Source organism: Acanthaster planci, linkage group LG10 (genome assembly GCF_054643075.1).
Source record: "Acanthaster planci isolate LZ-2023a linkage group LG10, COTS_SCS, whole genome shotgun sequence".
Lineage (NCBI taxonomy): Eukaryota > Metazoa > Echinodermata > Asteroidea > Valvatida > Acanthasteridae > Acanthaster > Acanthaster planci.
The window spans coordinates 15,062,856-15,983,885 of NC_141786.1; the positions used below are offsets into that span (position 1 = coordinate 15,062,856).

The following is a 921,030-nucleotide window of genomic DNA, read 5'->3' on the forward strand; positions in this document are numbered from 1 at the left end:
CTTGGCTCAAGAAGTGGCTGACTTGTGATGGACTTACAGGGACTTGTGGTGGAGCCAACCACCTCATTATACAGAGGCTATGCATTGTCATGTACACCTTTTGGGGGGGACATAATGTAGAACTAGCTTCGTGCCAGCACTACATTGGTGGGTGTTTTGGGGAAACGGTCTCCCTTATGGCTGAGTGATATTTTTTGTGAATAAGGCCAATTTAATATTGAAACGTAACTTTTCAGTCGTGTGGTACAGCACAAGGGCAAGGCAGAATGGCTATCCTCATAAGGATAAAGACCTCAACCGAGAGGCTGAACCAAAAAAATTGACATTTTATTAAGGCAACTATTTGGTAGCACACTGCTACAGTGAAACGCTTCCGAAGTCTCAAAATGTGAGCTCGTTGCGGGCTTTAATTCTTTGACTTAACATCCATGGGTCTGAGGTCAAGATTTGTTTGTGTACTCATGGTCTGTGTGGAGGATAGACCGAATGACATCACGCTTTGTTTACATAATGCGCATTCCTATGGGAGTGCAATGGATCGCAGCCCATCTCACTACCATAAGAAAGTGCATATGTAAACAGAACGTGATGTCATATGTGACCCGCTCTGCAAAAAGATGTATTAAGTCGCGCAATGAAGCAGTGCTTAATGGCCCATTCTATGTCCCGGGGGTGAAGATATTTTGGAAATATTTTGAGGCAGTTGCTTGACCAGGAAGCCTCTGTTGCAAAGGAAAACCAAGAGAGTGTCTAATTTAAGTTTCCAACGATATGTTATGTCCCATTGTCCTAAAAGAATGATTAGTCGGCCACCAACGACTGCGTATGAATAAATGACATATCATTGGAAAGAGGAGATAAGTGACTTTAAAGTGCTACTACTCACTTTGGTGTAAAGCTAACACAATTTTCACAAACTTGAACAGAAATCTTGTTGCGTGGTTTTTTTATACACACTGAATAACTCAAATTAAACGTGACATAATGCACCTTTCTGCAGATCCGGTCACATATTACAAGTCTATTTTAGTTTGGGGAGTATTCATTTTGTTGGTGGTAATGCATATGTAGCGCATCACCTTGTAGTCGTTCAAGAACCAGGGAACTGGAGTTCCCACCCAAGCAGCCTCTGTTGCTAAGAAGATTGCGCCCTCTCTTGGTTCCGATTGGGGCCCATTGTGTCTGCCATGTTGAAGTTACACTACCACCAAAAAAAGAAAAAAACACTGGCCCCAAATCAATACACATTGAAAACAAGTTTTTCCTGAACATCAAATGGCAGTCGGAACAACTTCTCTTTAATTTAATTCAGTACCATGTACAAACTTTATACATCTCTAAAACAGAAAAACAGAGCCCCTGTGTACAATGGAATCATCCATTAAAATTAACACATCTGCTCCCTTTTGCCAGCAATGGTAGACAGAGGCAGGAATAAGACCCCAAGTTAAATCTTTGGGCCATTCTATTATTGTAATGGGTAGGGCAGGTAATCAGCAACATGTGCAAGTACTTATACTGTTTAGAAAATAGCTTTCAAAACTCCATTAGAAATACCTCCAGCAGTTTTGGAAGATTCCATCTATATATACCGGTATATTGGCTTGGCATCTTGTGCATAATCTATATGCATTATCGTATGCCTCTTTCATACATGTACATGTATACTTAATATTTCACAAAATTCTGTTCATTAATGCGTCACTCATTGAAACACGGCCACTATCAAAAAGTGGCCGCTAAAATCTCTCCAAATTTATGCAACAAATTCAACCACATAAAAAGTATCTGTCGACAGTCATTACTTTTTCCTTTTTGGTGAATCCTTTTTTCAAACTATAGTATGTACTTAAAGGTGTACACTAAAATACAATTCTTTCTATCTCTTTCAATAACATAAACACAAATTTGGTATTTTTTCTTCAGTCAGTTTAAGTTGCATTCAAATCCACTCTGGTCAAGTCTCGTAATAACATTCACGTTTGAAATAATTTCACATCACCATGGCAACCTGCCAGATTGACAGAAATTGGTTATCTAGCAGTGTCTCTCCTTGCCCCATACAGCTGCTGCGTCCCCTGCTGCACCCTTCATATTCATCCCTGCACATTAGTCACGTCGCCGTGGCAACGAATGACATCAATGGGTGGCCATATCTTTTCTCTTTTTTTTTCACATGCGGTTGCTAAGTAACACCCACTCCAGGAATGTGGGTGCTTACTGGAAGTGGTGTGATTTTCGCCATTAATCTGAATGTCAGAGCAGTAACATGTATATTGCTACACCAGAAATATGACGAGTGCTGACAACATACTGGCAAGTTGAATCGTCAGACATCTGATCACCCTAGGCATTGATTCAGTCATTTGTAAACTTCTCTAGCTTTGCTTTGTGTGATGCCTAGCAACTGGGGTATGCTTTAATATTGCACATTTAATGACAAGAAATGAATTTTTTAATACAAGTATAAATTCAATGTAAGTTCCCATCAAAATGGCATCAGTGAAATTCAACGTAATACGAAACAAATGGCTGTGATATTCCTTCATTTACAGGCTGGCTTTTTCTATAGAAAATTATGATTTGTGACTGCCACTTGACCTCGGGGTAAAAAATGCAGCAACATCTAAATAGGCTTGGGGCTTATTTTTATTCTTTGTGGAAAAGCCTGTTTTAATGAAGTCCCACATAGTGTGTAGGCAGTGTGACATGTTTGGCATGTGGCCAGCCTGACAGGACTAATATCATTGGGCTTTTCTTGCAAAAAGACATTTAACGACACTGAAAATCTTTCCCGGCAGAGCATGATGCTATCCTGTTCTGCCATCATCATCCAACCGGCAAAGTAAATAGAAAGAATATTTCTTTGGGTTGATTTACAAATAGTTTCTCATCTCTGAATTAACAAACAACATATGCAGAAATCCTGGTCGTAATCTTGAACAACTCATGGCTAAATATGAAAAACAACAGCGACTTGTGAACTGTGTAAACGACATTTTAGAAACAGTTGTCCTGATTTTTGAGAAGTTGATAGGAAACCCATGACAGCTGATGATCCCAGCATGTGTGGAGTGATAATAGAAAACAACTTTATCAATCAGGTGGTTTAAATTTATCCCTCTTACAAACCTCAGTCATTGATGACTGGACACATTTTGCGCGAGCACGCACGTAAGGGGGTTAGTAACTTCTTTTGTTTTTCCCTTTTTTCCATTTTGCAATAATTTGAACAGAGATTTGTGGCAGCTTTCACACTTTCCTAGTTAAAGGGAACAGAACAGCACCGCTCCAGGAAAACTATAAATGCATTTAGGAAGCTTTATATGTAAGAACATCATCCAACATACTGAAGCTGAATCCCACAAAATGAGTCTTAAATACTTCTTCACTTTATTCTTTAGATGCTTGAAGAACGCGAGTCCTTTTTCATGCATCTCTCAGGTGGGTATTCGATAAATGCAGTCCTAGTATGGAAGTACATGTACACTGACAGCCACACAGGGATTGCACAGCATGGTTTTCAGTGGTTCCATGCTATGTGAAAGGAATGGTCACCGAGTACCAAGTGCAAGGGGTCTATTGATTTCTGGTGTGCAAATATCTGGCCATTCAGGCCATATTTTGTTGGATCGAGCCAAATGTTGCTTCCCATGCTGAACTTGCTGGAGATCTTCACTGTACTCTGCAGAACTGTGCAGAAGATTAACAGAATTGTACAGCCCTTGATTCCCCCTTAAATTCCTACACCCACCCACTCACACATTAGCAGGCTATCCACTCTAAAACCTAAAACAAAGTTCACCAAATATCTATTTCATAATGCTATGACAGAATGACATCATATCACCATGGAAACTAAACAATGCCACAGAATTCTTCCAAAGTGATGGGCCAGCCCATTTTCATACATATATTATAATAGTTTTTACACACTTCCAAAATTCACCCACTTAGTCCAGGAAAACATCCTTACCAAATCAAAAATCATTTTCACACAACAGTAGCATGTTGCTCAATAGTTAGAATTACACTACTCAAAAAAAGTCAAGGACCACTCTATTCTTATCTCGTAAGTTTTTTCCAAGCAATGAGTGGGGTCTAGTTCTCTCATTTTTTTGTTTGTCCAAATGGTGTCTCACTGGAATGAAAAAATTCAAAAAAATGTTTCAAAACATCAAATGCACGCTTTCAGCAGTAAAATATCTCATATTAAAAAGTGTATACACAAAATAAAAAGTGGTCCTCAACTTTTTTTGGAGAAGTGTATTACAACACACCATTTCACTACGCAGTCTGAGCCTGTCAAATGTAGTCAGCCCAAAACTATGCTACAGGATGTGGTAAAAGGTGATCACAAGAATTATCATGTGCGGTGTGCACAGCGTGACTCAATTCCCAAAAACAAACACACTTATTTGCAATGATCTCGGTGCTTTGCTATTCAACACCGGACTGTAATGCCACAAACGTTATTTTTTGTCAACGCATACCTAAGAATTCGTGCTGCAGAGCCAAGAGTGGTGGTGCGTACATGTATGTTGAAGCACAGAACAGTTCCATATCAACCAAAATGCCGCAGTTTCCTGCTATGCATGTATTTTCCTTATAGTATCTCCCATTTCAAAGCTCTGCGCACAGGGAAGCTTCACGGTGCATTGGCCTTCAATTTGCCTGAAAACTGGCATCAATGCATGTATTTGGACACATCAGCTGCCCACACTGTTTTGCATACATGCATGATGTTACGTTGGGCAATGTGATCATAGCTACTAATCTTACCAGCACGCTGGTACCATTTGGTCAACTACATGTACACAGGTAGTCTGCTCACTAATTACACCCTTGAATGCTTATGTGCCATTTCCCTGCAAAATCTATGCTGTCTTCTACTCTTTTACAGGGTTAACCTCACAATGCTGAAGCAGGAGGCTGAATGGTTGAGGTGTCTGCACGACCAAACAAGATGTCATGGGTTCGATTCCCTTCCAAACAACAAAAGCACCAAGTACAAATACAATCCTACACATGGGCAATATCAGGCCAACTGCAATGCATTCACAAATGCTTGAAATAAATCCGATGTACTACTCACACCAGAACACACGACTGGTCAGACTTCTTTTCTGTAGGGAAACTTCCTTGAATTTTCAAGAAAAGCCAACGAGCAAACCCGGCAGATTTCCCCTTATATTTTCCCACATAAGATTGTCCGTACTGTATGGTTTCCTGACTTAGCTTTCCAATCCCAAATGTACACACTTTGCCATTCCCAAGAACACAGATCAAGGAACCTGATTGGCTGAAAGTTGTCAACTTCAATTCGTCCACTATCCCATGGCATCAACCTCTTTCCCTGTTTTCCCATTAAAACTGCACTAACACCAACCTCATCCCCGGCTTGCAATCAAATTAATTTTGTCACATTTCAACACTGAAACCTAAGTTTTCCCCCTTACCCCACAAACACCTAGAGGAAATTAGTGTCAAGCTTCCAACTTTTGAATATTTCCACTCCTGTGCTCGATGTACAAAAACCAGAACTAGAAATTACTAGTTTTGAAGGAAGTGTACACACATAGTGCCTGCCAGTTTGCAGCAACAAAAATTAATTTCATGTACACGTATGATCCGTAATTCATAAAGTGTCATTCTTGCTTCACTCTCAGGTATGTGGCGTCTCCTGCACTAAGACGTGCAACCACTTGGTAGACTCAGGGGAGCCTGCTCATAATTCATGAGAAAGAGGTTGATGTTAACTGTCTTCAGGAAAGCCTGCCTTAAAAATAATTTCATTCCCAATTTTTCCTCTTCTGAAGTCCTACTCAATCATTAAAAGCTCAACCATGTCATCATCATATAAAAACAACCAGTAATCTGCATAATTCAATTAATTAAACTTGGGTTTTAATTAGTTTGCAAAAATATACAAGTTTTTGTCATTACATTAACAGTACAACATTATATAATACACGTTCCCGTATTTTCTCCAAAACTATTGGAAGAATTGTCTCTATGGCAATTTGCTCATAAGCAACACCAGAAGTAATAAATATTGTTACTCTCTCAGCAACTCAAGTGCAAGTTAAAATTTACATGCGTACATCAACTGCGTTCCTAAGTAACTGAGTTGCTTTTCAGTTAAATTCCTTCAAAATTAAAGTCATGTTATTTTCAAATAAGGTGCACAATCTGCAACCAACAGTACAAATATCTGATATTTCAAAAATATATCTGTTTTTTGCGAGGATGATTCGTGGCTATCGTGTTAATTGGCAGGTGAGTCTACAATGTACATTTGTGGGTCACACCAAAAGGTCATACTGAGGTCAACCCCAGGTCACTTGGCTTGCTGCCAAACTGCTTTTCAGTGCTTGCATTGTTGTGTAGGTTTGACCGATGCAATGAAAAGAACAGAAGACATATAAGTTTAACGACGCAGAAAATCCTGATGATGTTGAATAGACAAAAATGAACTCCCATGATGAAGTCTTTATCTGTAGAGAATCGTTATGTCTGGTATACCCTTAAAAGGAAAAAGGTAAATGTACCTCTCTCCCATTTAGGGGTAGGGTTGGGGTTGCACTTTGGGGTGGTGCAATTCCCAAAATCTCGGCCATCTTACAGCAGATATGTATTAAATTTGGAGCCAGCAGGTCAAATGAGTTGTCATCATTGTAAATGTAACACACACATGTAAGCTCAGAAACTAGCAAAAAACAACAGAGCAGGATGTAACAATCTCTGCAACAATCTTGCCAATGTATCAAACTTATTAACCCTAACTCCCTAGGGTGTGTGCAAAATCATATTAAATTGGAGGATTCAGGACTGTTAGGGTTAAGGATGGCACATATAGCAAACAATATACATGTACCATCAAAACTGGCAAGGTAGTGATACCCGCTCCTGTATGGAAAATGAGGAGATTCTACAAGCCCTCCCCCCCGCTCTTGTTGGGTAAGTTGGACTTCTTAATCAATATTTGACTTCTTATTCAGAGCGTGGCAATAGTTGGTCTTCAGAATGAGAGAATAAAATTGCATAATTCATGTGCTCATCTGAAGGCTAGCATCCAAGCTGAGTTCCTACCAGGATGTGACTTTATTATCCACCAGATTCGGAGCCCAAAAGTCGGGTGGTTATAGGAGTTGGCAACATTTTAGATAATGCCTTCGTGTACCCATATAATAATGAGGGCATTGTCCAAACTGTTGCCAAAACTCAGTATAACAAACCAAACATACAATGCACAATTGTGTTTTTTTTCTTCATTTCAATTCAGAGAACAGAACTTTCAGATTCACCGCCAAATCAATTCAGTGTCATGCATGCCACTATCTGGCAACAATAAAATCATCAACTTTGTCAACGTGGCCATTAACATGGTGGCCAATCTTGATGTCTTGATCACTACATCTGCTTTTCTGATGGGACGCCAACTCATCTTGGATGAATTTGAATGTATCATCACATGATACATGTATCGTCACATGATACATGTATCGTCACATGATATATGTATACCAGACATTCGTTTTCTTCAGTATGTCTCTGTTCATACGAGCCCAAACACAAGTGTTATTGCCAATGGATACAGTGTCCCTACTCAAATTAACATCAACTACGGTTGCTGCGCTGTACGCTACAAAATTGGTACCTGTGGTGTCACACACTCGGTGCTGTATGAAAAGCCTAACAATACAAAATTCTTCAAATACATCGACTTGCTAATAAAACGTCTCAATTCAACAGGTGGTACGCCAAAATATACATCACTTTAGAGGATGTTTGTATCACAACACACAATAAGCCATTTTGAGGATCAGGACGGTGGTCAAATGTGTGCTTGGAAAAATAAGGTCTGAGGTCAAGTGTGCAGGTCTCCACTCCAGCCTCTGACCTCTTCAAATATCTGACCTTTGACCTCTGACAGAGTGGGCAAGGTCAACTAAGCTTACACACAGAGCATCCCTGAGCTAGGGATGGCTGTTCATGTATGCTCAGTGACAAACAAGCACGACAGTGGGGATGAGGTTAAACCCGAGTCAACTCATGGAAGTTAATCAAACGCACCCAGTGAGATGCTAGCTGGGAATTGTGGCAATGCATGACAGGAAAGTCTGCCTTGGGGTGAAATCTGTTAACTACGGCAACAATCGTTCCTCAAAAGTGACTGGAGTAGACAACAAACCTGTCCTCAACCTCCAACTTGTAAAGGACCAATGCTTCACTTACATGTAGATAGGGTGCAAACTATACTGGTACGTCCGTGTGCATGCTACTTCCTTGGCCCAGACAAAAATTGCTTCACTTCATGGAAATGCCAAAGTCTGTCCTGAATCTTAAATATAAAATGTTTCAGGCTTGTTGGCAATCTTGTTGGTACTTGATGTCACATGTATAACAAATTTTGGTATATTATCACTTGTTAAACAGAACTGTGTCAATACTATGGGCAAGGATAAACTCAGTGTTTGATGCAATGTGGTACTCATGTGTACATGCCTCTGACAGTTTTGTTTCTCTGTTGAACAAAAGGCATGTGGGTATTATTTTAAGTTTCAAATCTACCGGTACCAAAAACACAAGACATATTTCATAGTCATTGGTGCTGAAATGGTGCTGCTGTATGATCACCAGGACTTTTACCGTCCCTTTTGTTTTCAAATCTAAATCAAACAAATCCAATCTGGCAAATTCTTCCAAACCTCTGTGACAAACGCGGTCACTGTGCTATAGACTAATCCCAGGAAACGCCACGGCTACATGTACAGTGTGACTGCACCTGACGTTCATGCGCGTATTTAGCAAATCGAGGTCGACATGGCACATGGCGTGCGCATACTTCGTACCACCCGTCCAGAAGCGTAATGCCATGCCCGTATTGGCTTCTATGTCTGTACATAATAGAATACTCTCTGTGACAGCGATGGTCCAACCAACACTGTCTGTGGTGCCCTCAAGTTGCCACAATTACAAAATAGACTGTTCCCTCTATATAATTATGTCTTACAGTTACACATCCACCAACGCCAATCACATTTCTCGTCATGCATGTCCAACGTGGGACTGTGCCAGTACTTGCTCCGTAGCTGTGAGGACATCAATGTACTCGTTATTACACTGATTTTCTGGGGGCCAAAATCATTACCTGCACAGAGAAACGTCCCCAAAATTCAGTCCTACGTGGTAATTTGCCTAACAATAAAAACTTTGCCTTAACAAGGTGAGGGCCTACCCATAGATGTACATGTTCTGTGCACATGCCTATCAATACTCGATGACTTACACCTACATGTATCTCCCGTTTAATGTTGAGTACACTATACATGTATATTAACTGTTCTGGTGAATGACCTTAAACATAAACAGACTGACAGTCACCCAAGGAACTAACAGTAACATTGATGATGACTGTGATATAGGCATTCTTAAGACATGAATGTGCTTAACAAAGCCCCATTCTACACACACTTCGTTGTTTACGCATTACACAGTGCTGTCCTAGAGTTACGGTAACTTTAGCACTGCAGGGCACAAACGGGTGTAAGTAGGAGTACTCTTCTCTCTAAAAACTCAACTACATGTAGGTGGCCGATGGTGGATGTAACTCACAAAAACTCACCGAGGGGGAGAAAGCGGTGGTTGCCACTTTTCAATAGAGTACCGAAGTGAATACATCACGTGCACAATTAGTGTGTAAAAGGCATGAGCGCGTGAACCAACACGCGCGCATACTCCATTCATTTGCACTGCACATTCTGGTTCACAGTGACGTCACACTTTGGTACTCTAAAACTTTAATTTGACCAAAACAAAAGCACACACAATGAAATGCTGAATACAATGCTGCTAACTTGCACAGTATGGACACTCCTGGCACAAGGTCTGAATGAGTCACTGAGTGAGTTGTGGTCACTCCTGCTCATTAATCAGGAAATAACTCAGGTGCACTATCTTCTGGTCTAGGACTGTTTCTTTCTTGAGTCAGCAAACTGCAACTGAACAGTGATAAGCCTTTGACGAATACACATCTGCATCAAAACTTGTCAAAGCCTTTCTGCATTTTTTACTGTTTTTTTCCCCCATTCCTTAGTACAAAAGATTTCAACAATCCATCAGTGACAATCTCATAAAACTGATGCTCAGTCTGCTTACAATATGTCATTTGTTGAGAGATTCAGGCAGGTTATTTTCATTGAAAGTTTTGGCAAGCGTCAATTGTTGCGAGAAGCTAGCATGGTGTGTACGAGAAACCTGACTGGCTTGTGGGGCCCTCAGAAGTGTCCATACACTCAAATTGAGAGTTGTCAAAGCTGTGATGGGTCACGGGCAGGCCAAAGTGGAGTTTGGAGGCATCCCTGTTGCTATGGTGACTGGATTCCTGGGAGAAAGTTCCCGGCGGTGTGACGCTGCGGATTGGCTCCTCCTTCATGGAGAACTGCGGAAGCACAGGGTGCTGCTGCGCCTGCTTGTAGGAGTCGGCGCGGTTCGGGGGAGGCGGCCGACCGTCAAAGCTCGGCTGGCGCTCCAGGTGCAGCTGCTGAAACTGCTGGCTGAGCTGGGACTGCTTGTGCAGCTGCTGCCGCTTCTGCATCAGCCGCTGCTGCATGAGGTGGTGCTGCAGGCTGCGGGCTGGCGTCACTCCCCGGGACAGCTCATCAAAACTGCAGCCGGTGCCCTGCGCCGGCTCCGTGTGCATGGTGTGTTTCATGGCCTGGAAGTGGTTCTGCCGCTGGTTCTGCTGCACCTGGGCGGGGAACCGGCGCCACGTGACTGGCTGCTGCCCGACCTGGCACTGCGAGTATGAGCCGCTGTCAGTGGACTGCACCGAGTCCATGTGCTGCAAGAGGCGGCCGTGGTGCTGCTGCATTTGCTGCTGTTTGGCATGCTCGGCGATAATCTTGCAGTCTGTGAATTCGCCTCCTTGTTGCTGATCCAACCGGGCATGGAGCTCACTAATGCCCTGAGTGCGAGGCAAATTCTTGTGCTGGGGGTTGAAGGAGTCCTGCAGGAGAAGACCGTCCGAGGCGCGACGGCCTTCCCTGAAGCTCGTTGGGGACTGACTGCCAGTTCGCAATAACGTCTCCGTTATTCCTTGCCCCACTGGCGGGCCCCCAATCATGTGCTGCTCTTGCACTGTCGGGGACAAGTCGGGTGAATTGCGCTGGCTCCCTGAGCCCAGCTGGAACATCCCTTGCCCCAAGCCCTGAACAAAACCCTGTGAGATCTGGGCAATCTCCATCTCTTCCTGAGAATCAAATGAAGCCGACAGGTCCTGCGGCTCGATGCCAAAGTCTGACAGTGTGGGCTCCATGCTGGGCGTCACCTCAAACGTCTCTCCTAAGGTGTGGCGACGCTGGGCCATCAGCTGCTCCGTGGGTGTTTTGTCCATTTCACCCTCGCTCTCGGGCATGTCCACCTCCACTCCCTCATCGATGGACGTCACCACCATGTGGTTGGGCGACATGGAGCGGACCTTGCGGAAGTTCATCCGGGGCAGCGGCTCTAAGAGAGTGCCGCTGACCACTTGCGGGACGCTGACCACGTCTCCCTCGCTGAAGATGCAGGTGGGCTGCTGCAGGATGGGCTCTTTGCGTTTCCGCTGCAGCGCGGCATGGGCGGCTTCGGGTTTGACTCCGGCAGGCTGCGACGCCGGTTGGACAGGCCGGAAGCCCATAATTGGTTGCTGTTGCTGTGTCGGGTGGCTTCCGAGTGAGTGCTGCTTGATTGGGCTCCGGCTCTGCTGCGAACCGGGGACGACATGGGGTATGTGGGTCCCCGTGCCAATGACCTGAGTCCGGAGAATGGCATGGTCAGAAATAGAACTGGGTCTACGTGACCGACTGTCCACTCGTCCCTCGACGGGAAAGCTGCAGCGATGAAGTTTAAGTCTTTCAACTAGGAGGTAGTAAATAGCTGTGTAGTGATCATAGGCATCTCTCCGCAATGACTACAATAAAACATGTCCAGGGCAGAAAATAAACATAGATAGTTTTGTGCCAAACAGAATAAGACATTTAATGGATAATGGGGGTTAGATAAAACCTAATTGATGACCAAAACACAAGGCTGACTTATTTCTCACACACACAACTGCTGCAAGGTCTCTTACTACTTCTATTTTTGACTTGGGCCTTGGAAAGTGTCACTTTTTCACCAGATCTTGGGCTTATAGCTGTGTATTTCACTGCCTGCTGCAGCCAAAATAAAGGCCACTTCATGGTTGGCTCAAAATTGAGAACAAAAGTGATGTTTATGATGTCAGCTCTACAATTAAACCTTTCATAGCGGGAGCCGTCCACAGCCGCGGCTTTGAGTGAGGATTAGTGTATACCACACATACAGTCTATTCACCATGCAGCTGCTGGTTCAATGGGGCCTGCTGCTGGACAGAGCTTTGTATGCTGGGCCTCCCGGCGTGAAGGAGTTAATGGTGCATTTTCAAAAACAGAAAAACAAAACCCCACATATACTTCAACTCAGGAAATTTTCACTGCACAGCGTTTCATGACTTTCAAATTTGCTTTGCTGAGCATTCGCCCAAGGTACGGATGGCCTTTATGCAGATACACGGCACCCTCTATTGCTCATGCACACCTCTAATGTCTGTGTGCACATGCAGGTCCATTGCACTCACCTCTATCGTCCGCTGCTGGTCAATGCCCAGGCTTTGCATAAGACGCAGGGCCTGCTCGTTGAACTCCCCGACGGGCTTGGGGATGTCGGAGACCGGGCTGGTGACTGGGGAGGGCTCCCCTCCTTCCATTTGCATCCACTTGTGGTTCTTGATCTGCTCGATGGTGTAGCGTTTAGCCGGGTCGATGACCAGCATCTTACGGATCAGCTGCTCGCACTCTGGAATTTAATCATTATGACGCAAGCCAATCTGATTCATTAGGCCTGCTGCTTTTCTGTCCGGTGTCCTGGTACCAGTGCACTGTATTTCTAACCAATATTTCCCCAGCACAGTTTTCAAAGGCAATAACTCTGGACAGAGATGTGGGTAACTTGGGTTACCGGGGGACACAACACACGGATCCCAACCCTGACCCTTCATGACACATTCATGGCTGTAATGCTCCTGATCATTGCACGTTTCTTGATAACCAATTTATATACAATACTGCATGTGCGGTGTACCGGTCATGCCTATATTGTAGATGTGTCCATTTATACACATACTCCTGAGAGATGGAGTGAGGATTTTGTACACATGTGTACGGTTGAAATGGCTAGTAATTAGCCTGCTGAGCAACATGAAAAGGCCATGTGAGACAAGCCAGATACTCATTACTCATGTTGGTTATTGAGAGTAAAAGGGAGAAAATTATCCCTTTCCGCTCTTAGAAGTTTGCAAACTTGGAGCCAAGTAAAATATTAAACTTTATCCCCAAAAGCCGAATAATGCAGGTCACAATTTTAGAACCGGAATTGCACATGCGGGATGTACGTGCACTTGTAGTCTGCTGAGGACAAATAAATACAAGTCTTTTGCAATTGAAAGTTCTGTTAATGGGAATGCGAGATTATGCCAAAAGAATTTGTGTTCACATTCATATTAGAATTTCACCAGGTTTGAAAAATATTTTCCAACTAGTGTAAAAAGGAGTGACAATAGTTTCCTGCTAGTGTGAAAAGGTGTAAAATGCTTTCCAAATTTGTGAAACGAGATTAAAATGTTTTCCCATTTGTGTGATAGGGCGTGAAAATATTTTTCCATTCGAAAGACAGGGTGTGAAAATGTTTTTCCACTTATGTGAAAAAGTTTGTCCAGTATGGGAAATTATTTTCACATATTGTGAGACAAAAATGAATTCCCTTAGGGAAGTAACAAGTGTGGAAAGAATTTCCATTCTCGGCCTATCTCTCAATTGCAATGTGCATATAAACGTACTCTGTACACAACAACTTTAGGCTTATTTTCTGACCTGTTGACATGAAGAATGGTATCCTGAATCTTCCGGCCAGGACTCTCTCCTTCAACTGGGGCAGTGTGTTGGCATCAAAGGGTAGGGCTCCGCACACGAGCACATACAGCACAACACCCAGACTCTGCAGCAGTGTGGAAGATAGGAGATGGAAACCAGGGACACGTTCAAAACTTTGTTGCTGACTTCAAGCCTTAGACCCAATTCTGTCTCTCCTAGAGCTCTCATTGTGAAAAGAAGATCAAAGCACAATTGTGACCCAAGTTGACCAAATGAGTCTCAGGCCCCTAGAGCAACTTCTGAAGGCCTTGAAAAGAATCCTGGGCTATAATATTCACTAGGAATTACCCTTAGTATTTGTCATCCACATGATGCCATTTGCATCATGATGCAAAACTGAGTGGTACAGATGTACGTGAAAACAACACTCAGTTTGAGCTCTTTCCATTGCAAACTGAACCTATACGCCTCATTTTGTGGGATTCGGTCGCAATTGAGCAAACGTTTCACATCCAGCTCATTGTACATGTAATTTTACAGTGTCTGATTTTGCCCAAACATAATCATGTACAATTACATTGTGTAATCTTACACTGCATTCCCGGTACCAGCACCATGTACATTTACATTGTATGTAGTCATACAATGAAACCGTATACAGTCTGCATAATGTGTACGGTACAGTCGGAGTACCACTTCATTGAACACAACAAAATCTTGGCCACTATGTGTACACATGAACCAGTAGTAGGACTTACAATGTACTGGTCAAGGGTAAATTTGAAATCAACTACCATATACAGGTAAGCACATGCTACTGTCCCTTTGTATAACGAAAATTGAAACGTCACCTGGTCACTGTGACGCATATGTGTACCGGCACATGTACATGTACGTGTGCATCATATTCCCTGCCTCAATTTCTATACATGTACAACAAATACATGCAGGTCAATAGTACCAATTCTTATTTGTTCTAGTACAGCTGTTAAGAGTTGTCACAACATCTACAGTTTCTATACCCCTGAGATTTACTCATTTGTCTACCCCCCCACCACCAAGCAAGGACGGTTCGAATTCCCCTCCCCTTCCAAAGTGGTGGTGGCTAATTGTTGCATCACGGTGTACAGCCAAGATACAGTGCAATGTACAGTGTACGGATAAATGAAACAGCCTGGGAGATGCATAATGCATCTCCCTGGTGCTCTAACTGAGAAACTATAATGTTCCTATGGATCCATCACGTTGTTGTGTTTCTGTGTATTAAAGATCTCGCTTGGCCGAGGGATTGCGGGAAAGGGTTAAATGTCGCCTGGCTGGTATTTAGGTTAACTATACTGCAGTCACAGCGTAGTGCACGAGGCGCTGGCCGCAGCGGATTGCCGGTCAACGACAATAAATAAGCGGCAACGGATGAGATGTCAGAGAGGACAGCATGGGTCGTTTGTAACGAGACTAAAGCGGCAGACATTCTGCTGCATGGAAGGCATGGAATCCCTTTCTGATTACTGGGCCGCTAAGTAGCATCAACAACTGATGATAATAAAAACGACGCTGCTCATTACAAGAAGTCTGATGATATCTTGACAGCTGCCTCACTGTTTGCTCGCTGCAGCTAGCTTTTAGAAGAACTGCCAGCAACATTTTCCTTTATCAAAATTTCTTTACTTCCTCCGTAAAATTACATTTAAGCAGCGATCTTTTACAGTATCCTTGTCTCCATAGGGTCTCATGCAGTCACATTCATCCTTTAATTATTCCAGCGGGGAAAAAAATCAGTTAACTTCAAGTGCTACATAACAACGTGCACTGGCTGCACTCACTCTGTAACTAAATGAGTCGCAAGTCACCAGAGCCACTTTTGAGTTTTACTTAGTATTTATAGATAGAGGAATTTTGGAGCTCTTTTTTTTGATGTGCCACTCAGTTTGGTATGATGGACGTTGTGTAGAAGTAGATTTTAAAATGTTGAGGGTTCCTATATATTGCTAAAAGGCCTTTATTGGCTGAGGTGACATGTGACTCTTGCAGAGCGGATTGTACTTCATCCCTGGCTAACCAAAATGCAATGTATTAATTGTACATGTACATGTATGTACCAGGGTAATAGATGATGATGTCACTCTTTGTTGCGTGCTGTGCTACGAGAGCTTGATGGATTGCATTCCATGGGAAAGTGCACATACCGGTATGTGTATAAAGCGTGACGTCAAAGGTCTACATGACATTCATGTACATGTACAACGTAGCCCATACTGCCAAGACTGCAGTGTACCTGGTCTACAGTCCATAAGTCAACTGAAATAAAGCAGAGATGTGTGGCCATATTTCTCTGCAGATGTTCTTTTTTACCTGACTCATGAAAAATACGCGGAAAACTAAGTAAATCTGGCAATAGTGCTTATGGTAATTGGAATAATCCATTTGTTGAATATTTAGTGTGCCGCAAGTGCTGGTTTTCACCACTGTGAAATGGTGTGTAAAGTCACTTCCAAAAAACTAGTTTTTTGAAGTGTTTTTGCACGGGTGGGAAATGATGTCAGCAATATTTCTCACATTGTTTCAAATCCTGGGAAATGAAAATGAATTTCCCCAGAAAAAGCAAAGGGGGAAAAGAATTCATCTTAACACCACTTCATGTACAGTCTCTGAGTATAGCGATGTTCATGTACTGTACATGTGTAGTGTATTAAATACAAAAACTACTCAGTTGAGACTGAGTAGTTTTCGAGTACCGGTGTTTTCCCTTCAAAACTTAATTTTCACCAAACTGGAAATGTACGGTACATGTACGTCTGAAATCTTCAATCTATTTTCTAATGTTACCTCTGTGCTTTTACCATCCAAAGCCCATGTTGTCCAACTTTGTTCGCTCCTATAAACCATTAGATTTCAACGCACGTACATGTACGCCAATTAAAAAAAAATTGCAAAGCTGACAGATACATGTACTAGTGTCTGTAGCTTTGGAAAGAGTTACAATAAACCACTACATGTTGTGCTGTGACTTACGCAAACTTATTATTGCTCTTATTTTGTGGAATGGAATTTACCGGTGCATGTTCCTTGCAATGCAGGTATGTACCTCTGTCCGTGTACTTGTACATGTGTGCATTGAGCATGCTGGTTTAAATCATCAGCTGCATCACAAACTGACGTATTGTGGATAGTTGCCACACCACGAACTGACAAATCATGGATACGAGTAGTTGCCACACCACGAACTGACAAATTATGGATACGAGTAGTTGCCACACTACAAACTGACGTATCGTGTATGGTTGCCACACTACAAACTGACGGATCGTGTATGGCTGCCACACTACGAACTGACGGATCGTGTATGGTTGCCACACTACGAACTGACGGATCGTGTATGGTTGCCACACTACGAACTGACGGATCGTGTATGGTTGCCACACTATGAACTGACGCATCATGTGTACAAACTCTATACGTATAGATGGTACAGTACATCACCTAATGGCGCACTAAAACTATCGCTACACACGTCACTTTCTGGTGCGAGTTACATATTGCCATGGCAAACAAATGTACGAGTTAACTTCAGTTAAAAATCCCAAAGCAAGAAAAACTTGGTGATTACATCCGTATTGTCACTGAAAACGTGGAAATGGGACCGTCTTCTAAGAAAATTGTCAACATCGATCGTCAGAAACGTAGGCCTAATATAAAAATATAAAAAACATGTAAGGCAGTCCTTACATGTGGTAAAGTAATGTACTGGTTCATGTACCATGGGAAGAAGAAACCCAGACCTCAATGAGACAATATGGAAGGGAAAATGTGCGGGTTGTTCTGGGCAGAACAGCCATTAACTTCCTGTGGTGGCTGGCAGGATGGTTATGGCTCAAAGAAATATGGCCAAGCTTAATTGATTTTTCTTGTCATTCGCTGTGCCGTTAGATGTTCAGTCAGTGCATGTACAATGTATGTGCACATGTTAAGGGGCACTTTCTTACGTACATGTAATGTGCAACCTCCAAACATGAAATGCACTTGTATACATATTTAATAGTTCCAAAACACTGCTTTACAGTGTAGCCAATCAAGATGTCTAGCTGGAAGCAGAGGTTGATTTCTTCAGATTTTGTACATGTATTTCAACATCAACTTAAAATGCATGTTGTGCCATGTACATGTATGTGGAGACCCAGAGGAATGGGTTGAATAGGTCTCCACAACGAATTTCTAAAGGTGAATAGGTCTCCACAACGAATTTCTAAAGGTGAATAGGTCTCCACAAGGATTTCATGAAACTAATATTTGGAAATTGCTCAAAAAGGAGAAATTTTTAATATGTAAGAATCTGTTGTAAATTGAAGTGCTAAAGGGACATGCGTTCAAAATTTCAGTCCAAGAGAGTGATTCATGTTGAAATGGGAGCATTTTGAAAACATCGCTTCACACCCGACCGAATAAGTACTGGAGAACAAAGCCATGTCTCCACAAGGATACAAATTTCGGAATGTGTGTACATGTGTACATGTGTACATGTGTATCAAAAGTTCTCTTAGTTTTGTTTCAATTAGGCAATCGTGGATATCTGGATTAGAAATTTGGTCCTGTTGTTCATTTTTGGAACCTCCAACCGAAAGAGGTCAACCAAAGCAAGGAACTTTTCAGAGGGTTTTCATATCAAAATATAGTTTCCATTCCAGTCATTTTCAAAGCATTCAAAAGGACTTTTCCAAGGTCGTTACTGGTACATAGATCTACACTATACATGCACATATCAAAATATAGTTTCCATATCAAAATATAGTTTCCATTCCAGTCATTTTCAAAGCATTCAAAAGGACTTTTCCAAGGTCGTTACTGGTACATAGATCTACACTATACATGCACAGTACAGGGTACATATTCACATACATGTACATGTACAGTGAATGCATTCCCCCTGTTTCTGATGATGAATCGCAAGAATTTTAGAGGATTTCACTTTTATGGGTATGGTGAAATATTTTTGCACTTAAAACGAGAGACATACTGGGTCATAATGCTTGAGACATTAGTCAGTTGATCAGTGCCATAGTCTGGTAAGCCTGAATCCCAATTACTGCTCTATTCTAAGCACTGTGAGCTGGACTGTGTTGCAGAAACATTAACCAGCCTCTGTGGCTGCCTGAGTCACACTCTCCCTGCATTCCGGCGAAACAAAATATCGGTGAACTTTAAATGTTACGCTGGGGCTATAATTCATCCCTGGCTAACGAAAATACTGCACTTTTTATCTCTCTCTGGGTCGCGGCTGCGTGGGAGGCTTTCAATTATCTGCAACTGGCTATTATGCCCATATAGCTCGTTTGTCGATCTGCCTTTAGTCCACTGTTCCCTAATAACGGTCATCAGAGAAATTGACACCCGATTCACTTCAATGGTGTTGACAAATGTTAACTGCATGGAAAAAGGACCCAGCGAATTGTCCACCTGGGATATTTATAACTTGTGTTTATTTACATTGAGTATTTTTCGTTTGTTGTGGTTGTGTGTGTTCAGGCCTGGATTTCTTGAGACATGGTTTTTATGGGGGGGGTCGTAAAGTAAATAAAATGACTAGTTTTCTTAAAGCCAATGTCTTCTCGCATTGCGCATTCCTAAGGCAAATACTGTACTGTGAAAATGAGTGTGTGGCAAGAAAACAACTGATACAGTACATTCAATGCCCAGCACCTGTCTGTCGATCTCACAAGATATCTTACCTTAGCATCATCCAAACTTCAGGGCACAATTAAAGTGAAAATCTGACCCATTCTACAGTAACACAAGAAGACAAGTCGCCGGAGCCACTTCTGAGTTTAAGTCCTTAAAAAGAATTTCACATGGTGGAAAGCAATTGAGACCCTCAATATTTCGCCCTAATGTCCATTTTCATTTGAAGCTGAGCAACAGTAAAGGTACATGTACAGAAAATAAAGCTAAAAGTTTGCGTTGATGGAGGCTAAACCAAACAATGGAAACTACACGTAGTCCACCAAATTGCAGAAAAAGGAACTCCAGACTTATTTTGTGAGGCAAAGTTGCACAAATAATTGGATTTATTTACAAGCGCACGCCAGTGTGCCTATTCCGTCCTCCATAGTCAGAGTTAAATTTTAGCTTTCAAATAATTACCTCATGTGTGCAAGAAGAAAAAAAATCCTTTTCCAAACATGAAAGCACAATGGAATTTTCTGGATATGCTGTGTATACATACTGTACAATTACACATGTACAGTGTACATGGTGTATAGACCACTCTCATTTTGCCTACCACTCGTAGGCAAAATTACTTGGCAGAAATAGCCTTTTGGTTGGTTTTCAATGGTACCCAGTACCTAGAATTCCTTCAAAATGGACATTTGTCCAATTAATTTAAATGGGGGTTGTACAGGTATTTTCATGCAGAATGTGTTTATCTAGAGTGTTTTGAAACATGTGGCTGTGCTGGATTTTGAACACTTTGGAAATTATTCTTTTACTTTCATACCGACGGCCAACCATAGTTTTAGCAGCCACTTGTAGGAACACCATGACACTGACGTCAAGAGAGCAGGCATATCATGTACATGTACATATACATTAGTAAAGATACACTACATGAATTCATTTCTGGTCCCAGTGCATGTGCATTGTACATGTACAAGTGAAGATCATTACCCTGATATCTTTATCCCTCGAATTCTATTTGAATAACCACTTTGCGGTGAAATTAATCCTTGAAGGTTGTTTCATGTCTGTTTACCCAGGGCTTACTGGACTAATCTTCGGAGGGATTTTTCAGGGATTTTTAATGACACCAATGTATAACTTTCAATCATAACAGGATTATGTTTATAAGCCCTTCACAGATTTCTCAATGCCCAGTGGCAGACAACAGTCGGTGAAGTAACCAGATTTTTCACAGATGGCCAAACATCAGATGTTAACTGGACAATTGATGCTTCTCGGTGTGTTGAAAACACCTTGAAAATGTTGGTTCATTCCTCCGTGGTTCATGGTGAATCCAGGGAAAAGTGGTACAACGATTTCTTTTGAGAGGTAAAGATAAGCAGTGTACATAAAATATAATTCCATTGTGTCCTTGAAAAATGTTAACTCTCTGTTTAATAAAGAACACTATTACTAAATACTGTTAGAATTTAAAGATTCCAAATTTCTTGAATTTTTTCTTTGTTTTGAAAAATAATTGTTATGGTCCTTGCCAACTTTATTACAGCAGGATCAACTGTACACAATGTAGGGTAACCATATGCCTTGGCCGGTACCCATGTACATGGACATACCGGTACATGTGTTTAAGTGGGTTGCATCTTTTGAAAATGTATGTATACCCTGATGGTCTACATGTACCAGTGCATGCACACCTGCATACCGGTGTACATGTACATACACGTATGCATCAATGACATGCCAGGGGCTATAAACACTCCATTTGAAGTTGCACGTAACAGCGCAGACTTAATTGTGTCGACGCAGCGGGTAATCTTGCAATTATACCAGCCAGCGTAAGATATGCGTTGCCCCAGCAACAATGATGTCATCACCCTCAGCCGATCCACGTTTTAAAACTCGAGCGATTCGGTGCAAAACATGTGCCCTGCAAACGATTACCTTGAGTGAGTGTCTTCCTGTTTATTGTGAGCCTCTGAAACCAAATACACGCGGCTAGTCCGTCCCACGAAGCAATGCACTCACAATGACGTCTTATTTGTCAGACAAAATGTAATTTTGTTGTCTGTTTTCCTTTTTCTTTCTTCAGTCCGTTCTGTTTGTCAAACATTTGTTTTCCACTTAAATTGTCAGGGAAATTACTTTACTACTGACGTCTGTAAACTTAGGCAATTCGTTTGCCTCAGGGAGGAATAGTAAAAGAGGACAAATGGTTTCTTATCTCCCGACAAATTGCCACAAGCCTTTTTTCTTTCTTTTGAAAAAAAAAATTATCGATAAAAATATTCAAGGAAAGTTTGTGCAAGTACAGGCCAAGAATTAGTACTGGTACCCCAGCGAGAACATGTGTGCATGTACCGTGTATGTGCAATAGGTGTAAAATTGTAAAAACAGACTTACACGTATAACAAATAACTTTAAATGTTAATAGCCACCCCATCCTTTAATTTCTTTTATTCCAAGTCGATGTTCTGGAGAATGGCATCTACCCATATGCCTGAGGTAGGCCTAGTGGTAGCAGATTCTGTCAGCTGCACTCCGGCAGAATACTGCTTCCTACCTCGAGCAGAAGCACCCCCTCAGTGGTTGAAAAGAGCCATGCAGGTTGGTCGGGGGTGTTCCTTTTGCTGGTAGCAACATGCCCGTAATGTGTGCATTTCAATGTTATTTTGTGAACCAGCTCTGACCAAAGGATCCTCGGTAGCTAGGACAAATTGTGCCCTCTCTTGGTCCAGCTCAGGGCTCATCACAGGCAAGGGGGATGGACCTACATGTGCATTGTAGCTTTCACGATGGAACACATAGGTAACACACAAGAAGGTGCACACTGAATTTGACTGAAAGGCCATTTTTTGGCAATGTGCTATGGTCAACAAATTCTATTTTCCAGGAACTTACCGGTAAATTATTCCCGATGTTTAGTTGTCGGAGAAGAAGAATTATATCTGAGTATATTTGAGCAGTAGTTTTAATAGTGAACAGTGAATACGTCACGTGCACAATTAGAAAAGGCATTAGCGTGAGAACCAACACGCGCGCGTATTCCATTCATTTGCACTGCACTTTCTGGTTCAAAGTGACATCACACTTCGGTACTCTACATGTATGTGATCAAGACTGGAAATACATGAAACTGTACATTTATTATCCCAATGTGATGTACATGTAAGCATTACTCATCCCAGTAAGATTAAGCCTGATTATGAGCCCTTAACCCCTTCACACCGGGAAGCGGGGGAAGCGGTAAGAGCCGCTGTAAAAATTGAGATCCCTCAGCCCGCTTTTCAGCTATTATTCTCGGTCCACGCTTGAGTGAACACGGTGAAAGAAGGCAGACCCTGGCTCTTGTGTATATGGTAATTGGTCTTTGTGTGTAGCCAAGAAATGAAAAGGCCGAATTCGCATCATAATCACTAGCTTCACAATAGTCCCCACTTTGAAAAGAGGCAATGGGAATGTGGAAGCGTGAGTAGAGCCGCATGCCACCAAACAATGAGCCTTTTCACTGTGTAAATCAAAGCGTGCAGAGCACGCAGGGCCACAAACCAAGAATTTGCAGTTTGGCAGGTGGCCTTCGTGGCGAAGTGAGGCTGGAATTTTCTGCGTCGGCTTTCACAAAAAAGTCCCGGCGTCAAGGGGTTAAAGTACCAGGACTTTATAGGAAAATCTTCCAATTACCGGTACTTATGGTGTTAAACCTATTTACCTGTACATGCATGGGGGATAGTGGATGGTGATCATAATGAACTGTGTCGTTATAATGAGCCTACATGTACATTTACCTGAAAAAGTGACGCAGAGAAAAACTCTCAAAACTGAAAAACAATGTTTGTGATCAACTGTGCACATGCAGGTACTTATGAACAGCAACTTCACACTCCCAAAAATAACATTTCCATTAAATGACGCACACAAACACTGTACATGTACGGACATTGGCACCGGTACATGTACAGCCTACGTGTATCGGTACAAGCACACTGAATAAATAAACTTTTCCTAACAACAGAACACGCTATAAATATACAGTTATGCGATACCGTAGTTCTTAGAATGTTCTGCATAGTGTACATTGTACATGTACCGGTACATACATGTACAATGTCAACAAACTCTAAGTTCTACTAAAGAACCCTACATACTCAACCCCCCCCCAAAAAACCAACCCCGAAAAACTGAGCTCCCCATTGTTTGCTCTTCAGATTTTGCCGTCTGCTGCAGCATTTCCAAGAGGCTCCCATCTGGTCGCCGTGGTAACCTTAACTATGTATAGTAAAGGATAGCAAGGAAAAAGAAGAGTTCTAGAGAAGAAAAAAAAAGAATACTAGAAGGGAAAACTATGGGAGTTCAAGAGAAATTCAGTGTGCCTGGATGGCACACATACATGTACCGGGTACATTTACAGTACGGTAAATTGGGATCCGGTTGCTAGGCAGAATCGGCCATGTTTTTTTAGCCAACCAATAACAATGGGTGATGACGTCAATGGGTGGTGGAGGCCCTGTGGGCAATTCCATTATAAGCTGGGTAAGAGTGGGCCACTGGGCTTGGAAATGCATGCATAGCAAAATAATGTATGAGGCCTTACATATACATGTACACGAACCAGTAAAATACACAGTAAGGTCACGCACATTTTATGAAATGAAATTTATTTTAGGCTGAAAAAATTTGAAAAGCACAAATGACATGCTCCAATACACAGGTTGCAGCATGTACAAAGACTATGTACATGTACAGTATGTGTGTACCGGATACATGTACATAAATACTTATCATGCTCATATGTACGGCATGCCGTAATGGCTTATAAATTTATACATGTTCACAGTGATTGTTCTCATTAGGAAACATAAAATTACATACTGTACATACTTATCACAGGAAAAAAAAAGCAAAAGTTTTTTTTACATTTTTATATGTACCGGTATACATGTACTCATTATGCAAATTTGTAAAACAAACTCAGAATGCAATTGTTCTGCATGGACAGTGCGCCGTTTCATGCATGAAGGACGGTCCTTCATCCAAATGCACATGTCACTGAGTCCCTTCAAATGCTTCAGGTCAAATCCAAAGAAAGTACCGGGACAATCACACCTTCTCAACAGAAGAGCCTTTTAAATTTATCTCTGGTCATTTCAAGGTAAATGTACAGTACTTGTTAGCATTGCAGATTTGCAGTTTGCACACAGTACATGTGTAACAGGTACTGCAGTGGGTACAGTGCAATGTACATGTACTGTACATGTACATTCGTAACAGCAGTGGAAACATTTCATACCCCCGGTATCTTAGAATGAATAACTTATAAAAATTGTGCATCTGAGCTGTATACAATATGGGTGATTCACAAAAGTGCACCGCCAAGAGTTTGCAATGCGTTGGCCAATCTGTCATTGACGAAATTTGTCGACCCTTTCCAAACGCGCATTAGGTCGACAGATTTCACGCATTGTGATTGGCCAACACGTTGCAAACTCTTGGCGGCGCACTATTGCGAAACGGCTGTATTGTGCATCTGAACACCGAAGGCCAGTAATCCACTACAGTTGCCATTTTCTTTGCTGACTCTTTTTTGTACTCATTTTCCTTTCAAATACTCTAAAAAAATGAAGGCTTGTTTTTTTAAAGGACAAACAAAACAAATGGGTGGGGCCTACCGCTGTGCTACATCTCATGCACTTGTTTTGAATCGGCAAACGCAAACCCACTCCTTCATCCGCCCCCACATCTTTCTATTTCCCCCCCCCAACCTTGCTGTACCCCGAACCACCTTCCATCAGTGTGAGATGGCGAGCCGGCTCCCACAAACACCCTGAAGCCCTCAACGCTCCTCACGCCATATCCCAATGCAGCGCTCGATCAACACACAGTAAAATGTCAACAGTTCATCTGGGTGTGTATCCATGTATTACCTACACCCACTCGTGCAGTTTCTTGGGGATCCATACCCCACACGTACATTGTATAAGTGCCGTGTAAACAAGCCGACTTTCAGCGACATTATCAATTTTGTTTGTCTCTCGAACAAAAGAAATTCACGATTTTACGTCAGCTCGCCACTACACAGAGACTAAAAATAATCTCTTTAAATTTTCAAGTGGTTTTAGAGTAAAGTGAACTCATGGCTGGTTATCAGTTACAGTCTCGCCATTTGAAAGAACTTCTAAACACATCATACATGTATGTACAAACATTTTTAAAATTTGTCCAGGTTTACAGATAACCAGCAAGTATAGTGTGCTTTTTCTTGAGCAAACAAATGAGAATTGGACATTCACCAGTGCTTCTCTTGTCATACATTTTCACCGAACAGGTTCATTTGTACAGTATCTTGATTGTAGTCAACGTTGGTTATAAAGTTGCCTGTTCCAGACCAGATCACATGTACATTTACCGGTACATGTTTGAAAACAAAATGGGAGGAGAATGTGGGGTGGGAGGGCAGCTGAGGAGGATGGGAGGAGCTAGGTCGGTATTTGAAGGCGAGGTCATTCAAGAACAATGAAACCGCACACACGTGCAAGTTAGTGCAAAGCCTGTGTCTGTTGGGCAGACCTGGCACAAGGGTACAGTAATTACTGTTCCAGAATGACCTGGGATGCGCTTCCGTTCTTGGTGTGTACCGTCGGAATGTACCGGTACATGTACCGTACCTGTAGTAAGCTGGCTCATTAGGGTAAGATACCTGTGAAGCATGGACAAGGCTTCAGTCATAAATGATCAGTGTGGCATACCATATAGCCAAGAAAGTCACGAACTGGCTACTTCCTCTCTTTGTAGTTACAATGTAATTTATGTAGGCCCTGTTTTCAATTTCTTTTATTCTGTGCGTCTACACCTGAACATGTGCACCAGTACCGTACTATACCGGTGCAGGCATTTTAAGAAATATCTAAGCAATATGGACCATTAAGCATGCACATTGTACAGTGTGATCGATATTTCAATGTATTCCCTAATGACAAATTATACAGCCTGCCACTGTGCACGTGTGCTTGTTCAGTTTAATACCACACACGTGTACCCCATTACTGTGTTTCGATATCATTGATAATGCTGACAGCTCACCCACCATGGGCCTGACGAGGCTGCGTAAATTGGGCACGCTCAGTGGGATCAATAGTCTCCATTTTGCATGCAGGGCTGACATTTCAGGCCCCATCTGGGTACACACAAGGCTGGTGAAACAGGTACATGTACGGTGCCCTGCACAGTACAAGTGAGCATTACTCATTGCCGGCACACTGTATAGGGCTACCTGTAAGAGCTTTCCAAGTCGATTCTCAGAGAATGAAAGTGCAGACGAATTGAAACAAAGACTTTCTTCTGTACTGTGCTTTTCTATTCAAGGACACGTATAATGTACAGTACCGGTGTGCACACATCAATTAATGCAACTTAAGATTTTAATTTGATAATTAACAATTGTAGAAACAGAACTCCTACATGTAGGCTACATGCACTGTAGTAAAAAAGTGTGAGACTCCTGCCAATGTTTTGTTCCTCCTGTGTTAATAAAGCTTCACATTAATTCTGTGGATTACCCATAAAAAAATATGTAAAACAGTGGATATTTAGCCATTGCTGGCTAAATTTTAATGAATGGTATTTAGCTGGCTATGAGTAGACAGCGCCCTCTTTGATGCATATGTACACACAAGTATAAAGCCTACATGTATAAAGGTTATGACCAGTACATTAAATTCCAACAAAGGTTCAGTGGTGTATTGGATAGTGCACGCATCCTGAGATCACATGATGCACGAGCGCGCAGCTGGGTTCAATCCCCAACTGCAAGTCATCATTTTGTCATCTTAAACCTATTAATATTGTAAATTGACTCAAACATTTACGTAAAATTTTACAAAGTATTAATTTTATTTTTCATTTTTCTTCTCGATTGCAAGTACATGTACCTGTACTCTATTGGACAATGTTACCTAACAAGATTTTTTCATATTTTCCATCCAAAGTCATCGACTCTGCGCAGAAAATCACGCAAAATCGTACTTAGTATATATATAGGACTCACCCAGATGTCGAGCTGTGGCCCACTATATCGCTGCCCTTCGAAGACCTCTGGTGCCGCGTATGGCGGACTGCCGCACCATGTCGCCAGCTGGTCCCCCGGCGTGAAGAAGTTGCTGAACCCAAAGTCGGCGATCTTGATGTTCATGTTGGCATCCAGGAGCAGGTTCTCGGCCTGGTGGGAAGTTACAAGCATTTAGCAGCACTTGGTGATGGTGAGTGTATAACAAAGTCACGGTACATGCACTAACAGAAACTGTCAAAACGAAATTCTGCTCCGAGTGGGGACAAGAGAGGGCATGAACTTCCCATCTAACCTTTGTTATTTGACTCGGAAATATCACTGGAATTGATGTCAAACTATAACTACATGTACATGTATTGTAATTTGCATTAATCCATCACTCCTGGTAATCAGAAAATGTATTCTGCAGTAACAAAGTCACATGTGACAGGGGCACGAAAAAAAATGGACCCCCGAATTACCCATAACTTTAAAGTATGGATTCGGTTGTTCTGATCCCTGTTTTGCCAAGAAGCCAAGGAAATGACAGGAACACATGCTGGTATACAGAACTCCCCCCACCCCCCACATTTGCACATCCAAGAATTTCCAGGGCAACAGGAGTGTTGGGGTCAGCCGGTGCTGGCTTAATATTACAGCGCTGACGTCAAACGGTTCCGGGGATTTTTTCCCCTCATATTTGTTTTGCACCCTGTAGAACATTCTGTAGTTAGTTCAAATTGAGAAAAACAACTTTTGCCACACATTTAACATGTTTATCCTGAGCTATGTTTGACTAGCCCTGGGGGCCTTGATTCTGAAAGATTTGTGGCGCCTGATGAACTGTGCTTTCATTCCACGTTTATTGGACATTGGAAGGGACGTCAAAGGTAAATGGGGCTCACTTGATAAGCACATGTACATTGTACATATGTACTTGTATACATGTATAAAAAATTACCCATACATACATACATGAACATGTACAGTGTATACATGTGAGTCAGGTTATAATGCAAAAATTTGTCCTGGAACCTGTATTTGGGCCAAGAAAGTCCCTTTTTGAGGTTTCTTTAGTCATGGAGTTTTGACAGATTCACATTGGATCTGCAGGGGGCCCATCCGACAGTATTCAGTCGTGGATGTCAAAAAGTATGAGGTCAAATGAAGTTTCCAAAACTACAGAGTATGTGAGTTTGTTTCTGCATTCAATTGGGGACCCTGACCGATAGATGACAATAAGGTCCCCAACTGACAGAAAGTCCCCGATTGACAGCTGTGTACAAAACATATGGGTGGTCTTCTAAAAAAAGTTTAAGTACAAACAAAAGAGGAACAATAGGGGGTCCCCAGATGCAGGCAGTGTCCACAACAGGAAAACCTGGTATACACAAACCCTATCCGTATAGGAAGGTTTTAAGTACAGTATGAGCAAAACGAGGCTGTGAGAGGCACGGTTCCATAAGTGTGCATTAGTAAAACTACTCTCTCCTTTAGATTCACAGCTCATAACTTTATTCGCCTTAACTCGCTAGGGTTTATGTGAATCGTTCTGAAATCGGCATATTTGCCCAAGCAAGTAAATATGTACATGTATACACAAATATGTCTGTTGGTGTACATGTTCATACAGTCAGGTTGAACATGTACAGTGCAATGTGCATGCACAATTGCATGGTCCTCAAGTTAATCCCCCCTCCCTCCATCAGTGCTAACCACGCCCCCTCCACCCACCTTCAGGTCTCGGTGGACCACTCTCCTCTCGTGGCAGTACTGGACAGCATTGACAATCTGCCAGAACTTCTTCCGGGCTTCCTTCTCCGTCATGCGGCCATGGTTGGCAAGGTAATCTGTTGCCGTGAGAACAGGGAAGCGTTAGTGACCAAAAACACGGCAGGGCCGCCATCGCTGCTGTGGCAAGAATATAAGGCTGAAGGAATTGGCCGAGACCTGTCCAACGGAGCCATGGCAACGGTAACTCTGCCTGTCTGAATTCAAGTGGAAAAGGCCGATGCACATCTGAGGAATGTTCTCACAGACAGCTTTTCCCATTCTTATAATGAATAATCGGTAGATCTACCATGCACGTACCGGTAACAGAACATGTAGACGTACATCTATACATGTATCATCATGGAAAATTAAATACTGGTAGATGTATGTATGTATACAGTGCACATGATCTACTGGAAATACACTGTACATCCATGTACATGTAGAGGATGTGCCGTCGCAATCAGGAGGGAGATTGGAGGAAAATTAAATATCCACATCCACAAAATAATCACCAGAGGTTTTGAGGGGCTCCACATCAGCATCTATACCCATTCTATACACTTGTTTCTGATACATGGAATAGAAATCACACACAGTGTTTGAAAAATTCCACAGTACATTTGTGTCTGCCCACTGTATGAAGGCAACCATTGAAGCACCTCCATGGCGGTCTCAGCATTTTCCCAATTGTTGGAAAAATTCCTGAACAAACAGGCGAATCCTGATGAAGAAACTCTGACAAATCTCACAAGTGAGACTTTTAGACTTTTTTTTTGAGTGTGCCAGATCATTTTGCTGATCTGCATCTTTGTTTGTCCCGGTTCCCCGCCCAAGCGTTCATCATGAAATACACAGTAAGGGACCGGTTACAATTTCTTGTAAGTTGGAAATACATGTACCATGACTTCCATGGAAATTTTAAAAAGTAAACCTTGTAGTGTCTTGCAGGGAAATATATTTGTAGATAATTGCAAAATTTCATGGAAATAAAATTAATGCTTCGTTGTCAGAGAAGATTTCATAAAAAAGAAATATGCATGAACGCGAGAGCATTTGGAACCAAATTTTCTGGGGAGCCAAACTTAAACTTGTTTTGGGGGACATCAAGGTTTTGGAATTTGTTGATGTTATCTTTTATGGCCTTTCTGGGGAGTGAGGCTATCCCCCCCGGTAACCCCCGGGTTGCCGGTACATTTGGGGGCTTTTCACATTTTTTATGAAGGAATGGAAAGAGAACAGACAAAAATTTCCCTTTCTCTAATTGCCTGTTTTTGTTTTTTTTTAAATTATTTTTGCATTTTTTTTAGGGGGGAGGCATGGCTGCCATCGTCCCGCCATTCGCCATTGCACACACGTACATGGGTAGAACGTAACATGCAACATTTCTTATCCATAAAATGAAATTCCAAATGGACAGGAAGTACTTTACGCGAGAGAGCTACGGAGAAAAAAAAGAGGATATCCCAGCTGCAGCCTCTTTTGATGCGTTAAGCAGGCCAAGTCTGAAAAACCCATTTCTCAGATTCCTACCAAATTACGCGGTAGATTCCAGGCGCGCCGCCGTGCCCCTTGTGCATTGTGCATGTACGCCATCGCTGAGGGAACCATCTCCCCCTCCCCATCAACATGAACAAGATATGATCCCTCGCCATATCCGGTCTGCAGTAAATGGCCAACCCCTGAAAAAAAAAGATGTTTAGCATTCCTGTCTGAATTGACGGAAATTCACGGAACGGAAGGGTCGGTGTGGCTTTGCAGCGGCAATATACCAGCCGATGACGCAAAACTTGCCAGGGTTTCATCCGGGAAAGAAATTTGAAGTATTCTGCAGGGCTGCCTTGCATACATGTACATTGTATATGTACATGTACATGTGCCAAAGTGCGGTCCACAGACTGACCATGAAAGATATAAATGTACACCTTGTGTGATGACTTTTGGGACACCAGACTATTTTACTATTTATAAAGTACTGCATGCTTGCATGCGAATGTGTGCATGTACATTTACAATGTACATGTATGTATTTTATGTACACATCCATACCATGTCAGTGGTATGCACTGAGTGACGCACAGCAGTGGTAAAATATTTAAATAATTTTTCATTAATTGCCAATTATTATTATCATTTTATTTGTCATCATCACACAGGACAATACAAAAATACACAAGATGACAGGAGGTGAGAAAGTGAACCTAATCATTATTGCCAGCAGGCACACAGCCCCAAACGACAACCAAAAAGACAAAGGCAATACAATAAAAAGCAGACAGATCGATGTGCATCTATACAACATGTTAAAGCCAAACCCAATAGGGAGAAGCAGTTAGAAATTTAAAGGGTCATTAAAAAGTTTAAAAGGGGGTGAACAACACAGTGTGAAATTGAATCATTCTGACAAAATGCACTCTACAGGTTAAGATATTAGCCGTGTTCGAAGGAACTTAAAACTTTGTTTGGAAAATATGTCCAACTCAGAAATACTGCGCCAATATTGACCATGTTAACCACAGAAAAATGTCAAGTGAATTGTTCAACTGTGAAACTGTCGTCAGGCTTCAGGAGATTTCAACGCAAAACAACACTTCTCTGTTTTGTCCTTTTAATTGGAGGGAAGACTGGCTGGTAAGTACAGGTGGATGATTTATGTTTACGACTGCATTAACAACGTCATGCATGCATTCATGTATAGTGCACAGTTACACGTGTACATATATTGGGTATTGTCAGTGGAAAATTGAATGGAAAGCCATCGTACATGTACCATCATCAGTAAATAAACATTCGGCTGAATTTCTTGTTTTTCAAAGTGATCCTTCTTTGTCACTAAAAAAAACCCCCAGGTTTACACGTATGGGTATCATGTACATGTACATCAGACATGTACAGTAATCAGGTATATGTAATATGGCTCATAATTCTTCAGTATGGTTTTGGTATTATGGGTCACATAATGAACCATTCAGAGCATGCCAGTAAAGTAGATAAAGCACTTCTTATGCTGTAAACAACTTGATAAAAACTACAGTACTGTTAAACCTTAAAAAGGTCTCTCTGACTTTACAGATTACCGGTGCCTTGTAATGACAGGAACGTTGCATTACCAGGAAAGAAAACAACGAAGAACAAAGACTACTAGGGACCTAGAAATTCCCTTGTTATGAAAAGAATGTTGTACTAACAATGATACGAGGTTCGGCTGTACTGGTATTTCCCCTCGATAGTCAAACATATCAGTGTGTTACAACATACTGTGCACTTTCTCAAATTTGAGATGTCTTTCAGACAAACTTCCCCTCACCGCACAATAAAATTACTCACCGAACATTTCGCCGTTGCTAGCGTACTCTGAGACGAGGTATAACATGCTTTTGGTCTCCATGACCTGTTGTAAACAAGAGAACAAAAACAACATGAAACAAGTTCTGTGTTTAGAGTCTCACCTTGAAATCAATTTCACTTGGCTGAAGTACATGTACAGTGTCTATAAAGACCACAAACTACATGTACCATTGATGCGAATGTCAATTGACAGTACAGTACTCACAACGGCAGTACAGTTTCACTGTCTCAGCACTCTACTGACAGTCAACTTTATTTTGGGGAAATAACACTGACGTACCGCTATAACACACTTTTTTGTGGGAGGATGCAATGTTTGGTGATGTTTGATTCCCACTACAGGTCACAATAGCATGAGCCATCGAACTATTGGGAGCCCTGAGTCGGACCAACTAAGAGAGGGCACAAGCTTCCTGTCAACGAAGGCTCCTTTGGTGGGAACTGCAATTCCCTGGTTTATGAACGACTGTGAAATGCACGCGTTACGGTCGCTCCCGACCCATATGGCTCTTTTCAACAGATGGGGGGGTGCATCTACTCAAGGTGGATGAAGTCAGCAATAAGTCATGAACGTACTGTATATGTACTTGCATTGTACGTCATGTACGTGAGGACTAAAAGTTTGAAAGTCCCAACTACACCGGTACTGGTATGCTACCGGTATAGGCACGGCCAATGCAAGATGTTATACAACTAATCACCTCCAAGGCTCTCACCTGGTAAAGTTTGATGATGTGTGGGTTGTTCAACATTTTCATAATTGCCACCTCCCGGTACACCTTCTGCAGGTTGGCCTCGTCTAACCTGGACTTGTCGATTATTTTTATTGCGACCTGTACCGGACAAAAGTAAACACGAATTGCAAGGTGTCTTGTGACGAAGGTCTGACAACAAATTGACTTGAACGGAAGTGAAGAACTTGAAGAATGATGCTAGCAGCACCAGCTGTGCAGCCCATGCAGGTTTGAATCCCTGGTCGTCAGGTTGACATGGATTAATTGGGTACTACGGTACCTGATTCCGTGGGTTTGCCTGCGGAATATCTGTCTAGGGTACCACTAATTTCCACTAATGGGTCATTAGGGAGACATTCCCATAAGAACATGCACAAAATTTTTCCCACTTTGCTGTCCCATAATTCAATATTCCCTAATCTGATCTGAACCAAACTTTGTATGTTTTCATTTAAGGCCCTAAACTATCATCTCTCAAAATATGGACAGTAAAATTCGGCCTCCTTCTGGTAGTTTGAAAATAGGGAGACACTGAAATGTCTCCCTAAAAGCCAATGTCTCCCTAATGCTAAAAAATTTACCACAAAATGTCTCCCAAATGACCTATTTGTAAATATAATTGAACATTTATAATGCGCCGTTTCCATAAAAATGATCAACGGCGCAGTACAAGTTAACGTAAAAAAAAACTCATTTAAGAAATGAAAGGATAAGGATAAATGAATAAGGATAAATGAATGATTGTCACCGCGCTAGTACCCAAACCACAGTATGGGGATACGTCTGCCCTGCCAACAGGGAGAACCTAACCCTGCTGGCATCGGTGATGTCTCGATCTTTTCCGGGGACAGACGCCTCTAACCCTACCTACGATAAAAGAAAAGTAATTATACCAGACACGGTGACACTAAAATAACGAATCACAGCTAAACCTACGTTAAACTCAAAAATAATAATAACCCTACTAGATAAATTAACTAAAATCACGATTCTTGCAGTGCAATATATCTCTGTACAAATGAATACAGGGATTTGTTTATAACTGATAGGGATTTTAAATTGCCCCCGTTCAATAAATAAATAACATTGGGTTTGTGAATTATTTATTCTCAGATTACCGGCACATCCTACAGGTAAATGTGTAACTGTATATCTCTACACATGTACCACACTCATTCCACTATAGAGCACAATTATTTCTGTCATATCCACTCCATGTGGGAACAAGCAATCCCACATGGTAGCAACAGTGGTCCTTTGTTGGGAACTCATGGCGTGCCAGCATAGATTAATGAACCTTTGGCATCGGACATTCTGAGTTCTTGTGACCAAGTGCTGTCATGTTGGAATACGGTTTATTGAACAAACATGATGTCCGTGAGTGCGCTGAAGCACCCGAAGGAAACGATTCCCAAAAACCGTCTCTTTTTTGCCAATAAAGGGGCTTCAATTCAGGGCAAATTAATCCCAATTTTACAAAGTTCTCAGAAATGAGGGAGGTATGATACATATTCATGTAACTGGCACATCATGGGACCCTAATAAGCCACCCACACTAGAGTATTAGGCTGCATCTGAATCTCTTGTCTAGAGCTAGGTCTTGGTATTCGCTCCATTGGAAATGCACAGAGACGCGCAGACAATAGACCGTAGCCGTAGCTCTGGAAGCCCGTTTCGGACACGGCCTTTCTCTACTACCAGTAATGTATAATGCACACATGGCATTTCAACACTACAATTCCCTGCAGAGCTCTGTGGAATACCATGGTTTGACTACCACAGCTGTGGTGGGCGGGACGGACGCATGCTTATATGTGCATAAGAACCTGACTGAATAAGGAATGACAGCTACCGGTGTTACGGAGTTCATGAATATTCAACCAAATCTGTGACAGCGTCACCGCTTGTACTGCACACGGTCTTCGCCAAAAAGTCAAGAAGGGATGACACCAACTCAAAGGTCACACGTGCACAACAGGAACACACATGTGCGCTGTGTATGATGTCGTAAGTCTGATCTGGTTATTACATGTACGTCCTCCAGAGTTCTGACCGTAAAAAGCGGACATGACGACAATGCCCACGGATGCATAACCTGTACATATAAATCAACCAGAAAGGTCCTTCAAGCAGCCAGGTGCGCCAAGGGGAAGAATTCTGGGAATCTCAGCAGTTGTCGCTGTACACGTAGGATATTGATTGCTGTGAATTGTTTTTCACCCTGCAGTACACGCAGATGAGACAGTCTCCATATACATGTATGAGGGAAGGGAGAAACATGTACTGGTACATGTCTGCTGTAGATGTCCCGTTGCAGGTGGAGAAGGTAGCAACTCCATGGCCTTTGATAAGCAATCGCTTTTTACATGTACTGTACATACAAGCATGTACATGTATTCATGTACCGTATGGTACATGTACATGTATGTGCCTTTACATGTGAACGATATCAATGTTGTCTGTACTGTGACTGTTTTATTTAAAAGTTTTCACGGTGGTCAAACTACATGTACATGTATGTCATACCGTACCTCAAGGGAGAACCCGCTATTATTCATACATAAGTACATGTACATGTAAAGCACCTGATCACAAGGCAATTGGGTACCATCAGCTCCCAAGAGTGTAAAAAAACTCATTGACCACTATCATGTCAAACATGTATACACATGACTTGCATCAACAGAAAATTTTCTAAATGACAAAAGTATGATCACAGCGGCCATTTTTCATTTGTCGTGGGCTGTTTTAATTGTTTGTGCTTTTAAATTTTAAAATTTGCTGTTCTGGTGGTAGCAAAAAAAGTTAAGTCCTCCTTTTGAGCCTAATCCTTTAATAATTTTACGGGCTCTAAAGTACCGCGTATTGGTACTAGTATGTACAGTACATGTACTAAACAGGTACATGTACATGTGTACATGACTGCATTGCCTCTTAGACTGTGCCAAATGCTTATGGGACACTGTAGAAATACATGTACATGTACATATACTCCACAGGATCGATGAAAGTGCCATGCAGGCAACACTTTTGGTTTATGCATGGAGAAATGTGTTTTATTTCTCCATGGTTTATGTCTGAATTGCTCCCCAAACTTCTGAATCAGGCACAGAAATACTCGGTACGGGCACATCTACAAGTACATAGGACTGTATCCATGTACAATGTATGTTGGTATAAACATGTAATTGCAGGAGGGTTGGAATGTGGAATATATGCCATATGTACCCAGTAACCGCTTGGTATGCAATCAAATGGCATGGGCAATCCATCATTAGTGTGTTTCAAGGGCGTTCAATGGATTCTGGAAAATGTGGGAGGGGAAAGTTAACCTTGATCAGAACAAAACAAGAAGCCCTAGATGGGCATCGGGTCCAGGGCTCACTTTACCCCACAAAAATCTGGGATACCGGCACATGCACAATATGTACCAGGTACTCTGCATGTGGTGCTACATGTACATTGTATCTGAGACAATTTCTGACATGTTAAATGGTTTTTATACGGGTGCAACACTTGTGCAAGAGTTACATGCATTTCATTTTCAAATACCGGTAAGCCTCTTACAAAATTGTGTGTGTGAGTTTGTTACTGCATTCAATTGGGGACCTTGAACAATAGAGGACAATAAGGTCCCCGATTGACAGAGGGTCCCCGATTGACAACTGTGTACAAAACATATGGGTGGTCTTAGAAAAAAGTTAAAGTACAAACAAAAGAGGAACAATAGGGGGTCCCCAGTTGCAGGCAAATACACACTTGTGTGTGTGGGAGGGGACCCAAACCACATAATCCCTTCTATAAAAAAGGAGGGGGGAGAGGGGATGTTCCCCCGCCCCCCCCGCCCTTCACATCCTCCATCAATTGACACTCACGGTGTGTTGTGATCTGACAGCAGAAATCTAGTTTTTCCTTTACTGCATTGATATTTATCCTGCTTGTCTACATTGTGCTTATGAGAATGACTTGCACACACTAGACTCTTGGAAATCTTTCAAACTTCAATCCAAGTGCAAGGGTCAATCTTGAGCATAATTATTGTGTGATAAAATTTACCGGTCGGTAACTCTCAAAGAATGGCGAGTGAAGTGTACACATCTGAGTAATGTTTTGACCAAATGAGGAACTTTACAGTTCATCATGTATATACAGTGTATGGTTCATAGGAGACAAACACAGAAACTATTTATAAGTACATTATGAACTTGTATCATGCAGACTGTGCACATGGGTGATCTACAATACATGTACATGGTGTCGCTTTTCTGGTGCTTGAAATATGCTCATACATGTAAATACATACATTTTGACATGCTGTTTTATGACATGAATTGTACGTGTACATGTATACATACAATGTATGTAAGCTACATGTACACAGGTACAGTACAGTAGTGTACATGTACAGCTACATGTACATGTACAGACATGTACAGGTGCGTGTGTGTACACATTGTTAGCAATTATTACATGTACACTGTTTATCTTTCCAGTTCAACTGTTTACAGACTTGTTTCCAGACATATCAACAGGCTTTCTATCTTTGCACAAAATTACTGTGCGTAAACATGAACCAAGATTAGCAAACATCAGTGACGTCAACTTCAAATAATAAATCGAAAATTAAATACAAAAGCACATTAAAAAAAAGGAATACTCATACATGTACCAGTATGTCTGAAATTTTGCGTTAAATGAAACAAGTTCTACATGTAGCTTGGAAGGCAAATTTGGATTTATTCCACCGCATTATTTGTGCACCGTTATGAGTGACGAGATGAGACCCCATCTACACGTACAGCACGAAAGTACCGGTACACTGTGTAAGGAAGCAAGTGACTTAAACTCACAGTAGAGGAAACTCATGAACCAAAGTAAAACTCTTGATGATCAGTATTGAGAATCAAATAGGGACAGCAACTTGAGACTTCAACTAAAACTCAAAGAACCTACATTTTGCATAGTACATGTATGTACATGTACAGTATTCATCTCGTACCACGCCGGTAAGGCTCACAATCACGGACAGGGACATGTACCGTACACCATGTGTAGTATCTGAGACCTTGATGTCCGAGACCAAGACCGAGACCAGCACGTTCAAGACCGAGACCAACCCTCCCGAGACCAAGACCGAGACCACAAAAAAGGTCTCGAGACGGTCTGGAGACCGAGGCCAAGTCTCGAGACCTACAATGTACAGGCTACAACACCGATGTACAGCCAGTAGTGATTCAACCGCATTGGACATGTAGCTCGATAGTGTGAGTGACTGTCGGAGATTCAGTTTTGAACTATGCTGCAGAATGTTCCTATAGTCTGACGTCCTTCCAATGGCTCTATCAGAGTAGATTTTAACTTGTGAGGACTTCTCTACAAAAATGGGACAAGTACATGTACCAGAACCTGCCAATATTGTTGCACATACTGTACATGTACAAGGCAAACACGTTATGTTCCACTTCAAAATTCAACAGAAACATGCATGGTTTGTGTGTTTAACACAATGCAGCTTAATTACTTCCACTCTCAAATTACAGTATTCCTGTAAAGTGTACACATTGTACAAACAGCTTAATCTGTCAACAGAATTGCTTTTTCATTTCCTGTTTGGTCAATTATTGCCTTCCTTATCTGCCATGTACATGTAATTACACACATTTAGTACATTGCAGAGATCTATGCTGGCGAGCTGTGTTTACTGCTGCGGTGTGGGATATGGCAATTTTATACACCCAAGGGAACATGCCTAGCAAAGTTGAGGGTGCCATGCATGTGGCACAAAACACAGTTGGCTGAGGTTTTTACCTTTTTTAGCCATGCCAGGAGCATTCCATGTGTGCACACGTATGTCCATACATATATGTACATGTACATGTATACTACACTGTACATACATGTACATGTGTATATGTACATGTACATGTACGTGTACATGTAGCAGTCATCTTTTTAACAGTGTAGAGGCCATAACTACAGTATATACATGTAGGCTATAGTCTGCGACCAAAAAAAGGATTTCTGTTTTCAATTAAAATCAGTACTGTCCATTATCCACCCCATAACCCCCTACGGTACGTGTACATGTGTATGTGAAGTCATATTGCGGTCAGGGGATCGAAACTGACAGGCAAATTATGTTCTGTTGATTTTCTGACTGCAAAATACAGTAATTGACTTTGTGAGAAAAATACATCCATGGATACGGATAATGTGCACTAGTGTTTCATTCAAATGAGGCCCTAGAGCTCCTGCCTACATGGACTGTATACAGGACTAAATTGGCTTTAGATATTGAAACACAAGCTTAGAGAAATTATTGACACTGCTGTTTTGGGTTGTAAAAATATCACCCCCCCTCCCATGTTGTGTCTCGTAACTCAAAAACATCAGTCAAGGCAAGTTCGTACCAGGAACTCAAGAAACTCAAACAAAAACATGCATTGTAGAGGCATGAGATACATGTAAGAACTTGCCTGTAAGATGGCTACCAGGCAAAGCCTCTATTAAACCTCAACAGCCCTGAAAAAGGGATTTTGAGTTAACTGCTCTCAACATGCCATACATCCAAGCAAGTGCCCAATGTACAAGTACATGCATGTACATGTATGCATACAATGTACCGGTACATGTACATGTACATACGTGTACGAGTAAGTGGCCAAATTGCCAAATTATACAATGTTGTACAGTTGTGTCTAGTGACAAAGAGGGCTGGAGTTGTCCCAAGTATAAAAACTCTGGGCAACAGCATAACCGGGGAAAATCTTGAGAAGAACGACAGATTCAACCTTGAACTTAAAGGCTTCAAAAATTCCAGCAGTATCTCATCAACACTAAAGGTACACTATGGTACCGGTACCAGAATACTGTACATATATTGTACTGGTATATCCGTGCATGTTACCGGTCCATGTGCAGTACAACTGCGCACGTGTGAAGCCCAACAACCTTAACATACTTCTCTTCCCGAGGTCCAAAAGTAAACACCCTTACACGCACGTCCACGTCGGCTATCACGTCACCCGCTGCCATATGTTTTGGGCCCGTGATTCACAGCGGACTCTGTGTGCCGATGACGATAAGGGCTGCTGAAAATTAATCAGCTTGCGTACACACTGGTGCACTCCAGCGGAGATGATGTCATATACCAGCACATGTGAGTGTTGAATGGCAGCGGGGCGGGGAGGAGGACAGTCCTCATATTCAGAGCAGATGTACAAGAACGCGTGAGCTGACGATGGAATGGACAGTGTGACTGGATCACGGGGGGGGGGGGGTTATCTCACTGTTTGTCATACTTTGCACAGGTACCGGTCGTTCAGTTATTTCTTTGTGTGTACCGTACCTGTATATATACATGTGTGCACCGGTATGCTGGTACCGGGCTACATGCACATGAACCAGTATTTCCATGCACACATTATGCACATACATGTTGTAATGTACCGTACATGTACATGTGTACGGTACATGTAAACATACATGTACATATACTATATGTACATGTATGGTCTGTCTTACATTTTGACAAAAGATGTCTGACATTGAAGTTTACCATACAGTGTGCAAGTTCACACTGAGCTTGACTTGCCTGGTTCTGAGAAGAACCAGTTGTTTTGACTTCAACTGACAGTTCCAACAAGGTGCTCTGTGTTCATCATCCAGAGATCTGCCAGCAGTGTACCGGTACTTGTTTTGTGGTACAGTTTACCTTCCCACAATGCCATGTTGTTTTTACACATACCAGGGGAAAAGTTGACCATGTCACATAAACCGATGGGTGATGGGCTAACCTGGCAAAACGAAAGTGATCAATACTTCTGTAGAGACAACCTCATGGAGGCGTGTATGTACATACACATGTACATGTATGTTACTGCTCTAGCAGCAAGGTCGGTTTGAGATCTCTTTCATTCTGTACTTCTGTGCACATCATACATGTGCATACAAGTACTGTAGGATACCCTTCCTCAACTTTCCACAACATCATTTCCCCTTCTGAAAAGCATGCAGCCTAAGGCCTTTGCTGCCACTCCAAAAATCTTGGCAACACTGGGCTGCAACACTGAACTGATGCCAACTACATGTACACACGTACATGTGCAGTACAGCATGACGCATGCATGCCTTTGGGTGAGCCATCAGTCCGGCCGGTGTGATGTCACTGAACCGCTTGTTTCCACAGACGTTAATCAGATGGTGGCGGTTTCCTGACAGCACGTCAGAAGAATTAGGATGTGAGGCAAACAGAGGAAACCAGTCGGATTTTTGGAATTCCTGGCCGGGCGCCCCCATGTGGCAACTCATGCAAAGCATAGGGAGACAATCTCGGTAGGCGCAAGAGCGAAGGGCAAGAGAAGTGACTTCCTCATGTGTCATGTAACATACACATGTGTTGTGACAATTAAGAGTCAAGTCCATGGCATATTATTGATTGCAGATGTTGACAAAGATCATCACGTGTCGTGTTTATTGAATTCTTTTTCCGTTTTTCAAACAAGAGACGTGTCAGCAATTTTGTTGGCATTCAAACCAAACTCCTTTGACATTTCTTTCCACCAATTAACCTTCGTCCGTGTCCTCCAAACTCATAAATGGGCAGGAAAACCAACGGCACAGTGGGTGTGCACGGTGGAATGTATACCACTGTATGAAAGTGTACCGATATCTGATCCCCTGGTGGATTGTGAGGTACATGCATGTATGTAGGTTTACCTGTATGACCAGTATACATGTAGAGGATGACCAGTCTGAGTATTAATACTTGATGGAAACTGACATCAACTTATGTACATCATACATGTCACAAGGGAGTGTTATTGAACACCGGTATATGTACAATGTACGGTATGTACATGTATGTACACACACGTTTACATGTCCACGTACATACATGTTCATGTGTATGTACCCGGTACCTACATGTACGTACATATGCTCAGTAAACATGTACTAGGGTGATCATGAACAATGTACAATAAATGAAAATTGCACTGTCATGATTACCGAGTCACTCAATTTTCTGCTCTGGGAAGTATGTGAGCTAGGAAAGAACAAATTCTGTTTCACAGAGTTTGTTCAATCCCATTTCCAACTTTACGCTGGGCGTTGACGACAGAGTGGCAGAAAAACAAAATTAACGAATGCCAAACTGGGACGACTATTTCTGGTACGTACATGTAACCTGTACATTGTACTTCTTGACGTAAAAAGGTCAGAGAATTAAGGACCAAATGTCAGGTCACAGATCAATAGGAACAGAGGTCCGAGAGTCCTTAATTACCGTGATTATCCATCAACGAGCCTCAGGCCCTAATTGGCTATTTTTTTCTTTCTACGACACAGCTGACCTTTTGGCTCTAAGGCTGGACATTTTCTGATTGCGTGAAGAGCCATTTCGGGGGCTGAGACAGGATTATGGATGGGCGGTGCACACGTTTTCAATAAATTCACAGCAAAAAATATGTGTAGTGCACCTTAACATGCTATGATACTGTACATGTATGAAAATTGTACATGTGTACATGTATGTGCTATCTAGAGGAGGGAGCCAGGGGAACAAATACTGTAACTCAGGAATGGCCATGTACCTGTTTTTTTAACCATCTTAAAAGAAGGTTTGATTTAGTTTTATAGTTTATTTTGCTATGAAACTTATTTTGGTTGTTTCTAGCCACAAGCTCTCAGCTCGGTTTTGGGCATGCGTACAAAAAAGTTCATTTGGGTAAACAAGGCATTATGGGGGAAGCCGTGAAATTCCAGTTTACATGTACAATGAGCTGTGAAGAAGTTGAACAAAATGCACTATTTAATTCACTTCCGGTTTGGGTGACTGATGGGGGCTGGCAGAGAATTCTTTGGGGAGAAACAGGGGCATGCTGGGAAATTCCTGGTTTAAAACTGAGAAATCCGGCTAACTTGTGACAAGCTGCGGACCTGTATTACTTGTGCAAATTTAGTGTACCGGTAGCCTACCAGTACCAGTATCTAAAGTTTGTGATGTTGTAGAACGTAACTGTGAGGGATCTTGGTGAGGTGGCGTGTGGATACTTGATGGTTTAAGCACTGCTTCTTTGCCTGCTGTCCCAGGCATTTTGCCTTAAAGCAAATAACAGTGCGCTAACACCAAGTGTAAAAGTACATGCAAAGTCCGGAATCAGATATTTTCCAACCACTTCCCCCCCCCATGTCTGTCCCACTAAAAGCACATGTGGTTATGGGTAAGAATGTCTGAAGGAAATGATCCAAAAGGAGGACTCTGAAAGCCCCAGTGTGGAATCTTACTTGTGGTTTTTCCTGTGATTAAGAGCGGATAATGGCACAACCAAAGTGATCACTCTTCAGCAGTAAGGCCAAACAAAACATTACTTGTGTTTCCTATTACACTGAAAAATAAATTAGGGTGGTTGGTTGGGTAAAATATTATTTTTGTTTACTTTAAATTGTATTTTTTGGGGGGCGGGGGTGCGTATATTTGCAACAGGTGCTAAGTCAGTGTCAGATTCATACTGTACATGTGCACGTCAATATTACATATCAGCACTGTAATTGAGTAGTAAAGCAGCTGGTTGTTGAAATACAAAGTCAGAAAAGCCGTCCATCTCAAGCAAAAAATAAAAATCAAAACCATACAATGTACAGCACAATGTACACAAAATTAGGCTTGGGGCAAGGCACCATACCGGTAGGTTTTAATATTTAACTGATTTGTCAAATAAAAAGATATAGGTTCTGCATGATTTTCTAGGTTGGGTCAGGTAACCGGAAACACAGCTATTTTTTTTTGTTTGGCCTAATCTTTGGCCCAACCAATTTTTTGTCAAATTTGTGCATTGTCCAGAGTTTTGTACCAGTACAGTACCACGAGCAACAAAGTGTGCCTGGGACAGTAACCTATCGGTAGACCTCACCCCCCACTGGAACAACTTCTCCCCACCAGCACGCTTGAACCGCATGACCCAGTTAATTTTTGAAAGGTGGGACGACAGCATAACCTCCACCGCCCCCCAAAAAAATACTAAACAGAGGGGGGGATAGACGCAGGCTCCTCAGATTGATGAGTCACATGACACTGTTGACTTGGAGCCAAGCTGGCTGGTTGGTTTGATCACGGCTTGATGTGCACACAACCGAAGCAGGAAATGGCCAGAGTACTGGGCAATTTATGGCCCTGCCACAAAGTTCAGAAGATCACAGTTCTCATTTGGAGTAGGCCTGGGTACATGTGTGCTCACATATATGCCAAGTTGCCATTACCAAGGTTGTGCACAGGGAACAACATCATTTGCGCATAGCACACGTCATACCCATAACCTATGCCGCAAATTCTCCCCTAGCTGTGACCAACCACATACAAATGTTGTACTGGACAAGTAACTTTTACAAATTACAGTTGTTGCCAGCACCACCACATTCCAACTGCAGCGAATTTTTTTTCAGAAGTCTATGTTTAATTCAGCAAATACATGTAAGGTTGGAATGTACATGTAGACTTTGGCTTTCAAATTTTATGCTTCTGTTGATGTACATATGTATACGAAGATGTGTGACACGTGTATTGGGTCAAAAGTTAATTCTACTGGTTAAAAACAAGAGAGTAAATTCTGTTCTATCCTTGCTTTTCAAAACTGTAAAATAGACGCTGGAGGAACAAACTACCACATACATTTAATTTCATGCCAGTTATAGCCTGTTGCCCTGCTCACCGATGCAAACAGGGCCTAATGAGTTGTTTTGAGATGTCCATGATGGCAATATTTAGTACTTACAGTAAACAAACAATGCTCTTTCCTTGCGTTTTGCGCCAAATGTGACAAATTACAAATTTCTATCTCCAAAAATGCATTTTGTCATCAGCAACCCAAGTTTAAGTACAGAGGATCCAGTCTTGACCTCTGAACTGTCATTGTGTACATTGGCCAGATTAAGGAGTGCCCAGATTGGTCAGACTGATTCCTGGGGTGTACAGTACCTGAAATATGCCAGTTGGGGGGGTGGGCATTTGGTATCGATGGATTCAACAGTGCTCCGATTGCAGAACTGTGGATGTTGCCTAAATGGTGGGGGAGGGGTGGGTAGGGGGGTAGGGGAGGGGTGGGTGGAGGAATCAAGGGCTTGTTCCTGTACTAATCCTGACTTTCTTTAAAAGGCAGGCTGTCGTATCGTACAAATAGGCAGCTCAGTAAGAACGAAACAGCACATTTCCCAAGTTGTGGAGTGACTGTAGGAATTCATCCCTTTCCTCCATAAATTCTTCTTAGGACTTTGAAGATCTGGGAGGTCTGTACACGTACAGGTGAGTATAGATCTGTAACAGGTGTCTTCAAGCAAATTATATCCTTCATCAAATGTACAGTATAACCTCCTGATAGGCAAATCTCTCATTATTAGACTGTGCAATTTAACTGTACACATGTATAAGGTACATGTATATTGGGACCCAGTTTCACGGTTCTGTTTACCCTGAATCCCACGCTTACAATCTCCATTCTGTGCTGACATGGCTTACAGTGCTTGCAGAAAAATTCTGCACTAATCTTTAATAAGCACTGAATCCTTAGTTACGGGATATGCATGCGTACAAGCCAAAGTTCCTTGCTAATCCATGAAATATATTTTCCGTAAGCAAAGAATTTTCTACGGTAAGCATAGATTTTTCTCTTGCGGTAAACAAGGCCATGAAATTGGGTCCAGCTCCATTACAGCGGCGACTTTTGCACTATTCCAAGGGAATAAAACTATGCAGGTGATTTACAAGCACATCCACTGTGTTCCTTAATACACAAAATTACTCAGAGAGCTGCATAATAGAGAAATGTGGTACATGGGTCCGTCAGGCTTGCTTTAAAAAGAGATATTCCGTATTCCACTTGCAGAACACGGGAAAGAATTCCATATGGATGCCACTTGAAACCCTCTGCACAAACCCTATGAGACTGATCTGAACAATTGCGAATACCTCCATAAAATTTCTCTGCTAAATTTGACTTTTCAGAACATTTTTATTGCTTTCACAGATGGCTAATACTAGGTCACTGCAGGAAAAAATAAGTGGCGTCCACAGATGGAATTCTTTAGGGACATGAAACATGATGGTGTAATGAAGTGTCCCACACATACACTAGTGTACGGTACATTATCCTGTGTTCTATCCACGCTCATGGGATTAACGGATACATGGACTCCATAAACATGAGAGCTTCAAAATATTGCTTAACGGTCACAAGAGGGTTTAAATTAATTAAGGATGTTTGCAATTCAGTGTGGTGGAAAAAGTCAATAGAGTACAATTCTGCCAACTAAAAGTAGTGATTATACTGCAATATTACAAATTTCAATACAACGTTTAACTCTTAATATACGTGTACATGTACCACAAAGAGCAGTACCAAATAAACTTTGCGCAACGCCGTTACTGATGTTTAACGCACTATAAGCCATTGGGGTCATTCTATAACTTTGGGGTTCAACGTGTGACATTTTTCTGTCCCTGCCATGTACCTGTAATTCATGTATACTTCAACAAGGGCTTTATTACTGAAATTGATTTCAACCTACATGTACATGTATGTTTATTTGTTTTAAAAGCAGGTAATGTGCAGTACCCGTTCATCTTGGGAAGTTCAGAAGGAGTTCTAAACATTAAAAAATCATACACCAGATGTAAAAGGAACAGGCAAAAATCGGACGCTAAATTTATAGAATGACCCATTGTTGAAAAGACCTAGTTGGGGATAAAGGCAGTGGGCATACTGTCCATGTACTGCAAATCACGAATTACTTTGGGCTGAGAAGGGATTCTTCGTCTTTTATAATTATGAGGTCGTGCTCTCACCTGAGATTTTGTGATGCGGTGTTTGGCCAACTTGACCACGGCAAAGTTCCCTTTCCCGATGGTCTTGTCGATGTCGTAGAAACCGACTCTGATGTGGCCCCGACGAGGCTTGCCCTGTGTCTCCGTTGCCATGACGACCATTTTCCGTGTCTTTTCTGTACCTCAGAGTGTTAATCCTTCCGCTCCAACACAACTGTGGTCTGAAAATCAAGGATGATTTTAATGAACCAATCTTTTCCAGAACTTGTCTTCCAATCCTGTGATGACCTGCAACCACGAAGCACAGTAGGGGGTATGATTTCAGATTTAGAAAAATAAATGACATCTGAAGATAACGACCCGATGGTCATAATATTTGTTCTGGTGTTTTTATCAAGGCCGTCGTCAGCCAAGCGCTTTGTACGATGTTCCTATCGTTCTTGCGTCCCTTAGTCTTTCCAACGAAGAACCACACAGGAACAATCATTTTCACGGCAACCCAACACAGTCGTGACTGACAGATTAAAATGTGACTTTTTTCAGATTATAAACGCCAAAGTATGAACGTTTCCACGTCATTAATTCTGTATCACCTCCTTCTGATGAAATGTTTTTGGGAAGAAAAGCTGGGTTTGTCACTTACGCACGGACGCACCATCAATCAAGGCCCAGCTACTTGCGGTGGACCGGTACAACACAAACCCCCAACCGCCGACTCCTGAGTCATTTCCACGGTCGGCCCGCTGACGGATGCACGCTGACAACAACAACAACAACCAGCGCCGGCGTTAGTGTTTCTCCCTGCGCGTGGAACCCGTCCCAAAGCAGATCCCGTCTCAAAAAGCAACAAAATAAACGTGTCCTTTAACTCAGTGACTGTGTGGTTTTTTTTCTGTCCAAAAAGAGGGTGGTGGATGGGGTAAATCGGGACCGGCCGAGTAGACACCACCACTAGTGCCACATCACCTCACCCCACGGTAACTCCACAACACCCCCCATTCGATTTACGCACGTACGTAGGGCTAGGGACGATCGTGCTCTTCCACGTACTGTGTACTGTACACACGGCGTGCCAAAAACACACGCACAACGTCGCGGGAGTTTTCTCTCGCGGACGTCAATTTGTGACGTCATTCCAGGCTTCGAGGGGGGCGCGGCCGTGCCTCGAGACTCCCTATTAGTTGCTATGGTAACGTCCCAGGCCGTGACGCAAATCGCCGCTCCGAGGTACGCAAATTTTTACGAGAGCACAGCTCTCTATCGTGTCGCCAAATCATCGATATGAACGCGGTGCTGGGTATGTATTAGGCCTTACTATAATGCCCAGGCATCCAAGACAAAGCATGCATGTAATAATCATGCTGCCGGCTGAGGTTTGCATAACCATGGTATAACAGGCTGTGTTGGAACTGCAAAAAATCACAGCAAATTTATAATCCGGTATTGTGATAGAATTTTAAAATGTATTTCTTTCAAGACGGAAATCAGCAATCCATCTTTCGGTTGGAACAAAGCCTTGAATTAAGTTGTGTGCATATAAGCATTTGTGTTCTTTGAATACATTGACTCGAGATAAAATCTAAAATATTTCAATTCTATGTGCAAATGAACCCATGACCTATAGACGATGCTAAATATACATGTCGTTCCGGCCCTTCCTTTTGAAGTGGAGATTTATTCATCACTGACATTTTTGTCATTTTATGCAGGCGGAAGAAGTTTAGTGTGCAATTAAAGTGCAAGGCAACAGTCACCTTTTAGCTGCTTCTGCATTGCCTAGTGCTTTCAATTAATGATTAATGACATATACATTTGAACTCGTGCAAACTTCATAATCATTCTAGAACAAAATAGACGTCATGGTACTTTCAACAAACAGACTGTCGATTTTTTTTTTCATTGTAGAAAAGGTCAATTAATTTCTTTCAACGGCAATTTTCCTGAAACACCACCATTAAGCCTGTTAATAGACATGTTATTTCTGTTGACCTTACAGCTCGGGGGATCACCACCGATCGCCACTGTCTGCAAGGTCGATTTGATTGAAATTTAGTACGCCTGTAGACCACCCAAATATAGAAGCTAGGGGCCTATAATGCCCTAACATTTTGGGGTTCCTATTCTTTCCATCATGGTCTCATAATGACCCCACTTTTTTTATTTTCCGGTCTGTACAAAAATTCAGTATGTACTTTTACGGGAACTTGCCTGGCAGCTATGGGTCACATTGCCAGGAAAATGTTCGGCCACTGTTGCCGCAAATTAAAAGGGGCAAGCAGCGAAATTGGAGCCGAAATCGTTAACTTGCTTTCGTATCTCAGGTACTTGTCTGTGTAATTTATAGGAAATATTTGGCACCCTTGGCTGCCATTATTCCTGTAAATTCACTGGGTTTGCCTGTACTTAAAATGTCTACCCAATCACGAAGAATATTTGGACATTACCTCACATTTAAACAACAGTCCATTTTCGATAGAATACAGGGGCGGCTAACTCAGCCCCGAGTCTTTCAAGTCAGATTTAGCGTAAATTTAGCTAATGTGATCAAAGCGTAACTCCTACATTAATGTAATGTATGCAGGCAGGCATTAACCAGTAATTATGCTGTTAGATTTACCCGACTTACTAATTGGATAGAGGGCCAATACGGGTTATGAGTATACAATGCCGCGATATCTGATATAGGTATTTGAATGAGACCCGTAATAAAAGCACAGCTTGTATCATTTTTGAGCAAATATTGGTCTGTAAGTATATTGCACAGGCTCGGAGATGGTTCTTATAGAGGTAAGCAGCTTTGGCATGGGCGAGAGGTGTTGGCCTTTTATCAACCGACACCGGTGTGTAACTCCCTTTTCCTGGGTCCTACTGCAGTCCAATCTTAATCTATTTGAAGAGCTAAATTTAAGCCTAAATTATGGTAAGGATGCCGTTAAAGAAACCCCTTGGCTGACCGATATGCGGTGGGTGCATGTGTGCAGTGTACTGATTGTGGTTCCCCGTGACCTTAACTCAGTCTTAAGTTTCGCATCCTTGGCGTAAATCGTATGTCTCCAAAAAAAGGAGGATCGACGTTATAGCCTTTGGAGATGACCCATAACATTTTTGCCGGGGTGAAAGTATGTGACCATAAAGGTATGAGGCCCCAAAATGAACAAACCAATTATTGTTACTCTTTGTTAAAACAGAAAATGTAGACTTTCTGGTGTTGACCAACCATTTAATATCTGCTTTAAACTTTTCACTAAGCAGAAAGCTGGATTCCACTTTGACGACAAAATTAAACCACCCAAAGTCAGCAGAAAACTGTTCTAAATATGTATGCTTTGGAAGACAATTAACACTGCTCAAGCGCTAACAGTTCCTGTTTGGGTGTTCAAATTGAAAACTTCACATGTGACGGAAATGAGAACTAAAATGCGCAATTTGCATTGACGTCAATCTTTACGCTCCGCCCTCCCCTTGCCAGGTCAAGTATCACACAAGCTTTGCTGTCTAAGGGCTAGGACTGTTCACTGTGTTAAAATTATGAGTGCAAAACAACTGCAGCCGTAGCAGAGGCTGCGGACGGACGGCAACGTGTTTTGCAGATTTCCCGGAATATAAGCCACATCCGCATTCACTTGTAACTGGAAATAACACACAAACCTATGGAAGCTGCAGCTCCATGCATTTCCCATAATGCTCGTGTGTATGTAATACGCATGTGTATGTGTGAGTGTTCTGCGAAAACCTTTCACACGGTGAGCTTTGTCATTTGGGAACATTATAAACTTCAATTTAATATGGACACACTCTTGTTTTTAGATATATATTTTAATCAATTACGATTCTAGGTTGTCTGCAACGTGACTCTAGGTTGTCTAGAATCACGAATTCAACAGTTTTAAAAACAGGAAAGTCTCCAGATCAATAATAATCATTTGATACTGATTTGCTTAAAAATGACAAAGTTCACCATGACTTTTTTGAAGGCTTTCGCAGATCACATCACATTATAGTTCAAGCCTTACGAGTCAGTAAGTCGGACGTGGCCCATACTTGCACAGGGCGAGACTCCGTCAGGCGAGACAGTCTTGCAATGGATATGATGGAAAAGTTGCTAAGGACACTCATCACACAAGTTCTTGCATCTGTTGCCCTTAGCAAAACCACTAGGTCTTTCAGCTCATCCAAAAACGTACTCTTTTAAGAGCTTTGGGCTTTCAAATAATATTTCATCCACAAATATACTGTTTTGGAGGTGCACAATTTCTGTTTTCTATTAAGACAGGAAAATTAATGTAATAATTGTTTTAATCTGTTGCAACTGTATTAATCGGAAGTTATTAGCCATATCAAGCCAGTCCAACCTTACAAATTCGGATGTATTTAGTCAAAAGTTTAATAAATTTGAGTCGGAGAATTTATTCATTCGGAGACATCTGTACTGGTCAGCAAGACCCTCCGTAGTGACGAAGTCAGAAGGACCCGCCGTAGTGGCGATGTGCTGGAGGCAGTCTTGATTTTTCAGGGAGCGTAAAGAATTCTTTAAAATGTTACTTTCCGACCTTGGGTGTGTATGGGTGGGGGGGGACTTTTTACACGCTTCGAGGAGGAAGAAAAACGAGGTAAAAAAAATCTCCTGTAAATACCTGGGGGTGGATACCTCCCTTTCTCCGTCCGCTAATGAGATCACGTGCCCAGGCTCATCCTTGCGAATCATAGAAAAGACAAATCATTCTCATCATAATGGCATGACATTACAAAAAAGGCGAGGTCATTCGATGTAAGGCATTTGACGTCTGCACCTGTTAGAACATGGCCAAGTAATTGGCGCACGGTCGTGCTGATTGGTCGGGCAGACCTAGCACTCGTGCGTATTCCTGACTTTTTCATGACATTGAAAATATCGAAAACGGGCTCATCACATCTTTGGGCAACCACCACAAGACACAGCAATAATCTCTGCATTCCTACTCGCCAATTTTGATAACTCCCAGCCCACCTTCATATCTGAACTCTGCATAGAAATGCAGGGCATATTATGTCCCTTCCCAAAATCAGTCAGTACGCTCTTGCGACTGAAATCCACCCATTCCCGCGTTGTCACAGTGTCGAAATGCCACTCACGCACTCACTATTGCAAGGCAACCAACCTAGTAATAAACATAGAGAGGGCGCCCTATTGAATCCAAGGGTATTGTGCCGCCGTTTCCAAATTCACTGGTTCTGGTCATTACAAGGCGGACATTGACATGATGTACCAGTTGCAGGCAAGCGATTTTTACACTCCGCCCTGTATTGTATGTTGGAGGCAATGGCCTATTGGGTTCCGGTCCCTCCATTCAAATTCGCATGTAGCGTCTGGCAGGCGGTAATTATTACTTCTAACAAGAACTAATTGTACAATAGACAGTACAGGAAGTAAAGAAATATGCGTTTCCACCGTACCAATACATACTTGTTTGACGAAAGGGAGTTTGAAAGAATTCTTTCAAAGGAAGGGGAGGTCTTTCGACAAGTATGAAAACCTTTATGGCACAAGGTGACTTCATTAAATAAAATTCTATCCATTGCACGAATGTAATAAATTAACATTCATTACGCCTATTTGTTCACATCTTAATGCTGAAAAAAGTCCCGGTGCAATCCTTGCATTCGAATTTTTAGTTCTTTTGTTACCGTGTACAGAAATTCCATTTTTGCTGAGTAGCCTGGCGAGCTGTGCATTGGGACATATCGACGAGTGATTATAACGACTCACCGGCACCAATGACTCAGTTCGGTATTCCAACAGCGCATGCCCAAAATGAAGCGCGTCTCAGGGGTCATTCGGACGTGCGTATGAGGTCCGTCCAATCAGAGCGGCCCTACGCGGACTTGTGCGTGTGCTTTGTTCCCGAATGACCCTGTTTTGGAACCACATGTACCAAACTGAGATGACAGGGATTTATTCAGATTTTTTAAAGGCTTTCACTGACTTGAAGTGGGCAAAATATTGGCATTGGCGCCTATGCGTCAGGATTGTGGTGTTGGCTCAAAGTAGTCGATATCGCTGTTAGATCTGTCGTTAATTTCATTAACAGAATAATTGCGTTAGCATTGCGTGCTATTCTCAACTACGAGTTTACAAGCTGAAGTTCATGATCGTCATCTGAGCTTGTTATTTTTGCACGGGGCCATTAAACTTCTGTAAGTGACGATGCAAGTGGCGAAAATCCTTGGAGGGTAAGAAAATCTGTGTGGCAAGGAGGAGATGCGTGGGTACACTTTACGTCATTCCTGATACACTTCTGTAAGGCTCCCCCTTCGTTATTTATAATTACTTCTTGACGGAACAAAAGGAGGATTGCTTCGGAATGCCTTGCTTGAAATAAATTTTGCTGGAGTGCGTTTTGATGGCTTCTCTGCAGGATGGTTAATTGGGGAAGAATAAATGACACGGATAACACCACCTTTTCCTGTTTTCACACAGAGCACAGTTTTATGTACCGGTACATGTTACGATGACTTCCCACCCCTGGGAAGGAATTTCAGCGTTTGGGAGCTTACGCGTTCCATATTCATGGTCAAAATTGTGATGCCAAGATAAAACAGGAATGTCTCCATATAGCTCTGTGTATTATCTGTAACATTTCTGTGCATTTTCTCGGGAGTGTGTTCCATTTGGTGGAACGGTGACGGTAGTGGCCATTGTTCCTTCAAAACCAAGCTGAGGGGTGATTTGAAGATTAATTTTTGCTCTGTTCTTTTATTTAAGTAGGCCTATGGTACCTTGTATGACCAGACCTGTGTAATAGAGAAAGTTGCGACATGAGTGTCTCACTTGTTGGGACCAAAATGGTGGATTATAGGCAATGAGTGCGCATGCTGCATGCTGTATTGTACACATAATGAACAACCAGTTCGGTTCCAAATTTGACGCTATTCTCTTTTATAAACAACTCTGGGCATGACCTCAAAATAACGTCATTTTGCATAAAATATTAATGAAAGCATTTTTTACGAATGGAAAAACTACCACCTTCTTTTCACGTCCAATGAAAAGTATTTCGATATTATTTGTACTGCGTGTATTGTAACACAAAGCAAACTGCATGAGAACGAATAGCTTCCAAGCCCCCTTTAAATGAAAGTTAATTTGAAATCAATGACCAGTCGAGCTTATATGTGCTGGCATTTAATATTTGACGGCGATTTTGACAAAGTGGCAAAACTGACATTTTAACAAGCAGTTTGAGATTTGTGGATATTTGTGGAGTTAATAATTTATTGTTGTTTTGTAAAAGGTCAACGACCCTCGGTCGTATTTCGTCCCCCTTTTGTTGTGACGAGAGTTTGGATCGAGGTCCAGCTATTTCGGTTCACTCATAGCCACAGCATGGAGCGGATCTGTTGCGTCGCATGACTGTTGGGCGTCCTCACACTACTGCGCGCGTGACCGTGGCCTGCCCACTGCCCGTGGTACTGTCCTTGGCTCTTCGCAAAGCAGCTGGTGGATGGATCGTAGACGGTGGGTCAGTATTTTGGCTGTCTTCCATTGGTCAGCTAGCCTGGACTTTCTGGTCATGAGCTGGTCACCCACATCCAGCACCTAGTCGCCGATCAAGATTGCTCCAATTTACGAGAACTTTTGTGTCCTCACTGAAAATTGCCAAGGTTACCCAGGGAAAACTGCAACAATCCCATCTTATGCTCGGTTATGGAAATCCGATTTTGGTGGTTGAAATTGAATTTCTGGTTTGTTTCAACCACCCCCCACAATCGTTAATTTTAACCCCTTTTGTGGGGGTTTGCATCTCGAAAATTGGGTTAACATAACCGCTTTGGGGGTAGTCGAAGTTTTCACCGTGGGTTGAAATTTAGCCCAGGCAACATTCCAGTGTTCCCAACAGTCCCCCAGACAAGTGGAAAGACCTCCCCTTAAAATGAATACCGCACCTTTTGATTTATTTTAGTAAGCGTTTTGATTTATGATATGTAATTTGTTAGATACGAAAGTGGCTTACATGAATTAATTTGTGAAATGTAAGTTGTTAAAATGCACTTTATAACCAATGTTATCACAATTGTTAAAGTAATTCTTAAACTTTATAATGACTTTATTTTGCTAAAACTCTTGGACTTAGACTAGCTTCCACTTTCGCGTTCTTTTCCCCTCCAACACTGTACATTTTCTCCGTTATGTCGTGGGTTGAAGTCGTAGCATCGTCGGTTGATCCATTCTTATGTTCACATTGCTTTTGCTGGTCATTTGTATGACTGCCACAGTCATTGTAGCTGATATGTAATGTCTGTGTTTCGAACCTCGCAAAAATTATTCGTACGGCAAAATGATAAGTTACATGGAAGCATTAAGCCCTACGCCCGAGGCTGTTTACGAAAATCTTCTTGTTTTGACCAGTTCTAATGCCATCATAACATCGTGGCTGTTTTCTCCCCTGTCGATCATCATGGCCTGTGACGCAAAAAGGAGAGAACATTTTAGGCCCATCCACACAGCGTTCTCAGGACGCGTATACGGTCATGTTGGGGACGGCCTCGCGGCCCGAGAAGGAGAAACAAACAACGCAACTTTGATTTGCGCGGGGCCAATTCAACGACAACAACACAAACCACGAGAGAAATAATAGCGGCCCAACAACACCGCAAATAATTATGACATCCGAGGGATGGTGGTGACGTCATACGATGTTCCTCTACGTCATGCGCTCGATATAAATAGACCGATGCATGGGGCATCAGCCACGCGCTAATTCAAATCATTGAGCTTGCGCGTGTAGGAGTCGGTATAACACCGCTAAAAACAGTCGATTTTCCGCGGTCGATTGGGGAAGGTGACCTGGCCACTCCAACAAAACAAGAATTTCTAAAATGGCTCGAAAAGGACGGGCCGCCAACCCATCAAATTAATTGAATTCCCGTGCAACCGGCCATGTGGCAATGGTTCTCCTTTCATGCCTATATGATTTCACTCTCTCGTCTGGAGTCCCTCGCTGTTGAGGAGGTTACCTCACGATTACACCGCGCAGTGGCGACAACTCCGTAAGTTGATGCAGCATGAAATGATTTTATTGATTAACACTTAGACTTCAAGTTGTGTTGTATAGCTTAATGGATCTTTTCTGCCCGTAGCACAAGGATGGAGCTCGCGTTTATGGTAATCCTGGGTCCATTGCCGTATAACCAGCAAGAAATGAGACAGAGGGGTAACCTCCCGCCCAATCCCGATACACACTCTAGACTATTGTCGCTTAACCCCCCCCCATGTCTGAAAAGAATTCCTGAGATTCCAGTAAAACAATGACCGACACAAATGGGGCGTGGGTGGATTCTATTCGCCTCATATCTTGCTTCATATGTAAAATATGTTTTAGTCTGCCTGAATGGGCGTGAAAAGCCAATTTCCACTACGGTGGCCTGTACTCTCAGGTATTTCTTTTCAAGGCCGTTTCGTGGGACCTAAATTTCACATATTCCTCCAGTTCTTTGCTGGTATGAGGGTTATATCTCAGAGTCCATAGAAATACCACATTAACGGCAGTAGTATAAATTTTACAAAAAGGCAAAACACACCCCCCCCGAAAAAAAACACACACGCACCCATCCTTACACAGCTATACTTGTGGGGTATTTCCTTCGTTCTCGTGTACAAAACTCCCACACAACACGCTAAAAATTTCAAATCACTCCAATTTAAACCAAAATCACTTTCCTGGGTTGAAATTTTGACCGTATGTCCCTTATATAAAACACTTTAATTTGCGACGGATTTTTACCCATCAAAATTTCCCCTTTTTGAGTTATTTCCAAATATCAGTTTCGTGAAATTCTTGTGGTAGGTACCCAACAAGGTAAAAACTGGCCTTGTGGGGTACTTCCCATTGTTCCGGTACCCCACAAGGCCCCATGTATAAGCGCACAGACACACACACACACAACAGACCTACTTGAGAGTGACAAAACAGTGGCATTACTCAAGCTGTGAAATCTTTGTGCCCGGAATGCTGTCATTTATATTGAATGTTTCCTATTGCGATAATCATCACTGGGACTTTACAAGCATTAACGGGCACCATAGTTATTTGATTTCCACCTTGCGCGGGGCACTGCATAGCTATCTAGATTTCCAATCGACTGAAATAAAACCGAACAAAAATTGGCAAACTGGCAGATTTAAGGAATCTTAGGATGGAAATTTTTCAAAGCATCCAATGACATATACATTGGCTTAACACACGTCTAACAAATCATGCGCGTTTGCCTTCTCTGAGCTTTGGCACTGCAAACAACACAGTTGCGATTTTGCTTAGTTTTGCCTGGATGATGCTGTACATCATTTGAAATTCATGTACATGTACAAGGGATGCTCTTGTGAACATGTCCGGCACATCCACTCTTCCCTAATGACTGTTGGCCTTGGACCAGATAGAGTCGAAAGTCAAGATTTGACAGTCTACGACCGGTGTTAAGACTATCATACTCTAGTCTTGCATTTAGAACAAATACATGTATGTCTAGAAGAGCAGAAAATACTCGTTTCCACCACTTCACCGATCTGTGAGCATGTGCATAGGACACACACTGTCTTGATGTAGGATCGGTTCCTCCCACATGCTTGTTGTAATCAGTGACAGTACACTGTATTTGGTTTGCTGATGTCGCGATAACCTGTAGGAGATTTTTTTACACCGAATCTGCTTATTAGTTACACTACAGTTGCCATAGTTTATCAAGAGCGTCACACGCTTTTTATCCTGCCATACAACACACAGTTGTCCTGACTTTTCATTAAAGCAGGGTTTATCTCCTTTAGCCTTAGCAAACTTTCGGGGGTTGCAAAACGTGGAATTCCTTGAGTCTTGTATCGCACAGTTCCATAAAAGCCCAAACCTAGCTGGGTTAACCTGTGAACAATAGCAGGGCTGGTGTATCAATTATCAGCAAAGATGCCGTGTCCCTGATTTTCAAATCCATAAACTTGACCAGGTCGAGGTACCGCAGTGGGATGATCAGCTACACTGTCTAGCTGTCTCCGAGTTGGCACTTCGTGTTTGTGCTTGTGACCCTGTGTACAGTACACAGTCCAGGCGCATGTGTACCCGTTTCAGATTGTTCCAGGAGAAACACTTGATGCCCCATTTGGGTGGCTTTCTTGGCATATACTGTATGAATGATAATCTTCCCTTGAATTTGATCATGGTCTCGTCAGATCAGGAGCGAGGTTTTGGCTGGGTCTGTAATGACGAAGAAACGAGGGTATTTGTCTGAGTGAATTGGTGGACTTTTGTCAGCTTGTCAGGCCTAGCGTCCACATTTGGAGCTGCTTGATTGTTGGTGAGATGGAAGAATTTAAGAATTGTCATAAATCTTTTGTGTGGTTGTCGGATAGATGGCACTGTGTACAATGTCCCAGTTGCTCCAGTACATGTTGTAGTGAGGCCGCTTGTTGATACCCATACACACCACAGTAGCGCTGCAATTTCCTACAAAGGGAACGGTTTTTGGAGACGAACGACTAGGGTGGCCCGGTGACCTCTCCGTCATACTCTGCTCAGCATAACGATTGGTTTTAGCAGTGACCAGTGGCTCCTACACCACTGGCTAAAAAAGTAACTGGAAGATCTGGCATTGGCGTGAAGTCTATCCGTTCTTCAGAATGCGTTGCTCCAGTGCAGTGCATACTGTCCAAGAGGATGGCATGAATTGGAGTATGGAACAAAATGGAAATAGATTACGTTTTGCAGGTACACTTCTCGCATAGCCTCATGGGGCTGGGTCTTTCTTGACATCCAAACCCATAATGCTTTGCAAACGTGAAAAACGTTTATTGCACCAGTGGCCTATTCCGTGGTGCGAAGGCCTACTTCATATTTTTTTTTGGGGGGGGGGTATATTCCCCCGCTCGGGATTGACATCCATGAACTGCACCAGATGCTAACCATGCACTGCTTCGAACATTGAGGAGGGAAATTGTGGAAATGAACGACATCTTCATCAGACTGCTCACCTGTAAATTCCGGTCATGTCTTCCCGTGTCTCCGCCATGAAGGTCTTTGCTGCTGCCGAGAAATCATCTTCACCGTCATCCATTCCGCTGGCATCGCTAGCATCGAAGGACGACATGTCGGAGTCGCTGTCGGCCAACAATCCTTGCAAACTGTCCTCTTCGTTTTCCATGTTTTGGTCGTGATTGCTCATTAGCTGTGTGCGTTACGTGTCAGATGCGTGAAAAAAATTAGCAGTGCATCGCATACTCACGCTAAACTTATACCGCAGCAAAGGATGCCCGCCTGCCGTCGAGCAACCAATCAGAAGTGGGTGTTCAAATGAGGGCGTCCTTTAATACTTTTTAGACAACCTGCCGCTTAGATTGTTCCCGAATGGCACGTCGCTGGCGAATGCCTTGCAATTTTTCGTGCTCATCTGGCACTGTGGAATGCACAGCGGCGTAGCCACAGGGGGCCTGGGGGCACGCCCCCCCCCCACACACGCACAAATTCCCGGTACCCCCGGCCCCCCTCCCACAATCTCACCATTTTGGGGGCGAAACAATCTCCCTTTTCAAAAGATACTGTGGGGCACTTTTAATGCTAATGAGCTGGCCAGAAAATTAATTTTCACTTGAATTAGTAGACTGCACCCTTGGGGAGTTTGTGCTGGGCTCGAGATGGTATACTGACGTCTTGTGACGTCTCAATTTCAGAGGCTGCACTTTCTGTAGGCTCCAACCATAAATCAAGTCGTGTTTAAAAATAGTCTATTATTGCCGAGTGTTTTGGTGGGGTGAAGCTGACAGTTTCTGTTTCTGGTCTTCTTTCTTTTCTTCAGTTTTGGGTCTTTTTGTCACGATCAAAATCTGTATATCGACCCGGGGGGATCGGAGTGCACGTACTTTCTTAATACGGAAACCCCATGGGGTGCCATCCCATCATGTTAAACATATTCCTTTTTAGGATGGGTGGAATTTTGAAACGTACCAGACAGGTCTCTACGGGGCTATTTGTATCACACGGATCTGGATCTCGATCGACCAGTGATCCAAACGCTGGTTCGCACCATCCATTAAGCGAGTTTTAGAGTCTGTAAACCAACGACGGATCACTGATTGTGATCCAGATCCGAGTGAAACAAGCACAGCCTACATCACCCACGATCTGAGAAAGTGACACCAGGCGAGCTCGGCTGAAAGAGGGCGCTATCAGCAAATCCTTCACAGGTTCTCTCACCGACTCAGGTCGGGTCCGAAACAGGCTAGATCTACGACTAGGTCTGCTGTCTGCGCTTCTCTGCGTATTTCCAATGGAGTGCGGACATTGACTTAGCTCTGGATAACGAGACGCAGCCGTAATATCCTACTGACTGACCATAACGGGCACAAAGGAACGATTTCAAGGACGTCGCCAATTTTAAAAGCCATGGGTAAATATTGAAAAAAATGTTGATGAGGGCGGATTCCACCCCGGCTCTTTCAGATGAAAGCCACGGCCAAAACCTGTTTGTCACAGAGACGTGAACATTAATGGTATATGTATACGAGACTGCCCGGTAAGGTTTGAAAGACGACCCGCCACAGATGACGGTAGTTTGCGGCATTGTTACGTATTTCTTTCTGTAAATATACTCATGCATGGTGATGCAAGCAGTTCTCTTCGGACTAAGCAAAGAACAGAGGAATTTCACTCCACTAAAATTCAAAAGGGCCTCACCAGACGAGAAAAGTGGGTGCGCTTCGCATGACGTCATTTCACGTCAACTTTCGCATTTACGTGAAGAATGCACCGGCCTTATGGTCCCGCGTGCTTGACAAATCAGGTTACCAGCCAAAACTTCTTGTGATGTGTATTGTTTTGGAATGGTATTTTACCAGTCTTTTGGTTAGAATGACAATCACATAAAGTTTGAGCTGGTAACTTTGTTTATTAAGCAAGGCTTTTTCACGCTTAAGCAAATTCTGTGCTTAAGCAGCTCTATGAATTTGGCCCTAGGAATGTTAATGAGTGGCACACAAAAACAAGGAACCAGAAACGGTTACCTCATCTGACAGAGGCAAGCGCAAGGAAGCAGACGACAATGTTAATTAATCAACATCATTTTCACTAAATATTCGGCATGTTTCTAAACAGTGCTGCATCTCTTTTTATGTGCGTTCTAGAAGAAAGTATCGCTTTGAATTCTGTGCATGTAAAAACAGATTTTTCATTATATTAATCACTCATTTGAGGGGCGACAAAAACTGTTTATTTGTTTATTTGAATCTGCCCTGAACCAAGTCCGACAACGCTGAAATGAGTTCATGGTTCAGGGCGCCGAAATACGCCCCTGGTGAATGGGAGCATGTGAACTTAAAAGAAAAAAAAAGAAGGCGTTTCTCAAATTTCGAAGACGTGAGTGAAAGCAAAGATTGCACAACCAGATTGAATATGGTCAAGAAAAGTAAACGGGACTCAACAATCTAATTATTCATTTTTCTTGACTGTAAAACAAGTATTTTGAAAACAAGCTAAAAAGAAAGTTAATGACGCTTGTCTATTCCTTTAACAAAAGTAGAACTTTTGTTCTGCATGTACCTTTTAAGTATCGACACCCATTGAACATCTTCTCGAAATAAATTGTTACATTTCTCGGAGGCATTTTTCCCAACCCGAAGAACGACCGCACTGTGTCCGTCAATGCGTTCACTTGCGCCTGTCAAACACATTTCCGTGTTGGCCTCCTTGATTTCCCGAAACGACCGCAAGTCTTGCTGGAAGGTAGGGCCGTAATCTCTGACTTTGTCCCAGAACGTCCTATTGAAATGTTGGTACAACTTCACGTCCACGTGGTTCAGTCTCCGGATCTTCTCTCTGGCGTCCGAAGTAATGTTTCTGGAAGCGCAGCCTTTGCCGACTCCTTTTGCTATGTACAGGATGTCCTCGAAATCACAGCACAGGAGTTTCTTCAGCAGAATCAGAGACTCGTCAAAGTACTCGGTGATCATCACCAGATCGAGTTCCCGACTCAGCGACTCGATGGTCTTGTTCACCGCGACGGGATCAGAGAAGGACGCGGGATCCATACCGAGATCGTAGGCGTGCCCGTTTCTCGCAAACACGTTGAGGTACTTCTCCGGATCGGCCAAGGCGATGTCCAAGGTATCCGCCATTGATTTGGCCTTCCCCTGGGAACCGAGTTTGTAGTAGCACATGGCCGATAAGAACTGGGAGGCGGGCTCCCTTATAATTGTGACGTAGACAGCATTGGGTATGGTCGCCTCCAGTTCCTTGCGATTATATCTGAGGTGGTTGACAACGAGGTGAAACCCTCCGAGTGCCGGCCAAATGGAACTACCGTTTCCATCCTTCAGATAGTTTAGGTAGACTTGTGAAGGGTCAAACTTCTTCGTTGCGGAGAAGGACAGCGCTTTAGGCAAGGCAAAGTTGAGACCTCGCAGGTAGCCGTACCGCTCGAGGATGTTGGTGACGGTTGAACTGCCAGTCTTGTGGGTCTTGATGTACACGATGCGGTGCTGGGGCCGACAAGGGGAAACCCTGCTTCTGTAAAAAATAAAAGCAACAAAAACTTCATAACTGTCTGTCCGCAGTCGGTTTTTTAATTACATGAACAAATAAAGAATAAGAGTATTTCAGACAGTCCCAGCGCTCTGAAAGATTCGGAGTAGTGTTATGATAAAAACGTATTGAAAATGAACGCGGTTTTTGCAACCAGGACAACGAAAGTCTGCTTCTACATGTTCGGTCTAAATGTTAATAAAAACTTCATTTTCATAAAAACGTCAAGTGTGCAATTGTTATTTATTTGTATTTGGCACATGACAACAATCGCAAAATGATTTAGGACCAGTTTGAACTGAGGGAGGTGATTGTGCCAGTCCGGTCCTTCGGTGGATTTTTAATGTTTATTTTCAACTCTGCTCATGCCAGACAGTGCGATAATGTAATTTACATGAGGCCTCAAGGCCCTTCCTTCACAGCAGGTGGTAATTCAACCTCCTGGCATGGGAAGCGGACTTTATTGATGGAGACCTTGCTATGGGAAGATCGACTCAGAACTTATCAAAATGGTTAATCTGTTCAGCCAAATCTGCGCTAAGTAAAATATTTCACATTTACTAAAGCAATTGTATTGCTGTAGTTCAGTGCAATAACCATATTTTCATCACGCAGGTCAAATCACGGAGGTCAGACTCCTGTGGTATCAAACTAACCTATCAGCATTGATGCTGATATGTGGTGTTTTTTTTCCACTGCGCGATTTTCAAGACTGGTTGAAATCTCAGTACGAAGTAGAGAGACTGTAGAGACTATTCGTCTTTCCAAAGGGATGTAGGCCTATGCAGTAACATATATGTTTTTTTTATCTGCACAAAAACTGTACAACCCAAGTAGACGGGCTTAAGTTATTTTGGCGATCGGCCCTTAATCAGCAAAGACTGATTTTGGAGAAAATGGTGTGCATTTTTTAATCAGAGAACAGAGATTATAGACTGCAGGAATAGATGTGTGCAAATTAATGTTTATTGCGTCCAAAAATTATTTCACAGAAGGGTTAATTTTTGATTGTTGTAATATACCAATAGAACTTAGAAACCAAATGTCTATGTTTTGACATGGATTAACAAATACACGAATGAATAAATGTAATTTCAAACATAAATTTACCCCCCCCCCGCCGTGTAAAAACGTCAATGCTTTGCAAATTATATAAACTGACAAAATATCGGCAGAATCAAGGTATCGGAATTTCCAAAATGTCCACGTTACTGTTTTATTAAAAGCAAAGAAATTTATACATATGCCTAAGACATATTCTTTAAATTAACTTCGTTGCTTAGTGCATGCTCCTTGTGCCGACTCTTGTGCACGGAAGGTGGCTCCAAATTACTTCTGTAGCGTGAGGCATGTACCGTCGCCATGGCCACCGTGGCTACGTTACGTAACCGTTTCCCGTTGGATGTTTAAGACGAACGTTGAGATAATTGTCCCACACGATCTTGTGTTGATACAGCATAACCATGGAGGAATTAAACACATGGCACGACCCACTGGCACGTAGTAAGCCCAAAATCAAATGGGTCCCAGATGGGTCAAGATGTGGGCCCCACATTGGGCAACCCATATGGGGCCTCTAACATCTTACATCCACGACCCCATATGGGACCCCAAAGAGACAGCTCAGATGTAAGCTTGGGAGTATAATTACGTATTTGCTGTTTGAATCGTTACCATGTTTAGATCAAAGTTGTCTGTTGTAGTAGGCCTACCACTAAAAAATAGAAAGGGGGATACTTTCATTACTGTCGGCCATGCTTGAATCGATCTATTTTAAATTGTTGACCGTATGTGCCACATTCTCTGCGAGCATAGTACATCCAGTGGTTTCTTCTTTGGAAAAACAGTACCGTACTGTTAATTGCGGTGCAGTGGTTGTGCCACCTGCCGAGCAGGTTATCGCGTTGTCTCAACAGTTGCCAAACTCTATCTGTACCCCTTTGTGAGTGGTTTTCGCTGCCCGGCTTGTTTAGGGGTGCACCCTTGTATTTAGACCAGAAACATGTCCGCCGAGCTCATTAATAAAAGTTATACACTCAAAATATTCTATATTAGAGGGTCCTGAGAGCCATGGAACTGAGGAATTCAAGAAATATGAGACTGGACCTCCGGGCCGGACTCGGGGCTTCCAATTCTGAGCAATTTGGATGCAATCGGGTCCGAAAGTGGCACTATTTGAGCCATTTTGCAGAGGGATGGTTTTTCAAAATGGCTATTTTTGTGCACAGGGAAATTTTCTTCATTTTAGGGGTGGTCTGCTTCTGGTGAAAATTTCTCAAAAATTCATTGGTCAACCCCCCGAAAATTGAAAGGAAAATGAAAGGGGACATGTGGAACATCTTTTTTTCTGTGCAGCCTGAACACCTCTGAGAGTTGTGAGTATTTTTACAATATTTGTGAAGTAGGCCTATGGGGATTTATCCCTGCTGTCTATGGGAATTTATTTGTAGTGGTGCACCCTTAGGCCTATGTACCATGCGGAAGAAACCAGCCAATCGAGCGACTAGACAAGCTTATCTACATCTAACGGAATCGGCTATCGGAACTCGCGGCAGAGTGTCATTATTTCAAGCCGTAGCCAAGGATAAATTCTACTCTGCTATCCCACAATTCATTAAATATAGTCTGGCTCCCTAACTTCCTGTATGACCCCTGACGTATTCTGAATATCGAATGTATATGAGAAAACATCGAACAAATAGATTTCAATATCGCACACATAAAATGCTAAATATTGCATAAATATATTGAACATTGCACATATATATGTTAGTCATCGAACATATTTATGCAGAACGTCGCACATATATCTTGTACATCGCACCTATATGTTAGACATTGCATTCAAAGTTTGTACATTACACATATAATGGAAATCGTTAAACACATATTGCGAACATCACACCTATATATGAAAACGTTGAATATTAAAACGTTTGGCGTGCCATACACGGTGACGTATTTTGAGTAGGGCGGCTATCTTTTCAATAGAACTCATTATTATTTCTTGATCTTATTTCGTTTAATGTTTTCATGCAAAGATTGAGGCGGCGTCAGAGGAGGGTATCATATGAAACTGCGGCATATACGCAACGATACTGCACACTATTTCAAGGACTTGTAAACACTGGCCCTGTCACCTGAGTCATCGCTGGACGTGGGTGGCAGGGGCTTTGTTGCGTGCAAGCTAGCTTGCCGCTGCTTGTGAGCGCATGGTGAGAGTTATACATGTATTGGTTATTGTTTGCTACTATTAAAGCAGTTCGTGCTAAATTACGATCAGCATCGTCAGACCACCAACTTCCTAATCCACCATACATGTATTCCCATTGGTTCTTTTGTCGCCAAGTTGTCCTTGCGTGACTGAATCAGGTTACGCCCAACAACACGGCGGTCATGGCCGTTTGAGTATTGCATTCATGGAGGTAGCTCCATGCAGCATGTAGACCGGAGCCAGCTAAGCGTAGCGACAGCCCGTTTGAGGTTACTGATTTAGGCCGCACGTGATGAGTTTACACTCGCTCGAATGTAGCCAACTGGGTTGTGGAGTGGCGCAGTACAATGTACAATGGGCTGGGAAAGGAAGAGCATATCTACTCACACTGCTGAATTAGAGTCTTGCCTCTAATTGCCTCAGGACGTTCACGAAAGCAAAACGCTGCCTGGTAGATGACGAGTGTGCTAATTACAGTGTTACAGAAATAATTTCCCCGAATCGATTACAAATGTCCTAAATGTTTTCCCGGCATGTGTAATTTAATCTGAACAAGACGAAAAGCTCTTATGCAACCCAGAAGCAAAACCCTGGGTTTGCATCGGTCGTACACTCGCCTTTGGAATTTTAAGCGGGCTCTGGATGCCAAAACGGGTCGCATTTGCCGAAAAAGAATAAAACAGTTATAAAGATCAAAAGATCCGTTTGATTAAAAATTTCATTGCATATGACCCTTTAAGTGCCATATGCCTGCGGCTTCAGCACTGAGCTCCACAAGTGGCCTAATCACAAGTCGGCCATATTGTTGAAGTAAAAGCGCGGCCAACGTTTTTACATCCAAAGTCGTGAATGACTCGGCGATAGTAAGTCTTTAAAGGACTCAGCATTTTTTTGTCACGATGGTAGCAATTACATGTATGCTTCCGTACTGTCTGGAGGCAACCATTGCAGCACACAGAAGCAACACTATAATTATGCCACTATTGCTTAGAGTGCACAAGTAGTTTTGGAGTATGGATCATGCATGATCACTGTAAAAGCACTGGGCACTTTTTTTGGGGGGGGGGGCGGAAACGCTGAGTACCAGGTGAAGTTTTTAGTGCGAAGTGTGACCGCAAAATCCACCATGTGTGGCATGGGGGTACTGGTGAGGGTGGTGTTAAGATGATACGTATATTAAATACATTTCTTTACAATTGTATTAAAATATACTTACATTTTTTCGGAAAGGACTTTACAATGCTTTGAAGGGAAATTCAATATAAAAACCAAACAGGGGCGAGCAGTCTTATGTAAATTATTTGGTTTTGCATCAATATTCAACGTTGGAATGACTGAGCACCAGGAATCTTCGACCAGCGAAAGGCTTGCCTGAAATGACCGTTCTAGTGTAAAATGGGGGGGGGCAAAATATGGGGCGTGCCTTTTCATCCTTCTCCAACGGAACGAAGAGGACCACGAGCGTCACGATTGTGCCCTTGCCCGCTGTAAAGGGGAGTATGCCCGAGACCGGGAACCCATCGTCTAAGGAAGGAGGTCTGATGTCGTCCGCGAAGTAGACGGGGTTGTGGAGTTGTTTTGGCACCGAAACAGTGCTGTCCGGTCCAGTTTGGCGACTTCGTCGGACTTTTGGGGCTTGGATCCTCGTCTCCAGACCCTGAAGCCGTTTCTGGAGAAGGTCCGACGTGCGTGTGCTCATCGAACACAGCATGGGCCGTGTTGATCCATGGTTGATCTAACGCGAGGGCGCGTTAGACGAGCCCCACCCTTTTTCTTCATTTTCCTGATGTGTGTCATCAAGATTCGTCCCTGCAGAGTCCTATAAAACACCGACAGCACCACTCAAGACAAGCAAGAACAGAACTCTGACCGTTTTATTTCATTAATTTATGGATGCTGCTCGCCAAAATGAACTCTGACCGTTTTATTTCATTAATTTATGGATGCTGCTCGCCAAAATGGGTCTAACCGGTAACCTTTTTTGTTTATTGTGGTTTAATTTTGCTCAATATAAGTCATCAAGTATTCGATCGCAACAAGAGTGAAAACTGGTTTGTTTTTATTCATGTCCACTTTTGTTTTGGTTCCCTTCTATGAAGTGAGCAATTCATCAGAGGGTTCGATTTAATCTTCTGGGTGGGGATCCTGACAATATGCTCGCCATTAAAGGGCGCAGTCACTAAGAAAGTCCCTCCCGAGAAGATTTTGGCGGTCAAGGTTGTTGACTTCACGGCTTTGAGTATAGTTCTCTGTGACCTTACCATTTTCTGCAAAGCACTGCAATGTACTTGTACATGTAAATACATTTTGAAGCGTTGGGGTGACGCCATCTTGAAACTGTCACTTTTGGGAAGAAGTGAAGTTTTCATACAAAAACAGATAGCTTGAGTGTTTGGGTTGACGTTTTCAACCAGCATGCCTTGGTCGCCCTCAACTGTTTGAAAAGTGTCCTGACAGGTTGAGTGTCCTGGAAAGTTTAGTATCCGCGTCTTTTGTACATATTCTCTTGTCCCCCCCCGAAAAAAAAATACTTGAAAAAAACTGGAAGATGGGGATCTGTGGTGGATGAAAAAAATCACTACGTGTATAGGCGCCTTTTCAGCACCGATTTCAGAAGATTCGTTACTGTAAAGCGAGTCAAGAAAAACAAGAACGACGAAAACTTACGGCAGCAGCATGCACCAGTTACAACCACCATGCAAAAACAGTTCCTATAGGCACTGACGGTGGTCGAAGTTTTTTGGTCAATTGGTCCAAGCTGTAGTTTTAAGACTTTGCTTCCGGTAAACCATTCCTCCAATGTACATATATATAGCCATCAATCAGAACATCTACTCCACTTGAAAACCTTTTTAAAGCTCATGTAAACAAAACTGTGCTGGATCGTGATTATCAGTTACAGAAAAAAAAAGAATATTTGCTAGGAACTGGCAGTGCCTAAAAATGGTTAACATTTTCAAAGGGTGTGGAAAGTATAGACGAGATAATCTTGGAACTCGGTACAAACTATATACCATGCTCTGAAAAACTTCCGTACGACGTCCTCATTGTTAGGCCTATATGCAGGTGAAGCAACCTGTTCTACTTACGGCACGGTCACATTCCACGGACGAGTGACTTCGGATGCACGGGCCCGGTGGTACAATAACGTTGTGGTGGAGGTCTGACTGAACAGGAATCCGACTAAAAATGTCCAGCAAACACAACTAATTGTCAAGACCAGAGCCACTACAGGCCGAGACATCCTGCGAATCCGGATAGAACTCATTCCCACTGAGAGGACCAGAGGGAATGATTTCCTTACTCTATGCATGGAAGAACGGTGTCAGCGATTAATTTATGACATTACCGTACAAGCAACTACATGTACATGTACAATGTACGAGTCGTCTTGTCCCGTTAAATTCAGAGCGCCCTCTCCGTCCGATCAATTAAAGTTAATGGTACATTGTATTATATTATTATTGTATTATAGGTTACACTAGTTCTTTTACTATAGGTTACACTAGATCTTTTACTATAGGTTACACTAGTTCTTGTACTATAGGTTACATTAGTTCTTGTACCATAGGTTACACTAGTTCTTGTACCATAGGTTACACTAGTTCTTGTACTATGGGCTACGCTAGTTTTGTACTATGGGCTACACTAGTTCTTGTACTATGGGCTACACTAGTTCATGTACTATAGTTACACTAGATCTTGTACTATAGGTCACACTAGTTCTTGTATTATCGGTTACACTACATCAGTGTACGGCGAAACATCACTGCCCATAAACCGGGCTGCGTAGATGATAAAATTCATGTGTATTGTAATTTTGACTGGTGTGGAATATCGAATTTATGCCCCTGGCGGGATGAGCTTGTGAACAATCAATATCGCAGGTATCGTGCATCTGAATGTGTGATATCAATACAGTTTTGATTTCATTCTGGGTTGAGCTCCAATACCAGCCAGACGTAGAAACATAAAATGAACGGAAAGAAAGATTAAAAGGTTCGCCCAAAATGGATGCCAGGAATTTAGGTCGATCGACACTGTAATGAAAAATTTCTGAATCAGCTATAACATTTCCCTTTTTTGTTCATGGACAATTTACTTTTGTTAACCGTTTGCATTGACACCCTAGCTTGCTTAGTCAATTCAGCGCGGAGAAAAATGCTTTAAAGGGTTTGACATAAGTTTAATCCATCCATATTGCTGCATTACTCCAAAATTTAATTAGTTATGAAAAAATGCATTATGCATCTTATGCATCTTAAAATTTGTGCATCTTAAGAAGTTCAGTTTTCACCAAACACAAAAATGACACTAATTGACAAAAAGGTAGCTTTAGGGGTAGGCCTGCATTGTTCATGAGATTTGAATGCCAGCTCACTTCGAATGGAAAATAACTTAGGCTAATTAGCTCGTTAAAATGCAAAATGCACGCCCTTAGAATACGCAGACTGTTGTCTGTCATCTGAAACGGGATCATATAAGAGGACCCGCAACTCCAACTGAACATGCACAATTATTTTTGAAGGCTTCAACAGCGTGGGGACGACTTAAGCGAGCACACACTGTATAGCTTATGTCGTGATATTGCTCCACCATGTTTGAAATCGCAGTCGTGTGCTTGCTACTCGTCGGCTTGGGAAAAGGTGACGTAGAAGTGGGTATCGAAGGAATCGAAGACGCCGATATGGTAAACGAGACTTTTCTTTCTCAATAAAATAAGGCAGCAGGCAGTTCAGCCAAGGAGTATAGTGACAGGTTGCAACGGCCTGAGTTTTATAGGAATCTTGGGATTCCCAATATTTGGGAGGGCAGGTGGATTATAAAAGCCATGAATTAGGAAGATTGAAAGAGATAATAAATGCGACGGCCTGAATGGGGAAACTATCGTGTCGGAAGAATGAACCTCTGGCTACGCGCCTGCAAGGATGATACACTGCACTTTGGCCTATGTGTTCACCTGGCGTATTGAGTTTCAGCGCATGCGCGTGTTTTGGGCAGCTCGTTATGAAACGCCTGGGCTTTCCATCGAATGTGCAACATGTTACCTTCTCGAATCTTGAGATATAAAAACGCCCCCTTTTTCCTTTTTGAATAAATACTGGCTGGCCCGATGCATATCAGTTGAGGCCTGTTGGATTTAGATTCGTTGTCAAAACGGGCGATTAATTCGTCATTATTATTTGTAGCTGCATGCCAGGAGCTCAGTGACACGCATTCCTTGACATTTAGCGCAACAATGTCTGCTACAGGTTTTCCAGAAGTCATGTAACGTGAGAAAGCTAAAGTGTGGACTCATGCGAATAACACACTTTGTAAAAGCCCAGATGTTTCGGCCGATTTTCGACACGGATTGAAGGAATATCATATGCAGCAAGGTATGAGACGGAGAGAACCCCCTGCTTTGTGTTGGACATTGTCTCGCAGGAATCTGGGGGAATTCCTTTCAGACATCTTGGGGGGATGTGTTAAGAAACAATAGTCTGAAATGTGCATAGGGATTGGACATGTTGGGGGGGTACCCCTCGGTCTCATTTCTTGCTGGGTATAAGGAATATTGCGGGACCAATTGTCGCGCTAACGTTTTCGTCCGACATGTCCGAGCAGTCGAAATTCCAGATTAACAGAATAAAAAGCGGGTGAAATCATGTATCTGAACACTAATTCCAATCAGGCACGACATAGCAACACTTGAAAGAGGTATCTCTGCTGTAGAGCTTTACAGAATAGAGAATAAACCTTGTAAAGTGGGAGCGTCGAACATTTCTTTTTTGCATGTCGATTTCCTAGAGAGACGGCAAATTCCCAAAAATAGGGACCAGAGTGCTTCAAATGAATTTCCTTAATATAAAGCCTCGATTCTAACTTGCAGGTATCCATACTCAAACATCTACCATGGAGAAAGCGTTCAGCCATCAAACAGTAAAAGGGTTTGGAGTGGTGAAATTCGATACATATAACACATAGAATTCTATTCGACTTTTGTGTAGTTCTTCATGTAACTCAAGCACAAAATGCAGATAGGAAGAGTACTTAATGTTTAGGAGGAATCTAGGAGAGATGTTGGTTTCCATATGCAATGTAATGTGATAATTTTCTAACGAAGACAAGTATTTACAACGAATTCTGTTAAGAAATATCGCCATTTACCGGTTTTGTTTTTGTGAAATTTATTCGCCAATTTGCCACTCGTTGCAGCTCCCTCATTGTTCGTAGTCGCCACCATTGTTTTCATGAAAATGGCTCCAATTGTAATTCACTATGAATGTTGATAACTGGCAATGCAACCGTGCCCTAGCCTTGTTCCCCGTGGCCGACCACAGCTCCTCTTGGTGACGGACGTGAAACAACAGTGGTTTTAGCCATAGCCAAGTCCCTGACCAGACTTAGGTTTGATGCATTTACAAAACCGGATAACCCAAATCGCCTCTCCCAAGGCAACACTTGAAAAATACATATTTAGTTGATGTAAATTAGGCCATTTAAATGTAAAAACTGTTTTTTTTCATCAGGGATCTTTTGTCATTGACCTGACTTGCAATGACGCCGAAACAGCATGTATGCACTGCTTCACAGTTCACAAATATGGACGAAAGTATTTGTGTAGGTATTTTCTTTTCTCATTTGAGGTTTCACGTTCTTGTCTGTTTTTATTGCAATCATTCGCCAATACCCTAGCTCGGTGTGACGTGAGTGAGCTCTCGTTGCAGTTCAGTAGTTTTACCAGAGACGTAGTCATTTTTTAAAAAAAGAAACACGGCCAAGTGACTACTTTATATTAATCAAAGGACGAACTGGCGCATCTTCAAGGCTGGAACTAGCAGAAGTATAAGGGAATGAGTGAAGATATTCTGGCTTTGTCGACTCTCCACCCGAAATTTTTTCAAGGGGGAAGTTAACTTTTGTTTCTTGACGAAAAAATTCGGGGGGAGGGGAAGCTCTCATCAACTGGAAGCTCATTAAGAGTGAGATGGGGTCAATTTCGATTTTTCTAAAAATGAAATTGGTGATTTTTCATTCGCTTACGTCTCCTTTCCCCTATCTTTTGCTTTGTTCCTTAATTTCCTTTTTAAATATTCTGTTATTTTTAGGCCGGATATGACCCTTCGCCCACTACGCCCATGCCCTTTTTTACTTCTTTTTTGGGCAGTGAAAAGACCTCGCACTGCAAAAACTGTGGTGTTAAAATCAACACTTTTTGGTGTTATCAGATGACCGAGCATATGGTGTTACTTTAACACCGCTGTTGTTACTTTACACACCTACAATGTTACAATGCACTGAAGGATGTCACAAGCAACACTAAATAACACGAACATTTTTAATACTAGTAAAAGTGTTGGTGTAGTCCTCTGCTAACACCAGAGGTATTAAAATTTAACACTCCAGTTTTTGCAGTGTACTTTGAACTCTGCTTTGAGCTGATTCAAAATAAAGAAGTGAAATAAAGAAGATCAAAAGGGGTGGATAGAGGGCCAAATTTTCGTTTTGGAGGATTTGTCTTTGTTGCTCAAGAATAATTGAGTTTTTTTTTAATGTAATCTTCTTTAGCCTTTTGGGGAATCGAGACTAAATTTGGCGACTTTTATATTCTTTCGAGATGTAGGGAAATGTAACAAACAAAAGCAAATAAAAAATTGTTTTTTTCTCTATTTTGTCCCTCCGAAAAAAAGAGTTAATTTAGCCTTTTTATTGAGGCATGACCACCGTTGGTCCCCTTTGATCCACCAGTGGAAGTACACGTATACCAGGGAAACGGTAACAAATACCAGTAGCAGGTCCTTGGACAGTAAAAAAAAATTCTTCCAGCATTCATAGCGGAAGATGTGTCAGTACCACAAATTCATATGTGTGTGGGCTACACTCTAAAGCCTCCTGGGTCAGATTGACCCCAAATTGGGTCCCATTCGGCATGGCCCTTTTCCGGGTCAAATTATGACCAAGAAAGGGTCAAATATGACCTAGAAAGGGTAAAATATCACCCGAAAAGGGGATCATATTTTGACCCAGAAAAGGGTCACGCCGAATGGGACCCAATTCTGGGTCAATCTGACCCCGGATTTGTGAGAGTGTGCGGTGAGAACAGTCTTTGTGTGTTGCCCTGAACACTTAGTAGAATGCTCTGCGACGGCTTGTTTTCTTTGTCAGTGATTGAAAACGTCTACAGAAAGAGAATAAGACACAAAAAACGCCAAGGTCAATGGGTGTTTTTCAGTTTTTCAAGAAGATGAATTGCCCCCTTGGTATTTTTCACGACAGACGCGTTCGAACTTTCTACAGACTCCAATCCTAGTCTCCACATTTCAGTCAGCAGCGGAGAGCAGAACTGGGACATGACTTTTAGTCAGGGTAAGTGAACGTGTGAACGCGTTTCTACGGGCGCGCGACTGAACCGTGGCCGCTGTGCACTCAGCCCCTGAAAAAGTGCGGTTTGAACGGCTCAGAGCTGACCGTGGCTCAGAGTAAATGTACCTATGTCGACTGCAGAGACACATTCTGTAAGTGGTCACTATCATCGGTTGAGATTTTATATTTAAAAGAGAAAATATTTTCTCTCACCAGTTTTTTGGGAGAACACGCCTCGTTTAACTTTACATCCTGGATAATGCCTGTACCTAAAACGGATTTACAGTTATCCTTGTCAAGACAGATGTCTTCGTTAAGAGATACATCGCCGGGTTCTACGCAAGGAAGTACACTGTAGTCAAAACGCACCCACAAGTCCATCGATCCAGTTTTAGTATTAATGTCAGAGCTGAAGGAAAACGAACCTCTTCACCACAAGGCGCGTATCAGACGCACTGCGCAGAAAAGGAACATCTGACTTCTCTCCAAGCTCAAAGGAGAGAAACTTTCATAAACGTTCAAACTTCTCACGACACTAGACAGACAAACATTAATACCATTGTTGGAGTACTTAACATTTGCTTTTAGTATTTTTCTCAACCTTGTGGCTGTATCGTCAACAACCCCCCCGCACAAAAAAGGAAACTTCGTTTAATTATTAAAATCACGAACGCGTTTTCATTGTCCTATGACAGAAGAGCTAGACGAGCCGTTTCGTCAATGCACACATCTTAACGCTACCCGTGAAGTGGAGCTACACAACCAGCTGACAGTCGAGGCGTGCTTTGACAATCATTTTTCGGCTGTGCCTGTGCCGGCCGAGTGCGAGCAACCTGTCGCCGTGTACACGCTCAAAACCCGCAGGAGTGACCAGAAAATCCGCGGACAACAGATCCTTTACTGCTTGCCCCAAAGTTCCTGAGAATGACTCATTTCAACAAGGTTAGGGGAGCATTTCTTTGAAATTACTTCGTTTTGAAACATTTCTCCCGCACAACATGTTGTAGTTCATGAAAAGTGAAAGATATTTTGGCAAAAAAAGACTAAAATATTGACACATTATTGTATTTAAAGAGATATAGTTCTTCAAAATGACATTTTTGCATATTTTGCCCCGCCTTAAATCAGTAACTGCACATCACGACAAAGTATATCAAAGAATTGATGAGGTAGTGTTTTTCAGTTCACACATTAAAGGTGCATCGCCATTTTTGCCATGCTGGCTAAAAGGGCAGCTAAGACAAAAGGATGTCTCAGCTTCACTGATGGCCTTCATCGCGCTTTGGATGTCTATTTATAAGCGGTTTTTTAGCTGGTAGAATGGCTGAATGGCAGTTGACAGTACGCTAAAACCCTTCTGGTTCATTTGGCTGGCCATTTTATACACTTTAATGAAAGTCAGTTAAAGCCATAGATTTGCGGTAGCAACGCGCGAAATATCTTTGTGGATATGTGTGGTTACCACATATGATACAAAAGTGTGTGTGGTTACCTCACAATTCGCATGATGCTGCTGCAAATCTATTACTTAATTTGACGCCTTCACCATGAAGAACTTCGAGTCTCATTCACAAAAGTTATTCAATAATTATTCAATAATATCCAAATAAACGAAAGATACAGGCATTACAGATTTTTTTCGACATGGTTTCCAGTAATATCGTTTACTTAAAATGGTACATTGTTTGGGGGGTAAAATGGATTTTGTATTTCGTGGGAAGCTGATGGCCCCTTTTAAAATCTGCTATCAAAACTTGTGAAGAATCTCAGTTTTGACGTGAACATTTAGTTCAGTCGAATTCAGGGCAATCGTTTGATAATTTAGGTACGGGTGTAAACATGTAGCTTGCAGGTTTTGGTCTGGTACGTGTGTGCGTGCGCGTTTTGCCAACCGTGTAAATTTGACACGGGAATAACCTTAACAATGAAGTTTCCTGTCCAGATTTTGCTGATTTCAAGTTCAATTGACGTTATAGCAGTGTCTAGTTTTGCTAAAGTATAAACACGCAACTCTTTGCCAGCGCAAGGGGCCAATAATAAATTTAAAAGTTCAGAAATTAGGGCTGTGTAGATGTTGTGTCGGATTTTGGCCCCTCTGAAAACATTTTGGAGAATGTATTCTCGATTAAACTCTTTTACTGTATGTTTAAACTCCTCTACTTGTGTAATACAGAACGTAAACGCCAAAAACAAATCTCTAGCCTATTGAAAAATAAAACATCTCTGTTGATGGATATGCCATTTAGGGCCTTAGATTAGAAGAGGAAAAATATATCCAAAAACTTGGTTCCCTAAAACGGAATCTAAATGTCACGGGCCATCACAGTGGCAAAATCGCACAGATGGGACTAAATTAAATTTTATTGGCGGCTCTGTGCGGGAACGCACAGTTCAATCAGGCACAGATGGTTTGGAAGAGGAACTATAAATTAAGCATGAATATACACGGAGTCAAATCACTGTCGGTATTTTTTGGCATCTACGGGCAGAATTTCAACTGCTAAATTTGTTTCTGTCTTTTTCGATACTCTTGACCACAATCGATTCATGGAATAAAAAAAAACGATAACCGCCAACAAGGACTGGGCTTAGCTCAGTCGTGTGTTTTTCAAACATCATTCAACTTTCAAACGTCACCTTTTTACTTCTGTCGACGTTGTGTTTTGAATTTGTTATACTTCGGCATTCAATTTTGCTAAACGTCGGGTTCTATTTTCAGTTCAGTTATTGTTCGGCACTAGTTCAACCGTCGTGGTCTAATTTTATATCGTGATTAAAATTTTTATAAACACCACAATTTTAACCTTTCAAACGTCATGGTTAAATACATTTTTAAGAGAACGACGCAACCTGTACCGACACGAGTGAGGACTGAATTGATCTACAAATTGGTACCATGCCCTGGATTGCTTGGTGGTTTGTTACCCAATCCTGGCCAAATCTTGTCGGGCCCCCAACCCCGGGTCCCCTCTCAGTGTTGGGTCTCACTGCGCGGTCTGCCCTTCAGCTCGAGATCACAATATTGACCTGTGGAGTGGGGAACCTGGAAAGGGTATGGCTATCAACGCGTGTGCCAAAAATTTGTCCAGGACTACAGTTGCATCATTACAAAGTTGAACCACAAAGTAAAAATAATGAAGCATGACGTTACACGGCTGGTGTAGCACTGCTACCGAAAATGATGCATAGCTTTATACTGATGGACCATAAAACATTTTTGTACACCGATATAATTATCATGATGATGGGATGCATTTTTAAATGATAAATTCTTGCCAGCACAAAAGTGTGGATTTGCATAACAGCTTCATAATATATTGTAAACAGATCCAGCAGAATTTATTTCGTTCATACGGCACTGTCGAAGCTTCGCTCATGCATACTCCAAGATGGGCCTATGTCCCCGGTCACAAAACTGAAGCGAAGAGGAACAATTCAATCTTATACATGTAATTGAATCCCCCCTTTTCAGACGTAAGTATTGCATTTCATTGTGATGTTTGAATTTGGGGTGCTTACTACTCTATTTTATTCTACTTTTCATTTTGCATTTTTCAGACGTGTTCATGAGTATTCATTTCTAATTTGTTTTAGTGAAATGTGTTGCGTTGCCATGGCACTATATGAAGGAAACCATTTCTGATGATTAAAGAGTATTTGATTAAGAATATATCGGACTAAGAAATTCAAGGGGAAATTGGAAAACATATCTGGCATAAAACCTCTTGATGAAAAAAGTTGGAAAATAATCGTTTGATTTAAATTTCTCTCGAGACCTCAATGTGAATGAATGCTTTAGAGCTAGGTATATAAAAGCGCATATGTCACAAAGGAAAATAATTTTCCTAATCTTATGGCACACGCTACACGAATTGAATAAATCTGCTCATATATTTTGTTCCGCCACCTTGTTTTGGTGTCCCTCTGCGTATTTTATTGACAATCACGTGGCTGCAATGGAGCAATTAGCACAATATCAGAACCAAGGGAATCAGCGGATTCAAGCGCACATTCTGTAGTGCCTCTATTGAACGATAATCAACGGGTGATAACATGGGAAGAGACCTCTCACTTACATCTCCCTTTGCAGTACCCACCTTTCAAATATTGGTACACGTGTAGTTTCATTTGAGCAACGACAGCTTTATATAACACCGATTAATGAATACAGGCTGCGTATAGGTGATTGTAAAGTGAAAAGGCCATCCCGTTTGATGGCAACATTCGGAGACCCTTTATCTGAATCGCTCATAAGTTATAGCAATATAAGCGCGCTGTGCATGCGCCATGGAGCAATATATAATTACTCGGGCGCTAACTTGCTTTACAAAGTGATGCCTGCCGGGCGCATCCATATTTGTACTCCAACCTATAGAAAACTGAGATTTTGTTACGGCTTTTGCACAGCTTTTCCATAAGTACGTTTGAATTCTAAAACGATTCGTCATACAGCAAAACCGTTACGCCAAAAGTCTGAACGCGTTATCGGAGAAAGAATGCTTAGCTTTGATAAGTGTAAAAAAAGCAAACACGTGGGATCATGTTGCAGATACGTTAAAACTGAACAACAGAGAGCATGGTATTTGTTATTTTCGAATGTTGCTCTTGTGTGTTGCATTTATAGTACACACTTAAGACTTCGTTCCATCTCGTTATATTATGTTCTACAAAAACGCGGGTGAATTCAAAATGTCTGCGCCCACGAGGTGTCAAAGCTTCTCCTCGAGGAGAAGGCAAATTAACGGCCTATAGCTAGCTATTTGGCCATTATGTCTGTCGAAAAGTCTCAACGGATCACTGTGCAGAAAGTCTGCAGGGAGCAACTGCTAGATTGAATCGACATTCAATTACTTTTGAATGCAATACGTGGAGACACACTCCAAAAACTGGGGTGTTCAATTTAACACCCTTAACGTTATCAGAGGACTACACCAACACTGTTGTAAAATTTTTGGTGTTATTTGGTGCTACTTTTAACACCCTCTGGTGCATTACAACACTTAGGTGTGCTTAGTAACACCGGCGGTGTTAAAGTAACACCCTATGGTGTGGTCATTTGATAACATAAAAAAGTGTTGATTTTAACACCACAGTTTTAGCAGTGAATTTTTTTGCACGTACAAAGAGGCGCAAAGTATACTCAAAGCATGCCCTCAGAAATATTTTTGTCACAACGAAGTCTTGAGGTGTCTTTTCATAGACCCCCTTTCATGGCGCCTCGCAAGTATGTTTGAGGATGTTACAGAGAGTTTTCACGGAAATTGCATAGAGATGTAAAAGTACCAAACAGATGCGGAACGGGCCAAAACAAGTTTGAATGTAATTCGGTGGAGTGATTGTCCCAGTGTTAAAGTCGTAAAATCTAGATATTATATTAAGAGTACATGGACTTGAACGATATTGTATTAGAACCCGTTCGGTATTGGCTTCAGCGTATAATACTGGTAGACGGCAAAAACTGTGGTGTTAAATTTAAGACCCCGGTGTTATTTGAGGACTACTCCAACACTTTTCACTGGTGTTAAACATTTTGGTGTTACTTTTAACACCCTCCATTGCATTGTAACACTTATAAGAGTGAAAAGTATCACCAGCGGTGTTAAAGTAAGTTAAAATTAAAGTACAGTGGTCATCTGATAATACCAACAAGTTTTGATTTTATAACCAGAGTGTTTGCAGTGTACGGAGCTCTGGAAGTGCCATCCAATGTATTGGGATCCTGATATACAGGCCTAGTTTGTTTCAAACGGATCCAAATCTCGACCAGTGATCCTAACGCTGGTTCGCACCAACCATTAAGTGAGTTTTTGTGACCGAAAACCACCAGTGACGGATCACCGATCGTTATCCAGATTCGTGCAAAACAAACAAGGCCCACATGTATTTTATTTCAGGATGACAACATTATAACAGAAGAGATGTTGACATCCCAAGTTGATTTATAACCGCATTATGACATCCTGGGTTAATTTATCACAGGATGGAGACATCCCGAAAGAAGAAGTCGACGTTTTGAGATGATTTATTACAGGATGGAGACATCCTGAAATACGATGACACCCTGAGATAATGTACCCCAGGTTGACGACATCGCGACATGATGATCACGGGATAATGACACCTTGCAAGTGGGATGTCGCCATCCTGTGATAATTTATCATCAGGAAATTGCCATCCCAATGTCAACTTCCTTTAATAAGGACGTCCTTATCTTGGGGTAAATTATATGAAAAAGGCTTAATTTCGTTATGAATTAACACAGGATGTCGATTTCATGCTTGCAGTATGTCTTCTCCCTGAGATAAAATATATCTGGATGTCAGCAAGTCGGATGGCACTTCAAGAGCTCCGTATTTCAACTTAGTTTTCCTTTAGTGGGAAGCTTTGAGGTAGAGAATATTATCATAATGAACCAACTGCGTTATGGGAAAATTACACGTAAGCTATTTAAATGTTAGTTATTTGAATCAAATGACAATCCCTATAACGATAGAAATAGAAATCGTTGGTCCATTTACTAAAGAGTTAATGGTCTTTAAGGGTCTTATCATCACACATGTATCCAACATGCAGTTTTAATACGGGCGATTCACAATAGTGCGCCCCCCAAGAGTTTGCAACGCGTTGGCCAATCACAACTTTCCAAATTTCGCGCATTGTGATTGTGATTTCAGTTCTTGTAGAAGGCCAAGTTGTAAATGTTTCGCAGGTCAGTGAGCCTGGAGAAGGTGACTTTACCGGTGTCCAGGCAGACGGAAGCAATGACGTCACTCCTTGAGTTGGCGATACGCAGGACGTAGTACAAGACGCCGGAATCTTGGTCTATGTTGAAGACGGTCCCGCCATAGTATTGCTGAAATACTCCTGTAAAGCAATTGAACTATCAATCACAAAATGCACTCGTGACTTTTCCAACTGCAGATCTGCAACTTCAGAGACAGATAGACACAACCCCCTGATGGTGTCCACTGATTACCCTTTGCATATCCGAAAACTGGGATATTATGACCCACACAGCAGCTGGACATGAATAAATCTCCGTCATCTGATAAAAGGAAAAGAGTGAAATCCTCAATCTAAAAAAAAGGGTCCGTATAAAACCACTCCAAAAGAGTGAAGACTACACTTAATTAAAGAGTAACTTTAATTAATTAACTTAATTACAAACTTGAAAAAAACCCCGAAAGAGTGTAATTATTTTCTACTCTGCTGAGGAACAATAATAAAGCACAACTTGCAAAATAGCTATCCTTCTTAGGGGTTCTCTTTTGGAGTGATTTCCACTCTTTTGGAGTGCTTTTCACTCTTTTGGAGTGCTTTTCACTCTTTTGGAGTGCTTTTCACTCTTTTGGAGTGCGTTTCACTCTTTTGGAGTGCTTTTCACTCTTTTGGAGTGCGTTTCACTCTTTTGGAGTGCTTTTCACTCTTTTGGAGTGCGTTTCACTCTTTTGGAGTGATTTCCACTCTTTTGGAGTGATTTCCACTCTTTTGGAGTGATTTCCACTCTTTTGGAGTGCTTTTCACTCTTTTGGAGTGCTTTTCACTCTTTTGGAGTGCTTTTCACTCTTTTGGAGTGCTTTTCACTCTTTTGGAGTGATTTCCACTCTTTTGGAGTGCTTTTCACTCTTTTGGAGTGATTTCCACTCTTTTGGAGTGCTTTTCACTCTTTTGGAGTGCTTTTCACTCTTTTGGAGTGCTTTTCACTCTTTTGGAGTGCTTTTCACTCTTTTGGAGTGCTTTTCACTCTTTTGGAGTGCGTTTCACTCTTTTGGAGTGATTTCCACTCTTTTGGAGTGATTTCCACTCTTTTGGAGTGATTTCCACTCTTTTGGAGTGATTTCCACTCTTTTGGAGTGATTTCCACTCTTTTGGAGTGATTTCCACTCTTTTGGAGTGATTTCCACTCTTTTGGAGTGATTTCCACTCTTTTGGAGTAATTTCCACTCTTTTGGAGTGATTTCCACTCTTTTGGAGTAATTTCCACTCTTTTGGAGTGATTTCCACTCTTTTGGAGTAATTTCCACTCTTTTGGAGTGATTTCCACTCTTTTGGAGTGGATTGATATGTGATTCACGCTTTTTAAAAGTGACCGTTTTCACTTGTTTGCCTTTTGATGCATTTTCAATTGCGTTTCGTGAATTTTTCATCTCAGCACCCAGCTGCACCGCCAAATGTGTCTAATCCTCAGGTCTCGGTAAATAGAAAGTTCAAATCACCGGAACCATGGCAGCAGAATAGTGCATCTTTTCACACGTAATGACAGACGATATTGATCAACGCAATGTGAGGATCCTTTCTCTGACAGATGGAAAAGTTCCCGGCTCGTTTTTTTATGACCAAGGCGCTGTATCATATTCAAGGTGACGAATGGAGTGCCTCATAAAGGTATCCTGACGATTATGTTCATATGCTTTCAGCACTTGTATACGCTGGCAAAACTGTTGAGGGAATATTTATAGAATGTTACGTAGAACGGAATAATGTTTCGAGTTTTTCTTCCTGTACTAGTGAAGTTGCAAAATCACGGCAGTTTAATAAGTGCCACGTGCCAAAAAAAAAAAAACAAAAACAAAAAAACAAAAACAAAAAATCACACTTAAGGATACATTTTATAACGACGGAAGGCTAGATAGGACTTATAAGACTGTTGAGATATTCGCAGCATGTCAATTTGACGCTGCGGCAAGGAAATATGTAAGTAGCTGCGGCGAGGTAGACCTTCAACGAAGAAACTCGCTGCAGCGAGACAGTTACTAAAAAAGTGTTTTGCATGTGGCCACTGTAGGCCTCTGTACAAAATAAATCAAATGTGATTATGTTAGATTTCTTTTAAATTACAGGTAGGAATATAAGACACTCTGCAAGATACAAATTTATCGCTCGTTACTTAAACAAGTCAGAATAAACTTTTCTACTAGGAGTAACGAGAGTGCAGCTTTGCGCTACGGAGACGATTGGCGTCATTTGGGAGACAGCCTTGGTAATTAAGGACGAAACCAGACGTCTAGAGCGACCAGTGTTGGCCTGCACTTTGACGTAAGGGATAATTTAAAATACACACAGTAGCCAGTGAATGGGCATTATGCATGCATTCCATTTACGTGTCCAGAACAAAGAACTATTCACAGAAAACAGCTCCACCAACTGTATCGTGTGTCAACAAAATGGTTTGTTTTGCTATTGACTCGTAACTCCATACAAATCTTTATGCCATTTTCCGAAGTCGGGTGATTGAAAAAGTAAAGGGTATTTGTCTATGCGGCCACGTGATATGCAAGAGCCCTTCACCTCAGTTCACTGACGATAGAAGGAGCTGGCAACCTGATTCGGACACAAGATATCAGAACGATGGATGGCAATGTTTAATGGAAGAGGTTATCAGGTATACTTTAGGCCAGGTTTTCGGTCAAAAGCCCGGGTTCCTATCGACGTAAATAGACACAGGGAGCATCGCGGCCGATCAGTTTCCATTTATCATGACTAACACATGCCGACATCGACATAGACAATCAGAAAATGAGTTTAATTGACGGAACCCAAGCGCACTTTCAACATCTTACCAGCAGGAGCGACCGGGTACTTCTTCTTGATCGCGCCGGTGCTGGGATCCACCGTAACGAGGGTCCAGGCTGGGTAGGGCTTCCCAAACAGACCCGGTGACATGGCGAACAGTTCACCTAAAAGTCAGCGATAAATACAACCCATTATTTTTGAAGCAGCCATGCCTTCATCGTCCGGCCCAACAAAAAACCAACAAACAACAACAAAAAATCTTTTGGGAAAAAATCGAAACCATCCTTTCTCTTGAGGGACGAGCTAGCAATTCTGAAACAATCTCGCATTTCTCCAGAGCGCCGACTAAATTTGATCTATACAACGAGAATGAGAAGTCTGACCTGTTTTCTCGTAGACTTGAATGGCACTGATCGTATACTCGCTCACATCAAGCTGTCTAACTGTCAGATCTCTGTCAATAGTTAATCAGAAAGGAAATGTGTAAAAACACTGTCACAGAAGAACTGAACTGTAATATTCAACCAAAGCCCTGGCGACTTTTCATGTGTATTGGGAAAATCTGGGAATGCTCTTTAATTATTTTGGGTGTTGTGCGCATTCACTGACTCTGCTCAGCTTTCTGTAATCGAAATACACATGCATGCTTCTGGGTTTCCTGCTTGGATGAACAGGAAAGGACCCGTTTGAACACAGAAACAGTCCTTTAATGGGGCGTACCTTCGAACGTTGGTTCCCGCACTAAAATACCCAGTAAGGTATGGGGCGGAGGGGTACACCCCCCCCATTCCAATTCTTATACACAACCTGAAGTATTGTTACCTAACACATCCCCCTAGATGTCTGCAAAGAATTCCTGAGATTCTGATCAAATAATGACCAACCCAAAAGTGTGTGGGGGTGGGTATGTGAGTTTGTTTCTGCATGCAATTGGGGACCCTGAACAATAGAGGACAATAAGGTCCCCGATTGACAGAGGGTCCCCGATTGACAACTGTGTACAAAACATATGGGTGGTCTTCCAAAAAAGTTGAAGTACAAACAATACAGGAACAATAGGGGGTCCCCAGTTGCAGGCAAATACACACTTGGGTGGGTGCGTTTGTATACACATTCAAATCGTGGACCTATAACAATAGGGGACAATAGGGTCCACGGTTGCCGAAGAGTCCACGGTTGGAAAACGTGTATAAAACATATGGGAGGTCTTCCGAAAAAAGTTGACGTATGAACAAAAGAGGAACAATAGGGAGTCCATGATTGAAGGCGTTTACACACTTGGATGTGTGTGTGTGTGTGGGGGGGGGAGTGCTCTGCGTCCAATATCTTGCTTCAAGTGTGCACTCATGGCGCAAAGCTTGCTCAAACTTTCCATTGGAATATGAATGACCGTCGCGTGGGCCCTGTGGCCTATCGTCCGTTTTGTTTGAGCAGCGGACTCGTACACAGTTTAGAATGCCCATCCATAAATCGGTAACTCAAATTAAAACGACGTGCTGGACTCTCTCGGGCCCGAAGTTCGCACGTCCGCGCAATCGTGACAATGCGTAATCCTATAAAGATTGGAGACAGTGGCACACCTGGGATTTGTCGCCAGGGGCGGGGACTTGGACCGGAAGGTATCCCTTAATATAGTTCATGCCCAAGCCACCACGCCTGGTTGCGCCAAAGGGGACCGTGATGAATGGCTATATAAGTGCCAGAACATGTAGTTGAAGATGCAAGTATATTTTGTACCTTTGTTTTTGAAAAAAAAAGAAAAAATAAATAAACAAAACATAACCAAAACAACAACAAACAACCCAACCAACGAACGAAACAGAAAAAAACCTGAAAACCTCGGAAGATGGACTGATGCCACTCTTTGGAGATTTAATGGGGGTGCAGCGCCACCACTGATGTTGGGGAGGTAGAACTCAGCTTTGCTTTTTGTTTTGGTTCGATTGGGTTGGTTGGTTCTGATTAGTTTCGGTTGGTTTGGTTTGGTTTGGTTTAATTGGTTTGAGTTGGAGTGGTTTAGTTTAGGTTGGGTGGTGTTAGGTTGGGTTGGTTTGGGTTTGGTTTCTTCGGGTGGGATTGGGTTGGGTTTGGTTTGGGTGACTTGGTTGATTTATTTGAGTCAGTTTGATTTGGGTCGGTTTAGGTTTGGTTGGATTTGGTTTGATTGGATTAAGATGGATTTTTTGGTTTTTTTTTTAGTCAGCTCACTTCGATGCCACGTTCAGCGTGTAGATCTTCGCCTTGAGTGCGTCCGGTGAGTTCTCGTTGCCGATCAACATGTAGTGTACCTTGGTCTTGTAGTTGAGCGTTGCCCACAGGTAGTTCACGTAGTCGTGCTCGGGCGTTTGGCTGGTGTTGAGGATCTGTTCAAAGTGCCCCATGTAACTCAAAGTGCCATACAAGAAGGTGAAGTTCTCTGGGTATAGAATAAAACACAACAACCACGGCTATAGCTCTTAGGGTTGAATACAAGTACATTTCTAAATCTTAACTTGAGCCTCTGTATCCCTAAAATAGCAGTCTTTCTTCCTAATATCACTGCTATGCTTTCTTCTGTGCCGAGCCCAAACTTTGAAGTTGATGTCTTGTAAAATTGGTAAGATGATATCTTGAGGCAATTATGACCACCATTTTAAAAATGAAAACCTCTGGGTCAGGAGCACCAAGAATGTTTGCTGCCCGGCCAAATAATTTTGACTTTTTGTTGATCGTCTAAAAATGGACCGAAGACAGATTTTCAGAACAGCTCTCGCTTTTCCATGCATTTTAAGTTACAGATTCCACTTTAGGTCGTGTGTTCCCCAAAGCAATCACGCAATCACGATTTCAACCTAGATGGCGCTTTCCTTGAGACGGCATATGAAATAAGTTCAACTTCAGCGTGAAATCGTGGGCTTAGGGATGCAGGCTAGTAAATAGGCCCAAAATTGCCTGCACGAACCTAATCACAACGTGTAGGTTGTTAAGTTCTCTGCTTTTTTCAAAATGTATTTTTTTCTCTGCTGTTGGAGAACTTCGTGGCACGTGGACTGGGTGGTTTGTAAAGAGGAGGTTGGAAACTATCAGCAGGACTGCCAGCTTGTACCCCGGTATTCCTGAAAGTATAGGCCAAACGGGGCCCTGTCTAAATCCCTAAATCTCTAATCCTGCAATGGAGTGCAGGCATCAATTTTGAGAATGGCGATGGACCTTCCTGACTTTTTTGAGAGGTGAATATCTCTGGAGAGAAGTATCTTCAAAATTAAAAATTAACAAAAAGGAGAAATAGGAGGGAGTGAGCTTTAATTTCAGTTTTGAACACCCAAGAAGCTGTATTTTTCTAAATTTTTTTGAAGTGGGAGTATAATCTATGTCTGCAACCTTATGAGCGCCGTGAAAATGGGCCTGATTACAATTATACACGAACCTGACTGTGGGTACATCTCCTTTATCTGAACTGCCAGGTACAACTGCCTGAGGTAGGGTACTAGACTGATTATAGGCAAATGGTTAGGCGTATCCAGCTCGTATTCCCCAGCGATCTCCCTCGTCACCATGTCAATCCAAAGCAGCTTGTTGGGGACAGCGTCAAGACCTCCGTTGCGGTGTTCCAGCAGGTTGAGATACGGCATCTCCCGGTCGAAACAAGCAATCTGGTCCATGACGTATTTGTTCGATTGTGCCCTGTAAGCGGAAATGTAAGTGTGCATTGCATCTACTATACCCAGTAAGAAATGAGACCGAGGGGTACCCCCCCACATGTCCAATCCCTATACACATTCCAGACTATACTTAACACATCCCCCAAGATGTCTGAAAGGAATTCCCCAGATTCCTGCGAGACAATGACCAACACAAAGCAGGGGGGGTTCTCTCCGTCTCATACCTTGCTGCATATGGCATCTACTGCCGCACTAAGGTCTAGTTTCTGTACTTGTAATCAACTATGGGTAACGGATGGAAAAGTGCATGCCACAGGTCTCAATTTCTAGTTCCGTATCCACTGAGGGGAGGAGCACCCCCTCAGCAATTGAAAAAAACCAGGTTTGCGGGGACCATTCCTTTTGTTGGTGGCGACGACAACCGCAAAGGCCAGTTCATACTTCGCACAAAACCAAAAACAAGCGCAAATTGTGACGGCGGATCAAATATCCGTGTTGCAAATTCGCAGAAGTTTAACACATTTCAACTTGAGCGAAATTTTGCCGCAAAGTTGTCGTGACGTCAAAGTCGCTTGGCTTCCGCATTGGCCTCAAGTTTGAACCGGCCTTAACGCGTGCATTTTTCGTCAAACCACTGAAGTGCACTTCCAACCGAACGAGCCTCAGTTGCTAGGAAAGTTGTACCCGCTCTTGGTCCAGTTCGAGGGTCATTGCAAATTCTGAGGGCATGCTTCTAGCTCAACATTGCTGTTCGATACACCGATCCTTCGCACTAAGACTTAAGGACATCGTTCCTTCATGCTTGCATCACCATCGCTTTGGAACTCTCTTCCTCACCATATTCAAATTATCAATAGCGAAAATGAATTCAAAACAGTTCTCAAATCTTACTTGTTCCATTAATTGTTCTTAATTGTTGTTTCTTGTAAAGCGCATCGACACCTTTGTGTGATGCGCTATATAAAAACTGTGTTAGTTATTATCTGGTGTTAAACCAATGCCTCTCCTCGCGTTGTTCGTGATCCAAATACATGTTTCGTCTTTTTGGAGGTTTGGTGTTACCGCTGATGTGTCAGCCTGGGCTTGCAACAATTATTTGTTTTTACTCGGTGAATGCGCAGTAGGATTTTGTTTTTATTTCGTTTGGTTTTTGGATCCTTTGGCTTCCCTCCATTCGGTGAATAATTCGAGCAGAACTTTAAAAGGCTCTCTGAAGTTGGAAGTGTGTGCCTATTGAAGTGATATTAAAACAATGGCGCCCTCAATCTTCAAATAATACCCCGGGTATTTTAGTTGGCAAAAACGCGCATTTTGTATAAATATGTAAGCAACATTGAAGAGTTCCCATCAAAGCTAACATTATGGGAAAAGACTCACATTGGCGATGGGGTTCCATACTGGATGCCCGAGCCCAGACCAAAGTACATGGGTGAAATCTTCTGTTTTTCACCGGTGACGGTGTTTACCGTCACGAAAACACTCCCGGACTTCTCCGGGTCCCAGGCAAAACCGTACAGCAGGGGCGCGTACGGTCCCGCTCGCAGAAATCGAGGAATTTTGGCAGCGGGGACCGACGGTGGACGGATGGGCTCTGTATGGCCCTGCGGTCGGTAGACCTGGTTCCGTTGGAGTTCAGTGGCCTTCACCGCCCGCGAGGATTTGATGATTATGTCTGAGCACTGGTAGAAAGTCCTCTCACCAGGCTTGTGAGCCACATACCGGCCCCGCAACACACAGTTGGAGCAGTCAATATCAGGAAGATCCTAAGAGCAAGAAATCAAATTCAAGATTACACGATTCATTTTTAGTAACTACATGTTGGGTAATATCTCTTTGCTAATCTTTACTTGTACATGTATGCATTAAATGTTATACTTCAATTTTCATTAAAAAAGTGTGACGCTGATATCGGTGTTTGGAAAAATAAAACGGATAAATAAGAATTTAATTTAGTAGAAGTCAGTTGATTATTAATAACGGAATAGATATGCGCAGCCGTAGGTGAGAGCATTATCAGCCTTCAGTCTCCTGAGTGGCCAAGCAGATAATTTATTCCCATTCATAAATAACTTGTTCAGTCGGAGAGTCAAAAGAGTCAATATGTGATGGATTTCCAACGATTTTGTTTTAGAACTTTACTTTTATTTCCTCGAACAACCCCGTCCATTTTATAGTATATTCCTTGTGTGAGTTGGCCAAAAAATCTCATTATATGGACTTAGCACGCGCGCGTCTAGCCACGTGCACACAGACTCTTGACCAATCAGAATTGATTAAAGTGTCTCGTATACAGGTGCCAGCGCGTGATTTACGCAACCTCTCAGCGGGCAGTATCAATTGTCTGAGGGTATTTACAAATAACGAATAAATTAAGTGATCTTTGAACAGTTGTAAAACCAGCCTTGATAAAAAGGCTGAACACATTTTTGAAACGAGTTAATATTTGAAAGTCGTCAGTTTTGCATTTTGATTCTTACCCTGTCATAATTGTGATAGAGAATAAATGATGAGTCTGGAAAGCTAGGTCAAAGCTGAAAAACCGTCAGGACAGCCAAATTTAAACGCCAGAAACGATCTTATATTCTTTCAATATGTATTAACAAACGTAATGACAAGCTGAGCCAACGGAGGTTTTCAGTAATAAGGCGTATGTTGTGACACATTTTTTCAAGATCGGTATACCTCTCGTAAAATTATGTATTCATATCGCTGATATCGGTAAAACATTCCTAGGTTTTCATGCAAATTTAGGAAAACAGGCCTTCATTTTCATAAGTACTTTTTCAAATTTGTACAGATCATGCACGTGCAGGTCGATGTGCGGCCATGCAAAAGGGTAGACCTCGCTCGGCGTCCTGCATTGACATTATTCACATGTCGGCCATTTTGAATCGAAAGCTAGGTAATACCTGTAAAATATTCTTCAAAACACAAGATGTTTTGGAACAAATGTGCTTCAACAGAGGCACTTTCCAAATTACTGTCTATGTTCTCGGGTTCCAATTTATGGACGAAAAAAATGTCATCCTTATTGTCAACATGAAAAGAAACCGCATTCTTCACAGTCGGCGAAATGTGATATAGAGTATTCAATGAATGGCTTCGGGGAACACGATCTATATTGACTGCCTTGTGAATGTCCCTTGTCTGTTCAATCTTAATCACTCACAACGGGTAATGAGTAGTTCTGCTGATGGTCCTGTGCATGCTCATTGACGTCGCCAAAGACACCGACAATTTCAAAGTGCGCATCGGGTGAACTGCTGGTGGCAAGTGCTATGTCCATATAACCTGGAAGACCAAAGATTCACATACTGTCTTAGGCTGCACCCTGGAGTCCTCTGTATGCTCTAAAATGGGAGACTTTCAGACGCTTAGTGTCGCCAGGGAAACGGGTCCTTTTCCACAATTGTGCGCGTGCTCAGAGCTACGCGCGCAAGCCAAAAACTGGTAAAATATCTGGCTTTCCTGCTACCGCCAAGCGTTTCAAAGTCACCAACAAAATGTGCGTTTGTAAGTTCTAGCTTTGTATAGCATATTGAGTAACTGATTGTGTATTTGTAGTTACAACATCAACTACCGAGGCAAACGTGTACGCAAAGTTTGTAAGTTGGGGCAATATTTTCTAACAATGATATTTTACGCACTAATTTCTGTTTAAAGTGTAGCTGCAATGAATCTTTCTTCGACACACTTCAATTATGTTTGTACTCTTCTTCAATGTAAGAAAGTATGGAAACTCCTTTTCACTCCTGTTTGGTTACACTCATTGAAAAGTAAACTTTTTAAACACTTGAAATTACCCATGTTTTCCTAAACAACTGGGGGCGCTGCTGATGCCATTCAGGGAAGGCATAGTTCAGTGCATAGGTTTTTGTGTTAAAACTGTTAACCCAGAGTTTACGTCCTGAAAACATTTCTGAGAAAGGGATTGATATTTGCTTATTGATTTGCACTTAATCAACAATAAATTAGTGAAAAAGGGAAAATTTAGTCCAGCAAAATCTACGAAAATGCCAGATTTTTGTGTACAATTTAATGCAACATTGAGGCTTTCTTTCTCAGATGACATCACTATTTTCTCGTGAATATGTAAATTAATTAGCATGGAACCAAAAAGACAGTAAAATCCCATGGGAAAAAAATTGAAAATGAGGTTAACTGAGATATAAAGGTGCATTTTGAAGGTTTGCTTCAAAATAACTTGATTGCAGCTACCCTTTAAAACGATCTGGGAATCATTCCGGAGGGGGAGTGTTGGGCCCGTCAGATTTAACATCAATAATGTTGCTAAGAAACTGGGCGCCAAATGTGTAGTAATTAAATGTATTTACAAATAGTGGCAAGATCGTTTTCGATTGCTAAACACAATTTTTAGACTTGTTTCTTCCTTATTTACGTAAACACTCATTATCAAGACAGAACGTAGAAGGCAAATTCTGACCAGCCATTCTCCTGTATTCCCTTACCGGGGTATCCCACATCGTAGTGGTTGTAGTTTTGCTGGAAGGTAACGAAGATAGTGGAGCCTCCGATGTACGTGGTGAGTGGTTGTTGTGGCGAGATGCCACCACAGGGGGCGCCATGGCGGAAGCACGTGTGACTTCCAGACTAAAAAAAAATCACGTAATATTAAAAAGTTTGGACACGCAGTGATTTTGTATCGACTGAAGCCACCAGAGGCCATCTTATCATGCTGAAAACAAAGGTGGTCGTTGACTCGCGTGTCATTGTAACTGTTGTTGCCATGAGGGTTGCACAATACCTGATACGGGCCCATGGAAAGAAATCTAAAATCGCAAAGAGACGGCGCCACCTCGTGACCCTCACGAAATTCAAGATTTCTGTACGTCCACAAAATCAGTTTACTTTCAAATTTCATAAGGATTAGCTGCAGAAAAATCTTCATTCGTCCAAAAAACCTCTCTCGTACGAATAGTTCTCAGACCATGTGCTCAGTTTTGGATGTAGCCGCCCTCCTCTATGGCCGTTCGTGATTCATTGCAATACGTCTATGATTGGTGGCGCCGATTATGGCACCTCTTATTGTATATAACCCCGTGGGATCACAAAATACTAATAGGATTAGGAATGGTTAGGGAGACCTCGCACGCGCGTCCAAATGACCTCAGACGGGCTTCATTTAGGACATGCGCATTTGGAATAGTGGAATTTCTCATTGCAGTGGGGCATTAAGCAAAACTCCACTGTGTTAAACTAAAATTGCTTAGAGAGGGTATTCGCATGCAGCGTGTCATTTTCTCGATTGAACTCAATTAAAAGATGCTGGCTACAAAGTTACTCTAAAATCATATTTCGGGTGAATTTTATTTTAGGTTGTTCGAACGAGTGGCTGTCAAGCTTTCTCACGTTTCACAGGCGTAGAGTAATATTTCTGCACCATCTCTCTCAACATAGTAACGCTAAGCCTATTTGGGGGCAATATGACTGACTTGCTAATGTTATTCGACACCTCTGTGTAAGGTCTTCACTTACGTGCGAGACATCAAGTGGACCGCGCTGGTGAGGGGATATTATGCAGAGATGCCCCACGGTGGGGTGAGGCATCAGACCAAAGATTACGCCCACTAGGAGCAGTATCGTTCTGCTTGCGGCCGACGCCATCTCCATTTCCAAGTCTGCGACTCTGTGTTGTGATGGGTCCCGAAAGGGGCGGATTGTTGACTTCAGTCACGAGCCATGCGCGATAAGGGTTTCGTAATTGGTGCCTTGTTTACATTTCAACCGACTCAGGTGATTCCCAGCCGATGGACTTTGGTTCTTAAAAGTAAACTTTGCCATCAACAGGAATTATGCCACCACATGCACAACTCGCCTTACATCGTGCAGAGGACTTCATTCACTTCCAAATCTTAACATTACTTCAGTTGTTTTAAAAACAAGGGTACAGTATTCAATATTGTATTTGAAATACACGCACGAGCATAGCTTTATCGCTTGCTTCGTAATGAAGAGATTTCAGGCTGAACCAATAAGTTAATAAGGATCAATTCTTCAATTTGCCAGTGCACGACAAGCGGCTTTCTCGAAGATCTCTCTTTCAGCAGTGGCATAACTGTAGGGGGGTTGCATGGGGTACTCATGTCCCCCACAGCGGCGCGGATGCCCGTGCCCCCGGATGCCCCCTTCCCCATTGGAAATCTGTGAATAATCTCCGTTGACTTTATGTACATATGCAGCTGCAGCATATTTCTTGTGGTGCCTCCTTGAAAAAAAAAATAACATGTGCCCCCGGGTGCCCTCCCCCCGGATGCCCCTGGACATTTCGCCCCAGTTGGGGCATTGCTTTTCAGCTGAGCAGCATCTTGTATACGTCAATCCCGGCGTTTACCAACCCGCAGCTTGCTTACATGTGGAGACCTCGGAAATACTGATCAGGACCAAACATTTATAAAGCTGCAAAAAAGAAAAGCACCCAGCTCAATTTTTAACCTTCATTTTTTTAAAACTCCGTATCGTCGCGCAGCTAAGACTCACTGCGCTACTGGATTCAGTATTACTACTGTAATTACACAAAGTAAGATAGCCAAATTTGCCTGCGAGTTTTATATCCACTGAACACCAGAACGATCATGTAGGAATATGAAAAAAAGCGATTCGCCCCTTTACTAAAGACGAGCTGTAGGGATGACAGAATGATTAAAACAGAAAGCATCATTCTCACTGAGAACTGAAAAGAAAAGTAGCATAATTGTCATTTCAAATCATACGACATACTGGAAAAGTGATGGGTGTAAATCTCAACTATGAAAATGCAAACTGTAGACACTTTGTTTCCAAAAATAAACAGCAAGACATTTTACTCAGAGAAATCTCTCTTATTTTCTCACCATTTTAAGGATAATGTGATAGAAATCTTTTTCTTTGAAATGCATGCGCTCTCATTGTCTCTTTCAAACCATCCATGCAATGAATTTGCCCATCTTTACGTTCTTCTTCAATGAAAACAAACTTTTAAAAAACCTTTTTGAGTTAAGTGTACTGAAAAGATTACTGTTTGACATTAAAAATTGAGGGCGCTGTTCAGTGTGCGTGTTTTCATGTTCAAGTTTTGAACTCCAAATTTGCTCTTTGAAAGCTATTCTGCGAAACTTAGAAGTGCAAGCAGACCTTTACGTTTACGTTTGCAATAGTTTTGCCGAAGAAACGGAAATTTCCTGTGGCAAAATATTAAAAAACTTCAGCACTGAGTTTTTGTACACAAGTCGATGCAGCGCTGAGTGCCTTGAATGACATCACATCTTTGCTCATGAAAATGCAAATGTGTATTAGCATAAAAATAACAACAAAATCCAAAGTGCAGATTTGAAAAGGAAAATAAATTCAACCTTTTAAGGTTTGATACAAAAGTACGATTTCAAGGAGCGTAGTCAAATTATTTTGTTACATGGTCCCATCGGCTTATAGTATAGACCAATCTCATTTTTCCTTCAGCTTGTACGAGTTGCCAAAGTTTGCAGAAATATCACCTTTTGGTTGGTTTTTCGATTTTATTTCCAATTCGTTAAAGATGGACAACCGTCCCATTGATTTATTTGTATTTTTATTTAATATTTAGTATTACATGTATTAAAATCTTGAGTTCTGATGGCTGCGTGGGATTTTAAAACTTTCTGAATTATTCTGTTACTTTCATACTGACGGCATACTTTAGTTTTAGCATGCACTTTTAGGAAAATCAAGACTGTGGTGTCAAAAGAGCAGACTCCATTGCGGATATCGATCAGATGATTTCCATTAATGGTGCCGTTTTGTACTGTCATTCATCGGCCATGAACCTTTTCGAACCGCTATCGTTTACCCAAGTACATGAAAGCAACTCGTGTCAACCAGCCATGCCTTATATGAACGTATGGGTGTAATTTTGATGTCACCAAAGTGGCTTAGTAGGCATACTGCTGTTCCGTTTTCTGCATAATGGAGATCTGGCTATACTGACAGACTGTGTACGTTTTTTCAAGGCTGCCTTAATTGCTGAATCTATCAGACAGTACACCAGGCGCTGCAATCAATTTCACAGGGAAGGTTGCAATTAGTTGTCTGTCAGGATTGGTTGAGCGTACACATCACGATTGGTTTCCTTGAAGTTTCAACGTGTCGACCTGAAGCAAAAAAAAAAAGAAAAAAAAAAGAGAAAACCGTTCGCTCTTTAAATTACCTCAGTGACCTCGACGATGATAAAAATATTATTGCTGGCGCGCTATGATACCCCACACAGACGTCACTTCATCTTCCTTTTCTTGCACCAAGTGCCCGTTTAAGCAAGAACTTGAGTTGGACGCTTTTTAATAGGCACAGCCAGGGGTCAAATCAAAATATAGTTGGTAATATGTGACACTTGATGTCAAAACAAACCAGGATCAGGCAGAACATTGAAAAGGCCAAAAATGAGATGTTTGGCTTCGTTTCTGACACTTTTTAGAAACGTGTAAAGATACTGATGATCGAAAATGTCCTGTAAAGCTTCCAAACTGAAGTTTCACAAACAAGGCATTTTTCATTAAACTCAAGTTTGAAGTTCCTATTTTATCCTTCGCCGTTTGGGGCATTCCGATTTCAATATTTAATAATTTCACATAGACACAATTTAAAAAGAAATCTGTGTTTGAAACAGGAGGTCTTTGTTGTATTGGCACTGTAATATTTAAAAGTGCAGATTGGTTGGAATAGGCAAAATGACTTACGCGTGTAAATGTCAGTTTGTATGATAACAGTGTATATAGAGAGCAAAGGAAAAAGTGAACTTTATTAAGTATAGTTTTTCCTGAAACACCAATCAAATTCGATACGCCCAGTGACACTACGAACATCTAACGAAAGAAACACAGTGCATTAACAATGAACATCCATCTTTATTTCACCATGCTTTTTTGGTTAGATGTTCATAGTGTTAGGCATTACGTAAAGAACCAACAAGCATCATTTACCATGCAAAGTAAATGTATGTAAATGTACAGAAAAATTTCTAACAGTGTACATGACTTGAAAGGTTAAAAGTCTACGAAGAATTCAAGTGTTCATTAACTTTTTTTCAAAGACCACCCATGAAACTATCAACCCATATACATATGTGATCATAAACCCTAAAAAGAAAAGCACTAAGAACACAAATGGCGTTTTTCTGCATGTGTATTCTAAAGGCAATTTTATAGTAATCACATCTTCACACTTGACCCATTACACACTGTAAAAGAATGATAAAGGAACATGAATGGTTGAGAACAACCAAATTAATTAGTTTTTGAGCTGTCAACGGCATTCGTAGTAGGAAACCAACAGCAAAATTTGGACTGAATGGTAACCAGTGGATAGAAAAGCAACACATTTGTTAAAAACAACCAGTATATTGGGTCAACCTATCGGATCAGTAGCTCTTTTAACTAACTGATCTGGTTTTAGATTTAACTTTAAATTTTAAATAAAAACACAAAAAGCTCGTAATTCCACCTGCTTGCAATTCAATGCGGTTACAAGTGTCATATTTAATTCAAATATACAGCAATAAGACAGGAAATTATTTCGGGGGGAGTTAGATTTTCATTCCTTTACAAACGAAGAAACATGGCGCAGAACAACCTCTGTCATCCCATCTCCACTGGTAGTACTTGGCAAGTACAGCACAATTAGCGTCATTGCTACCTCGGTTATCGGGCTGTCCACTGCTCCAGTTTGCATACACGGGGTTTGAGCCGTCACTCCACTCGAACACACCCTCCTTGACTCTGTCGTTGTAGCCCAGCCAGAACGCTATAGCCGGCGTCACCTGCTGCGAAGCTTGAATCAGCGAAACGACGAAGCGATTCTCTTCTGCGCTGTGGATGGAGGCGAGATGGGACTCCCCCAGGCGCGAACCGGCGAGCTGCTGGCAGTAGCTCTCTGCCTCGCTCCAGTTCAAATTCCAGGTGACTAACCGGTAGCAGTACCCGCCTGAAGCAAGCCAGTTGAACGGGCATGGATTCGAGCAAGTGGTATGGGCGATACCAAGAAAGCATTGGGCAAATATGGCAAAGCAAACAAACTGTCGACAAAGATTCATTGTGAAATACGGATGAGACTGTAGGATTTCTTTTCAAGCATTTAAAATGGTTGACTGCGTCCGATTTATAAATGGTGAACTATCTAGTTCAGTTGATTGGCTTAACCTCTCGAAAGCATCATAGTAGGAAATGTTGCAAAAACTAAATGAGGCGTTTACATAATATTCGCGGAAATATATTGCTCCACAGCAGACCACCAATTAATGGCATTTGGAACTGCAATAATTCCGTTCAAAAGGCGTCTCTCGTTCGCTGGCTGTTCGAACGAGGACTACAAGTGTGCACGGCCGACGTGATGATCTCGTGTGTGATGTGCAGGTTCACTCTTCACGTGTAACACCTGCGAGGTATTGTTGAGCGCCTTTCCAAGGCTTCCTCTCTGGACGAAACTGATGCTTGGCAAATTCAATGGCAGTGCCTTCGAGCACACACGCAGAGGCTTTGGTGTCGACAGATTTCTTTCTAGGGGGGCAAACTACTTTTTCGTGGGAGGGGGGGGTTGAGGGGCAAAGCAAGCACCCATCAGCTAGCAAAATAAACAATGAACGGCTTGCGGTGAGATCCAATGGCACGAAGCTATGCAAATGAGAGGATCAATCCATTGGTTAAAAGGGGATTTCTACTCCCCACTTCGAGGCACCTATGCAGATTTTGCGATGTTTATTTATGTATACCAACGATGCATTCAGCGCCAATTACAGTATAAAGTGAAAAGAAGACAACGACGAAAGGTTCAGTTTTAGAAGTGGGAGAAAAACCCCAGAGAAATTATCCAAGAAAACCCATGGAATCAGGATGGGACTGAAAACTCACTCCATTTGCTGACCGTGGTATTCAGGCCCGGGTCGAAGAGGTGGAAGGCGAGCGAAGAGCCACTACATCCTGGCTCCGTCTTGGTCAATTGTGAATAGAAATAAAACGTCGCATTGTTGTAAAATATTTGATTTGACATTACTATATATCAGTGTTACGACTGCAACAATTGCGTTTCATAGTCGCTCATGAACCAGCGATGGGCAGTTACCATCAAGGGAGCATCCATCGCTTGGAAAATTGCGCCCTCTCTTGGTCCGGTTCGCGGCCAATAGGAAAATTCGTGGTGTTTCTCCAGAATGATGCGCAGTTTGTAAGTGGGGGTAGATTGTGGTGCAATAAGCCCCAGGATTGATCTTTTTTATTCATAAGCATGGTCAAAATAAGAAAAGCAAGACATTAGTAAAAAAAAAAAAAAAGAATTTAGTGATACACTCCCTCAGAAGGTCATTTTTTACATTCATTTTGATTACAAGTATTTGCGTTTCTTGGCACTAAGGTTGGATGGTTGACAATGAATTGTTAAGAACCTGGGTCCAGTGGACCGTTGAATAATCATAAACACGAATTGGCACGTTCGATTTTCGTGAAAAAGTTGTCATGGAAACCAAGCATAGGTATTGAGACCATGCTGTGAATTCCCATTAATCACAAAACTCGAGTTCAGCCCCCTGTAATCGGTTTCAGCAAGGTGATACCTGGAGTTTGAACAACTGTCTTGTCAGCAACTGCATTAACACCCGGTGTTTTTTACTATTAAGTAGGCTACCAAATCACAGCAATGACCAATTACTGTAACTAGACTGAACACTGAGTGGGGTATGCCTGCAGTTTTCTCAACATACGTCAAAAATCACAAATGCGGAATCTGATCTAGTGAAGTTTTGAACAAAATTTTCCAGTTTTAATCGCTGAAACTGTTGCACAAACTCCAAATTTGTTGGAAAACTGATTGTGTGGAGTTGCCTTTTAAACCTGGCGGTAGACCACAGTGAGTGACCAACACTGTTTACATTTGATAAATCTGGCTGATAACAACATGAAGGGTGGACTGCCATGGCCACCTCCCGTGCTCATTGAGCTGAAAAATGCCACCTTCCCTACTGCTGCGATGAATAATGAAATCCTAATTTGTGTATTTGATACGCTCCCGGGAATCACCTCAAAATCACTTCTAACGTGGCCAGCTGGTATGACAAAGTTAAATTAATTAGAGGAACTCAACATGGACATGACAAGACTAGCAGACAAAGGAAGTTTACTGTCTTCAACTGGACCTGATGACTCGATCAGTCCACCATCCGATGGCCCTACAACCAATTCGTCAACTACATGTATCTTTGATGGTGAGTTCATTGATGGCCTGAAGTGCGAAATCCGCTACCTGGCTACTGATCTAAATGCAGAGATCGATAAAGCCCTCATCAACCAGGAATCTCTACTCGGCAGAGTGACAGAGATCGAGAAAAGCAAGCGGCCATGGATGAGTCACTCAATTTCTCGGCGTCTATAATCGAAGACCTAGGATCCCAATTTAAGACACAACTCACAAAAATGGCAAGTACAACAGGCCAGCGGGAGGCCACCCGAAAAAGAAACCACCCAATTCTGAATCAGATAAACCATGGCACATCTTGGTGAAATTCTTGTACCAATCAGAAAGACAAACTGTGCTAGATCGCGCCAAGGCCATGAATGTATCCCTGCCAAAGTCTGGAATCTCCGTGCTAAGGGATATGCCCACTACTGATGGCCAAAAATATCCTTGGGTGACATCATGCAGAAGGCATACTGAGATGGAACCAAAAAATCCAGTCTTCCTGAATCACATTAATAACCTGTTAATGGCATGATTCCAAGGAGAATCGTAAGTTGACCGTCCAATTCTGTAACTACATCGTTTATGTCGATTTGTTATGTTCGTTCAATTATTAGTTACCTGTGTGTCCTTAAATGCTTGTTAATTTGTTTCCTTTCGTATTTGTCATATAAGCCCTATAAGTAACTCACTTTGCAATTTTTCTGTACGTTGTACATACGCCAGTTAGATTTGCAAGTTAAGTTTGCAGTAACCCCGTGAAAAAATGATCGATACGGTATTTTTTTGTGATTGCTGTGAATACTGGACCCACTTAGAATGCACTGCCATTGATCTCATTGACTAATCTTGTTGGCGATAATGGAACTTGGTATTTAAATTAACATCTCCCCAACGCAAGTACATCTCTTTCCTGCATTATTAATTAATTCCTGTACAACTAATTAATTTTTCTGCACTGCTAATTCATTTCGGTGCGTTATTAAACATTGTTCGTGCATATTTTGAGAAATTAGTTAAATAAGACACTTTTTCATGACTAATTGAATCTAGTCGAAATTACCATACATGACAGTCTATTCAGTGGTCAAATAAGACAGTAGACATGACTATTTTTAGCTAATTGACTACATAAAATTTTCAGTGATGTACATGTAGCAAGAACGCCTAGCTTACATTAAAAACAAGAGAAAAGCGCGTGTGTCGGGGCATCTGCCTGCAATCAATTATGCACTGCATTGAGCACTGAGGGCGCCGTTTCAAGTTAGCTAGTCTGAGACGATAAGGGAAAACAATAAGCTTACACCTAAGCTTTATCCCTGCCCACCAAGAAGTCTCAGTCCGTCATGTCAAATTCAACCCTCGTCTCTGTCTGCTGGAACAAGAACGATCAGCCTCTGGACAGCTCGCCAAATGAAATTGTAACTGGCTCCTCTACACTGGCTCGACTTATCAGATATCATCTTCACCTGTACATTCCTCACGTTTCTGGCTTTGTCAGGTAGACTTCATCTACGATCCCCATTCCCCAGTAGCCACAAACGGCGTTACTACCTCGAGCCAACACTACATCTCCCGTCAGCACGTTCTGCTTCTGGTGGCGCCACTTCTGTCAGACGTACTCTCGCTCGACGCTCGGGGTCTTGCTCTGCATTTGGCGCGGTCTTAGTTAAATGCAAGGGAATGTACAGAGCAGACTGGAAGGGTTGTTTGAAAATCTACATGTCACAGGCGTCTAGGGGTGTCAAAAATATAATGTGCATTTACTCCGTCAGAATGACCACAACGAAGAGCAGGCGCTTTCGACGCTCTACACTGATGCCACTGACATTTATTGGATATTGAGCCAGATTGTCTCGAGTCACTCTGCCCCCTGCCCTACCTGGATCCTGGTCTGGGACTTGATGCTCCTCTCTGCCGATTCCGTTGTTCCAGAAGGATGAGACTTACTTCGCAGATATTGTTTGTTCTGTAACGTTTCTCCTTCCGTCCCTCAAACGTGGCACCAGACGCCGTGCCATGACTAACGAAATGTCCGCGAAAACCTTTTTTTTAGTCAGAGAGTCAAAAGAAGTAAACATATGACTAAGGCCCGGTCGTGTTTGGTGACCAAGAGGTCCCCTCATGTTTTCGCTGCTTTTGACTCTCTGGTTGAGTAAATGGTCCCATGGATGAATTACACGCGCATAATGACTGTGAAGGCCAAGAATCCTTAGACTTTTATCATTATTTTTTCCTTTATTGGTATACAAAGACAGGCATGATGACGTAGCAGAAGCTGGAAGGCTAACTTAACAAAACAAATTAACATGCAGGCATAAATTAATCCATAAAACAAGATAAAGTCGAAAGCAAAGAACAATTACAGATGAGTGGAATTGCTGAAAGCAAACATGAAAATGGCAAATAGGCCTACGTAAGGGAAATCCAGTAAGAATTGAATAACCGCAAACCTCCACATGTAACCTCATATTATTGTTTCTGCTGTTCCATTATTTTGCACGAATAAGTGTACTCTAGAGATAACAATAATCAGAATAGTTTTTCGTTAAGAATGACAAAGACGTTAAACAAGTAAACAAATACCCTACACGAGTAAAATGTACAGTACTATGGAAAGACACAATCACAAGAAACTCAAGAAGAGTGTGTAGGGCTGCCAACGAAGACAAAACAAGGGCAACAAAGCACTCTCCATTGAAGTTCAAAAGTGGACATCTCATTTTCTACTGTCAAGAGGTCACTCCAGGTGGGAAATCATACCTGTTTCACCATAGATAGGCAAAAAAGCACCCAAACACTTAACTGGATCAATTGTTCATCGAAGTAAAACATATCGCTTTGAAATATTCGATGTTACATAAGTACGTCATATAATTAATTTTATTGTTCTTTACAACACGGAGTTCATTTTAACAGCCCTGCAGTAAAGATACGTGTAGTCATAAACATTTCAAGTACAGTGAAGGCCTATTCGTTACATTAAGGCCGGCACGCATGTTGACGAATTCGAGTATCATGCATCCTCGAATGAGTACTTCATTAAGCTTGTAGCTGTTCAGGTGCTATGACGCTTATCTTCCACTTAAGTCATTGGAATGCGGGTTCTATCAACAACAGTATCTTCTCTGACTCCATTAAATTTCGAATTCGTTACGTTTTATGGTACATATAGATCAACGACACACAATATAAATGTGCCTCGGGAAGCGGCCCTGAGCACTGCTACATATGCTCATAAAATTTGTAGCCCTTTGGAATCTGACCAAATTACCCCCAAATTCGTGAGCAATTAAAGTATGTTTTGTAGGATATTGAAACGAAACCTGGAATTGGATTCCAGACTACTGCAGTTCTGCGTATTCGGATGGTTCGTGAAGTTCCACTACCAATCTGTTGGTCATCTCTTCGAGCCAATTTGAGTCTCTTAAGAGTTATTTTTTCTTTTTTTCAGAGTGTTTTTACTCTTCTGAAGTGGATAATGCGGGGCACACTTCTTTTGAAGGTGTGTTGCTTGCTTTTACAAACTTTGAATGAAAAACGTAGACCAAGAGTGTGCTCAGTAATTCTTCTTTAACGTTTCGACTAATATTTCGAGTGAAGACATTTTTTAACTGAACTATTACTGTTGTTAGTACTTGTTCAAAGCATTTCCGGGAAATCAGAGGCAGCGAAGAAATTAAAGTCCTTTTTATTTCGCATTCACATTTTCATGTTGACGCTGGGAAGCTTGATATATAAAAAGCTGAGGGAAAAAACATTCTATACTAACGCTCAAACTGCTTTGCTGCTATTTTGACACTACAAAAAAAGATGTCCATTTTTTAACTTCCATGGAGAGTGCTTCGTTGCCCTTATTTTGTCCTGATTATTATCATCTCTCGAGTACACGTTTTGAAAGTATTCGTGCGAAATAAATGGAGCTGCGGAAACATATGAGGTTAGATGTGGAGGAGGTTAACGGTTGTCTAATTCTCATTGAATTTCTTTTATGTGGGCCTAGTTTTGCCATTTTCAGATTTGCATCCAGCAATTCTACTCATCTGTAATTACTCATTGCTTTCGACTTTAACTGTTTTTATGGAGTAATTTATGCCCGCATGTTAATTTGTTTTGTTAAGTTAGCCTTTCAGCTCCTGCTGTCTGTCTATGTATACCAATAAATAAAGAAAAACATAAAAATTCTAAGAATTCTTTCATAGTCATCATGCGCGCGTAAATCAGCCGTGGACCTAACACTCAACCAGCTCAGATGGCGCCTGCCTTGGACTTTATAGTTCGCAAAAATGCCCAACATTGGCGACCAGGCTTTTGATATTGTTGAACACGTCCGAAGACGCATTCTCTTTTGAATCCCGCAAACACCAAAAGCAGGATACGCTGCTGTTGCCCAAGGTCTTTAGATAGGCCTAAGTGGAGAAAAGTTTAATTGAAAAGAAATGAAACCAGCAGGTCTTAAAGATTTTGATATCGAAATTTGCAGACGCGCAACAGTTTCATTATGTCGTGGTCAAGGTGCAGTTCTTGGTTATATTGCTTTTGTTTATTTGGCAATAAAACGCAAGATGGGGGGGGGGGAGATCGAGTCATAAACCGAGCAGAAGTGGTGGGTAGGGGCTACGTTACCGACCATATGCTGCTGGATACGAATTTCCACAACCGATCAGACCTCTGTGTCTTTAATACAGGTACCGACGTGGCAGAAATCCGCCTTCCACACTGCCATACCTATGTACATGTACATGAAACTCCGTATGCACATAAGAGTATTATTATATTTTTAGGGGAATCACTACTTTGATCTTTGACTGACGACCTCACGGCCTTTGCTTAAAAGTAGCGCTGACTATGGAGACCCCATATTATGACAGTATCGTCGTAGGCTGTGGAGGTATTGGCAGCGGGGCGTTGTACTGGCTAGCCAGACAGGCTGGAAAGGGTAAGTACCGGTCCATGTATGTATTTATGTAAAACAACACCATGTCTTCTCTGCCTTATATGGCTAATAAACTTGGGCCTAGGGAACAGCCCACCAATTCAAGCTGCATTGAAAAAACTGTACAGCCAATTAACATTGTGCAAGGACTGTAACCTGCATCCAAACACCCGTGGAGTTTCTTTAATCATTAATTAAGCCGTTTTTGGCATGAATATTTCTGTTCCTTTCAAACGTTTGTAGGTAACCGACTTCATTTTTAATTTATCGATTAAAAACACACCCCTCTCATAGTTTGGAATTCTGCGTGCAGCTTTCTTTCAATTGGCACCCCTCTACCTCCTATAGGGAGCTGAGAAAGTTTTTGGCAACCCAATTCTGGATCCATTCATTTTGCCCTCAGATGCAAGCCCAAAGATCCACGGAGTAATTGATTCTGGCAAATAATTAGTCTCACCGTATAGGGTGCCAAAAAATCTCATTTTAAAAACAAATGGAGTGGGCGTTTTTATGCAAATGAGCTGGGCAGAAATTGTGACATGAATTAGAGGACTACATTCTACCCTGCACTCTTTGAAAGCTGGTGGTAGAGCATGTAATGTTACATTGGCATTGTTTTTCCTGTATCTATGGTAAAAATCCGCATGTATCATTTAGTAAGGGCATAGTAGATGACGACATTGTATATGAACACCTAGTGAAAGTACAGTAGTCGGTCAACTGATTCATTACTGGAATTATTAAAACCCGTTAATCGAGATGGCTAATTAATCTGGCGATGCCCTGCACTTTTTCTCTTCCCTGTTAAGGCCCTTTCCTGCATCGTCCTATCGTGGTTGGTATCAAGGGCCCCTTAGTTTTATGCAACAGCCTAGGAAACTATGCTTATATGCTAAGGCAAAATTCCAGCAGAGGGTTTTTTGTACATTGATCATTTATTTTCCTTCACAAACGTATGTTTTTCAGTAGCACAAATGTATTTCCCCGTTCCAATATGTGAATCCGGAGGTTTTTTCATATGGACGTATCGAAATTTCAACAGGAAAGCTCCTATTAAGCTTGCGGACTAGTCTCCTCCATGACTGGCAAGAAAACCATTTTCAAATAGGAAAGTACGATGCGTATTGTGAAAAGAAAAACACGCGACCATGCTCTTTCTTCGCGTGCATGTTCAAGTGTAATAGTCTATGGGGCGGGAAAATGGGGTATTGGTCCCCAGACCTGATTGGTGTTTTCGTACCGTCAGCATGATCAAAAGAGAGAAAGACAATCGTGTGGAAAAGAATTTTTGGGCCTGCACTCTCCAGGAGACCACTAAAATTGCTTTCCAATCCATTTTTTACATTTCTTAGCACGGGGGGTTGGAAGGGGATCAATTTAAATTGGTAATAACCTGGGCCCAGTCAAACGTTGACTGACCTTAACCACAACTTGACACATGTAATGTTATTGAAAATACTTTCGGAAAATGTGCGCGTTGTTATGGAAGCTGAGCACAGGTAGGGAGTCGGACAGTTTCCTGGTCTTTCAAAACTTTAATGGACAATTTGGTCATTGGGCAGGGTAAAAAATCTAATCGTGTTTTATTCATTCCTAACAGTGCTCGCGTTTTGGAAAACGTAAAGAAAATGTTATCTAATTTTGTCCGGAATAAGTTGTCGATAGGTTGCAGACATTGTAGCTGGTTAAGTTGTGGTATTTATAACAAACTTATCGGCAATCTTACCGCAATGAAGCCATCAGTTTCTTTACACATGTCCCCCCCCCCCACTGCGGTGTATGGTTGGGCCATGCTGGGCACTCAAGGACACATTGTGTACTGTACTGGTATTCGAAGTAATGCTAATATAATGACCTAATGGTAGAATGATTAGAATGCTCTCCATGGACTTTTTCTCTAATATACACCAGTTGAGTACATTTTCCCTTGTTTTTTCAAGGCATAGTTCCTAAATGTCATTTGCCAATCCGTGCTTCGAAGTTATTTTCTTATGCCTTAATTTTCCTCATGCTTTGCTTCGGTTTATAGTTATAATTTCGAAATGAAGTGAAAGAAAAGAATATTAAAGCACCATACTTTGTACATACTCATGTTACAAAATAAAACCTACGATTTTGTGGGTGAGCAAGTCATACAGTATATTTCATGTTTACCCCTCTGAACATAGATAAAGAAACTAAGGTTTAACCATCGCAGTGGACTCACTGTCAGTAGCTTGTGTTGAGTAACACAAGGTCACTCCTCTTGAAATCACAACCAACTCTTCTGGGGCCACCCGCTGTGTGGAAAGGCCTAACGTGGAGAGTCGATCACGGTTGACATGTTGCTGATGAAAATGTTTCTGGAACTCTAATGGGATAAATGAAGGGCTTCTTACTGGTCAAGTAAATGTTGCACCAGTACCTTGCCCGCAATTGGTCCCGGACGAGTTCTGGGATGGTTCCTACATTGAAAAATTAAGTGAAACTATGCTGTGAATGTTGGCCCCTCGATGCCCCTTATGATCTTTTTCTAACCGTAAATTCCCAAACAAAATCATTATTTTCATTTCTACGGACCGTAGAGAAATTTCCTCAATACTGTTGCTCTCTGCCGAGGTCCTATGGCCCTCTACTTCAGACGATCTCGGCAGCTTTATCTTGGATGTGGACGCTGCGGCCAAATCTGTCAAAGTGTCTCTACGTATGCAATGCTTACGGCACCTGAGAGAATAGTAATTATTGGTATTGTTTAGTCTGACAAGCATGCAAAATAGACGGGTAGCATAAAAATACATAGTTTTGTTATTTTTAATCCACTGATAACTTAAGAGGTTTGTGTTTCCCACTCGTTGAGCTTCATGGGTTTTGTTCCCGTTTTGGAAACACATGACTTCTTTAAATGTCGTTTAGTTTTACGTTAGTTGCTTATGGATTGTAAAAGCATTTGCCGTGATGTTATCTTTCGTACAAACACGAGTTAAAATGCTAACAAATTTATAGTATAAGCAAATAATAGTTTTTATTCATACTATCTTTTGTCTTCACCAAATAGAATTTTTGGATCAAAATTTCTGCCAACATGAATATCCATCATGTTGAAGTTTCTTTGTAGGCAATAGATGAGCTTCAGTCAATGCTGGCTAATGCCGCCCGTACAAACAATGGAAGCCCTATTGTCAAAAATGGAAGCCCTATTGTAAAAAATCATTCGGCTGTGTAGTCAGGCACATAAGCACGACGTATTTACTTCTATTTGTACTAGCACATGCCTGCAGTAAAAGAAACAATTTATAGTTAAGCATTTCATTATTACTTCATTTCTGCTGCGTTTTATTCCTCACCTGACCTTGAGACAATAGCATTTCTATCTGATTATTTGTGAAACGGCTTGGCTCGCGTGGCAGAAATCGGAAAGAAAAAATCGAGCGTACACGGACAGCAAAATGGCGAATAAACATCAACGAGGACGTGTTTTGTTCAGTAATTGATACAGCTCTTGTTTGTGGCGGGCTTCAGGAGTGATTCTGATTCAGGAAATCTATTTTGAAAAAAAGGAGTGAAGTTTTTTTGTCAATACAGTACTGTAAACACCATTCTTTGGCAGCACTTGTGAACGACACGTCATCCTCTTTTACTGACGAAGTCACGACCTCAAATCGGTGAAATTGCTTGTATTGTAATTCTGCCAGGACAATTCACTAGGACATGCCACTTTTCCTAGTTCCAAACTACATTAATAAATACTGTACATTTTATTTGCTTCCTCTTCTAAGGATACTTTGACCAGTCTTTGACAACAATCATTTGCAATTGTAAACACTTACTAGTTTTATCCATAAAAACAAGGAAATAATAATGGTCTAGCAAAGGTTACAAAAGTACAAAGGACGAACTTTTTTCGGTTTCGGAGATTGCTTAAAACTGGTGGTGAAAGCATTAACGATAGTTTTATGCACAATGTCTAGTTTCACTCTTCTCTTTCTATTCATTCCAACGGGAAGACTAACGGGCAAAAATTGAAAAACGGGAGTGACATGGTACCTTTGAAGGTGCAGAACCATGAACGAATCAAGGTTTCTGAAGATTTACAAACCCCGAGGTCATTACTGTTTTCCCGTTGCATTATACACACTTTTGTCACTTCGTGAAAAAAATACGCGCTTGAAGAAAACTGTTACATTCCTGCACACACCAATGTGTTTATGTGCAACATAGTTCCCACGCATTCTGTACACCCACACACTTGTGCAGGCATTGAGTATTGTCTCTATTTTTACCCTGCAAACGTTGTGACTTTTTGTCACTTCGTGCAAACAGAGAAACACAGAGATTAAGCTTTCTGTTGGTTGTTTGTTTACATTTACTAGGAAAGTAAACAACGTTTTGCTTTGAAACTCTGCTAATTTGTTCTTTGGATCAAAGGAAGTAAAATGGTAGAATAAACTCCAGATCAAAAATTTTTCGATTTTCCGGGTTTTGTCACTTTCTAAAAACACCGACAAAATAGGCTATAGCTGCCAAATTGGGACGACGATGATAAATATGACGACAACTTGTTACTATTGTAAATATTCATAACCTCTTGTTCTTTAATCTCACAGGAGTTCTCGGTTTGGAACAATTTAAACTCGGCCATGAAAACGGCGGCTCGCAAGACCACTCAAGAGTCATGTAAGACAATTACTTTAAAATCCTGAAACAGGTTGATGTGTATAAGCCCAATTATATCAGAAGTACACGTCGCATTACACTCACCTAGCCAGTCGATCCCTAAAGTAGCAAGGAAGGCGTCGTACAGCAGGGAGAGAGTCAGTCGCACAAATGGGCTGGGGTCAGCTCACACTGAGCACATACGACCATTACCATTGGATGCATTTGAGAAGCAACCTCGCCCCCAAACTCACACGTTTGACACATGACACAAATAGCCATCTCCATGATTACCCACTCAAATACACCCGAAGTTTTAGCGTGTGTAGGCTGGACATGGACGCAGGTCACCCTTAAAGTCAACCCATTCAGCCGATCTTTTCTTTGCCTTTAATGAGGTAGTTGTACACAAATGAGACTGCACTCTAAATCTCCCGGATCAGATGGACGTACCCATCATCCCGGTCACGTGGGTTTTTTTGTTTTACCGTAGAATTATGATCCTTGCCCGGGTCAGCTGATGAGTCTTTCCAGGTCTGACCGACCCGACCAAGGATCGAAATGGTCTAGGAGAGGGTCACATTTACAAGTGCACAAAGCGTGCGCTTGGCAGACATTAGGAGCTTGCTTTAATTCCGGCGGTAACCAATCTCTCTCTCCATGGGCATCTTCACATCGCCGACATAGAAGAGGTTTATGGGGGACCGTCCCACAGGCCATTAATGCTCACGGAGAGACTCAGAATTTCCAGAAAGTGGGTGCATCCAATCGCAAAGCTCTTACTGAGGGCACTTGTAATAATGGCAACTATTTTGAGATCCACATGTGGGTGAACATGCACGCAGTGAACATAGCGTACATGCAAGTAGTTTGAAAGCTCCTATTCCTCATAGCCCCTCCATTGAAGAGGCAAAGTTGTAATCTTCAGTCTATGTTGTTCCCAAGTTTACGTTGTATAGTGTCAGTGTGTTAACTTTTTACAGTCGTATGGACTACGTTGACGGTGAATACATTGACCTGTGCCGCGGAGCTTACTCATGTTGGGAAGAGGTCGAGAGGGAATCGGGTCACCGACTGATTCACAAAACAGGTGGAGTCTCGTTTACTGAAGGGAGCCCTACTGCCGAGGGGTATATTGCCAAATTTGAGGAGGCAATGAATAAACATGGCGTCAGGTATTAAACTTTCTGAAATGCATTCAGAAAATGTGTGATATTGAAATAACCGCACGACGAGAGTCACTTTACATACGTCGGGGAGAAAGTAATGCATTGGATCCAGCTTTGGGGTCCAGTAAATTATTGTGCATTGTACAAGTTTGATCGTGAGTTTGTGATGGCTTTATCCGTGTTTGGGTTTTTTTTCTTGAATAATCTAATATGCAATGGACCTAGAGGGAGTTATATTAAGAAGGATCGTTTACCGTGTTTAGCCTTTAGGAACTTTTCATTTCACGTTTTTGGTGATGTTGAGATGCCAATCTTCGAATTTAAGGTGGCCACTGAAAAAAACCCGGGTGACACGAGGTCACTCCTTGAAGTGTGAACTATGGGTGGTCGTGAAAACAAGATCCACGTTCAACCAAACTGAAACTTCACAGATGAACTGATAATTTCATACATGGGGAATAGGTGTGCCAGTACTTGTGAGTCAAGATGAGGTCATTCTTGTTTTTTTCCCAGGTACGAGAGACTAGACGGAGATCTGCTAAAGAAACGGTATCCACAGTTCACAACAACGTCCGACTGTCAGGCAATTTTTATTCCCGATAATGGTGTCCTCGATGCGGCGCTAGCGAATGCAACTAATATACAGCTAGCGAGGAAACATGGCGCCACTATTCTGGAGGAGGTAAAGGTGACTGGTATTACCAAGTACAAAGGACTCCCACTGGTAAGACGGCACGTCTGAAATGAGTGTTTCTGCATAGACTTCTTCAGACTTTGGAACTCATATGGCTGTTTGTGTACACATTACAGGAATACAGCTACATGTATTGTGTGTTAATTGTCTATGTGTACTAACATATAATCCGCCATTTTGGTTCGAACAATTAAGACACTTATGTCGCCCCTCTATAGACAGCTCCCGGAATCGCTCCTTTTACACAAAGAAATGTTTTTCTCTCAAATTGGACCCAGTGATTGGCTTGCCTGTAATGGGATGGTTAGAACTAACCTGGGCTTGCTTGTCAAAGGACGCACAGTGACTAATTATTATCATAACACTTTCAGGATATCTTGAGACCCTGATAAAATTTGGCTGTAATAGCAGGATATCATCACTCAGCCAATAGAATGTCGGTATCGTTTGATCCTATGTGATCAGGATGTCGGGATTTTGCCTGCGATCATTTCATGTAATCTCACTGGGAATAAATTTAGGACGTCGACAAAGAGGTTGGCACGTTTAGCGCTCTGTAGATTTACATCGACTGACCTCTCTTTTGTTTTTCTTCGAGAAGGTTCAAACTAACCGTGGGAATTTCCGAAGTCGTCGGGTGGTTGTAACGGCTGGGGCCTGGGCCAACGACGTGCTGCAATCCGTCGGCGTGAACGTCCCTCTCCGCGTGACCCAAGAACAGGTCACCTACTTCGCTACGCCACACTTACAGGACTTCACAAAAGACCGGTAAAACCCAACTGTGTTTCAAAGATGTCGTGAAAAGTGTGCTATCATTTCAATGCACTTCTGGGGAACAGACATTACACTAAAGTGTGCCAAAAAATCACGTTAAGAGACTTACGCTCATAAATGTACGATAAAAAAATGATACTTTAATAGGAGTTCCTTTCTTGACTAAAAAACACGATTTCGTTCCTAGGAATAACTTTAATTGTGAAGTTAGGTGAAATGGGAACTCATGGTTGAGCCACTTTCTTCCCCTGCCTTATTTTGATTCTGCAACAGAACGTAACTAATTGCCATCTTGTCTGGGAGTTATTCAATCTACATTCTAACTACGTATTCTAACACACCATGTGAATATTCCCGTAATAACGACCTCATAAACATTTGGTTCACATCTATATTTAATGTTATATTGCAGAAAGGCTGAATAAGGATTTTTACTTCAACTTTAGTTCCCTAAAAACGTCCAGCATATGAAACCAGATACCACATACAAAAATGAGCGCTAGAATTAACACACAGGAAGGCACACGCAGCTATCCGTAATTGGCACTTTACACTCAACTCGTAAATCGTCGGACATCTGGCCTGGGCACACAAAAGACCCTGTAGCCGTGGTGGCACACTGATCGGCTCTCTGAGAATGAGGTTGATGCTGTCGATTTGGCGTCCGCTCGTAGCCCAGCGCATGAACAGGGCCCTGGGAAGAACTGATGGCCATGCACAGATTTTAGTGAAGGAAATACGTCACACGGGGTCACAGCTAACGACGCGCAGAGTATTGTGGGCAAATTTTGCCAGGCGCGCGAGCTCGCTTAATACGTTACACAAGCGACGGTTATCAATTAATGTTTTTCTCCTTTTCTTCCCCTTTGCTGAAAATGTTCTCACTACACTTTACTTGTTCATGCCAAATTGATCAAGATTGCCAATGATTTGAAATGTATCAGCAAAAGACCCCTGATCAGTGATACTTAAAAGATAAATTACACACTTTGGTTGTTCCAAGGTCATTTTCACCATTATAGCCGACACCTGTCCGTGTCAAAGCATCGCCATTGTTGAATTAAAGAATTTAAATGAAGCTTTGCTAACAGGGAGCGATAATCTCTTGCACAATGTGGCCAATCACAGTACAAAGCCATCAGCCCTTCCTGGCGCCCTGTTCTGGCGCTGGGCGACGAGCGAAGACTTTCCGTTGGACCGTTGCCCCGATTGATTGGCGAACGCGCGTAAGGCCAAGAACCCATATACGGTCTTTGCGTTTGCTTTGGTATGCCTGTCTGTATTCAGGGGAACCTACTTGCAGTCCATCACATCTTCCCGTTTCCCTAACTCCGTGACTGGTGTGATTCTTGACAGATTTCCCTGTTGGACCTTTTTTTCACCGGAAGGAGAAGTGTATTATGGTTTGCCCATTCACGGTGCTGCAGGCCCGAAGATTGGCATTGACGCTGCGGGGGATGTTGTCACAGCGCACACCCGCTCATTCGTCCCAAATCAAAAGAACATTGAGAAGTGCATCAAGATGTGTCAGACGTATTTACCGGGGGTACGCATCAACACAAGATAAGACAGTCTGTTTAAATTTGTAGACTAGGCCTTTAACACGGACGTAGGCTATCGACTAATTCTCAAATGGGATAGCTATACTTTTCCTAACAACTACTGGAAGGCCTCTATACGACTCGCATGAAGAACTACCATTTCGTACTTTATAACCCAAGCACGATTGGGGGAAAGCAGAGAACCAGTGTAATGCTTAGGTGGTATGGATTTAATTTAAAAAAAAAAAAAACAACACTTGAGTGTACCAAGCCAGCTACTGGTAATGTGTCATGTACATACATGGTGGCTACCTACGAGAGTCCACCAGCATGTGCGTGTGCACTGGTCAACAGAGGGCGCTGTGTATAATTACTGGTTACTGTCCAATGAGCCCTGTGCATGCACAATCATTACACACAGCGTTGCCATTTTGTTGCCTGTAAGGACTATTTGTAACAAACCTGATACACAGATGTCAGTGTATCAAAAAGAACACACATTCTAGTGCTTACTGCATGTAGCTGCATATGAAGAAAATAGCACTAACCGCAGCTGCTGCTGCAATGAAAGCGGGAGTTGTGATGATTCCAGTTAATAATTCGACTCCAGACTTTTGCAGGAAACTGGCGTCTGACTTTAAGCTCATAACTATTTATTTATGTTTAATCCTAAACACTGTGGTAAGATACGTGTGTTACCGACTCGAAGTAATGATCATACGATGTAAAGACTCAATTCGACTCGCATCAATTTCTAAAATGCCTGCACTCGTGTCACTAAATTCGAAACTGGCTATAACTACAACTTTCATTCGTACTGGCTGTTCTACGACTCCACTTTTGATTTTATTCGTTGATAGTTTTATCCGGGTATTTAGAGAATACAGGGCATTATGGTGTAAACACAACCAAAAACTTTCATTAAAATGAACATATACAAATAACTGAACAATTCCAACAGCAGCTCGAAAACCAACAGTTTCAGGGTAACAACACCAACGTGCAAGTAGTCGATTTTTGTTTGGTTTTGACTCTCAAGGTTATTGCAAAGACTAAATGCTTTTGCCTAGATGGAACGGAAATAATCGTACCAAACTGACTAAAAAGGGCCCATAAATGAAAAAGTGTTTTTATACGTCATTTTCTTTGCAACACTTTGTGCTCACAATGTCACGATTCTTTTGAAAACGTCTCTTGCAGTACCTAGGCCCGATTTTGAAGACGAAGACCTGCTTATATGCAATGACTCTGGACCGCCATTTCGTGATTGACACGTGCCACCGCACTGGGTTCCCAGAAGTCATTGTGTGTTACGGTGCAGGACACGCATTCAAGTGAGTTATCATTCGGTTGCCTCCGGACTGTTCACAAGAAAAGTCCTGTCGAGATAGTTTCGCTAAACAGAAAAAAATGGCTCGTGGGAAAAATCGTCCATAAGAAGGATGAAACCATGGAAGAGGTCCAATTGTACAATTTGAAAAAAAGTACAATAGGCATTCTGCATAGTCTAAACGATTAAACGCTGAACAGACGCTGAGGCCTAAAGACCACGTATTAAATGGACACGGGGCATGCCAAAACATCCTCCCTGTTGATTTCAATTCTTTATATTTGGAGAAAAAATGATGCAGGGATTTCCTGGGATTTGTAAATATAAACTCGTGTCTGCCCAGAACTGACTTACAATTCATGTCCAGTTGCTGTACGATATACAGCATTTACAAGGTCCGAAAGAAATTACAGTATAAAAAGTGAAATGTTAACCAGTTGTATGCTGAAGAAACCCCTACCTACTGGGACACTATATTGTTTAATCAGCCTTGCCCATGTACGACGAACAGAAAATGGAAAGATACATTTGAATGGATCCAAGTGGCCTACAGCATGATTAGTTCTTTAATTTTTTTTTCAGATTTGCAAGTGTCCTGGGGAAAATTCTTGCCGAACTGGTAATTGATGGCTGGACCGGCTTCGATATTAAATCGTTCTCCCTCGACCGTCCGGCTGTGACGGATCCGGACTTCCAGCCGGCAATCGAAATAGGCAAATGGCGGGAACTCGCTCAACTGGGGATTTCAAAACTGTAGTTGGTACCGAGGAGGGCGCTCTGGCATTGTTTTCAACAATGATGCAGATGCAACAATCTCAGCTACTACTGAGGATTCACACTGTAAAAACAAGTCGTAACGTTTAATGCCTTACAAACGCTTTCCTGGTAACACTTTAGGAAATTGTTTGGCGTTACTAATATGAAGCTAAACCACGTTGTGGGTTTATTTTTTCCACAAATACTTGTTGATGTGTTTATAAATTTTAGCCACAATGAAAAATTTAGGTGTTAATAACAAGACACCAAAACACTTTTATCGTGTGGTAACACTCTTGAACACCAAAACACATTTATTTCCCCCCAAAAATGTGTTTTATTGTGAAGGGTTAGATGTCTACAATTAACACAAAGACTTGTTTATAATAGCCTTCGGTTATTACAGTGCTTGTCCTGGAACATTTTGCCGACATCTGATGTCATTTCCTCACAGGTTAGTTCACGCTTATTCCTTTCACTCCACCGTATATCTAAACGCATATGCAAACGAACAGTAGTTTCACATCACTATATACACCACAGAGCAAAGTTTTGAAGCTTTTAAAAGATCAAGCGCTTTGCACTAATAATAGTAAACATTTATAATGCGCCAATTTCATGCATATGATCAAAGGCGCATAACGGAATCAACTTAAAATACGGAGACTTTAGCAAATAAAAATATTAGATGAAATAAATCATTATGAAAAAAACATCACCGTATCAAGTCCAAAACCGCAGTGTGGGGATTGATACGTCTGTCCCGCCAACAGGGGCAGAAATGCTGCCTTAGCCTAACCTTCTAGCATCTGCGACGTCTCAAGTTTTCCCAAGGCCAGACGCCTCGATCATACCTACGTAATAAAACACTCAACTTCCCAACAGGGTGATACCAGAAATAAGAAGGCCCACATTAACATTATTAAAAATTATACTATTTTGCAAATGCCATATGAAAAAAAAAGATCAATTTCACCATGGAAAATTTAAACTCTTGAAAGTCGCTTGTGGAAGACTGCGGATACGATCACACAATGACGTAAGTGGTGTCATGCCAATTGTCTGACATGTGGGTCATTCTAAAAAATAGGGTACAATTCTTTTGTGTTCCTGTCACATTCTTAAATTTCCAATGGTTATTAATTAAGCGATGCAGATGACCTGCCAAACAAATGAAAATATTTCAAAGTCAAGTTTAAAACTTCCGTGTAAAAATTACACAAGCCACATGAAATGGGAACAAATTAAGTTACACCTTCGGATACCTTATTTAAAAATGACCCTCGTGTAACTGTTTTCCTCGTTTTATTTTAGTTTTATTGTAGGTTCTTAAGATTGAATACAATCATTTGAAATTAATTCTGCTGAGGTAAAAGCAACGTAATGAAAACTATTGTTATCATTCCGGTCTGAACTCTGAGTGTGACTTTCGCTTTCAAAAACAAGCTTTTAAAGGATTTTTCTTTTCATTTATTTCATATTGTACACTTGAAAACTGTGTTTTATCTTGCTACCGTTTCGTAAACATTTTTAGATTCTGAGTACGGGATACATACATCGATGTTCAACGGCTACTATCCATCAAACTTTTGTAAATATTTTAGCTTATAAAATTATACGTGTTTACTAAGTGATAGCAAGAGAGTGTTTAGAAAGGAATCTAATTCCCAAACAAGTTTATATAAATTGTTAAACCATATTTCATAAAAAACTACGATAACATATACTTGCTGGTTTGATATTGTTTGATTATTTGGACACATACGGCTTATTAACTGATTTTTTATTTATGATATGGTAAAACGCACACAATACTCAGTATTTTTTTCAAATACAACGAGGCTCTGAATTTGCAATTTGTTTGTCCCTTTTCCCATATGAACAGAATTGTGATTTTCCGTTGGCCTACACCAATGTCACTCTGCACAGCTTTGTTTCTCAAATCTCCCGGAAAGGGGGTGTAAATTTGATCAGATTTGAGAAGCTATAACGTACATTTCACTTGTTGAGAGACTGCTTGAGGGGCAGTTGGAAATTGATTGAAAAATCACCTTCTTGGTCCATAGACCGTCTGGTTTGAAAAAAAAGTAATAATAGTCAGATGTAGGTCTTTTCAACACAAGACATCCTTAGAAAGACACTGTATTCGAAGCTTTTTTTAAAGCTTGTCAATCCCTCTTATGATACCCCTTTATTAGAAAAACATATTCATCTCAAAAGAAAATAAAGACAAAGAAATTTGAATAATGAAGACTGTTACCACCTCACACACAAGAAGACATTGCTTTTGCCTGTTCAGCACACTAATGGCGTAATGCATAGCACACCGTTCGGAACAGTTGAAGGTGCTTTTAAAGCTGCCACTTTTCCGTTTCATGTTTGGTGTTAATCATAAATCGTTATTGATATTAATATTATATGATACCAATAATATAAAATACTCCTTTTGTTTTATTCGTACTGTGTGATTCAGTTTATTTTCTCCGTTTACTGGTACTAAACTTTTTATTTCATCCTTAACGAACGTTATTCGTTCTTGAAAGGGCAACGCAATTTCCGCTTTGAAAATGACACTAATTGTATCAGAAAATCAACTGGTCTTTGGGAACACGTTTCAATAGGCATCAAGGGCAACGACCAGTGGCATAAGGCATTTGCCTCTGATATGCCTCCTTGAAGTTCCTTGTTCCTTGAAGTTGGAGCAAAAATTTTGATTCCATGATGCTTTGTGATTTGAGAATTTAAAGTTAAGTCCTTGCCAATATAATAATGCACTTACACTTAACTTGATCTCAAAAAGTCTTTGGATTGAGGTCCTATCCTGCTCATGTACACACGTGTGGTCATAAATCGCGAGGATGGGGGTATAAAGCTCCCTTTTTGGACTTTGTGGCAGTGATTGAACTGATGAGCAGGATGCTCAAGAAGATAACTGTCCGCGTTATGACGCTCAGATAACAAACAAACAAACAAACAACCCAACAAAACAGGGACTGACGACTTACAATTGACCTGAATAAGTTTGGAACGGCAATATTGGAGAAACTGTGATTTAATATTTAAGAATGGAGCTGAGACCATTCAAGTAGTAGGTGTGAAACCAAGAAAGTCTTAAGTCAGTGTTCAGTGTCTGGTGACCATCAGAGAGGCAGTTGTCCTCGTTCTGACAGGGTCTAGTTTACATCTTGTCGTGGACTCGGACTTTGGCTGCTCTCATCACACGCCAGTTGGTTCCAGGATGTGTCTCACATACTTTCCCCACCGACCACTGATCCCTAATCAGTTGGGAGTCGAGAACCATAACGACGTCTCCACAGCTAGCTCTTTTTTTCAGTCACTTTTGCCGACTCTGAAGGCGAGGACGGTAGGACTTGACAAAGTGAGTCCCAAACTGCTCAGGAAGCAACTGACTATGGTGCCATCGTCGTCGCCCATGGATTTATTGGGGGTGAAAATGACGCCCCATCAACAGCGTGTTCGGGGTCTTCAAATCAACGTCAGTGGCATCTGAAGAGACCTAACCTAAGGGTTCTGGGTTGAGAATCAAATGGACTTCAGCTACGACGGTTCAAAGTACTGGTTCTGTAACCAACTGGTCTCTCCAAGAAGGTCTAAGTCCAGCCTTGGCTGACTTCACCGCTGTCTCACAGGAGCCATAGGGGAGCATTTGCACAACCCTCTGGCTGGAAAGCTGTTGGCTTAGATCTGGAGCCAGAGAAGCAAAGGCACTCTGCAGTTCTGATTCTGCACTCTTGAAGTTGGTTCACAACGTTTACCCCTTTAATTAAAGGCCATCCGGAACGCATCTGTGTCTAAGCTCTTCAGCAAATCCAAGTGTACAGTATGTATGGTCATGCACTTGAATATGACTTCCTATATCGCTTCTCTATGCAACAAGCAATCTTTAGCGTCATTAGTCCAAAGCAATCAACGCCAGTTGAGAAAAAGGCTGTTTGGAAAGATGGCGACTGGCAGGGGGCAGGTCTGCCATATTGGGAACTGTTGGTTTACTTCGCCACTTTTTGCATCGTTGAACTGACGCTGGTGCTGACGAATAGCCTCTCAGCCTTGCAGGATCCAGAATTTCAGTGGCATTTCAGCATAGAACACGTTCCAGCCCAGGGTGAAGAAGCCACTGATCATAGTCTTGGATGAGAAGCTTGCTGACATGATGCTTCAGATCAAGAATGATTGGGTGCTTAACTTCGGGCAGAAGGTCTTCTGCTTGCCCCCCTCCCCACTGTGAGCAGTGGGGAAGTTTCATCATTTTCAGGACTGAGCTGCGCTGTGCTTCCAGAGGGTAACTGCCTATTGTGCATCTGAGCATGGACTTCGTGTGGGAAGCAGTATAGTCCAACCTGAAGCAAGAGTTTTGTCTCGATGGCTTCTTCCCTCCCAACCAACCTTGAAGGAGGTGTGGCATCAGTAGCTGTTCTGTCATGATGCTGTTTGGTAGTGCGGTGAGATAATTCCAGCTGCAGTATTGTTTAGGGTTTGGCAACTGGGGATCAACTTGCACAGTGATCGCTCCACAGACGGTTGCTCCATCAGTTCTCTGGTATCTTCTGGGTCATCAACCAGAGGATTTGCTGCCCGGCCATCAGTAAGGAGGTAAGGATGGAAAGGATGGGCCGTTTGTCCATTTTGGTTCATTAGAGACATCTGGCCTTGGTCTCACCCGGGTGATGTCATCAGCGGGGTCGTTGGCTGTGTCGACGCAACACCAGTTATCTGTATTGTCGAGGGGCTGTATCTCCGCTACTCATATCGTGACAAACACCTTGTATCTGCAGGAGTTGGACTTCAGCCAGCGAGATGTTGTAGTGGAATCACTTCACAGGATACTCTTTTGGATTGGAAGGGTCAACTCCTTTCTCATTTAATCTTTCCGTTTTGTCTTATGCGTATACTCAAAATATCAACCATACATGGTTTCAACCAAGAACTTCCTCCATGCAAGAAACGAATAGAGATGGCCAAAATTTCTCCAAATCTCGGTTAGTAGGTAATTTTGAAGGCAATTTTTTTTACATTTTTTGGCTCTTTGAAAAAATGAATGGATTTTCTAAGTATGGAAAGTTACTACTGTCACTTCCAATGAAGAGGACTATTCAAATCTTGTTTGCATTTTAGTAAGATATTGCAATTTGGACGTGTAGGAGACCGTGCTTTAGCAAGGGCGACCTCACGCGCAGAACTGGTTGTACTTGGTAGACTTCCACCAGGAAAATAAGTCCAAAGATTATTTTAGACAACTGACTGAATGCATCAAAATTATTGTTATGTACAATAATAACAACCCCTTGTATTATGTGATATTTATATGTAGATTGAAGCTCACGTTACTTGTACTATAATTTACTTGGTAAGTAGCTCTTTGCGTATGAATACAAACAAAACAGTATAAGAGACGGTCACAGACTTTGACTGGGTTGGCCCGTGGAGTAGGAGTTTTAGAGGGACGCGGAGAGCATTGGTATATTTTGATGTCAGTAGCATCCATTTCCACGTCTATGTAGCCATAATCCATGGCGATTGTGTAGTACAGTTTATACGGAAACCCCCAGTGAGTACATGTACTTCTTGAGTTTGTTGGTGATATTGATGTGTTATTTTTAAGGACATTGCCGTTCACTTTTAAAATTAAGTATCCTATGTCAGCAACGATACATGTGTTTGCTACAGTCTGTGAATGTACTGTACGTGTAAAGTGTGTGTATGTAGATACAGGTTGGTCACTGGAAGCTCTCATTATTTTGTTATTTCAGCAATGGGGGTTTTTGTCACTCCACGATCTGTATTGTAAGGATGCCTGTGACAGTTGCTGGTCACCAATAAATCAAGGCTACAAACATCCAGCTGAGTCTGTCTTGGTCTTTTTGCATGTACCGTGCCGGTGCTCGTTCCGTTTCACAATGGGACCGGGCCTCCTTGTGGCGTCCCACTACAAAAGAAAACACGTTGGGCTGAATATAATTCATTGCGCGCATGTTCCTCTAAAGTACCAGTATCTTTGACCCGGCACATGTAATGCACTGCACTTGACGTGTGGAAATTGCAAGGGCCACATACTAGAGTTCACAGGTATGTATTCACTGACACACACAGACGGCTCTACACGATTGTTCTGCAGGGAATAAACGTGGGAGCTGGCAAAAAGACAAGAATGCCCCCCCCCGCCATGACTGGTGTATGTGTACTTTGGGGCCCCGTTCCCAAAGAAGGGAGACGTACCTATAGGCTACATGTTATTGAGATGACTTGTGACACCAGTTGATGCTGTAAAAAGAGGGCCAGGGTTTGAGTTTTGAAGGAATAAGAGGAACTGAATGTTTTGACACAACACATGACACATGGTGGATTCGAATTTGCATGGCTGGTATTTATCAGTAAAAAGTCACATTTTTTCCCAATTTATAATTCGAAATTCCAAAAAATAGGGTCAGCGCAATAAAAAAGAGCGTTACCTCTTTAGTCGGGGGGGGGGGCTAATGACCAGTTTTGCAAGATTAAAAATGACAAAAACTGGGGCACTCAAATATACATTCCGTTTTCCACTCTGCATTGATTTAGCTGAAATGAGCATATTACGCGGCCAGCAGCAGAACAGAGTACCGAAGTGAACGTCACGCGCACAATTAGTGTGTAAAAGGCATCAGCGCGTGAACCAACACGCGCGTACTCCATTCGTTTGCACTGCACATTCCGGTTCACAGTGACGTCACGCTTCGGTATTCTATTTCCAACGCTCTGTGCAGTGCTCCCTGTATGTACATGTACATGTACGACAGCATATTAATTTGTCAGTTGCAGGTACACGGTCAGGATTGTAGCTGAATTTCTTGGCGCTTGTGTGACCGGCTGGTAAGCAATATTAGGTTTTCGATTGCGTTACTGAGACCATAAAGAAAGGACACCTACTAGCAGGGGTACCTCATGAAAATTTCAGATCGCTTGCACTGTACTTCATTTTATTCTGTGTCCATCAGTGAGGGATGTGTGCTGTGATAGAGGAAGGTTCCTCCATGCTCTGATTGACGGAGCGTGTTGGGGCTGGCACGTCGCAAACGTGAAGACCCCGTTCGTGTTACCGGGCAGGCCTGGTGCACCCAACATGCCCAAGGCCAAGGATGGATCCGGTGCTAGAGGCAATTTTACAGGAAAAGGGGGCAAACTTTTTTTTTTTTTTTACTATTTTTGGAAAGGGTTCCATATGCGGACATCAAAGGTTTTCTGTGTACAAACCCTGTAAGACTAGTCCGCAAAATTCTAAGCGTTTTCTATAATGGTCCAACATTTTCAGTGCCATATTTGAATTTTTAGGAAATGTAAGCATCTTCTCAGATGGCTAATATAGTAATAAACTACTACAAGGGGACAAAAATTAGTGATGTCTGTATACAGAACTCAAGTTGCAAATTTGTTATCTTTTAATTATTAGACGGTGGACATATTTAACCATTGCCAGTTACATTTAAGTGAACGATATTTAGTTAAGCATTCAATATACACGAGTATAATACGCCTATATTGTTATTTACTGTCAGATTTCAAGAAAAATCGACTTTTTTCATCCCCCAAATTAAGAATATTCTTCTTTTGTTATTTTTGAATTGACTCCAACAATTGAAATTTATTAGCCATAATCTTCCAGGGTTCTTACTGTCATACATTTTTCCTATTCCTATTTTTTATTTCAGACGTGGGTAATTGTTAACTGACATACAGGGTTCCTCAACCCCCCCAAGTGTCTAATGCTCCGTTTAGTTTCTTTACACACAAAGTCGACGTTAAGTCTGTTGAGGCAGGTATGCACAGCCTGTGGTAGTGTGGAGACTTGGATAAAAAAAGAACTCTTAGTAAGAAATATCATTCAAGTACAGTTCGAGTAAGTTACGTGAGTCAGTATTTGTGGTATTTGACGCTACATTTATTCTTAAATCAGACGTTGGCCTCTGTGTTATGAATGCCTTTTTTACAAGGGAAAGTTTTCAACCCCCTCCCCAGCCACATGAAAGTGATTGATACCAGACAAGTGGGAAAACATTTTTACTCCTTTTTTCCCAAAAGTGAAAAAAAACCAACATTTTGAAGCCTTTTTACCTGAGTGCGATAATATTTGCGCGCCTTATGAAATGTGCATAATAATAATAATAATAATTCTGTAAAGTTACAAAGAAAATTCATGCACCAACAGTTGTCATGGAAACCCTTGCCTGTCTTCACAACCGCTCCAAATCTACGGAAGCCTACCACTGACAATCAGCTTATGCCATACGCCCATTACATCTACCTCAAATGCTTGGTCATTCTGGTCATCCGGCTAAACGTGTCTCATCCTAGAGGAAGGACGCAGACGGAGTTTGAACTGCCCGGGCTACAATATCTGGCCATTTACCGCTTTTTGGCATGCCCAGTATGTCCACAGCAATGGCGCAGCGAGCGCATGCTACGCACCATCTGTTTTACAACCACAAAACCTCTATATATGTACCCAATGATCGCTGCCACAATTTTTCGCTAGTAATCTGCATCTGTAAACTTTGTGTACTGAGGTATAGGAAACTGAATATGCATGCATTTGTTGGTGCTTGGTATGATCTCATAACATCAATTTAGTACTTGCGCAGTTGCTTTTATTACACTGAGTGCCCTAAATGCACATGCGCAGTCGTTGCCCTTAATGAACGTTTTCTTCTGGAATTATTTTAGGAATCAATAGCCCCGTTGTTTCCAGTATTTTCGAGCTTTGTTTGAATAATTTTATTATGGTGTTTGCACAAAAGCGTATTTTACCAGATTTCATGATCACTCCCTGTGGTGAAAGAGCGTGTTTTGTTCCTTATGAACTCAGCTTTCCATTTGGAAATGTTTATTCACGATAGTAAAAGTAGGTCTAATATCAGGGATTCTTCTCTGTATTACCTTGTCAAAAAAATAATTTGTATTTAAAATTGCAAGCTTTATACTACAAGTATTGCTAGGAAATTACTGGTGCCGCTTGTCTGTCTAATCTGCAAAGTTTTCTATTACCTGTTTGACTCGGTGGCGACGATCATTGAACACTTCAATTTTGAAGTGCCAGAGTTAGAAGTCCTTCTGTGTCCTTCCTCTAAGTCTGATCTACAATATAGATGACAGCAAGTTGTATCGCTTCAATAAATCTATTGCACGTTCCTGTTTTCAATTAATTGGGGTGTTTTCACGTCCCAGTGAGTAGCTAAAAATGAGCTTCTTTCAGCGGTACATGTGTGCTGTATATAGCGTGCAATATCTTTTTTTTAACTGTGACATTTAACATTCTCTTCAAATGGTCTCATGATGCAAATTTTCTACGTTAGTGAGATAGTTCTCGAGGCGGAGCTGTTTAACCCAAATCTTTTAAAATATTTTCTCTCATTCATTAATAAAAATAGCAACTTTTCAAAACCATTTTCAATGATACCTAATAAAAACGTAGTCTGCCTAAGAATTACAAAAAGGTAAGATCAAAATTGAATGTGTTGTCTGGGATATCGATTTAATTCATTATAATTTTGCCAAATTTCAACGTACTGTCACGTTCACAGGCCTACGTACGTGGGGTACGCCTAAGTTTACACAATTGTGGACAAAAATAAATGGAGTTTGACAATGATAAAATAATTGATGTGAATTGATTGACCAGTATGGAGAAAGAATCTTATGCTCTGATAATTGCAAGAGTAAAAAGTGAAGTCATGAGATATGGCAAAGCCAGTTGGCAAAGAGATAAAAAGGCAAAAGTCAACTGGACAAAAGAACACAATTCATAAGGACACTGTGCAACCTGCTCTCTCTACAGAGTTAAGCTGTGAAAAGACCACACAACGGAAACAATTCAAGGACATTTAATAGTCGTTGAATGCAACATGAAACAGTTGTTATGCTTCGTGCATGTGTACGAGTCACATGGCCAAACTTTCCACAAAACTTTCACGACAACGCTACAAAATCGGTCCAAATGACACATTTTTGACCTGACTTGGCGCCTACACTTGGCCCGCACATACAAGACAAATCTATCAATGTGAACAGGCCAGAACCATGCATAACTATAAACGAATGATAAAAGTTGCAAAAGTTTATGACAAGAGTGAAGTACAACAATTTAAATTCAATGTAGGGATTATTTTGGATGAGTAAGAACACTCGGGGTTTGTGAAAAGGTGCACCACATTACTAAAACATTGATCTAATTTGCTAGAGTATTAAGCAAACATTACAACAAGCAGACATTCTCATGCTGGCATCCTCACTAGCATCTTGGTGCTCTCAAGCTCCCCAATACGACGCAGTACTTGCGAAAACGAACCCAATCCCCGACCAAACGCATTGGTCCAACCTGGGGGATGAACGGGTTTAAGACGGGCCTCTAATGCCCCCAACGTAGTGCCAGCAGTCAATCTCGTCACCAAGTGCTGAGCCGACGCCCTTCCCAAGGTTTTTATACGAAAACGCAATGCATTGTCACAAATTCTTTCAAACCGTACCAACTAAACTGGAATGGTCGCGGCCAATGAACAGTCTTTTCTTAGAGTCCAGTCCATACTTTTCAACCATTCACCAAGTAATAATATAAAGTCACAGGCACTGGCCTCGGCATTTCGTCCGCCAGTGAATACCTTTAACCATTCAGTTCAATTGAACCACAACGTTCTAAAATTTAGCACAATTTTAAGTTAACAAAACACGGCACATTTCTATAATAAAACAAAAATCTCTTAAATGAAATCAAACTGTGACAACAATAAAACAGTGAGACAGAAAGAAAATATTGAAATTCGCATTTGGCGTACAGTATCCGAAATACACGTTGGAAAAACATAAATCACCAACTGCATGCATGACATTAAGCTAAGTTATTGCTTTTACTTACGTGACTACAAAGATGGTCAGTTGAAGGAATATTTAACAGTAAAAGGACCCGAGTGAATTACCTGAATAGTTACTGCATTAAAACACCATTCCATCTAAGTATTAATACACGTGTAAACGAGACAGCTCGGGGGATTCACACGAGCCAATCGCTGTATAAATACGGGCCACACATAATTACCATATAGCTGCTATACATATAAAGATGCTATCTAAATCATGGAGCAAACTGTTGAATTTAAACTAAATCACAAGCAAGCCTGTATTTTGCATCGCGGCCCAACGGCGACGGTTTGAGACTAAAACCTAAAGGGTTAGGGGGCTCAAACCAGCTGCTGGTCATTTCGTTTATGAGCCATCCATTTTGGAGGCCGCTCCCAGTCTCCAATCCACCCTCTTTATTAATTAAACATTCCAATAGAGGAGGACCCTGACCGTTACGGAATGATTACAGGTGCATTACACTTTGATGTTCCCTGTCACTGGAGCCTTACTTTTTGAGCACTTGGCAGTGAACGAGTAGTGTTTTGCAGGTTAAATCGTCCATGTCTTATGTTTTTGTTTGAAAAGTTTCATTTTTTGTCTTTTTAGTTACAAACAAAACTGAAGTTGCATACTTCAAAAACGTAGTTTCATTATATGCATTACTTGCATAATATTGGTATTTTTAAAAAAACCTTATTTTGGCATATATTATTTCGGGAGCTAAAAACCTTTAAATGGATTTACACTGTAGCTAGTTTTGAATTCCCATGGTGACACCTTTTTGGTGTACAAGAGAGCTTCTAGTTTACAAAACATTACGTGGAAAGGTTTAGCTATACTTCAAACACTTAGTTGCGATCGGATTTTTTACCTGGTTGTTTTGAATTGAATAACTTGGTTCAGCCACAGGGACGCGACAACTGATAATGACTTATGATTAGGGAAAATTTAAAGTGAGGTATAAAATGATGGGTAATTGGGACATGGTTACGTTAGGTACTCAACAGTCCAAAAGTGCAAGGTAAAGCTGTGTAATTTAAAAATGTCATTCTTTTCAGCACGTGTATCCAAAATGGACCTTCAGACTGAATGGTGTGGCACACACTTGTTCATCCGCCCGGCGTCTAATGTTACCTACCAGAGGGACCTACCCGATTTGAACCCAGCCTTCTTTGGATCGGGATGAGGGATAGCGAATTATGTTGTTTTTGAATGTTGTCGGTTGGAAACACCGATGTTGCTCCTTGCATCCTTGATGGAGTATCAGATGGACCCCCACAGTCAGTACTTTCCTCTTCTACGAGCGGCAAAGTAAACGAGCGTTGTAGTTGGCGCAAACGATTGGTACTGACGCCCGAGTCCTCCAGAACACGCGTTACCGTCGAGCCGCTCCGTACGTGGATGGCCCGCAATATGCGGTTCATATCGGCTGTTGGGTCTCTTGGAATGACCGACAAGTTGGGCTTCAAGAACCCCTTACATATGTGGTTACACTCGTGGTTTTGAAAAAACTTGATTATACCGAAGAGCCCCAGGTCGGTAGGACCATAGAAACCGATCTTTTCCTCACTACTGTGGATGGCAGGGTCGGTGAAGGTGTAACTCCGCTCTCGCCGCACCCCTTGGAGATCACACACCAGGATCTGCCCGCGGGACTCGTGGAAGGTGAAGTGGCTGAAAGCGGCTGGCTGGTAAGTTTCCAAACTACGATTCACATATGCTGAGTTGCTCAGGAACTTGACATAGTCGCCCCAGAGATAGTTCTCAATAGCAACAGTGGCCCCTTTGTGGACCATTTCAGTGGCAGGAACCTCAGTTCCTGGCAATCGACCTTTGACCTTCTTTGGGATCGAAATCACTCCGAGGACTTTGAAAGCAGCAGAGCGGTCGATTTTGGAGATCTTTGGAATGATGAACTCAATCGGTTTGTTGGTTGGATGCTTTCGGTTGAATATTTGCGCCATCTCGTGGGCTTTATAAGAGGCCCGTACGTCAGCCTTGTACGCTGCCTCTCCAAGGAGCTCGGACCACTGTTCTTTGTACAGTTTCACCACGCACTTCTTGCCTTCCCGAACCAAGTCTCCGTGGTAGGTGCCCCGGTAGACTAGACGTAAAACGCCCTGGGCAAACCAGTCGTTCTCAAACTTCACCCACATGGACGTCCCTTCGATAGGAAGGGTTCTGTTGCTTTGACTACTGCCCATTTTACTTCAACAATTTTAACCTGAAATCAAATTAAAATGATGCATTATTGCGTCTGATTTTACAATCAGATTCTCCAAACCAAACAGATGGGCCCAAAAATATTCAAGGGAGGATATAAGAACTGGATGACAACTGTGTAATTTAAATTTCAATTTATTACCAAAACAACAAGCTTTAAAATCAATACTTACAATTTCCTTTACGAGCAAAACTCCTCGCTGGTAAGTAAAGAAACTTGCATGTAAGTGGTGGTCTCCTGCGAGCTGGGAATGTCTATGGCACTTCAGCTCAACATACAAAACCTTCTACTCTTGGTAAAATTTTCATTCATAATTTCATTGATGATCTTGGTTGTGTCTGGACTTGGTTGCGCGATGTGAAATTACACTATGGGTAATGCCTACATAAAGTATCTACTATTACAGACACGTGAACAATGCAAGTAGTTCTTGAACGGTCTTGTTGCCATAGGCGCTGCTTTCAGTGGTGGAAACAATAATGCTCTCGTGTCACCATGCACGTTGTCTTCCACCCCTCTTTCACAGTGAGAGATTGACCAGTAGGCCCGCCGTGAGTCGCCAAGGACGTCTGGCTGAAATCAATACAAGGGTGCACTGCCCAATTCAAGGGAAATTCTTCGGCAGGCCGAGGCGCTCAAAAAGTACCCCTACAGTTTATTTGGAAAAGAGGAGATTGTGTGGCTCAAGAATTTGTGGGATTGTAAAAGAATGGCCCAGAATGAACTCCCTAGATTCAAGGGCTCCCATCCCAGGGCGAAACATAGAAAAATGCCACTGAAAAATTGTCCCACGAGCCTGAAAAGGTGGAGGGATGTCATTTGAAAAATGGCCGCTGACAGACTTGGGAACGTTCACTTTTTGGAAGGTGAGTTTGTTTTGGGTGGATAATTAAAAATTTCATTGGTTAACCTACTAAAAATTGAAAATCAATTGAGAGCTGAATGACCCCAGAACACTTTGTTTTTTGTTTGAGAGGCCTGAGGGACTTCGGTTGTCCGCACCGGGGCTGCAAACGTGGTCGATTTTACATTGTCTTCAATGGGGCTTCAATTAGTTCAGTGCACCCTATATTTCAAAATGGCGGCTTCCATGGGGGCTTGGCGGTGGAGATTTAAAAATGGTTTCTGCTGTTTACATTCATCTTAACTAGGGTTTGGAGACAAGAAGAGGTTCTGGTAGACAGTTTTTTGATCTGTTACAAACTCAGCGGTGTTTTTTTTTTATTGACAACAGTACTTCACAGGTATAAAGAGTTTACAATATGCAGTGTCTATGTACAGTTTGTACCAGTGCCGTGTAACACATACTGAAAGCAGACTTTAAACTTTTCAAACTTTTCCTTCAAACTGTTTAACCAGTCAAACTCTCCGGCATGGGCTTTCATTTCTTTGATCCGTTCAAAATGGATGAAGACGATATTGAAATGTGGTGTGAGAAGATAAAGAATAAAATCTCTAAAAAGAGCATATTTGAGCCAGCAACAGGCTGCAGGGAGTGGATTGGGAGCACTAAAGGGAAAAAGGGGAAAGGTGGAAATTATGGAAGGATGAATGTCCACCTTCCACTGACAGGATCAAATGCACGCATGAGGATGAGTGTGCACAGACTGGCTTACATCGTACATACCACGAATTTAACATTATCTCGAAATCAATACAAGGGTGCACTGCCCAATTCAAGGGAAATTCTTCGGCAGGCCGAGGCGCTCAAAAAGTACCCCTACAGTTTATTTGGAAAAGAGGAGATTGTGTGGCTCAAGAATTTGTGGGATTGTAAAAGAATGGCCCAGAATGAACACCCTAGATTCAAGGGCTCCCATCCCAGGGCGAAACATAGAAAAATGCCACTGAAAAATTGTCCCACGAGCCTGAAAAGGTGGAGGGATGTCATTTGAAAAATGGCCGCTGACAGACTTGGGAACGTTCACTTTTTGGAAGGTGAGTTTGTTTTGGTTGGGTAATTAAAAATTTCATTGGTTAACCTACTAAAAATTGAAAATCAATTGAGAGCTGAATGACCCCAGAACACTTTGTTTTTTTGTTTGAGAGGCATGAGGGACTTCGGTTGCCCGCACCGGGGCTGCAAAAACGTGGTCGATTTTACATTGTCTTCAATGGGGCTTCAATTAGTTCAGTGCACCCACAACAACTCGCCTTCCACAGGGAAAGCAGAGTCCATCATAAAAAGTGCTCCCCACGTCGTATTGTCTGTTCTCCTAAAGCGAGTAGGCTGATGTAAAACGTAATTGAGCCTTGTATCATTCACACTTTAAGAGAAAATAGTAAAATGAATTATACACAGCACTGGTGCCCTGCATCTGCTGATACGTAAACAGTTTGCCTTTTGAAGCAGCGCTGCACAAAACACTTATAATACCAGGGATCCATTCAACAGTAATTACAGTCGGATCCAGATATAACCAGCGAGCCATCTGGGAAGTTTTCAGGGTCGTTGCTTGGGTGAATCACCTATATTTACCTTCAGGTGCTGCAGTGTGGTCATGAACGGTTGCTGGCGATAACAGTGCGGGCAACACGGCCTGTCATAAGGGACTAATTTTCTGCAGGCATGAAAGGGGCTAAGCCTAGATAGAGAGTCAGTCTTTCCGAAGATCATTATCCTGGCTTGGAAAATCCCGCATTTTAAAATGGCTCAGGTTGAATGGGGTTATACAATGTACTTGAAATGTCACCAGCTTCTATCCTACGCGCTTTAAACCTCCGATAAGTGCCGGGTCCTTAGTCCAGGCACAAAAGATAAACAGTAGACTTAACGCTGACAAACGACTTGTCCCCAAAATAGATTTTCTTTTCTGAGAATGCGGGGCAGGTGGCGGATGGATACAAATTTCATCACCATATGCAGCAAGGTATGAGACGGAGAGACCCCCCCTGCTTTGCGTTGGTCATGGTCTCCAGGAATCTGGGGAATTCCTTTCAGACATCTTGGGGGGATGTGTTAAGTAACAATAGTCTGGAATATGTATAGGGATTGGACATGTTGGGGGGGGTACCCCTCGGTCTCATTTCTTGCTGGGTATATTCATCACAACACGCCTTTTTAATAGCCAGGAGCCTATAAGCTACGTTTTGGCACCCCGTAGTAGCACCTTACTCTCCACATCAAGAGCGAGCGTCATGTTTTCCGCCAGCTAAAGACAGGAATTTTGTTGAGCGGGAAACTGTAAGTTTTTGTAAAGATTTGTATTTATTTGAAAATACAAGTAGCCATTACTTTGAAGCGATTTTTAAAATCCATATAATTTCTTCTGCTTAAAATAATTGAATGATCTAGACATATCTCGACTGTATCTGATACCTAATCCGTGCATAAAGCATACTGAAATATGATGTATTTAACCACTGAAATGAACACAAAAAGCTGTATTTCTTTACTCACTGGGAAGTTCTAAATTTTCCAAAAGTGTGACAAATTTTGACTGTGATGAGTAAGTTGATCAGAAAAAAATTTCTCTTAGTCCAGTACAGTAAATCATTTATAATCATTTAATAGTAACGAAAACAATAATAAGTTACAACGTTATAATGCCCTGCTAACGCTTAACTAATCACGGGTATATTGCAGAATGCTCTTAAAACGAGGAAATTAAAAAGACTGAACACAAGGAGTTAAAAAGAAAGGTCAAACCAGAGTAGGTTAAGGGGACAGTCTGCCCCCCCCAACAGAAAGCTCTTAGCTATTAAGTATGGAATTCCATATCTGCCGTCGTGCGTCGTCCGTCGTGCGTCACCCGTCGTGCGTCGCCCGTCGTGCGTCGCCCGTCGTGCGTCGTCCGTCGCCCGTCGTCCGTCGCCCGTCGTGCGTCGTGCGTCGCCCGTGGTTTTTTTTGTCACGATTGCGCAGTGGTATTTTAACTTTGACCCTTGATCGTTTCACACGTACATGTCCTTGTTCGATCGATCCACCATGCCTGACTCTCATTTTAGCAATAGAATAATATCCTGACATCGGACATAAATCAACAAAATAGATTTTTGTTACGGTAGATTGTTTTTCTCGATAACTTAGTTTAACTCTAGACGTAACTTTACTCGTTAACAGCCAGACTTTAGGTCTATAGCCTATGTGATATTTCTGTCTGTCCCTGCACGATATCCCACAGAACGGAATGTAAATAATAGATTATTTACAATGTTTGATTCCCAATAGTTTTCATAAGAGACGAACTGATTCAACATTATTTTGAGGGCGGGTATACCTATGATGAAATCTGCTGTATACTCCAAATTGGACATGACTTTATTTGCAGGTTGGCTCACAGAAGTCTTTTAAACAGTAACGTTACTTGTTAGCCCCATAAATAATGCTGATGTGCTGGACAACCTGTTCTCATTGGTCTATCCACCATGGCATACACATCCACAACAACCAACACGTCATATTCTCTGAACTTAAACCAAGTGGTAATTGCCCTTTAACAATACATTTAATAAACAGTTTGTTATCCACAGCACGTCTAGTATTTCTGGATTTCAAGGTGAAATTGAGAGGACAAGATGGAATATCTGTATCGGTTGGCAGATTTCTTTCTGGAATTCGATGACAACAAGTCGGCACATTTTTACAGTATGCAAATTAGAATTACACTGTGGATAAGTTGGCCGGAACATTTTTGCTGAAAATGTTTTTCCCCCCAAAACACTTGGTTGAATTCTCAGAGAGGCGATATTTTCTTGTCAAGGGGCAGTGGTAGTCTAGCATTATTGGAATTAATTATGTGACTAGTATATGCTTTGCAGGTGGGATTTGTACTTGCCTTATTCGGAAAAGATCTTTAGAAGTGAATGGAATCATCACATTGTCATTTGTTAAACAACGGCTTTTGCATGTCCTATGCAACCCATTTGATGGGCGACGCACGACGGGCGACGGACGACGGGCGATGCACGACGGGCGACGGAAAATGGCATGTTTGGAACTGGTAAATGGCAGAATTGGGACACAACAAAAAGCAAAATGCGACGGACGACGGGCGACGGTAGATATGGAACTCCATAATTAAGCGTACCCCTCAGTGCTGGTATCGGGGTGATGCCTTGATCTTTCCTAGAACGTCTAAACCCCTACCTACGTAATCAAACACAAAATTACCCAACACAGTTACGCATGAAATACGAAATCGGGCCTAGTATGCAAAACCATTTATAATTACATCATTTTACAAACGCCACATCAATAAGAAACTGGGTCTTAAATTTACATTAAAAATCCGGTCACTACGTTATTTGCCACGGGGTAGCTTAGGGTCACAGAGGTTAGAAGTATTCCGTCACTAACTGTCACAGTGGTTACATCTTACAGCTGAGAAACCCCTTAAAAGGGCCGTTGGCCCTTGACAGCTGGACAATTACAAAACCCCGTGGTTGTGGAGATAGCGAAACCTTTATTTATAAACCTCAGTATTTGCTCATAACCGTCTTCATAAAAACATTTACATCACGTAAAAATACGCACCCTGTAGCATAAATTAAGTGGTCTCGTCTGCTCAGGTTCAGTGGGTGTTTTGACAGCATCCTTAACGTCGTCAGCATAATTACACGTGAATAAATAAATGCACCCCACTATTCACTAACTTGTTTCTCAAGGAGTTAAATTGGAACTAGTCAATTGGCCGGTTATAGATGCCAGAAGCGGAGCGATCACGGCCCGTATGTTTTCAAGTCTATAATTTGAAGCCACAACACCCAACGTAGGAAAATAGAAATAAAGTTATTGAGTCTATAGCTTGAAGCCCCAAGACCACAAATAAAAAAGTTACTGAGTCTGTTGATTTTTTTCTTTCAGCGAGCCCTTCATCTCTACGTAGTTTAATTTCATGTTCACATTACCATATTCAGACGTGAATTGGAACGGCGAAATGGGTACCAACCAAAGTAACACTTCTATGCCTGTCAGCGGTACCTCCATTTGGGCTGAATTTGAGAACGACTGGTTTGCTCAAGGCGTTTCGCGGCTGGCATACAAAGGCACCTACCATGGTGATTGGCGTTATGAAGGCAAGAAGTGCGTGGTGAAGCTGTACAAAGAACAGTGGTGCGAGCTCCTTGGAGAGGCAGCGTACAAGGCTGACGTACGGGCCTCTTATAAAGCCCACGAGATGGCGCAAATATTCAACCGAAAGCATCCAACCAACAAACCGATCGAGTTCATCATTCCAAAGATCTCTAAGATCGACACGTCGGCAGCCTTCAAGTTCCTCGGACTGTTTCGGATCCCGAAGAAAGTAAAGGGAAAACTGGCAGGCACCCAGGCTTCCTCGACGGAGATGATCCCCAAGGGATCCAGCGTGGCGATCGAAGACTTCCTGGAGGGCGACTACGTCAAGTTCCTGAGCAACTCGTCGTACGTGAACCACGGGATTCCCACCTTCCTGCCGGCCGCGTTCAGCCACTTCACCTTCCACGAGTCCCGCGGGCAGGTCCTGGTGTGTGATCTCCAAGGGGTGCGGCGAGAGCGGAGTTACACCTTCACCGACCCTGCCATCCACAGCTGGGTCGACCATGACCTCGGCTTCTACGGCCCGACCGACCTGGGAGTCTTCGGGATGATCAAGTTCTTCCAAAACCACCATTGCAACCACATCTGCAGAGGGTTCCTGACGCCTGACTTGTCAAAGGTTCCGAGAGACGTTGCAGCGGACATCAACCGCATACTGCAGGCCATTCAGATCAGGAGCGGGTCGACGTTCACCTATGAACTGCAGCGCACCGGAGTCAGAGTGCCCCGCATGTGTGAAATTCAGGATGAGCTCGTTTTACAGGCAAAGTAGAAATTTTAAGTAAATCCCACGCATTCCGAAATGAGAATCAGTCTCAGTAAGTTTTTCCGAAAGATAAATTTTAATTTTTCTGAACAATAATTTTGTACATACACTATTTAAAATAAACGATTCAAATAGAAATTACATCTCAACGTTTTCTGTTTACCCTTTTGATTTTATTATTGCCATCTTTCAATACTTTTCAGTGCATTTTCCAAATCTTTTGATGTGTGGTAGTTACAGGACACTTTAGCTTTAGGCCTATACCTGTTTGAGTTGGTTAAAAAAATCTGTTTCTTTTTTGGTGTACTGGTAGTTAGTTGGCATTTTAACTTTCAGTTCATTTTGCATGTCGATGGCTATTTTTTTTACTGTACTCTGACTGGAAGATCGTAAAGATTACCTGTCTACCAGGGTTAGCATCTTAGGAAAGTCTTTTTATAGCTTATGTGAGTAGGGGTAAAGTGAAAGTCTGAGAATGAGCCAGTTGTTTCTCTTCAGATGCTGAATAGTATGCTTTAAAAGAAAAGAAAGGAAAATACACAAGTCAGATATTGGGCCGTCCGTTAATTAAGTGCGAAGGGGAGACGGGGTTCAAGCCAGTGCGTACCGTGCGCAAACCGAAAATTTGCCTGTAATGAATCTGCATCATATCAATACACTTTATCATACTAATAACTACCAGAATAAGGTGTTGGGCCCCTTCGCGTCGAAATTCGAACACAGAACTCTCCACTGTCCACCCCACCATTTATCCTCCCGTGCCAACGCCCATTATTAGTAAACCGCAACAGTATTCATGACATTACTGGCAGCGTCTTCCAGAGTTGTGTAATGTGTATGCGTACAGGGGGAGGGCTTGGAGCCACTGCGTACGCCATGCGTGGGGGGGGGGTCTGAAAAGTCGGCATTTCGTGAGTATGTACTTTATGGACAGCCCCTATCCGTTGGTCGAAGCGCTATTGGAATTGTCGGCATGTGAATGTGTAGTTAAGTGGGGATTTCTTTTTCATGCAAGCCGTCCCTTTAATGCGACACTCATAACCTGTATACAAAGGATACTGTTTACTTGAATATTTTAATTTTGTATCATGCGTTCAGAAGGAAAAACAAACTCTTCCGGAATCGGTCCCCAGAATTCGCTCTGATTTCACTGGTAGGCTTTTAGTTTCTACCTTAAATTTTCGATTAAATTCTTCCAATCAGTCTGGCACCAGTCCCATAACAATCGAGCTTATCATCATCCCTTTTTTGTAAGACAGGTCAGGCAAAATATTAATTTTTCCAAAGAAGAGCTCAGTGTACACCGGCACAAATGAGGTTATTAACTCGAAAGACGATACCAAACCCTATCGTAAGTCTTGGAAAGTCTAGCTATACTGGATAAAATGTGAAGGATTAAACGAAAGTTTCATCAATGTACTCATAATGAAAGTCTCATATCCTAGTTAAGTTTCAAACAGACTGCACCTTTCCCAGTTGTAAAACTGTCAAACAAGCCCATTTTGGGAGAGGGAGGGGTAGAGTCGATTTTAATTGCTGGGTTTTGAGCAATACAGGCTACTGAACCGCTTCTACGTTGTCACTTTCTTCTGATTTTATACATTAGCACTGTTCAATATTTTTTTCAGCGTGATGCGGTGTAGTTATACGTCGATCGGTAATCCAACCGCGCTTGTGCACAAGACTGCGCAGGACAAGCGCACGATCAACTAAACACAAGTCTTCATCAGGCGATATTTAACTTCATATCCTTCCTCTTTCTAATCCAATCAGAAAGAAGAATGGCAGTTTGTTCACAAAACAATGGACAGAGACAACACCTGAAAACTCAGTGCTCTGTAAAGGTTTTTGATATTTATGTTGCATTGACATCAAAACAAAAACTTTTCTTGGTTTTATGGGGTATTCCTGTATTTTGGTTTGGCATCCACTCTTTTACCCAGATGAAAAATCGTCCAACATCGTCAAACTAACGAGCTGGCTCATTGCCTAGATGCTCCAATGACAACAAAGTTATTGGTAACCCGCATTGAATGCGGGACAATGAAGTTCCAAAAAAAACGATAACATCAGCGTCCAAATAGACACCGTATGTTTAAGGCCGAAGACCTGCCTGGGTGAATGGAACAGCTTGCTATATAGTCGAGCCAGGAAAATCTAGGTAATTCCCCTGCCAAGATACAACGCAGGCAGAATAAACAGTGCGGGGAAGTAATTGTTCGTGACACAAAAAGAAACTTTGGTCAGGTAGACGCTGATTCTGAACGTTTATCGTATGTTCTCAATATGTCTGGACTTCCCAGAGATAAAAATCAAGCCATTGTCTGAACAAAAACAAAGACAACTTACTTGTCGTCGCCAAAAAAATCATATGAATTTTAAATTGCTTTAAACTGTTGCTGACAGCAAGGACAGCAAAGCAGGGGGTTATTTCTCAAAGGCTTGAATGGGCTTTGAAATATGAAGTATCCATGCCTGCCTCTTTGAGAACAGATTAGAGCCAGAAAACATAACTTCCGTCAGAAGACCTAGACAAATGATTTACGTCAATTGCTGTGAGTAACGAACAGCGACTAGCCGTAACGTAAGTGCAATTAACATGACCAATTCGTGAGTTGACTGTCTGATCGATAACTGACGATTGTTAAGTAAAAACTTGAAATGATTGAACACAGTTGCCACATTCCATGTGAAATTATAGCGTGGATGTGGAGGACGCAAATTTAAGACACTCGAGGAGAAACGTTCAACTAGATGATGTTGCCCAATTGAGGCTCCGTCTAGAAAAACGTGCTGAGGAAATTGCCGATCTTTATACACAGAGAGTTCTATATTGCAACCCCGAATCTAACAAATGTTGAAGAAAGGATAAACAAACCGATACATGGGCTCTACCAGGATCAGCTTGCCTCTGAAGACAGAAGCGGGTCCATTGATTCCAAGCTGAATCATGTTGCTTTTTGGGCTACTCCTTCCAAGGTGACATGACTGTGAAAAACACTGCGAAATGTCCTCTGAAGAGAGATTTTCCCTGATAGCTTCCATGCGGCTAAGAACATTTGATCCACTGGACTGGGGCGATGAGTAAAATTGTGGCCTTCTCCTCGCTGATTTTGTTCAAACCCTTGGGCAGAAGAGCAAAGGAAGGAAAGCGCAACCCTTTATCACTTTCCAGCTCATCAATACAGCATCTATTCTCCACGCTATGGGGTTAGGCTCCTCTGACAGGAAGACTTTTGTCTGGTAGCTGTAGTGTTCCCTTGTCTATCTGAAGATGTCAGTAGAACAACGGGGCCGGAAACACTTTTTCCAGTATTATCTGCACCTCCAGATCGGAAATGGTTGAAGACAGCCTGCCGGCAAAAGACGTGCAGGAGATGATGGAGAACTGATTGAAAATCATATTTAAATGTTGTCTGAAGAATAGCTCTGTCTATCAGCTCTTCCTCGACTTGTGAACGACTTGTAGGAAATCTGGCCAGTAAAGGGGCTTCATAGAAGTTGAGAATCGTCGGTATCTAGACGCTCTATATTCAGCTTGGTAGAGGGAGAAGCGCTTGTCTTTGGCAGAGCTTGAGAGACCTTTACTACTGGTAACTCTTGCTGCTAATTTATTGGCCCTTTCTGTCTCCTCAATGTCCTTCATTAGCGATGAACCGAATAGCTCGCCCATGGAAGGTTGATTCCGCTTAAGGGTAACAAATTTTGTATCGACGGTGTCATCAAAGACACGCTGAAGAGCGGTTGCAAGGCCTTGGCTGGCAGAGCCTAAAAGAATTAGGCCAGAAGAAACTAAGTCCAGTACCATATCCTTGTTAATCTCATTGGGACTTTCAGGGTCGGCAACTGCCTCAAACAAGCGTAGAAGTGGTAGGGCTGCTTTCAGAGCGTAACATTGAGCAGTTTTAAGTCTGTCATCCTGGAAAATGACGGAGGGATTTACCAGCTTGAAAACTTGACTCCAGCTAGCAACTCTGGAGCAGAAAAATATTTCTCCTGCTCGACAGGAACCACAAAAGAGGACAATTCCTCCTTGTGATCTTCTCGTGAAAGTATATGAGTTCTTAGGCCCTCCCACCACTGAATCACCTCCTCAGAAATGGGGTTACCCTTGCCTTTTTCTGAGGATTGCGCATTATCTCTCTCGTAGCTGGAAGGGAAATTGCTACACTCCAAGTACCAGAAGTTTCTGAGTTATCCTCCTTGCTGTCGCTGACAAGTGAAACAGCGGAGTCGGTGCGAGCCGTGCCAGTGCTGGTGGATGACGACTGCTCCGGAAGACCAGTTGTGGTGGGTAAAGTTGTCTGAGGAGTACCCCAGGAGCTCAAGTTCCAAGGCATGGACAGGTTAAAAAATGTTTTTGGCTGTGACCAGGCCGATGCATAACCAACCGGGTTTGCTGTGGGTCTGAACGGGCCCTGTGAGTTGCCGGTGCCGCTAGGCGGTGCAGATGGTGTAGGTTCCGATCCAACTTGAGGAGCAACAGCGGTGCAGTGTTGTAGAGGTGGTACTGGTTGGGATATGTCGCTGGACGAAGTTGACTTCGGACCTGGAATGGAGCCTGTTAAGTTTCGGACATGACTACCCTCCACCTGAACTGCCATCAGCCCATAAAGAAGCTTCGGGCATGGCGGTCAGTCATGGGCTTCGGGCATGACGACCCTTCATCCTGACCGCTAGGTCCTTCCCCATTCGTTGATCTCTCTTGTAACCAAAGCTAGAATATCCATATAGACGATGGAGTTTCATCGGGGGCCTAGAGACCGTAGCTGGAGCCGTGGAAAAGTGTAGACTATGGGAGGCCATATTTCCTTTGGATCGAGGACACAGTAAATCCATGGAGGAAGGTCACAGAAGGAGTTTGAACTGCCCGGGCTATAACATCTGGCCAATTACCGCTTTCAGGCATGCCCGATATGTCCACAGCAAAGGCGCAACGCACGCCTGCTACCCATCACCTGTTTTGCAACCATAAGCCCCCTTTGTACCCCATGATCATCGCCGCAATCTTTCGTTAGTATTTGTAATCTGCATTCCTAAAACGTTGTGTACTGCAGTATAGGAAGTTGAATATTCATGCCATCGTCTTGGTGCTTGATATGATCTGACAACAACATCAAATTTAGTGCTTGCGCGGTTGTTTTTATTAGGCTGTGCACCCGAAGTGTTCATGTGCAGTTGTTGCCCTTATTGAATGCTTTCTTCTGGAATTCCTTTGGGAATAAATAGCCAAGCTGTTTGTAAGATTTTGAGTTTTATTTGAATCATTTTTATTACTGAAGTTACACAAAAAGGTATTTTATGAGATCTCATGATCACTCCCTGCGATGAGAGAGCACATTTTGTTTTTCGTGAACTTAACTGTCCTGTGGTGTTCAACATGTTGTTGGCCAGTCTTAGCCAACTCGTACAAAGACTTTGAAAACTGATCTTTTGGAGTGACAAATTGGCGAAATATAATCACAGAAGTGGAGGGTAATAAAACATGATATATAATGACACTCAAAACACAGGTACGTTACACCGAGGACACAAAATAAATCAAATAGGATTCCCACAACGTGTATCGTCTCCATATTGAGATATAGTGAAGTTACATGTACATGTTCATACATTCGGGCCTCACCACCACCCGCAACGCGGCACCCCAACCCGCGTATGTTTCCTTCCTCAGTTTAGTTTCGCTTAGTGCTCAGGGTCGTACGTGTACACTGGGACGCCATACAGTGATCCTTTGTGATGGAAACGACACGTTGGATGGATTATTTTATGAGTCAATGATCTTTATTTATTTATTAACCGTTTCCAACAGCAAGAAAATTGCCACTTACAGAAAAGGTACAGAAACTAGAAATTGAAATACAAGACAATAAATACATATATGTACATTACAAAATTCAGGGAATATAGCTTAAAAAGAGAAGATTCAAATGAAACACCAATAAAAGGTATATTTTAAATTACACGTATCAACACTATATGCGGCATATAAATATTAAATGCAGTGAATTTCAGTTCCGGTATTTATGAGTTACTTAGTCTGAGAGCTTGTATCTTGTGTAATTAAATATGCAGTAGCCTTTTTCGAGCAGTGAAAATTCGTTTATTTCCTCTCTTCATGCAAAAAAAATCATGATATTCTTGCAGTCGGGGTTTTCACAAGAATATGAAACACATGATATGAAACCAGCGTTGAACTAAAGGCCATCCCGATGGTCACTAGATTGCAAAAGTTTTTAAAGCTAGATTCACGAACTTAAAAATCAGGTTCGCCGTGATTTTATTCTGTCCCAGCAATCAGTTTGATATGTCGAGGAACGATACTCACTCTAATGACGATGTTGCATGAAACGGCTCAATATCTCTTTTAAAAAACCTTTTGCACGTTTGGTTGATCGTATGTGTCATTACAAACGTCCACTGCAAATACATATGTGGGGTAGGCCTATATCTTCAGGAAAACCCCTATTTTCAACGGTTTATATTGCACTCTATGTTGGCAACACGCGATGTGAGACTACGGCATGCACAAGTATCGAACACTGGCTATGGCTCTCCAGCGCTACCTCTTTTGATCAAAATTCGAAGCCGTATCGCAGGACACAGGATCGGATTATGGCTACCCCTGTCATTCGCCGTCCCATACTATCCAATGTATTAAATAAATTGATACACCGGCAGTGCTGCGTGAACATACGTGAACAATACATTGCACCCCCCCATTCTATAACATAACGTTCATGCAAGTCTTTAGAGGATTTGCATTCCTTTCATTGTGATGGCACAATACATTCAAAGCTTTCATCGATGTTCAAATAAGTCAATGTGTACGGCCGCGGTATATCAGCCAAGGCAGGATCTTCAGATATAGATCTTCAGACTCCGTCTGACTTGCTTATTCAACTCGGCCAGGGCCATGGGAATCGAAGTTAAACCAAAGAAAGCTTAGAAGCGAAGCTTCCAACTAATTCCCAGGAGACAAAGTACTTATGATCTTCCTCCTTTGCGAATATGCAAGAGATGTTAGCTACCTTACTAGAGAAGAAGGAACAGCCCGATACCGCTTTGACAGTGGCCAAGATCCCGCCCATGAATACTTTGAAGATAATTTTTTTTTTGGTCGGCAGGATGCCTGCTATGACCCAAAGCAAAGCTTTGAGCTTGCTAGTAATGTGGCGGCCAGCTCTCCCCATGCCGCTGGTCAGGGCGACTTTAACAATCTTCCTTGTGGAGATATGTACGAAACCGCCGAGGCCTCGGGCCCAGAAGTGTTTGCTAGTTTGGCCGACAGAGCTTTTAAAGCAGTTACATTACCAATATAAAAGGAGCTCTACTGGACCATTGCTGAAAAATACGCCTCACCGGCTAATACACCCGCCGTGTCGGCCCCCTGTCAATCTCAAGGCTTGATTTGTGGGCAACGATACTGGCGCCCTCAAGGTCTAAAGATGCGGCCTTTCAGCAATTACAAATACATGTCATTAATGGCATGTTGCCATACTTTTGTATCCTTACGGATTTGCGTGAATCAGCCAAGTCCGGTTCCCCGCTTCGGATTGAAAGAACCAAAGGACTAGCCCTCAATGGCATCACTTTGGCAGGCAGTGCCTCGTATCAGGTCAGCGTGAAACACAGAGACGAGCTGAAACCAGCGCCCTCCTTCCTCCATGACCCAATGTACCCAGATTTGTGCTCCCGCTCCATACCAGTTTCTGAACGGTTGTTTCGGGAGGACCTCAATGCTACTATGAAGCAAGTATCTGAGGCTTATAAAGCTGGCCAGAAGTTGGCTTCATCTGATGCCAGCAGACGAAGAGGGACAGGCCGTCGTTTTGAACCATGCTCTCACAAGTTCCGAGGTTTACCCCAAGGTCGATCAAATTATGGTCGGGACCGCTATAATTACGGGCACTCATCGTCTACTTACAACCCAGGCGGTTACCGCAGAGGACGTAACTGGGGCAAGCATACCCAATCCAAGCTGGCAGAATCAAGCCGTGTGTTTCCAAATGTGTTTCGGTACCTTCTTCTTGCTTTAGTATCTGATTGTCCAGTGATTGCCGGACACTTGACATATTTCCAAAATAACTGGTCCCAGATTACTTCGGACAGATGGATATTGCAGACAATTTCTGGTTGTCAGAGTATTTCGTTGAAGAACCTGTTCAGCTTTGCAGGCCTCCCAAAATATCTTTTTCCAATGAGGAAAAGTGTATTATCCACAAGGAAATTGAAGCTCTCCTAACTAAAGGGGCCATCCACCATTCTGAATGCAAGTTTGTGTCAAACGTTTTTGTTATTCCGAAGAAATCCAGAGGCCTGAGACCTGTTATAAATTTGAGAGATCTCAATAAATATGTTCGGTACGAATGCTTCAAAAATCTTATGCAGAGCAATGATTTACTCACTTCAATTGAACTGAAAGATGCTTATTTTTCAATACCGATCTGTTCAGAAAATCATGGTTATCTGACACTTTATTGGGAAAATGAATGCTTTGCGATTACTTGCTTACCCCTTGGGCTAAGTTCCGCCCCTTCGCATTTTTTACCAAAATAATGAAACTAGCCCTAGCCCTGGCTAGAAGTGAAGGAATTCCTCTGGTTATCTTCCTGGACGACATCCTAATCATGGCATCCTCAGTTGACCAAAGTTTGAGACATACCATATTTTGGTGCATTTACTAGAATCGTTGGGTTTCATCATCAATGCGAAGAAATCTTGCCTAAATTATCAAACCAGCATATCTCATCTTGGCTTTGAATTCGATTCAACTGCCATGACCCTCAAGGTTCCAGAATCGAAGATTGCAAAGTTACAATCAGAAGTTTATCGATTACTCTCGAAAAATGTTGTCCCCATACACGATCTCGTCAGAGTCACAGGCGTGATCATTTAAATTTTTGACGCCTTTCCTACAGGAAAGTTACATTTTCGCCAACTGGAATATGCTACGATTCATGCTCTTCAAAAAGAGCAAGGCAGTTTTAATGGAGGTATTGCTATAAGCTTCGCCATGGGTGGTTAAATCTCTCTCATAAGGGTGAAAAGTCAGCTATCAAAATTCCTCTCACTGACTTGATTATTTCTGCAGATGCCAGCAAGACAGGCTGAGGAGCTATCTGCAAAATAGACGGTTCATTTGCACAGGGTAAGTGGACAGCTTCCGAGCAAGATTTCCAAATCAACAGGCTGGAATTAACTGCAATATACAAAGCACTGTGCTCTGCATGCAGTAGTCTCAATGCAGTTCACATCCTGATCAAGTCAACAGTTTAATACCTTTCTAACATGGGAGGATCTGTCAGCCCCTTGAATGGCATCACATTATCTATATTTGAGTGGGGTGCCGAAAGAAAAGCGGGCGTAGGTAACTTTCTGGCAGGTTCTCTTTCTTGTAAAGGACTCAATAAAGAAATGAGCATGCAGTCGGACATATTTGCTGCTATTGTTCAGAAAACAATCAGACCCCATATTGATCTTTAAATTTGCTTCACACACCAATCATAAACTAGAACACTAGAGTTTCCTGGAAAGCAAATCCCCATGCATGGAGAGCTGATGCTTTTTAATTGTCAGAGGCGAATATGATACCATATTTCCTCCTTTCCTCCTAGAATTTTAGACAAGATAGCCGCAGACATGGCACGGTTATGCCTTGTCATTGCTCCAATCTGGGGAGCCCAACCCTTGTTCCCCCAGTTGCTTCAGATGTTGATCGCTCGCCCACTCATCCTACCACCGGAATGTCAGCTACCCCCGCACCAGTTCCAACCCCAAGTACTGAACCTACGTTTGGCCGCGTGGCTCATCTCAAGCAACGCTGGCAAACAAGAGGCATTTCATCGGCAGACGGTTCCACTCTCCTTGCCAGATCATGGAGGATGCGTACTGAAAAACAGTACGTGTCAGCATGGAACTGTGGGGCTAATTGGTGTTGTTCACAACAAACTGATCTATTCTCTCCCGATTTAGCGGAAGTCATTTTTCTAGCTCATGAGCACTCACAAGGGAAATCGTACGCCTCCATAAACACAGATCGGCGCTTTCGTCTATATTACCGACAATATTAACGGAGGGTCATGTTGCTGGTCAACACCCGGTGGTGATAAGACTGCTTAAACGTGTACATGTATTTAATTTAACGCCACCCATGCCTTAGTATTCCAAGATGTGGAAAGTCTCCACAGTTGTAGATTATTTCAGTTCCTTGCCAGATAACACAGAACTAACACTTTTCAGTTTGAGCCAAAAGCCTTTAACTTTAATGGCTCTTGTCTCTGCCCAAACGCTCGCAAACTCTGCCGTATCTTGATTTGAGGTATTTTAATTTCCTTGAAAGCTCGTGTCATAACTATTATGGACATCTTGAAAAGTACCTACCCAAAGAAGGGTAGAGGTCATAGCAAAACAGTTATTCCTAGATTTGAAGAGAACATGACGTTGTGAGTTACTAAAAGACTATTTACACCACACAGATGACCTTAGAGTTCAAAGCAGTGAGACAAGATTGTTTCTGTCAACAAGAAAACCGCATAAGACAGTGACGTCCTCAACCTTAGCTAGGTGGATGAAGTGTGTGTTACGGTAAGCAGGCATATAGATGCTACGATTTATTCCGCACACAGCTTTTCGCAGTGCATCAACTTCTAAAGCATTCGCCCAAGGGGTAACTCTGCAGGAAATCTTAAAAACGGCAGACTGGACGAATGTCAATGCCGTTGCTCATTTCCATCTAAGAGCGATGGAAGAACCATCCTTTGGAAAAACAGTTCTGGGTTGTAATGCGCAAGGCTGATGAACCGCACTGATATAATTAGCTAGTGCCACCACGGCAATATGATGTTTGGACTTCATTTTGTCGTTTATTACGCTCTCCTTCACCTTTGAACATGCAAACCCTCTAGTGACTTGTACGAATGTTATGTAATGGCATTCCTTAATTCTGTGAATGTATTAATTAAATATAATTGAAATTCTATGAATAATAATCAAGTACAAGTCGAAGAGGGTTCCCACTTCTTTTCAGCTAGGCTAGGTTTTCCCACCTAGGGTCTACTGACTACTGGCTTCTTTCTTTGCCACTTAAAAAGATGCCTCATACCTTCCTGCCTTGGCTATATACCGGGGCCGTACACATTGACTTATTTGAACATCAATAAAAGCTTTGAATATATTATATGGTCCGCATGTCCATCACGTGGAAAGGAATGCATACCCTCTTCGACTTGTACTTCATTATTATTCATAGATTTCAATTATATTTCATACTTTCATATAATTTAGAAACGAGGGTGCACGCGCATAAAAGTACATACACGTGGCCTCAAACACTGTGCATACAGAAAACAAGGCGTGACTGAAACGTGGTCGTCATTGTGCAATATCATGTACATGTGTGACTCACTGCGTGTGACCATTGATCGTAAGTTTTCCTAACTTTAAAAAAGAATCCTATCTCCCCTCAAATCATATTAGTCTATCTACCCTATCTAACTGGTCTACAGATAATGCTGCCTCAGTTCAGGATGTGGAAATCATGAAACAGTAACGAGAAGCAGTCGCAAACATGGCAAATTTGGGTGTGTTTTGGGAGAGAAAGTCTCACCCATGGTGATAGCCCCACTAGTGTGGCACGGACTCCGCACTCCTGCTCCATCCTAAGGATGAAAACTGTTTTTATTTTAGAAGCTTTACAAAGTCATCAGTCAGAAAGAAGGATCAGTCCTACCTGTTGATCGTCGTCAGTCAACCATATTGAGTGAAGAGCCGTATAACAGTACCTAAGGGCTGGTTCATACTTCGTGCAAATGCAAAAGCGACGCGAATTTGACGTCAAGCTAGAGACCAACTTCAAATGCGATTTTCTCGTGAGAAATTCGCCTCTTTGTGAAAACGGTGACGATGTCTCTAAATCCACTATTCAACAACCCAAGAACATAAACATGCATGATGGTTAACGAGTTGACTTCCTAAAATGCTGTGGTACATTTACATAAATAAATGCAAATGTATTACGCGGGGTTTCATATGAACCGTGTAATAGAGTTAGATACACCGTTTGATACCATGGATCGACCAACCAGAATTGAGAATTCAGGTTTGTCTCAAAATTGTTGACAGCTTTGGTGTGGGATATAACATTTTGAACACTAAAGGTACGCATAGCGCCCTTTGTCTTGAGGAATTTATCCAAAGAAACAAGCTCTGAATTTCCGAAGACAACAGGCCTACTGTCAAACAGTATAATTAACCTAAAAAACTTAGACAATATCGTCTGCAAATGCACTGTTCCCCAGAGTAGGCAAAAAGTCATGTTTTGCAAGTCCAACTCAAGTCACAAGTCAATTTTTGCAAGTCTAAGCCAAGTCACAACTCAATTTGGTCTTCCTTCATCCATCATCCAAGCACAAGCAAGTTGAAAGATGTGTGCTTTCAACCCACAGCCTGTAATCTTAGTTCCAAGATCTTCCATAGTCATTCCGCGATCTGCGAAACGAGCCGCACACTCAGGAAGGTTTTGGAAAATTTGTTTGACCATGGGCGGAAAGAGTGATCGGCCGAAGTAATGCAAAGAACTTTTTTGTAGGACCAGTTTAACACTGTAACGGGGTTCGATCGAATAGTTTTCTAACTTGCGTTTTTAACAAGTCATAATGTGCAATTCCAAGTCAAGCCACAAGTCATTTTTTCCATGTCCAAGTCAAGTCACAAGTCAAAAACCGATAGTTACAAGTCAAGTCGCAAGTCACAAAAATAGCAACTCAAATCTGACTCAAATCCAAGTCAAACTACTCGAGTCTACAACTCTGCTGTTCCCTCACTTTCTTTAATTGCGTAAACTTTATTGTGAAACTGGTGCTGATACCAGTGAGTACATGTAGTCTGGTGGCGGTGCCTGCAATACTTTATAAGCTGTGGGGACGAGAACGAGACTGATCATTAATCGAATTCCCCGGTAGCCTATGCACAAAACGTATCATGGATACCAGGCAAAAGTGACTAATGGAGCGGAAATGTTCGCTTTCGAACTTCCCGAAGTTCTTCTGTCTCACGTTCGTACGCGTGCACGCACACGCACTATCAGCAGAACGAGATATCTCATGGTAAGTGTGCCATGTGGATATCGCCCTGTCAAGGGATCGTTCGTGGCCAATAAACAGACATTAACCAAGACATAGGTATATGGCAAAAGTATATGGCACAAATCCCCACTCGGTACGCTACTGGACTTTCCATAATGGCAATGTGTGCCTTTTCATCAAGTCTGCATAAAGACAACTGTAGTCAGCTGTTTTGTGGGAATCTTTCATCAGCTTAACCCTTATCACTGACGTTTCTACATGTGTTGACGCTGATTTTTAAGGTTTGGGAGCTATACAACAGAAGGTAAGTATGGAAAGAGGCCATGACCCGAGTGGATCGTGGAGCTGAAAGCTAAAATGTTGCAGCTGCAAAGGATTAAAAGTGTCTTGGCTCAAGGTTGAGTAGTATCTCAAGTACCGGTCTCACCACCACGGTCAGGTAAGGTACGGGCTCCGGTTCCCCCTCCACCAGGCTCAGACAGAACCGCCGCAGGATCCTGGCGGTCAGCACCCGTAGCTGGTTGAGGGCAAACTGCTGTCCAATGCAGTTACGAGGCCCGGCCGAGAACGGCAGGTAGGCGAAGGGGTCCAGGCTGGCCATGTTCTCCGGCAGGAACCGGGACGGGTTGAACTCCATGTGGTCTTTGCCCCACACAGTGGGGTTGTGGTGAAGCTGGTAGAGGTTGATAGCTACCGTGGTCCCCGCTGGGAGCGTTACACCGTCCACATCGTATGGAGCAGTCAGGGTACGCGACGGCATGACAACTGTACTATACACTCGCAGAACCTCCTTGATTACCAACGTCGTGTACTCAAGACTTCCCAGATCCTTACTGAGAGGATACCAAAAATGATAGAATTAAAAAAAATAAATGAGCATCAAAATAGGCTTGGTCACTGACAGCAAGAACCTGGCTTCTATACGTATTGGGTAGATTTTAATATTTCGTAACTGATTTTATGCAACATACTGAAACCTGGAGGAAAGAAACCAAAAAAATGGACTTCGTCAACAAATTCCTTGTCTATATTCACTATTAAAACCAGATGTTTTCCCGTCGTCTTACGTCCCCTCAAAACCAAAAAATGCTGCAGCGCTGTTATTACATTGTTCAGATGCCCATTACAATACCTTACAGGTATACTTCCCATAGCGGCAGTTTGTTTTTTAAGAGCCTCTTTATTACACAACAGCGGATAGTCTGACCAGTTGTCAATAGATTCGCTGTGTTCACTGTGTTACATTTACATCATATGAGGAGACCATGGGCACATGCACTGTAAACCTCCGTGTTTTGTTTTTATATAATTACTGACTTCGAGTTCCGAGGATAAGTCCGAAATTTAAGCTCATGCGTCTATCGGTAACGCAAGAAGCCTTTGGCGGACGACTACTACGCGTATGCCTGTAATTGCCGCATGTAGCCACGTATTTCGGACACGGCTTCATCTAAACCGACAACAGAGCTAGTGGACAATCGAGGTAAGAATTATCCCAGTGTCATTGAGTTTTCCCCTTTTGAATTCTGTAATAATTTAGGGCAACTGGAGTGTGTCATAAAGCAAGCTACGCATCATTCCCTTACCATAGAGAAAACACACTACGCAGCAACTGTTTTGACCGAGTAAAGGCTGTAACACATTGCGCTAATTCATGCTCCAAATTTTATAAAGTAAATTTTATTTCAACTCAAGCTACAAATTTTATGTGACGCTGAAGTCGATTCGCTCATACATATGTATCTTGTGACCCTTTTGCCTGTTTCGGTCTCAACTTCGATAGCCGTGGTCTCGGTCTTTGTCTCTGTGCTCTTTGGTCTCGATATTATGGCTGGTCTTGAGTCGAGACACGCAAAAAAGTCTTGTAGTATCCTACTGGAGCGATACTTAGAGGCACCCACCTGGATAACTGATCGCAATCCCTGTCTTCCAGCAATTTGTCAATTTCCTCCCTGACCCGAGCCTGGTGCTCAGGGTGCTTGGCCATCATATATAGCACCCACGTCAAGGTGCTGGAGGTGGTGTCGTGCCCGCCGAATAGGAAAGTGTTGACTTCGTCGGCGATCTCGCGCTCCGTGAGGCCGCTGCCATCTTTGTCGCGGGCAAGGAGAAGGGTGTCCAAGAAATCACGGGGACTGGTCAAAGGGTCACCGCTCTGTTCCTGTCAATGTTGGAGCAGACGACAGAAACGAGAGATTTAGACTGATTTTGTGCCCATTTGTCGTTGGCTAAAAAAACATGATATGGATTCATGTACCATGATTACATCCATTATCACAGCCCTTGTTATCAATGTGGAATCAACATGAAGAAAATATGATAAATCCTACACGTTATGCGAATATTAGCATTTTGGTATTCTTTAAAAGCTTTTTATCAGAGATGGAGGTCAGATCGGATACACCGTCTAAATTTGCCTTCAACTATACGTGACCTGGACATACTTTGACTCATGACGGCGGTGTTGGTTTAATCGTTGTGAAGCACAAAGTCATGATACCCTTTTGCTGTACTTACAATACAACGACCAATATTTAACCAAGGTAAGAAAACGTTTTATCACGCGATCACACTCTAGCTGTGCTGAATTTTTCACTTTTTGTTGAACACCAGATTTTCGATAATTCATTTTTGGGATCGTGTACTCGAAGTTGAAATGCACTGAAAACCTAAATGAATTGCATTCTAAAACATTGTGGTTTTACAAGAAAGTTGAAAGGCAGACAAACGGACCCAAAATGTCGCCATTCATTGGCTTTCTTTCTGCGTACTGATTGACCCTATCTTTTTACCGCCGCACTCTACGGCGTGTAGATCGTTGCTCAACACTTTGAATGTCTAACACAAAAAATTTACATTTTCCGCTATTTATGTTTGCTTCATGGTCTCAAAATACAGGATTTATTCTGCCATTTTTCTCGATTTGTTCTGCGAATTCCCTTTCAAGCTGTCCTTCAGACTTTTCAACGATACCATAAAATTATTTCCTCAGTAAACTGCAATTCATAATAACATAGTAGGTCAAATATTCGAGAATTAGAATAGTTCACCAATACACGATATTATTTTAATTTTGCTATGGGCCTCAAGCTGGACAAAGAGAGGGCGCAATTTTCTCAGTAACGGAGGCCCTTTTGATCCGAATCGGACTTCGCTGGTTCACGAAAGACTAGGAAATGCACGGGTCACGGTCGTATCGCTACCAACAAAATGAATACCCCCGACCAACGCGCCTCAGTTCAACCGATGAGGGGGTGCTGCTCCTGGGGTGGATATATAGTTACCTTCAGCAGTTTATGCACACAAAAGGCTCTAATGATTACCCTTTTCTCCAGGTCGTCTTTCCTCTCGGCAATGAGCCCGTCCCCGAACATTTTGGCATAGCGTGCAGCCTTCTGCCACTTCGGGTAATTGGGGCTGAAGAGGCGAAATACCAAAGGATTCAGGAACAGGGGGTTGCCGGTCATTCTGGACTGGACGATGTCGGTCATGGTGATAGTGGCTGACAGGAGGTCCATATCTCCATCCCTTGCCTGACCTTTCAGCTAAACAAACATAGCCACCCAAATATGTTCAAGAAAAAATGAGGCCTCATCTCAAACATCTGGGTACACCAAATAAAAGGTTGGCTCTCGAAATGACGTGATAGCACCAAGGTGTGACGTCATTTTGTACAAGGAAGTGTAGTGCAAACCAACTGAGCACACGTGCGTTGGTTCACGCACTGGCTCTTACGCTGATGCCTTTCTTGTACGCGTGACGTAATCATTTGAAGTGATTACGTCACGCGCACAAGTTGAATAAGCGCGTTAGAACAGGAAGTCTGGGGTTTTACAATAAGACGGGAGGGATCATAGAAATGTTTCTCCGGTTCGGGGTATTTCTTTCACAAAAAGCCCAAATTGCAGGCCTATTTTGGATTGAGGCGGGCGGCTACATTCAGAGCTGAGCGCATAGTTTTACTACTATTTTGAGGGCGTTTTTTGGGAAGAGGTGAATAAAAAATTTTTTCCGTGGCTAACCCCCGTAAAATTGAAGCGAAAAGTGATCTTCTTGCCATAATCTAGAATTTCAGCGAAAAAAATGGAGGCCAACCTCTTCACGATAGTCGACAGGCGGCGCTATTTCGCTCTGAGCGTACGTATTTGGTGTAGTGCAACCAGAACTTCCAGCACGTGAACTAACACGTGTCGTGCCGCTATCTTGCTGGACCGCTATGTGTTGTGATGCCAATGAGTGCATCTTGTTGTGATGGCAATCTTCTTATTCAAGATAAACTAGTCAAGCACGCAGCGTTCGCACGTGCGCTTCTACATGGTTGAAGCTGCCCGTAGGAATTACGCAATCAACGTGGCCAATGCAGTCCACACCGTGGTGGTATTGTTTACATTTAGCGCAGTCCAGTCACGTGGGTAAAAAAAGGTCTATATGGTGTGCTTCTGACAAAAGATAAAAAGGAATATAACGACAAAAAGCCTTAATTCACGCCGCAATAGCTGAAAAAGATCCCTTATTTCTGGGCTGCGTTTGAGTCTATTTCTTCTCTTGGAGTTGCAGAGAAATCTGCCATACTTGAATGATAATGTCGAGTTGTTCACTTGCTTATAATGGGTCGTACTCATGGCTGTTCGGGCATCAGGAGTGCTTTTCATCCAAGCACCATGTCCAAACGCAACAATTAATAGAGCACATGCGCGATATGTAACGGGTTGATTGACTCTTTGACTTGGAGCCAAATTTCCGCCATTTTCAATCCCAAAAATTGATTTCTTTCAAAGGGGGTCATTCTTGTTCGAACTTTTCACTGGTGTAGGCCAACAAGCTACAGGAAGGGGCTAAGTGGATTGTGTACACTTTGGGAAAATAGTGAAAGTAGTTTTTTGGTAATTCAATTGTAAGTTCGTTTGTACCTCAAGACAAGGTTTCCAGAAAACAGGAGTAATTTTCCACTATTACGTTTCCACGTGGTACAGCCTAAAATTCAATGATCAGCGTACTAGGCCTAAACAATCACTACATTATTCATAGTGAAGGATATGATCCTACCTGACAGTTCGACTCGCGGGAGCAGGCGGTACGGAGAATGATATCGAAGGTGCACAGTCCGAGCTCGTGCTCAACTTTCATGGGCTTCCCCTCAGCCGCCAGCCGGTCCATTTTGCTGAGCAGCACGTCGACGCACTCGTTGTAGACCGGGACGTAGGTGCGGAGGACGTCGAAGTAGAAGGACCCGTTCAGAAGGCGACGGTGGCGCTTCCACTTGGCGCCGTCAGAGATAGCCAGCCCGTCCCCCAGCCAGTCGCCGAAAAACTGGTACAGCGGCGACTTGACGGAGCCGGTGCGACTCGTCAGCAGGGGCTTGATGGTGTCTGGGTGGACCAGCGTAGGCATGGGGATGGGACCGTTCCACAAGGTGTAGACACGGGGGAAGGCAGCCACCGTGTCTCGCAGCCATTGGAATCCAGGATCGTACGGGCCCTGGGGTTGGTGGCCTGCCAGAGAATGTGCTCCAGATGGGCACGGCAGCTTACTGACGGCACGACGGAGCTGCAGGGTGCCGGTAAAAAGTAAGGCAATTTTAAGCAGGCCAAAAGCCGTGGCGGCGTAGATAATACTAGCCACTACCCACAACATGCCAGACTAGAGGGGTATAAAATTGCGTAAAGGGGAGAGAAAAATTTTCTGATTGGACACCAAGCTTGCAATGCACAATGAAGTCGACGGAAGAAGGCAGGAGACGGTAGACAATGATGTCAAGACAGCTCCAGTACAACTTGGCCTCCACGCACAGTCACTCCGACTTGATTGATTTAACAGGTTTTAGGTCACTTGCCAATAGATAAAAGGGCACAGCCTGCACTGGCGCATGCAGGCTGATTACACGCGTTTCTCTTATCGTGATGTTCGAGTGCAGTACAAACAAATCACAACCTTGTCCCGTTGAGGCGCATACGTAATGCACGCTCCGCCTGCCTGTTGATACCTATCCAGCCTGTGGTGCACCTATAGGGGTAGGCATGAGGGCAAGGGTACGCTCCCCGCCGAGGCCTTTGCCGTACGCCATAGTTCCAGGGTCAAAGCCACCGACCCGCTCATACTTAAACATTGCCCTGGTGAGAGCAAATTAGCTGACCTCACACCGTTAAATCCTATTTAAAAACACACTTAACATTGTTGATGTGCATAGAATGATGAGTCGCGTACGAGCTTGTACGTTGAGGTTGGTAAAAGTGTTCCAACATACTGAAGTGATGATAATCACCATAAGGTAAGCAGCATGAGCCTCGAGTTGCAGCCCAGCAGCGAGAGCAATGCCAAGGTCCCGAAAACACACGAGAATAGCACGCGCATGTCCAATCTCGATTGTCTACATTTCAAGCACGCCTCACTAGAAATAATCCAAATGACAATTTGCACCATATGTGACACTGGTTTTGGCGAGTTTGTTCCAAAACACAAGGTAGGCCTAATCCCTCCTCATTCTTCCTAATTCAAATTTGCACCGGGAGTATTTTTGGAGGCTAGGTTTTGCTTCAAGTTTCTCATTTAGAGGGATTCAGTTCCGGAAATTACAATAAATGGTCATTGAGCGGGCAGACTCGATCTCTCAATATAAATACTAAGGCACTGTTATAGGTGAGAAACTGAAATTTTTCAAAAGCACCAAATTTAGATCGGTGAACTCCAGCAAAGATTATTCTTCCTGCGTAAGCTGCTAAACAATACTGGCGTCCATACAATGCAGTGGCGTAGCCGGGGGCGTGCCCCAAGGCCCCCCCCCCCCAATTTCCCGGTGCCCAGGTGCCTTCCCCTACTGAAAAACACGGAGAAATGAATATTGAACAAGGCTAACAAAAACTTGCCCCCCTCCAAAAAAAAAACCAAACAAACAAACACTGAAAGCTGGTGCCCCTTTTTCCCCCACCAGTAAAGTCCTACCTACGCCACTGATCCAATGGGAAGCCAGTCTAAAGGGAATTGATTGAAACGGTCATTGAACGCGTCACGGAAATGCCCAACTAAAAACAAGGACCTGCCGCATTACTCACTGCCACATTTTTAACACCATCAGTCAGGGAGGAACATGGGGATATGACCATGTTAAATATTTCCTGTCTATTTGCAGTGTCTAAAAATTCTCCTTGATTACCCAGTTGGGACACTCTCTGCTCCACTGTCCCATTTCCACCCCGAGTATACCATAGATATTCAATAGTCTTTATCAGACCAACCTTGGCGTGACATTCCGATATAGCAACACAGAATACATGTAATTTAATTTACATGCAAGTTTTAACGCCCGATCCCGTCCACGGCAGCGTAACAGCGCCCTCTCCAGTTCAGTGGCGCACACAAAAAAGCACACTCCAAAGGCAAAACTAGATTTTACTTCCACTGATACAACACAACAGGTGTGTATGTATTTATTTAGCACTGGACAGAATTAAGATCCGGACTCTTTATAAATCTGCTTAGGCTAGGCTTCAGAAAAGAAATTCTGCCTTCATTTTATTTGAGAACTTAATCATATTGTCACCATTTTCAAAGGCTGCAGCTTATGCTAAAGTTTTGAAAACTATTTGCAAAATTAGTGACGATATCATGTAGCCTCCCTCAAAGAATAACTTTCTGTCTACAAGTGAAATGTTAAAGACATTTCTCCATATTTTGTCACAGAACCCTTCAGAGGCCTGCTGCTGGGACAATACGACACCGTAGTAACAGTTTCCCTGGTCCAGCGTCTGAGGTGGAGGTTGATGCCCCCAGCTTACTTCAGCTTCTTCTTGGGGCGGAGGTTGTTGGAGTGGCCGCACTTCTTCTTGCGGCAGTTGGTGGCGCGGGGGTGCAGCCGGGCGTAGCACCTGATCAGGGGTTGAAGGGAAGAAACAAATTTTGAAACAGCACGTCTCTTACCTGGCCTAATGGCTCACAGGATGTGTTATGGTTGGGACTCTCAAGGACCATCACCAGACTTCACAAGTCCATCCAAGGACTTGACACATGTCCCTATCTGGATTAATGTCACAAGGTATTCAGACGAACTGCAAGAAATGCTCTTTCCTGTCGTTCGCCGTTACGTGTGACTTGTCTTGCACCTGGACTTGTGATGGTCTAAAACTACAGCACTGCTCACTGAAGCTTAGGCTCATGCTAAAAGATCCGTGTAGGAGGAGTTCTTTTTTCAGACTTAAGATGACAAATAAAAGCAGAAGCCATTGCGCTGATAAGCTCGCACATAGGAGAAACACTGCAAAAAAGCCTCTTCCGTATTTAAGGTGTTGTACCTTGCCAAAAATCAAGCACGCTTCCAGATTAGGGTATGAGCAACATGTACGTGTGATGCCACCAGCGGTCGGTAGCTCTTTTTCCAAATGACACCTGAACTGTTTCAGTTCCATCCCAAAGAGATGGAAATACTATTGGATTTGCTCGTCAACTGAGAGGCCGACTCACTTGCGGCAGATCATCTTGTCGCAGTTGTACTTGCTGGCCAGAATCTTCAAGCTGGGCTCGATGATGCCACCCCGCAGACGCAGCACAAGATGGAGGGTCGATTCTGAAACAGGTGAGCAGAAATCAATAGGACTGGGAAATTTGTTAAGTCCAACACGAATGACAAATGATCCAAGTTGACTGTGTAATGAAGATAAACCACTGGCAGTGGATCAGTCATCATTTGTTTTTCATGCCTGGTGGACATGCCTGGTGGACATGATTGGTGGACAAGATTGGTGGACAAGATTGGTTGACATGCCTGGTGGACATGCCTGATAGACATGCCTGGTGGACATGATTGCTGGACATGCCTGGTGGACATGATTGCTGGACATGCCTGGTGGACTTTACTTAGAGAGCAAAATAAATTGTACAGATACAGGTGCCTGGTACCTTTTTGGATGTTGTAATCTGACAGTGTGCGGCCGTCCTCAAGCTGCTTGCCGGCAAAGATCAAACGCTGCTGGTCAGGGGGAATACCTGCAATCAGAGAGCACGCTCAATGTCAGTGGACAGTTAACTACTTCATGGCAGACGACGCGCAAGCAGACAGAGATTTCCTGCTACGAAATATGGAGGATGCATAAATACCCCCCCCCGGTGGATCGGGCATGCAGTGCCGAGTGGCATGTTTACTCGTCCCCATGCTTGAGCGATTCCCACCGAGTTCTGAATACACACAGAGGCTCCAACTACGTAGTCTGTAGAGGTGGAGCATGCATAAGTCCTTCAAGCATAGTTTTGAACAAGTGCCGAAGTGTCGCATAAATCTAGCCTGAAAAGATCGATGTTGGTCAGTGTCTGTACAGTCCTGTTTCCAAACCACTGTCATTACGGTTTTTTGGTATTTTGAAACCATGGTACATTTGTCTGGCCAAATATAATGCCACACCTGGGACAAGCAAGCAGAATAAGTGTGAAAGTGAAATTCATTCTGACTTTGTTTCATAGAAATGTTCATTTTCTGATTTTTCGGCGAGCACTTCCTTTTAAGTGTGCAATCAACGTACTACCAAATCAACATTGTCCACAAGTAGCGTATGGACACTTCATTCCACTGATCGAGTCCACTTATTCGACAGAGCATGGGCAGGCACTTGGGCATAATGTGTGCATCATGAACATGTACGGTGCATTCAGCATCTGAGCAAAATAACCCATACAGCTGCACCAAGTTTACTGCAGTGCATCAATTTCATTTTTTTTGCAAATATAATAAGTTCCCGGCCATTTGAAAAGTTCTCGGGCCAGAGAAGATTTAAACCAAGTGCTTCTGTGGGACCACTGAAGAATTGTTACGGATGCACCCTTAGTGGCAAGAGCAAATCAACTGGCTGCGGCTGAATCAACTGGCTGTGGTCATATCAACTAGCTGTGACCACATGGCTATGGCCAAATCAAGTGGATGTGGCAAACAACTAACCGTGGCAAAATCAACTAGCTGTGACCAAATGGCTGTGAACAATTAGCTGTGACCAAACATATATCCCCATAAACCCCAAGATTTTTTTGAAGTACATGTGTGTGATTTTCAACAAACTATAAAGGCACGAATTCCATGCTAGAAATACCTAGGGCTTGAGGCAAGGGGATTGAGCACACGATTATCTGTACTCTGCCCTGTGACTGCAAGAGGCTGCCAATGCACAAAAACTCAGACAGTCTGTTACTCACCCTCCTTGTCTTGTATCTTGGCCTTGACATTCTCAATGGTATCGGAAGGTTCTACCTCCAACGTAATGGTCTTGCCCGTCAGGGTCTTCACAAAGATCTGCATGGTGACTCGTTATTCTGAAGAAAAAACACAGGGTCAAAGGAGAACAACTTTGCAGGTGTCATCTACCTCTCTGCTGCAGAAAACTATCACAACCGCACCACAAAAAAAACAAGAGTATATATACAAAATTTTCTTTCCGGTCTTTTTAAAAATAGGAGATGCAATGTGGTGTCAAACATATTTTTTTTCAGTTTTCATTCTCTGGTTCGAAAATAAAAATATAATAAAAAATATAAAATATGATAATATTTATATAAAAATATAAAATATAATAATATGAATAAATATATAATATTATAAATATATAATATAATATAGTAAAATAATATAAAAATAATAAAATGGAACTCCATTCAATACTTGTATTGAGGAATGAAAAACAGTTTCTATTTTATTTATTCACAGAAATAAGGACTGTAGCCTGCTAAATAGACCATGGCCAACACCAACAAGTATAACCACTAACTGCCAGGTGGATTTCTCTTGAACGAACCCACACGAACAACTCTCTGGTGGCTAATCTAATCTGTCAGGCAAACCTTTATTGACGCCCGAGTACATGTATTCAACCCAGGCCTGCAGCCCTGTAAAAGAGAGCCCAGAACTGTGTGGTTTTCGTTCCAGTGAATGCCAGTAGTGTCATACGCAGCTGGGTTAGGGAGCAGCAGCGTTGTGTCCCTCATCAATGGGGCCCTGGAGCACTTTTGTCTGCGGTGCTAATCTGCGGGCACGCTATGCCCAAAACAGTGATATACTGTTTCAAAACAATTCCAAGCAGCAGGTCCTTTGTTCCCAGTACAGTCTTTTGTTACACAGACCAGCTCTTTTGTCCGAAACCGGGCACTCTTACTCTGCGTATAAACACACGGTGCCTGAAACCAGGCACCCCGGCAGGAAGTGGTTAAGGAATTCTTCATTCGCAGAGTAAAAGGCCTTTTTACAAACAGCAGAGTAAAATGGCACACAAGCACAATGATTCAATTGTACACATTGAAGTTGAAGTCTCCTTTCTTGAGAACAAAGCAACACGAAATGAATGGAAATTGTTGAAAAACTCTTTTTTGAGTCCAAATCAACTATCGGATTGGCGGCTACGCGGAAATGGTGCTGAAAATAGGCAACGAATGAACATAGTCAGTGGGAAAGGGCAAAAACCTCTAAGTCCAAAGAAGTCCAGGGTTGGCGGTTAGGCCGATACGATGGCAGAGTTGAAGCTCCCTCTTGTGGTCATCTTGACACAATGCATACTGCATACGTAACCTTGGGAAAGAGTTCCATACACCGTCATCACTTGACACCCCGTGCGCAAACCCCATGAGACTGGTCTATTTTCTCAGTAAACGACGTGATATTTTCTCTCCTAAATTGAACTTTTCTGAACATATTTTGCTTTCTGGTGGTTACTAAATCACTGTAGGGAAGAATTACTGGCGTTCGTAGATATGTAACTCTTCGTGGCCTTTAACCTTGTAGCCGGCTCCGAAGTGGAAAGGGCGAGTGGCGGGGTATTCTGCAATTTCAGCTCACAAAATCCAGCGAATGTCTGATTATGCCCCGACATCCCAGGTTAACCTTTTCGATCAATCGGGACGGGGCCCAGTATATGACCAAGGAGTATACGTCGGGCCCTGTCTACATGTATCTGCAATTGTACCTTTTTCTGTCATTCGTTTTCCGATGGGAAAAACAAGAATACTGTTTCAACATCAAAAGGTCTTACCTAGGCCTACAGTATTAAATACAAAACTGCAGTTATTACACATGCACCTACTGCCAACTGGAACTGAAGGAATGCATATGCGAAGAACAGGTACTGAAGGCCTAGCCTAGCCTACTTTGAAAACTCTAAGTCACTACTGTCACTCCGTTGCAATCCGTGATACTCTGTGTGACTTAGAGGAGACAAGGTTTACATGGCGTTGCAATGCAATGGAGTTTTGGAATCAAATTTTTGTGTTGAAATGGTTCACAGCCGTAACAAAGCTATTGAATCAAATGTCCCCTGTCAGCATACCTGCTTAATCTATACCTCCTAAAAAGGGGATAACAAAAGTTTCAGAGCATGAGACGGAGTATTTATGAAAAAAAAGGAGATTTTTGTCCACCAATTTCTCGCTTCCACCCGCTGTCGCTCCATTCATGCCATTGGTGTTTATCAGACTGCGCATGCGTTGAGCCCACCAATGACTGCCCTTGCTCCGCATCTTGGCTCAACCATTTTTGGTGGCGGGGAATAACATCGCACATGGCAAAGCACATGTTGCAGGTCTTGCCCGATGTGTGTTTCCAGGTCACAGCAGTAGCTATGACAGTCCCAGTATGAAAAACAACACAAGATATCATCCCCTGCCCCCGAAAAAGGTCAAACCAAGCGCAGTCATTGGTGGGCTCAACACATGCACAGTCTGATAATAAGTACGAATAGCATGAACAGAGTGACAGTCAACGGGTGGAAGCGAGAAATTGGTGAGCAAAAACCCCATTTTTTAAAACAATACGTAGTCTCATGCTTTTGTTAGATCCCTTTTTAAGGAGGTAGGCCTACGCAGGGGAAAATTTGATTTTCTTACAGCTGTTAACCATTTTACCATGTTCACTACAAAAATTTGATTCCAAATCTCCATTGCGTTACGATGGTATGTAAACCTTATCTCCTCTGCATGTAAGTCACACAAAGTATAACGGAGTTAGTTACTTAGAATGGGTTCTCGAAGCAAGCCCAGCCTACAACTAGTAGTACTACTACTAGTACAATCATGATGTACACGTACATGTACATGATACAGCCTACATCACGTAACCAGTCAGGTTTTTAACCACATTAACCACAGCTATATTACGACCTTATCGTATCTATTGTTTACGTACGTTACAATGATTCAAGTACTTTATAATACAAAAATTCAAACTACATGTATAAATGCCTTGAAAGTCTATAGAGTAATAGGAAATTTTCGATTTTCTTCTTCACACTGCCACCAATTTCTCGTTACCTCTACAAGTCTCACGTCGAAAAGACATGCCACTGTGTTGCAACTGGTGACCCGAATTTTTTTTCAGTTCAAATCGGATAGCGTCACGTAGGGTTACCAGCTAATATTTCGTGCCACACCGTGTAATCAAGAGGACGCCCTCGCTGGGTACCGGGCTACAGAGAAAGGATACAGAAGAAATAAGAAAATGACATGTTTTCGTATTCTCAAGCAGTTTAATTCATTCAAAGACCCAGATATTATCGATGACTTGACCTGTATCAGTCAAAAGAAAGTGTAAATCTTTAATTAATAAACATGATAGAGACGGGGAAAAAAGAATTACATGTCAAATAATAATTTTGCCCTTCTTCACAAAAGTAAGTGACTTCGGAACGGACATGACCGAATGAAAGTATTCTGCTTCTCACGACAGACCTACATGCTTGCCTACCGTACATTCAGTTGTACATGTATGATGTACATGTACATGTATATCCAATTTTTTCGGTACTTTGGTTAACTGTCAGAATGGGGAATTGCCAGCTGTTGGTGATGTTCTTACATTCCATCATTAAAGAAAACTTTCAAAATCATATCTCGTCAATAAGTAATTAAAACAAAAGTTACAGTCGCCAAGGCGGTCTTTTTAGTAGGTTTTCAAATCGATCCCCCAGTGTGTGCTGTACAGAGTTCAAACTGAATGTAAATTCAGAAATTTTTTTTTACTCTGTTGCATGTAATTACGTGCATTCTTCGGGGACGCCGCAGCAATTGGTGTCATGCAGCAAGCACTTCAACTTCAAAGTCAGGGTAAGTTTGGGGGAGTGACATGAAACGGAGACGTTGGCAATTAAGTATTAAAAAATACTAGCATGAAATTGAAGGCCATACAATTTGAAAAGGGCGATCACAAATTACTTATTTCTCTGTCATTAATTTACTTTCAAAATTTATACTCATAATTTGTCGATTTTTTCAAAGAATGTTTGAACAGTCATTGAGCATGGCAATGGCCAACAGAGGGCGCACTAAGATTAATTATGCAAAGTGGTAGTGTTGTACATACGTACGTACGTACCATGACATAGCTAACGTAGCGACGACGAAAAATCCAAGGGCTTTTGTGAACAAGGCACCTAGACTTGGCTGACTGGCAGAGCGGTGGATCCTCGTTTCCTTCCAACTCCCAACGCAAAACGAGGGAAATGATGGACTCTTTGGAGAAAGAAACAACTCATTTATAAGTTGGAGTACAGGTTTTGGAGTCTTCATGCGTAATTGTGGGAGGTAAGGTTTTTTTGTCGCTTGGTTTCATCTGAGGGACGAAAATTATTTTAGCCATCGCCAAAAATAGCCATGATAGCAGCTGATCCAAAAAAAGGCAAAATGGCGTCAGGAACATCCTAAGTTTAATGGTTGAGGCAGGGAATTCCCATCTGCCCTCCGTGTAACCTCAGCACCGGTCACACGAAACACTGCACTTGCTTTGATAAATTTTTAAGATCCGGGATATTTGCAGAGCAAAATCGTTGTCTTTTGGAGCAGTTAGTTCCCAGACATACATGTCTTTCAAGTTTCATGTCATTGCTGTCAGCAGAGACCAGGTAAATAACCATTGGAAGTTAAATTTGAATAAAATCTGGTGCACTGGGTTCCTTAAATTCACATCATGAGCATAACAATTTGAATTATCCACACTAAAGATGCTGTTGCAATACCTCGTCCTTCGGGCTAAGCTTTTGCTTAGCTACATAAGAGACGCCTTACAATGATACACTGTTCTCAATGGATAAGAAGGGCATTGAGGAGCTAGTCCATTCCAGAGATGGTGGTTGCTATGCAAAAGCTTGCCCTGAATCAGCCTAAATCAGGAGGTACAGCAACAACTGTTAGGGAAGTCAAATTGTTACTTGTATGTAAATGAGCAGTCAGGTACTGTACATGTAACTCAGTGTACTGTGGGCCTACCAGATTTCATTCAAAGTTAACTCGCAAAAGGCTTATTGGTTAGGAGGGATTGAAATTCTAGAACAAAAGGCACTGGATGGCTTATTGGTCAACATCCAAACATGATCAAATTTAATTTGAGGCTAGGCTCACCGTGACTTACATGTTTGCTGCTTTACAGTAACCGATAAAAAGGTGGCTTTAGTCCTAAAACTAAGTAAAAGTCGGAAAAAGTAAATGAATCAAAAATGAATAAAGCTCAATAGCCTGCTGGAAAAAAATCCATACTCATTGGTTACTTTCCCAGAACATGGAGGAGTATATTGTAGGCCTAACGTGCATGACAGTATAGTCACCAGGTCCCTAATTTCACCGCCTTCTGTCAAGTCTGATTGGTTTTCTCAGTAAGCGGCAAAATAAGGGACCTGGCGACTATACGATCACGCACATTAGGCCAATTTGTTTTTAAACACTTAGACTATTAGCATACATGTATCATTAGCCTTTTGCATAATAGTAAAGAGGCATTGTGGGAAGGAACAGGGACCCGTAATGTTTGCCCCTCGTTCCTTCCCACGATGCCTCTCATAGTTACTTACATTGTGCAAAATCACCCATGCTTAGCGATTTAAGGCTTATTTGAAATTGCCAGGAAGTTGAACACACTGTCTTTGACTTAGGAGATAAAGTTAGGATGATTTTGCGGACTATTCTACACAATCAAATACCAGTACAAGTCAGAAGCCACCATGATGACCGCATAAAGGGTGTAACAGAAAAGTAAATGAACACTTATAACATTAACCCCCCCCCAAGAAAATGTTCTGTGTCAATTATCTGTACAAGTACATGTACATAAAGATTGTACATGTACGAGATTTCAAGGCCAGAATAAGGCCCCAATGTATGGTTTTGCAGTGAGAGTTCCATATACAGACATCACTGATTTTCCTTTGCAGTACAGCTACATTTAGTTTATTAGAAATGAGTGCCATGCATACACCACCTGACACCCCATGCACAAACCCATTGAGATTGGTCTAAAAAATTCTAAGTGTTCTCTATTAAAGTAAACGACGTGGTATTTTCCCTCTTAAATTGAACTTTTCAGGACATGTTTTTGCTTTCTGACAGCTAATGGGTCGCTGTAGGGAATAATACTGGTATCCGTATGGAACTCTTACCGTTTATTGGCCATCACAGAGTACTGGCATTTCTTAAAAAGTCAATTTAGCACTGAAAATGTTGGACCATTGAAGACCAATCTCATAGGGTTTGTACGTACATGTACGGTGTCACATGATGTCTGGATACAGAACTCTTCCCTTTTTTGCCCAAAACATGTTTGCATTTTAACCCTAACCCTACATAATACTACAAATTGCTACTTGTAGTAAAATGTAGTACTGAGCGCTGTCGCTTGTACATGTAAGAGGACATGACCGCATTGTTCTGTGAAGCCATAAGATACAATAGATAAGACAATGTACCATACAGTGCTGTGGCACTATGAACGCATGGCTTTATTGTTCTCTGTACGAGTAACAATGGAAGTAACCTAGCCAGAAGTAGTAATCTGTAGCGCTAGGTCCTTCAGGCTCAGACTATTAGTATTTTGTAGTACTGTGTAGTGTAAGCCAAACAATATCCATTTGTCATCCGGGCATTCTGTTCCTTTGAGGCAACAAATTGCTCAGAACCTAAGGAAGGGTGCCTGGAAACAATGTGGTCAAAACCTTAGCTCGGTGAAGGCTGAAAAAAATATTCTAGGATTTTGGTTTCTGATCAAAGTTGCCGAGTCATGTGCTGAATTGTGCCTGAATTCAGCCTCCGGGACATGCTCTCACGTTCAGCAGTAGAATGCAGCTATGCGATGTCACGAACTGAACCGTCAACTTGCAGTAACCGTGTGCTTGTGTGTTATGTCAATTCTTGCGCTTGCTTCTAATGGCAATTGTCCAAACACATTGTTGAAAGCTTTCTTACTAGGGCTGTGCTGAATATCCGAATATTTGATCGATTATCGAATATTTATTTTCCAAAATTTGAATAGTGGAATGCCTACAAAATTTATGAAAATGAAGGGAGAATTTTTTGTGGTTTCAAATGAGACAAATCACACTATGGAGGCTTGTTTCGAGAAGACTCACATGAAAAGTGACAGAATAATGTATCTTACAGCAATTCAAAAGTAAATGACTCATTAAAAATTTAAAGGAATAGAAATTTTCTTCTGTTCTTCTGTTAAATCTTGCTAAGTCGTGGCTGGAGATACTGGGTGCCCCTAGACGTGAGAAGCTATAGACTTTATTCTCAGGGCTAGCCATGTTGAATTTGAAAGCGAGGCTAACTCTTCATTTTGAATGATGAGAGCACAAATAAAGCAATAAAATGAAATTTCATGACAAAATTGCACCTGTCTATTCTGATAATTAGTTTCAAATTTACGATTGAACACACAGAGTTGTACATTGCCAGATTCTGAAAATTATTGAAAGGGAGGCTTGCAATGCACAGAAGTATAAAACAGTCTGGTGCCATCTTAATCGACGGTTTGCAATATGTAAAACAGATTTGGTGAATAAGATCAAAAATGGCCTCCACGTGAATAGGGTCTTTACAGTGATTGTAATGGAAATTGGTGTGTGTTATTGCAGTTGATGTATGTGGTTTGTTCCTGAACACTCGGTCGGTCGGTTCAATTGAATTGAAGGTCAAATATTGGACTAGTGAATCATTCTAATTGACTCGGCCCTATTTCTTACATTGTTCTCTTCAAAATGACAGCTTGCCAGAAAGAGGAACTTCACCGAGAGTTTAAGTCCCATAACCATCTTTCAAACTTTAAATCTTTTAAAAGTGTGTTTCTCGTTGTAATATTTTTTGGGGGGTGGGTTTAACTGCAAATGATGTACTGTTCATTGTGCCTTTAACTGATGAGATTACCGTACGTGTTTTACACATGAAACGTCACTACATGCTCTACCGGTGCACGGGTTATCAGTCGTCGTCTGATCTTTTCTTTGGCAAAGAACAAATTAACATGTAATTTCCAGCCTGTCTTCCTGTGATACATGCTTACATTCAGATTAGAGAGGTCTAAAAAAGTCATGGATGGCGCGCTCTCTACGGCGGCGTGCCTGGTGCTGCTGTTGATATGCGCCTGCGGTCGGCTGGCTTTGGCCGCGGGCTGCTCTGGCCTCCGGAGGGTGCTGCTGACTGACCTGGAAGGGACGGTTACCGACGGGCCGGGCTTCTACGACGAGAACGTCCACTGCGAATGGCTCATCGAAGGTACCTGTACAGTATGAGTATGCTGGGTCAATCGTGGACCATTGCCACCAGGATTTCTTCCCTTTATTTACATTTTGAAAAATGCAGGTACCGGTCACGCTGTGAACATGTTGATGCAAATTTATACTCTATGCACATTGTGCATAATGTACCGGTGTGCTCCTATTTATCATGTTAATTGCCTTCTTAGTCTGCCACTACATGTCTGCATGGACAGGTGTATGTACATGAAGGAAATCCTGTGTGCAAGGTTGACACTGACTTATGTCCAATCAATTGTGTGCATAACAGTGTTGTAGTCAAGTACTTTCCGGGTACCAACGTTCTCCACAAAATACTGAACTGGGTAAGAGTGAATAAAGCCGCAGTGCACAGGCATTTGATGGTAAATGTGCAAAGGTAAGATAACTTCAGACACTCCCAGTTGTGTAAAATTTAAGTTTTAAGGAGAAAAGCACTCAGAAAGTACTCGGCCGAGTACTTTCTGAGTGCTTTTGTCCTAAAAAGTTAATTTTAATCAAATAGTAATGTTCTGAAGTCATTATGTTGCTTTGTAATCTTACCTTTATTCATGTACCATCAAATGCCGATGTACTTCAGCTTTGTTCCCTCCTAACTAGTTAAATATTTGTTAGGCAACTTGGTTCTCAAAAAGTACTCAACTACATCACTGGTGCATAATAGCATTACATGTACCAGAAGTTATCACATGAGTGTGAGCGAAGCACAGAGTAATGGAGTGCATGGACCTGTGCCTTGTATACCACAAGGATCCTCATGGAATACTTGACACAGATGTGCTACGTGAACTCGTGTTCCATAAAGCGGGAGCGTGATAACAGGTTTTAACTTCAAGCAGACTTGATGTGCAGTTGAGATGGAATATCCGCTCTATGCATGTACGGAAAAGAATTACATGAAAAAGATAAAATCGACTAAGCACGTTCAAATTTAGAGCGAAATTTTGCAGCTTTGCGTTTTTTGCTTTTTAGCGTTTGTTGTTGTTTTCTCATGTCACATACCGTATTTGATCGCTTCTATTGAAGCATTTAGGATTATACCAGTGTTATGTATTGTAGCTACGCCGGTCAGGGATCTCCATCACAGCGTTCTACTGTTCAGCACTGAGCTTGATGAAACAGCCCACCGACTGGCACAAAAATCCTTCAAAATCCCAGAAAAAACAAGCAGTCACGATGAAAATTTCATATTTTCACCTGCCATAATTTTAAAAATTTGACCTCTTGATCAATTTGAAAAGAAAAACTCACTGAAAAAGCAATCTAGAGTCCCCTTAAGGGGACCCTGGGCTGTGACCTGCAAGACTCCGGTCGTTTCGCTCCCTCCGCTAGGCATTACTGAATAGTCCTGCACTAAAATATGGCTGGCTATAACACAGGTTATATGCATGTGTAATTCTTAACCATGCCTCGCTCGGTCCTCAAGTCTGATTTTACAGAAAGTAAATCAAAGTCTGAAGGAAGCTGACTTGCCCATTACCCCCAAGTAGACTTGATTTACCGCAACCTTTGGGTACATTTTCTATTTTTTTGACATTCAGCTCCGGATCCCAACATGACCATCACCTTGACGTTCAAGGAGTTTGAGACGGAGTGCACCTACGACTTCGTGACCATCTATGATGGCGACACCTTCACCAGTACCGTCCTGGGCACCTACAGTGGCAACTTGTTACCGGGGCCAGTGCAAGCCAAAAGCGGCAAAGTGAGTCCATGTGAAAAGAAGTGGTCTACTAGTTCCTAAAGTCAATGAAGGGTAGCAATACTATTATCACTGACCCAACTTGGGAAGATCCCAACTACAGAACTGTTCCTGACTGCTGGTACATTTGGAGGGTCCAAACTACAGTTGAAGGGTCCCAACTGTGCTTAAAAAATATCCCAAGTACAGTTGGAATTCAAACTACAGTTGTGGAGTCTTAACTACAGTTGGCAATCTAAACTGGAGTTGGACAATCCATCTACAGTTGGGCAATCTCAACTGCAGTAGGATGATGCGAAAGTTGGACAATGTCAACTACAGTCTAGTTTGGCAATGTAGCTACAATTGGGCAATCTCATCTGCAGTTGGGCAATTCAACTACAATTTGGCAGTCTCATCTGCTGTTGGTTGGTCCCACCTCCAGGTCTGGATGATCCAAACTACAGTTTGGTGATCCTAATTCCTTACTACAGTTGGAGGAGACCAGCCAAGGTTGTGTGTTTCCAAATGCAGTGAAGATGATCAGAATGGTACCAGAACGAGCTATTATAAACCATTACGTGTAGCAAATGGGTTCAGATCTCTTGTGTAATGTGCCAGTTTGCACTACTTACAGCACTTTTCATTCATTCATTCATTTCGTTTTTATTGTTAACCCCTTTGCGACGGTAAATGGTATTATTCTCGGTCCACGCTCGAGCGAACATGGTGAAAGAAGGCATACCCTGCTCTTGTATATATGGTGATTGGCCTTTGTGTGTTGCCAAGAAATGAAAAGGCTGAATTTGCATCATAATCACCAGCTTCACAATAGTCCCCACTTTGAAAAGAGGCAACAGGAATGTGGAAGGGTGAGTAGAGCTGCATGCCTTTTCACCGTGTAATTCAAAGCATGCAGAGCACGCAGGGCCGCAAACCGAGAATTTGCGGTTTGGCAGGTGGCCTTCATGGCCAAGCGAGGCTGGAATTCTCGGAGTTGGCTTTCAGAAAAAAGTTCCCGTCGTCAAGGGGTTAAAATGAAGATGGTGACCAAAGAAAAAGTCCAAGGACTAAAGATATTTGGTTCACAGAGATAATTAATATTTACAATGATTGTCAGACATTACATACATGTACATATAAACAGTTTAAAAAAACAAATAACAGCGACTTACAATTGTAGATAAAATTTGAGTGATTAAAATGGAAATAAGATCAGAGGAACAAGAACATATGAACACCTAAAACCACTGAGAATTTATTAATCTGATCATAGAGGGGACAGGAGATTGTTCACATCTTTGAGTATTGATTCGGGGCATGGTAAGTTGGTTGGAGTTCCTGAGATTTCATTTTGTGAGAGAGCCTCTTGGGTTGGGAAGCATGTGACAATGTTTTTCAGAGGCGAGCACGTTTTTGGCAAATTGAGTGGTGAGGTCAACACGTCTGTCTATCGTGCATCTCACACACTTACAAGTGAGATTTGTGTTGCAAGTTGTCCATGGGACGTGGCTAACTCGCAGATATCATTAATTAAATTGAACATTACCCTGTAGTTACAATTTTGTGATGTGCGCGGTTGCAAAGACATTCATGATGTTGGTTGATTTTTGTCTTTTTTTTGCCCACTCTAGATGTTAATACACTTGTACAGCGACACCAATTACCCACTGAACGGTACGACAGCGACGTACACGATACAGAACTGTTCCAACGCCTGTTCAGGGCACGGGGTGTGTCAAAATTACAAATGTGTGTGTGAGTCTGGATATAAGGGAGACTCGTGCGAGTGGAGGAGTTGCCCGTACGAGTGCGGCCAATCGGCCGGCCGGGGGAACTGCGACTTCACAACGTTGGTAAGTTCAAAACCAGGCTTTGATCTTTGCCGCGTCCACTACTGCGATGCCCCTGTGAATTGCCATGATGACCTTAAAAAATAGCGTGTACACGTACCTTGCGACCACTTGGCCAACGTGCCCTTCTTCATTGATCAGTAGGCCTATTTGAAAGTTGTATTCAAGTAACAAGTTACCATTTAGCACGTTTAGCGCTAGCGTTTCTGTCAACGGCTGGCACACTGAGCACTTTTTTTTTCATGGACTAGTTATGCATGGCACTGTAGACAACGTGGTATAGCAACCATATCAGTGTTGTCAAGTTGTGTGATGTTAAAAATGTGGCGCCAGACTACTGTTATACATAGACTGGTTACAGGTCACAGCACAGAATTACACATTCTGCACTGATTGGATTCTGTACATTGCACATATTGAGACCGAGTCACTAATATTTTGGGATTGCGCATGGGAGTGCGACCCAGTCTATTTTTTTCTGGCTTTTTCACTGGTATGCATAAGGACGCGACGGCTGGCCTCTATTGGATAAATGTTTGTGACCCAATGACCGACTTGCTTGAATTGCATTGTGAGTGTGTAATTACAATGTACGTTGATTTTTGAAATACAGACAGTGTTGGCTTTGTTAAACTCTGTTGAAAATGAACATCCCTTTGACAGATGCCGCAGTGCACGTGCAATGCAGGCTTTGTGGGCGAGGGGTGCAGCCTATCCACCAATGACAACACAGGCTGGGGAGACACCGTGCTGGTGTCGTCAGGGATCCAGTCCGTCTTCAGGGCACGAACGGGCCACACGGCCCAGTACCATGAGGGCACAGACAGCCTGTGGGTCTTTGGAGGTAAGTGCATACAAATAACCCTCCAATGTGAACGTCCATGCGAGACGAAGTTGTCCACTCAGTCAAACTCAGCCAAGTCAGAGTTTTCAACAGCCCGGAGTTCCTTGCTTACATGGAACAGAACCGGCTGGCCATAATTGTGGATTTAACTTGACGAAGTTACGGTGTGGTTGGTTTGTGACGTGCCTAGCGCATGTGCAGTGAAGTTGAAGTTCAGATGATTCTAATGAACTGTTGTCAGGTCATTCTCGCTGTTTGACTCCTGAGGACTACAGTGCAGTCCTTCAAAGCATAAAATGCAATTAACCCAAACCCTGCCAGACGCAGCACAGTGCATCAGGTGAAAAAGTCTGGTGCGCTTTGATGCACTTGGCAATTAACAATAGCAGCCAAGCAAGCTGGCCATATTGAGACAATAGGCGGTAGTCCCATTGAACAATGCCACTGTTGGATCTTGTGGTGACTGCCGACTGCATACTCCCAGGCTGTTTGGCCTTGGGGAGAGTTGACCGATTGGATCTTGTTACACTGGGCAAGCAAGCCACTTTGACCAACGATGCAGACTGATGTGTCTGGCAGGGTTTCTAGCCAAAAACCCTGGAGGGTTGTTAGGGGCATTTTTACCCCTTTACGGTTTGTGAAAAGGCCACAGTGACGTCATGCCAACGGCAAGGACGGGTGAACAAATAACAATGGAAAATGATTGTTTGCTCACGACAAACTTTAATTCCACCATTTTTTTCGTATAACTGGTCCCCTCTGCACTGTGCTATTCAAAGCTTCTGTGGCAACCAACAGCGCGACTGACTTTGGTTGGCTGGTGGCGAATAGTCAGCTAGTCTAGCGCAACCATCGTCGACTAGCGTGCGTTCTATCGCAGTCAGTCAGACTGTGGTTCACTGCGGTCCTTGATCGGAGTTGCCCTGAGCTGTGACGAACCTTGTCACCCCACAAACCAGTCGCGCTTCACAACGTGAAATGCGCATTCATGGATACTCCTGATCACGTTTTTCTGACGCCGTCAGAACGTAATGGTTCTGGGTTGTGGGGCGTGCTAGGTGCATCTTATTAAGCCATTTGGCCCACTGGACATTACGTCAGTGGGTTGTAATGATATTTATAGGTATTGGTAACTCCAAAAATTAGGGGTCCATTTTTTTTTCATGTCCCTGTCACTTCTGACATATGATTTTGTAAGTTTAGAACACATTTTCTAATTTCCAAGAGTGATGAATTAATGCAAATTACCTGCCAAACAAATAGTGATAGTTTGAAATGAATTCCAGTGATATTTCCATGTCAAATAACAAAGGTCAGATGTAACAAGGACACAAAAATGTCACACTTTTGGACCCCGAATTTCTGGAGTTACCCGGATACATGTCCATGTATTCGTGTATGTATTTATTATTTGTGTTTGGTTTAATGAAGGTTACGACCTCAATAGTGTGCTGGATGATATCGTCCGATACAACTTCACGTCCAACCAGTGGGAGGAGGTGGTCCCCACCTCTGGGCCCAGGCCGGTGAGTCATTTCGATGCGTTACTTAAAACCTCATGTTAGTCATTCTATATTTGGGGGTCCGATGTTTTTTTAGTTCCCCGGTCACATCTGACATCTGATTTTGTAGTTCAGAACACATTCTCCAATTTCCAAGAGTGATACACCGATGCAAATTACTCGTCAAACAGATAGGAATAGTCGGTAATCAGTTTCAGTGATATTTCCGTGTCAAAGCACACAGTTCAGGTGTAAACAGGACACAGAAGTGTCACACTTTTGGCCGTTGAATTTGTAGAATGACCCATGTGCTCCCCTTGCGATACAAGGTTTCGTTTGTTTCTCCTGTGTGAGCCACATGCGCACTGACCGTCAATAAAAAGGCAGCGATCTGAAAATGAGGTTAAGTTTTACGTCTCCCGTTTTCCCGCAAGGAGCTTTTGCAGCAGAACCCTAGGCATTTTATGTACTTCGGACATCACTGATCACATGTTTGGTCGGGTCATGCAAGCTGCACTGTAATGCTACATGTATTGTACTGCTACATTGATATCAATTGATAACATTGAAAAATTTGATATTGGTACTGATTTATTACATATCGATACAGGTGAGCTGGCCAAAATGTATGTACCGGAGAGCCACAATAAGCCTTTTGTGAGTTAAATTTGAATAAAATCTGGTACACCGAGTTCTTTAAATTAACATGAACATAACAATTTGAACTCTCCGTACTAAAATCACTGTTGCTATACCTCGTGATTCGGGGCAAGCTTTTGCTTTATAGTTACATAAGAGACGCCTTGCAATAATACACTGTTTGAAATGAATAAGAAGGGCACAAAGGAACCAGTCCATTCCAGAGATAGTGGTCGCTATGCAAAAGCTTGCCCCGAATCACGAGGTATAGCAACAGTGTCTTTAGTCTGGGGGATTCAAATTGTTGCGTTTATGTGCAACCTGACAACGCCCATAGTGCACCAGATTTTATTCAAATTTAACTTGCAAAAGGCTTATTAACATAAATTTAAGAATCAAAACAGAAGTACAGAAAATCACAGCGACATAAAACACTAAATACCTCAACATGAAAAAATTATTCTTTTATGAAATGCTTGTACCAGTACAAAAAGGCTTAAGAAAGCTACCTAGGCCCAATTTCATGGCACTGCTTACTCAAGCAAAAAATTGGCGCTTACTGTAGCAGAAAATTCTGTGTTTACGGCAAACGTATTTCATGGGTTAGTGAGGAATTTTTGCTCATGTGCTTGCATACATCCTGTAGAAAAGGATTCTCTGTTTAAAAGGTTAGCGCAGAATGTTTTGTGCTTGCGCAGTAAGCACATAATGGAGATCGTAAGCGCGTAATTCTGCAGTAGGCAGCCCCATGAAATTGGTTTATGTATTGTTATTTGGGCATGTCAGTTTAAATGAGGAAGAGAGCATTTCATGAATAGACCGCTGTAGTGATGACGATATTTGGTTTAATACTAAAGCGCTTTCCTGTGGTGCTCAGTTGGCCGTGGGCCACCACTGACTCCATAGGAAAATGTAGTGTTTGCCGGAACGAAAGAATTGCCCTGCAAAATGGCTGCCACTGAAAGCCTGTACAGTCGACTCTTGTTAACACCAGGGCCTGGGGACTTCCTAAATTAGCTCGTATTATCCGGACCTTGTCTTACGCGAAAGCTGCTGTTCCGCTTGTCGCATGTGCGACCGATCAACCGCATCGTTAAGCGAACATCATGTAAGCGAACATCTGTACGTACATGTAGGCCTACATGTACTTTGTAGGCACGTACGTGTGGTTTGGAATTTAATCTCAAAACAGTTTATGTTTATGAAAGTGAGAAGTAACTGTACTTGAAATAAAGAACAATAACATAATATAAAACCAGTAGGTGATCCACTGATAATATTCAGATAACTCAATATTATGCAGACTCCATAAAGACTAATGAAAGCCATGTTTGATTCAATATTTCGTTCTTTATTCAGAACATCTTCAGGAATGAGATAAACCATGCAGTTGTAACCTTATAACATGAGTCAGAGGGGGAGTAATTGGCCAATCAGAGAGTCTAAACAGTAAACAAAGAATTGAATGGCTCACAGACAGCATCATCGTATAAACTAGTGGTAACAAGGGGTTAGGAGGCCAGCAGTAAGGTACATGTAACAAAGGAGAAGTGAGGTGTTGAATCATCCCATAAACAGAGTTAGCCAAACAAAGCAAGCTCTTTGGAGGCCCTTAATCCAGTGTTTAGAGATGGTTTGTAGGCCTGATGGCTAAAGCTTCCTTAAATAACAATTCCAGCCAATGTGTAGAATAATCAATAACGCTAGTGTTGCTAAGTATCAATGACTGGTAGGTGGAAAATTGAAAATTGTCTTGTTTGCCTGTATCCAGAAGAATAGGAAGATTAAGTAGCCCCAGGATGTGGTGAAAGCCTTCACATGATGATATATGGTCAAAAATTACACTGTTGGGCCCAGTTGAGTGTTCCTTGATTCTGTTGGTTAGACATCTGTCAGTTTTACCAATGTAATCGTTGTTGCAACCTGGACATTTAAAGTGATATACAACAGAACTACGGTACTCTTTGGGAGTCAGGTCCTTAGTTGGCAGCATATTCATCACTTTCTTAGATTTCCAAATAATTATGATTTTGACAGTCTTAGTGAGGTGTCGATTAATCTTGTTGATGTATCTATGGACTATGTTTTGGCCTACCTTTCCAGTGAAAGGTAACCATAACCAGACTTTGGCTATGTCCGCATCCTCATTTATTTGGGGTGAAACGGCTTTAGACAGGTTTTGGTGTAGTTTCTTAAAGATGCGGTTGACTGTATGCAGTGGAAACCCATTCCAGGACATGTATCGTTTAAGTGTGTTCAGTTCATGTTGAAGACGAGGTCCAGGAGTGCAGATCTTATGGGCTCTAGAAAATAAACTACGTATCCAGGAGATTTTTTGCTTCCAGGGGGTGAAGCTATCAAAGTGAACATACTGCCCAGTGTGTGTTTTCTTACGATAAATGCCCATTTCACAGGAGTTAAATTCAAGATCAAGAAAATGAACAGTGCTAGTTCCTTCAAATGATTCAAATGTAAATTGTAAATTCCGATGAAATGAATTCAGTGCTTTCAGGATTCTGTCAAAGTTTACAGGCTTAGCAAGGATAAGTGTGTCATCAACAAAGCGTGTGTAAAACTTGATAATACCTTCATCTTCAAGCTTAGGGATAATTGTTTCCTCTAGTTCGGTCATAAATATATTGGCTAAGACTGGTCCTAGTGGTGATCCCATGGAAACACCATCAGTCTGTTGGTACAATTCATTATTACATGAGAATACGGTTTTGGTGCAAGTGTCCCTCAGTAGCTTGCGGAGGGTGTTCTTCTTTAAATCAGTGGATATCAGTGAAAACATAATATAAGAACGGAGAAACCGTTCAAACTGAGTTGGAGGATGCATGGTTGGAGCGATGCCGTTTACATCCCCAGCACGCTGCGATGAGATCGTCATACAACACATGCATGTACATTAACATTTTAGGAGGTAACCAACATCAGTGCTGCGTTTGTTGCACAAAAAGGGCGGGAACCATTTATTGGTGGTGTGGATCGACCAGTAGAGGGCAAATAAATTATTGAGTATTGTACGTTTTAATTTGAAACAGCGTGTGGGTTTGGGTGAAAAATTAAGGGAGGGATGTACATTTTTCCTTCGAAAAAATTGTGGATGTTATTTCCGCTTGTGTTTAGGTGGCACGAGAGCCACCACAAAGAATTTGTATGTTAGTACAAACGCCCATTGTTTGTCTTTCTTGCGGCACCAGACACAGACGGCTTCACTTGGTGAATGAAAACCGCAGCGCTTTACTGCTGTACACAATCAAGTTGCCCTCAAAATTGCTTGTGCTAATTAGACGGATAACAATGCATTTGCACGCAGCTGGGGCCCCCAAAATGCTCGTCTCAAACGCAATCTCGAAACACGTGAGCTCGTATTATGGATTTTTTTCCTCATAGGAATGTGCATAATTCAGTCGGGACCAGCAAATATACTCGTCTTAACCGGAGTCTCGTCTTACCTGAGCTCATATTACCGAGAGTCGACTGTATTTTAGTCCAGACAATTGCAGGGCATTTTTTACTGGCTTTCAGTGTAAATTGTTCATAGCACATATTGCGTTCATCAAAGCAGGCCAGATTTGTATATCGATATGTACATGTACACCTGCCTCCTTTATCCAGGCTGGCCGCTACGCCCACTCCATGGTGCTCTACTCGGACGAGCTGATCGTCTTTGGTGGCGTCCTGTCCAACGGCTCGCTGACCAACGAGCTGTGGTCGTTCGACGTCAAGACACAGGCGTGGACGCTGCTGCCCGCCGGTGACGATGCGGCCGCGGTGCCCCCGGGGCTGGCCGACCACACAGGGACCATCGTCAACTTCTCCCACCTCTACGTCTTTGGTGGTGAGTTTGTCACGGATTTGATGCAGTCTGTCCTGTCTGAGTCATATAATCATACCAGTGTGACCACTGTACACCTGTAACCTTGCCTAGACAGGTTTCCACTCTACAAAAATATGTACAGTGACTGGTACCCACTGGTGAGGGCTGTGCGGATTATATTATTATTAACCCTAACCCCCTAGGCTCCTGCACTAGAAAGCATACTGGACCTCACAAAATCCAACAGGTTCATGTACTTGTCTATGTACTTGTACATGCAGGTTACTGTACCAAACCTGATAAACTCCAACAGAATGAGCCCGTTGGAGTTTGAGTGATATGGTATGGATGGGTCTATGCAGTATAGGATGACTTACACTGAAAAGTACCAAACCTGACAAAATCAAGCATAGTCCAACCATGGGTACAGCAAGCCAGACACTGCACACAATGACCTGTGTGTGTCCCAACTCACACAGAATCCAACACCATCTCCCTGGGCCTTTCATCCCAAGTCTCACAAAATTCAACAAGTTCCTCAGGTACGGTACCAAACCTGCCAAAACCTCACAAAACCTGCGGTTGGAGTATGGCAGGTTTTGGGCTGTTAGGGTTAAATACTCATTTATTTGATTTACGATAGATTTTTCAAATGTTAAATTTGATATCAGATATACAGAGGAGCATAAACAAAATATTAAAAAAGAGAAAAAGTACATCGAGTGACTTGGTAACATTCCAAAAGTATATTTCAAGGCGTAACCAGTGTTGATGTCCATTCGCGGTATCTTGTTTCAAAAAGTCAGTATTTTCGGCTGAAAGTCAAACCTCGCCGGGGACAAGTTCATTGTGGAATGGTACAGGAGGAGAGTAACAGGTGCAAGGGAGAACTCTCAACCAATTTTGCAGGAGGAAGGCATTTTCAGTAACAGGTGCAAGGGAGAACTCTCAACCAATTTTGCAGGAGGAAGGCATTTTCAGTAACAGGTGCAAGGGAGAACTCTCAACCAATTTTGCAGGAGGGAGGCATTTTCAGTAACAGGTGCAAGGGAGAACTCTCAACCAATTTTGCAGGAGGGAGGCATTTTCAGTAACAGGTGCAAGGGAGAACTCTCAACCAATTTTGCAGGAGGGAGGCATTTTCAGTAACAGGTGCAAGGGAGAACTCTCAACCAATTTTGCAGGAGGGAGGCATTTTCAGTAACAGGTGCAAGGGAGAACTCTCAACCAATTTTGCAGGAGGGAGGCATTTTCAGTAACAGGTGCAAGGGAGAACTCTCAACCAATTTTGCAGGAGGGAGGCATTTTTGAGTGAAGTTCTTACACAAAATTGTGTAATCTTTCACGGCCTTCGGGTACCTTTTGGGGGGGAGGGCATGGCACCTATCACCCCCTCCACCCCCGGATCCACCCTTAAACAGAGATAGCTGCCGGCAGTTTATTTGACACCTGAGGTTCTTTTGTGCCGTTACAGGGAGAAGCCCAGACACCAATTTCCACGACGGCATCTTCAAGTATGACCTCCTCATGCGCTCGCGCTGGGACATCATCCGACCCTTGGGAGGTCGCGAGGCGGACGTCAGGGTCAGGGGTCACAGCGCAGTGTACCACCTGGACTCCCAGTCACTCATCGTCTTTGGGGGATTTCGACCGTCGTCGACGAGGTACAGTATGTGGGCAGGATGGCGTCCCCCTCTTCCTCCGTACGCACGTAGAGCATCAATGTGTCAAACCTGGCTGGCTTTTGTTCTTGTAAACTTGACATGTTTTCATTTTTCGTTTTCCAGATTCAGTGAACGGTCCAATGAGATCTACGCATTCCACGTCGGGGAACGCTATTGGATGAAGTGGGAGGTGGACATATCGAATGTCCCCATGGGACGGGCCTTCCACAGTGCAAGCATCATTGGCAACTACATGGTTATTTATGGTAAGTGAAAGGTTCCATTTTCAGTGTAATTGCTCATACACCCGGTGAGGTTACAAAGGCTGAGTTATTCAGTATAGGCTAGTGTGCTTAAATGGAATACTCTTGCATGGTTGTCTAAGTTTGGGGCGTGGTTGTCCAGTTCTGAACAGAATAAACACAAAACAGCCTCTTGTCTACTTTTGTCATCCATTTTGGACTGATAATTTTTTAATAGATAATATCATTCTTAACAAGAGTCATGATTTTCAAGATTTTTTTTTTTTTCTGCGTTGGGGAGATGTTAATTATGTATAACGGGTTTGCCCTTACCCAACATATATTAATAAGCACTGTATGCTCAGTGCTTGACCGAGAGCTTGCGAAAAAAATCTCACAAGCTTACTCGGGTGGGACTCGAACCCACAACCTCCTGCTTACTAGTGCAGATGTCTTAGCCACTCGACCACCGAGCTACATCTTGAAAATAGTTCGCGGTACCCGCTGCTTCATTTGACTCAGACCGGCCAGCCGACCCCGGCAAGCTCAGTGGTCGAGAGGTTAAGACATCTGCACTAGTAAGCAGGAGGTTGTGGGTTCGACTCCCACCCGAGTAAGCTTGTGAGTTTTTTTCGCAAGCTCTCGGTCAAGCACTGAGCATACAATGCTTATTAATATACATTGGGTAAGGGCAAACCTGTTATATATAATTAAGAGTCATGATATACTATTTTAATCAGATTGGTTATAGTTGCCACCTTTCAATTCTGTCGTATTTCCAGGTTGTCTAGTTTCTTGGCGTGGTTGTCCAGTTTGAACAGAATGAGCACAAAACAGCGTCTTGCCTGTTTTTGTCATCCATTTTGGACTGATATATTTTCAATAGATAATATCATTGTTAACAAGAGTCATGATATTCTATTTTACTCGAATTGGTTATATTTGCCGTCTTTCATTTCTTGCTATTTCATTAATTTTCGACATGTTCTACCGGTATTGCCATGCTTAGAGAATTTTCTCGAAAAGTTTTTTTTAAGGTCAAATATCATGCTAGTAAGAAATAAACACGTTTTGAGAGTAAATTCATTTGTTTTATTAAAATTGTCCAAAAAAATAAACTCTTGGTACAGATTTTCTACATCCTGATCTCATTTTGCAATAGCCTAGTGTTGTAATTTCGTGTGTGTGCATCCCTTGTCATGGACATTTTTCCATTTGTTGGCGTTACCTCAAACCTTCCAAGGTTAATGCTCACCTACATGCAGATAGGCAAAGCTCTGTACTGGGCAAAGTGAAAAATTTCATATTTTCATAGTGCGGTTTCATGCCGGAGAATTTGTGCATGTGCACACCCATAATTATGCAATCTAGCAATCTGTATACCTAGGGACCCCAATGGAAATCCTGTGTAATTGGCTTTCTTGGGTTATCCCAGAATGAATCAACCGTATCTTGTTTTCTTTGTGTACGATTGTTGCTTAGTTTGTTGATTTCTGAATAAAATAATCCTAATAATAATAACAGGGGTGCCCGATGGGCTTCCATGGCGATGCCGAGGAGCTTTTGGAAACTATAAGCCTATAGAGAGAAATACCGTGCCATGTCAACAACTCTCAGAAGTCGTTATTTGTGGCATTTGGTTGAACCCTAACCATTCCAAACCAGCCAGGGTTTGTTGGAATCTGTTGGGATGAGTACTGCACTGGTTTATGTGGGATTAGTTATACCACATATTAACAGAGTCCAACTGTTAATGTGGTGTTGAGATTTGCAGAGATGTGTAAGATTGCTAGTAAATCACCCTGGGGAGTTTAGGTTTACAGGATTAACCACTTCGGCCCGGGGCATTTTTCAACGTTGAGGATGCTGGGCCAGCATGACTATCATTTTTTCCGTTTTCAAAATCCTTCAACAATTCATCATTCCATTTAACAGTCGTTTATAGCCGCACGGAGTAATCTTCAGGCACTACTCTAAGTTGACAGGTGACCTTCATTGACGCCCGAATATTTCAGCCAGGCCTGCAGCCTTGTAAACAGAGCCCAGATTGTGCGGTGTTATACAACTGTCTTTTGTTCACGAACCTGGCTCAGTGCACTGCTGACCTCTTTTCAATAGGGGCCAGATTAGCATGCAGCGGTGCTGTGTGGCTCATCGCTGCGGTGGTGGAGAGCTTTTGTCCCCGGTGGTAATCCGCTTGCTCTAAATACTCCAAACCCTGGTATACGGTTTCAAAATAACGCTGGATTATCACCACTTTTGAGAGTGAAAAATGCCGGTCATGCCCAGCAGCCTGGTCTTTTGTTCGGAGTACGGTCTTTTGTTACTGGGCCCTGTTTCCTTTGTCCGAGTTCGGAGAGACCCCGGCCACACATATAAACCATACGGCTCCGATTTCGGAGTCCCCGGCTGGTAGTGGTTAAAATTTAGGAAGATAACTGGCCCATAGGCTCAGGCATTGCCCAGCTTTTCAGTGGCAAAGCCACTGTGCCTCTGGTTTACTAATCCTCATGTCTTGGGTGTTCCAGGTGGGAACGTCCACAGGCACTACTCGGATCCGGCCCAGCACCGCCCGCTGACCCATGAGAGATGCTACGACGATCGCGTTGAGCTCTTTCACCTGGGCTGCCACAAATGGACGGACTTTGATACCCTGGCCGAGGGATTCCAGTGTGAGTGTAGAGAAGAGAAACACATTTTAGTGAGGAGCAGCGTTTCAACAGTCAAGACGGTCACAGGACCAGGCATAAGATGAGACAAATGACCAGACGCAAGACCAGATACTGGACCAGATGAAAGGCCAGACACTAGACCAAGCACAAGACAATTCACACGACCATACCAGACACAAGACCAGACACTAGACCAGGGAAATGAAAATTCACAAAACGAGATGAATGACCGGGCACAAGACCAGTCACAAAACCAGTCACAAGACCAGTCATAAAACCAGGCACAAGCACCAGACCAGTCACAAGGCCAGGCATAAGACTGGACTGGTTCTATGCTGTCGTTGTCCTGGTAATTTCCTATTCACGAGATAGAATTCAGTCCTACATGTACATGTAGTGCAACTTTGGACTTTTAATGCCCACCAGAAAATCCTTCAGAGCCAAAGATCAGAAAGAGTGACAATAATACTAGACTTGATTTTGGATGTCAAAACTTATCTGTGATAAAAGAATCTACATGTACCTTCAGAAAAAAAAAATGAAAATAGGGTGAAAGGAAATGGTCGGTGCTCTTTGTCACAGAAATAACGTCTCGTGGACTGTTACACACGTTAAAGTTTCGATAGTCACTGTCAAAAGTCCATTACACCCCGATCCAACTCCCCAACACACAGTTTCATCAGAAGTCCTAAATTTTGTTAACCATTTTCCAGCCCCCGCTGAAACGGAGCACTTGCACGTCGTCACCAGAGGGCGCTTTGGCCACGCCGCAGCCGTCCGCGACAGCAGCACACTCTTGGTTGTGGGCGGGTACAGCGGGCTGGTGCACCGCGATCTGATCGCCGTGAAGATGCCGGGGACGGTCGCCCTCAATTCCAAGTCGGGCGGGTCCATTCTGGAGCAGTGCTCGGCGCATTCTACGTAAGTAGTTTTCACCCTCAAAGACTCCATCGTGTGCATTGCACCCACGGTCAAATATTTGATGCAGCTGTCTGCCCTGGAGCTCGTCCACATCTACGCCTGTAAGTTTGTTGATGTAATCTCTTTTCCGTTTTTGTCACAGCAAATCTGTTTGTCTCAGCGATCCCAACTGTGGATGGTGTAACGCCAACAGCAATTGCATCGGGCACTCGCAGCATAGCGTGAGTACATATTTGTGGTTGAGTTCAACAGATGCCTCCCATGTTGCTTGGTGTTGTATTTAGCAGTGAACACATGCCGAAGAGCACACTGTGTATTATGTTATTTCAGAGTTGTAGTCTAGACCAGTCACAAGACCAGTCACAAGACCAGTCACAAGACCAGTCGCAAGACCAGTCACAAGACCAGTCACAAGACCAGACACAAGACCAGACACAAGACCAGTCACAAGACCAGTCACAAGACCAGACACAAGACCAGACACAAGACCAGTCACAAGACCAGTCACAAGACCAGTCACAAGACCAGTCACAAGACCAGTTACAAGACCAGTCACAAGACCAGACACAAGACCAGACACAAGACCAGGTACAAGACCAATCACAAGACCAGACACAAGACCAGTCACAAGACCAGTCACAAGACCAGTCACAAGACCAGACACAAGACCAGACACAAGACCAGGTACAAGACCAGTCACAAGACCAGTCACAAGACCAGGTACAAGACCAGTCACAAGACCAGTCACAAGACCAGGTACAAGACCAGTCACAAGACCAGACACAAGACCAGTCACAAGGTCAGTCGCAAGACCAATCACAAGTAACAGGGTGATCAGTAATAAAGGAATGCTTTTGTTGCAGTTCATTTGAATAGCTTGTGACTTGAATTCAGACTGGAGATTTTGTGTTGGTCTTGTGAAGGTCTTAAGTGGTCTTGACTACGACACTGGTAATGTTACATTCGTCACATTTTTCTTTTTGGCATTGTTGCATTTATTCGTAGACAGACCCTACTTGAGGTCCAGCTTATTGCAGGCTTATGTTACATTTGTCAGCCAAGACGTTTCATATCGGGGTAATTCCAGAAATTGTGCCCCTGTCACATCCGACATATGATTTTGTAAGTTCAGAACACATTTTCTAATTTCCAAAAGTGATGAATTAATGCAAATCACCTGCCAAACAAATACTAATAGTTTGAAATCAATTCCGGTGAGATTTCCATGTCAAATGACAAAGGTCAGATGTAACAGGGACACAAAACTGTCACACTCTTGGACCTGATTTCTGGAACTACCCATAATGCTTCTAAATTTTTTTTGGGGGGGGAGTAGATTTTGAATAAAATACTGTTTATCTTATTACCTGTACTTCCAAATGTCTTTCAATTGCAGAACTGCACAGAGCCGCTGACCTTTGCCCCAGACACCTGTCCCAGTGTCTGTGACAGTCTGGTCACCTGCGAGGCCTGCATCGTCTGGGGGACAGGGGCCGTGACCTCTGACCCCACTGGTGCCAGGGTCAATGAGCAGTGCGGCTGGTGCGTCCAGGAGCAAGAGTGTTACCCACTGGGAGGTACTACTTACAATATTGAGAAGCATACATTTAGCCAAATTTCCCAAATGTTTTGCATAAATTTGCATATATTTTGCTCAATTTTGCATATTGCATATTTTGCGTGTTGATATTTGACAAATATGAACATAACACTGTAGACCAGGCATTCGAATAAATTTGTATAACTTTAACCTGTGCAGTCACAGAAATATTTTAATGAGTAAAGGTCTGTAGTCTTGATCTGACAAAGTTTGCATGGTTGAACTTCATGGCATCTTCCAAACTTGAAGTTCCCAAAAAGAATAGTTTACCTTGCTTTCAATTTAACATGCCCTGGTCATGAATAAAGATCTAGCTACTCAGAGCTGACAAAGTCTGAGAGATTGCTGTGCATTTGGGTCCATCGCAAGTCAACCAGTCCTAAGCCAGGTCACAAGCCTGTGACGGGAGCATTCCTTTGTCATTGCTCAACCCTAACCCATGCTTGGTCTGGTGACCAGACTCCGTGATGGACTTATTTTTATGTGGGATTTTGAAAATGTTTCCCTCGAGTCTGTCACGTGCCAGTTTTATAGCCTAACTGTGAAACCAGTGAACCCTACCAAAGGATTCCTTTGGTCATCGTCCCCTTTGTAACTTGTGGCGGATCTTTCAAAAGCACTTGTGACTGGCATTGTACAGAGACTTGTGATAGACTTTTATCACGATGCTGCCGTGTTTGTCTAGTTCCCCTTGGACCTATTAGCAATAGCAATACAACTTCATGTCTTGACGACAGGGAACAGACTTTTTCCTTCCAGCTTCAGCTTGATTGCTTTGCATGGAATGGTAGAAAAGTAAGATTGCTGACCCAACCTCAGCAGCATGTTCCAATGTTTCCCTTTTGTACACTGCTTCTGCCTTGCAGAGCCGGGCGGAGCCTGTGGGGACCAGTCATCGCACTCTGACCCCTCGGGTTGGTGGGGTATAAACGGCACCTTCTTGGCGGAGTTCTCCCAGTGCCGGCTGCAGGACACACCCCCGGGGATCACCTGGATTAAGTACCGTCACCCGCAGAACACCAGCCAGCCAGACGAGGTACGAGCCGGAAATCTATGAGAATTAAACATTCGCTGAATACAATCAGCCTCCGTCTTTATGATTTGGAAAAAACAGTTTGTGGGAAAAAATTCTTTGACACAGCTCCAGTGCCGGTGTTTGATGACACAAGCACTTTTAATACAGGCCCAGCGTTCAGGCTAGTGGCGCCACCGTGTAAACTTTCGTTTACAGTATCGGTAGATGCCGTCGTTGACACCATGATCAGACCCTCTTTGCCCCTCGATTAGACTTCTTTTGCACAGAATTTACAGAAAAATGAAATACTTTAATAGTTTTTCTCCTTAATCAGATACTGACGACATGCGTTTGTGGAAACCGAGTTGATTGTGCAGTGGGCAGGTATTTGCAGCGCGCGTGCACCCTGACATCAGTTCCAGAGACCAAAATCGTTTTCATGAAGTGTATGGACACGGCGCTCGCATTTCAGTTCGGTGAAAACGGGGATGATGTGGTTTCCTGATAACCACCGCTTGTTTCCGACTTCCAGGTGACGATCGTCGAGACGACCGACCAGAACTTCAATTTCTACTACGTCAGCATCCAGCAGGAGAAGCTGAACGGTGGGTCGTACATCGCGGAGTACAAGGGCTTTCTGCGACCCAATGGCGCGGTGCCTACAGGGGGCGCCCTCCTGCAGGTCTGGATGGGCAGCTCCAACGCCATCTCCACGCTCCACCTCAGCCGTGACAAGCGACCAGAAAATGCTGTGAGTTAAAGCATCTTTGTTATCACAAGGGAGTCTGTCATAAGACAGAGCTTTCCTCTAGCAACAGAATAATCACTTTTAAGCTGTGAAAATCCTTAGATATAACATCAATAATGTTAATGCTACATTTATATCCAACATAATACTACAGCGTACTTGATACGTGATCCATGGCTGGGTGTCTTAAAAGAGTTTGTTGTTGGGGAGAAAATTGGCTCTTAATTGTCGTAGTCTACTGCCTGCAACCGGCAGTGCGCCCTCACCCGCTCGACTCCTGCTGGTGAGGGCGCACTGCTGGTGATCACGAATTTAGTGAATGGAAGTAATGAGCCGCTTTCCAATACTCAACTTCGTCTCCGTCTTAAGCTTCGTCCCCAAAACCAATCCCCAATTGTGGGCCTGAAGCGTTTAAATCAAATTGGATTACTGTACGTTTTTGCTCTCTTGCATCTTATTTGATGTTTTGTGGCACTATTAGACTAATTAGTGCGCTTACAACTTCAAAGTCAGGTGGTAAAAAACAGTTGAAGCCTGAGACGGAGCCTAAGTTAAATATTGGAAAACGGCCATGGACTAAGAAATAATGCGTAGGTATTGGTAATCTGCCTAGGTGTGCAGGAGTAGACTCATCCCACTCTAGGTGGGCGGAGCATTTGCAGCTTTGGGCTGGAGTTCGACTCGTACAATCCTGGCTTCCAAAAATCGTCTTGCTTTTGTTGTGGCCAGAAGGACTGTCGCCTGTGAGCGCACAGTCAAGTCTGATTGGTTTTGGCAGTAAGTGGCCAAGTAAGGGACCTACAGTCCTGGACAAAATAATTCGAACACCTTGTGGGAAGCGCGGTGAAAAGATCCGCCTCTCCCCCATTCAATGTTGCGGTTATTTGTTGGACCAAAAGATTCGGCCCAACTTACCCAATGAGAAACAACATTGACAGGAGGGCGAGGGGGAGGCATGTTCCAATGAGATATTTCCAGGATTGTAGCGATTACACCGTCCCGGACATTAAGTCAAATTCACTGAACGGTGGAAGTGAGATTCCTGCAAGGGATACTTTTGATTGAACGCATACGATGTGATAATGAGATTACAATAATTTGACAGGCTGTGTCCTTGGCAATCTATCCGCCCTGAGCAGAAGTGCGCCCCCAATAGTCGAAAGACAGATGGTATTAAGTTTTCCGACCAGATTCTTGGCACGCGTTGTGCATGTACGCAGAGACCATATGTAAGCCAGCCCCGAGGGGTTGGTGGAAAGGTAATCTGAAAATGAGCAAAGTTATGCAAACATCAGTAATTGTTGCAAAACTGGACAGCGTCTTTAATCACTGGCTGCTCATCAAGGAATCTTTCATCATGTAATCAACACCTTCTTTCGCACTAACAAGTTATCGCTCAAACTTATAACCATTCAGAAGGTCTAAATAGTACATTCAATCCCAAAGAAATGAAACTCTAACTAATGGACGAAAGAAACATAATACACAAAATTTTCATACATGCATAGAAGTATGGCAAGAGCACAATTGTCAAATACTCATTTAGATCCTTAAACTATACTGTGTCTTTTCACCGGGCTGAGTTGCGCAAGTAAGTGAACCAAAATAAGAGTGAAGTCAATCCTATTAAATATGCACAAGAAAAATGTGTGTTCTTGGCCCTACTAGTTTTCACATGGTTTGGCACTTGCAGCTGCTGCCATATAAGCACATGGTCGAAGATAACCGACCTCTTATCTCAATCAGTGCCTGTGGTCACTACCCAGTGAACCACATGGGCACATCCTGTCTCCCCTACCCTCGCCCGAATACTAATGAGTTAGGGCTTGGTTCCAGGAATGCGTGACTCATCTCTGCTTGGACCATTTCCTGTCCAATGTAGGATAGCCACAGACACTGTACATATACTTGCAATATAAAATGCATGGTCCAACTCTACTGAGTTTCTCCAGAAAGTGACGAGAGCGGACACTCAATTCAACACTTTCAAAAGTTATGAACAAGTGGAAAAGTACTAAATTACACATTCGTCCACATCCTCTATGCACGTAAAGAAATACCTCTAAGTATGAGAAATCGCTCTTATCAACGTAATAATCTGGCAAGTGGCACTCAAAAGCCTGTCACTTTTCTAAGGTTATATAAACTCAATCAACATCTGGCATCTCCTACTGGAAACTTAAATAAACTTCCTCAAACTTTCCAAAACTGGAACCCAAATCCTTGTTTTTCCTGTTTCCCGTGAAACTATCATTTGGGAAGTTTCAGAAAACACAAATCAAAGTTAAACATTTCTCTAGTTGCTTTGCTTTCTTTTAAGCCAAATTTTAACTGAAATCACTGGGTTCAAGAAAGACAAAACAGTATCAATCCTACAATTACGTAAATACAACTAAGTCTAAAATATGAGATACATGTATAGTGAAAGGAAATGAACATACCTGAAAATGAGCAAAGTTATGCAAACATCAGTAATTGTTGCAAAACTGGACAGCGTCTTTAATCACTGGCTGCTCATCAAGGAATGCTTGAGACCGCCAAGGTGAACAAAGAGGGTGAAGTTCCATTTCCTGCTGGGTGCCTTAGCCAATCAGAAGGAAGTGACCATGGCAACTGGGTCACTGCCCAGCTGACCAACTGCACAGGCTAAAAGTGAGCATGTGCTAGCCACAAGAGCACAGGGAAAGTGCATGAGGCAAACATACGGGGAAAGACTATTTTTTTTTGTGGGGGGGGGAATTTCCTAAAACTTTCTCTCAGCTTTCGGAGGGGCCCTACATACTCCCCCGAAAAATTAAATGTTGTCCTCAACATTACAAAACAATCCGTAACAGAAACGTATGTCCAAAAAAAAACAAATGAGTGCTCATCACCTTATAGGACTTATGTGGAGTCGGAAGTGCGAACTATGGAGAATCTCTCCAACTATGAGCCAAAACATCTCTCCATAAGTTTACGGGCATAGTGCGATAACTGGAGTCATTCAAGGTGATCAGCCAATTTAAATTCCAAAAATCTGATCGAGAAGATCAAGTTAAAAAAAGAAAGTCGCACTTCCCTGCAAGACTTTGCATTTTTGTCCTGAGGAGACAAGCATCATTCAAATAGGTCACAATTACTACTGTTCTACTATTGTTCAGTTCAGCACACTCCAGGTGGGTTGAAGTACGGTAGAGACGTCACTGGATGCGATCCCTGTACATACTGCTGGAGAGGATACTGCGGTAGTGCAGGGTAGTATCCCATGGGTGGCACTGCATACATGGAAGGATATGGCTGTGGAAATGAACCATTCCCATAGGGCATTCTGTAGGGGTAAGGGGCTTGAGCAGAACCCATCTGCTGGTTGGGAACCTCAGGCGGAATGGGGGCGGGGACATGGTGTGGGGGCAGGGCATATTCACCGAAAACCTGTTCTGGGGTTTTCGCAGGGGGTTCCGACGCGAGCACTGGCAGTACTGCAGAAACGTGTTGACGAGGGACACCAAGTTGATCATAGGTGAGTGCATCCGGTGGCTGTCTGTTCCGGCTTGGGTACCTGGCTTCAGTCTCTGCTGTGGATACATCGCTTCCTTCAGGTGGGGCTTCATCTACAGGGGGTTCTGGGAGAGCTGCCACACCCGGCTGTTGTTCAGGCACCACGTTGAGTTCCAGGTCTGGAAGGGCCTGCATCTCCAGCTCCTGTTGGGGCTCTGCTGATGAAGGTTGGATGGATGTTGTAGGGTTTTCATGCCCCAATGTCTGGTGCCGATCAGTAATGATGTCCTCTTCTGGGGTGAACTGCTCCTGCAGTTGATGTGGCATCTGAAGATAGACCTCTTCATCGGAACTGCTGCCGTCTTGAGTTGGGCTGGGCGATTGGTGAGTTAGTCGTTTTGAGCGTCGTTGCTTCTTTGATTGAGCTGTAGGTTGTTCCCCGTGTGTTTCTGATGCAGGGAGGTGGTCACAGGAGAGGAGAAGGTTTCGATGAAGAACCCGTGTCCGCCCCAGTCCATTCTCAGGTTTGACCTCATACACAGGCATGTCGTCCTGCATCTGCCTGATGACAATGTGTATTTTCTCCTCCCAGTAGGCTCTCAGCTTTCCTGGACCACCGGTCTTATTCAGGTTTCTTACCAGCACTCGGTCTCCAGGCTGTAGGCTGACGCCATGTAGCTTTTTGTTGTACAGTTTCCGGTTGCGGAGCGCTGTCTTGGAGCTATGTCTGGAGGCTAGGGCGTATGCTTGCTCCATCTGGGCCTTCCATTTTGCAACATAGTCAGCATGGTTGGTAGCTGAGCCTTCTGTACTTGCTGGAAGGTTGAAGGAGATATCTATCGGAAGGCGGGGTGGTCTACCATACAAAAGATAGAAGGGTGAATACCCCGTAGCCTCGTTGCGGGTGCAATTGTATGCATGTACGACTTTATCAAGTGACGCCTTCCAGTTTGATTTCTGTTCTTCAGGTAGAGTTCGCAACTTGGACAGTAGGGTTCTGTTGAATCTCTCAACCTGTCCATTTCCCTGCGGATGATAGGGAGTTGTACGTGATTGTTCAATACCACACAGCTGCTGAAGTCGGTGGAACAGCTGGTTCTCGAACTCCCGGCCCTGGTCATGGTGCAACCTTCGAGGGAACCCGAACTTCAGGGCGAAGTCGTTGAAAATCTTCTCCGCAGCTGTTCTGCCAGACTTGTTGGTTGTGGCATAGGCCTGGGAAAATCGGGTGAAATGATCCACTACGACCAAAATATACTCGTATCCACCCCTACTGCGCTCCAAGTGCAAGAAGTCGATGGACACTAACTCAAATGGCTCTGTGGTAGTGATGCTCTGCATAGGGGCACGCGTTGGCTTGTTGGGTCGTCGCTGTTTCAGGCAGGGGCACTCTTGAGTGACGTAGTGTTCGATGTCTTTCTGCATATGGGGCCAGTAGAACCGATCTCGGGCAAGGCTGAGCACTCTGTCTGCTCCCAGGTGGCCCATTTCGTTATGTAGTTCCCGGTACACCCGCTGTCTGTGTTTCTGGGGGAGAACAAGTTGTCGCTGGGACCCTCGCTGCCGGTAGAGTCTTCCCTGTTTGAGATGTAATTTCTCCCACTCATGGAGAAGAGCTTTCGTCTCTGGATTTCTGCTTCTCTCATGCTTCTTGGGTCGTCGGTTGCGGCTGACATACTCCAGTACCGGTCCTATCCCAGGGTCTGCTCGCTGGTCAGCAGCCATCTCCTGATCTGTTACATCTTGGATTCCCTCACTGCTGGGGGGGATTGAGGAGGTGATTGCTGCTATCCATGAGAGTCCTGACTGCTGCGCTTTAACAGCCTTGATAGTGGCATCAATTGCCATTGGGGTTGTCTCCAGGGTGCAATCGGCCATGTACTTCTCGAAGTCGAGGGGTAATCGTGAGAGGGTGTCAGCATCGATATTGGATTTTCCTGGCTTATACTTTATGTCGAAGTTGAAGTCTGACAACTCCGCCACCCAACGATATCCCGTGGCGTTCAACCGGGCAGAGGTGAGGACATAGGTGAGCGGGTTGTTATCAGTGTAGACCGTGAACGACTTTGCGTAGTATAGGTAGTCACGGAATTTCTCGCATATCGCCCACTTCATGGCCAGGAATTCTAACTTGCCCGAGTGTAAGTTGTAGTTCTTCTCTGCCGGAGTGAGAGTTCGCGACCCATAACCGATGGTTCTGAGCTTTCCCTGTTGCCGCTGGTAGAGGATAGCTCCCAACCCCTCATTGGACGCATCTGTATGAAGGACAAAGGGGAGGGAGAAGTCAGGGTATGCCATCACAGGTGGATTGGTCAGCCGGTCAAGAATGGAGTTCAGAATTTGCTGGTGTTCGCTTGTCCAGGTGATTGGTTGCTTAGAGGGGACCTGTCCTGCACCTTGTTTGGCGGGCTTCACCTTGCCTCGTTGAGTGGTATGGCGTTGGGGTTTCTCTCGGTTGCCTGGGCTGATAGTGAGAAGGTCATACAGGGGTTTGGCTACCCGGGAGAAATCCTGTATATACCGTCTGTAATAACCAAGGAAACCAAGTAATTTCCTCAGCTCTCCTACAGTTCCTGGTACCTTGCCCTTCAAGGCTTGGACGGCGCTGATGTCAGCAGGGTCCATCTTGTGTCCTTCTGCAGAGACAACACGGCCAAGGTATCGGACCTCCCGCTGAAACAGGCGGCACTTACTGGGCTTCAGTTTGATTCCATGTTGTTGTAAGCGATGGAGTACCTTGCGGATGTTTTCCAAGTGGTCTTCAAAGGACGTACCATACACCAGTATGTCATCCAGGTAAATGACGGCTATTTCCCCTGTCAGACCCTCGAGGCACGTCTCCATACACCGTTGAAACACCGCTGGGGCGTTCGTGAGGCCAAAGGGTATTCTCAGCCACTCGTACAATCCCCATGGGGTCACAAAGGCTGTCATGGGTCTGCTGTTTTCTGCCATGAATCCCTGATGGTAGGCTTTACCCTGGTCAAGGGTGGAGAACCAAGAGTTCCCGCCTAAACCATCAAGGACGTCTTGGATCCTCGGAATGGGTTGCCGGTCCGGAATTGTCTTGTTGTTCAGCTCCCGGTAGTCAATACAGAGACGAAGACTGCCGTCCTTTTTTCTAACACAGACTATGGGAGAAGAATACGGAGAGGTAGACTTGGCGATCCACCCCCTGTTTATGAGATCTTGGAGGTACTCTTTCACCTCTTTGTAGAGGGGGCGGGGTACCGAAAGATAGGTCTTCTGGACGGGTTTGTCATCTTTGAGTTGGATGTTCATCTTGAGGTTAGTGATACACCCCATGTCACTGTCATCTTTGGCAAAGGCCCCAGCCTCTTCCTTCAGCATTTCTTCTGCTGCTTGTCTCTGCTCTTCAGACAGATGACTGAGGTCTACAGGCGGAGTCCACTCTGATGGCTTTTGGTGCTGTGGAACAGTCACTTTATTAACCCGCACCTGTGAGTTTTGGGAGGCTTCATGAGTCGGGGTACGTTCGTCAAAGCAGGGAAGAAGTGACCTGACCTGTTGCAGATCGCCAAGGATAGTTCGGCCTCTGATGAAGACGTCGTGTCCAGAGTGATTAGTCACTGGCACACGAATGTGTGAACAAGAACCAGCCTGTATTGTTACACAGCACTCTCCTACATCTGCTTCCTCTGGCCATGGCGTACTGATGTTGGGCTCGAATAGCACTGGGATGTCTTCGCTGACGGGTCCTGTCATAACCCGGCAAGCCACTGCTCTCGTTGTTCCCTTTGGAATCATTACACCTTTCTTTCCCACTCTGACTTGGCACAGGCTATCAGGACTATCATCATGAAGGAGACTAACCAGGGCCTTGATGGCTGCAGACTTCATCCTGGGAAACCCCGAGCGTAGGATGCCCCTGGTGTCGCCTTCATGCTCTTTCGTGAACTGTTCAATGACGTTGTACCCGATGATGGGTTCACACACATCTGGGGTTACAAGCATGGGTACTTGCAGCTTTGGGGTTGTCTGATTTCCCTCCTCCCTCAGCGAGAACCCAGCTTCGATCCAACCGTCAAATGGGATGGGGGTTGAATTTGCAGCTCTCACATCCAATGGGGTCTCGCCCAGCAACTGATGAAGGGGTCGTAAGGGGACGTGTGCGAAATGTTGTCGAAACCACGAACGGGGAAGAAGAGAGATCTGGGACCCTGTGTCCCAAAGTGCCTCTGTCCGCTGCCCATCAATGTAGCAGTGCACCATGCATCTGTTCCCGACTAGACGACTCACTTTCTTGTGTTGTCTCGGGGTGAGGTGTGCACATACTTGGGCTGTTACTCCTGTCCTCTGCTCCTCCATTGTGGTTTCTCTATGCTGGGACTTTGTCACTGGGGTGGTTACTGCTCGCCCCTCGGCGGTAACCCTTGGCCGTTTCCCGACTGGTTGCTGCAGTTCCGCATGTAGTGGTCAGGTGATCCACACTTGAAGCAGTGTCGACACTGGTCACCAACACCTTGTGTCTGGCATCCCTGGCAGCCCCACTTCCTGGGAGGGCCCCGGGGGCGGGTCGCTCTGCTGCTCGCTGCATTGGCGGACTGGTTGCCGCCTGCTTGCAGAGCTGTGACCAAGGCAGCAACCTGCTGCTTCAGCTCCTTCACGTCTTCAACTAGAGGGTTGGGCTTGGGGGTCTTGGTGGGTGCTGGTTCAGGTGTGTTCTGAGAGACGCTGCTGACTGTGACGGGTCGTGACCCGTTCATCTTCTGCTGAAGCTCTGCCTCATGACTGGCTGCTATGTTCAGCTTCTCTAGTAGCTCCTCGTCAGTGATGTTCTGGTCCTGGAGATACGGACGCATGTCGGTCCGTACCCCCTCACTGCGGAATCCTGTCTGGAGTGAGTGAAGGAACATCGCCCTCACCTGTTCCGCCTCATACTTTGGGCCTGCAGTCAATTCCTTAGAGACGAACCGGACCTTCTGTTGCAAATCCATGGCTCGGATCAGGAACTCCTGGGGACTTTCCTTGACATCTTGCCGGGCTCTCGACAGCTGGTAGTAAAGCTCGGTAGCATCCCTCTCCCCGTAGTGTGACCTTAGGATGCGACGCAAGTCAGCGAGGTTGAGCGAAGGTTTTCCCTCAAGGTAACTTCTCAGGCGTGACGCTGGGTTAATGGCCCTGATGACGGCCTCTACCACCTCTCTCTCTTTGTATTTTCTCGCCAACCCCGCCTCGATCTGATGCATTAGGGACAAAAAGGTTATTTTGTCCTTCTGCCCCGCGTCACCAATTTGCCCAAAGATTTTAAACTCCCTCCGGAACACCGGGCCAGCTGCTACCTCTGTCGATGAAGGGGCACACGTCTGGCTTGATACAGCTGCCTCCTCCTCCTGCGGTGTGCCTGATGGGGCCCCCTTCAGCACTGACAGTACTTTTTCAAGTACTGCAAGGCCCTCATCCTCCTGGCCCTCTACGTCGTCACTGCTGAGGTGCTTCCTCACTCGTCGGAGAAGGGCTGAGTTGGTCTTCCCATCTCCCTCCTCCAGGCCGAGTTCTGCATATACAGCCAGCAGGACATCCCTGGTCGCTGACTGCAGCCGCACATGAACATCGGCGTCCACCTCGTCCAGGGATGCCATCTCTCTCTTACAGGGGGGGGCACTGGTTGCTGGGAGATCGGGTCCGCTATGTCATTCGTGGTGCTGCCCTCTCCGCTGCATCACAGGTTCTGGTCACAGGACAGGCGCATGTCGTCTAGCTTGTCAGAGTTGCATAACAAACAGACGCACCTGTCCTGGCAAGGTCGCCAAATGTAAGCCAGCCCCGAGGGGTTGGTGGAAAGGTAATCTGAAAATGAGCAAAGTTATGCAAACATCAGTAATTGTTGCAAAACTGGACAGCGTCTTTAATCACTGGCTGCTCATCAAGGAATCTTTCATCATGTAATCAACACCTTCTTTCGCACTAACAAGTTATCGCTCAAACTTATAACCATTCAGAAGGTCTAAATAGTACATTCAATCCCAAAGAAATGAAACTCTAACTAATGGACGAAAGAAACATAATACACAAAATTTTCATACATGCATAGAAGTATGGCAAGAGCACAATTGTCAAATACTCATTTAGATCCTTAAACTATACTGTGTCTTTTCACCGGGCTGAGTTGCGCAAGTAAGTGAACCAAAATAAGAGTGAAGTCAATCCTATTAAATATGCACAAGAAAAATGTGTGTTCTTGGCCCTACTAGTTTTCACATGGTTTGGCACTTGCAGCTGCTGCCATATAAGCACATGGTCGAAGATAACCGACCTCTTATCTCAATCAGTGCCTGTGGTCACTACCCAGTGAACCACATGGGCACATCCTGTCTCCCCTACCCTCGCCCGAATACTAATGAGTTAGGGCTTGGTTCCAGGAATGCGTGACTCATCTCTGCTTGGACCATTTCCTGTCCAATGTAGGATAGCCACAGACACTGTACATATACTTGCAATATAAAATGCATGGTCCAACTCTACTGAGTTTCTCCAGAAAGTGACGAGAGCGGACACTCAATTCAACACTTTCAAAAGTTATGAACAAGTGGAAAAGTACTAAATTACACATTCGTCCACATCCTCTATGCACGTAAAGAAATACCTCTAAGTATGAGAAATCGCTCTTATCAACGTAATAATCTGGCAAGTGGCACTCAAAAGCCTGTCACTTTTCTAAGGTTATATAAACTCAATCAACATCTGGCATCTCCTACTGGAAACTTAAATAAACTTCCTCAAACTTTCCGAAACTGGAACCCAAATCCTTGTTTTTCCTGTTTCCCGTGAAACTATCATTTGGGAAGTTTCAGAAAACACAAATCAAAGTTAAACATTTCTCTAGTTGCTTTGCTTTCTTTTAAGCCAAATTTTAACTGAAATCACTGGGTTCAAGAAAGACAAAACAGTATCAATCCTACAATTACGTAAATACAACTAAGTCTAAAATATGAGATACATGTATAGTGAAAGGAAATGAACATACCTGAAAATGAGCAAAGTTATGCAAACATCAGTAATTGTTGCAAAACTGGACAGCGTCTTTAATCACTGGCTGCTCATCAAGGAATGCTTGAGACCGCCAAGGTGAACAAAGAGGGTGAAGTTCCATTTCCTGCTGGGTGCCTTAGCCAATCAGAAGGAAGTGACCATGGCAACTGGGTCACTGCCCAGCTGACCAACTGCACAGGCTAAAAGTGAGCATGTGCTAGCCACAAGAGCACAGGGAAAGTGCATGAGGCAAACATACGGGGAAAGACTATTTTTTTTTGTGGGGGGGGGAATTTCCTAAAACTTTCTCTCAGCTTTCGGAGGGGCCCTACACATAGATTCCGGAATAAATTCATTGCGCATACTCGGCATGCTCCATGTCAAACGCGCATTATACTCATGTGCCTATTCAAAAAAAAATCATAGCTTCACTTTTTGGATGTTTACACCCACACAAATACATGTAACTGTCTGGTTACTACTCTAATTAGACAGACAGCATGTACTGACGCCTGAGTATTTCAGCCAGGCCTGCCGCCTTGTTAAAAAGAGCCCAGATTGTGCAGTGTTATGTAACTTTCTTTTGTTTCCGAAATTGGCACAGTGCACTACTGGCATTTTTTCAAAAGGGGCCAGATTAGCGTGCAGCGATATTGTATCACTCATTGCTGGAGCGCTGGAGAGCTTCTGTCCCCGGTGGTAATCAGCTCGCCCTGAATCCCACAAACAGTGGTATAATCTCTCAAAATAAGGACGGATTTCCTCCGCTGTTGACAACTGAAAAAAGTGTTGGCAATTCCAGCAGCCTGGTCTTTTGTTTTGTTCTGAGTCTGGCTCGTTACAAGGCCGAGCTCTTTTGTCCGGTTTCGTCCGGAAATGTTATGCAGTTCAGATGTTAAGATTTCTGTTGGAAATCTGCTGGTACTGTCGGCAAGTGGCTCAGCCCTGTTTGAAATTGCAGTCCCCCTTTTTTCACTGGTTTCCAATAAGCCTTTTGCAAGTTCAGTTTGAATAAAATCTGGTTCACTGCGTCATCTGATTGCACATAAACATGACAATTTGAATTCCCCCAGACTACACTGTTGCTAGATACCGCGTGATTTGAGGCAAGCTTTTGCATAGCGACCACCATCTCTGGAATGGACTGGTTCCTTTATGCTGTTCTTATCCATTGAGAATAGTGTATTGTTGCAAGGCGTCTCTTATGTAACTAAGCAAAAGTTTGCCCCGAATCAACAGGTATACCAACATTGTCTTTATGAAGAATTTGAATTATGGTCACGTGAATAAAGCAACAAGGTTTAATTCAAATTTAACTCGCAACAGGTTCATTTTCAGGTTGGCTCACATTTGATGGCCTCTGTGAAATTGAGTCTCAAGTCGCCAGAACCACTTTGGAGTGAAATGGCCTTGAAAAGAACCTTGCACACTGGCGTTCAGTAGGAACGTTGGTTGCCAATGTTCATTGGAGCCAGATCGGGAATTTCCCAGTGTTCTTTTTTCCCATAGGGTTTTTTGCGGGATTTTTGCCCATCCCGTGATCTGTGTTTAATTAATGCCTCGATTATTTAAATGTTCACATGTGTATCATATATTAGTGGTTTGCATTTTTAAAATTGATGGTTGTCTCATTTGTCAATCTTACTTTTCGCTGTGAGTTTCTAACTATTTTATTAATTTGTAATGATCACACGGCCTCAATGGAAACCAGCTTTGTTAAACTGTTTCGGCATACCCGGGGTAATGAAATGGAATAAATAAATGGGAATAAAAATGTTTTTACACATATTATGGGAATGCAATTCTTGAGCTCCGATGGGGTAATTAAAGAATATGGATTTAAATCCAAATGAAAAGACAAAATTCCAGACTCCCACTTTGAAACATAGCAAAAGGGTCCATCCCATTTCAGAACGTTCAACACACGAGGGCGCTGTGACAGCTGCTGCCATGGAAAAAATGTTATCAAAGCCTTCTCATTCTGTTGCAAACTGAAATAAAATTAACAAGGAAAAAAAGCGCCTGATGACACAGTTTCACTGAGGAGGTCATATATCTGGGCTTTTTTTGTGGTCAGTAATGGACATTCTTTGGGTGAGTGGCTGATGACCGTTCGATCATTGCAGTCTAGTTTGTTATGCCTTCCCCAACAGGAGAAGGTGGCTTACTATGCGCTAGAGGAAGAAGAGTTCGTGAAGGCGATTCGGGAGGACGGATCGGCTATCTTCCCCAACACCTCGGCGGCGGCGGCGTACTACGTGCGCCAGGAAGAGCGGCAGGTGGTCACCCTGGACCATCCCCTGATCTCCGTCATGGACCTGAAGTGGAATGGGAACATGCCAACCAGCCAGATGTCGCAGGTACAAAAGCAGAGGTCAGGTTCCGAGCCACGACTCTTTTGTCGAACACGGATCATGATTTTGCCCGGTTAATACCCAGAACAATTTTTGGGCACAGGTTACCGGGGAAAAATTGGCCAGTGGTCGGCAGATAGTCGTCGCTCGAACTTGCCCAACGTTGCAATAAAGTTCCAAGATTGCTGCCAGTTGCTACTCCTGTGTATATCTTGAATACTGTATTTTCACTGGGGCAGAATGATCACAGACTGGGTGATAAAAATGCATATCACCCTGTTGGATACCACGTCATTGATATTACATTGTGATATCATAGACTGATAGACTAGTTTCCGCCTCAATGTCCATGACCACGATACAGAGACCGCTATCCAGACTATTTTTAGTTGTTAATAGCACACTCTGTTTAGTAGTAGGCAATATGATCGGCTGTTGGAGGGCTGCAATGAACAGGTGAAGTTCTTTTCAAGTTTGTTTCTGTGTATCCTCAAGTTCTTTAACAATTTCTGCTGAGCTTGAACAAACATGGAGATTCTCCTCTAAAAATTGTTTTTAAGACACAAAGATACTGCTTTTGACTGAGACATTCTCAACTTTAACTAATATGGCAATGCACTGAGACCACGTGCATCATATAACTTTGACAACAGTGGAAACTGGAGAGATGCTCATTGTTTACAATAAACATTTGAACACAAAATTGAAGACAGAGGGGACGGACAGCTTTGAGTCCCTTGGATATTAGAACATCATGGCCCATGCCACAGCAGACAATTCTTGACTACTGTGGTGTCGGATAAGCTGTAGGGAAAATTGGAGAGATGTAAGGCGAAGATGTTCAAAACGTCATACTGTGGAACGCCGCTATAACGAACACAACGGGGTCCACGGTAAATGTTCGGTACAGCAGTCATTTGGTATGGCAAAATTAACTGCCGAACATTTCGTTGCCATGTTGAATAGTGCCCTCTCTTGTCTATTAAACTGAAGTTCACCCACTTGTGATACTATGATTCGCTGTTTTTGTGATGTTTTGCCGTTGCATTCACGTTTGAGGGTTCTAGAAATGTATCTGTTATTTTTGTTTTTTATTAAATCTTGAGTTACAAAATTGATATTTAGTTTAACCTAAAAGTCGTGAAGCTACCGTTCAGGATCAATCTCTTATGCATGCTGTGGCATATCTCTGTTGACTTGGCAACTGCATAATGTTCGGTAGGTTTCGTGCACAAAATATTTGGAGCCAAGGACGATGTTCCGTACAGCCGAATGGTCGGTCTAGCAGTGTTTGGTATAGCGACATTCCACTGTACTCTACATCACAGCAGTCAGCAATTGTGTTTGACACATCTCTGTCTGGCTGATGTTTTTCACTCGATTCTCTAAGGGAAATTAAAAGGCAACAAAACGATCTTTGAGCATTGGTAGAATAGCAGCCCTTGCTTTATCCTGTGCACGGCGGGGGAGCGTGTAAGCCTGCTTTTGTACGCATGCTTGATATAGAGTGCTGGCTGACATGATGTCAAACAGTGAGTGTGACATGCAGTTATATCACCTTTCACATGATGATGCTGGGCCAGTGGAATAAGTATTCAAAACATAGTTATGACAGTAATAGACCGATTGCGCCCGCTAAGTCACGTGACCCATAGTGGGTATTAAATATCAGCAAACACGCGTTCACCAAAAGCAAAGTGTTTCGTAAGTATCATTTACCAAAAATAACACGGACGGTAGGTACCATACCCAGACTACAGATGTACTGAGTACTAAACCGTAACCTGGCTGTATAGTTTGTAAATAACACTTAAAACACACATTGCTATGGGGTTGATACCCATTATAGGTCATGTGATTTAGCAGGTGCAATCGGTCTATTGTTATACTGAACAGTGCCCTAGAATATGGACACTGGATGGTGCAATGCATGATGGAAGAGCTACATTGAGTTTGTAGTTTACTACTTGAGTTTGCCCCGAGTTTGCACTTGACCATTTCCTGGCTTTTATTTTTTATCACCTCAAGCCTTTTGAAAAGGAGTACCTGCAGCCGTTCTACTCTGGCAGCTGCGAGAGCTACGTCACCTGCTCGGGCTGCCTGACGGACGCGTCCTGCGGCTGGTGTCCGACCAGTAGGACGTGCGAGCTGCGCAGCCAGACGGCAGCGGCCGAGGACCACTGTGGGACGGTGACGGGTGCCATCACCCATCACCTGGTCACCAGCTGGGACCAGTGCATCGACTGCGGGCTGTACGTAGACTGCCTGTCCTGCACCGAGGTATGCCGATATTACCCAGCTTGGAGTACCTACAGTCTGGGCAAAGTGATGACCTCATTTCTGTATATATACATTTGCATCTGGGAACCAGACAAACGAAGTGGTCTCAGGTCCTGTGTACATGTGCAAGCTGAAAATGCTTTTCAACAGTGAAAGTGCAGGGGCCAGTCTATTTTAGTGTTGATAGCAGCCGGCGTTACGTGCGCATGATGGACATCGTGCATCATCATACATCATTTCCAGGAAAAAAAGTGAGGGTAAAAAACAATAACCGCATCGACGCACCACTTTTGGAGCCAGCTGCTGGCCAGAAACTGGAGACTTTTTTTGGGGGGGCGTAATGCGTCGACAAAGTCAACCTGCGAAAAATTGGAAGGCGCAGTCAGTAAATGAGTGGTTTGTTTTTCCTTGGTGAAAACAATGCAAATGTGCTTGCTTACATTTAATGACAGAGAACTCCTGGTCTGTGTCATTTCTGTGTTTTTACTTTCACAATGTATTTAGAGTTCATTTTTTCAGAATTTGTGCACCTTATTATGTTATGTGACAGAAATATGTGCATGCATTAAAAATGTTGGCGCCCAGGAGACATTAAAACTTCTCCCTGCATGGAACACGAGTTAGCTCTCTGCTAATTTCAATTTGCTGGAATAACTGGTTTATAAAACAAATATACCATAGTTTTTTTACCAGCCGGTCACGTTTGAGAACCACTTCAATCCCTGCTTGCTGAAAAATCAGAGGAGATGTCTTTTTGTCCTTACAGACTGAACTAGCATTAATTTCCGCTGACATTCCCGTTTATCGTTTTCTTTCCCTAGAATCCTTTATGCGAGTGGTTGATATCCGGGGACGACACCCGATGCCTCAGGCGAGGGCGCTTCTCGGACAGCATCACCGACCCGGGCCAGTGCACGCTCCCCTGCCACGAGTGAGTCAGGCCGAGTCTGAATTGGTTTGGCTGCGGATTTAAACTTGCCTGGAATGCTATTGCTCTGGCTGCCACCATGTCCCATAGAGCTGCATGCTTTTCTTAGCCGCAGCCAAGTAAATCGGAGACAGCCGTAACGACAGTTCAATCTTAACACTCAAAGGGACAATATAATGTAAATGTTTTACTCAAAACCTGGAAATTGAATACCTCATAAAAGAAAGGCACAACTCCACCATTTTGGCCCAGGAGAGTTAACTGATTTCTTTTGCAACTGCTTCAAAAAAAATAGTGTTTTTCTTTGGAACTCAAAAAATATTCTGTTTGGGAGTCGGGCCCCTTCTTTCATATAGGTATTCAGTATGGGTTATTCGCAATAATGTGCCTCCACGAGTTTGCAGCGCGTTGGCCAATCACAATGCTGGTCGACCCTTTCCAAATGTGCATTTGGCCGACAGATTTCACGCATTGTGATTGGCCAGTGCATTGCAAACTTTTGGAGGCGCTCTATTGTGAAATGCCCGTATTTTTCCTGTTTTACAGATATCCTAATTTTCACCAGTGGCCGTGATGGAGGATTTTGGAGGAAACAAATGAAGACCCTTTTCTCTTTTTTTATCAAGAAGTTGCCCAACCTCACAGATAGATTTCTCAGTCAAAACAGCTCTATCGTTCCCTCAGTGCCCCTCTTTGAGCACAGAGATGCAAAACACCCCTCTCCTGAATGATGGTTTGTCCCAATTGCCCTTCAGGTACACCAACTGTTCGGACTGTTCCAAGAGCACAAAGGAGTGCGCGTGGTGCGAGGAGACCAAGACCTGCTTCACCTTTGGGACCTATGTCACGTCCTACACCTACGGGCAGTGCCCCAACTGGTTTGATCAGTAAGTCAGAAGACCACCCCCACCCTCACCACCACCCCCACCCTCACCCCACCACTGTGCTGTCTTCTTTGGGGATTTTTACAGCCCAATGTAATGGTGTGCATGGCAGAATTTTGCTGTGGAATAATACAGTGTGCAGTTGGGTTTAAGCATTGAAGAACAAAATTTCTGTTTCATTAGCTCATTAAATTTCCTTTTCCGTTCTCAGGAAAAAGGCTTGTCCATCCTGTTCGGCACACACTGATTGCAAGAGTTGCCTGGCAAACTTCCAGTGTGGCTGGTGCGGTAACCGAGACAACCCCACCTTGGGAAAGTGAGTATTGACTTCTTGGAACCAAACCAAGATGGTGGCAGTAGACTGGTTCCTGCTCTGCCAAACTGTATAGGGAACTAGTATCAAGTTGTTCCCAGCAATGCTGATTGGCCTTTGGTTGTGCACATAGTAAACACATTTCCGTTGTCAGATTTTATTTGAATATTATATCAGCATGCATGTCACCCTTGATTTAGCAAAAGTTGTTAAAAAGAGCCAGAGGACTCGATGTTCTTAAATTCTTGCTGGCTTATTCTGTAAAGCGAATGTGGGAAAGGAAACAGTTTGAAGGTGTTCCCTCGGCTCCAGCTACCAATGGAATGATGCTAACGGCCCATATTCAAAATACCTATTGTGTTAGACGATTGTGATTGGACCATGAAAATGAATATTGATGAGAAATGAATATTAATTAAAAAGGGGGATATATTTTTAAGGCGGTGACTTCTCACAAGCCATGTTGTAATTAAATTATTTTATTAATTATTCTCTTCTTTTTTTATTTCAGTTGTCAGGAGGGTAGCTTCGGTGGTCCGGACTCAGGGCAGTCCTGCACTGTCCTCGTGGCCTCGCAGCACAACGTCTCGGAGAGCGAGCCGGCCGATTGGTCCTACGGGGTCTGCCCGGACGTGGAGGAATGCCAGCTGGGCTTGGACGACTGCCACGACAACGCCACCTGCGCCAACACCTTCGACGCCTATGAGTGCACCTGCGACCGGGGCTTTGAGGGGAATGGGCGGGACGAATGCCTGAAAACGTGAGTTGGCCTTGCGCCGGCCCCCAGCGGGCACTTTCAGGAGACCCCGTAGACACATTTGAGGTGAAAAAATGTTTGTCTCAGTGGACCATTAACAAGGAAACCATTTTTGATCATGTTCCCAGAGTCTCATTCAGTGTAATCAGTCAAATGGGTCGGGTGCCAGACTGTATTGGGCTCTATACCTCACTTTCATGTTTTCAAAATGTTGTTGAAATGTTGAGATGTAACAAATCACACATTTTAAAGTATTCATTATCATAAGTAACATTAATAGGTAAGAAACTTTCATTTTATTGCTTTCTCTGTATTCTCCAGTTCCCAAGATATACTTAACCTTGCTCTCTAGTCAATATGTCCAACTTGTGAATGAAGTCAATTTTTGAGACCATGCCAACTCTTGGCACCCAGTCCTTTCTGTAGGTGATCGACCGATAGTCTGGTTCCAGGAACTTACCATTGCCCTGATGTGTATGAATTGTAGGTCAGGTAGCCACCATCGACAATAAGAGAACAGATTGGTTTTTTTTTTGAATAAAGCACTGTTTCTTTGGGAAAATTTTTTGGGTGCGTTGTGAGAGAATGACTTGTTCCCGACCTCACTGTGTGTGCATTGCATGTAGTTGCTACCACGAGTGCGTCTACGGCCACTGCAGCGGGGCGCCAGACTACACGTGCATCTGTGACGTGGGCTGGACAGGGGAAAACTGCAGCACGGACTGCGAGTGCAATTTCCACAGCACGTGCACCACAGGCATCGGCGTCTGTGACGAATGCCAACGTAAGATTGCCAGCTTTGACGATAGCATTAATCGTGCCGGTCTGAAATAGCGAAAATATGTCAGGAACAAAGATGCAAGCCTGCCAGAATGTCACTTTTTCACCTGATACTTTTTCCCTTTAGATACCACTGGAAAGCTCTTTTTCTGCCGAATTCAAAAATACCAATATTTTAATTTTTGAAAATTCCGACTTTCAGCTCATTTTGTGGTGACAGGTCACATGTGTATTCAGCAGTACATAGGCCCCTTGACAAAAAAGTGCGCTTGTTAAAAGTGCATGTACGTGGTTTTAAATATGCCTGCCCACTTATCTAAAATTTTGCTGTCTGGATACTTGTTATTAACGTTACGTGTTTCTGTTTGCACATTCCAGACTGGACCATGGGCCAGTACTGCGAGCTATGCCGGCCGGGTAGCTACGGCAACGCCACCGACCAATCGCTGGGCTGCCTTGAGTGCCAGTGCAATGGTCACGGCGACCCAACGCACGGCCGCTGCCACAATGTGACAGGGATCTGCTACTGCATTGAGAACAGCCGGGGCGAGCACTGTGAGGAGTGCGTGGTGGGGTTCTACCATGACCCGAGGTGAGAACCAAGGGGCGGGGTGAGGGGGAAGATTTCACGACCCTGGCTAGGGGAGGGGGAGAATTTCATGACCCTGGGGGGGGATTTCATGAGCCTGGCAGGGGAGGGGGAGAATTTCATGACCCTGGGGGGGGAATTTCATGAGCCTGGGGGGGGATTTCATGACCCTGGGGGGGGAATTTCATGACCCTGGGGGGGGGAATTTCATGACCCTGGGGGAGGGGATTTCATGAGCCTGGCAAGGTGAGGGTAAGATTTCATAACCCCAGCCAGAATGGTATTTCTGCTTTGGTCATTTGTTTGGCATTGTGGAGACTTAGGTTACGCCTCTTAACTCCGTAAATGTTCTGACCCAAGTAGCAAAAATAAAAATTTTAAACCTTTATAGATCGTACACAATTATTAGAAGGAATGAAACAAACTTTATATTATAGGAAAGCTAAATTCTCTTGGAGAACAGTTCCCATTTGTGTCGTCTCCGAAGCGAGTAAATTATGCATCCCCCAATTTGTTGAGACAAAAACTGGACTACCTAGGTCAGGTCTCAGCCTGCTACCGGTAGATACACTGACTCGGGTCATTTAAGTAGCACAATTGTTATAAACATTAATTTTTTTCTTTTGCAGGTCAATAACAAATTATACTTGGAGTTTCCATTTCCATTTTTAAGTTGGAAGAAGAAATGAATGAGATGTACACTGAATGTCATGCAATGATATCATCCTGAGTGTTCAACCGTGTAGACAATGGAAAAAACTTTCTAGCTTGTTCTCCGATCTCTGTGCCAGGTTTCCCCAGCACTGCTCCCATGAATGCCGCGGCCGCATGCTACTGACCAACGCCGAGTCAGCCGCCCTGGGCTCAGGCCAGGGGGATGGCATGTCTCCCCCCCAGGCCTACTGCCTGTGGGTGCTGACGGCGGGCGACAATTTGACCCACACCGCCGCCATGGCCAACCCCCCCACCATCAGCCTGACCATGGAAGGGATCGAAGCCCTCTGTGGGGTGAGCAGAGTTGTAACGAGTCATTCATTTCATGGATCCAGTCGAGTCACTGCAGCTGGTGACTCCAGTCAAGTCATTGTAATGTAGTGACTCGAGTCGAGTCATAACAAAATGAGTCTTAAGGCCATATTCCTTGTAATTCCATTTTAGCACAAGGAGGAGCAAGTCCTGTTCCTTGATTTGACATACAGTTTCACCTGTTTTGATGTACTGATGAAAACGGACGATTTGTAGGTGAAAATGGCAAGGGTTTTTATTGATTTACATGATGCAAAATTCTCTTCAAGGTCTTTCGCTCAAGAGTTCCTATAGACCTTAATCATGGGGCGGCCATCTTGCCAGTGTAACCAAACTGAGCCCAGAAGGAAAAAATAGTCTGTTCCCTTTTATCAGTATGTGAGGTTGCGTTACTATTGGCAGTGGGTCAAGCGGGAACAAGACAAACATGACTGCATCATGATAAAGGTGTGTTGTTACGTATAACTCACTTTGCTAGGTTGGGTCTCAATTTTGTGTCATGTTGATTCTCTGCAGAGGGACTACGTGTACGTGTATGACGGAATACCAGCCCACTTGTCCTTGTCACACCCTGAGAATGCCGGCACAAACATGGGCGCCTTCTGCGGCCAGGACCTCCTAGAGCGTGTTTCCACTGTGGCCCACTCGGGTAAGTTCCTAGGATCAAACCTCAACCCTACTTTTCACCCTGGCCCCGTTTTGAGTTTTGCTCTGACCAATTTCTCTGTGAACCTCTTGCTAAAATTTCATTTCCTTTTACCTTTGAGAAAGATTCTGCTACATCAGGCCCTCCGTATTTTGGGATTTGTATTGTTCACTGTAGTCAGCAAGCAGTTTGCAGCAGTTTTGTGTTTAATTTCAGATAGAGCACAAAAAATTGTCTCTAAATTTTCAGTATGTAACAAAAAAAGATTAATGAAGTTTTTGTGTCGCAGGCATGAACACGTTATGATACATGTAGGTGTGTTTGTATTTCAGTACACATGATATTGTGAAGGTTGTTTTACTCTGTTTGTGTTTGGTTTAAATTCAGGCACCATGACCGTCGTCTACCAGGCTAACCACACAGGCAGCACGGACTCCCCCGGCTTTGTGGCCAGCTACAGCGTCAACCGCTGCCCCGACGATTGCCGCGGCAACCGGGAGTGCATCCTGGGAGCCTGCCGCTGCGCCAGTGGTTACTGGGGGCCGGACTGCGAGTTAGAGTTGTGTCCGGCCAACTGTAGTGAGGCAGACAGTCAAGGGATCTGTGATAAGGTAGGAAAGGAGATCAAATGAAGGGTTTAGTTGTTTGATTCATGGGCTTAGGGGAGGATGCGAATTTGAACAGAGGTTTTAGACCTGGACCACTTGAGACTTAAACCAGATGTAACCTTGATCCCCGAGGGTGTATGTAAAATCACTTTGAAATTGGAATAATGAGGACTGTTAGGGTCATCAGGTTGTCCATCTCTGGCAAGGTTTTACAAGGTTCAACTGGGTTTTGTGGAGTACCTTGAGGTTTTACTAGGTTAAGCCGGGTATTGTGGGCTGCCTCAAGTTTTAGTGGAGTACTATGGAGTACTTCAAGGTTGTACAAGGTTTAGAGGGTTACTATGGGGAACCCCAAGGTTTTGCGAGGGTTAAGCAGGATACTGTGGGTTACGTCAAGGTTGTGCGAGGTTTAAAGGAGTATTGTTGGGTACCTTGAGGCTTCATGAGGTTCAGTGTGGTATTGTGGGGTACCCAGAGGCTGTTGGAAGGTTTAGTGGTCTATTGTGGGGTGCATGCACCTTGAGGTTTTCTGAGATTCGCTGGATATCATAGGTTAGCTTGAGGTTTTTGCAAAGTTGAGGTGGATTTTCCTCACTTTGTCTGATTTCCCAGTTGCACGCACGAGTTTAATGAGACAAACTATAAATTTGACGCTAGATGCATCTACAAATGAAGGTGTCTAGGAAAGTCATGCATTCATTTTGTACGTTCTATGGTTATGGAGAGCATTAAATGTATGCAATAGATTTCACGCCGGTTCTGCTCCACATTTGAAATGGTCTGTTGTATCCAATTTTCCATTTGTAGGAGATGGGCGTGTGCAACTGTAGTGAGGGCTTCGGCGGGGAGGCCTGCCAGTACCCCACCTCACCCCTAGCCGGGCTGAGGCGAGGTGTCTGGACACTCCTGGCTGATGAGGCCCGGGTGGACCCGGACGCCAGCTCCACGGTCGGGGCAGTGCCCTGCAGCCGGATGGGGCACACCGTGGTAGCCAGCGAGGCCAACATGTTGTGGCTGTTCGGTGGCTACTCGCACGCCCACGGGGACCTGAACGACGTCTGGAGGTAGGTTGACACTTCGCTGCTCGTCCTGTGTTATTTAACGTGGTATTCATTCGTAGGTTAATCAATCCAGAAAACTGTCGAGTGCTTTGGCAGTGTCAGGTTGGCACGATGGTACTTTCCTCGCCTTCCACTGTTGCTACCTAGCTTGGAATCCTGCCTAGGCTGACATGTGGATTGGGTTCTCAGGCCCGAGCAGAGTCCGTTGGTTTGCTCTGGAATATTCATCTGGTTCTTCTCCTCCTCCTTATACTGACCACTGTCCTCATCCCACTAGCGATTGTAATTATTGTTGAACATCCTTGTTATTTCCCAAGTTGCCAGTAATGGCCCACTGAAAATCGTCCTGCATTTTCCCATCTATTTGACAGCTATGACCTCTCTACCAAAACATGGAAGCAGCACTTCTCGGGTAGCGCAGCCCACCCAGCACCCAGGCGTTACCATGCAGCGACATTCGCCTCGTCATACATGATGATCTCCGGCGGAATGAACGACACCACGGTCATGCAAGATGTGTGGTACTTCCACACTGTCAGTGAGAACTGGTCCCAGGTATTAAAGTACTAGTGCATTTTTTTCATGCTTGTAAACTCTCCTTCAATCACTGGTGGGATACGTTGACAGAATGGGAAATATGGTTAAGGTGTTTTTGGAACACTTTGAAATTTGCTTCCAGAATGTAATTTTGGAAACACCAACTGCATTTTCCTGGTTTTGTTTTCAACAAGTAGAATACCCATCCACAGAGTGCAAAAATCTCAAAATACAAATTGGAAATTTAATTTTTTTTATTTTGGGCATTTCAGATTCCCGCCATCTTTCCAGTAGGTCTGGCCGGCCACTCCTTCGTCGTGGTCAGGGATGACACCATGGTGACTGTCGGCGGCTACTCACCGATCGACGGCCTACAAGACAAGGTGCTGGAGTTCAGCCTAGCCGACAATGCTTGGCTGGCCGTTCCCACCACTGGCACCCCTCCCACTGGTACGTTCTCAGCAGGGCCAGTACTTGGGCAGTTTTACGCAAAAGTGGATGTAGACCTTGTTTGCAAGTCGGCCATATTGAATTCACAAGAAGATTAACTTTTTTGTTTTGTTTCAGTAACCTAAAGAAAAAAAATGAAAATGCAAGTTCATCACAAATTAATGTCATTTCCGATGAATAATGATATCAAATGTGTAATTAATTATACCAAAATGCTTTCAACCACATTCAACAGTAATGAAAGTGAGATGTGTAGTAACAAATATGTTTTCTAATTGCTTCCATTTGTTCCTTGATCGTTTTCCTTGGCTGAGTTTTCGACCAAACAGCCCCCCATATAAGACACTTCAATTTGCGACATAGAAGTACGGTTTCAAAATGTTCCTGTGAATTCTTATGGGGTACCGTTTTAGTACCCCACAGGTACAACAAATGCTCCTCGTGGGGTTCTTCCCATTGTTTTGGTACCCCACAAGGCACCATAGAAACATGCAAATTGTCCCAGAAGTAGGAAGGCTTTGTCCATATCCTTTCTTGCCTTCTGGAGCGTGAATGTCAGGCCCAGTTCTTTTCAGGAACTTTTGCAGTCCTGCTCACGCTGTCATCTTTCATTTCCAAGGCACTGTATGCAGTGTTTTTACAATGCAAATTGTAAAATGTCATTCATCACATGACATACAATCAGGTGGCTTATTACATCAGGGCCCGATTTTATGGCGCTACCTACTGGAGAATTCTGCGCTTACGATCTCCATTCTGCGCTAAGCGCGTAAGCAGAAATATTCTGCGCTAGCCCTTTAAGTACAGAATCCTTACTTGTGGGATGTACGCATGCACACTAGCCAAAATTTCTCACTAACCCGTGAAATATGTTTGGCGTAAGTGCAGAATTTTCTGCTACGATAAGTGTCGATTTTTCGCGTGCGGTAAACAGCACAGTGAAATTGGACCCAGATGCATAACATTTATTATTTTTTTTTCTTGCTAGGTCTATTTGGGCACAGCACGGTCTGGCACCCCGCCACCAAGGCACTGTACGTCTATGGTGGCTACCTCTTCCACCTGGACAGCGTCTTCGTCTCGGATAGGCTCTACTCCCTTGATTACCGAGACTCGCTCAAGAAGTGGAACCTGCTGCCGGCTGAACCCGGCAACCAGGTGAGGTGGGGGGTCGGAACAGACTCAATTATGGGTAGGGCGTGAAGGGATCTGTGGTGGACTGGTCCCCACCCCCTGCGGTTTAATGTGTGCGATTAGCCATGCAATTTTGATGCAATTTGAATATTTAAATTTTTGTTAGGCCAACAGCGATGCTTTAACATGAAACATGTTTCAGCGGGGAGACGAAAACACAATTACTTATCCTTGCTAAGCCTCTGTTGATCACAGGGTGGAAATTTATTTTTCTGTGATTATCATCGATAAATCATTTTATAGCAATTTATTTCAAATCTGTGGTTATTGTTAGATAAATGAACCATTTATTGTGGAGTTATTTTTGGTAACGAAGAAAATAGAGCAAAATATGCTGTCAGCTCCTGCTTGATTGTTGTCTCGGTAGTCAATATTGATGCAGTGATCTATTCTATGACACGGCCCCCACAGATTCTGCTTGCTTCAGGCAATATCTCGGTAGTCAATATGATGCAGTGATCTATTCTATGACACGGCCCCCACAGATTCTGCTTGCTTCAGGCAATATCTTGGTAGTCAATATGATGCAGTGATCTATTCTATGACACGGCCCCCACAGATTCTGCTTGCTTCAGGCAATATCTCGGTAGTCAATATGATGCAGTGATCTATTCTATGACACGGCCCCCACAGATTCTGCTTGCTTCAGGCAATATCTTGGTAGTCAATATGATGCAGTGATCTATTCTATGACACGGCCCCCACAGATTCTGCTTGCTTCAAGCAATATCTTGGTAGTCAATATGATGCAGTGATCTATTCTATGACACGGCCCCCACAGATTCTGCTTGCTTCAGGCAATATCTTGGTAGTCAATATGATGCAGTGATCTGAATATATAGTTCATTTGCTGGGTTCACCGGGGACAGTTCATTTGCACAAGCTGCCCCCACACTCTGGAACCAATTGCCACTTGAAATCCAGGTTGTTTAATCTCTCTCTTTGTTTAAAACCAAACTGAATACCCATCTTTTTAGGCAAGCATTGTTATTACAATTGTATTCAATTTATATACTTTTATGTCGGTTTAAGTGTATTCTTAATTTATTGTATTTTTGATTAATTTAGTGTATTTTTAAATATTTGTAATGCGCAGTAGAATATTTATACGGTTTCTGCACAATTATGCATTATTTTTATCATTATTTGTAATACATCGCGGCATTGTGCTTGTTTTATGTCATCCCTTCGGGTCGGTTTATGAAACTTGTTTTCTCCCATTAGCCACTACCCCACATCTTCCATGCCGCGGTCACAACGACCAATTACATGGTGGTACTGGGAGGTGGGACCCCAACCCAGAACATCTCCAACACGCTGATGGCGTATCACTACCTCTGCAACCACTGGATCGATCTCAGCGGTAAGTTCCTTTCTCCACCATCAGTCGTTCATCTCCGAGGAAGAGATTTGTATGTGAGTAATTCCAGAAAGTAGGAGTCCAAAAGTGGGACATTTTTGTATCCCTGTTACATCTAACCTTTGTTATTTGACATGGAATTATCACCAGAATTGATTTCAAACTATCACTATTTGTTTGGCAGGTAATTCGTATAAATTCATCGCTCTTGGAAATTAGAAATTGTGTTATGAACTGGAAAAGTCAGATGTGACAGGGACATGAAAGAAAATGGACCCCTAATTTCTGGAATTACCCATATTAATGGGTGAAAATGCACCCCCTTGTGATACTGTGATTCGCTGTTTTCGTGATGTTTTGCCGTTGCATTCACGTTTGAGGTTTCTAGAAATGTATCTGTTAATTATTTTTTATTTTTATTAAATCTTGAGTTACAAAATTGATATTTAGTTTATCCTAAAAGTCGTGAAGCTACCGCCCAGGATCAATCTCTGATGCGTGCTGTGGCGAATTTCGGTTGATTTGCAACTACACAATGTTCGATAGGTTTTGTGCACAAAATATTGGGAGCCAAGGACGATGTTCGATACAGCCGAATGGTCGGTATAACGGTGTGCGGTATAGCGAGATTCCACTGCACTTAGTATTGTATGTATGTATGTTTATGTATGTACATGTATGCATGTTTTATTGTCGTTTCCTTCCAGAGAATGAAATTTGCCTTCCTGGTGTTAGAAAAATCATGTACGCAAAAATACTATACAAAGTCAACAAGATACAATCTTAAAACACAAGTTTCACAACATCAAAAATATACATGACACATTGAAATATAAATTTAAATTTCATTAATTTTATTTATGTGACACCTCCATTAAAGATAAAAATCATGCACGGTGCTTTTTCCCATCAGCTTCCCATGCTTATTCAAGCCGTGAAGCATTCCCTTAATAGAATTGTTCATCTCTCAGAAGAAAACAGCTCAATGCCGCAATCACTTTATGCTGCATCAGTTACACTATAAATTTGCTCTGTGGATTTCCCGACAGATTTCGTGGTGGGAAGTCCCCCGTCCCCGTCCACCTCGCTGGCGGCCGCCGTCACCGCCGATGACACCATCTACACGTTTGGCGGGAACGACGGGACGTCGCTGGGTGCCCTGCATCGGCTGTCCCTGCCCGCTGACCTTTGCACCCTGCAGACCACGGCCGATGGTTGTCGGGGCACACCGGGGTGCGGGGCCTGCGTGGAGACCAACAACACCCAGAACCTGCTGTTCTGCAAATCCAACCTCGACCTGTTCCCCGAGAGGTAGGGCACCAGACTTTGGCAGAAAAGCATTATGAATGATGGTCACCTGCTGAAGTGAGGATTACGTTGAAGTCCAGTTTTTAAAAAGCCAGTGGGCTTGTGTTCAAAACAGGCTCCACTAGATCTTGTCAGAAGTGTTTCACTGAGTATGTTTTTTATTGAAAATGACAATGACGATCAACATACAGTGGACTCCATGAGAGGTGTGATGTGTTTGGGGCGGCGAGTCTTGCTTGCTTTCGTAGCGAAATCTACCAAGCTCTCAGACTAAGTAACTCATAAATACCGGAACTGAAATTCACTGCATTTAATATTTAACTCCCCCGTCGCATATGCCGCATATAGTGTTGATACATGTAATTCAAATAATATATCTTTTATTGGTGTTTCATTTGAATCTTCTCCTTTTAGGCTCTTTTCCCTAAATTTTTAAATGTACATATATATTGATTTATTGTCTTGTATTTCAATTTCTAGTTTTTGTACCTTTCCTGTAAGTGGCAATTTTCTTGCTGTTGGAAACGGTTACTAAATAAATTCTTTCATTTTAGAATACAGTGGTAAGCTATATTTAAGGGAATTTTTATTTGCTTATATCACAAATTGTTTTATTTTCATGTTATTGTAGTTTACAGCATTTTTGTACTTCTTAAGTAGTAATAAAGCAACCAAGGTTTAAGCTTGGCTGGGAAGGGTCAGGCAGATATTTCAGTCCTAGACGAAACCCTGGAATAACTCCTTGCGTGATTTGGCACTGACGCTGCTGTTTGTCTGCTGCCCCCTCCCCCCACAGCTGCAGCGGCGAGTACACGCTGGAGCAAGGCACCGTCTGCGACAACGCCCGGGTGGAGTTCCGCAACTGTCGGGCGGCCAGATCCTGCAGTGAGTGCGTCATGACCCAACCGGCCCACCATTTGGCCGAACAGGTAAGGCCAGGCCCACTGTGCCAATATCCAGACACGGGCCTTGCGCTTAAGGCCAAATAAAAAAATAGCTTTGTTTCCTTTTATCCGACCCAACCTAGAAAATCACGCGGAACCTATATCTTTTTATTCGACAAATCAATAAAATGTAAAAACTTATGGTGCCTGGCCCCGAGCCTAATTTTGTGTACATCATCCTGTTCACTCGCAAAAGGCATAGGCTGTGTCCGAAACGGGCTTCCAGAGCTACGGCTAAGTCTATTGTCTACGCGTCTCCACCCATTTCCAATGGAGTGAAGACCTAGACCTAGCTCTAGAGAAGAGATTCGGATGCAGCCTTACTCAGCGTTTGACAGAGAACTTGGTGCTTGAAAAGAGCTAGACTACAGTCTGCTTTGAGTGGTTCCCACCAAAGGAGCCTCTTTTCTATAGGAAAGAAGCACCCTCTCTTGGTCCCGCTCGAGGTCCATTGGACAGAAAATGATGCTTTCAATACGCCGGTCTGTAGCCCTGTTTTTTGGGGGGGTTTTTTATTAACCCTCCTTTTCCTGTCCATCAGACCTGCATGTGGTGCTCGAACTGTCCAGACGGCGCCTGCATCTCCCGCCAGCTGGATTGCATGGAGGAACACAACTGCCAGGTGGACAAACAGAAGGAGATCAGCGACTCGGACCAGTGCCCCGAGCTGGAGTGCGAGGCCAGCGACTGCGCCAAGTGCGTGCTCGGCAACTGCATCTGGACGCGCCAGTTCAAGCGGGCCAGTACGTATGCCCTCTCTCCTTGCTCCAGGCCCAATCCCCCCCGGAGACCTCCACTTCCACCACCCGAACTGCCACTTTTGTTTCCCCAGTGCGTGACGCTGTCATCACGACGTCGCTTTGCCATTGTGAATCAGCAGCACTGTTCTTCATACGTGCCAAGTTTCGAGACAATCGCACGTGGCAATCCAAGCAGGCCAATACGTTCGCTAACCTTTTCCTCTGATGCCTAAAATGTCCCCCTTCAAGCATATGATGACATCACTTGGCCTTTTGTATTCCCTGACCTGTTCCTGACACCTACCAAGTGTCACAAACTGGGAATAAGCAAACGTATAATTGGTCTTAATCCCTTTGTTAATATACGCAAATTCCTTTCCATCTTTTCTTCTTTTCCAACAGGCGAGGTGCGGCGACTGCTCAACGCCAACCCCACCTACGACTGGAACTGCTTCCGCGACTCACTGCTGCAGATAGCGCCCGCCGACATCCACATCAGCTCCTCCCCGACGGAGCCCTGCCCCGCCCCGTGCCACACCCACCGCACCTGCCTGGACTGCCTGGATACCAAGGGCGCCGATGGGGCATGGCAGGAGTGCGTCTGGAGCTCGCGACTCGGCGAGGTGAGAGGCCACTTGAGCAAGGAGCCAAAATGCCATCCAAGGCTCCAGTTAGAATCGCAGTGGAAAGATAGCAATAACAGAAAGTGCCCAAATTGGCACAAAATCCACTGTCTCGTTGGGCTTTCAATTTTGTATGTGCGTACATGCAGTGGCGTGATAGTAAGCTCATGATTACCATTAAAGGAGATGTGCAATGAATCTTTCAAAGAAACACCTTTTGTGAAGCTTGTCTCTTCTCCAACGTGTCAAACTAGTCGACACCCTAGCGAATTCAAAGTGTATTATAAAGTCTACCTATTGAAAGAAACCTATTGAAACTGTGCATGCTTTTCCTGGGTAACTGAGGGCGCAGTTGCTGTGATGTCATTCAAGGGGTAAACAGTGTTCAGTTTGTAGGTCTTCCTGTTCAAAGGATGAAGCCCGAATTCGCTCAGTACGCAGCAGTGAATCACCAGGAGGTTTTTTGCTGCACAGATCAATGCAAAATTGATGTTTTCTCCCTAGGATGACATCACACAAAAAAGGGCACCGACATTCCATTTTACATAAAAAAAATAAATAGTGAAAGTAAGTTTGATTTCAAGCACATTGCGCATTTCCAATGGTTGTAAAAACTGTTCGCTGCTTTGATCTGTACAGTTTGGCTTTTTGGTAGTCCTGGGAAGACTGATGGTATTTATTTCAGGTTTGGGAAAACAGACTTCTCCACAAATTTGCAGATGTTGCATCCCGGAAATTTGATCCTCAAAGATTTGATGGATTTCAGTGTTTCTCATTCTGCTGTTGATTTTTACATTACGAGTTCTTAAAACGATTGGGTAATTGAAGAAAACGTGGCGTTTGACACAATACAAAAACAGGACTGTGGGTCTGATTTTCTTGTTTTTCTCGGATTTTGTTTCCATTCTTGGCAGTGCTTTTCCCCCACCTACCTGCCCCTGATCTGCTCCACGGGCGCCTGTGGCCCGCTGGCCCGCAGCGGCACCCAGAACTGCCCCCAGCCCTGCTACCTGCACACCCAGTGCGCCCACTGCCTGGGGCAGCCGGGCTGTGGCTGGTGCGCGGTGGGGCCCCCGGGCAACGGCACCGGGGTGTGCATGGAGGGGGGTCTGTACCAGCCCACGGGGGGCACCTGCTCGGCTGAGGGCGTCACCTTGAAGGACTATGACGTAAACGGTGAGATTGATGTTCATTTTATCTAACATTCATTGCATGTTGTTTCCCCTATTAAATGTAACATTCCCCTATTTACTGCTTGCCAAAAATACCAGGCTCGATGCCACTCTGCTATGCAATCCTAAGTCCTAAGTTCGGTGTTTTTCCTAGTTCTGTATATATTCTGAACTTTTTTGGTTCCTATTTTTTTTCATATTTCTTTTGTACATTTATCGGTTTCCTAAGTTCTCTAGGTTTCCTAAGTTCTCTAGGTTTCCTAAGTTCTATAGATATCCCAAGTTCTGCTGGTTTCTAGGTTCTGTGGGTATTAAGACAGTTTTTCTTAGTTTTGTAGGTTTTCTAAGATCGGTAGGTTTCCTTTAACCCCTTCATGGCGGGATTCTTTTGACCGTGACTGCTGGGCTGTGGTATGCCCTGAATGGAGGGCTTTGTCCAGCAGCAGGCCCCATTGAACCAGCAGCTGCATGGTGAATAGACTGTATGTGTGGTATGCACTAATTCTCACACAAAGCTGCGGCTGTAGCAGTCATCCACTGTGAAGGGATTAATAGTTCTGTAATGTAAAGTTCTGTAGGTTTCATCAAATCTGTAGCTTTCCCACGTCCTGTAGGTTTCCTGTGTTGTGTCTGTTTGAGTCCTGTGGTTTTTAAAAGTTCTGTGTGTTTCCTTAGCTCTGTGATTTCCTTCAGTTCTGTGAGTTTCCTAAGTTCTGTGGGTTTCCTATATGAATTAGTTCTTATGTCTTTTTTGTTTCCTATTTTCTACAGGTGTCCTTTTTTCCCCCAAGTACTGTACTTTTCCTGAGGTGTTTAAGTTTCAGGGGTCCTTTACGTTTTCTAAGTTCTGTTAGGTTTCTCTATTTCTGTAGGTTTCCTGAGTGCTATAATTTTCTTGAGCGTGCATCTTAAGCCTCTGTTGACACCAACAACATTGCGTCAATTGTGGCTGTCGGTAGTTTAACAGCAAAAACAAAACTTGACATTCGAAAAATGTGTCCGATTTTATGATAAGAGGTCTTTCTGGGGAAGTGTTTCTAGTAATGCCATGATGTAAGATTGTCTGCTTGCCACATTCATGTACATGATGCTGGCATTACAAATTGGAAACCTCGAGCCATGAATGATCCTCTACTTGTCTGCACACTAAACCACAAATCCCATCGCTGGTCCAGTCACACAGTGTGGGCAAGGGGATGATAAATGACGCAGGGCCATCTTTGTCATTATGTCAGCCGCTCCACAAGGCGACAAATCACGTACTTGTCACGTGATATGTACGACATGATGGGCACCGATTTATCATGTGCGCAAAGTCTGTGCTGAGTACCGGTACATTCCACTGTTGTGTCAGCGGGTGAACTGTTTGAATGGATTGTGTTTCGATCTGTGGCTCAACTGTGCGATTGACTTCCGTGGATGGGATTACGGGATTGTCTCATGAGCCGGAAACGTTGTCCAGGATATGAAACGTTATCTATAACAAAATATAGCACCGACCTTACATTATGAACATTTAATATGAAAACTTAACCAAGATTAGGGCTGAGTCAATTCCAATGATTCACTATTCGAATCTTTGACCTTCAATTCGATTGAATAGCTGGATATTTGGTCTTACCAAGCGGCAGATTGTTGATGATTAAACCGTATACAAAATCAGTTGCAATAATGCACACAATTGTACATTATAAGCAGTATTGTTGCCTCTCATGTCTAGGAGTATCTCCAGCCACAATTTAGCAAGATTTTAGAGACAAACCATACTTCTTGCCCTGTTAAAAATTTATATTCCTTTAAAATTTTTCAAGGAATAATTCACTTTTTGATGTGTAATATTTTTGTCGTTTTTCATGTCAATCTGCTTGAAACAAGCTTACACAGTGCAATTTTTCTCATTTAAAACAAAAGAAAATTCTCCCGTCCTTTCTGTGAATTTTTCATTCAAATGTTCAAATTCAGACAGTACTATTTGAACATTCGGCACGGCCCTAACCAAGATATCCCAGGAAGAGCCCCTTTTCCTGTTTACCTACAGTACCATTTGTATAGAGCCTACTGAAGTGTGCGATCATATTGAACCAGGAAGTGTAGTGAAAATGAATGGAAGACATGCACATGTGCAGGTCCACACACAGTTTCTTCAGCATTTTACCCACACGTTTACCTTACATACCTACTGTGGACATTCCTTTGTTTTCGTGCAGTTAAGAGAACTAGGTGAAAATACTCATCTTTTCTTCAACCAGGAACAAGATTTTTGGCTGTTTTTTTTGTACAAGGTTTCCATGACTATTCCTCTTCCTTTTACCACGGATGACCCCACCCCAAAATGCCTCTAAACCCCTTTTCCAGAGAGGGGGAAACCTTGTGTGGACGTGTGCAAGTCCACACAATGCCACCATACTCTGCATTATGTGGGCTTCTTTTGTGCAGAGGTCCACACCATGTATGACACGCCTGTACACATTTGTGGGCACAATGTATTCATTTCAGTGCTCTAGTTTCCAGGAAGGTTTCCCTCCATTGGAAACCGGTCTTATCATGGAATGTGCACTTTCTCTATTACACTCTGTGTAGAGTCATGTTTTCAAGTTCCAATTATTTGTAGTGGTATATAGTCATTTGATGTTTGATAGCTATGTGGGATTTTCAATCACCGAGAATTAATATTTTGCTTTTGTGCATGTAGTGACAAGTAGCTATAGTTTGCCAACCTCTGCTAGGTAAAACCTTCAACTGAGACACAGCATGAGAAGGTGACTTTTTTCTTTCTTTCACACACAGAATTTGTCACCTTCACGCCCGTCAACTTCCAAGAACCTCCTCTGTGGACCTTCATGGCTTGCCCGCCAGAGAACGAGTGCCTGAACGGCCACCACGACTGCCGAGAGAACGAGGAGTGCAACGACACGCTCACCTCCTACGAGTGCAACTGCAAGGCCGGCTATGAGCAAGAAAGGTGAGCCTGGACCGCACTTTGCCGCACTTTTTAAAATGAGCATCAAAGTTGAGAGGACAGAGATTTTTCTGCGACAGTGAGCAGACGACTCGCAAACACATCACAGAAATTAGTGAATGAAGGACCCAGAGGTCCCAAGGCTCGGCAGAGGTTGAGTGTGCGTGGAACCCTGGAGTGTGTTAGGGCCAGGCATGTTGGAAAAAAGTGTCGCTTGGCGACTGTCTCGTGTTAAAACCGGCAACGGGGCTAGTAGGAAATGATGCACAAATCATCACCGTTCTGACAAAGTGAGGCTATTGTCCCAAAAAATGAATTTTTGTCTATTTCCATCTTTTTCAATATTCTCCTTTACAATATTGTGCTTGGCCATTTTGACATGCTCCTTAAAAGAAAACTTTTTCTGTTTCGATGTCCCTGAATTTCATTTTTTTTTACACCTGATCTGTACAGAAGCCTGGGAACGTATTACATTTCAGCTTTTTGTTTGCTGTTTTCAGCTTTAATTTTAAGGGGCCACTCACACCCCTGTTGTTACAAAAGCATGGGGAAGCACAAGGCAAGTAGTGGAACAGCTATCTATCTGACCGCTCTGTTGGCCTAATTCCTGTCCAATCTCAATCCTGTGTTTTATGGTTATTTCCTCTTTCCACTCCCTCTTTTTTCGCCCCCTTTTTCCACCCCTTCTTTTGCCACCCCGTCTCTGTCCACCCCCTCTTTTATCCACCCCTCCCCCAAAACACCCCCCACTTCCAGCGAGGGTTCAGCGTGCCTGCCGGTCTGCAATCCCCCCTGCCAGAACGGCATCTGCATCCGGCCCGACGTCTGCCTGTGCAACTTTGGCCACGTGGGGGCCGACTGCGCGGTGGAGTGCGAGTGCAACGGCCACAGCACCTGCGCCGGACCGGAGCCCCACAATCGCACCAATTGCCTGCAGTGCATGAACAACACCCAGGTATTAAAGTCGGAGGGCCAAGAGGTCAAAAGGTCAGGGAGATGTTGAAATCTCCACCACTGCCACAGTTGTCCAGATTCTTACCGTTCACTTTTTTCTTCCCTCATACATATTCATGATACAGTACGCTGGCAACACAATTAAAGAGACCAGAAAAAATGTCCAGAATAGTAGACCTTATTTGCAGGGAAGCCATTTTTGATCATGTTCCCTGAATCTATCTTATACAAAGCAATGTGTCAAATGGGATGGCGGCAGACTATTTTGGATCCATTCCTTACTTTCATTTGTTGTTTTAATAGAACAGTAAATACAATAAATCACAAATTTTCAGTTATTCGTCATCAATGATATGAAACTATAATAAACCTTTCTCATTGCTTTCAATTTTATTTTCGGGGCCCCAAATATAAGAAAATTTAACCTCGCGTTGAGTTCTGTGTGGCCGACTTGTGAAAAAGGCCTGACCGTTGCTGTGATGAACACCGGAAGTCAAACTTCATTAAGCACAACATGGATGTTCATGACATTGCATCTACGTACATCTGTACACATGTAGCATGCGTACGTGACAATGCTTTTGGAGTCCTTTTGTATGCGTGCGTGCGATACACACACACAGCGTTGTGCGTTGTGCGAATCAATCATCGCAGACCGAGCAGTGTGTTGGCAGAATAAGGTCTCCTAGAGATTATCGGGTGTAAGTTGAACGGATCGGACTGTTCTGTGTGACTGCCGTCCGTCAACGGATATCTAGTCCACGATAGAAATACTGTAGTGCAGGGGAAAGTGGAAAAAATGGTGCCCATAACGTTTTTGGTTTTGACTTTGTTGTTTGTAGGGTCAGAGCTGCGACAAGTGCCTGCCGTTCTTTGTGGGTGACCCCACCAACGGTGGGCAGTGCATGCCCTGCTTTGCCTATTGCCACGGCAACAGCGACATCTGCCTCTCGGAGGAGAACTTCAACCGCACCCGGGATGAGGGTCTGCAGCTAGACCTGATCAGCGTGAGTGCCAGACTACTCTTCCGTCCGTCCCACACGTTCATTCCTGTGAACCGGGAAATACCTTGCGCTGTGCACAGGGGTCACTTTTTTAATTCAAATATCAGTCAGTTGTTAACCGTAATCCTCCTCGTTTTCCCAAGGAACCCCACTGAACCCAACAGAGTCCAACATCTATACCAAGAGGCCTTTCATTCATCAAGAAAATCCAACCAAGAGCCCATTGTTGGACACCGTTAGGTTAAGTATGGTTAGAGTTTGATGTAATTTTTCACTTGTGACCTTTTATTTCTCTCTCTTTTTTTTTCAGGTCCCAGTAGAGTTTCCCGTCGGTCCCGTCACCAACGCCGTCTGTGTCAACTGTCGCAACTACAGCGCTGGTCAGATGTGCGAGACCTGCATCGACGGATACTTTAAAGACGGGAACCACTGCCAAGTGTGAGTCAGAAGCCCTTTTCTTTTACACAGAAGTGTGTGTTTGCCCGTTGTTGATAAGCTGTCCTATTAATGTTTTTTTCTCCACGGAAGAAAACAAGAGCGGCAAATTTGCATTGATGTGAGACCCTTTTAGTTTCAGAAATAGAAAATTTTTAATTAAATTCTAAACATTGCAAATAAAACAAGTAGAGTAAAGCCCTGACTGGTCTTGACACCGACTGGCCCAAATGAGTAAGCTCAATTCTATTGTTTTGAGAAGTGTTTGGCGCCCTCAACCATGCATGCACAAATCGGATACTTGTACCTGTTGCTCCTCGGCTCCTCTACAGGTGCCAATGCAACGGGCACTGGGACCGCTGCGACAAGACCAGCGGGGAGGACTGCCAGTGCAAGAACAACACGGACACGCCCTCCTGCCCCACCGAGAGATACCCCGCACCTTGCTGGGCACACCAGGTAGACAGTCTAAATATGCTCATCTGTCTGAAATGTCAATGCTGAAAGAGCGACTTCCTGTCTCAAGCCATTGCTGTTGTCGAAACCTTCTCCAAGATCTTGTACAAATGCTCATGTAATGAAACGTCAGATTTTAGGTCAAGTCCAGCATGCGCAAGGAAAGTTTTGGTTGTTTGAAATCAACGTTTCCAATGGGGAAGTGATCTTGATCTGGACTCCGCAAGGTCCAGGAGAGATTTTCCTCCTTTGAAAAGCATTTTGTGACCTGAACTTCAATGTTTGCTCAAAAATGAGTTCAGTGCAATGTGCCAATGTCGTAGTCGAGACCACTGAAGACATTCACAAGACCTCTAGTCTGAATTCAAGTCACAAGCTATTCAAATGAACTGCAACAAAAGTATTCCTGTGTCATTCACCCTGTTACTTGGGACTGGTCTCGTGATGGTCTTGACTACAACACTGCTGTGTGCAACAGAACTGTTTTTGATACTCATTTTGTCTCTTAAATTAGATATTGATGTAAAGACTAGTATTGAGGCATTGGAAAGATTTTAAATACTGCTTTAAATGGCCAACAGGGCAGATTATTTTAGCTGCGGTTGAAAGCTGTGAGTAGGAAGTGACAAGGAACTCTACGTTGCGGCCTGACAAAGCTACTGCAGGTCAAGTTCATTGCATGATGCAACACAGTCCACTGTTGCGACTTGTGGCAAGGCCATCTTTTCAGCTGTGTTTGACTTTTGTTGGGGATGGATGCCCAAAGTTGTTTGATAAAGCTGTTGCAGGTTGAGTTCACTGCACAATGCAACACAATCTTCTGTTGCAACTCCTTGCAGGGCTATTTGCAGTTGTGTTGAACTCCAATGCATTTAGACTGATGCCCAGAGTTGTTTGTTTGGCAGCATTGTTGCAGTTTGAGTTCACTGCACATTTCAACACAATCCTCTGTTGCGACTCGTTGAAGGGCTGTCATTTCAATTGTGTTGAATTCCAATGCATTTAGACTGATGCCCAGAGTTGTTTGTTTGACAGCATTGTTGCAGTTTGAGTTCACTGCACATTTCAACACAATCCTCTGTTGCAAGCTGTTGCAGGTCAAGCTCACTGAGTAGCGCAACACAGTCAACCGTTGCAAGGTTTTTCAGTTGCGTTTTGTTGCATATTCACAGGGATGCCCAGAGTTTTAGGGCTGTCAAACCTTGAATTTCCATTGCCTTGTAGCTTTTTTAAAATCCAATTTCGATTTTTTTCTCTGACAGTGTTCAATCTGCGAGGAGTTGTTCATTGGTGAACCCACTGACGGCCGCCAGTGCTATCGCCAGATGCACGTTGACCAAGACACTTGCTTTGACCCAGAGACCCAAACAAGTAAGTCAGCAATCCAGTGGAATGTTGACGGTGGACAGGGCATCTTGCTGTAGTTCTGTCATTCTCAGGATTCCCGTTGACTGGAAAGACCTCGGAAAGGTCTGGAATTTCTATGGGTGACCTGTTCTGGAAGAACGGTGTATTATGTTGCAAAGATGAAAAAAATGGTGCTGGTATTAACGAAGTGTAAGCTTTCATGTGGTATATTAAAAGCAGCCCTCAATCCACTCCGAGCGGGAACAACAGAGGGCGTGTTTTGAAATCAAATGGACGGTCCTGTGATATTAGCGCTTTTGACGCAGAGCATGCTGAGTATGCACTATGAATGTAGTCTGGAATGTATGGTCTCTGCTTGCACGCCGGATGCGTGCAAGAGACCGGTTGGCAAACTTTCTGTTCTGTACCAGTCTCTCTTTCACCGGTGAGAGTGCATTTCAACTCAGGGCGGATAGACCATCCCCTTCTGGAGATGCTTTTTTTCATAGTAATGGACGTCAGCAGAATACAGCGCAGAAAAGAAGCTTTGCTAATGTTGTCTAACTCTGACTCTAATAGGTTTGGAAGACACACCTTAAATCTCCCCAGCAACCAATGTATGACCTTTCATACAATTTTTGTTTACAAAATTGAAACGGTCAGAGATCCAAGCTGGTATCGCTGACAAAAAAAACCCAAGCTTGACATTTCAGGAGGAATTTCACCCCTGCAACTTGGAGCGGGCCATTGCACGGTAAGGATAGCTAGCACAACTTGTTTCACCTTTACCACGAGCTGGTTACACTTTCAAACATTAGTTGTGGAATCGTTTTGTCAAAAAAATTTAGTGCATTTCACGTTGTCAAGAGCCTCCCCCGAATAGGAAATAAACCCCACCCTTCCCTAAATCCATTTTGTCAAAGAGTGTGAAGAATTGAACCTATCTCTCCTGGTTTCTTTCCTCTGTTCAGATTGCCCGTTGGACTCCGTCCCCCTGCCGTTCGGTCGGGCGTCATTCTTTGTCGTCCAGCCCAAATTCACCAACCTGGACATACGGCTGACGGTGGACGTCACGGCGGGCGCGCTGGACGTCTACATCACGCACAGTTTCGACTACCTCCGCGTGGCCACCAACCGGACCACCGGGGAGCACAGCGTCTCTCTGGAGGGCGCCAATCTGTACGAGGAGGCCTACCGCGCCAAGCGACACACCAAGGGCCTGCCGCGGGAGCGACGGAACGTGCCACAAGAACTTGAGGTCGGAGAACAGGTATATCTTGCCGTGAAAGAAGTGGTCCTCTGTACATTTTGGGGATTTGTTGCCTCCTGGTTTTTGGTTTCTAACTGCCAGGTATACACTCAGACAAAAATTCCTACCCTAGTGTCATAGAGGTTTTTCATGTGACATAACATGACGGGCAAAGAAAGGCATTTCATGTGTGTGGAGGCATGTACACTTTCAAATCTCTGTATCCCAATTGGCAGATCCACATACACCAGAATACTTGGAAGGCGCATGTATTTCCGAGCACATCTCTGTAAATTGAACACTGACCGTCAAAAATCACATTTACTAAAAATCTCCATTCTCAGTTGAGCCTTAAACGATTTTGGTGCAGGTTTGCACAACCTGAGTCATGGTTTTTGCGCTTTTGGGGATGTTCTCTGTTTTTGCAAAGGCATGCTGTCTTCAGGCTTCTGGGACACTTTGCACGTTTTGTTTTCTAAGCCATGGGTTGCGTTCTTAAGACTGTGTTCATTTTTGGGACAGGCCCTGACGTCCTCAGTGGCACCGCCAGTCTACAACACTCTGACGGAGTACGCGGCCACGGACAACATTAACACCTTCGTCAATATCGATGATCCAAACTTTGTGGCCATCGTCCGGGGCCTGCGCAATCGCCTGGTGGTCACCCTGCCCGAGGACGTCCACAGCCTCAAGACCAAGAAGTTCTTCATTACGCTGCTGAGTCGAGAGATCGCCGATGGTATGGGAACACCGTCCTTGGAGGAGGGAGTAGGGGCAGCCGCTGCCACCAGCGGCATCATGTACTTCCGGCAGGATCAGCCCCACATCGACCTCTTCGTCTTCTTCTCCGTGTTTCTCTCCTGCTTCTTCCTCTTCCTGGCCATCCTGGTGGTGGCCTGGAAGGTCAAGGTGGCGCTGGAGGTGCGCAACGATCGGCAGCGCCGGGCCCTGGAGTTGGAGCACCGGGCCAGCCGGCCCATCGGGGACGTCCTATTGCATGTCGAGGGCCTGCCCTCGGGGACATGGGTCACCCCGGCCACTGCTGCGACAGTGCCACCACGGAAGCACAGTAGGATGAAGAGAGGTGCGTCGGAATGCCATCCGGGATCCCGACCGACATCTCCCACCAAAGTAAGGGTCAGAAAAAAAGTAGTGGGTATAGTTACTGAAACCGTAATGTGCCTTCCAATTAGACATTAATCACGGGGAAGCCGGCTTTGATCTTGTTCCCTGACACGATCATATTCAAATGCAGTCTGTTATGGGGGGTGCCATACAGTTTTGGGGTTCCAAGCCTCACTTTCTGTATTTTTTATGTCCATTTAGAAATTAACTTCTCACAAATTTCTTGTTATTCTAAATGCAAACTGGCATTGATTTGTAATGGACCTTTATTGTGTTGTTATTTTTACTAGCAGGTTCCCAAAATGAAAAGTTATCCCCGATTTCAGTTCAAAATGGCCGGCTCCTAAATACCGTCTAATAAATAGTTACGGCATTGGTCAACATGCATTGCCAATCTATAGAAGATGTTCAGCCCTACATTGTTGGCTGCCCCTATTTGTCAATACCATTGTTTGGGAGGCGTGCTAGTCCGATGTCGACAACTTCTCAGATTTACAACGTTGCTACTGTTGCTTGTCCAGATTTTTGCGACCTTTGGCTTGCAATAACTAAGATACTGACAGATTGAAGGAACCACCGAGACAGAATGCCAAAATGTGACCCAGCACATCGAAATTGGGAACAAGTCTCAAATTGACTTTCTGAGATATGCACATGGTGAGAAAGTGAATTTCATAAACTTTCGAATGGTACACATTACAAGTGTGTTTCTGCTTTGGTTCTCTAGTTATGATCTGATGAACATGACAGATCATTTGAAAGCTTATGTAGTTCTCTTTCTGACCATGTACATATCTCAAAAAGTCAATTTGAGACTTATTCCTGATTTCGATGTGCTGGGTCACAAATGTGACGTCATTTTGAACCAGGAAGTGTAGTGCAAAGGAATGGGTTCACACGCTGGTTTGCAAGCTAATGCCTTTTATTCCAAGTATTCACTTTGGTACTTTATAGGGCTGGGTAGCTCAGTTTAATGGAGTGCTGGTATGGTTTTCTAGAGGGTGCAGGTTCGAATCCCTGGGATCACTTTCTTTCATTCGTCTTTATTATTGATATGGAAGCACCTCGTTAGTTTCCTGTATGGTTCATTTTGCATCAAGTTGTCAGGTTTGCGTTTACTGTCTGCATTTTTGTCTTTCAGTTGTTAACCTGCGGGCTGATCGCGTGCGAGCCCACGGAGGACGACATGGCGGCGGTGGCCACAACCATCATCTCCCTGCCGGGGGGCGCGCCCGCCCCCGTCCAGGCCTGCCTGGGCTCGGCCCTCATCCTCATGAAGCCCTCGGCCCGGCCTAATGACCCGCCCCCATCCCAGCTCCGCCCAGTCCGCTTCCCCAGCGGCGGCAAGTCTGGGATGTGCCGCGAGATGCGCACGTGAGCACCTGCCCGCGCGCATCCAGCAACAGATCACAGTTTGTGTGCTGTCTTGACTTTTCTTCAGAACTCTGGCGTCAGTAAATGCGGATTATACATATATAAATATATTCTAAACAGAGCTATTTTTTATAAATTAAAGGCAGATTTTTTGCCCACGGATGTACATTAATCTTTCTCTTTCTGTTTGGCTCTGACTTTCGTGGAGCATTTTCTGGTTTTTTTAAGAACCAAGATAGTTTGTATCCATTGAGGTTGCGTTTCTGTGTCGGTGATCGTCAGCAGCGGTAATACATGCTGCAGTCTTTAGAGACAATTCAGGATTGTATTCTTGTGTTAAAGAGCATTTTGCGTACGATTCTTTCGTGTCGGTAGCACTTGAGTGGAGTGATTGAGGAGTGATGAATCAGTGTTAATTGTGGGAGATTTTAATTAAAGCAAATTGTGCCATTTTCTTGTTTGAAAATTTGTGGAGCGTCACACTTGCTGCAAGCTTTTCACTTCCCAGTTGAATACTTGATCTTGGAACACTCAACCCCGGTTTGGCGACTTTTTCTTCCTTATTTTTTATGATGAAGAGTAAAAGAAAAAAACAGTCGGTGGCTGGCCTGCACGTGCCGGCCTGTATCATTGAAGTGACGTAGGAGGCCAGACTTACCGGTTCGCTTTTAAGGCCATGCAGGAATTCACCTAGCAAGAACTTAAAACTTACACTGGGCTGTTGGACTTTCATAGGCTACTCTAATTCCAAGCCTCAGTCCAGTATGCATGCATCAGCAATGAAGGATGTTCTATGGAGTTGCTAAGGCTGAGTTTTCCTGACTTGGCAGCGGCTTGAACATACGCAGGAGTATTATGGCTGTGGCTGCATCCGAGTTGTGTGTTGTGTCGAGCTTGAGTCAAGTAATTCGGATACCATCTAAGCGACCAGCGTATTGAGTAACTACAAATCTGGTTACCGGCCAAACAGTCACAGGATTTATACTTGTGACCTGTGGTTGGTCCTCCACCACTGCTACCTTTAAGCACACACAAAAAATACTCTACACCGTAATGCTGGGCTCCGAAATACCTTTTTCTTCAACATGTATTGGGTTATTTTTTCGTACATGTATTGTTTTGTTAGTTTTGAATTGTGGACCTGGAAGTCCTTTTGGATTTTAACATATAAAGCCATTCCTTAAAAAAGTGTTTGAAAACAAGAAAAACAACTAACAAAAGCTGCCATTTTTTTTAGAGTAACAAGCCTTTTTGGGAGTTAAATTAGAATAAAATCTGGTACACCGAGTTCTTTAAATTCACGTGAACATAACTTGAATTCTCAATCTTAAGACCACTGTTGCTGTACCTCTCGATTCGGGACAATCATCTGCTTAGTTACATGAGAGATGCCTTGTAACAATACACTGTACTCAATGGATAAGAAGGGCACAAAGGAACCAGTCCATTCCAGAGATGGCGGTCGCTATGCAAAAGCTTGCCCTGAATCATGAGGTATAGCAACAGCGTCTTTGGTCTGGGGAATTCAAATTGTTACGTTTATGTGTAATCCGATTACTCAGTTTACCAGATTTTATTCAAATTTAACTCGCAAGTGGCTTATTAAAACTTTCTTTTTGCCAATAACTCATTATGTGCATACTATCTCTAAATTGTTGATCAAAATCAGCCGTTTAATTTTTTTTGGCAACGAATTCATTATGTGAAATGTAACTTGCGTCTTATGGCTAAAATGTACATTTATCTGTGTGCAAAATGCCCAAGAGGGCATTAAAAGTCTATATACACCCTGAAGAGGGCGCCAAACAGCCTACCCCGGTAGCAGCAGGCCAGGCTGTGTCACTCTGGCCACCAAACAAGGCGTTCACATCCATGTGATCAATTAGGTGTGAAATATTTTTTTTTATACCACAAAAAACACCATGATGTTGACTTTTTTTCTGTCCGAAATTTCCCACCGTCTTCCGGACCATTTTTTTTTGGTATGTGACTGTTAAGTATACAGTTTCAAGTGGCAAATATTACTCAATGTAAGTATTTTGAATTTGTAAAGATGTAAAGAAAGCATTTTGGGTTTTTTTTTTTTTTAGCTTTTTTTTGTTGTAATCAGGGCATCAATTTCGTTTTTAAATAATCTGTTAATCTGTTTATATTGTAGGATATGTGAAGTGAATTTTGTGGTTTTCAACTTTTGGCCAAAAATATTGAGCCAGATGTTCCTGTTGTCAATGCAATTTTGTTAAAAATCTTGTTTTTCAAAATTACCTTTTTTTATATATCGGTGGGTTCATTTTAATGAGGGGGAAATGTTAGGTAATCTTTTTTACCTGAAGGTGTACATTTATACTACTTTGAGGTGTTTAGGATATTCTGAAACAAATGTTTACAGCATGTTTAAATTTTTCACGTTCACTAAGAATTGAGCTTGAAAAGAAAGGTTCTTGTCTCGTGCCTAGCAGCCAAACTGAGAAGAGCCGCCCTGTTGGGATTAGGCTCTGGCTACATTTTTCTGGACTTGACTTGATTTCGAGTCCATCCAGGAGCCCCGACCCCTTTCGGTATCCACGCCAAATTTTCCTAGACATGAAAAAGTAAGTCACAATCCGCCTCGAGCGGAAGCACCCCGTCATCGGTGGAAAGAGCCACGTCGGTCAGGAGTATTCAATGTGTTGGCAGTGATGCGATGGCAATGCTAGTCGCTTGTGAACCAGCGTTTCACATTTAGCAACAAAGGAGCCCTGTTGCTAAGGAAATATTGCCGCTTGAGGCCTGTACAGTGCACCCTCTCAACAATTATCCCCAAAGGGTCATTCTCTGTCGACGCGATGCTCACAAGTGAGCTCTTTCTGCAATTGGCAGACCTCTGCTGCCGGTTTGAGAACAAGTGTGGCACCCTATGCATGTTCAAAAAGGGGTACGTGTTGTTCCAGAATTTGGTTGTGAAAGCTTGGAATAGTCTGTTCCCTCTTTTCCCAAATGGGTGCTGACATGCATTGATTTTTAGCAAGACAGGCATAGCAATATATGAAATGGTAGTGTGAAGCGGTACTATTACAGTAGACTGCACATGTACAATACTACTTTGATACTACTCACAGTGGAATCAGTACCTTCTCCAGTAGCCACTTATAACTGTAGCCTAAAAATTCCAATCCCATCTTCATAGACAGGTGTATAAATTGAAAGGCACAGTTTGCAATGGACTCTCTCTTGGAACTAGACCCCCTACTGCATTGCGTCAATTGCTCCTGAACAGTGGAGTCACGACTCTCATAGCAAGTTCGGGAATCGGTTCTAAACGATTCTACAGTAGACTCGCCCAAGCCTAGTGCGCAGTTGGTTAGGCAGCATAATGTGCCATCCTCCACAACTCAGTACATGTATTAGACTGGGTCTTGACTTCCAGTCGCGTGTAGCGTATAACAACCTTTATAGATTTTCTTTTTTTTGCAGGGGGAGATATTTTTTATTGAAAGAAGGCCGATGTAAAGTACATGTACCCGCATTGCCTGCGTTCATTTTATTTGTGAAAATTGCTCCCTTGAGTGGCCACAGTTGTGTGTACATTTCGTTTTTTTTCTTGACTAACTCATCTCATTTTGTCACTTTCTTTGACAGTCGCATAGCCAAGAACAGGTTTGGAAGGGTGTTTAAGATCACAGGTTGTGCAAGTCGCAAGACATCTTGTATATGTATATGTATGTATTCAGAAGTAATATGGCTTTGATTGTCGTAGCAAATTATTTTCTTTTAAGTAAATGTTTTACAAAGAGAAAAGATGGGTCATTGTCAGATGCAGGGATGTTAAATAATGTGTGTCACCCGTTGACAAAAATTAAGGCTAAAGAGGGCAAAATGGAGCTCTGAGGGGAATCGTTCTGTGCAGAATATTCCCACTGGTCTCTGTAGAAAAATAGTGGGGCGCGGTCATTGCAACCGTGAGCAGAAAACGTGTCTTCTTTGGCCATTGGTCAGGTTTATTCGTAGCCTCGGTTACAGGTATTCATGTGTGACGTTATTGATCCGACGAAGGAAAAGTAGGAAGTTTGAGTGTGTTTATTGCTAGTATAAAGTAGCAGAAAATAAGTTGATGAGTTTTTGTCATTACCAAAACAAGGGCAGTGATAGGTTCATGTATTGCCAAATTTGTTGTCAAGTATAGGGAACTGAAACAGGTATTTTTTTATTCTTATTTGATTTTATTTATTTATTTATTTTTTTGGTGGTTGTTGTTTTGGAGATTGTGACGAGAGCAGAGGTGTAAGACACATTCTGAATATGGAATGAAAAATGACCTTTGTCAAAAATACCGTTACCATGCACTCTGTTTCGCTCAGGCGGCAATCATTTCTCGTTTTTGCGGCTTCACATACCACCAATATCGCTTTGTTGCAAAGACATTTCTTGCTAGGGGTCACAAACACATGCCCCTGGACTGCTCATTTGCCGGACATTAGAAATCCAGTCATGCATATTACCATTCTACAGACATTAGATTTGTACATATTTTTGTTCAGTGATGGTGGATAAAAACTGGTTCCCTCCACGCATTCCAGTGGAGGGATTGGAAACCAGTGCATACAGTTTCACTCTTTCGTCGCGCTCAGACTGGGCTGGGAGGATTTCTTATGCAGAGATCAGTGAACTGGATTCTGACAGTATTCAGCACTAAGTAGGTTTGATTACAACTTGGCAAGGACTGGTGGTTGTTATATCGCAGGCCTCCATGTCAAAATAGAAATGAGAGCGTCTCGAGTTAAAGTACGGTCAAGTGATCACTGCAACTCCATGGATCAAAGTCGCTGTTGTGTGTTGCCATAACCCCAGCTACGCATAACAGCTAAATGTGACATTTTCAACTTGAATGCTGTTATTTTGCGTCAAAAATTACATTTCTGTTAAAAAGGCATGATGTATTATCCTGCTTGCTTTTAAACTTCAGCCAGTGACCCCAAATAAAATCAACTCCAGAGGGTCATTGGCACAATTTTATTCAATATTTTTACAGTATTTTAGACCTTGCCTTGGTACTGTTCGGGTTTTTTTTTCTTTTTTTTATTTCTTGTGTGTGTTTTTTTGCTATAAGCTGTGTACATGGGCCGGGTTCACTTGAAGTTGAACACAGCAGAATTTGGATGCGTGCACAAAACAAAATGAGGGATCGGGCCTGTGTCTCTCAGCTGAAAGACGTAGGGAATGCTCCACTATTTTTCAATCGCCCCTGTGAATGTAGATTAACTAGATCATTTCTACATACATGTTCACTACCTATTGTCTTTTTAAGGGATTGATAAAACTGATCCGTCGACCAGTGTGTCCAATCTCAGTTTCGGTTGGGTTGTGAGTAGGTTACCATTTGACTTGTCCACTTGTGGTCAATTCAGAAAACTGGTCCGCATTCAATCAATAGTGCAATAGTGTTGGATAGTATTGGCATACCCTGTATAACTTTTATAGTTGATAGTGTGCAGATAGTTTGCATGTAAGTGATATTGCATTGTTGAACGTGCCCCAGTTAACCACAGTTCTTGGTCTGACCTGCTCAGTGTCAATGTTAGATTGAGCTGATATGCGAACAAAAAAGTTTGTGTTGCTACCATAACAGATATGAAGCTACCGTACTTCTTGGGATTCATGTTTGTTTGTTTGTTTGGTTGGATTTTTTTGGAGGGGGATTCAATAGAAAATCGTCTTTGAACCATAAAAATAAATGCTAACTTTCAGAAAATGCCAACTTTCAGAAGGCACAAGGCGTGCATGTTTCAAGAAATTGTAAATTTTCCCTGTAAAAAAGGTGGCATTCACAGTACACGTGAGTACCAGCCACCCCTGTAATTATGACATCTCGACAAAGTAGTCAAGGATTTTTGGACCGGTAGTTCATTAAATGCAGAACAAAATGTCACTTGCTCTTGCTCACTTAAAATGGAAACTAAATTGAAAACTGAGAACAGTGATTGTACATGGAAATTTTTCAGCCATATAAAAGTGGCAGTGTTAAGGCTAGGGAACAATTATGTGTTGAAAGAGGATCTAATTGCATTTTGTACAGAATTTTTGACTTTGAGTGTTCAATGAGATTAGATCAGTACCTCACTTATGTACCAGTATGTTAATTTCACCTCAAGCACTCGTGAGTTCCGACCATACTGAGAAAGAGTTCCGCAGGTGTTGTTTATCCCTCTGTATTTATGGGAATCCCTAGGGTTGAGTTTTGCCCCCCCCTAAAAAGGAAAAACAAAAAAATAACAGAAAAGAAAAGATAAAACTTTAATTCCTCCGTTGAGAGTAACAAATTTTGCCCCCCCTTCCACTGCTCGACCCCACCTACTTTGTAGCATTGCTTTCTTACAGGTTCACCATGGCGTACAGCGTGTACGTGTATCGTGCCGGAATACATCTACCTGCTGCGGCCAGATTTTCTGAAAGCTCATATTTTGTACAGCTCCAATTTGATGTTCCGTGTCCCCAGTAAATTCAGATGTGAAAGAAGTTTGTGATGTACGTTCGCACAGAGAAACTAGAGTTTTTCATTTGGTAATACTCGGATAAACCGCAGACCTGTTAGTTTGTGCTGAGAAGGCAACACGATCTTCTGTAAAATTGAAAAAGTTTTTTTGTCTTGTCTCGTTTGTACATTGTTTAACTTTTAGGTGACTACATTATGTACACTTCCCTGTGCATGTCAAATAAAGATTTGCAATAAAAAGGAACATTAACTTCACTGGAGAAGTCTATGAACTTAGTTTCATTTCCGATGTGTCCATGTCGAGGGACTTTCCCTTCAAATTGTTAACAGGTATTATGTTTTTGTTCTTCCGAGTGAAAGCGAAACACGCTGCAATTCTGAATAAAAAGTATGCTCATTTTTTAAGTGCAGCTGTAATACTCCTCATCAGTGTATGAGAACAATTTGACATTCCTTTCCGATTCCGGAACAAAACTGCTGCAAACTGCTTGCTATACATGTATGTAGTTACAGTGACGTGTTAAATACAAATCACAACATAAGGAGGGCCTGACGCTTCGATCCTAGCAGAATCTTTCTCAGGCTTAAAAAGAATGAGTAAAAATCCTTTTCGATTGCATTGAAAAGTGCACTACATGTATTTTAAATCGATGGGAATCACCTTACTTGACCATAATCATCAGGATACCGAAATGGGGGATACAATCGAAACTCTTTACAAAAAGCACTGTTTATACAATATATAGAAAGGAAATTTCGGTTTACATTCCTGATAATACAAGGTTCTTGTTACAACGAGGTGATCTGCGAAGCCCGAAAGACCTCATAAATAACGAGGTTCATCTGTATATCAAAAAGCACGGAACTCTGCTAAAACGGAATTACAGACAAATGTAGCCTCGAGGCTCACTTCATGGGATCCGGTCAAAAATTTGATACTGATGCACTGAAAATTTCTCAATGTCAAGGAAGCATATATGCGAACATGTGCAGAAAGACGAGGCAGGAAACTGTCAACTCCTTCGACATGTCCATTGTCTTCGAGTCGGTGTCATAATAAGTCCGACAATGCCTCCCTTTCACAGGAAAAGTTTGTTTTTCTATTCACGTCAAGAATAACCGCCCTCTCATGTCAGAACTACATCACAGTACAAACTCAAATGTGCCCTTTGTGTTGGAGGGAGGGTGTGCATAGTTTTATTTCCCCCAGTTAGGATATATACACGTCTTTCGTTACAGAGATCAAGTTTGGTTCCATAATTTGTACAATATACATGTTTCATTCCAGCCCCAACTTTATGCGTACATGTGATGGGGTCCATGGAAACCCTTCACATAACATGTCACGTTTTTGACAAAATATTGAGATAATACAGACTCATAGTATTTGAGGTTTTTTTGAGAAAAATTAACAATTTGCCACCATTTTTTTTCTATATCTTGACTGTCATTCTTGAAATATTGAACATAAATCTCATTTTCAATGTATTTGCCATCTTCAATTCAGTTTTTCCACAAACTCACCAAAATGTTTGAGCTTAAAAGATTGACCAGGACAGCTGAACTCCAGTTTTTGACATTCTGGAAACAGGAATATAAGTTTTGACAACATGTTTGGGTCTTTTTAATGATGTACTTTGAGTCTGGGATGTAACTTTTGCCATTTTAACTTTTGTATACTCAGTACTTGTCTGACAGCTTATGAAAAATTCACAAGCTTACTCGGGTGGGACTCGAACCCACAACCATCTACTTACTAGTGAAGAAGTCTTAATCTTTGCATTCCTTTTATGTATATGACATAATGACACGTTCACCATGTGAAGGGTTTTCCCAAATCACATCACATATTTTGGAGATATTATTTATGGAGGTAAGTATCACTGATTTCACTGATCAAATTTTAGTTTTTATTCATAAATACCTCAGGTGGTTCACTCATTCCTATCGGTGGAAAGCCTCTCACATGGTCGGCCATAAAATTAATGCACCTGCTCGCAGAGGAACATACCATTCCATGGCCAGAGGGGTGTTAAATAATTAAAAAAAAGGTTAAATCAGAGAAAAAATTGATTAAATATTTTTATTTCTTTCGATTCTCTGATTCATAAGGTGTTTGTTAATGAAAATAAATACATGTGTGACCAGTCTTAAATGTTTAAGACTTCCACGGGAGATTGGATGCTGATTAAATGTCCCTGACCACTGGCCCATCACATTCTGCATGTAGTGCCTGCCATGGGTGCACCTACATGTATAGATCTCCATATAAGGTGATTCTTTATGACTATTTGCAACAAGAACATACCATAAAATGGCTTGAGTACTTGAAAAGAATAAAGAAACTTGCTCAATAGAATCATTGTAAATTGATTTATGACTCATTTTGACTGTCTGACACAAAGGTATTTATGAATGGGAACAAATATGAGCTTGGCCGGTTTAAACTGTTACACTTGGCCAGTCTCAACACAGAGGACCGGCCAAGCCGCATTTATTGTCTAGTTAAATGCACCAACTTCACATCACATGTATGCATTACATTTCACAACAGTGTTGGAGTCCCCATACATTTATACAAATTGTGTTTACGTAACAACTTACAAAGAATTAAATTCACGGTACTTCTATAAAAATATTTTAAATATTCGTCCTGATTGGACTTGTTTATTTCATTTTAATGGCACAAAATGGCTATGGAAAGGACACTCTGTGTTTTAGAATGACCCACTGAAATTCACAATGCATTGCTATGGAAGTTTATTGAATTCCATCCATTATATGTTTCTCGACTGCAGCAACCGTCGTAAAATGTAATGTGTTATCCCCACTATTCTTCATAGGTTAATGGATTCATAAACTGAAAGTGCAGATTCATTTCTAGCAACTATAGTTTCCCGAGTGGTGTACCTGTCGGTAACAGTGACAAGGACCAGCCCGAATCTGTTCGCAGTGGTCACATCGTGAGTTGACCATCAGGCACCAGACTCTGGGCAGCCAGCCTGGAGTTGTAAATGCAGTCGTTGACGCTCACGCCCTTGTACGAGGACCCAATGAGGGTCAGCGGAAGGTCGTTCGAAGCTATGTGCGCATCGATCTTTTCTGTGCGTGCAAAGGGAAAAACGAAATTTATTCAGCTTGAGTAAACTCTAAAAACTCGCCATTTCAGTCCATCACAAGGCCGGTCACTATTCCTTTCATAAGACCAGTCACAAGTAACAGGGTGAACAATGACAAAGGAATGCTTTTGTCACAGTCCATCTGAATAGTTTGTGACTTGGTTTCAGATTGGACGACTTGTGACAGACTTAGGATGGACCTGCAGGGACTTGACTATACGGCACCTAAATGTCACCATTGTGGGTGAAATAAAATATAGTTCACAGTAGTTTCTGCAAAATAGTCAGGCACCTTCCAATTTCAGAGGGCTCAAGCAATCTAATGGACTCAGGGAGCAGTATCTAAAATGGCCACCTCACGAATACAGCCCATAGCAATCTCTTTCTAAAACGTACTATTAACTATTTAATACGGACCACAGAAAAACCTCCTTTGTGCCTGCCCTGTGGAACAAAAGCACTGGCCCACGAGATGGTAGCCATGCAAACCCTCTATTAAATTACGTGTACCTAAGAGTTTATGGTGGTTCACTCTGTAGTTCGGGATGCAATCTTTGGACAGATTCACCCGGCAAAACGTCGGCTTGGCGCTCAGCCCAATTTGACCCTTCAGCGCCTCCAGGGCGATGGAGGCCAGCCAATCATGGTCCACCTTGTCTGGGTCGCCAAAGAGGTCGTGGAACCAGGCCCCACCCAGCATGCACTGGAGCAAAGATGACAATCGTGAGGAATTATACACGTACATCAAATGATATCCCAACAGGACAAGGTTTGAGGTATGGATGGTCGATAGCTCCCCCGGCTATTACAAGACGGCAAACTGGTTCTCAAGGTCACATCATAGACTTCATATAACAAAGTTAGCTATAACAATATTAGATTACACTGAGAAAGGTTGACTAAGGAAGTACCAATGCATAATATGGAAAGTGATGGGCCACGGATGTCTGTCTAAGGGTATTTCCAGAAATATGAGGTCTGAAAGTGTGACATTTTTGTATCCCTGTTACATCTGACCTTTGTTATTTGACATGGAAATATCACTGGAATTGATTTCAAACTATTACTATATTTTGGCAGATAATTTGCAGTAATTCATCACTCTTGGAAATTAGAAAATGCATTCTACACTTACAAAATTATGTATCAGATATGACATAAACCACGACTCACAATGCTTTACAATGAATGAAACCACCGGCAGCCACTTTACCTTGCCAGGTACAGAGGAGAAGGTTTGCTTGTTTGCCATGGTAACTATTTAAAGCATGAACCAATGTGGTTAACAGTTGCGAGCAAGCCTTTGAATATTAAAGCTTTGTATTCCGCATGGAAAGATGGCCGCTGGCGGCTTCCGAGTGACCACTGTGAGCTGTTTATTAGGAAGACTGCAAATCAAGACTTTGTTATAATTATGCAGTCTATGGTGTGACCCTTGGGAGCTACTTTGTCATCTTCCAATACCTCGGGGAGCTGCTGCTTCTCAATTTCTGAGTTTATTAACGAGATGACGGACTTACTGTCATTCGCGTTGTCTTCACCCCAGGCCTGTCATGCTGCGGGAAGGCGCACGAGTCGAATATCACTCCAAGCACGTTGGACGGTTCGTGCGAAGGTACCAAATAACCAAAACCCTGAAAACATTCGAATACGGAAACGGGAGAAAATAATGATATATTCTCAGCCAAGTCAAATGTAAGTCCACATTTTGAATGTTTCCAAATTGTGACCATCTTATAGGCCTAAATACAGGCCAAATGCCTCACAGGATAGGGGTTTAATATGGCAATACAGGGCATTACTGATGACCATTTTTTCCTCTGGTGTCTTAGTATATACGATAATGTAATGTTTCTTAATGCATATTACATGATCCCAATGCTTTTTTATAATAGAACTTACGTGTATTGTTTATGGTTCTGACGTTTTCATTATTTTATGATCTATTGCAATATTTCTTATACACATTTGTTACGATTTTTAATGTATTTTGATGTATCACTTTGCTATTCAACCTTAGGGTTGCCAGTAAGTGGCAATAAACAAGTTTAATAATAATAATGGCCGATTCACTGTGATCCTTACAATCAGACCTCCGACATGGGGGTTAATTTATTTTAATAAAACATCCGTGCTACACATCTTCAAATACAATATTTGATACGGACTTTTAATCACATACAACATACTCTGATCAAATAAGCAAGGACAGACTTACAATTTTTTTAATCTCAAGGCCAAGAAATGTTTAATAGGCCTTACATTAGCCTGAAGCACTGGGTCTCAGGAACAAGTGAACCTGTGGTTTAATGAGGAGAAAAATGCTGCACGTAACGAATGAAAAGGCCCTGTAAGTTGATCGGTTGTTTGAGTTTTGAGAACTGCAGTTTGCCTGCCGTTGCAATTTTAAGGCCCTAGTGCACACTGGCTACGTTCTGCCAAAGATTGTTTGTCTTTACATCTGGTCTGGGTTTGGGTTGGGCCATGTTTGTGTCGGGAGAGGGGGTTTCGGCCATACTTCTGTGGGGAGGTGAGAGCCTTCAAACTCTAGATTGACCACGGCGGCTGTGACGCTCTCTATCTGCCGCAGGTGCATGGATAAGGGCGATAGGTCACCAGGAAGTAGATCCGCCAGATCTGAAGAAACAACAGCAAGTCATTCAACTACATCGGGAGAAACGAGCATAAAAATATTTAGCACACAAGACTACGGTGTTGAGAAACAAGCTCAGAATTTACCAAAAGGAAATCGGTTCCTCGGCGTGTACAACAAATATTTCAACAGGTGGTGAAATAAATTTTGGGGGCCTTTTGGGTATCGTTTCACGTTGGATGTGGGTTGTTAATCAAGCCCCCTTGATTGGCTTTCCAACGTGAGAAAACTCCTGCAGTGCAGGTCATCAAGCAGTCAAAAAGAAATAGCACAGAAGCTATCTATACCAGGAAGTTAACTCTACCTTAATGAGTGAAAGTGAAAAAAAACCCCAAAATATAAAAACTAGAGGTACAATGTACATGTACGTGTTACAGGACGGAACGTGTGGGGTCTTTAGCAACCAGTTTTCAGTGAAAGAACTACATGCGTGCATTATGCGTACGTTCAGGAAAAACATGACTAAGGACTGAACCAGAACAAAATTTTTTTGGGCGGGGGCAAAGTCGTTTTTCAGGGGGGCCATTTGTTTTCATATCACCTTTAGTAGCCTTTCTGTGGAGAGATGCTACATCTTCAGGAATTTTTTACATGCTTGTGGGAAGAGAAATGAAACAGACGAACAAAATCTCCTCTCTCTCATTGGTTGTTTAAGAATTTTGTGGGTTCTTTCTTTGACCTTTGACACCCCCCGTTGGTCCCCTGCCCTTGAACATGATTGTGCAGTATTGTAGGTCTTTGGTACTTGCATGACTATATTTTAATTAATCAAAATGACTGGAGCTATCAATGATGGACAAACATACTTGCAGCTGGTATTGAGCAGATCAGTCGGTCGGTTTCCCACACTGACTCGGTCGTGTGCACTCGGGCAATCTGTCCAAAGAAATACCATGCTGTATTCCCAATTTCTGAAACCTTACTATGTGACTTTCTCCCATAGGCCTATGCACACACCCACATCTGAGGAGTGGCTTTGAGCAAAAATACGACTACAGAGGACAAGTCTTTGGTTTCCTTTACGTGTGTGTGTGTCCGCTGTTGTCAAGCCGTACAAGCCCATACTTACTGGCAACATGTGAGTACAGTACTAGAATGTGTTCCCTAAGTGTTACTGTGTTGAGGTTAATTCCAGAAATTGGGGGTCCAAAAGTGTGACATTTTTGTGTCCTTGTTACATCTGACCTTTGTTATTTGACATATAAATATCACCGGAATTGATTTCAACAATTATTATTTGTTTGGCAGGTAATTTACATTATTTTACCACTCTTGGAAGTTAGAGAATGCGTTCTGAACTTACAAAATCATATGTCAGATGTGACAGAGACATGAAAAAAAATGGACCACTAATTTCTGTAATTACCCTGGAGGGGACAATTTGTTTTGTTAGGAAATTTTGAAATGCATGAGGGCACTAATGCGTCCCCACAACGTTGTTTGGTGCCCACAACCCCTGTTTCCACATGCCTTTGTTCTTGGGTCCACACAGATGGCAAGGTTGGCACACAAGGCATTTATCCATGGTTCTCAGGACAGGAAGACGTCCGATTATGAAAAAAGATTGACAAATCAAACCTTCTTGGTCCCACTTTCTGGCTTCTGGACAAACTCAATCTTGGTGCACGGCCTTTGGATCTGCACTTCGGCTCCATTTTTGCGGACAACTTTGTCGAGTTTCTCCGCCAGATGCTGCAAGCCACCTGTGAAGTCATTAAAGCAAAATGCGAGACTTCCACACTAACAAAGACTGGGAAATAGATGTCTGTGCATGTTGCACTGTGGGACCCATGGAACAAGTGGTCATAAATACTTGGGACACTTTTTCTAATCCTATTGGTCAAAACGTGTCATGTGACCGTGTATTAACGATTGATAATGCCCACCAAGAGGTGATAATGCCCACTGCATAAATCACACGCTGGACCATGGATACCAGACGGTTTAATCGAATCTGATTGGTCAGGAGTGCCCTCACTTTATTAAAAAAGATTCAATTGGACAACTTTCAATAGGAATTTACCATAAAATGGACGGGGATGTTCGGGAAAATAAAAGCAAGTTTTACTTTGACAAAATCGTTGGAAATCCATCATATGTTGATGGCATTTATGAAGAGATACAAATATGTGCTTGGCCAGTCTTAAACCTTAGTTTAAGACCAGCTCAGGAGACTGAATGCTGGTAATGCATCTATTCTCCTGAGCTGGTCTTAAATGCAAGTGTATGACCAGTCAAGCACCTATTTATTCCCTTATTTAAAAGGCCCTTGGGCCTTAAGCCTCGAAACAACTTCATTTGGAACTGCAAGGTTGGTCCACTACTTGGAGACTTGTGTCTAAATGAAGTTATACATTCCTGTACCTTTCAGTGACCAGATGGACCATCCTTCTCTCTTGGCCCGCTGGACAAGACCGCTCTCCCCTACAGTTGGGTCAGTGGCTTCACATAATCACCCAAAAAAAACCACAAAAAGTGGGGATGACGAGTTAAAACAACAAAGGAAAAAAAGTCACTCGCTCCCACAAAGTGAACTTGCGGATGATGTTATTCCAAACTGAACTTACACACTACATCCACGGCCCTTCGCAAAAGTTGCCATTGACACATGCCGGACCTCTGTGATCGTCTGTTCACGATTTGCGCGCCATTTCTCACCGCGTCATCGCTTTCGTGAAGCACAGCGGTTGAGTGCCCACATAAACATGGGTAACCTCCATGGACTACAGGTAGGTTCAAGCCTCTGTTAGCGTACTTTTTCTCAATGGGAATCACTCAAGTATGTGGAGAAATATACAGACATCAGCTAGTACTGCACACAGAATTCGCCTTGTTGTGTTTGTACAGTAGGTACGGTATAAACGCATCCCTCCAGTTGAATGTGGCGAAGGCCATCTGTTAAGTGTTTGTTTTTGTTTGCACTTAATAGTAACGATAACAAATTGCATTTATAAAGCGCTTTATAAACAGGTGTTTTAAGGGCTATTCAAAGTTTGAATAAGTGTGTCTTTAGTTGAGTCATGAACATGTCTACCTTTGGCGGAGTCTTGAATAAGCAGTGGGAACCAATTCAATCGAGAGAGCAGGTGCATGGGCCTTTAGCCAAGATATAAATGTGATGTGGAATGAGACCGGAGGGGTGATGGATGAGGTCGAGACCTTTGGCCTGATGAGATGGTCGAGGTATGCTGGTGCTAGTCTTTCTGATTATATATGTGGGGAGAAGATTCAACTGATGTACTGTGTGTTTCGAATTCCTTTAGCATTGCGACAGTGACTCACCGCCTGGCCCCAGCAGACCGCCCAGGATGACGGAGCCCCGCCTCTTCTCGAAATTAAACAGCGGCGGGAAACAGGAGCGCACGCTGAGCTCCGTGGTCTTCCCGGCAAATATACCTCGACAGAAAGGGTCCAACAAGTTCTCTGTAATCTTGGAGGGGGGGGAAACGGGAAACGGTGAGTTCTTACGCACACAGGGACAAATTTGGGGAAGACTGAAGACATGCCCGTACTGCAGTCCCTTTCTACCTCGGATATATCCGAAAGATGTACATGTACATTTATGTCCAAACCGACAGATGATGCGCATACCTTGGAAATTTCTGCTTTTTGAGTAAACTGCAAATAATTATCTGTTTCATGAAATCCTTGTGGAGTATTGCAATAACATGTTGATTGCGACTACGAGTGGACTCGTAGGAAATGAAAGGCTATTGTAATGTAAAACTGAATACAGTGGCATCGCCGCAGAACATAACAACTACGCTGCTGGCAGTGAAGACACAACGCTGTAAAGTGCTCATGAATGTTTGAACAGACACGAGAAAGGTTCCCACTAAAATATGTGTGCATGCGTACAACGCTTGGCAAATGGGAACGCTCCTTTGAAATCATGCACGGCAATCAATGTGTTAAACGGCTCACATGGACCTTTTGGGGTCTCGGCTATTTTTCTGATATCCCACAAGGCACTACAAACACAAGCTATGTGATACTGTGTTCAACCTCCTCCTCAACAGCAAACCCACCTCTTTCCCAAACCGGCGCCGGCCAAAGTCATACAAGCTCTCATCCTCGACCTCCGACCTCCTGACCAGCACCTCCCGGGCCAGGTCCCAAGCCAGCGGCCTGGAGAACGGTTCCTGCCTCCGCAGAAGGGTGGCCAGGCTGGAGGGGAACTGGTGGAGCTTGCCCCGGGTGTAAATGAAGCGCCTCCGGGCGGCGGGATGCGAGCGCAGAACTGGAATGACTTCCTCAGAGAGACCGAGAGCCGATGCCTAGTTTTTTGGTTGGATAACAAAAAATTATAGCGCTGAATTACTTACAGTTCGCACCCCTTCACTGACAAGTGTCATATGCCCAATCAACATTTCCCTTGTTGCTTATGAAAATATAGATTCCATCAGTGCTGTTGTTCAGTCAATCACACACGTAAGTCCTTCTGTAAGCTCCTTCACAAGTCCAGTCATACTAACAAATTATCTTTAAAACAGAAGTAGAAAATTTATAGACCAAAAACACACCAACCTACACCACAAAAAAGACAAGAACTAATTCTTTTACCATGCAAGACAACACTCGAGCTATTAAAGAAAAGTTGCACAGGGAAGAACCCTGAATTGATATGACAAATACTTCCTCGCAGTCAAAGCCACCAGAAAGCAGGGGAAAGATCAGGTTTAGCAGGGAATATATTTATGCATGTACATAGAACACACTTGAAATTTGTTCAGATCCATCGAACAGGGTTTGCACACCGGGTGTCAAGTGACGTCTGGACACAGAACGGAGTCAGGTTGGTATAGTGGTTGTTTCCTCGTCTTTCACCTCTGCAGTCCAGGTTCGATACGGGCGTTTCACAATTGCGAGTGTCTGCAACGCGCTGATCGATCACAATATTTGGAAAGGGTCGACAGGTTTTGAGTATTGTGATTGGCCAACGCGTTGCGAACTCTTGGAGGCGCGCACTCTTGTGATTCGCCCCTATTCTCCACTCGGTCTATATGTGGTTTGGGTTTTCAGACCCGACCTGATTCTGTTGGTTCACCTAGAATATTCCTCTGGGGTTTGTCTTCCACCTCTGAAAGTGTAAAGTTACTTCTCAATGTCTCCTCTCTACAGGTTTCTTCAGGCTTGCAAGCTGCAGTGCCTAGGGCACTTCTGAGGAATCCCTGGTGCCTAAGGTGCTTTTGAGAAATCCCTGGGGTCATTACCAGAAAACAAATAATCATAATACTCGTAATAACTCTTCCTGAGGTGCTTACCAGGTTGAGTGAGTTTCTCCCCACTACACCGGCAGGCCTCATGCTTCGTGGACCGGTCTCGTGAGTACTGCCCTCTGCAGTGTGCAATGAGTGAATCCAGCCTCCGACGCGTGGACCAGCTTCAAGCAAAGCGATCTAAGCAGATGATTAATCATTAATGCTCTGGTGTGCTATTGAATTCAGGGGATTAAAACAAATTAAAATATAAAATCTCAGGATTAACCTTCCGATGCCGAAGTCACTCTTTGGGACATTTGGGATTCTTGCAAAATGGCACGACCATGGCAACGCTACGCACGCACCAGCCGGTCCGAGGATCGGGCTACACAATCTTTTCTTTGGTCAGTCCGTACGCGCGTGCTCGTTGCTTTGTTTTCATCAGCGCAGTGTGGTTGCTACCCACAATTTTGTGAAACTCCCAGATGTCCGTGCTGCCGCATACACATGAAGTTGTGCAAATACGTATTGGTGTTCCATATTAAAGAAAACACATGCAGAGCAACTGTTTCTATTCACGTATATCTGTGCTGTCAAACATGTTGAACCATCCATGATCATGATGATAAGTGATTGATGGCCCGAGGTCAGCTAGGTGAAAGGTCAAGCATTAGAGTTGGCTCAACTACATGTATAAACAGCTCTAGCTCCAGATTGCCTTGGCGCATTTTCTCCAAACAAAAACCATGTTACAGGTATGCCTGGGTTTGTTCTATGGCTTGGGCCTCAATTCAAGGGCATTGCCTGAGTGGAAAAAATGCACCGCCATCCCTATAAATAGGAATGATAATTGATGGGACATGTACAGGTAGGAGGATTAATGCAGCATTTGAATTAAAACACTGCTGGGTTTGTGCACAGGGTGTCAAGCATGGCAAGTGGCGTCCGCATACGGCATAGGGGCCTTTGGGAACTCTTTCTGAAATGAACCCTAATTCCTTGGGATCTTTTCTAGGCACTGGACCAAATCCGTATCAATTCAACACTCGACTCCGTATTATCAATACACGTTTTGCTCACTTTAATACGTTCGTCATATCCATGCACGTGCAAGTCATGATTTTGTTTACGTTGATCCCCGAGCAATCGTTGAAGGTAAAAAACAGCTGACAAGCCGCTGGCACCACCACCGAGGACTAGGAAGTCTGCTTTTCTCACTGCCATCCTGGATTCCAGCGCATCCAAAGCATTGTTTCACCATTCCAGCCTAAACATAATGCGAAAAGTGTAACTTACGCGTTAAACAAAACTAACACACGTACATGTACAATAAATTACATCACACATGTCATACATGACATACCGTAGACCCAGTTGTTTCATGTGTTTACAATTTTCACGTTACACAATGATCAGGTCCCCATAAGGTAAGTGTATGTGTGCACTCACCGGAAGAATTAGAAGTCCAGATACAAACGGACAAATAATTTTTTCGCGGATGAAACAATGGGGGCGCTGTTTACCGTCTTTGAATGGGCGGGGCATCCTTGCAAATGGAGGGGGTTCTCTATGAATTTGTAACGTGTACATTTCGAGATCTTATGAAAGGATCACTGGAACTTTCTGGCTGTTTTATTGGACTTTCTCATTGTTCTTCCAGTGAGAGCTAACATATAATGTGTATGTACAGATTCAGGTTTAATTCATACTGTAGTATTTTTATTTCTTGACATTGGTTGTGTTGTTTTTATTTTGGGTAGTTGCGTAATATATTTTTGTTTATTTTACTGTAAATTCTTGTAGATTTTTGTCTTTCCTAACTGAATACATATACGTAATATTCATTGTAATGCGCTCGTGGACATTGCATGGAATGACCGTGATATAAATTTAATTTAATTGTGATAATAATAATAACTGTCTCGATGCATCATGGGAGCTCTTGGAAGTAAGAAAAATACGAAATAAAATCTCAATTCTTTTCTTTTCTTTCATGGGGCCCTGCCCACCCCCCGAAGGGACCTGCCACTGTACATGTTCGTGATCAGTTGGGCCTTTTCTGTCCTCCATCCTTCTTTCTCGTTGTTTTTCTGTAGCAGTTTGGTTGGTAACTTCAAACGAATACCAGCTATTCATGAGGAAAATTTCAAATTTGCGAGCGTGATCAAACCTTCATTGAGCAAATCGTTTGTATTTCAAAGCTCGCAAACAACATCGATCTTTGTGAAAACAGTAACGTTTTGGCATTTTGTGGTATACTGAATTCAAAGTTCAGTTATACACAGGTTTCTAGACGTTTCCTCTCGATTTTATTTCCTTGTAGTGCTCTGGGTTGGGATGTGCCAATGCGCTTTACAAAATTCTGTGACGGAAGTAAATGCATCGCAAGCGCTTGTGGGTAATTTCACAATGCTACTCCTCCATCCTCGGGGTCAGCAGACCATTAGTTCAAGTGAGAATTTCTGACCAGCTCATTAGCATTAAAAGTGCCCCCAGTATCTTTTGAAAAAGAGGATTGTTTGGCCCCCAGAATGATGATTTGTGTAACTCGTTGCCGGGATCAACTCCCTGGGTCTTTGAGCTTTCACATGAGAGCAGAATGGCTAAAAACTACTATTTAGTACGGTTGAAAAATGGTCCTTAGCGCGCAAGAAAGTTGAGGGTTGCCACTTGAAAAATGGCTGCAATCAGACTTCGGAAAAATCATTTTTGGTGGTGTGATTTTGTTTTGTGGGAATAATTAAAAGTGTAATTGGTTAACCCACAAAAAAATTGAAAGACATGTGACCAGACAAGAATTTCATTTGTGTTTCAGAAATCTCAGGGACGTTGGCTTGCGTGTTTTGGGCCCTGAACAGTGCTGATTTTACACTATTTCAACGGGGCTTGAATTACTTGACTGTATCCCTCGGGTGCACTAAATGGTTGTATTTCTGCGCGCGAGCTCATTAATATTTTGTGATCCCACGGGATTTTACAATAAGACAGGCCATAATCAGGAGGCATCATAGAAATATTTCTATCAATCCCGAATTTAGGACTGATAGTCTCCAGTTCGGAGTTTCTTTCACTAAAAGCCCAAATTGCGGATCTTTTTTGGATAGAGGCGGGCGGCTACATTCAGAAATGAGCGCTTAGTTTTACTGCAATTTTGGGGGTATCTTCGTTCAAAGGCGAATGAAAATATATTTTCATGGCTAACCCCCATGAAATTGAAACGAAAAGTAATCTTCTGGCCATAATCCTCAACTTCCAGTGAAAAAAATGGAGGCCAACTCTTCACGAGAGTCAACAGGCGGCGCTCTTTCGGTCCGATTTTGCACTGTTCTATGGGTGCTTACTTGGTGTCGTGCAACCCTCGCGCACGGATGAGTATTTGAAAGAAATACGTCATCCACGGCCGCCAGAAGGAATTAGCCCAATCCAGCACGCGTGGGGACGAGCTCAAACGAAAGCACATGCGTGTAACACAAGTGAGTATTAATGAGATCATTAAACTTTGTCCCCAGGGCTTTTAAGTAAGTCAGTCACAGAAAGTGTTCAGGGACGGGGTTGCTAGTACTAACCGCAGAATTAGCTGGTACCCTGTGCCACTGGCTACCATTCTGAATGTTAAATTTACATCATAATCTGCAGACAGTTACGTGCGGAGGATAAGGATGTACGGCGCGCCAATCAAACAAATCGGAGATGAATTTGCGTTTAACAGTACTGCGCATAAGAAAGAATTGGTGTTCCAAATTCCCACTTGTATGCTCACATTGTAAACCCTCGAAAGGGGAACCCCAAACTTTTTGTGGTATTAAATGCATTTTTTTATTTTATTTTATGTTATTTTTTTAATGGGGGGGTGGGGTGATAGAGCAATTCAGTCAGAGAACATCCTACCATTTCTTGGATGAGTGAGTTACACGTAAGTTGAAGGTTGGTTTTGGAAATACATCCAGTGGACGGAAATCCGGGGGGGGGGAGGGACTGGGGGACATGTCACCCCCCCCCATGAATTTGGTATGGGGGACACTGTATCGAATGTCCCCTCCATGTTTTAAGCAAAACAAAATACTAAGGAATTGATGAATCGAGGATTTCCCCTTTTGAGTTTTATAAATGGAATAAGATAATAAACATGGTGTGCACAATAAAAGTGTAAGTTGATGCCCCCCCACACGATCGAGAAGATGCCCATGCATCCAAGAGACGGCTAGCAAAAATGTCTCAATTTTTCAATGTTTTCACAGTGATCATTTTCATGAAAACTTCAGGTTAAGGTCCAATAATATAAAAACAATGGCAATGTCGTCAACCTGCAACTTACTAAGAGCAAGAGGTATTTAATTTTTCGTCCTTTTTCACAAGCCTCAAAAATGTTCTTTAAGAGGGGATGGTTAAAAGTCCATTTAGATTTCTGCAGCTTTCATAAACCAAAATGTCGATCAGCCATAATCCCTTTCAGCATGCGCTTTGGGGGCAAACAGTAAAGAGTACGTTTTGAACCCTCACGAATGGGTAAAATAAAAAGGATGATCCCTAATATTGGACAATTTTAAAGTTTTTGCCTTAAAACAAATTCTTAGAGGACTGAATTCAGGCCGATCACGCTGGCCGCCCACACCGCAAAAGCTGCTATGCTATTTAGACGTAGAGGCTCTCCATAGTCTTCGGAATGCATTATGGGTGGGGCTCCATTTTGTCCGGTAAACGTGCACATGCGCTGAATTGCACACGGATATTGGGAAATCTAACTGTGGCAGCATTCACGGGCAAGTAGGGTGGAGATTCAGCCAAATTTAATCGGAACATTTAGCCCAATTTTCGTCCCTTTCGACAGGTGGACATTGACTGGTAAGCCTGGGAAGATGTCGTGGGATTCGTACCTCGATAACCTGATCGCCCAGAGCAAAGATTCAGGCGGCAACGCTCATGTCGACAAGTGTGCGATCATCGGCATCGATGGCGGCGCCAAGTGGACGACCGACGGCCACGCGAATGCGCTCAAGCTGACCCCGGACGAGGCGGCCAACATCGCCCGAGCCTTCAAGGCCAAAGATTTCACGACGTTCATGGCTGGCGGCGTTAGGGCTGAGGGTGTCAAGTTTCAGTTCCTGCGGGAGGAGGATAAAAAATGTGTGTACGCTAAGAAAAAGGGTGACGGGGCTCTCTCCATCCAATCTTCAAAGACGGCCTTGGTCCTGGCGCATTGCCCGGAAGGGGGCCAGCAAGGAAACACCAACAAAGCTGTAGGCGTCATCGCAGAATACTTGGAGAGTTTGGGCATGTAACCCCGCTTCTCCCCACTCCTCTCTTTTTGGCATTTTGTAACGAGTAACTTTCGTCCCAGCCGGGTTTTAAAAACAAGTTTCAGAAACTTGCTTCTGAATCAGATGGAATGCCCCGCCCCATCCCCCCCTTCAACTGGAACTTTGCCATTTACTGCAGTCAAATCACTACGTACGCCCCTTCCTCAGTGCTCCAGAAAAACAAAATGCTTTAAAAAAATGACACGTGGTTGGAGATGCTGTTGCTTGTAACTTCATGCATTATTCATTTTGTGCAGTCAGCCCCCGAACGAACATGCTCTAATTTTGGATAACAGAGACTTCACCTCATGAAAAAGACAAACGACGGTTTCGGACTTGCTTTATGCGTCTATGGTTTTGGGGGTTGGATCATGGCAAAGCATACAGACCAGTCCAACTGGGTCATTCTGGTCTTCCGATGAATCCATGGTGTTAATTTGAACTCCTTGCGAAAGTTCCATTGCTGTCTGTCGTGAACCAATTCAGTGCTCCCCCCGAAAAGTGCTAGACATGCTTGACTGCAGCTATACCAAATTCCGAAATTCACACATGCTAGCCCAGAACCGCCACTGCATGCTTTGCCAGGGAATGGACCGAAACGAGCGCAAGTCGTCCCGCCTGTGATGACGCATCTTCCACTTGCTGCCTAAGTGTGGACTGGACAGGTTTTCTTACAAATTTGGCATGCAGGGCCAGTTGTCAAGCCCCTCAGTTGCACCCCCCTTAGAAACATCTACAGTGCACCCCTCGCTCAAGCCACAGCCCTCCATTTCGCCGGGGCTGTGGCAAGCCAGAAGCCATTTATTCCGCTGCCTAAGCGGTCCGTGGCTCAAAGGAGGAAACTGCCTGGAGGAACTATCGTGGGCAGCCATCCGCTGCTGCTGCTGCTGGGACTTGTTGCGGTCGGTGAAAAGGAAAGAAAAGACTGCCTGACCCGGTTTTCTGAGAACCAGGAACTTTGGGCCTCGTGTGTATTGCAACATGGCCTGACCAAAAGTGCTGGAAAGAATGCATGCCAGTCGTTTACAAAAGACAACAAATTCAGAACTGCCTGCTGCTTGTTTTTGGTTCCTAAAGCTGTTCTGCTGGGGACACCCACTTCAAAAATCAAGTTCCTTGTCAGGTCCATTTCGGGACTGCAGAAGATATTGTACTTACTCGCTCAAGCTTTGTGCTAACCCTATCAGGCATGGATATGTACACCCCACCCCTCAACAATGGACTCTGGACCCCACCGTCTATCCGAACAGCAAACACAGCCAAACTCCTCCCTGGGCAACAGGAGCCATCCCTTCTGTTTCTGTGTCACCAAACTTTGGATCACCCCCAACGATGTTGACTGTGTACACTCTACACACACACACGTCACAACCAGCAACCACGCAGATGTTCCCATTTCTGCCTACCAGAGGGCACACAAAGCACCAGCAAAAGATGAGAGAACATCCCAAGAGACGGCTACGAATGGGCACGGACTACACCAGTGACCGGGTTGGACACCTTTGGAATGGGAACTGGACACCAGCAGTCGACGAAAAGGTCACTTGATGCATGCCAGGGGGGCATTCTGACTATTTGGAATTCCCGGTATCATCCAGTTGGACTGATGATTGTAATTGGTCACAACAAAGGGCCATTTGCATAATTAGGCCTGAGATCCTCTGTAAGTCGCATGCACGCTGCGTGAGTCACATGCACACTCCACACAACTTTCAAGAATGCCGATTGCCATTACTGTAGCGCCACCGTGCATTACTTTAAAACTTGAGCCCTCATTGCAATTCAGTGATCGATACCCTTAACTAACGGTGAATTGTACGCACTGGAAATCAAAAAATAAGTTGCCATTGCGCAGTTTTGAATACATTCGGCTGTGCCTAAATTACAATGCGCTGGGACGGATCACCACTTCATGACAAATCTCTTGGTGGCGCACTGCATTGTGAATCGCTTGTGTTCAAAATTCAGCCCTTTTGGGTTTCTTTTGCAGTTCAAAGTCCCAGCTTCAAACCAAATTCCATCTAGCCCCAAAAGGTAACAACACTTCAGAACGATGTGGCCGCTGGCCAACTTATCCATTCCACAGAAATTAAGACGACTCAAAATTAAATTTGTGAGTGTGCATGCGGCCATAGCCCTGTCTGTGGCATGCAGAGGCACAGTGTAACAGCACTGTCATTGTGAAGTCTGCCATCACAGTACACTCTGAATTTAGGAGCCGGTTCAGCTAGAAGGAAATAAAGAATATTTTCAACTGTTTACTGTAGGTCGGGCCACTCCCGCATAAGCTGCACCAGGAAATGGAGGGCCACACATGTAATCTCATGCAAATGGTACATCCGGGTTCCAGTATCAAGCAACCGGTGAGCAGGAAAAGGAAAAAACAGAACAAAAAAGTCGAATGGAATGTACTTCCATGACCTTGCCAAGTTTTGTCATGACCTAACCCTCAGTAGGATTTCAGTTGAGGGACAATTCAAAAGTGGTAGGCAATTATTTCTGTTGTCAGCATTTCGTTGCTTCACATCGGCCATCTACAAATTTGGTACTTTTGTTTTTACCAGTTACTACATCAAGGTGAAACTCACTGCTGGCCAACCGGAAAAATACTGTTCACTGTTTCATTTTTCAAATCCCAAAGCATTTTTTCAATCTATGTAGGTAGGAGTAACCTTCAGTTTGTTAGCTATGAAAGAAAAGCAAGACCCATTGAGAAAGGGGTCACTAACCAAAAAAACTAAAGCCATCTCTCAACAGCCAGCACCTATTAAATGAATTTCCTGATTGGAAAACAAACAAGTCAGTGCAGGAAAAATGTCGCCGCAGCAAATTGCAACCTGTATTGCCACAATCGGCCATTGCTTTTTGCTTAGTTACAGGCTAAAGCCAATGGACTTTGAAACCCATGGGAACACCACTGTGACTCAAAATCATCGCTTTTGCCTATTCGCCGTTACCGTGAAGTAAATGAAGACCAAACTTTTTCCATGTACTTAGGGAGGGACTGCATCACACATGCAGGGGCACCCATATTATTGTAACAACCAGTCAAGTGTTAGAATTTGCAGCATTTATTTTATCCGAATCATGACTTAAAATGTAAACTAAAAAAAATTAATCAACTTAGGGCCAAGAATAGGGGGAAATTTGTGTATCATGTCTAGGTTGTCTGAAAAATAGACCTGTGCTTGAATGCACACATGTACTTGTCCAGGAATTTTAGAATTTAACAATTGTCATCAGGCATGCATGACTGGAGGCGGATATTAATTGTTTTGTTCTTTAAAAGTGAAAATAAAAAAACCAGGAAGATTCAGTTCTAATCGAAATGACACCACCCCAGAGAGAGAGAGAGAAATAGAAAACTAATGAATGAGCTCAGTGTGACATGATAAAATAAACACGTAGTATTTACTCAGGCCTACGTGCCCACAGGATGTGGCCTGATTTTACGCAGTCTGCATAGTCTGCATAGATCTTGTTGGAACTAGTACTGAATAAACGAGACATTTATGGAAATGAACTACATCAAATTGTGCAAGAAACAAATTGTGGAGAAATGTGTTGATCTTTTTGAAAAACGAAAAAATTATTTATCAGTCATGTCTGGGAAAGAGAACAGAATAGTCTGCAGACGAGAAAAAGACTTGGAGAAAAGAAAAACTAAATGGCTTGTGAAACCATAATTCCACTTTCCTTAGGCAGACCACAGCATGGTGCTTCCATAATAGGGCCAGGTTATTTGCCTAGGTGTGTGCGGTCATGCGTGGGTGTTTTGGAGTTGGTCCCTTAACAACACACACAATCTTGCACTCCATGTACATGTACGTGGCCACAGTATACATATGTACATGCACTGTGTACGTGCACCATACTCTGGTCTCACATTACATTTGTCTTTGAACAAGGTCCTTTGGAACACTGTGGAATTGACAAATTACCCTGTTGTATCAGAAACCCTGTGTTATCAGTCATGCATAACAAAGCGAAACAAAGATGTGAGATCTTACATTTTCCTCTGTCTATGGAGTTATGTTGTCTGAACAAACTTTGCATATGCATGCACTGAATGCCAAAGTACAGTGCATGTGTATGTACATGGTTCATGGCTAGGCTGTGTGTTCACCATACTCCTGGTCAGAGGTATGTCTACTATTTCTGGACATTCCACTGTGTGTTATTTTTTTTCTTTTCACTTGGTTCCAGTGCTGTAATGGGACGATCTTAGCCACAAGGCAGTGCTGGACCGCATTGGTTTAACTCAGGACTTCTCCAAAACTAATTATCACTTGCTGTTTAAAAAAAAAGCCAGTTACATGTTTCTCATTTTAAGCATGTCCAAGTGAATTATCCATTCCACTGAAAGTTACTCTGTCACCGACCTTTTATCCATGTGAGAATCAAGTTTTGCTCCAAGTGCAAAAGAAGAGCAGATTTTAATTGATGCCATAACTACGCGTGCACAATTTGACAATATTTACTAGTAATTTAAATCATACCTGACTGATCATGTTAAATGCAAAGGCTGATATGGTAATGCTTGAATTTCATTAATGGCAGCACTTGATAATGAAAGCAACCTTGCTTAAAGTTCTGGGCTACACGTGTATAGGCTTCATGCTATCGAGGGAAATATTGTTTCATCGTTGACAGTAGCAGTTACAAGTACAATTGTACATTCAAATTGTGTCCCAAAGGCTTGTTGGCTGTGCTAAATGCACACTGCAGATGTGTAAAGAGAAACAATTTCTGCAGGAACATCTTGCAGAATTTTTGCTAATCAATAAATAATTTTCTGCCCTGTGAATTTAGTAGTAACAGGCCTGCCATCAATTACTCAAGAAACAATTATGAAGAGAATGGAGTGGACTTTGAAAAGAGGTGTTTCATGTAGTTTTTACGTTAATAGTTTTGTAATATTTGACAGCTTTATTTTTTTTCTCTCTCATCCAATGTATTAAATGATTTACCGAGCTAATTTTAATTCAGATTACTAGCTAATCCTTAATCTAAATCATGTTGTAACTGAGAAAGATGAAAAGTAACGAATTTAATGTTTATGTAGTCTTATGCAAGTGTCAAGTTGGATCTTGGGGTGGACTGGGACAAGTTTACTTCCGAGGCATTATAAATTACAGTATACCTACACCATGTACACAGCACTAGTCCAAGGATGGTGCCATTTGTGTAAACCAAATTGGGCCAGGTAAGGTTAGTAGTGGAAGTCTTCAGTGGGCACTTAGGAATTGCATAAAAACTGGCTAGAAAGAATTGTAAGGGAATTTCACCTGCAGCTTCTGTTGGAATTTTTTTTATGTAATAGAATCCGTGTAGATTTGCATTTTAGTTTTAGGTACTTGCAGCTCGTGTGCTTCCAGATTTGTACATCCACATGTACGTACATTTGGGTCATTCCGTGACGTTGGGGCACAATTTTTGACGATGTCCTTTGTTAAGTGGGTCTCGTTAAAATGAATAGCTGTTTCCCTGCAGGTGGATTCCAAATTATACATCTTGCAAGGCTGAAAACAGAGGTGTGTGTTAATTCAAAAAGAGTGAATGACCTACTCTACAGGTCATGACAGGTGATAAAAGTTACCCATGTAACAAGGACACCGTCACAAATTGTGTCCCAGCCTCATGGAATGACCCACGTGTACATTTAATAATATCCACATGGAGCCTACATGTACATGTGGACGAGCACACGTACATGTCTCCGCGTGATAACTTTCCAATGCATGTACATGTGCCTAGTATGGACCTGCTAATTTGTAGCGTGCCGATGTTGGCTCTGACCGCACGCACATTGAATTCATGTGGCAGCCGGACCCGCTGCCATCTCTGTGGGCCACAATTCCAAGGAGCTGTGCCGGGAACGCTGCATGCATCGTAGGGTCCATCACAGTCTACCCATATTATGCACAGAATATTGAAATTAATGCAAGTCTCTTAATGTAGGTCTTTCTTGCGGGAAACCCAGTTTTCACAACCCTTTAGTTCTTGCATGATCATACTCGATGACACTGTAGTGTTTCCCCGCGTTTGCTTTTCTACTAGAGGGATGTCAGGCTTTTTTAGACACCTTATAAAATACACCGTCGGTGGTTATCCTATGAGCAGACAGAGTTAAGTTTTCTTCGATCACATGTTACGAAGTACTTGTAGCGATAAGGTTTATTGGTATTAAAAGAAAGGGCACACTGATTATGTTGCCTGTGGCTTGCATAGTGGAACACAAGGTGCGTGACCTTTGGTGTTTTTTTTGTGACGATGTAGGGATGTTACAAAGGGCGACGCTGATATGGCTGGGCGATGCTGTAAATTTGGGTCATCCGTCAAGTGTGCCTGCGCAAAGTGGCGACGTTTTTGACAACTCCACTCCCGACACACAGCATGTACACACATGTATACATTTGCTCACATGTACAATTGAATCTCGTTAGTAAGAGGTTCCTTGGATGGACAGGTTATCTTGTTATCGCAGGAGCCTTGTATTTACTGTCAGGAATGAAAACAAAGAATTTGGACTAGAAAATTTCCTTGCTGTAAGCAGAATGTTATTTTAACTGCTCTTATTAATGAGGTTCGATTGACTGTACATGCAATGTATCCCGTATTGTACAATTATTAACTGCTTGGAATGGTGTAGCACCCGAGCCTCTCAGGCTGATCTGTGGAGCATTCAACTTTCTCGAGACAAAACCAAGAGTAACATGGATCATCCACGGCAGTGGCATAGCTAGGATTTTACTAGTGGGGGGGCACCAGCTTTCCGTGGTGTGGTGTTTCGAGGGCAAGCTTTTATTAGTCTTGTTCAATACACGTATCCAGTCGTCCGTGTTTTAGTGGAGAGTGCATGGGGGGGCACATTCCCCACCCCCCATAGCTTCACCCCGACCAAGGGAGGCTAGTTTGACTACACCATGAGACACATCTGTCCGTATTTGGTTTATATCACCTGCCCCACAGATTCTGCTTAATTTAGGTGTTAAATAATTTATACGATCGTAATGCATAAGAATGGAATGGCTAGTTGGATGAGAAGCTACAATGTAGTTCAAAATTTACCAGCACTTTCCCAAACTACCGTTTCACGAAATGTCTGAACCCAGCTCTGTAGCACTTACACTTTAGAATGCGCATACTCACAATGCGCACGTGTTTTAGCGCAATGTTGAAAGTTATGTGTATACAGTTGGACCTCATTAAGAAGAGGTCCTTCAGACTTTGCAGATTACCTTGTTACAACAGGAAACTGGCATTATCAGGAATGAAAACAATGAAAAACAAAAAAATTGGGATCTACAGATTTCCTTGCAGGCAGAACAATCTATTCACAGTGCCCTTACTGACAAGGTTCAACTGTAGTCTTTGGTCTCTGCAGGCACTGCTGCAGAAGGGGGGGTTGATTTTCAACTGACTGGGAGGCCGACCCCCCCCCCAGACTTTTTGCAGGTCCTATGGGGGTGGGGCTCAGCGGGTCGAGCTATTAATGGCTGATGCCTGATGGTTTAACAACACCCCCCCCACTTCGAAAATTGTTCCGCTGTTGGTGTCTGTGGATATAATACTTTGGTTGCTATGGGTATAGTTCCTTTGCCCATGAAGAGCCTGACAGCTGATGCCAATAACTGGCTCTTGGCCAATCAAAATACAGAATCGGTGAGTGAGGTTACAAATGTATACATTTACAGTGGTTTGTGTCTTTCCCCCAAGGTGGGCATACGCACGCAGTTCACACTTCTCCAACTTGGCACACTGATGGCGGTGATCTGGTGAGTAGATGGGGAAATGCCCTCTTGTAATGGATTGGATGCGTAGAAGGTGGGGTGCACTCATGGTGGAGTAGCAGATCCAGAGAGAGAGGCATGCCCCCTCCCTTTATTGGTAGGGGTTTCCCCTTCCCCCCAATATGTTTTTAACAAGTCAAAATGTTTAATCAGCTCTGGAAAAAGTCATCATGAAAGATATGCCTATGTTTGTTGTATGTTTGGCCTCACCTCTGGTCACGGGCATATCCCCCCACTTCTGGTGGGGGATGGGCTATTGAATCATCCCCCCCTCCACACTTTTTTGTGGTGTGCAAAAAAATTATAGTGAATTGTGAAGAATTTTTCAGACTTCCAACTTGACAAATTTAAAAAACCAAAAATCTTCCATTTGGAATACATATGAACATCAACCTCTATATAGAATCATATTGTGTCGACCCCCCGCCCCCCCACCTTTCTCCATTGCCCATCCCCCACTTTCCGGCACAAATCTACACCGCTGCCTTCGTTGCCCCTTCCCCTTTCATTAATGCTGGGTACTGCCCCATTCCATTGTATGCTTGATCGGTGACTGGCTGTAGATTTATTTGTTGAGGTAAATGTACAGTTATGTCACGAACAATTTTTTAAAAGCAAAATTAGCACAATGTCAATACACATTGAACATGATTGGCAGGTATATGCATTTGTCCATTCGGTCCATCCAAGGCTTGTGCACAATTTGTCGGTAATCTTCTCCTATCAACTTAGGTTGTGAGAGATCACGCCCAACATGTACATGTGTGTATGTAAAAAAATTTGCCAAGACTCCACCTTCCCCCACCTAATTATGGTGTGCCATATCACCTCCGCCCCCCAAATTCCTTCAAGGCATACAAAATTAATTAACGGCTGCTAGCCTCTTGCTGCTGCCTCGCTGCTCCATAACACTAGCTATTACTGCTGTTGGTGCAGCACTTCCTGAAATTTACTGTTGTGCATGCATATGTTTACATTACTAAAGCAGTGTAGACGTATGTTACTGACATGTGTTAACACTACTGTACATGTACTGTTTTATAGGGTTGTGGTTTGTTGCTGTTAACTTCATTGCTGTTACTGCACCTTGATAATGCTGTAAATCAGTTGCATACAATGGCATGGAGGAACGAGGCCACAGCAGTTTTGTTACTATATGTACAGTGTACATGATGCCATACAATTGTTTTTTCTGCCTGAACTGACAAATATGGTGGCCCTGAACGGACATTACAGATATCTTTACATATAGTTGCAACATCACCAATTATATCACAAATATTTTTGCAAAGAAATTGTGCTACTAAATAATTTGTTACAGCGAATGTCTTAGCTGACATTTGCGATGTGGCAAGTTTTGTCACCTGCTTCATCAAAAGTTCGTTGCAGAGTCTGCATATTTCTACCAGCTTATTTTTCAAGAAGCTGGAGGGTCTTGGGTTAATTCCACCCTTCCATTTGTATGAGAGTGGTTGGATGCAGGTTGTGGTTGCTATGTGTGTGTGCCAACGAAGTGCACAGACTACATAAGTCAGTACCTGACTACTTTTCTGCATGCACATGTTCAAGAAATGAAAGCTTTGGTGGAAGCTAAGCTTGTTTGGTTTTTTTTTGTGTGTTTGTTTGGGGTACTTTTGCTGTTCTATTTTTTTTACTGCACAGCAGTCTGGGGATACACCATGTATTTACCTTTGGGAAAATGGCTTCATTGCCAATTCTTAGAGGGGACGTCTCTCCAATCAGCTTGGAAGCTTCCCCGTGTAGTTTTCTTTAAAAATCCGACAAAGGCCACAGTTATAGCCTTTTTAAGTCGTGTTTCCTTAATGCGATTTAAGAAAAATTTCATTGCCACAATCTCAAAACATCTTTGAACCCTCTATTTAGTTTCTTGAAAATAGCCCGGTAGAATAAACTATGAAGCACAGTATGCAACAAAAACTCGCAAAGGCATTTGCAATACTATTTGCAAGATATTTGCGATATGTGATGGCATCTCAGGGCCACCATAGGTAGTTGTCTGGGTAGGTGTCCCGTCGCAGCAACAGTGAACTTGTACGGTGTGCCACTGTGGAACAAATGCTATTGTTGTCCTGTGATGTGGATGAGTAAGATGTTTTGTACTTTTGTTACATAGCAAAACTGCCTTCGACGATGACACAATGCAAGTGCAATATCCTACCAGGTCCTTCACTTTTCAGCTTCTCATGCATTCATCGCATCGGGAATGAACACCATCCAGCACGAGGTGGCGCTGTTTCAAAGTAGAGGTGCGTAAGGTAAAAGTTTGTTTTCTTTACTTGAAGTGGGAGTGGGGGCCTTTTCTGTTTGAAAACCAATTTGAAACTTTTTTAATTGGCGTAGTAATGAGTAGGCCTAAGTAGGTACAGGCCATATACACCTCGTGTCCCCTCCCAGCGTTTGGTCTGTCGCCATAATTCATTTTATCAAGTCAATGATCAAATGCTTTATACTCGGCGCAGGCCGAAACTTGATTGAGGGAAATAATGCGCAGTGCAGTGCATTGCAAGAGCCCCCATCAGTTGTACATGTATGTCGAATTAATTGTTCAATTAACAGCTGTAACTTTGATCTTGGTGCCCTTTGGTTTCGTTGGGGCCAAGTTACGGCACCCTTCGGTTTCTTTGGGGCCAACTTGCTGATGTGAAGGCCTGTGTTACATGTAGGCCTAGTCTTTGTGGAGGTCGGGTACAGTTAGCTCACCTGTATCGGGGTCAAGACCTACACGTGGTTGTTGGTTGGTATAAGGACATGTGACAGTGTGGTGTCCTTGGTGTGGCCACAATGATAATGTTGAATGGTCGCGGTAGTCTATTATTTAGTGGGAACTGTTACCTCAGTCGGTTGCCCTGTGCTCGGTATCCGGCTCCTTGCCAAAATTTTAGGTCTCGGAAATATTCACAGGGTTTCTTATCATTTACTGTTCAAACAAAAATAAACTTCAGCTATAAGCTGTGGCAGAAAAGTCAAATATGCGTCCCGTCACTTTCCTTGTCTGAGTAAAACTATGTAATAAAATGCCAATGAGTAGTGTCTCAGATCTTCAATTTTTTCATAGACTTTTTCACAATCATGACACCAGTAGGCCTACGATTTAGGTTAAGTGCACAAGGCTACCACTACATGCTTCTTTATAAATTGGAGTCAAAATACCATGCAAATTCCCCCCCCCCCACACACACACAAATAAAACGGGGGACAGCAGACCCTTTTATTTCTTGTTCGCTATACCACAAGGATCTTCAGGTTGTAATTCTATATGGCCCATTTCCGGGTTTATAACTCCGGGGGGAATACATCCCCGTCACCGTGGAGAAAGGATCGAGGTGTTCCTTCTTCAATGCCGTGATCACCGCTTCCTAGACTGGATCACTGTTCTAACCCTCCCGTGACATGGACGTCTGTTATGTTGTCAGAACAGGTGTGCAAGTAGTGCCGGGAGCGGGGTAGGGGAGGGAATGTGACAATAGTGACTTGCCCAGCCCTGGAAATTGGAAGGGGAAGATGCACCGTATAACACTAGGAGGCGATGTTCACGATACAGGTGTATGCATCTGTAGGCCTAATGTTGTATTAAAACAGCGAGTTTCTGTCTTTAAAAATAATTGTGCTCCCTTTTTAAGTGCTACTGAATGCATTTTGGTTGTTGAGAAGTGCGAAAATGTTTTCACAATCCGCCTAATTGTTTTACACCACAAAAAACTTGGGATGATGCAATAGCCCACCCCCTCATCAGAAAGTGAGTGGATAGATACCCCCTTTACACCCATGCCCTCATGTTAATTTTTAGATCAAATGCGCATTTTGTGTTTATACTGTTTCGTTATTTATGTATTTTTTCCTCACAGTATTGTGACAATGTTGACAAAAGTAGCAAACTTACTGAAGTAGACATGGGAGATCTCTATTGTCACATGGAGGGATTTAAAGGACCGCCACTACAAATTAACGCGATTGTCCGAGAATTTACAGTGGGCTCAAAAATATCTCATATATTTGGAAATGCCCAGAGGACTATCTGAGTTGGTCCTGTGATGTTGGCGGCAGCGTATAAAAATTCTCCAAACAGAAACAGCCAAATCGTGTACGGAAAAGCAGTTAATGTGTGATGAGAAGTTTCGTCCTGTGGTTCTACGTTATTGTCGTTTGATTTGGAAGGTTTCCTTCTGAAATTTTTTTTAAGTGGGGAAAGATAGACTTAAATGCCGTCGGACTTTTCTTCAACGTGTAGTGCCTACGGTAAAACTTATGCATGGGATATTCCGGTATGTACAGTTCTGCAGAAGTAAATTCAACTTACATAAACTCTGTAAATTAAACGAGAATCCAGATAAGTGGGAAAGGAAACGAACGAAAAAATACAGTAATGCTATTTGCGAACCAAACTTTTCATCAGCTTAGAAAACATTCCCGCCCCAAATGCTTGGGCTACCCCAGGAAATAAAGACGGGATAAGTTTTTATAGGTCTCGGAGTAGCCGATGCTGGGGCCCAATTTATTATGCGTGATTGTGTGGCTAGCAAACGGTTTTTACGAGTTTTATCCGATACGCATCGGTGAGCTAATATTGTACTATATGACAATGCAGCCAGACAATCCGAAAAAGAAGGTCTCCTGGTAACCAACAATTCTTCCGCATCGTTATCTTTTTTTATTCAGGAAGTTACGTAACTGGGCGGAAGAAATTTCCGAGGGGGTCCCTAAGGGTGAACGCATTTTTCCAGGGAGGCGACTGAACTGTGGTTTATAGGTATGGGGGCGCTGTGACGGAGCAAGACGACGTTTAATTCGCGGGAGAATTTTAGCTCTTTAATCGTTTATTCATCGCGTTTCTATTGGCCATCTTGGTCTTTTAACCCATTTTTATCCCTTTAGATTTTTTTGTGATACCGCGTATTAGTGAATTGCTCGTCAATTTTGCGAATTTGTGATGATTTTTTAGACATTTTCTGTCTACTGTGAAATTGAACCTGTTACACGTCAGCCATCTTTAATTTTCACGACTTGCTCACATTGGTGATGGGGTTTAGAAGACTGTACAAGTACAACTGTAGACGGAGGCCGTGTCCGAAACGGGCTTCCAGAGCTACAACCAGGTCTATTGTCTACGCGTCTCCACACATTTCCAATGGAGCGAAGACCCAGACCTAGCTCTAGACAACATATTCGGATGAAGCCTTAAGGTTTGCTGAATGCGATGATGATGTCATCCTTGGTACAGTGGGCAACTCCAGATATTTTGCCTCTACGTTTCTGCCTCGTAAGTAATTCATCAAAACTCTTAAAAACTCAAAGAGACTGTCATGTATTCATACCCAGGTCCTCCCATGAACTCCTCATGTGGTGATACTCCAGCATCGTGTGGAGTTTGTGGTGATGAAATAGGTAACTCCCCTGTTAAAGGTATCCAATGCGAAGAGTGTGAGAAATGGAATGATGCAGCTGGTATCAACATGAGTAGCAAAACATGTCATCTTCTTGCTAATATCAACACCTCTTGGATTTGTGATGGATGTGGACATCCTAATTTCTTTGACTCGTTACACAGTATTGTAATAGAATTTGAAACTGTAAATCCTTTCAGCCCATTAGAATCTGATCAGCCTTTAAGTGCTGATCAACCGGCTGCTGCTTCTCCAAAACCCGGCAGAACCAAGGAATCAGGTTTTGTTCACGGTAGAGACAGGAGAAAGCAAGCTAAGAATCCTGTCACAGCTAAGAAACTCGCCGTTATCAACATAAACTTTTAAAGGCTGAAAAATAAGACTACAGAGCTCCATGCCATCCTCCGTCACCCTAAACCTGATATCGTTATTTGTACGGACATTTGGTTGAATGGTAACATCCTTGATGCTAAGCTTTTCCCGCCTGAGTTTCCAGTCTTCAGGAACGATAGTACTGAAGGTTATGGGGACTGATAGGTGTTAAAAATCTCTCATGCCATCTCATTGACGACCTTAACACTGATTCTGGGTGCATCTCGGTTCACGTTGAATGTGGACCAAGAAGAAAGGTGTACATGTATGTTGGTGCTTTTATAACCAATTGGCATGTTAAGCTCAACTCTGTCAAAACTCCATCGATCTACCAAAGGCAATTGTGAAGTCTGGTTGGGAGATTTCAACCTAAAGGACATCAGCTCAGTGTAAGAAGTTAATTGATATTTGCAATCTCTTCAACTTTGACCAACTAGTTGCTGAGCCCACACGCAAGGACAGTAGCCTTAATGTTTTTTACCACCAATCCCACTGTTGTTGAGTCTGTCAGTGTTTTACCGGGTGTCAGTGACCATGGTATGGTGAACATCCTCGTCAATACAGGTTGTACACCACTAAACCAGTTCAAGAAAGGGAAGTTTGACGATCTTCGTAAAGATTTGAAAAGATTTGGTGAAGGATTTCTTAAAGAAATGAAGTTTAGATCAGTGAATGATAAATGCATTTACTTGAGAGACTTTCTGAATGCGCTTACTGACAAGTACATCCCGTCCAAGTTCCCTTTAACAAGATACGACTTACCGTGGTTTTCTCCTGCGCTCCGTCGCCAAAGCAGAAAGCCTCAAATCAGTTTTCACTAAAGAAATTACTTCTAATCAGGAAAGGAAACTTACAGGAAATTGTTCCTGGCATTGAACCACTCAAGATTGTTGCCGAGGGGATAGAGAAACTTTTGCCAGCTTCTACCCATCTTCCATACCACATTGGAATAGTCTACTGGAATCCATTGTTAACCTACCCAACTTCAACCAGTTCAGGAATGCCATGTCTGATTTTATCTTAAGGGAGGGGAATTAAAACATTATCCTCTAGCTCCGGCACGCACGCGTCCCAAACTCTGACGGGAAGCAGAATCTTTTGTTTTGCTGGAGCAACCTGATACAGATACAAGTTTTTTTATAATCGAAATGTGAAATAGGGGCACCTGAAACAGAGCCCCCGGTATATTCCCAACACAGCATGCCCAAAGAGAAGCGCTTGCGAGGTCTGCCCGGGCTAGGCTACGGGGACTCGCAGGCCTGCTTTGTTTCCATTGACCTTGCTAGTGCCAAACCGGCTCTTAACGCCACTGCTGAATGACTGTTTGCAGTAGTTTATGCTTCCTTTATGTACTTTCCTATTTACATTGCACTGTTGCGTTACACGCGAGAAATAACACTTGCATTATATCCATGTTTTTCCAGAGAGTGTGTTGCGAATTCTTCCGTACAAGAAAACTATTTACATTGATAATCCACTTTGGTAAAGACAAATAATTCTCTTGTTGAAAGGCTTACCCTTATTTGATTAAATAATGTAATTATTAACTGCAACTACATGTTGGCGAACAGAACACTACATCGTGAATGATTCAGGTAAATACTATTTCGAGTTAGTATATTCGATTCTGCAGGTATTCAGTTTGGTGTGTATTTAACTCGGGATACCGAGACAAAATATCAAGATTACAGGGTATCAAGACCTGAAAAGACTGGGTCTGGAAACTGACAGCGCAATACAACTACTCAATACACGTGTTTTATCAGGATGTTTAAAACAGTCTGCCGATCTAAATCCGCCTGTGGAGCTGCAAAGTAAAGAGCTATTGTTATGACTAATCCACCAGACCGCAGAAGTCTATGACGCCGTAATGCTATGAGCTGTCCATTGTTTACTGGAAGCTGCAGAGCGCAAGGTGTACTCGACCGCAACAGTTTGGCCAGCCTCGCTGAAGCGTTCGTCTGTTCCCTGTTGACCGTCCGTGAGGCTTACCGTTTACAAAGCGTTCGACGCTTTCAAAAGCGTTTGTATTTTGACCTCACGCCTAATTGATTAGTAATTTATTCATTTATAAAGCGCAAATTTCATATAGATATGTTCAAATGCGCTGCACATGAAGACATAAAGCGTATAACAATAAATACATTTAAACATCGTTGAGCTGATGGCATACAAGGGCGCCTCGGACAGCCGCCAAACGACCCACATTCACCAACATCAGTAAAGGGGAAACAGTACACAAAAAAGTGGAATTATTGCGATTTTTTCTTGGAAATTGCATCACAGTTTCGCTCATAAATATGGAAATCTCATTAGCACTAAATCAACAAGGAAATAAATACACATCAAAATAAGGATCTTTAATAAGGATCCTTAAAAAGGGCATTCTTTTATCGTGCGGTTACAATTCACCGTTTCTGCCTCTTGGTGGCAGAACACACCCCGTTTCATCATTCTAAAATCTTGTAGGCATATAAGCTTGTATTACACAGCCGCACTACACCTTTGTTGCGTGAGGCTGGCGCTGGCCTGTTCAGGCAAATTCAGGCCTAATCCAGTTTTTGATGTTCGAGTCGTCGCTCTGAGACGGTGAAGTAAACACCCATTCCATGTTAGCTTCAAACTAGGCATGTTTTTGCTAGTAGGCGACATTCCGTCCGAGGAACAATTTTTAACGTTAGTATACGACCTGTCGGGCTGAATGCTAACAATCCACCTCGAACAGCAGCACTCCCTCGTCTGTTGAAAAGAGCCCTGTTGCCAGGGAGTACAAATTTTGTTGGTAGCGACGCAACCGTAACGCGTACATTTCGTTGACGTGAACCAGCGATGCGCAGTTACTACCGAATGAGCCTCCGTTGCTAGGAAAACTGCGCCCTTTCTTGGTCCGTCTCATCAGGGCCCATTTGATCCCTGTTTTTAACATATGACAACATTTGTCTCAATGAGTAGCGTACTGCGTTATTTCGCAATGTTAATACGCAATATTTGTGCAACACCAGTGCTTTGTTCCTGGAATTCTTTTAAGTTGCCTTTATTAGGCTGTGTACCTGAAGTGTTCTGATGCAGTTATTGCCCTTATCGAACGCTGGTCCTCTGGACGTATTTTGGAAATACATAGATAAGTTGTTTTTAAGGTTTTGTGTTTTATTTGAATCATTTTAATCCAGCTTCTGTATTTCACTGTTTTACGAAGTAAGAAAAGGCACATCGTTAGTTAGCAGTGCAAAAAAAGAGACCAAAAACACAATCTCTACCGACTTTGTGTGTGCGTGCAGGTGTGGAATACATAGTGTGGACCTCTTCACAAAAGAAGTACACATAATGAAGAGTATGATAGCATTGTGCGGACTCGCACACGTCCACACAACGTTTTTCCCTCTCCGAAAAACAGTTTTAGAGGCATTTGGGGGTCAAGGGTATCCGTGGCAAAATGAAGAGGAACAGCCCAGGAAATCATCATCAAAAGTCCAGTTCGAAGGAGTTATCCTAGTTGGAAAAAAGGAGCATTTTCCTCAAGTTTCCTCAACCACAGGAGAACAAAGGAATGTCCACACTTTGTATGATAAACATGTATATGTGGGTGTTCACTTGAGTGCGAACGATGCTGTACATGACCACCTCCGCGTGTGTTGAAATGTAACAAAATGGAACAATTTTTTTAAGCGCGTATTTTTGTATAATGCAGTAGGGAAAGAAATAAGACCTCCTGGCTTTCCTGTTTTCACGAAGTGAAAAATAGTTTTATTAATGAATTACAGTTTATTTAATAACAATATATCTGCAACTAAGTATGGATGAGCATTTTCCAAATCTTAAATTTCATGACTTTGAAAAATAAATCTCAATCGGTTACATAGAATTGATCAAAAATGTTTATTGAAGTATTTTTAAACGCGTTTATCTCAGCAAGTCCGTTCCACAAGATTTTGAATATTTTCACTTCCTGAAAACACTAACGATATTATAGTTACTCTAGACAAGAATATAAACAGCCATAGATGCAGTTGTGCGAAAAACATTTTTTGCAGATTTCCTGGGAGGCATAAAATTATAAAAAGACTAGTCTGTAACCACTGAATATATTAGTTGACACAAGCAGATCTAAGAGGTGTAACGTAACTTCTACATTCGCTACTCAGAGAATTTACCCCCAGGGATGCAGGGCTGTCTCACGGATTTTTATGCTGCAGCTTTTCAGTGACAAGCGCACTACCCTTTTCCACTTGTACCACACAATGCCTGGAAAAAGAATCTCCTCCGAGATTGAGTAGTACCTACCATTTAGGTGAGAAAAGCCACATTTACCAAACCACCATGCCCCATGGAGGACTACTGCACAGTGGCTCGAGTTGTATTCGTCATTGTCGCGGTCTTTAGTTGAAAAGGGTAATCCTCGGTTATAGCTGAGAGCATCGCCTGCAGTGCTGCCGTTGTCGTACCTTCCAATTTCTAGGCGGTACAGATCAGGGGATACTTTGAAATCTGGGTATTTTGCCCATGCCCTGTGCCCATCCCAGTCCTCCAAATCCACTCGCAGTGTCCACGACCTGTTCGCCGTCAGCTTCGCCAATATGTCATTTCCCAGCCAGAAGTTGCTTGACAGGTTGCCGAAGCCGATCCGGTACTCGTTCCAGCTGCGATAGAAGTCTTCGCTGCTGTCATGCCGCCGCTGCAATACGATCCACCCCCCGCCCTCAGTTTCCATGTCGCAGTAGACGCACAGACCGGAGGAGGTGAGGAGTCCCTCCGCATAGATGGCGAAAATGCCACTGGAGTGGTACCCGGCTTCATAGAGCTCCCCGCAACTCCTGTAGAAACTGGCTGAGCTGCCGATCGACGAAGTTAGATTGGTGTCTTCATCTTCACCGAATTTGCTGAAGTACGCAGTCCCGAGCGCTGCAGCGAAGTATTCTGGATACTCCTCTCTCGTGCCACGATTCAGTTCGCATATTTTGTGACATTTACTGAAGTTAAAAGACTTGCAACGCCGATCCAAGGCGCATTCTCGACCGCAGACGGCAGGAAAGCGCACGATAATTGTGTTGTACGCACTGCCCCGCAGCACGCTATTATGAACGGCTTGCATTACCTGTTGGCGCTGGTTTGTACAACGATCTATGGTCCCAGTGGCTAACACTGCCGTGCTCAAGAATATCAGCCTTGGGAAGACGCCCAGTATGCAGATCAGACACGCCATTGTTGAATGTTCTGGTGAAGCCAGGCAAAGTAAATCGAACTTACTGGCATTGATGTTACTTAATTTTTGAAGCGTTGGCCACAAGCTATCTAAACAGAACTCAACTCACTTCACATACAAGGCCTCCGACCATATCTGCCACTTCCAGAGCGCCCGTCTAAATATAAATCTTGTCTGCACGCGGTTAGCTTAGCTTTGAGCACGCAAGGATTGATCGAAGTTCTAGTGGATACAGTTGTTAAACTGTCGTCGGTCGGATTTGTCGAACAGACAACTGGGGGTGGTCTACCACTGAAATATCATGTTGACAGGTGAAGGTATTGTGTAAAAACATCCGATAGCCCCGCCCATGATGGCGTCATCTATGACTGGTAGTAATGGACGTAATGTTCTGGAGCTCATGACTGTTGTTTTAGAGGTTGTAAACGACGACAAGCATCATTTGTAACTATAGAGCCCTATAAAGATATCGCAAGTGATCTGTATGATTGCTTTTAAGGAGAAAAAGGAGAGGAGTGTATAATAAGCATTGTCATGGCAATGGTATTATCCACGTTCCATTTATCAGAAATACCCCATTGGTAATTCCTTCATTTCTCTTTTGGCGTTAAATTACTGGTATCTTTCTATGAAGCAATGCAGTGAATATGGCTGGACAATTTGCCATTTTACAACATCCGTACACTTTATCAGCTTTTTCGCAATTTTGCTTATAAGACATTCTTTTTGTTCTGTTTCTTGGCTTTTTCCCAAGTTAAGGCATTACTTCTGTGCTTCTTCTTCTTCTTGTTTAAGAAATAAGTTTTACAGAACATTCACCATGCATTGGAGGAGATGGGCTTCATCCCCGATTATGAGGAAGAGGAAGAACAGGAAGTAGTGAACGGCCTGCAAGGAGACCCTGACTGGAGTTCCATCCAAGACGTCTCCAACCAGGATGACGAATTGGCAACCACATCATCACTGATAGCCATCGCTTCTCCCATTTCTGATCATGGCCAGAGCTCAAACCACATCACCTCACCGATTGCCATCACTTCACCCATTTCTGATCATGGCCAAAGCCCAAACCTCGGCGACAACCCACCACTTCCTACTACTTCCCCCCAAAGATAGATCTCAACAGTTTCACAAGATGTGATACGCTATCACGTGTGCGCAGGCAGATGGTGGTTTCTGTACCTCTCAGCATGCTGTTAGACCCGCAGAAGATGGGAGATTGCCATGCACGTGAGGGATCATGGCCCCTTTCAGCTGGAGGAACACCTTGGTCAGCTTAGTAACCTATGAGCTTATCTACTTCGCCACAGCACAACTCAACCTAAATTCTCCAGAATGCCGTCCAGGATCGGTATGTACGAACAACCTAGGCGACTGTACTTCGTCATTTTGTGATGAGGAAGCTCGTGTCTGGGATTTCTATGACAAATTCCAGGGCCTCGCCCCCCCCCAGGACAGAAACCTACAATTTCCCACACGGATTTCGTCAATCTTCCACTGGAGAACCCTTCGGCGCTTGTTATCATTGTTCCCCACTTCCAGAAACGCAGAGTCTTACCTTCCGTTGTCCACAGAGGTTTCCAAGGTTCGCAACATTTCAAGTTCTCCCAAGGTTTCCGGGCTTCCTGCACCCAAGATGGGTCCTCCCCACTTATGCCAGATACCCCACATCCCCCGTTGAGTGTAGAAATCTTTCAAGACTCGGAGATTCCTGAGGCCCCTAAAGTTCCAGCACCCCCGAGGTCGGATACGTCTCACTGACACCAGATTCACCGTTAGACTACATAGATGCCCACTGCCATGTCGATCGCCTCCCTCACGCAGCCCAGTACACGGGTAACCTCGCCGAATTCCTAGAAAATGAGGAGATCAGCACAGTAAACTTCCGGGGCTGCATTGCAAACTTCTGCGATGTGGATACATAACGGATCAGGAGGATTTGGTTGGGGACAAGTTCATTTTCCCTACTGTCGGTTTCCATCCAAGCATGCTCGTGACTTCACCCCAGACACTGATCGAGTGATCCAACGTTTATTGGGCCACCCGGAAACATGTGCCCTGGGAGAAGTGGGTCTAGACTACTGCAGAGGGGATGACAGGTATAAAACCGTCCAACAGTCTATCCTTTGACGTCGTCTAAAAATGGCAGTGGAATTTCAAAAGCCAGTGGTCCTCCACTATGTGACTGAAGATGACAGCCAAAATGTCGAAGATGACTGCATCCAAATAGTGTCGGAAATTCTCCCATAATCCACTTACACTGCTGTACTAACAGCTGGAAGAACGGACGCCTTCTTCTGGAGACCGATGCCCCGTACTTCAAGCCACGATGGTCTCCCGGCTCAGTCAAGTTCAGCAACCCTACGAATGCGAAGCTGGTCTCCCATAAAATTGCTCGCATCAGGAGGATCTGGGAGGAAGATGTCCTGAGGGTGTGCCTGAAAACACAACGAGAATATACTCCGGCAGCACATAATTACATAGGGTTGATCAACAAGCACGAGAATTACAAATCAAACTGCAGCTAAACAGTAGTTAAACGCAGTTAAACTCGCGAATTTTCTCATCGTCAGCCTGAAAAACGTCATTTACCGGTCTTACCGCACTACCAAATTTCCTGATCCCCTCCTAATCTGGTCTAACCCCAACCCTTTTTTTGTACACGTTTCTTCCACCACCGACTTTAATCCCTATGCAACTTCAGATCTTCAAACTTAAGGTCCCATGTGTATAGATGTGTCTAGAACAATGACGTCATGATGACGTCAACAAGTGATTTATTATGAAATTTCGAATATTGAAATATCATGTCTATTTTGCTAAATTCCATATCAAATCAACTATGGCCTCCCGCAGCACTCTGTTCATGGCAAGTGCCAAGAGTAAAATTGGGTCTTCTTTTCATCTCGTGTGGGTCAAATCACATGACCCTTCTTTCCGGTCAAAACTGGAAATGGGCTTATTATTAAAAAGTGGTAATAGGTATCAAGTTGTTTTCAACGGTGTTATTCTGTTGGGGTATAGTATTCTTCAAATCATCTACTGATGACGTCACGTAATTGGCGAGCGCCCTCTAGCGACAGGTTGAAAATTGTGAAAAAAAGAATTTTGAATAGATATCTGTGGCGAAGGTTATAGGTATCGGCTTAAAATTGATGTAGAGGATGATCTTTACCAAGTTAATATATGTGTGAAATTTGGGAACGATGACTGCATCATACCGGAAGTTATAATGAAAAAGCCTTTTATTCTTCAAGATTCGGTACAGAATCAACCGTAACAGATAAAGGTATGAATTGTCCATTAGATGATAACTAAAACTTTGGAGTCAGTTCCATCAAGTGCCTGACAGGTGTACTTGTTCACACAGATGAAGTGCCGACGACAAAACCCCCCTTACAATATTTGCGGGACTAGAAAATTCCATTCGCGTACTGTGCATTGGCTATTGTGTGCGTGAACGGCAATATCTGACTTTAACATTAGGCAGCGCACAGTGCGTAAAGCATGTTCTCAGGACTTGGCAACTTTCCAAGCACGTGGCGCTGAGAGCAGATTGCATTGTATGGAACGCCAAAAGGAAAAAAAATGTTTGCAATCTCTAATCTGCGCTCTTTCCGCGATAACAATAATTTTTGTATTGTATTTGTATTGTATATATCTGATTGGGTTGAAATCTTGCAGATAGTTAGGAAGGGATGATTTATAAACGAAGATTGACCTCGTGATAACGAAATCGTCAGCCGCCGGTCACGTGACATTAATTTGGCCCCGAATGGACATGATGAAATAATTACGTTCTCAGGTGTGTGCAGTTTATTCGCGGTTCAAATTAAGGAATGCGAAAAGGCCCTCTGTTCTGTTGGCACACAGACAGATGACCTCTAGTTGTATGTCCTTCGCTTTGATATGGCTCACAATGCACTCAGAGAGTGCTCCATCACAGCCTTTTTTTCGTTTAAGTGACTGGTATCGTTTAGAAAATAGGGTTCGGAACGTTAACAGCGGTTTAAATGTGTAATGAGGCGTTGCTCGCGCAATGCCAGACGCATTTTACTGTTGAGCAACTGAAAGGCAATTATCTTCAGCAGCCTTTTAAATATTTCCGGATGTCTTATTCAGTAAAAAGTAGTCAGGAGTCTTTTACGTCTCCACAGTTTCTTCGTGGGAGGAGACTTACACTACCTGGCACTTACACAGGCAACCATGCGTACATCTTTCTAGACAGCTAGTTATAGCCGTCGTACTGAAGCATTTTTTGAATGATGGGAGTTCTGTTAAAAACGGAGCTGGTTTGGTAGGGGTATACCCGATCACTGCGTTATGTCCTTTGGCTGAATTCTTGCCAGTGTCTGTCTCTTTGTCAGTGCTCAGAGAAAGGATGTAGTAACACAGGCAGTCCATTCCACTTATGCTGTTTCTTCTTAGACTTTATTGCACAATTTCAACTTAAAACCACTTCATTTCAAACTTATTTTTATTCCTTTGATACGTTTGACGGAGGAAGCTTTAGTTCAAACTACTGTATGCTACAACCCAGAAATTCGAATTAAAAATATTTGGGGTAGATAAGTAAACTAGTGATATTATTCACCGCAGACTTCATTAGCTCTATACAAGAACACACATGATTATCTGGTGTTTTGTATCACAGCGAAAAGACATTCACTTATGCATCCAATAAGTTGCACAAGGTGTTGATTTTTTGGAATCACCCACAATTATTAGAATAATTAGAATAACATCCTTATGTGCATTGCCAAGAACGCACTTTTTTGTCTTTCGATAACTCTTCAGGTTTATCAGTCAAAATACTGAAGATATATTCTATTACGTCTAGCTCTTTTACGTTAACAATGGTTTGGGATCTTTTATTATCAAAATTTAATCACTAATTTAGCTAGATTCAAATTCTTCATTTACTCTTTGCTGCGTTCTTTTATTCCTGATATGCTTCATTTGTAATAATCTGGAAACTATTTCTGGTATGCCAATATAATACCAACAGCATGCTTTCTGATGGAATGTCCCAGTGGGACAGAAATTCAGACAATAACTTCCAAACTCTCATGTATCAACACCGCAAGGATCTGAATTCTACAGCTTTGTAAGGTCCAAAAGCTGAACCTGTCACTGAGCTTTTCTCTTTCGATTGTACAGACGGGTACACCGCATCAACGGAAGAAAATCCCTGGCAACCAGCACTATACATATTTTAAATTGTTTCTACTTAGTGGTGTGGCAAATTACTTATGAACGTACATATCGGTACAAGCATTATAGTTGGAGGTCTCGTCTGTTCAAATGCAACCAGAAACAAAAAGAATGGCATAAAGTGCAACTGGTTGTCCTTCAAAAAAAAAGAAAAAAAAAAAAGGAGACACACAGAGCGTTTTCGAAACGGACAGATTCGGTATAGACTTCGATTTTGTTGGTTGAAACAGTAAGGGTTTCTTCACAGTTCGTAACAAAACTCCATGTTGGAATGAATTGAAACCTTAATAACACGCATACGAAGCTTTAAATAATTATCAGGCATGGGACAACCGAGTTCTTAAAATCTTTTTAATAGGGTTAAAGTTGCATCTCCGTGGAGGAGCGCTTCACCGTGTAATCAGGAAAGAATAAAAAAAAACACACCACATGGAGGTTTGATTTGACTTCGACACAGCCAGAACATGTTGATTTACTTGCTGGACAGTACAAACCTGGGCTTAACTACGCCTTGAACAGACGTAGACCTCACAAATCATTAATTTCTCAAAGTAAAACAGGAAACTGTCTTAATAAATGGCTTTCTAAACGGACAACTGTAATAATTAATGGCGTTTTGGAGCAAACGATTACCTTTTTAACTGGGTTAAAGTTACACCCTCTGCCAAATTTGGAATTTGAAGTAATACTTATATGGAGTATTCGGTGGTCCAGTAATCCGACGGCTCTTCTGTTCAAAGGAGAATACAAGCAAAGTCAGTGACACCATAAAATTTTAATTTCATGTGATATTTATCAAATTTGAGTGTGAACTAATAATAAACTTTATTTTTTGACGACTGTAAGCATTGAATATGATTTTTGGGAGAGGGGGGTGTATCTGAAACGGCCATTATTGTCTACGGCTGTGGATGTTGATCTAACATCCTTATATCAAGGCGTATAGCCACAAAATACATGGGAAAAAAGGCCTTAGTCGCCCCAAGCAAACTTTTTTTTAGCTTTGCAAGGAAGCAAAATGATAATCGATGGTGTGTAATAATAGTAGTCTTACCTGTCACGTAATGGTCCTCTTGTGTTGGAAGGTGAGGCATGAACAAAAATATTAAGGTCTCGTGAGTAACATTCAAAACGCCCAAATGTATCAAAGTATTCTATGGATTGATCATGCTGAAATGCAGAAATATATACTTCAAACCTACACCAACCCGGAATTTATAGCAAAATAATTAATAACCTTGCACAATATTCCAGTTAAAACTAACAGGGAACGTTCATTAAGGTACGCTTAATGGAGAAGAGGAAGAACGTGAATGGCCATCTCATGGGTCGTGTTCGAGTAATCCAAACGTTTTGTTGAACCGAAAAGCTTAAACCCAATTCACATTTTAAAAAAATGCTGGCTAAATCAAACCAATAACCGGATGATAGGGGATTTATTATGCAGTACGGTAGCTTCTGCAGTTCGAGGTATGTTGTTTTATTCAAATGACAGAATCCATGTACATGTATACAAGCTCAGGGGTGTAGGTGTGCTCTGCCATTGAAAACACATACACTGATGTGTTCTATTCTCAAACATGATACCTAAAACGTTGGAAGGTATCAACTGCAACCGAGCGTTTCTGCGTTATTTTACAAACTGTGTACACCTTGAATGAACCCAGAGCTTTCTTAATTAAAAACTGTAACATCTGTGAAAATTTCCGCCCTACCTGACGAACAAATTGAAATGTGCAAAGTTTATATGTCACAATGAGACATTTTCAAACTTCCAAATGCTTTCAAACTGCGCAAATTCCAATTATTTTGCTTCCATTTCAACAACCCTGGCCCCGAATGGTCATGATGAAATAATTATGTCCTCACGTGTGTGCAGTAGATTCGGTGTTCAAATTAAGGAATGCGAAAAGGCCCTCTGTTGTGTTGGCGCACAGACAGATGGCCTCTAGTTGTATGTCCTTCGCTTTGATATGGCTCGCAATGCGCTCAGAGAGTGCTACACCACAGCCGGTTTCTTTTTCAGGTGTTTTTTTTTTCGTTTAAGTGACTATCATCGTTAACGTTAACAGCAGTTTGAAATGTGTAATGAGGCGTTGCAATGCCAGACGCATTTTACTGTTGAGCAACAAAAAGGCAATTATTTTCAACTGCCTTTTAAATATTTCAGGATGTTTTATTCAGTAAACAGTAGTCAGGAGTCTTTTACATCTCCACAGTTTCTTCGTGGGAGGAGACTTACACTACCCGGCACTTACACAGGCAACCATGCGTACATCTTTCTAGACAGCTAGTTACAGCCGCCGTACTGAAGCATTTTTTCGAATGATGGCAGTTCTGTTAAAAATCGAGCTGGTTTGGTAGGGGTAAACGCGCTCACTGCGTTATGCCCTTTAGCTGAATTCTTGCCAGTGTCCGTCTCTTTGTCAGTGCTCAGAGAAAGGACATAGTAACACAGGCAGTCCATTCCACTTGTGCTGTTTGTTCATGGACTTTATTGCACAATTTCAACTTAAAACCACTTCATTTCAAACTTATTTTTATTCCTTTGATACGTTTGACGGAGGAGGCTTTAGTTCAATCTACTGTATGCTACATGTATGCAAGCTCAGGGGTGTAGGCATGCATTGCCATTGAGAACACATACGCTGATGTGTTCTATTCTCAAACAAGATACCTAAAACGTTGGAAGGTATCAAATGCAACCTAGCATTTCTGCGTTATTTTACAAACTGTGTACACGAGGAATGAACCCAGAACTTTCTTAATTAATTAGAAAACTGTAACATCTGTGAAAATTGTCACCCTACCTGACGAACAACTTGAAATGTGCACAGTTTTGATATCACAATGAGACATTTTCAAACTTCCAAATGCTTCAAACTGCGACAATTCCAATTATTTGGTTTCCATTTCAATAACCAGTTTGTGTAGCTGGGGAGGCACTGTTCCATGAATTTAAGAATAATCATATACAATCAAGTAACCGTTACAACAGAGAAGGGACATTTCGTTTGTTGAACAAAGAACGTTTTCTAAAATGTGAGAAGTGATATTCCGCGAATGAAGTGGGTTTTGATTTCACGACTGCTGTTGGATACGGTATCATATATTCTCGCAAACATAAATATTGCAAAATAAGTGGAAAGTTGATACAATATCAGATTTACATTTTTAAATGGATTTTGCACAATTTGTATGGTAGTTTGCATTTGCATGGTTTTATTGTTGGACATAATATATGCATGGCAATAACAAAAGCGCTTTGACAAGCAAGTGTGTATTTGCCTGCAATTGGGGACCCCCTATTGTTCCTCTTTTGTTAGTACTTCAACTTTTTTAGAAGACCACCTATATGTTTTGTACACAGTTGTCAATCGGGGACCCTCTGTCAATCGGCGACCTTATTGTCCTCTATTGTTCAAGGTCCCCAATTGAATGCAGAAACAAACTCGTAATGACAGTTACAGTTGAAAGCGTACAAAAATGTTCTAATCCGTGGTTGAAGATATAAGATGGGAGCTATACTCACCACAGTGCGCCTCGTCGGAACCGTCCACGCAATTGGGGTAGCAGTCACATACCAAATACGAGGCAATGCACTCCCCATTGTTGCAGCGAAATTGATCATCCCTGCATTCGTTCTCGTCTGCGGAATATCACACACCAATGAATTTCACGTTTTCAAATAAAACAACACAAACCCACGGAGAAGTAGCAGGGTGCTCGAACCAGCTTTATCATTTTCAGAGAGGGGATTAGAAAAACAACTGTTCGCCATGGTTTCACTGCTCCATAATAAGATACTTAGTGTGATTTTCTTTTAATTATTTAGTTGGCTATCGTCCTGATCACAAGAACGGATGGCACTGGGGTTTGTTCCAGCATTTGTCATGAAATAAAAATCGCTCAAGCTACTTACACACGTACGAATCGGTACAAGCATGATAGTCGGAGCTGTCGTCTGTTCAAATGAGACCAGAAACAAAAAGAATAGCATGAAGTGAAACTGGTTGTCCCTTCAAAGGGGAGAGATACAAAGAGCGTTTTCGAAACGAGTAGATTCGATATAGACTTCGAATCCGCTGGTCCCAGTCAGAACTTAAAACATGTAGTTTCGAACGCTGCTTCAAAATGGCCGGAACTAGCGAAACCAATGTCCGAATCCACTCGTTTTGAAAACGCTTAAAGAATTCAATTTAGTGGCAAATTTGTGTTTCAACGGCGGAGTAAAATTGTTTCGAAAGTAAAAATACGAAAACGAAAGGAAACCAAAATCAAGGAATCCTTTCATTTTCTTCTTTTTTTGGTATTTTTTCACCGATTGTATATCTTAGATTCCTTGATATTGCAGTTGTCCGCAAGATCTATTTGGAAAATTTTGTGTTTTTCATTAATATGCCTTTGTTCTCACAGTAGCCTAAGCTGGACAGAAGTGAAGAAAGCCTTTTTAGCAAACGGACGATTGATTTGTGTTTTTTATTGCCTGCCATTCCACAAATTTTTTTCTGCGTTCTACAGCGTAGCGCATGGACGCCACATTTGATTGTGGTCAGACTTTGTCTCAAACGGCCATTTCCGTCTACAGATGAGACCTGTGAACGTGCACGGCGTGCTAATGGCAAAACCGGAAGCTGTAGCCACGAAATCTTCTATTCGGACATTGCCTAAGTCGCCCAGCACAAATCTCTTAAAGCCTGGCAACAGTATACAACAGCCAACATAGGATAAATACGATGCGTACATAAGAAAGCCCTTACCCGTCACGTAATCGGTTGTGTACATGTCGGCTGTGGGAAGGTTAAACACACACACATGAGAAATACAAAAATGGTCATTGAGAGTAGTCAATTTCGAAATGCCCGTCACTTCAATGTTACATAGAGCACGGATGGGGTAGATGAGTTCCCAGAGGGCTGAGTCAATCTCTCCATGCCCTGCTTTTGGACAGGCTGAAAACCGGTTCTTTTATGGTTAATTAATGGTCCCTTTGAATATGATATGCTGTTTCACGGTATGCAAGTTATAATCATCTGAAACAAGAATTTTCAATCGGTATTCATATAATATACTTACAGCTGAAGTACTCAGTGGTCCAGTAATCGGATGGCTCGTCTTTTATCAAAAACATGAAACAAACAACGATAGCAATTTCAAGGAGAACTTAAATTTTCAAATGATTGCGATAGAATTAGCAACCATAGCAAATGATTTCTAGTTGTTTTGGGTATCTTTGTTTGTAGAAAACTTTGCAACTATTCACGAGATTAATTTTTTACATTACAATGTTTTGTTCTTACAGTTCTGCGGCCTCAAATGCTGTAAATTACGAGACTAACTTGAAATGTGTTGTCTGTCCTTCGCCAATTTTTGACACGCAATATCTTAACATGGAAAAAGGAGGGATTTCTATGGGATGCGAGGGTACAAAAGGTAACAACCTTCTAGGCGAATAGCAAAATAGTTCATCTGATCCTACTACCAATCGCTTTTAAAAAATAAGGATTTTTAAGCAAAATGCCACGTTCAAATCTTTCCGGTAATACATTATAATAGAAACAAGAATTAGGCAACAGCTTCACCGTAATTATGCGGGGTCCTGGGCCAAAAAATCAGAAAACGGGAGTTCAACCAAGCTGCCTTGAGTAATATAGTAGATAAGGAAAAAGATAACTTCAGTGGATGTCTGTGGTTTGAATCTTAGAGCGTACTTTTTTCATCTTCAGTCTGTTTCCTATTCGGGAAGATCTATTTTGAAAGGTAAATTTACCACGCAAATTTGTGGTATTTATTTCTGCTCTTATTGAAGAGGAAATGGCACTCATTTCAACGTGTGATCGACTTCAGCCTCAACTATCGGCTTAGCACCCATTTCACTTTATGTGTTAATACCGAGGAAACTGATGAAATTTGAGCCTCACAAGTTAGCTTAGAACCCATACCACTTTATGCGTTAACGTATTACCGGCATGCTTCTAACGTGGCATTTTGCAGAGAAACGGGCATCTTTGTCAGTGGCTAAGACTGCTGCACCTAAGTATTTACGGCAAGCCCTGAATCGTAGCCATAAAATATCGGATTTCACACTCGGTATACGTCGCTCACGAAGAGCCCTCTTTGCTTTCCAATAAAATGGTGAATATAGAATACAGAAAAAGTTTTTGTTTACCTGTCACGTAGTCGGTGGTGTACTCAGCTGTGGAAAGGTGAAACGTACACACCCAAAAATATCAATGGTCATGAATATTCGATCTCCCTATGCTCAAATATGACACTAGTGTCACGACAAATATTACAACATAGAGCTGTATTTTTTCAAAGCAAGACAAACCTTGCAGTAATTACATAGAAGTCTGAAACTCCTCGAGTTCAGAGAATGCATATAAAAACGACGTTTGTTGTGGCCAAAATCTTTACAGGGATACATGTGTCCCACCCTCCTCCCCTCGGATGCGGGAGAAATTTATTTAGAAGAAACCGCCCCTCAACACAATCTCTGACTGGGCTTTAGTGCAGTGTTTTGGGGTTTGTGTTTGGATGTGTGTGTGGGTGAGTTTGTTTCTGCATGATGTTTGGGACCCTGAACAATAGAGGACAATAAGGTCCCTGATTGACAGAGGGTCCCCGATTGACAACAGTGTACAAAACATATGGTTGGTCTTTTAAAAAGTCAGAGTACAAACAAAAGAGGAACAACAGGGGGTCCCCAGTTGCAGGCAAATACACACTTGTGTGTTTGGGGGAGGGGGATTGATATTATCCTATGTAGCATGTTGTCTGACACTTGTTACTGCAATTTTATAACACTCTCCGTATCATTCTAAGAACTGCGTACCCTTTAATCCCTACGGTTATAGATGTAGGCCTTTTGCTTGACCGTAAGTGAAGAACCAAATGGGCCTGATAACCTAAAATCTTTTGAAAATCAAGAGAGAATCAAAGCTACACCCGAGGGAGGTTTGAATTTACAACCAGACCGGGCTGCTTTGCTGATACAGCACCGCACAAACTAGGGTGTGACTATTGCCCTTGAAGAGGTATTTTGTTGAAAATATACTGGTGAAAGGGTACACTTGATGAAGTTGTAATCTTCCGAGACGAGGATTTCAATTGGCACTCCAGTAATACTTACAGCTGGCGTATTCGGTGGTCCAGTAATCAGATGGCTCGTCTGTTAAAAGGACAATGCGGGCAAAGGTTAATGTCATCACTAAAAGAATTTGAACTCAATGTGATCAATGACTGTAAACATCGCTTCCCAGAAGAATTTTTGTAGCAGGGACGGGAAATCTGAATTAGATTCTTGTCTTGCTGCTTCAAAAGCAGACATTGTTTTCTGTGGCTAGGGCTGTTGATTGACTGCGGCTTGCTATTGGCAATCCGTATCCACAGCATACCTGATTTTAAACTTTACAGCTGTATATCCTCCACGCTGCCAGCAGCGTATTTGTTGTGTGTTCTTCGGTGATGCCAGTGGATGAAACAACATTACGAGTATACTAGTAGTCGACAGTCCATGTGTTATCCGTATATTTTTTTCTTTTCTTTCATTTTCACGATTCACTCGAGTACAGTTTCAGTGTAAACTCCCTCCCAAGCTTGCACAAACTGACAGAGGGCGCTCCAAAAACGTATTTAAGGAAAGGCACCTTAGGATATGTTCAGTGCACGCATCTTTGGTTGGTAAGAGATTGTAATTGGCGACAAAGAACAAAATGGTTTCATACCAGTCACGTAATCGTCTTCTCCAGATCCGGGAAAGATAGATGGGTTTAAATATAAACAAAAGGTAGATAAAGAGTACGATTATGTATTTCACCTCCAATATCCAAATGATAAACGTGCCAAGCAATCAATTTCCCAATTGGCATATCACACAAAGGTGTTTTGCATTCACACTGAGAACAAAGTAAAAATGACACAAATACTTATACCCCCTTTAGGAATTTTTAAGCGACTCAAAATCTCTAAAATGGAGAGATGATATTTTGTGTCGATGCCAAATAATCGTTGACATTTCACATACATAAATTCACGTCAAGAAAACAAACATGGGACACACTAGGACACTAATGTGTTGTATGTTTCTGCATTATCGTTGTCACCACATTCCTAAATTGAACATTAAAACAAATTGTTTGGCATTATATTCCTTTTCCTCAATCAAAATATTTAGGCCATGCGCCACCAATCAGTCGTTTTAAAAAATTGCCAATAATACATGGACTTACCCGAATAAGAAAAGGTACACCAATATTCATCTGTTAGAGCGAGATAAAAATAATGACGCCGAGTGTAACTCAAGAGCAAGAGAACAAATGATCTTGGTGTGACAACACATTTATTTTCAATTGGGAAGTCCTTCCTACATGTAAGATGATAAATACTTTTTGAAGAGCCTTATGGCGGACAACTCTTTTCGAGTGGTCTTCACTCTTCTAGAATGAAATTTACATTTTTTCAGTGAAGGTGGAAACCATTCTATCGGAGTAACGTAACCAATACTCTTATCAATGAGCCCAACTAGAGACAGCTCAAAATCTAACGAGTTGGCCTAGTGTTTTTTCAATATTTTACAGCAGTAGAAAATGCGTGTGCGTGGACAGGGAAGTGGAGCCACTACGTACAGACGGCAATCTAAAAGTCAACATTTCCTGCGTGCATCTATAATTTACGAACGTCCGTAATCTTTCTAATCATAATATATATCTTGCTTTAACTCAGCAAAGTTAATCATGAAATACTAACCACAGTTCTCCTCGTCTGAACCGTCATCGCAATTGGGGTAGTAGTCACATACCAAATACGAGGGAATGCACTGCCCGTTGTTGCACTGAAACTGATCGTATCCGCATTCGTGCTTGTCTTCATAAAATTACAATTAGAAAATTACAATAGTCTGAAACATTATTTACATGCCGGTAATACATTGTAATCGACAAGTTGATTAGGCAACAGCTTCACCATTATGATGCAGGGTCCTGGGCAAAAAAACAATCGGGCAAAGGGAGTTCAGTTGAGTTTGCTTGAGTAATGTAGTAGATAAGGCCAAAGATAAGTACTGAGGATGTCTGTGCTTCGAATCTTAGAGCGTATGTTTTTCATCTTCAGTCTGTTTCCTATTGGGAAAGATCAATTTTGAAAGGTTAATTTAATACCCAAAATAGCCTTTATGTCTGGTCTTACTGGAGTCAGAGAAAATGGCGTCCATTTCAAGGCGTGATCGACGTGAGCCTCACGTATTAGCTGAGCGCCCATATCACTTTATGCGGTAATACATTACCGGCGTGATTCTGATGTGGCATTTGCCAAGAAACAGGCATCTTTGTCAATGGTTAAGACTGCTGCACCAACTATTTACGGCAAGCCCTCAATCGTAGCCACAAAAAGGTATATCCATGACATACGTCACCCACAAAATGCCCTCATTGCTTTGCAATAAAATGATGATCAGAATACAGAAAATGTTTTATTTTACCTGTCACATAGTTGGTGGTGTACTCAGCTGTGGAAAGGTGACACATACACACAAAATATCAGTGGTCATGAATATTCGATCTTTCTATGCTCAAATATGACACAAGTGTCACACCAAACACTTCAGCATAGAAATAAATTTTTTAAAGCACAACCAACTTTGCAACATTAAAAAGTAGTCTGAAACCCCTTTCTTTCAAAGAATACATACAAAAACGACGTTTGTTACTGCCAAAATCTTTACAGGGATACATGTGTCCTCCTCCCCTCTTTTCCCCACGGACGCGGGAGAAGTTTCCTTAGAAAATAAACTGCCCCTCAACGCGATCTCTGACTGGGCTTTAGTGCAGTTTTTGGCGTTTCTGTTTTGGTGTGTGTGTGTGTGGGGTTGATATTATCTTGTGTGGCATGTTGTCTGGCACCAATTACTGCAGTTTTATAACACCTTCTTCTGTACTTTTCTATGAATTGCGTACGCGGTAATCCCTACGGTTATAGATATGGCCTTTCGCTTGACTGTAAGTGAAGTACGAAATTTCTTTTGAAAATCAAGAGAGAACAAAATCTACACCTCGGGGAGGTGTGGTTGTTGTACACTCAGACCGGGTCGCTTTGCTGATACCGGACCGAACAAACTTGGGTGTAACTACTGCCCTTGAAAAGATTTTTTTCTGGACAATACTGCTGAAAGGGTACACTTGATGAAGTTTTAATCTTCCGAGACGAGGATTTCAATTGGCACTCCAGTAATACTTACAGCTGGCGTATTCGGTGGTCCAGTAATCAGATGGCTCGTCTGTTAAAAGGACAATGCGGAAAAAGGTTTAACCTTTTTTCCGCATTGTCCTTTGACGAAGTGCCCTCTTTGCTTTCCAATAAAATGGTGACCAGAATACAGAAAAAGTTTTTTTTTAAAGTTTTTTTTTTACCTGTCACGTAGTCGGTGGTGTACTCAGCTGTGGAAAGGTGAAACGTACACACCCAAAAATATCAATGTTCATGAATATTCGATCTTCCTATGCTCAAATGTGACACAAGTGTCACGCCAAACATTACAACATAGAGCTGTATTTTTTCAAAGCAAGACAAACCTTGCAGTAATTACATAGAAGTCTGAAACTCCTCTAGTTCGGAGAATGCATACAAAAACGACGTTTGTTATGGCCAAAATCTTTACAGGGATACAAGTGTCCCGCCGCCTCCCCTCGGATGCTGGAGAAATTTATTTAGAAGAAACCGCCCCTCAACGCAATCTCTGAATGGACTTTAGTGCAGTTTTTTGGCGTTTGTGTTTGGATGTGTGTGTGGGGGGAGGGGGGTTGATATTATCCTATGTAGCATGTTGTCTGACACTTGTTACTGCAATTTTATAACACTCTTCGTATCATTCTAAGAACTGCGTACCCTTTAATCCCTACGGTTATAGATGTAGGCCTTTTGCTTGACCGTAACTGAAGAACCAAATGGGCTTAATAACCAAAAATCTTTTGAAAATCAAGAGAGAATGAAAGCTACACCCGAGGGAGGTTTGAATTTACAACCAGACCGGGCTGCTTTGCTGATACAGCACCGCACAAACTAGGATGTGACTATTGCCCTTGGAGAGGTATTTTGTTGAAAATATACTGGTGAAAGGATGCACTTGGTGAAGTTGTAATCAGTTGGTAATCGAGCGATACTTACAGCTGACGTATTCGGTGGTCCAGTAATCAGATGGCTCGTCTGTTAAAAGGACAATGCGGAAAAAGGTTAATGCCAGCACTGAAAGAATTCGAACTCAATCTGATTAATTATCATGTGTTAAATATTGCTTCCCAGTAGGTTTTCTGTAGCAGGGACGGGAAATCTGAATTCGATCCTTGTTCGGCTGCTTCCAAAACTAACATTGTTGTCTGTGGTGAGGGTTGTTGGCCGCGATGCAGGGCCTATCATTAGCAATCTGTAGCCACAGCATACCCGATTCGAAAATGGCTCAAGGCCGCCTTTCCAACCACATGTACGGTTTTTGGTCCATTCCTTTTCATGTTGACTGCCACGAATGATTTCAAAGGGGCATTAAATTCCCACTTGCCAAGCGTTGTACGCATGCGTGAATATTTAAAAGTACCTGTCAGGTGTCTATTTGAGCATGAGCATTTTACACTGCCAGCAGCGTATTTGTTGTGTTTTGCAGTGATGCCAGTGTATTCAATTTACATTACAATAGATTTTATTTCCTACGATTAGGCCTGTACTCGTAATGGCAGAATCCTGTACACCTTGACTACGAGTGTAGAGGGTTTGCATGGCTGCCATCTTGCAGGTCAGTGCTTTTGTTCCACAGGGTATGCATAAAGGGGTTTCCCATTGGAACAAAAGAACTGCCCTGCAAGATGGCTACCGCCCAACGCCTCTATACATACTCATCAGCAGGCTACGTGTTGTCCGCATATTCGTTTCGCATTTTTACGTTTCATCCCTGTACGATTTAAGTGAAAACTCTCTCCCTAGCTTGCCCAAACGGTGTAAGAAAAGGCACCTTAGGACATGTCGAGCGCACGCATCTTTGGTTGGTAACAGATTATAATTGTCGACCAAGAACGAAAGGTTAATGTCATCACTAAAAGAATTTGAACTCAATGTGATCAATGACTGTAAACATCGCTTCCCAGAAGAATTTTTGTAGCAGGGACGGGAAATCTGAATTAGATTCTTGTCTTGCTGCTTCAAAAGCAGACATTGTTTTCTGTGGCTAGGGCTGTTGATTGACTGCGGCTTGCTATTGGCAATCCGTATCCACAGCATACCTGATTTTAAACTTTACAGCTGTATATCCTCTACGCTGCCAGCAGCGTATTTGTTGTGTGTTCTTCGGTGATGCCAGTGGATGAAACAACATTACGAGTATACTCGTAGTCGACAGTCCATGTGCTATCCGTATATTTTTTTCGTTTCTTTCATTTTCACGATTCACTCGAGTACAGTTTCAGTGTAAACTCCCTCCCAAGCTTGCACAAACTGACAGAGGGCGCTCCACAAACGTATTTAAGGAAAGGCACCTTAGGATATGTTCAGTGCACGCATCTTTGGTTGGTAAGAGATTGTAATTGGCGACAAAGAACAAAATGGTTTCATACCAGTCACGTAATCGTCTTCTCCAGATCCGGGAAGGATAGATGGGTTTAAATATAAACAAAAGGTAGATAAAGAGTACGATTATGTATTTCACCTCCAATATCCAAATGATAAACGTGCCAAGCAATCAATTTCCCAATTGGTATATCACACAAAGGTGTTTTGCATTCACACTGAGAACAAAGTAAAAATGACACAAATATTTATACCCCCTTTAGGAATTTTTAAGCGACTCAAAATATCTCTAAAATGGAGAGATGATATTTTGTGTCGATGCCAAATAAATCGTTGACATTTCACATACATAAATTCAAGTCAAGCAAACAAACATGGGACACACTAGGACACTAATGTGTTGTATGTTTCTGCATTATCGTTGTCACCACATTCCTAAATTGATTATTAAAACAAATTCTTTGGCATTATATTCCTTTTCCTCAATCAAAATATTTAAGCCATGCGCCACCAATCGTTCGTTTTAAAAAATCGCCAATAATACATGGACTTACCCGAATAAGAAAAGGTGCACCGATATTCTTCTGTTGGAATGAGATAACACATAATAACATACAGTGTAACTGGTCCTCCCACAAGAGCCAGGGACCAAATGATGCAGTTTTGTATGACAACACATTTATTTTCAATTGGGAAGTCCTTCCTAAATGTAAGAGTGAAAAACAATATTAAAAGTGCTTTATAGGGGACAACACTTTTCGAGCAGTCTTTCACACATTTTGAATGAAATTTACATCTTTTTTAGTGAAAGTGGAAACCCTCTATAGGAATAAACATAAATAGTCTTATCAAAGAGCCGAACTAGAGACAGCCTGTGTGTTGGCAGGTAGGTGGAGCCTCTACGTACGGACGGCAGTCTAGAATTTAACATTTTGTGCGAGCGTCTATGCTTCACGAACGTTGGTAATCTTTCTTACCAAAATCTACCTTTTGCTTCAACTCAGTACAGGTAATCATGAAACACTCACCACAGTTCTCCTCGTCTGATCCGTCATTGCAATCGGGGAAAAAGTCACATACCCAATACGAGGGAATGCACTGCCCATTGTTGCACTGAAACTGATCGTATCCGCATTCGTGCTTGTCTTCATAAAATTACAAAACGGTAGGTTTCATATATTCAAATCATTATTACTGCATACTCAGGGCGCAGGCGTGGGGCTCTGATGTCAACTTTTTCATCATTACTTTCCTAATTAATACATTAAAACCAGTTGTCTACTGTTGTTTAGTTTCAGTCGATCAGAAGGACCGGAAGCAATAAACTTCGCGCCACAAATCTGTCTTTATTTTCAAAGAATCGCCCGAAACTAGGCCCACAGGTCAGAGTCGATATACCCACTGAGGGATCGTCAGTTAGAATGAGAACAGAGAGAGAAACACGACCTTAAATATGACTTGTTGTAAGTGGTGTAGCTGCAAATTACTCTTGTGTCGATAAGCCCTACAATAGACCGTGTTCGCTGGGTTTCCAATTTTAGTCGGATTCCCCAACGTAATTATCCAAGGGAATATTGGGGGCACACACAGTTTTTTCAAGGAGCACCAAAAGACAATGAGCTGCTGCAGAGGTTGTTCATGGATTTCGGGGGGGGGGCACCCAGGTGGCACAGGCATTCACTGGGGGCCTTTCCCCGTGCCCCCCCCCGTAGTTTCGTAACTGGTTTCAAATGTATACATTACGTTCAGGAATACGACTGAAATTGGGTACTCTGCGAATGCGGTCTATTATAATTAGACACATCACCATTATGAGAGTGTACCTTTAAAAATGGGGATATAAGACTGACTTAAATGGCCATCTCGTGAATGAGGGCCGTAGAAAGTCAAAACGGTCAGAAAATCGTGCTACTTTGGGAAATGACGGATACAGCTTCTTGTCTAACAGAGTGGCTTGAATCTGAGGCACAGTACTCCAATATGAGACTAAAATGAAACAAACAAACAAACAACTGGTATTTTTTCCTGGTGCCCAGAAAGGGTCAAATAAGACCCCAAAGGGACTCATATTTTAACCCGGAAAAGGGTCGGGCCCCATGGGGCTTAGATTCTGAGAAGACAGAGCAGTGACAGAGCATGAGATCTTGAAAAAGCCTGCACTTTTGCTCGCGAGCAGACTGAACTGAGCAAAGGTATGATGATGTCGTAGATAGATCAGAAAATGTTATGCATTGTGTAATGCAAGGGTATCACCGGAACAATTGTTTTGTTTCCATACAACCAAATGGAGTTATTTCACTTACCAGTTGGTGCAAGCGCTGGTGTCATAAATCCTTGAATATAAAAAGATAATTATTTAATATCACAAAAGAGAGAGCATACTCCATGAAGTCAACAAAACTCATGAAAAAATATAGGAATTTACACATTTATATCTCTCAAAATTATAAACAGCTTTTTCCGCCCAAACCACCTTAACCCTGGATGAAGTGTCGATATTTTTGAACGATTTGTTCTTCACTGAGACTATTTTATATTTAGTATGTACCTCGGCATATGTAAATTCTTTTCAGAATAAAATGCTTTATAATACGTAAATAAATTTTATAGAGTCATGTTTTGCAAAACATTTGTCGGTTTAATATATGAATTTATGCAGTTTACTGTTTGCCAAGTAAATAAAGGGAATGGCTCTCTTAACTTAGAAAAACTTTTTCAATTTTGTTTGGATCTCAAAAGGCTGTAAAAATAAAGTTTTTACTTCTTGAAATCTGTCTTACCTAAGTTAACATTACGGAATACCGTATTATATCACATTATATAAAACATAATGAGAAGGTATAGTCGATAAAGATGAAAAACTCCGTTTCAGAGGAAATAACGAACTGATGGGAAACTGGACACGTACGTCAAAATAGTTCCATTGAGTCGGTCCTTGGTTAAATATCAGTATCTACTTTTATTTGAGGTTGAAAACATTTCCACCCTTTCTTAACCAAACAGAAATCCTTTCCATTAAACAAGAAACTTACTCTCTTTTGGAGCTGCGTGTACGGCTGCAGAATAAAGCAAAATATAAAATGACCAAATTTTAGGTCTTCTTTTGATAGGTTTTGTCTTGTCATTTGAAAAAGATATATATCATGCTGTAATAACAGGTAGGTTTCGATTTATTTGTGGGATTTTTCGGATCCATTCGGAGTTTCCGTAATTATTTCCATTTTTTTTTTTACTTCAAATCAATATTTTGCATACATGTGAACTGTTATATGGACAGCAAACCATTATACAACAACATTGGTGTCCAGATTAGGATATGCATGTTAAAACTCAAGCATATTTATTGATCCGAAAAGGCAGGAGTGTTTTTCGTGGCGTGCAGTTGCACAGTAAAAACAATATCGATGCGTGTACTTTGTGGGCCAGTTATGTTAAGAAATATGAAAGGAACACTAAGACCCAACCTTAAAACAGACCCAATTTCATCACTGCACCATTGTGCCAACATCAGGTCAGCAATGGGTGTACATGTATGTGTGAATATTGCACTTTCGTTACTAAAACAACAGTATCAAAACATCGTGGGCATGCTTAACGTCGAACAATGAATTCCCCATTTAACAAAGCAGCAATAAATTTTGTAGTTTGCTGATGATATAGTTGCGTATACACTTTGGCTAGACTGTAACGCGATTAGCTACTTACCTCCGATAATGGCCACGAGTAGCGCGAATCGAGTTGCCTCCATAGCTGTGCGTTGGTGTTTCTCAGAAGACTAATTGAAACTTGTCCCCAAATCTAGCCTATTTATAAAGTTTTTCGTGACTAAACTAATAGTTGAACAGGTGTATCTTTTAACAGAGTATGCAGGGCATGTCGGTTCGATTATGTTTGTTATGTTTGTTTTGAAATAAATTGAAATAATGAATCGAAAGCAAACAGGTGCAAAACGTGATGACTGCAATTTTTTTCGCTCTAAAAATCCAGTAGTTTTCATGCTATAGTTAACATGCAAGCGTTAATAATTGACTTAGTTTCGTTTTCCCAAAGTTTGCCAAGTTCGTATTTCAGCAAGTTGTGCGGCAATGTCTTTTTGCAACCACTCGAAACTTAAAAAAATCTGTGCAAAAGTTAAACCAATGTTGACTGTAACCCCTATCGCTTGAGGGCGCTCTACCCCGCTTAAAATTCGTCCCTGAGCGCGTAATGCTAATTGTGCTCTCGTTATCTGTATTTGCGAACAGTATTGTAGATTGCTTGAAGTATAGAAGCATTTATTTTATTTCCTTTGTTTTAAATAAAAATAACAAGCATTTCAAACCGCACAACTGCTGCAAAGAAGATGATGATTCTAATTATCCGTTCTTTCTGAACAATCGCATGTTCTTGAAAACCATCTCTGCTCCCTTTCAGGAGTAGGCCTATCTACTTCGATGTTGCCACAATTAAATGGGTTCCTATTTGTTGATATAAAGCACTTGACGCATGATTCACATAGATTGTTAAGAATCATTATTTCATTTGTCGCGACTTACGTGCTTCCGGCTCGAGGGACACTTTCGTCGTACATATTAGCAGATGTTTGACTATGTACTCCAAAAATGGATGAGAAGACAGACAATGGTGGGCGGAATGAAAATGAACAGCGGGAGAATTGTCAGCGACTTTAGTGTAGCAATTAAGGATCAGTCCTTGAGGCAACTGAAAATAATGTCAAGAACAAAGCAAGAAGAAAATGGAAATGGAAAAAGCAATGTATTTTTGTGTGTCATGATCATATTATAAAAGGGCAAATTAAGAGAAAGCAGAACATGTGATTATGCATTATACACTCAGATGCAAAGGCTTTATTCAGCACGTCGGTGTTTTCGCACAAACTTGCTGATTGACCTTTTTCTTGATGCTTCCTGTTTGCTAGGGCAGTCAAAGTTTTAAAAAAGAATTCACTACTCCTTGCTCCTCAAAATCAGTCATTTTTGATAGGCCTGTACGTATTTTCATTATTAAATACCTAATTTTTTTCTGCTAGCGACTAGCCATAGTTTCAAACCAATGGTACCAGCATGCCAATGCTACGACTGTAATTTAACATAGTCCCATCACCCCAAAGTCATTGTCTTCAGTGCATGTTGCAGTGTACCGCACGTTGTGTACACTATTCTTGGGTGAGTTGGTCTTTTTTTGGCAATTCCGAGTAACCAGCACGGATCTCCTTTTTTTATAACATGGCTTAAGCAGTGTTCTGAATGCTTAGATTACTAGTCCTGCAGCCATCTAACTTTCCTTTTGCATAGTTGATTACTTACTGTATGGTTGCCGAAGCATAACTTCATCCGTTGGAAAGTTTTATCGTGTCTGGCTGTGTGTGTCAAAATTTTCGCAGCGGTTATACACTTGTTAGTTGTTTAGTATTGATCTAAAGATAAATAATCATGCGAAGCACGCTTCGAAGGAGACATTTACTTATCGATTTGTTTGAGGAGCCATTATACTCAAAAAGTAAACACATACCTGGGTGTTGTCATGAAAATATTGTTTTAAACATGTTTGCACAGGTGAAGCCATCACGCTGCATTTGAGAACTCAGGCCTTAAATTCGTTTGCCGTCTGACAAAAGATACGTTTGTACAAACAGCTGATAACATGTAAAAACGAGAAAAGTCAACCGATATTGAGTTACATTTTTCACGTTTTATGACGGTATGCCTATAGCATGCAGTTTATATTTTCGGTTTCCACGTAGGAAAACGATAACGGACCATTGTGATGCAAAGCCTGTTAAATATTACTTAATTTATTAGCATGATTTAACGTTGATATCACGTTTAATACTTAAATGTACGCTTGCCGTGGTCTAAATGGTTCCGGTAAAACTTTACGTGTAGAGGGTAGAGCATTCCTGACGGATTCCACCCCCTCCCCAAGAACTCGATCGGCTATGTCACAGTCTATTTTTAAAACCTTGCCAGGCACATAAACCCACTCTTTATCATCACAAATAGGCCTAGAAAATTTGAACTCAATAAGACATGTTGCTGTTACGGTCATTTGAAGTGCAAGGCGTCACGAGTGCAAGCCCGCGTGCACTGAGCAACACAGTGGAAAAGTATATATTTTTGACTAGTGATCCGTCTCAGAAAAAATTGAGCGCTGCGCAAGACCAGTTGGTTCCGTTTTCACAAATTAGTGTCAAAAATGACCTCGGCTATGTAGGGCCCTCATCAATATGGATAAGTAGTCTCTGGGCGTTCCGCCCACATCATTGATTTTCCTGACTCTAGGGAGACATGCTCGTGGCTTCAGGACACGCTTTCCCAGGGTTCCGATAGCCAGTTTAGCCCATTGGTAAATATATGCTAGTTGTAGGGGAGCACTGGGTATTTTGGTGATCCTTTCATGAACGCTGTATATTTATTTTATGTGATAATTGGGAACATTTTACGTCTTACCCGTGACTTCAGTCATGTAACTTTTCTGAAGTGTTACCTGTGTGTTTCAATGTGTATGCGTATAGGCTGCATGGGTGAAGTGGCACGTGTAGTTTACGCGCCGTGGATGAACTGTTGTACATGTACATGTACATTGTACTTTTCCATTGTGACCCCTGACCCAGGGCTTGCGGTTTGTACGTGCTTTTGTAATCATTCCAACCTGTCAAGTAATGAGCGACGCAAAGTAATTGGATTATTGTTTGGATTTACTTTGCAGATGGTCAGTTCTTCTGGTGCTGTCATTGTGCTAGAATTTAATTTAACAGTCTCAAGAACATGCAGCATATAGTAATTATTCCAAAGACTGTTGCGAGGTGCAGGGTGGGTTTGATGTGTGTCCACATTATTGGGATTATCTCTACTAAGTATAATTTGAATCATGTATGACTATATAAATTAAAGATAATGTCTCTGTGATAAATGTCAGTGTTATTCAAGATTTTGTTATAGCTAGGACCATGGATTTTGTTCCACCTTGGATTTTTGTGCTGGCTGCAAATCAGTAAACCTAAAGGAGAGTATAATCAAGTGTGTGATTAATTAGTCTTCCGTACCAGAGAACAGAACCTCAACCAACGTGGGCCCAGGACCCACGAACCCCAAACCGATGCACACGCGTCGCTAATTCTCTTCAGGTATGTCTGCCAAAATGTTGTTGGTGTTTTATTCCTTCCATCTTCTGCGCAGGCAAACAGGACTACAGGGGCATATACTTGCGGTGACGATATACATGTATGTCGGAAACTGACGTAGAGCTGCGTGTGAAAGGCTGTCGCGATCCAACACTAATGAGAGAAAGAACCTTTCAGTAGCGCACGGATTGATGGAAACGACGTTGATTGACAGTTGGGGTTGATCATCGCTCCCTACATAACCATGCTGCAGTGTGGCCCAACTTCCTGCGTGACCCATCCGGAATATTCGTCTCTTTAGAGAGTCTCTTCACAAATAAAGGAGGCCATCGCTACTCTGGTTTTGGAGGCCTCAAAAATGACTGTTCTTCTGGTCACATCTTATGGCAACTACATTATTGCACCAAATAATTCTTTTTCCCATTCACTGTAACAAGAGCAGTGTAAACTTGCGTTGGCTTATAAAGAGCAAAATGCAAAATTTTTGATTAGCACAGTCACTTATTGATTGTCCATTGCGCTGTGTAAACTAATCATTCCCAATTTTTTTTTATGTCCCAGTTTTCCCAATTTTCACACCACTAGTCCAGAGGAATACATGAACCGCTACTGCTCTCTCTTACATTAGCGGCTTATCCAGCTTTTGGTTAGGGTAGCAAATTCAAAAGTGAATGAGGCTTCGTGCCAATATCAAAACCCTTACTCACGGTCTCAACATCTTAATTGCTTTTACTTGCATATGTTGTGTTCTTAGGGTTTTGGTTCTAATATTCGATAAATGAATATACCGATTACCGGCAAGTTGCCAACTGCCCCCACCCCTGCTGGATACGCCACTGCTATACATTCAAAGCCCAAAGGACGATATAGGGACTAAAAACTGCTGTACTCGAGCCCTTGGAATCGGTGCAGTATCCAGTCGGTACATAGATATCGTTAGTCTGGGGGAAAGGCTCCATTGCTCTTTCTTCAGCCTGTATGGAAAGTTTCCTTTTGTCACATGCTGCCACGCCGACCACTGTAGTTTATCTGGACATAGACAGGCCAATCTTTTTTCTTGAAATGATGCCGTTTTGACTTAGGTTTTGCACTGCGAGTTTTGCGAGGCCTGTTCGATCTCCAAGATGATTTCCACGCGAATTGTTGTCATCTCTTTCGTTGCACAGGACTTGACAGCTTTCAAAAAAGTTTCAGCAAATTGGAAGCATTACGTTATGCTTGCTCTTCCAGGACTTTATTTGACAACTTCATTATTCAGAATAGGTTCATCCGTGTTAAATGACGAAAATAAACATTGACGATAAGTAGCCTATTTGTAGTCAGATGGACATTTGGCTCTCTACTCTAACGTTAGGAAGAAGTAGATCAGTAAACTTAGTATTCTCCTAATTTACTGATTCCAGTCGGCTCCAGAATGTTTGCCTTGGGTGATCTACGGCCACCATACAAAAAATATGGTTCCAAAGGAGTTGCATTTGCTGTTGAAATAATCACATATTGTAAGCCTTGATTTATACGCTACAGGAATAGAAGTTCTGTGCATTCTTTTGTCGTTTTGTTTAACTTTCAGGCTTTGCTTCAAGCACAACTTATTTCCTTTTCTGATGACGCAGTCATCAGATTTGGTGTTTAAAAGCGAGCACAATGAGGTTATATAAGAGAAGCGTTCATGGTTCCCCTTGTACAGAGTGTACATTAGCCTGTTCATTTGTAACTTAATTTTTTTATAGGATCAGGTTTCCATTCATTTTATGAGGACGCTTGTTTATGATCTTCCAGAAGAAGATATTCCTCATGTGTGAACTCATGAATGTGCTAAAATCATATCCCACAAGAGTTTAATATAGACGGATACAAAGTTTCGTATAGTGAAATGCATTCTCTAATGGCGATTTCTCATCTACCAGGCAATAGCTCCATAACGACAAAACTTCAAGAATGGGTTTAATTTTTGATATTTATGCCACAGATACCTTTTCATCCTCTATAACATAGCTACGAAGCATGGTCCAATATTGGACGCTCATTACATACAGAATTTTAGATTTCCAGAATAGTTTCTGAAATGAGGCTCCCCAATTGTCATATGTTACATATAGAATTTTGTTTCTCAAAATTACAGCATTCACTCTCTTCCTTGGTATAATTACAGTGCCGTCCTGGCTATCTAACTACGCTGGTTAGGCCGCAGGGTTGTGTCTTCATCAGGCGTTTTTCAGTGCCAGAAGTGGGGTCCATAACGTGATGTCACGGCTTATTTGCGCTGCATGTGCCAAAAAGAAAGAGGAAAAGGGTAAGGAGTCGTCACGGTTTTAATGATTTGAACAGCGCTTACCTAATCTTTATTATTGTAGTAATGTTCGCTGCAATACGGGCGATTCACAATAGTGCACCTCGAAGAGTTTGCATCGCGTTGGCCAATCACAATGCGCGTTGTGATTGCATGACAATGCGCTTTCTGAACGCGCATTGGGTCGATAGATTTCGCGCATTGTAATTGGCCCACGCGTTGCAAACTCTCGGAGGCGCACTTTAGTTAGTCGCCCGTTTGAAATCAAAGTAACGGCAATGTAGTCAAAAGTAATGATCACTTCGGGAAAGACTGTTCCATTTTTTCCATTTGAACTGTAAACCAATCACTTGCTAGTTGAACTTGTTTCCGAGAAAGTAAGGCTTGTTTGCTTGTTACCAAAGAAAAGAAATTTTAATGGAGCAAAACGTCACAAATTCCAGCAGTGTTCTCGCCCAAATCGGTGCAACATTGAAGTTTTCTCCTTTGGATGGAAACGCATTTTGCTCCATAAGTATTGAAATTCATGAAGGTCATAAAGGCATCATTTACGTTTGACATAAACAAAGATTAAAAATCAGTTTGATTGAAACACGTGATTTATTTTATAAGGGCTTTGGTTTTGACCATGGGTTGCATAGACTCTTCAGACTCGGTGTATTAAGCCCAGTTTACCCACCAGTCTAACTTACTTTGTTAATGACATGGTAGATAGAACCGTAGAAGGGTTTAGTTGTGTCCGCTGTTGAAACAAGAAGAGTACAATATTTTTCATAGAACACGTCAGGTAACAGATTGAGAGAGTGCCCACGGAATGGGCTTCCAGGGAAAAAATCATCAAAAACCCATTTATTCCAACCCATACCGCAAGATATACATTTAAAATACAAGGTTCTTTCACCGGGACACGCCAAAAACGGAAACTTTGCACCATCATGATTTTTGTTTTAACCCTAACAGCCCTGAATCCTCCAATTTGGATATGATTTTGCACACACCCTTGGGAGTTAGGGTTAAAGAAACTCTAAAGTGAGAGATTTTGAGACACGTGGTGGTAGCAAACACAGAAGTCCTGTTTACCAGTTCTCAGCACTGTGGGCGTTGATCTGAGTAAGCGGGCATAGTTCTGAGCACGCGTAATAGTGGAAAAAAGAACTGGTTTGCAATTGTCTGCGGCCACCACCGTCTCAAAGTCTCCCATTTGAGGTGCGATCATGGAGGGGTGCAGAAGATTAAGAATAGCAATTATTACCGTTCTCGCAGAAAAAGCCAGAGTAGCTCGGTGGACAGATACACTCGAAGTCGATGTCAAAGCCCGTTGCAACGCAGGTCCCGCCGTTTTGGCACAAATCATAATAATCGCAGACATTGTCTGAAAATCAGATTGCAAGCAACACGAATCAATGGAGGTAGAAACAATCAGCTGACCCTCCTTTGTGAAAAGTCACTATACTTCACTTGTAGTACATGTAGCACCTTGTTTGCTTTCTGATCACGGAAAGTGGGTGGTGATTCAGTAGCCCATCCCCCGTTCGAAATGTAGGGGGGAAAATATATCCAACCCCCACAGATGTTATCTCTAACTATGTAATTACATTGTTAATTCAATTAATTATTAATATTTTCATGAAATAACATCAATATCTTTACTACAGATGGGACCAAAACTAAAAAGTATACTTACATTGAAACGAGGACCCGACTGTGGAAAACACAAACAGGTAAAAACTATTAAGACTTTGTAACCATTATTGTTTTACTTTCTTTAAAACTGTTCATATCGCTTACCTAGTGATGTAAGTGAAAATGAATATGGGTCATTCCATAAGGTTAGGGAACAATTTGTGACGGTGTCCTTTGCTACGTGGGTTCCGTAAAAATGAACAGCTATTTCCCTGAATGTGGATTCAAACTTATACATTTTGCAAGGCTGAATACAGAGGTGTGTGTTATTTTTACAGAGCAAACGACCTACTCTACAGGTCATGACAGGTGGTAAAAGTTACCTATGTACCAAGGACACCGTCACATATTCTGCACCAACCTCGTGGAATGACCCATATACGCACAGATCATGTTATAGCGGGTACTTACTTATGGGCTCGCTGTAGTCACCACCTGAAAAGGTAGTTTAAAAGAGGTAATTTTGGTTAAGGAATTTCTTCCACCAAACTTTGCAGCCTGAAAATCTACATTTAACGTACCTTTATCGGTATTTATTTTGTGTCTTGACTCCTTATTTTCAATCGTATAATCGTAATACAACTAAGAATCGTGAGCAGCAGGCACAGACTCGCTTTGTGGCTGACAGTGCATTGTGTTTAACTCATTGCACCGTTGTCGATGTGTGTGTGGGTGTGTGTGAAACAGCCTCGTTTTCAAACGCGGAAGTGCGCAGATCGATGCTAAACGCGTCGTATTTGGATCCCTCCATTACAGTACAAATGACGGAACCCACCCGTATTGTCCTGCGTCCTTAAACTTTCTAAAAATGATTACTAAAATAGTAATAAAACATTAGGATTTGTCAACATCTCGCAAAAAGAGACAGGTCTGCAAAGTACCAATTAAAATGATAAAAAGAAATTCTTCATACATACTTGGATATTCAGAGGGTTCGGGCTTGCCTGAAAAAGTGACAAGAAAAGTGACAACAAATAATCAGTCTGCGATAGGGCCTATGTGACATGATCTATAAATCTTTTTCCAGAGGTCGTGACTCAGTTGATGTTCGTGTTTCTTTCTTAGTTTGTTTTATTTCGTCAAAATCGTCGCCACGCATCGTATTTCATGCAAAGAGCGATTGAGTTGTTAACGCTGATTATCGGTAATTTGAAGCTTCCCATTGTTTTGCTCAATTTGAAGCCCAGCTCCAATTCAAAGTTAAGATCCCAGCATGCACAGTGTCAATTTTCCTTAATCAGAGTCCTGGGTTCGCTTTGAAAATTTCATTCCGCCAAAATCGGTCACCAGAGGGATCTCTCTCCTGGCTATGTAGTAGGCCTACTGTGCGCGAACACTGAAATGATCAGGTAATTATAAGAACAAGTGGGTTTAGAATCTTGGTCTTCAGTTACGGCTGTTAAATGTAACGAGCTAAATGACAAGCCGTAGCCACAAGGTTCCCTACACGGACACGGCCTGATTCGCCATCATAAAGCTCCTCAATAACAATAGATGATCATAAAAAAAGTTACCTGTCACATAATCGTGAGAGTACTCCTCAGCTGTTAGAAATAAACCATGAATAAACATTGATTAGTTAAAAAAAAGCACATCAAACATTTGGACGTAGAGGCGTGCCTAAATGCAAATACATCTTAAAAGTGAGGTAAGCATAGCCCTAATTACATCAAAACAATGTAGCTCTGTGTGGAAACAGGAAAACAAATGGTATAGAAACTGAAGATTAAAAGTATATACGATAAAATTAAGTTGTGCCTCTCAATGTACTGTTTCTAATTTATCAGATTAAAAAAATGATACGTATATACTTACAGGAGTACGAAGGCTCGACTGTGGAAACAAAGACATCGAGATACGAAAAATGTTAAGCTCTCTAGTGAATTGTTTTGGATTTTTTTATTTACTAAAATATGTTTGATGTATATCGTACTTTGTTTGGTGTTTGGTTAGAGAATAAGTTTGGACATGAATAATTGTATATAATGTAAAAGAAGATACTTACTTATGGGATGGCTGTATTCACCGCCTGAAAACAAAGCAAAATGAAGCAATCGTGCTTAAAGATTGTCGGAGAACTCAACGTTATATTAATACAAGTCAGGTGCTCCCACGTTACAAAAAATGGTCAAAAACTCAACGTTCAATTGCTGATCAGCTACTGGGGAATAATGGTATCACAAATCAAAAAGGTCAGGAATGTTGATTAAACACCTTCAGTCCAAGTGTATCTAAACCTTCGACCTGCACGTTATTTACTGAAGAAAAGTATGTTTACCACTCTAATGTGTTGCGTATTTCTTAGACTAATTTCTGGCTGTATTTTTACAGTCTACTTAGAAGGAAGGTCTGTGCGTATCCGTCGTCGCTCTCCTACCTGGTATCGACCTTTACTTGTTCATAAGTTGTGTACACGTAATTTTATAAGGAATTATAGTCTGTTGCCTAACTCAGCGTTAAAAGAAATAAAAAAAAACATTATGTGGTTCTGCAAAGAAAAATTGACATCTTACATACCGTATTCGCAGTACTTGCCGAAGTAATCTGGTGGACATATACACCGGAAGTCGTAATGGCCATTAGGAACGCATGTTCCACCATTCTCGCACCAAGCAGACCACAACTCGCAGCTGTTGTCTGTACATAGAGTACAAATCAATGCAGGAATCTCATTGATGAAGTTAATAGTCTGAATAAATATCGAACCGCGATTATCTTTCTTTAGTTTTTCAAAATGGACAAGGCGATTTGGTGACAGGTCAAAAAAAAAAGTAGGAAAAGTGAAAGTAGGCAATTATATCTTTCCCTCTATGATTATATTGCTTGATGCTGTGGTCCTACTCATTTGAAGTAATGTGAATGCTATGCAGAGAGCATTGCTAAAGTGACTGCTGTTTGCAAGGAGTTTGATAACTGACCAGGATTTTTTTCTTGGACTTTCAAAATATAATTTTCAGCACGTTCAACACATTTTGACTGTCACAGTTGCGCTGATCAGCGAACCGAGTTTGCTTGGAAAATCCACATTTCACTAAAATCTGTTACTACGCACTTTGGGAACTACTGTGTTCAGAGTCCCAGAATACAAAAATCAAAATAGCCCTGTGCGCTGAAAATGACAAAAAATTAACATAAAATCAAACGATTAAAAGTATTGTGCCTTTCGAATGGAAAGGCTAATCCGGTAACAACGGTATACTATTGTTACATTACCGATTCAAACGACTTATCTTCCAAACAGACTTGACAGTCCTTTGAAACATGTTCCTAATTTATTAATAAATCGCAAAAATATCAATAAATATATTGAGGAAAGTGAAAATTATTCTAGTATATATACTTACAAGGATACGAAGGCTTGACTGTTGAAAAGAAATCGAAACAGGAAATTTTGAAGCATTCAGAAGAATCGTGGATGATTTGTCTAGCTTCATTAAGTTTACTTAATCCATATTGTTCATCTGTGTATTTTGGGTGCTTTCATGATGTTTTGTAATTGAATTATGTTTTGATATACATAATTAAAGATCTTGTAAAACCAGATACTTACTTATTGGACGACTGTATTCATCGGCTGAAAACGAAGGGGAAAAACACTTGTGCTTCAAGATTTACGAAGGACCAGACTTATAAATGAGCTCCCACTCGACAGAAAATTGCCAAACACTGGAAATTTCATATGACCATTTCTGTATACTATGAAAACAAACCAGTTATACCCAGAAGACGAAAACAGTGCCGAATCAGAGCTAAAAAAAAACCCCGTAAATAAGGACTATATTTGTTATCAAACCGGCAGCTTTCAGCCAAATCAAGGAAAACCTCAACTACATAAACACTGATGACAATTTGGGACCGTTTATGCTCTGAGCCCAAAACCTCAGGTTAACATTGCAGTAAGTGAAATTAGTCCTGCATCTGTCACATTCTACATCATAACAAAATTCGACTTTGCCTCAGAATTGAATTTTGCTTTTAATTTTACTAAAGAAACAAAATGTAAGAGGTGTTACATACATGAGTAGTCAGATGGCCAAGGTTTTCCTGTATTAAAGGAAGCCACACAAAATAATAAGTTTTGATAAGTCACACGATCGAAGTAAGGTATCATTCATCAGTCTGTTTTACTCATCTACTGTATGGGTAACAGTAACAATTCTCTGAGTCTATGCTTTTAAAATAATGAAGTTTGGCTTCGTCCGGCACGTTTAATGACCACTGCGCGATGGTGAAAGGTCGGGGGTATAATAAAACAAAGCCGGTTCATACTTCTAGTGAAAGCAAAAACGAACACGAATTTATGACGTCAGACATGGGCGTGAATGCTGGTAAGAGGGGATTATGTATCCCTCCAATATTTTGAGGTGGGGGATGGGCTTTTGACTCATCCCCCCCACGTTTTGGTCAGGAGCAACAAATGAAATTGGATTTGAAAGATTTTTCTGACTACCAACGACCAAAATAATAATTGATGCAGAGTTAAATTATTCTCACCTGACCCATGATCATGAGAGTATTCCCCAGCTGTTGGGAGTAGGTAAAAAAATTGATTAGTTAAGAACATGTCATCCTCCGAACATTCAGACGTAAGAAAGGTACTTAACAAATCAAACGTACCCGAATGCACATACATGTTCAAAGTGAAAATCTGCACAGCCTTAATTATATCAAAACAGTGTGGCTACTTGTGAGGTGAAGGAAATATGGTTGGACAAATTTAAAGTACAATGAAATTAATTTGTTCCTTTTCTAAGTACTATTTCTATTGTACCACCTCAAATGATTAATTTGTCAAAAGGCATTTTCAAAAGTTTTCTTTACACAATCTAAGAAAAGCATTTAGGTTTTCAGTAACACCAAAGGAAGTAAAAGAAAAATGATATATGTAATTACAAGAATACGAAGGCTCGACTGTTGAAAAGAAACCGAAACAGGACATTTTGAAGCATTCAGAAGAATTGTGGATATTTTGTCTAGCTTCATTAAGTTTGCTTAGTCCATATTTTTCATCTTCTTCGTATTCCTGCGTATTCTTATGATGTTTTGTTATTTCATTATGTTATGTTGTTATGTTAAAGATCTTGTTAAACCAGATACTACCTTGAAAATGAAAACAGTGCCGAATCAGAGCTAAAAAATCCCGGTAAATAGGGACTATATTTGTTATCAAACTGGCAGCTTTCAGCCAAATCAAGGAAAACCTCAACTATATTAACACTGATGACAATTTGGGACCCTTTATGCTCTGAGCCCCAAACCTCAGATCAACATTGCAGTAAGTGAAATTAGTCCTGTTTCTGTCACATTCTACATCATAACAAAATTCGACTTTGCCTCAGAATTGAATTTTGCTTTTAATTTTACTAAAGAAACAAAATGTAAGAGGTGTTACATACATGAGTAGTCAGATGGCCAAGGTTTTCCTGTATTAAAGGAAGCCACACAAAATAATAAGTTTTGATAAGTCACACGATCGAAGTAAGGTATCATTCATCAGTCTGTTTTACTCATCTACTGTATGGGTAACAGTAACAATTCTCTGAGTCTATGCTTTTAAAATAATGAAGTTTGGCTTCGTCCGGCACGTTTAATGACCACTGCGCGATGGTGAAAGGTCGGGGGTATAATAAAACAAAGCCGGTTCATACTTCTAGTGAAAGCAAAAACGAACACGAATTTATGACGTCAGACATGGGCGTGAATGCTGGTAAGAGGGGATTATGTATCCCTCCAATATTTTGAGGTGGGGGATGGGCTTTTGACTCATCCCCCCCACGTTTTGGTCAGGAGCAACAAATGAAATTGGATTTGAAAGATTTTTCTGACTACCAACGACCAAAATAATAATTGATGCAGAGTTAAATTATTCTCACCTGACCCATGATCATGAGAGTATTCCCCAGCTGTTGGGAGTAGGTAAAAAAATTGATTAGTTAAGAACATTTCATCCTCCGAACATTCAGACGTAAGAAAGGTACTTAACAAATCAAACGTACCCGAATGCACATACATGTTCAAAGTGAAAATCTGCACAGCCTTAATTATATCAAAACAGTGTGGCTACTTGTGAGGTGAAGGAAATATGGTTGGACAAATTTAAAGTACAATGAAATTAATTTGTTCCTTTTCTAAGTACTATTTCTATTGTACCACCTCAAATGATTAATTTGTCAAAAGGCATTTTCAAAAGTTTTCTTTACACAATCTAAGAAAAGCATTTAGGTTTTCAGTAACACCAAAGGAAGTAAAAGAAAAATGATATATGTAATTACAAGAATACGAAGGCTCGACTGTTGAAAAGAAACCGAAACAGGACATTTTGAAGCATTCAGAAGAATTGTGGATATTTTGTCTAGCTTCATTAAGTTTGCTTAGTCCATATTTTTCATCTTCTTCGTATTCCTGCGTATTCTTATGATGTTTTGTTATTTCATTATGTTATGTTGTTATGTTAAAGATCTTGTTAAACCAGATACTACCTTGAAAATGAAAACAGTGCCGAATCAGAGCTAAAAAATCCCGGTAAATAGGGACTATATTTGTTATCAAACTGGCAGCTTTCAGCCAAATCAAGGAAAACCTCAACTATATTAACACTGATGACAATTTGGGACCCTTTATGCTCTGAGCCCCAAACCTCAGATCAACATTGCAGTAAGTGAAATTAGTCCTGTTTCTGTCACATTCTACATCATAACAAAATTCGACTTTGCCTCAGAATTGAATTTTGCTTTTAATTTTACTAAAGAAACAAAATGTAAGAGGTGTTACATACATGAGTAGTCAGATGGCCAAGGTTTTCCTGTATTAAAGGAAGCCACACAAAATAATAAGTTTTGATAAGTCACACGATCGAAGTAAGGTATCATTCATCAGTCTGTTTTACTCATCTACTGTATGGGTAACAGTAACAATTCTCTGAGTCTATGCTTTTAAAATAATGAAGTTTGGCTTCGTCCGGCACGTTTAATGACCACTGCGCGATGGTGAAAGGTCGGGGGTATAATAAAACAAAGCCGGTTCATACTTCTAGTGAAAGCAAAAACGAACACGAATTAATGACGTCAGACATGGGCGTGAATGCTGGTAAGAGGGGATTATGTATCCCTCCAATATTTTGAGGTGGGGGATGGGCTTTTGACTCATCCCCCCCACGTTTTGGTCAGGAGCAACAAATGAAATTGGATTTGAAAGATTTTTCTGACTACCAACGACCAAAATAATAATTGATGCAGAGTTAAATTATTCTCACCTGACCCATGATCATGAGAGTATTCCCCAGCTGTTGGGAGTAGGTAAAAAAATTGATTAGTTAAGAACATTTCATCCTCCGAACATTCAGACGTAAGAAAGGTACTTAACAAATCAAACGTACCCGAATGCACATACATGTTCAAAGTGAAAATCTGCACAGCCTTAATTATATCAAAACAGTGTGGCTACTTGTGAGGTGAAGGAAATATGGTTGGACAAATTTAAAGTACAATGAAATTAATTTGTTCCTTTTCTAAGTACTATTTCTATTGTACCACCTCAAATGATTAATTTGTCAAAAGGCATTTTCAAAAGTTTTCTTTACACAATCTAAGAAAAGCATTTAGGTTTTCAATAACACCAAAGGAAGTAAAAGAAAAATGATATATGTAATTACAAGAATACGAAGGCTCGACTGTTGAAAAGAAACCGAAACAGGACATTTTGAAGCATTCAGAAGAATTGTGGATATTTTGTCTAGCTTCATTAAGTTTGCTTAATCCATATTTTTCATCTTCTTCGTATTCCTGCGTATTTTTATGATGTTTTGTTATTTCATTATGTTATGTTGTTATGTTAAAGATCTTGTTAAACCAGATACTATCTTGAAAATGAAAACAGTGCCGAATCAGAGCTAAAAAATCCCGGTAAATAGGGACTATATTTGTTTATCAAACTGGCAGCTTTCAGCCAAATCAAGGAAAACCTCAACTATATTAACACTGATGACAATTTGGGACCCTTTATGCTCTGAGCCTCAAACCTCAGATCAACATTGCAGTAAGTGAAATTAGTCCTGTTTCTGTCACATTCTACATCATAACAAAATTCGACTTTGCCTCAGAATTGAATTTTGCTTTTAATTTTACTAAAGAAACAAAATGTAAGAGGGTGTTACATACATGAGTAGTCAGATGGCCAAGGTTTTCCTGTATTAAAGGAAGCCACACAAAATAATAAGTTTTGATAAGTCACACGATCGAAGTAAGGTATCATTCATCAGTCTGTTTTACTCATCTACTGTATGGGTAACAGTAACAATTCTCTGAGTCTATGCTTTTAAAATAATGAAGTTTGGCTTCGTCCGGCACGTTTAATGACCACTGCGCGATGGTGAAAGGTCGGGGGTATAATAAAACAAAGCCGGTTCATACTTCTAGTGAAAGCAAAAACGAACACGAATTTATGACGTCAGACATGGGCGTGAATGCTGGTAAGAGGGGATTATGTATCCCTCCAATATTTTGAGGTGGGGGATGGGCTTTTGACTCATCCCCCCCACGTTTTTGGTCAGGAGCAACAAATGAAATTGGATTTGAAAGATTTTTCTGACTACCAACGACCAAAATAATAATTGATGCAGAGTTAAATTATTCTCACCTGACCCATGATCATGAGAGTATTCCCCAGCTGTTGGGAGTAGGTAAAAAAATTGATTAGTTAAGAACATTTCATCCTCCGAACATTCAGACGTAAGAAAGGTACTTAACAAATCAAACGTACCCGAATGCACATACATGTTCAAAGTGAAAATATGCACAGCCTTAATTATATCAAAACAGTGTGGCTACTTGTGAGGTGAAGGAAATATGGTTGGACAAATTTAAAGTACAATGAAATTAATTTGTTCCTTTTCTAAGTACTATTTCTATTGTACCACCTCAAATGATTAATTTGTCAAAAGGCATTTTCAAAAGTTTTCTTTACACAATCTAAGAAAAGCATTTAGGTTTTCAATAACACCAAAGGAAGTAAAAGAAAAATGATATATGTAATTACAAGAATACGAAGGCTCGACTGTTGAAAAGAAACCGAAACAGGACATTTTGAAGCATTCAGAAGAATTGTGGATATTTTGTCTAGCTTCATTAAGTTTGCTTAATCCATATTTTTCATCTTCTTCGTATTCCTGCGTATTTTTATGATGTTTTGTTATTTCATTATGTTATGTTGTTATGTTAAAGATCTTGTTAAACCAGATACTATCTTGAAAATGAAAACAGTGCCGAATCAGAGCTAAAAAATCCCGGTAAATAGGGACTATATTTGTTATCAAACTGGCAGCTTTCAGCCAAATCAAGGAAAACCTCAACTATATTAACACTGATGACAATTTGGGACCCTTTATGCTCTGAGCCCCAAACCTCAGATCAACATTGCAGTAAGTGAAATTAGTCCTGTTTCTGTCACATTCTACATCATAACAAAATTCGACTTTGCCTCAGAATTGAATTTTGCTTTTAATTTTACTAAAGAAACAAAATGTAAGAGGTGTTACATACATGAGTAGTCAGATGGCCAAGGTTTTCCTGTATTAAAGGAAGCCACACAAAATAATAAGTTTTGATAAGTCACACGATCGAAGTAAGGTATCATTCATCAGTCTGTTTTACTCATCTACTGTATGGGTAACAGTAACAATTCTCTGAGTCTATGCTTTTAAAATAATGAAGTTTGGCTTCGTCCGGCACGTTTAATGACCACTGCGCGATGGTGAAAGGTCGGGGGTATAATAAAACAAAGCCGGTTCATACTTCTAGTGAAAGCAAAAACGAACACGAATTTATGACGTCAGACATGGGCGTGAATGCTGGTAAGAGGGGATTATGTATCCCTCCAATATTTTGAGGTGGGGGATGGGCTTTTGACTCATCCCCCCCACGTTTTGGTCAGGAGCAACAAATGAAATTGGATTTGAAAGATTTTTCTGACTACCAACGACCAAAATAATAATTGATGCAGAGTTAAATTATTCTCACCTGACCCATGATCATGAGAGTATTCCCCAGCTGTTGGGAGTAGGTAAAAAAAATTGATTAGTTAAGAACATGTCATCCTCCGAACATTCAGACGTAAGAAAGGTACTTAACAAATCAAACGTACCCGAATGCACATACATGTTCAAAGTGAAAATCTGCACAGCCTTAATTATATCAAAACAGTGTGGCTACTTGTGAGGTGAAGGAAATATGGTTGGAACAAATTTAAAGTACAATGAAATTAATTTGTTTCCTTTTCTAAGTACTATTTCTATTGTACCACCTCAAATGATTAATTTGTCAAAAGGCATTTTCAAAAGTTTTCTTTACACAATCTAAGAAAAGCATTTAGGTTTTCAGTAACACCAAAGGAAGTAAAAGAAAAATGATATATGTAATTACAAGAATACGAAGGCTCGACTGTTGAAAAGAAACCGAAACAGGACATTTTGAAGCATTCAGAAGAATTGTGGATATTTTGTCTAGCTTCATTAAGTTTGCTTAGTCCATATTTTTCATCTTCTTCGTATTCCTGCGTATTTTTATGATGTTTTGTTATTTCATTATGTTATGTTGTTATGTTAAAGATCTTGTTAAACCAGATACTATCTTGAAAATGAAAACAGTGCCGAATCAGAGCTAAAAAATCCCGGTAAATAGGGACTATATTTGTTATCAAACTGGCAGCTTTCAGCCAAATCAAGGAAAACCTCAACTATATTAACACTGATGACAATTTGGGACCCTTTATGCTCTGAGCCCCAAACCTCAGATCACATTGCAGTAAGTGAAATTAGTCCTGTTTCTGTCACATTCTACATCATAACAAAATTCGACTTTGCCTCAGAATTGAATTTTGCTTTTAATTTTACTAAAGAAACAAAATGTAAGAGGTGTTACATACATGAGTAGTCAGATGGCCAAGGTTTTCCTGTATTAAAGGAAGCCACACAAAATAATAAGTTTTGATAAGTCACACGATCGAAGTAAGGTATCATTCATCAGTCTGTTTTACTCATCTACTGTATGGGTAACAGTAACAATTCTCTGAGTCTATGCTTTTAAAATAATGAAGTTTGGCTTCGTCCGGCACGTTTAATGACCACTGCGCGATGGTGAAAGGTCGGGGGTATAATAAAACAAAGCCGGTTCATACTTCTAGTGAAAGCAAAAACGAACACGAATTTATGACGTCAGACATGGGCGTGAATGCTGTAAGAGGGGATTATGTATCCCTCCAATATTTTGAGGTGGGGGATGGGCTTTTGACTCATCCCCCCCACGTTTTGGTCAGGAGCAACAAATGAAATTGGATTTGAAAGATTTTTCTGACTACCAACGACCAAAATAATAATTGATGCAGAGTTAAATTATTCTCACACTGACCCATGATCATGAGAGTATTCCCCAGCTGTTGGGAGTAGGTAAAAAATTGATTAGTTAAGAACATGTCATCCTCCGAACATTCAGACGTAAGAAAGGTACTTAACAAATCAAACGTACCCGAATGCACATACATGTTCAAAGTGAAAATCTGCACAGCCTTAATTATATCAAAACAGTGTGGCTACTTGTGAGGTGAAGGAAATATGGTTGGACAAATTTAAAGTACAATGAAATTAATTTGTTCCTTTTCTAAGTACTATTTCTATTGTACCACCTCAAATGATTAATTTGTCAAAAGGCATTTTCAAAAGTTTTCTTTACACAATCTAAGAAAAGCATTTAGGTTTTCAGTAACACCAAAGGAAGTAACAAGAAAAATGATATATGTAATTACAAGAATACGAAGGCTCGACTGTTGAAAAGAAACCGAAACAGGACATTTTGAAGCATTCAGAAGAATTGTGGATATTTTGTCTAGCTTCATTAAGTTTGCTTAGTCCATATTTTTCATCTTCTTCGTATTCCTGCGTATTCTTATGATGTTTTGTTATTTCATTATGTTATGTTGTTATGTTAAAGATCTTGTTAAACCAGATACTACCTTGAGAATGAAAACAGTGCCGAATCAGAGCTAAAAAATCCCGGTAAATAGGGACTATATTTGTTATCAAACTGGCAGCTTTCAGCCAAATCAAGGAAAACCTCAACTATATTAACACTGATGACAATTTGGGACCCTTTATGCTCTGAGCCCCAAACCTCAGATCAACATTGCAGTAAGTGAAATTAGTCCTGTTTCTGTCACATTCTACATCATAACAAAATTCGACTTTGCCTCAGAATTGAATTTTGCTTTTAATTTTACTAAAGAAACAAAATGTAAGAGGTGTTACATACATGAGTAGTCAGATGGCCAAGGTTTTCCTGTATTAAAGGAAGCCACACAAAATAATAAGTTTTGATAAGTCACACGATCGAAGTAAGGTATCATTCATCAGTCTGTTTTACTCATCTACTGTATGGGTAACAGTAACAATTCTCTGAGTCTATGCTTTTAAAATAATGAAGTTTGGCTTCGTCCGGCACGTTTAATGACCACTGCGCGATGGTGAAAGGTCGGGGGTATAATAAAACAAAGCCGGTTCATACTTCTAGTGAAAGCAAAAACGAACACGAATTTATGACGTCAGACATGGGCGTGAATGCTGGTAAGAGGGGATTATGTATCCCTCCAATATTTTGAGGTGGGGGATGGGCTTTTGACTCATCCCCCCCACGTTTTGGTCAGGAGCAACAAATGAAATTGGATTTGAAAGATTTTTCTGACTACCAACGACCAAAATAATAATTGATGCAGAGTTAAATTATTCTCACCTGACCCATGATCATGAGAGTATTCCCCAGCTGTTGGGAGTAGGTAAAAAAATTGATTAGTTAAGAACATTTCATCCTCCGAACATTCAGACGTAAGAAAGGTACTTAACAAATCAAACGTACCCGAATGCACATACATGTTCAAAGTGAAAATATGCACAGCCTTAATTATATCAAAACAGTGTGGCTACTTGTGAGGTGAAGGAAATATGGTTGGACAAATTTAAAGTACAATGAAATTAATTTGTTCCTTTTCTAAGTACTATTTCTATTGTACCACCTCAAATGATTAATTTGTCAAAAGGCATTTTCAAAAGTTTTCTTTACACAATCTAAGAAAAGCATTTAGGTTTTCAATAACACCAAAGGAAGTAAAAGAAAAATGATATATGTAATTACAAGAATACGAAGGCTCGACTGTTGAAAAGAAACCGAAACAGGACATTTTGAAGCATTCAGAAGAATTGTGGATATTTTGTCTAGCTTCATTAAGTTTGCTTAATCCATATTTTTCATCTTCTTCGTATTCCTGCGTATTTTTATGATGTTTTGTTATTTCATTATGTTATGTTGTTATGTTAAAGATCTTGTTAAACCAGATACTATCTTGAAAATGAAAACAGTGCCGAATCAGAGCTAAAAAATCCCGGTAAATAGGGACTATATTTGTTATCAAACTGGCAGCTTTCAGCCAAATCAAGGAAAACCTCAACTATATTAACACTGATGACAATTTGGGACCCTTTATGCTCTGAGCCCTAAACCTCAGATCAACATTGCAGTAAGTGAAATTAGTCCTGTTTCTGTCACATTCTACATCATAACAAAATTCGACTTTGCCTCAGAATTGAATTTTGCTTTTAATTTTACTAAAGAAACAAAATGTAAGAGGTGTTACATACATGAGTAGTCAGATGGCCAAGGTTTTCCTGTATTAAAGGAAGCCACACAAAATAATAAGTTTTGATAAGTCACACGATCGAAGTAAGGTATCATTCATCAGTCTGTTTTACTCATCTACTGTATGGGTAACAGTAACAATTCTCTGAGTCTATGCTTTTAAAATAATGAAGTTTGGCTTCGTCCGGCACGTTTAATGACCACTGCGCGATGGTGAAAGGTCGGGGGTATAATAAAACAAAGCCGGTTCATACTTCTAGTGAAAGCAAAAACGAACACGAATTTATGACGTCAGACATGGGCGTGAATGCTGGTAAGAGGGGATTATGTATCCCTCCAATATTTTGAGGTGGGGATGGGCTTTTGACTCATCCCCCCCACGTTTTGGTCAGGAGCAACAAATGAAATTGGATTTGAAAGATTTTTCTGACTACCAACGACCAAAATAATAATTGATGCAGAGTTAAATTATTCTCACCTGACCCATGATCATGAGAGTATTCCCCAGCTGTTGGGAGTAGGTAAAAAAATTGATTAGTTAAGAACATTTCATCCTCCGAACATTCAGACGTAAGAAAGGTACTTAACAAATCAAACGTACCCGAATGCACATACATGTTCAAAGTGAAAATATGCACAGCCTTAATTATATCAAAACAGTGTGGCTACTTGTGAGGTGAAGGAAATATGGTTGGACAAATTTAAAGTACAATGAAATTAATTTGTTCCTTTTCTAAGTACTATTTCTATTGTACCACCTCAAATGATTAATTTGTCAAAAGGCATTTTCAAAAGTTTTCTTTACACAATCTAAGAAAAGCATTTAGGTTTTCAATAACACCAAAGGAAGTAAAAGAAAAATGATATATGTAATTACAAGAATACGAAGGCTCGACTGTTGAAAAGAAACCGAAACAGGACATTTTGAAGCATTCAGAAGAATTGTGGATATTTTGTCTAGCTTCATTAAGTTTGCTTAATCCATATTTTTCATCTTCTTCGTATTCCTGCGTATTTTTATGATGTTTTGTTATTTCATTATGTTATGTTGTTATGTTAAAGATCTTGTTAAACCAGATACTATCTTGAAAATGAAAACAGTGCCGAATCAGAGCTAAAAAATCCCGGTAAATAGGGACTATATTTGTTATCAAACTGGCAGCTTTCAGCCAAATCAAGGAAAACCTCAACTATATTAACACTGATGACAATTTGGGACCCTTTATGCTCTGAGCCCCAAACCTCAGATCAACATTGCAGTAAGTGAAATTAGTCCTGTTTCTGTCACATTCTACATCATAACAAAATTCGACTTTGCCTCAGAATTGAATTTTGCTTTTAATTTTACTAAAGAAACAAAATGTAAGAGGTGTTACATACATGAGTAGTCAGATGGCCAAGGTTTTCCTGTATTAAAGGAAGCCACACAAAATAATAAGTTTTGATAAGTCACACGATCGAAGTAAGGTATCATTCATCAGTCTGTTTTACTCATCTACTGTATGGGTAACAGTAACAATTCTCTGAGTCTATGCTTTTAAAATAATGAAGTTTGGCTTCGTCCGGCACGTTTAATGACCACTGCGCGATGGTGAAAGGTCGGGGGTATAATAAAACAAAGCCGGTTCATACTTCTAGTGAAAGCAAAAACGAACACGAATTTATGACGTCAGACATGGGCGTGAATGCTGGTAAGAGGGGATTATGTATCCCTCCAATATTTTGAGGTGGGGATGGGCTTTTGACTCATCCCCCCCACGTTTTGGTCAGGAGCAACAAATGAAATTGGATTTGAAAGATTTTTCTGACTACCAACGACCAAAATAATAATTGATGCAGAGTTAAATTATTCTCACCTGACCCATGATCATGAGAGTATTCCTCAGCTGTTGGGAGTAGGTAAAAAAAATTGATTAGTTAAGAACATTTCATCCTCCGAACATTCAGACGTAAGAAAGGTACTTAACGAATCAAACTTACCCGAATGCACATACATGTTCAAAGTGAAAATCTGCACAGCCTTAATTATATCAAAACAGTGTGGCTACTTGTGAGGTGAAGGAAATATGGTTGGACAAATTTAAAGTACAATGAAATTAATTTGTTCCTTTTCTAAGTACTATTTCTATTGTACCACCTCAAATGATTAATTTGTCAAAAGGCATTTTCAAAAGTTTTCTTTACACAATCTAAGAAAAGCATTTAGGTTTTCAATAACACCAAAGAAAGTAAAAGAAAAACGATATATGTAATTACAAGAGTACGAAGGCTCGACTGTTGAAAAGAAACCGAAACAGGACATTTTGAAGCATTCAGAAGAATTGTGGATGTTTTGTCTAGCTTCATTAAGTTTGCTTAATCCATATTTTTCATCTTCTTTGTATTCTTGCGTATTTTTATGATGTTTTGTTATTTCATTATGTTATGTTGTTATGCTAAAGATCTTGTTAAACCAGATACTACCTTGAAAATGAAAACAGTGCCGAATCAGAGCTGAAAAATCCCGGTAAATAGGGACTATATTTGTTATCAAACCGGCAGCTTTCAGCAAAATCAAGGAACACCTCAACTATATTAACACTGATGACAATTTGGGACCCTTTATGCTCTGAGCCCCAAACCTCAGATCATCATTGCAGTAAGTTAAATTAGTCCTGTTTCTGTCACATTCTACATCATAACAAAATTCGACTTTACCTCAGAATTGAATTTTGCTTGTAATTTTACTAAAGAAACAAAATGTAAGAGGTGTTACATACATGAGTAGTCAGATGGCCAAGGTTTTCCTGTATAAAAGGAAGCCACACAAAATAATAAGTTTTGATAAGTCACATGATCGAAGTAAGGTATTATTCATCAGTCTGTTTTACTCATCTACTGTATGGGTAACAGTAACAATTCTCTGAGTCTATGCTTTTAAAATAATGAAGTTTGGCTTCGTCCGGCACGTTTACTAATGACTACTGCGCGATGGTGAAAGGTCGGGGGTATAATAAAACAAAGCCGGTTCATACTTCTAGTGAAAGCAAACACGAACACGAATTTATGACGTCAGACATGGGTGTAAATAATGGGAAAAGGGGGGTATATATCCCTCCAATATTTTGAGGTGGGGGATGGGCTTTTGAGTCATCCCTCCTACGTTTTGGTCAGGAGCAAACACTTAAAGTGGATTTAAAAGAATTTTCCGGACTACCAACGACTAAAATAGTAATTAAAGGGAAGTTAAATTATTTTTACCTGACCCATGATCATGAGAGTATTCCTCAGCTGTTGGGAGTAGGTAAAAAAAAACAGCCATTGATTTGTTAAAAACATTACATCTTGCGAGTACTCAGACGTAAGAAGTGTGCTTCACGAATCAGACGTGCCAAAATGCACGTACATGTTCAAAGTGAAAATCTGCAGAGTCTTAATTATATCAAAACAGTGTGGCTCCTTGTGAAGTGAAGAAAATAATTATGATAGAAGAAGTTTAAAGATTAAAAGTACAGTGAAATTAATTTGTTCATTTTGTAAATACTCTTTCTATTGTACCACATCAAGTAAATAGTCTGTCAAAAAGGTACTTTCAAAAGTTTTCTTTACATAATCCAAGAAAAGCATAAAGGTTCAATGACACCGAAAGAACTAACAAAAACCAGAGATATGTACTTACAAGGATACGAAGGCTCGACTATTGAAAAGAAATCGAAACAGGAAATGTTGAAGCATTCAGAAGAATTGTGGATGTTTTGTCTAGCTTTGTTAAGTTTGCTTAATCCATATTGTTCATCTTCTTTGTATTCTTGGGTATTTTTATGATGTTTATTTATTGCATTATGTTATGTTGTTATGTTAAAGATCTTGTAAAACCATATACTTACTGATTGGACGGCTGTATTCATCGGCTGAAAACGAAGGGGAAAAACAGTTGTGCTTCAAGATTTACATAGGAATAGACGTATCAATGTAAACCAATTCGAACGCAAATTGTCGAACACTGGAAATTTCATATGGTTTTACACAGTGCTGTTTGCAAGATATGACTATTTCTGTGTTTCACAACGATGACAACAAATCAGCACTACACGGAAAATGAAAACAGTGCCAAATCAGAGCTGAAAAACCACGGTAAATAGGGACTATATTTGTTATAAAACCGGCAGCTTTCTGCCAAATCGAGGAAAACCTCAACTATATTAACACTGATGGCAATTTCGGCCCGGATATGCTCTGAGCCCAAAACCTCAGGTCAACATTGCAGTAAGTAAAATTAGTCCTGTTTCTGTTACATTCTACATCATAACGAAATTCGACTTTGCCTCAGAATTAGAATTTTGCTCTTAATTTTACCAAAGAAACAAAATGTCAGAAGTGTTACATACATGAGTAGTCAGATGGCCAAGGCTTTCCTGTATAAAAGGAAGCCACACAAAATAATAAGTTTTGATTAGTCACACGATCGAAGTAATGTATCATTCATCAGTCTGTTTTATTCATCTGATGTATGGGTAACAGTAACAATTCTCAGAATCTGTGATTTTAGAATAATGGAATTTGGCTTCGTCCAGCACGTTTAATGACCACTGCGCAAATGGTGAAAAGTCGGGGGAATAAAATAACAAGGCCGGTTCATACTTCTAAGTGAAAGCAAAACGAACACGAATTTATGACGTCAGACATGGGCGTAAATGCTATGTAAAGCGGGGGGTATGTATCCCCCCAATATTTTGAGGTGGGGGATGGGCTTTTACTCAACCCCCCCCACGTTTTGGTCAGGAGCAAAGAATTAGAGTAGATTTTAAAGAATATTTCTAACTACCAACGACTAAAATGATAATTGATGGGGAGTTACATTATTCTTACCTGACCCGTGATCATGAGAGTATTCCTCAGCTTTTGGGAGTAGGTAAAAAAAAATGATTAGTTGAGAACATTACATCCTCCGAACATTCAGACGTAAGAAGGGTACTTAACGAATCAGACTTGCCAAAATGCACATACATGTTCAAAGTGAAAATCTGTACAGCCTTAATTATATCAAAATAGTGTGGCTACTTGTGAGGTGAAGGAAATATGGTAGGAGAAATGTAAAGTTAAAAGTACAACGAAATTAATTTGTTCCCTTTCTAAGTACTATTTCTATTTTACCACCTCAAATGATTATTTTGTCAAAAGGTACTTTCAAAAGTTTTCTTTACATAATCTAAGAAAAGCATTTAGGTTTTCAGTGGCACCGAAGGAAGTAAAAGAAAAATGATATATGTACTTGCAAGAGTACGAAGGCTCGACTGTTGAAAAGAAACCGAAACAGGAAATTTTGAAGCATTCAGAAGAATTGTGGATGTTTTGTCTAGCCTCATTAAGTTTGCTTAATCCATATTGTTCATCTTCTTTGTGTTCTTGCGTATTTTTATGATGTTTTGTTATTGCATTATGTTATGTTGTCATGTTAAAGATCTTGTTAAACCAGATACTACCCGGAAGACAAAAACAGTGGCGAATCAGAGCTGAAAAACCCCGGTAAATAGGGACTATATTTGTTATAAAACCGGCAGCTTTCTGCCAAATCGAGGAAAACCTCAACTATATTAACACTGATGGCAATTTCGGCCCGGATATGCTCTGAGCCCAAAACCTCAGGTCAACATTCGGTAAGTGAAATTAGTCCTTTTTCTGTCACATTATACGTCATAACAAAATTTGACTTTGCCTCAGAATTAGAATTTTGCTCTTAATTTTACCAAAGAAACAAAATGTCAGAAGTGTTACATACATGAGTAGTCAGATGGCCAAGGCTTTCCTGTATAAAAGGAAGCCACACAAAATAATAAGTTTTGATTAGTCACACGATCGAAGTAATGTATCATTCATCAGTCTGTTTTATTCATCTGATGTATGGGTAACAGTAACAATTCTCAGAATCTGTGATTTTAGAATAATGGAATTTGGCTTCGTCCAGCACGTTTAATGACCACTGCGCAAATGGTGAAAAGTCGGGGGAATAAAATAACAAGGCCGGTTCATACTTCTAAGTGAAAGCAAAACGAACACGAATTTATGACGTCAGACATGGGCGTAAATGCTATGTAAAGCGGGGGGTATGTATCCCCCCAATATTTTGAGGTGGGGGATGGGCTTTTACTCAACCCCCCCCACGTTTTGGTCAGGAGCAAAGAATTAGAGTGGATTTTAAAGAATTTTTCTAACTACCAACGACTAAAATAATAATTGATGGGGAGTTACATTATTCTTACCTGACCCATGATCATGAGAGTATTCCTCAGCTTTTGGGAGGAGGTAAAAAAAATGATTAGTTGAGAACATTACATCCTCCGAACATTCAGACGTAAGAAGGGTACTTAACGAATCAGACTTGCCAAAATGCACATACATGTTCAAAGTGAAAATCTGTACAGCCTTCATTATATCAAAATAGTGTGGCTACTTGTGAGGTGAAGGAAATATGGTAGGAGAAATTTAAAGTTAAAAGTACAACGAAATTAATTTGTTCCTTTTCTAAGTACTATTTCTATTTTACCACCTCAAATGATTATTTTGTCAAAAGGTACTTTCAAAAGTTTTCTTTACATAATCTAAGTAAAGCATTTAGGTTTTCAATGGCACCGAAGGAAGTAAAAGAAAAATGATATATGTACTTGCAAGAGTACGAAGGCTCGACTGTTGAAAAGAAACCGAAACAGGAAATTTTGAAGCATTCAGAAGAATTGTGGATGTTTTGTCTAGCCTCATTAAGTTTGCTTAATCCATATTGTTCATCTTCTTAGTGTTCTTGCGTATTTTTATGATGTTTTGTTATTGCATTATGTTATGTTGTCATGTTAAAGATCTTGTTAAACCAGATACTACCCGGAAGACAAAAACAGTGGCGAATCAGAGCTGAAAAACCCCGGTAAATAGGGACTATATTTGTTATAAAACCGGCAGCTTTCTGCCAAATCGAGGAAAACCTCAACTATATTAACACTGATGGCAATTTCGGCCCGGATATGCTCTGAGCCCAAAACCTCAGGTCAACATTCGGTAAGTGAAATTAGTCCTTTTTCTGTCACATTATACGTCATAACAAAATTTGACTTTGCCTCAGAATTAGAATTTTGCTCTTAATTTTACCAAAGAAACAAAATGTCAGAAGTGTTACATACATGAGTAGTCAGATGGCCAAGGCTTTCCTGTATAAAAGGAAGCCACACAAAATAATAAGTTTTGATTAGTCACACGATCGAAGTAATGTATCATTCATCAGTCTGTTTTATTCATCTGATGTATGGGTAACAGTAACAATTCTCAGAATCTGTGATTTTAGAATAATGGAATTTGGCTTCGTCCAGCACGTTTAATGACCACTGCGCAAATGGTGAAAAGTCGGGGGAATAAAATAACAAGGCCGGTTCATACTTCTAAGTGAAAGCAAAACGAACACGAATTTATGACGTCAGACATGGGCGTAAATGCTATGTAAAGCGGGGGGTATGTATCCCCCCAATATTTTGAGGTGGGGGATGGGCTTTTACTCAACCCCCCCCACGTTTTGGTCAGGAGCAAAGAATTAGAGTGGATTTTAAAGAATTTTTCTAACTACCAACGACTAAAATAATAATTGATGGGGAGTTACATTATTCTTACCTGACCCATGATCATGAGAGTATTCCTCAGCTTTTGGGAGGAGGTAAAAAAAATGATTAGTTGAGAACATTACATCCTCCGAACATTCAGACGTAAGAAGGGTACTTAACGAATCAGACTTGCCAAAATGCACATACATGTTCAAAGTGAAAATCTGTACAGCCTTCATTATATCAAAATAGTGTGGCTACTTGTGAGGTGAAGGAAATATGGTAGGAGAAATTTAAAGTTAAAAGTACAACGAAATTAATTTGTTCCTTTTCTAAGTACTATTTCTATTTTACCACCTCAAATGATTATTTTGTCAAAAGGTACTTTCAAAAGTTTTCTTTACATAATCTAAGTAAAGCATTTAGGTTTTCAATGGCACCGAAGGAAGTAAAAGAAAAATGATATATGTACTTGCAAGAGTACGAAGGCTCGACTGTTGAAAAGAAACCGAAACAGGAAATTTTGAAGCATTCAGAAGAATTGTGGATGTTTTGTCTAGCCTCATTAAGTTTGCTTAATCCATATTGTTCATCTTCTTAGTGTTCTTGCGTATTTTTATGATGTTTTGTTATTTCATTATGTTATGTTGTCATGTTAAAGATCTTGTTAAACCAGATACTACCCGGAAGACAAAAACAGTGGCGAATCAGAGCTGAAAAACCCCGGTAAATAGGGACTATATTTGTTATAAAACCGGCAGCTTTCTGCCAAATCGAGGAAAACCTCGACTATATTAACACTGATGGCAATTTCGGCCCGGATATGCTCTGAGCCCAAAACCTCAGGTCAACATTCGGTAAGTGAAATTAGTCCTGTTTCTGTCACATTGTACGTCATAACAAAATTTGACTTTGCCTCAGAATTAGAATTTTGCTCTTAATTTTACCAAAGAAACAAAATGTCAGAAGTGTTACTTACATGAGTAGTCAGATGGCCAAGGCTTTCCTGTATAAAAGGAAGCCACACAAAATAATAAGTTTTGATTAGTCACACGATCGAAGTAATGTATCATTCATCAGTCTGTTTTATTCATCTGACGTATGGGTAACAGTAACAATTCTCAGAATCTGTGATTTTAGAATAATGGAATTTGGCCTCGTCCAGCACGTTTAATGACCACTGCGCAAATGGTGAAAAGTCGGGGGAATAAAATAACAAGGCCGGTTCATACTTCTAAGTGAAAGCAAAACGAACACGAATTTATGACGCCGGACATGGGCGTGAATGCTGGGTATTGAGGGAGGAGGGTATATATCCCTCCAATCGTTTGAGGTGGGGAGGAGCTTTTGAGTTAACCCCCCCCCCCCACGCACGCACACATTTTGGCCCGGAGCAAAAAAATTAAAGTGGATTTAAAGAGTTTTTCTTACCACCAATGACTGGAATACATTTAATATCACTCAAACGAGGCAAAAGCAAGTTTTAAAGCCATTAATATGCCATCCTGAATACGTAATTACAGATGTATATTAATATCATAAACAGCGACCTGTGTATAGAGTAGTATGGTGTCCCCCCCCCCTTCAAATTTTCATGGCTGGAAAGGTCCCACCTACGCCCACCCCCCCTTTTTTTCAGGAGAAATTTGCGCCAATGACGTCGGATCAAATAATACGCATTTATAATGAATTCGCAAAACTTGAACCGATTGCAAGTCAAGCGGAAATTACTGCAAATGTTCCTGATGAGAATTCGCTTCGCTTTTGCATTTGCCTGAAGCAGAAGTGTCTTTCTTTAAATATGAAATATCATTCAGCTTCTTGAAGCAATCGTTCAAAATAAAACTTTACCAGTTACAAACAGGGCATTCTGTTGATACGGGGAACACACTTCGTAGACAACTACAGCAAAAGTAAACTTTGCAGCAGCCAACAACTATCACCATGCCAAGGAAATGCATTTATAGTCGAATGTGGAATACAGGGTCTTACCTGAGTAAAACGATTGCGGTTACACCATGGATCAATCTCTTTCTTGAGTATGTGTGGTTTTGAGAAGAACTGGGAACCACAGCACCACACATACTCAAGAAAGAGACTGATCCATGGTGTAACCGCAGTCGTTTTACTCATATAGATCTTTCACCATGAAAACCTTCAAGTCTTAAGGGTCTTACCTGCCACATAGTCGTACGAATACTTGCCTCCACCTATTCAAAGAAATAAAAAGATAATCCAGAAAACAAATCAGCAATAATTTCTTCGACTGCATGCCACGAACCATTATTTGGGTTGTATTTGGCTGTGAGGTACTGTTGTAACTTGGTTTAACAGTGTACAGTGCTGGAGAACGCTGGGTAAACCTAGATGGCGCCAGCAAGCGATCGGCGGTCAAAACTGTTTAATTAGCCTTTGAATGCAAGTTTGCATGTTCACAAATTTGCATACGTGTGCTAATGAGGAATAGTCTGGCGCCAGCATACATGCTTATCTTCAGAAAATGGAACTTTTCATACCATACTCGCAGTATTTGCCGTAGTAATCCGATGGACACATACACCTGTAGTCGAAATATCCCTCAGCAACGCAGGTTCCACCGTTCATGCACCAAGCATACTTGCAGATGTCAACTGAACAAAGAGTGTACATGACAAGAATGGTAATTACATATGCATGTCATTCTATGTATTAAGCTAAAATGGAACTGCGACTTACCTTACCTGAATTTGAATTGAAAAAAAAACAAAGGCGGGATGATGACATAACGAGAAATGAGAATTCATAGATTCATCGCTGTTTGCATCGAACGAGATGAGTGGCCATCATTTTGTCTAGAACATTCCGTGATAAAATTTTCCTCGATCTCAGCCCCTTTAACAATCCAAATTTTGCTCCGTCATTGTCCCGATTTTACTTTGAAAATCCACATTCCGCTAAAATTTATCACTGCGCACTCTCCTGGCTACGCTACTGTTCAAGGAATCCTAAAACACGAAATTAAAATAGACTTACAGTTGTGAGACTCAGAATGCGGATAATCAGAAGGCTCGCCTGGTAGGAAAGAGCACCGACATTAGACATTAAAACAACTGCTTCTCCGGTTCAGAATAAAAATCTTGGTCTTCGGCTATGGCTGTTGAACATGACATGCTTAATGACAAGCCGTAGCCCTAAGGTTCCCGAAACAAAGCCGGCCTTTTATGCCCATCATAAAGCTCACCTAAACAATAGCTGATGACAGGACAAAAATTGTTCTTACCTGTCATGTAATCGTGAGAGTACCGGTACTCCTCAGCTTTTGGAAGAAGGTGACAAAATTGATATGTTAACAATATTTCATCAGACGAACAATCAGATGTAATTAAAGTAGTTTATTAATTGGATTGCCAAAATCCAAATGCATATTTAAAGCGAGACAAGCACAGCATTAATTTTATCAAACAGTGTAGGTCTGGTGTGGTAACTGTGCCTTTTGTAAACTTCGTTTTTAATGCAGCAAATCAAATGAATAATCTGGTAAAATATTCTTTAAATACGTGTTCTTAAACGCAATCCAGGAATAACACGAATGTAAGGAGTTTCATCAATTAGAATCCCTTCCCAGACCGCCTAAGTTGATTCCGCCCTGTATCTTGAAAGGGATTGTGACTTTGGATTGAACCGAGCGGGCCTGCAGGATTAACTCATCTGGGACTCTGTGTCACACTCTGGTGGATGACAATGAAAGCCATTTGGGATGTTCTCAATTCGCTTCTTTCCATTCCACAGTTATTTAAGCCCACTGTTCCAAAATAATTCTCCACTAATGGCCGGTCTTCATTTGCCAACTGTTCAAACCAGTTCAAACGAATAAGGCTGTCATGCGTCAGCGATCAAGATGCATCTACCTTCACACCGATCGGGGAAGGGATTAGCATGCAGGCCCCGGTGCCCAAACCGAAGGGTACGTGGTATAGAAGGGAGTAGAAAAATGAATGTGTACTTACAAGGGTACGGAGGCTCGACTACGAAAAAAGACACCGAAATAGGTCAGTATTAAGGCAAATCAAATAAAGGAAAACGTCAATTAGTTATCGTCAAGTAATTTGACATCGGTGAATGTTTGCACTCAAGAATCCTAAGGTCAAGTTTGGGGTAGGTGAAATCTTTGCTATATTATGATTAATGGTGAAATTTTTACTAAAATTTACGCAAAGGTTTTACATACATGAGAAGTCATGCTTTAGAATAATCTAGTTTGACCTCGTTCTGCACTTGCACTGATCACTGCCCATAATGTGGATTACAAGGGAAAACGTAAACTAATGCAGGAAGAATGTTGTTCATTCCATATGAAAGGGCTCAACGTCTTGAGGCAATCTTACAACCAGGGTTTTCTCCCAATAATGATACATATGAAATAATTTCAAACGACAGAAGTAAACTTGTAAAAAATGTTGTGGTGTGTTTTAAACAAATACATCATATTGTGTAATGATATTACGCACGACAACAGACTTGGGTGATAATAACGAGACAGAAAAGCACATTGTGAACACCGAAACACGATTATTACCAAAAAGAGCAATTAATTTCAAACAATTACACATTTACAGTTAAAGCAAAGGCGCTTTAAAATGGGCGTTGGTTTTTACAGTGCACTCTGACACTAAGGATTTGTTCGAGCGAGCTAAGAATCCTGATTTCAACAATCGTATGCTGAAGACATGTCTTACCTGTCGCATAATCGTACGAGGACCTGCCTCCTTCTGTTCAAAGAAATCAGAATAAAATACCAGAAAAATGAATTGTCAGTGCCTATAATTTGGGTCTTCCTTCACGACATTGGGAACGCACTTGGTAATAAAATTCAGTATAAACGAGTTTAAAAGCCGGTACATGTGGTTCATACGTCGTGCTAAAGCAAAAACAAACGGGGATTGTAAGGCCAGATCCAATATTTGAGTTGCGATTTCGTAAAAGTTGAACACATTTGAGTTCGAGCCAATTTCGTAGCAGATTGTCATGACGTCAAAGTCGCTTTGCTTTCTCATTCGTCTGAAGTATGAACCGGAATTAACGCTGTACACGGCGCAAGAAAAGCAGCGTATTAAGTCCGGGCTAGCAAGCGTTCACAGGTCAGTACTGTATAATCAGCATTTCAATGGATGACTCTGCAATCCTGAATCATAAGTAATCTTGTTTCAGCTAGCGACAAAACTTAACTCAACAGTGGCAAACACCAATCGATTAAGCAAAAAGAACGGTAATTCTGGCAGACACTTCCGCCTTCATTTCTCTCATCCGCCAAGTGTAGCTCTCCTAAATAATTACAGATGACTAGAAAGGACTGTTCTAATAAGCCTTTTGCAAGCCGCGGCGCATCAATCTTATGGTGGGGGGGTTAAAAAACGAAAGCGGCTTCGAGCTCATTCAACATGATGTTGTAGAGAACAAAAAAAATCAACAGCCTTATGGTCCAGATATCCTTTCTTTTATTTGCTGGTATTATATTGTAAGTTGCCCCCCCCCCGCTGGATACGCCACTGTTTGCAAGTTAAATTTGAATAAAATGAGGTACACTGAGTGATCTGATTGCGCATAAAACATAACAATTTGAATTCCCCGGCATAAAAGACATTGTTGTTGTACTCATGGTTCGGGGCAAGCCTTTGCATGACGACCACCTTCTCTTGAATGGAATGGCTCCTTTATGCCCTTCGTATCAATTGAAAGCAGTGTACTAAGCAAAAGCTTGATCCGAAACACGAGGTATAGCAACAGTGGCTTTAGTATGGAGAATTCAAGTTTTATGTTCACATGAATTTAAAGAGCTCAGTGTGCCAGATTTTATTCAAATTTAACTCAGAAAAGGCTGGTTGAATTTTGGTTGTCGGCTACGAGCCAAATAATAAGCCGTAATCCCATGAACAGGTTGCATCATGATTATGGCTTAAAGCCTGAATAAGAGATATGATCATGGGGGGGGGCAAGAATGCAAAACACTACCCACCGTTCTGGCAGATGTTACCCGAATAATTTGGTGGACAGATGCACTCGAAATCGGGGCCCTCTGAGACACAGGTCCCGCCGTTTAGGCATACATCGTAAATATCGCAGAATGTGTCTGAAAATGAGGTTGCAATCAAGACAAACAACAGCAGTAGAGTTTATTAACTGACTTTCCATTTCAAAAAGTCACCATTAAGCAGGTGTACCACCCATATTTATAGACTAAAATAAATGAGGGGTATACGATTTGGCAGCGCTGAAGACAATCCGCACTGCACCTTTTTAAGGGTTTTACCGAGCCGATGGCCAAAATGAAAAATGTTCTGCACTGGACTTTAAATTAAAAAAGTACCCATTGTCCCAGTAAAGTTTGTTTACAGAGGCGTAAATTTCTGCCAGGAAATGGAAGATTATGGAGGGGATGGCTTGACCAGCTGTGGAAATTTGAAAAGCGTGTGTGGGGGGGGGGGGGTTCTGACACACGGATAAATCGGTGAAGTTAATCACACACAGGAATATCTGTAATATGAATTACATTCCTTAAGAACATGAAAACGACGTCTTTATGGCGTTTTGAAATTGTCCAACCTTTAAATAGAGTGCTAATAAATACGGGTGGGTTTCCACTTGCCGATTTTGACTGAGTTAAGATTATAAATTACAAAAGTCGTTTGAGATATGCAAGTATGCCATCCTATGTATGAAGAAAAAATGCATTTTCAACATAATTTTCAAGGCGGTAAACTCATTTTCACTGTCTGAAGTTTTCTCAATCAGCGTCCCCATTCTGCTTAAATCTACAAGCTTCCCGATACAGATACGACCTGATACGCTCTTAAAATTAAAACCCAATGACAAGAAAAGGACTGTTCTAATTGAATGTTGTTCACCGGCTACGGCTGTTAAACATCACAAGCTGAATGGCAAGCTGAGCCGTAAGGTGCTCGATACAGACATGGCCTATTTCGCATACCATAAAGCTTTCCTAAATAATTGATGACAAGGGAAAAAATCTGTTCTTACCTATCACGTAATCGTGAGAGTGCTCCTCAGCTGTCGGAAGTAGGAGAAAAATATCGACTGGTTACGAACATTGCATCATACAAACACTCGGACGTAAGAAAGTAAATTGTTAGACTAAAATGCCTTAATGCAAATACATTGTACATATGAAAAGTGAGATAAATTCAGCCCTTAGTATATCAAAACAGTGTAGCCCCGTGTGTAAAGAACAAGAGGGACAAGAAATATGAAGATTTTAAATAATGTACCATAAAAGATTAATTGGTCCCTTTTGAAAAGTATTGTTTGTATTTTACCAAATCGGCGACTAGTCTTTTAAAAATTACTTTTTAAAGTGTTCTTAATTATCCAGGATTGGCATCAATATTATGAATTACATAGAAGGAAGTAAAAACGAATGATACGTGTACTTACAAGGATACGAAGGCTCAACTGTGACAAAAAGACACCAAAAGAGAAAAATGTTTGAGATTTTTTGGATAATTTTTACCATTTGGTGTTTAATTTGTTTAATGTATGTAGTTCTAAGTTCACCTCTGGTGTTTCGGAAGGTTGTGTTTGGTAGATGAATTATAACTGTACATATGTTATGGATCTTGTAATAGCAAATACTTACTAATGGGACGGCTGTATTCGTCGGCTGAAAACGAATCAAATAAAGCAATCGTGCTTAAAAGATATGAGGACCAAACGTCATATAACACTAAACAAGTGTTCCTGTCCACCGAAAATGGTTCACATTCAAATTTCATATGGCTTTGAAACAGGGAAGTATGGCAGAGATGACCTGTTCTGTGTTGAAAACCATGAAAATGAACCTGGACATTCCCGAAAAACGATAAATGCCGATTAGGAACTAAAACCCATACACATGTATTGAATAGGATCGTGTGTGTTATCAAATTGTCAGCTGCGCCGCAAATCACATAAAAGAAAACCTTGAGTGATTAATGTCAGCTATACTGGCCGAGTTTGGGCGGCTTTTTTCCGTATGTTCACGAACAGCTCGATTTGTTGTTCGTGGGTCGGCCGCTCGAACGGCGGGAACAAACAGCTGGTTATCGCTGGTAGTTAGTGACAAGCAACATGCAACATGGCGGCGTCCATGTAGGCTACGTTATTCGAGAGTTAGTGTTTGGATGGGTTGAATTCTTTTCTATATAAACAGGAACATTCATTTCTGTGTTATGGAAAATAATTAATGGTAATTTTGCAAAATATTCCCATTGTCTATGGCTTTGGAAGCCATCTCTCTACTTTTTGCAGCTGTTCAAAAATCAAAATCTCACGAGTTTTTCCGTGTGTTCCTGTAAAACGCTGAGGAGGAGGTGGTGTGTGATCCTGTTCCGAGAACAGTGTTCTGGAGTCGTGTTCCCACCGTTCGAGCGCGAGAACAAGAAACCTATGTCAAGAACAGGCCGCCCGAACTCGACCACTGATATCAATGGTACTTTAACACTTTTTATGCCCTCAACCAAAAAACCTCAGGTCACATCGAGGTACGTAAAATTAGTGCTCATTCTGTAAATTGTACCACTATAATGAAAGTAAAGTTTGCTTCAAATTTTATCATGGAACAAATGAAATTTCAAAGGTTTTACATACATGAGTAGTCAGATGGCCGCGGCTTTCCTATATAAAAGGAGGCGACACAAAATAAAAAGATTTCGACAAGTAACTTAATTAGCTGAATCATTTATATATTGGTTTGTTTTATTCATCGAGGGTACAGTTAAAATTCTCAGAATCAATGGTTTTAGACTAATGGAGTTGGACACCATTTGCCCACCATAAGCTCTCCTTGATAATTGATGAGAACAATTGTTCTTACCCGTCACGTAATCGTGGGAGTACTCCTCGGCTGTTGGGCGTAGGATGGAAAAAATGGTTTAGTTTAAGAATATTACATTATGGAAGTACTCGGAGAGACAGATTTGCCTAAATGCTAATTTGAACATTTAACGCACGATAAAATCAATTTGTGCATTTGAAAAGTACTGTTTCTAATTCACCAAATCAAACGTCTAGCCTTAAAAAAAAGTACATTTTAAAGTGTTCTTAACGTAATCATGAAGAAACATCAATGTTATAAATTACATCAAAGGAATAAAAAAATAACGTAATATATATTTACAATAATACGAAGGCTCGACTGTGGGAAAAGACACCAAAATAGGAAAATTTATAAACATTCAGAAGAACCGTTTTGGATATCTCCACCTTACATATATTTGCTTAACGTTTATCACTAACCCTTTCTGCACTCTGACGTGCACTTATGGTGTTTGGTATAAGTGAATTATGTTTGGGCATATTATGGGTCATGGATAAAAAAATACTCACTTATGGGATGGCTGTATTCACCGGCTGAAAACAAGAAGAAAATTAAGCAATCAATCTTAAAGATTTGAAGAGGACCCAAAGTTGTATTGATATAAAACAAGGGTTCCCAATTTACAAAACATGGCCGAACACTCAACGCTAATATAGCTTGGACACAGATATCATGACCTGCTATGCATTTCAAAACTGTGAAAATAAACCTGAAAATACCCCAAAACGAAAAATGCTGGAAAGGAACTACAGACCCAACAGGGAGCGCAAGTGGTTGCAAATCGTCGGCTACGAATTATTATAAGCAAATCAAATAAAAGCAAACTTCAAGTAATTACTGTCAAGTATTTTGAAATCGATGGAAGTTTGGGACTATCTGCTCGCAATCAAGGAGCTTCAGGTCAACTTTACTTTCAATTTTGTACCCTTTCATTTAAATTCTATCGTTATTATGAAAATAGGCTTTCCTTCAGAATGTAAATTTTGCCTTCAGTGTTATTCAGCAAACAAAATGTCAAAAGTTTTACTTACATGAGTAGTTTGATGTCCAAGGCCTTCCTGTATAAACGGAAGTGATACGAGATAGTATATCACAAGACTAACTGTATATTTTATTCATAGATTGTTATATTCATCTGTTGTGTGGGTAGAGTAAAAATCCTGAGAATCAATAGTTTCAGAACAGTAGAGTATGGATTCGTCCCACATTTTTACTGAACATTGCCTAAAATGTAAAAAATCTGTGAAAACAGAAGCTAACGTTGATTAAGAGATGTGTCTTTCTTCAGCGTTCAACTTCTTGGGGCAATCGTTCAAGGTGAAAATTCGTCGATCAGAAACAGGGTATTCTGACGATACGATACGGGGACATACATGTACTTGGTAGACAACTACAGCTTAAGTAAGATTAGCACCAGCCAACTACTCGTGCCATGACAAGGGAATTGGTCTATAGTCGTATGCAAAAGACTGCGCCTTGCGTGTCACGTCATAAACCCTTATTAATGTTGGTACTGAATTTGAATCAAAGATTTTGTGCAGTTTCTTTGAATTGAAACCGCCACAAAACCTTTGCCCGATTAAATTTCTGGTGGGTCTGTTTATATCATCAGACAAACCTTGTGATAATTAAACTGCACAATGGCTTTAAATACTGAAAACGGGTGAAGATGCTTCGTTTGAGAGGCAGAAAAAAATAGACGTTTTATACAAACACTTACTTTTATTTGGAGCAGCATCTACGGCTGTAATACAAAAGAAGAGATAAAAAGCCTTATGATAGGTTTCCTCTAACTCATTTTTTTCTCTTTTTCAGTCAGTATAATTCTGTACCAGTGATGAAGATAGTTGGTTGTTGAGTATTTTGTTAACTATTATGTTTCAATTTTGGATTCGGAAAATTTCATAAGACTGTTTACCTGTTGTTATATCTTATTTCGCACATGAACAGTAAATCACTGAAGAAATTGTACGTCAGTGTAGCATTGGAAGGGTTTTAAACATTTAATAAGAGATTACTATATATAGGCCTAGGGATTTTTTCAGTATGAGAAGGCACAATACTTCAAGATATACTTTTAAAACGACTTTTAACATTTCCATTATGCAGAAAAGACAGTCTCAGACAACAAATTCTCCTGTGCAGCCACATCTTGGATTAAGTATTGATTCACGTAAAGAAGTAGGCCATCAAGGATCAGAAAGATAAACAGACCACATCCTGCGACCCTCACTAAAAGATAAGCACAAACTAATATCTAAAGGATTGTGCGGAGTATCTGTTCTGCATTTGGTATCAGTCAGTGTAGCATTGACAATGCAGTACAACGCATCACGTGCATGCCTTGTCGTTATTCACATAACATATTGACCCTTACATTGCGTTATAATAGTATAGGGCCTACAGGCTTACCTACCGAAACTGTGCCACACAAGTCATTTGGAGTAGGAGTTGCGTAAACTAGTTGTGTAAAGTGATCGTTTACTTACCTACGCCAATTACCGCGAAGAAGAAGAGGGTGAATCGAAACGCCTCCATTGTTGTGGTTGGAAGGTCCTCCAGAGACTAATTGAAGCAGAACTGTAAAATCCGAGGAATTTATACTTTTCCAGCCTGTAGGCCTTCTGTTTAATAAGAGCGCTGTTTTAACAGGTGGGGTTAATTTACAGGCTATGCGTGGAAGTTTAGTACTGCTGTATCAATTTTAGTATTTTAAAATTTGTATTTGCAAAATTAAATCGAAAGCGAACCGCTGCGAAAAAAAGATGACTGGGCCCACGTTTATTGACTGCGTGTTATTAGAGCGTTAATGAATAATTAAGTTTCTTTTGCAATATTCGTCCGGTTGACACATGGGTGTTTGCTTTTCAAACATGATAACCACTCCTTAACTTTGTTGCAGTACGAATCTCCGGACCGTCTTTTGTCCAAAGTTGAGGCTGCATTGCATATAGACCTCATACCGCTTGAGGGCGCTTTACCCCACAATACGCACGGTTTGATAGGGTTTGTAAAAATTGTTCAGTGTTTGAAAAATAATAAACGGCAAACTACACTCTCGTTGTCTTTTATCCGTTCCTAAAGTTTGGACGGTCACTTGAAGAGGGGTTTGCTGTACATATTGTGTAAGATTTATCAGTGGACTAAGCTCGCGTTCAGTACTTCAAGACGTTTATTTCATTGGGGCAGAAAGGTAAGGCCGCGAAAGGAAAGATTAGCAGAGCTACGATGCCCATTGTAGCAGACAAGTTTGGCCCATAATCAAGAAGCCAAATAAGCAGTACATTCTTGCTTATTTCTTTGCAATAGTATGATAGTGGTTTAGACGAAGATTCATACAAGAGCTCACACCCTTTTGGGCCTCCCACATTTATCCAACATACGGATTTGCGCACGTGTTGCACGCTGAGAGGTATTAAATGCGTTTAGTTTTTATATAAGGCATTGTATTAACACATTGATATGCATAAAATGCCAATGGGCTTTGCAGATTAAAACACCAGCTAGCGTTTGATTTTAATTGAGTAGAATGGCAAATCCTTCAGAGTAAGGAAAGAGTGATATGTTTGATTGGGATGTTGGCTGATACTGAGCTTGTTTTCAGTTTAAAAGTGTGATAGACGAAATGATGTAGGACAGTTCAGCGTGATTAACAATAGCCCCTCCCTGGGATACTATTCGTCCAAGAAATGTTGCTAGGTCAGTATAGTCCTTGTCGCTAAATCATTGTCCCCACAAACAAACAGGCCTTTGGAATTCAGTGGTTTTTGTTGCCGGATGACTTCAACTCGAGATTTTGTCGATAATTGTGCGTGGTCGCAGTACATTCTGTCTTTGGTCAAACACATTTTCACAAAGTAGTTATCACCTGTGAGTCAGATCGCTGCCTTTGAGTACAGGTGATATGTCCGTGTTGTGTTAAACTTAGGGAGGCAAAGCTTCATATTCTGGGGCGATGGGGAAACGTGGGTCTCACGAAAGGGATAGTATCGTGAAGCGCTGTGACCTATGTCAAAAGCCCTATTTAAAAATCAGTTCCCCAATACTGAAATAAATGAACTCCGTGAGAGAATCCCTGGAATCGATTTTGAGAGATTGTTCGTGGTACCGCAATCATACTTTTTTTCACAAGTTGGAGGTTTGTCACTTGCTTTCTTCGTATTTTCTTCTTTGGATCAAAACATTTCATTGTAATTTTCATTCTGAAAGGCTGGGCTGTTTGTACTTTACACGAACATCAACGTAGCGCAACATCCGCGACATCATATTGACTTTAATTCCAAGAGCAAACAGGTAGTTTGTGCCATCAAAAGGAAAGTTCATACAGTTGCTCCGTGACTAATATTCAATTAATGTCATCTGGCTCTGAAGAGACGCTTTCGACTTAAACGGTAGCTCCAATCAATTTGTTTCAACACAAATATTCGACTAGATCTTTGTGTTTGAGTTAACCTAATTTTCAACGTTTGTTTCACAATTTCAAAAGGTATTTTGCAGCATTTTTGGTTTTTATGCTGACGAGTATTTCCATATTCATGTAAACCTAAAACTATTATGTCATCCCAGGAAAATAGCCGTACGTTACATTGGTTTGTACGAAAGAAATCATGCATTTCTGTAATTTTTACTGGACTAAATTTTTCTTCTTCGCTGATTCATTGTTATGTGCATAAACTGAGCAACGAATGCTTTTCTCAGAAATGTTTTGAGTAAGTAAATTCTGGTTCCACAATTTCAATAGAAACCTATGCAATGAACTATGTATTCTCTGGATGACATCACAGCAAGACCGACTTCAGTTGTCCAGAAAAAAATTTGAAGTGTTAAAAAAGTGCACTTTTCAGTGCATTAATGGAAGTGTTAAAAAGTGTTCAAACATTTAAGAAGAGTACAAAGTTGGCAGAAAAATTGTATCTGAGACAAATTCATTGCGGCTAAACTTTAAATTTCAAAGTATGGCACACTAGCGCTGGTAAACGTAGAAATCTATTGAAATTGAAGTTGACATCTACATTTTGTATTACCAGGCTTTTAAAGCTGCACCACCGCAGACTAAAAGTGAATTAGTAGATGGAATGGGGTAAACCTCAATTGCCATGTAGTAAATGTCTGGACGATAAGCGAATGTTTCAATACTCCATCTGACGAGTGAATTATTGGTGATTTGGGTATACTGCTCTCTCATCCCTGCATGTCACTGGACCCCCCCTCCAGTTCATCTCCCGATGTCTGGCAAGAGCCAAATAGGTTTGAATTCTGAAAGTTATACCAGCGAAACCTACCGATACCCCCAATAGTATTGCGACGCTCTTACGTAATTTTAAAATTGTGTAGTGTTATCCAGTTATGTTTTGCTCGTTCACTTTATTACAAAGTCTACGCCTATTTACTACTGTTGGCTTCAGTACTTTGGTACCGTCGAGATGTACCGCCTTTTTATACTTGTTATTAAACTACTTGAGAAGCTGAATTTCATATGTTTTATTCTGAGTGGTCCAACATCTTGTCCAGTGAGACATCTTGCTTCGTGAGAATAAAGTCGGGTGACCGGCGCTACGCGTGCTCAGATTTTCCCAACGGGTGCAACCATCTGACATTCTCCCCGCAGTTTTTTGGCATGTGATTCCTTAGATCTTTCTAAAATCATCATTCCGTTTGCCGGTTTTATCATCTATTGTTCTATTTGTGCTTGTCATCTTTGTGGAATTGATTTAGAGATTAATTATTGTACCAGCGTGCCTTCGATGAGGCATTATTCATCGATTAGGCCGTTTTTCAGGAGGCAGTGTACACAATAAGTTAAGATTCACCGACATCTCTGCTTGAAAAGTACAGCTTTTCAAATAGTTACACACGTAAAATCACCCCTTCAGGCCTCAATTACGCTTACCATCTTGTTATCAATGATAGGTCTATGTTCCCAGCTGGTCCGTTGTAACAGAGAGAAAAAAATACATTATTGAGTTTCATTTTGTCTTGGATGAGAGGCGTTGTGTGCAGATAATTACAAAATACTATGATACGAATGTTCTGTGGAGCATTGTGTATTGATAAATGGAAGATAAATGGTAGCCGGTGCTATGATGTACGGTACTCATAAACCAATTGAAGGGATTCTAATATGTTTTGCCTCTTCTAAAAAGTTATCCCTCCAATGGAAAAGGTGGTTCTAGATTCGCCCACATTTACCCTTAACAGTTTAACTTCTGATTTATTAGACATTATTTTAGTGATCTTTATCTGGTCGTGGGTTTATCACTTCTATGTTCTGTAAGTTTGAAGAAAAACACACATATAACCTTTTTTATTAGGGTTACGGCCGGGGTTGTGTTTCCCACTGGAGAATAAAAATTGCGCTCATGTGAGGTTAAAGTTAAGGCTTCAAAGTGAGACTATAAAGACAATAGCACAGTGAAATAGCCGACTTAAGAACATTTACAACACCCCTATTTTGCGCAAATCCACGTAACGTTCATCTTTGACGTAATGTAGCATAGGCCTATATTGCATATTTCAAACATTTTATCCACAATTCGCAAAAAGGTGGAGTTTAATTGCATGGATGCGTTAAAATGAATGAAGTTTTCCTATTTATCGTATCGTTTCCACCACAAGGCATGTTTGGTTTCCATGTTGTTCGTTTTCATCAACTAGGTTCCATTTAAACCGAAGAACATTATTCAACTTCAGTATAGAAACTAACAGTGGGTATAGAGGAGTTGTCAAACATCAACATAACCTACTTCGACGTGTTTTTTTTTTCTGCGATGATGGGGAACATTTGTGAATTGCTGGAGTTTTTTGGGGTATTCCTTTAATCATTATAAATGAAAGATTTCCAAAATTTAATTGGGGTGGGAATTTGAAACATGTCTTTTCGCCTAACCCCGCAGGTTACCCTGTTGATCAAAGTATACTCAGTAGACCGGACAAAGCTGAGACCCTGAGAGAGTATGAAACATGTTTCTCTGAACCACCTTTGAGGAAAGAGCTAAAGTTAAAGAAAAGGGGGGGATTCAAAAGCGAATGCGGGGAAATCAAAAACTTTACGGTCCCGAAATCCTTGCTTTTGTGGTGTTTTTGGGGGGAGGGGTTGGGCGTTAATATTTGACAAATAAAATTTAATATTTATATGGAAATGTGATAACTTGATGTTAAAATGAAATTGAAAGAATAAAATCTCATGGCTACACTCATTCCCCAAAGACGAGTGAGACGATGCCGACCGCAGCCAAGAGCTGCGCAGTGTAGCAGTCTGTAAGTATACTGCCCTCATCCGTTACCCTTGGTTACAGGTGTAGTCTCTGCACTCAGATATCCGACGAAACAGTGGGAAATTTGTAGCCATGCAGTAACTATTTGTGCATAGCCCTGCCGTGAATTAATTCTCAGTTTGTTTCTTGTGTTTTCATTTCTTTGGTTTTCTGAGTTCTCAGTCAAGGAACTTATACATTTAAGGGCACATCCAGAACCTTCTGGGGTGGGGTGGGATGGGGGAAGACAAGGTCCTAAGTACGATGCAAATACCAGAAGGTGGAGGCTCTAAAAGGAGTGACAACCCCTCTTACGTTTGGTTTTCACCCTGTATCCATTTTGCAACCGTTTTCACGAAGAGCCGCACATGTCGAAAGTACTTTTTTTTTCTTTTTTCGATTACATTCATGTTATTAGGGGCCAAATCTCGGGAAGTGTATTTTGCGTTTTCACGTAGCGTCACAAATCTGTCTGCCCCTGGTACATGTACAAACGTATTGACTGGAAAGGCCGAAAGGTAGGTCAAGTAAAATTGTCGTTTTCACGAAGAACCACTTAGGCCTGTTTGTTGCCCTCCAGTGTAGGGGTCCAAAGTGTTTGTATCCCCGAGGGTGTACAAAACCCATGGACCCCGTAACGACAGGCAACAGTTGTTAATAGATTATTCTGGAACTCTTATATCTGTCATATATGCATACCGGTATTTTACTGCAAGATGAATTAAAACACTTTGACAAATTGAAACAATTCAACAGCAAGTTGGATATTTAAATTACCAGGAAACTTACTGATTGTAATTTACTTTGTTGACCTCTGTTTGTTTGTTTGTTTTTGCGGGGGGGGGGAGAAATCTAGGATAACTGGCCTACGAGAGACACTTGGAATTTACAGAGCACTGGGGTTTTTGTCGACTGATTTAATTTTAGGACCATTTACTCCAAATTCCGTTGAAAAGTATTGACATGATTGAAGAGCAGACGAGAAGAGACAATGGCATGAGAGTTTTATAATATTCATGAGCGTTATATAAACGGCAATGGCGATCCCCGCATAAACAGTAATTAGAGCATACTCGTGTTCCACGAGCATAGCCAGGTGCACGAAGAAGTTTAGTAACCCACAGGTCTCCGTTATGGTCAGAGTGAAGAGGGTAGCATCTGAATGGACACAGTGCTTCAATGTCCCCCTCGCCGTGCTCATGGCACGCATAGTGCCAACGCGCCTGTCCACCCTCGTACCCAAGATTATACACAGCAGACATGACACATCAACCGTGCGCGCGACGCGTGAATGATACATGTGCACTTCTAGCATATCGCGTGATCAACCTGCGACCAATACAAACTCAATATCTATGACCGTGGTACAAGAAACATCTTTGTTACATTTAAAGTGGACATGGGTCATTCGCAGTAGTGCGCTCAGTATTTTGCAGCGCGTTGGCCAATCACAATGTGCGAAATCTGTCAACCCAATGCGCGTTTGAAAAGGTTGACAGATTTCGTGCGTTGCAATTGACCAACTCGTTGCAAGCTCTTGGTGGAGCACTATTGTGAATCGCCCGTATTGTTGTGGTTTATAACCAATGAACATACCCGAGAAACTGAAATTCTCTGTTTCCTGTCATTTCTTTCATTGATAGAAAACAAAGACTAGACAGGATGTCCTAAAAGTGACTAGTGAGGGCGCTAAACTGCGGCTCACGCGGTCAATGTTCTGCAGCTGGAGCACAGAGACCTCGCAGTGAAAGACATCATTCAAAGGGGCTCGGAGTGGTTGGAGTGGGATAGAGAAATTCGGCCAAGATTGTTGCCCTAACTGCTGAAAATTAAGCGTAATATCAAAACATGCTGGACTTGAAAATGGGATCGAGTGTGATCGGAAAGCAGTGTAAACTAATTTTCTTTTAGACTGGTGACGCATATTCAATGTGCCAAGGGATAATTCTCAAATTTTGTTCAAGGGTAAGTGAGCTGCCATTGATGAAAATAACCCCATTACTGACAAATAATACCAGTCAAAACTAGCCGACGTATTCGACAGTTGACACACACATGAAACTCAAGCTTGTTTCCCTATGTCATTCTGGTCGGTAAAACGTTGGGGGACACTTCCATCTAAAGTCTATCACCACTAAACATTCCTGCATGGACCTAGTCACGTTTTGTGAAATCAAATGAAGACTACACACCGAGATTGCAAAATTGTGCCATCTTGAAGGACTCATTTTGAGCAAAATAATTCACATGGAATAAAAGAAGCTTGCAATTCTTCAGGACTTCCACCATTCCTTTTTTCCCCTCCATTTTCACAAAACCTGCAGGCTGCATACCTCACACAAGTCACTAATGCCCGACTAGCGGAGGGCCTGCAGATCATGATTTGGTTAACCATGTTCTGACACCTCCATGTGACCACTGGCACGGTACTTTTGCCCGGACTCGGCATAGTATGGTGTTCCTTCACTTGGACTAAATAGTAAACTTTTGGCCATATGAAACTTTCCCGAAACGTGACCCCTTTCTCAAATCCAAGGTTGTGTTTTTGGTTAATTATTCCCCCCCCCCGCATTTTTATCAGATGTAGCCGTATGTACAATGCAGGGACTAATGAGTGGTCTCCAAGGGTTTAAGCCCATGGGGCCCCGCCCCCTGCAGTGGAAGGGCTGAGGGTTTGTTTATAACAGGCCAGGTTTACTACTTCATTTCAACTGAATACGCCTGTAGAAAAAAAAGAATGTCAACTGTAGCTGAGCTCCGTCCTTGTAAGACCAGTGAGCTGTAAGCTCCACGGTAAGACCCTCTGTTACAATGAACGGGATAGGAATCCGGAAAACCGCAAGATTATTAGCCCGGGGAAGTTCGTTGGGGTTCGGGGCACAATTCAAGAACAGGTGGATTGGTTGGCGCATTAGCGGTGATGAATGCTCTGCGTGTGTGCCAGTGAGGAGTGTGCCTAGTTACACACGCACCCGATACCGGTCACTGTTCATTCTTTCATAAGCTTTCGGGATAGGTGGCTCGCGCTCTGATCTACAGAGCTTTGGAGCCGATTCATCCTTTCTTCTGTAGGATTTCTGGACAGTATTTTCACTGTTTGGATCATTACCTGCGAGTTCTCGATCCGGGAGGATCTGATCTGTACCTTTTCGGAAGTTAGCTTAGTCTTCGAGCGAATGGAAATGCGCTGAGATCTTCTTTTCCGTGGATGGTTTTCTTTCAAAGAGAGGTGAAGTCTCAGCTGTCAGCAGCTAGCCAGAGCTGCCTGTGTGTGGTGTTGGGATTTCTTTCGCACCGTGAACCTGCCACGATGGTCGGCGTTTCGGCCGATCGACCCCGTCGGACTTGGCGGGGTTTAACCTGGGATTTGAAAGCCCTCGGGCCTTCCAGTGGGTTGGCTGGGATGGTGTTGTGTGCCTTTGTGCTCGCTGGAGCAGTGTCGGGGGAAGGAACCGACGTCGGGGCGGATGGAGGGCGGATGAAACGGATGGTGCAGACGAACGTTCGGTAAGTTTTGGTGGCCGCGATACTGCCGGACCAAGTCGTCTGCTAGAGAAAGTTTTTTACCAGTATGAAAAGAAACCTAGTAAAAGTTCCTGTATGGACATTGCTTACCTTTGCAGTAGTTTATAAGACATGAAAAAGTGATAACGTATCCTCAACAGTAAAATTTAACAGTGAAAGTATTGAAGCGTTTACTCAGAACACAGTTTTTAGACCAGTCTTGTAGGGTTTTTGTACCCTTAGATCTCATCAAAGGTCCGCCGCACTCCCTCCAGGCGGCGGACGACGCGTGGCCACACGTTTGTGCACAGGGTGTCAGGTGCTGCCCTTGTAACTGCAAAAACTGTGGTGTTAAAAACAGCATTTTTGGTGTTATCAGATTACCACACCATAAGGTGTTACTTTAACACCGCTAGTGTTACTTTACACACCTACAAATGTTGCAGTGCTCTGGAAGGTTTTAATATTGACACCGAGAGTGTTGAAGTAACACCAACAGTTTCAACACCACTGAAAAGTGTTGTGTAGTCCTCTGATAATACCAGGGGTGTTAAATTTAACACCCTGGTTTTTGTAATGAAGGAGCTCTGTCCCATTTTTGGTTGTAGTTGCTAGGAAAACCATGAAAAGAATGCTGCATCCTTTATTCACATCTGTGGTTGTGTTTTAAGTCTACGTGGAGTAAAAAACATCGATTATCCTGACAAAATTACACAACTTTTTTTCTCTGTCCCTAATTCATGTTATTTCTGCCATGAGATGATACCTTTATTGAGATGAAACGTGTAGTGGGGGCAGGATTCAACATTTTTTCCAAAGTGTTTTAAAGAAAATTTGTGTTTCAAACCTACAAAAAGAGAGGGTGAAAGAAAGTTTTGGACATTTTTGAGACGTCTTGCTAAAATGACAGGTTTGTAAGCATTATGGGAGGGAAATGAAGTTTGTAAATGATAATTATTTAGTCCAGCCCAGCCAAGGAAACGGCACATGTACCTAAATGTCACAACCGATATTTCAAAAGTCATAATGATGTTTGTCGTCTTGTCCTTCCAAGGTTTACCAACCTGCCAATCAACTACATACGTGTACATTGTTCACAATTGTGATAGGCGGCTGCTTCTGTTTTACGACCCGTCCCACATCATAGCGTACCCGCCCATTTTCAACGCGGCAGTTACTTGTCGCACTGCGCAATATCCCGCTCGGCGAATCAACGCGACCGCTCGGCGTCAACGACCAGCTAAACGAACACGGACACCCAATCATATGGCTGCCCGTCACGAGCTCTTTATTTTTATTGGTTCATTTGGCTGTGAACTTGTGAATTATTCCTCATTGATGACTCGTCGGAATGCCAAGTGGCCTGTAATCCATCTGAACAGAAAACAAAACAGACGCTCTCCATTCTTAACTGTCAGATACCGATACAAAACTTTTGTCACTGGACTGTCAATCATGAACGGGAAAGCTCCTCCACCGTGAAAATATTTTTGAGATACGCCGGCAATAGATTTTTGAGCTGGATTTTTCAAAACGTAATATTTGTAAAATAATCTAGAGCCATTCCATGTTCCATTCTTGTGTTAAAAGTCCTACAGATTACAGAAACGTTTATAAAATACAACAGACTAAACATAAAAACATTTTAAAAAGACGATCTCAATAGACAGTGGTGTAATATTTATAAGAATATTGTCCACTTAGATTTAGTCTCACTTTTTATCAATTTTTAACAGTTCAAGATACATTCTGCATGAAATTAAACTTATAAAACTCAAAACCAATTTCAATGGCTGAGGTTCTGTTAGCCCTGAATAAATGTTCTATATTTTCTGACTGCTATTTCTAAAAACACAGGCGTACTAAGGACAAGATATCACAGCGACTTAATTGATGTGTAACAAAGTTAAACTAGATACATGTAGGCTTAATGCAGACATGGAGATTGGCCTGGTATCTTCAAGTGGATGAAACGTTGTGGCAATTTTGCTCTTGCTGCAAATGGCCTCCATCATAGGGAAGCCATTTTTGATGTTATCCACAGTAATTTATTAAAATTGTTATGATACAAAACTATTTTGGGTTCCAAGCCTTATTTTTATTGTTAAAAAATGTGGCTTAGATAAAAAAAAAGTTGGATATAATTAATCACAAATTTTAAATTATTCATCATTCCTGATCGGTGTAAATAACGTTTATTTGCGGTGAATTTTTATTTACTGCTTTCCTTTAATTTCAGGTTCCCAAAATAAAAAAAAAATTGAATATGGCCGACTTGTAATTAAAGCCGCGTTTGACTGATTTTCCTTTAAATTCTGCCCCTCTGACATGCCAAACTGTGTTTATCCACAAAGAACCTTAAAGGTCAGCCTTACCTGCCCCAAATCCCTCTTTTATTTACACAATCATGACAAATCTTCCTTTTGCCTCCAAAAATAACTGGCAGCAATTCCTGTGCGAATTAGTTGGCCTTTTGGAATTGGTCTGAAAAGCTTGAAGTCCTAGTGTCCCTGACTGTTAATCTGATACCACTTTTGCAGGTACAAGATGTAACTTTGATCCAGTGGAAATTGAGCATGGAAATCCTATGTTACCGCTATTTGATAAGGGATGAGTTCTGGCAAATGGACGCCATGTTTATGAAGTTTTGAAATTATATTTGGGGAGAACTGGGTACGCCAAGTCAGTAACTTTTTTCTGTGAGAGTTTGGAATGGTACTTGAATATTTCTTTTTTCCAAAATGCCATCGGCAAAAAGAAAGACAGGTGGTTACAAATGGGTTCTTGCACGCATTCTGCTTTTATGCAAAGACCATACATGCGGGAGTGAATTACTTACGCGTACTGCATGTAATACTTGCGCACCTCATGGCGCGCCTATGTGGTGAGTACCAAATAACAAAATGCCCTTCTTTGTTCCACTCAGAGTGGATTACTGAGAGGAATCTACATGTTGTGGGTATTTTGTTAAACATTCATTCAATAAGTCAACACTTTTTCAACATCAATTCTGCTGTGCATGGTAAACTGAACTGTGTCTTCCTGTGATGACATCATATCTCATAAGAAAACTCTTCAGTTATCAAGAAAAGCATTAAAAATTGTGAATTTTTAAACAGTGCACCTTTCTTGCGTGTGCAACTCACAAATGAAGCAGAAAATTGAGAAAAAGGGGTACCCATGTAAAATTCCCTCTGTGGACCCTTAAAATGTGTAAATAGTCACATTCAAAGACAGACAGTTATAAACCGACTCAAGTTTCTCATATCCTGTCAAGGACCTTGACAACTCTTTGATGTCCAGTGTTGTGTGAAGTCCAGGTATTATGGTATCCTCTTTGTGCTGATGATCCAGTCTGCCACCCAGACAGATACAGGTTGACCTGGGCCCTGGCCCTTGCTGCCTGCTCATGGGCCACTGTCTGGGTTTATTCCGAAGGAAGTCTGGAAGTCCTGGGGATTGTGCTTGAGCATTATCAAGATGACATGGTCACCTCGGCCGCGTTTCATGGCTTTGCCAACCACAGAACTCTGTTTTTACGATCACTGTTATGTGCTTACTGCCTCACAGGGCTTACTCGAATTCCAGGCCAACCTTGTAAGCATGCAGTCCTCAGTTATTGGATGTTCACTTTTGCTCCTCGTTAACCTTGAAAATACGTTAAGCGTTAAAACAGCATGTCCTGTGTAAGTTTAAAACGCTTTGCCTGCGGTAAGCCAAAACCTTGAAACTGGGCCCTTGGCCTATTTCAATGGTCTTATTCAACGAGAACTGTGCTAAGCGTGAAAAAACATTTCTTAGCGAGACAAACCGTCCACGATATTGCTTGTAATTGAGTCTGGGCTGAGTTTTGATCAGCACATGAAAATTGTTTTGCAACATTTTCTTCTTAATAGCAGATCCTTGACATTGGGTCATCATGCAGCTGGTGACAGAGGGCATCCAAGTAATGAGTTTTCAACATAGCTCAAGGTTACAGGTAGTCTGGCATACCGCAAACTGTTCAATACATGTACGTAGCTTTGTCTGTGGCAATCATGCAGTCGTTTACTTTTGGGGACTTATTTTTTTATGTGATAAGTTCTGTAAAGAGAGAGAGCCATAAAAAAGTGGGAGGAATTGTTTCCTTTGTTACTCACACAAAAATAATATTGGCTTACTTACCATTGTTGAGGAGGAATGCCTGTCAGACATGTAATTTGTTTTTTGAAAAACAATTCACAGACTTGTTTGGGTGGTAAAGCCACAATGTCCTGCTTACCAGTGCAGATGTTTTGACCTCCTGACCACCAAGTTTGCTTAGATTGCCTTGGATGTCTAATGTACCGGTGGGTTTGGGAATGAATGATAAATAGGGACATTTGTATCAAAGTTACATTTCCCTGAGCCAGAATTCTGAAAAGTACAATCTAAGTTTAATAATTTTAGTTTGGGAAAATGTATATTTGACAGATAAAACAGTAGAGAGACACAGTGCTGTCAGAAACTATTATGTCAGCACACTCTACACAGAATTACATAAAAAGTATAATTCAGGCTTAACTTTACATGGTCTTAGGTGGGGGAGGGGCACCAGGTGATTCAAATGAGCCCCCACATGTGTGTGCGTAGGGTCTAATTTGCACAAAACTGTACTCTGTTTGGTGCCTGCACTCACTGACTACGTAAATGTGTAGGGTGCTGTAACAAGTCCAGAATTTCTTGAACTATGTATCTACAAATGTATCTGGAAGCTTGGTCAAAGTGTTAAGTGTGCTTCATTTATGGTGCAGAACTGCAGTTGCTAGTCAGAGAATCCCCCCTTAGATGTAAGACAGGACTCCCCCCACGTATATGAAGAAAAGCTTAGGGAAATCTGTTTGAATATTCCAATCAAGAATAGCTTTCTCCACTGAAGCATGTAGTAAGGCCTTTGTGAAGCTACAGTACAGGAATGAAACCCCATTAATGGTGCGTGCACATAATATTGTAATTGGTGTCGTTAGGTCATAACATAGGAAGTTATCAGTGGCACTTCCTGTCTGTGGAACTGGTGATGCTCACATTTTGTGAAAGTGATAGTGTACATGTGTGTCGCTTGCATGCTAGGAAATTGGACAGGGCACATTGGACAAGGTGACTGTGGAACTGATTACATAGGGGGGTTCAAATGGAGGCCAAGGCATTTTTCAAGGACCAGGGAAACATTTCAGTCATGTAGCCAAATGACAAAAAGTTTATAGCTGTTGTGTGATATTTGCTGTTGTACATGTACAGTGTAGATGTAGCCTCACTCTCCTTGGGTCCTTCAAGGCTACAGGTGAATTTTAGGTTAGTGGCAATGTTTGATGGCAGAAACCACACCTGACATCCCTGATTAGACACTTTCAGGAATGTTTTTGAGTGGATGATCCTTTTAAATAAAGAACTTTTAGGGAAAATTAACGAAATGAGGCTGAACTAGACAGTTCTCTTCAGAATTCAGTGGGAAAGGAGTCATGCACTCACATTAATGTTTTCGGTACATACATACATGTAGCCGGAGTGCAACTTTACATCCGCTGTGGGTAGGCATTCACCGCGTTCAGGGGACAAGTTCTTTTGTTTGGGAAATTTGAACTGAGTTGTGGGGAAATTTGAACTGAGTTGTGGGGACATGCCCGAGTCCCCCAATGTTTTCAGTCTCCACAAAATAGGTGAAATGTTGAGTGTATGTCCCTGCCACTACAGTGCACAGGTGGAGTGTACAACCTTTATACCAACCGCCTATGAATTATTCTGTACTCAGTGCCTGTGCACAGTTACACCTGACTATTTGACCCGGAAATACATCAAATCGACCCTAAATAGTTTTATTTGTTTGGCAATTAATCTCCATTACTTAATCAATCTTGGATTTGAAAGAATGTGTTCTAAACTTACAAGTCCTACATCAGATGAGACAAGGACACAAACAAAGTGTACCTCATTTTTGTAGAATGACCCATATTATTTTCTTGGATTCTCACTCTTGTGAAAAGGGTTGTTGGGTTTGACTTGAGTCTGTAGGCCTGTGTATTTTATAAGAGGGCATCTGAATAGTTGCTGGGGCTGCATTCCTCACATGTGATTTCAATCACTGATTGATTCCACATATGATGCAAGATATGGGGCGGAGAGAACCCCCCCTTTGTGTTGGTCACTGTTTGATCGGAATCTCAGGAATTCTTAAAAGACTTCTAGGGGGGATGTGTTAGCTAACAATAGTCTAGAGTGTGTATAGGGATTGGACATGTGGGGGGTACCATCGGCCCCATGTCATGCATGGTATCTGATTCCAATATACATGTAGTAAGTGCAGTTGAGAAGGACCAATTTTACCCATTTTGTGATTATTACATTCTAGATCGGGTTTCTGGTTATCCAGTTATGTAACCCTGCAGTACATACTGCTGGCTTCAGACAGTTGTTTGTTCCAAATTCTGTCCATTAATTAATTCAGTGCATCTGTTGCACGTTAGTACTAGGCACATGTATAATGACCTCTGGTATTTCGGTGAGTATTTGATAAATAATACTTAGTTTTGTGTATAACTTTGTTAACCTTTGAAATGACTATTTTCTAGGTTTTTGTACTGTAAATATGGTATACATTACTGTTTTTCTTTGCCAACAGACTAAAAATTCTATTTTATGGACTAAAAAAGAATCAATCTTTCAATGGGCTTCCTGACCTTGAACGAGATACATGCAGGCTGTGCATGGGATGGTGAAGAAGTACATGTATACCTATGTGCATGTATGTACTGTACTGTGAAGGAAAAAGTCTGCTTCGGAATATGTAGGGCCCACTTTACAACTATTGTATTTTTCTTGAAAAGCAGGATGTACGTGAGGTACTGCAGTCTATTCATGTTGCTTATGCAAGGACAGTGCAGCACTCTTTACCAAGAAAAATTTAGGTTTCTTGTGGTGAAGACAGAAATCAAGATGGCCTTGTCATGTAGAAGAGAAAATTGGTCATTTAATACCTGCATAATATACAGCTTGGAAAATCTGCAGTTTACTGTGTCAGTAGTTAAATGTGTGAATTGAAATGACATTTGTGACAAGTCTCTTTTATCTTTGGGTATGTTTGTAAAGCAGCAGCCAATTTGCAGGTGTATAAGTTTCAACTTTGAATTAGACCTTTCAGGGTCAGATCTTAGTCTTTAAAACCAGCCTTCAGTTTGACATGTTGTCCTCTATAAAATGGATTGACATGACTTCCCCAGTGAATTCCCACATCCATGAGTGGCCCATTTGGCACCTCCTTGGGGAGTTTATGTAAGTAAACGGTATTTTAGTAAAGGTTTTCTCGTGGGAAGAAGTGGTACAGTGGCGCATGGCAGTCAGTGAACTTCTTGAGGCATGAGTGCTTGCTCTTGGGTGGCACTTCAGTGGGAACAGGCATGGTGACCTCTCTGAACCGCAGTGCATTAACTGCAGTACATAATTTTTTTTCTTACCTGAGGCTTCGTACTTCTTGAGTGAGTGTCACAAGGTGCCACTGTTAAAACCAGACAGAAATATTTTTATACACACGGCATGTCCTGCCCAGTGGCATAGCTAGGATTTTACTGGGGGGAGGGGGACAAGGGAGACACCAGCATCTTATGGGGAGGGCACTAGCTTTCAGTGGTTTTGGTTTTGGGGGCAAGCTTTTGTTAGCCTTGCTTGATATCCATTCATCTGGTTTTTTTTGGGGTGGGTGCTGGGACTTGGGGGGGGCACATGCCCCCAGCCCCCCTCCCACTGGTCCTGCCTGTTGCCCTTAGTGATATTTTCTTTCTATGTTATGGTTGTCTTGACTGTGCTGAGACTGTTAAAACTATAGCTGGCTGTCAGTCCAAAAATCAAAGGATAATTTACTATTAAAAGTTTTTAAAATCTTGCTGCAGCTATTAGTCGTGCAGTTTGAATGCTTTGCATAAGCCAGGGCAAAACGCCACAAATTCTTGTCAACTTTAACTCTGCATATCTTAAGTCTGGCAATGGGGAATTTCTTATTGCATTGCCAGAACTGTCAGGTTTAGGTTTTTGAATATAGAAATGATGTCTGTACCATCCATTCTGTCGCACAGCTGATCCATTACTTGCAAATAGAACATTTCTTTGGGTGTTTTTTGCTGCCCTGGAAACACCCTTTTTTGCCTGCTCATGGAGGATTTTGATTGGTCAAAAATATGGGTTGGAGGTTTACACATATAAATGAAATAAGTTGCAAATTCGTTTACAGATTTTCCCAAGGATTTAAATGGAACCATTCCTTATAGAGGTTTGACGTTCCGATTAACGCAATTTGGGGCTCATTTTTATTCCAAATGATGCCTTTCAAATGTAATCTTGTTTTCGAATCACTTTTCCCTTTTGCCGTCCATGTACTTTTTGAGAAAAAAGTGGATTCTAAAACAATAAACATTGCTTGTTTTAAATGCCCAATATATCTACATGTACATTTTTACAGACACATAGGTTTGAATATGGGCATTGTTGAACTATATCATTATGCATATACGAAAACACCAAGGTTGGCTTTGGCGGCCTCTGTAATGTGTTGACTAAACAGTTAAACGTTTTCTGAACGTTTTTCAAATTAAACGTAAATTCCAACCCTTTAATAGTCAGAAAGTGGTCAGTGTGCCACACAATAGCTCGTCCAATTGTAATACTCTTGACTGATTTTAAGTTGTACACATTTTGTAAAACATCTGATAATTCATAAGGCCTACATGTACATACCAGTAGGACTTAAAACAGTTCCGCAAGACACAGATCATGCACATGGCTTATAATTGATTGCCTTCTGTACTTGCAGGGGTCTACATGTGTGTCGTTCTCAGGGTGGATACATCTGTTGTCCGGGATGGAAGCCAAATCCAGGGAGTGGACTGTGCCTCACTCGTAAGTTTCCACGGTGAAGACAAACTAATAAGGGAATAAATGTATGCTTGGCTGGTCTTAAATGTTTGTTTCAGACCAACTTAGGACAGTGGACATGCGGCTCGGGCATTATCAGCGTTCATTCTCCTGAGCCGGTCTTAAACTAACATTTAAGACCGGCCAAGCACATATTCATTCCCATTGATAAATACCTTTTTTAGTTAGAGTCAAGTCCATTTTATTTTATATTTGTTCAAAAGAATCTCCTTGTATGGACTTGGTGCAGGTGCGGTGCTGCCTCGTGCACACAGACACTTGACCAATCAGAATTGATAAAACTGTCATGTATCCAGTTCGTGATTTATGCTGCGGGCATTAGCTCTTCTCAGCAGGAGTTATCAAATGTTAATACACAGTCATGTTGCACGTTGTTGAATAGGGAGACTTACTGAGGTATTTATGAATACTTCTTACTAATTTTTCAGGAGAATTATCTGTGAATATTCCAAATATTTTGGTCATGTCATCTTAGAGGACGTGTCATTCCAAAAGTATTCTATGTCTGTTAGATCTACTTGCCAATATGAAATATTAATGACAAACAGTATACAAGGATAATCATTTGTCATTGTCAATTTTTCAGAGCTTTACAGATGACAAAAGTATCAGGAAAATGATTATTTTCAGGGAAATTATATCAGGAAAACTCAGCAGTACCCAGCATAAACTGGGTTGGAATGATGACTTTGTGTGTGTGCGTGTGGGGGGGGGGTAATTTTACCAATTTTACCTACCACTGTAGTGAGAGCATCTAATTATAGACCTCTCATGGAGAAGCCATTTTGCTTCTCTACCATTCAAAGCAATGTCACCAAACTGAGGCTGGAAGGAAAAACTGTCCCCTGTTATCAATGTGTGAAATATGTACAACTATTGCCAATGGGTCTGCAGGGAACAAGACAAATATTGCAGCATCATGATAAAGTCTATAGGTTCCAGTCTGTCAGGCCTTTTCTGTGTACATACATGAACCAACTGGTTTATTTGGATAACAAGCCAAATAACTTTTAATTGATGCATGGTCACTATGTACCTCAGCTGAAATAAAAGTCATAATTCCTTGGTTCTCTGCTACTTGTCAGATCAGTTATCAGTGATTAGGTCCACATGCATTGACAATTCGTCACAAGCTGTCAAAAGTGAAAATATGGTTATTAAATCCAGGCACACTTTGTACATTTAAAGAATGCGCCCTGTTTATGAGTTGAGCTCCATGCTGGAACCCATATGGTTGGCATTAGGCAGTAATGCTGTATCCAGAGGCAGAAGTTGCCTTGACCCACCCTGCAAGTCAACAACCTTGGCTGCTTTTAAGTTAAAATAATGTTTACTTCCTATTTGAGGTGTACTGTGCTCACTGTAACCTTGCAGGCAGTTACAGTTGATATGTTGCAACAGGGTTGACCTGAGCCAAAATGGTGACAGGGAGATACAAAGTATAAAAAATCATACAGACAAGTTGCCAAATACATTCGCAGTGCGCTTTTCATCCAATGGTTCAGGGTTAACCCTAACCAACCTCAATCCTTCAAAATACTCCGGGTGGTTTTGGAGGATTTTGGAGAATTAAGGATTCAGGTATCTTTCATTTTGTGCATAAGCAAAAAAGATGGAGGATGTTGGAGGATTGAGGATGAATGCAGTTTATGAAGTTGGGCAATTGGAGGATTTTGAAGGATTGAGTTGTGCCCTAGTAAAAGGCCCTAGTAGATTAGGGTTAAGGTAATTTAAGGAAACGTGTACTGGACGTTCAGCTCAATGTGTTTTTGTACATATTGCTATGTGTTACAGCAATAAAAAGATCTCTTCATGAAAAGTGACAAGAGGGCAGAAGTATCTCCATTCTTGGAAAATCCTTCAGTAGGTTTTAGAGTTTAATGTTTTTCTTTTGTCACGCAAGGCCAGTGGCTAGTACATCCTGCACTGTTATAGGCTTATACGTGTACAGCAACATTTGCATTCAACATGAACAGGCTGGGGAGAGAAAAGAGGTTTTCAATATTGTGTCGCTGTTTTAAAGAATGCTCAGGTTAGATGCAAAAGGGGAGAAGGGCTTCGGGGCTTGAGCCCTCCCCCAGGACGTCATTATTTAATTTATTAATTTTAGTTATATTTCTGAAAAATGGAGATGTACTGTACACTGTCATCGCACTAGCTCTGATACAGCCATACGTTCCCTTGTGGTGCAAGGGGGCGGGGGTTTAATGTCCAATTGAGACCCCCAGGACATGTCGTCCCTGCACCACTGTGCTCGGGGGAAGACTAGTTCAGTACAGCTGGCCACCTCTATTGGGATGTGTAGGGGAGTCTAGATTTACTGAAGGAAATCCTGTCTGCAGGCTCAGGGAAATCCTGCTGTAGGCGATATAATAACAACTTGCTGGAATGCAATGGCTACAGGCCAAAATTAGTTTATTGGTCTTTTAAAACGTCAAAAAAATCAGATTCATTATTACCAGTTGTACTACACGAAGCTCTAATGATGTGTTGTCCAGTACCACTGCTATACCATACAGCAATATTTTTGATTTATATACTTTTATTGTTAACTCATACACATATATGGTGTTGCATATTCCACAAGATTGTTTTGAATCTGCACAGAAATTATTCCAAAAAGCATCCCTTTTTTTGTAGCTTGCCCTCCACTTGGCCGTTGCAAAACTGCCAAAAATTCACAAGAATGTAATATATTATAATAAACTTGCAGAGCTTGGCAATTACGTATTTCAGAGCACTGGTTATAATATTATATTCTTGTCAATATTCTGATCACGGTGCTACGCAACTCTTTCATATTTCTCTGAGCCAACAGTTCAGTCTGTTTTGCACATTTCCAAAGAATTTTTTGTATTTGATTATGTGTTGGTGCAGTTGAATGGAATAAAAAGCATTTCTCCAAATGACATTGTGGTAAAGCTTTATTGTATGATAAATCACTTTTAGTTCTTGCAAATGTTACAAAAGTTAGAAATTATTGTAATGACAATAAATACATGTAATTGTGTGCCCACCAAACTGGTCATTTAAAGGCTTGGTTGGCTGTAAATTTGCTGTTTGACCAGACGTTTGAAAGTTTGCTTGAATTTTGGGGCAAGTTTATGAATATTCAATTTTGTATTTGCTCTAACTCAAGCATTGACTGTGTCTTTGTGTACCATGTACCTTTATTTTGAGGCATCTCATTCAGTCCAATATTGCCTCATGCCAATCATATCTTATTTGCAGCTGTTTGCCGGGGCTCCTGTGGAGAGGGCGTGTGCAGTGCTCCCAACACCTGCACCCGATGTCAACAGACACCTTATGGGACAACAACATGCCAGCGCACTGCACCTGCTTACAGCAGATCGTCCTACCCAGGTAGGTACCGTTTCAAAGAGAAAAAGTACTTTCTAGTTGCTGTACCCGTCAAATGAAATTCAGTGTGAACTCCAGTCCTACAGTAGTCCAATAACTTCTGACATTTCTGCCCCTACAAGTTCAAGTTTTTTGATTGTTGGCATGGGACACTGTCATTGCCCCCACTGGGTGCCTGCCAGTGAAATCTTTTTACTCGTAATCTCATCACGTTTATGTAAAGTTCATTGACTGTCTTTAAACAGCACAAGGTGCTCAGACCCTCCAAACATCATTGAATAATGTGCATAGTGTATTAAAAGTAGGCAAATAGATGAAGGCGGCACAGCTCAGCACAATTTAAAGAACATTAGCATGGCATCTGGTAGACCCATCTGCCCTTCCCCTCCCCCTTCCTCCTTCCAGGCAAGAATCATGAGTGATTACACATTCCCTTGATGTCAGTAAAACTAGAAAGTATTTTAAAATTTCTGTGAAGATCTGAACGTCTGCAGTGAGGGAGTATAAAAGAAAATGGGTGATTTTGAGGAAATGGTGGAAGATTTCGGACGTTCATGTACATTGCAAAAATTATCTTTTGATGGAAACTTTGCTTTTCTCAAGAGTTGTTTGCTTGAAGTGACAATTTATTAGTTTCCTTTTGGGGGGAAGTGGTCTTGTGGGATTGGATTGTGGAAGTTGTCAGATGGATTTCTTTGGAAGGTGCTCGTACCCCTCCTAGTTCTACTGGTCCCTTTAAGAACTGCAATGTACATTTACGCCCCCCCCCACAGTTAGCTCAGTGGAAGAGAACAGAAGTTGAACTGTGTTGACAGGGCAAGCATATTGATTGCTGTTTGAGTGGTTTAAGGGAGATACATGTAAATCCATCCTACACTGAAGGCACCAAGGAGGCCTTGTGTACTATTACTTTTTAGTAGTTCACAGTAGGTTGTGAAGTCTCTGTGATCAGACTAATTGAGATAAGCACCCACACAAGAGGCTAGTATGAATGCCTGAGTGTGTGAAGATATTCCAGGCAGTGGTTTATTGCCCTCCATAGCCTGATCTGCTGTGGATTATTAAAGGGGTGTTATTGATTTTTGGGGGGACAAGTATTCTGAGAAGCAGTGTGAGAGTAATTGGCAGAAGCTCTTAATGTCAAATCAGAATGTTCTTAGAAACTCTTTAACTATTAGGTAATCAAGGAAACCATATTACAACCTTTGTCCGATACTTCAGCTCGCTTTGCTTGAAAATAAGAGAAGTTTGCTGTGTCCTGAGGTTGGAAAGTAGCATTTCCTTGTCTTTAAGTTTGGCACTGATGTCAAACTATACTACATGTACATAGAAATGGTGTGTATGTGCTCATACAAGGTACATTTGCATGGGCATAGAGATCTGCATTGTTACATCATAGATTTAAGCAACTATGCCAACCAGTGGTAGTGATGTGCATGCACCTGCTTTTTTGCATATTTATGGAAAGGTCCATTGCTATTTTGTTTGCTTGAAACTATTCAGTAAGGTTTTCTTCTTGATAATTTAGGATCCATGTAAATGGGGAGAAGAGTGATGTTATTATTTACCATGCACTTTGTTCAGAAAGTAGAAACGGAGAGACATATCCCACGTTAATCCAGTCTTGTTGTATTATGAGTGTTGTTGGCAGGCACAAAGGTCAATGCCCTTATTTGGGCATGCCATAATAAAGTGTCTAGACTATGTCTAATTCTCTTCTTTTGTCTCTGAAAGCAACTTTGTTTTCTTCTAAAAGGGCTTATTAACTTGTGATAATAAGTTCCTGCCAGATGTTTTGCATTTCAAAAATTAAAACCTTGGAAGTGTGAATATTTGCTGGCACTGTACACTTTGGTGAAACAGACAAAAGAAAAAGAGAAAGAAACAAAACAAAAACAAAACAAAATTTGAGTTAAACACGGCTCTCAAATCTCTGTCTCTCCCCCCCCCCACAAAAGCAACACTTGTTGGCATGGTAGTTTTGTTGGGCCAAGCTACAAAACTTTAATTTACGAAAGCGTAGGCAGTAGGCCTATGCAACATTACAGATACATGTAGTCCAGTACATTTACCTATAACAGTTTAACAGATAGACTATAACCTGTAGTCCATAGTTTAACAGATAGTCTGTTGTCTATAGTCCACAGTTAAACAGGGAGTCCAGTCCATTCATTTATAGTCTAACAGTTCCACAGATAGCTTATAATCTGTAGTCGATAGTTTAACAGATAGTCTGTTGTCTATAGTCCACAGTTAAACAGGGAGTCCAGTCCATTTATCTAACAGTTTAACAGATAGACTATAATCTGTAGTCCATAGTTTAACAGATACTCCTATACATTCATCTATACATCTATCAAGTTTATAGCTTTATTTCTTGCAAAAGAAGCTAAAACTTGGTTGTCACTTTCAGTTCCACCTCCCTCTTCCCACCATTGCTGGTAACAGCTGCTAAGAACCGGTCTGGCCAAGTCCTGTAATTTGCGGATCGCGTAGGTGTCCTCACGTTGCGGTTGTAAAATGTGGCGGAAGCTTTCAATTCCTAGACATTCTTGTGACCCGGATGACCCGAACCTGCCACGAATCAATCATTTTTCTTGTTTATCAAGCTGTTGTAAGGATTGGCAGGAATGAGACAGGACAAAAAAGGTTGCTTTGGCAAAGGTTGCGTGGCACTTTAAAACTCAGGCGAACATGTACAGATTAGTGTCCAGCTCTGACACAGAGCTAGAAGTATGCATGTTTATGGAATTTCACTGTAATTATTTTAACCACCTGTACATCACATATCATTGCCTGCCTGGCTGAATGATATCAGCCTTCATTTTCATGTAGAAAGACCCTTTATAACTCTCATTGAAAGGTTTTGCTCTCTTTTTTCCCCCCGGGAGCTTAAAATTTGGTAGTGATTCATCTGATTAAATCATTCGCACCCTTATCCTCCCGGCCCCAGATAAAATGCTAAACGAGGGGTTGGGCAAATGGGCCAATGGCGTCCTGCCATTCCCCCCCCCTTTAAAATGCTTGGGAAATTTTGATTTTGAAACATTTGTTGTGCCTTGCAAAATGTTTGGTTGTCCAATTTTGTAGTGTAACCTACACCCAAATAACAAACGTAAGTTCTGGATGTTAAGAATAATCTATGGTTATTCATGCCCATTTTGTCTATTGCTGTTCGAAAACCTCATGTGCTAATGCTATAGATCTTGTATCTGTTTTTTCATACACAGGTACATGATACACATGTGCTTTGTTTTGATGTTGGTTCTTTGCATGCTTTCTGTTTAACACATCAGATTCATAAAGTACAGTAGCACATCAGAAGGTAGCACCACGTTCCAAATCCCCAGAGTGACGTGTGCACAATGGATGCAATGAATAAACATAACTGACCCTGCAACATATGAATGTGAATTGACTGACCGCAGACACAACATTCTCATTTTGTTAGAACATAACAGGCTAATGAAAGCCTCCAGTAAACTCAGAATAATCTTTTTAAGTGTCAGAATGAACTTTGATCAGTCATGAAGCACATTGCATTCATTTGTTTATTTCACGGAAATTGTTTTAATTGATCCTTGCTATTTTGTTAACCAATGCATGCTATTTGTTTTGTTTTTCACAGTTAGTACCAAAGTTAAGTTTTCCATTTTCAGGACTTGAGAAGGACATAAAGAAAGGCATGCATTGTACAACTGTGGAAGGCCAATATGGCCGTTTCACAATAGTGCGCCACCAAGAGTTCGCAACGCGTTGGCCAATCACAGTGCGCGAAATTTGTCGACCCAATGCGCGTTTGGAAAGGGTCGACAAATTTTGCGCGTTATGATTGGCCAACATGTTGCAAACTCTTGGTGGCACGCTATTGTGAATCGCCCGTATTGGCCTACCCCAATTTCACTTCCACCAGCTCTCCATAGTGTTGTACACGTACATCTATATGTACATATTATACCTGTACATGTACAGCACAGGTAGGACACTCATATACACATACGTAACCATTTATTGCTTGCTTCATTGTTTTGCAATGTCAGTTGAGTAACGCAACCTGATGAAGGGTCATTGCCCTTTCCTGTCATTGTCTGGTGTGCTGATAATAGTGTTTGGGTTATCGGTCACTGCTGGTCTGTCCTAAAGAGAAGGAAGGAAATTATCAAGGACGTAGAGTGCAGGTTGGCATTTTGACAAGACAAGGCAAGAATACCATGAATTTTTGCCACATCTATATCAGCCGTATTTATTATGGTACAAATTTGGCTATGGAACGGAAAATATAATGCTCAAAACAGTGAGGTCCTAAACCTCAACTATGAGAAGGGATTAATTACATTGCCAGAAAATTTATCTTATACTGCCATTGAGTGCTAGAGAATGGCATTGTCCAATGCTTGACCTGACGTAATCAAATTAAGGATTGTTTGTTCACCTAATATGTAACGCTCCACTCAAAACTCAAAAATGAGGAAAACGGTATTGGTAATTAATTTTCCTAATTAACTTTCAATCATATTTTTATATGAAATGATGATTCCAGAGTTGAATACATGTATGTCCCCATGTGAAAATGAAGGGAAAAACTCTAGTGGGGTCAAATTTGCCCTACAAGAGGAATGAATCTAAGTGGAACATAAATTCCGTATTAACTTTGAATCATATTGTTACATGTATATGAATGATGATTCCAGAGTTGAATACATGTATGTCCCCATGTGAAAATGAAGGAAAATAAAACTCTAGTGGGGTGAAATTTGCCCTACAAGTTGAATGAATCTCAGTGGAATGCAGATTTGCCCCATTGTGAGAATGGAAAATGCACTGTAGATGAATTTTGCCAAATGGAAATCATCTTGATTTGGCTAATATCAAAGATTTGGTCAAATTACTTTATCAAATGACCGGCATCAGATTATCTCATTGCGTGTACCCCATTATTTGATATTAGGGCTGAGTCAGTTCGAATAATTCACTCTTTGAATATTCGACCTTCATTTTGATTAAATATCTGAATATTTGGTCTTACCGACCGGCAGATTGTTGGTGATTAAACAAATGCAAAATCAGTTCCAATAACACCCACAATTATACGTTAACTATAATAGCTTCTCACGTCTACAAGTAACTCCAGTCTTGATATAGCAAGATTTAAGAGACAAAAAATGCTTCTTGTCCTCTTGAAAATGTATATTCCTTTCAAATTTTTTCTTCAACAAGTTAAAACAACTTAAACTAAATATCTCACCTTCAACATCTGTGTAGAACAATACAGTGTTCAAACATCACCACAAAATAATGATGTCTTGTATGGCGCATTTGTCTTGAGGAGCTCGTTGCAAATGGCTTTATGCGTTTTTTATTAAGCCTTATTTGCCAATAAGCATTTAGTTAAATTTTCGTCCTTTATTTAATTGTAATAAAAAAGGAAATGGTTTGTCATTGAAATGAGACTATCCCACACCTGTTGCCCCATGTCAAATATAATCGTCATATGATTTGTTCTATGTACAGATTTCCACAATTTGTCAGCCATTAACCCTACCCCCTTAAGGCGTATGTAAAATTGCATTGAAATCGGAGGATTCGGGACCTGTTACAGATGAAAGCTTGCTAGATAGACCTGCCTGTGTTGTAATACGTAATTCCATTTTGTGAGAAATTCAGTGTTCTTCCGCTGAGATGTCCTTGTTGTGAAATGGCATTAATGTTTATGTTAAAGTTCAGCTCTAAATGTAAAAAGGTTAAAAACACCTCTGTCACATTTTGAGTGGTCCTGAATGTGACTCTTTGAAAAGAGTGGCAGTTACTTTACTCTTTCATAGTAGTCTTCGCTCTGCTCTAGAGTGAAAAATCACTCAAAAAAGGCTTGAACCTCATTTAAAAGGAGTGGCAGAGCACTCTGAAGAGATTTGTCCTTCATGTGGCTGCTCAAAAGTGTGGTTTTCACTCTCTAACATTTACAGAGTACATAATTTGGCTTTAAGCTTGGTGAGAAACGAATTATGATTAGAACTGGAGCAAGCAGCATGTGCGCACGTACGTGTAAGTAGCTGGAAAAGTGTGTATCTCTCTGAAACCTTGACTGCTGTTTAAAATTTGCCCGCTGGAAACTTGAGAAATTGAATCGTAAAGTTAATGCACCATACCAGGTTCTTGGCTGTTTTGACCTGTCACGACTGATGTCTCAGGTTTGGGGTCGTGCTTGACTTTGCCCAGTCCCAAAACTAATTTCCGGGTGCAAAGTTCTGCAGATTGTAATGGGAAAACACCATTTCCAAAGACACTGTTTGTCTTCCTGGCTTCAGACCACAATCTGACGCATACTTCCTCCAATTTTGTTACAGAATATCTGTGCCCGATACAGGTGAAAAAATGGAATGAATTATCTAGAAGAGACTAGTGTTGGACCAATCCAGCATTTTTGGAATCGATTCCAATTCCACCTCGGAATCGTGATTCAACTCGCAGTTGACGCCAGTTTTTACTGTCGAAATGTAGCATCGCGAAATGTGCATCTTTTATAGGGGTCGAGTGTGAAGCTTATGGGCACCATGGCTGATTCTGGCTTTCTGGAAAGGGACAGTGGAAAGGTTTAAAGGGGGGGGCAAGCCTTGGCCATCAGACAGAAAAGAATACAACTATGAAGTTGCAGTGTACCTCCAATGGCTGGTAGGCCTGTAAAGTGGGAGGGGATGTGAAATAACTACTGTACCTTTTCAAAGGAGGGGGGTGGGGACAATGGCCCAGCCAGTTCCACTGCTGGGTGGGGTGTGTTAATACTAGTGGGGGTGTGCGTTTATGGGTATTTTTGGAACCAGGAACCCATTTGATGTCAATATTGGGTACCCAGGTATGCTCAAAATATGAAGAATACTTAATAAATGGCATTCCGCACCAAGCTGGCGGAAATGTGGAGTTATGACCGCAGGACTGGACTTTTCCGCGGCACGATGATTTTTCAGCAATTCTGCTCTTCAATGTTAAAAGTTCACGTACATTTTATGTATAAAATTTTTTACGGGTACTCGCCCCGAAAAAATGGAACTAGGTTTTGATATGGATGGGTGGGTAATCAGGTAGTGGCACAGGCCTAGTTCAATAGATTGGAGTGTGCCAAAGGGATGCCTTGTCATGGGTGTCTGTGGGCATGCATCTCTAGAGAGTTTTGAAATCTACATATTTGGACTGTTTTGGTGGTGCACATATGTGGAGAAGAAATATAAGAACATTGAATTGTTGGTGTCAGGGGGAGGGGAGTAAGTGGGAAGAGTGAAAAACAGTAGGAAAAAACAGACAAAATTGGAACAAATGAAAGAAGACCTTAAAGCAAAAGCCAGTTTGTTTGGAAAGCGAAAAAAACCTTCACAATTTTCAGCCCTCTCTCACAATTAATGATTTATTATTTTGTTACTGATTATTGATTTGCCCCTCAATATTACTCCCCCCCCCAAAAAAACCCTGTGAATATTGAAGCATTGCGGAATAATTTTGGTTTTCACAAACTGACATGCAAACACCCAGTGGTAATGCCTTTCAGAGAAAAATGTTTTAAATGGTTTTACTGAAATGGACTCAATCCATTTTACTTCAGAAATTGCACCTGGAAACCTTTAACTTGGGAAATTCAGACATGTTTCACTTTGTGGAAACTAAAAATGCATGGAATGTGTGCAGTTGGTTGGAAATTTGATGTTTTTTGGTAGCAAATGAAATGAGGCTATGGCCTTTTTAGCCAGAACTTCGGGCATCTAGGTAATTACTGATATCCGCCACTACCTCAAACATTTACTTTACACAGGATGTGTCTTTACATGCATGTACGTACTTTTGCAGGCCGGAAGCCTCATAAATTTATAGTTTGATGATGTTAAAGATAAGTTCTCGACGTTTTGCCCCATCCATTGTCTGCGGATGTTTTGACAGAAGTGTCCTAGTATCCATGGCAACACACCGTGGATAACATCAACTTGACATTGAGGCCTTGGATGGTTTTCCTGTTAACAAGTCGGCTTTGCCCGGGCCCTGTCTAGCCAGGCCGGAAGCCAACCTTTTGCCCCAAAATACCTCTGAAACCCAGGGTTCATTGTTACAAAGTTGACATCAATCATCCCTTGGTTTAAGGAAAATCTGACAGGAATGGGGAGTTGGGACTGGTCCACCCAAATCCAGTTGATAAGTTGATAGGTTGAACCTTATACATGTAGCTGGACTTTGGCAAAATTGTTAGCATATCTGGTTGTTTAAATTGATGAGTGGTTGCCTGAGTGGTGACTGATTAATGGATTGGCTAATTAGTAAATATGATCTGCAAAACCCTTCACCTGGTGAGCTTTGTCATTTTGGTACATATCAACTTCAAATTGATTGGGACACTGCTGTTGTGTTCAGAAATATTACATTTATGATTCTAAGTTGTCTATTCATGTTGTAGACAACTTAGAATCATAAATGTAATATTTCTGAACACAACAGCGTTTCCATGTTAATTGGAAGTTTATATGCATCCAAATGACAAAGCTCACCATGTGAAGGGTTTTCGCAGATTACATCACATATTGTTGAGTTATAATGCTTGATTGATTGATGATTTGAATATTTAACACTCACTACTGTGCCCAGTATTCCTTTTTGGGAGGGAAATAATGTGACAAATCAGTTGAATGCATCTTCAGTCTACAGCATCACCTTCTTCCAGTGAATTCATCTTTAAAGTGCCAGTCATCTGTGGCTCATTTCTTTGGGGGTTCCACCTGCTCTTAATATATGTATTAGTAAATTTGCCTCTGTCTGAACGTCATCCGTGTTGTGAATGGAAAAGGGTAATCATATCAGACTTACTAATTGATTGAAGACTATTAAGGGGCATACGTGTACATGTATATACTCTCTTGTTAGATGGTGTTTTGTGGCAGTTGACACAAGGTGCATCCGCATGACCTCCTCTGAACCTTTGTGTTATTGCAGAACATCCAAGACGGAACGCTCTGGGACTACTCTACCCGCTTGCAGTCCCCAAGAGTTTTTTGTGTCTGTATTGCTATCAAGTTATAAGTGGATGTTTTGTCAGACTTTGATATGCTTTGCAGATTGGGAAAAGGTTGGATGATTGATGACCTAAACCAGGTTTTTGAATCACATGTGCCAGAAACATTCTTCCAGATCGGGAGGAAATGAGATTGAGTGTCTGACTTCTGAATGTGCTGCACTGGACAATTTCAGAAATACCTGTGCCTCACTGAAATAGTAATAAAAGGTAATAAGTCTTAAACAACAAGCGCCTACTTTTCCCCCTCAGTGACACCTATGATCAATATGGTGCCCCCCTCCCCCATGATCCCCCCACAAAGCCCCATGATCGACAAGTAGAACAGAGGATTTTGGATAAATCTGTTAACAGTCAAGCATGCTGTGCATTCAGGCATCCTGGATTCTGTGGCTGGGATAACCCAATCCATGCTGGTGAATGCTGGAACCTTGTCAACTGTTTGCACAAAAGAACTTGTGATGGGACTTGGACTGATAATGAATTTGAAAGGAACTTTGTGAGTTTCCTTTTTAAACAGAATTGCAGCCTAGTTTGCTGTTGCATTTATCTATGTCTGGAACCTTTAATGTCTGGGAATTTAATACAGTGTGAGAGACCAGGGGCGGATCCAGGATTTTCCCAGGGGGGGGCATGATCCCAGATGAATACTGGTGTTTGTTTGTGTGCAGCATCACCTCTGAAGCTGTGTTTCCATCGGGGGGGGCGTTCTCTTCTGTGCACTCCTGGAAACTTACATTACCTTAACTCTCTTTTAATGTTTTCATGTGTGACAAAATCCATGCATTTCCAGTGGCAGAACGTTTATACAGTAGTAAAATGGTAATTCTGCATGCAAGGTTTGCCAAATTTGGCACAGGTGTTGATTTTCAAATTGTGTCTTTGCGTGCTAACGATACGTACATGTATGCATTAAGCTACCAAGCTGCTCTGGTGGTCCTGTTAATACACAACCTACCTCTACATTTTACAGGGCACTCGTGGAAATTACAGTTTCCATTAGAGTAATTGGGCGTGATAAAACTATTGCAGCAGTGCAGAAAGTTTCCCCCCACAGCTTGTTATTAAGTTTAAAGTGAATGCAATGTAAAACTACAATTAAAGAGGGACATAAATACTCCATACATTCTGATTCTTGATTTTTGTAAATATTCTGTAGATTTACTACAACAGGAGAACACAGCTTGATACCCATTATCCAAGGTCCAAGTTTGACCACTGGCAAAAAAAACTGTCCCCCTTCAGTCTGAAGGTCAGGAAGTTCTGTGATGCATTGACCTTACTGGTCAACCTTCAGCCTTGGGGCAACATGGACAGGAGCGTAGCCAATTAGGCCTATAATTTGACAATTGGCATTGATTGGCCTGCTGGAGATTTTGTCTGAGGCATGGCCTCCTGGGCTGTAATAAGGCATTTGCGAGTTAAAATTAAATTTGTGTCTGAGTGTACTGCATTTTCAACTTTTGGTTTACTTTTTCAAACAGTATTTTGCCGCCTTTAGTGTTTTTGCGCCAGGGATATTTCCATATTCATGAGCAAAACTGTGATGTCATTCCAGCAAGAAAGATTGATGTGTAACACATACATTAATTCATGCACAAAAAAGTGTTGCATCTCTGCAGATGTTACTGGACTAAATTTTCTCTTCTTTGCTGATTCCTGTTGGTTATGTGCATAGCAATAATCAACATCAATCCCTTTCTATGAAAAGCTTCAGTAAGTAAATTCTGGGTTCAAATTATGAACAGAAAACCTATGCACTGAACTTTGTCTTCCCTAGGTGACATCTCACCAACAGCACCCTCGGTTGTCTAGGAAAGCATGGATAATGTTTAAAGTTGTAAAAAGTGCATTGTTCAAAGTATTTATCAAATAGGCCTAGGCATGTAAAAGAGTTTTCACACGTTGTAGAAGAGTACAAAGTTGCAGAAAAATTGTGTCAAAGAAATATTCATTGCAGAGAGAGAAATACATGTGTAGGCACTAAAGAATACACAAATTGTACGTCCAGGTTCACCTCTGCTTTAATGGGGCTGCCTCGCTAGTAAATGCCAGAGTGCCCACTGTTTTTGACAATGGTGATCTGCCACTTGTAAGTCATACATGAGGGCCCAAACTGTGCACATGTACACATACATACATTAGCTCAAACTGAGGTCTTCTCTAGTGAAAAGTGGAATTAACAGGAGGAGCAAAATATACTCCATTTTGTTTAGTATAAGTCAGCAATCTACATGTACATGTACAAGCGCTCATTTGTTGAGATACATGTAAACTCAATTGATATGGGCCTGTACTTGTTCAACTCCAAGAATTGGAGTACACGCAGTATAGTTTGCCAGATGTGTTGTCGTCTGGGGAAATTCTGTGGGTGGAGATTTGATTGTAACAGGGACTGTTTGAGGGAAATTGCGGTTTCCAACTTCCAGGTGGAGTGGCCATTACAAGGAAACCAATTTTACCATTTGTGAAGAAAGCTTCTTTTGTATTACACGTAGGCATTCTTCATTGTTTCCTATGCCCACATGTTATGAGTGCAGTGAATTTGATTTGCAGAATTTCACGTCCATCAAATGTGCTCATATATTGGAATTCATATTTGATTGGCTATAAAGTGTAAGAGCTACATGATTAAAAATATACATGTACGTGATTGTAACCATGAGTTGCATGTGGAATATTGTATGGATATTTAGCCCTGCGTGGTATTTATCTCTGCTGCATGTGTATGTTTCAGTTGACCCAAACTATTCTCTACATCTGAAAGAGTGAAACTAAGGACTAGAAGCTTTAGAGTGAAAATTACTATTCATTTAATTTGTTCAAATAGGTTGAAAAAGAACCCTTTTCAGTGGAAATTGGAGTAATAGCTCAATCTCCATGTATTTGAGTGAAAAAAATTCACTTGAATTCATCCCTATTTGGAGGGAGTGAATTTTCAATTGAATAGAGTGGATTTCCAATATTTGGAATTGAGAGAGTAACACATACATGTAAATGTGTTGACATATGTGTAAAGCCATTGACTTTATTTCCCCGCTTTTTTTCCTTTGGGTCAAAAAAGGTTATAAAACTCATGAGTTACTGGTATATATGGAACTGGAAGATGACAGTGATATGAAAAGAGACTGAGTAATAGTTTTGTAATAATTAACTCACATGATGTGCAAGAACATGGATTTTTTATTAATGGGGAATTGGGGGTTGACTTAAAATCGTTGTCAGAAACAGACTTTTATGAAAAAATGTACGTTGCCCTTCATGGGCTCTAGTGAGGAAATGCCTTTCTTTCAGCATTTTGATTCACTTCAGTCCTGCAAAGAAATAAACAAAAAACCCTGGGATGGAACTGGTGCCAGTTTGGGGTCCGTTGGGGTTGTCATCATAGCTGGATAGTGCTGCACAGTCCCAATAACCTCTGCCCCAGGTCAGAATTAATGGAGTTCTGTACTTTTGACAGTTTCCAAGATGGAAATGTAATGACGCTGTGTGTAGCGGGGTTATGTACTGTACTTGAGAAAGTGGTCCCCATTGGGTCTAGTGACAGATGGCAAAGTATTGGATATTTTGTGTCCCTTTGCTGCATCCTATACACAAGCTAAAAAGACAAAATTAAGCTATCCTGATAGATCCTGTTTGTCACTTCTTATTTTCATGTGATTAGTGGCTTAATTTTCTATATACTTATTACGTGTACCTGTTTATCATACTGAATACTAACCTCAACAGTACGTGTAGCTACCTCCTACTTTATATGCCCTTTCAGGAAGCAGGTGAATTGATGGAATCCACAACATTCGTGTATTAAATTGAGGTTCAGATTAGATAATGGAGTTCACAGTTCCTTCTGGTTAAATTATTTCTGTGTGAAATCTGTTTTTAATGCCCTTGATCTATTTAAAAAATTGCACCATATTCTCCATCAACACTTGGTGGCCATAGTTTTAAAACTTCAGACTTTTCAAATCTAACACAAGGCACAAAATCCGTCAACCCTTTCCAAACACGCATTGGGTCAACAGATCTTGTGCACTGTGATTGGTCAATTCGTTTTAAGCTCTTGGAGGCACACTATTGTGAAATGCCCGTATTGAACAGTTACAATGAGCTTCATTGAAACCAGCATTTTACATTTTGACAGGCCCAAATTACGTACATTTGCCTGTCTCCTGAAAATCACTGTAAAGATGAACAAAGAAATTAACTGGAGTCGGATTCGAACCTGCGGCCTCCGTAATACTGTATCCTCTCTAAGTGATCCCTGTTCACAACTTCTCAGGTTTTATTGTGTTATTTGGTTGTGATCCTTGGCTACGTGGTGTTACAGGTTTAATGGCTTCTGGCTAGCACCCCCTGAACAAAGATATTGACAAATGGGAAGAGCCACCAACATAGGGCTGGGTAGTTCAGTTGGTAGAGCAGGTTCGAATCCCACTCCAGTTGATTTCCTTGTTCATCTTCATAATCATTTATAAGCACCTAGTCAGTGTCCCTATATAATTTTTTCCGTAAAGTCACATCAGAAAATATGTGTAGATCACTAAATCAGTCTTTGATGCTGAAGATATTTAAGTAAAATTCTTCCTTGCTGTTCCAAAATGTATTTACTTGGTGTTAGTTTAAACGTATAGGCATCTGGCGTTTGATACTTTTGAGAAATATGTTGCCCATAGTGTGTCATGTTCAAGGCTAGATCCAGAACCAACATTTTGGGAGGGCCTAAAAAATTTTTGTGGGGGGGGACAAATTTTTTTTATGTAACTCTTTATGGTGTTTGAGGGATAAGGCTACATTTTGGGATTAAAAAAAATTTGAAAGGAAGGAAAATTAAAAAGATATAGGAATAAAATGCCTGTTTTATTTTTGTACTGGTTGCTGCTTTATTGGGAAGGGTCATTGCCCCTACTATGGTCCACTCATGGTCTTATCAGAAGTTTGTGAGATCCTTTTGTGAAGAAGCAATCTTTGTAAATACAGTATCTTTCAATCTTGAACTGTTGGCAACGCTCAATCTCTGTGTTTTTTGCCTCTTCAGTGCATCCCTACAGCCAAACCCAGTATGCCGCCCTGAACCGACAGACATCCCAGCTGGTCTCTGCCCCCCACTATGTCCAGGGCTACCAGACCAGTAATAGTCCGAGATATCAGACCCATGCCATGCAAGGGTACCAGACCCGGCCCTCCTACTCCACCAGTGGTGGCCGTTCCTGCAGCACGCTGGGCTGCCGGTACGGGTGCGGGTCCACAGCGACTGGCAGCACCAGCTGCACCTGCCCTCCTGGGTACATGCTGGCGTCAGATAGGAGGAGTTGTAGAGGTAAATGAATTTAAGTTTCTTTGGGAGGAGAGGCTTGTTTTATCCTTAACTCTACGAAAGCTGGGTAATTTTGGTCATCTTACTGCTGGGTATTCTGCCCCCTGCAAGAACTTGGCAATCCTATGCCCAGTTTAAAAACACTTATCATGTCTGTAAAAGTACTCCTTATCATTACAAATTGGGAGTTTAAATTCAATCTGATAAATGGTCTTATTGTTATGGTCAGTTGAAGTTGAATGTTTTCTCAAAAATGGCATCAAAATGACCGCAAAGAGGTTTATGTAAAACTCTTTCAAAGCTTGGTTTATGAAGAAAATGCTTTGTGGCAATATCACCCCCCTCCCTGGCTCTTTTGGAGTTAAAAAGCTACGGTGTAGGCTTTTTTGGGACCATTTCACAATGGTGGGGAGGTGGCATCTGTCTCAATCCCTATCATTTAGACACTTGGCATGCACGTGAAGACACTCATTGTGAGGACACCTGTTAAGTTTCAGTTTGATCCAACATAGATTTGTGTTGCGACAGTCATTTGTAGTGTTAAGTGCTCAAAGGGTAAAGTAAACAGTTTTGTCTGACCGTCTTGGAAGAATAAACATTTCGTTAAAATGGTGCATGCCCTCCTAATTATCACAAACTTCTTGACAAAATTGTTGCAAGATTTGACAGGAAACTCCTTAAGGCTCATTGTGGGAAAACTTATACCACATTAATATTGGACAAAATTTCCAAAGGAGTGGGTTCTACCCACTCCCTTTCATGTTGGCTGCTCTCGAGACACAGTATCATGAAATAATATGGTGCGGTGGACTGTGGCATGTTTAAGATGCACTAAAATGATATCTGTTGAGGGGCAGGTCCTTCCCATCTTGCCCCCTTTTTTGAGTTAAAGTGGTGTCATGAACTCTGTCACAAGTCCATGAGAGGATATCCAGTCCTTAATCAATTGACAACTAACTCTCATGCATTGAGTGTGCAACTCAAGCACTGTAGAATATTTTCACTCACTTAACACCCAGAAGGATAACTGTCATTTGAAAAAAAAAATTACTGCTAAACAATAATGAAAGACACGCAACTTTTTCAACCTTTCTGTGTTATGTCTTTACTGAGCATTGGAAATCTCCCTTAGTCCATTGGGTGAATTCTGGTCAACGAACTAGATTTGCAGTTACACATATCACAGTGGTGTTGCACCTGTGGCTTCTTTGTTGATGCATCATATTTAAGAGCCAAATGGCAGCAGAATAATTTTGAAATTATTTTGACCACCAAGCATCAGTAATTAATAACCCTGCCCTCCCGATGTTTTCTGGATAAGAGTGGGAGGCATGCCCCTAACAGTTGAAAAACGTTGAATCCTCTGGCCACAGGGCACCAACATCTCCAGTTTCAAAGCAATTTGCCTTTAATTTGGTCCCCCTCACCACTGATCATTTTCAATCTGCATTTCTTGGCAACACCCATGCATTTGTTTCCAAAACCTGCTGCATTTATCTGAGTTCACACTTTAAAAGTTTAATTGATTGTATAACTGGGGTTTTGAGGCTGTACAGCATTAGGGTGTGAAGACCAACTTTGGATGAAACACAAATAATGTGAATATTGCATACTTCACATTGATTTCTTGAGTTTGCTAAACTGATGAAGCTTCTGACCGTAGAAATCTGCCGGCTTATAATTATTTGGAAGCACTTACTAATTAGTTGCCTGCTGTCTTTCGTTATTTCAGATGTGGATGAATGTTCAAGATATTCCGGGCTGTGCCAGCAGAACTGCAGAAACACTCTAGGCGGATACCAGTGTTCTTGCACCACAGGGCATCTGATGAACAACAGGAGAACGTGCTCAGACAGCAGAGGTAAGGCCCTGCCTGAAAGGTTTGGCTGCGGCTCATAGTACCACGTAAATCTATGGGAGGTGGCTGTAGCCGCTAACCCACGGCTTGCACAGGCACTAGTGCCATTCCTAGCCATAGCTAGTTCACTAAAATGAGGGTCAAGGATTGTAGTATGATGGCTTTCAAGTGACACACATTATCAAGAATTTGAATCTCAAGAATAAAATGTTAAAAGAGCTTAAAGACTTTATAGCTGTAAGCTCCATCCTGGCAATGAAAATTCTATCGGTGGGAGTGTTGATTCATGATCAGATGATGAGGGGTTCGAAAACAACTTGTGGCCATACATTGTGGTTTGGGGTGGGTCACTTCATCCCTTCATTGCCTGACTACACCTAGGGGTATGGGCACTGGTATTTAGCTGGGGAGTAACCCATGATGGACTGGCATTGCATCCAGGAGAATGAAAGTATTCTTAGTCACTTTATGCCTTGTTTTTGAATTAGTGATAAACACTGGCCTGACAGGCCGCATGGATTTGGGGCCAAACTTTGCTCTGGGGGCCGTCCTCGGATAGCGAATTGCTTTGGTGCATGTGAGTTTGTTTCTGCATTCAATTGGGGACCCTGAACAATAGGGGACAATAAGGTCCCCAATTGACAGAGGGTCCCCGATTGACAACTGTGTACAAAACATATGGGTGGTCTTCTAAAAAAGTTTAAGTACAAACAAAAGAGGAACAATAGGGGGTCCCCAGTTGCAGGCAAATACACACTGTGTGTGTGTGTGTGACATACACATGTATTTGAGGATGCTGATCCTCATAAAATTAGCAAAACAATCTTAAAGGGTTGTGCACTCTTTGTGTACTGATTTAGACTGTGCATACTAATTGGGGTCTTCTTGTTGCAGGTTGCACCACCTGTAGGGGTGGCATGCCTGCCCCGGGGCCTGTCACCCTCCCTGGCAGCGGTTCCTGCCCTGCTGGCTTCCAGCCACAGAGAACGTCACAAGGCATACGCTGTGTGGGTAAGTGTAATACCATCTCTACCCTTTTGTGATCTACTTTATACCTTTCTCTATCCTTCCATGATCCACTTCTTTAGGCTGGAGGCACAGGTACTCCACCCATTGTTGACCATATTTTGCTCCACGTGTAACAATCATCAATTTAATAGAGTTTGGTCACGAATTTGGCCTCACAATTCATTTTGAGGCTTATCTGTGCAAAGAATGTAATAGCTAGTTTATAAAGCTTTGCCAAAATCAAAAACTGGAAAAAGACTCCAAAATTTTTCTTCTTATGTTTGCATACATTTAGGTGAGTGTGCTTATGGCACACCATGGAATTTTTAAGGATGCCCCAACACTTTCTGTTGACCCCCATTTATTGTCTGTTGGATGATTAGGCCCTGCATACACTGCAAATTCCAAACTTTTCTTTGAAAAAAAACCAAAAGCACAGAGCCCAACACAGTGTCAGTGAGGCTTTGCAATGGAAGGGAATGGATGGAGGGAGATAGTACCAACAAGGTACTGTGATTTGTGTCACCAAATGTCAAACAGCATGCCCCCGATATCCCGGTTTCTCATGATATCGGCTGAAAAATTTCCAGACTTTTTTCAGAACAATTTTCAGGCAGTGCCTTTATGTAAGCAGCTCACTGATGTTCAACACAGACATTGGTTTGATTGATTTGTGTCACCAAATGTCAAACAGCATGCCCTCGATATCCCGGTTTCTCGTGATATTGGCTGAAAAATTTCCAGACTTTTTTCAGTATAATTTTCAGGCAGTGCCTTTATGTAAGCACCTCACTGATATTAGACACAGACATTGGACCTTATCTAATCGAATGTAACAGGAACAGAATGTGATGGATGAATCAAGTGGGTTGGTGGGAAGAGAGCAAAGTGGGACGTGCTGTAAACAATCTGAGTTGGTCCTCGCCCCATTCCAACAGAACAGTCTAATAAATCATCCAGAATCTGTTTCATCACAGCCACAAGGAGCGAAGGGGGGAAAGAGGGTATCCACCCAGTCCCTGGAGCAGTGAACGTGACCCCCAACTTTCTGGTCCCTCCCTCGGCCAAAATCAAATAACAAAAGGAGGGAAAAATGTTGATGATCATGACTGAGACCACGTACAGCATGTCCGTGGACCATGTGCCAAGAATGAAGCTGGTGCTCTTACTGAATGTGATTTCCTGAGAGGAGGAAGCCATTCATTGTGGCTGATTAGCACCAATGCCATTGTTGCATTTCATATTAAGCCCGGATCACTGTGGTGTTACATGCATGCCATAGCCAGTTCAGTGTCTGACCCTCTTGCTGATGGCAGGGAAAAGTCATACAAGTTCAACTTTGTCCGGAACTGCAATTTGCATGCCGTTTCCCTAACAGGGAAATATTGAAATTATTGTCACATGTATTCACAGTACATGTATAGCACATTGAAGGTTACCTCTGTGTATTGCAAGTGCATTGTGGGTAAGAGCTATGTTTTGTACATACATGTAATGGGTTAACCAGTTTTTTTTAACTGCGGATGTATGGATTGCATTGCCAGTGTACATGGGTCGTTTGCCAATACTCAACTTTGTCTCCGCCTCAAGCTTCGTCTTTGAAGCCAATCCCCGATTGTGGGCCTGAACCATTTAAATTAGATTGGAGTACTGTAATGTTTGGCTCTTTTGCATCTTACTTGATGTTTTGTGGCACTATCAGACTTACTATCGTGCTTACAACTTCAAAGTCAGGTAGTAAAAAAATGGTTTCAGCCTGAAACGGAGCCCAAGTCGAGTAAATACGGCTGTGAACATGTACGTGTACTTCTGTTCAAGGGAGCTTGTCCGAAATGTCATACTACACTTTCAACTCTGTTTGCACATTCTGGACAAACCTTTAAGCTACAGGTACACGCATGTGCTTTGGTCTGGAATATACTGTATATCCTATTGGTCACCAATAATATTCTGTGACTGTACATTTTGTGATCAGCCAGTCCTGATGGGTCAGCCTGATAAAATTTTAATTGGTTACATTTCCCAGACCCTGTCCCCATTGCTCGCTTTATCCACGTGAACCCCTCCCCCCAGCATGGGCGGGGAAGGAAGTTGTGTCAGCCCCCTTCCAAGCCCAAGATTATCTTGTCCCCATGTGTCACCCTATGAATCACAGCACCACTGGGGGAAAAACCCCTTCACCAGCAAACAAGTCTGCTTTCCCAAAGGTTGGGCTCATTCATAAAGCATTGGGCTGCTTGATTCTAGCCCTGGGGTCACGTCTGCCCCACTCATTCATAAACACAGGTCCTGATATTAGATGGTGTTGGATTTTGACCCCGGGCAAGTTGTGTCTGTCAAACCTTATTCATGAAATAATAAGAAAGGATTTTATTTTAGACACACAAGCGATTTTAGCTGCAGGTTGACTTCTTTCCTGTAAAAATTCACCCTCCGGGAAAGCTATCTGCTGCAGTGTTTTGAAATTACCAGAGGCAATTGTCTACAGTCATTCCAAATGCAGACTGAGGTATTTGGACATGAAATTCTCTGAATGTTTACATGTTTAATTTGTCTGAGTTTGATTTGCCTGAACCTTTTGAGCCAGTTTCAGAGTAAAAAGGCTTCATCATTCATGTAAAAAATTATTTCAAATGAATACACATTATTTTGGACACCGATCAGGGTTTGCCCTTAACTTTTTTCTCACTTGCCAGCCAGACCAGCAGTGATGGCTTTTTACTAGTCCACCAGCATTTTCACAAGTCCGCATCTTCCTCCAAATTTCAACATTCTTTTTTGTCAGTGGCGTTTTCTGCTCCAGCATCATGCATAACACTGTGCACTTGGTGCGGAGTGTCGTTTAATTGTTGATGAGTAATCATAAAATAAATGGCCATGGGATGAATTTCCAGTATATTCATGATTATAACTCTACTCAAGCAAATTAAACACACAGACAAAAGGGTTACCTGCTGAAAATTGTTTGTTTTATTCACAATCCAAGGCCATTTTCCTGTACTCAATTTCGGCTCCGTCTCAGGCTTCAACTGTTTTTTTACTAGCTGACTTGGAAGCTGTAAGCGCAGTAATCAGTCTAATAGTGCCACAGAACATCAAATAAGATGCAAGAAAGCCAAAGTTGCAGTAATCCTATGTAATTCAAACACTTCAGGCCCACAATCGAGGATTGGTTTTGGGAACGAAATCTGAGACGGAGACGAAGTTGAGTATTGAAAAATGGCCCAAGAGACAGAAAAAAATTCCATATCATTATGAACAATTTATGTACATGTACAGTACATGTACGTTCTATGCAGTATATACATGTGCGCCCGGCGAAATGTACATACAATATACATACATGTATTGCACATGTTTGTTCTCGACCATGTCCAGTACCTGTAGCGCGTGAACCAAACACGAAATTACAACTGCGACATCATTGGTGTAACAACTACCAATGACCAATCAGAAAAACCAGTATTGCATATTCATAGCACACGTAATGCATACACACACCATACACACACGGTATGTCATAGGTGTGGGATGCATATTCATGAACTTACATGTACCTCTGCGATGCAATGCATGAAAGCCTGTGCTTGTATGCAGAACCAACGTCAAGTCACAGCGTTGTTGAGGCCAGCCATATGGCGGTAGTACCGTAAAGGACCGACAGTTTGTGATCATGCCGCATGGGCGTTGCGGAAAAGAAGTTTCAGACGATTTACTGCTGCTGCATTCATAGGCTTCAGCATTACTTCTGCTGGACTGGTGTCAGGGACCAAATTAGTCTGGGTTTCAAAAGGTTTTATTTATTTGGTTCAAAAACCAGCAGCAGCTGGAGGGCATGCATCGCAATCAACTATTTTGCCACTTATTTCAGGATATTGTTTTACTAGACCGCCGGACTACCCAGACGAGGGCTTTCGCTAGACCACCACGGTTTTTTACTTGAATTTGGCTAGTGGACCAGTGTTAAGGTCAAACCTTGCCGGTTCTTTTGATTGTAGGCCTACATATGTGGTGAGGATTTTAATGGAGTAAATTTTTATTTAATGTGGGCATTTCACAATAGTACACCTCCAAGAATTTGCATCCCGTTGACCAATCACAGTGTGCGAAATCTGTCGACCCAATGTGCAACAGATTTTGCATCTTTTGATTGGTTAAAGTGTTGCAAACTTATTGGAGGCACACTATTGGGAATCACTGGTATTGGAGATCATTTTTTTTATATGAATAGGGCTCAGTTACTACATGTAGGCCTACATGTACATGTGCATGTACTCTTCATAAAATTGAGTTAACTGATTATCCTTGGTTGATTTGTTGGGATTAAACCAAACAAGAAACAGGGCTCCTGGTCATGAAATGGGAAAATGAATGCGACATGCTTTGTAAATCTTAGAGTTAAAATCTCTCTTTACTATTTACTTGAAATCAAGAGGTCGCACTATTTATAAAAATCTACATGGCAAGTTCATGGGAGGTTTACTTTCCTGATAATGGACAGAACACCTTTTCATAGTGTTGACTTTATGTTTAGCCTGTTTCTCCTACGTTTTTCCTTATAACAAGTAAACATACATGTAGCACACTTTTTGATAACAAAAGTTCACGTACATGTACTCCAAGTTTTAACTTACTAAGATTGTGTGAATCAACAGCTCACCTGTTTGTTACAAGGAACTGATTTGTTGTAGAAACTAAAAAAAAAATGGAGGGAGGATTTTCTGGAGGGTTGGAGGTTTTCTTTTTTGCTATCCGTGCCTCCCCCAAATAATATGACTTGATAATTTCTGAGAGGAGTCTGGTTCCCTGTGCTAAAAATCTCCAATGTCTGTTTTTGGTGCTGCAAGTTAAGCATGGAGTAAGGAATAACCACAGTGGAATATTTATGTCACAGTCCTAGGATGCACTGGCTTTTGTCAGATGTTTTTAAAAAGTAAACATCAATTGTTGGCAAGAAGCTATCAAATACATGACGAAAAGTATGCTATAGGTAAAGTGCGAAAAAAGGCATTTTATGTGCCGCAGACATTGGTGAAGTAAGTGCCAGTGACCAATAATCATGGAAAATTTGGGGCAAGTTCAGAAATTTTAAAAAATGAAAGGAATTCCTCCTGTATTGGTCCCATGACTGTGGCAGCTACCAGACCTAACGTAAAGATTCTCTCCTGCTCTGAGAATCAGACTTTCTTAAGAGGAGTATCATCAAATAACCATGTTTTCAAAATTTTGGTAGCCTGAAAAAAAAATCAGGAAACAAGCTAACCCCAGCAATTAATAAGTAGCCATATACACTTGTCCCTGCATATTTTCTATATACTTGTTTTCCATTGCGTCTACTGCGCTGGGCTTTTTTGTCACCCCAAATTCCAGGATTTTATTCTGTTGACTGATTTCTCTGTACCTGCACCAGTTCCATTGGAGTCCCCTCAAATTTTGTTTAACTACAACTTAACTAAGATGGAAGTCAACATTTATTGACCACCTGTTGCCCATATGCCAGTCAGTACACAGGCCCTTCAGGGAGGTACACTGCCTGCAGAAAGCCCCAGGCCCAACCACCCAACAGTGCCGCAGATATTAGGAAAACAAGCCAGTGCAAGTCAAGCAGAGGTCATTGTCAGGATCTGGGTAGCCTGGGCCAATGGCAGGATTACAGCTGATTCTAAAATAGTAGTCGCTGGGCGATCACCAACTACCCACTCTGTTAGAGCCAATTACATGAATAAATATTGCGGTCGTGTCCGGCTACCTTAAAGTTAACTTTATTGCTACTGTTCGCCCAACTGCCTCTCTCCCACATCATATTAGGGGACATAGAAAACAAAAGTGTAACTTTTGAATTAAATACTGCTTTCACAGATATTTAAAAAAGCTGGTCTCCAATTGGGACATTTTCTACACAATGTGGGCAACTTGTGTGGTTGAAGGTTTAGAATTTCAGAGGCTAGAAAAAATATGAACCCATAAATTTATTGAAAAGTTTGGGAGCGGTCTCTGAAAAATTGGAATTTGAAAAGAAAAAGACAAAATACTTCAATAAAGTAAACACAATTTTGGGATTTTGAAAATAAAGATAAACAAATTAACTGGAGTGTGATTTTGATAGTGTGACCTCAGAAGCGCAATGAAGTTGCTCCAGCTAGGTACATGCCGTTGTCTGGGCCCACATGAATGTTCGTAGTTCCATCCATTTTACAATACCTTTTGGGGTCTACTTAGTAGCTGTACTTGTCAGAAGCAGTAGACACATAGGCCTACATGTTTGCCATCATGCCTGAAGTTACCATACTGTAACATGTATGTACAAGCAGCATGTGTGATTTTGCACTTGTGAATGAGGATATCAGACAGGATATGGCTTTTGGAATGCAAATTGTTTTAAAATGGTTGAGTGACAAAAGGAGCCTTGCCAAGTTGGCCTACAAGGCACTGCTTTCTGCCAGCTCCCACCATTCATCACTTGTGGAGGTTGTGCATGGCCACACAGAGCTTTTGTTCCACAGGGATACACGTGGGTAGACCTTGTGCTATCCCTCCATAACAAGTAGTTGACAAATAAAGATGGCTACCTAATTAGATGTTATCTAATTGAAATGAATGGAAATTAACACTGAAATTTGAATAGAATCAAATCAAATTGAATTGAATTGAATGGAATCAAGTGGAATGGAAACAAATCGAATCAAATCTTTTAAGAGCTCATGTACAAAAGAATTTTGTGTAATGTTAATTTGCATCAAATTGAATGGATGGATATTTGACAGGAGGGACATGCAAGGCCTAACCCTCATCCCAGCCATCCTGACCTTGTTGAAAATACATGTACATGTATACCCAATGACCCTTCTATGTTACCTCTACTTGTAATTGAGCAAGTTAAAAAAGCTGAACGTGATGTTTTTCTCTTTTCTAGGCTGCTACAAACCAGCACTGTCAAACAAAGGTCAGGCTCTGCCAGACCCCCTCTGCCATCAAAGGTTATAGAGTACTGAAAACACCCAAAGTTGGTCTCAAGGACTCTCTAACCTGGCTTACCTCACAGGATTTCAGGCTTTTTTATGGGAAATTTTATCTTTAACAAAGTAAAAACAAATCATGAAACAAGCTATGGAGGGAAACTGACTAGGGGCTTTCAAATGATTATAAAGATGAACAAAGATACCAATCTGTTTTCCACTTTTGGAGTTGGCTGCACCAACTACATGTATTAGCCAGCTGTCCATCATATAGTCCAGTGTTATTGCACAAGCTGGGGTGGTGCCACCCCAGTAATGACTTCCAGTGCTGCCTACCTCAGCCCCTGTGATGTGCTTGTCCATTTGCTGTGGCATTACTTTAAAGGGTGGCTGCAATTAATTTCTGTCAGTACACACCTCCAAAATGCACCTTTGTGTCTCAGGCTACCTTATTTTCAATTTTTGTTTCATTATTTCAAAGGTATTTTACTTCCTTTTGGTTTTATGTTGATGGGGATTGGTGCATTCATGTCCAAATCTGTGATGTCATTCCAGGAAGAAAGCCCCAATGCTACATTGGTTTGTGCACAAGAAAGTCCTGCATTTTGTAGATTTGATTGACTAAATTTTCTCTTCCTTGCTGATTCATTGTTGTTTATGTAAAGTGCAATAAGCAAGTATCAATCCACTTCTCAGAAAAGTTTTCACTTTTAACAGAAAACCTATGCACTGAACAATGTCTTCCCTAGATGACATCACAGCAACAGCGCCCTCAGATATCCAAGGAAAGCATAGATAATTTGGAGTGTTTAAACACTGCACTTTTCAGTGCACTTAATCTATATGTAAGTATGAATGTTAACGGGTATCTGTACATTTGAGAAGAGTACATATAGTTGCCAAAAAATTGTGTCTAGAAAAATGTATTGCAGCTACACTTTAAAAACCTTCTGAGTTTTTGTGCCACTTTTTTGTCCTATTTAAGTTTCTGTCTTTCTCTCCTTCATCACATAGCCTTCACCTCAAGAGGCATTTTCAAGGTCTTTGTGATGATTGTTCCCCAATAAAACAATCATTGCTCTGTATTGGGACAGAGTGTGGAGCCTGATTGATTTATTGGATGGTTAAGATTGATTTATTGGCGAAACAGGTGTAGAGTATAGAATGGAGTCTTGCAACAAAAGCATGGGATTGGTCTAGAAATAGGTGATCTTCTTTAGTGCACTACATGTAGGCCCTACATGTAAGTCAACTCATGTACCAGTACATAGCCTAAGGCAGCTGTCCAAATAATGTGCATGCATGAGGTTATTGCATTTGCCTTATGATCCACATTTGCTTCAAACTACATGTGATCCTTCGGTTTTCCTTCTTCATAAACAAAAATAGGGAATGGTTTCGCAGATCTGTATTCTCCTTGAACTTTCCCTTCAGTACCATCCTGGAAGATATAACTGCTATTCCTTGCTTTACATGCCTCTGCATAAAGCTTTATCTGTTCCCATTTATACTTTCTGGTGGAACATTTGCATGAGGTGGATGTACATTGTTAGCCAAGTGGGGCATCGTGACAATGTCTGATGTACATCTTTGTTCACTGATATTCCTACCATGCGAATCGGATGGTTAAATGTTGCTTTACGCAACTTAACTTTCCTCAATTTCTTTGCTGTCATCAGGGGTTGTTTTGCTGGCTGGAAGCCAAATTGGCAGTTTTTTTAAAAGACTCGCCCCCAAGTGTTGACCCCCCAATGTGCCTCCCACTTAAAATGTTTGGTTCAGGATTGCTTTTGAACTTTTGTTTTATATTAACAGGAGGTTTTTGCATTTGGCCGAAATTTTTTTTTTTTTAATTACGTAATTACAAAAGAGGGGATCATCATAGTAGCCATTCTGATCTTTAAATGCATAGGTTCCCAAAGAATTTGTCACTCCATGGTCAGGTTTCCCTGCTTCCTGTAAACATTAAAAAGCATGCAAACAAGGGAACAAACAAGGTATGGCCTCAAGTTTAGCTGTTCACCGTTGAACTTGTGTTGGAACAACTTTAGTGATCTGGCATTGGCATTGAGCTTTCTTTTCATGACTCCCCGGACTGGCCAGCAATTAGCAGCTCTTTGGATGGAGTCTTTCTTCATTCGGGCACAGCAGGTGAAGGGAACGGCCTGTCAATTACTGCCTGTGCATCCCACTGGGTCAGATTTGCCACTGTTGCATATTTCCTGCCTGACAGTTGATGGTTGCAGATTTCTCTCCCCCCACCTTCGCTGTCAATTTAAGTCTTCTGCACTGTCAGTGCGAGATTTGGTGTGCCAGTTGTTGGGCCATGAACTTGGAAGCAATAGCTCAACTCATGGCAGCTAGGCAAGGGCTCTGGAAATGTTAGATATATGAAACTCATACTCAAATTAAATGAAGCTATCAGAACGATGCAAAAAGTTAAAGTGTGATGTCCCTTTGGGAACATCGTAGTGGCAGAAGGGGGGCAGGGGTGACCCTTTGAATGGGAGACTTAGTCCCCTCCCATTTTGAGCAGGTCCTGTAATAGGGTGGGGTGTGATGAATCAGGCTACGTTCAGACGTTTTAAATTTGCTTAAAACGGTAGTTATACCCGATTCAGTGTAACTTTTACACTAAAACTATGTCAAGACACTTTTGAAGTTACACCGAATCAGTTTTTATCTTGGAGTTAAATTGTAATTTAAACCACCTCGGAAGGAGGGTTTAGCACTAAAGTGAAACGGTTTTAAAAGTTAGTACGGTGCCTACACGGTTTTAGCTAAAATGCATCAGGCTTTAGCCAGCGAGCTTTTGTTGTAAACAAAGAGGTATACAATGTAACCGCATGCTGACGCATCCAAGCTTCGTTATTCCCCATTTTCTTGTAATGTCCTGCTCTCTCCACATTCCCCCTCATCATGCACGTTCTCTCCGGTTGCACTCATAAGAGAAGTATTTCTTTCTCAACTGAATCTTGTATCCTCTCTCGCAACGACATGTCGACGCCCTCAACGATGTTTTCTTGCAACGATCATTTTGTTACGTTGCAATGATAATATGAACAAGTGTCTCCTGAGAGAGTGATTATCATTGCAACGCAACAAATGATCGTTGCAAGAAAACGCTCATCGTCGAGGGCATTGACATGACTCTGGGAAAGAGGTGCCATGCTGTAAACACAACACAAATGCTGGTGCCCAGGCGACAATTATTGTGTTTTATATGTGGCACAGTACCGACAACCAGTCCAAACCTGCTTGAAGCGCAGACCAGCCATGTGTACATGTAAACAAACTTGCACAGGTAAACTAGTAGCCTTATCACCACTGGGGGTACAGAGAACTGAAATCTAACTGTGACCACCAGAAAGCTGGAAGCAAATTTGTCATAATTTGTCAGGCAGGATGATGACGTTGAACAACTGTCCAAGTGGCAAGGTATAGCTCGCCACCAACTCCAGGTTCATACCTCACCATTTAACACTGGCATTGAGGTTGTGTTACATCCCAGTAGGGGGCTCAGCAAGGCCTATCTAGGACTCTGTCTGGACATGGCCTGACCAGGCTTTCTGTTCAAAGGATATTAGACCTCCAGCTTCAGAATAAGATCCACGTATCATGTGCCATGATGTTCATGTATTGCCTCTTTCTGAACATCCTGTGGCTCAAGGAAATTTGTGTGACATTTTGCAGTCTTTGGCAATCTTCATTGGCAATCTTCATTGAAAGGAATAAATTCTTGTGGTTCATAACCAAATACTGTATAAAAAAAAGTAGCATGCAGTAATGAATGAACGATAATTAGAATTTCATGAGGTGACAGACTTTTTTAGAATTTGTTTTCTAATTTACCGATTACCCATTTTAGGGTCGCGCCAAAAAAAATAGTGTTGGGAAACTGGAAGCACAACTATTTTTTGGCCTTGACTATCATGACTTTTACAATAAATGTCAACTCATAGAGTTTGAATGTATTTCTGTTGAAATGTGTAGTAGGTGATTCGATATCATGCTATAGGATTACACTTTTTAATTTTAAAAGTTGGCATCTCGGCAAAGCATTTTAAAGCCTGTTTAAATTGACACATGAACATACACATACATAAAAAAATTATCTCATCCGTTTCAGTTTTAGTGCTATAGGGAACTCAAATTTTCACAAAATATGAGCCAAATATAGGTCTTCAAGTACACACTTTATGGCATTGATAAATAACTTCAGATTACCAGTGCTATGCAGCTAAAGCCATTTCCGAGCATTCAGCTTTGCATTGCATGCAGGCAATGTGACCCCAGTGCCAGGATTTGTGCAGTGTTTTGATAAATTTACTGTCCTAGCATGTGGTGCGTAATGTTCCCAGGTCTTTGAGTGACAGGTGTGGGGATTGGGATACTGTGCTTAGCCCTGGACATAGCGGCAAGCCAAAGATGCTTCCCTGAATTATAGTTGTCGTAACAGTTGCAAGTCCGAGCGTCCTTGCACTCATTGACTGTTGGCATACTTACATTGCTTTTAATGCCATAGCTATTACAAATATGTACATGTACAAACGCATGTGTACTCAAGAAACCATTGAAGATACATTGTGGGTGAATTTGTACACAGATTTGAGAGCGTCATCAGTATGATATGATTTGATTGATACATGTATAATTATATATATAATTGATACATGTATAAATGACAAACGATGTCATTTCAAAATTTGTAGAATCACTAAACAACTGGTAACAATTCCAATTACATATTACTCTCCGCATCTCAACATACAAAAATGGAAGAAAGATGCAGGTGTTGGGTACAGGGAGGTGATTTTGAGCACATTATTGACATTACACAATGACACTAATGACCCTCTCTACCCAGAATGCAAAATGACATCATGTTGCCACCAATGAGCTCTGTTCATGAACAATTAATAATGGGAATGGGAGGATTCAATTTTGAAGTCTCCTCAAGCAGATTGATGATTTTCATTTCTTCTGAAATCTTTTCAAAAATTTCATTTGCCTTCCTCCCTTTTTTCCCTTTTAAAATTTTTGAAATATTTTTTTTTATTTGTCTCCCGTGGAGAAAGCATGTTTTAAATACCAGTGATAACCTCAGGATACATGTAGGTACTTAGACTGTGCAACTGTAGGTTGGTGCGTGTACGTAAGACACAGACCTCATATGGTTTACATGTAGGCCTACTTGTACATGGCCGTTTTCCAATACTCAACTTCAGCTCAGTCTCAGGCTTCAACTGTTTTTTACCACCTGACTTTGAAGCTGTAAGCGCACTAATTAGTCTAATAGTACCACAAAACATCAAATAAGATGCAAGAGATCAAAAACTTACAGTAATCCAATTTGATTTAAATGCTTCAGGCCCACAATCGGGGATTGGTTTCGGGGACGAAGCCTGAGATGGAGACGAAGTTGAGTATTGGAAAACGGCCCATGTATACCAACATGTACGTGTACTGCATGTAGTACCTAAGTGTTACTGAGTTGTATGGCCTTGGTATGGTTGCACAGATTCTAGTTGAAATAGTCTACCAACAGATTCCATCTTGTTTGCTGTTGTTGACGAAAGGTGTACATCAAGGAAATATTGTTACAGAGGTGTTGTGACCAGGGGAATGGAAAGGGTTAAGTATTTCTCCAAAAGCGAGAAAAAAATGAAAAATATTAAAGGAAAAAAGGGAAGGGAATGAAATGACAAGAAAAAGGAGGAAATTGTGAAGATCAACAATTTGCTCGACAGTACCTTGGAATTGACCCCCTTTGCCTTGCTGACGGTTCATCAGTTTGCTGCTAATGAGTGCTTTGGACCCCCACTCCCATCCCCCTCCCTCGGGAAAGAAATTGCAATGATGCTAATCCTTACACCTGTATTTCCATTCCTATTGTGGCCTTGGGATAGCCTCACTTATGTGATGTGATCTGCAAAAGCCCTTCACGTGGTTAATCTGTCCATACACATTGATGTGTTTAGGTCTTCTCTGAGGACCTGTCAGTGTTTCTCACAGCTCTGGATCTCTATCAGTAGTCTCAAGCTGTGTTATATTCGAGTCCATCACAAGTCCTTTCACAAGTCCCTTCACAAGTCCAGTCACAAGTCCTTTCACAAGGCCAGTCTTAGGCATGAGGGTAGAATACTTTTGTCACAGCTCATTTGAATAGCTTGTAATTTGCCTAAGAGTGAATGACTTTTGATGGATTTGTGATGACTTACAGGAACTTGTGATGGACTCGAATACAACACTAGTCCCAAGGCTGGTTTGTTCCATCAGTTAGGTGGGTTCTGGTGTCAGTGAAACAATGATGGATCACTGATCGGGATCAGAATCTGCGCAAAACAATTACACCCCAAATTCCATGCCAAAGGAAAGCCAAGAATGAGCCCTTTTACTTCACCATAGCTCTTTGTCAAACAGTGCCCTCCATTCATCTTCCGAGAGAAATGATTAATGTGACATTTTTACACTTGTACGCTCCATTTATCTTCAGTCAACTGCAGAAGGTGAAGAGATCACACTATACAATTCTTCAGTGATTCAACTGGTTGTTCTCCAAGCCAAACAACTCACCAAAGTAATACACATGTGCATGAATGCTTCTGTAAAGTTTTGCAATCCTAATCCAAACCTTCAAGTCTCACCTTAAGATCTCTTGAACATGGGATGTGTTGTGAAGAGTTACTTCACTCTTCTGTCCACTGATCATAGTCATAATGTTGTTCAACTGCAACTTTTGAGTTCACAGATAACTTCTCCTTTAACGCTTTCTGTACTTTTGTGATATGATCATAAATCATTTTCACCCAATCTTACACTAATATTGATTTCCCAAGACATATTTGGTCTCATGTGGTACATGTACATGAATGTTCCAAGAGGCAAACATGTGACACCGACCTGCCACCCAGTCGCCCCTGAGGTGACCCAACTTGTTCGGCTTAATGCCACCTCTGTTTCCTAGGGTGTTTCGATTGCCTTCTTATGGTTGGTGAACTTCAGCAACCTTTTTTCCCTTGCCAGTGCACAGGAAAACTGCACAGGCCCAAAATGTGCAGTGTGTGAGATAAGGCACAAAAAGTCTTTAGACATAACACAAGTGCTAGCATGACCAATTTATTTTGCCATTATCAGCGTTTGATTGGAAATGTAGTAATGCCAAGATTTGATGACCTGGGTTGAACCCCTTTTGCAGGGAATCACAGTGGCTGCATCTTTGCTCAAGCCCTCTGTCGTACCTTCTGGGATATTAGAGGTGGCGTTTGCCCTCGACACCACTGATCTTAAAACCTGTTTTTCTTCCTGTTTGGACCAATTGGAATTTAAAAAGAAAGAAGGAAAAACACCACTTTAGATCTTGGCACGTGCATTAGATCAGATTTGCAGATTAGGGGATGTCTCACTCATCGCCGGCCCATGCAGAGAAGGAACATGCTGATGCTCTTTGCACAGAAGCATGCACTCAGAGCATCCGCTGCATACTTGAAAATGGTAAAATTTAGACACACTATAATGTCAAAATCCTGTCCCCTGAGAGGGGTTACTTCAAGACAACTTTTTTATTCTGAACTTGCTGTGACAGTGACTCCCCAAAAATTAAAATCAGATCTGCAGTATCCGTTTTGTTTAAAAGTCATGTTAGCCAATCAGTACTGATCCCCTGATGAGATTATGAAGAGGAACAGGATTGGTCTATTATGTGAGCTGCTACAGTTTGAAACCAAGTCATCAGAGCTACTTTTATTCAAATTATCAAAAAAAAATAAAAAAATTCGTTCGTGGTGCCCGCTACTTCGCCTGACTCGGGCTGTCCGGCCGGGCTCGGTGGTCAGGTGGTTAAGACATCAGCGCTAGTAAGCAGGAAGTCGTAGGTTTGAGTCCCACCTGAGTAAGCTTGTGAATTTTTTTCGCAAGATCTCGGACAAGCACTGAGTATACAGTGCTTATTAACCCTAACCCTCCTCAATCCTACACCTGTTGGAGGACTGAGGAGGGTTAGGGTTAATATACGTTGGGTAAGGGCAAAAAACCATTATATATACTTTTATTAAGTTAATTAAAGGCCTTCAAAAGAAGAGGAAAGCAAGAAGAACTTGCCCATGTTTCACCCACACAGTGACTACTTTCATCAGGATGCCAAACTGATAGATACATTTACATCAGTGCAAAAAGCTTGAGTTGCTCTTTCTAATGCAAACTGAAACGGAATTATTGAAATGCTGTGAGATTCATTTTCACAGAACCGGGCCCAATTTCACGGCGCTACTTACCGCAAGTGAAAAAATGGTGCTTATCTTAGCAGAGAATTCTGTGGTTACGGTAAACATATTCCACAGGTTAGCTGGGAATTTTGGCTTGTGCTTGTGCGCATGCTATAACTTAAGGATTCTGTGCTTAAAAGGTTAGCTCAGAATTTTTCTGCTTGTGTGGTTAGCGCAGGATGGAGATTGTGAAATGTTTCCACCAATTTGAAATATTAAGAAATACAAATAGTGCGAGGGTTCCTGTGAAATTAAGTTTTCATTTCAATGGTTCATTTGTGTTTAATTATAAAAACCCTATTGAAACTGACCTCAGACAACCTAGGGCCAACTTAATAAAACTCTGTGCCAATTGGCACAACTTGATGGATGTCAGATTTTATTATACTTGTACGAGTTATTACCAATTTCATGAAAATTATGTGCTGTACAAGCCTACAACTTACGGATCAAATAATGGGATAAATTACACAGTCATACATGTAGGTGGCATAGGTTGCATCAAACAAATTGTAGGTTACCAGTTTTACTGATTAATTTGAGTTAAGACCTAATATTGCACAATTCAACAAGGTTTATACTAGCAATGTACAACTCGGTTTTATGGAGATGATGAAAAACTTGTTTGGTGTTGAGAGGACTTTGAGATTGTCTGCCAAGTTCTGTTGAAAGAAAGATGTAACTCAATATTATGCAGACTCCATAAAGACTAATGAAAGCCATGTTTGATTCAATATTTCGTTCTTTATTCAGAACATCTTCAGGAAATCTTTCTTTGCACAATTTAACAAGGTTAAATTTAAACTTTATTCAGAACATCTTTCCTGAAGATGTTCTGAATAAAGAACGAAATATTGAATCAAACATGGCTTTCATTAGTCTTTATGGAGTCTGCATAATATTGAGTTATCTGAATATTATCAGTGGATCACCTACTGGTTTTTGGAAAGATGAAAATCGTGTCAATTTAGTAGTTGCAATAATTTAATTAAACTTAAAGACTGCTGTGATTTCTTGTATATCATTATGTAATGAAAATGTTACACTGGTTCAGGCATGTTCAGTTCAGGCAGGAGGCTTATGCACAGCTTGAAGTTGTGCCAAATTTCGTGTTGCTGGATTTGAACTGTGCTCACTCTCTGATAAGGAAATGTACTGATACTAACCTACATTGTACCTGTGTAGGCATTAGTACATTGTATGTTTATGTACCATTAACCATGGTCAGCTGGGGTAACTCTGCTGCCACATCCTTTTCACATTAAGGAAAACCGTCTGTGCAACTTGACTCTGCATTGCATGGTAATACTGCCTGGCAAAGAAATTTCAACATAGACGTGAAAGTACATGTACCCTGTGGCTCTCTTTGAATAGCTCAATCCATTACGAAAAGCACAGATCCCCAGATATATGTGTCCCATCTTGACAGAGTGGAACCCAGCATGTTTGCCAGAGATACATGTAACAGGGGATGTTGTGCTCATTAAGATCGCATGCAAAAGGAAACTGCGCCAGGTGGCTTCTGCTAAAAGTCACATTTAGGTCTGACTTACTCATCACCTCTTATGTCAGGAATGATGCACGTTATCTAACAATAACAGACTTTAATTTATCCAAAAAAGGGTGAAGGATTTAGGACTGCCAGGTTTAAATAAAACTACTGTTCCTTTAATGGGCAAATGTAACCCAGTTCTTGATGATCAAATACAGGAATCTACAATTGTGTTTGTTTGCTGGGGGGGGGTAAAATAACGTACAGGTGTGATGGAATAAGATGAATATAATGTCAGAGATGCTAACTTGTACAGTTTAGGTGTAATGTTTATGATTTGTTTAGTCCCTTTACAACTGTACGATCCAGGCTAAGATTTTTATGATTTCTAACTCGAAAAAACAAAACCATACAGTTGTGTATAAACTCTACGTAAGCTAGCACAGAGCCAGCCTCGTAATGCGCACATCAGAAATGTGTCCCTGGCATCCAGCAGTTTGTGCATACAAGCTGCGTGAGTAGCAGTGGAAACCAGCGTGATTGAATCATCTGTTCGTCCCAATTAATGCTGTGATGAACAAGGGGCAAATAGGCTTGATTGCACTTCAAATGCAACGTGATTGTGTACGGCTTGTGCATGTATTGATATCGTTCACACGTGTTGAACATCGTGATCGTGATAAAGTTGACCTGAGTGGAGGACTGTCCAAGATTTGATTCTTGGATATTTGGTGAGCAGCTAGACTTGTTTTGCACAATGGCAACAAGGGAGCAGAAGTTCAGGGATAAATACCCCACAAAAATGGATGGGGCTTTACTGCAAAGTCTTATCATCACAGTCGTGGAGAAGCTTGTGTGTTTTTGCAAGGCATGTAATTGACATGATGAATATTGCCCACCCAATATAGACCTTGCAACACCGAGAAGCAAATTAGTTTGGCCAAGAAGAAATAGATCTGCTTCCGATTAAATACGGTCATTAGGTAAGGATTTTTTAACAATTTTTTGCTGATTGAATGGGACAAAAGTTTCCAAAAAATTGCCACATAAGTGAGTAAAATAAAAACTTATCAGAATTAATGTGGGAATATAATCAACAAAAGGACAATTTACACTTGCACAATGCTAGTCAGGTAAATACAAGTGTTTTGACTTGCACAGAAGTTGAGAGGTGTTTGTGTTGAAAGAAAAAACAACAGGTTTTTTTGAAAACTTTGTTTTTTTAATATTTTTATTCTAATTTGCCGATGGAACTTTTTAGGGTCGCACCAAAAAAATTATAGTTGGAAACCGGAACTGGAAGTGCAATAGGATTACACTTTTTGGTATTGAAAAGTTGGCATTTCTGTAGGACATAACTCCGAATTAAGAAATTTTGGCAGAAGTGTTTTGAACTCACCAGTAAGTCTGTTTCTGTGCTGTAGGTCAAACCATTCCTCGAGAAAGGTACTGGACAAAACAATTTGGCCTGTTGCAATGCTCTCTGGTTTTGTGCCCTTAATTTCACCTCATAAATAATGAATGCACAAATGTTGTTCGTGTCCCCATGGAACAATATGGCTGTAATGATCTGTTTGCCATGAAGGTTAAATTACACATAGCTTCTCCTAGATGAAGAAACAGGAGTGATTCTCAATATGGCGTAATCCCAATATTCATCTGCAAAAAGGTATGAGTTTGGCTCACAGGCCATGTGAGTCTGAAGAAATTTTAAAGCTCATGTGACTCCACGTAGTGTCAAAGAAGGTCGAATTTTTTCGTGAAAGATTATTGTTTTATAAGCAAGCACAGGTTACTGATGATTTAGTAACTGTGATTGCTATGCAGTAGAGTTGTGTGATGCTGGCATTTTCGCACAGTTTAGTAGACTCCTTCCATTGATTTGAGCTTCCTTAGGACAGTTCAGTAGAATTGTAAATAATCCCAATTTCTTAAGATTTTTATTCTTGTAGTGCACATAATTATTTAACCAGATTCAACTCCAACCAAGCTTTTCCTTTTCCAAGACCAACCACAGCCTGACAGCTGTAGATGAGACCCCTTGGCCCATTGACCTTCAGTCTTTAAGGCAGAGCCTGTGGTTGGGGAAATACCCCTCTCCTGGCTGGTTTTGAATAAACACATCCTGTTGTTGACTTCACACAAACCACCAATTCCCCATAAATGTGCAGATGGTATTTTAGGAGACACTTCACAACAGTTCAAGGGTTTCCCCAGAGGTGATCATAGATCTGTTGGTTATTGGTACACACAGTACATGTAAATGTGCACACAATGCAAAGTTGTTCCATAGTTGTAGAGACGTTTTGTTCTACCTGGGAGCCAGCCACCAAGAAAAGTTAGTGGGTGGAAAACCTGGGATAAACATTCAGGGGAAGCCCAAGGAATTGGGTAGGGACTGAAAACCCAATCTGCATGCCAGCCTTGATGGAATTTGAACCTGGGTCACAGAGATGGATGGCATTGACAATATCACTTCCCAAAGCTGACTCCCAATGACACACATACGTACATTATACATGTACATGTAGGACTTTTCTGAAGGAAAGATTGACTACTGAAGAATAACCAAGGATAGGAATAGATCCTTTGTTGTTCCTTTTGTTTTGTCTGTCCTGGATGGTAATGTAATTGATGTAAACACGCATTCATTTACAGCTGGCAGAAAATGTGTCAAACGCAGTGTTTGGTAGTGTTTGACCTGTTTGTTACTCAAAACCATCCTGCAAAAATAGGAAATGATCCAGTGACAAGATAGTGAAGTTCAAGGTCAGACTCTGCCAGCAAGTTCCTTAGTGAAATATAACGCATATAATAAACAGAAGTGCTCTGCATTCACGGACAACAGACACATAGTAGATTCCTAATTTCCCATTCCTGGGATAATGTCAAAAGGGAAGTGGCCAAGAGATTATTGTCGTAGCAACCACACAACAAACAAACACAGCGCAAGCAGGATATTTGTGAATTTACATCAATTTGTATTCAAGAGGCTCCAACAAAATCTTATGTTGTGTACAATTACTGAAAAATCATCAGTGGAAAGTTTTTTGCTTTTTTTAACAATCAAGACCTCTTAATGGCACTGATGGGAGATTAACAGTGACTGTCGTTCTAACACTGGCCTATTACAAAAACATTGTTCTTTACAATTATGTGTTTGACATTTAATGTAAGATTGAAATGTATTCAGGATTGAAAATCATTTTTAACTCACTTTTGTTTTGGCATGCAGGATCTAACAAAGTGTGTTGTTCACATGCATCACTTTCAAAGATGTTTAGTGGGATGTCGGTAATGGGGACAAATGACCTTTTCAGTATCTCCAAAGACCAAACCCACATTCATAAGAGAACTTTGTTCGTGGATGAACATAATCCAGTTCTTCGAGCATACAATTCTCACACGTTCACTCTTGGGGCATATAATTCTCATCCCCATAGGTTATCAAGAGATTTTGTCGTTGTAAATGCTGACTGGAATTCATTTTGTTAATTCTTTGGTCAGATATTGATGAATGTCGGAGCTCCCAGTGTGACCAGGAGTGCATCAACACCGAGGGCGGTATGCGATGTGAATGTGGGCCTGGGTTCACTCTCTCACCTGATGGCCAGGGATGTACAGGTTAGTGAGGACGAATATGACTTCCCCTTGCTCCGTTTTTCTTCTTTGTATTTTTACTCTATACCCTGTAGACATGTTTCTGAATTATATTCGAGGACAGTAGGTCCTCGGTTGGTAACCAGCCTTTCAGTTGTATATGGGTTAATGTGGACTAATCAATGAAATCCCTTCTTTTCTGTTTCACTGAATGTTCGCTGTATGTTCTGAGGACAAATGCTAGAATTATGTTTGAGGACAGTAAAGGTCCTTGTTTGGCAACCTGCCTTTCATTTGGAATATGAGTATGAATGCAATAAGTTCCAACACTGAATATGCCACAGGTTAGTCAGGAGATCCAAGTTGCTCACGTTTCAATTTAAAGACCCAATATTAAATACAGTATATGAGAATGTGCCTCTGAAGTCCTCACAGCATGAAATTTGAGGCCAGCTGAAGGGCGTTATTTTCCAGATGCTCGGTGATGCAACTGAAAGCCCCATCAGGGACACACTCTTGAAGAGAAATGTTCATGTGTTAACCTGTGTTAATGGTGATAGTATGGAGGACTGTGTGCAAGGTGTACCCTGCCCTCCAAATCCACCCCTGACAGTGATCAGACCTTGACGTGCTTCAAACTTGTACACAGCTTATAAGCTTGGCTTGTGAATTAAAAGTATGATTTTCTAGAGAGATTTTATTGGTGAATGGTGCTCACAGTTTTGTTAATGGGCATCTTGTACATTTCATTTTAAGTGGGAGAACTAGGGTCCACAGCTTAGGGAACAGGACCAGTAAAAGTTACAAAAAAAACCAGGGAGCAGTCTGAAGGACAAGATCTTTTGGAAACAAACTGCAAGTAACACCAAAGTGGATAAAAGTGCAATCATCGCAGAAAGATGTCCAACCCGACCGGCAAACTCAAAGTTCTGAGTCCAATCATAGCTTTCTAGGTTTGAAAGAAAGGGGCGGGAACAGTTAGCTTTGACTCAAGAGCTCAATCCTTGCTAGTTTGCCTGTACTGTCATCGGTGACAATTACTATCCTTTCCAAGGATGTTTGTACATGCAAAGTGTAATGTGTGTGTTTAGAGGGAGTGGTTATGTCACAGTCACATGGGACCATGTCTCAGACTGTGCACTGAGAACAGATGGGAAAGGATGGCATATGTAAATTGTAAACTTGTTGGCAGGAGTCATGAGATTATTTGGTTTGAAAACAATTTCATCTTCGCTTGGGCTTACTGAGGAATTGGTGTCTTCTGTGGGCTAGGGTTAATGGAGGATCAGTGGGTCTCATCTTAGGGTTGTCGGGACTCAAGCAGTTTACTGGAGAAGAGACATATTTAAAGGCTGTTCAAGGGGATTGAAGGTTTCCTTAGGACTGTTTTCATGTAACTGCTGCTGGAGGGATTCATTGGACTAACTAGGCATGAGTCTTATCTAAGGGCTGCTGGGGATCACAGGACGAAATAAGATAAGGTAATGTTTTTCTAGCAAGGGCTGTAGGGAGAATTGAGGGCTATAGCCTGGAAATGGGTACCACAAATGTTTTAGGCTAATGGGTGTAATGGAGGAATGTGTGCCATCTATGAACTTCTGGGGTTAAAGGATTTTAACTTAGAATGGGGTATCTTCAGAAGACGAATGAGCATCGGGATCAAAGGGTTTAATGGGGTTGGGAGTTGTAAAACTGCATCATGACTTTTTGCTTGTTTGTACTAAGCCCTCATTTGAGAGCATTTTCGTTCCTTGAATTGGAGCCGTGGCATAACTAGAGTATGTTTGTTGGGAGCAGTGGCAGAACTAGGGATATTGTCGGGGGGGGCACGAGGGGTGCACACTTTTTTTCAAGGGGGCACCAAAAGACAATCAGCAGAGGTTATTCATGGATTCAAATAGGGGGCGCCTGGGGGGCACAGGCATTTGTGCCCCCCAGTTGCCCCCCCCCACCCATAGTTACGGCACTGGTTGGAAGGGGGTGATGTCCAGGGTTTCATACATTTTTTAGTGGGCTTCCAGAAAGCAAATGACATGCGACTAGAACATAGGTTGTGTGCATTCAAAGTTTTAAATGGGGGAAGGGAGCTTTGGGCCCGGGGCATTCCCTCCTTCCCTGTGGCCCCCCAGCCATGCAATTACCTTAATAACTGATTAAAATCTCATATCCACCATGTTATCATTTTTATCTTGTACCAGATATTGATGAGTGTGCACGCAGTGACTGGCAGCCCTGCCATCATACCTGCATCAACTCAAGAGGGAGCTTCAGGTGCTCCTGCCAACCTGGATATTACCTCCACCAAAATGGACGGTCCTGCTTAGGTATGTTAAAGGTTGGGTCAGGGAGAGGACAGCCTCCAGCATGATTTCTTGAAGGACTTGAAATGTCACAACTTTTTTCAGAACTTCTTCTCAGAAGTTCTTCTGTCCACTGTTATAACACGGAGCTATTATACTCAAGGAGTAAGCACGTACAGAGATCAACAGGGTCAATGATGGCCACCGCCAGCACTGCACATGCTGCAAGGACAAAACAAATCACGCGCCGCTTGCGGACTATAAGGAATGCTCGGGGTTGCATTTGCAAAGGATTGTGGGTACTGCGCATGCATGTCCGTAACACTTCTGCATGTTCAACATGGCCGCCACGAGATGGAAACCACCGTCATTGGAGACCTAAATTTCAATTATTTCAGTGATTGTTCTGATATACCAATGATAATGAAAGTCTGGTTACGTCTTCACATCCCCAAAACGTCTCTCTTAACAATAAATAGAATGGCTACCTAACACAAATTCTCAAAAATACGCAACAAGAAAACTGAAAGAATGGAGCTGATCCAGAGGAAAATAAAAAGCACACAAAAACATGGGAAGATTCGTTGTCCTTTCTGTCATTGACCACAACTGTCTCGGCATGAAACCTCATCATTTTGTCAAATGCCTTCCTGCAGCATGTTTCCAACTTCTTTTAACCATAGGAACCACTAGGGATTCCGACTTATGATAGAAATATTGCATTTCATATTTTGGATATTCGTTATCTACCACTGGAACTGAAAAATGTCATAACTGACTTTAAAAATGTCAGACTTTTGCCAAATGACCACCGCCGATTCGGAATTTTGAGCGCATCTGTGGGGATCACTCACTGACTCCTGAGGACTACTGAAGAGATCTGTGCATATTCTTGGTGCATCTTTTCCACCATTTATTACTCCAGTATGCTGCAGCGAAACACAGCGAGTATTTGGGTTACCAGCTACCCGGTTGTGGCGATCACTGTATACAAAGAATGTCTTGGGTCTTCAACACTGGGGCAGGTAACGACACTTTGCCTATGGAGCCGACGGAGCAGTTAATTGGATTACGGTCTGTGGGGACTTCGTTCTTATTCCTTGTGTTTAATAGCTCCATGGTTATAATAACTGCATACCCAAAGTAACTCTCCTAGAAAATTGAAAAAAACAGAGGGTCCCCCCTGCACAAGGAAGGTCAAAGGTCGTGCATTCTTGAAAATCATCAGGTTCAGAGCCTCCAAATCTCAAGATCAAAAAAACATTGTACATTTCTTTTGTTTAAATGAGCCGGGGGAAGGGTTACTCTTTTAAAGTAGAAAGGTGCTGCCCTAATGTGTAAGCAGATTCCATTTCAAGTGGAATGAAGGTTGGGTTTTGCCATCTCTATGAAGGCCATATGAGGTTTCTGTCTGACTCTCATCTTTTCCACATGGCACAGTTCTGTCGGCACCTTCTCCCATTTGAAACTGGGTGCACATGCCTTTTTGGCTCATGTGGGTATCATACTAGGTTTCAGGACATCCCTTACTGATCTTGTCAGTCACCGCTGGTATAAACCTGGCTCCCTGGAACTTCTCCTTAGGAAACATGACTTTAGGCTTCGTGAATCACTTCCATGCTGAAACACTGTACGTATCTTCAAGTAACAACTCTGTTGCTATATAGTTGAGTTTATCATTTGCCGTACAGCTCTGTCGCTGAGCAGTTTAGTTTATCATTTGCCGTAAAAAGGAAGGGGGCAACCTTTAAATGGTAGAGGAGGATGACTGTTCCAGTCTGTCTGCCGCCCTTGGTTGAAGTGACCTAAATGTACATAGCACAGTTGGCAGCAAGTCATTTTTGGAAAGCCTAAGTCAGGTCACAAGTCATTTGGCTCAGTCACAAAGTCAAGCCGCAAGCCATTTGGTCAGAAGACAAGTTAAGTCACAAGTTGTTTGGTACAAACACAAGATAAGCTACTAGTTCCTTTGTGCAAGTACAAGTGAAGTCACGTCACACATTATTTTGTCCAGCTGTAATGAGCAAACAGGGCCAGGAGGCATCGACTGCTGGAGTTGTGTCTGGGCCATCTGTGACATTTCTGAAACCATCTGGGAGCATACAACCCGTGATTGCCATTTCAGGTACAAAGGGCGGGAAAACAATAATAACCTCCACCCTCACAGGTACTTTTGTTGGCAGGATGGAGAGACACATATGAAGGGTAAATTGACTTGCCTTAGAATGCAACATACCTGGTTAGCTGCTGGATTACAAACACTGACCCCATGATTGGAAGCTTACTAACCTTTACCACTAGGCCAGATGTTACTCATAAAAAGCTTATGTTCACAGTCCTCTCTGAATTGCTCTGTTTTGTAACTAAGCAACCATATTAAGGGCCTATTTAAACAATTGGAGTAGCTCCAACCTATATTCTACAGAGGATTTTGAGAAAAGGGGGGAGGGGTTAGCAAACTCAGAGGGTCAAATGCAAGCCTGCAGATACACTGGAGACAATTTATAATTCACTGCCATGCAGATGGTGGTGGGGAGGGGGCACTCTATCTCATTTCCCCCTTTCTAAATCAGCGACTCGATCCCAGCTTGTAAATATTGAACTGACTACGGAGACCTATCTTGAATGCACGATCTGCTGATGAGGTCATGTAGGTCCTTGATCTCCTGCTGTCGACATTCCAGGAAATTTCTCATTTCATACCATAACAGCCAAAGTGCGTACACTTTCACTGTAGCCTGCAAAAACCTCGAGGCACCAAAGCAGCCTCTGACAAATTTTTGGGCCTAACTTTTAGGTCAGGGAGAATGGTCCTGTCAAGGGGAAATGCATGCACACTATGCAGCTGAGATCCTCACCAGATTTCACATAACAGTGGTGGAACTACTTTCAAAATGGGGAGGGGTGGGAGCATTTGTGAGACCATCATGTATCAGCCGTATAGTGGACCTGCCCAAAGTGGCCCCCTCCCCTTCTGCTGCCAGTGTCTCAGATATAATTTCGTGGCTGACAGGTTTGACAGGAAATCAGCAGGAAGGGTTCTTTTGCAGCAAAGCCAGGCAAGCTGTTACAGGGTAATTGGTCAGTCAGTGGGAGTGAATCTGACCTTGGCTGGTTCCAAGTGGCAATGATTCATCAATTAAAAGGAAAAGGAGCACATGTCCATAATTCTTAGAGATGCAGGTACCAGTTGACCTTTTATTTGTAAAATGGGACACCATACAGTGTTGTGCGTAGTTGTGAAGCCATTTCTTCAATTTCGGATATCATTATATGAAAGGTTATACAGTGGAAATAAAAGTGCCACTGAGTGAATGTGTGATGCGATCTGCCAAAACCCTTCACATGGTGAGCTTTGTCAGTTAGGTGCATATAAACTTACAAGTCTACTATCTGCAACCTACGCAGATTACCAATACATATGCACTATTTCCTAGTCCATTACTTCCATTCGCTAAATTCTCGATCATAAGCAGTGCGCCCTCACTCGCTCGACTCCTGTGAATGTGGCCGCCATGTTCTTCCTCTTTTTCTTAGGGCCATTTCTATGGACACGCTCTTGGTTTTAATCATATTACATTCAAGATTCTAGGTTGTCTACAACAAGAATCTAGATTGTCTAGAATCCTAAATTAAACAGTTTTGAAAATAAGACAGTGCCCCGATCAGTTTGAAGTTGATATGAACCAAAATGACAAAGCTCACCATGTGAAGGGTTTTTGCAGATCACATCAAATATTTTTGAATCAATCAAATTGTGTGTATTTGGACACACTGCATGACAAAGGTAGCCCTCTTCAAAACTGGGGCAAAGTTTGTCCCTCTGCCCCACCCACCACCATACTCAATCCTTTTACCAGTCCTGTTGAACAGTACCCTATGTCCCTTCCTTTGCATTGTCCAATGTCATCCCTGATCCCATTGAATCCCCTCCCCCGAATTTTCATCCCAAACTGCACTCCTATCACTATTAGCCCCATGCTTTATCTCAAATGTTCAACCAACTACCCTCCAGCAATATGTTTTCATAAATCCAAATCTGCTGTCCCGTTTCAGCCCTTGGCAGTCCTGGAACCTTATCCCCATAGCCCCCCATAGCAACCATGTTGCTATCCACAGGTCTCATCGGTATTTCTAGCCCTGCTCAATTCCTCTGTAAATGCATCCCAACCTGAACCCTGGCCGTTCTTCCAATCCAACCCCCTTATCCGTGACTACCCTGCCCCATCCCAACCTTCCTGTTGTCCCCCTATTTCCAATTGTAACCTTTTCATTCTCATCTGCTTTGCCCCCCTCCTCGTCCCCTTCATTCACCAGTAACTGTCACATTCCAGGAAGACCATAACATTCTCTTATCAACCATGGTGGTCCCCTGCAGCTAAATTGCCTACTTCTGGGTCCTCATACATAACAGGAAATAGCAATCTGTCAAGACCGAGGAGAAAGTGGGTCACCAAAATAGAAAGTATTCGCGAGTTCTGTAGATAAGTTTAATTTTGCCAGGATAACCTTTGAAACGGGAATAGTTCACAGTTGCAAGGGTCTGCTTTATAGTGGATGAGATTCAGAGGGTTTCACATACACTGTGATGTAACTTTTTAAAAAGTGTACTTAAAAGAATATGTCGTGTGATTCTTGAAAAGTCACGGGGATGCTCGTATTGTACTTTTCCCTTTGTGGTTGATGTACACTTTGATTTTCTTTCTGCTGTGGGCACATGTCCCTTCCTCTACACCACTGATGGTATCAAGGGTGGGAAACCCTTGTTTTGACAGTGATAGCCCACGGGAACAACATGTTTCTCTACCACAAGACTATTTCCTTGGAGAACTACAGAGCTGATAACCTCAGGGGAACCTCCAGGCAATGAAATCTCCCATGCTGTGAAGATGTTGGGAAACAATCCTTTACATTTACTGCCAGGGGAATTGAATAAATGATCTCTACATTGTTGCCTCATCGATAGAAGCTGTGTTGAACTTTGTATTGTTTAATTGAGCTCTTTGCTAGCCATTTTAAAGGAAATAGGCATTAACACCACACGAAATGCCAAAGGATTTGTTGGGGTAGTGCTTAATCAATACCATGGATGTTGTGGCTATCCGGTCAGTGGAAAAGCATATGGCTCACTGCCAAGAAATAAATGTTATTCTATAATAGAAAGGTAGAGAATTACTGCTATTCATAATCAAACTTGGTTTACCCGATCAGTCTCCCAGCATCTCATAAACTGCGATTTGGTTTTATCTTTTCCAGATGTGAATGAGTGCACCCAGGGAGGGGGACAGGTTTGTCACCATATCTGTCAGAACACCCATGGGAGCTACCGCTGCTCTTGCCGTCCAGGATTTGAACTCCAATCAGACGGAACAACTTGCCGGGGTAAAGGCTCCAAGACTAACCCCAGCATTGTTAAATCTCTCATGATGAGCTCACCCAGTTCTCACAAGATAAAAAATTACCTGGTTGAAAGCTGGAATGAACCCAGGGTGTACATGATTGATATTGCATGTATTGCAGCTGCTTGAAAGCAGAGCTCCTCTCACCCGGACACTCGGGCAACATTGAAACTCAAGTTTTACATTGAATCAGGGTTCAAACTGATGGAAGATTATGACTTTGGTCATCAATTAACGGCAAGTCCTGTTGTTTCATCTCTGTGAGGAATTTCATATGTTTTGCTGTAGATATTGATGAGTGCAGCCAGGGATCGAATGGCTGTTCTGGGAGCTGCATCAACACGATTGGCTCATACCAATGTAGCTGCACGCAGGGCTACACCAACAGAGGTGGAACATGTGTGGGTAAGGTGGCATTGTTGTCGTCTCCATTCCAGGCTGTTCCATGCTGATGGACCTTAAATGTGCATTGACACATATTATTTTTTGGTTTGGTGTATTGAGTGGGTAAGCTTGTTACCACTGCAAAATCTTGCACATTGTGGCATTAAGGTTTTTTTCCAAGTTTTTCCAAGGTCATTTTGGCATGTGTTGGTTTGTACCTGAAGAAAGAGAATGCTCACTGATAAAAAGCTCTTACAGTCATGGACCTCATTTTGCACATCCTGGAGACTTCTTTGGGTCCATTGGACTTTAGTTAAAGTTCTCACGCTTATAGTGCCTCTTCTGATACAACACTCCAAGTAAAGTCCCAGGTAAAATAAAAACATGGGAAGTGGCTTCCGTGTCAGCATCCAGATGTTTGGGCCCAGTATTTTTATAAAGTGCAGGAGTACACCAGCATGAATGAAGAGTACACATATATCTGCTAATGTTGTGCAAAATTCAACCTTCACTGCACTGTGAAAACACAAAATGGTTGCATTGGTGTAGAGCACTGAACGGATACAATAAGAGCTCTCTATGGCGAATCTCTTGTAACATCACAGTTGTCCACAACTGTGGAACATGATGTCAGAGTCAAAAGGGAAAAGTCTCAACTTGGGGTAATTTTGTTTTTCTTTCGTGTAGACATTGACGAGTGTCAGATGAGCAATGGTGGATGTGAGCAACTCTGCGTCAACACCCAAGGGAGCTTCCTGTGCTCCTGTCGCCAAGGTTACACACTCAACAGTGATGCCAGGACCTGCACGGGTCAGTGCTAAGTATTTGATTTGTTCAGTGTTTGGGAAAGATCCAAATAAAGCAATCTGGCTTAAAGATTTTTCACCGACTGAGCTTACTTTCACATGGAGGCTGCTACTTGACAGAAAATGACCCAAACACTTAACATTGATATGAAATCTTTTCATTTTATCAAAAATCAAGTCTTTTCATGTTTCAACATCAACTACTATTGATCCAAAGTTTATTTAAAGGCTGGGATTTACATAGATATGAAGTCGAAAAAAAAAGCAAAATCAGTCCTTTGATGAATTTTTATTCGAAGAAACATCTAAGAATAAAATGAAATCTTTCCATTTTATCAAACATCAAATCTTTTCATGTTTTGGCGTCAACTAGTATTGATCCAAAAGTTGTTTCAAGGTTGGAATTTCCATAAAAATAAAGTCGACACTGTATACCTTTCGAAGGAATGAAATGCAACAAGTTGACTCAAGTCGACAAAAGACTCATTTTGCTTGATCGCATAACATGTTTATAAGCCTGGCCTGAAAACTTCTACTTTGGGTATTAACGAGCACAAGAAGTCTTAATTTTGAGCTTCACATGGTCATTTTTGAGGGTAGAATTTCAGAGCCCATATACTTTCAGTTCCTGGTCTCATTTTGGAATATCTGTCCTTGGAAAATGATTTCAGATGTGGATGAGTGCGGGCAGTTTTCCGGGCGGGTCTGCGAGCATGGCTGTGAGAATGTTGATGGCACGTACCAGTGCAGGTGTCCTTCGGGGTTCAGGCTGCATGCCAACAAGCAGAACTGCATTGGTGGGTATCCCGGGGGCTCGGATGGAATAAGAGTAATGCATTATCTCTGGTATCTGAACTGTAAAAGTGATCCTAATGACTTTCCTTGGAGGGAATTAGTTAATTATGTACAAAGATGTGTCCCATCCTCAGTGCGAAAGTAATGAATTTTGTATCTTTCTGATTGGAGCGGGAGGAGTCTGAATTATTGTCCAACATTTTGAGATAAAAAAGCAGGGGCGATGAACTCCTTGCAAGGGGGGAGTTGATAAGTGTCCCTTAACCACTTCGTGCCGGGGCATTTTTCAACGTTGAGGATGCTGGGCGGGCATGACTATCATTTTTTTCCGTTTTCAAAATCCTTCAACAATTCATCATTCCATTTGACAGTCGTTTATAGTCACACGGAGTAATCTTCAGGCACCACTCTAAGTTGACAGGTGACCTTCATTGACACCCAAATATTTCAGCCAGGCCTGCAGCCTTGTAAAAAGAGCCCAAACTGCGCGGTATTATACAACTGTCTTTTGTTCACGAACCTGGCTCAGTGCACTGCTGACCTCTTTTCAATAGGGGCCAGATTAGCATGCAGCGGTGCTGTGTGGCTCATCGCTGCGGTGATGGAGAGCTTTTGTCCCCGGTGGTAATCCGCTTGCTCTAAATACCCCAAAACCCGGTATACGGTTTCAAAATAACACTGGATTATCACCACTTTTGAGAGTGAAAAATGCCGGTCATGCCCAGCAGCCTGGTCTTTTGTTCGGAGTACGGTCTTTTGTTACAGGGCCCTGTTTCCTTTGTCCGAGTTCGGAGACCCCGGCCACACATATAAACCATACGGCTCCGATTTCGGAGTCCCCGGCTGGTAGTGGTTAAGACTGCACCCAGTTAGAAACATGCACAGCTCAGGAGACTGGTGGGGATGGATGTTGGTATTACTGTGGTGGTCTTTGGTTGCTTTAAGAAAGAATTTAAAATGGAAAAAAGATGAAACTCCGTGTGATGGTGGGACTTGAACCTCACATTCCGTTGTGACAGCAGGTTTAGAATTATCCCCTATTAGCAGTGAGCAGTTTCCAGCACAAGCCAATGGGCGTCATAAGAGTGGGCACCCCGCATTTGTCAGTTTTGTTGGCTGACTCTTGGTGTTGTCAGCAAGAATACAGAAGTCAGGGAATCTGACTACAATCTTACTCCTGAAATTTGCCGATGGTCTGTTGGCCAATGTCATGATCCCCCTCCCCCGTTTATAATGATCTAGCCATTCCCGGTCTCAAATTTGCGAGATGGGCTCAACTACCATCATTATATCAATTTGGTTTTTCAACCCTGCTGGAGGGCTCGCTGCTAGAACTCACTGTGTAGTGAAAGGTATAGTGAAAGGTCATCGAAGGCTCTTCCATTTTTATGTGAGCCACGCAAAAAAAGTGATCGTATTTTGTCGGCAGGTGTTTTCCAATTTTTTTTTCCTGCTGAAAGAACCATCTTATGGTGAGCTTAAGATTCATTTGTAATTAAAAATGTCTCAGAATGGATTCAACTTGAAAATCTTTTGATGTGGTCTGTAGATATCAACGAGTGCGTAGAGCAGCAAGGCGTGTGCCACTACCGATGCGTTAACACCAGGGGATCCTACCACTGCATCTGTCCTCCGTCATTCCAGCTGGCTGCCGACGGTAGAATGTGTGACGGTAAACAAAATAGTATACAGATATTGACTGCTACGAGTGCTGCAGTAAAACTAACCTCCCACTGTGATCCATAACATTCTATTTTTTTCAGATAAAGTACTGACTGTTTGGTTTATCACACTTCTCCCGCAGATTCTGATTAATTTATGTGATAATTGGTTTTAATTCGATCCAAAAAGTAATTTCTGTTCAAGTAGCTAAGCTGGCGAAAAGTTACCATCACTTTTCCAATGTACCCCTTCATCAAATGTTTAAACCCCTCTAGAGCTGTTCTAGTAACAGGACTGCAGGCAGGACGCTCACTCGTATGCATTTGCACACAATGCAGTTGGTATAGTATTGTTGTTTATAATTCTGTGGTTGTTGCAGATATGGTACTGTGGCTGCTTTAATTTGTTTGGCCATGCAGAGCAAGACAGTCAAAAAAGTCAATGTCATGTGACTAGTTCTCGTCCAACCAAGAATCTCTGGTTGAGGTGTTACATCGCTGTGTCATTTGTAAAAATGAAAAATAGCAAAGAAAACATTGTAGACAAAATTAGGAACGTTTTGTCACTTCTTACAGCATGATGGCATTTTTTTTTTCAGATGTGGATGAGTGTACAGTAAGCAATCATGGTTGCCAGGGTGGATGCGAGAACACCATGGGCAGCTACCACTGCACATGTGCAGAAGGACAGCTGGGCACCGGTGATCTCTACTGTGGTAAACGTATGTTTAAGCAACAAAATCTTGCTTGCAGTTTGATGAGAAGCGTGACCTTTTATTGTTGTGCTTGAATTCTGTTGAAAGTCTTTGTGAGTGTAGCTTTCAAGTATTTTGAAACTTGATACACTAAGACATGAGCCAGATAACAAGAAAGTCCAGTTTTATTAGTTTCGTGTTTAAATTCTGATTCGTAACTACATGTATAGGGATTTTAGAAAAAAAACATTTAAAAAGTAGGGGTATTTGCAAAAATACACAAAATCAAGTGGTGTTCCAACTACGACTTGTACATTTATTTCTTTAGCTTCTTACCTGTGTCATGCGTTGTGCACTTTATTCCTTATTCAAATGCCAAGTCTGCTAACACATCTATTCTACCGAGGCTTGAGTTTCTGCAATGTCGACTTACGTTGTGGGATATGTGGACTCTCAGAAAATATGCCAAGTAAACAGTGGCTGTATTAAAAGAATGCTGATCAACTAGTCAAATCTGTGATAAATGATTCAAATTGTTATACTTTCCACAAACTGCTTGACACAATTAGGAGGTTAAAGAACTACAACAAAATGTTGCCTGGTCCATTATTTTGTAGGCATGCAACTGATGTGTCATGTCCCTGCATTCTAAGTGCAAATTTGCACTCACTGAGCATAGGTCAACAAACTGACAAAGTCATTGAAAAATGCCCTGTTTAATTTAAAATAGTGCAGTTTGTCAGATCAACATTCCAAGAAATTTTTTGTTTGCAGTGCAATCTTTCTTAACATATTAGTACCAAAAAAATTGAAAGTAAGAACAAACAAAATTAACAGGATATTATTCAGAAATGAATTTGGCCGCATATGGTAATACTTTACCTTTACTATTACTGTTTTTACTGCTGTTCTGTTTAAGGTCTATCTTCCCAGGTTGGAGCCTCAGCTAAATAAGTGTGTGAATTACACATCTCCATTCCACACAGTTCAGTGTCAGATTTGCATCGATCCCCAGACATTTTAATTCACTTTTTATGCTTTCAGTTCACCTTCTCTTTGATGGGTGGGTGTCAGCGATCTGATTAGTTAAGGATAACGACCGTGCAGTTGTTGTTGCTTCTATGCTGGGAATGACCTCACCTTTAAATTTGCCCTTCTTGCCTTGGTAGAGCCAAGTGGATGTACAAGTGACATGTGCTCCCACAAGTGTGTGGACACTGGAGTTGGCCACCAGTGTATGTGCCCCAGGGGATACCAGTTACACAGTGGAGGTCGCCATTGTGAAGGTATGTGGCATCAGTACAGAAGTCTATTAAACTTGCACTTAAATACTTACAGTCCAAATGTATGGTAATTTGTGACCACATCTCTGCATGAACTGCACCTCAAGTGAGCCTACATTTGATTGTGTTTTTGCATGCCATTTCCGGAAGATTGGATTTTCTTGTAAAAGCAAAATACCACCTGATTTTTAAACTTCTGTCTGTCACCAGATAAAAATGAGTGCCTGGAGGTTGGAAAGGGTGGTTGCCAGCATCAGTGCACCAACACCATGGGCAGCTATTACTGCTCCTGTTACCCCGGCTACCGGCTCCACTATGACAGGAAACACTGCGTGCCCAGCCCGGGCTGCAACACGTGTAACGTCTGCCCCGCGGGATTCCGCATGAATACGCAGACTCGACGGTGCGAAGGTAAATAGGGCATTGCCTTCCAAACCAATTAACCCATCCCCTGATCCAAACTCCACCCCTCTCTGTACACCAGTCCACTTCAAACAGTTGGGATGAGGGGAGGTAGATTCTGAGTAGATTAGCAAATCTGTCCCAAACCACTGTGTGCCATCAGGTTAACCACTTCCTGCCAGGGACTCTAGGATCAGAGACGTATGGTTTATATGGGTGGCCGGGGTCTCCGAACTCAGACAAAGGAAACAGGGCCCTGTAACAAAAGACCGTACTCCGAACAAAAGACCAGGCTGCTGGGCATTACCAACATTTTTCACTCTCAAATGTGGTGATAATCCAGCCTTGTTTTGAAATGGTATACCAGGGTTTGGGGCATTGAGAGTGAGCGGATTACCACCAGGGACAAAAATGCTCCACCACCGCAGCGATGAGCCACACAGCACCGCTGCACGCTAATCTGGCCCCTATTGAAAAGAGGTCAGCAGTGCACTTAGCCAGGTTCGTGAACAAAAGACAGTTATACAACACTGCACAATCTGGGCTCTGTTTACAAGGCTGCTGGCCTGGCTGAAATACTCGGGCGTCAATGAAGGTCACCTGTCAACTTAGAGTAGTGCCTAAAGATTACTTGGTGCGGCTATAAATGATCGTTAAATGAAATAATGATTTTTTGAAGGATTTTGAAAACCGAAAAAAGGATAGTCATGCCGGCCCAGCATCATCAACATTGAAAAATACCCCGGCATGAAGTGGTTAAACAACTCCTGGATGGGGTCCCAGTCCATCGCAGGTTGCTGCCTGGTTAATGCTCCTAGACTTTTACACTTCCTGGGCTGAGAGAGGCAAACATTGGTGAAGTGACTTGCCCAAGGCCAGAACTTGTGGCCAGCAGCTGGATTTGAATCCCTGACCCTCTGATCATGAGTTGACTATCCCATTCAGGAAAAAGTACCATACTTGGGCATCACTAATTTTCCCCTGGAGTGATTAATCAACCGCCACAAAGCAATAGCATGTCCTAAAGAGTGAAAGTTAGCAGTGGAATGTTTGAAGCACTAACTTCAAGAAAAAAAATTTCAGACCGGTCTCATGTGCTTTGTGCACAGTGTGTCAAGAGATATCCATGTGTGGAACTCTTTCCCCCAATCGCTGGGCCACATTTCCCTGCTGGAAACATCTTAAGAAGTAATTTTTTAGTTCAGCGAGAATTGTTTTTGGTCCTTTTGTTTCGACACCAGTTTCTGTACTTTTATATTGAACTTGTACAATGAAAGAGTTGTTCTTAAAGTACTTTTTGATATTTTTTCACCCAATATCATACGATTTGTATAGTTCTTTGCATCTGGTCTGAGGTTTTAACAGTTATCCAGGTACTTAAGATATCTGACCAATATGATACAGGTGCCAGCTTCTGAGGTGATATAGAGAAGCACACTCCCACTGTCTTTCTCTAGGGCTTCAAGTTGTCAGACCGTGAAGAATTGCTGAACCATCATACAATTTGTGTAAAAAAATTGCTCCAGAAAGAAATAAAGCTCTCACGGTCCGGCCGGTGTGACGTTAAGGCTAGATCGGTTCTGCCTGGATGACACCTGTTCCTAATCACGCATCCTTAGCCGCAGGCTCCAGGAAACATGGCTTGGCTTATCAGAGGAAGTTACCCATGTAGCCCATTCGCTCTCCCGTCTGGAAGTCAGACGGTGTGAAATTGAGCGGAAGACGAATGTTCCTTCCTGGAAGCGTCCCTTCCTGTGCCTAGCCAGGGACAGTTTGTGCCATCCGCAGGTGATTGGACCAAGGGTCCCATCTCGATGCTACAGTATCTTGCTGGTTTGTCGTAAAGGCTGTCTGACAAGTGATGCGACGCATGTGGTGTTTAGTCATTGTTCGAAGCAGCACACTGAACTACAGAGTAATAATTAATATTTTATTCATTTATAAAGCGCCAATTTCATACAGATATGTTTAAATGCACTGTACAATGAAGACCTTAAAGGTGGTGGAGCCAATGGCATACAAGGTCACCTGAAGCAGCCGCTAAACCACTCACATCCACCTTTACCTACAGAGAGGAGACAAGTATAGTAGTTACAGTTTTAGAGGTGGGATGAAAACCCAGAGAAGATATTTCTGGATAAAACCCAAGGAATCAGGTAGGGATTGAAAATCCAGTCCACATGTGGACCGCGTGGGGAATCAAACTGGGCCGCAGAGGTGAAAGGCGAGGAAAGAACTACTCGCCAACCCGACTCGCCGCAAATACAGTAGATTCCTGTTAGAGTGCATCCCAATGCAGTGGTCGTCTAGATGTAAACCTCTTTTGATATCCCCAACTCTGTTGGAATGAATTCATCAGTTGCATTCCCAACTGAATATTATGGAAAGTGCATGCACCATGAACCATCCTAACTTTGTTTACAATTGTTTGTATGGATGGTTCTTCACTTTGTAGTGCACCAAAACTGTCATATTTGTCACTTTTTAGGTACAACTGACGAATCATAAATGGTTGACTTTGTTTACAGTGTTCCTATGGAGACAACACTCAAAATATAAATACGAGTGGAACATGGGAAACAGGTTCTGGTACCACACTCCAAGAAGTTTTGGTTTCAGCGTGCCGTGCCCGCATGGACCAGCCAATGCTGCATAAGCCTGGGGATAGTCCAGTGGAAAATTCTGTTTCGTTGGTCTGCACTGAGACATGCCAGGAAATACATGGATATAAATGAATATACATGCAAATAAAGGAAACAATGTAGATGTTATTATAGTTCGGATGTTTCATGGTATTTGGGTTATCAAACTTCAGCATGTGCGTCATGTAGCAGACGTCATTGGTTCCTGGAGCTTTCATGCCATGGATGTGTGGTGCACAGTGTAAAAATGATGCACATAATGCAGATGCATTCAATGGTCGTAGGGCTGTACGGATGTAATGCTTAAATAAGGTCCATCGCTCTGTAAAGAATGCTATAATGGGACGGTACTGTACTACACAGTATGAAGTCTTGTCCAAAACCCAGAAATTTTCTGTTGTTCACAGTAACTGCCTTCTTGGAGTTGTCCCACCCTTTGTGGTTTTACCCCTCGTGAAAGACAGTGCGGCCCGTAAACACAGCTAAATTCCTTACTGACTTCAAACAAAAATTCTTTGTTTTGCAGATGTTGACGAGTGTTCATCACCGCCCAACCACTGCGGCACCACACGCTGCTCTCCGAACAGAGCAGTGTGCTCGCACAATTGCATCAACACCGTCGGCAGTTACTCCTGCACCTGCAGGCCCGGCTATCTGATACAGCCCGATGGGTACACCTGTGCACAAGGTAAGAACAGACCGACAAGCAAACTGACAGAGAGAGATGCACAGACAAACCACCATGTCTAAATATAGCGTTTTGATACATTTTACAAGTGTTACGTTCAGTGCCAACTGTTGCTTTGGTTAGGAGGGAGGAAAGCTGAAAAACATGAGCATTGCATGGATGATGAATGCGCAGAGGTGATATTACAAAATAAAATAATGATTTCAGGCCATCACCACTATAAAGATTAAATTCTTATGACATCTCATTAAAATCCCATTTTTACAAACTAGGAGAGTCTGGAGGACTGAAAGATATTTTCGAAGCTTACCTTTGTGACTTCAGACCATCGCCAGTCAATGTCAGTGTTCTTCAGTTTTGTTCACACCTGACATTTTTTAATATTTGACAGTAAAATATGGTATTTAAAAAGTACTCAACTCCAACACCGGCACGTACGTGGACACTGTGTTGGAGCAACTTCAAATGTTATGGTTCACCACATTCAAACTATAAAGTCTGATTACATGTACACAAAGCCACAGTGGATATATTTGTCTAGTTCAGCTCATCGGAACTAGCTTACTGGGGATGATGGATGAACTTTGAAAAGAAATGCATCTTGGCATGGTTTGTTTGAAATGTTTGACTTGATTTGAAAATTGATTGACATTTGAAGGACATATCCTTGCCTTGTGGTTGACTTTCAATGAATTCATCGTAACTGCCTTCAAACCTACATTTTTATATATTTATTCATTTCTGATCATCCAACAGCACATTTTGCATCAATTACAGGATGATAATGAGTGAAGAAGACAATGAAGAAATGTTCAGTTTTAGAGGTGGGAGAAAAACCCCGGATAAATGTTTTGGGGAAAACCCACGGACTCAGGTAGGGACTGAAAACCCAATGCACATGTAGACCAAGACGTATTCGAATCCAGGCCCCAGAGATGCAAGGTGAGGAAAGAAACACTACGCCAACCTGACTTCCCATCATTGCTATTTATGCTGTCTCTCAGTTTGGTTGAAGAAGGGTACCTTGACCTGCTAAGTTGCCCGAGGCCTGATTGGGTTTTTTTTTTGAAAATGGTCGCATTTTCCATTTTTGTCATAATTTGCGATGTAACTTTGTTGTTTTGATTTCAGATGGACCTGTGTGTTCCCCTCCCTGTCGCAATGGAGGCACATGTCGCTACTCCAGGCAGTGTGGAGGAAACACGTACAACTGTCGGTTCACTGAGTGCATATGTCGGGCTGGATTCACAGGACCTCACTGCGAAAATGGTGAGAATCAGCTTGTCTGGTTGTAGTCCTAATATATATTTCTTTCAGTATGTAGAGTCTCAAAATGGCTCCGGTGTTGTTATCCTGAAAACATTTTTATGACTTGAATGTCCTTACACTTTATGAATCCATACTAGTACCTTCCTTGTGGGGGCGCATTTATGGAGGATAAATGTTTTAGGCAGTGTTTTCAAAACAACAGCAAAAACAACCTACCCCACCCAACTAGACTGAAAGAGTGGTCTTGCCTGTCTGGTTGGGCATGCCAGATTTTGAAAACAGCAGGTTTGTGTATTTAAGCTGTAAAAGCAATTTTTACACTGTTTGGAATCACTGATTATTAAGTATTACAGTGGTCTAAAAGCTTCTTGCCAATCTCAATTTTCTTGAGAGGTTTGAGAGCTGCTGAATTGACCCTTGTTTCATTAGGAAGTCCAGTCAGGACACACTTTAGGCTATAGGGGTTTAGGGTGTGGGGATGGCTTGGGCTTACGAGCCAAGATGGAGCAGATGCAGACTTTTAAAAATTGTTTATTGGGCCCCACCTTTCTGATTTGAATGGCTCTCTGGCGTACCTCACCACAGCATGGTTCTCATTACCATAGTGGTAGACCAAAACATTATCTGCACACCTGTCTGGTTCTGTTTGTATTTAAAGATAAGCCTCCCTGTAGGCAGTGACATACTAACCAGTCATAAGGTGGCCATCTGTTCTGTGGAACTTGTACACATACCTTGAATCATGTGACACCTTGAATCTGATTAGTGGAACTTAAAAATGACACCTAGTTGGATTACAGTATAGCCTGCACATCTTTCCTGTGACATCAAATGTGAAAAAATTTCAAACACGTTTGATTTTTATCTTGTCATTGATGTATGGTTATATAGGTCCTGAGTATGACCACACATCTCTCCTGTCTGTAATTTTGATTGCCCTTTGGTCAGGTGATTCAGCCAAAGTTTGTGTTCAGGGTGCTTTTATTTTTAATTGAATAAATACAGGTAATGCACAATATAGTGCACTACCCAGCAGCTGTCACAGAGAGGCCATTTTTCCCAGTTAATGGTCTGAAACATAAGAGTTATGTATTATATGTATGTGTATGAGATCTTTTGAGTTTTGAAGTTTTGGAACAGTGTTTGGCTGCCTCATGAAAACACTGTCTTGATTAATTAACATTGATACTCGAAATAGGCTTTCAAAGCTACCCAAAGAGACAAAAAATAGAAACAAATCAGGTTCTCCACTTGCATTGTGGAAATGTTAACACTTTCATCATTTCCCTTAATACACTGTGAAAAATGGCTTATCCTAGTCAACCTCTTAGTGGAGTAACCCGTATTAATTCAAATCCCTGCTGTGTTTGTGTTTTAGTCTTACCTACCTCCTGCCAGCCACCCTGCATGAACGGCGGTCAGTGTGTGGACGGCATCTGCCAGTGCACGGCAGGCTTCACTGGACCCTCCTGCTCCTCAGGTTAGTCCTAGGTCACTCTGGTCCCCGGGATCCAACGTGTTGCAAAAATTTAGACTGTGTGAAATACCAACACAGGCTGTATTGCATGTGCTTCACAGCTGCCATGGCTCCCCATGTATTTATTATGCTATCATATGCCATCACATAGCTTAGAGCCATGATAGGGGGATATGCTGTAGATAAAGATATGCCCTGGTTCTCATTCTCTCCACAGTCTTCCACCCAGTCCGTGATGTCTGTGTGACTTCTGATTAGCCAGACCATGTAGTCTTAGCAAAATAGCTTTGAAAATTGCTTAGACTTCTAAACACAGTGATTTATCATGGAATCACACAGTCTCCCCACACTCAGTGTAAACAGCCCCATTGTGTCCTGTATTTGTTACCATTTTGGAAATCCGTTACTGCATGTGTGTGTAATAAGCAATAAGGCTCCATTGTGATTTCGGCATGTTCATAATGTTACAATTTTTTTAACATCCAGACAAGAATGAGTGTTTGAACCACCGGTGTGAGCATCACTGCCAGAACACGTTTGGTAGCTTCCAGTGTCTCTGCCGAGGAGGCTACACAATCAACGCAGACGGAGAGACATGCAGCGGTGAGTGGTAGAACCTCTGTGTAGAATTACCCCGGTTTGGTGGGGACCTTTTCAAGTGGGCGCAGGCCATACATTCCACAGAACAGCAAGTACATTTTTTAAGCAAAAAAACAAACAAACAAAATACCAAAATCATATGAGTTGTTTACTGCCTTGTATCTTGATTTCCTGAAATTGCATATAGAGTTTAATTGATTGAGATCAAAGGATAATGATAATAGTAGAAAATATGGAAGTGCCTACTTGCTTAAGGCAGCGATGCAGAAAAAACAGACTGATAGAGTTGTTAAATATGTTTGATCAATTTTTAGAAAAACTTTTTACATTTTAAACGTATGCAATGTTGCACTGACAAATGTTCATTCAAAGATCAGATCACTAATCTATTAAAAAAGATGAACTTTGCTTGATCAATTTTAACAGAGATTGGCTGTTTCCCACCTTGCATGAATGGAGCCACATGTGTCAACAAGGCGTGCGTTTGCCCAGAGGGCTTCAGTGGTCCCAACTGCCAGACAGGTGAGTAGTTCAGGGGAGAAGGCGTTATTCACCCCAAAACAGTAAACTCTATAGCAAAGCAGTACATGAAAGGAAACTTTCTGTCACACTTATGATTGATGGGTGCAGTTTATGAGCTTTAGTCGTCAAATGTCTTCACATTCTTACCTCTTCAGGAAGTCTTCTCCACATGTTTACATCTCTTCGAGAGAAGTACTTTCTTACATTCAATCCCCTGTTGAGCATCTTCCTGAAAAGCTTGAATTTGTGGCCGCTGGTTCCAGTGTTGTGAGACATGGAACACAGGGCTTCCGGCTTGTTGTCATTCAAACCATTCAGTATTTTTAACACGTCAATCAAGTCTCCTCTCATTCTCCTGACCTCCTGGGGGTATAGAGTACGGAAGTGTGACGTCATTGTGAGCCAGGAAGTCTAGTACAAGTGAATGGAGTAGGTGCGCATGTGGGTTCACACGCTCATTCTGGTGCCAATGCCTTTTACACACATAATTGTGTGAGATATAATGAGATACTCGCTTTGGTAGCTCGTCCAGTCTTTCATCATAAGATTTGTGTTTATGGCTTGGAACCAACTTGAAATTGGAAGAACACCTCGAGGAACTGGCTTTAGGAAGTGTGACTCCATACAGATGTGAATGGATCCAGGAGGGAGTGATATATTTTGTCATAGCATCAAATTATGCATATATTTTTCTGTAGACATCAATGAGTGTGCAACCAACAATGGCGGCTGTGAGTACATATGCAGGAACACGTATGGCAGCTATGTGTGTTTCTGCCCACGAGGTGCAACACTAAGTCCGGACAAGCACTCTTGTTCAGGTAAGATGTACTTATTTAAAAAGAAGAATGCAAAATGAATGTAGGCCTAACATTTAGAATGGTGGAATGATCTCTAGAATCCATGCGGGAGGAGCACATTGAGCTGTGTAGAATTGTAGCTGTTTTAGTGGGGGATGCTGCTTTGAAATCCTCTGGGTTTTGCACATTTGTTGCGGAATAATTTTCATTTGAATGTGCACAAAACTGTGTTGTTTTTCACTCTATTAGAGGTACATGTACTTTCCTTAGTAGGGTAATACTTTTTGCAGTTTTGTGTGTGTGCCTTCTAAACCAGTCAAGTTCATGTTTTTGCAGCTTGATTTTGAAAATGTATTGATTAAGTTGTTCATTTCAAGGTGAATGTTACCTTATCTGTCGGCTGCTTTGTCTTATTTTTCTTCGTGTGAAGAAATAACGTTCAGTTTGTGTTTTACTTATCACTCAGTAGTTTTATTGTTCAATCAGTGTAACCTCTTTAGTGATTAGTCTGTTAATTGATGTTAGGACCGATCACTTGATCATGTAAGTTGCTCATACGATATTTGACTCATCATTGTCTTGATAATTAATAGCTCATCGATTGATGGACTAGTTAATGATTAATTGATTATTTACTGATTGATTGGTTCCCTCAGGAGTAACTTGCAGCCCGCCATGTAACAACAATGGCACGTGCGTGAACAGGATGTGCCGGTGCCCACCCGGTTTCACCGGCCCCACTTGTCTACAAGGTAGATGATATTTATTGGGACAAATGGATTACTTCATGGATCACCCATGGAGACCAGTTTAACCAAATGCTGCCGAGTGCTTTTAAAAATGCAGGGCACACATACGGGCAATTTTCAAGATTTTCAGTTTTCAAAATTCTTCAAAAATTCATCATTTCATTTAATGGACGTTTACACCTACACAAATGACTGTTTGGTGGCTACTCTAAGCTGACAGGCAACCTTCATTGACTCCTGAGTATTTCAGCCAGGCCTGCTGCCCTGTAAAGAGAGTCCAGAATTGTGAGGTGTTGTGTAATTTCCTTTGTCCCCAGTAAATGCGAGTGGCATCTTTTCAAACGTGGCTGGATTAGCATGCAGCAGTGCTGTGTCGATCATCAATGGAGCCCTGGAGCACTTCTGTCTGCAGTGCTAATCCGCGGGTGCGCTATGCCCAAAATAGTGGTATACTGTTTAAAAACAGTGACGGATTACCTTTAAAAATGCAAGCCGAAAATTGATGGCAATTCCGAGCAGCAGGTCTTTTGTTCCGAGTACGGTCGTTTGTTACACGGACCAGCTCTTTTGTCCCATTTCGGGCACCCCGGCTATGCATATGAACCCATGGTGCTCGAAACGGGGTTCCCCGGCAGCAAGTGGTTTACACCACTTTAAGTCAATATGATAATGTATGCTATATTGTGGCATTAGTAATTCTTCAGCAACACTTTGTTTGTTTTTCATGACTTTTTAATCCCAGCAGAAACTTTCTTTGAGACCAAGTGCAGAGGTAATCCTTAAAGGAAAACTGCCCATGAGATGAAAAAAATAGTAACTTGCACTCCAACTCTTTTCATTCTGTGATGAATTTTCATGAAATATTCTTTTTTCATTCCAGACATCAATGAGTGTAATACTGACAACCCCTGTGCCTACCAGTGCCTGAACACGTATGGCAGTTACGAGTGCGTCTGCCCAGACGGGACACAGCTTGGTGATGACCAGAGATCATGTGAAGGTAAGAAAGAAACTGGTGAAAAAATGATCTTTCCAAAGTAAGTCAATTCCTATTTGATGATTATAGAACTTATTGTTTGGACTGATATGAAATGCTGATATATCGTCTTGTTTATTGGAGAACTTTTGGAAAGATAATAGTAAGTGGATTGAACAGGAAATGATCTTAAGTCTTTTAAGGAAATCAATCATTTAGCAAAGAAAGTTTAATGGGAATCCCATACCTTCATTATTTAGTCATTCTGGTGATGAAACCAAGGCTTCTTTAACAGTGCCCATGTCACCGTAGCTTGCAAACCTGAAGAAACCTGTAGAGAGGAGACAGTGAGAGGAGTTACAGTTTTAGACGTGGGAGCAAGACCCCAGAGGAATATTCTGGGTAAAACCCACAAAATCGGGTAGGAACTGAAAACCCAATCCACATGTGGACCAAGCTGGGAGTTGAACCCGGGCTGCAGACGTGAAAGGCAAGGAAAGAACCACTACGCCAACCTGGCAACCTCAAATGATTTAAATGTGATTAAGTACCAAAACGAGTCTTAGAAAAAAGTGATTAGGACACTGTCAAACAGTAACATGTAGTTGGTATCTAGTGCTAAGATATGTGAAGATTTCAGTGATGGTAATTCTAATTTTATGTTACAAAACAGTGGCTTGTGAAGGGTGTGAGCGTCCCCGCTGCTCAAAGGCTGATTGCCAGTCCCTTCCCGGCCAATTGTTGGAGAAGACAAAGAGAGCCTTATTTTTTTTATTCATTGAACCCATTAAATGTAGTCCCTATCCCATTTCCAGGAAATGACAACCGCTAAGTGTCCATTTTCAAATTGGACCCCACTAATGCGAAAACCCTGTGTTTTCTTTGTCTCTGCAGACTTGTTTGACTGCATTCCTCCGTGTCAGAATGGAGGCACATGTCGGTCTGGTACCTGCATCTGCCCGGAGGGCTTCACCGGACCAACATGCACCACTGGTGAGTGAAACCCCCCCTTCTTTCCCCATTAATTTACTCTGAAAAATATAGGTTGAAGTTCCTTCTGTCCAAAATCAGAGCCAAGTTAACGTGCATTGAAATGGTTGAGCTGGCCTTGCGTCTGGTGTTTTTAATCTGATTGGCACTGCGTTATCAAAATTTAACACTAAACTGGCTTGTGCAAAGGACTTTATTTGCTGCACATATAGACAGCACTCTGTGGGCCACTCATGGAAGCAAGGGTTTGGGTGCTGGTTTATTTGTGCCAGTGGCTGTCAGTTCACAAAACTATTAAACTTTCAGTTGAATCTGTACAAAGGAGCAGCATCCTTATGTAGCTTGAGCATAACATGAAGATGTAACACATTTAGGCAGTTACAATTGAAAACAGATAAAACTTATAGACGGCTCTGATGTAGTGCTATAAGAAAAGTAAGTCTATGCCTAGGCCAGTAATGCTTTGAGAGGACAATTTCTTTTGTAACAACAGCAGAGACTGAGTTTTTAGTCCCCCAAATAAGTAAGTTTCAACATGAGTAAAGGCCCCACAACAAAAAACAAAGGACAGGAGTTTATGAGCTTATGTTAAGGTAAATATTTGAGTTTTAACCCCTTTGTGCTGGGAAGCGGCTAGAGCCGCCATAAAAATTGAGATCCTCAGCCTGCTTCTCAGCTATTATTCTCGACCCACGCTCGTGAAAGAAGGCAGACCCTGGCTCTTGTGTCTATGGTGATTGGCCTTTGTGTGTAGCCCAGAAATTGAAGACTGAATTTGCATCATAATCACCAGCTTAACAATAGTCCCCACTTCGAAAAGAGGCAATGGGAATGTGGAAGCGTGAGTAGAGTCGCATGCCACCGAACAATCAGCCTTTTTACTGTGTAATTCAAAGCGTGCAGAGCACGCAGGGCCACAAAACCGAGAATTTGCGGTTTGGCAGGTGGCCTTCATGGCCAAGCGAGGCTGGAATTCTTGGAGTTGGCTTTTGGAAAGAAATTCCGGTCATCAAGGGGTTAAGATGCAGATTGAAGATTTTATAGAGTAAGGTATCTAAGAGTGGAAACATGGGGCGGATGTTCTCATTTAGAGTGCATTACCGTGGACAATGCAAGGTCATGGGCAGTGTTCACAGCACATCACAGGAAATGGATAAAAGTGTTGTGACCTTTAACCCCTGGTAACCATTTGAACTTGGACCTTTTGGTATTTGCATGATGCAGATATCGATGAATGCCAGGACCCAACCCGCTGCACGTTCCAGTGCAACAACTACTACGGCGGCTATCAGTGTCTCTGCCCGCTGGGTTTCATGCTTGGGGAAGACGGGAGAAAGTGTGTAGGTAAGGGAATAACACCTGAAAGTTGGCATTGATAGCACTCTTTGGAACCCTCAGGAAGGAAAAAATGAGAAGTTTCATAACAATGATGACTATTAACACAACTTGCTTTTACCCTGCCCAAATGATACTTTGTATGTTTTGAGCCATGATAAGTAAATGCCGATTTTATAACCTGTTTACGACATTGAAATTTTGCCTCTATCCAGGGCCTGAACAAATAGGAAGGTGCTGAAATCCATCCTTATTTGCGTGTCTTCAAAGAAGAAATAATTATGGCACATGTCCCTGTTTGCACATTAAGTAAAGTAATGGTAATGCATAATTATAGCACTTTCCGTCAAGTAAATGGCAAATATTACATTGGAACATTTCTACCTAGCTTTTGTTTGAATTGGCTGCAACCATCTGTATACTCTCCTGGGAGTTATGATGGTTTTGGAATATTTACCGGCCTAGTGGGCAGGGATGCCACTAGTGGCAATGTATTGTGACTTTTGTGTGAAATCAAGCCCGTGGTTAAGTGCCGGAGGGGTAGGGTTCCCCTGCTGGCAAACAGTTGCCCCAACGCCATTAGCAAAAACCGCACCAAACAAAATTAGCTATTGTTCTTGTGATATGCCCCCAGCTGGTGCTTTGGCCCCCTTTGTAGGAAAAGTGCATTAATACATTGATTTTAATAAATAAATTTTAATGACGTGCAACTACAAGAGCTTGAGGGCCTTTCATGTTTGTGTGATGTTCAAAGCAATTGCCTACCTCACATGTTTTGAGTTATTCCTTCCCCACTCTTTGAGTTGCACCTGACAGGTCATGAATATTTTTTGTCTCCAGTCAAGAATGAGTGTCCCCAAAGCAACTGACTCATTTCTGAATATTTTTTGTCTCCAGACAAGAACAAGTGTCTCCAAGCCAACTGACTCATTTCTGAATATTTTCTGTCTCCAGACAAGAACGAGTGTCCCCAAGGCAACTGACTCATTTCTGAATATTTTCTGTCTCCAGACAAGAACGAGTGTCCCCAAGGCAACTGACTCATTTTTGAATATTTTCTGTCTCCAGACAAGAACGAGTGTCCCCAAGCCAACTGCGAGTACCAGTGCGAGAACATGCCAGGCAGCTACAGATGCATCTGTCCCGAGGGTCAGCGTCTGGCTCCTGACGGCAGGAGCTGTCTAGGTAACGCATCAACACATGCAAAGTGCCCATGAGGAATAGCACATATAGGGGCCACTGGCAGTGGAGGAGGGGGCAGTGGCTCCCCTCCAACTTTTTCATAAGGGGGGATTGGGGTATGGCCGCCCCACTTTATGCGCTTCAAAAATTGTTCCACTGCTGGTGACAGGGGTATGTTTTTACAAACCCGACTAGGTGTATGTTTCTAAATATCGACAAGAATATAATATCAAATCAGTGCTCTGAAATATGTGATTGCTAAGCTTTCGGTAACTGAGTACCTTCTTCAGGGCAGGCAGATTCCCTGAAGAAGGTACTCAGTTACCGAAAGCTCGGCAATCACATATTTCAGAACACTGATTTGATATTATATTCTTGTCGATATTCTGATCACGATGCTACGCAGCCCTTCCATATTTTTAGGTATGTGTTTCTGCTATGGTCATCAGTGAGGTGTTTTCGTGACTGTGGATATGCCAATAAAGTCATTGTTCAGAACAAAATGAGAACCAAAGCTTGGAATTGTTCAGTACTGCTTCAAAATAGCAGCATAATAGCATAATGGCAGCATAATAAAAGAACAAATAATTGTTGTTTCTCAAATAAGCCAATTACATATCTTTGAGAATTTTTTAGAAAACAATGTTACTTGCAGCAAATCAGGAGTATTTCCTTCAAAAATATAAAAAGTCAGGTAGTAAGGAACATGCGAATATTGGGAGAGAAAAGGATGTTTGTTGACAAGGTTGTCTGCATCCTCTGTCAAAAGACATAACCATATCTTGTTATCCTTTGACGTCACAAACATGTTGCCGGTTAATGGTCATAAAAACACACCCGGTGGTTTTTGTCATTGTCAAAAGCTGGTGAAATACAAGAATTATGTGTAACCACTTTATGAAAGCCTGGCGCTAAACAATTTTGGTTTCAGGTGTTGACACCTGAGTGTGTGTGCACACTGCACACAAATGACGGTTTAGAGTGAATATCACTCTTAATTTAGGTTGAAATGGTTTGAAAAAGAACCGCTTCTTGGGGGAACTTTTGTGAAGTCTCATTCTGTTGGAGTGATAAAAGCTCAGCGGAATTCATCATGTTGTCAGTTTCAGTTGTGAATTTTCCACCGAATGAGTGAATTGTCACTGTTTGGTATTTGGAAGTAATATCTTGGATGGGGGTAAGGTTGATCTATTTGTATGTGGCTGTGTCCCTCGTCCTCCAGACATCCCATGCATCCCTGCATGTCAGTTCGGCATCTGCCAGGCGGGCCAATGCCAGTGCTCCATTGGCTACACTGGGGTGGACTGCAGCATCCCATTACGGTGTGAGCAGTCTTGCGCCAACGGGGGCACCTGCACGCGGGGTGTGTGCCAGTGTGCAGAGGGGTACGTCGGAGAGTTCTGTGAGACCAAAAGTAAGTGCCATTATCATGTGAATCTTTAGCAGTAGTTGATGCAATAGTGTGTGAATGCTGGGGCCAAGAGAGGGGACACTTTCCCCACCAGCGTTGGCTCCTTTGGGGGGGCCTGCACTTTGCTGATTCACAAGCGATTATGAAATGTACATGTTATGGTCCCATCACTACCAACAAAATCAACACTCTCCATCAACATGGCTCTTTTCAACCAGTGAGGGGGTGCTTCTGCTCAAGTTGGATGAGCCTTTTTGACAAGTCGATCATATGGAATTGATTGAAAGCTGGGTTCAGTCTCTTTTTTGCAGCATGAGAACAAAATTGTAAGCAATGACATAAAAGCTCTTGACAAAATTAATGCCAAATAGACACTGATGAATAGAATTGGAAATTTGTTATTACTTATATTGTTTTGTGCCAAGGAGGATGTCAGCAATTAAAATTAAAATTTTGCATTTTTTAGGGATAAAAACCTTGATTTTTATCAGTAATTTACATTTATGCTAATAGCCTCTTGCCAGGAACTCCTTGTACCTTAAAAAGTGTTCCAAATCCGCATGTTCCAGTGTTGTATTCGAGTCTATCATGAGTCCTTGCAAGTCCCTGTAACTCCATCACAAATCCATCACAAGTCATTCAGTCTGAAACCAATTCTCAAGCTATTCAAATAAACTGTAAAAAGCATTCTTTTGTCACTGTTCACCCTCATGCCTAAGACTGGTCTTGTTAAAGGACTTGTGACTGGAGTTGTGGAGGCACTTGTGATTTACTTGAATACAAAAGTAGCATGTTCTATCCTAAAGACCATCTGCCAGGAATAAGCTGCTCTTTCTGTGTTCATTTATTTGCCATGGTAAGAAATAAGTCTAAAGTGATTTTTACAATGAAGTTTGCCAATTCGACATCTTGCCATGTTCCTCCTTGTCTATAACGCGTAGTTTGTCGGCCGGATTGCTTGAATCTTGGCATGTGTGTGGAGGGCCGGTGTGTCTGTCCAGACACCCACACCGGAGACTACTGCCAGTACAGAGGTAAGTCACCATTGTTACTCTCACCATGAGTCAGGGTGTGCGAGTATAACTTGGCAGGGCCCATTGGTGGCCCCACGAAGGGGCAAGGTGCTTGGGAAGGTGGGTAATGCACCCATCAACAGCAAAATGACAAACAATCCACATTGGAAGGGATCAATGCTGAGGTGTCAGGGTTTTTTTATGTGTAAATTTCTTTAAATTTTCCTCCTTCTTTGTATTTTTACCCTGTTTCCCGGAGGGAGTGTCTTATCTGTATCTATTCCCTCACAATGTCCATGGCTAAAGCTACAAACTTGGGCATTTTCTACACTTATCAGGGTTTTTTTTGGGGGGGGAGGGTGGCAAAGCCCCTTTGAGGGGGGAGATTAGGGTAAAATACTCATTAGCAAAGACCTGATTAACCATGTAAAACAATGTAAAATTACCACCTTGTGAATAATACAAACAAGAGTTGAGATGGAAACAAACTGCTTTAAATCCCCTTTTCACCTTTTGAGAAAAATTGTCTTTAAAAGGTCAGATGGGCCACTGGTCATACACAACTGTGGATTCTCCATGAATCCATCATATCTTAACCCTTACCCCTGAGGGTGTATGTAAAATATATTGAAATCAAAGGATTCAGGAATGTAAGGGCTATTGACTGTTTACAGTTTGAATTCAACTAGCATTTAGAATGTTCAGAAAGAAAGTTAATGTTTGAAGGAGAGTGAGCTTCTTCATTTCGAAAAATTGTTGGCTTTTGCATCTAAATTCTTCATAACTAGCTGTTTCTTGTGCCGTGGTCCAGCAGTGCGGGATAATATTTTGTCTTAACTACTGCATCTGCATTTACAACACTGCAAGTGAAACAGCCCAATTGCACGTCTTCTTTTAAAGCTTGCAGGAGAGAATGTCTCAATGGTGGAACATGCAACATTTTTGGTGTGTGCGTCTGTGAGGATGGTTTTGATGGGGAATTCTGCGAAACCAGATGTGAGTAGTTCAACTTTTTTGGCCGCCGTCAGATATTGAATGAATAGACCATGAATTATCCCCAACAGAATGAAATAATTCTTTCACCTGATGTTTATAATGTCATTCTTGCTGTCTTAAATTTGAACTTAAAATTGTCTGAAACCAGGGGGATTTTTTGTGCTTAATTTGCGTGGCTTTTCACTTTGACCAATTTCAGAATCATACATTTGTGCCTCACAGCATTCTGTTATTGAAACGATGTGAGCCAGCACAGAATGCAAGGTGTAACTGCGTGAAAACCCTGTAGCAGGTTTTGCCTTCTTACTAAAAAGAGTTTCTGTCCTTTTCAGACTGAGAATGCAAATCCATTCAGCGAAAAAAGACAGACAAAAAAATACTCAGCATTTTCTGTTGTATTATGTTCATAGTCTGTACGCTGGTTTCTCAGTGGTAACAATTTAAAACCATGAAAACAGTGAAGGCAATAGGTTATATTCCCAAGGAAACCATTGTTTATCTTCTTCTTTAACCTATCATATCCAAGGTAATCTGTTAAAAGGGTGGTGCTGGATTATTTTGGATTCCAAATCTCACGTTCCTTTTTTGAAAGTTGCTTAATGATACTTAGATATAAATTTATCATAAGTTGTAAATTATTCTAAATAAAACTAGCGTGACTTGTATTGAACTTTTATTTCATCACCAGCATTTTAGGTATTGAGTCTAGCAGTGTCTTTTTACAGTCTTGGTTTTGTGTATGCATTTCTGGCTATTCCAGAATTTGATGCCGTGTTGTAATGGTCCATCTTTCTTAAAGTGGTTCGATTGTAGACTTGATAGAAATTACACTGATAAAACTCATTAAATATGAAAGAACATCGGCAGAAATAAAAGTATTTGATTATTTCCGAGTAAGCATCAGGCTATTCATAATTCCAAGCATTTATTTATAGACTTAAAGACTAGATACCTTGTTTTTTCAATAGATTTAGTTTAAAGGAGTCATGTAATTAAGGGTGACTTGCTCGTTTTAACATATTTTCCATGCATCAAGATATTAAATAATGTATGTAATTGGAGGTTTCTAATTGAAGGTGTGTGAGCTATTGTGTGCATTGATGCAAAAAAAATGGACCAGTCATTTTCATTTGTGATATTCCCTTGTTCTTATTTTGACAGTGTGTCGACCTCCGTGTGTCCACGGTGCTTGCATTGGGGGGGTGTGTCGGTGTAACCGGGGTTACAGAGGGGACGATTGCAACGAGAAAGGTTTGCTTTAGAGTGATTTCAAACGATGGTGTAGCGAATGGGGGTCAGGGGTTAAAATCCAGATTTCGAACTGAAGCAAGCGACACAACCGTAAAGACCACAGCTCAACTGACACAAACGAAACACCCAGATACATGGGTCATTCCATGAGATTGGGGCACAATTTGTGACGGTGTCCTTTTTACATGGGTAACTTTTACCACCTGTCATGGCCTGTAGAGCAGGTCATTTACTCTGTATAAATAACATAAACCTCTATGTTCAGCCTTGCAAGATAACAATGTCAGTTTGGAATCCACATGCAGGGAAATAGCTGTTCATTTGTATGGAACCCATGTAACAATGGACACCATCACAATTTGTGCCCCAACCTCGTGGAATGACCCATATGCAACAAAACCAAAAAAGGAGATTGAAAGAAAGAAAAAATAATGGCAGTAGCATCTTTGTCCTTGCACAGAGTGATCTCTTTGCTGTAAACTTTGCATGATAAAAGAGAATCCATTTTCAAAATTAGGACAAGGCAAGGCAGATTTATTTTCTGATTCTGATTTTCCATTTCATCATTGCAGAGTGTCCTATTGCCTGCCAAAATCAGGGCACCTGTGTCAACGGCACCTGTGAATGCCCCCCAGGTTTTACAGGGCTCTTCTGTGAAAGGCGAGGTATGGTTTCCCTGTCAAATGTCAGTGTCAGGACATGCTCATCCTGCAGTTACTTGTTTTTATTTATTTTAACCACATGCCGCCGCGTGCTTTTAAAAATGCAGTGAACACATACGGGAGATTTTCAAGATTTCCGGTTTTCTAAATTCTTCAAAAATTCATCATTTCATTTAATGGACGTTTACACCCACACGAATGACTGTTTGGTGGCTACTCTAAGCTGACAGATAACCTCCATTTGCTCCTGAATATTTCAGCCAGGCCTGGCGCCCTGTAAAGAGAGCCCAGAATTGTGAGGTGTTGTGTAATTTCCTGAATGCGAGTGTTGTCTTTTCAAACTCGGCTGGATAAGCATGCAGCGGTGCTGTGTCGCTCATCAATGGGGCCCTGGAGCACTTTTGTCCGTGTCGCTAACCCGCGGGTGTGCTTTGCCCAAAACAGTGGTATACTGTTAAAAACCAGTGACGGATTACTTTGAAAAATGCAAGCCCAAAAATGATGGCAATTCCCAGCAGCAGGTCTTTTGTTCCTAGTATGGTCTTTTGTTACATGGACCAGCTCTTTTGTCCCTTTTCGGGCACCCCGGCTCTGCGTATAAACCCCATGGTGCTCAAAACGGGGTTCCCCAGCAGCAAGTGGTTAAGGCTCCATGGAGTGACATTTAGAAATTGCTAACTTTTTCTCTCAGTTACACATTGTTTTCACTTGTTGTTTTGCTGTTTTTCCATTTGCATATACCGCTGTCATTGCCAGTATTACTTTAAAAAAAGGAAAAAAACCCCGAAATCATCATGTAAATCTGATTGGAAAGTAAAGAGCAAAATGTGTTTGTCCTCTCTTCTGTCTACCCAGATTGCGAGCAGCCGTGTTTAAATGGTGGTGTCTGCAACTTTGGAAGGTGCAACTGCCCTCCACAATACCAAGGGGCGTACTGTCAAATAGAAGGTAGGCACAGAAGTGGTACTTTCAACCCTTCTCAATCTTTGCGGTAATGTTCCTCGTGGCATCGCATCGTTCCATGTATCTGTCTCTTGCCTTCAGATAATACTTCACCCACAGATTCTGTATCTCCATTGGCCGAGAGCTGGTCACAAGGCATGAGCTAGTATTGCTTTCATGTTCTTCATGGCTTCACCTGGGATAATTGAAAACTCCCTAGGTAACCTCACTTCACCACTTGAAGTAGTCAGTACTTGTGTACTATTCGGGTGCTACCATAATGATGTGTGCCATAACAACGGTAAATGTATATTGCATGATGTAAAAAAGTCCACAATTCAAGCATAATACAAATGGATTACGAGCACACAAGGTGTTTGATAAGGGGAAAAGCATCTCTAAGAGATGGTATCAAACTATTACATTTTTCAAGCCAGTATTAACCTCACTGTACCAATGCAGTATTTTGCACTTCCCTTTCAAGAAATCCAGCAAGAGGTAGCTGCATGTTATCACCCACTTTGCACTTATTTTATTGGTTACTGTTCACAGTGTGCCGGCCGCCTTGTCTGCATGGTGGTGTGTGCCAAAATGGCCTCTGTATCTGTCCCAGAGGGTTTGAAGGGAACCAATGCCAGACTAGAGGTATGTTGCTAACTGGACTCAATTTGTGTCCTGTACATACGTTCTGAGTATTAAGAACACGGGATTGGCATTATTCAATACTTGACACGTAATTAATTGAAAGCAAGGCTAACTTGAGAACCTGAGAATAAATTGAAAGCAGTGAAATAAAGGTCATTACAAATCGATGTCAATAATTTAATATTTGAGAGTACTTACAGCTAAATGTAAAAGAAAGGAGGCATGAAACCTGAAATAGTCTGGAACCACCCATTTTACAAAATACATTGAATAAGATAGATTCCGGGAACAGGATAGAAACTTTCTTCCCTGCGAATAAGGTCTTTATTTTCCGTGTAACTTTCAAGAATTCTCAGAGCTTAATCAGAATTGGCTTGAATTTTATGTCATCACATGCATGTTGATGCAGAGAGAAGTATACATCTATTTTGAATACAAACCAAACAGGACTAGACTGGACTGTCTTTGTAAGCTATTTAAAAAGGGGTTTTGATTATTTCTGATTTGGAGACAATTTTTCCTTTTCAGTGATGGCTGGTGCATTTAAAGTAACATTACCCTTGAAAAAACCTTTTCAAGTTTTACGGTGTAGTATTTATTTCGATATGTAATATTATTTTTATGTAATATTTATTTTCACATATTTTATGCATCATGCCAGGGCGAAAATTGAGTCAAACCTTGTTATTGTAGTGTGAAATACATCTGTCACATACTTTGTAATTGACAAGCTTGAAACTGTGTTTGTGAGATGGGCTCTCCTTGTACAACTGTCAAACTGTAGAACGCCAATTGTACATCCCGCACAAAGTATTATTTAAACTAATTTGGTATTTTCACCATTTATATTTATTCCACGTCTCTTAATTTTATATGAGCATTCCTATTTTTTGTTTTCACCATTTAGCACGGGGGGTGCATGTAGTGTAACTGCATCTTTAAATAGGGTGCAATGCACTCTTGAGTGGGCAGGCCCTGGAAAGAGTGCCAAAAAAATTGGATAAATTATTAGTGCTAATTTAATACTTTTTCAGTGTTTTGTAGGGGGGATCTTGTTTTCTCACTGTGATAAAAACTATGTCTGTTCATGTGTTTGATGCTCTAGTGTGCATCCGGTCTTGTCAGAATGGTGGTGTCTGCGTGAACGGTATCTGCCAGTGTCTGTACGGCTTCATTGGAGCCTACTGTGAGATCAACTGTAAGTGTTCAATTGACAGAATTCACAAATCAGCCATGTTGAATCCAAAGTTAGGTTATCTTTTTTTCATTTTAAGACCTTAAGAAGCAAAATGAGAACAGTGAAAAAAATTCATTGCAGGTTAAGTTCATTTAAGATAATGAATAATTGAAAAATTGTGATATATAATATCTAAATGTTTTATGCCCCCCAAAAAGAAATGAGGCATGGAACCAAAAATAGTCTGGCACCCTGTGTGATATATTACACTGAATAGTTAAGTTCAGGGAACATTTTTAAAATGGCTTCCTTTTGAATAAGATCTATTCAGCTACTGCTGTTTTAACATAGAGTATAATGATGACACATATCTGATGTGTTGTTGGCACTAAGAGTTTCATGCGTGAGACTTTTTTACAATTTTGTAACAGTTACAATTTTTGCTACCTTTGGTTCAGATCCCTTTGTAGTTGTTTCAGTACCTGTGGTAGACACAGAAAGACTGAGCCTGCAAAGCTGAAATGGGGATTGTATTTTTGAATCACCTCAAATTCCATGGAGTGTTTGCTGCACCTGCCATATTCTTTTGAGAAAACAAGCGTCATGCGAATTTCAGTCGCAGTGAAATACGGATGCATTGGCTGTCTTTAATAAGCTGTGGGGAACAGACATTCAACGACCCAAAGCAGTAACATACAAGGGATGGTGCCAGTTCGCTGAGTTTAAAATGTGATATGATGCAGGAGAAGTGGCTCACCTGGTTTCACATTTACTATGCAGTTGGAGGGTGTGAGGATGTTCAGTGCCTCAATGGGGGCCATTGCCTGGAGGGTCAATGTCAGTGCACGCCAGGCTTCACGGGGCCCACATGCAATCAGACAACCCAGAGTAAGTACTTTTTGAAATGGATTGAATAATTTCTCCAAACATCAGTTTAACAAATTCATCAAGTTTCATAAGAATGCTAAATCCCACCAGTCATATTTTGTCTCCAACGCAATTGGGCAGACTTTACAGTCTGATCTACTTAAACCTAATTTTCAACCAGTCATGTTACTTCAACTTTCCTTTTTTCCAAGAATTACACATCTTTTCATTATTTGATTACTCTTTGATTAATAGACGAGAACAGACCAAGATATAAAATTTGATATAGGCCTCTAATTATTTTAGTTTATATCCATTAAATTTGCTGTTTACAAAGTTTACAATGCAGAGTTTCCGTATACATAGGTTGGCATATTTGGAGGTATATGCTTGGAACTGTTAAAAGGAAGTGGTCTTGTTTTATAAAATATGTTCCACTATTTTCTCTTTTTAATAGAAGATTTACATGAAAGTGAAATTAAAGTGAAACTTAAATCATTTCCTGTAACTCTTCACAGTAGTCACCACTCATGCCTATTGTGTGTCTATTAGTATTGTTCATTGATGAATGTATTTCTTAGGAAAACCTATCTTTAATGTCAATGTTGTATAGATTGTATCATGATTGAAATCATTGACTTCCATACACTTTTCATTTCCATTTTGTAGTTTCAATTGCACTGGATTTCCCCATTTTAATATAATAAAAAGAACTGTTCTGCATTTCTCAAAGCTCTCTTGAAATATTGTTTCAGAATTCCAGAAACACTTTTTGCCTATGTATGTCCACTCTCAGAATTTTAAAATAAATGCTGTTCGGGCATCGTCATTTGTACAGTCTTTACTAGCCTTGGTCAAGGTGTTCGTCATTCATCGCAGCATTGCTGGATGGTATTGATCTGCTGTGTTGGTGTATGCCATTGATAGTTTGTTCTTCAAAAAGTACTTGCGCGTTCATGCATTGTGATTTATGCTGTGCAGTCTTGGTGCTGACCTGTTCTGTGCAGACTTGCTTGTCACTCTGCTACACCAGTGGCTGGTTTGCTTTGATGGGAGTTGTAATTACTGCATTTGATTTTGCGGCTCAACTGCGGTAAGGGTTGGTTGTTAAGGAAGACCTTATGTCCTGGCATTGGGTCCTGGTGAATGTCACTGCTGGCTAGTTCATGGCAGAGCACTAGCAGCTCCACAATCACCTGTGATGGTTCTTTGCAAGCTGTCGTGGTTGATTGCTTCTCGATGGAGATCTTGCTGTTGCTCCATTGATATCTGTGAGCTGTCACTAGTAGTACTTTATTCTTGAGAAGAAACTTTGATACCAACCTGCCTTACTGGATCCTGCTGACTTCCATTGCTAGGTAGTTCAGGCATTCTAATCCGCTGTTTTGGTTCCTGCGACCCACCAGTGTTGGTTAACTCTTCCTGAGGAACTCGCAGTTGCTGCTTCGGTTCCCCTGGCTGCCGCCTATTCGATGGCCTCTTTGGGAGAGCGCGGAGCTCAATTTGCCAAATCTTCCCCCGTGTTGCATCCCTACCTATGTAGCATTTGCTCAGAAGGTTGAAACATGGGAAAGCCTTTACGAAAGCTGCCCTGTAACTTTTGTTAGTCCAGCTATAAACCAGGGGGTTAATGGAGCTGTTGATCAGTTGCAGTATGGATGCTGCAAGATGCACATCCGTCCACGATTCCAATGCCTTTATGATCTGCATCTTTGGCATGTTAGAGAAATTGATGACCACTATATAGATACCCTCCGCTATGGAGGTTGCATTGAAAGAGAAGAACACTGCAGTGTTAAACAAGAGCATTAGAGCAACTCGACCTGCTCTTTGCCTGGCTGTGCTTGAAATAAGACGTTGTTGTCGACGGAGTTTCTTTATGATGGAGGTGTACAATGTGGCATTTATGGACAGTAAAGTCAAATACAACACAACCAGGAGAAGGTTGTTGACGTTAGCACTGGTTTGCGTCGCATTTGCAAATTTCGGGCTGAAATACCAGGCTGTTCCTCCAGCTGCAGCTATCATCCACAACGCCACAGACACCTTCACGGTGCGAGCCTTGCTGGAAGTTGCACGGAAATACAGGGGTTTGCAGACAGCAAAGTACCTCTCAAATGCCAAAGTAGTGATGAAACAGTAGGATGCAATGAGGCAGATGAAATTGATTGCTTTCATAACAGACAGATTGAGATCTTCACGTACCAGCAGTGCAAGACCCAACGTAAGGACCAAACTGTCGGCTGCAGCCAAATTTCCCAGGTAGATGTTGACAGTGGTGTGCATTGACTTCACGCGGATGGCCACAAACAGGAAGATTCCATTCATTAGGAGGCCAAGTGGTGCCACATACATCTTGACGTCAGCCCAGATGGCTGCGTCAAGCTTCTCATAGTGATAAAGGTCTCGTTGGGCCTGGATCTCTTCCTGACTCCACCCTTCATAGTCTAAGGTAGAATTTCCCATTTTGTACACTGCCTAGCAACACTCTCAACTAGATCACTGACTTTATCACTTGTGAATTACCACATGACCTCCAAAGACAAATAAGTCACTTGTTATGAATATTACCTCAAGCCAGGAAATTGGTGTGATGGAATCTTCCTTCCAAAGATCACAATTTCTCATGGTTTCACTTCTGTGGTGGTGTCCAGTAGCATACTGCAGTGTTTAAAAAGTGAAATGTCTTTCACTTTTATTTGTCCTGGGAAGTTTAGGATATACCCACATGCTTTAGAATGGAATATGAGAAATTTTCAAGCTGAATCACTGTGGCAGCTGGCTTTAGTGTCAAATTAATCAGTGGAACTGATTCAACCTGCAGGAACCTATGTGTAAATGCATTACTTTACTTATCCAATGTGTCAAGAAACATGAGAGAAGAAGAAATGAAAGTTTTTATCAGTTGAGAAAAGGCTTTTATATTAAATTGAAATAGACACATTTCATTGATGTTGGGCTCAGATAGAAAAGGGACTTTGCATGGCAATTAATTGCACTTCAGCGATGAAACTGATGCTGTGTTCTGCAGATATCTTGGAGTTATTCAAGTTGCTATGTTGGTACACATTAGAAACTGCAGCAGTGTATTCCACTCCACCATGTGTGTGGTCTCGGAAACTTCGCTTTGAAAGTGTTGAATCCGGCATCTTAATGTTTAATTCGACATTTAACATGTATCATTTATTTCATTTCTTCAGTGCCATTTCTATTAAAAATATTTAATAGCGCCTTACATATCAGAATTGCAAAAATAATGTGATTACACAATAACAGTTATATAAATACTACAATTAAAATTATACTTAAAAATTACAAACCTACATGTGAATTACAGGTTTAGCCACATGATTAATAAAACATAATAAGACCTTGTTAATTGTCATATTTAGTAAAATGTTAAATCTGGTATTTAAACTGTGAATTCAGTGCTAAGTCAAGTTGAAAGGAATCAGGTCGAGTTAAAAGTAACACCTGAACTGTTGAATTAAGTCTTTTACTTAAAAAATGAAGACTTTAAAATTAAACATGTAAAATTATTAATGTTCTTATTATTAATTATGAAATTAAAACTTCAGTGTTTAGTGTATTATACAGCATAAGTATTTTTTGTTTATCTGTCCGATGTTTTATATAGCAGATGGCTGCATTCCACAGTGTTTGAATGGCGGAGTCTGCCAAAACTCAGTGTGTAACTGTACTATAGGCTACTTTGGAGACTTTTGTCAGCACAGCTGTAAGTATTCACTTGTACAGAGTACCTGCCATTTTTTAAAACTTTTCCCCTTTAAATATTGGTGTACATGTTTTAAAGTAGCTTTTAAACCAGAAGTTTGATTTTGTCTTGGGTATCCCTAATTGGGGCCTGATTTTAGTTCTTACTTTTGTCGTCTGTGCAAATGATAATGTATTTTACTATAAAGTAAATAATGTTTATATGGGTATGTTGACGAGAATTCTTTTCTCATTGGATGGAATGTAAGACAAGAACCGAATTACTTGTCTGAACACAGGCAAAATTTAACTTGAAAGGGTCTGTTAGGGTTGTTCTCTGAATGACTTGCAGTGCAGGGCTCTGCTATTTAATCCTAAATGGAGCTGTGCTATGTGTGTTGTGGGACCATCGCATAAAGTGTTTTTGGGGCGGAGCTGGGATTCAGGGCCCCTTCTAAAAATCTGTTGCTTCAAACTCAATCTAATTGAAACTTGACAGGCTTATACAGACATTCCACATGAGTACATCTGTGATATGTCAGTCCGGTCAAAACTATGTTTTCGTTGCAGTCATTTGAATTTCACTGCCTTACGCATGCTGGCTCACTTGACACAAGGGGGAACCAGCATCTTATGGGGAGCACCAGCTTTCACTGGTGTGGTTTTTTTTAGGGCAAGATTTTGCTAGCCTTGTTCAGGATCCATTCATCCGTGTTTTTTTTTCAGTGGGGGGGGACCTGGAGGGGACACCAGTAATTTGTGGGGGCACATGCCCCCAAGTCCCCCCGTGGGAATGTATAATTTTGGCTGACCAGCCCCAGAAATATAGGCAGTTGGTTGTGAGAACTGTGTGAAACTAGTGTCATAATGACCATATGACATTACTGAAGACTCAGCCAGAGGAAAAAAATGTATTGCGACATGTATTGGAGAAAAAGTTGTGATGGGGGATTTCTCACCACTATCTCTTTGAGGGCTAAATATCCAATGATACGTATTTGTAGGCCATTTGTCTGACTTGTCAGCTTGTAGGCATAACTTTGGACCAAGGCCCATTAGGTACCAGGGTGTCATTCACTTGCCAAATGTGTTTATCGGTGTAAGAGCCGCACCCACACTGTGTGCCTTTTGCACTGTTGAGCTTGGCCCATGGGAAGCATTGTGCACAGCAATGGAGACAGGTTTTGAAGCTTCAAAACACTCCCTTTTCCCATGCTCAAGAGTATTGTAAGGTTAGGACATCAGCTTAGCCAATCAAACATTAGTGTAGAAAAATAAAAGCTCGGCACAGGTGCAAATTATGCTGTATAGATATGGCAGTCTGATATGCTCCTCGTGGGTAAAAGGAAGAAGCTAGTACACATTAATTAAAACCAAAAGGTTTCTTTGATTCCTTTCAGCAGTTATAAATATTAGGAATTAGTTTTGCATACATGAGATTGGCTAGCTGAGGGTACATGCACATTCGTTAGAAACAGTGATACAGAATCCTGAATGTTCTTTAACTGGCCTACTAGTCTTCTTTTCTATAGTTTTTGATCTGACATTGGTTGCCTTCATATGATCATTGCTTGTGTTGCTGATCTCATTATTCGCATGGCAGGGCATATGCAGCAAGGTATGAGACGGAGAGAACCCCCCCACTTTGTGTTGGTCATTGTCTCGCTGGAATCGGGGGAATTCCTTTCAGACATCTTGGGGGGGATGTGTTAAGTAACAATAGTCTGGAATGTGTATAGGGATTGGACATGTTGGGGGGGTACCCCTCAGTCTCATTTCTTGCTGGGTATATGTCAGGGGGTTTTAATGTTGATTCCTTTTGCTACTAGCTGTCGTGCCATTGATCCGGCCGATGCGCATCTACCAAACTGGCGGCAATAACAAGGAGGGAACCACTGTCTACTATGTTTGTGAGACCAACTCCACCCTGGTGGAGGGCACCCCGCTGTGGTACTACTCCAGGAGCGTCGGGGGCCAGGTCGAGTTTGTTGAGAATGGTGAGGATGAACAAAGTGTCGCGGCCTACATCCGTTGCGAGTCCTTATGCAAGTCCAGTCACCCGCCCCTTTGCATAGACCAGTCACAGTAACTAGGTGTATAGTGGCCAAGGAATGCTCTTGTCACAGTTCAGTTGAATATATTTTTATATCATTTGCAACTACTTTGGCTTACAGTGGACTGTGGTGGACTTGAAGGGACTTTCACCATTCAACTCTTTTCCCCTTAAAAATCCCTCAACATGCCAATTTACCTTTACTAAGTTGTTTAAGTTTCAGACTTTGTCCACATATTACATCATCCTCAGAAACCAGTTTGAAATTTTTCTTGAGCGTTAATTTGGTTCGCATTGTCAAGTCAGAAATCTTAAACTCTATTGTAGTTACTTGATGTATTCACAAAGGGATGAAGTAAAGCTATATTATGCAAAGTAATAAAGAAACATGTAGGCATTTAATACTCTTAGAACCTCCATTTTGTGATCTTTTCATGGTGCTACCAGATAGGCTTTCTCAGTTAACTATTGATCCAAACACCATATGCAAAGAGATTTATCATTCACAGTGCAATACGTCAGATAGTTTACTAACTGTTGGTATTCTGACTTAAATTCAGATTTTAGTGATGTTTTTATCCTTTCTTGGCAGCTCAAGGCCGCTTTTCACAGCAGATAATTAGACCCAATACCACACTGTTCATTGGCCGTGATCTGAGGGTGTTTGACTCAGATCAATTCCGCTGTTCTGTGCCCAGTGGGCTTACCCTGACACTATCTCTCTTGGTTCAAGGTGGGTGCAAACGTCAGTGCCTAAAGATTTACAGTTTTGTTCAACTTTATACCCCTGTTCAATGAATGAAAACAACTTGACTTCCTTTAGGGGTTAACTGTATTGAAAAGTTAACTTCATTTAATCAATTCAATCTGTTAATGCCTTTCTCAACATAATAAGTGGTGCTGTTAATTATGAGTTCCACTGTAATCACTGGGCCTCATTGTGACATGTCTTGTCATCTAGTGTTGTAGTTGAGGCCTCTTGGAAACCATAACGAGACCAGTAAAAGACCCCCAGTTGTTGCTAAATTCTAACGTAAAGCTATTCAGATGAACTGGCACTAAAAAGTCCTTTGTCTTCACCCAGTGTGGCGATTGTAATTGGATCCCTGTTTTTTCATGTCTGTGTCACATGTAACATACAATTTAGTTTATAACACGGCTTAAATTTCCAAAGGTGATCAAGTTTCGGAAATTACCTGAAATGTCAGTTTTGATAATATTTTCTTGTCAAATTACATAGGTCAGGGTTAGCAGGGACACAAAAGTGTCACACTTTAGAAACCTAGTGCAGAAACCTTGTGTGTTACTCATGACTGGTCTTGTGAATAGCCTTGTGCACGATGTAGACTACAGCACTTCCTTAATTCAGTTACAAGACCATATAAGGTCATTGCAAGACCGACACCTGACTTCAAAGTCTGACTTCAGGCACGGCTGAAGTTATTCAAAGGAACTGCAGTAAAAGGCTGGTTGGTCTTACAAATGGTCGAATGTGGTCGCGTGATGGTCCCGACTGCAACACCACATACATGTGATTTCTGTGGGTAAATCTGGTATCTCTGATATTTACAGCCTCTCAGTGCGTGCCGGGCTGCCTCAACGGTGGTACCTGTCATGGCGACATGTGCATGTGCCCTGCCGAATACACGGGAGACTTCTGTGAGACCAGATGTAAGCAGGCTTGTCATTTCTCCCAATTTCTCTAGACAAAAAATTTTGACATGATGTGTTTTAGAGGTACAATCACATTAACTTGCTACTCCTACTGATATTTCCACTTTTCAGGACTTAGAGCTCACAACGCTTGGATTTTCACAGGTTTCCCTTGTTAGGTTTTTACAACTTCTTTCACTTTGCACTAAAACACATAGTCATAGCCGTTCAAGACAGAACTTCTTACTTGTTTTTAATTAAAGTTCCTTCAAAATCCCTGTGTCCTATCAGTGCCTTCTGAATGTTGCATGAACTTTTCTTCATCCCAGTCATGCAATGGGGGGGGGGAACATTGGTTCAGAAGGCCCTCTGCTGGAGGCCGGTGCCCCTCTCAGAAATTAGATTTAAAAAAAATCTGAGGATACTCTGCCTCAGTCAGTGTGGTACCTTTCACTCTATGAGAGCAAGGAAGTTCAGGTCCCAATGTGCCCCTTCAAGTTAACGAGGTGTGCCTAAGTCTACCTCCCCCTACAACCTGTACCCTAGATATTACACTGCTTCGTTTTCAATCTCACCCGTGGTAAGTCGCGCGCCATCGTCACAGTTCTGTAGACCCCCCCTAGTGCAACAGGCTTCATGCCACATTCCCCGGCATGGGAAATATTTCTGAACCAAAGAACAGTCTATTAGCCCAAGTATCATGTAAAGAGTATGGTATGAGACTAGTTTCTTACATGAGGTTGTTTTCCAGTAGTGTAGCTAGGATTTTACCATTTTAGTGAGTTGCATGAGGGGTGGGAAATCACTGTCTTTAGGGGGGCATCAGCTCCTTGAAAGTAAATGAATTTTAAAATGGGGAGGGGGGGCAAACGTCTTGTGTACCACTCTTACCTAAATCAAGTTGAGAGCTAAAAACATAAAACAGCATAAAAGGTGTCCCTAAAAAAATTGGAGGCGGATCTGCGGAGTGCCACCCACTTCTGATACAACCAGTTGAGGAAAAAAGGAACAAAACAAAAACAAGGCAAAGGAATAAATGTCAAATAATTTTTTAAAGGGTGTTGTTTTGTGCCAAGTATACCCCACTGAATCTGCTGCTGGTATGTTTGAAACATGATAAGTCGTAATAGCCCATAACTTTCCATATTTTTGTCTCTCATACTTGAACCACTTCCTCCAGTGAGCTATTGCCCCATCAGATGTCTGAATGGAGGTTACTGTGACAACGGCAACTGCGTGTGCCAAGAGGGGTACGCCGGTAACTTCTGCCAGATAGCAGGTAACTATGGCAACCAGTTTTTCTCTCTGACATAGCACTGAGATGTGAAAAAGTATCCCAGAGAAAGCCTAAAATACTGCTATACTTTTAACTGTGCGTTCAGTGCTATTTGAATTGAAGGGTTTATTTCCAAAATGAGATATATTCATTTGAAAAACGTGCAATGTTTCCAAAATTATGAAATACTAAAGAGCTGAAGCAGTGTACTATGTGTCCCTAAACTTCTGTTCCACTATTTTGACTCATTTAAGTTGTGTTCAGCTGTCATAAAGATGTGGAAACTGATTGCAGGCAACTGATAGAGAGTGGGATTCTGAAAGATACCAAAAAAGGCATTTGTCACATTTTGGAAATAAACTCTTCATTTACAAGTCTCAATACTATATGTAAACTGGGAGCACATCAATAAGACCATGGGAGCACAAGAATGTTGAAATATCCTCTAGTTGATCATATCTGAAAGAGTACTTGCAGCTCAGCCATCGTGATTTCAGTATGTGCCAATACCTGTCCACTTCACACCCAAAAATGTAGGAGGTATTGTTTCTCCTTTTCTGGCCTGTCGTAGCTATTGGCAGCTTGCTTGGGAACCGTCACCAATTTTAAACATGTTAAGAGCATGGAGAGCATATAGAAATAAGGGAATAAATATGTGCTTGGCCAGTCTTAAGCTCGCTCAGGAGAATGAATGTAACTAATGCCCCAGCTGCAGGCGAGAGCATTATCAGCCTTCAGCCTCCTGAGCCGGTCTTAAATGTTAGATTAAGACCGGCTAAGACCACATAGGCCTTTATGTATTTATTCCCATTCATAAATACCTTCTTAGTCAAAGAGTCAAAAGAAGTCAATGTATGATGGACTTCCAGTGATTTTGTTCTAGAATTTTACTTTCATTTTCCCGAACACCGCATCCATTTTATGGAATATTCCTTGTGCAAATTGTCCATTTGGTGCATGTGTCGCAAGCTGCATGCACACAGACTCTTGACCAATCGGAATCAATTAAACTCTCTTGTATCTAGGTGCCAGGGCATTATAACTTCTCAATAGGCATTATAAAATGTTAATATACGGTTGCGTGTTGTTGAATAGGGAGACTGTCTGAGAGTATCTGTGAATGCTTGTTAAAATACTTAATAATGTAGTTTAAAATTATCATTATATTTGCAGTTAGCGATGAATTCATCATACGTCTCAGTTTCCCCTCCACCCAGCGACCTACTCTTGGTACCACCCTCTCTATCATCTGTGAGGTCTTTGAGTCCCCCACAGCTGCTGAAGCGGTGAGGGGGACACCCCTTTTGGCGCAGTGGGAGGTTCCGGACCCAGTCAGTCCACAGCTTTTGCCCGGCATTCCAGTAGACGGTGAGCTGCTGCCAGCAAAAATTCTCGCACCTTGTTGTTCTGACTTGTGTATCTGCTTAATAGAGCCTGGAGATCTATATGCACATGTATTTGCTGAAAACACTTCTCTCTTCTGAAACTTTGACCAGACGCAAGTCATGAGTCAGAAACATTTTCACAATAACCTTCTCTGATGCATTACTTTGGATGCCTCAGTATCAGCATTGTAGTCGAGACCATCACAAGATTATGTACATGTAACCGGGTGAATAATTAAAAAGCTATGCTTTGCATTTCATTTTGATAAGTAATGATTCAAATTGAGACTGATGAATTTGATGCTCTTGTGATAGTCTTGCAAGGTGTCATGTGCCCCACTGACCACTTTAGGTTGCCAGCAGGAAGAAAGCAGACATGAGGTGGATGGAGAAGTGTACAGTAGCTGTCAATTCATAAAATCCTGCATAAATTTTGAAGTAGCACCAGAAAGTCATTCAGTTGTGTTTTTTTGTAAACAGTTTTTTAAGCAAAGTTTTTGTTTTAAAAATACTTTCTTAGTGACTGTTTAACAGAAAATTCTTAACTCAGCCCTGTAGCTCTGCCACTACTGACAAGTGGTCTTTCTCTATTCAGGGGTCATCAGTCCAGCTGTTGGGGATATTCAAGTCAGGCAACTCTCCCCGTCGGCGTCCCTCCTCACCATCACCAACTTTCAGCCGGTGTACACTGGCAGCTACAACTGCTCCACTGGCACTCGCACAGTCACGTACTATCTGAGTGAGTCTGTGCTGTGCTTTTTGGGGGGTCATATTGGAAATGGATACCTGACCATTACCGAGGCATGATATATTTATTGTCAAATTCTGGTTACCATGGTATCACCTTGGTACAGAATGATGTGACAACATAAACAAATCTTTGTGAAGTAGTTCACCAGCTTTGATTGTTATTGACAATGCGCCAGTCGATATGTCTCGCATTGCAGGGTTTGATACCATTGTGGTTCCCATTCTGTTGAATTGCATCCCGCATGCCTTGTTTTTTTTCAACAACTCGATATAAGCTTGATTTCACTTCTCACTTTGACTAGAAGCAACCTAAAAGGAGAAATCTGCCAGAAGATTATGCGTTCACAGGAAATGAACAGATTGCTGGTTTTTACTTTCTTTTTTCTTGATGTGAAAGGTGGAATAGTTGACCACAAAACCCTCACTGAGACACATTCATGAGGCAGGCCACCACTTGTTTGAATACCGAACATTTTTGGGGGGACCCTTTCTTCTCTTACAGCGATTGTTTCATTGAGACACGATGGCTGAGTCCAGTTTGATCTCTGCACGTTGCTTTCCATCTAGGTGTTGAATGTGCACCTCCTTGTCTGAACGAAGGCGCCTGCGTGAACGGTAGGTGTCAGTGCTATCCAGGCTACACCGGCGATCGCTGCGAAACACCCCCTTCAGAAATGCTGAGTAAGTAGGCTATCTTTTGTAATCTTCGAGGATGCCTTATGTTCCAAGATTGGTAGGGCCTGGGTGAGCTGGTGAGCTTAAGTCTGATCAAATGTTATTTGAAGGTTTTGCATGGATTTAGCATTGAGATAAACGCTTGCTGTGAAACGTGAATCTGTTTTGTCAGTGAGCAAGATTCTGAAAAGAAGCAATGGGCCCAAGTTGTCAGACATTAGATGTGCTGTCTTCTGGAAACATCGAAGAGAGTTGAAGTTTGAATATTTCATGGAGAGCCCTGACTTCACATCTCTGTTCTGTTACTGCAATGTCCATGATGCTTGTGTCCTTCAGAAAGGCAATTTGTCAGAGGTGTTTTCCCACCTTCAAAGAAAATATTTGGGATGCTTATTCAAACTCGGTTATTGATGCAGTTGTAAATGTGCCTGGTTTTATGATCAGGTTTTAAAATGTAAAAAAACCATCAAAATTTACAGGTGGGATAATGTTCCGAAAAACACAGTAGGGTAAGGGTGTCGTTATACTCTTAATTTGAAACTTTGGTGTGTATGTTTGTCCACTTCTGTTCTTAGTTTCTCCTTGGAGATTGTCCATTGGAAATGTCTTTTGGGTATAGTAGACAAGTGATTGCAGTAATCGTGTCATCTTTTACCTTATTTACGTACATGTTGTGTTTGTGTATACAGACAAAGACTGCCGCTATGCCTGTGCCAACAATGGCACCTGTGATGAGGGGGTGTGCCTCTGCCTGAATGGCTTCAGAGGAGACTGGTGCGAAATCGGTAGGGGTAGCATTGTTTGGGTCACAGAACACTTGCTTTATTCTGACCTGCTCTAAGCCAAAGGTATATTATGTTGCCAAAAAAGGTTATCTGCATTGAAAGCCCACAGTGTAAGCTTTCATGTAATATGTGGCAGAGCTCAACCCATTGCATAGTTGCAACCGAATCGAACACATGTACATTTCCATATATGTATGCACAGATCATCATTTCATAATAGTCAGCAAAATGATGACTTACAGTGGAAGTTGGCTTCTGCATAAGTCATCACTAATTTTGGGGTTCCGAGGTGCCGACTTTCTGAGGGTGCCAGAGTGTACATTATTTATTGGTTCTATGGCACTCAACTTAACTGAGAAAACAGGCTTTGTAAAAGTTGAATCTAATTACAGACTTAGGCTCGGAAGACTCACCTTAAACTTCCCTAGCAACCAACATGTCCCTTATGAACATTGATCAAGGAAGCTACTACTGACCATAAAGCACAATGAGTTTTTTCTTTGAACGTTATTTTTTCACTGTGATGTTATGCAGATTTCCGAGCGCTCACTAATGACCCGTGTGGCTGTCTGAACGGAGGAACCTGCGAGCAGGGAGAGTGCGGCTGCCCGCCTGGCTTTTCAGGGGCACAGTGTGAAAGAGAAGGTATGTGGAATCCACCCTGATGATAAAGATCAGGGGCTTGAGCATGAGAGACAGAACTTCTTGAAACAGGAACCTCACACCCCCTCAGTCTCTCTAGGTGACATTCGACTTGCATCCCATTTGCTACCTAACACAGGGTTCCCAAGATCATGGAAATTCATGAAAAATCCTTAAAAAAAATAATTGTCCTGGAAAGTAAAGGGAAAGTCGTGGAAAACAAGGAAAAATGGAGTCTCCTGGAATCCTATTTTTATTAGAGGAAACAAGTCATGGCAAAGTCATGGAAATCAAGATCATGCCGTTGCTTTTGATGGGCTTTGTTTGACATGAAAGCATAATAAAAAGATTTATAGGATATATCCATTATCCTTGTCAGTCTGCGGTAATGGCTGTGGCAGTCTTCCTGTTCATAATACCAAACAACTTTTCTCTGCAAAGTGACATTTAATGTTATTTGGATTGTCATCATCAGTGTTATCTTGGAAGATCGTGGAAAAATCATGAATTTGGTTTTCAGGTTTTGGTGGAACCCTGCTGACATTGTGAAGGGGGCTCTGTACGTGTCTGTTCACCAAAAATTTGTATGCTTTGTGAAATTTTGCATGGCAGGAGTTTAGGGTAGCGGGGGGGATGAGGCTTCCATCCAAGGGACTTGAATTTATATCAGAGGGTTAAAGGCATGTATGCTTTGGACCGCTGATTTACATCCTACGAATGCAAGTCTTGTGGCGAGGACATCAACTCCATCATGCTAGGAGTGTATATCAAACTCATACCCTAGGGATTTGAGGTTTAAGATAATTGTAACAGGCCGAATGTCCTATCGTAAGGATGTGAGGTTTAGTCCCAGTGATATGAGGCTGACGGCAAGGTTGTTAGGTTCACATCCAGAGGCATGTAAAGCTTAAGCTGATTTGGTTGTAGGTTTTGCACATCGAGAGGTAGATGCTGGGTTGGAAGGTTGAGAGCTTCAGGGCAAAAAGATGTAAAAATTTGAGAGCAGGAACTGTCAGGTTTTGCTGAAGGACATAAAAAAGGAACAGAACCAAACACTTAAAGTGACGTGGGTTGTTTGCAGCATGTTGACTCTGTCTTGTTTGCCCTGTGTAGATGGAATCTGCAATCCACCTTGCCAGAATGGTGGAAGCTGCTTAGATGGCGTCTGCCACTGTGACCTCGGATACGTAGGCTTCTACTGCGAGTTTAGAGGTCTGTATCCGGTGAAGGGAATTGCCTGCAAATTGTACTCAGATCTGCTTGAAGTACTGAGATCGCGAAGATTTTTTACTTGTATCCTACAACCTCTCATTATCATGATTGTACTTCACTCTCAGAAAGTTGAAGCTGAGATGTCGCATTCAAATAAATAGTGGTTTGTGTTAAATGTGTCACATTTCCTGAACATTTGCTTAGACAATTGTCTGTCTTTGCTATTGAGTTTCATTTAAAGGCAAAATATAAAACATGGATATGTACTCTATCTGCACCACCTGTAGTGTAAATATTGCCTAGGCACTCACTCTCAAAAATACAAAAACCACTGTTCACTACTTAATTTGTGGACAATCATAAAGGAAAATATTGTTCTGGCCACATAACAAAACATAACATTGGAACAAGAGATTCTTGTTCAGTGAGCTGTTTTTTTCCTTGCACTGTTTTGTGATTACCTGACAAGGTAGATGTTTTTCAGACAAACGTCAGGCAGGCCTCTCCCTTTGTTATTAGCAAGGTGCACTTGTGGACAGAACCCATTGTACTATTGCGACTTCAATCTTTTCACAGCTTGTATCGTACCATGCATCAATGGTGACTGCATTGAAGGAGTGTGCCTCTGTGATCCCGGCTTCACTGGGGAACAGTGCAACTTACATGGTAAAAATATTGCCCTCAAATGCTAATTTTGTAATACAAAAATTCAACAGAGTGTTGTTTAAAAAGAGAAGTATTTTACCATGCGCATAAATTCTTGGGGGGGGGTTGAAGGGTGGTTTATAACCCTTCACTTTCTGACAAGGGGGGAAGCTGTTGGATCAATTGACTTGGGGTCATCTTATGACTGTCAAGATTGTAGATGAAATGTGCGAATTCAAGCTTCAAGTGTGGTTGGACAAAACATGCTTGCATGATCCCTTTAGTTCTGCCATTATCAGATTGTGATCAAGCATGTAAGTCACATGACATCACACCTCATAGTTTAACATCAGTAAAGATTACACTTTGGGAACCTGGGTATTCCCTTTGGTCGTTTTGTCTAAGGGACCGTCATCTCAAAACATGTCAGGGACAAGTTGCAGACGGCAACATTGACTTCACCCACAAGAAGCCCTGGATTTGTCCAGGATGAGTTAGTGGCTGTCTATTTTTGGCCTCCGCGCACACATCAGGTGGCCCCATAACTCGTGCTGCTGCAGTGTTTACCGCCAGTTTTAGACACACGGTGTGTTCTTGTGTGCCCAGCCTTGCTCAAAACCCCAGAAGAGGGACATAATGTAAATAAATTATTTGCTTCATTGCGGGATGCTTGTGGACAAGATGATTAAGAATCCTGCAACTCGACCCACAACAGTGTCCGCACCTTGTCGGCACAAATTTTGAGATGACTCCTAACCACATCTGCTTCTGATCAGACAAGTACCCTGAGCTGTCAGATTATGTCTGATGTCCGAGTGTAATTGCACGCTCTGTAGCCATTCCTCAAAGTTTGAAGCATTTTGCGACATCATATCAGAAGATACGACTGGCGGATAACCGTCGATATGCTCCTGCCAGTAAATACTTTTATGTTATTTGTGGTTGCCGTTTGTCAGAGTGCACAGTAGAATGCTTGAACGGCGGTGTGTGCTACAATGGGACGTGCTCGTGTTTGCAAGGGTTCACAGGAGAGCAGTGCCAAGAAGTTGGTAAGCTCTAAGTGGGGAAAAGGGAGGAAGGTATGGCATGAATTCTGACCCCCCCCCCCGAAAGAAAAGATAGAAACAAGAGCATTAGGGGAATTTGTCATCAACCTATTTAATAGCTGCATTGAAGCTTAGGGGAAAGAATGATGGTATTATTTGAAATGGATAAATTTAGACTAAATCACAAAAGATATCATCTAAATAGTGCCCTCCTACCCTGTCTGCAATACCTCAAATAGGAATGTTTGTCCCTGTACTACCAAAGACTGCCTGTACCACTGCAGACCACTACAGCATGCTGTGCTTCCAAATATTCCTTGGGAAGTAAAATAAAAGCCATTTGATAAAAGTGTTGATGAGTTATCCATACAAACTGCCAGAAGGGGTTGAAGATGGCTTGTCAACATAACATGCGACCTGCTCTGGGAAAATTTGTCGCATGCCACTTCTCCAGTAATTCATTTTCATTTTTTTTACAGAAGGATAAAGCTCAGCTCTTTGTTTTGATGTCTTTCTCTTTTTTTTATCCTGATGAAAATGGACATTGCATTGGCGAAAGTGCAGTTCACATAGGGTTATCAATACAGCCCAGTCAGCTTCGAAAACGTGCTTTGAGAAATCTCAGTGAAAGTTGTTTGATTTTTCAAATTGCATTTTCACATGCCAGTCTCCTAAATTGTACTTATTAAACTAGACCATGTTCATTCTTGTGGTTGGCATGACGTCACTACAAACATTCAACACATGGTAAAGGGAAATTTACCCTTCGTGCTATTCAGTGCTGTACAGAATTTCCCTGATGTCCCTGATAAAGGGCTAAAATGTACCTGTGAAAAAAAAGGCAATTTTGTTTTAATAATGCTGTGTATGCATTTTAACCTTTGCATGTTTATTGGTTTTTCTGTCTTCACTTATCTAGACTGTCTGTTCCCTTGCTTGAATGGAGCGACCTGCGTGGAAGGCTTGTGTCAGTGTGCCCTTGGATTCGCTGGCGATCAGTGTGACGAACTGGGTGCGTACCATAAGAACCGTGTTCTCATTTTTTGCGGAAGTAGCCATTTTGGAAGAAATCTACATATGAATACATTTGTAAAAGATCAAATGAGGAGACACGTTGGGGACTATTCCTTGAAATAAGAGGCAGCTATATTGTGAGCAAAACAGTTGTTATGGATGTAGTAAAGCCCAGTTCTAATAATATGATAACGTATGGCAAAGCCACTCAAGATGCCAAGATGCAGAGAGTCGCCAAAGAGATGCTGCGTGGTGTCATCCCACCAAAGATATTTAATAAATTAATGTCTAAAACCGCAATTTGTGCATAAAATGCGGGGGGGGGTATATCCTCGCTTGAAGCCAAACTGATACTTCAGCTTGGTGTCTCTTGGGGTTGATGGTTTGGGGTGTCATAACATGGCAGCTTAATCCAAACAGTCAGCAAAGTTGAACCACGTTCAAACGAATGAAGTGCATGTGCGTGTTGCTCCACGGGATAGCTCTCGCTCTAATGCTGTTTACACACATAACTATGCGCGTGATGCATTTACGTCAGTTGGCTTTTAACCCCTTCGCGCGGGGATTCTTTTGACCGTGACTGCTGGGCTGTGGTATGCCCTGAATGGAGGGCTTTGTCCATCAGCAGGCCCCATTGAACCAGCAGCTGCATGGTGAATAGACTGTACATGTGGTATGCACTAATCCTCACACAAAGCCGCGGCTTTTGCCGTCTCCCAGAGCAAAGGGGTTAAAGAGTGTTGCGTTGTTATTACATGTCTTTGGAATCTGATATTTCCCTCCCTCTGATACAGCTTGTATTCTGCCTTGCATCAATGGCGATTGCATCGAAGGGGAGTGCATATGTTACCTTGGCTATGAGGGCGAGCAGTGTGATGTGCTCAGTGAGTATCTTAGGGACAATGTCTGAGTTGCATGGGCAGTGAACCATGTGCAATGAGGGAGAGATCCGCCCAGCTGCATTTTGACAATTCTGAGCATGCATGCTCTTTGTGATATGACATCCTAGAGGGCAACCAAGAGAGGGTGCAGTTTTCCTGGCAACGGAGGCTCTCTGGGTGGTTACTGCACTTCACTTGTTTGCGAACAGTTATGAAATATGTGAATTGCAGTGGCTTTGCTAGCAGCAATAATGAACACTCCCTTCCGACATGGTTCTTTTTTCACTCCCTGCTCAAGGCAGTTAGACAATAGACACCATATCAGTTGTTTCCTTTACATGGTATGATTTCTCTGCATTAATCCACATTCCCGGATTTTGACTCAGTCTTAATTTTGACTAAAAATCTTGATTTTGAGAAGTTCATTCTCTCAGATTTCAGTCCATTTTTTGCACGAGTCAAGCAGTCATAGTGTATGGGCATGGAACTCATGTCTTAGATATAAAAGCCCTGACAAGTCAGAGTATGTTATTGCCATTGTTGCAGTGTTGTAGTCGAGACCATCACAAGACCAGACACATGACCACGCACAAGATTATGCGCAAGAGCGTTCAAAAGTAACCGGGTGAACAATGACAGAGGAATGCTTTTGATGTTTGTGACTTGCATTCAGACTGAAAGTCTTGTGTTGGTCTTGTGTGGTCTTTTGAGGGCCATAAGTGGTCTCGACTACAATACTGCATTGTTGCAACCCGCTCACCTGTTTTTCTGTTGTTTTTCCCCATCCCACCCATGCATTTAGCATTCTTTACTTGAGGAATGTCTGGATAGGGTATTTCATGTATCAGCCCATGTTGCTTTTGGCTTTTTTCCCCTTTGCTTTGGAAAATTCATATTTTTTGGGAATGCCAGAATGATGCTTTTGTTGGCCACTTAACAGGTTGCCAACCGGAATGCGTGAATGGTGGGCTGTGCGTGGATGGTGTTTGTGTTTGTCTGCAAGGCTACGATGGGCTTAACTGTGAAACTGAAGGTACACGTTAGAAATTCAAAATCCTTCAGTAGGTTTCAAAGATATTGGAGGGTTTGGGAGAGTAGCGTCCACTCTCTACTGTTGTTGGACTCAGTGGTCTTTGACAGTTTAGTACAGATAATGTGCTTGAATATGATTGGCAAGTGTGAGTTACACAGCCTCACCGATTAGGCCTTGCTCACATGCATGTATTGCTGTTACTGAATGGCCTCTGACAAACCTCATTTTGGGGCATGTGTAGTTGGAGTACCCATCTGGTTCACTGATGTTAAACTTTTCAAGAGTCCACCAATGCACAGTGTTGTTGAGGTGTTAAGGTGTTAAGTTGACGTGTCTCTATACATTGACTGGATAGATCAACGAGATCAAGGGTTGGGCGATCAAGCAGTGTGCTATCTCAGAAGACTTGTACTTAATAGCTGATGTTTCCGGAATATATGAAATTAATCAATAGTGAATCATGCTTAAAATGTCCATACATTTGGTGTGTGTCATGTTAACTGCACTTGATCGCACTTCTTGTGCAAAGGTCTGATGGCATTGAAATTTTCTACCATTTCTCTCATTTTCATTCCCTGGTAAAAGTGCCATACATCGAGATCATACCTGAGCAGTCGGTTGTACGCTATGGCATGCAGTTGTCATGGCGATGCATCTACCATTTTGGCACACAGTCTCCTTTCTGGCGGAACCCCAACCAGCGATTTGTTCAGCTCGCCCAGTCGTGTAAGTCACTTTTCCTATTTCCTAGATCTGCCATTCGTGGATATGGAATTCCAGCTATTTCATATATTTGAGGGAAAAACCTACTACGGCAATATCTTTAACACAGGCACTTTAGTATTGCATATAAAACTTCCAAAAGATACAGCACTTTCCTGTCTCCATATGCATGAAACAACAATTTGGTTTGAAATACACATGCAGAATCCCAGTCTATAGGGAGCTTACTTCATTAATTCCCACACAATTCATGTTCACTTTATATGGCCAAAGTAGGAAACCTTTAATGCGCATGCATCAAATAGTTTCGTGAAGAGGAAGATAGAACCCTCAGTCTACTGCTCACTGAACTTGCACGGTCAGCTAGCTTGTTACAATCTCAAATGTAGCTACGGGAACTGCTGCTGGACTTTTGCACATTTGAGAAAAAAATTCAAGTATTCAGCTTGATTTTCCTTTGAATGAAGTTTAGTATAAAAGAGCTCTGTCTGTTTCCGTGTAAATGAAGTTGAGGAACCTTTTCAAAAAAAACCTTTTCTACGAGCTTTGCCCTCATATAATCAGGAAAGAAAGAGATCTTGGCCATGTCAACATACTTTCGTTGTGATGGAATACAGGAATTAAGCATGTTTTATTTAAGCATGTCTTTTGATTAGACAAATAAAAAGAATGATTTGTGCTGATCAGATATACTAATAGATCTTTAACATAATGAAGTCAAGCTCTGTTTACATGTGCACTTTTCCACGGCCGTGAAGTGCAACATGATCCATCAAGCCGCTATAGGAAAGCGCTCATGTAAACAAGGTGCGATTTCATTATGTTTGAGCTCCTGTATTGTCAGACTTCTACTCGGTTATTACATGTACCTGTTATAACACTGTTGGGAAGCATAGCTCATGCATAACTTTCTTAGCCCATGTTTTTCTGCAGTGATTCGTGGTGATCTTGGTCTGAGCAATGTCTTTGCAGAGCGCATCTCCGTCAATGAGACCAGGCTCGTCATTGTCGATTTTCGGCCAGGCGATTCTGGGGTCTACTCTTGTGGGACCTTTGAGGAGCGAGAGACAATACTGATTGAAGCAACTGCCACGACGACCTGTTAGTACCTTGACTTCTTTGGGAAATGCACTTTTTGCTACGGAGGTAGCAAGTAAGGTCCTGATCATAAATCTAGTGCCTTGACTTCTTTGGCCTCTTTTGGAATGGTCAGCACAGAGATCAGCATAGGCTACTTCCTGTCATAATTTAAGAGTTGAAAGCCGCTCAGAGGAGTTCATGATGCTGTTCCCTTAAAAGCATGGAAATTGATTCTTGGGCTTTTAGAGTGTTTTGTTCCACTGACTTTGGTGAAAATCACAAAAAATTATACTTCAGTCTTTTAAATACAACTGAAAAAAGCTTCAAAAAGATCGGTCTAATATGTTTGTTTGTAAATGATTGCAGTCAAGATGATTACAAGACTTGTAGCAGTAACAGGGTGAAAAACAATGCGAAGGGAATGTTCTTGCTGCAGTTCAGCTGCAGCAGCTGCAGCTTGTGACATGATTTCAGACTTGAGGTCTTGTTGGGTCTAATTTTGTAACCGTTTCACTGAAACACTGTCCCAAATAGAATTTTTTTCCCTCCTTCACATCATGACAGTGTGGATTTTAAGTCACCCACAAATTAACATGTAGGCCTAGACCTCTTTATATGTAATGCCAATGTAGTAGGAAATTAGGAAACCATCTCTCTGAGATCTTGACATTTACAGGCAGCTGAGATGTGGGGAGCTTAAGCAAGGTACCAACTACCAAATAGTCGCACACATTATAACGCACCTCTTGTAGGTTCTATGTCCTGGTTATGTAGGGATCACAAATATTGGGTAGTGAATGAAATTGTCATCAGTGAGAATGAGACGCACTCCAAGACATTGTACGTGGGTGAATTCCAGGGTGTAGTTCCCGCTTGGGCACTGCACTCAAAACCTTGGACTGGTTACAGTACCTTTGCATGGTGAGAATTGTTCACTGTTCATTAAATCCCAAACTGAATCTGAGGAAACTAAAACTCTTCTGTTAATTGTTAAAATTGCTTGTTGAATTGTATATGAGTATAAGAGTACTCACAGGTGTACCAAATTATGCCTCTACAACTATACTCGTAGGAAATAAAAGGCTATTGTAACGTAATTTGATCCACTGGCATCACTGAAGAATACAACAAATACCCTGCTGGCATTATGAAACAGATGCTTGAAAGGTACCTATTAAATATGCGCACATGCATACAGCACATGGTAAACTGGAACGCCCTTTTGAAATTATGCATGGTAGTGGACATGTTAAGTTCTAGAAAATCCCAAATTTATCATCAGGGTTTTTTACAGATAAATTGATGTACATGTAGAACACAAAGAGTTGGGCTTTGTAAAGGATGCCAGCAAACAAATCATTGGTTGCTGTATGAACTGACATATCATGGATATTTGCTGCACCGCGAACAGTGGTATCAGCATACAAAGTCTATGGATGATGCATGCCTTTGTGGTACAACCACCAAAATGTACCACTTGTCATTATTTCATGGACATTTTATTGTCCTCCAATCTCACCCCTGAAATTGGCATTTTTCATCTTGCAGCTGCCCCTACTTCCCCAAGCATCACCGTGACCATCCCACCCTCCCAGACCAGCAACTGCGTGCCCTTCAACAGCTCCATCTGTCGGGGTCTGCCCTACCAGCAAGCTCTCTTCCCTACCTCCTTTGCCCAGGATGCAGCGGGTGCCGAGCTGGTTGCCTCGGCCATGTCTGCGGAGCTGGCTGACTGCGGCGAATCACCCAAGGTGAGCCATTCAACTCGTTAGTCGCTGTACCACCATGAAACCATGACTTTGGAAAGGGAAGGATGCTTGTCCCCAACCCGTATTTAAAATGGCAGGGGAGTAAAATGTGTGAGAATAAAAAAAGGAGGAAAAGAGACGAAAATTGCTAATTTGATTGAAATAAATTTGCTTGCAAATTGACCCAAGGAATTGACCCCATTTTCACAGGTAACATGTTTTCATGTGCTGAGTGTTTTGTGTTCTCCTGAGGAAAAGAAATCTCTGTCCCCCTCAGACATACCAGTGATGCCCATGCCTTAACTTAGCGGCATTCTGCTTACTGTATTACCTTGAACCACCGATATCTACACAGTCTTCTTTGTTAAAAAAACAATTTAATAAAATGCAACCAATGTACTGAAAGGTGAAGAAACCTGATGTGCACTCAGCCAATGTGCAGTGTAACTTTATCGCAACCTCCCCTGGTTTTCATGGGTCAACTTTAGACTCCCAAATTCACAATGCCCCTAAAAGCACTACTTTTAAAGTATCTTCATTGAAACCTCCTTATGGGTGGGTCCATGAATCAACTGTTAGACTCCCAAGTTTACAAAGCCCCTAATAGCAATGATTGTAAATTATTTTCATCGGCACCCCACAAAGAAGTCTATAAATCAACCTTGGAATCCAAGTTTACAGTAGCCCTAAAAGCACTGGCTTTATGTACAGTATCTTCATTTTGATCTGCCCAGATTGACATGGATCAACTTTAAACTCCAATTTTACAGCATCCCCTTAAAATACTCTTTACATATACTACTCAAAAAGTTAAGGGCCACTTTTTTCTTAACTTGGGATTTTTTTCCAAGCAATGATTAGGGTCTAGTTCTTTCATTTTGTTTATCTAGATGGTTAAAATGATTGAAGTGTGTTTGAGGTCATTCAGGACAGTTGTATTGGGGTATTTTCAGCGACAAAATATCTCATATAAAAAGTATACACAAAATGTAAAATGGTTCTAAGTTTTTTTGAGTAGTGTATATCTTCATGGCAACCTTCCTAGGTGGGTCCGGGGATCAATATTTGACACTAATTTGAGAATGCCCTGAAGAGCACTATATTCACTGCGACTGCCCCCTCCCCCTGCAGGTCGTCCTCTGCTACCTCTTCTTCCAGCCCTGTGAGGGCGGGCCCGAGCCCCCCGACCGCCTCTGCCGAGAGATCTGCCAGGCTGTCCAGCACGAGTGCAAGGCCTACATGCGGGAGGTGCTGACTTACCTGGCCGACCAGGCCGAGCAGTTCCTGGGGGTGTGCGGGACACTGCCCTTGGAGGAGACCCAGCCTAGCTGCATCAAGAGCCTGAAGAAACAGCCGCCCACACTGTCAAGTGAGTTACAGTGAAAACATACAAGGAGACATGAAATACAATTTGTATGACCTGACTACATGTATAGAAGCTGTCTTGCAGCGTTACTCTCACTTTCCAACTCCTTAGAGGCAGTAAAAGGGAGATGCATGAACCTGTTGCTTTGTTTGCAAATGACTTTCCATATTCATGAGCTTAAGTGATGTCATCTGAAGTAGAACAGTAGCGGCTCCATTGCTATGTGTACAACTGTATGTCACACTTTTCCACATTTCTTGGAGTAAGTTCACGTTGTACTCGTTTATAATGTTAAGTAGCTTGTTTGGACAATAATAGAGGCCAAATACAGCGCCCTCTTAACCCTGATGAAAAGGTTTTCTGAGGATGGATAAACGCCCACCCTTGTGTCACTTTCAATTTCGTGGAGAGAAGTATTTAGATTTTGCTTGTATTGTAACACATGGTAATGTGTATGAAAACAAGTTGAGCTTGGCATGGACATGCATTCACATTGTGACGGAGCCTCTTCAGTATCAGCAGTTGCACTTTTCCTTCTAATTACAGAGTTGCTCTGCCCTCACTACAGTCTCATTTTTTTATTAAAATGCTACCACATTTGTGACCTTGTACATCGTAATCAGGAATAAGTCGTGGAGGCCATATTATGTAAAGTGGGGATGTGGGTAAATGTTGAAAACATTGATGTCGCAGTTTCTGTATATTTTGGAAGTTTATGTATGAAAGGTTACCATCAACACACCTGTAATATGTACCATCTGAAAGCTTATCAAATTCTCTTTTTGACCATGTTCATTCTTTGAAGTCGTACTTAATCATGACAATGTTGATTCATTTTAGAAATTCCTCAAAGTGTCGTGGAAGAGCCGGTGCTTTTTTATCAGTTTTTTTCCTCATCACTGTCCGTTCGTATTTAGTAGCTTGATTCCCTTTTGATTGGTCTTATAGTGAATTGTTTTCATTTGCTGCAGAGTGTGATGGTATGTGCGAGAATGGAGGAACCTGCCTCAATGACAAGTGCGTCTGTGAGCCAGACTTCACAGGAGAAATGTGCGAATACCCAGGTGGGAACAATGTCACATTTTGTCAATAAACATGATTCACAGTGCATTTCATCACCAGGGCCCCACTCTGTGGCACTGCTTACTGCTAAGCACATTTTTGTGCTAACCAAAATTGTGCTTAGCGGTAAGCATATTTCATGGTGAACGATTCATGATTACTATGCTTAACACAGAAATAGCATGCATTAGCATGGAAATGTCCATGAAATACTCAGAGCTTCTGTTGACGTAAAATTGTGTGAAAAGCAGTGCCTTGCAATCGGGCGCAGTCATTAGCCTTAAAGAGGCCACCTTTCCAGATTCACAATTAATGTCTTTAATAGCGCAATTTATTGTTCATCCAATCTTCTGTTTTTAGGTATCTGTTGATTGCTATGTGCAGTTTCCAATCAGGTGCTGGACTTGCATGCCGTCCAGGGTGAATGAGGAATTTTTTGGTGTTAGCCGGGAGAAATTAACACCACACTAATCATAAGACACATTGGCACAGAACAGACTTTTATGAGGATCAACACGACTGAATCAGTTATGTTAGATGTCCTTGAACACATTGTCCTTTTTTGTGTGCAGTGGGCACCCCGCCGGAGTACGATGTGGTCATCACGCCTATACCCCCTGGATACCCAGAGGTCACCAGCAACTTGACCGTCATGTGTGAGGTCATCAACAGCAATATCCTGGCCTTCCCAATTTGGTTTGGGCCTGACAACCAGAACATCCCTCAAAAACAGCCAGGTCAATTTGAAAATTTAATCCATAATTTTTTTTCCTTTTTTTTGTCTTTACATTGTCTTTGTGTGAAATTTATCAGACTCCAAGTCTTTTGCACTGGTCTTGTTGTTGGCTTTTTTACTGATTCAAAGCAAAGTTTCCTGCTGTTGAGTGCTTCATTTTTGGCCAGTAGTACGAAAATCACTCCAAAAAGAGTGCATTAACTATCATGATTGACCTTCGCTTCAATATAACTTTGAACCCTTAAAGTAGGAAAAAGTGAGATGTGACTTCACTCTCATTTTGTTGTAACAGGTCACATTTATTTATTAAGTCCATTTTAACTATAAGGTATAACTTTGTTCAAGTGGAGGATTATTTACTAATTTAAAATTTCCTAATTTCCTCAAATCTTTTTCAACCAGGTGACAGCAACCAACGAATCTACATTGACCCGCATTCGCCCACAGCGTCCAAACTCATAATCCTGGGAGTGCATCCCTCGGATCAGGGCACCTACAGGTGCATTGTGGGCCAGCAGTCAGTACCCCACACTGTGATTCTGAAATGTAAGTTTTTGGTGTCCTTGAGCTATTTATATGTGTGATCCCATGCAAAATGAGCCACAATTTGCCAGACCACTTTGGAGTCACAAGCCTTGAAATTAATGTTGAACAATTAAAAATTAATTTGAAATTTTTTTTCACACTGTTATGTCCTTTTTCATCAGGATGCCAAAATGAATAAGCATCAAAATGAAAAGACTGCTCTTCTAAGGAAAAGATTACTCTTCTTATAAAAAGTCAATAAGTAAGCACACTCTCTGTAGACCTATTGTCTAGGGAGCAGCACTTGCTTTAAGTTTGCTCATGTTACACGTGAAAGATGGTCATATGTGTACTCAGCAAAACAAATATCACTTATTTTCAGTTTAGGATAGTATAAAGATTTAAGACATCTTAACCCTCCTATGCTGAAGTCACTCTTTGGGTCACTTGGTAAACACCTCAAAGAAGCACAGCTGTGTCGTGTTGTGCACTGCACCAACATGCAAGAGAGTCACCTTGGGCACTTGCGCACATTTGTGCTGTAAAACCAAAGGAGGGTTAATAGTTGATTTCAGCTCCCTGAGGTATTGAAAGTTGACGGAGCTTCTGAAGCAAATCTTAATTTGACTAGCCGCCCGAAATGTACTTTGCTGTATTTGGTTTAAGAAAACCTCAGACATTTAATTGCCATTGAAATTTCAGGAGCAAGGAAAACATAGCATGTAGTGTAGCCTAGGTAATGTTTATCTCAATTCCTCTCGTGTCTCAAGTGCACTAGTGTTTCAATTCCACTCATGCCTCTGTTCTACTGTGTCTCAATACCACTTGTGACTCAATTCCACTCATGCCACTGTTCCACTGTGTCTCAATTCACTTGTGTCTCAATGCCACTTGTGACTCAATTCCACTCATGTCTCTTTTCCACCTGTGTCTCAATTCAGTTGTGTCTCAATGCCACTTGTGACTCAATTCCACTCGTGACTCAATGCCACTCATGCCTCTGTTCCACTGTGTCTCAATTTATTCATGTCTCAATGCCACTTGTGTCTCAATTTCACTCATATCTCAATTTCACTCACGTCTCATTTCCACTTGTGTCTCAATTCCGTTCTTGTCTCAGAGCTATTCATGTCTCGATTCCATGTGGGTCACAGTGCCACTTCTGTCTCAGTTCCATTCCTATCTCAATTCCACTCATGTTGAGACATGAGTGGAATTGAGATACTGAACTGTTCATGGGGAAGTGGTTCCTGGGACTGTTGTTTTGGAACTTGCATGTGATGATGAATGGACCAGTGTGATCTTGGCTCTCAATCATGAATACGTGTAAGGTATGGGAGTAGATGTCAGCTCCTCTTCACATCGGAAGTTGACAACCTACACTCTACCATCAAACTGTGCTATATCTGTAAAATATTCTCTCCTGTAGTCCCGGACTGCTACAGCCAACCCTGCTTGAATGGCGGAGTGTGCATCCAAGGCAAATGCCAGTGTCCCTACGGTTTTACTGGGTTGAGCTGTGAAAACAGTAAGTAAAACATAACCTTGTAAAGCACTCAGGACTGATAAGTGGACAGCCATGCCATCTGAAGAAAATCAGTGCATGCATTGATGAAGTTTCAGCTCTGTTTTATAAACATTTGAATTTGGTATGATATATGGATTGGGGCAGTTGATAATGAGCATTTGTTCCATGTGACCAGATTCTACATTTAATAATGCAAGACAGCCCTGTGCTGATGCCCAGGTTTAACCAATCAGCCTTTTTGTACTATCTTACCTTTGGTTGGAAAACATGAGTCATTTGTGTAGTCAGGTTGCAGTTTAAGTCAAGGAGATTTGTTGGTTGTTTTCTTGCATTGTACTCGTAAGACTTTCTTTATTATCAAAGATCATTTTCTGGCTTGTAAATTCTGAAGTTATTTTGAAGGATGTAGAAGAGCAAGAGTTAAGTGATGAAATCAACTTTTGGAAATTGATTTCTTTGTTGTTTTCTTTTTTTTTTGCAAAAGGTAATGTGAGATACATCATCAGCATTACACCAGAGACAATCGACTTCCCAGTGACGGGCTCTAATTTGACCTTCCTCTGTGAGGTCACCGGCCTGTATCCTAGCAACCCCATCTGGCTGAATGCCAATGGCAGAAACATCGGCGGCAAAACTGGAGGTATAAAACCTAATACAAGTCTTGTGAATTCCTGGTCACATTTCACAGGAAATTCAAAAAAGGACTGGGAAATGAACCCGAACTCTAAAGAGAACTCACTTTGGTTAACCTTGAAAGAAAGCTGGGAGGAAGCCCCCTCAACAGCTTTTTCCAATATCATCACAGTGCATTTTTTCACGTGCCCAGCCTTTAAAAGATTTGAAAATGTGGTCATTTTGACACCACTTTCGTGAATGTGAAACATGCCGTTCTTGTGCAGCACCCCCTTTTCCGATACAGGTCAGCCAGAAATGTATGCTGTCTACTGCAGTGTTAAATACAATTCATTGTCCTGATAAAGAGTGTCTTTACATGCCTACCAAGTCAAAAACAAAATTGGCATGGGAGAGTGGAGTTCTGTTCCCCCATTGATCACTATGCACAATGCAATGCATGGAATGTGATACGGATCATGCCACATGATTTTTTTTAGTATGCACTGTTGCTGTAGATCTACCAATGAGAATCATGAATTCGGGTTCTAATGATGGAAAAGATTGATGTTTGTCTCACTTTCAAGTGGCCTTCTTGTTTGAGTGATATCATCCACTGAGAGATCAGCCCATAAATGTTATTTTTTACTGCTTCCAGGGGGTAGCAATCGTGTCTTCGTTCAGGAGACATCCCCCACTGAGACGGTGCTGAATATCTTCAACCTCCAGCCACAGGACTCTGGCGTGTATGTGTGTGTTGTTGAAAAGCAATACACTTACGTCAACATCACTGTCCGATGTGAGTAACTGTTGAGAAGTAATGTCAGAATGATTAAGCTAGTTCCTTAGAATAGGATGCTAACCTATATGAGAGCTGGAATAATGCGTTGGTATGCTAACAGTTAGGCAGTCTTAACTCTTTTACGAACATTTGCCCAGGAAAAGCAGCACAGCTATAGCAATAAAACTGCACAATGTGAGTAACTATTTTGAGACACAATTGGTATTACCGTTGTGGGTCTGAGTCAGAGTTACACTTCCACCTGTGAGAACAAAGGAGAAAATCAGCATCTTTCATTTCAGTTTAGACTGATTAGCCTGGTTGGGCATCAGTGTCTGTAGGGGCATGGCTTGATGGGTATGTCAAGGCTCGATAGATAAAAAGTTATACTTTCTATTTGTCATGATCAAAAGAAATTGGCTACAAGTGAGTTTCGAACCTCCAACTGGTCTGATCACGTTCAAGCTTCAACAGCTTAGTTTTAAGCTCAGTGGAATTTAGCCTTTATTGACAGTGCACATCTGTCCTTGTGGCAAGTATAGCAACTACATGAGCATTATAGGATGAAGAAATTTGACAGCTTACAAATTCACTTGTTTCATTTTTAACTGAATTCTCAATTTTGACTGTATAACCATGAAACTTTGCTCTTGTGATACATCTTTGAATCAATCTGCATAATTTCTTAGCCACCATTTTTCTTCACGGTCCTGTATTTAATGTCTAGTTCCTGAACTTGCGTGCCCTCTTCCGTGTCTCAATGGAGGTTACTGTGTCTTTGGGGAATGTCAGTGCCCGCCAGACTATGAAGGCCAACAATGTCAATCCCTTGGTAAGCAGAACTTGGGTAACTTCCACTATTCTCACCATTTTGCAGCAGTGTGTATCTTTGTGATTTCTGATTCTTAATCATGTTACCGGCACAATGCATTTCCCTTCAGGCCCAAAATAAAGTAGTTGTGTGCCTGGTTACATAACCAAACTAGTAAAATCACAAGGGACCTCCAACGAAGGGAAAAAACAGAAACTTTTTGGTTCTGACCAAGAACCTAATTTTAAAGTCGACGTACATTATTCTTATTTGTACCCACAAACCTATACTGCTTTTTCAAACCATAATTACCATCATAACATCAGACTAAAGGCAAATGTGAAAAAAAAACTATCCGCCTAACCTCTTAATTTTCTGAATGCAACAAGAGACAGATCATTTTGTAAGATCTCCAAAGCCCTGATCAGATACCTTGTAGACCATTCACAGTTTGCTACAGTAATCTTCGCCCAGTGTGCTTTCTGTTCTGTAGCGAACAGTTTTGCTAAACACTGTCATTTTCTTTGTAGTACTCTTATGCTATACTGACTTCTATTGCTGACTTTGTCGTTTGCCATTCCTTTTGGACCAGTTCCACCGTCATTCAGCCTAATCATTACCCCAGCTCCCAATCAGACGCCGGTCGTAGGGGGCAATCTGGTTTTCCTCTGTGAGATGACTCGCAGAAGTAACACCAGCTCACCCTTCTGGGTGGCACCGGATGGCCGGGTGGTCACATCTCGAAACTCTGGTGAGCACGCCTGAATCCAAGCCTAAATGCAAGCCAAAATCTTCAACATAAGCCTGTCTATCAAAATTCAACACCCCCAAACACCCAGAAATACAACACTTGAAACCCAACACCCTACACACAACACCTCAAGCAGCCAGCATGCAAAACTTAACACCCCAAACACCCAATACCCATGAGCCCAACTCCAACAATCAAGACACCCAATAAGTCAGAAACTAGACACGCAAAACACCAAGGACGCAAAAGAACAAAAACTCCAAAACCCCAAACACCCAACACCTATACCTAAACACCCTCGACCCCAACAATCAACATGCTGAACACCCAAACACTCAAAACTAAAATCTCAAACTTTAACGATTCACATTATAACACATTGCTCCAATATGCCCTTCTACGAAGCTGCAGACGATTTGGAAACTCATGTTATTATTTGTGACGGTATCAAACTACCTCGCCCCTTGCCATTTTGCAGAGAGAGGAGATGGGATCCACGTTGTATTTCTGGGCAGGACTGCAGTCCGATTGGTCATCACGAACTTGAGGGAGAGGGACGAGGGGATCTACAGCTGCATTGCTGGCCCCATTGAAGCCACCGTCAACATCACCGTCTTTGGTATGTGCATGTTCGAACCAGTGTTGTAGGTCTCGAGACCATCTCAAGACCTTTTTTTGTGGTCTCAGTCTCGCCCTGTCAAAGTCTTGGTCTTGGGACTGCTGGTCTCGGTCTCGAAAGCACCAGTCTCAGATGCCATAGTCTCAGGTGTTCCCCTCGAGACCATAACAGAATGCGCATCTAGCTACCACACATGCACACGGTTGCAAAAGGCAAAATTACCTCCGCTCGAGTCAAATCTTCAACCACTAATATGAATACAACACAGTAATGTTCAGACTTTTTGCAATAAACAATGAAATCAATGCTGGAATGAAGACTAGTCAATGCAGCATGATGCAACCTTGTCCCAAGTTGTTACACTATTTCCAATCCAGAGTAGCCATGCTGCTTGACACCATGGAGATGAGGTTGTGGGTAATGGAATTCGCACACTAGACTGGTTCCTATTCCCTACGTAGTCTCCTGCTGAACGTAAGGCCAGGACAGGAACCAGTCTGTGTGTGTGCGCATGTGAAAGTGCTTTCATTCCGTCTTGTATGTGGTACGTGTTATTTTAGTAGTTTTGTTGCGGTACATCTTTTTTGGATATTTGTTTTTCAGTACTTTGCTTACAAAAACAGTCTAAGGATATTTGTTTTAATGTTCACATCATATCATTTGGGACACTCGGGTTGAAAATGACCAGACCATGGTAAAAGTAGAGCAGTATCATTGATAAAAGAACCGAGACATTCTTTAACAAATATTTGACCTATTTGTGCATGTGAGGTTATGCTAATGTTTTCATTTTATTTCTTTTGTACTTAATTGTACTGCCATATGTTTATCCCTATTTACCTTTTGGGAAAGACTAAATATTGGTTTATGGTTGATCTCGGTCTCGGATGTCGTGGTCACTGTCTCGACCTGCAAAAATCTTGGTCTCAAAGTCTTGGTCTTGAAGGAGTAGGTCTCGGTCTCGGTCTTGGTCTCGGTCTCGTACGCCTCGGTCTCGGTCTTGGTCTTGGACGCCAAGGTCTCCGATACAACACTGGTTCGAACACACAATAGACCTTCATCATTGATAGATCCATTGACAATCGTAATACAACTTCACATATTGTTAAAAGGGAACAGATTTTTTTACCCTTCCAGCCTCAAGGTGTTTATAAAATGGATAACTTTGGCTTAGTCTTTGGTTTCACTGGTTCTAGTTGGCATGGTCACAGTCTCCTCAAATGATGGAGCCAGCAAAGACTAAGCCAGAGCCACTCATTTTGTAAACGCCTTCAGTTTGGTTACATTGGTTTGAACAGTAGAAAAGCAAGATAGCTATATTCTGCTAGAGGTCTATAGCATGATCTGTACCCAGGTATTGAGCTCTTGTGAGTGCTGTGGTAAGAATCATTTCATGAGGTGACACGGTGAGTTCACATGGGCTGTTTGAGGCAAAAATTGGTAGCACATTGTAGCAAACTCACCAGTTACTTACTGTGCCCCTGTATTGTATCTGTAGAGCCACAGTGTGAGCGTCCTTGTTTGTACGGCAGTGCTTGCATCCGGGGCTCATGTCTGTGCCCTTACGGATTGGAGGGAGAGGCCTGTGAGATCCAAGGTAGCGTATAAACTGTTAACTTTTGATCTCGATTCTAAATGAAGATTTTATAGATTCCAAAATGTGTTTAAGGCCCTTTTGGTGTTTTGTCGAATCCCACCCTCTGTCTACTGTCTGCCAAAAGTTGGTTTCAATGCATTCCCTGCAAAAATTCAATTTTCCTAAAGCAAGAAAAAAATTACTTGAATATTCCAACAATTTTTTACACAGGATTTTTAACATTAAGAAAAAAAGTAATGTAATTCCCCCCACCCCATGATTTTAGGGACCATGTTAAAAGTTTGTAATGTATGCCAAATCTGTTAATCTTTGACTTTGGCTGAGTTTGTATTAAAAGTTTATCCAGTAGTTCTTTTATTCCCTCACCATGGACAACTGGGTCATATGTAAATGCCCTGCAAAATATTGTTATTTTTTTTTTAAGCAAATTAACAACTCATCCGTGCCCTTTTATTCCACAGTTCCCGGAACAGAGTGTGACCTGCCCTGTGCCAATGATGGGCTCTGCGTTAACAACCAGTGCTTCTGCAAGGAGGGCTACCTGGGTGAACTCTGCCAGATATTTGGTTAGTCAGACGAAGTAGATTTAGGTTCAGGTTTCGTAGTGCATGTTGTGTACAAGTTTTGAGAGTGAGATTAGCTCATCATGGTCATGCCGAATATCATCATTAAAGGTTGTGATGTCAGGAAGTTTTCTTCGCCCTCACTTTTTTTCTACAAGTGAGAACTTCTTAAAAGACAGCGAGCCAGTCTGGTATTTTGAAAAGGCAAGGTCATTCGAGCACAAACTCACATACGGGTTGGTGTAGGGCTGTGTTGATAGGACAGACCTGGTATACAGGTATTGCTCTTTCCGAATGACCTCCGATGTGCTTCATTCGAGGCTTGGGCAGTTGGACTACCGAAATGGCTCATTCCTTCAAAATGCTTATGTCGGAGTGTTCTGAATTGAGTGAGAGGCAAGGGAAAGTGTATACAGGTGTGGGAAAATGGGAAAATGTTCTATTATGATTTGCTTGATTGTTTACAAATTGGACCAATAGAGGGCACCCGTCAACTTACTGTTAATGTTAATTACCAAAAGGTAGCCAGCGGCATATGCAAATGGATCTAAAAATACAACTTGTATCCATGCAGCCGAGGGATATATCTACAAAGACTTAAATTTTTGGCTTGTGAAGACAACTTGGAAAAAAAGTAGTTTTAGCAAGGGGAGGAAGAAGAAGTGGTTTGTAACATCGTCGTCAACTCTTAGCCAAGCCGCCTGGTGCAGCACTGGTTGCCTCCTCCCCGCAGCTACAGGGATCATTGTTGATGTGATTCTAAGTAAATCCGAAGAACTCAAGAAATCTGAAGCTACTGGACCCCTACTTCTCTGGTGTTTTCCTCTGATGTTTTATTTGTCACAAGTGAAACCCTTTTGTCATGTCTGAGCTGAGCACGCAGCAGCGCAACCCCAAGCATACTACACAGGATTGACCAAACCAAACTGAAGGCTTGCCCATATAAATGATTTAATGAAAAGAAATCACAGGATAAAGAAGTAAAAGCTTTTTTTTGTTCACAGTGGGTGGCACTTTCAACATCACCGTGGTAACCATCGATGACCTGGTGCCAGTTTCCAGTGGTGATGTGCAGATTGTGTGTGCTGTGGAGGGAGATGGGGTATTTCCCCCGCCCATGTGGATCAACCCAAGAGGCTTCACCATCGCACCTATCGGAGAGGGTAAGCATATCATAACCAACACTGATTGATTAGGATTTATCGACTTAAAAAGAAATTCCCACCTGTTCATGTGGACACCACCCAGTTTGAATTTCGAATTAAATTTCATGACACTGAAATGGTATACAGAGGTTCAACAGCATAGTGCCAATACTTAGTACTGAATGAATTTGGATCTTTTTTGCCTGTGTGGTGATCTCATATGTTGTGAATTTAACTTGCAGGCAGTTCCCAACACATGAATGTGGAGATGCCACAGCCTGGAACGACATTGCTGAACATCAATGACATTACCACGGAGGATGAGGGAACATACACCTGCATTGTTGGGGAGTATATCAATACATACATCTTCAGAATTGGTGGTACGGAATGAATTATATCTCCTTAACTCTAACCTCACTGAAAGCTACAAAATACTACCTAGGAGTAAATTGTAGCATACAGTGCTGTGGCGTACATGTATATGAGTACATGACCATATTATTCTTTGAAATTATAAAATACAATACAGTGCTGTGACACCATGAATACATGACCTTATTGTTCTCTGTACTTGTAACAATGGAAGTTCCCTTGCAAGAAGTAATTTGTAGCGCTAGCTCCTTCAGACTCAGACTACAACATTGTATATTGTAGTACTGAGTCTTGTACCCCAGATGATGTGCCAGGGCATTAGGGTTAAAATGTCAGTTGATTTATGTGCAAGGTCAACACCACAGCATGTTGAAATGTTACTGTGTAATTTTCTGTGAAGTAAGACCTTCTAACAGCTTGAAGCAGAAGATAAAATCAAAGAATTTCGTTTGTAACCCAGACGGAAAGGAAGTAAATTTAAGTCCTGAAGTTTTAATGTGTTCCTTGTTGATTTAAAATGTTTTTCATCGGAGTTCAAAGCGTGCATCTAATGAACCATTTGTACTCCTTATGCAGTGTTCAAACATTATGACCGCTGAAGGACTCGGAGATAATGTGGTCAATACATTAAACCTTTCAGGTGTAAACGTATTGATACTCGAATCAACAAACTCAAGAACGTTAAAGGCAGAATCTGCTCTATACAGTGACACAACGTGAATCTTGCGCACAATTGTATCTTGAAAGCGATGCCATGAATACAAACACTAAGTATGAGTGACAGCATACCCCCCCCGCAACCTGACAAGTCAGGTCAAAAAATGTTCACAGCAAAAGCAAATCAAGCTACTTTGGCATTTTCGAACCTGCAATGTCTGATGTATTGTTATTTCCCATGTATACTTTGCGGAAGTAATGCCCAAACTAATTCTGATGCCCTGAAGTTTAAACACAGCCTATCAGTATCAAATTTTTAAGTCAGGTTTAGAAGCAGGCATGTAAATTTTCCTTGGATCAGCTCAGCTGATTTCCTTGTTCTTCACATCACAGTCTGGAAATTGAAAAACACTCTACAAAGTTATAAAGATTGGTATTTCGTTGTTTTTTGTCAAAGTCCTAGTTGCATGCCTTAAGACCTCCTGTGGATTTCGTTTCTTCATTTCGACCCCACAGTCTCTGACCAGTGCGATTACCCATGCGCCAATGGAGGCACTTGTGTGGAAGGCCTCTGTCTGTGTCCTCTGGGTTACCTGGGAAGGTTCTGTGAGGTCTACATACCAGGTATGGTTAATGCATGGATAGATTAAAGGAACTGTGTAACGGAAAATGTTGAGAAAATCCTCTTGGAGTTGTATCACACTACCAGCACCCTTACTATGTCTGAAAAGCATTGCTACTTTTGATTCTGATGAAACACTTAAAAGATACAATATTTGTCGGTTGTGACACTGCCTTGCCTAACTACGGGGCGCACAGTGCTCGCTGAGTATCGCTGAGCAGTTTTTGCACAGAACGCTGTTGATTTCAAAAACATTTGTCATTGATGGATTCTTTCTCAGTGGCTGAGTGCAAGCTGCCTTGCCAGAATGGTGGTGTGTGTCGCAACGGGATATGCTACTGCCCAATAGGCTACACCGAACCGTCATGCAATGTCAAAGGTAGGGTAAACCTGTCTTGGCAACAAATCTCATCAGTCTCGTGTGGTCATGTTTTCAGATGATATGGAAACAATAAGAATATCAAAGGAATTATGAGGCGCACAGTATCTTGCAGTATTTGTAATTGAGTGGGCTGATATATTACCATTATCCCTGCACATTGGGCTCACAACATCTGAACATTCCTGAAACCATCTCAGCTCCCTGGGGAGTATACTAGCTGGGTACTGCCATATCAGGTTCAAATGACGAAACATATATTCTGCCCTCACAGGTACCCGTAAAATTAAAGTGACTTCCCCAAGATCACAATATGCTGCCACCAGCTGGATTTTGAGCCCTGACCCTATTTTAGAGAACAATACAGCATGTGCATTATTAAACCCAATAAAGAGATAAGGCTTCAAAGTTTGAGCAAAAAGTAAACACCATTTGTAGTTGAATATTTGCACAAGTTTGTAAAGGGTTTCCGTTATTTTCTATGTCTTATAGTTGCTTTGTGGAAAACTATTGGTTTTACTTCTTTTTTTTTCTTCTTCTCATATTTTCTTTTCCATCTACTGAATCCATCGTGTCCATACACTTATTTCTTGTGCCTATTTTTTTTAATATTAACCGTCCTATGCTGAAGTCACTCTTTGGGTCATTTGGTGAACACCTCAAAGAAGCACAGCTGTGTTGTGTTGTGTGCTGCATCAACAGTCCCTCACAGGAATATCAGATTGCACTTTTTGTGCAGCCCAACAACTGTGCTTCACTGTTTCATGTGCATCATTGTGCAGTAAACCAAATGCAGGGAAGAGGACTGCACAAAAGACCCTTGGTCACACTGAACCTGTGAATGTTTGATTTCCATATAGAAAATACATGCTCACCAGTGACTGTGGGCATTTGTGCACATTTGCTGTAAAACCAAAGGAGGGTTAAAACACATATGTTTATACTCACTAAATTTGGCATGTACAGATGCCAAATGCAGAAGGTATCTATTGTTGAATGACCTCACAGTGACAGCATCATGACTGCCTAAGTAAGCATGACTGCCTAAGGAAGCATGAAAATCCCTCTGTTCAGTTGAGCAATAGACAGAAAGAGCTGCATATCAGTATTTTTCATGTTGTTCTGAGATTGTATGACTCATGGCATTCACACTTCATAATCTCAGAGCTGTCTGGTCGTTTGATTGTTGGCAGTTGGCGTCGGCTACTTCCTGTACATTGTGTCCAACCTCCAACGGCCACCACTGACAGGTGAAGAGCTGAGAGTGACCTGCAAGTTCGTCGGCGGCCAGAGAATGGACCGGCCCGAGTGGACTGACCCTAATAATTTACCCATCCCAACTAACGAAGGTACGGTCTAGAAATCGGAAATGGATTTTGCAAGCACAGTGCGGCTTCCAATGCTGGTTGTGGTACAAGTGTCTATGTGAGCTGTGCTTAATTTTACGCCATGCTAAGCACATGATTTTACATTCACAGAGGCTTTGCATATTTCATGGAGACCGTAAGCAGAAAGCACTGCCAAAGGTACACTAACCTAAGAGGAAAAAATTGGCTTAAACTTGGTAACCTAATAATTGAAATCTCTAAGCACCCTCAACCATTTACATAACCATACCAATTACCGCTTTAAATCGTGCTTAAAGTTATCAACTTTCAGATTTTTCTGCAAATTGTTGAGTTGCTATATGAGATTGATCCCAGCCGTAAAGTTTTGTACCAAAACTGTTGCAAAATATTTCATTTTCAGTGTTTTATTTAATACCTTTGTCATGAGTCCCTGTAAGTCCATCACAAGTCATTTAGTCTTAAACCAAGTCACAGGCTATTCAACTGTTACAAAAGCTATCCTTTGTCACTGTTCATCCTGTTACTTGTGAAGGGACTTACGGTGGACACAGCTTCAGCACTGCTCATTTCTGACTATAATGAGTCTTTCTTTTGAGTCGGCCATACTGAAATTGAAAGCGACATTTACTCTCCATTTTTGGATCTTGAAGGCATCCGTTAAAGGAACAAAATGAAATTTCCTGACAAATTATGACCCCCTACTCTGATGAATGAATTGAAATTTGTAATAAATGTACCTGAGTGTCTTATGCAAGACTAAAAAAAAAGGGAGGCTTGGAACCCCCACAACCCTAAAATAGTCTGGTCCCACTGCATTCAACAGTTAATAGTTCAGAGCACAGATATGAGGAACAATGTACAAAATGGCATACACAGGAATAAGGCCTATTCGTTTCACTGCTTTCTTGTGATTTGTAGGCGGACTGCAGCGTGTGTACGTGCAGTACCTGAACGCCACGGCCACTCAGCTGATCTTCCAAAACGTCCAACCCAGAGACCTGGGCACCTACACCTGCAACGTTGGCGACACCACCAACACATTCACAAACACATTCAGTGTCACAGTCTCTGGTAAGACAGATGTTCCCTGCCTACAAGGCATAACCTCCTGTAGAGTACTGTGGTACCGAAGTGAATATGCCACGTGCACAATTATGTGTGTATAAGGGCTGGTTCATACTCGCTGTGTTTGCACTTACGCAGCGTGTAATGTGAACGTTGCATTTCATGTTCATACTTTCATGTTTTCTCAAGTCACGGCTGCGTGTGCGTATCCGACAAAAGTTAAAAAAATTTTAATTTGTCCGAATACGCATACATTTGGTGCGTACACACTCTCCATAATTTTCATGAACTGTGTGCAAGGGCGTACGTTTTCATTACACACTGTGCTTTCGTTCACGCACTGCAGACACCTCAAAATACACTTTCGCGCTGCATACACAGTGAACACGCTGAGAGTATGAACTGACCTTAAGGAATTAGTGCTAGACCCAGTGAACAAACCAACACGTGTGCAAAGTCCATTCGTTTGCACTACTTATTCTGGTCTAAATAACATCATGATAAAGTACTCTATACGTGTTTAGTCTTGGATGCTGTTGGTTAGAACTAGTAGTAAACTATACTTGTAAAGTGAATTTCACAAAGAATCCTGTTGTGCTGTACAGTAGACAGGAGGCAAACAAAATAAATTGGTTGTACAAAGATGGCCCATAGGTTCTAATTCCCCTGTCCCCATTAGAACCACGCCTGACTGGCAGACATGTTATGCCAGATTTTGAAATCTTAAATTTTGTACTCCCTCAGAGCCAGAGTGCAGTCCGTTGTGTCAAAATGGGGGAACCTGCGGAGCTGATGGCTGCCAGTGCACCGAAGACTTCACCGGCGTCTTCTGCCAAACACCAGGTAGGAAAAGAAGCCAGTTCTCATCAAAGGAAACAACAATGGAGGCTCTTTTATCCTCATACAAGTACATACCTCAGATTTGAAGTTTCCCTTTGTGGAAGGTTAGCACAGTAAAAGTTTCATCTCTTCCAAGTGGGCAAGTAGGGGCTAACACTCAGTGTTTAAATCAGTGGACATTGATTCTTGTCACTGCTGAAGACTTCTCAAGATGATCAGTGCATATTCATCGAAGTACAGCCAAACCTTGTTCATATCTTGATGATAATACATGAGCATTACGTGAAACTTATAAACCAGCACTATAAGTCATTGCAACTATTTTTTTGCAAAGAAGCCTGCTTTTATATTTAGGATCTGAGTTGTATTAACTTTCCCTCGAGTCAGGTTTTATGATTAGGGACTCTAGCTGTGTTATTTGCTTGTAGTGACTGAATGACTCAAGTCATTTACCTGTCGGAACTTGAGTTGACTTGAGTTGCCAAAATTGTAACTCTAGTTGGACTTGTTGAGTAGTCGACTTGAGTCAATACAACTCTAGTTAACTTGGCAGTGCACTGGAGTTATTAAACCCAGACTATGCAGGCCATTTCTACAACTTATTTTTCAGGGCTGCAATGCTGTTGGTCAATGCATAAGTTAAACCAACCAGTGTTTGTTTCCCTTACTGTCTGTAGTGTTGCACAAGTGTGACGGGCTGTGCTTGAACGGTGGTGTCTGCGTTGCTGGAAACTGTCGCTGTGTGGATGGTTTCACTGGGGCCAACTGTGAAAGACCAGGTATACCTAAGTCTGTTGCCATGCTGATGCAGCCCAGATACTTCTCTGTTGTTAACGAACGCACGAGCAAATCAATCAGATGAGCAACTATAAGAAAATTACAAGAGAGGTTTCTCTTATGTTTAAACCATGAAAAGGCCCAATGCAGTACTGGCCTATACATCATTTATGTCATTTAGGCATTAGAAAAATTGCAACATATCAAATGTATTTGGACATCCAACCCAAACTGATCGGTGATAAACGTGTTAGTAAGCTGTGACAAAGTGCAATTCAAAAATGGTGTAACTAGGTTAAAATATCTCAGGGGCAACCGAGAGGTGCATACATTTCTTTACAAGTGGACAGCATAACAGAATAAACATTTCAAAATATCAAAGAGGGGATGGCGGGGGGGGGGGGGTTGGGTTGAGGCGTGACTTCAACGGCGGAGGGAGAAGGCTCCCCTTTGTAGGTATACCACTGACTGAAAAAAAGTGAAATTACAAGTTGTTTTATTACTGTGTTTGATGATGTGTCAAGGCACCTTTCCATAAACTTTTTGCAACCTTTTGTCCCATTTCACTCCTGTTAAAATTTCATTTGAATACTGTTCACAGTCTATGCACGTAGAGTCCAGGCATGCTGAAAATGCAGATATGCAAAGACACGTTCGTGGTTGCTTTGAAATCTCAGTCACAAGTGCAAGATTTCTCACCTGCTGTTTTCGCCTCAATGTACGTTTGCAAGATGTTGACAAGTTGTTGGTTTGTCCCCTTTTTTCCTCCCTTTAGTGGTAGTTGGTTGCAGACAACCTTGTGCTAATGGTGGCCTGTGCATCAACAGTGCATGTCTCTGCCAGCCAGGATTCAGCGGGGAATTCTGCCAAGAAACAGGTACTCCAAGGAACACACAAAACGAACAATAGTTTCACTTTAAACAGAAAGGTGAACAGTTCCAAAGACTACAAGTTTTGCAGCAGCACCATGGAGTGTACCCCATTTAAATTGTGTGCAGTTCTCCAAAAAAACTAGTCAACTCTAAAACAAAACAAAAGAAACAACAACAAAACACCCAATGCAAAATCAACAAACAAAAGCCCAAACAAAATTCCGCTGACAAGCTAAACCCCGCGGTACAAAATAAAGCAGAACAAAATAAGCTTTTGATTTTGTCAAAATGTAATGAAAGCTTGACTCCCTGTAGTTATCAGTTGGCAAGTACAAGTTGTATCCTGACTCTAAATATTATCTGTGTATAAAGATTCAGCAAAAAAATGAGTTATTAACCCTAACCCTCCTCAATCCTTCACCTGTTGGAGGACTGAGGAGTGTTAGGATTAAAACACTGTTAGCATGGTCAGGATGATGGACCCAACACACGAAAGTGATAAGTTCTCCACGCTACATCAAATTACCACGTATAGACCTCTGAAATGTCGGTCTCATTAGCATTAAAAAATAGTATATTATATCTGGTAGTGTTACACACAGAAATAACTGGAACGAACTCACTACATGTAACTGTCAAACTCATGCATAGCAGATTACATAGCAGATAATGAAACCCTTTTGTATTATGTGTAGCCCATGTCGTACATATAACAAACAAGATATTTTGCCCTGTATTTCAGATTCAGATTGCATACCCATCTGTGAGAATGGAGGGAGCTGCTCTGATGGGGTCTGCGTGTGTGCTGACAAGTACACTGGGGACACCTGCAACATCAGGGGTAAGACTAATGAGGATGTCCATGAAGAAAATAAAGTCCTTTCAGTTTAATCATAGTTTTCCAAGTGTGTGCATTCCACAAGTGCATTTGTAATATACATGTATTTTGTGCACATTGAGTGGGGAAATCCTTTGCTGTGTTACTACAGAAAATTGTAACAAAATCTCAAATTGTCCAAAAAAGGAGGGGGAAAGAGGAAAATCTTGTCATTATCCCCCGGACAAATTTGACATCCAGTGGGTTTTCCCAGATCATATTACACCTGTTGACAGCGTGAGGGATGCAGTGGACAGGGCCAAGTAGAGGAGAGCCATGGCAAGAAAGCAGGCCAACCAAGAACAGACTGGATGACGCTGTTAAACCGAAGATGATGACGATAATGATGACATTACGCATTCCAAAACTATTTTTCATTTGTTGATTTATTTTATTAGTTGATGAGGATCTCATCCTGACTGTCGTCCCGAGCACCCTGACACCGCCCTCTGTCGGCGATGACATCAGAGTTAGCTGTGAGTTCTTAGGGAGCTCGAACAACCCTCAGCCATACTGGACTGCACCTGATGGTCACCAGATCGAGTATGTCCTACCAGGTGAGATTTTTTTGAGCCTCGAGCGCAATAATAACAACAAACTGGATTTGGTTAATGCCCTTCATTAAACAGGCAGGCATCTTTCCTTGTATCAGCTGATTTCCTCGTTTTTCACCTCACACTCATGCCATTGAAAATTGAAAAAGCACTGCAAAGTCTTGTGAAGATTGGAATTTCCTCATTTTTCTAAAAGTCCAAGTTGTATGCCTAGTTGAATTAGCCTCAGGGCGATTTATATCGATTTCTTTGGCAAAACAGTGATACATGAAAATTTAAAATGAGTAATACATTAAATTAAACGTGAGTCGTTACCTGCACAATAGCGCAAAGAGCTATTTCTCTGGGACAGTCTATCCATGGGCAGGAGGCCAGACGTTGGGGATCCCCCAGACACACATTACCCTGTCTGCATGTTGCCAATTGTTTAATTTAAAGTTGAGGGGAAGTATGGTTGGCATAATGGTTCCAACCTGGTCTTTTACCATTTGTGTCTCCTGGTTTGCTTTTTCATTGTGTTTTCAGCTCTCATGCAGTTTTATAGGTTTTACCTGCAATGGTCCGGGGCTTCCTCCCACTTCTTAAAACTGTAACTGCTACTCGACAGATTTTTGTTCAGGCTTGAAAATCATACTACTCGGGATGGTTTTGAGCAATGTTTGTTCCGTAACCAGAAATTATCAATAATAACATTATTGACAGCAACATTAGATGTGAGTTGGACATCGATTAATATAGTTTTTGTCCACATATTCCTCCTTCAGAGCTCATTGGCACCAGACGGGTAGGCAGCATCGCCAATTCCAGCAGCACCACCAGCCTGTTCATCAACGATGTCCGTGTCACAGACACAGGGACATACACCTGCTTCGTGGGACCAGTCACCAACACTTACACAATCTTATTTTACGGTAGGATTTGTGCGGCAAAATTGCTCCCCTCAATTTTCAGTTGCTTTAAGTACTGGAATGTACTATGTGAAACGTTTCCTTGATTTGCACATTTGTAACCATTTTCATGCCAAGAAACACTCAACTTTTGAGAAAATCCACTTTAGCCACTTTTTGAAATGCAAGTTCACAGACATTAACTTTAGGATTTGATTAAGTATGTTTTGCAAGAGCTTGTATCTTCAATTTTCATTACATGATAGATAAATAACCGTACAATCCTTACTTTTAATGCAGTTAAGGGTTATGTTCATAATTTACGTAAAATTTGTGCTGTAGAGCACAAATCTGTTCCTTTGTGAAAAATGTTTAGTTTATTTTTTGCCCAACAGAGATCATTACAATTCAGCTGACCTAAATAGATTTGGCCAACATGATTTCTCCTCATTGTTGTTATCAGAAAGTCAGGTTGAGCCAGTTGTCTCCCCTTTAGTAAAAAAGTGACAATCTTTTATCTCCATATCTACTGGAAGTATGTCTTTGATATCCATTGATATCCATTGTGGTTGACGTATCTTTGATCTAAATGTACATGCAGATCATAGACATGTGCATGTCATGATTTTGCTGTGATATTTAACATTAGAGGTTTAGTCTCAGCCGGTTTGCACCAGACATGCCAGAGGGGGTGTAAACATAATCTGTCTATCTTTATGCACAGACCAAGCTGATAGTTTAAACCTTGTCCCACCTTGAGCTGATTTCTATCAAAGACAATCCCCCAGTGTTTTGCGCACAAATAAAAAAAGAGGAATCATTGGTGGCACACCATTTGCTCATCTTGGCCATTCCAAAAATTGGCATTCCTGACTATTGGAAAAGACCAACAAAAATGAGGTTGCTACCTGAAACATTACAAATGTCATTCAAATAATTTGTGACGTTGGACTGTATATAAAAATTTGGCTGCTCTGTCTTGCCTTTGGGATGGGGGAGGGGTAAAATTTGTTGCCAAAAACACCATCCTCAAGTGGTTAATATGGTTATGGTTATTGCTCCTATTGCTATCCTCACTTGTCATGTGAGATATCATCCTTATTTTCAGATTTCAACTGTGATCCGGTGTGTCGCAATGGAGGATTTTGTTCCCTGGGAACGTGCCAGTGCCCAAAGGGGTACAGAGGCACCGCCTGTGAACTTCAAGGTGGGAAATATTCATTTTGCTAAATCATTCATTCTAATGAGGACCTAATGCAATATTTAGAACACGGCAGTCCACAGTTTGCGTGTGACAGTTTCCTGTGGTGCTGTTGTTTGAAATGAATATAGTTTATTTTGCAGCTTTTCTGTTTTACAGCATGTCAGCTGCATAATTATTTCCAAGCTGTACCCCCAAATTGTACCTAATTCCTCGCCACAAGGTATCCAACTTATCTGTGATATTAATCACATTGTGCATTTTAGTTGTTGGAGATGAGTGCCGTCCACGCTGTGAGAACCAAGGGGTGTGTAAGAATGGGATGTGCGAGTGCGGACCGCAGCATGATGGCCAGCACTGTGAAACAACAGGTAATAGCAAGCCCACGGGAACTGGGGGTGCTGTGAGAACTGAGGCACCCTTAACTTTTTGGGGACAGTGGTTCTGGTGTACAAAATAGCGCCCCAAACTTTGACCACATTAAGCCACAAACATAGTCAAATTCACTAATGTCAGAGATTCATCGAAAAACCCTAGATATTTATGATTTTACAACCTCGGCACCCCATAAAAAAAATGTGTCCCCCGGGCATGGGTAATAGTCTTTACAGCCATATTAACTTTTGCAACAATGTTTTCCAGGTACAGAAATGTGGAACCACTGACTAAAAACGGTACTGGTTATATTGGACGAAAAGTAATGCAGTGCCTAAAATTAGCTATGTATCCTCTTTTGGTCTGGAATTCAGTATTATTTCTTCCATTATGTAGTCTTGACATGATCCTTATTAAATTTCACCCTCAGATTTTAGAATGTGTTGCAGTGTATTATCAGATTAAAGAAGGAGATTGGTATCTGAAGAAATGCTGTCACATTAAACCAAGTGTACAAGAAAACACTAAACAGTCCTTCATTTGCAATTGATTCTTTCAAGAGGGGGATGATTACGTCGCTCTCTAATCACAGTTTTCACTCTGGGTCAGGGTGACGAATCTCTCATTGGATGCAAATGTCTATCTTTGCTTTAAAAAAAAATAGTTTTTCACTCTTGTGCATTTTGAGAGCAATTTTTTTGAACCAGATTCCGTGTGCTCTAATGCCTTTTGGATATAATCAAGCTTTGCCTTCAGGTACTGCTCAGTATTAGTGTTTTGCATGGTTCCAGGTTAGGTTTTCGATCACTGATCAACCTTGTTTCCTCCTGTAGTTGGCGACGGGTATTTCCTAACCATCAGTAACCAACCCTATGAGCCACTGAGGAGAGGGCAAGACCTCACCGTGACCTGTGAGTTTGTCGGAGAAGGAGAGCAGGCTGCCCAACCGGCCTGGCGTGACCCGAACGGAATACTCATTCGGCCGTCTGTGAGAGGTAAGCACTGGCCCATTAACCACTTCGGACCGGGGCATTTTTCAACGTTGAGGATGCTGGGCCGGCATGACTATCATTTTTTCCGTTTTCAAAATCCTTCAACAATTCATCATTCCATTTAACAGTCGTTTATAGCCGCACGGAGTAATCTTCAGGCACTACTCTAAGTTGACAGGTGACCTTCATTGATGCCCGAATATTTCAGCCAGGCCTGCAGCCTTGTAAACAGAGCCCAGATTGTGCGGTGTTATACAGCTGTCTTTTGTTCACGAACCTGGCTCAGTGCACTGCTGACCTCTTTTCAATAGGGGCCAGATTAGCATGCAGCGGTGCTGTGTGGCTCATCGCTGCGTTGGTGGAGAGCTTTTGTCCCCGGTGGTAATCCGCTTGCTCTAAATACCCCAAACCCTGGTATACAGTTTCTAAATAACGCTGAATTATCACCACTTTTGAGAGCGAAAAATGCCGGTCATGCCCAGCAGCCTGGTCTTTTGTTCGGAGTACGGTCTTTTGTTACAGGGCCCTGTTTCCTTTGTCCGAGTTTGGAGACCCCGGCCACACATATAAACCATACGGCTCCGATCCCGGAGTCCCCGGCTGGTAGTGGTTAAGGGGGGGGGTTAATATAGGGTGAGTAGCTGCCTCCCCCATCCACAACTGTTTTGTTTGTGATGTGTACCCGTAGCTAGCACTGTGGCCCCTTGCATGCCTGAGACTGGTGACAGGGCTGAGGCATGACTCTGAACTGCTTGAAAGGGGTTCAACATTCTGTGACCATCACCCTCTAGCATTCAACATGGCATTACCCGCTTTAAATTAGTCTTTACAAAGCAAACCTAGATTTTTCCCAGGAACTATGCACACTTTTTGTTAAAGAGCCCAGGAACACCTACCAAGGTTTTGCCATTGATTTGTATATCCAGTGGGGGGTGAGGGGCAACTTCCCCGACAGATTTGTTTTGTTTTTTTTTACTAAGAATGCTTCATAGGGGAGTAGGAAAGAAAGTAATCGGTATATTTATTTATCAAATTATTACACCAAAACACTAAAAAAACAACACCAGCAAATAAAAGCAAGATTGTTAGGACCTTAAGGCTTTTGATTTGTTTTCCCCCAACATCATGTTGAATGAACCCGAAGTCTCATTTGCTTTTGAATTCCCCCCCTCCCCAAAAGCTGGTGATACCGCTGTTTGATTGATCTCGCCCTTTATGATATTGCAGATGACAGTGGCAGCCTCATCCGCACCAGAGCAATCTCACCACTGAAGACCGAGCTGACCATCAGCAACATTCAGCCGACTGACTCGGGCATTTACACGTGCCACGTGGGATCCAGCGTCAACACGCTGACAATTGATTTTGGAGATGGCGGTAAGGTCTGCAGAGAGCTAATGGTTGGGATGTCTCGGTCCTCTCCTGATTCTTCTGAGGATTTAAGAAGTTTTTACCTCCAAATTGTCAATGCAAGTTTCATTGCTCTTTATGTATCACTGGCCAAAAAAGTAGTAATGTGCTTTTCAAAATATTGTCTGAAAGGATGGTTTTGTCACCAGAACTTCAGGATTTGCCCATAGTAACTTCCTACTTCAATATTTTGGTTGATCTTGGTGTCCCTCAGTTGCCTGCAAATTTCAGACTTGGTGGATCAAAGTGCAAAGTCATGATTAAAACAAAGGAGATTATTTTCCAACCGAGATGATCATGAGTTTAGGCATGAGTTTTATGGGGCAGCTAACCATAATGTCATTACACATTGAGCTTGATCCTGAACAGAACTATGATTGGAAACTCCAAGAAATGTGTCTCTGAAAACTAGACCTCTATGCTCGCTTCTGTTTTTTCCTCTTGGAAGGTAGCACATCTTCTGCAGTAGCAGCTACCATGAAAGATTCAAAGTGTGTTTGCAGTGGCATAAGCTGGGATACATTTTGCAGTCCTGCCCCCGGGGGGCATTTTGGAATGCCTCGTTTTCTGGGGGGGGCACTCAGTTGGTTTGGTCACTGTTCAAAAACACTGGCCAAGGCAGACTTTCACCTGATGTTTTCCTTCTCTGAATTCTGAAGGGGTGGGGTGGGGGGGGGGGAAAGGCCTTAAGGCAGGGGGCCTGTGCCTCCATCCCTTAGTAATGCCACTGGGTGTGTTTGCTTTGGACCAGGATGTGCCCAGCCTTGCATGAACGGAGGAACCTGCATTGGCGGAGTTTGTGAGTGTCCTGACGGCTTCAGTGGGGAGAGGTGTGACACACCAGGTATGCAGATGTAGTAAGACTAAAGCAAGCCCACCTTTACTAAGGAGATTGTACAAATATTGAGTGCTTCAAGCAATAAGCTAGCCTCCAGAGGTCATCTATGAAGTATTTATTTTTGCCTGGCACAAAGCCAAAGGAAAATACAATACTCCGTTGATTTCACTTCCATTGGTCACTACGGTTACAGTACTTTAGTTCTTAGGGATACAATCATTTTGGCTGTTCACAGCCAGATTGCAAACATAGTAGATGTCATGTGACAGGCTCTTGGCCAATCAACAGACAGCATTTGTGGGTGAGGTTTCGTACTGAATATGTTCATCATTAACATGAATAGTTTAAGGCACATAAATTGAAGCAGATTTTATTTGTGTTGTTAAAATGTTTTTAGCATCCAATCCAGAACTGTTTGGTCCAGTTTCATAAAAAGATAAAACTGCACATTTTTTGTCCAACTCTGGAGTTCCATGCATGTCCCTTTAATAGTTTGTTCGGCTGTTAGACAATTTTTATTACTCTGTTCATTCATGCTTGTACTTCTCATCTAGCTATGAAAATAAACGTGAGTTGAATTGTATTGAACAAAGATAGTCCATTCACCTACCGAGAGTACTTACAGTGGGTGTCATTTAAGCCTTTGAATAGTTTCATGCACATTTTAATTGTTATTTCATGTAAGCATTGCTTAAATATAAAACAGCTTTTCCTTGACAATGTTGTGGGTTAGGTAAGATTTCAACTAACGTCTTTCATATAAGACATTTGTCAAACTTGTCAGTGGTGGCACATTTGGCTAGCATGTAGAGCACTCTTGTCTTTCCACTGTGGTATGGGTTCAATTCCTGAGAGTTCATAGAATTTGTTTGCTGATTCTCTCCCATACCACAAGGGTTTTTCTCTGTTCTCTCTGGTTTTCCGCTGTCTGCAAAAACTGACACTTATAATCTCTAGCTGTGCTCAGTGGGTAGGTTTATTTCTTTGGCTTGACCATATCGCAGTATAATGTATTATTACACATTAAAAATATTTGTATGGAAATAGCACTTTATTAATGAATGAATTCTTATTGTTACTGTTATAAGGCTTGCTTAAAATATGCTGAGAGACAAAAATTCATCACACAATGTTGAAAGTGAAAGATGCCACATACACCTCCAGAAGGGCCTTTTTGACTACTTTTGTAGGAAATTGGTATTTGTGCAACTTTTTTTTCCCTTTATGCTTTGAAGTGGTTGAGTGTGTCATCCCATGTGAGAATAATGGTCAGTGCTTGAATGGCATCTGCGTCTGCTCAGAAGGATACTTCGGCAACCTTTGTGAAGTAGCAGGTGAGTTGCCGGTGAACCACTTCCTGATAGAGTAGATGGAATGAACTTGTATCACAAGGCAACAACAAGATATCAAGAGAACTAATTTGACCTTACCATCACTGACCCTTGGTGGTCATTTTTTCATGATTTGTAAGATATCTCTCACCATACTGTCAACTTTTTGAAACATGTGGACACTGTCAAGGATCTATTATTTGCTACAGTGCTTGGCCGTTGTTGCTTCGTAGGGCTCCACACACACTCAACATCCATGGACTAGTTCAAGCCTGTATGAATAAACTTACTGGGAATACTGTTGTAGGTTGAGTATTGTAGACCAGCCTGGGGACCATGGTCATTTTCTGTACCCCATGCCGATGGCGGCGGGCACCGTGATGACCATTTTATGGATTCACTACTCTGCAACAGCTGCTCCTCAAAAAAAAAACCAGTGCTGTCCACTATTAAAAAGGGCCATGAAAAATGTCCAGTGAAACAATGGGTAGATTTGTCCGTGTACATCACCCGGTACCACTGGCAGCGGAAAAATTTCCAAAGTGGGGGCCACCCGCCCCCCTGGTCCCCCCCACCCGCCACTAGTGCCCAGTACTGCACACAGATTTTAGCAGAACCTGTCAAACATTTTCCATGTTTTTACATGTGCCTGGAGAGTGAGTGTTAAGTTCATGTATAAAGACCTTTTTCTGTTCTGGGCAACCATGGCTCTTCTATAGCTGATAAAGCCAATCATGCACTGCATTTCTTTGGTTTATTTACAAATTAATTCAATAAAAATAGCACTGGCTGATGAGTTCCAGGAAAAGACTGGTTATCGAGAATTGGCAGCGTCTAAATTGTAATTAAATGATTTTAGTCGGAGAGTGTGTAAGGTTTCAACCACAACTGTGTCTGGCGTGAATTCCTGTTTGACGACACTTGCCTGATTGGGTATGATATCCCTGATGCAGGACAATAAAATTTGGTTTCAGTTCCATTAGCCCAACTTAGAATGGGCCTGATAAATTGAGATTTGTGTCAATGGACAGTAGACTGAAAGTGGGCCAGGACATTTTTAAAACTGCTTATCAGTTTTGAAGGTGCGTACTTTCATGTCATTGGATTCTTATCCTTTTCCTAACAGATGACTGGGTGTTAAGTGTTGGAAAGAGAATGTGCGTCAGAGTAGATATAAAAGTGTGCTTAGACATATGAGTTTTTATTTGTTATTGTTTGAAATGTTGTACTAAAACAAGATACTTTGTGGAGGGTTTCCACTCCTGATCTTTGCATTGATATAATGCAAAAATCTCACCCTTGGTTGGTGTTAGAATTTGCCCCAAAATGTGCAATTGTCCCATTCCGTTAGTAGTTAGCAGTATTTAATATTTGGTGTTTTGGTTGCCGTGTGAGATTTTTTGACACTCGGTGAACTATTTTGCTTTTGTACAGATCACCAGTCATAGTTTCACTAGCCACTTGAAGGCAAAAAATAGGACCGTAATGTATAAAGCGTCAATTTTACTGTGTTGCCTTTAAAACACCAGTTTCTTGCTGACTGCCACTGACCTGTTTCAAATCTTCAACAAATTTCTTCATTTTATGTGAAGTTGGAGATGGGTTGACAATCCACATCATCAAGGATTCCCTGGGACCCCATCAGACTGGACAGGATGTCATTGTGACCTGTGAATACACCAGCGACGTCGGCCAAGAGTTCCAGCCACAGTGGATCGACAGGAGTGGACGCAGCATCAGCCCAAACACACTGGGTAGGGCAACTTGCCATCACGGATGTCCCTTGGGGTGGGGGAGGGGGACACTCATCCCTTCCCCCCCCTCAAACAAAAAAGAAATACAGAAACAGAAATAACAAAAAAAGAAAAATGAGAGGGAAAAAAGCAAGAAAATTCTTACTAAGAAAAAAACTTGAAACTTGACCCCACCCACCATTAACCTTCCATTTGCTGCACATTCACAGAGGATCCAAAATTCCTTCCTCTTGATTTGCCACAGGACAGGCACATAGGGGTCATTTGACTGATTTGGACTGATACAACAACTTTTTCAAGAACACATCTTTGTACAAGAGGTTTAATGGTTTATATTTTTGCCGCTGATGGGTGTTTGCTTACCCCTGTGTAAAACATTCTGCCCCACAAATAAATCCTGGGGACCCCTATGCTTGCTGTCTTGAGATTTAGAGCTGAAAGCTGCTAAAAAAGAGTTAAAATTTTTCGTTTGTTTTATATTCCAGAAGCATTGAAATAAAAACAAGAATTAGACATTTTAGAGTTAAAAACATTCATACTGTAATTTTTGAGAGCCATGAGAAGTTACATTTTAATTAATGTCGTCAAAGATTTTTGAGGAATATATGTTCATATTCTGATTTCATGGATGACCTACGTATTGGACAAAAATGACTTGGATTTGCATACCGGTGCCACACTCTTGGTTATCACACAAGTTTGTATGGAACACACAATTATGTTTTGCATCAGTGTCCCAAATACCATGAGGCCGACACATAATGATAAATTTATATTCAAGCAAACTTGATATGCACTCAAGGTGGAATATGCACACTGTGCATGAAAACATAGCAGCAATGATAACACTGTACCAAATGGGCACGTGACAAACAAAAGCAACAGAAGCTGTGATGTTATTTTATGATGAGCACTGGAATTATTGATATTTTTCAAGATGTGATGATCGGGACGGAACACAAATGTGCCACCTTTGAATTTATAAATTCTGCTGCCATGAATTTTGAAACAGGGCCATACGCAGGGTGGCATACTGTGTACATGTATCACCTTTTTCCCACAGTTCAGCCAATAAGAATTCATTAACCTTGTTTTGGCAGCAGAATGTGTTGGTAAAGAGCACTGGTATGGTGTTTCAAAGGCTATGAAGTCGAATTTTAAGCAAACTGACCTCATAGGCAGCACCCATTCTATAAAGATAAAGTCCACTTCTTGCTTCTGAATTGAAATAAAAGATCCCTCTAAGATGGCTGCATACTGTGCCCTGCTTGTTTCTTGAGTGGAAGTTTGACTTTGGTAACCAAGTACTAAATTCTGTTTGGGAGGCTTTCAGTTGTTCATTATTCCCTTTGTCTTCCACAGAGGATCTTATAAAGCTGCGATACACACTGCTAAAATTTTACCAATGTTTAAGGTTTCTTGTTTGCAAATGTAGGTAGAGATTGCTGAGATCTTTGCGCATTCTTTGTTTTTCAGGGCGGTTAAGGACGCTCATTGTTTCCCCGACATCTACTCAGCTGACTATATCCGGCATCCAGGAGTCAGACTCGGGGGTATACGCATGTGTTGTGGGAACAGAAGTCAACACCTACACGCTCACCATACATGGTAAGCAGGATGGATTATCCGTTAGGCACGGTATGCACCTTGCCTAGGGCCGCCCAAGAATGTTGTAGGGCTGCAAACGTCTGGAGGGCCTACGAAAATGAAAATAAAACACAGTGCACTAACAAGATGAAAGACTTTTTGTTCAAGTTCTAGCATCTCTCTAGTAATCTTCGATTTTTAGGAAAGCTGAGTTTCTTGTACGTAGCTTAGTACTGCTTGGTATTAACAATTAGTTTCAGTGTGCTTGCTGAAGCTGTAACATTTGTACTGGTGCGTATGTTGGTGTAAGGCCTTTGGAACACTGGTGCCCAGGGCCTTCTGCACTGTAACGTGAACTTATTTGTGAATCAAAACAGTTCAGTTATAAAACCTTCCTGTGTTTTGCAAAGGTGTGTTATAAAAACACATATGGACTGGCATAATTTAATCACTTGTGCGAGCCCCTGCCTGACTTTGGCCTCTGGTAATAAGGCACACGTCTGATCACTCATAGTGTCTGTGGGTGCATTGGCATGCACTAACAACCTTACTGCCCATCCATATTGTATGTGAAAGAAAGAATAAGCAGTGCGTCGTAACCAATTTCATTACTTGCCGTCACATGGATTTATTGTGATAGAGACAGGCCTCCAGTCTGGAATTAGGCCAACCTCTCTCTTACAGTGGCTTTTTGTACATCAAGGTACTTCTCACTGATATTAGCGAATTCGTACAAGAAAAGAAAAATTCACATTTTCTATTGTTTTTTGCTTCCCAGACGTTGAAGTGCAGTGTGCCTTGGATTGCCTGAATGGTGGCGTATGCGTGCGGGGAACCTGTGAATGCCCAGAGCAATATGGTGGCGCTTACTGCGAATTTGAACGTAAGTCATAAGCATATAGTTAAAAGGAGGGATGAATGTAAGCTATGGTATGCTTTTACATAAATGTGACACAGGCCTACCGCTTGAAAAGGGCATATTAATGTTGTTGTGTTGCTGATTTGCATTCAGCAAAATGCTGTGTCAACTGTGGCAGAAAATGATTATAAACAGGTACATTTTGCAGTGTAGACATCTTTTTTTTGCATTATCATGGATGGTGTTCTGTTCTGGCACTCTCTAAAGGTACTCAGAAGTTTTGATTATTCTGTTTTGGTGTGCTGTAAAGCCTCTTATTTCTAACAAAGATTTGTCTTGGCAACACTCATAATGAAATTCCACCCAGCTCACATTTTTTGCATTTGGTGCCAGTAACTTCGCATTTGTGTCCAGTGTGACATCGTGAATAAGTTACATCATGTAGAATTTGTGCAAACCCCAGTATGGCTTGTAATCCATTCATCCTGTGGTATGATGTGCTTGAAAATCTTCCTCTTTTTCTTCAGTGACACCTTGTGACTTTCCATGTGCTAATGGCGGTATCTGCATTGAAGGCGTGTGCTCCTGCGTTGATGGTTTCCAAGGCGAATTCTGCCAGACATATGGTTTGTTTTCTGGATTTTTTTAAGAAAAGAAAAAAAAAATCCAAGTGATATACACTTTAAGAGTCAAGACTTGATTCTTTTGATTTCACACGATTTAAGGAGCCTGGAGTTGGCAACATTTCTGATTGTATTTGCAGTGATACCAGAAACCGATATCATCATCACCATCACTCTGCAAGAGAATGCCCTGCCCGCCATTGGCCAGAGCTTCTACTTGGTATGCGAGATTGCCAATAGCACCGCCTACCCTCAGCCAGTCTGGATCACACCCTCTGGAAACCCTGTTCCCAGTGAAGAAGAAGGTAGGAACACAAGATGAGTGCAAACGAACCTTGTACCCAGAGGTTATTTTATTTCCAACATGGCCTCTAATAGTTACTTTTGGAAAGGAATTTTCCTACCTGTATCATGATAATTCAGTGCAGCTTCAGCCAGGAAACAATTTATTTCACGTATTTGGTGTTAATATTCTAACATGTAGTACATGTTTTTGTTGGCTGTGAATTATAACAGCCACGTCACTTTCCTTTGAAATAATTCTCTGCTCTCCTTTTTGATTACACAGGTAGGTATAAAAATGTGATACTCAACATTGGTTTGATGAGATTTTGATGTTTTCATCTTTGAAAAATTTGTGCTTCCTGTATACATCCATGATGCAACATACATGTACTACAAAGTGTTGAGTCTGTGACCAGGCACGGCATGCTAAAAGAGTTGCTGACTGAAATCACCGTTGCTGATTGAAATCACAGTCATGCACCAGCCTATTCCTCATTAGTAACATCTCCAAAAATGATCCAATTCCAGGATGAGAGCAGGTAGCTGTGGGGGCGCACTGCTCAACTCTTTGGGGACGAGGTTGCATGTGAAGTATTTCAAGCTAAAAATTTGCCGTACTCTAGCAGACTTTTTAAATAAGAAGCAAAAAATTGAGATAGCAGGGAAGACTTTGCTTCTAATATATCCAGTGAACACAGATGTCCACACAGAGTAGGTAATGTAGATGTTATGTAGACTTGTGCCAATGAGACTGGTAGGTTTGCATGGCAGATATAAATGACTTGTGTGAAAAATTTGCAAGGAACACCATGGACCGTACTCACTGTTTTTCTAGTTTTGTGGTTTAGAGAAGAACCGTTTGTTGTAATTCAACAATATCGACCATTGTGCTACATTCTCAATTCCAGCCTTCACTACTTGGTACTTGGGAGAAATTCTTCCTGAATTTTCCACAATTTTTTCTGTTCAAAAAAAGAGAAAAGTCACAGATTTTGACAAAAGACCAGCTGAAAAGAACATAAACAGTGCCCAAAACCCCAACAAAAATCAGGAGAATCAAGAAAAATCTGTACCCTTAATGGCACAAAAACACATTAATGTATGAAGTAGGAATACCATGCTATCATGGGTTTGTGCATGTGTGGTTCTATGAGGGGGGCTTTGGGGAGCTTTAATGCTCCCCCTAACTTTTTTCCACCCCAAAAAAATGAACAAAAAACAAAAAAAGGCTGGAAAATATTGGAACCAAATTAGAAAAGGTTAAAAGTTGACATCACGTTTAAAGGGTCTAGCCCTGCCCCCCAAAAAGACTGGAATTGCGCCTGGATTTCCATATGCCAGTACAGCTTGTTCTTACAGCATAGCATATTGGAATCTAAGCAATATTGAGGATGCTAGTGAAACTTAGCATCCACGTAAAAATAATAATTTGTGAATATATTTCTGAAGTTTCAAAGGGCAGTGGCAGAGTTTTAAACTAGTACATGTATGTTCAATATTAGATAGGGCTTGTATAAGGCAAGGGCATTATCATTGCCACATCAAACAAATCACAAAGTCGTATTGTTTTTTCCATATACGGTTGTTTTCTCATCTATGTAGGGGGACCACAGTCATCCCATCATATGATGACTGAGGACATCTCCCCGACAGCCACGAAGCTGATCCTGAACAGACTCATGAGAGAGGACTCGGGAACTTACACCTGCCTTATTGGTCCTCACAGGGACTCCATCCCACTCATCATCTACAGTGAGTACCTCCAAAGTTCTGTAAAGCGGCCAGGCCTTGCCACTGGATGGCGTACATGTACATTGGAACTGTTCTGATTTTCAAGTTTTCAAACTGCAAAAATCAGAATGTTGCAATTTCAAAAAAAAAAGGAAAAAAAAACGTCCTGGCAAAAGAGGACACTGTGTGCACAAAAAGGGGGTGCAGTTATGTGTGTACATGCATGACGTACCTGTAATAACTTCTCTCGTGTGACTGCTTGTTTTGCTATGGGTGGGTAAAATGGGTGTTCTGATTTCTGCCTTTTCAGTGTTGGGAGGTATGGGGCAGCTAGGCTATGTATGTGTGGGACAGCTGGGCTATGCATGGGACAGCCAGGCTATGCATGGGAAGCCAGGCTATGTATGGGACAGCCAGGCTATGCATGGGAAGCCAGGCTATGTATGGGACAGCCAGGCCATGCGTGGGACAGCCAGGCCATGCATGGGACAGCAAGATCACCAGGCTATGTATGGGGCAGCCAGGCTATGCATGGGACAGCCAGGCTATGCATGGGAAGCCAGGCTATGTATGGGACAGCCAGGCTATGCATGGGAAGCCAGGCTATGTATGGGACAGCCAGGCTATGTATGGGACAGCTGGGCTATGCATGGGACAGCTGGGCTATGCATGGGACAGCCAGGCTATGCATGGGACAGCTGGGCTATGCATGGGACAGCCAGGCCATGCGTGGGACAGCCAGGCTATGCATGGGACAGCTGGGCTATGCATGGGACAGCCAGGCTATGCATGGGAAGCCAGGCTATGTATGGGACAGCCAGGCTATGTATGGGACAGCTAGGCTATGCATGGGACAGCTGGGCTATGCATGGGACAGCCAGGCTATGCATGGGACAGCCAGGCCATGCGTGGGACAGCCAGGCCATGCGTGGGACAGCCAGATCAGCATGCTATGTATGGGGCAGCCAGGCTATGTATAGGGCAGATGGGCTATGCATGGGACAGCCAGGCTATGCATAGGGCAGTTAGGCTAAAATAGGGCAGTTAGGCTATGTATAGTTAGGCTATGAATTCACAGAAGTTTAGTATATTTGAACTCGAGCAATATTTTGTGACAAATCTGTCACGACGTCAAATTTGCTCGAGTTCATATTCAAGCATAAAATGGTCTAGACAGTAGATCTCTGCCACCAGCTTCTGCTGGGCCATTATTTGATTGACAGCTTCAGTCAGCTTTGTTTGTCACTAGTCTGTCCATAGTCCTCACACTTCAGGCCTGTACCCTGTATCCCAGTGCGCATACTCTATGTGTCGATCACGGTTGACCTTAAAAGCCCAACCAATAGTCAAGCCAAGTCCCATCACTCTGGTAATCAGACCCCAGAGTACGGACTCTTACTCCATCGAGCCCCTCTTATCAGGTCTGATACCACCAATTCCCCCTCAAGTGTCACATTTGAATTATTTCCCCCCAAAATTTAGAGATTCCATGTTCACCAGCCTGCCAGAATGGGGGAACCTGCGATGACGGAGTGTGCCTGTGTCCAACTGGCTTCACCGGTGACCACTGTCAAGAAAGGGGTGAGCATTGAAGTCAGCTGGTATTGCGTCATATGTTACCATCAGGCCTGTCGCCAAGAGGGGCCATTAGCATCCTCCCATGCTACCCTCCCATGCCCAAAGCTGGCCCTGTTGACATGAATTCAATCATTCAAACACATGTTAATTCGAAGTCATATCACAAGTCACGGAAAAAGCTATTTGCAGCTTATAATCTAAGCAGTTCATAGCTTCATTTAAAAATGAAAACTACCATCCATAACGATTTACTCTTTATTGATGGTGGTACTAATTTATGAATGAAACTTTGAGTTGAGTTGCTTATATTTTGACCATTGGTGCATCATAAAATTCTCATTTTGTACGTACAGTGATTGGAAAAGCTAGGAAAAAACTAGTTATTACGGTGCAAAATTTATTAATAGAAATGTGTCTTACTCGTTTTTGCTTTTACAGAGCAACAACAACTGACTATTCGCATTACACCCAGCATGCAAGAGCTCCCTCATGTAGGCGACCGCCTGCGTGTCACCTGTGAGATCATTGGCACCAATGAGTTCAGCCCTCCTGAGTGGCAGACACCGGATGGTGCTGTCATCCCGGAATTCGTAATTGGTGAGGCCAAACTTGTGCTCTTAAAAGTCAACAGCAGATCCTTTTTTGTTTCTTTGTTTCCCTGTCCTCTGTCAAATCAAAATTCATGCTGCGTCTTATCACCATTTTTGTGAAAGGAAGATTTAAGCTATGCAAGACCACACTAAACCTTTGGAAAGATTTCATTTGGAAAGTTGGTCCCTTTTTGAAGCAGAATTTGTAAAGTTTATGGCAAAAGAATTTTATGCATCTTAAACTGTGCTACACAATGTACCCTCCAACAGTTGATTGAAAATTTCTACACTTTCCATTTTCCCCTGAGAAAGGAGTAAAAGACTTGCGGATGCTGTTGCATGGAACAAGTACGGAATTCCTACTTAAGCATATAATTTAGGAGTTTAAATGACAAATGTGATTTGAAATTAATTTTGTCTGACAGGGATCATTGTGGTTCAATTGATATCAATAAAGTTGTTGAAAATGACTCCTCCAATTTATCAGCATTTGCATAACCTGGTCGATATTGTCGAAAACCAACATTTGAGATAAAAAACAAAACACTATTGGGATTTTTATCCCTTTTTGAAAACGATGATGATGTCAAATGACTGCTTTCAAATGACCACTGTTCGTGTTGTTTCACTGTTTTCCACCACATTTGTTACCCCAATTTTAGTGAACACAAATGTTTAAAACTAAAGAGTTGGCTTGCGATAACACAATGTGCTCCGATCGTCCTCAGGAGCACACTCTTTGAAACGTCAAGTACACACTAACTGCAAGCTCTCTCTATAGTTTATCTTCACCATGCAAAGATCCACGTCTTATCAGTGTTTACAACTGTAACACAAACTGCACCCTCACTTCAACTTCCAGCTTCCGGCCAGCGCGTCGGTGTGCAGTACATAACCTCAACCGCCACCAACTTGGTCATCAACAGCGTCCGCCCGGCCGACGCCGGCCGGTACACCTGCAACATTGGTCCGCTGCAGGGTTTCTTTGAGGTGAGGGTGGAGCGGCCGCCGAATTGCGAGGTGGTGTGCGAGAACATGGGGGTATGCCTGGGTCGAGAGTGCCAGTGCCCAGAGGAGTTTGCTGGGCCCCGCTGCGAGATACGAAGTAGGTTTACTCTAGCTTCATACAGCAGTTATCAAAAACTTCAGTAGATTTCAACTGTTTTTTCTTAATTACCATCTTTGTTTAATTCTGATGTTCAGCTGTACCTTCAGTTATTCTACTTTTTCACTCTCTCTGTCTTTCCTCTATCTTGTAATTATAGCTGTGTATAGATTATTGTGACAAATAAGGAACCAGGCCATGAACGAGCATTTGCTTTCTGTTTGGTATCCACCATTCATTATCCCTTATTTCATTTTGTAATAACATCGTGGCTTTATATTGTAATTGTGATGTATGTGTGGAAAATAAACCAAAAACAACTAAAGGCAATGTATGTCCGTGGCCTAACCACTGCATCCCCTTATCTTAATCTGTTTGTTTTTGCCTGAATGAGCTAGCAAAACCCTAAGCATGTTGTAGTTCAATTGATACAACCACTACTTGTTTGAGATCAGCCCTTTTATCATATTTGATATGGTGTCATGTCACCAAGGGGTGAATTCCAGTACCAAATTATTCGGAGGGATACTGTTTCTTAAAGGACAAAGAATGTGTGAAATTTCTCGATATAACCTTTTGTAGGGGTGAGGATATATTTGGGGGCTTTTTACCAGCTGCTCGGAGGTAGGAAATAAATGGTCCCACATATCACCTTTTTCCCCCACAAAATCAGTTTGGCTTTTGGGGGAAGGGGCATGGCTCCTGTTCCCTTCCTCCGACTTCAGATCTGCTAAAGGATGTCAGGCTCTGCATCTTCCAATGCTCCAGTCATTTTGAAATAAACATACTTATTAAGTAAACCACATTCTTTTCTGCAGGCCCTGTTGCCTGTACCAAGGGGGAGGGCTGGTTTACCCCCCCAACCCCAGCAAGCACCAACCCCATTGGCAAAAAACAAAATCAGCAACATCAAAATTATCTATTGTTCTTGTGAAATGCCCCCAGCAGGTACTGTGCACCCCCGCCCCACCCACAGCCACTGACAGGGCCGTGTGTCTACACTGGCAAAAAGCAGCCTGTCACTCTCTCCAGATCTTGTCCATTTTTAATGATTTGTTTGGGAATAGAAGTAATGTTAGGAAAGTGCTTATCTGGTTAATCACATTCTTCACATTTGCAAATTATTAGGGGGAGCCGACTACACCATTGTCATCACGCCACCCCCCAACCCAGTCCTTGTGCCAGGCGTGCATGAAATCAGCTACTTATGCGAGATAGAGAGCCTCCGCAACCTACCCCGGCCAGAATGGGCCGCTCCGTCCGGATCGCTGATTGCACCCATTGAGCAGAGTGAGTGTATTCCTGAGGAGTATGGGGACTTAAGCAGGGATGAATCCAGATATCGGATGTGGGGGGAGGGGACTTTTGTGTTGTTTGATTTAATAATGATTAAATCCTGGAGGGTTATAGCCTGCACTTCAGTCTCATGCATTTTGGTGACAAAATTGTGTATTTTGAGGCAACTTTTAGCTCTCAAAGGAATAAATTAGCATCAAAAAAGGAAAGTGCAAAAAATTGAAGTGCAATTTCAATAACAAGTGACATGACTCTTGGTCTCTGCTGGTGATCCGACCATTTTGATCCAAAGACAAACTTTGAAACTTTTCATGGTGAGGTGGCAAGTTTCATGGTAGCACCATGGAAGGATGTCCTATACTCAACATTTCAGGTATGCTTGTGTTTAGAGCTTCATGACTATACCAATTGCACCTGCTAAGTCCTGACCATGAGTCATAAGTGGGTAACATAATGTTCTTGCATAGCAAAGTGTGTAATCAGTGTTATTTACCCAAAAATAAAGCCAGTTTGTGCGGCGCTCAAGAAGTCAGTAGTCTCAGACTGTGCCGACCATTGGATGTATTTCTGGTAAATAACTCCTAAATTTTGCTTTGCTATTGAAGAACACCATGCTTGTTGTTTGATACCCACTCTAGGCCACTTGACTTAACAGGCACAATCGGTCTGTTAGTTACCCTACCATGTTTCATTTGATTTCCTGGGCAGTCGGCAGCATTGGACGGCTGGGAGTGGAGTACATCGATAGCCGCTCTACACGGTTGATCATCCGAGACCTGATGGTGGAAGATAGCGGCATGTACACCTGCTACATCGGGACCCTCACCAACACTGTCATGATCACTGTGCAAGGTGAGAGTCTTCAAAGGCAGGAGGCTTTGAGACAGAGCTAGTCAAACAAACTAATTAAATAAACTGACAGTTTGTCCGGATGAGCTAAAGGCATGCAGGCCTCAAATTTTAACAATACACACACGAACATAGTGCAACCTCAGTAAATGATATTATTAGTCTGTAGAGAGTTGTGGCATGATGAGTTTGTGTATGATGCCATTTTGTTCCCAAAGTAGTTTTGCAAGCTATACTTGCAGAAAATGGCAAAAGACATATCGAAGTTGGGCAATTGATTGTTTCCTGCATTATAAACACGTCCAGTGTGTTCACAGAGCCTCACTTGAACAGCAAACTTTGGAGCCAGATTGGTTTCTAAAACATAGATGTTGCAGTTTTCTCTCTTATTTCTTTGCATGAAGAAGGTCAAGGGTGCGTTCGAGCAAACTACTCGTGTTAACATGAGCATACTCCTGAGCACTCAAACAACAGGAGTACGACCCATGAGTCAGCAAGAGTACACTCTTGCTAGAAGGGAGTATACTCCTGCATCCTGATCGTAATGCGCACGCCTCTTACTCGTGTTAACAGGATTAACGGCGTGAATGCACCCTATGTGTGGGTTGGTGTCCATCCTGCAGTCTTAGCTGGCTCTTCAACTAGCATTGGCATGAAATGTTCAAATCGCACAAAATGAGTGTCAAAGTCAAGTTTTGGTAATAGTTACATAGTTTGCACAGGTAAGAGTATATTGAGTTCTTTGGTCTGGTGTAACACCCATTTTGGCATCCAGATGAAATGAACAATATACATGTACGTTGAGAGTTCCCTTTGATTTCTACAGTGCACAGTTCTCTTGGAGACCTTTCACTCAAAAGTTGCTCTGGCAATTTTTATCTCATTTTGTTAGGTTTTGTCACGTTTTTACTTTCCACTACTGAAAAAAGATTGTTTGGCCGTAACCTCTGAAAGTAAATGCTTGTGAGCATTAAACATGATACTGTCAGGCTGATATTCTTTGGTGAATGCCAAAAGCCCAGGGTCACTGTTTTATTACTTTTTATTTTTTTTATTTTTTTCTGATACTGAAACCAAGGATCCCTCAAAAGTGCCTATTGCACGGTCTTTTACATTCACGAATTAGAAAGAAAAGGCAATTGGTTGAGTACAAAGTTAGCATCAAATCATGCATTGAGATCGCCCGACCAAACAAAGATTGAGTGATTCAGATATCGAACAATCAAGCCGGATATATCCCCGAAAATTTTTCTTTATTTTCCTCTTTCTGGCAGTGCCTTCCTGCTTGCCTCCATGCCTCAATGGCGGCCAGTGTAGCAACGGTGCATGTGAATGCCCACCAGAATTCACTGGACCCCAGTGCCAGACGCCGGCCCTCCCTTGCCCCCAGCCGTGCATTAATGGTGGGGAGTGTGTGAACAGGGCCTGCGTTTGCCCAGCAGGATTCCTGGGCTCCCGATGCGAGATTCCTGGTAAGAGACTTGATCATGTCTTGGGATCTTCTCTGGCTGATGGACACTTGCCTTCGAGAGGAGTGAGATTGGTTGAACAGGCACATGTCATCATTTTTTATATTTTGGTTGCCCAAAAAAGAGATATTTATTCAAATCTCCCCCATACACAAGTGTTTGGGTTGGCCATTTAAGGACCATTTTTAATTTTCTTTCAAAGGACAACAATCCTTAGCATTCTGTGTCTGTGGACAATCTGAATGAAGTGCAAGAGCTTGTGCTTGCTTGTGGTGTGTTCCTTTAGAGGGCAGTTTTAAATTTATGTTTTATGAGTTTTGGTGAAATTAAAAAAGAAAGATTTTGTCGATCGCACTGACCTATTATGGATAGCCTACAAACTTTTCTTCAACTTTTGTGCACAAAATTAATTTTGTTTGTCACTTCATGTTGCAGTTGACAAATTAGACCCCAACCAGCTTTGTTCGTGGTCATTTTAATTCCATTTTCCATGAGTCAAGTTTTTACACTTTTGTCTGTGCTTGAAGTGGATATTTGTTCAGTGTGGATGCTTATATTTTGGAAAAATGTGTTGAATATTTATCAGGTTTTAATGTGAAACTCCACCCTGTCGGAGAAGTGGTTCCAGTGATTGGGCGGACCATCAGCTTCCTGTGTCAAATCACCGGTCAAGTCCTGCCGGACATTCGACCAAGATGGCGGAAGGAGAATGCGGAGATACGGCCCCAGTCGGAAGGTATGTTCATGCTCTTCAAATTTGCTCAACAGAACGTCATTTGGCATAAGATTATTACAAAGAGGGTTGGAATTCATCTGTGTACATGTGTGTTTGAAGGATTAATTCAACATTCAACAATAAGCCATTTCATTAGTTTCAAAGAGGGTAGGGCCATTTGAGAAGAGAGCATGCGAGCGTGAACATGTCGAGCATATGTAATCAGCTTACGGCCGCGCAAGTTAGGCTAACCTCACACATGGGAATTGTTGCTTGTTGTGTGGGCATTCACTTTTAAAATACCAAAATGGCTCATTGTTGACCTCTGTGATGGATGAGGTGACTGTTGGTCTCATTTCACATGAAAAAGCCAAATGGATTGCAGGAATGGGTCAAAGCAAAATGTACAAAATGTCCATTTTTCTATCCAGCCAGTGCAGGTCGCGTGTTCACGTCCTATGTCAGCCCCTCCGCCACCCAGCTCACCATTCAAGGCATGCAGTCCTCCGATGCCGGATCCTACATCTGTGATGTGGGCCCTGTCATTGCCACCTTCAGGATAGAAGTCCAGGGTGAGGCAAAGTCCATTCTGTTTGTTCCTCACACAAAATATGCTCCTTGCTTGTTGCTTTTCACTGTCGTACTATTGCACATCACTCCCTTTGCATTCCAGTCATATCACACGGCCAATTCCAAGATGTCCTGTAGCTACCACATACTGCTTTGTTCCAGAATTCATTGTCATTGTGCTCATTCAACTGAAATGTGTTGACAAGCTTTTCTTACCATTTACTAGCAATTCAGTGCATTCACATGGTATGCTCATACTTAGCTTTAGGTTAACCTTATAGTGCCATTTACAGTTTCTTCACAGAATTTGTTCAGTTATTTGCAGTGTAGTATTGAACGTATTCCTGAGGAAACCATTTTTTGATTTTGTTCTCTGAATCTATTTTACACATTGTAAACTGTGGGTATGAATGTCACCAGACCCTGTTGTGCATTCCAAGCCCCATTTCAGTTGTATTTTTTCAAAATGTGGCCTAAAATACTTCTCCAATACTCAATCTAAATACAAATTATTCATCAGAGTTGATAGGTCCTAATTTGTCATGGAATTTATTTGTTGCTTTTGTTTCTGCACTCAACTTCCCAAAAACGAAGAGTTAACCTCTTAAGTTAAAAGTTCAGTTTCAACATATTGCTGACCCATGAATAACCTCTGTTCCAGTCCTTCCCAAATAGAAATTGAGTCAAACTCAGTGCCTTGTTGACACTGGTCAGTCCAGAAGTTTCATGTCTACATTTCTGTTATCCTGTCCAGAGTTGCCGTGTCCTCAGGAATGCCAGAATGGGGGAACCTGTGTGAATGGTGTTTGCCAGTGTCCAGAGGGCTTCTCAGGGACTGCGTGCCAAGCCGAAGGTATAACCATATTTGATTTTTCGCTAATCCGTCTTGATTTGAGTGATGGCTTGTTCTAGAACAACAAAAATGTCCAGTTGTGCATGCTAACCTTTTTTGAAGTGTGAGCACCATTTAAAACTTCTCAAGAGAGTGGCCAGTGTGTGTTAATGTTCTCCTTCACCAATGTACTCCGATACAAGTGTATCGATAGATACAATATATACACTATATATACATATACAATATTCTCATTAAATACTGCCCCCCACCACTTTTTCGACTTGTGTTACTACCCCCCACTTGTAGCTAGTCCCTTAATAGCTGATGCCTGATGGCCCCTCACCTTCAAAATCATTCCATTGCTGTTGCAAAAGTATTTCTGATAATGTCAAAATGACTACCTTTGAAACTGTTCAGTTGAATAGCTCGTGACTTGACTGCCTATAGGATGACTAGATACTTGCTTCATAAGAAGCACTTTTGGGGCTGTTTCTGAACTAGATTCTTTTCAAAAAGAGAAACAATGCTAGTTGCACTGTTTGCGCGTCCTCTCGTGTTGGTGACCTTTGACCCTCTCCACTCCTCTGTTCCTACCCAATGTGCATTTTTCCGTTTGTTATAATACCGAATGAGTTGGTTCCCAGTTGCAAGGTTCCCAGGTGTTAATGTAAATTTGAATTGCTTCTGGTGTACCGTATATATTTGGATCTCTTTTTCTATTAAGGTGATCATTGTGTCTTTTCACCTGTCTTCAGGTCCGCAGAACATTCGGATCCAGATTGTACCCATCCGCCCGGGAGTCCCAAGAATCGGAGAAGACATTGCTTTCACCTGCATCATCCTTGGCCCAACTCCGTTCCTCAATCCAACCTGGAAGACACCTGGCGGACAACCCGTGGCTCGCAGGAACGCCCTGGGTAAGACCACTGTCACATGCCGTGCTGTTGTCGAGTCCATCACACATCCCTGCAAGTCCATCATAAGCCATTCAGTCTTGAGTCAAGTCTCAGTGTATTCATAAGAAATGTGACAAGAACATTCCTTTGCCACTGCTTACCCAATTACTTATGACCGGTCTTGTGAAAGGACTGCAGTAGATAACATTAAAGCTTTCAAAAGCGTGCTGCTACGTCATCTGCAGTTGGAATGATCAACACCCGGCCAATCCCCTCCAAGCTCTATTCTAAGTGATGCCCAAGTTGAGCTTTTCATCAGAGTATTTGTCCAGGCCCAGATCCAGACTTGTTGAGGGACTTATGCAGGACTTGACAAAAGTACTGGCCGTCTTTTCACTTTTTTGGTTCATCCGTGTCCTGTTGGCCAGGCTTTTGAATTTGTGAGGATTTTGCTTGTCTTCTTGAGGTTGGTTCATACTTTTGCGGAAGTGAACAGGAACACAGAACTGTGACATCAGATCAAATATCCGTGCTGTGAATTTACAGAAATTGAACACATTGCAACCCCAGTGAAATTTGCTGCAAAGACTTTGAAGACATGAAACCTTTGCATTGAAATTCACTTTGGTTGATACAGATTCAACTTTGAAAATGTACAGTGCAAATTGGATCTTACATCACTATTGGTGGTTGCTTTTGTGCTGACTATGAACCATCCTTAACACACGTTCACCGCAGAAATCGCTATATTTGACAAAGGCAAACTCTTGTAGTATTAATGGAAAGTGTACAAGAAACCAGTTGGCCAGATGTAGTTACTTTGACAATTGGGGGAAAGTCATTGAAGACGTTTAAGCTAAAGCCTCTCACTGATTGCCAGGATGTGTCTTTCCCTGACAGTGAGGATTTGCATTTCCACTGACGAGTTGGTACTTGTGGACTGCATTCATTTGATAACAGTTTGCAGTCAGCTGAAATGTTGTTACCAGTTGAACGTCGGGGTTGTTTAAAATGCAGAAATACATGGAACATACTTGTTGTATTTCTGTATTTTAACAAGTGTAGGTCTGCCAGAGAAAATGTAGTTGTTCTAATTTTGTGAACTTACACTTTTTATTTCTTTAATGGTGGTATAGTTTCGAGTCACTTGAAAATCAAAAGCTCTGTGCAAAATGTCTGTTTCAAACAGTGCATAGTTTCTAGAGGGATCTGTCAACTGCTTATTTGACATACAGTGTCTTTTCCTTCCTTACACAGGTGGTTCAAATGCTCGTTTATCAGAAGAGGCATTGACCTCCACAGCCACCACGCTGTTCATCAACAGCGTGTCCTACGATGACGCTGGTATCTACGTGTGCATGGTGGGGCCGGTCATGGCCAACTTCTCCTTAGAAGTTGCTGGTGAGTCATCGATTACTTGTTCACAGTTTACGCGGTAGCCTTTGGTGCCATTCCATTGTAGCTGGTGGATTTTGGGGAGGGGGCATTGCTTTTCGAAATAATGAGGAAATTCAATACTTTGTATTATTTCAGTTCTTTTCACTCCAACTTGAGTTAGAAAAGACCCAAATTATACTTCAACCCTCAGAAAGGCCATAAAAGGTTACAGGCCCCATCAGCATGGCCCTCTGACTCGCGCATGTCCATTGTTTGCGAAAGACCTTGCTTATTTTGAAATACCGAACTTGCTCAGTGCTCTTGACAAACCTTGTACTTAGCAGTCTAGATGGTTTTCCCTCTGCATTCTGCTAGGCCTCGAGTGTCGGCCCAGCTGTCAAAATGGCGGAACCTGCCTGGATGGTATCTGCACCTGCCCACCAGAATTCACTGGCCACTACTGCCAAACACCAGGTAAAAAACAACTCACAAAACACCACACTTACACTAAAATCAATAGTTTCCTTTCATATATACACAAAGTGATAGTGGTAAATCAACACCTAAAGTGCTTTTTGTTGAGTTATTGCTCTTTGATTTGTTCCATGTCACTCGGTGGAAACTGTTGAATACAGTACAGGTCAGAATTTTAGCCGACAAAGTAATGCGATCATTGAACCTGACACGCTGTTCATTACATACTTTGCAGTTTTTACTGTTTATTGCTGGTTTAATGTACAATAAGCCTGACCCCGGGCCTCATTATCTCGGGGGGGGAGCTAAAATTATGCTAAAATTCTGAACTGTACTGTAGCTGTTTGTGAACATACTAAGTGGTCGTTTGTGATGGTTTCCAGCAATGAAGTTACGGCTAGAGCTGATGTCTTGGTTTGTTTTGCACTGGCCATTCGAATCCAGTGTCAGTTTTCCATCAGCGTACTGTTTGGGTGTGACAATTCAATTCAAGTTTGAAAGCACTCAGAGCGACCAGTGACTTAACACAAGATTTCTGACTGAAGACTGATTTTTTGAGATTTGACAATCATTTCATGTGTCGTGGAAATAGGTTCTCTTGTCTTGTTTAGATACATGAAGTTTTTTGTGAAAGTTACATTCTTGCGAAAGGCAAGATGAAGTGAGACAGCTGCACAGTAATTTTTGCACGCAAATCTGGCACTGGACCATTCTATATGGACATTTGTAGTGAACATTTGGATAAGAAACTTAAACATCTCTGTGTTCTGTTGTTGCCTTAGTTCCTCCCATTGTAAAAGGAACCATTGACCATAAAGCATTGAACATAGCTGCCAAGTGGTACGGATTTTCCATGATTGGTGTGGAAATTGATCGTGATTACAGGAGTACAGCTGCCGCCCAAACGGAAAACCCTCTGGCGGTCATGCATAATATCGCGGTGCACAAACCACACAAAATGGTTCGGTTGATACTCAACTCGGCCCGCGCTCAGACCGCGTGTGGTGGTGTAATGTGTCCCGTGCTCATGTGCGGCGGTGGAACGTGTGAAGACCGACTCCCCAGCAAACAGGACATTTTGTATGTATGGTAACATGTACATTGTGTGATACTGTAACCAGTGAAACATACGTAGAACTACCTGTGGTGTGCTGGTGCCCAATGACACACACACACACAAAATGCTGTTTTTACATGGGACAATTCGACATGGGAAACATCAACCAATAACACAACTCGAATGCACGGGCAGCTCGGCATCGCAAGACGTAGTGTAGTATTGTGTGTGCACATTGGTGTGGGTCCGAGCTATTTTTGGTCCGAATTGGTGTGATACCCACTTCCGCAACAATCACGGCGTGCGTGTGACGCGTCGTGCATGACAACACCACGCCACCGTACACGCTCTGATATTTCTACGATCGCACGGACTTTGTCGTTCTTTCTTGGAAAAGAAATGGCTTCTAAGGCTAAACGTGTGAAAAAGCTGCAGATGTTTAGAGAACACAATTAGAAATGGCTATGTATCACGACATCTTCAAAAGGTGAAAATTTTGCGCGATGTACGCTGTTCTCCAGCGATTTCTCGATCGGACACAGGGGATCAAATGACATCAAAGTACATGTCAAGTCAGTGAAACATTGGGCAGATGAGGATGATAGGGAAGGGAATCATGACAGAGCAACATTTTTCCGCCCTGAAGACAATGGTATTCATTGCGAACATTGGTTTCTATGCTTATGCTGCAGGTGCCCTGTGGAAGTACACACAACATCAAAGGCTGTACATTTGATTTATAATTTGGCATGCAAAGCAAATATAATTCGAAACTGTTTTTCATTAAAATATTACTTTCCACATACTCCTGTACTACATTTACAATGTAAACATGCTGTGTTGTACATTGCTCATCAAATAAAATAGTATTTTTGTAGCCAATCGGTTCTGTGAAAGAAATTACTGATTTCCTCTGAAAATTAATGATTTTTAGAGTTGAGATTACTGAAATGCTCTGAAAGAACTTGGTAGCTCTGGTTGAAATACTAATGCTTGCAGAACACTGTATAATGAAGAAAAATATGTGACAGAAACTGTTAATTTTTTCCAGGAAAAAACTTTTCTCTCACATTTTGGAGGGAATTAATATATATCTATGTGATTGCTGCATGTCAAGATTGTAGCCTCCTGTCCTTTGGACATATCAGCTCATCCATTTCTGTCCAGATGTCTGCTCATCTGTAGCTCATTGGCCATATTGTCAGTGAAAAAAAAAATAGTTTCACACATTTGCATGTTTGATCCTGGAAAAGTGTAGTTGCATGTGAGAAATAGTTGCTGTTAATGGAGTTGATGTACATTTTAACAGTCAGGCAGAATTTGCACTATTTGAAATTGAAGTTGAAACGTGCATTGGTTTGAAGCGTGGCACCATAAAGTCATTTTTTTCTGGACAGGGGTTAAAAATTGCTTCTGAAACATTGTAGAATATGGTGATGATGTGATAAGTTTGATACAATGTTTGACACATCTGTTTTCTCCTGGAAACTCCAATGGTGCAAACACTGTGTGCTGTCCAATAATATTGATTAACATTTGTGTGTACATGTTATAAAAATGCACATATTAGACCATGTCCTGTTTCTCTGTATGACATTGTCGTGTTTATGTGTGAACTCCAGCTCTGTGTCAAAGGTCATGTATGCATGGAGCCCTGTGCATTAACGGAGAGTGCAAGTGCCCTCCGGGGTACCAGGGAAAGTTCTGCCAAATAGCAGGTTGGCCTAGCAGACTGTGAGTAGGTTAAGTGCTGCATGCTGTGGGCATGATTGGTAACCAGTGACCACACAGGCTCCCACAAAATGAGCCTTAAGTCATGTTTCAGTCATTTTTTTTTTTTTAGTTTGAAACAGAAAGAGCAAACTAATAGCTCTTTCATCTGATGTGGCTCTTAGTTGGAGATAATGATGAAAGTACACACTTTATGAGTGAAAAGAGTTTGTTAATTGGAACTGGCTTTGATTGTTCAAGATTCTTTAAAAGACTGTGACTCAAAGTTGTTCTGGGGACTTGTGACTCACTTTGTTAGAGTAGGTCACATATTTTTGGTATTTTTTCCCAGCAGGCATTCTGTTGCCAGTCATGTCCATAGGAAGAAGTGCACGGCCTATGTTTTCACGTTGTCTTATGCATGAAAGAAACATATGTCATGGTGTACTGATCCTCTATTTTTTCATTGTTTTGAAGCAACATTAATCAATCAGTTAATCACAAACAATTGTTTAAGCATGTCTAGTCGTTCTCATCCTTTTTTGGCAGAGTATTAGTGATAACTAACTTTGTTCAAGCAAAAGTCTGCGTTCAGACAAACGACTTACTGCCTCTCTATAACAAAAATTTATTGTGCTAGATATGTTTTAAGTTTGAAAAGCACTGAAGGTGGACAGTTGAAAGACCTTCGAGTGAGCGTAATTCCTGGATATTTTTATGTTGAAGGTTCTGTTGTGAAAAGATGCCTTTACCAGCAGCAGTGCCTCCAGCATATTTTTAATTCCTGCTTCACTGTGTTTTGTCCTCAATGAACCTGCAGTCCAATTTTTGATATTTCGATATATATCCACTACATATAATTTCGACTGGAAAACATTTTGATTTCTAGCTTTAAAACATGAATGACAGGTGCAACTACTTTTCTTTTGCATTAGCTAATTCTTGTTACCTGTGTCCATTTATCATTGTTGTAGTCGAGACATAAGACCTTCACAAGACCACACAAGACCAACACAAGCTCTCCAGTCTGAATTCAAGTCACAAGCTATTCAAATAGCCTGCAACAAAAGCATTCCTTTGTCATTGTTCACACTCTAACTTGTGACTGGTCTTGTCTTTGCTCTTTTGTCTGGTCTTGTGATGCCTCAATTACAACACTGCCATTCATGTGCACAAAGTTGCTGTTATTCCCTGTTTACTCCAAACATTGATTTCCATCCTTGGTTCAGAATGCCATATGTGGCTCGAAATAAGACATTACATCTACTTTATCCTTTTGGAAGCTTTCTTTCCTTGATTTACATTTATGTGTAACTATCTTGCTTTGTGTAAGTTTCCTATTTCAGAGCTTACTTGACTGTCACACATTCAGCTCATTACCATCTCATTTTTTATTTCATTATGAGGAAGGATGATTGGATTGATTTTTTTTCCTTCTAGAATGTATGAATGTCGTCCTCATGTAACAGCATTTCATTACAGTCACAGAACATATTATTTCGTTTCAGTCCATTGCACAATGAATCATTGATTTGTTAACCACTCTTGCAGGACATATTAATTTGGACAAAAAGAATGACTTTCAAAAAGGCAGGATACAGCAGTAAATGCCAGTCATTTGTAGAATATTTTTGTGATGTTTCAAAGCACAATGCAATATTTTGCTATACTCTGGAGCTCCGCTGTTGAGTGATATTTTCTACAGCAAGAGGTAGCATATGGCAGTCAAGTTCAGTATGCAGTCTATCATAAAATCTCCTTAAGTCAAACTCGGCTAACTCAAAGTCACTTCAACTCGAAGCAGTTTCTCATTTCTTTCAAAGGAGTAGAATTTGGTGCACCTGTATAACAGTTCTTTCGGCAATCACACAGAGGACTGTTTCCTAATCTGCCCATTAGCTCCAGTACCAGAAAGTTTGAAGGGTAGAAGGTTATCGAAATACAGTGAAATCCCTGAAGTGAAGCTCAACTCAAAAGTTCTCATTTTGTACAAACGTTCTTTAAGCAAGAGCTAAGACTTGTTTTGGAGGTTGATATGCACTGTTATCAAACATGTTGGTTTGTGGTATTACATATACTTGACCAAAAATGCAAGTAAATATGGTACTGTGGAATTTAATGTTTCACTTCATAACACCATGTACATTCATACTTCTTCCTGACAGTTCCTGAGAAGGTGACAGTCAACATACGCCAAATTGGCAACGAAATACCAAGCCCTGGCTCCTCACTGCAGTTTGAATGTGTCAGCATGGGAAATAGTGATCCAAGGAGTGCACCAATTTGGAGAAACCCTGCTGGACAGAGGGTCCTCCCACTAGGACAAGGTAAGGGTTCCCACCCCTTGCCCAGACTAAGACTGGGTTGTTCCACTAGCATTTGATAGTGGTGTGGATTCCCCTCCTATTTGGATAAACCCAGCTGGGCTGAGGGTGCTCCCACTAGCACAAGGTTTCCAACCCCCCGCAATTTGGCTGAACTCAGCTGGATAGAGGGTTGTTCGACAAGCATTAGATAGTGGTGTGTTTCCTCCTCTCGGGGGGTTCTCTTCTAGCTTATGGTGAGAGCACTGTGCCCACTCCTTAGGAGGAACCCAGGATGACAGAAGGTCATCTGGCGAGCACAAGATAAGGGCATTATGTCCGCCCTCTTTTAAAGAACGCAATTGGGCAGAGGGTCCCTTTAATATAGGGAGGAAGTGGCTGGACAGAAGGGTACCCACTCCTTCCCAATTTGGATGAGTCTTCCTTTAGCACAAGGAGAGGGTGTCGTGCTGGACAGAGGGCTGAAGCTATTTGACCTTGGTATCTTCTGCAGGTGGGTCTCAACACCTGTATGTTCGCCAGTCCTCTCCTTCGGCCGTAGTCCTGGTCATCAATAACATAAATGCGACCGATGCCGGCAAGTACGAGTGCGCTGTGGGCAACGTGGTAGCATCCCTCATAATCAGAATCAGCAGCATTGGTAAGTTGCAAGCAACATTCATGCCACTCCAGGTTTTTTATTGATTTTATTTGAAGAAAACTGGCCAAACATCAAACTAGCCAAAGATTCAGTTGAAACTCATTCAACTTCTGTAAATTTACAGCACAACCATGTAATCTGCTGCCACAACATAGCATTGATGATCACTTTTGTTTCGTGTCTATTATGAACTGACGTATTTTACCAATGACGTTATGAGCAACATGCAAAGATGCTCCAATTTTAGACAGATGTAGATTTTTGTAATGCACATGTGCATGTACATTTGAATGTCGTGGGTTGCATCATGAACTGATGTTTTCTGGATAGTTGCTGCACCACAAACTGTTGTATTGTATGTATAAAGTCTACAGATGATACTTCACTTTATGTTAAACTGTAGATTTTCTACAGATAAGTGCTCCATTCCCTCTGAAGTTTAACTTGGTGTCAAGTGTAGCGGTGATCAGAGCCTCGCATTTGTTAAAGCCGTCATTTTGATTTTAACTATATTTTTGTGTTAGGCTCAGCTCAGTGTTTTCCGTCCTGCCAGAATGGAGGGAGCTGTGTTGAAGGAGTGTGCCTCTGCCTCGAGGGTTACATCGGGGGGTACTGCCAGATAGCAGGTACGTGCTTCAGCCCAACTCGTCATGGGTTCAATCCCCCTCCCCGGGGACTGAGCTTGCAGAGTTCACCACAGGGTCAAAACTGCATTTTGCCTTGACCTTACCTGTGGACCAAGCCAGGTCCACACAGGGATGTCCCCTCTCTGTGGAAAAGGCGTAGATATATTTTGGGGTGAGAAATATCTGTAGCAAAAGGATGAGAAAAAGTTCAGAAAACCATAAAAAAAATTCAATTTTAAAACGTTTTTGCAGTTAATTTCTCTGAGTTTTTCCAAATGTGACAAAAAAGGAATGCCCACACAAGGTTTTTATCATTATTCTGGTAAGGACACCAAAGATTCCTCAAAAGTGCCCAAGGCACTGTAGCCCGCAAGTCTAAAGAAACCTGAAGAGAGGAGATAGTCAGAAGCTGATACTGTTTTAAAGGTGGAAGGAAAACCCCAGGCGAATATCCTGGGTAAAAACTCATGGAGTCTGGTACGGATTTTAAGATCCAATTCACCTGTGGACCAAGCCAGGAATTAAACCAGGACTGCGAAGGTTAACCACTCCGTGCCCGTGGCAGTTATCAATGTTGATGATGCTGGGGCAGGATAATTATCATTTTTTTCTGTTTTCAAAATTCTTTAAAAAGTCCTATCATTAACTGGACACTTACGCCAACACGAAGGACTGTCTGGTTTCTACTTTAGTCTGACAGACAAAATCTATTGATGCCCGAGTAATTCAGCCAGGCCTGCAGCCTTGTGAAAAGAGCCCAGATTGTGTAGTGTTATGTAACTTTCTTTTGTCCATGAACCTGGCATAGCGCGCTGCTGACCTCTTTTCAATAGGGGCCAGATTAGCGCGCAGTGGCGCTGTATGGCTCATCGCTGCGGTGGTGGAGTGCTTTTGTCCCCGCTTGCACTAAATGCCCCAAACCGTGGTATACTGTTTCAACACAAGGCCAGATTATCTCAACTACTGAGAGTGAAAAAATGTCGGTAATGCCCAGCAGCTTGGTCTTTTGATTCGAGCACAGTCTTCTGTTACAAGGCCCAGTTCCCTTTGTACGATTTCGGAGACCCCAGCCACGCATATAAAGCATATGTGTCCGGTACCAGAAACGTGGCGGCAAGTGGTTAAGGGTGAGGAATGAACCACCACACCAACCTGACTCGCCATCTGTAAGATAAACATGTGCATGTGGCTCTGTGTGTGTCTTCACATCTGTCTTCATTTCCAGGGTAATGGAAGCAACTCTCTCACTATTACCTGGCAGTTTGATAATCATTTCAAACATGGGATGTGGACTGATTTAACAGAGTGCTCATACCTGATTTCTTCATTTCATTTTGTTCCTATGCAGTGCAAACACCCCACTTTGACATCCAGATCCTTTTGGACCCAGACCAGCCCCAGCAGCTGGTCATTGGAGATGACCTCCAGCTGACCTGTCAGATCCCAGAAGACAGCCCCCTCACCAATCCACAGTGGTACACCCCAGACGGTCAGCGAGTCTTTTCGATTGGACAAGGTAATTCCCCCCCCCATACCTATTTGACCTCCCCAAACCCAAAAGTGAAGCTGCCGAATTTGCCATCCACAATCAAGGATCCAACATTCAAATCGACAGTCCACAATCCACAATCAACTATCCCTGATCCACCGTCAAAAATCTGCAATCTGCAAAACACAATAACAATCTGTAATCCACAACCCGTTATCCACAGGCTGCAATCAACAATCCACAATCAATTGTCTCTCCTGAGGACGACCAGCACATCCTGGTCAAAACATCGAATCCACACTCATTGATTCTTATCAGAGCTACCATGCCTGCAAGAGATTGAATCTTCTTGTTGTACATACCAACCATCTCTCTGAATTCACAAGTCCTAAAAACATACCAAAACGGGAAACAATGCCCTCCCTTGATAAGTGAAATACAGTGCCGCCTTACTCCTACACCAGAGAAACTGCTGTGCCTCAAAATTCAAAGACATTTAATATTCATAACCATGAGAGTGAGCTGAACTGTTTCTTTGGCACTTGCAGATTTTTGTTTACACTTTAGTGTTATCTTGCTGGTTGAATTAGTCTTAGTGCCAGTTGTGTAAACTTATGTGCGGGGCTGATTTGTTACTTTTTACTGTTTTTTGACACGAAATCTATGGTGCTGTGTCTCAAAGAAACAAAAGAAGAGTTTGAAAAATTTGGCAGCTTTTCAGTTTGTAACTGTTGTCAACATTTCATAAGGGTTATTTTACATCAACTCTTCGGATTCCAATGTTATCTTATACCATTGACATTGGGTGTAATAACCCTGGGCCACTTAGGGCTCCATTGTCTGACCATGCAAACCAAGTAAAATGGCATGCTATTGATATTTTCGATTCTGTCACCATTGGCAACCTCCAGGCGGCTCAGACAAGTTGCATGTTGAGCTGCAATCCGTGCACCAGACTGTACTAACCATCATGAATGTCCAAGCAAGTGATAGTGGCACCTACACCTGCTCGGTTGGTCCGCACAGGGCAACGTTCATCGTTGACGTAAGCAGTAAGTATATGCATTCACGATACCCTATCTGTGTGTGCACCTATTCAGATATACCACATGAGGTATTTGTTGGATGTAACAATCATTATGCCAGTACTAAAAGTCAGGGTTGGCATTAAAACATCCTTATTGAAAGATCTTGCTTCAAACAATTGAGCCCAAGAGTATTTGTGAGAAATCAAGACTGCCATAAGGATTTTTTAGTACTATGAAATCGATAGAACTGCAAAGAAACCTTTTACTATTCACCATTAAAACATTTATAGTATGTGGTGTTTTATCTGTATGTAAGGATATTTCTGTCATAGGATATTGAAGAATATAACAGCATCAAATGTAATCTTTGCAGTGTTGGCCAATGAGTGATTAAAACGCCAGGAGGTATTTTTGGATGTATCATTGCAGATATATATTGAAAATATACTCATTTTTAATTAGCCTTTGAATAGACACTGTGAAGTAATAAAGGTTTAAGCTTTTTCCAAGGTTTGCAGACTATAAATATGAGCTGTAAAAGCGGTGTCCTGGTGACACTCTTGAAAGTGTTCTGCTGTACGCTGCTCTGCTGAAATTAGTGTATCGGTAAATGTACTCACAGGCGATATTTCTCGACAAAACAGGTTGACTGCTATTAGCAGAAATTCTCTTTTCAAGCATGCTGGCCTCTTTCTTTCAAATGAAAGCCTATGCTAGACAGCCAGTCCAGTGCCTTGCTTATTGCTGAAATTCTTTGTCATGATTTGTTGATTTGCTGTGGTAAATCGCTCCATGTTAATGCACACGAATGCTTGTAGTTGCTGTCAGAGAAAAATGCACTGCTAGGCTGTTGCGAAACGTTGGCCGTAAAGTGAAGAAAACACTGTTTCAGTATATTTTGTTCTGCTTGTTTCATTTTACACATACATTGCATATTTATTTTATGATTGTCTTTCACAAGCTACTTTCCAAATAACAATAAGCAGGATGCTTCTTAAATGTGCTTACAGAAGAAAATTAGAAAACGTATTACAGGACATATTTGAACATGGATGTGGATTTTGGGTGGTATTGTGGCCTCAGAACAGTTGAGAAATCGATTGTCAGGAGGACTGATACTTAATGTCCACTCTGCCCAATCTTCCCTCTCTGCCTTACTCCCTTACCCCGCCTCCCTACCCATCAACCGCAGTCTTCTCATGTCGTCAGCCTTGTATGCATGGAGGATCATGCGTTATGGGGCGGTGTGAGTGCGCGGAGGGTTACCGCGGCGACATGTGCCAAGTGGCAAGTAAGCTTTAGAAAAAAGGATTCCTATGGCTGCTGAGACTTTGCCCGACATGCATGGCTTGGACACAGATCCCTGCTTTTGTTTGGTAGAAGATTCACCTAGATTTGTAGTATGTGCTCCTTCTTCAACAGCAGCAGTATCTCACTCACAGGTTTTTCATCGTAATTAGCCGAGAAGTAGTCACAAGATACATGTATTTGCTCATTTTGGCTATCTTGCTTTCACAGCCAAGAGAACGATGTCCTTACAACAACCAAAGCACTATACCTGTAGCTACTAAACAGCTCTATGCAGCACCATTAGCACTGTGTGTAAATGCATAATCCGAACTAGAGCTTAGTTCAACTTTCTGTGAGATGTACACATTGTTCAGAAAGTTTGCAGGTACATTTTCAACAAAATTCTTGACGGAGAATCTGTTTGTGTGTTGGGGGTGTTAGTTAAGAAATATTTGCTTCATCTTGCAGTGCAGTAAAGCAAAGCCTCCCTTGGTGATTCACCTCAGGAGAGTACAATGCTTCATGGATCACCTTGAGAGGCTGGTGTTGCAATACTACATGAAGCAGTGAATATTTGTGTACTAGAGACTATGGGGCAAATTCCTCCTCTGAACAAAACTCTGTCAGCTTAGAAAGTGAATCCTAAAGTCAGGATACGGGCAAATTTTTCTTCAGTTCATACAAGCTGTGGCTGGTCTTGTCACATGATATTTAAGTTTGGTGTGGAAAAGCAGTGATTTTTTAATATGGGACCATGATTTTGTGGAATGGACAGTTTTTTGGGGGGTTGCATAATGGACATGTAGTCCTCCAAGTTGCTAAGTTCGCCGGAAAATGCTTTGCATGGAAATCAGCGTGCACCCTGTTTTAAAAGTTGCATGAGGTGTGATCGCATGGCTTGTCATAATACGCCCATTTTATTTGCCCGCCTTCCAGAGCCTTTTGTAGCAGCTTTTACAGGATTGTTTTCAAGGTTTGCATTTTGTTTCAACATGTCTCGATATTGGTAAAGGCTTCATGGTTTTTCCCTCATCCCGAACATAATATGGTGCTCCATCTAGATTTGTATTAACCACTTCGGGCCGGGGCATTTTTCAATGTTGAGGATGCTGGGCGGGCATGACTATCATTTTTTCTGTTTTCAAAATCCTTCAACAATTCATCATTCCAATTAACAGTCGTTTATAGCCGCACGGAGTAATCTTCAGGCACTACTCTAAGTTGACAGGTGACCTTCATTGACGCCCGAATATTTCAGCCAGGCCTGCAGCCTTGTAAACAGAGCCCAGACTGTGCGGTGTTATACAACTGTCTTTTGTTCACGAACCTGGCTCAGTGCACTGCTGACCTCTTTTCAATAGGGGCCAGATTAGCATTCAGCGGTGCTGTGTGGCTCATCGCTGCGGTGGTGGAGAGCTTTTGTCCCCGGTGGTAATCCGCTTGCTCTAAATACCCCAAACCCTGGTATACGGTTTCAAAATAACGCTGGATTATCACCACTTTTGAGAGTGAAAAATGCCGGTCATGCCCAGCAGCCTGGTCTTTTGTTCGGAGTACGGTCTTTTGTTACAGGGCCCTGTTTCCTTTGTCCGAGTTCGGAGACCCCGGCCACACATATAAACCATACGGCTCCGATTTCGGAGGCCCCGGCTGGTAGTGGTTAAATTTACTGTGATAGCCCAGTTGGTCCTGTTGGTGGATAGGGTAGTGTCGCTTTGGTATCATACTTGGCTTCTATACATGCAAGCTATATCATTTGCTGTCACATATGGAGTACGGCAACATTTTTTACCCCAATATCATCACAGTGCGTTTTGTTAACATGTGCCGAGCCACATAGGGTTTAAGTACATTTATTATATTGCAGTTATTTTTACTCCAACTTTGTGCAAATCTGACATACAGCTGTTGCACAGTGCCCATTTTTCCGAGACGAGTCGTCCAAATACTTTTCTCCATTGACTTGCTAGATGCCGGCTTTGAACTTAACTGACTGGCAGAACAAACTAAAGTTCATATTGAGTTGTAGCATAGCATTTGTTCCTGAAATGAATGTCTTTACATGCATGAGCAGTTAACAAAAGGACATGGAACAGCCGAGTTCTGATGGGAATCCTGCCCCTGCAACCCCCCCCCCCACTTTTTTGAAATGGTCTATCAAATAGCTATCTGTGGTGAAGACATGCACATACATGTCTGTGCCTTTGGGACACCATTTTCAGTGGACACTCCATTGGGCCGAATGGTTACACTTGATCAGGGAATGTTTCAAAATTTGAGTACTGCTCACTTTTTGGTGGAAAATAAAGCAGGATTAGATTTTAGCTCTAATTTTTGTCTTTCTACAGCTTTACCTCCTCCTCCTCTTCAGTCACTTGTTTCAAATCTGCTGCTTCTTGCCTTTGCTTTTAGCATTGGAGCATGTGCTATATCATCTTTAGCCGTAGTGCCTTTGCAGAGTAGTGCATACTATACTGCTTTACGCTTTCTTGCATCTGCACCATGTGGCTTTAAGAAGGGGTACACAGGCAGAATTTAAAACCAAATCTACAGAGGTTTAGGAAAAGACAGATTACTGTTTGTTTAAAACGGAAAAAAATCTAAACAGTCAAAAATTTTCACCTGTTTGCTGACAGTCACAACCTCAGCGTTGTGTACTTTTGTTAAGATTGGCCTATCACAATTTTTTGCTGTTAGGCACTGCTGCCCCTTCTCGATTGAGATTTCTTTACAGCTGTTTGACAATTTGTTGTATCTTCAATTATATTTATCATACTCATAAAGGTTCACAAAGGGAAGACAAAGATTTGGAAACATGGAAACCTATCAGCATGTTTGAAGTATATATAGCAGACAAGATAGGAGGGCGCTATGTGAAGGGGGTAAATTTTGAGCAAGCACAGATTTTACCCAAATCAAGTAATGCCCAGTGTTGTGCCCACCGTAATTCAAATAAAATGATTTACTTTGCTATTTTCATGAATCACTCACATCAGTGACTAATCAAGATTTGATAGGACTTAGTTTACATGGAATAGAAAGCTTTTATACTAAAAAATAGGCAGCCACCAGACAGACGCCAGAAATCAACAAACTAGTGGTTAAGTACATTTTATGTACACGTAGTATATTATATTATCAACAAGTCCTCAGAATTAAGTCCATTGCTATTATACAATGTTTATTGAATTCTGATTATTAATTTTTATATTGCTTGTGACCTGACCTGTGGATTTACTTGGACAGACAATGAGTACTTTTACATTACTTTGCTTAGCTGTGTTCAGTTTTGCATAGAAATGGATCAGAATATCTTTATAACACAAAGGTTCGTACGTTTCTGTCTAAGCGTTTGACATCCGCATCCAGCCCCCACCAACAGAAGTTCCTCGGATTGGCTACAACATCACATTCATCTGCGAGGTGTCTGAGAGAGCTGGCTACAGGAACCCATCATGGCTGGGCCCTAGCGGGCAACAGATATACCCAGCCGGACAAGGTAGGCCTACATTAGGACTGTAGCAGTAGACAGACATCTTGGGCTAGAAATTCTATTAGGTATAGTTAAATAAACTGAACTGGGTTGATGGGACTTCAGGATGGATTGTAAGACATCCATGTGGATACCCATAACCAGACATAGGTTTTAACCTCATTTAAAGAAAACATTTTAAAACATGATAAGCATCATTTTCATACCATTTGGGATTCGACCCTTTTCTTTCGATAGTAACAATTTAACACAACTTAATAAATAAATGCAGTGAAAAATGAAGTTTGTTTTAATTCCCCCTTGCAAACTGTTTGTATACTTTACCATGTCACAGTCATGGGGAAAGGTCATATTTTCAATTGGGTATACGTGTATTACATTTGGAAGTAAACTTTTTGTAGAAAATGTCATTTATACCAAGGCACACTGAAAAATATTGTACAGAGTATGTTGGATCGGAATTTCTTTGTTTCTTCCGAATCTCAAGTAGCATGTGCCTGATCGTAAAGATGCCTATCGGGATTGACTGCATTTCCCCCAGAGAAGGGGTATAAGGGGATTGGAATAAGGGGGTAAAGGAGGGAAGGGTAGAGGTAGACATTCCCCTCCCCGACAACATGTATAGGACTGTGTACATTACATATTATGGAGTTCTCTATCTTGTGAACTTCAGATTTCTTCCAGACTTTCAAGAAATATTGCTCTGTGTGCAACCTCGTTGATGAGCTCCAAACTCAATTAACTTTATCTTACTTTTTCATTGGCTTGACCTTGATCCCAGACTTTGGCAGCAGCAGTCGTGTTTTTGTCCGGGAGTTGTCGTATCTCGCATCGGAGCTCATTATCCTTGACTTGCAGCTCAGCGATGAAGGCATCTACACGTGCGCTGTTGGTCCCCTCAGCACGACCCAAGAGGTCTTTATTGAAGGTGAACATCATAGATCTTTTATTTTTACCAGCACATAGATGGACAGATAGAAATTCGGAACACATTAAATTGTGCATGGACGGTGGTCTCCAAGAAGCAAGAGCTTGTCCAGTGGAGACGCCACTTTATGAAGTTAACAAAGAACTATACTGACAAAACCTACAGAAGTTCAAGAACAACATACAGGTTGTACAGAGCTAGTAACATAAGCATCTGTTGAATGTGGAAAGCATTCACTGGAGGCATTATGATACCAGACACCATTAGAGAGTACTTGAGAGCAGGAGACCGAGACAGCCAGGGAACATGTTCACATGGCATTGGTATTTTTTGCAGTTGTTTTACTATTGGCATGCTGTCGACAAGTTTCATCTTGGGTCAAAGTGCTTCATTGCAGAACTGGGCACGATAAAACAAAACCTAAAAATGATTGCAGGACCAGTCATTTCAAGTTCTTCATTTCTATTGCACTGACAATTTGCCCAGCACTCAGCATCGTTGCCAAGGGGATAACTTGGAGGAGGCTTCTAGTGCCCTGCATGAAAAATTGTAGTCGCACCCTCCCCAATGAAAATTCAGAAAATAATGGGAATTGTATCACCCACCTCTCTTCCTCACCCCTACACTGAGAACCCTGGTTTGGCTGCTGCTAGTGTTCGGGTACCAGTTAACTGATGTGTACTATGCAAAGTACTGAACTGGCACATTCTGTGTAGGGCCTTGTCACACAAGATGAATCCCAGGGTTGTGATGCAGGGTTGATGCAGAGTTGGAAACTGGCACCGATTCACGCTTGTAAATGTTCAACTCCGTGCCAACCCTGCATCAATCCCAAGATTGACTTCAACCCAGGGATGAACTCAACCCTGCTCCAGACCCGGGTGGAGATTTCTTTATCTCAAGTCAAACATTGTCCGTGTTCATCTCCAGGTTAAACTCACCCTGATATGCTCAGTTGTCACAAAATAAAGCCAGAAAAATGTGGGATTAAAATACGGGGTTGAAAAGTCAAATTTTCAAACCAGGGCAGTCATTTTCCAAGGGTTGAGTTCTACCCGGGTTGAGAAGCTGTAGTGTAGAAAAGACCTTGTAGGGCTTACATGGTTTGAAGTCAATCTTGAGGTTGACGCCTAGAAGGCCGTTTTCAGACTACAGCCTCTCAAGCCAAGTGGATCTCAATCTTGGGGCTGAGTCCAATGGACAGCCTCAGTGAATATCAATCAACGGTTTGGACATGGTAACATGAGAAATAGGCTTGAGGAACTCAAGGAGTGTTTTGTCCTCTGATTGGTGGGTGTTGGAGATTGAGCAAGATTGGAGTGTAGTGAGAAATCTCGCACAAATACTGTAACTACCCTAACGAAGCAGTATTTTAGACATTAGGCATTTATGAAAAATTAGTCTTTAAATCTTGCCCTTTTCAAAAATCAAAGTTTTTGGCCAACGTAATACCGTCTGCATGTGCTTAACAGCATTAGATGGTAGATGTATCATTAATGCCCTCATTTCTAGTGCATATACTGCATTACACTTGCACCATTGGTTTTTTCTGCAGTGGGTTGCAGCCGGCCTTGCTTCAATGGTGGACGGTGTGTCAGCAGCACCTGTGAATGTCCAAACAACTATCGGGGAGAACAGTGTGAAATACCATGTAAGCACAAACTCAAGCCAAAGTGTGAAATGCAGGTTTCCACATATGTAGATGTTAAATCTCTTCTCAGCAGTGCATTCAGCGGCACAATAAGTATGTCAGCCAGTGGTAGATTTAGTCTGGGTTTTTATGCCGACTGTAGTGGCTGTCGCCATTTTTGTTCATGTTTCATCAGACCTTTGGTATGCTGTTGTTTAATGATCAATATCGGACCTGTAAAACCAATGCTGTCTGCATTGTATACAAGGAATGCATGAGTTGTCTTGTTGTTTGTGAATTGGTAGTCAACGTGACACTTTTTTCTCTAATTTAAAGTCGGTTTTGACATCCGGATTGTCATCCCCGAAAACCTCATGCCAATGGTTGGCGATGATGTGAGCTTCACGTGTGAAGTGGGGTATGAAAGCAGGTTCCGTAATCCAGTGTGGAGGAACAGTAGTGGACAGCGAGTCTTCACAAAAGAGCAAGGTGATTTTTATTTTTATTTTAAAATTGAAACCCAGCAGTTACTGAGTTTTCAGTACAGGAAGTGAGCAGTTTAAGCCCTGAGTATCTTAACTTTGCAACCTTTCCAAGCTTTTCAAGATTGAAGTAACCATTTTATGTGGTACCGACAATAAATGTACCAATTTATTGTATTGTCACAGTAGTAACTTTAATTGGCTTCTCTAGCACTCATTGAACTTCTTGTTAGTCCCAGGAAGTAGTGACCACATTACCGTCATTTCACCAATGAGTATACTAAGTATTAAAGCCATTAGTACCTTAAGTTTGGCACCTGAACCTAGCACCTGTGGAATTTCTTATGTGTCTCAGGAGGAAGTGAGCATCTTAGTGTGGTCATCATCAATGAGTACAGCACCCGACTGGTCATCTCGGGACTTAGCACCTCGGACTCCGGCACCTATGTCTGCACAGCTGGTCCTCTCTACAGGGACCTAACCCTCCAAATCCAAGGTACTTTAAAAAGTTGCTTGTCACACCAACAAAACAACCTTTGTCTTGGTCGAAATGAATGGTTGGCATGATGCAGTGGACTTGGAACATGTACCTTTGTCTTATTCTTTTCACATGAATTGATGAGACTTCAAGAAAAAGGTCTTTTCTTTGTTTTCAGGTCGTCCTTGTGATCCCCCTTGCTCTAACAGTGGCACGTGTGTGGATGGTTTGTGTCAGTGCCCAGACAACTATGTTGGCACCCAGTGTGAAACCTTTGGTATGTTGACCCTTATTTTAGACATTACCTCAAAGAGAAGTGGTATTTCCTAGCTGAGTGCATGTTAGCTTCCCCTTGAACAAGTTGAACTATTTGGGCTGTCTTTGCACAAATAACGTGAAGGAAATATGAAACAGATGCGCGGTGGAAAACTTCAGTGGTATATTTTATCTGAGAAGTACCATTTTTTGTAATCCAAATATACAGAGATGTACAGACAATGGTCATATATTCAGATGTATAAATTCTGTGAAAAAGTGTCATGAGAGCACTTATGCTATAATGTCTCTGGCCTCTCATAAAATACAACTGATATAAGATGTAGTGTGTCCATGTAAATTCCCAGTACTGGATCTGGTGCAATGACACACCAAACTTGAATTGGCATGGGAGCCCCGAGCGCGCCAAAGAGAAGGTGCAATTTTCTTAGCAACAGCGTTTCCTTTGGTGGGAACCGTACTTCGCAGAGTTACAAACGACTGTGAAATGCGTGCATTGCAGGTGTGTAGCTACCAACAAAAGTTAACACTCCACTCAGACGTGGATCTTTTCAACCAATGACGGGGTGCTTCTGCTCAAGGCAGATTGCTGATTACATGTACATCTCTGGTAGTCTATAAAGATGCTGAATCAACACATTTTCTCATTTATATGAAGGATTCAACTTTCTTCACACATCATTGCTGTTGGATGTTGTTAGGTTCAGCAAGGCACCAGCACAATTAGGGCAGAAGGTTACTATTAACACTTGAGGGAAAATAAAACTCCTTTCTATTGATTGTAACTGAAAACAATAACTGAACCTGTTTTTATTTTTTTATTTATTTGTGTAAAAATTTTTCAAAATAGATGGTGCAATAACTGACCTTTCAGTTCACAGGTTTATTGTAAAGACCATGAAGTTTAACATAACACTGTGTGGAATTGTATTAGATGTTTATCTGCAGAGGTTTAGAAAATGACAAATTAAACAAGATATAGAAATATTGCAAAATCTAACTCCTTAAGATCATGGTACTGACCTAGCTTTATGTCTTTAAGCATTGTTACGGAGATATGTGGCCATTTTTGGTTGATTAATATATTCTAGGGGAAAACAACCACATTCTTCCTGAGCCTACCATAAGTCCAATCCTTTCACAAGTCCAGTCACAAATCTTTTCACATAACCATTTATATTTAATGGGATGAACAGTGACAAAGAATGCTTTTAATGCAGTTTATTTGAATAGCTTGTGACTTGCTTTAAGACTGAATGACTTGTCATCGACTTGTAGAAACTTGTGGTTGACTCGAGTACAGCACTGGCTTTTTGGGGGGCCATGCAAGGACAAATTATTAATTTTTTTGTTTTAAAACTGTTTGTCCTTAGTTCCGCCATTCAACATTCGAATCCTGCCCCTCGAGAACCCGTCTCCGTCCTTCGGCGACAACCTGACCATAGACTGTGTGGTGCATCCGTCAGGGTTTTACAGGAATCCAATATGGCGTGGTCCAGATGGGAGACAGATCAACACTATGGCCCGGGGTGAGCAATGGGCATGAGACCAAACCAAATAAAGGAAACAAAAATCCATTGCCACATATACTTGTAACTGTCGCATTAAAGGAGAAAGAGAATTCAAAGTTGACAGAAGAAATTCATACCATTGATAAGCTTGGGTTAGTGAAGCAATAGGAGTGTCAAATCTAGGAGTCAGTGCAGCTCTTGGGAAACAAGGGGGTAGTGCAGTGTTTCAATTTTCCACTTTGTACATTTAGGTCTGTGACTGATAACCCAGTCAGTGAGGCCTAGTTGTCCAATGTTGACTCCAAAGTACCTAAACTCGTGTCCAGCCATTGGCAGATGATTGTGTGTAATTTGCATCTGTCCTTGCCAGGTTACTAGTGGACCAGTGGTGGCTACATAATGGCAAATCCTGGTAGTAAACTTTAGGGGTAATTAAATATCCCTCATGGGAGTCTAGTAAGCCCTGGGTAAATGTTCTTGAAACAGCCCTTGGGGATCGGTTTCATGGCCAAGTTGTACTTAACTGAGACTTTAAGGTTAGAATGTTCACAGAGAGTAGCCTTTGCCTGCCGGGGAGCATTCTGAGCATTGTGTGTGTTATTTTCTCACAGGGGGGACCATGCGGCTGCACACCGAGCAGACCAGTCCATTCAGCACCAGACTTGTGATTGAGATGGTGAGCGAAGAGGACCGGGGCAACTACCAATGCCAAGCCGGACCCTTCTCAGCCCAACTGGTGATCAACATACCAGGTGATGCATGGTGTGATATGCAGGATGCGAGTTTTCCAGCTATAGTCAGAATTACAGCTTCTTCATGCTTTGAAAATTGAGCAGCCTGTCCAGAGGATATTGTCAGGTTCTTTAAAATGCAGACGTATAATAATACAGGGCCTTAGCCTCCTCTATCCCTTTGTATTCTTGTATTTCAGTGAAAAGTACTGTAATTTTGATAAAGAGAGACAAGGCCACAGTTTTGTTTTCAGTCAGTGTTATTTGATTGTCACACTGGAGACAATTCAGTTACACCCAACTGTCAGGATGCATGGCTTATTCTTGAATCACTCAACCATGTCAATGGAAACTTGGTTGTGCATTCAATAATCTCCTGGCTGAAGAAGCTCAGTATTGAGAGATCAGTGTGTAGTGACATCTGTTCAATTTTTTTGTCTTTAATTTTTGTTTACGGTTCATTTCAGTTCAAGAGTGCATTCCACCGTGCATCAATGGCGGCCGATGTGTGAATGGCAAGTGTAGATGCCCCCCCAGTTGGACAGGCAACAGATGCCAGACGCCAGGTAAAGTCCATCAGGGTAATTGCATTTGACAAAACAAGATATTAATTGATGATCACGGCAGGTAGGATAACTCTGCCTAATAGATTCCAGCATATCACCCTAAAAGTTTTTAAGGGGCAGTTTTTATACCAGCAGCAATTTTGTTATATGCATAATATCATCTTGTTCACCATTAGCACTCTTTAGTGCAACTTTATTCCTTGTTCCTTATGAGATATGGGTTATACATGTATGGAGAGGGTTAAGATTTGATAGCTTGACAATCTGACATAAAAATACATTTAAAAACCTGAAATTTTCAGTGGAGTGTGAAATTTTGGTGTTGACGTTTACAGTGTATGTGTGATTAGCATAAGTCTGTTAAACTTTTTAGAACAAAGGAAACTGTTGAGGAATTAACTTTTCATTATTAGGATGGCAAAAAATTGTGAAGGTTGCAATGCTTTGGATTAAAAGACTTAGTATTATAAGTTTATGCCTTTTTAAACTGACTTCATACATATGTGAACTGATTAATTTTTCAATGTTAAGTCTTGCGTGCCTGATTAATTTTTCAATGTTAAGTCTTGCGTGCCAGTCTAATGTACAGTAGGCTCCAGGTCCATCGCTTGGGTACCGGGAGGGGCAGCCTTTACCCTCTCTCTAGATGAGCAGCTGCCCCCATCACGCACAAACCATAAGCATCAATATTATATATTGTTCTTGTGATACGCCCCCCTTTCAGCTGGTACTGTTTCCCCTCCCCCACTGCCGAAGGGTAGCAATGGAGCGGGTGTGCTCTGGCAGGTTTCATATTGGAACCCATTTCCCATATAGCCAGTTTCTGTCCTGGAACATCTTACACAATTGCTTTTACAATCCTGAAGCCTAGATGTAAAGCTGGTTGCCACTGCATGACTCCTCTGTGAAGCTTTCCGCACAGTGCTGCCTTACTGTGCCTCATAAAATTAACGAAACTGAAGTTTCAAAGTATTCTTCAGAAGTAGAAACATTGATTTGTTCCATTTTTATCAGCCGTTCTTGCCGAAAAGGTTGACTTCATTTATCAGCGTGTTTTTTAATTCTTGAAAGATGTTTTTAATAATGAAATAGAATAGGTATTGAGATGATGTAAGAAAACTTCTGGGTTTAATAAAGGTTTCTCCCATTGTTGGTTGGGTATTGCGTATCCAGGGATCTAACTTTTAACAGCAGTAGTGTATTGTCTTCCATTTTATGCGCTTGTTATTTTGCCTTTTGCATCTACACATTGGGTTGGCCCCCATTTTGGCTGTTTGGATTGAGACTATTGTTTGTTTTTCATTATTCAGATGTGGTTTTCCCAATCCGCATCATCCGACCCGACGAGACACCTCGCCTTGGAGGCAATTTCAGTGTACTGTGCGAGGTTCCACTTAACAGCCAGTACACCATGCCCATATGGCTGGATGCCAGCAGGCAGATGGTGCCCAAGAGTACACAAGGTAGGAAGCATATCTTGGCAGTGTCTACCACTTTTTAATTTTGGAAATGCCTCACTCATGAGGAATACTGCTTTGTTGTGTGAGGTTCAGAGCACAGTTCTACATTCGTAGCTGTGCATGAAGTGAGAAACAAACTCGTGTTGAAAGGCATGTTCTGTTTAAAGGTAACTGTGAGACTAATGCAGCAAATTTCATGCATATGTTATGTGATTTTCATGAGTGTGTAGTTGCTACAATTGCTTGGTTTAGTGCAAAACATTGTGTAGCTCCAATCGGCTGAATGAAAGCTTAGGGGCAAGTTCCCAGTATACCAGTTTTCTCTTAATACATATATGCGTCATTCACTGAGCTCACTAGCTGTTTAAGGTCAGTTTTAAAGCATCACTTTTTAGAATTTGAGCATTTTTGTTACCTCCAATTAAGATTAATGCACAGATGATAAATGATGGACTGTACCTTTAAGCAGCACCATTTAATAAATGTTGCATGTCACTATATGCCGGACACCTCACTTTGGATGAGGCTTGGTTGCAGTACAAGAGGTTTCTGTCATTGCTAGTATGCTCACCAGGCCCACATGGTTTGTTGATAACAGATAGTTTCTACCAAAGGATGCATAATTTAAAAATATTGACTGCTACAAATTGTGTAGTATAAAAACTAGCCTCCCCAGGTGATCCATGGTGAGTTGATTACCGAGCTGTCAATATTTATTTTACACCTCTTCCTCAGACTTGGCTTGATTTATAAAGTGATGACCGCTGAATTTGATCTATGTATAAAGGTGCATCTATGTGAATAAGAAATTTGTTGAAAATTTAGTAGCACTAGTGCTTCGGAGCGGGCTTGATGCATGATTGTACACAATGGTCACGTCTATAATTTTTGGCTGCTACGAGTATAGTTCTGTAGTTGCTATGGGTATAGTTCTTTTGGCCATGTACAGCAAGATAGCTAACAAGGCGAATATCATACCGGCTCTTGGCCAATGAAGATGCAGAATCGCCAGGTAAGGTGTAAAAAAACACAATAGGAAATACTCAAAGCAATTATACAATGGGCTACAAGAAATTTGAAACAAGAACTAAATGATCATAGTTGCGGGAGAAGGTTTTAGAGGTTGAGGGATCTCTGAATAATTTAGTATGAGGTTTGGATGGATGACATTCCAGTGCTTAGTAGATTGAGATGTCCATTTGTGAGGTTCCCATTCTCACGTAGCAAGAGATTTGATGTGTAAACTCAGTCAAACACAGTTTGTTTAGATGGATGTTTCGATTTGTTGCTTTGTGCAGGTCACCTGTACGCAGTTGCTGAGTCGGATCACCTAACTAGGCTCTACTTCACTAGGGTCCGGCGTTCTGACAGGGGAACGTACACCTGTGTCACTGGTCCTCTGTCGGTAGACTTCACCATTAACATTCCAGGTCTGTGCATGCTGTTGACTGAGGGAACCGTTTGTATTTGCTGGGTATTCCGTATGTACTACGTCACAAAAATAAGCCAATCATTACTTGGCCCATTATTGTTTGGTTCAATGAAACAATGACATTGTGATTTTAATTCATTTAAAAGGGTTTATCAGAAGGGGATGTTACATATTGTGTACATTTGCCTGCAGTGGGGATTGTTGAAAAATTGCTCACCTAACTGTGGACCAGACTGAATTTGTTGCCCAAACTTTTAATATGTGGACTAAAAACAAGACAAGTTCACATAACCTGGGGCTTGAAGAATTTTTTGTAGACTTCCACAGATACTTGAGCTGGTTTCCCCATTCATGAAATATAGTAGTTATAGAGCATTTTGGGGTTAGGATTATCAGTTGTATATTGAAGAGGAGCAGTCAAGGAAATTATCATTAAAAGTCTGGCTAGAAGGAACAGTTAGTTTTTCATTGAGGATTTTTTTTTTGTAAACTTACACATGAAACAAACGTGTTTAACTTGATTATGCCTGAAAAATTTCCATTTTCAAGGACCGCAATTTCATATAAAATTTCCTTCTTGTGGGTAACAGCTTTTCGTTGTTGAATAACAATTAGAAAATAAGGGAGTATGTTACTGTTATTCTTATACCAGGTGGCGACATTGACTGCATTTCACCTTGCCTCAATGGCGGAAGTTGCATCAATCAGCAGTGTGTGTGTCCACAGGACTACACCGGAGACCAGTGCCAGACCAAAGGTAAATGCAAAACTTGTATCAGTGTTTATATCATATATTTTTAGTGTGCTTATGTATGTTAATTTCGTCTGGACATAGAACTTTTTAACAAGATTCTGGGAACCCCCCTGCCAGAAGAGCCTGGCTCAACACTGTTTTGAAATGAACTGTGATTACAGTATTTCTTTTTCTTCGTGCATCAGTTGTTTCTTGATTTGTGATGGACTTGACTGACACATGCGTTAGTGACTTAAGTTGCTTCAGTTTCCTTTTTTTATCTGTTCTGTCTGTCTTCAGAGGATGTACTCGTCATCATTCCTGACACCCTTACTCCTCGTATTGGCCAAGACATCAGCTTCCTCTGTGAGATCCCGGCCGAGCGACCCTTCCGGAATCCCACCTGGCTGAGCCCGGACAACATCATCATCGATTCCTACATGCCGGGTGAGTTTTTCTCTCTTTCCCCACACATTTCCATGATCATGACCCCATAATGACCCTTTGGTGCATTTAAAGGGAGAAATGGGGAGGGTCGGGGGGGGGGGTCAAGGGTGGATCTTGAATCCTTTCATGGGGGGAGCAACTCCCTGTTGATTCATCTTTGAGCCACCAATCTGTCTCAAGTGGAACCATGAGAAGCCACAGTTGTTAAGAGACCTCCTCCACAGATCCTTCACACTTTATATTGACACTTTTTTCATTTCAACTGACAGTCCAACAACCAGTGTTGTTGTTGAGACCTAAGACTGCCTTAAGATCAACAACACAGGACCTTCTATCTGAATTCAAGTCACTAGCTGTGCACTCCAACTGCAACAAAAAATTCCTTCGTCATTGCTCACCCTGCGAAGGCGCCTTTCCATACACGCGTCACCACTTATGCCAAGCGCTGCGCATCCCTCAAAATCGCTCCCGGGGCAAACTTGATGGCCGAATGTAATGCACACATGGAGTTGATTTTGCCGCCATTATTGAAGTAAAGCACATGAGTGCATCTTTCACACAATGCATCGGAAAACGTACATGTGGAAAGGTACCTTATGTTGTGAAAGGTCTCTTGAATTTTCTTGACAACGTCACTACCGACAGCAGTTCCATCTCTGCCGCATGAAGTATTAAATCATTTTGCTTTAGGTCGCAATGAGCATATGTTTGTTGCTGTGGAGTCACCCCGATCAACCAGACTGTACATCCGAGGACTGACACCCAGTGACTCAGGGCAATACACATGCAGTGCCGGCCCACACTCCTCAAAATTCAACATTGTTGTTACTGGTAAGTATTGAATCCAGAAACAGTTGGGACTCCAAACACTGTTTACATGAATCCAAGTGCTTATGTCAATGATGTTGAGTTCCAGGAAATAGACTGGCATCTGTCTGGTCTATCAGGTACCTTGTCTCTATTGCCACTCATTGTCTCCATGTTTATGCTGCAAGTATGTTGAACGACCAAATGTTCTTACTCCCTCAAACCCTCTGTTTGCTAAACCAGGAACTGTTGCCTAAAGATTAAATGTATGTTATTGAAAGCTAGGAATTTATTTGATGGTGCTTGGTGTGGGTGGCAAGTGTGTGAGGCACTCTCCTCTCACCTTTGTGGCCCAGGTTCGATTCCCTGGCTATGGCTTTGTGTGAGAATAGTTGCTCGATAATTCCCTGCTGTGCTTTCAGTGGTTTTCTTCTGGGGCCTCAGAATTCTTTCCCTTCTTCAAAATCAACACTCTCAATCACTAATGGTATTATGCAAATGGGGGTCATGTAGTAATTGCCAAGGACAGTTTTCATCCTCTTCTGTGCTTTTGAAATGCCAAAGAGTGACAATTCATTCTATTCAGGTGAAAATTCACTCTCTTGAAAACTGGAACAAAAAATAAATCCAAGTGATTAGATTTCACTTGAGCTTACACAATGGAAGTGGTTCTTTTTCAGTCTAAATTCAAAGCAATTTTCACGCTAAATAGTCAAGCCCACAGTTTCAAATGTTTTGAATTGAAGGAGTAATTGTTTCCGACCCCCCTAAAATAAAACTCCAGAAGGGATTTGATTTCAATAAAGCTTACACGATGGAAGTGGTTCTTTTTAAATCTATATTCAGAGGAATTTTTGCTCAAAATAGTGAAGTCCATAGTTTTAAATATTTTGAAGTAAAAAGAGTAATTGTTCCCGATCCTCCAAAATTATAAACTCTGGAAGCAATTAGATTTCACTTGAGCTTACACGTTGGAAACGGTTCATTTTCAATCTGAATTCAGAGCGATTTTCACTCTTAATTGTCAAGTCAGCAGTTTTAAATGTTTTGAAGTAAAAGAGTAATTCTTCCCGATCCCCAAGAAAACTCTGGAAGCAAGGCATGAAATAGGACCCAGACTGCAAGGTGAAATAACTTGTCATGTATATTGCTTTTTACTACTTCTCAATGTTGGTAACGTAAAAATGCTTAACACATTTTTTTTTAAATTTGTAATGAATTTAGTTCCGCAATGTGAGAACGAATGCTTGAACGGAGGCCAATGTGTCCTTGGTCAGTGCCAGTGTTTAGATGGTTTCACTGGTGAACAGTGCGAGACAAATGGTAAGTTAGACATTGTGCCCTACTTGGTTTCCTTTCATTATAGTCCGCCAAACACCACCTAACCACTTCACAAGGAGGTATACACAGGCAGATACACGTACCTCAACACACCCACCTCCATGATCAGATGTTATTTAGCAAGACAATTCCACAAGTTTTGGAATTTTCAGCATTCATTTCAGCATTGTTTGGCTGATTGGCATCCAAAATAATTAAGAACAACCAAAACTTTATCAAAAGACCTATTTATATATGTTTCACCCTGAAATAGGGGAGATTTAATTGAATTTGGAAATGGACCAGGTGGATATAGACTGTGTTACTCATAATAAAAAGCAAATGCGCCAGCTTTGCATATGTAACTCCACACATGCTGTGCATACAAGCTTCAAAGAGCGCAGGATGTGGAATTTAGTGCAATATGTGGCATACCATGCAGACCATGCAGTAAAGGGTGATACCACACTGTCTTTGCTATGGATTGACCGATCGGGATTCACAGTGTGAGTTTGCTTGAAGATGATTCTCAGCATGCAGTGCAGTCAGTGTATGGGCAGTTGTTACATAGCTTTTCCTTTTCATCAGTTCCAGATAACAGGATGCGTATTGTGGGTCCAGATGTCCTCTTTCCTGTCGTGGGCCAGAATCTAGAGTTCCTCTGTGAGGTCCCCCCGACCAGTGAGTTCCAGATGCCCGTATGGCTGGACAAGAATGGCGAGATTATTCCCAAGGCAACGGAAGGTGGGAAATACTGTCCAAGGATGAAATTTGTCAGGATTTTTCCTGATGTTAGGATTTGTTATTATCAGGATTTTCCTGATCTCATGTTATTTCAAGCAATTTCTTTTATAATCTGGAAAAGCCTGAGTTTACCATAAAGGTGTTTTGGGTATAAAAGTTGATAAAAAATATAAGGCATGGATATTTTAAAGGTTGCCTTAAAGCAGACACAAATGTATACCATAGACCCTATGCTGCTGGGGGCCCGCAAAACCATTAGTGATTATTTCATGGATATTTCATTGTTGTCCAATTTTACCCCTGGCTGTCATCTGTAAACTCACTTGTTCAGTGACCCTATGTATTGGTCTTTGAGTTAAACAGTCATTTCACAAGTGGGGGGAGCCAGTTGTGAGACCGTCAAGACCTCCCAGATGCGTGTGTTTTGGGAGTAGGAGACAAGCCCCTCAATCGCAAAAGTGTGGGGTCACTGCTCCCCACTTCTGCTGCCAGTGTTTTCCAGTTATGGGGATGTTCAAGTAACTAATATCCTGTCCTCTTGATGGGAATAACTTATGACTTTGAGGTATACAGAGTTTCTGGTAGTCCAATTTTGAGCTGATGAGAGTTTGCTCTATTTGTGGAAATGTAAACTTTCTGGATTTTTTTTCTTTTTTAAGGCCACCTGTATGCAGTGGCTGAAAATGACCACTCCACCCGCCTTGTCTTCAGTGGTCTACTTCTAGAAGATTCTGGTTCCTATCGATGTGTCACTGGTACTCTATCATCGAGGATAAATCTGCAAGTCACTGGTAAGTACAGACTCCGGCCTCAACAGTTTCTGTGTCCTTCACGCTACGTACAAACTTTTTATATTTTGTTTTATTGAAATTTTTTGAAGGCATGATAATTCACTATTTTGAAAACAACTTTCAGAAAAGTTTCTCCATTCACTTATTGCCATGAACTTACTCAGCATTGAATTGCCTAAGAAAATGAAACGTAGGACAGCAACATATCAAAAAAATTAGGGAAAATTTTGAGGTTTTCTACCTGGAAATATATCATAGTTTTGCTCATGGCAAGTGGCATTATTATCAACATAAAAAAGGCATTTGTCACTTTTTTTAAAATAGAAAAACATAAATTCAAGGTAATGTTAATTGAATTGTAAAGGGTAACTTCAGCTTTTAAAGGTTTTGTAAAAAATGTGCATTACATAAAGCCTGTGTTATTTGTAAAGTTATTTCCAAAATGCGATCAGTGGCATTTTGGTACATTCAGAATCCTGCTGTCTCAGTTTCCTACAGTCAGTTTGAAAGCTTAATGAGTCAGTCCAGATAAAGTTGAAGTTTAGGGGCACCTACACTCATTGATCTTTACTGTTTTGTGAAAATATTGCACTTTTTTCAAATGTGTATATCGCATTTTGGAAATAAACCCTTCATGTGTGCTTTACGTTCAGGTCTGGACCGTTGGATTGTCGTCTCCCCAAATAAAGTCCCCACTGTGCCAAGCATCGGTGATAACCTGAGGATCATATGCGAGGTGGCGGAAGACAGTCCGTACACCAACCCCAAGTGGCTTGGACCAGACAATGAAGAAGTGCGTCCCCTGGGATCTAGTGAGTGGTATACCTCTGAGCATTATACACCTAGTGTAGACATTCCATTGTTTTCATTTACTTACAGAACTTTGATGAAAATACTACTTTAAACTGTGAATGTTATTTTATGCTTGATTTTTGTTGATACCTTCCTTGAGCAATCTGCTGCCTTTGGCACAGTTAGCACAAACCCCAAAATATCTCCAAATTTCTTCAAATTCAGCGAGTTGAAAACATTGTGTGGATCTGGGCAAATCCATGCAATTACTAAGATGTTGTGTTTCGACACCTTGTTCTTGGCCCTTGCCACAAGACATGGGCCTTAACCGGCAATAATTCAGTGCCTGTGGAAGTCATTTTGTAATTGCACAATGACGTCATTTTTTAAATCCCATGTAATCCTGTCAAGGCCTATATAAAGCATGGGTCAACCTCACTGCCCTGTTTTGACTCAAAAGAAAGAGAAAACAGTTAAAGAACAATTACAGTAAATAAATTTCAAAGATGACACTATACTGTGAGTATGTTTAGAAAAGTAATTGTATCAGTAACAATGCAATACATAATCTAGGTGTCGTCAGGTGTGTCTGCAACAAGGGAACTTGAGAATTTGACGTTCCTGTCACTCACCCCACCCCTCAAGAAATTCCTGCTTCGCCCCCAGAAAGAGGGATCTGGAGTCAAGACCCAAAAGCCCCATAAACAGGGCATCACTTGAGTCTTTTCCAAGCTAGACTAGTCCCCAGTTCTTTTCCATAATCCAATCACAACTACCACATTGAAAATTGGGAAGAACCACTGTTGCCACAGTTCATTTGAGCCTCTTGTAGCTTGGATGAAGACTGGCTGACTTTTGATGGACTCTTGAAGACTTTCTTGGACAATGTGATGTACTCAATTATATCCCTTATCAGCCGCATGTACAAGCTCAATATCCCAACAGTGGTGTAACAATTTTCAACGGGGGGGGGGGACAGTTGTGAGACTGTCAGGCATCAGCCATTAACAGATTGATTTATTAAGCCCGCCCTGTTACAGGACCTGCCAGGAATGAGGAGGCCAGATTCCCCCCTCTTTTGCTGCCAGTGCACACCTTCTTGGATATTTCTATGTTTTGTTCACATTACCCCAAGATGTCCACACATATGTACAATACATTGACCCCACAGCACGTACACCATTCCGAGGTAACTAAGTGCTTTTTTTTTTTTTAGTTGGTGTTGGCCGAATCGGAGTTCAGAATGTTACTGCTACATCAGCCACTCTGGTCATCGACGGCTTGCAAGCAGAGGATGCTGGGACGTATACCTGCGTGACTGGTCCCCTGCAGTACATCTACAGGGTGTCTCCAACATGTGAGTAGCGCGTAATGTGGCGGTATAGGAGGATGGAAGTCATGGGAAATTTGCATTGTAATCAGAGTGATCTTGTTTTTATTGAGAAGAAAAGCTTAATTAGTATACATTTAGCTCATGGACACCTGTACGGCATTATGATTATTGCCTTATGAATCCATAAGACCGTGCAGTAATGGAGTGGTGCATGGTAGTGTAAGGTGTAACAGTCTGGGTGGTTTGGAGTACTACTGAACTAATGAGTTTATTTGCCTTGACTTCTTATGAGTATTTTTGGAACCACAGGATATGTTTAGCAGGGCAAAAAATCTAAAAACTTAATTAACATTTCCCCGGCGAAAATCCGTTCTTGGAAATAGGATACCAAGACAAGATATAGAGGGTTTGCATGGCTTCCATATTGCAGGCCAGTGCTTTTGTTCCACAGGGTACATGTATACACAAAGGAGGTTTCCCTGTGGATCAAAACAACTGCTCTGCAAGATGGCTGCCTCACAAAACCTCTATAAAGTTTTACCATACAGATGCTGACCCTTGGCGGTCATTTGTTCAGGATTTGCGTAACATCTATTAGTTCTTGTTGCTTTTCAAAACTGTCACGGAGTGACATTTTTTATGTCTGGCCGCGGCCCACAGCTGCTTGAGGGCTCCAGTCATGTTCAACTTCCATACACCAGATTAAGCCTCTTTGCATGTACTCAAACTCATTGGGAAGCACCAAAGCATGAGAATGAGTATCCAGTTTGTAAGTTTGACATCACTTCACTTTAAACCGTGCCCAATGCACACCAAAGTACATGCCACAGAACCGGAAGTTAACACGCAACTTGTGTGTTCATCCAATGGAAACTTGCAAACAGTGGTGGGTGTGTATATATGATGAAGTCACTTCAAACCGGATAGACATTTTAGGGCCCTACAGGCAGAATTTTGCTGGAACTCATTTAGCCTGTGAATCGCATGTTTTGAATCTAAATCACTGAATCTTTAATCTGTTGCAGTGGATTGCAGTGCCAATCCCTGCCGCAATGACGCAGACTGCCAAGACGGCAAGTGTGTCTGTCAGTTTGGTTTCACCGGCTTCCTCTGTGAATCTTTGGGTAAGATACAGAATGTTTAACTTTTCAAACTGAAAAGAGTGGAGATGAGGTTGGAATCCTTGGCTGTGTACATTGTCACCAAAGGAACCTGAAACCTGACCCCAGGTGGTGCCTTCCAGAACCCTTGTACAGGAAAACTTGTGCAAAATTAGGAAAACATGCAGTTTCTTTTTGTTTATGTGCATTGTTAAAAAATCACCATCAAGAAAGTCTCTGTAACTTATGTCCTTGCATATATTGACCACTCTCTTCCGAGCATTTAAAACACCTGACGGCTTGTGCAGAGTTGACAAAATGCAAAATTATTTTATTGTTACCTTTTGGTAAAAACCAAAATTGAATCAAAGACCAGTACAAGTTATATGCTTGTCAGTATTTTCAAAAATGCATGATTGATAAGAATTTTGCAAACAACTTCTGGAGTCTAACCTCGCCTTTGTTGACAAGGACTGGACTAGGCCGGGTAGGTCGGGATTAGAATACCTCATGCCCAAGATGGTTCAAAATAACCAAGCCTGTTTGGTGTTGAAAAAAGTTCCTCGTGTCCCGAATGGCTAGATTTCCAGAATGCATTCTTGTGTGTAATATTGTGTGTGTTCTAACAAGTTTCCTACTTTTCGCATGTGTTCTCGTACCAATCAAACTGACCAAAATTAAAAAAATACATGTATATAGAAATAAATAAAATAAACTGACTACAGCTACGACATTTTGGTGAATTTCTTAATACTGGGCATAATCAAAGTCATACAAAAGTAGAGATATGCAAAACAATTGTGAAGAAAAATTTGTTTACATGTATATTGCAATGCATGTTTGGAAATGTATTTTTCTATTCCTCATTATTCAGGAAAATTGATGACACAACCATACACATCAACTGAATTATCCTTTAGAAATGGTTTAATCAATTCTGGAAAAATTGGAAACAGCCTTGCAGGAGTTTTTCCCCTTTGTCATCACATGACCATGGTGGCTATCTCTCAAATTAGTTTAGATGTTTTGATCTGTGAACCAGACTGTGGCAGTGTTTTGCTAAGGTATCAATTCCACTTATTATTTCTGTGACGATGATATTGTTTGAATTTTTTTTGACAGTGGAGTGCCCTCAGGAGTGTCAGAATGGAGGCAGCTGCATGGGAGGAGAATGTCTGTGTCCCAACGGATACGACGGAGATTACTGCGAAACAGAAAGTGAGTCTTAATGGAAAGTCTGGTCATTCTAGACAAATTTATAATGGCTATGAATCACAGTATTGTTGCCTGTAGAGGCCTCAGACTACCCTTCTTTGGTAACATTAGTAATATAGGTTTTCATTGCAAGAATTTTTATCAGGAATTCCTACTTAAAATATCTTGTGTTTACTATTGAAGTATTTTTACGTACAAATGTTGATGTTGAGCGTAAGAAATGGGCATTGTTAGGGAGTTGACATATGTGACCCACTCTGCAACAAAGGGTAATAAGTCGGGCAGGGCCAATACACGTGGCCTGTTCTATTTGGAGAGGGCAAAATTTCTTCAAAAACATGATTTTGTGTTTTCTCCTTTAATAACTTCAATGATCTTTATTTTTTCAGAATTTGTGACTATAAACATGGATACTAATGAATAAAGATAAAATATTGATAATTCAGTAGGAAATCCTATGTAGCATTGTGTCTCCAAGTGCTACACTTCGTGAGCTTTCTCTCGAAAAGTGCTTTTATTGAATCCGAAAGAGTGGATATACAAATGTCTAAATATCTCCAGAACGCAGCGCACTACAGAGGTCATTCATATATCAAATTGTAGCTTTTGGTGTACAGAATCCAACCACATCAAAACTTCATAACCTGAATCTGGCGACTTATTACCCATTTCATTTTTCTAGAGCCAGTCACATATACATGTACATGTATGAAGGCAAACACAAATTTGCTGCTGTGTATGGGGCCTTCAAAATCTCTCGTGGTTATTGTTGTAGATATTTTGTTTTCCTTTAACCTCACCCCTGTTGATATTTCAACAGTAAGGTTTGCTCTTTCCATGTCACATTCATAGTTTTTGCGACCAGTAGCTCGTAAAATATGGCTTAGCATCACCACAAAAGCAACAGAAGAATTAACAGTTGCTCCCCAAAACCTTCATTCTCCATTTCTGAAACGTTGCCAAGTAATTTAAGTTTGTAAGAGGTACCCAGTCCTTCAATTTGGAGCATCAGCAATTAAGTACTTGTGTACCACTTCTGATGCCCAGCTCCAAGACTCAAGTAAAGAAAAACAAACTCAGAAAATACCAAAGAATTATACACCCCCTTTTTCACAACTTTTATAATCTTTCTTTCCTCATTTGAAAAGGTTTCTTGTAGTTTGTAACATTCCTTGTTGTGTGTAGCTAGTCTCATAATTTGGACTATTTCCATTTAAATTAAATAAATGTAGCTCAATGAGCTCTCTGTAATTGCCTGTTCTCATGAGGGTAATGCCTAGTACAAGCTTAGGCTTTATGTCAGCGACCACCATTCATCTTCTTTTTCTTGCATAAACCTTTTTCACCCACGTGAGTAAATGTGAACAATACCACCACGCGTGGACCGCCTTTAGCCACGGTGATTGCATATATTCCTCTGGGCCGCTTCAACCACGTGCAAGCGCATGTGCGAACGCTGCGTGCTTGACTAGTTTATCTTGAAAAGGCAGATTACCATCACAACACTACATACTCATTACCATCGCAAAACATTATGGCCGAGTTCGGGCGGCTTGTTCCCGTATGTTCACGAACAGCTCGCTTTGTTGTTCGTGGGTCGGCTGCTCGAACACCGGGAACAAACAACCGGTTATCGCTGGTAGTTAGTGACAAGCAACATGCAACATGGCGGCGTCCGTGTAGGCTGCGTTATTCGAGAGTTAATGTTTAGATGGGCTGAATTCTTTTCTATATAAACAGGAACATTCATTTCTGTGTTATGGAAAATAATAAATTTGAAAAACTTCCCATTGTCTTTGGCTTTGAAGCCATCTCTCTACTTTTGCAGCTGTTCAAAAATCAAAATCTCACGAGTTTTTCCATGTGTTCCTGTAAAACCCTGACGAGGAGGATGGTGTGTGATCTTGTTCTGAGAACAGTGTTCTTGAGTCATGTTCCCGCCGTTCGAGCGTGAGAACAAGAAACCTGTGTCAAAAACAGGCCGCCCGAACTCGACCTATAGGTCCAGCAGAGCACAATCATGAAATCACAGGAAAAAGGTCTATTAACCTTGGTGACTTGAAATGGTTCATTATCTATGAGAATGATGTGTGGATACCAATCAATCATTTATCCAATGGATAGTTGTTTTCGTATTTCCGAATTACAGTTCCAAAATAGTCTGGGTAGCCAAATGGGACATAAAAATTACAGTGCAGAAGGTGAGCTGTCATTTTTAGTTGAATTTCCACCATTCGAATGGTCGTCACTGCCGTAGCCTTTCTGTAGTGGAATTGTTCTTTTGTTTGTGCTTCCCTACCAAGATCCCCAAGCGTTCATCATCCGCGTGACCAAGACCAACCCCGAGGTGCCCATTGTAGGTGGCAACTTAGTCCTCCTGTGTGAGGTGGGTCCCAACAGTCGCTTCCAGAGACCCGTGTGGCAGGACCCCCAGGGTAGAGATGTTGGCTCTCGGACCGACGGTACGTACAATATCTGTGCTTGATTGTTCTTGTGGAATGGCGCAGCAAGTATATGTGACCCTTGGCGTAATGAGAGTCATTTAAAAAGTGGCTAAAGGGCTCAACATCTCAAGTCTGCAATTATTATGTTAGACGGATATGAGGGAAGGAAATGGTTTTTTTTTTTTATGCAAGCTTTTCCTCAGCTCTGGTAAGCATTGGAATGACTCTGACACCTTTCATATTTGAAATGTCTGTTGTGTTCAGGGACAAATGTACACATGGAAATGAATATGAATGAGAAATGACTATTAATCAATTTAAAAAAGACTGGGGTATATTTTGACATTGGTGATGTGTAATATGATTGTAACATTACTGAAACATGGTTGAACAACAGATAATGGAAGTCTCTGGGCATTATAAAAGTGTACGTGTCTCACTAAGGTTCTGTTATGAATGTTCCCTATTTGGCATAAGGAGGAGACTGCCACGATATTTACACCTACAATTTTCCTGGAGAGTGCTACCATCTTCAGTAACACAGAGCACATCAGTTTCCACCTCCTGTTTGGTGCAGTCTGCACCTGACAGTTTTCCACAACCAGTTAACCATCTGTGTTTTTACTTCCCAAATGCTGGGGTTCTCTTTTCTGTGCCACACTAGCCCCAAGTTGCTGTTTTTGGTGTCTAACACTTGACCGTCTTACACTTTCAGGTGCAACCCGCATGTACACTGTCAACCCTGATCCAACGTCCAGCCACCTCTACATCTCAGGCCTGTCACTGGAGGACGCTGGGACGTACACCTGCTCAGCTGGGCCACTGAAGTACAACTACAATGTTGTCGTCCTGGGTAGGAGTCCATTGTTATTATCGCCAGCTCTTCTGGATGGTAACTGTGGCTGATCCAAATTCAGCTAGAGAGGGGTTGTACCTGTCGAGGGTTATTAACAGTTTTCTGTTTGTGTGTTTCCTGTATGGTAAATGTTAATGAACCACATTAGTACAGTATAGGAAATCTTGGCCAAAAATTTTAATTTTTCAATAAAGGCAAGATAAAGCTGCCTGCTTTTAATTCTAACTTGTTGGAGTCATTCAAATAATACAGTTGACTCTCATAGAAAATCGTTATTACAAAGACCAATTCTTTGATCTTCCTCTCCATTTAAAACAAAATCCCAGTTATAGCACAGTAATTTGTGTTGTTCCTCTAACTTTGTTATAACAAGAGTGGAGTGTACTTGTCCAATTTTTTTTACCCAACCTCATGTTTTTTAACACTTGGATACCACCGCCGAATGATGATACATGTATCTATTACATTTAGCTTTTGTACATCAGTCATGTTCCAGTTCAACACAGGCTCTGCCTTCACAGGTGAGCCACATTGTCTAGCTGAGGTGCAACTGAAGGGGTGATTTCAGTCAGGGATTTTAAGTCATTGTTAATCTTTTGCATTTTGCTCTTTGACGCTGCAGCTGTCGAGTGCAACCCACCGTGCATCAACGGAGGCTCCTGCACAGTCAGTGGCTGCCGCTGTCCACCAGGATACATTGGTCAACAGTGCCAGGAGATTGGTAATTAGGTTCCCTGGTCTCCCTCCTGACTAACGCTTTTTTCTTTTGCGAGATCATTTTGAATATTAGTAAAGCCAGTTAAGCATAACTTTGATTAAAATGAACCGAGAAGAGGTTCCTCACAGATGATGTTCTCATAGTGGTATCACATTGTGTCAAGAAAGTGGAGTGCAGATGTTCAGCAGATGTTAATACCATATATTTCTGTGTATCTGTGAATTGAATACTGCGTAAATCTGTGGCAACGCCATGGACAGATACTTACAGGTTGGATTTGAGAAGGTCTTATGAGTGAATGCTCAATGGTTTAAACAGCACACTGTGAGATGGTCTTCTTGCTGCAAGCTTAAATCAATGATTTTTATGTCTCAAAGTTAACTCATCTGTTTTCATTATATTCATGTCTTTGTCATGTCATTGCCTTCATTATGTCTGAGGATAAAAATATGAACATAATTGATAGAACTGAAAACATTAGGAATACAATTCAGACCTGTTTTGCAAAACCGTCAATGGTCACATTGTAAATAATGATGTTAGATTTTAAAAAGTGGTAGCACCCTCCTGATTATGACATCAAATAGGCTTGAAAAAATGACTTGGGACTTGACTGTGGAAATATTTAATGCAGACTTGACTGAAGAAAGGTACTTGCAACTGGACTTGGGGATAATTGATCTGTGACTTGTCCTGTGGAAAAATTATTTGCGACTTGCTGTGACTTGTCTTGAAAGGTTGACAGCGACTGCAAGTGCTGAAAGCATCTGCATAATTTCCTTACATGTTTGGCCATCCCTGCCAGATCCCAACTACCTACAGGTGGATGTGCCAACCATCGACCCTGTCTCTGGAGGCGACTTTTCCCTGCTGTGTGTCCTGCCTGAGGGCAGCCCCTTGAGCAGCCTTCGACCATACTGGGTGGACCCACTCAACCGTCCCATCCCTCCCATCGAACAAGGTTATAACCAATTTATTTTGTTTACCACTCCCCCCCCCCCCGTTATCTGAGCCCCCTTTGACATTTTGAAATGAGCATGAACAGTTGATGCATAAACCACAGTTAGTTTGCCCACACTACCTTTTAAATGATCCTTTCTTGGATGCCCCTTCTTCAGAAATCTCTCCCCTGTAATGCCACTGTACCTAGAAATTTCAAAGTCTTCACTGCTTGGCTACCCTGTTTGACAAACCCTTTATTGCCATTTAGCAGCCATGAATGTGAACTGTTTTGCAATTTTCATATTCCCAAGTTATGGCAATATGTCAGGAATTTATGTTGAGTTTTGAATTCCATGTGTCCAGTGAGACGCTATGGTGCCTTGATGAGGTGCAACCAGCTTTTCAATTCCTCTCCTTTTTTTCCCACCCCAAAAAATGGTTGCTTATCGCCATTGCTTTTTGATGTATTTAGTACCCCACTTCAAAAAATATTGCAGATCAGTGAATATTGCAGTATTTTTATCATAAATATTGCAGTATTGAAAAATGTCCTATCATCCAAACCTAGTAAGTTGCCACTCCTTTAGATCCTGGAGTTGGGATCTCCCAGCTGTGTTCATGTGAATTTTAAAGTTTTCCAAAGGACTCACAGGGATACTTGGAAACTGGCTCAATTTTAAACACCACTTTTTCTCAGTTTTTCATGCGCATTGAAATTCATTCCCTTTGTACTTGACCAATCAGGAGGCACCGTGGAACTCAGCACCGAACAGGTGACGCCGCAGAGCTCACGTCTCATCTTCAGGAACCTGCAAGTGACTACATCAGGCACCTACACCTGTGTAGCAGGACCGATTAGATACCGATACGACCTGCTAGTTGAGTGTAAGTGGGAAAAAGAAGGAAGAGGCTTTTGGGCAAAAAGAATTTTCTCTTCTTTCTGATCCACACTCCTCTTAAAAAGGTCTTGTCGTTTGTGTAATTGTACATGTTCACATTGGTCTGTGTTCAGTTGACGTCAACTAGACTTCTGAAGCCCAGAAAAAACTTCCAAGATACTATTTACCAGAATGTTTTGTTATTTGTGATACACTTCCTTTTTTTCACTGCATCATAAGCCTCTTGTCTCTTTAATAGTTCCCAGAGATCTGATGAATAGCACCCTTATGGTCTTCACTTTGTAGTATCCAGACTATTGAGTTCAATTCAGAATGGCATTAAAACCTGTTTGTATCTGTACTTTCCCAATGTGACTCGCCTGATACTCCTATGCTGCTATAATAGTGGCAGCACTGTAGGGAGAAGGTCTATTCTGCATAAAGTATGCTTCACAGACTTTCTTTATGCGGCCGGCCATATTGAATTTGAAAGCGAGGTTAACTCTTCTTTTTTGAATGTTGAGAGTACAAATGAAAGCAACAAAATGAAATTTCATGACAAATTTGCACCTGTCTACTCTGATGAATAATTTCAAATTCATGATCGAACACACAACACCCTTGCCAGATTCTAAAAATTATTGAAAGGGAGGCTTGGAATGCCTGGAATTATAAAACAGTCTGGTGCTATCCTAATTGAGAGTTTGCAATGTAGAAAACAGATTGGGGTAATAAGATAAAAAAATAGCCTCCATGTGAATAGGGTCTATAGAGTCCATGATCATATTTGCCTAGTGGCCATGCCTCAGAACAATACGGCCGTTTCACAATAGTGCGCCACTAAGAGTTTTCAACGCGTTGGCCAATCACGAAATTTGTCGACCCAATGCGCGTTTGGAAAGGGTCGACAGGTGGACCAACAGGAAGTTCTGGTCCACACTGTTTCCTCTTTTTCTTGGGAATTGAAGAGTGGACCATAGCACTGTTGACTGCATCACCCTATCATTCGTTCCGTTATGCTATCTTTCTTGGCAGTGCCATCCTGCTTCCCGGAATGCAAGAACGGAGGTGCTTGCGTTGGTGATGTCTGTATTTGCCCAATTGGCCTCACAGGGGAAGCGTGCGAAGATATCGGTGAGTGAACAATGACAGAAGGGAACTCTGTCTGGGAACTGAGCATGATAATGTGATGCCTCCTGGCATGTGAATTTAGGGCCAGATTGTTTCTCGCAGATCTGGATCATGATCAGTGATCTGTCATTGGTTCACTGATACCAAAACCTGCCTAATGGATGGAGGGAACCAGCGATGGGATCACTGATCAAGATCCAGATTCATGTGAAGCAAACTGGCTCTCGGTGAAGTTTCAACAGACATAGAAGATGGCCCCCTTTAATGGTTGGCGGTGTTGTGATGGGTTTTGTGCAGAGTTATCATCAGTGAACAGTGGCTGTTTTGATATTGCCATGTTTTCTGCCATTGCTGGGGGCCACTGCAAATGGCCAGTGATATTGTTATCATGGTCACAGGCTTCGTCTATACAGGACAAAGAAGGGCTAGACACCACACTACTACAAAGGATATTGTTCATGATATATAATTATATTGTTTGCATATGTATCATATGAAAACAGCGTTGTTAAAATTTTTGTGAAGTTTGTTCATCATTTCCATTGCTATTTTGTATTTTTTGACTGTTAGCAATAAAAAAACAGGTCAATGAAACGTAAATGCAGTGCACCTGTATCTTCATCAGAGGAATATCTGTGATGCAGGCACTCAACAAAATTACTCAAGTCACTGATGTTACTTATGAAGTCACTTATTTTAATGAAGGTTGTAACAGAAGAGATATGCTCTTCCACTTTAATTGTTTTTACAAATTGAGATGTTGTGGTGCATTTTGCAGTTGAGGGGTTTGTCGTGGTGCAGAATCCAGACATCGACCCACCGGTCGTTGGCGACACCATCAAGTTCGTCTGTGAGGTTCCCGCATCCAGCACGTACGGCCAGCCTATGTGGCTCAGCCCCGATGGAGACCAGATCACCCTGTTGCAAGGTACATTGTATGACAGCTGCTCTGCTAACCTGAAATACTCTGAAAATTCATGTTGGGACAATGGAGAATTATATAGCCACTTAGCCTTCAACCTTACAATTCTCTACCTTGATGGAGCTGGGGTGGGTTGGACTCCACCTCCCTTTGACATTTCCACCACTGTCATCTCAAAGACGTTTTTCTTCCCAGTCTATCAAGAGATTTATTGTCTTACTCTCATATGGACAATGTGTGAAAAACTCCAAAAGAGTAACAGGATATTTTGGGGCATATTTCTGCTCCCTCTCTCTTTCCGGCTTGAAGGTGGTCTGAAAAAAAGCTCTTTTGTGATTGAATATTTATATATTGATTCATGGAACTCTATTTTTGACAGGTGCAAATTTTAATCTCAGAATTTCTCTTCAGTGAAATTTGAGTAGCAGCAATGAAATTTGAGTAGCATTTTATGCTCAGTGCTGTCAAGAGCTGGTGAGAGGAAATTCACAGGATGTTGTCGGAGTCCTTTCTGTTAGTGAAGTTATGGGTATTACTTTGATGTGGTTGCTGGCTCTGCTAGTGTTAGTGGAACATTCAAAAAAGCAAAGAAATATCTCAAGGGCTTCTCCCAAATGTTAGATTTTTCTATTGGTTTTTTTTTTCCTTCAAGGTGAGAATGATAATATGGGGACCGAGATCATGTCTCCGTACTCCACTAGCCTCCTCTTCAGGGACATCCGGCTGGAGGACGCTGGCACCTACATTTGCAAAGTGGGACCAATTCGACAGGGCTTCAACGTCACTGTCACAGGTAATGAGCTCATTAGTGCTAAGCTTTTCTGTTATTGAAACCAAGCATTCCTCAAAAGTGCCCCAGTCGCTGTAGCTCCCAAGCTTGAGGAAACCTGTAGGCTGGTAGAGAAGAGAATCCAAAAAGACTGTTCTGGTTAAACCTGTGGAATCATGTACGGACTGATGAAATCCCAATTCAAACAGCGTGGACTGATCCAGGAATCAAACCTGTGCCGCAGAGTCGAAATCCTAGCAAAGCTGTACTATGCCAACACGACTTACCATAGCTGCAGCTGTAGTATCTCTCATGTGATACATTCTCACATGGGCATGCACTGTGGAGGGGGGGTTATACCCTTACATTTTGCCCCGGGGGATGAGCCGTTAGAGCTGTATCACACTTTCCCCAGTGCAAAACTTCAAGGCTTATTTGGAAATGTTTTGGTGAAGTTCAGATTGTCCTGCCTTGTCTTGCAGATATACCGTGCGAGCCAGTCTGTCAGAATGGAGGAATGTGCATCACCGGTATCTGCCAGTGTCCAGCCAACTACATCGGGCCGAGGTGCAACATACCAGGTACTGAGCACAATACGATGTAGGGGCATTTTTTTGTCACCAGTCTTTGTGATAGAAGCAGCAGGAGGGAAACGAAATGGTCGGGCATGGTTAATAACACAATACTATGCCTTAGTAGGGGAGTGCACCAGCAACGACAAAAGTTTACAAGGCATCCGCCTTGAGCAGAGGCATGCTGCTGTTGTTCGAAAATGCCATGTTAGGGGGAAGTTTTCATATTCTTGTGGCAGTGATGTGACCCTTACATGCGCATTTCATATTCATTTATGAACCTGTTCATTTCATAGTTGTGTATGAACCAGTGAAGTGCAGTTCCAACCGAAGGAGCCTCTGTTGCTACGAAACTTGCCTCCCTCTTGGTCCATCTCGTGGCTCATACCAATACCAGCATTTTTGTCGCACAACTGAACATTACTTCTGCTGAACTGGGTCTTATTTCACAGAGCTGCTGAACAGTTAGACAACCACGGTAAAAGGGTTACATGGTGCATGTATGTTTGTAGCCTTTGTTAAACATTTATCATAGCAGATCACATCTTAACTTGCAGTTGGTGTCTTCCTGACCATCCGACGCCCACCCAAACCAATCTTTGATGTTGGTGAAGATGTCATCCTGACCTGTGAAGTGTCAGAGAACAGCCCCTTTGAAAACCCTGTGTGGCTAGACCAATTTGACGCTGAGATCGATGAAGGTAATATTGGCCATTTTTTTTCTGTTTGTTCGTTTGTGTATTTGTTCTCTTATGGTTTTTGTGATATCTGTGAGGTCCAGTGTTGTGGCTGAGACATCACAAGATCCAGAGCCAAGACCAAAAATTGAAGACTTCATTTGAACAACTCAACTGTGCCTAACACTGTTTTCACTAGTGGCAAGGAAAGGAATAAAGTGCGAGGTGAGGTTGTATGTGTGGGAATGGCGAAGTGTAAACTAAACTAAACCAACTGCACTCCAAGCCATAGGGCATCTGCTCTCAGCAGAAAGGCTGAATTATTACAGTAGGAGTTGAAGCTTTGCATGCAGGTTCCCATGTAGAATAAATCTCTTCTTACAAGAAGTCTGGTTCTGCAGAGAACCGGCAGTGAGTGTATTCTTGGCGTTTCAAACGGTGCGACCTGTTTGTCTTCATTCTCCAGTGTGTTCTGTTTGTCACTCCTTCTTTTTCCAAAACCACACTTCCTCCAGGAAGTGGTATATACTGCATTGTTATACCTGCCAATGCATCCATCTCTATGCGATATTTATAACGAATTATTAAAAATGCCTCAAGCACCCTTCGAGGAGGCATGACAAACTATTCAAGAAATCGGGTTTTCTTCTTCAATTTCTTAAATTGCTGTCACGAAAACACAATCCCTCTTCCTGTGCTGTGTCCCAGGCATTCTGAACGAAGTGATTGGGACACGCAACGTCAACCCATTTACCACCCAGCTGATTATCCATAACATTCAGCTCAATGACCGAGGAGACTACACCTGCATGGTTGGGCCCATACGGCAGACGGTGACGCTGCTGGTGCAAGGGGAAGGTACGACGGGAGGAGCTCAGCTGTATTGAGGGCGAGGTTCATTTTTAAAAGGCCTTTCACGTTAGCAGTGTTTTCCTGGTGGTTGTAAATTTCTGCAAGTATTTCAACACCTAAAACATTTTAGGTGTTGAAATTCCTTCGGCCACCGTCAAAATCCCACTTTTGAAATTGCAGAGTAAGAACATTGGCGCACAGAATGCTTTGGTAGGAATTTGCATTGCTCATGATTATATTGGGATCATTTTCTAGATAAATGCTTTTGATTTCACAGCCTAGTACTGGGATGAAGAGTCAAAAATAGAATGCCAGGGTATCATCATGTCTCTTTAATTTCTGTGAAACACAACCAAGATAAACATCAAGTTGTGTAAGGAACCCAAGTTTTTTTTTTTTGAACTTGAAAAGGAAGATACAACCAAACAAAAGAATAAACCATGTTTTTAATGCTGTGGATTTTATAATTGATTTCAATAAAAGTTCAACCTCTTGATTTTAGAGACAGTTTAATTAAAGAGCCAAGTTCCAGAAACTAAACAAAAATCTTGTTGTTGCCACAGACCTGTTTATTCATGTTATTGAATGTTTCAATTTATTTTAGAGATCCGCTGTCCCATTGCTTGCATGAATGGAGGCACCTGTGTAAATCAAGTGTGTCTGTGCCCTGAGGATTGGTATGGTACGGAGTGCCAAACACCAGGTACGTGCTGTGGAGACAAACATTATTGTTATTATTACTACGAATCATTTCTGATGATGAGTCCAAGGATTCCTCTAAAGCATCCTAGGCACCGTAGCTCGCAAGCCTGAAGAAACCTGTAGAGAGGAGACAATAAGAAGCAGTTACAGTTTTAGAGCTGGGTTGAATACCTCAAAAGAATATTCGGGGTAAAACCCACAGAATCAGGTAAGGACTGAAAACCCAATCCACATGTGGACTGGGCAGGAATTTGAAACCAGACCAAAGAGATGGAAGGCGAAGAAAGAAACACTACACCAACCTGGCTCCCCCCCCCCAACCTGACTCTCTGTGCCTTTTTGTGAATGTCCCACTAAAATTCTTGGAATTTGTTCTTCTTGTCGAGAGTAAAATGTTGGACGGTGATGGGCGTTGGCCTTATTTGTCAACTCGGCTGGTAATGTATATTTATCCCATTAAACCCTGCTGTTAGAGCTAATCCTATGTAAATTGGAAGTGACTTGTTCCAGCTGGGTTCAACCCCTCAAAGTGAGTCAAAATGGGCCAAGTGTCCAACAAACCTGAAGAAACCCATTGCCAATCGTGTTTCTCCCATGCTGTTATCTTTTCTAGTGGGTGGGTTTATTCAAATCGTCCAGCCCCCCGGACAGGTGATTGGCATGGGCCTGGACGTTGCCTTCCTCTGCCAGGTTGTTGAGGGCGACCATTTTGTCATCAATCCTGAGTGGCAGTACCGCAGCACCAGGATCGCTGAGGCTACCGAAGGTAAAGGAAGAACGAAAAATACAAAATGATGTGTCAACTTTAGTATGCCACAAATCCTAGCATTAAAGCAATTATACTCGGCATCAAGTTTGGTTTCCTGAGCTAATGCTAGGGTTTCAAGCATCTCTTGATATCTCCATATGTACTCACCTTTATTACATGTATGTAACCGGATGAATGCCAAACAGGATTGGTAAACTATGAATATCACTCGACTGAACAAGTAACGGATATTCCTACATGTGAAGGGTTTATTTCCAAAATGAGACATATCCATTCAAAAACCATACAGTGTTTCCACAGTTATGAAAGATTGAAGAGCTTCAGCAGTGTACCGTGTGTCCCTAAACTTCTTTTTTACTGTTTTGACTTGTGTTCCACTGCCAAAAAATAGTAGAAACTGACTGCAGGCAACTGAGAGACAGAAGGATTCTTAAAGATACTGAAATGTATCGTATTTTGGAAATAAACAATAAACTTTTCATTTGTAAACAGGTTTCGGGACATTCATAGACACTGTATTGTTGTTTTGTTGAATGGGATCAGGTTCCCTGCGTAAAGCGTGGATTCTAGTGCATACAGGTGTAAGCATAAACTGTATGAGGACATGCTCTCCAAGGAAAACCAGTTGACATCTTTCATTTCACAAACAAAACTCAAAAACTTGAGAAGCGTTTTCCACACCCCTCTATTTTTTGACCTGTTGTTAGGCTAAATGGAAATTTTGAATAGGCTTAACTTGTCGTCTCTGTTCACCAAAATAGCTGTCAACAACTTACATTAAGAGTTGACTTTAAATCTTGAAATGTTTTTGTTCTGTTTCACGCTATAACAGAAGTCCTCAAAATGGAATTTTGGCTCCAAAGGTGCAGTTGTTGAATTTGGAGAAAGGAGTGCCAAACTCCATTATGGTTCCATTTTGTGAAGTGGTACTTTAAAGCTGCATAAGTTTTCCTATTTCTCTTCTCTTTCTGATTTTCCCCATTTTTTAGGTGAAGTTAATCGTGTCTTTGTTGAGAAGGTATCTCCACTGGTCACTCAGCTGGTCATCCGGGATCTGACCATTGACGATTTGGGCGACTATTACTGCTTTGCGAGACCACTGTCATTATCATTTGAGTTGACTGTCTCAGGTAACCAGATCTGTTCTTGTTATAAAGGTTTGCGGTGATACTGTGTGAAATCTCTCTTTGTATGAGTTTGTTAGGCCCTGAAGAGAACTGTTTGACCATTTTGGATAGAATGCTGTGTTTATGGTTAGAAATGTCGGCTGACCCAACCATCCAAAAGCAAAATGTCACCGTGAGAAGTGTGCCAGTATTAGGTACCCAAATTATGTTCGCATAGTGCCATTGGAAAGGGAAAAAAGTATTGCAACAGGCTTTGGGCAAAGTTCTTTGTCATGCATTATTGCACAGCTCTCACATGCTCAATGTCAGGCCCGTAGGCAGGGGGGGGGTTGAGGGGCTCAAATGAACCCCCCACTCGCTTCTGAGTTCCGCTTGTTGGTGGGTTTTTTTGGGTTTGTTTTTTCGTACTGAATATTTGAAATATATCGTAATATTTAGCATACCAGCCACTGCTTATATGTTGATTCTCAAGCTCGAGGTGACCACGATTCTGCATATTAATGAATCAATCTCTAGTCATTTATACCGTCAGGAAGTTCCGGCAAATATCCACATTTCAGGTGTTTCAAAGGGTTTGAAATCAATACATTTTTGTTGAGTTTATTCAATATTGAAAACTACAGTGTACAAGTGTTTCATGCAACCTTTGGTTCGCGACAGACATGCAACTTTTCAATGTTGTTTTCCAAAGCACATTGTGATAGGCCTTTGTATGAAAATATGTGTTCACAGTGCCAAAAGTTCCACTTTTTTGGTTTGACAACCCCCCCATCTCTGGTCAGGCAACGGGCCTGAATGTGCTCTGGTTTATCCCTAACAGTCCCAAATCCTCCAATTTCAATACAATTTTACATACAGCCTAGTGGGTTAATGATAAACAAGATTTCAATCAGTTTTTGGACATAAACTCATCAAAATGTCAGTGCAACTCAAATGCGAATTGTCCAAAGGGGCTCTGACTTGGATAACACCAATTTGACAAGACCGATTGTCAAGTTACAAAACCACAGTAATGGACATGGATGGAATAGACCATAAACCGGCAGGCGACAAGCTGCACCCAGCATGCCCAGAAAGTCTTAAAGCCTGGATATGCAATATGTGCTCTTTGTGACAAATTTTGAAAATGTAGTCAAATCAGGTGGGTTAACAGCCAACTTACAATTTTGGTACACCTATTACAAGTTCCTTTTAACCTTCAGGACGTTTCAGGCGAATATGAAGAAAACAGTTAAATAAAAATATGCTTAAATTGTAGAAAGAAAAATAACCAGTGGTTGCACCCACTGACGTATATAAAAAAATCTGGCCTCACAATGCCCGTAATAAGTTTATAGAGATCATTGAATCCATTTTACCGAGCCGAATACAAAGCTTGCCCAGCAATGCCCGCCTTTGTTCTCCCTGGCATCGACAGGTACAACAGCAAGCGATCCAACTTGCACATTTGTATTCAGCTTGGTAAAATGGCCGCTGGTTGGCTTCTATTTCATACAAAGGTGTTACAAGTTCAGATTTTTTTTTTTATGCATCCGTGGTTGCTCTGGGAGGCTGTAATGCACCACAGAGCATCTACATTTCAACATTTTATGGGCCCGGACCCAACACCGTATATGCTTTGTGATTCGTACTCGGCTATTTTTTTCAGGTTCCACTCACACCCGTGATCATTAAAACAATCCCAGGTCAGGGAGGTTAATTGGTGACTGCTATCACAACACTGGGTCGGAAATGTTCAGTCCACTTCAGAACCTCACTCGCTCACAAAAAAGATGCCCCATGGTGCTAACCCAAACCTCTGTCGCATTGCTACGTCTGTCATGGACATTGTCAAAACAGATGCAATCTTATTGAATTTATTTTTAAATCTAATAATGCAAACAATGTGCATTATGGTGCAACAACTCTGTGTTTCCCTTGCAGATTGTGAGCCACCGTGTATGAATGGAGGCAGCTGCGTGGGTGGCCGTTGTGTGTGTCTGGAAGGATTGACTGGTGTCCTATGCGAAACACCAGGTCAGTCCAAAACCAGAAGAAAAAATGAGAAAAATTGGGAGAAGACTTGAATTCCACTTTTTCTCTTACACCATTACTGTATAGACATTTTAAGTGGATTTATTTTCACAAATCACTTTTTCTGGCCGGGTAAGTCCCCTTTGTGATATCCGTGCATTGCTGGTTCCTTTTCTTTGATATGTTTTGAATGGGTTGGGCAAATATACAACTCGAAAAGGTTCAGGACCACTTTTTTCTTAACTTGTATTTTTTTCCAAGCAATGAGTGGGGTCTAGGTCTTTCATTTTTTTTGTCTAGGCAGTGTTCTCAGTGGAAAAAACAAATGAAAAATGTGCAGTGATGTAGGACACATTCAGATGTAAAATATCTCATGTAAAAAAATATACACAAAAATAAAACTAGTGTATATTATTAGAGTAAAATCAAATCAGAAAGTGGTTATTTTACAGTGGACGGCTTTGTGGTGATTGATGTCCCGGAGGACCAAGTACCAGTGATTGGTGGACAGGTGGTGTATGTCTGTGAGGTGCCTGAATCCAACCCCTTTGGGCCACCAATGTGGGTCACAGCGCAAGGCCGAGCTGTGCAGCCAGCTACTGCAGGTATGTTTCATAGCTTTTGTGAGTTTCCATCCGTTGGTCTGGTTTAATGACACAGTGCTTCATTTGCAGTTGTCCTGAAGTGAATGACAAAATTGTTGTTGAAGAACACGCTTGGCTTTGAATATGGTGAATGGAACTGAATTCCATGGGAATTATTATCTTTTTGCAGGCTGTCATTTTGAAGAAAACCATGAAAGAAGGCAATTCCCAATGATTCATTTAAAGACACATTGAAAGTGCACAAACATTGATATAATACAGGCGCATTGATTACTGTAATTCATCTGTTTTACGTGTTGGATAGTTTTGGTAGACCATAAAGTGACGTACCATCTATAGACTTTGTACACATCATACGTCAGTTTGTGGTGCAACCGACGAATTTGTCCGTCCAGTGCTTGACTTCACTAATACCAGCATTCAACTGAATTATGTAAAGTACGTCCTGAAAATGAAGTAAATGAAGTAAAATGAAATAGCTTCCAACCCAGATGGGGCTTCCCTGGTGATCCCTGACATATTGCGTCATGAATTATATTTAACGGTGGGCGCCATGCATGTATATGTGGTTACATGGGATATTACTATTGAGTTCAAGTTTCGTTCCTATGTGCACCTAACCACTAATTTGCTGGCCCAATCAAACTGAGTGACAATACAGTGCAATGAATTCAGTGCAGTGCAGTATGACCCTTGATAAAGCACCCTTGCTCAGAGCAGTTTTCAAGATGCAGAAACAATTAGAGGCAATCCGCCAACATGCAAGTAATCATTCATCAGAGATGTAGGCCTTCATTCTGGACGAGTCTTCCAATCAACCACCAGTTTAAAAGTTCTTCGGTCAGACTTCCTGCATCCTTGTCTTTGACAGGCTCCATCGTGCGTGTCAGCTCCAGCCAAGTCACAGGGTTCAGTACAGCGCTTTTCATCAACAACTTGCAGGTAGAGGACCTGGCTGGCTATACCTGCATCGTTGGGCCCATCCGACACCCACTGATCATCGACCTGCCCGGTAAGTACTTGAGTCCCATAGCTCCTTCCAGTCTATCTTGTCCATGCAGTCATGAAACAAACTATATAGGGAAACTGAGTAGGTGCTTACATATGATTATTAAGAAGAACAAAGAAATTGACTGGAGCGGGAGTTGAACCCGTGACCTCTGGAATACCGTACTGGTGCTGTAACAAATGAGCTATCCAGTCCTACATTGTTGGCTCTTCCCATTTGTCAGTTATCTTTATTTGGGGTGCTAGTCAGAAGCCATGCAGTGGTATCTGGTTCTTATGAACCAGCAAAATTTCCGAAGGAGGGGTGTGGACTAACATCTTTCGGGTTGCGGCCGTAAAATTAGGGAGATTGGGTAACCAACTGTTGTTTTGCAGAACTGTTGTTTTTTTATGCCTTTGTCACATTTAAGGGGCTGGGTCCCTCCCCCTTTTTTCCTTCCCCTGCCCTCTTTATTTTGTCTTTAAATTTATTTTTTGGTGAAAAAGGGGTTGGGGTGTGTGCCTCCCCCCCCCGGATCTGCCCCTGACAATGACCCTCTGTTAAGAATCTGTTGCATGAGCCCACAGCATACATGCATAGTGCAGGAGGTTCCTTAGCGGGGAAGTGTTGCTAGCACCAAAATATGTTAAGGATGAGGTTGTTGAGCTCAGTGTGCCTTGCACAAATCACATTTTGAATGACTTCCTGACTACAAAAAGCATATCCCTTGTAAAGATAAACTTACATTTATAGACGTATATCTACAGGATGTGGCAGTCGCTACATCCAGGGATAACAGATGGGATAGAGTGACTGCTGGTGGACATGTGTGCATGCTAGTCCCTGGTTTTGTTTTGTGCACACACGCACAAGCACACCCAGTCTGAGAAATCCGTGGGGGTTGACTGTGCACCGAATTGAACTTGGTCACTTTACGCAGCCTTCTGTGGAATAGCAAATATTGCTCCATGCTGGGATCAGGGATTGTTGCAATATTTGAGGTTTTGGTCAGAAATACCATATATTGTTCAAGTCAGCTATTTTTGTATTTGATGATGATGTTATTTTTGTATCTATTTTTGTTAATATTGAAAATTTTGGGCCAGAATACAACTGCCCATAAGTGTTCAAAGAAGCTTCTCTGCAGTGAAATCGTGTTACCAACCATATGCTGCTCGTAACCATTAAAGTTCACTTGGTTTTGATTTTTATTTTTAATACATTGTTTTTTCTTCTAGCGGATATATGCACGCCCCCCTGCCTAAATGGTGGAACCTGTGTCGAAGGTCAATGCGTATGTCCTGCAGGACTGAATGGAACCCAGTGTGAAATGATGGGTAAGTTTCATCAGACTCGGCAGGTATTACCTTTTGTCATGTGCACCACAAAATGGCGTGTACAATAGTTTTGGTACAGATCAAAGTGATAGACAATCCATTAACTTTGTACACACAATACAACAGTATGTGATGCAGCAACTATTTACATTATGTCAGTTTGTGATGCACCCAACACTTTGATCGTTATTCATGAGAAACCAAGGTAAAATGCAGTGTTTAATGCACTAAATGAGGCTAAATGCTTGACATGTATTTCCATTAAGTTATCTAATCAATTTCCAATGGAATGGGCACAAAATATGTGTCAGATTCACACAAGGAAAAATGACTCATAATGGGAAAGCTGTGCCTCTTGTATTGCTGAAGGGATAGTTAGTGGAATTCATGTACATTGTATTAAAAAATAAACTGCATTGTAGAGCAATGGATATGTTTCTCAGACGTACCTGGGTTTCTGTTTGTTCAGTTTATTACAGTGCTACCATTTTGCAAACGTCAAATAATCATGGTATTCAGTTCCAAGGATTAAGGATTAGAAGACTAGATATAAGTTTTAATTTTTCATTGTAACATTTTTACCCTGTTGTTTTCAGAAACTGGCTTTATTGTTGTGAGCCCACCAAAAGGCCAGGTCCCTTTTGTGGGTCTCAACATCACTTTCATATGCCTGGTACCTGAGGGCAACATCTATAGCAACCCAGTGTGGCTGCTGCCCACCGGCGAGGAGGTTCCATTTGGTGGTGGAGGTGAGGCCAGAGGTCACTTCTTCTGTTTGAGGGACAGAAATCTTGTTCTGTTATGACGGTTCAAAGTCAAAAATTGATCAGGCTTTGAACTGTGGGGGCACTTTAATTATTGTTTAATAATTGTTTATTAATCTGTTTTAATTCCAAATTTGCAGCAGAGTCAGATGTTTGAATTATTCATCATTGTAAATCAAATCTAATAAAAGTTCCTTCCTATTCCTTCTTTAATCTTCCTATTCTTCTGGATACGGGCAAACAAGACAATTCATTGATACTTAGCAACACTAGCGTTATTGATTATTCTACACATTGGCTGGAATTGTTATTTAAGGAAGCTTTAGCCATCAGTCGCTACAAGCCATCTCTAAACACTGGATTAAGGACCTCCAAAGAGCTTGCTTTGTTTGGCTAACTCTGTTTATTTTATGGTATGATTCACCTCACTTCTCCTTTGTTACATGTACCTTACTGCTGGCCTCCTAACACCTTGCCATTCAATTCTTTGTTTACTGTTTAGACTCTCTGATTGGCCAATTACTCCCCCTCTGACTCATGTTATAAGGTTACAAATGCATGGTTTATCTCATTCCTGAAGATGTTCTGAATAAAGAACGAAATATTGAATCAAACATGGCTTTCATTAGTCTTTATGGAGTCTGCATAATATTGAGTTAAAAGTTTCATTTGATTGCTTTCATGCTTCATCTTAGGTCCCCAAATAAATAAAAGTCAACATTGCTTTCAGTTCAATATGGCTGACATTTTATCTTTTCCCATATATACTCTTTCTTTGAGATGCCTAACTGCTTTCAACAGGAAAAGCAGAACTCCATTTAACTTTGCCATTTATCCTGCACTTTCAGCTGCATCCAGTCGGGTTTACTCAGACATTGTGTCTCCGGAGGCCACCAGCCTGAATTTCGTCCGCCTGCAGCTGCAAGACTCAGGCACCTACACGTGCAAAGTGGGACCGGTGCAGTTCTCATACAGTGTCGTTGCCGTCGGTACGATAGCTTCATAACACATCCGTATTATTTTTTTTTGGACATTGAGAAAACTGCTCTCGTGTTTCCAAAAATTGTAAAAGACTGGAAGATTTAGGGTGCAATTCATTCTGAAATGGCAGCATCCAGCTATATACTCCCCAGGGCGCTGAGGTGGTTTAATTTTATTTGTTTCCGTTTCATTTTACTACATCTTCCATTGGCCGATATAAATAAGAACATAAAATACAAAGTGTCCAAAAGTAATAACAACCTACAAAATAAAACACCTAAAAAGAATCTTAATCCTCAGGATGTGGGAATTCAGCGTTTTGGCTGATTTAAACCTTTTATTCAGATTTTATGTTCTGAATTTCAGCTTTGTTGTACACCTACTCTGTTTAATAGTATGGATTTATTAATGTCGGCTTTTTGCAAGTTATTTTCACCCTTTTTTGTGTATGTAGCCACACATACCCCTGCAATCCATAATAAGGAATATCTGTATGCACTGTGAGCAGGGATAATTATGATGCAGCACCTTGAACATCAGTAATGGTGTATTTGTACCAATATTTAGCTCTGTAAACCATTAAAAAGTATTTTGCAATTCTGGTTTTGGACATTCAGTGCCCGAGTGTGACCCACCGTGCCGTTACGGAGGAACCTGCTCCAATGGAGTCTGTCAGTGTCCGTTTGGCTTTAAGGGCCGATACTGCGAATTCATTGGTAAAGCTTTGTTCTTGTAATATTTACCAACATAAAGTTATTTGTCTCCTGTTAACAGTTCAAATAATTTGACAAATAAGCAGGATTTTTTATTACCAAAATGTGTAGTGAAAGCATGCTATTAATTTTTTTAGCATTGGCATTGTGGAATACAGCCGTGTTGCAAGTTTGACAACTTGGCACCTTGTCCTATCAACTGTGAGCTGTGCATATTAGCAATTTACTTATAAGAGTTTTGAGCACTTAAGAGAGTCATTACCAGTGATTAGTCAGCCATCATTGCTTCCCCATTTTGGGAAGAAGACAGGGGAGGTGTATTTATTTTGTATTTGCTGCATTTGTGTGGTTTTTTCTCTCTTTTTATTTAACTGTGATTTGAAAGAATATGGAACAGTTATCAATTGCAGAGCCCATCACCCTCAGCGGAATGATTTTTGAAGAGTGGAAGGGGGGCAGTTGTTAGACTGTCAGGCATCAGTCATTTATAGGACCTGTAAAAAGAGAGGACGCTAGGCCCTGTCAAAAAGTGGGGGGGGGGGCACTGCCCCGCTTCTGCTGCCAGTGGTGCCCACATAGCAAGGGGACTTTGTGCTTTTTTGCAATGATTCAATGCATTGATGTATAACAATAGATGTATAACATTTCATATTCGTTCCATAATATCAAGGAAACAAATACAAAATATAAGTAATTTTACAGGAAGAAAAACAGTAAGAAGGGGTCAGATGGTAAACCAAATCTTGTTTTAGGTGTACCCCAATTTCAAGGAATGGTATAGTTACATGTTCAGTTCACAGCTAGAATAAGCTATAACATTTATTAATGACACAGATGATTACTGTGATTATTATCATTAGCAATTTGACAATTTACCTTCCTTTTATTAATAGCTGTAACCAGTATCTGTTGTAAGTGTGATACATATTCTTATTGCTTTTAAAAATGAAAAATAGTAAGAAATCTTTTCGGGTTTGTTTTCTGTTTGTTGTTCTTTCCAGATTTCTCAATTGAGATTGAACAGCCACCAGAGCAGAATCCCGAGATTGGCAGTGACGCTGAGTTCACCTGCGTCATCGACAGCCGGAGTCCCTACACCAACCCCGTCTGGTTCAACCGAGATGGACTGCCGATTACCACTGCTGGGGAAGGTACATAAATTCTTGATACCAGTGGACACACTTCTTCACATGTTCCAAAGGATTCACATAGCTGTGTTTACACCTTCGTGGTCTCTCATCACCACCATTCCCATTTATACCGGTTTTGTTTGCATTGCAGGCTCCCCCGGTGGTTCCCCTCGTGTCTACACCGAGCCGCTGGATGAGTTCTCGACCCGCATGGTTCTCAGGGACCTTGAGATCAGCGATAGCGGCACCTACATGTGCAGCGTGGGGCCAATCCGGTCAACCTTCACCTTCTTTGTCAGACGTAAGTGAAAGAAATTGGTCTTTCGTCAGCCAATCGTTGACGGCACATTGAAGCCTGTCTGGACAAAAATTTGTCATTTGTTTACACTTGTCTAGATTCAACTTGTCTAGTGTCAAACTAGTCTGTGTGGACTCTGTGATGAGAAGGCAAGTTGGTGTAGTGCCGTTTTACTCTCCTTTTGCTTTCATTGTTTTAGTTTTAACAACTTGACCAGTTCAAGTAACGTTCAGTATCTGTGGAGCTGTGATTACTTTCAAAAATTGACACCTAATATGAAAGCTTTTGTGTTCAGTGTATCCTTCCCTTCAAACTACATTGCACCACACCGGTATGCTGTACCCTGTGATATCAAATGAATTCGGCTGCTTTACTATTAAATGCAAAAAAGTGCTCTCGGTTTTGGTTAAATTTTTTGGTTTTATACTTCATGTTTCAAGTCAGTGGGGTATTTGGATGAAAATTCTCAAAGCCAGTAACGTAACTTGGGTACTTTTTGGGAGGGTCCACTTTGGGCCGTAACGTTCTCTGGGGCATGTGTCAAGATTTGAACTGCCTAGGTAAAAGTAAATACTGACAGAGGCAGACTAACCTCAGATGTCAGAGCACAGGGCACAGGCATTGAGTTGGGGGGGGGGACGTACCCCTCACACCCCCCCTCCTCTTTGTCAGGCCACTGCTCACAGCACTGCAGGGATGCACACATTTATTTCCAAGTGGATCTGAAAACAAATGATCTGTGACTTGTACTTTCAAAATATCTATTTGGAGCACCCAAACCACCAACCCCTCAGTTACTATGTATGTCCCTCCTTTTTACCGCTGACTGATCATTGATTGAAGAAATTATTATTGTTTTATTAAGGGCCATGTTTTTAATGCGCAAGAATTTCTGTGGTTAAGGAGTTTTGTTCATGTCCTGTAGTTAGTCTTTGAAGCTCTGTTGTTTTGGGTCATACTTGATCGCAGAGCCCAACTGTGGCTTAGGTTGCTTCAATGGAGGCAGCTGCGTAGCGGGTGCCTGCCAGTGCCCCGAAGGCTTCACTGGAAACTACTGCGAAGTTCTGGGTAAGTTTGCTCCCCCCTTTTTTCCCAGGTTACAATCATTGCATTGAATGCTTTAAGTCCAGTGGCAGACAAAACTAGGATTTTTTTTTAGAATTGTGATGAATATTTGGAAATCTGCCAAAAGAAGCACTTCATACACATCAATTATTTGTTAACATTTCAACTGTGCTAAGGAAATTAACATGTGTTCACAGTATCTCAGTCAGGTTTGGAGTTTTTCTGACAGGATTCCTCCCACATTGTTGATGTTATCGTGGCAGCTAAGGCAGAATTTGTTGGTCCAGGAGTGTTCTTTTTAATTCCTCATAAATCAACAGGACTGTGTTTGTTCTTGTCTCAGTGCAACAGCCTTTTATTATCAAGATCGATGGCTCTGACGATCAACCCAACGCAGGCGACAGTATCAGCTTCGTCTGCAGTGTCCCCGGCGGCAGTAACTACGGCAACCCCATCTGGCTGGATACCAACGGTGATGTCATTGTCAATCAGAATGAAGGTGAGAAGTGTGCGCCAAAGTCCAGGCTCCGTTATTCACACTTAGATTTTGTTCCAGTCTGGGCTTTGACTAAACATTGGTTAGCCTGTACATGTAGGCACATGTCTAGACTTTCTGAGAGATGGGGGAAATCAAACATTGGCATGGTATAAACCTGCAGTACATCTCTGCTGGAAGCAAATTATTTTGTACAACTTGGTTTAAAACAGGCTTTTGTGTATGTGAGGAGCTCTCCATAGCAAGTATGTATTTTCTCAGGGAAAGGTCATGTTACATTTTCAACTAAATCTTTGCAACATGGCAACTAATTGTCACTCTATCCTCTGTCACCTGTGCTGAAGTAATCAGACATTAACCAGAACACAACCCTCATTGGTGGTGGCAAAGTCATTTTCCCCAGAAAACTGTAATTATGCCGTCTGCAGTTCTTACAAAGTTGGAAAAGTAAAGGTAAAGGTAAATTAAGCATAAGAGGCATACCAAATAGTTTATTAAATGGCAGTATAATGGATTATATTAATACTGATTCAGATGAAATGCAAAGTATTTTAGTAATAACTATTGGAATTGACTCAGTCTCATTTGACTCTGTTGCTTAGATGGAGGGTCCCTAAGACAGTTTGCTGAGCCGCTGTCGGCAAGCGCTACCCGGCTCGTCTTCAACCAGATACAGGAAGCAGATGCTGGCAACTACAGCTGTATTGTGGGACTGAATCGGGCCATCCTGTACATCAGTGTCCGAGGTAAAACCTGCGGACGATTAAAAAGGAATTGCAAAATATCCATTCAAGTCCAAAGTTCCCTAAAATTACAATCCCCAATGTGGAATTTAAGATTGAGTAAGCAAACAGGCTGGTCACACGAGGTAGACAACCTTCTCTGAGATCAGCTGACTTCCATTTTTGCAACTTTCCTTTACCATTGAATATTGAAAAATGCTGTACAATGTCTTGAGAAGTTGGAATTTCCTCACTTTGTTCTGAATTTCCAGATTCATGCCCGAAGTGTGCATTTTGCTGGAAATTCTAAATTGGCAGTTCAACTTATGACGTTTTTGGGGAAAGGATTTATAAGGCTGTTTATGCATTGATGTATACTTTTTATCATGCCTTGAACTCGGGGTTCTCCCCGTTTCTTTGATGTTGAGAATTTTACCAAGACCATTATGAGACCTTGATATATATTACCTTAGCTTGAGATTTGCACCTAGTTGTATGATTCCAAGTCAAATTACTCCGATTTCTCCGATTCAACTCAGTTGTTTCACTCTGTGAATTTTTGGGATGTCAGAAATAGTCCTGACAACAACCGCGTGACTGAGTTTGCAGGATATTTTTCATTGCACTGCCTTGTGACTAGAAATGAAACAGTTTGAATGCGGTCTTAAATGGACTTCTTGTTTTTTTCTGTGAAGCGTCTGAGTGTCGCACCCCCTGTGCCAATGGAGGGACCTGCATTCAGGGATCCTGCGTCTGCCCAAGTGATTACGTTGGCGGGTTCTGCCAAAATATCAGTAAGTCTGCTGTATTGATTCTGGTAATTTGAGCAAGAGAACCCATGCATCGACTCCACATAAGTTGGCTAGTTGGGTAAGCACTTACGTAGACTGACCAAATATCGTGGCGCTGCTGAAAGATCCGTGTTGAAACTTTGCAGCAATCTTTGCAACAACAGGTCTTTATTAAAAATTATTGCTGTTCAAATGGATAAACTTTAATTATGTTGGTCCCCAAGTATTCTGTTTCTGTGAAATTTTTCTTTCATGCTCAGAGTAAGACCCTGAACTTACATTATTTACTGTAATGAACTTATAGCACTGAGCCAATGCAAAACAGTTTACTTTTTTACATTCATCAGATGCTAATTTGCATTAATGTATTTGTAAACGTAGAGATGTTTCACTTGCAAACAGTTATGGAAATGCATAAATACATACACTTTCCTATCTGTTGCTGTTTTTGTCATACAAACAGCAGTAGGAATCCGAAGCAGCAGTTTCCAGTGAACACCTCATATGAGATTTATAAATTCTAGCTAACTAATGCACACCTATGACAGATACGTGTTTAGAGATGGATCCTTTTTTGGACTCAAGTCACGCATGATGTAATAAATTTTCGAGAATAAGAAGTAAAGCTGGAAATTTACTCTGCAGTTTACAGTGACATGTTGCACCTTCAGTAAAAAGGTTTGGTTGGAACACCTCTCCCATTACATTTTCACAGCAGCCGATACAGATTTTGTTTTGAGTGAAAAGAGTTAATTTCCTGTTTATTCTAGTCATTCCCAGTGTTAATCGTCCAAGCTGGCACCTGGGATTTGTTAGGAAAAGTTTTTAGTTTTATTCTGATTTGAACACCATAAAGTTGGACATTTGCTCTGCATATTTAAGTCTGCATAAGCTAGTGATCTATGTGATGCTCTAGTCATTCCCAGGAAGAATCATCCAAACTTTATCACTGGGTCTGTTAGGAACTCTTTTGGGTTTGTTCTCATTTCGACATTGCAGTCAGCCAGGAATACCAGTTCCGCATCCGCATTCAGAAGGGTCAGAACCCAGTTGTCGGCGACAACATGCGCATCCTGTGCGAGATACGGGGTTCCAGTCCCTACAGGGACCCACAGTGGATCGACCCCAGGGGGAACGTCATTTACTCCAAGGAGCTGGGTAGGTGTGGCGAGCTGAAAGTCAGTGCTAGTATTTCAGAAACCGTTTGTCAGTGACATTTCTGTCACCAAGTTCTCAACCTCCACCCTGCATTAAGAATGAACCAGTCTGGCATTCTATCTGGGCATGCACATTATCAACATTGGATGATTGTCACTCTGGTTCAGAGAAGGGCGGGGACCCCAGAATTTGGACATTTTGTTGTGAAATTTTAATGGCGTTTTTGAGGATTCGGTCTAAATTTGGGGCTTTGTACATGCTTATGAAAGGAATAGAGGTGAATTGCTTAAAAAAATGTGTTTTAGTGATTTTTTTTCGAACCCTTCTCAAAAATTTCCCCAAGTGGGGAAATGTGGCATGGGCCTTGTTGCCCCTGCCCCCTTGTAAAACAAAGTTCTCTAGCTTCGAATCTGATAATATATGTACTTGGATGCCTAACTGTCGCTGTGCTGGTTGTAGATATTAATAAATTCCCACTTGTTCCCATTTCTTCATTTTCGTCATGTGGTAGGATGGCTCTGTAGAGGTGCTGGTCACCTGTTCCACCTTGCCATTCACTGGCTTTTTAGCATCCTGTTTTTTATACCCGTCATCTGTCATGTCAAATGTTTTATGTAGGCCCTATATGTTTTTAATGTATTAATTTTTTTGGTCTTGTTTTACAATAGCCAGTGGGAAAGTGTAATAAAATAAAATAAAATCTATCAGTGGGTTAAGAAAAAAAGGACAAAAGCACATTCATATAAATGTTTTTCCGCTGCTTTCTGATGTGATACTTCTTGTTTTTCTATGGTACCAACTTAAAAGTGTTTAGGAAATTAAGACATAGATTTCTAATCAACAATGAAAGAGGCACATGGCTTAGATTCAGCCTTATATAGCTATCAATCAATTATGCAAATTATTTTAACAGGTGGATCTGACACCCTGTACACTCGACAGTCGGCTACCAACAGCAAATTGTACATTCAAGGAGTGACCCTAGCTGATGCTGGTACATACACTTGCCAAGTGGGCCCACTCACCACAGAGATAACCATCATGCCAAGAAGTAAGTTGAGCAGCCCTATGAGATCTCTCCACTTGACAAAACATTTGGCAAATGGTCAATTCAGTTTAGTGAATATTTGTTTCCAAAAGTAATATACAAAGAGTGTGACTCAAAGCGGAAATGTATGATGGAGGAATGATAGACAGAGGCCCAAGCTTATAGGGCATACCTCATAGATAAATACAAATTGATAATTTAAATCAAGCAAAATTACAGACATGCGTACATAAAACACAGCCAAAAAATTAGTTTGAGCAACGCAAGCACGATTAGAACAGATTGAATTTATGTATAACACAGTGTTGTAGTCATGTCTGTCACAGGCTCTTTCCCTAGTCCCTTCACATGTCCATTTGCAATATCTTCACAAGACCAGTCAAAAGTAACAGGGTGAACAGTGACGAAGGAATGTTTTTGTTACAGATCATTTGACTCAAATAACTTGTGACTTGGCTGAAGACCGGATGACTTGTGATGGACTTGTATTGAACTTGTTGTGGGACTTGTGATGATTGTATTTGTGCTGACAACTCGGGGGATGGGCTATTGTGAAGGGATGACTTTCCCGGCTTTGGAAAATATAAGGGGGAGTGCTGACACTAGAGGGCGGTGTTCATTATACAGATGAACATCTGTGATATGTACTAAACTCCGGTAGAACTGTACATTATTTTTGGTGTATGCAAAAAGTCTCCTCCCTTTTGTGTGCTGATGAAAACATTTTGAGTCCATCCCAGTTTTCAAAAAGCTGGGGGTATACATTCCCCTACCCCCCCTCCATGTACACCCATGGATGATGCTCTTGACTGCTGCATCCCCAATAGTTAGGTCAACAGTTGGGAAAAACTGTGAAGAGGACAAATGACATGTTTTACTTTTGAAACACTTTTGCATCCACCAACTTCTCTGCCCTCTTCTATGGCAGGAGAGACTTGTGTCGGTCCATGCTTGAATGGCGGAGTTTGCCAGGACGGGGTTTGCCGATGCGCCATGGGATATGCCGGGGAATCCTGTGAAATTCCAGGTAATCACGTATTACTGTGGAGCTGAAAGCAGGCAAAGCCACAGTAAACCGGTTACTCACGTGTCCCATATGGCTATTATACACCAATGACACAAATAAAGAGTGTAATACACAAAGAAGTAGACGTGGCCACATTAAGCAGTTGTGGTCGCTAGTTGGAATAGCAGATAATGTACTTGTGGCCAGTAAACAAATGATTAGCAAATTTCAGTTCAGGTGAATGCAGCATAATTACTTTTAAATTAGTTGATACAACAAACTGGTGAATGATTTAAAAGGGACGTGAAATTGCCTCTGCAAATCTGATTTTGATCTCTGTGATGTGGGAGATTCTGGAAAACAAATTACCAATCAAGTGCTGAATATCATGTGACCTAACAGTTGTCATCAGATTTATGAAGTGCAGTCTTTATCTCCAGTGGATCTGTCCGGCGATGGCTTGACTATTACCATCATGCCCAGCATCGACAGGGAACCAAGACGAGGAGAGAATGTAACATACAGATGCGAAATTCAGGAAAACGAGATCTACATGAAACCAGTATGGAGGGATGAGGCCGGCAATATCATCAATGTGGCTCTACCAGGTAGGTTTAATAGATTAGAAGACTATGAAATAGACCCAGGTTTTTGTTGTAGGATGAAGCAGGCAATATAATCACTATTTCCCTACCAGATACACTTACCTGGTATCTATGCAATAGATGCATGTCTATTTGTTAGGATATAGGGCAATGTCTTCAAGTAAAATAAAGGCTCTCAGATTGAGCAGGAATGAAGCAGGGTTATGCAATATAATGTTTTCAATCAATCATTACCATTGATCTAAGCACTACCACACGATATACTTTTCTCATCCCCCATTACCAATCTCCAGTATCTAATCAGTTGCTGACCCTGTGCTATCCTTGTCTGTTGATCTCAATCTTAGCCTTTCCAGATCACTCAGGTATCTGTCCTATTTCTAATCTTAAAAATTACAGACCCTTGTGTCATTCTTATCTGTCTGATCTGACCCTTCCCTGATTTCCGCTGTCTTCCGGATGTCATTGTCTTTTCTACCTGATCCAAGCTGATGTTTTGGGGGGTCTATATCTATCCATCCCTATTACAGGCCAGGAACGGTACACGGAACCAGTGAACACCTTTGTGAATGAACTGACGATCCTCGACATATCCCCGGAGCACCAGGGAGTCTATAGTTGCTCCGTGGGCCCTATAACAAGTTTCTACCCCGTCACAGTAGCAGGTAACCAGTGACAGGACATGGCTTTAATTTCCATACATATGATGCCATTAAAAAATCTGCATCCACCAAGCATATGGTGGTCTCTTCCTCAAGGTCATTCAAACTATTCAGCAAGTGAAACAGTGGGAAGTTGATGAGGCTGACTGTGTGGTGAAGTCTGCTCTTACAGGTGTTACAAACTTCTTGCACCAATTTCAATTTCAGTCCTGAGTTGATTAAGCTGCATCCAAAAAGCTTGTTTAAAGGGTGCAGGGGTCTACTATGAATTATGCATGCTGCATTTTCATCCTCTGTTCATTTGTTTGTTTGTTTACTTGTTTGTTTTCCCAGCTGCTGGTTGTATACCTGATTGCATCAATGATGGCGCCTGCATCAATGAGGCCTGTCTCTGCCCTGATGGCTACTCCGGGGACTTCTGCCAAATAGAGAGTAAGTAGGAAGAGATTGCTTGGATGACCGACTGACCAAACGACAAACGACTAGCTCATGCGACTTGTCAGCTGACAGGCCTCATTGCTGATTGAAAAGCCAGTTTGCCGGCTGATTGGCAAGCAGGCTTTCTCATCGCTGAGCTGGTGTCAGCAGCGGTGGAACGATTTTCAAAGTGGGGGGCCAGTTGTTGGACCATCAGGCATCAGCCATTATATGCCAATCCATGAATCCCTGCCCCATTGTAGGCCCTGCAAAAAGTGGGAGGGGGGCCATGCCCCCGGTCAAAAAGTGTGGGGCCACTGGCCACCCTGCCCCCCCCTACTTCTGCCACCAGTGGCTGGTGCGGTTGCTACGTACCACAAAAAGGTGTATCACACTCTGTCCCTACCTGTGGTTAATGGCGAGCTAATCATAGACATTTTTTGTTCGTTTTCTTTGACATTAATTTGAGGAATCAGGAGATCAAAATGTGGAATCTGTAATTCTGTTAACAGCTTTCCGTCCGTTTGACCTGAACGTCACCGTTGGCACAAACTACAATCCAGTCGTAGGGGGTGAAGTCTCATACCTCTGCGAGGCAGTCGGGACCCATGCCCTAGAGAACCCCACCTGGTACAACCAGTATGGAGTGCCCATTGGAGAACAGGATGAAGGTAAAGTGTCAGACAACAATTGAGGCAAAGCGTGTGAAATCTGAATCTTGTTTTAAATTAACTGGATGTTGAAAATGTGATTACAGATTCTTTCATTGTGTATATATGTGTCGGGTTATTGTGAGTCATTGAAATTCTGGGAAAAATTAGTCCTGGGATGTCATGAAAAATTGTGAAGAATCAGGTTATTTTGGAATCCTGTTGTCAGAGCAAAAAAACATGGAAAATTTATGGAAAAATCAAGATCATGAAAGGGTTACTTTGACAGGTGGCTTTGATGTGAGATTGGAATAATGAAGAATTAGCAGGCTCTGTTCTTGTCAGTCTGTAGTAGCAACTATGGTAATCTTCCAGTTCTTAATTCCAAACAAATTATCTCTGCAAAATGACATTAACTGTTATGAAAATTCTGACTTAGATTTAAGTCCTGGAAAGTCTTGGATGGGCTATGGAGTTTGGTTCACAGATTTCCTTGGGAACCCTTTTGTAGCAGCTCATCCACACCAACTGAACTGGGTAGCATGGTCACTAGAGGCCTACAGTAGTACATTATCTTGGAGGTCACATGTTCAAAGACTGTGTCGATTGATTTGTTTTGTCAGAAAATGGTCACACTGTATTTTTTTATATTGCAGTGTTCAGTCGTATTTACACCACTAATGTGTCAAGCTTTGCTCAGAGACTCGTCATCAAAGACATCAACGAGATAGATGCTGGAATCTACACATGTGAAGCTGGTCCCAGGAGAACAAGCATTGTCCTCTCCGTGTACGGTAAGTGGAGGATACCAATGATATACATGTACATTAGAAGTTTGTATAAATGATTAATTAGGAGTTAAGAATTTGATTTTGATTATCCAAATGTTATTTGTGTAGGCATAGCATTAAAATATCATGAAATATTTTGAAGTATTTGTAAAATACTTATGAGCTGTCGAAGAGGTTCAGTGTGTGCAGCTTTAGGGTTTCCTGAAATACACTGAAGTATTTGCAAATTACAATTGAGTTATCAAAGATTTTAAATTCTGATGTTCCACACTTTGTTTATTCAGGATGCTACGAGGAATATCCTGTTAGAACGCCCAGGAAATAAATATTTATTATCATGCAGTTTGCATGTTATGGAAATGTAAAAGAATTAAAGAACGATATCCCATTCTCACAAGGCTGGGGGTCTAGACCGTGATTTTGAATATTCATTTGTCTGGCTCAGGGGCCGCCGTTATACTGTGTATAAAATTTGACTTCAAGAGTGAGTTTCCCCATCCAGGTATTTTGGTTTCTTTAATAGTATTGTACTGTTTGGAAACAAATTACATATTTTGTTTTCCAGTCCCGGAGTGTCTCCAGGAATGCCAGAATGGAGGGTCATGCGTAGAAGGAATGTGCGTATGTCCAGAGCGTATTGTTGGACAGTTCTGCGAATACTCTTGTAAGTTCCAACACCACTGAATACATTTGATTTGAGAAAATAATTGGTCACAAATGGAGGTGACTTTGGTCCGACAGTGTATAGTTGCCAGGTCCCTGATTTTGCCGCCTGTTGTCAAGTCTTACTGTTTTTACCAAAAGTGGTGAAATATTTAAGGGACCTGGGGACTTTACGGTCACAGATGTTAGTCTCACTTAAATTTAGTTGTGGTTGAGTGAAGAAAATTCAATGGTTAAAAGACGATTCATCCCGCATTCTTGGCATACTGTTCTTTTTGTGAAGTGATAATATCACCACCATGAAGCAGGATAGCAAAGTAGAATGGACACATTAACAGTTTTCCAGAAATTAGAATATCACAGCTTGTCATTTTGCCACTGAAAATAATGTACATTGATTAATACCTACGGACTGGGAACCTCTGCCAAAATAGGAAGTATCCGGTGTTGATTTTCTGTGATTTTGGAAAATGTAAATCAATATTTGTGATGTAAGTCCACTGTCAATGGAATGTTTCAGTTATTTTGAACTGTCACAACTAGTTTCATAGAGGGGTTTCCCTCGTTACTGCACTACATGTGACTCAGCTGATGGAAGACTTCTGCCAGTTTTAATAAATTTACAAACATATATTTTTACATCAATTACACTCTTACTGTACTTAACATTTGCGACACTATTTGTTTTCGTAAACTCGCTATTTATTTTAATTTCTTCAGTGGACCGGGATTTCCGTATCTACCTGAGGCCAAGCACTCCAGATGGCCCTGGGGTGGGCGGCAGCTACAGCATAGAGTGTGACATTGTTGGACCGGTGAGGATTGGAACCCCAGAGTGGACTGGACCAGGAGGACAGCGGGTCAGGGGACTAGGACTGGGTGAGTTGGATCTGCAGCATATTTCTGGTACATCTAGAAGAACATTGTGCATACACATAGCTGTGCATTGAAACGAATGTTTGCTTTTGTATGAATTGTCTGATGTACAAAACAGGCTTGCTTTATGCAGTTTGACTGATCTGAAACAAAAATGTTTGTAAAGAAAGAATGTTAAGGTCTTTTGCAGCTAATTTGCAGTTGTGGCGCGAATAACACAAAGTACTTTGTATAAATCAGATATTTGCTGTTGCTGCAACAAATCAGGGCACAGGTAGAACAGTTTGCAGCCAGGGCTTACTATGTGGAACATAATGGAAAGCCCAAGTACTACCGGGGATGAGGTTCATAGCAAGTTGTCCACCAGATAAGAACTAGTTTGGGTCTTTCCAAGGTACCTGGGCCCACTGAGTTAGGTCCTTAGGTTAGGTTATGAGCCGTAGATTACTGACAGATAGAAAAAGAAAGCAGTGTTGGTGGACATTTCAGAACAGAACAGAACAGAGAAAAGAATAAGTGAGTTTGGTCCGTAATGCATTCTGATTGGAGGTGAAGAATAAGTACAAGCATTAAGGGCCTGTTAGCTTCACACAGATCTGAATCTGGATCAGTTGGTTTGTCATTGGTACACTGTTACCAGAGCCCCCATTATGGCATAATGGATAGAGTGACCCAGCGTTTGGATCACCGATTGATATTCAGATCCATGTGAAGCCAATAGGTTCAAGAACCATAAAACACCGTGAAACCTTTATAAAAACAGATGCATTCTGATATTGGGCATTGAAATAAGTATAGCTTAATATTGGGACATAGAAAAAGTACAGCTAATGGGATATACATGTAGTTCAAGACAATTTTAAGACTGTTAAGGTTACTGTACATTCCAGCTCAGCTGAAAGTATTTACGTTGCTGTCATACACCAAACACTAGCTAAACCCATGAGGTATCCAATTATATTGTCACTCACAAATATGGTTGCTAGGTCAATCGTTTTAAACCCATGAGGTATCTAATTATATTGTCACTCACAAATATGGTTGCTAGGTCAATCGCTTTAAACCCATGAGGTATCGAATTATATTGTCACTCACAAATATGGTTGCTAGGTCAATCGCTTTATTCATACTTGACCAGTACTCAATTCTTATATACTGTCCACTGTGGCTGAGATCCAATCAAGTGGCCTCTCTGAATTAAAACCCATTTCTTGTTTTACAGGAAGTTTTATTAAACTTGGATACTGGATCTCGAATCCAATTTTCAATTTTTTTGAAAGGCCTCAGGTCTTTTTTTTTTGTAATTTGACTGGTACGCCTAAAAGTTTCACAATTTCCCAATTTTTGTTTTTCCCTACTGGAAAGACCTTTCTTGTATGCTTGAATGAAAGTGGCTCCAATCCTATCAATTTCCAGAAGTTCTTCTTAGACTTGTATTCTTTTTGTTTCCCTAGGAGGTACAGGACACAAATATGCTGATTACCTGAACCCCAGAACAACAGCCCTCATTGTCAATGGCGTCATTGAGAGCGACGAAGGACCTTACCGGTGCACTGTTGGACCCCTCAGTGCCGAGTTCAACATCACTCTAGGTACACAAGGATAGTCATTACTTGATCCCACAAAATGAGTCTTAAGGCCACTGGTTGAAGTAATTTTGTTTCATTTCCCCTAGAACTAATATACTGAGCCTTCCAGTTTGTCGTGTCCTTTGTGGCGTCTTGATAAAAAGGGATGGTGTGGGGGTGAAAAAGAGGAAGGATCCAATCGCTTGATTTTGGGCAAGATTGATTTTAAGGCTTGAAACACAAACATAGTTCTGTTAATATCTGGCTCATTCTGTTCAGTCATGTTGTACATAATTGAACCCTTTCCCCTGAAAAAATGTATTAGTGCGGATCTCTACGTCTGTTGGGCAAGGGACCAGAAGGCTGACTGTATTCTACGTATCAATATTTTCATCACGTACCCTGTCTTAGAATCCACACTTTAATCTGCTGGTTGAACTGTCAAAGCCTTGTATATTTTAAGTCGGACATGAATTGGGGTTTTGTTCATTTGTGTTTTGCAGCCCCCACTTGTGACAGAGGCTGCATGCATGGCGGTGTCTGCCGGAATGGCGTGTGCGACTGCCCTGAACCATTCACTGGAGATTACTGCGACAGCATAGGTATCATTGATTCTTTGAAAGTATTCATGAGCTTGGATGTGCAGTGTTAAAGCTTGAATCAAGATCAAAGTCATGGTGGTATAAGTGTGGGCCCATATTGGAGATCCAGTTTGTGTCAGGGTGTACATGATGGTCTTCAGGTCTAGGTCTTGATGTGCATGTGTCGGTCCTGGCCTGATGTTTGGCTTCAGATTTCTGTCCATGTCCAAGTTTAGACCAAGGCCCAAGAGAAAGTCTTTGTCGGGGTCTATGTCTTGGTGTGCAAGTAGGGATCCAAGTCTCAAGTTAGCCCAGATCTATGTCCATATTGGGGCTCAGTTCAAGGCCCAGTTCAAGGTCTTTTTTGGGTGCAAGGGGGCAAGGTGTGAGGTACACGACTGGATCTTTGTCTTGGGTAAGCTCCAGATCTGTGTCCATGTGAGGGTTAAGTCAAGGTCTCTGTCAGGTTGGAGTTTTAGGTGTACACATGTGGATCCTGGTCTTGGGCAGGCTCCTGATCTGTGTCCATGTGAGGGTAGAGCCAAGGTCTTTGTCAGGTTCTAGGTCAAGGTGTCGATGTCTGGATCCTTGACTGGTATTTGCTCATGAGCTGCAGCTGGGTCAAGGTTCAGGTCTGGTTTTTGTTCCCGGTCTGAGCAGGGGCTATGTCAAGCTCTGCATCCACACCTGCACCAACACCTGTCCCATAAAAAAGTGTACCTAATGGAAAGCAGGTTGGAAAAAGCGAGCATTCCCAACAATTTGTCTGTTTCACCTCCAAGGTGTTACTGAGTCATTGTAATTGTGTGATACGTATACATTTTCCCTGTGAGGTAATCACATTTCTCTCGATTGCATTGCATCAGAGGAAGGATGCAACTCGCTGCGCCTGTGCTACAACGGAGGCACCTGCAACAACAAGAAGTGCATCTGTACTGCTGACTACCAAGGAGACTTCTGCCAGTACTCCAGTACGAAACCATTCCATCTTTTCGTTACCAGTTTAAACTTCTTTTCTTGTAACCCCTTCGCACCGGTAATTCTTTTGACCGTGAATGCTAGGCTGTGGTATACCCTGAATGGAGGGCTTTGTCCATCAGCAGGCCCCATTGAACATTGAACCAGCAGCTGCATGGTGAATAGACTGTGTGTGTGGTATGCACTATTCCTCACACAAAGCCGCGGCTTTCGACGGTTCCCGGTGCGAAGGGGTTAATATCTAACCAGTTCTCCAGCTTTTCAAAACATAAGGCATTCTTGTTTGTATTACTTTATGGGTGAACTGTTGGAGATTTAGTTTTACCATCATCGTACTGTTGTGTTCTTTTCATGCATGCTTACATAGATACCACCAGTAACATAAATGCAATGTATATTCTCTGCGTGTTGTGTTCCTGCACTTCGTGTGGATGAGACAGAGAACCATATTGCTGAAATACCAGATTTGAAGCTAATTTCTAAGTCACCTTTCAAGACTTTGCTTAATGCGGAAACCCATAGTCATTTAGTGAGATGTTCCTCCACTGTATCGTCACAAGTCCTATTACAAGCCCAGTTTCCAGTACAAGGGTGATCAGTGATAAAGAAGTACTTTAGTAAACATTTAAAACAATCACTTGTGACTTCTCCTTAAGGCTGGGTGACTTGTGGTGGACTTGCAGATATTAATGACAGGCTTGACTGGAGCCTTAGGAAATGCATGCTTTATGGAAAAACTTCATTTAAACTGGGGATTGTCTTTAAAATTTGAATGGTCGCTTTCTGTGAACTCGTATGTTTTGATGTTTTCCTAAAGTATATGTAACCTGTCTCCATTGTTTTTGTCTGTCCCTTTTTTTCAGTTGATGATGAAACGACATTGCGGATAGAACTGGGTCGCGGCGACATTCCGGAAGTCGGCGAGAATGTGACCTTCATGTGCATCACCAGTGGCCCGGATGCTCCCATCAACCCTGAGTGGTTAATGAGAACTGGTGAAGTCATTTTGTCACTTGAGGAAGGTAAGACACATTTTCACTGTTGTAATAATTATATCCACTATTAGATTACATATTTTCGACTAGTCATTACTGTTACTTTCGCAGTTTTGAAGTAATGTTGTCTCTGTGATGTTAGCCTTGCCATTGACAGTATTTTATTGCTGCTAGTACTGTGACCGCCATTGTGACTGTCCTTAACTTTTAGTCAGTTTTGCCATTGTGACCTACCCTCACAACTGGCATATAAACATGTAACATACCAGTTTAAACATCAGTTACCCTGCAGTACTTCGGCAAAGAAAAACCTTGCCTCTCACAAGGAAAAAAATATGTCCCAGTTGATACTGATCAATCATTTTTGTTTCCCTGATCATTAGGCGGTGACCTACATCGACATGTGCGTCGCCTGTCACCGAACCAAGTCCAACTTGTTCTGATTGACCTGATCTTTGAAGACATTGACACGTATTCCTGCCGCGCTGGGCCTCTGCGGAAGTCAGTCTCTCTGGTTGTCAGAAGTAAGGCCAAAGGTCCCTCATCATACAGAACAGCTAATGGTTAATTATAAAATGTCAAAAAATACTTGTAGCTTTTGGAGACTCAAACACAGGACCCTGTTTTTTTCTAAATTGTGTAAATTTTCTTCCAATGCTCGTAGGATTTGCAGATTTGGCCAGCTGATGAGGGCATTAAAACATGTTTGTATACCTAGAAGTTAGTTGATAATCGAATGAGGGACCAGGTTCCCTTTGCAAAAGGCCAAAGGAAAAAAGGGGCCTACATAAGCATGTTCTAGTGCCTTCATGGCTACTCAGCATAATGTGAATAAAATAGAGGTTCTGCATGGCTGCTATCTCTCTGGTAACTGATTTTGTTACAGAGTGGTAGCACAAAACGTCTACTCATGTGCATCCCTGTGGAGCAAAAGCCCTTACCAGAAAAATGGCTGCCTTGCACAATCTCTACATGTTGTGTAAGACAATTAGCAGGAAGTACGAAAATAAAGATAGACTACAAACCTTGCTGATGATTCAAAAGTTTAAGCAGTATTTAGACTTATAATGGAAGCAATTATCTGTTCCTCTTAATTCATGCCTCCTGCCAACATGGAGATTTCAGGGGGGCCAACAAAGTTACTTTTACCTTGGATGGACTGCCATTTGTCTGAGATGTTGGCATTTCTGTGTAATGGTCTCTAAAGATAGATACGATCATAGAAGCAAATCACCAATACCGGCACAGACTCTAAGTTTGTTTTCTCTTTCTCTGAAAGCTCCACCATGTGAACCAGAGTGTGTCAACGGGTTCTGCCTGAACACCAAATGCATATGCCTGGACGGTTTCACTGGCGAGGCATGCCATATTAGAAGTAAGTAGCTATAGAGACGAATGACCGAGACATGCCTTTTACGAATACAAGATTCTTGCACAATCCTTCGGTATCATTGGCTGCATTTTCTGGTACGATTTCTTACCTCTTGCTCTCCTTCCCTTAATCAGACAATAATAACACCATTATGTATAATGGACAGTTCTTTTGCTTCACATGTGACACAGACATCAGGAGTGGATCCCGAATTTGGGGGGGTTTCATTTTTTTTTCGTGCTAGAGTGGGGGAGACTGCTTTGTCTTCATTGTTGAAGCCATTTAATCTCTTTAACCTAACACACAATAAGACCTCTGCAGGGAGTCTTTCAGCCTTTAGATGTAGGCTGCTAAAAACAAAGCAAAAAGGAGCAGGGGGCAATGGGGGACAGGGGGGTGAAGGTGGCCCTCTGGATCCTCACCTGGACATCTGCTTTCACTATGGACAGGCAGCCTTTCCTTGATTGTAACTGTTTTTACTACCCTTTTCTATTAAATGAAAAATCAAGTCCGTACTCATTCATATTCCTAGAGTGGGACATATGTCACATTGTCCAACCTGGTTGCCAAGTACGAAAAGTGCTGTGATGCTCACGGAAATGACGTGGGCCTGTATTTGGTATGACCAATGATTGTGTGACACTTTGTGTCAGCACTGAGTTTATCAACTTGACCCTTGATGATATCAGTGATGTAAAATTTTGGTGTCCAAGAAGCAAGGTACCAGTGAACTTTTCTGTTTGTTTTCTTAAGTTTCAGAGTGCGATCCTCCCTGTTTAAATGGCGGCATGTGTGAGAACAGACTTTGTCTCTGCCCACGAGGATTTTATGGAGAGCTCTGTGAGAACATCCGTAAGTTAGAAGCAGAGATGTATATCCTAGTTTCTGTGTGGTTGTGAAGATTGCAAACAGCTCCTAATATTCCAAGACACGGACAGTTGCATAAGGGACCAACAAATCAAAACAACGAGACACTGAGACTCTGGCAACTTTTGTACAGAGTACCTTTTTTGATGCCATATCATTTTAAAAGTAAACTCATACTTGGTCCTTCAATGTAGTGTTTTCTACATATGATCAGCTGTTTTGATGACAAGCTGGGGTTCATTTCTTTGGTATTAGATGTTGTTTCCGAGTAAGAAAGACATTGTATGCCTGTTATGTCAGTGCGTGTGAGAACTAAATCAGTGCAAAGCCAAACACACAAATTTATCTTAATAAAATAATTTATTACCTATTTACAGTCCCGAGGTTCACCCTCTCATAGTTTTGTACAGTTCCTCAAATGAGGATATTCATAAAAAATGATGTCACAGAATTGTACGGTTTAATTAAAAGAACTACATTAGACGCCAATAACACCAAACATTATGCTTTGGAGTACAATCACAAGACAATAGAACTACAGTAGTAAATCAAGTCAATTAGCTTCAACAAAAATATTCCATGGTTACAACACATGTAATTACCAGTAAGTGCACCAAAATCACTTCAAAAGCCACCAAGGCTACTTCCAAGTTCAGGACAAAATATTCACCCGACACTAAGGGTAAACAATGCCACTCAGGCTAAATGGTACCACACAGGCTATAGTGCCACACAGGCTAAATAGTGCCACACAGGCTAAATAGTGCCACACAGGCTAAATGGTGCCACACAGGCTATAGTGCCACACAGGCTATATAGTGTCATAAACAGTGCCACACAGGCTAAATAATGCCACACAGGCTAAATAGTACCATAAATAGTGCCACACAGGCTAAATTCTACGACCAAGCCTTTAATACAATATGACACAGCAGTTTATCTTGGTCTGCATGGGCCTCGGACGTCTACGACAGTCGTAGTGCTCTGTCAAACAGCTAGCGATGCCCTCACAAGACACAGCACAGAACAGTGGAGAGCATCTTGGCCGGACCCAAGGTAGTGAAACTGCCATAAGGTAGGGCTCTCTGGAAAAGTTGATAAATCCAACTCCAAATAGTTGTACAATACTGTTCCTCATGGCTGACAATTATCAAAGTTGTGACTTTTCCAGGAACATCAAAATGTATGACTCTTCTATCAAAATATTACGATAATATTTTATACAAGTACCCTAAATTACTCAACACAGAAACAATTATTCTTACAGTTTGTGGCTTCACAGTTGTCTGCAGTCAGTCACCAGTTCCAGGGTCATTGGACGGTCCGCTCAAAATGGGGAAAAGATGTATAAGCTGACAAAGTATGGCAACCCCAAAAGAGCACAAGGCCCTTAGCTTAAATTAGTCTTGTTGGATTGGATAGCCTGACCACTGGTGTCAATATACTTTACAGCAAGACAACTGACTGACTATGGGTAGCACATCTTCACTCTATATACACCACACTCCCTCACACTCCAGTGCACCCAATGAAAAGACCACACCCAACTGAAACATCCCAACTGCTTGTACTTACCATTCAAATGCAAAGTCCACAATCTAGAGCCCCAAGCACCTTGTGCTAAATGCAAATCAATGACATCACATACTGAAATGAATATTTAAATCAAGCAACTTCTCTTGTTGCAGCTAAAATTGGGAAACTCAATAAAACTCTACATGACAGAAAAATAATAGTTGTCATTTTTTAAAAAAAATAAAATGGGCTGAGATGTGACAGTGCGGACATTGGCCTACACTTACAACTACAGTCAGCAAAGTTGAACCTGATCCAACTACCTGTACATACTGCCTGTTTGTTTCAAACAGATCCAGATTGCGATTAGTGTTTTGAGGTTGGTTCAATGATACCTGGAACCGTGTGATGGATAGTGTTAACCAGCTTTAGGCTCACTGATCACGATCCAGATCCGTTTGAAACAAACAAGCCAACAGTGTTGGAATGAGTTGTGATAAAGTGTCTGCAACTCATTACGTCAATATGGAAACCAGGCTTTGTGTTTCTAACTGTCTCTTTCACACGGATCTAGATCTCGATCATTGATCCTTATGCTAATTCCTACTACCCATTAGGTGAGTTTTGGTGTCTGTAAACCAGTGACGGATCACTGAATGTGATCCAGATCCGTATGAAATAAACATGGCAGTAGATCGGACCACAGAACATTCATTACAAGGGGAAAAGGGGGCTAGTAAGTAAGCTTTATTCGCAGCCACAAGGCTGAATTATGACGGATGCATCTCCAAACTGGTCAAGTTAAAGGCACAAAAAGGGACCCCTTGACAAACAAATGACCATATCAAACCACAAAAACAGTGCTGATGAAGTCAAAAAGGGGAGGGTTTTATATTCAAGATTTGTTGGGGAGTTGTACCTTCCCTGGCATTTGCTTTGGGCCTGTTTGATTGGCGTGGATCTGGATCGCAATCAGTCATCCAAGACTGGTTCACTGAGTCTAGACCAGAACCCACGTAATTGATGGAGGGAACCAGCATTAGGATCGCTGGATCTGTGTCAAACAAACAGGTCCCCTTTGTAATCCTGACAACTGCCTGTTGTAGACTAGAACTAGATGGAATATTAGATCTGTATTTTACTTCCAACCACTGTGGTGTAATTTGTTCGTTTTGTACAGAAGAGCTTCCTGTTGCCATTACGATCAGACCGGAGCAGGATCAGATAACCTACGTTGGGGAGAACTCAGCATTCCTGTGCTACACAGAAGGTGACGGTGCCCCGTCAGCTCTCATCTGGAGGGACCCAAGTGGACAGATCATACAGCCAGGAGTACCAGGTATGCCCCACTAAAGTTGCTGCACTGTCTATGTAGGCCCCAAATTTGCTAACCAGTGTCATGAATTGTCAGAGGAATCCTCAATGTCTCAGTCACAGTTGGTTTAATTGTGGCATTATCATTAGTTGCCTGTGGATCCAGGCTTTGGTTTTTACATAAAAATTTGTAACAAGGTTTATGTATGTGAGCATTGTCCTTATCTTTAACCACAGAAAATAGTTGTTGCTCGCCAGCACAGAAAATCTCAGAGATATTGATCTGCTGCATTGAACGGAGAGATGGCAATCTTTGGAGGCCCCCAAAATGTAGTTTTATGATGGTTTCTGTTAGTACACAGCAATGGGTTCCTGCATTACCCAGTCAACATAGAGATATGAGTGGACTAGATTTTAACATCCAAAAATACTGACTCTTACTGCTCACTGAATAGAATACAGTGTAAACTAAAATGCCTTAATTTCTGGACACACAATGAAGGCAGCTTTGTCTTTGCAGCACTTGGTACATTGCTATGTAGAGCCATTTTGTGTCCATTGCATCTTACCCTATTCACACCAACATTCCTCTGTATTGTACAATACATCATCAAACTCTTTATTGAGACTATTGCTGCATGTATCTTGTAGGTGGTATTTCACGGGTCTTTGTGGAGTTGATCAATGAGACCGCCAGCCGACTCGTCATCAATTTCTTGTCTGAAGAGGATGCGGGACTCTACAACTGTGCCGCAGGGCCTCTGAACAGCTCAGTCATCATAACCCTGTATGGTGAGTGCCTCAGAATCAGGTGTACCTTGGTGATGAGTAGGAGCATGCTCAATAGTGCAGGGGCTCGCCGTCATGGACCATATCTATATAATTTCAGTGTTTAACGATCAAAATGAGCGATACAGATGACATACGGAAAAAGTACCTAAACAGCCAAAGGCAGATAATTTTTAAACAAGTACTTATAAACTCGTTTCATTATGTGCCTTTGGCTATCTTGAACAAAAATATGGGGGATGCTACAGACGAAGTACATGTACTTATGAACTCTGCCTGTGGCATCCCCCATATTTTTGTTCACGTACAGGACCTTCAATATAGTGCTCCCTTCACTGCATTATTGATCACTACTCTGGCTGGTATGGGTATGTTAGCTAGGTAGAAGCACTCTTTTACCAGTAATGAGAAAGGTTGCTGTACAAACCAGGCACCAAATATCAACAGAAATTGGCTAAGCTTGCCCAGCATACCATAAACTTGTGCACAGGCGCAATGCATCCCCAACCAAGGGCATTTTCGTCAATTAAAATGCAACATCTACTATAGGACTCTTTCTACTGCTTTCTGGTTGGTGTTTGCCGTTTGTTATACATCACCTTATTCCACAGAATTAATCTTAGTATTTTTCAGATTTAGTTATTTCATTTCATTAATTCCATGGGTCATTTAAAATGCAGATCAATGTTGACTTGTGTGGCCATCTTTCTATTGGTAGCAAGGGTTATGTTCATGTGTGCTTACTTTCCATTAGTAGCTAGAGTTATGTTCATGTGTGCTTACTTCCCATTAGTAGCTAGGGTTATGTTCATGTGTGCTTACTTTTCATTAGTAGCTAGGGTTATGTTCATGTGTACTTACTTTTCATTAGTAGCTAGGGCTATGTTCATGTGTGCTTACTTTCCATTAGTAGCTAGGGTTATGTTCATGTGTGCTTACTTCAAACGGGCAGCAGTCCTTCAATCAAGCGATTGATTATTGGGAACAATTTACAGATCGTGTGTGTTTGACTTGTGCATGGATGACTTCATGTACTTGGTAAACAGCAAAAATAGCCACTGGCTTGTGATGGTGAATGGACCATTGAGAAGATGGCACCCAAAGATGAATATGTATGAAGTAAGACAGTGTGAGTTTTTACTATGAGTAGAAGACCTGCAGATGACCTTTTAAAAGAGTTGAGCCTCCAGCATGTCTTCACTCCCCAACAGAGCACCCATGTCCTCTGATGTGTGCCAACGAGGGAACTTGCATTCAGGGACGGTGTCGGTGCCCGGGGGAATTCATTGGAAAGTACTGTGAGATCAGAGGTAAGTAGTTTGCACTTGACATTCCCTGAAAAGAGCTTGCCGTGTATGGACTGATGTTGAGTTAATGAAACAAGTGACCACAGCAAGATCTTTAACCAGCATTCTCCTGAGCTCTGTATCAAGTCAGCTTGTACCATATTTTATCACATGTCATATTTTATTATTTTGGAAACATTTCATAGCTTTCAATTAGGGTTGTATTATTTTGGAAAGTGAAGAGGTTACTTCCAAAATACTATATTCCCATTGATAACCATGGCATGTTTCCATGATTATAAAACATGATAGATTAAAATAAGTATATCAGGTTTGCCTAAACAGCTAAATGTAATTTCACACTGTATTGATTTATTAAGTTGTATTTGACTGCATAACGGAAACATGTAATTTCACACTGTATTGATTTATTAAGTTGTATTTGACTGCATACCGGAAACTTCATTTGGCAGACAGGCGAAGGTGGGATTGTGAAAAGTGCAAAAATTGTGCTTTAAGTGTTTAATATACTCTACTATTTGTGCCCTTCAGTTTCTCTTCAATTGCTTATTCATCTTTTTTTGGTCAGAATGCCACTTTGGAATTGTTCCTTTATGAAATGCTCATTTGCCTTCACCAATGCCATTTAACTTCTCATTAGTGCATCTTTTGAGTGTTTGCCACTGACAAATGTTGGTTTGTTATTGATATCAATATATTAACTGTCTTCTATACTGTTTTCCTCTGTTATCCTTTGCTTCCCTGTACAAGACTTTCCTTTGCTTTCTGTATTAAAGTGTTAATCAGTTTGTGTTTTCACTTTAATCGATGGTTTGTTAGAAATGTATCGCTAGTTGAAGTGAACATTCAATTTTGCATGGACTGATTTCAAGTGAGTCACTCTGGTTAAGATGCATAAATCCAGCAAGTTCCCGTGGTAGTGCATTTGATTTTGCATTTCTAGTCTGTTCTCTAAAATGTGTGCCAATCTCTAAAACTGGAGTACAACTGAATGCCAGTTTGTGGTGTCGGTGACAATTTGATTCTGTTTGGATTGATTTCAAGTGAGTCAGACCGGGTCCATTGCCATCGTTCCCAACATCAAGCACAATCCCATGGTCGGGGAGGACCTGGAATTCCTGTGTCGCACGGCGGGGAGAATCCCATCCAGGAACCCGGTCTGGAGGTTCCCCAATGGCAAGGTCGTCAGATCAGTTGATAAAGGTAAGCTTTACTAGGGTTTCTCCCCCAAGAAATTGTGACTGGATAACTCAAAACAACTCTTGTGAACAGGGCCCAAAATCTGCTAAGCAGACAATTTTACGTTTATACAGAGGTTTCACGTATTTCACGGAGACCATAAGCTGGAAGCACAGCAGAAGGTACGCTTAACTTGGTGAAAAAATTTGCTAGTGACAAAACTGTGGAAATCTCTTTGTACATGCAACCATAAGCACAGTCAGGTCAAGCATCACCAAGAAACAGTGCTCACAGTTAGCAAAATTTTCTTCTATAGCAAGCACAACTTTTCTGCTGTTAAGCAACACAGTAAAATTTTTCTTCAATATAATTTTGCTTTAGTGCACATTGGAAATGGGAAACTGAGGTCTTTGTTTTTAATGCATCACTCAGAACTGGCATCTTGATAAAAATAAACATTGGGTGAAAAATAATGAGGGTTCCTGTAGCATGTGCCAGATTCTTTTGAGGGCATTTAACTTAAATCTGGCTTTGGTGACTTTTGACTCATTTTGCTAGTTTGGGTCACAATTAACCCAGGAGGTGTTTGACAAGTGTGCAGGGAATTTGACATGGTGGTAGATGTGTTTGGAAGATATACCAGTGATGAAGTCCATTCAGTGCTGCACAGCACATCAGCAATTCAGGCTCTTTGTCCGTACAGAGACAGTCACCTTGGTTTAAGAAAAATGTGGGGTTTTTTTAAAGACATTTTACTGGGGGTAATAACTGCATTTTGACCAATCACTAGCCTCTTTGGACTGACATCACAAACTGACTTGAAGTCTTTGTCATGCCTTTGATTGTTCCAAAGAGGTATTGTTAGTTTATAATTTATCAGTTCAATACAAGCCGTGTGTACAGTGTAGCTGCATTCAGCTGGATGAGAACATGTCGTGGATGCAGAAATTGGGCGCAATTCAAAGATGACATTTTGGGCAAGTTTTTATTTAAAATTGAAATCTTACACACCCTCCTGTAGATCTTCAGTGTGCTTACTGTCTCAAAGGAACATAATGCATCGATGACAAATAATGGGCTGTACCTTTAAGTTAGAGCCTCTATTGTGTGGTTTAACAGGACACATACACCTGTAGTTTGTGGCTTGTGTGCATAACTGACCTTTTCCCTGACCCTAACACAGGCTCAACCAATGACCGTGTGTATGCTGAGCGCAACCCGCCATACCAGAACACCCTGGTCATTCACAATTTTACCGAAGCTGATGTAGGGACTTACCAGTGCCGGGCAGGCCCCCTCACAACATCGTTCACCCTTGTGCTAGCTGGTATGTTACATCAGGGTTTTTACATCAGCATTTCTGACAGTGTTTGTAATTCAAAGGTGGTGGTATGTTATCATACTTCCTGGAAATTGGGCTCACAAATCTGAATGTTCCTGAAACCATTTCAGCTCTCTGGGAAGTATACCAGCCCAATAATGCTATGGGTGGTAGAGTGCTTTTGTCCTCAGTGGTAATCCGCTCGCGCTAAATCCCCAAAACCATGGTATACTGTTTCAAACCAAGGCTGGATTATCTCCACTATTGAGAGTGAAAAAATGTTGGTAATGCCCAGCAGCATGGTCTTTTGTTATGAGTACCATCTTTTGTTACTAGGCCCAGTTCCATTGATCCAATTTCGGACACCCCGGCCACATATAATGAATACGTGTCTGGTACCGGAAACCCAGTTGCAAGTGGTTAAAAATGCAAACAACTAGTCCAGAGACTAAAAGCATTTGATTCACACTCAGAAAGAAATATGTCAAATGTCAAATTACAATAATGATTATAACAATTAAAAACCAGATAACATCAAATGACATCACATCAAAAGTCCACAAAATGCATCAATAAAAAGATAAATACATCTTAGCTATGCAGTATCTAAGCTACACACTAAACCTGCATATTTTCTGTAATGTGTAAAGTTTCATAAAGGTAATCTCATGGAATCTCTGAAAGTTTTGATAATTGTGGTGATGGGGGGATGTAATCTTTCAGAGCGAATCTGTGATCCGCCTTGCTTCAACGGAGGCACCTGTGAGAAGTCCCAGTGCGTCTGCCCCGAGGGATTCACTGGAAACTATTGCCAGATCAAAGGTAAGCTGATGCAGTCTGGTACCCACAACTGCCTGGAACCAGTCCTGCATTGAGAGTTGTTGTTTTGCCACTGTTACCAGAAGCATGTTTCTGCTGTGATCATTGGTTTGGCATCGTCACAACTTCTGTTATGTGTCATTGACATAATTTTCTTGACTTAGCATGCTAAACAAGAACAGCAGACTTGAGGTGGTTTTTGTCCCCATTCAAAAATGGCAGAAAATTAGCGTTCTTTTGTTGAGGATTTAAAAAATAATCCTGCGCTGGCACCCAAAATCAAGTCCAACAAATAGTACCAGCTATTGGTTATGTAGTCTTATGTGTCCACCTGTTTCAAACCTGTACCAGGCACTTCTGGCCTGGACTATATATGCTTCAATCAGTAAGTCTCACAAGTCAGCAAAGATAAAGTCACTTGATGGTTTAGCTCCATCCCTCTGTCACACAAGTGAATTAGTTACTCCCAGTTTGCATGCAGAAAATGAAAATTGGTACTTTCTCTTAGAATGTGAAAAGAGAGAGGCAGCACTGATCTGAGATGAAACTTTCCAAATAGTGAGTGAAAAGGATGTTTATCTCTCTCGAATGATGCGACTGTTTCGGATGCTGCATTTTTGACAGCCACCTTGAAAATATTCCTTCTTTTTGTTTTGACATCACAAGTATGTACATGTATATGGACAGCGGTGAAGAAAACATGCCAAAATTTTGCACTTTCTATTTCAGGCTTTTGCTTGCATTTTCCTTGTTCTCACGCTAAGCATCCAACTTCCCAAGAACAGCTGTTTTCTACAGTATTTTGGGGGGTGGGATTCCCCACGTATGTCATTGCAAATTGAAATACGTGGCACAGTCTTCTGCACTTTGCAAAAGATAGGAAATACAGGAATTCTGCATACTCTTTGCTGATTACATTGGCCTGACATACACAAAAAAATCATTAAAAGGACCCCAGCTGATCCAAGCAGTTTTTTCTAATATTGTACAGCTATGCTGCAAATTTGTTGTCAAAGCTGATGCAAGATGGCAAGTTTTTATCTAGCTTTCATGAAATCATCTGTAGAGCCAATGATTTTCCGTTTCACCAAATCCCAAATTGCATTTTGGAAATTCAAATTTCGTTTCATACCTTTGTAAACATGAAATAGGAGACATGGGAGAGCAAGTTTAAACTATGCATGGAAACCATTCGCCTAACCACGCACCATAGCACTTGCAAGTATTGGTACCACACCTTCGCGGACAACCCAATCATGTGATGGAGTGGTGTAATTTAGCATGTTTCCAGCATAATACGTTCGTTAGAAGCAAGCATTTTAAAAGAGTTTGTTAGGCATTTATTCGTAGTACTTTGCACAAAGTTTTTTATTTATTTTTTTTTTTTTAGTGGGAAATTTTGCGAGTTCCATTTCTAGCAGTGGATTCTGTTTCAAAGTGTTGATTCCAAGAATTCTGTCCGGTTTCCGTGATCGTGGAAAATCATTGGCTCTACATCTGCATGGAATCTCTCATTTCAATCTCCTTAAGTGGATTATGATACAGATTTGTGGTCTTGAACAATTGTTGCCATGAAGAAAGCAATCGTATTCTGCCACTCTCCATGTTTGAATAAACTGTTTCAGCCCGTATCCTCGTTTTCCTTTGCTGTACATGTACTTTCCAAGACTGTGGAATCCACGCATAATTACTGCATTTACTGCAGGATCTACCAGTGTTTAACAAAGAATTAGTTTAAAAGTGTACAGTTTTCTGCATTACTGCAGTGTTGGATTTTGGAGAGTTAATGATGGTTTGTAATTAACATACTCTTCCACAACACTTCGCCAGCTTCAAGCATTAAGGGGGGCCACAGCATCAACGTATCCATTGCTTGGTTATGCTGTTCTTGAACAATTTTCGGGCTGTAGAATCCAGACACTATTACCATTACATGGAGTTTGATGATAACCACTTCTAGTGCACAGATGGCGTGGCACTTTATTGGAGAGTGTTAGAATTTTAAGGATTATGGAAGTTTCCTTGCTGTGGTTGCCAAATTGGAGGATATGCGGGGGGGGTTTATGCAGATGGGATGTTGGTCATTATTTTGCTGCAGGGCATCAGACCTTGTGATAGATCTTGACAGAGTGGTGGTCAGCCACTGCTAGCTCCTGTCCATCCGCTGTGAAGGTGATCCCGTAGGGGCCGTAAAGTCCCTGGGCAATGCAGCTAATAAAATCACCTTCGTTGTCATAGTGGTGAACATGGCCTCCATTGTGAAAGCCTGTACTCACTCCGAGGTAGATGCCTGAATCATTGCTACACACCCCCCTGCAGCTCTTCACTCTTTCACCACTAATGGTAGGTCTGATAGTAAAGAGTGTAACAGCTTTATCATCAGCAACCTCCACTACTTCGGCGAGTCCCTTTACATGGTCACTGATGACAATCCAGTTGTTGCTCATCACAGCCAAAAAAGAAGGTGAAATCTGGACTGGAATGGTACGCACGAGGTCACCACTGGTTGGGCTGTGCTCAGTCAGTGTTCCCCTGCCGCGGTAACCCACTATGATGTTGCCGTCTGTCCTGATTGCCAAACTCAGGGGAGCCTCATACACCTTGCCAACCTCATCCCCTTGTTGCCTCGTTTGGAACTCATCAGCCAGCTGTTTGTTGCCTCGGTTGTACACCTTCACAAAACTCGTGCTGAGAATCACCCATTGATCCTTTGTACTGACAATATCATCTGAGGGAAAAAGGTAAACCGTATATTCATAAATATTTTTACTCTTCACACTCTCGGTGCCACACCATTTCTTTAAAAGTGCAAAGCTAAGCCAGTCATCTGCATATATGAATTAAACAAATCTCGACTTGAGCCATTGACATTGATCCTCACAGCTTCTTTTAAGTGGAGTATGTTCAAGTGCAGCAAAAACAATGGCCCCATTCAACCAGTTTCAGTGGACTCTTGCACAGTTTGTTGGAAAGGCAGATTACAAATTGTCGATATTTTAGTTTTTGTTTATGGTTTAGCTCTGCAATGATACAGACAGTAGTGATTGCAGATGTGGCACGTAGCACAGTTTCAGCCTGTAGTTGCATGCACAGTAAAGTATGTCATCTCTGGCATAACCAGAGGCAAGGTAAAGGCACACACATCAAGTTCTCTTCCCTCCCCCCCTAAATAAATGTATTGCTCCCAGTTTCCGTGCCCTATGATAAATTTTGACACAGCAAGAAGGTAAAAGAATTATTCAGAAGCTAAAAATTTTGTTTCCCTAACTCTGACATCCTGCTTTTCTTTTGTCCACTATGGTAAGTATCCTGGAACATCAGTCATTTAGCCACTTCATGCCGGGGCATTTTTCAATGTTGATGATGCTGGGCCGGCATAACTGTCTGTTTTCCGTTTTCAAAATCCTTCAAAAATTCATCATTCCATTTAACGGTCGTTTATAGCCGCACCAAGTAATCTTCAGGCACTACTCTAAGTTGACAAGTGACCTTCATTGACGCCCGAGTATTTCAGCCAGGCCAGCAGCCTTGTAAACAGAGTCCAGATTGTGCAGTGTTGTATAACTGTCTTTTGTTCACGAACCTGGCTTAGTGCGCTGCTGACCTCTTTTCAATAGGGGCCAGATTAGCGTGCAGCGGTGCTGTGTGGCTCATTGCTGTGGTGGTGGAGCGCTTTTGTCTGCAGTGGTAATCCGCTCGCTCTCAATGCCCCAAACCCTGGTATACGGTTTCAAAACAAGGCTGGATTATCACCACTCTTGAGAGTGAAAAATGTTGGTAATGCCCAGCAGCCTGGTCTTTTCTTCGGAGTACAGTCTTTTGTTACAGAGCTCTGTTTCCTTTGTCCGAGTTCAAAGTGGTTAAAAGGTTTGTACACTTTTACTGTGCTGACTGATCAACCCACTTGCAAGAATCAGAATGGAGTCCTTTATGTGCCCTTTATTGTTGAAGATTAGTACTTGAGCATTCCGCCAGTCTGCCACAGCAATCTCGTTGGGCTCGGCAGCCGCAATACCCCTCACAGATTCAAACTCTCCTGGTCCACTTCCCCTTTTGCCAAACGCACAGCACAGCTCCCAAGTATCTTCCATCACCACCTTACCAAGGGGAGCTTCGACCTTCCAGCTATGTGCAAATGCAGGATATGAGCGCACGCCTTCAGCTCTTGGAGGGCTGCAGCCACTGAGCATTTCCATGCCCATGATAATTACATCATAGAGAGCAAGGAAATCATAATCATAGGCAGTGGCATCGTCTCTACCTGTCTCCAGGACTTGACGGCTGAGTTTCCGCCTCTCCCCCACTCTTGCAAGCCTAGACAGTTTGCTCTTTTGACATTCTTCCAGTGTGCAGATCTCACCAATTATCTTCTCCTCTTCAGCCCTGACCTCTGGTGTGCACATGACCTCAGCAGTTCTTGTTGTCACGTCCTTGATAGCTGCGTCCACTCGGTCGCGCAGTTCCCTCTTAGCTTCAACTATCCTGTCATGATCATTCGTGATACTGGCCAGTGTCTTTTCATAGTCAGGGAAGTGGTGCACCAACGCTTGCTTGTAGCCCGTGCGATCGGCCTTGGTATCTAGGATCTGATGATTTTCTCTCGGGTGATCCAGAACTATACAGTCCCGGCAGATCAACATCCGGCATGTGTCACAGTAGAATCGCATTACTTTTGCCTTGTGTTTCGGGCACGTAGGCTTGTTCATGCTGTCCTTATTCTGCTCTCCTATCCATTCCATATCCTCTGCCAAATGCATAAGTGTTATGCTATCTGGGAGGCCGCGGACACCCACAGAGGGGAGTTGTGTTAACTGTTGACACACAGGACAGTGAAGCTTGCGAGTCTTTCTGGCATCACGATATCGCATGAGGCAGTCCATACAGAAGCTGTGCAGGCAACACAGTGTTTTGGGATCTTGGTACGGGCAGTGGCATATGTCACATTCTAGATGATTAGTGAACAACCGTTGTGTGACAGAACTAGGCTGTTTTCTGGTCGCCATTGTCACCATCACCTGTTGGCAAAACAATGGAAAAAATGGCATCAGGCTTGGATAGAAAAATGGCAGTGTTATGGTCAGTTTGCTATGCATTGTCTGTAGCTTATGTATCTTGGAAATCAACCCTTGTTTTTTGGGCAACCATCTGTTCAAAACTATAAAGAAATTGGACTTTTTATGTAGTTTATTTCATAACTTTCAGACACTGGTATAGGCAGAGATTTGGAATATGAAAATGTAGAGGACATGTCTGTAAAAAGGAATGCTGCATTCTTGCACTGTCAAGGTAGTTTAATGAATAACAGTAATTGTAATTCCGTCACTTACAGCAGAAAAAAGAAAAATACAGCAGGAGGAAATGAAGAAAAATCTGCTTTGTAATTGTGAGATAGAATGTGTTGTAATGTACTTGTAATGCTGTAATTATGTGGACATGTATCACTTGACTGGTAATGCACCATGCTTCAGTATTTTGAACGTAGAATAAGGATGTTAACATGTTCTGCTTTACCTCAGAGACATGTTTCACATTTGCTTAACCTCAGACGACAGATACACAAAGGGAAAGCAATGGATTCATTAATGTCCTTTGGGGTTTGTCTCATGTCCTCTAAAGCTAATAGACCCAAAACACAGTGGCATCAGGCTTTGTTTACATGAGTGCTTTCTTAAGAGGACTTAGTAGATCGTGTCGCACCTCATGCCATAGGAAAGTGCGCATGTAAACAAAGTGTGGGTCGTGGATGAGGACTATAGTACATTAACAAAGGAAAAATAAAGCCTGTCATCTGAAGTATATTAAAGTAAAGAATGTGTGCTTCTTCTTGGGTTCTCTGTATTTCTTTTCTAGACTGTCAGTCACCTTGCCTGAATGGTGGCGAGTGTGTTGGCGAGGTGTGCAAATGTCCACCGGGCTGGGCCGGAAGGGACTGCGGGCAGGAAGAAGACGTGGCCCTGCAGATCACTCAAACTACTGAGTTTGTCCCGACCATTGGGAGCACAGTCATCTACGTCTGCTACACCAATGAGAGCCAGGTTACCAACTCGCCAGTGTGGGTGTACCCTGACGGCCGGGAGATACCGGTGGGAGACCCTGGTGAGCTTAGCTATATGTGGTCCATGTCCCAAACTGTGTGACGTAAACCACATTGTCGTATTTGCTCACAGCACCCCTTGTGCACTCACAGAATTTCATGGTTCACAATCTTGTTGTTTGTAATTCAGTTCTCTGCTGTTTATTGCTTTGTGACATTTTATTCACATATTTGGTATGTCCAAAGTATGGTGACTTTTTCCGATTTGTAGATTTGTGAAATTTGGTTCATGTTTGAAATACCCAGAATCTTTTTTGTCATGTCACGGTAATTTAAAAAAATCTCAAGAATTGCTGGTTTCAACCAGTCTTCTGACCATTACTGCATAAATCGTAAGTAAAATGTAGTTGAACAATTGCCTGTAGCACCCAAACTGGTTTTGACAATTTTCTTTTAAAGGATGACTTCAGGTAGTATGAATATGCCCTCATTTTACACTTCATATTAATAATAATGAATAATGCAGAAGACATATACATTGTGCCGGTATCTGCCAAGAGCAGGTACTCATAGAACATTATCCATAAACTAACAATAACATACACGAAGATTAAATACAACAGAAAACAGTATCAGATGGAATTTCAGGCTATTCATGGTGAAAGACAGCAATAGGTGGAAAGGCTTGCAATAGCACCATGCGAAGGAATACATCTCTTATGAGTATGTGTGATTCTGAAAAGAACCGGGAGTATACTCAACGTTTCGCACTGCATGCTCATTCCATCTTCAGGAGACTATATCTCAGAATTCCTTCACATGGTGCTACCGCATGCCTTTCAACCTTTAAAATATTATCCCAAAACGATAATGAGCTGTGATGCATTGAATGCACAGAATTCATTCATTGTTGGCTGTCGTTCATTTGCACAGGTGACGGGACTCGTATCTTTGTGGAGACCATCTCCGTGGCTGCTAGTCAGTTGATCATCACCAGCCTGCAGGAAGAGGACATTGGAACCTATTCTTGCTCAGCCGGACCCCTCATCGCTTCAGTTGTCATCACCATGAACCGTAAGATTGGACAGTATTCATAAAACGTGTTCCTGATAGTTCTGGGGAAGGGAGTGTTTCTTATGCCCATGCACTTGCACTATGCTCTTGGCCAGTGCTGGACGCAGCTCTGTGCTCAGGCTGTGTCTGAAACGGGGTTCCAGAGCTGTGGCTTGGTCTGTTGTCTATGCGTTTCCACACATTTCCAATGGAGCGAAGGCATAGACCTAGCTCTATACAACAGATTCGGATGCAGCCTCAAGGTGTAAATGCCACCGGGCCCAAAACTGTAAAGAGCTGCTTCAGCAGTGGACATGTACTAAAGGTGGTTGAAAGAAAGTCATGTTGCATTGTTTCCTCTCCGAGGAATTGATTATGGAAAGATACGGAAACATTGGCAAATCAGCTGGTGACTCTAGCCAGTTTTCTATCCCCAATTGGAGATTTTCTGCACATTTTCCACACACCAAGGAGCACATCAATGGTTTATGTTTACTGCTATCACCCATCCAGACTCATTGATGACCTCAAATCGCAATATCAGCTGTTACATTAGATTTTGACCTAGCAGGTTGACCAGTGCATGCCAAGCGGCAAAGTGATATGAAGTAGCCTAGTTCAGAGGTTCATGCAGATTTATGCAGCGGCATAATTTCACCTGTTATGAATTTTATTATGGAGTACATCAGGAACTTTGCTAATGTATCACGTTCAAGGCTCATTGTTGCTCGTCTCAGTAAGGTGTTGTTTTATTGCTTCCATTCCTATTATCATGCTCAAAAATAAAGAGTTAATCTCTGTCTCATTTCAATGTGGTCAACTCTTGAATGGAGTCTCTTCATTCATGTTATGTTATCTCTTGTCCAGCCTCTGATAACTCTTGCCATGGTGAATGCCTGAATGGCGGGGTGTGCAACAATGAGGTCTGTTTCTGCCCACCTGCCTACACTGGAGAGTTCTGCCAGCTCGTTGGTTCGTACTGTCCAATGTCCTTTTGATCCAGTGCCATATTAGTTATAAGATGAACACTACATGTATATCCTGTACATTATTAGCTGTTGCATTAAAAAGGCCTCCTTTCCTTCCAAAAGGTTAACAGAAATATCACTGTAGCTTTGTGTTATAGATAATCACAAAACATTTTTCAAAGGTTCTAAATTATTATACACAGTACTTAGTAACAGTGTTTATAATCTGTTGTTTTGGTAGCTGATTGAAATTTTAACACCTAGTGAAAATGCTTTGACAACCAGCCACAGTTTTACAATCCCCTTCATGCGAAAATGTGTTTGGTGTAAAAAGAGCAGACTCTATGAGGTTTGAATTTTAAGAGCTTTTTTGCGATAACTGTCCTGTTTTTTTGCAGATCTGGAGTGTCGTTACCCATGTGAAAATGGAGGATCCTGCATCAGCGGCATCTGTGTGTGCATGGCTGAGTTTGAAGGAGTGTCGTGCGAAATAAAGAGTACGCTGAAATAAAGAATACCTTTAATGCGTACAAGTTGTATTTGTTATGCTATTGTATTTGGTCCGTTATACTCGTAATGGTATTATGAAATTTATGTTCTGTAAATCGTCAGTTGCACCAAGAAGTGATGTGTCATGGCAGTTGCCCCACCACAAACTGTCATATCATGTGTACAAAGTCTATCAACGTTAAGTCACTTCATGGCGCACTAAAACTATCCTATTAGTATAAGTCACTTCTTGGTGAAGTCGACCAAACAAATGATAAGTTTAAACTTTTTCGTTGTACCATGCATATTGAGTACTATTTAGAGTAAGATGTTTGTCGAAGATTACCAGGGAATTGAAGGGGCCATAGCTTCAATGCTGTTGCCAGAAATGTTCTCTTGACAAAATTTTGATCTCAGATCGCTTCATTAGTATTTATTGGATTTAGCCTATCAATGCACATTGAGGCTGAGTTCTGAGCAAGCAACACTTCCTTGGATTACCTGACTTCAGTGGTTTTAATACCCTTTATGTACGTCATTACAAACTGAAAAATACTGTTCAAAGTCTCGTGCAGTTTGGAATCGCCTCATATTTTTTCTGAATTGCTTATTTTGTGCATGCGAGTCTCTATGAAGCAGTGGATAGTAGATCAAAGAAGCAGTGATCTTCCTGACAAAGTTTGAACACTTATACCGTATTGCAGATTTCCAGTATTTGAGTTCATTTCCAAGACATTTGGCCAGCAGATTTACAAATACACTTGTTTTTCAATTTTTTTTTCAATTTCTTTCAGAGCGAGGTTGTGCACAAGAATGTCAGAATGGAGGCATTTGTCTGAGTGGACAGTGTCGCTGCCAGCCAGGGTTTGCGGGAGACTTCTGTGAAAAAAGACGTGAGTTCAGTTCCTCTGGTCCACCCCTCTGATCTACAGTCCCTCTTGCAACAGACCGGTAATGTAATGATGTCTGGCTTTGTTTAAAATTGCACTTTCCTATGACAGTGAGGTGCGATGCAGTCCATTGAGTCTCCATAGGAAAACACCCTTGTAAAATAAAGCATAACATCACTATGTTACATGCATATAAACGGAACGCGGTGTGGGGCTGCATTTCAGCCGGACGTATACATGCATCATTACAGTGATGTCAAACTGCGGGCAGTATGTCTAGTGCTTGTGAAATGAAGCATAGGTCTCAGGTGTGCTTCCACAACTGAATGGTATTGCACATTTGGTCAACTTCTCTAAAGTTGTTCTCAATTAAGGCAAAGAAACAACAACAAAAGGCCTTTTCACACTGCAGAGCCAATTCCCGGGAAAATCCCAGGGATTTTTTACCCCACCAAAGCCCCAGCACCCGTTGGCACTAGACTCACTTGGTAACTCCCAGGGACAGCATTTCAGGGGAACGCCAGATGAATAAAATTACAAACTTTGCATGGATAGGGATCAGAATTTTAAAATTTTATTTACGATGGCAAAAGTATGTCTAATATCAGGGATTTTTTTCTCTCTATTTTCTGGTCCCAGTGATAATTTGCATTTAATTGCAAGCAAAAAGCTACAAGTATTGCGAGGATATTACTGGCCCCGCTTGTCCAGCAATGATGCGGGCAGTAATCAAGGCATTTTTGGAATGTTTTCTATAATTCGTCTGACTCTGCGGCGACCGTCATTGTACACTTTGAAGTGCCTGAGTTACAACTCCTTCTGTGTCCTTCCTCTATGGTAAACCAGACTAAGCAGGGTCATTCACAAAACCAGCCTCTCACAACAGGGTGAACACAGTGACAAAGGAATGGTTTTGTTGCAGTTTGCTTCAATAGCTTGTGATTTGATACGGTCTATTTTATTATCAAGTTCTTTTGAAATGCAAAAGCAAGAGAGATAATCCTGGCTTTATATCCATCAAATATGAATCAAATGCAACAGGCCCATCAAATTTCACAAAAGGTTTATTACAATTATTGATCCACCCTTGTCAGAAATGTATCTAATTGTCAGTTTACAGCTTGCTTCCACTAACATTTTCAAAGCCTCATTTGTTTAAAAAAGCTTACCTTGATTAAGTAGAATTGAAATGTTAGGATGCAGGAGACTATTTTTAAAACACATTCAACAACTGTGCTTGGAAAGAGCTGACTCCTTTCAGTGTATGTGCGTGTTGTATTTTTTGGGCAAGTATACTTCCTCCTGGCAAAGTTCAGGCATCTTCACAGCTGACTGAACAATAAGACAACGAACAAAAGCAGCCCACAGAATAGTCTGAGTTACTACACCCTGGAATTCCAATATCCATATGTTCTGTACTGTTAGGAAAATAGAGCTCTGTTTGAGTAAATAAGAAAGAAAAACAGGTCACATGTGCTGGAAGGTGCAGCACAGAACTGTGAATGCCACACTTTCAACAGGTGCACCAACCGTTTTGCTGCCAAAGGAAAGCAAACACGTTGTATAATACCCAACATTTTCCCTCAATTCATGGAGGTTCATAGGCCATAAGCATGAATATACAAATATGTACATGTATGACTCTGCAGTTTTCAAGCTGTTGCTGAAAATGTAGCTCTCGTCATTACCTAATAAAAATGCCAACCCTTTTTTTCTTCAGCAGAGGTTTCAGAAACTAGTTAAAATGTTCTCTTTTGCTTTTGTTTGTGATACATGCTCTCTCATATCTAAAGATTAAGACTAAGAACTTGACAATGGAGAGTGAAAAACTCCCTGAATTTAGATGGGAAAGTATAAAAAAAAAGAACCATGTTCTGGTAAGAACTTGACCAAGTAAAATCTTGATCAATTTGATTGTGAATTTTTCCCTTAATTCTTCTGGTCTCTTGAGTTTTAATTTGAGGGCGTGAGTTTTCACCTGTTTTATGACATTCTGATTCATTGTTGGAACAAAATGAGCTTTGACGGTGTGCATGGTTTAAGATTTCATACAGGAGCCTGTCAAAGTTAGAATCAAAAGACTTCTTTCTATTACAGAATTAATCATTTACACATAGAATTCATGGAAACACTCCATGAAAATGTTATTTAATAAATGGTGAAAACAGGTCAAATTGCATGTGATCTTGTGTGTACTTTTGCAAATTTACTTCATGAGGGTCTTCAGTTTGATCTTCCTTGATTTTCATTCTGCTGTGTCATTTGCCAAGTTTCTGATTTTAAAGTTTCATAATGTAGACATGCCCTATGGCAACGGTGTCGGTAACCTGTGTTTTAGAAGTTTGCTGTGCTCTGATCTTCAACTTGCACATCCCATGTGACAGTGTCTACCCTTTTGTCACCCTGTGTGTCACACCGTTTTTCCACCCCCCAACAGCCATCCAATGTGAGCCCCCGTGCATGAATGGTGGCATCTGTGTGCGTGGCCAGTGTTACTGTGCTGAAGGCTTTAAAGGCGACTCATGTGAATTGATAGGTATGCTCTAGACCCATTCCGTTCCTCCGTAATGAATTTATTACATTTGTTGCCCCCTCGGTGAAGTGACTTGCATTCCTGTGTGAAAAAAGAAATGAAAGTTAGGACACTAAGAATGATGTCTTAGATTCCTTTTGCAGTGATTTGTAAACAACCTTTCCAATTTGGTCACAATCCTCAGCCCGGATTTACTTATCCTTAATGTACGTGCATTTCATGCTGCAGAGCTTTGTCTTTGACTTCCAGTTAAACAGGGAAGAGAAATGTATTACTTGGACAATCGAATGCATGTGGATAAATCTAAATATATTCAAGGATTAGTGGAATCAAATTGAGTTTAGGGTGTGCCTTTCACAGAGTAATGGTGGAATATACAAGTGCTCTGCAACATGGGGCAAATGATTGATGTATTTTTTCCTGTTACTGTCAACACTTGCAGGTGTAAAAAAAATTGTTACGATGAATAGTTAGCTTTCAGCTATCCAGACAAACTCCTGACGTTTGATTAAGGCTCTAATAATCAGTATAAAGACTTGAATTCAATACGCCATAGGGTTTTGATGTTGTTTAAAGTTCAAGAATCCTATTGCGTCAGCTTGAGTGTATTGAGTATGCAGTAAGGATACTTGGCTGACCTGTCTCCAAATAAGGTTTATCACACGAGAACAGAATACCTAAATTTTCTCAATATTGGTGTCAGGACTGTAACATGTTATTGAAAAAATTTCCTGAAGGCCAGGTGCATGACATAAATGCATTGCTACAATATTTGAGGAAATGTTGAGGGGATATGGATCCCACTGCTGTTATGTTATGGTTAATATTCTTAGTGTTTTCTTTCTTTCAGTGGATTTATCACCGCAGATCATCATCAACCCATTCTCTGGCCAGGTCCTGGCCCTGGGTGAGGATGTCAACTTCCTGTGCCGGCTGCACAGCATGGATCAGGAGCCGGGGACCTTACCGGTCTGGGTGGGCCCAGAGGGGAACGCCATCGGCAAAATTGGATTTGGTGAATTTATATACATGTATCTGGAATGTATTTACAAAGTGGTGAGAACTTGGGAAAGCACTGATTTCTAGCCACTGTATTGAAGGTTACTCAAAGGATGAGTTGGCAGAGTTTCAAAGAAAAAGGTATTCATCCTTTACTTTGTAACCAAACATAGGTATGTGAAAAAAACCATGGTCTTGCAATTTGTTTCTGAGCTCTGCACGAACAAGGGTCCCACCCCATTATAGGATGTGTCAAAGTGCATGGGCATCACCCCCATATCACCCTCACCTCCCTGTTAAAAAAATGGTCTCTTCTTCTGCCAGTATTTATGATTTACTGATTAATTAAGAGGGACCCAACAGCAAAGTGTGCATTGGCAAGTCTGTGAAAAACAGTCAAAATATATTTTAACAAGAGAATATTTTCAGAAGAAACAGACAAATATATATTTTAACAAGAGAATATTTTCAAAAGCAAATACTCCAGATTGTCCATTTTGTAAGATATAGCATTTTGTAATCATTTAATAGACAATAATAGATAATAATGTCAGGTTAGGCAATATTGTACATTTTCTTTGGCAGTGGGCTAATGTCTAGGGATCCTTCCATTTTTCCTTTTTTTTTGCACTTTTCTTTTTGATATTTGAATCTGAGAAACCACCTGTATGTGAAATTAGTCCACAGTTTCATAGGATATTGCACTGGCTTAATGAAAGCTGAAACAGCTTTGTGTTTAAAAAGACCATGGGAATTGACATTTAAATCTCAATTTCGAGATTTATGTGAACATTTCAGTATCGAAGTGTATACCTCCCAGTGCATTCTGGGATAGAACATCTATGCTTACAGTACCATGCACTGCTAAGTAACCATACATGTACAACATCTCAACTTCGAACATGCATTTCCCGTAACTATCATTTTAAATCTTTCTTCGAACTGCTACTGGCAGTGGTGGGATTGTACATGTCACTTTTTTGTGATTGAATTTCTCTTGTATGTCTGTCATTTTCACTGGCATATGACAGCTTTATACCACTCTGATGAGCCCCACTTTATCCCAGCATGCACTGCAGTAAACATAGGGACTCATGATTGTAGGGCTATATGGAAAGTGGTAGGACCCACTGATTCTTTTTCTAAACTTTGTTTGTTTCTGTGTTTATGTTTTTTCAGGAGGAGATTTGCACAAGTATGTTGAAGTACTGCCAGAGTCTGTCGTCAACCTTATTATCAACGACTTCACCTTGGACGATGCAGGGAACTATACTTGCATCTCTGGGCCCTTATCAGGAATGGTGTACCTGACAACACTACGTAAGAACTTGGCTGCGCCTATTCACGTATTGGGTTGTCAGCTGAAACATCTATAGCAAAATCACAGGGAAATGTTCAAGTGACTTTAGAGTCGTACTTACCTTGGCAACTGACAAAGGTTGATATGTTCATCTGGGCCGTAATTTTACATGTATAGGTAGTGAATGATGTTTTTGTATTACAAACTAGTTAGGTTTACAGTTACACCATGTAGACTAATCCGATTAGACGTCATGACTGCTGCGGCACTGCACTCACACACACACATTTTTTTAGCTTGACCCGCGCATGCATTTGGGAAATCGCGACACCTTATTGGTCGATGAGGCATGTAACACGTGCGTACCACCTGCACACGAGCCTTGTGCCACCACAGTAATGGCTTCTAATTCTGGTTGTCGAATTGCACTATACATTCTACGTCTGGGCAGTGGGAGTAGAATCACCAGTTTTTCTGAGAACCAACATTTAAAAGAGATGTAACAGCATACCTAACTACATGTAGTTGATCAATGCGTCACCATGCAAACCTCCCAAAGGTATCTGTATTTTGTATTACAGTTTTCTCTACATGTACATGTACTTTACCCTTATCGCTAACTGTTGTTACTGGTTTGTTGTTCACTACTAGCGGAAGATTGCGAGGGCTTGTGTCTCAATGGTGGCATTTGTGTCAATGGCATCTGTGAGTGTGCCGAGGGATTTCAAGGGGAACAGTGCGAGTTCTCACGTGAGTGTGCCATATTAGGCCTTTCCCCTACCCCATCATCTGGGCACCAAAGTGTACAGTTGTATTATTGAAAGTTAGGTTTATATGACTTCATCTATTTTTTGCAGCTATTCCTTTTCAATGGCTGATCAATCTGAAGATCTCCTGTATTTTAAAACTTTATTCTCAGGTTCATTTACAATAATTGACTGTGCTGACTGAAAAAGAATCATTACCAAAAATCAGGATAATCCGGCCCTACACTTTCACTTTCACTTAATCCAAATGTATGTCAACTTTTGACCATAACCACACATCATTATCAAGTTATGACGAGGAATCAAAGTGAAAAGCAATGTATCATGTTAACTCTTGTTACTTGTGGCGTTAATATGCGATTGACTTCTGCTTTGGCTTGTCAGTCATTTGATTCCAACGCAGACCCTGTAGACTCCATGTTTATTGCAGTGTGCAATCTTATGAGAGCAGTTAATGAACACCGGTTCAGCTGTGTGTATCACTGAACCACTTACTGCCAGGGCTTTTATCAATGTTGATGATACTGGGTCGGGATATTTATGAATTTTTTCTTTTTTTCAAAATTCTTTAAGAATTCCTATCTTCATTTACTGGACACTTACGAAAATGTGAAGGCATGTCTAGTGTCCTGTCTAGCCAGACAGACAAAATCCATTGACGCCTGAGTATTTCAGCCAGGCCTGCAGCCTGTGGTGGTGGAGCGCTTTTGTCCTTGGTGGTAATCCGCTCACTTTAAATGCCCCAAACCGTGGTATACTGTTTCAAAACAAGGCAGGATTATCTAGAATTTTGAGAGTGAAAAAATGTCGGTAATGCCCAGCAGCCTGGTCTTTTGTTCCGAGTACGGTCTTTTGTTACAAGGCCCTGTTCCCTTTGTCCGTGTTCGGAGACCCCGGCCACACATATAAAGCATACGTGTCCGGATCCGGTGTCCCTGGCAGGAAGTGATTTATACATGGGTGAAGCTGAAGAACATTCAAGGGTTTTCAAATAGAGTTCCCCTCCCTAATCGAGGTCACTTTTGCAGATTTTTTGACACAACGTACTGCACAACTGCGTGAGGAGTATATCCAGCCTGTTTTACCTCTTGCTTCTATTGAGAATAGTTCTAAGTTTGTAAATTGAAATATAATGTAACATGAAGGGCCATACCTCCTATCACGTTGTATTTTGATTAGCTCTCAGATCCACCTCTAGATGAGATGCCAAATGCATGGTGCAGCCATAGGCTAGTGAAAGTGTCCTCTCCCACTGGCTCAAGTTCTACTGTTGAATCCTCCTCCCACCTCTGCACCTGAGCCTGACTCCCCTAACCCCACCCTATTACATAACTGAATATGACACCATAAGTTGTTTTTAGTCCTTTTACACAGGTACTGACCACCAACAGGCATATGGCTACTACATTTTAGAAAGTGCCAGTCACCTTTTGGACAGTTGTTATTACATCCACTTTTTTGTTACCTTTGACTTTCTTGTAAAATTAGTGGGCGGTGGACTTTGCAGCCCGGCTTGTGAGAACGGAGCAACGTGTGAGCAAGGCGTGTGCCTCTGTGCCATTGGGTTCACCGGTGAAACCTGTGGCATTGGTAAGCCACACTTAAGTTATGAAATTACCACCAGTTCTTGCTGGTACTAATTCGTGGCCAGCTTGTCTGAGGTGGGGCACCATTTTTGGTCTTAAATTCTGACTTTTTAAAATGACCAGATAAAGAGACCAGGTAGTCAGTCACAAAGTTGGATATAAATGCCGACTCATCAGAGGAGTTTGTTCCAGATCTATGTGATATATTTCTTTCCACTCTGAGACAAACTAGTGGATCAACATTTGTTGTACCCTGCTGTGGCATCTGAACACCTGAGGTCTCCACACATGCTCAACCTGTGTAGACTCGACCTGTGTATATGCATGATTTTTAGAACAAACCTCACACTGTACTGCACGGAGAAATTGCTTTGAAATGTTCACGAGCCCTCTTTACAATGCTACCGAAAATCTTGGCGGGTTAAATCCTCTTGTGTTACTGTGTGCACACGTAGTAGCAGCTACAAATTACAGTTTGCAGAAAATCCTTGATTGACATTATTGTGTCCTCCTTTAAGAAGCAGTTGTTGTAGTAATGGTGGATTCCTTTAAGAACATTTTAGCCCTTATACTTTTACTTGAAAGTTTGTTCTTTCTCAGTGATTCTCAATCTTGAGGCTTTTGTTGTAAGTATTAACTTTTGACTTTATGGCCTTCTTGTTAGGCATTTTTATTGTTCATTCTTGATATGTATTATTTGGTATGAATTCTTCACAACTCTAGAAATGACATGTAACCCAGCCTGTGAGAACAATGCCATCTGCCAACGTGGGATCTGCATGTGCCCTGTGGGCTTCACTGGACCCTCCTGCACCGAAGGTGAGCAGAAACTAAAAGTTATTAGCAGAGTTGTACCTTGGTATTTGCCACACAAATGTAACATAGACCTTGTTAGTGTGAGACCAAATTGATAAACATCAGTTTCCTGCTTTACACTTTGATAAGAAACAGGTCACATTTCCCTGTTTATCTACAATCTCAAAAGCCGTGGTACAAAAATATTAGGCTGTGTTCCAACCTGAAGTCTAAAAGAAGTTCCTGGAAAGTCTGAAAAAATACAGCAAAGTGTTAAATTTCTGACATCCTTACAAATAAATGTTCAACATGTTTTTGAACCTTTATTGAACTTGTAGAATGTTCTTCTTGGTTTGTCTATTTATACCATGGTTGGAATGTATGCATCATGAAATACAATCTAAAAGAACTTTAATATAATTTATACTACATGATAAATGTATTTACACTGAAAATATTTGTGGAAAATGAGAGAATTTGGATCAGTTCAGTGCATGTCGGTCCTTCTTGTGGTAAACGAAAGTGCATCCACTGTTAGCATAGACATTCCTGGTATTCAAGCATTTCATATGAAAAGGATTGCCTGAAGGATGTACACCAGTGCCTTTGATAGCCTATAATCCATCCTTACTATAATCTTTCTGACTTCTCCATCTCTCAATTGCAGATATCAATGAGTGTGCCATCAACCCACTGATCTGCCCGACCTACGGCTGCATCAACACCATTGGCAGCTACAAGTGTGCCTGCCCACCAGGCTATGAGTTTGGCCCCGATGACGTGTGCCAAGGTAAAACACTTCCCGACAATTACCCACTTATCGTGCATTGTACCTCTATTTTGGAAGACTATTTGGGATTATACAGTAAAATAACATTGTGAAATTTAGTGGGATTTAGACAGATTTGCTAGGATTCATACCTGCATTGAGTATTTTGCTTCTATGACTTTAGATTTTCAACATCATTGCTCACTTATGGGCATTACCAGAGAAGAGGGAAAAATAAAAATCTCTTTTCTTAGGGATGCTCATCAGCACAGAGCTGACAAATCATGAACAGTTGAATCGACTCATTTCTGAGGTATTTTCTGGTAAACTGCAGAATTTTGTCCCTCTTCCTCTGTTTCTTTCCCATTTTCCTTTTTTGTGGTTTCCGTTTTTTGGAGGATGTTCACACCATGCTCAATGTGAGTTCACACCTAATTAGAAGGATGCCATAGAACTTAGATCTAATAAGATCTGGTTTACCCGTGTTTTCTAATGTTTATTTTCAGATATCGACGAGTGTAAGATAGAGCATGCTTGTGCACATCGGTGCATCAACACCATTGGCTCCTATCTGTGTGCGTGCCATGAAGGATTCATTGTGGATTCCGACGGGAAGACTTGCGTCGGACCTGCAGGCATGTACAGAACCCTGCCTCCACTTTTCAAGCAAACTCAGCCAAGCCTGAGTAACTGAGCCCAACCATTCTTCAGGCTGGTCTAAAATACCTCATTCCACCCCAATGCACCCCACCGTAAACCACCTATGAACCTCAGCTTACCTATTGCATCCCATCGCATTCCACCAGAAACTAATCCAACCCAATCCATACACATCCAACCTCATCCCAACCTCAGCAATACTTCCTAAATCCGACTCACCACATTGCCAACTCCTCATCAGTCACCAGTCACTCTTACTCCTCAGATTCTCTGGAACAAACATTTCCAAAATCAGCCACGAGTGTTGTTATATTCGGTTGGGCAATTACCTCACACACCCAGAGGTGTCTGACCCTAACTTAGGCTGAACCTACCACAAGTCAGACAATCCAAAAATCTGTCATTACTTATCCCACTTTCAGAATTTTTTGATGAGGATTTTACTGATTCCAGAAATGTCCAGATGATCTCTTTCAAGTCTAGAAATCATGCATTATCAATTTAAGGTATTTTTATACGTAAAGGTTGAAAATGGGTCATTTAAGGTTTGCCTGCTGGCAAACACAACTGTAGGTAACGTACAGGCCATAGGCTGCTATGGGGCCTTCTAAGTCTCTGGTTAGTATTTTGTGGATATTTCATTTTCTTCCTGTCTCAAGCTGGCCTTTCAAAGGTGAAAGCCTCCTCTGATATGCTCATGTGTGTTTGGAACTCTTCCCAATACCAGGCTGCTTGTACCAGAATGTCCTCTACCCAGCTGGGACGAGTTGGACTATCGATGGTTGCTCCCAGTGCACCTGTGACATGGGCGTCACTCAGTGTACAGAGTGTCCCCCACAAGGTGAATATTTCTGTTTTAACTTGTTGCTCCATGGGACTAGCCATTTGGGCCTCAAATTGAAGAATTTTTAAAAGAATGTAGGAGTTCAGCTGAACATTTACTCATCTCCAGACAGAAATATGTGCCAACTTTGCATACCTTATGTGGACCCGTGAACAAAGGGTCCACATAATGTGGGTTGTGAGGACCTTTTTGGGATTAAGCTGAGTCCACTCAAGGTTACCCCCTTTCTGGAAATCAGTTTTAGTGTCATTCTTGGCAAAGGTTTAGTGTAGCAAAAATGTGAGATAACCAGCAACATAAATCCACCTCGCAAGAGTGTTGTGAGTTGAAGAAAAATAAGTAATTTTAATGAGGTTTCTCACATGAACAGAAAATTTATGTAAGCTTGGTGGGTGATGTGTGTTTACTTATGGATAATTATCTGGGGTTTTTTGGCAGATAACGAGGACTGCATGTACAAGGGCATCCTGTACCGTCACCTCACCAACTGGACGTCACTCTTCAATGCCTGTGAACACTGCTTTTGCAACAACAGCAACGTCCAGTGCATGGAGGAGATATGCGATGAGCTGTGCACCCACCCTGTGCCCAGGGCCGGCGTGTGCTGCCACGAATGCACAGGTAATGCTGGTCTTCTGGCAAAAACCAGAGCTGCCTGTAGAGAGAGTTGTGACATGAGTGTCTCAATTTTTGGAACTGCGTATACATTTACACCACACATAATGAACAGCCATTTTGGTTCCAAATTGCTGCTCTCTGTATATTCAGCTCTAAGCAAAATGCTGAAGAAATAAATGAAGTCACACTCGAACAATTAACCAGTTCGGTATCTCAAAAAGCCAACGTCTTTTGGGAACAAAGGGTGTGCGTGAGTCCGCGTATGGCTGCACTGATAAGCATGCACGTAGCTGTTTCTGAATAGCCTCACACATGGCATGCGCCATTAGAATATCAAACCAGAATGCCCTTGATGCTTGAAATTATTGCTTGGCTCTTGTTGAGATTTTGTTCTGTGTCAGTTTCAACAATTGTAAATGCTCAGGAAAGACCTACGTGTAGATTGACAATTCATGATTAAAAATCTGCTATTTAGATCTTATACATCGAATGTGCAACATAGACTTAACTGTCTTGGATTCAGTTGCAGATCAGCTATATTAATTGTCATATTTGAATTCAGCACAATCATAATCCATAAGAAAGAGCACATTTTGTCTCAGTTGCAAATCACTTTTTTGGTATGAATTGTTAACCAGTGCAATTAAGAATGTGCTTCTGCAGGTGAGGACATCTTTAATTATTTGAACCACATCCCAAAGAATGATTCTTTAGGACAATTTTTGATAACTATGTTTCAGTTTGCATTCGAAAGAGCAAACTTAACACTTTATTATATTTGGCCATCCAAAGTCAGAAGGGTGTATATGGAAAACATGTGTTTGAGAAATCTATTTTAAAGATTTCCCCTCCTTGTGAGAGCTTTGGTGTATCACTCATGTTGTCATCCATACAGAAATGCATGCTCCTGAAACATATTGAGATTCATAATGAGGTCTTTGACTTATTGTCCTGAACTTGATATACCAGGCTAAAACTGGCTCACTCTTAACTACTTCTTGTATCATTTCATGCCTGGTAATAGACAAAGTCTGAATCTTTACTCAGTCGTCTTCCCCTACTTTGCCTACTCATTCTTTGATGGTTTAACCTTCCATTCCATGTTTATAGCTTATATCATGGAGTATGTCTTAGGCTGAGTTGGACCTCATATCCACTCTAAAATAAACTATGTAAACTGAAGCTTCATCAGCAGTTTGGATGAAATGATCTTGGTGTAGATTCGTTCACCTCCTGCTTAACTGAATTCTGTTGTTTAACCTAGACTCACTGTTCACCTAGCCAGTTCCAGATGAAGGCTTAACTCTTTATAAAACTTCATCCTCTGCATAAAGTGACTGGCACCCTTCCAGCCTTGAATGCATCAAAGTACTCCAAACCTAGGTGTTCACTTTGAAGGATTTGGGATTACAGGATTGTCTGGTTTGAACCAACTGATTTCACTCCACGATCCACAGTGTTGACAACTGTAACTCTGCTTTGAGCAGAAATGATAAAACGGTCAACGAAAAGATCAGAAAAAAATTAAAGGTCATAAATATGATAGTTGGATCCTAACTGGAGCAGTGCCACTCAGCCACTTTAAAATTGGGCTAGTGTGACAAGAAACTGGACACTTTCCATCACAAACTCTGAATTATATTTCTGTTCTAATCTGAAGATTGTCTGAGCGAGGGCACTTTGATTCGAAATAACCAGTACTTCACACCATCCAGCAGTAATTGTACAGTCTGCAGATGTGAGGTGAGACTTTCCATAAGCAATCATATAGAATTCATTCAGGAACAGAGCATAGCACTGTTCATTCTGAGTTTACAGGCAGAACACTGCATTTTCAAAATTGACATATTTGGTCATATTTTGTTTTTGTGAAAAGTTTATGAAATGTTTTTTGTACAAGATGTATTTATTAAATTTTTTCTTACAGCATCCAAATGTACGAATGTATTTATGTTGGGGTAAAATTTATGAAATATATTCTTCATTTAAAAAAATAATCTTTCAAGTCCATATTTTCGAGATATTTTTACCTTTTTGTTTCTATGGGATACATAGAAGCAGTCATACATACATACAGTCATGTGCCTGTACAGCCATTCTCTAAGACAGTTCCACTCCTTTTAACTTGAATAATTTTGTCCGATGTATGCAAAATTGTAGCTTCATTTTTGCCAAATTGCAATTTGCACCAGTAAATATCAAATGCACCCAAGGATTTGAGGGCTCAGACTCCATGCCCACTGTCATAAAAACAACTTTGAAAAAATGTTTCTGGTCCTCCTTGCTTGGGAACCACATGTTTTGCTCATTTTTGCATCATGACTAAGCAATGAAATTCCAACTGTCAACTGACTATCAATTGATGCATTGATTTGGACTACCATCTTCCTCTCTGTGTCCATCAACCAGTATTGCCATCTCATCTGCCATTGTGATAAATCACAGCTAGACATTATTTTTTTTGTTTGGCTCCACAGAATGGCAATGTGAAGTGCTCCAATCTGACTTGTCCAGAAATCACCTGCAGCAAGCCAACAGAGGGACCATGCTGCCTCACATGCGAAGGTGAGACTTATAGGCGAATCACAGACTCCTTTATGTTTTGCCTTAATCTCTTTCTGTGATAGGCGAGTCCTTTGATTCAGTAGCATTATGTAATAGGGATCTATTGCAGTAGTAGTTTAAGTAGTGGATGTGCACCAGACGAATGCAAGGTGAAGTTGACTTTTAGTAACAGAGGGAATATCTGTCAGATGAGACTTAAAGGTGTGCATGATAGACAGAGCGGTTAATGAGCATGAGCTGCAAAGGCAACAGGCCCAAGGTCTTGAGTCATCTTTTTCTCCTCAGCACCTCTAAAAAGAGATGTTTCACTCCTCCACAGTGTAACTGTGATGAGTTCATCCTCAGAATCTTGTAAAATGCAAAGAGAGCACATCCTGATCCATTAAAAAACCTTTTGGGTACCACCCTTTCCTGGGTTCACCTGGAACCAACATTTTCATCATGTTTTTGACACATTAAGAAAGATTAGGTGTCAGCAAAATGGCCCTCAGAAGCGTCCTTTGTTTAGCAACCGGTGAAAATATGTTACTATACTTATAGCTGCCATGAAGGGTACTGATAGAAGTTGAGATATCTGTGAAAAGATATGTCACCTTTACATTCAGGTGAAGATCCCATGTAACAGGCACACAACTTTTCCTTGGATCAGTTAATTTCCTCATGTTTTACTTCACACTCATGCCTTTGAAAATTGAAATACACTGTTCTATTGTCTTCACTGAATTCTGAAGTTTGGAATTTCCTCTTTTTTTTCAAAGTCCAAGTTGCATGCTTGTTGTAAGAGTAGTCAAATAAGCTTTAGGTAAACATCCTTCAAAAAACCCTGAGGAAGTCATTTCATGGCAGAGTTGTGCTGTAATGAGAATTTAAGGGATAAGATCTTCACAGTGACAATGGCAAAATGGAAACCAGCAACTGAGAGGTGACACACCAGCATAAATTCTTCTGACCTATGTCCACAATGAAGACAGTCGCTGAAACTTCAGTCACACTCTGACGTTTCACTGTGTTTGATTTAAAGCCTGGATCTCTGTCTGAACTTGCTAATTTCATCTATTCTTTTTTTGGCTCAGATACGTGTGTGTATGAAGGGAATGAGTACGGTCATGGTGAGACCTTTATCCCAGAGTCTCCCAAGTGCAGCATCTGTACTTGCCTGGTAAGTCGCTCTTTTGAGGCTTTGCGTTGCAGCCATTTTGGAAGCCAGTGCTCTGTTTTCCACAGCGATTTACATGAATTGGCCTTTTGTGCATGTCTGAGTGAAACAAAAGCACTGACCTGCCTTTGGCAAGGATGCATTTTCATGGTAATATGCCTTGTGTTAAGACTCACCACCGTTACACACACGCTTACGGTTGATCATTTAACATGCACATGGATTCAAAGTGTTACATGGCTGTTTAAGCTGCCTACCACAATCTTTGAACCTTAATCACCTTTACTGCAAACAGTAAGTCTTTCCATGGTGGAACTCAGTTGGCTCATGAAAATTATGGTGTTGCAGTGAGAGACAGATAGCCATACTTCCCTGTTTTTCTCTGTATTCCTGTGTTTAAGTGGACCTGAAATCCACCTCAGATCCTGTCAAACCACCCATACCCAGGATATGCTGGGTTGCAAAGGTCAGTGATGTGAAGTGCATGGGCACATTTTGGCCTCTTTTTCCCCAGAGAGGTGCTGTGGAGTGTCAGTACAAGAGCTGTCCGGAACTAGACTGCCCAGCTGCCTCCCAGGTGCGCATCAAGGGCCAGTGCTGCAGCACCTGCGTGGAGATGCTGCCGGGCTGCGTGGATAACCAACGGGAGTTCCACAGGACCGGTGACCAGTGGCAAGACCCCATGGATCTCTGCAGGACCTGCAGCTGCTCGGTAAGTGCCAGTGAAGTGCTCAATCGCTGTCCTGTCTATGCAGCAGTATGTGGAGGTGGCTGGATGATCCACTGGAGGATGGCATTTCTGTTGAACCTGTTACATCTGAAGGTCTCCATGGCAATGCAGTAGTTTGAAGTGCCTATGCTGTACAGTGTTGTTTCCCAAAACTTCATATCAGGCCAGTGACGATATACGCCCGGCTCAAATTTGTAAAGTGATTTTCCTTGTTTAAAACCATGCAGAAAATTTAAGACATGAAAAGTCAGGTATGAATCAGCCAGGGTCAGTACGGTGGGAGGGGGGAATGCGTAACCTCCCAATGTCGTTTTTCAAAGATCTTTGCCTCTAAACTAGAAGGTTACTTTGACTCCACACCTTGCTGGATATTTTTTTTGGCCCATTCCACTGGGGGCATCCTGTCAGAATTCTTGTCCTGACTATTGGGCAAAAACAACTGACACCGGCATTAGCAACTGATGAAGACCTGATTGGTTTCCACCATGGCTACTGGGAAAGTTATCCTGAAAATGTAGAGAAATCCAGTCTCATCTGCAGTCTGGAGCAGACCCTTTAAATACAGAAGTTTAGATGGCCTCGTGCAATTAACTTCACAACAAGTGTGTACTAGTAAAGCTGTGCTTCCAAGGTTCGACCAGTTTATGTTTTTCCCCCTCAGGAGAGAGGTAGAATACAGTGCTTCCGCACCGAGTGCAATACACAGTGCCGTAACCCTGTCTCCATTGCTGGACAGTGCTGCCCTGACTGCCATGGTAGGTTTGACTTCCATCAGTCCCATCATCTCATAAGCATACTTAAATGGAGTAGATCATGGCTTCAATACCAAACAAAAGAGGCTGGACGCAGCTAACTTTCAATTGAATGTGCATAGAAACCTGAAACAGTTTTGCATAGGAAGAGCCTCACTTGGTAAAGAAATATGTTATATCCAGAATCCATACATTCATTGTTCCTGAATGTGATCTTGAAACATAGTGGTCCTTCAATTGGGGATGGGAGGTACACATTAAACAATAATGTATGACTGGTTTCCATTTTGCATCAAAATGTAAGTGATCTAGATTGCACCATCTCCAACAGACGCAGCCCTAAATTGTACACATAGTAGCTGTCTGTAGAAAGTGCCTGCGCTTGTTCTGTACAAGGGCAGGTGTGCCAAAAAAATGGGGAGGGGGAAATATTGTTTCCCCAAGGTAAGCGTGCCTCTTTGGCTGTGCTTACTAGTTATTATCGCTGTGAAATATGCAGTGCCTCGGGTAGCGCATATATGTACCTGAAAAAAATGTGTGCCTAGTATAAGCTGTACCAATCGAATGCATTTGCTTGTGACTCGACTGAATCATGTCTGATGAACTTGTCAGGATGTGAATAAACAGGGCAGCCCAGATCCATAGGCCTGTTGGTTGGGGAGGGCAACTTTGTTGGGAGCCCCAAACATTGGAAATTCCTTTTATGTAAGCTTTCATTGCTATATTAGAGGTTTTCTTTTCATCATTAGGAAGGAAGGGAAGACAGAAAGTGCCCGTTTCTCTCTTTGTTTTAAACCCCAAGTATTTTGCTCCTTCTGGAGAATTGTGGCTTCTAGTCTTTCCCTCCTCTCAATTGTCCAGTGCTGAAGATTACCATTACTTGCCAATGCTTACTTTTTTCATCCCAGGCTGTGTTTTCAATGGTGTCGGGCGTAGGAATGGAGAGTCATTCACCACCTTGAACTGTGATCAGTGCGTGTGCATATACGGTGACGTGGTGTGCGAGCCAGCGAGCTGTAACACGGAATGCTATTATCCGTACCAACCTCCAGGAGAGTGCTGTCCAATATGTCAAGGTAAAGTCCCAGATTAAGGGAACATCTTAGAAAGTTTCAAAAGTTGCATTTATTTTTGAAATATATTTTCATGTATAGGAAAATACTTCTCTTTGTGAAGTATTTTGCTGCGGTGAAATACTTGGGCGCTTTACCGTAAGGATGCAGAATGTCAGAAGTAAAACACCTCTGATTTCACACTGTGGACCAACTTCCGAGAATCAAAACAAGAGCCAGTAACAACATCTTCTGAGACAAGAATGGGACCGTTTCTACTCATGACAATGCATGTTCCTAAAATACGAACCGCGGTCAGTGTTTCTACATATGAACAGCTAATTTCCATTCGCAGGGATATGTGGCACAACAAATTCTTAAAGGAAATTTTTAGTGGTCTTTTCACAGAGTATTGAGAACAGGAATGATCCAACTGTGTAAGGCATTCCCTGATCAATAGTCATGACGTGCATACCACAGGCATATCATGACATGGAGGAACAATGGCTTACAGATTTGGCCACCAGTCAAGGCATACCATCTGTAGTATGCAATGCCTCAGGCCATGTTTGTCAGTGATCTGTGGCTGGTTTTCGGACACCAAAACTCATCTAATGGATGGTGTGAACCGGCATTAAGATCACTGATCAAGATCCAGATCCCAGTGAAACAAATAGGCCTTCAGAGACACATGGACCCCTCCCATCTTTCTGTGTTTTTCTTCCACCGCGTATTTGCATACAGATTGCTTCTTTTTGAGCCAAAGAATCAAGGATGGCGAGACCACTCACCCTGCGCTGGACCCTTGCAGGACATGCATGTGCAGGGTAAGGACTTTTCCCATAGATCAGTTTGCTGGACTTTGGTCCTGAAAGTTGTGATGATGATTTTCATTGTTTTTATCCTAAAAGAGCTGGGGAGGGGCAGAATCCAGTCCCTTAGATATTTTCTTTTCTATCATAGCAGTGTATTTTTTCATGCAGAGCCTTCAGGAGTTTTGATATGAATGTTTTACCATCATTTGGACTCCATATTTTGTGAAAATTGGACCTGAAATCAGTTGACCCCAAGTATTAACTTTTCCTGCATTTATGTGCTCAGTGGGTCAAGCTGACAGACGTGAAATAAGTGGTATATTACAAATGACTTACAATTGAAAAGGTGTTATATTGGAACCTTTCAGATGTACTCAGAGGCTGAGTTTGGGTGGCTTGTTCTCGTATGTTCATGAACAGCTCAATAACTGGTGTGTGGGTCGGCTGCTCAAACGTCAACCAACATGCAACGTGGCGGCGTCCGTGACAGGTTTAGAAGCAGTGGAGTGTTCATATTCGAGATTTTTGAAACATTGTAATCCATTTCTTTGCAGAAAGGAAATGTTCGGTGCACTCATGCAGAACAGTGTCCGACATTAGACTGCTCAGTAACAACAACAGTAGCTGGAGAATGCTGCCCTAGATGTGCAGGTAAGTGCATGGTGTTGAAGGTTGTTACCATATCAATGTCATTTTCAGTTTTGAGTGTTAGTAAAGATACTGTATGCTGAATGAAGCATGTATGATTTCAACCAACGCACACCAGAACAATTTGCATTCAGTAATAAAATTAAAAGTATTAATGATACAGAATATCCATTTTTATGAACAAGTGTAAAAATCGATTCTTCATCAAAAGCAGCACTGCTTCTCATCGTACAGAGGATTGTAGCTACCTGAGATGTACTAATGCTCAGTGAAAGTAGATGTTTCAAACATGGTTTCGTACCCCAACAGGCTCCTATAAGGTTGGCAGTAATGCTGACACATGTCCCATTGTTAACATAACCCAGTTTCACTGCCGGTGCTTACAGGCATTGTGCCAAGCGACTTGAAGAAGTTCTATTTCTTTGACGCACCAAATTTTCTTGATATTTGTTTCTGTTAGACTAAGGTTTTCTTTGTTAGATCTGTTCCTTCTATCCTACCACAGTCTTTTTAATATTGTCCTGTCCTCTTGATCCCATACCAGATGGCTTTTGCCGACTTCCCGGGGGTCAGACATACGAGAGTGGAGAGAGTTGGTTCGACAGAGACGATCCCTGCACAGAGTGCACATGCTTTGTGAGTCAGTCTGTCGTCATTTTATTCACCTCATAATGGCATGTTCCACACGTTTCAAAAGAGACACAATAGAATATTGACATACACAGCGTATCAATTTAGAAATCAAGAATTTGTACCAGTCATCAACTGCTACTATTTTTTTCGGTGGAGGGGGGAACGTAAGTCCAAAATATTCAACCTCCCAGAGAGAAAAACAAAAATCAAGAGGACAGTAAGCAACATTATTGGAACTTTTAGTAATGTCATTATGCCCAGGCCAGTATGAATATGTATGATTAGTGTTTGCATATATTTTTCAAGTGAGCCATGCTGAGTATAATGCTCTACCATTTAGCTATTTTGATTTTCTCAAAGTCTAACTGCTCAAATCTCTTGCAGAGAGTGTTGGTAGAACACAATGAATTATTCGTGATGGAATGAATTCTGAATGGTGTACCCTTAATGAAAGTTCTAACTATCACAGATGGCATATCTTTGCTATCAGTAGTATGATGCAGTATAAACGTCTCAGGAAAATTTGTCCACAGCACACTCGCAGATATATTTGCACTCTTTACACTGAGTAGAGCAATATGCTTATCTCCTGATTGTGCATTTAGGCTGAAGAATATTTAGAATGTAGACACAGAACTTCAAACTTTTACAAAACTTCAAAATTTCCATGTTATATGCAAATAGCTGTACATAATTTTGACTTTTCCATATGTTTCTGCCTTGTGCACACACATACTGGCACCCCGCAGGCTTTACTTTGCATAACAAGTAAGCGCTCTTAATTTAGCATAGATCTGCAGGTTCTTCTCTCATGTTGAAGCTGCTCAGGAGGGGAAAAACCAAGTGAGACTCAGACCTATACTGACAAACTGACACAGATGTATTATCTCATTGACAGGATCAAGTGGTGCGCTGCCTGCCGCTTCCTTGCCCGGACTCCAGCAACTGCACGCATGGCTTGATCCTTGACGGCGAATGCTGTGCTGACTGCAGCGTCTGCATGTACCGTGATATCATGTACAACAATGAGGAAGTGTTCACACCGGAGAACAGTCCGTGTGATACCTGCACCTGTATGGTGAGTCCACCCAGCCCGACTGGCCACTCGTAGTCCCCCTGACTCTTGACAATTCAAGCAAACTAACCTCAAAATGTATACCTATCTCAACCAAACTCATATACAACCCTTTCTCAACAACCCATGAAGGATTCCCTACACGTGTCACCAAGTTGTATTACCACCTCACTATTAACATTGCTTTTTGTGAGGCACTTTGTCTCCATTTGAAAAGCAAACATTCTGCTACAATGTGGTACATTACATTTATACATTGCCATCTGCCATTTGTAGAACACAAAGTACTGTGGCATTTGCCCACCCACTTTCAGGATATGGAAATGAACATTTTCAAACTGTTGGCAAGTAGGCCTACGTTGAAAAGTCGGGGCACTAAATGACAATGGCAGTGATAATAGAGGTTGCATTAAACAAAGCTCACTGGGCATTTCGACACGTGCCAACCAGTGAAATTTTCCTTACAAGCCCTCAAAGTGAGTGTGTCTTTATGTTTGTCATTTCCTTTAGGACGGCAGCGTGAACTGTGTTAGTCGCGAGTGTCCACCGTTAGCATGTCGACGTTCTGTGGATATCTCTGGCCTTTGCTGCCCAGTGTGTGCGGTCTGCATAGACCCCCTAGACAGCACAGAATACACCCACGGCCAGACCTGGGTCGATGAAAACAATCCCTGTAGAACTTGTATCTGTGCAGTAAGTGTGTATAGTATACAGACTTTGTTATTTTCACAGAAAATGGATAGCCAGATTGGAATACTGACAACACTTCTTACATAACTTTTATCTGGGTGATGACTTTAAAGTCAGTAGATTCTGTTCATGTCATTTTATACCCATCGAGCTGGGTGGATGACGTCAATCCTTGCAAGCCCTTTATCCACACTTAGTACGTCTGCAGGTTCTGTTAAAATACACTCCTACAAAGCTAGAGCTTGGTTGATAACAGTAGTTCTTGGAGAACTTGTGTCTGTGTGATGGTAATTGTAGTCTGCAGGCTGTCTAATGGTAGCAGAATAATTTTCGAATTGGGGCAGTCGTGAGACCATCAGGCTTTGACCATTAATAGACCAAAGCATTAAGTCCCACTCTATTGTGTTCTGATTGAGAGGAGAGGGTCATGCCCACTCCTCTTCAAGACAGTGGAGGGAACTCTGTTTCCCCTACCCCCCTAGTTCTACCACCAGTGAGACGTCATTTTCACAGAATACCTATTCACAGAATCTTTAATTGCCCTACCAAAACAGTGGTAAGATTAGTCAATAAATCCTCAGCCACACAGAATAACCATTGACAGGGTATGGCTGATGGCAGGGATTAATCCTCACAGTTCTTGGACTAGTTTGTTAAGTGTAGTTCTAGACTCTACCAATTTCTATGAATGCCTATAGCCAGGATTTAGGGGACGGCAGGATTCCATAGAGAACTTGCAGAGCAATGCATTTGTGTATTCTGCAGACAGTGAATTTCACAAAATAACAGTAGCCAGAGCTGTAGGTATTTTTGAACATCTTTATAAGAACTCATGTCTATGTGGTGAGTGAAGTGTAAAGTTTCCTCACTCAGTGAATTCCACCGAATAGACCTAAACCTTAAGTTGAGTCATTGAAGGTGTAGTCCTTGCAGACTATCTATCTGCATAGTGAGTGTTCCTGTAGACGGTGCTGAACAACAAATCTATGATTGTGGACTTTTGACACCTGCTATTTGTCTTTGTGTCTTAGGATGGAGAGATACGATGCAGTGAAGTGACCTGCCTGGCAGACTGTAAGAATGCAACTCAAGTGGACGGACAGTGCTGTCCAACATGCCAAGGTAAAAAACAAGCATGTGCACCTGTTGTGTCCTCTTTGCATTTTCACCTTTTATACTCTCTGGTATCAACTGAGATCGGTGTTCTGTTTAAGTCAGTCACAAGTTGCTGCGAGTCTATCCCAAATGCCTCATGCCTCTTTCAGTCTATTCAAAGTCTGTCCACTGTCTATTCCAGTGAACTGAGACACAAGCATTCTCTTTATCACTGTTCACCCTGTGACTGGTCTTGTGACAGTACGCACTTGCTCGAAACTGGACTTGTGAAAGGAGTTGTCATAATTCAACCATAACACCACCTGAAATTACAATTGTGATGGGTGCCCTGATGGGAGATTACAGCCAGCAGAGGCTAGTCCATGAATCAGTAACATCACCCATAGCATTGTGATTATCTGCGACAGGGTGCGATGTGAATGGCCAGACATTGCCTGTTGGGACGCCAGTCAAACCCGACGACAGCCAGTGCATGGAGTGCGTGTGCGGCAGTGACGGCCAGCTGCAGTGCTTCGCGATCCTTTGCCCCAAGCTCAACTGCAGACCAGAGCAAGTGGCGGTCACCGAGGGCTCCTGCTGCCCATCATGCGAAGGTAAGGACATTCACAGCACATGAAAACAAGAATCTGCCTTTCTTGATTGAATGGCAATTGCCTTTAGGTTGTCGGTGCTCCCTAAAACGTCTCCTACTAGGCCACCTTGAGATCGCCAGGCATCAGTCATTAAATGAATAGACCAATTCCTTAACTTAAATGTTGAATTACTTTCTCAAAATAGTGCAACCTGTTGACATTTGGTTTTAGCTATGGTCCGAACCCAGCGTGTTTGTGAGAATGATGGCATCCAGTACAGCAATGGAACAACCTTTGACATTGACCAGTGCACCACCTGCACCTGCATTGTAAGTACATCAGTGTTCCACCCGTAATCCTTTGATGTTTGTGAGAATAATGGTGTTTGGTACAAGGGGTGGAGCCAGGGTTCTCTCTGTTGGGGATGAGTAGGGTAACTGGATGTCATAGTGGGAGGGCACACTTCCCTGTATTTTCTCAGTAATCTTATTATTTTCTTTATTTTGCAGTCTTCTGGGAGTGGGCAACTTGGGGGCCATAAATGAAGGAATGGGACTAGTCATTAGTTTTCCTGTTTTCAGGACTTTTCTTGTGATCTCCTTATGTCAGTATCTTTCACACAAGCTCTTTTTAAATGAAAATCCTGTGTTTACACCACTGTGGTGTTTGTGTGTATACAAGGGGCTATGCCTCTGCTTGTACAGCAGAACGACCTTTGACAGGGACTGCTTGACATATGACCAGCGGGCACCTACAATGCACATTAGTTCACGATGGTGGGCCTATGTTGAATGTCTTAGAGCTATCAGCTGGCATTTCCGATACTGATAGGACCTGACAGTGTGAACATTATTAATATATCTCAACGTCCCTGCAACAGTATAAAGTTTATATTTGATTTGTCATGTTTATAAAAAGACCAGACATCATAAGGTATTTGGAAAAAAATCAAGACAAAAAAGAACACGATTAGGTATCCTGTTCAAGTGATATTTTTGACCAGGAAGAATACACCAACAGAATCAACGAAAAGAGAAAAAATGTGTCCATTTTTAAAGTCCATCAAGACAGGGAAAATAGTGAGTCAAAACACTGTAGATGTGTTGAACAGAGTTGATTGTTGGAAATAATCAGGAATCTTGCTATAACCCAAAATCTGGATACTCCAAATTTTTTATCCATTCCTTAAAGATTTGGCTTAACTTACTCTATTTCACAAGATATTTGAGCTGGCTTTGTTGCCAAGCAGAATTTTTCACTGAAGGTCTGTGTGAAATCAAAATTTCCTCATCCTGTTTTCTCTATTAATCTGATTGTTCCAAATACATTTTTGGGGGGATTCCTTTAGGATGGTTACCTGGACTGCCAGGTGGAGGAGTGCCCTGAGCGGCCCTGCAGTCAACACCAGCTGGTTAGGGTACCAGATGAATGCTGTCCTCTGTGCCTGGACCAGGACTGCCTGTTTGACAACAGGTTCTTGATTAACGGGGAGTGGTTCCAGCCGGCTGGCGACAAGTGTACCAACTGCTCCTGTAACGTAAGGCGTTTACCAAATCACTTGGCTACGGCTTGAAATTACACATGACTCTGTTGGTTGTGGCTAAGACACCTATCATAGAATGAAGAGTAATTTCAAGCCACAGCTAACTGATCTGAACAGTGAAAATGACTAGATGGGATTTAATCTTTGTAACCTGTCCATATTTGGGTCCCTAGAAAACTGGGCTTTTTTAACCACTTCGTGCCGGGGCATTTTTCAACTTTGATGATGCTGGGCCGGCATGACTATCATTTTTTCCATTTTCAAAATCCTTCAACAATTTATCATTCCATTTAATAGTCGTTTATAGCCGCACAGAGTAACCTTTAGGCACTACTCTAAGTTGACAGGTGACCTTCATTGACGCCCAAATATTTCAGCCAGGCCTGCAGCCTTGTAAACAGAGCCCAGATTGTGCGGTGCTATACAACTGTCTTTTGTTCATGAACCTGGCTCAGTGCACTGCTGACCTCTTTTCAATAGGGGCCAGATTAGCATGCAGCAGTGCTGTGTGGCTCATCGCTGCGGTGGTGGAGAGCTTTTGTCCCCGGTGGTAATCCGCTTGCTCTAAATGCCCCAAACCCTGGTATACGGTTTCAAAATAACGCTGGATTATCATCATTTTTGAGAGTGAAAAATGCCGGTAATGCCCAGCAGCGTGGTCTTTTGTTCGGAGTACGGTCTTTTGTTACAGGGTCCTGTTTCCTTTGTCCGAGGTCGGAGACCCCGGCCACACATATAAACCATACGGCTCCGATTTCGGAGTCCCCGGCTGGTAGTGGTTAAGTTGCTAACAAGACTGTGATGCATTTTGGCAAAATGAGATGGAACTGGGCACATTTCAATGTGAACAACCAATGCAAGAAACTAAACAAAAGTTGTATTTGTCAATTGTTTAGTTTAGTGATATTTTGTACCTTTGATTTAGCTGCTATGCCAAATAGTAGAAATGGTAGAAAACTCATTAAACAAATTTTAAACAACAAAATTAACATCTGTTTAATACTTTCATAAAAACAAGACCCATAATGACAAAGGCCTTATTCTCATTATGTAACTTCTTTCACAAGTTCATTTGAAGGGACTGCAAATAATAACTTGTTAAGTGGGATGCCTTTTAAGCACATCGAAACAGTAGAGTTAGGAAAATTCTGTTTTCATTTGTGACACCTTTCAGTCCTCCTTTGGCTTTTGCCCTCTTCTGTGTCATTTTGCCAGAACGCCTCACATTGTCAGAATCTTTGCAAATTCCGATCTCTTCACTAAATATTCAAACGTTCTTCAGCCGCATTCATTAAAATTCCAACATTGAAATTCTGAGATTAATTCCTACATTGGTCGCTATAATTCTTCTGAGATTGGAAGGTTGGCATAGTGGTGGAAGCAGCCCGGTTTAGTTTCTGTGCTGTTTAAAAATGATCACTTTCAGGAATTGGAAAGGGTTTGAAAAGAACCGGCAGATTCAGTACTTCAGGCAGTACATGATACGCACTCTGCCTGTCAAAGTCTTTTGAAACGTTGAGTCCATGTGATACTTTCAAAACCTCAACTCACTCAAGAGATGATTGCTACATGGTGCTACAGTATTAAATGTTTCTGATAGCTCTGGACGGCCACATGATATGCGGCAGCAGAGTTGGCAAGTTTAGTTTCTGGTACTAGAGAGAAGGAATTGCACCCTAGAGACAGCATAAGCTTACAAGCCTGAAGAGACCTGTTGAGAGGAGACAATGAGAGGCAGTTACTGTAGTGGCGGTAAGAGGGAAACCCCGAAGGAAAATCAGGAAGTGACTGAAAAACCAATCCACTTGGAACCCGGGCCGCAATGGTGGAAGTCTGAGAAAGAACCACTGTGCTAGCCTGGCTCCCCTGTAATCATTCTAATCATATTTTCTAATCGTGTCAGGTTTCATTTTTATTTGTGACTGTCAATCTACAGAATGGTCAGGTTGAGTGCGCTCTGCTGCCATGCCCAGCTCTGGACTGCCACCCAGATGAGCAACACAAGGCAGAGGGTGACTGCTGCCCTCAGTGCACAGGTACATTGTAGGAAGCAGTGAGCAGCCTGCAGTACTGTCTAGACCAGTATTGTAGTGGAGACCTGAATTCAGGTCACAAGCTATTCAGATAAATTTGCAACAAAAGCCTTCCTTTATTATAGATGTTCTCTCTGCTATTTGTCACTGGTCCTGTGCATGTTTTTTCTCCAAAAAATGTAAGTCTCTACATTTGTTTCAAACGGTCAGGCCCCAGAGAGACCATGGGATTCACATATACTGCTTGAGTTGAGTTGAAATGTTACATGCTCTGTTTTCAGCCGGCATGTGCCTATACAATGGTGAGCGGTATTCCAGCAGCACAGCTTGGAGGAGTGGGTGTGACATCTGTGTTTGCATCAACGGAAATGCAGTCTGTAGCCAGGAGGAATGTGAACCAGTTACATGCAAGGAGGTAAAAGGCAGACCAACGTCATCAGTGACAGTACCTTCTCTAGCTGCGATGGACAGTAGTAGTTCCTGGCCCAGTGGTTTGTGGGACCTGACACATTATTCCGGGTTCTACAAGTGCCAGCATGATGAACTTAATGTGCACTTTTTTCAAGTCCTGAAGTTGGGTGTAGCTTACTAGATTGGCCTATTTGAGGCTTATGCCCAGTTGTCTCACTACTGACTCTCAACTTTGAAAATAGTTCCCCTGCCATTGCCACCATCAGGCACAGATCCAGGATTTTCCCAAAGGGGAGGGGGTGTGATCTTGGATTTTCCGGTGGGGGGGAGAAGAACGATAGAGCAATGGTAAAATGCCCACGGGTTTGTAGTGTGTGGCCCTTCCGAAGTGATGTCAAGGGCCATTTTGAATTCCAGGCTGTCTGTGGTGCGATTTCAGGATGACCCCTATTATATTTTCCTCCCTCTTTTTCTTCTTTTGTTATTTATTTATTTTTTCGTGGAAAAAGAGGGTTTGCACCCCCCCCCCCGCTTCGGCTCCCGACCATATCATGCTCATAATCTAAGGCACTTGTCCCGAGGCGGGGGAACCAGGAAGGCTGGGGGCCTGTGGGCCCCCCCACCTTTGAAAAGTAAGTTAGTTTGCCCCCCCCCCCCCAACTTTATAGGTCTACCAGCTGTGGGAGGTACACTGCAACTTCATAATTGTCTTCTTTTCACTGAAATGGCTGGAGCATGCTCCCTCACTTTTAAAACCATTCCGCCGCCGTAACTCAACCACACTGCCTTTTATGGTGAAAAAAGTTTGTACGTAGCACAACAAATTGTGTCACTGTATATTTGAGGAGGCTGTAAAACATGCATGAGATGCAACAGCCACAAAACAGAAAACCTAAAAGCTGTGTCACGGCAAAATACACACTTTGTTTGAAAAAAGTTGCTGACCTTCGAATATAATCAATGTGAATTTTTTCCACCTGAAATCCATGTATCTATTGGATTTTTTTTTTATATTTTTAGGGTGATGAAATCGGAATCCCACCTGGAGCATGTTGTGAACAGTGCTTGCCAAGTAAGTTATTGATTACTCTTGAGCCACTTCAAGAATGGTTCATGGGCTTAACAGCAGTGGCAGATCCAGTATTTCCAAGAAAATGGGGGTCTGAGGTTTTACAAAATGGGCACCCCAAATGGAGGTAAACCCTGAAATATCAGAAAAGCACATTTGCAGTGGTGATTGCTGTCTTTAAGGTTATACTAAATAGGCAGTGAAGAACTTACAAGAAAGCATGATTAATGGGGAAGAAATCTTTCTGAAATTTAAAAATATGAAAAATACGGGTTGTGTTCTGGGTGTGTGCCCTCATGGATCCTATGCATTCACAGCCAGATCTAGAGAACCTAACTCTCCAATAGATTTAACAATAGGGTGGCTGGTGTAGAATATTTGGCATGCAGCTATAGGGCTTGCTTAGTTTTATGCAAGAGGGCATCGAAAGCAAGTTTACTGTGAATTGTATGTAGATTGTATATATTTCAAGTGGTGGAGGGGAACGACGAGGAGGGGCAGACTTTCATTTTGGGGAATTTGCCCCCCCCCCGGAGTTACGTCACTGTATCTTAACCACAGGAGTCACATCAATCAGGCCCTATCCACACTTGTCATGCCTAGCTTAAGAATCATGTCACGATTCAGTAACAAGAGGGAAAATGGAAAGAAAAGTAGAGCTCTGATGCCAATCATTTCGTTTTGAGTTTGTTTGTTTGTTGGGTGAACCTGCTGAGAAATTCGCAAAGCAAAGATTCAGAGGTGTACAGCACGGATTCATTGCAGTGCCCCTGGACACGTTTTGCTCCTTGTTTTATTCAGAGATGGCCTCGTGCATTGTCTTTGGTGATCCCCATTACCGGACATTCGACGGCCGGTTCCACGACTTCCAGGGCACCTGCACCTACACGTTTGTCAAGGACTGCGTCGGGGAGAACTTCGAGGTCATTGTCCAGAACAACGGCAAGGAGACCTACTCAGTGTCCTGGACCCAACTGGTGTCCTTCCGGCTCTTCAACTGGACCATTGACCTGCTGCAGGATATGAAGGTCAAAGTTGATGGTGCCTTCGTGGAGTTGCCATACCTCCATGAGCCGGAATTCAGCATCCAGAAACTTGGTGAGCTGTACCAACTGTCACACCTGTTGTGACTTAATAGTCAGGCCAAGGGGTCATCCATTGGTCCATCATTTTCACAAGCATGCAAAACATACCCTAGTCTTCTGGTCCCTTCAAATCAAATTTGAAGCATTTGCAAGAAACTTATGATTGCCATTCATCATTTCATTTCTTTCTTTCAAATTGTATGTTTTGCATATAAAAGTGTGACTTTTTAAAAAATCACTGAATGAGCAGTCAAGGCACAGAGTCTAACTTTAACTGTGGTTCACAGATTGGCTCTGCACATTTCAAAACTTCAAATTAGTGCACCCAGGGGGGTCATAACATCTGCTGGGGGACATATCCCCCACTGTGCTCCTTGTAGTTATGCCATCTTTTGTATATATGTGTATTTGCTCAGGAAAATGACAATTAAGATTAATCCACCCTGAAGCCGTACTGAGGTGGAACCATATGCACGCTGGTAGCGTCTTGCATGCACTCTTTAAACAATGATGTTCAAGCACACCCTTTGGAAAGTTGTAAAAACTCCATTTGTCAAAGACGTAGTATGAGTGTGTGTGCAATCCATACAGAAGCACCGTAACACTTTAATACTTTGGCATATACTTGTGGTTGTATTATAAGTCTATGCACACTGCTTGCTCAGTGCTTTTCCTATCTGACTTGGCTGTATCAGCCACAATGCCACAAGAACTCCAAACGAATTAGGATTGTGTTTCTAGTCTTATAAAATCTCCCTGATTTCACAACTTTCTTTCAGGATTGCTGGTGGTCGTCCATACAAACTTGGGAATCACTGTGTCCTTTGATGGCGAGCACTTTGCTGAAGTTGTAGCTGATCATCTCTGGAAGGGGCAGCTGTGCGGCCTCTGCGGTGACTATAACGACAACCCAGATGATGACTTCAGGTGAGCAGATGTGGCAGATTTTACAAATGCCCAATTTGGAGTGGGCTTGGAATCAAATCTTATGAGCTGTCAAGTTAAACAATTTCCAAGGTGCAGGTCTGTTTGTCAGAAATATGCAGATTATTTGTGATGAGATACCTCACTGGATCACTCATTTTCCACAAATGAGTGGTCAGTAATCAGAGTTTCCTACAGTGCCTCACTGATGACTGCTAGCCCGATTTTTTCTGTGTTGCGATAAAAACACAGTCATATTTGTAACTGGCAACATGCTGTTCCTTTCAATATAGAAGTAGAAATGGCACATACATGACGACAGCCTCGGACTTTGGGAACACGTTCATCTGCGGCGATTACCCAGACTGCTCCTGTAGAGAGAGCCAAGAGCTGGAGCCATGCGCCAAGGATGAGAGCTATCTGGTGGAGGCTGTGGAGAGATGTGAAATCCTAAAGGTGAGTGGGAACATCTTGGAGGCTGTTAGAGATCTGACCTCTCGACTTTCAAATCTGTGTACGGTGTCCAGAAATTAATTATCCCCCTTTATCCTTGAACACATCTGAAGAGCTGTTAGATGTAATCATGAACAGTATGTGACTGTGGACCAGGTTCCTTGAACTTCTGTTGCCCTTATGTCATGTTTATAGTTATAAATGCTGTAACAGTACTAATAAACACCACTCCTCCCCGTGAAATTGACTGATTCCTAGCCTTATCAGGAGCAAAGACGACTGTGTAACTGCTCACAACTGCTGACAGGTTACTGCTATTTTGCAAATGATGCACTGTTGTTGTATTATGAGCAAGTTAGCCAGCTTACATTGGAATGATGCAATTGTGAGTGTGGATCTTAAATCCAGACAGAAGCCTCCAACATGCCTTCATAGGAACCTGTTCTTTGGGGAGTGTTTCCCGGAAACATTCAGTACACCACATTATGTGCAATAAAGAGAAAAAAATGTTTGACAATCAAAGCTTAACTGGAATAAAGATCTGTGTATAGTGTTAATGACATAATGAATTGACATTAAGTGGGATATGTTTGCACACCGCGTAAGTTCTCTTTTCATGAGCTGATATACAGGCATCCACATGTGTCTTCCCGGATCGTTTATATTAATGCAAAATAAATGTTGCTTTTTTCAAAGAAAAAGACTTTAATTGAATGCTATGATCCACATGTACAACGATTGAGTAAATTCGCGCCAAAAGTTTTAAAGCATTTTTCTCTGAATTACAAGCTCACAAGATGCTTTTGTGTGCCAGCTTGTGAAAACCAAAATTCTTATTTACAAATCTGTGTGCAGAGTTTGAGAAACTAAACTTATTGATTAGTTTAGTTTATTTATAATTTCCACAAAGTGTACCCAAACGGCACTCATAATTTGTTCATCCATAAAGACAGTGATGAAACATATCACTATGTCTAAATATGTTCAAATTTTGTGACTCTGCCCGAAACTACCAAATCAATATACTTCATTATATGTGCCTCATCCTTTGTCATCCCCTCTAGTAATTTCTAATGTAACCTTCACCTTTCAGACCCAGCTGTAGTGGTGTTTGTGACCATGGCCGTAAAGAGGGGAGATATAATACCCTACTACTTGATTTATCAGTTCATAGCTGCTTTGTGCTTCCCTCTTCAAAACGTTCTCCCTTTAGAAAAATGTAGTTTTCCCGGGACAAAATCACGGCAACACCGGTACTTAACAGTGTGTCTTGTTTTGATTTCAGGGTGATGTCTTCTCACCGGCACATCACCTGATTGATCCGCAACCTTTCTACGATGCCTGCCTATACGACTGGTGTGCCTGCCCTGCCCAGGACAAATGCCTGTGCGATGTACTCTCGGCATACTCTCACGAAGCTAGGAAGAAAGGCGTCACATTAGACTGGCAGAGAGAAAATTACTGTGGTAAGTGGGAGTGCTTAGCCTCGATGAAGTGGAATTCTTAAAGGCACTTTATGAAATGCCAAGATAGCAACAGCAATACTGTAAGCAAATAAGTGTTTCTGCTATCATTTGATTCAGTGACCAAGCATTTACAGGGCTATGGTGCTCTAAATGTGCCATTTGGGATCTTAAAATGGCATTCTCTAAAATGAGATGGTTAAATAGATCATATAAAAGTTAAATATTTTTGGCCATACAAACCCTCAAAATGTGTTTGTTTTCTGCGATCATTGAGGAAACATTCAGGACATCAGCAATTTAATACCAGAAAATTGACCATTGATGTGTTAGTCAAAACTCCAGTCTTAATGTTTGCTGCAAATACCTCTATATTCCTCCACCTGGACCTTGCTACTTGTGGCCAAGAGTCAGCTTACTCACTGACCTACTCACTACTCACTTATTTACTCACGGTTGGTGAGCATTTTCTTCAGCACTGATGCTAGTGCGCACATTTCCTCGAGACGGGAGTGGCACCAAAAGCTGATGCACTGCGGCTTTCACGGAGGGAGGTTTTGTACAGTTCAACCCTTTCGAATGGGGCCACATGGGGGGGGGGAAAGGCTCCCTGTTACACCGCTGTGGTGACTTCCACATGTTTCATGTTCAGTGTGGTGTTCTTGTTCTGTGCTACAGCCATTTCATGTCCAGCCAGGGCCTATTATGACGAGTGCACTCCACCGTGTGAGATCACATGCGAGTCCCTCAACTCCCCCAACCCACCAGAATGCACCCAAAATGACTGTGTCCCTGGCTGCAAGTGTCCTGCCGGCATGGTACTCCATAACTTCCAGTGTATAGATATAAGCAATTGTCCCTAAGCCATGCAGGGGCTAACTATATATAGAATAGCTTTTCAAGAAATTAAACAGCTTTTGAAGTAAGCCTTTACCTCTGTGGATGACTCTGTCGAGTAGAGCATGTACCACATGTTACAGGTGTTCCAATAAATGGAAATAATTGTTTTTGGTTTGGCTCTTCAATATTTGGAATAGGCTATAAATGCTTGAAGAATTACCTCCTGTTGAGCCTGAAACTTAGATATAATAAACCCAGTGTAATTTTGTGCCTAAAACCAATAGGGTTTGTTGAGGTATAGTAAGTGGTTCTTTTAAGGTTGTATGGGGGTGGGCCTGGAGTGGGGCATCTTGTGTAAAAGTTCAAGTGGCAGTTACGAACGTGCCATACAGAATACTAGCATAATAGTCAGATATACGTGTATGTGAAAGTATGTGGCTGCGAGGACGGTGCTCTTTAACTTCCACTGAATAGAAATAAGTATTGAGAGGTATGAATTAATAAAACATGTTAGATATCATTTTCGATTCACGGACATGAGGAGATTGTTTTTAAAAATTTGGGATGGTCCTCCAAAATATCCCTTGAAAAATAGCATTTGAATTACAAAATTTATGACACAAGCTGGGAAACTACTGAAAGATAGCGGTGCAGTAATCAAGACATGAGCATTACCACACAACTGTCAACATCGTCAGTGATTAATAAAACCAATATCTTCCATTCGCATTGTGTACTTTGTGAAAGTATTCTAGTTGTAGCCACAGTGGGCTCGTATTTGGGTACAGTTTCCATTGAGTGCTTGTAATTTTAGAATAGAGAATATTTCAGCCTCTAGTAGAGCCTAGTATTAAATTTGCTCTGAAGTGTCGATATTTTTCAGTGTTTTTTTATCTATTTTATAAAATGTTGATGCAAATACAGGCAGTGGGTTGGATATCTTATTGCCTGTTCATTTGAATTATTCCTGAGAACCGTACAAGTGTAAACAAATTAAAGATACATATGGGGTTGTCAACCAGAAGATATTTCCTGTCACCACGTTTTGTGTACTGCTAATTTTTTTTATTCATAGAATAAACTGTATGTTCGATATGTTCATCTGTTTTATACCTTTTTATCTTGACTATATATGGATTGACGCTTTGCCCTTCTAAAACCTGTGCGCAATACCATGGGGTCCAAAGCGTAATACCATTGGATCCAATGCGTTGTCATTATGGCAGCCGTGGTGTGCCATTAAAGAAATATCAATTTATCCTCAAATAATCTCGCATAAAATTTTATCCTGTATAATCTGTGGGAATTTTTGAAAGGGCTCAAAGTTCCTGCTCACCAAGCATACCTCGTGCTATTTCTGAGATAATTGTACCAAGACAAGAACCCACTTCGGACAAGAGGCGCAAGTTTTAATACCTATTCAGTATTTTAAGAACGTAGACGTAGCACATCCCGATTGTCGAATGTGTGCTATTAAGTGTATGTGTTAATAATTTTCATTTGTTTCCCCTGTAACTGCCTTCCAACTTATGGTGCTGCATATGAAAATAATGCGAAGACTAGACTTATTTAACTGTATCATTGTGTATCCGTGTGCTTTATCTCAAAGGCTTTATTTTGTTAAGCTGACAAAATTTAATAACTTTTACAGTAATGGTAAATATTTTTATTAGACCTTTTGTATTTTGACTTGTGGCGCTTGTTCAGTGGTGCTTCCAGTAAGTTTTTAACCGTTTGAAAGATTCTGCACGTGACATCGTTCAGTGCCTTTTTATTCTAAGGCAAAGTATTTTCATTAATTTAAGTTTGTCACGGTTATCTTTTTAATCAACCAACATTTAACAGAATAAAAGAGGGCAGCGGAAGTTGACTATAGTTTATCTCATACTTTTATTATATGGAAGTATTGGTTTTACCAGCACACTTGCAGTGGAGGAGTATACTTGTGTTGTATTCGAGTCCATTGCAAGTCCAGTCACAAGTCCCTTCACAAGTCAAGTAACAGGGTAAACAAAGACCAAAGAATGCTTTTGCCACAGCTAATTTGAAAAGCTTGCGAATTGGCTTAAGACTGATTGACTTGTGCTAGACTTACAGGGACTTGTGAGGGACTCGAATACAAAAGCGTGTTATATGCAATGAATTTTGATCTTCAAATTCCTGTAAGGTTTGAAATACAAAACAGGGCCACTGAAATTGCCCTTAAAGGAAAACAACTTATTTGAAAAACTGCAAGCATCCTTGTCTAGGTTTGAATGTATATCCCAAGTAAAAATCTTACCAAGTTATTTGTAAATAAATAATAACTTTCGCGTGAATTTGTATGGACTGTTCGATTTCGTTCTTCAAGGTTATTTTGGTTCACAGCATTCATCAGATTCCTTGATACCCTCGTGTTACGCAGAGAAGCAGCGACTGGAGGGAGAGACAGCTTTCGACAAAACTTGGATACCTGTTTCAGCTGCATGGACTCAGTAGGTACTACTAAGATCAGAAGATGCTGGCAGAAGGGAATATGAAGGTGGAATCACCGCTAAGAAGCCCTAGACACTTCGAGACCTGTCACCTAACTCCTAAAGTCTGAATTTGATTTTGCGTACATGCACAAGTGCTCACTACTAGACATTTCTCTCAAATCTTCAATTCTTTTCAGTCTGAGAAATTTTGAGTGGGAAAATTTTTGTTTGTATACGTCTTACCTGAACGAAATCTAGAATTCGCTCGTCATCATATCCCATGATGCAGTGCCTCTAAGATTTGTTGGAAATTCACATGCTTGTTTTATTTATATGAAGAACTTACTCGGTAAAGCCGTTTTTCCTGATAGTCCTCTTTCTGAGACAAAAGCAGCCGATTTTTTTTCGAGAATCACGTTAATTAGGAGGCTATTAAGCGTGTTACAAGCAAAAACTTGTATTGCTATTGGGGGCGCCATACTAAAAAGTACATAACGAATCAATGAAGTATAAATGAGGGCGCTGTGGCCTTTGAGTCGAAATTCTGTCAATTCAAGAGAGGGCGGTATTCTTTAAGGTTATTCTTACTTTGGAGGGCACTATTCCTCAAGAGGGCGCTAAATATTAGGTCTGCGGAGGGTGCTTTCACTTTTGAAAAAGAGGGCGATCTTGGCAAAGTCATCCTTTCCATAAGCACGCTTTTCACAGGGTTTTACAGGAACACACAGAAAAACTTGTGAGATTTTGACTTTTGAACAGCAGCAAAAAATAGACTATTGGCCCGAGTTCGGGCGGCTTGTTCCCGTATGTTCACGAACAGTTCGATTTGTTGTTCGCGGGTCGGCCGCTCGAACGCCGGGAACAAACAACCGGTTATCGCTGGTAGTTAGTGACAAGCAACATTCAACGTAGCGGCGTCCATGTAGGCTACGTTATTCGAGAGTTAATGTTTGGATGGGCTGAATTCTTTTCTATATAAACAGGAACATTCATTTCTGTGTTACGGAAAATAATTAATGTTAATTTTGCAAAACTTTCCATTTTCTATGGCTTTGGAAGCCATCTCCCTACTTTTGCAGCTGTTCAAAAATGAAACTCTCACGAGTTTTTCCGTGTGTTCCTGTAAAACCCTGACAAGGAGGTGGTGTGTGAGCCTGTTCGAGCGCGAGAACAAGAAACTCGTGTCAAGAACAGGCCGCCCGAACTCGACCTTGTAAAGGCGCTAAATATTACGTTTTGAAATAAAGGGCGCTATTGGTAAAGTCATCCTTTTCAGGGTGCACCCTCGTATTTAGGCAAGAAATATGTCCGCCGAGCTCATTAATAAAAGTTACAGACTCATAATATTCTATTTTAGAGGGTCCTGCTGCATGAGAGCCCTGGAACTGAGGAATTGAAGAAATATGAGACTGGACCTCTGGGCCGGACTCAGGCCTTCCTATTCTGAGCAATTTGGATGCATTCGGGTTTGAAAGTGGCACTATTTGAGCCATTTTGCCGAGGAAGGGTTTTTGAAAATGGCTACTTTTCTGGACAGGGACATTTTCTGCATTTTATGGGTGGTCTGCTTCTGGTGAAAATTTCTCAAAAATTCATTGGTCAACCCCCCGAAAATTGAAAGGAAAATCAAAGAGGATATGCGGAACATCATTTTTCTGTGCAGCCTGAACACCTGTGAGAGTTGTGAGTATTTTTAAAATATTTGTGAGGTATGGGGATTTATCACTGCTGTCTATGGGAATTTATTTTTAGTGGTGCACCGTTCAGGAGGGCGCTATTACCAAGAGGGCGCCAAATATTACATCAACGGGGGCGCTTTAATACGCGATTCCTATGACGTAATGTATGACGTCGGCAACACATGTTATGAATGAGCCATGAATGGCGCACCGCGCGGGACACGAACGGATAAAATGGACGCGAGGAGACAAACATCCTTGGTAAGAAGCATGGCATATGACTCTTATTTAAGGAGTTATGCGGGATAACTGAATGCAAATGGAATGTGGAACATGGAATGTGAAAGTTGGTATGATAACATTGGCGGTTGAGTTGAATGTTCGTGTTGAACATGAATCACATGCACATGAATCGTGGCCGGGACGTGAGGACTCAAACACATGTTAATTTTTTTAATTGTTATATTATCATTAGGATGCAGTCCACCAAACACTTGTACTGTGCATGTACAGCGGGCGAGCTCATTAATATTTTGTGATCCCACAGGGTTTTTACAATAAGACATGCCATAATCAGGAGGCATCATTTCTATAAATCCCGAATCTGGGACTGATAGTTTCCAGTGCGGGGGTACTACATGTATGAGGCAGGTGGCTACATTCAGAAATGAGCTCTTAGTTTTACCATGGTTTTACTGCTGTTTTGGGGGTATCTTGAAGTTCCTTGAAAGGTGAATAAAAAAAGATTTTTGCGGCGAACCCCCATGAAATTGGAACGAAAAGTGATCTTCTGGCCATAATCTTGAATTTCCAGTAAAAAGAAATGGAGGCCAACCTCTTCACAAGAGTCAACAGGCGGTGCTATTTTGGTCTGATTTTCCATTGTTTTCTGTGGGGTGTGGGCGCATATATTTGGTGTAGTGCAACCTACAGTGTATATTACGAACATTTACATCTTACCATGGAGGATTAAGCTACTTTTAATCTAGTCTAACTCTTAGGCCTACATCCTTGCAGTCATGGCAGCAGATGAGGGGATTAAGAGTTTCATATGGACATCGATAGTTTTGTCTTACAGTAGTTTATTAGCCATTAGAATGTGATAACATGACATAAAAAGTTTAGCGATGAATTGGCCTGGCTACAGTACGTACAAGTTTACGTACATGTGTGTGACTTGCATGTACATGTATAGTACTACTAGGAGGATAGGACTTGTACATGACTTCTGGCCAGCGCGGTGAAAACAACCCGGGGTGAATACACTTCTGCTATGCAAAGCAACGTAAAATGCATTGTTTTTACCTGACCTGCACTGACCCAAGGTCACGCAAAGTCACGTCCACAAATTCACTTAGAACACAGGTTTGTAGAATTTTCTCATGTTAGCGCCAGTACTACCAGGTTTTGGCACAGGGTATCATACTATCATTTGATATGTAACTCTTTTCAGCTAGGGTCAGTACATTTGATCCCAGCATGGAGGTAGGAAAAGTTGTGGCGTGTCCAGCTTTTGGTGGGGGGGGCAAATTCAAAAGTGAATGCAGCTTTACTTGGGCTTTATAGTCAACATGGTCAACATAATGTCGAGGGAAAACAAATAAAAAGCCTTACTCACGGTCCTGACATCCTTCCTTTTATTTGCTGGGTTTTCTAAGGTTTGTGGCGGTAATATTTGTGAAAAATGTACTGATTACTTTCCTGTACTCACCTATTCAAAGTACTCTTTTAACAAAGTAAACTAAAGTCCATTGAGGGCGCCATAATTTTTATTGCGACCATAGAAAACAGTGTATCATTTCACTATGCAGTGAGTTGTGAAAAGGCGAGGTAACAAAGGACAAGCATGCTGGTAATCATCGGATTAGAATGTTTAGAACCCATGTTATTTATTGATGTCATCGTCTTTGACCAATACATGTACAGGGCTCACAGGGCTGCACATTTCCATCTGCTCAACAATTTTAACATACACAAACTAGCCCAGACTTTCATATGCTACATATGACACGTGACCATGTGGAAGTTTGATTAGTCCTTCATAAAGTTGTAGGAGTGAGGCTATAGCAGCTCGAAAGCTTGATCAATTCAAAATGTTTGGCAAATACAATAGTGTTCCGGACCAAACGTGAACATTTTTGCGGAAATCCTCAAATGCATAGAGTTAAAAGTTGTAGGAGTAGGGCTATAGCAGCTCGAAAGCTTGATCGATTCAAAATGTTTTGGCAAATACAATAGTGTTCCGGACCAAACATGAACATTTTTGCGGAAATCCTCAAAATGCATGGAGTTAAAAGAACAAGAAGTCTTCTGTTGATTAAGGGACAAATAAATTAACCCATGAGCCAGTTTTTGTTGTCACAGCAACAGAGTTACAGTTTTTGTTGCCATCGGGATTTTTTCTAGGATCTTCAAGTAACGCCAGTTGAAGGATGTCCATACATGTCCTGCAACATCAAAAGCTGAAGGATGCATTGTTATTTTTTTTTAATTGTAGAGGAGGTCAGAGTATTGAGATACCTGTAAGATGATAGAGCAAGGAATCAGCGATGTGAGGGCAGCATCACCGGAGAAAGAGCACAACCTGAGTAAGTTCACTGAGAATGACACCACCTTGAATGACGGTCTGCACTTTATTCCAGATAGCTTACTCATTTGCTCTCAAACTGTTAGCTTTCATTTTCAATGCCAAAGACTGAAGTTTCACTTCCTAATATTTGCAAGCCATTTCCTGTCTCAGTCACGAATGACCAATTGCACCCACTGAGTCAGATGGCCCACAGTGGGTATCAAACATCAACAAACATGGCATCTTCCCATAGCATGGCCCATGGCCACAGTGGGCATCAATCATCAACAAACATGACATCTTCCTAAAGCATGGCCCACAGTGGGCATCAAACATGGCATCTTCCCATAGCTAAGTGTGTTCTACATGTAAGTGTTCCCTACAGTTGCATCCAAACTCTTGACAAACGGCCAATAGTTCAACGGATCTCCATCAAACTTGTTAAGTTCACATTTCGGGAGTTACGTGGTATCAATCAATTTACGCTGTAGGTCTGGCAATATTAAATATTAAGCCAATTTTTGAATAAGTACTCGGCACGTAAGTAGTCCGAGTACTTCACTGACTGTCAGCTTTATATTTTGATAGATTATACTCATGACACTCTTTGCTATGGGGAACACCATCAATGTTTCGTTTTGTCCTGTTTTGTTCAAGGCATATCTATACAAGACCTAGCCTTTCTGATAATGCCTCCATCATTGCCATGCAGCTTCTTCTTTTTGTCTGCTTCATTTTTTCGCATCTTTACTCCTTGAATGTATTTTATTGTCATAATTTTCTACATGTATTTGCATCATATTCCATATATGGCATTATGGAAATAAATGTTGTTGAAGTGAAAATTGAAAAAAAATGTTTGGTATCCGCTATACTGGTAGGTCATGTGACTTAGCAGGTGCAGTAGGTTTTTTATTCTGAAGTACGTCTAGGAACTATGTTTTGGAACAGATCTCCTTTTTTTTTGTTTATTGTATTTATTCAAATAGTTGTGACTCAAACTGGCTCCAGCTACATGTAGATTCCTGACTGGTATTGACTTTTGTACCTACACGTACACGTATAATGCCTAGATCAAGGCAGGCCTCGAAATAGTACTAGCCCAATGTACAAATAGTAGCTAAAAATGCTCCGGGCTACCTAAACTTGGTTCCTTGGTTGCCCGGTAGGCTAGTAAAAAGCTCAGAATAAGCCTACCTGTTAAAACTTAGATGTAGATCAAAATAAATACATGTATTCAATATAAATCAATATATCAATATAGATATCAGAAAGTAAGCAAAAAAGTGGCAATTTTTGCCTAACGTAAGCAACCCAAATGAGGGAAAGATGGAGCAAAGAAGTGCTTTTGTTCCTGACTCCGTTACCAGTGACTCAAGTGATGTTTAACTAACATACATGCCTCTTTGTTTATACCATCAGCCTTTTATTTTTCGAAATGTCAAATTTTTTATTGGTGAACTGATAAATTTTTATTTACAGGCTAGTAAAACTCTAAATGGGCTCGTAAAATATCCAGTTAACCAGCCCAGTAAGCCAGCCAGGAAAAAAAGTTAGCGCAAGGCCTGCTTGACACAAGTAGTAATGTTCAACTGAGCGGAGTCAACTTGTGTCACAACATCATTAGACTGGAATTGAGTCATGAAGTTTTTATGACTCATTACAGCTGTGGGTTAAGTTCTATGTAACTCGCAGACTCATTAAATTAAAGACGTTTTTGTACCTATTTTGTATTTTAACAGAAGAGGAAGCAGGGGCAAGAGAAAAACAAGTTCCAGTGAGGACCCTGGTGACAGTGACCTGACAATGATGAGGAACAAGAACAGCAGGTGGAAAAAACAGTCACTTTCATCATCTCTTTGGAAACCAACTTTTGCTGGTATGGCACATTTGGCCATTTGCAAACTCCTAAAGCACTATTTATAAAAAAGCCCACTTCAAGAAATCCTCCCTCATTTAGTCACAAGTTTTGCGATTTGTTAGAACAGAAGCATAAAAAAGCAGTCCTTTTTGGTACCTTATTTTGTTTGTACATGGGTCAACTGGTTTAGAATGGATGTGGTCCAAATCAACCATCTCAGGCTGAGAGGAGAACATAAGTACTGTTTGTGCGAAATGGCTGAAGCCACTTTTTGTGGCTGCTGTATTCCTATTGTCTTATTACATGTACTTCTAGCCTCAGCCATACCTTTTGGACGCTGCTGTAAAATCTGTGACAAATATTTTTAGGCTATTACTATTTACCACTGTAAACTAGCACACCTGCTATCTTGATCTTGTATTTTTTAATCTGTTAATTTTTACCAGGTGTTAAAGGCGTTGGCAGTGTGGTTGGTCCCTGAAAGTGGGTGAATCATCTTCTGGTAATCCTGCCCTGATATGGGAAGGTGAAAGCAGTGTGGTTGGTCCCCTTCCTGTGGGCTCATCTTCTGGCATCACTGTGTGGTTGGTCACCTTCCTGTGAGCTCATCTTCTGGCTTCACTGTGTGGTTGGTCCCCTTCCTGTGGGCTCATCTTCTGGCATCACTGTGTGGTTGGTCCCCTACATTGTACCTGTGGGCTCATCTTCTGGCATCACTGTGTGATTGGACCCCTGCCTAGTGGACTCATCTTCTGGCAGCACTGTGTGGTTGGTCCTCTCCCTGTGGGCTCACCTTCTGGCATCACTGTGTGGTTGGTCCCCTACATTGTACCTGTGGGCTCATCTTCTGGCATCACTGAGTGATTGGACCCCTGCCTAGTGGACTCATCTTCTGGCAGCACTGTGTGGTTGGTCCCCTCCCTGTGGACTCACCTTCTGGCAGCACTGTGTGGTTGGTCCCCTCCCTGTGGACTCACCTTCTGGCATCACTGTGTGGTTGGTCCCCTTCCTGTGGGCTCATCTTCTGGCATCACTGTGTGGTTGGTCACCTTCCTGTGGGCTCATCTTCTGGCATCACTGTGTGGTTGGTCCCCTACATTGTACCTGTGGACTCATCTTCTGGCAGCACTGTGTGGTTGGCCACCTTCCTGTGGGCTCATCTTCTGGCATCACTGTGTGGTTGGTCCCCTACATTGTACCTGTGGGCTCATCTTCTGGCATCACTGTGTGATTGGACCCCTGCCTAGTGGACTCATCTTCTGGCATCACTGTGTGGTTGGTCCTCTCCCTGTGGGCTCAGATTCTGGCATCACTGTGTGGTTGGTCCCCTACATTGTACCTGTGGACTCATCTTCTGGCAGCACTGTGTGGTTGGTCCCCTTCCTGTGGGCTCACCTTCTGGCATCACTGTGTGGTTGGTCCCCTACATTGTACCTGTGGGCTCATCTTCTGGCATCACTGAGTGATTGGACCCCTGCCTAGTGGACTCATCTCCTGGCATCACTGTGTGGTTGGACCCCTGCCTAGTGGACTCACCTTCTGGCATCACTGTGTGATTGGTCCCCTACATTGTACCTGTGGGCTCATCTTCTGGCATCACTGTGTGATTGGACCCCTGCCTAGTGGACTCATCTTCTGGCAGCACTGTGTGGTTGGTCCCCTTCCTGTGGACTCACCTTCTGGCATCACTGTATGGTTGGTCCCCTACATTGTACCTGTGGGCTCATCTTCTGGCATCACTGTGTGATTGGACCCCTGCCTAGTGGACTCATCTTCTGGCAGCACTGTGTGGTTGGTCCCCTTCCTGTGGGCTTACCTTCTGGCATCACTGTGTGGTTGGTCCCCTTCCTGTGGGCTCATCTTCTGGCATCACTGTGTGGTTGGTCCCCTTCCTGTGGGCTCATCTTCTGGCATCACTGTGTGGTTGGTCCCCTTCCTGTGGGCTCATCTTCTGGCATCACTGTGTGGTTGGTCCCCTTCCTGTGGGCTTACCTTCTGGCATCACTGTGTGGTTGGTCCCCTTCCTGTGGGCTCATCTTCTGGCATCACTGTGTGGTTGGTCACCTTCCTGTGGGCTCATCTTCTGGCATCACTGTGTGGTTGGTCCCCTTCCTGTGGGCTCATCTTCTGGCATCACTGTGTGGTTGGTCCCCTTCCTGTGGGCTCATCTTCTGGCATCACTGTGTGGTTGGTCCCCTTCCTGTGGGCTCATCTTCTGGCATCACTGTGTGGTTGGTCCCCTTCCTGTGGGCTCATCCTCTGGCATCACTGTGTGGTTGGTCCCCTACATTGTACCTGTGGGCTCATCTTCTGGCATCACTGTGTGATTGGACCCCTGCCTAGTGGACTCATCTTCTGGCAGCACTGTGTGGTTGGTCCCCTTCCTGTGGGCTCACCTTCTGGCATCACTGTATGGTTGGTCCCCTACATTGTACCTGTGGGCTCATCTTCTGGCATCACTGTGTGATTGGACCCCTGCCTAGTGGACTCATCTTCTGGCATCACTGTGTGGTTGGTCCCCTTCCTGTGGGCTCATCCTCTGGCATCAGTACCCTTGTACAGTAAGTAAAATCCCCTCTTTTTTTCTTGCCTCACAAGACAACAAGAAAAGTCATTATGATTTTGGTTCTCTCAACATTTTGCCTTACTCACCAGTCTCTGTACCAATCAGAACCCACTCAGCCTGTTATTCCCTGCCCTGCTGATTGCAGTAGTTTCCGAAATTTTGAAGTGAAAGAATTTTCTGAGATAATGCAGTACGGTTGCAAGGACGGATCCAAGGGGTTGGCAGTTGCCATGGAGGTTTCATTTGCCCTCCAGAAAGAGGGCACAACAAGATTAAGATTGAAGAAATTGAAGGGAATTCTGGGGCTCAGTTTCAGTTCTCGCCCTTCCAGATGTGTAGAAAGTCCCAAAAATGTAGCAAAATGATTGCAACTGTACTTGAACTTAAAAGTTTCAAAAAGTTCCCCCCCCAAAAAAAAAAAAGTTTCAAAAAGTCCCCCTCCTTCCCCCAAAAATGTGGTTCAGGATCTGCCCTTTGGTTGAAACCTTTCAGAAGCATTCGATATTTAAAAAATCTTACTTCTCCTTTTTGGTGATTTTTTCTGTTGTTAGATTCAGAACACACTGGAAACGTTAGCTTGCCAATCCCGGGTCATAGTGTGAATGCATGGACTGATCAGCGCTGAAATCTCCTTTGTTGAAGATACTCAGCCTTACGTCATGAATGATAATAGGTAAGAGTGTCATGTGATTTATGCGGTCTTTTGGTTCGTATTAAAATATAAGCATCACCAAATAGTTTCAATGTTTCTAAGAGACCCAACATATAAAGAACCCACCCATCCTGTTACTCCCTACTCTGTCGAGTGCTGAATGGCTTCATAGATTTAGCAGTGACTAAATACAATCTGAAACCAACGGGTGCATAGGGCGGATCCAGGGGTTGTTGGGGAAGCAGTGGAGGCTTAGTTCTTCCTCCAAAAGGAGAGCCAAATTTAAGATTCAAGACATTGAGGGGAATTTTTGGGGGTTTAATTTCAGTTCTCTTTCTTCCAAAAGTGTTTTGAAAGCTCCAGATTGTAGCAAAATATGTACATGAACTTAAAAGTTTCAAACAGTCCTCCCCCCCTAAAAAAAGTTGGGTTCTGGATCCGCCTTTCTGTTGAAACTTTTACTCAAAAGCATTTTATTAAAAAAGGTTGCCTTTACTTGACATGTTAATTTTTTTCCTTTTGTCAGGTGAGCGTACCGTACCGCTAAGTCTGGCTAACACATCCCGCATTCTGGAGCGACTGGTCTGACCAGCGTTGAAATCTCCGATGTTAACGACACAGGGCTTACATCATGAATTGTAGCAGGTAAGAGTGACGCCATTTATGTCGCTTTTGGCATCACAGAAAAGTGTCACCTTTAGGAGGAGACCCTACATTTAAAGGTACAGTCCATCATTGGTCCGATCCTTTGTGGGTTACATGTATGTTCCTTGAGGCAACAAAATTACACAAAGTTTAAAAATGATATTTACGAACAAACCTGATGAAGTTTCAGCCCAGTGAATACAGTACATTTTTGAGACAAAGAATTCTAGGATTTTGATTTCAGATCAAAAGTCACCGAGTCATGATTTGAATTGCACCTGAAGTCAGCATCTGGGACACGTTCTCACACACAATCCACCTGCATAATGTCATGCACTAAACCAAAATACAATGCGTTTCAGTGACTGCGCACAAGTGTCTCGTCACAACCCCTGCGCATGCTTCTTATGTCAGGTTTCCAAAATTGCTTATTAGACGCACCGTTGGAAACGGACTTCTGTTGTTGTTTTTCATAATGACAGCTTGGTTGGAAAACTGTCATCACAGGGAGTGAAGTTCAATAACCATTTTTAAATGAAGTATATTTTTCACAAAAATTTGGTCAGTTACTTAGTTGGATAACTGCAAATGATGGACTGTACCTTTAGCACTTTGAATCCAACAGAAATCAAGTATAGTGTTTCCTCCCTGATATTTTGACACCTCACTTGTTACAGTAGCCCTGCTACTGATAAAGATGTGGTCATTTGAATACAACTGGACAGAGATTCTGTTGTTGAACTTTGACCTATCCATCTTGAGCAGAAGCACCCCCTCAATGGCTAAAAAGAGCCATGTTGGTGGGAAGTGCCCATTTTTCTTAGTAATGTGATTGTAACGTATGTGTGCATTTCATAGTTGTTTGTGAACCAGCAAAGTGCAGTTCCCACCAAAGGAGCCTGCTTTGCTACATGTAAGAATATTGCGCCCTCTATTGGTCCTGCTGGGGCCTCATACCAGCAAAAGAGGATTATTTTTTCAAAAATACCTGTTTCTGCTGCAGCTGAGCTCATTCTTCTGTGATTGATTTCTTCCTTAGATATCGTCGCATGAAAGCTGTGCATATGCCCAAGAAGAACCAGATCTATGGTGCGGATGGGAACAGCGCCCTCACCTCCTTCAATCTGGAGAGAAGCACGTTGGAGGACAAGATCCCACAGAACGTCCCGGGGACGATTTACGCAAAGGAGAGGGAGTAACTAAGATTGATGCCAGTCCTCGCCTGTGTCACTGAGGAAGAGTTTCCACATCAGGATCTGAAGCAGTGGTTCATGCAGGCAAGGAAAAGACTGCAGTTCCTTGTTACCACCTTACAGTGACGTAAATCTGTGCTGGGGACGAGGGGATGATTTGTTTGGGGATCGGTTACTGGACTCTGCTGGACACTGGGAGTGCCATTCGTGGTGCGATATGCACCATATTTATACAAGTAAACCTGTGTGGGAAACCTGCCGATGACTTGAACATTAAAATTAAAAAAACAACGATCTGTGAAAATTTGGAGGGGGGGGCATCTCTGGACACTGAGGGCGCTGTTCAAAATGCTTAAACCACTTCATCTTACATCAAAACAAAATGGGCTGCACTCCCATTTCTTGCACCACTGAATACATTTGGGCTGTAGGGAAGCTTGGGAAATACCTCGAAACTTGCCTTTTTTGTCACAGCTCAAAATTGTCGGAGGGGTGTAATCCAATGAGAGCATCCCCCATCAAAAAGGGAAGGGCGGTTACACAGTCGAACCCCTTTAATGAGACCACTGTATTAAAATCTGCTGGTACCACAATATTTTAGGTTCCAGTCATTTTGTTCTTGTTTTCATTCGTGTTAATACAAGATTCCTGTTATAATAAGATAATCTGCTAACTCTGAAGGACCTCTTACTGAGAAGGTTCAACAACCCCCCCCCACAGATTTACGCCCCTGCCACCCTCATGATGGAGAAGGTCTCTGTGCATTTGTAGTGGAAAAGAGTTCCATACAAACCATGTGCACAAACTCTACTAGGTGAAGCCAGGAAATTCCAAGTTTTAAATGCTTTCATATTTTCCCTGCAAAATTTGAATTGTTAGGACTGTATTGCTTCCCGATGGCTAATTGACCTGTTCCAAATTAGCAGTGTTGGTGTATGGAACTCTTTCCATTATTAATACTTTCTCCCAAATTCATGACTGAAAAAGTTATTTTCCTATTCAAAATATTAAAGTACTTGGTCAGATTGCAAGTATCAACAACCACTCCAAGTAATGTTATCATGACACATTTTCTCTCATGTTTGTGCATATTTCTTGCTTCAAAAACATTTTTGGGGAGTCGGGTTAGTGTGATAGCTCTTTCCTCATCTTCCACCGCAGCGGCCGGGGTTCGAATCCTACCAAAGCCCACAACCTCTAAAAACTGAGGATTTATTTTCCTCTTCTTGCCCTTCATATTCATCCTGTAATAAGCGCTGAACGTTCATTGGATGAATAGATACAGCAAAAATAACAGTAGAGCCATTTATGAATAGCAGCCATGTTCAAGTAATCTCCTTGGAATAATTTTCAATAGACCATCATCAACTGCAGCCAGTACAAGGAGATATTATCACAGTTGCACAGCCATTTTTTTCATGGGCGATGGGGATATTAAATTTTTACAATTGGGATGAAAAACCGAAATAAATATTTAAGGGGGAAAGTGGAGGAATCAAGTAGGGACCAAAAACCCAATCCACGTGTCAGCTCAGACAAGATTTGAGCCTGGGTCACTGAGGTGGTAGGCGAGGGAAGTATCAAAATGCCAACCTGACTCCCCAAAATGAACTCATTAGGTTATCACGATGCTGTACTTCAGAAACTCTAATTCGTTGGGTCTGTGATAAAAGGTCCTCTCTGAAGAATTGCATTAAACGGTCCTTATTGAACAAGACTATTCTATTAAACAAATAATAATATTAAATAAATAATAATAAATAAATAAAAGAAAAAAACGCATCCTGTGTGTTACAATACAACCCAGATAAATATTCAAGGGGGAAAGTTGAGGAATCAAGTAGGGACCAAAACCCAATCTTCGTGCTCAGAGTATGGCCCTTGGATTTTTTTTTTTAAATTGCTGTAACGACCTTTTAGCACTGACCCGACGAATTTGTACCATAAAAACAGTCCCCATCAGGAAGACTACAATCAAGGGCACTAGGAAATTTCACTGCATGCTTTTAAAAGGTGAACAGTGTTTTGCACATTTAAAATCTCCCTTTTCCCCATTCAGACAAAATACCAGTTCTGTCGCCCATTAACCATGATGAGCCCACCCAGTGGCCATTCCAAACCTCACTGTTACAAGTTTGTCATCACCCCCTGGAAATGGTTCTATGTGGCCTTGTATTTTCCTAGTGCAAGTCTTTTAATTATTAGCCTTTCCAATTTTAATTATCTCAAATTTTAAATCAGAAATTTGCTTGGTTTGCACATTTTTAGCTTGCTGTGGAAATATGCCTTTCCAGGGGTATTTATCAAACTTTTACTATGTATCCGAACCTTTTCAATCATTCTGTTTTTTTTATGAAATAAATGTTTAAACTAACAGAACTGTTTTGTTTAATTCTATTTGTGAAAGTGTAGTACTGTACTTTGCCACTTGGCACATTCCCCCAATCTCAACCATTTTACACTGCCAGAGTTACATCTGTTTCCTATCTTTAGATTTTACACAGCAGCCCCATCCTAAGCCCTGCCAGTCTGAAACATCTTCCAAGCTCCTTATATAAAGTTTCCTCTTAGAGCCTTTTAGTCTTCATCCTATAAGGGCTCCAATAAACCCACTAAGCAATATGGAACATTAAGAAGCTATGTCCTCCTTCAACCCCATGGGATCCTTAGACCTCTAATACTGATAGTCCCAAGCCCTCAGCCATCCACTCTATTCTTCCTATCAGCTCTCAGACTTCCAGCCCCTAGGCCTTCCACCCTTGCCTATCTCCAGTACAGAGTTTGGCTGAAAAATATTCTAAGTCCAAACAATGGAAGGTTTAACATTTAGAAACGAACACATTTCTTCAAGAAAGTGCCGTGGCATAGCGGTTAAGGACACTAACTGCAATGCACAAGGACCTGGGTTCAATTCCAGGTGGGCATGCACAATTTTGTTAAAAAACTTAGTATATAAAAAAAAAAAAAAAAAAAACCTCCTTTTCCCGGGGACCCCGGGATTTGAACCGGGATCCCCTGGCCTGGCAGCCAGCTAGCTAACCACCAGGCCACAGGCCTCTTCGAAAGAAATAATTCGGAACTTATATTTAAAGGTTAGGATTGCGCAATTTCAAAAAAGGTCAGAGGACACACCTAATCTGCATATATTTAAATAAAATTTAAATATGCAAACACACGGCAGAAACAGCATACCAATGAGGGTAGAAACAGACCGATAAATACCGAATTTGATGTATTCAGTTTAATATAAATTAATGCGTCAATCAAGTGTAAGCACTTCTATACTAACTGCTTCAAAATATTCATTTTAATATTATGTACATGTATCTGTCAGAAAAAAATCAAATGGTGTAAAGTAACATCACTTCGAGAAAGATCCGGTGGACATGGAAATTTCTTTCAATCAGAGGCATCTCTGAGAAAATTTGGCAGTAACAAGCCTCTTGTTCCAGCTATTGGTAACTTGGAATATCAGGAATTTACAATACCTGCTTTTGCATTTTGAAAAAACTCGACAATCAAGAAAAAAAATTGAAAATTTCGAGAAATACTGGCCCAGCTTTCAAAGAGTTCTAACCTATCCACATTTATACACAGCCGCCATTTTGACAGATTTTAAGTCTATCTAATGCACAGAATGCAAAATACTGATTATTTGGTAAACTAAATGATAACTTTTAGAAACCAACTTGAAGGGTAGCTGCAATCAACTTGTTTGAATACAAACCTTCAAAATGCATCCTCTTTTTCTCAGTTGACCTGATTTCTGACTTTCCTTTCAGTATTCCAAAGGGTAATTTACTGTCTTTTAGGTTTTTATGCTGATGAACATTTCCATATTCATAGTAAAAGTGTAACATCATCCCAGGAAGAAAGCCTCAATGTTGCATGGTTTGTACTCAAAAGAAGTCCTTTATTTTTGTAGATTTTGCAGGACACAAATTTCTCCTCTTTGCTGATTCATTGTTTTTGTTCATAGCAATAAGCAAACATTAATCCCTTTATCAGACTGGACTTCACGGCAATAGCGCCCTCAGTTGTCCAGGAAAGCTTGGATAATTTCAAGTGTTAAAAAGTTGCACTTTCCAATGTAACCAAACAGCAATGTAAAAACACATCAAACAAGCTTACAAAGTTCCCAAGAAATTGTTTTCAAACATATTGCATTGCAGCTATGCTTTAAAATAAGATTACTTCTTTTTCTAGAGACAAATATACACCCTTGATACAAAAGCCTTTTGCAAAATTTGCTTTTTCCTTTGGCTAAAAATATCTACATTGCAAGCCTGAAATCCTGTTTACTATGTTAGGACAACGCTGGATACTTTTTCTGCAAATCTAATATTTGAGCTTTGCAGCACCCCCTTTGTACTGGCCAAGTCTGTGAGGTGAAGCCCCTCCAAGGACCACGGTAGACAGGAACCACTTCACCCTGCTTGGCTCAATGATGTTCCTTTGCCTGCATAGATGAGAAAAAAATGTCGTTAGTCTCTTTAGAGCATTATGTTACATTAAATCATTTGAAAAAAAAGAGCAAGATTCTTGGCAATATGGCTAACAATTGAATTTGCAGGGTTGTTAAAAATCATCCTTTTTAAGCAAAAGTCAGATTTTTTTATGTGAAGCGGATTTTTTGCATTTCTTGTAACTCATATGTTGGAAGTGTCCCAAGCATTTTGTTCTCAAATTAACCACATATAGAATTATCCAAAACACTCCTTATCACAGACCACTGTACGAAAATGACTGCTATGGGAGCTGCATGTAAAGTTTCTCATCTGGCATTCTGCAAAGTGCATTTTAATCTTACGACTTGATTTCTTGGTTTTCATAGTCTTAGTTAACAGCCACTCCTTTTCTCTCAAAATAGAGCCATATCCAACCTTGCTTTGGGCCATTCATCTTTGGAAGTTTCAATGCAAAGCTTCAGGTTTCTTTTAAGTTCATATGTGCTGACTTTTCAACTGTCTTTTTTGAAGGCTGAACAACCTATCAACTATGAGAACCCTGGGAGATACTGTTGCTTCAATCAATGTCCATTCTTATGCAAATCATATATGTTACATCATGCATGCACAATGAAGATTTCATTTCAATTGGCCTCAGTAAATTGATTAATGAAGTGGATTCAGGGAACACAATCCAAAACAGGCATTTTGTGAATAAAGCCCAGTGGGCACATAATAGACAAAAATTATATATGCGCATGATTACACCCATGAGCTGAATTCAGATTACGTTGTTTTAAAAGAATCAAAATGATAAAATTCAGCCAATTCTTCATTTAAAGGAACAAGGAAGTGAATTTTTCTTAGAATCACTTTTTGTGTACCATATCTCTGTACTCTTCTTCCATGAATGAAGACTGTTTGACTTTTTTTTCAGTTACGTGAACTGAATGGTGCACTTTTTCAAACATTAAAAATTGCCAAAGTGTCATGGCCAAGTGAGGGCGCTTTTGCTTTGATGTAAATCAGGAAGACATGGTTCAGGTTACATGTTTTCATGTTCAAATAGTGAACCCCAAATTTGGGAACGTTTTTGTGAAATGGATTTTTACTGGATTATTGCCATATACTTACACAGCAATAAATTGCCAAAAAAAATAAAATTTGCCATAGCAGTGGTTAAAAAAATCTAGAGATTTTCTGTGCACAAATCAGTGTAATGTTGAGATTCAGTGCCTTGGATGACATCATAGTTCTGTTCATGAATATGCAAATATGCATTAGCATAAAAAACTTCGAAATATGGATTGAAATTGGAAGCAAAAATTCTTAATGAGGTTAATTGAAACCCAAAGATATAATTTTGAGGGTTTTTAGTAAAATTTATTAAAATACTTCTATTTCCTGGTTCTTTAAATATCAAACAAAAAGATTTCTGAAGTCTTCATGAAACATATAGCATAATTTTCTTGATTTTTAATGCTGTTTTTTGGTCATTTGAATCACGATTAAAAATCAATGCTTTAAATCAAAACATCCTGCCAATTTGTGGAAACCATGTTTTCAAATTTAGTTAATTTTTTAGGAATCTTCTTGTCAAACCTCTGGCTGCCTACAAATGGAGTGTTACACATTTTTTTCAGGTGTAGTCCATCATTTGCAGTTATCAAAAAAAATAACTGATGAACTAATTTTTGAAAAAATTACTTGTTGAAAGGTGGCTATGGAACTAAACCCCCCGTGAAATTCTTCTTTCTAGCAAGCTGTCATTTTGAAGGAAACAATGAAAGAAGGCAGTTTCCATCAAAATTGCCATTGGACATCCACAACCATTGACCCGACACAAGCAATCATCAGTTACATGTACCTTATTTTGTTCGGTGTGTGATATTGCATACCTGCATTCGAGTGACTGTGAGAACGTGTCTCAGATGCTCAAATTCGAGTATAATTCAATCATGAGCCACAAACTTTTGATTTGAAATCCAAATCCAAGAATTTTTTTTCTGGGCAAGATATGTACAGTATCCACTGAGCTGAAACTTCATTGGGTTTGTTCTTTGGCACCCTTCTCTAGATAAGGTTCAATTTTCTTGCCTCAAAGGACCACAATGCACAAGGTATCGAATCAATGATAAAGCTATTTACACTATTCACAACATCAAACATACATGAAGAATGTACATAAAATTTCTGATGGTTTTTTAAAAGAATCCCTCATGGCTCACCTTTAGCCAGTCAATGGCATCTCCATGAAGGTCGACCAAAGTAAACCCAACACTGAAACAAATTACAAGAATATTTGTTAAATCCGTGACAAATTTCAAGCCATGGCCGTTGACGTTTGGAAATGGCTCCAGAAACACAAAACATTTTAGCTCATATAGCTCCAACTTTACAGGAGATGTTCTTGAAGTCAAAACTCGGAAAAAAAAACAACTTCCTGCTGTGAAAATTATCTCTCTGTGAAAAGCTAAGAACTAGGATTGGTCATTCAAAACTACAGTCTTAAATTCACCTGCTGGTTCAGGCCGCTAAGACTATAGAGCTAGAATTGGTCACTAGCTCAGACTGTTGATGTTCTCCTGCTGGTTCATGTTGCTGAGACTAAAGCTACCAGTAGGATAGGTCATTAAAAGACAGATGGTAAGAAACTCAAGTTGACTGGCTGACTCATGTTGTTGAGACTACAGAGCTGAGATAGATCACTCATGCCTGGATGGTTTTAGTGACTCAAGCCGACCTGTTGGTTCATGTTGCTGAGACTAGAGCTAGTCACTCAAGCACGTATGGCTTAGAGGCTGAAGTCCCACTGCTGGTTAACGTCGCTGAGACTATTAAACTAGGATTAGTTGATCAAGCCAGTACGATTGGAGGGCTCAGGATCACCCAACTGGTTCATTTTGCTTAGAGTAGAGCTAAGATTGGTCACTCGTGCCTAAATAGTTTTAGCGGCTTAAGCTCACCTGCTGGTTCATGTTGCCGAGACCACAGCTAGGATTGGTTGCTCAGACCTTGATGGTCAGAGGCTTAAGCTCACTAGAGCATGGGACTCTTATAACCCCTTGACGACGGGAATTTTTTCCCGAAAGCCGACTTACAAAAATTCCAGCCTCGCTTGGCCACAAAGGCCACCTGCCAAACCGCAAATTCTTGGTTTGTGGCCCTGCGTGCTCTGCACGCTTTGAATTACACAGTGAAAAGGCTGATTGTTTGGTGGTATGCGGCTCTACTCACCATTCCACATTCCCGTTGCCTCTTTTCAAAGTGGGGACTATTGTGAAGCTGGTGATTATGATGCAAAATCGGTCTTTTCATTTCTGGACTACGCACAAAGACCAATTACCATATATACAAGAGCCAGGGTCTGCCTTCTTTCACTGTGTTCGCTCGAGCGTGGGCCGAGAATAATAGCTGAAAAGTGGGCTGAGGATCTCAATTTTTACGGCGCGAAGGGGCGAATCCCAGGGTCGTGGGTTGGAGCCACACATTATAAGCCAACCAGTGAGAATTAATTCGTTTCCGGCTAAGATAGCGAACATGGTGAAAAGTACGCTGTACGACAAATACAAATATCCTCACTTTAGAGAATACATATTTAATAATAAGAAAAACTCAGGGATTCCATTTAACAATGAAATTAACAATGAAAACAAATAAAGGGTCTAGCTTGTAGATAATCTGCGCTTTGAATTGGGGATGACTGGACTTGGCTTGTCTTGACTTGGCAAGTACATGTAGCTGTAGAGCTTGCAGTAGAAGGACTTGCAGTAAAAAGGGCTTGAAGGGATGACAAAGACGTGTTGGGCTATTAATGCAGATGATGTTCAGGGTCCAAATGCACAGTCTCTCCGTCCCCTTGACTAGGTGTGGGAATGGTGTTCATGTGGCTCTGGTCCAAGCCACACACTGTCCAGCAGAACATGTATATGCATGTGCAGCTCAATAGGCTTACTCTGGTAATGTCTTTGCCTAGAGCAGGACAGGGATGAATTTGTAAGTATGGCAGGTTCGATGGAAGGAGAAATCACAGAACCATCTCTGTTCAGTCCAGTAGCCAAGTGAAGTGGAAGGTCACTGGCCACTGAAGTTATCCGCTCCTCCCCTTGCTGTTGGTTGTAGGTTCTGCTACCAACCTGCTTGCCCTGTGCTTTGCCAAGCAACCCACACATTTCTAAGAAATTGTATGGCCTAATTCTGGGGGAGTTAGGACTAAAAAAAAAAATGGGGGGCACAAATTTGTCTTATTACATTCTTGCCTCCTTTCTGAATGTCGTCCCAACTTCCGACACAGGAAAATAGAAATCACTGTTTTATCTCTCAAAATAACCTACAGGTTTTGTGACCCACTTCCAACACATCCATTCACTAATATCACCTTTGTCTGATCTTTGTTAACACACAAGACATCAATTTACCCTCCGCAGATAATGCCAATTATTGCTGTCAAACACATTTCTTTGGTTCGTTTGTTTGCATGACTTATCATCCAAAATGGAACAAAGAACGTCTACTTTGGCTTTCCAATCTGGCATGTTTCCTGACTGTGATACAATTTTGCACATTAGAAAATTCTCATCGATGAGCGGTCTTTGTTTCAGTGTTCCGAAGCGGAGCATTCTCTGCAGTGTAACTCTCCAATATGTATCTTGCTCGTACCACTCCATTGTCTGAGTCTACAGAGGAAGATCGATGTGGGTCAGACTTCTCACCTGATGGGGGGGGGCTGTTTGAATGACTTACGGGAATTTACAGAGGCAAAGAATTCAAAGGCAAGAGCAAATTTTGACGTTGTACTTGAGTCAAACCCTCACCTTGCGCCACCACTTACACTGAGGTTTCAGGATTAACCCGTTTTACTACCCTGTATGCATTCTCTTCCCATCTATCAGATATTTTGTAGATGCCTGTTGGTGCAACCACTTTCTCCACGACTCGGTCACCTGGATGCAGCACTGCAGCTGTCAGATTCAGATCGTATTGAACCTTGTTTTTCATTGCATACTTGCCTGCATGAGCAGATGCCACCTTGTAAGCAGCTGACAGGTGTTCCCAAAGTTGGTCTGCATACACACTGTGAGATACTTTGGATGGTTGTCTAGGTTCCAGGCCAAGGGCAATGCCAACAGGAAGTCTGGGTGCCTCCCATACATGAGGAAATTAAGGGGGAAATCCATGTGGTGTCATTCCTTGCTGAATTGTCGGCATGAACCAGAGGTGCCACATCAGTGTTCTCCACAGCCGAAAATTTTGGCAGGGCAGTAGACAAAATAGCAAGCACGAAGCCAAAGCCCTTAAGGCGTGGGGTCCGGGGACAACTTTTGGATTCTAGATGTTCTGTGGTACATTCTGAGGCAATTTCCAGTCCACTTTTGTCTGTAATTTGGCCCCAAATCTGATTGCATATACAACGTGAAATATTGGCTAGGATATTGTTCAGGAGGAATTTCTTCATCGAGAGATTTTATGATGAAACTACTTAAATTTCTGGAGCATTTTGAGCAGAACCTCATGTTAGTGACTTGAGACATGCTTGAGATGAGCAGAGCATGCGGTTTTCTCAATGATCAGTTGATTGTGAAAAGGTAGAGTTAAAACAAGCCTCAAAATGTGCCCTTGAATAAAAAAGGACAAAAGAAATATGTTCAGGCAAAGATAAGTTTACAATTTCCAGCTCACGTCATAAAAATGAAGCAACGCTTCCATCGGAGCAGAGCGTGGGGGCCGCTCATCAGGCATGGCACGGTCCTTCCACTGGCGCCCGCACACACTCCGCAAAGCAATGTTGCACCACGGGTACCAGTCACATTCACTGCTTGTACATGTACACGCTTGCGCAATACAATGTACATGTACAAAACATATGCAATGATTTTTCGGGACACGAGGTTGACTATGCATAACCATTGTCAGTGCACCATAAGCGTCGTCAGTCAACTCGAACTCGATCCACAAACTACGGTGAACCTCTTGTTTATTAAAATCCTGAGAAAGCAGACATTCGGGGAAAAATATGCTACTCAAAAAAATAGCAGGACGGCACAAATTTTAGCAGGGCGGCAAAATTTTAGCGGGGCGGCCCAAAATTTGGCAGGGCGATCCGCCCTGCTAAAACAGCCTATGGAGAACACTGCACATACTTCTGCCAGGCAGCTTTCTTGTCCTCAGGCAGTGTACATGTACCAAGCATTTCGAAGAGTGTCCTATTAAACCGTTCTGCTTGGCCATTACCTTGGGGGTGATATGGCATGGTTCTACTCTTAGTTATGCCGGTTACTTGCCATAGCTGCTTCATCACCTCTGATTCAATATCTTCCCTGGTCGGAATGTAGACGACCTGGAAAACCATGGTGTCCAATGAAGGTGTTGGAGAGGACTCGGGTTGTAGTCTTTGCTGTCTGGTTTGGAACAGGAATGGCTTGTGCATATCTGTACCAAATATCAGTGATGACAAGGATGCTTGACTGGTTCTCACCAGATGACTTCTGAGAAAGATGATCTATGCACACAAGCTCCATCAGTTCTCTGGCTTTAATGTTTACCAGAGGTGCAGTATGTATGGCAGCTGGTGGCAGCTTCCCCCAAATACAGCTAGAGCATGTTCGTATTCTCTTGTCAATGTCATCAGCCACGTGGGGCCAAAAAACCTTGAACGAACAAGATCCAAGGTGCGTTCACGACCAAACTGACCAGCCTCGCCGTGGAGTGCCTTCAAAACCACATATCATGGTGAGGTTTGGGGAGGAGTTAAACTGAAAAAGTTTTTCACCATCTCGCTCCTGATGCGGACGGAAGAGGACATCACGATCTTCAGACCGCTTTTGTTCTCTGTCAGGGGGGGTGACCACTTTCTTTGTATCTGACAACTCTTGCCAAAAGAGGATCACTCCACTGATAGTTCCTCCATGGTTACCCTGGGTGAACAGCTCTGCCCATGCCACAAGGGAGGATTGTCAATAGCAGAGGGCACGGCACTGCTTTGCAAAGCAAGTACCTTGAACCAACGGAGTATGCAGGGTAGGGGACTCCCCAGTCAAGTTCACACCCTGGGAACTAATAACAGCCTGAAACATTCATGTCTCCATGGTGTCCTTTTCTGCCGGAGCAGAGTGGAGACGGTGAGGTAGGACATCTGCATCAAATGCTTAATTCCCTTGCTGTAATCCAATGTGAAATTACTTGTATTATGCAGAAAGTGCAGCAGCATGTAGCCAGCGATGACCAGTGGCATCCAGCTTTGCAGTTGTCAGCACATATGTCAAGGGGTTATTGAACTGGTTTCCATGTAGGTAAAAGTGAAACTTCTCTGTGACTGCCCACTTGAGAGCAAGAAATTTTAGCTTGTGAGCGGGGTAATTCTCACTCTTGGACAAGCCCCGACTAGCGTATGCCATAGCCCGCTCCTTGCCAGCCTGGACATGCTGGAGCTGCTGGAGCTGATAAAGTGCAGCTCCGAGTCCAGTGAGACTAGCATCTGTATGTAGGATAAAGGGTTGGCTGAAGTCTGCATATGCTGGTGCTGTAGTCAAGTGGGCAATTATTGCTTTCTGACAATCAGGGGTCGAGGTGAACGGTGACGGTTTTGACGACGTGAGGAGCTGCAGGTTTATGTCGCTGAGAATAGAGCCTGAATAGTTTTAGAGGCATAAGCTCACCTGCTGGTTCATGTTGCTGAGACTGCATACAGCACTACGATTGATTGCCTATCAGGCCTTGCTGATCAGAGGCTTAAGCTTAATTCAATTCAAGGAGACATTCATCCCATACTCTTTTTAAAAACAAAAAATTATGTTGATAATTAAGGAAACAAGGTACACAGAAATTCTCGAAATGGATAAGCTAAAGAAAATACATAGAATTAAAGAAACTTGGTACATTGAGATTAGCAAAATGGATGAAAATAACTTTTTTCCTGATTTATGTACTTAATGAAAAAAAAGAACATTAGAATTTACACTATGAAACTTAGATCGGCTAAAATAGGGTTAAATGTCGTTTCTCGGTTAAAAAATATTCCAGCCGATTTTAACCCGGTTTAACTGCACATATCAAGCCAAAATATTCACCTCATTTTAACCGTGTTTCAACTGAACCCACCACCCTTTGTTATTCAAGCCTTAATCCTCTCCTGATCCATAAGCAGTCCAAACGAACAGTCGCCCATTTTAACCGTGTTTTAACAGTAGAGAGATGGTGTGCTACAAACCACAGAGTCCCGTTGGGTAAATCCACTTTTTACCTGATAAAGGAGCGGTTAGGGGGGAAATGTCAATCATCTTTCTTTGACGCTCCACAAGTTGGAAATTGGCTTCAATGTATTGGCACGTGGAGGCATTTCCGCACCTGGTAAATGATAAATTCACTGATTTTTGACAAATAAAGCAATGAATTGATCAAATAAAAACGATACCTTTTCTGCACGTGCACGGGCCGGGGCAGACAAAAAGGTGCACAGGGTAGGACGCGGATATGAACCAATATTGCGGAGGGTGGCGATCAGCGCCGATCACCTCAACCGGCTTGTGTTGGCCGGTCGTCAGTAGATTTTTAGTCGAGGAATTACTCATTCTCACCTTCAAATGAAACCTTACATTGTACTTTTTGATCTACAGTCTACGCCAAACTCCTAGTTAGAAATCTCTCAATCCTCCCGTCCCCAAGCTTAGAACATCCTTTTCTTTGTTGTCTCAGCCAATAGCAAGACTGAGAGAGACATCACATGCAAATTGGGTCGTACCTCTACGCGAATGGCCCTAAAACTATATTTTCTCCTGGAGTTGCCGTTGATATCGAGCGCCAGACCGACTGCGATCAGCATCCAATCCAAATTCATTTTGAAAGTCTATTTCTAACTTCATTGGCCAAGTATGAAACGTAAGGGCGTGCATCTTGGAAATTTGCATGCATAATATTTTTCTGAATATACGTAAGCACAAATGTAGTGAGAATTTAGTATTGTAATGCGGCCGAAATGCCATACCTACATGTTCATTGTAACTTTACACGATAAATTCACTGAATTTTCACATATAAAGCAATGAATTGAATGGATAAAAACGGTACCTGTGTCCAAAGTAGTTGATTTTGAATTCTCTGGCATCAGGTGATGCGGGGCCACTTAAATTTACTGTACATGTACATGTTTGTGCACGTGTGCATTGTACTGCCCCAAGCCAGTGCGGGTATATATAACTTGTTATCCTGTTTCCATTGTCTGTTTTTTCTCAACGTTTCTTGCAATTGCATGCATTTCGTTTGCTGTCAATGCCATGTCATATCAAAGCTGAACATCCAAACCTAACAGTGTGGGTCGGTTCAGTTCGAAAGTGCCATGTTTAAATGAACTGTGCGGTTCGGTGGTTGGCCTGACGTGAGAGCTTGTAGCAAAAATATTCACAATACGCGGAAGATCGGGCGCATTTATACATAAGCTTGCATGTTGCATTCCATCCGCCAGTTCGTGAAGGGCCCGATCGTTCGGCAGGGATTTGCGAAGAGTTAAATAAAATGTCTGTATCCTGAAAAACCAATACATTCAATATAGGAGAGGCCCATGAAGTGCTGAGTGTGGGTGCAAAGAACTCGCTTGTATCAATCAGTGGTGATTAAAAGTTATTTAGTATACCGTTAGGGATTAGGGCGGGGCAGCCTATTAATGCAGTACGATCGCCACGCACAAAGGAACTCATCTGGCCTTGGGGATTATGCTCCACAAAACTGACTGCAGAGTGTGATTCCCAAGAAGACCTCTGTTTTAACCAAATAGCCGGCCCTGCTATCTGAGCTGATAAACCACAACACTGACCGCAGAGTTACTGAGCAGAGCTCCTTACCAGTTTCCAAAAACAACCCCATTTTAACCCTGCATTTTTGCTACCCAAGTTTAAGTGAAAATGAACACAGTTAAATTGAATGATTAGACGGCATACACCAGTTTTAACCGAGAAACTGCATTTGAACCGAGCAGGAATTCACAGTGTTATAAGATTAAGAAAAGTAGACCATGTACAAATGAAGAGAAAAGAGCAGAGCATGAGGCTGTTGGATAAGCAGAGGCTTGTCAGAACAGCCTTTAAGACAATACATAACAACAAGAAGAACAACACAAACAACTACGAGACAAAAACACAGATTGGGTAAGACATCAAAGACATGACAAGAGCTGACAGCAAAAAGTTAGACAAATTCTAATAATTGATGATGACGAGAAGATAATAAAATAAAGGAGGAAATATTAACCATACGCGTAAGTACAGAAGAAGTTCACCTACTGGTTGATGTTTGTGAGCCTAGAGCTAGGATTGAGCGCTCAAGCCTGGATGGTTAAAGGTACACACTCACCTGCTGGTTCATGTTGCTGAGATAAGAGCTAGGATTGGTCACTTATCATCCACTGTGGCTGATCCATGCTCATTTCAGCCAGTTGCTTGCATCTCCACGAAAGCAAACCACTTTAAACACAGCGCTGAAAGGAAAACAAGAATAATCAAATTTGTACCCAGTCAAACAAAATTACACAGGTAAAGACCTGTTGGAGTTTGTGTACTGTTGTAGCAGGAGGTACTGTTCAAGTCTGTGGGATTGGGTACTGTGAGGTAAGAGTGTTTTTTCCAAGGTATTGAAGTTCGCGTGATTGGGGAAGGTTAGGTCCAGCAACCCTTGGGCGGTTAGGGTTAAGCTTCTAATCAAAAAGGCCTGATGAGTGATAAATCCTGTTCACATTTGCAAATGACTCCAGAAACAGAAGCCAATTTAGCTCATAGCTTCAAATTTACTGGATTTGTTTATGAAGCCCAAAACTGGAAGAACAACTCCCTGCTGTGTAAGAGATATCTCTATGAAAGTCCACAGACCTAGGATTGGTCACTCCAGCTTGGGTGGTTAGAGGCTCAAGTAAACCCACTGGATCATGTTGCTGAGACTAGAGCTAAGATTGGTCACTCAAGCCTGGATGGTATAGTAGCCTGGATGGTTTCCAAGGCAAGAGTCTACCTACTGGTTAATGTCACTGAGACACTGGATTGGTCACTCAAGCCCAGATGGTAATAAGAGACTAAAATTTTCAAGCTGGTTCATGTCGCTGACACAAAAGCTAGGATTGGTCACTCAAGCCTGGATGCTTAGAAGCTCAAATGCTGGTTCATGTTGCCAGCCCCGTTGCCATCTTCAGGCATAAAGGGGGGCCAAAGTATCAGCTTGGGGGGGGGGCATATCACAAGAACAAAATGTAGTTTTTATGCTTATGCTTCTTACTGATCCCCTCCCCCCAGAGACAGGTCTGCACATTGCTGAGACTACAGCTAGGGACTCAAGATTGTATGGTTTGATGCTCAAGTTCAACCTCTCGTTAGTATTGCTGGGACTACAGAGCTTGGAGTGGTAATTCATGCACGGATGGTTTTTAGTGGATGAAGTCCCCCTATTGGTTAATATTGCTGAATTGCTGGTCACTCACTCCAGGATGGTCTCCAGCTGGTTCATGTCACCGAGACCAAAGCTAGGATTTATCAGTCAAGCCTGGATGGTTTGAGGCTCATGTTCATCTGCTGGTTCATGTTGCCGACACTAGAGACAGGATTGGTCACTCGTGCCTAGATGGTTAGAAGCTCACATTCACCGGCTGAATCATACTGCTGGACTAGACATAAGATTGGTCAATAAAGCCTGGGTGATTAGAGGGTCAAGCTCCCCAGCCTGCTGGTTATGTTGCTGAGACTAGAGCTAGAATTGGTCGCTCAAGCAAGGATGGTTAGAATCCCAAGTTAGGTCCCCTGGTAGGGTTCAGGAGCAATGCCCCAGTGGGGTTCTGGCTGGGCAGTAACCCCTTAAGCTCCTGGGTTTGAGCTATTTTTAGACACCTGGAAACGTCATTTGAAACAACACTTCATGAACGCACATGAAACATGAACTCGACTTTATCATTTTCCCCTGCACCTTCCACAACCACCCTGCAGCAAAAAAAGCTCTTCTATGAGTGAATTCAATTTTTTTTTTCATATTTTCTATTAGTGCATTTAACTTCAATTCAATGACAAAATGGATAAGCTTAAGAAAATACATAGACATTAAAAAAGTTGGTACATTGAAATTAGCAAAATCGATGTACTTAATGAAAAAAGAACATCAGAATTTATAAGATTAAGAAAAGTAGTCCATGTACAAATGCAGAGAAAAGAGCAGAGCATGAGGCTGTTGGATAAGCAGAGGCTTGTAAAAAAGCCCTTAAGACAATACATAACAAGAACAACAACACTAACAACTACGAGACAAAAACACAGATTGGGTAAGACATCAAAGACATGACAAGAGCTGACGGCAAAAAGTTAGACAAATTGTGATAATTGATGATGACTACAAGAAAATAAAATAAAGGAGGAGATATTAACCATACACGTAAGTACAGAAGAAGCTCACCTACTGGTTGATGTTTGTGAGCCTAGAGCTACTGATTGATCACTCAAGCCTGGATGGTTAGAAGCTCAAGTCCACCTGCTGGTTGATGTTGCTGAGACAAGAGCTAGGATTGGTCACTAATCAACCACTGTGGCTCACCCATGCTCACTTCAGCCAGGTGCTTGCATCTCCATGAAAGCAAACCACTTTAAACACAGCACTGATGAAAGGAAAATAATAATCAAATTTGTTAAATCTCGAGTGATAAATCCTGTCCACATTTACAAATAACTCCCGAAACAAAAGTCAATTTAGCTCATAGCTTCAAATTTACTGAATTGTTTTTGAAGCCAAAAACTGGAAGACCAACTCCCTGCTGTGTAAGAGATATCTCTATAAAAGTCCATAGAGCAAAGATTGGTCACTCAAGCCTGGATGGTATAGTAGCCTGGATGGTTTCCAAGGCAAGAGTCTACCTATTGGTCAATGTCACTGAGACACTGGATTGGTTCACTCAAGCCCAGATGGTAATAAGAGACTAAAATTTTCACGCTGGTTCATGTCGCTGAAACAAAAGTTAGGATTGGTCACTCAGGCCTGGATGCTTAGAAGCTCAAATGATGGTTCATGTTGCCAGCCTCGTTGCCGGCCCCGTTGCCAGCTTCAGGCATAAGGGGGGGGTCACAGGAGTTGTCATTCATGTATGGATAGTTTTTAGTGGCTAAAGTCCACCTGTTGGTTAATATTGCTGAATCGCTGGTCACTCACTCCAAGATGGTAAGCGGCTCAATCATGTTCTCCAGCTAGTACATGTCACTGATGAGACCAAAGCTAGGATTTATCAGTCAAGCCTGGATGCGGTTTGAGGCTCAAGTTCATCTGCTGGTTCATGTTGCCGACACTAGAGACAGGATTGGTCACTCGTGCCTAGATGGTTAGAAGCTCACGTTCACTGGCTGAATCACATTGCTGGACTAGAGATAAGATTGGTCAATAAAGCTTGGCTGATTAGAGGGTCAAGCTCACCAGCCTGCTGGTTATATTGCTGAGACTAGAGCTACATGTAGGATTGGTCGCTCAAGCAAGGATGGTTAGAATCCCTAGTTGGGGCCCCTGGTAGGGTCAAGGGGCAATGCCCCAGTGGGTGTCTGGGGGAAGTACCCCTTAAGTTCCTAGGATTAACAATGTACGGTAGCTATTTTTAGACCCCTGGATACGTCATTTGGACAACAATTCATAAAGTGAAACATGAAACAGACTTTTCCCTGCACCTTCCACAACCACCCTGCAACAAAAAATGCTCTTCTGTAAGTAAATTCTTTTTTTTCTTTCATATTTTCTATTTGTGCGTTTAACTTTCATTTACTGGTAGTTATGTTTCTGGCTGCATTAAATTTCTTTCAGCACATTTAATGACATTACAAATGTGAAATGTAACAAGACTAAGGAAACAGCATGCAGTTGTTTCATGAGGATCACATTTGGGGGGGGAAGCTAGCATGGATGTTTGCATTTATCACTGGAGACTTGAAGTACCGTTACCTGCTTTCCTCCGACTTCACCATGTCCATGTTTTTTGTGTGCTTTGAAAAGTTTGGTCGGTGTTTCAAGGTGACCAGTAGGCCCCTACGGTGTCAGGATGCAGGAACGCAGGGGTATTTCGTTTTATTAGCTTGTTTCTGGTTGCACTTCTCTCTGATTAATTAGCCTGTCAGCATAGACACAGCAAACATTATCCCAGCGCAAACTCAAAGTAGGCCAAGGCCTACTCACCTGCTCATGCTCAAATCCATGACATTGCGTCGCGGTCGTCACATGCACGCGCTGTGGGCGTAGTCCACTAATTTAAACCCAATTGAAAAGTGTAAAATTGGCATTGGTCGGGGCCCAATAACATGCGTACCAATATCCCTGAGGTTTCTGAAACATGTTAAATTATTGTATGGTCCATACAATGTTCCGTGAGTTAATTGATTACATTTTTAATTATTCCCATAAACAAAAATTTCCCCCCAAAAAGTGATTCTTCCTAAGGCTGCTTGCAGCCATTTCTCAAGTGGCAACCTTTAACATTCTCGGGCACTTAACGACATTTTTCAACTGTTCTTTTTAGCCATTTTGCTCTCAGATGAAAGCTCAAAGACCCAGAGAGTTGATCCTGGCGAAGATTTGCACAATCTCACCATTTTGGGGTCATACAATCTCAAATTTCAAAAGATACTGTGGGGGCACTTTTAATGCTAATGAGCAGGCCAGAAATTCTCACTTCCATTCAGGGTTTCAGGTAAATTTTACCTTCATGTCTTGAGAAGAAACCCGCCACTTTTTGTCACAGTGTAACGTGTGAGTAACGAAAACTTCGATTGAAATTTCTGGACGATGAAGGAATGGCGGGAACTTGGCATGTCTGTGTCATGTGATGATCACATGACAGCGCACGCAGGCTTACAATATGATCCCAACTCGGGCGAAAGGTTGGATGTTGCACAAACTTTTTTGTTTACAACGTAACAATTTTGCGAGTAACCAAAATATTTTTGACGAGAATTGACAGGGATATCTTCAGAAATGTTTGGGATCTCAGACACAAGTTAGAAGGAAGTATTTTAGGGAGTACTTAGAGTTGATATTTTAGGTTTTCGAAATGATTTGCAACCGCTTTTTCTTTGTTTTAAACAGCCAAAAATGATTCTATCAACTGGAGGAAAAAAATGTTATATTCTTATATCAAAATTATGACAGCACCCGTATTCTCAATTAAAAGGAATTTCATTTGGAGATTTATATGATATCATAATTTCTGTTGATAGGTTCGTTAGAAAATACACATGTAAATGATTTATTTGTTTTGTCAGTGGTATGAAGTGTCATATGAAACAGGTCATCAAAAATGTCACACTAAATACCGAAAAAATAGTGAGAAACGATGAAGTTTTTCCCTTGCAATTATTGTGTTAATCAACTTTTTTTTAATGTAAATGAATTTAATGTAATCAACACATATTAACTGACAAATACATATGAAAATTAAATGGGAAAGTGAAGTGGTCTTGTTTTAAATGGTCATGATAATTGTGATGTCCCTGAAATCACGGAGCTATCAAACACAAGGAGTTAGAAGTCCCCACAGACCGTAATCCAATTAACTGCTCCTGTCGGCTCCACAGACAAAGTGCGGTTACCAGCTCCAATGTTGAAGACACTAGACATTCTTTGTACACAGTGATCGCGATTTTGGAGAATTTGTATTAGTTAGTAATTCTGTTTGTTGTTAAGAGTGACGTTTTGGGGATGTAAAGACGTAACCAGACTTTCATTATCATTGGAATATCAGAACAATCACTAACATTATCAAAATTTAAGTCTCTGATGATGATGGTTTCCGTCTCAAGGCGGCCATGTTGAACATGCGGAAGTGTTACGGACACGCATGCGCGGTACCCGCGATCCTTTGCAAATGCAACTCTGAGCATTCCTTGTAGCCTACAAGCGGCGCAGAATTTGTTTTGTCCTTGCAGCACGTGCAGTGCTGGCAGTGGCCATCATTGACCCTTTTGATCTCTGTACACGCCAACTCCTTGTGTTTAATACCGGTAGCTCCATACTGAATTACAAATCGGCCCCCATATTCAAATAAAGACCCATGTGAACAGAACAGACTACAGCAGACTGCCTATGTACATGTACAATTGCTACTCGTCCAAACTCATTCTGCAGTCAGCATCTAAAAATCACCCTTTTGCACATTAGCAGTTTGAACTATAGCTGTTCCTACTGATAAGCAACGGTTTCCCCCTTGGGCCAGACACTGCGAACAGCAGTGCACGAGAGACACCCAACTTTGGCCGTGCTTTTAATTGACATGACAGCTCAACCGTAGAAACGACTCTAGTTGATCCTCTAGCCCTAGAGTTGAAAACCTCAGCCCAACATACGGCACTTCCAACATGAGTGGAACAAATCACTGTGAAGAGTGTATGGAGAACTTTCACTCACCTGTGCATTTCCACGGCTTGGTGTGCACAGGCTGTCCGTGACCGTCCAAGATTGACACCCCCCGCAATTAGGATTGGCCTCAGTTAGGGTTAGCATTTGTTAGGGTTGGCCTCCATTAGGGTTAAGCTCTCTTAGGGTTAAAGCCAGTTGGAATCCATCTTTCCTAGGCTTCATTCAGTCCATCCTGTAAACAAAATTGCCTGAAACTGATCACAAACAATGACAAAGTTACATGTTTTTCATACTGTACAGTGTACATGACACAGAATTCTCGTGTGATTATCTGGATATTTTTGGTGCCAATAATCCAAAATTTCTGATGTCTCATAATTCATAAAAACTCGAATTCATGGCTTGTTGTGGTTTCTCTGCCACTGCTACAACTTACGTGAACAAGAGGAGCGATTTTTTTTAATCCAGCCGTCATTATTTCTTGGAAGATGCCATTTTGAAATATAAGGTGTAGTCCACTAATTCAAGCCTCATTAAAAAGATTGTAAAATCTGCGTTGTTCACGGCCCAATAACATGCTTACCAACTTCCTCGGGTCTTCGAAACACATCTTACATGTTACAATTATTGTAAGGTCCATAATGTTTTAATTTCTGTAATCAATATTCTGTGGGTTAACTGATTACCTACAAATCAAAATGACCCGGCCCCCAGTTAAAATATCGGTAGTATTTTCAAGTTATTGCAAATTGAATACTGTGCACAAGAATCATTTTTCCATAGTAGTGCGTGTATACACGTACAGTACCTGTGTGGGAGTAATGTACATGCACAGGTGCACACATAATCATGGCCGACCATCAATCGCCTCGACAAAAAGCCCAAGTTGAAATTGATAAAACTAGCAAAGGACATTTTGCAATAGCTTAAACATACATGTAATTGCATGGTAACCTATTTCAAACACTCTTTTAATTACATGTATCAAGATATGAAGCATATGAGGAAAAACTGGAGAACAATTCCAAATTTTGATTTTTAAATGGGGTAAAGGTGGGAGTACTGGACCACATAAGCAAGATACTTGACCAGCTGTGTAGTTTTGGAATGCAGTTGGTCGAATTCCCCTCCTTACTACACATATACCCTACCCTTTCTTACGTTTGGAAATGTAACATACCCCCGGAACACTGACGTCTTTCACCCCATTTTCTACCAAATATCACTTACAATAAACAAAAACACATCACAAAATGAAATCTGAAGCCTGATTATATTTCTCTGGTAATGTGGTATAAATTCATCTAACTGTTTACACAGTGCAGTTCTTATCCGATGGATTTTGGTACATGTATAATCATTCGCTGGCCGGGGTCGCCATTTTAACAAGCAACAGAAAGTGACCACTACTGTCAGATTTTAGCACATGCACACAAACAACATGTAAAGTGGAGGGGGTGAACATACACATGCATGCTGAGAACAGAACTTTAATTGGTCGTTCAATGCTGCAATGCTTTGAAGGCTCAGGTCCACCTGTAACAGGTAACACTGTTACATGTACTTACTATTCGGTTCTGCTCTACAAGCTACAGAGAAAGAAGGTACAGGACGACACCAACTACGATCAAAGTTTAATCCTTCACACATGTACATGTACATATCCATCATCAGAACTATCTGCCATCACAACATATCCCAGCATGCATCAAGACAGGGAGTACAGTAAAAGTATGGAGGGCCTAAGCTGCCAAATTATACTGTTGCACTCCCCCCTCAAAGACTATGTCTGGGGGTAAAACTAAAAATAAAAAGGTTGGCTTAACATGTTTATATAAAACAACATTCCAATCTTGGGTTTGTGGCCAAAGAAAAAATCTTACTTCTTGCTCTTATTCACTTAATGAAACAAGTGCGAGCATGCCAGGTGACAAAACAATTACTGGAGTTGCAGATCACAAACACATGTAACCTAGGTTAAAGCAAGAAGAATGTCTGTCCTTCACAAAAGACATACATGTACGTATATATTCAAGCCACATCTGTTGGGGTACTGCATCATTATCAGGGCGACAAAGTCAAAATTTTCTTTTCTTTTATATAAAGGCCACTGAGAAAAAGAAAACAGAAAATGCCTTCTTGTCCAAGAATTGAAATAAACGTGACAGTCATGGAACATACATGTAGCTGGCCCTGGAGGGAAAAACGGGTTTTAATGGATTGACAACACTCGAACCAGCACAGCTCGAAAAGTGAAGCCCTTTCAGTCCATCGAACCTAACAGCTCAAGAGTCCATTATGGGACAGGTTTGACCTGGTCAATGTGTACGTACAACAAGTTCTTTGTTAGGTTCGTTGATGTTGGAGAGTTTGAGGTTAACTGCTGTGAGGAGTTCCCTCACAACGAATGGTCCCTGATCTACAGCGGGGCGCCAGTTTTGCACTGAAGTTCTTGCCGGCATTCAACTAAGGGTGAGTGCGGACTATTACCTTGTAACCCGTGGACAGATGGAAGCTGCTGTGCGATTTGTTGTAGTAGCATTTGCGTTTATCACAAGCCTGATTTTGGTGCTTGTTGAATGTTGGCTTGTTCGGACACTTGCTGTATATCTGGTTGTTGATTTGGCAAAGAATCTGTTACAAGTTTATTGGCAGTGGTGTGCGAATACTGCGACCGAACATCAGAACGGCTGGTTCTACTGCCGTGGTCTCGTGCGCTGCTGTGTTCAGGGCAAATATAAATTGGGCAATGTAAGTGTCCCAAATGAGGTGGTCAGATCCTATGTAGGCCTGAAGCATCATGCTTGATGACACGGCCAACACACTTGACCCAGTTTGACTGGGGGCAGTAGGGTGAAAAAGACATTGTTCAACTCCCCAGTCACTGCAGACTGCAGAAAAGGCCCGATCTGGTGAACCGAGGGGCCATTGTCAGACAGGAGTGAGCATGGGGCTCTGAAACAGCAGAACAACTGGCGAACAACCGCGCAGGTGACTTTTGCCAGAAGCATTCCTCAGTGGAAAAGTTTCAGTCCACTTTGAGAAATGGTCAGTAGCGGCGAGGAGGTACATGTACTCATGGCCACCATACGACTTGGGTAGGGGACCTACATGTACATGTATGAGGTCTATGTCAACAATCTGCCACGGTGCATCTGACTGCGTTGAGAGCATAATTCCTGCTGGTTTAAGGTACAGCGGCTTTGTCTGCTGGCACTTAGGGTAGGCACGAATGAAACTGAGGACTAACCTGGCTATCCCCTGCCACCAAAGGCGTTCACTAAGAATGCGGTTCAAAGTTTTATTCATCCGAGGTGGCCAGCAGTTGGTTTAGCACAGTACTCCAGCATTACATCTCTCTGCAGGGCTTTAGGGACAACAAAAGCCAATGACGACTTGACAAAGTGCAAAAGTAGGGCATCATGAATGCGATATTTGTCGGCTTGGCCCTGAATGCATTTAGTGAGGTGTGGGTCATCTGGCAATTGATTGTTTTCAAGGAAGTCGTAGAAAGGCACAAAATCTGAGTCAGCAGCCTCTGCCTCTAGGAGACGTTCCCGTGTGAGGACAGCAGTACAGTCGGCACATTATACATGTAGCTGCAGTCAGTCAAGACAGTGATATCCCATTATTCAAGGTCCTTTCGGTGTTCCCATCGACATTGACGGGAGACTGGGCATGAGAATCTGGCCATATTGGCAGCACATTTTGGGCGGATGTGGACACATTTGGTGAGAAACCACTCATTGCAGCTGTCAAACTGTACCCAGTCTATCAGAGCATCTGTGGGATCAAGGCACATGGCCGCAGCACAGGGAACTACCGAGTTGTCCCTGTCATGCGTCCTAGCAGAGGGCACAACATCAGTGGAGCTGTCTGCAGGTGCCAGTTGGGTCGGTGTTGGAGGTGCACGGGTCCGGGTTTGTTAGCACCACTCCAATAACGTGCAGTTAATTCGGAGCCCTGGATAGGGCACCGGGTGCCACATTTTGTGAGCCTGGGCAAAACACAGCATCGAACGCAAAGTCCTGTAAGCGTACATGTATGACCCAATGAGCGAGGCGTCCCTTCTAGTTGGATCTGCATAACAGCCAGCACAAGGCCTGGTGGTCAGTCACTACCCAGCAATTATGGCAAACCTAGATATGGGCGTTATTTCTCTATGGCCTAAACAATAGCCATGCAAACACTTTCTCTGTTGCGCTACAATTCCTGTCAACATTAGAAAGAGCTCGGCTGGTGAAGGTGATAGTGTGTGACCCATTCTCTTGTTGCTGGAGACTGTCAAACAAGTCCAACATCGCTCACCTCAGTATGAATGGGAAAAGGCGAATTAGGATCAGGGAAACCCAGGATGGGCTTTGTTGTAAGCATGTGTCGTAAGCAGTCAAAGGCTTGTTGGCATGCCAGAGACCACACCCAAGCAACATCCTTTCAGCAAAGTTGGTACAAAGGTTCAGCTACATGTACAGGTATGTTGGACAGGTGGGGAATTAACCTCTGATACCATCCCACCATTCCCAAGAAATGTCCCAGCTGAGCTGCTGCTGTGTCTGGGGAACTGGGAAGTCCTGAATTGTGGCCACCTTGTCTGGGTTCAGACGCAGACCACCCTTACTCATGATGTGTCCGAGGAAAGACATTTTGGAGCAAGCAAAGTTGCATTTCTCAAAGTTTATGGTAAGACCAGCGGCATGTAGCTTGGTCAGCACTTCATGCAGATCAGCAAAATGTTGCTCAACAGTTTGCGAGTAGCAAACGATATCATCAAGGTACACGTAGAATGTACGGCCGATGAGGTCTCCAAGCACCTCTTACATACATGTACATGTAAGGCACTGAAAGCTGGCTAGGCCATTGACTAACTCCAGATGGAAGTACTCTGAAGTGGAACAGCCCCTCTTCACAGATAAAGGCTGTTTTCTCAGCATCCTCGGGAGCCATGTTCATCTGCCAATAGCCACTGCGGAGATCCAGGGAGCAGAAAAATTCAACCCTATGGTGAGAGTCAAGTATGGTGTCAATAGTTCGCAGTGGAAATGCGTCAACTTTCATCACACGATTTAATTTCCTATAGTCCACACAGAATCTAAATTTGCCATCTCTCTTGGGGACCATCAGTACTGGCAATGTCCATGGTGACTTCGAGGGACAATCTTCCCTGACTGCAGTGGCGTTTGTATTTCATCGTGCAAGGCTTGATGGCGATCTGGTGGAAGACGGTGTGGGGGGGGGGAGCATTGGGCGAGGCATCTTCAAACACATCGACATGGTGCAGTGCAACGTCTGCCTGCCTTGGTTCATCAGACGTGATGTCAGAAAGTCATTCAGCAGGAAGTCTATGAAGTGGGGTTCATTGCCTGTTAGGATTGGTTGGTCCAGGCATGAAGAAGTTGATGGAGACATCTTCATCAGCTGTCGTGACCGTTTTAGTGTGACATAGGGAAGGGGCTGGAGTACCGAGCATAGGGTACTTGATTAGGTGGTCATCCTTGGAACGGACTGTCCAGTAGTGCTGTAGTTATTTGCGAAGTCAAGTGTGAGATGGGTTTCATGTACACAGTCTATCCCAAGCAGCATAGGGGTCGGCAGGCAGCGGGCATCGTGTAGGCCGAGGGCTGCATCCATGCCACCCCCAGAGACTTAGGTCTTGACAGTTCTGGGTGCGCTCTCTTTACACGGTGTGCCTGGAGACAGACCAAGTTCATTACAGAATTCTTTTGTAACCAAGGACAGGCTGGAACCGGTGTCTACAAGAGCAACAGCAGTGCGGTTGTTATCTACAACAACCAGTGCAGTGATCGATTTCCGCAAGTCCTGTCGGACTGCAGAGAGTCTACTTTTTGGCTGCTGCGGCCTGGTGCTGGCTGTGGACGGTTGTGGAGCTACTGGCTGAGCACGCAGCTGAGTGCTGGGGTTTGGGGGCAGTAATGGGCATTTTCGCACTCTATGGCCAATTTGTTTGCATCGGTAGCACACTCTTGTGTACTGACCGGGTTGACTCAGTTGGGGAGGGGGCACTGGTTTGTTTGGTGTTGCCTGTGGTTTGTTTCCTAACACGGATGGCTTGCCTGGTGAGGAGAAAGTTTTGTCAGGGGCCAGTGGTATCGCTGGGTTGTTCCTGGGCCTGCTGTGGGAGGCTGAATTGTTCGATTGATAGTGTAGCACATACTCATCTGCCGTCCGAGCGTGTTTGGACACCGTTTCGAACTTGTGCTTTCGTAGCTTCAAGCGAAGTCTGTCAATGTGTACTGTGGGCAGGAACTGGTCCATCATGATGAAGTTAAAACAATATTTGACCTCCGGAACCTTAGCCATTGCCTTCTCTGTTTGGAGCCATTTGAAGAAGCTGTGTTCAAGTCTATTTGCAAAGTCCTCAAAAGTTTCCTCATCCTTCTTGGTGTCTGACTTAAACTGCATTCAATAAGCTTCAGGAGTTGTAATGTAGTTTCATCTTCTTTACGACGAAACCGTTGTACTTCTGACAAACTCACACGATCACGCTTCTCTGCTAATCTACATGTATACTTATTTATTTCTACAGTAGTGCTAGCAGATGTGATACATAGCAAGTCAAAATCTCCAAGACCCTCTTCCCCTCTCTCTCTCCTCCTCTTTATTACCCATCATATTCCCATCTAATTTCTAAGAAAATATCTGTGCACTTCCAGAAGGTTAGTGTGGTCAGTCAAGGATATAGTGTGGTCAGTCCCGACCACTTCCAGTCCCTTAGATTTCATTTTTACGACTTTCTCATGAGCCCAGTTTCTGCCTTAATTGACCACGACCTTCCCCTACATACTTGTGGTTCCTTACTCAGAATTGCTTCATGATAGGAGTGCATAAGTACCATGTTCAATTGCAGCTGGGATTTTGTCAAAATCCTGTTTATCCTCATCATTCAGTCCACAGAACACCTTCTGGGCTCTGCCAATAAGGTAGGGTTCAAGCGGCCGTGACCATTCTGACTTTGGCTTCTTGGCAGCTGTTGCCAGGCCTTTGAACGTGGTTTGGTTTGGTCTGGTTTGGTTTATTATTAAAAACTCAAAAGCAGCCAGAGGCTGAATTACTGAGAGTTTTACAAATTTTAAGATTACAAGAGTTATAACATCAACACAAAATTAACCAAAACAAGACAAAGTAATATTCTAAAAATGATGAACCTAAAAAACTATATAAAAAAAGTACCCAAGTAGCATGTGATATCATCATCATTGCTCTGTTAAGGGAAGTCTGGGAGCTCCTGGCCCAGCTGTACTGTACCACAGAGGGTTTATTGGTTGACTCTGTGCCAGCATCCACTAACAATTTGCACAGTTTCCCTGTCTGCGATTGGCAATGGAACTCCATCTCTTGGTTGAATTTCATGAGTTCAGAAGCTCCAAATAGAGGGATCAGGCTCCAAATCTACATGTAGAGGGTTGAGGTGTCTCCTTGATCATGTGAGGGAGGTCACACAGGCTTGCGACTCTCTAGTTTTGTCTTTCCCTCATTGGTGTCCACATGTATGTGGTTAAGTTCACAAAGTTTGGCGATGTGGTCCGCCGTAAAGCGTCGCACATTGTACATGTAGGTAGATTGACTTATCAGCGATGATTGACAATATTTATGTACAACACAGTTCAGCTCATGATACAGATGAGTAGGTATCACAAAGCCAGGGTTTCATGACAAATATACATGTACTGTATCAATGGGTCTTACTAACACACAATAGTAACGTCAACACACCGTCAACTCCTCAAAAATACAAGTTCAATCAATAAAAGAGGCACAAAAGCGTAATTCTTGGACTAAAAGAGACTTTTCAGTAGTTGGAGGTCACAAATCAATTTTGGAGGTTTTTCACACGAAAAAAGAGATATCTGGCAGCGTAGCTGTTCGCGCCACCTTGCCTCCTCATAGAGCTTGGACTGTTCCATTTACGTGTCGGTATGCAGGTAATGCCATAAACAACAGAGAATACCAACCAGCAGCTGCAGATGGTTGCATTGCTTGGATCATGATGCAAGTAGTATTTTGTAAATTTGTATCTTTTGTTAAATTTTGACTTCCATCACTGTACATTTTGTGGATGATCCGACTGCCCTCTGATTCTTTACCACAAAATACTACCACCCCTCTAGTGTAATGGTATGGTCCCAGCTGCCAAAGAGGCAACATGGCTGCTGATTTCTGAGCTGGTTCAAGGGAGGTGATTTCGGCAAAATTAAAATGGCAGCTTTCAAGAGTCTAACCCGTTGATGTTTAGCCAAAATATCCTTTGGGCAAACATTTTACCATTTTTAACGTGTTTGGGAGGTGTTGACGCTGTGTTGGTGTGTTGACGGTGTGTTGGCGGTCCGTTGCGTGTTGACGGTAATTAGTATGACCGGTATCAACTACCGTGAACATTGGACGATAGCCAGAAGGGCACCCATATGTGCAGGAATAACAGCTCCAAAAGTTCACAAAATACAGTAAAATGCAAAAAGAGTTGGGTAGTAACTCACATAATGTTCCCTGACAAGGTAAAGTCAACAATGCACGGTTCGAAGTGCGACAAGGATGTGGTTCTTGTCAGTTTATGTCAATACAGTTTCAGTGATTGTAACCACACGATCACATGGTCAGCCAGGAAAACCATCATGCCCGAAAAGTTGGTGATAGTCCATAAAATTAATTAATATCTCAGTCCCTGAAGGCAATCCTGTCTATGACACCAGTGTAACAGGTGACACTGTTACTTATTCAGTTCTGCTCTACAGGAGGAGGTAATGTACGACACACCAACTACGATTCAAAGTTTAATCCTTCATGAATGTACAACAATCAACACTATCTGCCATCTTTCTGCATACCCAACACAACATATCCCAGCATGCATCAATCCCAACAGGATGTAGAATAAAAGGGAGGGCCTAAGCTGCTAAATTAGACCGTTATACACCTGCTGGCTGGTGTTGACAAGACTAGAGCTAGGATTGGTCGCACAGGCGTGGATGGTTAAAGGCTCAAGCTCACCTGCCGCTTGAAGTTGCTGAGACAAGCTAAGATTGATCATTCATCATGACTCACAGACATGTACATGTACATTCCTTCAGGGCAGTAAAATGCATCTTCATGAGAGCAGACTGTAGTCACAGCACTTAAAAGGATTACAAGAATATTCAACTTTGTTACATATTTGGCAATTCCGCACCATTTTGTTCACATTTACAAGCGACTCAATAAACATAAGACACTTTTCCAAAATGAAATGAATTGTTTTAAAGTCAAACTCTTGTAGAGTGGGCGGTCGGGGGGAAGCAGTGGGGTCCAGTCGGTAGATCAACACACTAGGGGGAGGGGGGTGAGGCACGCAGGTTCTGGGCAGACTAGATGGGATGGCACCATGACACTTCTGGTCTTCCTGTCAACCAGTTTAATTCTGTCAGGGCCCAGAGGGTCGCCTGTAAAAAACTAGTATCCAGTGTACAATAATTGAAGTTACATTCTAGCAAGACAAAGCTTATAATATCATGCAAAGTTTAGGGATTAGAAGTATTGACTCGAGAAGTTTGGTACATCGAGTTGCGTGTGATTCAGTAATAAATTGTTCCCATCTCCATAATAAACAAGGCATGGGGCGACATAGCACATCAGGGGCAGAACACACACACCCATGCACTCACACTTACAGTCAACCCCGGCCGCTGGCTGACGCAGACACACACATATATACAAATCCACCCCCTGCAGCACCATGAAGTCCTCAGCCTAGGATACTGTAATGTAATGCATTATCATTTTACCAAACATAACCCTAACCAAAATAGTTATTAAGAGACAATAAACCACTGAACTATATAGTACCAGAGCAGCTTCAGGCCAAGTCATCTTGTTACAATGTATAAAATTCACCCGCACTGCAGTGCTGCTTTTGTGCATACACACATTTTCACTACACTGTCGTCCCGGTCCCATTTCAACGATGACCAGACGACACTAACCAAAATTATACCTTAAAAATCACCACTTTGGGTTCTCAGCTTTCACCAAATATACTACCAAACTGGCTATGATAATGTGCTGTAAAAGTGAGGTACTTTACAATTAACAAATATGTCTATAAGTTACAAAATAAAGAAGTGAAAAATTGGTAAGAATTTATGACACAGTTACCTGTAAGAGTTGTGCATGTGCTGCCTTGTCAAGGCGCGCATGCTTTAAGATACGTAAAATGTGACGCGTAGATCGCGTCACACAAATTACTGTGGACAACATAAAAATGGGTGATTTCATTAACTACACGTGTAGAGTCAAAACTCGCCAGAGTTAAAGTTTGTTGGGAAATACGTTTTAGTTTGGGGGAACGAGTCGGTCTCATTTCTTGCTGGATACACGTGCCAGAAAAAATCGCCCTTCGCAAGATTGGTAGATTTGATTTTCACAAAAGTGGTGTGGAAATTACCGGGAAGAGTCACTCTAAACTTCCTGAAGGCTCAACTCATGAAGTAAATGCACTACAGTGATATAAAATGTGACGCTCCCAGCCCTTTTAGAGTCAGTTACATATCGAAGTGCCATGAATTTCTGTGGGAATATGTTCCTTTGAGCTCCTCTTTTATTGCCTTATAATGTTAATTAAATGATCACTGTTAAAGCATCGACCTTTTCAAAACTGAGGTGAGAGGTTAACAGCAAAGAAGGCAACTAAATAAGAAGATTAATGAAAGAGAAGAAAGATCGTAAGCACATTGTAATTATATATTAAGTTCTGAAACCTGCAAGAATATTAAGGTAACGTGGTCGGCAGAGGACAGAAATTAACAAATTTGCTTGACGTCAGAGAATATTATTTAAAGTGAAATTAAACAGCAATTACTGAGCTGGGCAACTTGTGTTATGTGAACCCAATTTCTTTAAGGCAAATGATTCTATAAGCAAAGTGGGGTCATATTAAACTGGGAGATACTACTAACTCAATACCCTCAGTAAATCAAGAATAAACGTGAAACAAAATGTAGACAGGTGAAAGCTCATAGTTTAATCTGAAATCCTTTAAACAAGGAAAAAGGACAAATCTTTACCACTTTATATATACATGTACATGTAGCATGTCTGGATTTACATGTTATTCCCTTCTAGGCAAAATCACATCAATAACGATTCATACATTCCGGTTGCTGACTTTACTGGACAACGAGGGTGGCAATGACTGAACACAACCCAACCAAGAGAATCACGACACCTGCTTACATGATTATTTTTTTACTACTTTACTCCCTTTTATTTATTATTTGTGCTGGCCGGACTTAAACGTGGGCTTCAAGTTGAGACCGGCACAGAGATTCGTGATTAATAACACATGACATAAATATTCTCATGGATATTTATCATGCTGCACTCTCCAATGTGATTGGTTGATATCACCCACGTGACTCCGTAAGAGCGAAACTCCACTTATTTGGCTAACAGTACTACAGTCGGGCGCCCTCCCTCTCCAGCTGTGTCCCATCCGGCTCTCTCGCTCCTCCCCCACCATCGAGGGCAGGCGTAGGCCGCACAGCAGACATTCGGACTGGAGTCATTCTCCTCTATCTTAGACATTTTGAAGTCATCTTCCAACATGACAAGGGTACATCAGGTTGTAGTTCTTGCATTCATCGTATTCGGGGTTTTCACCACTGCGACGGTGAGCGACAGTCCCACCTGTAAGAAGGGTGCTCAACCCGTCTACCAGCAACAAATCATCATCAACTCGCCGGATGAGCTCTCGTACCCCAGGGCCACCTTCGACTTCACCAAGGTCGGAGAAATTGTTGCCGATGAACTGCAGAACACGACTCGCTGGCTGGCTCAGATGGAAACAAACATCGCTGGCAAAGTGCACGCCTTGTCGGCAGAGTTGTATGCTGTCAAAATGCAGCTGGACCAGATTACGGAATCAGTCAAAGAGCTTGTTGAACTCCTGAAAAACACAACGGGTAGGGCTCAAGAATTAGCTGCATCACCCCAACCGACAACCCATCCCTGTTAATAAACTAGGCTGTCCCAGTTGTGCCGGTCACGCGTCTTCAGCGGCTATGTTGGATCTTTGGCAGTAGAAAAAGAAAGGACTTGGTCTGGTCAAGCTGGCACGTCATCAACATTTTCTAAATCAGTTGAAATAAAATGGCTACTTAATTGTTTTGCCAAGAATTATTCTCCGCCAGAGTGGAGAAATTTAATTCAATTGAACTTCAATTTAGTACAGGGGAAATTGGCTAGTCAACACGGGAACTTCATGGCTGTTGGGGCTTTGTAAGGGATCCATCTTGATGTCTCCCTTGCAAAGCCCATGTCCATGCAGCTTGGACGGTACTATTTTATTCTACACAATAACCTCCTTTGTTCGAGTCCTATGGAACAAATGCACGGCATGAAATCCCTCAATTGAAGGTACAATCGGTTTATTGAACGTGCATGAGCGAAACAAGTTCAGACAGGTGAAGTTCTAGGCATATCATGACGCTATTAACGTTATTCAGTTCGTCGATGATGTTGATTGGTTGATGTTAAACTTGTTTGCTTTTGTGAACTGCAGTTACCCCTCCTACATCACCGGTTACCCCTCCCACACCCTTCAAGGACTGCTCTGAAGCCTTTGCAAGTGGTGTGACTACCAGCGGTGTGTATACGGTTAAACCTGTGGATAATGAAGGTCCATTCAGAGTGTACTGCGATATGGAGACAGACGGTGGTGGATGGACGGTAAAAAAGTTCTTAACAGTTTTTATGGGGCTTTTGACTAACCCTTCAAATTGCTATGAATGAGTTCGAATAAACCCTAAGCTCGCACCCTCTGACCACAGACGCCCCGCTTACGGACCAAACCACGTAAACTGTGCGTCACATCCACGTGACCAAAATAGCTATTTCTGGCAGGAGAGGTCGGAAGGGCCCGGAATGTTTACAGCCCCAGATTGGTACTAGGGCCGGCACATGTCTGCACACGTACACTAGGAGATCTAATTACTGCACCAAGCTATTGGGCACCTTGGGAATGCTGGTCCTTCGCAGGCCGTATTCCACAGTGGTTAGGGCTAGGTTTAAGGGGCTCTGCAGTCTTGAAGCATATTGGTAACCGATAGGCTAATGTTTGTTTAAAGGAGGGCGAGGTTGACGTTGATTACAAGTCCAGACTTCTTCAATGAAACAAGCTACAAAATTGTTAAAGAGTGCCAGATTCAAGGGCAGATCCGGTGGGGGGGGGCAACAGGGGCCATGTCCGCCTCAAAAACAGATGAGATTTTTTTCTCAATCAAAGTGACGACATTAAGTGTCTCACATGGAGTTTGTATTGTGTGGACAGAGCCATTTTGTTCCAAAAAATTGCTCAATTGGATTCCGAGCTTTCAAGCAAAATCGGGACGCAAAGCGAGGCAACATCAAGATGATTGAAATTTACAAACCTGGAACGAAAATTTGCAATTTGACGAGGGCAAAAAATGCTACACGTCAGTAGGATTCCCTATCACTGCCCAGATATTCTTGGGTAGTAACATAAAAAAAATGGTTTCAAACGTTTACCATTCCGTCCCATGTACCCTTCAGAAATCACTCAACTGACAAAGTGCACCGACAGATTTTTGGATTTGTTAATAGGTGTTCCAGCGGCGTCAAGATGGCTCCGTTGATTTCTACCGTGACTGGGAGAGTTACCGCCAGGGTTTCGGTAGTCTAGACGGTGAGTTCTGGCTCGGCAATGACAACCTGCATCGACTCACTGCTCAGGGCGCGTACCGACTGCGCGTCGATCTCGAGGATTTCGAAGGCAACACTGCCTATGCCAAGTATGACACGTTTCGTGTTGCTGATGGGAGTGATGACTACCGGTTGACGGTAGGAGGTTACTCAGGAACGGCTAGTAAGTCTCTGCTTTGGTATCTTTCAAACTAACCTTTTAATAGATGAATTAAAGTTTCAGTAGCATAATTTACTTTGAGAATGATTTTTTATGTAAATATGAACATCTCAGTTTACTCGTCAAATGTGAAAAGAATGAACTTGTTTTGTTAAAATCGATGGGTTAAGGAAAATTTATTCAGACGTGATCGAATTCGTAAACTTAGATAAGATAACCTGAGCATTATCAACAAACTGCACATCATAGTTTATCCGCTTCGAGCAGAAGCGGATAGCATCCGTTGTAATTCGGGGCCATTTTGCTCATGTATCATTTTTGGCATCAGTGCAACTGTAACGCTAGACGTGGAATCAATTCGGGTGTAGTCCGCCCGCCTTCTAAGTTCGCTATGCGTACACGGTGCGTCCACTTTAATAACCCCAACATGCGTGTTCGGCGGCATTCAGGGCACGATATGTGGCAAAGGGGACCCCTCCCCCATTGTGTTTTCTTTTTAACGGAATCTTTGGAATTCCTTTCAGATCTACGGGGAGGGGGTGCAGTAGGCGCAATAGCCTTAGGGTATACATGTACAGCTTGTGCATCACATTTAGGGGCCCCCTTTGCCACATATCGGGCTGGATATATCGGCGGAGCCCAATTACCAACTTGAACAATCTGCAAGCCCTTCTGGGCACAACACGTGTGGCGTGCTACCAAAACTGGACGGAGCACTCTGATTGGCTAAGAATCCCAATGATTTGAATATTTATTTTAGGCGCAGTTTGATTGGTCTTGAACGTTTATTAGCAACAACCACAGTCTCGTTCATTGAAGGGGGTGTTTGCATTATTCTGAAAAGATGATTTACCATAAAAGCATCGGTTCTTTTTGCCAAAAAAGATAGTTAATAGATTTGTTCGTGAATAGTTATGTTGTATACTTTGTCGTAAGCATCGAATAGAAATGAAGAAACTGACATTAATCTAATACAGACATTATTATATATTATATGGGTGAACTGCTATGTAGCGTGGGTGCTATTGGCGCTCTCCATGGTAACGTATGAATATGCAGGTTTGCAACCCGAATATTCACCCGAGTCTGGTTGATCAAGTCGGTAGGCGGGTACTGAAACCCGGCACTGAAAAGCTAGCGTCGTATCCGGGTCGAATCAGCGCAGCACGCTAGATGGCGGGCAACGGTGAATTACGGATTCAACAACAAAGCGTATTGACTCGTATTTTTCTGGATGGCAAACACAACCGACTAACGAATTGACTTCAAGTCTACCATAACGCGTGCATTTTATTGTCGCTTTTGAACTGACGAAGTTCAGTTCCGACCAAAGGAGCCTCTGTTGCTAAGAAAAGTGCGTCCTCTCTTGGTCCAGCTTGCTCATGGTCTTTAGTAAATTTCAGTATCATGTGGTGTTTGTTTAACAGTGCAAATTATTTTCATCTCGATTTATCGCAGGTGATTCATTTTCTGTTCACTCGAACTATCCCTTTACCACTAAAGACCGCAACAACGAATCCAATTCTCACAACTGTGCCGTACGGTACACCGGAGCCTGGTGGTACTGCTCGTGTCACGACACAAATCTGAACGGCCTGTACCTTCGTGGGCAGACAGATCAGTACGCCAAAGGTGTCGTCTGGCAACATTGGAAAGGGGATTACTACTCACTGAAACGTACCGAGATGAAAATTAAATTAGCAACTCGTTAGCTCGATGAAGTTAGTTCTTACTGATGTCAGAGGTAGAAGATAGTAAGTGATATAGGCCTAGTTTGTCGATAACACCTTGTAAAATATCTCTTTTGTGAGTTTGTGTGGTTCTGAAAAGGGCCGGAGGCTAATACTTTCCGGACAGAATCCACAGTCTGGGGACTCACGACTTTTTCTTCTTTCTGTCACCTCTTCTTCGACTTTTTCTGTTTTGATGAATACATTTTGAAGGGAGGAATGATAACTTACAATATGTCTCGCTCGTATATTCGTGTTCATCTGCATTAAAGGCTGCCCCGTCCACGCGCCCCCGGTTTTGTAAAAGTATGATCCTCCACTGTCAGTGAAGAGGTTTATTTTCCTAATCGTCTTCATCCCCTGGTCGAAAGTTCAACGTTGTGGTGCTTCCACAGAAAATATTTTCGCGTTAAAAAAAACATTTCCTGTTTATGGGCCTGCCCATTTCTGGACTGTAATGTGGTCAACAGTTAAGTACACACGTTTCTTGGCATGCTCTGTGGCACATAACTGGTGGGACAAGTGCGTCTATCTTGGAACCTTGCAAATTAGAAAAGACGTTTGTTCTGCTGCAAAAAGGGCAAAACATCTCATTTATTCCGAAATAATCAAATCAAATCTCTTGTCAATTTTGGTCAGTTTTAACTCATTTTTGCCGCGTTGAAGGAGATGAGATCGGTTTCTGGTTGGAAGGTTTCGTTATTTCAGGTTGGTTACCCGTATGAATGATCCGATAAACTGTTATTCTGAATTTCATGAATTCGTAAGTTTCATTTAGAAATATTTGCACCCGGGGGGGGGAACTAAGGTGCGTTTGTTGTATTATATTGGCAATAATCTTACAGCGCCACATTCTAGCTTTAGTCCTGACTTTTTCTCATTAAAACATACTGGATAAAAATGAAATCAAGAAACTTGGGCGCCATTTTTGAATTCGGTGGACCCACAGCAGTCAATCACTGACAGCGGTATGATCGTGTGTTATGGCCCCCACAATCCCTTCTAATGGCAATTAAATTGATCAGTGGGTGTCCCCCGGTCCCTGCAAATAAAAATAAACGCAGAAAAAAGGTTAGAGTAGGGTCAGGATACCCTTTTTCTTGTCAAGAAGGGGGGCCTCAACGGCCAAGCCACAGTCAACGAGAAGGTTGGATAAATGTTTTTAATTCCCTGAAACTTGGCACAATGTAGTACATATATTGTTACGTAGACAACACAGTCAAAATGAGTCATTTCGTTTAATGAGTGGTACATGCGGTGCCTATGCGTAGAGAAACAGGTGTTCTTTCCCTTTGAAAAGAACAGTTTCCAGGGCAAAGAAAAATCAGTAAATTTGCCGTGAAGTACCAGTGTAGCACAGTGGATTCACAAAACAAACAAAAACAGTCACCGAGTGGTGAAGTCATTGCGGTTTCTCTTTTTTTTTCTGTGTTTGTTGAATTTCGCCGACCCGCTATTTTTAGCTGCGTTTAGTATTACCCATTTATTCAGAATCCTATAACTGCACGCAGACAACGGCACCCGTCAAAGGGTTTGGAATTTGCAACGATGGTAAACAAAAGAACAGAGCAAAACAGCAGCATTCTGCGTGGAAATACTGAAAAATTTACCTTGGTTGTTATTTACTTGTTTTCCGTAAGAGTTATTCGGCAGTTCTGTTATTGGGATTTAACAAATGGTGTCACCTATAAGAAGTAGATGTATAACCTCATTATATAAGATTAAAAGATTGTTAAATTTATGCAAGTGATTTATTTGAGGGAGATGGAGCAGCAACACGTGCAAAGTACATCACATCATGCAGAGTTTGTGTGAGAGATGATTGCAAACCGAATGGAGTGTTCAGTCGAGTCCTTGCACAGAGCTGTAATGGATTTCATATTGCTTTCACATTTACTATTAATTACTCTTGTAAACTATTGCCATCTTGTGAAGCATTAAGTTATGCCGGTTAAGTCTTGTATGATTTTACCCAGGCTAAAATAGCCAGGCGATTCTTCGACCCATCTCACAGCCAGGGGACGGAATCCACCCCCCCTCATACGAGATACTATCTCGCCGCGGCGAGTTACAATCTCGCTGCGGTGAGTTAGCTAAAACTAGCTCAACTTGCTGTATATTAAGACTCAGTCTGGATACCAGACCCAATGATTCCGAGTACCCTTCTAACCAAGGATCATGTATCATCCAATGTCCACGTAACCAATATTCCTCCAGGTTTCCCGGAATAGTTGCTCTATTCTGAACCTATCCTGTCCATATTAAATTCAGTTTAATGTCAACACTTTTGTAATGTTCCTTTAAACTGTAAAAATTATTACAAAGATTAAAATGAATGAAATTGGTAGCCAAATACGTAAAGGGAGAAGATGAAGACCTTTCGGGGGACATCAGTAATGTTTGGGCATCTGTGATTCCTCTCTTCCTTATAAATGACGGTAAATGCAAAACAGAAAACTTCAAGTTGCATTCTGTCTAGGGTAACCTACAATATGATATTCAATTTGGGAAGTACATTCCCCAAATCCCCTTCTAAAAAGGAGAAATGTCACAGCGGAACGATAGGCCTACAGCGCTTCATTCAGGGTATGTAAACTTTCGACCTCAATTGTGTAAGCGGGAGTTCAACTACATTACCTCTGTGCTGCCGTCTGCTTTGTTTGCTTTTAGTCATGCTATACATAAAACGCTGTAAATTCCAGGTACACGCAATTTGTCATGTACCATGCGCCATGTATAATGAGCCTGTACCATTCGGTTATGGATTTCAATAGTCATACATTAAATTAAATTCGTGACATATTAAATTCCTTTAAAAATGGCAACATGCCTTCTGGGGGATATCAAATTACCCCTCCCCTCCCACTGGATGCAGCATAGTAGCCAAATCTTTAAAATTAACACAGGCGGTTCTGTAAAGGGGTACACAGAAATGCAGGTCCTTCTACAGAAAGTGGTACAGCCCCATTCATTGCATTTGTGTTTATGTTGGTACGCTAGACTGAGTTTTCTAATAATAGTATGCTATAAAAGCAAACCCAGCCACAGTTCACCGTCAAGGGATCGAAGGGCTGAATCAGCGGAATCAGGCGAGACTGCCAGGCTTGTATCCAACTTTGCTCTGTACCACTTCAGATCAAGGGAAACAGCGCATATTGTGGTCTTTCCGTCAGATGTTGAAGCAGAGCATTCTAGGAAAAAGAGTACGAGTGAGTAAACCTTGATATTCTCTTACAGTGAATGCGGCCAAAGTCCTTAATCTGAAAGGTAACTGATAATTCATTCTCAAATTGCTGTGTGCTTTATCAATAATGGTAAAGGAACGGCTGATTTAAGTCTCTAAAGTGTTCTTGTGCTAAAGTGGAAAAATAAAAAATACTTCTCAGAAACACTTATTTCTTAATGTGAAGCCACTTTGCCTAAAACGATGGTCTCATCAGATGCAACAGTTGCTGCCTCAACGATTTGAACAGATTTAGTCAGCAAAATCTGTGTATTTATATACTCTCTACCAGTCTACCACAGTCCGTTAATTGAGCCTGGTCACCATCTACAATGCCATCGCCTGCTCTAACTTAATTAAGGACTTTATCCTTTGACCGATCAAAAATGCAACTACATGAAAACAATGACCGATATCATTTTCTGTTAAAGTTTCATCCCCTCATTTCAACGAAACACAAATGTTTGAAACAAGTCAACCGGCAGTTTAACAGTACCCTCAGCCGCACAATTTTGTGGAACTCGGAAAGAATGTTTAATCAGTATTTCAACTGGCCTTCATTACCTCTTGGTATACTTGATCCACTGACCACTACATGTTATAGAAACATAAATATTATCCTGTAACATAGCCCGTTAGAAAAACAAAACATCAATTTTCCGTTGTAGTGTTCTTCAACACTGTCCGTACTCTATAGAACGAACCACAGAATCTCAAAATGCAAAGCAATGCACAATCAAAATTCCCCATGAGTTACAAAGTTATCGTTTTGATTTCAGTATTAACCATGTCCCGACAATTTTCTGCCAGCGTCGTTTTTTTTTCCAATTAAATTCATTCCTTTTTCATTGCATCTTCACTGCTAGCAGCATATTAGACCAGTGCATGGAAAAAATACTTAACTTGAAACCACTTCATGCACACATTTGTCTTCTCGTTGGGAGTCCCTTTATAAATGACAGTATGGAAACTATTAGAAACAACCGTTTCTTAAGGAAATTTAGTGAACATAATAAAAAAATTACTTGACGCAGACCAAGACAGCTTAGAACAGAGACTGTTGACCTCCCGATGCATTTGCGTCTTGTCAACCAGAGTACAACTTCCTGGCGATTTCAGAACTTTTTCACATTTCAATGCAGGTATAAACTAGAACGCAGACAATGGGAAATCACCAATCCAACACTTGCCTTCCGCTTGATGAAACCTCCGTGTATGCTAAGTTCGAAGACGACTGGTTTGCTCAGGGCGTTTCACGGCGGGCCTATAAGGGCACCTTTCACGATGAACTTGTTGATGATTGTGATTCAATTGAAGTGTATATTAGTGTGCGTACAGACCACTACATTCCACAGAAACTGCCTTCATGAGATTTCAATTGGATTTACTAAGTGAATTAGACAAAGGGTTCATTGTCATATCCCTGATGAAGAAGAAGAAGTCTGAAGAATAAGTGAATATAGATATATATGTAAATAAGAAAAATACCACTTTTAATAGTCTCTGCAATGAAGTCATTTTAATAAAAACCTACAAAACGCACCCCTCTGTCAAAGGTAGCTTCGTTATAAGTGTTTGTTTTACCCCGTAAAGGGCATATTGATGCCTTTTCGGTTTTTTGGCCGTGCAACACATGTTTCGTGACCAAGGGAATTCCCAGGATTGAGAAATCCTTGCCCATTTGCATGTTACCAGGCGGGTTGGTTTTGTATTACATATCTGTCTAGGAATGCACTATTTTCCATGGGGAATTGTGAGCGACGGTAGTCAGAGGAGACTAGTCTTTTTATTTCCCTAAAAAAAGCCAAATCCGCCAGAGCTACAATTTTACCTCTTTTCAAATAGAGTTCCCCGAGCGTGACGCGTAAAAGAGAAATAAAAAATACACGATACCTACTGGTTCTGTATTACGTAATAATTCGTATGAACACCATAACTTTGATTTTCTGCAGCATGCTTTTGCTTGGGTGTGACAGTTGTTCAGTCAAACTGTAATTAGTATTACAAAGCTGTTCTCTTTGATAAGATGGTAACGGTGTTGCTACGGAACGCGTCATTTCTTGCGCTCTGATATTTCTTGTTTTCTGAAAGTTTTGTTGATCTACATATATTATTGTCATGGTTTATTATTAAAATCCCATCATTTACAGCCCAAAGCTGCTTAACAGAGATTTTCCATTTCATGAAATAAAAAAGTAACAGTAATTCAATATAAATTAAGAAATATACATTAAATAAGAGCTAAAACACGAGGGAACAATTAGGAATTGATCAAATCAAGTGAGGGAGGTTATTGTATATCGTTAATCGCATCCAGTTGTCTTTGGTTGGGGGTATACACGAACAGATGCAGAAAACTGTCGCAAAATGCAGACAAACTGTCGAACACAGAATCGGAGTTGTCTCCCAACCTCCTGCTTTCATTGTTGGACAGACCTCGTCCCTGTTATTCTTGTGGGTAGACCACAACACTAGTGCAAGTATTTATGTCAGTTTTTCATCGTGTGGCCATCTTTGATTGGAAGGAGTTCATTAGGCCTAATTAGTAGGAAACAAAAGTGAAAAAATGACTGTTTAAAAAGTGCAACATTGCCCGCTTTTAACTTCGTTTCCTTTGTTTTAGCGAAAAAGATGTGAGTAAAAGCACGAAAATGTAAAAGAAACCTGTGAATGAAACCAATTTCAGACTCTACTATTCTCTCCTAAAACTGATCAACTTTATTATTTTAATTCCAAAGTAAAAACAAAAGCTCGAACTAAACATATGCAACAACTTGCGAGGCAGAGGTTAAAGTAAATTCACGAAATATCAGGACTCCTGTGTTGTAGGGTGTCAACCATCACTTGAAACAGACTTCCCATGGTAGGTTTACTCTTCAAAACAAATTGCCACAACTAAATCAGCATCGTAAAACGGGATTATAGGCAACTAATTATGCCCTTGCTGTGGCATAATTACAGGTTACCAAACAAGTCATTAGCGGCAGAGAGGGTTGCGTCTATTGTGTATATGTTTCACTAAAGGCCTAAAGAACAATTCACTGAGACCAGAAATATTTCCAAGTCAGACAGGTGGAAGGCGAGCTTGGTGGGACAAATGCAGCAGTATGGTTTATAAACGCTCCAAAGCCTTCTAATCAATACACATATTGGATTGATGACAGTCAGAGTGAAAATCGGCCCAAATGAAAACATCACAATGAGAAAGCCTGAAAGAGAAAAATCGTGCTGTTCTCATAGATTATTGAACATATTGATTTGAACACTGGACGAATTGCCTTCAAATATACATTTGTGTTAAAGCAGATTTCTGCCCAATTTAGATGGATATTAGAAATGAGTCTTGCAGTTGCTTTTTATATACATTCCCAATTCTGTAGCACAATTACTGCTTACCACATTCGATCAAAGCACAGGTAATCTGAAATACCTTTCTGGTGTCACGTGAAAGTTTAAAATAACATTCACTTATGTTTGCGCAGAACTGTCAATAAGTTCATACTCGGGAGTTCCATGCCCAGATTCACAGTGAACTATCTGATTCACAGTGAACTATCTGAGCTGTTATGGCCAATTACACAACACCCCATTTCGCAGTACTCGCCATGCCCACCAAAAAGCGCGTAAGTTCATTTTCCTTAATCAGCGCCCGCAATCGGTTTCTGCTATTGCGCTGGTAATTGAAAATGTTGCCCTTTCTTGGTCCAGCTCGAGGAGCAAAATTCACTGTAAAAATAACGAACAGCAATTTTGCTTCCAATCTGAAGCGTGCCGCTCCAAGGACACACCATACCTGCGGTGGCGTCACACTTACAAGCACATTCTTCAGTTTGACGTGCGCGCGCATTTGGCAAATTTTGGTCGTGTCCGAAACGGGCTTCCAGAGCTACGGCTAAGTCTATTGTCTATGCGTCTCCACGCATTTCCAATGGAGCGAAGACCTAGACCTAGCTCTGGACAAGAGATCCGGATCCAGCCTCAGACATCCCATCTGTCGAACAGGCAAGTGAAGCGCTCATACCACCTGTACCACCGTTGTGCGACCACAGTAATTTCTTCTAATTAGCCTTTTAGTGGTATTGCAGACACAACAGGAGGGCGCTATTTGGTTTGGGTAAAATCTCTAGTGTTTGCTCCAAATTTACCACTTCAAACAGCGCCCTCCTATTGTGTCCGCCATATTTCTAAAAGGCTAATTCTGGTCGTCGAATTACACCATATACAACTCTGCCCGTGGCTAGAGCTGTATAGACGTAGCACCAAGTTTAGAGTTTGGAACAGAAATGCTTGATTATTATGTTTGTAGCAAAGATTCTGTTATTGTGTGCTAACTGTCCATGTGCACTTACGCATGGGCCACTATTCTGGCTCCAATAATTGAAACGCCCATGACACGAATTTCCATAAACAGCTCTGCCTATGGCGTTGATGAGGTGCCCTCACAAAGCCAAATTAACCGAGCGAGATAGGGCAGTTTTCTCATTGTCGGCTTAATTATCGTGCCCGACTTTGCCTCCAAAACTGATTGCCGATTGTAGCCATGAGGCTTTCAGATGAAATCGGAGTACTGCTTTTTGTGTGGATATGTGTGTGTGTGCCTACAACACTATCGGACTTATCAATATTATTGAGGTACTTTCACAGTAAGGTGCTTAAAAGGGGAGAAAAAAATGAAGCCTACGTCGGAGACGAAGTCGAGTATTGGGAAAACGGCGACAGACCACAGCTGGTTTCGATGCCTTGCCTTAGGGTCGGGTACCCATAATACGTAATAATTTTGGTATACAGCTTCCGTGTACAGGTGATCATTCCGTTTAATCGACGTTTTGGCAACAGCAGGGGAACAGTGTACCAAGCCTATTCTCTACGGTGAATGCATAAACAAACTCAAGTAGCTCTTCAGTCCGAACTTTGGCTTTGTTTGCAGTTATTTGTGCCTCGGTCTTTGGCACCAGCAGGAAATAACAACTTACTAAGAAGATCATAGCGCGGTGACATATCACTACGTTCATATCTGATACCAACCCAATTCCAACATTACCCCCAATATTTATACAGTCGAACCTTGCTAATAAGAGGTCCTTTGGAATTGGCAGATTACCTTGTTATAACAGGAACCTTGTATTATCAGGAATGAAAACGGTCAAAAACAAAAGATTGGGACCTAAAAATGTCCTTGTTGAAAGCAGAATCTTGTATTAACAGTGATCTTATGAACGAGGTTCTACTGTATTTGTATCGTGATTCAGATGTGTAATAAGATAAAAAAGGATCACTTAAACCCTCTATTTGTAAAATGTCATCCCTTTTGAGTTTATTCGGTATGGAATTTCCTGTGTCAGCTCATATCAGCCTCTTGAACCTCAAATTACACCAAGGTGGACTACTGAACTGGAGCCATTACAAATTAAAACAGGTAATCACCCACTTCTGATATTTTGATACTAAACAAGTCCGTTACCGTGAGTGGACCTCTGGGTTTCTGCTCATATCGTTTGTATATCATCGTTGTGCTGAAACTGCTTCATAAACGAGTAACCATAGATTCAATTTATGAAATGTCCGGAAGATTGAAATTTGTTATAACTACTTCGAGCCGTTAATATTAGAACCCATTTCAAGATCGAAATCAAAGGAAGAAAAATAATAGACGAGGAAAATATTCTCAGCATATTTTAGAGAACGTTGCTTATTCAGCTCATTTTAGAGAACATTTTCTTGTCAATTACCTTTATGAACACAACTCGATGTTGAATAGGAATTCCAACATGAGACCTGAAGTTCTGCGCAGACTCAGAAATCACAATCTGCCTCCCCTAAAGACAGATGTGGCAACCAGAAGTTGGCAGGCATATCTTGTTACTTAATATATAAAAAGAGAGAATTCTTTGGCATGCGAACAAAATAATTCAGTAGCAATTGATTTTCCTGGAAGAGACCTTCAGTCTATAATTATCGTGGCACCCACTCTGTCTCAAGAGTCCCACTCAGTTCTGAACACGAGCTGACGTTCCAATGTAGCCTTTGCGGTGCGCACTCGTCGTGATTAATAGCACATGATATAAATATCCATGATGTCATGCTGCACTCTTAATTGTGATTGGTTGATATCACCCACGTCACCCTGTTAGTGCGAAACACCACTGTTTTGGCTTGTTTACAGACAGGCTTAGAGCCATAGACTAAAAATTAGTGGCATACGCTTGAAGTGGCAATTCTTCACTTCTGAGGTATTTTGAAGTCACCTTCCAACATGTCAAAGGTACAGAAGGTTGTCGTTCTTGCATTAATCGTGGTTGGGATTTTGACCACCGCAACGGTGAGCGACAGTCCCACCTATAAGAAGGGAGCTCAACCAGTCTACCAGCAGCAAATTATTATCAACTCGCCGGATGAGCTCTCATACCCAGGGGCCGTGTGTAACTACTCCACAATCCGAGAAGTTGTTGTCGATGAACTGCAGAACACGAGTCGCCGGCTAGCTCAGCTAGAAGTAAACATCGCTAGTGAAGTACACGCCTTGTCGTCAGAGTTGAGTGATGTCAAACTGCAGCTGGACCAGATTACGGAAGCAGTCAGAGAGCTTGCTGAACTCCTGAGGAGTACGCCAGGTAGGACTCAGGGGTCATTAACAAAACCGACAATCCATTCCCTGTTCATCAACAGAGGCTTTAAAAGCAACATGCAACATTCCCAAACTTACCGGTAAGACAGTTTAATAGGCTTCTGAATCAATCCACTTTTCAGTAGCGTTGTATTGGATCTCGGTAGTAAAGGAAAGAAAGAACTCGGTTGGGTCAAGCTGGCTCCGCCCAGCAAACTTGGTAAGGAAGGCGAATGACAGCAGCACAAACCCTTTATCGAATTATTGAATTGAATCAGTATATGGAACCTCCATGGCTCTGATAATGGGCAAAACTTCAGACAGGTGAGGTTCTAGGCCTATTATATAGTACATGCATGACGCCTCTTGAAACGTTTCTGTTCGTCGATGGATGTGGCTATTTTAATGTTTGCTTTAATGAACTATAGACACCACTGCTGCACCTCCCACACCCTTCAAAGACTGCTCTGAAGCCTTTGCAAACGGGGTGACTACCAGCGGTGTGTATACGATTCAACCTGATGATGATGGGAGTCCATTCAGAGTGTACTGCGACATGGAGACAGACGGTGGTGGATGGACGGTAAATAACTGTACAGTTTTGGTAGGCTTTTGACCGACCCTTCCACTTGATGGGAATAATTTCAGTTAAATTTGGATAAAAAGACCAGAGGCAAACTCAATTGAATAAAATACACGGCTGGTGGAGCAGATATTTAAGCATTAAGGGCGAGATTGACGTCGATACTGTCGGGGTTGTGGAGTATTACTGTTGCCGCGGTTTTATTATTGCAAGCCTGGACTCCTTCCATGGCTGTCCAGTTAAATGCTGTAGAGGTGTAACAGAGATGCTGATAGTAATTGGACTGAGAGCTTACAAGCAGAATTGGAACGCAGAGTGGAGCAAAATCGTAGTGATTAAAATGTATTTTCCGAAACGAACATTCTAGTTTGACAAAGAGAAATAAAATCCCAGCTACACGCCAATACAGTTGTCTCCATCCACCGTTGAGATATTCTTAAGGAGTAGGAAACTTAACAAATAGTTTCAAACGTTTACTATTCCTCCCTACGTATCCTTGAGAAATATACACCGTAGTTCGACTGACAAACTGCACCTAAAATGCACCTTTTTGGGTTGTTTCATAGGTGTTCCAGCGGCGTCAAGACGGCTCTGTTGATTTCTACCTTGACTGGGAGAGTTACCGCCAGGGTTTCGGTAGTCTAAACGGTGAGTTCTGGCTCGGCAATGACTACCTGCATCGACTCACTGCTCAGGGCGCGTACCAACTGCGCGTCGATCTCGAGGATTTCGAAAACAACACTGCATATGCTGTGTATGACACATTTCGTGTTGCTGATGGGCTGGACAACTACCGGTTGACATTGGGGGCCTACTCAGGAACGGCTGGTGAGTTATTGTTGTCATATCTTTTAAATTACAGTAATAATAGAAGAATTCAGAATACCTAAGATAGTCTCCCTATTCAACAACGTGCAACTTGACCGTGTGTTAACATTTGATAATGCCCGTGGAGGAGAATTGTCAAAAAACTGTATCTAATATTTTATTCTCCTCGAGCACAAGCACGCCTTCGTTTACAGGGGCCCTGTTTGTTCGTTTTGTTGGTAGCAGCGCTTCCACAGTCAACTTGAAAACTTCCCTTTCCCCTGAGCCAAATTTCCTTATTTTCCTCCTAATTTCCTTGTTTTTTTAGTTAACCACCAAAAAGCCTAGGCCTAATATACTACCAAAACCACTATGCTTGTTTGCTAGATGATAAGCAGAGGTCAGTACAATGATCAAACTCCCGGTCTTGAAAAAAAAATCAGGCTTTATGCGTCATGTGGGGTGATTTTGATCTGTTGACAATAGACAAAGTTTAATTGTACTAGTCTTGTTTCAAGTCATCCTGAATCTGGCAGAATATTATTGTAGAGTTTGAAATGTAGATTTTGCTTCTAATTTTGAGAATATTTGTAGAATGTGCCCAGAAATTAATAATTTCCTTAGATTCGAGGGATTTCCTCAGAATTTCCTTAGATTTTTTCATGTCCATAAAATTTCCTTCAAAAGCAAAAATTTCCCTATAATAAGGAAATTTCCTTGAAAGTGGAAGCGCTGGTTGGTAGCGATGGGACCGTAACGCGTGCATTTAATTTCAAAACAGTTCGCGACCAAAGGAGCCCCGTTTCAAAGAAAATTACGCCCTCTCTTGGTCCAGCTCGAGACTCATAGAGTTGGGTTTTACCATAGATATAACGTCATGCCCTATCGTCTTCGTTTAAAGACGCAGATTACTTTTCACTGGATTTATTGCAGGTAACTCATTTTCTCGCCACTCGAACTACCCCTTTTCCACCAAAGACCGTAACAACGAATCCAATTCTTACAACTGTGCCGCACGGTACACCGGAGCCTGGTGGTACTGCACGTGTCACGACACAAATCTGAACGGCCTGTACCTTCGTGGGCAGACAGATCAGTATGCCAAAGGTGTCGTCTGGCAACATTGGAAAGGGGATTACTACTCGCTGAAACGTACCGAGATGAAAATTAAGCTAACAACTCGTTAGCTCCATGGAGTTCTCATTAGTTCATGTCAGAACTAGAAGATGGTAGGTTTGCAGAAGCACAATGTGAAAAATCTCTTTTGTGAGAATGTGTGGTTCTAAAAAGAACCGGAGGTGCTCAACATTTTGGACACTGTGCTCAGTCCATCGTCAACAGATTCTCTATTTCGTTCTACCAGCATTTTTTTGCTTATTTGATGAACACATTTTGAAAAGAATGATCCCTTACAATGTACCTTATTCGTGTGATCGGGTTCATCAGCGTGGAGGCCATCCCTCCACTTCTGCGCACCCTTTGCCGTCTTGTAAAAGCATTATCCATCTTTTGTCACAGTTGATGCCGATAAAATGTATATTTCTTTTTATTTCTCACCATTTCTTATTTTCTGGTATTTCATCTCGTTATTTCTAATTTAGGCCGTGTCCGAAACGTGCTTCAAAAGCTGTGGTGTGGCTAGGTCTAAAATTGTCAACGCATCTCCGCACATTTTCCAATTGAGGGAAGACCTAGACCTAGCTCTAGACAACAGATTCGGATGCAGCCCTATCTTTCATTTTCAAATGTGGTCACGGATCAAATACGTATATTTACATATGTGACTTATATAACAGCGAGATATCCAAGCGACCCAAAATCCTGTCTGACTGTAATTATGGTCGATTGTATTGATGTGAGCATGAGTATTGGACTTTTTATGACGGTTCTTCCGTATTCATGCAACTCTACTTTAATGTGCATTGTGGGAAATCGAATATAAACAAAAGAACATTGGCATGAAGTACCTAATTCCTTGAGATTCGAACGTAGTGACAGGACAACACTTAAGCTCTTGTTTTAATCTGTTGTACCTGTATTGTGCCTTTGATTGCTTTTATGATTGTTTTTACTGTTAACGTGGCCGCGGTAACTTAATGGGTTTTCTTATATTGTACTTTTGTTTAAACATTGTCAGGATTTTTTAAATTCATTTTGACACAGTTTGTGATTTTGATGGATTTTAAGAGGATTTCTTGATCGATAGACGGGTTGAAAGACCGAAAATGTGATATGATATTCACGTGTTACCGCTACAGATAGGTTTTTGCTTGCTGGGTGTAAAGAAATTCGTAAAAAAAAAACCCGAAAAAACCCCAAAGAACCTTTCAATCAAATTCTGGTTTCAGCATGTCTCTGTTGCCAATTCTTCTCGTGGATGAAACGTATCTCAGTTGTGGTAATAAAAGAAAAAATAGTTACTGAATAAAAAGAGCTCAGGGTTTTTCATTCAAATTAAATGTTACAGATGAAAAATCACGGTTAGAGCCGCTGCCACTCCCAATCGATATTCAAACCGTTCTCCTAATTCAAGTGAGAAGTTTATCTTTGTGATTTGCTTTAGGAATGCAAATTTTGACTGGCTAAGGTTTTTTCCGTGTGTTGGTCATTGGCGTAGAGATCTTTATCGGAATTCCAAAGGGAATATTTTCTGGAATCCTGCTTCAGAAGAAACGTTGATCAAGTACAATTAATTCACAACTATAACTTAATTAAACATGGAAATTTAATTGTGTTTGAACGAATGGGGGTATACTTGTTTTCTATTCACCAGTCTACTTGATAGCAAAACCTCGTCAAATTTTGATCAAAGTTGACGCCTTGTGAGGGTTCTTCTCATTTTTTTTCAAACATTTCGATCTGTCAGCAGAAAATCAAAAATTATATTGCTTTCGTACATGGCTAAACTTCCACGCCGCACGATGGGCCGACAGTATCCCTGCCCCTGCTTGTTTTGTTTGCAGATAATTGATTTATACTAACCCCAAGAGTCTTCACTTCACAATCGTCTGGCTTTGTTGAATGCGATAATGTTGTAGAATGGTAGTTTGGAATAAATATTGTTTAGAGGTTTTTTTCGTTCATACAGTTACTGGGGTTTGTTAAGTTACCTGTAAGTGCCAATTGAGGGCGCGCTTTGATTATACACGTGGTGAGGAAAAGGCATTTTTATACATGTAATACCTAAATACTGACAAAAGCGGGCGCGAGGCCGTGAATTTCGTGAGAACTGGCGGAAAAACGTCAAAGCTGGGGTCTCAAAAGCTGAAGTTGACGCAAGACTCCAGGCCACATCGAAAAGAGCAGCTCGGAAGCAGCGTGCAGCATCCACGCGTGATCCAACCAGATACGTCTGCACGACGTTTAAAAAAGACTGCCACTCCAGAATCGGGCTCTATAGCCATGCAAGATTCTGCCCCCCCCCGTGCGCTAACCTTCGCCTTTCGAGGCGAGGATGCCGAGATGCGTGTACGTGTACATGCGATACAACTAGGACCTGTGTGCCATCATAGTCACCCCCCCTCAGTCCCGAGGCAACACCTCCCTGGGCCTGCATCCACCCGCTCCGCCATAGGCTTCCCTCACAAGTAGAAAAACCTGGATTGTTAAACCAGGTATTGTACTTGTTGCTGTGGTGGTTCAGTTGCTGAGTGGGCTTGGTGATTGAGTTGACAATTTGATAGGTTGCTGATGGCCATTATGACACTGCAAATTCCTGGTAGTAACGCCAGGTTTATTAAACCATGCCTCTAAGAGGGCTGCCTGACTCGATTATGATTGATCGTCGTGCCAAACAATAAACGTTTGTGGCTACCAAAATACTTGTCTCCGTTGTGGCTCTTCTCACAAAAAAGTACAGCCTGCTCCACGACAGGTTATCAGTGGCTGGAATTTCCAGTGATCTATTAATAGGATGTAGATAACTGAAATCTCAACCCAAACACACAATGAAATTTGTAGCTGGAATACTTTGCGTTGTTGGTCAGAAGTTTAATGAAATAATTTTCTCTTTTGTGGCTTTTATCCTCGCATAAATATGTTTCTTTGGGTCGGCACATATTCGTCTCTAGAGCCTTAACTTTCACCCAGTTGGACAAACTAACTTGGCAATAAATCACTTTAAAGCAAGGGATCATTCACTTCGAACAAAATCAGTTTCTTTGATGGAAGTGAATTATGAATAAAATTCTTTGCTGAACTTCTAGATCTGTAAGTTTTGGGTATTGCCTGCTTCTAATATTCCAGTATGTACTTCAAGCCTTGTTTAATAACAGTTTGGGGGTTGAAGGTATTTGTCAGTTTGCTCTTAAAGAACCAAGAGTTCGTCCTTACTGTACAAGCAGTTAGTAAAAGCCGAGAAAGAGTGTACCATTTTAATTGTTTTTTTGTATCGTACAAGCTTAATACTAAAAGACAAACACTCACAACATATTAACGATACATTTTGCTAGTAAGCATTCAATTTACAGTTACAAACGGATCTTCAGAGCCTGGACTCAAAGAGATAGCATATTTTTTATGTTTTTTTTTTTAATTTTCAACAGACTAAACTAATTCAAATCCCATAAGATGTTTCCTCACTGTGTACTGGGCTATCTCCCTTTCATAAATTCTCTACTACTGTACAGCCAGAAAGTCTACTCCTAAAGTTTTGTCTAGAACCCTTGAAAAGGAAAAATAAGGTTGAAAATTCTAAAAATCTGCAAGTAGTTTTCATCTATTTTCTCAATATAAATGCTTCGTGACTTTCAAAGAGTCTTAATTTGTATATCAAAGCACATTTGAATCTCACAAAATGACAGATTTTTTTTCTTCAATTTCTGATTGAAACGCAACAAACTTGCCTAAGTGTTCAGGAAATTAATACCGATTTATTTACACCTACTCTTAAGTAATATCAAGTGTCCATAATGTGCGTTTACTCTTAAGCAGACTTTGAAATTAACTACAAAAATAAATGTAGTATATATAAGCAATTTCTGAAACTGAGCTTCAGCAAATAGCCTTGAGGAGACAACAATAATAATGTCAACGTTTAGAGTTTCTCCACTCACATTTTTATTTTTACAAAACATATTTTTTATCTTAGTTTCCAGCGTAAATTTACAGCACATACCTAAACTGAAGCGCTTCCGAGGTCATTCGGGAATGGCATCACGGGCGCATGACTGTCTGCCCTATAAGCGCAGCTATACGCTGCCTCAAGTGCGCGCTTTGCTCGCAAAAGACCTTGGCTTTTTGAAATACCAAACTGGCTCATTGTTGGGGACTAGCGAACACACAGCTACTGCATTACACTGTAACCGATGCACTTAACTGTGTGCACAAAGTTGGTTGTCATCTTTTTTTCATTATAACTAATAGTCATTGTCATTTTTAATAGAATTTATTTATTAATCTTTGTGTCACAGTGGGGGTGACCTGGATCCGCGCCAGCATATTATACTTATCAACATTTACTTAATTGTATATCACGAGGGTGCACTTGTTATCCCAATACTCAAGTGGGACCAACTCCAACGCTTTACTAGTAAACTGATCAGCTAACGGTGCTAGTGACATTAAAAGTTAATAAAACCCCTCTGGAACATTTTTAGCTAGATGTTGCTTCCTCCTCTTGAAGGCGAAAAATGAATGTGGGGGGGGAAGAGACTCGGTAATGTGTTTTGAGAACCAAAAATTTCTCCCCCCTAAACTTTGAAACGATTCGTTTTCGTTTTGCTCCTCTGAATTCGAATCAGAGCTGGGTTCAGTCTCACTCTATTCCGCGACTGCGTCCAATTTCAAGCTACTCTGCACTTGTTTGACCGCATTGTTGGAGAAGCCAGACTCCCGATGCAACTGGTACGTGTAAGTTGAAGAACTCCGCGTGCTTGGCATGTTGCGTAGGACGTTTTCCAGTACAACCTGATCAGTTGGTGTGGCCCTCGAAATTTTGGGTTTCTTCAGCCTTTTGCACCAGTCATTGCAGTCGTGAGTTTGAAAAAACTTTACGATGCCATACTTCCCCAAATCAGTAGGGCCGTAGACATTGAGCTCCGAGCCTCCATTTTGGATAGCTGGGTCGGTGAGACTGTAGCCTCGTTTATTGTACACTCCTTGCAGGTCTGAAACCAGAAACTCGCCGTTTGATTGATGGTAAGTGAAATGACTGAAGGCGGCCAGCGTAGGCGCTGGGTGATCTGGATTTACGTATCCAGTATTGCTTGAGAATTTTATATATTGTCCTTTAAGAAACCTCTCCACAGCAACTGAAGCATTGGCGGGGATGATATTTGAGACGCTGTCCTGCGTGCCTGCAAGTTTTCCTTTCACGTTTCTCTCAAACGGAATAAACCCAAGGAAGTAAAAGGTTGCTCGTTTGTCAACTTTGGTGAATTCTGGTGCAACAAACTCAATTGCCGTACTTGGTTCGCACCTGGTGTTGAACAGTTGCGCCATCTCACGAGCTTTGCGGTAGACACGATCGTCTACTTTCCAGGCATAGTCCTTCAGGTGTACGAGATATTCATCTTTGTAGACTTTCACCACGCAACGTTCTCCCTCCGTGCGGGCATTACCGTGGAATGTGCCTTTGTAGGCATATCGGGAAACGCCTTGTGAGAACCAGTCATCTTCAAACTCCACCCATTCACGGGTAGATCCTGTCGCCTTGGTGGTGTTGCTTTGGTTACTCCCCATCTTGCAAAGAATGACTTTAGTCTGAAATAAGAACATTTCGATTTCGTAGTAATAACGACTATGGGAGAACAACTGTGACAAACTCGTTCCTTCTCTTCATACTCATATTGAAATGCTGAAACCACCATCACTTCAGCAGATTAATTGACCTATAATGTGAAATCTGCAAGATATCGTACATTTTGTAACACTATTGAAGAATTTGTTGTTTCCTCTGCTGACTTCGTCAGTATTGAGTCCGTCTTCAAACATCAAGAGACGTCTCAGACTGACTTACGCGGTATCAGCCCAGAAATTTCTGGCCAAATTTCAAATTTCTCGTATCTTCCCCTTTGGGAGAGTGATACAGCCTACGTAACCATGCAGATTTATCCTTAATAGCTTTCCACGGTTTGAGTATTGGGCAAGAACGGGGTGGGTGAATCAAATCTGAAAATCTCGTGGGGAGAGGGAGTTGGCGCATTCTCCATTATACTGATCAGCGACTCTTTGCCGGCAACACCTTTGAAAACAAAAATCTCTGTCGCCGCCAATAAATGAAGTCGAAACACCATACAATTGTGCAGTATTGTTTTCGATATAGGAATGGTAATGTTAACTTACATTAAAAAAACAAAGTAAAACAAAAACCAAAAAACAAAAAACCCTTAAATGTCACGTAAAAGGGTATAGGTCACTTTAGGCTTGAAGAAAAAAAGCATGATTGGTAATGAGGGATGATTGAGCTGCAAGGATTGAATGTGACTGGCCGATACTAGTTCTTTGAAGATCAAAATTTAAGTTCAAAGGATTCCCTCATTTCTCTGTTCAGATTTTCAATTTGGTTTTGTGTTTTTCTAATGCAATTTAAACAGTATGTTTGCAGGTACAATTCTCCCACTCTCCCATGCAATAAAAATGTTTAAAAGGGTTTACCGTATATGTTACTAACATGAATTGCAATGTAAAACTTGGCTGCTGACTTAGTATTACATGAGTGTACTTCAGTATTCCTCAGAAACAGTGATTTGGTTTCAGGGAGCAGAAAATTGTTTTTAAATTTAAACATTAGGATACCCAGTTGATATTTGTATAAGTTGGAAATTGATAGGGTGTTCAGTTTCTGGAATAGCGGTTTGGTATGGTCTCTAGGCCCAGATTTGGCAATAACCCGTAGCATTTTTTTTGTAATATTAATACTTTATTCAAAGAGGTTAACTTGGAGTTTCCCCAAACTAACAATCCATACTTAAGGTGGGGCAGAGCTAAGGTATTATAAATTGAAAGTAGTACTTTTGTAGCAATATGTATTTCAACTTCAACAAAATCCCTAGTATACCGGTACATGAAACTGACATGTCGATCTGCCATTTTCAGATAAGACCTTTATCAATAATAACACCAAGAAATTTGAAGGAACTTACTTGACGTAGTTTTGAGTTATTAACATATACACCGATAAAACTATTCCTATCGGTATTAGAGAAGACCATGCAACTCTTTTTTTCATTGATAGAAAGCCGATTACTCTGGAACCAATACGAAATGCGACGTTATTCTTTTTTTAATAGTACTGACTAATTCCTCTAAATGATTATGACTGTATAAAATATTAGTATCATTTGTAAATAAAAATAAAGGATACCAAACTCGAAGAATGGCATATGTCATTGATATAAATGAGCAAAAGAATAGGGCGTAAGATTGATCTTTGTGGGACACCACATCTGATAAGTTTCAGAGTTGATGAACAATGTTTCCATTGGACAAACCGTTTTCGGTCAGAAAGATAGTTTCTTAACCAATCCAAAGCCACGCCTCTTATTCCATATCTGTTCAGTTTTAAAAGCAAAATATTATGATCAATTGTATCGAATGCCTTGGATAGGTCCAGAAACAATGCAATAGGCCTAGTACAAGAAGATTTGTCTAAAGAAGAGCAAATTTTATCCTCAAGGTCAACTAGATCCATTTGGGTCGAGTTATTTGCACGAAATCCATTCTGTGACTCAGTATATGATTTTTTCCTTGGTTTTAAAAATGAATCCAGACGACTTGCTACCAGACGTTCTAAGACTTTTGAAAGACTCGGTAGTATAGGAATAGGACGGTAATTGGATATAAGCTGGGTCACCAGTTTTGAATACAGGAATTACTTTAACAACCTTGAAGTGATTTGGCACGGTTCCAGATACAAACGTAGGTTAAACATTTTAACAGAAGAAGCAATTTCATGTCTAATTTTCTTAAAAAGGAATGTACCCAAATTGCCGTGTCCAGTGCTTTTTTGGATGGTAGTTTATATATTTTAAAAGTTCATTTGCAGATATTGGATTCATAAAACATGGATCATTGAAGTCACCAACTATAACATCAGTCGGATTGAAATTGACTTGTGGGATCTTAGAAGCAAGCTCTGGATCAATATTTGTAAAGAAATTATTAAGGTTTCGGCTATGAGTTGCGGATCATCTAGGTTTACACTGTTGATCACTTTGAATGAATCAGAACCAGATGATTATTTTGTATTTCTATTCGGGACGTCATTTATTATTTTCCATGTATTTGCTATGTTGTGTTACTCTTCTCAAATCCTGCAAAGAAATATTTTTTCTTACCAGTTCGCAAATACTTGTTAACCTGTTTCGATACTTGTCATGTTTCATTTTATTAGTTTCACCTAGGTTGTTTTAATAATGTAGCTCTTATACATATCGTGAGGCGCAGGTTATGTTTTCCCTTTTTACATTTGTATTTTTTGTATGGAACAAATTCATCAAAAAGCGTGGTTAACTGTGAGTAACAAACATTTACATTTTTGCATTAATTGTATTATTTCAGTTAACACTCTGCAATGCATTTTTCAATGCAGCTACATTTTGGTCACTAGTATCTCTTTCCAGTATAAAAGGTTTTCATTTTAGCGTTTGTAAAGCAGATAAACCTGTCGTATATCATATGTGTTTATTTATCAACGTGTCAAAATATTTAAAAAGTGTTACAGATTTTCTTTTAATATGCGTTTGGAAGTTTAATGCTTGGGTTTTACGGTGTATATAACGCCCGCCTTTCGCCCCATTGTTTAAATCATTTGATAGCCTAAAGAGTGTCTTTTTATTGACTGTGGTATCAGAAACTTCCACATCTGACAGAAGACAATTTGCTGGCAGTGTCTGGCGTCCTCATGTTTTGTTCGTTTGGAGAGCTTCATCAGTGCTCCTACGGCGTGAACGCGGCTGTTCAATGTGCTATGTTGGAGTCCACCATTACTAAGCTCTATTAAGTTGAGTTAATGTGAGACTTTATGAAAGATCCCTGACTATGCATACTGCTTAAGCAGTGTACAGGATCTATAATTAGTTTTTATTTTCCGTCATGACACAGACAATAGACCCACAAACGCAATTGCTATACATTCTACAATTTATTGCAGGATTACTACTGGACAGCGAATTCTACTCACAAATTAGCTTATCACTTCAACCTAGCAAAAAAAGATATGTTAATGTAAACAACACTGTAAACCTGGGAGTTTATTGTTATGAAATATTAGACACTATTCACTACGGTCATCTTACCAACACATTTTACAATGTTATTTTGGACTGCCCCATCAAGTATCAATAACAGGTAGTTTTCTTTTGAATATGTACAGTAATTCATTGATATTTTACATGCTGACGATATTTTCCCTTGTGCCAAATCTATCAAAAGCATTAGCAGAGTTGGCTGCAAAAGAAAGTTCCCACACTGGAGAACAAAAAAAAAAGTATGCTAAACTGGGACAAGGAGAGGATAATTTACATATTGAGATCGATAGTATTTCCACTGATAATTTTGCTTAGTCCTAGTACACAACTCTGGGTTAATCTGTCTCTATTGTGGAATGAGCATAGCAACAGACTTGTTGGGAAAGTTAGGCGTGTAATGTGTTCTCTAGCAGCCACTTGTTTTCTCAAAAAAAAATCCTTAAATATTTTTATTGTGATGCTGTCTGACAAAAATCTTCCAAAATAGCTTGCTGTTTTTGGCAGCATGCTTGACAAATGTCTGAGACGTTCTGGACAAGTATCACAGACATTGTTATACCATCTCTGGTGTGGGATACTTCAGAAGACGAATGTTTGGAAGTTTTAAGTTTTCATAACTCGTTAAAAGCTAAATCATGCAATTACCTCAAAACTAATAACTGTTTTATTCGGTACACTGATACATATACATACTGCACTCGGTCACTTTCGTACAGTGTAACATTATACTATCCCTCTCATTAGTAAATTGAAATCAAGTAAAATGTATTGAAATTTAGCCTAAAGAAGTTTCTTTTATTAATTGAATATATTCGAAATCGTTTGAAATTGCTATTCTAAACAATTTTTCACTGCTCGGTACCTTTAGAAAACAGCGTAAAACTGAGGGGTTTCCAAAGGTTAACAAAAAATCAAAGTGTTAAAAAGGACCGATAGAGAAAAGGACTAAACATTTGTACTCTACAAAATAGAGTTCCGGTAGTGCTGATTCCCAGAAAATGGAAGATAAGTCTAGACCGTAAACTGATTTGGCCTTTGGCCAATTTCCACTCATTAAATGTTTTGCTCAAATGGTTAAAAATGGCACAAATGTTCATACAATTAAAGAATTAACCACTCCAGATGTAGTGCTAGATCACTACTGATTTACTGCACATGTAAATATCGAAAATATTTGTGAAAATTGAATACTGAACTTTTATTTTCAACTGTTCTTTGTCTACGACTACGAAGTAACAAAAATGTAGCTCACTAATATTTTTTTTACAAATGCAAACAATAGAATGATAATTTAGGAATGAAGTGTAGGCAGGAGTTTTTACAAGTTTCCTCAACTTTTTATTGAGGCTTTTTATATGTTCGTGGACTTTTTATTTTAAATATAAATAGAACAGTTTCTGTTGTCAAACGTGGCTTTATTCGAAATGTGTTAAAATCAGGCCAATATAGTATTTTAAGTGAAGTTGGAACGTCTGAAAATAAAGAAATCAAGTGACATAAGGAATTTGATTTCAGTGTGAATACTATGTTCTGTAACACTGGAAATAGCTCTCAGTGTATACCGTGTGCTGTTTAAGTTTGAAAGCCTACTAACAATTACAGCATCAAAATCATGCCCTTTTTGAAATCGTAGGTTTTTGTTCAGTAAAATATGTCATTTCTTTGCATTTACTGCAGACAAGTTACACGCATTATGAACTCTTTGGCAAAGACATGACCTGCTGCTGTTACAGGTGATATATAGTAATCGCACGTTTTACAATTAAGACTACTTAACAGATGAAAACATATAAAAATTCCATGTCTTGTCAAATATTCAAGACACTTATTACCAACATCTTTTACCTTCACGTGACACCTAATTGGTTTGAGAAATCATGTATCAAGCACATGCATTGTATAACAGACCTAAACTCATGTACCGCACGTTCAGTGGACATTCAGGTCTGACGCGGAGTCGTCATTTCCCTTAGAATCTCAAACACAAGAACTAAAAAGGCCAGAGACAATTTACATTGTCAACATTGTTTTATGGAGGGCTGAGTTTTGCCAGGAAAGATCAAATTTTGGTCCCGGTGTTGTTTGGGAAAATGGCTGACCCATTACAAAGTAAGAGAAAGCAGGATCGGGAAAGGTAGTTTGAGTAATCAGTCCACGTTGCTTCGTTGCAGGGTGGGCAACATGCAACCCTCCCCCGGCAGATTTATTGTCAAATATACGGTGAGTAATAAACCCTAACAAAACAACACCACGACATTAAAGCAAGGATGTCGGGACCGTGAGTAAGGCTTTTAATTTTCTGCTCCCCAAACATCATATTAAATGCCCAAAGCCGCTTTCGCTTTTAAATTCCCCCCTTCAAAAGTTGGATACGCCTCTGGAACTAGGTTCTACCAGCTCTCTAAGCTACAATATCAACAGGTACTATACATTTACTACTATTCAGTCACTGCTAATGTTGGCAATTTGAAGGACATGAGCACAAATGTGAAGGCTATTTTGTAAACTGTATAGTATAGCAAGGTATGACCACTTTGGAATAGGCTTGTCATTACAACGTAAAATGACCTCAATTCCTCTGCAAGTGTACACAGACCGTGTTGGAATAGGCTACACATTGAAACAGCCAGTTCACCAAGCCGAGAGAATCCCTGGACCACCCCTAACTACTAGAAATACCACTGACCACCAACAGTGGTAACGAAAGCAATGTTCACAACGGCAGAAACACTGCAAATGTTCTTTTTTTGTCTGGAGTGGAGTCGGACTTGTTCGATGAGCAGTTTCCGAAAAGGATGTTATTTGTGAAATAAATGTATCACGAAGTCTTACAAACGTGTTTTGAAATAATGTCGCTATTGGTATATTGAGGCTTGGTTAGGCCGAGCTGTGTGTATTTCTTAACAGAAAAGGCGGATTTAACTAAAGTGAAGAAAAGCAAAGTTTATGCATGGGGGATGTTTTTAGTTTATGCCTGTTCACGAAACATGGACTGCTTCCAGCCTTAAAGTGCTATGTATTTGTACGATCTGTTCGACAGGAACGTCAGTCAACTCGCACAGATAACAAGTGCGCTTTGAAGAACGCTCAGCCCGCATGGCGCTCATGATTTTATCAAGTAAGTTTCCTTGTTCAGGAGAAAGGTCGATGATTTGGGGTTTCTTCCACCCTTTGCACAAATCATTACAGCAATGGTTATCAAAAAATGCCAATATGCCAAATTTTCCCAAATCACTCGGACCAAACTCTCCAAGTTCCATGCCTCCGCTCTGAATAGCCGGAGCAGAGAATTTGTACCACGCGCTACTGCGAATCCCTTGTAACTTACAAACCAAAACTTTGCCACCCGAGGTATGGTAAGTGAAGTGGCTGAAGGCAGCCGGGGACGCCATAGCGACAGGGTTAACATAACCAACATTGCTTGAGAATTTCTCGAAGTCCTTCCCATCCAGGTACATCTCGATGGCCACCATTGCGTTTATGGGGATGAATTGAGAAACCTTAATGCTGGTGAATTCCGGTCGAACGAATTGGATTGCTTTACTTGTTTGACACTGTTCATTAAAATCCCGCGCCATTTCATGGGCTTTGTCATAGGCACGTTGGTCTACTCTCCATGTGTATTCTTCTCGGTCGTTGTTCAAGTACCATTCTTCTTTGTAGACTTTCACGACGCAGGGTTTGCCCTCCACGCGACGGTCGCCTTGATACGTGCCCCGGTAAACCCGCCGGGAATGACCTTGAGTGAACCAGCTGTCCTCGAAGTCCACCCACATGGATGCTGTGTTTATTATTTCGGTCGTGTTGCGCTGGTGGACACCCAAATAGAGAAGGCATCGATAAAATTTTGAGGCTACTACCGAAAAACATGAAGAAACTGCTGCGGCAACACGTGAACCCAAGGCAGAGAGACAAGAAGCCAATACTGAGAGACAGGACGCCATTTTGCATCTCTGAAACAAGAACAAATTATGGCATGACAAATGCGAAACCCACTTTCCAAAAGCAATAATTTAAGATACATAAGTGAACAGTTATTGAATGTTGCGAGTGGGTCACTTTGTATCCGCAAGGTCCTAAAGCATTTCCCCACATCACAGCAGTTAATAATTGTTTTGCTATACCACTGTCTTGAATTTGTGTAATGTCCTCACGTGGAAGTTTTTAATTCAATCTAAATGAGTATAAGTCAGTTGGTGCACAGAAAGCTTTGGAACTCGTGGAGACCTGCAACCTTGCGCCATTAGCTCACGGTCGCACGGGCCTTGCTCATGAGAAACGTGAAAACCTTTCTAGGAGGAAAATGTAGCTTCAAGCTGAAGAAACAAACGTCAATCCGGCTGACCCAAAAATAAAGCGATCTGACAGTTGATGGTATCTCGGTGCCATTTCACTGCGCCCTCTAAACTGCCATGAAATGTGTGGTGTAAGTAGCTGAGGTATTGTGGTCCATTTATTTGGTTTGGTCTGTGGGGTGAGGACTATTCTCTAATAGCATAATATAATGCAATATCAAATGGTGAGGGTTACTGGCATTTAATCAGACGGTCATTTGATTACTTTTGGCCAATAAAGTGAAGTATTCAAGACAGAGCTATAACAAATCTGCAATACTATTTTAGAGCTAAATATAAACGAAAACACCACACTTAATTATAAACCAATATAGATTTTCCTTAAGAGGAAAACCTGTTTTCTCTGATTATACTTAGAAATAAATATGGAAGCATCGTAATCGACTGCAGAGTCGTTTGTCTTCAGAGGCTAACTATAACAAGCGTTATAGGATTTAGATTTGGATGCTTCCTAATTTATTTGAACAGATAAAATCAGAGAAACGTGTTTTCATTAGAGGTGCTCTTTAACAGGAAAATATATGCTGAAGGCAGACTTTGAAGCAAGGTGTGTACAACTTCTGGTTGTAACATGACATTTTAGAGGAAACTATAAACCGGAGTCCCCTTCTGGGTAATCATGAGTCTCGAGGATGTTTGGGTGAATAATCTTCAAACAATCGTTTCTAAGTGTTGAATTTGGTTTTTTAAATATCACTTGTAATAAAATTTCCATAAGAAAATAAACGTGTGGAGTACAGATGGGACTTGGCAAATGGCAGAAAATGAGCGCGACGCTGGGTATTTCTCCATGTATAAAACGAATACGTGGGGCATATCTCAAAACTCTCCAGCAAAGGGAAAGAAGGCTAATGTTCACTGGGCTTGCTCAAATCAAGGGAAAAAATGACGGTTTTTCTTTCTCTGAGCAGTTGGTGCTCTTGTCTGACGTATGCCTCAGCGGTAAAACGAACCACGCATAAACGATCTTTTGGGTTACTTTACATACCTATAATGAGTCCTACGTGGATTCATGCCAAGTGAGCTTACAACTAACACTAACAAATTTGTGAACATTAAATTGAGATATAGTAACACAGTTGGCCATACTAATGATTTTTTTGTGTAAGCTTCTTTCCAAAGAGTAGTTTGATTACGCGTTTGCGCGATTTCGCAGGGCTAAACACAGAATGGCCAGAAATCACGTAATGTGTTCGTTCCCACCAGCAAATGCTATACATGACACAATCCACATCCCGTGACTTCTTCTATCCCTGAATCTACTTTAGAGGGGGTTTTACTATGGAGTCATCCCGGCAGTCACTGAAACAGAGCGGGCCAAACCTACACTCCCATATGTTTATGCACAAAGTGATGCTCCCATGTGTTTGTCCACAGACTCCCTAATGCCACGTGTCTGCTACGTTTGTGAAGAAAATTCCCTCTCCCCTCTCGTAAAAGTTGGCCACTGAGTCACTGCTTCTTATTGTTAGCGTGTCTGGAGCCTTCTGGCTGGCACCCAGCAGATAGTTTACTGACTTCCAGTGAATAGGACAACGACCACCCCCCCTTAGAATCTGGCCTTGTGAAAAGAAATTCTGCGAGTGACCACGCAAAATGACACACACCGGCTTGCCTGAGAAGGTTTCCATCTCTGTTACTCAGAAAACTAGCGGGAGAATGTGATTTACGAGTCCTTTGTAATAATAAACATGATTTGGCCATATCTTGGACAACGCGCTGCACAGTTGCAAACAATAACACACTTCCACCACGAAGTCTAAAGCAAACAATACACTTGCTTGAAAGGTTGGTTTCTGGAAGGCAAACGCTTTTTTGCCACATTTTTTCCCTTTCGTAGTGGAAACGTTTGCATATTGACCAAAACCCAACACCGATCACATGCTTACAATCATCGTTCGATCCTTAGTCCACTTAAGTCCATTATTGTCAGTATTTCGGGCATCAACCAATCATTTGTAACTATTCCGTTTCCTTACATAATTTGTTCTGTCTTAGGGTCATTGCTTCTGGCTAGCGCCCCAGGAACAAAGATACTGACAAATGGGAAGAGCCACCAACATGGGGCTGGATAGCTCAATAATTGGTAGAGCACCGGTATTCCGGAGGCTTCAAGTTCAAATCCCACTCCAGTCAATTTCTTTGTTAATCTGTATAATCATGTATAAATACCTAGACAGTTTCTTACATAATTTGTTTAAAAGTATTTTATTTCATATAAAACGATGTCCAAAGGCTGCCTAGATCGACTGGAATCCTACCACTGCGCAATGCTTAAGTGTTTTGACGGGGTACGGTTAAGTAGTATTATCAAGGAGTCCCTCTAGTTCTTCAAGTATTTAGTCAAGCGCTTTTTCAGATAATGTCATTTCTGCACAATGCTTTTACATCTGGAAACCAGACAAACGAGGCAGTCTTATACCCTGTGTACTTGTACAAGTTGAAAATGCTTTTAGGCAGTCTATTTAAGCGTAGCGACAGGGGTTATATGCGCATGCAGTCGCAATGGACATTACGTGTTTTACGTACATCATTTCAAGCAAAAAGCTTAGCTCCTGAGCAGAAGAAAAGATACTTTTGACCTTACACAACACGACAGAGGTCGCATGCAGACAAAAGAGCGCGCCACGAACGCGCCACGATCTATTGTAAAGTACAAAACTGCCTTGTGTCTAATCCACGTCAAGCATACTCTAGTTCATTTAATGTTTTTTTTAAAGCTACACGGTAGGGGTTTGCTCTTCCTCTCTCAGCATGGATGCAGTTTGAAAGTATTTGTGCGTTTTTATGCTTTTCATGGTGGAGGTGGCTAAAGAAGTAAACGGTCTGCGTTAACACGGTGCAAGAATATCCTTGCGTGGTGCTACCGAAAACGATTTTTATATTAGATTTACTTACCAAAAGGATTTTGGTTCCATATTACTGTGAGGTTTTAAAGATGATTAAATGCCCAATTCCAAACACGAATTGTGTGTTCGGAACTTATCGAAATTCTGATTTGACTGGAATTAAAGTTCACAGCCGAATATTTGTATAAAACACCAAGTCAACTCACACCCACACATCTTTTCACAGCTATACCTGTGGGGTATTTCCTTTGTTATCGTGTACAAAACTCCCACACAACACGCAAGTAGTTTCAAATCACTCCAATTTAAACCAAATTCACTCTCCTGGGTTGAAATTTCGACCGTATGTCCCTTATATAAAACACTTCAATTTGCGACGGATTTTTACCCATCAAAAAAACCCCTTTTTGAGTTTTTTCCTAATGTCAGTTTCGTAACATTCTTGTATTTTGGTACCCACATGGTAAACACTGGCCTTGTGGGGTACTTCCCATTGTTCCGGTACCCCACAAGGCCCCATGTATAAGTGCCTGCACGTACCGAAAAGCGAGGTGATTTGGGTTCTGGCAGCTGGCATAATGAGATGGGAATTCCCGCTAACCCCCCAAAACCTCTGTAAGCAAAAGGAGGTGAATAAAAAGGGTCAAAGTTTCCCCGGATACAGCCTATGCTATAATTAACAGCCAATGGGCATCGGGAAGCACACCGAAAATCATTCCCAGCATCGTTTGTACGTGCATAATACGAAATTCCCGGGTTAGGAAATCGGGTTTTATTCATAGTTCACATGTGTCGAGTCATTCCGTGCATCTTCATACGTTCATTCTAATGTAAATGGTTGAATACGTTTCCAGACATTTTCAATGCTAACTGGCAATATGGTAATTTATTTAGTGGATGTGAACATTTGTCCCTTCTATGCTTCCTAATTTATTTGAACAGATAAAATCAGAGAAACGTGTTTTCATTAGAGGTGCTCTTTAGCAGGAAAATATATACTGAAGGCAGACTTTGAAGCAAGGTGTGTACAACTTCTGGTTGTAGCATGACATTTTAGAGGAAACTATAAACCGGAGTCCCCTTCTGGGTAATCATGAGTCTCGAGGATTTTTGGGTGAATAATCTTCAAACAATCGTTTCTAAGTGTTGAATTTGGTTTTTTAAATATCACTTGTAATAAAATTTCCATAAGAAAATAAACGTGTGGAGTACAGATGGGACTTGGCAAATGGCAGAAAATGAACGCGACGCTGGGTATTTTTCCATGTATAAAAACGAATACATGGGGCATATCTCAAAACTCTCCAGCAAAGGGAAAGAAGGCTAATGTTCACTGGGCTTGCTCAAATCAAGGGAAAAAATGACGGTTTTTCTTTCCCTGAGCAGTTGGTGCTCTTGTCTGACGTATGCCTCAGCGGTAAAACGAACCACGCATGAACGATCTTTTGGGTTACTTTACATACCTATAATGAGTCCTACGTGGATTCATGCCAAGTGAGCTTACAACCAACACTAACAAATTTGTGAAACTTAAATTGAGATATAGTAACACAGTTGGCCATACTAATGATTTTTTTGTGTAAGCTTCTTTCCAAAGAGTAGTTTGATTACGCGTTTGCGCGATTTCGCAGGGCTAAACACTTGCTGGTGGTAGGGCGTCCACAGAATGGCCAGAAATCACGTAATGTGTTCGTTCCCGCCAGCAAATGCTATACATGACACAATCCACATCCCGTGACTTCTTCTATCCCTGAATCTACTTTAGAGGGGGTTTTACTATGGAGTCATCCCGGCAGTCACTGAAACAGAGCGGGCCAAACCTACACTCCCATATGTTTATGCACAAAGTGATGCTCCCATGTGTTTGTACACAGACTCCCTAATGCCACGTGTCTGCTACGTTTGTGAAGAAAATTCCCTCTCCCCTCTCGTAAAAGTTGGCCACTGAGTCACTGTTTCTTATTGTCAGCGTGTCTGGAGCCTTCTGGCTGGCACCCAGCAGATAGTTTACTGACTTCCAGTGAATAGGACAACGACCACCCCCCCCTTGGAATCTGGCCTTGTGAAAAGAAATTCTGCGAGTGACCACGCAAAATGACACACACCGGCTTGCCTGGGAAGGTTTCCATCTCTGTTACTCAGAAAACTAGCGGGAGAATGTGATTTACGAGTCCTTTGTAATAATAAACATGATTTGGCCATATCTTGGACAACGCGCTGCGCAGTTGCAAACAATAACACACTTCCACCACGAAGTCTAAAGCAAACAATACACTTGCTTGAAAGGTTGGTTTCTGGAAGGCAAACGTTTTTTTGCTACATTTTTTCCCTTTCGTAGTGGAAACGTTTGCATATTGACCAAAACCCAACACCGATCACATGCTTACAATCATCGTTCGATCCTTAGTCCACTTAAGTCCATTATTGTCAGTATTTCGGGCATCAACCAATCATTTGTAACTATTCCGTTTCCTTACATAATTTGTTCTGTCTTAGGGTCATTGCTTCTGGCTAGCGCCCCAGGAACAAAGATACTGACAAATGGGAAGAGCCACCAACATGGGGCTGGATAGCTCAATAATTGGTAGAGCACCGGTATTCCGGAGGCTTCAAGTTCAAATCCCACTCCAGTCAATTTCTTTGTTAATCTGTATAATCATGTATAAATACCTAGACAGTTTCTTACATAATTTGTTTAAAAGTATTTTATTTCATATAAAACGATGTCCAAAAGCTGCCTAGATCGACTGGAATCCTACCACTGCGCAATGCTTAAGTGTTTTGACGGGGTACGGTTAAGTAGTATTATCAAGGAGTCCCTCTAGTTCTTCAAGTATTTAGTCAAGCGCTTTTTCAGATAATGTCATTTCTGCATAATGCTTTTACATCTGGAAACCAGACAAACGAGGCAGTCTTATACCCTGTGTACTTGTACAAGTTGAAAATGCTTTTAGGCAGTCTATTTAAGCGTAGCGACAGGGGTTATATGCGCATGCAGTCGCAATGGACATTACGTGTTTTACGTACATCATTTCAAGCAAAAAGCTTAGCTCCTGAGCAGAAGAAAAGATACTTTTGACCTTACAGAACACGGCAGAGGTCGCATGCAGACAAAAGAGCGCACCACGAACGCGCCACGATCTATTGTAAAGTACAAAACTGCCTTGTGTCTAATCCACGTCAAGCATACTCTAGTTCATTTAATGTTTTTTTTTTAAAGCTACACGGTAGGGGTTTGCTCTTCCTCTCTCAGCATGGATGCAGTTTGAAAGTATTTGTGCGTTTTTATGCTTTTCATGGTGGAGGTGGCTAAAGAAGTAAACGGTCTGCGTTAACACGGTGCAAGGATATCCTTGCGTGGTGCTACCTAAAGCGTTTTTTATATTAGAGTTACTTACCAAAAGGATTTTGGTTCCATATTACTGTGAGGTTTTAAAGATGATTAAATGCCCAATTCCAAACACGAATTGTGTGTTCGGAACTTATCAAAATTCTGATTTGACTGGAATTAAAGTTCACAGCCGAATATTTGTATATGAAAACACCAAGTCAACTCACACCCACACATCTTTACACAGCTATACCTGTGGGGTATTTCCTTTGTTATCGTGTACAAAACTCCCACACAACACGCAAGTAATTTCAAATCACTCCAATTTAAACCAAATACACTCTCCTGGGTTGAAATTTCGACCGTATGTCCCTTATATAAAACACTTCAATTTGCGACGGATTTTTACCCATCAAAAAAACCCCTTTTTGAGTTTTTTCCTAATGTCAGTTTCGTAACATTCTTGTATTTTGGTACCCACATGGTAAACACTGGCCTTGTGGGGTACTTCCCATTGTTCCGGTACCCCACAAGGCCCCATGTATAAGCGCCTGCACGTACCGAAAAGCGAGGTGATTTGGGTTCTGGCAGCTGGCATAATGAGATGGGAATTCCCGCTAACCCCCCAAAACCTCTGTAAGCAAAAGGAGGTGAATAAAAGGGTCAAAGTTTCCCCGGATACAGCCTATGCTATAATTAACAGCCAATGGGCATCGGGAAGCACACCGAAAATCATTCCCAGCATCGTTTGTACGTGCATAATACGAAATTCCCGGGTTAGGAAATCGGGTTTTATTCATAGTTCACCTGTGTCGATGTCATTCCGTGCATTTTCATACGTTCATTCTAATGTAAATGTTGAATACGTTTCCAGACATTTTCAATGCAAACTGGCAGTATGGTAGTTTATTTAGTGGATGTGAACATTTGTCCCTTCTATGCTTGGAAGGTAATCTTGTATTAAGTGTAATAACATTTTTTTATCCAGTGTTATTATAATGAACTCAATTGTGAGGACTCCATCGAGGCCTTTCTATTGGAATGACTTTTTTGGACATAGCAAATTTCACTGAGGTAATCGACTGTCACTGAAGTCGTTGACTTCATAAACTCTTCTCTTCCCTTCAATGAATATTTTCTTACGCATAACTCTGAAGTCAGCCTTGAAGCATTGTTTTTTGTAATAGTTTGCTCTTCAACATCCCCATTTATACATGTTGTAATCTGAGGATGTATTGAGTGGAAGCTGGGGAAATAAATGAACTGAACTGAAAACCAAATCGATGTTTTGCAATCGGCAGTTGATAGAGTACAATGTTAATTGAATGCTGTGAGATAAAAAATCCCAGCAACTCCTAAACATTCTGTAATTCACCAGTTACACTAGGAAACGATAATTTAGGTCAGGCTTTCCTAAACAACGCCAAGACTATACTAAACAGCCAATAGGCGTTATAGACCTGCCAAGTACATTTATTCTCTTATTAATCACAGTTGGAAATACATATGCACAAGCTTTAAAATGCCTTTCGTCAGAAAAAAAACGAATTCGCTGATGTAGATCGATGTTCCAATTTAAAAAAATGTTTTTGAAAAAAAATGAAAAATCGTATTTTTTCTAATTCACAACATAATTTTAAACATTATTGTTTTCACTTTCTTTTTGTATTGAAAGCAAGTCAGTGTAACTATCAGTTCTAAATCAAGTAAATTGAAATGTAGGTGTGTGTTTATTTTGTTTTACTGATTTGTTACACAATCAAATAAATAAACATATTAGAATCTCTTTATTTGACTAAAATCACACAATAGCAGTTCCCAGATGCAGGTGACGGGGTAAATGTTCTAGGTTGGAAACTCGGCCGTAAGTGTTGTTGAAATACTGTCAGGTTCATGGTGTTTTGTTTATCAGGAGGCGCAACTAAGGGCCGGGTTTTGTGAAAAATGTCTCTAATCACATCCATTTTTTTGTACCTGTAAGATACAGAATTGTGATAACTGTAAAAGGCTGGGCTATAATATTTGTCCAAAAGTCTCGTTGAATACATTGAATGTTGTTTATGTTTATACGTTGTTAATTAATATTAGATGTTGATTTGCTCATGATCCGGCTCCTTTGTGATCAATGGAGTAACGACTAGACAGTGACATAACTAAGGCTAAATTTCTGGGGGGCACCCGGGGTGCACACATTTTTCAAGGGGGCACCACAAGAAATTAAGCTGTGGCTGCATTACCACAGATAATATGCAAAAACTTCAAAGGGGGAAGGGGAGGGGGCAGGGAGGGGGTATCCATGCATCCATTCACAAAGGTGAACTATTTATATTAGGTTAGACTGAATAATAATTATAAATTATTAATTCATGCACTTGTTCATTGAAATGAAAGTAACCGTTTCTGCTGACACTGATTGTGTGTCACATAATGTGCACAATATTTGAGTCAGACAACGCTGTTAGCCATCTAGAATGTGCGAAACCTAACAAAATTGTACAAATCAGGCAAAGAAAAGGAAATAAATCTCTACATCTTTGCCCTTTTCACACAATATAGAAGCATAAACAAATATGAAGCAAGGTGATATGAATCGGTCAACCCTACTTTAATCTATGTTTAAAAGAGGCTTTATACACGGAGGTCGAGTTCCCTATAAGTACTTGGCTAATTTCATCAACGATCCCTGCATTAGAAACCATTCTGCTTCTTTGCACTTCTTCAGTCGGCTTTCCCGTCGGTCATTCCATTTTGGCAACAAATTTTCCATTAACTAGTGCTCACTGAAAGGGAATTTATGCTCAAAGTAAATAATAAAACCAAAGCCGTGGTTTTTACGACATGTGTACATGTAGTTGCCTCTCTATTAATCCTGTAGTTCTACAACTGTCGCTTTTGCTTAATGAAATTTATTTTAATAAGGTCATATCAAAATGAAACTTCAGGTAAAATGACTAAATACGGTAACAACTAGCCTATGCAGGTGAGAAAAATGTGCTGTTTGAATCATTAAGGATGTCAAAGAAACTAAAAGAAAAAAATACAAAAATACTGGATCTGCATGTGTGAGGAATCGGTTTTTTGAGTCAGTGTTCACAGGGAAACAGGGATGTTTGCCTTAGTTCTGCGTTGAAAGAAAAAATCATATATTTGTCACTATAGTACTGAATGTTTAGATTAATCATAATGAAAATTAAGCTGTGCTGTTTTTTAATTCACTTTGTGCCTTTCAGGAGTCTGTTGATACTGTAAACCTCGAGCAATTTTGTATTTTCGTTTTTGCGATTTGACTGAATGGGCATGCGTTTTTGCACTATTTTGCCAATATAATTACGGCACACTTCATTTCACATGTTTTTTGCAAAACTCACCCTTCCAGAGAGCTCCCACTTGAATATTGGATAGTCTGTAGCTGTGGAAAAGTTCTTGGAGAAAAACCAGCTTCAGGGTAGAGAGGATAGCTGCGTATAATACAGACTGACGATGTACCTTGGGTGCAATTTGTATCCAGACATTTATTTTCCGTTGATGGAATATGGGTTGCTTTCGTAGCATCGCATTAATAGAAAACCGGAAAAACCCAAATTACACAATGCCGTGAGTGGGGTGGTACCATTTGGTAAGGGTAAAAATGCTCCCTCCTCTATTCATTCCATACTGCCCCATGAATAGATTTGACCCTTTTTTAATATTTTAGACTAAATTTACGTACCCATGGAAGAAATGGTACACCTATAACGCGTCAATTTTTTATTGGCTGGACTTTCAGTGGTCTATTTTAGGCCACTTTATAAGCAAACGCCTGGTGCTATCTCCACAAATTGGTTGGAGGTTGCAAATTTGGAGGAACGAAGTGTGACAAAGGCTAATAAAAAAACTACAAACAAATTTATGGAGACAGCCTGAACGATAGACAAGTAAGTTTTGCAAAATGTGCAGTTATATAATATGCAGTAAGACTTAATTCGATTGAATTTTGAGAAATGCTTTCCAAATGTCAAAGATTGTTCCCCCAAAAGGAAGACAAATATCGAGGGGAGTTGCTTACTTTATAACAAAAAAAGAAAATCATTGTCTTCTTTTATGCTTTTATGTAAATCGTGTATTCCTGAAGCTTGGTTTGGGGTTACATGAATTAAAATTAGGTAGTAGGAAATGTCTCTGCTGTAAATACAAAGTAAAAGGTGAAAAGAACGCTGACAGCCGGGTCGGTTAGTGCCTAGGCCCGTTGCAATTTGAAAGGAAAGCGAGTCATGTTAAACGTCTAAAATTGCTTTAAGTATATAAAACTGGCATGCTTATATAAAAACTATATTTTTCATTTAGTAGGATATTTTGAAATAAGAAATGAATGGTATCTGCGTATAGCCACTCTGTGCATGAAACGTTTCAGGAAATTGAGATTTTTTTTTTATTTAAATGAAATTGGCGTAGATATTAGAGTTACGCAGTTCTGAAAACATATATGGCGGGTAGAAGTGACTTTTGGATAAACAATAGACACCTAATGTTACTGATATTGTTGGAAAATGTGGCAAGAATGAGGCATATTTAATTAGTCATTTAGCGGAAAATCATTTGTATGTCATCAGCACCTCAATTACAACTGTGCAATTGTCATTTCTAAATGCTTATAGGAATTGCTCGTGTTGTCTTCATCAATTTCCTTCAATTCTCCGGGAAAAGTTGCATCTAAAGAAGGTAGGTGTGTGTGCGAAATGCAAAAACTAATTTTCTTTGCATCACATTTACATTAAGATCACCCGTCAGCTGTCGTTCAATTAATTTGGAAAGTGTTGAATTACGCAATTTGGTTGTTATTCTAATCAACAAGGGGCCTCCCTCTCAGATTCACCGGCTGCTCCCGGCGGCGTAAATGGGTCAATCGAACTTGCAAGGACAAATTTTAATCTCCTGCAAAAATTGTTTTTGGTTCCAAGGCACTGCTTCTTCTGAGATTCTGTCACTGTGCCGGTTACCATGCATTTGAGGGCATAGCAGTTTAAAATCGGTGCATGTATATCCTGCCTTTGACAAAGCACTCAAAGGCACTGTCTTCAGCTACAGTGAACTTAAAAATAATGATTGTGTGCAAAACTCAACTGCCAGACAGAGATAATTAAACAGCAAATGCGTCATCCCTAGTCTTTTTTTCAAAAGACAATACGTTATTTTTGCGCTGTACGCTTGTACACCTTCAAACATTGAGAAGGAAACAATAAAGCAGCAGTTTCAAAGAAGACCCTGGCCTGCAGTGTGATTGTACAAGTATTAGCTAGTACCCACATTTTTAGGAGTTCTCTAAACCGCACAAGTGTTACTCTCACCGTCCACTGCGCTGGTTTTACGGCACGGTTTGGATGAGGAGAATCGAGATGCCTCCCATTATTGACAGACAAAGGTGTCTCAAGAAGCAGAAAAATGTACATGTACCTCTAGTCTAGCAAGGCTCCAGTTACAGCGTTTGAGTGCATGTTTGCTGAGGCTTTGTAACTGTTTCAGAAAAGCTTCACGACGACGCTTTGAACTTTGTGGATGAACGTTATGTTGTCTTTCATACAAGTCAGTGTGGTGCCATGATATACAGTAGGCCCTACATGTAGATAAACCGTGCATCAAAAATCCTTTTACAATCCTGCTACAGTCAAATGTGCTATTATTTGGTAACAGAATAAAACGACCACGAACTAACGATGTCTATATGATACACGTGAACAAAGTGGAGAATTAAAAAAATCGCAAAAATCCTTTTAGGAATGGCATAGGGATAAAAGGTGCGTGCCCTTGTCAAAAGACCATTTACGATGGTTGTTTGCTATAATCCCATGAACTGTCCATCTCGATATGGAAGAAATTATCCATAGAATTTTTGTGGTTTGTCTTACTTATTTCAGAATCTATTTCTTCGGTCAAAGATGGGTAGTAGCCAGAGCAACACTGCGGAAATGGTTGGATATCCATCGACTCGTGTAGAGTTTGAGGATCGCTGGTTCGCGAAAGGGAGCTCAAGGTTTGTGTACCGGGGTGTTGCTCGCGGTGATCGCCGCGTCGACGGGAAGCCTTGTGTAGTAAAAGTCTACCAAAATCCTTGGGATGTTTACAACGAAACATATGCTTGGGAATCAGACGACATGGCCTATCGCAAAGCTCAAGAGATGGCTGACCTGTTTAATAAAGAATGCGAGACAAGTAAGCCCATCAAATTTATGAAACCTGAATTTGTCAAGGTTGATACTCTTGCCGCTTTCAATTACCTTGGACTCATCCCGTCTGAGAGAAAGGTCCAAGGCAAACACATGTCAAAGACTATCCCCAAGTGGGCGAAAGTCGCTGTCGAGTGGTATCTGGAGGGAGACTTTGTCAAATTCTCAAGCAACACGGGATATGTACATGATACCCCAGCTGCCTCTCCAGGAGCGTTCAGTCATTTTACCTACCATAGATCAAATGGTGAGGTTTTGGTATGTGATCTTCAAGGGTTGCGTAGTAACTCGGATTACAGATTTACTGACCCGGCTATTCTCAGCGGAAAATCAACAGAACCTGTTTACGGGCTCAGTGATAATGGAAAATGTGGCATAGCGAAGTTTTTTGAGAGTCACAAATGCAACGAATTGTGCAAGACGTTTGACAAGCCAGACGTTATGTTTAACCTTACAGAAGGTACAAATGTAGAATTCAAAGCAGTACTTAAGGATATACCAGCTATAATGCCCACCTTTAAGGTAGTGGGGCCTCTGGGATCGAAAGTGAAACAAATGCAAAAGGGTATAACCATGACACCGATCCAAGTCAAATCAAATGAGTAAGTCCACATACTACTATATGTTTTCATGTGATTTTGTTTGAAAAGATTCTGACGTCTCCTGAGATGTATATCTTGAACGTGATAAAAGGTGCTATTGCAAGTTATTGCTATTTTCTGAACAACAAACGTATAATTGATGTCGGCGTATCATCAATCATCTTAAATTTCCTATTTCACACAGGAAGTTCAAGATGAGTACATAAAAATGATTCTGCAAACTATGCAGCACGTGTTGGTCTTCAAACAGCGACCATTTGCTTATATCTTTCCACACATTATAATGCTGCTTTTTGCAAGTTAATGTCTTCAGTATTCCTAAGACTTTTGACGCTTAATTGCTTTCCCCCCTAGTATCGCTCCGGCCATTTGTTTAAAGGAAGCTAATCAATTTCTATTTTATTTCTTTTAAAATGCGGTGAGTTGTTTCATTAACAAGGTGCAACAATTTTCAAGATGTAAGGCGCAACAAATTAACACGATAAAAATTTTCCAAAATTTAAATTTATGTTAGTAGATTTTGTAATGTTTGTTTGATTTTCCAATGTGCCCGAAGAAGTATCTACTTTACCAATCACATATTCTCTTCTGGCGACTGTACATTCCACCGTTTCAGACCCAAAGCTGAGGTCATACCAAGGTGTCACATGATGACAAACTACTTTTAAACAGTGTAAATAGGGACAAGGACAGCGACCTTGGATATTGGCAATTATCAATGGTTATGAAAAACTTTCGGGTTTATCATTGCCCATGTAGCAATTGAAATAATTCTACAGAGAGGATATCCCAATATTACAGACTGAAATGCAGTTTATTGATGTTTCGTCATAAATGGAAAATAAGTCACAGATTCATAAATTAGTTTGACTTTGAAAATGTCTTATTTTTTCAAAAACAGCATTTCCTTTTGCTGTTCATCACAAAGATAACCGAACTTTCTTTGTAAAGTATAATGACAATAAGGTGTAGTGAATTAAAACAAGAAAATGCGTTTAATTCTGACCTGGTTCAAAGGAGTCTGGTAATAGTTTTGATTCTGACCTGGTTCAAATGAGTCTGGTAACAATTTTGATTCTGAACTGGTTCAAATGAGTCTGGTAACAATTTTGATTCTGAACTGGTTCAAATGAGTCTGGTAACAATTTTGATTCTGACCTGGTTCAAATGAGTCTGGTAACAATTTTGATTCTGACCTGGTTCAAATGAGTCTGGTAACAATTTTGATTCTGAACTGGTTCAAATGAGTCTGGTAATAATTTGGTTAGACCTACACCACACTGAAAAAATACAGAATTGTCCAAAAGGTTCCTCTGAACAAAATGCCAAGTCATGTTGCATCAGCATTGCTGAGATAAGTTTGATCAGTTTCCTTAATAAGTGTTAAGTACTAACGTTTGTAGTTTTAGTTTATTTTATTTCTTGCAGAGTTTTCTCTCGTGCTGCTCTAGTCCTATTTAATATGCTGTCGGTCTTAAATATTGCCAGAATAGTGTCTAATATGCGAGCTTTGTAAAGTCACTACACCCGCGGGTATAATGTATGTACATTCAAAGTGAAGTACATGTATGCACATTTAGTTTGCTTCGTCATGAAAAGTGAACAGTTGCAAATTTTTACAATTTATGACGAGATAAAGACAAAACCGTCAAAAGCAATCTAAATACGAACTGTTTGCTCTATGTCTCTGCAGCAGGTGTCTCTTCTTTGTATTCTCGAAAAGCATATTTCATATCCCATACTTTTGATAATGTTCAAATGAGTCGATCTTCGATAATCACTGGCTGACAAAACAAACTGTGTAGGGTTCAGTTGGTTATCCGGCATACCGGAAGGTTTCTATATGCAGACTGTGAAGATATTGAGCATGCGGGAACTTGTTTCTAAGTGAATGTTTAGATTAAGTTTGATCTTCTAAAACTCACAATGTTTTTGACTCAGTACGATAACGAACATTGTTCTGCATATTCGTGAAATGAATTTAATTATATGGAAAAACGTATATTTTTGCCTTTCTCCTGCAAATGATTTAGGCCTAATACTAAGAAATTAAAGCAAACTGTGTGTTTTTACAGCTTTCTTGTTTTTATTTGTAACAGCGCATACATAAAAGATTTTATACTATCCAGTACTTGTGTGTTAGGTGTAATTTTACTGCAATTGTCTGATGCATGTTCAAGATTGTCATTACTTTGTTGTTTATCATTTTTAAGTGTACAAGTGTATTTACTATGCAGTTGTTCATGTTTTTGTAAGCAGACACGTGTGTCTTTCCTCAACAGAATTGTTCAGATTTTGGTTTTGTTTTGTGTTGGTTGTCATGGCGTACAGCCTCAGGGTCAACCCGCCTTTTCGGTACCTTGAGTGGTGGCACTGTGTCAACAAAGACGGCAATGCGCCATATAACCCCTGGGCACTACTCGACTGTAAGCCCCGAGCAGGTGATTCAAGTAGCAAACTCAAGGTTACTCACGCTTGAACGGGTCCAAAAGCTCGCAAAAAATATTTCAATTTGGTGAGAGTAAAACTGCTGCCACTTACAAGAATTACAGTTTATCACTCATGCTGCCAACATCCCACATTGCGGTTTCCGAGCAAGGAGACCATTTGAGGGCGACCAGTTTTTCAATGTTTTTTATGTCCAGAAAAAAAAATAGATGCTGTGTCGGCTAAGATTATTCTTGAGAGATTTTGATTTGAAAATGTCCTAGTTGTATATGTAATTATAGTAGCAAAGCCCCAAATTTCTTGTATAAATTCTCTAATTGATCTTGACCACCATAAAGCTTAAAATGAACGTACACTTGCGGACTGGACGATTTGTGGCTAGAACGCAGAGAAACGAATAAACTATTTACAGTGATTGCAACTGTACCAGTGGCTACCGTTAATGCTTTTCAAGTCGTGTGTACTGCTTAGTGACTTTTTCATACAAAGGTTCACAATTTATGACTGGAAGAGTATTTGTATTTTGCGGGCGGGTTTATGGTGCCTTGTGCAATACCGGAACAATAGGAAGTAGTCCTAATGGCGCTAATCAAATGTAGACACCCCTATAATATAAAATTGAGGAGGCTAATGTGTAGCATGAGCTACTATTTTCGCTGTGCATGAATATCCACTGGAGCCTCGAATTTCACCCAGTTGGACAAACTAACTTGGCAATAAATCACTTGCTATTGAAGCAAAGGATCACCTACTTCAAACAAATCAGGTTCTTTAATGGAAGTAGGCCTATTTCAACAGTGAACTATGAATAAAATTCTTTGCTGGAATTGTAGACCGGTACGTCTTCATTAAATATCCAGAAACCAGGGTAGATTTTGTAAATCTCGACGACAAAAACTTGAATTATCTGTAATTAAATAACAGGTTACTGTTGCAGCGATTAACCAATGACAAATGAGACAAGCAGTAATTACCAACACCGGGCCTGATCCAGACATTTCTGCTGGGATCGAGGCCGTTTTAATGTGCAGTGGGCTAGTTCAGTAGTCCAACAGCGCATGCCCAGACTGAAGCGTGTCCGAGGTCATTCGGGAATAGCACCACACGCGCAGGACTGTCTGCCCTATGAACAGCCATACGGCGCCTTGAGCGCGTGCTTTGCTCCCGAAAAGACCTTGCCTTTTTAAAAGACCAAACTGGCTCATTGTTGCGGACAGGCGGGCAGACATTTAATGCATTACCTTGTGACTAATGCACTTAAATGTACAGGATTATATGTTATTATAACTACATGTGTAATGGTTATCACTTATTTCTATGTATATTTTTCTATCTTTCATTTTTCGTTAATAGTTGTGTCAAAGTAGGTGGTTGCTCGGGATCTGCGCCAGCATTACCAGCTGATCCACGTTTATTTATTTATTTTTGTTTTGTTTCAAGAGTGCAACTTTTATCACAGTGCGTATGTGGAATCGACTCAAAACGCTCTACCAATGAACTGATTAATTATCTTACAATGTCCCCACAGTGTCCACAGAATTGATATCGACATTTCTATAAACCCTTTTTCAATATCGCGAAGGGCAAAACGTTGCTGCCTCCTCTTGAAGGTGAAAAACGAAAAAGGGTCGGGGGTTAACGAGACCAGGAGATGAGTTTCCATAACCGGAAAATTATCCCTCCTAAACTTTTAAACCATTCGGTCTCACTGCATTCCGCGACTGCGTCCAGTGTTAAATTATTCTGCACACGTTCGACGGCATCGTTGGGGACACCAGACTCCCGATTCAACTGGTACGTGTACGTCGTAGAACTCTGCGTGCTTGGCATGTTTTGCAAGACGTTATCCAGTACAACTTTGTCAGCTGGAGTAACCTTTGAGATTTTGGCTTTCTTCAGCCCCTTGCACAACTTGTTGCAGTTGTGGGTTTGAAAAAACTTCACGATACCATACTTCCCTAAATCAGTAGGGCCGTACGCGTTGAGCTCCGAGCCTCCACTTTGGATAGCTGGGTCGGTGAGACAAAATCCTTGGCTGTTGTACACTCCTTGCAGGTCTGAAACCAGAAACTCGCCGTTTGATTGATGGTAAGTGAAATGACTGAAGGCAGCCAGCGTAGGCGCTGGGTAATCGGGATTTACGTATCCAGTGTTGCTTGAGTATTTTACGTAATCCCCTTCGAGAAACCTTTCTACAGCAATTGAAGCATTGGCGGGGATGATATTTGAGACATTGTCCCGCGTACCCGCTATCTTTCCTTTCACGTTTCTCTCAAATGGAATAAACCCAAGGAAGTAAAAGGTTGCTCGTTTGTCAACTTTGGTGAATTCTGGTGCAACAAATTCAGTTGCCGTGCTTGGTTTGTACCTGGCGTTGAACAGTTGTGCCATCTCACGAGCTTTGCGGTAGACACGATCGTCTACTTTCCAGGCATAGTCCTTCAGGTGTACGAGATATTCATCTTTGTAGACTTTCACCACGCAACGTTCTCCCTCCCTGCGGACGTCACCGTGGAATGTGCCTTTGTAGGCATATCGGGAAACGCCCTGTGAGAACCAGTCATCTTCAAACTCCACCCATTCAGAGGTAGATCCTATCACCCTGGTAGTGTTGCTTTGGTTACTTCCCATCTTGCAAAGAATGGCCTAGGTCTGAAATGAGGACATTCCAACATGACAAACTCACTCATCTCTTCATACGTTAATTAATGAAAATGCTGTAACCAGCACCGGTTCAGCAGCACGACTGACGCAGTCCGTGCAATGTGCAAGGCACTGCATATCGGTATTAACGTACTTGAAAAAAATCGTTGTTTACATGGTTACTGTTAGTTCTGCATTCGTAAAGACACACTAACTGTGAAACCGAGTAGGGCATGGTATTCAAATGGAAGGTGCTTATAACAATTCTTCAAATCTGTGCCCGAGTGTGGCTGGGCTATTTTGAAGCCAGATGGGCCAGATCTCTGTAGCAGTCATGAAAATCTTCGCTCCATTGGAAATGTGTGGAGACGCGTAGACAATAGACCAAGCCTTAGCTCTGGAAGCCCGTTTCGGACACGGCCCTAGATGGGCCTAAAGTCGAGGTAAAAGTAGCATGGTAAGTCCAGAAATTAGGGGTCCATTTTTTTGTGTCCCTGTCACATCTGACATAATACCTATGCGTTCAGAACACATTTTCGAATTTTCAAGGGCGAATTAATGCAAATTACCTGCCAAACAAATAGTAATACATGTAGTTTGAAATCAATTCCGGCGATGCTTCCATGTCAAATAACAAAGTTCAGATGTAACAGCGGGACACCAAAATGTCACGCTTTTGGACCCTTAATTTCTGGAATTACCCAGCATCAAGCAAAAGGTATGAGTGAATTTGTTCGTTGTTTTTAAATGAACCGAGTACAAGTGACCATTGTTAAGGTGTAGAAGAAATAGCTTTTTTTCAAAATCAAAACTGTTAATGTTCATGCGTAAACGGCGAAGAGTTTCATTGCAAAACGCTAGTTTTCCATTTTATTGATTTTGAGACAATGCACGACTATGTCTGTTAAAATAAAGAAATAATAAGAAAAGTTGATGCACATGTTATCATGTCTCCAAAAGCTACAAATCGGAATTCAACAGACGAGGAGTCAATTAACAGATACTTTATATGGACAATATATCGGTCATTGTAACTGATATTTTTCAACAAAGGTAGATAAAGCGTTTTGCTAGGAAACTCTTCAAAATGAAATGCTGAATCTTTCACTTTGTGAAACTCCGTTTTTTCTCTCGATGAGTGACATTCATTATTTGCTTTAGAACACAGTAATAAATCATTTTTAAACTTTAAGTGGCGGTCTGGTGCCCTACCGCGCCTTTGGCTGAGGGCGCCTTTGGCTCTGCAAAGAAGGAGGATTTGGAGGCTCAGACACGAACAAACAGCGTGGCGCGGACAAGACCTAGTCACTTCACATGGGCTGGGCTGATTTAAATGGGGGGACTCCAGACCCCTACATTATTTTGTTTACGAGTTGCCAAAAAACTTCGTCAGTTCGAAATAAGAATGCAGTAGTCTTCACGTTCCATCTCAGTTCATGTTCAGGTAAACGAACCCATGTGTCTTCCAATTTGCTCTATCGGTTTGAATTCTTCTTGTCATTTGCAAAAGGTTAAGACCCCCCTAATAGTTTGTTGATATTTCTGTCACTGCATTAAATTACATGACTGAATGGGTACAAAACAGTTTTGAAAGCACTCAATTACATCATTGCAGTTTTATGAACACGTGTGAATGAAATGGTTTGCAAAAGCACATCTTGTACGACATGTCTGTATTGCAGGCAGGGTAATAGAATCTAGGTTTAAATTATGAGGAAACCGAGGAGGGCGGGAAAATGATACAATCTCACATTTCAAGTGTTAAGGACGGATGATCTCGTCAAGGGGATCTGTAATGACTTGTCGATTTTCAATTATGACACAGAAAAACTGAGATGTTCAAATCGTTAACATTCAGCACTTTATTACCACATGAATAGCGAATGCTATAATCAAATGTGAGCTTATTTCACGTGTGAGTTTGGTATATTTTTGTTTTATACGAACTTCTACTCACAGCAGAGAGCTCTGATAATTGTGACCCACTCTGTAAAAATGAGTCACAAGTTGCCAGAGCCACTTTGGAGTGAAAAGTCCTTTCGAATAAATTTGCTGTGTAAATCAATAGGAACCCACAGAATTTTCACCATGGAGTGTCCACTTTCATCAGGATGCCAAACTCAGTGATGCATCAAAACAAAAAGCTCACTTTGCTCTTTCTAATACAAATGAAAACTCAAAAGTGGATCTGGCGACTTATGACTCATTTTCACAGAGCGGGTCACAAATGAAGATTCCCAAAAATCAAACATAAACCCCAGACCACGAAGATCAGAACTATTGAAAAACTTAAAGTTTCAAGTAATTTGTTAAAGCGTTTCTAACCTCTGGTGAATCCCCGCTCATTCTCAGTACATTTATCCATCAAATCGTATATAGTTTAGCAGATCTTAGGGCAATAAAAGTTCCAACCACTCCAAATGTATATAGTAGAAGGACTTCTACAGATTGACTGCAAATGTCAATATTTTGCAATCTTAAGAAAATTTAAATAATTAGTCTATATTTAAACGTCTTGAAACATACGATGTAACTATAATGTAGCTTTAGCTGAACTTTTTAAAATGCAAACAATAACAATGGCAATTGAGGAATGGATTAATAAATATGGATAGGACTTTTTACGCGCTCCTACTACATGTAACTTCCAAAGTTTGTAGAACGACACTAAGAGTTTTATTTGCATATTAATTGCTTTGGAATTAGCAATTTAAATCAGTCATTCTCTGTTGCTCGAAACTGTTGCTTTTTAAAACTGCGCTAATGCTGAGCTCCTAAGATATGGTGTTTTAAGTTGTGAAATTGGGACTTCGGAAAATAAAGTTTACATGTTACTTATGTCATTAGATTTAAAACAAATTATTAAAAATAATTAATTGAATATAATAAAACCGAAAAGCAATATACATGCACAGCGACATCGTAATCCGCTGTAAGTGTATGCCGTACGCTCGGTTTGAGAATCTGTGCATGAGTTTACGTCTACAAAACTCAATCTTGTCCTCTTGGACACTGCAAGTATAAAACATGTCATTTCTTTGCATGCACCTCGTACAAGTAACACATTATGAACAATTTGACAAAACCTGAACCACTGCTGTTGCAGGTGTACGTGAGAACACTATAAACAACGATCGTTGAAAATAAAGACACACTTCCATTGTTAACCAGATATATTTACAAAATACGGAACTGTTTCGAAAAATCTAATGTGAAAACTGTGGTATTTTATATCTCTAAAGGAATTCACCACACAATTAGTGAGCATCCATGTCTAAAGTGAAGCCCCTGGTTTGCCTTTGTCTGCCGTAGATAAACCGGCTAAAACCAACCTACATCATCAACACTGTTTTTGTTGGGGGTCAGCTATGGTTGTGCTGGTGTGAAAGATTTGATTTTTTGCCCTGGGCTCATCGGGGAAGTGGCGGAATCATTAATTATTAACAAAAGGCAGGGTCTGCGAGGGAGGTTAGTAAAATTTGACTTGGAGTCGGAAGTGCGCAATACAGAATTCGCGAAAATTGATGTCTATCTGTGATGCAAATATATATCCAAAAGTCTTGGCAACCTGGATTGTTACTGATATCACAGCTTCGTTGGGCTGAGCCACTTATTCTGTTTCTTTAGCAGAAAGAGCAAACCAAGTTCAAACAAAGCATCACCATTTCACGAAGAGACAAAGACTATCCGAAGAGTGAAAATTAGTTTCCGAGAAAATCGCGAGTTGGTCTCTTTTGCAAACGATTATTTTTCCCAAGACTTGACGTTCCCTTGAATACAAAAACTACATCATGGTAGGTCAGATCTTAGATGACACATGCACAAAAATACAAAATCATACTTATAGGAATCAATTAAAATTGTTTATTTTGTAAACAAACACACTTGTCTGTTCGTGAAAATGCTGGATTTTGCGTGCATTTCGTCTCATGGTGAAAACGGTCCGTAATTGTCGAGTGCCAGGTACAAATCGTTACATTTGTGTACAATTCCTGAGTCACTTTTGCCTCTTCATGAAAACGGTAAAATGAATTTTGCCCACAGTTTTGCCCTTTCATGGTAACGTTATATCTGCGGAGAACTACTTTCTCTCTTCATGGAACGGTAAATGCGGATTCAGTTGCATTTTGCCCGTCAAGGTCATTGTTATCTGGCTGATTTTAGTAGCTTTGGTACAAAATGATTACACCACCTTGTAGGCAGCAGTTAGCCTTGCCGATTTGCTAAAAAAAACCAGGAGTTTAATTTCAAAAAATTAGGTTTTTTTTACGATTTTGGACACTTTTGTCTCCTCGTGAAAATGATGATTGAAGGAAACCACATTCTACACGTGAAGATATTCAAGACTTGTGTCTGTTCAAGAAACAGTGCTTGCCATGTGAACTGCTTCTAGCTTTAAAGTGTTGTGTATTTGTTCGATTTCCTCGACAGGAACGTCAGTCAACTCGTTCAGATAACAAGTGCGCTTTGAAGAACGCTCAGCTCGCATGGCACTCATGATTTTATCAAGTATGGTTTCTTGTTCAGGAGAAAGGTCGATGATTTGGGGTTTCTTCCACCCTTTGCACAAATCATTACAGCTATGGTTATCAAAAAATGCCAATATGCCAAATTTCCCCAAATCACTCGGACCATACTCTCCAAGTTCCATGCCTCCGCTGTGAATAGCCGGGGAAGAGAACTTGTAGCACGCGCTACTGCGAACCCCTTGTAACTTACAAACTAAAACTTTACCGTCCGATTTATGGTAAGTGAAGTGGCTGAAGGCAGCCGGGGACGCCATAGCGACAGGGTTAACATAACCAACATTGCTTGAGAATTTCTCGAAGTCCTTCTCGTCCAGGTACATCTCGATGGCCACCATCGCTTTTATTGAGATGAAATGAGATACCTTAGTGCTGGTGAATTCCGGTCGAACGAACTGGATTGCCTTACTTGTTTGACAATGTTCATTAAAATCCCGCGCCATTTCATGGGCTTTGTCGTAGGCACGCTGGTCTACTCTCCATGTGTATTCTTCTCGGTCGTTATGCATGTACCATTCATCTTTGTAGACTTTCACGACGCAGGGTTTGCCCTCCACGCGACGGTCGCCTTGATACGTGCCCCGGTAAACCCGCCGGGAATGCCCTTGAGTGAACCAGTAGTCTTCGAAGTCCACCCGCCTAGATGTTGTGTTAATTATCTCGGTCGTGTTGCGCCGGTATATGCCCAATTTTAGAGCTACTATTGAAAAACATGAAGAAACTACTGCGGCAAATCGTGAGCACAGGGCGGAGACTCCTGAACCCAAGGCGGAGAAACAAGAAGCCAGGAAGGAGAGGCAAGACGCCATTTTGCAAACTTGAAGATCGGGCAACTCTGAAACAAAAACAAATTATGACTTACCAAACGCCTCTTGATTGCAAGCCAACGGACACTTTCCGGAAAGTGGAAAAACGGAAAGCGATGGCAAACTTTCAAATAAGGCCTGATCAGATGGTTACATTAAGGGACAGAATAGTAAAGTGAGTTGAAAATAAATTACTTGTTATTGACATTTTAAACTATTTTTAATTTCTGAGGAACTGTAAAATGACCGTTTGCCTTGCCTTTGAAGAAGATCCGTTGTTAGTTGTTGATTTTGTTATATTAGAATATGTGTTATGGCTAAATAAAACTCTCATCATAAATATCTTCTGCAAAGTTTTGTAAAGTAGTGATATTCATAAGCAATTAAATCATTTTGACTAAGGTTTTGGCGAAAAATTACCACACACTTAGGACTCTTAAATTTGAAATCGAAAACTGAGATTTATTTTCTTGTACTTTGGCATGGGTTATTTTCATTTATGTGTTTAAGGCTTAAAAATAAAATCTTGTTGCGTACTTTAAAGACCATCTGCAAACTCAAACTACCCAGATACTTAAAATGGTAAAACAGGCTTTTCCAGGAAATCTTTCTTTTTAAATTTAACCCTTTCTTTACTTGACAAACTGTGATGTGCCAAGTTTTATTACCTTGGTGTTTTTAATCAAAAATCACTGTTTTCCTTCCCATTGATCTCGGTCAAGATAATTCTAAATTTCAAGAGATCCCCTTGTGCCGCAAACCACGTGCAATTCAACCAGTTTTGGGCTTTTGCTGGGATGTCTTTACAATAAGACAAACACAAAGGAGGAAATCTGCCATTTTAATTACCTATAGCCTAGACTCTCAAAGCCATTCCATGTGTAGTGCACGCATGTTCACGCACTCAGTTGGTGTGCATGCGCACTGAATCCCACTACAGCGCCAGAAGCCAGTAAAATGGCTCTTGACTCATGCAGCTGAACCCCAAAAGTAATCGATCAGCATCAAGCTCAGATAATGTTGTTTGGCCCTCATTTCAATACCGATTAGAATTGAAACACTCAAAGTCCCTTTTGCGAACTTGCGCATTATAAATATCCACTTTCTGCCAAATATTTGCCAAAAATTACACACAAAGCTAGGTAAAAACGATAACTTTTCATATAAAATATCACCATTTGATATACTCTTAGTAATTTACTCACACATGAGGTCTTCAAGGGAAATGGCAATACAACTCCCTCACATGCGTCACCACCGATGTGCGTTGTCTGCTAGAATAATTTCTCAGGCCGGCGACCATTATGTCACTATTGCGCATGCGCGAGTACACAAACTAAATGCATGCACAGTCTATGGGGTCTAAACATACATGTACATGTACGTGAATATTGCAACACATGTTTTTGGAAATAGGGTTATTCGTTAACAGGCTCAAAATAGACAGTCGAAAAGCAATATAAACGTAAAAAGACCATATAAGCCAGTTTCCGTTCCTTTCCATTTCCAACAGCGGGTTAGGGGCTCTATAAGTGCTGCATCTAGGTTTTAGTCCAAAGGAGGTAAATTGTTGAAATTTTACTCTTTTTTTTCCTTTTAGCGGTAGAACAATTCCCTCCACTGGGATATGCCAGAGGTGGTTCTATAGAGTTGCTGCTTTAACTTCTTTTTAAAGTAAAAATACAGACTTGTATAAATTGGAAACACCCACCCACTCTCAACTCTGATTCGTGAAATTTCAATCATTTTTTTTCGGGGACTCCCTTAAAAAGATTTAACCGGAGTCCCCTTCTCAGAAGTCATGAATCTTGGGTAAATATGTCTCAATGTCATCTTTAAACACCTGAAATAAAATTTCCACGAAAAAACACGTCTGAAATGCTGATGTAGGGTGCTAAGAATGGTGAGAAATGAGCACGAGGTTGAGTGTACCACACGAACACATACATCTATCGCTATAAATTCTCTGTTGCATTATGAGAAACAGTTATGATTTCATTTCATCGACATGTTACCTTATGCCTGATCATTGATAAAAGGCAAAAAGGACCCACTGACTCTCTATAGGCATGCGCAACTTTGGGGAAGGCTCCAGGATTTTTCTCTCCCTGAAGAGTCAGTGCTCAAATGGTGGAACTGCACGAAGGGGGGGGGGCTGCCAGACACAAGTTTCCAGGGGAATCCCCTCGAAGAACCACAGCCAAGCATGTGTAGAATAAAACAGTAAATCAACTCTGTTGTGATATTAACACGGACCCTCTACTGGTATAAACAAGAGCCAGGTGTAGGTTTCTTGCAGCTGGCATAATGAGTTGGGAATTCCCGCTAACTCCCCAAAAACTCCAGCAAGCGAAAGGACATCGCGGGTGAGGGTCAAAGTGTCTCTGCTGTGCACTGACAAAAGCGAGGCAGAGATAAGACTTCCTGCTAACCCCCCCAAAAAAATCCCTCTGAAAGTGAAAGCGAAAGGACATGTCGGGTAAGGGTCAAAGTTTCCCTAGATACAACCAGGCTATAATTAACAACCAATGGAGAGGCAGTCTGGTAATCAATCCTGGTATCTGTACTTGTACAGGGAATTCCCAGTTGCAGACCCAATAGGTTTTTTAGTCACAGCTAGTACAACCCGGCCCGCCTCGCAAATACGGTGCCCCTATACTGTGCCTTTACTATTTTACATGAGTTGAGTATGTTTCCAGAATGTTCATTTTTGGCTGGCAATAGCTTATGTTATCGATGTGAACATTATTTCGTCCCATTTATGCAGTGGCATATCCAGCAGGGGTAGAGGGGCAGCTTGCCCTAGCTGCTCCTATCGAGGAATCCCAGTTGGGATGACGTGTGTTCAACAGAGCAAATCTCACGAGGTGATTCGATCGATTCTGAAATGTTTATTAATTTAATGAACTCAATACTCCCCCTGTAAGAAATATTTTCTAATGCACACTCCGGACGTTTTGTTTGAAGTCAACATTTTGTGCTCAAATTGAAAACAAAAATTGAAATCTCTATTAGCCCCGAGTGCATTATCTAACTCCTGTGCAAAATGAACAAATTGTAATTCAAAGGTGTCAAATGTGCAACTGGTGTCAGACAGGAAAGACATGAGACAGTGAGTGCCGGGTATCTTAAGATTAATTAAAATTCTGTGCGCCAGGGCCATGACAAAACCCTGAGGGTTGCGAGTGTCCCAGAGCTCGTGTTAAGGGCTATGCTGTTGCAAAGATGACTAAGGCAAAGGCCCTCAAGTAGGCCTATAATAATAATAATATGACTGTGCCCCTAAAGATATGCAACCTAAATTATTTTCCCCAAAATAATAACGAGGTAAATTGTTGTTTTGGTGTTTGATATGACACCTCTTAAAAGTGACGACTCCACTGAAATCCGAGGAAGCATTGCAAATTGTTGAAATTTATCCTTTTTTTTCCTTTTAGCGGTAGAACAATTCCCTCCACTGGGATATGCCAGAAGTGGTTCTACATAGTTGCCGCTTTAATTTCTTTTTTAAAGTAACAATAGAGACTTGTATAAATTGGAAACACCCACCCACTTCCAACTCTGATTCGTGAAATTCAATCATTTCATTTCGGGGACTCCCTTTAAAAAGATTTAACCGGATTCCCCTTCTTGGAAGTCATGAATCTTGAGTAAATATGTCTCAATGTCATCTTTGAACACCTGAAATAAAATTTCCGCGAAAAAATACGTCTGAAATGCTGATGTAGGGTGCTAAGAATGGTGAAAAATGAGCACGAGGTTGAGGCTCTTTCAGTGTACCACACGAATACATCTATCGCTATAAATTCTCTTTTGCATTATAAGAAACAGTTATTATTTCATTTCATCGACATGTTACTTTAAGCCTGATCACTGATAAAAGGGAAAAAGGGAACCCATTGACTCTCTGTAAGCATGCGCGACTTTGGGGAACGCTCCATGATTTTTCTCTCCTTGAAGAGTCAGTAGTCAAGTGGTGAAACTGCACGAAGGGGGGGGGCTGCTAGACACAATTTTCCACGGGAATCCCCTCGGAGAACCACAGCCAAGCATGTGTACATTAAAACAGTAAATCAACTCTGTTGTGATGCTAACACGGACCCTCTACTGGTATAAACAAAAGCCAGGTGTAGGTCTCTTGCAGCTGGCATAATGAGTTGGGAATTCCCGCTAACTCCCAAAAAACCTCTGCAAATCACGGGTGAGGGTCAAAGTGTCTGCTGTGTACAGTCGAAAGCGAGCTGAATACGTTTCTTGCAGCTAGCATAATGAGATAAGAATTCCTGCTACCTCCCTCCAAAAAAAATACCTCTCAAAGCAAAAGGACATGACTGGTAAGGGTCAAAGTCTCCCCAGATATTAACATGGCTACAATTAACAACCAATGGAGAGGCAGTCTGGTAATCAATCGCAGTATCTGTTGTACAGGGAATTCCCAGTTGCAGAGCCAATAGGTTTTTAGTCATAGCTAGTGCGACCCGGCCCGTTTCGCAAATACGGCGTATATCTATACTGTGCCTATACTATTTTATATGAGTCAAGTTTCCAGAATGTTCATTTTTGGCTGGCAATAGCTTATGTTATCGATGTGAACATTATTTCGTCCCATTTATGCAGTGGCATATCCAGCAGGGGTAGAGGGGCAGCTTGCCCTAGCTGCTCCTATCGAGGAATCCCAGTTGGGATGACGTGTGTTCAACAGAGCAAATCTCACGAGGTGATTCGATCGATTCTGAAATGTTTATTAATTTAATGAACTCAATACTCCCCCCCCTGTAAGAAATTTTTCCTAATGCACACTCCGGACGTTTTGTTTGAAGTCAAAATTTTATATTTACCTGCGCTGACTGAAATGCTTTTGTGCTCAAATTGAAAACAAAAATTGAAATCTCTATTAGCCCCGAGTGCATTATCTAACTCCCGTGCAAAATGAACAAATTGTAATTCAAAGGTGTCAAAAGTGCAACTGGTGTCAGACAGGAAAGACATGAGACAGTGAGTGCCGGGAATAAGATTAATTGAAATTCATTGCGCCAGGGCCATGAATTTTGTGGACAAAACCCTGAGGTTTGCGAGTGTCCCAGAGCTCGTGTTAAGGGCCCTACTGTTGCAGTGATGACTAAGGCAAAGGTCCTCAAGTAGGCCTATAATAATAATATGACACTATGCCCCTAAAGATATGCGACCTAAATTATTTTTCCCATAATAATAACTAGGTAAGTTGTTGTTTTGGTGTTCGAAATGACACCTCTTAAAAGTTACGACTCCACTGAAATCCGAGGATACATTGCATGATTACATTAAGACAACTATTTTTGGTGATGTACAATGGGATTACAACACGCAGCACTCAGATGTTACGTTTACTCCATTCAGCAACATTCAACGCATAAGGTCATTGGACCTGGCCAGTGTTGTTAAAATCTAGATCTCTTAACTGCATCCTGAAATGGTTCAAAGTGGTTAATGCTACAGAAGGACATAAAAAAGTATACTTATTGAAAATGCGCTATTTCATCTGAATTTATCACTGCATGATTAGTTAAACAACCAATACCTTCTGAAATAAAACATTACACATTCTTCTTGCAGTCTCATCAATTTTAGAAAAAAAAGAGTAGAGACCCAACCAGATGTGCGATAATTTAGGATTCCAATTTAGTAATTGCATACCCTATAAAGTGTTTTAACTTCCATTGGACAGATTGTGCTTTGTAATTGAAAATATCTCTGCATCACAGAATGATACTCAAATGAATTTTTTGTATGAATAGAAAACACTGTCAGCTTTAATTTGACAGCATTTCTAATTACTTCTTTGGGAGAAGAACTGACGATATATTTGGGTTGTGTTTTTTGGGAGCATGCTGTATAAAACTCAGTATAACAGAGATCTATAGTTGACAACTGAATGCTGACAAGCAAAATAAGTAAAATGATCTGTGTATATGACAACCTCATGGTGAGATGAGACCATGTGACTAGAGGCCCATAATTTTTACACGAGTAAAGCTTCAGTTCCGGGGACATTGGACTTGTGGCCAAAATCAAAGCTTATTCATGTAACACGTAATTGGGCCTACTATCCATAACAAAAGACGGTAACGTTACATATAATGCAGCCTTTGCAAAATGATTCAAAGCCGACCCTAGGTTGTCCTACGTTTGAATAACAGCAAAATTGAAAACTAATATGCCTGGGGCTTTTGACAGCAAGGCTGTAAGGCATTCAAGGTTAAGTCCGAGGCTTTTGCCTTCAAGCCTTTAGGCTTTAAGGCAGGCTGGGGCTCTAGATCGAGGCATTACATCACAGGCTTAAGGTATAAAAATACAAAAAAAAACAAAGCAATTTCAAAGAAGTTTTCGTATGCACAAGTACCAGTTCTTTGTCTGTCAGCTAGTCCTGTAATTGTACAGGTTTCGTTGCCAAACTATTTTTGCATGATGTAGCGGACGTTGCGTTTGACATAAGTTTAACCATTAATTTTATTACATGTGTTAAATGTACGTGTACCAGTTTTCCTTTTATTTTTTTAAGAAATTCATGTATGTTTATTTTATTCCACTGTAGAGACCCAGTCTAGACCTGGCTACCCAACTTTTCTTGACCATCCCTTGTCCTTATCTCTCGATCCCTGAATTCTGCATACCTTTCTGCCAGGCCTGGGTGGCTGTTCCCATAGTAACTCTCTCCCTCTCCAGACCACATGTACCCTTAGGCTATAAATCTCCCCCCTGCAAGGACCCTGACTGTGCTTTGGCCACAGTTCCTTTCTGGACTGACCATTATTTTGTTGCCGACACCCATAGAGTAAAGTCCCTCCAAGTTTCCAAGTTCCGAATTGATCACTTTTGTTAGGCAACACCCCCCAGCGTAGTAAGTACACTTTATAGTTCTTTTAGTCTACATTTAATTGTTGTGATATTGTTTTTATTGCTCAGACAGCTTATTGCTTCAGTTTACATTTTATGTGTCTTTTCTTATACATGTGCTGTAGTTATAGCTTGAGTTTTGTTCATTCGTTACAGCAAAACCTTCCGGCTTAAACCTTCCAACTTCAGACTTCCAACTTCAACTTCCAACTTCAACTTCCGACCCTCCGTCATAATAATCTCCTGTCTTAATACGCCATAACTCCTAGTATCTACAATTGCTCTATGCTCCAATCGTCATTATTATTCCATGAATAAAGGAAGTGTATTTGTACAAAGGGACGAAATTACATTCCTGCTGCACCAATCATAATTTCATTGTCAAGGTAGCTGTAGTTGGCTACATTAGTTTTGTACGATCACTGGAATTCTATGAGTCTACATCGCAATGGATAACTATGAACATGTAAATATTGGTGATGGAGATCCCCCACAAGAACATGGGGAAAGTGGACAGGATGACATCAAGGTCGGTGACTCTGCATTCCAGCATGGTAACCGATCACGCCAACCCTCACGTGCCGGGTCAGTTACTTCATCAGTGAAGTCGTCAACTTCCAGCGCCCACATAAGAGCCAGAGCAGAAAAGGCTGCGCTTGAGGCGGAGGCCAAGGCCATTGAGGAGCAAAATGCCTTTGAACTTGAGACCCTTCGAGTTCAAATGGAGATTGAACATCGTCAGCTCGAGTTGCAACAAAGAAAGCGTGAAATGGAGCTGAAGGTTAAATACGCCAGAGCTGATGCCCTGGCCAAAACGTATGCTGAGGCTGTGGACGCATCTTCAGACGTGTGCTTCAAACCCAATACTACCTTTCAACCCACACCGAAGCGCCCTCTGGATTATGATCACATCCCATCCCAGTCTGCACAGCCCAGCTATACACCAACACCATTCCTCGTTCCCACACCTGCAGCTGCTGCTGCATCAGACCAACCCAACATGGGAAATCTATTACGTGAACTGATCAGTGACACGCGTGTTCATCAACAATCTCTGGTGGACGCACTCCAACTCCCCAAGGCAGAGCTCACAACATTCGACGGCGATCCCCTCAAGTACTGGACATTCATTCGAGCGTTCGAGAACACTGTCGCAAGGGAGACAATAAGCAATGGTGCAAAACTGACACGTCTGCTCCAGTATTGCACTGGTAAGGCAAAGAAACTCCTCCAGTGCTGCACCGTGAAGGAACCTACAGAGGGCTATGCCCTCGCACTTCGACTACTCAAGGAGAGATATGGTGATGAGCACACCATATCACAAGCATGGATTGACAAGGTAACAACGAGGCCTAACGTCGTCGACAATCAATCCCTGCAAGATCTCGCTGACGATTTGAGATGTTGCCGAGAGACCCTCGACACCATGGGGTATCTTAATGAACTGAATAATCGAAGCAGTCTACTCCTTATTGTTGACAAGTTGCCATACCACCTGAGAGCCAGATGGCTACGAGAGGTACACAAGATCAAGAGCACCAAATTGAGACCCCCAAATATTGATGATGTCATGCAGTTTGTGACAACGGCAGCCGAGGAAGTTCGAGACCCTGTCTTTGGCAAGATCACTCAGAAAGGATCAACCAAGGGAGACACCAGGCCAAAGTTCAATAAGGCAAGTGACCGACGAACGAACTTTGGCATCCAAACCACGTTTTCAGCAACGAATTCTGACGACAAACCCAAAATAAAGCCAACCTCATCACCCCTTGAGCCCTGCCCCAGCTGTGGACAGACCCATCACCTCAACCAATGCAACGCATTCAAGGCGCTCAGAGTTAAGGACCGGCTGGCGTTTGTGCAGCGTAAGAAGCTCTGCGTAAACTGCTACAAGCCAGGACACCTCGGTAAGGACTGCCCACGGCCCTATGTGTGCTCAGTCCAAGGATGCGGCAAAAAACACAACAAGTACCTGCACCTCCCGCGCCCACAGAACAGCTCTCCCACCTCAGGGTCTGCTGCTGACGACAGCCAGTCTTCATCAAGTGGGTCTTCCAGCGCATCCCAGGCACAACCTCCAGATAATCCTACGGTTGTCTGTAATTCCACTGGGGTCGGCCCTGGAAAGGTTGCATTACCTATCGTTCCTGTCAGGGTCAAAGGTCATGGAGAACATCACTTCGTGAAAACATACGCCCTGCTCGACACTGGTTCCACACAGAGCTTCTGCTCAGAGGACCTAACACGGCATCTAGGCATCTGTGGGAAGGAGGATACCATCCGTCTCACCACGCTTGACCAGAAAGAGGTCAAGGTACACACCAGCACTGTGCACCTCGAAGTAGCCGACCTTGACGACGCCCACCTTTTTTCATTGCCAGGAGTTCTTACAAGGCCCCATCTGAACATAGGCCTCAACAGTCTTGCAGTACAGGAAGACTTGAGCGTCTGGCCACACCTTAGTGATTTGGATATACCAGATGTGAAGATCGATGATGTTCACCTTCTCATTGGGCAAGATGCCCCAGATATACTGATACCGAGGGAGGTACGCACCGGCTCCAAGGGCGAACCATATGCCATGAGGACAGCCTTGGGATGGACCCTGAATGGTCCAGTAACACAGCACATGGAGCCCAAGTCTTCATCTTCTTTCTTTGCGACACCAGATGTGCACCTTCAACACCAAGTTGAGAGATTTTGGAGAATTGATGACGTGCAGAATGCAAGCAGTGATGAGACGATGTCCATCAGCCAAAGGAAGGTTCTTTCAATTTGGGAGAACTCACTACATCGTGATGGGATTCACTACACCATGGACATTCCATTCAAAGAAAGGCCGCCACATTTGCCTGATGACAAGTTGATGGCAGAACACCGACTCAAACTGTTGGGTAAACGCCTCTCCAAGGACTTTTCACTCAAAGAGAAGTACATCAGTGGCATACACGATCTGCTCGAGAAGGGATACGCTGAGCCAGTTCCTGCCAAGGACATCGACAGAAGAGATGGCTGCGTTTGGTACCTTCCCCACCATCCTGTGATAAACCCGCGTAAACCAGGCAAGGTCCGCATCGTATTTGACTGTGCCGCCCGATACCAAGGTACCTCACTGAATGATACCGTCTACCAAGGTCCCGACCTGACAAACAAGTTGATCGGGGTTCTTCTGCGCTTTCGACAGGAACGCATAGCTCTCATGGCTGATATTGAGGGTATGTTTCATCAGGTTCGTGTGTCCGTACCTGACCGAGATGCTCTTCGCTTCCTTTGGTGGAAGGAGGATGATGTGGAGTCACAACCACAGATGTACCGGATGACAGCCCACTTATTTGGAGGAGTTTGGAGTCCAAGTTGCGCCAGCTTTGCCTTGAAGCATGTAGCACAAGATCACCATGCCCTGTACGACACTGCCACTATTAAGACCATAGATCAAGACTTCTACGTCGATGACTGTCTAAAATCTGTCGCGACCGAAGAAGAAGCAACTCGACTGGTCACTCAACTACGCGAGTTGCTAGCCCGTGGAGGATTCCGACTCACTAAGTGGTTGAGTAACTCTCGCACCGTGTTGAAGTCAATACCTCAGGCTGAATGCGCAAAGGCCGTCACAACCATAGACCTGGATAAGGAACTACTTCCCTCTGAGCGAGCATTGGGAGTACTTTGGAAGGTCGAGACTGACACCTTCAGTTTCGATACCAATCGCAAGGAGAAGCCGGACACCCGGAGAGGATTATTGAGCGTAACAAGTTCAGTATATGACCCACTCGGATTTGTCAGCCCGTTTGTCCTGAAGGCGAAGATGATCTTTCAGACTCTCTGCCGCCTGAAGATCGGGTGGGACGACCCTCTTCCAAGCATCATACTGGAGCAGTGGAAGCGGTGGTTGGTAGATCTACCACTGATAGAAGGAGTCTGCGTTCCCAGATGCATCAACCCAGCACATTGTGATACCATCAAGGCTGAGCTACACCACTTCTGCGATGCATCTGAACGAGCTTATGGGGCTGTCAGCTACCTGCGTATCACCGACACCAATGGGCACAACCACTGCACATTCATGATGGCTAGAGCTAAGCTCGCACCCCTGAAGACAACAACAATACCCAGATTGGAGCTTGCTGCTGCAGTTGTGGCGGTGAAGCTGGACAAGCTGATCAAGCTCCATATACAGTTACCATTGGCAGAGTCTATCTTCTGGTCTGACAGCATGATTGTTCTACAATACCTGCGAAACGAAGACAAGCAATTCCACACCTTTGTTGCAAACCGAGTTGCCGCGATACAAGAGCAAACCACTTCAAGCCAGTGGAGACATGTGGATTCGGCATCGAACCCTGCTGACGATGTGTCAAGGGGAATGACCGCCCTGCAACTCGTCCATTCTGACCGCTGGTTTGGAGGGCCTTCGTTCCTGCTGAAGGAAGAAGATGCCTGGCCAGCTCAGCCAGACTTTGAATCCCTCCAACTCCAACAGGATGCAGAAGTTAAAAGGGAACAGCAAGTGTACGCCACAGATACCACACCGATGTCAGATCCTATTGATAACCTCATTGCCCGCTACTCGTCTTGGTACAAGTTAAAGAGAGCCGTGGCTTGGGTCCTTCGTGTGAAGCAATTGTTACGCATGAGGTCCCTCAAACAGACGGACACCCTTGCTGGAAAGCCTCTGTCGGTCAAGGAACTCCAGAGTGCTGAGGTCGCGATTGTACGCCACATCCAGAAGGCTACTTTAGACCATGAGCAGCTGAAATCCAGCCACCTTCAGAAGTTGTCCCCCATGACATCCAACCAAGGAATCTTGTGCGTCGGGGGACGCCTTACCAACGCCAACATCAAACACCAGGCGAAACACCCGTGGATCCTGCCGAACAACCACCATGTGACCAAGCTCATCATCGAGTATTACCACCATCAGTTCGGTCATTCCGGATGTGAGAGAATCCTTGCTGAGCTTCGCCAAAGGTATTGGATTGTAAAGGGGCGGGTTGCCGTCAAGCGCGTCCTTCGTCGCTGCATAGCCTGCAGGAAGAGAAAGGCACCTCCTGAAACCCAGATGATGGCAGACCTGCCTGATGATCGAGTAAGCCATGGGGCAGCACCATTCAGCACTGTTGGTGTTGACTTCTTTGGGCCTCTCATGGTGAAGAGAGCCCGCAGTGAGTTAAAGCGGTATGGGTGCCTCTTCACATGCCTCACCACCAGAGCGATCCACATCGAGGTTTGTCACAGTCTTGAGACCGATTCTTTCATCAACGCCCTTCAGCGATTTATCAGTCGCCGTGGAGAACCTACTGAGATTCGCTCGGATAATGGCACTAACCTTGTAGGAGCTCAGCGCGAACTTCGACGAGCACTACAAGATTGGAATCAACACCAGATCCGCAATTACCTGCACCAACATGAAGTAGAGTGGAAATTCAACCCTCCGGCTGCATCCCATATGGGGGGTGTCTGGGAGCGACAAGTAAGGAGCATCCGTTCCATTCTGAATGGTCTACTTCACCAACAACGTACCGATGACGAGGGATTAGCCACTCTAATGTGCACCGTGGAGGGGATAGTAAATGGCCGCCCCATCACCAAATTGTCCGAAGATCCACGGGATGCACTACCGCTTACCCCGAACCACCTACTTCTCCTTCGATCGGGTCAATCCCTACCACCTGGGCACTTCACCACCAATGACCTCTACAAGAGACGCTGGCGACAAGTACAGTACCTAGCAGATGTGTTCTGGACCCGGTGGCTGAAGGAGTATCTACCACTACTACAACATCGTCAGAAATGGCTACACCCTAAACGAAATCTTCAAGTCGGCGATCTCGTTCTTGTTCGCTATGAGAACACCCCTCGGGGCAAATGGCCCTTGGGCCTCATCGTGGCTACACATCCCGGGAAGGATGGGCGTGTCCGTTCTGTGCAAGTTAAGACTCAAGCCGGAGTCTATGATAGACCAACAGCCAAGATCTGTCTTCTTGAAGCAACTTGTGACAACTGATACTAGCCAAACTCAGAACTGTAGACAGCTCTTATCTTTACCAGCTTACTAGTTTTTTCAGTTCAAGTTTCTGTTTTGTTAGATTTAGCTCACAACAGTCCTTAAGTTCGTGGATGACACTCATTAGAGAGATGTCATCGGGGTCGGTGTAGCGGACGTTGCGTTTGACATAAGTTTAACCATTAATTTTATTACATGTGTTAAATGTACGTGTACCAGTTTTCCTTTTATTTTTTTAAGAAATTCATGTATGTTTATTTTATTCCACTGTAGAGACCCAGTCTAGACCTGGCTACCCAACTTTTCTTGACCATCCCTTGTCCTTATCTCTCGATCCCTGAATTCTGCATACCTTTCTGCCAGGCCTGGGTGGCTGTTCCCATAGTAACTCTCTCCCTCTCCAGACCACATGTACCCTTAGGCTATAAATCTCCCCCCTGCAAGGACCCTGACTGTGCTTTGGCCACAGTTCCTTTCTGGACTGACCATTATTTTGTTGCCGACACCCATAGAGTAAAGTCCCTCCAAGTTTCCAAGTTCCGAATTGATCACTTTTGTTAGGCAACACCCCCCAGCGTAGTAAGTACACTTTATAGTTCTTTTAGTCTACATTTAATTGTTGTGATATTGTTTTTATTGCTCAGACAGCTTATTGCTTCAGTTTACATTTTATGTGTCTTTTCTTATACATGTGCTGTAGTTATAGCTTGAGTTTTGTTCATTCGTTACAGCAAAACCTTCCGGCTTAAACCTTCCAACTTCAGACTTCCAACTTCAACTTCCAACTTCAACTTCCGACCCTCCGTCATAATAATCTCCTGTCTTAATACGCCATAACTCCTAGTATCTACAATTGCTCTATGCTCCAATCGTCATTATTATTCCATGAATAAAGGAAGTGTATTTGTACAAAGGGACGAAATTACATTCCTGCTGCACCAATCATAATTTCATTGTCAAGGTAGCTGTAGTTGGCTACACATGATTTTAATGTATTTGGAAATGATCATGTCACTTTTAAAAACCAAAAACAACTATTAAGTAGCAATTTCAGAGACAGAAATATGCTTGTTTAATTTATCGAAAAATGTAAAAAGAAAATATTTGCAAAATCGTTTTAAAACAATGGATATGCAGTTTTTGGTGATTAGTTCTCCGAGTCTGTTAAAGGAAAGATGGAGACAAAACGAATTCATATTCTTGTCTCTATTCTTCAATATTAATTCGGTTATCAAGAAGTGAATTATGAAACTATGAGTCTTTAACAGAGATCTGACCGTTTATCTTTTTTTTTTAAAATATGAACTTCGTGCAATTTTGGGCAAGCCATTCGACTGCACAATTTTCCGGTGAAATTCCAACAAGATTTACAAAACTCACCTTTGGCGAAAGCTACTACTTGAATGCTGCACAGTTGTAGCTACAGTTTAGCTGTTTTTCTGGAGAAAACCAACCTAAGAAGAACGAATATCGCTTTTTAACACAGGCCGATAGTCTTCACTGTCCGAAATATGTATCCTTACGTTTCCTTTTGGTTTATTGGCAGACCAGGCAGGTTTGCATTTGTGGCATCTTATCAACTGGAAAACTGGAAAAACCCAACATACGCAAAACCTTGAGGGGGGACAGTACCACTTTTTAAGGGTAGGAACAAGCACAATTCCGTTTTATTCTCAATTGTGTCATACGTAGATTTCATTTCCTTTACTCTCTCAGAGTAAGCTTACACCTCCATGGAAAAATCGGAGTAGCCGAAAGCGTGTCACATCGTCAGTGTCTGGAATTTCCAGTGATCTATTAATAGGATACTATAAAAACGAACGCCAGCCGATTTCTGAACACTTCATGTAGCTTCAAAGTTGCATTTTCGAAGGCAAAGATTTTGGCAAGAGTAAATTGTTGGAGACATCCTTTTCAACTAAAAAATCGAAGCAATACAGCTTTTATGGTTGAAAGTAAAAGTAAGTTTCGCCTAATTGGCAATTTGACTTTGTGTATTGTGTAACCTAAGTTCAGCTGGATGTCTTTTTGGACAATCACAGGGGAAGCAAAAATGAGATAGAGAGGAGATTGTTTAGTTTTTTGTTAAAACAAAAAAATTAATAATATTTCTTTATGCTGGCCTTTATCAAATGGTACATGAATGCAAATTTCAGAGGTTTGGAAGGCAATCATCATCAAGAAAATGTCTAAATCATAACAGTTAAGCAGGAAGTTAAATAGATGCTGACAACAGAGATAGTGCTTATAGGGCAGAGGCAATTTCCAGTTGTACTTTATATACATGTAGGAGTGTTACCCTCAAAAGGTTTGTGGTTAATGTGACACCCTCTTTACACCTTGCATCATCCTTGTGGATCTATTCATAAATGTTGTTGCACGATTCTCATAATAAGGTTTGCTTTCGTTTATGGCCGTGTCCATGTACTTTGTGGACAGATTCAAGGGAGAAGTGTCTGTTTAGATTTGAGCAAAGTTTCTTCATCTCTTAGTGTGAACTTTAGTTTCAAATAAGCCTTAGGGAAGATCATAGTTTGTGTTATCTCAGAGTACTTGCTGGATTTATAAGATGAAATGGCATGAGCACATGCTAAATTATTCTACTTCTTGTGTTAAACTTTTCCAAGGCATGACTGTTTCCGTCATTGATCTCAGATGTAAATAAGGCTACATGTACATGTGGGTTACACCATTTGCCTTAATGAAGTAATTGTATACAGCTTCAAAGAAAGCACATCTTACGATCAATGGATTTGTGAAAGTTTGAACAAAGGAAAGCTAAGTACTCTGGTCCTTTGATTTTGTGGCTTTCTCAATGTATTTTTTTGGGTAAGAGAATAGCATTTGCCTCTCTAACTTTGAAATGATGAATTGTTAATTTTCTCTTGGTTTAGTACTGTGGAAGACATTTAGAATTCCTTGATAAAATGACAAGTTTTTAGTGGTTGCCAAGGAATATTCTAAGGAATCATTGTATAAGCAGCATGCGCTAAATCTAGACTTGATGCCAGTATGTTGCATTACAGATATTACTTTGCTTTAGTGCCCACCTAGACCTGTTTGTACACACGTTGACTCTGGGTTTTTAGGAGTAGAATGACTGATGACCACTCTAGTACATGTTGTCAGTTTGTTTATTCAGAGTGGATTGACCTCAGGAGGGTACAGCCAGCAATGAAACTGTGCCATGTGCTGTTTCCAGCCTGAGTACTTAGAACTCACAAAATATTCTGCCACATAGTTTACCTGTAGTCTTAATGTATTTTGGCCAGTATACATGTACATTGCAGTATGAGTGTGTGCCACATGTGAGATTTTATAATACATGTATTCAGTCTATGTACATGTGTAAACTCAGTGAGTTGTGTTTTTCCCAGTTTCCGTTTGACATCTACTGTGTTTTACTGTTTTCACATAATTCACCTTCATGATTTGTAGATGTAGTTTAAATATTCTTTGATTCTTGTTTTGTTTGCAGGTTGGTTAAGCTTAAGTGCTTTTGATTTGTAACTTTCCTTTTAATTTAAGCACAGTTGTCGGTCTTCTTTTCTTGGTTTCTTTTTCTTAAAATTTACTCTGGTCTTTTTGTTTTCTTATTTTATTGAAGTTACTTGATTCGTTTATCTTTTTTTGTACTTTTACAGTTTGGTCTATGGTTTTGTTCAAATTTTGATGGTCTCGATCAGGCTGGTCTAGGTTTTCTAGGTCTCAGTCCGTTTGTTGAAGTCTTCAATTAAAACCAGGGTAGGTTATTTTTAAAATGTGTTCAGCGAAATTAATTTGGTTCATAGATTTAGCAGTCCAAATACAGTCTGAGGAAATAAACCATTTTCAATTTTTTGTGCGGAAATTTAAACTCTGTTTGTAGTTTTATATGTAGAGTAATCTCGCGATCCCTCCCTGAAAGATTTCAGTTAGTTTTTTGGTTGCCATAAAGCGATTTCCCCACACGTTTAGATTTTGTTCTTTTAGTTTTTTTCCTTTATTGATCTGGAGCCATTTTTCCAGGTCACATTTTGGACAACAGCATGTACGTCTGATCGTAAGAGATCCTGGTTATAATTCCAGTGGCCGGTGGCCCTATAAAACTCCTCTGAAAGAAAGAATCACTCGCTGAGGTTGATTTGGTTGGTAGAATTTTTTACATTGAAAACCTAACTTGTGTAGAATATGTAGGCAGTTTTCCCACGTAGGAACTTAAATCCTGCAAACCTGTTAATACAGAACCTTTTCAGTAAAATCAAAGAGTTCTGCAGAGACGACTCGTGGATGGATAATACAGACATGTATTTTTTTTCGGATGCTGTAACAAAATCTAGAAAGTATTGTGCACAATTGCAAAGTGAACAATGTGTTTATTTTACGACTACCACAAATTGAACATTATAATAATCATTTTTAAATGCTATAGAAACCGTTTCTGTCACCCTCAACGAGTTCATGCAAAACACCAGGACTGCAAACATCTAAAGGTAGGTGTCTGAGATTAGTTCAGAAAAATGTTCAATCTTACCTTAAGCCTGAGAAAGAAAAGGAAACATGGACTGAAAGGTCTGACATGCATAAAACTCATAATTTTTAAAGCAAAATTTCAATCCATTATTGTTTAGGTTAATATTTTCTCGTAGTTCTAAAAATATTGCCAGAATATAAGTACTTAAACCTGTGTAGAACTTAAATTTGTTATTTTCTTATTTCCTGCTTCCTGACACGCAGTACCGTTGTGTCTCCCCAGAGTAGTCTCCATTTTGACTTTAACACGTTTCATTGTGCATTCAACGTAAATTCGTTACAACCCGGAAGCTTCCATAATCGCATTTCCACACCACCTGGCCATTTTCAAAACTGACGATGCCACTTCTATTATTTCACTTTTCGACCTGAAACAGATCCATTTCATTTACTTTAATAGGGTATCTCATGTAGGTTTGGAAATAAATCTTATTTTAATAAGTAAAATAAGTTAAATAAAGCTTATTTTATTGCGGCTAGAATACCAGGAAAATAGGTCAAAACTAGAAAGCTGAGCGAACCCGGACCACCAAAGCAATCCCCACTTAACTGTAAAGGTTAGCTACAAACGCAGAGAATTATTAAAGTTGGTTTTTAAGCTCAAACGTGCGGTTTGGCATAGATCAAATACCCTGGCAGCCTCACCCGCTACATGTTGAATACATACAAAGCATTGCTTCAACTATCACCAAGGGTTCACATTAAGTATGCAAATTTCAAATTTAGTCATATTACAAGTAAACAGTCGTATGTTGAACTCTGTTGACGCTGAATAAAACGAATAACCACGTGCAAGATGTCGAGCAGTTGGCCTATTTCAACTAAAAGTAACTGTAAGAAATAATGGAAGCTGTGGTTATGCTTCAGGTTTCCTGTCTTCAGTAGAGACTCATTAAGGCCAGAGCAAAGTTAAAGATTTCTGTGATTGGCAGCTGGTACAATAAACACAGGAGCTAAACAGTGTACTGGCAACTCAGTGGAATAACGAGGCGGGAAATCCCGTGAACTCCCCCAACATACTGTAATTTACTCCAGGGGTCAAAGTTACCCTAGATACAATCTCGCTATTCTTAACAGCCAATAGGCGTCGAGAAGCAGTTGTGCCAAATAATCCTGACACATTTTGTACATTTATTTGGGAAATACATGTCTTACAAGCCGAACAGTTGCTAGGTTGTGCCATAGGAGACTTTTAACGACTTGTGTACAGTCTTCGGCACCTTGCTGTCACATAAAGAACCCTTCCCTAAATTGGTTTCGTTGTTTACTTTACAAAATCCAGTAAATCGGGACGTGGTGGAGTACTTGAATCGCGTAAATCATGAAGTCAACCCATTAGTTCAACCGTGTACTCACACTGTACAAAAAAGTTAGGCAATTATTGTCAAGTTTTGCCTAACTATCACCTGTAACACATTTGGTCAACAATAGCCCAACTGGTGCTGGGAAGGTATCAATTATTGATCAATTAGTATCAATTGCTATCAATTAGTAAGTACCTTCATCAACAAGTTGAGTTTTAACTGCTTTAGCCAATCATTGCAAGCGTTTACCTCATTGTTGGTGAATTGCAACTCCAAGTATGGTCAAATTAAGATTGTCCGATTTGTTGGTTGATAGTGCACTTGCTATGCATTCGTGAAATCAGTCAGTCATTTGCATTTTAATTACCAGTGATTGGTTAAACTTAGAATTTGGTATTAGTCTCATTTGTTGGTTTGTCTGTAAAACCAAGTTAGTCATTTTCCTCTACAGTTGGTTGACTTTGCAACATTTTGTTGAATAATGATAGCTTAAAGTCCACGTTGATTAAATAAATTTGTACAAAATGTGGTTGGTTTTGCCTTTCCACATAGGTGGAAACATTCTAATTTGCAAACATCCTGAATTGTGTTTCGTGGTTTACCTGTTATAGAATTATGACAAAAGTCAAACAAAAAAAACTTATTCCAATAAAACTTCACATAGTCGTCAACAAACATTTAACACATGTAAAGAGCAAATCAGAAATATTTCAGAATTAAAATAAATTGAACTATTCAGTGACCATTTTATTATTGCAATTCACTTATCTGCAACTTAACATAAAAATGAAGTGTTCTCTCCTTTTTAAGTACAAACAATTATATTCAAATTAAAGGCTCACATGTAAATGTACGCAAAACAAGCCTCAACCGAACTATTAATTTTAGTACTCCTGTTGGGCAATTAGTTAACTTTACATGTAAGGAAGTTTAAAAGTCATGTTACTGGCTGATTTCAACTATATGTTCTTTCAAGATATATTTTTACTTTGATACCTAAAAAAAGCTTTTTAAAACTGGTAATTTGATAACCGAAGTAGCTTGCACTGTGCCACTTCCGCCAAAGGACGAAAAAAGGCATTTATAATCTCCATCCCTTCGATATGCTTCTGTGCATTAACATCATGATTGGCACACTGTTCAAAACGCATTTTCCAAACTTTGGCAGTTTAAAAGCATCTCCTTGCCAACACCATCTTCGGAAATGTTGGGGAAAACCTCTAATAAACTACTATAACACTCGGAGGTCTAATCCAATGTCAAAGATCTGTAAGATGAAAATAGCTAGACACACAAATAGGATCGCGTAAGCAAAGACGTTTCTGCAACCGTCAGCGAGGATTTTTCGCTCGCAGTAAGTAAATAATACCCTGATCTGAAGAACAGTTCCTCTGATTTCACCCCTATGTTCCCTCCAAGTTCACCCAGTTATCGCCGACAGCGTTATGACGAGGTGGGGCTCAGACCCCTTCTGATGACATCTGTGATAGGAAGAGTTGTCACGAATGATGACATCATCACTGGCGCATTTCTTTCAATCCCGCTGAGTATATGAAGTATGCTCAATTGGGATAAAGCTTCACCGTCACAATTATCCAAAGAGCTGTTTCGAATGGTTGCCTTTCAGAACCAACGAGTTCGAAGCAAAATGGGCGCCGAAGAAAGCTTTCTCATCCCACAAGGTTCAGTGGATGACTACCCCCTAGCCACAATTACTTTTAAGACGAAGCCATTCGCTGAGGGCAACTCCCGACGAGCTTATATGGGCACCTACGACGGCGACGATCGCTTAAAAGGAAAACAGTGTGTGGTGAAAGTCTATAAAGATCATTATAACGAAGAACTGAAACAACATGCCTGGAAAGCAGACGACCGTGCCTACACCAAAGCAACCGAGATGGCTGAGTTGTTCAACGCTAGACATCAAACCAACAGACCAATTGTGTTCTGTAAACCTGAATTCGCCTGTGTTAAAGCAAATGATGCCACCATTAAAAGCATATTAAAGATGCCCCCTTCAGCAAAGGTTGCGATAGAGCGGTACCTTGATGGGAAATTCGAGAAGTTCAATAGCAACAGTGGATTCGTGCACGCTAAACAAATGGCTTCACCTGGAGCCTTCAGTCACTTCAGCTACATCGAATCCAATAAAGAGTTTTTGATTTGTGACTTGCAAGGAGTGCGTACCAATTCAGCGTACATGCTCACTGACCCGGCTGTTTGCAGCTGTGTACAGCCTTTTGGGGCCTATGGTCCAACCGATATAGGCATATTCGGTGTCCAAAAATTCTTTAAAAAGCACGTCTGCAATGACTTATGTAGTGGTCTGGACAAACCAAAGTTTGAAAAGCTCACACCAGACGTACAAAAGACAATTGATGACGTCAATGCAGTCATGCAAAGTGACAATGCAGAGACAGACAACACGTATCGGCTTAGTTCAGAGGCAAGGATCCCAATTGAAGTAATGGAGAAGGCACATAATGAGGCGATTCAAATCGTCATCTGAATAATCACAAATCAAATGTTGCTATCTATAAGTTGGTTTTATCAAGCGATTTTTCAAACAGGCATGCCTGACGTTCTGTGAATGAAATATCGCTTTGTCTTATCAAGGGTGAATGGGTGTTCTGGAACGACGCAGTGAATACACTTTTTATACTTTTTCTGGGTGATATGTTAATCGCCAATATCTGGCGTCGTACAATGGAATCTTATTAAAAACCGTCACACCATGAAATGGTCCCCAAGCTTGTTGCGACAGAAGGACTGTCACAACAGTCGACCCAATGCGCGTTTGGAAAGGGACGACAGATTTTGTGCACTGTGATTGGCCGACGCGTTGCAAACTCTTGGATTGTGAATCGCGCATTTCAATTTAAAATTTAAGCATGTTGTGGGTGAAAACAAGAAACAAAAAGGGTGCAAAAATGGTTAATTAAAACCCTGCGTGACTGTCAGCCTCTATCTTGCAGCGCGGAATAACGTGCGAAATAAGCCAAAGTCATGCATCCTCAATGCGCTAGGGTTAGAAGGAGTGTCCCCGTTCGGTGACCCTGAATAACCTTTGACTCCCGTGACCTTTGACCTTGAAACTTTCAGGAAAGGCGCGCTTTTTGGCCGTCTCCCGTCTACATCTATCTTAAATCAGTGGGTTGATGTTCGTGTGTAAACACACGCGTTTGTAAAAGTTCCTTGCTTAAACGTTTTGAGGGTTTATCAGCTATATGCATTTCATAAAACTCACATTGAAAATATTGTTTTTTAAATCTCTTTTTTACTTAGTTTCTAACAAAGTCTCCCCCCCATAAAAAGGCAAATGCAAGGCTTCATAGTTTATTTTAAAGTCGAAAATGTGGTATTTGCCGTTAACGTAGTTAAGTAGATGGTTAAGTAGTTCTCTATTAGGGCACCCTTTTTATATTCTATGGTTCTCATTTCCAACCGACCCCATTTTGGGCTCGCGATCACAAAAAAAAGCTCTTTTTCCCCGCCGACCCTGCTAAAAAGACCTAACCCCCCCCCCGAAAAAAAAAACTGAAGGGAAAAAATTGGCCAGCATGACCTTTGAAAACAAAAGCCCTGAAAACCTACGATTTCGCAAACGACCAACAGCGGCGGTCGGCGTTCGCGTGAACATTCGGTATACCGCGCCTTTCCGTGGGTTCGTGTATTCTTTTTCTGTTTTTTAAGAATTTTTTTCGACCGACCGACCTTATCTCAAGTGATAAATGATAACCATAGAATTTTTAAAAAGCGCCCTTATTGCCAGTGTAGGATCCTTGATCCGATTACGGGACCATCCAATTCCAGTGTATTTTTTTTCAGAGGCCATGTGTAGCTTTGCAATTCTAGCAGCAGCACGGGTTTTCAGAAATTCAGGATGTTTTTGTGTGTTGAATAGTGTCCTGTTGATGAGGGTCATTGTGATAAGTATCCACAAGAAATAAACACACAAATATGAACATTTTCATTATTGCGTATAGTCATACGTTTTGTGTATTCCTGTTATTTTTAATGTTAGAATAGAGATTCCTTGACTAAAGCCACGTCAATACTAACAATTGAAGGCTTTGTCTTTGTTTCAAGGATTACATAACGGTACTAGGTGTGGGGTTTTTGTCATTAATTTTTACCCCAGAGTTTTATTGTTCTGTACTGTTTTGTAAAAGCAATTACCCTTTCAAATAAATTAAACAAAAGAGAACTCTTTTAAGTTCGTAGAAGTTAGAAGAGGTCAATTTATTAATACGTTTATTACTAAAATCCCGTTTTTCTAGGTGGAACATAAAAGCTCGGCTTGGATAAAGTGTTTCATGCACTTATTGTCCACTGTGCTTCAAAAGTCTGCCTATAATATTGATTTATTGTAATGAATACAAGTACGAGGGTGCGGCATTTGGATTTTTGTAATTTCTTGTTTTGTCCAGCTTAAGTCGGCAGTCGTATTTTTCTCACGCTCTTCTTCCAACAGTAAAAATGTGTGCGCTGCGCGTTTATGCGGTGTGGCACATGAACGCATTGGTTTGGAGTCGCACAGCACACACTTTGTAAATGTACACATGGACTGGCGTAGAGTGAAATTTCGACTCCACAACTGCAACCTCATTAATTAATTGGGTGCGCCGACATGACAAGGACGATGGTCATAATGTAGGGGTTAGAATCGACAAATTGGGTGGATAAAATGGTACAGTCAGTATGTTTTGAACGAAAAAAATATCCAATTTGGCCAACTTCCTGACCAAAGATCAGCAACCTGAGGGGCTCTCTAAAAACAAGAATATGTAAACTATCTTGAGGTTTTAATGATCGATTAGACACTAAATAAAGAGTTGAGTAATTACACATAATAAAGTTCTCTTTTGTAAAAAAAAATTTAGTGTCGCTGACAATTCCAAGAAAAGCTTTATTTTTGGTAGCAATTTAGATTAGTGAGTGTATACCGTAAGTGTCGTAGAAAATACATTATGGTGAAGTTGTTTTGTTGTCATCTCTTATTCAGAAGATACACGCCATCAGTGCGAACTTAATTGTGGTTCTGAATACTCTATACAAAGTACAATTTGAGAGTGGCAACATTTCTGAAGGCTTTTGTTTGTCAAACTAGCTTTACAATTATAATGTGAAAGTAATTTTCATGATTATGCTGGACATAATTTGATAACAAACGTTGCCTGCATTCCGATGTATAATTAATGTAAACTATCTCTCCACATCAGCAAAAGTGTTAGTAGAATGTTTTATAAATAAGTTTACATGTTTCATTATGGTTATTACCCTATGTGACGAGAAAGTAAAGATTTTAGCCACTGACAAGACTACTAAACTGTGTTCATTTACGGCCATAGTAGTTTCTGTCCCATTAGTCCCTTGCCAACAGTCCAGGGTTCCTGCACCTGAAGGACCATTAAGTTCCATGACTTTTCCATGACCAAATTATGGAAATCCACGACCAAATACTGCAATTTCTTGGACTAGGCCTATGTGGCCTTTCAGGTTGCAAATACAATCACATATTTTATGTAGTTATCTCTGATAATAGAAATCACACAGTGCTTCATGACTTCCATGACAAAATTCCATGACTTTTCCATGACTTTAGTCATTTTTACAAAATTCCACAACTTTTCAGGCCTGAAAAAGGGATAAACAAATTTCCATGATTTTTCATGACTTTTCCAGGCCGCAGGAATCCTGCAACACTTGTTCCCGGTCATGCCGATCAGCGAATTATTTTTGCATATGCAGTAGCACTTCGGGAACGTGCCTCGGATGAAGTTCGGGCGTGTGCGCAAACAGCAGGTGGTGGGAGACAAGACACAGCCTACACTGCTGGCCTTTTTTTCCAAATTCTACTCTTTGTCTGTCGACTACTCAGGAATGAGAGCAAATCCAACCCAGGCAAGGACGTTTTTCCAAGGACGTACAGGACGTTATCATTTTTTAAGGCACAGAAATACATTTTTGCATTATACTTATTATACAATCATGGTAATTATAACAACAGGAAAACTAATCTCAACCAGTTTTTGCTTGGCCAACTTTTTAATTGCAGCACTTCAATCCAGTACAAGGCTGAATTCTTCAATATTCCTCAACTGCGGTGTACATCGGGTTTGCATTCACAGTTGAGCAAGCATTTTGCAAAATGATCCTCCAAAGCGATACTACACAACACATCATGTACTTACCTACTGATACATGAATGCTATACACGTTTAATACCGAAAATTAATAAGCTACGGGCCGTGCTCATAGCCTGCACTGCGACTGCAGCGGCGACTACGCATATTGCTGAATGGAATACACATCGGGGACCAAAGGTCATCCACGAGGAACATGATCTACTGTGATCGACAGCGCACATAGGCCTACTGCGCGTGCACAACATGTAGAACTACTGTACAATGTATATGTACATGTACTCTGCACATTGGGTATTACAAAAAATCGAGCTTGGTGAGCCCACAGAGAACATAAAAACCAAAGAGAGACAAATCAGACTGATCAGTGCCACTAACTCCCAACCGTCAACCTACTATGATTCTCCACACAGTTCCCACTCCCACGAGGCGGCTGCCCGACCAAACTTAATTGGCTTAATTGGCTCTCTTGACACACGACTGAGCTTAGTAAATCGAAAACCAGGTACACGGCGAAAGTTCTGAAAGAAACGATGTTTCCGCGCCTCATCACAGCTCTTCCTCATCATCAGTGTCCTCTCTAGTTACCTGCTATTATCAGGATAGTTCACACCCAAAATCCGGTGACCATGCAAAAAGTATTAGTAATTGTCATGTGACTTACTAATAAGTTATTCCAGTCAGTCTTCCCAGACAAGAAATGTATCATTATCCCATAATGTTTACGCGGATGTTCACAAGTACGATAGTGATAGACTTATATGTAGACCTACTTCCAGCCCATACATAACCAAATCATTTTCACGGAGAAAAAAACAACAATCTTACAGATCGTAGTGATTCGCAAAATAATTTGCCGCAAGTTTCGGCTCTTAATTATCAAGAACCATACAAGTTACTTTCTGCCGATCACTGCAATCTGCAAAACCCGTAACGCAACCTGTACGTGCTGTAACCAGGGTTCAATTTCCGAAGGGGGAGGCAGCCAGGTCCACATATTTTTTAAGGGGTCACCCACAAGAAAATAAGCTACAGGTGCAGTACAACGGACATTCAATTTATTCACAGATTTCAAATGTAACCTGGTGGTTTGTCTCTGATATTGTTACGAACTTACGACCAGCGAAACATCATTATATCACATCCAAAATGTATACTTTTCTCCATCCACGGCGCGAGTTCCAATGACCGTAACGATGTCTAATTAAGTTTACGGTTCTCATTTTTACATGTTTTGCAAAGTTCTGTCAGGCACGGCAAAGCCGAGCTCGGTGGAGGGGCGGGGAAGAAATTGCTGCTGGCTGTGAGATGGGAAAAACAAATAAACAAACAAACAAACAAACAAACACCTGCATGGTTTTTTCAGGATTTCGCTCGGAGCGGATAGTTCAACATCTACGTCCATTTGCTGTAATATATTAAAAAAAAAAGAGGTGCAACAGCAATTGAAAGCAATAAACCGGTTTCAGTTGACTGTCACCCTAACCCAATTCTATCCCACTCATTTCAGTAGGTTTACATAAAAAATTGACCCCGCACTTTCCCAATGAATAAATCATGTTACCACACGCGCAGATATTTTTAGGGAACGGAACATTCCCAGTTTCGATGACCGATTCTCGAGATTACGGTACGGCGGATCCTAAGATTCGTTGCAACATACGTGAAGAAGTGCAAAGTTGCAGGCCGGCCTCTACGCTTGAGGAGGCCCACATTGCCCGCCTGGACAGATTTACGATTTCACTTGCTGTCAAAGTCTTTGCTGCATGTATTTCAGTATTTCGTGGTACTCACGGACTGGATTTCATTTATTTCGTTTTTCGGGATAGACATACAAAGACATTCAATACACAAAAGATATGTAAACATTTATAGCAAAACATACAGGACGCAAGCTACCCGCTGGGTTGCCCAAAGAAACATACTTTCTGTCGAGGGGCTCTCCAACTTTTCAAATAGGAGACAGGAAACGATTAAAATTATGATTTTTTTAACGCGAACAATATGGAAATAAGAACAACATCAATATGACATAAAATAAAAATACGATATAACAATAATAAAAAATTTCAAGCAACAAAGCAATGAATAAAACAAAATTCGGAAATAGGCTGGAATGAGTAGATCGAGGAGGATATGGAAGTTATCAGCAGCAGTGATATCTTGGTTTTCTGAGAGAATCGGACGAAATGGTGACCAGCAAATTGCTCCACACTGGCAGTGGACTGGAGTGTATCAAGTTCCAAAACGGCGATGGGGCGTCGCTACTGTTTTGAGGCGCGATTATCTCTGCCAAAAAAAAAAGTTATGAAAAATCAGTTTATCCACTGAAAATTGAAAGAGAAAAGAAAGATGAGGACGTGAGCTTTAACATAATGGTCTTGGATACCTGAGAAACTTCTCAGTATATTTCTTACTTTTTTGAAGTGGGAGTATGCAACTGAAAGGTCAATGGGTGGAATAACCAGGAACCAAGTCGAGCCGTACCATGAGTGGGCACTAGAGGGCGCTGCTGAAATAAAAGATATCAATCGAATATGTGTGCATGTAGATGTGTACCGTGCCCCAAATGTAGCCGTGATTTTCATGACTTTTTCCATCGCTCGTGATCGTCGCCTAGGAGGATGCCAATTTACAGTGTTTACGTGATCAATCGAGCTGGGGGTCTGATCTACCAGATGGACCACACCCAGCCAAAGACAGAGGTGGAAAAGACGTTCAGTTTCCCGTTGGAGCTGACGCTTAAAATCTACGATGAGCGGGTGGTGGTGTCGTTTGGACAGCGAGACGGGATCAAAGGTTTGCTTGTTAATATTTTCACGAAAGATTTTACTTTAATACCCTGATAATTTTGGGGTTCATTCATTACCTTCAGCACCCTGTTCCTATTGTAATATAAATAATAATTATAATATTGTAAAAATTTACCAAAACTAGGCCTACGTACATGTATCAGGATGCAGGATTGAGCAATGGTTCCTTTTTTAACCCTAAGGTCAAAATGTTAGTTTGTTTGAGAACGTGGACTTTGTTTCCTTATCAGGGGGCCTACAGTAGATTCCTGTTATAGCGCTCCCTGATATGATATCACGCTCTAGTTTCATTTCCCCAACTGCACGCCCATTCACTGTGCACATAAATACTTGAAGCACTCCCATTTACGGTGCTTTTCGGGATATAACGCTCACGATTTTTGGCCCCCAGAACCACAGTAAGCTTGTAAAATGATTCCGGTTACAACGCTCTTTACCTTGGAAAATCGGATTCTTTGAAAATCAACGCATATGAAAATGCATCGCAAGGCCTTGTCGATTGGCAGGCCATCCTGGTCACGCAGAGTGCAGACATGCATTGGGCTGGCAGTCAATGCAGCGCGATTGCGAGCATGTGCTCACCATGGTGAGCGGCGGCCGCGTGGCTTTGCTCTGGCAACATCGTAGTGATTGTTTTCGTACCCTTTATTTACATGTGTTTTTGTGGTGTAGTTTGGGACACAATAATCAACACTGAGATACCTCATGTTGTATTTTGTTACCTAAAGGTTTGTTTCTACCGATAAATAAAATCAGCCACTTCAAATTGTACGTGTATCTTCGTGTACCAAATCTGATCTTTTCGCCGATTGTGTTCGGCGTGACATGTCGGATCCGTTTTCACTTGGGTTTTCTATTGACATGGCACTTTCTGTGGTCATATGGTCATCAGGAAAAGTCAGCGATTGGACTGTCCATGAATGGGTACGCAGTAGCAGTCAGGATGTCACGGTGGGTGTAGATGCAGCATGCACGAGGTCCCGTGGTAGTTTTTGAAGAGGAGATTTTTTTTAATCGGTGTCACGAAAACGTCGAGATAAACTGATATAAGGCATATACGGTGCATACAACCGCTATTACATTTACATATGAAATTCACATGTACATGACATAGTGGTACATATATGTACATGTAAATACATGTATTTATACATGTACATGTACATGTACATACAGGTTCTTGTGCACATGTGCGTTGCACATGTTGGCTGTGCATTCAGTCAGTTATAGCGATGTGCGAGTATAACGCTCTACTCTGTTACATGTTGGTCCCCTTGAGAGCGCTATAATGGAATCTTCTGTGTAGGAACAGGGTGCTAATGCCATGAACCCCCGTAATTTTGGCCCCTTTTTGCATTGATGTGAAGAAGAATTTAAAAAATATAAATAAAAATAACTGCACCAACAGTCCCTCACAGGAATATCAGATTGCACTTTTGTGCTGCCCAACAACTGTGCTTTACTGTTTCATGTGCACAATTGTGCAGTAAACCAAATGCAGTGAAGAGGACTGCACAAAAGACCCTGGGTCATTTTGTGCTGACAACCAACTGTGTACACATTGAACCTGTGCATGTTTGAGTTCCATATAGAAAATACATGCTCACCAGTGACTGTGGGCATTTGTGCACATTTGTGCTGTAAAACCAAAGGAGGGTTAACTATGAGAATCAAATGCGCTGTGCATGATTACATGTATGTTTAAATCCTGATTTCTATTTCCATCCAAACTGCATATGAGTGCATACATCATGTGCACGCTTGTACACATGTAATGTACAGGTTTAACCTTGGACTTAGAGGATTTTTAGAGGGAAAAAAAAGTTCAACTTCAAATTCCAATTTCTCTCCTTTTTGGAACTCAAATTTGTACAGTGGGGCACACCATACTTGGCATCAATGGAGAGCCGGTGCGAGGACGTCAGCTGGAGGATGGCAGGGATGTCCTCGAGATGATAGCCAACCCCGAAAACTACCCAATAGCCATCAAGTTTGGCAGGCCAAAGCTCTCCACCAATGAGCGCATCATGCTAGCCAGCATGTTCCATTCGTAAGTATTGAACTGTACTGAGGTTAGGACTCCTTTGGAATGCACATGATACCGATATTTGCTCTGTAGATTACTCAAGATTGGTATCGTTCAGTACTCTGGATGATACAACAAAAGTTGGCGTTGCATTTTGTAATACAATTTACATGTACATGTAGCAGAGTTTGCACTCCAGCTGAGTTGCACTTTGAGCTTTCATTTCAGCTGCGTTGCACTGCTTTGTTGCATTCTGCAGGCGTTCTTACAGGCTGTTTCACCTAAGCTTAATTTGGTTGCATTCAACAAGGCGTCTCATTTCAGCTGTGTTGCATTGAGCAGAATTTTGAATTCAGCTACTAGGTAAAACTTGAGACAATTTGAAAAATTGTGACTCCCAATTTTGCAAGGCCCAAATGAAATGACTAGACCCCCCTGTACCCTGCTCCATATTTCTCATCCTGCATTTCAGAGAGCACATTATGCTCTGATTACTTTTTTCCCCCCAACTCAGCCTTTACGCCATCGGGTCCCAGCTGTCCCCAGCGCAGAAGTCGTCAGGAATTCAGGTCCTAGAGACAGACTCCTTCAAGCTGCACTGTCTGCAGACTCTCTCAGGTAGGTTTCTGGGATTTGATTTTTTTTACTTGTGTCCAGCGTACGGTAACAGAGTCATCATCGTGAGCTGCGTCTTGGGAGGCCATGCTTGATGCACCCCCAGAGTGTTTGTCCACTCGAGGGTCTTGTCACTGTCTGCTAAAGCCTTGCAGACAAATGCTTATTTGATCAAATGTGACTTGCATGCATGTGCATTACATGTACCAGCATATGGACATAATCGATTTGTGCAACCTAAAAGACTTGTGCAGGTTGTGTAATTTTTCCCCAGGGTTGTCCTTTGTACGGCACAGTTTTGTAAAAGTTGATCTGCACAAAAGTTTTGTCGCGTCTTTTTCTATTTAACTTGGCTGTTAAGCCTTTTCAGATTTGAAGTTGTACTATTGTAATAAACATGAAATCGTTAAGGTGGGTACCTTAACCCAAATCCCTTAGGCCCTTTTTGCAAGGGACCTTCCTCAATCCTCCAGAATCCTCCAACTTGGGGTGAAAACAATTGAATTCTTCCTCACTCCTTAGAAATCCTCCAAAATTTCCTGAAAATATTACTTGGAGTTGTGCCTACTGCCTAAATCCTTCAAAATCCTTCGGCAATTCCTGTCATTATGTTGAGGCAGTGCAGATGGCATTCTTGAGCAGTGCGATTGATTCAAAAGAAATATTGGGCTGAATTTATCCTTGACTGAGCAGGAACAACACAAGGTCTAACCCAGGACCTTCACTCATGGCATCCTTAGCAATCAGCCATGCACTTTTGCCATTCACCCTCAATCCTCCCAAATCCTCCAAAACTGCCCGAAAGATTTTGGAGGATTGAGGAGAGTTAGGGTTAAGGTATCACTGCTCTATTGGGGAATCGTTTTGGAAAAACATGTATTTTCACTTGCAGCTGTCTCAATGAAGAGTCTGCCTCAGATGAAATCATGGCTCTGCTCATGAATATTGAAATACCATTAGCATAAAGTTCAAGGGCCATGAAACTTTATAAAGATAGTTGCAGAGTTCATGGATGAAGATCTGTATGTACATGTACTTGTGGCACACAAGTGCATTTACAATTGTAGTTTAAAGGGCATTTTTTTGGGCCTGTTTCTTTCAGGTATCAAGCTGATCGTGTTGGCTGATCCCAAGCAGGGCGGCATTGACGCCCTCCTCAAGAAAATCTACGAGGTGTACTCCGACTTTGCCCTGAAGAACCCCTTCTACTCAATCGACATGCCCATCAGGTATTAGCCTTGAGCATTCTGCTATCAAATCTCACACATATTTATGATTGAGAGCCAATTTGGCTTTATTCACAAGGGGCCATCTTGAATTGAGAGTGGGGTGAGCCGTATCAAAAATTTCTGAAACTCAGTGTGTACGGAAGAGAAGATAAAGAGTTTCATCGCAAAACACTTTATCCACCAGTTTGAAAACTGAGTTAAGATGATCGATATATTGTTCATAAAAATATCCACCAATTGACACTTCGTCTGTTGAATCCCGATATGTATTTTTGGAGATATGATGAATTGAGGAAATATCCGCTTATTTCTTTATTTTAGCAGACAATAATCAAGCATTATGTCAAAATCAATAAAATGGATATCATTCTGCGCTGAAACTCTTCAGATGCTGCAGCAGTTGTAAATTACACACCACTGCATCATTCTTGTGCTCAGATGGATAGTTCCAAGTTGTAGAGAAAAACCATAGTTTGGAAATAAACATGCCTAGGCGAAGTATTCACACGTACATGTAAGCATCGCCATAGCTATACCTGAACAGATGGAAGCACATACATGTTCATAAGTGTTTAAAACTGCCTAAAATTGAAATGCAAATGAATTTGTATGAAGCATGGTAAAGCAGACACATCAAATATACATGTACTTGTAGTCCATGTTTACTCTTGGTTTTGCAAGCTTTTAAAAATGAATTTGTCAGCTTCTAATAGAAGGGGAGCTCTCATTCAATCACCCATGAAGCAGCCGTATGTACAGGTATACTGTTTCTTGTCAGTTTCAATCACTGGTTTTAATCAGTGTGTTTTCAAATGTGGCTTTTGTGGATGGGGGATGGCCAAATTTTAAAACTGCCCAGCAGCAGAATGGAAAAAGAAATGGTACATGTAAAGTTTCTACTTGGTTTATTCACTGTTTGTATTGCTGTGTGGTAAGTGTTGGCTCATAGAACCTTAACCCTATCCACCTAGGCCTTTTATTGGGAACCATCATCAATCCTCCAAAAGCCTCCGACATGAAAAAATTGCATTCAGCCTCAATCCTTCCAAATCTTCCGAAATTTCTGGAAAATGTTTTTCTTGGAGGTGTGTGCCTACTGCCTCAATCCTTCAAAATCCTCCGGCAATTCCTGTCATTATGTTGAGGCAGTGCAAAGGGCATTCTTGAGGTGTGCTGTTGATTCAAAAGAAATATCGGGCTGAATTTGTGCTTGAATATAAGAAAGCAACACAAGGTCTAATCCGGGACCTTCACTCATGGCATCCTTTGCAAGCAGCCAGGCACTTTTGCCATTCACCCAAAATCCTCCAAAAGCGCCTGAAGGATTTTGGAGGATTGAGGAGGGTTAGGGTTAAGAAATAACGTAAAATCCCATGTCAGGTAATAAAATGACATGTGATCATCAACACATGAATCAAATGACAGGTGGCTAATTCCAGAAATAGGGGTCCAAAAGTGTGAAAGTTTTGTGTCCCTGTTACACCGGACATTTATTATTTGACATGAATGAATCACTGGAATTGATTTCCAACTATTACCATTTGTTTGGCAGGTACATGTAATTTGCATTTATTCATCACTTTTGGAAATTAAAAAATGTGTTCTGAACTTACAAAATTATACGTCAGACGTGACAGGGACACGAAAAAAATGGACCCCTAATATCTGGAATTACCCAGGCACTCGTGTTTATCCGGGTGTTTTGTCAATTTGACATGATGTACCTTTCGGTGTCATATTGCAAATTGCTTTTTGAGTTAAGCTACGGATTTTGTGTTGTTCTGAAATGTCGATGTCATTTTGTGCCATGATGTTGTAGGTGCCAACTCTTTGACGACAACCTCAAGGCGGTCCTGGAGACAGCAGAGCGACTAAGCATGTACTCGTCAGGAATAAATTAACGTAAGACCCATATTTGTTACACAAATGGGAGCCTGGTTTGATGGACCTGCTCTTAACCCCTTCCCGGCGGGATTCTTTTGACTGTGACTGCTGGGCTGTGGTATGTCCAGTATGCAAAGCTCTGTCCAGCAGCAGGCCCCATTGAACCGGCAGCTGCATGGTGAATAGACTGTATGTGTGGTATGCACTAATCCTCACACTGTGATGCTGCGTTTGCAGTCATCCGTAGAGAAGGGGTTAAAGTCGAGGTCCGAGCTGAAGAGGAGAGGCTGATATCGGAGGCGGGAAGGCACTCTCAGACATCGTCAGGCTGTTGCCTCTGGTTCATTACCTTCACGCGAGCTGTCACGTGGATGTGGAACAGATCTGCTGTTGATCTGCCACAGAGTGAAGATCTGTATATTAATGGCCAGAAAAAAGCCAAGTCCACTTGTAATGTCACCAGATTGGGCAGGTTCTGATTCCACTTAGCCAGCTCACAGGTTATATTGGAATTTGACGTGAAAATCCAGACCACCATGCTCACGGCATTTGCAGAGTTTTTGGCTCAGCAGGTTGTTTATACGTGCATTTGTGCCAGTTTGGTGTGTGAATGAGTTTTTTGCTCTGCATTGAGTAAAAACAGGTGCGGTACCTTAATAGGTGCCTTCAAGTATTGGACATTTGTTGTGAATGTTATCCTGATAGGTCTTATGCATTTTTAAAAAGTTGCTTCAAAATTTGCAAAACGTCAGTCAAAAAGGTCAAGTTCAAGGTGAGGATAGTTAAGAAAGATGTCATACCAATTTGACCAAATTTGTTGGCTTCACGCTCCAGTGATGCCTTGAGTCTTTTTCGTCAGTTATTTAAATTGAAATGCATGGTACTGTGTACATGTACATACATGTATTTCAGAACCAGTTGTACATGTACGATTGAAGTCAAAGTACTCGGGCAGTGTTGACTAATACAGGCGTTTCACAATAGTGCGCCACCAAGAGTTTTAAATGCGTTGGCCAATCACAATGCGTAAATTTGGCGACCCAATGCGCGTTTTGGAAATGGTCGACAAATTTTGAGCGTTATGATTGGCCAACACACTGCAAACTCTTGATGGCGTGCTATTGTGAATCGTCCTCATTCATTCAACTACAAGGAATGACGAGCTACCTGTTTGTACTGTTTTTGGCCAAAAGACGTTTCTAACTCATAAACGTTGACACCCAAATTTTGTTGGGAAAACAAATGTGCAACATGTCGGCCAAAGACTTTTAAGAATCAAAGTGGCATTGAGTTTTATCCGATCGTTAATTAAATCAAAAGGCATGATGCAGGTACATGCACAGTTGGGGCAAAAAGTTGACATACATGCACACCTGGTAGAGCAAAAAGAGTTTTCCGCAAATTTCACAACTTCACTCATTCCTACCAACTTTTCTTTGAGGACAGACAAGATGGGTCTCTATGGTGTATACATATACATTAAAAAGTGCCGAGAGGTATTCACGTACATGTACATGTGATTCATATGCATGGTAACCAGAAAAATCCAAATTTTACATATTCCAACCCTGCTATTTAGTGCTACTGTCTGTAGTTTTTGTCACATCTCGTACATCATAGTGGCAGTGGACCACTTTCTGGAGTGTTTTTGAACAAAGGGGGTAGATGTTAATCTTCATAAAAAGACTTTCCACAAATAACAATCTTTTGAATTGTAATAACTGTCTCTGCGTATTTTCACTTGAAGTACACACTGCTAGTATGATTAGTAAATTGAGATCAAGCCTGGGCGGTATCAAATTGATAGTCGTGACCGCGACTACCCTTTGGTATTAGCGACTTGGCGACTAGTCGTGCACGGCTTCCAGGCTTAGTCGCGATGCAATTCGTCTGACCTTGTAAAGAAAAAGTTGGCAAAACTATGTGTCAAACATCGAACATTGCCCCAACTATAGGTACAAGTTGTAGGCACCAAGACAAAGTACCAAGGCATACCGGTAGGTTGGTGGAAGCATTTTTTCATTCTCTGACACTTTGATATGCAAATATCGTCGTATATCTGTCGTATATCATATCAGTGCATAACTTCCTGGCCCTCTTACTCCCCCTATTTTCCTGTCGTATTGTCCTTTACAGAAAGCCTAATGACTGAATCAGACTGGAAATGAACTGTACACATGTACATGTATACTTCTGTTGTACATGTAACTGCACTGTCCATGCACAGCAATATACCAAGAACTCTTTCCCATAATGCACTTATTAGTGTTCCATGGTATATCGTCTTTCCCATAATGCACTTGGGAATTCTTTCCAAATGGTGTGTTGCAAGATATTGTACTCGAGATACTACACGAGCCACTTTCCTCTGTTGGCCTGACAGTCCTTATAACACTCTGTCTTGATTTCTCCTCTTTCTTTTCTCTTCTTTTTCTTGCCTTTCTTCCTTTGGTTTTTCAAGGACATGCGATTTTGACATTCAAGTCAGTGCCCTGTTGCATGCAGGTTTCTTCTTTCTGTCCGTGCTCGTTTCACCTGCCTTTGATTATCCCTGCCGCTCATTTTCCTCTTTGTACACTCCCTCTCCAAGGTCGTGCAGTGCCCCAAGGTGCACTTTTGTCGTTCGCTACATGTATGTCGACTTCATATGACGCTCGTGGTTCGTGACTGTTCTGCTGTAGGTAGAGTTACATAACAGCTTCATCGTATCTGCAAGGATCCTGTCTGTGTCTCCTGCATGCCTTGCATCACTAACAGAATCCCCCCAAACCAGGAAATCAATTAGTTTTCTGATAAATTGAATTACGTTGAATACTCGGTTGACCATGAGCCTGTGAGACAAATACCACTTGAATAGAGGTGAGGCGAGAAAAAGTTTTGACCCTACATACTGTCTGTCAAATTCCTTTGTGGGGATTTGAACATTCCAGTTATTTCAGCATATTGCTTCATAATGTGCTCACTAACGTCGTCTCTGATAACTTTAAATTTTTGAATATTTGTGTCCTTTCAGAGAATGGGAATATATCGCATTTTACCAGGCCAAATAATGGCCCATCATGAATCGAATCGTAGTACCCATACAATGCTGGCTCTGTGGTGTTTCATAACTTACCTTTGCATTCCCAAATTTCTACGTGGTTGCGGAGAATATCGACGTAAACACTGGCGTTGAGAAAACTCCTCCCCCACCAGCCTTCTGACATAAACACGACCTTCTGATTGATACAGCTGGAACCGCGACTCGTCAAACCAAAGAACGCGGCTCCAGTCATCAGCCGTCCACGCCAGATGCTCGCCGGCCCAGGCTAGATGCCTTGCTTTGTGTGGGTAACTGTATTACACCTTAAAGGTGGGGCTTGTGCCTTGCTACCCATTCAAGCCAGCTGCTGCTTGGCGATGAGACACGTTGGAGTGATGGACGTCGACACCAGTCTGGGCAAGTTCCATTCGCAGCTCGGGGGCAGTGAGGAAACAGTTTCGGCAGAATGCCCATACCAGGAATTGGTCATCCTGCACACTGGTGGACCTTGGATGGCCAGATTTGGGGAGACTTCCCCTTGATAAAGCAAGCATGTTTTCATTTAATGATGCGGAAACAGTTTCAGGTCTCTTGAGCGAGTTTTTGCCATGTCTTTCTGATGAGCTTTCCTTGGCCTTCCTTGCTGAGGTGTCTATGGAAGGTTGACTTGGCGCCGTATTGGATGAATGGACCGAAATGGGTACACAGGAAAATGAAGGAAGACGTTTTCTTTTATTTACCAGTTTTTTCTTTTGGAGTGGATGAAATGTAGATGATGTTGATGTTGTATGTCATGCACTGTGTTTGCAAATGCAATGTTGTCTTGATCAGTGGTGACAAATGAAGGCAGTGAACTTTTTGTGTAGTTTATTTGGCACATTATATGAAAATGGCACCAGCACCAATTGCACTCATCATCACTGCTGATATTCTCTCCGAGTCTCTCCATTTTTTTTTTTGTAGAGAGCCTTCAAACTACCATGAAAAGTTTTGCTCATTGTGTTTTTTCTCTTCACTTTCACAACAACCAGGGCCTCAGCTCCTGTAACCTGAACACAGTCCACTTTCTTCTTGAAAGTGACGAACGAGCAGCTTTACTTCCACTTGCCAGTTGTTTGGGCAGAAAGGCTCTTCTCTTTTTTAAGACATACTGAATTAAATAAAAATCTTAACATAAGTAAAATGGATTTGCCTACTGCTTGTGAGCTTGGGTTCCAGCTTTCGGTTAATACCAAACTTGCAACTCGGGGGTGATGGATCGGAAAGACAATTACAGGAGGGACGAAAATTTGTAAAGTTAACTCAACGAACAAAAGAACTACAGTGTAACTTGAAACAAAAGGGTCAACAAAATCCTTCATAAAATACTTCAGGAGTCAAAATCAGTGTTTCCTTTTGGTTTTGTCTGAAAGTATAGGTACATAAGAAGCAAAATACACACACACAAAAATGAATTTCAAAAAAAAAAATCACCCCACAACATTCAATTGCCCAGTACGTGTAAACAGTCATTTCCACATCTGACTCATTTTACAGAGCGGGTCAGGACAGCCCTTCCCGCCATCTCCCTCAAGGTCAGAGTAGACATTGTGGACAAGGGCTGTCGGGCTGTGCACTCCATGTCAATGAACCCGCGCCTGTGTACCATGTAGCACTGCAGTTCCACGGGTATCGGAAGCATTCTTGCCAGGGTTTCTGTCAGTCGCCAGCAGATCTTTTTGGTGGTCTGGAACCAGCTGCGAGTTACGGCCGCCTCGACTGCATTCGCCGACAGCATCTTTACATGTAGGTTCGTGGTGCGGCCCTGCAGCTGGTGGTGGTTGCCACACCATTTCCAGTAGCGACCGCACCGAGCTCGCTGCCACAGACGATACGGCGTGAATAGCGCGACCACCTGACCCTTCTCGTAGTGGCGAAGAGCCTGCATATTGAAAGTCTTGCTATTCGCAATGATGACGTCGGCGTCAGCGAAATTGTCGATATCGTCCAACATGGAAAAATATAGACAATGGATCATGTTCTTAGCCGTCCAATGATCGGAATCAGGGAGACGCTGGCCTTCGTTTAGGGCTTTTTGGAACTCCATGCTGATTCCGTGAAGTTATGAAATACTTGACTGTTTCAGTTTTCTAATTCTCTGCTTGTCTTTAATTGTCTTTCTCCCCTTTTTTTGTGATTGTACAAGTTTTAAACCTAATACCGAACTTCACAACTGTTCTGTTTCAACTTTGTGTCAACTACAAGGATTTTTTAAAATAGTTTTTTTGAGTTTTGACAGGTTTTTTCCTTGTCACATTTGTGATCCCGGATCAGGGTCTTGTGGAGAGGCCCAGAAAATCCAAAGCTCTCATTCCAATGACAGAATGAAAGTCTTCAAACAAAAACAGGGATGTCCAAGGAGAAGACGAAGAAGGGGAATGACATCCAGTCCTCCGTCGTCCGCTCCGTCAGCTTCTTGATGGCTGACAGAAGCTCCTTCAGGACAGCCCTTCCCGCCAGCTCCTTCAAGGTCAGAGTAGACATTGTGTACAAGGGCTGTCGGGCTGTGCACTCCATGTCGATAAACCCGCACCTGTGTACCATGTAGCACTGCAGTTCCACGGGTATCGGAATCATTCTTGCCAGGGTTTCTGTCAGTCGCCAGCAGATCTTTTTGGTGGTCTGGAACCGGCTGCGAGTTACGGCTGCCTTGACTACATTCGCCGACAACATCTTTAGGGTCGTGGTGCAGCCCTGCAGCTGGTGGTGGTTGCCGCACCATTTCCAGTAGCGACTGCACCGAGCTCGCTGCCACAGATGGTACGGCGTGAATAGCGCGACCGTCTGACCCTGGTAATGTTCAATTTAATTGTGGCTAATTTTGAATACAAAAATCATAATAACATGACAATATAATGATTTACAGTTCCAAATTTGAGTAAATAATCCCGTACAGAATAACAAGGAACATATAATAATTCATAACTTGTGATATTGTTTAGGGCTTTTTGGAACTCCATGCTGATTCCGTGAAGTAATGAAATACTTGACCGTTTCAGTTTTATAAGTCTCTGCTTGTCTTTGTCTTTCTCCCTTTCTTTTTTTTGATCGTACAAATTTAAAACCTAATACCGAATTTCACAACTGTTCTATTTCAACTTTGTGTCAACTACAAGCATTTTTTAACTAGTTTTTTTGAGTTCTTGACAGGTTTTTTGCCTGTCACATTTGTGATCCCGGATAGGGGTCTTGTGGAGAGGCCCAGAAAATCCAAAGCTCTCATTCCAATGACAGAATGAAAGTCTTCAAGCAAACGGGGATGTCCAAGGAGAAGACGAAGAAGGGGAATGACATCCAGTCCTCCGTTGTCCGCTCCGTCAGCTTCTTGACGGCTGACAGAAGCTCCTTCAGGACAGCCTTTCCGTCCAGCTCCTTCAAGGTCAGAGTAGACATTGTGGACAAGGGCTGTCAAGTTGTGCACTCCATGTCGATGAACCCGCGCCTGTGTACCATGTCGCACTGCAGTTCCACGGGTATCGGAAGCATTCTTGTCAGGGTTTCTGTCAGTCGCCAGCAGATCTTTTTGGTGGTCTGGAACCGGCTGCGAGTTATGGCCGCCCCGACTGCATTCGCCCACAACATCTTTAGGCTCGTGGTACGGCCCTGCAGCTGGTGGTGGTTGCCGCACCATTTCCAGTAGCGACCACACCAAGCTCGCTGCCACAGACGATACGACGTGAATAGCGCGAGCGTCTGATCCTTCTTGTAGTGGCGAAGAGCCAGCATATTGAAAGTCTTGCTATTCGCAATGATGACGTCGGCGTCAGCGAAATTGTCTATATCGTCCAACATGGAAAAATAGAGACAATGGATCATGTTCTTAGCCGTCCATTGACCGGAATCAAGGAGACGTTGGCCTTTGTTTAGGGCTTTTGGGAACTCCATGCTGATTCCGTGAAGTAATGAAATACTTGACCGTTTGAGTTTTCTAAGTCTCTGCTTGTCTTTAATTGTTTTTCTCCCTTTTTTTTGATTGTACAAATTTAAAACCTACTGTTCTATTTCAACTTTGTGTCAACTAGGCATTTTTAAAATCGAAATACAAGTTCAAAGCGTAAATTTTAGGCACGCACCAACGTTACATGCGTGTCAACTTCCATATAAAATGATTATTACAAATCCCCAATTTTATAAACACCAATCGCGCGCCATTCCTGCCAGAAATCATATTACACTGTGTTTTGAAACTTCTTGACAACTGTTTTTTTAAACTTAACAAAAATTCTAAACTAATACACCAATTACGAACAAAATACTTTCATGCACATCCATTGGCTGACTCAAATTGATGGTTTTCACACATTTGCAAAAACGTTCCAGTCAGTGGTTTTACAGTTTACAAGTCAAACAGGCAGCAGGCACTACTCTTGGGCAATGGTGAAGTCCAAGTGCTGATCCTTCTGTGCGTACAATTTTAAAACGATCTTTGGATTGGCCATCAAAAAATCATATCTTCCATAAACAACCGAACCTTCGTGCTCAAATCATGACACATAAATTTTTCTTTCCCTAGTTTCCCTGTGGCAGCATCGAAAAGTTCAATTACCGCATGTGGAAGCACGAGTTGAACCGCCGTGACATCGTAATCGGAGGCAAACTCCTCCAGAACATGGTCTGTGGTGATCCAGACGCATTTGTAGTCCCACTGGCTCGGAGAGTCAACTTCGCACTCCTTACATGGTACACGATCTTTTGAAGACAGCTCTTCAGTTTTGTTCACAACACATTTTATAAGAATCTTTTCTAACAGGGTTTTAACTCGCTGTTCGCAATCGGCCTCCACGCCTACATGCAAAAAACCACAATAATACCAACCATTAAACTAAGCGCAAAACTTCTGAAACTTGAGAGTTAGTTTGTTTAAGAGTCTCTTGACCAGTCTCTTCCTGCGCACAGCTTCGATAATAGCTTTGACGTGTGACACCAGCATGCTCCATTGTGAAGCAGTCAAGTTTATGCCTTTCTCCCCGGCAATCAGCCTTGTTTAAGGCCAATTAAGGACCCCCATGATATGACTGCTTTCCAATATTCATTTCCTCTAAGACCTGGTCAAATTTGGTCATGAAAGGCCCAGTGACACCCTTAATATCTTTGTTAATTATCCCCTGAAGTTTCTGATTTTGAGTCATTTCCTTGATTTCACTATTGATTTGCTTGACCAGTTTTCTAGTTTCTTTGGCATTTGCACTGTCATCTTCATACTTTTCCCCAATTTTGATGAAGTGGTTTGGACCATTTTCCTCAGCCTGATCAATCTGATCAATCTTAGCTTCAAGTTCACCCTCAAGTGCCCCCTTTTGATTGCACAACTCATTGTTTTCCTTGCCAAGGTCTTCAATGTGCGTTTGTTGGCCAATTTTGCTATTCAGGTTCCAGGCGATCCGTCTCCTCCAACTCAGAGGATGGTGGATCTGGACAAAGAAATCCCACTCACTACAACAAATTTCCATCTCTGAGTCTGTCACCAGACTAGTCAGAGAGGACTGCACAGTTCAAAACCAAAGCACATGATGAAGTAACAGTCCCAGTTGCATCTTTTTTTTCATAAGAACGCACCAGTTATATGATTATTCCCCAGGGGTTGAATAAAAGAAGGCGTAAAATACCAACAATGTAATTGTTCCATATCATATTAAACTTTATTCACACCTTCTCTGAAAAATATCAACCGCCTGTCCTCTTTACCGTGATTAAAAAATCTTGTTTGCCGTTAAGAACCTCCCAAACACTTTAAAAACCCCACCCAATCTGAGAATGGTACGACCTATAAAACGTGCATGTGCAATGCCCATTCATTGTGTCATGGTGACGTCATCTTAGCTGATGTCACATGAACTTACTCATGAAGATGCATTAGGCAATAAACGGCCCTCATTCTGCCTCCACCACATAAAACAAGGCATGATTTACCTCACATCCACTACTAACAGGCAAGTCAACACTGCCTGGGTACTTTGTCATGGTTCCTGCAGCTTCATCTTAGTTACATGCACAACATGTGCTGTGTATACAACAATTGATTGAGAAAAGTGGGAAAAAAACTTGCACTGCACATGTACTTGTACAACACAAAATTCAAACACTGATTTGCGTGCCTGAATGATTCAAACTGTAAAATGAATCGTACATAATGCTGTGAAAAGAACGAGTTTTAAATGTTGATCAACCTTTAAAACACACTTTGTGTGTAGTCTGTGAATAAATGAATTAATTTATTCCATTGCTGTACATGTAAATCAACCATAAAATTGTGTAATGTATAGTTTATAGATTTTATTTATAAAATGAAAGACTTTGTTTACAATAATTTCTTTGTCCAAATAATCGACCGAGTTCAATCTGGAGGGTATATTTCCTTAAGGTGTACATGTATTCCAAATTGAGCCTTGCTGTGAAGATCGTGAAGTTACATGTAGTCATTCAAAATGCCCGTTTACATGTACGGTGTTGTAGATAACAGAGGACTACCCATTGCTTAATGCATTTCAGCGTCATGATTAAGTTCTTTTGTATTATTAAGAAAAAGGACAATTTACTGATACAGTGAACATCCCAGTGCATTGAGCCAAAAGCAGTTTTATATTGGAAAGCCATGCATTGACCAGTGCCTGTCCACCGAAGCCGCCTCCATTTTTAGTGGGTCTACATAGGGATTCAAATTTGGGTTTTACATGCATATACATGTAATTTGGGCATGTGTCCAAATTTCATTAAAATCTGCACAAATGTTTGTCTCTTCTGAACGCTTGCGCAGGTGTGGTCCAAAATAATGCATGGCTGTGGCAGGAGTAGCCCTCATAGCTGTTCACCGTATCCGTTTTTGCTAGGGATGTCGTTACGTTTCCGAAAAGAAAAGTTCTCAGCGACTGAAGATGTAAAGGTCGTGTACGGGTTTGACACGAACTGGAATTTGTCAAAATTGAACAATTCGGTGGTTTGTGATTTACCTTGTGTATCATTCCACATCTTTTCCATCCGGAGCTTTTCTCAAAAATGACAGCATTTCTGGCGGTAACGTCACAGATTTACTGACATGCTTAAGTATGCACTTTAGTTTAATTACAATAAGATATTTCAAGATAATTCGCCGGTCCTATTTTGAGATCTTGCAGATCCTACACTCGGCCTTTAATCAACCGGGTGCTTTCCTATCAATTCGTAATGTGTACTGTGACTTTTCATATACATGTATAGTATTAACCTCCCTCTATAAAAATTTATTCATCATATTTATGTGCACATGTACGAGTTCTATAAATTTGTTTACTTTTCAATTTGGCACGCACAAGTGACATTTATTCAAGTTAAAGTGGTCTCTTTTGATTCGTTTATTTAAAGATATCTCTAATTATTTCAAGATATTTTGAAAAAATCCTGACACTTGAAGCCTTTGATTAAGGCTTTTGAGATGTCTTTTCATTGATTCCAAGAAATCTTAAATTCAGTTTCAAGATATTTGAAGTCATATTCAAGATATCTTTAAATGCAATATGTCTTTAAATCTTTTTCAAGATACCTTTAAGTTCTCTTCTAGATATCTTTACATTGATTTCAAGATATCTTGAAATAATTTTCACAATATCTTTAAATCAATTTGAGATATCTCCAAATCATAAACAGATAGTGCATGACCAAAACGAAGTGCTTCCGAGGGTCATCCGGGAATAACAAATATGAGTGCTCAATATTTACCCAAGAGCTGTCATACTTTGTGGCCAGTCCTGCTTTGTTCCCGAATGACCTGATGTAGCACTGAACTGACTCATTTCGAGATATCTTGAAAGTGATTTAGAGATATCTCGAAATGGATTTAGAGATATCTCGAAATGGATATCCAGATATCTGTAATTTGATCCCAAGATATCTTCAGTCCTTTTGTTACATGCAATGAATTCAAAGGAACCAAACTGAAGTAGGGTATGACAGAGATGAATTGGTCAGCAGAGAAAAGGAAACCAGCAATTATATTTACATAAATTTATTCAGTTTACATACAAAAAATAATAATAATTAAAAGCAATTTAAATCCATGTTACTATTTGTTATAAAATTAAATAATTAATTATTGGTTGCTATCGAGGGTACCCGACTTGATTGGGTGTGTGTGTTGTCATCAAGTTGACTGTTGGTGTTCTCGCTGGGAGGGGCAACTCAGCCGCAGCTGGCTGAAGCACTGGCCGGTGCACCGGATTGGTCTGATCCAGCCTAGCCGGGGTGAGCCTCAGAACCGGTCTGGTCCAAGGCCATCTAGGTAGAGCCTCAAAACTGAATGGTTTGGGCCATCAACTTGAGGGAGAAGAGAACAGAGGAGACTCGCTGTCTCTACATGCAATGCATGTGGCAAGCCGTCAACTTGAAGTGAAGAAGAGTATAGCGGTGACTCGCTGTCTCTGCAGGCAGTGTGTAGCCGGAGGGCCAATTAGACATCGGCTGGAGTGATCAAGGTTGGCGACACCCATCAGTTGGAAAGAGAGCAGAGCCCCTGGCTGAGGTGTGATGAGTGCACCCAAACATGGTACAACCCACTTCTTAAATACATGTGCACCCAGAAAATAATAAAAGGGCCGTTAGATAACCGGTCAGCCCACTGGTCATTATCTTAACAAAAGAATAGCGGGTACAAAACACAATACATAGGGTACGAAGGAAGTTACATAATAGGGTCTGCTGCAGAACAGTTTAGACTTAAAATACCACAAAAGTCTAAAGAAAGAGTTAAATAATAAAAAAAACAGGTGAAGTGTAAAGGAAGAAATGTACAATCTGTAACACTTTCGTCAAATATCTGAACAGTTTTCAGGTATCTGTACATCCATTTCAAGATATCTCGAAACTAATTTGAGGTATCCTCAAATGGATTTCAACATACCTCCGAATGAATTTGAGATATCTTCCAAGATATCTCAAAAACGATTCACTGATATCTTAATATCCATTTTGAGAGACATGTATATTGAAATAATCAAAAGGTACCACTTTCTTTGATTGAATAAACGTCACTTATGCGCCATACAATTTATGCTTGTATCTTTCAAAAAGCCAAGGTTCTTACACAACAATTCTTGACATTCATGTTCCAAATAAAATTATGTACTTGGAGACCGGAGAACTACGGCGGATAAAGAACTTGAAAGTGTTTTAGTTAAATGACATCGACAGTCTTTATATGCAATATACTGAACTGTTTGTATGTGTCTACATGTATCTGCACGTTTCCTCGAGAATGAGAGATTGAAGATTATTAAAGTGAATACAGCTCAAAGCAAGATATGTTTGTGTTTTGATGGTTTTTGTTTTGCTTGTTGGAAGGAAAATTGATTTTAGGGTGTTATAGACATTCAGAATGAGGAACTTAAAAGCACTTGTAGTTTTTTGTTGGTTGGCCTAGCCGACTTGCAAATGACACTTATGGACATGGACTTTAGATACACTTTATTCGTTCATCATCCAAAATTGATAAAGATATATGACCATTGGTATGAAATATAATGCCAAAAGATACGTGATCAGTGATACTTGGCGAGAAGATTGTATCAAGGCCGTGCGTTTTCCATATAGGCCCAGCCTATATGCATGCTTAATTTAAACATTGCCATTGGCAAACCAAAAAATCTAAATAACGCTTCACTAACAGGAAGTGATAACCCCGTGCATGGTGAACTGGTCATGCACTAAAATGATCCAAAAGTTGACCCCTGATGGCGCACTTCCGGAACCCTTGAATAGGAAAAAAAAATGCAAACATTTTAGAATTTGTAATATTATATTGTTCAGTTCTTAAAAAATCATCTTGGAAAAAAAGCTTTGGAACATATTTGCTAGTTATTGATTCATAGAAACTGAAAAATTACCTGACCTAAAAAAGAAATATCCTGCCAAAAATTGACCCATCACTTCTGAAAATATAAATTACACAAATAATCCATGACTTTTGTTTTAAAATACTATGTAATGTCTTTCGGTAAAATGTTTCGCAGACTGTTAATTTAGTTTATAAGGTACTAAACTTAAAGCAATAATCTACTTTTACGAAAGATTCTAATAGTTTATTTAATCTTTGCTGACAACAACTGCGTTTTGTCAAATCACCAGAATATGGAACCGACCACACACTACAGGCAGGTACATTTAAACCTTTGTAACGTTTTACAATCTCGTTTTCACGTAAGCAAGGGGAGTGAAAACAAACGTGCATGAACAAGGAGACCTTGGTACGATATCGCCAGACGTGAAGGTCGTTGGTGAAATTCTGTTATGTTTTTTACCCATCCCAAGGTGTTTTTCCTAAATATTAGTTGAGGAAGACAAAGGTAAAATTCCAACAAGAGCGTTTCATGGGTTGGTTTCAGTACGGATTTATTCTTCCAAAAATTATCGGACGTGCTATAGGACAGCCCAATGATTGCAATAACATACGTGTTTGCAAACTCTTGGTGGCGCACTAATCCATGCACATGCAGTAAACGTATGGCCGTGTGGAGACGAACAGAAAGACAAAAGTTTACGAAAAGTTCTCGGACAGGAACAAATTGCCGTAGGCTGACATGATAAATTAGGGACCAAATGAAGACATGGGGTGAGTGAAGCTGTCTAAGAAAAACTCGGGCTCGGTCATTTGAAGGCGTTTGGAATTTTTAAAGCAGTTTAGGCCGTACCAGTGTCAGTAACAGCATGCCACTACAATGTAGCTCTAGCTAGCCCCACTAGTGTGGCACGGACTATCACTAAGGATGGATCGGGAGTGAGAGTCCGTGCCACACTAGTGGGGCTAGCCACTAACATGACTAACACTTCAATCATCATGATCATGTTAGATTCCAGTTTAGCAATAATGCACCTGTCAATTGTAATCCTGGCCCTGGGGGACCCAGGACTTTCGAAAATGTAGCGAGGACGTACCCGGGGATGTCCAGAAAAGAAGGTGCCCCACCAACCGGGATGATCTGGAGCTTGCCTGGGGTTGTACACATGGGTGCCCCACTGACCTGGTACGATAGCAGGGACTTGGCCGGGGTTGTACAATTTGGTAAAATTTAGCACTGAGCTTCGATATGAAATACAAAGTGTTTCCTGTATCCTGACAGACGAAAACCTGACAAAGATGACGCCTCATTTTTGGATCAGTGCGTGCAAAATACATGTCCTCTCTTTTTTTACAAACATTGCTGCCACTTTCTATGGACTGCTAAATGATTAGAACATGTGGTAATTTAATCTTTCAACCAAGTAGCACTGGTCACGTGTCTTTTGGCGATATATTTCAAATCGTTGGTTATCTAGATCAATCTTCAATAAATGAATGAAGTGTTGTGATAATTGATAATTGTCTCATGGGCTGGTGCTGGCCATGGCCACATGTACATGACGAGCATTTCAATTGGTCTCCACACAGCGCGTAACAAATTTTACTATTGGATGAATTTCCATAATTATTTCTGAGACGTCCGCAAAGAAAGAGTGTAGCGATTTGGGTCGACCCCCTGATTCCGGTGCTTCAGATATGCAGATGAATGTTTCGCCAAAGTTTGGTATAATTATAGCAGCTGCCCCTTGCTTTGCTTTATTTTGGTGGCATTTTACCTGCACTTACGGCGACCGACTCATCATCTTAGCAATGACCCAGAAGAGTAGGGGACTTTTAGAAATTAATGAAAGTTATTAGTTATTTGTTTTTAGTTGTACGGTTGTTGCATCACAACCCCGCATGCTGGGGCAGGGACGGTGCGGGGATTGGTCACAACGCCCGGCATGCCAGGCCCAGGATTGCACGGGGCGTTACCACAATGATGCCCAGCATGTTGGGGCTGGGGATCAGCAGGGGAATACAAAAAAGGGTGCCCCGCCCTGGCCGGGCAAATTATCGCGACATGGCCGGGACTATCACGCTGGCCCTGTTTTATCTTCCCCGCTAGTCTCGGGTCCCCCGGGGACGGGATTACAATTGACAGGTGCATAATTACTGTCAGACTGCATCATCATGATAGCATGGTTAGTTTGGCAGCTCGTACTGACTGTCATTTCGAGTTCAAATAACTTTCTTAAATCAGTAAAATTATAACATGAGGTTACGGTCTGTCACTCTTTTTTTACTGTGTCCTTTGCTTATCTGGTGTTAGGTTTTTAGTACTTCGAGAACTCGAAGGCACTAACTCCATGATACTCTGTGTGCCTTCGAGGTGTGAAGGTTTACATGGCGTCGTAATGCTGAGGGGTTTTAGAATCGAATTTTTGTGGTGAGCATGGTTTGCGGCCCTAAAAAAGCCATTAAACCAAATTTTCCCCTGTCAGTAAATCTATTTAATCTACACCTCTTGAAAAGCAGGCAAACAAAGTTTCAGAGCATGAGACGGAGTATTTGTGAAAAAATTGAGATTTTTGCTCACCAATTTCTCGCTTCCACCCGTTGACTGTTGCTCCAGTGGGGCCAGTAATATCGTTACAATATTTGAGGTGTATTTTTTGGAATTAACTACAACTTATCGCAGTAACCAGGAAACAGGCAGAAAAAAATATGTAACATTAGATTTACTTTTGCCACTTTTTGAATAATTGTTAAGGATTTTGATGCCCTTTTCCATTATCCATGCATACATGTATGTTTGTAATTTTTTTTGGCACTTCAAAAGATCAGTTTTCAAAGTCTTTGTATGGGTTTGGCTAAGACTGCCCAACAACATGTCAAACACCACAGGACAGTTAAGTTCACGAAAAACAAAATGCGCTGTTTCATCACAGGGATTGATCATGAGATTTCACAAATACCCTTTTGTGTAAATTCCGTAATAAAAATTATTCAAACAAAACTCAAAATCTTACAAACAGCGAAAGCGTTCGATAAGGGCAACAACTGCACATGAACACTTGGCACACAGCCTAACAAAAGCAACTGCGCAAGCATTAAATTTGACTTTGTTGTCAGATCATATCAAGCACCAACGATGGCATGAATATTCAACTTCCTATACTGCAGTACACAACGTTTTAGGGATGCAGATTACCAACAAAAAATTGTGGCAATGATCATGGGGTACAAAGGGGGCTTATGGTTGCAATTTTAACAGGTGGTGAGTAGCAGGTGTGTGCTCCACTCTGGCTATGAACATACCGGGCATGCCAGAAAGCGGTAATTGGCCTGATGTTAAAGCCCGGGCAGTTCTAAGTCCTTCTGTGTCCTTCCTCCATGCTTAAATATTGTCAAAATTTACCTACATGTACAAACGAGGCCTTTCAAGATTGAGTAATGGTTCCTTAGGGTCAAAATGTGAGTTTGTCTGAGAAAGTGGACTTTGTTTCCTTATTACAGGAACAGGATGCTAATGGTAATGAACCCCTCTTTCTCAAACTAACAAACATTAACTCAATCCTGATTGGCCTAGTTTAGGTAATTTTTCACAATATACACTATTAAGCAAGAAAACCACAAATGATAACCCGAGTTTGGCAAAAAACAACTGCTCTGTCCTGTGTGTCAAATCACGCTATTTTGTTGCTCGTCCATTGTCGTCTGGTTACCCGGCTAAGGCATTTTGGATTCGTCAAAACAAATCTCCATTCAGGTCAAGGAACCAGACTGCATTCGCCAATTGGTTGTTTGGGGTAGTCCTCATGAATTAACCCTTACACCTATTTCTGTGTTTATGTCCAAAGAACAAGGATTGGGGTCCTAGACCATGACACACGGCCGCTTCCCCAAGACAGCGACGCCAGCTCAATGGTGAATGAGGTTACCGGCTCCAATGACTCCGCAGCAGCACTGGAGGTAGAATACCAACGGGTGTCCATCAGTGGGGATGATAAAAGTGGGGTGAGTTTATGTACTTGTAAGGGAAGGCGTCCAAAATACTTTTATTGGCTGCACAAAGGCACGCCATTAAAGTCGGGTAATTGTTTGTAATTAGTGAATGTTAAACAAATTGGAGGTAACATCAACTCAGCTTCTCAATTTGATTTGTAAGCAAAAACATTAAAGCTCCATCAGAATGAACAAAAAGAAGAAAATTAACCTCAAATGATGCCACCAAAGTGGTACACTTTTAATACATGTATTTCGCCCTTTTTTGCCTTCTTGTTCTCCCTAAAGGTGCCACCCCAGGACCTCCATGATGCCTCCAGATCCCTCATCGACGCCTTGATGGTCCGGGAGAAGTACATGAAGTTGGCCCTACAGTCCTTTCCCCGCAAGGCGGCCTCGTTCCTGCATCAGATTGACGGCAAGCCCATGGACAATGGCGACTTCATCAGCCCAGTGTACGATACAAAAGGTACATGTACTGTACGCGGACATCTTGTTTTATTGGTGGTCAGTTTTCTTGCAGCCCAAGTACATGTACATTATATTACATTGTATTATTCACAAGGAAGTCAAGGACAAAAGAGCTGGGCCTTCTAACAAAAGACCGTACTTGGAACAAAAGACTGAGCTGCTGGGAATTGCCAACTTTTTTTCAGTCAAGTGTCAATATCGGAGGAAATCGTCCTTGTTTTGAAAGATTATACCACTGTTTGTGGCATTCAGCGCGAGTGGATTACCACCGGGGACAAAAGCCTTCCAGCGCTTCAGTGATGAGCGATGTAATACAACTGCACGCTCATCTGGCTCCTATTGAAAAGACGTCAGCACAACACAACACTGCACAATCTGGACTCTTTTTACAAGTCGGCAAACCTGGCTAAAATACTCAGGCATCAATAGATGTTGTCTGTCAGATTAGAGTAGCCAGAGAGTCATTTATGTAGGTGTAAATGTCCAGTAAATGAATTTACGAATTTTTAAATAATTTTGAAAACAGAAAGAAATGAAAAGTCACCCAGCCCAGCAGAAACAACTTGGATGTATGGGCCCGGCGCGAAGTGGTCAAGTCATTAGATCTTGAGCCCGTTCACAAACATGACAAACTATTCAAGTGAATTGTGACAAAAGCATTAATTAAGTATGACTGGCCTTGTGCAGGGGCTTGTTAGTGACTCGAATACAACACTGATTGATTGCTTCCTTCTTAAAGTTACTTGCCTATTTGCTTACTACTGTAGCTCGATCCAGAACCTCTTTTTCTTTGGAGGGAGTCCAAATTGGAACTGTTTTTCCTGTACATGTACCTTTTGCTGCTCTGACTGTGGAAAGAACATTGCGAGTACAGTTCGGAACTTTTTATACGCATTTGGAAAGTAAAGAAACAATAGTATGTGTCTCATTATTTCAGAATTTGGAAGGGAGGGCAACTGTCCTGTGTTCCCCGTCAGCCCCCTTAACCCTTCTTTGGTTTTACAGCACAAATATGCACAAGTGCCCACAGTCATTCTCTTGCATGTGTTTTCTACATGAAACACAAACATGCACAGGTTCAGTGTGTACACAGTTGGTTGCCAGCACAAAATGACCCAGGGTCTTTTGTGCAGTCCTCTTCACTGCATTTGGTTTACTGCACAATGATGCACATGAAACAGTGAAGCAAAGTTGTTGGGCAGCACAAAAGTGCAATCTGATATTCCTGTGAGGGACTGTTGGTGCAGCGCACAACACCACACAGCTGTGCTTCTTTGAGGTGTTTACCAAGTGACCCAAAGAGTGACTTCAGCATTGGAGGGTTAACCACTACCAGCCGGGGACTCCGGGATCGGAGCCGTATGGTTTATATGTGTGGCCGGGGTCTCCGAACTCGGACAAAGGAAACAGGGCCCTGTAACAAAAGACCGTACTCCGAACAAAAGACCAGGCTGCTGGGCATGACTGGCATTTTTCACTCTCAAAAGTGGTGATAATCCAGCGTTATTTTGAAACCGTATACCAGGGTTTGGGGCATTGAGAGCAAGCGGATTACCACCGGGGACAAAAGCTCTCCACCGCAGCGATGAGCCACACAGCACCGCTGCATGCTAATCTGGCCCCTATTGAAAAGAGGTCAGCAGTGCACTGAGCCAGGTTCGTGAACTAAAGACAGCTGTATAACACCGCACAATCTGGGCTCTGTTTACAAGGCTGCAGGCCTGGCTGAAATATTCGGGCGTCAATGAAGGTCCCCTGTCAACTTAGAGTAGTGCCTGAAGATTACTCCGTGCGGCTATAAACGACTGTTAAATGGAATGATGAATTGTTGAAGGATTTTGAAAACGGAAAAAATGATAGTCATGCCGGCCCAGCATCCTCAACGTTGAAAAATGCCCTGGTCCGAAGTGGTTAATAGTGACCAAAAACGTAATTCTCCATTTTAGGAGACCCATGTTCGTCTACGTGCAATCATGAGAACACTGTTTATTACATGTAAATAGCCAGTTCTCCTAGAATGGCTGTACAGTACTGTACATGTAGTTTGTAGATTTTGTGTGCCCGGAATGACAGGCATGACAGGAAGGGAAATTGACATTCCATTTCCTGTCCTCGTGCCACGGATACTGAACTAATCCAGAAGCATTCATGCACTTTGTAGTGTTTTCCCCATGGTCAAAAATTTTATTTCAGCACGTTTGAACTCTGTAAAACATGTTTTAACCACTTGCTGCCTGGTGGATTGTTCTTGAGCAAGACAAGATGCCAGCTTATTTTCCATTTTCGAAGTTCTTCAAAAATTCAGCATTTCATTTAACGGCCGTTTATACCTACATGAAGGACTCTTTGGGCACTATTCTAAAGCTGACAGGTAAAATTCATTGACTCCTGAATATTTCAGCCAGGCCTGCAGTCTTGGAAAAAGAGCCCTGATTGTGCGGTGTTACGTAAGATTCTTTTGTTCCCGAAACTGGCACAGCGCACTGCTGACCTCTTTTCAATAGGGGCCAGATTAGCGTGCAGCGGTGCTGTGTGGCTCATTGCTGCGGTGGTGGAGAGCTTTTGTCCCCGGTGGTAATCTACTCTCTCTAAATGCCTCAAACCGTGGTATACTGTTTCAAAACAAGGCTGGATTTTCTCCACTATTGAGAGCGAAAAAATGTCGGTAATGGCCAGCAGCTCAGTCTTTTGTGCTGAGCACGGTCTTTTTTATAAGACCCAACTCTTTTGTCCCATTTCCGGGCTCCCGGCTCTGCATATAAAGCCTATGTTCCCGAAAACGAGTCGCCCGGCAGGGAGTGGTTCAATGTAAATGAATCCAGTATATGCATATAACTGCACATGTACTTCTAATATATGCATGTATAATGCTGGGCACGCTGGGTCACTTATACAAATGTATTTTCATCTAACTTTTCAGATGGTTCCATGTGTATGTACATGTACATGTATACTACTTTTGCAGTGTCAACAATAACAAAGTTATCATTTGAAATTACATGTACGTACGTGTACGTCCATTTGTAAACTTTGATCCGGTTTACATACATGTGCATGTACACCTACAGTGGACAGCATTATTTACCTTTGAAATATGGGTGCATGTGGTCAGGATTACTCAAGATCCATATAGCGGCAATTTCTGTCTTGAAGCCCATTGGTTCGTATGTAAAATGCTTAGTTACCTTTGAAATGTATACATACATGTTTGCATAAGATGGTCAGACCGTATTGCAGTGCAGGTTTCGTTAATTCATGTCTTGAAGCCTGTTGGTTTGTATGTTAAATGCTTAGTTGAACTGAGTCACCACCCTTTAAATATCTTTATCTCAATGCATGGTGGAATTGAGATACCGTAAGGCAGTTTCGCACAATGATGACAACATGTTCATAATTTTGACCTGCTCGGAATTCAGTATAAGTACCCACATCAGGTGCATGGACATTTAGCGAAACTTCGTAATTAATGGTTCGTGTATTTGGCTTCTCCCCCTATAAGACCATCCCATCCACCTGCCCACCAAGAAGGGAGACCCTTTTGCCTGTGAGCTGCCGGAGCCCACACAGTGTGAGTTCAAGATGAAGGATGGCATCATCCTTGTCTATGAAAACGAAGAGGATGTGGCGAGGGACAAGCCCATCGACCTGCCCTGCGTGGACAAGATGACGTTTCTCGCCGATTCCAACGTGTTGATGACGCTCATGGCCAACAGACCAATGTGAGGATGTTTGACATTGACACATTGAAATTTTTAACCCTGAAAGAGCCAGACTTTCCACTGAGATTCCACTGAGCTTTCGCATGACAATCTTCATTACACTTGGCAAGCATTTAATGAGCATTATGAGTTTCCCTGTGAGTTTCCAGGTCATTTGAATCTTGTGTCATTGTCATTCGTTTGTGCCTCTTGCATGTTGCCTCTCCTGCATTATGCTCGTCAGTCTCTGATGATGCCTATGGCCAGCGATCAAATTGCCGGGGAAGTTTTGCATGCAAGTATCGAAACCTGCCACAGTAGAAGACCTGGACCTTTTTTCAGATGATTTCACAGCCAAGGGGAGGAAAAGCTGGAGGGTGTGGATTCTGTTTCCTTTTTCCAAGCCTGATTAACTCTCATTATGAGTATATTTGTAAATTTGTACCACAGTGCCGTTTCATATGTATTGGCCTCGTTAGTCGCTAATTCCAGCAAAGATAATGGCGCTTGTGGCTACATGTAGTTGACGAATGTCAGGGCATTTTTACAGTGTAGATATTCATACATGTGTCTTTGATCCTTTAAAGGCCTTGCTTTTTGGAACTAGTTGGCATCCAGAGGGGAGGTTTTTGCTTTGATCTGCAACCCATGCGCAATCTTTGTGAAACTTGGTTTGCATGCAAATCACACTCATAAGCACATGTACGTTTGTATTCACAATCTGATCCTACAAAGGAATTAAGTGTTATGATAATGTGTCACATGTGTACATTGAAGACAATAGCCGCACACCTGTTGGCTAACATGTATTGATCACGTCCAGCCAAAGAGAGCTAAAATGGCTAACTTTGCACCCGGAGACGCAAGCTACCAACATGGCCAAGTGCCCAGTCATGTCCTTACATCTGACTAGGCGGAAGTCCTTTAGAACGCTAACAGTTACCGATGATTATCTTTGTTTTACCAGAAAGTCATTTTCCCAACGAAGGCTGTCTTACCTGGCATCCAGATTCCGCCTGCACTGTCTGCTGAACGGGAGGAAGGAGCTGGCTGCCCAGAAATCTGTGCCTCATCGAGATTTTTACAACGTCAGAAAGGTAAATGTGCATGCCGTAGTGGTGATACTGTTACGCCACGGTGTAAAGTAATGCAGGGTCCGAGATATGTGTATTCTGCCTGAAAAAGTGTCATTTTGTGTTCCTTCTCTTGTCATGCACCTGTTCAAGTGGTTCGGAATCCTGACATGTCCTCCTCGAGTCACCCCTGTTCGCCACTTCCTCAGTTTATTATCATTATTTCTTTCCGGTAACGACACCAAAGATTCGTTAAAAGTACCCTAGACATTGCAGCTCGCTAGCTTGAAGAAAACTGTTGAGAGGAGACTATGAGAATCAGTTACAGTTTTAGAGGTGGGAGGAAAACCCCTGGGGAATATTCTTGGTATAACCCCACGAAATCAGGTAGGGACTGAAAACCCAATCCACTTGTGGATCAAGCCGGGAATCGAACCCAGACTGCAGAGGTGAAAGGTGAGGAAAGAACCACTACGCCATCCTGACTCCCATTCGCAGCTAATCGGGAATGATCCATGTCTGAAGACTGGTAGTGCTAAGGTATTCATAGATTTCTGGCTTTAATCCCTGATGAATTGCATCAACAAATCAGAAATCCAGTCACCAACATAATGCTGGGTAGCTCAGCTGGTAGAGCACTGGTAACAGTGGGTATGCATTTACCGTGTTAAGGGGACAATAGCTTTTTTAGGCAAATTTGGACCGACTTGTGGGGACATTTTTGTGTCCTCATTACATAGTCGGTCCCTACAAAATACGTGTAAGTGAAATATTGAGCGTACGTGTACGTCCCCGCAGCTATGGAACAAGAACACATGTTCAGGAGGTCATAGGTTCAAGTCCCACCTCAGTCAGGTTTTTCATTATCTGGATACATGCCACCAGTTTAGTCAGGTTCTACCTCTTTGTGATTGTCTCAGTAGGTGGATACTCACATCCATGTATCTGGATCAGCAAACCAGAAACACCTGCTGCGATTCATCAAGAAGAAAATGAAGACAGAAGCTGACAGAGTTGTCTGCAAGAACAAGGACGGTTCCACGATGACACTCAAGCAGGTCGGAAAAATTGAGTGCATGTCAGACTTTGGTCAAAGTATTTGCATGAAACTTTTGACATTGGTCATTCTGGCACCAAACCAAAACCCTCAGGGAGAATACTGAAGCTGATAACAGGCGCTCAAAATCCTGGTTCATACGGCCTGGCCAGAAACCAAAGTTAATCCACTGCGCTTGTATCTTTTCTGGTAAATGCGAAATCAAGGGACGCTTGCGGCAAAAGTTGTCTGTGGTATTTGAATCCATCACCATTCCCTGCCAGTCCCTGTAAGTCCACCACAAGTCCCTGCAAGTCCCTGTAAGTCCACCACAAGTCCCTGCAAGTCCATGTAAGTCCACCACAAGTCCCTGCAAGTCCCTGTAAGTCCATCACAAGCACCTGCAAGTCCATCACAAGTCCCTGCAAAGCCTGCAAGTCCATCACAAGTCCCTGCGAGTCCATCACAAGTCCCTGTAAGTCCATCACAAGTCCCTGAAAGTCCCTGTAAGTCCATAACCAGTCCCTGCAAGTCCCTGAATGTCCATCACAAGTCATTCAGTCTTCAGCCAATTCACAAGCTGTTCAAATGAGCTGTGGTATCAGCATTCTTTTGTCATTGTTCACCCTGTTACTTACGACTGGCTTTGTGAAGGAACTTGTTATTGGACTCATGAAAGGACTTGTGATGGATTCAAACACTGAAAGTTGTTGAATACTAGTGGTTTAAATTTCTGAAAACTGTGGCCACCCATACAACATGGTCATCAAACATTTGTAAATGTGAGAAGAGTCTGTGAAGAAATTGTCCCGTAGCTTGCTGCCAAACTCTCTTGCGGGGTCCGAGGGTTCAAAAAGCTGGGAGTGTTTTTTTGGGGTGGCATACTTCAAACTTTGACCTGAGTTTTTTACTCTGGGTCACATTTCAGGGTTTTTTTTTCTCTGCAGGTGTTTGACAGTCTGAACTTGACAGCATATGACATCAACATCGACACCCTTGATATGCACGCTGTACGTTGCAGTATTTGGGTTGTTCCATTGCATTGAGTAGGTTTTTTGCAAGATGATTGTGAATAAAATCTGGTAGACTGAGTTTAATATCTGATTGCACATAAGCATTGAACGATTGGAGTTCCGCAGATTAAAGACACTTGCTCTACTTCATGATTGGGGCAAGCTTTTGCATAGTGACCACCACCTCTGGAATGGACTGGTTCACCTGTCATCTCATCAAGAGGTACATGTATACATGTACATGCAGTAACAGTGTATTTTATATGGAGAATTCAAATGTTATGTTCATGTGAATTTAAAGACTCAGTGTGCCACATTTTATTCCAATTTGACTTGCAAACAGAAAGAGTGATCAAGTGACAAGGTTATAAGACGTCCTGTGGAAATAATGTCACTGGATCTTAGGAAAGGGGTCCGAAGGCAATTTTCCCGTAACCTGCCCACTAGATGTGGATCAGAAAAGCAGATTCATCAATTCTTTATTCGGAATGATCACTTACCGTGGTTCAGCATTCGGATGAAATTTGACATTTTTGTGGTTGAAAAAAGTGTAGGGTTCCTTATAGATCCGATTTGACAAGATTCTTTTCAGGTCTTTAAAATCAGAATTAGGCTTAGGCGACTTCTGACTCATGTTAAGGGAGCTGCATGTGGTTTTACATCACTTGGCCGAGGATTAGCACTGTATATGAAGATGTTAACTTAGTCGTTACTTACAAACCTGAAGATTAAAGAAAATTTGCTCTCCAACTGCACCTGTTAAAAGTTTAATAACCTGTGAATGGAAAATTCTTTGCCATGCTGCTTTTTTTTCCGAGGCATTGGTTTCCTTTCCAAAAAATGTGAAAGTTAGCCATAGTAGGAAAGCATTTGAGCACCTTTCCACACAAGCGTGAAAACCCTTTCATGCCTTTTCACATGAGTGGGAAATTGTTTTCATGCTATTTTAAACAATTTGAAAAATATTTTCTGCCATTTATATGGGTAAGAAAATATTTAAATTGTTTTTCGCAAAATTTTTCCTTCGGCATTCTTGGTTTTAGCTGCGTGAACAAAAATAATGATAGTGGCCATTTTAAAGCAGGAAGAATGTCCCCAATGAAGGCGCTGGGGGCGCTGTTATTATGTACATGGATGCCTTCCAAGGCAGTAACAATTTCCATTGTAGTCAGGTTGATGTCTATCCACTGTGTAAAGCTTGAATCCATTCAATTTTGTACATGCTATGTGAAGGATCGAAGCACCTTCCATCGTTTTGACATGTTCAACTCAAAGTACAATCCCGTGGGGCAGAGCAAACTCAGGGAGATCTTCATCAAGACGGATAACCACATCGGCGGACTTTACTTTGCTCAGTTGATCAAGGTGAGAAATGATAGGTTGGTTCTGGTCATGCAATATTCTGACAGAAAGATCCACAGCAATTTGTCTTGTTATTCCCCAGGGTGAAATGAGGGTGGTTCAAATCAACCCTATTTCATCCTGGGTATTTTAATGTAAATTGTGTTTGTACACAGCTAAAGGCAAGCTAATTGCTTTTAACATCATCAATAGCTAAAAAAGACTAAATGAAGCCAAAAATTTATACTTATCAAATAACAGAGAAATGAAAAAAAAAAACAAATCTGAAAAAACATCCAACTAAAATGCAGTCTTGGAAACAGGAGGTCTTTTAGAAATGCCTGAATATAAACTCGGTCCCTGCTTCTTTCAGATTTCCCCTAGTTTGCCTCAGAGATGCAATTTAAACCTGCCGCTCGGACAGATTTATGCTGGATCTTAGGAGAGAAAGCCATGTACGATCCATGGAAGAAAGAGGCCTCTTAAAGGCGCTTCATTTTTCAACATCTGCCCACAGAGCAAATTAATCAACACTTATTCCAGTAATATCATTTTTTTCCACGGCAGCAGTTGTCACAGCGCCCTCATCTGTTGAACATTCTGAAACGGGATGGACCTTTTTGCTATGTTTCAAAGTGGAGCCTGGAAATTTTTGCTTTCATTCGGATTTAAATCCATAGTCTTTAATTACCCCATCGGAGCTCAAGAATTGCAATCGCATAAAATATGCAAATGAAAACATCTTTGTTCCCATGTGTATTCCCACTTGTAAGAAGAACGTTTTACAACTCGTGTGTTTCATTCAAGATGGCCGACTGTCGAATAAGGCCAATTAACATGTCGCATGTGACAGACAAATCTGTGCAGAATTTTGATGGATTTGCAGGAGATGTGTAAGGACTTGGAGGACAGCAAATACCAGAATGCAGAGTATCGGATATCCATCTATGGGCGTCGTAAAGATGAGTGGGACAAGCTGGCCAAGTGGGCCGTCAACCACCGGGTTTACTCAGACAATGTCAGATGGCTCATCCAGATTCCCCGGCTATAGTAAGTTTCCTTGGACCACTGCAGGGCAATATATTAGGGCAATATTCTACTTCCTGGGTGAGTATCATGGAGCTGTTGATTGACAAGAGAATTGAGGAGAAATTCATGGTCTTTGAAATGATTAAGGGTATTTGGTAAAAGGAAAGCTTGACAGAAAGGTTTTTTTTCTTAGATTTGGCACAGTAAACTGTTGAATTTGAAATTCTAAGTTTCGATGGCTGCTGGGTTTGTAGGATCAGACGAGATTTGGCTTAATAGCCCCATGTTTGTCTTTGAAATTAACACCACTCAGTGATGTCTACCGGTCCAACAAGATGGTGGGCAGCTTTGCCGAGATCCTGGATAATGTCTTTATGCCTCTGTTCAAAGCAACAAAGGATCCAAAGTCGCACCCGGAAATACACAAGTTCCTGCAATACGTAAGTATCGTCAAAATCCGTGGATCCACAAGATATGCACGCCTAGTGTATTTTGGTTGCAAGTCCACCTTTATCCTGATAATGTCTACGTGCAGTTGTTTGAAGCAACCAAGTATCCCATTGTAGAGATGCAAAGAGTATTCCATTTTTGGGGCTAAAATGAGTGGATCCACTTGAGATCCACATTTCGAGATCATACACTAACTTATCCACTTAAACTTTGCAATGTCTTTAACATATGATTTCTTAAGACAGCTCAGAAGTCTGATCATCTCAGTATCAGCCTGTAACACATTTAGTAGATGTGTGTTCAGCATCCATCTTTGGAATCTCACCTTGGCTTTGTCCTGTTTCTTTGAAATCTAAATAACTTGGTTTGTGGATCAACTAGGTGACCGGCTTTGACAGCGTGGATGATGAATCAAAACCAGAAGATGTAATTTTTACCTCCAACAGTCCGGAGCCAGAGCAGTGGACGTCAACGGATGATCCACCTTACGCTTACTGGATTTTTTACATGTACGCCAACCTTGTGGTCCTCAATCACTTTCGAAGGTAAATAATTTCAGTCTTCTTGGCAGAACCCTCCCCTTCATTGCCACTTGTAGGTATGCCTTATTCTAAAACTGGAATATTGACAGTTAATCATATACTGGCTGATGTGTCCAGGTTGACATTGTTAACCACAAAGCATTCACTTTCCCTTCATATTGACATGAGTCGGCCAAATCTTTCCCTTCAAGTGACCACACTCAGGAAAAAAAGTCGAAACCACGGTGCACTTATCGTGAACACAAGCTGGGCTATATAGATGCCACAAATCACACTTACCAAGCCACTTGTTTCAGACCCTCAAGACAAACGTAAACGGTCGTCTCAGGTTAACAAGTTGCTAATGACAATGCGATCATAAAGTCCTCTTGAAGAAGTGCAGATGGAGCTTCTTGCAGGTGATGAAGTGTTTTGAACTGTAACTCCTCCCGGACTCATTAACTGTAACTCCTCCCGGACTCATTAACTGTAACTCCTCCCAGACTCATTAACTGTAACTCCTCCCAGACTCATTAACTGTAACTCTTCCCGGACTCTTTAACTGTAACTCCTCCCGGACTCATTAACTGTAACTCCTCCCGGACTCCTTAACTGTAACTCCTCCCGGACTCATTAACTGTAACTCCTCCCGGACTCTTTAACTGTAACTCCTCCCGGACTCCTTAACTGTAACTCCTCCCGGACTCATTAACTGTAACTCCTCCCGGACTCATTAACTGTAACTCCTCCCGGACTCATTAACTGTAACTCCTCCCGGACTCATTAACTGTAACTCCTCCCGGACTCATTAACTGTAACTCCTCCCGAACTCATTAACTGTAACTCCTCCCGAACTCATTAACTGTAACTCCTCCCGGACTCATTAACTGTAACTCCTCCCGGACTCATTAACTGTAACTCCTCCCGGACTCATTAACTGTAACTCCTCCCGAACTCATTAACTGTAACTCCTCCTTGACTCGTTGTGAGATTGAAGTAGTAGTAAACTGGAAATGCTACCTGTGCAGAAATTGTTTTGAGAGCAAATGTCATCTGAACACCTTTCTCCATTTATTTCCCCCACCAAAGGGTGCGTTCGAGCGAGCTACCTGCGTTGACACGAGTATACTCGTGAGCGCTCGAACAGCTGGAGTACAACCCGAGGGTCATCAGTGAGAGTATACTCTCGCCAGAGGAGAGTATACTCCTGTACCTGAGTGTAATGCGCACGCATCCTACTGTTAACAGGAGTAACTGCGCGTACGCACCCTTAGGGTCACAAAACCAAAGACAAGACCAGGCACAAAACCATTTCAAGACCAGATGCAAGCCAGTCACAAGACCAATCCTGATTAGTGTAGTCAATGTTGACAAAGGAATGCTTTTGGTGCACTTCACCTAATTAGCTTGTGACTTGAATTCAGACTTCATGCCTCGGAGTGGTCTTGTGGGTTCTTCTGATTATCTTGACAGGTCTTGACAACAGCAAATTATCAGATTGTTATTTGTCAGAGCACCTGTCCTGCTCACACTTGTTAGCAATTCTTTTCTCTCTATCAGGCAGCGTGGTTTCAACACCTTTGTCCTCAGACCGCACTGTGGAGAGGCTGGCCCCGTCCATCATGTGGTCTCTGCCTTCATGCTGGCAGAGAACATCTCCCACGGATTGCAATTGAGAAGGGTACGTTCTTTCCAGTGTTGTAGTCATGCCCTCATGATATCATCATAAGATCCCTCAAGACAGTTATAAGACTCTCACAAGACCCCACAAGGTCTTCACATGACAAATGTAAGACCCCTCAAAGCCATCAAAAGGCCAGTGTTAAATCCCACAAGACCATCACAAGAGCCCACAAGATGATACTAGACTCAACAACACCATCAGAAGATCTCACAAGATCCGACACAAAAACCCAGCAAGACCATCTTGTAACCAACATAATACCCCATTAGACCCACCAAGACCATGACAAGACCCAACAAGACCATTGAGAGACCAGAGTAACCCACAGGACGCCAGGAGACTATTACCTGACCCTTCCAAGCCATCAAAGGACCTGGAAACCCTCAGGTGACCATCACAAAACCTTATGAGACCATCACACAACCAACACAAGACCCATAAGACCCACCAAGACCATGACAGGATCCAACAAGACCATTGGGAGACCAGAGTACACTGGACACCAAGAGACCGTTACCTGACCCCTCAAAGCCATCAAAGGACCTGGAAAACCCTCAGATGACTATCACAAAACCTTATGAGACCATCACAAGACCAATAGAAGACCTCGCAAGACCATCCCATCTCTAGACCAACACTAGACCCAGTAAAATGATCACAACCATCTCAAGACCAGTAACAGGCTTCCCTTCTTAATTGATGACAAAAGCTATTCAAGCAAACAGCAGTAAAGATTTCCTTTGTTAGTGTTAACCCTCTTTGAGACAGAATTTGACATCAGGTGAGTCACGGTCCAGGAGTGACTTAGCAGAGCTTTTGTTGCACTGAATTTTTTTCAAGCAAATCTGCCTCCAGTTGACTTGAATACATGTGCCTTGAGTCACACCTGGCTGAGATCTCATGTTGTCTCAAGTCAAGGGACTCAAGCCATTAAACGATGACTGGTAACAACTCACCAGAGTCGCTGGTTTCGTAGAGAATTAGTTTACAGAATATGTATCCTGGGCACCTGGCAAATTGACCAATGGTTTAACGTTGTCACCGCTTAAACTCGACGACAGATTGTAGGTAGAATTAACACATCTCTGTCTCTCTATTTCCTTTCACCAGACGCCAGTGTTGCAGTATTTGTACTACCTGGCCCAAATTGGCATTGCCATGTCCCCCCTCTCCAACAACTCCCTCTTCCTGAACTACCACCGCAACCCTTTGCCTGAGTTCCATGCCCGGGGACTGTGCATCTCCCTGTCCACAGACGCCCCCCTGCAGTGCCATTTCACCAAGGTAAGAGGCAGTGTCCTAGTCAACACCATCACAAGGCTGCAGTCACAAAGCCAATCAGAAGATTACCTTAGGACCAGTTACCACACGGCTGCAAAACAATTCACAAGACCAATCAGCGGAGCAGTTGCCAGACTATTCACAAGTCTGGTTGTAAGACCTTGTAATGCAAAGCCTGTAGGCCATGCCCTAAAAAACCTGTCAGAATATGTACGTACAGTGGAACACAGATACATGTTCAATGTAGGAAGAGCACTGTTAGTACAAGATCAGATTTATAGCAAGGACAACTTTAGGTCCCAAGTTTTCCTGTTTTCCATTGCTGATAATCCAAGGTAACTATTAATAACAACAACCTTGTTATAACAATGTGTAACCCCCGTCCCAAAAGAGGTCTTGGATAACAATTTCAAATTTTATTTCTTTATGACTATGTTTTCCTTTTGCATACTTAAATTGTTCTTTCCTGAGCTTTGACTTCTCTACTGGTGAGCAGTGTTCCAGTGGTGAACCTTTGATGTATTGCCTATTCCTTTTGTCAAATAGCCTGCTCTTCCTTCAGTTTATCTTAAATGTTCCTGCTTTCCTAGGAAATCACAGGATGCTCTTTGTATCCACTGCCTTTAATCTCTGACTGGTACACCAGTGTGTACCGGTACTCTCCCAGTAAATTTTATAGGAGATCAGCAGGATGTTGAGACACACTTAATCCCTAGTTGTTGTTCATACCTTACCCAAGCTGTGAAAGCCATAAACTTCTGCTGAGTGCTCATCTGCCTAGATACTGGATGACCAATCAGTATTGGAGTCATGTGTGGCACTTTCTAAGTTGTCCAATGAGAGCCTGAGCTAGTCATGTGGCAAGGGCACGTTCTGGGGAGCAGTTTGCCCCAGAGTTTTGGCAAGCTGGGCATTCCAAACTTTGCCGTCGTGCTGACTACATGCCTGCCGAACTCTTGTCTGCGCTCTGCACTACTTTTCTTTGGACTGGAGGACTTCAAAATCCAAGTCTTCCCCTTATGTTCACGAGTGTTGGCTCGCTATCTTAGTTACTGAACTGCATGTTCTGAAAGAGGGTGCCGGACGGGAGTTTCTGTAGTCCACCTGAAGAGCTGTCTCCAGGCCTCTCAGCCACCAAGCTACATAAATTGTGACTTGCCGACACAACATAAGTACAGCAAGGCATCTGCGGCACTAATCACCAGCATCAACCTTGGAAGATCCGCAAGTATTCTTTTGCGTTACATTTCCTCTGCTGAACTTTAACCTTCACTTTTGCCGACTGCCTATACAACACAACGAACTCCTGTCATCCCACCCTGGAATGACTCGTTGCAACTCATCTGTACATCTAGAACATTGGCACCAAATTATTTTTCTTGAGCTCAAAGTGTATTTTAACTTAGCAGGATCCTGCATTTTCTGTAAACCTCACATTTTAATTTGTGGCCATCTGAATTGGTGTTCTCTGCATTTACTTTGTATTTCTCGTATTGATTGGCTTGGCTGTTTCCCTCCAATAAAGCAAAATCTCTTTTGTATCATAAATCCTGAATTGTGTGATGTCAAGAGTTTTTCAAAAGGGAATTAAATTAATATGAAATTTGGTTCCTGCTATTTTGAAATGTGAACCACGGGTTACAAATGTTCCACTGTATATTGTGTGGTCCACTTCGTCAGCGTTGTCCCAGCAAACAAGAACCCTACTTCACGCCTCAGTAAGTCTGATTTGTGTTTGTCAACGTCCGTGTGTTGTGTTTACTGTTCGTACCTGTAGTGTCCTATCGTGTAAATAAATAATACATAAGATAGTATAAATATTGATGTTGCCATGGTCTCATCTCTTTTTTATTTTATGCAACACTGGGTTTTTATAATGCTTTGGACCTGTGACTAACAGCCCGCGATTTTTGAAAAAGCGCATTTTGCCACTTATCCCCTCAGACATGACAGCCGCAACATTTTTGCTATAACCTAAATTTCTAAAAAATTTTCCACTGGAAAGCCAAGTCTTGGAACGTTGATGGTCTCCGAGAGAGTCAGACATCTGATCTGCCAACAGACCACGGCATCTAGGGCTGCATGAGCCTTTAGCCCTAGTGATTAAAGTGCCGCATTGTGATCTCCATTGCCCTACCGACTGCCCGAGGCAGACAGGCCCGAGGCTGGCTGTAGGCGAGCTGGAACAGCGACTGGCACCGCCACCAAGAACCTAGCCAAGGGTGACACCGCTGACACTTTTCCCGGCTACCAACTCAGAGGTTCCGGCACAAGGTTCAAGCCGACGGTTCGGGCAAGGGGACAGCCTTTGACGCGGAAAGCGCATTCTACTCGCAGTGGGCCCTACATGAATGAGTACATCGAAGGGTTAAATAAACTAATTGATTTAAATTTTCTTTATTTTTTTACAACCAAGAAGTAATTGCAGGAGCCATTAAAATTTTTTCCAGTTATTTATCTTGCTTCATTTTCCGAACGCAGACTATTATGGACTTAATTTCGGTCTACTTGAAATGCTCCATTATTGACTTTTGTGAATATTTGTAGATACTAATAGATAGTTAATGTGGTGTTTTTTGTTGCACCATAGTATTTAGTTGTAAGTTATACATGTATGTTATAATAAATTTATTTAAATTTAAGAGAAGATTTACATTTGAATCTTGTTGTGTCTGCTTGAAGTTGTCTGGGAGCAAACACTGACCCGCAAAAATTCATGCTACGGTAGCTTTGGGGGGTAGTTACACACTTGCAGGCATAACGTGAAATTCTTTTGTAAGCATTACACTCGACTGTTTTCAATGATCCCTCATCCCATAGTTAAATTTTGAATATCAACAAGCAGCTCACATGTAATCCCCATCCCCAACAGGGCGGTAGACGCCTCGCAAGTAATGTTTCTTTTTATTTTTTGGTGAACAATGTTGGAGAGAATTGCAAAACTCTAATAGGAATTCAAAGGCCAACCCTTACACAGTGGTGGATTGTATACAGGGGGACAGTGGGGTAGGGTCTTGGATTAAAGTTGGGGGGTCAATGTAAGACGGTCATATTCATGAGAATTTTTCTTGCCTTTATCATCACACTTAACTTTTTCCAATGATAGTTTACCCCTTTCTAATGACTTGCATTCAAGACTAGACCACATGTTGGTCAGTCTCGGAAGACAGTGGAGTTGCACCAGAGTTGGCCAGTCAGTGGTTGACTTGCAGCATCTGCTTTGGCTGAACCTGCTGATCCTCGAGCGGTAGGCTCTGTTGCAGGTGCTGCAGAAGACGTCTGTGCCTAAAGTCCATGGGAGCTGAGCTACATTTTGCTCGCTGGCATCTGCATCTGCTCTTCTCCTCCCACCTACCCTCTCTCTGCTGAGCTCCTGCCAGGGTTCCTGTTCTAACAGCCTGCCTCCAGCCAGTTTGATGAGCAGCAAGAGCTGCCCAGTGTTTAGGGTTGATGTTGCAAGGCCAGAGGTCTCGCTTGCAGGGGAGAGCTGGTCTACCAGTCTGGAGCCAGGGACAACTTCACTATATGATACTTCCTTTGGGATTGGGCCATCCGGCACATGGCCAAGCCAGCGTGCTTGGCATGCCTTTGACCCTCGGTACCTCACTGTGAGGCACACAGTCCAGCCAGGTTATACCAAGAATTTTTTTCAGGCTGTATAGGTGGAAGGCATTGAGTCTGCGCTCTTGCCGGGAATGTAAAGTCCACACTTTGCTGCCTCAACCGTATCCCCCATGGGTTGCTGGCCCTAACCTTCCCCACTCACAAAGCCAAGCCAGCGTGCTTGGCATGCCTGTGACCCTCGGTACCTCACTGTGAGGCACACGGTCCAGCCAGGTTATACCAAGAATCCTTTTCAGGCTGTATAGGTGGAAGGCATTGAGTCTGCGCTCTTGCCGGGAATGTAAAGTCCACACTTTGCTGCCTCAACCGTATCCCCCATGGGTTGCTGGCCCTAACCTTCCCCACTCACAAAGTTAAACACCCATATGGGACTTTGTGCACAGAGGCTGTTGGACTTTGTTTTTCTGAGGTATGCCAAACCCAATGCGAAAGCCAGCTGTTATGGGCCTACCAGACCTATCCCCACAGAATTAAACACTTAACTATTTTAATTCTGGGTGGTTGGGGAAGGTTAGGGTTAAAGAAGGGTGCTAAGGATGCAGGCCCTTGGTGTTGGTAGTGAGTGTGGAGTTGTCCCACACTCTCTTGGCTAGGTAGGCCATGGCTGTTGAAAGCTTTGCCGAGGGGAAGGGGAGTTCAGCTGAAGAGTCCACAGAGAGGTTTGCTGGAGATGGTTGAATCAAGGAAGATGAAATCGTCCACGACCCCTAGGGTGCAGTTACTGTATCAGTGGAGATATTGGGAACGGATTGGATTCATTCGGTGTTACCTCACAATTAAATAGTACCAGGGACAGCCCATGAAAGTTTATTTCCAGTGGGGTCCCTATTGAGTTAGGAAGTAGGTTCTGTTTTAGAGGCAGGAGGAAGCCAGAGTACCCGTAGATAACCTGCGAGAGCATGTATGGACTGGAAACCAAATGCACTTAAAGTCTGGTCCAAGCCGGTACTCGAACCCGAGGCCTCATTGGTGCAAAGCGAGGAAAGAACCGCTATACTAACGCACTCCCCCAGTGGAGGTGATATGTTGCCCCTTGTTGTTGGTCTGTTTAATGAGATTGATCATAAGATCAACTCCTTGCAAACCTGTGTGACACAGTTTGTGTTGTAGGCCCTCCTGTGTGTGTGCTACTAGTGCTGCATTGTTTGCAAAAATCTGTTTCCAGACGAGCACTGCCTTTATTTGGTCTTTGCCTTCAGGCAAGCAAGGCCGACGATTAGGCCACCGTCACATCTGGTAGGGAACTAGATCCCATCCTCTGACTGGGCAAAGGGAAATGATGCCAAAGAGGGTTGGCACCAAAAACACAACCCCTGCTTGATTCTGTTCTTGATTTTAAAATGGGTTTGAGATGGAGCTGCCATACTTGATGGTGCCTTTCAAGTTCTCGTGGACAGACACTGATAGCGAGAAGCTTGGGAGGACAACCAATCTGCTCCAGGAGGCTGAAGAGGCCTTTCCTGCTGACCAAATCAAAAGCCTTGGTCAGGTCGATGAAGGCGATGTGGAGTGGCTGCCTTTATCCTCGACATTAGAATAACGATATGTTCTGCAACATTAGAATAATGTTATAGAACGAACGTTCCAATGTGCTTAAACATTAGAATGACTTGTTGAAGCCCCCAAATTCTTCACTGGGAGGCAGAGCCAAGCAAGGCTTTTTATATGGGTAAAATCCAGAAATTAGGCGTCCACAAGTGTGACATGTTTGTGTCCCTGACCGTTGTTATTGGACATGGAAATATCACCAGAATTGATTTCAAACTGTTGCTATTTGTTTTGCAGGTAATTTGCATTGATTCATCACTCTTGGAAATTAGAAAATGTGTTCTGAACTTACAAAATCATAGGCCTTTGTTAGATGTGACAGGGACACGAAAAAAAATGGACTCCTAATTTCTGGAATTACCCAGTTGTCAATATGTAGATGAATAATATTGGAAAAAAATACATGCAACTATCTATACCATTGGAATTGGATTGACAACCTCTAAACACGCATATTCTTACTCGGCTGCTGTAGTAAGGCCATTCGATCCAATATCCACACAGCGCCGTTTAGTCTGTCAACTGCAAGCGATTCATGGGGTGTGGACTCTGGAATGTACTGTACATTTGTGTAGGTGTTGAATTGTTCGGTTTCTTCTGATGTGCGTCAGCAGTTACCATCGTCAGTGGGGCTAGGATGAAAGGGTGAGAGAGTGAATTTGGCAGGTTAATGGTGCGACTTTCCCAAGCTTCACGAGTCACCGTTTTTTCAACGTGGGTGAACATTTTCAGCCCTTTCTTTTCAGCATTCCATTCAATTCAATTTCTTCCTTCTGACGTCAGTCCAGGCAGAACTTTATCACAGTGGTGTCTCCTTTCGTGTAAGCCTAGGCCTGTCTTAGCAGTGTGTCTTATTGGTTCAGTGCAGGCGGTTTGTACATGTACCTGCCTTTTGATTGGTTAAGAAAAAGAGATTTTACTGTTAGTGTTTTATCAGATTTTTGCGAAACTGTGCAGTCCACTTTTTTGGGGGGGGGGGAGAGATGCATAGAGGACCTTTTTTACACATTTTAATTATGTAGCAGTTTTCAAGCTCTGCCCACAAGAATGAATGTAGGAACTTCTGGGTAGGAACCATCTCAAAACAGTTCACAGGACCAGTCTCAAGACTCCAGTCTCAAGACCGGTCACAAGACCAGTCACAAGACCGTGCAGTGAATAGCATGCAGTTATACAACATTGCTGCTATGCAAATTTATGTATATTTATTTGTGACCCGTAGGAGCCCTTGGTGGAAGAGTACAGCATTGCTAGTCAGGTCTTTCAGCTGACACCATGTGACATGTGCGAGCTTGCCAGGAACAGTGTTATCATGAGTGGCTTTCCAAATGAGGTCAGTGAATAAATCAAGTACCAGGACATCTACAACATGGTTTAAAACTTGTAGCCATTTCAACTAGCTTAGTTACGAATGTAGAAAAAGTGCTTACCGTGTTTTAAAACTGCACCACTGAATCAGTGGTCGGCTATCCATGCATTTCATAGAAACATTTGTGAATAAGTATGGGAAAGAATATCGTACAGTACCAGAAGAAATACCTCTTGTTTGATTGGTGGGTTGTTAACCATGATTGATTCAGACATTGTTTAAAACAAGCAATGGAAGCTTGAAATTCCTGCAGCAGTAGGAATAATTTCATTCTATGTCAGATTAATTGTTCCATTTCTGTCCGACTTTACCTCCTGTGTGGCATGGGTCTTTATTTTTTGCTTTCTTTTTTTTAACTCATATCTGCCATTAAAGAGTCGATGAAGCACCGGCTGATGGTTGGAAAATAGCACATTATGTGGATACAGCAGTCGGTTAACTAAATCTTGAACGGTTTAACATAGTTGCCAGAAATTAATTTTCTTTTTACTAGTTTGACTTACCAACAAAACCTGTTTACGATTGGGAACAGGTACATGTATGTGACTCACTGGTTTCAAAATTCCATTCATAAATACATGTACCATTTTAGGAAATCAATGTACAATGAATTTCCAAGGATTTTGTCGCGCAAATTTTACTTTCATTTCCCTGACCACCCCTGTCCGTTTTATGTTATATTCCTTGTTCAATTTGTCCAGAAGAATCTCCATATATGGACTCGGCGTATGTAGCGAGTTCTATGTGCCGCATGTACACATGTATAGAAAAATGAAAATGAATAGAAAAATATCCTAAGCATTTAAGGATGTTTAAGACCAGCGGCCAATTACATAGAGCTGCTTCAGCACAAAATTTGCTTAAACCCCAGAAAACCTTACTTGATAAAACAAGTAACCAGCCAAAATTCCATGTGATGTACAGTGGAATGCCACTATAATGAACACGATGGGGTCCACGCTTTATGTTCAGTACACGGGTCGTTTGGTATAGCGAAGCGTTTAGTTGCCATGTTGAATAGCTCCCTCTCTTGTCTAACTAAATTGCACCCACTTAAGATACCATCATTCACTGTTTTCATGAGGTTTTGCCGTTGCATTCACGTTTGAGGTTTCTAGAAATGTATCTGTTAATTGTTTTTGTTTTTTATTAAATCTTGAGTTACAAAATTGATTTTTAGTTTATCCTAAAAGTCGTGAAGCTACCTCTCAGGATCGATCCCTGATACATGCTGTGGCGAATCTCTGTTGATTTGCAACTACATAATGTTCGGTAGGTTTGCGCACAAAATATTGGGAGCCAAGGACGATGTTCGGTACAGCCGAATGTTCGGTATAGCGGTGTTTGGTATAGCGGTGTTCCACTGTATATTGTTTTGGGATTGTATTTAGGTGTTAGAGTCTGAGCTGGTAACCTTTGTTTACTAAGCAGTTTTTTCCCACTTCCAGGTTTTTAATGTTTTTCCCGCTTAAGCAAATTTTGTGCTTAAGCAGCTCTGTGAAATTGGTCCCAGCGTTAAGACCACTATCAGCTGTTTCCATGCTTCTGATTCTTTCTCAAATGAAGGCCGGCCAGTCGTATTTATTCCCTTCTTCTCCCATGAGCATAAATTATGTGAACGGTAAAACAGCCCTGCTCGAGAGAGATGAGTTTTAGGTTTCATTTTACTCCTACAGTTAAAAGACCACTGGTTGGGGCCCCATTGGTGTAAGGATGGCCCGTCAGGGAACGACATCACACGCACCAATGTTCCAGATATCCGCATGGCCTTTCGGGATGAGACACTGACCGAAGAACTCACCACCCTCTGCCGGTCGGTCAAGGAGGTGGCGCTCCATATCAGCGTGGAAACTGTACCAAAATTCTGATGGTCGACCTAGTAGGAATGTCAAGATGGCCAGACGGGTCCCCCATAAAATGAGTATGAACTTTGACCTCTTAACTTATGACAGTGTAAGGAATTAAACTGTATCTCAGAGATCTAACTTTTGAACTTAAAAGATAGGATTTCTGTGCATTGTATGTACATTGTCCCAAGTTCAAGATTCGGCTTATCTGTGTGAAAATCAATGCCCACACAAGTTACATACATTTGTTGAACGGAAAAGACCAAACTAAAGGTTTTACTGTTTGTATTCATAATTTGTCATAAGTGTTTATTGTCCAGGGTTTAAAGATGTGAAAGTAAGTTTTACTTGCAAAGAAGACGGGTACTGTAGATACTATATGTAGCGTGTACACTTTCAAAGACAGGCGTGCAGACCGGCCACTGCGTGCTGGCCCCCGGATCGGTTACAGAAAGTTTCGCTTTCCCTTGATTTTGGATGACAAGCATTTTATCTTTCCAAAAATACCAAAAAGAAAACACAAAATACATTCACTGATAGAAATATCAGTTCGGGGGTTTAAAAGTCTTCAGTGAATATTTTGTCTAGTTTCGATCACTTGCAGCAGTTGCACAATGGCGTGTGGCATATATAGTGTGGACCTCTGCAAAAAGGAAGTCCACATAATGTAGGGTGCAATGACGTTATGTGGACTCTCACACATCCACACAATGTTTTCCTCTCTCTCAAAAACTGTTTCAGTGGCATTTTGGGGTCAAGGTTATCAATGGCAAAGTGAAGAGGAACAGTCAAGGAAATCATCATCAAAAATCCAGCTCGAAGGAGTTATCCTAGTTGGAGAAAAAAAGGAGCATTTTCCTCAAGTTTCCTTAACCACAGGAGAAGAAATGAATGTCCACACTTTGTATGTAAAACAGATATAGCTGTATCGGCCGCTGTTTAAAGAGCAACTCAGGATGTTACCCAGGTGTACTTCGTCAAGCCCCCTCAACCCTTACCCCCTAGGGTGTGTGGAAACTCGTGTTGAATTGGAGGATTTTGGAATCTTTGGGCAATACCTGGTTCAAACCCTGAGGTAAACATCAAGTTGGGGTGAAATTTTTGCTCTTCAGTAATTGAAAACATTAATGACGTTGCTTCAAAACAACTCGGAGGAGGCAGTCTATGGTAATATTGCATGGAAGGAGATTGTAATGTGTAATTCAACATTTAAACTAATACATTGCTGAAGATTTGGAACGCTGCTTCATTCGGGAATGGGCCGACGTTCCACGGGGGACGTGGCATTCCCGTCTGATTGCTACCATCAGAACAGTCTATTCACAAACCTAATTGGTGTCAAAATGGCTGAAAGATTACTTCTGAAGGCTTGGTATGATAAGAACGCACTGTGAGGATATTCGAAAAATATTGAAGGGGTAGATTATGCTGTCGGGTCTTTCGGGGTTAAACCAAATTAGTAGATATTAACCGAATGGGCCATATATTCACAAGTCGGGCCATATTGAATTGAAAGTGAGGTTAACTTTTTTGTCATTTTGGCAAAACCTCCTTATGAATTAATTCTAATGAAGACTTTAAAAATTTGTGGTTAATCATATCCAAATGTTTTAAACCTTTTCAAAAAAATGAAAGTGACTCACTGAAACCAAAATAGTCACCCCATTTGAGAGATTCTGGAAACATGATCAAAAATGGCTTCCCTGAGAACAAGGTCTTTTGTCACTGAAGCTTCCTATGCCAAATGAAAAATAGCTTTTTTGGGAACACTGTTAAAGTTATTCCCCAATCTTGTTCAGTTTTCCCAATAGTTTAATGTAATATAATGCTGAGTACAGTGTGTACAAGGTTTCTGGTAGCACTATGGAAGAATATCTCTTTTTTATGTGGGTTCTGAAAAGGACCAGGGGGTACTTAACCTTTCAGACAGCATGCTCTGTCCGTCATCAGGAGACTGCAGTGGGATTCCAGTAGTGAATGGGATGGCAACATCTAATATCCTGATGACGATCCGACTCGATCGAGGTATCCAGAAAGCAGGACAGCTCTCTATAACCTGCCGTATCTGCTGGGAAGCCTACCCATACAAATAGATACCTCCACAGTGCTTCCTTCCATCACCTCAAGACCAAGTCTTCTGTCAACCGGGCCCTTGTTGTAGGGCATACAACATCTGCAACAAGGAGCACTTCACCCAAGGAGTCTATCAAGTCACCACATAGTGCTGTATCAGAATGGATACAAGTCAAGCCAAATGAAGACACAAGACCCAAGATCAACCCCTGGCCAAAGGGTCAACTTTACCCAAAGCTAATTAGTCTAGGGCCCCTTCTTCCCTACCTACGCAGTACTTCCCATCACATCCTGTGCATCCTCCACGAGCGTGCACTCGAGTGTACTGTACATACAGCCCTCCCAAAGATGGATGAACCTGCTAACCTCGCATAAGAATTGGCCTGGCGAACAGCACCAGCCACGAGTCTACAATCCCCTGCCAATGTGGCAAAGAGTACCGTACATTGGCAAGACTGGCAGGGACCTCCCAACCAGACTCCATGGCTGAGTTTGGCAGCTTGTTCCCGTATGTTAACGAACAGTTTGATTTGTTGTTATTGGGTCGGCCGCTCGAACGCCAGAAAGAAACAAACAACTGCAACATGGCTGCGTCAATGTACGTTACTCGAGAGTTAAGGTTTGGATGGGTTGAATTCTTTTCTATATAAACAGGAACATTCATTTCTGTGTTTGGGAAAATAATTAATGTCAATGTTGCAAAACTTCCCATTGTCTACATGGTCTATGGCTTTGGAGCCAGCTCTCCACTTTTTGCAGCTGTTCAAAAATCAAAATCTCAAGAGTTTTTCTGTGTGTTCCTGTAAAACCCTGACGAGGAGGTGGTGTGTGGTCCTGTTTTGAGAGCAGTGTTCTTGAGTCATGTTCCCGCCGTTCGAGCGCGAGAACAAGAAACCCGTGTCAAGAACAGACCGCCCGAACTTGACCTATGAGCACAGTGCCCATGGCAGAATAGGGAAATTTGACAGGTTAACCATCATCAAGCATTCCCACACAGAAGACCACAGATCAACTGGAGCCAAGCTGAACTCACCGCTAACATTGAACATTGGTACCCACGCCGCATCAGGGAAGCCATAGAAATCTTTGAGCACATCACAGTTCTGCGACCTCTGGCGCCCCATCCTCACATCCCATGGGTTCCCTATTTCCTGGGACAAGTTCCCAGCCTATGGGTCTCCTGTACCCTTGGCAACCTTCCCCCCGTGCGCCTAACCCTCGGGCGGACACATCTCGCTGATCATCTGGCCTCCCATTTTCCGCTTGAGTACGACTATGAGCTAGCATCCCTCTCCACACCTCACTGCCCCCAGACTGATTATTCATTTGAATAATTTATTCATTAATAAAGCACAAATTTCATATAGATATGTTCAAATGCGCTGTACAATGAAGACATTAAATGTGGAACAATAAATACATTTAAACATGGTTGAGCTGATGGCATACAAGGGTGCTCTGAGCAGCTGCCAAACGACCGATGTTCACCAACATCAGTAAAAGGGAGATAGTAAGAAGCAGTTACAGCTTTAGAGGCGGGAGGAATACCCCTGAGGAATAGTCTGGGTAAAACCCACAGAGTCAGGTAGGGACTGAAAACCTAACCCACATGTGGACCGGGCCGGGAATCGAACCTGGGACCACAGAGGTAAAAGGCAAGGAAAGAACTACCGGTACCTTGCCAACCGGACTCCCCGGGTTGAGCCACTTCACCATTGAAAGCCCTACAGTCTCCTAATGACAGATGGGGAGCGCGCTGTCTGTAACGTCGAGTGTCCTGTGGTTCTTTTCAGAACCATACACACCCACAAAAGAGATATCCTTACATGGTGCCTACCGCAAACCTGTTATAGTTGAACCATGTTAATAAAAGGTCTTTCCGACTTACACGTAGCAAATTACCTTGTTATAACGAGAACCGTGTATTATCAGGAATAACGAACATTAAGAAGCAAAGGACAGGGACCTAAAAAAATCCCTTGTTATGAGTAAAACGTTGTATTCACATTGCTTTTATAACAGTGCTGGTTCGACTGTAGTTAATTTGCTACTTTCACTATGAAATGCTTCAAAGCTCATAAAGCCCTGAAAAAAATTAGCAAGTGGGCAAAAGAGCGTCAGTGAGGCTGACGTGTTTCCTGTCACTGTGGTGTTTGGTGGGGCTTCCCTTTTACAGTGCAGGGTGCTGCAGAGCTCAAAGACTGGAAGATTAGGATCACTGAGAAAAAGTTTACATTATCTTAAGATGGTAAACATGGTATTAGGATTTCTATTTTGTTTGGAACAGTATTAGGCTTTTGGTTTTGAACAGGGAATAGATGTTTTTATTTGAAGGTGCACACATTTTTTTTTACCAAACATTTTTTAAGACTGCTATCAAGGATGTATTTTGTGTTTAGAAAAAGAAATCAAGTTTGCTCTTTCCAAATGTCATATCTGTGAAAAGAAAAAGCTATTATCCCAACAATCACTGAACTCTTAAATTCTTGAGGAAACTGGAAAAAAATTGGCTCATTTTACTGCTTCTCATTTGTTTTTTGAACTTCCAAAATTGTATGCCTAATTGCCTAAAATTGTACGAAGTGTTTATTATTCATGCCAACACACATACATCACAGACAAGATGGGAAACAAAAGTCATCATCACTGTGGTAAAAAAATTGTCTCCTTCTGCATTGCAAATCATATTCCTAGAAAGTTAACAGACCAACCAAGTTTTCTGCAACATTTTCCAAATTGAAAAATTCAGTTGAATTTTGTAACAGGTACATGATATACAGTAGAAATGGATATTTTGAAGAAGTTTAAATATAGGAAGGTGTACAATAAATGACTTAACAAACTGTGAAATATATGCAAAGTCGGAATATTTTGTGTGTTGTCTGCATATTCAAATTTCTACCTTAATATATGCAAATGAGCCTGCTTTATTTGAATATATGCAGATGAGTTGTGCCCCTTGACTTTTTTCGAAATTGCGCAATTCTAACCTTTAAATATAAGTTCCGAATTATTTCTTTCGAAGAGGCCTGTGGCCTGGTGGTTAGCTAGCTGGCTGCCAGGCCAGGGGACCCCGGTTCAAATCCCGGGGTCCCTGGAAAAGAAGGTTTTTTTTTTTTTTTTTTTTTTTTTATACTAAGTTTTTTAACAAAATTGTGCATGCCCACCTGGGATTGAACCCAGGTCCTTGTGCATTGCAGTTAGTGTCCTTAACCACTATGCCACGGCACTTTCTTGGAGAAATGTGCTCGTTTCTAAATGTTAAACCTTCCATTGTTTGGACTTAGAATATTTTTCAGCCAAACTCTGTACTGGAGATAGGCAAGGGTGGAAGGCCTAGGGGCTGGAAGTCTGAGAGCTGATAGGAAGGGTAGAGTGGATGGCTGAGGGCTTGGGACTATCAGTATTAGAGCTCTGAGGATCCCATGGGGTTGAAGGGGACATAGCTTCTTAATGTTCCATATTGCTAGTGGGTTTAGTGTAGCTCTTAAAAGGGATAATGACCATCAAGACTCTAGGAAGGAACTTCATGTTAGGAGCTTGAAAGTGGGCAGGGCTTCGGATGAGGCTGCAATGTCAAATCTAAAGACTTAAGAAACAGATGCAACTCTGGCAGTGTAAAATAGTTGAGATAGGTGGAAGGGCTAATTGGCAAAGTACAAAGGACTACTGTACATTTCACAAATCTACAAACAAAAGTTGTTTTTTTAAATAAATGAATATTTATTTCAGTTGCAAATAAATGGTGACTGTCACATACACCCAAAGGTGTTTTTACAGGGTAATATTTTGAAACAACAAATTTCTGATTTGCAGTTTTGTGACTAATTTTAATCAGGACTTTTTTCTCTAATACTCTGGCAATGTGCATGAACAACATAGAAGTTTCCAAGGCACATAGAACTTTGCAAGGGATGAGAAACATTTGTTAAAGTGAGGTTTAGAGAGGCTACTGAACAGTGGAGATGGGTACAGTACTGGAATTTCGGTGTCCTGAATGGGGAACAGGGAAATATGAATCACGCAATATTCTATTCAATTTTTAAAGTATGCAATAAATACAATTATTTGTATGTGCGTCCTATCTATTTGTAGTCTTTCCAAAAGGTAATTTTTTTGGTACAAATATATCATTGGAATTTTCTGATCACAGCATCTTGATAACTTTATGGACACAAGTATTTTTTTAAATGTGTGTTAATACATCCAAGTACACAACATACGTGGAAGTACACAAACGAGAGGCATTAAATATTTACAAAAGTACCTCTTGAGTCAAGAATGATTTGTACAATATCACGATACTGAAGTATTGGCTCCTGAATATCTGTGCACTTTCACCCGACACTGAAAATTTGCTTTGAATTTAAGAAACACTGATGACTCGTAAGTGAAGATTTCAGTGTTAAAAAGTCAAATATTAGAATATCCATTTTAAGTGCCAATAGCAAAACAATCAGCTTGACATGGACTGTATTTACTCGTACACCCATATATTTGTAATGACTGCCAATTCAAAATAGGAAATAGCGCCCTCTTTTTGGCAAATAGCGCCCTCTTTCACCAGGGCTTTTTTTTCCTTTTTAATGGAAATTGGAATGTTTCAATATTAAGGCCTTTGAAAACTCAACAATTGGAGTGGTACCAATTAAATTGGAACAGTGGGGAGAAATGCAAAACCAAGCATTTTGTGTGAACCTTGCCCTGTTCATTATAGCAGCATGTTTACTAATTTACATGTACACTACTCAAAAATTAAAGGATCCGACATTTGTCTCTGAAAATGTAAGCGAGTTATCTACCTCAATGATTTTCCTTTTGTACACTGGAGCTAATGTTCTTGGTTGAGCACCATAGAATGTGAGACAGTGCAATTGGTTAGTCGTGTTTCAGAGCCCAATTAGTGGGAGGAGTGAAAAAGCATTAACAAGTGTTGCTCAGGTATTGCACAAACTTCAAAATGGCCACCTTTCACCCTCCTTGCACATTATTTCTGGTGGTAGTTCTGTTCAGAGACAGCTAAATGATGTTGAAAAGTGCCAGAGGATGAGATGACTCTTAGGAACAGGGCTAAGAGATTGGGAGTGCCTTAGAAAGTCACGGGGGGGGGGACTACCAGTACATTGAGACTGGTCAGGACTATACCGCCCTATTTTGGTAAAACGATGTACAATCTCGCTTTGAGGACATTTTGAGAAAAATTGACTGCAAGATCGGACGTTTTGCCATTTGATTTGAGGGGTTTGAAGATTGCAAAGCTGTTTATTTACTGTACTGACAAACACAAGTTTTATTTTTTGGACCAATCATCATTTCCATGGAAAGTAATAAAAATATGCAATTTTTAGGAAAGATATTTGCAAACAGATGTATGTCACACATGCATTACCTTTCTTAAACCATTAACGGTTGATTTTTTCACGTTAAAATGCATAATCATTTCTTCAAAGTGAATTATTTCTCGGCTGTGATAATTTCAGAATCACAAATAGCGCCCTCTATTTACCAGGATATCATTCTAACTCAAATTCACCAAACACTCGACTTCCATCACTTTTAGTAGGGCAATAAAGTGTGGTTTCTTTAGTGTCATGAGATTGCAGTCCTCCGTAGTGTAAGTTTCTTTGTGTTTTTGTTGCCTGAACATAAGCACATTAAATGACACTCATATTATGATGTAATCAATAAGTATGATCCTTTAATTTTGTTGGGTAGTGTATTAATGTAAATTGACTTGCTCCATCACTATTAAAGGTGGAAGCAAGGAACCGCAGTTCTGAGAAGATTGAGTCCTTTCCTTGCCTTTGTAAATCAGTGCCTTTAAGATTCTGAAGAGGATGTCTCATGTAATCTTGGAAATCTTTCCCCTGAGTGATGGAGGCGAGGTTTGGCATCTACATGTATTAGAGTTACCGGTACTTCCTCTCCTGGGAAGTCCCAAGGGATCTTGTCCTCCATCTTGCTTCTCCCCTTGTTGAAGGAGGCGAGGGCGCTCTTCTCATCAGTGCAAAAATCTGGTTCTCCTTGTGCTCGGCTTTCACGTGACAGTGTCTGGGGAAGAAATCAAACACAGAAGAATGAGCCCAGTTAACCTTTTGGGTTAAGTGAATTACTAGGTGACCTTTTCAACCTTTGAGATTGTAAATGCCATTCTGGCCAACAGAGGGCGCTGTTACTGTAACAACAATCAGGAAAGACACAGCTAGACCCAAAATGCCTTTAGACTGACAGTGCCTAAACAGAAATGGATGAATAAACTCAAAACTGTAAGCAGAATTATTTGAAAAGTGAGCAAGAAGTCGACAGAGTTGGGGATGACTGAAACAAATTAGGAATTTGGGATGGTGGCTAATACTGTGAAGCGTTTTCACTCATCGTTGCCCAGCGCCCAAACAGGGCGCTCGGATGGGCTGATGGCCTTGCACAGATTTCAGTGAGGGAAATGCGTCACACAGGGTGACAGCTAATGGTGTGCAGAGCACTGTGGGTAAAATTCTGCCAGATGCGCGGGCTCACTCAATGCCTCACATAAGCCGCAGTTAACAATACAATATTTTTTCAATTCCTTCCTCACTGCTGAAAATATTCTTGCTACGCTCTATTCGTTCATCCAAAATTGATCAAGATAATTAATGATTTGAAACATGTCACCAGCAGACACGTGATTGGTGATAGTGAGAAGATAAATTATCACACTGTGACTGTACCGTACCAAGACCATGTTTTTATCATATAGCCGACACCTTGTCCGTGCGAAAGCATTTCCATTGGCAAACAGAAAAATTTAAGTCACACTTCCGTAACAGGAAGTGATAAAAACCTTGCAGTCACAGGTCATGCATGATGTAGCCAATCACAGTGCAAAGTCATCAGCCTTTCCCAGCACCCTGTTTGGGCACTGGGCGACGAGCAAAGTGTTTACTACGTGATACACTTCTGTTTTTAGCAATTTTTTTTCAAAAATAAAGTTTTTCTTGCAACAAATAAGACCTTTCTTCCACATCTACCACTCACTTTCAAAAACCCTCAATAAATTTCCCATTTTGAGATTATTTTCTTGTTTTGAAATGCTTTGGAAACATGGAGTTCTTGGTGCTCTTTCAAAATGTGTCAAATTTGCCTTAAAATATTCACTAAACCGCAGCAATGTACTGAATTTATCTTTCTTTCACATTATGTGCACTTTGGCCAATATCATAGAGATGCTTAAACACAAAATTTGCTTAAGCGCAAGAAAATCTTGCTTGATAAATCAGGTAACCAGCCAAAACTCCTTGTGATGTTTATTGTTTAGGGATTGTATAATTTAGCTGTCTTTGGTTGGCATGACAATCAGAGTTTGAGCTGGTAAGCTTTGTTTTTTAAGCAAGGTTTTTTCGCGTTTAAGCAGATTTTGTGCTAAAGCAGTTCTATGAAATTGGCCCCAGCTTGGACAAGTTGCCACGGTTTGCCCAAACCCATTTTCTATGATGCACAGCAAGGAATGCTCAAGGAACCCCCTGGGGATGAGGTCGCAATTTGCTCATGGATACTCAAAATGGAAACTTTTTATAAATTTATGGTCTATAAAGCTGGTTGAATGCATAAATTCTTTGTTGCTAGCCAAAGACCACTGGTAGATCCATGACCTATTTTATAATTTTTTTTCAGGGGGGAGGGGTGGGCAAACATGTTTCTTGGGGGCCAACTTTTTTTTTCCATTTTTTGAGGGGTTAGGCTACATGTACCGTATATGTTGAGGCTTTACATCAGTTTTTCAAAGGAAGGGAAAGGAAATCGACCAAAAATCCTTTATTTTTCAAAACAAGAGAGTTTGGCTCCTTTTGACCACGGTTCTACCCTACCCTTACCCGGCGTCCACCCCTGCTAAAAGCCAGCATATGCCACACATGAAACGTTTACCTGCTTTCACTCATGACGTAACCTGGGTCTTCAACTTGGGAGATTCCATTGCTGGCCAGTCCCGTGTCACCACTGCGCAGGATAGTTTGCCTGGCCTCAAAGTTCCGTAGGCAGCCATCACCTTCAACAGTCAACAAGGCATTCCAGAAATCTGAAACTGGGGAAAAACAAGAAAAGGTAGTTTACAATCTAAGACTAACAGACTTTTTTTTCAAAATGAGCAAAACTTACAGGTTTTAACTCTTAAGCACCTCAACCCTTCTTGCTTAAAATTATATTTGGTTACTGTTAGTGGTTAACCCATAAACACCACACCGTGCTGGGCAGTGCAGGGAGTAACAGGCTGAGTGGGTTCTGATTGGTTTGAGAGGAATTCCCACAGCAATCTGAAAACCAAACCCAGTTACCTTTGCAGGACTTTCCGGGACTAAAATAAATATGACATTTCATTGGCATTTTGCAGAGCAAAGTTGTCTGGTAGAGACCGATTGCGCCTGCTAAATCACGTGACCTATAGTGGGTATGAACCCCATATCACCGTGTGCTTTGAATGCTGTTTACAAACACTACAGCCAATTTACGGTGTAGTACCCAGCACATCAGTAGTCTGAGTACGGTACCTGCCCTCGGCTTTATTTTTGGTAAATGATACTCATGAAACACTTGCTTTTGGTAGACGCCATATTTGTTGATATTAAATACCCACTACAGGTCAGGTGCAGGTGCAATCGGTCTATTGCGAACTGGAAGACTGCCGTAGCCTCAACAATGAACTAACAAGAACAGCCTGTAAATTTATCATTATTACATTATCGCATCAAAAGCCGCCCATCAAACCTCTGCCTGCCTAAGAAGGGAGTGATACACATTACATTTAAAAGTGCAGTCCTTCATTTGCAGTTAGCCAAAAAGGAACTGATGAAATTTTTGTTGAAAAACATACTTGGTTGATAGATGGCTGTGGAACTAAACTCCCTGTGAAGTTATTCTTTCTGGCGATTTGTCATTTTGAAGAAAATAAAGAAAGAAGGCCATTTCTGATGAGGCATCGGGGGACACATTTTTGGAAAATTGCCATTGGAAATGCGCAATCCTTCACATGACGAACATGCATATCAGTTACTATAATTCATTGGCTAAGTGTGTGATATTGCATAGCTGCATTTGAGTGAATGTGAGAACGGGTCCCTGAGGCTCAAATTCCAGCGTAATTCTAACATGACTTGGCAACTTTTGATCTGAAGTCCAAGTCCCAGAAAGTATTAATTGAGCTGAAATTTCATCAGGTTTGTTCTCAGATGACCTTCTTTAGATCTTGAGTCATTTTGCACATAATTTTGAACATAATGTACAAACGACAGATGATGCACTGTTCATCCAAATTTTTGTGGGAACCAAAATCACATTTTTTCTTCTCGTAATTCTGAGGAAAAAAACAAGAGACAGCTTACTCTGTCAAAGCAGTGATGCCAGATGATGAGTATACAGGCAGGGGACCAACCACGCTGCTAATGAGCCCACAGGCAGGGGACCAACCACGCTGCTATCACCTTACTCTATCAGGCCAGTGATGCCAGAAGATGAGCCCACATGCAGGGGACCAACTACGCTGCTATCACCTTACTCTATCAGGCCACTGATGCCAGAAGATGAGCCGACAAGCTGGGGAGAAACCAAAATGCTATCACCTTTAACACCTGCTAAAAATTCAAAGATAAAAAAGGAAGGTAGAAGTTACCGGTAAGTTTGTCTGCATTGGTAATAACTACTTTTTGAATATGCCCCACGGGAATTGTGGGTTTTACGACAATGTACAAAAGGTATTGCTGAAGCTAGAAGTAACACAATAAATATAGGTAAGCCACGGGTGAGTGGCTAGAGTCTTTTCCCACAGACGTATGTGTTACTGTCAGCCGAAGCCAGTCAATTCGGACAAAGTCTATCTTAAGGCAGTTGGCAAATGTACAAACAACAAAACTGGTTCTCAGTGTTTGCTTTTTGTAAGTACCTGGGAACTTAACGATAAAAGAGCTGGAGGCCGTTACCTGCCCCGCCCAACACTTTTACTAATATAACCACAGTGCATAATTATTTCCATTCAGCAGTGCCCCTCGGAGTTTTTCATTAACTCTTTGCAGTCATAATAGTGGAAATCGAACATACTGCTCATTAGCAGCAATTACTCCAAGACAGGTCAACCCAAAACGTTCTCCACTGCCATGCTCAATGCACTCTGGCTTGCATGTGCAAACCTTATGGCCGATTGAAATAAAACTTCATATTTGTACTGAAAAGGAAAGTCTTTATCCATACACCCAGGTTTTTAAAATATCCAGCTTTTGACAGCCAAGTTCATGGGGATTCCCTACCCCAACCCCTGGATGGAGATGGTCCAAAAGAATCCACCTCTTCTGGGGTTCAGACGTCAGGAATGCCATGGCTAAGTGTACCAGCGGAAATTCAGTTCTGACAGCATAACATGACTATAAAATGACAGCTTTTCTACCTGCTGTTTTCTCCATCCACTGTTCTTGTTCCTCATCACTCTCAGAGTCGCCATCACTAGGACTTGATTTTCTACCATGCTTGCTTCTTCAGAAGAACAAAAGCTGAAAAAACACAAATGCCATCACTGATTTTAAAATGTGGCGGCAGTAAATTTCTTTCTTACATGTTTTCTTCAACATTTCTGAAAACTCTTTCACATGCTTATTTGGTTCAGTGAACTGAAGAGTGCATGTTCTTAAACAAGTACAATTATTGATGCTTTCCTGGACAACTGAGGGCGCTTTTGCTGTGAAGTCATCTAGAGAAGATATGGTTCAGTGTACAGGTGTTTCTGTTCAAATTATGAGCTCAGCATTTACTAACTGAAAATTCCTGAGAGAAGGATGGATACTTCCTTATTGCTATGCACATTAACAACAGTGAAAAGGAAAACTGAGTCTAGGAAAATCTACAGGACTTTTTTTGTAGAAACTACTGTATGCGACGCTTTCTTTCTGGGATGACATCAAAGTTTTGCTCATGAACATGGAAATGTTATTTGCACAAAACCAAATTGGAGGTAAAATACCCTTTGAAACAGTGAAATAAAACTTAGACTAAGATTAACTGAGACACAAAGGCGCATTTTGAAGGTTTGCATTCAAACGAAGTGATTGCAGCTACCCTTTAAGATTTGACTTCAATCACAACAAACATATTGCAGCTATCCTTTAACCCCTTCACAACGGATGACTGCAAACGCAGCACCATTCTATGAGGATTAGTGCATACCACACATACAGTCTATTCACCATGCAGCTGCTGGTTCAATGGGGCCTGCTGCTGGACAGAGCTTTGTATACTGGGCATACCACAGCCCAGCAGTCACGGTCAAAAGAATCCCACCGGGAAGGGGTTAACAGTGGACTTCAGTATACCCAGCAAGAAATGAGACCGACGGGTACCCCCCCAACATGTCAAATCCCTATACACATTCTAGACTATTGTTACTTAACACGTCCCCCCAAGATGTCTGAAAGGAATTCCCCAGATTCCTGCGAGACAATGACCAACACAAAGCAGGGGGGGTTCTCTCCGTCTCATACCTTGCTGCATATGGACTTCAGCTATAACAAACTGATTGCAGCTACCCTTTAAGAGTCGACTTCAGCTACAACAAACTGATCGCAGCTACCCTTTAAGAGTCGACTTCAGCTACAACAAACTGATTGCAGCTGCCCTTTAAGAGTCGACTTCAGCTACAACAAACTGATTGCAGCTGCCCTTTAAGAGTCGACTTCAGCTACAACAAACTGATTGCAGCTGCCCTTTAAGAGTCGACTTCAGCTACAACAAACTGATTGCAGCTGCCCTTTAAGAGTCGACTTCAGCTACAACAAACTGATTGCAGCGACCCTTTAAGAGTTGACTTCAATTACAACAAACTGATTGCAGCAACCCTTTAAGAGTTGACTTCAATTACAACAAACTGATTGCAGCTAGCCTTTAAGAGTTGACTTCAGCTACAATATAACTGATAGCAGCAACCCTTTAAGAGTCGACTTCACCTACAACAAACTAATTGTAGCAACCCTTTAAGAGTTGACTTCAATTACAAGAAACTGATTGCAGCTGCCCTTTAAGATTTGAGTTCAATTACAACAAACTGATTGCAGCTACCCTTTAAGAGTTGACTTCAGCTGCAACAACGAATCAGTACAAAAATAAAACCAAAAAGAAAAGAAAGGATAAACTTTCATTTTCTTCACCTTTTTCTTCAGTCTTTTTGTCGTTCAGATTTTTGACTTCTTCGTCCTTTTTTCTCTCCTCTGAAAACAAGGAAATAACCCACAAATAAATAAAATATGTGTACAGTATCTTTCTTTAGTGGACAGCTGCACTGATGTCCAACATTTTGGACTGAAGAAGCCCTAATACAAAGTTTTTGTATAGAATTGGTAACTTTGTTTCTGTCATCTGGAACCTTTTTACACACAGTCTCCGGACATGGCAAATGTACCTACCTTCACTTGCTGTGCTGCTGCTAGTGTCACAGTCATCGCTGTCATTCTCTGTGTGGTCGAACTCGTCCCAGCTGACAGGGTGAAAACAAAAAATGATACAACAGTTGTATTAAATTACAACTTTATCTCATTTAGCGAGACATGCGTATGGCATTGAAAGACTTTGGTTCCTAGGAACCTTTCCAAATCCTTAAAAATCCTCCTCAGAGTCGTACATTCACCAACATTCCATAGGAACATAGGTGGGCTGGGCTCTTCCTTCCTAAATCCTGCTACTTCTTCCACAAATCTCCTTGTGGATTTCGAAGGGATCTGGGAAGGAGGGCATTAAGTAAGATAAGAGTACATTGGACATGAGAGGAAATGAGTCAATTTGCAGGAATAAAGTTGAGTTTCTCGGTCCAGCTGGTCACTGAATAATCCAATACTGGCAAGGAACTTACTCAGGTTCGGCTCTCTTTGGTGATGCTGCCCAAACATCAGCCACTACTTGCTCCATGATCTTCACTTAATCTGACCTCTTCCTACAATAAAAAAAATGAATCTCTTCAGATTTTATTGCTGTCACAGCATCACCCTTCATATATTATTGACCTGCTTTAACTTTGATTCTCTATTTTGCTGGAGCAGTATTTTTACCTCAAATTTCAACATAACTGAAATATTATCAAACTCCAAGTATTCTGATTGAAAAATTTCTATTTCATTCACCTGTTACGAAGCTCTGAAATTTGGCTAGATTTCTGATCTTTTTTCTCAAGTGCAAAATGGACCCTTTTCTATCAAACTGGTGTTTCATAGGGATAGATAGGGTTAGATTGGGAAAAAAGAACACATTTCAAAAACGAATTTCTTTGACGTCCGACCACTGTTTATCACACGAGTGTGGGGCCCAGGGTCTGGAGGCAGTCCAGTACCTTGTCCTGGGTGCTATTTATGGGGCTATGGGGTTCATTGTCTACCAGGCTCTGTTCATGGGACTGAGCATTGAGCAAGGAAACAGATAATCCCTACAGTTCTGGGGTAGGCCTATGCCTACTTCCAGAACTGTAAGGTTTAAATACCTACCCTTAGAGATATCAGTAGCTATGTACAAACTCGCATTTGCCGTTTTGATTGTGCCAACTTACTCTGCTGTCACAGCTTTTTGTGCAACAAAATTAAATTTCATACATGCCTTCTAGGTGAAGTTTGACATTAGATAGAGAGCTTCATTCACCTTATATCTTCACTAAAATGGAGAAATTCTTGAGAATTTTGCCCATTCATGGAGCATGTACTCTCAATCACTGTCAGCTGTATGACAGTTTGACCAATTGCAACACAGCTCCTATCTTTCCTTCTTATGTTCCCGTCACTCATGAAAGCCTCACTGTGATTGGCCAAATTTGCTTCCATCCCAATGACCAATCGTAGCTCAGCTTTTATTTTGATGGGGTCAGGAAAACAAGAAGAAACAGAGGAGCTGTGTTGCAACTGGTCAAGATGTCAAACGCTGACTGTGACTGAAGTTCTACATGAAGATGCTGCTGATTTTTGGGGGGAATTTGCAGAATACCCCACCACGCAGCATGATCAGCCTCATAGTCAGGTACAGGTCAAAGTGTCACACTCTTCTCAAGGGATTTTTACCTTGTACCCACGTAACCATTCATTCCAGGGGTCGTTTTTGAGAGTGGCGGGGTATTCTGCAATTACTGCAAATATTCAAGAATTTCACCATGTTAAAGAGGACCATGGGGCTATGCCTTAGCTAGCCCCACTAGTGTGGCACAGACTCTCACTCCCGATCCATCCTCAGCCACACACCCGTATGCACAACATCATGTCGGCGTATTGTACATGTCGGCGCACCCACTTATCATCGTGGGCACAATTTCTTGTGCACACTACCATGATCCTTGACCTTGACATAAATGTATTTCTCAGTTTTTGTCATTTAACACTTAAAGTGTCAATTCAACCATTGAGAAACCAACCGAGAAATACATTTATGTACATATCTGGGTCATTTTGGTCAGATAAGATAAAGATATCAATTAAACATACCATGCTGGTTTCAGCAGCATTCAGGCTACACACAGTTGCAAAGTTCTACATGTTTACTTGTGTTGTCTGTCTGTTTTTTTGGGGGGTGTGTTTGTAATTTAATAAGTAATATTACAAATGGGGCCCAAATCTAAAAGCATTGCTTCCACTGGATACCTGTCAACAGCATCCTTTCTTAGGTGTATTGAAGTATCATTCAATCATATTTATGTATTTATTAAAAGTTCTATTATTGTGTGTGATTACTATGCTGTAGAAAATGAAATAAATCTTGAATCAGGTACATGTAGACACCTACTCTTGTTCTTTTAACTTTATTGACAGTGTGTATTAAAAGCTTATATTTGAATTATACATGAACACATTACACAGTATGACCAAACTACACATTTGATATAAATTATATACATGTACATGAAAATGATGCTCTCAAACAGCTTTTCTGGGCATGGGAAGCCATATACAATTAGAAATCATTTTGTGTTGTTTCGTCAAATAAACAAGAGTGCTATGCTGTTCAGTACGACATACCTCACCTAATAGTATGCAGTGTCCAAGTTGGATGCCAGAAACAACCTTGAAATTTAAATTTCAAGGTGCCTTTTTCATACTTTCCGTACTTTATACAGAGTCTTCAAAGACATCATCACTGGATGCGGGACAAATCGTAAAATGAGGAGCAGTGACTTTGACAATTGCTGAACGTTTAGGTGAACATTAATTGACTGAAGTGTGACAAGAAACAAATTGTGCACACAAATAAGGCAAGCATGGTAAATGTAGTAAATGTATTCAAGATAATTGTAACAAATCTTCAGAGTTTGTCTTCATTAAGTTTTCCGGTCATGTAATTTGTGATCTACATGTACATGTAACCACCATTATACATTTTCACGATCAGATATTGCCATGCATAGTTGCATTGATGGTCTGGACCCTGTGGACAAGACTTTTGTTGAATGTTAAGTGTGCACATACAGTTACTTTGAAAGTCTGTTGGATTCTGGCTTACAGTTAATGCACATATTCTTCGGACATCCTGCTATGACACAGGTTAGCTTTTATTTTATGTAATTATTTCAATTAAGATACCCTACCATAAATTTCATTATCTCGAAAACATATTGTAAGAAGCTATGTGTAAACGTTTTGTTTTTAGTAATCCTTACTTTGACCTGATGTCTTTCTTCATAATGTACTTTTGATTAATTACATGCTAACCACCATACATTACATGTGCATGGTGTCTAGTCAGTCCAGGATGAAGTGTTGTCAGCTCGAACCACTTATTGTCCCTAATATTTCTCCGTTGCGACTTTCAAATGAACCCTTCATGACAGATGCCTTGATGATACATGTACTTACACAAACATTGAAAACAACTTCATGAATGTTCAATTCCTTCATGTGATTTGGTTCTGCAGATTTTGGATACCTGGTTGACTGTGATGGACAACCAACCACAAGTATGCTGAAGGAAGTAGTTAGGTGTTCTCCCAAAGATGAAAGTGTCGTCATTACTTACTTCTAAGTTCCATTTCAGACTATGAGCACTCTGCTACCCAAATACTGAAACATGTTAATGTAGTGACAAGTAGGTGTATAGTATTGACAATTACAGCTGTGGGAAACTGTGACATTGTGAAACAAGACAAACCATCTACATTTCCACTAAAAACCAATGAATTGGTTCTGTGTTTACAAAGGTTGTAGAATTACACCTTCAGAGTAAGAGAGTTGGCTACAAAGGGAATTAAGCTAGCACTATCAGCAGGGGAAATTATTGAGCAAGGAAGACATCATTTTTTGGAGATATTGTAACGAAACATTGGCCTAGTTCCAGTCTAGGGCTGGTACCCGGCGAGGTGGCTCCGCGCCGCTGCAGCCAGTGCGTGTGTTGCTAGCGGTATATAAGGCAGCGCTCGCTGCACGTCACTCTCCTTTTCTGCACGTCGCGCTTTTCCTGCACGTCGCGCTCTGCATGTTGCACGTTAGCTCTCGCAAGTCTTGGTACACATGCGAGCTAGCTCTCACAAACTCGCTCTCCTGCACTCCTGGGTCACTTTAGTGTAATCGGCCGGACCGAGGACCCCGCGGCAGCCGGAGCTACCAGACAGGTACGCAGCCGAGTTGGTGAGTGGAATAACAAGTGTTGAGTTAATTGGTTCCATTGCATTCAAGTCTCCCGCCACCTGTATAGGAGATGCCTAGATAGGATACACCTGAGTAGGAGTGAATAAATCAGAGTGCACACATAGAAAACCCTGGTGGTGTGGATTATTAGTGCCTCTACTGATTAACCAGAGTGGGTGAGAAAGTGTGGGTGACTGCGGATTTCATGCGGTGCCTGGGGGTATATTTCTCCCAAACGGAGGTACGTCCCGGGTTTTCCCGATAACTGCTCGTCGGGAGGGCCTAATCCTGAGCATCTGTCTGATGGCACACCACTGGCGAGTGAGGGTCGGCGGCACGCTACAAAATTGGTGTCAGAAGTGGGATTGGCATCGCAGAATCAGCAATGACCGGTAGCCTATACAGGGTGTGGGAAGGTGCAACACCTACCTAGGCGAGATGGCAGTTAGCCTCATAGATTTTGATGGCGACCTGTCGACGTACGACTCGTCAGACAGCAACTTCCAGCACAACGAGTCGGAACTTCTGAAAGCTGAGAACCAGCGCCTTCAGCAGCAAGTGAGAGAACTACTAGCAAGACTTGACACGAGTCAACGGGAACCAGACTTGTCGATTGCAACCTTGGGGCCAAAGGTTCGACCCACCCCTAAGCCAAGAAGAAGATTTCTAGTAGCTGCGCCTCCGCCTACACCGGTGCCTACACAACCCACCACTTCGACGCCTACTGCTAGCGACAATGACAGCGAGAGGTGGACACCCACCGGCAGAGAGACGTCACCATCGAGAGTGACTGAACACTGGTCAATGTACGTGAGTCAGGGTACCCAGTGCGGAGATGGCCTGTTGGAGTCACACGGTACCGAAGAGAAAGTGAAGGCGAAGGTGGAGACGGAAAGCTGTGCAACAACAGGTAGCGGGAAACGGCCGAACATCCTGCCAGACAAATTCAACGGAAAGACTCCGTGGCGAGAGTATAAGCAGCACATTGCAGCATGCAAGTTGGCCAACAACTGACAAGGAGGCGAAGGTTTTCCTAGCAGCAAGCCTGCAGGGGGAGGCTGTGAAGATTTTGGGGAACCTGGCCACCAGCAGAAAAGAAGTCCCCTATAAGGAGCTGCTTGGCCTCCTTGAGAAACGGTTTGGGCCAGGGCAACTGGCGGAGAACCACCTAATGGAACTTCGCCACAGGCGTCAGAGAGAAAAGGAGACGCTGCAAGAGCTGGGGCAGTCCATACGTGATCTGTCGGCGCTGGCTTATCCGGAGTTGACAGAAGAGGGCCGTGATCGATTAGCGCGAGGGCACTTCTCCGATGCGATACGGGAGCAGGCCATCCGTGAGGGAGTATTCAGGGCCAATCCGTCGACCTTGGATGAAGCCATCCGCGCCGCCTTGAGTACAGAAGGTTTCCTCAAGATCGAGGAGCAACGTTGCAACAAGCGGACGAAGTTTGCCAGAGGGGTGGATGGAGCACCAAGCGATTCACTGCAAGCAGTTAGAAACGAGTTTGAGGAGAGATGTGGCCAACTGCAGGAGTCCTTTCAGAAGAGCAACAAGGAAGTTCACGAATGGCTAGAGCGGATGACAAAAATGTTCGAGGCTACGCAAGGAAGGCGACAAGGAGCGCCTAGGACTACTGTCAGGCACAAGGCAACGTCACACTACGTGTGCTACAGGTGCAAAGGCAAAGGCCATTTTGCATGTGATTGTCCGCAACGGGGCAAACGGGGCGCAAAGGAGTCGGGAAACGACAGCCAGCTGACTCAATGGCCCGAGGGACAGCTGGAACAGCAAAGGGGCCAGAGTACCAAGGCGAGGACAGCCTAAAGAGGCAAAATATAGAGAAAGGCGACGTGAGACCGAACAGTGACCACAAGGCACAAGCAGGGCTTTTTGTGCAGGCGAAGGTCAGGGGAATCAATGTGAAGCTGTTGGTGGACACGGGAGCAACTGACTCCGTCTTGTCTTCGGAGATTTACTTCCGCATACCCAAAGAGAAGCGGCCAGGGTTGGAGAGTGATGGCATAGGCGTTCAGAACGCTGACGGTAGCCAGATGGATACTCTCGGCAGGGCCTGGGTGGAAGTGCAGATTGGCAAGACGACATGTCCAGTTTGAGCTGTGTTTGGCAACACGGGAGAAGTTGAGGGGATCCTGGGGATGGATTTCCTGTTATCAACCAAGTGCTCCCTGGACTTTCGGACCTGTGAGCTGACGCTGAGCGGGGAGAAGATGAAGTGTACGGACCAACGTGGGGGAGGCCTATGTGCCCAGGTAGTTGTGGGGGAAACCACAAGGGTCCCAGCAGGCCACGAGGCGTTGGTGCCAGCCCTAGTGATGGGTGAGCAGCTCAGCAGTAAGTTTGGCCTCATAGAACCATCGGATCGAAGTGAGGTAGCAGACAAGGGCATGATCGTAGCGCGAGTTCTGGTCAACTCAGAGGAAGAGGTGCTTCCCGTGCGAGTATTCAACCCTGGGAAAAGGGAGTGCGTCGTGAAGGAGGGAACCATGGTAGGGTTCCTTACGCCTGTGGAAGGTGACGACGTCGATGGCACTGGGGGTCCTTCACCTACTGAGTCGGGGAACAGCTGCGTCAGTCCCAGAACACCTGAAAGAGTTGTATGACCGAAGCATCCAGGAAGTGGATGGGAAGTACCATGGCAGAATAGCTGACGTCTTGAGCAGAAACCAAGACGTCTTTGCAAGGAGTGACGCCGACATTGGTCGTACGAACTTGGTTCAACATAAGATAGATACAGGTGCGGCGCGTCCTATAAAGGAGCGGCCGAGGCGATTTCCGCCAAAGCAACAGAAGGAAATCGACTGCCAAATACAGGGGATGATCAAGGAGGGAAGAATAGAGCCCACCGAGAGTCCTTGGGCATCAAATGTGGTCCTTGTGAGGAAGAAGGATGGTAGGCAGTGATTTTGCCTGGACTATCGTCGTCTCAATGCAGTGACTATCAAAGACGCCTTCCCTATACCCCGCATCGATGAGTCCCTCGATACCCTTGCAGGCAGCAGGTGGTTTTCCACATTAGACCTCGCCAGCGGGTACTGGCAGGTGGAGCTTGATGATGAAGCTAGAGAGAAGTCGGCATTTGTAGTCCGAGGTGGCTTGTACGTCTGGCGTGTCATGCCCTTCGGGCTATGCAATGCGCCATCCACCTTCGAGTGGCTGATGGAGAGAGTCCTGGCTGGCCTGCACCGGGAGACCCTGTTAGTCTACCTGGACGATGTAATCGTGTTTGCGAAGACCGTCGAGGAGGAATTGAACCGCCTGGGAACAGTCTTCCAGCGCCTTCGAGCCGCGGGTCTGAAGTTGAAGCTGCGGAAATGTCACCTATTTAGGAAGAGCATGCTATACCTTGGACACATTGTGTCAGGCGAAGGCATCGCCACAGATCCAGACAAGATTCGCGCCATCAGAGAGTGGCCAACACCCAAGACTACGAGAGAGGTGCAGAGCTTTCTTGGGCTTGCATCTTATTATAGAAGATTCATTCAAGGATTTGCGGACATCGCACGCCCACTACACAGTCTCACAGAGAAGTCAAGGGACTTCATTTGGAGTGATGCCTGCGAGGATGCCTTCCAGGAGCTCAAGACAAGACTACAGGAGTCGCCTATACTTGCCTACCCCGTTGCTGAAGCCGACTACATCCTGGATACTGACGATAGTGCGTCCGGTATTGGAGCTGTCCTGTTACAGGTAATTGACGGGCAAGAGCGAGTCATCGCCTATGCGAGCAGGGTGCTAGGCAAGGCGGAGCGTAACTATTGCGTTACGAGGCGTGAGCTCCTGGCGGTGGTGGTATTCCTGAAACAGTTTCGACAATACCCGTACGGGCGTAGGGTCACGATTCGGACCGACCATGGAGCCTTTCGATGGCTTGTGAATTTTAAAGATCCTCAAGGGCAGATGGCAAGATGGTTGCAGGTGATCAGTGAGTTTGACTTCACTGTCGTGCACAGACCAGGGCGTGCTCACAGTAATGCGGATGGTCTGTCGAGGAAACCCTGCACTCAATGTGGCCGAGAGGAGAAGATGCAAAAGGCGGACAGCCCGCCGATGGATGAACAACAGCTGAGTCTTGCACATGATCGGGCACGGAAGTGTCTGAAACAAAGTGCAAGGAGGCAGAAAAACTACTACGACAGGCGGTCTGCAACCGACAAGCTGGTGGTAGGAGAATTTGCATGGTTGCACAACCCTGCAAAAAAGAAGGGCGTTTCACCTAAATTGCAGTGCCGGTGGGAAGGCCCGTATCTAATTGTACACCATCTGTCTGAGGTCATCTTCCGGATTCAACGAAAAAAGCGAGGGAAGATGAAAGTGGTGTACCGCGACAGGTTGAAACCCTACACAGGGGAGCCCCTTGTGGCATGGATCGAAGATGGGTCAGAAGAAACCAGCACAAGTACCCTAAGCCAAAGACAACCAAAGAACAGAAGCCCTGCTCAAACGCAAGCGTCAGGAAGTAATTCTAATGGGCAAAGCGAAACACCCATACGAAAGGGGCGACCCCTAAATCCAAACGCCAGCCCCTTCGCCATTGCAGCGTCACCACAACCAGTTCATGCTGCTGACACACCCGACCAACACAACCCATTTCCCGGTATTCCAACCAGACGTGACGACACGGAGGGACCTGAAGTTCCTTCTGCGCCTATCGCGCTGCGTCGAAATCCCCCAAGCATCGACGAATGCCACAGAGATACCTTTAAGCGTGCATGATTGTGCGAGTGTGAGAGAGGGAGAAACACTCTAGAAGTAAAGTGCATCCTTTGCTTTCCTCCCATGCAGGCGCTACACAGATTCACCATGGACCGAGAGAGGTGGGAGAAGTCCAGAGATAAAGACGATGGGGACCGCACTAAGTGTCCTAAGTGCCAGGCGAGCCTTCACAAAAGAAGCCTGGAACGCCACCTAGTCACGGAACATGGGCTGCGGGTACACTACTGGTGCAGGCACTGCGCCCATAAGAATAGTCTCCGGGATAATTTGAAGGCACACTACCGTGATTGTCACCCAGACTGCGTAGACGAGGTGAAGGAGATCAAGAGTGAGACCTACGAGGCCCACGAAGACAGACGTCGAAGAAGCTGGGGCAGGCAAAAACTCCACCCAGCACTGTGTCTAGAGCACCAACAGATGATGTAGAGCCGAAGCTAGGCGAGGCAATGAAGGAGGCAGGTGGGCAAACACCGGAGCGTTCGGAGGCTGCTGACGCCAAGCTAGGGGACAGAGCGCAGACGACAGTGTCCCAAAGCGAGTCTGAGAAGCCTGAGGCGAAGCATAACTTCAAGCAGGGAACTGTCGCTGGGCTGTCGCCGGAAAGTGGGGAGGATGTCCTCGAGCTTGCATCATCGCCTATTTTGTCGATGTTGTGGGATAGCACGCCGGAGGAAAATTTGCCTATGCCGCCAGCAGGAGGGAAGCCGTTGAGCTTGGTTCGGCAGCTGCAGCGGTCAGAGAATGCTGGGTCGAGGAGTAGCACTGCTGCCACACCAGAGGAGCCAAAACGACACTCAGGAGGGATGCCCCTGGGAAGGTTCTTCGCTGGACAAGTTGTGAAGATCGCCGAGACGGAGAAGAAGGAAACTTACCTTGGAGAGATGCGAACCCTGCATAATTATTCATCCCGTCACTACAGTGTTGTCGTTCTGAAGGAAGCAAGTGAGCCTAAGCAGGCGGGGGTACATTTGAGTCGCCGCCCCCAGCGAAGATTCGCCGGATCATCCTGGATGAAGAATCCCAGACAGAGAGTGTGGGGCCGTCCATGAGCAAGGAACACCTGGAAGGTTCCCTGATTGGCAACGTGACCAAGATCACAGAGAGGAAGACCCGTACCCTGTACCACGGAGGACTTTTGGTCACCCGAGAGGAAACTGAGCGCGTTTTCGATTGTTGATTTTAAGGCTGGTTTCTGAGTCAAGAAGAAACTATAAGTTGTTTTTATGTATACACTCGGAGGTCACGAGTTTGTTAACCTAAGTTTACCTTCTTACATCGGAAAGTTGTTTAACCAAAGTGAAAAGTTGTATTCTATAGTTTAATAGTTGCGGCCATACTTTTGAGAGTTGTAAAAAAAAACTAAGAGCAGAAGCTGTGTTGGTTGTTTAAAGAGTTTCATGTTTACAGTCATAAGAATTTATTTAAGTACGTGGAAGACGCTTGGAACCTGTATAGGAATTTATTCAATTTGAAAAAGGAAGTTCCGTGTAAATCACATTTTCAGTTTATCGTTAGATTACCCGAAGTTAAGCGAGGACAGTAATCGCCTTGCGCCTAAAAAGGTTGTACAATGTTTTGTTGCTTATTCTGATCCCAAAATTAAAAGTTATTTGAGTTGAGGACCTGGAACATGTTGTAAAGTTTCTAAACGACTGCACCTAGGTCACTTGGAGCCTGTTTAGGCCGCAGATTTCCAGAGCTCTTTCTTTAGAACGAAAGGACAAGTCTTTAAAATGTATAAGTTTAGGTGCGTATAAGTTTAGACGACCAATGTTTCTTTGTTTTATTTATTGTAAGTTATATGGTCAAGGGACTGACCAAACTTAAGGCAAGGCTGTGTAACGAAACATTGGCCTAGTGCCAGTCTAGGGCTGGTACCCGGCGAGGTGGCTCCGCGCCGCTGCAGCCAGTGCGTGTGTTGCTAGCGGTATATACGGCAGCGCTCGCTGCACGTCGCTCTCTTTTTCTGCACGTCGCGCTTTTCCTGCACGTCGCGCTCTGCATGTTGCATGTTAGCTCTCGCAAGTCTTGGTACACATGCGAGCCAGCTCTCACAAACTCGCTCTCCTGCACTCCTGGGTCACTTTAGAGTAATCGGCCAGACCGAGGACCCCGCGGCAGCCGGAGCTACCAGACAGGTACGCAGCCGAGTTGGTGAGTGGAATAACAAGTGATGAGTCAAGTTCCATTGCATTCAAGTCTCCCGCCACCTGTATAGGAGACGCCTAGATAGGATACACCTGAGTAGGAGTGAATAAATCAGAGTGCACACATAGAAAACCCTGGTGGTGTGGATTATTAGTGCCTCTACTGATTAGCCAGAGTGGGTGAGAAAGTGTGGGTGACTGTGGATTTCATACGGTGCCTGGGGGTATATTTCTCCAAAACGGAGGTACGTCCCGGGTTTTCCCGATAACTGCTCGTCGGGAGGGCCTAATCCTGAGCATCTGTCTGACGGCACACCACTGGCGAGTGTGAGGGTCGGCGGCACGCTACAAAATTATACTTTTAATGAAGTCTTTGTTGGAAATATTGTCGGTTTTCTTCTTTCAAGAGGAGAGTTCAAAACAGTCTGATACCAAATAGCCATACTGCAGTTGCCTGGTGCTAATAAGTCATTCAAAATGCAATTTTGGTGAATTGCATTGTACATAGTAATTTCTAGGTCCATTTTGATGAATCAGCTTCATCAGAGGTTACGCATAGAGAGAATATGAGAAACGTCTCTCTTTATTTCAAAAGAGGTACCAAATGGATCCCCAGTCAGTTTACCCGAGTTGTGAAAAACCATTCGTTAAGAAATCAAAGGGATGGAAGAGGCATTCCCTTAAAATCCTTGAAGTTTCACCAAGTAAGTTTTCGCAAGATGGTTTCTTGTGCTCTTCTTGTGCTAAGCCATTTCAGGCTGCTACATCCAAAAGAGGTGCCAGAAAGCATGTGATAAGCACCCCGGCCAAACCAACACCAAAAGAACAAGGCATAGCTACAGCCCAGCTACAAAGACATGCAAGGCACATGCCCGTGCCATCAAATATAGGGCAGCCTCTTTGATCTGCAGCAGTAAATATGAAAATACCTTTTCTTGCCTGCTTCGGAATAATAAAGGAAGAGCTGCTCTTGGTAAGGTCTTAGAGAGGCATATTAGACAGGAGACCAAATCATACTCCAAGAAAGCAACATTATCAAAAGATGTCAATGTGGACAACATCACCAAGTGGAGTTGGGGAGCCATCATTGCTGAAGCAGAGGCGTACATGCCCATTTTGGTGACTGCCCTCAAAGCTGCCATACCAGACCCAGTTACACGTCAAGGTACATTTCCAGTTGGCGGCAAGAAAAACTACCGTGTGTCAAAGGCTGATGCTAGAGTGCAGCGCAACCAGAGACTTGGCATAATGCTAGCAATGATCATGTACTCACATTGGCCACTAGTGTTCAATTTCATTCAAGGCTGTTTAAGCATTCAGCTGTGGAAACATGGGTGTAGTCAGAAGCTTCTGAGCTGCTTGCAAAACCTAGGACTGATGAAGGGTCCAAAAGGCACCATTGGAACAATTGACAGAGTTTGTAAGGGTTCTAAAGAGAAACTACATACATGGAAAAAAGACATAGAAATGCATCACACAAATGCTAGGTTAAGTCGTAGGAGGAGGTGCTTATGGGCGACAGATGCTAGTGCCTCAAATCTACCAGTAAGAAGCATGGATAAAAAAGACTTGGGAGTGGATGAAGATTGCTCCACATGTGAGGATGATTCATTGCAGAACAAGTTTGATCAGGGTGAGAAATAAAAGGTGCCTATACACGTAGATTCTGTTGTGACTGACAGAATAGATTTGGGAATTGAATACCACGATGAATGTTCATCAGATCAGGCTGTATCACGTCTTGAAGTTGTCCCACTGTCAGTCTGTGAGACGGCTGGTCCACATTCAGTTGACTTTGAAGAAAGTGATGATAATAGTGCAAGTGTGCCTAGTGAGCCCGGGTACTGTGTTGTTTGGGATAACGTACAGATCCAAACTGCAGCCAGACATCAATCACGCATGTACAGCAACAAGTTCAGGATGCGGGCCCTAACCTTCGCTGTCAGGAATCGTGTTGCTTTTAGCCATGAGCAGAACATTGGTGTTGTGAAGGCACGAGACATACCACTATCCACTATATTACCTTCAGCATCCACTTGGAGTAAACTGAAGGAGAGAATGACCCTGGTTGTACAAGTGATCCTCAAATCTCATCTAGTCTTTCTTCAAAACACTGCTTGCTCTAAGGCTACACCCCATGAACATGCAAAGGAAATGAACCAACGAAGTGAAATTGTCAATCTGGGGGTAGTAGAAGAAAACCCCTCATCCACTCCAGGAACAATCCGCATCATGAAGTACCTGCAAAAATTTGTGCCATGTACTCCAAATTCCATGCATCCAATCCCTTGCTTTGGAGATGGTCTTTCAGTGGAAAGAATGTGTGACGCAAAGCGAGCAAGGGAGGGGGAAGAAACACCCCAAGACAGACTCGAAGGTCTTGTGCAATGCCCTCAAGAGTTTCACAATCGAGGTTTGCTGTTACAAGACACAATGAATGACTTGATCACAGGTAAACGTGCAGCAGACCGGGGGACCCTACCAGCTCAAGCAGGATTTTGGGCACAGATCCGCTAAAAAGAAAGTCATGGACAACTTCAACGCAGTCTAATACCTTGTGCGTTTTGCAACTGAGGGATATACAGTGATGTTGGCCATGAAGCTGGCCGAAGTTTACGACCCAAATGTTCCACCTGCAGAATTCCCTTCTGCAACAGACCCCTCTGGGCAAACACAATGGTTGAAGACCCTGACACAGGCAGTAGTAGATTTCATTTGGCCAGGTGTTCCATCTGATGAGATAGCCATCACATGTAACCAGCAGCGGGAGTAGGAAAATCATAACGTGGAGGATGCAGAGTTTCTTCTGGACATTGGGGACAGTGTTGAAGAAGACGGTTGTAGCTGTAAAGAAAATACTGGTGAATCAATGATTTGATGTACAAACCATAATGTGGCTTTTTTCACTGCAGCTGTGTCAATATCCAGGAGCCCCCAGAAGGTGATTGGTGGTGCTCAAGAGCATGCCAGGATGCAGTTGATTACATTTACTGCAGTTGTCATAAGAGGACTGGTCGAGAAGAGGAAATGGTACAGCGCGAGTTACAAGACAGATGCAACCACCGTGAATGGTACCATATGGAATGCATAGATGTTGATGATGTGGATGACCTGCCTGACAAATGGTATTGTTGTTCAGAGTGCAGAAAGGATAGTTTAGATGATGATGACAAGGATGGCGTGCTTGAATATTCTAAATCATTGCTCAGTTTATTAGGGCTTGTTCCACCTGGCCTTCAGACTGGCCATTCGAGAAGGTGATGGACCAGCCATCATGGATCACTGGCGTATAAATATTCCTGCATTTTGGAACAAGAAGCATCACAAGTATCTCATACTTGCCCACCACATGTTGGTAGGAATATCTGGATTCTATCCACCAAGGATAGCTCAAGAAATCTAACAGGAAAAAAGGATGGAAATATTGGGCTTGACCTTGTCAATGAATTTTTGAATAAGGATTACAAAGAGATGCTAGCACAATCAAGGGGAGTGTACACAAAGGAGCAAGTTCAGCGCTGCAGTGAAATCAGCGGAGCCTTTGGTCGAGATCTTGGTGACATTTTCATGTCTTCAATTGCTTGTAGGACTGGCAAACCATCCAAAGGCCGATCTGCTAAATTTCAAGCAGTTCTGTGCTGAATACAAGGATGACGACCTGTTTGAATTTGTACCAGGGTGTCGACACAGTGCCTCCCCAAAGTATCGTCATTCGTTACATCTTAAAGATCCAGCTAAGTTAGGTGTAAAGCTAATGAAGTTGAGTCACACCTTGGATTCCTGGCAGGAATTTGTGCAATGAATACACTGAATTGCACAAGTGCTTTATTCTCCAGCAGGTCATTTGACATGTCAGGATTGTATACATATTAAAGGAAACAAAGAAATACCACAACATATTGAAAAAACAATAGAAAATTAGTGCCCAGAAATATGTAATTGCTATGGCAATGAAATGTTTCAGAGCACTGATTTTATAATTACATCTTTCATAACACTCATTTTATTCTTGTCAGCCCCTCCATAAATCAAAAAATGTTGCTTCTTACAATAATTCACACTGATCAGAATGACTTTTTTCTATCCATTGATGTAAGTTTCATATCCATACTTGCAGTACTTCAAGAAATATCAGCAAAAGAAAGTGCGACTTGTTGTCCAACCGCTTGCTATATTGGCGTAATTCTGACTTTCTTTGCGCTTTACGGCAGGGACAAGAGGATCTACATGATGAGCAGCAAATACATCTAACACACTGGCATTGGTCCCTACAAGATTTTGGACATGCTGGTTTTCTGTCACAAGGCTTTGGACCCATCTCAGGCAGCCACATACTTGACAGTATAGCCTGTCTGATGCAGATTTCATTTTGCCTAAAACTGGAAACCATTTCCTTGAAAGACTCATAAGTGACGATATGGCCTCGAAAAGTAGCTGGATAAATGAGCGCTGTTCCTGCTTGACCATCTCTGCAGTATCGGCCAACCTCTTGCCAGAAATCGATAGAGCTTTTGGATAGCCCCCAATGGAACACCATCCTCACATCTGGAACGTCAACCCCCGTTCCAAAGGCAAATGTCGCCACCGCGCACCTCAAGACACCATCAGATGTGAAAGTTTTAACAACCCTGTCTTGACTACCTGCATCTCAGGAAGAGTGATACGTATCAACCAGTCTTTCGCAAGGCTTTTTTGAATTTTGTGCTATCCATGCATCACTTTGGAGTGTGCTCATCATGTAACCCCAGAGCTTTGAGACTGTGTTGATGTACCTGAAATAGAACAAAAAAGTTTTGGCTCAGACTGGCCATCCATAATACAGGTTAAAGGTATGGGCAACTTGTTGGATCATGCTTTATGTAGTTTCAGGATATAGCCTAAGGTATTTGTATTGCAATGACACGTTTCACCCACTGGCGCACATAGGATCGGGTATTTTTATGGGGGGCTCATGACACAATTTTTTCTTTGGACCTTTTTCTTGATGTGTAGTCATTGCACTTTTTAAGGAAACTTTACTCTCCCTTAGATAAAGCCTCCCCTCAAAAAACCAACAAAAATACCATTTAAATGGTACTTTGGTAATTGTACCAAAGTTTCTTCCATATATTTTCTTCCAAACAATTTGTGGACCAACCCTTTGGGGCTGTGCCCCCCCGCCCCTGATTTCAACACATACTTTAATAAGTCAAGTCTCATGGTAATCAATCAGGTGCCATGTAGCATGACTCGTTACAATTCTATTTGTATTACATGTACCTGCAAAGTTTTACTTCGGTATTGGCCCAAATCAAGCTTAAGGTCAAGAAGCATTTTGGTACTGCTCTTGTCACTTTCTGTTTTTGATATCATTAAATGGGAATCACTTGCTTGGCCATTGCATGGCTGGTTGGGCATTATATAACATATCAAAACATACCAGTTAGTAATGCAGTGGGCCTCATCAAATGCCAGCAAACAGATGTGCTTCCGGAACCATTCTTTTTTCAACATATCTCTCCAAGGATGGTCAAGGGAAAGAACTGCCTCTGGAGACGTAAAAAGAACACTCACCTTTCCATCTGTAACGGCTGGTTGAAAAGACAAAAAATGGTGGGGATTTATACACATTTAATGCGATGAAAGCTTCTCTCTGCAAAGTACATACATGTAATGCATACTCAGGTTTCAAACTCGTTTTCTGATAGTTGACAATTTTTTTTTTAATTTGCTAAGTGCATTATTGTTCTATAAGACAAGGAAGTGGTTGACAAGTAAGCAATATTCTTTTAAATAAACAGGTACTTCTTATTAATACTGTAATGGAAATTTCTTCTGTGTTCTGGACTCCCCATATTTCATATCTGTCTATGAAAACAAAGAACTTTCCTACAAGGGAATATGCATCTCTTTTCAGACTCCTCCGTAAGAAAAGAAACAAAGGACAAAAATTGAAGAAGTATGTAAAATCAGAATCGTAATTATAACAAGCAGATTTAAAGTACCTCTTCTGTCCTCTGCAGTCATTTCATCCCATGGCATGATACACCCTGTTGGTACACCTTTTGCACTCCACCTTGTATGCTGGTGTTACATTAATGCCCTCAGTGGGGACACCACTAATGCAACGTGGGGTTTCTTTTCTGGGTGGATCTAATTTTGTATCCCAAAAACAATCATTTATAAGCCATGCAAAGCAAAATCTAGGCCTAAATGGTGTTTCAGGGAAGAGCTCTGCTCATCCATCCAATCCCCTCCCTTCATATGCATCCTTCATTCATCCATCCCTGCACTCCCATCTACATCCCTCCATCCATTCATTCATTTATCCCTGCATTCAATGAAGAATTGTCCATTTGTGGACAAATTTCCATATCACAGCTTACTTTGTCATTCATCAGGGGTAGGAGGGCAAAAAGCAAGCTTTTCCCAGAACCTGTTGGCAATACGACACAAACATCTCTCCCCTGAGCAGTGCACCTAGTACTAGCACTTGTTCCTCGTGTAAATCAAAATCAAATGACAAATCCTTCCTAATGTCGGAAAACAACTGTCTCACTTTCTGCTCCATGTTTCACGCTTCCACTGCATGCAAGACCACCAAAAATATGGCACACAACTTTGTATGATGGAATTTCAAAGCCTGTTTTCAAGTTTGATGTGCACAGTACTTGTCACAACTTTTGATAGAGCAGTATGAATTCTAAAAATAAAGTTAAAAAGACAATAATTAAACAGATAAATACTTCTTTCAATTCTCACAGAGGAAACTTGATTTAAACAAGGACAATATAATGAAGAGTTCATATATATTTGCAAGGTAATACAATAATTAATTTATAAGTGAATAAATTAATAAATAAATATTTTTTTCCGTTTCAAGGAAAACTTTATTTCTGCCTTGCATAGTTCATAGTAAATAGATAAAGAAGTAAATACACAAATGAGTAAAAAAAGAAACAAAACCCCAAAAAATAAACGTATCAATGAATAAATTGATAAGACACCCGTAATTTTTGTAAACTCAAAATTTCTTTTTTTCTCTTTTTTTATATATGAAATGAAACGCCCGGGGGAGATGACTCAAAAACCTTGCCCAAGTTTTAGAAGAGCCCATTAGTACATGAGGTATCTTATCGCTCAGTCCGTGTATCAAGATCAGGGGTCAAGTGACGTATGTTCAACGACCTTATTTTAAAGATGGCGACTGTGAGAGTGAGCCCGTTGGATTGAATGGATAAAGGCAAAAAGACTGGAAAATACCTGAATAACGTGAGTGAAATCATTCAATAAATGGTTTTTGAAAGTGGAAAGGTCAAGGATCATGGTCGTGAGCACAAGAAATTGCGCCCACGATGATAAGTGGGTGCGCCGACATGTACAATACGCCGACACGATATTGCTTATACCATGGAGGTATGCTTATACGGATGTGTGGCTAAGGATGGATCGGGAGTGAGAGTCCGTGCCACACTAGTGTGGCTATGCCTTAGCATGGAGGTAGAATCTACCTCCTTAGCCTCAGCCACTAGTAAGACAGGCTAGTAATGAAACTCGGTTTCCCAGATTTATCTGCATGATCCCGCACAAATCTTTTTATTTTCATTTATAATAATCTTACCTTTACAAATGTCATCATGCAAGAGAACGTTTTAACCCGTGGAGGAAGCTTGTTGTTGGCTTATCTTCTGTCACAACGTCAGTGTCATCATGTTTTCCCATTTGCCGCGGCCCCATTTCCCAATAACGCCCTCTACTGACAAAGAATTAAAGCCTCAAATATTTAGCGCCCTCTACTGACAAAAAATACAGCGCCCTCTGCAGATTTAATATGCTGCCCTCTATGGTCTGACTACACGTGCCAGTGCGAAAGTGTGCAAAATCTGACCGAAACAGCGCCGCCTGGTGACTCTAGGTCTGAGGGGTTGGCCTTCAGTTTTATTTTGAAATTCAAATTTACGGCCACAAGTTCACATTTCGTTTAAATTTTATAGGGGGTTAGGCACGTCCATATGAATTTTATTTTATTTGCCCTTCGCCAAAAATACCTTTAAAAAGCCACCCGCCATTGTGCAAAAGAAGCTCACAGGTTGGAGGTTTTTGTGAACAAAATGTGCCGAGTTTTTTCTAGTTGGACGCAAGGAGTCTAACATTTGTGATTTATAAAAATATCCCTATGGTCACTCCTGATTATGGCACCACTTATTAAGAAAAATCCCTGAGCGTAGAAAGCATGCATTCACTGTTTGTAGCAGAAAGCAACTCTTCTCGAAAAAAAATAATAACTGGCGCCCTCTATAAAATAAAATAGTGAGGTGGAAAATTTTAATTCCGCCCTCTTTTGGCAAGCAGTTTACCAACACCAACTTACAAGCAACAGCGCCCCCATGACTTGGCGTCAGGACGTACTTGCAGGGTCGACTCTCAATAGAACGCCGAAACGACTGATAATCACAACACAGTTTTCATTTGCCAATATAAATCAGCGAGGGAATTATTTACGAGAAAAGAACTGCACAGAACGTCACTGACCATGTGTGCAGCCTAAATTGCAGCCAACGGCAGCATGTGACTGACAGACGTCGGATATTTTCATAAAATGTTTCAGTTACAGCTCGGTGCCCTATTGCGCCCTCTATTGAAAAAACCAAAAGGTAAAAATACAGAAGCGCCCTCTGTTGAGGTGAAGACATACTCAATTTACAGGCAATAGCGCCCCCATATGATTTCATCGAACAAGGGATGCAATTTTGTCTGTGGCGCTCTACAGGTTGCTCCACATACGCACCCATAGAAAACAGTGCAAAATCTGACCAAAATAGCGCCGCCTGTTGACTCTCAGGAGGTTTGCCTCTTTTTTTTCACTGGAAGATCACTTACCGTTTAATTTTTCTGGGGGTTAGCCTCGTGAATTTTTTTATTCACCTTTCCCCGAAGATACATCTAAAATAGAAGTAAAAGTATGCGCTTAACTTCAAATGTAGCCGCCCGCCTCTATCCAAAATAGGCCCGCAATTTGGTGCTTTTTGTGAAAGAAATACCCTTCACTTTGAAACTACCAGTCCCCAATTTGGGATTACAGAAAAATTTCTATGATCCCTTCTGATTATGGCCTGCCTTATTAAAAAAACCTGTGGGATCACGAAAATGTTAATGAGCTAGCGCGCAGAAATCCAACAATTTGGTGGAATGTACCCTCAAAAGTAATGTCAAAATTTTGTACAAAAAATCAGTAGCCCCGACTATTCATCCGATGATCGAAAGTCATCAGCGATATTTCCCCCCAAAAAAGTGGTGAAGAGCTTCCATCAACCAATTCACGCTTTCAACTCATCAAAAGTAATAAAAATAACGCGATTTCCAAGAGCAAATTTAGTTGGTAACCCGTTTATTTTTCCTCAAAGCGGACCTTTGTTTTCTGGAGCAAACATGGCATTTGTAGCAACCATCAACATTGTAACTCTTATCCACCATGTGTGAAATCTCAATGCATTTATGCAAACGGTAGTGTGACCGACATTTATAAATGAAAATGTACCGTAGTCCCTAGCATGCATCTGCAGTAAGCAAATAATACGTAAAATCTGTCGACATTAATTATATTTTGTGCAATATACATTTCTACATCCGCTATACATGTATTTTGATACAACAGTGTACTTTTACAATCCTACGCTACTTTATGAATAACATACATGTATAATGCACTTCGGTATTAATTAAGACTTTGAATAACCCATTAAACTCATGATTACATATAGAACTTGTGTTGCACTGTTGTGTTTTAACACAACTCAAAAAAATAACATAGATTTATTTCAATAATTACATGTATTATGTATGTACTTATAGACATTAAAACCAAAATAAAAATTAACAAAAAATAATAAAACTGCCTCAGGGAGGCACGGTGTCGAACCAGAATTTACAACAAAAGACAAAATAAAAATTTAATATAGTGTTATTAAGCAGTATAGCTGCATAAGTGTTTACTGCATGTACAAGCAACGTTTTAAAGCATGTTGTTTTCCAGGCCAAAATGCACAGAGAGGCTTTGCTCGGTGGCCCATCTTGCAGTGCAGTTCCCTGCGGAACAAAAGCATTGGCCTGCAAGATGACAGCCAAGCACAAAACCACTAAATATAGTTCCTTAGTTTTCAAAGAACACTCTACAGTAGGTTGGAAGTAAGGCCGTTTCCGAAACGGGCTTCCAGAGCTACCGCTAGGTCTATTGTCTACGCGTCTCAACGCATTTCCAATGGAGCGAAGACCTGAACCTAGCTCTAGACAAGAGATTCGGATGCAGCCAAGATGGCCTTTGTCGCGTGGAAGTCTTATGATGGCCCTTGTCAGGAAATAAATTTAAAGGCTGAGGTTTGGCTTTTTAACAAAGCAAAAGCAAAACAGTGTGTTTTCTGTGAAACAACACAGTTCATCAGGCCGATAATCTTCACCTTAAAGTTCTTTGAAATGCAAATGACTGAGAATGTGTCTATTCCTCCTTGACGGGACGCCATTAACGCTTACCCCCAGCTAATACCATATATACCTAAGAGGCAAATAAGGGTAAAGTGGCTTGCTTAAGGACACAACATGCGGCCTGCAGCTGGATCTGAATCCCCGACCCTGTAACTATTAACTACAAACCTAAACCATTGATATACCCCCCTTGATATTATATACTAATTAGTTTTAAGGAAAATACCACCTCCTACTTTTTTACTGACACAGGCATTACTTTTGCAGTTTGCAGAATTCAAGTCACAGGCTATTTAACGGAACTGTAACAAAAACATTCCTTTGTCATTGTTCACCCTGTTACTTGTGACTAGTCTTGTGTCCCATGGTCTCATCTTATGATGGTCTCAACAACAACACTAGTCACGAGTCGTGGGCTGAATAATAATAGAACGCTTTTGTCAAAGTCCATTTGAATGGCTTGTGATTTGGTTCAAGACTGGATGACTTCGAAAGAACCAACTACAACACACTTCAAACTTGGTGCTTTTACAGTATTAAAATTAATTTCACATGTCTACTGTTAATAGTGTGCATTACAAAACGGATGCCAATCAACTTGATACAAAACTGTTTTATGTTCGGCCAAATGGACAAACAATAAATTAAAAATGCTCTAAAGTGTGCGTATGGATTGGTGTTCATTCAGACATGCACATAATTATAATAAAACTGGACGCAGGCACAGTAAAATTCGAACAAGCACTTGCTGCCCTTTCAAGGAAAAACGTGTCAGCAGGGCAAAGCCAACGCAAGCTTGAGAAAGAGTGGCGACTGATGAGCCTTGTGTCTCGCACTGTTGGCATGTTGCTCCGTCCTGGACTAGCATCAGTGCTGCATAGTCCACACGTGAAGCGATCAGAGAAGACATCACCTTTTAATGGCGAGGAGAATTTTGATGCTGAACATGTAAACCACATTATGCTCCTTGCACATTATTATGCACATTATTATGCACATTATGCACATTATTATGCACATAATTTTGCAAATTAGATGTGTGCAATACATGGCACAAGTTGGTGGCTTTCACCATGTGCCATTATGGATTAAGTGCAATAGAGGGATTTCACATTAGCGTTGTCTGGGCATATCTGCATCGAAACCGAGGCTCTCTGTGTTGAACTTCGTCGCAGGCACCCGCGGAGTCGACATAGTACATGCAGTATCCGGTTTGTAAGTGTGACGCCACTTCAGTTTAAACCACACCCACTACACATGCAGATAAACAACCATCGCAGGTACGTTGGTTTGTGGTAAACTGCCGTTATTTTCTTTTGACTTTAAGTATCAAGTCATGCTGAAAGACTCTTCCACAAAACTTTGCAGCCTGAAAAGTCTAACTTTAATAAACCTTTTTGTATTTTGTGTCTTGACTCCTTACTTTCAATCATCTGATCGCATTAAGAATTGAAGCTGACACAGCCTCGAATTCAGATGCGGAAGTGTTGTATTGGGATTCCGTTATTGTTCCCATGTGACACTTCATACTTTCACTGTCACTGAATTTGCATAATAAAAACTGCCCACCACGATGGTGCATCGTGCAAGCACGCTATGATGTTACAACACTCAGCTGTAGCCTACTTGTCACCAGTCAAGGAGGGCACAGGTATCCTTGGAAAGGATAAGTCTTCTAAAACACAACTCACCTAACTAGGGCTTTAAAAAATAATAAAACTCAAAGGTTATGAAATTTAACCTGTTCTTTAAAAAGTCCCCCTCGAAAAACCCACAGAATCTATGTTAGTGTCATGGTAAAACAATCTACTCTCCAAAATATATAAATAGAATCTCTAGATTGAAGCACGTCATGTGACAATATGTGACAATATGCAAGCGGTGCCCAAGATATTTCATACATTTAAGTATTTAAGAGGTACATGTCAACATGCCATTTTCTCCAATAAGTACGGAAAACTGAAGGCAGACAGCATCTTTGCAGCAATATTTAGCTTCTGTGCTTCTTTGAACTGTGTTTTGCTTTGTATATAAATGCAACGTGTACGGAGGGGTGAATTTATTTACACTTGTGTTCTCCAATGGCAGAGGTGTCGGACGAGACCCACTCAGTCGCCATAGACAAGTGCACATGTAAACAAAGTGTGACGTCATGCTTTAGGTCTTTTACAGGAAGTACAGTAACTCAAGGTTTTACCTTACAGGTTTACAGGGTTTAAGAGGGTTCTGTGGGGTGTCCTGGTTAAAACCTTGAGTTGCCCCTTAATTACTTTTCAGCTCTTCCCTAACCTTTGGTGCCAAGAACCAAAGACCTTCACCTTTCGGCTAATGAATGGGAATGCTAAACTGTTAAAATATAAGATACAAAACTTCTCCCGCTAAATAGCACCGTGGGTTGCTTCTTTGAGTTGTTTGGAAGCAATGCTGTTTGTTTTTCGGTGTCGTAAAGGTTGACAGGATTTTGTGAGGCATCTCTGGGTAACATCCTGAATTACCCCTTGTGCAATTGTGCGTCTTTTTGTTACTTGCTCAACTGGTATGACCTGTATTCATAATTCAGGTATTTTTCCTCCAATCAGCGACCTGACTGGGTAGGGTCTGTCTCAGGCCACTGTGACTAATTAGCCCAGGATTCGTGGTACTTTCCTCAACAGCCCATTTGAGATGAAGCACCCCTTCATCACTTGAAAAGAGCCACGTTGATGGGGAGTGCCCATTTTGTTGGTAGTGATGCAACCACACCGCGAGCACTTAGTTGTTCGTGAACCAGAAAAATGCAGCTTCCCCCTAAGAGAGCCTCAATTGCTAGGAAGATTTCAAGAAAGCCCGTCCTCTGCCCACAGTAGCCCATTATTCCCTGTATCACCCAAACCACCAGAGCACAGTATAGTGTTACGAATTCACGGATAAATATAACACAATGCAGTGCAATGTGATGGCATTTAGCACAATGAAATACATGGTAGCACAGTGTGATACAACGTAATGCAATGTAATACAATGTAGCATATTGTAATACAATGTAGCATATTGTAATACAATGTAGCATATTGTAATACAATGCAGCACGGTGTTATACAATGTAATAAAAGTGCCAATGGGCTAACACTTTCAATTCAGGTATTTTCACCCTGATTGAATTTCCCACAAGTGACACATCCCAGGGAGCAGCTGGGCCCGTCTTGCCGTGCTGACATTCGTACTTGGTCCGCAATCAGAACTTGGGTGCAGTGACCACACTGTTCCGGTGGGCCATCTCCTTAACCGACCGGCAGATGGTGGTCAGCTCTTCGGTCAGCGTCTCATCCCGGAACGCCACCCGGATGTCCGGAATGTTGGTGCGCGTGATGTCGTTCCCCGGGGGGCCTTCCTTGCGCCAGTTGGGCCCAAGCCAGTGGTCCTTGAACTAGGAGCGCAACAAAAACAAAGTAACCCTTTTTTCTATCAGGCAGCACTGCAGTTCATAAATGAGAAATGTCAATGAGTCAATATGACAGATGGGATGTTCCATTCTAGGAGGTGAAGCAGGGTGAAATGGAACACTGAATCTGTCATGGGGAAATTATTCTATCCAATGCAAAATGCCTAGCAGTTATACTTTATTTGTACAAAACCTGAATAAATATTCTTGAATGGTTGCAATCAACAACCCATCAACTACATGACAACCAAAAAAAACCATAGTTGTACACAAGACCTTCTTCTGACGTGTAGTCAACTACTTTACTGTTGCTGTTCTAAAACTGCATTCGAACACTTTTTTCTAAAACACTGGCACTTAAAACTTTTAAAAATGTCCTGACAACAGCAGTCATTATTTTCTTGTTTTTACATAATTGGCACATTCACCACTGTCAACCATTTATTCATAAAGGCATCCGTAGTTTAATTCTATAGTTCTCATTTCCGACTGACCCTTACTTTTCCCTTAGACAGACAAAACAACATTTTTTACTGAAATCTGGAATTCCTACCAAAACAAGAGAACAAATGATAATCTTAAAGGTTTGGGAGAAAAGCAATTAAATAATTCTTTCATCCCTGACTGACTGACCGACTCTCCCTCAAAGAAAAAAACCAACATGGGAATCATAGAGAATGAGCTCTGGATGCCTAAGGCAGGTTTTACCTCATTTGGGAAGCCGCTCATAACAACGCTATTTCTGGCGAGTTCGCTCATGTCACATGTTGTCAGTTTCCATACCTGAGCAGCAATGCTGTATTCCTCCATCAAGGGCTCCTATTAGACATGAATAAATTAACATATATTAACATGTGACAGTGTTGTATCCCCCTCATCAAGGGCTCCTGTGGATCATGAAAAAAATTATTTGTATATGTATTAGCAAGCAGCAATGCTGCATTCCTCCATCAATGAATTCCTATTAGTCACGAATAAATTTACATATATATGCTTGTAGTAATGCTACAGTCATTCATCAAGGGTTACCATGGGTTGTGAGTAACATCATCATCATAATCGATTTCAGGGCCATCGTCCAGTTGCGCTGGGTTGGCTGATCTTGTATGAGGTTTTGCACCTGGTCCCGTCACTAGTCCCGTGACTATTGTTTTGCATTATCTTGTGGATGGTCTCAAGACTGGTCTTGTGAAGATTTTTGACTAGTTTTGCATGATCTTGTGAGTGGTATTGGGCATGATCTTGTGAATGGTATTGGGCATGGTCTTGTGAATGGTATTGGGCATGGTCTTGTGAATGGTATTGGGCATGGTCTTGTGAATGGTATTGGGCATGGTCTTGTGAATGGTATTGGGCATGGTCTTGTGAATGGTATTGGGCATGGTCTTATGAAAGGTCTTGTGGAGATCTTGTGTAGTCTTTTGCATGGTCTTGTGACTGGTTTTATGAAAGGTTTCATTTTGTGTCTGGTCTTGTGAATGGTCTTGTGACTTATTCTGCACATGGTCTGGTGAATAGTCTTGGGTCTACTCCTGTCAGTGGTGTTGGCAGCATTTCTGCCCTTTACCTTGGTGAAGTGGAACTGTAGCGGGTCATCGGTTGACAGGGAGACGCACAGTCCCCGGGCGTGGAACTCTGGCAGGGGGTTGCGGTGGTAGTTCAGGAAGAGGGAGTTGTTGGAGAGGGGGGACATGGCAATGCCAATTTGGGCCAGGTAGTACAAATACTGCAACACTGGCGTCTGGTGAAAGGAAATCAATGCACAAAAGATGTGTTACTTTCACCCACAATCAATGAACATGTTTGACCATATGTAGACCAATGGTCGATTTTGCCTGGTACCCCGGATACATTTTGTGGAATGGTTACCAGGGAAATCCACCAGCGGCCAAGTAACCGGTGCCACTCAAACTTTGGTGTTGATGAGTAATCAGTAAATGACCTAGGTCGCTCTACTCGATGACGACTCGAGTCCTGAGGCAGGTGTACATCTCAGGGATAAACATTGTTCATAACTCCGGATCTGCCCTTGCTCACAGATAAAAAAGGTACCTTTCTTAGCAGCAATCCGTGGGAGATGTTCTCTGCCAGCATAAAGGCAGTGACGAGATGATGGACGGGGCCAGCCTCTCCACAATGCGGTCTGAGGACAAAGGTGTTGAAACCACGCTCCCTGATAGAGTGAGGAGAGACAAAAATATAAGGGTGGCCAGGGCTGCTCTCATCTATGACAGGGCAGTGTTGTAGTTGAGACCTATTAAGACAATCACAGCACCCCACGAGACCAGCGCAAGACCTTACAAGACCATCACAAGACTATCACGAGACCGACGGTCTGAATTCAGTTACAAGCTGCTCAAATAATCCATTGTTCATCCAGTGTTCCTTTTTCATTGTTCACCGTAACACCTGCATTGGGTCTTGCAGATGGTCTCATCTGGTCTGGTGTCTGGCCTTAAGATGGTCTTGACTACAACACCGAGACTAAGGCAATAGATCACGAGGGTGTTGAAGCCAAGTTCACAGAAAAGAAGGGACAAATCCAGCACGGTCACCTCAGTTTCTTACTGCGTTATTGACTTAATACCTTGACTCAACTTCCAAAAAGAGTGCAACTGTATTTACACATCTGAAAAATGGTCACATCACTTGTTACAGAGAGAGAACCCTGGAGAAGTACCCCCGAGAAGGTTCCGCAACCACCGGCATGTTTAATCAGGGACAAAATGCAGAAAAGTTGCAGGTGGAATCTAATTTACACGCCAAAAGGAGGCGTTTGTTTCAGAAGAGTTCCTATTGAATTTTCATAAGCAATTTTTCAAAAGTGAAGGCTATTTACACGAACATTTAGCCAGGGGTCCCAAAATGGATGACCCCATAAGAGTGGCTTGTAGTTTCCAGGAGAGTGACTTTTGATTGCTCAACTCAAGACACCTAAGCGCACCTTGTGGCATAGCATGGTGCTTTTTTTCGTACAATCAGCGGGCACGAAAAGACATAAGTTTTGCTCACCAATACCCATATGATTGGTCAGCATGGTCAAAGCCAAAAGGGTTGACCCCTTAACATGTGTAAACAAACTGACTGCTTCATTGCTAAAAGACTGAGGAAATTTATCAAAAATCCTGCAACTTATACCTGAACCACATCCACAAGTTGTCTCAGACTGGCAAAATTGACTGGCAGTTGATATTAAAACTGTTGGAGACTGAACTTGTTGCTATTACTGCATGTGTGATGAGGGGGCAGTTTTTAGGAAGATGGCTTCAATTTATTTACCTCCGGAAGTGATTGAGGACCACAAGGTTGGCGTACATGTAGAAGATCCAGTAGGAGTAGGGCGGATTTTCAGTGGACGTCCACTGCTCCGGCTCCGGACTGTCTGAGGTGAAGATCAGGTCTTCGGGCTTGGATTCATCGTCCACGCTGTCAAAGCCGGTCACCTAGTTGATCCACAAACAAGTAATTGAGATATCCACAAAAAACACAAGCATGCAGGTCAGATTCAAGAGGTGAATGTTGAAGATCTACTAAAGTGTACTGATTTTATTGTGTGCTGATCAAGTGATAAGGCGACCTCTGAGTCACCTGCGTGGTCTGAAATCCTCTCAGTAAATTGATCCACTAATGTAAGAAATCATCTCCATGCACTAATCCACTGACTTATAAGTATGAAAAATTAAAAGTTAATCCTTTAATCAACTCACTGACTCCAAAAACTTTGAACGTTTGGGAAAGTTGGCAGTGTGTCCTTGAGCAGACTGCACTCCTGGTCAACTGATTAGAAGTCTATCCACACTGCACTGCCTTAAGGAATCAACAATGATTTTATTGACTTAGTGGATTGATAAACAACATCCTCATACATGCAGAATCCAATGACTGACAGCCAGCTATCTAGTGAAACAAATTTAATGATCTTACTCCTCAAGAGGTACTGAAGTCAAATAATGGTTTGAATTTAAAAGCCTCAAAACCTGACACAAGGGATTCTCTTTAATCCAGCACATCAACTACCACCATCCTTGACTGTGGATGTTCGTAGCCAGACATTTCTGATGACGGTTCTTTTATCATCCTTAACAGAATCAACATGTGCCAACAAGCCCAATGCTAGAAAAAAAGAGCAAATCAACTCCATTCCTTCCACAGTGGCTGCTACTGATGACAGTGACAATTCTGACTAAACCTTATTCTTGTTACATTTATATCTTGCAGAGAATCCACTGAATGCAACAATCCAGCACGACAATAAACGAAATCAATGCAATTAACATCAACTGTTTTCACTCCACTGGATCCACTGCTTCTGCCTATTAGCCATTCTTGAATAGCAGACCTCCTGGTTGGACTGCAAAAGGTAGAGGTTGAGGGGATCCACAAACAACATGTGTGGATTATTGGCGGATCCACTGATTTGAATACAAGCAAGCTAGAGGAACGTGCACATATGTGGTTTGGGATGGACTTCCTGGTTGTCACAAATGGCCGTGTGAAGATATGACCAGGATAAAGACAGACACCGAGTGTACCGTATCAACCAATGACATGTGGATCTCTGGCAGATCTGGTAATTTCTAATAGAAAAACAGATTTTGATACTAACGTATTGTAGGAACTTGTGCAACTCTGGGTGTGAGCTGGGATCCTTTGTAGCCTCAAACAGCGGCATGAAGATGTTATTCAGGATCTTGGCAAAGTTAGCCACCATCTTGTTGGATCGGTAGACATCACTGAATGACAGAAAGAAAGCGGTCACGTGATTTAAAAAAAACAAGCGACAGGGCTAAATTTGAGCTTTGTCCAGTCAGATTCTTTTACCGTGCTGGTATCTAAATATAGAATCCGCTACTTCAAATAGCATTTAAAGTTTAATGATCACGGTCTTGAAGTTAAAAAAATGTATTTTCTAGCTGACCAGCTTCATCCCCACTTTCTGTTTAACTGCCAGCTCAATTATGCTGACCTGGTACGTTACCCAGAAAGTGGTTATTGCCCTTATTATATTGCCTGGAAATGGTACCAAGATTGACTTACTATAGCCTGGGAATCTGGATAAGCCATCTGACATTGTCTGAGTAGACCTGGTGGTCGACGGCCCACTTGGCCAGCTTGTCCCACTCCTTTTCATTGCGTCCGTAGATGGATAACCGGTACTCTGCATTCTGGTACTTGCTCTCCTCCAAATCATTACACATCTCCTAACAATCCACCAAAATATATTGCATAGACTTGTTTGTCAAATATTTCAAGAGTGCGATATCTTGAATGGAAAGTGAAAGCTGTCCAAATTTTCTACAAAAGCAATATGTGTGGGGGAAAAAGATGGCTGAAAGGATAGAAATTATAAGACTACTATGCTGGTGCTTGATGGGTAATTCTAATTCATGACTAAAAATTCCTGTCGCCTTTATTGTCAAAATGACAAAGATAATTTCCCAAGTGAGGCTATAGTCCCTGTGGGCCAACTGGCAACAGTAATACAATTTCACATATTGATAAAAGGGAACAGACTATTTCCCCTTCCAGCCTTTAGTTTGGTTACAATGGCCGTTTTCCAATACTCAACTTCGTCTCTGTCTCAGATCAGGCTTCGTCCCCAAACTAATCCCCGATTGTGGGCCTGAAGCATTTAAATCAAATTTGATTACTGTAAGTTTTTGCTCTCTTGCATCTTATTTAATATTTTCTGGCACTATTAGACTAATTAGAGGGCTTACCGCTTCAAAGTCAGGTAGTGAAAAAAACAGTTGAAGCCTGAGACAGAGCCAAAGTTGAGTATTGGCAGACAGCCCATGGTTTGAACGGTAGAAAAGCAAGATGGTTGCTACAGGATAGAGGTCAGTCAGGCTCTTTCTCATTTCACAGCGTTCAATAAATAAAGTGGATTCTCATGAAAAAAGGGCTACAACTGAAACCTTGCGGTGTCAGACAAACTTGCCCTAACTGAAAGGAAAAAACCTGAAGACTGATATGACACATTTTGTGAATTGTATGATTCCCTTGCAAACAGCCTCATCCTATGCTCCATCTTGAAAGGAAAACCAAGGGCTGCAACACATTACCAGCAGCTGGACTCAAATCTCCCACCCTGATTGGAAGCCACCGACCCTATCCAACCACTTGGCCACATGCCCCTCTCCCCGGAATGGCGGGAAATGTTTGCAACTGTCTATTTAGGAGCAGCACACCTCAGATTGTCTGGTTAGAATGTTCAACGACAACTTTCCAACTTCAGCTTCTTACCTTGATCAACTGAGCGAAGTAGAGTCCGCCGATGTGGTTGTCCGTCTTAATGAAGATCTCCCGGAGTTTGCTCTCCCCGATGGGGTTATACTTAGAGTTGAACTTGTCAAAACGATGGAAGGTGTTGCGATCCTACACAATGTAACAAATTCAAGAGAATTAAGCCCGACAAAGTGGACACCAATCTAACGAAACAATGGAAAATTTTTAAAGTCAACATGATCGGTAGTAAATTTCATAAATTTTTCAAAGTTTACACATGGGTCATTGTATAAATTAGGGGTTCAATTTTTTTCCATGCCCCTGTCACATCTGACATATGATTTGTTAAGTTCAGAACACATTCTCTAATTTCCAGGAGTGATGAATTAATGCAAATTACCTGCCAAAGAACTAGAAATCCATGTAGTTTGAAATCAATTTCAGTGATATTTCCTTGTCAAATTACACGGGTGAGTAGTAACGGGGACACAAAAATGTCACACTTTTGGACCCTGAATTATGGAACAACCCACATGCAAACGCAGTGCATATCATCTGCCAAAAGATGTGAACTTTGCTATTCATCATCTCGAAACTCTGCCAATGCGTCACTCTCAGAGTGACACAGAGAGTGGCGCGACTTACAGCATGCACGTCCAGGGTGTCGACGTTGATGTCGTACGCTGTCAGGTTCAGACTGTCAAACACCTGAAGCGAGAAAACGTCCAGATTTGTTTTAAAACCAGCAAGGCAAACCTAGGACAATTTTTTAAAAATCAACAAACACAGTTCCAACATGAAATATATGTACGTGTACACCACAGGACATTCAAAATGAGTTTACTGAAAGGGAAACCGCTCTGATCATTGGTCGGCGCCCCAGTGCTCATATTCTGTATTGTGAAACAGGTAGAGGCAAGGTTCCAGACAGCTCTAGCACCTCTCGTGCAATGATGTATAAACCTTCCTTCAGCTTACATGTACAAACGTCGACCGCCATTTTGTAAGGCCAGCCAAAGTCTGCAGAAAGTTCACCATTGGTTGGCAACAATATTTGCCTACAAATGCACGTTTAACTTCATTGTTGTTAACATGAGAGGCATTTTCTGTTAGCATATTCGTGGAAGTGCTCATTATTTTAGTGTTTTGATATTTAAATGACACTTTGTGAATTATTCTGTTGGATTTATATACTCCGAGCAATCCATAGTTAGGGCAACTGCAGGTTGGCAAAACCGGTGCTGTGATGTAGGCTGCATCAGGTGTAATGTTGGAAACCAGGCCCATTTTTCTGACTAATTTTAAGCACCATTCCAGAGCCGCCTTTCCTTACTATCCGAAATGCAAAACATAAGGCAGGGTACATGACCGTCACCAAATACCATTACAAAGATCACCACCACACTAGCCTAGAAATAAGACTATTTTCCCAACCTGTTTGAGCGTCATCGTGGATCCGTCCCTGTTCTTGCAGACGACTTTGTTGGTATCTGTTTTCATCTTCTTCTTGATGAATCGCAGGAGGTGTTTCTGGTTCATTCCAGAGGACGCATGGACGTGAGTGTCCACCTAAGAAGACAATTAGGAAGAGGTATGTAAGAAACTGACTAAACAGAAAACATTTACGGCATTATTCTTTCACCTAATCCTCTTGGCTATTACACTACAGAGCACACTGAACCCAACCGACCTCAACAAATAAGTGTACTTGTCAATGTACTTGAATAAGCAGGTCACTGTGCCAAAACCTGATTAACTCAAACAAGATGACTCTATTGGAGTTTGAGTGATATGGTATGGATGGGTCTATGCAGTATAGGATAACTTGCACTGCAGCAGAACCAAACCTGACAAAATCAAGCATAGTCCAACACTGGGTCCAGCAAGCCAGACATTGCACGCAATGACCCCTGTGTGTCCCAACTCACACAACATCCAACACCATCATCCAGGGCCGGTGATACAAAGCCCAACAAAATCCAACACCACCATCCTGGGCCGGTGATACCAAGTCCAACAAAATCCAACAAGAAGTTAATCAGGTATGGTACCAAACTTGCCAAAACCTAGCAAAACCAGCTCTTGGAGTTTGATGGCTACTGGGCAGAGTAGGTCCATGATGCCCTGATCTCCGGTGTTTGACTGGACATGTACCTTTCTGATGTTGTAGAAATCTCGGTGGGGCACAGACTTCTGAGCAGCGAGCTCCTTCATTTCGTTCAGCAGACTGTGCAGATGAAACCGGGAGGCCAGGTAGGACAGCCTCCGATAAGAAAACGACTTACTGCAGAAGCAAAGACACAACACAGTGGCAACTGTTGGTGTGCTTTAAACGAAACCTGAATGGTCAGACATTTGGACTTAGGTCCAGATTCTAAAGCTGTGCTTTAGTTCATCGCATAACACCCACTATCAGCATAATGGTGGTCGGAAGTCTACAAACAGTTGGACTGCAAGGTGTTCAAGGTTTTAAAACTCGATTCCGGTCAACAATTTCTTTTCTACAACCGATCAACCAGGACATCAACGGTATATTTACAATGTCATGCTGATCAGCTACAGGAAAAAAAAAAGGTCACCACGAATCGGCACAGTCTTAAAAAGTGAAATTAGACAATCTCGGTCCAAGTGTGCTTCAACTTTCCACCACAACCGTATATCCTGTCCTAAACTATTATGTTGCTCCCCGAATCACCCAGAACTGCCAAAGAATTATGATTTCCTAAAACTCATCAGACAAAATACTGTCAGACAACTTGTGAAACTAGATTTAAAATACCCTTCTTTTACCCTAGACGAGCCAGGGGGCACAGAATTTCTCCTCCCCTCCTTGAAATTTTCTCTGATGTTGTCACAATTCATTTTGGTCCTTGGCTGAGCCTTCGGGAGTTTTATCAATAACGTCTTGGAATCATTTGGACATATTTTGGAAAATTTGCCATACCCTTCTTGTGCAACACCCAGTTGTCCGAGACAGGTCAGCCCAAAATGGCAACTTTCCCACTGACAAGTTCAAAACGTGCAGGCCAACACCCGTCACGCTGTATCTACAAATGACCGTCACCACAAGCCCCAAATGACAGATCAAATCGAATCTTCAAAGACACGCTCATAATTAGTGTATTTATGGGCAAGCCAATTATCAAGAAGATACATTATAGGCCTTGGGACAGCTGGGTGGAATCTCCCCCCCGCCCGATTATCTTACAAAGTCTGGTTCTTTTGGTTCATGGCTTTAATGTAAGAATGTCATATCAAAAAAAATCTCCTCACATTGGTCCGTTGGCCATGAGCGCCATCATCATGTTGGAATCGGCAAGAAACGTCATCTTGTCCACGCAGGGCAAGTCGATGGGCTTGTCCCTCGCCACATCCTCTTCGTTTTCATAGACACGGATGATGCCATCCTTCATCTTGAACTCACACTGCATGGGCTCCGGCAGCTCGCAGGCAAAAGGGTCTCCCTCCATGGTGGGCGGGTGGATAGGATGATCTAAAATGGGAGGTGGGTGGGAAGAGACACCAAACATTAGTAAATCTGAAATCGCACAGTACTCGGTGTGGGTGATTTTAATGGACTGCGGGCAGACCGAAATTAAGTCATCATGTTGGTGCAAAACTGTTGCATCTCAGTTTTGACGCGCTTCGAGAAAAATATGTGAGGTTTGCAGTGGCTTGGTTAATTTTGGCATGTAACGTTTGTAATAACTTTTGAGGCAGAAATGGCACAGAATTTATTTAAAATTATGGTCAATTTCTTCTGGTCTTTGATATTCTGGCATAAGGAATGCCAGATGAACGCCAAGAGGATATGCTGTTTCAGCCTATAACAACTCAGCATGCACATATCTTCAAATGTCCTCTCCATCCAGAAAACCAAGTTCTCAAAAACTGTCCAGGTTTCGCACAGACAGGACATGAAAAATCTTCGCAAGCATTATCATACCACTGCACTTTTTTCGGGCCTGAGTTTTGCTTGAAACAGACGGGCACCTTTACCCATGACCACCTCAAATCTGTCTTAAACATGTCTACGAAGTAAATAAATGGAATAGAAATATGCAGAGCTGAAGAACACAGAAGCAAGTATGACAAGGGGCACAAAAATAAGGGACCAGTATGGCACCGTCGCGTCAACAGTGTTTCCCTGATGGTTCTGCATTTCTGCCATGCCCTGGGCACTCCACAACCTTTTCTTCCTGTGTATCAGTGGGGAAATTACGACTGGATTGAGACCAGGGAGTGATTCTGTTCGGACACAAAAAAAATAAATCAATGTTCATTTTTGTGTCAAAACTGACAGGCAATTTCTGCCCTGTCCATTTTTGACTGCCGAAGGGAGTGTCAACTTTGTGAGAGCATAAAGCACTCTACTGTTGCAGTCAAACTTCAGCCTCCGTGCCTGTGACGTCCAACCTCGTACGAAATGTTTTCAGTTGTTGCAATACTCGAAAAAATATACATGTAGGTAATTCCAGAAATTTGGGGTTCAAAATAGTGACATTTTTGTGTCTCAGTTACATCTGGCCTTTGTTATTTGACATGGAAATATCACCGGAATTGATTTCAAACTGTTACTATTTGTTTGCCAGGTAATTATCATTATTTCATCACTCCTGGAAATTCAAAAATGTGTTCTGAGCTTACAAAATCATGTGTCAGATCAGACAGGGACACACAAAAAAAGGACCCCTAATTTCTGTAATTACCAATGTACAAGCATTGGGGAAGCCCTGCTAATGTGACTGCTTCTTTTAAAGTTCAGTGTGCGTTGGGCAAGGCCAGGCTGCAGTCTTTTCCCATTTTAGTTCAAGACACACAACAACCCACACACATCACGCAGTAAAGCCTTTCTGCAGATCTGGCTTTATATTAAACGTTGTTCTTAGGACTGATGGGGAAAAATGAGATCGTCTGGGATGGAAAATTTAGGGCTTGTTTTGTTGACGTGTTGAGTTGACATGGTAAACTTGGGAATGAAGTTTTGGGAACACAGTCTTGCACCATTTAGTTAGTTTGGCCCATCTCACAGCCCCCCCCCATGGGTTAACCCACCTCTTAGCAATCACTACCAACACAATCCTCAATCGAAACTTGAATTCATTAGAAGTTGAACGCATCAAACAATGGTGAAACGTGAACAACATGAGGAATGCAGTGTGGGTATTAAACATGTACAGGTATTATTGCACAGAAGCTTGTTATGCGGGTGTGCAATAAGCCATCTGCAAGTTACATTTACATAAAATTCGGTACACTGAGTTCTTTAATTTCACGTGAACATAACTTGAATTCTCCATACTAAAACCACTGTTGCTATACATATACATGTACCTCGTGATTCGGGGCAAGCTTTTGCTTAGTAACAATACACTGTTCTCAATGGATAGGAATGGCACAAAGGAACCAGTCCATTCCAGAGATGGTGGTCGCTATGCGAATGCTTGCCCCGAATCACGAGGTATAGCAACGGTGTCTTTAGTCAGGGGAATTCAAGTTGTTGCATATCTATGCAATCAGATAACACAGTGTACCAGATTTTATTCAAATTTAACTCGCAAGTGACTCATTACATAAGTGGATCCCAGCTGGCAAAATTTAAATACTGGCCAAAGTTCCATCTGTTCGGTGCACATTTTGGAGTCACATGTACATGTATTTTACGCAGTGCCATGAATACAACTTTCTTCTCAACAGCTGCTCTTGGTTATAGACAAATTTCATTCAACAATTGTTGACTGCTGTGATGTGGGATATGACATTTTGAACACCCTCCGGCTCGGGGTGCTATGCATTCCTCAGGTGTTCAAAACGTCATATCCCACATCCCAGCAACCAACGTTTGTTTTGCCACACAGGTACCTCTGTCTTAATTATGTTGAGGCTGAGGAATTTATCCAAAGAAATGAGCTCTGAATTTCAGAAGATAACAGGCCAACTGTCATATGTGATATGCAGATATATCGTCCAGCCATGTGATTGTTCTGGGCCAATGAACAGACAGCATCAAAGACAGAGGCATGACAAATATATTTGTCAATTTGGTGACAATGGACACTGACAGCTGGAATCTCGATGAAGATACGGAATAGCCTGGACCAAGATTTAGGGAATATCTTTTCCTTTGCTGAACACGCCAAATCTTCAAATCACATGAGGAGTACTGCATCTATGATGGCTTGCTAAATTTAAACACAATGGTTGTTTGTGGTGCTATAGGAAAGCAGTGCATAGAAGTCCACACATCAACCTCTGACCAAGAAGTATTAGTAAGTTCACATCCACAGCAAACAGTTCCATATCAGTCTGTCAGTCACCTAGCATTGTCATTCAGTGACCAGACAGAAAAAAGCTTGTCAACTCGTGAGAGCAGTACGGCGTCAAGCAAGTGGTTGGAAGAGAGAGAGTGAGATGGAATCAGTCAGCAGGTGTCACCCCAGCACCCTGCCGCCTCCTCCCCCATAAGCTTCCTATTTTAGGTCTACATGTACATGTAAATTTCAAAGAACCACTTAGAAAGTTGGTACAACACTTCGGAGAAAATCCTAGCAAAGCCCATAGGGTTACCCTTCCTGTTGCTGTGCTTTCATATTGCCTAACGGTCTGTGAAATAGACGAAGGCTTTGTGAGCATAAAAATTGGCCCTGGATGACCAGCAGGCCACAGGTACCAAGTACTGTAGTAGCAACTTCACAATGTGGCAAGTCTGAGATGTTGTATTATGGATCCAGTCTATTTTGGACTATCCCAAGTTCGGTTGGAGTCAAGATTTCTGTCTCCCCACCCATGATCTAAGATGTGCAATGACCACTCTTTTTTTAAATTTAGCATCCACGTTCATGTTGAGACATCTATTGTGAGCACTGTACCATCTGTGAAACTTCAATTCAATCTGATGTACGCTGTTATTGATGAGGTCATTGGTAGTTAACATGCAACTAAACAAACACACATAATGTACAATGTACAGTACATGTACAATGTACCTGTAGTAAGTTTAAGCTTACACTGGGCAAAATGAAAAGTGAGCATGTTGTTTCTATGAGCAGGTACATGTACATGTATACATCAGTGGGAAGTTCAAATTTTTGGCCAACCTGGAAAACAAAATCGGCATTTCCCACGATCAATCAAACTCTCGTAAGACCGAAGTCAAAATGTGGCTGAAAGCAATCCATGAAAAAACTCCCCAAGGCTTGGAATGATAAAGAAAAAATGCACAGTGGTGATATCAGAGAAAATGTGCACGAGGGGGGGTGTGGTTCCCCAGCTTTTTCGGGTTAAGGCGTGTAGATTGGCTTGTGAGAAAGCTGTCTTTTTGTTAAGCCGCTACCTCCCCCACTCCCCGAGTCACCCAAACCATCAGATAGTCTTGTCAGTTTTCCGTCAAACTCAGTCATCAAGCTCAGGTCTCCTTGTCATAATCAATCAATGAATTGGATCAATCAGTCGATGGATCAGATCAATCAATGAATCAGTCAATCAATGTGTGACAAACTGATCAATCAAAATACATACTGCCGACCCCTTCATCATCATCATCATCATCATCATCCTTCTCTGCCGGTTCACCTGTTTAGGGCAACAAGCGATAAGAAACCGATAACGCCATGCACCACCGCCCAACAAATTCATTATCCAATCTCGTAACATTAGGGATATGGGCGTAATAGCAAACACGGCAAACCAGAAACACACTGATATCAATGGATAAGGCTTCTGACTTGGTCTGCAAACGAGGCAGGAAACATCTGTTTGGAAGAATATCACCCTTTTGTTTATAACAGAAACAGAAGTTTCCTGCGAAGGATTAATTGGCCATAAACACAGGAAGGGCACATGTTCTGCACCAGCTGTACAGTGCAATTGTTGCACACTCCACTTGCATAAACACATGTACATGTACATGTATGCATTGTCAAAGGTCAAAGGTTTCCATCCGACACATGTACCCGGTACCCTTGGACCGTGTTGAATCGGACTGTATCTACTACATGTATGTAATTTAGCAGCTGGAATTAGAAGCCATTGTTGCGACGGCACAGCGCTCGTTGACAGGTGGTGCGCGCATGCTACATGCCTCTTTGACCAATGGGGTGTCATAACTTGCCAAAGGCACATGCAGTTCAAGCTGAGGAATGTGCGGCGCCGCTGAAGTTATAGCATACAATTGGATCAGTCGATTCCTGCACCATCTCTCTCCTACGGCTGATCAATCAAAATATCAAATGTGCTTTCAAACTTATTTTCAGGTTTGTGTATCGACAAAGTGGATTTACTGGCAGATCAGCTGCAGAGAAAGAATGGTTACGAAGATTCAGTACAGACTGAAAATTCAACATATGTGCCTCATCTTCTGAAGCACAGCAATTCAGGACTATAGGACACCCGAAAGAATAAAGGATTAATTCTGGTCCTCGCCAGTCAAGCTTTTCACAAAGACTGTTCTTTGGCATGCAAATATGTGTGCTTAGTCTACATGTAAAAATAGCAGTGTATATCTGGCCATATGTCCCGAGGACATGCAAAAACAATGTTTGGACTGGCAGCTTTTGCTTATTAAAAATGCATACCCCCCTGAAAAAACCCTAAATACCACATGTATTGTGAACAAATGTTCCCACTTCATTCCAAAATATTTAATTAAGTAACGTGGAAACATGGCCTCAGATATATACCGGTATGTAGAACCAAAGATTACAAATTTTTAAAAATATTCCCAGGATAGAACAGGAAGATATTAACTTTGGCTGGGAAGGAACAGGCAGCTATTTCAATCCACGTTGATGAAACCCTCATCTAGAGGGCAACAATTTTACAAATAATTAGGGGGGAGGGACAAGGCCCTGTCCTGGAGAGCAATGATGGAAGTTAACAACATGCCAGGTTGACACTGGTTACTGACCAATTGTGCTCGTTAAAGATGCTGCTTTAGAGGTCCACTCATGCACAGTGGGGGTTTCGTGGTCTCAAGGTTTACATACATGTACAACACCCAGACTCCCCTTTGAGTCCGAACTGAAAAGTGGTTCAACAACTTGTGCAATGACCTTGCCGACTTGGGACCAGCCTCTACATTTGCAGCATGGCATGCACAGAGCACGTTCAAGTATTTGGGGTTTTGAGGGGCTCATGCACAGATAGCTAAAAAAATATTTGCAAAATGCACATCACTACAGTTCATGTACACCGAATGTCAAGCTCAGTGTCTTTGGACTGCAAAACCCTTTACCATGTTTACCCCCTTATCTGGAGAATTTAAACACCCTATATGCCAAACACACAGAGTATTGACCGACTTCAGAGTCGCACAACGGCTCCATTTTGCTCATAATCCTTCCAAAACACGACAAGGCTGCATCCCAATCTCTTATTTAGAGCTAAGTCTAGGTAGACCTTCACTCTGTTGGAAATGCATGGAGATGAGCAGACAATAGACCCAGCCATAGCTCTGGAAGCCCGTTTCGGACATGGCCTAAGTGACAGAACGCAGCAAAAAACATGCACAGTTCCACACATGCGCATATAATGCGATGTTGAGACCAAAAAAATGCACTGAATATTTTGGACCCTTTAGCCGCTCAAGGTTCTTGCTGGCATTGGGAACGGTAGCAAGAGCCAGCCTGTTACCCTACACCACCCAACTTTGCCGCATCCCTTCCTGTACTGCCCGACACCACCCGCCCACTCCGAAGATTTCTGGATTTGTCAATGAATAATGTTAATGGGAGACTTTTGAAATGCTTGGTGGCAGCAGACGTACCCATCCTGCATGACCAATCTATTGTTTTCCACATCATGTTTTGAGCTAAAGTGGGCACATTCAACACTAGTGGACCGGTCACATGGAACCGGTACGTTCGCCACCACCAAGAACCATACCGTACATGCACCCTACAAGTTTCATATTACTATATAAATCACAAAATCAACGAGATACGTATATATGAAAAAACATACTTTCTGCATCATGCACTGGGCTGACGGAGTCACCATTGTCCATGGGCTTGCCGTCAATCTGGCGCAGGAAAGAGGCCGCCTTGCGGGGAAAGGACTGCAGGGCCAACTTCATGTATTTCTCCCGCATCACCAAGGCATCGATGAGGGACCTGGAGGCATCATAGAGGTCCTGGGGTGGCACCTGAGAGAGGGGAACACGATCCAACAAAAGTTGTAGGAGGGGGGACTCAAATTTGGTAATGATACCGGTAGTTGGGCAATTTCATTGTGAAAGCAGGTGTCTACGTGTCCAGTGTGTGAACCAAAATGTTGGAGCCAATGGCAACTTGGAAATGCGGTCAAGGCTTTGTGTCTGGCATTTAGCCTGGAGATGCACAAGTCATTGGCCGTGATGCACTGTGTCACTGTCTGCCATTACAGCACATGTTAAAAAGGTAACCCTATTACGAACACCACAAAACACCAGCTGACACTCGTGCAAGGCTACGCTGGCCATGCTGAACAGCCCAGGGTTGACATGGTTGAGGAAAACCCGGGAGCAGTCACACTATGGAAGGTACATGTAACCCAGGGAAATTGAGATTGGTGGCGGTTAACTAACCTGCTGTGCAGGGTAATTTACCTGAGTTACATCACGGACCATTTACCCAGGGATGTGCAACCGCGAGCGGCCCCAGTGCAAACACATGTGCGACCTTGGTTCCATGCGTGTTATGGATTGTTATTACCCCCGCAGGCGCTTTCGACTTTCTCGAAAAAAGACCACATGACAGGTGTTGCAGCATGTACAGTGCAGCCGTGATTATGCCGAGACGACGCACCGACGCGGCGCTGAAATCTATTCGTTTTGACGAATAAATCTTCTTCATTTATCGATTTCAAGCAGAAACGAAGTTTTAATGAGGCAAAATTCCCCAATTTTGTGGTTCACTTTTCTCAGAATGTATAGGATGAAATCTCTTGAGCAGCATATTTTTAGAAAGGGTGCACCCTGACTTAAATATTACAAGAAAACAAAGTGGTAGACAGGAATATATGTTTTATTATAAGAGAAAGTGTTACATAATCCATTTCTACTGTGATATTGTGCCGGCCGTAACACGCATTGAACCAGCTCTGAGCTTAAGTTGCGCATCCCTGGGTAAATGGTCCGTGGTTACATTTAAGTGGCATTGTGAGGCAGGTAACCCAGGGAAGTTTCAATCCCGAGACGTGCAGTGTGAACACTCACAATTACCCGGATAACCTCTGAATTAAATTTTTCAACCCCAAGATAACCCAGATAACAGCATAGCGTGAAACCTAATTATGATGTCCTAGTACTAACTCAGGAACAAACTTTTAGTTGCACTTGATATTTTTTTCAAGGAATGAAAACTTTCGTATTGCCAATTATGAATGTTCAGGAGGATTGCAATGGAATGAGTCTATTCATTTATTTAATCTCGTTCCACGCACACTGAATTTCCCAGTTGCCACTAGCAATTTGCAATCTGATAGTCGCAACTTTTACACTCCCACTACAATTTTGCATACTAATTTGATAATCTTTGGGGCAAAAATAAAAAAACCCATGCACATACATGTATACTGTATATGCATGTGAGCACCACCCATTTGAAGAGGTAATCTTTTTTAACAGGCTCACCCCACTCTTGTCGTCCCCGCTGATGGACACCCTCTGGTACTCCAACTCAAACACTGCCGTGGAATCATCAGTACTGGTGACTTCATTCGTCATCGAGTCAACCTCACTGTCCAGGGGGCAGGTATCATAGTCAATGGTGCGGGACCTGGTCCTGACAATGTAAAAATCCAGTGATAAGGGTTAATGGTCCCGGGACGAAATCAGATTATCTTTTAGCAGGTCCTCATATCGGTATTCATGTGATATGAGGTGTTTCTTCTTTATTTTCTCTGATTTCTGTGTGAGAAGAAGAGAGGGCAGTCCTCATATTCTTGTGTAGACATGTCCTCACATACATGTATGAATGTGAGGACCTGTTCTGTTTACACGAATCAAACATACATGTATGTATGTACATGAATTACACATAAATGTGAGGACTTGTCCTCGGGTTGTTACTGGTTGCTCGGTGCCCTGCAAATGCTGCCTTCCCTGCAGTCTGTTTGGCCAACCATTACAGGTACATGTAAGTACAAAGCATCACCTACAATATACATGTAGCTGTGCATGTGAATGCAGTGAACGCAAGTCATCAGTCACACTGTCTGTGAAGTGCCGGTCTATCTCCAGTTGAGTAACACAGAACTTGGGAGAAGCTGTGTGACAACCTGCATGTAGCTCTGTTCAGAAATAAGACACAGGCCATTCTGGGCAATGCGTGATCAGGGTCAAGGTTTCAATTACATGTATACGTGTACTGGAGCACTGTAGTGTCTGCTGGCCATCTTTATTGGGCTACAAGTATTTTGGAAACCTGTTTTGGGGGATACATGTACAGATATGCAAATGATATGCAAATGTGCAGACACAAAAGAATTGTACAGCATGCTCAACCGACAATATGCAAACATTTAAAGAAACTATAGGTCCAAGTACGCTCAGGCTCTAACTAAACTTCCATGTAAAATAAAAGCTAAATGAGAAAAAAATACATGTACATGTAGGGTAATCGCACAAAGTTGATGTCATAGACCATTTGGTTTAACTTTGCAACTTGCCCAATGAATCAAGCAAGTTCGATCATGGACCAGTAGTTAATGTGTGGTTGGTTCGTGACGCACCTAGTGCATGTGCATCCAAGTTGAAACGTGAACATTTCTAGTCAACCGTTACCAGGTCATTTAGGCTGGTGGGGAGAAGCAAGGGCCAAATAATACAAGAACTGTGAAAAGGATCGTTTATTACTGGCATACTGTTTTTCCGCCATTTTTTCTTAGAACTGGTCCTCTCTGCACTATGCTACTGAACTGCTATGGCAACCAACGGCATGACCAACTCAGTTGGCTAGTCCTGAATTGGCATCTAGACTACCGTAGTTCAACCACCGTCGACTGGTGTGCGTTCGATCAAAGTTGGTCAAACCATGGTTAACTATGGTCCTTAATTGAACTTGCCCAACGCTGACCAATGCAACATTCATTGGCCTCAGTTCTGTGACAAACTCTGGGCAGCATACATGTTCCGGTATCTGTGCAGTGAAAGGGCTCGTGCAACGAAAGGGGAAGATGGGTGTCAGATGAACTACAGATCAGCAATATTTTCTCGGTATTTGTACCTTAAGTGGTTACAAAAAGGACACTCTTGGCTTGATGATGCCCTTATCTGTGTACCTAAATTCTGATTTCATTTGGCTATCCAGAGATGCACAACGTATGCCTCAATAAACACGAGCAATCGAAATTGAGAATGTGCCACTTTCCTGTCTGATCACTAGCCCTAACTGCAATGACAAAAGGTACATTTCACCTTCGGAGTTTAATTTCAAAGAAGATAATGAAAGCGCTATGCACAGAAACATGCCAAGAAGCTAGCCCTTTTTTTCTGTAAGGGGCCCAAACTCAATACGGCCGTTTCACAAAAGTGCGCCACCAAGAGTTTGCAACGTGTTGGCCAATCACAATGCGCCAAATTTGTCGACTCAATGTGCGTTTGGAAAGGCTCGACAAATTTCGCGCGTTATGCTTGCAAACTCTTGGTGGCCCACTATTGTGAATCGCCCATATTATATCACCCCTATTCTATCCCACAATGCTCGGCCGTATGTCATCAGTACATACTGTCGGGCTATTTCATTCTCGACAGCTGCCAGGACCGGTACTTCTGAATGATGTCAACAGAGGGCGCTTCGACAACATCAACAACAAACAACAGAACAGCACCACACTTCACACTACATGTACATTCATGTTCCAAAAATAGAAGTCACTCACTCGCTGGCCTCTCTGGCGCTCAAAGTGTTGTCATGGAGATGGTTCAAATGGGCTAATTTATCGCCCTGCTGGTGATGATGCTTTTTGGCGCTACACACGCGTGGTACCGAGGCACGCGACAAACGCACACACAAGAAGGTCACCCGATGAAAAGGTCAAGATGGGTAAAGCCGTTATGTGAGCAGGGGAGGGGAGGGTTGGATAATTTGGAGGGGCAGAGAAGAAAGAGAAAAAACAGAGAGAGAATAGAGAATATTTACACAGGGTTAGCACAACACACTCATAACTGTAACTTCCTGAAAGATAAAAGCCACTGTTAGAAGGAACGGGAAAAAATCAAGTAGCTTTTTTTTTTAAGTTAAGTACATGTATTCCAAGATGCCTGAAGACAGAATCCTGCAATGAAATGCAAAAGTAAGTTTACACTGGATTTTGTTTTCTGCTGGAATTTTTTCGTAATTCAAATAAGCGATGTTTGCCGTGGGAGAGCTTTTGACAAACGTTAACAAGACTGAGCAACTGTGCATCACATCACAGCACGTCACATCACATCTTGCCTCATTGAGAGCATACTCTGGGCAACCACTACCACCATGGGCCAATTTCATTGAGCTGCTTACGCACAAAATTTGCTTAAGCGTGAAAAAACCTTGCTTGACAAATCAGGTTACCAGCCAAAACTCCATGTGATGTACCTGGTATGCTGTTTTGGAATGGTCTTTACTGGTCTTTTGATTAGCATGACAACCACATAGATTTTGAGCTGGTAACCTTTGTTTTTTAAGCAGGGCTTTTTGCGCTTAAGCAAATTCTGTGCTTAAGCAGCTCTATGAAATTGGCCCTACAGCATTGTGACCGGTCAGCATCTTTCCAGATCTTGCTGACCGAGTGAACATGAACTTGTACATGTAGGTCTCATCAAGGGCACGTATCTTTCTTGGGGTTCAAGTCAATGCATGGTTGGCAAGCTTTGTGGGTGAAGAGCCATGAACCGGTAATGGGCCCAACCAGTTAAAGTCCCATCCAAGCAAGCCTGTGGAATTTTTGTCTCACCAGCTCTCCGACAGCAAGGCAGGGCAGCAGCAAATCATCGAATTCAAAAAGAAAAATGGGCAGAGTCTAATATGGTTACAAAAAACAAACACCTCAGTAGACGAATCCTTCTCACCTGATTGGTGAACTACCACTCGTTATAAATTGTCAGAATATAACGTTACTAACTTGCATGGTCTGTAAGCAGTTGTGAGTGTATCAAAAAAGGCAATGAAGGTGATGCGACCAAGCAAAATGAGTCGTTTGTTGGCCCAGGCCAATTTATCGGATTTCATTGCTTTGAAAGGTGAAAATGTCAACTTTGTTTCTGTGAACATCTCAACCTTTAAACAAGCTTTCAGGTTCTTCACGACTGTCCCAGTAAGAGTAAAAACCTCGACAAATTATTATTATCATTATCGTTATTATTATTATTTATTTCCGGTAATGACACCAAAGATTCCTCAAAAGTGGCCTAGGTGTTGTACATGTAAGTGTAGCTCACAAGCCTGAAGAAAACTGTTGAGAGGAGACTACAAGAACCAGTTACAGTTTTAGAGGTTACAGGAAAACCCCAGAGGAATGTTTTGGTTAAAACCCACGGAATCAGGTAGGGACTAATAACCCAATCCACATGTGGACTGAGTCAGGATTTGAACCCGGACCGCGGAGGTGGAAGGCGAGGAAAGAACCACCATGCCAACTTCACTCGCCAAGAAAGAAAGCAAGACTTTGCTTCCAGCCAGTTGGGTGCACCTACGTACATGTAGCCAATGTACCAATATTCTTTGACGTCCTCTTCATAGATGGAGTGCCAGTCCAGGCAGGTTGCTCTCCAGCATACCGGAACATGTATAAATCTACACAAAGTCTAACTTACCAGAGGCTGGAATGGAGGACCTGAAAATGGACGATTTCTGTGCATGTGGGCACTATACATGTACCAAGCTGGGGGCATGCAGTCTCCATTCAATGGCTAATAGAAGCATCCATTTGTATACCTGTACATCAGGTATAAAAACCACCCTTTCTGCACCAAACATGAAGTTGGAATGACTCGGCAAATGTGCGAGATGTATGTAAGCTGTGCACATTTCTTGGACAGGAAGAACATGTACATGTACGGTACTACTGTACCCCGTGCATGTCATCCGGGGGGTCGGGGGAACTGAAACTGTACAATTATCCTTCCAAGGCAAACTCAAACCCTGCAGCGTCTTAATTGTGACTTAGGGGGCTTCGATGGACCTTTACCTTTAATTATGTTCACAGCGTGGGGTATACACATACATTCTGGTCAAGTACACGGACAGTACCGGTACAGCTGAAGTGACATCCAGCGACCAATCGTGGGATTCCGTCATAATCCAAGGCAAGGCAGCACATTAACTTCGAAGGCGAAAATGGCGAATGAGCCACTGCTGCAGTATCCATGCACAACGGCAAGCCTCTCTTAATAAATAACTCCCATACAACCTTATACAGCATATTACATGTGCATGGGGTTTATTTTTGTATTTCTAAGGAGGGGTGGAAATTCTGTGACAGTTTATTCAATTCATTTTATGCATTTTGGGGTAAAGGTCCATCCAGTTCCAATCTTTCCCATACATGTACATGTATTTGCTCAAAATCTTCACATACAAGTACATGTACATGTATCATGTTAAACCGCCTTGCCAGAAGCTTACAACTGAAAGTTAATATGGTGAACTTGAATGGGAAATTTTCTGAAAAGGATTTGCATTTACATTCACACTCATGTGTCACAAGACGTGAAAATAAATTGCCACTTGGGTGAAAAGAATGAGAATGTTTTCTTGCTTGTGGGAAAATCTGTGAAAATCTTTTCCCTCTTGTGGGAAAATCTGTGAAAATCTTTTCCCTCTTGTGGGAAAATCTGTGAAAATCTTTTCCCTCTTGTGGGAAAATCTGTGAAAATCTTTTCCCTCTTGTGGGAAAATCTGTGAAAATCTTTTCCCTCTTGTGGGAAAATCTGTGAAAATCTTTTCCCACTCATGAAATCTTGGCATGGTGGAAAGAGGTTTTCATGTTTTGTCAAATGAAAAAAATGGATTCCCTCGAAAGAAGAAAATGTGAAGAGAACTTCCGCTTCAGAGGCATGACAGGTTAACTACACATGTACATGTATGGTACCGGTGCATACATGTACATGTATCAACTGCAATGTAAATTATGAGCATTTGCATGTTTGAATATGCATGCATACATGTACATTGTACTGTATGCACAGCACCAATACATATGAATACATGTACATGTAATGTGCATAATAACCATGGAATGTCTTGTGACGTGGGAAATATTTTATGGTCAGGTGGAAAAATGGATGACGGGGTGGGGGTTCTACTGATAGCAACTACCAGTCGCAATGTGTTGTGTCCCTAGGCAAGGCGTTTTGCCCCTAGTGACTCTAAGCATCAAGGCAGTACTGGTACAGTTGTACGTATGCTACCGGTAGCAACATGTGCAGAGTACTTTATCCCTACCTCCCTAGGGTGTGTGCAAAATCATATTAAAGTTGGAGGATTCAGGGCTGTTAGGGTTAAAATGCGATAAGAGGAACCGGGATGGTTGTGCTTAGTGTACACGTACTTGTATTGAGGGACACGAGTTCAAGTCCACTGGGCCCTGAGTGGCGCACCAAGAGAGGGCGTGATTTTTCTAGCAACGGGAGCCTCTAGGGGCTCCTTAAGTGGGAACTGCTCTTAGCTAGTTTGAGGACTACGAGACGCACGCAAGCAGCTACCAATAAAAATGAACACTCCCCACCAGCATGGGTCTTGTCAACCAATAAGCTGGTGCTTCTATCTGCTCAAGGTGGATACTGGTAGCTACTGGTAGCCTAATGATCTGTTCTTAGGCAAGGCAGTTTACCTCCACCTCTCTCTGTATTGTGTACCAGTTAATCAAACATGATCTTTTGTCAGGCGGAATCCGTGATATGGGGAAGCATGGCTTGGTGGTAAACATTTATTTGAATAGAGTCAGTAGGTTAAATTAAATAGCTGACCATGCACAATAGGTTCATTTATACAGGTACATGTACGTCCCTAAGCAAGCCACTTTACTCAACATTATCTGCTTCTCTTGATCCATCAAGTTTCCTGTAGCATGACTATCGCTATACAGCGTGCAGGAATTTCACAGGAGTATCCTGAAATGGACTGATGTCCCATCCAAACGTGGCACTTTTATGCCAGGGAAATTGGAGATTTGTAAGAACAAACCCTGTAGGTGTAGATTGGCTCAGGACACTCAAAGCAATGTTACAAGGTTCACGACCGTTTTCTCCACTTAACAGAGTACTATAGGCTTGAAATAGTCTTAATGTTGACTCTCACTATAAAGAACACTCTTATAACAAATTCCTTTCATAAAGAACAAATTCTGAGAAGCCCCAGCTCTGGTTACTCCTGTACAATCGGTCAAAGAAAAGATTGGACATCCTAATCACAATCCTAACACCATCCCTTGGCCTCCGTTCAAGCCGTCGTTACCTGGCATAGCTGATCTGCTTCTCCACCCCTTTCTTCTTCTCCTGCTCGCTCTCGATAGGGATCTCGTCAGGGAACTCGTAGTTGGGGCAGCGCGACTCGTCGTAACGGCTGTTGCGGAAGACCTTCTTGGCCAGCTCAGCATAAGTCTCGTCCATGGTGGTGGGCGTGTGCTTTGGGAAGGGCTTGATGTGACGCGTCGGGGAGAACGGGGCGATCTTGGTCGGGCTCTTGTCTATCAGACAAATAAAAAAGAAAGTAAATTTTTCTTGTTCTTTAATTTAACATATAAACCGTAATAGTTTATTCTTTTCCAAGGAGCCTTTCCATGAGGGTAACGTTTCATGTTTTAGGCGAGGATCCGAATTGGGTCAACTCCCTCCCCCCTGGATTTTGTCTGCAGGGGGTCTTCGTACCATACTGGATAGTTTAAGGCAGAGAAAATTGTGACATTTGCAAGGGCCATGTTCAAAGTGGTGTCATTTTCCAGATGATGGCCACGAAGCCTTCAGTCTGGTTTTGAAATGGTACGTCACATCCTACATACACATGGTACCAGTACTGTGTATGAATCTATTGTACAATGTATGCCACATTTTATACATATAAATATCCATGTACATGTACTGTATGTGTACGTACATGTAGAGTACGTCTTACCACTGTCCAGTTCCCCAAATCAATCACTGTCAGCAGCTTCATGTACAAGTAAGTGTAACAGTGAAAATAATGCTGAAAAGTTCAAGTCTTAAGTCATGTACATGTACGGTACATTTACTAGTACAGTACTGAAGCCACAAAAACACTGTACATGTGTACATGTATTTCCTGAAGACACAAATTAAACTGCTACAACAAGGACATCATATCCAATAGGTACCATGCAACATTTGCACGCCCGGCGTAAGATTAAGACTATCAGTACTTGTACAGTGCGTGCAGTTTTCGTCGCGATGATTGCACAATGTGTTTTGTAAGGATGACATAAGGGGACCAGAGGTTGCCCATTCATCCCATTTATCTTTATCTACCGGGGAAAAACAACTTTGTCACTAAATTTTTCTATTGAGCACTGAGACCCTGGTGTTGACATTACGGATTAGGGCAAATAATTTAAGGAATTAAAAACAGGGCAGTCAGCCAGTGTCAACAGTACTATGTCAAACCATGGTTAAACCACTGTGAACTGTGTGATACATGAATGTGCATGTACATGTACAAAGGCGCACTATACTTTCGTACCACGTACATGTATTATGCTGGTTCCCCACATGCTCAAACAGTTCAGGGGTCGCCAAACCTTACATGCATGTACAGGTACAGTAGGCCTTTCCATTTTGTTATAAAATTTTTCACTTCTTCTTCATCAGTTATTGACTTTTGAGCTGACAACCAAAATGGCAAAATAATTTGACACAATGTACATGTATACTCACATGTACATGTACATGTACATGCAAACGGTTAAATGGTCCGGGTGGTGGAGTTGTTTTCTTGTCCTCCAGTAATGATAGAGCGGCTTTACAGGTAGTGGTACAGTACATGTACATACATGTATGCATACATGTTCAGTACAAGCCGGGTTTGCTGAGATATGGAAAATTACCATGTATGTGAAATGTACATGTACAGGTACAATGTACATGTATCCTGCTAACTATTTCTTACTAAAGGTCTGGAATAAGCGCTGCCATGGGAATGTAGGCCTACACATGTATGCACCTTATTGCTCAGAAGGTTACCATTCGCTGTCCGCACAAAAGCAGTCCTAAGGATGATTCACTTGCTCAGAATTTGATTAACGACTGGCATTTCATTGAGTTTGGCCCCGATCCAGCATAATAAAAGATACATGTACGGTACGCGAAGTTTATAAGAAGGTCCACACGTTAAGAACTATATTTTGTGTATGTGCATACCGCACGTATGTATATACTGAATGAACAAATACATTTACATGTATCCATGCTGGGTACAATATATACATGTGCCATGCACTCAGAAATTGAAAGCAGACCAAACTTAAAACAAAATGCTGTCAATGTATGTGATCCCAGAAGTTTTACAGTACTAGAGGTGCACATCACAACTTGGAGACTGCCCCTACTGGTAAATTTGGAGAAGTCCCTTTATTTGAAGACAAAATCAGTTCCCTGAAAGACAGAATATTGCCTTAAAATGAGACACGTTTTATCCCGAATGGGCTGGGGTCAAAATAATCCGCTTGCTGTTATCAATTTTTTTCTCCCCTATTTTCCCTTCATAATGTATTTGAGTTGTTTTTTATGAACTCTGCACCATGTCGGGCCATTAACTATTATTGTAAAGGACTGATATTCAGAAAAATCGGTCTCATATAATCTTTTTCCAACCCTTTCTGTCCAACAGCAGCCTTGGGTGTTTTTTCCGCTGTATCCAATCAATGGCAATGCTAAGGATCCCCAGGACAATGCCAGGATCTCCACAAGCCCACTTGAAAAACTTGAGGACAATCTATCTTTTGGGAGGTTCAGCCTCCAATAAAGGGACTTCTCCAAATTTGGGGACAGTCTCCAGGTGAGATGCGATCTGCACCTCAGCTGTTGTACAACGTATGTTCATTCTGTTCAGTACATGTACCGGTACAGTACAGTGTAGTGTGCATAAAAACTAACAATGCCGGTACATGCACGTGTACAGGTCCATGTGCTTACACGTATGAGTACATACTGTACATGTATATGTATACATGTACAGTATGTACATGTACAGTGTACCGGTATATATACGTGTACATGTATATACATGTATATGTGTACACAAAAATATTGTACCGGTGTACCGGATACATGTACATGTATGTGTACACAAAAATATTGTACACAAAAATATTGTACCAGTATATACGTGTACACAAAAATATTGTACCGGTATATATGTGTACACAAAAATATTGTACCGGTATACATATGTGTACACACAAAAATATTGTACTGTGTACATGTACAGCACTTACATGTACCTAATACTACTTAATGTACAGCACTGCATATCAATCACATACGATTACATCGTACATGTACATACATTATGAACCCGGTACATTGTACGGTACACGTGTGACTGTGACATAATGCAGAGTGGACTGAACTGCAATATGACTAGTCAAGGCTGGAACGGTGATAATTGCAATCCCTACATTTGACAGGCCTAGCTACCACTACCCTATGCATGAACCAGTAATCTCATGGTACATGTACATATGCACATGTGCCGGTACCTGTGCATTGATACACACTTACCAGTCGTCAAGTCTGTGGCATGTCGTATCATGCACAACATACAGGTACATGTAAAGTACATGTAGCAGGCATGACTATGTACATGTACACTGTACGGGTAGTATACATGGAACTCATTTGATGGATCAATGACACTGGATTTGTACAAAATAAACGCATACGTACAACACTGCACAGCACACACCAACAGTTCTTTCTGAGTGCATATGTGTACATGTATGTTCTTCAGTACAGCAGTCCAAACCTTGATCAGATGCAGTTAACTTCCTCTGGCACTCCTCTGCAAAACTGTGTTGACGGGTTTAATCCTCATTCCATCTGCATATGCTACATATGTAATGCCCTTCCTGGTACCAGACAATAGCACCATACATGTACGTTAACCCCTGTTATATACATGTACTGAGTACCGGGTACCTGTACATTTGTTCAAGGTTTCAGACTTATCAAGAGAATAAATTTACATATCCGTACTGTACTTGCCGGCAGTGGTAGTAGGGTTAGGTACATGTGTGCCTCAACATTCACAGGACAGTTCCCAGATGCCCTTGTCCCAACTACAGTACTGTACATATGTACATGTACTGGTACATGTACATGTGGTCTGTCTGTGGGTGGTGGGTGAGAATAGGTCACTGTACCAGTAGGTCCATGGCCTCAGCAATGAAGGGATGGCCTGCCTGTTTTTTATAGATGACCTCGACCTCAACAATGGCACCTGCATATAACACAGATTGTTTATGGTGGCCCTGAAGGGACATCCAGACAATCTACTGACCCCAAGTGATCCTTTTGAATACATTGGAAGTTCCCTTCACATAAAAAAGGCCATAGATTTTCATACACAGTGTACCGGTAAATGTACATAAAATCTGAAACAAAAATAACATGTACATTAAAAGTATATAAAAGTACACATGCCTTCAATATTACAACACCCGACCCTAGTGAGGTGTAGACCCACACACGTCACTGAGTTATCAAGTGATTGTCCGATGCACTGTGTTACAATTTCTGTTGACAACTATCAACCCTCACCTTCCCCGACCACACAGAATTAAACAGTAGTAAAGTGTTTAATTCTGTGGGGATAGGTCTCGTAGGCCCATAACAGCTGGCTTTTTGCATTGGGTTTGGCATACCTCAGAAAAACAAAGTTCAACAGCCTCTGTGCACAAAGTTCCATCTGGGTGTTTAACTTTGTGTGAATGGGGAAGGTTAGGGCCAGCAAACCTTGGGGGGTTAGGGTTAAACAGCAATCCACTTCGTGATAAATGAGGCTTCCTTTTAGAAGGTATGCAATTAAGAATGGAAAAAAAATCTTTTCAAACCAATTGTAACTGTCTCAGTCTTCAGCCAAAGTGTGTTTGAGAAGGACGTTACGAGTGGACGACGGGAATTGTAAATTTAAAACTGAAACAATAAATGGGTCATTCCCGGCAGAATTCTACAAATACAGAGTACTGGGACATGCAGGCGTACACCACCTCCCGTGTAACCCAGTGCAGATTTGTCTGGAGAAATTCATTAAAAATCCTTGAAGTAGGCCTACAGTGTACCAAAGAAAGGAAAATAAAATTTCAGCTTAATTAAATTAAGGCCACAAAAAAAATACATGTATATAGCTTGTCTCTGGTCAGACTGATATATTGGAATTGCCAAGGCGACTCGGCTTTTTTTCTCCTCCAGGGTTGGATTGTACAGACAATTTGCAGACACATGCTGTTGTGTCATGGAACCAGACCACCTGTATTATGATTATAAGCGGACAACAAACAAATTCGTATCCATAGTCTGATATCACTGTTTTCCCTACATGTGCATGTAAAGTACCCATGCTTTTTGGTACATGTACAGTACAGCATCTTTAAAGTCAAATTTGAGTTAGGACATCACCATGGAGGGTGTTTAAATTGACTCGTTATAATCCTTTGCCTACTGTACGTAACCTGGAATCTTAATTCTTACTGAAGTCTTTAAGCATGTATTTTCATACAGTACATGTATTTTTTAAATTTTCTACTTTGTAAAAAGGTCTGTAAATATATACAGTACATGTATATGTACCGGTAAATGTACATGTGTACCAGTGCAAAGAGGGAATTTGGACAAAAAAAATAAAATCTAAATCAAAAGGACTCTTGACACATTCCTACTGAGATTTCAAAACCAAAAATATTATCAGCACACATGTACTAGCACATAACCTGTTCATGCTCACTGGAAATAACCAGTTTTTACATTAATGAACATTTACACAAGTACATGTACATGTACCTACCAATGCAAGAGGTCCCTTAAAATCTGTGCAAAGCTCAGTGAATGGCACGACAACAATACCGCTACTTTATAAGTGCTGTACGGTACTTCCTGGAGAGAAGTTTGGACTTCAATGTTGTCCACAGGTACATGTAAGCAAATAGTATATGAGGAAACTACATGTACATGTACCGTACACTGTATGTCGGCAGGATTAAATCCAGGAAACGAGTTGCAACAAGCATGGTGCTGATTGCACAATGCACAGCCAAAAACAACCAGCAGACACCGTGCCCAGTCTGCCGTTTCCTGCCTCTGTGATAACACACCGTGCAATATGTCAGGCAATGCTCAAAATACACTGACAATGGCACTTGAGTGTGTTGACCCGGAGGGGAATGGTTGACCTTCTCGCTTTACAAATATCCAGGGTCCTGGAACTTGCAATGTCAACAATCTCCTGATCCCTGTGGTTGTGGGCAACTCTTCCCAACTGATGAATGAATGAATCGCTAGAGGGCAGTCTAGCCAACAACCAAACTGAACAGCTTCATGCTATAAATTTAGTTCTTCAATTTAAAACTGACTGGGGTCGACGCACGTCAAATTGAAGCTTATTAGATGTATTTTACCATCTCCTCATTTCTGTGTCATATTTGGCGGTGCAATCTCTGGTACATGTATGCGAAGGCTACAAAGTCGGCCTTCATTTTGTGACATTTAAACTAATAAAACTATGAACCTGTTCTTCCAAATAAGGCGACAAAAAATTATAATACCGTACTTCCACCGAATTGCAAAATCATGAAAATAGAGCTCTTTTCTCAAGGTTCAAATTCCTACAACTTTGTACATGAGATTGCACTCCGCTTCATTTTTTACCCTTTTTTCAGCAAATCCTTAAACAACTTCCTTGGGGGAGGGGGTCTTTTGCATGTTTACATGTACATACGGTACACATACATGTATATACAGTGTACATGCATCTAAAACAAGCTTATAGATTGTAACCTACGCATGTACAATGAATGTGCACACTAGTGCAGTTTTACCAGTGTACAGGTACATGTACGTTTGGCACACTATAACATGTCGTTCCGTTGCTTTGGACCTTTCACGTTCCCACGGCAGGAGATTTAAAAGGCCACACCGAAAATGCTGGCAAAATTTGGAGTGCCGAAGGTTTAGGGAATTGCCAAGTTGCCTTGTGTAAAAAAGCAAAAAATTGAAATGTGCCGGTGACTTGTGTAAGTTTTATGAGCCAACCCACGACCTCCTGCTTACTGGCGCGGACGTCTTATCAACCACTCGACCCCTGAGCTTGCCAGGGTCGGCTGACTGGTCTGAGTCAGATGTACATGTAGCAGCAGGTACATGTACTGCAAACTATTTCAAGATATGGCATGTTCTTCATAAACTGGACCAAAATGCAACTCCAGATGTCATTTTTCAAAACTTCGAAAAGAGTGACTTTGATCAAGTAAAATACAAATTAGCACCTTCAGATTTATAAAAATGATTATATGGGGATAATTAGGCATAATACATGTATGTACTTATGGTGGACATTTGGTTGGCTACCAGTGCAAATCAAATGGAGTTGAATTCATTTAAAGTTTTACGTTGAAGTGTTTACACCAGAGGACTTGATTTAAAACCTTCTCTCAACAAGAAGGAGAATTCAGTATATTTTTCGACTGATGTACCGGGTATTTTAAAGCACCTGAGAAATAATTTTTAAAAAATATAAGCCACGAAAAAAGAGCACAAAATTGACAGAAAATGATCGGAAAAGTTTGGCTCTCTTCATTCTCTTACCGTTTATAACCACTCCCGCTATACTGACATATTTGCTAGGTCTGGTATCTTTCGACCACCAAAAATTATATTTAAGTTTGGATGCATCAAAAATTTAAATTGAGTACAATATGTTCGTTGCGAACGTCATATTTGACAGAATTTTGATGACGTTCGAGAATGCCAAAAATGCTGTCACATGTAGTGCTAAAAAATTCCATGCACGCTTTTCATTTTGCCAGTTATTTTGGAGATAACTCCGCTGATAATGAAATTAAAATTAACAACTCTGAGCATAATTAGATTTTCATCATGAATCATATTTTATGCCTCGAATGTCATTTTTTGCGAACGTCATTCAGAATGACAGATTTTCTTTTGAGAAAAATTATTCCGAAGAGAAAAATTGTGGAGCGTTGCCATTCCGTGGAGAGGCTCACAATCTGGGGCGCACTATCTGGGTTGATGTCAAAGGTCACACAGGCCACGATGCAGCGAAATGTTTCTCTAACGTCACCGCGAGAGATTGATGGAAGCCGCAAAATCGCCACGATCGGTATTTTGGACTGCAGTTTTTGGGAACATACTTGAAGGAAATGTGATCGGTCCAGTCGTAAAAGGATGATGGTTTGGCGGTGCTTTTGTGCACTCTTTTTAAAGCTTGTGTTGTACATTGATATATGGATTTTACTCGCTTTTTGCAAGCGATTTTTTGACACTAATTACAGAATCGAATGACATTCGCAACTGCTGACTTCGGGACCCGATTAATTGTGAAAGGTACTTTTTAATTTCGTGATTATGGTTTTGATATGTGTAAATGTTATCACCTTTCACCACATATAAATCTGTGTAAAATAACCTCAGGGATTATCGCTCCTCAGTAAATTCTATTGGCTCGGATTTTAACAGGGAGTTCATGTCCCTCAAAATTGCTAACGTTCGAGACTTTAATTAATTAACTCCAATGAAGTTGAAAGGTTGACACGGTCATAATTGTTCCAGATATCAGCCATGACTTCCCTCATTACATCAAACATTGGAAATTGATTCACTGCTGCTCACTTCAGGAAAAATGAACCCCCAAAGTTGAACATTATCTGATGGTCCATATTTTGAGGAACCTGCCATATACTTTGTTTTTGAGGTTATAAATGTATGTTGCTTTTAAATAGTTAATACAGGTACAATGTAGATACATGTAACTGTGCGGAAAAATATGTGCCGTTCGTATATGGAATTTTTTCCCAGCTGATGCACAAGGAATAAGTCTGTGTCACACAGGGAAAACTCTGAAACAAGAGTTTGATAGTTGAATAGAAAGTACAAGTACATGTAAAGCCTGGTTTCCATATAGTCATAATGAACCCTGACGGTATGCAAGACAGCAAGATGCAGACAGTTGTGGAAGAGACGCTGCATGACGCCAATCCACCCAAAAAATTTAACAATATGGGGTCCGAAACTCTGAAAGTTTTTTGTCCCAAATGCCTTTTTTAGGTGATAGCGTCGTCTCTTGAAGCGAAACTGATACACCAGTTTGATGCAATTTGTTAATGGTCAGCTACATGTGTTTAGTTGACGATTGAGGCTGCATATTGTTAGTAATAAGGAGAATAGGGACAAAATGAGTGGTACTATGTGTACATTTAAGGGAGAGGAACATCGTTGTCCTCCCGTCTTGCCAGCATGCGTGTTTGTATACATGCCTACTCAGTGACTCGGCGCAGACAGTCCGCAAAGTTGAACTGGGCTCAACTTTGCCGATTGGTCTGGGGCTGGTTTGCGTATCTCTGGAATACTGGCGATACTTCCGTTTGACATGTTTTCATTTTGTCTGCGCTGCAGTTTGCGTCTTGACTGCATTGCTCTCTGCATTTCTTACATCGATATGGAAACCAGGCTTTAGTTGGACAAGTCTCTCTGAGACGACTCACCTGGGCTGTTGCTTTGCAGGTTGGAGTTGTCTCTGGAGGCACTCTTCATGTCCAAGACCAATGGCTCAAAGTCCCTCGCGGAGCCGGCGGGGGCCAGGCTATCATCGGCCGTGGTTTCAGGAGGGGTCGATGCTTCGGCCATGCTGGCGTCTTCAAACCTGCTTGAATGAGATAAAAATAAAGATATTGTGCCTTTCCTTTTTCTCAAAGCTCCCTCTCTTTATGTGTTTTGTGGGTCATTCCATGAGGCTGAGGCACAATTTGTGACGGTGTCCTTGTTACATGAGTAACTTTTAACCACCTGTCATGACCTGTAGAGTACGTCATTTACTCTGTAAAAATAACAAGCACACCTCTGTATTCAGCCTTGCAAGATGTATAACAATGTCAATTTGGAATCCGCATGCAGGGAAATAGCTGTTCATTTCTATGGAACCCATCCTTGTAACAATGGACACCATCACAAATTGTGCCCCAACCTCATACTATTCACAGTATTTTAATCTATTTGTTAACTTTTAAATGTCAGTAGGCTTCAAGGAGCATTTTTTTAATAAACCAATATCAATAATACTAAACGTACTTACGTATGTGTAAGTTCAATGTTAAAAAAAATGATAAAATTCATTGTCATTTTACAAGACAATGAAGCAAATTTCATCGGTCCATGTCATGTCTGTATTCACAAAACTTGCAATCAAAACAGTACAGCATGAGGATCCCAAGTTGTGGAACTCATTAGATCTGTCATTAAAACATATAACCAATCCATCATTGTTCAAACATAAATACAAGATGTGTTTACTGAATGATTATATGGAAATTGAGTAATTCTCACGGGTCATTTCTCCCGCAGCTTTTGTCAACATTGAAAGGAGAGGAAGATACAGAAAAACAATGAAAAATCCCAATCCTTCCAGAATTCATCCTGAATGCCAGAAAGGATGAAAGATTACACAGTAAAACTAAGATACATGTATAAATAGTGTATTTTGAGACTGTCCAGGTTTTCTTTGCTGTTAAGGCCGATGGCGATGCAAAGCCAAAGGCGGGCGCGACGCACATTACGAGAACCGCATCAAATGGCCAGGAGCCTGAGCGACTCCTGCAAGAACATAAAGTACATTCCCAAGCTTGATGATCCAACAACTGACCTGAAATTGTCAACAACTTCAGAAATATTTAAGTGATTTCGTTCACAGAATTAGTGTCGTCTTCGGGAGGTCTCACTCCACACTACAGCAAAACTTCGCAGCGTTGTAACAGAAACCATGCTTTGAACATGCTTTTGTGTGTCTAAATCTTGATTTGTAAAATGTTAAGTGGCAAATGTGCGAAGTGGTACCGTAATTGGGCGAAGTGATCAACAGCGAGTGGTCCTGACACTACGCCTTTGGTGTTTGGCTGAGGGTTCAGCGAGTACTGTTCATGTGTACCTCGGACAGTGCATGCTTCGTTCTCAAAATATGACTGAAATGCTCTACATATACACAGCCACATGCTTTGACATTGCAAGGAACGTTACTTAAGGGAAAATAACGCCCTCTGTATCCCCTTCCCCGGGAGCTTGACAAATTCCACTGCATTGTAAATGGGCTTCATCATTCGATTGACACGTAGCTATTGAATTTTTAGGGGATGTGTGCCTGTGGCGGTGTATGCAATAAGGCCTAGGCCTACTCCATGGTGCTGTTGAGACAATGGAACAATTATTTTCTGACATTTCTCTAGCCCCACTAGTGTAGCACTGACTCTCCCTCCCATCCATCCTTAGCCACACATCCGTATGCGCAATTTCGTGTCGGCGAAATGAACATTTTCGGCGCACCCACTTATCATCGTGGGCGCAATTTCTTTTGCACACGAACATGATTCTTGACCTTTCCGCTTTCTAAAAACCATTTATTGAATGATTTCCCTCATGTTATTCAGGTATTTTCCAGTCTTTTTGCCTTGATCCATTCAATCTCACGGGCTCGCTCTCACAGTCACCATCTTTAAAATAAGGTTGTTGAACATCATGTCACTTGACCCCTCATCGTCTCGATGGCTCTTCCATGTCAAGACATCTAAACTGCTGCCAAAGTTTTGGAAGAGCCCATTGGTACATGTAGTATCTTATCGCTCAGTCCGTTTATTACATATGTCTTGACACGGAACAGCTATCGAACTCTTTCCCAATTTAACCTTATGCTACAAAATATTCCTCCCATAAACGGTACAACCACGGAGGAATTAAAGCTACATGTACACGTTGGAGAAAGACAAAAACGAAACGTTCTCCACGCATATGGCCTAATGCTGGGTCATTATTATTTTATTGGTAGGCCTAGCTACCCGGCCCAGGCCTAGTACTATGCCACCCACCATCACCATCATGACCCAGGCGCCTAAAGTTACCCGATTCTCATACGGCGAGAGAAAGAAAGTCAGGAAAGAAAATCATTCAGGACAAATCAAACCATATCACACAAGAGAATTTCATCAGAACAGAGATATAAGATCAGGAAAATAATAACAAAAGAACCTTACCGGTACCGCGAATAGTTACTTTTCAGACAGCGAACACAATGCCGATTTTGATCACCACCGACAACAATAAACAGTGTAAGTCATGTCTGGCGCCGCCGTCGGCGCGCGGTGGCGCGAAATAATTATAGCGCCACCAAGCAATGTCCTTGCAGTAGGTACGTTCTGGGGGTGAATGTCTCTGTCCAATCAGGTCATGTCTGGCAACCTTTTCAACCAATCAAATTTTCCAAATCTCTGTTTTAGTCTCCCCCCCCCGTTTCACTTGTACCCCTCCCCACTTCCCGCTGATGCTGGCAGGATTGTGAGGGCTAATCTCTTTCACGGCTTGATAACTTGGGACCTTCCCCCTTTCAACTTGAAAGGGGGGAAGGTTCCAAATTTTATTTGGCGTTTATAGTATAGCAACAAAATCTTTCATAATAAAGACGGAGTGTATCTTTTTATACACGAGCACTTGCGATGTCAGAGATGTCTACGGACAGTAATACTGACACTTTGCCCTCATTTTTCGAGGAAACCCCCCCCCCGAAACATAGGCTTCAAGAAGCAAACTGGAAGTGAAAAGGCAGTCACGGTGGCTTCGCTGTTAGTTCTATTGAACGAGGGCCTGCGCGCCGTCCAGGGCCGGACAGGGTCGATGCTTAGTAAAAACATGGAGGTAGAATGGTAAAAAGAAACGTGCTGCAAAGCATTCCGCCATTAAGTCGGCTTGTTTTTTCACAAGGAAACGTCCTGTTCTAGCCCATGCAGGCCGGCGCTACAGCCTACCTCAAAATTCATGATCCCGGGCCCCGGCCTTAAGCAAGGTATATACTTTACACCGCTCCTCAAACGGAAGCTTGATAGTGATATTAAATCATGGAACATTTTACGACTCCCCATCCTATATATGTATTCAGAAAAATGAATAATTATAATAACTTTATACCGGTTCCCCTTGAAAATGCTCATTCAGATGGCTAAATAGTTTTGTCTATGACTTAAAGAAACCTTGTAAAATTTGCTTGATTGCTTCACAGTAGGGCTACAGCCGGTGGCCAGTTCCACCTCAAGCACTGTTCGAGAAAAACGAAGACAATGAAGTAATCAATTTTATCGTTTTAGCCTGCTATTTCGAAAATTCCCACACAGGAAGCCAGTAGCCCTGTGAAAATGAATCCATACTTTGTATTGTGCATTATTGTTTCGCCTTTTTAGTTTTCAAAAGCGCAGTTGTGATTGTCAACAAAATTATCTACGCCCTTTACTTCCTTGTATTGAAAAAAACTGCTATAGAACTTTGAAGCCTAGATCGAGTCCGAATAGCTTGTCTACGACTGGAGGTCACATACAAATGTAAAGAGAAATGCAGAGTCAAGTCATTATAGGTTGCGGCTTCGTCCAGCATTATAGTACATTCACCCACCGTTTGAGGGTATAACTGCAAAAACTAAACTCCGCAATTCATAAATCACAATCTTATTCACCATATCTTCGTACGAAAGCAGTATGCTTTTAGCCAACATGAATAATAAGTGTACAATTGGTTTTTAAAATGTTGTCCTCATTGCGATATCCCCCAGCTCTTACGTTTTGCTACTGATCCACCCCTGTAATACAATGGACGTGTCTCTTTTTACCAGACAAGGCGCGCCGGCGCGACTGATGATAATGTGCACGTTGTATATTTGCATTTTGTCGACCTGCATGATAATTCCTCGGGTGCTACATCTTGTACATGTAGCCGCGCGTGACAGGTGGATGTCAGATTTTCTCGATCTTCCAAAAAAGCTGCATTTCTTCGGAATTCTGCCTTGTTCCTCCATGTCTCTCGTATGTTTGCTGAAGGACCACTGCGCCACTGAGTGGTTTGGCCGATCGAAGCAATTTCTGCCTCCAGGTACAATTCCTTGCTCCTTGGTGTAATCATGAAATTAGGCCTTTACATTAGCAGGGGCAACATACATGTAGTTCTGATTACTTTCGGTATCTCACATGGAAAGATAATTACCATGATTGCCATGATCACATCATGGAGGAAGGAACATAGCAATCCTCTCACTTGTTCACTATATATGGCTATAGCAAGACAAATCAGGAAATGGTAAAGGGATTGTAAAATAATTTGGACCTGAATCAAAATTTACGAGTGTTATGAGTGAACCGATTTAAACTCTGGTTATGCTCGTATAGCCCTGAACAGAGAGCCAATTAATTTGAAGTCTCACTTTAATTACAACAGGTGACTTCTTTTCACTTCATTTTGTCTTTGAGAATAGAGCTATGTGATTTCAGGCTGTGTCCGAAACGGGTTTCCAGAGCTACGGCTAGGTCTATTGTCTGCGCGTCTCCACGCATTTCAAATGGAGCAAAGACCTAGACCTAGCTCTAGACAAGAGATTCAGATGCAGCCTCAGTTTGAAACCCGTTGTTAGACTAGTGCATTCCATAAATAATTATGAAAGGTCTGAATTTGGCTGGAAAATGTTGAATAATAAATCTAGGCCACCATTAAGTTTTGAAACAGACAGTTTTGTCTGAAATAGTTTGGTAACGCTTTCCTGTCTCAAAGATCCATTGCCATGTCTAACATGCGAAGAACTTCAATATACAGCTGAACACATATGTTGGGGAAGAGTACCCTATACGGACCCCAGTAATTATTCCCTACAGTGACCTATTAGCTGTCAAAAAGCAAAAACATGCCCAGAAACGTTCAAGTTAGTAGGGAAAAAACTAAGTCGTTTACTTAGAAAACACTTGGAATTTTTCAGACCAGTCTCATGGTGTGTATGCACAGGGTACGTGTCAATTAAGTGGCATCCATATGCAGAACTCTTTCCGAATATTGTTTATAAACAAAACATCAAAGTATGTGTATAAGGCAAGTAAAGAAATTTGGTGTTGATCTTGGGTTTTTCCAAACTGAGGAAGATGAAGCTCTTCTTTCCTAAGATGGCCACTACGTGCTATAGTGACCACAAACATTTTGGTTCAAAAAGACTGTTAGCTTTTTATTAGCTATCCTACTAGTAAGTAGAGTCAAAATATTCATGCTATTATGATTAATAGCCCTAACAGTCCCAAATCCTCCAATTTCAATATGATTTTACATACACCCTGGGGGTAAGTTAATTATTCAAGGAGCAAAATATCGTTGGGACTCGCCAGAGGAGTCCTTTTCGCAGTCTCTTCCCAGGTTTTTCTAATGTAACAAAGGAATTTTCTTTTAATTACATCTCTGAGGTACATGTAGATGTACAGTATTTTACAATTTAAAAACAAAGCATCATGGGACTCGCCAAAGTCCTCCCTTCCACATCCAAACTAGATTTGTGTACAAAATTTCCTCTTCATCAGTATGTTCCCCGAGCAACTTTGGACGTGAAAACAAATTACTTTGGGAAGTCCACCCTTCCACAATCTGTCCCAGATTTGTCTAATGTACGAGTACAGGTAGTTTCTTCACCGCATCCTAGAGCAACCTGGCAAGAGAAAGCAACACACTGTGTCAGACACACCATAATTCATCCCAGATTCTCCTAACAAAAAGAAATGTCTCATCAGTGCATCCTTGGGCTTAGTAATCACAGGCATTGCGAAGTGTTTGGGGGGTACCTGACTCCTTGAAAAAAAAATCGAAATGAAAAAGAAGCAAAATAGAACAAACAAATGACAGAAATGCCTCCCAAAAATGAAAGGGGATGAAAAACACCATTTTCCTCGAAAAATCCTAAAATTGACCCCTTCTATTTTCAATGGATTATCAGTTCATGAGGCCCAACTCCCCCCTGGATTTTTTTCCCCTTTAACCAAAGTGCATCCCCCATGGAAAAGAAAAATATAAGTACATATCATACTCCTTCGCTACCTTTCTGCCACAAAGCACCTTTAAACAATATAGCCTTGGGCAAGGCCGCGAAAGGTGAAGTTTATTACCAAACAATCTGGTCATTGTATGTTAATTCCTGACAATGGCTCTATACGAATGAGTTTATGTCACTTGAATCTTCGAGAGAGCGCAAAGTTCTGCAAAATGCGCCGAACCATGCAAGGGCACCCTTTGGTGCTTGAGAGTGGGCCCCTGAAAGCACATTGTTTGAGTTGGGTGAAGGGTCATGAAAATAGGCCTTGATACACTCTGACGCAATAATACACCCAGGTATGACCTTAACAATATTCCCTTAATTTATGTGCTTGTTACATGCATGTATTTCCCTCAAGCAGTCTCCAGCCCATATTTACTAATAGCCTCCAGCCCATATTTACTAATAATACAAGGTAATTATTCCAAGAAGGTAATTTCTGAAGTCCCAAGTTCTAACAGTATTTCACTGTATTTTGTTTGACAAGATGTGAATTTCCTTGATTTAAATCTTTTGCAAAGATGTGTGTTTAAAAGGGTGCACACCTTCAATCCAGCAATTGGTGTCTGTTTGCAATTAAAAAATTTGGAGTGTCACAAGTTGTAATCTGTACGGATTCACACTTATGAAATTGTTTTGCCATGTATTTCAAATGAACAGCTAAAAGTAAGATAGCAAAATATCCGAAATTCTAAATTATTGGTGACATCAAGACTTCCTTGTGATGGCACCACCTTGTTATAGGCATCAGGTACCTGGTGACTCTGCCAGCTACATGTATGCCTTTTCAATCCTACAGAATCCTGCAAACCTTCCCACTAGGATTCCCCAGGATGTAGAATGCATGATGGGCCTATTATTTGGCTGTGTAAACGTGGCACGAGCATTTGCATCTCTGTCAACTGTCAGGTGGTCTGCCTATGCAGCAACACGCTTTAGCTTTGTGGCAACAGTTTCGTGTGCAGCCAATTAAAATGCATGTATTGTGCTCTTCTAGTACCAAAATATCGAAGTGGAGAGATAATACCATTATCAGGCCTTTTTATGGCTCTGTTTGCTCGCTGTAGATGATTGTACTTGGTGTGAATGGTCCAAAATCAGGAGATACACCACGTGTTGACTTAGACTATTGTTCCCTGAGTGAACAGTGTCAAAACTTGGACCTCATGTTTCTTTGTGTAGGGTGTGCAGACTGTCTGAATCTATTGTTGTCAGGGGCTTTAATTTGCAGTCACTAGGGGGTCTGCGGTCCAGCCATATTGGTTTCTTTGTTTACTGATTAAATGATTTTTTTTTCACTGCCATGCAGGGGATCAAGGTAACACCAATTCGGCCTGCCAGTCAAGGGCAGATGAGGTTCAATTGGCCAATCTGCAGTCGGCGTTGATTTATGCTGACCCTGCTCTGCTTTCTCCAACCTATCACTGATGCCCAGCATGAAGCTACCGACCAATGAGAAGCAGCAGAGGGACCCTCTTGAATAATAAAACCCGGGGAGACTTCTGTCAGCATCAACCCCCACAAGGGAAGGATTTGCATGCAAAGTGATTCTCTGGCCAATCAGAAACTGCAAACCAAGTCAGCTCATGGATTATCCATTAGCCAGATGTACATCCCACCAACCAGCACTATGGGCTTCAACTTGTTTGGACCAATGAACAGCGGAACCAGGCACAATGCAAATTCACGGTACTGACTTCACTCCCAGCATATGTGATGCAATCTATAGTCCATGTCTGAATTAGAGATAGCCAACAGAAGTACAGCACTCTCCGTGGTAAAATCATAAGTTTACTCAACAGGAACCTTTGATGAATTTAAGCTTTGAAACCATGCAGTTTGTTTATTTTGAGAGGATCCATATATGGCAGTATACGACAGTGACTAGACCTATGTCAGATACCCAATCTGCATGTGGAAGATGATTTTTGCAAACTCACCCATACAGAATTAACCCTTAACCAGTTAGTCACTTTATCACCCCAAATTACTGAGCCGTAAACTGCCCCTTTTGAAACATCTGGACGTGTGCATAAATACAAGGTGATACAATGTCACAAGTGTTGTAATGGTTAAGTACCTGGTGTGAATTGACAGTGCAGACATGTCGATGGCGGATACAAATGTGGAGATGGAGACCGGAGACGATGTGGCAGCCCCCGGCTGGGAATCGGATGCTGCGATCCTGCAGTCCGTCCAGGCCCTCACAGAGCACATGCAGCTGCTGTCGGATGAAACGCGGTCGCTGGCCCGCGAGGGCCTGACTCTGCGCGGGGAGCTAGAGCGGGTGGCCTCGCAGGTGGCGGCGGACCACCACGGTGCCCAGAATCTGACCACTGCGGGAGCGTGCACGCCCTCGCCGAACCAGGCCGGGCACTGCTGTGTGCAGGGTCAGGCGAGGTCGTTGGTGTGCAAGCTGAATGGCAGCGGGGAAGACTGTGCTTGTGACTTCCATCATAGGGTTAACAAGCCTGTGGTTTTGCAATTGAGCCAGGCATCCCAAGTTGGTAAGTACAAAATAGAATCATAATGTTGTGCTTGGTTGGTTGATCTGCATGATTGATTAATAGCCGTGCAGTCATTCAATTTTGCATTTTGTGACATTTTCCGTTGATACATGTGATTCTACCGTCAGCTACTTGTACAAGCTCATTGTTTCCATTTATAATTTACAGTTGCAGAGAATTGCTTTAAAAAAGCAAAGTCTGAATCAGTAAGATTTTACGATTGCATTAGGTGGTCAGTCAATTATGCAGGACTGATGGTTTGCGCTGCGTTGCATTAAATTGCATGAAAATTCATAAGACTGTGAGACAGTATATATGTATCCCAGCTAGATCAAATGCGCAAAACCCCGGCCACAGTTATACAGTGACAGGCAAGATATATGTGGTAACTACACGTCGGCCATCCCAAATGAATTCGAACAAGGGACACAGGCGCTCCCTCATGATTTATTCAGTCTTTTGCACTTCTGATCTCATCATCAGCTGATCCCCTGTCATTCGGCTCATTTGTGGAGCTGCGACTGATGAGATTACATTTCTGGTTTGCACCCAGCCTAGGTAGCTTTGAAAAAACTAGAAATAGATCAAGAATGAACCATGGATTCATTTGGATTGGTAGATGGGTCCTTTATAATTGTAGTGTTAATGTGCACACTAGAGCTGCTCATCACCTGCAGCAGCTTTACTTGGACTTTGCATGACAGGGCAAGGCTAATGACCTTTCATACGTGTACATTCTAAAAATGTATTTCGGTGAGCAAAAAAAACTTGTTTTGAAATAGTATATGCAGTCATACTAGACAAGTCACAGAATCCTTGCAGCTATTGACTTGATTTGGCTTTGATTTGAATTTGACCTACAGGCCCATTTGACCAGAAATGGGGAGGTCATCCAACCCAAAAGTGGCAGTGTGAACACATATTTTTATATAAAGGCCTTTCATAATGTGCTTTGGAGCACAATGTAGAATGGTACAAACATTATTACATCAAAAATATTTATTACAAAAAACCAACCCATCATCGAGTAGAACTCAGAAGCCAGTGGGGGAGGGGTGTTTCAACCTTGCGACGCCCGGGCCTTTGGGCTTGACCTATATGTGTGTAAGGATGCAGGTGAGGTTTGTCAAGATTTTACCTGATTTCATGATTTTTACTCAGGATTTTCCCAATTTTAGGATGTTCCGAACAATCCCTTTTAAACTCGGGAAAAGTCCTGGAATTATCATCAAGGCGTTTGTGAAGCATAGAAGTTGCCTTAGAACACAAGAAGTGAGGTGCCCTTTAAACACAAATACATATACCACAAAGATCCTATACTGTTTTTGGGGTCCCTCAAACTGTCAGGTGATTATGTCAGGTGATTGCATTTTATCGTCCTTCAATCTAAACGCTGAAGACAGGAATGGAACCCTTTAAAATTCAATATCTCATTTCGTGGGTGTTTTCAGGAAGTGAGGAAACCCCGGAAAATCGAAGATTTTTCAATCTGGAGTTTTTCCAGATCTAAAGAACAAATTAGCGGAGTTTCAGAGTAAAATGTTGTTTATTTTCCTTTCAACTGTAAACAAGCAACTAACAAAATACTTAGCCTCTGTGTTTCTCTGTTTACATGAAGTGACAAAAAGTCACATCGTTTGCAGGGTAAAAATAGAGACAATAATACACAATCCTGTACAAGTCTGTGTACACATGCATGGGAACGATGTTGTACATCAACACCTGGGTGAGTGTTGGAATGACGGTAACAATTTTCTTCAAGCGTGTATTTTTTCACAAAAGTGTGTATAATGCAGTAGGAAAAAAATAAAGACCTCTGGGTTTTAAAACTTTTATTAATGAGTTATTCTTTAATTAAGAGTTTAAGTCTGAAATGCAGATTTGGATAATTAAAGATACCTGTGTGATGTCTTGGTTATGTTTTGAAACGAGTACAGGAATGTTTACGGTCTAAAAGCTGAACCCTAAAAGAGCTTGAGCTGGGAGAAAGATGAAGGACTTTAGACATCTAGAAGAAGGAATAGAGCTTTCTGTTCTCCCTTGATGGAATACATGCACTTGCAGGATGCTTACCCAGTGATTGCTGGTACTGATTTATACTACTGGATAGAGAGAGGCAATTTGCTGGTGAAATGCCTTGCTCAAGGACACAACAGCCTTGCAGCTGGATTCCAACCTCTGATCTCTTGATCACAAGTCTTGAACCCTATACACCAAGCAGGATTTCGGATTTTTACAGTTGGCCTCAGGCTGGACTTGAATGAAATCCCCTAGACTCCTGCACATCAGATACATGTATATCCATATGGCTTATATAGAAGAAGTTATCAAGATGCTGAACTGATAGTCTGGGCATATTCAGCAGGCTTACCCTAGAAATTCTGAGCATACATGTATGTGTGTCCCATGTGTACGCATTACCATGAATAACACCGCTTGCTTGTCGACCCAAAGCTTATGCAAAGCAGACTTTGACACATCCCTAGTGGAAAAAAATAGCAAAGAAGTACATGTAGATTATTTTCCTATGTAAAATATATATTTTAAAATATCTTTTTGTTTGGATTTCGCCACTCTAGAAAATAGCGATAAAATAGTGATAAAAGAGGATTCTCTACTAGTTTTAAAAATAGGGAAACTAGTTTTTAAATTACTCTTCAAAAAGTAGGGATAAAGTAAGTTTCTCCTTTGACTTTTTAAAAAATAGGGATAAAATAGGTTTCTCGTTTGAAGCAACACAATGCAAGAAAGCCAAAATTTGTAATTTCTTTACCTAATATTTTATTTAAGAAACCAATCATATTGTTGAACTGCAAATGGAAGAATTCAATAAAAATGCTACCTTTTGATATTTTCTTAATTTCATATTATACGTATTCACAAGCGTCATAAATGACTCAATACAGGAAAAAATAGAAATGCTTTTTTAGAAAAATAGAATCCTACTTTTTTTTTTAAATTTGCTTGTCCACCCAAAGCTGTTGCAAAGCAGACTCTGACACATTTGTTGAACAGTAAAACGTTTGTTGTTAATCAGCTGAAAACACGAACACATCAAGTGAGGTTAAAAACGTAAAGAATGCACTAATTGAGAAAATCCATTTTAATTGGATAAAAAAATCACACGTAGCTGGTGATAAAGAGAGTTGTATTTATAGCACCCAATTAAAAATCAAAGTTACTGCAACCTTTAGGTAAAATTTTGGCTACTCTTTTATCATTTTTGAGCCAGAATCCTGTGACTTACACTTAAGCCATGTAATTTCTCCCACGTTCGGCTCATATGTACTATATATGTAGGCGTCCAGCAAAAGCAGGTTACTTTTGTCACGCACACTGCCACATTGAACAGCAAAGCTCTCATTACTCATAATACATAATGAATAAGGCATGACGGGAGCACGTACACCTGCTACGCGGGCATGAGCAGTACATTCCAAAATCATCACCATCTAGTCAATTGATTGGTTTGCAAAAGAAATCGTACATGTACGTTCAGGTTTTTATTCCCAACACAAGGTTCACTCTTGACTGCACAAACCATGCAGTACAACAGTGTTACAATTCATGTACTTACATGCATGTATATTGACCCCATGATGATGAGGCCTACATGTAACTTGCACTAACCTTTTTCCCTGGGTAGCCCACAGGCACTGGTGGCAGATGTGGGGTGGGGGAGGCCTGGGGGGCCATTGGATCCCCCACTTTTTCGACTGGGGGCGTACGTATGCCCCCCCTTTTTGCAGGGCCTATAATGGGATGGGGATGCATTCATCGTCCTATTAATAGCTGATGCCTGATGGTCTAACAACTGCCTCCCCCCCACTTTGAAAATCGTTCCACCACCGCTGCAATATACATGTACACGTAGGGTTATCTTAACTGACGATTTCACTTGCCTACATGCATATGCCTATATTTTTACGAGCCCCTATATACATGTATATTTTCTCTCAGCTGTTCAACAGAAATACTTTTTCACAGTTTACCAGGACCACCGCTATAAACTCTATATAAAACACCACATTAATTCAGTGACTGAGTGTGACAACCATACAGCTGTGCAGCTGTGTAGGTTAGAAAAAGTAATAAACAATTTGGAAAAAAAAAAAAGGATACACTCGTTTGTTACTCCACCATGAGCTCTGTGCTATGCAGCACTTACTATTTATGCAGCCCATCGGTCTCTCTTCGTGTGATCTCTTGTATCGCACTTGCATATGTCATGCCAGAAAAAAACCACATCACTTACAGTATTTGATACTGACACCACCATACACAAACGTGTATGTTGATCTAAATTTGTTTTCAGTGGATTTTTCACAGCAAGCAGAACTGGGTAGCCCCGGAGCGATTTTTGCTAGACAGCATTTGTCTACCTGGCTTGCGTTACTTTGAGTCCTGATGGTGGTGTCAGCTTCTACCAGCCTCAGGTGGATTCTTTTCAGCGGACTTCGATCCATTCTGCAAAACCGTTGATTCAATTTCCTTTAAATCTTTTTAACCACTTCATGAAGGTATTTTTCCTGACATCCCACTTGCCGTACGCGTATGATCTGATCATGGCTGTGTGGGCAGATGGGCACAGGAGATACTGTGCCTATCATCATAGGGACCATATAAAAAATTGGACAGCCAGCAAATAGACAGCAGTACGTGTGCCCAACATCACGTATTCATTTGTGAGGGGAAATCTTGTCCGTAGGAAAGGGTCATTGCATTTTTCTCAAAGCTGTTTCACAAAGAAGGTGGGTTTTTTTGGCAACCCTTGGCAGAAACCTGCTATAGCAGCGATATATTTCAGGGGTCCACATACACATACAACGTAAGCAAATTAACAGCAAGGAGATTTGAATTGAAATACAATTTATTGTTGGTGCTTGGTATGATCTCATGACAACATCAGATTTAATGCTTGCACAGTTACTTGCATTATGCTGTGTGCCCTAAATTTATATGTGCAGTCATTGCCCTTAATTAGTGCTTCTTTATGGAGTTATTTTGGGACTAAATAGCCAGGTTGTTTACAAGAATTTGTGTTTTGTACACAAGCGTATTTTACGAGAGTTCACTGTGATGAAATAGCACCTTTTGTTACTTATAAACTTAGCTTTCCAGTAAAAGGCAACTTTTTGTTGGCCAGTCTTAGCCAACTTTTTACCAGGTCTTTGAACACCAATGTATTGGAGGGAGTAGAAAAAAAATTACAAACTTTGCATGGGTAATGGAACAGTGTATCAAAATTAAAAAAGTTTATTTACGATGGCAAAAGTAGGTCTAATATCAGGGATTTTTCTCTCTCTATTTCCTGGTCATAGCAATAATTTGTATTTAATTGCAAGCAAACACTACAAGTATTGCTAGGATATTACTGGCCCCGCTTGTCCGGCTACGATGCAGGCAGTGATCAGGCATTTTTGCAATGTTTCCTATTATTCGTCTGACTTGGCGGCGACCATCATTGAACACTTTGAAGTGCCAGAATTGCAACTCCTGTGTCCTTCGTCTATGATTGCCCAAAGTGACAAATCCAAGACATATGTTTTGTGGTTGTTACAGGTACATGTACGTTAGTTAAAATGTCACTGAAATTTACCCAGAACACGTACCCTCACCCAACTTTTAGTTAAAATGTCACTGAAATTTACCCTGAACACGTACCCTCACCCAACTTTGTGTGCCCTTGGTACCAGTATTCTACCAGCAGATGTTGCTTACATGTAGGAGTGAGAATACAATTTATGCTTGAAGTTCTGATTCTTAGAAGAAAACAATGCAAACCACGCTTTGAGAGCTACAGATGTGAATTTTCCTTGTCATGGCGTAGTATAGCCATAAACATGAGATCCAAGACCCCAAAGCTTATGAGGAATGAGAAGGCTTTCTTTTTGGTGCAACTAGCTTCATTCATGTGGGGTTGGGGGCTTCAGTGGCGGTGGACTGGGGAGGGAGGCAGTGGGCTAATGGCCTAAACTTTTCTCACTGTGGGGGACCCCGGGGGCATGCCACCCCACTCTAAGCCTGAACACAACTGGGTGGGGCTTAATGGATAGGCCTAGTCCTATAAATGGCTGGTGCCTGGTTGTCTCACAACTTTCCCCACCCCCCATGGGCGGAAATCCTGGGGGGACGGGGGACCCCATGAACTTGGTATGGGGGGATACAGTGAAGAATGACCCCTCTATGTTTTAAGCAAAACAAAATACTAAAGGAATTGATGGATCGAGGATTTTCCCTTTTGAGTTTTCATAAATGGAAAAAGATAATAAACAGTGTGCACAAAAAAAGTGTAAACTGATGCCCCCCCAATTGAGGAGAGATTTCCACCCATGCCCCCCCAACACTTTGCAAATCATTTTGCTGCCATTTTGGGATTGTAGGGCTGCAAATAGTGAAATCTATCCAATCTTTTGGTTATTTTCAAAAGCATGAAGAGATGAATTTTTAAATTACATTATAATCTTTTAATTCGGACCCTCTCCCTCCCAAATAGGGACTGATAATATGAGTAAATTGTTATTTAGTCATTATATAGTTTTGAAAGCCAATTTAGGACCCCCTAGCTCTGGTTTATTGGTTAACCCCCATGTCACGAAAAATAGCTGCATATAACTACAAGATCTCCAAGTTTCTCGAATTTTGAACAAAATTTGAGGCAATTTGTTTCTTGACATATATTTCTGACTGGACCTGGCTAATGTACAATAGACTTCAGGAGGTCAAAATAGAATTGTTCTCTGGGTCATTCCATGCAGTTGGGGCACAATTTGTGGCAGTGTCCTTGTTACATGGGTAACTTTTACCACCTGTCATGACCTGTAGAGTAGGTCATTTACTCTGTAAAAATAACACACACCTCTGTGCCAAGCAGAAGGGAATTTGGCCATTTGTTTCCCCACATAACTCACCTTTCAATTAAAATTGAAATCGTGGACATTTATTTTGAACTCTCCAATTATACACAAAGTGGAATAAAACAAAATACTATAGAGTGATATTTAAATGAAGAAGTGAAGGTAAAACCACCAATAACAACATAATTCATTGAAGCTAATTCATTAGATCAAAATTAATAGATAGGGAAATAAAAACAGTACAACAGATGGCTCAATTACATCATTTATCTAAGCAAAGAGACAAATATATGCATGTACATTTATATTTAGGACTCCATGTTGTGTAGTGTTAAATCACCCTCCGGAAGGATCATTAAAATCTAATGGCAGAAAAAATTATGGTACCAGGGCATTTCCTTGTGTTGATATTATAAAATTATAAATGGGCACACATGAATGCTGGTGGGGTATATATGTAGCTACATGTTCATACAGTTTGGGTCAACAAACTTCCAATGATAGAGTTTGTTGGCCTATCTAGGCTGAAAATATTGCACAGTGTCATACTGCGGTGAAACAAAACCTCTTCTGTTGGTTTCTGTTTATTTTGAAAGATCTGGAAATTGTCAGCATGGACATGCACCAGAAAAACGTCATTTATCATTTTTAGAAATGGTTCCCTCATTAAAATGTATTATAGTATTTCTTTTCCTGTTGTTAAAAAGTCGGTACAGGTAAAGCTAGCTTTTGCTGATGGTTCTCGTGTCTTTTCCTCTTCCATTTGCTGTGGATGAAAAGCCCCCAGACCTCTTCTTCAGTGAGGGGGCAACTCCATTCATTGTCTTCACTTGTGCCCTATGTAGCCCTATAAAAATTGGCTCAGCACCCTTCCTTGATCATGTAGACCCATTTCTGAGACTGTGCAGACCTAAGTACATTCACAGGTCTGTACAGAGATGGCAAAGTCAGCAGAAACACACTAAACAAAAACAAAAATCATAAGTGGCAATTCATTTCTATCAAAATTTTTCATCGGCCGTCCATATTATTTTTCGGCAATATTATGATGACGACAATAGGTATGCAGCTCAAATGTCATCATTTCTTTTCCTTAACAGTTTCCACTCTCCAGGAGAGAGGGAGGAATACAAACATTTTTTCTGCACTTGTGAAAATGAAAAAAAAAATGGAAGGCCAACCCTTGGCGGGTACACTGAGTGCACGCTAGAATGACTAATGAGCGGACATGTACAGCCGTGCCAGGACTCATAAGGCCTACATGTATTTCATATATTTTTAAATTTGGTAACTTGTAGGTACAGTACAGTGAAATCATACAGAGGTATTTCTCTGCATTGTGTCATGTGCCACAGCTTTACTGAATTATTGATAATTGGTTTTATGCTGGCAAAAGCCGTAGAATGATAATTTGTTCTTGTGATAGTAATGTTTTTATCAAAACATGATTCTCCAGAAGCTTGGTTGACCAAACATTTGCCAGAAGACCAAATACATGTATGTGATCAAATTTTGAGTCAAATATTTGAACATCTAATTATTTGATCTGGCTAAAGCCTGCCAGGATTTGTCTGTGAATATGCCACTCCGTTTACCTGCTCATGTTACCTCCTTACAGAGTCATGGTTTCAGTTTTCATACCATTGTTCCTTTTTCACATATTATTGGTCATTAACCAATTTTTGCTAAAACAAAACAAAATAAAACAAAAAATGCAAAAACTAAATCGACTGGGGCAATATTCAACATTGTAATTTCAACTGTTGCAGGGAAAAATCGTATTCCTGTGCAAATCTTTGTCGAATGAATTAGGACAGAAGCGGCTGCAGGAACGGTTTGCTTTGTGAGGACAGCCAAAGATATAAATTGCCACTTACATTGTAAATCTTCCACCTTGTCAATTATTAACACGATAAAACTTTACATTGGTATTGTGCGGGAAAGTGGTCACGTGACATTGATCAGGGGTCGACAAACTTTTGCGTTTACAGACCAAACTCTTGTGGTATTTATAAAGAATGGGCATGATGGGTGAATAATTATAATGGATGGGTATTACAAGCAGGAAAAGGAGGAACTTGGAAATAAGGAATCATATTGAATTTTCCAAAATCCAGAAAAACCCCAACATGGAGGACTCTCTCATACATGTGCATGTATGACGTCAATTCCTACAGATTGCAACTTGTATCAACATTATGGATGGCCAATGCTTCGTATTAGGATCAACACGCCTGCAAGTGCAGAACATTTTCACACTGAGCACCTGATTGTGTTGAATATGCAGTAATAATTTTCCTGCAAAGATGGCGTCCCATTAGGAGAGCACTCACTAGCAATGTAGGTGTTATTCAAAGGAAACTGGTCTGTTCAATTGCTGTCCTAGTAGGCCAGGGTCTCCCCTGGTATGCTGATGATGACTCGGAGTGAGATGGCATCTCAAAATGAGGAAAAAATTAGAGTGCCCACAGCAGATGAAGGCTAAATCTAGAATCTTTTATTTTTTTGGGGGGGAGACCCTTTTTCGGGGGAGGCTAAAAAATTTGGAGAGTTTTTATATGAACTTTTATGGCCTTTGAAGAGGTGGGGATGCATGCACCCGTTTGGAAGGAATGGAAATAAAGTAGACAAAAAAAATTGCTTAGGTCTCTTATTGTTAAAATTTAAAAAGAGGTTGGCTCCTTATATGGAGGGATGGGGAGAGATTGGCCATCTCACCAGTCAGAAGTGCAAAAATGAACTCATTGAACTTCTCATATCAATGTTTTCCTTGCTGCACTTTTAATTTGAGGCTACAATATGTGTATTTGTTTAAAACACAGTTAAGGTGCTTGACGAAATGAGTGACTGGTGGCCTGTCTCACGTTACATTAATGGCAGGGGAAATTTGACTCTGAGGCTGGAGACGAATCTTGCATCAAGAACAGACCTAAAACATATAGAGCGGCGTCCCGCGCTTTTGTTTACATGTGTACTTTCCTATGGGGGCTTGATGGATGTGCTCCATGTGGAAGCAAAGTGTGGTGTCATGTTATACGTCTATTAGAAGCCATTACTATGGTACTATTATGCTTATATATATCATTATAGTCATATATGACATGCACTATAAGTGTCACTATCAATCTATGGGTTTTCTTACATGTATATGCCCAAATTTAATGCACACTTGGGTGAACCTCAAGAAAGCTTGCATCATACACCCCAAATTATTGTGGTGCTTTTGCATAATAAAAGCATCAGTGGGGATGGATCCTGGGGAGGGGAATGCTCCCCCCCTTTTTTCACCCCCCAAAATAAATAAATAAGACAAAAGAGCAGAAAAATAGGGAGGGTGAAGAACAAAAGAGGGGGGAGAAAGAAAAAAGAAGAGGGAGAGACCCAACCCCATAAATGTGACAAAGATGTATATAAAACAACAGTTCTGCTTCTGCTTCCCTAATTTTATGGCCGTGACCCTACCATTTTTAGTTCATGCCCCCTCTTTTGGAAAATTCTGGACCCACCCCAGATCAGCTTTGATTCATTTAGACTACGTAATTATTTTTCCTTTGGTGAATACATTAGAGGTTGATTGACCAACACCTGGCCTATTCACATTCCTTGCTGCTAACTGTCTTGCCCAAGGACACACTCCATCAGATAGGACTAGCCACTGCCTAGCCATAATGCCTTTATGTAGTGATGATGACCAGCTCCCCATGCATAAATAAAGGAAGGTTTAATATCTTCAAGTACAGAAAAGACTAATTATACTGTTTCCATGGTGATGCATAATCAGGCTCCTGCCCAGTTAATTAGCCAAATGAAGATACCAAAAATAGACAACAGTTTTGTGCATACTTGTCCTATGCATGATAGCGCCTGCAGTCTTACATAGCGGCCCCTCATCATTTGCATGTATTGTCATTGTTATTTGATAAACATTCAAGTACAAAAAAATAGAATGAAAAATGAAATCAGATGTCAGGGTTAAGCTAACCACTTTGGAAAAAAAAACTAATCAAAATGCTAAGCTAGGTCAAAGGAAAATAGGCCAGGGTCAGAAAAGAAAAAAGATCATGAAAATATGCAATTTCGGGAGTCACAATTCAGAAAAACAAATAGCGCGATAAGTTTATGTGGAGAAGGTAATATAAAAGTACATGTATATTTATTACCCACGTGCATGACTCCCTGCACAGATTGAGAGCAAAGCTAATTAACCTAAACAACTAGGGCCTTTTTACTTGGGCATATCCTCAATCCTCCAAAATCCTCCAATTGCCCAACTTCAAAACACTGCATTCATCTCAATCCTCCAAAATCCTCCAGTTTTTGGGCGTATGCACAAAATAAAAGGTACCTGAATCCTCAATTCTCCAAAATCCTCCAGCTTTTAAATCAGCATTCATCCTCAATCCTCCAAGTCCAAAATCCTCCAATGTTCAAATCATCAATCATCCTCGATCCTCCAAAATCCTCCAAAACCACCCAGAGGATTGAGGTGGGTTAGGTTTAAGGAAGAGATTACACCTAACATGTAAGAAAAAGCCAAATTGCAGTGAAAAGAAGTGCGACAGAAACTGACTCCCAGACATTAGCAAAATATGAGCCGCTCTGTGAAAATGCATCAGTATTTTTTGTCAGTTTCCACTACAATACATGTACATGTATATCCTTATTTATACCATTAATAAGTACATGTAAAATAAGGAGAATATACCAAAAATCGGGCGGCGTTTGGGAAAATTAAAGCAAAATTCTTGAATAAAATCCTTGTAAATTATTTGTGTGTTCTTTGACTCTCTAATGCAAGGGAATAAATACATGTACATGTATGTGTTTGATTGGTCTGAAGCTAATGGTTCAGGAGAATGAATGCTGACAATGCCCTCGCCTGCCGCTCAGGCATTAGTCATGTCCATTCCCTTAATACCGACCAAGTATATATTTATTCCCTTATTAAGTCCAAAGAAAAATTGTCACCGACACAACAAAAATTGAAATAAAAAACCAATCCACATAGTATGAACAAAATGTGTAAAATGAAGGTTAAGACATTACATGTACATCTTGTTAAACACATCTTGTAAAAATGTCCTCAAAAGTGTGTAGAGGCAAGACAGGACAAGCAATTAGCACAGCGAATGACAAATACAATTCAAAGAATATGAGGATAAGCTGGTGAGGATACCAGGACAAGTAAATGTACTCAAAAGAGATTGGTCGAATAAATGCAGGTACAAGTTTTAAAAATAATAAATCAATCAAATCAACAATACTATCAAAACATAAAAACCAGTCAGACAACAAAGTAAAACCGGAAAATTAAAAAAAAATAAAATGTTAAGATATGTTTGAAGCAGGTATTAAAATTAAGAGCTTACATAATGTGAAATCTAAAACAGGGCGTCACGTTAAGACAATCCATGAAAATAGATATTAATCGACTTAGAAGGGATTTAAACTGATAAAGTGACTTTGCCTGCTAGGTGAAGGCATTGGAGAGACCACGGGAGCCACGCCCTTCTTGGAGCCACATTTCTATTTTTGTTTTTGAAACATATTCGGAGGAAGACAATCATGTGGACTGTTTCATTTCCCTACTTCCAACAGAATGTATTAAAAAGCCCCAAACTTTGCCTCATCACCCCTCAGAAAAGCCAGAAAGGAATACTTTGAACCCCCCCCAAAAAAGGAAAGAAAAAAAACCAGTTTCATCCCCTCAAGAAAACAGGGTTCAGGACCCATCCTTGCTGTGGGTTGACATAAAGTTCTGGAACATAGGCAGATTATGTATTAGGAGTGTGAAATAAAGCATGAGTTTCAGTGGGAAGGTGGCAGAATGTTAAGGATACAGAGCTTCTTTTGGTACAGAACCTCTGACCAAATTGATGTCTGAATAATTTCAACCTTGAATGTTTGAGGTCACTCTAGTTGAGAAGCAGTTTGCCGATGTTGCTAAGTTATTAAGTTCACATGTATTTAACATGAGAGGACAGTCTGTAACATGTATGTATTTAACCTGAGAGTTCTGGAACAAAGGCAGTTTATGTATTGGGAGTGTGAAATAAAGCGTAAGTTTGAGTAGGAAGATGGCAGAATGTTGAGGATACCGAGCTTTTTTTGTACAAAACTTCTTACCAAGTTTATGTCTTAATAATCTCAACTGTGAATATTTCAGGCCACTCAAGTTTGGAAGCAGTTTGCTGATGTTGCTAAGTTATTAAGTGCTCATGTATTTAACATCTCAATTGAACTGTATGCTAACTTAGAATTCATGTGTTAGTACTTGTAACGTAATGTACATACACGTACTTGTTCCATAATTGACACACCAATACTTTGGGGAAGAAAAAGGACAAAATTCTTTGGTTCCGCAACTCGGTCGCAACCTTCCAAACAAAATAAATTGTTCTTACGTTGTAGGGGCAGATCTCCAGCTCTCAGGAAATGGGAGGGTTGATGGGTACTGAAGGGATAGGGGCCAAAAAGCATCATGCACCGTTCTCTGATGAAAAGAAAACGTGACTAGAGATGGATAGATGGACGGCACAAGCCCAGTCAAGGATTTTATTTTGGTACTCATTTTCCGTCATGGTAGTTCCATTTAGTCCACGGCTTAACAAGGGGGGTTGTACGTCCCCCTCCCGATCCGCCTCTGCATTGCCAATACCTAGTTATGCCTTACATATTCACACACACAAAGAAAACAAGTGAATGTTTAATTGAGGATGTGGATATACATGTGTCACAGAGTAGACATGCTGAGTGTTTCCATGGCATTATGCAAACTGTACTTAAGCTGGCAAGAAGAGCTGTAATGTGGCGTAAGGTGGGATCATTCTCCCAGGTCAGTGGCCGTGACATTTAGGGTGCACGGTGCGATATTCAGAAGTGTAGAGGATGTTGATGATGCAGTGTTGAGGTACATAATGCCCAAGTGGTTTAAATTATTTGGTGCCAACTCGCAGTTGGAGACACTGAAATCAGGAAATAAACCCTTCATATGAAATAAAAACAAGTACAGGTTGGTACATGGACAGTACATTATAAGTAGTTCCAGGAGGGGGCCACTGAGGAGCCATGTGCTCCCCTCCCCCAAAAAATGAAACGGGGAGGGGCCAAATTTCAATAATAGCAAAATTTATTTAGGCATTTTTACATTTAAAGGATATTACAGATACAGAATTGACAATGAAATACGGTGGAGTGCAAAGGGGAGCACACATAACAGTTCAACATAAAACTGTCAACAAAAAGCATATGTTCGCTTTGTTTTTGAAAACTAGAAAAGGGCAATTTTTGGGAAAAACAGGTAGTCCATTTCCAGAAGCATATAATAATCCTTAAAAATTTTGCCTCACCCCTCAGAAAGGGCATGCAAAATTACACAGAGATATTCAATGGTTTCACCCTTGAATATATTACATATTCTGTGCGGAAGATGAATTAGGATAGGTAGGTCAGATATTCCGCTAATAATTGAGTTTTCACTAATAGAATAAGGGAATAAACATTAGCTTTGCTGGTCCTCGGCTTGGACATCATCAGTACTTAATTCATTCTCCTAATGGATGCTTTAGAGTGTAATGATGAGAATAATTTCATGAGGCGATAGATGGATTGGAACAGTTCAGCTGACAGAGAAGGCAAATTACGAGAGCAGAACGTTCACAATTCCAGGAGCTTTCAATGCGGGGCTAACCTCGAGGTTACTGCCCAAAATGAAATCACAGATAAGCTCGTTAGACCTATAGAGTGCTGTAAAATACCACTTGAATGATAAAACAAAAATTAAAAAAAACCTGATTCAATCAGACTCAAAAGTGCATTTTCAAGTAGGCCCTTATTCCAAGTCCATTAAAACTATGCACTTTGCCAAACTTGGTATGGGCCCCCATGGTGAGAACAATGTATTCTATCTGCACCTGAATATATCACAGTATTTCTTTTATAAAATCAACAGCGTCTCATTATTTCTACTTCCCATTTTCCATCGCAGACCTGGACACAGAGCGAGCCTACTGGCATGCGGGACACCTCAAGAAGGTGCAGAACCGAACCTATGAGGCGCAGAAGCTGTCCCACCTGCCCACGCGGCAGGCCGTCCACATCGAGTTCAGCAACATCACTTACACGGTCAGGGAGGGGAGTGTGTGGTCATGCAGACGAGGGAAAGGTGAGAGAATGCCGTCATGGAACAACCCCAGAGGCAGAATCTACATGCACAAACATCGGTTGATTCAAAGATCAACAAGCTTGCTTTTATACAGCCATACACATAGACACAGTGATAATGCTAATTCATTTTCTATACAATACTCTTCTCCAAAGCAGTAGGACAGAGTATATGGATCATTTAGTCAATTCATGCTTAGTTTGACAGCAGGACGCCATTTTGAATGGGATATAAATATCCATCAAAGTAACTTATCACTGTAAAACATGCTGGGCATTTTTTGGCGCAACGTTGGGTACCAGGTGAATCACCTAACTGTTGGGCCAAAAGATATTACCCAACCACATTGATTCTCTCCTGAAATATTGGCAAACTTGTCTCATTTTACCCAACGGTTGTAGAAAATGTTATTTGCGTCACCACTTTTTTACCCAGCATTTTGATCGTTTTGCCAAACACTTAGCATTTCTCTTGGTACCCAATGTTGGAAAAAAATTGCCCAGCATTTTTACAGTGACTGCTATGAGTGTTTTCTTGCATTTTGAAATTTCCAGCACAGTATAACACTGGTTTGACTATATGTGCCTTCTTATAGCATATAGTCTGTTCTGCATATGCATCCTTTCAGCACATTTCATTCCCACACATGTACATCTAAATTGACACTGTACAACTTACACATGCAGCTTCAATACACAGTGAAAACGCGTCTGTGGAAAGTTGCCTCAACATGGACTCCAAACCATTTTCTTTAGTTGTGATGACAAACTTTAGCATCTGTTTAATACTCTCAAATATATGGTAGAAAAGTCAACGTACCGTTCATGGCGTTTGGAGGACATTTGGCAATTGAAGTTGTTGTGATATCTCAAAAAATGTGTCAATCAACCCTGACTGTCACGCTGTTTGAAATTTTGGTTCATTCACAGTTTTCTTGTACCTTTATATCTTGTTACATGTGCAGTTATAAAAGGATGAAAGTTTTAACTCTGAAGATATCCAGACTGTAATATCAGTTTTTTCCATCCACATTTCTCACAGCACAGCTCATTTTCAACACAGCACTGTCAACTTTCAGCATCGTGCTTCTTTTTCAAAATGACTCACAAATGTTTTCTGTCACAGCTAGGAGACTTATTTCTTGACATTTTCTGGTCAGCATACACAGAGTAATCACTTTCCTCTAACTCATGTTGTCTCATCCAGCAGGCAACAAGACCATCCTGAAGGGTCTTTCGGGTCGTTTCTTACCAGGGGAACTGATTGCCATCATGGGGCCCTCCGGGGCGGGCAAGTCCTCCTTCATGAATGCCTTAGCTGGATACAAGTACGTGCTCTTCATTACTTCAGCAGCCGTATAGTTAGTGACCAGTGGCCAATAGCGCAGCCAGAGGTGGCCAAAGGCAGCCACAATAGAAAAGTCTTTACTAAATGAAAATCACTTGCATTTTCACCCGTTCATTTTGTAGTAATTAATATATTCAAGATGTTGAGGTGAGCATTTACAACCAGGTACATGTAGGACGGGAGTAAGTCGCCTTGTTGAATAGGTAGCCGGGTACCTGTGAAATTGAACCCAACCTGAAGAATCAACGGAAAAATTCACATAGCCAATCCTGTCAAGTACCAATGCACTCCAACAGCCTTTTGGCATAAATGGGAAATCTATAATAGCATTACCTGTGGTCTCATTTTATTAGAATTTCCCCAGTGAAACATTTTTTAATCTTTTCTTTTTTTGTCACTAGATGCCATTTGTACAGGTGGCTACTAGTATACCCAGTTGCTTTATGGAATCGATGTTTTTAACAAGCAATGTAATTTTGTGTCTCAAAATTTTGTATTTATAGAGGACATCGCATTAAATATTTCAGAAGTATCCCAAAATCTCAAATTGGCTAAAATCATGGTTTAGGATGATTCTTCAACACATCATCAAAATGGTAGCCATACACTTCCACTTGGACTCGCGTGAAAATTAACACCTTTGTATGCTTTCGGATTCGGCCAGAACCCAGTCCATGAAGGGCACGTTCCTGGTGAACGGCCAGGCACGCAACCTGGGCCAGTTCCGCAAGATGTCCTGCTACATCATGCAGGACTGCCAACTCCTGCCCCACCTCAGTGTCATGGAGGCCATGATGGTCTCAGCCAACCTCAAGCTGCCCGAGAAGATTGGCCGGGGTGCCAAGAAGATTGTCGTAAGTTTATAAGGCTGGCTGCTCATCAGCAGAGCTGTATAGACGTTTTTCACGTGACATAATGTAACATGACAGGCAAAAGCATTTCAGGAAGCGTACCATGTCTGTGGTGCATGCATTTTCGAATCTGTGTATTTCTATTGCCAATTTCATGTATGCCATAATGTTGATAAACCTTAATACATGCGCGTGTCCATGCACATCTGTGTATTATTGAAAGCTGACCGTCGAAAATCACATGACTCTTCTATAGATGAGACAGTCGCGCAAATGAACGTCAGATTTTGGAAACAAAATGGCTGGTTATTACAGTATGTGCGCACAGGTACAGACATGTTCCAATTTGTCTCTTGCAATGGTGACACTTATGTCATGTCATTATATACTCTCTCTATACAAGGTTCTGCGCATCAAGGACCAGATTTTACTTGATTGAATATGAACATTGCCGATCTTTTGGTGTTGCTGATGATAGCCCCATGTACTGATGATGTATCACAGCTAGTGTTTAGCACAGCACAGGACGTAATAGGGGGCATCGGTGCGTGTACGCCATATACTGCTGACATGTTATGAGCATGATTACTGGCATCTCTGTTCGCATGTAGTTTCTTTGTAACCATCATTTTAGATTTTCCAGGAAATTATCTGCCGTAACTGGAAAGGGTAAGATTTCACCTTTCACTTCCTTGTGATGGACAAACCCCAAAACATGGTATGTGACAGCTGTGTGCACCATACCAATGACCGCCACACTATCCCTCGCACTGCGGTAAGCTCTGTGACACGTCATCAGCACAGAAGGCTATAAGAAGTTTGGGATTTGTACAAAAATGTAGGTGAATATGTGTACCAACATGTGACCTGACCCAAGCTCTATAATTCATGAAAGCCACCTATGTGTCAAAGGCTTTTAACAGAATCCTTGGATACCAGCAACATTTTTCACCCGAAATGTACATTGAACACAGGCCCGTGTGACATATAAAACAAAGATCTTTGCCCTTTGTAAAGTATGTACACTGAAACAAAGTAATTGAAAACGTGACTTTTAGTCGCGATTTGTTGGATCTCCCCAGACAGTCAGTTTATCGTTAATTTACCATACATGGTACATTTCATGATTGAGAGCTGAACTTTTAGTGGTCCGTTTCTTGATCATTTGGTACAAGTTGTTGTATTTGCTGTTTACCATTGGCCTTTACCGAGGAAACTAGTTTGCTTACTTTCAAGAAGGTCATTCTATGAATTTGGGGTCCTGTATTTCATGTCCCTGTCACATCTGTTGTGCGATTTTGTTAAAGTTTAGAACACATTTTGTTTTATTTCCAAGAGAAATTAAGTAATGCAATTCAATTCCAGTAATATTTCTAAATCATATAATTATACACATCAGGTGTAACAGGGACACAAAAAATGCCATACTTTTGGATCCCAATTTTATAGAATAACCTGTAATCTAGGGGAGCTAACATGGACAATCCACCCTCAAACCATGTCATATCGTTTTCCCAAACATGCCATTCATTCTGTACAGGTATGCGTTTCTGTGGATGCCCACTACATATAAACTGCTCACAAGCACCATTGCCACAGAGTGCTTATGTAAAAGGAGACATGTCAGTCTGAGGATGGGATGGGGGAAATCGACTGTGATGTGCATCCACGCTATTCTGGAATCAGCAATTTTCATGTACATGTACACAGAATGCTGGACACCTGTTATCAATTGAATTTTCTTCAGCAGTGCTTTATTTATGAGCAGTGATCAGTACGTGTACATCTGCCAGCCATTTGGCAGATTTTGTTTGTTTGTCAATTTGAACAGGCAAATTAAGATTCTGTGGTGGTTTTGGGACTATAAAATTGGAAACGGAGAAAGAAGGAAAGCGGTGTCAGTTATTTTGAGTGGGGCACAAGAAAGTGTCAACAAACCTATTTAGGCCAGCTTTTATTGTTGTAGATGACGAACCCACTGACGCAGAGTAGTGCCATTTTTAAAAAAATTTAAAAAAATAAATTAATTTTGTTTTGTTCCCGAAGGCACTTTTTTAGTGTTTCAATAAAAATATGAGCTAAATTCAAACAGTTTTCCTCCTATCCTGGAGAGTCAATTGTAAGGGCAAAGTGGAACTTTAGGGTTTTATTTCCTTCTTTTTTTGCCCTCAGACCGTGCCAATTTCCAGAAAATGAAAAGATGCTGGCCTCATGCATATACACATGTAGCTACATGTACACAAAGCACCCTTTATAATGCCAGCGATCTCTGCCGCTGTTGTTATTTTGGATCAGTAAACTCTTATGCGTAGCTGCACACCAAATCAATATAACATAGTGCAAAATGAAATTTGTTCTACTTGTAGGCCCTACATACCCTTAATTCACTGCCGTGTAATGCAGAAGCAGACTTCTTGCTCTGTGTAATTACTTTGCCATGACTCTTGCTCTAGAGTGGATGTTGCATAAATTAACATACATCAGGGTGGCCATTTGATGCTGACGGAATAATCAATAGTCAAATACAGCCAACGTTACATACTTAAGTTTTTTGGGCCGTACCATTTTTGAGTCCATCTTTTCGTACTTAATTGCACCCTCTTAAATATTATTCGATTTGGCTCAGCATGACAAATCCTTCTGATGTTTTTGTTATTTAATAAGTCATCACCAGCCCATTGGCCAGAAAAATAAATGCTTTGATAGAAAACTGGATGCTAGAAAAAATGTCACTCCCAGTGGATGTTAGAACTTAAAAAGCCAGGCATGGCAGGGGAGCCAGACATTGCCTGGCATTAGTTGAGATTGCAGATTGTTCCACCTGTTCATACCCGTGTTCAGCACCCATTTCAGACAATTTCCGATGTTATAGCTCTAAATCAGATTACAATTTGAGAGTGTCATGGACGGAACTGCTCAAGAAAATGCTGACTGGAATTGCCAGATTTCCGGAAAGGATAGATGTGTGCCCCCTGGCCATATGGGCATAATCTGAACTCTAGTCAAGCAGTGTTGCCCATGAACAAAACTTGCTTCGTGTATAACAAAATTAGTTTGTTTTTTGATAAGCTGTGGCAAAGTGACTGATGCAGCAGATGCCCAGCGACTTTGTATGTGTTCCTACCCAGAGTTGATGATCGTTCATCCACTCGTATTTTTGGCTCGTCGCATGTTTGCCACGCAGGCAGACTAGTGTGATTGGTTCGCCCAGTGCGCCCAGCATTACCATGAACTTCTCTTACTTTAAAGGGGCCTGGTGTTGTCAACCACAGAAATAAGCCCTCTCCCTAGCTGTCTATAAAATGTAAAATTGATAAAAACCATTCACCCATATTACATGTACATTGCTTTAAGACTATCACATACATGTATGCACCATACTGACTGCTGTCCTTAAACAGTATGTCCATGGAAAATAATTCCCCAAAAGCCCTGAAGTGAAACTGATTCACTTTTGGTTGTCCATTTTACTTTATTTACTTTTTATTGTTCACAAGGGGAGGACCAAAACTAGGACTGTATAAAAGCTGCGAGGCATGGATAAATTTCAATTTCAGTTTGTCATCAAAGCAATGGCACTTTCTCCATGGATGAGCAAAACCAAATTGGATGGTGAAGGTGGAACCACAAATTTGACTTTTTATAGCCTTGCTCACTGGTGAGGCTAACTTTTGTGGTTATTGACATGCTAGAGCCCCGAGCTGGACCAAAGAGGGCACAATTTTCTTAGCAATCAGGCTCCTTTAGTCGGAACTGAACTTCGCTAGTTTATGAAAGACGAGGAAATGCATGCACTACGGTGGCATTGCTATACCGACCAAATCAACACTGCCAGCCAATATGGCTCTTTTCAACCATTAAGGGGGCACTTCTGCTCAAGGCTGATCTGGATAGGGAGGAAGGGAAGTAGCCCTGAAAATATTTTTCTTCATTTTTTTCCGGGGGGAGGGGAATCTCGGCCCCATAGTCCCCTCCCTGAATCCACTGATGTCCCGGTTTCAGTTTAGACGATAAGAGCATTATGTGTTTTTGCTCTCATATTGCTTAAGGGAAGATGATAAGACCGTTTGTTTGATACTAATCTGATATTTGCATGTTGAACAAACAAAAATTCTGCCAGTTGGTTGGCGTCTTCAGCTTTTCACTCTACTGTAGGGATTTATATTGTAATTTTGTCCAAAGATGATTCTTTACAACAAATAAAAAAGTCCGCACCATGACATCCATCTTCTCATAAGAACCTTGATTTCCATGTACCTTTCTGCACAAACACATCAAAAAGCAGACCTGGCCTGAGCTCAGTGTTTTCATCAAATTTTAAGACTGCAACTTTCAGGGGATTTTATGGACTAAATATTCAGTCCTGTTCATACCAGAGAATATCGCCAGCGGGTCATTGTTCAGAGCAAGCACAGAGCTAGCTATAGAGCATTTCCGAAATCGTGGGGAACAAATACAGGGGGTTACATTCAGCATTTCATTTTCTGTTAATAACCTGGTTTTTATTGTGTTCCTCAACGTGGCTGGCACTGTTAGTTTTGTACTATATGTAGACCAACATATATTACTGTTTGGCTAATATTTGAGCTTCATTTTCCTGCAACAGAACTTGTCAACATTTCTGATGAAATGGCAAGTTTTAACGTGTTCACATTATGCAGTTGTTGACAAATAAAGATCTGTGACTTACAGATGGCATAGGATATTTCCACTCGATAGCACTGGACACAGTGCTTTACAATATCAGTCTAGAGTTACCATTCTTGGATGGCCTATTATGTCACAAATCTTTTACAATCTGACCGATCAAGACGGATTGTGGTTGTTTCCATGTTAAGGGTTGCCTTTCTTAAATGTTGGAGCATATGGAACAAAAACACCAATGAAAAATTCTGTTTGCAAATATTTTATGGGCTGTGCAAAAAAACCATCAAAGACATCAACCAGATATTCTAAAACACATTTGTAATGATATGATTTAAAATTCATTGTTGCCAACTTGAGAATTTAACATTGAAGTTGGAGGAAAATTGATGAATCAGTATGCTCAAGGAAAGGTCACCTATTCCCATAAGTGATAATACTCTAGATTGACTATTACACTGGTGAAGCAGACCCAGTATCATTTTTGGGAAGTCTTGTAACCTTTTCCCCTACAGACTCGCTCATTTGCATCATGCATTGAAACCTGAAAGTCAGTTAATAGTTTTTATAGTTGCCATGAGCTAGCTCCTTCTATAAGCAGTTTTCCCAGATTCAGACGAACTATTCAGTGTATATCTGTTTGTTTTTTTGTCATTTCTTTGATTAACATCGAGCTGTGAAGCTTAACAGCAGATTTTACTCTCAAAGCGTCCGATCAAATAATGATCTAATAATTTAAGGGTAAGAGAAGCACGATGACCTTGATGGGCAAATTCCAGCATACAAGGGAATATTTTTAGGAGGACATGAATGTGCGACGTGTTCTGAATACCTAAAGCTCAAATATACATACATTATCAACATGAAGCTTTTGTTATGAAGTAATAATCTCTTGATTTTGAGGGTAAGAAAATTATGAAAACACTGAATGGTGAATTCTAGTGTTTTAAGAAAAAGCATGGCATGTTTCGATTGAGCCATGTGTGTTCTGATTACCCGAAGGTCAAAGATACATACATGTACATTATCAATATGCAGTTGAAACTTCTGTTATGAAGTAATAATCTAATGATTTTGAGGGTAAAAGAAATGACACTGAATGATGATTTCTAGTGTTTAAGGAAATACCTTGTTAGCACGGCATGTTTCGATAGTGCCCCATGTGTTCTGTTGAAGCTCTAATGATAGACACATTATTTACATGTAGTTGAACAAGTAGCACAAGCAATTTGCCAAAGTGAAGAGAGGACAGAATCAGGCTCAGACAATTACTCTGTTGGCGGACAGGATGTTCTCAAGATTGATCTCGGGAGCCCAAGCAAAATTGGGTTATGGGACTGACAGGTTCATCACGCTACCATGGGCTCCTCATCTGTCTGTGCAAAGTTCACTCGTAGTCCAGTTGCACCAGTGTGCCAACAGCCTCGGATGTTGACTGAATGACTCATACCGATCGAGCATTGCAGACTAAAATAAAAAAAGAATATTTCTTGAGGAAGTATGTATGTTAACCCTAACAGTCCTCAATCCGATTTCAATATGATTTTACATACACCCTGGGGATTAGGGGTAAAGTGTTCCTCGGATGACCGATTCCTTCAGATGAAATTGCTGTTTTTAGGAAAATCTTCTTGTCACCCCCATTAACGAGTTCTGAATGTGTATGTGTAAAATACTAAATACATGTTTCTGAGAAATTGTGTTCTCCAGAGAGTCCTAACAAGGTTAGCTCTAGGCCAAAGCTTACGCCTGTAATTCAGCCTATCAGTCAAATCTTTTCTTTCTATGTGACAGAGCCAGAGTGGTCCATTTCATCCAACCACTTTCCTGTTACCGTGCCGTTTTTGCATTGCATGATTAATCCACTCCAATTATTGGAATTTCCATTTTCTTTTGGAAAACATACATTGTCTGTGTTTTCACAAGTGACTTCTTTCTGTAATCAACTACACACGAGTCAAGGTGATTTTTGCGTAACTTCTGATGTCAGTTTTGGAATTTGAGGTAGACAAATCTGAGGGTTCCTTGATAATTTGTGGATCTGAGTCCGTGTTTATACTAATTAGAGCCTCCACTAAATGTAACTGGCTCATGGGTATTATGGGACTTTTTTCAAATGCATGACACGCACATTTGAATTTGTTACTTTATAAGCTTTAATTTAGTGTAGGTTTGAACCCTGTGGCATTTTCCAGTCTGGAGATATATTATTTTGCATAATCACATCATGCACATTTACAGAGGTGCTTTCAGAGATAAAGCCCTTTAAACACAGGAAGTGGAAAAAGAAATCAGCCAAGAAGAAAGTTTCTTAAATATTCATAGCAACTATTAGGTTTCTTGTTTGAATTGAGAAAGTTTTGATATAATAGAAGCCAATAAACCAAGTAAAAAATCACCCTCTCCGTATAAAATGCCCTTAGCATGAAATAGCACAGTGTCCCTTAATACCCTTTTTCACATAGTGGGTCACACATTTGGTAGCTGAACTCACAGTGCAGCAGGGGCGTAGCCGGGGGGAGGGGCATGTGACCCCCACAATTCTTGATGTTCCCCCAGGTTCCCCCCCCTAAAAAATTTGATGATTGGATATTGAACAAGGCTAACAAAAGCTTGCCCCCAAAAACTCACCACTGAAGGCTGGTGCCGTGCCCCCATTGTGCCCCCCACTTGTAAAATCCTAGCTAAGCCACAGCTGTGCGGTCAGTCCAGTTCAAAACTCGTTTTTCCCACAATTAGCCGAACCTGTATCTATGAAGTTTTAAAGTATTCACACACTCGGAATGCATGTATGCTGATGCATGAAGCAATAACCTTAAATCACTTACGGATTTCATGCCAGTCCAAGGGAGCCCTTTTCTCATCGATTTTCATCATTTTCAAGGTAGTTATTTTCACCGTGAAATCTGAACACACAAAGTGCATTAAAAGTGTGCACGATAATAACATCATTACTGTGTAAGGGGGTATATGGGGAACTGGAGCAAGACTCCACTTAGAGAACATGGGGGGGGGACAGGTTCTTTCTGGGGTTCCTCATGTCAGAGGTCCGGCAAGCCCATCATCACTGGCAGCAGAACGATTTTCAAAGTTGAGGAGAGCAGTTGCCAGACTATCTGGCATCAGCAGTTGATAGGCTGATCCCTGTAGCCCCAGCCATCCCATTATAGACCACTCTCATTTTGCCTACGATTAGTATGGACAGCCAGAGAATTTGAAGAAATAGCCCCTTTTGGTCAGTTTTGAATTTTATCGCCAATTTGTTCATAATGGAGATTTGTCTCACTGATTTTAAACAGGGTTGTATTGTCAAGTATTTATTGTTATCATGTTTTCTGATAGCTGTGCAGGATTTTTCACACTGAATTGTTCTTTAACTTATTCTTACTTACATGTATCCTGATGATAGCCAACCATAGTTTTAGCAGCCACTTGTTGGAAAAACACTTTTGTGACATCAAAAGAGCAGGCCTTATAGGACTCGTAAAATATGGGTGGGTGCCTCTAGTCAAAAAAGTGGCTGGGGGGGCACTGACCCCCTGGTTCCCCCCTCCCCTTCTGCCAGTGTATGGCATGTTTTATTGACACACCCACGGGGCTTGCACAACTGTCAATCTCAGTTTCTCTGTCCTACAAAGAACATACTGTGCCACATGCGGCATGTCGTCAACACCACCAGCTCTGAAAACGTGTAGATTCATCATATTCCAAGAAATCATCAATGAGAGCTTCATTTCACAGCCGTAAATCAGCAACATTAAACTTCACGTAAGACCATGTTCCAAAGTCCAGTGTGTAGATTCATCATATGTCAAGAAATCATCAAGGACAGCTTCGTTTCACAGCCATAAATCAGCAACGTAAAACGCCACGTAAGACCATGTTCCATAAGTGAATTAAAATCCAGTATGTAGGCTCATCATATTTCAAGAAACCATAACAGGACAGCTTCATTTCGCAGTGGTAAATCAGCAACATAAAACCTCGCATAAGACCATTTGCCATAAGCGAATTGAAATCTAGTGTGCATATTCATCATATTTCAAGAAATCATAACGGGACAGCTTCATTTCACAGCCGTAAATCAGCCCCATCGTTTTACAGAAAACGACTTGTCCACAAGTGAACTTTGAAAAGTACACGTACATGTACTGTATCTTAAAAGGGAATCTACATTCTGCTGTTTAGACCTGGGACAAAACCAGAGGATTCATTGTAAAGAGAGAAAGGAGAAGTACCAAAGAACAGGTACGTAAAAATGTCCTCATCACTTACAATCACAAATAAATCAGATAAAGAACATTTAGGCCCCGAGTTTCAAATCTTTAGCTGAGTTAGGGCAGCTTGTTCTCGTTCACGAACAGCTCGATTTGTTATTCGTGGGTCGGCCGCTCAAACGCCAGGAACACACAATCGGTTATCGCTAATAGTTATTTCTAGCAAGCAACATGCAAAATGGCGGTATCCTTGTGCATTCTTCGGGAGTTAATGTTTGGATAACTGGGCTAACTTCTTTTCCATTAAAAAAAATTCATTTCTCTTATGGAAAATTATTAATGTTAATTTTGCTAAACTTTCCACTGTCTCCAGCTTTCTAACCATCTTGATAGTTTTTGCAGGTTTTGAAAAATCAAATGTCACAAGTTTTTCTGTGTGTTCATGTAAAACCCTGACGAGGAGGTGGTGTGTGATCCTGTTGTGGGAGCAATGTTCTTGAGTCGTGTTCCCACCGTTCGAGTGCGAGAACACGAAACCAGTGTCAAGAACAGGCCACAGGACCTCAACCTTACATTGCAAAAGCATATATATAGTTGCACACTGTACACAGTACCAAATCCAACATTGTATTTTGGATTTGGGGTAGCTCGTTTGAGTCTATAAACTTTTTCTCAGTGCTCCAAGAAAGAATTACTCAGCAACGTAAGTCTGTGAAGGTCAGATCAGATCAATATTAATTGTCCTGAAAATAGTGACCAAAAATCTGTTAAATAAATCAGCAGCCTTAAATATTTTGGTTTGCAAAAATTACAATGAAATTGGTGCACTAGCAGTGAAATTAATACAATTCAAATTAAGTTCGGATTAAAAGTGGTCAGTGAATTAAAGAATGGTAGATGATGACATAATTGTTAAGAGAGAGGTCTGCATATTAAAGGAAGTTGTTCTGACCTGGAAGATTTTTATGAAATCTAATTGGCTTAAAGTTTATAGCATGTAATTTGCATGCCAATGACATTTTTCACCTTTGCTGAATTATGTCTTGCATTGTATACACAGTAATCACATAATATTACCCATATTAAGCTGAAGCATCTAGACAAGATTACAAGCTTTTGCAGACTGAGAAAGTTTGGCAACTTGAAGGTCATGTACATGGACTAATCCATGCAGGCTTTGTCAGAGCGGTGACACCGTGCTCACACGTTCATCCTTAAACTTGAGCATTTTGGCAAGTCTCATTGGTTGAGTCAGCGTGTCGCACAAGTATGTTGTCCACAAGTGAGTTACCACTCAATTAATGGCGTTTAATGCCACTCACTGATTGAGCCGGTACCCTATCATGTGGAGTAGACCGTGCAGGAAACAGTTTGCTTGTTTCACCTGTCATCACAAACACTACAAAGTGACACTTGGTGGCATTGATGTACGTATACACTCCTCTTGCTCAAAATTTAACAGACTCGGGTATTGGGGGTTTTCAGGGACTGTAACCGAGTACAGCTGTGCACATTCAGTATATTTTTGTTTCCATAAATGAAACTTTTTCCTAAATTTCCCAAATTAATAGGTTCGACTTCCTTATTTTCTGGAGGGAGTCAATTTGTGTAAACCAATTCAAAGTGTATTTCTCTGTTACAAAAAATATATACCTGCTTCATGGTTGCATGTTTGTGTAAAAGTCATCAGTGTTACTGTGTTTGCATAACCAATGTTGTTGACCACGCGTCTGTGTGTAGTTTGTGTCTTTGAGTTCATGAACCAAAAGGATGAGCGGTTATGGAGCATAAGATCATTGCTCCTTCATTGGTCAAAGGGAAGTAATTGAGCATGATCAAGTCTTACAGAATCTGCACTTCTTTCCACTCCCAGGTGGAGGAGATTCTAAGCCTACTGGGTCTGATGGAGAGTGTCCACACCAGGGTCTCGAAGCTGTCAGGAGGTCAGGTCAAACGGCTGGCCATCGCCTTGGAACTGGTCAACAATCCCCCGGTGCTGTTCTTTGATGAACCAACAAGGTAGCAAAAGAAAAATTAAAACCATTTTATTTTTGCATGGCAGTGTGTGGGAGCTTTGTTAGGAAATAAGGGGTGAATTGAGATCTAGTACGTTGAACGTGCTTGATGAAATGCCGCCCACAATATTCTCTATGTCTGACAAGACTCAGATCTCTTTAAGTTTGTAAAAGGTGGCAAAATCATATTTAAAGGCCAGTTTTTCTGACCCTGGTGCTAACTTCCAAGCCAGAAACCTTTTCTAAAAAGTGAACAAAAAGGTACAACTAAATTATTGGACTCCTTGTCGATGAAGCTTTATGTAAAAATCAGAGTAAAACAATTACTGTTTGATTAATCAAACTGTTACTAAAATAGGAAGGCATAATCCTATTTCAACACAAAATATGTGTTGTGTATTTCAACACAAAGTTAAGTTTTCATTTTCCACCTTAGACCGGCACCTTTGAATGTTTTACAGATTAAGTGTACCTTATAATCGATTTCAAAAATCATAGTGTACTCTCAGGCCCACAATTTTTTATATCTTATCAGAGTTTACCGTATGTGTCACCAGTTGATCTGTTACTTAATTGTGACTCATGTCTTCATTGCCTTTTCCCCCCACTCTCTAGTGGTCTTGACAGTTCCTCAAGTTTCCAGTGTCTGTCCCTCCTGAAATCGTTGGCCCGGGGTGGCCGGACGGTCATCTGTACAATCCACCAGCCCAGTGCCAGGCTGTTCGAAATGTTTGACCAAGTAAGTCTCGGGCATGCACTCACGTGTCGCCTTTTGTTGTGGTTTGGCATCAGACTTCGTAGATATGAAAGTCTCCACACCAGAGATCGAGTTCTGATACAGTCACTGAACTCCACGTGAAAGAGTCTCGATAGCTTGTTGGCCATTCTGAACTACACTGTACTACTTACATATTAAAGTTATGCGCTGGTTCCCAATTCAGCCATAAGAGTGTTGGAAGGAAGCCAGCTACTTTCTGCCACTCTCATTGTTGTGAAAGAAACTATATAGGGAAACTGACTAGGTGCTTATAAATGATTATAAAGATGAACAAAGAAATTGATAGGAGCAGGATTTGAACCTGCGACCTCTGGAACACCGTGCCAGTGCTCTACCACCTGAGCTATTCAGCCCTAGTGTGGCATTTCATAGTGGGCGTGGCTTACTGGATCAGTCATTTGCTGGTTTTCCACAAGTCGTCAGTCAGGAACATGTTTGAGCACCAACTGTTGGTTATGTAGAAATTGATCTGTAATGTGGAAGTTTTGACTTCCGATAACACACTGACAATCAACGAAAAGGCTCCAACCAATAATTTCGAAAATAGGTACCTTGAAAAAGTGTCAGCTCTCCCCCCCCCGAGCTGCTGTGAAATTGGAAGAGCTAGGATAAAGCAGGACACCGGTGGATGCAGTGTTTCCTGATGATGATATATGTCATGGCCATATTTGCTGCAATGCCATCGGAATAAAGTCCAAGGTCTCTTGTTTGTTGGCTTACAGTGCATCCCATTGAACTTCTTTGAAGAGTAAAACTAATTGTAATGAACAGGGATTGAAGAAAGGATGAACACTGAGTGAAAAGTGAAAAAGTGTAATTTTTTTACTCCTTTTGGAATCTGATTTTTCTTTTTTTTTTTTAGCTGTACGTGCTTGGTGAGGGACAGTGTATCTACCGAGGGAGTATGCAAGGTCTAGTACCCTACCTCAAAGCTCAAGGCCTAGTGTGCCCGCCGTACCACAATCCTGCAGACTATGGTAAACAGAAGAAAATCTACAGTTTCAGTTCTACATTTTCGGTGGTCCCAGTTTGAAATACATGTATTGATTAGTAGCTATACAGTGCTACTTCACCGGAGTGCTGAAAATAATGAGGCTTTGCTCTTCATTGTTGGAACGTTTTGGCAAAACGAAGAAACGAATGAAGATGTGCATGACCCTTAAAGAGCATTCTCTGCAGAACACTTGTAACACCTGCAGCCGATTTCCCAAAACTTTCCCTTACTTTAAACCATGTGTAAGCCTTACCGTTGCCCATGAATTAAATTTAATAAAACTTTGTGGGCGACGACTGAACCTTTGCAATATTACAGCACTCTTCAAACAGTCATTGAATTACCTCCGCCCGCAATTTCAAAAACGTTTCCGTCAAATCTTCATTGTAACTGGACAGAAAATCTCAAAGTTCTCTCACAGCCAAACAAGTTTTTCATTACTTCTGAAACAAAGTTTTTACCTTTTTCTTATAAGGTTAAGTTCAGCAACGATGAGCCTTAAATGAACACATTAAGCCAGTCAAATCATTCAGTTTAACTTTGTTTGGCGCAATTAATGACGTCTATAATGATTGTTTAAGTAACGCCATAATTTGTTGTGCAAGGCAGGGACTTAAGCAGTGTGTTTTTGTAAAATCGCTCCTCAACAGTGACTTGTTGCACAACATACGGATTAAAATGCAATGTAAGTGACACAGCGGCATAATTTGTTGTGCAAGTTGTGGCCTTACCCAATGCGTAAGTTTCATGAAATCACTTGTGACTTGTGCAATGCACGTAACAAAATGTGGCACAAGTGATATTACGCTACTACGTAAAGATTCGTGAAATCATCTGCTGGAGTTTAGAGATACAACTCTAGCAACAAAATGCACTAATTCCAGGGGTGAGATTTCTCAGCTTTTCAGCTGATTTTTTGGGGGGGTTTTGGATTTCAGCTTTTTGTTCCTCACTGGCTGTGTACAAAAGTAAAGGAGATTTTCACGGTTCAGCTTCTTGATGCCTTTTTTCAGCTGTTTTCAGCTATTTGCATCATTGGTCAATCTCATCCCTGTAATTCAGACTATGCGAATTGCAGCATAACCTGGAGAAGGGCTTGCTGTGTCCTCTCTAAAGATGGTCGCTTAACCCTGCAGCACCCAACATGAGACCAACACATCACCTCCAGCCAGAATTCTTTTGTCAATGTCCTCCCTCTTACCACCAGCTTACCAGTGACAGGTCTTGTGTGTGGTCTGCAGTTATCTCGATTACAACACTCATTATTTGAATGTTATCATTCACCATAAAAAGTCTTTTTTTCTAATGCAGCCATGTTTTATCTTGTTTGATGATCATTGATTATAAAGATGAGCAAAGAAATTGCCCTGGGGTGGGATTCGGATCTGCAATCTCCAGAGACCATGTTGACACTCTGCCAACCGAGCTACCCAGCCCTATTTTGCTGGTTCTTCCCATTTGTTGAAATCTTTGTGGGTGATAGTCGGAAGTCATAAAATTCCAAACACTATAAAGCCAGGAATCATGCCACAATGCAACTTGGGAAATGGTGAACAGGAATCACTCAAAAGGATGCATCTTCTTTGAAATTAAACTGTATAAGGAAACTGACTAGATCCTCTGCTTTATGATTGGTTAAATGATAGTTATTGAGATAGCATCTGGAGAGTATGGCAACATGATTGGCGACCTGTCTAAGCTGGTAACCGATGGTAAATGTGAGGAGTTCCTGAATCTAGAGCCCCCACTGCACAGCACCAGCTCCAATAGCCTCAACAGCAGCAACAGCCTGACAGGCCATGCTCACTCCAATGGCGATGCCGCATCAGTGACGACAGCAGGCATTGGCATGGCCACCTTCACCGCGTCAAAGGGCGAGGGCAGTATCACAAATGGTCACACGCCTTCCAATGCTCCGCAATCCAACAGGGTAACAACCAAAGCCATCTTTAAAGAGGCGAATGGTGTCTCAACGCATTCAGTCGTGGTGAGGGTACAGAGTTGTTTTGATCCCATGAGCGCGCTCGTACGCATCTGCAGTGTCAGTGACTCAAGTCGCTTTTTGTTTTACTCAGGACTTGACTTAACTTGGGACCTAACTATTTGAAAATTGGACTTAGGATTCGACTTGGAAAGAAATTTTGCTTTAGACTTGAAGCATGAAACTTTAACTTTGGACCTGACTTTGATAAAATGGACTTGAGATTTGATCTGTGAATGACTTGATGTTGACTTGACTTGTAAACAGTTGACTGGGACTTGACTTGGAAAATATTGACTTGGTTAAGACCAGGAGAGTTTCTAGAGCCAATTTCTTTTGGGGGTGGCTAGACCCTTTGCATGTGACGTCACCTGTTAACTTTTGCTACTGCTCTGTTTTATTTTATTTTCCATTTTTGGCATTTTTTAGGGAGGCCAGAGCCCCCCTCCTGTAGAATCGCGCCTGGTTATTACTCTGTTTATAGGGGTTTCTTGCTTGAAATATTCTGGATATTTGTGCTTCTGTTCAATTTTTACTCCAAAAAGACAGACTTAGACCCCATTTCTGATTGAATTTGCACCCATGCAAACATGCTTTCAACCTTTCAAAACATTGGTTTAGTGAAAACATGTCTTCTCATGGTATTTGAAACAGTTTTAAGATGTATACCCCTGAAGAACATGTGCACATATGTAGTGCCAAGTTCATTTCTTGTGCAGGAGACATTAAAATTCCATTCGTCCTTTAGTTCCTCGGTTTCACCACAAAGTGACGAATAGGGTTGCTTTGGTGCCCCACAAAGTGGCATACCGTCCATGTACTTTGTACACCCAATATGTCACTTCATGGTGCAACCAATGAGTTAATTTTCTCTGTATTTTGCAATCCGTTGGTTTTAGTCTATCAGTCGCAGTAAAATTGAAAATCAAGTTTTATGGAAACAGTTCATTGTTACAGCGGGTCAACCTCTGAGCTTTTTTTTACCCTCAAACAGACTTGCGATGACCTTGACCTCGACGGGGGACATTTTGCCACCAGCTTTCTGACGCAGTTCAGTGTCCTCTTCAAGAGAGCGTTCCTTACAATTATAAGAGACCAGGTGAAATCACACAGAAAAGGCACAAAAAGTATTAAAGTTTTTTAATGTAACATTGTATCATAAATTGAATAAAATTTATTCCCACCAGTTATCACTTTAAGTAGAACTGGTTGCTTGTAAAAGCCCAAAAATGCTACCGCTGGCACCACTGAAATGTTTATCAGAGGGGGAAGAACTCATTAAAGCACTCCGCAATGAAGGAGTCCAATTTTTTGGGTAGTTTTAAGCAACTTCGTGATCTTCATCTGCTGTTATACCTTTCTTCCTCCATTTCCTTCACTTTTCTTTCTTGTGTGTTTCCAGGGAGGGCAGGTTTCCCCCTCCTCTTGCCCCTCAGCCCCCATTTTGAGTCCACACGCCCACATGTTGGCCCTTGGCCAAGTCTGAAGTCATTTAACTGCATTTTGAAACAACCCTGAAGGACGCAACTTTTTTTTCTGTGTCTTGCCGCAGTTATTGACCCATATACGCATCTTCTCCCACATCGCCTGCGGTCTCTTGATCGGGCTTCTCTACCTTGAGATCGGGAACGACGGCAGCAAGGCCTTCAACAACACAGGCTTCCTCTTCTTGTCAATCCTTTTCCTAATGTTCACGGCACTCATGCCAACAGTTCTTTCATGTAAGCGATGAGAGAAAAATGATTATGCCCGATGTAATCTGCACTCTGCAGAGGGTGGGAGGTCTTTTATTGGAAGTCTTGAGTTTGCACAGCAGAGTACCGAGAGGCATGCTTGTGGGTACACCATGGAAGCAGTGTCTGTTAGGAAGACACTGCTGCTGAAATGAGCCAGGGGGGGAAAAGGTCTCCTTTTAAGTTGGTGGCGAGACTTGTTTTTTTTATCATCACAGTTCTCAGAGCCAACACCCAGTGGCGTAGGGGGGGACCTGGGGGGCACGTTCCCCCCCAAATTCCTGGTGCCCCCCAGGTGCCCCCCCCCCACTGAAAAAAACAGATGAATGGATATTGAACAAGGCTAACAAAAACCTGCTCCCAAAAAACCACACCTCTGAAAGCTGGTGCCCTCCGAGATGCTTGTGCCCCCTTTGTGCCCGCCCACAAGTAAAATCCTAGCTACACCACTGCAACCATACCCCTCGGTACACTCACTGTAAGGCCCATCTAAGTGGGGAGGGGGGGTGCCAGCCCTTGGCAAGCAGGAGGGCCCTCATCTGCATCAAAATCATCTTTTGTTCTTTTGATGTGCCTCCTAGCTGATAAAAAGCCCCATCCACAAAAGTTGTTTACACGTCATAAGACTTTTAACCTTTTACTTTTTCCCCTACTACGTTATACACAGTTTTTGTCGCCCGTGAGATTATGCGCATCAAGAAAAATATCGTTACATTTTGTTACATTCAACTTACGCCAAGGTGTTCATGTTCAATCACGCGCATGCGCACAGTCGCATCTTGACTCGACGGGAGCTGTGTTCAGTCTCTTTTTTGCCCTTGTGCCAAGGAGATTTTTGTCACTTCATGAGATCATCGATGAATTGTCTCACCATTGTCTTGACACAGTAATTTTTGGATCTTGTAATAATAATCTAATCTAAACAGGACATTCTATTTTTGCAACACCCTCATGTTGAAAGCAGAATTATGCACACTGATAGTCCCATCCGTTCTGTCTGCCTATTTTTACTTACTCCGTTTGTTTGATAAATTGATTTATCGGTGTTCTCCAGTCCCACTAGAGATGGGCGTCTTCGTCCGGGAAAACCTCAACTACTGGTACAGCATCAAGGCATATTACTTGGCCAAGACCATTGCAGATATGCCATTCCAGGTAGGTTGGCTGTACCTCCTTTTCACATTGATGCATTGCTTTTGCCTTGCTCACCTGGGCGTCAATCGCTTTTTCGGAGGTGGAGGGGACATATATTAACTAATGAGGGTGCAAAGCATGATGACCTACTAAAAGGCGTGGTGGTAGAAAACCTTGGGGTCAGGATGCTCTGCGGTGTCATCTGAGGCAATTTCTGATTAAAGTTAAGGCTTTTGCAAGATTTATTTCATAATTGAAATCAATTTTACTGTGAGAATTTTATGCAAGTTGGGAACCATTTTGTTAATCAATTCCCACTTTTTCACCCATAAGAGGAAAGATATTTGGCATAAACAGCTCTAAGTAATCTGGAATATGAATCAAACGTAGGCTTACTTATTTCACTAAGGGTCCAGAAGAAAATGGGCGGGGTAAATGATATGATATCTCCCACTTTGGAGAGTGGGGGGTGGGAACATGTCCCCCCCAGCCGCAGTGATTGATGCCCATGGATTAGCATGAGCAGGAAAATAGGTTTGCTTTAAAGGTTCAGTCCATCATTTGTAGCTAGATCCAAAAAGTAACCAGTGAAATCATTTTTGAAAAGCGTACATAGTTCATGGACGGTTACGGGACTAAACTACGTCATTACTCCTGGCAAGCCGTCGTTTTGCTGAAAACAATGAAAGGAAGCCAGAAACGCGTCTGCAGAATGCATTCTTTGAAAATCGCCATTAGAAGTGCAAGCGAGCGTTGACATGACATATGCACGTGGTTACTATCAGACTATCATTTGTTGATTCAGTTCGTGAGAGCCAATTGTAAAATTGTGGCCCAGATGCAGTGATCTCAATTTTGAACAGGATCATATTGTTTTCAGTGGATAATGTTCAGTATGGAATATCAGTCATTCAGGATAATTCATCTGGATTAATTTGAAATGTTGTACCTTCTTTTTTTAGTTCTTCACAACTTCTTATTCTTGCAGTTTGTGTTACCAATTTTCTACTGTACGATAGTCTACTGGATGACCGACCAACCCCCCGAGGCAGGCCGATTTATCCTCTTCATTGCCATGGCAACCATGACATCGTTATGCTCGCAATCATTGGGGCTGCTGATTGGAGCAGGGTCTACGTCTTTACAGGTGAGAAAGAAAACCCAAATAAAGCTACATCCTTTCTCTTTTGCTGGCTTTTAAGTTTATCTGGCATCCCCCATCTTGGAAAAAGACAAACATTTTACTAACCATAAGCACTGTTTTATAATGGAAGTGCTTGGTGTGGTTGCGTTTATGTGCGGTTGCAGACGCAAAGAAATTTCCATTCTTGTGTCACTACGTTGAGTATTCTTGCTGTCCAAGGCAAGGGTGCCTTTTGCCTTGTTAAATTATGGTCTCCATGAAACCGTTAGCTTAAAGTCGTGTGCTTTGCATGGCCAGGAATGTCACAAGGGCCAGGATCGAATCTGTCTGTGGGGTAACTCCAAAGTGACACTGTCTTTGCCCTAAAAGTGCAGGGTCTCCCTCTCTTGTGTTTCAGGTGGCTGTCTTTGCCGGGCCCATCTCCAGCATCCCCATCTTGCTCTTCTCAGGGTACTTCGTCACCTTTGACACCATCCCTTCCTACCTGCAGTGGATCTCCTACATCTCCTATGTCCGCTACAGCTTCGAGGGGACGATGCTGATCGTCTACGGCATGGACCGCGGCGAGCTGGGCTGCCCGGCGAACACCACCTGCATGTTCCGGACCAGTCGGGAGGTCCTGGAAGCCCTGGACATCGGCGAAGAGTCCAGGGTCTACTGGCACTTCCTGATCATGTTTGGCTTTTTCGTCGTCGTGAGGATTTTCTGCTTTCTCGTGTTGAAGTTTAAAGTCAGACAGCATCTAGGTTGAAATGACGGGGGCTAGTCTATTGCTACACAAAGTTACCTGATAGGTAGCATTTTGTGAGCAGTTATTTGATAGTTTGATTTTCATGAAGTAGGCTGACACCCATCTTTTCATCATCTTTCACCAGTCTGAAGGCATTATCAAGTAAAGAGTTTCATCCCAAAATTCTATATCCACTGGTCTTGAAAAATATGAGTCAAGGTGACCGGTATAATTCATTGAAATATCTGCTAATTGACACCTTGTCTGTTGAATTCCGATATGTACATGTATTTTCAGAGATATGATTAACCCTAACCCTCCTCAATCCTCCAACAGGTGAAGGATTCAGGAGGGTTAGGGTTAATGTACATTGATCAAATTTCCTTATTGTTTTGAAGACCAAATAATCATCCATTGATGCAATATGCATGTATCCATTTTATTGATTTTGAGATGAAACTCTTCAAAGTATTTGGTAATCCCACAAGATTGGATACATTCCTGAAAACCAGTTTTATAAAAATGAATCCATATTTGTATTTCCATAACAGTGTTGTTACTAAGAAAAACCGGGACCGTTCCTGCCAGTGTCCGATCTGCACGCGCACACAAGATGTTACTTCTCGAACCAAACTTTAGTCGCTGAGCAGGTTTTATGAAAGAATACTCCAGGTGACCGGGAGTTTTTTTGGTGTGTGTTTTCAGCAACAACATGAATAGTTACAACAATCCCAGGATAATTAAAGTATCTTGCCTTTCCTTTTGTTTACGCCATGGAATCACAAGGTACGAAAAGGCCATGCAAGGAGACGACCGTTAGAAGTCACAGAAAAAAAGAATGACAAAGAAAGACAGTAAAATTCGAAGGTGCTTGATCGTGCTCAAACAGAGGTGGTATGTCAAACGTGGAGGTGAGGTCTCGTGATGACGGACTAAGTATTATAACAAGTATATGCAATAATGAGGAGAAATTTTTGCTTCTTGGAAGGAGCCCAGAAAAAGAACTTCAGATTGGTACTTCGTTTATTTACGGGACGCATCAAAGTGTTAATGTGTACTTCCTGAATACCTCAGACGATTGAGCTGTTTTGATTGGTTAGGAATTGATCACGTGGTGGCAGACAAACCAATCAGAAACTAGAATACACGGGTCAAATGTAATTTCCACTGATGACAGTATTTTGTGAAAAAGTAGCCATGCATTTTTAGGCAAGTGAAATTGTTAACCACGGTTGGTTTTATGTCACGAATTGTGTGATAAGATGATCAAATGTAGGAAGTAGGCCTATCAAGAGAATAAAAAGTGTTAATGTTAGTGCTCCGTATGGAAGATCTGTGTCAATCAGCATCACATTTCCCATGGCCCCTTGCTGTCCAAACTGTGACTGCATTGGCAGCTATATCTCTTCTAGGACACGGGGGGGAAGCACATAACCACAGATACCACGAAATTACAGTTATGTGTCCATGAAGTAGCTTTGAGTTTTCAGTTCAACATTCCCAGAGTCGCATTCGCAATCAATGTTTTGATATAGGGCCATGTTCAAGTTATTTTGAACCATCTCACAGCCGGGGATTCCAACCCCCCCCACTCAGCTGTGCCTTGCTTGATTTGTTTTTACTTGGCAAAGCATATAAAAACACTCCTTATCATTACAACTGTGAAGTTTGAGCTCCGTCAGATATGCAGTTTTTATAGCTACTTGCGTGCCAGGCCGCGTTGAGCACTGCAGTAGAAAAAAAAAATTGGCTGACCTGTCTAGGAAAAATGCATGCTGAGCAAGAACGATTTGTCAAATTTTCACAAAATTGGTTTCAAAATGACCGCGAAGAGGTACTCCAAAAACTCCTGAAGGCTCAACTCCTAAAGAATTGCGCTAGGGCGATAGGACCACAGAGAAGAAAAATTAAGGGGGCTGCAGATTCCCCCGCTATAGGCTCTTAAGGTTAAAACAAAAGTGGACATTTTTGCCAGTTGCCCACAGAATCTATATTAAAAAGACAAACTATTGGCGACAGGGGGAGAATTGCAATTCCTTAAACTTTGAATGTTTTTCACATTTTATCGTCGCGTCCTCAGTTTCAATAGCTAGAAATTAGAAACTGTGAAGAATTAATGAACAAGTTTATAAGGAAACGCACGCGTGTTTGCGTCAGTGCAAAACAATGTAAAATTTTAAAGCGAGGCTTAATTGTCACAGTGACCAGCTTTATTCGCACGGAAGCTATTCTTAAACAGCATTTATTTACCACCATTTTGATAATTTGTTCACAATGGCTTACTTAAAAAGTGCTGAAGTGTGCGAAATGCATATTTATACCGTTCTGATTTTCTTTCTGTAATCCAACTAGCAAGAATACAGTTTTTATCGTAAGTAAAGGCAATCTTGACATTTTTAAATGCTATTTCAGCAACAGATAGTTTTTAAGGGAAATTCAGCTCTCAGTCCTTTTAATGAATTTCTTATTAACTGTCTCTTAAAGTTCACTCCTCTGCAACACTTTTGTTTAATTGTTATTGTGGAACCAGACTTTTGATAAAACAAGCCCATATTTTTCTTTGCCGGCTGATATAATATGTGGAATGAGGATAATACGGGTGATTCACAATAGGGCGCCTTCAAGAGTTTGCAACGCGCGAAATTTGGCCCGACCATTTTCGAACGCACATTGGGTCGACAGATTTCGCGCATTGTGATTGGCCAACGCGTTGCAAACTCTTGGAGGCGCGGAATTGTGAATGCCGTATTGAATTCTTATAAGAGCAAGATTATTGGATGAAAAAAAGCTTTGAAGTTTGATCATCGTTAACTCTCAAACAGCTCTGTTAATTTTATATAGCTCATCGCTTAGAAACTTAAATGGCATCAAAAAAGCACTCATCAGTAGAAATGTGAAGTTTCGATTCAAGATTGCAAAGGGTTGTGATGTTATGGTCTTTTGAAGTTGATGACGTCGGCGCACGGAAAGAAGGAACTCAAAACTGCGAAGATATTGAAGAAAATCCCGAAGCGGGCCAGATTTCCCGGCTCAGTTAGTGCCATAATTGCTTTTGTGCAATGTAGGAAATAATAAAGAATTTCAGGAAAGTAGTTGCAAAACGGGCATGAAATTAAATCATGTCAGGCTTATCAACATAATGTGGCATTGTTTTAATTATCATGCAAATTGCTGGTTTTCACAATACACAGTATTAAAATATATTAACTGATTTTCACAAGAGTGCAGTTTTTATACCCGGAATAATGTGTGCCTACTGTTATTTTCAAATATAATTATGCTATTTAATTTTTACTGCCTGTTTGTAATATAGAATTGATGTTGTGAGTTAATGTACAAATGTTTGCAATTATCTTCTTAATCAAGTGTCAAATGCTATGCAGTTTAAAAAGATGGTGATTTTATTTTTGGAAAACCATGCTATAGAGATGTATAGGGTTGCCTTGCCTTGCTACCGTATCTAGTACCTATACGGTTCCAGTATCGTCGTTGATAGTTTTCTTGAAGTCATTCTTTTCTTAGGTGTTTTGAGACTGTAATCGCACAGGCTAAGTATTGCTTGCGATTACGAACTTTGCATCCTATAGCCATGTCTGCAGGTGAAATGCATTTGAAATTATTTGTTTTTTTATCATATCTTTGTATTTAATTGACCGCACCAGTAAGCACTGCACACGTGGGCACTTAGCACGTGCTCTTCTCCAGAATCACACTACGTGTTTCAGCCGTGCGTATCATACACGCATGCACGCGTGTCGGACTTTTCTGCACGCATGTCGGACTATGGTGCACGCATGTCGGACATTAATCAGGGCTGCGATTTGTCAGATCACAACGGGGCGGGGCTTGATGGATCGGTCTATTGCTACTTTTGAACCCTGGGGTGTGGCACGCCTCTTAGTTCATCCCACAGATAAGGGAATATGCCCCCCTCCCCGTTTGAGCAGGCGGGAATACTACAGCAGACAAAAGAATGTGTACACCCAGTCCAACTACAAGCCGATAAGTGTGTCGTACACGTAACTGGGACGAGAAGCTTACCCCATGGTTAATAGGGCTTGTAGGCTGCGTCTTTCAGGTAAAAGCTGAAAACCCTTGTTAGTTGCCCTCTTTCGAATTGGGCAAGTTCTGTGAGGATAAGTGCTCTGAATGTAATTGATATTTAAGTGAACTTTGACGTTACACTTAAGGGATCAGGTCAGATTATTCTATTTTTATATAACGAAAAACCCGTGATGTAAGTAGTTATTCCAATTTTATTCTATTTAAAACCAAAAAATGGTGATTCCTTGTACGCGTGACAGCTTTTCAAGTATATCTAATTATTCTATAATAAACGTTATATTTATATATATGTAACAGGCATAGTATAACCTCATGATCATCATAGAATTTAATTACACTGATAGATATTTTTGTTTTTCATCACAGGCTTGTAATAATAATGACAGAATAATTATATCTTTTTACTTATTTACAAAGATAGGGCAACTGTGAGCAGCTTGGAGTTTAAGAAAATGACAGTAGAATTATGCATTCTGAGTTTCATATAGAATAATCCTATTTGAGCCCAACGTTGCGGCGGCACTGCACTCGCGTACTTCAACTTCACGCGCGCGTGCCTTGGCAAATCACGATACCCTATTGGTCGACGAGGCGTGTAACGCGCGCGCACCTCGTGTCTACGAGCGTTGTGCCGCTGCAGTTATAGCCTCTAATTCTGGTCGTCGACTTCCACTCTACGTGTTCAGATGTCGTAGACTATGCTGTTTAACGTTGCTATGACTTGCCTAGGTATAATACGCCACTTTTTGTGGCCCTCTTGGATGCCGTTGTTTCTGTTGATGTTCAAGTCATTTACAAGAATAAAACTGTCCTTGCCGACTACCAGCCCCATTAAAACGACTGGCTGCTACAGTTCTTGTCATTAATCCTATAAACCGAGGCACCCGATTCGATTATCCAACTCTGTTTAAAACAAAATGCCATATTTGAAGCTTGCCGGTAATTTATTATAATAGGTACAGGAATTGGGAAGCAGATTCAGCATATTTAAGTGGGATCCTGGGCGAAAACGATTGTGAACGTGGAAACCCGTGTGACATGCGATAAATGTATTACCGGCATGCTTTGTAGATGGCATTTTAAAAGTCTCGTTTATTACCAGCCTCGGGTTGTCTGATGCATGGGATGCAAGACACGGCTTTTCCTGACCTTCTCATCGCTCCTTGAGCCTGGTACAGATGCCGCCCCAAGTGTCACGGCTGTTCCGCCTTTACAAGCGTACCAATTGAGTTTCAAACAGATTTTTCAGTGACGAAATATTGTTAAAGCTTGGCGTTGGCGTGAAGGCATCCATCTTTGCCGTTGCAATTTTCAGAGGCAGAATTTTGTTAGATAACTTCATACGGTTCACGCTTTCGTGCGTGTTGTCCCGTGCATTTATTGCACTTTTTTGAGAATACTGAGTCTAAGGGTCATTTCAAGATGGGCGTTTTGCGAAGAGGCTATGACCGATATTTATGAAAATAGACGGAGTTGAAATGATGGCAACACATCGGCAGGCCCGATTGGCCTATCCGCCCCGATCAGAAGCGTCCTCATCAGTTGAAAAGAGCCGCGTTGGTTGGGAGTGATTTTTGCTGGTAGCGATGCGACCTTGACGCGTGCATTTCCTAGTCGTTCGTAAAACAGCGAAGTTAGTTCCAATCAATGGAGCCGCCATGGCTGAAAAAATAGCACCCTCTCTTGGTGCAGCTCGAGGCCCATAGGATAGGACAGGACAGGATAGCTCAATTTATTTATTGGCATCCATTTAAGAAAGGTTGAATCCATTACAATTTATATTGTAATATTATATAAACAACATATATCAAAAGTCCTTTTAAAAACAGCAACACAAACTATAAACAAAATCAAAATTATCAAACATTAAAATTCAAATCTGACGGGACACACAAAACTGTCAAAATGTTAAATATTGTCAATAAAACCAATATTTACATGAAAAAATACCCTCAAAAACATATTACTACATTAAAAAATAGTCAAAACGGCTCTAGACAGCCACATGAGACACCGCCACGCCTAATATTAGTCAAAACGATGTCACACACAACCAATCAGCCCTGCCCCGACTCCCTCCTGGAGTGTAATACTTGGTATACAAACTGTGGTAACACACTGGCCCTTGCATCCTACTGATTAAATAAACACCATGGTATGAAAGACATCTTATACCTGTTTGTCTGTGTTTGTCGGAGCGGGAATTAATAGCAGACCTCAGAGAATAGTTTAATGTGACGCTGAGGCGGGAGAAGATGGTGTAACTTATGACTATCCTCTTTGAGTTTGTTAAAATACGACATACATAATTTGATGCGCCTCGCGTGCAGGGATTGGAGTTTCAACCTCAGGAGAATAGACTCGTAACTTTGACCTGGGTAGATAGACTTAAGAGCACTTTTCTGAACCATTTCAATTTTATTGGACAAATAATTTGGTAGGCTACTATGACAAACCTGACAAGCATATTCCAAAACTAGTCTTATGACTGACAGGTAAATGGTAAGTAGGTCTCTTTGGCCTACACCAGCACGTTTTAGTTGATACAGCACGTACAACCGCTTACTGGCCTTGGTCACAATGTAATCAATGTGAGCGTTCCATGTCAAATCCGATGATAAAATTACACCAAGTACTTTAGCTTCACTAACTCTTTCAACTGATCTACCATCAATAACAATATTTGGCAAGGTATCGGCATGAGCCCTGTCCTTACAGGACTCATGGATAAGCAGTTCCTGAGTCTTCTTGGCATTAACCATCAGGCTATTCTCTCTTGACCACTGGTAAGTTATGTTGGCCGACTCCTGCAATTTTGATGCCGAGCCTTTCTTGCAAATCTCAAAGACGGTACTACCATCCACATATTTGTAGATCGGGCAGGGCATGGCCACGTCGTTAAACTGCACCAAAAAGTCTTTAGGTCCTGACAGAGTCCCCCGCGGGACGCCACCGTTTGGGGAACAAAACCAGACAATACCAGACCCAACTTGATGCGTTGCACTCTGTCAACTAGAAACGCCGCCATCCAGCGCACGAGGTGTCTATCAATGCCAATATCAATCAGTTTCTGGATGAAAATAAGATGGTTGATGTGGTCAAAAGCCTTGGAGTAATCAATAGTAGGACTCTCACAAACGAACCTGTCTTGTCGGTGGCCACGCCTGTACATTAACGCAAGAATGACATTAGACGCTAATTGACAATGTCCACACAAAGTTTCCCCCTCTCTGGAAAAGGGGTTCAGAGGCATTTTGGGGTAGGGGTCATCTGTGGTAAAAGGAAGAGGAATAGTCAAGAAACCTTGTACCAAAAACACAAAACAAATCAAAACAAAACAAAACAAAAAAGGCCAAAAATCTTGTTCCTGGTTGAAGAAAAACGAGTATTTTCACTGAGTTTCTTAACTGCACAAAAACAAAGGAATGTCCATAGTATGTATGTAACGTAAACATGCATATGTGTGTGTGTGCGCGCGTGGGGACTGGGGGATGATAAAAACGACAGTCCAATGTCATTCTAAAGCTGAATTTGGCTGAAAAAACTAGCACATTCATAGCACCACTCATGTTTGAGATCCGAGTTATTTGGACTCATCTCTCAACCGGGGGCGGATTCTGCCCCCAGAAATTCAGCTGTGCCGATCCTGAATTTTTAAAACTTGGCATATATACTACGAAAGCCCAATCGTGCTAATCAAGTGTACAGTTTTTGGCCTGACACTACTTTGATTTTAACGAATGACTAATTCGAAATGGCGAATTACTAGTTCGAAATAACGAATTACTCATTCATTATAACGAATTACGCGTTGTTCCACAGAGCCCCTAGATGGCGCTCTTTAAATCGCCACGTCGAGCTGAGATATGTCAGGAGCTAGGCGGTGCACCCACGCGAATAGGCCATAAATATGTCCGCAAACCTCATTAATAAAAGTTATACACTCGAAATATTCCATATTAGGGAGTCCGGAGAGTCATGGAAATAGGGAATTGAAGAAAATATGGCACTGAACCTCGGGCCCGGACTCCTCAGGGCTCAGAGCAACTTGGATGCAGTCGGGTCCGAAAGTGGCACTATTTAGCCGTTTTACAAGGGGATGAATTTCCAAAATGGCTACTTTTCCTGGCAGTGAACTTCCCTTCATTTTAGGGTTACCGGTGGTCTGCTGGGGGGAAAATTTCTCAAAAATACATTGGTCAACCCACTAAGAATTGAAGGGAAAATGAAAGACGACATGTCGAACATCATTTGCTGTCCAGCTTGGACACCTGTGAGAGTTGAAATAAATGGATATTTCATTGTTGGGAATTTATTTTTAGGGGTGCACCCATAGACGTATGAAGCATGCAAGCCTCGAATCACATGGGAATCAACGCAAAACAGTACCGTCTGGAGGCTCAAGTAACTCGTTATTTTGAATCAGCAGTAGTATGTGAGGGAGAGTTGAACCTGCTCCGTGAAATATTTCCCCCAAACACGGACTTGCTGTCAGAGAAAGGCTTTTACCCATGCGAGTACATCAACTCCTTTGACCGATTTGAAGAAACCAGCCTTCCTCCTCGAGACGCGTTTTATAGCTCGTTGAAGCAGCAGACTGTGAGCGAAGAAGAACATTACCGAGCTCAAAATGTATGGCAAACGTTTAGGTGCCAAAATCTCTGAGATTACCACGATCTCAACGACGAAACGGACACATTGTTACTCGCGTGCGTGTTTGAAAACTTTCGAAATGTCTGCAAAATGAATTACGGTTTAGACCCGGCCAATTATTACACGTCGCCGGGCCTGTCGTGGGATGCGCTTTTGAAATACTCGTGGAACTTGAGCTATTGACAAATATCGACAAGCATCTCTTTTTCGAACGGGCTAAAAGAGGCAGCATCGCTAGCGTGGGAGCGAAACGTTTTGCCAAAGCAAACAATCCATCTTTACCCGACTATGACCCAGACATTCAGACATCGTACATCATGTACCTCGATGCAAATAATTTGTATGATTGGGCCATGAGTCAACCGTTACCCATCAGAACATTTCAGTGGGTTAAAAGAAACAACAAAATTAGCCAAGTCTGATGAACAACTCTGTATTTGGCCAGACGATGGAAAATGTGCGATATCGCATCAACTGACATCTGCTGAGAGACCTACAAAACGCCGATCGATTCAACTGACAAACTAACTTCTAAACCGCATTAAAGAACGACTACGCCATTTAAAGAGGACGATGTCTCGTTCACTGAAATGTATCGTATAATTACCAAGTTGAATAAGCCGATTTATTGCGGCGTAAGCGTGTTAGATCTATCCAAAACGTTAATGTGCAATTTCTATTACAACACGTTGAAAGCGGATTTTGGCTCGGGCCTTTGTCTTTTGTACACTGACACCGACAGCCTGCTAGTTCATATCCAAACTGACAATTTACACGGTTACCTACGTTAAAAGCGCGAGTTGTTCGATTTGTCAAATTACCCGCCTGCACACCCGCTTTACGACCCGAAAAATGAAAAGTTATCGGCAAAATGAAAGCTGAATTTGGCGGTAAAGTTAATTCCGAAGCCATTTGTATAAGACCAAAAATGTATTCTATTCTAACAGAGTACCAAAATTTGAAGAAGGCGAAAGGAGTTACAAAAACGGTAACTCAAAAAATCTAACACATGCCGCGTACAAAAACTGTCTATTCGAACGAACGCAACATTCTAATAAACAACAGCTTTTCAGATCTCACAAACAAATGTTATTTACCGTCATGCAAAATAAGCTCAGTCTGTCACTTTTAGACACGAAGCGTTACATTTTACCAAATGTAGTTAAAACTTTAGCCTACGGGCATTATTAAACAGGCTGTAATTCGGTATCTGCAGTCACCACTTGAAGCTCTTCTCTAACGAAACTCCGCTTGGGGCCGTTTATCATGTAATACAACGTTGGCCCCGTTTTCACCTTTTTACCTTGGACCTTTTTAAACTGACTCGTGGGTGTCCACTTGATAAACGTCCATGCTCTGAATCGGATCGATTGCCCTTCTGACGGTACCACCTTCTTGCTCACCTGAGTAACATAGGTACCTTAATCTGCCTTTAATTTCGTAGGTGTTTCAGATTCAGATTCTGATTCCGATTCAGATTCTGAATTCTTTTCGTCAAATCCTCTAAATGCTTGCATTGCCGATTTATTCGAAATAATGCCGTCATTTTTATTTTTCAACATGGCGCTTAAATTGATACTGTATACCTAACACTTGAACCGCAAGAGAGCGAACCGTGACTTCCGCAATATACGTCTATGGGATAAGTAAATGATTGCGCATCGCATCGTTTATTTGTAAATTTCTCAATATTTGACGACGTAATAGGTCTCCTTCGAAGGTCAAATTACGAAGAGTAAGAATCCATTTTAACGTACACCGGTTCTTGTCGGTGTACCCAGGTTTAATCACGCATGTAACTTTTCCTGGTTTGGCTAAGTAGTCTAAATCGCGACTGGCTTTGTAAGCGTTAATGGTCATCGGCGGTTCTTTCGACTTTACAGCAGCCCGCGTTTTATCTTGCTCTTCGATAAACTCATGAGCAGCCAAACTTATATCATCGAGTATACACATCATGGGCTTTTGTAGTTGATAACAGATTTGGCGACCTACGATGTTATAGGCACTGGTTTTATCCCGCGTGCCGAACTTATGGAGAGGATTTATGCCGCAACAAATCGTGTCTGTCATCATAATTAGTAAACATTTTCTTGACCGCCGTGATTATAATAAATGGGAGAATAGCATTGGGATACATAAGTGCCTTCTTTTATCACGGGTTTGATAATCAGTTTGCTGGAATCAAAAGGACCGTATACAACATTACGATCGCTGTTATTGGCATCGAATCGCTCGTGGTCGTCGGTTACGATGTAAATTTGGGTTAACATGATTCTGATTTTTGTATCTTAGTTGGAAATTTTCTCAGTTTTTTAAGCGACGTTAATCGGCCGACTCCAATAAATTTTCACGTTAAATATCTACTCAATTTAAATCTGTTATGTCAACGTCGTATTCAATTTTTAACCCAATTTTATATAAATTGGAATCCAGTTTAGATGTTAGGTGTTAGGCGGTAAGTCGTCTTCTCGTTTGTGCCTTATTCTTTTGTGCCGGCCATCGACAAACACCAAGTGATCCATTCCTTCTAATTCGACGCAGTTAACGCAGCAAACACAGTCGTAACAGCGCTGCCGACACATTCTATACAGATGGGATTTCAAGCTATTCATGTTGACAGGCGACTAAGATGGAAAGCTTGCGGTAAGCACCATGCAAAATCTCTTTTTGAGTCTGTGTGGTTCTGATAAGAACCGGAAAGGCTCAACGTTTCGGACAGTGTGCTCTGTCCGTCGTCAGGAGAGTCAGGAGTGTCTCCTGACGACGGACAGAGCACACTGTCCGAAACGTTGAGCCTCTCCGGTTCTTATCAGAACCACACAGACTCAAAAAAGAGATTTTGCATGGTGCTTACCGCAAGCTTTCCATCTTAGACATTCTATACAATTATAACAATCGAAACACGCTTCGCAGCTGTTTAGGGCGTTTGAATGTTCACAGTCATAAGAATTAAAACTAAATACACAATTTATACATTCGCCACATTTGATGCACATCGGACACTGGGTACATTTACTGCCGTTGTGTCATTTGTGACAATCGTGACATTCGTTACAGTCGATGCATTCGAATAAACCACCAGAATTTAAACAATGAATACAATCGACCGCATCTACCACGTTAACAGATTGAACCGTGTCTTTGCAAAAGAAACAGTTGACGTTTGTTTTTTATTTGATATTTTTGTTTTTATGTTTGTTTCTATTCAAAGAAATTTTACATATATTTTGTAATCTTAAACGGTAAGTAAATCACTGGGGATAAATATTTGCTTCGGTTTATAAACTTTATTTCCGTTTTTGGTTTGTCTCACCAAGCAAATGTGATGTCTTAGTCTCTGTACGTCCAGTTTCGCTTGCTCGATTATACCACGCTCTGTTTCACAACCGTTTACAGTTAACCACGCCGCGTTAGTCGCGACTAATTTAGCGTATTCAAATTTGGTGGCAAAAGTTAGATCCATTTTACTTCTAGAGGAATCTTAGAAAAGTTTTTGAGAATTTTCGGTTGTGGGAAATCTGCCGGGCCCCTTTTGTGCGATGTCGTCGCCCGGCGATCTGTTCTCTGGTGTTGGGCGGAATCCTGAGGGTTGAGAAGAGCCCCGGGGAGTTGGTCTGGAGGGTGGGAATTGGGCCGGTTGAAGGGGGTTGGATAGGTAAAGGAGGGTAAAGCTGGTCCAGAACTCTCCCTCACATACTACTTCAGCAATTCGTTATTTCGATTAGCAACTCGTTATTACGAATGAGCAATTCGTTAAAGCGAATAAGTGTCAGGCTGAAAATTTGTACTTCATTTGCACAAAAAGGGCTTTCGTACTTTCGTAATATACATATTACACTCCTTATCATTACAAATGTGAAGCTTGAACTGGGTCAGACATCCACGTGACGCTGTTCTTACGGTCATTTGAAGTTCATGGTTACATGCGTGCTAGTACACGTAAGCCTATATAGTTTTTTCTGACCTGTTTCTGAAAAATGCACGCTGTGCAAGAACTGTATGTTCCATTTTTGCAGAAATGGTGTCAAACTTACTGCAAAGAGTTTCTCTAAAAACACCAAAAATGCACCATGGCGATATATCGGCAAAGGTTTTTTGGGGGGAGGGGGATTCTGCCCTGGCTCATTTAGGGTTAAAATCTCCACAGGAGCTCAGTGATAGTTAAGAAGGGGAAAAGCTTAAATCAATCAAAATGTGATCACACACGTGCTGATGTCATTTTATAGAGAAGTAGAGGCCCGATTAAAAATGGCGGTTTATTTTCTTGTTTTGTGGTTTCCAAGGGGTGGTGCCTTGAAGGGATTGAAAGTCTACTGATTATCCCAGCCCCGCCTCTGCATCTCCAAAAAGCAGGAAATCAAACTGCCCAGTTTCGGCTGCCTGAATAAAAATGCTTTTCAGTAACTTGTAGGCCTACGAGTCATCGAAAAAGTCACTTAAAGCTGCTTTCAAAACGTTTTGTCTGTTTTTGGCTTCTCAACAGTACGACTGTATGAAAACGTTTATAAATGATTTTCTGCTGCCTCTGGGGAAAAGGTTGCTTTGTGTTAGCCGTATGCGCAGGTAAATACGGAAAAGTATTCCTGCGGCCATTTCTATGATGACACATTCAACACCAGGTGGCAAAATATTATTTCATTATTATCCAATGATAATGTATCCCACCTGATACTAGGTGGCGCTGTTCACCACCACCGTTTGTCGCATGGGCGAATCCAGGAGTTTTTCCAGTTGGGGACATGCCGGAGATTTTTTAAATGTCTCATTTTTTGCGGACCATAGCCAACTATTTCCAACAATCACCTTGTTTACATAAGAACAATCTGCAGGATGAATTCTCGTTTGGTGTTTGTTTGCTTGTTTGTTTGTGTTTGTAATTTACTTTAGTTATTTTTTCCAATCATATTCCCCCTTTTACTTTTTTTTCCTTGGTCACAGAACGAGTGAATGAGTTCGACCCCCAATTTCCCTGGATCTGCGCCTGATCCGTCATGTTTTCCAACAGGGAATCAAACTGTACGAACTGAATGGAAGTATTTTCACTTCATTCAAAAATAATCATACGTCAACCAACCTTTTCGGTGGCAACAAAATCCTGGCACACGACAGTGAAGTGGTCGTATTGAAAACCCGGGCATTCCAAGTGGACAAGTGCTTCCATACTTTTCTATATTCAATTTATAACTTCGGACCTTGAATCAATTTACGAACTCTGTCTCAGTAAGAGCAATCAGAACCCGGCAATAAGTCCAAAAAGACATTTCATTGTTTAATATAAATCGGGCAACAGAGAAACTCGAAGGCAAGACACAAGTCGGGGAAGTCAAGCAGAGTTGTAATGACTCTAGTCAGCGACTCGACTTGAGTCCGACTCGAGTCACAATTTTTAGCCACTCATAGGCCTATAGTCTCGATGGGTAGGCTAGGCCTGGGCAAAAATGACTCCACGCGAGTCACTGCGAGCAAATGACTCGACTCGAGTCCACCATCAGATGACAAGACTCGAGTGAAAGTTAATAAGACTCAAATTCCCAAAAGAAAAGGAAATTAGTTTGCGAAAAGGTATTTGCAGTACCAGTTTATAAGCTCCATGTGATGTGTTAATATCAAGAGTAACATAGTGTGACCACATGTAGTAGCCTACTAACCAAGATCTTAAAATGACTCAGTTCTTGTTTTAATTTCCCATATTTTGCTCAAATGTTTGTGACTCAGATTGTGACTTGAGCTAAATACTTGACTAAACTCGACTTGGCTCGACAATGTGCCTCATGACTTGACTCGATTCGAGTCAAAAACTAGTGGCCTGGGATCGAGGGAAACTATTCAATTTAGCAGCAGACATCGTGTGCCTCATCCCAAGTGCTCTAGAACTTGAAGGCATGTATTTTGCTAATATTTTTTTCAGGAATCGAAGGGATTGCAGTTTAGAAAAGGCACGACCGAATTTCCTTGATGAGAGTGAGTGGGCCTAATTTAGAATCGTTCCCACAAAATCCATTCCCATTTTTGCTCCTTCCAATGACTCTCGACCCAATTACACCGCTGGATGCAAAAAAATAATCGTTTTGGTGACAAGTTTCCCAAACCTGCAAATTATGCTCACCCTTCGGAAAGATAGAGCTAAAATGATACATGATAAAGAAATTTCTGAAATTGAGCCCCCTCTCCCTACTGCCGCCCCCGGAAAACTGGGTTTTCGCCTCCCCCTCGTGTCACGCGTCATCATGGCGCAGCATTGAGGCAACTATTCCCTCTTTGGGAAACAGGGACTAATTTTCAGGGTGTTTTTTTGGGGGGGGTAGGAAATTTCTTGATGTAACCTTTATAAATTTTTTTAATAGCGGTGTTCTTTCTCACGAACCTTCCGAGCAACTGCCGTAGTTTTGGGGGATGCGTGTCCTGTTGTGTGTTGCCCTTCTC

The 921,030-nt window shown here is 41.7% G+C and overlaps 28 protein-coding genes, 6 long non-coding RNA genes and 2 pseudogenes across 114 annotated transcripts; 19 read left to right on the top strand and 17 right to left on the bottom strand.

Moving 5' to 3' along the window:
* Positions 1-1,258: 1,258 nt before the first annotated feature.
* On the bottom strand, positions 1,259-48,404 carry LOC110982964 (serine/threonine-protein kinase SIK2-like). Of its 3 annotated transcripts, none has more exons than XM_022241794.2 (9): positions 47,972-48,404; positions 47,338-47,537; positions 33,483-33,599; positions 32,746-32,809; positions 29,380-29,495; positions 27,646-27,816; positions 13,935-14,058; positions 12,644-12,861; positions 1,259-11,956 (listed from the first exon to the last, which is right to left on the bottom strand). In XM_022241794.2, exons 2-9 carry the CDS (start codon positions 47,476-47,478, stop codon positions 10,238-10,240), a joined length of 2,670 nt encoding a protein of 889 aa, XP_022097486.1. In that variant the 5' UTR covers positions 47,479-47,537; positions 47,972-48,404; the 3' UTR covers positions 1,259-10,237. The 3 variants fall into 3 exon arrangements, with proteins under 3 accessions (XP_022097486.1, XP_022097485.1, XP_022097484.1); XM_022241793.2 differs by having other exon boundaries at positions 47,338-47,604; positions 47,960-48,404; XM_022241792.2 differs by having other exon boundaries at positions 47,960-48,403.
* A 7,949-nt stretch (positions 48,405-56,353) lies between these two features.
* Positions 56,354-59,627, bottom strand: LOC147797855 (uncharacterized). Of its 2 annotated transcripts, none has more exons than XM_087142494.1 (2): positions 59,309-59,627; positions 56,354-58,535 (listed from the first exon to the last, which is right to left on the bottom strand). In XM_087142494.1, the coding sequence occupies exons 1-2, from the start codon at positions 59,497-59,499 to the stop codon at positions 58,496-58,498; spliced, it is 231 nt and encodes a 76-aa protein (XP_086998620.1). In that variant the 5' UTR covers positions 59,500-59,627; the 3' UTR covers positions 56,354-58,495. The 2 variants fall into 2 exon arrangements, with proteins under 2 accessions (XP_086998620.1, XP_086998618.1); XM_087142492.1 differs by having other exon boundaries at positions 56,354-58,982.
* Positions 59,628-59,966: 339 nt separating this feature from the next.
* Positions 59,967-69,448, bottom strand: LOC110983019 (galactosylceramide sulfotransferase-like). Its single transcript, XM_022241875.2, has 2 exons — positions 69,153-69,448; positions 59,967-62,834 (listed from the first exon to the last, which is right to left on the bottom strand). Exons 1-2 carry the CDS (start codon positions 69,374-69,376, stop codon positions 61,814-61,816), a joined length of 1,245 nt encoding a protein of 414 aa, XP_022097567.2. The 5' UTR covers positions 69,377-69,448; the 3' UTR covers positions 59,967-61,813.
* A 1,107-nt stretch (positions 69,449-70,555) lies between these two features.
* Positions 70,556-78,320, top strand: LOC110983044 (uncharacterized). Of its 2 annotated transcripts, XM_022241924.2 has the most exons (5): positions 70,556-70,753; positions 72,576-72,666; positions 74,323-74,412; positions 75,105-75,351; positions 77,737-78,320. In XM_022241924.2, exons 1-4 carry the CDS (start codon positions 70,661-70,663, stop codon positions 75,329-75,331), a joined length of 501 nt encoding a protein of 166 aa, XP_022097616.2. In that variant the 5' UTR covers positions 70,556-70,660; the 3' UTR covers positions 75,332-75,351; positions 77,737-78,320. The 2 variants fall into 2 exon arrangements, with proteins under 2 accessions (XP_022097616.2, XP_022097615.2); XM_022241923.2 differs by lacking the exon at positions 77,737-78,320 and having other exon boundaries at positions 75,105-76,040.
* LOC110983045 (uncharacterized) lies at positions 78,303-93,245 on the bottom strand. Its single transcript, XM_022241925.2, has 9 exons — positions 93,060-93,245; positions 92,033-92,174; positions 90,733-90,854; positions 88,941-89,326; positions 87,329-87,585; positions 86,131-86,338; positions 84,306-84,376; positions 83,970-84,086; positions 78,303-81,273 (listed from the first exon to the last, which is right to left on the bottom strand). Exons 1-9 carry the CDS (start codon positions 93,192-93,194, stop codon positions 81,080-81,082), a joined length of 1,632 nt encoding a protein of 543 aa, XP_022097617.2. The 5' UTR covers positions 93,195-93,245; the 3' UTR covers positions 78,303-81,079.
* Positions 93,246-104,380: 11,135 nt separating this feature from the next.
* LOC110983047 (uncharacterized) lies at positions 104,381-118,038 on the top strand. 2 transcript variants are annotated; one of them, XM_022241929.2, is made up of 8 exons: positions 104,381-104,691; positions 109,272-109,341; positions 110,304-110,495; positions 111,003-111,171; positions 111,785-111,951; positions 113,314-113,503; positions 114,699-114,832; positions 115,411-118,038. In XM_022241929.2, exons 1-8 carry the CDS (start codon positions 104,601-104,603, stop codon positions 115,583-115,585), a joined length of 1,188 nt encoding a protein of 395 aa, XP_022097621.2. In that variant the 5' UTR covers positions 104,381-104,600; the 3' UTR covers positions 115,586-118,038. The 2 variants fall into 2 exon arrangements, with proteins under 2 accessions (XP_022097621.2, XP_022097620.2); XM_022241928.2 differs by having other exon boundaries at positions 104,382-104,691; positions 111,003-111,213.
* Positions 118,039-122,991: 4,953 nt separating this feature from the next.
* LOC147797856 (alpha-protein kinase vwkA-like) lies at positions 122,992-130,042 on the bottom strand. The gene is made up of 2 exons (XM_087142576.1): positions 128,862-130,042; positions 122,992-128,689 (listed from the first exon to the last, which is right to left on the bottom strand). The coding sequence occupies exon 2, from the start codon at positions 128,667-128,669 to the stop codon at positions 127,596-127,598; it is 1,074 nt and encodes a 357-aa protein (XP_086998702.1). The 5' UTR covers positions 128,670-128,689; positions 128,862-130,042; the 3' UTR covers positions 122,992-127,595.
* Positions 130,043-130,177: 135 nt separating this feature from the next.
* On the top strand, positions 130,178-138,648 carry LOC110983036 (alpha-protein kinase vwkA-like). Its single transcript, XM_087142577.1, has 2 exons — positions 130,178-131,873; positions 134,496-138,648. The coding sequence occupies exon 2, from the start codon at positions 134,527-134,529 to the stop codon at positions 135,478-135,480; it is 954 nt and encodes a 317-aa protein (XP_086998703.1). The 5' UTR covers positions 130,178-131,873; positions 134,496-134,526; the 3' UTR covers positions 135,481-138,648.
* A 144-nt stretch (positions 138,649-138,792) lies between these two features.
* LOC147797857 (uncharacterized) lies at positions 138,793-146,317 on the top strand. The gene is made up of 4 exons (XM_087142517.1): positions 138,793-143,716; positions 144,266-144,288; positions 144,569-144,625; positions 145,092-146,317. The coding sequence occupies exons 1-4, from the start codon at positions 142,964-142,966 to the stop codon at positions 145,447-145,449; spliced, it is 1,191 nt and encodes a 396-aa protein (XP_086998643.1). The 5' UTR covers positions 138,793-142,963; the 3' UTR covers positions 145,450-146,317.
* Positions 146,318-146,460: 143 nt separating this feature from the next.
* LOC110983024 (cytochrome P450 4F6-like) lies at positions 146,461-154,666 on the bottom strand. Its single transcript, XM_022241882.2, has 4 exons — positions 153,606-154,666; positions 151,883-152,104; positions 150,461-150,720; positions 146,461-149,392 (listed from the first exon to the last, which is right to left on the bottom strand). Exons 1-4 carry the CDS (start codon positions 154,191-154,193, stop codon positions 148,936-148,938), a joined length of 1,527 nt encoding a protein of 508 aa, XP_022097574.2. The 5' UTR covers positions 154,194-154,666; the 3' UTR covers positions 146,461-148,935.
* A 1,273-nt stretch (positions 154,667-155,939) lies between these two features.
* Positions 155,940-161,951, bottom strand: uba52 (ubiquitin A-52 residue ribosomal protein fusion product 1). 2 transcript variants are annotated; one of them, XM_022241818.2, is made up of 5 exons: positions 161,826-161,951; positions 158,730-158,846; positions 157,449-157,535; positions 157,014-157,116; positions 155,940-156,421 (listed from the first exon to the last, which is right to left on the bottom strand). In XM_022241818.2, the coding sequence occupies exons 2-5, from the start codon at positions 158,830-158,832 to the stop codon at positions 156,328-156,330; spliced, it is 387 nt and encodes a 128-aa protein (XP_022097510.1). In that variant the 5' UTR covers positions 158,833-158,846; positions 161,826-161,951; the 3' UTR covers positions 155,940-156,327. The 2 variants fall into 2 exon arrangements, with proteins under 2 accessions (XP_022097510.1, XP_086998704.1); XM_087142578.1 differs by lacking the exon at positions 161,826-161,951 and adding an exon at positions 161,720-161,815.
* Positions 161,952-162,893: 942 nt separating this feature from the next.
* Positions 162,894-234,923, top strand: megf8 (multiple EGF like domains 8). The gene is made up of 45 exons (XM_087142575.1): positions 162,894-163,094; positions 166,843-167,048; positions 168,610-168,773; positions 170,384-170,605; positions 171,266-171,446; positions 172,878-172,972; positions 177,209-177,431; positions 178,885-179,074; positions 179,198-179,340; positions 181,845-181,988; positions 182,702-182,909; positions 183,052-183,130; positions 184,306-184,486; positions 185,376-185,545; positions 186,057-186,275; positions 198,896-199,102; positions 201,125-201,376; positions 202,198-202,307; positions 203,060-203,191; positions 203,400-203,504; positions 204,013-204,261; positions 204,885-205,042; positions 205,417-205,630; positions 206,419-206,635; positions 207,170-207,302; positions 207,687-207,910; positions 208,715-208,971; positions 209,340-209,523; positions 209,778-209,955; positions 210,944-211,113; positions 212,374-212,512; positions 213,559-213,820; positions 214,614-214,746; positions 215,303-215,504; positions 215,904-216,124; positions 217,039-217,300; positions 220,084-220,258; positions 221,012-221,210; positions 222,052-222,216; positions 222,524-222,651; positions 222,981-223,107; positions 224,367-224,475; positions 225,423-225,721; positions 226,223-226,831; positions 227,967-234,923. The coding sequence occupies exons 1-45, from the start codon at positions 163,078-163,080 to the stop codon at positions 228,201-228,203; spliced, it is 8,499 nt and encodes a 2,832-aa protein (XP_086998701.1). The 5' UTR covers positions 162,894-163,077; the 3' UTR covers positions 228,204-234,923.
* Positions 234,924-237,076: 2,153 nt separating this feature from the next.
* On the bottom strand, positions 237,077-247,125 carry ppox (protoporphyrinogen oxidase). Of its 2 annotated transcripts, XM_022241896.2 has the most exons (12): positions 247,005-247,125; positions 246,722-246,908; positions 245,705-245,839; positions 244,469-244,717; positions 243,723-243,870; positions 242,805-242,882; positions 242,019-242,143; positions 241,247-241,316; positions 240,306-240,424; positions 239,308-239,421; positions 238,298-238,490; positions 237,077-237,770 (listed from the first exon to the last, which is right to left on the bottom strand). In XM_022241896.2, the coding sequence occupies exons 2-12, from the start codon at positions 246,863-246,865 to the stop codon at positions 237,625-237,627; spliced, it is 1,521 nt and encodes a 506-aa protein (XP_022097588.2). In that variant the 5' UTR covers positions 246,866-246,908; positions 247,005-247,125; the 3' UTR covers positions 237,077-237,624. The 2 variants fall into 2 exon arrangements, with proteins under 2 accessions (XP_022097588.2, XP_022097587.2); XM_022241895.2 differs by lacking the exon at positions 247,005-247,125 and having other exon boundaries at positions 246,722-246,997.
* A 3,216-nt stretch (positions 247,126-250,341) lies between these two features.
* LOC110982990 (profilin-like) lies at positions 250,342-257,179 on the top strand. Its single transcript, XM_022241822.2, has one exon. The coding sequence runs from the start codon at positions 250,498-250,500 to the stop codon at positions 250,918-250,920; it is 423 nt and encodes a 140-aa protein (XP_022097514.1). The 5' UTR covers positions 250,342-250,497; the 3' UTR covers positions 250,921-257,179.
* Positions 257,180-268,160: 10,981 nt separating this feature from the next.
* Positions 268,161-269,963, bottom strand: LOC110983026 (microfibril-associated glycoprotein 4 pseudogene; annotated as a pseudogene).
* Positions 269,964-274,114: 4,151 nt separating this feature from the next.
* LOC110983055 (CD320 antigen-like) lies at positions 274,115-291,280 on the bottom strand. 6 transcript variants are annotated; one of them, XM_087142362.1, is made up of 21 exons: positions 291,171-291,280; positions 290,498-290,521; positions 289,769-289,798; positions 288,494-288,610; positions 288,020-288,049; positions 287,513-287,527; positions 286,080-286,118; positions 285,326-285,352; positions 285,154-285,192; positions 284,398-284,424; positions 283,668-283,784; positions 283,151-283,180; positions 282,647-282,661; positions 282,052-282,090; positions 281,089-281,115; positions 279,996-280,034; positions 279,680-279,709; positions 278,842-278,883; positions 278,452-278,568; positions 275,974-275,991; positions 274,115-275,649 (listed from the first exon to the last, which is right to left on the bottom strand). In XM_087142362.1, exons 1-21 carry the CDS (start codon positions 291,211-291,213, stop codon positions 275,609-275,611), a joined length of 906 nt encoding a protein of 301 aa, XP_086998488.1. In that variant the 5' UTR covers positions 291,214-291,280; the 3' UTR covers positions 274,115-275,608. The 6 variants fall into 6 exon arrangements, with proteins under 6 accessions (XP_086998488.1, XP_086998487.1, XP_086998489.1 ...); XM_087142361.1 differs by having other exon boundaries at positions 282,647-282,664; XM_087142363.1 differs by lacking the exon at positions 285,154-285,192 and having other exon boundaries at positions 282,647-282,664.
* Positions 291,281-295,800: 4,520 nt separating this feature from the next.
* On the bottom strand, positions 295,801-331,270 carry LOC110982967 (uncharacterized). 26 transcript variants are annotated; one of them, XM_087142723.1, is made up of 44 exons: positions 331,131-331,269; positions 330,362-330,385; positions 329,673-329,699; positions 329,151-329,174; positions 328,942-328,959; positions 328,639-328,668; positions 328,413-328,439; positions 327,424-327,447; positions 327,222-327,239; positions 326,808-326,837; positions 325,786-325,899; positions 324,509-324,541; positions 323,780-323,797; positions 323,053-323,088; positions 322,806-322,844; positions 322,310-322,423; positions 321,971-322,003; positions 320,773-320,799; positions 319,864-319,893; positions 319,383-319,409; positions 318,474-318,503; positions 317,993-318,019; positions 317,083-317,112; positions 316,602-316,628; positions 316,101-316,124; positions 315,893-315,910; positions 315,475-315,504; positions 314,994-315,020; positions 314,091-314,120; positions 313,615-313,641; positions 307,196-307,225; positions 305,337-305,363; positions 302,112-302,135; positions 301,906-301,923; positions 301,079-301,198; positions 300,567-300,590; positions 300,377-300,394; positions 300,076-300,105; positions 299,479-299,505; positions 298,973-298,996; positions 298,563-298,580; positions 298,131-298,250; positions 297,571-297,620; positions 295,801-296,851 (listed from the first exon to the last, which is right to left on the bottom strand). In XM_087142723.1, exons 1-44 carry the CDS (start codon positions 331,177-331,179, stop codon positions 296,843-296,845), a joined length of 1,551 nt encoding a protein of 516 aa, XP_086998849.1. In that variant the 5' UTR covers positions 331,180-331,269; the 3' UTR covers positions 295,801-296,842. The 26 variants fall into 26 exon arrangements, with proteins under 26 accessions (XP_086998849.1, XP_086998851.1, XP_086998850.1 ...); XM_087142725.1 differs by lacking the exon at positions 327,424-327,447 and having other exon boundaries at positions 331,131-331,270; XM_087142724.1 differs by lacking the exon at positions 328,942-328,959.
* Positions 296,740-323,478, top strand: LOC147797858 (uncharacterized). Its single transcript, XR_015426907.1, has 3 exons — positions 296,740-296,881; positions 298,534-298,599; positions 323,351-323,478. It is a non-coding gene; the product is annotated as an uncharacterized LOC147797858 (long non-coding RNA).
* Positions 331,271-338,547: 7,277 nt separating the features above from the next.
* LOC110982993 (uncharacterized) lies at positions 338,548-617,978 on the top strand. Of its 4 annotated transcripts, none has more exons than XM_087142717.1 (219): positions 338,548-339,401; positions 348,214-348,299; positions 351,567-351,698; positions 365,774-366,055; positions 367,785-367,913; positions 368,805-368,921; positions 389,138-389,254; positions 391,429-391,554; positions 396,787-396,912; positions 397,218-397,334; positions 398,001-398,123; positions 398,791-398,916; positions 400,464-400,586; positions 401,175-401,297; positions 402,440-402,556; positions 402,764-402,964; positions 406,124-406,285; positions 407,417-407,554; positions 408,933-409,034; positions 409,518-409,634; positions 410,058-410,153; positions 410,852-410,974; positions 411,610-411,705; positions 412,583-412,702; positions 413,573-413,671; positions 414,893-415,012; positions 416,072-416,188; positions 417,408-417,599; positions 418,538-418,630; positions 419,510-419,605; positions 420,767-420,856; positions 421,429-421,521; positions 422,374-422,466; positions 423,013-423,105; positions 424,211-424,303; positions 425,063-425,170; positions 428,787-428,885; positions 430,693-430,860; positions 431,509-431,649; positions 432,489-432,587; positions 433,750-433,848; positions 435,019-435,213; positions 435,826-435,969; positions 436,548-436,661; positions 437,345-437,440; positions 437,975-438,085; positions 439,196-439,294; positions 439,871-439,960; positions 440,896-440,988; positions 441,905-441,997; positions 442,794-442,883; positions 443,821-443,913; positions 444,499-444,639; positions 445,570-445,737; positions 447,265-447,467; positions 448,596-448,833; positions 449,802-449,894; positions 450,465-450,629; positions 451,031-451,174; positions 452,583-452,681; positions 453,166-453,321; positions 453,952-454,092; positions 454,802-454,906; positions 455,478-455,636; positions 456,115-456,255; positions 457,754-457,852; positions 458,314-458,418; positions 459,420-459,578; positions 459,803-459,943; positions 461,109-461,216; positions 461,495-461,593; positions 462,787-462,942; positions 463,861-464,013; positions 464,752-464,850; positions 465,525-465,626; positions 466,400-466,501; positions 467,239-467,337; positions 467,772-467,930; positions 468,692-468,838; positions 469,923-470,021; positions 470,282-470,386; positions 471,224-471,385; positions 472,610-472,759; positions 473,544-473,636; positions 474,866-474,964; positions 476,554-476,715; positions 478,192-478,323; positions 479,081-479,185; positions 479,689-479,787; positions 479,925-480,089; positions 481,672-481,821; positions 483,283-483,381; positions 483,817-483,975; positions 484,831-485,073; positions 486,202-486,363; positions 487,078-487,221; positions 488,493-488,690; positions 489,274-489,423; positions 489,834-489,974; positions 490,727-490,825; positions 491,563-491,724; positions 492,961-493,104; positions 493,456-493,554; positions 496,234-496,329; positions 498,487-498,648; positions 499,139-499,285; positions 499,810-499,911; positions 501,260-501,427; positions 502,312-502,452; positions 503,621-503,719; positions 507,068-507,217; positions 507,993-508,139; positions 509,695-509,790; positions 510,106-510,258; positions 510,607-510,747; positions 510,908-511,006; positions 512,379-512,534; positions 513,128-513,268; positions 513,715-513,813; positions 515,124-515,276; positions 516,572-516,703; positions 517,358-517,462; positions 517,739-517,885; positions 518,576-518,716; positions 519,917-520,015; positions 520,601-520,756; positions 521,416-521,547; positions 522,201-522,359; positions 523,556-523,696; positions 524,698-524,796; positions 525,895-525,990; positions 528,291-528,449; positions 529,147-529,284; positions 529,910-530,008; positions 530,811-530,966; positions 531,692-531,832; positions 532,861-532,959; positions 533,735-533,884; positions 534,531-534,671; positions 535,130-535,228; positions 535,777-535,920; positions 536,605-536,754; positions 537,353-537,451; positions 538,064-538,216; positions 539,209-539,349; positions 541,270-541,362; positions 541,812-541,964; positions 542,836-542,976; positions 544,191-544,289; positions 544,886-545,038; positions 545,902-546,042; positions 546,652-546,750; positions 547,749-547,898; positions 548,029-548,178; positions 549,145-549,243; positions 549,584-549,739; positions 550,339-550,482; positions 551,154-551,252; positions 552,249-552,407; positions 553,321-553,458; positions 554,384-554,482; positions 554,902-555,069; positions 555,597-555,731; positions 556,062-556,160; positions 556,658-556,816; positions 557,452-557,589; positions 558,152-558,250; positions 558,970-559,128; positions 560,580-560,717; positions 561,197-561,295; positions 562,141-562,245; positions 563,116-563,274; positions 563,631-563,771; positions 564,527-564,622; positions 565,373-565,471; positions 568,182-568,340; positions 568,967-569,107; positions 570,316-570,414; positions 571,456-571,614; positions 572,774-572,917; positions 573,635-573,733; positions 579,581-579,826; positions 580,698-580,838; positions 581,685-581,789; positions 582,184-582,282; positions 583,069-583,167; positions 585,602-585,700; positions 586,548-586,712; positions 587,876-588,016; positions 588,648-588,746; positions 590,252-590,353; positions 591,073-591,168; positions 591,812-591,934; positions 592,420-592,548; positions 593,301-593,414; positions 593,856-594,038; positions 595,696-595,778; positions 596,513-596,600; positions 597,674-597,759; positions 598,271-598,468; positions 599,148-599,241; positions 600,147-600,314; positions 601,035-601,117; positions 601,660-601,756; positions 602,298-602,389; positions 603,285-603,464; positions 603,972-604,154; positions 605,183-605,273; positions 605,675-605,860; positions 606,071-606,168; positions 607,188-607,376; positions 609,319-609,418; positions 609,697-609,830; positions 610,847-610,898; positions 611,697-611,993; positions 612,760-612,907; positions 613,198-613,360; positions 614,643-614,823; positions 615,499-617,978. In XM_087142717.1, the coding sequence occupies exons 1-219, from the start codon at positions 339,103-339,105 to the stop codon at positions 615,681-615,683; spliced, it is 28,722 nt and encodes a 9,573-aa protein (XP_086998843.1). In that variant the 5' UTR covers positions 338,548-339,102; the 3' UTR covers positions 615,684-617,978. The 4 variants fall into 4 exon arrangements, with proteins under 4 accessions (XP_086998843.1, XP_086998844.1, XP_086998846.1 ...); XM_087142718.1 differs by having other exon boundaries at positions 428,790-428,885; XM_087142720.1 differs by lacking the exon at positions 503,621-503,719.
* LOC110982994 (E3 ubiquitin-protein ligase TRIM56-like) lies at positions 573,727-584,583 on the bottom strand. Of its 5 annotated transcripts, none has more exons than XM_022241830.2 (3): positions 584,334-584,580; positions 578,091-578,745; positions 573,727-576,458 (listed from the first exon to the last, which is right to left on the bottom strand). In XM_022241830.2, exons 2-3 carry the CDS (start codon positions 578,740-578,742, stop codon positions 575,833-575,835), a joined length of 1,278 nt encoding a protein of 425 aa, XP_022097522.2. In that variant the 5' UTR covers positions 578,743-578,745; positions 584,334-584,580; the 3' UTR covers positions 573,727-575,832. The 5 variants fall into 5 exon arrangements, 4 of the variants coding, with proteins under 4 accessions (XP_022097522.2, XP_022097521.2, XP_022097520.2 ...); XM_022241829.2 differs by having other exon boundaries at positions 577,992-578,745; XM_022241828.2 differs by having other exon boundaries at positions 577,635-578,745.
* Positions 617,979-619,970: 1,992 nt separating the features above from the next.
* LOC110983057 (uncharacterized) lies at positions 619,971-625,135 on the top strand. Of its 2 annotated transcripts, none has more exons than XR_002598664.2 (4): positions 619,971-620,056; positions 622,293-622,383; positions 624,107-624,243; positions 624,672-625,135. It is a non-coding gene; the product is annotated as an uncharacterized LOC110983057 (long non-coding RNA). The 2 variants fall into 2 exon arrangements; XR_002598665.2 differs by having other exon boundaries at positions 624,107-624,193.
* A 658-nt stretch (positions 625,136-625,793) lies between these two features.
* On the top strand, positions 625,794-631,660 carry LOC110983058 (NKAP-like protein). Its single transcript, XM_087142234.1, has 4 exons — positions 625,794-626,786; positions 627,343-627,464; positions 627,970-628,088; positions 629,128-631,660. Exons 3-4 carry the CDS (start codon positions 628,075-628,077, stop codon positions 629,285-629,287), a joined length of 174 nt encoding a protein of 57 aa, XP_086998360.1. The 5' UTR covers positions 625,794-626,786; positions 627,343-627,464; positions 627,970-628,074; the 3' UTR covers positions 629,288-631,660.
* An 840-nt stretch (positions 631,661-632,500) lies between these two features.
* LOC110982981 (uncharacterized) lies at positions 632,501-661,341 on the bottom strand. 18 transcript variants are annotated; one of them, XR_015426718.1, is made up of 9 exons: positions 660,214-661,341; positions 659,074-659,197; positions 650,119-650,302; positions 646,891-647,096; positions 646,144-646,342; positions 645,185-645,367; positions 644,071-644,194; positions 635,958-636,009; positions 632,501-633,740 (listed from the first exon to the last, which is right to left on the bottom strand). It is a non-coding gene; the product is annotated as an uncharacterized LOC110982981 (long non-coding RNA). The 18 variants fall into 18 exon arrangements; XR_015426721.1 differs by having other exon boundaries at positions 650,119-650,324; XR_015426710.1 differs by having other exon boundaries at positions 659,074-659,511.
* Positions 661,342-661,445: 104 nt separating this feature from the next.
* On the top strand, positions 661,446-679,972 carry LOC110982980 (microfibril-associated glycoprotein 4-like). Its single transcript, XM_087142232.1, has 5 exons — positions 661,446-662,018; positions 662,618-662,784; positions 663,679-663,940; positions 665,396-665,691; positions 678,486-679,972. Exons 1-4 carry the CDS (start codon positions 661,661-661,663, stop codon positions 665,647-665,649), a joined length of 1,041 nt encoding a protein of 346 aa, XP_086998358.1. The 5' UTR covers positions 661,446-661,660; the 3' UTR covers positions 665,650-665,691; positions 678,486-679,972.
* LOC110983008 (microfibril-associated glycoprotein 4-like) lies at positions 674,994-679,972 on the top strand. Of its 2 annotated transcripts, XM_022241856.2 has the most exons (5): positions 674,994-675,501; positions 675,923-676,077; positions 676,644-676,905; positions 677,818-678,113; positions 678,486-679,972. In XM_022241856.2, the coding sequence occupies exons 1-4, from the start codon at positions 675,144-675,146 to the stop codon at positions 678,069-678,071; spliced, it is 1,029 nt and encodes a 342-aa protein (XP_022097548.2). In that variant the 5' UTR covers positions 674,994-675,143; the 3' UTR covers positions 678,072-678,113; positions 678,486-679,972. The 2 variants fall into 2 exon arrangements, with proteins under 2 accessions (XP_022097548.2, XP_022097547.2); XM_022241855.2 differs by having other exon boundaries at positions 677,818-679,972.
* An 878-nt stretch (positions 679,973-680,850) lies between these two features.
* LOC147797859 (alpha-protein kinase 1-like) lies at positions 680,851-701,253 on the bottom strand. The gene is made up of 2 exons (XM_022241852.2): positions 700,978-701,253; positions 680,851-683,586 (listed from the first exon to the last, which is right to left on the bottom strand). The coding sequence occupies exon 2, from the start codon at positions 683,563-683,565 to the stop codon at positions 682,645-682,647; it is 921 nt and encodes a 306-aa protein (XP_022097544.2). The 5' UTR covers positions 683,566-683,586; positions 700,978-701,253; the 3' UTR covers positions 680,851-682,644.
* Positions 686,950-729,336, bottom strand: LOC110983006 (alpha-protein kinase vwkA-like). Of its 3 annotated transcripts, none has more exons than XM_087142233.1 (2): positions 729,092-729,310; positions 686,950-691,027 (listed from the first exon to the last, which is right to left on the bottom strand). In XM_087142233.1, exon 2 carries the CDS (start codon positions 691,016-691,018, stop codon positions 690,053-690,055), a length of 966 nt encoding a protein of 321 aa, XP_086998359.1. In that variant the 5' UTR covers positions 691,019-691,027; positions 729,092-729,310; the 3' UTR covers positions 686,950-690,052. The 3 variants fall into 3 exon arrangements, with proteins under 3 accessions (XP_086998359.1, XP_022097541.2, XP_022097542.2); XM_022241849.2 differs by lacking the exon at positions 686,950-691,027 and adding an exon at positions 707,604-709,511 and having other exon boundaries at positions 729,092-729,336; XM_022241850.2 differs by lacking the exon at positions 686,950-691,027 and adding an exon at positions 711,341-714,863 and having other exon boundaries at positions 729,092-729,307.
* Positions 701,411-707,280, top strand: LOC110983010 (uncharacterized). The gene is made up of 3 exons (XR_002598656.2): positions 701,411-701,523; positions 702,244-702,307; positions 703,501-707,280. It is a non-coding gene; the product is annotated as an uncharacterized LOC110983010 (long non-coding RNA).
* On the top strand, positions 722,156-728,703 carry LOC147797860 (uncharacterized). The gene is made up of 2 exons (XM_087142518.1): positions 722,156-728,290; positions 728,443-728,703. The coding sequence occupies exon 1, from the start codon at positions 722,156-722,158 to the stop codon at positions 727,709-727,711; it is 5,556 nt and encodes a 1,851-aa protein (XP_086998644.1). The 3' UTR covers positions 727,712-728,290; positions 728,443-728,703.
* A 192-nt stretch (positions 729,337-729,528) lies between the features above and the next one.
* On the top strand, positions 729,529-738,846 carry LOC110983009 (uncharacterized). The gene is made up of 3 exons (XR_015426725.1): positions 729,529-729,672; positions 732,123-732,183; positions 735,155-738,846. It is a non-coding gene; the product is annotated as an uncharacterized LOC110983009 (long non-coding RNA).
* A 3,334-nt stretch (positions 738,847-742,180) lies between these two features.
* Positions 742,181-765,088, top strand: trappc4 (trafficking protein particle complex 4). 2 transcript variants are annotated; one of them, XM_087141969.1, is made up of 6 exons: positions 742,181-742,472; positions 744,362-744,536; positions 745,027-745,130; positions 746,230-746,356; positions 748,176-748,258; positions 764,949-765,088. In XM_087141969.1, the coding sequence occupies exons 1-5, from the start codon at positions 742,298-742,300 to the stop codon at positions 748,255-748,257; spliced, it is 663 nt and encodes a 220-aa protein (XP_086998095.1). In that variant the 5' UTR covers positions 742,181-742,297; the 3' UTR covers position 748,258; positions 764,949-765,088. The 2 variants fall into 2 exon arrangements, with proteins under 2 accessions (XP_086998095.1, XP_022097663.1); XM_022241971.2 differs by lacking the exon at positions 764,949-765,088 and having other exon boundaries at positions 748,176-751,085.
* LOC110983013 (AMP deaminase 2-like) lies at positions 761,671-792,005 on the top strand. 2 transcript variants are annotated; one of them, XR_015426628.1, is made up of 16 exons: positions 761,671-761,877; positions 764,949-765,105; positions 765,382-765,562; positions 769,064-769,283; positions 770,230-770,359; positions 771,259-771,393; positions 772,319-772,381; positions 773,618-773,749; positions 774,612-774,775; positions 775,068-775,194; positions 775,586-775,749; positions 777,286-777,406; positions 778,520-778,693; positions 785,085-785,195; positions 786,908-787,152; positions 787,820-792,005. XR_015426628.1 is itself a non-coding variant. In XM_022241863.2 (15 exons), the coding sequence occupies exons 1-15, from the start codon at positions 761,873-761,875 to the stop codon at positions 787,097-787,099; spliced, it is 2,076 nt and encodes a 691-aa protein (XP_022097555.2). In that variant the 5' UTR covers positions 761,674-761,872; the 3' UTR covers positions 787,100-792,005. The 2 variants fall into 2 exon arrangements, 1 of the variants encoding a protein (XP_022097555.2); XM_022241863.2 differs by having other exon boundaries at positions 761,674-761,877; positions 786,908-792,005.
* Positions 792,006-792,895: 890 nt separating this feature from the next.
* LOC110983034 (uncharacterized) lies at positions 792,896-820,350 on the bottom strand. Of its 3 annotated transcripts, XR_015426631.1 has the most exons (8): positions 820,229-820,350; positions 802,008-802,088; positions 801,565-801,635; positions 801,310-801,369; positions 799,560-799,662; positions 798,505-798,715; positions 797,054-797,210; positions 792,896-795,202 (listed from the first exon to the last, which is right to left on the bottom strand). It is a non-coding gene; the product is annotated as an uncharacterized LOC110983034 (long non-coding RNA). The 3 variants fall into 3 exon arrangements; XR_015426630.1 differs by lacking the exons at positions 792,896-795,202; positions 797,054-797,210; positions 798,505-798,715; positions 799,560-799,662 and adding exons at positions 818,182-818,198; positions 818,613-818,760 and having other exon boundaries at positions 801,181-801,369; XR_015426629.1 differs by lacking the exons at positions 792,896-795,202; positions 797,054-797,210; positions 798,505-798,715; positions 799,560-799,662 and having other exon boundaries at positions 801,181-801,369.
* Positions 814,183-816,270, top strand: LOC110988352 (uncharacterized; annotated as a pseudogene).
* Positions 820,351-821,978: 1,628 nt separating the features above from the next.
* Positions 821,979-863,036, bottom strand: LOC110988354 (AMP deaminase 2-like). 9 transcript variants are annotated; one of them, XM_087142271.1, is made up of 19 exons: positions 862,949-863,036; positions 860,417-860,574; positions 851,146-851,377; positions 846,593-846,682; positions 844,344-844,494; positions 842,696-842,876; positions 840,254-840,307; positions 836,009-836,228; positions 834,890-835,019; positions 834,170-834,304; positions 833,381-833,443; positions 832,754-832,885; positions 831,545-831,708; positions 831,114-831,240; positions 829,787-829,950; positions 828,560-828,680; positions 828,075-828,248; positions 827,216-827,326; positions 821,979-826,492 (listed from the first exon to the last, which is right to left on the bottom strand). In XM_087142271.1, exons 2-19 carry the CDS (start codon positions 860,556-860,558, stop codon positions 826,301-826,303), a joined length of 2,583 nt encoding a protein of 860 aa, XP_086998397.1. In that variant the 5' UTR covers positions 860,559-860,574; positions 862,949-863,036; the 3' UTR covers positions 821,979-826,300. The 9 variants fall into 9 exon arrangements, with proteins under 9 accessions (XP_086998397.1, XP_086998398.1, XP_086998402.1 ...); XM_087142272.1 differs by having other exon boundaries at positions 860,417-860,577; positions 862,949-863,014; XM_087142276.1 differs by lacking the exons at positions 860,417-860,574; positions 862,949-863,036 and adding exons at positions 854,898-855,141; positions 856,705-856,868.
* A 1,572-nt stretch (positions 863,037-864,608) lies between these two features.
* On the top strand, positions 864,609-910,791 carry LOC110988353 (ATP-binding cassette subfamily G member 4-like). 4 transcript variants are annotated; one of them, XM_087142165.1, is made up of 16 exons: positions 864,609-864,827; positions 868,103-868,482; positions 868,891-869,300; positions 884,145-884,321; positions 885,528-885,648; positions 886,333-886,522; positions 895,352-895,411; positions 897,254-897,399; positions 898,011-898,134; positions 899,036-899,150; positions 900,814-901,154; positions 902,143-902,247; positions 902,701-902,869; positions 903,936-904,036; positions 905,004-905,162; positions 905,557-910,791. In XM_087142165.1, exons 2-16 carry the CDS (start codon positions 868,331-868,333, stop codon positions 905,908-905,910), a joined length of 2,724 nt encoding a protein of 907 aa, XP_086998291.1. In that variant the 5' UTR covers positions 864,609-864,827; positions 868,103-868,330; the 3' UTR covers positions 905,911-910,791. The 4 variants fall into 4 exon arrangements, with proteins under 4 accessions (XP_086998291.1, XP_086998292.1, XP_022107451.2 ...); XM_087142166.1 differs by having other exon boundaries at positions 864,610-864,827; positions 885,531-885,648; XM_022251759.2 differs by lacking the exon at positions 895,352-895,411 and having other exon boundaries at positions 864,610-864,827.
* Positions 910,792-921,030: the final 10,239 nt, after the last annotated feature.

Excerpts from the sequence above, each read along its gene's own strand:
- LOC110982964 (XM_022241794.2), bottom strand. The coding sequence starts at position 47,478 with ATGGTCGTCATGGCAACGGAGACACAGGGCAAGCCTCGTCGGGGCCAC. Across the intron at positions 33,600-47,337 it reads ACCGCATCACAAAATCTCAG|GTCGCAATAAAAATAATCGA; the intron begins GTGAGAGCACGA and ends TGTCCGGTACAG. Across the intron at positions 14,059-27,645 it reads GGCCACAGCTCGACATCTGG|AGTCTGGGTGTTGTGCTGTA; the intron begins GTGAGTCCTATA and ends ACACTGCTGCAG.
- LOC147797855 (XM_087142492.1), bottom strand. The coding sequence starts at position 59,499 with ATGAGCAATCACGACCAAAACATGGAAAACGAAGAGGACAGTTTGCAA. Across the intron at positions 58,983-59,308 it reads GACATGACCGGAATTTACAG|TATGCACTGCACTGGAGCAA; the intron begins GTGAGCAGTCTG and ends CCTCTTGGACAG.
- LOC110983019 (XM_022241875.2), bottom strand. The coding sequence starts at position 69,376 with ATGCATAGAGTAAGGAAATCATTCCCTCTGGTCCTCTCAGTGGGAATG. Across the intron at positions 62,835-69,152 it reads CCGTGGAATGTGACCGTGCC|AAGCAGGGTTTCCCCTTGTC; the intron begins GTAAGTAGAACA and ends TATTTTTTACAG.
- LOC110983044 (XM_022241924.2), top strand. The coding sequence starts at position 70,661 with ATGTTTGAAATCGCAGTCGTGTGCTTGCTACTCGTCGGCTTGGGAAAA. Across the intron at positions 70,754-72,575 it reads GAATCGAAGACGCCGATATG|GGATCTTTTGTCATTGACCT; the intron begins GTAAACGAGACT and ends TTTTTTCATCAG. Across the intron at positions 72,667-74,322 it reads ATATGGACGAAAGTATTTGT|ACGCGTTCGAACTTTCTACA; the intron begins GTAGGTATTTTC and ends TTTTCACGACAG.
- LOC110983045 (XM_022241925.2), bottom strand. The coding sequence starts at position 93,194 with ATGGAGATGGCGTCGGCCGCAAGCAGAACGATACTGCTCCTAGTGGGC. Across the intron at positions 92,175-93,059 it reads GTCCACTTGATGTCTCGCAC|TCTGGAAGTCACACGTGCTT; the intron begins GTAAGTGAAGAC and ends ATTTTTTTTTAG. Across the intron at positions 90,855-92,032 it reads CTACGATGTGGGATACCCCG|GTTATATGGACATAGCACTT; the intron begins GTAAGGGAATAC and ends TTGGTCTTCCAG.
- LOC110983047 (XM_022241928.2), top strand. The coding sequence starts at position 104,601 with ATGGAGACCCCATATTATGACAGTATCGTCGTAGGCTGTGGAGGTATT. Across the intron at positions 109,342-110,303 it reads CAAGACCACTCAAGAGTCAT|TCGTATGGACTACGTTGACG; the intron begins GTAAGACAATTA and ends AACTTTTTACAG. Across the intron at positions 111,952-113,313 it reads CAGGACTTCACAAAAGACCG|ATTTCCCTGTTGGACCTTTT; the intron begins GTAAAACCCAAC and ends GATTCTTGACAG.
- LOC147797856 (XM_087142576.1), bottom strand. The coding sequence starts at position 128,669 with ATGGGCAGTAGTCAAAGCAACAGAACCCTTCCTATCGAAGGGACGTCC.
- LOC110983036 (XM_087142577.1), top strand. The coding sequence starts at position 134,527 with ATGTTCACATTACCATATTCAGACGTGAATTGGAACGGCGAAATGGGT.
- LOC147797857 (XM_087142517.1), top strand. The coding sequence starts at position 142,964 with ATGTTGCCATACTTTTGTATCCTTACGGATTTGCGTGAATCAGCCAAG. Across the intron at positions 144,289-144,568 it reads CCAGAATCGAAGATTGCAAA|ATGCCAGCAAGACAGGCTGA; the intron begins GTTACAATCAGA and ends TTATTTCTGCAG. Across the intron at positions 144,626-145,091 it reads AGACGGTTCATTTGCACAGG|AATTTTAGACAAGATAGCCG; the intron begins GTAAGTGGACAG and ends CTTTCCTCCTAG.
- LOC110983024 (XM_022241882.2), bottom strand. The coding sequence starts at position 154,193 with ATGTTGTGGGTAGTGGCTAGTATTATCTACGCCGCCACGGCTTTTGGC. Across the intron at positions 152,105-153,605 it reads CCCGCGAGTCGAACTGTCAG|CTGAAAGGTCAGGCAAGGGA; the intron begins GTAGGATCATAT and ends ATGTTTGTTTAG. Across the intron at positions 150,721-151,882 it reads AAGACGACCTGGAGAAAAGG|GAACAGAGCGGTGACCCTTT; the intron begins GTAATCATTAGA and ends CAACATTGACAG.
- uba52 (XM_022241818.2), bottom strand. The coding sequence starts at position 158,832 with ATGCAGATCTTTGTGAAGACCCTGACGGGCAAGACCATTACGTTGGAG. Across the intron at positions 157,536-158,729 it reads CAAGATACAAGACAAGGAGG|GTATTCCCCCTGACCAGCAG; the intron begins GTGAGTAACAGA and ends CTCTGATTGCAG. Across the intron at positions 157,117-157,448 it reads AGATTACAACATCCAAAAAG|AATCGACCCTCCATCTTGTG; the intron begins GTACCAGGCACC and ends CACCTGTTTCAG.
- megf8 (XM_087142575.1), top strand. Across the intron at positions 182,910-183,051 it reads CAGTGCTCGGCGCATTCTAC|CAAATCTGTTTGTCTCAGCG; the intron begins GTAAGTAGTTTT and ends TTTTTGTCACAG. Across the intron at positions 199,103-201,124 it reads CAACCAGCCAGATGTCGCAG|CCTTTTGAAAAGGAGTACCT; the intron begins GTACAAAAGCAG and ends TATCACCTCAAG.
- ppox (XM_022241896.2), bottom strand. The coding sequence starts at position 246,865 with ATGGCAGTGAGAAAAGCAGACTTCCTAGTCCTCGGTGGTGGTGCCAGC. Across the intron at positions 241,317-242,018 it reads CAGAAAGTGGGACCAAGAAG|ATTGCCCGAGTGCACACGAC; the intron begins GTTTGATTTGTC and ends TTCTTTGGACAG. Across the intron at positions 237,771-238,297 it reads GAACCACCATAAACTCTTAG|AAAAGATCGATGCGCACATA; the intron begins GTACACGTAATT and ends TTGCACGCACAG.
- LOC110982990 (XM_022241822.2), top strand. The coding sequence starts at position 250,498 with ATGTCGTGGGATTCGTACCTCGATAACCTGATCGCCCAGAGCAAAGAT.
- LOC110983055 (XM_087142361.1), bottom strand. The coding sequence starts at position 291,213 with ATGGAGGCAACTCGATTCGCGCTACTCGTGGCCATTATCGGAG. Across the intron at positions 285,353-286,079 it reads GACCACCGAATACGTCAGCT|CTGAGTACACCACCGACTAC; the intron begins GTAAGTATCGCT and ends ACCTTTCCACAG. Across the intron at positions 284,425-285,153 it reads GACCACCGAATACGCCAGCT|CTGAGTACACCACCAACTAT; the intron begins GTAAGTATTACT and ends ACCTTTCCACAG.
- LOC110982967 (XM_087142723.1), bottom strand. The coding sequence starts at position 331,179 with ATGGAGGCGTTTCGATTCACCCTCTTCTTCTTCGCGGTAATTGGCGTA. Across the intron at positions 313,642-314,090 it reads CTCTCATGATCATGGGTCAG|GAAAACCTTGGCCATCTGAC; the intron begins GTGAGAATAATT and ends CCTTTAATACAG. Across the intron at positions 298,997-299,478 it reads CGAACCCTCTGAATATCCAA|GTGGTGACTACAGCGAGCCC; the intron begins GTATGTATGAAG and ends CTACCTTTTCAG.
- LOC110982993 (XM_087142717.1), top strand. The coding sequence starts at position 339,103 with ATGGTTTTCTTTCAAAGAGAGGTGAAGTCTCAGCTGTCAGCAGCTAGC. Across the intron at positions 485,074-486,201 it reads GCCCCGCTGCGAGATACGAA|GGGGAGCCGACTACACCATT; the intron begins GTAGGTTTACTC and ends GCAAATTATTAG. Across the intron at positions 596,601-597,673 it reads ATGCTGCCTCACATGCGAAG|ATACGTGTGTGTATGAAGGG; the intron begins GTGAGACTTATA and ends TTTTTGGCTCAG.
- LOC110982994 (XM_022241828.2), bottom strand. The coding sequence starts at position 578,742 with ATGGTGACAATGGCGACCAGAAAACAGCCTAGTTCTGTCACACAACGG. Across the intron at positions 576,459-577,634 it reads CTCCATTCTGATTCTTGCAA|ATGATATTGTCAGTACAAAG; the intron begins GTGGGTTGATCA and ends TTTTTCCCTCAG.
- LOC110982980 (XM_087142232.1), top strand. The coding sequence starts at position 661,661 with ATGACAAGGGTACATCAGGTTGTAGTTCTTGCATTCATCGTATTCGGG. Across the intron at positions 662,019-662,617 it reads ACTCCTGAAAAACACAACGG|TTACCCCTCCTACATCACCG; the intron begins GTAGGGCTCAAG and ends TGTGAACTGCAG. Across the intron at positions 662,785-663,678 it reads CAGACGGTGGTGGATGGACG|GTGTTCCAGCGGCGTCAAGA; the intron begins GTAAAAAAGTTC and ends ATTTGTTAATAG.
- LOC110983008 (XM_022241855.2), top strand. The coding sequence starts at position 675,144 with ATGTCAAAGGTACAGAAGGTTGTCGTTCTTGCATTAATCGTGGTTGGG. Across the intron at positions 675,502-675,922 it reads ACTCCTGAGGAGTACGCCAG|ACACCACTGCTGCACCTCCC; the intron begins GTAGGACTCAGG and ends AATGAACTATAG. Across the intron at positions 676,078-676,643 it reads CAGACGGTGGTGGATGGACG|GTGTTCCAGCGGCGTCAAGA; the intron begins GTAAATAACTGT and ends GTTGTTTCATAG.
- LOC147797859 (XM_022241852.2), bottom strand. The coding sequence starts at position 683,565 with ATGGGGAGTAACCAAAGCAACACCACCAAGGCGACAGGATCTACCCGT.
- LOC110983006 (XM_022241849.2), bottom strand. The coding sequence starts at position 709,490 with ATGGGAAGTAACCAAAGCAACACTACCAGGGTGATAGGATCTACCTCT.
- LOC147797860 (XM_087142518.1), top strand. The coding sequence starts at position 722,156 with ATGGATAACTATGAACATGTAAATATTGGTGATGGAGATCCCCCACAA.
- trappc4 (XM_087141969.1), top strand. The coding sequence starts at position 742,298 with ATGCCAATTTACAGTGTTTACGTGATCAATCGAGCTGGGGGTCTGATC. Across the intron at positions 742,473-744,361 it reads ACAGCGAGACGGGATCAAAG|TGGGGCACACCATACTTGGC; the intron begins GTTTGCTTGTTA and ends AAATTTGTACAG. Across the intron at positions 744,537-745,026 it reads CTAGCCAGCATGTTCCATTC|CCTTTACGCCATCGGGTCCC; the intron begins GTAAGTATTGAA and ends CCCCCAACTCAG.
- LOC110983013 (XM_022241863.2), top strand. Across the intron at positions 774,776-775,067 it reads ATCCAGATTCCCCGGCTATA|TGATGTCTACCGGTCCAACA; the intron begins GTAAGTTTCCTT and ends AACACCACTCAG. Across the intron at positions 775,750-777,285 it reads GTCCTCAATCACTTTCGAAG|GCAGCGTGGTTTCAACACCT; the intron begins GTAAATAATTTC and ends TCTCTCTATCAG.
- LOC110988354 (XM_087142271.1), bottom strand. The coding sequence starts at position 860,558 with ATGGCCGAAGCATCGACCCCTCCTGAAACCACGGCCGATGATAGCCTG. Across the intron at positions 844,495-846,592 it reads AGCGCCAGAGAGGCCAGCGA|GACCAGGTCCCGCACCATTG; the intron begins GTGAGTGACTTC and ends TTACATTGTCAG. Across the intron at positions 833,444-834,169 it reads CCACGATGACGCTCAAACAG|GTGTTTGACAGTCTGAACCT; the intron begins GTTGGGAAAATA and ends TTCTCGCTTCAG.
- LOC110988353 (XM_087142165.1), top strand. The coding sequence starts at position 868,331 with ATGCAAAGTGATTCTCTGGCCAATCAGAAACTGCAAACCAAGTCAGCT. Across the intron at positions 869,301-884,144 it reads GAGCCAGGCATCCCAAGTTG|ACCTGGACACAGAGCGAGCC; the intron begins GTAAGTACAAAA and ends TTTCCATCGCAG. Across the intron at positions 905,163-905,556 it reads CAGGGTCTACGTCTTTACAG|GTGGCTGTCTTTGCCGGGCC; the intron begins GTGAGAAAGAAA and ends CTTGTGTTTCAG.